The following is a 1,077,500-nucleotide window of genomic DNA, read 5'->3' as shown; positions in this document are numbered from 1 at the left end:
CACTTCCTGGGTTGCAGACTGGGATCGCTGCAAAGATAACTGGCGTTGACGTACACTTTATGCCATACATACACATACAGCTCTCCTACTGATAAAAACACAGCTCTCCTAGATACACAAACAGCTTTAAAACATGCACATCGTCCATCTGGCCGTTTGGCTCTGCCTTTCCTCACATGTGTCCGCCTCTGCCCTGGGGGTCAATTGCCACAGTCCTAGTCACTGCCCTGGGAGTGGCACCTGGCTTCTGCCTCACGTCGGGCGCTTACTCAAGCCCTTCCCAGTAAAAGGTAAGCCTGGATACCCTCTGTGGTTCAGTGGGTCCATTTCTGCTTGCCACTTTACTATCAACAGTGGCAAGCAGTACAATTTGCTCAGGGCATGGACTCTGCTGACTCCGCTTCTCCGCTTTTATCTGAACTGTACCGTGAGATGTCGCAGATGTGAGATCAGCAAAATCAACTTCTTCCCACCTACGTTCAGTGAATGTCCGCCTGAGCCCTCCAGCTCCGGTTCCGTCTGAACGTTCCAGCTCCGGTCATCTGAATCGGAACCTCCTCTGGTTGCTCCACCTCATTTTGATGGCGACCCAAAACAATGCCGAGGTTTCAAGAACCAGCGCGTCCAGCCCTTTGAGCTGTTGGCACATCAGTTTTCTTCAGACAGGTCCAATGTAGCGTTCCTGATGTCGCACCTTGGTGGAGAGGCTTTTGCTTGGGTTAATCCCCAGTGGCACATAAATGACCTAATTACCACTGATATGTAGAAATTTCTGCAGGCCTTCCAGAAAGTTTTTGAGGACTGGTTCGAGTCGTCTTGGTCTTGTCCTCTCTTCTGTACTTGTGTTATGAAGTTTCCATAGTGGAACAATATGCAGTTCAGTTTTCCAACCTCGCTTCTAAATTAGGATAAAAGGATCATGCATTGGCGGCCGCAGTTTGGGAAGTTCTATCTGGAAGAATCAAGGACAAACTGGCCGGACATGATATACCCGCTTCTCTGGATGATCTTATCTCCTTGGCCATGAGGGTCGGTCATAGGTTCCAGGAATGATCCAAGGAGGTTTCTTAAAAGAAAAAACCTATTTGCCTGTATCCATCCTTCCAGAGGCCATTTGCTTCCCATCTTTGAATTTCCGCTCTGATTCGTAAGCCTTAGCAAGTGAATAGCATCAAAATGTCTGATCAACAATGTGAAAATCGTCGAGCCTTAGGTCTATGTGAAGGAGCAGAGCACCTCGTCCAAACCTGTCCTTTGAGGCCAGAATCCTGTTGCATTCGCTCGGTAGGAGGGATCACCCTTTGCGACAGCAGTTTCTCTTATGTAGATGTTATCATGTTCAAACTTATAGTGATTATGTCATAAATATACACAACCAATGTATACATTACCATATTTTGAAATTCCTTACAGGAATGTGACTGATTACATGACCTGAATGTACCTAAAACTATAGAGAAAGTGCAGCATCCTTGCAGGTCCTGCTCTCTTTTTTTTCCTACACCGCATCGATCAGCTAGATCAATATAGGGCATGAGGAAGAAAATAGTTGTTTCAGTCACCAGAAAGTTTGCTATCAGCATTCTCCACCATGAAAATAACTTTTCCGACACTGTAAAGGCTACTTTACACACTGCGATATCGGTCCCGATATCGCTAGTGTGCGCACCCGCCCCCATCTGTTGCGCGACACGGGCATATCGCTGCCCGTGCCGCACAACATCGCCCAGAGCCGTCACACATACTTACCTGTCCGGCGACGTCGCTGTGACCGGCGAACTGCCTCCTTTCTAAGGGGGCGGTCCGTGCGGCGTCACAGCGACGTCACTGAAACGTCACTGAACCGCCGCCCAATAGCAGCGGAGGGGCGGAGATGAGCGGGACGTAACATCCCGCCCACCTCCTTCCTTCTGCATAGCAGCCGGGAGGCAGGTAAGGGGAGCTTCCTCGTTCCTGCGGCGTCACACGCAGCGATGTGTGCTGCCGCAGGAACGAGGAATAACTTCGTTACTGCTGAAGTAACGATTTCTGAGAATGTAGCCGATTAGCGATTTTGCACGTTTTTGCAACGATGCAAAATCGCTAAACGGTGTCACACGCAACGGCATCGCTAATGCGGCCGGATGTGCGTCACAAAATCCGTGACCCCAACGACTCCGCATTAGCGATGTCGCAGCGTGTAAAGCCCGCTTTAGGCCACCTTCACACATCCGTGATATACGTGCGTGTTTGTTCCGTTTTGTATACACTGGAGACACGGACAAACGTGCACCAATGTTATTTAATGTTTGAGGACACATGTGCGTTTTTCATTAAGGTCCGTGTGCGTGCTACGTTTGTGTCTCCGTTTTGCACGGAAGCATATCCGTTTTAATCACGGAACACGCACACAAGGACCCAATGAAAGTCAATGTGTCTGTGCGCACGCCTAAGTGACACGGACGCATCTCTGTATGCTCCGTGTACGTTTTGTGCTTTTTTCAAGTGATGTTTTGGGGTTTTTTCTGTGTCATTCTCTCCCTCAGTCCGTCGGTCGGTCGGTCTCTCTCTATGTCTGTCGGTCGGTCTCTCTTTCTTATCTGTCCCTCTCACTGTCTGTCGTTCAGTTCCCCCCCTCTCATACTTACCGTTCCCCGATCTCCGGCGCGGCGCTTCACTGCTGTTATAAAAGCTCCGTCGGCTTTTACTATTTTGAAAAAGCCGGCCGCTCATTAATCAATCTCGTATTCCCTGCTTTCCCCGCCCACCGACAAATATGATTGGTTGCAGTGAGACACGCCCACACGATGAGTGGCAGCTGTCTAACTGCAACCAATCACAGCCGCCGGTGGGCGTGTCACTATGGAGCAGAGAAATAAATAATTTAAAAAAACGGCGTGCGGTCCCCCCCCAATTTTAATACCAGCCAGATAAAGCCACACGGCTGCAGGCTGGTATTCTCAGGATGGGGAGCCCCACGTTATGGGGAGCCCCCCAGCCTAACAATATCAGCCAGCAGCAGCTCAGAATTGCTGTATCCATTTGCTGCAACAGCTCTGGGACTGTACCCGGCTCTTCCCGATTTGCCCTGGTGCTTTGGCAATAGGGGTAATAAGGAGTTAATGGCAGCCCATAGCTGCCACTAAATCCTAGATTAATCATGTCAGGCGTCTCCCCGAGATACCTTCCATGATTAATCTGTAAGTTACAGTAAATAAACACATACACCTGAAAAAATCCTTTATTTGCAATAAAAAACACTAACACATACCCTCATTCACCACTTTATTCAGCCCAAAAAAGCCCTCCATGTCTGACGTAATCCACAGAGTTCCAGCGTCGCTTCCAGCTCTGCTACATGGAGGTGACAGGAGCTGCAGAAGACACCGCCGCTCCAGACAGCTCCATGCAGCAACTGAAGACAGCCACGCGATCAGCTGTGCTGTCACTCAGGTTACTTGCGGCCACCGCTGGATCCTCCAACTATGACAGCAAGTCGCCCGAGTGACAGCGATGAAGTCACAGGTGAGATGCGGTCACAGGTGGAGGATCCAGCTAGCCGCAGGTAACCTGAGTGACAGCAGCGCTAATCGCGCTGCTCACTGCAGTCACTCAGGGGATTAGCGGTCACCGGTGAGTTTTTCACGGGTGACCGCTAATCAGTACGCGACACAGACAGAGCCGCGGCATGACAATGAAGTCGGGTGAAGTTCACCCGAGTTCATTCTCAGCGCGAAACTCTGTATGCTGTCAGCCGGCATGTATCAACGACATTTTACATCACACACGGACATTTCACACGGACAACACACACACACACGTCAGTTAAGTTTCACACGCGCACACGGCCATTCCACACGCACACACGGCTAGCATACGCAGTTCACACAGATGCCACACGGACCATAAAAACGGACACAAAAACGGGACACGGACCCAAAAAATGGACGTAACACACGTGCGTGTATTTTCACGGACGTGTGAAGGGGGCCTTAGACAAACTTTTTTTATACCAACATTTATTGTTATCTTAACCTCATAACGACGGCCGTACGACTTAAAGCGGCGGCAAAACAGGGTACTTATTCTGTTCCGCCGCTTTAAAGCGGCGGCCCGAAAAAACCCTGTAGCGCCCCCCAGCGACCGAAAATCTCGCGGGGGTAGCTGAGACCCCCCAGATTATGAATCGGGGTGTTTTTTTTGGACCCCGATCATGTGATCGGCGGTATACACTGTATACCGACGAACACATGAAAAAAAAAGAAATGGCCGGTAAAACTGATTTCTTTTTCATCTGACATGATCAAACATGTCAGATGAGAAAGAAATCTAACCCCCTAGTGCCCCCAAAGCCCCCGGTACCGGAGAGTCCCCCCACCCCCACCCCTACCCCCACCGGACATCCAAAATGGCGCCGAAGCGCACAGAAAACTGCCGCCGGCGCCGGCTCTGCAGTCATTTCCCTCCGATCTGAAATGATCAAACATTTCAGATCGGAGGGAAATGTCCTCCCCCTGACCCCTCCTCCGGTCCACCGGAGCCCTCTGGTCACCGGAGCCCCCTCCGGTTCTCCAGAGCCACCACCCCCCTCCCCCCTCCGGAGCGTGGAAGATGGCGGCGCACAGCGCGCGGCCGCCTTCATTCTGCTCTTTCTGCCGCATGTGACACGTCACATGCGGCAGAAAGGTGTCCCCAGGTCCCACTAGGTCACCCCCCGTCACCCCCCCCCCCCCCAAGCCCCCGGTTATACGTTACCTGTCTGCCGCTCCGGGCCCCGCGATCGCCGCCTCCTTCTTCAATGCTGGCGGCGCATGCGCAGACAGCGGCTGTCAGCTGGATCCCTGCAAGCAGGGATCCTGCTGACGTCGCAACTGCACAGGCTACTCCACTGTGGACCGGGGGAGGGTGAGTGCAGTGATCTGCAGCCACACTCCTCACATGGAGAGGCTGCTGTTCCAGAAAATGGGGGGTACGTTCTGTGAGCGTGCCCCTCATATTCTGGAATGAGGTTACTGCAGGTCACTCTGCCCTAGGTTGGACCGGGGCAGTGTGAGTGCAGTATTCTCAGATTACTGCACCCACACTGCTCATGGAGAGCTTGCTCTTCCAGAAAATGGGGGATACGTTCCCTGAACGTGCCCCCCATATTCTAGAAGATCCAGAGTCGGCGTGGGACCTCCAAAATGGATTACAGCGACCGGAATTTCTTTATTTTCAATAAATTGGTAAAAGAGGAATGTTTCGGGGAGTGTTTTTTTAAATGAATTTTTTTTTTGTCTTTTTTTTTTCTATTACTGACTGGGTTAGTGATGTCGGGTATCTGTTCAGATGCCGTGACATCACTAACCCCAGGGCTTGATGCCAGGTGACATTACAGCTGGTATCAACCCCATATATTACCCCGTCTGCCACCGCACCAGGGCGCGGGATGAGCTGGGGCGAAGCGCCAGGATTGGCGCATCTAATGGATGCGCCACTTCTGGGGCGGCTGCGGCCTGCTATTTTTAGGCTGGGAAGAGTCCAATAACCATGGCTCTTCCCACCCTGAGAATACCAGACCCCAGCTGTCCGCTTCACCTTGGCTGGTGATCTAATTTGGGGGGGACCCCACGTTTTGGTTTTTTTTTAAAAAAACGCCTGGGGAGCCCTCCAAATTGATCACCAGCCAAGGTGAAGCTGTCAGCTGTGGTTTGCAGGCTACAGCTGTCTGCTTTACCCTAGCTGGCTATCAAAAATAGGGGGGACCCCACGTCGTTTATTTTAATTATTAATTTTTTGGGGGGCTAAATACAAGGCTAGGCACCCTTTAGTGCCACATGAAAGGCACTAAAGGGCGCCAGCTTAGAATATGCAGGGGAATGGGACGTTATATTTGTTTGACATCTATCCATTCATCCATTGTAGCATTTTAGGCTATGTGCCCACAATCAGGGTTTGCAGCGTTTTGGGCGCAGAGTGTTTTCCCTGTGTCCATAATGCTGCGTTGTGCAGTAGAAGCACAGTGGAAGGATTTTTAGAAATCCCATGCCCAATGTGCTTCTTTTTCTCCGCAGCATAAACCGACCTGTGGCGCAGCTTCCCGAGCCTCAGCATGTCAATTTATGCTGCGGAGATGAGTGTTCTCTGCAGGTAGCATAGAGCTCCACAGCGGCCTGAACCCAAATCGTGGGCATGGGCAGCTGTGTTCTCCCGTGGACAACACTCACATCTCTGCAGGAAGGCTGACACTGTGTACTAGACGCCGTGTCGCTGGATCATGGCCACATAGCCTAACAGTGAGACATTTGTTGCTACAGCAACATTTTTGTGAAGTACCTGTGGATTCAAAATGCTTACTATACTCCTGAATAAAATCCAGTTTCCAAAATGGAGTCACTTGTGGGGGGTTTCTGCTGTATAGGTACCCAAGGGGCCCTGCTAATGTGACATGGTGCGCGCAATTTATTTCAACTTTTCCAGAATTCAAATGGTGCTCCCTCCATTCCAAGCCCTCCCATTTATCCAAACAGAGGTTTTTGGCCACATGTGGGGTATCCCTGTGCTCATAAGACATTGGATAACAACCTGTGGGGTCCACGGTTTGTTGTTGTCTCTTGAAAAAGTGAGAAATTTGATGCTAAAGCAACAGTTTTGTGAAAAAAATGAAAATTTTCAATATGGCAACCTAAGCTTATCAAATTCTGTGAAGTACTCGTGGATTCAAACTGCTCACTATACACCTAGATAAAAGCCTTGAGGTGTCTTGTTTCCAGAATGAAGTCACTTGTGGGGGACCGCCACTGTTTAGGCACCTCAGGGGCTCTCCAAATGCAACCTGGCGTCCGCTATTGATTCCAGCCAATTTTGCAGTCAAATGGCACTCCTTCCCTTCCGAGCCCTGCCATGCGCCCAAACAGTTGATTTCCACCACATATAAGGTATCGCCAAACTCAGGAGAAATTGCACAATAAATGTTATGCTGATTTTTTTCCTTTTACTCTTGTAAAAAAAAAGCTACCTGGTTGAAATAACAATTTTGTGGTAAAATTGTATTTTTTTTTTTTCATGGCTCAACGTTATAAAATTCTGTGAAGCACCTGAGGGTTCGGGGTACTCACCAAACATCTAGATAAATTCCTTGAGGGGCCTAGTTTCCAAAATGGGGCCACTTGTGCGGGGTTTCTGCTGTTTAGGTACCTTAGGGGACCTCCAAATGCGACATGGTGCCCGCAATCTTTTTCAGCCAAATTTCCTTTCTAAAATTCAAATATTGCTCCTTTCGTTCCAAGCCCTCCCATTTGTCCAAACAAAGGTTTCAGACCACATGTGAGGTATCACCGCGCTCATAAAAAAGTGGTTAACAAACCTTGAGGTCAAATTTTTGGAATTACCTCTTGAAAAAGTGAGAAAATTGATGCTAAAGCAACATTTTTGAGAAAATTATTAAAATTTTCAATATGACAACGTAACGTTAACAAAATCTGTGAAGTACCTGTGGATCTAAAATGCTCACTATACCCCTAGATAGAAGCCTTGAGGGGTCTAGTTTCCAAAATGGTGTCACTTGTGAGGGATTTCTTCTGTTTAGGTACCTTAGCGGACCTGTAAATGCAACATGGTGCCCGCAATCTATTTCAGCCAAATTTGCTTTCCAAAATTCAAATATTGCTCCTTCTGTTCCGAGCCCTCCCATTTGTCCAAACAGAGGTTTCTGACCACATGTGGGTTATCGGCGCGCTCATAAGAAAGTGGGGAACAAGTTTTGAGGTCCATTTTGTTGTGTTATTTCTTCTAAAAGTGAATAAATTTGGGTTAGAGCAACATTTTTAGGTAAAATTTAATTTTTGCTTTTTTTCATTCCACATTGCTTTTGTTCATGTGAAGCACCTGAAGGGTTAATAAACTTCTTGAATGTGGTTTTGAGTACTTTGGGGGGTGCAGTTTTTAGAATGGTGTCACTTTTGGGTATTTTCTGTCATCTAGGCCTATTGAAGTCACTTCAAATGTGATGTGGTCCCTAAAAAACTGGTTTTGTAAATTTTGATGTAAAAATGAGAAATTGCTGATAAACTTTGAACCCCTCTAACTTCCTAACAAAAAAAAATTTTGTTTCCAAAATTGTGCTGATGTAAAGTAGACATGTGGGAAATGTTATTTATTAACTATTTTGTGTCACAGAAATCTCTGGTTTAACGGTATAAAAATTCAAAAGTTGAAAATTGCTAAATTTTCAAAATTTTTGCCAATATTCAATTTTTTTCATAAATAAACACAAAAAATATTGTCCTAAATTTGGTACTAACATGAAGTCCAATATGTGACGAAAAAACAATCTCAGAATCACCGGGATCCGTTGAAGCGTTCCAGAGTTATAACCTCAGGAAGTGACACTGGTCAGAATTGCAAAATTTGGTCTGGTCATTAAGGTGAAAATTAGCTCCGTCACTAAAGGGTTAAAGATACTGGAACTAAAAAGTACATTTGTTTATGATGCATTTTTGCCGTGTATGTTGTCATGGGTAAATTCCAAGAGTTTAACCATGCTGAGTTATTTTGTGGTGCCTTTAGCACTGATAAGTAGTTGTAGTTGTCACACTTTTGCTTACTATTTTAACATTCTTCCAGTAAACTTTATGTGCCTGACTACCTTTTAAGAAGGAATATTGAGTTGTACTTAAGTATCTGGGGCCCAATAAATACCATTAATGGTACCCAGTCCAAGACATGGATGGATCATATAGGTGAAGATCACCTCATTATGTACTATTACCTACTAAAATAAAGAAGTAGTATAGTTCAGGCAAATAAAAAAATTACGTTTAGTAAATACATGTTACATCTATTGTAAAACAGGCAGACCTCTCACATGGCCAGTTTGCTTGATAAACCTTCCAGCAACTTTGTCTAAATTAGGAGCAAATTAATTGAAGATTACTTCTAACTGGAATGGTAGAAGATACACTTATATTGGCGATGGATTGGACAGCTAGAGGGGTTACGGAGGAGGCTGTTATTTTTTTTTTGATAGGTGTAATTTCATTAATTTGCTGATAATTTATAGAAAGTAAATAATAACCCCACGACCTGTCTTTTTTTAAGAATTGGACTCACTCCCTGGGTTGCAGACTTGGATCGTTGCAAAGAAAACTGGCGTTGACGTACACTTTATGTCATACATACACATACAGCTCTCCTACTGACAAAAGCACAGCTCTCCTAAATACACAAACAGCTTTAAAACATGCACACCGTCCGGCCGTTAGGCTCTGCTTGACCTCACATGTGTCCGCCTCTGCCCTGGGGGTCAGGTGCCACAGTCCCAGTCACTGCTTTGTGAGTGGCACCTGGCGTCTGCCTCATGTTGGGCGCTTACTCAAGCCCTTCCCAGTAAAAGGTAAGCCTGGATACCCACTGTGGCTCATATGGTCAGTGAATGTCCGCCTGAACGCTCCAGCTCCGTCTGTATGTGTGTGTGTGTGTGTGTGTGTCTGTCTTTGTGTATCTGTGTGTCTGTCTCAGTGTGTGTTTGTGTGTGTTTGTGTGTATCTGTCTCTGTGTGTGTGTGTATCTGTGTGTGTGTGTGTGTCTGCCTGTGTGTGTATGTGTGTGAGTGTTTCTGTCTTTGTGTCTGTACATGTGTGTGTGTGTGTGTCTGTCTGTGTCTTTCTCTGTTTGTGTGTGTCTGTCTCTGTGTGTCTGTCTCTGTATGTCTGTCTCTGTGTCTCTGTGTGCGTGTGTCTGGGTGTGTTTGTGTGTGTGTGTGTGTGTCTGTGTGTGTGTCTGTCTCTGTGTGTCTGTGTGTGTGTGTGTGTCTGTGTGTGTGTCTGTCTGTGTGCATGTCTGTCTCTGTATATGTGTGTGTCTGTGTGTGTCTGTCTGTGTGTGTCTGTCTGTGCGTGTCTGTCTCTGTGTGTGTGTGCCTGTGCGTGTCTGTCTGTGTGTGTCTGACTGTGTGTGTTTCTGTCTGTGAGTGTGTGTCGGTCTCTGTATGTGTGTCTGTATGTGTGTGTCTGTCTTTGTGTATCTGTGTCTGTCTCTGTGTGTTTGTGTGTGTTTGTGTGTATCTGTCTCTGTGTGTGTGTGTCTGTCTGTGTGTGTCTGTCTTTGTGTATGTGTGTGTGAGTGTTTGTGTCTTTGTGTCTGTACCTGTGTGTGTGTGTCTTTGTGTGTGTTCCTTTGTGTGTGTCTGTGTATGTCTCTGTGTGTGTTTTTCCCTGTGTGTCTGTGTGTGCGTGTGTCTCTCTCTCTCTGTGTGTGTGTGTCTGTCTCTGTATGTGATTGTCTGTCTCTGTGTGTGTGTGTGTCTGTCTGTATCCGTGTGTCTGTCTGTCTCTGAGTGTATGCCTGTGTGTTTCTATCTGTCTGTGTGTGTGTTTTTGTGTGTCTGTCTGTGTGTGTCTGTCTCTTTGTGTATGTGTGTTTCTGTCCGTGTTTGTGTGTTTGTGTCTGTATCTGTGTGTGTGTGTGTGTCTGTGTGTGTGTCTATGTGTGTGTGTCTGTGTGCGTGTCTGTCTCTGTGTGTCTGTCTGTGTCTGTGTGTCTCTGTGTGTGTGTGTGTCTGTGTGTGTCTGTCTCTGTGTGTGCCTGTGTATGGACTGTCACAGATTGGAGATCAGTGGCCACGTGGGATTGCATTTTGTTGTTCACCCTGTTGGACTCAAGGAACTCATATAAGGACCATTGCCATATTTTCCCTGGAGACGCCCCTGGATCTTTTGTTTTGTTGTGGACTCCTTGCAGACTTTAAGGATCTATATTTTTACTCACTCCCTGCTGACTTGGATCGTTGCAAAGAAAACTGGCGTTGACGTACACTTTGTCATACATACACATACAGCTCTCCTACTGACAAAAGCACAGCTCTCCTAGATACATAAACAGCTTTAAAACATGCACACCGTCCGGCCGGCCGTTAGACTCTGCTTGTCCTCACATGTGTCCACCTCTGCCCTGGGGGTCAGGTGCCACAGTCCCAGTCACTGCTTTGTGAGTCGCACCTGGCATCTGCCTCATGTTGGGCGCTTACTCAAGCCCTTCCCAGTAAAAGGTAAGCCTGGATACCCTCCGTGGCTCATACGGTCAGTGAATGTCCGCCTGAACGCTCCGGCTCCGTCTGAACTTTCCAGCTCCAATCTCTGTGTGTGTGTGTGTGTCTCTCTCTCTCTCTCTCTGTCTCTCTGTGTGTGTCTCTCTCTGTGTCTCTCTCTCTTTCTCTGTGTGTCTCTCTGTTTCTCTGTGTGTCTCTGTCTGTATGTGTCTCTGTCTCTGTGTGTATGTGTGTCTCTGTGTCTATGTGTATGTCTCTCTCTCTGTGTGTCTGTCTGTCTCTGTCTGTGTCTCTGTCTCGCTCTCTGTGTGTGTGTGTGTGTGTCTCAATCTGTCTCTGTGTGTGTGTCTGTCTCTCTCTGTCTGTGTGTGTCTGTCTCTCTATGTCTGTGTGTCTTTCTCTCTCTCTGTGTTTGTCTCTCTGTCTCTCTCTTTCTATGTGTGTGTCTGTGTGTGAGTCTTTCTCTCTGTCTCTGTGAGTGTGTGTGTGTGTGACTGTCTGTCTCTGTGTGTGTGTGTCTCTGTCTCTGTACCTCTCTGTCTCTGTATATATGTGTGTGTGTGTGTGTGTGTCTCTGTGTGTATGTCTGTGTGTGTGTCTGTCTTTCTCTGTGTGAGTGTGTGTGTTTGTCTGTCTCTGTATGTTTATGTGTGTGTCTGTCTGTGTGTCTCTGTGTGTTTGTGTGTGTGTACCTGTTTCTGAGTGTCTGTCTCTGTGTGTCTTTGTGTGTGTGTGTCTGTCTGTGTGTGTGTCTGTCTCTGTGTGTGTCTGTCAGTATGTTTCTGTATTTGTCTGTGTGTGTATCTGTTTCTGTGTGTGTCTGTGTGCGTGTCTGTCTGTGTGTGTGTGTCTGTCTCTGTATGTGTGTGTGTGTGTCTGTGTGTCAGTCTCTGTGTGTCTGTGAGTGTGTGCCTTTGCGTGTCTGTCTGTGTCTATGTGTGTGTGTCTAACTCTGTGTGTATGTCTGTGTGTGTGTCTGTCTTTCTCTGTGTGAGTGTGTGTGTTTGTCTGTCTCTGTATGTTTGTGTATGTGTCTGTGTGTCTCTGTGTGTTGTCTGTGTGTGTACCTGTCTCTGTGTGTCTGTCTCTGTGTGTCTTTGTGTGTGTGTGTATGTCTGTGTGTGTGTCTGTTTCTGTGTGTGTCTGTCTGTCTGTGTGTCTGTCTCTGTGTGTGTCTGTCCGTATGTTTCTGTATTTGTGTGTGAGTGTATCTGTTTCTGTGTGTGTGTCTGTCTGTGTGCGTGTCTGTCTCTGTGTGTGTGTCTGTGTGTCTGTCTTTGTGTGTGTGTGCCTGTGCGTGTCTGTCTGTGTCTGACTCTGTGTGTTTCTGTCTGTGAGTGTGTGTCGGTCTCTGTGTGTGTGCCTGTGAGTGTTTGTCTGTGTGTGTGTGTGTGTATCTGTATGTGTCTGTGTGTATGTTTCTCTGTGTCAGTGTGTCTGTGTGTTTGTGTGTGTGTCTGTTTCTGTGTATGTGTCTGTGTCTGTCCGTGTGTGTGTCTGTCTGTGTGTCTGTCTGTGTGTGTCTTTGTGTGTGTGTGTGTGTCTGTGTATGTGTGTCTCTGTGTCTGTCCCTGTGTGTGTGTGTGTCTGTCTGTGTGTGTTTGTGTGTGTCTGTCTGTGTGTCTGTCTGTCTTTGTGTGTATGTCTGTATCTGTCTGTGTGTGTTTCTGTGTGTGTCTCTGTTTGTGTGTGTCTGTCTCTGTGTGGTTGTGTGTGTGTCTGTCTCTGTGTGCGTGTATGTCTGTCTCTATCTCTCTGTGTGTCTGTCTCTGTGTGCGTGTGTCTGTGTGTGTTTGTGTATGTGTGTGTGTGTCTTTGTGTGTCAGTCTCTGTATCTGTGTGTGTTTCTGTGTGTGTCTGTGTGTGTGTCTGTGTGCATGTCTGTCTCTGTATGTGTGTGTGTCTGTGTGTGTGTCTGTGTGTCTGTCTCTGTGTGTGTGTGCCTGTGCGTGTCTGTCTGTGTGTGTCTGACTGTGTGTGTTTCTGTCTGTGAGTGTGTGTCTGTCTGTGTGTGTGTGTGTCTGTGTGTCTCTGTGTCTGTCCCTGTGTGTGTGTGTGTGTGTCTGTCTGTGTGTGTCTGTCTGTGTGTCTGTCTTTGTGTGTATGTCTGTATCTGTCTGTGTGTGTTTCTGTGTGTGTCTCTGTGTGTGTGTGTCTGTGTGTGTCTCTCTCTGTTTGTGTGTGTCTGTCTCTGTGTGGTTGTGTGTGTGTCTGTCTCTGTGTGCGTGTATGTCTGTCTCTATCTCTCTGTGTGTCTGTCTCTGTGTGCGTGTGTCTGTGTGTGTTTGTGTATGTGTGTGTGTGTCTGTCAGTCTCTGTATCTGTGTGTGTTTCTGTGTGTGTGTCTGTGTGCATGTCTGTCTCTGTATGTGTGTGTGTCTGTCTGTGTGTCTGTCTCTGTGTGTGTGTGCCTGTGCGTGTCTGTCTGTGTGTGTCTGACTGTGTGTGTTTTTGTCTGTGAGTGTGTGTCTGTCTGTGTGTGTGTGTCTTTGTGTGTGTGTGTGTCTGTGTCTGTGTATGTGTGTCTCTGTGTCTGTCCCTGTGTGTGTGTGTGTGTCTGTCTGTGTGTCTGTCTGTGTGTGTTTGTGTGTGTCTGTCTTTGTGCTTATGTCTGTATCTGTCTGTGTGTGTTTCTGTGTGTGTCTCTGTGTGTGTGTGTGTGTGTCTGTGTGTGTCTCTCTGTTTGTGTGTGTCTGTCTTTGTGTGGTTGTGTGTGTGTCTGTCTCTGTGTGCGTGTATGTCTGTCTCTATCTCTCTGTGTCTGTCTCTGTGTGCGTGTGTCTGTGTGTGTTTGTGTATGTGTGTGTGTGTCTGTGTGTGTCAGTCTCTATATCTGTGTGTGTTTCTGTGTGTGTCTGTGTGTGTGTCTGTGTGCATGTCTGTCTCTGTATGTGTGTGTGTCTGTGTGTGTGTCTGTGTGTCTGTCTCTGTGTGTGTGTGCCTGTGCGTGTCTGTCTGTGTGTGTCTGACTGTGTGTTTCTGTCTGTGAGTGTGTGTCGGTCTCTGTGTGTGTGTGTCTGTATGTGTGTGTGTCTGTCTTTGTGTATCTGTGTGTGTCTTTCTCTGTGTGTGTGTGTGTCTGTCTTTGTGTGTGTGTGCCTGTGCGTGTCTGTGTGTGTCTGACTCTGTGTGTTTCTGTCTGTGAGTGTGTGTCGGTCTCTGTGTGTGTGCCTGTGAGTGTTTGTCTGTGTGTGTGTGTGTATCTGTATGTGTCTGTGTGTATGTTTCTCTGTGTCAGTGTGTGTCTGTGTGTTTGTGTGTGTGTCTGTTTCTGTGTATGTGTGTGTCTGTGTGTTTGTGTCTGTGTCTGTCCGTGTGTGTATCTGTCTGTGTGTCTGTCTGTGTGTGTGTCTTTGTGTGTGTGTGTATGTGTGTCTCTGTGTCTGTCCCTGTGTGTGTGTGTGTGTGTCTGTCCGTGTGTGTTTGTGTGTGTCTGTCTTTGTGTCTGTCTGTCTTTGTGTGTATATCTGTATCTGTCTGTGTTTCTGTCTGTGTTTCTGTGTGTGTGTGTGTGTGTGTGTGTGTGTGTGTGTCTGTGTGTGTCTCTCTCTGTTTGTGTGTGTCTGTCTCTGTGTGGTTGTGTGTGTGTCTGTCTCTGTGTGCGTGTATGTCTGTCTCTATCTCTCTGTGTGTCTGTCTCTGTGTCTCTGTGTGCGTGTGTCTGTGTGTGTTTGTGTATGTGTGTGTGTGTGTCTGTGTGTGTCAGTCTCTGTATCTGTGTGTGTCTGTGTGTGTGTCTGTGTGCATGTCTGTCTCTGTATGTGTGTGTGCCTGTGCGTGTCTGTCTGTGTGTGTCTGACTGTGTGTGTTTCTGTCTGTGAGTGTGTGTCTGTGTGTGTATGTCTTTGTGTGTGTGTGTGTCTGTGTATGTGTGTCTCTGTGTCTGTCCCTGTGTGTGTGTGTGTCTGTCTGTGTGTGTTTGTGTGTGTCTGCCTGTGTGTCTGTCTGTCTTTGTGTGTATGTCTGTATCTGTCTGTGTGTTTCTGTGTGTGTCTCTGTGTGTGTGTCTGTGTGTGTCTCTCTCTGTTTGTGTGTGTCTGTCTCTGTGTGGTTGTGTGTGTGTCTGTCTCTGTGTGCGTGTATGTCTGTCTCTATCTCTCTGTGTGTCTGTCTCTGTGTCTCTGTGTGCGTGTGTCTGTGTGTGTTTGTGTATGTGTGTGTGTGTCTGTGTGTGTCAGTCTCTGTATCTGTGTGTGTTTCTGTGTGTGTCTGTGTGCATGTCTCTCTGTATGTGTGTGTGTCTGTCTGTGTGTCTGTCTCTGTGTGTGTGTGCCTGTGCGTGTCTGTCTGTGTGTGTCTGACTGTGTTTCTGTCTGTGAGTGTATGTCGGTCTCTGTGTGTGTGTGTGTGTCTGTATGTGTGTGTGTCTGTCTTTGTGTATCTGTGTGTGTCTGTCTCTGTGTGTGTTTGTGTGTGTTTGTGTGTATCTGTCTCTGTGTGTGTGTGTGTGTGTGTGTCTGAGTGTGTCTGTGTGTGAGTGTTTCTGTCTTTGTGTCTGTAGCTATGTGTGTGTGTGTCTCTGTGTGTGTGTCTGTGTGTGTCTCTCTGTGTGTGTCTGTCTCTGTGTGGTTGTGTGTGTGTCTGTCTCTGTGCGCGTGTATGTCTGTCTCTGTGTGTGTGTCTGTCTCTGTGTACGTGTGTCTGTGTGTCTGTCTGTCTCTGTTTGTGTCTGTGTGTGTCAGTCTCTGTATCTGTGTGTGTGTGTCTGTGTGTGTGTGTGTCTGTGTGTGTGTGTCTGTGTGCATGTCTGTCTCTGTTCTGTATGTGTGTGTGCCTGTGCGTGTCTGTCTGTGTGTGTCTGACTGGGTGTTTCTGTCTGTGAGTGTGTGTCGGTCTCTGTGTGTGTGTCTGTCTTTGTGTATCTGTGTGTGTGCATGTACGTGTCTGTCTGTGTGTGTTTCTGTCTGTGAGTGTGTGTCGGTCTCTGTGTGTGTGTCTGTATGTGTGTGTCTGTCTTTGTGTATATGTGTGTGTCTGTCTCTGTGTGTTTGTATCTGTCTCTGTGTGTGTGTCTGTCTGTGTCTGTCTCTGAGCGTGTGTGTGTGTCTGTCTCTTTGTGTATGTGTTTGTCTGTCTCTGTGTGTATGTGTGTGTGTGTTTGTGTCTGTACTTGTGTGTGTGTGTGTGTGTGTGTGTGTCTGTGTGTGTGTCTTTGTGTGTGTCTGTGTATGTCTCTGTGTGTTTTTCCCTGTGTGTGTCTGTGTGTGTGTGTGTGTGCGTGTCTCTGTGTGTGTGTGTGTTTGTCTGTCTGTCTCTGTATGTGATTGTCTGTCTCTGTGTGTGTGTCTGTCTGTCTCCGTGTGTCTGTCTGTCTCTGAGTGTATGTCTGTTTGTTTCTATCTGTCTGTGTGTGTGTGTGTTTGTGTGTCTGTCTGTGTGTGTCTGTCTCTTTGTGTATGTGTGTGTCTGTCTCTGTATCTGTCTGTGTTTGTGTCTCTGTGTGTGTGTGTGTGTCTGTCTGTTTCTGTCTGGATAAAAAAATTAAACAAGGGAGCGCATGTAAAGGGTCTGGGAGATAGCGGTGAGGAGGAGAAAAAGAAACTGCTCACCTGATGTGGTTGTGCAGCCCTCGCACAACCACGGTATAAGACGGGAGTGTGGTGTCAGAGCTTTTCTAACCTGTTAGCCCATGATGTCCATCCAGGGAAGCACATTGCTGAAGAGCTGGTCATATGACAGATCACTGGGCATCTCTGGTAGTCTGACCTCCGTAGCAAGCAGCTCTTGCCGTGAACCCACAGGGGGGAAGATCAGCAGTAAAGTATAGAAGCACGGTCTGATAGAGCGCTAAGGAGGCCACAGTATTAATTTAATTTTTTTAGAATTTATTGTTTTCTATCAACCACAACGCGTTTCGATATACACAATATTTTCATCAGGTAAATATCCACCTGATGAAGATATTGTGTATATCAAAACGCGTTGTGGTTGATAGAAAACAATAAATTCTGAAAAAAATTAATCTAATACTGTGGCCTCCTTAGCGCTCTATCAGACCATGCTTTTATACTTTACTGTTTCTGTCTGTGTGTCTGTCTGTGTGTGTGTCTATGTGTGTGTGTGTCTGTGTGCGTGTCTGTGTGCGTGTCTGTCTCTGTGTGTCTGTCTGTTTGTGTCTGTGTGTCTCTGTGTGTGTGTCTGTCTGTGTGTGTCTATCTGTGTGTGTCTGTCTCTGTGTGCCTGTGTATGGACTGTCACAGATTGGAGATCAGTGGCCACGTGGGATTGCGTTTTGTTGTTCACCCTGTTGGACTCAAGGAACTCATATAAGGACCATTGCCATATTTTCCCTGGAGACGCCCCTGGATCTTTTGTTTTGTTGTGGACTCCTTGCAGACTTTAAGGATCTATATTTGTTTCGTGCTTTATCTTTGTGGTTCCAATAAAGCCCTTTGGGAGATCCAATGAAACGGAAGCGAAACACGTGTTGAGGTGCAGGGCAGCGTGTTCAGTCAGGTTTTATCCTCGGTGGGTCGCTCCATCTTCCTGGAGTATTTTCTTCTTTATGTGCAGCATGATCTCCCCCTGCTGATCATTGGCAACATGCCTTCTTACTGCTTACCTTATGGTCTGTAACTTTACATAGGGGATGTGAGGCTGCACATTATACAGGTTCACTAGCTTTTGGTTGCACTGTTTTCTTGTAGAACCATTATCAATCACTTATATACAAAAAATCTTTTTGCAACCATATAATGCACATTGCATGTATAGTACATCTTTGCTGAAACAGTTGGCATGTTTATTGTTTATGACTCTTTGTGATGAATATTGAGAGTGTAAAAGACCAATTCTGGTCATTATTTATGTATTATTATAAACTCCCATATTTATTATAATAAATCTGTGCCACATTGTTGCTACACTGTTCAGCTGTGGTTTGCAGTATCCTGCATTAAATCTGTGACCTAACCTTGTGCGACCTCTAGTGGTTGATTTTGGTACAATCCATTCAGATATACAGTTAGGTCCAGAAATATTTGGACAGTGACACAAGTTTTGTTATTTTAGCTGTTTACAAAAACATGTTCAGAAATACAATTATATATATAATATGGGCTGAAAGTGCACACTCCCAGCTGCAATATGAGAGTTTTCACATCCAAATCGGAGAAAGGGTTTAGGAATCATAGCTCTGTAATGCATAGCCTCCTCTTTTTCAAGGGACCAAAAGTAATTGGACAAGGGACTCTAAGGGCTGAAATTAACTCTGAAGGCGTCTCCCTCGTTAACCTGTAATCAATGAAGTAGTTAAAAGGTCTGGGGTTGATTACAGGTGTGTGGTTTTGCATTTGGAAGCTGTTGCTGTGACCAGACAACATGCGGTCTAAGGAACTTTCAATTGAGGTGAAGCAGAACATCCTGAGGCTGAAAAAAAAGAAAAAATCCATCAGAGAGATAGCAGACATGCTTGGAGTAGCAAAATCAACAGTCGGGTACATTCTGAGAAAAAAGGAATTGACTGGTGAGCTTGGGAACTCAAAAAGGCCTGGGCGTCCACGGATGACAACAGTGGTGGATGATCGCCGCATACTTTCTTTGGTGAAGAAGAACCCGTTCACAACATCAACTGAAGTCCAGAACACTCTCAGTGAAGTAGGTGTATCTGTCTCTAAGTCAACAGTAAAGAGAAGACTCCATGAAAGTAAATACAAAGGGTTCACATCTAGATGCAAACCATTCCTCAATTCCAAAAATAGACAGGCCAGAGTTAAATTTGCTGAAAAACACCTCATGAAGCCAGCTCAGTTCTGGAAAAGTATTCTATGGACAGATGAGACAAAGATCAACCTGTACCAGAATGATGAGAAGAAAAAAGTTTGGAGAAGAAAGGGAACGGCAACATGATCCAAGGCACACCACATCCTCTGTAAAACATGGTGGAGGCAACGTGATGGCATGGGCATGCATGGCTTTCAATGGCACTTGGTCACTTGTGTTTATTGATGACATAACAGCAGACAAGAGTAGCCGGATGAATTCTGAAGTGTACCGGGATATACTTTCAGCCCAGATTCAGCCAAATGCCACAAAGGTGATCGGACGGCGCTTCATAGTACAGATGGACAATGACCCCAAGCATACAGCCAAAGCTACCCAGGAGTTCATGAGTGCTAAAAAGTGGAACATTCTGCAATGGCCAAGTCAATCACCAGATCTTAACCCAATTGAGCATGCATTTCACTTGCTCAAATCCAGACTTAAGACTGAAAGACCCACAAACAAGCAAGACCTGAAGGCTGCGGCTGTAAAGGCCTGGCAAAGCATTAAGAAGGAGGAAACCCAGCGTTTGGTGATGTCCATGGGTTCCAGACTTAAGGCAGTGATTGCCTCCAAAGGATTCGCAACAAAATATTGAAAATAAAAATATTTTGTTTGGGTTTGGTTTATTTGTCCAATTTCTTTTGACCTCCTAAAATGTGGAGTGTTTGTAAAGAAATGTGTACAATTCCTACAATTTCCATCAGATATTTTTGTTCAAACCTTCAAATTAAACGTTACAATCTGCACTTGAATTCTGTTGTAGAGGTTTCATTTCAAATCCAATGTGGTGGCATGCAGAGCCCAACTCGCGAAAATTGTGTCACTGTCCAAATATTTCTGGACCTAACTGTATTTACATTCATGCTATTTTGCATTGTACCACTTCTAATCACTTTTGGTCTCTTAATAATTACATCTTCCTTGTAACCAAGACTTTGGCGTGATATTTTATCCTGACACTCATAGCTGCCCTGTTTTTTGTCTGTGTGTTATTGATTTTATTTTCACTCATTGCACTAACTTTGTGTCCCTGTATCGCTTTGCTTAATAAAACAAATTTTGTATTTTTTGTAAATCTTTTGGCACGTAGCCTTCATTTACTGATTTACGGTACTTACAAATAGAGTGTATTGTTTAAATTATTGTAAAACGCTTGCCTGCAAGATGGCACCGAGGAAGGATTTCCACAGCAAGGGGAGGAAAGACGGGAGCTGGAGGTAAATACCCAAAAAAGTCAATGGGTTGTGTGGTATGAGGAGGAGATGGCACTGCTTGGCCACCATAGAAGATAAGAGGGAGGCCATTCGCAGAGCTCAAGAGAGGGCAGCATTGCTGGAGAGGAGGCTTGCTGTGGAAGCAGCTAGAGGCTCCAGACAAACTGTAACCACAGCACCCACTATGAGGGAATTCTCCAGAGTGTTCCGCAAGGACTTTAACCCCTTCACGACCGGACGATTTTTCGCTTTCCGGTTTTTTTTCGCCATTCTTTTTCTGAGAGACGTACCTTTTTTATTTTTCAGTCAATATGGTCATGTGAGGGCTCATTTTTTGCGGAACGAGCTGTACTTTTAAATGAAACCCTCAATTGTACCATATAGTGTACTGGAAAACGGCAAAAAAATTCCAAATGCAGAAAAATTGCAAAAAAAGTGCAATAGCACCATGGTTTTTGAGATATTTTATTCACTGTGTTCACTATATGGTAAAACTGATGTGTGGGTATGATGCCTCAGGTCAGTGCGAGTTCGTAGACACCAAACATGTATAGGTTTACTTTTATATAAGGGGTTAAAAAAAAATCGGAAGTTTGTCCGAAAAAAAGTGGCGCACGTTTTACGCCATATTCCGTGATCCGTAGTGTTCTCATTTTTTGGGATCTATGGCTCAGTGACGGCTTATTTTTTGCGTCTCGAGCTGACGTTTTTAACGGTACCATTTTTGCGCAGATGCTACGTTTTGATCGCCTCTTATTGCATTTTGCGCAAAAGTTGTGGTGACAAAAAAACGTCGTTTTGGCGTTTGGAATTTTTTTGCCGCTACGCCGTATACTGATCAGATTAATTGATTCTATATTTTGATGGATCGGGCGTTTCTGAACGCGGCGATACCAAATGTGTGTATTTTTTTTTTTTAACCCTTTAATTTTCAATGGGGCTAATGGGGGGTGATTTGAACTTTTAGGTTTTTTTGTTTTTTTTTTTATTTTTTAAAACTTTTTTCTTAACTTTTTTTTTTTTATTTTACTAGTCCCCCTAGGGGGCTATTGCGATCAGCAATCTGATCGCTCTGCAGTATCTGCTGATCACAGCTACAAGGCTGTAAACAGCAGATACGCTCTCTTTCTCTTTGGCTGTGCCGCCGGCACAGCGAAAGTGAAAGCAAGTCAGGTGTAGTACAGAAGTCATCACATGACCCTGTGCTACCATGACAACTATCGGGAGTCACGTGATCGCGTCACGTGACTTCCGGTATCGGGCGATAAGTAAAATTTTACCACGATCTCGCTTATAATGGCGCTGTCACATATTGACAGCGCCATATAAGGGGTTAAACGGCACGAGCAGATAACGATTCTGCTCGTGCCTAGCAGGCACACATCTCAGCTGTGAAAATCAGCTGAGATGTGTGCCGATCGCAGCATGATGCTGCCGGCAGACCGCGGGCAGTAAGGTTATGACCGCAGGGACGTAATTTTACGGCCCGCGGTCGTGAAGGGGTTAAGCCATTTAATGAAGCTGCAGGCGACATTGATGGCTTCTTCCAGGACTTTGAGCATCAGTGCCGATTAATGGAAGTCCCAGAAAGAGAGCGAGTCAGACACCTGGTGGGCCTCTTAGAGGGTGGAGCTGCCGACGCCTATAGAGCTATGGACCCTCAGTGGAATTGTGAGTATGGGGAGATAAAACAGACAATTCTAGAACATTATGCCGTGACCCCAGATACTTATAGGACTCAGTTCCGTACGTTAGCCTGTGATGGGGAAGTGTCTTTCAAGATGTATGCCCACAGACTGAAACAAGTATGCCATTGCTGGCTGGAGGGAGAGGGGGCCTTAACTTGGGAGACGTTCGTCCAGGTCATCCTAAAAGAACAGTTTTATGCCAAGTGCCCTACTGAGATCCGGAAATGGGTGCGCGAGAGGAGACCAGAGACAGTGGAACAAGCTGCTGCTCTAGCTGATGAGGTGACCCCTATCAAACCTCAGTGGAAGAAGCTGCTAGTGGAGGGAGAAAAAATGACCAGCTCCCCAACACCAGAGGTTCCTTGTCCTTCAGTGCCCAATGTTCCTCGACCTCCTAGATCACCACCTCATGTGGATACCAGTGTGACTATGCCTCCAGTTGTTTCTACCACATTTTCTGGAATGCGACGAGGACAGAAAGTAGAAGAGTGAAGATGTTATAGCTGTGGGCATCCCGGGCATCTGCGGGCCACATGCCCATCTAACCACCTCCAGCACCTCAATATCAGTCACCAAGGTCTCCTACCTACTTCTCCAGAAGGCAAACTGGAAGGAGTGAGACGCAGCGCAGATGTTATCGATGTGGGCAGCCTGGTCATCTGCAAGCTCACTATCCAGGTGTTCGGAGGCAGAACAGCTGCAGACCACCTTTGCCTGTCCATTATCTACAGACACACTCAGTAGGAGAAGAGCTGGACTCAGGCCCTGATGATTTGCCAAGTGACTCTGATATGTTGACTTCCCTACCAGGAGTCTATGGGGTGCGAGCCACAGCTGCCCGTTCTTCTGATCTCCAGCATAAACATCTACAGGAGGTCGTGCTGGATGGCCAAAAAGTTGTTGGCTTTCGTTACACTGGGGCTTTTCTCACCATAGCAGATCCCTGAGTAATTCAACCAGAAGCAATGCAAAAAGGACCAGGAATTGCCATTGAATTGGCTGGAGGTACCCAAAGATACATTCCAAGAGCGAATGTAACCCTGAATTATGGCTTTGGGGCAAAACAATGCATGATTGGTGTGATGAGCGGCCTTCCTGCAGACATTCTCCTAGGGAATGATGTGGGAAATCTTCAATGCCACTTTGTCGGTGCGATAACCAGAAGTCAAGCAAAGAGAGAATCTGATGTGGACATGTTCAACCCATCAATGGAAATGAGGCCACCTGAACCGCCTTCACAGCCAGTGAGTGATTCTTCTTGTGGGTCTCATCTGAATGTCACTTGGGATAAAGTTCAGTTTAGACAAGAGATAGAGACTGACCCCACCCTGGCTAGCTTTAGAGCTCGGGCTGAAGTAGGGCAGTTAGGAGAAAATGGGGAAAAAATTATCAGAGAAAATGGACTTCTATATCGGGTTACCAACGCTGACTCCTTAGATAAGCCCTGGACTTATAGCATACAGCTGATTGTTCCTCAGAAATACAGAATTTCCCTATTACACCTTGCTCATGAAATTCCTACTGCTGGCCATCAAGGGAAAACCGAGAGACTCAAATTTTCTATTGGCCTGGAATTCCTCAAGCAGTGGCGCATTTCTGCCGAACTTGCAACATATGTCAGTGTAGAAGGCGACCCGGAGATCACCCAAAGGTACCCTTGCAACCACTCCTTATAATAGAAGAACCCTTTCAAAGAGTAGCTGTCAATATCATTGGACCACTGGCTAAACCAAGTAAATCCGGAAAGCAGTATATTCTCACTGTTGTGGACTACGCCACCCGATATCCAGAAGCTGTGGCCTTGTCAAGTATTTCTGCAGCCAAGGTGGCCGAGGCCCTTGTTACCATTTTCACCCAAGTAGGATTCCCAAGTGAGATCTTATCGGACCAAGGCTCCCAGTTCATGTCAGAGTTGGTGCAGTGTCTGGCGCACCTGTGGAGTACGAGCAATTCGAACTACAGCATACCATCCTCAAACCAATGGACTTTGTGAACGGTTTAATCAAACACTGAAAAATATGCTAAGGGCCTTCACTGACAGGGATTCCGACTGGGAGAAGTACCTACCCCATCTCCTGTTTGCCTATCGAGACGTTCCCTAGGAGTCCACTGGGTTTTCTCCCTTTGAACTACTCTATGGAAGAAAGGTCAGAGGACCCTTAACTCTGCTAAAGGAATATTGGGAGGGGCAAGTTGAAGATACAGGAACCCCTGTTGTTCCATATGTCCTTAAGCTTCGGGAAACCCTGGCTGAACTTGCTAGTTTGGCTCAGGATCATGTGCAGATGGCTCAAACCAGACAGAAGACATGGTATGACCACAAAGCATGCTATCGAGAATTTGTAGAGGGACAACAAGTCTTAATGATTGTTCCCCATCGGCAAAATAAACTCCAGACAACATGGTAGGGTCCCTTCCGCGTTCTCAGAAAACTAAACGACACCAATTACCTTCTTGCTCTAGATGATCAGGGTCTAAGACAAAGGACTGTCCATGTGAATATGATTAAGGAGTACCATGATCGGACATTACCTATGATAGCAAGCTGTCGGCTGGCTTCAGAAGATGATCAGGAGGATGAGGACCCATTACCTCATCTTGTTGAAGCAGCCAGAGCCCCATCCACTGTGGAACAGGTTCCTCTGAGAGATCACTTAGATTCCTTACAAAAAAAACAAATGCTGGGAGTGCTCCATCAGAGACAGGCTGCTTTCTCATCCCGCCCAGGTCGAACCACAGTAACCCAACATCATGTGGACACTCAGGGCATCCGTCCCATACAACAGGCTCCCTACAGGGTACCAGAATCAGTTAGAGACACCATGCAGCATGAGCTGGAGGAGATGTTACAGCTGGGGGTGATTCAGGCCTCTCATAGTCCTTGGGCCTTTCCTGTTGTGTTAGTACCCAAGAAAGATGGGAGTACTCGATTTTGTGTGGACTACAGATGACTGAATGACCATACCATTAGTGATGCTTTCCCAATGCCCCGCATTGATGAACTTCTAGACCGGCTAGCTGGGGCACGATACGTCACCACCTTGGATCTCAGTAAGGGATACTGGCAAATTCCCCTGATGGAGGAAGGTAGAGAAAGGTCGGCTTTTATAACCCCCTTTGGTCTGTATGAATTTCTAAACATGCCTTTCGGAATGAACAACGCCCCTGCAACCTTTCAGAGAATGGTACACCAGATCCTCCGGGGATGTGGCGACTTCGCTTTTGCCTACCTGGATGATATCGCCATCTTCAGCCACAAATGGGAAGAACATCTGAATCAAGTAGCTGTTGTTCTTGACCGGATTCTCGCAGCAGGCCTAACTATTCGACCTGATAAATGCCAATTGGGGATAGGTGAAGTCCAATACCTAGGGCATCGAGTAGGAGGAGGGAAGTTACATCCTGAACCTTCCAAAATTCAGGCTATTAGAGACTGGGCTGTACCCCAAACCAAGAAACAAGTTATGGCTTTCTTGAGCACTGCCAGTTATTACCAAAAATTTGTTCCTCATTTCAGCAGTGTGGCCAAGCCCCTTACAAACCTCACAAAGAAAACGATGCCACGGCTGGTGATCTGGACTCCAGCCTTTGATGAGGCTTTTAACCGGCTGAAGGACGCCCTGGTCTGCGAATCTGTTCTGGCTGCTCCAGACTACAAGCGGAGATTTATTGTGCAGACGGATGCCTTTTGTTATGGATATGGAGCTGTACTCAGCCAGGTGAATTCAGCCGGGGAGGAGCACCCCATTGCCTACCTCAGCAGGAAACTGCTGGACCGAGAAGTGGCCTATGCAACTGTTGAGAAGGAATGCCTGGCTGTAGTATGGGCCCTTAGGAAACTAAGGCCGTATCTGTATGGATGAGAATTCACTGTGGTTACTGATCACAATCCCCTCACCTGGCTGAACAGAGTCTCTGGGGACAATGGACGCTTACTACGATGGAGCCTGGCTCTTCAACCCTATAACTTTACAATACAATATAGAAGGGGCAGCCAACACCAAAATGCAGACGGATTGTCCAGGCAAGAGGAGCCCTGAGTCAGGTCCACCATGTTTACGTGTACTTGACAAGCGACCTGTTGAGGTCACTAGTCCATACACAAATTGAGGGGGGAAGGGGTTGTAACAGAGTGTCCCTCCCCTGCCTGTGCTCATGTTGTAATAGTCTGTCTCTCCTTGAGTGTCCTGTATGTACTACTGGTGGGGGATTGTTTGTTCTTCTCAGCATGGGACTTCTCCAATCCACAACTTGGTAAACAGAACAGAGCCAGGAATCTAAAGTCCATTCATGTATCAAGTGTCCAGGCGGAGCTGGACTCTTCTGCCCACCTAAGGGGCTGATTCCAGGAGGAGAGAACAATGAGACCCATGTTAGGTCAGTTAGTTGGATCTCGGCTGGAGAAGGACTAGGATCTATAGCTGAGGCTGGATCCTAGAGCCTGTGTATGGACTGTTACAGACTGGAGATCAGTGGCCACGTGGGATTGTGTTTTGTTGTTCACCCTGTTGGACTCAAGGAACTCATATAAGGACCATTGCCATATTTTCCCTGGCATCGGAATACCGGGCGGTGCCCCTGGATCTTTTGTTTTGTTGTGGACTCCTTGCAGACTTTAAGGATCTATATTTATGTTTGGTGCTTTATCTTTGTGGTTCCAATAAAGCCCTTTGGATTGTTCCTTGGCCTGGCGTCCCTTACTACTCTGCCGCATACCCCGTCACAGATATACCACATAATTAGAATCACATGTAAAGTATCCGGGAATGGGATATCTCTTACTGGTTCGTGGGTGCGTAAAGTGATCTCACTTTGTTACATGAGAGCACTGTAAGCAGTGGTGACAGGGAAATGTCCCTTTACGGCTGGTGGAAAGATAGATTTGCCTGATCGGTGGTTTAGAAGGACCAATGTGTGCCCCCACCAAGGTGTCTCTCAGTTTGCGGGGACATTTATAACAGAAAAGCGGTTGAGTCTCAAATTCAGGGATAGACAGGTAAGCTTGGTGTAAGAGGGGCCAGTGTTTCAGTATGGCACATTTAATTAGAGGGGAGAAGGTGAAAAGCATTCACAAAGGGAATCTTATGAGAACCTGGTGGGTTGGTGACTCAAGGAGCAGGTTTTGCATAAGGAGGATATCCCCTAGTGGTGAACTTATGGTCCATTTCTGTATGGCGTAGGTCTCTTGTTGTGGAATCGGAGACAACGGCAGTGTTGGGAGTGGGGCAGGGATTTTTTTTATGCTTTGGATGGCAACTGGTATATAAGAGAAGGCTGTTTCTGTCTGTTGGTTTCGTGTAGAGGTCAGTGGACAAAGATCGGTCTGTATTTATTATGACTGTAGTGCCCAAAAAATGGATAGAGCTATTGTTGTGATGTAAAGTGAAGGATATATTATCTGTAGCCGTGTTAAGGTCAGAAAAGAAAGATTCAAGGGATGAAACGTCGCCAGTCCAGAAGAAGAATATATCGTCTATGAATCATTTCCAGATCATGACTGAATGATCAAATTGAGGATGGGTATAGACATATTGGTTTTCAAAAAAATCCATAAAAATGTTAGCGTAGGGGGGCGCGACGCTGTAAAAAGAATTGATCCCCAAAAAGAAAAAAATTCTTTGTGAGGACTTCCTGTAAGAGGTCGAGGCAAAATTCTTTTTTTAGAATACAAAAAGTCAGTATGGGTATGTAGAAAAATGTCTACTGCCCGTAGTCCCTCTGAGTGATCAATACTTGTGTACAAGCTTGATACATCCAGAGTTACCAACAATCTATTGGCAGGAACCCTAGAAATGGAGTTTAGGATGGACAAAAAATGGCCAGTATCCACGACCGGCCGATTTTTCGCTTTCCGTTTTTTTTTTTCGCCATTCTTTTTCTGAGAGACGTAACTTTTTTATTTTTCAGTCAATATGGTCATGTGAGGGCTCATTTTTTGCGGAACGAGCTGTACTTTTAAATGAAACCATCAGTTTTACCATATTGTGTACTAGAAAATGGCAACAAAATTCCAAATGCTGAAAAATTGCAAAAAAAGTGCGATAGCACTATGGTTTTTGAGATATTTTATTCACTGTGTTCACTATATGGTAAAACTGATGTGTGGGTGTGATGCCTCAGGTCAGTGCGAGTTCGTAGACACCAAACATGTATAGGTTTACTTTTATATAAGGGGTTAAAAAAAAATCGGAAGTTTGTCCGAAAAAAGTGGCGCACGTTTTACGCCATATTCCGTGACCCGTAGCGTTCTCATTTTTCGGGATCTTAGGCTCAATGACGGCTTATTTTTTGCGTCTCGAGCTGACGTTTTTAACGGTACCATATTTGCGCAGATGCTACGTTTTGATCGCCTCTTATTGCATTTTGCGCAAAAGTTGTGGCGACAAAAAAACGTCGTTTTGGCGTTTGGAATTTTTTTGCCGCTACGCCGTTTACTGATCAGATTAATTGATTTTATATTTTGATAGATCGGGCGTTTCTGAACGCGGCGATACCAAATGTGTGTATATTTTTTATTTTTTTAACCCTTTAATTTTTAATGGGGCGAATGGGGGGTGATTTGAACTTTTAGGTTTTTTTGTTTTTTTTTAATTTTTTAAAACTTATTTTTTTACTTTTTTTTTTTATTTTACTAGTCCCCCTAGGGGGCTATTGCGATCAGCATTCCGATCGCTCTGCAGTATCTGCTGATCACAGCTGGAAGGCTGTAAACAGCAGATACGCTGTCTTTCTCTTTTGCTGTGCCCCGGGCACAGCGAAAGTGAAACCAATTCATGTGTAGTACAGGAGTCATCACATGACCCTGTACTACCATGACAACTATCGGGAGTCACGTGATCGCGTCACGTGACTTCCGGTTTCGGCGGTAAGTAAAACTTTACCGCGATTGCGCTTATAATGGCGCTGTCATGTATTGACAGCGCCATTATAAGGGGTTAATCGGCATGAGCAGATAACGATTCTGCTCGTGCCTAGCAGGCACACATCTCAGCTGTGAAAATCAGCTGAGATGTGTGCCGATCGCGGCATGCTGCCGCCGGAGGACCGCGGGCAGTAAGATTATGTCATTTAGGACGTAATTTTACGGCCCGCGGTCGTTAAGGGGTTAAGATGAGACCGGATTTTGGGAATATGTGGTGACAGGATTTTTTCTAACGTGATGGATAGTGGTGAGAGTATGGAATCAGTTGATGCAACAATAGGGCGGCAAGGGGGAAATGATAGATTCTTGTGTATTTTGGGTAGGGTGTAGAAAACCGGGGTGATGGGGGGGGTTTTGATAAGAAAATCTGCAAGTTTGTTGTCAATGATAGATTTTTGTTGGTATACTCTAACCTTGTTGTGTATTTAAGATGAGATCGTGGAGGTGGGGTCTTGTGGTAGGGGGCTATATGTGTTGGTGTTACTGAGTTGTTGGTGTATTTCTTTGATGTAATATTTTTTGTCCAAAACAACTATAGCCCGCCCTTGTCGGCCGGCTTGATGATGATGATGTCATTATGTTTTAATGAGAGGAGGGCCTTGTGTTCATCAGGGACATATTACTCTTCAAATTAAAGTTGCCTTTCTTGATGTCAGAAATGACCTGCTGGATTTCAGTGGAGACTAGATCAACATATGTTTCAGCCGGATGATAATAACGTGGCGGTTGAAATGTACTAGGCAGTTTGAGATTCAGTCCTGACAAAGTAAATTCAGAAGAGGTGGTAGGTGTATTGTCAGTGGAGGTAGATGGAGAGAGGGATGGGATATGGGCCATAAAATGTGCCTTAAGACGTATGTTTCTATAGAAACGGTTCAATTCCTGTTTGAGATGAAAAGTATTGAAGGAAGGGGTGGGGCAAAAGGAAAGTCCCTTTTGTAACACATGAGTTTCTAATTGACTGAGTATAGTTGGAAATGTTGAAGACAATATTCTCCCTACCTGGGACCGTGTTGTTACCCAGTGGGGACGTCCGGTGCTGATGTCTGCCCCTCCTTGTCTGCCTCTTTTGGTGCGTTTTTGGCCCAAAAAAGGAAGAGAACCGGAGATGCTTTGGTCGCTTTCGGAGCCTGTACTGTAGTTTCCAGTATGTCAATAGTTTCGAGAGGGAAAAGATGTCTGTCATTTATAAACATGTTTTTTAGTATAGTCATCCTGATCTCGTAGGAATTTATCCCGTTTGCGTATCTGGAGTGTTTCTTTGAACTCGGTAATGGTGGTGTTGTATTTTGTCTTAAGATGCTCCAAAGCAGTTGCGTTCAGAGTTTGTGCTAGTTGGTCTTCAATACTCTTAGGGGTGCTTTACACGCTGCGACATCACTAGAATTTGCTGGCAATGTCGAGCGTGATTGCACCCGCCCCTGTCGTATGGCCGATATGTGGTGATCTCTGCCGTAGCGAACATTATCGCTACGGCAGCGTCACACGAACATACCTGCTCTGCGACGTCGCTGTGACCGGCGAACCGCTTCCTTTCTAAGGGGGCAGTTCGTTTAGCATCACTGTGACGTCACAGCAGCGTCACTGAACCTCTGCCCAATAGAAAAGGAGGGGAGGAGATGAGCGGCCGGAACATGCCGCACACCTCCTTCCTTCCTCCTTTTCCGGTGGACGCAGGTAAGGAGATGTTTGTCGTTCCAGCGGCGTCACACATAGCAATGTGTGCTGCTGCAGGAACGACAAACAAGATCGTACCTGCAGCAGCACCGATATTATGGAAATGAACGACAAGTCAACGAGCAACGATTTTGCACGTTTTTGCGCTCGTTGATCGTCACTCATTGGTGTCACGCTGCGATGTCGGTAACGGCGCCAGATGTGTGTCACTAACGACGTGACCCCGACGATATATCGGCAGCGATGTCGCAGCGTGTAAAGTACCCCTTAATGTTAGCATCAATAATGTCTAGTTCCTTTTGCAGAAAGTCGATAGTCAACAAAATGATATCAAGTGAGCATTTATTGAGGATAGCCTCAAAAGACTTGCAATACTCGGGGTTATCCGAAAACAAAGTCGGTCTAAGGGATACCCTCAGGCCTCTCAGAATTCGTTGAACCCTGTGGTATTCAGCAAGTGTTGCAGAATGTAGTTCCAGTGCCGCGTTCCTTTTTAACTCCCTGAGATAGTCCCTGGAACGGATCTCATCAGAGGGAATAGTAAGGAACTGGGTCCTAGTGGTTACCCTGGCAAGGATAGAAGCAGTCTGTTCATCATTGAATGAAAGGACTGAGGACATAAGGAATCTACAGTACAGCAGGAGCTCAGACAAAAAAGGGCAATATAATATAGAGAAAGTCTGTCTCTACTGCTATAAAACTTTGCGTCTGCTGGTCACTCTGTTTCACAGCTCAGATTCCAGGTCCTGGAATATGTCGGTCTCCCCAGTATCAGAATGCTACGTGAGAGGGTGTAATGTGGAGGAACAGATCTGAGGAGAAGGTGAGATGGGTGGGGAAGATGGAGGGAGAGCTGAATAGTCATGACTGGGTTTAGGGCCAAAGGTATAAGTAGAAAGTGAAGTATTATAGGGGGGAAAGTGAAGAGAAGCACAAAAATTATTTAAAGTGACTTTATACAGTTACCTTCCGGTCCCTTCTGGCCCAATTCAGCCTAATTCAATGCATCATACTTATATGGTGTATACTTGTCTTGGTGCAGACATGACGTCATCTGCAGACTTCAGAGGCCCCAATATTTGTTAAGCTATGTTCACATTGGGCGGTTTTGCAGTTTTGTTTTTTTTCATTTTTTTTTTCATTGGTTGAATGCAAATACATGCTAATAACAAACTGCAGCTTTTGCTTACATTTTGCTGCAGAAAAAAAAACACCTTGTGTGAACATAGCCTAAAGGTGGCCTTACACGCTACGAGATCGCTAAAGCGATCTCGTTGGGGTCACGGAATTTGTGACGCACATCCGGCCGCTTTAACGATGTCGTGTGTGACACCTATGAGCGATTTTGAATCGTCGCAAAAACGTTCAAAATCGCTCATCGGTGACATGCCCCCCTATTCCCAATTATCGTTGCTGCTGCAGTAACGATGTTGTTTGTCGTTCCTGCGGCAGCACACATCACTATTTGTGAGACCTCTGGAACGACAAACATCTCCTTACCTGCGTCCACCGGAAAAGGAGGAAGGAAGGAGGTGGGCGGCATGTTCCGGCCGCTCATTTTCTCCCCTCCTTTTCTATTGGGCGGCGGTTCAGTGATGCTGCTGTGACGTCGCTGTGACGCTGAACGAACCGCCCCCTCAGAAAGGAGGCGGTTCGCCGGTCACAGCGACGTCGCTGCACAGGTATGTGCGTGTGACGCTGCCGTAGCGATAATGTTCGGTACGGCAGCGATCACCACATATCGTGCCACCGACGGGGGCGGGTGCTATCGCATACGACATCTCTAGCCGATGCTAGCGATGTCGCAGTGTGTAAAGCGGCCTTAAGGCCTCGTGTACAGGTTCAGTATTGGAGGGGTTTTACCTCAGTATTTGTAAGGTTTCGTTCACACGCTGAGAATGTGAGTATTTTACTTCAGTATTTGTTAAACTATGTTCACACAGGGCGTTTTTTGCTCAGTTATTTCATTTTTTTTTGGCAATAGTCTTGTTTACAGATTAAAGTTGGACTGTTCAATACTAGGCCTTAGTGTATTTAGTTTAAACTGAAGAGTATATTTATTAGATTAGTGGATGTTTTTTAGGGTTATAGTTTTGCAACTATTTTTCAGAAATTATCTGTTTCAGGTGTATACTGTCACATGACCCATGTGTAGGGATGGGGGGTCCACAGATCCTGAACAGCCCAGGGCCCTGGTTACCCTTAATCCGCCCCCGTGGGGGAGAGACCCTTAAATACCTGGTGCCTCCCAGTGATAGGCTGAGGACACCTCTGCAAGGTGCGCATGCTTCCCCTTAAAGGGACAGGAATCATGTGCACACGTCCCCTGGGCTGGAGGCCAGGAAACTCCACGCGACCCTGTGGAAGATCAGAGGTCTACACACCACATGCACGTCCGCAAGGACAAGCGGACGGCCAAGGAATTAACATCAACAGGATCCTTGCTGGGCTTGAGAGAGAGGGCAGTGCAGGGACATCGGCACTAGGACACTCTCCCCACTACAATAATGGCACACACGTGGTCGCTTACTCCTGTTTAGGCACTGTGGGGCTCAGAAGGAGGGGGGCATTTGGATTTGGGAGAGCAGATATCACTGCATTTTATTTAGAGAAAGAGAGCCATATCGCTTTTCCAGAGTTTTTGTTCTATCAGTAATGTGGAACCCCACCTATATTTCCAGTGACAGATGACAGACCTGAGTGAGAGCTAGTTTTGTGGGGGTAAGTTAGGAGTTTTATTGGTAACATTTTGGGGTATATAACAGTTTTTTATTGTTTTTAGTATAAAGCCGGGATCACATTCTTGTCTTATACGCTGAGGACCTACGTTGGGGTTTCTGTGTTAGGCTATGTGTCCACGTTGCTTTTTCAACTGCAGCGTTTAATGCCAAAATGGATGTGTTCTGCTTTTCAAGCAAAGTCTATGGGTATTTGGGTTTCCTGTCCGCACTATGCTGTTCAAATAGGTGCCTTTTTGTGGCAGAAATTTGGGCAAAAACTCTGCTTTGCCGTTCAAAACGCAAATGGCAAAAACAATTGACATGTTGCGTCTTTGAAAAGCAGAGTTTTTGCCCAAATTTCTGCCACAAAAAGGCACCTTTTTGAACAGCATAGTGCGGACAAGAAACCCAAATTCCCATAGACTATGCTTGAAAAGCAGAACACAACCATTTTGGCATTAAACGCTGCAGTTGAAAAAGCAGCAAAAAAGCAGGTAAAAAGCAAGGTGGACACATAGCCTAAACGCTGCAGTTGAAAAAGCAGGTAAAAAGCAACGTGGACACACAGCCTAAATCCCACTAAAATCAGATTCAGCTGAAACCCCTGATGAAACTACTCACTCTAATGAGGCAGATGGAGAATCTTTGGACTCTGTATAGCGTCGGTAAGGCTATGTGCGCACGTGTGCGCTCTGCACCGCACCGAAAAGGTGTGCTTCAGAGCGCAGCTGAAAAGCTGCGTTCTGAAGCGCATGGTGCCGGCGAGAACGTGCGCTCTGCCTGCAGCTCCTGCCATAGACAGAGCAGGAGCTGCCGGCAAAGCGCACGGAAGAAGTGACATGTCACTTCTTGAACGCAGCGCTTCGGGCAGCAGCCGAAGCGCTGCGCTCTAAGACGCCACGTGCGCACGGCCCCTGCACAATCTCCATAGACTGTGCAGGGGACGCAGGACGCATGCAGTTACGCTGCGCTACAAAGCGCAGCGTAACTGCATGTATTTACGCAACGTGCGCACATAGCCTTACGTTGGTATCCATCTTTATAGGAATGCACAGAACTCTTTTCGTACATGTTTGGATACTGAGAAGATGGCTAAAATGATGTGACACCACTGGAACAGAGACCAGATGGATTCCAAAGAGTCTCCATCTGCCTCAATAGAGTGAGTGTTTCCATAGGGGGTTTTGTCTGACTTGCGTTTTTTAGGATTTACACAAAAATCCCAATGTAAGCGCTTGGGAGGTACAATGAACAAATAAACAGCTGTACTAGAATAGTTATTTTTAATTTTTGCATGGTTCATGTACCGTATGGTATGAGCGATAAGATGATTTTATTCTTCATGTTAGTGAGATTACAATGATAACAAATTTACTGTATATTGTTCTTTTTTTTGTTCTGCTTCTCACACACAGTAAAAATGCTTTTTTTTATAATAAACAGTTTTTCCGTCACAATATTCTGAGAGTTGTAACTTTTTTATTTTTTGGTGAACGGAGCTTTCTTTTTGCATGACAATTTGAAAATTTTTTTGGTACTGTAGCGCCCCTGAGACCATCAGGGTGATACAAGGTTCTGCATCCCCACCAGGATGCAGGGCCTGCCCCCTTAGGGGGACCCAGAACCCCAGTACCGGTAACACCAAAACCCCAGGTAATCCCAGTTTTCCCCAACAATCCCCATACAATGGTACCTAGCTAGGGTAGGACCATGGATGGCCGCATAGAGGTGGAGCCACTTTTGTCCACTAGTTGACCAGGTGGGAGAGGCAGACTGAGGAAAGTAGTGAGTTGAAGTCAGTCTAAGTCTGGTGAAGGTGGAGGGTGAGACTGAGGAGCATCCTGACTCGGGTTGATGGTGACCTGGTACCCAGGAGAAGTGGTTGCTGATGGAGTACGGTGGAGTACTGACTGAACTACGCACTGACGGGGTACAGGACCCTAAGACTGGAAAGAGCTTCAAGCCGACCTGTTAACACTTGCACAGCAAAGGGGACCATCAAGGACCTTGCTGACCCTAAAGAACCCGAAGACTAGGGAGAACAGGGGACAGGACCAGAAACTCCCACCCCACAAGGCTCACGCTACCATCAGGTGGACAGACGTGGACAAACCACAGACCGGGGACACCCAGTGTTCCATACCACGGGGACCCACTTACCAGAGACAGGTGCAGGGGAAGAAGGTACCAGAGAACCAGACTGGCATGGGGACAACGGGGACCTGTAGGCAAAACCAGCCGGCCTCTGGCAACCAGTTAACATCTCAAGTGAGTAAACCAGTTGCACTGAATACCTGTCTGGACTCCTTCTTCCGACGTCCATACACCTGCTGGGGTAATACCCTACTTGCGGAGGGCCCAATTCATCAGAGCTGCACATTCCATCAGCCCCAGCAAAACCTGCAGCGGCGGCTCCTTACACTTAGCCGCAACACCGCAAGTGGCATCACGAATAACTTTATTCACAAATCCCCTGTGAATATCCTCATTACAAAAAGGGCCCAGGGCACGGAACCAGATAACGGCCATCATCTTGACATTCCCCGTAGAGACACTACCCGGAACTGAGTACCCCATATCCCTGGGTGCTACAGTACCATTTTGTGGCACTTAACATTTTTTTATCACCTTTTATTCAGATTAAAAATAAACAAAAAACAACAATTCAGTTATTGATTTTTTTATAGTTTTTTTGTGTAGTTCACTGTGGAATACCAAAAAATATGACAACATCTAGGTAAAATAGTCTTTATTCAACCGTAATAAAAAATTATACAAAATTTCATCACATGATCAATAAAAGGGAAGGGATGAAGACAAAATAGTTCACTGTGCAGTAAAAGTGATGAGTGAATAAAACTTCTCTTCAGTATGGTTACAGCAATAACAGATTTTTTTTATGCTTCACTACTTTTACACACTAAAACCAATATTTCACAAAAATGAATTCATTTTTGCTTTGACATATTCTGAGAGCTGTAACGTACGGTATATGTTTTTTTGCCGAATGAGCCATATTAGGGCTTCTTTTTTGTGGGATGGTTTGACGTTTTCATTTGTACAATTTGTTGTTACATATAAGTTTTGAATCACTTTTTATTCAAGTTTTTGTGTGTCAGTATGATGGAAAAGTGACATTTTTGGAGTGCTATTATTTTTTTAACAATGTTCGCTGTATGGAATAAATAATGTGACAGCTTTATAGGTCTGGTTGATGTATTAGATGTGATAATTCCGGGCTTTACCCAGCTCATACCAGTTGCCCTAGTGCGGTGGCAATCGGGGTATTAAGGGGTTAATGACAGCTCACAGCTGCCACTAAGCCCTAGATTAGTAGGGGGAAGCGTCTATGAGACTCATTACTAATCTTGTAAGTGAAAAGAATAAAATACAAACACCTAAAAAATCCTTTATTTGACATAAAATACACACACTCTCCTTCACCCTGTTGTTAACCCCCAAAACACCCTTGAAGATCTGAAGTAATCCATACGAAGTCACATGACTATCCCAGCTCTTCAGAGCCTAGATAGAGGGGAAACATGCATGCACTCCACAGGTTCCGGGAAACACTGACAGCAGCGGAGGAATCCCGGGTATGACCTTCGCTGAACTGAGTGACGTCACCAGCCAACAGGACAGGGGACCCGGCTGTGACCAGGTGACGTCACTCAGTTCACCTGAGATCACATCTGGGCTCCTCCGAAGCTCTTAGTGAGGTCACTGTCACACTTGCGAGTGACTCACGAGAGAATCGAGTTGCATCACCTGGCACGGCCTGCTACTCTCCAAACAGGAGTGTGCAGCTGCATAGAAATATATGCAGCTGCATACTCCTGTCTGGAGAGTAGCAGGCCATGCGCGTGATGCAACTTGATTCTCGAGTGAGTCACTCGCAAATGTGACACCGGCCTGAGGCTGGACTCACACGAACATATGAAAAAACGGTCTCATTCTCGTTTGCGAGAGTAGGACAATTTTTTCTCACTTGTCATCCATGTGCTCTTAGTGTGCTGTCAGTATGCTGTCAGTGTGCAATCCGTTTTTTTCCTCAGCAGCTGTTACTCTTTTACAGTCATGTACAGGAGCATTTATAGTGTTCTGTGCTACATGATAGGATTGTATTTAGAAAAACGTATGTCACTAGGATGGTCTGTGTGCCGTCCGTGTGACATCCGTTTTTTCCTCGCACCCATTGACTTGCATTGGCTAATCTCAGCCGTTTTACGGATAAAAACGCAGCATGCTGGTACTTAGAGATTTTCTCGCATTGCACTCATCCAATTTTCACGCTCGTGTGAGCGCACCCTGAAAGTGAGACTAGATTGCCATAATCTAACAATCCAGTCTCACTTTCACTGAGAAAAGTGGGGGAGCCCGGATGTGACCTCCAGTCAACTGAGTGACGTCACCTGCTCACATCTGGGTACGCCGCCGGCTGGTGACGTCATTAATTTCAGCAAAGGTCACACCCGGGCTCTCGCACTGCTCTCAATGAAAGAATTTCTCGGAGCCTCTGGATAGCATGTGTGTTTTCACTCTCTCCAAGCTCCAGATATAGCAGTGGTGGGATTGTCATGGGACTTCGTATAGATTATGTTGGATCTTCAAGGGTGTTTCGGGGTTTATAAAGTGGTGAAAGAGGGTTTGTGTATTTTATTTAAAATAAAGGATTTGTTCTGTTTGTGTTTTATTTATTTTCACTTACAAGATTAATCATCGGGGGTCTTATAGACGCCTCACATTACTAATCTAGGGCTTAATGACAGCTATAAGCTGTCATTAATCTCTTACATTACCCTGATTGCCACAGCACCAGGGTACTCAGGATGAGATGGTTAAATCCTGGAATTGTTGCATCAAAAGAATGCGAGAATTCTGGGCAGTTGTGGGCTGGTATTTTTAGGCTTTAGCTATTAAAGGGTATCAACCTCTGAGGACTCTCAAATTTTATTGAACAGGAAAAACTTTGTACATTATTTATTTTTTCATCTGTGAAAATCACTGATGAAATACTGATGGTAAAAACTGATACACTGACCAAACTTTGATAAAAATATAATCCAAAACACTGATTGAGGACGCATTCACTTGTCCAATGTTCATGGATAACACTCTGATCTGTGATAGTCTATGGGCTGTTTACATCTCCGTGATTTTTTGCGACCGAGTGGTCCATGAAAAATCATAGAGACGTCCAATTTTAATCTGAGTGTTGTATTAAAATCAGCAATGGGCTATGGGTCTATGAAAAAACTGGATGGCACTCGGATGACATCCAAGCCCAGTCCGATTTTCATGAACTGTCAGAAAGGAGAATGTGGAGAATTTTTTTGTGTGTGTTTGTTTCCATGTATGAGAAAAACTGATGATATTCCGTCCAAATGCTGATTAAAAAAATTGTTCTGCTTTACTCATATAAAGTATGTAAACTACTGACGTCTGTAAGAACTGTAATAAAAGTCTGAGTTTGTATTTGCAGGAAACATCACTGCCATCAGAATGGGGCCTTACATTGAGGTCGGGATGAAAGAAGAGTGTTGATTCTCCCATGCAAGAGAATCTGGTCAATTAGGGTAATGACACTCCAATAAAACTCTGATCAGTTTGATCAGAGTGTCAGCATAGTGTGCTCCGATTCTCTCTGATGAGAGAATCATTACACACTACTAGGAGATGACGGAGAACAACATTTTTGTTTCCGTAGAAATTGGACTGCACTCAGATGTCATCCGAGTGCAGTCCGATTATTTATATGCACCCGTAGACTCTTGAAAAGGTGCTAATCATCCAATTTATATTTTTTTTTCTCATGCTGAATAGAATAACATTGGTTCAAGTGATATCCAATAAAACATCGGGTATAACTTGTCAAATGTATACGCATGTGTGACTTGCTGCCAACAAAGAAAACACTGTGTAATTAGGCTATTCACATTTGAAGTCAAGAAGTGCAGAAGAGGCAAAGAATGTTACTAAAACATTAGAAGGAGGTGATTGAGACTGTATGTATCTTAATACATGTACTTTGCAGGGCAGCACGGTGGCTCAGTGGTTAGCACTGTTAATTTCTATGTTCTCATGTTTTTGTGGCTTTCCTCCTGGTATTCTAGATCCTACCACACTCCAAGGACATAGTGATAGGGAATTTAGATTGTGAGTCCTGATGGGGATAGTGATGAGGATGCTTGTAAAGTGTAGCAGAATATGGCCTATATAAGAAAAGTATAATAATAAGTTGCTACGAGTCCAGATGATTATATCTTTCACCGGAGGGAATGGTGGGTATTTACTGCACCACTATGTGTGCATGTACCTACCAATGCAGTGGTTACACGCTTATATAACCACAGTGTCCCATGATTTGGTGTAGTCATGTATCAGCACAATTCGTCATTATGTTAGACCCTAAAAAAATAAAAATCTTTTCTCCCTTGGCTACCATTTGCTGCAGTGTAATGCATATTGGTCGTTCTGGGGACATTCACCTCTTTTATGTTTGCTCAAGAAAACTTCGACTAGAGCTTTAGACGCTGTCATCCCTGATTAAATTTAGCTCAGTGGGAATGTTGAGGCCCGGTTTGCTTCTCTGATCTATTTGTGGAGGGGAGTGTCTTTCAATTTTCAGCTATGATATTTAAAATTTTGTTACCCCGTTATTCATTTTTCCAATATCTTCAGATAAGGAATTATATTAACCAAAATCCTGTCCTTATCTGCAGCAACTCTAGGGGTACTTTGCACGTTGCGACATCGCTATTGCGATATCGCCGGGGTCAAATCGACAGTGCCGTACATCCGGCGCCGGTAACGACGTCGCAACGTGTAAAGCCTAGATGCGCCTATAAACGATCGCAAAAGAGTTGAAAATCAGTGATCTGTGTAGTGTCGGACATTTCCATAATGTCGCACCAATAGGAGATACGATGTTGTTCCTCATTCCTGCGGCAGCACACATCGCTGTGTGTGAAGCCGCAGGAGCGAGGAACATCTCCTTACCTGCGTCCACCGGCTATGCGGAAGGGAGAAGGTGGGCGGGATGTTTACGTCCCGCTCATCTCCGCCCCTCTGCTTCTATTGGCCGCCTGCCGTGTGAGGTCACTGTAACGCCGCACGACCCGCCCCCTTAGGAAGGAGGCGGGTCGCTGGCCAGAGCGACGTCGCAGGGCAGGTAAGTGCGTGTGAAGCTGCCGTAGCGATAATGTTCGCTACAGCAGCTATCACAAGAAATCGCATGTGGGGCGGGTACTATCGCACTCGGCATCGCTATCATCGGCTAGCGATGATGCAGCGTGCAAAGTACCCCTAACTCTTTTTTGTATATTTTTTAAAATAACTATTCAAACAATGCTAAGGGGTTGGGTCTAGTCTAGAAGTTTTTAAATGTCCCCATCGGTGGAGGCAGTCTCCCATATATGGTGAGATGGGAGAGGGAACTTTGTTGCCATCTTTCCACCTAGCTTTGGCATGCTGCTTCAAAGTGGGGTTTGAAATCTTCTGCTTGTATTAATCATATAGGGCAGATTAAGAACGTTCATATGGGTTGGTATATGACACCGTCTAAATTAGCTACATTTTTTCCAGAATATTTCTCTCGATGTTGGAGGGGCTGTCCACAGGAGGAGACTCCTGGCCATATGTCGTGGTCGTATCCTTACGTAGTCAAATACTGAGATCATGTCTTTGACTTAATAACTGAGGTTGCAAAGGTTAAAATCCTTTCCACGGTGCCATTGGTGATTCTCCACATGGGCCTGGATGACCTTCCTGGAAATTGCCGTCCAACAGTTTCTCAAATTTTAATTTCGGCTAGACACTGTTTAGCGGTAAAGTGGAAATCTGATAACATTACTTCTCATACTGAGCTAGTAGATAGAATTAACACTCATTACCAATATGAAATCTCACTATCATCTAACTTAGCAAGATCTATCCATATTAAGAAACAATGGGAAGCGTGGGCAGTGTCTCCCATAGCGGTTCAAATTATCCTCTCCTGATTTCACTTTATTGTGAAGATTCTACTGCCTAGTTGGGGGTTACCGGTAAGTTTTGTTTTTTCCTTTGTTGGTGACCTCCAAGTTCATAGAGCATTCTTCTCTTTCTCCATATTGTTGAATGACACAAATAATATTGTGTTGCCGATTCGCTTCCCTCTCGTTTACCCTTTTTATCTTTTCTCCCCCTTTATGTGTTTGGGCGTGTTTATGTTTATCCTATGTTGTAAAATAAATAAAAATATACTTGGAAAAAAAAATGAATATGACTTATTCCTAAAGTAAAGAAACGTGCCACGTTATACATTTGCTGAGGTTTACTACGATTTTTAATACAACTGAAACAAAAAACGCATGGCATACCTGCTGAATGTAGGCCAAAAACGCATTTTGTGACATCCAATTTGAGCTGTCTGGAGGTTGATCATTCATATTTTTGATGTTCACTGTTCATATGTAAATAAACAGACATTTTATTAGTGAGGCAGCGGGAAATTAGGATTAAAGAACATTGCTGACTAACTGGACAGTCAAGATGTTTTTTTACATTTTCATGAAATTAAACACATACAAATGCTTGTTTGTTAAAAGTGACTAGTTCTGTTGTAAAGTAGCCTTTTATATGGCAATCAATGATAGAAGTTGGCACCAGCCAGCAATCTGCTGTGTGACAAGCAAAGTGCCAAGGAGACAGCAACTCTTTCATTGAACAAAAGAAACTGATACTCTAATCATCTCATGAAATTTTAGGGTATCCCACTGATCTCATGGTTATTGTGTTGTCTCCAATGTTTGCGATCAGAAGACAAGATTGCATGGGTTGAATTTTAACCTGCCTATTCTTGTGTTCCCTTGGAAGATAATCTTCCCCCCACATGTCTAGTTGCAAGTTTTCCTGTTCATGAAGGAGTTGGGAATTTTAGGCTGCTTTCACACTATGTTTTTTTAACATGCGTCATGAACGTTTTTTTAACGCCAAAACGGATCCATTGCAAATGCGTTTTCATTTCAATGCATTTGCAATGGACTCGCGTTCACATGCGATTGCGTGCGTTATAGTGAGGATCCAGCGACTTGCAGTTTAACTTTTTTCAAAAACGCTACTTGTAGCGTTTTTGAGCTGCGTCCAAATACTGTTTTTCACTGGATCCTGACTATACTGCATGCAAACGCATGTGAACGCTGGCATGCTCATAGACAGGATCCTGCTTGCTCTACTGAGCATGCCCAGAAACCATCCTGGCGTGATCAGTCTCTCTCTCCCCCTCCCTCTCCCCCCTCCCTCTCTCCCCCGCCTGAGAGCGGCGGACGCTCGTAACCAAGGTAAATATCGGGTAACCAAGCAAAGCGCTTCGCTTAGTTACCCGATGTTTACCTTGGTTACGTGTGCAGGGAGCAGGCAGCCCAGCTCTTAGCAGCTACGGACGCTCGTAACCAAGGTAAATATCGGATATCCATGCAAAGCACTTCGCTGTTACCCGATGTTTGCCTTGGTTACCAGCATCCGCAGCTGTCAGATGCCGGCTCCCAGTCTCACGCTCAGTTCCCCTCACTCCCGATCACATGACTTCAATGCTTGCCCATAAACTTCAAGTGGCAGGATCCTGCAAAATAACACATGCGTTTGCATGAGTTTTTCTTTGTAAAAACAGGATCCACTTTTACAGCATAAAAACGTTCATGACGCATGTTAAAAAAACGTAGTGTGAAAGCAGCCTTAACCGTTAGACAATTGAGTATAGCTCTGTATTTTTATTTTTTTTAGTATAGCTCAATATTCACATATCTTTGAGACACGGTCCAAATATGATCCATGATGTACGCACGGACTGGCCAAGGGTCTTCTGACAGCCACACATACAGTTAGGTTCAGAAATATTTGGACTAGTCTGTGACACAAGTTTTGGCATTTTTATCAAAAGATATTTAGATAGTTATGTAATCAATATGGACTTTAAGTGCAGACTCAGCTTTAATTTGAGGGTATTCACATTTTAATTGGAGTAAGGGTTTAGCTGCCTCTTTTTCAAGGGGCCAAAAGTATTTGGACAATTATCTCAAAAGCTCTTTAAGGCCTTTTTCACATGTCAGTGAAAAACACAGCCATTTTTCACTGAAGCATCAAAGGTATGTATCTCCCTCCATGTGCCGTGATTGTGGAACACGTGTTATCTCTGTGTGCTATCTGTGATAATACACGGAGATCTACTCACCTGTCCACACTTCTGCTGTCCGTGATGCTGATATCTCCTGCTCTCCTTTGTACGGCTGCTGCTGTGTCATCGCTGCAGCTACTTCCGGGTCGGCTGTGCAGTGCATAACTGCCTATGCATGAGAATAATTAGCCGGCCTGGAAGCTGGAGATGGGTGAGTTTAAAAAGCTTTTTATTTTAAACGTATGTGATTTTTCTGGTACATGTTTCACGGATCACACCATAGTCTGGTCTGTGGGATATCAGTGATGCCAGAAAAAAACAGAAAAATCATTGATGTGTGCGCAGACCCATTGATTTTAATAGGTCTATATATGTCCGTGATTCTGGTACATGAAAAAACAGTAACATACTTACCAGAATCACTGAAAGAGGCCTAATGGGCTGTATCAGCAAAGCTACTGGAGGGGCAGGGGAGGGCAGTCTCCCCGGGACTCCTGCTTTGATGGGTCTTGCGTGAGCGACTGCTACCCTTAACTATATGCACACGCCAATACAGTTAAACTCTGCAGCAGAGCAGGGAGATATAGTCTCCCTGCACTACCATTCTCCATTTTGAAGGCTGCAAGTTGCTTTAGGCCGGCGGCTTGCAGAATGGCAGAACCTGTGCGGAGTTACACAAAGACTTCATTGCACCACAACACGCACAGTACATCAGAGTCCCGATGTGCTTACGTCACCGTGACGGTCTGTCTGGGACTTGCCACTGTACTGCTGGACTTGCCAGAGTTAAGTGAGTATGTGGTGTTTATTTTTTTATTTTAATATTGTGTGAGGGCCATTATGTGTGGGGGCTACTAAGGGGGGCCCTCATATGTAGAGGGAGCTACTAAGGTGTCCTCATACAGAGTGGCCCTTATGCACAGTGAAGGTTACTAAGGGGGTCCTACTACAGTGTGGGGCTAGGGGGGCATCACTCAGAGTGGGCGCTAGTAACGAGGCCATCATACTGCATGGGGGCAACTAAGGGGCCCTCATAAGATGTGGAACCTACTAAAGGGGTCCTCATACAGAGAAGAGGCTACTAAGAGGGCCTTCATACAGAGTAGGGTCTAAGGGGGCCATCATACAGATGGGGGCTACTAAGGCAGCCATCATACAGTGTGGGTACTAGTGTGGAAGCTACCATATACTTTGGGGACTACTGTGTGAGCCATAATAAAATGAGGGTCATCATACAGTGTAGGGGCTAATGTGGGGTCATAGTAACAATATGAGTGCATGATAAAGTGTGGGGGTTACTGTTGCGCCATCATACAGTGTGGGGGCTATCATACAGTGTGAGGGCCATCATTTAGTGTGGGGCCATTAAACAATGTGGAGGCTACTAAGGGGTCATTATACATTGAGGAGGATTCTGTGGGGCCATCATACAGTGTGGGGGCTACTGTGGGGCCCATCATAACAATTCCGGGACTACTTTGGGGGCATCATACAGTTTTGGGAGCATTATACTCTATAGGGAGAAAATAGGAAGAGATCCAGAACTTGACTAAAGCCCCCAACACACGCTTCAATATATCTCACAATCCGTCGTTGGGGTCAAGTTGTAAGTGACGCACATCCGGCATCGTTTGTGAGGTATCTGCGTGTGACATCTACGTGCGATCAGGATTGAACGCAAAACCGTTGATCGCAAACACATCGTATCTTTGTCTAGAATTGAGCGTTTTGTTGCACGAACCTAGTCAATTGTAACGTGTGACATCCCTCATACGATTTTGGTGTCTGATGCTATGTGCGCAGGTGTGCGCTCTGCACCACAGCTTAAAAAAGGTCCGCTTCAGAGCGCAGCTGAAAAGCTGCGTTCTGAAGCGCCTCACAATGTCTGTCATTCACTAATCTCTGTCAGTCGGTCACTATCTCTGTCCCTCACTCTCTGTCCATGTCAGTCTATCCCCCTCTCTCATACTCACCGTTCCCCGATCTCCGGCGCGGCGCTGCACGGCATTCACACTGCTGCGGCGGCTTTTACTGTTTTGAAAAAGCCAGCCGCCCATTAAACAATCTCGTATTCCCTGCTTTCCCCGCCCACCGGTGCCTATGATTGGTTACAGTGAGACACGCCCCCACGCTGAGTGACAGGTGTCACACTGCACCCAATCACAGTAGCCGGTGGGCGTGTCTATACTGTGTAGTGAAATAAATAATTAAATAATTTAAAAAAACGGCGTGCGGTCCCCCCCAATTTTAAAACCAGCCAGATAAAGCCATACGGCTGAAGGCTGGTATTCTCAGGATGGGGAGCTCCACGTTATGGGGAGCCCCCCAGCCTAACAATATCAGCCAACAGCCGCCCAGAATTGCCGCATACATTATATGCGACAGTTCTGGGACTGTACCCGGCTCTTCCCGATTTGCCCTGGTGCGTTGGCAAATCGGGGTAATAAGGAGTTATTGGCAGCCCATAACTGCCAATAAGTCCTAGATTAATCATGTCAGGCGTCTCCCCGAGATACCTTCCATGATTAATCTGTAAGTGACAGTAAATAAACACACACACCCGAAAAAATCCTTTATTAGAAATAAAAAACACAAACATATACCCTGGTTCACCACTTTAATCAGCCCCAAAAAGCCCTCCATGTCCGGCGTAATCCAGGATGGTCCAGCGTCGCTTCCAGCGCTGCTGCATGGAGGTGACCGGAGCAGCAGAAGACACCGCCGCTCCTATCACCTCCACACAGCAACTGAAGACAGCCGCGCGATCAGCTGAGCTGTCAGTGAGGTTACCCGCTGTCACTGGATCCAGCGGTGGCCGCGGGTAACCTCAGTGACAGCTCAGCTGATCGCGCTACTCACCTCAGTTGCTGCGTGGAGGTGAGAGGAGTGGCGGTGAGTAGCGCGATCAGCTGAGCTGTCACTGAGGTTACCCGCGGCCACCGCTGGATCCAGTGACAGCGGGTAACCTCTCTGACAGCTCAGCCGATCGCGTGGCTGTCTTCAGTTGCTGTGTGGAGGTGACAGGAGCAGCGATGTCTGCTGCAGCTCCGGTCACCTCCATGCAGCACAGCTGGAAGCGACGCTGGACCATCGTGGATTACGCCGGACATGGAGGGCTTTTTGGGGCTGATTAAAGTGGTGAACCAGGGTATATGTTTGTGTTTTTTATTTCTAATAAAGGATTTTTCGGGTGTGTGTGTTTATTTACTGTAATTTACAGATTAATCATGGAAGGTATCTCAGGGAGACGCCTGACATGATTAATCTAGGACTTATTGGCAGCTATGGGCTGCCAATAACTCCTTATTACCCCGATTTGCCAACGCACCAGGGCAAATCGGGAAGAGCCGGGTACAGTCCCAGAACTGTTGCATATAATGTATGCGGCAATTCTGGGCAGCTGTTGGCTGATATTGTTAGGCTGGGGGGCTCCCCATAACGTGGAGCTCCCCATCCTGAGAATACCAGCCTTCAGCCGTATGGCTTTATCTGGCTGGTTTTAAAATTGGGGGGGACCGCATGCCGTTTTTTTTAATTATTTAATTATTTATTTCACTACACAGTATAGACACGCCCACCGGCTGCTGTGATTGGGTGCAGTGTGACACCTGTCACTCAGCGTGGGGGCGTGTCTCACTGTAACCAATCATAGGCGCCGGTGGGCGGGGAAAGCAGGGAATACGAGATTGTTTAATGGGCGGCCGGCTTTTTAAAAACAGTAAAAGCCGCCGGAGCAGTGTGAACGCCGTGCAGCGCCGCGCCGGGGATCGGGGAACGGTGAGTTTATGAGAGAGGGCTGCTCACTTCAGTCACTCAGGAGATTAGCAGTCACCGGTGAGTCCTTCACGGGTGACCGCTAATCAGGACGCGGCACAGACAGAGCCGCAGCATGACAATGAAGTCGGGTGAAGTTCACCCGAGTTCATTCTTTTTTTATCGTGCGGCTCTGTCTATGTCTGCTGTTATCTGCCATTCAGCTCTGCTACATGGCTGTCTGTGTCTGCTGTCAGCGGCCATGTAGCAGAGCTGAATGGCAGATGACATAGTAAAAACGCATCCCTACACATTACACACGCTTGGCAAGTCAATAAATAAAAAAAAAAAAAAAGGTGCCCAATGCATACGTCACAGAACACATGATCTAAAGGAATGCACACAAAATTGATCAATTTAACCTAGGCTACTAACGCACGTGTGACAGCAAATGAACGACCTACATGCAATCTCATAAGATCCCGTATGCAACCTGGGCGTGTCACATCGCAAATGCGATTGTCCAACTAATTGCAACGTGTAAAGCAGGCTTAAGAAGAAGGCTCTTGCCGAAACGCGTCTCATTTAGACCACTATATTACTTCCTTCACTTTTTTTGCCAAAGCTGATACCTGGTGTATGTAATTTTAAAACAGATATATTTAATAAAATACAAGTTTTTAATTTTTTCTACCAAGCTCGCTGGATCTCTTCCTATTTTCTCCTCATCCATGTGCAGTTGGTTCTTGTACTGATCCATTGCTGATCTATAAGTGGAACAACTATGTACCTGGTCTCTTCATGAAGTGGTAAGCTGGCTATTTTTCCTTTTTTTTTATTATACTGTATAGGGGAACTGTGGAAACATCATACTGTATAGAGGTGATCTGTGGGCCCAACATACTGTGTATAGGGAAGCTGTGGGGACATCAGACTGTATAGAGGGGAGATGTATGCCCAGCATACTGTCTACAAGGGAGATGTGGGGGCATCAAATTCTGTAAAGATGAGCTGTGAGACCACTATAGAGAGTATTACACTGGCCATTACAGTGTATAGGGGAGCTATGGGACATCATACTGTGTAAATAGGAGCTGTGAGGTCATCATATTATGTATAGGGAATGTGTGGGCCCTTATAGTCTTCTGCCCAATGAAATTAAGATCAACCTGTACAAGAATGATTTGAAGAAGAAAATATGGAGAGATCCAAAGCACACCACATCCTCTGTAAAACATAGTGGAAGCAATGTGATGGCATAGGCATTCTTGATTTCCAATGGCACTGGGTCACTAGTGTTTATTGATGATGTGACTGAAGACAGAAGCAGCTGGATGAATTCTGAATTGTACAGGGCTATACTTTCTCCTCAGATTCAACGAAATTCACTAAGGTTAATTGGACGGTGTTTCACAGTACAGATGAACAATGACCCAAAACATACTGTGAAAGCAACCCAGGAGTTTTTTATATTTTTATAATATTCTGCAATGGCCATATCAATCACCAGATCTTAGCACCATCGAGCTGCATTCCATATGCTTTAGACAAAACCACAAACCACTAGCAGTTCTGGGAGTATATTGCTAGTCCTTGCCTAAGGGGTGCTTCACACACAGCGAGATCGCTGCTGAGATCACTGCTGAGTCACGGTTTTTGTGACGCAGCAGTGACCTCATTAGCGATCTCGCTGTGTGACACTGAGCAGCGATCTGACCCCTGCTGTGAGATCGCTGCTCGTTACACACAGCCCTGGTTCGTTTTTTTATTGTTGCTCTCCCGCTGATATGCACACATCGCTGTGTGTGACAGCGAGAGAGCAACAATCCTGAATGTGCAGGGAGCAGGAGCCGGCGTCTGACAGACTGCGGTAAGCTGTAACCAAGGTAAACATCGGGTAACCAAGGTGGTTACCCGATATTTACCTTCGTTACCAGCCTCCGCCGCTTTCACGCTGCCAGCGCCGGCTCCCAGCTCTTTGCACATGTGGCTGCAGTACACATCGGGTAATTAACCCGATGTGTACTGTAGCTAGGAGTGCAGGGAGCCAGCGCTAAGCAGTGTGCGCGGCTCCCTGCTCTCTGCACATGTAGCTGCAGTACACATCAGGTAATTAACCCGATGTGTACTGTAGCTAGGAGAGCAGGGAGTCAGCGCTCAGGGTGCACGGCTCCCTGCTCTCTGCACATGTTGCAGCACAGCGACACGTGTCGTTATGATCGCTGCTTCGGCTGCTGTGTTTGACAGCTAAGCAGCGATCATAACAGCGACTTACAAGGTCGCTGTTACGTCACAGAAAATGGTGACGTAACAGCGACGTCGTTGTCGCTGTCGCTTAGTGTGAACCCAACTTAACCGTCCCTGTATCTAGTATCATACATAAAGAGATCTTTGGAAAGAGTATTTCTAAAGATCCTCTATGACATGGTAATGAATGAATGGACTAATTACAAGGGCGTTAGTTTCTGAGCTCATTCCGCCCTCTTATCATGTTAGCACACCCACAGGAGCGTGCTAAGATGCCATTCAATGCCCTCTGCCCAGCGTCATCATCGGCAGTGATGCGTGTACCTGTGTCCATTGCACCGCCTCGGAACACTGAGCATGGGGTCAGTGCACATGATCAGAAGTCCCCTGCACTTCCGGTCATGAGCACTACACCAGTTTAAAGTCGGGACGTGTACACCCAGCTTTATAGTGCGCATGATTGGAAGTCCGGGGATCATGCGCACTGAGCTGAAATCCAGCGTCGGGCGTAGTGGCAACAGAGGTGAGCGAGACCATGCCTCTGACGCTGCACATTCATTAGCATGTTAGCACGCCCACAGGGGCGTGCTTACATTCTAAGGAGGCCGACTCGCCAAGGAAACGAATTACCTTGTGGCTAGTCGCTGGCCTCATTAGCATATAATGATCCACATGTAATCCCTCACCACCTCCTGCCATCTTCAACTCAAAAACATTTCCAGAATCCGTCCCTTCCTCAATTCGCAATCTACAAAAAATGACCTCATAATCTCCTGCCTAGATTACTGCAACATACACCTCTGTGGCCTTCCAGCTAACATGCTTGCCCCTCTCCAGTCCATCCTTAATTCTACTGCCCGACTGATCCACCTCTCTCCTCAATACAACCCTGCTTCTCCCCTCTGCAAATCCCTCCATTGGCTTCCAATCGTCCACCGTATCCAATTCAAACTACTAACACTGACCTACAAAGCCATCCATAATCTGTCTCCTCCGTATACACTGTGTGCAGAATTAGGCTATGTGCGCACTTACCGAATTTTGCCGCGGATTTTTTGCGGTTTTGCTGCATGTTTCGCTGCAGAAAATGTTCATAACATCTCTGCAGTGAATCACCAGCAAAACCTATGGGAAAAAAAAATCCTGTGCGCACTAGGCGGAATTTGACAGCTGCATGTTTTGCTGTGGGATTCCCGCAGCAAAAACAATTGCATGTCAATTATTTTCCGCACGTCGCTGCGGGATTTCACTCCATTGACTCCAATGTAATCGTGAAATCCCGCAGGGAATAACGCCTGCCTGCGGTTTTGCAGGGAAGTGATGTCATTACAGGAAGAGGAAGCAAAGCAGAGAGTAAACACACACACATCACAGACACACACAGACATAGAACACAGACACATAGAACACAGACACAGACATATAGAATACACATAGAAAGCAAACGGAAATATAGAAAAAAAAACATGTGGGCTCCGCTGTATATTTACCGTCCAGCCGAGGTAAGCAAACAGCGGCGGTCCGGTATTCTCAGGCTGGGGAGGGAGAGGGGCAGGGTTAATGTCCCCCGCCTCACTCCCACCTCCCACAGCCGAGAATATCAGCCGCAGCTGCCCCGGGACTGTCGCATGCATTATGCGGCAGTACCGGAGTGTCCCCGGCTTTTCCTGCCGCCGTGTAGCAGTGGCAGTCAGGGTAATACAAGGAGTTAATGGTGGCGGATCGCCGCCATTAACTCCAGGCTTGATCATGGCAGCGTCTATGTGACAGCTGACATGATCAACCCGTAAGTAAAGTGAATAAAACACACAGAAAAATCCTTTATTTTAAATAAAACACAAACAAGCCTCGTTCACCATTTTATTAACCCCTCCCGAAACAAAGCTCCGACGTAATCCACAGCTCCAGCATAATCCACAGGTCCTGCGCTGCTTACATCCAACCGCGACTGTCAGGGTATGTGCACACGTTGCTTTTTTTCCGCGCAGAAAAAAATGCACCCTCTGGCAGAGGGGAGAATTGTAAACAATGCTTTTTGAGAAACAACGCATCGAAAACACATGCGTTTTTCATGCGTTTTTCATGCGTTTTCCATGCGTTTTTTTAGGTGCGTTTTTTAAGACTTGGGTACCTATACGTCAGAAAACCCCCACAAGTGACCCCATTTTGGAATCTGCACCCCTCAAGGATTTTATTCAGGAGTATATTAATCATTTTGAATCCACAGCTACTTCCCCCAAAATGTAGCTGTAGCAACAATATTCTCACTGTTGGGCTATGTGGCCATGATCCAGCGACACGGCGTCTAGTACACAGTGTCAGCCTTCCTGCAGAGATGTGAGTGTTTCCCACGGGAGAACGCAGCTGCCCATGCCCACGATTTGGGTTCAGGCTGCTGTGGAGCTCTATTCGACCTGCAGAGAACACTCATCTACGCAACATAAATTGACATGCTGAGGCTCGGGAAGCTGCTTCACAGGTCGGTTTATGCTGCAGAGAAAAGAAGCACAGTGGGCATGAGATTTCTAAAAATCCTTCCACTGTGCTTCTACTGCACAACGCAGCGTCATGGACGCAGGGAAAATACTCTGCGCCCAAAACGCTGCAAACCCTGATTGTGGGCATCCAGCCTAAAAAGCGTCAATGGAGGTCAAATATATATACAACGTCCCACCCCCCCTGCATATTCTAAGCTGGCACCTTTAGTACCTTTCATGTGGCACTAAAGGGTGCCTAGCCTAGTTTTTATCACAAAAACAAAAAAAAAATGGCGTGGGGTCCCCCCTATTTTTGATAGCCAGTCAGGGTAAAGCAGACAGCTGTAGCCTGCAAACCACAGCTGGCAGCTTCATCTTGTCAGGTGATCAATTTGGAGGGCTCCCCAGGTTTTTTTTTTTTTTATTTATAAATAAAAATAATAAAAAAAAAATAACATGGGGTCCCCCCAAATTAGATCACCAGCCAAGGTGAAGCTGACAGCTGAGGTCTGGTATTCTCAGGGTGGGAAGAGCCATGGTTATTGGACTCTTCCCAGCCTAAAAATAGCAGGCCACAGCCGCCCCAGAAGTGGCGCATCCATTAGATGCGCCAATCCTGGCGCTTCGCCCCAACTCATCCCGCGCCCTGGTGCGTTGGCAAACGGGGTAATAAATGGGGTTGATACCAGATGTGTAATGTCACCTGGCATCAAGCCCAGCAATTAGTGATGTCACGGCGTCTATCAGACACCCGATATAACTAATTGACAGTAAACAAAAGCAAAAAAAGACAACAAAACATTTTTTATTAGAAAAAACACTCCCCAAATCATTCCCTTGTTCTCCAATTTAATAAAAAAAATGGGTCCGCAGAAATCCATTTGGATGTCCCACGTCGGCTCTGGACCTTCTAGAATATGGGGGCACGTTCAGGGAACGTATCCCCCATTTTCTAGGAGGGCAGACCCTCCATTTGAGGAGAGTGGGTGCAAAAATCTGCACCCACTCTCCCCGGGTCACAGCTGCAGAGTGCCGAGCAGCCAGCACAGCTCACACTGAACACAGTGCTGGCTGTCAGCTGCTCTGCACATGTGACCGGCCGGCGTCTGCTGTGAAGGAGGAGGGGGCCGCGGGGGATCAGCGCTGCGACCGGACAGGTATGTATGACACCGGGGGGAATTGGGGTGAACGGGCAGGGCCTGGGTGCATTTTTCTGTCGCATGTCTCAAGGCACATGCGACAGATAACATAGGAGCAGGGCGGCCGGTGCGCTACTGTGCACGCGGCCATGTTGGATTTTGTTGGGTCGGGGCGGGCACTTTGGCGACACCGGGGGCTTTCCTGAACTTTGCCAGGAAGGGAGGTCAACAGGAAACCTCTTGACCTCACTTCCAGGTAAATGCCTGCGTTCTGGCGTGCCGACAAAGCCCGCGGACTGCAACAAAAAAGCAGGTCACTGCGGTGTAGCTGCGTTCTGACCCCACATCATTGATTTCAATGGGGGAGAGAACGCAGCCACAACGCACAAAAGAAGTGACATGCTGCTTTTCTTTCCGCACCGATTTTTGGCATCAAAAACACTGCGTTGAGAAACGCAGCGTGTGTACTGATTTTTCAGCTTTCCGCAGCGTTTCCGCGGTAAAAAACGCAACGTGTGCACACAGCCTCACAGCGCTGAATGAATGCAGCAGACAGCAGAGGTAATTACCGGTCATTTCCCACGGCCGGTAATGTGAATTCACTGCCAACCATGGGAAATGCAGTGATCTGTCCTCTATCTATCTATCCCTCTATCTATTCTTCTGTCTATCTGTCTATCTATCTGTCTATTTATCCCTCTCTATCTATCTACTATCTAAGAAAGAAATTTTTTTTTTCAATGTGCTTTATTGCATTGAATGCAATAAAGCACATACCAACCCGCACGCGGCAAAACCGCGGCAATACCGCAAACAATACCGCGGTAAAACCGCGGCAAACCGCATGCGGTTTTCGGGTGCGGTTTGCCGCGGTTTTTTAACGCGGGTGCGGTAATATTTCAGTGCCTGCGGAATTTTCTTGAGAAAATTCCATTTTCCAGTGCGCACAGGGCCTAATTAGGCAAATTAGTATTTTGATCACATGATACTTTTTATACATGTTGTCCTACTCCAAGATTGAGAGCCAACTACTAAGTAAATCAGGTGCTGTGCATTTCTGTAATGAGGAGGGGTGTCATGTAATGACATCAACACCCTATATAAGGTGTGCTTAATTATTAGGCAACTTCCTTTCCTTTGGCAAAATGAGCCAGAAGAGAGATTTGACGGGCTCTGCAAAGTCCAAAATTGTGAGATGTCTTGCAGAGGGATGCAGCAGTCTTGAAATTGACAAACTTTTGAAGCGTGATCACCGAACAATGAAGCGTTTCATGGCAAATAGCCAACAGGGTCGCAAGAAGCGTGTTGGGCAAAAAAAAGCACAAAATAACTGCCTATGAATTGAGGAAAATCAAGCGTGAAGCTGCCAAGATGCCATTTGCCACCAGTTTGGCCATATTTCAGAGCTTCATCGTTACTGGAGTATCAAAAAGCAAAAGGTGTGCCATACTCCGGGACATGGCCAAGGTAAGGAAGGCTTAAAAACGACCACCTTTGAACAAGAAACATAAGATAAAACATCAAGACTGGGTCAAGAAATATCTTAAGACTGATTTTCAAAGGTTTTATGGACTGATGAAATGAGAGTGACTCTTGATGGGCCAGATGGATGGGCCAGAGGCTGAATCAGTAAAGGGCAGAGAGCTCCACTACGACTCAGACGCCAGCAAGGTAGAGGTGGGGTACTGGTATTGGCTGGTATCATCAAAGATGAACTTGTGGGACCTTTTTTGGGTTGAGGATGGAGTGAAGCTCAACTCCCAGACCTACTGCCAGTTTCTGGAAGACAACTTCTTAAAGCAGTGGTACAGGAAAAAGTCGGTATAGTTCAATAAAAACATGATTTTCATGCAGGACAATGCTCCATCACATGCATTATTATTATTATTATTATTTATTATTATAACGCCATCTATTCCATGGCGCTTTACATGTGAAAGGGGTATACATAATAGGGACAAGTACAATAATCATAAACAATACAAGGCACAGACTGGTACAGGAGGATAGAGGTCCCTGCCCGCGAGGGCTCACAGTCTACAAGGGATAGGTGAGGATACAGTAGGTGAGGGTAGAGCTGGTTGTGCGGCGTTATATCAGACTGAGGGTTTTGGCAGGTTGTATGCTTTTCGGAAGAGGTGGGTCTTCAGGTTCCTTTTGAAGCTTGTCAAGGTAGGCGAGTGTCTGATATGTTGTGGCAGAGCATTCCAGAGTATGGGGGAGGCGCGGAAGAAATCTTTGATGCAATGGTGGGAAGAGGAGATGAGAAGGGAGTAGAGAAGGAAATCTTGTGAGGATCGAAGGTTACGTGCAGGTAAGTACCGGGAGACTAGGTCACAGATGTAGGGAGGAGACAGGTTGTGGATGGCTTTGTATGTCATGGTTAGTGTTTTGAAGTGGAGTCATTGGGCAATAGGAAGCCAGTGAAGGGATGGGCAGAGAGGAGAGGTTGGGGAGTAGCGGGGGGACAGGTGGATTAGCCGGGCAGCAAAGTTTAGAATAGATTGTAGGGGTGCAAGACTGTTAGAAGGGAGGCCACAGAGCAGGAGGTTGCAATAATCCAGGCGGGAGATAATAAGGGCATGTACTAGGGTTTTTGCAGCTTCTTGGGAAAGCAATGTACGGATCTGGGAAATATTTGAGTTGGAGGTGGCAGGAGGTGAAGACGGCTTGGATGTGTGGCTTGAAAAAGAGATCAGAGTCTAGGATTACTCCCAGGCAGCGACCACATGGGACTGGGGAAAGTGAGCAGTCATTGACATTGATGGATATGTCAGGTCGGGGATCCAACTACTACACAGTGTGGCTGGCCAGTAAAGGTCTAAACGATGAAATAATAATGACATTGCCCCCTTGTTCACCTGATCTGAACCCCATAGAGAACCTGTAGTCCCTCATAAAATGCGAGATCTACAGGGAGGGAAAACAGTACACCTCTCGGAACAGTGTCTGGGAGGCTGTGGTGGCTGCTGCACGCAATGTTGATCGTAAACAGATCAAGCAACTGACAGAATCTATGGATGGTAGGCTGTTGAGTGTCATCATAAAGAAAGGTGGCTATATTGGTCTCTAATTTTTTGGGGTTTTGTTTTTGCATGTCAGAAATGTTTATTTCTAAATTTTGTGCAGTTATATTAGTTTACCTGGTGAAAATAAACAAGTTAGATGGGAATATATTTGTTTTTTATTAAGTTGCCTAATAATTCTGCACAGTAATAGTTACCTGCAAAAACAGATATCCTCCTAAGATAGCCAAATCTAAAAAAAACCACTCCAACTTCCAAAAATATTAAGCTTTGATATTTATAAGTCTATTGGGTTGATTGAGAACATAGTTGTTGATCAATAGAAAAAAAATCCTCTAAAATACAACTTGCCTAATAATTCTGCACACGGTGTATCTCTGAACTAATCTCCCGCTACACTCCAAAACGTAATCTCCGGTCCTCCCAAGACCGCCTTCTCTCCTCCTCTCTCATTCGCTCCTCATGCAACCGCCTCAAAGACTTCCCCCGAGCATCCCCTGTCTTCTGAAATTCGCTGCCTCACCATGACAGATTATCTGCTACACTTGCAAGCTTCAAACGGTACTTGAAAACTCATCTGTTGAGGAATGCCTATAATCTTCAATGACCTCACTGCTCCACCACCACCACAGCTACTACTCCACCACTGTGCGGAGCTGCCGCCACCTCATCACCGTGCGGAGCCGCTGCCCGACCAACACCCCACCTACTATCTCCTACCCAAAATCCTATAGAATGTAAGCTCGCAAGGGCAGGATCCTCTTTCCTCTGTACCAGTCTGTCTATTGTAACTTGGATATGTATTCTGTATGTGACCCCCTTCTCATATACAGCACCATGGAATTAATGGTGATCTATTAATAAATAATAATGACGAATCTTTAGAAATACTTTTTATAAAGATCTCTTTATCTATGCTAATGTATGCAGGTACAGTTAGGCAGGGATTAGCAATATGTGCCCAGAACTGCTCGTGGATCTGGGTGTATATTGCACCTGACAGGTTCCCTTTAAGGCAAAAAAATCCCCCACAAACAAGCAACACTGAAGTCAGCTGCAGTAAAGGCCTGGCAAAGCATCACAAAGGAGGAAAACCAGTATTTTATGATATCCGTGGCTTCCAAACTTTAGTCATTGCTTGCAATGGATTCTCTGCAGAGTATTAAAGGGGTTATCCGGCTTATTTTGCTTTTTTTTTTGTCATTACACTGTTGGGCTACATTAGGGCAGGTAAGTAGATAGTAACGACCTATCTGCCCTGCTGTCAGCCCCTCTCCCCTGTCTCAGAGTGGTCATGTGACCGCTCCTGCCATGATTTTGCTGCTTCCTGTATGTCACGACAACAGGGCAGGAGCTTATGCTCGCCTTGTAGACGGGCATCACAGGAGACATCATGTAGCTGCCCTGCTGGGCAGGTACAGTGCGTGGCATCCCCGCCCCCCTTCCCTGCACCCTCCCACAGATCCCATAATGCAGGGCTCTCGCTGCCTGTACACTGAATGCAGACCCCGATGCCGCTTGTGTGTTTCCCAGGGTTATGTATAACTGGGGAATGTCACTTTGGCGGCCGTTGCCAGGTCTCGTGCCCTGGACGCTTTTTAAAAGGGAAATATTTACAGGGGATTTTGAATAAAGTTCACACGTGACGCCACTTGCAGTGTTGTGGCTATTGGGATGGAGCCGCCACTGCACAGTTCTTGCTACTGGGGCTGGTGTTAATGGCAGCCTAGATGCTAGACCCTCCGCAAGCAGGGCCGGGCCCCAGAGGATAGATGATGTAGATGGGTGTTGAAAGAAGGTAGGCCACACAAGGGGTTGCAGTGTAACTGGTTCCTTTACTCACAGCAAGCTGTAAACTGGTCACCCGAGGCCGGCTGGTCTCAACCGCAGGTCCCTTTAGTCCCAGTGCCAGTTTAGTGACCTGGTGGCTTCTTTCCCCTGCACCTGTCTTTGGTTGGTGGGTCCCCGTGGCTTGGAGCGGCTGGGGGTCCCTTCCTGGTTGTCTTTTACAGCAGTCCGTATGACTGTAGCGTGAACCCTTTGGGGTTGGAGTCTCTGGTCCTGTCCCCGGTTCTCCCGTTGCTACTGTGTCCCGAACTTCAAGGTCAGTGAGGTCCTTGATAGTCCCCTCACTGTGCAGATTTTATCAGGTCTGCCTGGAGCGTTTGCGTGACCTAGGATTCTGTACCCCGTTGGTATGTAGTTCTGGGAGTACTCCACCGGCAACTAGCCGCCTGGGCCCTCAGGTAACTGTTACACTCTTGACAGTCCTTCCTCTCTCTCTGTCACTGACTCAATCCCTCATTGACTCTCTGACCACCGTCTGCCCCACCCACCTGGTCGTCTAGTGAACTGGATTGGCTCCACCTCTAGGTGGCCATCCATTGGTCCAACCCTAGCCTGGTACCAGTCTATGGGGAATTTGGGGGAAAACAGGGATTAACTAGAGTGTTTTGTTGTTACCGGCACTGGTCTTCTGAGTCCCTAGGGGGTAGGCCCTGCATCCTGGTGGGGAAGCAGTACCTTGTGACTCTCTGAAGGCTTCAGGGGCGCTACACTTGTGGCATGCTGAACGCTGCCTGTGCTGGGGCTGTGCAGTCAGCGCTGTATATCAGATGACTAATTCCCAGTCGCTGCGTAGATGGGAGCACTGTATACAGCTATGATCAGCCGCCGGCCAATCAGAGGCCAACAGCTGATCACTGGAGAAGCTGCATAGAGAGCGCGCCCCTGCACAGCGCCTGGAAATCAGTCCTCTTCTATAAAGCATTGACTGCACAGGCCCCTGCAGAGGCTGCGATCAGCAAGGAATGGGAGACGTGAGAAGGATTTGTGTTTGTTTTTCTTGTGTGTGTGAAGAATGGCAGACTAGGGGGTAATACTACAGGATACAGCATTGCTACAAGAAGAGGAGCAGGAAAGGGGCCATTACTACAGGATGGGCACAAGGAAAGGGCACATTACTATATTATGGGACAGGGATGGGCACATTACTATAGTATAGGGACAGGGATGGGCCCATTACTACATTATATGTGCGGTGGGTGTGAGGTGATTGTGCTGCCACAGATGAGAGAAGCAGGATCACTGCTCTGTACTACCAATGATTGGATATACAGAGCAGTGATATCTAATTTGTGCAGCACAATCCCCTCACATCCACCGCACATATAATGTAGTAATGGGCCCATCTTTCCTGGAGTGATGAGAGGTCAGTGTTGAGCAGAATACTGACAGGGAATGTGTGTGCAGGGGGCGGGGCTGGACAGTGAGGCCGGGCGGTGCCAGCTCTGACTGTGAGGTTTGGCACAGGAAGATGTCATGTTTGGTTGAGCTGCAGGTAAACAAAGTGTGTGCAGAGAATAAAGGGATAATTCAAGAGGAATAAAAGTTAGAAAAGAAAAAAAAATAATGTAGGGATGTTTTATATGACAATAGAGCACAGTTTAGCTTAAAACTTTTTTGGGAGTTTATGTCGGACAACTCCTTTAAAAATTAACATTTTATTTATGGTAAAGTAAATATGTCCAATTACTATACTTTTGAGCCCCTGCAATGAAGAGGCTTCTTGACCTAACTGTTTGCCTGTCAGGTACAATATACACCCAGAACCACGAGCAGTTCTGGGTGCATTTTGCTAATCCCTGTCTAACTGTCCCTGTATCTAGTAGCATAGATAAAGAGATCTTTAGAAAAAGTATTTCTAATGAATCTTTATGATATGCTATTGAGTGCGGTGACTAGTAGCAAGAGCGTTAGTTCCTGCACTCATTCCGCCCTCTTAGCATGGCAGCACGCCCATAGTAGCGTGCTAACATGCTATTCAATGCCTATTGCCTAGTGTCATTAGCGGTGACACGCATACCGCTTCAGAACGCCAGGGTAAGGCTCAGTGCGCATGATCAGAAGTCCCAGCACTTCCAGTCATGCACACTAGCCCTCTCTGAAGCCAGGACACGTACACCTGGCTTCATAGTGCGCATGACCGGAAGTGCTGGGCATTCTGATCATGCGCAGTGACCCTAAGCCAGGCGTTCTGAAGCGGTGTCAGCGGACACAGGCACACGTGTCACAGCTGATGACGCTGGGCCATGGGCATTGAATAGCATGTTAGCGCACCCCTGTGGGCGGAATGAGCGCAGGAACTAATGACTTTGCAACTACTGCCTGCGCTCATTAGTATATCATAAAGAATCTTTAGAAATACTTTTCTAAAGATCTCTTTATCTATGCTAGTGTATACAGGGACGGTTAGGCAGGGATTAGCAATATACACCCAGAACTGCCCATGGTTCTGGGTGCATATTGCACCTGACAGGTTCCCTTTAAAGTTGACTATACACATGATAGCGTTTGGCGAAAACAAGCTATCGCATCCCCCACCTCCATACACATGAACTTTTGGCTCAGCCAAATGTTCATTCTCTGTGGAGAGGGGTATAGGAAGCAGTGGCCAGAGAACTGGCAAGGACTTATCTCCAGGGGAATGAAACGTTCAGCATTTTAATTCAAATTGCCCGACCCTTATTTCCCATTATATCATTTTTTTGGGTAACAGTCAAGAGACCCCCATACACCCCATACTGACTATATACCCCATATATTGACTATAGTAATCTAATGTCTATGGGGCGTTAAGGTACAAATCCAAGGGCGTCCCTCAGATTTCTGCAGCAGATTTGCACTTTGACACGCCGCAGGTCCAAACATGGACCATTCCATGGGACCAACTGCTTTGGTTTTCAGGCGACAATTGTGTAGAAAATGCTTCTGTAAAGGAAATATCACTTTTGGAATTCTTTTTCATAACCGTTGCTGAAACCTGCAGCCTTTACAAATAATAAGGTCTGGGTGAACAACCAATAGGTGAGTCCTTTTACACCCACTAAGGCCTCTTTCACACATCCGTGAAAAACCACGCACGTGAGCCGTGTTTATGGCTCACGTGTGTTCTCCGTGTGTTATCCGTGATAACACACGGAGAACGGGAACTTTCTACTCACCTGTCCCTGGCGTTGCTCTCCGTGGTGCTGATCTTCCGTCTCCGGTCCTGCCGACTCCCCGCTGCTGCTTCTTCCGGCCGCAGTGGAGTGAATATGCAATGAGCATAATGAGCGGCAGTCGGAAGCAAGTGACAGCAGCGGCAGAGACAGGAGGGCTGGAGAAGGTGAGTAAAGTTTTTTTTTTCCTCGCAGATACATGTGTTTTCTCCGGTGCGTGTCACATGGAACACATCCGTGTGATCCGTTTGTGTTACGTGTGACCCGTTTGCGGTCCGTGTGACACCCGTGATGCTGGAGAAAACGGGGACATGTCTACGTGTGGAGCACACGGGCACACGTATGCTCCAGACGTACACACGGTCCATGGCAGAATACGCACGTGAACGCAGACCCATTGATTTTAATGGGTCTACGTGTGCCCATATCTCCGGTACGTGAGAAAAATGACCATACACGTACCGGAGGCACGGACGTGTGAAAGAGGCCTAATGAATAGCCCGCAACTAACACTGATTGAATATATAGAAAGACGATTAGTGTTTGTTTACAATCATCATCAGGGGTGTTATTGAGTGAGTTAAGCCCGCCATACACAATAAATACTGCGGCTGATCATTTGTCTGGACGCACTCTCCTTTGACGAGAGCGCCTTGGTTCTCTATGGAAGAGGCGCTGCCAGACTTCTCTATGGAGAGAGATTCGGGAGCAGGCCCCGTACACCTTATACTGTCAGTTGAGCCTGTGGACATATTGGCAGGTTTGGCAGACATTAGTCTAAGTGTCCCGTTACAAATAGCGATATTCCAGTGATCCCGACAACGATACGACCTGGTCAGGATCGCTGGTACGTCGCTACATGGTCGCTAGTGAGCTGTCAAACAGTCAGATCTAATTAATGACGCAGCAACGATACGGCGATCCATATAATGACCTCGGCGGTCGTTGGGACCCAGTGACACAGCAGATATTCTAATGACTCAGACCTCCATAGAGGTGTAGTGTTTCCACCCAGGCGTGCCAACGAGGTCGCTCGTCGTTGTTATGGCATCAAACACTGCGATGCATGCTGCCCAGAGGGACACCAACGATCAAAAAATAAACCAGGACGTTCAGGTACGATCGACGATATCACAGCTGGGGGCCGGTCACTGCTATGTGTCACGCGTAGCGAGATCGCCAGCAAAGTCGCTGTTGCGTCACAAAACCTGTGACGTTTCACAGATCTCGCTAACGACATCACTATGTAGAACGGGGCCTTAACTGATGATTTTGCTGCCTACATAGAAGATAAGTTTACTCATTTGATCACTGGACAGATTTCTACTAAGCAATGTCATTAAAAATCCTCATCATTCTAAACAAAATAGGGATTTGTAAGTCTATCGTTTACGGCTTGTAGCCTAGGTTGCCAGCCATCTCTGCAGTGACTGGTGGCTGGTCTCCTAGGCACAGAGCACACACTTGCAAGCCTTTAGCTTGGCTCACATGCCATTATTTGCCAGGTATCTCTGGATCAGCTTCAGTCTGCGCTCCTCCTCCAATATACCGATGGGGAGAATGCTCAATCTCCAGGGCATCCACTCTCTTTCCCACCAGCAGTATGAACCTGAAATGCAGGGAAGTGATGACTCATGAACAGTGCAGATGAGAAAACCCCACTAAGGCTATGTGCGCACGTTGCGTACTAGGGTAAGGGGTGGACGGTTCCCTTACAAAGAGGAGTAGTTTCCCCCCCTGAAGATACCCCATGCTGGGGTAGATAAAGTTGTAATGTTAATGTTAATGATAAATTGTGTTTATACTGTTTTAGTGGGTTTCCCCCCTAGTGGCCGGGTGGGACGGCTGTCCCCATAGAAACAGTGCAGGAGAAAGGAGGAGCCGGCAGCAGAAGGGGGAGGGAGAGAGAGTGGTAGAAAAAGGTTGAGTCTGGAGTCAGTCGAGTCCGGGACAGGAGAGAAGGAGCAGTGGGGGCAGGGTGTGGGAGCTAGGTGAACAGCGTACGAAGAACAGAGAAAGAGAAAGTGTCCTCTATGGTGAAACAGGTTTGAGTGGGTCAGGTCTGCGATAGCCGGAGTGGGAGCCCAGGTGAAGTAGAGTAGCCGGGCACATCTCCACGAGAGGAGACGACAAGAAGAGGTGTTCCCCCATCAGGAGTTGTGAAACGACGCTATCAGCTTACTGCCACTGTTGTGAAGATGTGTGCAATAAACGTGCCTTCTGATTCAACTAATCTTCGTCTGCAAAGCCTTTATACGTCTGACAGTGTTCTCTGTATCACCACACTCTGCCCCACCAAACAATCTCCTGTCCCAATAGTGACGGCGGAGCCGGGGGTTAGCCTGATAGAAAAAGGGGCCACGACTACAACCCCCAAGGCACCCCTGGCACCCCGTTACATGTGGCGTAGTCGGCAGGATCCGGATTATCTGCAGGGGGTCCCGATCCCTGAATGTGAAGACCAAGTGGTGCCTAAGGCGTTGCACCAGGCACAAGACGGCAGTAAGATGGCCGCCATCTTCACGAATACAGCGAGCGCGCGAAGAACTGGCCGGCGAAGAAAAAGAAGTACAGAGTACGCCGCCCAAAGAGGGGATGTGCTGGTCCTAAGATGTTGCTGAAGGCATGTGAAGATGGCGGCGTTACAGAGAAAAAAAGGTGTCACCTGTGCTGGGTCGACTTGATGTGCGAGACTGGGGGTGGAGTGTATGCAAGAGCGGGAAAAGAAGGCCCGCCTCCACCTTCCCCAGCATCTCCACTGTCCCCGGCGCCATTACAGGAAGAGCTTCTAGAGACGCCAACTCAGCAACCGACTAGGAGCGAGATGGAGACTCAGATAAAGCAGCGAGCTGCAGCGGGCGCGCTGGTGGCAACCAGCCTGGGAAGAGGACGCCCGAGGCAGACTGCAGCCGAAGAGGCACTTACTATTAAACTACCGGCTGTGCCAGGAGGTCCGGAGCGGCCCTCAAAAGTAACGTGGGTCACTTCATGGGACGCCGCGACTGGCGAAACAACTACTGAAGTCCGGGCCACCTACAAGACACAACTACAGCCGGGAAGCGAAGCCCTGGAAACACCCCTCCAGAGTTCGGACGTGGGACCTCCAGCCCACACAGCAGTTCTGGCCCCGGGAGAACAACATGCCCCGGAGTTAGAGGAAGATGAGTGGGGATTTTTCTGGGAGCCGGTGAAATCGGCGCCCCTGACCCGTCGAAAGTCTCTGCCGCCTGAAACCGACCCGGTGCAGGAGAGGTTACTGGCTGAGACCGTGGCCCGTGAGATGATGGCCGGTCCCCTTAGTGAAGAGTTTAATCGGCAGTGTACCGTTGGCACCGTGGTCAAGTTCAATCAGGCCGAAGGCTACGGGTTCATTGAAGACAACGAGTCCGGGGATCATTTTTTCTATAACCGGGTCAATTTGGACATTGAAGGTTTACCTCAACGCCTCCATACACTGTACCCGGGGGAGAAAGTGAAGTTCCGGAGAGAAGTGGGATGCCGGGGCCTATTTGCCGTAGGAGTGACCCGGATGCCCACTGCTCAAGAGGCCGCACAGTGGCAACAAGAGATTGAATGGGAAGAGTGTCAGTACCGGAGACGTACACAACAGAGACCGGTGCTGGCTGAGACTTGCCGGCCGAGAAACACGCTGGCAGTATCGCCAGGAGTCAGTACAGGACCGATGGCTGAGCCGGAAAAGGAGACGCCGGCGGTATTGACGATTCATCAAAGTATGGTGACACACCCGGTGGTCGTCGTCGGAAGTCCACAGTCGTCCCGTCCAGCTACCCCGTCACCTCCGCCGGGAGCCGAGGGGCCAAATCCGGAGCCAGAAGAATCGCAGACACCGGTTAACTATGAACCGTTCCGGAGGCTGCGCCGCTTGCCAGGTCAGTCACTCTCCGATTATGTGAGGGCCCAGCGGGCCGAATGGCTACGAGCTTATCACCCCGTGTGAATCCCAGTGACCGGAGAAGGGGGACATATCTGTGTTAAGTACCGGTAGTGTTGAAGAACCGGTGAGATTTTATAAGTTGTAACTATGTTTAAGTTACCGAGCCCGGAAGGAGCCTGATGCCGGACTGGGCAAAGACTCCCTCTGTGATGTTGAAGGAGACTTTTATTATCCGTGCTCCCTGCCTGCAAAGACCGGGAGTGCTGTGACAGCCTCCGGGCAGAAGACCAGCAAAGACCGGGAGTGCCTGTTGGAGGCCTCCGGGCAAACTGCCTACAAAGACCGGGAGCTCCCTTGGAGGGACTCCGGGCGCAGAACTTGTGTGCTCAGGGGTTGTTGTTTCCACATGAAGGTTTTAAAATTTTATTAAAGTTTGCCGTGCTGCTAAGATTTGTGTTTTACAGGTGCGAGCCTTGCCGGGAGGCTAAAGGCCACTTTACACACAGAGATAAATCTGCGGCAGATCTGTGGTTGCAGTGAAATTGTGGACAATCAGTGGCAGGTTTGTGGCCGTGTACAAATGGAACAATATGTCCATGATTTCACTGCAACCACAGATCTGCCAAAGATTTATCTCTGTATGTAAAGTGGCCTTTAGGCAAAAAGAGGGGAGGAATGTAAGGGGTGGACGGACCCCTTAAAAGGAGGCGCAGTTTTCCCCCCCTGAAGATACCCCCGCTGGGGTAGACAAAGACGTTATGTTTATGTTTGTGTTTTACTGTATTGCACTGATAGATGGGTTCCCCTAGTGGCCGGGTGAGACGGCTGTCCCCATAGAAACAGGGCAGGAGAAAGGAGGAGCCGGCAGGAGCAGGGGGAGGGAGAGAGAGTAGTAGAGAAAGGGGAAGAGTTTTGAGGCAGTCGAGTCCGGGACAGGGGAGAAGAACAGAGGGGGCAGGGTGTGGAAGCTTGTTGGACAGCTAACGAAGAAAAAAGGAAAAGAAAGAGTGTCCTCTATGGTGAAACAGGGTTGGGTGGGTCAAGCCTGTAGTAGCCGGAGTGCGAGCCCAGGTGAAGTGGAGTAGCCGGGCACAGCCCCATGAGAGGAGATGACAAGAGGAGTTCCCCCCCCCCAGCAGAGGTTGTGAATCGACGCTATCAAATTGTTGCCGTGGTTGTGAAGATTCGTGCAATAAATATGCCTACTGATTCAATTGATCTCCGTCTGCAGAGTCTTCCTACGTCTGCCAGCATTCTCTGCACCACCACACTCTGCCCCACCAAGCAATCCCCTGTCCCAATAGTGACGGTGGAGCCGGGGGTTAGCCTGAGAGAAAAAGGGGCCACGACTACAATCCCCGAGGCACCCCCGGCACCCCGTTACATGTGGCGTAGTCGGCAGGATCCGGACTATCTGCGAAGGGTCCCGATCCCATATTGGGAAGAACAAGTGGTACCTAAGGCGTTGGACCGGGCACAAGATGGCGCTAAGATGGCCGCCGTCTTCACGAACACAGTGGGTGCGCGGAAGATTGGCGCCAAAAGAAGAACCCTGAGCTGGCCGGCGAAGAAAAAGAAGTACAGAGTACGCCGTCCAAAGAGGGGAGGTGCTGGCCCTAAGATGTTGCTGAAAACATGTGAAGAGGGCGGCAGTACAGAAAAAAAGAAGAGTCGCCTCTGCTGGGTCGATTTGATGTGTGAGACTGGGGGTGGAGTGTATACAAGAGCGGGAAAAGAAGGTCCGCCTCCACCTTCTCCAGCATCTCCACTGTCCCCGGCGCCATTACAAGAAGGGCTGCAAGAAGCGCCAACTCAGAGACTGACTTCGAGTGAGATGGAGACCCAGGGAAAACAGCGAGCTGCAGTGGGCGCGCTGGTAGCAACCAGCCTGAGCAGAGGACGCCCGAAGCAGACCGCAGCCGAGGAAGGACTTACCCTTAAACTACCAGCTGTGCCAGGAGGTCCAGAGCGGCCCACAAAAGTAACGTGGGTCACTTCCTGGGATGCCGCGACCAGTGAAACCTCTACTGAAGTCTGGGCCACCTACAAGGCGCAGCTATGGCCGGGAAGCGAAACCCTGGGAACACCTCTCCAGAGTCCGGAGGTGGTTACACCAGACAAGGTGGGTCCATCAGTCCCCACAGAAGTTCCGACCCCGGAGTTAGAAGAAGATGAGTGGGGATTCTTTTGGGAGCCGGTGAAACCGACGCCCCTGACCCGACGACAGTCTCCGCCGCCTGAAACCGACCCAGTGCAGGAGAGGTTACTAGCCGAGACCGTGGCCCGTGAGATGATGGCCGGTCCCCTCAGCGAGGAGTTTGATCGGCAATGTACCGTTGGCACTGTGGTCAAATTCAACCACGCTGAAGGCTACGGGTTCCTTGAGGACGAAGAGACCGGGGACCATTTTTTCTACAACCGGGTTAACCTGGACACTGAGGGCTTGCCACAACGCCTTCATACTCTGTACCCGGGAGAAAAGGTGAAGTTCCGGAGAGAAGTGGGATGCCGGGGCCTCTTTGCCGTGGGAGTGACCCGGATGCCCACCGAACAAGAGGCCGCACAGTGGCAACAAGAAATTGAGTGGGAGGAATGCCAATACCGGAGACGTACTCAACCGAGACCGGTGCTGGCTGAGAATTGCCGGCCGAGAAATACGCTGGCGGTAACACCCGAAGTAGTTGCCGGACCGGCATCTGAGATGGAGAGGGGGACACCGGCGGTGTTAGCGATCCACCAGAGTATGGTAACACACCCGGTGGTCGTCGTTGGTAGTCCCCGGCCGTCACGTTCAGCTACCCCATCACCCCCGTCGGGGGTTGAGGAGCCCAAACCGGAGACAGAGGAGGTAGAGCCCCCGATCAACTATGAACCGTTCCGGAGGCTGCGCCGCTTGCCAGGCCAATCCCTGTCCGACTATGTGAGGGCTCAGCGGGCTGAATGGCAGCGTGCATACCACCCCGAGTGAATCATGGCGACTGGAGGTGGTGGACATACTTGTGTTAAGTACCGGAGTTATGGAGAGGAACCGGTGAAGAGTTAAAGTTGTAACCACGTTCAAGGTGCCGATCCCGGAGGGAGCCTGATGCTGAACTGTTGAAGGACTCCCCTCCGTGATGTTGACGGAAGCTTTATTGTTTGAGTTCCCTGCCTGCAAAGACCGGGAGTGCTGCGAGAGCCTCCGGGCAGAAGATCAGCCAAGACCGAGAGCGCCTGTCAACGGCCTCCGGGCAAATCTACGGCCAAGACCGGGAGCTCCCTTGGAAGGACTCCGGGCGCCGGACTTGTGCGCCCCTTGAGTGTGCCTTTATGTGAACATTTTAAGGTTTTTATAAAAGTGACTTTGCTGCTAAGTTTGTGTTTTGCAGGTGCGGGCCTTGCCGGGAGGCTAAGGCAAAAAGAGGGGAGGAATGTAAGGGGTGGACGGTTCCCTTACAAAGAGGAGTAGTTTTCCCCCCTGAAGATACCCCATGCCGGGGTAGATAAAGTTGTAATGTTAATGTTAATGATAAATTGTGTTTATACTGTTTTAGTGGGTTTCCCCCCTAGTGGCCGGGTGGGACGGCTGTCCCCATAGAAACAGTGCAGGAGAAAGGAGGAGCCGGCAGCAGAAGGGGGAGGGAGAGAGTGGTAGAAAAAGGTTGAGTCTGGAGTCAGTCGAGTCCGTGACAGGAGAGAAGGAGCAGTGGGGGCAGGGTGTGGGAGCTAGGTGAACAGCGTACGAAGAACAGAGAAAGAGAAAGTGTCCTCTATGGTGAAACAGGTTTGAGTGGGTCAGGTCTGCGGTAGCCGGAGTGGGAGCCCAGGTGAAGGAGAGTAGCCGGGCACATCCCCACGAGAGGAGACGACAAGAAGAGGTGTTCCCCCATCAGGAGTTGTGAAACGACGCTATCAGCTTAGGGGTGCTTCACACACAGCGAGCTCACTGCCGAGATCGCTGCTGAGTCACGCTTTTTGTGACGCAGCAGTGACCTCATTAGCGATCTCGCTGTGTGTGACACTGAGCAGCGATCTGGCCCCTGCTGCGAGATCGCTGCTCGTTACACACAGCCCTGGTTCGTTTTCTTCAAAGCCGCTCTCCTGCTGTGACACACAGATCGCTGTGTGTGACAGCAAGAGAGCGACAAATGAAGCGAGCAGGGAGCAGGAGCCGGCGTCTGACAGCTGAGGTAAGCTGTATCCAAGATAAACATCGGGTAACCAAGGTGGTTACCCGATATTTACCTTAGTTACCAGCCTCTGCAGCTCTCACGCTGCCTGTGCTGCCGGCTCCGGCTCTCTGCACATGTAGCTGCTGTACACATCGGGTTAATTAACCCGATGTGTACAGCAGCTAGGAGAGCAAGGAGCCAGCGCTAAGCAGTGTGCGCGGCTCCCTGCTCTCTGCACATGTAGCTGCATTACACATCGGGTTAATTAACCCGATGTGTACTGTAGCTAAGAGAGCAAGGAGCCAGCGCTCAGTGTGCGCGGCTCCCTGCTCCCTGCTCACACTGGTAACTAATGTAAACATCGGGTAACCATACCCGATGTTTACCTTAGTTACCAGTCTCCGCAGCTTCCAGACGGCGGCTCCGTGCAAGCGCAGCGTCGCTTGCACGTCGCTGCTGGCTGGGGGCTGTTCACTGGTCGCTGGTGAGATCTGCCTGTTTGACAGCTCACCAGCGACCATGTAGCGATGCAGCAGCGATCCTGACCAGGTCAGATCGCTGGTCGGATCGCTGCTGCATCGCTAAGTGTGAAGGTACCCTTACTGCCACTGTTGTGAAGATGTGTGCAATAAACGTGCCTTCTGATTCAACTAATCTTCGTCTGCAAAGCCTTTATACGTCTGACAGTGTTCTCTGTATCACCACACTCTGCCCCACCAAGCCATCTCCTGTCCCAAAAGTGACGGCGGAGCCGGGGGTTAGCCTGATAGAAAAAGGGGCCACGACTACAACCCCCGAGGCACCCCTGGCACCCCGTTACACTAGCCCTGCAGAAATTTCTGCAGCGATCTGAAGAGCACACGTGCGCTTCAAATCGCTGCAGAAAATGTCCGTAGAGAAAAAAAGCCAATTCCATGCGCTCTGCCTGCAGCTCCTGCCATAGACAGTGCAAGAGCTGCCGGCAAAGCGCACGGAAGAAGTGACATGTCACTTCTTAGAACGCGCGCTTCGGGCAGCAGTTGAAGCGCTGCGCTCTAAGACACCACGTGCGCACGGCCCCTGCACAATCTCCATAGACTGTGCAGGGGACGCAGGACACATGCAGTTACGCTGCGCTACAAAGCGCAGCGTAACTGCATGTATTTACGCAACGTGCGCACATAGCCTAATACTCTGTACACGCTGTGTACGATGCAAAGGTATTTTCCATTCTGAAAAAAAATTAATCCATAAATGATAGCACTAGAGTAAAAAAACAAAATCAAATAGTACTCACCCTCCCCTTAGTCAGCTCTCTGCTACTGCTTCTGTCTCAGTGATTGGCTGCAGCAGTTATGTTACTCAGAGATCACTGCTGCAGCCAATCACTGAGCTCAGCAGCAGTTAGTGCCATGTACATTGGCTATGGCACAGCCCTTCCTAGTGCTGCTGACACGAGCTAGGTGGGGGCAGAGCCGGACTAGTCTGGTCTCCAGATACTCAAAGTATATTTTCTCTGAAACGACGGAGAGTTTTGGAGAATAACATACTTGGATATAATCGTACAGCCAAGGCTCTGATTCGTGCTGCCTGTGGTTTGGGCAGCATAAATTGCCTGGCAGGTTCCCTTTTAAAATGTGTGCCATTTTTACCAAGTATTAAAGGACCTTTCTCAGTTGAATCTTCAGGTGCACAGCGCTCCCGGTTTCATAGGTCCTGGGAGCAGTGCGCTCCTGATGATCAACACTTCTGGCCAGTGACATTGGCTGTGCCTCTGCTCTGAGCTGAGCTCTCTCCTAGGCTGCAGCATGGCGGACATGTACTGACGCCGGCCACATCCGCGATCCGGACGGATTCAGTGCCAGGAGGCAGCTCAGAATACAGCCTGCTCGTGCCAGGCTCTCCTTGCCTCCCCTAAGTAATGGCCAGTCCTGAGGCTGCATGGTGGTCGGTAACCTAGGGAACAAGCTGTAAACAGAAAAATAAAACTCCATCTGTTCTTGAGAACATGTCTTTTTAATAAGTTTCTTGTTTAATAAAACACTTTGCAAGATTATTTTGCAGTAATTTTTTACACTGAAAATCGATCCCTGTCATAAACAGCTATTTTGAATGAATGGTGCAGAACTAGATCTGCCACAAAACGCAGTGTGTGAACAATGCCTTGCGGATATACTGTATGTATCTCGTACCCATACTGTACATTGTGCCAACATGGTAACGTGTCCACCGTCCAACAGAGGGAGGCCACACACAGCAGGATAAGGGAGGTTTCCCTAAACAAACATGGAGGACAGATCATCACGTGTGGGCGGCGGCCAAGCGGTGTCACCTTACGGCAGTGCGTCAGCGGTGGGCGTGGCCGGTTGCCTGGGGAGCCCGGGAGCCGGGAGCTGCGTCACACGGCTGGGCCTCCATCTTGTGAGCGGAGAGATGGGGCAGTGCGAGGTGATCTCCTCCAAGACCGTCCTGGTCTTCCTGAACCTCATCTTCTGGGTAAGGCTGCGGCGCGGTGCTGGGGGCCCGAGGAGGGGCGGGCATGTACTGTGCCAGTGGTCAGGAGTGCTTGGTGCCATGTCCTACCCTGTGGGCAGGTGATGATGGTGACCCCAGCCCCCTCCATAGCGCAAGCTCCTCTCCCTCCCGTTGCTATGGGCACTGTTGCTATGTGTGGGTCGCCTCAGCTTTAGGTCTGGGGTTTCCTTTTCTGCAATGTTTGTCCTTGGATTCAGAAGGAATTTGGTCATTTGTGTTTAGTAGCAGATTCCTGGTCACAGTGGAAGGAAGGAAGGAACGCCTTCACCCGGGCTGTGGGGCAGAGCTGGCCCTGTGTTCATGCCCCTTCTTGTAGTATTCCGTGTGCCCAGCTGGCAGTGGCCTCCTCCTCCTCCTGTCCCTATGCCCCTTCTTGTAGTATTCCGTGTGCCCAGCTGGCAGTGGCCTCCTCCTCCTGTCCCTATGCCCCTTCTTGTAGTATTCCGTGTGCCCAGCTGGCAGTGGCCTCCTCCTGTCCCTATGCCCCTTCTTGTAGTATTCCGTGTGCCCAGCTGGCAGTGGCCTCCTCCTCCTCCTGTCCCTATGCCCCTTCTTGTAGTATTCCGTGTGCCCAGCTGGCAGTGGCCTCCTCCTCCTCCTGTCCCTATGCCCCTTCTTGTAGTATTCCGTGTGCCCAGCTGGCAGTGGCCTCCTCCTCCTCCTGTCCCTATGCCCCTTCTTGTAGTATTCCGTGTGCCCAGCTGGCAGTGGCCTCCTCCTCCTCCTGTCCCTATGCCCCTTCTTGTAGTATTCTGTGTGCCCAGCTGGCAGTGGCCTCCTCCTCCTCCTGTCCCTATGCCCCTTCTTGTAGTATTCCGTGTGCCCAGCTGGCAGTGGCCTCCTCCTCCTGTCCCTATGCCCCTTCTTGTAGTATTCCGTGTGCCCAGCTGGCAGTGGCCTCCTCCTCCTCCTCCTGTCCCTATGCCCCTTCTTGTAGTATTCCGTGTGCCCAGCTGGCAGTGGCCTCCTCCTCCTCCTGTCCCTATGCCCCTTCTTGTAGTATTCTGTGTGCCCAGCTGGCAGTGGCCTCCTCCTCCTCCTGTCCCTATGCCCCTTCTTGTAGTATTCCGTGTGCCCAGCTGGCAGTGGCCTCCTCCTCCTCCTGTCCCTATGCCCCTTCTTGTAGTATTCCGTGTGCCCAGCTGGCAGTGGCCTCCTCCTCCTCCTGTCCCTATGCCCCTTCTTGTAGTATTCTGTGTGCCCAGCTGGCAGTGGCCTCCTCCTCCTCCTGTCCCTATGCCCCTTCTTGTAGTATTCTGTGTGCCCAGCTGGCAGTGGCCTCCTCCTCCTCCTGTCCCTATGCCCCTTCTTGTAGTATTCTGTGTGCCCAGCTGGCAGTGGCCTCCTCCTCCTCCTGTCCCTATGCCCCTTCTTGTAGTATTCTGTGTGCCCAGCTGGCAGTGGCCTCCTCCTCCTCCTGTCCCTATGCCCCTTCTTGTAGTATTCTGTGTGCCCAGCTGGCAGTGGCCTCCTCCTCCTCCTGTCCCTATGCCCCTTCTTGTAGTATTCTGTGTGCCCAGCTGGCAGTGGCCTCCTCCTCCTCCTGTCCCTATGCCCCTTCTTGTAGTATTCCGTGTGCCCAGCTGGCAGTGGCCTCCTCCTCCTGTCCCTATGCCCCTTCTTGTAGTATTCTGTGTGCCCAGCTGGCAGTGGCCTCCTCCTCCTCCTGTCCCTATGCCCCTTCTTGTAGTATTCTGTGTGCCCAGCTGGCAGTGGCCTCCTCCTCCTCCTGTCCCTATGCCCCTTCTTGTAGTATTCCGTGTGCCCAGCTGGCAGTGGCCTCCTCCTCCTGTCCCTATGCCCCTTCTTGTAGTATTCCGTGTTCCCAGCTGACAGTGGCCTCCTCCTCCTCCTGTCCCTATGCCCCTTCTTGTAGTATTCTGTGTGCCCAGCTGGCAGTGGCCTCCTCCTCCTCCTCCTGTCCCTATGCCCCTTCTTGTAGTATTCCGTGTGCCCAGCTGGCAGTGGCCTCCTCCTCCTGTCCCTATGCCCCTTCTTGTAGTATTCCGTGTTCCCAGCTGACAGTGGCCTCCTCCTCCTCCTGTCCCTATGCCCCTTCTTGTAGTATTCCGTGTTCCCTGCTGACAGTGGCCTCCTCCTCCTCCTCCTGTCCCTATGCCCCTTCTTGTAGTATTCCGTGTTCCCTGCTGGCAGTGGCCTCCCCCTGTAAAGTCTTTTGGGTGCTGTGAGTTGGACTATGCCGATGCTCGGCAATAATCTCGTTACCGATCTCGGGCCTTAAATCTGCTGAGATACATAAGATTCCTGTTTGTAGATCTGAGAGTGGATCTATGGTGTTAACATCTCCTTGGATAACATGATCGGATCAGGCGCCCTCTTACCTGCTTACCTGCCAACACCCACCCCTAACGGAGGATTTCTAATATGCAAACATTATGAGAGTAGGCTACCGAAAGAAAACCACTGGTGGGGAACTTCCATAGGGGCAGTAAGGAGTGACCCCCCCCCATCTATGAGCCTCTTTGCGGACATACTTACTGTACGAGGGTTATATACTATACACTACAAAAAAAATCCTCTTCTATCTGGGACTGGTACCCCAGGTTTTGCTACAGTTTTTTCTTATCCTTATCGTACTGGTAAAGCTTTTGGTAAATAATCCTAAACAGTTTTAGATCAGTTTACTGAGATTTAAGGTGAATTATTTCTCTATCCATAGATGTTAGTGAGCAGTCTCCTGTACTCGGGCCACCCTGCGCTGCTGCTGACTGCACAGGGGGAAGATTGGTGTTAAGTGAGATATACTGTGGCCCAGGCTTTACAACATGTCTACTCTATAAATGGAACAGATTTCACGGTCAGCTTTAATCTCATGAGATATCCTGCCTATCTAATCAGGAGCTCTCGATATCTGGTCTTCCACTGTTCACTTAAGGCCACGTCACACTAAACAACATTGCTGCTAACGAACAACTTTTGTGATCTTGCTAGCGATGTTGCTGTGTGTGACATTCAGCAACAACCTGGCCCCTGCTGTGAGGTCGTTGGTTGTTGCTGAATGTCCTGGGCCATTTTTTAGTTGTTGCTGTCCCGCTGTGAAGCACAGATCGCTGTGTGTGACAGCGAGACAGCAACAACTAAATGTGCAGGCAGCAGGAGCCGGCTTCTGCGGACTCTGGTAACCAATGTAAATATCGGGTAACCAAGAAGCCTTTACCTTGGTTACCCGATATTTACCTTCGTTACCAGCCTCCGCCGCTCTCAGCTGTCAGTGCCGGCTCCTGCTGCCTGCACACGTAGCCGGAGTACACATCGGGTAATTAACCTCATGTGTACTGTAGCTAGGAGAGCAGGGAGCCAGCGCTAAGCAGTGTGCGCTGGTAACCAAGGTAAATATCGGGTTGGTTACCCGATATTTACCTTAGTTAAAAGCGCAGCATCACTTCCATGCGTCGCTGGGGGCTGGTCACTGGTTGCTGGTCACTGGTTGCTGGTGAGATCTGCCTGTGTGACAGCTCACCAGCAACCCGTGTAGCGACGCTCCAGCGATCCCTGCCAGGTCAGGTTGCTGGTGGGATCGCTGGAGCGTCGCTTAGTGTGACATCTCACCAGCGACCTCCTAGCAACTTACCAGCGATCCCTATCAGGTTGTATCGTTGTTGGGATCGCTGGTAAGTTGTTTAGTGTGACTGGGCCTTAAGCAACATCGCTGCTAACGAACAACTTTTGTGACGTTGCTAGCGATGTTGTTGTGTGTGACATCCAGCAACAACCTGGCCCCTGCTGTGAGGTCGTTGGTTGTTGCTGAATGTCCTGGGCCATTTTTTAGTTGTTGCTGTCCCGCTGTGAAGCACAGATCGCTGTGTGTGACAGCGACAGAGAAACAACTAAATGTGCAGGCAGCAGGAGCCGGCTTCTGCGGACTCTGGTAACCACGGTAAACATCGGGTAACCAAGAAGCCGTTCCCTTGGTTACCCGATATTTACCTTCGTTACCAGCGTCCGCCGCTCTCACTGCCAGTGCCGGCTCCCTGCTCTCTGCACACGTAGCTGTACTGTGGCTATGTGTGCAGGGAGCCAGCGCTAAGCGGTGTGCGCTGGTAACCAAGGTAAATATCGTCTTGGTTACCCGATATTTACCTTAGTTACCAAGCGCAGCATCTCTTCCATGCGGCGCTGGGGGCGGGTCACTGGTTGCTGGTGAGATCTGCCTGTTTGACAGCTCACCAGCGATCCCTGCCAGGTCAGGTTGCTGGTGGGATCGCTGGAGCGTCGCTAGTGTGACATCTCACCAGCGACCTCCTAGCAACTTACCAGCGATCCCTATCAGGTTGTATCGTTGTTGGGATTGCTGATAAGTTGTTTAGTGTGACTGGGCCTTTACTGTAGCTGATCATCAGGAGCTCTAAATATCTGGTCATATGTTGTGCTCCAGCGTATCTGATCATCAGGTAATCTAGGTATCTAATAGAAGAAAAAAGATAATCCAGCTTCCGGAATAATATAAAATTTTGTGCAAGCTTTATTTTAAAGGATGTAAAAAATACTTATCATTACAAGGGACAAAATAGGGAGCCCATGTGTGGCAACACGTTTCGAACGTTACCTGCATTTTTTGGCAAGCCTTGACAAAGAATGTAATAAGTATTTTTTTCGTCCTTTTAAAATAAAGTTTGCACAAGATTATATATTATTCCGGAAGCTGGATTATCTTTTTCCTTCTGTTGGATCCCTGCAATACCAGAGTGTTATCCCTACATGCCGGACCTTGCCACAGCTGAGCTGGATCACCTTTTTCCCTTCCGCTCTAGGTATCTGGTCATACGCTGTGCCCCTAGCGTATCTGATCATCAGGTGCTCTAGGTATCTGGTCTTACCCTGTGCACTTAACATCTTTGAAATTCTGTTGGGTAAAGAACTGCTCTTTGTATGACAGCTATATATAAAGTTTAGGTCCTGTTATACAGTTTGCAGCATTTGCATTTTGCGTTTTCCATTACATAGCTTCCTTTATGACTAAGGCTAGTTTCACACTTGCGTTGGACGGGATCCGTAGCATTGCGTTGTGTGACGCATGCAACGGATGCGTTACATATAGTGGCACAACGGATGCTGCGGATCGTACAAAATAACGCAATCCGTTATACGTTTTATTTCCTTGACTTTACACAGCTGAGCATGCGCAGTGGTGTAAAGACGGATGCGTTAACGGAATCCGTCAAAATGACGGATTCTAACGGAATCCGCCACCCTAGGCGTCCATTATAAAAACAACGGACGCTGACGGAATCCTGCAGGTTGCGTTTTTTTGACACTCTGCCAAGTGCAGAAAAACGCTACATGCAGCGTTCCATCCGCCCGACGGTCACTGACGGTCAGCGTCAAAACAACTGATGCAGGGCGGATGCAATGCAAGACCATCCGTTGCGATCCGTAGCTAATAGAAGTCTATGAGGAATATAACTGTTTCCTGCAACGGTTACCGTAATTCCTCAAGGCTGCGGATAGCAACGGAAGCCGTCCAACGCAAGTGTGAAAGTACCCTAACTCAATGTACGTGTGGCCTGACTCGTCAGACACCTGCCTATAGGAAGCTATAGAAATTTAAATGCCTAACTCAAATAGTGGGGGGCGCACTCCTGTTTGCACAAGAAATTACAGCAAAACCAAAAAAAATGAGCCGGAGCATAAGTTGGTACATGTGCATTGTGTAAGAGCATGTTCACACTGGTTGTTTTGTTTTTATTTTAGGTTTTGTCTGTTAAATCGCCTCAGTGTGAACATGCTCCATGTATACCAACTAATGCTACAGCTCATTGCTTTGGGGTTTTTCTTTGTCGCTCTATTGGGAGACCCAGACAATTGGGTGTATAGGCTATGCCTCCGGAGGCCGCACAAAGTATTACACTCAAAAGTGTTAAGCCCCTCCCCTTCTGCCTATACACCCCCCGTGCTCCCACGGGCTCCTCAGTTTTTTGCTTTGTGCGAAGGAGGTCAGACACGCACAGCACAGCTCCACAGATTAGTCAGCAGCAGCTGCTGACTATGTCGGTTGGAAGAAAAGTGGGCCCATATAGGGCCCCCAGCATGCTCCCTTCTCACCCCACTCTTGTCGGCGGTGTTGTTAAGGTTGAGGTATCCATTGCGGGTACGGAGGCTGGAGCCCACATGCTGCTTTCCTTCCCCATCCCCCTCAGGGCTCTGGGTGAAGTGGGATCCTATCGGTCTCCAGGCACTGAGACCGTGCTTCATCCACAACTCCTGTGGAGACTGCTGGATAGGAGCCGGGTACCGTTCAGGGACATGGCCCTGCTACGTGAAGGTACTCTGTATCCCTGTGGGGACCGCGCACGGCGACACCTCAGCTTTGCTGGGTGTGCTAGTGCACCGGGGGACCGGGTTAAACTGTGCCATTACACACTCAGCGTCGCTGAGTGTGTTTATATGTAGGGGCTACCGCGCTAACCGCCGCTGCCATGGGAAACTGCGGCGCGGCTGGGACTTGTAGTTCGCCGGGGACTTCGGCGTTGGCCGCGCTTTTACGGCGGCCACGCTTATACTCGAGTCCCCGGCTTGGCTTGCGGCCTAGTTTCCCTTTCTCCCGCCCTCAGCCCTGACAGGCAGGGGAAGGGCGGGACGCTGCACGGAAGAGCAGCACTGAGGGCTGGAATATGATTTCCATACTCCACCCCCCTCACTGTGCACAGTGTGAGCACCTCGGCTACGCCCACGGCTCCCTCCTCTCGTCAGGACGCCGCAGCCATTTCCTGTCAGCTCCTACGACGCTGCAGAGGGACAAACCCTGAGAGACCCAGACACGGTCTCTGGTGGCCTCATAACCGCTTTAGGCGGATGGTAAGCAGCACCTGTGGTGCTAGCCTCATGGTGCTGTAGTGTACTGATACATTATTTGTTTTTAGTATATATTTTACACTGTATGAGCACAGTTCATTCTGGCTATATACCCTAGTGTGTTACTCAGGGAAAACAATAGCATGGCGCCCACAAAAGGCAGGGGTGCCAAAAACACAGGCTTATTATGCTGCCTGCGGCGCTTGTACGACCCAGCTGCCGGCAGGTTCCATTGACCCTCATTGTGTGCATGTTCGGCCCCGGTGACACTTCTTTAGCCAGGGCCTCTGCTAAGAGGGGCCCAGGGGGAGCCACCTGTTGACACTGTCCTAGTGACGGGGACGGAGTTTGCAAAACTCTCTGAGACTATGGCTAAGATACTAGAAGCCTTGCAGTCCAGGCCGGTATCTCAGCAAAGGGACTCTGTTGAATCATTGTTCCCTGGCCCCCCTCAGTTGGACCAACAATGTCCTCCCGGGGTATCTCATACATCCCAGGCTGAGGGTTCTGACTTAAACCCCAGCCCCAGACCGACTAAGCGGGCTCGCTTAGAATTTCCCTCGACATCATATTGTTCATGGTCTCAGCGGGGGGAATCTCTGGTGATAATGCGGAGACAGCTGATCAGGATTCTGATCCTGAGGGCGCTCTCAATCTTAATACTCCAGACGGGGACGCCATACTGAACGTTCTTATTGCGTCCATCGATCAAATGCTGGATATTTCTCCCTCAGCTCCTCCGGCGGAGGAGTCAGCTTCTCTTACACCGAGTATGTTTCTAGACCACTCTGATTTCAGAGAGGCAGTCCAGAATCATCATGCTTGTCCAGATAAGCGTTTTTTCTAAGCGCCTTAAGGATACACGTTATCCTTTTCCCCCTGACGTGGTTAAAGGTTGGACTCAGTGTCCCAAAGTGGATCCTCCAATCTCCAGACTGGCGGCTAGATCCATTCTTGCAGTGGACGAGGGGGCCTCGCTCAAGGATGCTACTGACAGGCAGATGGAGCTCTGGTTGAAATCCATCTATGAAGCTATCGGAGCTTCTTTTGCCCCAGCATTCGCAGCGGTATGGGCGCTACAAGCTATCTCAGCAGGTCAAGCACAAATTGAAGCAGCCACATGCACGGCCGCGCCACAAGTGGCATCCATTACCACCCAGACCTCGGCAATTGCGTCTTACGCTATTATTGCTGTCCTGGACTCTGCGAGCCGTACGGCGGTCGCGGCCGCCAATTCGGTGGTACTCCGCAGGGCCTTGTGGCTACGGGAATGGAAGGCAGATTCTGCTTCCAAAAAAGCGCTTAACCAGTTTGCCAATTTCTGGCGACAGGCTGTTTGGCGAGCGTCTGGATGAAATCATCAAACAATCCAAAGGAAAGGATACATCCTTACCCCAGTCCAAACAGGACATACTCCAACGGAGGAGAGGGCAGTCGAGGTTTCGGTCCTTTCAGGGCGCGGGCAGGTCCCAATTCTCCTCGTCCAAAAGGTCTCAGAAAGTACAAAGGAACTCTGATGCATGGCGGTCTAAGTCACGTCCTTAAAAGGCCACCGGAGGCGCCGCTAACAAAGCGGCTTCCTCATGACTTTCGACCTCCTCTAGTAGCATCCTCGGTCGGTGGCAGGCTTTCCCGCTTTTGCGACACCTGGCTGCCACAAATAAAAGACCGCTGGGTGAGAGACATTCTGTCTCACGGTTACAAGATAGAGTTCACCTCTCGTCCCCCGACTCGATTCTTCAGGTCATCCCCGCCTCACTAGCGAGCCGAGGCTCTTCTGCAGGCGCTGCGCACTCTGAAGGCAGAAGGAGTGGTGATCCCGGTTCCTCTTCAGCAACTGAGCCACGGTTTTTACTCCAATTGGTTTGTGGTCCCAAAGGAGGACGGGTCTTTCCGCCCGGTCCTGGACCTGAAACTGCTCAACAAACATGTAAAAACCAGACGGTTCAGGATGGAATCCCCCCGCTCCGTCATCGCCTCAATGTCCCAAGGAGATTTCCTTGCGTCGATCGATATCAAAGATGCTTATCTCCACGTACCGATTGCTCCAGAGCAACAGCGCTTCTTGCGCTTCGCCATAGGAAATGAACACCTGCAGTTCGTGGCACTGCCGTTCGGCCTGGCAACAGCCCCACGGGTTTTTACCAAGGTTATGGCTACTGTAGTAGCGGTCCTCCACTCTCAGGGTCACTCGGTGATCCCGTACTTGGATACTGATCAAGGCACCCTCTCAAGAGGCATGCCAACGCAGCCTCGACGCTTCCCTGGAGACTCTCCAGGGTGTCGGGTGGATCATCAATTTTACAAAGTCAAATCTGACACCGGCCCAATCGCTGACATATCTTGGCATGGAGTTTCATACCCTCTCAGCGATAGTGAAGCTTCCGCTGATCAAGCAGTAGTCACTACAGAAAGGGGTACAATCTCTCCTTCAATGCCAGTCACACTCCTTGAGGCGCCTCATGCACTTCCTGGGGAAGATGGTGGCAGCAATGGAGGCAGTCCCTTTCGCGCAGTTTCACCTGCGTCCCCTTCAATGGGACATCCTACGCAAATGGGACAGGAAGCCGACGTCCCTCGACAGGACCGTCTCCCTCTCTCAGGTGACCAAAGCTTCCCTTCGGCGGTGGCTCCTTCCCACTTCATTATCGAAGGGGATATCCTTCCTACCCCCATCCTGGGAAGTAGTCACGACAGATGCGAGTCTGTCAGGGTGGGGAGCGGTTTTTCTCCACCACAGGGCTCAGGGTACGTGGACCCAGCAAGAGTCCTCGCTTCAGATCAACGTTCTGGACATACGGGCAGTGTATCTTGCCCAGAAAGCGTTCCAGCAGTGGCTGGAGGGCAAGCAGATCCGAATTCAGTCGGACAATTCCACAGCGGTGGCATACTTCAACCACCAAGGCGACACACGCAGCCGGCAAGCCTTCCAGGAAGTCCGGCGGATTTTGATGTGGGTGGAAGCCACGGCATCCACCATATCCGCAGTTCACATCCCAGGCGTGGAAAACTGGGAAGCAGATTATTTCAGTTGCCAGGGCATGGACGCAGGGGAATGGTCCCTTCACCCGGACGTGTTTCAGGAGATCTGTTGCTGCTGGGGGTTGCCGGACGTCGACCTCATGGCGTCCCGGCACAACAACAAGGTACCAATGTTCATGGCACGGTCTCAAGATCCCAGAGCTCTGGCGGCAGACACCTTAGTTCAGGATTGGTCGCAGTTTCAGCTCCCTTATGTGTTTCCTCCGCTGGCACTGTTGCCCAGAGTGTTACGCAAGATCAGGACCGACTGCCGCCGCGCCATCCTCGTCGCTCCAGACTGGCCAAGGTGGTCGTGGTACCCGGATCTGTGGCATCTCACGGTCGGCCGACCGTGGACACTACCAGACCAAACAGACTTGCTATCTCGAGGGCCGTTTTTTCCATCTGAATTCTGCGGCCCTCAACCTGACTGTGTGGCCATTGAGTCCTGGACCCTAGCGTCTTCAGGGTTATCTCAAGACGTCTTTGCCACTATGAGACAGGCTAGGAAACCAATGTCCGCCAAGATCTACCACAGGACGTGGAAAATTTTCCTGTCGTGGTGCTCTGCTCAGGGTTTTTTCTCCCTGGCCTTTTGCCTTGCCCACTTTTCTGTCCTTCTTTCAATCTGGACTGGAAAAGGGTTTGTCGCTCGGCTCCCTTAAGGGACAAGTCTCAGCGCTCTCTGTGTTTTTCCAGAAGCGCCTAGCCAGGCTTCCACAGGTACGCACGTTCCTGCAGGGGGGTTGTCACATCGTTCCACCTTACAAGAGGCTGTTAGAACCCTGGGATCTAAACAGGGTTCTGATGGTTCTTCAGAAACCACCATTCGAGCCAATGAGAGATATTTCCCTCTCACAATTTTCGCAGAAAGTGTTTTTTTCTAGTAGCAGTCACTTCTCTTCGGAGAGTGTCTGAGCTAGCAGCATTGTCGTGCAAAGCCCCTTTCCTGGTGTTTCACCAGGACAAGGTGGTTCTACGTCCGGTTCCGGATTTTCTCCCTAAGGTGGTATCCTCCTTTCATCTCAATCAGGATATCTCCTTACCTTCTTTTTATCCTCATCCAGTTCACCAATGTGAAAAGGATTTGCACTTGTTAGATTTGGTGAGAGCACTCAGACTCTACATTTCTCGTACGGCGCCCTTGCGCCGCTCGGATGCACTCTTTGTCCTTGTCGCTGGCCAGCGTAAAGGGTCACAGGTTTCCAAATCAACCCTGGCTCGGTGGATCAAGGAGCCAATTATCGAAGCTTCCCGTTCGGCTGGGCTTCCGGTTCCATCAGGGCTGAGGGCCCATTCTACCAGAGCCGTGGGCGCGTCCTGGGCTTTGAGGCACCAGGCTGCGGCTCAGCAGGTGTGTCAGGCGGCTACCTGGTCGAGCTTGCACACTTTCACGAAACACTATCAGGTGCATACCTATGCTTTGGCGGATGCCAGCCTAGGTAGACGAGTCCTTCAGGCGGCGGTTGCCCACCTGTAGGAAAGGGCCGTTTTACGGCTCTCTTACGAGGTATTATTTTACCCACCCAGGGACTGCTTTTGGACGTCCCAATTGTCTGGGTCTCCCAATAGAGCGACAAAGAAGAAGGGAATTTTGTTTACTTACCGTAAATTCCTTTTCTTCTAGCTCTAAGGCTATGTGCGCACTAGACCGTTTTTCCCGCGGATTTACCCGCGGATTTGCCCCGGAAATTTCTTGAGAAATGTCTGCAATCTTTGTGCAGACATTTCCCATGAAATTCAATGAGAAAAAAAAATAGCTGTGCGCACTGTGCGGATTTTTCTCAAGAAAATTTCTTGAGAAAATTTTCTCGAGAAACTTTCTTGAGAAAATGTGCATGTCCATTAATTTCCGCAGGTACCTGCGGTATTCCGGGGGTATTCCGCAGGTAGCAATGATGTGCGGTATACCACCGGAATAGCCGCGATTTACCTGCGGTAATGCCCATCGCTGCCTGCGGTTTTGCAGGAAGCGATGTCATTATGCCAGGAAGAGGAGCAGAGGAAACACACGTCACACTCCCTGGACGCCGCACAGAAGCACTTCCGTGCGACCTCCAGGTGTCTGTGCAGTGTCTGTCCTGCTCCGGCCTCGCGGCTGCCTGCACTGCAGGGTGTCAGTGTCTGCCCGCAGTGTCAGCAGCCTGTCACGCTGCAGCGCAGGCAGACACGGACATCCTGCAGTGCTGGGAGCCGCGGGGATGACGATCGCTGCTGTCAGGAGGTGAGATCATTACCTGCTGTGACGATCTCCTGCCTCCTGACGTCAGCGCTGTCACTGCTGTCTAGGGCCGACTCGCGAGCGGCCCGAGACTGTCACTAGCGGTGACGTCACGGGCTCTCGCGATAAGTCAGTGACAGCGCTGACGTCAGCAGTACAGGAGATGATCACAGAAGGTAATGATCTCATCTATGCTCCTGATGGCAGCGCTCGTCATCCCCTGCAGTGACCTGAGCTGACCTATTGATGTTAGCTCAGGTCACTGCATTGCTCTCCCAGCCAATGGGGAACATTCTGTTTTTCATTGACTGGGACAGCGACTATGGTATGGATCGCCGTGCCCCCCCCCCCCTTCCCTTATTGGATTACGCCGGACGTGGAATTGATTGTGCTCTTTTCAATAAATTGGTTAAAGAGGGAATGTTTTGGGGAGTGTTTTTTCAAATAAAACTTTTTTTGTTGTCTATTTTTTAATTATTACTGACTGGGTTGGTGATGTCGGGTATCTGATAGACGCCTGACCTCACCAACCCCAGGGCTTGATGCCAGGTGACATTACACATCTGGCATCAACCCCATATATTACCCCGTTTGCCAACGCACCAGGGCGCGGGATGAGCTGGGGCAAAGCGCCAGGATTGGCACGTCTAATGGATGCGCCACTTCTGGGGAGGCTGCGGCCTGCTATTTTTAGGCTGGGGAGTGTCCAATAACAGTGGACCTCCCTAGTCTGAGAATATCAGACCCCAGCTGTCCGCTTTACCTTGGCTGGTGATCCAATATGGGGGGGACCCCACGTTTTTTGTTCTAAATTATTTATATAATTTAAAATAACAGCGTGGGGTGCCCACTGTTTTGGATTATCAGCCAAGGTGAAGCTGCCAGCGGTGGTCTGCAGGCTGCAGCCGTCTGCTTTACCCTAGCTGGCTACAAAAAATGGGGGGACCTCACGTCATTTTTTTTTAATTATTTATTTATTTTATGGCTAAATACAAGGCTAAGCACCCTTTAGGCTACTTTCACACATCCGGCTTGAGCTCTGCGGCTCAATCCGGCTGTGCAAGCTATGCAACGGATGCGGTGAAAACACCGCATCCTTTGCATAGGTTTTTCCTTTGCGGCCAGTCCGGTTTTTGCCGCTTGCGGCATGCTACTGAGCATGCGCAGTGGCAAAAACCGCATGCGGCGGCCGGATGCGGTTATTGCCGCATCGCGCCGCATCCGGCCGCCATAGGCATGTATTGAAAAATGTGCCGCATCGGCCGAATGCGGCGCGATGCGGTTTTTTTTGCCGCACGAAAAAACGTGCCAGGCAACGTTCCATCCGGCCGCCGCATCGGCTACATCTGCCGCATGCGGCAAAAAACGGACGGAACGCAAGGCCATGCGGCACAATGCGGCACTAATTAAAGTCTATGCAGGAAAATCGCAACCGGCAGCAAAAAAAACCGGTTGCGATTTTCATGCAAAGTGCCGGATTGTGCCGCATAGCAAAAACCGGAGGTGTGAAAGTAGCCTAAGTGCCACATGAAAGTCACTAAAGGGTGCCAGCTTAGAAAATGCAGGGAGGTGGAACATTATATAGGTTTTTCTCATCTATCTATCTATCTATCTATCTATCCCTCTATCTATCTATCTATCCCTCTATCTATCTATCTATCCATCTATCCATCTATCCCTCTATCTATCTATCTATCTATCTATCCATCTATCCCTCTATCTATCTATCTATCTATCCCTCTATCTATCTATCTATCCATCTATCCATCTATCCCTCTATCTATCTATCTATCTATCCATCTATCCCTCTATCTATTCATCTATCTATCTATCCCTCTATCTATCTATTCATCTATCTATCCCTCTATCTATCTATCTATTCATCTATCCATCTTTCCCTCTATCCATTATCTGTCTATCGATTATCTTTATTATTTATTGCAGGGACAAACCTGCGGCAAATCCGCGGTAAATCCGCGGCAAATTCGCGGCAAAAACGCATGCGGATTTGGTGCGGATTTTTTCCGCAGGTCCGGAAATCTTTCACTGGCAGAAGTTTCTCAAGAAATTTTCTTGAGAAACTTCACATTTCTAGTGCGCACATAGCCTTATTGGGAGACCCAGCACCCGCCCCTGTTTTTTTGTGTACACATGTTGTTCATGTTGAATGGTTTCAGTTCTCCGATATTCCTTCGGATTGAAGTTACTTTAAACCAGTTTATAATTCTTTTTCCTCCTTCTTGCTTTTGCACCAAAACTGAGGAGCCCGTGGGAGCACGGGGGGTGTATAGGCAGAAGGGGAGGGGCTTAACACTTTTGAGTGTAATACTTTGTGCGGCCTCCGGAGGCATAGCCTATACACCCAATTGTCTGGGTCTCCCAATTAGAGCTAGAAGAAAAGGAATTTACGGTAAGTAAACAAAATTCCCTTCTTTTTTTTTTGCTCCTGGGGTGTAGTCTATTCCAAATCTTCATCAAAATTTACCGCAAATCGAGCTTGTAATATATTCAGTGAAATACGGTATGTGGTAGATTTTCCACAAACAAATCCGCGGCATATGCATTCACCATTAAAATAGAGAAAATAGTGACACCAGCAGTAGAAAAACATGGAAAGGTAAACTTTTATTTCATTTCCATCATCATAAAATTCTAAAATATATGTATATATAAACTAAATTTCATCTTTATAAATAGGTAGATACAAAAGAACTAAAGATGCATGACCGACTACTTACGCGTTTCGAGTTAGCAAGTGTCCTTGGCCATAACTTATGAATTCCAATGCGGAGGCCATCGCTCATCTGTATGCTTAGCTCTTTTATACCTACCTTTTTATATATATCTTTTTTTTCTTACTGGTGCTTGATTACAACATTACTATTTCCCTGTTACCTACTCGAGGAGACAGGCTTGGAGTCTTCTGATCACCAAAGCTAAAGATGGTATGTCTCTGTTTTGTGATGAGCTGACTTTCTTTTTGTTATTGTACAGCCTTCACCAGTAAAGAAGTTGTCCACTCCTAGGACAATCCTTTCTCATTACCTATATTCGCCCCCATTACAATAATGAAGCCTATAATCGCCTCCAGTGGTGCCGGCACTAACGTTCCCGGGCTCATGTGACATTATGACACGTGAGCCCCGCGACCAATCACTGCTAATTACTCTCTCCCCGCCTTCACATATGTAAGTAATTAACAGGGAGTGAGTGGTAACTGCAGCTCTTAAGGTCCAGTCACACTAAGCAACTTACCAGCGATCCCAACAACGATAGGGATCGCTGGTAAGTTGCTAGGAGGTTGCTGGTGAGATGTCACACTGCGACGCTCCAGCGATCCCACCAGCAACCTGACCTGGCAGGGATCGCTGGAGCGTGGCTACACGAGTTGCTGGTGAGCTCACCAGCAACCAGTGTCCAGCCACACGTGCAGGGAGCAGCGCACACTGAGCGCTGGCTCCTTGCTCTCCTAGTTACAGCACACATCGGGTTAATTAACCCGATGTGTCCTGCAGCTAGCTACATGTGCACAGAGCAGGAGCCGGCAGCACAGGCAGTGAGAGCGGCTGAGTCTGGTATCAAAGGTAAATATCGGGTAACCAAGGACAGGGCTTCTTGGTTACCCGATGTTTACATTGGTTACCAGCCTCTGCAGAAGCCGGCTCCTGCTGCCTGCACATTTAGTTGTTGCTGTCTCGCTGTCACACACAGCGATCTGTGCTTCACAGCAGAACAGCAACAACTAAAAAATGGCCCAGGACATTCAGCAACAACCAACGACCTCACAGCAGGGGCCAGGTTGTTGCTGGATGTCACACACAGCAACATCGCTAGCAACGTCACAAAAGTTGTTCGTTAGCAGCGATGTTGCTAGCGATGTTGCTTAGTGTGACCGGGCCTTTACTTTCTGTTAAAGGGAACATGTCACCAGATTTTGTCCTTCTAAACTAAAGTTTTCCCCTTAAGCAGCAATTGTGCTGCATTCAGTCAAGGTGCACATTACCCCCTGACCCTTCCCCCCCCCCTCCCCCCCATAGACCCTAAAAATACCTTTATAAAATCTCCCGTGCTGTAGGTAAATTGTCCAGACTGGTCCAATGGGCGTCCTAATCTGCGCCTCCCGTCCCCTCTTTTGCTCTCCGCCTGTGCTGATTGATACCATCCACGTAGGGAGGCAAAATCTCCATATTCCCAGGCGCACTTCGCTTTGCTTTGTTCTGGGCAGACCCAAAAACATAGTTGCGCCTGTGCGATCCGGCAAGTTCTTTGTTCAGGTGTGAGATTTTGCCAGGCGATGTGGATGAAGCGGGTGACGTTCTCCACATCGCGGGGCAACATTTCAAGTCTGCGCAGAGAACTTGCCGGCTATGTGGGCAGACGTGGGCAATGAGAAGGGGGCGTTCTAGTAGTGGACAACCCTTTTTAAACCTGGCTTACATTACCGATATCAGTCTTACAGATGATGTGCAGATTATATTGCTAACTGTTCCTTTTTGTATTCCAGGCTGCAGCAGGCATCCTATGTTATGTGGGGGCCTACGTCTTCATCACTTACGATGATTATGACCACTTCTTCGAGGACGTATACACGCTGATTCCTGGGGTGGTGATAATAGCTGCTGGAGCGCTCCTCTTCATCATCGGTCTGATTGGTTGTTGTGCCACGATTCGTGAAAGTCGTTGTGGCCTAGCAACAGTAAGTGACCGTCTCTTTATGTTCAGTGCCACTTACATATGTACCGGTTCCTAATTTGAAAGCACCTGAAACGTGTGAAACATGACATACTGTCCGACAGGTACTAGCCCCATGTTGTACGATGTCACCAATGAGCGCCTCTGTTCATTTCTTTGGCAGCGCCTAAAATTGCAGAGTAAGAAAATCTTCTGCAGATGTTGCATGTTACTGCCATCTTTAGATTTACTTATAACATGATAATAAACAAATCAAGAATGGTCTGCAATTCCCAAAGGCCGATACATCTGGCTTTTAAGGCTTAACAGGGTGCATCTTACCTTTAACATATTTGTCATATCCATAGACTATAAATATGAGTCACTTCCGGGGCCCGCATTAATCTCCCACAACATCTTATTTTTACTTGTCTGACACAACATTCCCTCAGGAGATAAGCCATTGTCAGTGAACTGTATGGGGGAGGAATGGCTGCCAGCTAAACTTTCATCACACAGCTATGGGCAAGGTTAACTACAGCCTGCAGCTGATTAGGTTTCTGACAATTAGCATATGAAAGCTTCTTCAGAGACCGCTCCCTACCTGCAAGATATAGGATCTGCAATGAATAGCACACTATCTCATTACAATGACAGCGCTTACCTCATCTATTCATTTACAATATGGAAAGTTAAAGGCCCTGTCACACACAGAGATAAATCTGAGGCAGATCTGTGGTTGCAGTGAAATTGTGGACAATCAGTGCCTGTGGCTGTGTACAAATGGAACAATATGTCCATGATTTCACTGCAACCACAGATCTGCCAAAGATTTATCTGTGTGTGTGACAGGGCCTTTAAATACAAAAGCATTTTCTAAAACAACAATCAACTGGAACCATGATAAGTATTCTTTAAAGGTAAAGGCCCAGTCACACTAAACAATTTACCAGCAATCCCAACAACGATACAACATGATAGGGATCGCTGGTAAGTTGCTAGGAGGTCGCTGGTGAGATGTCACACTAAGCAACGCTCCAGCAATCTGACCTGGCAGGGATCGCTGGAGCGTCGCTACACGGGTTGCTGGTGAGCTGTCACAGAGGCAAATCTCACCAGCAACCAGTGACCAACCAGCAGTGCCGCGTGGAAGCGATGCTGCGCTTGGCAACTAAGGTAAATATCGGGTAACCAACCCGATATTTACCTTGGTTCCCAGCGCACACCGCTTAGCGCTGGCTCCCTGCACTCCTAGCCAGAGTGCACATCGGGTTAATTACCCGATGTGTACTCTGCTATGTGTGCAGAGAGCCGGCACTGACAGTGTGAGAGCGGCGGACGCTGGTAACGAAGGTAAATATCGGGTAACCAAGGAAAGGGCTTCTTGGTTACCCGATATTTACATTGGTTACCAGCGTCCGCAGAAGCCGGCTCTTGCTGCCTGCACATTCAGTTGTTGCTGTCTCACTGTCACACACAGCGATCTGTGCTTCACAGCGGGAGAGCAACAACTAAAAAATGGTCCAGGACATTCAGCAACAACCAGCGACCTCACAGCAGGGGCCAGGTTGTTGCTGGATGTCACACACAGCGACATCGCTAGCAAGATCGCTGTTACGTCACAAAAGTCGTTTCTTAGCAGCGATGTTGCTAGCGATGTTGCTTAGTGTGACGTGGCCTTAAGGTGTCGCGTTTTTTTATTTTTGTATTAATAGTGATTATGGAATCCAAGTATTTTTCTTACAAAATTAAACTCAGTTTATTTAGTTTCTTTATCGTTCCTTATGGGTGACCCAGACCATGGGTGTATAGCTTCTGCCTCCGGAGGACACACCAAAGTACTACACTCAAACGTGTAGCTCCTCCCTCCGGGCTATATACACCCCCTGGATGACAATCTACCCAGTTCAATGCTTTGTGTTTCAGGAGGATCACACACTTGCATTCTCTGATATTTTTTTTATTTTAATTTTAAAGATTTGGAAGAAAAGCGGGTCCAGTCTGGACTCCTGGCATGTCCCTTCACACCCCACTCTGTCGGGTGCTGTTAAGGTTGACTTTATAAGGCTGGAGCCTTCACATGCCGCGCTCCTTCACATCCTCTGTCGAGGCTCTGTTTGAAGTGGGAGCCTCCACGGTCCTCTCTGCTTGCAGAAGGCCGGTCTCCATCCGCAGCCCTGTCTGGTCCCTGCTGGAAGGAGCGTTAACCCCCACTCAGGGACATGGCCCTGCGTCTCAAAAGCTAAGTATTGAGACGTTTTTTCAGGGGTCCCGGGTACTTTTATTTGGGGGACAGTATGTGCTTTAGCGTTACTGTTAATTCCGGCCGGTTCTGGGGGTTTCCCCTGAGAACCGCGCCGAAGGTGCCTGCTCGTCGGCCGCATTTTAAAATCTAGGCCCCGGCTTCAGTTTGATATATCGAATAGACCTGGCTCACTGAATATAATAGGGTGCTCTGGAGAAAAATAGTCAGCTGAAATCCAAAAACGAATCTCCGGCACTCCAATGGAAAAATGAGAATAAAGTCTGGGTTTCTTTGGTGTTTTTTATTGAAAAAGGCAAGAGAAAAAGTCTGTCTCAACGTTTCGGTCACAATGAGACCTTTATCGAGAGTATTAACAGACTATGAGGTAAAGGAATTGACGTGTGAAAAGCACCAAGGAAAAACGATGTGAGTCAACACTTAGAATGGGGAGAGGAAAGTTGATGCGTGTGAGCACTGTGACCTTATAGCGTGATAATGACGTCAGCCGGTCGGGATCGCCAGGGGGATCATATAGTGGTATTCTGCCAGATCAGGGTAAACAGTTCAGTAACTGCTATGTCGATAGAATACCTATCTCCTCCAATAGGGGGAGGGGGAGAGAGGGTGAGCCTGTCAGAAGTAGTAAGCAGGTGTACAGTGGATGTTGGTATCAAACGTATAAAACGGGATCAACCTGAGTTAGGCCGGAATTGCCCTGGTTAACAATGCCCGTCTTCCTGTACTCGCTGTGAGCTACTGGCACGTAGAAGCAACAGGTTTATGTGCCTGTAAGGTAATAGAGGGAAATAGTGGCGAGGCCCCTTATAAAGTCAGTATGGAAATGTTAAGGATTACCCTGGTGGCAGTGACCGTCTCCTGTATTTGCTATGGACTTATAACACCAGGCAAATATGATTTCTGCTCTCAGAGTGGAGTAATCTGCGTAAGGACGTGCTCTATGCTGTAGGTTATTCCCAAAGGGATACTGAGAGGTGAATCGGTCAGACGACCCATAGGAAGCATAGGGGACCTGCGTCCGGTAAGAATACTGGCTGGCTGCAGCAGCCAGCCAGTATTCTTACCGGACGCAGGTCCCCTATGCTTCCTATGGGTCGTCTGACCGATTCACCTCTCAGTATCCCTTTGGGAATAACCTACAGCATAGAGCACGTGCTTACGCAGATTACTCCACTCTGAGAGCAGAAATCATATTTGCCTGGTGTTATAAGTCCATAGCAAATACAGGAGACGGTCACTGCCACCAGGGTAATCCTTAACATTTCCATACTGACTTTATAAGGGGCCTCGCCACTATTTCCCTCTATTACCTTACAGGCACATAAACCTGTTGCTTCTACGTGCCAGTAGCTCACAGCGAGTACAGGAAGACGGGCATTGTTAACCAGGGCAATTCCGGCCTAACTCAGGTTGATCCCGTTTTATACGTTTGATACCAACATCCACTGTACACCTGCTTACTACTTCTGACAGGCTCACCCTCTCTCCCCCTCCCCCTATTGGAGGAGATAGGTATTCTATCGACATAGCAGTTACTGAACTGTTTACCCTGATCTGGCAGAATACCACTATATGATCCCCCTGGCGATCCCGACCGGCTGACGTCATTATCACGCTATAAGGTCACAGTGCTCACACGCATCAACTTTCCTCTCCCCATTCTAAGTGTTGACTCACATCGTTTTTCCTTGGTGCTTTTCACACGTCAATTCCTTTACCTCATAGTCTGTTAATACTCTCGATAAAGGTCTCATTGTGACCGAAACGTTGAGACAGACTTTTTCTCTTGCCTTTTTCAATAAAAAACACCAAAGAAACCCAGACTTTATTCTCATTTTTCCATTGGAGTGCCGGAGATTCGTTTTTGGATTCCGGCTTCAGTTTGGGCCTAGTTTCGGTTTCGGCTTCTCTGCATGTTTTGCATACAGCGCCGCCCACCGCCCGACCAGCAGAGGGGAGGGCACTCCTCTCTGGGGAGATGTTCCCTCCCCTGTATCTCTCCCTGTATCTCTCTGCCCTTCGTTTTTCCCGCTCTTGGGCTTATACACGCCCCCCCTCCTTCTCCCAGCGCCATTTTCTCAGCGTTCTTACACTGGAAGGCGCTGGATGCTGCAGCTGCATACTGTCAGGAAGGCTGACGCTTCACAGGGTCTTTGAGCGGTGGAATCCGGAGGGCACACAGAGAGCGGGCTGGTAAGCCACAACCTTCGGTTGTGGACTTTTATTACACTCTCAGGCATTCTACAGGAGTGTATTCTGGCTGCAGAGCTTCCACCTCAGCAGCATGTCTGTCACTAGGAGCAAGGCTGCAAACATGTACGCTATATGCACTGCGTGTAAGCTCATTCTGCCAGAGCCAAGCACATACCCACATTGTGATGCCTGTGCTAACCTGTTTGTGTCTCAGCCTGGAGCCTCCTCAGGGGTTCCTCCGGCTGCTCCGGCCCCGGTGGCTGAACCCCCGGCTTGGGTAGCTTCCTTTTCACAAGCTATTTCCCAGTCTTTTGCCGACTCCATGGGGCAGCTGTCCCGGACACTGCTGTCCATGCATCAGCCCCCCTCTCAGGGTGTCTCTGCGGCTCCGAGCTCTGCAGAGCCCTCAGAGCATGTCCTAGGACCCCGTCCCCCTAAACGGAGACGCAGGGAACCTTCTCCTTCCTCGTCCCACGGCTCTGATTCACAAGCCGAGGTGCAGGGCGAGGAGGATTCGTTTACTGTGGGCTCAGACGCTGCCTCTATGTACCCCATTGACTTGTCTGAGGGTGATGCGGATGTTAGTGACTTGATTGCGTCCATTAACTCCGTACTGAACCTCAACCCACAAGAGTCAGAGGAACAACCCTCTCTGATAGAGGTACACCAGTTTACCTCTCCTAAGAAACCTAGGAGTATGTTTTTTTTTTTTTTTAACCACTCCAGCTTTCACACCACTGTTAACAAGCCCAGGGCCTGTCCTGACAAACGTTTTCCGAAGCGTAGTTCAGATGACCGTTTTCCTTTTCCACCGGAGGTGGTTAAGGACTGGGCCCAGTCCCCAAAGGTAGACCCTCCGGTGTCCAGGATCTCAGCCCGCACAGTCGTAGCTGTGGCTGATGGCACTTCTCTTAAGGATCCCACTGACCGCCAGGTTGACCTTCTGGCCAAGTCTGTATATGAGGCGGCAGGAGCCTCGTTCTCCCCATCTTTTGCGGCAGTGTGGGCTCTTAAGGCAGTCTCTGCCTCTCTGGCGGAGATTCATTCCCTCTCCAGGGACTCTATTCCTGAGACGGATGCCTTAACTTCTCAAGCTTCGGCTTTTGCATCCTACGCCATGTCTGCCATCCTGGAGGCTTCTCACCGCACGCCGGTGGCCTCCGCTAACTCCCTCGCGATCCGCAGGATCTTGTGGCTTCGAGAGTGGAAAGCAGACGCTTCCTCTAAGAAGTACCTTGCGAGTCTCCCTTTTGCTGGGTCCCGGCTGTTTGGGGAACAGCTGGATGACATAATTAAGGAAGCTACTGGCGGGAAGAGTACTTCCTTGCCACAAGCTAAAGCCAAGAAACCTGTCCAGGGCAGGAACCAATCGAGGTTTCGTTCCTTTCGTTCCTCTAACTGGTCATCCTCTAAGCCCTCGGCCTCGTCCACTACCGCAGCCAAGGATCGTAAATCCAACTGGCGCGCAAAGCCGCGTCCTCAAAAGACCGGAGGAGCCGCTGCCACTAAGGCAGTCTCCTCGTGACTATCTGGCCGCGCCAGCAACGTCCTTGGTCGGTGGCAGGCTCTCCCACTTTGGCGACGTGTGGTTGCAACACGTCTCCGATCAGTGGGTGCGGGATATCATCTCCCACGGCTACAGGATAGAATTTTCTTCCAGCCCGCCAAACAGATTTTTTCTGTCCACCCCCCCCCTGCTCCAAAGCCGCCGCCTTTTCTCAGGCCGTGGCATCCCTGCAGGCCAACGGTGTAATTGTTACGGTTCCCGCCCGGGAACGGTTCAGCGGTTTCTACTCAAACCTCTTTCTAGTCCCCAAAAAGGACGGTTCCTTCCGACCCATCCTGGATCTCAAGCTTCTCAACAAGCATGTTCAGGTGCGGCACTTTCGCATGGAATCTCTGAGATCGGTCATTGCCTCAATGACCCAAGGAGATTTTCTGGCATCCATCGACATCAGAGATGCCTATCTGCATGTGCCTATTGCGGTTTCACACCAGCGTTGGCTACGCTTTGCGATCGGAGAGGAACATTTCCAATTCGTGGCTCTCCCCATCGGCTTAGCCACGGCCCCTCGAGTATTCACCAAGGTCATGGCAGCAGTGGTTGCGGTCCTGCACCTCCAGGGGTTGGCAGTGATTCCTTACCTGGACGACCTTCTAGTCGAGGCCTCATCCAGTGCAGACTGCCAGCGGAGTGTCTCTCTCACTCTCGCCACGCTAGTTCAGTTCGGGTGGCTTGTCAACCTGCCCAAGTCCACTCTGACCCCGACCCAGGTGCTTTTGTACCTAGGGATGCAATTCGAGACTCTGCCGGCACTTGTCAAGTTGCCCTTAGTCAAACAGCAGTCCCTTCTTCTGGCGGTGCGCTCTCTGCTGAGGCACCGCCGTCATTCCATCAGACACCTCATGCAGGTGCTGGGTCAGATGGTGGCGTCCATGGAAGCGGTCCCCTTTGCTCAGTTCCATCTGCGTCCCCTGCAGCTGGACATTCTCCGCTGTTGGGACAAGCGGATCTCTTCCTTGCACAGGCAGGTGGCTCTGTCGTCACAGACCAGGAGCTCCCTTCAGTGGTGGCTTCGGCCCCTCTCTGTCTCAGGGACGCTCTTTCCTGACTCCGTCCTGGGTGATCCTCACCACGGATGCCAGCCTCTCCGGTTGGGGAGCAGTATTTCTCCATCACCGAGCACAGGGCACTTGGACTCCGTCCGAATCAGCCCTCTCGATCAATGTGCTGGAGATCAGAGCTGTGTTTCTAGCTCTCCTAGCCTTTCACCACCTGTTGGCGGGCAAGCATATTCGAGTTCAGTCGGACAACGCGACAGCGGTTGCCTACATCAATCACCAGGGCGGGACTCACAGCCGTCTGGCGATGTTGGAGGTTCAACGAATCCTCCAGTGGACGGAGGACTCAAAGTCCACCATGTCTGCAGTCCACATCCCAGGCGTGGAAAACTGGGAGGCCGATTACCTCAGCCGTCAAACCGTGGACAGCGGCGAGTGGGCCCTGCACCCGTCAGTGTTCAGATCAATCTGCCGCAAGTGGGGCACTCCAGAAGTGGACCTAATGGCATCCCGGCACAACAACAAGGTTCCGGTTTACATGGCTCGCTCCCACGATCCTCAAGCCTTCGCAGCAGACGCACTGGTTCAAGATTGGTCTCAGTTCCGTCTGGCCTATGTGTTTCCCCCTCTAGCGCTCTTGCCCAGGGTTCTGCGCAAGATCAGAATGGAGGGCCGTCGAGTCATACTCATTGCTCCGGACTGGCCCAGGCGAGCTTGGTACCCAGACCTGCTCCGTCTGTCCGTAGAGGTGCCGTGGCATCTCCCGGACCGCCCAGACCTTCTCTCTCAAGGTCCGTTCTTCCGCCAGAATTCTGCGGCTCTCAGATTGACGGCGTGGCTCTTGAGTCCTGGATCCTGATGGCTTCAGGCATTCCCTCTGAGGTCATCTCCACCATGACTCAGGCTCGGAAGTCTTCCTCGGCCAAGATTTACCACAGGACTTGGAGGATTTTCCTGTCCAGGTGTCGCTCTTCCGACCATGCTCCTTGGCCGTTCTCCTTGCCGACCATCCTGTCTTTTCTACAGTCCGGTCTACAGCTAGGACTGTCCCTCAATTCCCTCAAGGGACAGGTGTCGGCTCTGTCGGTATTGTTCCAGCGGCGTATCGCCCGACTGGCTCAGGTGCGCACTTTCATGCAGGGCGCATCTCACATCATTCCTCCTTACCGGCGGCCCTTGGATCCCTGGGACCTTAATCTGGTCCTCACGGCCTTACAGAAACCCCCCTTTGAGCCTCTCACGGAGGTTCCCTTGTTTCGACTTTCACAGAAAGTTGTTTTTCTAGTAGCCATAACTTCTCTCAGGAGAGTTTCTGATTTGGCTGCGCTCTCTTCGGAATCCCCCTTTTTGGTGTTTCACCAAGACAAGGTGGTTCTTCGTCCGTCTCCGGATTTTCTCCCTAAGGTGGTGTCTCCTTTCCACCTTAACCAGGACATTTCATTGCCTTCTCTTTGTCCGGCCCCTGTGCATCGCTTTGAAAAGGCGTTGCATACCTTGGATTTGGTGCGGGCGCTCCGAATCTATGTGTCACGCACCGCCGTTTTTAGGCGGAGCACCTCACTTTTTGTGCTAACCACTGGTCAGCGCAAGGGTCTCGCTGCTTCTAAACTGACCCTAGCTCGTTGGATCAGGTCGGCTATCACCGATGCCTACCAGTGTTCTCAGGTGCCTCCCCCGCCAGGGATTAAGGCGCACTCGACCAGAGCTGTCGGTGCCTCCTGGGCTTTCAGGCACCAGGCTACGGCTCAGCAGGTTTGTCAGGCTGCCACGTGGTCCAGTCTGCACACTTTTTCGAAGCACTACCAAGTGCATGCTCATGCTTCGGCAGATGCGAGCTTGGGCAGACGCATTCTTCAGGCGTCTGTCGCCCATTTGTGAAGTTACCTTTTGCCTACTTCTCAGTTTGGTTTATTCCCACCCATGGACTGCTTTGGAACGTCCCATGGTTTGGGTCTCCCATAAGGAACGATAAAGAAAAAGAGAATTTTGTTTACTTACCGTAAATTCTTTTTCTTATAGTTCCGACATGGGAGACCCAGCACCCTCCCTGTTGCCTGTTGGCAGTTTTTTTGTTCCGTGTGTTTCACCGGCTGTTGTTAGTAGTCAGAGTTACGGTTATTCCGAGTTTTACTCTATCTCTACTTATGGGTGGATGTCCTCCTTCAGCTTTTGCACTGAACTGGGTAGATTGTCATCCAGGGTGTGTATGTAGCCCGGAGGGAGGAGCTACACGTTTGAGTGTAGTACTTTGTGTGTCCTCCGGAGGCAGAAGCTATACACCCATGGTCTGGGTCTCCCATGTCGGAACTATAAGAAAAAGAATTTACGGTAAGTAAACAAAATTCTCTTTTTTTATGTAAAGGGAACCAATCACCAGGATTTTCGTATATAAGCTAAAGCCAGTGCTATACTGGCAGTATCAGGCTGATTCTATACATACCTGTAGTGGTCAGCTCGGATGTTTAGGTTTTGAAATCCAAGAAAGTAAAGTTAATAAAATGAGCAGCTGCTTGAGTGACAGTTGCACTGGAGCAGATAATATATTCACAGTTATCCCCTCCCTCTCTTAGAATTTGCATAAGTATTATACAAACGATTCACTTTGTCTAGCAGGACCTGTGTGAGGTCATACCCATGTGACCTGTTATCTAGCTTTGTTGACTGAGGCCCCGCCCCTTCTGGTCACATGGGTATGACCTCACCACAGGTCCTGCTAGACAAAGTGAGTCGTTAGAATTAGCATAAGCATTATACAATCTAAGGGAGGGGATAACTATGAATATATGATCTGCTCCAGTGCAACTGTCACTCAAGCAGCTGCTCATTTTACAAACTTCACTTTCTTGGATTTCAAAACTTAAAACATCTGAGATGACCACTACAGGTATGTACAGAATCAGCCTAAGGCTGGGGCCACACGGGGACTACTGCGATCCACTTGCATGACACTCGGCTCGATCTGGCAGTACAGCAGAGCCGAGTGTCATGCGTGTGTCCTTGCAACTGAGGTCCGTTCATGCGAGCAGACCTCAGCTGCGGGGGGCGGGCCGGCACTCAGGAGGGGAGGGAGGGATTTCTCTCCCTCTCTCCTGCATAGCTGGCTATTGCCATTCTCGCACTGCACTAGCGGTACACCGGTGTACCGCGAGTGCAGTGCGATTTTTCTCTCGCCCCATTCACTTGAATGGGTGCGAGAGAAAGAGTCTCACATTACAATCGCAGCATGCTGCGATTTTCTCGGTCCGATTAGGGCTGAGAAAATAATCGCTCATGTGCGCTGACACACAGGCTAGAATTGGTCCGAGGGGAATGCGATGTTTTATCGCACTCCACTCGCACTTTTTCTCGCCGTGTGGCTTAGGCCTGATAGTCCCAGTATATCAGGCCTAAGCCACACGGCGAGAAAAAGTGCGAGTGGAGTGCGATAAAACATCGCATTCCCCTCGGACCAATTCTAGCCTGTGTGTCAGCGCACATGAGCGATTATTTTCTCAGCCCTAATCGGACCGAGAAAACAATCGCAGCATGCTGCGATTGTAATGTGAGACTCTTTCTCTCGCACCCATTCAAGTGAATGGGGCGAGAGAAAAATCGCACTGCACTCGCGGTACACCGGTGTACCGCTAGTGCAGTGCGAGAATGGCAATAGCCAGCTATGCAGGAGAGAGGGAGAGAAATCCCTCCCTCCCCTCCTGAGTGCCGGCCCGCCCCCCGCAGCTGAGGTCTGCTCGCATGAACGGACCTCAGTTGCAAGGACACACGCATGACACTCGGCTCTGCTGTACTGCCAGATCGAGCCGAGTGTCATGCAAGTGGATCGCAGTAGTCCCCGTGTGGCCCCAGCCTTAGGCTGATTCTGTACATACCTGTAGTGGTCATCTCAGATGTTTTAAGTTTTGAAATCCAAGAAAGTGAAGTTTGTAAAATGAGCAGCTGCTTGAGTGACAGTTGCACTGGAGCAGATAATATATTCATAGTTATCCCCTCCCTTAGATAGAATTAGCATAAGCATTATACAAACGACTCACTTTGTCTAGCAGGACCTGTGGTGAGGTCATACCCATGTGACCAGAAGGGGCGGGGCCTCAGTCAACAAAGCTAGATAACAGGTCACATGGGTATGACCTCACACAGGTCCTGCTAGACAAAGTGAATCGTTTGTATAATGCTTATGCAAATTCTAAGAGAGGGAGGGGATAACTGTGAATATATTATCTGCTCCAGTGCAACTGTCACTCAAGCAGCTGCTCATTTTATTAACTTTACTTTCTTGGATTTCAAAACCTAAACATCCGAGCTGACCACTACAGGTATGTATAGAATCAGCCTGATACTGCCAGTATAGCACTGGCTTTAGCTTATATACGAAAATCCTGGTGATTGGTTCCCTTTTAGTTCTAGTTTTGCTGAAATCTTGGATTTGCTGTAACGACAGTTACTCACCTCCTTTATGGCAGCGCCCAGGGCATTGGGTCTGATAGTCTGACTCTGACCCCTATACATAACACAGGAGAGCTCCCTGCTTTGACCTGGAGATGCCCCCTGGGATATCCAGATCACAGCAGAGGGAGAATATTGGCACCATCTCTGTGGAGCTCACAGCGTATGCTATGTGCTCCACTTTCCCTCCCTCTGTCGTCCGCCGAGATGGATGGGGTGAGTACCGGTGCCAGACAGCAGTGATTGCACCGTAACTAATCCTGCGTGCTGCTCCCCACTCTGCCGCTCGCTCCCCCTCCCCGCGTGTGCTCATCTCGGGCCTCCGCTCCTCGTTGCTATATACTGTGATCGCTGACAGGACAGTCTGCCGGGGACGCAGGTCAGAGGGGAGCGCTTGCTGCTGGGAGTGGTGAGCACGGCGTGACCTCTGCAGTGCAGTGCCACTCAGGCTACGGATCACCCCTCCTCGCTGCATGTCACCTCGGACTTCCGATCCCGGCCGGCAGCACAGTATATGGGGACGCGAGATACAGCGGAGCATTGGGATACAGTGCGGTACGGGATACAGTGGAGCACTATGCAGCTGTCTTTGGTTACACTTTAAACATATTAGAATCACTTTGTGGCCACCAACAAAATGGCTCTACACTGTGATCCTAAACTTCATCTTCCCTTATCCTTTTGGAAACACCCAGATTGGGTGGGGAGCGTAACATCACACACAGGAGAGCAGATTCCACCCACTTATACTGCACCCCTAGCTGCTCCCTCTAGTGTTTAAGGCTGTGTGCACACGTTGCATTTTTAACGCGGAAACGCTGCGTTTAGAACCGCAGCATTTCAGTGGCAAATTGCATGCATTCAGCTTTCCCAGCAAAGTGTATGAGAAAGCCGAAAAATCAGTACACACGCTGCGTTTCTAAACGCAGCGTTTTGGATGCCAAAAATCGGTGCGGAAAGAAAAGCAGCATGTTACTTCTTTTGTGCGTTGTGGCTGCGTTCTCCCCCCATTGAAATCAATGATGTGGGTCAGAACGCAGCTACAACGCAGTGAGCTGCTTTTTTGTTGCGGTCCGCGGGCTTTGTCGGCATGCCAGAACGCAGGCATTTACCAAGAGGTTTCCTGTTGACCTCACTTCCTGGCAAAGTTCAGGAAAGCCCCCGGTGTCGCCAAAGTGCCCGCCCTGACCCCCGACACCCCCCCCCCCCCTCCCGAAAATCCAACATGGCCGCGCGCACAGCAGCGCACCGGCCGCCCTACTCCTCTGTTTGTGTCGCATGTGCAATAACACATGCGACAGAAAACTGCTCCCCAGGCCCTGCCAGGTCACCCCCTATTCCCCCCGGTGTCCTCCGGTAACCCCCGTACCTGTCACAGCGCTGATCCCCCGCGGCCCCCTCCTCCTTCACAGTGCGCGCCGGTCACATGTGCCGAGCAGCTGACGGCTTCCTGTGTTCAGTGTGAGCTGCGCTGGCTGCTGCTCGGCACTGTGCAGCTGTGACCCGGGGAGAGTGGGTGCAGATTCTTTGCACCCACTCTCCTCAAATGGAGGGTCTGCACTACTAGAAAATGGGGGACACGTACCCTGAGCGTGCCCCCCATATTCTAGAAGGTCCAGAGGCGACGTGGGACGTCAAAAATGGATATTGCGGACCCAATTTTTTTTCTTTTCAATAAATTGGTTAAAGAGGATATGTTTTTGGGGAGTGTTTTTTCAAATACATTTTTTTTTGGTTGTCAATTTTTTTTTGCTATTACTGTCAATTAGTTATGTCTGGTATCAAATAGACGCCGTGACATCACTAATTGCTGGGCTTGATGCCAGGTGACATTACACATCTGGTATCAACCCCATTTATTACCCCATTTGCCACCGCACCAGGGCGCGGGTTAAGTCGCCAGGATTGGCGCATCTAATGTGTGCGCCGCTTCTGGGGCGGCTGTTACTGTTATTTTTAGGCTGGGAAGAGTCCAATAACCATGGCTCTTCCCATCCTGAGAATACCAGACCCCAGCTGTCAGCTTCACCTTGGCTGGTGATCTAATTTGGGGGGGACCCCACGGTTTTTTTTGTTTTTTTGTTTTTTTTAATTATTTATAAATAAAAAAAAAAGTAGCTTGGGGAGCCCTACAAATTGTTCACCAGACAAGATGAAGCTGTCAGCTGTGGTTTGCAGGCTACAGCTGTCTGCTTTACCCTGACTGGCTATCAAAAATAGGGGGGACCCCACGTCATTTATTTTAATTTTTTTTTTGGGCTAAATACAAGGCTAGGCACCCTTTAGTGCCACATGAAAGGCACTAAAGGGCGCCAGGTTAGAATATGCAGGGGGGTGGGACGTTATATATATGTTTGACATCCATTGACACATTTTAGGCTGTGCGCCCACAATCAGGGTTTGCAGCGTTATGGGCACAGAGTGTTTTCCCTGCGTCCATAACGCTGCGTTGTGCAGTAGAAGCACAGTGGAAGGATTTTTAGAAATCTCATGCCCACTGTGCTTCTTTTCTCCGCAGCATACACTGACGTGTGGTGCAGCTTCCCGAGCCTCAGCATGTCAATTTATGCTGCGGAGACGAGAGTGTTCTCTGCACGTAGAATAGAGCTAAAGTCCACAGCAGCCTGAACCCAAATCGTGGGCATGGGCAGCTGCGTTCTCCCGTGGACAACACTCACATCTCTGCAGGAAGGCTGGCACTGTGTACTGGATGTACTGTGGCACTGTCACTGGATCATGTGGTCAAAAACGCACCTGAAGAAAACGCATGCGTTTTTGATGCGTTTTTCCCAAAACGCATTGTTTACAATTCTCCCTTCTGCCAGAGGGTGCGTTTTTTTCCGCGCTGAAAAAAACGCAACATGTACACATAGCCTAAGAGTGGAAAACATAACAATACTTAATACTCTTTCAGTTATTGAATTAGTTTTTTTTTTTTTTTTTTGACACCTTTCTTTTAATATGATCTTTGTCTTTTATCGGATTAAAGGGCTATTTAGAGTGATCGTTCTTTGGCAGACTCACCGATGAATAAGTATACAGATAGGTGGTCGTTTATCGCCATCAGTCCGTTCATGTAAAAAGACCTTTGTATGGTGGCTTTTTAGATGAGCAGTATCTGAAGACTATAGATAGATATAGAGAGCGAGTCTTCACACTCTGCTCTAAAGTATCAAGGGGTCACTTAGTGACTGTCACTTGATTTTAACTCTTGATAAATATCACTATCTTTCTGTATTCTAAAGGCCACGTCCCACTAAGTAACATCACTAGCAACATCGCTGCTAAGAAACGACTTTTGTGACGTAGCAGCGATGTTGCTAGCGATGTTGCTGTGTGTGACATCCAGCAACAACCTGGCCCCTGCTGTGAGGTCGCCGGTTGTTGCTGAATGTCCTGGGCCATTTTTTAGTTGTTGCTGTCCCGCTGTGAAGCACACATCGCTGTGTGTGACAGCGAGACAGCAACAACTAAATGTGCAGGCAGCAGGAGCCGGCTTCTGCGGACGCTGGTAACCACGGTAAACATCGAGTAACCAAGAAGCCCTTACCTTGGTAACCCGATATTTACCTTTGTTACCAGCGTCCGCCGCTCTCACGCTGTCAGTGCCGGCTCCCTGCATACGTAGCAGAGTACACATCGGGTAATTAACCCGATGTGTACTGTGGCTAGGTGTGCAGGGAGCCAACGCTAAGCGGTGTGCGCTGGGAACCAAGGTAAATATCGGGTTGGTTACCCGATATTTACCTTAGTTACCAAGCGCAGCATCGCTTCCACGCGGCGCTGGGGGCTGGTCACTGGTCGCTGGTGAGATCTGCCTGTGTGACAGCTCACCAGCAAGCCGTGTAGCGACGCTCCAGCGATCCCTGCCAGGTCAGGTTGCTGGTGGGATCGCTGGAGCGTCGCTTAGTGTGACACCTCACCAGCAACCTCCTAGCAACTTACCAGCGATCCCTATCAGGTTGTATCGTTGTTGGGATCGCTGGTAAGTTGTTTAGTGTGACTGGGCCTTAAGCGGTTTGGTGTGCCACTATCTTCATTAGTTCCTCCTTTATTCTTTACTGTCCACATCTTCTCTTCTGGTGATAAATCCAGTTACTGCCCCTGTGTGAGTAACATCTGTGACATTTTTTTCTTTTAGTTTGTGATCATCTTGCTTTTGGTATTTGTGACTGAAGTTGTTGTGGTCGTCTTGGGATATATCTACAGAGCTAAGGTGAGTGTCTAATAAAGGATCATAGATTTTATTTTTTGGGTATTTAAAAGGGTTTTTGGGATGAGATAAAATTAGCTAAAATGGGCGGAAAGCCTGACATGAAAAACAAACACACATGCTGAACAATTGATTAGTGAAACTGTTATTGAAAATAAAATAGTCTTTATGTATCGTGCTTTTGTGCACTGCAGATCGGGTGTCTGAGTATAACTCTTTTACAGGATAGGATAAAATTACATAAATGTAAAGTAATGCACCTAGGATGGAGTAATCCTGTAGCTGTGTATACATTAAATGGAAGTAAACTCGGGACTACAGAACAGGAGAAGGACTTGGGTATTCTCATTACAAATAAGCTGAGCAGCAGCACTCAATGTCAAGCAGCAGCTGCTAAAGCAAACAAGATTCTAGGGTGTATAAAAAGAGAGATTAGATCCCGTGATCCCAACGTATTGTTACCCCTCTATAAATCACTTGTAAGGCCACATCTGGAATATGGGATCCAGTTTTGGGCTCCACATTTTAAAAAGGACATTCAGAAGTTAGTTCAAAGGCAGGCAACTAGACTACTACAAGGAATGGAAGGCCTCTCATATGACGACAGGTTGAAAAAGTTAGATATGTTTAGCTTATAAAAAAGACGTCTCAGTGGAGATCTCATTTATGTGTATAAACACATGTGTGGTCAATATAAAGGACTGGCACATGACTTATTTCTTCCAAAGACAATACTAAGGACCAGGGGGCACTCACTGCGAGTGGAAGAAAAGCGATTCCGACAGCTAAATAGGAAAGGGTTCTTTACAATTAGAGCAGTCAGACTGTGGAATGCCCTACCACAAGAGGTAGTGATGGCAGACACTATAACAGCTTTTAAAAAAGGGCTGGATGATTTCCTCACTACACACAACATTGTTGGTTATAAGTGACTTGGGTGTAGAATTGTTGGAGGAAGGTTGAACTAGATGGACCCAGGTCTTTTTTTTCGACCTAAGTAGCTTTGTAAATACAGCAGCTTTGCCAGTGACTTTATTATGCCTCTTTCTAACAGTGTGTAATATCCACTCTATGAGGATTCTGATCTGTTTGCTGGTCATCATGTGATTGAATGTGATCTACATACTTGTGGCAAGGTACAGAAGACTTTCTCTTACTTTCTCTTCCTTCTAATATTCTATTGAGGGAAGAGAAGCTAGTTGCCACATGACCATCAGTATGCAGATCTCACATGTTTATTCATATTTAGTCATATGATGACTCGCATCGGCAAGCAGAGTGGAATCCTACCAGTGTGCACCTGTCACACTGTAAGGATTTGAACTGATATAATCTTTGCAGAAGTACGGTAGCTGCCTAGCCCAGAAAATGTAATGTTGCTCTCAACCAAACTTTCTCTATTTAGTTCTTTAACTTGGTAGATTGTTTATGTACTGTAGTTTATAATGTGTTCTCCATTCAATGGCTGCTTTTAAAGGGAATCTGTCATGTCCGATAACGCTATTAACCTGCAGATATAGTTACAGTACAGCCCTGCTGCAGTACTAAAAGCAAGAATTCCTGGAGAAAATGAACTTTATTTCTCCAGTGAGCCTCCAGCTTTCAGTTGTGACGATGTGACAGAGCAATTACTGTCACCACTTGCGGCGTTGTCTGTGTGTGTGTGGGTGTCTGTGTAGGGCGGTGTTTGTGGTTCCCAGTGTGTGTGTGTGGTGTGTTGTGTTGTGCAGTGCGTGTGTGGCAGTGTGTGTGGGTGTTTTGGGGGGAGGTGTGCTCCATCCCCTATGCTGCGCACCCCCCATCGTGCTCCATCCCCACTCCCCATTGTGCTCCATCGTCCATGCTGCGCATTCCCCATCGTGCTCCATCGTCCATGCTGCGCATTCCCCATCGTGCTCCATCGTCCATGCTGCGCATTCCCCATCGTGCTCCATCCCCCATGCTGCGCATTCCCCATCGTACTCCATCCCCCATGCTGCGCATTCCCCATCGTACTCCATCCCCCATGCTGCGCACTCCCCATCGTGCTCCATCCCCCATGCTGCGCACTCCCCATCGTGCTCCATCCCCCATGCTGCGCACTCCCCATCGTGCTCCATCGCCCATCGTGCTCCATCCCCCATCGTGCTCCATCGCCCATCGTGCTCCATCCCCCATGCTGCGCACACCCCATCATGCTCCATCCCCCATGCTGCGCACCCCCCATCGTGCTCCATCCCCCATGCTGTGCACCCCCCATCGTGCTCCAGTCACACATCAGACAGTAAACACGCACACATCTGATCGCATACACTCACACACACACACCCCACTTCTCCCTGTGCCCACCGGTGGGCGGTCCCAGCAGCTGTGCTGCACGCCGTGCTCCTCTGTCGACACTCACAGATCCGATCGCATACACTCACACACACTCACACACACTCACACACATCCGATCGCATACACTCACACACATCCGATCACATACTCACACACACACATCCGATCGCATACACACACACACTGACGATATCGCACATACGCGCTGACACACTCACAACATCCGGAGATACCACATGCTTCTGGCCATGTGATCCTCCGGCAGGTCCTGGAAGATCACTGCACAGTATTGCCGCCGAGAAGCAAGCGATATCACGGGATGTTGTGAGTATGTGGATGCGATGTGAGAGTGAGTGTGATCTGATGTGTGTGTGTGTGTGTCTGTTCTTATGTGTGTGTGTGTGAGCTGTGTGTGTTCCGCCGCTGCAGGACGTGGATGCGATCTGATGTGTGTGTGCGTGAGAGTGTGTGCGTGAGAGTGTGTGCGTGAGAGTGTGTGCGTGAGAGTGTGTGCGTGAGAGTGTGTGTGCGTGAGAGTGTGTGTGCGTGAGAGTGTGTGTGCGTGAGAGTGTGTGTGCGTGAGAGTGTGTGTGCGTGAGAGTGTGTGTGCGTGAGAGTGTGTGTGCGTGAGTGTGTGTGCGTGAGTGTGTGTGCGTGAGAGTGTGTGTGCGTGAGAGTGTGTGTGCGTGAGAGTGTGTGTGCGTGAGAGTGTGTGTGCGTGAGAGTGTGTGTGCGTGAGAGTGTGTGTGCGTGAGAGTGTGTGTGCGTGAGAGTGTGTGTGCGTGAGAGTGTGTGTGCGTGAGAGTGTGTGTGCGTGTGAGAGTGTGTGTGCGTGTGAGAGTGTGTGTGCGTGTGAGAGTGTGTGTGCGCGTGAGAGTGTGTGTGCGCGTGAGAGTGTGTGTGCGCGTGAGAGTGTGTGTGCGCGTGAGAGTGTGTGTGCGCGTGAGAGTGTGTGTGCGCGTGAGAGTGTGTGTGCGCGTGAGAGTGTGTGTGCGCGTGAGAGTGTGTGTGCGCGTGAGAGTGTGTGTGCGCGTGAGAGTGTGTGTGCGCGTGAGAGTGTGTGTGCGCGTGAGAGTGTGTGTGCGCGTGAGAGTGTGTGTGCGCGTGAGAGAGTCTCTGTGTGTCTGTTCCGCCACTGCAGGACCTTGATGCGCTCACCTCGGGGCGAGAAGCCATTCCGTGTGGGGGGCGGAGCCTGGGGGAGCGGCCAATCCGTGCGGGGTGGGGCGGGCCCGAGGCGAGCGGCCAATCCGTGCGGGGGGGCGGGCCATGGCGAGCCCAGCGGCCAATCAGCTTTGTGTCACCGTAAGGACACAATTTTGGAGCAAGACAGACAGAATAAGGCAATTATATATAGATATATAGATATATATATATAGATATATATATATATATAGATATTTATTTTATTTTTTTTCCCTCCAATTTTGGGGGGCATCTTATAATCCAGTGTGTCTTATAAAACGAAAAATACAGTAGGTTTTTTTTTTTTTTTTTCTGTCCGTTAGGTGATTAAAAAGCTTGCACAATAAGCAAAGTATTTCCTGCGTCACTTACCAAGCCTAGTGCAGCTTAATCAGACCTTATTTTCTATTTGTAAAGGTGGAAGTTGAGGTCGATAAGAGCATCACAAATGTATTCAATCAGTACAATGGCGTTTCCTCTGACTCGCCAAGTCGGGCAATCGATTATGTTCAGAGACAGGTAAGAATGCATCGTGCTCAAATATAGTTGTGGAAGAAATAACCTATTCTCCTTTTTCCACATTTTAACTGGCAAATTATCTGTTTACAGCTTCGCTGCTGTGGGATTCACAACTATTCTGACTGGGAGAAAACCCCGTGGTATAGTAGGTCAAAGAACAACAGCGTACCGCTAAGCTGCTGCCGGGATAGTGTGTTTAACTGCACGGGCAGCATGAGCCGCCCCGGAGATCTGTACTCTGAGGTGAGCCTCGCAGACGCTCTTTTATATCGTGCGTCTCCTCTTTGTGATTACACAATTTCCGTACTTGTAGATATGGCCGACAGTGTTTCCACAATGCTTCTTCTTTCTGTAATTTCTATACAATGTTTGTGATTATTTCTAGGGCTGCGAGGCACTGGTGGTGGAAAAGCTGCAGGAAATAATGATGTACGTCATATGGGCTGCACTGGCATTCGCCGCAATACAGGTAAGAATCCATACCTGCAAGAAGGCTAAATGAAGTAAACCCCAATAATAACGGAGTCTTTAAATTAGTATGACTCCTACAGGAAAGGGGAATAATCATGTGGGGTACAGCGAGGATAAAAATGTATTAAGGTAGGAACATGATGACATATGAAGTAGTAAAAGGACTATACAAGCAAAATAACTGCTCACAGATGTATTCAGACTCATGAGTAGATATATGGTTAATAAACAGTATACGTGCACAATCCAATCATCACGGACACTTCCTGCAAGCGATTCTTGATCCTCGTGCACTGCAGCCTGTTATAAGCTACATTGCATAGTATTGTGAGAACTCAATATCACGCATCTAGTTTTCCATGAGAAGCACTGAATACCGTACACTGCTATTTACACTAAATAGACAAATGGACAATTGTGTGTATTGGCTGACCGGTCTCATGACTACGAGCAGCGTTAGGTGTGTCCTAGCATGCTCATGTACTGAACTTGTACTGCTTAAGTATCTGATACCCAGAAAGTACGATTGCTTTACCAACTTGTAAAACGTCCCCTATTTATGCACTAACATGACAAGCACACATCGCTGACATTGCTTGAGAACCTGAACAACAGGTTTAGTTTCTTGTATTCGGAAGGCTGAATGCCGCCTTTTGTATATAGTGTAGTGCACACTCACACAACGTATAGGCTGCATACTGAGCAACTAGGATGCTAGTATACATTAGGCCCCCATACACATTAGGCTAAAGTCAGCTGATGGGCTGCACGGTGTCCTGGGTTCAAATCCCACCGAGTAGTGCTCGATTCTGATAGAGCTGCGGCCAGACTCCTGGTGGTAGCCGATCTCATAAAGCGTAAAAGAATCGGCAGTGAGAGATCAGACCTATCTTCCATCATTGTCACTTGAGAGTCGGGAGGCCCCCATACACATTAAGCTGTTGGCAGGTTCGGACGAAGTCAGGTTAAGGCCTCGCTCACACCAGCATATGAATCGGAGGAGTACAATGACAAAAAATCTCATTGCACTCTTAGCATTGTCATTCAATGAGGCAGAGCAGATCTACAATTTATTTATTTTTTTTTATTTTTTCATGTCAAATTGGCATGAGAGAAAAATCGCAGCATATATCGGATCATGCGCACCCATACAAGTCTATGGGTGCGTGTGAAACATCGCACTGCATTTGGATGACATCTTGCTGCAGTCCAATATACGCCTAGACAGTCAAAGGAGAAGATGGATAGATTAATCTGCCTTCTCTATTGTGCTCCTATTCACTCACATGTGACAGAATCAGAGCGCAGTATAGAATGACACTCTTCTCATGCTCACTGCAGTCGAGTATCATTAGCTATTTCATTCGATTCTCGCATCCGATGCTATGCGCTCATCTTACCCCAATTTAATGTGTATAGAGGCCTCTAGTCCTGGCAGACGATGTCAGGAGAGGGAAGGATCCAGCTTGCTAAATTTCAGCATTTCTACCTGGCAATAAGCCACCGACAGAGGAGTCTGGCAGCAGCTTTGTCATAGACAATACAGTAGTACTCAGCCGATGTAAGGATTTCTGTGGATGGGGGAGTCTGGACAGATGGGTCAGCCCAACACTAGTTCGGGGAAAAGCCAGACTATGTATGGGGCTTGTAGGTTCATGCACACAGCCAAAGCTCACAACCTCCTGGGTTTAAACCTCTCAAACCTAGAGTTAACCACTCATACATGGGTGTTTATTAAACTGAGAATTTGTCAGGGGTTTAAAAGGTTGAAACATGTACAGTGGAACCTTGGTTTATGAGAACAATCCGTTCTGGCAGTGTGCTTGTAAACCAAATTACTCGTCTAGCAAAGCAAGATTTCCCATAGGAAATCATTGGAATGCAGACAATTCGTTCCACAACTTGTTCAATGTCCCATCCTGGTCCCCTATTGTGCCATTCCACACATGCACAAACACACACACATTATGCTCACCTTACCTTCCCTCGCCGGCCTCCCGGTTCTTGTAGTTCGCCGGTACAGGATGTGTATCTGGTAACCATCGCGAAAATGGAGGAACTTCCTCTGTCAGCCGCTTCTCAAATGCAAGCGCGCTGACCAATCAGAGGCAAGCGCCTCATGCCTTTGATGTCAGCGCTCTGGCAGCAGAAGGTTTGGCATTGGTCGTGATGGTTACCCGATACACCTCCTGTACCGGCGAACTACAAGAACCGGGAGGCTGTGTGGGTGTGTGTGTGTGTGTGTACTGCAAGAGCGGGTCAGAGCGCGGTGAAAGTATGGAACCAGAAGTGTGTGCGGCGAGTATTTGCTCGTACAGCAAAGCTTGCTCGTAAACTGAGTTACAAATTTACAGCAAGCTTTACTCGTATAGTGAAATACTCGCAAATTGGGTTACTCGTAAACCGAGGTTCCACTGTACCTCTTACACATAAACACTAACTTCTGTGGCAGGACACAGATATGTATTCACACCACTACACAGGATTGTGTTTTCAGTGACAAATTGGTTTTATTTCGATCTATTAGGCACAATTCACAGGTCAGTGTTTGTGGGTTGTTTTTCTCAGTGATTTTCCATTCTTTTCTGGATCTGATTTTTTTTTTTTATTTTTCTTCTAGTTTTACAGCATCTGTGTCATATTTTCTCAGATGTGAATAAAAAGGTTTTTCTAGCAACCAGCCAGTAGAAACAATCATAACACTGATGTGCCCCATTCACTGGTATGGGCGAGTGTGCAATTTACAGACCTATGAAAAAAAAAAGTGGCCTTAATTTGTGAATAAAGAGGAAAATACAATCATTCCAAGTATAGCAGGTGACCTCGTGCAGGAAGGAATGGGTGAAGCATTGATGGACACAATAGATAACGGGGAAGAGGCTGTTACAGTGACTATTACAGAATGGTATATAGTGGGTGGCATTGTGTTCTCAAGGTCTCATAAATGGGTGACAGTCTAAAGTCATAAGCCTTGCGGGCCAATTAATAAAGGTAAGTCAATGACCGGTGCTCCATGCGTCACATTCGTGAATGCAGATCTGTTACTGTTCACATTGACAATGTGGGTGCTTCCTTGTGTTCTGAAACTGCTAGCACAGAATAGATTCAGATTTCAGGAAACTGCCCATTGAGGAGGAACATTTAATAACTGGCACAGGGCAGCGCTCTAGTAAAGAAGGGTTCTTCAGCATTGTTGTCCCATGAGTACAATTTACTAAAACACAGGTTATTTTCAAGCTTTAGATAGAAGTGGAGAATATCCCATGTCATCTTGACTTAAAATACAAGGGCTTACTTATGCAGTTTGAAGGCTGTGTTCTCCTTCTTTCTGTACATTGCAGTGTACAAAAAAATCTAGAGTGCACATTATAAAACAAAAAAATCCATCCCTAATCACTCCCCTGTAGTCCTGGTCCTGTTGGTCTAGTGGTCCCTCCAGTCAGCAGTGATACTACATCAATCATTCACATGACCACTGCAGCCTTAGCGCTCACTTGCTGCATATACAACGCATCTCCTCTGAGGCCAGTGAGCGGTCACACAGAGGGATGAATGTGACATCATCGCTGCAGGACCCCTGGGGGCTCCCAAGGTGTGGTCTCATGACGAGATTAGAGGATTAATGCTTTTTGTGCGTGGTTTGTGTTGGTGGTACTCTCAGTATTGTTTTCAATTCAAGAAAGGGGAGGGAAAAAATCCAGCACTGAAGTAAAAAAAGTTAATATATTCCAACAATTAAAACATGGATACATGTGCAGTTACGCCTTATGCGTTTCAGAGAGACGAAAAAAGCTCCTTATTCATAGGCCTATGAATAAGGAGCTTTTTTGTCTTTCCAAAACGCGTAAGGCGTAACTTCGGTGCTGGATTTTTTCCTCCCCTTCCCCCCTTCCTTGGATTGAATTTACATCTTTGGATGCTAAACCATTGGATCCGAGCTCTGGTCTAGGAGCTGCTGAGCAACACGTGGAGTGGTGAGCTGAGCAATAATTACTATATTACTCTCAGTATTGTGTTTTTATAAGAAGGAAAAAAAAACCAGCTGTTTGGCTCCGCTGACCTGATGGTATGTCTTGTCTTTTCTTGTTTTCTTAGCTCCTGGGTATGCTGTGCGCATGTATCGTGCTATGCAGAAGAACTCGTGATCCGGCCTATGAACTTCTCATTACTGGTGGAACCTATGCATAAACCCGTTTGATCACTTGCTCCCTGTGATTTGGATCCTTCAGCCCTTATTCCCAAGGAATCCTCTCTAGGATAAGATTCTCCTTGTCCAAGTAGTTTTTCCACCGCTGATTCTCAGCTAGGGGCTAGCGGGTTACCTCTGCCCCTGGACTCTTCTCCACCTCAGCCTGTCACTTTAATAGAGTTTCTTTTTCCTTATTATTTTGAGTGGATTTGTAGGTTTTAGCGTTTTGCGATAAGATTACTAGTGAAGTAAAGGCAGCATTGTGATTAAATCATTGCTCTGAATTCAGGTCGGAGTGATGTCTTAATACCTCGCTGCCCTGTGTGGTGTTATTTTCTCCCCTTTTGGCTGTGGAGAGGTTAAATACCTAGAGATATTTTACTTGCCTGCGTCCTACACACAGTTTTATTATGCTGCACTCTGTGGACAGCCTCATGCAGCAAGCACGGCCAGTATTTTCCAGATTTCCGAGTAATGTTAATGTTTTCATTGTAACTTCTACACATCAAAGGGGCTTTTTCTTCCTCTGATATGCAGGCGTTCGAGTATACGGAGCAAAATGATGTGCTCTGGATGTAAAATTGTATCATAAGTGCATTTATCTAGCGGAGCGAGACTGAACACTGGAGTGAATAATGTAGCACGCACTATGAACATACTAATTGGTTTGCACAGAGAATGGTTGTGAAACTGACGATTGCTTTGTAAATCCTGCTGTAGAAAGGAAGCATGTACTCTTCCACCAAGAATCAGCATTAACCCGTCTCACATAAAAATTGCTACTTTCCGTGTCCAAAGGTGTAAAGGTTCATACATGTTGGTCATTAATTTATAATTCTTGTAAAACACACCTTTTCTTAAAACAATCCTGACTGCTCCACAAGCCGTTCTGGAACTAATTCTCTGCCCTCCAAGAAGACAGAATTATGGAAAGGAGATTTTGGAATTCTAGAAAGTGATTTATTTGTAGTAATCTAAAAGCGCACACTACAGTTAGGAGGGAGCTTGGTCTTCCACCCAGGCCCACACACACTTTTGCACACAAGCTTACTTTGGGGTCATTTTTGTACCATTAGTCCTGCAGTTTAGGTAGGACTTGTGTCCATCATACTGACACACATAGAGCTTGTATTAAGTATGGCCAAGGTTTGAGATCCTGGGCCAGATGCACAATCTGGATAGTATTTTTCTTCCATAGTATGCATTTAGGTTCTTTACACAGAAGATCACTTTTTGTTGATACTCGCGTCTGTGTAGAAATCTAGTAGCGACCTTAGCATTCCCTAGATCAATGTTGTCTCCATTTAGAAGAATAGACTATTCTGTAACTGGAACATGACCTGTAAATAGCGACTGATTCAATAAAACGTACATCTACCTTTTGTGTGTGTGCGAATAATTTATTTTTTAAAATAAGTTAATTATTTTGAAAAGGTTTAGCTCTCAAGACTAGAGATGAGCGAGCCTGGTGTTCATACCAAACACAGACGTCGCAAAAAAAAAAAAAAAAAGTTTGGGTGCTTTACGTATGAACACCACTCGTGTGAGCATCGCTGCTCGGGTTTGCTTGGTACTCTTCCCAGTGTGAGCTGCTTGTAGTGTTTGATCAGCTCTCACTGGGGGTAACAACATCATGATCGGATTTAGTGCACACCAAATAGAAAAAAAGATGGAAAAATCCCTCTCACTCGACCCCTGGAAGTGATCTGGGAGACCCAGACAATTGGGTGTATAGCTTCTGCCTCCGGAGGCCACACAAAGTATTACACTTTAAAAAGTGTAACCCCTCCCCTCTGCCTATACACCCTCCCGTGCATCACGGGCTCCTCAGTTTTATGCTTTGTGTGGAAGGAGGCACACATCCACTTATGCATTCTCATTTTAGTATATCGGTTGGAAGAAAAGTGGGCCCCCACGGGGCCCCCGGCATGCTCCCTTCTCACCCCACTACGTCGGCGGTGCTGTTGAGGTACCCATTGTGGGTACAAAGGCCGGAGCCTCATGCCGTCTCCTTCACCATCCCTTAGCGGCTCTGGGAGAAGTGGGATCCTGACCGGTCATCCATTCACTGGGACCGGGCTCCCTCCGCAGCCCCTGTGGGAATCTGTCGGACAGGAGTTTATTTATCCTCAGGGACCGGGCCCTGCAACACTAAGGTACTCTGTACCCCCATGGGGGATGTGCATGGAGCGCCTTCATCCCGGACGCTGCAGCAGCTGCTCTTTGTGACGGCCGGCGGACTTCCGCGCCGACCGCGCCTGTTTGTCGGCCGCGGTCTTAAATTTAGTCCCCGGCTTCAATTGCGGCCTAGTAGCAAAACTCCCGCCCCCGGGCCTGTCTATCAGGGGTAAGGGCGGGACTTCCGACCTGACGTCGGATGTGAGGGCCGGAGCATCTTGTATGTTTCCTCCCCCCTCACTGATCACTGTGGGGACTCCAGATTCCCGCACTTTTCTAGACGCTGCCCACGGCCCCACTCCTCCCCAGAGAGCTCCGGCAGCCATTTCTTTGGCATTCTGCCTGTGGAGGATTTCCTGGAAAGAGCTCTGCAACGCTGGGAGACCTAAGGCAGGGAATCTGGAGGACCCACACTCCGCTTTTTAGCGGTCGGTAAGCCACACCGGTCACCCGGTGCTGGTCCCCTCAGGCTGCCGGAATAGATACACTATATATATATATATATATAATATATAATTTCTGTTCGGTCGGGCTGTATACACTCCCCATATACCCTCAGTGATCACTCTCCTAGGAGACAACAGCATGTCGTCCACAAGGAGCAAGGGTGCCAAGGCACAGGGTTATTTTGCGACCTGTACCTCTTGTGCGGCTAAGTTACCTGCGGGTTCCACCTACCCTCACTGTGAGCAATGCTCAACCCCTGTTTTGCTTGCTCAGCCGGAGCCTCGGTCTCTAGTGGGCCCCTCGGCTCAGGTAGAACCCCTTGCTCTCCCTGTCCAGGCGGCAGGGACAGAGTTTGCAGTTTTTGCTGAAAAACTCTGAGTCACTCTCACAATCCATGGCTCAGTCTATGGACAAATGGTCTGCCAAGCTGCTTGAAGCTTTGCAGTCCAGACCGGTCCTTACACAGGCCCCGGGCCCTGTTGGATCTTCGCCTCCAGGCCCCTCTCTGTCCGCGCCGCAGCACGTTCCCAGGGGGGGCCCTAGGTCTCACGTGGAGGACTCCGGTCCGAACCGCAGTCCCAGACCGGCTAAGCGGGCCCGCTGGGAATCTTCCCCGACTTCTTCACGCTGCTTGGGTTCCCAGCTTGAGGACTCTCTGGAGGACGAGGCGGACGTCGCAGCTCAGGGCTCTGAACCTGACGTTGCCCTCAATCTTGATACACCTGAAGGGGACGCCATAGTAAATGACCTTATCTCGTCCATCAACCAGGTGTTAGATATCTCCCCCCCTGCCGCCGCCTGTGGAGGAGTCGGCTTCTCAGCAGGAGAAACACCAGTTTCGGTTCCCTAAATGTACACGGAGTGCGTTTTTCGATCACTCTAACTTCAGAGATGCTGTCCAGAAGCCCAGAGCGGTTCCGGACAAGCGCTTTACTAAGCGCCTTACTGACACATGTTACCCCTTCCCCTCTGACGTTGTTAAGGGTTGGGCTCAATGTCCCAAGGTGGATCCCCCAGTCTCTAGATTGGCGGCTAGATCTGTGGTATCGGTTGCAGATGGCTCATCGCTTAAGGATGCCACTGACAGGCAGAGCTCCTGGTGAAATCCATCTATGAAGCCACGGGCGCGTCTTTTGCCCCGGCTTTTGCAGCCGTGTGGGCACTCCAAGCTATTTCAGCTTGTCTGGCTGAGATTAATGCGGTCACACGTAATTCTGCTCCGCAGGTTGCGTCTTTGACTTCTCAGGCGTCAGCTTTTTCTTCCTACGCCATGAACGCAGTTCTAGACTCTGCTAGCCGTACAGCGGTGGCATCCGCTAACGCTGTGGCAGTCCGCAGGGCCATGTGGCTGCGCGAATGGAAGGCAGACTCTGCTTCCAAGAGGTTCTTAACCGGTTTGCCGTTTGCTGGCGACCGCTTGTTTGGTGAACGATTGGATGAGATTATTAAGGAATCCAAGGGAAAGGACTCCTCCTTACCCCAGTCCAAACCAAAGAGACCTCAGCAAAGGAAAATACAATCGAGGTTTCGGTCCTTTCGTCCCTCCGCCAAACCCCAATGCTCTTCGTCCAGCAGGCCGGAGAAAGGCCAGAGGAACTCTTATGCGTGGCGGTCCAAGTCACGCCCCCAAAAGGCTGCAGGAGGCACTGCTTCCAAGGCGGCCTCCTCATGACTCTCGGCATCCCCGAACCGCATCCTCGGTCGGTGGCAGGCTCTCCCGCTTTTGCGACGCCTGGTGGCCACATGTTCAAGACCGATGGGTGAGAGACATATTCTGTCTCACGGTTACAGGATAGAATTCAGCTCTCGTCCCCCGACTCGTTTCTTCAGAACATCTCCGCCCCCCGAGCGAGCCGATGCGCTTTTTCAGGCCGTGAACGCTCTGAAGACAGAAGGAGTTGTGATCCCTGTTCCCCTCCAGGAACATGGTCGCGGCTTTTACTCCAACTTATTTGTGGTGCCAAAGAAGGACGGCTCGTTCCGTCCCGTTCTGGACCTAAAACTGCTCAACAGACATGTGAGCACCAGACGTTTTCGGATGGAATCTCTCCGCTCGGTCATCGCTTCGATGTCACAAGGAGACTTCCTAGCATCGATCGACATCAAGGATGCTTATCTCCATGTGCCGATCGCACCCGAACATCAACGCTTTTTGCGTTTCGCCATCGGGGACGAACACCTCCAGTTCGTGGCATTGCCTTTCGGCCTGGCGACAGCCCCACGGGTGTTCACCAAGGTCATGGCATCTGTTGTGGCGGTCCTACACTCACAGGGCCACTCGGTGATTCCCTACTTAGACGATCTCCTGGACAGGGCACCCTCTCAGATGGCGTGTCAAGACAGCCTTTCTGTCGCTCTGGCGACTCTCCAGCAGTTCGGTTGGATCATCAACTTCCCAAAATCCAAGTTGACACCGACCCAATCACTGACGTACCTTGGCATGTAGTTTCATACTCAGTCAGCAGTAGTCATGCTACCACTGGACAAACAGCTTTCGCTGCAGGCAGGGGTGCAATCTCTTCTTCGGGGTCAGTCACACCCCTTGAGGCGCCTCATGCACTTCCTGGGGAAGATGGTGGCAGCGATGGAGGCAGTGCCCTTCGCGCAATTCCATCTGCGGCCACTCCAGTGGGACATTCTCCGCAAATGGGACAGGAGGTCGACTTCACTCGACAGGAACGTCTCCCTTTCCCTTGCAACCAAGACGTCACTTCAGTGGTGGCTCCTTCCCAACTCTCTGCCGCAGGGAAAATCCTTCCTACCCCCCACCTGGGCGGTGGTCACCACGGACGCGAGCCTGTCGGGGTGGGGGGCGGTTTTTCTCCACCACAGAGCTCAGGGAACCTGGACTCCGATAGTCTTCCCTTCAGATCAATGTTCTGGAGATAAGGGCAGTGTATCTAGCCCTATTGGCTTTCCATCGGTGGCTGGAGGGCAGGCAGATCCGGATCCAGTCGGACAACGCCACTGCCGTCGCATACATCAACCACCAAGGCGGCACTCGCAGTCGTCAAGCCTTCCAGGAAGTCCGACGGATTCTGCAGTGGGTGGAAGCCACAGCTTCCACCATCTCCGCAGTTCACATCCCGGGCGTAGAAAACTGGGAAGCAGATTTTCTCAGTCGTCAGGGCATGGACGCGGGGGAATGGTCTCTTCACCCAGACGTGTTTCGAGAGATCTGTCACCGCTGGGGAACGCCGGACGTCGATCTCATGGCGTCACGGCACAACAACAAAGTCCCGGCATTCATGGCCCGGTCTCAGGATCACAGAGCTCTGGCGGCGGACGCATTAGTTCAGGATTGGTCGCAGTTTCGACTGCCCTATGTATTTCCTCCTCTGGCGATGCTGCCCAGAGTGCTGCGCAAAATCAGGTCCGACTGTCGTCGCGCCATTCTCGTCGCCCCAGATTGTCCGAGGCGGTCGTGGTACCCGGATCTGTGGCATCTCACGGTGGGTCAACCGTGGGCGCTCCCAGACCGCCCAGACTTGCTGTCTCAAGGGCCGTTTTTCCATCTGAATTCTGCGGCCCTCAACCTGACTGTGTGGCCATTGAGTCCTGGCTCCTAGCGTCTTCAGGGTTATCTCAGGATGTCATTGCCACCATGAGACAGGCCAGGAAACCAACGTCCGCCAAAATCTATCACAGGTCTTGGAGGATCTTCTTATCCTGGTGCTCTGGTAAGGGTTTTACCCCCTGGCCCTTTGCCTTACCCACTTTTCTTTCATTCCTTCAATCCGGAATGGACAAGGGTTTATCTCTCGGCTCTCTCAAGGGTCAAGTGTCGGCGCTATCCGTATTTTTTCAAAAGCGCCTAGCCAGGCTTCCGCAGGTCCGCACGTTCCTGCAGGGAGTTTGCCACATAGTCCCACCTTACAAGCGTCCGCTGGAACCCTGGGATCTTAACAGGGTGCTATTGGCTCTTCAGAAACCACCTTTCGAGCCGCTGCGGGATGTCTCTTTATCACGTCTTTCGCAGAAGGTGGCATTTCTGGTGGCAGTTACATCGCTCCGTAGAGTATCGGAGCTGGCAGCGCTGTCATGCAAAGCCCCCTTCCTGGTTTTTCACCAGGATAAGGTGGTTCTGCGTCCGGTCCCGGAATTTCTCCCTAAGGTGGTATCCCCTTTTCATCTCAATCAGGATATCTCCTTACCTTCATTTTGCCCTCATCCAGTTCACCAATATGAAAAGGATTTGCACTCGTTAGATCTGGTGAGAGCACTCCGGGTCTACGTATCTCGCACGGCGCCCCTGCGCCGTTCAGACGCGCTCTTTGTCCTTGTCGCTGGCCAGCGTAAGGGTTCGCAGGCTTCCAAGTCAACCTTGGCTCGGTGGATCAAGGAACCGATTCTTGAAGCCTACCGTTCTTCTGGGCTTTCGCTTCCTTTGGGGCTGAAAGCCCATTCTACCAGAGCCGTGGGTGCGTCCTGGGCATTGCGGCACCGGGCTACGGCTCAGCAGGTGTGTCAGGCAGCTACTTGGTCTAGTCTGCACACTTTCACGAAACACTATCAGGTGCATACCTATGCTTCGGCAGACGCCAGTCTAGGTAGGCGAGTCCTTCAGGCGGCGGTTGCCCACCTGTAAGAGGGGGTCGTTTTCGACTCTTTTTTTTATCGAGGTATTCTTTTACCCACCCAGGGACTGCTTTTGGACGTCCCAATTGTCTGGGTCTCCCAATGGAGCGACAAAGAAGAAGGGAATTTTGTTTACTTACCGTAAATTCCTTTTCTTCTAGCTCCTATTGGGAGACCCAGCACCCGCCCCTGTTCCCTTCGGGCTGTTTGTTCTTTTGTGTACACATGTTGTTCATGTTGAATTGTTCTTTTGGTTCATGGTTTTCAGTTCTCCGAACATCCTTCGGATTGAATTTACCTTAGACCAATTTATAAGTTTCCTCCTTCCTGCTTTTGCACCAAAACTGAGGAGCCTGTGATGCACGGGAGGGTGTATAGGCAGAGGGGAGGGGTTACACTTTTTAAAGTGTAATACTTTGTGTGGTCTCCAGAGGCAGAAGCTATACACCCAATTGTCTGGGTCTCCCAATAGGAGCTAGAAGAAAAGGAATTTACGGTAAGTAAACAAAATTCCCTTCTTTGATTTTTGCTGGCTGTCCTTCTGTATGAACCTTCATTGTTTGCTTTGGGTAAATACAAATCCGTTCTGATCATGTGGTGGATACACTGGTGCATGTTCTTGATGCACGTTAATTTAAGGATGCATATACATGTATCAATCATGTGGCCCATGGCCTGATCTGAAGTTTGATTTCTGATTGGTTAAATGGAACCTGTCATATCGGATAAGGCGGTGAACCAGCAGATATAGGGTTAATCTGCAGATTAATAGCATCGGAAAAGTACTCATCACTGTACTGAAAATGAAGAGAATAAACTTTATTCCTCCTGGGACCCACCGGCTTTCAGTCATGCATGTGTGGTGGCAGGGTTACAGTCATTGCTCGATATACTGTTCACAGCGGCTTAAAACACACCTTGGTGTGATAACAAGCTAGTTTGGCTGAATAGTCTGCGCAGCCAATGAACGAACAAAGTACATTTTAATCAATAGGTCTTAGAATATAAATGTTTTACAATTGGATGTTTTAATAATAAATATTCTAGTGCTGAGATCTTATAAATGAACACAAGAATATTGTCGATGCTGTGCACAACCTCATACTGGTGAATCAACGAATTTCAGCTAAAGCAATAGTAGACATCATGGGGATTTCCCGTGAACATGTTTGTGTCGTTATCCATGAACATTTGGACATGAAGCTATGTGCAAAGTGGGTCTCCAAATGTTTGACAACAGATCAGAGAAGCATGTGTGAAAACTTCCCGGTCCATTTGTCTGCGTTTCTGGACTGATCAGAAGTTCCTGGATCGACTGGTCACTATGGATGAGACCTGGATTTATTTGTATGACCGTGAAAACAAGGAGCAGTCAAGAGTGGAGGCACAGTGGTTCTCCTTGTCCAAAGAAGTTTAGGGTGTAAAAATCAGCCACTAAGGTGATGGCGTTGGTGTTCTGGGATAAGGAGGACTGCTAGTGGACTACCTTCCAAAGGGTTCCACCATCAATGCAAGGTATAACTTTTTGATCAATTGAAGGAAGCTCTGAAGGCCAAAAGGCGCACCAAGCTGTCCAAAGGAATCTTGTTCCTGCAAGACAACGCCTCAGCCCACACTGCACAAGCGACCACGACAAAACTGGCAGAGCTGGGCTTCCAGTTGGTTGACCACCCACCTTATTCACCAGATCTTACTCCCTCCGACTATCATCTGTTTCAAAATCAGAAGAAACACCTCAAGTGTACCAAATTTCACACGATTTCTGATGCCATGGCTGCTACGGATGCCTGGATTGAGGTACAACCCAAATCCTTCTTTTTGCTTGGCTTACAGAACTTGGAATACCAATGTAAGAAGTGTGCTGACATCAATGGAGAGTATGTGGAATAAATGTAAAGTTTCATCATCCTATCTCATTTCTTTCTGGGTAAAGCCAAAGACTTTATCAGCAGCCCCTCGTGTCTGTATTTTTTTTGTGTCCTCCCCAGCCCAGGAGATGTGATATGATCAGACCATGTCTCTGTGCGGTCAGACACGGCCATTACACAGTACATTGCCGGGACACATTTATAAGATTATCTCGGCACTGGAACATTTATTACTAACACATCCAATTGTGCAACTTATTCTTATTGCAAGATATAGTGATTAAAATGTTCTTTGTTTTTAGGACAATCCCTTTTAAGGATGTATTCTCATCTGTAAATCAAGAAACAAATGGGGACGGCACCACCTTGAATAAATAGGTTATGGAAGTGTGCTCCAACCCATAAATAGAACTTAGAACACAACACATGGGGGAGAGTGGGCACAACTACACCAAACATGTACTGGAAAATCCAGAATAATGGAATGAAGCAAGAGGAGTCCCTTGTTTCATGCAAAAAGTGTGAAAAAGTTATTAATAACACAGAAATATTAAGAACACTTAAAAATGGGAAAGATCAAAGGGGTGATCCACCCATGAGCAGATTAGCCCATCACCACTAAAACCTCATGGAAGCAGATGGAACAAATCACATAGGCTCAAAAATAACAGTACTAAAAAAACAGTATACAGCAATACATAGTCACCAATGTAGGACTAACATTAATATGGTACAGATCAAAGAGAGCCAATACAATACCAGATAAGTAAAATTTTACCCCTGATGAAGCCACACATGCTGGCGTGGGGCAGGCGCACCCACACTATCTCCCTCACTATTTACTTATCTGATATTGTATTGGCTCTCTTAGATCTGTACCATGTTTATGTTAAGGCCCAGTCACACTAAACAACTTACCAGCGATCCCAACAACGATCCAACCTGATAGGGATCGCTGGTAAGTTGCTAGGAGGTTGCTGGTGAGATGTCACACTGCGACGCTCCAGCGATCCCACCAGCAACCTGCCCTGGCAGGGATCGCTGGAGCGTGGCTACACGAGTTGCTGTTGAGCTCACCAGCAACCAGTGACCAGCCAGCAGCGCCGCGTGGAAGCGATGCTGCGCTTGGTAACTAAGGTAAATATCAGGTAACCAACCCGATATTTACCTTGGTTACCAGCGCACACCGCTTAGTGCTGGCTCCCTGCTCTCCTAGCTACAGTACACATGGGATTAATTACCCGATGTGTACTGCAGCTACATATGCAGGGAGCCGCACACACTGCTTAGCGCTGGCTCCCTGCTCTCCTAGCTACAGTACACATTGGGTTAATTACCCGATGTGTACTGCAGCTACATGTGCACAGAGCAGGAGCCGGCACTGACAGCTGAGAGCGGCGGACGCTGGTAACGAAGGTAAATATCGGGTAACCAAGGTAAGGGCTTCTTGGTTACCCGATGTTTACTGTGCTTACCAGAGTCCGCAGAAGCCGGCTCCTGCTGCCTGCACATTTAGTTGTTGCTCTGTCGCTGTCACACACAGTGATCTGTGCTTCACAGCGGGAGAGCAACAACTAAAAAATGGCCCAGGACATTCAGCAACAACCAACGACCTCACAGCAGGGGCCGGGTTGTTGCTGGATGTCACACACAGCAACATCGCTGCTACGTCACAAAAGTTGTTCGTTAGCAGCGATGTTGCTAGCAATGTTTAGTGTGACTGGGCCTTTAGTCCTACATTTGGTGACTATGTATTGCTGTATACTGTTCTCTGGTACTGTTATTTTTGAGCCTATGTGATTTGTTCCATCTGCATTATTCCATGAGGTTTTAGTGGTGATGTGCCAATCTGCTCATGGGTGGATCACCCCTTTGATCTTTCCCATTTTTAAGTGTTCTTAATAATATTTCTCTGTGTTATTAATAACTTTTTCACACTTTTTGCATGCAACAAGGGTCTCCTCTTGCTTCATTCCATTATTCTGGATTTTCCAGTACATGGTTGGTGTAGTTGTGCCCACTCTCCCCCATGTGTTGTGTTCTGTTCTGTATTCTCATCTGTAGACATTACACAGTAGGTGGGATAGATTTCGTGACCCACTCCTTTCTTGCCTGCTGAAGTCAACACTACAAGAGTGAACGGTAAGGATTGCGGAAACTGCTGAGCTTTGTGTGCAACACTGTTCATATGTTCCATGGAAGTAATTGGGCATGGCAATGGAGTAGCACAGAGCCCCCTATTTTGGTGATCGATGTTGGTACTAGGGGTGTGATGCACATCTATCGCTTATGGTGTATTCATAAAAGTCTAAGGCAACATGCACACAATGAGTTTTTGGTGAGTATTTTACCTCTGTATTAGTGATGAGCGAGTACTAAAAAGCTCGGGTGCTCGAGGCTCGGGCCGAGCATCCCAAGATACTCGTGTACTCGGCCCGAGCACCGAGCCCAATGTTATCCTATGGGAGACCCGAGTATTTTTGTGAAATGACCCCCGGCAGCATGTAGAAACCCTAAAAATGGCACAAAAGTCTGAGTGCTCAAATGACATGGCAACAGCATGGGGAAGATCCCTTGACGCATTTATCACTGAAAAGTCACAGCTGTGAACAATTTTGTCCGCGTTTTACGCCATTTTTACGGACTTACCAGAAAACCTTCAAAAATGACACCAAAATGAATTTTCATGGCGGAAATGTTAAGGGCACATACCCAATAGTGAGATAGAGCTAATGTATGTTACTTTTTGAGATTAATACATGAAAGATTTTACGTAAAACATTGTGTGGCACTCCGATGTCCCTGAGAAGAGACGTACATAAAGGCCTCTGAGTCTAATGTGCCCATTTTGAGGAAGTGAGTCTTTGTAGTATTTTCCTTTGCCAGGGCAGTCCAAAATTGTGAGGTTCACCAATGCCCCTGCATACAGACGTGCATGAGGGCCTCAAAACATTGTGTCTATTGTCAGGAAGTGGGTGTATTATAGTATAGCCCTTAGGCAGGGCAGCCAAAAATTGGGAGGCTCCACGTTGTCCCTGGATAGAGACGTGCATGAGGGCCTCAAAACATTGTTCCCATTGCAAAGGAGCGGGTCTCCTGTCGTTGTAATGTCCATTCTGCAAAGAATGGGCGAAAAAATTTACCACTGGGGGTATACCTGAAACAAATGCCTAACTATTGTAACGGTCATCATGGTGGCGCATGAGGAGAAGGAGGAGCAGTCCAGCGATTTATCCAAAGTCCAGAAGTGTGTACCCATGGGTGAGTGGAGGTACATGGCAAATTCCCGTTACAAACTTTAAATTCCGCTCTCATTTGCTGGTGGTGTGGTGAAGTCTGGCCCAATCCAACCCTTGTTCATCTTGATCAGTCAGCCTGTCAGCATTTTCAGTTGAAAGGCGGGTGCGTTTATCTGTAATGATGCCACCTGCGGCACTAAAAACACGCTCTGACAAAACGCTAGCGGCAGGGCAGGCCAGGACTTCCAAGGCGTAGAGAGCCAATTCATGCCACGTGTCCACCTTGGATACCCAATAATTGTAAGGCACAGAGGAATGTCGGAGTACAGTTGTTCGATCTGCAAGGTACTCCTTGAGCATCTGGGCAAACTTAGGATTTCTTGTGGCACTACCCCGCACCTCAGGGGCTGTGGTACGTGAGGGGCTGAGAAAACTGTCCCACATCTTAAAGACTGTTCCCCTACCTCTGGCGGATTGGACTTGTGCCTCTCTCGGCTGTACGCCTTGTTTGTCCACTGATTCCTGACCTATGCCGCTAGCGTTTTGTGAGGGGAATGCTTTGCCTACTTCCGTGACTATGGCCTTCTGGAACTGCTGCATTTTGGTTGACCTCTCCGCCTCGGGAATAAGAGACATAAAGTTCTCCTTGTAGCGTGGGTCTAACAGTGTTACCAACCAGTAATGATTGTGGGCCAAGATGTTCTTAACGCGAGGGTCACGAGACAGGCAGCTTACCATAAAGTCAGCCATGTGCGCCAGACTCTTAACAGCCAGGACTTCAGTAGCCTGACCAACACGATGACTGAACATGCTGTCCTCCTCCTCCTCCTCCTCATCTACCCTGTCCTCTGGCCAGCCACGCTGAACCGAGGATATGACTGGTGTGCATGTCATATCCTCAATTTGGCCGGAGAGTTGCTCCATGTCTTCATCCTCCTCGTCATAGTCCTCCACTGCACGTTGTGATGAGACGAGGCTGGGCTGTGTGTTATCACCCACACCCACTACTGTTTCTTGCTGCAACTCATCGCGCTCCGCCTGCAATGCATCATGTTTGTTTTTGAGCAGAGACCGTTTTAGAAGGCAGAGTAGCGGTATGGTGACGCTAATAATGGCGTCATCACCACTCACCATCTTGGTGGAGTCCTCAAAGTTTTGGAGGATGGTACATAGGTCGGACATCCATCTCCACTCCTCAGGTGTTATGTGTGGAGTTTGACCCATTTCCCGACGGCTTAGGTGATGCAGGTACTCAACAACTGCCCTCTTCTGCTCACATATCCTGACCAACATGTGCAGAGTTGAATTCCAACGCGTGGGGACATCACACACCAGTCTGTGAGCCGGAAGATGCAAACGGCGCTGAAAGCCGGCAAGGTCGGCTGAAGCAGTAGGTGACTTTCGAAAATGTGCAGACAGGCGGCGAACTTTTACCAGCAGATCAGACAGCTCTGGGTATGACTTTAGAAACCGCTGAACCACGAGGTTGAGCACATGGGCCACGCATGGAACATGTGTCAGCTGGCCTCGCCTCAAAGCCGCCACCAGGTTCCGGCCATTGTCACACACGACCTTTCCTGGCTTTAGGTTCAGAGGTGTGAGCCAGTGATCTGCCTGCTGTTTCAGAGCTGTCCACACCTCTTCTGCATTGTGGGGTTTGTCACCTATGCAGATTAGCTTCAGCACAGCCTGTTGCCGCTTCGCCGAGGCAGTGCTGCAGTGCTTCCAGCTTGGGACTGGTGTGGAGGGTAAAGTGGATGAGGATGCGCAGGAGGAGGAGGAGTCTGAAGAGCATGACATTCCGGAGCTGTAGAGTGTGGGTGAAACCCAGACTGAGGTAGGGCCTGCAAACCTTGGTGTGGGAAGGACGTGTTCCGTCCCTCGCTCAGACTGGGTCCCAGCTTCCACAATATTAACCAAGTGTGCCGTCAACGAGATGTAGCGGCCTTGCCCACAAGCACTTGTCCACGTGTCTGTGGTTAGGTGGACTTTGGCTGAAACAGCGTTGTTCAGGGCACGTGTGATGTTTTGTGACACGTGGTTATGCATCGCGGGGACGGCACACCGGGAGAAATAGTGGTGGCTGGGGACCGAGTAACGTGGGACAGCTGCCGCCATCAGGTCGCGGAATGCTTCTGTCTGCACCAGCCTAAAAGGCAACATTTCCAGCGCAAGCAGTCGCGAAATGTTAGCATTTAGAACTGTGGCATGTGGGGCGTTGGCAGTGTATTTGCGCCTGCGTTCAAAGGTTTGCTGAATGGATAACTGAACGCTGCGCTGGGACAAGGACGAGCTTGATGATGGTGTTATTTCTGCGTAGGCAACTGCAGGTGCAGGACCGGAGGAGGCTTGTTCGCAGGCAGCATGGACAGGGGATTGGCTCGCATGCACAACCAGCGAAGACGTAGCAGTGACATCAGCAAGCACTGCTCCTCGACTCTGTTGTACTTCCCACAAAGTCGGGTGCTTGGCTGACATGTGCCTGATCATGCTGGTGGTGGTCAGGCTGCTAGTTTTGGTACCCCTGCTGATGCTGGCACGGCAGGTGTTGCAAATGGCCTTTTTAGAATCATCTGGAGCCAACTTAAAAAACTGCCAGACTCGGGAAGACCTAACATTTGTACAGGCACCTTGTGTCGTGTTGTTGTTCCGGGGAACGGTTGCCTGACTTCTGCCTGGAGCCACCACCCTGCTTCTTACTGCCTGTTGGGATGCTACGCCTCCCTCCCCCTGTGCACTGCTGTCCTCGCTCTGCATATCCTCCTGCCAGGTTGGGTCAGTTACTGGATCATCCACCACGTCGTCTTCCTCTTCCGCACCCTGCTCCTCCTCCTGACTTCCTGACAATTGTGTCTCATCATCGTCCACCCCTTGTTGAGACACGTTGCCAACTTCTAGAGAACGTGGCTGCTCAAATATTTGGGCATCTGTACATACGATCTCCTCATGACCCACTTCAACATGAGCTGGCGAGAAGCCAAAATGTGCGAATGGAAACGTGAACAGCTCTTCCGAGTGTCCAAGTGTGGGATCAGTAATGTCCGAGGACGTGTACTCAGCCTTGTGGTAGGAAGGAGGATCCGGTTCTGAAATGTGGGGTGCAGTATCACGGCTACTGACACTTGACCGTGAGGAAGACAGAGTGTTTGTGGTGGTGCCAATCTGACTGGAAGCATTATCCGCTATCCAACTAACAACCTGTTGACACTGGTCTTGGTTCAAGAGCGGTGTACTGCTGCGGTCCCCAAGAATTTGGGACAGGACGTGCGAGCGACTAGATGTGGCCCTTTGTTGTGGCAAAATTAGAGCTTGCCCACGACCTCGGCCTCTGCCTGCACCACCATCACGTCCACTTCCTTGTTCCTTGCCAACGCCCTTGCGCATTTTGCAATGCTGTGCTGACGTGTATTCACTAGACTTGTGCGTTATATCCAAGTTTGTGCAAATCGTGCACCTGTACGCTGCCACCGACAGGCACACACGTGCGGTTTTTAAATGCAAGCACGGACGCACTAAGAACCTAACAGGTTTTTAGGAGCGACAGTGTCAGACTTCTCAGTATCAGCCACTGCTGACTGACGTGTATTATACACTACACTTGTGCGTTATATAATAGTTTGTGAAAAACGCACACAAGTGCACCTGTACGCTGCCACCGACAGGCACACACGTGCGGTTTTTAAATGCAAGCACGGACGCACTAAGAACCTAACAGGTTTTTAGGAGCAACAATTACTGAGAAGTCTGACACTATCAGCCACTGCTGACTGACGTGTGTTATTCACTAGACTTGTGCGTTATAAATAGTTTGTGCAAAACGTGCACCTGTACGCTGCCACCGACAGGCACACATGTGCAGTTTTTAAATGCAAGCACGGACGCAATAAGAACCTAACAGGTTTTTAGGAGCGACAATTACTGAGAAGTCTGACACTATCTGGACTGTTTTAGACTGTGTACACCAGCCCCAGATATGATGAAGGCTGGTATACGGTCACCACTAGGAATGGCTATATACCCTGCCTGCCTGCCTGCCTGCCTGTATACTGCTACAATAGTCCTGACAAGGACTCTTCTGGTCACTAGCCTGTATTCCGACCTGGCTATACCCTGCCTGTATATAGCAACAATAGTCCTGAGAAGGACTCTGCTACTGTACTCCGACCTGGCTATTCCCTGCCTGCCTGTATACAACTTATTGTATGTCCTGAGAAGGACTTCTGGTCACACTGTTTGCAGCCCTGCTCCGGAACTAACAATAAAGGGCCGCAAACCTTTCCCTGAAGCAGCGACACTCTCCCTGCACTGACTGGATGGCTGTGAGCAGAGCACAGCGCGCCCGCCGGTATAAAAGCTCGGTCACGCTGTGCGGGCCGGCCAATCACTGCAATTCCACAACTAACAGGGCTGTGGCATTGCAGTGGTCTGCCAGCCAATCCCTGCATGAGGGCTGGCTCTCAAAAGAGCGCCAACATGCAGGGATGAAGACCACGAGTACAGCACGAGTATCGCGAGATTACTCGGTCCCCGCCGAGTAGCCCGAGTACAGTGATACTCGTGCGAGTACCGAGTAGTAACAAGCATACTCGCTCATCACTACTGAGCACCTGTGCATGGTAGTGCTGGCTTATCACTAGTTATAAGTACCGAGCATGGTAGTGCTGGCTCATCACTAGTTATAAGTACCGAGCACCCGAGCATGGTAGTGCTCACTCATCACTAATAATAAAGACCAAATCAGGAGTGGAACAATCAAAAGGAAATGTATAATAGAAACACGTCACAACTTCTGTATTTATCACCCACTCCTGGTTTTGGCTACAAATACTGAGATAAAACTCACCAAATACTCAATGTGTGCATGTAGCCTAAAGGTCCAGTCACACTAAGCAACTTACCAGCGATCCCAACAACGATAGGGATCGCTGGTAAGTTGCTAGGAGGTTGCTGGTGAGATGTCACACTGCGACGCTCCAGCGATCCCACCAGCAACCTGACCTGGCAGGGATCGCTGGAGCGTGGCTACACGAGTTGCTGGTGAGCTCACCAGCAACCAGTGACCAGCCACACGTGCAGAGAGCAGGGAGCAGCGCACACTGAGCGCTGGCTCCCTGCTCTCCTAGTACAGCACACATCGGGTTAATTACCCGATGTGTGCTGCAGCTACATGTGCACAGAGCAGAGAGCAGCGCACAATGCTTAGCGCTGGCTCCCTGCTCTCCTAGCTACAGCACACATCGGGTTAATTAACCCGATGTGTCCTGCAGCTACACGTGCACAGAGCAGGAGCCGGCACTGACAGTGAGAGCGGGGGAGGCTGGTAACAAAGGTAAATATCGGGTAACCAAGGACAGGGCTTCTTGGTTACCCGATGTTTACATTGGTTACCAGTGTCCGCAGAAGCCGGCTCCTGCTGCCTGCACATTAGTTGTTGCTGTTTCGCTGTCACACACAGCGATCTGTGCTTCACAGCGGGACAGCAACAACTAAAAAATGGCCCAGGACATTCAGCAACAACCAACGACCTCACAGCAGGGGCCAGGTTGTTGCTGGATGTCACACACAGCAACATCGCTAGCAACGTCACAAAAGTTGTTCGTTAGCAGCGATGTTGCTAGCGATGTTGCTTAGTGTGACGGGGCCTTAAGGCGGTAATAACGCTAAGCCAGGAAGAAACCACAACACAGGTATCCTGTTCTTGATTACATTGCTGTTTGCCTAGAGATTATACCACGGTCCATAACCCTTCACTGTCTTATTTATGACATGCTCCCATATCCTAAGATCTCTCAAGGTTGCAACCAGCTTATTCTTCTCTCTATTCCAGTATTTGATAGCTCCACAATGTACTTTGCAAAAACAAGAACCAATTCTATTGTTATCAGTGACGTATACAGGCTTTTGTCTGGGGTGCAGGGGGAGGGGGGGAGGGTACTGCACACACACCCTTTCTTGACCTACACATTTGTTATTTCTTGTGTAGCGTTTGCTTGGTGCAGCAGATGCAGGTCATAGGTCTCTGGTTTCCCAAGGATTTTATTCAGGCACTTGCAAGCTAGGACATCACATGACGAACAAATAGGGAATAGGATATAAAATGGGGAGAAAGCTGGAGCAGCGGCTGATTGATTACATGGATGCAGGGTTTCTTGTCCGAAGTATAGCTACAACTTCAAACAAAGTGGACACAGTATTGTTGGAAGAAAAAACACAAGCTTGTAAATGCAGGCTGTAAAACCGGATTGTCCAGTCATAGGAAGAAATCTGATATGTCACTTGACATCCCATCTTAGTAAATCTGAATTCTTTAGTTATGAGAAGGTTATGTTTAGCCTTTTAATGCTATGTTTATATATACTGTGCGTGTATATATGTATACAGTGTGCGTGTATGTGTGTGTGTATGTCTATATATATATATATATATATATTTTAGTATGTATATTCTTTAGAGATTGCACATATCTACTGTAGATGCAGATTAGAAAAGTTTTACTAAGCTAAGGCCTCATTCAGATGTTTTTTACGTGTGTGAAAAAAATAAACCAATTTTCATCAGTATGCCGGATCAGATCTTTAATCGGCGTGTATGTTTTTATCACCGATTTTCTTATATGCCCCCCCCCCAAAATAATGGAAAGCACATGAATTACACTCTGATGGCATCTGTGTTGTCAGTTATTTTTATGGAGTCAAAAATGATCGAAAAGTGATATGCCTTGGATTTTTTTTTGTGGACACAGTCCAAAAATAACCCCCCTCCCCACACAGCCTTGTGAACAGCATCATCTATTATAATGGGTACTGTATTCTATCGTGAATAAATGCACATTGGAATGAGGCCTAAGTCAAAGGAGAAGTCAGCGTGGTAAGAGACTTTGCCTGTCGGAGATGCATTCATATATAACGCTTTTGTTAGATTTTTTTTTTTTTAGTACAAGTGAAGAGTGGGGGCATATTACTTTCTTAGAAGACTCTTAAAACACAATCGGGTTTCAGCTCCGTACTGGAGCCTTTGCCAGGTGAGTATATCTCCGGACAGTGCACCACTGCGGACTAGCTCTTCTAGTAGAACTAAACTTCTCGGATAACTCAACAGGAAGAGTTTGGTGCCGCAGTCCTGCACAGAGGAGAGTATATACCACACGCACACGGCTACCTCCATATCCGTCCCCACATATCGCCACCATAATTCCCTAACTGCAAAAATCACAGTATGGCAGGCAATAACTTCCCATCTGTAATAGAAAATTAAAAAGAAAAAAAAAAAAAAAATCTGCTATAGGTGAATATTACATCCGCACAGTATCCCAAGTTGTGTTCTATCAACACAGAAGCACACTTGGCAATCACAGGTCTTTTTTTCTATTTCACAATAACTCCATAGTCCTCCAGTATTCAAATATTCCAAATATGTGTTTATAATAATGCAAGTTGACATTGTAAATGGATAAATAATTGTCTAATCTCCTTTCAGACCTGACGTGACAGTTGGTGTCTGCCATTGCAGTGTCACGAGCCATGCTCCAATTATAGGTAACTTTACAATCTACCTACAGGGATTTTCTGGGCCTAGCCATCAGGGTGCTACAAGGTTCTGCATCCCCACCAGGATGCAGGTCCTATCCCCTTAGGGACCCAGAACCCCAGCGCCGGTAACACCAAAAACCTAGGTAATTCCAGTTTTCCCCAACAATCCCCCATACAATGGTACTTAGCTAGCGTGGGACCATGGATGGACGCCTAGAGGTGGAGCCACTCCAGTCCACTAGTTGACCAGGTGGGAGGGGCAGACTGTGGAGAGTAGGGAGAACTGAGTTAACAGTGGAGGTGAAAAGGTGTGACTGAGCAACGTCCTGACTCGGGTTAACGGTCACCTGGTACCCAGGAGAGGTGGTTGCCGGTGGAGTACTCCTGAAATTACACACCGACGGGGTACAGGATCCTAGGACAGGAAAGCGCTTCAGGCCGACCTCTTAACACCTGCACAGCAAAGGGGACCATCAAGGACCTTGCTGACCCTAAAGAATTCCAAGACTCATTAGCAAAGGGAGAACCGGGGAGAGGACCAGAGACTCACACTACCATCAGGCAGACAGAAGTGGACAAACCACAGACTGGGGACCCACTTACCAGAGCCAGGTGCAGGGGAAGTAGGTACCAGAGAACCAGACTGGCACTGGGACGAAGGGACCTGTAGGCGAAACCAGCTGGCCTTGGGCAACCAGTTAACATCTAAAGTGAGTAAACCAGTTGCACTGAATACCTGTCTGGACTCCTCCTTCCGACGCCCACTGCACCATACACCCGCTGGGGCAATACCCTACTTGCGGAGGGACTACCATACTAGCTGCTAATACCATTAGCCCCAATAGACATTTTGCAGCTGTGGCTCCCTACATATAGCCGCAACACCGCAAGTGGCGTCACAAATAAACTTTATTCACCAATCCCCTGTAAATATCCCCATTACAAAAAGGGCCCAGGGCACGGAACTACGTAACAGCCACCACTGTGACATTCCCAATAGAGACTCTGCCCGGAACCGAGTACCCCATATCCCTGGGTGCTACACATTGATAGAAGCAGGAAGAGAAGGTAGTTGGCCAATGGCCACAACAATGCAAATCACATATGAGTGTAGCGCCCCTGACTATATCAGGGTGCTACAGGGAACTGCATCCTGTACTCCAGGGTGCAGGGCATACCCTCCCATGGTTCCAGGTTCCCATCAACAGTGTCATGGACATCCGCACTAAAAATCTCAACCACACCTCACACCACGGCTGGACAGATACACCAGTGGGTTGATCAAGTTGGAGCACGGCCGCTCACTTAGGGGTCGGGCAGATTGGTGGGAGGGGAGACGAGGAGTTCAGAGTTAGCCCTCAGAGAGTGAGGAGCAGAGGAGTTGGAGCTCCCAGGAAGGCGACAGGCTGGGTCGCAGACGGTGGTCCGGGACCACAGGAGTCGGGGACCGGTATTAGGAACACAGGACAGGAGTGTAACAGACACAGTCTAGTAGGACTGTTGGCACCAGAAAGCCCAGCCACCTTACCGGTACCGAGCACAACGGGGTACAGGACCCTAGATCGGGGAGTAGCTTCAAGCAACCTGATAATTAACCTGTGGAGCATAGTCTCTTTATGAACTTTCCCCAAGAGCTCAGAGATTGGAGACATCAGCACAATGTGGGGGATAGGGTTCTCCAAAATACACAGCCCACTGAAATCCCAAGTGCCAGCCACCAAGAGCACAGCTGCCATTCACACGGGTAGCGGGGCCCTGAAAGCTTCAAGCCAAGGGGCCACCACTGTAAAACAATTTGTGCACGGAGGCAGGGCTCCAGACTTACCAAGTGACACTGGTGGGAGCGGGACCTGGACTGGCTCCCCCCATAGAGACTGTGGTGCCTAGAGACTTTGATTTACCATCTGTGTGAGTGTCTGCTTAATCCACCTGATCCAGGACCACGACTACCGCAGTGAGTAATCTGACCCCTGCAGCGTGCTTCCCAAGGCCAAGCAAGCTACCCGTTTACCAAATCCCCACTATCCGGGGCCTTCCCTACATGCGGAGGGACCGACACCTGGCTGCCCCACACCATCTTTCCCGGTACTCCCCTTTACCGCAACCCGCAGGTGGCATCATGAATATTCATCCCCTGTAAATATCTCCTTACATTTGAAGTGGCCGCAAGCCCCCGGGTCCAGAGACCCTCGAGCCACAGCAACCCCGGATCCGAGCAGTTCGACTGCTGCTGGAGCGTGACATCAGCAAGAAATTAATGACCACTCAAACCAGCAAACAGATCTGTGTCTATTTTACGTACCTATAGGATTCAGCATAATTCCGTTGTTCCCGAAGTATCTGCTCACTTTGAGAAAACCCCTCTAACTAGGCTGTAACATTTTCCTATTATCTCTCAGGTCTGACAAACTACTGTCTCTTTGCAATTTCAATTTGTAAACATATTGGAGGAGACCTGTCCATGTAAGTGAGCTGTGCGGGGAAAAGCCACTGGTGACCTGCCTCATGGGCTGGTCATCTGAGACACATGGTCCCTGGACGGCTTTTAAAAATGTCTTCTGTGAAATGCTGCAAAATAGTAAAACGTGCTTTATCGAGATAACAGAGCAGGTCTCAGATTTATGCTGCCCTTGGTACAGACAGCATGAACTTAGCTGTCAGGTTCCATTATTTTGGGAAAATCTCCGTGGCAAAGAGACCTTGTTAGCCCAGCTGTAGGCCTCATTCAGACATCTAGGAGTCAAGCACGTGTTTTTCACAGATAGAACATCTACCCATTATACTTTATGGGGCTGTTCACAACATGTCTGCAGAAAAATAAAAAATGACAATTTTTTGAGGCATGGATCAGGATTACCCACCCAAGACTATGGATCTGTGAAGATTACTGACAGCACACAGTCATGTGTGAACAATCCGAGTGCTGCCCATTTGTAATATAGTGATGGGTAAGAGAAGTTTTTCAGATTTTTCTTTTTTTTTTTACATCTGAGAAAATCACTCATAAAACACTGACCAAACTTTGATGAAAACTTGATCCAAGGCACAGATGAAAATTGGTCTTTTTTTTTTTTTTGCACATGAGAAAACCTATGGCTGTCTGATCTGAATGATGTCCAAACCTATTCACCATCTAATAGTTTAATGTTTAAGGCTGTGTTCACACACTGCGTTTTTTACCTGCGTTTTTGGTGCGTTTTTGCTGCAGAAATTTCTTGAGAAATTCTTGTAGCCTTTCTGCAGAGAGTCCCCAGCCAAACCTATGGCAAAAAAATTTAGCTGTGCGCACACTGCGTTTTTTTCTTAAGAAAATTCTTTCAGTACATTTTCTTAAGAAAAAGAATGAGCATGTCACTTCTTTTCTGCAGCTAACTGCGTTAGTTACCATAGATAATGGCACAATAACGCAGGGAGCAACCAGCGGTAAAAACGCACCGAAAACGCACCAAAAACGCACCAAATCGCGGTAAAAACGCATGTGCGTTTTTGGCGCGTTTTTTAACGCAGGTGCGCTAATCCTTCACTCAAGAAATTTTCTTAAGAAATTTCTTAAGAAAAATCCTTTTTCTAGTGTGCACATAGCCTAACAGTGATTCTAGCAAATTAATGTGATGTTAGTGTGCCGCCCCTGCAGCGATCAAACCACTCGGATCCGAGATTGCTGTGGCTCGAGGGTCTCCGGACTCGGGGGCTCGCGGCAACTCAAATGTAAAGGGGGCTATTTACAGGGGATAAATGTTCGTGACGCCACCCATGGTTCGCAGTAAGGGGAGTACCGCAGTTGCCGATGGAAGTACCCGGGAAGATGGAGTGGGGCAGCCAGATGACGTTCCCTACTCTGTGTGATGGTGGAGCGGGGGTGCGCAGGGCCGGCTGGAAGCAGGGGAGGACCATGTACTCACTCAGGCAACTTTAGTGGTGGTGCATCTGCAAAGAAGTCGCTGACAACAAGGTAAACCAAGTCTCTGGATGCCGCTGCCCTCTTGGGGGAGTACGTCCGGGTATCCGTCCATCCGTCCCCTGCAGTACTGCCTGATGGTCCAGAGCCTACCTCCGCACACAATTTGTAAAGTGTCCGTGTGGCCCGTAAGCATAAAGCTGTCCGGGCCCTGCTCCCTCCTTTTTGGGATATATCAGCTGTGCTCTCAAGGGCTCTGTGGGCTGCTTGGGTTGGAAAGCCCTATCCCCCTCGTTGCGCTAGTGCCCCTGATCTCTGAGCTTCTTGGGGACAGTTCATAAAGTCACTATCCTCCGCAGGTTAATTGCCGGGTTGCCTGAAGCTACTCCCCAACCTAGGGTCCAGAACCCCGCCGTGATTTCGGTCCCAGACCGGCTATTGAACTCGAGCTGCTGACCGTCCTCCAAGACTAGGTCCAGACACCCAGTCTCAATACCCTGCGACCGGGTCTCCGACTCCTCCGGGCCCAAATCACCATCTGCAGCCCAACCTCTCTCTCTCAGGGAGCCACAAACTCCCCCAGCTCCTCACTACTCGAGGGTTACTTCAGACTGACTCCTTCCCTCCCACCAGTCTGCCTGACCCCTAGGTGGGCGGCCCTATTCCAGCTTAGCAGCCCACTGGTGTGTCTGACAGGGTGTGGTGTGAGCTGTGGTTGGGATTTTGGATGCTGATAGAGGCAGTACCACAGGTTGGGAACCACGTCATACCACGGAAAGCATGCAAACACCCAGTAATAAAACTTGTTTTTATACATTCACATTACACTCTATTACAACACAGGGATGGGTAGGAAGTGGTTATTAGGCCACACATCACCCTGCTTGTAGGTCAGAACGCATATGGGACCTGACAGGTTCCCTTTAAGAGTGAGTTCAGATATGGTGGCTTCGATGTGGATTTGAAGTGCAGATTACAGTTGTGTGTGAACAAAAGCAATTAGTAATATTATTTGTTCAAATGTGATCAATTTTTAATAAAGAGGAGCTCCTGGTCACACACGTGCCCTGGGAGAACTGCGGGAAGAATCTATGGGGGCATCATGCAGCCTAAGGCCGTCCCGGAATACCACCCTTCATTCAGGATAGAGCTCTGAAAATTGCTTGTCTAGATTACCTTTTGATTGTTTCTACCAGGGACTTTCTTTTGTCTTTCCTGCTGGCATTTCATTTTGCGGTTTTACAAATCAAGAAAACACAGAGTTTGTATCTGGAGGCGTTTTTTGCCTCCCTCCCCTTCTATCAACATTTACCTTGCTGTATCATATTCCTGTATCCATTTCCTGCTCCTGCAGGCGAAATACAACCCTACAATGTGACGTGCTGTGCAGATTACTGCAAGTGAGCCGAGAGGAATATGAAATGGATTTTAACGGCAGTATCCTTTGTATTTCAGATGCTGATGGGATTAAAGGGTTCCCTCATGGACGTCCCCTGTTTCATCACTTCAGGGGCCCATTTAAAGGGGTTGCCCACTACAGTGGCACCACTGGTTCTCCCGGGGATCGTGTGACATTATGTCACATGATCCCTGCACCCAATCAGAGCTGGCTTCACTCTTCCCTCCTTCGGACAAATGAGACACCAAGAGGAAGCAAGAGCTGCGCATGCTCATGATGTCAATTACGTTTGAAGGAGGGGAGAGTGAAGCCAGCACTGATTGCCTTCACCGGAAAAGGAGGAAGGAAGGAGGTGGGCTGGAGGTTCCTGCTGCTCATCTCCTCCCCTCCTTTTCTATTGGGCGGCGGTTCAGTGACGCTGCTGTGATGTTGCTGTGACGCTGAACGAACCGTCCCCTTAGAAAGGAGGCGGATCGTCGGTCACAGCGACGTCGCAGGGCAGGTAAGTAGTGTGACGGGGGAGTGCGATTTTGTGTGCGACGGACAGCGATATGCCCGTGTCGCATGAAAGAGGGGGCGGGTACGCACGATAGCGATATCAGCACCGATATCGCTCCCGTGTAAAGCCCGCTTTAGTAATATGTTTGATCGGTGACTCTACCCAATACACTGTTCTATAGTCCCAATTTAATACCACAGTAGCCAATGTTTGTCAATTACACAGACACAACACACTTGTATATTTTGTATGAAACAAGCAGAATATAGCATAATGTCACATCCCGGGTAACTCATTTGGTGTTTTCAGCACACCGCTAGTACAAGCTATAAACAAGCAACCAACCATTGTTAGTATTAGGGTACGGTACCACTTGTGTTTTGCACGGACTAGTGCAATCCGATAAAACATCAGATTGCTCTCACTCTAGTGCAAAAAAATTGGGCAGTGTCCATCTGCGATTGATTTCTCATACCATATCGGCATGTGGAATGGATCGCAGCATGCTGCATTTGGCAGCGAGTCTCGGCTCACGCATCCCAATACAAGTCTATGGGAGAGCGTGAAATATCGCACTGTACTCGCATCTAATCCGAGTGCAGTGCAATATATGCAGAGACAGGCCAGGGAGGAAATGGGGAGAAAGTGCTCCCTCTCTCTTCTCCGCACCTTTGATACGATTGCAAGATTAGATCATAGTCGCATGACCCTCGGCTGACGCTCGTAGCAGAGGGTCATTAGCATATCGCTTCCAATGCTCTCACGTGAGAAGCTGTGCGCAAGTGGAACTGTACCCTTAGTGTTATTACTATTACTAATGTGGGCTTACCATCGCATCCCACTGCCTCCTTCTTTATCAATTGCTCTTCTATGGCATAAATAAATCATACAAAAATTTATATTTTCTTGAAATAATTTATTTAAATGATCAGATGCATAAAACAACCTTACAAATAAGCTGTATTAGCACGGGACAGACGCTGGCTTTGTTTCATTATAGCCATACTTCAGCATCATGGTCTGTTCTATGGTGGGGGGGGAGCGATGCGCTGATTGCAGTTTGATAATTCTTCTATTTCATCAACATCACTATTCTGGGCTGTACTGCAGCAGTATGTTATATAATAAGTAGTGACGAGCGGGCACCACCATGCTCTGGTGCTCGGTAATCCTAACCAACAGTTGGATGCTAGGCCAGCTGGACTTGTGTACAGAGTATAATGGAAGTCAATGAGGAACTCAAGCATTTTTCCCCAAAATCTTCTGTAACAATGCTCCAGTTCCCCATTGACTTATATTATACTCGATACACGAGTCTCACCCATTCTAGCGTCCGACTGCTCGTTGCAAAAACTGAGCACCCGAGCATGGTAGTGCTCACTCATCATTAGTTATAAGTACCGAGCACCCGAGCATGGTAGTGCTGGCTCATCACTAGTTATAAGTACTGAGCACCCGAGCATGGTAGTGCTGGCTCATCACTAGTTATAAGTACCGAGCACCCGAGCATGGTAGTGCTGGCTCATCACTAGTTATAAGTACTGAGCACTAGTGATGAGCGAGTACTAAAAAGCTCGGGTGCTCGAAGCTCGGGCCGAGCCTCCCAAGATACTCGTGTACTCGGCCCGAGCAACGAGCCCAATGTTATCCTATGGGAGACCCGAGTATTTTTGTGAAATGACCACCGGCAGCATGTAGAAACCCTAAAAATGGCACAAAAGTCTCCGAAGAGTGCTCAAATGACATGGCAACAGCATGGGGAAGACCCCTTGAAGCATTTATCACTCAAAAGTCACAGCTGTGAACAATTTTGTCCGCGTTTTACGCCATTTTTACGGACTCACCAGAAAACCTTCCAAAATGACACCAAAATGAATTTTCATGGCGGAAATGTTAAGGGCACATACCCAATAGTGAGATAGAGCTAATGTATGTTACTTTTTGAGATCAATACATGAAAGATTTTACGTAAAACATTGTGTGGCACTCCGATGTCCCTGAGAAGAGACGTACATAAAGGCCTCTGAGTCTAATGTGCCCATTTTGAGGAACTGAGTCTTTGTAGTATTTTCCTTTGCCAGGGCAGTCCAAAATTTTGAGGTTCACCAATGACCCTGCATACAGACGTGCATGAGGGCCTGTAAACCTGAAGTGCCCATTGGAAGGAAGTGGGTCTTTTGTAGTATAGCCCTTTGGCAGGGCAGCCAAAAATTGGGAGGCTCCACGTTGTCCCTGGATAGAGACGTGCATGAGGGCCTGTTAACCTGAAGTGCCCATTGGAAGGAAGTGGGTCTTTTGTAGCATAGCCCTTTGGCAGGGCAGCCAAAAATTGGGAGGCTCCACGTTGTCCCTAGATAGAGACGTGCATGAGGGCCTGTTAACCTGAAGTGCCCATTGGAAGGAAGTGGGTCTATTGTAGTATAGCCCTTAGGCAGGGCAGCCAAAAATTGGGAGGCTCCACGTTGTCCCTGGATAGAGACGTGCATGAGGGCCTGTAAACCTGAAGTGCCCATTGGAAGGAAGTGGGTCTATTGTAGTATAGCCCTTTGGCAGGGCAGCCAAAAATTGGGAGGCTCCACGTTGTCCCTGGATAGAGACGTGCATGAGGGCCTGTTAACCTGAAGTGCCCATTGGAAGGAAGTGGGTCTTTTGTAGTATAGCCCTTTGGCAGGGCAGCCAAAAATTGGGAGGCTCCACGTTGTCCCTGGATAGAGACGTGCATGAGGGCCTGTTAACCTGAAGTGCCCATTGGAAGGAAGTGGGTCTTTTGTAGTATAGCCCTTTGGCAGGGCAGCCAAAAATTGGGAGGCTCCACGTTGTCCCTGGATAGAGACGTGCATGAGGGCCTGTTAACCTGAAGTGCCCATTGGAAGGAAGTGGGTCTATTGTAGTATAGCCATTAGGCAGGGCAGCCAAAAATTGGGAGGCTCCACGTTGTCCCTGAATAGAGACGTGCATGAGGGCCTGTAAACCTGAAGTGCCCATTGGAAGGAAGTGGGTCTATTGTAGTATAGCCCTTAGGCAGGGCAGCCAAAAATTGGGAGGCTCCACGTTGTCCCTGGATAGAGACGTGCATGAGGGCCTGTAAACCTGAAGTGCCCATTGGAAGGAAGTGGGTCTATTGTAGTATAGCCCTTTGGCAGGGCAGCCAAAAATTGGGAGGCTCCACGTTGTCCCTGGATAGAGACGTGCATGAGGGCCTGTTAACCTGAAGTGCCCATTGGAAGGAAGTGGGTCTTTTGTAGTATAGCCCTTTGGCAGGGCAGCCAAAAATTGGGAGGCTCCACGTTGTCCCTGGATAGAGACGTGCATGAGGGCCTGTTAACCTGAAGTGCCCATTGGAAGGAAGTGGGTCTTTTGTAGCATAGCCCTTTGGCAGGGCAGCCAAAAATTGGGAGGCTCCACGTTGTCCCTAGATAGAGACGTGCATGAGGGCCTGTTAACCTGAAGTGCCCATTGGAAGGAAGTGGGTCTATTGTAGTATAGCCCTTAGGCAGGGCAGCCAAAAATTGGGAGGCTCCACGTTGTCCCTGGATAGAGACGTGCATGAGGGCCTGTAAACCTGAAGTGCCCATTGGAAGGAAGTGGGTCTATTGTAGTATAGCCCTTTGGCAGGGCAGCCAAAAATTGGGAGGCTCCACGTTGTCCCTGGATAGAGACGTGCATGAGGGCCTGTTAACCTGAAGTGCCCATTGGAAGGAAGTGGGTCTTTTGTAGTATAGCCCTTTGGCAGGGCAGCCAAAAATTGGGAGGCTCCACGTTGTCCCTGGATAGAGACGTGCATGAGGGCCTGTTAACCTGAAGTGCCCATTGGAAGGAAGTGGGTCTTTTGTAGTATAGCCCTTTGGCAGGGCAGCCAAAAATTGGGAGGCTCCACGTTGTCCCTGGATAGAGACGTGCATGAGGGCCTGTTAACCTGAAGTGCCCATTGGAAGGAAGTGGGTCTATTGTAGTATAGCCATTAGGCAGGGCAGCCAAAAATTGGGAGGCTCCACGTTGTCCCTGAATAGAGACGTGCATGAGGGCCTGTAAACCTGAAGTGCCCATTGGAAGGAAGTGGGTCTATTGTAGTATAGCCCTTAGGCAGGGCAGCCAAAAATTGGGAGGCTCCACGTTGTCCCTGGATAGAGACGTGCATGAGGGCCTGTAAACCTGAAGTGCCCATTGGAAGGAAGTGGGTCTATTGTAGTATAGCCCTTTGGCAGGGCAGCCAAAAATTGGGAGGCTCCACGTTGTCCCTGGATAGAGACGTGCATGAGGGCCTGTTAACCTGAAGTGCCCATTGGAAGGAAGTGGGTCTTTTGTAGTATAGCCCTTTGGCAGGGCAGCCAAAAATTGGGAGGCTCCACGTTGTCCCTGGATAGAGACGTGCATGAGGGCCTGTTAACCTGAAGTGCCCATTGGAAGGAAGTGGGTCTTTTGTAGTATAGCCCTTTGGCAGGGCAGCCAAAAATTGGGAGGCTCCACGTTGTCCCTGCATAGAGACGTGCATGAGGGCCTCAAAACATTGTTCCCATTGCAAAGGAGCGGGTCTCCTGTCGTTGTAATGTCCATTCTGCAAAGAATGGGCGAAAAAATTTACCACTGGGGGTATACCTGAAACAAAGGCCTAACTCTTGTAACGGTCATCATGGTGGCGCATGAGGAGAAGGAGGAGCAGTCCAGCGATTATCCAAAGTCCAGAAGTGTGTACCCATGGGTGAGTGGAGGTACATGGCAAATTCCCGTTACAAACTTTAAATTCCGCTCTCATTTGCTGGTGGTGTGGTGAAGTCTGGCCCAATCCAACCCTTGTTCATCTTGATCAGAGTCAGCCTGTCAGCATTTTCAGTTGAAAGGCGGGTGCATTTATCTGTAATGATTCCACCTGCGGCACTAAAAACACGCTCTGACAAAACGCTAGCGGCAGGGCAGGCCAGGACTTCCAAGGCGTAGAGAGCCAATTCATGCCACGTGTCCACCTTGGATACCCAATAATTGTAAGGCACAGAGGAATGTCGAGTACAGTTGTTCGATCTGCAAGGTACTCCTTGAGCATCTGGGCAAACTTAGGATTTCTTGTGGCACTACCCCGCACCTCAGGGGCTGTGGTACGTGAGGGGCTGAGAAAACTGTCCCACATCTTAAAGACTGTTCCCCTACCTCTGGCGGATTGGACTTGTGCCTCTCTCGGCTGTACGCCTTGGTTGTCCACTGATTCCTGACCTATGCCGCTAGCGTTTTGTGAGGGGAATGCTTTGCCTACTTCCGTGACTATGGCCTTCCGGAACTGCTGCATTTTGGTTGACCTCTCCGCCTCGGGAATAAGAGACATAAAGTTCTCCTTGTAGCGTGGGTCTAACAGTGTTACCAACCAGTAATGATTGTCGGCCAAGATGTTCTTAACGCGAGGGTCACGAGACAGGCAGCTTACCATAAAGTCAGCCATGTGCGCCAGACTCTTAACAGCCAGGACTTCAGTAGCCTGACCAACACGTTGACTGAACATGCTGTCCTCCTCCTCCTCCTCCTCCTCCTCCTCCTCATCTACCCTGTCCTCTGGCCAGCCACGCTGAACCGAGGATATGACTGGTGTGCATGTCATATCCTCAATTTGGCCGGAGATTTGCTCCATTTCTTCATCCTCCTCCTCGTCATAGTCCTCCACTGCACATTGTGATGAGACGAGGCTGGGCTGTGTGTTATCACCCACACCCACTACTGTTTCTTGCTGCAACTCATCGCGCTCCGCCTGCAATGCATCATGTTTGGTTTTGAGCAGAGACCGTTTTAGAAGGCAGAGTAGCGGTATGGTGACGCTAATAATGGCGTCATCACCACTCACCATCTTGGTGGAGTCCTCAAAGTTTTGGAGGATGGAACATAGGTCGGACATCCATCTCCACTCCTCAGGTGTTATGTGTGGAGTTTGACCCATTTCCCGACGGCTTAGGTGATGCAGGTACTCAACAACTGACCTCTTCTGCTCACATATCCTGACCAACATGTGCAGAGTTGAATTCCAACGCGTGGGGACATCACACACCAGTCTGTGAGCCGGAAGATGCAAACTGCGCTGAAAGCCGGCAAGGCCGGCTGAAGCAGTAGGTGACTTTCGAAAATGTGCAGACAGGCGGCGAACTTTTACCAGCAGATCAGACAGCTCTGGGTATGACTTTAGAAACCGCTGAACCACGAGGTTGAGCACATGGGCCACGCATGGAACATGTGTCAGCTGGCCTCGCCTCAAAGCCGCCACCAGGTTCCGGCCATTGTCACACACGACCTTTCCTGGCTTTGGGTTCAGAGGTGTGAGCCAGTGATCTGCCTGCTGTTTCAGAGCTGTCCACAGCTCTTCTGCATTGTGGGGTTTGTCACCTATGCAGATTAGCTTCAGCACAGCCTGTTGCCGCTTCGCCGAGGCAGTGCTGCAGTGCTTCCAGCTTGGGACTGGTGTGGAGGGTACAGTGGATGAGGATGCGCAGGAGGAGGAGGAGGCTGAAGAGCATGACATTCCGGAGCTGTAGAGTGTGGGTGAAACACTGACTGAGGTAGGGCCTGCAAACCTTGGTGTGGGAAGGACGTGTTCCGTCCCTCGCTCAGACTGGGTCCCAGCTTCCACAATATTAACCCAGTGTGCCGTCAACGAGATGTAGCAGCCTTGCCCACAAGCACTTGTCCACGTGTCTGTGGTTAGGTGGACTTTGGGTGAAACAGCGTTGTTCAGGGCACGTGTGATGTTTTGTGACACGTGGTTATGCAACGCGGGGACGGCACACCGGGAGAAATAGTGGCGGCTGGGGACCGAGTAACGTGGGACAGCTGCCGCCATCAGGTCGCGGAATGCTTCTGTCTCCACCAGCCTAAAAGGGAACATTTCCAGCGCAAGCAGTCGCGAAATGTTAGCATTTAGAACTGTGGCATGTGGGGTGTTGGCAGTGTATTTGCGCCTGCGTTCAAAGGTTTGCTGAATGGATAACTGAACGCTGCGCTGGGACAAGGACGAGCTTGATGATGGTGTTATTTCTGTGTAGGCAACTGCAGGTGCAGGACCGGAGGAGGCTTGTTCGCAGGCAGCATGGACAGGGGATTGGCTCGCATGCACAACCAGCGAAGATGTAGCAGTGACATTAGCAAGCACTGCTCCTCGACTCTGTTGTACTTCCCACAAAGTCGGGTGCTTGGCTGACATGTGCCTGATCATGCTGGTGGTGGTCAGGCTGCTAGTTTTGGTACCCCTGCTGATGCTGGCACGGCAGGTGTTGCAAATGGCCTTTTTAGAATCATCTGGATCCAACTTAAAAAACTGCCAGACTCGGGAAGACCTAACATTTGTACAGGCACCTTGTGTCGTGTTGTTGTTCCGGGGAACGGTTGCCTGACTTCTGCCTGGAGCCACCACCCTGCTTCTTACTGCCTGTTGGGATGCTACGCCTCCCTCCCCCTGTGCACTGCTGTCCTCGCTCTGCATATCCTCCTGCCAGGTTGGGTCAGTTACTGGATCATCCACCACGTCGTCTTCCTCTTCCGCACCCTGCTCCTCCTCCTGACTTCCTGACAATTGTGTCTCATCATCGTCCACCCCTTGTTGAGACACGTTGCCAACTTCGTGAGAACGTGGCTGCTCAAATATTTGGCCATCTGTACATACGATCTCCTCATGACCCACTTCAACATGAGCTGGCGAGAGGCCAGAATGTGCGAATGGAAACGTGAACAGCTCTTCCGAGTGTCCAAGTGTGGGATCATTAATGTCCGAGGACGTGTACTCAGCCTTGTGGTAGGAAGGAGGATCAGGTTCTGAAATGTGCGGTGCAGTATCACGGCTACTGACACTTGACCGTGTGGAAGACAGAGTGTTTGTGGTGGTGCCAATCTGACTGGAAGCATTATCCGCTATCCAACTAACAACCTGTTGACACTGGTCTTGGTTCAAGAGCGGTGTACTGCTGCGGTCCCCAAGAATTTGGGACAGGACGTGCGAGCGACTAGATGTGGCCCTTTGTTGTGGCAAAATTAGAGCTTGCCCACGACCTCGGCCTCTGCCTGCACCACCATCACGTCCACTTCCTTGTTCCTTGCCAACGCCCTTGCGCATTTTGCAATGCTGTGCTGACGTGTATTCACTAGACTTGGGCGTTATATCAAAGTTTGTGCAAATCGTGCACCTGCACGCTGCCACCGACAGGCACACACGTGCGGTTTTTAAATGCAAGCACGGACGCACTAAGAACCTAACAGGTTTTAGGAGCAAAAATTAAGAACTCTGACACTATCAGCCACTGCTGACTGACGTGTATTATACACTACACTTGTGCGTTATATAATAGTTTGGTAAAAACGCACACAAGTGCACCTGTACGCTGCCACCGACAGGCACACACGTGCGGTTTTTAAATGCAAGCACGGACGCACTAAGAACCTAACACAGGTTTTAGGAGCAAAAATTAAGAACTCTGACACTATCAGCCACTGCTGACTGACGTGTATTATACACTACACTTGTGCGTTATATAATAGTTTGGTAAAAACGCACACAAGTGCACCTGTACGCTGCCACCGACAGGCACACACGTGCGGTTTTTAAATGCAAGCACGGACGCACTAAGAACCTAACACAGGTTTTAGGAGCAAAAATTAAGAACTCTGACACTATCAGCCACTACTGACTGACGTGTATTATACACTACACTTGTGCGTTATATAATAGTTTGGTAAAAACGCACACAAGTGCACCTGTACGCTGCCACCGACAGGCACACACGTGCGGTTTTTAAATGCAAGCACGGACGCACTAAGAACCTAACAGGTTTTAGGAGCGACAATTGCTGAGAAGTCTGACACTATCAGGACTGTTTTAGACTGTGTACACCAGCCCCAGATATGATGAAGGCTGGTATACGGTCACCACTAGGAATGGCTATATACCCTGCTTGCCTGCCTGCCTGTATACTGCTACAATAGTCCTGACAAGGACTCTTTTGGTCACTAGCCTGTATTCCAACCTGGCTATACCCTGCCTGTATACAGCAACAATAGTCCTGAGAAGGACTCTGCTACTGTACTCCGACCTGGCTATACCCTGCCTGCCTGTATACAACTAGAATAGTCCTGAGAAGGACTTTTGGTCACACTGTTTGCAGCCATGCTACGGAAATAGCTATAAAGGGCCGCAAACCTTTCCCTGAAGCAGCGACACTCTCCCTGCACTGACTGTCTGGATAGCTGTGAGCAGAGCACAGCGCGCCCGCCGGTATAAAGGCTCGGTCACGCTGTGCAGGCCGGCCAATCACTGCAATTCCACAACTAACAGGGCTGTGGCATTGCAGTGGTCTGCCAGCCAATCCCTGCATGAGGGCTGGCTCTCAAAAGAGCGCCAACATGCAGAAATGAAGACCACGAGTACAGCACGAGTATCGCGAGATTACTCGGTCCCCGCCGAGTAGCCCGAGTACAGTGATACTCGTGCGAGTACCGAGTAGTAACAAGCATGCTCGCTCATCACTACTGAGCACCTGTGCATGGTAGTGCTGGCTTATCACTAGTTATAAGTACCGAGCATGGTAGTGCTCGATCATCACTAGTTATAAGTACCGAGCACCCGAGCATGGTAGTGCTCACTCATCACTAATAATGTTTCTACAGGAACTTATGACTGGAGAACAGTACGTAACCTATTGAGGTGGTGGGCAGTCAATGCATGGCTAGCGTCTCCTACTAAATAAGGGAAAAAATGTATCAAATAAAAGGACAGAAAGTAAATATGTTTATTATCAGATAATTACAGACAACGCAAATGTAGATGATGCTTTTGATATTTTGGTCACAGCCACTAGTGACAATATATATCCTAGAATTATTATTTTATTTTTTTTTGCAGCATTTTTTTGAACATGAAAAACGCGGTGTTGGGAGGAAAAGGTCGTGTACATTTTATGTGCTTTTTTTATTATTTATTTTGATGCTTTCAATTGAATGGGTAAAAAAAACTAAGCAAAAACGTTGAATTGATATACTGTAAGTTTAAAAAAATGCACAACGCAAAAAAAAAGGAAAAAACTCACGAATGAGATTTTAGAAATTTGTTTTGTTCTTACTGTTAAATGTTAGCATTTTTTTTCTAGATTTGTTAAATAAAAACAAAGTGTGAACATACCCTGAGGGGAGAGAACGGTTTTTCATTTGGAGGAGGCTGATGGGACAGGTTTGGTCACAGGCTTTTGTGGACAGGCGTGCAGTGCAGTCTTTAAAGGAGTATTCTGATTTTGTTCAATTGCTTTAGTTAGTTAGAAAGCAAAAAGCAAGCAAATTTGCAACAGATTTACTTTTTCCATTTGCTGTCATTCTCCAGCAATGCAAAATTTTATCTTGCATAGTACACAGCTTTCTGCCAAGGAGATCGACCACCAAAGCTTGGTGAGTACGCACTACAGCTACATTCCGGGCTGAGGAGTTAACTCCTGAGATGCTGGCCACCTCTCTCCAGCCTTTTGATTTCTATACAGCAAGTTAGCTTCTTATCTCTCCACCTCCCTCTCAGCATCATAATTTTCCAGACCATTAATGACATGTTGCTTTTTTTTGTCAGCTCAAAAACGCAGCTAAAAATAAAAAAAAGCACTGTGCAGACAGCAAAAATGGGGACCAAAGTCATGCAGTTTTCTGACCAAAAATGCACCCGAAAAACACGCCGACATGCTGCGAAAAACGCACCATGCGCACAGAGCCTTAGGGAGGTGTCTCTGTAATACTTATATATTAGTAAAGGCCATAAGACCATAATCCCAACACATCTGTTGAAATAAATTCTCCATCCCCTTTAAGGATTAACGTAAAACATGGAGACTTGATTGAAACAATAGATCATTTTTTGGCAATGCATTTCCTTTAATCAGCCATTTCAGTGAACACAATAAAACATCTGACATATGAGACACTGAAGATCTTTAACCGTTTCTAGTTCCCCAAATGGTTTTGATGGATTTTTACAATTTTGTGATGGCTTTTCTATGGGAAACCTTTTCATATGGAAAACTCTGAAAAGCTGCACCGTTTTTCTTCATGATACAATCAGCAGCATAGATTTACAATTTAGCGGGACCAAAAACACATTAGCTGTCATCGGCGGGCATTAAATATTGATCATGATATTACAGAGAATAATCCGTCTGCACCAGCGAGCGTGTCTCTGACCCTGATATCATCTGTATCCGTATATGACTCTGGCTCTCAGAGTTTCTTCAGGTAAGACCCCGGCACAAGACCAGTCTGTCCATTTCTCTCCACCATCCACCAGCCATCTTCTCCTTCTTCTATCACCCGTACCACGTCTCCAACACTAATTTCCAGCTCATCAGTGCTCTGCAAGAATCAGATACTGTCAGGCCAACACCACACGACCGCATTGTCAATCTGGGTGCTGTCTGTGAAAAAACATCACACGGACAGCACGAGGACCAATGTTATTTACTGGGCTGTACAAATGACAGTTTTTTTCACATGGACCAAATCTGTATTTGGAGGAAATTGGTGCATTCTACAATTTTTCCATGTTTTGGATGAGACTTGACCATTCAAGTCTATGGGTGCACAAAAAGTATAAATAAATCGGATTCCATAAGGGTCAACCCTACAGCATCCGATTTTTATGGATGCATTGCAAATCTTTAATATTGGAACTGTATTTGGTCTCATAAATTTTAATAACGGCTTATGTATAAAAATAGATGCTGAATGCCATACGGATTGTACACGTATTGTATGAAAATTGAGATTAAAATTCATCCAGAAAAAAATGGATGAATTTTAATCTGCTCATGTGTACTTGGCCTCACTGTGGGCATATTGGCTGGCAGGTATGTATAGCTATACACATACAAACAGAATGTAGCAATCACTGATGGAAGAAGGTAAGAAAATGAATAGGGAAGAGTGAACCCAAACTGTAAAAGTTGGGGATTCTACCGAACACTGGGTGTCTAGGGCTCTAACCTGAACATGGTCTTTTAAAAAAAAAAAAGTGTGTGTCCGAGTTTGGGTACTATTCGCATGCTAAGCACTCCATCAAGCATCACTATGCTTGGGTCCGCTCGGAGCTTATCCCACTGCGAGTCGCTTGCAGTCTTTGAATGGCTCTCACTGGGGGGAAAAAAATCAACATTTTCAAATGGTGTGTAAAAATAAAAAAATTAAAAAAAACGCCCTCCCTCAGAAACGCTCTGTTTATGGCTGGCTGTATGTGGGTAGAGAGCTGAACTGCTCAATCATTGACTTCCATTATCCTCATTACCCGCGTCGGACCCGCTAGTTCTGGTTTCCATTGAGTTATATGGAGTTCAGGGTTTGGAAACAAGCTCAGGTCAAGCCTGTGTCCTGAAATGATCGTTAACTAAAGTCTGCGTGAACATCGACCGTTCCGCTCATCTCCATACATGGACCCTTAGGAGTCTAAATGCTATTTATAATTTACTAATTCACCTACTTTGGAAGCGAAAGTGAGCCCCGTTACCTCCTCGGCCCCTGTACAGCTTGACAGGTTGCACCAAATGTATGTCCGCTCTGATATACCTGTCTATATTTAATCATCCATTTTTCCTACCTCTATTTGATCACCGATTTGTCAAGGCCGGTCTCTTAGAACCTAATCATCAATACCTTGGTTGCTGTATTCAATGAAATGGCACCCGAGTACTGTATGTAATTTTGTAATTAACTGGACAATATGTCAGTGAACATGTAAATATAATACAAAGCTATGTGTATATATCTGCTTGTTTCTCTTCTTTACCTGGGGGGTATAATCATACTCCACAGTGAAGTCTGGCAATTCTTCATCCAGATCCATGGAGTTTTTTCTAGGAACTATGGGTATACTGGCATATTCTGAATCCCCAGTCACTGGAAATGAAATTTACATTGATAAATGTCTTATACAATAAATATCAGTCTACAATAAGTTCTCTATTACTCTCTTACCAGTGGGCTGATTGTTCTCTTCCGAGAGGTTCTTGGTGCTTCCACCGCATCCGTGCAGAAGGTTAGAAATTCTACAGGTAAGAAGTGGTTTTGTTCTATGAGTTTATATCGCAAAAAAGGTTGAAGTGCAGAATTTACAGAATTGTTACAGGCAAAAAACTTTCATTTAAGGTACGTGCACCCAAGCTTTTTTCAGGCAGATAAACCCGCCAAGTTTTTGAAAAAGATACTTGCCAACTTTTTTTCTTGGAACATCTATTTTAGCAATTTTTGGGTCATTTTCTCAGAACTTTATCAATATTTTTGATCGTTTCTTTGAGCATTATTTTCACGTTTTTGTGATGTATTATTTTACTGGTGTTTTTTTTTCTTTTTTACTGTATTCAACAATGAAGAAACCGCTAGCAGTTTTTCAAACAAAAACGCTAGCAAACCGCTCAAAAAGTTGAGTCTTCCTGGCGACTTTGGAGACTTCCCGTTGACTTATATTGTAAATTATAGAGTGTATTCAGAGCGCATTCCACCTGAAGAGTGGTCAGCTCACTTCTTTTAAATTGGCGTATTTGCCAGGACAAGGCTCTCATAGACTTGTATTGAGTTGTGACCTCTGGCACGCTCCATGAAACAAATGAAGACGCTGGAGGGTGTGTATAAGGCCTCCGTCACATGTCTGTGATAAAAACGCACATTTTTCACGATCTGTGGTGTGGGTGCGTGTGTTCAGCGTATACTGTTAATGTGTTCTCCGTGTGCTATCTGTGATAGCACACGGACAGCAGGAACTTCTATACTCACCTGTCCTCAGCGCTGCTGTCTCCGGCGCTGCTGCTGCTTCTGGGTCTGCGGTAAAGTGAATATTCATGAGCATAATGAGCGGGCCCAGAAGCAAGTGACAGCAGCGCCGAAGACAGCAGTGCTGGAGACAGGTGAGTATAGAAAATCATTTTATTTCAAAGACACGTGTTTTCTCTGGTGCATGTCACACTGATCACATTAGTGTGTGGTCCATGTGACACCCATGATGCTGGAGAAAAATGGACATGTCACTGTGTGGAGTACACGGACACACATCCGTGAGAAAACAGGAATGGATCTGCGTATGTCAGTGTCTACGGTATGTATGAAAACGGACGTCCTACGTACCGGAATCACGAATGTGCAAAGGGGGCCTAAGATGGGGCAGGGAATTTAGAGCACAACTCCAGAAGTTAAAAAATAGAGAAAGCTGGAGTGATGCTTTAAGCATTTTCTGGGTGCTATTTCAGGGGAGTTTCAGAGTGGACTCACTTGAAAAAGTGTTAGTGTGTACATATTTTTTGAATTGTATTGTATTTGAATTTAATCCTAAATTGACTTAAGGCCCTGTGCGCACTTTCCGTTTTTTGCCGCTGATTTCCTGCGGTTTTGCTGCATGTTTCGCTGCAGAAAATGTTCATAACATCTCTGCAGTGAATCACCAGCAAAACCTATGGGAAAAAAAAATGCTGTGTGCACTAGTCGGATTTTGACAGCTGCATGTTTTGCCGCGGGATTCCCGCAGCAAAAACAATTGCATGTCAATTCTTTTCCGCACGTTGCTGCGGGATTTCACTCCATTGACTGCCATGTAATCGTGAAATCCCGCAGGGAATAACGCAGGCCGCAAATTCTGTGCGGTTCATTGCGTTTTCCTGCGTTATTCCCTTCGGTATTTCGCAGTTTACCTGCGGTAATGTACATCGCTGCCTGCGGTTTGCAGGGAAGTGATGTCATTATGACAGGAAGAGGAAGCCGTGCAGAGAGTAAACACACACACATCACACTCACACACAGACATAGATTACACACATCACACTCACACACAGACATAGATTACACACATCACACTCACACACAGACATATAGAATACACATAGAAATCAAACGGAAATATAGAAAAAAAAACACGTGGGCTCCGCTGTATATTTACCTTCCAGCCGAGGTAAGCACACAGCGGCGGTCCGGTATTCTCAGGCTTGGGAGGGCGAGAATATCAGCTGCAGCTGCCCCGGGACTGTCGCATGCATTATGCGGCAGTACCGGAGTGTCCCCAGCTCTTCTAGATGCCGTGATGCAGTGGCGATCCAGGTAATAAGGAGTTAGTGGCGGTGGATCGCCGCCACTAAGTCCAGGCTTGAGATCATGGCAGCGTCTATGTGACAGCTGACATGATCAACCCGTGCGTAAAGTGAAAAAACACAAACATTGAAAAATCCTTTATTTTAAATAAAACACAAATAAGCCTCCTCGTTCACCCGTTTATTAACCCCTCCCGAAACACACCGCTCCGGCGTAATCCACGTCCTTCAATGCTTGCATCCAGCCGCGACTGACACAGACACACTGCTGAATGCAGCCTCACAGCGAGACAGCAGAGGTAACCACAGGGCATTTCCCATGGCCGGTAATGTGAACTCACATTACCGCTCGGGAGAAATGCAGCGTGTGCTCACAGGGACTCTATCTATCTATCCCTCTATCTATCTATTCTTCTATCTATTATTTTATCTGTCTATTTTTCTATCTATCTATCTCAGAATGAAATTACTTTTTTTTTTTTTTCAATGTGCTTTATTGCATTGAATGCAATAAAGCACATGTACCAACCCGCACGCGGCAATACCGCGAACAATACCGTGGTAAAACTGCGGCAAACCGCATGCGGTTTTCGGGTGCGGTTTGCCGCGTTTTTTTTTTACCGCGGGTGAGGTAATCTTTGAATGCCTGCGGAATTTTCTTGAGAAAATTCCATTTTCCAGTGCGCACAAAGCCTAAAGCCTTAAAGTCATAATTCATTTGAAGACAAATTCCACCTCAAAACAGTAATCCTAAGGGCTCAGTGAGACAACCGCATTAAACATCCATGTGATGCCCACATGCAGAACGAGTCGTATTCTGTAACTGAGTGGACTCTATAAACTTAAAGTTCACAATAATTAATACAAATAATGATCTTACCTTTTTATCATTTTATTGCTGTTGGTATGTGGGTTAATTCCATTACCGCTTTCCAGATTAATCTCACTACTATAACTCTCATATAACACAGGACCTGGAGATAGACAATACAAGAAAGATAGGTTTTGAAAAAACGCAACTTTCAAATATTAAAGGGAACCTGTCACCGGATGTTTATAATACTTACCTAACAGTCGGTGCAGAGCAGACTGGTTGGATGGGCGTCTCCGTTCTCTGGTTCCCGCTCCTCCTCTTTCAGCCATCTTTGTCCTCCTTCTGAAGCTAGTGTGTATGACGCGTTTTTCGTCATCTACACTACCCAACAGTGAGGTCCTGCGCAGGCACACTTTGATCTGCCCTGCTCAGTAGATCAAAGTACGCCTACGCATGATCTCACTGTCGGCTAGTGTAGATGACGAAAAACGTGTCATACACACTAGCTTCAGAGGGAGGACAAAGATGGCCAAAAGGGGATGCGTAGGACCCGAGGAACGGAGTCGCCCATCCAACCAGTCTGCTCCTCAACGACCGCTAGGTAAGTGTCATAAACATCTGATGACAGGTTCCCTATAAAGAGGATCTGTCACATGGACAAAAGTGACTACTTTTTGTTCCTATTTTATTCTTGCTTTTCTATGCTTTTCTAATGTGTCATATGGCTAAAGAGATATGGGCTTTTTTATTTAGCATGCCCAGTATGCACATTTTTAGGGTTAATCTAGCAGCAGGAATAGAATAAAAGCTAAAACTAGCCTCCTTTGATCTGCTGACAAGAATTTTAAAGGAGTAGTTGTATATATATCTTTAAGATACAGTTATATAATCAAAATAGGTTTAAAATGCACACTCAGCTATAATTTGAGGGTATTCATATCTTTATTGGAGTAAGGGTTTAGTAATTACAGCTCTTTAATATTTAGTTCCTCTTTCTCAAGGGACCATAAGAAAATGGGCAAATACTGTATCTCAAAAGCTCTTTAGTAAGCTAAAAAGAATCAATAATCCATTATTAATTAAGCAGGTAAAAGATCTGGAGCTGATTCCAGGTGTGGCATTTGCATTTGGAAGCTGTTGCTGTGAAACCACAATGTTTGGTCAAAGTAGCTGTTAATGGAACAGAAATAGACCTCATTAGGCTGAAAAAAAAAAGAGTAATCCATCAGAGAGATGGCAGAATTGTAAAAAGTGGCCAAATCAACAGTTTGGTGCATTATGCAAAAAAAAGATCACTGGTAAGTCTGGGACGTCCATGGAAGATGATCGCAGAATCCTTTCCATGGTGAAGAAAAACCCTTGGACAACATTCACCCAAGTGAAGAAAACATGTGAAGGAAGTAGGTGTTTCAGTGTCTAATTCTATAATAAACAGAAGTCTTCATGGGAGCAAATACAGAAGGTTCACAACAAGGTGTAAACCATTAATTAGCCTTAGGCGGGGGTCACACTAGCATATAACATCTGATGCGAGAGCATCAGATACAATATCCTATTGACACCCAGTTAAAGCTCTGCTGCGAGCATGAGCCATCATTCTCCTGTGCCCTGATTCTTTCGCGAGAGTTGGATCTCAGGTGCGGAGAAGTGGGAGAGAGTAATCTCTCCATCTTCTCCCTTGCCTGTCTCTGCATATATCGGACTGCACTAGAATGTTATCCAAGTACAGTCTGATGCTTAACACACACCCATAGACTTGTATGGGTCCAAGTTATCTGAGATACGGTGCCAATCACAGCATGCTGCCAATTCGGAATAAGAAAAAAAAAATCAGATCTCAGAAATAGAAAGACCAAATTAGACTTTGAAAAAAAAAGGGAAGTCAGCCCAGTTCTGGGAAAGGATTCTTTGTACAAAACTAAAGATCAAAGATAAAACTAACATGTACTTGTACCTGAATGATGGGATGCAGAAAATATGGAGAAAGCTTGGAATGGCTCATGATCTAAGGCCTGATTCAGACGTCAGTGATTCTGGTACGTATGTGACCATTTTTATACGTACCAGAATCACGGACATATGCAGACCCATTATAATCAATGGGTCTGTGCACACATCAGTGATTTTTTACTGACCATGTCTCCATGCGGCGTACACGCGTGTCCGTGATTGCCGCACAGAGATATGTCCGTTTTTTTCTGGCATCACTGATGTCCCACGGACCACACCGTGAAACACGTACCAGAAAAACACAGACATTGAAAATAAAAAGCTTTTTAAACTCACCTTCTCCAGTGATGCTGTGTACGGCAGTTGCTCTCTGCTTCTTCCTGGACAGCTCATTATTCTCATGCATATTTAGTTATGCAGCCACAGCCGACCCGGAAGTAGCTGCAGAGGTGAGAGACACAGTGGCCGGATGCAGCAGAGTCGGAGAGTTCAGCACCACAGACAGCAGGAACTGGACAGGTGAGTTTATCTCCATGTGCAATCATAGATTGCACATGAACAACCCACATGTGCCATGAATCACAGCACACGGAGGGACATATGCGTTTTTAACACGTCCGTGAAAAACGTCTGTGTTTTTCACCGATGTGTGAAACAGGCCTAAAGCACATCACATCCTTGGTAAAAATAGTGGAAGCAGTGTGATGACATGGGAATGCATGGCTTCCAAAGACACTGGTTCACTAGCGTTTATTGATGATGTGACTGAAGACAGAAGCAGCTGGATGAATTCTGAAGTGTACAGGGTGATACTTTCTGCTCAGATTCAACCAAATGTAGTGAGGTTGATTGGACGGCACTTCACAGTACAGGCGGATAATGCCCCAAAATATACTGCGAAAGCAACAAAAGGAGAATTTTAAGGCAAAGAAGTGGAATATTCTGCCATGACCGAGGCAAACACATGATTTCTTAATTTCTTCCATGTGTTTGCATATATATATTAATGTCATAGTATGATGTTGTTTTTCATAATAAAATTTATGGGGTTGCCCACTTTATTTTAAAAGATGTGATGAGGACATTATTTTGTGGCACTTACTAAGTATTTCAGGATCTCCTGCTGCTCTTTTATCTAGAGCCATCCTCATGTGCTTTACAGCTTTTATATTTTCAAAATGGATGGTGATGAAGGAACACTTGAGCAAGAGCTGGTGCAAATCGATTCTTACAACCCGATCCATTGGCCATATAATTAATCTGTGTTCCCTTTATGGGAGCCTGGAGAAACCTGCCTCTTAACTGGCAGCATCTGCAGCTCTTCTTTTGGTTGGCTGGTCTGGCATAACGTCATATGTGCATTAAAAAAAGATGTCCAAGCCATAGGGCAAGAGGCCGTTCTCACAGCTCCTGTCCATTGGTAACAGATCACTGACTTGGCCAATCAACTGGGTTGTGAAAATTGATTTGCACCAACTCTAATGACCAGAGTAGTCTACAGCCTCTTCCAATTGAAAAACAGATTTCCCATGTGCAGTGCATTTCAGTTGAAGAGCCTGATGGACTGGTCTGCTCCACTAGCACACATTTTGAGAATAAAAGAGCATTTCAATCTGTGAGGAATGCACCATGAATAAGTGCAGGAGGAGAACCTGAAATACTTACTGTATATATTAGTAAGTGCCAAAATCATTTTTTTTAATACCTCGGTAAAGATAAAGTTGCCAACCCTTTCTAAAATGTGAATTTATGAATATTGGCAAGATTTGCTTACCAAACCTTTTCTATGGTGGGTGCAGTTAAGGGTTTTTCTTGGATATGTCAGACCGAGACTTGAACGGAATATGTCACTCCCAAAGACCAAAATTAAACTGCTTAAACATCTATATATGGGACTTTGCTTCCTATAAAAATCATACCATACATATACATTTTAAAGTTATATTTTCAGAAATATTTACTTTATTTAATATTCAAATTGGGCACTTCATTACATCCTTGGCTTGCCTATGCCTCAGTGCACTAAGCCATAGGCCACACAAGGGTGCACTGAAGTGCCCTCATTTACATCTAATATATAAAGCTGAATGTGTGTGTGTGTGTGTGTGTATGTCCGGGATTGGCATCTACACCGTCGCAGCTAAAGCCACAAAATTTTGCACACTCACACGTCTGGACCTCGAGAGCGTCATAGGCTATGTTGTGAGGCGAAATTTTAACCCTGCGTGTTCCAATTTACCAATTAATTTTTCCTCTATCTACATAATGGGGAAAAAGTGAAACGAAAAGTGTATCCACACGGTCGCATTTACAATCACGAAATTTTGCACAGACACCTCATGTGACCCAGGGAACGTCGTAGACTATGTTTTGACAGGAAAATTTAACCCCGCGCTTTACAGTTACTTACTCTCCAAAAGACATGCCTCCATTAAAGTAAATAGAGCTGGAACTACAGGTTATTATCATAAAAAGAGAAGTTTTGGCAGCACTCTGCAGTGTCAAGAAATCTATTTTCTTTTTTTTTTTTCTTTTTTGCAGACAGGTGATAAAAAAGAAAAAAGAAAAATAAAATAGATTTCTTGACACCGCAGAGTGCTGCCAAAACTTCTCTTTTTTATGATATTAATGCTTGCTCTGGCTTCTTGACATATAGCACCACGGTAGTTCAGGACTTCCACTTGCCGTCAGCTGTTTTTTTTCAGCCAAGTCCAATGTGAGGATACAGCAGCTGATCTGCACTTCAAGCACCCACAAGGCGGGCTCTACATGGAATTGATCCAAAGGACTTTATTGCAGCATTTTCCACAGAGTGGTAAGCAGTGCAGTGCACAACTTCTGTTTTTTTTCTTCTATTTTTTGAACTACAGGTTATTAGTAGGAGCTGTGATTGGTTGCTATAGGAACAAAAGACATTCATAGTATAAGAAGCTTATATGTGAGGTAATAAGATGTCGGTGGGGAGACGGATAGAGAGAGACAAACAGGGAAAGAGACAGAGAGATAGAGACACACCGAGACAAACTGTGAAAGAGACAGACAGAGACAGATGGTGAAAGAGACAGAGACACACAGGGAAAGAGACAGAGAGATAGAGACAGACGGTGAAAGAGACAGACAGAGACGGACCTGGAAAGAGACGGACCTGGAAAGAGACGGACCTGGAAAGAGACGGACCTGGAAAGAGACGGACCTGGAAAGAGACGGACCTGGAAAGAGACGGACCTGGAAAGAGACAGATGGGGATAGAGACAGATGGGGATAGAGACAGATGGGGATAGAGACAGATGGGGAAAGAGACAGACAGACATGCAGACAGGGACAGAGACAGGCAGACAGGGAAGGAGGAGACAGCCAGAAAGACAGACAAAGATAGATGGGGAAAGACACAGACCTTGATAGAGACAGACTGGGAAAGAGACAGAGAAATAGAGACAGACAAGGAAAGAGACAGACAGAGACAGGCAGAAAGGGAAAGAGACAAACAGGAAAAGATACAGACAAAGAGATGGGGAGACAGACGGGGAAAGAGACAGACCTAGAAAGAGACAGATGGGGAAAGAAACAGAGAGATGGAGACAGACAAAAAAAGAGACAGACAGAGACAGGCAGAGGGCAAAGAGACAGACGGGCAAAGAGACAGACGGGCAAAGAGACAGACAGAGCACATTACTTGGCCAATTTAATTAAATCTGTGTGGAATATCTGTGGTGTTGAAATATATGTTGTGAAATGCTTCTATTAGCTTAGTTTTTGCCTTTTAATAATTACATTTCTATCTATTTGTTTTGTGGTTTTTGTGTGCAGAATACATTTTTGTTAATACATTCTATTTTGTTAACAACAGTTATAAACCTGGGCGAAGCCGGGTAGTACAGCTAGTATTGAATAAAAGTAAATATTTTTGCAAATATAACTTTAAAATGTATATGCATGGTATGATGTTTTAATTTTTCTAGGTGCAAAGTCTTCTATATACTGTATCTAAGCAGTTTTATTTACACTTTGGGGGTGACTACCTTTAAAAACTGTTATTAAATCAACTCTCCTGGCCCAACGTTATTTACCCCTTCAGGACATCCACCTTACATGTAAGTCGTAAGTCAGAAGCGGGTGTATGGAAGCCTACCCCAGATAATGACTGTGTATTACAGCCAGGACATGCCTCTAATAATTGTGGATGGAGCAAAGCGATTGTCAGTTAAATCCCGCTGTCAAAATATGACTGCATAATTTACCATGCACCGGTATGGGGGCACGCTATTTTAAGCTCCCATCGGTGCGCCCATGATGTAAATGTGGGTCGCCAATGGTTGATATGACAGTGAGTGTCTGCTGAAGACCTCTCTTCTCTCTACACATATTTGGTATCATTGAATTCTTCAGAAAAGTACGATCTATCAAAATATAAAATTAACATAGTCGGTAAACATTAAATAAAAAAAATAAAAAACAAAATTACTTTTTTTTTGCTATCTGCAATACCACAAAAAGTGCTGTAATAAGTGATCAAAACATCATATCTATCCCAAAATTGTATCAATAAAACATTTCATGTGAGTGTCACCACGACTGAGGTCCGATCGTGCAATCCGACGACAGCTGCAGGGGGTGGGCCGGCACTGAGGAGGGGTGGGCCAGCGATGCGAAGGGGAGGGCCAGTGCTGAGGAAGAGAGGGAGGGATTTATCTCCCTCTCTCCTTCGTTGCCGGCTATTGCCATTCTCGCTCTGCACTCGCAGTACACCAGTGTACTGCGAGTGCAGTGCGATTTTTCTCTCACCCCATAGACTTGAATGGGTGCGAGAGAAACAAGGATCGCATTGCACCCGCAGCATGCTGCGACTGTTTTCTCAGTCTGATTAGGGCTGAGAAAATAATCGATCATGGGTGCTGGCACATAAGCTAATATTGGTCTGAGTGGAATGCAATGTTTAATCGCATTCCACTCGCTCCGATTTTCATGCTGTGTGTCTTAAGGCCACTTTACACACAGAGATAAATCTTTGGCAGATCTGTGGTTGCAGTGAAATCATGGACATATTGTTCCATTTGTACACTGCCACAAACCTGGCACTGATTGTCCACAATTTCACTGCAACCACAGATCTGCCAAAGATTTATCTCTGTGTGTAAAGTGGCCTTTAGGCCTAAGGGTCAGCACACACGGCAAGTAAAATGGAGCAAGTGGAGTGCGATAAAAAAAAATTGCATTCCACTTGGACCAATTTTACTCTATGGGCCAGACTGAGAAAACAATCACAGCATGCAATTTGTTTTCTCTTGCACTCATCCAAGTCAAGTCTGGGAGAGAAACATCGCATTGCACTCGCATTACACCGGTATAAAGGTGTAATGCGAGTGCAGTGCGAGAATCACATCAGCTGATAATGGAGGAGATGGGGAGATTACTCCCTCCCTCTCCTCCACAGCGCCCACCCTCTCCTCCGCGGCTATGCTGTCATTGCAGCAAAGTGGCATGACAGTCACATGACACTTCGCTTACACTCCAGCAGAGCGGGCACCGAATGTTATGCGATTGACTCACAATAAAGCCCAAGTGTCCCCAGCCTAAGAGCTCGGCTCGGCTCCACTTGCGCATCGTATCAGATGCTGGAGCGATGCGATATGCTAATGATCCTCGGCTCAGGCTCTGCTGTGAGAGTGATACGATCTTGCAATTGGATCACAGATGCAGAGCAGAGCGAGAGATTAATTTCTCCCTCTTCTTCTTGGCCTGTTTTTCTGTATATCGCAGTGCACGCTAATGTCATCGTCGGAGTGTAGTGCGATATTTCACATGCATCCATAGACTTGTACGGGTGCGTGAGAGCCGAAACGCGCCACCAAACGCAGTATGCTCCGATTCTTTTCTCATGCCGATATGGCGTGAGAAAAAAAACAGCAGATGTACACTGCTTGATTGATTAACACTGGTGCGAGTGCAATCTGATGTTTTATTGGATTGCACTTGTCCGTGTTAATCGGAAGTGGAACCACAGACTAAGGCTGAGTTGCTGATGAATAGTAAAGTATGAAGCTGCTTATTGGCTGCAGAGGTTTCTTGATCTCTATGAGGCCTAGAATGAAAATTGAGAGAACAGTGATGGTCTAGGAGGTAAATATACAGTGGGTACAGAAAGTATTCAGAGCCCTTTAAATTTTTCACTCTTTTTTTTTCATTGCAACCATTTGGTAAATTCAAAAAAAGTTTATTTTTCCTCATTAATGTACACTATGCACCCCATCTTGACAAACAAAAAACAGAAATGTAGAAATTTTTGCAAATTTATTAAACAAGAAAAACTGAAATATCACATGGTCATAAGTATTCAGACGCTTTGCTCTGTGTAGATGCACCCTTTTGAGCTAGTACAGCCATGAGTCTTGTTGGGAATGAGGCAACAAGTTGTTCACACCTGGATTTGGGGATCCTCTGCCATTCTTCCTTGCAGATCCTCTGCAGTTCCGTCAGGTTAGATGGTGAACGTTTTTGGACAGCCATTTTCAGGTCTCTCCAGAGATGCTCAATTGCGTTTAGGTCGGGGCTCTGGCTGGGTCAGTCAAGAATGGTCACAGAGTTGTTCTGAAGCCACTCCTTTGTTATTTTAGCTGTGTGCTTAGGGTCATTGTCTTGTTGGAAGGTGAACCTTCGTCCAATTCTGAGGTCCAGAGCACCCTGGAAGAGGTTTTCTTCCCGGATATCTCTGTACTTGGCCGCATTTGTCTTTCCTTCAATTGCAACCACTTGTCCTATCCCTCCAGCTGAAAAACACCCCCAAAGCTGCCGCCCCACCACCGTGCGGAGCTGCCGCCCCACCACCGTGCGGAGCTGCCGCCCCACCTACACCCCACCTACTGTCTCCTCCCCAAAATCCTTTAGGATGTAAACCCGCAAGGGCAGGGCCCTCTTCCCTCTGTACCAGTCTGTCTATTGTAACTTGTATATGTATTCTGTATGTAACCCCCTCATGTACAGCACCATGGAATTAATGGTGCTCTATAAATAAACAATAATAATAAAAAAAAGCATGATGCTGCCACCACCATGTTTCACTGTTGGGATTGTATTGGGCAGGTGATGAGCAGTGCCTGTTTTTTTTCCCACACATACCGCTTAGAATTATCACCAAAAAGTTCTATATTTGTCTCATCAGACCAGAGAATTTTATTTCTCATATTCTTAGTCCTTCATGTGTTTTTTTGCAAACTCTATGCAGGCTTTCATATGTCTTGCACTTCGGAGAGGCTTCTGTTTGGCCACTCTGCCATAAAGGCCCAACTGGTGGAGGGCTACGGTGATAGCTGACTTTGTGGAACTTTCTCCCATCTTCCTACTGCATCTCTGGAGCTCAGTCGCAGTGATCTTGGGGTTCTTCTTTACCTCTCTCACCAAGGCTATTCCTCCACGATTGCTCAATTTGACTGGATGGCCAGGTCTAGGAAGAGTTCTGGTGATCCCAAAATTCTTCCATTTAAGGATTATGGAGGCCACTCTGCTCTTAGGAACCTTGAGTACTGCAGAAATTTTTTATAACCTTGGCCACATCTGTGCCTTGCCACAATTCTGTTTCTGAACTCCTTGGGTAGTTCCTTTTGACCTCATGATTCTAATTTAGTGTGACATGCACTCTGAGCTGTGAGGTCTTAGGCTAGGTTCACACACTGCGTTTTTTTGACGCTGCGTTTTTGTGCGTTTTTTGCGGCAAAAAACGCACAAAAACACACCCGCGTCAAAAAAACGTGGCAAAAACACGCTTGTTTTTGCCGCGATTTGGTGCGTTTTTTTCTGCGTTTTGCTGCGTTTTTGCTCACTGCGTCTTTATGCGTTTTTTATCAGTGAACAAAAAAAAAAAGGTCTGATGTCATTTCCTTCTTCAATATGTTCTTCATTCTCCACTAGTGTATGCAGGAGAGCAGACAGCTGCAGAACTACAAGGCTCAGCATACTCCATCCAATAGTGTATGCAGGAGAGCAGACAGCAGCTGCAGAACTACAAGGCTCAGCATGCTCAATCCAGGAGTGTATGCTGGAGGGAGAGTCAGGGGGAGCAGACCTACAAGGCTCAGCATCCTCCATCCAATAGTGTATGCAGGAGAGCAGACAGCAGCTGTCGAACTACAAGGCTCAGCATCCTCCTTCCAGGACTGTATGCAGGATTTCTTTGCCCCCTAAACAAAAAAAATGACGTGGGCTTCGCCATATTTTTGTATGCTAGCCGGGTACAGCAGGCAGGTACGGGCTGCCCCCAACCCCCAGCTGCCTATTTGTACCCGGCTGGGAACCAAAAATAAATATAGAGAAGCCCTTTTTTTTTTTAATTATTTCATGAATTTCACCTAAAAAAAATGACATGAGCTTCGCCTAATTTTTGTGTCCAGCCGGGTACAACTAGGCAGCTGGGGATTGGAATCCACAGTGCAGGGTGCCCATGCTTTCTGGGCACCCCCGCTGCGAATTGCAGTCCGCAGCCACCCCAGAAAATGGCGCTTTCATAGAAGCGCCATCTTCTGGCGCTATATCCAACTCTTCCAGCTGCCCTGATGCCGGGTGGCTCACTGGGTAATAATGGGGTTAGGGCTAGCTGTATATTATCAGCTGGCCCTAAGCCCAAAATTCATGGTGTCACGCCAATATTAGACATGGTCACCATGAATTTCTAGTAAAGATAAAAAAAACCACAACACACAGAAAAATATTTTTATTAGAAATAAAACACAACACAATTAGTGACTCCATCTTTATTGAAATAAAGAGCCCCCCTCCGCAGTAATCCTGGGTCAAGGGTCCCGCGCCGTCCAATCCGGATCCAATATCATCTAATCGGTTTGCTGGAAGGCAAAGTAATCAGATGATGTGTCAGGTTCAAGTGCCTGAATCACATCACACATCAGCTGATTGTATAAAAGCCGTTTATACAATCAGATGATGCATCGGTGCAAAAAAAAAAAAAAATTACTCACTCATGTGCTGATTACCGCCAGCTACTGGAGCGAGTCTTATCCCGTCCGATCGCTGCAGGAGCTGCCGGTAATCAGGGATGAAGTCTCCTGACGCATCCGCTGATAGGTTAAACCGGCCAGCCGCTGGCGTCACCCCGAGACTTACGATCAGCTGTTGCGTCAGGTGACTGCATCAGGTGATCCATCGCCAGGTCCTGCATCCTGCAGGCATACGTACCCGGGGAGACTGCACATACCCAGAGCGGCGGTACCGTGAGAGGAGCTGGGAGCGGGCATGGTACCGGGAGTCTGCAGACAGGTGAGTATGACATTTTTTTTTCTACTGTTCACTTTTGTTTTCGCAGCCGCTTCCACCTCCTGCCCGTACATGACGCCGCACGGGAGCTGACATGCACAGGACTGGAGGTGGAAGTGACGGTACCGGGAGGATTCACGCTTCTGTGTTTACTGACAGAAGAAATCCTCTTCCTGTACATGTCACTTTACTGCCCACCTCCTGCGTTTATAGCCGCGTTTTTGGTCTTAGAAATGCACCAAAACGCACCTATTTGCGTTTCTCATTGCGTCTTTCAACATCCCATTGCACTCAATGGATGAAAAGCGCAGTGAAAAACGCGGGAATAATTGACATGCTGCGTTTTTGTGGCTCCACAAAAACGCAGCTGAAAAAAAAACGCTGTGTGCAGACAGCAAAAATGAAAACTCATAGACTTTGCTGGGGAAGCAAAGTCATGCAGTTTTCTGAGCAAAAACGCACCCGAAAACTGCGCAAAAACGACGCGAAAAACGCACTGTGTGAACTTACCCTTATACAGACAGGTGTGTGCCTTTCTAAATCAAGTCCTATCAGTTTAATTAAACACAGCTGGACTCCAATGAAGGAGTAGAACCATCTCAAAAAGGGTCACAAGGAAATGGACAGCATGTGACTTAAATATGAGTGTCTGAACAAAGGGTCTGAATACTTATGACCATGTGATATTTCAGTTTTTCCTGTTTAATAAATTTGCAAAAATGTCTACATTTCTGTGTTTTTTCTGTCAAGTTGGGGTACAGAGTGTACGTTAATGAGAAAAAAAAGAACTTTTTGAATTTACCAAATGGCTGCAATGAAACGAGTGAAAAATTTAAAGGGGTCTGAATAATTTCCATACCCACTGTATTGTTTTTTTTTTCTGTGCTGCACAGTTGGGTAGTAGAAAAACCCTTTAAGGCTATGTGCGCACACTGCGTTTTTTTGACGCTGCGTTTTTGTGCGTTTTTGGCCGCTAAAACCGCACAAAAACGCACCCGCATCAAAAAAATGCGTTTGGTGCGTTTTTTTGCTGCGTTTTGCTGCGTTTTTGCTCACTGCGTCTTTATGCGTTTTTTATCAGTGAACAAAAAAAAAGGTCTGATGTCATTTCCTTCTTCAATGTGTTCTTCATTCTCCACTAGTGTATGCAGAAGAGCAGACAGCTGCAGAACTACAAGGCTCAGCATACTCCATCCAATAGTGTATGCAGGAGAGCAGACAGCAGCTGCAGAACTACAAGGCTCAGCATGCTCCATCCAGGACTGTATGCTTGAGGGAGAGTCAGGGGGAGCAGACCTACAAGGCTCAGCATCCTCCATCCAATAGTGTATGCAGGAGAGCAGACAGCAGCTGTCGAACTACAAGGCTCAGCATCCTCCTTCCAGGACTGTATGCAGGATTTCTTTGCCCCCCCAAACAAAAAAAATGACGTGGGCTTCGCCATATTTTTGTATGCTAGCCAGGTACAGCAGGCAGGTACGGGCTGCCCCCAACCCCCAGCTGCCTATTTGTACCCGGCTGGGAACCAAAAATATAGGGAAGCCCTTTTTTTTTAAATTATTTCATGAATTTCATGAAATAATTTTAAAAAAAAAATGACGTGAGCTTCGCCCAATTTTTGAGTCCAGCCGGGTACAACTAGGCAGCTGGGGATTGGAATCCACAGTGCAGGGTGCCCATGCTTTCTGGGCACCCCCGCTGTGAATTGCAGTCCCGCAGCCACCCCAGAAAATGGCGCTTTCATAGAAGCGCCATCTTCTGGCGCTGTATCCAACTCTTCCAGCTGCCCTGATGCCGGGTGGCTCGCTGGGTAATAATGGGGTTAGGGCTAGCTGTATAGCTGGCCCTAAGCCCGAAATTCATGGTGTCACGCCAATATTAGACATGGCCACCATGAATTTCTAGTAAAGATAAAAAAACACAACACACAGAAAAATATTTTTATTAGAAATAAAACACAACACAATTAGTGACTCCATCTTTATTGAAATAAAGAACCCCCCTCCGCAGTAATCCTGGGTCAGGGTCCCGCGCCGTCCAATCCGGATCCAATATCATCTGATCGGTTTGCTGGAAGGCAAAGCGATCAGATGATGTGTCAGGATCAAGTGCCTGAATCCCATCACACATCAGCTGATTGTATAAAAGCCGATTATACAATCAGCTGATGCATCGGTGCAAAAAAAAATAAAAAAATAATACTCACTTATGTGCTGATTACCGGCAGCTCCTGCAGCGATGGGGCGGGAGTCTGATCCCGTCCGATCGCTGCAGCAGCTGCCGGTAATCAGGGATGAAGTCTCTTGACGCATCCGCTGATACCGGCCGGGCGCCCGCGTCACCGTGATACTTACGATCACCTGATGCGTCAGGTGACTGCATCAGGTGATCCATCGCCAGGTCCTGCATCCATCGGAGGTTTCCCGGCCGTCTGCACACAGCCGGAGCGGGGGTGGCGATACCGTGAGAGGAGATGGGAGCGGGCATGGCACCGGGAGTCTGCAGACAGGTGAGTATAACTTTTTTTTTTTTTTTTTCTACTGTTAACTTTTGTTTTCGCAGCCGCTTCCACCTCCCGCCCAGACATGGCGCCACACGGCAGCATACATGCACAGGACGGGAGGTGGACGCGGCGGTGACGGTACTGGGAGGATTCACGCTTCTGTATATACTGACAGAAGGAATCCTCTTCCTGTACACGTCACTTTACTACCCACCTCCTGCATTTATAGCTGCGTTTTTGGTCTTCAAAACGCACCAAAACGCAGCTATTTGCGTTTCTCATTGCGTCTTTCAACATCCCATTGAACTCAATGGATGAAAAGCGCAGTGAAAAACGCGGGAATAATTGACATGCTGCGTTTTTGTGGCACCACAAAAACGCAGCTGAAAAAAAACAGATGTGTGCGGACAGCAAAAATTAAAACTCATAGACTTTGCTGGGGAAGCAAAGTCCTGCAGTTTTGAGGCCAAAAACGCACCCAAAAAACGCGCAAAAACGCCGCGAAAAACGCACTGTGCGCACATAGCCTAAAGATAACTTCATCTCATCTGTCAAGCTAAAGTATCTGTATGCTTCAGTATGTGACTTTTGCCTGATAAGCCTGATGCCTGATAAGCCTCTTTTTATCACTGGAGGCCAATCTGAGGACAGAGATGCAGAGGAAGAGCAGAAGGGGACTGTGTATCAGATTATCCCAGACTCGCTATAAACACTGTACCTAAACTGCAGGCATAGATCACAGCTCTAGCCTAATGGTGATGAACGTAAAAGCATAAAGCAACGAGAAAAAAAAATTAGCACATAATCATTCCATTTCATGTCACCACTAGATATCGCATTTAGCGTCTATACATTTTAAGTGTTATGCTGTCTCGTTTGGATGTTGGGGCTTTCATTACTGACTTTTAGGCCATGTTCACACAAAACGTTTTTGCACCATTTTTTTTCTTGACCAAAACCTGACCTTGTGGCAGAATGTCTCCTGGGAGTCATCTGCGGTTTTGGTGCCGTTTTTGTGCCGTTTTTACAGCGGTTTTTTTCTGTGATGTCAAGACCTGCAAGGGTTCAAGAGTATTCGAGTGCTGGGCCGAGCCAGTTTTGACCTGGATCCGGCACTCAGGTAGTAAAAAAAAAAAGGTAGAAAGAAAAAATAAAGTAAAGCAAGTGCGCTATACTTACAAGTCTCCAGTAGATGCTAGAGTGTATGGGCTACTTACAGGTATGATGTCTTCAACAGGCCCCTATCACATGGAGGGTCTGGGGGGGCGATGCATGATTGTACTGGAAGGGAGAAAACATGGCCAAGCTCACTAACCCAGCTGGTCATGCCCACTAACCTGGAAGGAGCCCATACATTCTAGGATCATCCATACCTGCTCCCGTGGCCCCTCCTACTTCCGGTGCTCATTAGCATCATGCATATTCACTGCTTCCCTCCTTCCCCCATTGGAGTCTGTGGGTATATCGTACAGTAAAAAATAAATAAATAAATAAATTAAAAAAAATGACCTAGGGCCCCCCCATATTTTGATACCCAGCACAGATAAAGCCTACAGCCACAAGCTGCAGCCCCAGCTGTGGGCTTTATCTTGGCTGGGTATCAAAATAAGAGGGACCCCATGCTGGGTTTTTTTTTTTTTTCCAAAACGTTTTTTATTGATTTTTCAAATTTGTAAAAACATGACAAGTATCATTGCAAAAGAAGAACATACGTCTGACAAAATGTGACATAGAGGTGGGTGATACCCCAATTTGGAGTTCCATGTTGCTGTTCGATTTAAGATAGTATACAGTAACATTAAACCAAAACAGAGGTAATGACATATAATATAACATATGCAATACAATTCGTTAAATCTCTGTGTCGTCCCTGAATGATTTCAAATTTGCTAGCGTGCCTTGGTATTCCCAACCGTCTCGTCTCCCCCTCCCGCCAGAGCCCCCTCCTAGGTGATTCTCAGTTTACCCAGGCTGTCCTGGATATCGCTCAGGATATACCACTCCGAGTGAACAAAAGGTGCCATCAGGTTAATTATTTCTCCCTGTGTGAATTGGCTTTCAATAAAATGTCTCCATCTCACAAAAAACTTGGCTGTCAACCCATCTTTATCCCTCTCCGCTTCTAGTTTTTCCCACTTCAGAAGGTTGTGTAGTTCGCCCATAACCTCCTTTATGGATGGGCTCTCCCTTTGAATCCAGTGTTTTAAGATGCAACGCTTAGCTATCATGGCTATGTCATGCGTTATTGCGTATTTCCTCTTTTCCTGCGTGTTCGGGCCTCCTCCTACTCCTCCCTCAAAGGAGTGGAAAATCCACACCATTAAGTCTAGTTTGCTGAAAATTCCCCATGTTGACTGGGCAAATATTCTGACTTGGTTCCAGAACCTAGCGATTGTCTCACATTCCCATAGCCCATGCAGCATATCCGTTTTCTCTTTTTGACACTTAGGACACCACCTATCCCTACCTGGTATGTTGAAACCCATATTGGCCCTTTGTAGAATTCTGAATTGAGTGTCTCTCCATCTCTCATTGGTAATATGTTTCCGCACTTGTACCCATCCTCTCAGTATATCATCCACCACTTCTTCCCTTCCCAATTGTTTCCCTCACGCTGTTAAAGTCCGACTATCCTCCCGTGAGATAAGCACCCCCCTTAGCGATCGATAAATTTTAGAGACATTTATACTTGTTACATCACATTCCAGTAACTCATCAATCGAACTTCTGTTCAGCTCTCTTCCAACCACAACAAGGTCTCCTATTATTCCATGTTTCAATTGTTCATATTGGATGATATGTGAGCTATTAAGGTTGTACTTATCCAACACTTCCCGACCTGTCATCCACCTCCTGTCCTCCACATTCATGACGTCTATCATTCTCCTGACTCCCCTCTCTTTCCATCTAGTAAATAGCTTGTTTTCTCGTCCCAGGGGAAAATTTGGGAATGCCCAGGGGTTCAAGTACTTGGACACTTTCCATGAGAGCCCCAGTTTTTTCCTTACCGACTTCCATGTTAGCATGGTGTCTCGGAATATAATTGAGTTCCTTATGTGCCCTTCAACCCTGGATAGTGGGGAGTGGATGTCAGATCCCACGGTGACGCATATTTAGTTTCCATCACATGATCTGAGTGCCTACTCGTTCCTCTCACCCAATCAATTACATGCCTCATGATACATACAAGATTATACCCTTGGACATCTGGAAAGTTTAGACCTCCCTCCTCTGTTGACTTCATCAGCGTACGCAGCTTTATTCTGGGTTTCCTTACCCTCCACAGAAATTCTGTATACGCGGAGTTGAGCTTATTCACATCCTTTAGTTTTAGCAATAGCGGGATTGTCTGGAAGGGATACAGCAGCCTAGGAAAGCTCATCATTTTTATCAGGTGGCATCTTGCCAGTAATGGAAGTGGCAGACCTTTCCATCCCTTTAATTGAACTATAATTTTCCTGATTAGCGGTCCATAATTCAAGTTATAGATTGTTTCCACCGATCTTCTTATATGCACTTCCAGGTATTTAATTGAAGATTGTGCTATAGGAATTCCACATAGACAGCCATCCCTTATTTGTCCCCCCATTGTCCCATGATGCCCCTTTAGGAACATGATCTCGCACTTTTTTTTGTTCAGTTTGAAACCGGAGAATGAGCCAAATTTTTCAATCAAGGCAAGAGTCTGTGGCAAATCCGCACCGGGGTCCCCCATATAAAGTATGATGTCATCAGCAAAAAGCGCTGTCTTTACTTCTGAACCCCTTATCTTGATTCCTTTAAAGCTATTTTGTCCCTGTAGTATTCTTGACAACGGCTCGATTGCCAGGTTGAATAAAAGAGGAGATAATGGGCAACCCTGTCTTGTTCCCTTCATCAAAGGGAACACGTCTGATAGAAAGCCCGGAGTGTGTACCCTAGCTCCCGAGTTGGCATAAAGGTTTCTAATGTAAAGTCTCATCTTGCCTACAATCCCTATGGCCTCCATTACCCTGTCTAACCACCTCCAATTTACATTATCAAACGCTTTTTCTGCGTCAAGTGTAACTAGGGCAGATCTAGCCCCTCCCTCAGTGAGACCCAGTCTAACCGCGTCTACCACTAGAATTGTCTTTCGGATATTGGTAACGGCATTTCTCCCCTTAATAAACCCCACCTGGTGATTCGTAATGATCCTAGGTAAGATCTCGGCCAGTCTATTAGCCATGATCTTGGACATAATTTTCAAATCCTGATTTATGAGCGATATAGGTCTATAACTAGAGGGATCATCCAGGTCCTTGGTTCCCTTGGGGAGTAATTTAATATATGCTATGTTGGAATTTTTGGGTATTTCCGCCCCTCCCAGGAAAGAATTAAAGACTGAGGTTAGATCCGGCGAGATCAGATACTTCAGAGCCTTATAGAATTCACTGTTAAAACCGTCAGGTCCCGGTGCCTTGTTGGTGTTAAGCTCCCCAATTGTTCTCGTCACCTCCTCTACTGTGATATCTGCGTTTAAGGCACTCAAATCTTCCTCCGTCAAGCTAGGCATTTGGGCTTGTCTTAGCCACTCTGCCTCATCAGTCATGTCGTTATTCCCTGACCCATATAGTTTTCTATAGTAATCTCCCAGCAGTTTATTAATGTCCTTAGGATCCGTAGTCACCTCTCCCCCCTTTGTTTTCAGTTTAGAGATCACTGTCATCTTTCTGCTGCCCCTTGCCAGATTGGCCAACATCCTTCCCGCCTTGTTGCCAAACCTATGTAAGTCAACCTCCTTGTGCGACCAGAATAGTTGTTCCTTTTTTTTGGCCCATTCGTCAAATCCTTCTTTTGCCTCCAGCCATCTGCCTTTTGTCATGGGAGATCTATTTGTCACATAATTTGTATATGCTACCCGTACTGCTTCACTATGGAAATTATAATTCTCATTGGTTTTCCGTTTGATCATGGCTGCGTACCCCACCAGACGGCCCCTTAGGACCGCTTTTGCCGTTTCCCAAAATATCACTGGGGACTCTCTATGTTCCTTATTGTCCTCTGCGAATTCTCCCCACCACTCCTGTAGCACCTTGTGGAAATTATCTTGCCTGAGAAGGAACGATGGGAATCTCCATATGATATCTGTCCCTCTCCTGAATTTCTCTCTAATGCCCAATCTCACCGGACTATGATCAGAGATCACCATATTCTCTATCACACAATCTTGCGTTCCACTCAGTAAATCTTGCGAGATCCAGAACTGTTCAATACGTGACCAGCTATCATAAGGGTGAGAGAAGTGTGTATACTCTCTGTCATGTGGGTGAGTTAGTCTCCAGATGTCTTTCAGTCCTACGTCTTCTAATGTTACATCCCTATTGTCTAAACTCCTGCCCACATTAGCTGTCCCCTCCTCGCCCCTCCTCCTATCTTCAGCTGAGTCTGGGACGGTGTTAAAATCGCCTCCCACTATAATGTTAGCCTCCCCATCTGCTAATATGGTGGCCTTTATGTCATCATGGAATGTGATTTGTTGTGAATTTGGGCCATAGACATTATAAATACTGAGTTTACCCGCTGGACTAACGATTGTTAAGTGCTGCCACCTTCCATGGTCGTCTGCCTCATGTGCCACTACCTCATGACTGAATTGTTTATTTATTAGGATCATAGTGCCCGCTTTTCTACCTTGTGCCGCTGCCCCGTAAACGGTGCCCACCCAATGTTTCTTCATGCGGAAAAAGTCCCCCCCCCCCCCCCCCCAAGTGGGTTTCCTGTAATAAGGCAATGTCTGTCTTTAGTCTTTTCAGATGTCTCAATATCATTGCTCGTTTGTTAGGTGATCTCAGCCCTTTAACATTCCACGTAGTTATCTGTATCATGTTTACCTGTTTATTCTGCTTTTACTACTCCCTCCCCTGTTACGAGGGGGACCCGGGGAAGCGTGCCAAGATGGGAAATGGACTGCTTCCGCCGGTCAAGGTCCACTGTGCGGTGTAAGGGACCGCCGCTATGGTGGGTGAAGAGTGAGCGGGTTGCTGCTAGCGATCGTCTGGAATGTCACAGACGATCTATGTACACCGATCTGCCCTAACCCGTGAGGGTTGTATGGCACAGTTCTCACGGCTCGGTGTACCTGTTGCACGGGGAAGCACAGAGGTGCCCACGCACGTGTGCCAGTGGAAGTCACGAGAATATGGCACGAGGGTAGCACAGAGGTGCCCACGCACGTGTGCTTTCAATAACCAGGTGAGTCCAATGGAGACTTGAGGAGCTCACCTGGGACAGGAACACGGCCTGTTGACGGGAGTAATGCCGGAGCAGCAAGGCAGGAACACGGCCTGCAAACGAGGTACTGCCGGAGCAGCAAGGGCCAAGCCCACAAGAGACAGTAATGCCTGAGCAGTGGCGTGGCAGCACGCTGCCAGACATCCAAACATAGAAGGACGGTCGCGCGCCGCCATGATGGCAGGGGGAGCTTTTAAGGAGGTGCAGCTCCACCCGAGGGCGGGCGCGAGGCGGAGATGACGGACTTGACCCAATCAGGGTCCACGACGTCACAGCCTGGCCAGTCAGGATTCACCACGTCACCAGCCTTGTCATCAAGCCGTGTGACGTCAGTGAGCGAATCAGGACCCACCACGCATTGCACATGCTCACCCTCCTGCCTCTGGGAAATAGAGGCGGGATCCTCGGTCTCACAATGTGCAGAGATAACGGGAATCTCACTGCTTCCCTGAGCAGTAAACCTCTGCACATTGCGCAGCCTTGCAGACCTTCGGGGCCGCTGAGCAGGAGAGTCTGCGGCAGGCCAGGAATGGGAGACCGCTTCACTCCTTGTAACAGGAGAACCACTAGGTGTCACCCTTCTGCTGCCTCTCTGAGAAGGTATCTCCTGCACACTGCGCAATCTGGCAGACCTTCGGCGCTGCTGAGCAGGAGTGCTCGTGGCAGGCAAGGAATGGGAGACTGCCTCAGTCCTTGCCTCAGGAGAGCCACGAGATGTAACACTCCCCTATGGGCCCCTGCATCAAGGAAGACGAGATGTTTGACACTAGAATCACAGTTGGTACACTCCCTTTCCTCACCTTGCAAATATAACAAATACAACAAAAAGCATGTAAATGTAAAAAGGGCTGGATGATTTCCTCAGTACACAAAACATTGTTGGTTATAAATGACTTAGTGACTAAATGTAGAACTGGTGGAGGAAGGTTGAACTAGATGGACCTAGGTCTTTTTTCAACCTAAGTAACTATGTAACTATGTAAAACATATTTTCCCTTCCGAGAAATCCACGGCGCTTTCCACCACGTTGGTGAGCTCCCCTATTCCTAGCCAAAATATGTAGCTCCCTAATCACCCCCCATAAAATATATGTTCTATCCCCGGACTAACTTGAATAAGCCTTTGAAAATTATGCAAAAATTAGCACAGTATGTCAAAACCTCAGCAAGATTCTCCAGTCCTACTTATCTCTGACTCCAGGTAACCATCAGTCCGCCCAGAACAAGCCCACTTCATTTGAATTTGGATGATGTTCCTGGACAAAGGAGAAAAAGAAAAAAGACCAAGGGGAGAGAAGATGGAGAAAGAAAGAAGAAGAAAAAGAAAAAAGAAGGGAAAAAAAAAGAGGGGGGGGGGGAAGAGGACCCAGACTTTGGGATGTTTTCCTCTCTTTTCTCCCTTCCCCCTCCTCCTCTCACCTCCCCAACCCTCTCTCCGTAATGCATCCTCTTCAACGCCTCTTCCTGTTTGGGAAGAAAAAAAAAAAAAAAAAACAGGCAAAAAAAGGAAAAATAATGAGCGAGTTCCAGTTCAGGTATCATGGTTTCTCTCCCAAGGGTTGGTTCCTGTGTTCCGGGCGAGAATTATGCTGTTGACCCGGGCTTGGCCTCCTTTCCTCCCTGGTCTCGACTTGCTTTTGTCCCCCAAGACGTCCCACATCTCTTCCTGAGCTTGTGGGGGATCCTCTTCTATTATTCCCTTCTCCACTAGCTCCTTTTTCTTGCCTTTCTGACCTAGTCTTGTCGAGCTCTGCCATGAGAATGTTTTCTGCTTCTTTGTAGTCCTTGTAGTATACAAACGAGCCATTGGGGTTTATAACTTTCAGTGTAGCAGGGTATAATAGGTATATTATAGCAGGGTATAAATTTACTTTTTTGTTGTACAGAAATGAGCAAATTTTGGTAAATTATTTTCTCCTTCTGGATACTTCCGCTGAATAATCCCCAAAAATTAGCAGTCTGTTGCCTTGATATTGTAGTGGACGCTTTCATTCTCTAAAGGCCCTCAATATTTCCTCCTTATGCTTATAATCAAGGTACTTGACAATCACCTGTCTGGCTCTTATCGGGGTATTCTTGTTTGAGTTTTGGCCCTCTCCCTTATTCGCCTCCTGGTGTCTCAGTGGACCCACTCTGTGGGCTCTTTCAACTCTGAATTTCGCCTTTATGCCCAGGGTTGGTAGCTCCAACTCGCATATATTATCCAACTGTCCAATCGACACAGACTCTGGTAACTCGACTATACGTAGGTTGTTTTGTCTCGATCTGTTTTCCAAATCTTCCGCTTTATCCTTCAAGTATTCATTAGATTCTGCTAGAGCTGCTATTTGTGCTTGCATAGCCAGTATTGTCTCCTCGGAGTCAGATATTCTCTGCTCTGATTCTGCCAGTCTAGATGCATGGGCATTTATCTGTTTTTGCATATTAGCTAATGATGTTTGTATGGCTGCCTCAATAGCCACTTTAATCTCTTTTGACAAGTGTGATGTCACTTCTTCAGCCAGTTTTTTATAGTCCACATTAAGCTTTTGTGTGTACTTGTCTTGGCCTGCAGGTGGTGCTGTTTTCTTAGTTCTCTTTGTCTGGACTGGGCCACTACCTCCATCCCCCAATAACTTGCAGGCTTGTGATGTTGGTGTAGTAGGCTGTTTTTTGTTTCCTTTGTAAGGGGTACTATTAATTCTTGCATTTGACTTCCTGTATGTCTGAGTGGGATTAATCTCCCTGTACTGTTTGTCAGTTTCATCCTCCAACACTACTGTGTCTCTGAGTTGCCCTGCTTTGCCTGCATCTTCTCTCCCCTCTGCCTCCATATCTCCTTCATCCTCCCATTGCGATCCACCCTCATCAGTCCCCTGCATCCACCTCTCTCCTGCTGTGTCCTCCTGTGACTCCTTGCTCATATCTTCCTTATCTCCTGTCTCCTTGCTCATATCTCCCTTATCTCTCCCCCTCCAGCTCTGTGTTTGCTTTTCTGTGTCTCTCACCATGCGCTCAGGCTCCTCCCCCATCAGGCTCGTCGGCGCCATAATCTTATCTTCTCCTCTGTCCATGTCACAGCTTCTCCAGGCTCCCTCCCCGCTTCCAGCGCTTCTCAGGAGGTACCGTTCCATAGCTGGCTGCTTTAGGTAACCTCCTGTGCTGCTCTCTGTTTGGTGGCTCGTCCGGGGGGGGTCTTTTTTTAGTCGGTTTCTGTGAGGGGTGGCAGGAGCTTCTCTTCTAAGCTTCCACCTCAGCCAGGACCGGATCCGGAAGTCCCTGTTTTTTTAATTATTTAAATAAATAATTAAAAAAAAAAAAAACAGCTCGCGGTCCCCCACAATATTGATACCCAGCAGAGATAAACTCCACAGCTGGGGGCTGGTATTCTCAGACTGGCGAGACCCAGCCTAAAAATATCAGCCTGCAGCCGCCCAGGATTGTCACATCCATTAGATGCGATAATCCCAGCACTTTACCCGTCTCTTCCCGAATTGCCCTCGTGCGGTGGCAATCGGGGTAATAAGGGGTTAATCGCAGCTCTTAGCTCATAGCGGTGACTAAGCCCTAGATTGGTAATGGCAGGCGTTTATGAGACATCCCCATCACCAATATGTAATAAGTGACAATAAACACAAACACAGAAAAAAATCATTTATTTGAAATAAAATACAAAAAGCCCCCTCTTTCACCACTTTATTAACCCCATAATCACACCCCTGCAGGTCCGATGTAATCTACACGAGGTCCCAGGGCGATTCAGCTCTGCTACATCTGAAGATCACAGCGAGCGCCATAGAACTGGACTGCTCACTGTCAGCTCCAGAGAATGAATGAGCCACACGATCAGCGGTCACTTCACTCAGGTGATTTCCGGTCACAGCTGGCGACAACTGTGACCGTAATTAGCCTGAGCGAGGTCACCACTGAATGAGCAGCTTATTCATTCTCTGTATAGCCCCGCAGAACAGGTCTGTGATTGGTTGCAGTGAGATGCTGGGGGCGCGTCTGACTGCAACCAATTACAGATGAAAGCAGTGAATATGGAATGAGCGGGGACGTGGAGGAGCCGCAGGAGGTACAGCTGCACTGGAGATTCGGTAAATATACCGCGCCTGCTCCAATCCCCCTCTCCCCACCACCATTTAAGTGCCAGACAAATACCCTGGATCAATTCCGGGTATCTAGTGACAGGTGGACTCACATGGTATCCACGAATCCACCTGTCACTAGGGTGAAAACCTTAACATAAGTGCTGAAAAGAATTGATGTCCATTCTTTTTAGAACGCAGCGAAATCGGATGTATTTCACAAAACCTTCAGGAAAAAATCCTGGAGGTGTTTGTGTGTGTGTGTGTGCATAAGATTTCAGAAATCTCATAGATTTTGCGAAGACTGTAAGGGGTGCTTCACACACAGCGAGCTCAGTGCCGAGATCGCTGCTGAGTCATGCTTTTTGTGACGCAGCAGTGACCTCATTAACGATCTCGCTGTGTGTGACACTGAGCAGCGATCTGGCCCCTGCTGCGAGATCGCTGCTCGTTGCACACAGCCCTGGTTCGTTTTCTTCAAAGGCGCTCTCCCGCTGTGACACACAGATCGCTGTGTGTGACAGCGAGAGAGCGACAAATGAAGCGAGCAGGGAGCAGGAGCCGGCGTCTGACAGCTGAGGTAAGCTGTATCCAAGATAAACATCGGGTAACCAAGGTGGTTACCCGATATTTACCTTAGTTACCAGCCTCTGCAGTTCTCACGCTGCCTGTGCTGCCGGCTCCGGCTCTCTGCACATGTAGCTGCTGTACACATCGGGTTAATTAACCCGATGTGTACAGCAGCTAGGAGAGCAAGGAGCCAGCGCTAAGCAGTGTGCGCGGATCCCTGCTCTCTGCACATGTAGCTGCATTACACATCGGGTTAATTAACCCGATGTGTACTGTAGCTAGGAGAGCAAGGAGCCAGCGCTCAGTGTGCGCGGCTCCCTGCTCCCTGCACACACAGCTAAGCGGTGTGCGCTGGTAACTAATGTAAACATCGGGTAACCATACCCGATGTTTACCTTAGTTACCAGTCTCCGCAGCTTCCAGACGGCGGCTCCGTGCAAGTGCAGCGTCACTTGCACGTCGCTGCTGGCTGGGGGCTGTTCACTGGTCGCTGGTGAGATCTGCCTGTTTGACAGCTCACCAGCGACCATGTAGCGATGCAGCAGCGATCCTGACCAGGTCAGATCGCTGGTCGGATCGCTGCTGCATCGCTAAGTGTGAAGGTACCCTAAAAAGCAATGTTTTATTATCATGGATTTGCACAAAACCAAAGCAAATCTTCAGCTAAAAAACGCTGCAAAAACGCCCAGTGTAAACATAGCCTTACAAAGTTTTCAAAAATGTTTGTTCAACCTCCTGGCAAAAACATTATATGACCGTCAGAATTATAGAAATATTAAAAAAAAAAATACTAAAAATGTACTATACAAAAGTTTTGGGCAGGTAGGGAAAAAATGCTGCAAAGTAAGAAAGCTTTTAGAAGTATAAATAATATAAATAATAATAGTTTATTTTTACTAATGAACCAAATGCAAAGTGTGTGAACAAACAAGAGATCTAAATCAAATCAATTGATGATGATGTGACCATCCTTTGCTTTCAAAACAGCATCAGTTCTTCTACATACACTTGCACATACAGTAGTTTGTGAAGGAACTCGGCAGGAGGTGTTCCAAACATCTTGGAGAACTCTGACACTTTGCATTAATCTTTCTGCCTTTTCATGTATTGCCATATATACAGACTCAATGATGTTAAGATTGGGACTCTGTTCGGGCCAAATCATTACTTCCAGGATACCTTATTCTTCTTTACACTGAAATTAGCTCCTAATAATGACATTGACTGTATTTTTGGAGTTACTGCCATTATTTACATATCGAAGGTATGGTTTTTTACAGTACTGTAATTGTTTTATGGAGACCATTTCTGGCCAGATTTCCCTAAACAGTCAATGGGTATAGCTGGATCAATGCAGTTACTGACAGGTCTGGGCTAATGGCACTGCTAAACATCTGGTTTTGAAAGAAAGTATGCATGATGTGTCTTACATCTGTTGACTAAGTTTCCTTGGCTGACTATTGTGTATAGGGTCCTCAATGTTTCCCATTTCTTCATGTTCTCAATGCTGAGAAACACATGCAGATACTTTCTCTCGAGTCATTCATTTTGTTAATTGTAAAAATAAACTAATGACTAGAGATGACCCGTCCTGTGGAAGTTTGGTTCACCGAGTTCAGATACAGTTCAGTTTGGGGACCTGGACATGACCTGAACTTGATCCTGGAGCCGGAACCCCATTGGAAGCCAATGATAGGGCAGTTTGGCTCTCCACCCACATACAGCCATAAACAGGGCATTTCAGGGGAGGCAGAGCGGATTTTGTTTTTTGTAAACACACTACATCCGAAAACAATGTTTTTACTCCCAATTAGAGCTAGTCAGAGACTGCAAGGGGCTCACACTGGGCCGATCACCAAGATGCTCAATCAAGTGGGTAGCATACGTACCGCACCCGAACTCCAAACTCGGACAGTAATTTTTATTAAAAGTCTGTGTTCGGTACGAACCCCGAACTTTACAGTTTGGGTTCACTCATCTCCTATTAATAGCACTTCTATTTGTTAAAATATTCTTATTTTGCAGCATTTTTTCAATGGCCGTCTAACACTTTTATATAATAATGTATAAGCAACTATATGTATTGCTACCATTATTTTACTGCTCTATTTATCATATAGTAGATACTGAGACTGCTATATATACATCCTATTGGAGACACTGAGACTGCTGTTTATACATCACGTAGGAGATACTGTGACTATTGTATATACATCACATAGGAGACACTGCAACTGCTATATATAGACACATCACATGGGTGACACTGAGACTGCTATATATTTATCACATAGGAGACACTGCAACTGTTATATGTAGACACATCACATAGGAGACACTGAGACTGCTGTATATTTATCACATAGGAGACACTGCAACTGCTATATGTAGACACATCACATAGGTGACACTGAGACTGCTGTATATTTATCATATAGGAGACACTGCAACTGCTATATGTAGACACATCACATAGGTGACACTGAGACTGCTGTATATTTATCACATAGGAGACACTGCAACTGCTATATGTAGGCACATGAAATAGGAGACACTGGAACTGAAGTCTGTGTCTCCTATGTGATGTGTATATATAGCAGTTGCAGTGTCTCCTATGTGATATATATACTACACACACATAACATAGGAGGCACTGATACTGCAATATATAAAAGTGGGATAGGAGTGCAGAGCACACCAACTCCACCCACAAATAGCATACTGAATTTAAATTAGCATTGTGTGTGCCATGGTGGCGTTCAGCAATAAATGCTACATGCATATGCCTGTGCACTACAGAGAAATTAAACAGCAGGCAGCCCAAGCATCATGGCTCACATGGAATCTGCCCAATGGCTGGACCAATTGATATCCATTTACTACCTGTGGGCCGGAGGTTCTGAACACCTGCCTTATGGTATATGCATACAATGTCTTTTTAGATATGTGGAAATCTGTTGAGTTTTTCAAACAGAAGATATCTCCGGAAATTCTGTCATTTTTTTCCCTGAAGCATCCATTGCAGCGTCTTTTTGACTGCCGGCATTTTATTTTTACATCACATTGTATGTGCATTCTTTTTAGCATTCACTTAGTGCTTTCTCAAGGAAACATTATTCTTTTGCAAAGTTTTCCTGTCCAATATTTAAATGAACATTTTATGAGTCCATCTAGAGCTGACGAAGCCATCTGGTGAAACGCGCGTCGAGGCCCCGTCCCCACGCCTGGACGGCCCGTTCTTTCCTGCCCCAACATGACGCAAGGTAATAGCCCTTAGGCTTTCATATCCCGGGCCTTTAGGGACTTACTGTATGAGATTCTACAGATCTCTTCATAGATCTCTTTACTATTCACCATCCATTACCTTTAATTCATGGTGATTTATTAGTTATTATATTGTTGAGGTCTTTGTTATCTACATTGCAGTCTGTTAGCAGGTCTTTTTGCCATCTTGTGACCAGTCCAGGTTTTGCTGTGGGCTGTTTTTCTGTGCAGGTCTTTCCATCTTTGCCTGCAACCACTGTGCACCCAGTTTCACCTTGTATTTAAATAAAAACAATTTGTATTATACCCTGACTTTTTGGTGGTCCTTCTCTCATTCTGTACCCCCTACTTTGTAACCTTTACATTCTTTGTACTGGGGCTACACAACTTTTTAGGTTTATATGTTATGGACCCTTTCCGGTCATAGGAAAGTTTTTTTAGGTTATGTTCTTTGCCTATACAGTTGCCCATATGCCGGCTGGGATCGGGAGCTGACAGTGTGCTCCAGAGATCCCAGCCAGCGTCAGTAGAGTGCTTGTGTAGTGCCCCTGAGGCCATCATGGAGCTACAAGGTACTGCATCCCTCACCAAGATACATGGCCTACCCCCTAGGGACTCAGAAGACAAGTTAATTGCAAAGTTGGTTATTTTTACAAGCACTTTGCAATGTTATACATATAAGAATTTGGGAATTACCCTTTAAATTATAAGAGGTCTCAGAAATCTGCTTAGCAACATACTCAGTTTGTAGTGTAAAATTTGGTGACAGATCCGTTTTTAATGAGTTGAAACAGAATTCAGCATTCTCAAAGTTTTTGTCTTGTTATTGTTATTGTTGAAGGTCAAGTTAATCTATCCTGCTATGATCGTATTGCTTTTTGCACTAGTTTAGCTGAAGGTGATGACGCGTATATAACCTCACATAATGATTTTGCTTTTGTATAGGGGGACATATTTTATGGAGCCTTTTCAGCAGCGATCTACAAAGCTTTACTGTTATTATCTGAGGAGTTTCACAAGACAGTTGTTCTGTAGATGGCATGGCGTATTCAATGTGCTATTTTTTTATATTTACGACGCTATGGAATATATTGGTGCCATATCTGTAAAGGTTAATATTATTACCAGGTGGGATCCGTCCTGTGGTTTTCATCTGAACATAAAAATTCAGTTCCGCGTCCACATCACATTGTTCCAGGCTCTGTCTGACAACTTCCAGCATCTAGAATGACAGTAGTGAGTAAACGGACTGTCCAGATCAGAACATTCAGCTGGCAGATAAATGCACCGCAACCTCATTCTTCTTAGGCTGGTTTCACACTACGTTTATTTAACATCCGTCCTTAACGTTATTTTAGCGGAAATACGGATCCTGCTTTTACAGCAAATAACGTATGCAAACGCATCTGTTATTTTGCAGGATCCTGCACTGGATGTTTAGGGGCGGGCATTGGAGTCATGTGATCGGGAGTGAGGGGAACTAGACTGGGAGCCGGCTTCTGACAGCTGCAGACACTGGTAACCAAGGTAAACATCGGGCTTGGATACCCGATATTTATCTTGGTTACGAGTGTCTGCAGCTGCTAGGAGCAGGGCTGCCTGCACACGTAACCAACGTAAACATCGGGTAACTAAGAGAAGTGGTTACGCGATATTTACCTTGGTTACGAGTGTCCGCAGCTCTCAGGTGGGAGAGAGAGGAAGGGGGAAAGACATAGATAGAGAGAGAGAGGGTGAGGGAGGGAGGAGGAGAGAGAGACAGATCACGCGAGACTGGTTCTGGGCATGCTCAGTACTTTCTGGGCATGCTCAGTACAAAAGCAGGATCCTGTCTATCAGCACGCCAGCGTTCACCTGCGTTCGCGTGCTGTTTAGTCAGGATCCGGTGACTTGCAGTATTTTGACGCAGCTCAAAAACGCTACAAGTAGCGTTTTTGAAACATGTTAAAAAACTGCAAGTCACCGGATCCGCACTATAACGCACGCAAACGCAGGTGAACGCATGTTAACGCGAGTCCATTGCAAATGCATTGAAATGAAAACGCATTTGCACTGGATCCGTACTTCCGCTAAAATAACGTTTTCAACGGATGTTAAAAAGACGTAGTGTGAAACCAGCCTTAGAGGGAATGTATGGGATAGAAGCTAGAGGCACCTTATTAAAATGGAGGAATGTATAGGCTACTTATCACTCTATTCATGCACTTATACAGGATAATAATTGTCTCTATAGAGTTTGCTTTGATCATTTTATATGTCTTTTCTGCTATCATTTTATATATCTGTATAAATTACGATCAGTCAGCTAAGGATCTGGTGTTCTGGTGCTGCCCCCCGCATGTCACTGAACCTGTAGAAATCACTAAATTATCTAAACCCTATGGTCAGATGAGCATAAATTAGACATTTATAGTATATCACCTTTTAAATATTACAGTGGCATGCAAAAGTTTGGGCACCCCTAGTCAAAATTACTATTTTTGTGAACAGTAAAACAAGTTGAAGATGAAATGATCTCTAAAAAGGCATAAAGTTAAAGATGATACATTTCCTTTGTATTTTTGGCAAAAAAGTATATATTTTCATCATTTACATTTTAAAAATTATAAAAAGGAAAATAGGCCGACGCAAAAGTTTGGACACTCTTGGAGATTTGTGTGCTCAGATAACTTTGACCAAGATTTCAGACCTTAGGCCAGAGACACACTTACGAGTGCCTCGTGTGTAACTCGCGTGAGTCTTGCATCGCATCACCCGGCATGGCCTGACACTCTCCAGACAGGAGCGTCTCAGTTGCATAGATATACATGCAACCGGACCCGCTCCTGTCAGTAGTGTGCAGCCGTGCCGGGTGATGCGATGCAAGACTCACGCGTGTCACATGCGAGGCACTCACATGTGTGACTCTAGCCTTAGGCCTAGGCTAGCACACACCATGAGTAATACGGAGCAAGTGGAATGTGATAAAAAAAAATCGCATTCCACTCGGACCAATATTACTCTATGGGGCAGCTCCCATTAGCGATTATTTTCTCAGCCCTAATCGGACCGAGAAAACAGTCGCAGCATGCTGTGAGTGCAATGCGAGCTTGTTTCACTCGCACCCATTCAAGTCTATGGGGTGAGAGAAATGTGACGCCTATGGACTAGTCAGGTCATCACAGGGTACTGCACACTCTTTATCCTTAGTGCAAGACTCAACCCCCCATGGTTATGGGTTCCCAACCTATAGTACTGCCTCCATCAGTATCCAAATCCCAACCACACCTCACACCACACCCTGCCAGACACACCAGTGGGCTGCTGAGCTGGAATAGGGCCGCCCACCTAGCAGTCAGGCAGACTGGTGGGAGGGAAGTAAGACAGAACAGAAGTAGCTCGTAGAGAGTGAGGAACTGGGGAGAAGCAGCTCCCTAGAGAGTGTAGTGGTAGCCCTCGATGAGTGAGGAGCTGGGGAGTGTGTGGCTCCCTGGGAGTTACAGGTTGGGTCGCAGACGGTGGTCTGGGCCCGGAGGAGTCGGAGACCCGCTCGCAGGGTATGGAGGCTGGGTGCCTGGACCCAGTCTCGGAGGACGGAAGGCATCTGAGATAATAACCGGGGCCAACAGCACGGCGGGGTACTGGTCCCTAGGTTGGGGAGTAGCTTCAGGCAACCCGGCAATTAACCTGCGGAGGATAGTGAGTTTATGGACTGTCCCAAAGAAGCTCAGAGATCAGGGGCACTAGCGCAACGAGGGGGATAGGGCTTTTCAACCCAAGCAGCCCACAGAAATCCCAAGCGTGAGCCCTTGAGAGCACAGCTCCATTACAAACAGTAGGGAGCGGGGCCCGGACAGCTTTATATGAACGGGCCAACAGAACACTTCAAATTTGTGCACGGAGGCAGGCTCTGGACCACCCGGCAGTACTATAGTGGACGGATACCCGGACGGGCTTCCCCAAGATGGCAGCGGCACCCAGACACTTGATTCACCTTGTTGTCAGAGTCTGCTTTACGGCCGCATCATCACCAACACAGCCTGAGTAAGTACATGGTCCTCCCCTGCTTCCAATCCGCACCCCGCTCCCCAACACCACCATCCAGAGTCCCGGGGTCTCCCCTACCCGTGGAGGGAAACGTCATCTGGCTGCCCCCATTCCATCTCCCCCGGTTACTCCCATCGGCAGCGGCGGTACTCCCCTTACCGCGAACCACGGGTGGCGTCACGAACTCTCCCCCTGTAAATAACCCCCTTTTCATTTGAGAGTGGCTGCGAGCCCTAGGGTCTGGAGACCCTCGAGCCACAGCAGCAGCAACCCCCAGATCCGAGTGGTTAGACCGCTGTAGGGGCAGCACAGAAACATCTCATTGCTCTCGCGTTACACCGGTGTAACATGAGAGCAGTGCGATACTCGTATCAGCCGGCAACGGAGGAGATAGGGAGATAAATCCCTTCCTCCCCTCCGCAGCGCTGGCCCTCCCCTCCACAACTGTCGTCTGATCACATGATTGGACCACAGTCGCATGACACTCACATGATACTCGGCTCCCGCTGTGCTGCGAGCATGAGCTGAGTGTCATGTGAGGACTCGCTGTAATCCCCACGTGGCCTCAGTGTTAATTGTTAGGGTTATAGCTTGTTCACTATCATCATTAGGAAAGGCCAGGTGATGCAATTTTCTCAGCTTTATAAAAACCCAGCTGCCTCTAACCTTGTGCCAAAAAATAGCAGCCACAGATTCTTCTAAACAGCTGCCTAGCACTCTGAAAATGAAGATTGTGGTGGTCCACAAAGCAGAAGAAGGCTATAAGAAGATAGCAAAGCATTTTAAAGTTTCTTAATATAGAAGATAATGGCTTCTTTCTTTCAGAAACAGGTCCACCCATGACCTTGGATTGCTTCTGGTATTGCAACACTGTCTTATTGATATGAATGGAGCTGAGCTTCAATATCAAACAAGACCCATGATTATGGGTGGCGTTGTTTCTGTAAGATGTTTTTCTCATCCTTGGAAAACCCTTTAAATATCTAGTTGGACCATGTATACAAACAAAGAAACAGGCCAATAATTTTTGATAGGCTCCCAGCCTTCTTTAGATGAATGAATTACATTCCTTTGAAAGAAATAAGCCTCTCAGCGAATCTACAAGACAGTTTGGTTGGTGCTGCTCCCTGGAGAACAGTTGCTGCTTTTATATGAGTCGGTTGAGACTGTGGGATGTGAGAACATTGTGTGGCTGTTACCTCGTCATCCTTCACACACTGCATGGAAAACTGGTTGGAATGAACCCAGAGGGAGCTGCGCATTATACTGATCCGATCTTTCTCCTGTTGTTCAAATGCCTGAAATGCACAATACATAATTGATGTATGATACATCTATGATAATCTAGACATAATGGCAGTGTACAATGGAGTATACTTACCTCGCAGGTGTTAACATGCTCTGCCTCCCATTCTATTCGAGCTTTTTCCAGTAAAGTAATATTTTGCTTGTATAATTGGTCTAGAAAATACCACACAAAAATTAAAATGTCAGTGCATTTAATAGGTTATACCGCTATCCATACAGTGCTGGCCAAAAGTATTGGCACCCCTGCAATTCTGTCAGATAATACTCAGTTTATTCTTGAAAATGATTACAATCACAAATTCTTTGGTATTATTACCTTCATTTAATTTGTCTTCAATGAAAACAAATAAAAAAAATTGTCATACAGCCAAATTGGATATAATTCCACACCAAACATAAAAAAGGGGGTGGACAAAAGTATTGGCACTGTTTGAAAAATCATGTGATGCTTCTCTAATTTGTGTAATTAACAGCACCTGTAACTTACCTGTGGCACCTAACAAGTGTTGGCAATAAGTAAATCACACTTGTAGCCAGTTGACATGGATTAAAGTTGATTCAACCTCTGTCCTGTGTCCTTGTGTGTACCATATTGACCATGGAGAAAAGAAAGAAGACCAAAGAACTGTCTGAGGACCTGAGAATCCAAATTGTGAGGAAACATGAGCAATCTCAAGGCTACAAGTCCATCTCCAATAAGAAAAGCAAACCTGCCAATCGGCAAGGAGATACAGCCTAAATCCTGATTATAATATTAGTAAAGCAAGGATTTAAAATATAACTTTTAATAAATATAATATAATAAAATCATGATAGATCAAAGTGCAATGCAAAGTATAATAAAAGGAAGGATCTCACCCAGTTCTTCTCCTGAGAGATCCACACCACTGTACAATCCAAGGCGGGCGGGCACCAAACCAATGATGTAATATAGGGGGTGAAGAAAAATACAATTACACTACCCCTGTCGTGCCCATGCGATAACTTCCGCCCTTACAAGGGCAGCACCCAAGTCAGGATAGCTACCCCAAAATATACACAATACCCCTCCCAACGTGTTTCCCTCTCCGTGTGATCGGAGAGTTCTTCAGGGGAGAAATGAAAAGTAGAGCCTGCAGTGGCAGGTCAGTACAACACACTACTCGCTTTCTGTCAGTGTATTCACACACCACTTAGTTTTCAGTATATGTGCTAATGGCCAGTGGGAGCATCCTAAGGGCGGAAGTTATCGCATGGGCACGACAGGGGTAGTGTAATTGTATTTTTCTTCACCCCCTATATTACATCATTGGTTTGGTGCCCGCCCGCCTTGGATTGTACAGTGGTGTGGATCTCTCAGGAGAAGAACTGGGTGAGATCCTTCCTTTTATTATACTTTGCATTGCACTTTGATCTATCATGATTTTATTATATTATATTTATTAAAAGTTATATTTTAAATCCTTGCTTTACTAATACAAGTCCATCTCCAAAGACCTGAAAGCTCCTGTGTCTATGGTGCGCAGTGTCATCAAGAAGTTTAAAGCCCATGGCACTGTGGCTAACCTCCCTAGATGTGGAAGGAAAAGAAAAATTGACAAGAGATTTCAACGCAAGATTGTGTGGATGGTGGATAAAGAACCTTGACTAACATCCAAACAAGTTCAAGCTGCCCTGCAGTCCGAGGGTACAACATTGTCAACCCATACTATCCGTCGGCGTCTGAATGAAAAGGGACTGTATGGTAGGATACCCAGGAAGACCACACTTCTTACCCCGAGACATAAAAAAGCCAGGCTGGAGTTTGCCAAAACTTACCTGAGAAAGCCTAAAACGTTTTGGAAGAATGTGCTCTGGTCAGATGAGACAAAAGTAAAGCTTTTTGGGAAAAGCCATCAACATAGAGTTTACAGGGAAAAAAAGAGGCGTTCAAAGAAAAGAACACGGTCCCTACAGTCAAACATGGCGGAGCTTCCCTGATGTTTTGTGGTTGCTTTGCTGCTTCTGGCACTGGACTGCTTGACCGAGTGCATGGCATTAAGAAGTCTGAAGACTACCAACAAATTTTGCAGCATAATGTAGGGCCCAGTGTGAGAAAGCTGGGTCTTCCTCAGAGGTAATGGATCTTCCAGCAGGACAATGACCCAACACAATCTTCAAAAGCACTAGAAAATGGTTTGAGAGAAAGCACTGGAGACTACTAAAGTGGCCAGCAATGAGTCCAGACCTGAATCCCATAGAACACCTGTGGAGAGATCTCAAAATGGCAGTTTGGAGAAGGCACCTTCAAATCTCAGGGACCTGGAGCAGTTTGCCAAAGAAGAATGGTCTAAAATCCCAGGAGGGCATTGTAAGAAACTCATTGATGGTTACTGGAAGCGGTTGTCCGCAGTTATTTTGGCTAAAGGTTGTGCAACCAAGTATTAGTTTAAGGGTGCCAATACATTTGTTTGGCCCATTTTTGGAGTTTTGTGTGAAATGATCAATGATTTGATTTTTGTTTCATTCTCTTTTGTGTTTTTTCATTGCAAGCAAAATAAATGAAGATAATAATACCAAAGAATTTGTGATTGCAATCATTTTCAAGAAGAAACAGTATTATCTGACAGAATTGCAGGGGTGCCAATACTTTTGGCCAGCACTGTAGATCTAAAATACGGGAACCTGATTCACAGCAATAGCACATTTCACAAATGAGTCATACGATTGATAGCACAAAAGATGACATAACAAATCAAAAACATAGAAGCCATGAAAAAGGGTTAAAGCTTCTTCAGTACAAAAGTTGTGTTTGAAAAGTGTGTTATGATGCCCCCTAGTGGAAATGTTAATGAATAGATTGAATTATTTTTTCAGATCTTTTATAACCAAAAATGCTCCCAAATTATTAGGTAATAACATAATTTAAAAAAATCATCGATCCTTCTACTTATTTTGGGATGCCTGTGTAAAATGCTCAGGTGCTTATTTTATCAGGTAACTTTTTCACAAATTTTATAATACATGTCACATGGCAGGGAGATCATTGTGTGGCAATTACTATTGAGCGAGTAGTCAACTATTCGTACTCGCTATGTTGTTAGTGAGTACTGTCCACTACTCGCATATTCGTTATGAGTAGCGGGCGCAATGCAAGTCAATGGGAAATACTCGCTAAGTAGCGAGTAACCCGAAAGCCGTTCGTTTTCGGGTTACTCGCTACTTAGCGAGTATTTCCCAGTTACTTACATTGCGACCGCTACTCGTAACAAATATGCGATTAGCGGCCAGTACTCGCTAACAGCATAGTGAGTACAAATAGTCAACTACTCTCTCAACACTACTCTCTCCCACAAAGCTTCTCATAGCCAGATCAGACACCCCATACTTTGCACTGACGAGGGGCAAGCACCCCGAAACACTGTGTCTGCAAATTGGGATTCTGATCTGGCATATATATCCTAAGTTATTTGTAAAGGATTGTTAAAAATCCACATTTAACTTTTAGGATCGCTACTTCCAATAGGTGGCGCTACGCTAGAGTTTGTCTCCTGTCGAAAATTATATTCGACAAAACACACTGTGACTACGATTACATCATTACAGTCAAATGTCCCAATCAGCGCATACTCTCGAATCTTGTTATGCAATGAGTTCGGATGTAAGCCCCGATGCAGCTACTGAACATTAGGAAAAATGTGATGTGAACCCTGCCTAATGATTGTGCAAGAGTGGTGGACTATGGCTGTCGTGCTCCTACTGCTGAAGACACCAATCGCGCCAATGTTGTGTAGTGTGAATAATGTCTTGCAACTTTTGTAAATATTGTGTCATGTGAATTATAATGTATTGTGATGTGGAATGTAATAATGTGTATGTAGAAATGATTATATATATATATATATATATAATGTATAGCAGTGTTTATATGTAGGAATGTAAAGTATAAGGTGTCAGCTCATGTCATGTTTTATAAGAACGTTCTGCCCAGCAACAGACTGGAGGGTTAGAAGTAGTTAAGTGTTGGGACTAGACCACCCTGGGAGGGCTCAGCTGACAGTGAAAGTGACAGTTCATTCTATAAGGAGTCAGTGAAGGCATAGTGAGTGAACATGACGACATAGTCAATCAATCATGAAGGTTGCATACAGTGGGTGATTTGTGGCCACAGAGTAAAAGACAGAAAGCAAGATAGCATGAACTTCGAGTGAGGCTTGAGACACAGGGTGTAAACAGGGTTGTAGCCAGAGACCAATCTTCCAATGCGGTCACCCCAGACGGTAGGAGCCACAGGACAGAGGCCTAGTAATTAGGTCCCGAAAACCATCAAAGTACCGAGTTACTTCTACTGGTGCAGGAGTCTAGTGGCAAGGTCCCTGAATCGTCAAGGTACCAGGTTAACCTCCACTGGCGTGTGATGTTGTCAACCAACCTAGTGGTGCTCCGCTAGAAGTCCAGGTGTGCAAACCTTTACCCAGGTCATTATGGGACCTCTAAGGAGACTGGATGTGGGACTGCAGGAAAGGAAGGTGACCGCCATGGTGTGTACGATAACGGTGAACCCTGCACTGGCACAGTTAGATCAGACACAAACCAGAGAGAAGTTGAATTGTGTCTGATAATGTTGTACAGAACTGTATCATGCTGGAAGATATGCGCCCACTATCGGGAATGTAAAGTTGTGAATAAGAATGAACCGTACACTAAAGAGTTGTGATTTAAAATGAACTGGTGGTCTCCTTGTAAGTGTGAGTCATCATCCGGTCCTGGGCAGCTAACATCAGTGTTACTATGCAGTCTACATGAGTTTCCAGCCCACACAGAGAAAGTTCACACACCCAGCCAGTACCAGATATTTCACATAGCGTGCTAGGGAGTCCAGAATAAATCACTCGCTCTCAAATACCGCTCTGTGCCACTCTACAGTTTCAATAATGTTCCATATGACTTGTGACCTACTGGGTTATACAGAGTCACAAATATTTCCAAATATCTTGGGTTTTATCTTGTCTTAAGTCGCAATGGGCTCACTCAACATAGACTTCAATGGAAGTCGTATGCAACCACGAATTGCATGTCTCTGCAATTTAGCTGTTTTGTTTCTCTTTTTAAAGTACTACTCCAGCGGTTTGTCTTTTTCAGTATTTGTCATATACTTACCTTTCGGCATCTTACCGACACCGCTCCAGTCCCATGGCACCATCTTGTGACAGTAGCTTTTGACTGTCCAATAGTCAGAAATAATGTCACAAGCTCCCAATTTCATATCTATGAGAGCCAGAACGAGGCTCCCATAGAAATGAATTGTTCATGAAACATTGGAGCGCGCTGTAAGGTCATAGAGTGCTGAGAACGTCAGGAGCTGCAGTGAAGCTGCCGGAAGTGTGTGACATCCATGTGACACGTACTGGAAAAATTGGATTTTACTGTAATAAATGTTTTTTTATTTGTAAAAGATGTGCAAAGCTAGAAAAATGAAAGATAAATGCTAGATAGATAGATGATAGATAGGTAGAATTAATAGAATAGATAGATGAGTTAGATAAAAAAAATAACGTGGGGTTCCCACCAATTTTCATAATCAGCACAGGTACAGCAGCAGATTTGGGCTGCCACCCTCAGTTGTCTGCTGTCCCTTGGCTGTTTTTGAAAAATAGAGGGGACCTCACTCTTTTTTTAATTATTTGAACAAATAACAATAATAAAAAAAAAGGTATACGATCTCCCCCATTTTTCAAAACCAGCCAAGGGACAGCAGACAATTGAGGGCTGATATTTTTAGGGTGGGAACGGCCATGGTTCTTTAGCCCTTCCCAGGCTAAAAATAGCAGCCTGCAGTCGCCCAAGAGGTGGTGCATCAATTAGATGCGCCAAATCTGGCGCTATACTAGGCTTTTCCTGTTGCCTTGGTGCAGTGGAAAACGGGGTAATATATGGGGTTGATGTCAGCTGTGAATTGCCAGCTGGCATCAAACCCTGGTATTAGTAATGGGTGGGTGTCTATCAGACACCGCGATTACTAATCCAGTAGAAGCTAAGTATCACAAGAGCCTGCGGCAATGAACTTCGCTGAACTCGTGAGTTCATTTTCAGTTCAATGCCTATGGCTGTTCTCACGCTAAGTATCGCAGGAGGGCTTGATGCCAGCTGGCAATTCACAGCTGACATCAACTCCATAAATTACCTCGAGCAATGGGAAAAACTGAGTACAGTGCCAGATTTGGGGTGACTGCGGACTGCTATTTTAGGCTGGGAAGGGCCAAAGAAGGGCCAAAGAACAACTCTAAAAATATCAGCTCTAGTTGTCAGCTGTCCTTTGGCTGGTTTTCAACTATTTTGGGGGGGGGACTTTATGTTATTTTTTAAAATTATTTGTTCAAATATTTTAAAAAATCACTGTGGGATCCCCTCTATTTTTCCAAACTAGCCAAGGTACAGCTGAAAGTTGCAACCCACACGCTTCTGCTTTACCGGTACTGGTTACGAAAATTAGACGGAACCTCATGTTTTTTTTCCATAAATTTATTAACTCTGCTAAATAGCTGTACAAGCTATTTAGCCATTTCTTAATATAAATTTTACCTATCTCTATCTATTTATCTCTATCTATCCATCTATGTATCATCTGTCTATCTACTGTATCTATCATCATATCTACAGGTGTATCTCAATAAAATAGAATATCATCAAAAAGTCAATTTATTTCAGTAATTCAATAGAAAAAGGGAAACTCATATATTAGAATCATTACAGAGTGATCTCTTTCAAGTGTTTATATTGGTTAATGTTGATGATTATGGCTTACAGCCAATGAAATACTAAAAGTAGTTATCTTAGAAAAATGGAATATTATATAGCACCAACTGAAAAAATTATTTTACATTCAGAAATTTTGGCCTACTGAAACGTATGTACAGTAAATGCACTCAATACTTGGTCGGGGCTGCTTTTGCATGAATTACTGCATCAATGTGGCGTGGCATGGGGGCGATCAGCCTGTAGCACTGCTGTGGTGTTATGGAAGCCCAGGTTGCTTTGATACCAGCCTTCAACTCATCTGCATTGTTTGGTCTGGTGTCTCTTATCTTCCTCTTGATAATATCCCATAGATTTTCAATGGGGTTTAGGTCAGGTGAGTTTGCTGGCCAATCAAGCAAAGTGATACTGTGGTTATTAAACCAGGCATTGGTACTTTTAGCAGTATGGACAGGTGCCAAGTTCTGCTAGAAAATGAAATTTCCATCTCCAAAAAGCTTGTTGGCAGAGAGAAGCATGAAGTGCTCTAAAATTTCCTGGTAGAAGACTGCGCTGACTTTGGTTTTGATAAAACACAGTGGACCTACAGCAGCTGATGACATGGATTCCCAAACCATCACTGATTGTGGAAACGTCACACTAGATCTCAAGCAGCTTGAATTGTCTACTCTCCACTCTTCCTCAAGACTCTGGGACCTTGATTTCCAAATGAAATGCAAAATTTACTTTCATCTGAAAATACCTTGGAATGGTGAGCTGCAGTCCAGTGTTTTCCCTTGGCCCAGGTAAGACGCTTCTTGCGTTGTCTACTGGTCATGAGTGACTTGACACAAGGAATGCGACAGTTGTAGCCCATGTCCTGGATAAGTCTGAATGGCCTTTTCTTAACAATCCTGTCATGGCTGTGGTTATCCTGGTTGCTTGTGCACCTTTTTCTACCACACTTTTTTTCTTCTACTCAAATCTCCATTAATATGCTTGGATACAGCACTCTGTGAATAGCCAACTTTTTTAGCAATGACCTTTTGTGGCTTACCCTCCTTGTAGAGTGTGTCAATGACTGCTTTCTGGACATCTGTCAAGTCAGCAGTCTTCCCCATGATTGTGTAGCCTACTGAACCAGACTAAAGGGTACTTTACATAGGTCATTTTACGCATGTGCGATCTCGAAAGATCGCACTTGCGATCAAGAATTTCACATCGCTAACGAGATCACTAGCGATGTCACAGCATGTAAAGTACCCTTTAGTGGCCATTTATAACGCTTAGGAAACCTTTGCAGGTGCTTTGTGGCAATTATTCTAATTTTCTGAGATAATGACTTTTGAGTTTTCATTGGCTGTAAGCCATAATCATCAACATTAACAGAAATAAACACTTGAAATAGATCACTCTGTTAGTAATGACTCTATATAATATATGTGTTTCCCTTTTTGTATTGAGTTACTGAAATAAATTAACTTTTTGAAGATATTCTAACTTACTGAGATGCAACTGTATCTATCTATAATTTTTCTGCTTTTGCACATCTTTTACACAGAAAAAAAACATTAATTTCAATCAATTGGGATAGATGAACTTAACTTAAATTATAGACATATTACCTGTCATATCATACAAGTGATTAAAAATCTCCTCGCTGCCAACTGGAGAAATACTAATATTCCATCTATACATGAAGTAATAGAAAGAATTTCCTCTCACAATCTTTACGAATTTAAGTTTGCTTTGAAAGATAGATTATATGATAAGTACTCGGTGAGATGGAATCTTTGGTCAAAGAAGTTCAATCCCAATCTTATATTAAATCCTTGAGTTAGTGGAGCTACTAGCTGTAAAAATGATTTAATTATATTCTCCGTCTTTTTTATCCTAATAGTTACGTTTAGCAATTTACGTGTTAAGAGATTCAGTTTAAATTTTCAGCCAAAACTCTACTATAACTCTAGTTTACCTTTTTCTTTAATCATATAACCTTTCCCTCTCCCCCCCCTTTTCTTTTTTTTTTTTTTTTTTTGTTTTCCCCTTTTCCCGTGCTCCACTTTTTCTATTTCAAAAATTGAATGTTAATTTAACTTTAGATTGTAATTTGACTAATTTTTGTTAAGTTTTACTGCGTGAACAATTTGTTTTGTTTGAACCAAAATTTTAAAATAAAAAATATGTAAACAAAAACATTAATTTCAGTATCATGCAATTTCTCTGGAACCGATCAAACAGACGGCACACGGATGTCACACAGATGACGCACATGGATGTCACACAGATGACACACACAGACACATGCACACATGGACGGAGATATGGATGTTCAAAACAGAGTGCAAAATGTGCTTTTTTTTGAGCGGATGTGTGAAGGAGGCCTAAGTCCAACAGAAAACTAGCTTAACTCCATTGGAACCATGGTACAGAGCTCATTTTTCTAAAGTAATAAGTTCCATTGGTTGCTGTAGGCAACAAAGACACTTTAAGTTAGTTGTGATAAAATCGTTCCATTTATTTGTGTAGAAAATTTGACATGAAAGACATGAAGGTGAAATAACCACAGCTTCTTGACAGCCTACTAGCATTGCACGTACCTGCGTCCTTAGCGGCTTCTTTACAGTGTTTCACTTTGTTCTGGATCTGAAATATAAAAAAATTCAATGTTTTGCTTTGTTCTCTTAGAAAATAATAATTTGTAAGTTTTATTTTGAATTATTTTATTTAAGGGTGTTGATACCTAAAAGATGGATGGTTCGACCCTTTTCTTTGTCTGATAATACCATGTCTCAGCTCAGTGTAGATATTTGTCTGTATACCAACTCGGTCAACTGAAGATAAGAAGCATGGCTCACTTCAATGGCTTAAAGGGAACCTGTCAGGTGTACTACAAGCAGTTCTGGGTGCATATTGCTAATCCCTGCCTAACCGTCCCTGTATACACTAGCATAGATAAAGAGATCTTTAGAAAGAGTATTTCTAAAGATCCTTTATCGTATGCTAATGAGCTCAGGGACTAGTCCCAAGAGCCTTGCTAGTTGGCCCCATTAACATGTTAGCACACCCACAGGGGTGTACTAACATGCTAATGAATGCATAGCGTCAGAGGATGATCTCACTCACCTCTCCGCTGACATCGCCGCCCAACGCTGGATTTCGGCTCAATGAGCATGACCCCGGAGTTTGCGCACTATGAAGCATGACTGAAAGTTCGGGATCATGCGCATTGAGCTGAAATCCAGCGTCTGGCTGCGATGGCAATGGAGAGGTGAGTGAGATCATCCTCTAACACTGCACATTCATTAGCATGTTCGTATGCCCCCTGTGGGTGTGCTAACATGCTAATGGGACTGATTAGCCAGGGGAACTAATGCCCAGGGGGCTAGTCCCCGCACTCATTAGCATAAGATAAAAGATCTTTAAGGCCCAGTTACACTAAACAACTTACCAGCAATCCCAACAACGATACAACATGATAGGGATTGCTGGTAAGTTGCTAGGAGGTCGCTGGTGAGATGTCACACTAAGCGACGCTCCAGCGATCCCACCAGCAACCTGACCTAGCAGGGATCGCTGGAGCGTCGCTACACGTGGAAGCATGCTGCGCTTGGTAACTAAGGTAAATATCGGGTAACCAACCCGATATTTACCTTGGTTACCAGCGCACACCGCTTAGCGCTGGCTCCCTGCACACCTAGCCACAGTACACATCGGGTTAATTACCCGATGTGTACTCTGCTATGTGTGCAGGCAGCAGGGAGCCGGCTTCTGCGGACGCTGGTAACCACGGTAAACATCGGGTAACCAAGAAGCCCTTCCCTTGGTTACCCGATATTTACCTTCGTTACCAGCGTCCGCCGCTCTCACACTGCCAGTGTCGGCTCCCTGTTCCCTACACTCCTAGCCACAGTACACATCGGGTTAATTACCCGATGTGTACTCCAGCTATGTGTGCAGAGAGCAGGGATCCGGCACTGACAGCTGAGAGCGGCGGACGCTGGTAACGAAGGTAAATATCGGGTAACCAAGGAAAGGGCTTCTTCCTTACCCGATATTTACATTGGTTACCAGCGTCCGCAGAAGCCGGCTCCCTGCTCACTGCACACTTAGTTGTTGCTCTGTCGCTGTCACACACAGCGATGTGTGCTTCACAGCGGGAGAGCAACAACTAAAAAATGGCCCAGGACATTCAGCAACAACCAACGACCTTACAGCAGGGGCCGGGTTGTTGCTGGATGTCACACACAGCAACATTGCTAGCAAGTTGTACCTCAGCAGCGATGTTGCTAGCGATGTTGCTTAGTGTGACGGTACCTTTAGAAATACTTTTTCTAATGATCCCTTTATCTATGCTAGTGTATACAGGGACGGTTAGGCAGGGCTTAGCAATATGCACCCAGAACTGCTCCTGGGTGCATATTGCACCTTACAGGTTCCCTTTAACAGCTTTATTTGTCAGAAAATAAGATGCATAAAAGTGATAAAACTTTAAAACCACTACACATTAGTTTACTGTAAAAAAAAAAAATCAGTACAATTTTGGAATATTTGTGTGACAACAGGAAATGACACATTTTTTTGGGAACTGTAAAAAGGAAGCAAACACTGAAGGTCTAAAACCCTGAGCCTGAAGGATCACATGTATAAAGAACGGTAGCTTACTACATATATATAGCAATATATATATTATACACAGTGTGTATGGATGTATATATATATATATATGTATATATACATATACATACACGGTATATATTTATAGTCAAGTATTGACATCCTTGAAATTGCTCTAGAAAATTAAGTATTTATCCATGAAAATTATTGCAATTACTTGTTTTGCCATACATACACGTTTATTTCCTTTGCATAAATTGGAACAAACAAGCAAACAAAAAAAAAAACAACAGAAGAAAAAAAGGCAAATTGGACATGATTTGCAACAAAACCCCAAAAATAGGCAAGGTGAAATTGTTGATACCCTTTGAAATAACTACAACCAATCGCTTCTTATAACCATCACTGGCTAACACGGTACAAAGATATATTTTATTTTACCTGTATAACCATTAATAAGTTTCTAACACCTTTCAACTGGAATTCTGGACCACTCTTCTCTTTCTAACTGGGCCTTCTATCAACTGCAATTTTAAGATCTCTCCACAGGTGTTCAATGGGATTTAGATCCAAACTCCTCTGACCACTTCAGTACTCTCCAGCCCTTTGTTTCCATTTCTGGGTGCTTCTTGAAGTATGTTTTGGGTCATTGTCCTGCTGGAAGACCCGTGACCCAAGATGAAAACCCAGGTTTCTGACACTGAGCACTACATTACAACTCATATTCCTTCAGTAATCTTCAGATTTCATGATGTCTTACACACAGTCAAGGCACCAAGTGCCAGAGGCTGCAAAACAACCCCAAAACATCTGTGAACCTATACCATATTTGACTGTAGGTACTGTGTTCTTTTCTTTGTAGACCTTATTCCATTTTTGGTAAACAGTAGAATGATGTGCTTTACCAAAAAGCTCTACCTTGATCCCATCTGTCCACAGGACGCTTACTCATAACGATTTTGACTTACACACATTTTGACAAACTATAGTCTAGCTTTTTTTATGTCTTTGAAAGTAGTGTGGTCCTCCTGGGTCTCCTGCCATAGTGTTTAATTTCATTAAAATGTCAATAGATAGTTTTTGCACCCTGAGTCTTCAGGACAGCTTGAATTTCTTTGAAGTTTGATTGGGGCTGCTTATCCACCATCTGGGCTTTCCTGTGTTGCAATATTTCAGCAATTTTTCTCTGCCCTTCATTTCCAAGGAGATTAGTTACAGTACCATGGTTTAAATGTCCTTGATTATGTTGCATACCATAGACAAAGAAACAAAGATCCATGGAGATGGAATTGTAACCTTGATATTGTTGATATTTTTCAACTATTTTAGTTGTCAAGTCCTCAGACAGTTCTCTTCTCCTCTTTCGGTTCTCCTTGCTGGCACATACAGACACACAATGCAAAGATTGAGTCAACTTCTCCCTTTTATATCTGGTTTCAGATGTAATTTTCTTATTGCTCACACCTGTTACTTGCCATAGGTGAGTTTGAATGAGCATCATATGCTTGGAGCAAAGTTATTTACCCACAATTTTGGAAAGGTGTCAACAATTTTTCAACAATTTTGTCATGCCTACTTTTGAGGGATTCTGTGAAATGATATCCAATTTGCTTCTTTTTCTCTGTTTTTTTTTTATTGTATGTGTGTCTTTCCAATACACACAAAGGAAATAAACATGTGTATGACTAAATATGTGTAATCCAAATATATATATATGTACATATATATATATATATATATATATATATATATAGATAGATAGATAGATAGATAGATAGATAAAAAGATAGATATAGACAGTATGTATATATACAGTATATTTTATATATATATATATATATATATATAATATGCTGTGTATATATATATATATATATATATATATATATATGTACACTGTATATATACACTACAGTTCAAAAGTTTAGGGTCATTTAGATATTTCTTTATTTTTTATAGAAATGACTATTCTAGCTGCAAATGTCTAGTTTTGAATGCAATATCTACATAGGTGTATAGAGGCCCATTTCCAACAACCACCAATCCAGTGTTCTAATGGTACATTGTGTTTGCTAACTTTGTTAGAAGGCTAATGGATGTTAAGAAATCCCTTGAAAACCCTTGTATGTTTGCACAGCTGAAAGTAGTTGTGCTGATTAGAGAAGCTATAAAACTGAGATTCCTTTGAGCTAGATGAGAATCTGGAGCATTACATTTGTTGGTTCCATTAACACTAGAACTACTGGACTCGTGACACCTACATAGAAATACATGGTGCAAAGTAGTCAAAATGACTACCTCAGTAGTTTTAGTGTTAAACTCCCAAAATAGCCAGAAAAAGAGAACTTTCATGTGAAACTCGACAGTCTATTCTTGTTCTTAGAAATGAAGGATATTCCATGCAAGAAATTGCCAAGAAACTGAAGATTTTCTACAACGGTGTGTACTACTCCCTTCAGAGGAGAGCACAAACAGGCTCTAACCAGAGTAGAAAGAGAAGTAGGAGGCCCCGCTGCACAACTGAGCAACAAGACAAGTACATTAGAGTCTCTAGTTTGAGAAATCGATGCCTCACAGGTCCTCAACTAGTAGCTTCTTTAAATAGTACCTGCAAAACGCATGTGTGAACATCTATAGTGAAGAGGTGACTCCAGGATGGTGGCCTCAGAGCAGAGTGGCAAAGAAAAAGCCATATCTGAGACTGGCTCATGAAAGGGAAAAGATTAATATGGGCAAAAGAACACAGACATTGGACAGAGAAATATTGGAAAAAAGTGTTATGGACAGACGAATCGAAGATTCAGGTGTTTAGATCACACAGAAGAACTTTTTCTTTTTTCTTTTCAACAATCTTTTTATTGTTATACAAAGCTTATAACAGAGTGTATTTGCAAATATCAATCTAAATGCCAGTACAAGTCTTTTTCATTATAAAACAACAAAGAGCAACTCAGTGCGTCTAATTATAAGCAATTACACTCTAATAACGATGAATACTATGCATAACCATAATCAAATTAAACAGATAGAAAAGATGGGGGAATAGATAGAAAAGGGAAGGGGGTGTAACGAGAGGTCAGCGATAGAGGGAATTAATCAGTGCAAGGGAATATGAAGGGGCGAGGGGGGGGGCACAGCAGTATGGCACGATGGGTAATATCTTTATCGTATTATGGTCGAGTTAACCCAGGATCAGATCTAAACAATGACCAAACTTTCCATTGCACACAGAAGAACTTTTGTGAGACGCAGAACTACTGAAAAAATTCAGGAAGAGTGCCTGACGCCATCTGTCAAGCATGGTGGAGGTAATGTGATGGTCTGGGGTTGCTTTGGTGCTGGTAAAGAGTGAGATTTGTACAATGGAAAAGGGATCTCGAATAAGGAAAGCTATCACTCCATTCTGCAAAGTCATGCCATACACTGTGGACAGTGCTTAATTAGAGCCAATTTCATCCTACAACAGGACAATGACCCTAAGCACACCTCCAAATTATGCATGAACTATTTAGGGATGAAGCAGGCAGCTGGTATTCTATCTGTAATGGAGTGGCCAGCCCAGCCACCAGATCTCAACCCTATTGAGCTGTTGTGGGAGCAGCTTGACCGTATGGTACGCAAAAAGTGTCCATCTAGCCAATCCAACTTGTGGGAGGGGCTTCTGGAAGCATGGGGTGAAATATCTCCAAATTACCTCAGCAAATTAACAGCTAGAATGCCAAAGATCTGTAAAGCTCTAATGGCTGTAAAGGGAGTATTCTTTGACGAAATTAAAGTTTGAAGGAGAAAATTATTATTTCAAGTAAAAATGTGGAGAAATCTGTAGCTTTTGGCAGTGGGATGGAACTCTCCCTCCAGTCTAGGTCTAGCAAAAGGCTCATGTCTAGGGAATTGTATGTAATCCTGCAGTGCACAGCAGGGTGTCTCAGATGGGATCCAGGTGCTGTGTGGAGTAACACAGACCAGTACTGAGGGACCTGGACATTGTATGCGGACCCCTGCACTCGAGATTCCTACAGCATTGTAAGAGGCGATTGGGACATTGGTGCGTTCCAGGTCTGTAACACTTGTGTGGTGTGAATAAAAGACTGTTGGTGTGAATAAGATCCTGCTTCACTGCCTCACTTGACTGTCTCTAGGAAGCTGCTGCTGTTTATAAAAATAAATAAATTATATATATATATATATATATATATATTAATTATACAGACACACACACAGGGCTGCCACTAGGAATTTCAGGGCCCCATACTGGCAAACGTTTGGGGCCCCCTTGAGGCTCCACACCAGCTCCGCCTCCACCCCAGCTCCGCCTCCACTCCGCGAATCTTCCACAGTCCCACTGCCACTCTTGGAAAAACTTCACTTCTGCACTACAACCTCACCAATCACACATTAACCCTTCACATTGAACACCGTATCACACACGCAGCCATCAGAATTTGTTTTGGCCAAAATATTTTTTTAAGCCTGCCACCACAAGGTAAACTCTTTGGGCAGGGTCCTACTCTAACTTTTTTTTTTGTAAATCTAACTTCTTTGGCATATATTTATTTTTGGTATATTTATATTTTTTTTTCTTCTTTAACCCCTTCAGCCCCCGGGCGCTTTCCGTTTTAGCGTTTTTGTTTTTTGCTCCCCTTCTTCCGAGAGCCGTAACTTTTTTATTTTTCTGTCAATCTTGCCATATGAGGGCTTGTTTTTTGTGGGACGAGTTGTACTTTTAAATTAAACCATAAGTTTTACCATATAGTGTACTGGAAAACAGCAAAAAATTCCAAGTGTGGAAAAACTGCAAAAAAAAGTGTGATCGCACAATAGTTTTTGGGATGTTTTATTCACCGTGTTCACTTTATGGTAAAACTGATGTGTGGGCGTGATGCCTGAGGTCGGTGCGAGTTTGTAGACACCAATCATGTATAGGTTTACTTGTATCTAAAAAGTTAAAAAAATTCACATCCTTGTCCAATAAAAGTGGCGGCCATTTTGCGCCATTTTCCGAAACCCGTAGCGTTCTCATTTTTTGGGATCTATGGCTCAGTGACAGCTTACTTTTTGCGTCTCTAGCTGACATTTTTAATGGTACAATTTTTGCGCAGATGCTACATTTTGATCGCCTGTTATTGCATTTTGCTTAAAACTTGCGGTGACCAAAAAACAATAATAATCTCCCCCTTCCTCTGGTAGATGCTACCTGAGGAAGGGGGAGATTATTATTGTTTTATTGTATCCCTGAAACGCGTTGTAGCTCAAATAAATCTTCACTATTTATCTCCTATCTCCTTTGTGAGCAGCGCCCTTTACACCGTGGTTTTTGTTTTTTTTCTTCTTCTTTGAATACCTTATCTCTCCTTTGGGAGTCCACGGGGTGCCGCAGCTCCAGCCTTAAGGCCCCGTCACACTAAGCAACATCGCTAGCAACATCGCTGTTAACTAACAACTTTTGTGACGTAACAGCGATGTTGCTAGTGATGTTGCTTAGTGTGACATCCAGCAACAACCTGGCCCCTGCTGTGAGGTCGTTGGTTGTTGCTGAATGTCATGGGCCATTTTTTAGTTGTTGCTGTCCCGCTGTGAAGCACACATCGCTGCGTGTGACAGCGAGACAGCAACAACTAAATGTGCAGGCAGCAGGAGCCGGCTTCTGCGGAGGCTGGTAACCACAGTAAACATCGGGTAACCAGGAAGCCCTGTCCTTGGTTACCCGATATTTACCTTTGTTACCAGCCTCCGCCGCTCTCACTGTCAGTGCCGGCTCCTGCTCTGTGCACATGTAGCTGCAGGACACATCGGGTTAATTAACCCGATGTGTGCTGTAGCTAGGAGAGCAGGGAGCCAGCGCTAAGCATTGTGCGCTGCTCCCTGCTCTGTGCACATTTAGCTGCAGTATACATCGGGTAATTAACCCGATGTGTACTGTAACTAGGAGAGCAGGGAGCCAGTGCTAAGCGGTGTGCGCTGCTCCCTGCTCTCTGCACGTGTAGCTGCGTGCGCTGGTAACCAAGGTAAATATCGGGTTGGTTACCCGATATTTACCTTAGTTACCAAGCGCAGCATCTTCCATGCGGCGCTGCTGGCTGGGGGCTGGGACACTGGTTGCTGGTGAGCTCACCAGCAACTCGTGTAGCCACGCTCCAGCGATCCCTGCCAGGTCAGGTTGCTGGTGGGATCGCTGGAGCGTCGCAGTGTGACATCTCACCAGCAACCTCCTAGCAACTTACCAGCGATCCCTATCAGGTTGGATCGTTGTTGGGATCGCTGGTAAGTTGTTTAGTGTGACTGGGCCTTTAGGAGATCTAATTACATTGACTTAAACATCAGATTAGCCTGGCTCTGTGGGACGGAATTCCTCTTATCTGATCCAGGAGTGAGACGCTGACCCAAACAGGAGGATTGCAGGAGCTCTGAGCACCAGCAGCAGTGAAATCTAAGGCTGCTGTGTGATCATCCTCAGCAGGATCTGTGTCGGCCAGCCAAGGGGTAACCTGGATCTCTCTGTCAGTGCTAACAGACAGTGTTGTACCTGTAGTACAACACTCATAGGTGAGTGGAATTGTTTCATTATTCACCACATAAAGTTTACTCTTACACACAGGAGCGCCCTCTTCTCTCTTTTTTTCTTTCATAATTTTGGCGTTTGGAAATTTTTTGCCGCTACGCCGTTTACCAATCAGATTAATTGATTTTATATTTTGATAGATCGGGCATTTCTGAACGCGGCGATACCAAATATGTGTATATTTTATTTTTTTTAACCCTTTAATTTTCAATGGGGTGAAAGGGGGGTGATTTGAACTTTTAGTTTTTTTTTATTTTTTAAAACTTTTTTTTTAATTTTTCTAGTCCCCCTAGGGGGCTATAGCGATCAGCAATGCGATCGCTCTGCCCTATCTGCTGATCACAGCTAGACAGCTGTAAACAGCAGATATGATCACTTCCTGATTCACTCGGCTCAGGGCCGAGTGAAACAGAAAGTGACTCATGATAGCTACAGGCGTCATCACATGACCCTGTGCTACCATGGCAACCACCGAAAGTCACGTGATCACACATGTGACTTCCGGTGGGGGCGGCGATAAGTGAAAATCATGGCCGCGCGCATATACATCTCGCTGCCAGACTTTGGCAGCGAGATGTAAGGGGTTAAATGTTCCGTGTGGAAGCAATTCCACTCAGAACATGCAGGGACACATGTCAGCTGTTGAAAACAGCTGATATGTGCGCAGATCGCCGCGACCTGCCCACGGCAGGGGGCGGGGATTAACCTCACACGATCCATGACGGATAGAGCCGTCATGGGTCGTGAAGGGGTTAAGGGAATGTGTCACATACAGTTTTTAAACTAATTGAAACCAAATTGTGATAATGCTGACTGGATTTAGACCTAATAACCCCTTCAAAAGGGAATATGTCACCAGGTTTTTAACACCTAATCTGAGCGCAGCATCACATAGGGGAAGAGATCCTGATTCCAGCGATTGTCACTTATTGGGCTGCTTAGTGTAGTTTTGATAACATCACTGGTTAATCAGCAGGAGATTATCATTACAGGGCTACTTGTCATGCTGCAGGTAGTTCAGCATATTCATGAGCTCTGTATAATTCCTAGATCTGCAGCAGAGAAAACATTGATTTTATGACAATGAAAGCAAACACCCCAGTAAGTGACACATCGCTGGAATCAAGGTATCTGTCTCTACATTATGCTGCTCTCAGATGGGGGAGCAAAAACCTGCTGACAGATTCACTTTAAGGCTCTTTCAGCAGATAGACAGAGAGAATCATAGATAGATGGCTAGATAGATAGATAGATAGATAGATAGAATCATAGATAGATAGATGGATATGTGGCGCCCCTGTGGCTTCAGTCACCACAGGGTACTGCACCTCACTTAAGGTGCAGTACTCATCCTGGATCCAGACAAGGTCGGTACCAGTTCCACAACACAAACTCATATATACAACCACGTTGCCATCCCCATTGGGGACCGGACTAGGGTCGGGTCTTAAGGTAGTCACCAAACATGGGGGGCAGCCACCCACTAGTGACAGGAAACCGGGGGAGGAGCAGCCACCAGGGGGAGTTAGGAGCTTACACAACAGTTAGAGTGTTCTCCAGCAGGAGAGAACAGGATCGGGATCGCTGTAGTTCAGGGTGCAGAGCCTTACGGTGAAACAGACTTCACGTTGTATCACCAGAATCTGCAGGACAGGGGGATTGCATGTCCCTCTGACAACCATGAGATCCCGCTGAAAGGGGGGAGAAAAGGCGCAAATAGGGTTTTACCCGGTATTAACCGTGTAAGGATGTAGAAAGATACACTCACCTGGAGCGGTTGTGCCAGTCACAACCCCTTGTAAAGCATATGAGTGTCCGCGTGGTTCCAGCAGCAGCCCCGTGAAGACTTAGTGAAAAAAAGGACATATATATATATATATATGTGAGAATCGGGTTTTAGCCGCGCTAAGAAACCACTGTTGCCAGGATGTAGTTTATATTGAAAAACTCTTTCTTTATTACAGCATCCAACGCGTTTCAGAGACATAAGCCGTCTCCTTCTTCAGGGAAAAAGAGAATACCTCTCTTTTTCCCTGAAGAAGGAGACGGCTTATGTCTCTGAAACGCGTTGGATGCTGTAATAAAGAAAGAGTTTTTCAATATAAACTACATCCTGGCAACAGTGGTTTCTTAGCGCGGCTAAAACCCGATTCTCACATATATATATATATATATATGTCCTTTTTTTTAACCATGAGATCCCGGAACACAGTGCCACATAGGGCCCGGAGTCATGATTACAGTCAAGCCCCACAGCGGCCAGTCACAAACACACGGGGTAGGAGCTAACACTACATGAACCAGGGTCTCCAAGCAGCTTCAGGTCATGGGGATCCATCTTTAAAGGCGCAAGAAGGAAGGGCCCATCAACCACCATACCGGTTCTAACCTCCAACAGATCCGGGATCGGCTGGGGCCCAGCACGGCTGGAACCACAGCAGCTGATTCAGCAGAACCATGCTTGCTGCAACACCATCCGCCCCGGAGGACAGCAGCGGCGGCTAATCCCTTGCCACGTACCACAGGTGGCATCACAAGACTATCATTCTCATCATTCCCCCACCATCATCCAAATCCCCTTTTATTGTACACCTTGGGGCCACGAAGCTGGGCAGGGCCACCTGTGACATTCCTGACCCGACATTACAAGCCCGGCAACGAGTAACATTTAACCCCTGCTACGTGGGTGCTACAGATAGATAGGAGATAGACAGAATGCTAGAGAGAGAGAGATAACAGCAGGTGGGGGGGATCACAGCAGGTGGGGAGGATCACAGCAGGTGGGGGAAGCGGAGGTGGGAGAGCGGGCAGCAGATGAGGGAGGGGGGCAGCAGCTGATAGGGGAGAGTGGTGGCAGGTGGAGGGGAGGCAGCAGATGGGTTCAGTGGCGGTGGATCGGGGGCAGTGACTGCTGCAGCCATCGGCTGAAGGGTGGGGGCTGGGGCAATGGCGGTGGCTGAAAGGAGACAGTGTCTGTAACTTACCGATCACTCTCCTCGGCTTCCACGGATGGAGTGAAGGTGAGGGGAGCGGTCACCGGCCCCAGATCCACAGTGATTGGAGCGATCGGTCACAAGGCCGGTCTCTCCAATCAAAGCTGGGGGTGGGTGAAACTGAGGTAACCCAGCTCCAGCCAATGATCAGTGCTATAGCTGCACTGATCATGGCTGGATTTCAATGTTTCAGCCATTTTCAATCACTGAAACATTACAGTGATTGTGATTGGCTGAACGGCGTTCGTCAGCCAATCACAGCCTCCTTAGGTTCGGGGAGGAGACACCACCCCTCCTGAGGTCAGGCAGAGGGCCCCTCCTCCCTGAATCTAAGATATTTGTAAAGCGATCGCAGCCACCGAGGCGCCGGGTCAGAAACTCGCCATAACATACTGAGTACGTCATAGGTCCTTAAGTACCAGGGAGCTATGGCTGGACCCAGTCCTAAGGTTAATCATGGCAGGCATCTCTCCGAGATACCTTCCATGATTAACCTGTAAGTTAAAGAAAATAAACACATACACAAAAAAATCGTTTATGTGGAATAAAAGACAAAAAAAATACCACCCTCTTTCACCACTTTATTAAAATTCCCAAATACCCCTCCAGGTCTGACGTAATCCACATCCCACAACGCTTTCAGTCTGCTACATCGGAAGCTGAGAGAGAGTGGCCACAGACCACGACCGCTCTCTGTGAGCTCCCCGCAGCAACTGAAGTGAGTTGCGCTATCAGCGATGACGTCACTCAGGTTACCCGTCACAGATCTCAGGTGGGGGACTTCAGCTGTGGCCGCGGGTAACCTCAGTGACAGCACTGCTGATCGCGCAGATCACTTCAGTCACTCAGGTGATTTGCGGTCACCGGTGAGACCTTCACCAGTGACCGAAAATCAGGCCGCGACACACAGACAGAGCTGCGGGATGACAATGAAGTCGGGTAAAGTTCATCCGAGTTCATTATCATCGCGCAGCTCTGTCTGTGTCTGCTGTCAGCGGGCATGTAGCAGAGCTGAATGGCAGATGACATAGCTGCTGAGAATAAAAACGGATCACATACGGATCACACACGGATTGCATATGGACTACAATCTAGAGAAAAATCACAGAATCACATTGCAGTTGCATTGCACATGGATCAACACTCGGACAGAGCTCATGCTACTTTCTAGCATGAGAATCGGACTGATTTTACAGTCGCAAGTGTGACACCGGCCTAACGGTGCTATTGATATGTATTTCTCACCAGATATTTGTAGCAAACCATCCAATCCACGCAGGCAAAGAAATCAAGATATAGATGTCCATAAATTAAGTTATGTGTAATAATCAGAAATTACATAGGGAAAAAATATTGAACACATGAAGAAAGAGAGGTGCAGAAAGATATGGAAAATCATGACACCAGCTGAAATCTATCAGTAATTAGAGTGAAAAATAATATCAACTGTTTCAACTGATGGCTTATAAAAAGGTGTCTCATTACCAAGGTGCCACGCAAGAAACATCTCTTGATGCGTAAAACCAGTGAGTTGTCTCAAGACCTTCACCTTACTGCTGAAAAACAGACTACTGAAGGTTCCAGTGAGTACTGTTGGGGCCATAATCCGGAAGTGGAAATAACATAATTTCACCATTAACCGGCCATGGCCAGGTGCTCCCCACAAGGTTATCGACAGGGGGTGAAAAGAATTATCAGAAGAGTTGTCCATGAACCAAGAACCACCAGTGGAGAGCTACAGAAAGACCTGAAATCAGCAGGTACGATTGTTCCACAGAAAACAATAAGTAATACCCTGAAACCCATGGCCTGCATGAATGCTCACTACACAAGACTCCATTGCTAAACAAAAAGCATGTTCAAGAGCATTTAAAGTTTGCTCACAACATTTAGACAAGCCTGTGAAATACTGGTAGAATATAGTCTGGTCAGATGAAACCAAAATTGAACTCTTTGGATGCCATAATACACACCATATTTGGAGGGCAAAAGGCACTCATATCACTCCAAACACCATACCAAGAGTGAAGTTTGGAGGTGCAGCTGTTTTTCAGCATACAGCACTGGGAAACTTCATTTAATTGAAAGAAGGATGAATGGACAAATGTACCAAGACATCCTTGATAAAAATCTGCTGCCATCTACCAGGATGATGAAGATGAACTGAGGGTAGACACTTCAGCAAGACAATGATCCCAAACACAGCCTTGAAAACTCTCAATTGGTTTCAGAGAAAGAAATTTACCTGACCTGAATCAAATAACAAAATGATGTAAGGAACTAAAAGCTCAAAGTTCATAGGAGGAGCTGATGGAACCTTCAGAAAGTGTTTGTGTGGAAGAATGGACCAAAATCACACCTGAGCAATGCATGAGACTAGGTTTTCCATACAGGAGGCATCTTGAAGCTCCAGCACCAACAAACGCTTTTGTACGAAGTATTAAATAAATTTCAGTAAGTGTGTTCAATTCGTTTTCCCTGTGTCATTTCTCATTTTTAAAAGTTTTTTAAATTTCAACAGTTTGTCTTATGTCGTCTATTTATTGCAGCGTTTGTGCAAATTGCAATATGTGGGATGCACCACTATGACATTTCATGTAAGAATAAGCATAGGTCCAATATTTCTAATGGGCTCATGAATCATAGCCTACTGAGGCATTTTACCTAAATGCACAGTAAAAATTTGGCTGAATCAGAGCTCAATATACTCGAGCCAAATATCAGATAAATGTAACAATAGGGAAAGTTTTGGGATTTTTAAGCTGACCTCTCTCGTACCTGAGGGACTCCATGAGTGCATAGATCACACTAGATAAAGGGTTAATGGCAAACATACATTTCGGATTAAGGTGTATACTTATTATTTAATTAATAATTTTTGTATATAATTTTGTTAATGTGCTTGTTTGTATATTATCTTATAGCAGCAATGCCTGCACATGAAGTAAGAGACATGGCTATTTCAGCAGAACTATACTACATTTCTAATTAAAGGTATTTGCTAATATTATTGTTATTACACCTACTACATATTGGGATAGGATCTTGGAGATGGGAATACCTCTTTAAGTCCCAGACAATATTTTATTATTATTATTATTATTATTATTAATAATAATTAATAATAATACAAATGTTCATTCTCAATTGTGTTTATCACGTTTTGAAGCAGGTTATGTAGCGTATCCCCCTTTAAAAAGATCTTGTGTGCTCATTACCTTATGCGGGCTTCACACGGTACGATCTATCGTGCGATTGCACGAGCGATTGTACCCGCCCCCGTCGTTTGTGCGTCACGGGCAATTAGTTGCCCGTGGCGCACAAAGTCGTTAAACCCCCGTTACACGTACTTACCTGCTGAGCGACCTTACTGTGGGCGGCAAACATCCACTTACTGAAGGGGGAGGGACGTTCGGCATCACAGTGACGTCACACAGCGGCCGGCCAATAGATGCGGAGGGGCGGAGATGAGTGGGACGTAAATATCCCGCCCACCTCCTTCCTTCCGCATTGCCGGCGGGAGCTGCGGGACGCAGGTAACGATGTGTACATCGTTCCCGGGGTGTCACATGGAGCAATGTGTGCTGCCCCAGGTACAATGAACAACCGGCCCCATTAAAAATAAACAATTTTTTAAAAATAAGCGACGAGTACACGACTCACGATTTGTGAGCGATTCAGCGTCGCTCGGAGGTGTCACACGAAACAACGTCGCAAGCGATGGCGGATGTGCGTCACAAAAACTGTGACCCAGACGATGCATCGCGCGATAGCTTGTCTTGTGTGACGCCCGCTTTAGGTTTACCATAGATGAAATGTACAAATAATATAAAAGTATTTCAAAAGTCAATATAAAAATCCATCAAACAAACGTTTTATACATAGGCCTGTAAATATAACAAGGCTCACTACCTCTATATAAGGCCACGTTCACACAGCAGTTTTTTGGTAAGTATTTTACATCAGCATTTACAAGCCATAATCAGGAAAAGTATAATAAAATAATACAAACAGGTCACCACTTCTGCATTTTTCAACCACTCCTAGTTTTGGCTCACAAATACTGACCAAAATACTGTTGTGTGAATGTAGCCTAAATGTATTTACACATTTAAAGGGACTCTGTCAGTACAGAATGACTGTTCAAGCACAGGCACTCGCGCTTGTTTTCCCTCTATCTGCCCCCTTCCCCCTTTTTTGATTGACAGCTCTGGCTTCGTAGAACAGAGAAGAGATAAGATAGATGGAAATATGCAGGTGGGAAGGTGTGTATAGATGATTATCCCCGCCGTGATGCAGAAGCACCTGTGCTTGATTTGAACAGTCATTCTATGCTGACAGAGTCCCTTTAAATGGAATCTTGTTTTGTTCTGCCTACTTAATACTCCATAGAGCAGTGTGACCGATAAGTGACTAAGTCCGGTGTTCTTTACCTTCTCTACTTGCTTAGCGTTTCCGGCTATAGTCACGCGCTCAAAGCTGAGTTGAGCTTCCTCTGCTTCTTTACACTTTTGCTCATAACTTTTCTTTGACTAAATAGGAAATGAGATAGTAAAAATGAAAATACATTTGCAAAGTACATAAAATAATTGTTAAGCAGCTTATCACTCATATATCACATCTTTTTGGAAATATTTTCTATTCAATGTAACCACTATATTTGGAATAATTGAATAATGGACAACAAAGTTGTGTCTTGCTGCTGGATCCATTCTAAGGGATGATTACTGTATATGTGAACTCAGCCTAATATACTGCTAAGTAGAGGTATTATTGATATGTAAATTAGGTGTCTCCTGTTATGCATTAAAGCCAAAAAGAGAAAAAGCAGGGGAAAGTCTATCAAAGTTATAGTAACAACTGAGCTGTGCAAATCCACATGGAAAATCCACACTATTTCCATGGCAAATCTGCCCTTGAAACCCTCCATAAGAGAACGTACATCCACTGTCTTCTTGTACAGAGTCACTTTATTCTTCTGGAGTCGCTCCATAGCATTTTCATACTGTGTGAGGAAACATTGTGAAATTGTTAGCAAAAGAATACATAGTTACATAGTTACTTAGGTTGAAAAAAGACCTAGGTCCATCTAGTTCAAACTTCCTCCACACCAGTTCTACATTTAGAACTGGTTTTAGAGATTTACATACATCTCTTGGTAATAGCAGTAATCATAGGCAGATTATAATGCGGGCAATCTGGCCTCATAATAATGATTTGTGTGACAACTCATACTCACCTCCGTCCCATTCCCCCGGCATAGATCTCTGGGTAGAGCGTTTTTCTGAAGCTACACTGGTTGCACTATAGAATGGCAGCATATAGTAGCTGTAGCGGAGGCATCAAGAAGTGGAGCCCCAGAGGAACGGAAGCGAGGGGAATACTGTATGTGTTTTGTTTTTAGATACATGTATTGGATGTTTGGGGATCATACTGTATATAGGAGCTATGTGGTGCCTCATGCTGTATATAGGAATCTATGTGGGGACTCATACTGTATATAGGAGGCTGTGTGTGAGCACATACTGTATATAGATAGCTATGTCGGGGCTCATGCTGTATATAGAAGGCTATTGCTGTATATAAGAGGCTATGTGGGGGAGATTGCTGTATGTACTAGGCTATGTGGGGGCTCATACAGTATATAGGAGGCTGTGTGTGGACACATACTATATATAGGGGGCTATGTAGAGGCTCTTGCTGTATATAGGAGGCTATGTGGGGGCTGATACTGTATATAAAAGGTAGCAAAAGGGAAGAAAAATCAGCTCACCCAGGTTAATGAAGACTCCAATGAGGGACAGGTACACGGAAAAAGACCAGCCAGGCCAGGAAACTCCAAGAATTTGAGAAATATGTCAGCCACTATTCTTAGTGACCATCAAATAAGTGTTTTATGCAGAGGTCTTTACTTTGTTCCCACTACGAGATTTAGTGTCTTTGAAACACTCATGGATGTCAACAAATTTATTAGACGTCTGACTATTAAAAGACACTTTTTCAATACCGACACTAATCCCTCATATTCTGATGTGATTGCAAAACCACAGGAATTTATTCCTACTTCATTTCCAGAACAGATATCCTTGACCATCTTACGCGATCTTTCAGATCTGGACATGGAACCTTCGATTTCTTGTGACAAGCAGTTTTCTAATCGGGTCCCTAACCCGGACTATTATCCAACCCAGTCTAAGACTGCTAACATGGAAGACTGCCAGAACATCGTAGAGTCTGAACTAATTAAATTATGGAAAACTAACAAAAATATTAAACATAATTTAAACCTATGTGAGCAGACTGCACTTTCCCAACTTCGAGATAATAATAATATCATCATCAAACAGTCTGACAAAGGCAGCTCTGTCGTCATATTGGATGTCGGACTATATGAATTAGAACTTAACAAAATGCTCAGGGAAGATTCCATTTAGAGAAAAATCCCTAGAGAGTTAAAACTGGTCTTTCTGAAATTCTGGAGGAAGGTGTGTATTTGGCGTTATTTCGATTAAACATAGTGAATATTTAAATCCGTCTTCCTCTGCAACGCCTTTGTTTCATGCATTACCGAAAACGCATAAGAATCGCTTCCCTCCAGAGTTCAGACCTATTGTATCGGGGGTGGGTTCTGTGACGGGGCGGCTATATGAATGGTTAGACATGCGACTGCATTCTCTGGCACAGATCTCACCCAGTTATGTTCGGGATACAAAACACATCTTAAGTATTTTCTCGGAGTTCACATGGGAGAAAGAATTCAGCTGGTTAACTTGTGACATTGCTAGCTTATATACAGTACATCCATACACCATGAATTGGCCCTCCTGGCCCTTAAACATCAGATGTCCAGATATAGTGGCTATTCATCTGATCTCCAAAACCTTTTCATGGATGTAACATGGTTCTTATTAAAGAACATTTTTTTCACCTTCATGAATAGCTACTATATCCAGACACAGGGCTGTGCCATGGGCGCCAGGTTCTCCCCCTCCCTGGCAAACATTTTTTGTCATGGTGGGAGGAAGGTTTCATTTTCACTACTGATAACCCCTTTTTCCATAGCACTGCGATATTTTTGCGTTATATAGACAATGTGATTATAGAGTGGAAAAGGGGAGGAGGATAATATCCATGATTTCATGTCTTATATGAACAATAATTCATACAACCTTCGGTTCACACATGAACATCAAAAAGAATGTATTACTTTCCTAGATGTCACTTTTTCCTCCAATATTGAGTCCAAATCTGTGGCGTGTAGTCTGTTCAGAAAACCGACGGCAGGAAATTCATTACTTTACGCTGATAGCTGTCATCCCCGACATGTGGTGAACAGTATCCCCACGGGAGAATTTATCCGGGCGAGGAGATGCTGTTCATCGGAGGAATTATATGAACGAGAGTGTGGAGATTTCTCTGCCGTGGCTTTTCTGAGAAGATTATTTCTGAAGCCAGGATTCGTGCTGATTCCAAGAGTAGAAACCAATATTTGGAGAATAAACCGCCTGGCCCCACATGTGAACAGTCACCCATTGTTTTTTCTACGAAATTCAGCACAGACTTCTACTCCATTGTGAATATTCTGAGAAAATATCTCCCTACCCTTAGCACTGATGACACGATCAAAAATATTCTTGATAAGGGAGTAAAATTTGTTCCAAAACGCAATAGTACTATCGCATTCACTGTTTCTCCAAGCGATCATACCAGCCGTGGTAAAATTAATCCCCATAACTGGCTGTCTGTTGCAGGCTCATATAGATGTGGACAGAGGGCATGTGGTCTATGTAAATATATGCCTAATGTAAAGAAGTTCCTGTCTAGTACCACAAAGAGAGAATATAATATCAACTCATTTATTAACTGTGGAACAACTCATGTTATCTACCTCATAACATGTACCATATGCAATGTCCAGTACATAGGCAGCACTTGTCACAGTTTGAGACGTAGAATCTCAGAGCACCTATATGATGCCTGCAATAGGAGCAGTAGGAGTCCTTCGGGTGCTTCACAGCATTTTATTTCTATCCATCGTGGCAACGTAGATAGCTGTAGCGTTAATGCCATTGAAAAAATTGTGCTGCCACCTAGAGGTGGTGATATTATAAAAATCATGCGCAAAAAGGAAGCGAAATGGATTTTTTTAATGGAAACTAGGGTACCCCTGGGTATGAATCTGAGAGATAAATTGAAAAATATACATTAAACCTATCAATATATTATTTGTCTATTAAATTTAATGTTAAGAATGGCATCACTCAGATTCATACCTGGTGCATATTCCTTGCATATTCCTTGTTTATTAATGTATACAGTTAGGTCCAGAAATATTTGGACAGTGACACAATTTTCGCGAGTTGGGCTCTGCATGCCACCACATTGGATTTGAAATGAAACCTCTACAACAGAATTCAAGTGCAGATTGTAACGTTTAATTTGAAGGTTTGAACAAAAATATCTGATAGAAATTGTAGGAATTGTACACATTTCTTTACAAACACTCCACATTTTAGGAGGTCAAAAGTAATTGGACAAATAAACCAAACCCAAACAAAATATTTTTATTTTCAATATTTTGTTGCAAATCCTTTGGAGGCAATCACTGCCTTAAGTCTGGAACCCATGGACATCACCAAACGCTGGGTTTCCTCCTTCTTAATGCGTTGCCAGGCCTTTACAGCCGCAGCCTTCAGGTCTTGCTTGTTTGTGGGTCTTTCCGTCTTAAGTCTGGATTTGAGCAAGTGAAATGCATGCTCAATTGGGTTAAGATCTGGTGATTGACTTGGCCATTGCAGAATGTTCCACTTTTTTGCACTCATGAACTCCTGGGTAGCTTTGGCTGTATGCTTGGGGTCATTGTCCATCTGTACTATGATGCGCCGTCCAATCAACTTTGCGGCATTTGGCTGAATCTGGGCTGAAAGTATATCCCGGTACACTTCAGAATTCATCCGGCTACTCTTGTCTGCTGTTATGTCATCAATAAACACAAGTGACCCAGTGCCATTGAAAGCCATACATGCCCATGCCATCACGTTGCCTCCACCATGTTTTACAGAGGATGTGGTGTGCCTTGGAATATGTGCCGTTCCCTTTCTTCTCCAAACTTTTTTCTTCCCATCATTCTGGTACAGGTTGACCTTGGTCTCATCTGTCCATAGAATACTTTTCCAGAACTGAGCTGGCTTCATGAGGTATTTTTCAGCAAATTTAACTCTGACCTGTCTATTTTTGGAATTGATGAATGGTTTGCATCTAGATGTGAACCCTTTGTATTTACTTTCATGGAGTCTTCTCTTTACTGTTGACTTAGAGACAGATACACCTACTTCACTGAGAGTGTTCTGGACTTCAGTTGATGTTGTGAACGGGTTCTTCTTTACCAAAGAAAGTATGCGGCGATCATCCACCACTGTTGTCATCCGTGGACGCCCAGGCCTTTTTGAGTTCCCAAGCTCACCAGTCAATTCCTTTTTTCTCAGAATGTACCCGACTGTTGATTTTGCTACTCCAAGCATGTCTGCTATCTCTCTGATGGATTTTTTCTTTTTTTCAGCCTAAGGATGTTCTGCTTCACCTCAATTGAGAGTTCCTTAGACTGCATGTTGTGTGGTCACAGCAACAGCTTCCAAATGCAAAACCACACACCTGTAATCAACCCCAGACCTTTTAACTACTTCATTGATTACAGGTTAACGAGGGAGACGCCTTCAGAGTTAATTGCAGCCCTTAGAGTCTCTTGTCCAATTACTTTTGGTCCCTTGAAAAAGAGGAGGCTATGCATTACAGAGCTATGATTCCTAAACCCTTTCTCCGATTTGGATGTGAAAACTCTCATATTGCAGCTGGGAGTGTGCACTTTCAGCCCATATTATATATATAATTGTATTTCTGAACATGTTTTTGTAAACAGCTAAAATAACAAAACTTGTGTCACTGTCCAAATATTTCTGGACCTAACTGTATATACAGTTACGCATTAAGAAGGAGGAAACCCAGCGTTTGGTGATGTCCATGGGTTCCAGACTTAAGGCAGTGATTGCCTCCAAAGGATTTGCAACAAAATATTGAAAATAAAAATTTTTTTTTGGGTTTGGTTTATTTGTCCAATTACTTTTGACCTCCTAAAATGTGGAGTGTTTGTAAAGAAATGTGTACAATTCCTACAATTTCTATCAGATATTTTTGTTCAAACCTTCAAATTAAACGTTACAATCTGCACTTGAATTCAGTTGTAGAGGTTTCATTTCAAATCCAATGTGGTGGCATGCAGAGCCCAACTCGCGAAAATTGTGTCACTGTCCAAATATTTCTGGACCTAACTGTATGTGTGCACGATTTATATTTATTGTTGAATTTCCTATATATTCTTTGTTATTTTGTTGTATTATCATTTTTCTCTAACCCTGCGGTCTTTTGACATATATGGGTATATATATATTATATATATTTATTTTTTTTCTATTTATTAGTATACATTTATATGTGCATGCATATATATGATTCATTGCCATTGGATCTGTGTATATATTTTCCTTATTGCTGTCTCTGAGAACCATGTTTTCTAAATTTGTTGCTATATATATATATATTACATTTTCTTGCAAATATACAGTCATATGAAAAAGTTTGGGCACCCCTATTAATGTTAATCTTTTTTCTTTATAACAATTTGGGTTTTTGCAACAGCTATTTCAGTTTCATATATCCAATAACTGATTGGCTGAGTAATATTTCTGGATTGAAATGAGGTTTATTGTACTAACAGAAAATGTGCAATCTGCATTTAAACAAAATTTGACCGGTGCAAAAGTATGGGCACCTCAACATAAAAGTGACATTAATATTTTGTAGATCCTCCTTTTGCAAAAATAACAGCCTCTAGTCGCTTCCTGTAGCTTTTAATGAGTTCCTGGATCCTGGATGAAGGTATATTTGACCATTCCTGTTTACAAAACAATTCCAGTTCAGTTAAGTTTGATGGTCACCGAGCATGGACAGCACGCTTCAAATCATCCCACAGATTTTCAATGATATTCAGGTCTGGGGACTGGGATGGCCATTCCAGAACATTGTAATTGTTCCTCTGCATGAATGCCTGAGTAGATTTGGAGCGGTGTTTTGGATCATTGTCTTGCTGAAATATCCATCCCCTGCGTAACTTCAACTTCGACACTGATTCTTGTACATTATTGTCAAGAATCTGCTGATACTGAGTTGAATCCATGCGACCCTCAACTTTAACAAGATTCCCAGTGCCGGTATTGGCCACACAGCCTCAAAGCATGATGGCACCTCCACCAAATTTTATTTTGGGTAGCATGTGCTGTTCTTGGGATGCCGTGGTTTTTTTTTGCCTCCATGCATAACGCCTTTTTGTATGATCACACAACTCAATCTTTGTTTCATCAGTCCACAGGACCTTCTTCCAAAATGTAACTGGCTTGTCAAAATGTGCTTTTGTATACCTCAAGTGACTCTGTTTGTGGCGTGCTTGCAGAAATGGCCTCTTTCGCATCACTCTCCCATACAGCTTCTCCTTGTGCAATGTGCGCTGTATTGTTGACCGATGCACATTGACACCATCTGCAGCAAGATGATGCTGCAGGTCTTTGGAGGTGGTCTGTGGATTGTCCTTGACTGTTCTCACCATTCTTCTTCTCTGCCTTTCTGATATTTTTCTTGGCCTGCCACTTCTGGGCTTAACAAGAACTGTACCTGTGTTCTTCCATTTCCTTACTATGTTCCTCACAGTGGAAACTGACATTTTAAATCTCTGGGACAACTTTTTGTATCCTTCCCCTGAACAACTATGTTGAATAATCTTTGTTTTCAGATCATTTGAAAGTTGTTTTGAGGAGCCCATGATGCCATTCTTCATAGGAGATTCAAATAGGAGAACAACTTGCAAGTGGCCACCTTAAATACCTTTTCTCATGATTGGATACACTTGCCTATGAAGTTCAAAGCTCAATGAGGTTACAAAACCAATTCAGTGCTTTAGTAAGTCAGTAAAAAGTAGTTAGGAGTGTTCAAATCAATAAATTGATAAGGGTGGCCATACTTTTGCACCGGTCAAATTTTGTTTAAATGCGGATTGCACATTTTCTGTTAGTACAATAAACCTCATTTCAATCCAGAAATATTACTCAGTCCTTCAGTTATTAGATATATGAAACTGAAATAGCTGTTGCAAAAACCCAAATTGTTATAAAGAAAAAAGGTTAACATTAATAGGGGTGCCCAAACTTTTTTATATGACTGTATCTGACACTTTTTTATTTTCTTTTACTTGTGTGATGTCATATCCCCTCTATTCCTCCTCCCCTTTCTTCTTTAAATCTCCACTAGTTCTCTGAAACAATATGGATTGGGACTAAGAGCGAGCAGCTCGAAACGTGTACCATCTGTATCACATTATTTCCCATGGGGATGTTTATGTCTTGGATGTGATTTCTATCACCCCCCTGTTTTAACGGAATGTGAATAAAGTTTATTTTTTATACCTCGGACGTGGATGCTGGATCCCCCTTTTGTTCTTGTATATAAAAGGCTATTTGGGGGCTCATGTATATAGGAGGCTATTTGGGTGCTCATACTGTACATAGAAAGCTGTGGGGGCTAATGTAATGCTGTATATAAGAGGCTATATGGAGGGCTCTTGTTGTATATAGGGAGCTATGTGGGGGCTCATACAGTATGTAGGAGGCTATGTAGGAGCTCATGCTGTATAAAGGGGGTGGTGTGCGTGTGGGTTCATACTGTTTATATATGTCTATGTGAGGGGTAATACTGTATATGGGGGGGTCAGCATACTCAATTCTGCTCAATATTAAGTGTTACAATTAATATAAAATAATTATAATTAATATGGTAATATTAATATTGAGTACAATTCATTTCAGCATTTAGATTCTGCTCTTCCCAACAGTCACATATCCCCTCTGGAAAATGTATTTTCCACCCCTGCTCTATTATATATAGCGCTATGTAATGTATGACGATGTACATAAAGGGAAAGAAATTTGCGCAGTACTCTACATGCACCGCAGTCTTTCTTGTTTTGTCTGCAGATGCACACCTGTGCGTTAATCATGTGACCTATCACATGATCTATCAAAATAGATTGTGTGACATGTCACATGATACATGGGGCTGGGGGGTGTCACACCTTGTAAACCGCCCGGGGTCTTGGCTATTCTTAATCCGCCCCTGATAGTAGTAGTATCATACAGTGCAATTATTAGAAACCAAGTGCCATAATCAATGTGTATAAATGAACGCTTCACTAATTAAAAACTGATAATGTAGCCTCCATACTACAAGTCATGTTCTCACACATAACATTTATACAGGAGACGCCAGTCTACAGGAAGTATCTCCTTGTAGGTCATTATTTGAACCATAAGACGCTTGTTTTTCCTGCCTGTAGGGCCCGCTATGATCAAATATATTTACTATATCCTGCTCAATAATTGGGGAACAGCAGTTGGACGCTATGTTAGCATATTTTCAGGGGACCCTTTTTTTTAAAAAAAAAAAACACGCATTGTACAAAGCTGAGGACTCTTTTAATGTAAAACAGCAAAAAAAAAGAAAACTGTTAAGAAGTAATGAATAGAATATAAGGTATACTGCACAGAAGTAATGTATCCGTTTCATAGGTGCCTAATGTATGATTGTTAGTGGAAAGAGAAGAACAAAACCACAGGTTAGGTGGAAACGGACTGGTAAATATAATTCCAGTGGAACAATAGAGAAATGGTCACAATGAGTCACATTAAACGCTACAGAGAATATAGATATATCCTTATAAACATTAACCCCCTTATGGACACGGACAATTTTTTTGTTTTTGCTGTTTCATTTTTCCTCATCTTCTTCAGAGTCATAAGTTGTTTCTTTACATTGACATGTATAAGAGCTTGTTTTTTTTTCTACAAGGAGAAGTTTACAATGGCACCATTCATTTTACCATATAATGGACTTCAAAATAGGAAAAAAAATATACAGTAAAATGCTGATTAAAAACAAAAATCCACCGTTGTTTTTCTAATTTTCTGTATAAAGCAATCAATTTCCGGTAAGAATGACTTGATAACATGATTGTCTAAGTCCCTGCAATTACTTATTCATTTTTTTTATTTAGTGTTGCAAAAAATTATTTGAGTTTAAAAAATATATTGGTTTGGGTCATTATTTTCTAAGACCCATAACTTTTATTCTTCCATAAGTGGAGCTATGTGAGGCCTTTTACTGCGTGATGAACTAACTTTTTAATGGAAGCATTTTGGGTACATGTGGCATTTTAATTGCAGGAAGCTGATGGATGCCCCACCATGATTGTAACACTTGAATGCCATTGTTAGAGTTTTTCAGAAACATTTAAGGGGGTAAAAACAGTGATCAGAACTAGCACTGGTCCCTGCGTTTAGAGGGAGGTCCTGGCTGTACAACTCAGTGTGGAGCGGGCTCAGGTCCTGAGCCCAATCCATCGACCTGCACTACGATGTAATAATACGTCATAACGTGTGCTCACTTTACCTGCGGTGACTTTAATGTGTGATTTCTAGAAGTAATATACCTGTTTTAACTTTTTTATACAAAGTATTTTTTCTCCTATCTGAAGATAGTGGCATACTTTAAGTAATATTTACCTTTTTTCTCAGCTCCTTCTGCCTTTCTCTGAAATCTTCCAAGCTGCGAATCTCTTCTTTCAATGTTGTTGCAAGCTGAATATGGGCATTTCCAATATTCTCAATTTCTAGAACAAAATCAAGTAATGATTTGAAGTAATGGCAAAAAAGGACATCTATAGGATGTTAAATTTTGCAATCACTGAGATTCTGATCAAATATTTTTTAATTGACCCTGAAGCTATTTTCACTGGATGAAGTACAGCTGCGTTCTATAATATTCTGACCATTAAAGACAACCAGGTACCTGACAGAACAATTAATGGGCATATGACTAGAGATGAGTGAGCCTAGAGGCTTGGTGTTCAGGCTTGGAAAATGATGTGAAAATCTCTATGGTGAGTGTTGCGCTATGCTCATGTCTGAGTGCTGCGCAGCATTGTGCGTGCTGTGGGTAGTGTGTGATTGGCTCAAATTTGACTTATATTCTGCGTTCTTAGATGTTTTGTTCACGGAGAAATGTAACAAAAAAAAAGTACCGCCCACCCACCTCCAGAAGTATTTTGCTTTTAGTCCATAGCAAAACATTTCCTGAGGTGGATGGGCAGTGCTTTTTTCTTTCAATTTTTCCGTGAACAAAACATCGCTCGCTGATGTGCATCACTCAGACACGAGCACAGCGCGATATTCACCACTTGAATTTTGACGTCCCTGAGATACTAGACTGAAGGTTTGCTCATCTCTACATATATGACCAGAGACATGTATAAGTTACTAGTAATATCCTACAGTATAAAAATGCAGAGCCTCCAAGTCTTATAAGAATGTAAGAAATTAAATAGTTGAGAATTTAAAAAGTAAACTTACGTTGTTTTAAGGTATCAAAGGATTCACGTAGTTTGCTGGAATAAATATACATACAAGCCATTAAAAATGAAAACAATTTTGATCACAGCAGATGTATAGAAGAATGCGGAAACCGTGACTTACATCTTTCTTACATATTAATTCCAGATTATGATATACCAGCATTGTTCTACTAATTTACAAACTAAACAGTTGTTGGACTGTAGATCCTTGGACCCACCACAGGACAAGATTCAAGAACTCATCCCCATCTATACAGAACAGAAGTGCATCAGCCATGATATCTAGTAGGTTATTTTCAAATCTGAACAGGTAAATACGCTGCCTATATAGAGAGTATATTGTGTAGGTGTAAAATGAATTTTAGAGGGTAATTTCCTTTTAAGGTGAAGAAGCTTGTAAGCGGACAGTGCCCAAAAAGAGAATTTGTGGATTTGTTAATGGAGCTGTGGAGGGGCAGCATAGTGCTATTGGGAGGGGGAGAGATAAGTGAGTAGTTATAAATTACAAAATAATAGAATAATAAAATAATTCTTATTATTAGAAATGTATAATTGATAAGTGAGCTCATATGGAAGCATACCTAGCCTGGTGGATGAAGTATCCAGGAGATCCTGCGGGTTGCACTCTGGCTGCAGTCTGTAGTATATCATAATATGCTGTATGGACAGAGGTGGGGGAGAGATAAAGGTGTAAAGGGAACCTGTCAGGTGCAATATGCACCCAGAACCACGAGCAGTTCTGGGTGCATAATAGTGATTCCTGCCTAGCAGTCCCTGTATACACTAGCATAGATAAACAGATGTTTAGAAAAAGTATTTCTAAACATCGTATATTATATGCTAATGTGCGCACGGACTAGTCCCGAGGGCGTTTCTTCCTTTAGCTAGTCGGCCCACATAGCGTGGTAGCACACCTCTGTGGGCGTACTAACATTCTAATGAATGCGCAGTGCCACTGCACATACCTCACTGTTCATGGCAGCTGGCGAAGGATAGATGCGCTCTGCGCATGATTCGGAGTCCTCAGCACTTGCGATCATGTGCACTATACCTCTCTGAAGCCGAGAAGCTTACATCCCGCATCAGTTTAGTGCGCATAATTGGAAGTCTCGGGTACTCCGGATCATGCGCAGAGCGACATGAAGAGTGAATGACAGGTATGTACCACGGAAGTGGTGTGATCCTGGGAGTTCTTTCTGGTACTTGTAGTGCCACAGACATTTTCTATAGTTTTAAATGGGTCAGGATTACGGATGGCTAAGGGATGGGTGGGACTGGCCATCCATATACCCCTGCTTATGGGTGTGTCTGACACAGGTCTTAATTAGCTTGTTTGGCACATGGAGAGAGAGTGTGTGGAGCAGTCAGTGTATGAGAAGCACTGCACGAGGAGCAGCCTCTGAGGGAAAAGAGGTTGTTTATCTCAGAGAGGTCTGAATCCTCTGGAAGGAACCCATCTGAAGGAGCAGAGGGTTGGCTTCACACGTGAGTGAGTGGACGCTGAGAGAGCCCCACTCAGGATGCTGGGAAGTATCCAAACCTGAGCGGGCGGACCACAACAAAGACGGACCTGAAATCCGTGTTCTTGGGAAAACGGCCAGCGAGAGGTAACGGGGCTGTTGGACTCAGTGAGAGAGGCACAGAAACCTCTATGGTGTTAACAGACTGGAAGTGACTGAGTGGAGGCTGAGAGAGCTGCACTCAGATTGTGTATCTGAAATGTGCAGGAGTACCATGAGTTTAACGGACCTGAAATCCGTCTGTATTTCTGTTATGTTTTGAGGAGCGGTTTATGCTGTTTTTTTGTTTTTTTTTTAATAAACCATTTGGACTTTTTGAGAGGTTTGTGTTCCTGTGCTACCTTGAAAACGCAGCCAAGTGAGTGACCCCCATCACGTGAGCAGGCAAACGCTTATAATACCTAGAGTTCCAGTGTTCCCCATATTCTTTATTTTCAAATCCTTCCATAGGGAATAAACACTGTTCTATTGATTATCTTCAATGTAGGCTCAAATTGGACGTCTTTTGCTGTGTTTGTGTCCATTATTGTATCAGAGCTTGGAGGACTCTCTGATGGGCCAATCACATAATGCATTAGGATAGAACTGTGCCATAACATGGGGGTCACCTTCTATTTCCCCCCAAAAATACAGACTATTGTAATGTACAGTAATGTTTGTGTATAGAAATAAAGATGAAAGGGACAGCAGGGACAGAAAGAGTTAAGTGTTGGGACTAGCCCACCCTGGTAGGAGTCAACTCACAGGGAAAGGACAAATCCTTACATCCAGGCCCCTTAATTATTAAGGTACTGCGTGACTTCTACTGGTGCAGGAGATTAGTGGCCAGGCCTGTAAACCGTCAAGATACCGAATTAACCTCTAGTGGTGTGTAACATAGTCAACCAACCTAGCGGTATTCCGCTTGTGGCCGGGTGTGCAAAGCTTTACTCCTGTCATTATGGGACCCCTGAGTAGACCGGACGCGAGACTGCAGAAGGGAAGGTGACTGTCACAGTGCACACTAACACTCAACTGGGTTGCACTGGGACTCACCAGCCCAGTTAGATTGCATTCAACCCAGTGGGAAGTTGAACTGTTACTGGAGTGGAAAGTCGTGAATGACAATGAACCATCCAGTAAACAGTTTTGGTTTAAAGTGAACAGTTCATCTTCTTGTGCATGTGAGTTATCATCCAGTCCTCATCGGCCGACACCAGTGGCAGAATGCAGCCTACATCGGTTGCCAACCCAAACAGTCAAAATCCACACCCAGTCAGGACCAAGTATTTCATGTCGCGTGTTGGGGTTTGTGGAGTCATTGCCTCACACGTGACTATCGCCTCACGTCACTTCTACTGCCGATCTCATGTGTGATGCCCACCAGAGCCATGTATCTAATACCAATCGTGTTATGTGCCCTGAGTTATGTACAGTCATATGAAAAAGTTTGGGCACCCCTATTAATGTTAACCTTTTTTCTTTATAACAATTTGGGTTTTTGAAACAGCTATTTCAGTTTCATATATCTAATAACTGATGGACTCAGTAATATTTCTGGATTGAAATGAGGTTTAATGTACTATGGTAACAGAAAATGTGCAATCTGCATTTAAACAAAATTTGAAAGGTGCAAAAGTATGGGCACCCTTATCAATTTCTTGATTTGAACACTCCTAACTACTTTTTACTGACTTACTAAAGCACTAAATTGGTTTTGTAACCTCATTGAGCTTTGAACTTCATAGACAGGTGTATCCAATCATGAGAAAAGGTATTTAAGGTGGCCACTTGCAAGTTGTTCTCCTATTTGAATCTCCTATGAAGAGTGGCATCATGGGCTCCTCAAAATAACTCTCACATGATCTGAAAACAAAGATTATTCAACATAGTTGTTCAGGGGAAGGATACAAAAAGTTGTCTCAGAGATTTAAACTGTCAGTTTCCACTGTGAGGAACATAGTAAGGAAATGGAAGAACACAGGTACAGTTCTTGTTAAGCCCAGAAGTGGCAGGCCAAGAAAAATATCAGAAAGGCAGAGAAGAAGAATGGTGAGAACAGTCAAGGACAATCCAGAGACCACCTCCAAAGACCTGCAGCATCATCTTGCTGCAGATGGTGCCAATGTGCATCGGTCAACAATACAGCGCACTTTGGACAAGGAGAAGTTGTATGCGAAAAAAAACGTTTCTGCAAGCACGCCACAAACCGAGTCGCCTGAGGTATGCAAAAGCACATTTGGACAAGCCAGTTACATTTTGGAAGAAGGTCCTGTGGATTGATGAAACAAAGATTGAGTTGTTTGGTCATACAAAAAGGCGTTATGCATGGAGGCAAAAAACACGGCATTCCAAGAAAAGCACTTGCTACCCACAGTAAAATTTGGTGGAGGTTCCATCATGCTTTGGGGCTGCGTGGCCAATGCTGGCATGGGGAATCTTGTTAAAGTTGAGGGTCGCATGGATTCAACTCAGTATCAGCAGATTCTTGACAATAATGTGCAAGAATCAGTGACGAAGTTGAAGTTACGCAGTGGATGGATATTTCAGCAAGACAATGATCCAAAACACCGCTCCAAATCTACTCAGGCATTCATGCAGAGGAACAATTACAATGTTCTGGAATCCCAATCCCCAGACCTGAATATCATTGAACATCTGTGGGATGATTTGAAGTGTGCTGTCCATGCTCGGCGACCATCAAACTTAACTGAACTGGAATTGTTTTCTAAACAGGAATGGTCAAATATACCTTCATCCAGGATCCAGGAACTCATTAAAAGCTACAGGAAGCGACTAGAGGCTGTTATTTTTGCAAAAGGAGGATCTACAAAAGATTAATGTCACTTTTATGTTGAGGTGCCCATACTTTTGCACCTGTCAAATTTTGTTTAAATGCGGATTGCACATTTTCTGTTAGTACAATAGACCTCATTTCAATCCAGAAATATTACTGAGTCCATCAGTTATTAGATATATGAAACTGAAATAGCTGTTGCAAAAACCCAAATTGTTATAAAGAAAAAAGGTTAACATTAATAGGGGTGCCCAAACTTTTTCATATGACTGTATCTAACATGGCTCTGCGAGTGTCACGCATGATCAATAAATCTAATGGCAATCATGTGTGATACCCCCTCAGAGCCATGTATCCAATGCCAACTATCTGTAATACAACCCAGAGATGTGTACTCTATATTATGACGACCATCTGTGCTACGCCGCAGAGACATGTATCTAGTGCTCATCACAATTCACCACTGTTCCCCTAGAGGTGGATGGAGCTAGGGGTTCACACATTACACCACTGCTCTCATAGAAATGGATGGAGTGGTGTCACACTACAACACTGGTTCCATAGAAGTGGATGGAGCAGGGTCACACATTACACCACTACTCCCATTGTAGTGGAAGGAGGGGTGTCACAAATTACACTACTGTTCCCAATGGAGTCTTCTACGTCTTAGTGTCCGCCTCCAGAAGACATACACCACCGAAACTGGTGCATGTGTCGCGGGCGGAGGAGGGGACGCGGCGCTCTCCCACTGCTCGGGTCTGGCCGCTGCTGCTGCGGCTGCTGCTCGGTGGTGGCTCGAGCGGTGGGCCGAATCCCGGGGACTCGAGCGGCGTTCCTCGCCCGTGAGTGAAATGGGGAGTTTGATTGTGGGGATTAGATATTGTCCGTGACGCCACCCACGGTTGTGGTGAGATTGGTGACACCACCGCAGCTCTGGACGGGGATCCCGGGAGCGATGACAGGGAGAAACTTGGATGTTAGTCCTCCCCTCCATGGGTAGGGGGATTGGTTGTCCCGGGGCCCAGTGAGGGAGCAGGGATGGATGGCAGGCGGGTTACGGGGCCTGGCCAGGTGCAGGGTCGCGGGGGCAGCGCTGTGCCGCACGGCACGGTGGTACTCACTCAGCCAATGATGTACACAGAGTCTCCGGTAAAACAAACGGCTGGATGGACGGGTCCCACAGACGGCTGCGGTGTTTCTCCTCCCGGAAGGTTGATGGTAACTGCCTTTCCCTGCACCTGTGTAGTGTGTACGGTTCCAATGGGTTCCCACCGGTAACCCGCTCCCCAGCTTGGATAGGTGCTGAAGGAGCCCCTTTTGCCCGCAGGCCCTGGCCCTGGAAACTTTAGCCCTGGCGGTGACTGTGTTTCCCTCTCTCGGTTGGACTGTTGCCTTCTGTCGGGACTTGGCTGCTGGGAAACCCAGGAGGTTCCCTTCGCTAACGGATTTGACAAATTCACGGCGACTCCTAGCCTTGTCGGGGTCCGTAAGCCCCTGACGGATGGTGCTGGCTTCTCTTTGCGTACCGGTCCGGTACCGCCGGGCCACTGCCCGTCCACGGTCCTTACGGCTAGCTCCAATAGGTAACTCCTGCAGACGGTCACCACCGTCTGCCAACCTTGCTGATCCGTCCGGGCCACACACCCGGACCAACTTCAGGCTCCTCAACTGCTACTTCCCTCCTTCCACTTTCACTTCCAAACTCTATCTGCCTGCTTTTCCCGCCTCCAGGACTGTGAACTCCTCGGTGGGCGGGACCAACCGCCTGGCCCACCCCCTGGTGTGGACATCAGCCCCTGGAGGAAGGCAACAAGGGTTTTTGTCTGACTTTGGTGTGCCTGACCGGGAGTGTGGGGTGTGTTGGTGTAGTGCTTGTGATGTCCTGGCTTGCCCAGGGCGCCACATTCCCCCTTAGTAAAATGCAGACCGTCTGCGGGCTGCCCGTCCATCACCGGTTTTATTTTCACAAACTGGAAAAGATTTAAAACGGTAAACAGGTATTACAAGTATATTAACTTCTTCCCACATCGGGAGGCACATTACTTAAACGTTGCTAACGGTAACGGCTTCCGCTCTCTCCCACCCAAGCAATCTGGCCCTGATGCTGCCCCTAAGCAAATGGGCAGCACCCCTTGACCCCAGTCCAGCACAAGTTACCCGAACGGGTTCTGTCCTTTTCAGGGGACCCATGTCCATGGGGAACCCCTGAAACCCCCGGAGGATCGCCACCGGTTGCGGTAGTGGCAGGCCTGGGCCATCACTTCCATCCAGGCCCATCCTCCAAATCAGCCTCTCCGGAGGCGGTACCGGTAAAGCCAACATTTTTATTTACAGACCACAAGTTCGTGGTTGCCCTGCCAGTTCTCGGGCTTGTCTGTAGTAGTTCCTACACAGTGGTTTGTAAGGGGTCCCAACGGGGACCAGTTGCCGGCAACGACCGGTTCAAATCATGGTTTCAATCAGGTAACATCTCGGTAATTATTCACCTATCATTTTCAAAACTTCTAAACGGTACTTTGGTGGTCCCAACGGGGACAACTGCAACGGGGCTCCCGCTGCCATCACTGCTCACCTTCCGCTGAGGTGGCCTCATCCTGTGCCACCAACATATCGAACATGCAGTGACAGGCCTGCTGGGAGAGGGGTGCTCGGTATCCATTCCCACCGGTGCGCGGGGTGTAATAAACCACCGGCTCTCCCTCGTAGCGGAGACGCTCACTCGCCTTCTCGAATTCAGAGGTGGGCTCGGCACCGGAGCTGGAATCGCTATCACTTGTCCCTGCGCCAGGCGGGTTGCCGCCAGCTGCCGCAGTTTCCAGGCCACCGACATCCAGCACATCAGATTCAGCTGTAGTAGCACAGGGCAGCAGATTGGGTTGGTCAACACTGAGGTGCCCCATGAGTAACGGCAGGGACGGCGTGAGGGCCGAAACAGGACCGGGCCCCCCAGCCGCAGTGGCCGGTCCTGGTAGGACATGGGGACGTGGGTTACCCGTCGGCTCCATCACATCTGCTCTCATCCCATACATTGGGGCAGCTGCAACCAGCATTTCCACCTCATGGGTCCACTGCTCCATCAGGAGATATATCTGATGTTGCTGGCGCTGATTGAATTCGACCACTCTGGCCTTCATCCACGCCACGGTCCCGGTCTCGGACACAGCACCTGGTGCCATCCTGGCCGGGGCCTCTGATACATCTTCATTAAGGGGCCGCGGCCTCGGCGGCTCCCATAGGAGCGGTTCAGGGCGGCCCTGAGCGTCTGCAGCCGGTCGGCCCGCCGGGGCGGATTGGCAGGGCATCGCTACCGGTTGGACGGGTAGCGAGCCTAGTGGCGGGGCGGCAGCAGCTAACACGGGTAGCGGGGGAGGAGGCAAGGTGAGCGGGTGCAGGCCGGGCCCCTCAGCCGCAGTGGCCGATCCCTCGGGAATACAGGGGCGTGGGTCTCTTACCCGCTCCTCCAAATCCTCCTCCACCTCGCGTCTCCGCATAGCAGCCACCACGTCTGCCATGTCGGTCTCCCACTCCTCCAGGAGGAGCTGCATGTGGGCTTGCAGACGGTTACTCAGCGGGGCGGTCTGGTCTCTCAGCCACGTCGCCGTGCCGGATGTGGGGACTTCATCGTTGATAGTCGGACTGTGCATCTTGACAATGAGGTCTTCCAGGAACCCAGTATCGCTGCAGAGTCCTGGCGTCCCTGCTTCCACAGCCGCGGGCTACATGCGGCCAGACGCCATCAGTCCCCCTTGGTCTCTACAGGGGCGGGGTTTAGGCCTTCGCGCCTCCACTGCTCGAGGAGACGCTCGAGCGGGAATTTTTCGCGCCCAAGATGGCGGCTTCTCCAAATTTTCGTCCGGACACCTCCGGCGGTCACAAGGCGCACCTCTACCAGACGGCAGAGCGGTAAGATCCTGTTCGTGACGCCAAGTTGTCGCTGGCGGAGGAGGGGACGCGGCGCTCTCCCACTGCTTGGGTCCGGCCGCTGCTGCGGCTGCTGCTGCGGCTGCTGCTCGGTGGTGGCTCGAGCAGTGGGCCGAATCCCGGGGACTCGAGCGGCGTTCCTCGCCCGTGAGTGAAAAGGGGAGTTTGATTGTGGGGATTAGATATTGTCCGTGACGCCACCCACGGTTGTGGTGAGATTGGTGACACCACCGCAGCTCTGGACGGGGATCCCGGGAGCGATGACAGGGAGAAACTTGGATGTTAGTCCTCCCCTCCGTGGGTAGGGGGATTGGTTGTCCCGGGGCCCGTGAGGGAGCAGGGATGGATGGCAGGCGGGTTACGGGGCCTGGCCAGGTGCAGGGTCGCGGGGGCAGCGCTGTGCCGCACGGCACGGTGGTACTCACTCAGCCAATGATGTACACAGAGTCTCCGGTAAAACAAACGGCTGGATGGACGGGTCCCACAGACGGCTGCGGTGTTTCTCCTCCCGGCAGGTTGATGGTGACTGCCTTTCCCTGCACCTGTGTAGTGTGTACGGTTCCAATGGGCTCCCACCGGTAACCCGCTCCCCAGCTTGTATGGGTGCTGAAGGACCCCCTTTTGTCTGCAGGCTCTGGCCCTGGAAACTTTAGCCCTGGCGGTGACTGTGTTTCCCTCTCTCGGTTGGACTGTTGCCTTCTGTCGGGACTTGGCTGCTGGGAAACCCAGGAGGTTCCCTTCGCTAACAGATTTGATAAATTCACGGTGACTCCTAGCCTTGTCGGGGTCCGTAAGCCCCTGCCGGACGGTGCTGGCTTCTCTTTGCGTACCGGTCCGGTACCGCCGGGCCACGGCCCGTCCACTATCCTTACGGCTAGCTCCAATAGGCCACTCCTGCAGACGGTCACCACCGTCTGCCAACCTTGCTGATCCATCCGGGCCACACACCCGGACCAACTTCAGGCTCCTCAACTGCTACTTCCCTCCTTCCACTTTCACTTCCAAACTCTATCTGCCTGCTTTTCCCGCCTCCAGGACTGTGAACTCCTCGGTGGGCGGGACCAACCGCCTGGCCCACCCCCTGGTGTGGACATCAGCCCCTGGAGGAAGGCAACAAGGGTTTTTGTCTGACTTTGGTGTGCCTGACCGGGAGTGTGGGGTGTGTTGGTGTAGTGCTTGTGACGTCCCGGCTTGCCCAGGGCGCCACACATGACAGAGCACACAGTGACTCTGTTTGCACCATTATAGTTAATGGCCCTGTTGGCACATAAGTCTGAATGCCGTTTTGCGGTGAATCTGGACATAAGCCCTGATAGGATCACTGAACAGAGAACAAAACGCAGTGTGAAAACACCCTTACTCTTCATGTACACACACACACACACCACAAGTTATGAAAAGTTACCTGAAGCAACAGGTATGCTTTAAAACAGCTTTCAGGATTTATGATATATAAAAAAAGATTAATGAATAACTCAGTTAATTAAAATAATTAAAAGTATATCAATTAATGATTGGCGAATAGTCCTATTCAAGTTCGGATTATTCAAGCCGAATAATTTCTATTATTCCTGTATTCATATCAAATAACGAACCCAATGCAAGTTCAAGAAAAACTCAAATAATTTTCTGGAGGATCTTGGAAGTAGTTGTCAGAGTATTATGTGAATTAAAGCAGGAATATTACACCTATTGAGATTCACGCAAATGTCACATTGCTTCCTGGTACGATCATTAGATCTCATGCATATTCACTGCTACCCCTGTCCACCTTCTGTGACAGTGTCTGTGATTGGCTGCAGTCAGACTGCTGGTATGCCGGTGTCTGTGATTGGTTGCTCTCACAGTAGCTGTATGGGGCAGGACATGGAGTGTAAAAATACATAAATAATTTGAAAAAATAACATAGGGTCCCCCATATATTGATACCCAGCACAAATAAAGCCAATGGCTACAGGCTGCAGCCACCCAGTTGTGTATGTTATCTTGGCTGTGTATCAAAATATGTGGGACTCCATGCATCTTTTTTTCTTAAAACTATTTAAATAAATACATTTTTAAAAAATCATGAGCGGTCCCCCTTTAATTTTGATATGCTGCCAAGATAAAGTGGACAGCTGGGGGCTGGTATTCTCAAGCTGAGGAGACCCATGCTTATTTGGCCCTTCCCAGCCTAAAAATAGCAGCCCACAACTGCCCTGGAATTGTCGCATCCATTAGATGGGACAATTCCGGTGCTTTACCCAGCTCATCTCGTTTGCCCTGGTGCAGTGGCAATTGGGAAAAGTGGAACCCACTGCCAGATTGACAGACTATCTGATTGCGGAACACGGCTGTACGGCAATTGAGCAGTGGGTTCAACTTTCACTGAGAGCAGCTGGAAGCCCCGAGTGTGCATTCCGGTGACCTAATTGCCTACCTGTTGTGCTGCAGTGTCCCACAATCAAGCAATCAGGCTGCGGCTTCAACGGCGTTCACACTTGGTATTCGCTCATCATTAGTATTGATTCGACACACTAGATTTGTACCAAACATTTATGTGACTGAAAATCAATTCTATTCATCTGACTGGGGCTGTTTCTGCAGCATGCACATGGATTCTTGTAAACACTGTTTAGATGAATGGGACCATCACAAACATTTCTGCAAGTAAATATTTTTAGGTAGTTTTCATGAACACTTCATGAAGGCTAGTACCATGTTTCCCCAAGAATAAGACACTGTCTTATATGATTTTTTTTTCCCCCTAAAAATGCACTAGAGCTTATTTTCGGGGTAGGACTTATTTTTTATACCACATATAAAAGGCAGACCCTCCAGGAGAATCCTATTTACCAAACCCGAGACATCTGTGTTGTTCCCTTGCCCTCAGTGGGTGCTTCCTGCAGATCCTTGTTTTCTCCACAGTAGACCTACCGTGCTTCCGGCTGGCACTCACATACATCGGACATACACACATTCACACACACACACACACACATCCGGTGATACCGCACTGCCTCTGGCAGACAGGGAGACCAGGGACACTGAATGTGAGGACATGTGGTGGAATGCATTTATGCGTTCCACTGCAGGTCCTCAATGCGTTCCATTGCAGGTCCTTGCATTCCACAGCGCCCCAGGTCACCAGAGCAGCACAATATTACTGGATATGTGTGTGTCGCGGGCGGGGAGGGGACGCTGCGCTCACCACGCTCGGGTCCGGCGCTGCTGCTGCTCGGTGGCTCGAGCGGTGGGCCGGATCCGGGGACTCGAGCAGCGCTCCTTGCCCGTGAGTGAAAAGGGTGGTTTGTTGGGGTTTGGGATGTCGGTTCGTGACGCCACCCACGGTGTGTGGTGAGGTTGGGGCACCACCGCTGCTCTGTACGGGTATCCCGGGAGCGATGACAGGGAGCAGCTGGGATGTTTCTCTCCCCTCCGTGGGTAGGGGGATTTTGGTAGTCCCGGAGCCCGGAATTATTGTCTGGTGGATTGCGGGGCCTGGCCAGGTGCAGGGTCGCGGGGCAGCGCAGTGCCAGACGGCACGGTGGTACTTACTCAGCCAGTAACGCACACGGAGTCTCTTGTAAAACAAACGGCTGGATGGACGAGTCCCACAGACGGCTGCGGCGGACACTCCCAGTCGGTTGGCGGTAACGGTCTCTCCCTTCACCGGTGTTATGTTCTCGGCCCTGATGGCTTCCCACCAGTAACCCGCTCCCCAGTGGTGTGTTGGCTAAGGGAGCCCCTTTTGTTGCCCGCAGGCTCTGGCCCTGTGAGCTCTAGCTCTGGCGGTAGCTTTATCTCCCTCACGGTTTGGACGGTTGCCTTCAGTCGGGTCTTTATTGCTGGGAAACCCCGGAGGTTCCCGTCGCTGACGGATTTGACCAGTTTAACGGCGACTCCTAGCCTGGTCGGGGTCCGTAGGCCCTGCCTGATGGTGCTGGCTTCTCTTCGCTCCCCGGTCCGGTACCGGCGGGCCACCGCCCGTCCCCGGTCCTTACGGTTGTGCGTCAATCTGCCTCTCCTGCAGACAGTCACCACCGTCTGCCAACCTTGCTGTATGTGCCCGGGCCACATACCCGGACACAGTCAGTCTGCTCCTCCACTACTACCTCCTTCAACTTCAAACTCTCCTACTCGACTGCCCTTCTTTCCCGCCTCCAGGACTGTGAACTCCTCAGTGGGAGGAGCCAACTGCCTGGCTCCGCCCCACCTGCTGTGGACATCAGCCCCTGGAGGGAGGCAACTAGGATTTGTGTGTGTGTGTGGCTGGCGTGCCTAACCGGGGTGTTGGGGGTGTTGTTGCAGTACCTGTGACGTCCTGGCTTGTCCAGGGCGCCACATGTGTATGTGGGTATGTATGGTGTGTGTGTGTTCCACCTCAGGTCCTCCATGCGTTCCACAGCATCCCAGTCTGGTGAGTATTATTGCGGGGTCTGTCTTCTCTCTTTTGGGGGTGTTTGCTTTTTTTAATGAAGTGTCCTGCAGTATTCTTTAACTTTTTCAGCTGCAATAATACTTCATTATTGAACCGCAACTATGGCTTATATTTAAGCCTTACTCTGAAAAGGTTGAAAATTCCTGCTAGGACATATTTTCAGGGTAGGGCTTATATTTGGGGAAACACGGTATACATGCATCATCATGTATCATCAGTTGCAGAAGAAAATCTATTATTTTTAATCCTCCAATGAACTGAATTTTGTTTTTATGTTTTAGTTTAGCTGTGGATTATCTAAACCTGAGACGTCTGACCACAGAGGTGTCCTGCTTCTCCTTTTCCCAGTCACAGGAGCTATTAAAAACCTTACTTCTTTTACTTTATAACTGACCATAAATGATCATCCTGTTGAAAACGTCGGTGCTTACTTGATTTCTGTTAGTCCTGCAGCCTTCTTAGCAATCTGAATTAATTCTTTTCCATACTTTTCTTCTGCAATGGCCCTGGTCACAATGAAAAGGATGAAATCCTTAATTTTGATTAGAATAATATAAATTTGTTAAGAGTAAAGGCAAGAAGTGGTAATGCAGCGCAGAAGAACAATAATGGAGAGGTACTGCTGTTATTCTATTACTTTATTAACTTACCAACACAACAATAAACTTGTAATCTGACTGGTTTCTTTTGTTACTTATTTCTATTTAATTAGTTTAAAAAGTGACCCAGACTGTATGTTATGTACTAAATATGTAGATTCCGTTTCTCTGTTTCCTTTGGTTGTTGCTAAGTGAGCATATTTGTGGTTCTGTAATACTCAGCAGAGATGGAGCAGGAAGGTAATTGTCATTGACATTATTTATAACATGCTGTGGTTTTAGCCCTGCTGCGTTCGGGAACGTGACATGATCACTTCTTATATTGACCAATCTTTCAGCTGTTCTAATGCGGGCGTCACACGAGATGATCTATCGTGCGATATGTCGTTGGGGGTCACGGTTTTCGTGGCGCACATCCGGCATCGCTTGCGACGTCGTCCCATGTGACACCTATGAGCATCTGTAAACGATCGCAAATCGGTTATGAATCACGAATCGTGTACAGGTCGCTCATTTTTAAAAAATCGTTTATTCTACTTTGCGCCGGTTGTTCATCGTACCTGGGGTAGCACACATCGCTCCGTGTGACACCCCGGGGACGATGAACACAGCTTACCTGCGTCCCACGGCTCCCGCCGGCAATGAGGAAAGAAGAAGGTGGGCGGGATGTTTACGTCCCGCTCATCTCCGCTCCTCCGCTTCTATTGGTCGGCGGCTGTGTGACGTCGCTGTGACGCCAAACACCCCTCCCCCTTCAGGAAGAGGATGATCGCCGCCCACAGCGAGGTCGCTCAGCAGGTTTGAAGGCGGTTTAACGACTTTTGTGCACCACGGGCAACTAATTGCCCGTGACGCACAAACAACGGGGGCGGGTACGATCGCTCGTGCAATCGCACGATAGATCGTACCGTGTGAAGCCCGCATTAGTCTTTGGATCTGTGATTAAAAGCTAGAAGTGCTCAGAGAATCTCATCTCCCTACTGATGTTACTTCTTCATAGTCATGTTTGTTATATGCTGTTTATAATGCTACATTTCAGTAGGACACAACTTATAAAACTACAGTACATGTACCTTGCTGAGAGATAAGGAATATACATGTAAAGATTTAAAGGGTTATGTCTAAAGGGAACCTGTCACCAGATTTGGTGACTATAAGCTGCGGCCATCACCACTGAACTCTTATATACAGAATTCCAGAATATAACAGCCCAGGCCACTGTGTAGAACATAAAAAGCATTTTTATAATACTCACTTAAGGGGTGTTCTGGTCCGATGGTTGTCACTGCTCTGGGTCCGGCGCCTCCTCTCTGCTGCAATCGCCGTCCTACTTCTTCTGAGAATTGTAGTGTGCATGCGGTCTTTAATCCTCGCGTCTCTGCATTACAGTACTTTTATCTGCCCTCAGCAGGGCAGATCAAAGTGCGCCTTCACAGGACCGCAATGCTGGCCTGTGTGGATGACGTAAACGCGCCATCCAAACTGGGCTGGGTAGAGGGAGGACAGAGATCGCAGCAGAGAGGAGGCGCCGGACTGAAGAGAGAGGCGCCGGACCGGAGAGCAGCAACACTTATCAGACCGGTCCACCACCTAGGTGAGTATTAGAAAAGTGTTTCTTACGTTCTACAGAGCAGCCTGGGCTCTTATATACAGTATTCTGGAATGCTATATATAAGAGCCCACTGGTGGTGGTCGCAGGTTATAGTTGCCAAATCTGGTGACAGGTTTCCTTTAAAGTTGAGTACTAACTCGCAGAACCACATTTAGTCCAAATACTGTAAGTCCATGGGGTGTCAAAACCACCCTGCTAGCATCTAAAAAATAAATTACAATTCAATCAACCTGTTTTTAGTTTTCGTGGGGCAAGAGCGTGCAGCAAATATAGACAAATCACTGAATTCATGCACCCCTATGCAATGTCCAAGAGTAGCAGGACATGTGCAACTTGTCAATTAGACCAATTTTGGATAAACCCACGAGGGAAGGTTCAGCTAATCAAATTAGTATGGGGGTCTTCTAACACATCCTGCAGTAGCTATTAGGGGATGAAAGAATTGGTTATGGTAAATTTTAACTTGTTCAATCCTTTGTTTTCCGCAGATAAGCCACCGAAAGAAGTGTCAGACAGCAGTTTATTCCTCTTTTGAAGGGCAGCATGGTAGCTCAGTGGTTAGCACTGCAGTCTTGCAGAGCTGGTGTCGTGGATTCCAATTCCACCAAGGACAACATCTGCAAGATGTTTCAAAAAAGTCGTGTAAAAAACACGTGTAGGAGACTTATTCAAAAAATATCAAATTTATTAATGTCAATATAACCAAGATAAAATCATTACACATACAAACAAGTTTGAGGTAAGTGGATTCTGTATTCACCCACCCATCAGTGAACCACCCAGGTCAGCCCATCATAATATAGGGACCATGGATAAATAGCAAGTGCAATAGTGCTAACAGCACATAGTGTGAACAAATAATCACATCAAACGGTCATCTTATATGGACTTACCCATGGTGTGAAAAAAGTAGGCCAGATAGGGGTGGCTCAGAGGTGGACAGGCAAATACCCTTCAACCCGGACGCGCGTGTCGCCAAAGCTTCATCAGCGGGGTGCAGGATAATAACACAATGCGCTCCTCATTTATAACCGTAACTGCCCTGATTACAGGTGCCATTCCCCATGTGTGTGGACCGCCGATGACACAGCGCATGCGCGCAGGACGGGGCACCCGGAAGCAGCGTCACCACACGGCAGCACTCATCCCCGACGCGCACGTCAGAGGGAATCCCCTCAGTGACGTCACCAGACATGCGCATCGGGAATAATGAGGCCGCCGTGCGGCGACATCCGGGAGCCGCGTCCCGCGCGCACGCGCAGCAGCAGCGTCCACACTCAGGGAATGTTTGGTAACGTAACTGATAGCAGGTAAATACAAAGGATCTGACTTATAGAAACATGATAGGGGGATGAATGCCAACAACGGTTAGAAAAAAAGACAGAAAGACAAAGGGAAAAAGACAGGAAACATACAATGACAGAGCAATACATACATTAAATATAAAGATATTCCATCAATACAAATTGCCGTCATATTATACATCTCTAATGTCTCCCGGTTATATAAATAGATTGCCATCCATATACAAATGTACCATACATGATTAACCAGCAGTTTACATATCATTGCATGAAAAAATAAACATCTGCAAGATGTTTGTAGGTTCTCTCTGGGTTTGTTTGGGTTTTTTCCGGGTTCTCCGGTTACATCCCACACTCCAAAGTCATACTGATAGGGAGTTTAGATTGTGAGCCCCAATAGGGGCAGTGTTGCAGATGTACTGTATGTTAAACACTATGGAATTAATGGCGCTATATAAGTGATTAAATATCATGGTTGCATGTTTAAAAGAAGGAGGGAAGACACCAGAGGTTAATAATATTTAATAATATAATAATAATATTTATTCATTTATATAGCGCTGTTAATTCCACAGCGCTTTACATACAATGGCAACACTGTCCCCATTGGGGCTCACAATCTAGGTTCCCAATGAGTATGTTTTTGGAGTGTGGGAGGAAACAGGAGAACCTGGAGGAAATCCACACAAACGCGGGGAGAACATACAAACTCCTTGCAGGTTGTGTCCTTGTGGGGATTTGAACTCAGGACCCCAGCGCTGCAAGGCTTACCACTGAGCCACCATGCCCCCTATTGATACAGTGAAGGAACTAAGTATTTGATCCCTTGCTGATTTTGTAAGTTTGCCCACTGACAAAGGCATGAACAGTCTATAATTTTAAGGGTAGGTTAATTTTAACAGTGGGAGATAGAATATAAAAAATAAAATCCAGAAAATCACATTGTATAAATTATATAAATTATATAAATTTATTTGCATTTTGCAGAGAGAAATAATTATTTGATCCCCTACCAACCATTAAGAGTTCTGGCTCCTACAGACCACTTATCCGAATCAACTCGTTACTTTCATTACAGACAGCTGTCTTGGGCTAGGTTCAGACACTGCGTTTTTTTGATGCTGCGTTTTTGTGCGTTTTTTGCGACAAAAACGCACCCGCAGGAAAAAAATGCGGCAAAAAACGCATGCGTTTTACCGCGTTTTGGTGCGGTTTTTGCTGCATTTTTGCTCACTGAGTTTTTATGCATTTTTTTTATCAGTGAACAATGCCATTAAAGATTGTTGAAAAAAAAAAAAGGTCTGATGTCATTTCCTTCTTCAATATGTTCTTCATTCTCCACTAGTGTATGCAGGAGAGCAGACAGCTGCAGAACTACAAGACTCAGCATACTCCACCCACTAGTGGATGCAGGAGAGCAGACAGCAGCTGCAGAACTACAAGGCTCAGCATCCTCCATCCAATAGTGTATGCAGGAGAGCAGACAGCAGCTGTCAAACTACAAGGCTCAGCATCCTCCATCCAATAGTGTATGCAGGAGAGCAGACAGCAGCTGTCGAACTACAAGGCTCAGCATCCTCCATCCAGGACTGTATGCAGGATTTCTTTGCCTCCCCCCCCAAAAAAAATGATGTGGGCTTCGCCATATTTTTGTATGCTAGCCGGGTACAGCAGGCAGGTACAGGCTGCCCCCAATCCCTAGCTGCCTATTTGTACCCGGCTGGGAACCAAAAATATAGGGAAGCCCTTTTTTTTAATTATTTCATGAATTTCATGAAATAATTAAAAAAAAAATGACGTGGGCTTCGCCCAATTTTTGTGTCCAGCCAGGTACAACTAGGCAGCTGGGGATTGGAATCCGCAGCTCAGGGTGCCTAAGCTTTCTGTGCACCCCTGCTGCGAATTGCACTCCGCAGCCGCCCCAGAAAATGGCGCTTTCATCTTCTGGCGCTGTATCCAACTCTTCCAGCTGCCCTGATGCCGGGTGGCTCGCTGGGTAATAATGGGGTTAGGGCTAGCTTTATATTATCAACTGACCCTAAACCCGAAATTCATGGTGTCACGCCAATATTAGACATGGCCACCATGAATTTCTAGTAAAGATAAAAAAAATAAAAGCAACACACAGCAAAATATTGTTATTAGAAATAAAAACACAACACAATTAGTAACTCCATCTTTATTGAAATAAAGAACCCCCCTCCACAGTAATCCTGGGTCAAGGGTCCCGCACCATCCAATCCGGATCCAATATCATCTGATCGGTTTGCTGGAAGGCAAAACGATCAGATCATGTGTCAGGTCCAAGGGCCTGAATCACATGACACAGCAGCTGATTGTATAAACGGCTTTTATACAATCAGCTGATGCATCAGTGCAAAAAAAAAAATACACAGTTCAGTACAGCGTTGGACTGGTTACCAGAGGACTCTCCAGTAATGTCAGGCCTGGATTCAGGTACCTGCACTGCACTCCGGAGCTCTCACCTGAGCTCCAGATTGCAGCCGAGACTGTACAGCGAGCGAGCGCCGAGTGACTGATTCCCCAGCACTTGCAGTCAGTTCATGACAGCTGCAGACATCCCGGGCTAATCTCCGGTGCTCTCACCTGAACTCCGGAGATTAGCCCGGGATGTCTGCAGCTGTCACGAACTGACTGCAAGTGCCAGGGCATCAGTCACTCGGCGCTCGCTGTACAGTCTATGCTGATGCATCGGTGCAAAAACCCCACCCAAAAAAACACTACACACAGAGCTGCCGGTAATCATCTGATGAAGTCTCCTGGCGGCATCAGCTGATCGCCCGGCCGGCTGTAAAAAGTCGGCGTCACCGCGAGACTTACGATCAGCTGATGTGTCAGGTGACCACATCAGGTGATCACCGCTAGGTCCTCACCACCAGGTCCTGCAGCCATCGGACGTGCCTGGGAGCCGGCACACAGCCAGAGTGGGGGTGGCGGTACCGGGAAGAGGAGCTGGGAGCGGACATGGCACCGGGAGTCTGCAGACAGGTGAGTATGACATTTTTCTACTCTTCACTTTTGATTTAGCAGCCGCTTCCATCTCCCGCCCGTACATGGCGCCGCACGGGAGCTGACATGGCACAGGGCAGGAAATGGAAGCAGCGGTGGCGGTACCGGGAGATTTCACGCTTCTGTGTTTACTGACAGAAGGAATCCTCTTCTGTACATGTCACTATAGTACCCACCCCTTGCGTTTATAGCTGCGTTTTTAGTCATAAAAACGCACTAAAACGCAGCTATATTTGCAATTTGCGTTTCTCATTGCGTTTTTCAACATCCCATTGCACTCAATGGATGAAAAATGCGGTGAAAAACGCGGAAATAATTGACATGCTGCGTTTTTTTGGGCACTACAAAAACGCAGCTAAAAAAACGTTGTGTGCAGACAGCAAAAATGAAAACTCATAGACTTTGCCGGGGAAGCAAAGTCATGCAGTTTTCTGAGCAAAAACGCACCCGAAAAACGCGTAAAAACGCCGCGAAAAACGCACTGTGTGAACTTACCCTTAAATTGTCACCTGTATAAAAGACTCCTGTCCACTGACTCAAACAATCAGTCACACTCTAATCTCTACAACAGGGGCAAGACCAAAGAGATTTCTAAGGAAGGATGTCAGGGACAAGATCATAAACCTGCAGAAGGCTAGAATGGATTACATAAAGTAAGATGCTGGGTGAGAAGGAGACAACTGTTGGTGCAATAGTAAGAAAATGGAAGAAAAAATGAGTGTCAATCAACACCAATGCAAAATCTTGTATTCTCACAAGTTTTTCTGTAATTTTGCTATCTGTACTTTGAAATTCACTTACAACTGTAGGAAGGAGATGAGCTGCAGTATGATGCCTCACACAGTTTGTTGCCCCTCACAATTCTCCCCACCTCAGTATGATGTTCCCCACAGTACCTCAACACAATGTTACTCCCTGAAGCCCCACACATAGAAGTATAATGCCCCTGATAGTAATACCCACAAACAATATGATGCTCCCCACATTATGTTGCCCCAAATGTCCCCAACACAGTATAATGCCCCGTATTCCATGAGGAAGGTGAGAGATCAGCCTAAAACTGCATGGGAGGAACTTGTTAATGATCTCAAGGCAGCTGGGACCACTGTCACCAAGAAAACCATTGGTAACACATTACTCTGTAATGGCTTAAAATCCTGCAGTGCCCATAAAGTGCCACTGCTCAAGAAGGCACATGTGCAGGCCTGTCTGGAATTTGCCAGTGAATACCTGGATGCATCTGAGAGTGATTGGGAGAAGGTGCTGTGGTCAGATGAGACAAAAAACTGAGCTCTTTGGCCTTAACTCAACTTGCCGTGTTTGGAGGAAGAGAAATACTGCTTATGAGCCAAAGAACACCGTCCCTACTGTCAAGCATGGAGGTGGAAACATTATGTTTTGGCGGTGTTTCTCTGCTAAGGACACAGGACTACTTCATCAATAGGACAATGGATGGAGCCATGTACTGTAAAATCCTGAGTGACAACCTCATTCCCTCTTCCAGGACATTAAAAATGGGTCATGGCTGGATCTTCTAGCATGACAATGACCCAAAGGATACAGCCAAAGCAACAAAGGAGTGGCTCAAAAAGAAGCACATTAAAATCATGGAGTGGCCTAGCCAGTCTTCAGACCTTAATCCCATAGAAAACGTTTGGAGGGAGCTGAAGCTCTGAGTTGCCAAGCGACAGCTTCAAATTTTTAATGATTTAGAGATGATCTGCAAAGAGGAGTGGACCAAAATTCCTCCTGACATGTGCACAAACCTCATCATCAACTACATAAAACGTCTGACTGCTGTGGTTGCCAACAAGGGTTTTGCCAACAAGTATTGTCTTGTTTGCCAGAGGGATCAAATACTTATTTCTCTCTGCAAAATTTAAATACATTTTTATCATTCATACCATGTGATTTTCTGGATTTTATTGTGGATATTCTATCTTTCACTGTTAAAATTAACCTACCCTTAAAATTATAGACAGGTCATGTCTTTGTCAGTGGGCAAACTTACAAAAACAGGAAAGAATCAAATAATTATTTACTGTAGATTGAAGAGATGGTGAGGGCCGAGGGCAGGTATAAGTATGATGGTGATCTTAGGGAGGAAGTGGTATGGGATCAAATCAAATGCACAAGTAGTTAGGTGTGATTTGGAGAGAAATTTAGTAAACGTTTCTCCAGTGATGGTGGGAAAGAAGGTTATGGGTGAAAGCATTGGGCTGTTATATGGAGCGCTTGTGGTAGCTGTACATATAGCTTTGTCTGATGTGGTTGATCTTGTTTTTGAAATGTGTGGCAAAACCTTCTGCAGAAGTGAGGGCTGTAGGAGAGGGCAGGAGTGGATTGAAGAGGGAATTAAAAATATTGAATAACTGTTTTGGATTTTGAGATAGAGAAGATATGAGAGCTGTGACGCATTCTTGTTTAGCAGAGGTGAGGGCCGGCTTGAATATGAGAATTGCTTGTTTGAATGTGGTGAAGTTTTCTGTAGCTCTTATGAATACAACCGGCGCTAATACCCCTATAATGCTGTTGCTACTAGATTAGGGCAAGTTCTTCAAATTGCCTAAGAACACAGGTTATAACTATAAATAATAGTAATATTGGAGCCAATATTAAATCTGCTAAAACAGAAATACATATTGGGAGATTTTAAATTTTATTTATATTAGTCAGAAAATGGCCAACACTGTGGAATAATTTCTTATTTTGTAGTTACAGTTAAACCTAAAACAATACTGGGACCAAGAAATCAGTATATTACTACTTGTGTATACACTCCTTCCTTACATGCCATAAAATAAATACGTAAAAACCATTAGTTCGCTGAGGAAAACACTTTTTTTTGTCAGAAAATTGTGACCCAACTGGACATGCACCTAACCAATCCTTCACAATTAATTAGTAAACTTTAACGGTTGCCCCGGCCGGTAGCTAACCGATAAATATGAAGTAACAAATAATAATAAAAAGAAGTCAGATGGTGATACTCTGCAATCAGAGAAAAACTCCAAACAATTTCCTGATTTTTAGCTGTAATCAGATAGCAGTATCCTTTTCCTCTTGGCAAATTCCGTTTTATCGCAGTCAAATCAGAAAGAATAATTATAGTAAACGCGTACCCTGGGCAGTATATTGTTCTCAGTACCTTTGTTGCTGCAATCCCCTAAGCCCCGCTCTCCACGGTGTACTAGTCCCACTACACTACAGCAGAGTGCACCTGGGGTAGGAAGATGAAATAAACAGGCAGCTGTCTGGTATCATATGGGCAATCTATCTCGCCACACCGCTCACTCTCTAGTTTAAATATTTAGTTTGTGCCCTAGTTCTTCACTGCCATGAATCATACGTCTGCAGGCTGAAGATTGAGGATAATACTCCTAAGGCAGAGTTAGGCCTAAGCCACACGGCGAGAAAATCGGTGCGAGTGGAGTGCGATAAAACATCGCATTCCCCTCGGACCAATTCTAGCCTGTGTGACAGCACACATGAGCGATTATTTTCTCAGCCCTAATCGGACCGAGAAAACAATCGCAGCATGCTGCGATTGTAATCCGAGACTCTTTCTCTCGCACCCATTCAAGTGAATGGGGCGAGAGAAAAATCGCACTGCACTCGCGGTACACCGGTGTACTGCCAGTGCAATGCGAGAATGTCTATAGCCGGCTACACAGGCGAGAGGGAGAGAAATCCCTCCCTCCCCTCCTGAGTGCCGGCCCGCCCCCCGCAGCTGAGGTCTGCTCGCACGAACGGACCTCAGTTGCAAGGACACAAGCATGAGACTCGGCTCTGCTGTACTGCCAGCACGAGCCGAGTCTCATGCAAGGGGATCGCAGTAGTCCTCGTGTGGCCCCGGCCTTAGGTGGATTCTGTCACCACCCAGGGTGTGGATGAATTCAACCAGAGTATGTGCTAAATTATCCGCTAAATTGATATCAGAAAAAGACATTAAATGAATCTGGTAGAGCTTCTTCTGAAAGCTGCAAATAGATAAAGCTGAGCTGTTCTGCAACGCGTGTTTTGGGGACTATCGCTGTCCTCTTCTTCAAGGATAGCCCAGCTGAAAGGCCTGGCCCCTTATATTGAGTCCTCCTCTATTAGTAACTAGCTGTACTACCGGGCTTCGCCCAGGTTAGTAACTGTTGTTAACAAAATAGAATGCATTAACAAAAATGTATTCTGCACACAAAAAACATAAAACAAATAGATAGAAATGTATTTATTAAAAGGCAAAAACTCACAACATATATTTCAACACCACAGATATTCCACACAGATTTAACTAAATTGGCCAAGTAATGTGCTCTGTCTGTCTCTTTCCAGGTCTGTCTCTTTCCCCGTCTGCCTGTCTCTGTCTGTCTCTTTTTTTGTCTGTCTCTATCTCTCTGTTTCTTTCCCCGTCTGTCTCTTTTCAGGTCTGTCTCTTTCCCAGGTCTGTCTCTTTCCCAGGTCTGTCTCTTTCCCAGGTCTGTCTCTTTCCCCGTCTGTCTTCCTGTCTCTTTGTCTGTGTTTTTTCCTGTCTGTCTCTTTCCCTGTTTGCCTGTCTCCCCGTCTCTTTGTCTGTGTCTTTTCCTGTCTGTCTCTTTCCCTGTCTGCCTGTCTCTGTCTGTCTCTTTCATTGTCTGTCTCTATTTCTCTGTCTCTTTCCCCGTCTGTCTCTATCAAGGTCTCCTTCCCTGTCTACCTGTCTCTGTCCCTGTCTGCATGTCTGTCTGTCTCTTTCCCAATCTGTCTCTTTCCAGGTCTGTCTTTTTCCAGGTCTGTCTCTTTCCCCGTCTTTCTCTGTCTGTCTCTTTCACGGCCTGTCTGTGTCTGTCTCTTTCCCTGTCTGTCTCTATCTCTCTGTCTATTTTTCTGTCTGTCTCTCTGTCTGTCTCTATCCATCTCCCCACTGACATCTTATTACCTCACATTTTAGCTTCTTAAACTATGAATGTCTTTTGTTCCTATAGCAACCAATCACAGCTCCTACAAATAACCTGTAGTTCCAGGCTCCATTTACTTTAATGGAGGCATGTTTTGTTGAGAGTAACTGTAAAGTCCCGGGTTAAATTTTCCTGTCAAAACATAGTCTACGACGTTCCCTGGGTCACATGAGGTGTCTGTGCAAAATTTCGTGATTGTAAATGCGATGGTGCGGATACACTTTTCGTTTCACTTTTTCCCCCATTATGTAGATAGGGGCAAAATTAATTGGTAAATTGGAACGCGCAGGGTTAAAATTTCGCCTCACAACATAGCCTATGACGCTCTCGGGGTCCAGACGTGTGAGTGTGCAAAATTTTCTGGCTGTAGCTGCGACGGTGCAGATGCCAATCCCGGACATACATACATACATACATACATACATACATACACACATACACACATTCGCCTTTATATATTAGATTCCACACAAAGCCTTAAACATTTTTTATAACCAACTGCATAAATATAAATTAACCACAAGCACCATTATTTACAATCATAAACTTCATATGAATTTTATGAAAAAAAAAAATTAAAAATTCAAAAATCAGCATCCAATAAACAATCTCCAAAAAACAAATTTACAGATGTGTACATAAATATATAAATGAATGGCATAAAACCAATCCATACAATACGATTCCTACAATATAATACATACCATCCCTTTTTGATCTTTTTAGTTTGTTTTTGTTTTTTTAGGTCTTTTTTTTAGATAGTTTTTTCTAGAGAGTTTTTGGAGGATTTTTTGGGGAGTTTGTAAGAAGTGATCTATTTTATTTGATTGTAAACATATTCAAGATTTTCAAAGTTTATAAAAATAAATAATTAAATGCAAACAATTCAATTTCATTATGCAACACAGGCTTTAATTAATTCATTTCAAATATCAATTCACTTTCAATTCTGGCCATTTTTTAATAAAATTGCCCCCCTTCCAATCTCTCAACTTTTTGTATGCTCCAAACCTCTGATCCAGAGAAAGATCCCCCATGTTTACTAGCATATTGTTTGGACATGGGGTGTTTGAGGCATTTATTATTTATATTTCTGACATGCTCTCCTATTCGTTTGTATAGTGGTCTAACAGTTCTTCCTATGTATTTATTTTTACAAGGGCACTGTATGCAATAGATAACCCATTTTGTACAACATATAATGAGGTTTCTAACGTTAACTACCTTATTCCCTTTTTTTAAGGTTCTGTTTCGTTTATTAGGTATGTTCTTGCAAATAATACACTTTTGGCATGGATAGAACCCTTTATTTCCAGCATAATTCCCAATGCTACATCGGTTGGAAATAGGATTCTTAATGGTTGGGGCTACCATATTCCCTATATTTTTATTTTTCCTGTAGGTAAATATAGGTAGGAGAACATAAGGTCTCCCAGTACCTTGTATTCTTTTAATAAATGCCAATATTTATTGAGAATCTTTCTCAAAATTTTCATCTGTCCATTATATTGTAAAATAATAGGTATATCCATATTATCTGGCAATTCTTGGACATTTTCATCCCCTTTCTTGTGGAATAAATCACCCCTTGGGATTTTTTTTAGCTTCCTGATAGACCTTTTCTAGGAATTCCACTTCATACCCTTTTCTTCAAATGTGTTAGTTAATCTTGCTGCTTCTATTTCAAAATCCCCTATTTTGCTACAATTCATGTGTGCCCTCATGTATTGACTTTTGGGTACATTCAACAGCCAACTAGATAAATGACAGCTGTTCAGAGAAATGTAGCTATTCCTGTCTGTAGGTTTGCTGTAGGGCCTTGTATGAATTTCACCTTTTCCAATAAAAATATTGACATCCAAAAAATTGATCTGTTCCCTATTACACGTGGAGGTAAACTGTAGGTGATACTCATTAAGGTTTAAATCATCTAAAAACTCCTGTAATGACTGATTGTCCCCGGTCCATATGAACAAAATATCGTCAATGAACCGGCACCAGAGGACCAGATTCTCCCAAAATACCCCACCGGGGTAAATGATGGACCCCACCCACCTCCCCATATATAGGTTGCCGTAACTCAGGGCGAATCTGGTCTCCATGGCTGTGCCCCACTGTTGTAAGTAGTAATGGCTACCTTCACAAAAAAAATTATGATTTACAAAAAATTTAATGCAGTCCCCCAAGAAGGTAATTTGACTACTAGAATACATCCCAGATTTGGTGAGGAAGTATTGTGACTCCTCACACCCTTTCTGATGCTTGATGCTTGTATACAATGCAGTTACATCTATAGACCACAGAATGAAATCATCCTCTCATTTAATGTCCTGTATTAACTACAGTACTTGAGTGCTGTCTTTAAGATAGGCTGGCAGAAAAGTGACACATTTTTGGAGATGACAATCAACAAATCTCAAGAGATTGGCTGTCAAACAGCTAATTCCCGACATAATAGGGCGTCCTGGTGGATCCTGTAATGACTTGTGCACTTTTGGGATGTAGTAAAAAAACGCCATCCGCGGGAATTGATTTTTAATGAAGAACGCTTCTTCCTTATTAAGGATACCGTCTGCTGATCCTCGATGAACCAAAGAGGCTAATTCCCCTTTGAATTGGCTTATTGGATCCGCATCTAATAATTTATAAATTCTTTCATCTCCTAGTAGGGGGGCGGATTAATCTTTATATTTCCTTGCATCCATCACCACTATCCCCCCTCCTTTATCTGCAGGTCGTATTACAATTTCTTTATTATCTTGTAATTGTTTCAAAGCATGTCTTTCCTTTGGCATTAAATTGTCTCTTATATTTTGCCTATTTTTCATCAACATAATATCATTTGTGACGCATTTTTGAAATGTTAAGAGTGCAGCTGAATACTCATTAATTGGGTGAAAATTAGACTTGCATTTTAAATTGGCGTGAGAAAGCATCGCGTTCACATTAAAAATTTGATGACTTTTAGGATTTTTTTAAAAATATTTTTTTAAAGCCAATTTATGCATAAATTGTTTTACTCCTATAAAGGCTTGAAATCTATTAAATCGAGTGAAGGGGCGAATTTTAACCCTTTCTGTAGCAGTAATGTTTCATTTTTTGTTAATTCATATTGATTCAGATTAAATATTTTCTGGAGGTCATTTATTGTATTACTATCCTTTTTCTTTTTGGAGAATGGCCCGCCCCTACATCCCCTCTTGCGTTTCTTCTTTTCACCATGTAAAAATCCAAAGTTTTTGTTTTTTTATTGCTACTACTACTCGTCCTATGGGGGGTTATGATAAATTCCAGTCTTTCTAGTTGCCTGACTAGTAGTTCGATTGTTAGGTACCCCCTCTCTAGAACCCCCGGTATTAGCAATTGCTTCCTCGATTAACTCCATTGGTGCAGTGGATACAGCAATGCTTCTCCCCGTGTTTAAAATAGTGCCAGAATCCAAAAGTGAAGTACCCCTACCTGAATTGGATTGACTTTTATTAATATTATCCCTCAGGTTGCTATATATAGTTACAACTCGGGTCAATGGTATATTTGACTCTTGGGTGTTCTGCACAGAGGTTTTCATTGGGGTCAAGTGTACTAAAAAAATCTTCCAATACCTCATCCTTCAAATTAGAAGTACATACAACTTCATCAATAATTTCAAACTGACTGTTATCTAGTGTCTCCCTCCTAACTGGTACTAGCTGGAACTCCAAAAACCTCCCATACTTTTTTTTTCTTTTCTCTCAATAATTTCTCTTTTGTTTGAATCCGTTTTGCAATATTTATGGATAAATTAATAATTTCTGAATTATTCTGATAGGGTTTAATTTCCTCAAAGAGCTGTATAATTAAATTTTTACTATTAATAATCTGGGATTTTCAATTGTCAATAATGAATTGTACTGTCTGTCGGGAAAAATCCTTAAATAGTTGTCCCTACTCCACCAAGGTTTTAGGGTCACCTATATTACCTGAAAGGGATTTTGATACTATTAGACCTTTAGGGATAATATCCGCTAATAGGTACCTCTCCAAGTGACTACATCCCACATGTCACGCATTTCTTTCAGGAGTAATTGCTCTAATTCCCTAAGTTTCCTTTTAATGTTGGGGATATAATCTTGGTTAAATTGGTAACATTACATTAAAGACCTCATTTCATGTTGTACAAAAGGGATTATCTATTGCATACAGTGCCCTTGTAAAAAGAAATACATTCAAATGAATAGGGGAGTGTGGCACCCCTGAGGCTTCAGTCGCCACAAGGTACTGCACCTCACCAGACTCGGGTGCCAGTGAAGCTTCAAGCTGCAGGGACTCACAGAACACGGTGGAAGGAGGAAGGACTCACTGAAAAAAACACCTGTTCTGACCTCTGAACTATCCGGAATCGGCTGGAGCCCATGACAGCAGAGTCTGGCAGTCCAATGGATGTGACATCTCAGTGAGTAAAGAACTTTAACTACAATCCCTGTGTCGTCCCCTCCTTCCAACGCCTTAGCTGCGCAGCAGCCGAAGTGGACTACTACATCCAACCTCCCTGTGGGCCTGAGCTCTGCCTGTGGAGAGCTGTATCAACTTAGCTGCACTACCACCAGCTCTCAGAGGAAACCCCTTGCAGCGGTGGCTCCCATACTATAGCTGCATACCACAGGTGGTGTCATGAATAACTACTCCTATCATCCCCATCTCCCCTTTTTTTATTGACACCGACAGGGTCACAGGACAGGGCCAGGCCACTGTGAAATGCTAAACCGACTCCGGCCCGGTGGTGAGTAACCCTCTCCAAGACCCCGTGGGCACGTTAGGAGCATTTCAGAAATATAAATAATAAATGCCTCAAACACCCCCTGTACAAACATTATGCTAATAAGCATGGGGGATCTTTCTCTGGATCAGAGGTTTGGGGCATACAAAAAGTTGGGAGAGATTGGAGGGGGGGGGGGCAATTTTATTAAATAAAAATGTCCAGATTTGAAAGTGAATGGATATTTGAAATGAATTAATTAAAGCCTAATGGGTTAAAAATGAAATTGAATTGTTTGCATTTAATTAATTATTTTTATAAACTCTGAAAATCTTCAATATATTTACAATCAACTAAAATATATCACTTATTACAAACTCCAAAAAATTCCTCCAAAACCTCTCTTGAAAGACTCTCAAACAAAAACAAAAAAACATGAAAAAACTAAAAAAACTTTTAAAAAAAGACTAAAAAAAAATCAAAAAAGGAATGGTATGTATAATATTGCCATTAGTTTTTTGGAGATTCTTTATTGGATGCTGATTTTTTTTCATTTTTAATTTTTTTAATGTTTTGATAAAATTCATATGAAGTTTAAGATTGTAAATAATGAGGCATGTGGTAACTTTATATTTACGCAAGTTGGTTTTAAATTTTTTTTTAAGGCTTAGTGCGGAATTACTAATAGAGGAGGATCGTATATGAGGGGCCAGGCCAGGGTAAACGCTCACTATAATTATTCTTTCTGATTTGACTGCGATAAAACGGAATTTTCCAAGAGGAAAAGGATACTGCTATCTGATTACAGCTAAAAATCAGGAAATTGTTTGTAGTTTTTCTCTGACCGCAGAGTATCACTATCGGACTACTTTTTAATATGATTATTTTTATTATTATTATTATTATTGGTATTATTTTTTACTTTTATATTTATCGGTTAGCTACCGGCCGGGGCGACCTTTAAATTTTACAAATTAATTGTGAAGGATTGGTTAGGTGCCTACCCAATTGGGACACATTTATCGGACAAAAAAAGTGTTTTCCTCAGCGAACTAATGGTTTATGTGTATTTATTTTATGGCATATCAAAAAAGAGTGTATACACAAGTAGTAATTTACTGATTTCTTGGTCCCAGTATTATTTTTAGGTTTAACTGTGTAACTACAGAATCAGGAATTATTCCAAAGTGTTGGCTATTTTCTGACTAATATAAATAAAATTTAAAATCTCCCTATATGTACTTCTGTTTGTGCAGGTAGAATATTAATATTGGCTCCAAGTTTTCTATAAGTATGTATTCTTGCAGCACCACTCTGCAACCCTGGATGCTTGTAGCAGGTTACTTGTGAGGTTGGTGTGCCTTGGTTGTCTATTGATTTGTTGCCCTCTGCTGTGTTTGTGAGGCTCAAGCAATACAATAGTTGATGCCAGTGTGGCGTTATAGAAAACGATGTCTGTATCTGTGATGTGAAGTGAAGTCAGAGAGTATGTGAGTGTTAAGGTGTGAGAGATCTCTGTGGGAATGTGCTAAATGCTGGGCTTGTAGAGCATGTGAAGGCGACTGATGAAAATGTTTGTGTCAAGGATCATAGCTTGGGAGATCACGCAGATATCCCACCGCTGTCACTGTTTGTCATGAAGAGCACTCTGCTGCCTTCAATTGTCAGGATAATACCCAACGTTTAATGAATAAGGCTATGGCTAGTTTCGCTACTAGGGTGATTATTGGTTAACTCAAAGTGATTGTATAGTAACACAACTGGTTCCAACGTATGGAACATACAGTACATACACACCTCGGTACGGTCACTGCCAAGTTCCACACTAACCCAAGACAAACTACTAGCTGCCACCACCATTCATTCTTACAGGCTGATTGCATACTCATTAAAGGTAAAGTATGGCTTCAGGGATGCGATTTATGGAGCAAGAGGAATTAAATTATTACATTTTATATATTTAATCGAAAAATTATGCAGTGTTTATAAAATAAACAAAAGATGTTACAGAGGGGACAAAACAATACAGTATATACAATTACATAAAATATAAGGGATAACAAAATCAAAGTACTAAACTTGTGTCACAGAAATGGTTCAGATTTATGACGGGAAGACCTCCAATCACATGTGGAACAATCCTACACAGCAGTGTATCTTCCTGGTTTTAAACAAGGATCATAATTTGGCATTTACTTTTATTCAGACATGCTACTCTCACACACCTCCTCTCTGGTAACTCATAACATGGCTGGTCATAGGATGTAGCTTCGGTCTCTATAAAATTACGAGATTACAAACTTTCATAACAGGGAGATCCCAGGTGGAAGATATCAGGTCAGGTTTCTTATCACGATTTTACTATTCTACAGAGATGAAACATGGTATGGATAGCATCATCCATCTATCTAAAATTAATTTGGGAGTGATGTGCTGATCACAGAATTATATAACAATATGCATTATCTGCCCCTCAGGATTACAATGAAAAGGTATCTCCCATAAAATCATATCTAGAGTATATAAACCCCAATATTCATCATTGACCACTTTCTCCAAAAAAACTCTACGATACTGCTTTGAGCAACGGAAGCTGTTTCCTTTGGAAGTGTAGTTCTCCACCTCTGAATACTCAAACCCAGCAGATAACCAGTTGAATTACCTATCCACACCAGAGGATCCTACTTCAATGGAGATGGAAATGTCAGCTCTCTCTCTACTTCCTATGTTTTAATTACCCTCTCTTTCCCTAGCTATAACTAATCCCATATGTTTGATATGGGATGAAGATGACTATGGGATTTACAATCTGTGACAGTCAGTGTAGGGTGGTCAAACAGGGAGAGGTTAGGTCATGAAGGTTAAACAGAGAGCAGAGGCATGTAAAAATAAGGTCTAGTGAGTGTCCTTGTGGGTGGGTGGTGGTGGAGGACCATTGTGAGAGACCAAAGGATGAAGCAGGTGACAAAAGTTTGGTGGCTGCTCAATAGTGGGTGTAAATGGATTTATTTAAATCACCCTTGATAATGATGGGAATGTCAGCAAATAGAAAGTGGAGAAACCAGGTGAATAAGTGATTGATAAAGGCAGTTGCAAGTGTGGCGCCCTGGACAAGCCAGGTCGTCACAGAACTACACCAACACACCCCACCCCGGTTAGGCACACCAAAGCCAAACACAAAATCCTTGTTGCCTTCCTCCAGGGGCTGATGTCCACACCAGGGGGTGGGCCAGGCGGTTGGTCCCGCCCACCGAGTTCACAGTCCTGGAGGCGGGAAAAGGAAAGAGGAGTAGAGTTTTGAGGTGAAAGTGAGAGGACGTAAAGTGGTAGAGGAGCAGTCTGAAGGTGGTCCGGGTGTGTGGCCCGGACGGAACAGCAAGGTTGGCAGACGGTGGTGACCGTCTGCAGGAGAAGCTTATTGGAGCAAACCGTAAGGACCGTGGACGGGCGGTGGCCCGGCGGTACCGGATCGGCGAGCAAAGAGAAGCCAGCACCATCCGGCAGGGCTTACGGACCCCGACAAGGCTAGGAGTCGCCGTTGAATTTGGCAAATCCGTTAGCGAAGGGAACCTCCAGGGTTTCCCAGCAGTCAAGACCCGATTGAAGGCGACAGTTCAAACCGTAAAGGGAAACACAGTCACCGCCAAGGCTACAGTTCCCAGGGCCAGAGCCTGCGGGCAAAAGGGGCTCCTTCAGCACCCATCCAAGCTGGGGAGAGGGTTACTGGTGGGAACCCATTGGAACCGTACACACTACACAGGTGCAGGGAAAGGCAGTCACCATCAACCTGCCAGGAGGAGAAACACCGCAGCCGTCTGTGGGACCCGTCCATCCAGCCGTTTGTTTTACTGGAGACTTTGCATTCATCATTGGCTGAGTGAGTACCACCGTGCCGTGCGGCACAGCGCTGCCCCCGAGACCCTGCACCTCACCAGGCCCCGTAACCCGCCTGCCATTCCTACCCAATCCCTCACCGGGCCCCGGGACAACCAACCCCCTACCCACGGAGGGGAGAACCAACATCCAAGCTGCTCCCTGTCATCGCTCCCGGGATTCCCGTCCGGAGCAGCGGTGGTGTCACCAATCTCACCACAACCGTGGGTGGCGTCACGGACAATATCCCTAAACCAAACCACCTCCTTTCACTCACAGGCGAGGAACGCCGCTCGAGTCCCCGGGATCCGGCCCACCGCTCGAGCCACCACCGAGCAGCAGCAGCCGGACCCGAGCAGTGGGTGAGGGCAGCGTGCCCTCCTCCGCCCGCGACACAAGGCCTGAAATTCGGTATATGACAATCACTTGAATGTTGGAGGGAGAGTTGGATGTGGGCAGAATATATAATATTTCAAAGGAAGGGAGAGTAAGGTAGAGTAGAGGTGGGATTGAGTTACAATTGTTAGAAAGGAGAAGTCTGACTCCTCTACCATGTTTATTGTCAGAGTGATGAGTTTTGGTAACGTAAAGCCCACGTAACACAGCGCAGCAGGGGAGTTTGTAGCAAAGAGTGTCAGCCATGTACCCACATAACGTAAATTCTGCCTTTTATCTGTGACGCCCTGGCCGGGCCAGGTAGTCACAGATAGGCCCCTGCACTACAGCTTTCCCTCACAGGTGACATCAGCCAACCTCAAAACCCTAGATGGACACACCAGGGGGCGGAACAAGGCGGTTAGAAGACACCCACGAAGGAGTATGGACAGCCCGGGGCGGGAAAGTAAACAGATCAGTTTAGAGTTCAAGTTGGAGAGACGTGTGGGCTGGAGCTGTGTGCAGCTCCAGTAGAGGCGAATACCCCAAATTGAACGGCGCCAGGGTAGGAGCCCTGGTGTCTTTGGCTAGGAGGCAGACGGCGGTCTCCGTCTGCAGGAGCCGGGAAGACGGCTCGGTGGAACTGAGGTGGACCGGGACAGGGTAGTGGCCCGCTGGTACCGACCCGGGGAACCGACTCGGAAACTGGAGCACACAGGGGGGTACTCGGACCCTGAAGCAAAGTCCAGAAGCTACTGGAACTGGTTAATTCACCGATTGAGGCCAGGACTAGAGGTCCTGTCCCACCCAAAGTCCCTATTAGAAGACAACAGACCAACGAGGGGGATAAAAGGCTACCGCCAGAGCTCAGAGATCCCACGGGCCAGCGTCTGCGGGCAAGGGCTCCTTAGGCCACATCCAGCCGGGAGCGGACTCCTGAAGTTGCAAGCACAGGAAGTCCACCATTACACAAAGGTGCAGGGGCAAGATAGAGACCACCAGCCAGGTGGGGGGACCAGAACGCAGCCGGCTGCGGGCACCGACCACCATCACCTTGGTTTACCAGAGACTTGTGTGTTTCCTTCAATAGTGAGTACACCAGCACTCTGCGGTCGCCCATATCCCTGCACCACAAAACCCTCAACGGGTCCCAGGGCCACCATCCCTGCCCACAGAGGGGTTAACAACTTGCTGAATAACATCTCCCCCGGGTGCCCCGTCACTACAGCGGTGGTGTCCAACCTCACCACATACCGTGGGTGGCGTCACGAACTTAATACTGCTCAGCCCGTACATATACGTCCTACATCCATTACTACAAACCCCCTTTTTTGATCGAAGTGACCGTGAGACTCCCGGGTCCGGAGACCCTCGAGCCACCCACAGAAGGTCCGGATCCGAGCAGCTCGGCTGCTGCGAGTGGGGCAGCACACCTCCACTATTTTTTTTTGCCCCGAAAATCTGCTGCAGTTATCACTTCAAGCAAAGTGTGTGTTATTTCATAAAAATTCCTGCCTACTGCGCAATAAAAAAAGATGCGGAAGTGGTCATTTTTCCATTAATTTTCACTATAGATTTGAAAATGGGAGCCAGAGAAAATGCATGCAACATTGAATTTATGGAATCCAAGTATTTATGAGTTAAAAAGGCACTAAAGGAGATTTATCAGGATTTCACACCCAAAACTGCCAAAAAAAACAACAAAAACTCAATAAACAGAACAGTTTGTTTCTGCCATAGGGTACTTGACTTTAGTGTGCGGTCAACTATATATTTATTTAAGTGTATATAATAATACCTTTATAACAGTATGTACACTACTAAAAAATTAAAAGAACACATGGGCGTCACATTATAACTCCTAGTCAAGTAATATCAAGGTGATATCAGTATGTACAGTTAGGAAGCATAAGCAATAGGGAAGTAGTTTTGGTTGTTTAGGTGCAAATGCGGTTGACAACATATACTCTGTATATGGTATCAGCAAGACAACATCCAAAAGGGAATCATTTTCTGGTGATGGCCACTGACTATAACTCCTTTTATCCTTTCTGATTGATTTATCCAGTTTTGCATTTTGCTAATGTCCTTATCACTATTGTTCCCATAAGGCTGTGCCTACAGGCTATTTAGGGAGCTAGGTAGTTCAGCTCCCCCAGGATGGTACATCAATATGCGCCGTTGTAGGATTGCTGTGTTTCCCAGCACAGTCTCACAAGCATGGAGCAGATACCAGGACATGGGCTGTTACATGGAGAGAAACAGACGGAGGAAAAGAATGGCATCAACCCAGCAGAAAACATATATCTGCTCCTTTGAGTGAAGAGGAATTGGAGGAGCACTGCCAGAGGCTGAGCCCTACAAAATGACCTCCAGTCGGCTACTGGTCAGAAGCAGATTCTGGGGACATGACATCCTGTACTGACACCTCTGTTCACAGTCTAGCACTGTGCAGCTGGGTGGCAGGTCCACTTCTGATGCACTTCCTCTTCACATCAGAAAAAGTTCACACCGAGCATATGTGACAGATGTGAAGTAGTCAGGAGATGCTGTGGTGAATGTTGCACTGTGGTGGCTGGCAACTTCATTCTGCATGACTTGTTTGGTGAGTCAGTAATGGTTGGGAAAGACATAGGGGTACTTCACACACAGCGAGATCGCTACTGAGATCGCTGCTGAGTCACGTTTTTTGTGACCTCATTAGCGATCTCGCTGTGTGTGACACTGAGCAGCGATCTGGCCGCTGCTGTGAGATCGCTGCTCGTTACACACAGCCCTGGTTCATTTTTTTATTGTTGCTCTCCCGCTGATAAGCACACATCGCTGTGTGTGACAGCGAGAGAGCAACAATCCTGAATGTGCAGGGAGCAGGAGCCGGCGTCTGACAGCCTGCGGTAAGCTGTAACCAAGGTAAACATCGGGTAACCAAGGTGGTTACCCTATATTTACTTTCGTTACCAGCCTCCGCAGCTCTCACGCTGCCAGTGCCGGCTCCTGCTCCCTGCACACGCTAAGCTAAGTGGTGTGCGCTGGTAACTAAGGTAAACATCAGGTAACCATACCCGATGTTTACCTTAGTTACCAGTGTCCACAGCTTCCAGACGTCGGCTCCGTGCAAGCGCAGCGTCGCTTGCACGTCGCTGCTGGCTGGGGGCTGGTCACTGGTCGCTGGTGAGATCTGCCTGTTTGACAGCTCACCAGCGACCATGTAGCGATGCAGCAGCGATCCTGACCAGGTCAGATCACTGGTGGGATCGCTGCTGCGTCGCTAAAGTGTGACGGTACCCATACGGTATCTATCTTTGAAAGGTCGCAAAAACGTCCACGTTATTATCAGTGGTTCCCTGACTATTGTTAGGCACTGGGATGAAATCCTAAGAGTTATTGCCAGGCCTTACACTGATGCAGTGGGCCCTGAGGTCCTCCTGGTGCAGGACAATACCCTGCCTCTTCTGACCAGAGTGTGTAGGCAATTCCTCTAAGTCTTGAGATGACAGTTGTTATTGATAAGATTCTATGATGACGGTAGGATGAGGATCAACAGGCAGAAGGAGGAGCTTGAGGCAGAGGGAGGAGCTAGAAGAAAAGCTCCGCCTCCTCCTCCCTCTTCTATCTACACAGAATCTAATCAGTAACAACGGCCATCTCCTATCTCAGAAATGGGAAAATCTTTACTGAATGCATATTTTCTCAGAATTGAGACTTTTGATAATGACTGATCAATTCTAGAAGAGAAAGAAGCAAAGAAGCATATTGAATTATGATATAAAAATTTAAACGATGGTTACACTTTAAGTGTTCCCTTAATTTTTTGGGGAGAGGTGTATTTACACAGAGTACAAGCACATCTGCATAGAATAAAACAACACTTTATAACTCACATATACACACATGGTCAAAATTGTTGGTACCCCTCGTTTAATGAAAGAAAAACCCACAAAGGTCACAGAAATAACTTGAATCTGACAAAACTAATAATAAATAAAAACATCTATGAAAATGAGAAAATGAAAGTCAGACATTGCTTTGTAACCATGCTTCAACAGAATTAAAAAAAAAAATAAAACTCATGAAATCGGCCTGGACAGAAATGATGATACCTTCCTTAACTTAATATGTGGTTGCACAACCTTTTGAGGCAATCACTGCAATCAAACGATTCCTGTAACTGTCAATGAGACTTATGCACCTCTCAACAGGTATTTTGGCCCATACCTCAAGAGCAAACTGCTCCAGTTGTCCTGTGTTTGAAGGTTGTCTTTTTCAGACGGCATGTTTCAGCTCTTTCCAAAGATGCTCAAGAGGATTTAGGTCAGGGTTCATAGAAGGCCACTTCCGAACAGTCCAATGTTTTCCTCTTAGCCATTCTTAGGTGTTTTTAGCTGTGTGTTTTGGGTCATTATCTTGTTGCAAAACCTATGACCTGCGACTGAGACCCAGCTTTCTGAGACTGGGCAGCACATTTCTCTCTAGAATCCCTTGATAGTCTTGAGATTGTGATGCCCTGGCAAAACCAGGTAGTCACACATTAGGCCCCTGCACAACACCTTCCCTCACAGGGTTACATACAGCCGACCTGACACCCTAGTCATCCACCTCAGGGCAAGACAGGCACATCAGTGGGCGGGACCAGGCGGTTAGGGAACGCCCACCTAGGGGTCTAGACAGCCCGGGGCAGGAAAACAAACAGTGTTGAGCTTGAGTTTGGAGGTTGAAGTGGGCCCGGGGCAGGAAAACAAACAGTGTTGAGCTTGAGTTTGGAGGTTGAAGTGGAGAGTGGAGTGGAGTAGAGAGGAGTTAGGCTGGGGCTAGGTGTAGTTCTAGCAGAGGAGAAGCTCAAGTTGAATGGTGCCAGGGTTGGAGCCCTGGTACCTTGGCTAGGTGGCAGACGGTGGTCCCCGTTGGCAGGCGATGGGGAAGATGGCAGCCGGATATCCGAGGTGGACCGGGACAGGGTTGGAGCCCGCCGGTACCGACACCAGAGACCCGACCCAGAAACCGTGCACAGAGGGGGTACTCGGACCCTGAAACCAGGACCGGAACCAACGGTCTAGCTAATCAACCGATTTAGGGCAGGATTTTAGGTCCTGTCCCAACCAAAGTCCCAAAAGCAGACAACCACCCACAGAGAGGGATAGGGCAACCGCCAGGACCCATAGATCCCACGGGTCAGCGTCAGCGGGCACGGCTCCTCAGGTACACAAAAAGCCGGGAGCGGACTCCCGTGTTCCATACCGGGAAGTCCAAACAAACAACAGAACTAGTGCAGAGGAAAAGACGGCGACCACCAGGTGGGGGACCAGAGTACAACCGTCCGCGGCAGCCGGCCACCAGCACCTTGGTTTACCAAAAGACTCGTGTGAGTAACCAAACACTCCCTGGTACGTCCGGGCGCGCAGGCCCCTGCCATCGCCATACCCTGCACAGAGACACTGGGTCCCGGGGCAACCATCCCTACCCACAGAGGGGTTAACATCCAGCTGCCACTACATCTCCCCCAGGTGTCCCACAACAGCAGCAGTGGTGTCCCACTTCACACACCGTGGGTAGCGTCACAAACTGAATACGGCCAAGCCCGTACAACTACGTCCCCCTTTTCATTTGAGGTGTCCGTGTGACCCCCGGGTCCAGAGGATCCCTCGAGCCACACAGCGGGTCCGGATCCGAGCAGCCCGGCTGCTACAAGTGTGGGGACGGCACAAGATTTCATTGTACCCTGCACAGATTCAAAACACTCTTTACTAGATGCAGCAAAGCAGCCCTAGAACATAACAGAGCCTCCTCCATGTTTCACAGTAGGGACAGTGTTCTTTTCTTGATATGCTTCATATTTCCATCTGTGAACATAGAGGTGATGTGCCTTGCCAAAAAATTCCATTTTTGTCTCCTCTGTCTATAGGACATTCTCCCAGAAGCTTTGTGGCTTGTCAACATGTAGTTTGTCAAATTCCAGTCTGGCTTTTTTATGGTTTTTTTTCCATAATGATATCCTCCTTGGTCGTCTCCCATGAAGTCCACTTTGGTTCAAAGAACGACGGATGGTGCGATCTGACACTGATGATCCTTGAGCTTGAAGTTCACCTTTAATCCGTGTAGAAGTTTTTCTGGGCTTTTTTCTTAAGATTCGTATTATCCGTCTCTTTGATTTGTCATCAACTTTCCTCCTGCGGCCACGTCCAGTTAGGTTACCTATAGACCCATGGATCTTAAATTTCTGAATATTATGTGCAACTGTATTCACAGGAACATCAAGCTGCTTGGAGATGGTCTTATAACCTATACCTTTAACATGATTGTCTATAATTTTCTTTCTAATTTCCTGAGACAACTCTTTCCTTCGCATCCTCTGGTCCATGTTGAGTGTGGTACACACCATGTCACCAAACAGCACAGTGAGTATCTGTAGCCCTATATACAGGGCCACTGGACTGATTACAAGATTGTAGACACCTGTGATGCTAATTAGTGGACACACCTTGATTTAACATGTCCCTTTTGTCACATTACTTTCAGGGGTACCATCATTTCTGTCCAGGCCTATTTCATGACTTTTTTTTAACAAATTCTGTGGAAGCATGGTTACAAAGCAATGTCTGACTTTCATCTGATCATTTTTATATATTTTTAATTTATTATTACTTTTGTCAGATTCAAGTTATTTCTATGACCATTGTGGGATTTTCTTTCATTAAACGAGGGGTACCAACAATTTTGACCACATGTGTAAATATGTTTTTTATACAGACACCATATAAGTCAGAGTACTATAATTGTAGTGACAGCGTTGCTGATGTACTATAAAACTAATATAGGAGCCACGTTCTTGTAACATATGAAAAACAAAAAAATAATGTATTAATTTTTACCTTTGCTTCAGTAGGTCCTCTACATCCTTACAAAATTTCCTCCCATCTCGTAATCTTTGAATTATAACTTCATATCCTGTATTGAGAATCAAATCTGTACACTGGGAAGAAAAAAAAAAGATGCTTCAGGCTTTGCCCAAATATCCATTTCACATTCCGTTTGTAGCATTTTGAGGAATAAACTGTCACACCAGGTATGCGTATGAGGGAGTACCAAGTGAGTGGTGAAAGGGAAGGGAAACCCTGTGTCTACAGAAGGGGGAGAAGGTGACCCCTGACCAAACCTACAGCTGGTTCCTGGAGTCCCTCACCACCCTAGATAAGTTCTGCACTTATTCGCTGAGCCGGATACCTGACCCCAAGTATCCCTAGAGCTGGACCCTAAATAGGGAACGGATGGAATGAGCTCTTCATCAACCCCACTGAACAGTAAAGGAAGACACAAGGAGGACACACAGGGGAAAAAGCATGAACTACTTATTCACAGATGACACAGCCAGGAGTTCAGCAAGGTTCATCAATATACTGCTGATGACAATCCCTTCTCAATCACTATATTTTCCCCATGTAAAATGATAACAGGTATACTCCTCTCAGGTGAGGGTGCTGTTCCAGCAGTGTCGGTGGCTGCAATCCTGGGGCTTGGATGACAATGTTATGTCTTGCAAGATCTGACACCCGGAGAAAGAGTAGCTGCAGCTATAATTTCTTCTGCGTATCTAAGGAAGTTAGAGTGAAACAGCCGCTGATTGACTGCAGGGCTTGTGAGGCGCCCCACGGGGCAGGTGTTTGGTGTTTTAACCTACTCGTTGCCGGGTCGGGGGTGCAGATGCTCTGCAATGTCACAAGGTGGCCTGGCCCAGTTCCGTTACCCTGAGGCATACAGGAAGGAGGGTTGGGGAGTAGTAGGGAGAATGGAGGTGGTGGTTGGAGGCTTAGGAAAGTCTTTTAAGATCTTTTAAGATTGTGACGCCACCTGTGGTACGCAGCCAGGGATGGGCCGCTGCTGCGGATGCTGCTCTCCGGGGCTGATGGTGAGGGTCGCAGCCGGGATGGTGCCATAGGCGGAGAAGGATTACCCCAGGGAGGATGATGGAGGACGGATGGGGTGGTGGTAGTCCCCCGTTGGCGCTGCAGCGCTGGGCGACGGCAAAGGAGAGGCAGAGACAGGGGCTGCAGTTCCAGGTCTTTTACTCATAGGTAGTTCAGGCTCTGCTGCAGAGTATCGATCTCTGCCACGATGGGTTCCAGCCTATCCCGGATAGTCGGCGGTCACCGCCGGTGCCCGTGAAAGTCTTTTAGTGAAGTGTCCCTCAATTGCTTTCTGGAACCCGGGCCAAACCTCTTGCTCCAAGCCACAGGCCCACAAAGAGAGAAAAACACTAACTCCTATTGTCAGTGCTAGATGTTATCCCAAGCTGTGCCCGGGAAGGTTCTCCTTTAAGTGTGTTGGTTGCGCCTACGTCTACTCCAAATGGTGCCCGCCCCAGTGGTTGTCCTCGCGACTGGGAAAGTCCCATGCTTCGTGATGTCTAACTCCCCTGTCTGCCCTAGCCCAACCCCCTGTGGGAAGGCACCTTACTGTTGTATGTGAGTGTTTTGTGAAGGCAATGGCAGGTTAACTCCTTCCTGACCCGGGACAGATATTACTCCATTAAAAGTGGTGTAATACCCTGTGGCACCTGAAGCCCAGGGGTGCCACACTTGCATAACATAACAATGGTACGTGAGCCCAGGGAAGGACATTGCCAACACTGCTGAAACAGCTCCCGCACTGTAGGTGAGTAAAGGTTATATTATTTTACAAGGGGGAAATATAGTGATTGAGAAGGGGATATCTGAGTGCTGGACAACTGCTTTAATAAATTTAGTTTGTATATGAATTCTGCCTGAGTGTGCAACTCTCACTGACCCCTTCTCATATCAGTTTATTAACGGTAGCATGTTATATCACATCCAGGGTGAGTGCCACCTATTCCTTCTACTGCAAAAGAAAAGTTTGTGACAGTCATCCTTTTTGAAGGGAAGCACCACACACAAGGCTGTGAGTTCAGGTGAACCCTTTTATATGAATAGCAGTAGGTCTTTAGCATCATACAGATTCCATACAACTTGGCCACAACCCATTTTTTCCTGGCCTCCTGATGAACATTAACATGGTGGGTAAACGCATCGGCCCATGCTGTAAGGCGTTATCTGAATGGAAGTATATATATTTTTTTACTACATTTCTTGTACAGTTCATTAAAATATTGGCTTTCTAAGGTGTTTGAGGAGTCAAAAAAGAACACTAGATAAATATCATCTCTATTTTATACTGTGTATCCATTGACATCTAATATGGTCTGACTGTTTCTAGGTTAAGTGAACCTTGGTGCCATATAGTGTTTCCACCCTTTTTTTTCTGCCATCCATTTGACCAATGTTCCTTAGAACTTACCCTATAACCACTCTATTTTATGTCCAGAAACTAGCTATATAAATTGCTCAATCAGAATATTATAACCGTATTTATGATCTTTATTGCATATCCAATTAAACTTTACAGTTTTAATGGAAATTTTTTTCTATTTGTAGGCACTATTTATTGATCCCTTTTTCAAGAGTCTGCAGTCAGAATACCTGATGGTTAAGGAACCAGAGCAAAGGAACAAGGTAATACGACAGTCAAACAAAGTCAGAGGTCTGGCAGCAAAAGGTCAATTCCAAAAGTACAGTTACCTGAGGCCAATAAGCACCACTAAACAGAAGGCTAAGACTGGCAGTGCTCTGGGATAAACTGCTCAGTTAAATAGCTGGGCAATTACCAGGAACAGGGAATACCGGTAGAAACCCTGCACCCACAGTATGACATTGGATGACTTGAGCTATCACTCAAAACATTGACAGCTGAGCACAGAACTGACATCTCAGAATGCCCTGATAACTGAGTGGAGGAAACGTGACAGTATCCCTTCTTCAAAGTGGGGGCCACCAGACCCCCAGATTTCCCAAGTAACCTCCGATGGAAGGCCCTGATCAAAGAATCGGCCCTTACAGAATGAGCCGGAACCCAGAATCTCCCCTCAGGTCCGTATCCCTTTCAATTAAACAGATATTGAAGAGAATTCCAGAAATTCTGAGAACCCAAAAATCCTCTGAACCTAGTTTTCTAAACCCCCATCAACAGAAAAAGGAGGGGGCAGAGACGAGGGCGTCAACACTTAAGGTACAAATTCCTTTAACAGCAATCTATTGAAAACGTTAGGGATACGAAAAGAATGAGGAAGTTTCACTGAAAAGGCAACTGGATTGACTACCTCCAGAATCACAGATGGGTCAATAAATTTGGTACTCATCTTTGTCGATGGCACTTTCAGCTTAATATGTTTGGAAAATAACCAAACCTTATCTCCTACTTTGAAGACAGGACCTGCTGAAAGCTTCCCATGGGCCTTCCAATTTTGATGACGTTGAGCCACCCAAATATTCTTTTGAACCTCCCTCCCTCTGCCACCTGGATCCTGTCACGTTGGTCATTGATCAATCCTAATGCGTCAAAAAAGGCATCAACAGAAAACTGTTCTGGGGGAGCGGAGACAAAGAAAATGCCCAAGTCTGAAGTCCCCCTTGCAGTAGTGACATGATTATTCACACCTAGAAGAAGTAGTACCCCACAGAGATGGGAAGAAAGGTCATGCCTGTAATAACGGTGTGAAGAATAAAAGTAAACAAATCTGGTTGGCTAAGTGAACTCTGGTGTTGCATGATTGACGACCCACCTACAGTATGTCGATGGCTGGTAGCAGGAGTGATGGAGACTGGCCCGATGCAGCAAGTGCCATGCACCCTTCCAGAAGTTTGTCCCGCACCCAGAGTCTCCTTGACGAAGGAGAGACGCATGATAGTCGAAAGTATAGGGGTCAGGTATAAGGAGAGCATGCCAAGATTAAGGGGATAAATAGGGGCATAGTCAGGTCACAGTCTGAAGTCAGAATACCTGGAGGATAGCGGATTAGAGCAAAGGAACAAGGCAAAAGAACCTTCAAACAAAGTCAGAGGTCTTGCAGCAAAAGAAAAATTTACAGATAACTGAAGCCAAAAAGAATCAGTAAACAGAAGGTAGGCTACTTTCACACATCAGTTTTTTGGCATCAGGCACAATCCGGCGTGTGCCTGATGCAACTGATCCGGCGCAGAAAATGCAAAAACGGATGCGCCGGATCTTTTTTTTTTTTTTTTACAGATCCGGTATACCTGATCCGTCAAAAAATGGATTTTTGCATTTTGCATTTTTGCGTTTTTGCATCCGTTTCGTCCGTTTTTTTTTTTTTTGCTGAATCCATTTTTTTACAAAAAATTGGAGCATGCTCGGTTCAAAAAAACGGATCCGGCGGCCGCATCCATTTTTTGCCGCATTACGCCGGATCCGGCGTCCATAGGCTTCCATTGTAAATCACACCGTATCGTGCCGGATCCGGCGCGATGCGTTTTTTTGTCAGAGACAAAAAATGTTACAAGAGACGTTCCATCCGGCCGCTGCATTAGCCAATTACGATTGATCCGGCAAAAGCCAGATGCAACGCAAGGCCATCAGGCACAATCCGGCGCTAATAAAAATCAATGGGGATAAAATGGATCCGACGCCAGATCCGTTTTATCCGTTTTTTTCCGGATTGTGCATGATGGAAAAAAACTGATGTGTGAAAGTAGCCTAAGACTATCAGTGATCTGGGATAAACTAGTTAGCTAAATAGCTGGGCAATTACAGTCAACACCTGCAGAAACCCAGCACCTCTCAGTATGATAGCTCAGCATGCCATATTTCCAGGTTGGATGACTGAGGTGTCACCACTCCAACTGACAGCTCAGCACGCCCTGATAACTGAGCCGAGGAATCGTGACAACGTTATTTTGTAGTCAGCAAAATTGTTGTAGAGCAGTGCAATTAGTTCTGTAGGATTGTCAAATCATTTCATAACCTTCAATAGTAGCAATAGGAAACCGTAGCGTAAGGTTTATAGATGAGCGGACCAGAACAATAAAAACAATAAAGTTCGGTGTTCATACCAAACACAGACTTTTTAAAAAAAATCAGTGTTCGAATTCAGAGTTCAGGTTCTAAACCACTCTAGCGAGCATAGCTGTGCTCGGGTACGCTTGGTGCACGGCCTAGTGCAAGCTGCAGGCAGTCTCTGAATGCCTCGCATTGGGGGTAACAACAGCGTCATTGGATGTAGTGTGTACAAAAAATAAATAAAATAAAAAATCTGCCCAATCAGTGATTTCCAATAGGGTTCAGGTCACGTCCAAGTCCAGAACTGAACTTAAGCTAAAGTCCGGCTGAACCTGCAGAACCCGAACTTCAACGGGTCCGCTCGCTCATCCTTAGTAAGGTTGTGTCCACACTTTGAGGTCTTTTTTTTTTGCAAAAAAAGCAACATGTGAATGCAGCCTTAAGACATGATTAAATATATTCACTTAGTGTGTATTAAGAAAAACGCTGTTGCTAGTTTCTTAAGTTTCTTTGATGTATATATTTCTTTCTTTTCGGGTGTATATAAAGATGCACTGCGACAAGGCCAGCAGCTGAGTGAGCACCCGTCAGGAATCACCCTATCCTATACGTGCTGTTACACTGGGCAGCGGACTGTTTCCACTTCCTATTAGGACTTCTGCTAGCCTCATATTTAAATGTCAGCTCATCAAACGTGAGTCTATACTGGAGATACTCAGTGCATAGAACGGAAACTGAACTGGCACATGTATTTTACAAGCTGTGGAAATATTTCACCATAACATTTCCTTCCTGTGCTCATTTAAATAATTATGTTTCCTTGTTTTTTTCTGCTATTCTTCATCTAAATAGTATTGCATGAGTCATACAATTACTACAATGTAATTTGACAATTAAAAAAGTGACACCATAATTGTGATTGCATTTACACAGGATACGATATAAGGTAAGTTCAGAGAACACAGCACAACGCTGTCTTCCCAGGCATATGATATGTACTGTAGCCTAGGCCAAAGCTTCTCAATGTTGTTCTCCTGGGGCCCAACCACCAGAACATGATAAATACCTACATTTGTTTGTCACTGAACTCCCTACAAACATGAGCAAGTACAAAATAACATGACATGCTGAACATAGAGTCAGACCACGCCTCTGCTGTGGGCCCAAGGACTGTTGGCTCACAATTTGTGTTTGCCACCATAGTTAAAGTATTTTCCATCTGCTAACACAGTGAGGATCTCAGTGCTTAGAGATTTTACCAGCTTCCACTGCATTCAATCTTAGCTGTATAGACTCCTATGCACTGAGCTCTCCCTACACTTTGAATGGAAAAGAGATGGGGCAATTTATGAGGCTGTTATGCCAGCTACCTTATTTATGTAGTCATGTATACCGTATAACAGAACGTTTTTGTTTGCTAAAAAAATCCTTCAAACACAAAAAAGAGTGTGGCGCTCCTGTGGCTCCAGTCGCCACAGAGTATTGCACCTCAAAGTAAGGAGGGTTTTAACCACCGGTGTTCCACATTCACACTTTACATACAGCTTAGGAGCCTTCTCACTGGGGAGCTGGACTAGGGTAGGCAGGGGGATGGCCATTACGAAGCATGGGAATTTCCCGGTCACTAGGACAACCACCTGGGGGGCGGGTTCAACTTGGGGTAGAAGTAGGAGCAACTCACACAATCTTCAGTCAGTCTACCTGGGACATCAGGAACACCTATGGTATGAACAGGGTGCAAGACTCAAAAATATACAACTAAACAATAGGATAAAGAGTTGCACACCAGTCATAATGTATAGGGGAATAACGTACATTCTTTAATTAGTATGCATTTTCTGTCTGAGAACTCTGCCCCACCCATAGCCATGTCTCATTTCACATATATAGCTTGGTCCTTTTCTTCTCATACAGAGAAAGTTTTTAACTGCAGGTGAGGTTACACATAGGTTAGGGACCCCAAAAATAGAGATTACCTTGGCGTTTGGTTTGGGGCTCCTTTGCATTGATCAATACAATGGCTAAACATCTCTCATTCCTATTATTCATAGCAGTTATGCACATTCCATTTTCATGTTTTTCACTTTTTCAGATAGCCCATTGTATATTTCAGTCTAGCATTCCAGTAGCAGTTCTGCTTTTCATTATTCCCCCATACATTGTGGCTGGTGTGCAACTCTTTATCCTATTGTTTACCTAGGACATCAATTCTGGGACACGACACCACTATCTTGTCTTCATCTTTCTCTTACACTGGGCCTAGGCTTGGTGCGGAACATTCAGCCCTGGTTCTTCACTGCTGGAGGGGCAACTCTTACAAAGAACATTTTCCAAACACCGGTGGCTTCTTCCAACTTATCCCAACTTATCCAATGTCAACAGGTCCCATCACAGTGGTGAACAGTGCTACTGCGGCAGCGACCGGGTTACTGAAAAAACTGTGAGTAAAGACACCTAGAACCACAGCGGCCGACTCGGACTCTTATTGCCAGCGCTCCGCGCCTCGGCGCCACTGGCCACTGCCACTACTACTACTCCCCTCATCATCCTCCCCGGGACCCGCTCCACTTGTGGGGAGCGACACCATCTCATCTGCTGTCACCATCCACCCCAGAGGACAACGACAGCAGCGGCGGCTAATCCCTGGCCGCGCATCGCAGGTGGCGTCACGACAAACACCCACCTCTCTATGCCCTGCTCCCTGGGTGCCACAAGAGCATTAAAGAAAGGCTGATCTGGAGTTTTACCTGGAACCTCTCTGTAAAAATATTCAACATTCAATAAATGTACAAAATAATGAACATATGTGTAGCGCCCCTGAGGCTCTGGTCACTACAGGGTACTGCAACTCAGTTAAGGAGCAATATCTATCTGGGGTAAGTGACAGGTGGATTGCCGGTGCTCACACCAGACACATTTCACATGCAATTAGGTGCCTTCCCCACAGGGGAAAGTGGACTGGGGTGGGCAGGGAGAGTCAGCCATCCAGTAGTATGGGACTTCCCGGTCACCAGGACAACCACTGGGGGGCGGGTGACACATGGGGTATAAGAGGAGGTAGCCATGACACATAGTGGGCTTTGATGGAGGTGAGTCCCCTGAGACCAGACTGGGTGCAGGAGAGCACCAGTGCTGGTGGGACACACAGCTTATCTTGCCGTTGTGGAGCCTGGGGCCTGTGAGCTGGAGCTTGGCCCAGGTTCCTTCTGCCAGTCACTTGATAGTGAGGACAAACAGGACATTTACACTGACATCGGTAACCGCCTGGATCTTGCACCGGATAACCAGAGACTTACTAGCAGTGAACCAGGACACTCTCCGGCAATCTCCTAACCAGTGAGTAAACACCTGAACCGGAGCTCTTGTCTCGTTTCCATTATTTATCGGTGATGCCGTCTTGCGCTCCAGCGCCCACGGCCCACTACCAGCCAGCCGACCACCCTCCTGGGGCAACCACTCCGCCTGTGGGGAGTGATTCCATCTTGGCTGCAATCAACATCGACCCCCCTGGTGAGAAGAACCCTGCAGCGGCGGCACCCTACCTGGCCGCACACCACAGGTGGCATCACGACAAACTTTTATTTCATCTCCCCTGTAAATATTCCCCCTTTTAAATGCGACCCCCCAGGGTCATCGAACAGGGCCACGGCCACCCAGTGACATCTCCCCAGCAATATATCGCCCGGGACCGAGTACCCCATAGCCCTGTGGTGTCACATATGCACCACAATTTTAAAGCACCACTACAGCTTTTTTTAATTTCAGCCTTGGAATGGTGCTTTAAACCCAAGTCCCCCTGTCTTATTCTCACCCTTTAGCGTTTATCCTTTTTTGGCACCACTCTGGTCCCACAGCACAGTTACATCACAACTGCTCAATGCAACTCTATGAGAGCCAGAATGAGGCCAGAACAAGGCTCATAGAAATGTGTTGAGTTGTGGCGTCCGCTGCACTCCATGAAATACTGGAGCAGCCAGCAGGTCATAAATTGCTGGAGACCAACTCCAGCAACTCTGGAAAAAGATGAAGATGGCGGCAGGTAAGTATAAGACAGGGGGCAGGGGATTTAGGCCACATTCACATGTTCAGTTCTTAGTCAGTTCTTTTCATCAGTATTTGTAAGCCAAAACCAGGAGTGGAACAATCAGAGGAAAAGTATAATAGAAATGCGTCACTACTGCTGTATTTATTACCCACTCCTGGTTTAGACTTGCAAATACGGAGGTAAAATACTCACCAAATACTGAATGTGTAAGCATGGCCTTGAAGCACCACTCCAGCACTTAAATAACAAAAAACAAAAACCGCTGGAGTGGTGCTTTAAAATAACTTGATGTAACATATTTTAATTGCCTCAGGCTTTGAAAGTCATGAGGTGGTTAAAAGAAGTGACATGACCATTCTTTAGGCGGCTTCCAATTGCCATTATTATTTTATATATAAAATAGGAGAAAAAAAGCATTAGCAAAAAACGCAGAAACAACAAGAGATTTGACAAAGAGGACACTTTAGGAAAAAATCTGACATTTTCCTGAAGCCCCTTCTGGTTCAAAAGCTTAGTGAGCGTCTGAACCAGAGGCAACCTTTCTGCCGTTGAGAGTCACAGTTAGATCTGAAAGAGGATCAAGACTTGGGAGCCACATTCAGCTCTGAGAGAGGCTTGTGAGCCACATCCAGCTTCCACCCCCCTCACAGTAGTGATATTTAAAGCCCCCATTACTGGTATAACGACAGCCAAAGCTTTTCCACAGAAATCACACTGAGGTAGTATACTAAGATCCAGCCGTTCCTACCATACTCCCCCTTTCCAATCTGCTCTTCTATGTGTGGTCACTCACAAAAGTCACCATCTGGAAGCCTGTTTGACAGACCTGTAGACCTGGTGCTAATGCACCAAACTGGAAGACAGTCACAAGCCACACACCATTGGCCTGCAAGCCACTTGTGGATCCCGAGCCACAGGTTAGGGGCCGCTGGTCTAAAAGATGTTCACATACCCTTAGGAATATCATAATTCCCTGCAAAATCTGCATGTGTTATACAATGGATTGGGGGCAAATTTGCTACAGATTTCACAATAAATGGTGAAATCTGCTATAAATTCCCGACAAAGAATTCACATGCTGTAGATTTTAAAATCCAAGCCACGTCTATTTCTATGTGGAAATTTTTCACAACGTGTGAATGAGATTTTAAAAAATCTCAGCTATTTAGCTGGTACTGTGTTCATCTGAGTGGCAGCAAAAACACTATCAATTCATCAAACAGATTACACCAGAAAAATCGACTATAAAAGTATTACAACTTTTGACGTTTTCTGCCAGCCCAGCCACCTTTCCAAAATTGAGTGCAGCTCGGTAAAAAGGTCTGTGGCTAATCACACTTCATCAAATTCATTACAATTTACAACAGATAGCTAAGGTATATTTACGTGTCTGAAGCGTGACAGCTCTACAACATGTGCAAAATTAATGGTCATATGGGATTTTGTTTAGGAATGGAGTAAGTAATGATAGTCTTGACAAATTAGTAGGAATTTTCAAATCGTCACAGATGACCACGCAGGATGTAAGGGAATCTTCACCCACATCTTGCATTTGAGTATTTCTGTTGTGGGGTAACCGTATACATCTATAGCCTTACTTGTTCTATGAAGCTCAACTCATCTCCTAGCAAAGTCTAGCCTCACCAACTGAGGACTGAGGACACTGAGTTAGGGTCTGTCCTGATTGGATACACCTTGTGGCGGTGGGATGACTTTTACACTATTTTGATCAAAATAGTGTCAACTAAGTATCCTATGTTATTTACATCTACTATTGTATTACAGCAACAGTAGAAGAAATAGATGTGTGTAATAAAACATAACTTTTAATATTACTCTATAAAAAGACACCAACACGTACTCAAAAAGTGCATAAGTGATTAAAGTGCTACTCAACAAGTGTGTTTACACTTTTCTCCCGTCCATTGGACATCAACTGGAAAACATGCTCACTTAGATATCTCTCCTAAAAACACTTTGATCCACATGTCATAGGATATATTTATATGAGCCCTACATCTAAGACACCAAATCATTACTGTACAATCACAGAAGTGGCACCAATGTCTTCAGAACAGCATATAAATACCTCCACAAATTGTACTCCACTGCACAAAAATTCCTATTCAGGGGATATTTTTAACAATGCAATAAGTGTGATGTTGGGCAAATCAGTTAGCTAATAGCTTATACCATGCAGTGTAGCCAAAGCGGTTCCCTGGACACTTATTTATCAAACTGGAAATATTAGTGACTTTTATTCAATACATTAGTACCAAAGAGTAAAACTAAAATCGACGGGGTCATCAGTGCCTTCATGCTAGCATTCATGTTCTGCTGCATATGAACCCCCTACTCAAGGAATAATTACCTGCCAGTAGACCTGTGCAAGGTGCACAGGACCTGGAAAGTGGTGACTTGAGGCCAATATCGCTACCTAGATAGCCAGATAGAGCAGTAGAGGAGCGCGAGGAGGACACAGATGACTGGCTGAGATGGTGAGCACATTGTCCTTCCTGCAAGGAGGAGGCAGGGGGCCGGTGCAGTGCTACCGGTGTTACAGTACCTCCTTCCTTACGCTCCATCATCTCTATGTCTGATAAGAATTTCTTCTCAGAAGAGGTACATAAATATTTTCTTTGGATTCCCACGACCTCTCTTTGGGACCAAATTCCTTCCAGACAATCAGGAATAGGATCTTCCCCTTAACCCTTTTCATAATCAAGATATTCTTGCCTTCAAAGACATTTTAAGAGCAGACAGGTATAGAGCAAGAATCTTTGAAGAAGTGGCTCATGATGACTGGCTTGAGTAGGGATACATGGAAGGAATTAGGCACGAGTAAAAAAGCAGGAAGCTTTAACTTGTAGGACACGGCGTTGATTCACCTGATGATCTCGAAGAGGCTGATGAAGCGTGGACCCTACTTATAAAGGCCCTGTCACACACAGAGATAAATCTTTGGCAGATCTGTGGTTGCAGTGAAATCATGGACATATTGTTCCATTTATACACAGCCACAAACCTGGCACTGATTGTCCACAATTTCACTGCAACCACAGATCTGCCGCAGATTTATCTGTGTGTGTGACAGGGCCTTTAGACAGAACTTTGAGACAATTTTTTTTCGTGGAGAAGTGCTCACTAAGATTTAGATACATTTGTGAACAATATTTGAGAGTAAAAGGCCTTTTGAGTACATAGAAAAAGTCTTAGATCTTTGAAAAATGGGAACAAAATGACTTGGTGTATGACTTGGCATACTGTCATAGAGGCTTCATGTAAAAGGAACTAACATGTACATGAGCCAATAGATTCAGATCGTTCAGGCAACTAACACTTCAAAAAAAGTACTTTGGAAATGAAGCTTTCCTTTAAGGCTGAGTTCACATGTCCGGTAATCATCCTTTAGAACGGACCCAGCAGAATCCATTGGAAAAAAATTGTGCACACACTTTTTTTGTCTGGTTTTAAATAACTGATTTCAGCTGGATTCTGTTTTTGTTTTTTGTGTTAACATTGAAGTCTGTGGAAAACGTATGTTTAATTAGTTATCTAGTTTTCTTTCATTTGTAAAAGATCCTTTTTTACTTGCTGGATCAGTTTCAAATTGAAGATAAATAGCAATCAGTTAATGGATCTGTTTTCCATAGACTCCAATGTAAAAAAAAAAAAAAATGGATCCAGCTGAAATCAGTTTTTTAAAAACGGAAAAAAAGTTGTGTGTGCACAATTTTTTCTTCCAATCGTTTCTGCTGGATCCGTTCTAATGGATGATTACTGGACGTGAAATTAGCCTAAAAGGGTTTTCGAACAATACTAAGTAATGACATCTTAAAGTAGAATATGAAATAAAATAAACACTAGCATTACCATTGCATGTGATAATTCCTACTACTCCGCATGGTTGGTGCTAGTAGGTTCGGCAGATGGCCTATGTCATTGAATGCAGTGCTCACTTGTCAGTACTTGTAGCGCAATTATTGTTGACATGACAAGAAAACTGGCAGAAGACCACATCAACATTGGCATAGATGTGGCAAGGGATTGTCACGGGTATGTTACGAGTGACAGACAGTCATGTGGTTTCTTATAATAGAAGGTCACAGTGTTTGGCTGTGCAAAATGCTCCCTGACTTTCTATTGTTCCTGCTGTTAGTATTCCTTGCACTAAGTAGCTTTCCTGCTGGATTTTCTTCTATTCCCCTTTAGGACCCAGGGGAGCTCTCCTTCCGCCCAGCTGCTGATTATCAGTATTCCCCTTGTGCTTAAATCCTCCCATTTTCCCTGGACTTGTGCTGGTGATATTATTCAGTTCATTCAAGCTCTGGTTGCAAGCAGGTCGCTTGCTCTCATCTGTGGTTATCATTGCTGAAGCTTTGCTGAACTTCTACATGAGTCATCTGTTGATAAGTAGTTCTTGCATTTTCCCCTGTGTGCCCTCCTTGTGTCTTTTTTTTAGCGTTTAGTGAGCTGATTTAGGCTAGGTTCGCACACTGCGTCTTTTTGACGCTGCGTTTTTGTGCGTTTTTGGCCGCTAAAAACGCACAAAAACGCACCTGCGTCGAAAAATTGCATCAAAAAACGTGTGCGTTTTTGCCGCGATTTGGTGCGTTTTTGGCTGCGTTTTGCTGCGTTTTTGATCTCTGCGTTTTGCTGCGTTTTTCAAATGCATTGCATGGGCGGAAAACGCAGAAAAACGCAGGAAAGAACTGACATGTCCATTTTTTTTTTAACTCAAAAACGCAGGTAAAAAAACCAGATGTGTGCGGACAGCAAAAATTAAAACTCATAGACTTTGCTGGGGAAGCAAAGTCCTGCAGTTTTGAGGCCAAAAACGCACCCGAAAAACGCGCAAAAACGCCGCGAAAAACGCACTGTGCGCACATAGCCTAAGAGCTCATCCCACCCGTTCCCTATTTAGGGTCCACCACTAGGAATAACTAGGGTCCGGTTTTTGGGTCAGCACAAAGGTGTGGAACCTATCTAGGGAGGTGAGAGACCCCAGGAACCAGCAGTAGGTTTGGTCAGGGGTCACCATCTTCCCCTTCCCTAGACACAGGGGTCCCCTTCCCTTACCTTTCGCCGCTCACTTGGTACTTCTCCGTACCTAGTGTGACAGGGATATAGCAGGTGAGCAAAATGATTTTGATATTTTATTAGATATTCTTAAGCCATTTTTTTAAATAATGTACAATGTATCATTTGAAGAGGTAACCAGGACCTAGATAATTTCTAATAATATGCAACAAGAAGTAATGCCGGTACTATTTCATCTCCTTTTAGTTTGTTCTTGGCTACCTGCAGGCTTATGTGGATAGGAATTGTCATTCCAGTAAGCATTTCCACTTGGATACTGAAAACTACAAATCTCAGACTGCAGTGGAACACAATATGCAGCCAGATATTGAATAGGGTAAGTGTACACATTGCCCGAGTTCCGATCCATTACTCCTAATTTTATAGAAAGTGAACAAGCCCTTTTAATGATACAGGAGGCAAGAGGCGTAAATTCTGTGTGGAAGAATGTCATATTGCCTAAATACCTGGCATAGTCATATCTAATATTTGGCTGCATATTTGACATCAAATGTGACAACGAGCTCCAAAATTGCACCAAAATTTGGAAGCAAAATCATAGCATAAAGTAAGCCAACCAATAGTCCAGTGGTATAAAATACGAATTGCACATGTTCCTCTGTGATAAATTGGGCACATTTTCACACTGTCTAGGCCAAGTTGATTGGGTTATATTTCATGGAGGTAATACATTTGCCCCATTTATGTATTTTTAGGTAATAAGTTTGGTAAATGTATAAAGTAAAATAAAAGGAACCTTCTGATCCTGATTTGTACCTTAGAAAATGAAAGAGTACCTATAATTTAAATCCTTTTAGGGTCCCCGCTCAACACACAGAAGTGCTGAACGTCTTCCTGAGTGGGTGGGCACATGGAACCGTTTTCGAGCTCAATAGAAAGTCTGCATGCCCACACTGTGTGTATAAATGCTCATAGGCTGTAGGCTTCTATAGGGTGAAGAGAGCGGCTTTATGAGTGATGTGTGGGGGTCTCAAGACCCACACACCCACCGATCCGCTGCTTGTATTAAGAAGTACCTGGCATTATGGTCTTGTTATTTATATTTCTTAGTGTGCAGCTAGCTGACTATTATCCCCAACATAATCAAAAACAGTGAAAAATTCTTATGTGTAATTACAAAACCGGACGCTTACAACATATTAAGAGCAAGATTTACCGTAATCTGATCTTGGTTTGTTGGGACCAGAAGTGCATAATATAGTTCTGCAGATCACTTGTTGGGGCTCGTCACTCCCAAACAAATTGCATTTTATTTAAATCGTGTTTTAGTATTACATATGTTTAAAAAACTTTGGGGTTTTTTTTTTGCCCAAAGTACAATCTTTACTAAACAAACAGTAATGTTACAATTTTCACTGGCCACTGGGGCTTTTATATTTAGATTCACAAGTCTTGTCCTTTAAAGAGAACCAACCAGCAGGATTTTCATATATAAAGTAGACCTATCTGGCCTTGGTAGATGTTAGACCGTATGGGCTCTATCACGTGACAGACATGACTCATACCTGGAAGAAGCCCATACAGTCTAGCATGTACCAAGGCTAGACAGGGGCGGCAATAGATAGCAAAACTCTGACCACCTATTCCCTTCCTGTTGCACCTGTCAATCAAATAGCAGTGCATTGCTGTAACATATTTCTGAAATAAAACCTCCATGCTCAGAACAAAAAGTACAGTGCCTTGCGAAAGTATCCGGCTCCCTTGAAATTTTCAACCTTTTCCCACATTTCAGGTTTCAAACATAATGATAAAAATGTTAATGTTATGGTGAAGAATCAACAAGTGGGACACAATTGTGAAGTTGAACGAAATTTATTGCTTATTTTAAACTTTTTTAAAAAAAATAAATAACTGAAAAGTGGGGTGTGCAATATCATTCGTCCCCTTTACTTTCAGTGCAGCAAACTCACTCCAGAAGTTCACTGAAGATCTCTGAATGATCCAATGTTGTCCTAAATGACTGATGATGATAAATATAAGCCACCTGTGTGTAATGAAGTCTCCGTATAAATGCACCTTCTCTGTGATAGTCTCAATGTTCTGTATAAAGCACAGAGAGCATCATAAAGACCAAGGAACACAACAGGCAGGTCCATGATACTATTGTGGAGAAGTTTAAAGCTGGATTTGGTTACAAAAAGATTTCCAAAACTTTAAACATCCCAAGGAGCACTGTACAAGCGATCATATTGAAATGAAAGGAGTATCATACCACTGCAAATCTACCAAGACCCGGCCGTCCATCCAAACTTTCATCTCAAACAAGGAGAAGACTGATCAGAGATGCAGCCAAGAGGCCCATGATCACTCTGGATGAACTGCAGAGATCTATAGCTGAGGTGGGAAGAGTCTGTCCATAGGACAACAATCAGTCGTACACTACACAAATCTGACCTTTATGGAAGAGTGGCAAGTTTATATTTTTCCATGACCTTGGTGTGCACTATACAATTTTTTTTCCTCTTTTTATACTTTCCTGTTACTTTTTGCACAGATTAGAAGCTCCCTACACATATCATTGATGTGCTCACTGCTTTTTGTTTTCCCCAGGGCTGTCCATTGTTTTCCCCAGGGCTGTCCAGGTCAAAGCTGTGGGGGGGGGGGGGGGGGAGAAGGCATCTGCCATTTTGTTGTAGCTCTTAGCTGCACTGAGTCTACAGCTGTCAATGCTTAGTGTCCAGTGGCGAGTGGTGAAAGGAGATGCTGAAATGCAGTGAGCATGTGGGGCTACCGTGCTGTTCTCACCGCTGGAGAAGCCACTACCTCAGTGCTGCGCTGAAAGTACTGCATACGGTGGGGATATCTTCCAGCAGTGAGAACAGTGTGGTAGCCTGGGATTAGTAGTACAATGTCAGGCTGCTGACCACCGCTCACTGCTGCTGTCGCCACAGTATTCAGAGTACAGCAGAGTAATCATCACACTGATATATACTGATCTGTGAATGAGCTCTGCTATGTCAGTATATCTCATTCAGATGTCCCTGCATTAGAGACATCTGATGGAGGCTTTACACTGCCATAGTAGAGACACGTACCTAATCCCCATATGTGTTATACAGACCGCAATGCCACGGCGTATCTAATACTTATGTTGTGTGGTAAAGCCCACAATGCCGCATATCTAATGCCAATCATGTGTTATACAGTCTGCAGAGCCGTATATCTACCAACCATATGTGATATATCCTATAGCCATGTATCTATTCCCATTTGTGTGATACAGCCCGAAGAGCTGTGTATCTACTGTAACTCCATCATGTGTGATACAGGCCACAGATCCACGTGTTTAATGCTCATTATGTGTAATACAAACAGATAAGTGTATTTAATCCCAGTGTGTGATATAGTATCTAACCCAAGTGCATGATGCAGAGCCGCATATCTACTCCCAGCGAGTGATGCATAGACGTGTATCTAATCCCAGGGTGTTTTCTAATCTTAAAACGTTCACAATCTGTTATCTAATCTTAACACTGATACCGTTTACCTATCTAATCCCAGTGCATGATACAATCCACGGATCTAATCCCAGCACATGATACACTAAAGCTGGGTTCACACTAAGCGACAGCGACAACGACGTCGCTGTTACGTCACCATTTTCGGTGACGTAACAGCGACCTTGTAAGTCGCTGTTATGATCGCTGCTTAGCTGTCAAACACAGCAGAAGCAGCGATCATAACGTCGCTGTGCTACATGTGCAGAGAGCTTGGAGCCGCGCTTAGCGCTGGCTCCTTGCTCTCCTAGGTACAGTACACATCGGGTTAATTAACCCGATGTGTGCTGCAGCTACATGTCACAGTGCAGAGAGCAGGGAGCCGCGCGCACTGCTTAGTGCTGGCTCCTTGCTCTCCTTGCTACAGTATACATCGGGTTAATTACCCGATGTGTACTGCAGCCACATGTGCACAGAGCAGGAGCCAGCGCTGGCAGCAAGAGCGGAGGCTGGTAACGAAGGTAAATATCGGGTAACCAGGGAAAGGTCTTCCCTTGGTTACCCGATGTTTACGCTGGTTACAGCTTACCGCAGCTGCCAGACGCCGACTCCTGCTCCCTGCTCGCTTCATTTCGTTGCTCTCTCGCTGTCACACACAGCGATGTGTGTATCACAGCGGGAGAGTGACGACCAAAAAATGAAGCTGGACATTCAGCAACGACCGGCGACCTCACAGCAGGGGCCAGGTCGTTGCTGGATGTCACACACAGCGACAGCGACGGGACGTCGCTGCAACGTCAAAGAAAATGGTGACGTAGCAGCGACGTCGTTGTCGTTGTCGCTGTGTGTGACACCAGCTTAAGGGGTACTTTGCACACTACGACATCGCAGGTGCGATGTCGGTGGGGTCAAATCGAAAGTGACGCACATCCGGCGTCGCTGTCAACATCGCAGTATGTGAATCCTTTTACATACGATTAACGAGCGCAAAAGCGTCGTTATCGTATGATCGGTGTAGGGTCCGACATTTCCATAATTTCGCAGCAGCGATGGTACGATGTTGTTCCTCGTTCCTGCGGCAGCACTCATCGCTGTGTGTGAAGCCGTAGGAGCGAGGAACATCACCTTATCTGCGTCCCAGCTGCAATGCGGAAGGAAGGAGGTGGGTGGGATGTTTACGTCCCGTTCATCTCCACCCCTCCGCCCCTACGTTCCTATTGGACGCATGCCGTGTGACGTCGCTGTGACGCCGCACGACCCGCCCCCCTTAGCAAGGAGGCGGGTCGCCGGCCAGAGCGACGTCGCAGGGCAGGTAAGTGCATGTGAAGCTGCCGCAGTGATAATGTTCGCTACGGCAGCAATCACAAGCTATCGCTGCTGTGACGGGGGAGGCGACCATCGCGCTCGGCATCGCACAATCGGCTTGCGATGTCGTAGTGTGCAAAGTACCCCTAAGTGTATCTAATTACAGCACAGGATACACTCAGCGTATCTAGTCACCATGTGTTAAACAGTCTTATTATACAAAGTGCCTGATACAGTCTGCGTATCTAATCCTAGTGCATGATACAGTCTGCATAGATCATCTCAGGATATGATACACTGCGTATCTAATGTCAGCATGTGATACACTCCGTGTATCCAATGTCAGCGTGTGACACACTCCCAGTATCTAATCTCAGTATGTGACATACAACATGTATCCAACCCTAGCGCATGATATACACCGTGTTGCCTACTCCAGAACAAGGTACAGCCTGCTTATCTAACTCCAGTGCGTGATATAGCGAGCAGCACCAACAGAATTGGCATTGCCAGCCGTTATTGGTAACATTGTCCAAAAGTCAGTATCACTTTGCAGTCACCAACAAAATGGCTCCGAACTATGATCCTCAACTTCACTGTCCCTTATTCCTTTGTAAATGCCCAGAAGGGGAAGTGAGCAGATCCAGCCCACTTTTACTGCAGTCTTAATGTGAGTTAGGATTGCCCTAGACTTTCAAGGCAAATTTGAGCAGCTGCTCCTCCTAGCATTTACAAGTATAAAATATCAAAACTTTTTAAATGATTTTTTATATATTTTAAACCAATAACAAAGAATATTTAAAAAAGAATAAACATTAATACTTTACATTTCTTCAATTGTTGAAAAAAATTTCTTTGAAGACACATTCCCTTTAAGTTTAAAAGTTTTTGTTTTTACAAAGTCAGATATGGATCCCAGTAAAATAATGTGAAAAATTCCTAAAATTCTTTCTTCAACTTGATAGCATACTTTCCCATTTTTTAAAGGAATATGAATGCCTAATAAATAAACAAGGTGTTTAAGGAGTTGACCAATTTATAACCACAAGGAATGGCAAACTTTGTGATGATGTGTTATTAAAATACCTTCATATCCCAGTCCCACTGTGCAACCCGAAAAAAGCTGTGTGCACCATTTGTTTCAGGCTATCAAAATGATGAGCCACAAACGACATCTTCTGCCTTACGTTTATATATATATAAAAAAAAAAAAATTACCTTCTCACCCCCTGTGGGTGGTTATTTATCCTTCCTCATTCTCGGGTCCTCTACCAGAGGCCTGGGAGTTTGAGGGTTCTGCGCAGGATCTTAGTTGTTCCCAGCACTGCGCTTTTCTGGACAGAGAGCTCAGATGTTGCTCCTGGAATCTGTTGCAGCCATTTTTCCAACTTAGGGGTCACTGCTCCAAGTGCTCCTATCACCACTGGAATTGTGGCGCCCCTGAGGCTTCCGTCGCCACAGGTCATTGCACCCCACCCAGCGGTGTGATGCCCCATTCTGGGAGAGGAAGAGAGTGAACTCCGGTCCCTGGTAAATCCACACTACACCCATTGTTAGGTACATACTGGGACCAGGGAAAGTGGCAGTGACCCCCCCCCATGCTGCATGCTGGGAGGGGCCGTAAGACCCATCCCTGCTCCTATAGGTTACAGCTTAGCAACTGGGGAGGTGGGAGGAGCCATCCGAGAGCAGAGTCAGAGAGGAAGGTCAAGTTTAGCTAGTCTACCTCAGGGAGGGAGAGAGTGAGGAGCCAGCATGTAGTTGGAGAAGAAGAACGAGAGAAAGGAGGGAGGAGGAGGCCTGCTGGAGGCAGGCAAGGAGGAGAAAAGAAAGAAAGAAAGAAAGAAAGCTCCAAGTCAGACAGGAGCAGAGAAACAGAAGGAGACGCTTCCAGGTGAAGATCCTGGGACCCAGAGGTCCAGGTGACACCACGTAGAAAACAGAAGGAGTCGCAGGGCCATGGGTAGTCTGTAGAGCTGTCGGGGCAGTTTAGAGCTACGGTGGCCTGTTCCACAAGAACATCGGTGGAGGGATCAAGCTGCGACAGGGGACGGTCCCTAGAGACTGGAGGAGTGCAAAGATCATCTCCAAACAGTAAAAACCGAGGCCCAGGGAACGTTGTAGACTCCCCGGGCCAGAACCCATAGCAGAACTTCCAGAAAAGGGGTAATCAGCCGACAGGTGACCCCCCAGCCTGGAGGCTGTAGTGGAGGCCAAGCCAGGTTTATCCTATCAAAGGCAAGGCTAAGGAAGACAGCAGAAGAAAGAGACACTAAGAGAAGGGTACCGGCTTTTACTCTCAGAATCACCCAGAAACGGCGGAGGTCCCTGACAATGGTCCCAGCAGTCCAAGGGTCCCTACAGCGCTGTGACAAGAAGTGTGAGTAAAGAACTTGAACTGCACCCTTGAAGTGGTCTCTGTTATTTCAGCTGCATAGACATTCACGAGCACCAACTGTGCCCCGGGCATTGCTCCACCTGTGGGGAGCAGTACCACCATTGCTGCCATAACATCATCCCGGTGGCCTAGCACAGCAGCGGTGGCTCAATAGCCGCATACCACAGGTGGCGTCACGAACACAAACTTTATTCACCTAGTCACATATTCTACTGACACCCACCAGGGCCACGGAGCCGGGCCCCGCCACCACTGACTACCTCCGGACTAGTCCGGCCCGGCACCGGGTGTCCCATTGCCCTGGGGTGGGCGAGTCAACTTTGGCGTCACGAACAGGATTGCGTGCCCGGTCCCACCGGGTACTGTGCGCCTGAAGAATCGTGAAATAGCCTGTGTTTTACTGTGAGAGACTGCCGCCATTGAAGCCACTGAGCGCGGGAAGAAGGGGGGCGTGAAAGAGGAAAGGGCGCGAAGAGAAGCCCCGCCCCCTTGTCCAAGAAAAGAGCGCGAAGCGGTGCCCGCCATAGTAGGCGGAGGAAGAAGAGGTGGCGACTAGATAAGCTGGCTGGCTGGCAGAGAGAGTCTAAATGCCAGACCAGCAGATAAAGAAAATGTACCTTATCGCAAGCGGAGTGATGCCGGTCGTGATGGGCTGGGCGCCCGTCTGGCGCCAGATGCTAGTGCAGCCTCCGGCCCCGCCTCCGAGAAGGGAAAGGGTGCAGCCGAGTGGCGTGGTCGAGCACCCGAGCAGTGTTCCAGTCAGCATTCCCCAGGCCGGTAGCATGGCGGAGGAGCTACAGCAAGGTGCACCAGGGACCGGAAGAATGGATCCTGAACTGGACCTGCTCCGGGAGGAGATGCGAGTCCTGGCCCGGAGGCTGAGCAGCGTGGAAGTGGAAGCGGACCGGCAGAGAGAAACACCGCTGGTACCGGAAGGCCTGGGTCCGTGGATGGATGCCGCGGAGCAGCAGCAGGGTGAGCAACATGACCCCCCGACCAGCCCAGACCCATGGCCCCGCCACACGCCACCGACTAGCCCCTTCACCGACCCCCTGGCCTTCCCCGCCAGCCCCGCTGACGCCCGGTGGGGCACCGGAGGCCTGCCGGAGACCCCCACAGACGGAGCTTGGGGAGGGGTGGACCCTGAACAGCTAGCGGGCCCCCTGCCGAGTCCCCCTGTGAGCCTCCTGGGAATGGCATCCCCGGGAGTGAACTGGGACGCAGCGCCCATTGAAAGCGGGGGACTGCAGCGGCCGCTGCTCCCCAAGGAGACTCCCCTGGCCAACGAGCTAACGTGCCGGAGGCTGGTGGTAGAGTACCAGAGGGAGCGGGAACTCCAGGAAGAGAAGCGGAGGGCCAGAGAAGCCGCTAATCTGGCCTCCAAGGAAGAGGTCAGGAAGGCCCTGAAGGGATCCGAGGGCCCAGTGAGACGGGGCCTAGTAGTTGACTTCCGACAAGGTGGCGGCTGGGGCTTCATCAGGGAGCCCGGTCTGGGTAAGGACGTGTTTGTGGCCCGATGAGACATCGAGGAGCACCTGCCCAGAGGCCACCCAGGGAGAGATGCGAAGCTGGGTGATGTGGTCGAGTACACACGGCTGATGGGGAACCGTGGGTGGTATGCGCTGCATGTGCGAATCCTGAAGGAAGAAGCGGCCCTAGAAGAACCAGAGTGGCGCCGCACGATGCAAGCACGCAGCCGCTCCCCTAGCAGCAGCACTACCTCAAGGCAGACCCAGGCCACAGAACTGAGCAGAGGTCCTGCGACAGCCACGCAAGAAACGCAGACCAGGATCTCCATGGCCTACATGCTGCCCAGGGCCCTGCCAAAGAGGGACCCCAAGGACCCCAGCAATGAAGAGTAAGAGTAAAGAAATAAGAAGCAGCTGAACTGTATATAGCCCCTGTCTGCCCCTCATTCTTTGTGAAGATGTCCCTTGTGTTCTGCCCCAATGTTCTTTTCGAAGATGACACCCTTTCCTGCTATACTGCCCCTCATGCTTTTCGAAGATGTCACCCCCCATGTTTATGTGTACCGGGCCACAGAACTGGAATGTGGTCCCCGGTGAATGTGATGTCTTATGTGTCCTGTGTAACCAGGCCACTGGACTTAGTGGCTGGTTGAGTATTTGCCCCATTGTTGTTTGAAAAGAAACGAACTGCCAGGCTACTGGACTTGTTGTAGCCAGAAATGTATTTAGTTGCACCCGTTGTGCCCCCTACCAGAATTATGGGGAATGTGCCCGAACCGTGCAATGAACTGGAAATGCACACATAGTTTTCTTTATAAGAAGTTCGCAACGTTTACTTATATGTGCCTCCCATAAAGGGAAGAAATGTTTGATTGTTTTGTTATTCATACAAAAATGTTTTGCAGTTCTTCCACATGTTTTTGTTGTTTTTCAGCCCGAGGACGTGCTGGGATTTGCTGTGGGGGAGTGTGGCGCCCCTGAGGCTTCCGTCACCACAGGTCATTGCACCCCACCCAGCGGTGTGATGCCCCATTCTGGGAGAGGAAGAGAGTGAACTCCGGTCCCTGGTAAATCCACACTACACCCATTGTTAGGTACATACTGGGACCAGGGAAAGTGGCAGTGACCCCCCCCATGCTGCATGCTGGGAGGGGCCGTAAGACCCATCCCTGCTCCTATAGGTTACAGCTTAGCAACTGGGGAGGTGGGAGGAGCCATCCGAGAGCAGAGTCAGAGAGGAAGGTCAAGTTTAGCTAGTCTACCTCAGGGAGGGAGAGAGTGAGGAGCCAGCATGTAGTTGGAGAAGAAGAACGAGAGAAAGGAGGGAGGAGGAGGCCTGCTGGAGGCAGGCAAGGAGGAGAAAAGAAAGAAAGAAAGAAAGAAAGAAAGCTCCAAGTCAGACAGGAGCAGAGAAACAGAAGGAGACGCTTCCAGGTGAAGATCCTGGGACCCAGAGGTCCAGGTGACACCACGTAGAAAACAGAAGGAGTCGCAGGGCCACGGGTAGTCTGTATAGCTGTCGGGGCAGTTTAGAGCTACGGTGGCCTGTTCCACAAGAACATCAGTGGAGGGATCAAGCTGCGACAGGGGACGGTCCCTAGAGACTGGAGGAGTGCAAAGATCATCTCCAAACAGTAAAAACCGAGGCCCAGGGAACGTTGTAGACTCCCCGGGCCAGAACCCATAGCAGAACTTCCAGAAAAGGGGTAATCAGCCGACAGGTGACCCCCCAGCCTGGAGGCTGTAGTGGAGGCCAAGCCAGGTTTATCCTATCAAAGGCAAGGCTAAGGAAGACAGCAGAAGAAAGAGACACTAAGAGAAGGGTACCGGCTTTTACTCTCAGAATCACCCAGAAACGGCGGAGGTCCCTGACAGTGGTCCCAGCAGTCCAAGGGTCCCTACAGCGCTGTGACAAGAAGTGTGAGTAAAGAACTTGAACTGCACCCTTGAAGTGGTCTCTGTTATTTCAGCTGCATAGACATTCACGAGCACCAACTGTGCCCCGGGCATTGCTCCACCTGTGGGGAGCAGTACCACCATTGCTGCCATAACATCATCCCGGTGGCCTAGCACAGCAGCGGCGGCTTAATAGCCGCATACCACAGGTGGCGTCACGAACACAAACTTTATTCACCTAGCCACATATTCTACTGACACCCACCAGGGCCACGGAGCCGGGCCCCGCCACCACTGACTACCTCCGGACTAGTCCGGCCCGGCACCAGGTGTCCCATTGCCCTGGGGTGGGCGAGTCAGAATCACTGTTACCTTCACCTTCCACATCTTCTCCAGTTGTTCTTTAAGGCCCTGGTATTTCTCTAGCTTCTCATATTCCTTCTTTCTGATGTTACTGTCATTAGGCACTGCCACATCTATTATCATTGCTGTCTTCTGACCCTTGTCTATCACGATATCTGGTTGGTTAGCTACCACTTGCTTATCTGTCTGGATCTTGAAGTCCCACAGGATTTTAGCCCTTTCATTCTCCACCACTTTTCTGGGGTCTCCCACCTGGACGTAGGGGGACTTAGCCCATACACTGTACAGATATTCCTGTATACAATTCCCGCTACTTGGTTGTGGTGTTCGGTGTACGCTGTTCCTGCTTGCATTTTGCATCCTGCCACTATATGTTGGATTGTTTCTGTGGTTTCTTTACATAGTCTACACCTTCGGTCTTGTCTTGTGTGGTAGATCCCTGCTTCTATGGAGCTGGTACTTAGCGCTTGCTCTTGTGCTGCTATGATTAGTGCCTCTGTGCTGTCCTGGAGTCCAGCTTTCTCCAGCCATTGGTAGGATTTCTTCATGTCAGCCTGTCATTATCTGTCTATGGTACATCCCATGCAGTGGCTTGTCTTGCCATGGCACTTCATGTTCTTCCTTCTCGGACTGTTGTTGTTTCTGTCTTAGGCTATGTGCGCATGTGTGCGTAATTCATGCAGTTACGCTGCGCTTTGTAGCGCAGCGTAACTGCATGCATCCTGCGTCCCCTGCACAGTCTATGGAGATTGTGCAGGGGCCGTGCGCACGTCGCATATTAGAATGCAGCGCTTCGGCTGCTGCCCGAATCGCTGCGTTCTAAGAAGTGACATGTCACTTCTTCCGTGCGCTTTGCCGGCAGCCCCTGCTCTGTCTATGGCAGGAGCTGCAGGCAGAGCGCACGTTCTCGCCGGCACCATGCGCTTCAGAACGGAGCTTTTCAGCTGCGCTCTGAAGCACACCTTTAGGTGCAGTGCAGAGCGCACACGTGCACACATAGCCTTAGGCTCTCCTTCAGCATTTCATCTTTTGGTACCATTTTTCTGATGTATTCCTGGATACTTCTTGTTTCATCCATGATGGTGGCTTGGACACCTTTCAAGCCTCGACCACCCTCCTTTCCGTTGGTATACAATCTTTGGGTGTTTGACTTGGGGTGAAGACCACCATGCATTGTGAGGAGCTTCCGGGTCTTCACATCTGCGGCTTCCATTTCTTCTTTTGGCCAGCACACTATGCCAGCAGGGTATCTGATAACTGGCAGAGCGTATGTATTGATGGCGCGGATCTTATTCTTCCCATTGAGCTGGCTCTTTAGGACCTGTCTTACCCTTTGATGGTATTTGGATGTTGCTGCTTTCCTTGCCTCCTCATTGTGGTTACCGTATCCCTGTGGGATGCCAAGGTACTTGTAGCAGGTTTGTACATCTGCTATGTGCCCTGCCGGTAGTTCTACTCCATCAGTCTTTACTACCTTGCCTCTCTTTATGACCAGCCGGCCACACTTCTCCAGTCCGAAGGACATCCCAATGTCTTCGCTGTATATTCTGGTCTGGTGGATCAGTGAACTGATGTCTCGTTCATTTTTCGCATACAGCTTGATGTCATCCATGTAGAGTAGGTGGCTGATGATGCTTCCACTCTTGAACTTGTATCCATAGCCAGACTGTTATTATCTGACTGAGGAGATTTAAGCCTATGCAGAACAGCAATGGGGATAGTGCATCACCTTGGTATATGCCACATTTGATGGACACTTGTGCTAGTTGCCTTGAGTTGACTTCCAGTGTTGTCCTCCATAGCCCCATTGAGTTGCTGAGGAAGGTTCTTAATTTCCTATTGACATTGTAGAGAGCCAAGCATTCACAGATCCATGTGTGTGGCATTGAGTCATAGGCTTTCCTATAGTCAATCCAGGCTGTGCTGAGATTGGTCTGTCTGGATCTTGAGTCTTGAGCGACTGCTCTATCCACTAGCAGCTGGTGCTTAGAGCCTCTGGTGTTGTTCCCAATGCCTTTCTGAGCTGGATTCATGTACCGATTCATATGGTTCTGTAGCTTGGTGGCTATGATGCCTGACAGGAGTTTCCATGTCGTTGAAAGGCAGGTTATTGGACGATAGTTGGATGGAATTGTTCCTTTACAAGGGTCCTTCATGATCAGCACTTTTCTTCCTTGTGTTAGCCAAGCTGGGTGGTGGCCTGCTTCTAGCAGTTGGTTCATCTGTTTTGCCAACCGTTCATGTACTGCTGTCAATTTCTTTAGCCAGTAGGTGTGGATCATGTCTGGGCCAGGTGCTGTCCAGCTCTTCATGTTTTTGATGCGCTCTTGGATGTCTACTTCTGTGATGGTAACTGGTTCTTGTTCTGGGTGGTTATTGTGTTCCATTCTCAGATCTTGCAGCCACTTTGCAGCGGTGTTGTGTGTTTTTTCCTTCTCCCATATGTCCCTCCAGTATTGTTCAGTCTCTGCTATCGGTGGAATTGCTGCTATTGTGCTGTTATTCTGCAGCTGGGAATACACCTTGGATGGTTCTTTGGAGAACAAGGCATTTATCCTCTTGGCCTCAGCTTCTCTAGTGTATCTCCCTAGTCTTGCAGCCAGTGCTGTAAGCCTTTGTTTTGCAGTCTCTAGGGCTTCAGATGGAGTCAGGCCTTTGTACTTGTTCAGCTTTGTCTTATTCTTGATCTTTACACCCTTCTGTGCTTCTGTTAGTTGGCTGACTTCTCTTCGTGTCACCTTGATTTTTGCCTCCAGTCTTCTTTTCCATGGTGGGCACGTGCTTCTATTGTTCTTGTTAGTATAGCCAAGCATTTCCAGAATTACTGAGGCAGTGGCATAGATCAGTTTATTAGTTTGTGTTATGGTGGTGGTAGGTATTGATGCAAGTGCTCTATTGGCGTCTTCTAGCATACTTTCTGGTGGTATTTCTCTGCTGAGCCTTGGCAATCGGTCTCTGGGGTTCATGGTATTCAGTTTCTTTATGATTTTCTGTTTCAGATCAGCTGTTGTACCCTCTAGTTGCAGAATTGGATCAGGATTTTCAGTGGGCTGCACATCTTGTTCTTCCAGGTCTTCCTGTGGTGTGGATATACAGTGCAGTTGATCTATCTCAAGTTGTGATAATAGCTTTCTCTTTATGATATTGAAGCGTTGGGTGACTAGTTGTTTCTCAGTCAATGGACATTCAGGTCTTTTATCCATCCATAGTTTCCTCATACGCTTTATGTATCCCCTCTCATTTGGTCTGCTGTTGTAGTAGCATTTTATCAGATCCAGGTTCTCTTGCCTTGTCCATTTATGGTTTGTTCCAGTAGCCCATTTATCATCAGGTTGTCCTGGTTCCTCAACATCTGACGCGGACCTTGTTAATCCGGGCGACGTCCGAGCTGGCATGACTCTCTTTGTTCGTGACACTCTCATGTTTATTGAGGTAGGCATTATAGTGTTAGGAGTTTTGCCTAAGGGCCCCTACTGGTATACTGGTGGATGTGCACTTTAACCACTACGCTATAACAGCCACGAGAAGGTAGGTATTATAGTGTTTAGAGGCTTTCTTTTTTTTTTTCTTTTTTTCCCAAGCTATATGGCAGTATGTATATATATATACAGTATATATGTCGGGGGGGGACTTGGGGCATCAAATATATCATGTCTGGAGGATTCTGAGGCCATTATAATGTGTAGGGAGCACTGTAGGGGCATCATACTGTGTGGAAGCTGATGGGCTCTTATTTCTTGGGGGGGGGGGGGCGCTGTTGGCATATGGGGCATTATACTGTGTTGGGACATTTGGAGCAACATAATGTGGGCAGCATCATATTGTTTGTGGGTAATACTATTAGGGGCATTATATTTCTGTGTGGGGCCTCAGCAGGGCCGTATTTACCATTAGGCACTCGTGGTCCGGTGCCTGGGGCGGCAGGTTGCGGGGGGCGGCACTTTCTGGCTGCAAAAAAAAGAATTTTTTTTTACATCCTCCCCCTCCGTTAGACAGTCTATTAAATCCGCTGTGTTTTCGGAGGGTAAGGCGCGAGAGGTGCACCTCCATCTATCTGTATGTGCGCTTTAAGACGCTCATACAAATAGACTGCGGGCGCCATGCACAGGGAGCTGATTGACCTTGGTAGTGCCGGCGCCTGCACTTCCGGGGTCAGAGGTGCACCAATCAGCTCCGTGCTGTGGCGGCCAAAGCTGTAGATGCCGCGGAGGACGGAACGCTCACCGGAGCCAGCAGCAGGAAGAGGATGACGGACACCGGAGGAGGAGCTGCAGCTCCGGCAAAAGGAAGAGGAGGGCGGCAGTGGCACAGGAGCAGGTAACCGCTTGCAGAGTTCCTAATGCTGTGAGGGGAGGGGGAGACAGGCAGAGGCTGTAAAGTTAGGATTGTGGGGAGGAGGAGCAGGCAAAAGCTATAGACTGGGGATTGCGGGGGAGGGGCAGGCAGAAGCTATACAGTTAGGATTGTGGGGCGAGGCAGGCAGAGGCTATAAAGTTAGGATTCTGGGGGAGGGGCAGGCAGAGGCTATAGTCTGGGGATCGTGGGGGAGGAGAAGGCAGAGGCTATAGACTGGGGATTAGGAGGCCTATTATTGTAGTCTGGAGATTAGGGGCCTATGACTCGAAAGTGGTTAGGGGGGCTGGGGCTATTAGTATAGTCTTAGAGTTAGAGGGCCTATTAAAGAAATGGTGGTCAAGGGGGCCTATTACTGTAGAGGGGAAGGTTTAGGGAGCCTGTTGCCGTAGGAGGGGGTTAATGGAGCCTATTGCTGTAGAGGAGGAGGTTTAGGGAGCCTGTTGCTGTAGGAGGGGGGTTTAATGGAGCTTCTTGCTGTAGGAGGGGAGTTAATGGAGCCTGTTGCTGTAGGAGGGGGAGTTAATGAAGCCTGTTGCTGTAGGAAGAGGGTTAATGGAGCCTGTTGCTGTAGAAGGAGGGTTAATGGAGCCTGTTGCTGGGGGGGGGTTAATGGAGCCTGCTGCTTTAGGAGGAGGGTTAAGGGAGCCTGTTGCTGTAGGAGGGGGGGGGGGGTTAATGGACCCTATTGCTGTAGAGGAGGAGGTTTAGGGAGCCTGTTGCTGTAGGAGGGGAGTTAATGGAGCCTGTTGCTGTAGGAGGGGGAGGTTTAGGGAGCCTGTTGCTGTAGGAGGGGGGGTTAATGGAGCTTCTTGCTGTAGGAGGGGAGTTAATGGAGCCTGTTGCTGTAGGAGGGGGAGTTAATGAAGCCTGTTGCTGTAGGAAGAGGGTTAATGGAGCCTGTTGCTGTAGAAGGAGGGTTAATGGAGCCTGTTGCTGGGGGGGGGGTTAATGGAGCCTGCTGCTTTAGGAGGAGGGTTAAGGGAGCCTGTTGCTGTAGGAGGGGGGGGGGGTTAATGGAGCCTATTGCTGTAGAGGAGGAGGTTTAGGGAGCCTGTTGCTGTAGGAGGGGGGGTTTAATGGAGCTTGTTGCTGTAGGAGGGGAGTTAATGGAGCCTGTTGCTGTAGGAGGGGGGATAATGGAGCCTGTTGCTGTAGAGGGGGAGGTTTAGGGAGCCTGTTGCTGTAGAAGGGGGGTTAATGGAGCTTCTTGCTGTAGGAGGGGAGTTAATGGAGCCTGTTGCTGTAGGAGGGGGAGTTAATGGAGCCTGTTGCTGTAGGAATAGGGTTAATGGAGCCTGTTGCTGTAGAAGGAGGGTTAATGGAGCCTGTTGCTGGGGGGGGGGGTTAATGGAGCCTGCTGCTTTAGGAGGAGGGTTAAGGGAGCCTGTTGCTGTAGGAGGGGGGGGGTTAATGGAGCTTGTTGCTGTTGGGGGGTAATGGAGCCTGTTGCTTTAGGAGGGGGGGTTAATGGAGCCTGTTGCTGCTGGGGGGGGTAATGGAGCCTGTTGCTGTAGGAAGAGGGTTAATGGAGCCTGTTGCTGTAGAACGAGGGTTAATGGAGCCTGTTGCTGGTGGGGGGGGTTAATGGAGCCTGCTGCTTTAGGAGGAGGGTTAAGGGAGCCTGTTGCTGTAGGAGGGGGGGGGGTTAATGGAGCCTGTTGCTGTTGGGGGGGTAATGGAGCCTGTTGCTGTAGGAGGAGGGTTAATGGAGCCTGTTGCTGTTGGGGAGGTTAATGGAGCCTGTTGCTGCTGGGGAGGTTAATGGAGCCTGTTGCTGTTGGGGGGGTTAATGGAGCCTGTTGCTGTTGAGGGGGTTAATGGAGCCTGTTGCTATTTGGGGGGGTTAATGGAGCCTGTTGGGGGGGTAATGGAGCCTGTTGCTGTAGGAGGGGAGGAGGGAGGTTAATGGAGCCTGTTGCAGTAGGAGGGGGTTAATGGAGCTTGTTGCAGGTGGGTTAATGGAGCCTGTTGCTGTAGGAGGGGGGTTAATGGAGCCTGTTGCTGTAGGAGGGGGGTTAATGGAGTCTGTTGCTGTTGGGGGGGATTAATGGAGCCTGGTGCTGTTGGAGGGGGTGTAAAAAAGCCTGTTGTTGTAGGAGGGGGGGTTTAGGGGGCCTTTTACTCTAGGTGGGGGGTTTAGGGGAGCTTTTGCTCTAGGTGTGGGGGGGTTTAGGGGGCCTATTGCTGTAGGAGGGGGGTTTAGGGGGCCTTTTACTGTAGGAGGGGGTTTAGGGGGCCTATTGTTGTAGGAGGGGAGGTTTAGGGGGCCTATTGCTGTAGGACGGGGGGTTTAGGGGGCCTATTGCTGTAGGACGGGGGGGTTTAGGGGGCCTATTGCTGTAGGAGGGGGTTAATGGAGCCAATTGCTGTAGAGGGGGAGGTTTAGGGAGCCTGTTGCTGTAGGAGGGGGGTTTAATGGAGCTTGTTGCTGTAGGAGGGGAGTTAATGGAGCCTGTTGCTGTAGGAGGGGGATAATGGAGCCTGTTGCTGTAGAGGGGGAGGTTTAGGGAGCCTGTTGCTGTAGGAGGGGGGGGTTAATGGAGCTTCTTGCTGTAGGAGGGGAGTTAATGGAGCCTGTTGCTGTAGGAGGGGGAGTTAATGGAGCCTGTTGCTGTAGGAAGAGGGTTAAAAGAGCCTGTTGCTGTAGAAGGAGGGTTAATGGAGCCTGTTGCTGGGGGGGGGGGGGGTTAATAGAGCCTGCTGCTTTAGGAGGAGGGTTAATGGAGCCTGTTGCTGTAGGAGGGGGGTTAATGGAGTCTGTTGCTGTTGGGGGGGATTAATGGAGCCTGGTGCTGTTGGAGGGGGTGTAAAAAAGCCTGTTGTTGTAGGAGGGGGGTTTAGGGGGCCTTTTACTCTAGGTGTGGGGGGGTTTAGGGGGCCTATTGCTGTAGGAGGGGGGTTTAGGGGGCCTTTTACTGTAGGAGGGGGTTTAGGGGGCCTATTGTTGTAGGAGGGGAGGTTTAGGGGGCCTATTGCTGTAGGACGGGGGGTTTAGGGGGCCTATTGCTGTAGGACGGGGGGGTTTAGGGGGCCTATTACTGTAGGAGGGGGTTAATGGAGCCAATTGCTGTAGAGGGGGAGGTTTAGGGAGCCTGTTGCTGTAGGAGGGGGGTTTAATGGAGCTTGTTGCTGTAGGAGGGGAGTTAATGGAGCCTGTTGCTGTAGGAGGGGGAGTTAATGGAGCCTGTTGCTGTAGGAAGAGGGTTAAAAGAGCCTGTTGCTGTAGAAGGAGGGTTAATGGAGCTTGTTGCTGGGGGGGTTAATGGAGCCTGCTGCTTTAGGAGGAGGGTTAATGGAGCCGGTTGCTGTAGGGGGGCGGGGTTAATGGAGCTTGTTGCTGTTGGGGAGTTAATGGAGCCTGTTGCTGTAGGAAGAGGGTTAATAGAGCCTGTTGCTGTAGAAGGAGGGTTAATGGAGCCTGTTGCTGGGGGGGGTTAATGGAGCCTGCTGCTTTACGAGGGGGGGGGTTAATGGAGCCTGTTGCTGTTGGAGGGGTAATGGAGCCTGTTGCTGTAGGAGGAGGGTTAATGGAGCCTGTTGCTGTTGGGGAGGTTAATGGAGTCTGTTGCTGCTGGGGAGGTTAATGGAGCCTGTTGCTGCTGGGGAGGTTAATGGAGCCTGTTGCTGTTGGGGGGTTAATGGAGCCTGTTGCTGTTTGGGGGGGTTAATGGAGCCTGTTGGGGGGGTAATGGAGCCTGTTGCTGTAGGAGGGGAGGAGGGAGGTTAATGGAGCCTGTTGCAGTAGGAGGGGGTTAACGGAGCTTGTTGCAGGTGGGCTAATGGAGCCTGTTGCTGTAGGAGGGGGATTAATGGAGCCTGTTGCTGTAGGAGGGGGGTTAATGGAGTCTGTTGCTGTTGGGGGGGATTAATGGAGCCTGTTGCTGTTGGAGGGGGTGTAATAAAGCCTGTTGCTGTAGGAGGGGGGGTTTAGGGGAGCTTTTGCTCTAGGTGTGGTGGGGTTTAGGGGGCCTATTGCTGTAGGAGGGGAGGTTTAGGGGGCCTATTGCTGTAGAACGGGGGGTTTAGGGGGCCTACTGCTGTAGGAGGGGGGGTTTAGGGGGCCTATTGCTGTAGGAGGGGGGTGTTTAGGGGGCCAATTGCTGTAGGAGGGAGGTTTAGGGGGGCTATTGCTGTAGGAGGGGGGGTTTAGGGGGCCTATTGCTGTAGGAGGGGGGGTTTAGGGGGCCTATTGCTGTAGGAGGGGGGGTTTAGGGGGCCTATTGCTGTAAGAGGGGGTGTTTAGGGGGCCTATTGCTGTAGGAGGGGGGTTTAGGGGGCCTATTGCTGTAGGAGGGAAGTTTAGGGGGCCTATTGCTGTAGGAGGGAAGTTTAGGGGGCCTATTGCTGTAGGAGGGGGGTTTAGGGGCCTATTGCTGTAGGAGGGGGCGTCTAGGGGGCCTATTGCTTTAGGGGGCCTAATGCTGTAGATGGGGCGGGGGGGTTTAGGGGGGCTTACAGAGTGAGGGATAGTGCGAGGGACAAAGTCGATGGGGAAAAGTGTAAGGGGATGTGCGCACATTGCGTAATTACATGCCTTTACTGCGTACTGCTGCGTAACTGCATGCGTCCTGCATCCCCTGCACAATCTATGTAGATTGTGCAAATTCCATCTGCACGTTGCGTTTTAGAATGCAGCGATTTGCATGCTGCCAAAACACTGCGTTTTAAAAAGCAACATGTCGTTTCTTTTGTGCGTTCTGGATGCTTGCTCCACTCTGTCTATGGGAGAGGCAGCATCCAGAACGCACAAATTCTGCAGGAATTCTGCAGTCAACAAACTTTCAGAACGCAGCTTTTCAGCTGCGTTCTGAAACGCACATGCAGTGACTTTACGCTGAGGTGCAGAACGCACACACATGCGCACATAGACTAAGGACTCGTTAAGTTGGGGGTCTCAGTATGGAGAGGGTTAGATGTAGAACCTTGGCACTGAAGATCAATGTGAACAGTGGTTTTTATTGTGAAGAACTTGTAGGACCAGCATAAGAACAGATGTTTCGGTGAAAAGACCTTCATCAGTGCGTGTGTGACGCCCTGGCCGGGCCAGGTAGTTGGACACGCCCACCAAGGATTTCAGAGAGCCTGAGGCAGGAAACAGTTCAATTAGTCTGGGAGTCTATTAGTGGAGGTGAAGTAAAGTGGAAGCAGGCCTGAGTGTCAGGTCTGCAACTAACTGACAGGTGCCGAGCCCTGGTATCTTTGGCTAGGAGACATACGGAGGCCTCTGTCTGCAGGAGCCGGGAAGATGGCTCGGTGGAACCGTGGTGGACCGGGACAGGGTAGTGGCCCGCTGGTACTGACCCGGGGAACCGACTCGGAAACCGGAGCACAATGGGGGGTATTCAGACCCTGAAGCTAGGTCCAGAAGCTACTGGGGGCTAGCTAATTAACTGATTGCGGCCAGGACTATAGGTTCTGTCCCACCCAAAGTCCCGACTGAAGACAACACCCCAATGAGGGTGATAGAAAGCCACCGCCACAGCAGAGAGATCCTACGGGCCAGCATCTGCGGGCAAAGGGCTCCTTCGGCAAACACAAGCCGGGGAGTGGACTCCTGATGTTGCAGGCGCAGGTAGTCCACCATCACACAAACGGTGCAGGAGAAAGGCAGAGACCACCAACTGGGTGGGGAACCAGACTGCAGCCGGCTGCGGGCACCGACCACCATCACCTTGGTTTACCAGAGACTTGTGTGTGTTACTAATCGTGAGTACATCAGTGCCCTCTGGCCGCCCATCTCCCTGCACCGTCCAACTTTCCCCAACGGGTCCTGGGGCCACCATCCCTACCCACGGAGGGGTTAACAACTTGCTGCGCAACATCTCCCCCGGGTGCCCCATAACTGCAGCGGTGGTGTCCACCTTCACCACAACCCATGGGTGGCGTCACAAACTCAAACACGGCTCCGGTCGTACACCTACGTCCCCCCAAACCGCCAACTCCTTTTTATATCGGAGTGACCGTGGAACCCCCGGGTCCGGAGACCCTCGAGCCACCCACTGAAGGTCCGGATCCAAGCGGCTCGGCTGCTGCCAAGCACGGGGCGGCACACGTGCAGAGGGTCCTCAAACAGTATAGTAGCGTGGCGAGCGGCATAGCTGGGTATGACGTGGTGTCCTCCGCTGTCTATGTGGCAGTGCTGCGCTTGTGCTGGTCCTACAAGCTTTTCACAATAAAAAACACTATTCACAATGATGAGCGCCAAGTTTCTGCATCTACTTGAGGCGGTTTTAGACCCTCCTTGTGCCCCCCCCAGAAGTGCCATGTATCAACTCACTAAGTATGGAGAGGGGGAAGCATTGGGAGCTCATTATGGAAAAGGGGTAGCATGGGGGTTCAATGTGGGGGGGTCATTATGGTGGGTTCAATATGGACAAGGGCAGTGTGAGGGCTCAGTATGGAAAGGGGGCACCATGGGTGGGCTCAGTATGGAGTGGAGCAATGTAGGGGACTCAGTATGAACTTTGAGGTAGTGTGGGAGGGGGCTCAGCATTAGGTGTGAGGTAGTGTGGAGGTCTCTGTATGGTGAGTGGGGCAGCATGGTGGTCTCTGTATGGTGAGTGGGGCAGCATAGTGGTCTCTGTATGGTGAGTGGGGCAGCATAGTGGTCTCTGTATGATGAGTGGGGCAGCATGGTGGTCTCTGTATGATGAGTGAGCACATCAGACTCTCCACTACCGTGGAAAGCTTAAAGAGGAACCTCAAGACCCACCTCTTCCAACAAGCCTACAACCTACAATAGCCCTCAGCCCAGTAGACCACTGCGCAACCAGCTCTGTCCTCACCTATTGTACCATCACCCATTCCCTGTAGACTGTGAGCCCTCGCGGGCAGGGTCCTCTCTCCTCCTATACCAGTCTGTCTTGTACTGTTAATGATTGTTGTACGTATACCCTCTTTCACTTGTAAAGCGCCATGGAATAAATGGCGCTATAATAATAAATAATAATAATAATAATAATGAGTGGGGCAGCATGGTGGTCTCTGTATGATGAGTGGGGCAGCATGGTGGTCTCTGTATGATGAGTGGGGCAGCATGGTGGTCTCTGTATGATGAGTGGGGCAGCATGGTGGTCTCTGTATGATGAGTGGGGCAGCATGGTGGTCTCTGTATGATGAGTGGGGCAGCATGGTGGTCTCTGTATGATGAATGGGGCAGCATGGTGGTCTCTGTATGATGAATGGGGCAGCATGGTGGTCTCTGTATGATGAGTGGGGCAGCATGGTGGTCTCTGTATGATGAGTGGGGCAGCATGGTGGTCTCATTATGGAAAAGGGGGAGGCAGCATTTGGAGTACATTAAGAAGGGGCAGCATGGGAGGCTCAGTATGGAGAAGGGCAGCATGATGTGAGGACAGTGTGCATATTTCATAATTGAGGAAGGTGTGGTGGGTATAGTTTATAAGGGAGGGCTGTGTGGTGTTTTAGTTTATTAGGGGACAGTGTGGCGGTCATATTATATAAGTGGGGACGGTGTGGTGGGAATATTTTATAGGAGAGGATAGTGTGGAGGCCATGTGCGGTAAGAGGGATTGTGTGGAGTAATATTCTTTTGCGGGGAGCACAGTGAGGAGTAGTTATTTTTTTTCAGTCCACAACATAGGGCTTATTTATAGCACAGCATTTGTGGTTATTGTTATTTAGGAACATTATAATGACATTGTTATTTTTCAGGGCACCATGGTGAGATGTGCTGCAGAAGACCGGAGAAGAGGGAGGTCTGCGAAGACGAGCTGTGGATGTGAAGTCATTATGGAGTCGGGTACATGAGAAAACAGCTATTGGTGAGTGAATTATCACAGACCTTACACTGCACTAACATTTACACAGATTTAGGGGTAGAAATGATGGTGTGCTTCTTTAAAGAGAACCTGTCACCAGATTTGGTCACTATAAGCTGCGGCCACCACCAGTGGGCTCTTATATACAGTATTCTAACATGCTGTATATAAAAGCCCAGGCCGCAGTGTAGAACATGAAAATCACTTTATACTCACCTAAAGGGCGGTGCGGTGGAGGGCGTGGCCTGGACCTCATGTAGAGAGGAAGCAGCGTGGGTGAGCTCCTGCCTGGATCCTGAAATATCCTGCACACCGGCCTTGCTGACAGGCACTACCGACCCTGGAGGGCTGCAACACTACTTATAACACCCGGGGAAGCGAGCACAGCCAGGATATGCCGACCCGCAGCAGCAATAAAAGGGACAGAGACGCGCAGGAGCGCGCCTCTGAAGAATCCAATATGGCGCCGCCGGCATCCACACCATCCCGAACTGGAGCAGTGGGAGTGGCAAGCAGGTTGGAGCGGTTTGCCAGAGTGGCCCCTGGCACAGAGCCTACCTACAACAAGGCACCCGATGGCAGCGCTGAACGGGCCCTGGAGCAGGGAGAAAACATACCCGACGGTGAGACTGTGAGTACCCTGGGCCCTGCATGTTCAGCAGCACAAGATATGCAGACACAGAGGCCTGCGCTGGCAGAGGGAGGAGGGGGAGATGTGGAGCAAACAACACCTGTTTTCACTGAGGCCATACTGAGAGACATTCTGGCAGCAATTAACTCTTGCAATACCACATTGGCCACTCTAAGCAGCCAGATGGGAACTGTCACCTCAGATATGGCCTGTATTAAACGTGAGCTGCAAGGGGTGACTGTCAGAATGGGGGAGCTGGAGGAAAGAGTGAGTACAACAGAGGATAAATTACCACCAATGTCACGAGAGCTGGGAAAGGCCACGCAAAATATCTCTACACTGCTAAACAAGGTGGATGATTTAGAGAACCGCTCCCGCAGAAGTAATTTGCGACTGGTGGGGGTCCCAGAGAGGATGGAGGGCAATGACCCACTGAATTTCTTTGAAAAATGGCTTAAAGACACCATGGGAAAAGACATACTATCCTCTTTTTTCACCATTGAAAGAGCGCACAGGGTCCCTGCGCGTGCCCCACAGCCGGGAGCACCCCCACGTCCTATTCTGATTAAACTACTGCACTATAAAGATAGGGACACTATCCTGCGCAGAGCCAGAGATATCAAAGAACTTGCAATTGATGGGAGGAAGATATCAATATTTCCTGATTTCTCCATGGAAGTGCAACGTAAAAGAGCGCAATTTATTGAGATCAAAAAACGATTGCGCAACCTACAAGTGCCATACTCCATGATGTACCCTGCTAAACTGCGGATTGCTGTGAACGGAGAGACTCATTTTTTTGATACGGCTGGGGCGGCATTGTCTTGGCTGGATATCAATGAGAGATCCCTGAGGAGGAAGAATACCTGAGATTTCCCTTTCTGCCGCCAGACGTTGTTTTTGTTTGGGACGCTATGCTGGTGAGCTCATTACAGTTAAATTCATCTAGGATCCAGGTTGGGAGACGGCCGGTTCATTGTGGACACACGCTGCACTAGCGAGTTGTGGACCCCCCCTCCCTGCATGGACTTGGGGCGTATTTTTAGCCCTGATTCTCTCTATTTGGGAGAAATGTGTAAGATACACTTGATTTTGAGGGCAGAGGCACTGCGCACTGGTGTGCGGAGCCCTCTCTCTCTCCTTGTTTTTCTTGTTTATTGTTGTATGATGCAATCTGCTTGGGAAGTGTGGTGTGCCTCAGTCGTGTCTCTCAACCTAATGTTTTTGAGAATCGGTGGAGAACGCCTCTCTCCTCCAGGTATGAAGTATCCGTCCGGATCATATCTTAGTCTACGCTTATGGCGACATCTTTAAATATTGTAGCGTGGAATGTTAGAGGGCTCGGAGATGCAAACAAAAGATGTGCTATATTCACTCACCTACAGAAACTTTTACCGGCTATTTTATGTCTCTCCGAGACCCACATGGTCAGGGATAATGTTCATTGGCTGAGGAAGGGATGGATCGCGCATGAATATCATTCCACATACTCGACCCATGCACGGGGTGTGAGTGTGTTGGTGCACAAATCCATCCCGTTCTCATGTACCAAATCAGTGATTGACCCGGGGGGCAGATTTGTATGTTTGCTTTGCACGCTGTATGGTATACAATTTATTCTGGTTGCGATATATATCCCTCCACCATATTCAGTCGAACCGGTAAAAAGGATATTGTCTATTTTAGATTCCCTTCCATCTGTGCCGACGCTTTTGATAGGGGATTTTAATAATTACTTATATCCCTATCTAGATAAATTACACTCGGGAAACATATCGGAGAACGCCGCCCCGACTTCATTTGCTAGAATGCTAACAGAGCTGAGTTTTGTAGATCTTTGGCGTGCCCAACACCCCACAACCAAACAATTCTCATGTTACTCTAGCTCCCACCACACCATGTCACGGATAGACTTGGCTATTGGAAACGCACTTGTGGCCTCATATACACAAAAGGTGGCCTACCTACCTAGAAGCGTATCTGATCACTCACCATTACATGTTACGCTTGCATGGGGAAACCCCCTCGCTCTGCCCAGGCCTATCTGGAAACTTAATCCCTTCTGGATCCAGCTTATTGGGGGATCTTTATATGATAACATTCTGGAATACTTTCATCTTAATGAGTGCTCTGCACCGCCACACACAGTTTGGGACTCTATGAAAGCTGTGGTAAGGGGCATATATATTAGAGAAATATGCATACGCAAAAATCAAACCAAATGTTACACCCAGAGTCTGATTCAGAAGGTATCTGATGCGGAGGCTGCGGTGGTGCTCAACCCGACAGTAGAAACTAAAAACACTCTAGAGAAGGCACAGATGTCACTCAAAGAAAATCTCATGTCGGTGGCAGAAAATAAACGCTATTTCCTTAAACAAAATTATTTTATGGCGGGGGAGGGCGTGGGGCACCTACTGGCCACAGTCATTAGAGCACAGGAAGGATCTTCCTATATAATAGGTTAAAGACGGAATCAGGTGACTTTGTAACAGCAAGCGAGGATATAATAAGAGAAATAAAGAGGTATTATATGCGGCTATACACATCAGACTGTGACCTCACGGAGACTGAGATTGAGCAGTATTTGGATGCTCTCTCTCTTCCTACACTGAGTGATGTAAACAGGGAATTGCTGGACCGGGACATCTCATTGGAAGAACTGGAGGAAGCGCTTGGCCAGACACAAAATGAAAAAGCTCCGGGAACGGATGGCCTGCCTGGAGAGTTTTATAAAACGTATGCACCCTTACTGCTACCCAAACTACTTAAGGTATTTGAAGAATCTGAAAGGCAGAGGGTCCTCCCGCCCTCTATGAGGGAAGCCTTAATAGTCTTAATATTAAAACCCGGAAAAGATCCAGAGATCCCGGATTCGTATCGCCCAATTTCTCTCCTACAAACAGACATTAAATTGCTGGCCAAGGTGCTCGCCAATAGGATGTCCCAAGTCATCTCATCTATAGTGCAGAGTGATCAGACAGGATTCATTCCATGCAGAGCCACATCTATGAATCTCAGGAAATTATATTTGAGAATTCAACATAGTTCTGAGGAACCGGGGGAAAGGGCAATTTTGTCTTTAGACGCCGCTAAGGCGTTCGATAGCCTTGAATGGGAATATATGTGGGCTGTACTTCGGAAAATGGGCTTTGGACATAGATTCATAAATTGGGTAAAACTGCTATATGACTCACCGGTGGCGAAGGTTAAGGTTAATGGCAGGGTCTCCGAGTCTTTTCCTCTTGGAAGAGGTACTAGACAGGGGTGCCCGCTTTCACCCTTGCTATTCGCGACTGCAGTGGAGCCGTTGGCAGTGGCAATACGGAAATCCAGGGAGGTAGAGGGATTTCGGTGTGGAGCCGTGGAACAAAAGATATCATTATACGCAGACGATCTACTCTAATATTTAGACAGGGTACGTTCCTCGATTTTGCCGGCAATGAATATCATTCGGGAATTTGGACAGAGGTCTGGTCTACGAATCAACTGGTCCAAGTCGGCTTTAATGCCGTTGGACCCCCTTCCGGGGGACTTTTCGGACTTACAGATTCCAGTTCCTGTGGTCCGGGAGTTTAAATATCTGGGAGTAATTGTCAGCCCAATCCCAAAGGATTTCCAGGCCCTAAATCTGGAACCCCTGTTACAGCGATTCAGAGCAAAAGTGCATACCTGGTGCCGTTTGCCGCTATCAAATATCGGCAGATCCAATTTAATTAAAATGGTAATGATGCCACAATTACTATACCTTATACATAATTCTCCAGTGTGGATATGTAGGGAATTTTTTGTAAAAATTAATACAATATTCCGGGAATTTATTTGAAAGAAAAAGCAAGCTAGGATTCGACTGGAAGTGCTACAGCGGGGAAAGGAGGAGGGAGGACTGGCGGTACCAAACCCATATATATACTATATAGCCTCCCAGATGCAATATCTGAGGGGTTGGGGCAAAGAAGGAGGGTATGATACCAGTGGTGATATAGTGAGAGAGGGATCAGTATGGAAGTACCCAGGTTGCCGGTTGTATGTGGGACAAAGACAGATAAATGGGGCACGATATCCCACACTGGCTATGATATTCCGGGTGTGGGACAGGGGTAAGTCTCTTTTGGGGATAAGCGGACCTACAGAGCTCTGGCCACTGTGGCAGAACCCCGACTTGCCAGAAATTAAAAAATTAGTAGGGTTCAGAGGATGGGAGGATAAAGGGATCCATTTAGTGTCACAAGTACTACAAAATAATACTCTTAAAAGCTTTGAACAACTGAGAACGGAGTTTCACCTTCCGCATGTCTTCTTTTATCAGTATTTGCAGCTGAGACACGCACTGGAAAGACAGGGGAGGACAAACCCGGTAACAGTGACACATAATCAAACATTACATAGGCTGCTTACATCTGAGTCCTCTAAGGGTCTTATTTCAGAACTATATAAAAAATTACTACCTGCCCATCTGGAAACACATCCATTGATTGTTAAAAGCAAATGGGAACGATTCGTCGGTCCCCTGACGGAAGGCCAGTGGTCTGATATATTGGAACAAGTTCCTAAACTGGCAGTATCGGAGTGCCAAAGGCTGTCTCAAATATATCTCATCCACAGGGTATATAAAACTCCCAGTCTACTATTTAAGATGGGACTCACACCAAACACACAGTGTGTTAGGTGTGGATAGGATGATGCCCATTTGATGCATGTTATGTGGGAGTGTGGACACATTGGTGATTTCTGGAACCAAACCCTGGGACTTATAGATCAAATATATCATATCACAATACAACCGTCGCCCCGCCTGTGCCTGTTGAGTCTGTGGGAAGGAGAAGTGGATCCGGATTCTCCAACAGCCCTGGGAATAGCTCGAATCTTGTACCAAGCAAGAAAGCTACTTGCATATCACTGGTTAGACCCTCTACCACCAACATTACCAGAGCTCAAAAACAAATTAAATAACGTCATAAGGGATGTTTATTTAAAAAGAAAAACATTGAAAAAGTTTTACAGCATTTGACGGCCATGGATGGAGTTGCCGGGCCTACCCTCTAGTGCACTGGTTCGGGATGCAATGCTGGACCGGTTACTGTTGTGCCTGCAGTGATGGCATGTGTGAGGAAGGGAATTAAAACTAGTTTTTTCTGTGACGAAGTGGACTTTGAATGAAGAGGTGAGAGAGGACTGGAACGGTTTCATGGATGACTGCACGGAGAGGGAGGGGCGGGAGAGTATAGCAATATGATGTGGAGCGACACGGCTGATGGAGGAGGTGTTCCTGTTAGTCTGAGGCATTATTGCATAATTTAAGTTTTGTTTATTTGTAGAGCCACGAGGTTGGTAGGCTGAAGCTATATAATATAATTATGATTTGAGAACTCTATTATATTTATATACATGCAGAGAAAGAACCTGATTTATAAATCACATGTGTTTATCTGTTTATTGTTATCAGTTATATGAAAAGTGAAATACTCTCTGTATTGATCCCTAATGATTTAATAAAAAAAGATTTGATTTAAAAAAAAAAGGGCGGTGCGGTGCAGACTAGTCGAATGGGTGTTTCCGTTCTCCGGTACCGGCACTTCCTCTTTCGGCCATCTTTGTCGTTCTTCTTCTGAAGCGCGGGTGCATGACGTGTTCTACGTCATCCACACTAGCCGATATTGAGGTCCTGCACAGGTGCACTACAATGCACTCAGGGGAGATCAAAGTGTGACTGCGCAGGACCACAATGCCGGCGAGTATGGTTGACGTAGGGCGCGTCATGCAGCCAGGCTTCAGAACAAGGAGGACAAAGATGGCCAAAGGAGGAGGTGCCGATACCGGAGAACGGAGACACCCATTCGACCAGTCTGCACCGCACCGCCCCCTAGGTGAGTATTATAAAGGGATTTTTATGTTCTACACAGCGGTCCTGGCTCTTATATACAGCATTTTAGAATGCCATATATAAGAGGCCAGTGGTGGTGGCCGCAGCTTATAGGCCGAAAAACTGGTGACAGGTTCCCTTTAATATTTGCAGAAAAATCTACTTTTATTTAATATGCAAATGAAGGTGTTTTGGTGCACCATTGGTGTGGTCTTTGCTTTGGTGCACCATTGGTGCGGTCTTTGCTTTGGTGAACCGTTGGTGTGGTCTTTGCTTTGGTGCACCGTTCGTGTGGTCTTTGCTTTGGTGCACCGTTCGTGTGGTCTTTGCTTTGGTGCATCGTTACGCCCTCATATTTGTATTTTAAAGTCTTTTGTTTTTATTGACAGCGCTCCAATAGTAAAAGTGAGTGCTGTCTAATAGCAGCTTGTATGTCTGATTTTTTCACTGCTCTTACTAAGTGAGCGCTGTCAATCAACAGAAGGGACTGGCTTTCATATACAAATATAAGAGTGCACCAAGGCATAGTCCACGCCAAGGGTGCACCAAAGCCCCCTCATTTGCACTTAAAAAATAGATTTTGAAGCAAATATTAAAGGGGTTGTCCAGTTGAGAATGACAAGTCTGCGGTCACTCTGTGTGTCACTCTGTGTGACTGCAGATTTGTGAATTGTGAAAGATTCTCCGGTGTCTGTGCCGGGAACGGCGGTCAATTATGCGATATGCAGAGTCCAAGCTAGAACCCGTCTAGGAGGCGCAACCTCGCTCAATACAAGTGCACTAAGCGAGACCGTACTCACTAGATGAGTTCTGACTGGGAGTCTGCATATCACATAGTTGACCATCGTGAGTGCGCTGCAGGATTCACAGGTCTGCAGTCATAGAGGGACACATAGACGGACTGCAGACTTGTCATTCTAGACCGGACAACCCCTTTTAAACTAAACTTCATGTGATTTTTGTAGGGGAATCGTCCCTTATATAAATGTTTAGTTAGGCTAAGTTCACACATCCTGTGTTTTGCATCAGTCACAATCCGTCGCCTTGGGGAATTACGGTAACCTGCAAAATATTTTGCAGGAATCCTGTATTTCCCCATAGACTTCTATTAGCGACGGATTGCGACTGATGACCCTGCGTTGCATCCGCTGCGTCGCGGTCCGTCGTTTTTGACTGACCGCCGAGCGGGGAGCAACGCAGAATGTAACGTTTTTCGGGCCGTCAAAATTAACGCGCCACGCAGGAATCCGTCGCCATCCGTCAAGCTTGTAATGCATGTCTATGGTGCTGGATTCCGTCGTAATCCGTCTTACAACGGAATCCAGCGCAGGATTCCGTCATGCTCTACTGAGCATACCCAGCATGCTTGGCACGCCCACTGGGCTGTCCCAAACACAGACGGATCATGACTGATCCGTCAAAAAACGGACGCACAGCGGATGTAACGGACGCAACTGATCCGTTTTTTCACAGGATTCCTGTGAAAGGAATCCTGTGAAAAACACATCAGTTGCATCAGTTGACATCTTGAAAATGACTGATCCGTTGCTGACGGACCTGACGGATTGAAAACACAGGATGTGTGAACTTAGCCTTATGTAAACGGAAAAACCACTTCACCCGACAAACAAACATTTTGCTTGTGCGTCGGGTGATCTGACAGCCGGTTTAGATAGATCAATCGGTTTCTGATTATTGGCAGCAGTGTAAATGCACCTCAAAGAGTAACTAAACTGTTTGTTTTTTTATATTTTATGCCCAATAATTCTGAGCAGATTGGTGGGAAATCTGGTCCAGAGACCCCCAACTACAGCTGAAAAGCTCTTTTAGAAGAACGTGCACACTGCGATGCTGTAGAAAGTCATTGTCCTGTCTTCTGAGCTGTCCACTTCTAAGGGGTCTTTTGAACAATTTATGGGGGTCTCCGGATCCAGACCCACACCAATGTGCTCAGAATTAATGGACCTAAAACATAGAAGATATCTCCCAAAAAATAAGGTATTTTTTAAATGTTTAATATCCGCAGGTACAAAGTCCCGTGGGCACATAGCCTAGAGGGTGCTTTACACGCTGCAACATCGCTAGCGATAGCACCCGCCCCGTCGCTTGTGCGACATTTGGTGCTCGCTGCCGTAGCGAACATTATCGCTATGGCAGCGTCACACGCACATACCTTTTCAGCGACGTCGCTGTGACCGCCGAACAATCCCTCCCTCAAGGGGGAGGGGCGTTCAGCGTCATAGCGACATCACTGCGGCGTCACTGAGCGGCCGTCCAATAGCAGAGGAGGGGCGGAGATGAGCGGCCGGAACATGCCGCCCACCTCCTTCCTTCCTCATTGTTGGTGGACGCAGGTAAGGAGATGTTCGTCGTTCCTGCTGTGTCACACGTAGCGATGTGTTCTGCCGCAGGAACGACAAACAACATCGTACCTGCAGCAGCAACGATATTAAGGAAATGAACGACGTGTCAACGAGCAACGATTTTTCACGTTTTTGCGCTCGTTGATCGTTGCTCATTGGTATCACACACTGCGATGTGTCTAACGGTGCCGGATGTGCGTCACTAACGGCGTGACCCCGACGATATATCGTTAGCGATGTCGCAACGTGTAAAGCACCCTTTAGTGTCTTTGAAAATCTGAAGCTGTTACAATAAGCTAAATAAAACTGAACATTTGAACAGCAAGTGCTGATCTTCATTCTTATAGCGTTTAGCACTTTTTGAAGTGTGTTACAGAGTAGATCCACATTAAATAGATGTTGTGTGCCCAAAATCACAGTTTTACGTTGTCAGTAAGGGGCGCGACCACTTTAAGTGCCTAGGGCAGCATGAAGACGAAATACAGCCCTGGGCCTCAGGGAGTAACATACTGTGTGGGGGTTCTGTGGGGAACATCATACTGTGATGGGGAGAATTCTGAGGGGCAACAAACCGTAGCTCGTCTCCATACTACAGCCTTAAGTGGATTTCAAATTACAGATATTGAAATTACAGGGCAATACAGGAGAAGTCCCATAATGGGCAAAAATAGTGTGATTCCTCACGTACATACGCATACACACATCATCAAAAAAAGTTACTTGAAAGCACAGATACCCTTTAAATAATAGAAAAGGGCCCACAGTATAACTATTTGTACAATACTATTGCTGTTAAGTAATGTAGTAGTACTAATCTTCTTCCCACACATCTCCAGCATGTGGTTATACGCTTGGCTAAATTGGTTAAGAGCTTCACTGCAAATACAACGCTTTTAGTTTGACTGACTTTCATAAGAAGAAACCTCAGAGAACTAAGCCAGTGTTAATACCAATATACAGTATATGTATGGTGTAAAAGCTGTACTAAAATAACCTGAGGTTGTTCTTTGGTTTCAGTGGATGAATTTTGAGGAAGTTGCATGCAAACATTTAAAAATATAAATGGCTATGTGAAGTCAATGTGTAAATGTATTTTATATACATGTATACTACATTTAATTTTAGGTCTCATTAAAATATGTACCGGTACCGTATTTTTCGTTTTATAAGATGAACCTCAAATTTAGAGTAAAAATACGGAAACAAAAATAGGGTTTGTCTTCCAATCTGGTGGTGGCTCACCATGGGGACGGCAGTGGTGGTAGAGTGGGAGTCACAGGAGGCAGGGGCGGTTGTAGAGCAGGGCAATGCTATGGGCAGTGTAGCGGGTGTCCCAGATGCTCGGCGGCACTGTGAGGCAAAGAAAACATCCAGGAACTGTCAGCGGTGTGGGCTTCAAAGAAATGGCGCCCGGAGTCGGCGCGTGCGCAGATTGAGTTATTGGCTCAATGACTAGCTGAGATCTCATCTGCGCATGCGCCACCATTTTCCTTAAGTCCGTTACTCGGACTTCAATGGGCCGGAAGCAGCACCTGCGCAGATGAGATATTAAGCCGAGAGTTTCATCTGAGAATGCGCCAACTCTGGGTGTCATTATTTGAAGCCTGCACCGCCAATGTCTTCAGGATGATCCCTGCCTCACTGCCTACCGCACAGAGCAGCGCCACCCGCCGCACAAAGCAGCACCACCGACAGCACATAGCAGCGCTGCCTGACGTACAGAGCAGCGCCACCTGATCCACAGTCCCAGCAGCACATGCCCGCAGGACACAGCATGCAGCATCGCCCCTGCCTCTTGTCACCATTCTCCACCATCCCCGGTAAGCTACATTCGGATTATAAGATGCACCCCTCATTTTCCTCCCAAATAATTGGGAGGAAAAGTTAGTCTTATAATCCGAAAAATACGATACATTCCTCAAATTGAAACTGCAACCAAAAATGGCAAGCTGTTAAAGGGGTTATCCGGCTTATTTTGAGTTTTTTTCATTATTACCCTATTGGGCTACATTGGGGCAGGTAAGTAGATAGTGAGCACTTACCTGCCCTGCTGTCAGCCCCTCTCCCCCAGCTCAGAGTGGTCATGTGACCGCTCCTGCCGCGATTTTGCTGCTTCTGGTCATTTCATGTCAACATGGGCAGGACCATGTTGACATGCAAATCTGGAAACAGCATGTCGCCGCTCTGCTGGGCTGTACAGTGCGTGAGTCCCCGCCCCCCTTCCCTGCACCCTCCCACAAATTCCCCCGCACCCCGTACTCTCTCCACAACCTCCCCCTGCATTTCTGTGGGACCCGTGACCTGGGGGCGGGGCCTGGTGGCGGCTGCCATGATGTCACCGCCAGCACCGGAACCCCTGCTCAGGATCGCACATTCAAATATACCGCCATCACAGATCACAGATGCCGGTACATTTGAAAGCGCTGATGAGAAGGAGCGTTGCGCTTCTCATCACTGTCCCACTGTCTGTGCTCTCTTCAGCACAGTGGTGACGTCACTACTGTGCTGATATGGCCAGAGCACAGACAGCGCACGAACGTGCAGGAGCGGCGGGGACCGAGGACGGGTGAGTATGTACTCCCTACATGTGTTGCCTATGGGGGAGGGGGGGGGTCGATGCAGAGCCCGATGTGTGTATGCGGTGCAGAGCCCGATGTGTGTATGCGGTGCAGAGCCCGATGTGTGTATACGGTGCAGAGCCCGATGTGTGTATGCGGTGCAGAGCCCGATGTGTGTATGCGGTGCAGAGCCCGATGTGGTGGGGGGTGCAGAGCCCGATGTGTGTGTGTGTGGGGGGAGGGATGCAGAGCCCGATGTGGTGTGGGGTGCAGAGCCCGATGTGGGGCTGTTATTTGCAATGCTGTAGTGATAAGAGGTCAGTGCTGGGGCAGAATATACTGACATGGAATGTGTGTGCAGGGAGCGGGCAGGGGGCGAGGCTGGACACTGGAGTGGGGCTGGACACTGAGGCCGGGCGCTGCCAGCTCTGACTGGGAGGTTTTGCAAAGGAAGTGGTCAGTTTACTTGTGCTGAATGTAAACAAAGAGCTGCAGAGAATAAAGGAATAATTCAAGAGGAACAAAAGTTAGAAAACAAAAAATAACAATGTAGGGGTGTTTTATATGACAATACAGCACAGATTAGCTTAAACTCAAAAATTTTTGTTATGTCGGACAACTCCTTTAAGTTAATGCTGACCACGTCATCCCCAGATGGAGACCAGAGGCTGGAGTGGAGCAATAAACTGGAGGAGGTCTATCCTGTTCAGCAATGAATTACACTTTTGTTTTGGGGAAAGCAATGATAGACGAAGATTGGCCTGGAGACCACATGGGAAATAGCATGAAGAGGCCTTCATAATGAAACGTCAAACCTATCCTACTCCTGGTATTATGGTGTGGGGAGACATAATGTATGGTAGCTGGACCCCTCTGGTCTTCTTTTCAGGCATACTAACATCTCGGCATTATACTCCTGTGGAACCAGTAGTATGGCCATTCCTCCAAAGTGTTGCAGCAGCCATTATTTAACATAACAATACCTTGCAGCATGTTCCTCAAGCTGCTGAGAGCAGTTTGTGTGGTCTACACATGCTACCATGTCCTTCCGTGTCTCCAAACTTTTCTCCCATTGAGCACATCTGGGACATCTTTGGTCGACAATTTCAAAAGGAACTGCCAGCAGCTGGTCTTGATAGCTTGCATGAGCAAGTGCATTTGGTGTGGTAGAACATTCCTCAGACAACCATTAATGACCTCGTAAATAACATACCAAGGCTGTAACTCCACGTATTTCTGCACATGAACATCATACTCAATATTGAATAAATGGAAATGATTTAAAAATGTTGTTTCCATTTTCCATAATTTTCATAATTTTAACATGTCTATCGCTGTGGTCACAATATGGAGAATGCTATCCCATATATTATAACTATTGTGCCTAACCCATTCTCAACATCTGCTCTACATGTTTGGCATTTGTCAGCGGTGAGAGTATAGAACCATATCTGGCAGAGGCTGGCTAACACAACATCTGCCTGTAAAAGCAGTGATAGGAGTTAAGCTCCGATCACTGCTGTAAAGCCCCTTTAAACGACACTGTCAATCTCAGTCCCACAGTGCACCATTACAGGTCCCCTCAGCCTCCCCGAAATGCGTCGTGAGGTGCCGCCAATTTGGCATTCATGTAAAGCCCAGACATAGGCTGGATTCCATAGGAGACTATAATTTTTAGCTTTGAATCGAAATACAGTTGTACTGCGGTATATAGATCAAAAAGCAATCAAAATGTTGTATGTATCTTAAAATGCTATCAATAAAAACATCAGCTTGCATTGCAAAAAAACAAACCCTCATCCAGTTTAATTGACGGAAAAGTAATAACGTTACGGGCCTCAGAAAATGCCATCCCAAACCAATATTGTTGTTTACAAATTTCTTATTCACCACTAATATAATTAAAATGTGTGCAAGATTGGCTTCACTATAATCATATTGACCTGAAAAATTATGTCGCTGGATCATTTAATCCACACAACGAATTCCAGAAAAACAATTTTTTTTTATTATGTATATATAATGCTGTACATAAAGGGAAACAAATGTCTTTCTCATTTGATGTCTGCAGATGTGCACTTCACTACAGACGTGCACACATCACTACTGTTCTGTGACATCAGTGTGCTGATCAGCAATATTTAGCTGCAAATAAGATGTTAGGGTGCAGAAAAAAGATCAACTTGCGATCTTAGGGTAACATCGTTCCTTTTACAAATCTACATTTAAAGCCCACATCTCAAATATGGGACTTAATTATTTATTACATTGGAGGCAAGAAAAAAAAAACAGACTTATTCAGCTGGAGTGAGAGACACGTAAGAGGCGATCCTATTATTATGTGTAAATTAAAGGGGTTGTCCAGGGCTAACATATTGATGACCAAACCATAGGAAAGATCATCAAGATCAGATCAATGGAGGTCAAACACTGGCATCTCCACTAATCAACTCTTAGGGGTACTTTGCACACTACGACATCGCAAGTCGATGGTAGCGATGCCGAGCGCGATAGTCCCCGTCCCTGTCGCAGCTGCGATATCTTGTGATAGCTGCCATAGCAAACATTATTGCTATGGCAGCTTCACATGCACTCACCTGCCCTGCGACATTGCTCTGGCCGGCGAACAGCCTCCTTCCTAAGGGCGCGGGTCGTGCGGCGTCACAGCGACGTTACACTGCAGGAGGCCAATAGAAGCAGAGGGGCAGAGATGAGCGGGACGTAAACATCCCGCCCACCTCCTTCCTTCCTCATTGCAGCCGGGACGCAGGTAAGGTGAGGTTCCTCGCTCCTGCGGCTTCATACACAGCGATGTGTGCTGCCGCAGGAACGAGGAACAACATCGTACCTGTCGCTGCAGCGACATTATGGAAATGCCCGACGCTACACAAATCACCGATTTTCGGCGCTTTTGCGATCGTTTATCGGCGCATCTAGGCTTTACACGTTGCGATGTCATTAGCGGCGCCGGATGTGCGTCACTTTCGATTTGACCCCACCGACATCGCAGCTGCAATGTCGTAATGTGCAAAGTACCCCTTAGAGGTACTTTGCACGCTGCATCATCGCTACTGTGATATCGTCGGGGTCAAATCGAAAGTGACGCACATCCGGCGCCGGTAACGACATTGCAACGTGTAAAGCCTAGATGCGCCGATAAACGATCGCAAAAGCGTCGAAAATCGGTGATCTGTGTAGCGTCGGTCATTTTCATAATGTCGCACCAATAGGAGATACGATGTGGTTCCTCGTTCCTGCGGCAGCACACATCGCTGTGTGTGAAGCCGCAGGAGCGAGGAAAATCTCCTTACCTGCCTCCACCAGCTATGCGGAAGGAAGGAGGTGGGCGGGATGTTTACGTCCCGCTCATGTCCGCCCCTCCGCTTCTATTGGCCACCTGCCGTGTGACGTCGCTGTGACGCCGCACGACCCGCCCCCTTAGGAAGGAGGCGGGTCGCCGGCTAGAGCGAAGTCGCAGGGCAGGTAAGTGCGAGGGAAGCTGCCGTAGCGATAATGTTCGCTACGGCAGCTATCACACGATATCACATGTGCGACGGGGGCGGGTACTATCGCGCTCGGCATCGCTAGCTGATGCTAGCGATGTCGCAACGTGCGAAGTACCCCTTATAACCAATGGATAAATCCCATGTCCCAGACAACCCACTTAACAGTGTGTGAAGTAATGTAAAGATCTACTGCCATATGCTGAATTAATTTTGGTACCACAATATAACTTTGTACTGCATATCACAAGACCTGTAAACTAAATGGTGATGTCAGGAAGGATGATGCAAGCTCAGCTCAGTATGTTACAGTAGACACTCTGCTGCATTGACTACAATAGCAGACTAGCAAGGACTGTGGCAATTTAAACCCTAAGGGTATGACCACACTTTGCGTCGTCCAAAACGCATGTCAAAACGCACCCTCTGGCAGTAATTGATTTTGCCCAAAGAAGCTTTTGACCAAAAATTAGCGCTAAAAACGCATGCGTATTTACTGCGTTTTAGATGTGTTTTTAGCGCTTTTTACATGCTTTTGCCCCTGCGTTTTGACAGATGCGTTTTGAACATCAAGACACTGCTAAATAAAGATTAAACAGTCAAACAGAATGAAAAAAACAAATACATATACAATTATTGAATTAATAAAGAAAATGGGCATTTTTCATGTAATTATAGCGGTTTTATAATATTTATTGCTAAAATAGCTATAAAATCATATGTTTCTTTAATTTAATTGTCGGACTATGTGTGTGTGTAAAGGGACATATTATTCCATTATTTTAATGTCAGAAAAGCATGCGCTTTTGAAGTCCAAAATGCATGTTTTCTGCACCTAAAAATCAGGTAAAACGCAGGAAATTTGAAGTTTCTTGGTTTTTGCCATTTCTCATTGACTTCAATGTTAGCAAAACGCATCCAAAATGGCAAAAACAACTGACATGCTGCTTCTTTGAACGCATGGTTTTTGCCACAAAATATGCAAATTAAACGCTGCGTTTTAAAACGCAAAGTGCGGACAGGAAATCCACATTTTCCATAACTTTCCTGGAAAATCAAAACACATGCGTTTTGGCATGAAAACACTGCAGTTCAAAACGGACCTAAAAAGCACCTGAAACGCAGGTGAAAACGCAAAGTGCGGTCACACCCTTAGATGTTACGATTAACAGCGACTGTGGCATATAAGTGACTAACAATGGAAGTAGTTCCTTCTGCGCCCAGAGATGTAGCCTTACCCCCAAAACTCAACCATCATGTGCTGATGGCAGAAAAAGTACAAACAGTGGCCAATGGCTCTATTAGTTTCGCAGCATACCATGCTTTTCTACACTCAAAAAAAAAAAAAAGTTTCACAAAGATGTTTGCCCCTTACATTCTATGGGTTTAATCTTCAGTACCTTTCCGGATCTTTTTTATGCCATGATAATAATGGCTATTGTGATGACTCAGAATCTGACTAATTGTGTGGGGGAGAACTGGTCTTAATTAGACCAGATGAATGTGTATTGTCTCAGCCCCATTGATTACATAATTCAGAGGAAAATCATGCTGACGGATTGAACTTTCAACAAATGAGAGAGGAACCATCTCCCACCAATCCTGTAAAACACAATAAAGTGAAATGAGAAATGAGGGGTATAAAAGGGGCCTTGCTTCTGTCACCAGTTGGATATACTACAAGACTCCAACCTAGGATTTTTGGTTCCAGCTGGAGGATTACAGAACTGCTTCACTTCATTCATTCTACAGGACTTTAGCCTAGGATCCATAGTACAAGCTGGAGATTCCCAGAAGTGCTTTACTGGTCAACGCTAAACCCAAAAATTAGCTTGGAGAACCCAGGTTTGGACAATTCCGTCACCTGGTTTTAGATCTTGCGGTGCTTGTTCGGCTTCCTAAGCTTGCTGCTATCTCCCCTTAGTGGTTGCCTGCCAAAAGCAGGAAGGGTGGAACTTGCTTGTATCATCTTGTGTTCTTGCTGGGAATGCACAATATCTTTTTGCCTGTTGGTGACCCAATAAAGTCTTACCAATGTGTGGTTTCCTTACCCTGTGTTGTCTGAGTGGTGTTCTGCCCACGGGGAAGGAGTGCAGGTGTTCAGTGGGTTGATCCATGGCCTGTGCAGGTTTTCTGACAACAGCCAGGCCAGCGGACGAGAGCACCCGCTGACCCTCGTGTCCCCACAGTTACAACTACAATCCCTTTTTTTTTAAAAAAAAAAAAAAAATATATATACATACATACAGTGCTGGCCAAAAGTATTGGCACCCCTGCAATTCTGTCAGATAATGCTCATTTTCTTCTTGAAAATGATTGCAATCACAAATTCTTTGGTATTACTATCTTCATTTAATTTGTTTTCAATGAAAAAAAAAAATTGTCATAAAGCCAAATTGAATATAATTCCACACCAAACATAAAAAGTTGGTGGACAAAAGTAATGGCACTGTTTGAAAACTCATGTGATGCTTCTCTAATTTGTGTAATTAACAGCACCTGTAACTTACCTGTGGCACCTAACAGGTGTTAGCAATAACTAAATCACACTTGCAGCCAGTTGACATGGATTAAAGTTGACTCAACCTCTGTCCTGTGTTCTTGTGTGTACCACATTGAGCATGGAGAAAAGAAAGAAGACCAAAGAACTGTCTGAGGACTTGAGAATCCAAATTGTGAGGAAGCATGAGCAATCTCAAGGCTACAAGTCCATCTCCAAAGACCTGAAAGTTCCTATGTCTACGGTGCGCAGTGTCATCAAGAAGTTTAAAGCCCATGGCACTGTGGCTAACCTCCCTAGATGTGGAAGGAAAAGAAAAATTGACGAGAGATTTCAGCGCAAGATTGTGCGGATGGTGGATAAAGAACCTCGACTAACATCCAAACAAGTTCAAGCTGCCCTGCAGTCCGCGTGTACCACAGTGTCAACCTGTACTATCCGTCGGCGTCTGAATTAAAAGGGACTGTATGGTAGGATACCCAGGAAGACCCCACTTCTTACCCCGAGATATAAAAAAGCCAGGCTGGAATTTGCCAAAACTTACCTGAGAAAGCCTAAAACGTTTTGGAAGAATGTTCTCTGGTCAGATGAGACAAAAGTAGAGCTTTTTGGGAAAAGCCATCAACATAGAGTTTACAGGAAAAAAAAAGAGGCATTCAAAGAAAAGAACACGGTCCCTACAGTCAAACATGGCGGAGGTTCCCTGATGCTTTGGGGTTGCTTTGCTGCCTCTGGCACTGGACTGCTTGACCGTGTGCATGGCATTATGAAGTCTGAGGACTACCAACAAATTTTGCAGCATAATGTAGGGCCCAGTGTGAGAAAGCTGGGTCTTCCTCAGAGGTCATGAGTCTTCCAGCAGGACAATGACCCAAAAAAACACTTCAAAAAGCACTAGAAAATGGTTTGTGAGAAAGCACTGGAGACTACGAAAGTGGCCAGCAATGAGTCAAGACCTGAATCCCATAGAACACCTGTAGAGAGATCTCAAAATGGCAGTTTGGAGAAGGCCCCCTCCAAATCTCAGGGACCTGGAGCAGTTTGCCAAAGAAGCATGGTCTAAAATTCCAGCAGAGCATTGTAAGAAACTCATTGATGGTTACCGGAAGCGGTTGTTCGCAGTTATTTTGGCTAAAGGTTGTGCAACCAAGTATTAGGATAAGGGTGCCAATACTTTTGTCTGGCCCATTTTTGGAGTTTTGTGTGAAATGATCAATGATTTGATTTTTGTTTCATTCTCTTTTGTGTTTTTTCATTGCAAGCAAAATAAATGAAGATAATAATACCAAAGAATTTGTGATTGCAATCATTATCAAGAAGAAACTGAGTATTATCTGACAGAATTGCAGGTTTGCCAATACTTTTGGCCAGCACTTGTTCTCAATCAACCCAAAAGACTCATAAATATCAAAGCTTAATATTTTAGGCAGTTGGAGTGGGTTTTTTTGAGATTTGGCTATCTTAGGAGGATATCTGTTTGTGCAGGTAACTATTAATGTGCAGAATTATTAGGCAACTTAATAAAAACCAAATATATTCCCATCTCACTTGTTTATTTTCACAAAATAAACCAATATAACTGTACAAAATTTAGAAAAAAACATTTCTGACATGCAAAAGCAAACCCCCAAAAAATTAGTGACCAATATAGCCACCTTTCTTTATGATAACACTCAACATCCTACCATCCATAGATTCTGCCAGTTGCTTGATCTGTTTACGATCAACATTGGGTGCAGCAGCCACCACAGCCTCCCAGACACTGTTCCAAGAGGTGTACTGTTTTCTCTCCCTGTAGATCTCACATTTTATGAGGTGTCACAGGTTCTCTATGTGGTTCAGATCAGGTGAACAAGGGGGCCGGGCCATATCATTATTTTTTCATCTTTTAGACCTTTACTGGCCAGCCACGCTGTGGAGTAGTTGGATGCATGTGATGGAGCATTGTCCTGCATGAAAATCATGTTTTTCTTGAACGATACCGACTTCTTCCTGTACCACTGCTTTAAGAAGTTGTCTTCCAGAAACTGGCAGTAGGTCTGGGAGTTGAGCTTCACTCCATTCTCAACCCAAAAAGGTCCCACAAGTTCATCTTTGATGATACCAGCCCATACCAGTACCCCACCTCCACCTTGCAGGCGTCTGAGTCGGAGTGGAGCTCTCTGCCCTTTACGGATCAGCCTCTGTCCCATCCATCTGGCCCATCAAGAGTCATTCTCACTTCATCAGTCCATAAAACTTTGAAAAATTATTCTTAAGATATTTCTTGGCCCAGTCTTGACATTTTATCTTATGTTTCTTGTTCAAAAGTGGTCGTTTTTCAGCTTTCCTTACCTTGGCCATGTCCCTGAGTATGGCACGCCTTGTGCTTTTTGATACTCCAGTAATGTTCTGTCGCAGGCGGAGGGGTGGGAACGCCGCCCGCCTGGAATCGTTGGCGCTCGGGTCCAGTGCTTCTGATCCTCGGTGGCTCGAGCACGGGGCCGGACCCGGGGCTCAAGCAGCGCCTCCTCACCCACGAGTGAAAAGGGGAGGTTTTTGGTAGATATTTGGGATGTCGGTCGTGACGCCACCCACGGGTTGTGGTGATGGTGGGCACCACCGCTGCTGGTGACGGGGGTTCCTGAGAGCGATGGTGGAGAGCAGCTAAGGTGTTGACCCCTCCGTGAGTAGGTGCAAGTGCCGAGGCGAGGAGGCCGCGTGGGGCACGGGTGGAACGTTGCGGTGCAGCGCGGTGTGGTGCCGGATGGCACTGTTGTACTCACTCAGACACAGAAGGACAGAGTCTCTGGTAAACCAAACGGCTGGATGGACAGGGCACACAGCCGGCTGTGGTGTTCTCTCTCTCCCCGGACGGGTTGATGGTGGCTGTCATTTTCCTGCACCTGTGTAAGTGTATTTGACTCCTATGGCTTCCCACGAGTAGTCCGCTCCCTGGCGTGTACGTGTCGGGAGAGCCCGTTTGCCCGCAGGCGCTGGCCCTTCGATCTCTGGCCCTTGGCGGTGGCACTTATCCGGATGGGTTGGGCTGTTGCCTTCTGACGGGACTTGGGTGGGAATGAACCCCTGAGGTCCAGACCTCAATCAGACAATTTGACCTTTACGGCGGCTCCTAGCCTAGTCGGCGTCTGAGTACCCTGCCTTGGTGCTTGGCTTCAATCTGCTCCCCGGTTCGGTACCGGCGGGCCACCGCCCAACCCCGGTCCTACGGTTCCGCGGACCTACACCAACTCCTGCAGACGGCCACCACCGTCTGCCGACCTTGTTAAGCGTGCCTGGGCTCCGACCCAGACACCAACAGTTTTCACTCCTCTCACTTCCACTGTCTAACACAATCTCCAACTGTCTTTTCCCGCCTCCAAGCCTGTGAACTCCTCGGTGGGAGGGGTCAACTGCCTGGCTCCGCCCCACCTGGTGTGGACATCAAGCCTGGAGGGTGGCAACAAGGATTTGATTGACTGGTGTCACCTAACCAGGGGAGGGTGTGTGTGTGTGATGTTAGTGTACTGTGACCCCTGGGGGGTCCAGTGCGTCACAGTTGCAGCTCTGAAATGTGGCTAAACTGGTGGCAAATGGCATTTTGGCAGCTTCACGCTTGATTTTCCTCAATTCATGGGCAGTTATTTTGAGCCTTTTTTGCCCAACAGGCTTCTTCAACCCTGTTGGCTATTTGCCATGAAACGCTTGATTGTGTGGTGATCACACTTCAAAACTTTGGCAATTTCAAGACTGCTGCATCCCTCTGCAAGACATCTCACAATTTTGGACTTTTCAGAGCACGTCAAATTTCTCTTCTGACCCATTTTGCCACAGGAAAGGAAGTTGCCTAATAAGTATGCACCCCTTATATAGGGTGTTGATGTCATTACACCACACCCCTCCTCATTACAGAGATACACATCACCTGATTTACTTAATTGGTAGTTGGCTCTCAACCCTATACAGCTTGGAGTAGGACAATGTCTAAAAATTATCATGTGATCAAAATACTCATTTGCCTAATAAGTCTGCACACAGTGTATGTTCCTACATTATAAATTAAAGTAACAGTTAGGCTATGTGTCCAAGGTGCTTTTTTTAGCACAAAAAAAGCATGTCTTGGCAGGAAAAAAAGTGGTGGAAAAAATGTGATTTTTTTTTCCATATGTTTTTGCATGCTTTTTTTCATGCTTTTCTAATGCTTTATTTCATGCTTTTTTTTGTCATGGAGACCGTGGGGGTTTAGGAGCTGTACCCCCATGCTCGCCACCGGGTTTTCAGCTGATGTTACAGCTGGGACCCAGCTCTCTCTGCTCAGAGTGGTGCTCCCAGCAATTTAACCCCCTAAATGTTGCGATCAGTGCAATCGCAGCAGACAGAAGGCAGCGAGAGGGATCTCTTACCTCTGCCTGGCAATCGGGTCCCTAGAAAGAAATCACGGGGGCCCGATCGCTGTCATAGTAACCCTGGGTCATCACAATGACAGCCCAGGCTTACTAAACTACGGATCGCCTCACAGACCAGGGCACCTACTTCACCGGACTTCACTCCATCAAAGTTCCATGGTAAAGACCACGAGGCCTAGGTTCAGGGACACCTGGTGATGTCACTAGGTGAATCGCATTCATGCTGGTGGATCTGCAGGAAACCCTGGTGATCCGCCGGCATGAACGCGAGTCACCGTATGATGTCACTCAGATTACCTGCGATTACATGTGAACGTCCAGCTGTGACCGTCACTAACCTGAGTGATGTCACTGCTGATCGCGGCTCACTTTCTGCCTGCATTTACAGCGTTTGGTCATGTTCCATGATCGCGCACTGTAATTTCTGATGTAGCAGAGCTGAATCCTTGTGGGACCTTGTGTAGGTTACGTTGGACCTTCAGCAGTGTTTTAGGGTTAATAAAGTGGTGAAAGAAGGTTTTTCTTTTTCTTTAATTTCAAATAAAGAATTTTTCCTGTGTTTATGTTTATTTATTTTCACTTATTTCACTTATTTTCACTTCATTTATTTTCAATTACAGACTAGTGATGGGGGTGTCATAGATGCCTGTCGTCACTAATCTAGAGCCTAGTTACAGCTGTAGGCTGTTATTAGCCTTCTACATTACCCTGACGGCCATCACACCAGGGCAATCGGGAATAGCTGGGTAAAGCGCCGAGCTTGTCACATCTAATGGATGCAACAATCCAGAGCTGCTGCAGGTTGCTATTCTTAGCCTGGGGGATGCCTAATAACCATAAGACTTCCCAGGCTGAGAATTTCAGCCCCCTGCTGTCGGGCTTTATCATAGCCGGGTATCAAAATTAGGGGGGACCGCACGCTATTTTTTTAAATTATTTATTTAAATAATTTTAAAAAAGCCACATGTGGTTCCTCTTATTTTGATCCATAGCCAAGATAAGCGCATGGCTGGGGGCTGCAGCTTGTAGCTGGCTTTATCTGTGCTGGTATGAATACAAGGGGGACCCTACGCCAATTGTTTTATTTATTTATTTTATACCACGATATAGACCCTGAGACAGCGCCTGTGATTCCAACCAATCAACAGATGCTGTCTGGGGGCGGAGTCTGACTGCAGCCAATCAGATATGCCAGTGGGTGGGGAAAGAAGTGAATATTCATTAGAGATAATTGTCAGGCCCGGAAGTAACGCTGCAGCTGTGGGGACTCTGTAAGTATATACTGCTTTAACCCTTTTGTTTCCTTTTTTTTTTTCCCCACAGTGGCCAATTACAGCCATGCCAATAATTGACATGGCTGTGATGGGCAGGGAGAATGATGGTTTTTGTCATCCGATGATTTACCGATCTTTGGCAAGATCTTTTCCGGTAAATGATCGGATGTCCGATCCCGATTAGGCCAAAGATCGTACGATCGCTCATCTCTATTGCAGGGAACCCCAATGATGTCAAAAAGCACATAAAAAGAACAAAAAATGCAACATGGGCATTACACATGCGTTTTTTCCTGCGTTTTTCACTGACTCCATTGTAGTTAATTGTGAGAAAAAGCAGGAAAAAACACTAAAATAATTGATGTGTTGCTTCTTTTTTCACAACAAAAAAAGCAAGGAAAAAAGAAGCAGTGTGTGCACAGCAAGTCACAATTCTCATAGACTTTGCTGGGATGATCTTTACTTGCTTTTATTGATTAAAAAGCAATGAAAAATGCTAGACAAATAATGCCCTGTGGGCACAAGGCCTACCAAACAAAAATACTAAATGCTTTATACCCCTAGATAAATACCCTAAAAGGCTACAGTTGTAAAAATGGGTTATTTTCTCAGGGGTTTCCACTTTGAGGTCAGAGGCTCTGGAAAAGCAATATTCTGCTCAAAAACCAATCCATCAACATGTGCACTTCAAAAGCCAAGCAGTTTCCATCCACTAATACGGCATTGCAGTACAAATAAACCCCATGACAAATAATGTGGTTTGTACAAAGGCTGGGTCCAACATATTGGACATTCAAATATAGGGCATGTCAGTGTTTTACTGAATGCACCCTGACTGCTGTGCCCTGGTAGTAAGAGGTTAAGTTCCCTCTCATGTCCGATTCTCCCTCCTCCCCTTCCAGGGGTGTTATCCAATGGGAATGTTCCCATGATCCCACTCTTTCCCCTATAAATATTCCCCCTCTTCCTGGTTCCGGTCTCTCCTCACCTTGTGAGATCCGGACGCTGCTGTCGTTCCCGGTGAGAGATGGCTGACATGCTGGACAAGGCTGTCAGGGACAGGATCAGGAGGGAGGGGGTGACGCGTGGCTTGCTGCTATTATAGGTGAGCAGCGTTCCCCTCCTCCTGAGGCTCAGACAAAAACTCCGGCCGGCAGGCGGCCTGCTTGTCTAAGCCGCCCGCCGGAGCGTCTGAGTCACACACTGCGCACGCGCGCGGGGCGGGCGCGCGCCCCACGTGCGCACGAATCACGTGTGCGCCTCGCACGTTCCCCTGCTCAGTAACGCCCACACGCCCGACCACAGTAACACGCGCGGCGGCCGCAAGCCTCTCCTGTCCTACAGGCAAAGCGGCGCCGCTGTAATTAATAAATCAAATCCCTGCGCTCCGGAAGCAAGGCTTAACCCCATCCTTGCTGCTTCAGCCCAACACTCCACCTGTAATAGCGCCCCCACACACGGCCATGGGAGGAAATAATAGCTGCAGATCCTCCTCAGCAGAGGAGTTTGCTAGTAGTATGCAATTATCTACTCTTACCTCCCCTGCCACAATGCACTAATGGAGAAGCAGGCAGGGTGGGGGCAGCTGCTCCCTCAACTACAATGTTATCTCCCCAGTTGTCCCTTCAACACATGGACATGAGTGGGGGAATGACTTTGCCCCCTGCGGCGGCAACAGTGATGGCTCTGGCTCATGCAGCAGCTGCGGTGATGGCTTTGCCGCTTGCTGCTCCTGCAGCTACTGTTGGGATGGCTTTGCATCCTGTTGCTCGCAGGTGCTGGCATTGCCCCCAGCGGCACCAAAGGGGATAGCCTTGCCTCACGCATCACATACAGTGTCGGCCTTGCCCCCGGAGCTGCAGAACCTACCCCGGGCCCTCCCTGTCCACGATGCAGCGGGTGCTGGAAGCACGGCCCATGGTAGGCGACGCCTGGGCATGGACACCGCTCCGCTACCTCCGACTCTTCACATTCCCGTAGCCTATATATACGCAGGCGATCCAGTAAGGATCGCGATCGCCGCTCTGCCTATTCTGAGCGACGGTCCACATCCTCTCGCAGAAGCCGTTGGTCTCGGTCATCAGGATGGCGTTCGCCATCAACCACGGCTGATTCATCCGACGACTCCAGGACATCCAGCAGGCACTCTCGTCGCAGATCATGCCGCCAGAGAGATGCCGAACCCCATGTGGCTCAACCACATGCGCTGGATCGGTAGCGGCTCAACATATATCGGTGAATCCCACGGATGCCGGTGAGTACAATTATTTTGGGGCTTGGGGAGGTGCCGATACTACAGCTGTCATTAAAAGCTCTGTTAGCCCATTTAAATACCCTGAGTAAAAAAAAAATAAAAATTCGGGTTAACCCTTTATTATTCTGAAATCAACCTGAAAAGAGATACGAGCCCCCTCCTAGGGCTGATATACATAAGGATACATTCTTTTGCGGTACCCCCACCCCCACCCTTAGGCTCTCACCTTGACCCAGAGACTGTAAAAAAAAATAAAAAAATTTGGGCAAATGATTATATAGACATTTGGTTGCTTGTTTCCACTGATCAATTTACTGTAGACAAGGAGAGGGTTCTGCTGAACGGCCTTTTAAAAAACAAAAACCCCAGGGTTGCAAAAACTATTAATAATTGGCTGCAAGCCTTTTTTCGTATTAGGGTGTCCATGGGTCAGAAACATCCTGACCGTTGTCCTGAGCTTTTTATATATGTTGACTCCATATATAACGTGCACAAGGCGCACGGCAGGCTGCGTGATGGCGTTATGACGAAGATTTCAGGCGTCGTCTGGCCCATCAACCACACTTAGGGTGGGGGGGTTAAAGCTACGGACTCCTGGTTGTGCTTCATGATGACTCCTAAAGTCCCCTTTCATGTTGCGGCCCCTTGCAGCTCTGTCGGTTCCAGTTCAGTGGCCGTGCGTAGACCCAGCGACACTGCAGATTCTTTGGTCTCTGCAGATATAAGCTTGAATGCTCTTCCTGCGGAGGCCCCCATGCAGCAGCAAAATGCTCCCGCCCTTCGGCAAAATTGCCAACAAAGTCGTCAAATACACCTGAAAATCGAGACACCAGTGAGCGTATCAGAGACGGGGCCGTGGCTTGATCGGTACCTCAATAAAGAGGAGGCAGCTCAGCTGCGCTTCGGCTTCACTTTTGGATTCTTTACCCCCTTTTTAACGTTAACAGACAACCCATTTTTGTCCGGAATCTAAAGTCTGTGACGGAACTCCATGAGGTTTTGCTTGATAAACTAAACAGCGAGTTAGATAAAGGCAGGTTTAAGGGACCCTTTAAGGTGATACCTTTTTACAACTTTCGGGTGTCTCCGTTTGGGGTCATTCCTAAGAAGGAAACAGGAAAATTCTGTCTAATTCATCACCTGTCTCACCCGAGAGGTTCATCCGTCAACGATGGTATACTTGAATTGGACACGTCAGTCACGTAGGTCTCTTTTGACAAAGCTGTGGGTTTAGTTCGGCAAGCGGGACCGGGGGCGCTGATGGCCAAGTCAGATATTGTGTCGGCTTTTCGCCTCTTCCCGGTCCACCTTGATTGCTACCAGTTGTTGGGATGTTTTGCAGACGGTTGTTATGACTACGATACGTGCCTTCCTATGGGATGCTCAATCTCTTGTTCCTATTTTGCGCTATTTAGTTCTTTTTTGGAATGGGTTGTACAAGTTGAATCCGGTTCTCAATCCGTTACTCATTATCTTGATGACTTCTTTTTGTAGGCCCCCAAGATTCCACTCACTGCCACTTTCTATTACATACGTTTTGCAGCTTGATGTCAAGATTCAGTGTCCCGTTGTCAAAGGAAAAAACAGTCGGTCCTTTGCCGGTCCTTTCTTTTCTTGGTATTGAGATAGATTCAAACGCGATGGTTTTTTTCGTCTCCCAGATGACAAGGTATTGAAGCTGCGCTCACTGATCATGGGGTTTTGTTCGGTCCGTAGAGTGACCCTCCGTCAGATGCAATCTTTCTTGGGCCTTCTAGTATTGCCTGTCTCGTCATGCCAATGGGTCGAGTTTTTCCCAGAGGTTATCACTGGCTACAAAAGCCGTTTGGCTTCCCCATCTCCGTACCAGGATTACATCCCGCCTATGGGCTGATTTGTTCATTTGGAACGATTTCCTATCCAGGTACAATAGGCAAACTTGTTTCTAGGATAACTTTGTCTCCAATGAAGAGCTATCGCTCTTTTCCGACGCATCTGGATCGTTGGGTTTTGGTGTTATTTCCGGTGTTCAATGGTGTGCTGAGCATTGGCCCCAATCTTGGCACGCCAATGGTCTCGTGTCCAATCTAACTCTCCTCGATTTATTCCCCATTGTTACAGCGGTCGCGATCTCGGGCCCGCCCTTCAGAAATAAACGGATTTGATTCTAGACTGACAACATGAAGGTGGTGCACGCGATAAATCACCTGACTTCATCCTCTTTGCCAGTTATAAAATTACTTAAATTTTTGTGCTTCAAGTTTTGAGCTCAATATTTGGTTCCGGCCTCGCCATGTGCCTGGCAGGTGCAACACTATCGCTGACTCACTTTCCCGTTTTCAATTTCAGAAGTTCCGACAGCTCTGTCCTTTCGCCCAAACAGAGGAAATATCGTGCCCACACAGCATATGGGATCTGTTGGAATGCAGCTGATGCCGTTGGTGACGTCTTCAGGGGCCCCGGCTGGCTTACGGTAAGGCATGGGCAGAATGGTTAGTTTTTTCGCAGCAAATTACACGGTTTCTACATTTGATTCTGCCAGATTGGATGTTACCTGCCAGTACCTGTATCACATGTACTAGCGGTCGGGGCTTGCGTTCCATTTCAAACTACGAGGTTGGCTGGACATTACTAAATTTTTAATAGTCCAACAAGCAGTTAAGGCATGGGGCAGGGGGCAGCCTAGAAGGGAGCGCAGAAGGCCGGTTTCTTTTAGCCTTCTTCCTAGTATCATCGGACACATCTCCGCCGTTTGTCCTCCTCCTTTCGAGTCTGCTCTTTTCTCTGCTTCTTTTGCTATAGCCTTTTTGGCGCATTGCACATTGGTGAGTTGCTTTCTCCTGCCAGAGGCACCCACGGGGGCCTTCGGCACGACGACATCACATCGGGTAATGGGGGTTTAAGGATAAGAATTTGGCAATCTAAGACTGATCAAACCCTGAATGGCTGCTGGTTATTTTTGTTTCTATTCCTGGCCCAGTGTGCCCTGTTAGACTGATCCGTAACTACATCACTTTGCGCCATGGTAACTCTTCATTCTAGTCCATGAAGACGGTTCCCCTCTGATGAGATTCCATTTCTTAGTGGTTTTTCGTAAATGTTTAACGTTTCTGGGTCTGTCCGCCAGCGAGTTTGGTACTCACTCCTTTGGATAGGGGCGGCGACTGAGGCCGCTTGGGCAGAATTGCCCAATGCATAGGCCGGTGGTGTTCTGCATGTTTTGTGAAATGTATTAGTCCGGAATTATTGCTTCTTTAATCAATTACTTAAACAGGTTTGCCTTATTGTATACGTGTCACTAACAGTTTTTTCCTTTTAGGTGCGGCTAAGTCTGTAATTTGGTTACTGGGCCACTCCTATATTTGGCTTTCGTGGCTACGAGGTGAATTGGAGAGGCATCAGGGGTCTCATATGGGCTCAAGTTATACCTGAAGTTGTGGAGATTGCCAGGTCTGCCTTAACTCCAGTGGTCCTCGTCATTCACGCCGGGTGAAATGACCTCGGTTCCCGCCGCAAGATGGTATTGAGCAGGCTTTGTTCTTTATGGGTGGGGGTCGGAGCACAGTCTAGGGCCTCTGCTCCTCCGTGGCGGTTTTGAGCCAAACAGTTGTTCGGTTACGAAAGCTAAAGTGCGCCGGAAGTCCGGCCTGGCACAAAGTTTCGTTTGAAAGTATTGATTAATAATGGTTAATTGTGCTGTGACCGACCTCCATCCACAATAAAAGATGAGAGTTGTTTAATTTTGATGAAGCTCTCCTAATAAAGTTTGTATTTTGGTTAATTTGGTCTCGGAGTGGTTAATCGGACATGGGAGGGTCTTGTTTGCGGGGTGTGGGTCTCAGCAGTCTATAGGGCATGTCAGTGTTTTACTGAATGCACCCTGACTGCTGTGCCCTGGTAGTAAGGGGTTAAGTTCCCTCTCATGTCCGATTCTCCCTCCTCCCCTTCCAGGGGTGTTATCCAATGGGAATGTTCCCATGATCCCACTCTTTCCCCTATAAATATTCCCCCTCTTCCTGGTTCCGGTCTCTCCTCACCTTGTGAGATCCGGACGCTGCTGTCCCACCCTCCCTCCCTATCTTTTGGTTGATCTTTTCAAGTCACAGCGGTTTTGAGCCAAACAGTTGTTCGGTTACGAAAGCTAAAGTGCGCCGAAAGTCCGGCCTGGCACAAAGTTTCGTTTGAAAGTATTGATTAATAATGGTTAATTGTGCTGTGACCGACCTCCATCCACAATAAAAGATGAGAGTTGTTTAATTTTGATGAAGCTCTCCTAATAAAGTTTGTATTTTGGTTAATTTGGTCTCGGAGTGGTTAATCGGACATGGGAGGGTCTTGTTTGCGGGGTGTGGGTCTCAGCAGTCTAGTATATCTGTTGAAAAAGTGGAGTTGTTAGCACCAACCATTTCTGAAAAACCCATATGGGGTCAAAACGCTCACTAAACCCCTTTACAAATGCATTAAAAGGCACAGGATTTTCAGAAAGGGTCACTTTAGGGGGCTTATTTTCTTAGTCCACCTCGCAGCCTCTGCAACTGTCGACCTATGTTACAGTATGTAGATCACTAAATCAGGCCGCTAAGTTGCATTGTGCACTTTCAGGCCCTGTGCGCACGCTGTGGATTTACTGCGGATTTTGCGGCGGATTTGCAGTAGATTTGTTGCAGAAAATGTGTCTAACATTGCTGCAGTTATTCCCCAGCAAATCCTATGGGTTTTAAAAAATTCTGTGCGTACACTGCGTTTTTTTATATCCGCGGATTTAACCGTGGATTTTTCGCTGTGGAATTAATGAGCATGTCACTTCTTTTCCGTAGGTACCTGCGTTTTTTGCCATAGAACATGGTAAAAATCCGCAGGGACCAACCTGCGGAAAATCCGGGGTAAATCTGCGACAAACTGTGGTAAAACAGCATGCGGATTTCGCTGCGGTTTTGGTGCGGTAAAGGTCCGGATTTTCCTTAAGAAAAAGGCACTTTCTAGTGCACACGTAGCCTAAGGCTACATGCGCACGCTGCGTTTTTTGTTGCGTTTTTGCCACGTTTTTTGGTGCAGTTTCCTTGTCAGAACTTTCTGACATTTGACTTCCCAGCAAAGTCTATGAGAAGTCAGATTTGTCATGCGCACGTTGCTGTTTATTTGTCAGCGTTTTATTTGTCAACAGTTTGTGACAAAAAAAATGCAGCATGTTCATTCTTCCTGCGTTTTTGTCAACATTTGTCAGAAAAACGCAGCAAAAACGCATGGTGTGAAAAATGCACCAAAAATGCACCGAAAACGCACCTACAATTACAAGCATTTTTTGTGACATTTCCAGGCTCTCTCTGACAACGTGCAGTTTTGGCTGCAGTTTGTGAACACAAAAAGATGCAGCGTGCGCATGTAGCCTCCTAAGCCCCAGTATTATTATTATTATCATTCCTTATGCTATGCTTATTTAGCTCCCTCATGTGCCACAACGTTTTACAGTCATCATCATCACTGTCCCCATTGGGGCTCACAGTCTAAACTTCGTATCTGTATGTCTTTGGTTTATAGGAGAAAATTGGGGTAACCGCCGCAAACGCACGGAGAACATACAAACTCCTTGCATATGTTGTCCTTGGTGGGATGTGAACCGAGGGTCCCATGCAGGCTGCTCAGGTTAAAGAATAGGGCCCCATGTAAGGTGTTTAGAAAAACAGAAAATCCAGCATAAACATTCCAGAGGTTTTTTTATATACTGTGGCACTGAAATGGCAAAGCTATAGTAAAATTGCAATCTTCACCAGGCGAGGGACATTATTTCTGGAAAAGACAAGTGCAATCAAACTGCCCCGTAAACCCCTCGATAGATGTCTTCAAAGTGAGATCACTTCTTATTTCACCCCGAAGCCTCTGTCATCCACTGCTAAGAAAAGAAACAGTGGCACAGGCTGCCATGGCATATTAGGCACTGACTGGCATATCAGTGGAAAAATGTTTTTGTTTTTATTTACTTTGCAAATACCTACTAAGCAATAATAGATGAAACACGTGTGCGTTTCTAATGCTCACTATACCAGTTAATTATTTTTTTGAGGAACACAAACGAACATTGTACTGGTTTCTGGCTCCGAAAAGCAAATAGTCTTCCTCTTCTTCTGAGCCCATCTTAAGTGTTGGAGCTGAGCAGTGTTTCTGTACCTTCATTTAGCAATTAGTGGGTGTCAAGCATCTGGCCCTCACCGATAACAAATAAAACCCATATCACAACCCATTCATAGCGGCAGCATGCAAAGAACAACAAAACACAGATAAAGGGATGCAAGCCTATGTCAATCTCAATATAAAAAGAGATTTTATTCAAAAATGAATTAAGGGGGTGTGGCCTGACCATGGAGGGATGAGGACGTGTGTCTGATCAGCTCCAGCATCTGTGCAGTGAATCACCACTCCAGAGTACCACCACAGAGCCCATTCTGGGCAAATGGGTAATAGAAAAAAGAAAGAAGACCCCCAGCCCACCTCAGCCCAGCCAAAAGCACCAGTTCCAAGCATCAGGCGCTACATGGTGAGGACAGCTCCAGCAGGAGATACACTTAAGATGGCCGACCTGTCCATAAACACCAGGAGCAGCCGTGCTATGTGCAGAGAGGCAGCAGCAGCATTGGAGGCAGAGCCTGCAGTGAAAGTGAAAGAAACAGAAGTCCGTGGAGCAGTGAGTGCTGATTGCCCCAGTGAGAGGGGGATGACATCCTCATCTGAGATAAAAGAGCAAGATAATGCTGGGTCTGCAGGAGCCGGTGTCCAGGCAGGCCACACAGTGCAGTGCCATGCAGACGCTGAGGTGAGGGGGATGGGAGGCACAGACAGTGTTGTGACAGCCAGAGAGCCCAGTAAAGATAAAGAGAAGAGTGTGCAGCCTCACATAACCAAGGCTCTATTCTCCAGCTGCCCGGGCTCAGATAATCACAGCAGGGGCAGTCTGAGCACTAGTGGTCCACAGACCAACAGTCAGGAGGGATCACAAAACCACCAGGATATCAGCCAGGTATGGCGGGCCATTGGGGAATTAAGTGCACATATTAAAAATATCCCCACAAAGGAAGACATGGAGCAGTATGTATCCAGACTGGAGAGCTCTTATAAAGCAGAGCTCTCTGGGCTCAGAGATGAAGTGCTGCAGATGGGAGAAAGGGTCACCGCAGTGGAATCTTCTGTACAGTCATTATCGTCCAGGGCGACAGACCAAGAGGCTGGAATTGCATCCCATACTATGCAGCTTCAATACCTGGCGGATATGCTGGATGATATAGAAAACAGAAATAGGCGCAACAACATAAGGGTGCGCGGCCTCTCCGAGTCAATTGAACCCGCAGCTTTGGATGAGACTTTATGCCATATTTTCAATAAAATTTTGCAAGTTCCTGTGGACTCTCCCTTGGAGCTGGATCGGGTACACAGAGCACTGGGCCCTAAAGCGCAGGATCCAGATTATCGCAGAGATGTTATCTGCAAAGTGCACAAATACCGACTTAAAGATAATATCATGGCTCATGCCCACCAATCTGAGAACCTACTTTATCAAGGTCGAAAGATCCAGATTTTACCGGACCTGTCCAGATGGACTCTGCAGAAGAGAAAGGCTCTGGGACCCCTGCTGGAGCTATTGCGTCAGCGAAATATTCCATATACATGGGGGTTTCCCTTTCGCCTGAGAGTCCGGAGGGCAGGAAGGATGCATGTTCTTAGCCACCCTGGCGGAATTCCAGCATTTACAGCGGCTCTCCAAATACCTTCAGTAACAATCCAGGACTGGCCATTCTTACCCCCGGGAATCCCGGGAGGTGAGCCACCTGCAGCCGCCCTCCGGAGGAATCGGAGAGGGGCAACTGTGGATCTCGGCTGAGATTGCCGGGGGGCCGTTCAGAGAGGATATGTCGAAGCACTCTGGTAACAGGGGGTGTGTGCCCCGTCGCAGCAGTTAGATGGGTTTAAAAGTCGGCATTGTAACCTATATTTCCATTTACAGTTACTTGAGAAGTGTGGGTCCCGACCTACGGAGACGATCCGACGTTCATTATTTGATGAGTTTGGTATTATCTCATATTGGGTTATAGGATGGGAAATGTTATGGTTTACTTTCTGGTATATTATAGCTAGTAACATACAAGTTTAAGAAAGGTGGTGCAGATCCGTGCAGGTGGGAGCGTATCTCCCTGCAAAGTCCACTTCCCCATAGGGGGTGCTATACCGTGCTGGCCAAGGTATAGCTGTATACAGTTTTCCCCAGCAGCGTGGACAGAGGTCCTTAGGAGTTATCCTTTGAATTGTTTTCTTGGTTATTGTCTTCTCTCTAATTCTTTTTTTCTTCCTTTTCTGACCTATTTCTATACTCTTTTTTTTTTTTTTTTCTTCTATTGTCTACCCCTTATCTGATATTCATCTTCCCGTTCCCCGTGTTCCTTCCTTGTCCTTTAAGCAGCTAGGAGTGTAACTATGGCAGAGTTGAAATTTGGGTCCTTAAATACGAAGGGGTTTAATACTCCACAAAAACGGTCAAAAATATTAAACGAAATGCACAATCAGAGGGTCCATATCCTGTTACTTCAGGAAACACACTTCAAAGTGGGTCATGTCCCAAACCTGAGAGATCGCAATTACGTGACATGGTTTCACAGTGCCAACACTGAATCTCGTTCCAGGGGTGTATCGCTGGCTATACATAGGAGCGTGCCACACTCTATTATAGACACAAAACTAGACGCAGAGGGCAGATATGTGCTTATCAAACTCCGGATATCTAATACAGTGTATACAGTTGCAGGATGGTACGCCCCCAATGTGGGTCAGGCACAGGCGTGTAGGGACTTTCTGCAAGTGGTTTCTGGGTTCGCAGAGGGAATAGTGATACTAGGAGGAGATTTTAATTTGTCTTTGAATCCCTCAGTGGATACTTCATCTGGAAGGAGCGCCGTGCCTTTGAAGCGCCTGACATCTCTGAAGCGGGATATTCATCAAATGCAATTGATCGACATATGGCGTGGTATACATCCTACGGGTAGGGACTATACCTTTTATTCCAGCCCCCATGACTCATATAGTCGTATAGACTTGTTTCTAGTTAGCCACTGTGTGTTAGCTTGGCGACCGAACCCCACGATCGGTAACATTGTGTGGTCCGATCATGCCCCGATCTTTTTGGTTTTTTCACCCCCGGATAGCTTGAGACGGGAGTGGACATGGAGGCTCAATGACAATTTGCTTAAGGATTCAATTTGCATGAATGATATTAAAAATTCTATTGGGGCCTTCCTGTCTACTCACGAATTGGATTCCACTTCATTGCCTCTACAATGGGAGGCTTTCAAGTGTGTGATCAGAGGGGTGCTGATAAAGCACGGGGCACGTATCAAGAAACTGAAAGTCATTCAAACACAGGAGCTGTTAGATCGGATACACAGGCTAGAGACAATGCATAAACGTAACCAAACAACGGAGACGTTGGCAGAGCTCACGAGATGTAGGGAGGAGCTTAGGACCCTTTTAAATGAAAAATACCTTCGGTATCGCAATCATTATAAACGTTTCCTCTACCAGCATTCAGATAAGTGTGGCAGGCCCCTATCCCGTCTCCTGCACCCGCGAAATAATACAACGTTCATTCCTTGTCTGAAGCGGAGAGGAGGGGGGGAAGTGAGTAACCCAACAGAAATCTTGGAAGAGCTGAGGGTGTTCTATTCTGATTTATATAATATCCAAGGGAAATTCTCCGATTTGGAGTCACAGACTCGGACTAAACGAATGGAGGAGTACATGATGGACACTGCCTTACCGATTTTGGAAAATGATGATGTTCAACAACTAGAGGTTCGGTTTACAGAGGAGGAGGTGGGTACGGTCATTAAGAATACCCCGGCTGGAAAGAGTCCAGGCCCTGACGGCTTCTCTCCAGCATTTTATAAAATTTTTCAAGAGTTGCTTACTCCATTCCTCACAAAAGTCTTTAATGCAATCTCTGAGACAACCCCATTTGCAGCTCAGTCATTAGAGGCCCATATTACGGTCCTTCCGAAACCCGGCAAGGACCCTACTATGGTGTCTAATTATAGACCAATATCATTACTAAACATTGATATAAAGCTATTTTCTAAGGTACTGGCTAATAGGCTGGCCCCCCTCCTCCCCTCTATAATCGATGCAGATCAGGTGGGGTTCATACAGGGTAGGGAAGCACGAGACAATGTTAATAAAACTTTGTTGCTCATAGCGCACGCTAGATCAAAGTCCCAGCCGCTCGGCCTGCTATCCATAGATGCAGAAAAAGCATTCGACCGTGTGCATTGGGATTTCCTGAGGGCAGCTTTAAAACAAATAGGAATAGGTCCATGTTTCTTAAATAAAATTTTGTCCTTATACACATGCCCATCAGCCCGCATTAAAGCAAATGGCTCACTATCAAAACCTATTTACATTCAAAATGGAACAAGGCAGGGATGCCCTCTTTCCCTGCTATTGTATGTTATAACAATGGAACATCTTGCTAATGCGATTAGAGGAAATCCCAGTGTACACGGTCTGCGCATAGGAGGACGAACATATAAGGCGGCATTGTATGCTGATGATTTATTACTATATGTTTCCCAACCACACATCACATTTCCCTCTCTGTTGGTGGAATTTGAAAGGTTCGGGGACCTAAGCAATTTTAGGGTCAATCACTCCAAATCGGAAGCTCTAAATGTCACTTTACAATCTCAGGAGGTGTCAATGGCCAAAAGTAACTTTCCATTTAAATGGCAGCCTAAAGCAATAAAATATTTGGGAATAAATGTCCCTGCTGATGTGGAATCCCTTTATTCCATGAATTATCAGACGCTTTTGTCACGAACGGTCAAAGATCTATTAACTTATCATAAAAAACCCATTTCCTGGTTTGGACGTATAAATACGTTTAAGATGGACATACTCCCTCGATTTCTGTACATTTTTCAGGCGGTCCCGATACTCCCTCCAGCGAGCTTTTTTCGAACCCTCAGGTCCGCACTGATTCAATTTGTCTGGGGACACTCCAGAGCTAGAGTAAAATATCAAACGCTTACTCGTTGCACTTCTACGGGGGGTGCTGGACTTCCAGACCTCCGTGGATATCATCGGGCGGCCCTGCTGGTTCGATTATTTGACTGGCATTTCAATGCAAATTCTAAAAAATGGATCACATTGGAACAGGAGAGCTCATCAGTCCCCTTAAAATATTTACCATGGATAGAGTCCCGGGAGGGGGTGGGATTAACTTCTGCAGATTTTTTGATTCGTGCTACATTGAAGGTATGGGATCAAATAAAACAGAAAGGCGGGTTGGTGGGGTGTCCTTTCCTCCTTGCACCAATTTTGTCCAATCCAGAATTCCCTCCGGGAATCGGCCGTTCCAATTTTCTGAGATGGAGCGTGCGGCGGGAGGACAGGTTATACCACGCCATGGCTGGGTCCAATTTGATGTCTTTTGCAGACATGCAGAATATGGATCCCCCCCAGACCCTATCGTGGATTGAGTATAGGCAATTACTCTCATTTGTTAGTGCTCGATCAAAGGGAGGACGACATTTGGCAATTGCTTCAGCTTTACCCTTTGAGAAATTGTTCATGCAGGAATCGTTGCCCCCCCATCTGATATCAATTATTTATAAGTTGTTGGGGCGGGCTGTTCCCTCTGCGGACTCAGATCCTAATTTTATGACCAACTGGGAGGAGGAGATGGGGACGACCTTCACAGACGAGCAAAAACAGAAAGCATATATATTTACTCACAAAATGTCTACTGCTGGACACGCAAAAGAGAAAAACTATAAGATTTTGACAAGGTGGTATCAATACCCGGTGAGGCTCCACAGGATTTTTCCATCGGTTTCTGAGATGTGTTGGCGCTGTGAAACTGAACGTGGTACAATGTTACATGTGTGGTGGGACTGTTCTAAAATCAAACCGTTTTGGGAGGCAGTTTTCCAGACATACACGAAAATAACTGGAGAGGTGGTGCCACAGTCCCCTCAAATAGCATTATTATCCATGCTTCCTGGGTCCTTCAAAGCCCAAAAGGGGGGCCTATTACGGTTTTGTCTAACGGCAGCAAGGGCAGTGATACCCAGACATTGGCGATCAATAGAGGTTCCGTCCTTGGGGGAGTGGCAGCAGGAATTTGCATATATCCATCATATGGAGGATCTGTCAGCAGAAGCGGAGGGCAATACGGAAAGGTTCCTGAAAATATGGACGCCATGGATATTATATAAGGATACTAATGATTATCGAACCCTTTTTGACACCCGTCACTCCTAGCTCTCTTTCCCTTCCCCTTGGCCCTTCTTGTGCACCCTTCTAATACTACCCTTCTTTTCTTCAGTTCTTACTCTTTCTTATCTCGTTCTTACTTTTTTCTTTTGATCAAAAAATTCAAGTTTGGAAGTGCATATAACCTCAGTGGGGTATTAGAATTTTTTCAATGTAAAGGTGTGGACACAGAAGAGATTCCCCACATGATGTGAAAAACTGTTTTACAACAACTGACATATAAGTATTCCTTCTGTTTCAAATTTAAGAATATATAGTAGTTTTAGCTACAATAAGTTGTTAGTTAATATAGGGCATAATTGTGGCAATAATATGAGGAATACAGGATGAAAATCAATCTAAGTCTGTAACAAGATGTATACGTCATGTTGATGATACTGATGATCTTTTTCTCTTTCTGTTCTTTGTCTTTTTGTTGTGAATTATTCAATAAAGAAAGATTAAACAAAAATGAATTAAAAGGTTCCAACAATGCATGAAACTACAAGTACAAGGAAAAACAAGGGGGACACCTGGAAAACCTTCACAAATAAGATATTACATTGCTAATATGAATGAAAATAAATTCAAATATTTAATTATATGGATAAATCAGTGTATCCCAATAAACACATAAAAATAAATATATGTAAGATCCTTCAAAAAATTAACAGAGTCTAAATATCACCATACAGATCCAAAAAGGTAAGTATAGATAAATAACATGGCAGATACAAGTATGTCAAAAATAGCAAAATGCAGATATAAAAAAGGCAAGTGCCTTAATGTGAACACAATTACCAGTCCAGAGAACCACACGTGAAGGCTGGGTCCCACCGCAGCCGTCGCGCGTTTCGCATGAAATGCTTTGTCCAGGAGTCACCGATAACTTTCAGACCACATTGGTTTTTTTCTGAATTTTTACCTTAGCTTCTAAGAAACAATTTTTTTTTTATTAATTAACCGCTATTGGGTCTTTTTTATTATAGAAGTCACTGATTTGCAGTTTCTACATGTACCAATCTGATGTACATATATGTTAGCTTTTCAATTTTACTCATTTAATTTGGGGGGAGTCTGGATGCGATTAGAGCCAGATCATTCCTGCCAGTGATCAAGGCAATAATAATAGGTCTGTTGCTTCTCTCCTGTATTTTATGAAGTGGAGAATCTTCAAATCTGATTATTACGAGCTGCCAATCTGCTGTTTGTCTTGCTTAATACTATCTGGAGGAACCACAGAATATGACAAATTGTATTTTGCTAAATTTATTTTTTCTCTAGCAGCTCCACTATTATCACATCACCCTAAAATAATGACCTAACTCATACATATTGAATAGATTCATCTTTGCGGTATAGGCACTTTTTTTAGTATGTCCATATTAAATATTAAAATAACAAGTAAAGGGAAGGCTGAGTAATATGTAAAGGTGTCAGGCGAATGAGGATCAGTTTTCTTGCTTTTCAATTGATTGTAACAGATGTCTAACTTGATCAATAGTCATCCAGCTTTTTAAACTGTTTCTTTTGCAAAAACACGCTGTGTTTTTGAATTTGACTCCTTGAAGGGTCTGGCGCCACAACCGATATAGTGCTAGCAAACTATGGGGTCCGGTTTTGGGTTAGTTTCCTCCAGGTTTGTGGCTTTGATACATCCGAGGGAAGAATTTAAGGCTCACAGGACACAAGACCTAGGAGAATGTCATCTCCACTACTATGTTGTAAGTAGCACAACTCAAGGACAAATCTTGTATGTTTAATATTAAAGGGAACCTGTCACCAGAATTTTCGCTATTAAACTAAAAGAATCCCCTTTTGCAGCTCCTGCGCTGCATTCTATAAAGGTTCCTCTTGCTACTGGCCTCCCTTTCAGACCTAAATAATAACTTTATAAAATATTACCTTTTGCTATGGTAATGAGGTTTGCTGGCCTCGTGGGCGGGCTGTATTTCGTCTGTTATCCCCCCTCCTGCCGCTGTTCGCTGTCCCCCAGTGTTCATTTACATTTACATAAATGAGGCTGCTGCCCTCATCTTCCGCAGTGCTCCGAGAGTCTCGCGCATGCGCAGTGGCACTATCGCGGGACTGAGCACTGTTTTCAAAACGCGAGCGCCGGTGATGTTATTGCGCAGGCGCGAGATTATGGGCGGGTACTTGGATGACGCTGTGACATTCACAGCGCCGCCCATAATCTCGCGGCTGCGCAATAACATCACCAGTGCTCGCGATTTTAAAACAGTGCTCAGTCCCGCGATAGTGCCACTGCGCATGAGCAAGACTCCCGGAGCACTGCGGAAGATAAGGGCGGCGGCCTCATCTATGTAAATGAACACTGGGGGACGGCGAACAGCACCAGGAGGGGTGATAACAGATGAAACACAGCCAGCCCACCGGGCCAGCAAACCTCATTACCATAGAAAAAAGTAATATTTTATAAAGTTGTTATTTAGGTCTGAAAGGGGGGCCAGTAGCAAGATGAACCTTTATAGAATGCAGCTCAGGAGCTGCAGAAGGGGATTCTTTTAGTTTAATAGCAAAAATTCTGGTGACAGGTTCCCTTTAAGAAGGCGTTCTGCTTAACATATGGACTACTAAGAAGGGTTACCCCTTGTTTCACTTTATACACTCCTTTTTTTATTGTGAATTCCCCTGGGGACAAGAAGTCCCACTTCCACACACTTCAGTAATCAGCTCTTATTGCAGACTATCCCCTGTACAAATGCTTGTAGTAACGATGCTCAATGTCTTGTAGGACGACCCGGACAAGGTTCGCCATGGTTCTCAGCTCTAATGGAGCACGACCCCCCCCCCCCCTCTGTTACCTTATAAGCCCTGTAAATACCCATTAATTATATATATATTTTTTGACATAACTATGAAATCATATGAAAAAAAATTGTAAAAAAAAATTCAAGTACTTACCCAGAAAGCGTCTTTGAACTGTAACAGCGACATCCTCCCTCAGCTCTATAGTTCCTTCCAATGTAGAGGCTTATGCTCAGATAAAAGCCATGCTACCAGAAGTAACACTTTGTGAAACTATACTTTCTATAGGTCCTCCAGTCCGGCTAAAAACATTTATAGCTCTAAAACTGAGAGAGATGACAAGCTTGGTCTATTACATAAAAAGGAGAAGTTTGAGAAATATGCAATATCTGCCAGGAAGAGCACAGGACATATGCCTTGATGTTTGATATTGTGCCAGGCAATGAAAGGAGAGCTGAGAGCCTGGAGCTTGGCGGACAGCAGGTAAACTGTGGTGGTGCCTTCTAATTTCGAAAATGTGAGAACAGTGCAAGACAGGAAGTTACACTTCTGAGACCTGTTTGAAGCTGAGAAAGATATGTGCAGTTCTCGGAAATTATGCACCAAGGTGTCTGTTGTCAAATTTCCTGAGTTGTAGTGTTCAGTATGGCAGTATACTGGGCACCAAATTATGGCCAGCGGTGTCTCCAATGGCATGCTTAGGGTGCAAAAGCTAAAACTATGATACAAACAACAAGCCAGCCTGTCTGTGAATGGTTTTCAGGCAGTAGCAGATGTTATTTCACACTGCGCACAGTGAAAAAAGCTTAAAGGGGTTATCCGGCTTATTTTGAGTTTTTTCCATTATTACCCTATTGGGCTACATTGGGGCAGGTAAGTAGATAGTGAGCACTTACCTGCCCTGCTGTCAGCCCCTCTCCCCCGGCTCAGAGTGGTCATGTGACCGCTCCTGCCGCGATTTTTCTGCTTCCGGTCATTTCATGTCAACATGGGCAGGGCCATGTTGACATGCAAATCTGGAAACAGCATGTTGCCTCCCTGCTGGGCTGTACAGTGCGCGAGTCCCCGCCCCCCTTCCCTGCACCCTCCCACACATTCCCCCACACCCGTACTCTGCCCACAACCTCCCCCTGCACTTCTGTGGGACCCGTTACCTGGGGGCGGGGCCTGGCGGCGGCTGCCGTGATGTCACCGCCAGCACCGGGCCCCCTGGTCAGGATCGCACATTCAAATATACCGGCATCACAGATCACAGATGCCGGTACATTTGAAAGCGCTGATGAGAAGGAGCGTTGCGCTTCTCATCACTGCCCGGCTGTCTGAGCTCTCTTCAGCACAGCGGTGACGTCACTACTGTGCTGATATGGCCAGAGCACAGACAGCGCGCGAACGTGCAGGAGCGGCGGGGACCGAGGACGGGTGAGTATGTACTCCCTACATGTGTTGCCTATGAAGGGGGGGGGGGTCGGTGCAGAGCCTGATGTGTGTGTGCGGTGCAGAGCCCGATGTGTGTGTGCGGTGCAGAGCCCGATGTGTGTGCGCGGTGCAGAGCCCGATGTGTGTGCGCGGTGCAGAGCCCGATGTGTGTGTGTGGTGCAGAGCCCGATGTGTGTATGCGGTGCAGAGCCCGATGTGTGTATGCGGTGCAGAGCCCGATGTATATATGCGGTGCAGAGCCCGATGTGTGTATGCGGTGCAGAGCCCGATGTGTGTATGCGGTGCAGAGCCCGATGTGTGTATGCGGTGCAGAGCCCGATGTGTGTGTGTGGTGCAGAGCCCGATGTGTGTATGCGGTGCAGAGCCCGATGTGTGTGTGCGGTGCAGAGCCCGATGTGTGTGTGCGCGGTGCAGAGCCCGATGTGTGTGTGCGGTGCAGAGCCCGATGTGGTGGGGGGTGCAGAGCCCTATGTGTGTGTGTGTGTGTGGGGGGGGAGGGATGCAGAGCCCGATGTGGTAGGGGATGCAGAGCCCGATGTGGTGTGGGGTGCAGAGCCTGATGTTGGGCTGTTATTTGCAATGCTGTAGTGATAAGAGGTCAGTGCTGGGGAAGAATACTCACAGGGACTGTGTGTGTGCAGGGAGCGGGCAGAGGGCAGGGCTGGACACTGGAGTGGGGCTGGGCACTGAGGCCGGGCAGTGCCAGCTGTGACTGGGAGGTTTTGCACAGGAAGTGGTCAGTTTACTTGTGCTGAATGTAAACAAAGAGCTGCAGAGAATAAAGGAATAATTCAAGAGGAACAAAAGTTAGAAAACAAAAAATAACAATGTAGGGGTGTTTTATATGACAATACAGCACAGATTAGCTTAAACTCAAAACTGTTATGTCGGACAACTCCTTTAATGATCGTATACCAGATGTATGGAAGATTTCACTGCCTATAGAATGGATGATCAGAGATGGAGCTTCAATTTATTGAATAATACTATTTATAGTACAACTGTGATGTCACAGCAGCTTTGTAGTACCCCTGAAGCCATCAGGAGCTACCAGGAACTGCATCCTGTCAAAGATGCAGGGTCTACTCCCAGAAGACCAATGCCGGTAACACCAAAACACACATATAATCCCGGTTTTTCCCTTCCCCAAGAACTGGTGACAGGCTAGGGTTGGACCCAATGGATGGCCACATAGGGGTGGAACTGATCCAGTCCACTAGACGACAACCAGGGAGGAGGGGTCAGACAGTCAGTAAGTGGAAGTGAAAGGAGTCTGACGTAACAGTACAGACGGGAGAGTGTAACAGTGACCTGTCAGGCTCAGGCGTGTGGTTGCCGAAGGAGTACGGTGGAGTACTCTCGGAACCATAACACCAACGGGGTGCAGAGCCCTAGGTCAGGAAAACCCTCCAAGCAGACCTGATTAAGTCTGCATGGTGAGGGGACCATCCAGGACCTCACCGACCGTAAAGTCCAGGGCACCAGCAGTGACGGGAAAACCATGTACCGGAACAGAGCACCGACCCTACAGGGTTCAAACTGCCCGCCGTATGGACTAAGACTGAAAGACTACCAGGAGGGGACCCCCAGATGCTCCAAGCCACGGGGAGCCACCAACCAGAGACAGGTGCAGGGGAAAGAAGCCACCAGGTTAACACACCAGCATTGGTACTAAGGAGACCAGTGGTGAGAAACAGCCTCCATCAGGTTGCAAGCATCACCATCGTGAGTAAAGAATCAATTACACTGCAATCCCCTGTGAGGTTTACCTTCTTTCCGCGTCCTGGTACTGTTAATGGACCTAAACATAAAATACCATTATGTATCCCCTGGGGCCTAGCCCTACTTGCGGAGGGACACAACATCCAGGCTGCTATTAACATCAGCCCCAGCAGTGAGAGACTCCATCCATATAGCCCCAACCTGCAAGTGGTGTCACGACAAAACCTTTATTATTATTCCCCTATACATAACCCCTTTTAAGCAACCCTCAGGGTCACGGAACCGGGCAACGGGCAACCAATGAACTATCCCAGTGAATATACGGCCTGGGACCGAGTACCCCACAGCCCTGGGGTGCGTCACTTAAAGGGACTGTCAGTAAGTTTCTGCAATGTATTGTGAAGACAGCATGCCTTAGTGGACCCACTGGGCCGCAACACACAGAAAACCCAGAGGGGCTTGACTACGGACCTGAACCTGGTTTTCACCAGAGCTCCTGATGGTGGAGGTGTTGCGCTGCAGGACTGGTCCAGGTGCCATTTTGGAAGACTGGTGTTGCGTCGGCTTGCCCCAGGAGTATGGGAGAGATCTCTAGTACAGAGTTGTGGCAGCAGCTAGTGTAGAGGTTCTATCTGGGATGGATGGTTGGACGGATGGATGGCAGCAGCTGCTGTAGAGGTTCCATCCGGGATTGATAGCTGGATGGATGGCTTGCAGCAACAGCAGCAGGTAGTGTGAACAGCAGTGGAACTCTGCAATATAGACAGGTATGAGTGAAGCCCCCTGACTATGTCAGGGTGCTACAGGGAACTGCATCCTGTCAACCAAGGTGCAGGGCCTACCTTCCCATAGTTCCAGGTTCCCATCAACAGTGTCACTGACATCCGCACTACAAATCCCAACCACACCTCACACCAGGGCTGGACAGACACACCAGTGGGTTGGTCAAGTTGGAGCACGGCCGCCCACCTAGGGGTCAGGCAGGCTGGTGGGAGGGAGGAAGTGGAGAGGAGTAAAGTGTTAGCACTCGGAGAGTGAGGGTGAGGGGAGTTGGAGCTCCCGGGGAGGCGACAGGTTGGGTCGCAAATGGTGGTCCGGGACCACTGGAGTCGGGGACCGGTATTAGGAACACTGCACAGGAGTGTAACAGACGCAGTCTAGGAGGACTGTTGGCATCAGAAAGCCCAGCCACATTACCGGTACCGAGCACAGCAGGGTACAGGACCCTAGATCGGGGAGTAGCTTCAAGCAACCTGATAATTAACCTGTGGAGGATAGTCTCTTTATGAACTTTCCCCAAGAGCTCAGAGATTGGAGGCATCAGCACAACGCGGGGGATAGGGTTCTCCAAAATACACAAGCCACTGAAATCCCAAGTGCCAGCCACCAAGAGCTCAGCTGCCATACATACGGGTAGCAGGGCCTGGAAAGCTTCAAGCCAAGAGGCCACCACTGTAAAACAATTTGTGCACGGAGGCAGGGCTTCGGACTTACCAAGTGACACTGGTGGGAGTGGGACCTGGACGGGCTCCCCACCGTAGAGACTGCTGTGCCTAGAGACTTTGGTTTACCATCTGTGTGAGTGTCTGCTTAATCCACCTGATCCAACACCGCGACTATCGCAGTGAGTAATCTAACCCCTGCACCCTGCTTCCCAAGGCCAAGCAATCTACCCGTTTACCAGATCCCAACTACCCGGGGCCTTCCCTACCTGTTGAGGGACTGACATCTGGCTGCCCCACACCATTTGCCCCGGTACTCCCATTGGCAGCGTTGGTACTCCCCTTTACCGCAATCCACAGGTGGCGTCACGAACATTCATACCCTGTAAATATCCCCTTACATTTGAAGTGGCCGTAAGCCCCCGGGTCCAGAGACACTCGAGCCACAGCAATCCCGGATCTGAGCAGTTCGACTGCTGCTGGGGCGGCACATGAGCATATGACTAGCACAAGGGAACAGCAGCAGAATCAGCAGCAGCACAGTGCTAGGGGACCTGACAACTAGCAATGACTAAACTCATTGCCTAAGCACCTAATATAGGGCTAGGGTGCCTTAAATACCTACAGTTTCCCAGCAGACCAGGGAGTACTTCCGGGTTAAGAGGACGCTGGCCCTTTAAGAGAAGGCATGGCTGCAGACTTGTCCTAAGGGCAGAGACTGGAGTTCTTCAAAGTGCACCGGCACTTCTGGAGGCTGCAACATGAGATGAGGACAGGATCCCCACACCAGGACGCCCAGACAGGTGAAAATGCTGAGGACCTCGCCAAGGGAGGGGAGCAGGAACATGCGATGATGCGGGTATGGGCGTTACAGTACCCCCCCCTTACATGCCCCCCTTTTCAGGAATCTTCTAAGGAGAAGTGGGGCATTAATATTCTCTCTTGGCTCCGATGACCTCTCCTCAAGGCCAAACCCCTTCCAGTCCACCGGGAAGTAGGTATTACCTCTGACCTCCTTTGCCACAAGGATGGCCTTTACCTCGTATAGACGTCCTCATCACAGACTGGAGGCGGTGAAGTACCAGGATCCCGGTGGAAGCTACTGTGGGCCGTAGGCTTAAGGATGGACTTGTGGAATGAGTTGGGGATGCGTAGACAGGATGGAAGCCTCAGTTTGTAGGACACCTTGTTAATCCGCTGGAACACCTTGAAGGGACCGATGAAGCATGGGCCCAAATTGCAGGAAGACGGACATATCTGGAAGAGAGCCATACCTTGTCTCCGGGCCGGAACGAAGGAGGGTCTAGGCGTCTCTTGTCTGCATGCCACTTCATACAGATGGAGGATTGCTTCAGGGACGACTAGGCCTCAAACCAGATGTCAGCGAACGTCTTGACGAGGGACTCGGTTGCAGGATTGCTGGAGGTGAGCGCCACCGGGAATGAAATACTGGGTCGTTGTCTTTACACCACCTGAAAAGGAGACTTGGCAGAGGACTCACTTACGTGATTGTTGTATGAGAACTCTGTCCAGGGGAGGAGTTTGACCCAGTCACTGTGATGCTCATTGAAGAAGTGCCGCAGAAAGTTCGTCAAAATCTGGTTTAGCCATTCCACTTGGCCATTGGACTGCGGATGATAAGCTGAAGAGAAGTCTAGAGGTCCAGTCACACTAAGCAACTTACCAGCGATCCCAACAACGATAGGAATCGCTGGTAAGTTGCTAGGAGGTTGCTGGTGAGATGTCACACTGCGACGCTCCAGCGATCCCACCAGCAACCTGACCTGGCAGGGATCGCTGGAGCGTCGCTACACGAGTTGCTGGTGAGCTCACCAGCAACCAGTGACCAGCCCCCAGCGCCTTGTGGAAGATGCTGCGCTTGGTAACTAAGGTAAATATCGGGTAACCAACCCGATATTTACCTTGGTTACCAGCGCACGGAGCTACACGTGCAGAGAGCAGGGAGCAGCGCACACTGAGTGCTGGCTCCCTGCTCTCCTAGTTACAGCACACATCGGGTTAATTACCCGATGTGTGCTGCAGCTACATGTGCACAGAGCAGGGAGCAGCGCATACCGCTTAGTGCTGGCTCCCTGCTCTCTTAGCTACAGCACACATCGGGTTAATTAACCCGATGTGTCCTGCAGCTACATGTGCACAGAGCAGGAGCCGGCACTGACAGTGAGAACGTCGGAGGCTGGTAACAAAGGTAAATATCGGGTAACCAAGGACAGGGCTTCTTGGTTACCCGATGTTTACTGTGGTTACCAGCCTCCACAGAAGCCGGCTCCTGCTGCCTGCACATTTAGTTGTTGCTGTCTCGCTGTCACACACAGCGATCTGTGCTTCACAGCAGGACAGCAACAACTAAAAAATGGCCCAGGACATTCAGCAACAACCAACGACCTCACAGCAGGGGCCAGGTTGTTGCTGGATGTCACACACAGCAACATCGCTAGCAACGTCACAAAAGTTGTTCGTTAGCAGCGATGTTGCTAGCGATGTTGCTTAGTGTGACGGAGCCTTAAGGCGACATCCAGCAACTTGTAAACTGAATGTCCCTGTCCCCTATTGGACACAATGTGGAGTGGTAGGCCATGAAGCCAGAAGATGTGCTGGATGAAGTGCTCAAAATCGGTCAGCGGTGTTAAATAAGCAATCTTCAAGAATCTGTCCACCACTACACAGATGACGGTGCAGCCGGAGGACTTCGGCAGATCTGTAATAAAGTCCACCCCAATGTGCTGGCAGAGGGCAGATGGTACCGGCAAAGGAAACAGTGGACAAGCAGAAAGCTTCTTTGGTGTCTTATTGCGGGCACATGAAGGGCAGGCAGACACAAATTCCATGACATCTTGTCACAATGGAGGCCACCAATAGTGCCACGAGACCAGCTGCAAAGATTTCTTCTGTCCGGTGTGGCCGGCCAGCCAAGAAGAATGTCCCCATTGAAGAACTCGCCTCCTATCTGCTTCAGTGACAAACGTCTTACTGGGGGGAATCTGAGACATATCTAAGCGAGCCACCGTCGCCATCCTGGAAGACTTGATTATATATTGAGGCTCCTCCTCCTGATCAGCATTACTGGAACAACCGTGACAGTGCATCAGCCTTGATGTTCCTTTCAGCGGGACGGAAGTGCAGCACGAAGTTGAAGCGAGTAAAGAGACCACCAGGCTTGGCGTGGATTTACCCTTTGGGCCGACTGGAGGTAGCCCAAGTTCTTGTGATCGGTGTATATAATGACAGGGTGCATCGCTCCTTCCAGCAGGTAACGCCATTCCTCCAGAGCCATTTTGATTGTCAATAGTTCCAGATCGCCAATCGAGTAATTTCGCTCAGCAGGAGAGAAGGCTCTTGAAAAGAATCCACGGGTTACAGTCTTACCCGTAGCCAACTTCTGTGTGAGAACTACCCTGGCACCGGAGAATGAAGCATCCACTTTCAGGAAAAATTGAATTGTTTACTGAACTTAAGTCTATGAAGTGCTGGAGCCGAAGCAAAGGCCCGCTTGAGAGATATAAAGGTGTCTTCTGCTGCTGTGGTCCATGCCTTCGGGTTCACCCCTTTTCGGGTTAAGGCAGAGATGAGAAGAGCCAAGGACGAGAACTGTGGAATGAACTGCCTATAATAGTTAGCGATCCTCAGCAACCACTGGATCACGTTCAGACTGTCAGAACGGGGCTACTTCAGTATTGCTGACAACTTGTTTGGATCAATCATCGGTCCAGAATCCGAGATGATGTGACCTAAGAAAGGTAAGGAAGACTGCTCAAATAGACACTTCTTGTATTTTGCGTATAACGGTTCTCCCTTAACCGCTAAAGCACTTGAATGACATTTCTTCTGTGCGTAGGCAGCTCTAGTGGGAATACGAGAATATCGTCCAAGTACACTACTACGCATGTATACAACAGATCTCTGAAAATATTGTTGACGAACTCTTGAAAGACAGCCGGGGTATTGCAGAGCCCGAATGGCATTACCTGATACTCATAGTGGCCATCACGAGTGTTGAAGGCAGTCTTCCATTTGTCACCTGACTGTATCCAAATCAGATTGTATGCACTACTGAGGTCCAACTTGGAGAAGATCTTGGATCCCTGGAGTCGGTCAAATAACTGAGGTATGAGCAGCAGTGGGTATTTGTTTTTTACTGTGATTTGGTCGAGCTCTCTGTAGTTGATACATGGACACAGAGACCTGTCCTTTTTCTTAACAAAGAAGAAACCACCTCCGGCCAGTGAGGAAGATTTTTGAATATAACCTCTTGCCACATTCTCCTTAATGTGTTCAGACATGGCTTGGGTCTCGGCCTGCAACAGAGGATAAATAAGACCACGAGGCAGAGTAGACCCAGGGAGTAGGTCGATTGGGCAGTCGTACTGTTTGTGTGGCGGCAGAGTCTTGGCCTCTTTTTTGTCGAAGATGTCGACATAGGCCCAGTAGGTGGATGGCAGAAGCGGTAGGTTAGAAGGTCTCACAGTCGGTCGAGCAGGTTGCACGGAAACAAGACAATTTTCGTGGCAGGTGTGGCGCCACCTGAGCACATCTCCAGATCTCCAGTCTAGAATGGGTTTGTTTTTCCATAGCCATGGAAGACCCAGCAACCGCAAGTGGGACATTCCTGATAGAATATGGAAGGCGATTCTCTCAGTATGTAGCATCCCCACTCGCAGGACAAACACTTCGGTGATGAATTGGATGGCCTCAGGCAGAGTCCACTGACAGCACAGGAATGGGAATTTGCAGGTGACTTGCCGGAATCTGGTACCGATCCACTAAAGTCTGTTGAATGAAATTCACATCAGTACCAGAGTCTAGAAGGGAGACTTCGGAGAACCAGGAGTTGCCCCTGGTTACATACACAGTCATTGTATAACGGTGGAGAGGACTTGCAATTGCTTAGGGTGGCCTCTCCTACTGACCCTAGGCAGCAGCGTTTTCCGACTTCTTAGGGCAGAAGTGGATAAGGTGTGTGGGTCTTTCACAGTAGAAGCACCCTTCACTGGTGCTACAGATGTCCTGGTGACGGCGGACTGGATGCACTTGATCCACCTCCGTAGAGTCAGAGGATACAGCAGGCATGACGGGTTGAGGCACGAGAGGTCTCTAGAATGAAGGAGCTAGATGCCATGACTTCTTCTCACGGCTTGACTCTCTGGACTGTTCTTACAACCGGAGGTCGATGTGGATGGCCAGCGATATTAGATCCTCCAGAGAAGAGAGCATATCTCGTCCCGTCAATTCATCTTTTATTTTTCCTTATAGTCCTTCCTAAATAACTGCCACCAGAGCTTCATTGTTCCAGCCCAACTCGAAGGACATGGTGCAGAACCGGAAGACGTATTGGCCGACGGTGAAGTTCCCTTGGCATACTCTGAACAACGAGGAGGTGGTCAAAGAAACTCGACCCGGTCCATCAAACACCTGACGGAACGTCTTCAAAAAGTCCAGTAGACTCTGAATAATCAGATCATTCCTCTCCCACAATGGGTTAATCCAAGCCAAGGCTTCACCGGTCAGATGTGTCATAATGAAGGCCACTTTGGTCTGATACGAGGGAAACAGGTGTGCTAGCAGCTCAAAGCGTAGGGCACACTGGTTTATGAAGCCTCGGCATAACTGAGGAGTGCCATCAAAGCGAGGGGGTGACAATAAGCGGATACCAGCACTTGGAGCCAGATTAGCTGCCAGAGGAGCAACTGCAGTCAGCAATGCATTAGACAGTTATGGCTTGGAAACGGGCATCTAAAGACTGCAGATGAGTCAGCATCCGATCTAGTTGTTCCTGTTGCCGGACCACTTCTTTTTGTGGAGGCCGGTGAATCGAGAGGAGCTGGGGCCAGCGGGATCCATGGCCTGGGCAAACTGTTAGGCTCAACGGGTGAGCAGGGATATTACTGGACCCACTGGGCCGCACCACACAGAAAACCCAGAGGGGCTTGACTACGGACACGAACCTGGTTTTCACCAGAGCTCCTGATGGTGGAGGTGTTACACTGCAGGACTGGTCCGGGTGCCACTCAAGAAGACTGGTGTTGCGTCGGCTGGCCCCAGTGGTATGGGAGTAACAGTCTTTTTTATAGAGTTGCGGCAGCAGCTGGTGTAGAGGTTCCATCTGGGATGGATGACTGGATAGAGGGATGGATGGATGACTTGCAGTAGCTGCAAGTAGTGTGAATGGCAGCGGAACTCTGAAATACAGACAGGTATCAGCAATATGTCTAGCACAAGGGAACAGCAGCACAGTGCTAGGTGACCTGACAACTAGCAATGCCTAAACCCATTGCCTAGGCACCTAGCATAGGGCTAGGGTGATTTAAATACCTACAGCTTCTCAGCTGATAAGGGAGCACTTCTGGGTTATGAGAACACTGGCCCTTTAAGAGAAGGGCATGGCCTTGGGCATGCCCTAAGGGCAGAGACTGGATCTCTACAAAGTGCACAGGCTTTCCAGCAGCCTGAAGCCTGAGACGAGGATGCGTTCCCCGCACCAGGATGCCCAGACAGGTGAGAATGCCGAGGTCCTCGCCGGGGGAGGGTAGCAAGGACGCTGGCATGGGCGTTACATGCTGCAAGTGTTAAAACACAGACTTCAACCCTGCATTTGTTATCTCACAGTTTTTCTTGTTTATCTGCAATGTTAGCTTAAGCCTCTTATCTTTATCATTAGTGGGTTTTAGTGGCATGTGAATTGTAGTCCGACTCCGCCCCCCTTGGTGATTAGCAGTTTCTGTCTATGGAACTGTACACTGAAAGCCTGGTGTGAGTGGGGGCAGATCCCAGAGCTTTGCTACATACAAAATCTAAAATATTTCACTGTGTCAGAATGACTGCAGCCACTTATCTAAGTGATACATAATTGAACTCACTGCCTGTTTGCCTACATCATGCTGCTCTCAGACACAGTGCCTTGCGAAAGTATTCAGCTCCCTTGAATTTTTCAACCTTTTCCCAAATTTCAGGCTTCAAACATAAAGATAAAAATGTTAATGTTATGGTGAAGAATCAACAACAAGTGGGACACAATTGTGAAGTTGAACGAAATTTTTTGCTTATTTTAAACATTTTTAAAAAATAAATAACTGAAAATTGGGGCGTGCAATATTATTTGTTCCCTTTGAGTTAATACTTTGTAGCGTAACCTTTAGCTGCGATTACAGCTGCAAGTTGCTTGGGGTATGTCTCTATCAGTTTTGCACATCGAGATACTGAAATTCTTGCACATTCTTCCTTTACAAATAGCTTGAGCTCAGTGAGGTTGGATGGAGAGCGTTTGTGAACAGCAGTTTTCAGCTCTTTCCACAGATTCTCGATTGGATCCAGGTCTGGACTTTGACTTGGACATTCTAACACCTGGATACGTTTATTTGTGAACCATTCCATTGTAGATTTTGCTTTATGTTTTGGATCATTGTATTGTTGGAAGAAAAATCTCTGTCCCAGTCTCAGGTCTTTTGCAGACTCCAACAGGTTTTCTTAAAGAATGGTCCTGTATTTGGAGCCATCCATCTTCCTATCAATTTTAACCATCTTCCCTGTCCCTGCTGAAGAAAAGCAGGCCCAAACCATGATGCTGCCACCACCATGTTTGACAGTGGGGATGGTGTGTTCAGGGTGATGAGCTGTGTTGCTTTTATGCCAAACATATCGTTTAGCATTGTGCCCAAAAAGTTTGATTTTGGTTTCATCTGACCAGAGCACCTTCTTCCACATGTTTGGTGTGTCTCCCAGGTGGCTTGTGGCAAACGTTAAACAACATTTTTTATGGATATCTTTGAGACATGGCCTTCTCCTTGCCACTCTTCCATAAAGGTCAGATTTATAAGTGTACGACTGATTGTTGTCCTATGGACAGACTCTTCCACCTCAGCTGTAGATCTCTGCAGTTCATGCAGAGTGATCATGGGCCTCTTGGCTACATCTCTGATCAGTCTTCTCCTTGTTTGAGATGAAATTTTGGATGGACGGCTGGGTCTTGGTAGATTTGCAGTGGCATGATACTCCTTCCATTTCAATATGATCGCTTGCACAGTGCTTCTTGGGATGTTTAAAGTTTTGGAAATCTTTTTGTAACCAAATCCGGCTTTAAACTTCTCCACAACAGTATCACGGACCTGCCTGTTGTGTTCCTTGGTCTTCATGATGCGTATCTGCGCTTTAAACAGAACACTGAGACTATCACAGAGAAGGTGCATTTATACGGAGACTTGATTACACACAGGTGGCTTATATTTATCATCATCAGTCATTTAGGACAACATTGGATCATTCAGAGATCTTCAGTGAACTTTTGGAGGGAGTTTGCTGCACTGAAAGTAAAGGGGATGAATAATATTGCACGCCCCAATTTTCAGTTATTTATTTTTTAAAAAAGTTTAAAATAAGCAATAAATTTCGTTCAAATTCATAATTGTGTCCCACTTGTTGTTTATTCTTCACCACAACATTAACATTTTTTATCTTTATGTTTGAAGCCTGAAATGTGGGAAAAGGTTTAAAAATTCAAGGGGGCCGAATACTTTTGTAAGGCACTGTAAGTTAGTAAAAACCTGCTGACAGATTCTCTTTAACTAATTAAAGAATGTATGTCTGGACACCTTGGTGTGAACAGGGTGCAAGACTCAAAAATATACAACTAAATAATAGGATAAAGAGTTGCACACCAGTCACAATGTATAGGGGAATAATGAAAAGCAGAACTGCTATGGCAATACTAGACTAAAAAATACAATGGGCTAACTGAAAAAAGTGAAAAACATGAAAATGGTATGTGCATAACTGCTATGAATAATAGGAATGAGAGATGTTTAGCCATTGTATTGATCAATGCAAAGGAGCCCCAAAACCAAACGCCAAGGTAATCACCGTACGCCGCACGGAGACATGGTCAGTGCAAAAATCACTGATGTGTGAGCAAACCCATTGATTTTAATGTGTCTGCGTATGTCCGTGATTCTTGTACATATAAAAACTATCACATACGTAGCAAAATTACTGACGTGAAAGGGGCCTAAATGGGTTCAATACATATGCACATGGCAATTTATAGTTAATTTATCCTACAAATTACAATTTTACCTATATTTTTCTCACTTCACTTCCTGCAACTTGGACTATTTAGTGCTGATGCATTACACACAAATCATATCATAAAAATATTTAAACACAGGTTGTAATGTAACAAAATAAGTAAAAAGCCAAGGGGTGAATACTTTTGCAAGGTGCTGTATGATGCTGTGACATCCCAAGTAGGTTTCAATCAATAGTGCTACGGTGTTTGTCAGTAACTGATTGATTGTTCTCAGTGAGAGAAACAAAATTAAAATGTTGTAGTTGTGATACCTTTTAATGGCTAACTAAAATAATAATATAATAATACATTTTTTATTTTTTTTATTTTAGTTATTCATTAAAAGGTATCACAACTACAAAATTTCAATTTTGCTTCTCTCACTGAGAGCAATCAATCATTTTTCAACTGGCTAACACGGTACCAAAACCTTTTTCTGTCAGTAACTGCTGTGACATCACATCTGTTTCGTTAGCTATTATGACATCACTACTGTGTTTCTCTAACAAACAGCATCTGCTATGCAAGTTATATAGAAAAATTAATTTTGGGCACACTCCTGCACTATAATAATACGTCTTTATAACTCAAGTTACACTAGAAATATTAATGAGACTTTATAATGTAACAATTTTCTAAAGAAACAAAAGAATAATTATAACCTATAGAAAATTAACTAATAATTTCCCAAGAACTCCATGAGAAAAAATAAAAAAGCTAGCTGACCAAAAATGTAATTTTTAGATAATTGTCTCTTCAGGGAGGAAAGAGACAAACTCTAGCGCCACCTATTGGAAGTAGCGATCCTAAAAGTCAAAAGTGACTCTTTAACGAGCCTTTTACAGAAACTCATTGATTTCACTATGGATCACATTATAGTATTTTTTTTACATGACTATAATAAATTTAGAAAACATATACAACAGCGCTCCCTTGTGGAAACTTAGTGGAATTGTTTTAATGTCTATTGCCGACTGCTTTTGTTACTGTTGGATTAGTCCTAAAAAATCAAGTTACCCCTTAACGTAAGGATAGGGGATAACTTGCTAATCGCTGGGGGTTCATCTGATATGGATATGGGATCATTGGACTTTTTTGGTAATAACTGAATGAAATTATTGTATGTGACATATGATCTGCTATGAAGACGTCTAAAATGTTAAAGTGCCATTACTTATTTCAAGCTGCTTTAAAAATTTCAATCCATTTGTGTATTTTTCTTCATTAAAAAAACTGTATTAAAAATTCCATTTTATATTTATTTTCAGATGAGGAAGAAGTGGAGACAGGAGTTTTGTAAACTCTGAATAGCTGTCACTCTCCGACATCAAGTGTAAAGACACACAACTGCAAGTCAGTGGTACAATTGTGAAAGTAGTGGTACGTCTGGTGAATATTTCGGACGTCATAGTCTAATTATAAAGGCACGCACATGGTACTCCCAGTGCATCCACGGTTGCCTCTTCAACTATAACCCCCGAGGAGAGTTATCTTTCCATGCCCAATGTTAGATCAGGCTGAAGAGTTTACCTGGAGATACATGTTAGGGTACGCACACACGAGCGTATGAATTGGACGAGTGCAATGCGAGAAAATCTCGCATTGAATAACATGGGTCTGAATACAATGAGAGCAGATGGTCTGATTTTTTCTCATCCAGATTCTGGATGAGAGAAAAGTCGCAGCATGCTGCGATTGTCAACAAGAGACGTGTCCCTCACACCCATACAACTCTATCGGTCTAAGTGAAACATCTGTCTGCATTCGGATGACATCTGTGAGGCCTGCCTGGAGCCACGGACTCAAGATTGGTGAAACAGGTGAATAGAGGCAACCGCCCACAAAGCAGGAACCTGTACCCCACAACCCTTTAACCCTTTTTGGAATTACGACAGGGCCCATGTGATCGCTGCCCACGGAAGACTGCGGTCCTGATAGTAGCAGTTGTGGCGCCCCTGACCTGGTCAGGCACCACTGAGTACTGCACCCATGCTGGGGACAGTACAATACAGGTAATCCAGAAGGCTGACCGGGGTGTGGAACACAGGCGCATAGTGATCAGGTCTCACACATGTACCCATGAGAGGACCCCTGGGGATCCCAGGAGGGGGAAAAGCCTTCACCTTCACTGGAATAGTGGAGGGGGCCAAAAGCCTCCATCTCCTCTCAAGGGGTGTGGTAAGAGAGTCTGGTTGCTAGGTGGCGTAGGCAGGCACAAAAGGGAAAAGAGAAGAAGGAGTAAACAGTCTAGAGTCTGCAGCAGAGTGTGGAGGAGTGAGGAGCAGGAAAGTGAAGCTCTGACAGGAGCAGCAGTGAAGGTCCCAGATGTGAGCCGGTTCAGAGCAGAGTCCAGGGAGCTCCGAGGAGAGCTGACCCCTTCCCCTGGGCTGCTGTAGTCTGACAGCGCCCGCGCAGTGGCTACCGACGGGGGAGAACGGTCAACTAGGAGTGCTACCCGAAATCCATCTTCAGCTAGAGAGAGAGCAACGGAGTGGGAAGTAAGGAGACTGCTAGAGAGTACCAGGCCCAAACGGGCGGCAGATCCCGAAGCGGAGATAGATCCAGCTTTCTTTTGCTAAACCTGCCGGTGTGGGGCTCTCAAAGCCCACGCCACAACACCACAAAAGCCGCAGCCACGTAGCCACAGTTAGGGCCCATAGGTCACAGGAGGCAAGCAGCTGGAGTGGCCTGGTCCAGGCGACAAGCAAACGGCAAACGAAGGGGAGAGAGGCTGCAGCATCTTCCCTGGGTGACCCCCATAGGGACTCAAAGTCGGGGTTACCCCAAACCACCAAGGGCTAAGGAAGGCGAGTTAGTAGTCACCCTCACAAGTCAGCCTGAAGGACACCTGGTTCCCACTTGGTTCATCCCAGCTACGCCCGGGTTACTCACCCTGCCATCAACTGTGAGTAAAAACCCTGAAAGACATCCTGCCTGTGTTGAGTCATTCTGCGCCTTGTGGTACTACGCACCTACACCGGGCCCTGGGGCTTGCCTCACTCTCAGGAGGCTATTCCAACTAACTGCACACACCATCAGCCCCAGGCGACCCTCAACCTGCAGTGGCGGTCCCTACTGGCCGCAATACTGAGAGTGGCGTCACGACAAGAATAGAAGATTTCCTACCAGTGACAAGATCCAGCCGAGTGGAGTCCCTGAAGGTAATGCACCGACACAGCGTTTGCGGGGCTTCACACAGTAACCAGACAGGATCAAATCTAGAAGGTAGAACAGGGACAAAAATCGTCAGGCGGGAGAGTGGTCAGATATCAGGCTAAGGGTCAAAACCGGAACTAGCAGTGAAGTACAGAAACGGCAGGCAGAAGAGTAGTCAGGTAGTCAAGATAAAGTCAGTATACAGGAATACAAATAAACAGCAAAGAACCAGAGTCTAGCAGGGAATTACAGGACTATATCTGGCACATGTCAGCAGAAGGGAGAAAGCATAAGAGGGGTGTGGTGCTTTCCCATTGGCCCCAGCTGAAAGGTAGCTACTCCAGCCGGAAGGCACACACCACCACAGTCAACCAGTGGTACAGCAGATCCTAGTGAAACCCAACCTAATAGATGAGCGGAGCTTGCGCCCAGCAGAGCCACTGACTGCTCCCTCGTCCCCAGCGCTGCCCACAGTTGTGATGCGTCGTCGTCGTCTGGTGATTGAAGCAGAAGTCGACTCCGGTGGAGACGTGAAAACATCCGAGTGCAGTGCGATAATCTCATCAGCTGACAGTGGAGGAGTTGGGGAGATTAACCCCTTCCTCCCCTCCGCAGCTGTGATCCAATCGCAGCATTGGATCACAGTTGCATGACACTCAGCTCACGCTGGCAGCACAGCGGGAGCCGAGGATCATTAGCATAACGCATCCAATGCTCTCGCATCAAATGCCATACCATCGAGTGACTCCAGCCTTAGCGGAAGTCTCAATTCCAGAATCTGAATCAAAGTAAGCAGATGTCCTTGAAAGGGACCTTGTGTTAGGAGGAGCTTTACCCTTATGTCAGGGGTGGGGAACCTCCGGCCCGCGGGCCGTATGCGGCCCGCAACCACTTTTCCTGCGGCCCCCGAGCTGATTCCCGGGGACTGCAGTGCTGGAGCGGCAGCTGGATCTTGCTGGCTGCTGGCCCTTTAAAACCCCACACAGCGCGTTCAGTGCTGAACGCTACATTTCCTATACCTGAAAGACTACGTCCCCACGCTGGCACTGCCTACGTGAGGACGTACTTTGTAGGTGGGGTCGGCGTGAGGAGCGCTAAAATCAAACAGGAGAGGATTGACTGCCAATCATCCCCCAGGTCTGTTCCCGGCGGCGGTGGCGGCTCCCTGTGCCCAGCGGCTCCCTGTGTCCGGCGGCGGCGGCTCCGGCTTCCTGTGCCCGGCGGCGGCTCCGTGTGCCCGACGGCGGCTCCCTGTTCCCGGCGGCGGTGGCGGCTCTCTGTGCCCGGCGGCGGTGGCGGCTCTCTGTACCCGGCGGCGGTGGCGGCTCTCTGTACCCGGCGGCGGCTCTCTGTACCCGGCGGCGGTGGCAGCTCTCTGTACCCGGCGGCGGCTCCTCTCTGTGCGCGCCGGCAGCGCTCTCCGTGCCCGCAGCCACCTCCAGCACTCAGTGATCCAGGCCTCCTGAAGTTCTCTAACTGCCTCCCAGCTCCCCCGGGTCTGCCTGTGCCCCCAGCGCTCTGTGCCCCTCCTTTCTCCCCAGTGATCTGTGCCGTCTCCCCAGTTTCCCCAGTGATCTCCGTGCCCCCCTTAGTCTCCCCAGTGATCTGTGCCCCCCCGTCTCCCCAGTGATCTTTGTGTCCCCCCAGTCTCCCAAGTGATCTGTGCCCCCCCCAGTCTCCCCAGTGATCTGTGCCCCCCCAGTCTCCCCAGTGATCTGTGCCGTCTCCCTAGTCTCCCCAGTGATCTGTGCCGTCTCCCCAGTGATCTGTGCCCCCCCAGTCTCCCCAGTGATCTGTGCCGTCTCCCCAGTGATCTGTGCCGTCTCCCCAGTGATCTGTGCCCCCCCAGTCTCCCCAGTGATCTGTGCCGTGTCCCCAGTGATCTGTGCCGTCTCCCCAGTGATCTGTGCCGTCTCCCCAGTGATCTGTGCCGTCTCCCCAGTCTCCCCAGTGATCTGTGCCATCTCCCTAGTCTCCCCAGTGATCTGTGCCGTCTCCCTAGTCTCCCCAGTGATCTGTGCCGTTTCCCCAGTGATCTGTGCCGTCTCCCCAGTCTCCCCAGTAATCTGTGCCGTATCCCCAGTGATCTGTGCCGTCTCCCCAGTGATCTGTGCCGTCTCCCTAGTCTCCCCAGTGATCTGTGCCATCTCACTAGTCTCCCCAGTGATCTGTGCCGTCTCCCCAGTGATCTCCGTGCCCCCCTTAGTCTCCCCAGTGATCTGTGCCCCCCCCCAGTCTCCCCAGTGATCTGTGTCCCCCCAGTCTCCCCAGTGATCTTTGTGCCCCCCAGTCTCCCCAGTGATCTCTGTGACCCGAGCCTCTCCCAGGTCTGTCTGTGCCTTCAGCCTCTCCCATCCTTCTCTGTGTCATCTGTGCCCCCAGCGTCCCCCAGATTTGTCTGTGCCTCCAGCCTCTCCCATCCTTCTCTGTGCCATCTGTGCCCCCAGGTTTGTCTGTGCTTCCAGCCTCTCCCATCATTCTCTGTGCCCCCAGGGCTGTCCTTGTCCCTCCGGCATCCCCAAGGGCTGTCTGCCCCCGGCTATGTATATAACACCAGCAATGTTTATGCCCCCCAGTCTTGTCTGTGCAACCCAGTGATGTGTATATACCCCCAGTGATGTATGTACCCCCAGTGACGTCTATGCCCTGCTGCTTCCCTAGTGATGTATATTCCTCCCAGTCCTCCCCAGCAATGTTTATGCCCCCCCAGCTATGTCTGTGCTCCCCATCAATGATGTATGTACCCCCCAGTGATGTCTATGCCCCCAGCCTCCCCAGTGTTCTATATTCCTCCCAACCCTCCCCTGTGATGTATATGCCCCCATACCCTCCTCTGATGTATATACAGCAGTCCCAGACAACTCAAACCTGGAAAAGCAACAAGATCAACATCCCCTAATATTACAGCTGCACCAAAGAGTAGAAGCTCCAGCCGTCACAGTGAGTTAATTGTTTGACCAAATATATTAGGGTAATTTTCAAGTTGATCATTTTGTGCGGCCCCCGAAGGTTGGTAGAATTTTCCAAATGGCCCCCGGCAGAAAAAAGGTTCCCCACCCCTGCCTTATGTTAATAATCTGCTGGATAATTTTAGAGAAATCATTCTCTTTGTTCAGTTGCAAATAAGGTGCTTGGAGTACCATCGGTAAGGCCATGTGGTCAGGACCACCCATCAGCCAATGTGACTTTGCAGGATTTAATCTGCATACGTACGTAAAAAAATGTACTTATTTTGTGTTTCAGGGCATAGTCATTTGTGAAAACAAAATGGGCTTCAATAAACTGTTCTCACAAAGTTGGAAGCACACAGTTGTCCAAAATGTCTTGGTGTGGAGAATTTAATATCACTGGAACTAGGGAACTTAGACCAACACCTGAACAACCTCATAATATTATTTGTCCATTACCAATAGTTACAGATAACACAAGGTAGTCATGCATGTAACATTCTCCTGTCATTTGTCAAACCCAGATTCATACATCAGACCACCAGAGAGAAGTATGACACTTCATAGTACATATTTCCATTGCTCAATCATCCAGTGGCTAGGTGCTGTACACCATTTATCTGACACTTAGGGCCGCTTTACACGCTGCGACATCGCTAGCATTTGCTGGCGATGTCGAGCGCGATAGCACCCGCCCCCGTCATACGGCCGATATGTGGGGATCGCTGCCGTAGCGAACATTATCGCTACGGTAGCGTCACACGCACATACTGTAACATTATATCCCCCCAGCCTGTATCATATTGCAATCAGGCTTCAGCCGTAGCTATTGTCCTTGATTTGGGGGGGTTGCATATATATTGTTCTCCTCTGCAGGGGGCTTGCCTAGTACATAATCTCTGGAGGCTGTGTCTAGTAACCCTTTTCTAGCTACAAGTAGCAAATGTTAAGGGGGTGGATCTAAGGAGGGGTGGGAGATTCAGCCCCATGTTTTAGTTTTTAGTTATGCTTTGTTGAGTGAAGGGTGAGGACCTGTGCTAAGGCCAGCTCCTTATCGCCCGTACATGGACGATTGGACTTTGAGGACTTTTGCATTCTCCTTGGCGCCCCCGGACCTATTTCCTTTGTGTGGACTCTAAAGAACCATTTTAATATTGGATGGTTTATGCTCCCTGCCTCATTACATCTTCTTGGATTGTTCCTTGGCCTGGCGTCCTTTACTGCTCTGTCGCATACCCCGTCACAAACTGGTGGCAGCGGCGGGATCAGAGCAGAAAGAATGGAGGACAACGGCCCATTAACATCTGGAATCAGAACCTCAGAGTACAAGAACTGGACTGTGGTGAGCCTACAAACAATGGCCCGTGAATTAGGAGTCGGTTACAAAGGACTCTCTAAGGAGCAACTAATTGAGGCATTGGAAAATGCTTGCCTGCAAGATGGCACCGAGGAACAATTTCCACAGCAAAGGGAGGAAAGACGGGAGCTGGAGGTAAATACCCAAAAAAGTCAATGGGTTGTGTGGTATGAGGAGGAGATGGCACTGCTGGGAGATGAGGTCACCATTGAATATAAGATGGATGCTATTCGCAGAGCTCAAGAGAGGGCATTGCTGGAGAGGAGGCTTGCTGTGGAAGCAGCTAGAGGCTCCAGACAAACTGTAACCACAGCACCCACTATGAGGGAATTCTCCAGAGTGTCCCGCAAGGACTTTAAGCCATTTAATGAAGCTGCAGGTGACATTGAGGGCTTCTTTCAGGACTTTGAGCATCAGTGCCGATTAATGGAAGTCCCAGAAAGAGAGCGAGTCAGACACCTGGTGGGCCTCTTGGAGGGTGGAGCTGCCGACGCCTATAGAGCTATGGACCCTCAGTGGAATTGTGAGTATGGGGAGATAAAACAGACCATTCTGGAACATTATGCCGTGATCCCAGATACTTATAGGACTAAGTTCCGTACATTAGCCTGTGATGGAGAAGTGTCTTTCAAGATGTTTGCCCACAGACTGAAACAAGTATGCCATCGCTGGCTGGAGGGAGAGGGAGCCTTAACTTGGGAGACCTTCCTCCAGGTCATCCTGAAAGAGCAGTTCTATGCCAGGTGCCCTGCGGAAATCAGAGAATGGGTGCGTGAGAGAAAGCCGTCAACTGTGGAACAAGCTGCCGCTGTAGCTGATGAGGTGCTCACCATCAAGCCTCAATGGAAAAGGCTACTAGTCGGTGACAAAAAAACTACCAGCTCCCCAACACCAGTGGTCCCTTGTCCTTTGGCCTCCAATGTTCACCGTCCCAATAGACTACCAACACATGGCGGACCCCGTGTGAATGTGCCTCCTACTACTCCTGCCTCCTCTTTGGGAGTACGACATGGAGAAAGACTCATAGAACGCAGATGTTATGGATGTGGGCAGCCTGGTCATCTGCAAGCTCACTGTCCAGGTGCTCAGAGGCAAAACAGTTACAGACCCCCTTTGCCTGTTCATTATCTACAGACACCCTCAACAGGAGAAGAGCTGGATTCATTCCCTGATGATTTGCCAAGTGACTCTGATATGTTGACTTCCCTACCAGGAGTCTATGGGGTGCGAGCCACAGCCGCCCGTTCTTCTGATCTTCAGCATAAACATCTACAGGAGGTTGTGCTGGATGGCCAAAAAGTTGTTGGCTTTCGTGACACTGGGGCTTTTCTCACCATCGCAGATCCCCGAGTAATTCAACCAGAAGCAGTGCAAAAGGGACCAGGAATTGCTATTGAATTGGCTGGAGGTACTCAGAGATATATTCCAAGAGCGAGTGTGACCCTGGATTATGGCTTTGGAGCAAAACAATGCACGATTGGTGTGATGAGCGGCCTTCCTGCAGACATTCTTCTAGGGAATGATGTGGGGAATCTTCAATGCCACTTTGTCGGCGCGATAACCAGAAGTCAAGCAAAGAGAGCATCAGACGTGGACGTGTTCAACCCATCAATGGAACTGAGGCCACCCGAACTGCCTTCACAGCCGGTGAGTGATTTTTCTTGTGGGTCTCATATGAATGTCACTTGGGATGAGGCTAGTGCCACACATCCGTGCCTCCGGTACGTGTTTGGCATTTTTTACACGTACCGGCGGCACGGAGACACGTACAGCAATGCTACCCTATGGTAGCAGGCACACACACGTAAAACCACACGGAACGTGTGTCCGTGTGCGTTTGTACGTGTGTGCGATTTTCAAAGCGCTGACATGTCCGTTTTTTCGCCGGCAGCACGGGTGTCACACGGCCCGCACCCGTACTAAACGGGTGTAGTGTGGATGCGGTCCCGTGTGACACGCGCCGGAGAAAACACACGTGTCAGTGAAAAATAAAAAAAACATTAACTCACCTTCTCCTGCCCTCCTGTCTCTGCCGCTGCTGCCTCTTGCTGCCGACCGCCGCTCATTAATCTCATAGAATATTCACTTCACTGCCTGGCAGCAGCAGCAGCGGGGAGACGGGAGGGCTGGAGACCGAGGATCAGCACCACGGACAGCAGCGCGGACATCAGGAAGGACCAGGTGAGTATAATAATTACCGGTTCTACGTGTGCTATCGCGGATAGCACACGTAGAACACACGTGTCATGCACGTACCAGAGACACGTACTTACCTGCACGCAACACGCAGGGAAAATACGTGTCTCTCGGCACGTGCGTGAATTTCACGTGAGTGTGGCAGAAGCCTAAAGTTCAGTTTAGACAAGAGGTAGAGACTGACCCCACCCTGGCTAGCTTTAAAGCTCGGGCTGAAGTAGGGCAGTTAGGAGAAAATGGGGAAAAAATTATCAGAGAAAATGGACTCCTATATCGAGTTACCAACGCTGACTCCTTAGATAAGCCCTGGACTTATAGCAAACAGCTGATTGTTCCTCAGAAATACAGAATTTCCCTATTACACCTTGCTCATGACATTCCTACTGCTGGCCATCAAGGGAAAACCCGCACCGAGAGACGATTGACTCAATTTTCTATTGGCCTGGAATTTCTCAAGCAGTGGCGCATTTCTGCCGAACCTGCAACATATGTCAGCGTAGAGGGCGACCCGGAGATCACCCAAAGGCACCCTTGCAACCACTCCCTATAATAGAAGAACCCTTTCAAAGAGTAGTTGTCGATCTCATTGGACCACTGGCTAAACCAAGTAAATCTGGAAAGCAGTACATTCTCACCGTTGTGGACTATGCCACCCGATATCCAGAAGCCGTGGCCTTGTCAAGTATTTCTGCAGCCAAGGTGGCCGAGGCCCTTGTTACCATTTTCACCCGAGTAGGATTCCCCAGTGAAATCTTATCGGACCAAGGCTCCCAGTTTATGTCAGAGTTGGTGCAGTGGCTGTGGCGCACCTGTGGAGTACGGGCAATTCGAACTACAGCATACCATCCTCAAACCAATGGACTTTATGAACGGTTTAATCAAACACTGAAAAATATGCTAAGGGCCTTCACTGACAGTGATTCTGACTGGGAGAAGTCAGACCCCATCTCCTGTTCGCCTACCGGGAAGTTCCCCAGGAGTCCACTGGGTTTTCCCCCTTTGAACTACTCTATGGAAGAAAGGTCAGAGGACCCTTAACTCTGCTAAAGGAATATTGGGAGGGGCAAGTTGAAGATACAGGAACCCCTGTTGTTCCATATGTCCTCAAGCTTCGGGAAACCCTGGCTCAACTTGCTAGTTTGGCTCAGGATCATGTATGGATGGCTCAAACCAGACAGAAGACATGGTATGACCGCAAAGCACGCTATCGAGAATTTGTAGAGGGACAACAAGTCTTAATGATTGTTCCCCATCGGCAAAATAAACTCCAGACAATATGGGAGGGTCCCTTCCGGGTTCTCAGAAAACTAAACGACACCAATTACCTTCTTGCTCTAGATGATCAGGGTCTAAGAAAAAGGACTGTCCATGTGAATATGATTAAGGAGTACCATGACCGGACATTACCTATGATAGCAAGCTGTCGGCTGGCTTCAGAAGATGGTCAGGAGGATGAGGACCCATTACCTGATCTTGTTGAAGCAGTTAGAGCCCCATCCACTGTGGAACAGGTTCCTCTGAGAGATCACTTAGATTCCTTACAGAAAAAACAAATGCTGGGAGTGCTCCATCAGAGACAGGCTGCTTTCTCATCCCGACCAGGTCGAACCACAGTAACCCAACATCATGTGGACACTCAGGGCATCCGTCCCATACAACAGGCTCCCTACCGGGTACCAGAATCAGTTAGAAACACCATGCAGCATGAGCTGGAGGAGATGTTACAGCTTGGGGTGATTCAGGCCTCCCATAGTCCTTGGGCCTCTCCTGTTGTGTTAGTACCCAAGAAAGATGGGAGTACTCGATTTTGTGTGGACTACAGACGACTAAATGACCATACCATCAGTGATGCTTACCCAATGCCCCGCATTGATGAACTTCTAGACCGGCTAGCTGGGGCACGATACGTCACCACCTTGGATCTCAGTAAGGGATACTGGCAAATTCCCCTGACGGAGGAAGGTAGAGAAAAGTCGGCTTTTATAACCCCCTTTGGTCTGTATGAATTTCTAAACATGCCTTTCGGAATGAAAAACGCCCCTGCAACCTTTCAGAGAATGGTGGACCAGATCCTCCGGGGATGTGGCGACTTCGCTTGTGCCTACCTGGATGATATCGCCATCTTCAGCCACACATGGGAGGAACATCTGAATCAAGTAGCTGTTGTTCTTGACCGGATTCTCACAGCAGGCCTAACTATTCGACCTGATAAATGCCAATTGGGGATGGGTGAAGTCCAATATCTAGGGCATCGAGTAGGAGGGGGGAAGTTACGTCCTGAACCTGCCAAAATCCAGGCTATTAGAGACTGGCCTGTACCCCAAACCAAGAAACAAGTTATGGCTTTTTTGGGCACTGCCAGTTATTACCGAAAATTTGTTTCTCATTTCAGCAGTGTGGCCAAGCCCCTTACAGACCTCACGAAGAAAACGATGCCACGGCTGGTGATCTGGACTCCAGCCTGCGATGAGGCTTTTAACCGGCTGAAGGACGCCTTGGTCTGCGACCCTGTTCTGGCTGCTCCAGACTACAAGAGGAGATTCATTATGCAGACGGATGCCTCTTCTTATGGACTGGGAGCTGTCCTCAGCCAGGTGAATGCAGCCGGGGAGGAGCACCCCATTGCCTACCTCAGCAGGAAACTGCTGGACCGAGAAGTGGCCTATGCAACTGTTGAAAAAGAATGTCTGGCTGTAGTGTGGGCCCTTAGGAAACTACGGCCGTATCTGTATGGACGAGAATTCACTGTGGTTACTGATCACAATCCCCTCACCTGGCTGAACAGAGTCTCTGGGGACAATGGACGATTACTACGATGGAGCCTGGCTCTTCAACCCTATAACTTTACCATACAATATAGAAGGGGCAGCCAACACCAAAATGCAGACGGATTGTCCAGGCAAGAAGAGCCCTGAGTCAGGTCCACCATGTTTACATGTACTTGACAAGCGACCTGTTGAGGTCACTAGTCCGTACACCAATTGAGGGGGGAAGGGGTTGTAACATTATATCCCCCCAGCCTGTATCATATTGCAATCAGGCTTCAGCCGTAGCTATTGTCCTTGATTTGGGGGGGGGTTGCATATATATTGTTTTCCTCTGCAGGGGGCTTGCCTAGTACATAATCTCTGGAGGCTGTGTCTAGGAACCCTTTTCTAGCTACAAGTAGCAAATGTTAAGGGGGTGGATCTAAGGAGGGGTGGGAGATTCAGCCCCATGTTTTAGTTTTTAGTTATGTTTTGTTGAGTGAAGGGTGAGGACCTGTGCTAAGGCCAGCTCCTTATCGCCCGTACATGGACGATTGGACTTTGAGGACTTTTGCATTCTCCTTGGCGCCCCCGGACCTATTTCCTTTGTGTGGACTCTAAAGAACCATTTTAATATTGGATGGTTTATGCTCCCTGCCTCATTACATCTTCTTGGATTGTTCCTTGGCCTGGCGTCCCTTACTGCTCTGTCGCATACCCCGTCACACATACCTGTTCAGCGACATCGCTGTGACTGCCGAACAACACCTCCCTCAAGGAGGAGGTGCGTTCGGCGTCACCGCGACGTCACGAAGCGGCCGGCCAATAGAAGCGGAGGGGCGGAGAGGAGCTGGATGTTACATCCCGCCCACCTCCTTCCTTCAGCATTGCCAGTGGACGCAGGTAAGGAGATGTTCGTCGCTCCCGCGGTGTCACACATAGCGATATGTGATGCCGCAGGAACGACGAACAACATTGTACTGGTGGCAGCAGTGATATTAAAGAAATAAACGACGTGTCAACGATCACCGTTTTGGAACGATTTTGCGATCGTTGATCGTCGCTCATTAGTGTTACACGCTGCGATGTCGCTACCGGCGCCGGATGTGCGTCACTAACGACGTGACCCCGACGATATATCGGTAGCGATGTCGCAGCGTGTAAAGTACCCCTTAGTATTGTGCTTGGTGATGTAAGGCTTGCATGCAGCTTCTTGGCCATGGAAACACATGCCATGTGAAGTTCCCAGTGCAGTTTTTGTGCTGATGCTAGTGGCAGAGAAGAACTGTGAATCTGCAGTTATTGAGTCAGCAGAGCATTGGTGATCTTTATGCACTACGCGCCTGAGCCCTTAGTGACCCCACTCAATAACGTTCAGTGGTCTTATGTGACGCCCTGGACTAGCCAGGTAGTCACAGGTTGACCCCCTGCACAAACACCAGCCCCTAATAAGGTCACAGCAGCCAACCTACAAAACCCTTGTCACCTCTCTCAGTCTTCAATGGTCACACCAGGGGGCGGAGCCAGGCGGTTAGCCACGCCCACCTAGGAGTCCAGAGAGCCTGAGACAGGAAACAAAAGTGAAAGTGAGTTTTCAAGTTGAGTCAGTACAGTGGAATGGAGTTCAAGTTCAAGTGCAGCAGGCCTGAGGCGTCAGGTCTGCAGCAACAACACTGATCGGTGCCGGGGTCGTAGCCCTGGTACCGTGGCAAGGAGGCAGACGGTGGTTGCCGCCTGCAGGAGCTCAGACCCAGAACGTGGTCCAGAAGCCACTGGACTACGTCGAATTCACTGATTGAGGTCTGGACCTTAGGTCCTTTCCCGTCCCAAGACCCGAAAGATGGCAAAAGCCCACCGAGGGGGATAGAAAGCCACCGCACAGGCAGAGAGATCCCAAGGGCCAGCGCCTGCGGGCAAACGGGTTCCCCAACACACATCAAGCCAGGGAGCGGACTACCGTTGCTGAAGCATAGGCAGTCAAGTTCTACCAAAGAGGAGCAGGAGAAAGGCGGGAACCACCAACCTGAGAAAGGGGCAAAGCGCAGCCGGCTGCAGGCACCGACTACCATCCCTTTTGGTTTACCAGAGACCCCGGTGAATCTCTCATAGTGAGTACAACAGTGCCCTCGGGCCGCGCACCGCACCACACCATCTTGCCCGCCCCTCACAATTACCGGGCCCCAGGACCATCACCCCCTGCCCACGGAGGGGCCAACACCAGGCTGTATAATATCGTCCCCGGGAGCCTAGTTAACGGCAGCGGTGGTGTCCACATTCACCACAACCCGTGGGTGGCGTCACGAACTTACATCCCTAAACGCCACGGCCTCGGCCGTGAACCTTCCCAACCGAAATCCCTACACGTAGCGTCAACCCCCTTTCAGAGCGACGTGACCCCCGGGTCCGGGAGGAGCTCGAGCCACCCACCGACGAGCACGGATCCAAGCGGCTTGGCAGCCTGCTGAGCCCCGGGGCGGTACACTTACACTTCATAACTGACTTGTAGCTTCCAAACACTTCAACTTTTCAATACCACTGACAGGTGATCGCTGTATATTTAGAAGGGAAGAAATTTCACAAACTGACTTGTTACAATAATAATAATAATAATTTATTCATTTATATAGCACTATTAATTCCATAGCACTTTACATACATTGGCAACACTGTCCCCATTGGGGCTTACAATCTAAGGTCCCTAACTGTATGTTTTTGGAGTGTGGGAGGAAACCGGAGTACCCGGAGGAAACCCACGCAAACACAGGGAGAACATACAAACTCCTTGGAGATGGTGTCCTTGGTGGGAATTGAACCCAGGACCCCAGCGCTGCAAGACTGCAGTGCTAACCACTGAGCCACCGTGCTGCCCAGTAACACTCTAAAGTTTAGCGACCTGTTTAGAAAGCTGACTTGTTTGCTCGTCACTTCTCTTTATAGCCTGCAGGGAGTGCACTGTCAGTGAGCACGGAAAGTAATGGAGCAGCGAGCGCAGACTGAGCATGTGTAGGAATTAACAACTAGCACATTCTCAGTAAAGCAGAAACTAGTTCAGCTCCTGATAAAGACGTCACTGATGACTGCACCCTCTGATGATAGCCCATTTGAGAATCCCCAGTGCATACTGGGAAACTTAAACAAAATGTTATTGGATATAAGAAAAAAAAAACACAGATAGGAAAAGTAGAGAAGGAAGGGTTGGGAATTTTTAATTGATGTACATTAGAAAATGTGTTAATTGTTAAAATTAAATTGTTATACAATTATATTAAATTAACTATTAGGTTTTTGGACAATGCCTTTAACAAATGTTGGTAAAGCTAGACTGCATGGCTAGGTGCTGGAGTTTTTTACACTTTTGGTAATGGAAAAAAATGAATTCAACGATTAAAATGTGTTACAATACTATGGCTTGTATAGTGTCAATGTCAGTCCAGTGGCTTAAACCTTCAGCTACATTTCCCACAAATAGGCAGGTTTGGAGTAAAACTATACAAGGTGTATGTGTGGATATGAGCTGCTGCAGTGATCGAGCCATATTAGATTGGTAAATTACAGAACACAAATTAAATATCCACACAAATCAGTGTTGTACTAATCCCAGAAGAAGAACGAGATCAGAGTATTTCCAGATCACATATTCTGGAGACCCTAATAGTGTTATTAATGACAACCATAGGGTTACCAAACCGGCCAGGCAATGTGCTTAGAGTGCACACCTCTGACAGTACAATGGCATGATCTAGACTTGTAGATAGCTTTTACTTTTAGACTTCTTTTAGAACTAATATGATAAATATGATAAATATTTGTATAGCCCTTTCATTTTGTTCTGTGGTGGGCCCAAATTAAAAATCCTGATTCATGATATTTACAATTAAAGAAGAGAACTGGATCTACAGACCCAACTACTATTCAGTAATATGACAATCTAAGCTATACCATAATGCGCTTCATGCACGTCTATGGGTCTCTGGCACGGACAGAGACTCCTATAGCACTGAGCCAGACAGACAATGAATGGATCGGTAGTGCATCCATTGTTTGTCTATCAAAATTTAGTTTTATTAGGCCTAGTTATATTTTTGTGGTAGAACTCGTTATTTCTTATTACCTCGTGTATGACACCTATTATGAACCAGATATACACTCAACATAGAAATGGCATCACGAAAATGAAAAGTTGAAGAATTATGGAAATCACAAGATGGAAATATGAAAATTCTATAAAAATGGAAACTAAATTTCCAAAACATCTCGATTTATTCAGTTCCAAGTATGAGCGTAACACACAAACAGTGAGTCTGCGGACGTAGCGGGACCTCCTTATTGGATTATGAAGGACTCGGATTAGGGTTTGGAAAAGTACCGTAATAATTGGTGAATGATGGTGTCTCGTTTTTCTTATTTAATATTTCTCTCTTTTTTTGTCTTTCAGGTTCACTTTCGAGGAACGCCGTGGGACCTCTTTGTGGATTACGGCGGACTTCAAAGGATTTTTTTTCTAATACATTGATGAATGAGGGCTGGTGTTGGGGGTTTCATTATAAATAAAAAATGTTAGTTGTATTTGTGCCGCCCCCGTGTTGCTCGGATCCGGATCTGCAGTATGGCTCGTGGGGACTGGACAGGACCCGGGGGTCACGCGGACACTTCGAATGAAATGGGGGACGTATTTGTACGGGGATTGTCGAAAACTGTCTGTGACGCCACTCACGGTGTGTGGTGAGATGTAGCACCACCGCTGCTGCTGTGGGGCTCCCGGGGGCGATGGACTGGCAGCTGGAAGTTAACCACTCCGTAGGCAGGGATGGATGCCACGGGGCCCAATGTCTATGTGCAGGGGATGATAACGGTAGGGGCCGGCACACCCGGTCAAGCCGGGGTTTGTTACTCACAGTTGAATAAATCACACAAGTCCTTTGGTAAACCAAGGTGATGGTGGCCGGCTGCCGCAGACGGGTGTATCTGGTCCCACACCTGGGCTGGTGCTCAATGCCCCCTTCCTCTGCACTTTGTGTTTTCTTGTGTAGACTTCCCGGTGTGTAACACAGGAGTCCACTCCCGGTCCTTCGGTTAGGAGCCGTGCCCGTCAGAGGCTGACCCGTGGGATCTACCGGGCCCTGGCGGATGCCCTATTCCTCTCTGTGGGTGGTTGTCTACTTTTCGGGACTTATGCGGGCTTTACATGAGACGATATATCGTGCAATATGTCGTCGGGGTCACGGTTTTCGTGACGCACATCCGGCATAGCGCACGACGTCATCTTGTGTGACACCTCCAAGCGACGCAGTATCGCTCACAAATCGTGAGTCGTGTACTCGTCGTTAACTTTCTTAATATCGTTTATTTTCATGGGTGCAGGTTGTTCATCGTTTCCATGGCATCACACGTTGCTCCATGTGACACCACGGGAACGATGAACACAGCGTACCTGCGTCCCACGGCACCCGCCGGCTTAATGGAAGGAAGGAGGTGGGCGAGATGTTTATGTCCCGCTAATCTCCGCCCCTCCGCTTTTATTGGCCGGCTGCCGTGTGACATCGCTGTGACGCCGAACGTCCCTCCCACTTCAGGAAGTGGACGTTCGTCGCCCACAGCGAGGTCATCCGGAAGGTAAGTACGTGTGATGGGGGTTAAACGACTTTGTGCGCCACGGGCAGCGATTTGCCCGTGATGCAAAAACGACGGGGACGGGTACGATCGCTCGTGCTATCGCACGATAGATCGACTCGTGTAAAGCAGGCTATAGGTTGGGACAGGACCTGGAATCCTGCCCTCAATCGGTTAATTAGCTAGGCCGTCGGTGCCGGTCCTGGCTTCAGGGTCCGAGTACCCCCTTGTGTGCACGGTTTCCGGGTCGGTTCTCCGGAGTCGGTACCCGCAGGCTACAACCCTGCCCCGGTCCACCTCAGATCTGCCGAGCAGTCTTCCCGTCTCCTGCTGGCGCTGACCACCGTCTGACACCTAGCCAATGTGTCAGGGCTCCGACCCTGACACCTGTCAGCTTGAACTTCAGGCCTTGACTGCCTGAGCTCTACTCCTCCACTCCACTCTCACTGAAACTCTCCCTGAAAACTCTCACTGAAAGCTGCCTGTTTTGCCTCCCCGGGCTCTCCAGACCCCTAGGTGGGTGTTTTCCTTCCACCTGGTCCCGCCCACTGGTGTGTCTGTCCATCCCTGAGGGAGTGACTAGGGTTTCAGGTCAGCTGGTTTAACCCTGTGTGGGAGTGGTGTTATACGGGGGCCTAAAGCTGTGTGACTACCTGGTTTTGCCAGGGCGTCACATATTATTTGCCATTTACAAATACTGGATTGTCTTTCAGGTCCAATTTGAGGGTACCTGATGTTTTGGTTTTAAATTAGTTAATTTTAAATAAATACTTTTATAAAATAACAGTGTGGGGTGCTGTTTTGGATTACCAGCCAAGGTAAAGATGCGGCTGTAGGTGTCTGCTTCACCTTAGCTGGCTACCAAGTATAAGGGGGACCCCACATCATCTTTTCTTAAATTATTGATTTTAGGACTAAAGATAAGTCTGAACACCCTTTACTGCCACTTGAAAAGCACTACAAGTTGCAAGCTTACAATATGCAGGGGTTGGGATATTATATATGCGTTGTATATCTATCTATCTTAGGTCAGAGTCACACTAGCATATGACCTGCCCAAGTGCAATGCGAGAAAATCTCACAGTGCACTCGGCCTAATCTTAACCAAACAGGAAGCTCAGATCTGAAAGTTTTTTTCTCAGCCCTAATTAGACTGAGGAAAAAAAATCCTGCAGTATGCTGCGATTGTCTGTGAGTCGTGGATCATTGGCACACATACAAGTCTAAAGCCCGCTTTACACGCTGCAATGTATCTTACGATGTGTCGGCAGGGTCACGTCGTGACGCACATCCGAAATCGTAAGGTACATTGTAGCGTGTGACAGCTACGTGCGATTGCGAATGAACGGTAAAATGTTCATCGCACGCACGTCGTTCATTCCTCATGAATTGCACGTCGGGTTGTTCATCATACCCGGGGTAGCACACATCGCAGTGTGTGACACCCCGGGAACGATGAACAGATCTTACCTGCGTCCTGCGGCTCCCGGCCAGCAATGCGGAAGGAAGGAGGTGGGCGGGATGTTTACGTCCCGCTCATCTCTGCCCCTCCGCTTCTATTGGCCGGCTGCCGCGTGACGTCGATGTGACGCCGAACGTCCCTCCCATTCCAGGAAGTGGACGTTCGCCGCCCACATCGAGGTCGTATGGACGGGTAAGTACGTGTGACGGGGGTAATCGTTTGTGCGGCACATTCAACAAAATTGAACGTTCCGCACATACGATGGGGGCGGTTACGATCGCATACGATATCATATGCAGAATCGTAACATGTAAAGCAGGCTTTATGGTGCAAGTGAAACATCGGACTGCACTTGGATGACATCCAACTACAGTGTGCTATTTGTACAGGCTGACAATGGAGGAGATGGAGAGATTAATCCCTCCCTCTCCCCTGCAGCTGTGCTCTGACCTCAAGATCGGATCACAGTATAATAACTCTTAGCTCATTAGCATATCACATCCACTGCTATACGCTAGTGTGACTCCAGCCTCATCTAACTATATGTAGCTTTTGACAATATGTAAAAGTTAATGTTAAAAACACGTCTGGTTGCTGTCCGTTTTTCTCGCACCCATTGACTTGTATTGCAGAAGTACACAGCCACTTGCAATTTGCCCCTCACGCCCAATTTTGCAGATGAAAAACTAGCAGATGTGCTCTGCCCTATTATTTAACATTGGTGCAATGCGATATGGTATCCCATTCCATTCACACATTTTATACACAGATGTGACTGATCCCTAAATCTCTGCTCCACCTGTAGTCTCTGCTCTATGCCTGTCCCTGCGCCACCCTTGTCTCTGCTCTGTCTGTCTCTGCGCCGCTCGTGTCTCTGCTTTATGTCTGTCTCTGCTCCGTCTGTCTCTGCGCTCCCAGTGTCTCTGCGCCGCCCGTGTCTCTGCTCCGTCTGTCTCTGCACCGCCCGTGTCTCTGCTCCATCTGTCTCTGCTCCATCTGTCTCTGCACCGCCCGTGTCTCTGCTCCATCTGTCTCTGCACCGCCCGTGTTTCTGCTCCGTATGTCTCTGCACCGCCCGTGTTTCTGCTCCGTATGTCTCTGCACCGCCCGTGTTTCTGCTCCGTATGTCTCTGCACCGCCCGTGTTTCTGCTCCGTCTGTCTCTGCACCGCCCGTGTTTCTGCTCCGTCTGTCTCTGCACCGCCCATGTCTCTGCTCCGTCTGTCTCTGCACCGCCCGTGTCTCTGCTCCAACTGTCTCTGCACCGCCCGTGTCTCTGCTCCGTCTGTCTCTGCGCCACCCGTGTCTCTGCTCTGTCTGTCCCTGCGCCGCCCGTGTCTCTGCTCTATGTCTGTCTCTGCGCCGCCCGTGTCTCTGCTCTATGTCTGTCTCTGCGCCGCCCGTGTCTCTGCTCCATCTATCTCTGCACCGCCCGTATCTCTGCGCCGCCCGTGTCTCTGCTCTGTCTGTCTCTGCACCGCCCGTGTCTCTGCTCCGTCTCTGCGCCGCCCGTGTCTCTGCTCTGTCTCTGCACCGCCCGTGTCTCTGCTCCGTCTGTCTCTGCACCGCCTGTGTCTCTGCTCCATCTATCTCTGCACCGCCCGTATCTCTGCGCCGCCCGTGTCTCTGCTCTGTCTGTCTCTGCACCGCCCGTGTCTCTGCTCCGTCTCTGCGCCGCCCGTGTCTCTGCTCTGTCTCTGCACCGCCCGTGTCTCTGCTCCGTCTGTCTCTGCACCGCCTGTGTCTCTGCTCCATCTGTCTCTGCACCGCCCGTGTCTCTGCTCCATCTGTCTCTGCACCACCCGTGTTTCTGCTCCGTCTGTCTCTGCACCGCCCGTGTCTCTGCTCCGTCTGTCTCTGCTCTGTCTATCTCTGCGCCACCCGTGTCTCTGCTCTGTCTGTCCCTGCGCCGCCCGTTTCTCTGCTCTATGTCTGTCTCTGCGCCGCCCGTGTCTCTGCTCTATGTCTGTCTCTGCGCCGCCCGTGTCTCTGCTCTATGTCTGTCTCTGCGCCGCCCGTGTCTGTCCGTGTCTGAAGAATACTCACGTGCTTTTACAACCTGTGACATTGAAATTGCCCTTGCTGAAACTAAAATTAACAAAGCTCCCGGCTCTGATGGGATCCATCCTGAATTTCTCAAAAACTGTGGACCTTATGCGAAAAAATGGATGGCAAAGCTCTTCTCAGATATTATGGAGAATGCTCAAGTCCCTAGTAGAGTTGAGCGCGGTTCGTGGTTCGTGGTTCTCCAGTTCTAGGCTCGAGTGATTTTGGGGCATGTTCTAGATCGAACTAGAACTCGAGCTTTTTGCAAAAGCTCGATAGTTCTAGAAACGTTCGAGAACGGTTCTAGCAGCAAAAAAACAGCTAAATCCTAGCTTGGTTTCTGCTGTAATAGTGTAAGTCACTCTGTGAATCACACTATTATGACATTTCAGTGTATAGTGTGCGTGAACAGCGCCTTCAGATCACTGCTGTTTCTATAATGGCGATCGCCATTTTTTTTTTTTTTCTTGTCTTCCTTCCCTAAGCGCGCGCGTGTAGTGGGGCGGGCCAGCATGTCAGCCAATCCCAGACACACACACAGCTAAGTGGACTTTGAGCCAGAGAAGCAACGGCATGTGTGATAGGATGTCCATGTCACATGTCCCTGCATTATAAAACCGGACATTTTCTTCCAGGACGCCATTATCTGCCTTCTGCGTCTTTGGTGTCAGACATCACTGTCGCAGCTCCGTCCTCCTGAGTCCTATAGCCGATACAGCTGTATGCGCTGCATACACAGCGTTAGACAGCTTAGGGAGAGCACTTTCTAGCAGTCCTTTTAAGGGCTCAAACCGGCAGGGTCAGAGAGCCATAGGTGACAGGTCCTGCAAACAGCAACAGCGTCTGTGTAGCCCAGGTCAGGGATTTCCTACCTGCATTTCACCATTAGGAGGGAATAGAAAGGCAGGCTTCCATTCCTCTACCCAGAGCACCACAATCCTGCCACTGTACCCTCTTGTCCTCTGCACACTCCAACTCATTATAACTAAGCCATTTTACTAGCAAACACTCAGTGTACCTAGTGGCATCCTAAACGTGGCTATTGGACTTTGCTATAGTCCCACTAGTGCAAAGACATTTGCAGAGCACGTCTGCCTGCATTGCACACTCCAACTTTTTTAAACTAAGCCATTATACTAGCAAACACTCAGTGTACCTAGTGGCATCCTAAACGTGGCTATTGGACTTTGCTATAGTCCCACTAGTGCAAAGACATTTGCAGAGCACGTCTGCCTGCATTGCACACTCCAACTTTTTTAAACTAAGCCATTTTACTAGCAAACACTCAGTGTACCTAGTGGCATCCTAAACGTGGCTATTGGACTTTGCTATAGTCCCACTAGTGCAAAGACATTTGCAGAGCACGTCTGCCTGCATTGCACACTCTAACTTTTTTAAACTAAGCCATTATACTAGCAAACACTCAGTGTACCTAGTGGCATCCTAAACGTGGCTATTGTACTTTTGTCTATTCACACTATTGTAAACATATTTGCAGCACGTCTGCCTGCATTGCACACTCAAACTTTTTAAACTAAGCCATTATACTAGCAAACACTCAGTGTATCTAGTGGCATCCTAAACGTGGCTATTGTACTTTTGTCTATTCACACTATTGTAACGATATTTGCAGCACGTCTGCCTGCATTGCACACTCCAACTTTTTTAAACTAAGCCATTATACTAGCAAACACTCAGTGTACCTAGTGGCATCCTAAACGTGGCTATTGTACTTTTGTCTATTCACACTATTGTAAACATATTTGCAGCACGTCTGCCTGCATTGCACACTCAAACTTTTTAAACTAAGCCATTATACTAGCAAACACTCAGTGTACCTAGTGGCATCCTAAACGTGGCTATTGTACTTTTGTCTATTCACACTATTGTAACGATATTTGCAGCACGTCTGCCTGCATTGCACACTCCAACTTTTTTAAGCCATTATACTAGCAAACACTCAGTGTACCTAGTGGCATCCTAAACGTGGCTATTGTACTTTTGTCTATTCACACTATTGTAAACATATTTGCAGCACGTCTGCCTGCATTGCACACTCAAACTTTTTTAAACTCAGCCATTATACTAGCAAACACTCAGTGTACCTAGTGGCATCCTAAACGTGGCTATTGTACTTTTGTCTATTCACACTATTGTAAACATATTTGCAGCACGTCTGCCTGCATTGCACACTCAAACTTTTTTAAACTCAGCCATTATACTAGCAAACACTCAGTGTACCTAGTGGCATCCTAAACGTGGCTATTGTACTTTTGTCTATTCACACTATTGTAAACATATTTGCAGCACGTCTGCCTGCATTGCACACTCCAACTTTTTTAAACTAAGCCATTATACTAGCAAACACTCAGTGTACCTAGTGGCATCCTAAACGTGGCTATTGTACTTTTGTCTATTCACACTATTGTAACGATATTTGCAGCACGTCTGCCTGCATTGCACACTCCAACTTTTTTAAACTAAGCCATTATACTAGCAAACACTCAGTGTACCTAGTGGCATCCTAAACGTGGCTATTGTACTTTTGTCTATTCACACTATTGTAAACATATTTGCAGCACGTCTGCCTGCATTGCACACTCAAACTTTTTTAAACTCAGTCATTATACTAGCAAACACTCAGTGTACCTAGTGGCATCCTAAACGTGGCTATTGTACTTTTGTCTATTCACACTATTGTAACGATATTTGCAGCACGTCTGCCTGCATTGCACACTCCAACTTTTTTAAACTAAGCCATTATACTAGCAAACACTCAGTGTACCTAGTGGCATCCTAAACGTGGCTATTGTACTTTTGTCTATTCACACTATTGTAACGATATTTGCAGCACGTCTGCCTGCATTGCACACTCCAACTTTTTTAAACTAAGCCATTATACTAGCAAACACTCAGTGTACCTAGTGGCATCCTAAACGTGGCTATTGTACTTTTGTCTATTCACACTATTGTAAACATATTTGCAGCACGTCTGCCTGCATTACACACTCAAACTTTTTTAAACTCAGCCATTATACTAGCAAACACTCAGTGTACCTAGTGGCATCCTAAACGTGGCTATTGTACTTTTGTCTATTCACACTATTGTAACGATATTTGCAGCACGTCTGCCTGCATTGCACACTCCAACTTTTTTAAACTAAGCCATTATACTAGCAAACACTCAGTGTACCTAGTGGCATCCTAAACGTGGCTATTGTACTTTTGTCTATTCACACTATTGTAAACATATTTGCAGCACGTCTGCCTGCATTACACACTCAAACTTTTTTAAACTCAGCCATTATACTAGCAAACACTCAGTGTACCTAGTGGCATCCTAAACGTGGCTATTGTACTTTTGTCTATTCACACTATTGTAACGATATTTGCAGCACGTCTGCCTGCATTGCACACTCCAACTTTTTTAAACTAAGCCATTATACTAGCAAACACTCAGTGTACCTAGTGGCATCCTAAACGTGGCTATTGTACTTTTGTCTATTCACACTATTGTAAACATATTTGCAGCACGTCTGCCTGCATTGCACACTCAAACTTTTTAAACTAAGCCATTATACTAGCAAACACTCAGTGTACCTAGTGGCATCCTAAACGTGGCTATTGTACTTTTGTCTATTCACACTATTGTAAACATATTTGCAGCACGTCTGCCTGCATTGCACACTCAAACTTTTTTAAACTCAGCCATTATACTAGCAAACACTCAGTGTACCTAGTGGCATCCTAAACGTGGCTATTGTACTTTTGTCTATTCACACTATTGTAACGATATTTGCAGCACGTCTGCCTGCATTGCACACTCCAACTTTTTTAAACTAAGCCATTATACTAGCAAACACTCAGTGTACCTAGTGGCATCCTAAACGTGCCTATTGTACTTTTGTCTATTCACACTATTGTAGGCCCCCTTCACACGTCCGTGAAAAACACGCACGTGTGTTACGGGCCGTTTTTCGGGTCCGTGTCCCGTTTTTGTGTCCGTTTTTATGGTCCGTGTGGCACCTGTGTGAATTGCGTATGCTAGCCGTGTTTGTGTGCAGAACGTCCGTGTGTGCGTGTGGAATTAACGTGTATGTGTACGTGTAATGTCCGTGTGTAATGTCCGTGTGTGTGATGCACAATGTCGTTTATAAATGTCGGCTGACAGCAGACAGAGTTGCGCGATGAGAATGAACTCGGGTGAACTTCACCCGACTTCATCCTCATACCGCGGCTCTGTCTGTGTCGAGTACTGATTAGCGGTCACCTGTGAAGGATTCACCGGTGACCGCTAATCCCCCGAGTGACTGAAGTGTCCCCCCCTCTCTCATACTCACCGATCCCCGATCACCGGCGCTGCACGGCATTCACACTGCTGCGGCGGCTTTTACTATTTTGAAAAAGCCGGCCGCCCATTAAACAATCTCCTATTCCCTGCTTTCCCCGCCCACCGGTGCCTATGATTGGTTACAGTGAGACACGCCCCCACGCTGAGTGACAGGTGTCACACTGCACCCAATCACAGCAGCCGGTGGGCGTGTCTATACTGTGCAGTAAAATAAATAAATAAATAATTAAAAAAAAACGGCGTGCGGTTCCCCCCAATTTTAATGCCAGCCAGATAAAGCCATACGGCTGAAGGCTGGTATTCTCAGGATGGGGAGCTCCACGTTATGGGGAGCCCCCCACCCTAACAATATCAGTCAGCAGCCGCCCAGAATTGCCGCATACATTATATGCGACAGTTCTGGGACAGTACCCGGCTCTTCCCGATTTGCCCTGGTGCTTTGGCAAATCGGGGTAATAAGGAGTTATTGGCAGCCCATAGCTGCCACTAAATCCTAGATTAATCATGTCAGGCGTCTATGAGACACCCTCCATGATTAATCTGTAAGTTACAGTAAATAAACACACACACACCAGAAAAAATCCTTTATTAGAAATAAAAACACACACACATTCCCTGGTTCACCACTTTAATCATCCCCGAAAAAGCCCTCCATGTCCGGCGTACTCCAGGATGCTCCAGCGTCGCATCCAGCGCTGCTGCATGGAGGTGACAGGAGCTGCAGAAGACACCGCCGCTCCGGTCACCTCCACGCAGGTAATGAAGACAGCCGCGCGATCAGCTGCTGTCACTGAGGTTACCCGCTGTCACTGGATCCAGTAACAGCGGGTAACCTCAGTGACAGCTCAGCTGATCGCACGGCTGTCTTCATTACCTGCGTGGAGGTGACCGGAGCGGCGGTGTCTTCTGCAGCTCCTGTCACCTCCATGCAGCAGCGCTGGATGCGACGCTGGAGCATCCTGGAGTACGCCGGACATGGAGGGCTTTTTCGGGGATGATTAAAGTGGTGAACCAGGGAATGTGTGTGTGTTTTTATTTCTAATAAAGGATTTTTTCTGGTGTGTGTGTGTGTTTATTTACTGTAACTTACAGATTAATCATGGAGGGTGTCTCATAGACGCCTGACATGATTAATCTAGGATTTAGTGGCAGCTATGGGCTGCCAATAACTCCTTATTACCCCGATTTGCCAAAGCACCAGGGCAAATCGGGAAGAGCCGGGTACAGCCCCAGAACTGTCGCATATAATGTATGCGGCAATTCTGGGCGGCTGCTGACTGATATTGTTAGGGTGGGGGGCTCCCCATAACGTGGAGCTCCCCATCCTGAGAATACCAGCCTTCAGCCGTATGGCTTTATCTGGCTGGCATTAAAATTGGGGGGAACCGCACGCCGTTTTTTTTTAATTATTTATTTATTTATTTTACTGCACAGTATAGACACGCCCACCGGCTGCTGTGATTGGGTGCAGTGTGACACCTGTCACTCAGCGTGGGGGCGTGTCTCACTGTAACCAATCATAGGCACCGGTGGGCGGGGAAAGCAGGGAATAGGAGATTGTTTAATGGGCGGCCGGCTTTTTCAAAATAGTAAAAGCCGCCGCAGCAGTGTGAATGCCGTGCAGCGCTGCGCCGGAGATCGGGGAACGGTAAGTATGAGAGAGGGGGGGAAACTGACCGACAGACTGTGAGAGAGGGACAGACAGACAGAGAGACCGACAGAGAGACTGACCGACGGACTCAGGGAGATTGACGGACATACACAGAAATAGAAAGAATAGCCGACATCACTAGAAATAAAAACACCAAACGGACACGGACTATAGGTATATGCATACGTGTTTACTAACGTGTGTGCACATACCCATAGACTTTCATTGTGTCCACGTGTGCGTGCTCCGTGCAGATAACGGACATGCATCCGTGCCAAACGCAAACACATACGGATCACGGACACGCACACACGGACATAATGAAATAACGGACGTGTGACCACAATCATAGATTAACATTGGTGCACGTTTGGCCGTGTCTCCGGTATATACGGAAACGGACCAAACACGCACGTGTATCACGGACGTGTGAAGGGGGCCGTAAACATATTTGCAGCACGTCTGCCTGCATTGCACACTCAAACTTTTTAAACTAAGCCATTATACTAGCAAACACTCAGTGTACCTAGTGGCATCCTAAACGTGGCTATTGTACTTTTGTCTATTCACACTACTGCAAATCTATGTGCAGCACCTCTGCATGACAACCTCCTGCTCTGTTTTTAATAAGCTATAATGATAGCACAAAATACTGCCATTTAGTGGCATCATAGAACTGGCTGTTGTATTCCATTAGTGCCCCACTGGTGACAAGCTATTTCTAGCACCTCTACATCACACCCTCATGCACATTTTGCTACGCTAATGTTATAGCAAACTCATGGAATTCATTGCTGCATTTCATAATTCGGAGGGATAGAAAGTCAGGCTTCCTTTAGCTTTTCCTTCTGTTCATAGACAGCATCTCCAAGAGCAATTTCCCCTCCACGTCTAAGTGTGGAGAGGCAGCTAGTGCGCATGCGTGTGCCGATTTACCCCAGCTGCAGCATAATTACAGTGTTTCGCGTAGTGAGTATGCTCAGCCTGACTGTGTTATTCCTGACGCTAAGTCTTCTTTTCGGGATACAGCGCATGCTCCCACACTAAGTGTGAAAAGCCTCTTTGCACAGGTGCTTGCATTCCGTGCCGGGTCTAAGTCCTGTTTTGTGCCTAGACACCATGCTAAAGCTGATAGTCTTTTTTCAGAGACTGTATTTCATGCTACTGAGCATGCTCAGGCACTTCCAGCATCAGAGACTAGGTCCGGTAATGAACTCTTTGGCCCTGGCCCTGATGTGGGGGTCCCATATAGACCACAGGGCATCAGGTGTCCTCCCAAATGGCTTGCAGAGGCCCACACCTATGACTTGTCACCGCATTATTGATGGTCAGACGATGACTGGTGAGGTGTTTGGGTCATGGCAGCCATGAGGTCATAATTGAAGTTGCGTTTCCAAATAGGACGCTAGTTATGCCACTCATGACGTGTCACTCTACTTTTGTCTCCAGGAGGTGCATTGTGGTTCACCCTGGTTTGTGGCGGACCCAGGTTATAAAAGGGGCTGGAGCCAACAAGGAGGTGCGCAGTCTTCTATTATGCTCCGAAAGAGCACACCTCCATGTGTTGAACCCATTGCGGCTTTAGGCCAGAGGTAGGCAGGGATAGGGTGTCGATGCAGGCCACCACCACAGCTCCTGTCCTACCAGTCCTGCTTGTGCAGCCCAGTGGCATTAACAGGCCTCCTGCTGCTGCGCCTGCTGTCCACAGGTGTGCCCCTACGCACACGGTCAGCGTACTCAATGGCCCCTGTGTTGTTAACAGGGAGTTCCTGGGCTGGGTGGGCATGTGGACCCTGTGACGCTAACAGGGCTCACAGTCTCCAGATCCGAATGGCGTCTAACTCGGTTCAGGCTACTATTAGTTTCATAGCCACACAGCTCTGTATCCTCCACCAAACCTTCCAGTTGCCAACCTCTCCTTTTCCAACTGGGAGCACGGTGGACACTGACTGCTGATGGGGATATATACCTTTCTCTTTCTTTTCTTATTAATTTTCGTTATATAGCGGTCACAGATTATATACCACTTTATCCAAATCTGCCAGTCCCACTGTAACAGATGGTGTTTCTTCAGCAAATGTTACAGTTGCTTAACCACCAAATCCACGGACCAAAACTTTTTTCCCCTTTCCAACACACCTGTTCCCCTTTCCAACAGCATCTGTCCTTTTTCAACTCATTTTGGGATATGACCAAAAGTGCAACTGTGCAGGGACACCGTACTCAACGCCATCTCAGCACAGCAGCCATCCCTCGGTCCCTCCGATGTGGACAAGTAAAAGACCATTTCCTCCTATCCATGACAAAGCGTTGAGATTCACTCTGTGCAGCACTGGTGTTTAGTGGAAAAGTAGATCTAAGATTGCGTACCACATTCTGCAGATACTCCTGTATACGTGCGTCCATTTCTATGGCAGGAATTAGTTCGCCAAATTTTGTCTTGTACCGGGGATCTAACAGTGTGGCAACCCAGTATTCAGGATTACTTCAAATTCATACAATCCGAGGGTCATGTAGGTAGTGCAGCAAGAAGGCGCTCATGTGTCTTGTGCATCCAGGAGGACCAAGTCCTTGGTGTGTTGGTGGCAGAGAGGTGAGAATCGTGCATCCTTCCTCTGCCCTCTCCCCACAACCTCGCACAACCGAAATGTGAGCAAGCTCTCACTCATCTGCTGAGTCTTCCATGCCCATCGCCAGTTCGTCCTCCATTTCTTCATGGGCTCCTGCACTTTCATCAACACTTTTTGCTGATACTATGCGCCCTTGTTAATCCCTCTCCCTCACCATGACTGCCGCATAGGTGCCGCTGACCATCTGGACCTCGTAGATCTTGTTATCCCTTCCGCATATGACTCCTCCTGTACTTCCTCCCCTTCCTCTTGTCCCAACACCTGACTCCGAATAATAATTACAGTGTGCTCCATCATGTAGATGACCAGAATTGTCACGCTGAGAATGACATTGCCAGTGCTAAACATCTTCGTCGACATTTGTGAACTGTGTAGCAGGGTGCATAGGTCCTTGATCTGACACCACTCCAGCAGCATGATCTGCACCACCTCTTGATCAAGTTATCCCAGGATATATGTCATACCGTATTTCAGCAGGGCTCTGCGGTGCTGCCACACACGCTGCAACATGTGCAGATTCCAATTCCTGCGTGTCGGAACATCGCATTTCCGGCGTTTAACTGCCAGACCATAAGACTTCCGGAGTGATGAAAGTTGTTGAGCTGCTGTGTGCGCACGATGGAAGTGAGCACATAGCGAGCGTGCCCGCTGCACAAGGCCATGTAGGCCGTGATGGTGTTTTAAAAATTGCTGGAGAATTCGGTTCAACACGTGAGCCATACAAGGCACGTGTGTCACATTGCCCTGAGGATGGCCCGCAGCCAGGTTTGCATCATTGCCGCACACGGCTGTTAAGTCACCAACGGAGTCCGCTCCGTCAATTTGTACTCCGGTCGCCAGGTGACAACGTGTTCCTTTCATGAATAGTGCTGATGATGGGAGAGTAGTCGATGCCAGCGGCGCAGGTGGACGCAGGTTATGCTCACCCACTGGGCTGCATTACCTTGACAGATGCAGAATCTCTGGCTGAATGTAGGTGGTGGGTATCTCACAGATGAAATACCATCATTCAGCTACAACCAATGGGAAGACACCACACCCTTTTTTATGCCCATCCTGTCTGCAGACCACTGCCAGACATAGCTATGAACCTCTGGTTAATTTTACCCCCAGTTCAGTTTTATGATTTTGTGTGCTTGTTACCTGACTACTTTTCCTGCTTGCTGTTTATGTACCTTGTTGGCCGATCCGCATTTCACCTCTGCTTGTTTTCTGATTAAGTCCTGGCCGTCCCATTCTGTTCCTGTTCCTCAATTAATGTTTTGACCCTGCCTGACTACTATTCTCTGGAATAGCGGTGTGACTCACATTTCCCATACATTTCAAAGTAAAACTTTGACCGCCTGATGGCATTGAGCTCTGCTGCCAGCATAGTAAGGAGGTGTGTGGTAGTCCTTGTGCGCAGTTGCAAGGAAGGGTGGCCTGACCACACAGGGTTTGCGCCAAGGTGGAGGACCCACACGAGGTTGAAGAGGCAGAAGCAGTGTATTAACTTCTACATACAGAAGAAGGATTGAAACAACTCGTGGGGACGGCAAGACTTGTACAGCAGACCCTTCTCCATCTCTCACCATAGTTTGCCAGTGCCCAGTCAGTGACATGTAATGACCCTGTCTATGCTTACTGGTCCAAGTATCTGTGTTGAAATGTACCCTGTCGCACACAGATTTTCTCAAGGAAGTGGTGATGTTGTGTGCGACATGCTGGTGTAGCGCGGGCATGCTTTTCTTGGAGAAGCAGTGGTGATTGGGCATCTGGTACTGGGGCACAGCGACAGACATAAGGTCTGTAAAATCCTGTGTGTCCACTAGGCGTAAAGGCAGCATTTCGGTAGCCAACAGCTTACAGAGGGATAGAGTCAACCACTTAGCTTTGTCATGGGTCGCAGTAAGTGGCCTTTTATTTGACCACATCTGAGGGACAGAGATCTGGCTGCTGTCTGTAGACGGTGTTGAGTAGGGTGTCCCTGGAAAAATGCAGGTTTGTGAGGAAAGTGCAGGCGGAGACATGATGTTGCCTTCATCTTGCCTTCAGATCTGTTCATCTTGTATCATTTTTAAAAAACACAGCAAGCAAGGGTTACTCCAAGCGGAGTCTACCTTTTTTCCAAAAATTGGGCACACAGACACCCCATCAGTGGCAGCACTTGTGCCCTAGTTGCAAACAGGATGTTTTGATTTGCATCAAGCACATTCAAAAATACGCCATAATTAACCGTCCCCAGCATGACACCGGGGTAGGTAGATAAAGTCTTTGCTGAACCATGACTTGGTCATCTTGGCTCCTTTTAAAAACAATGTAAGCAAGGGTTACTCCAAGCGGAGCCTCCCTTTTTTCCAAAAATTGTGCCCCACACACACCCACCCATTCAGTGGCAGCAGTTGTGCCATAGTTGTACACTTCACACCTAGATTTGCATCAAGCACATTCCAAATCCACAAGCATTTACTCTCCCCAGGATGACACAGGGGTTGTAAATTCCTTCTGGATCCATGACTTGTTAATTTTGATGAACGTCAGTCTGTCCACATTGTCACTGGACAGACGCGTGCGCTTATCTGTCAGCACACACCCAGCAGCACTGAAGACACGTTCAGAGACAACGCTGGCAGCTGTACACGACAAAATCTCCAAGGCGTAACTAGATAGCTCTGGCCATTTTTCTAGATTTGAAGCCCAAAATGAGCAAGGCTCTATTTGCAAAGTCATGGCATCGATGTTCATTTGTAGATACTCCTGTATCATCCTCTCCAGCCGTTGACTATGTGTCAGACTTGTTGTCTCTGGTGGCCTTGCAAAGGAGGGTCTAAAAAAATTATGAAAAGATTCCATTAAATTGCTGTTACCAGCACCAGATACGGTCCTACTGGTACGTGTAGACTGTTGAAGATGACGAGACCGTCCCATGTTTGTCAAGTTACAACTGGGAGATTCCCTCCCTGCACCTGCACGGTTGTTTGGTGGAAAAGCGGATCTAAGATCGAGTAACAGCTTCTGCTGATACTCATGCATAAGTGCGTCCCTTTCTATGGCTGGAATTATGTCACAAAATTTGGACTTGTACCGGGGATCTAATAGTGTGGCAAGCCAGTAGTCATCATCACTTCTAATTTTGACAATACGAGGGTCATGTTGGAGGTAGTGCAACAAGAAGGCACTCATGTGTCTTGCGCAGCCATGCGGACCAAGTCCACGCTGTGTTTGTGGCATAGAGGTGCTAACCGTTCTTTCTTCCTCTGACATCTCCCCCCAACCTCTTTCAACTGAAATTTGACCAAGGTCCCCCTCATCTGCTGAGTCTTCCATGTCCATGGATAGTTCGTCCTCCATATCTTCATGTCCTCCTGCACCTTCCTCAACATCTCGCCTGCTACCATGCGCCCTTGTTGATCCCTGTCCCCCATGGTCCCATGCCTGCCGCGTTGGTGATGATGAACGTCTGGACCTTGGTGATGTTGTTGTGTCTTGCGCATATGAATCCTCCTGTAGTTCCTCCCCTTCCTGTTGTCCCACCCCCTGACTCCGAATAGTGTTTAGCGTGTGCTCCAGCATGTAAATGACTGGAATCGTCATGCTGATAATGGCATTGTCAGCGCTAAACATATTCGTCGCCATGTCGAAACTGTGCAGAAGGGTGCATAGGTCCTTGATCTGAGACCACTCTAGCAGTGTAATCTGCCCCACCTCTGCATCTCATTGGCCTAGGCTATACGTCATGACGTAATGCACCAGGGCTCGGTGGTGCTGTCTCTGTATCATGTGGAGAGTCGAATTCCAGCGTGTCGATACATCGCATTTCAGGTGATGAACCGGCAGGCTGAAAGACTTCTGGAGCAATGCAAGTCAAGTCAGCTGCGGCGTTTAAACGGCAGAAGTGAGCAGAGAGTGACCATGCCCTGTGCAGAAGCCCATCTAGGCCGTGATAGTGGGTTAAAATTGCTGGACAACAAGGTTAAACACGTGAGCCATACAAGGCACGTGTGCCAGCTTGCCCAGGCGAAGGGCCGCACCCAGGTTTGCAGCATTGTCGCACACGGCCTTACCAGGCTGCAGGTTGAGTGGAGACAACCATTTATTAAACTCGGACCACAGAGCTGACCACAACTCCTCAGCTGTGTGACTCTTATTCCCAAGACATGTCAAGCTAAAGACCGCCTGATGCCGTTGCGCTCTGCTGCCAGCATAGTAATGAGGGGTGCGTGATTCCTTCTGCGCAGTGAGAACGCTGGTGACCTGACCAGGCAGGCTTGGGGCGGAGGTGGAGGACCCAGATGAGGTGGAGGATGCAGAAGCAGTGGCGGAACTTGGACAGACAGAGCATTGACACACAAGTCGTGGGGACGGCAAGACTTGTGCAGCAGACCCTTCACCATCTATCACCATAGTTACCCAGTGGCCAGTCAGCGACATGTAACGTCCCTGTCCATGCTTACTGGTCCAAGTATCGGCGGTGAAATGCACCCGTTCACACACAGAGTTTCTCAAGGAAGCGGTGATGTGTGTGACATGCTGGTGTAGCGCGGGCACACCTTTCTTAGAGAAGTAGTGGCGACTAGGCATCTGGTACTGGGGCACAGCGACAGACATAAGGTCTCTAAAATCCTGTGTGTCCACTAGGCGGAAAGGCAGCATTTCGGTAGCCAACAGCTTACAGAGGGATAGAGTCAACCTCTTAGCTTTGTCATGGGTCGCAGGAAGTGGCCTTTTATTTGACCACATCTGAGGGACAGAGATCTGGCTGCTGTGTGTAGACGGTGTTGAGTAGGGTGTCCCTGGAAAAATGCAGGTTTGTGAGGAAAGTGCAGGCGGAGACATGATGTTGCCTTCATCCAACGTTGGTGCTATCGATGTTTGAGAGAGCTGTACACAATCACTTGTTTCCCCTTCCAAACCAACTGACGACCTACCAAGCAAACTGCCTGTTGCGGTTACAGTGGTGGAAGTTGTGGGTGGAAAAACAGGTGTGACAGCTGTCCCCACAGTCCTAGAAGATGACGAGCGCGCGGATGCACTGGAAGGGGCAGGCGGTGGATGGTTGGCTCCGCTAGGCCGCATTGCAGCACGGTGAGCTTCCCACCAGGCCATATGATATTTATTCATGTGACGATTCATGGAAGAAGTTGTCAAACTGCTGAGGTTTTGACCTCTACTAAGATAACCATGCCAAATGTTACAGATCACATAATTTGGGCGATCTTTTTTTATGTCAAAAAAGGACCAGGCTAGGCAAGGCTTAGAGGCCATGCGACCTGTTGATCCACCCCGAATAATGCTCAGAGGCAGAGTGGTGGCTGAGGATGCAGTTGTAGACGTGCTACCAGTGCTCCGACTGTGTCCAGGAAGGCGCAAGGTTACTTCGACGTCGGTTGCATCCTCCTCCACCGCCTCTGTTGACCTCCTCGAGTGGCTGACTGTGGGTTGACAGTAGGTGGGATCTAGAACTTCATCATCAATTGTTGTGTTTGCACTCCCCTCCCCCTCAGACCGAGCCTCTTCTTGCCCTGACCGAATATTTAAGTTGTCATCCCAATCGGGTATCTGCGTCTCATCTTCATCAGTATGTTCCTCATTGTCTATAACCACAGGTGTTGGAAAGGCAGCATTTTGGTAGCCAACAGTTTGCAGATGATGAAAGTCAACCTCCAAGCCATGTCATGCCCTTCTAAAAGCATGTAAAACACAGCGAGGGGACTCCAACCACAGTCTCCCTCGTTTCCACTAACTGGGCCACACACACCCCACTTGACTGGCATCGCTTGAGCCCCCTTTTGAAAAAGAAAAAGATGCTTTGCATGAAGCACTCTCAAAAATACGCGTGCCTTTCCCGTCCCCTGGCTGACCCAGGGGAAGAAAAGTCCTCTGAGAGCCATGACTTGTTCATCTTGGTTCTTTTAGAGACACAGCGAGGGGACTCCAACCACAGTCTCCCTCGTTTCCACTAACTGGGCCACACACACCCCTCTTGACTGACATCAGTTGATGCCCCTTTTCAAAATGAAAAAGATACTTTGCATGAAGCACTCTCAAAAATACGCGTGCCTTTCCCGTCCCCTGGCTGACCCAGGGGAAGAAAAGTCCTCTGAGAGCCATGACTTGTTCATCTTGGTTCTTTTAGAGACACAGCGAGGGGACTCCAACCACAGTCTCCCTCGTTTCCACTAACTGGGCCACACACACCCCACTTGACTGACATCAGTTGATGCCCCTTTTCAAAATGAAAAAGATGCTTTGCATGAAGCACTCTCAAAAATACGCGTGCCTTTCCCGTCCCCTGGCTGACCCAGGGGAAGAAAAGTCCTCTGAGAGCCATGACTTGTTCATCTTGGTTTTTTTAGAGACACAGCGAGGGGACTCCAACCACAGTCTCCCTCGTTTCCACTAACTGGGCCACACACACCCCACTTGACTGACATCAGTTGATGCCCCTTTTCAAAATGAAAAAGATGCTTTGCATGAAGCACTCTCAAAAATACGCGTGCCTTTCCCGTCCCCTGGCTGACCCAGGGGAAGAAAAGTCCTCTGAGAGCCATGTCCACATTGTCAGTGGACAGACACGTGTGCTTATCTGCCAGCAGACCCCCATGTAATACTTATATATGTTCTGAGGATTTCGATAGCGTAGGGCAATGACAATCAGAGACGAGTTCTTGGTACAAGATATTTTATAATATGTAACCACGGTAGATACATAATGGAAAACACAGCGGTACAAATACACAAATACCTTCCCGAAACGGAGCGAAGGGAATTCCCGGGGCCACGCACCGGACTCCCCCAGGGAGACCACCAGAGCGAACCCCTATACAGGGACTGTCCGGCAATCACCCCGGAAGGCCTAAATGCGCAGCAGCCGGGACACAAGGGGCAAGCGGTAAAAGTCCAGGAGTGTCCGTACGGGATGATTGTCCAGAGTGGTTACGAACCAGAGAGAACCGGGCAGAGTGCTGACCGAAGATGGCAGAAGGAATCCGGGCACAGCTTTGAGAAACCGGGTAAGGTCCAGAGTCGGTCGGTCGGTAGTCTTTAGGAGGATCCAAAGGTAATCAGGATTAGCAGCAGCAAAGCAGGAGCACACAGCAAGCAGTATACTCAGGCACTGGACTAGGCTTAGAGGCGGCCTTTTAAGCAGCTGGACAGGAAGTAGGGCAACAGAACAGTAAACTCCATGTTAACCGAGGGCAAGCTCATTCAAAAGAGAACTGGAAAACCTGGAAACCTGACATTACTCCCCCCCCCAGAGACGGCCTCAGGACGGATCAGGGCCTGGCTTGTCCGGGTATCGCCGATGAAACTGAGCAATCTTCCGGGGTGCCCGAATGTTACCCACCGGTTCCCAGGAATCGTCCTCGGGGGCGTACCCCTGCCAACGTACCAGATACTGAAGCCGACGACGATGGAGCCGGGAGTCAATAATGTCCTCAACCACGAACTGTTCCTCGCCGTCGACCATCACAGGCGGAGCAGGAGGCACAACACGACCATGAAACGTATTAGGAGAAACGGGTTTGAGGAGAGACACATGAAAGACCGGGTGTACCTTTAGATGGTGCGGTAACCGTAGCCGACAGGCCACAGGGCTCACGATCCCGGTGATCTTAAACGGACCGATGAATTTTTGTCCCAGCTTCTGCGAAGGAACACCCAATCTCAGGTTTTTGGTGGATAACCATACAGAGTCCCCTACCTTGTACATGGGTGCCGGTTTCCGGTGAGTGTCTGCCGACCTCTTGTAACGCTCCTGGGCCGTAGCCACAGTGTCCTTTAAAACCTCCAGATTTTGTCGTAGTTCCGTCAATCTGTCCTCCACCGCTGGCACCGAAACCGCAACCGGTGACCTAGGCAAAACAGTCGGATGGTAACCCAGGTTAGCGAAAAAGGGCGTTACCTTAGTGGAGCTGCTCTGAGTGTTGTTATATGAGAACTCCGCCAACGGAAGCATCTTCAACCAATCGTCTTGGAGATGGCTGACATAACATCGAAGGTATTGTTCCAGGGTTTGATTCGTCCGTTCGGTCTGCCCATTTGTCTGAGGATGGTATGCAGAAGACAAACAGACATCAATCTGGAGTGCCGTACAAAACCCCTTCCAGAATCTAGACGTGAACTGCACGCCCCGGTCAGAGATGATCTCGTCTGGTACCCCATGCAATCGGAATACGTTCTGGATAACCAAATCCACTGTCTCTGCGGCTGAGGGAAGACCGGTACACGGAATGAAGTGAGCAGCTTTAGTCAATCGATCCACCACCACTAAAATGGTATTGTGCCCGCCTGAGACTGGCAATTCCACAATAAAATCCATGGAGATAGACCCCCAAGGGCGAGATGGCACGGGTAACGGTTGGAGGAGTCCCGTAGGAGCCACACGAGGGACCTTGCACCGGGCACAAACCACACATGAGTGGACATAGTCCTTCACATCCTTTAAACAGGTAGGCCACCAGAAAAAACGGCTCAGAAATTCCTGCGTCTTCAGTACCCCCCTATGACCAGCCAACACTGAGTCATGGACCAATTTGAGAACCCGAAGTCTTACGGCCTCCGGGACATAAATGCGTCGTTCTCTCAACCACACACCATTCCGAAGAACAAGCGTTACATCCTTCGGGGGGGCAGCAAGAAATACGTCACCATCATAGGCCAGCTTGATGTCCTTCCACAAGTCCTGGTCCTGGATTACTCCAACGAAATTGGCATCCGATAACACGGTCTGAGACGGGGTTCCAGGCACGGAGTCCACGGCGTGGATTCGGGACAAGGCATCGGCTTTCCCATTACGTGAACCTGGACGGTATGTAACGATAAAATTGAATTGGTTAAGAAATAGGCTCCAACGGGCTTGCCGTGGAGACAGGCACCTGGCAGACTTAAGAAATTCCAGATTACGATGATCTGTGAGTACTATCACTTGCTGCGCGGCTCCCTGTAAGTGGTGTCTCCATTCCTTGAAAGCGGAAATAATCGCCAATAATTCCTTGTCCGCAATGTCATAGTTCCTTTCTGCCGGGGACAACCGGCGGGAAAAGAAGGCACACGGATGCAAGAGACTCTTGTCCCCGGTCCTTTGAGAAAGGATTGCCCCTAATGCATAGTCGGAAGAGTCGACCTCCACGATAAAGGGAAGTGCGGGATTCGGATGTACTAATATTGGCGCTGAGGTAAAACATACCTTGAGACGATGGAATGCTTCCTGGGCCTGGGCGGACCACACAAACTTCTGTCCTTTCTTGGTTAACAGAGTGATGGGACGAACAATCTCTGAAAAGTTACGGATAAAGCGTCGGTAAAAGTTGGCAAAACCGACAAAGCGTTGTACCTCTTTGATGTTTCCCGGTTCCGGCCAGTCTAGAATGGCTTGTATCTTGCTAGATTCCATGTTCAGTCCCTGAGGAGAGATGACATAACCTAAGAATTGTATTTGTGAGCAGTGGAACTCGCATTTCTCCAGTTTAATGTACAGGTGGTTCTCCCTCAGACGGGTAAGTACGGTCTTAACGTGCTCCTGGTGTTCCTGTAGAGAATCAGAAAAGATTAGGATATCGTCTAGATAGATCACCATGAATTGGTCCATGATATCCCTAAAAATATCGTTAACCAGATGTTGAAATGCCGCGGGAGCGTTACAAAGTCCAAAAGGCATCACTAGGTACTCAAAATGTCCGTACCGACATCGGAACGCGGTCTTCCACTCGTCTCCGGGACGTATACGAAGCAGATTATATGCCCCACGGAGGTCTAATTTGGTGAATATTTTTGCCTGTTGGACCCTCTCCAATAGCTCAGGAATCAACGGTAACGGATACCGGTTCCGGATGGTTATCTTATTCAGTTCCCGGTAGTCAATACAGGGTCTCAGAGTCCCCTCCTTCTTTTTCACGAAAAAGATGGGTGCCCCTGCGGGTGAGGTAGACGGACGAATAAATCCCTTGGCTAGGCTTTCATCAATATACTCTTTTAGTGCTTCTAGCTCAGGTGCCGCCAACGGGTAGACATGACCAAACGGAATCTCCGCCCCTGGGAGTAAGTCTATGGGGCAATCATACGGTCTATGCGGGGGAAGCCGATCAGCTTTTCTTTTGTCGCATATATCAGCGAAGTCACGGTAAACCGGGGGTAAAACAGGTACCTGTACAGTGCCCTCCGTATTTGATGTTACTGGAACCGGAACAGTTGGACAAATGGTCGGACCACTCTGCGGTGGGAAGGATATTTCTTTAGTCTCCCAATCGATGACGGGATTTGTAGACCGTAGCCACGGAATACCTAGAATAACCGGAAAATGAGGAGAAGAAATTATCATGAAAACAAGGGTCCCCTGCTGACCTGGCTTCATCACGCATTCGAGCGGTACTGTTTCCCGATCCACTGGTCCAGAGATTAACGGGGATCCGTCTACCGTCTCCATGGTAACCGGTGAGGATCTTTGCTGAGTCCGGATACCGTGTTTCCTGGCAAAGGAAGAGTCCATGAAATTTCCCCCTGCCCCAGAGTCTATCATTGCAGAGGTAGGAATTAGCTGTCCCTCCCAACGGATCTGAATGGGGAGTGAGCAATGGGTGTATTTCCCCTCTGAGTCCTTTGGTGAGGTGGACATTACCGTCAAGGGAAATACCGCATCCAAGTGTCCACTTGCCTCAGAGATATCGGACTCTGCGTCCGTGTTGTCACACTCGGCCATGGCTGCCAATACCTTATTTGGGCGATTTGGACGTTTCGGGCAGTCGATCAAGAAATGGTCCGATTGACCGCAATAGAAGCACAAACGCTCACGGAGCCGGTGTTCACGACATTCGTTGGTCTCTCGTTTTTGCAGAGAGTCCACTTGCATAGGTACGTCCTCGGCCTCCCGTGGCGTCCTGAGAGCGGGTTCTCTGGAAGGAAACGCAATATTGTTTACACGGTTTACAGCTGCCCATTTTTCCTGTCTACGTTCCGTCAAACAGGTATCAATGCGCACACAGTGCTGGAGAAACAGTTCAAAATCCCCTGGAGATTCGGAACGGGCTAACTCGTCCTTGATGGTACCGGACAAACCTTTTCTGAAAACAGACAATAAGGCATTGTTTCCCCAATCGGTGTCTACCACTAACCTCTTGAACTCAGTGGCGTATTCAACGATAGAACGCTTTCCCTGACGTAAGGAAAGGAGAGCCGCTTCAGCGGTAGCACGGCGATTCGGATCATCAAACATTTGCGCCATTGCGTTCAGAAAGTCATCCAGGTGATTCAAACGGATGTCCCGATTCTCTATCATGGGATTAGCCCAAGCCAGTGCTCGTGAGGTTAATAACATGATGATACATAACACCTTTGACCGATCAGAACGGTAATAATCAGAATGTACATCGAAAAACAGTATACATTGGTTAACAAATCCACGGAACTGACTACGATCACCATTGAAACGGAATGGGGGTAACCTAGGCATACCGGCAGCTGATACGGACGTAGTGGGGACGGCTTCCTGAGCCTCCACTCTGACTTGCAGATCCTGTATAGCCGGCCCCAGTACCTGGTGATCATGGCCCAGCTGTGCCTCCACATCTCTAAGTTTATTCTGCACCGCCTCCATCTCCTGCTGCAGGGAGTTAATCATGGAGAAGAGCTGGTCTACTCGTGTCTCAGTCATTGCCCCAGCGAAATCCTCTTATGGCCTGAGTATAATGTAATACTTATATATGTTCTGAGGATTTCGATAGCGTAGGGCAATGACAATCAGAGACGAGTTCTTGGTACAAGATATTTTATAATATGTAACCACGGTAGATACACAATGGAAAACACAGCGGTACAAATACACAAATACCTTCCCGAAACGGAGCGAAGGGAATTCCCGGGGCCACGCACCGGACTCCCCCAGGGAGACCACCAGAGCGAACCCCTATACAGGGACTGTCCGGAAATCACCCCGGAAGGCCTAAATGCGCAGCAGCCGGGACATAAGGGGCAAGCGGTAAAAGTCCAGGAGTGTCCGTACGGGATGATTGTCCAGAGTGGTTACGAACCAGAGAGAACCGGGCAGAGTGCTGACCGAAGATGGCAGAAGGAATCCGGGCACAGCTTTGAGAAACCGGGTAAGGTCCAGAGTCGGTCGGTCGGTAGTCTTTAGGAGGATCCAAAGGTAATCAGGATTAGCAGCAGCAAAGCAGGAGCACACAGCAAGCAGTATACTCAGGCACTGGACTAGGCTTAGAGGCGGCCTTTTAAGCAGCTGGACAGGAAGTAGGGCAACAGAACAGTAAACTCCATGTTAACCGAGGGCAAGCTCATTCAAAAGAGAACTGGAAAACCTGGAAACCTGATACCCCAGCAGCACTGAAGACAGGTTCCGAGAGAACGCTGGCTGCAGGACACGACAAGATCCCCAAGGCGTACGTGGCGAGCTCAGGCAATTTATCCAGATTGGAAGCCTAAAATGAGCAGGGCTCAAGTTGCACATTAATGGAATCGATGTTTCCTTGCATATACTCATATATCTGTGTGTCGTCCTCTTTTTCCTTGTCCAGCTCTTTTGTTTTCGCATGAGTATATGTCCTTGTCACTTTCCCATGTGTTGTGAGTTGTTTGTCACCTTTTGGACACCTTTGAGGGTGTTTTCTAGGTGTTTTTCTGTGTTTGTGATTGCCTGCCATTGTTTCCTATGCAGTTCGAGTTCGGTTCGTCGAACGTTCGACGAGCCGAACTCGAACGGGACCTCCGTTCGGCGAACCGACCTCGAGCCGAACCGGGACCGGTTCGCTCATCTCTAGTCCCTAGTAAATTAAAACATGCCAAAATAATTGCATTGTTAAAACCTGGGAAGCCTGAAGATAATCCATCAAGCTATAGAGCCATTGCCTTGTTGAGTTGCTTATATAAGCTCTTAGAACGCTTAATATATAACAAGATCAGTCTAAAGATTTTTGACTCAATACCTATAGTGCAAGCCGGCTTCAGACCTGCTCAAAACTGTAGTGACCAAGTCTTAGCTTTGACAACTCTCATTGAAGCTGAATTCCAGAAGAACAAGAAAGTTTCAGGGGCATATATCGATCTCTCTGCCGCATATGATACTGTGTGGAGGGAAGGACTTTTATATCAATTTCTGAAGGTGATTCCATGTAAGAAAATTATGTACCTCTTGAACAATATGATTGCAAATCGAACTTTTCATCTTATTATGGGCGATTCAACCAGTTGTAAGAAATCTTTAAACAACGGACTGGCCCAGGGATCAGTGCTGGCACCTCTCCTGTTTGCCCTGTACCTAGCTGATATTCCTAAAACAGTGTCACGGAAATTTGGATATGCTGATGACTGGGCACTTGCTATGGTAAGCAAAACAATGGAGGAAGCAGAGGATGTTCTTACAAAAGATCTTAGTGTAATGGGAAAGTACTTCCGACAATGGAGATTAAAACCTAACCCATCAAAAACGGAAGTTTGTTGCTTTCATTTACACAATGCAAGTGCCAAGACTGAACTTAAAGTACAATTTGAAGGCCAATCTGTTAAACACAATTTCATTCCTAAGTATTTAGGTGTAATCCTTGATAGAAGTCTAACTTTTAAATCCCATCTGGATAAATTGGCACAGAAACTGAAAGCACGTTATAATATTATTCAGAAACTATGTGGATCCTCCTGGGGCTCGGCAACATCTGTTTTGAGAACATCTACTCTTGCCCTGGTGTACTCTGCTGCAGAATACTGTGCTCCAGCATGGTTAAATAGATGTCACGTAAACTTAATTGACACTCAGCTGAACAACTCTTTGCGTATAATATCTGGTGCTATTAGACCTACACCTGTTCACTGGTTACCTGTGCTGGGTCATATCGCACCCGCAAATCTAAGAAGACAAAAGCTCCTACTTAAAGAATACACTAAAGTAGTGAATAATGAAAAACTTCCAATATACCAAAATATCAGAGATGTAACAATACAACGATTGAAATCAAGACACCCATCCATCCGAACTGCAATCACCTTGCATGAACAAGACTTCAATTTAGAGGAGAAATGGCGAGAACTTTGAGTCAATGTAGTAGAAGGTGATCCCCAAATGTTCCCTAATTTACAAAACCCTCCACCAGGCTTCAATCTACCAAGGAAAACATGGGTTACTCTAAATCGTATCAGAACAAACTTTGGCGTCTGTGCAGATTTTATGTATAAGTGGGGAAAATATGACTCTCCGACCTGTGACTGTGGAGCAGATCGTCAAACTATCCAGCACATTGTTGAGGCGTGCCCCCTGAGATCCTACCATGGTGACAAGAATGATTTCTATATTGTAAATGATAATGCTATTGCATATATAGAAAATCTTGATATTCAACTTTGATTTTTATCCTTTTGATATTTTTCAATCACTGTCTATTGTCTGGTGTTTATTTTTATATGATGGTAAGGTATACATTCATACGATTAAATAAATCTGTCTCTGCACCGCCCGTGTTTCTGCTCCGTCTGTCTCTGCACCGTCTGTCTCTGCACCGCCCGTATCTCTGCTCCGTCTGTCTCTGCGCCACCCGTGTCTCTGCTCTGTCTGTCCCTGCGCCGCCCGTGTCTCTGCTCTGTCTGTCCCTGCACCGCCCGTATCTCTGCTCTGTCTGTCCCTGCACCGCCCGTATCTCTGCTCCGTCTGTCTCTGCGCCACCCGTGTCTCTGCTCTGTCTGTCCCTGCGCCGCCCGTGTCTCTGCTCTGTCTGTCCCTGCACCGCCCGTATCTCTGCTCTGTCTGTCCCTGCGCCGCCCGTGTCTCTGCTCTATGTCTGTCTCTGCGCCGCCCGTGTCTCTGCTCTATGTCTGTCTCTGCGCCGCCCGTGTCTCTGCTCCATTTATCTCTGCACCGCCCGTATCTCTGCGCCGCCCGTGTCTCTGCTCCGTCTGTCTCTGCGCCGCCCGTGTCTCTGCTCCGTCTGTCTCTGCGCCGCCCGTGTCTCTGCTCCGTCTGTCTCTGCGCCGCCCGTGTCTCTGCTCTATGTCTGTCTCTGCGCCGCCCGTGTCTCTGCTCTATGTCTGTCTCTGCGCCGCCCGTGTCTCTGCTCTATGTCTGTCTCTGCGCCGCCCGTGTCTCTGCTCCATGTCTGTCTCTGCGCCGCCCGTGTCTCTGCTCCATGTCTGTCTCTGCGCCGCCCGTGTCTCTGCTCCATGTCTGTCTCTGCGCCGCCCGTGTCTCTGCTCCATGTCTGTCTCTGCGCCGCCCGTGTCTCTGCTCCATGTCTGTCTCTGCGCCGCCCGTGTCTCTGCTCCATGTCTGTCTCTGCGCCGCCCGTGTCTCTGCTCCATGTCTGTCTCTGCGCCGCCCGTGTCTCTGCTCCATGTCTGTCTCTGCGCCGCCCGTGTCTCTGCTCCACGTCTATCTCTGCACCGCCCGTGTCTCTGCTCTATGTCTGTCTCTGCGCCGCCCGTGTCTCTGCTCCACGTCTATCTCTGCGCCGCCCGTGTCTCTGCGCCGCCCGTGTCTCTGCGCCGCCCGTGTCTCTGCGCCGCCCGTGTCTCTGCTCTGTCTGTCTCTACACCGCCCGTGTCTCTGCTCCGTCTGTCCCTGCACCGCCCGTATCTCTGCTCAGTCTGTCTCTGCGCCACCCGTGTCTCTGCTCTGTCTGTCCCTGCGCCGCCCGTGTCTCTGCTCTGTCTGTCCCTGCACCGCCCGTATCTCTGCTCTGTCTGTCCCTGCGCCGCCCGTGTCTCTGCTCTATGTCTGTCTCTGCGCCGCCCGTGTCTCTGCTCTGTCTGTCTCTGCGCCGCCCGTGTCTCTGCTCCATTTATCTCTGCACCGCCCGTATCTCTGCGCCGCCCGTGTCTCTGCTCCATCTGTCTCTGCGCCGCCCGTGTCTCTGCTCCGTCTGTCTCTGCGCCGCCCGTGTCTCTGCTCCGTCTCTGCGCCGCCCGTGTCTCTGCTCCGTCTATCTCTGCGCCGCCCGTGTCTCTGCTCCATCTATCTCTGCGCCGCCCGTGTCTCTGCTCCGTCTATCTCTGCGCCGCCCGTGTCTCTGCTCCATCTATCTCTATCTCTGCACCGCCCGTGTCTCTGCTCCGTCTGTCTCTGTGCCGCCCGTGTCTCTGCTCTGTCTGTCTCTGTGCCGCCCGTGTCTCTGCTCCGTCTGTCTCTGCACCGCCCGTCTCTGCACCGCCCGTGTCTCTGCTCTGTCTGTCTCTGCGCCGCCCGTGTCTCTGCTCCGTCTGTCTCTGCGCCGCCCGTGTCTCTGCTCCGTCTGTCTCTGCGCCGCCCGTGTCTCTGCTCCGTCTGTCTCTGCGCCGCCCGTGTCTCTGCTCCGTCTGTCTCTGCGCCGCCCGTGTCTCTGCGCCGCCCGTGTCTCTGCTCCGTCTGTCTCTGCGCCACCCGTGTCTCTGCTCCATGTCTGTCTCTGCTCCGTCTCTGCACCGCCCGTGTCTCTGCTCCGCCCGTGTCTCTGCTCCGCCCGTGTCTCTGCTCCGTCTGTCTCTGCGCCGCCCGTGTCTCTGCTCCGTCTGTCTCTGCGCCGCCCGTGTCTCTGCGCTGCCCGTGTCTCTGCACCGTCCGTGTCTCTGCTCCGTCTGTCTCTGCACCGCCAGTGTCTCTGCTCTATGTCTATCTCTGCTCCGCCCGTGTCTCTGCGCCGCCCGTGTCTCTGCTCTATGTCTATCTCTGCTCCGCCCGTGTCTCTGCTCCGCCAGTGTCTCTGCTCTATGTCTATCTCTGCGCCGCCCGTGTCTCTGCTCTATGTCTATCTCTGCGCCGCCCGTGTCTCTGCGCCGCCCGTGTCTCTGCTCTATGTCTGTCTCTGCTCTATGTCTGTCTCTGCGCTGCCCGTGTCTCTGCTCCGTCTGTCTCTGCACCGTCCGTGTCTCTGTTCCGTCTGTTTCTGCTCAGCCCGTGTCTCTGCTCCGTCCGTGTCTCTGCTCTGTCCGTCTCTGCTCCGCCCGTGTCTCTGCTCGGTCCCGTGTGGACAGCTGCACATGGAGGGACGATGTCCGTGCCTGGGAGAAATCAGCTGTGCGTGTGACGTCATACACCCGCCCCCTGTCACTGCACCAGTCACCTGTCAAGCACTTCCGGCAGCGAACGTAGTTACCATGGCGCTCACAGCTTACAAACAACTCGCCAGTAAACATTTCTGGAATATGATTGGCCAAAAACCGTCCCTTGTCAAAGACGTCTTGCACAGTTCAACCAATCACATCGCAGCTTCCGCCCTATGTCCCAGGATTTGGCTACGGAGACCACGCCCCCTGAGCCCGGCGCCTGCGCTTCCCGCCTTTCCGGTCAGTTGCCGGTGACACGGGAGGGCGGAGGGAGCGCTACGGCGGCCGGATGGTAAGGGACGTGTGTGATGGTTTCTTGCCTGGATTCTTCCAGCAGTCATGGGGTGCTCTGGCTGTGGCCAGGGGCGGCACATGTAGATGTCTCGGCTGCCATTGCTGCCTCTAGTATTCTGCAGTGCAGGCTGCAGAGTGTATGCTGGTGGCCAGTGGCAGAGGTCTGGCCATTGTTGGTCACTGTGCCAGGAACGTATACTGGGCCATGGCTGCCAATCCAGACAAGCCGCAGATGGCGAAGGGGCTTCATTCCGCTCCTTATTGGAGCGCGGACCCCATTGAGCAGCCACTAATGGCCCAGCATAGGGATTTCTATTTCCATAAATCTCCTTTTATCATTTCCCCCATAGAAAGTCGCTTATTGGCTGAGATACGTTGTCTCTTCGCGCTGCTCACCCACAGCTTTCTTGTAAAGGGGTACACGGAAGTGTTTTCTACTGAAATATTCAGGGTCCCTATTATCATGGAAAACATCGGAGGTGTCAGTCACATGGTAAAGTTACGATCAGTAGGGGGGCCATGTCCTGAGCCCCTCACCAAAAGCGAAGGGGCCGTGCACTATGAAATGCTAGAAAGCTGTGCAGGCTTATTCCCAGCTTGACAGATTGGATAGAGCCAAGGAATTTTGTAATTTTTACTGTTTCTCAAAATATGCAACCAGTCTTGAAATATTAATACAGTTTACAATTCATTGCCTTGGAGACCGACCACTGCTGCTGTATAGCAGATCATGCACAGTGCGTACCTGCTCTTTTCTATGGAGCGTTCCTGGGTTGTTGGAACATAGTTACCTCATAATTCCAGTCTGTTTCAGGGTGGGGCTTATAAGCTAGACGGCGGCGGTGGTCTGTCTCCTAGACGGCGGCGGTGGTCTGTCCCCTTGACGGCTGCAGTGGTCTGTCTCCTTGACGGCTGCAGTGGTCTGTCTCCTAGACGGCGGCGGCTGTGGTCTGTCTCCTAGACGGCGGCGATGGTCTGTCTCCTAGACGGCGGTGGTCTGTCTCCTAGACGGCGGCGGCCTGTCTCCTAGACGGCGGCGGTGGTCTGTCTCCTAGACGGCGGCGGCGGTGGTCTGTCTCCTAGACGGTGGCGATGGTCTGTCTCCTAGACGGCGGCTGTGGTGGTCTGTCTCCTAGACGGCGGCTGTGGTGGTCTGTCTCCTAGACGGCGGCTGTGGTGGTCTGTCTCCTAGACGGCGGCGATGGTCTGTCTCCTAGACGGCGGCGATGGTCTGTCTCCTAGACGGCGGCGGCGGTGGTCTGTCTCCTAGACGGCGGCTGTGGTGGTCTGTCTCCTAGACGGCGGCGATGGTCTGTCTCCTAGACGGCGGCTGTGGTGGTCTGTGTAATACTATTGTATGTACTGAGGATTTCGATTGCGTTAGGGCAATGACAACCAGAGACGAGTTCTTGGTGCAAAAGACGTTTTATAATATGTAACCGCAAAATGTGCACAGAACAGAATATACACAATAATAAGTAACCGCAATATGTAAACAGAACAAAATATACACAGTAATATGTAACCGCAATATGCACACAGAACAGAATATACACAGTAATATGTAACCGCAATATGCACACAGAACAGTATATACACAGTGGAACATAAACACAGTAAATACCTGCTGGGTTCAGAGCAAAAGGGAATCCCCGGGGCTGCACACCGGACTCCCCCAGGGAGACCACCAGGAGCGAACCCCTATACAGGGGCTGTCCGGCAATCACCCCAGAAGGCCTAAATGCACAGCAGCCGGGACACAAAAAGGGCAACAGATATAGTCCAAAAAATGTCCGTACGTGATGTGAGTCCTAGGGTGGATATGAACGGAAGGGACCAGGCAGAAATGCCGACCAGACACAGCAGACAGAGTCCGAGCACAGTTGGATGAGAGGTGAAGTCCAGAGCTGGTGTCAGGTGTTTCCACTGGATCCAAACAGCAATCAGGAGATGAGAGCAGCAGGGCAGGAGTACACAGGAAGCAATATACTCAGGCAACTAGACTAAGTTTAGGGGCGGCTTTTAAACAGATGGACAGGAAGTAGGGCAACAGAACAGAAAACTCCATGTTAACAAAGGGCAAGATCCTTCAAAAGAAAACTGGAAATCCCGGAACTCTGACAGTCTGTCTCCTAGACGGTGGCGATGGTCTGTCTCCTAGACGGCGGCGATGGTCTGTCTCCTAGACGGCGGCTGTGGTGGTCTGTCTCCTAGACGGCGGCGATGGTCTGTCTCCTAGACGGCGGCGATGGTCTGTCTCCTAGACGGCGGCTGTGGTGGTCTGTCTCCTAGACGGTGGCGATGGTCTGTCTCCTAGACGGCGGCTGTGGTGGTCTGTCTCCTAGACGGCGGCGATGGTCTGTCTCCTACACGGCGGCGATGGTCTGTCTCCTAGACGGTGGCGATGGTCTGTCTCCTAGACGGCGGCTGTGGTGGTCTGTCTCCTAGACGGCGGCGATGGTCTGTCTCCTACACGGCGGCGATGGTCTGTCTCCTAGACGGCGGCGATGGTCTGTCTCCTAGACGGCGGCTGTGGTGGTCTGTCTCCTAGACGGCGGCTGTGGTGGTCTGTCTCCTAGACGGCGGCTGTGGTGGTCTGTCTCCTAGACGGTGGCGATGGTCTGTCTCCTAGACGGCGGCGATGGTCTGTCTCCTAGACAATCAGCTTAAAACAAGAGTCAGGAATAAACAGTCAATTACAAAAGTTCTAATTATTTCCCCCCATCACTATCTGACCATATGCATCCATGGTGATGGGGATAACCCTTTAGGGCAACGTTCACACGGGGCAGATACATAAAATTCAATGAAGATTCTCTGACATGAAATGACCTGTATGCAATAAAATGTTCATTTCCACAATAAACCCTACAGTGGAATAAACACATGGGAACATTCTTAAATGGTCTGCCCAGGGCTAGGATATTGACGCCTCTCATCAATATAAGACCAGTTGTGGTTTTGGCACCGCTGTGGCTGACTTCCGAAGTTTACCTCCCTTTCAGGTGATTTAGGCTATTTGCACACAGTGCGTGTTTCACGGCGTTTTTGCGCGTTTTTCTGCTGCGTTTTTGGGATCCAAACTTGATTGAGCTTCCCTAGCAAGCCTATGAGTTTTTATTTTTGTTGTCCGCACACAGCTTTTTTTTTTTTAGCTGCGTTGTTGAGCTGAGAAAAATGGTCATGTCATTTTTTTTCTGCATTTTACTGCATTTTCCACCCATGCAATGCATTGGAAAAACGCAGCAAAACGCAGTGAACAAAAACGCAGCCAAAAATGCACCAAAACGCGGTAAAATTACATGTGTTTTTACCTCTGCGTTTTTGCCATGGGTGTGTTTTTTTGCGTTTTAGCGCCAAAAAACGCACAAAACGCAGCGTCTTAAAAAAGCAATATGCACACATAGCCTTACTTTACACCGGACCTGGTGTCTGGAAGTGGTATCTGCCACTGATGGTGCCTTTGTTACACTAATTTTTTTGCACGTAAACCTCTATAAATAACAGGAGAGTCCTTCCATTACTGCTCTTGTAGAGGTTGCTGCCTCTTTTTCAGACTCCTGGAAGGATGTCTCTGCCAGTTATACTTTTATACTGTCATTTAACAGTAATGGCTTCCGTTTTGGATGCTCAGTACTCGTAACGAGCAGTTGGATGATCGGATGGTCGCGACTGGTAGTGAGTATAATGGAAGTCAATGGGGAACTCGAGCATTTTTCTGGAAGAGTTCCCAAAAAAATGCTCGAGTTCCCCATTTACTACCAATATACTCGGGTAGTCAAGTCACGCCCATCCGAGCATCCAACTACTGGTTACGAGCACCCGAGCATGGTAGAGCTCACTCATTACTATTACCACAGATCATATCTCCCCATGAATAAGCGGTCATAAATATAGGCGAAACGTACGTTGGGGGACCTCCACGTGGGATCGCACTCAGACAGAAATTACACTGGTGGGAGCGAGCCCTTAGGAGAGTACTCCTCTTCCTCTCTGCATATTTAATTCCCAGGATAGCATTGCGTAACCTGTAATATCCCGATGCATTTTTATTATTTACTTTTTTCATTTTGGAGAAGTGGACACATTTTGTTTGTTTTATTTGGTAGAGGTGGACACATGCTACACTAATACCGGAGAGTCCTCCTCTTCTTCCTCTCTGCAGATTTCATTTACAGGGAAGCATCGCGTGGCCTGTAATTCCCCTATGCATACTTGACACTCTCCACAAGGAGAAACTCTAACCTTTAGGCTATGTTCACCTAAGTTTTTGACTCGTCAAAACCATGAGTTTTTTTCATGCAGAAACCAATTTGCAAAGCTCCTTTTTTTCCAGAGAGTTTTTGGAGCAGTCTTCAAGTCTTTCAGACACCGACGTATCCATATACAGTGCTGGCCAAAAGTATTGGCACCCCTGCAATTCTGTCAGAGAATACTCAGTTTCTTCCTGAAAATGATTGCAATCACAAATTCTTTGGTATTATTGTATTCATTTAATTTGTCTTCAATGAAAAAAAAAATAATGTGTCATAAAGCCAAATTGGATATAATTCCACACCAAACATAAAAAAGGGGTGGACAAAAGTATTGGCACTGTGTGAAAAATCATGTGATGCTTCTCTAATTTTTGTAATTAACAGCACCTGTAACTTACCTGTGGCACCTAACAGGTGTTGGCAATAACTAAATCACACTTGCAGCCAGTTGACATGGATTAAAGGGAACCTGTCATCAGAAATTTGGCTTTCAACCTAAATGTTTCCCCTCTGCAGCTCGTGGTCTGCATTCTAGTAAGTTTCCTATACTTTTTGTGCCCCCTTTTAAACCAAAATAAATACTTTAGAAAGTTATACCTTTTGGTATGAAAATCTTGTAAATTCTCCATGGGGGCGGGCCGTCTGGTGTCCGTTGCTGTCCCTCCTGCAGATTGACACCGTCCCCCATTGCTCCATTTCATATTCCAGGACACCGCCCACTGCGCCCGAGGTCCCGTGCACACCAGGACACCTGGTGACGTGGTCGCAGGCACGAGAGTATGGGCGGCACTGTGATTGCATCGCAAGTGCCCGCCCATACTCTCGTGCCCGCCCTTTCCCCTCTGCCTCCAGCGTTCTGCGCCGGCCAAATGACCAGACGTCACCTCCTTCCCATCGTACCCTGCAGCAGGAAATAGATGGGAGGAGCGGAGCAGCACAGCACAGGAGAAGCGGAGAGGATCTGAACGACGTACAGAGGGGAGAGCGCGGCCACGAGAATATGGGTGGGCACTTGCGATGCAATCACAGCGCCGCCCATACTCTCATGCCTGCGACCACGTCACCAGGTGTCCTGGCGTGCACGGGACCTCGGGTGCAGTGGGCGGCGTCCTGAGGGATGATTTGGAGCGTGGGGGGACGGCGTAAGGGACAGCAACAGACACCAGACGGCCCGCCCCCATGGAGAATTTACAAGATTTTCATACCAAAAGGTATAACTTTATAAAGTATTTATTTTGGTTTAAAAGGGGGCACAAAAAGTACAGGAACCTTACTAGAATGCAGCCCAGGAGCTGCAGAGGGGGAAACATTTAGGTTGAAAGCCAAATTTCTGATGACCGGTTCCCTTTAAAGTTGACTCAACCTCTGTCCTGTGTCCTTGTGTGTACCACATTGAGCATGGAGAAAAGAAAGAAGACCAAAGAACTGTCTGAGGACTTGAGAATCCAAATTGTGAGGAAGCATGAGCAATCTCAAGGCTTCAAGTCCATTTCCAAAGACCTGAAAGTTCCTATGTCTATGGTGCGCAGTGTCATCAAGAAGTTTAAAGCCCATGACACTGTGACTAACCTCCCTAGATGTGGAAGGAAAAGAAAAATTGACAAGAGATTTCAACGCAAGATTGTGCGGATGGTGGATAAAGAACCTCGACTAACATCCAAACAAGTTCAAGCTGCCCTGCAGTCCGAGGGTACAACAGTGTCAACCCATACTATCCGTCGGCGTCTGAATGATAAGGGACTGTATGGTAGGATACCCAGGAAGACCCCACTTCTTACCCCGAGACATAAAAAAGCCAGGCTGGAGTTTGCCAAAACTTACCTGAGCAAGCCTAAAACATTTTGGAAGAATGTTCTCTGGTCAGATGAGACAAAAGTAGAGCTTTTTGAGAAAAGCCATCAACATAGAGTTTACAGGAAAAAAAAGAGACATTCAAAGAAAAGAACACGGTCCCTACAGTCAAACATGGCGGAGGTTCCCTGATGTTTTGGGGTTGCTTTGCTGCCTCTGGCACTGGACTGCTTGACTGTGTGCATGGCATTATAAAGTCTGAAGACTACCAACAAATTTTGCAGCATAAAGTAGTCCCCAGTGTGAGAAAGCTGGGTCTTCCTCAGAGGTCATGGGTTTTCCAGCAGGACAATGATCCAAAACACACTTCAAAAAGCACTAGAAAATGGTTTGAGAGAAAGCACTGGAGACTACTAAAGTGGCCAGCAATGAGTCCAGACCTGAATCCCATAGAAGACCTGTGGAGAGATCTCAAAATGGCAGTTTGGAGAAGGCACCCTTCAAATCTCAGGGACCTGGAGCAGTTTGCCAAAGAAGAATGGTCTAGGGAGATCAACATCCAACACCGCGGAGACACCATCACGTGTTTCTTAACGCAGTGATTCTAGAGTAATGCCCCCTAAGGTCAACCATCCTTGCTTATGTAGTCTTCTACTAGGCATTGCTCCCACTAGCCAGTTTCCTACTCCACCACACTGATGAGGGGCAAATACCCCAAAACGGCTGTCTGTGGATGGATACCATGTTTGGCATAGGTGGTCTCCTTGACTGGAGACTGCCCTTCCCGTGGTTGTTCCTTCCTGGTGAAGACCTGGCTAGTTTCCTGCCAGCGTTGAGACACATGTGATGGTGTCTCCGCAGGCTATCTTGTTTTGAATAGCTCCTAGGGGGCATTGCTCTATAATCACTGCGTTGAGAAACACGTGATGGTGCCTCCGTGGTGTTGGATGTTGATCTCCCTAAGGTCAACCACCCTTGCTTATGTAGATTACCACCAATAACCTGCAGGTATCTGAAAGTGTTCTCTAATTTTGATCAGTGTTCTTTTACATTTATCTCATTTACATTTTTATTATGTGCTTTTAAAAAAATTCAATTTATGAAATGAGCTTAAAATACTGCTAGATTACTCATGTTAGGAGATAATCACTTAGGACTACACAATGACCTTAACATTTAGGAAATTGTGTGTTGTTCTCTACTTTTGATCTCTACTGTATGTTTCTATATACACCTGTTTTCATTACTGCTTCATAGGTTTCTGTCATGTGGTGACGACTATCCTTGTAATCTTATCTTAGTTATTTTGTGTCGCTCATTGGCCTCCCCTTGCTTTCATTGTTCTTTGTTTTTATTATTAAAGGGAACCTGTCACCAGATATTTCCCTTATGAGCTGCGGTCACCATCACCATTCTGGAATATCGTATATAAGAGCCCAGGCTGATCTGTATAATATAAAAAAACACCTTTATTATACTCCGCTATGGGGCGGTCCTGTCCAATGGGTGTCGCTGCTCTCAGTTTTTCGTCTTCTCCATCTTGTGCGATCGCCATCCTCCTGCCCAGCCCCGTGTGCATGACTTGTCCTGTGCGCAGGCGCACTCTGATCTGCCTTGCTGAGGGCAGAGCAAAGTTCTGTAATGTGCATGGGCGAGGAAATCTCAAAGACCGCATGCGCACTACAATACTTTGATGTGCTCTCAGCCGGGCAGATCAAAATGTGATTGTAGAGGAGCACAATGGTGGCCTCTGTGTGGATGATGCAGGATGCGTCATGCACATGGGGCTGGGCAGGAGGTCAGCGATCGTACAAGATGGAGGAGGCATGATACCGGAGAGCAGTGACAACCATCGGACCGGACCGCCCCCTAGGTGAGTATTGCAAAAGAGGTTTTTACTTTCTGCACAGCGGCCTGGTGTCTTATATACAGCATTCCAGAATACTGTATATAAGAGCTTATTGGTGGTGGCCGCAACTCATAAGGGAAAATCCTGGTGGCCGGTTCCCTTTAACTTTTAAATTCTATTTTTATTGTGCAGTTGTGAGTCACAATAAAATATTTATTGTGTATATGTGTATCTTGTCTGATGCTTGATTACATTGGAGGAATACAGATAATATATTAGGTTTTTTCTGTCTGTTCTTACCTACATTGAAATTACTTTTTGGACTATAGGCTTCTTTCTCCTATCTAAGGCTATGTGCCCACGAGAGCTTGCATATCCACAGTTATGTCCGCAGGTTTCCCGCAGCTGACCCCCGGAACCCGCAGCTATTTTTAGCTGCGTGATTCCAGCGAAATAGCTGCGGTAAACCTGCGGACATTCTGCGGATTACCTGCAGAAGTCCCGGCCTCTATCTCCATAGTGGAGCGCCGGGATTTCCTCAGGTAAATCCGCAGGAATAATTGACATGCAGTTATGTGCGGCTGCGGGACATCCGCAGCATATTTCGCAGCCGCACATTCCGCAGCATGGACACAGACACTCCCCATGTCCCATAGGATAACATGGGGAGTGTCTGTACATGCTAAAACCTGTGGATTTATCTAGAAAATCCAGATAAATCTGAAGTTTTTCCGTGGCAAAATCTGCAGGAGCAAGCTCCCGTGGGCACATAGCCTAAGGATATGTGCCCACGGGGAAAGTGTCCTGCGGTTATATCCGCAGGACATTCCGAAGGAGTTCCTAGAAATCCGCAGCACAACTTTGTCTGTTTCCATGCTGCGGATGTACAGCGGAATGTCCTGGGGATATGCTGCGGTCATTCTGCATTGAGGATACAGTACCATGGCTTCAGCACTGCATCCTCAATGCAGAACAAGTGCTGGAGTGATCGGGGAGTTCATACTCACCTCCATCACGCAGCACTACACTCTCCGGCCGCCGTGTCTGTCAGCGTTTGCACTGTGCAGGAGAAGTTGGGCGAGCCTGAACTAGCTCCGGCTGTCACATGACCGGAGCTCGTGCAGGCCCCACCCACCTCCTCCTTCCTGCTCCTAGCTCCACTGCCGTCCTGACTCAGGTGTCTCCTATCAAGGCAGGTAAGTATGGGACAAAGGCAGTAGTGATGGGCAGTCCGTCTCTTTTTGGTGATCCGGGTCCCATGGCTCTGCTCACCAAAAAGAGCCAGCTCATTCGGATCCTTCTCGGCTCCTTATTAAATATGTGTTCACCCCAGGTGAACACATATTTTAGATTATAGTGACGCCACTGAAACCATGCCCACCCACGGCTAAACCCCGCCCATTTACAAGGGACCAATTAAATAGCTGAGTGGGCTGGGTTTAGACGCGGGTGGGCAGGGTTTCAGCGGCGAAAAAAGCCATTTAGCGATTTTAGTGGCTCACTTTGGTGATCCGGCTCCTGTCAGTCACTGCAGGGAGCTGGATCTTTGTGTCGGATCGTTCGCAACCGACACATCACTACAAGGCAGGTAAGCCTCTATCTCCATAGTGGAGAGATGGGATTTCCGCAGGTAAATCCGCAGGAATAATTGACATGCAGTTATGTGCGGCTGCGGGACATCCGCAGCATATTCCGCAGCGTGGACACAGACACTTCCCATGTCCCATAGGATAACATGGGGAGTGTCTGTACTTGCTGAAACCTGCGGATTTATCTGGAAAATCCAGATAAATCCGCAGTTTTTCCACGGCAAAATCCGCGGAAGGAAGCTCAAGTGGGCACATAGCCTAACAGTCCATAAAAAAACAACATATTAATGACATCTGAGTGCTGTCTTATTTTTTCACAAATTTACAAGCTCTATCATAGAGACAGCACAAAGGTCCCTATGCAATTAATACATTGACCTTTGCTCTTGAGGTTGGACCTGGAAAATGACTAAGGGGCACTTTGCACACTACGACATCGCAGGTGCGATGTCGGTGGGGTCAAATCGAAAGTGACGCACATCCGGCGTCACTCTCGACATCGTAGTGTGTAAATCCTTTATGATACGATTAACGAGCGCAAAAGCGTCGTAATCGTATCATTGGTGTAGCTTCGGTCATTTACTTGAATTGGGAAATACCGATATTACGATGTTGTTCCTCGTTCCTGCGGCAGCACACATCGCTGTGTGTGAAGCCGCAGGAGCGAGGAACATCTCCTACCTGCGTCCATCGGCAGTGCGGAAGGAAGAAGGTAGGCGGGATGTTTACGTCCTGCTCATCTCCGCCACTCCGCTTCTATTGGCCGCCTGCCGTGTGACGCCGCACGACCCGCCCCCTTAATAAGGAGGCGGTTCGCCGGCCAGAGCGACGTCGCAGGGCAGGTAAGTGCGTGTGAAGCTGCCGTAGCGATAAGGTTCGCTACGGCAGCTTTCACCATGATATCGCAGCTGCGACAGGGGCGGGGACTATCGCGCACGGCATCGCAGCATCGGCTTGCGATGTCATAGTGTGCAAAGTGCCCCTTAGTCTCATAGGCCTAGTCTGTCACTTACTATAAAGTTTGCTATGCAAGAGCCAATATTACCCCAATGTGTACTGGCTATATAGCTGGAACACAGCTAAATAGAAATTGTGTCTTCTGCCTATTCTTCCTATGGAGCTACTTATAAGATTGCTGTTTTTGTTCACTGTCTTATTTGCAGGCTTCGTTTCAAAGATCTAACAGTCATGACAAGGTTCGGAAGATTGTGGCTGAAGAAGGGCGGACTGCAAGAAACTTGATAGCCTGGAGTGTCCCTCTGGAGAGCAAAGAAAATGAAGGTGCTTACAAAATTGTACAATTTGACAATTTGGGTTCTGCAGTGTCTGCTTTATTTATGGAAGTCTTTAGATTAGATAACAGCCAAGCGTAAGTGCAAAGAAACAAATATCCGCTCACCCCGAGACGTCCGCACTCCTGGTGCTGTTGAAGCACGAGGTCCCGCTGCTGTTCAGCGTCTGAGGCACAGGTGAACAAAGGAATGATCCAGCTTCACCTTTCCTTAAAAACACAGCTTTAATGGAAAAACATTTTAAAATACAAAGAATATTTTTCTTGTAATAAAGATAAGCCACTGTAAGTCTGCTTTATTTCTGGAAGTTTTTAGATTAGGTAACAGCTCTGTGGCTTGCATAGACTTGATTGGAGACATCTGCATACATGTTAGCCACTTTTTCATCCACTGCCCGCCTTCATGCGATCCCTTGGTTAGCTAAACTATGTGCTCAAAGTGTGTCTGGTGTGCGGTTTAAAGAACCTTTGGATTTTTTCTGACTCAGAGATGGTATACTTTTGTGGCTTATCTTTATTACAAGAAAAATATTCTTTGTACAGTGGAACCTTGGTTAACGAGAACAATCCGTTCTGGCAGTGTGCTTGTTAACCAAGTTACTCGTTCAGTAAAGCAAGATTTCCCATAGGAAATCATTCAATGCAGACAATTCGTTCCACAACTTGTTAAATGTCCCATCCTGGTCCCCTATTGTGCCATTCCACACACGCACAAATACACACAGAAACACGCACACACTCATACATATATGTATTATGCTCACCTTACCTTCCGTTCCATCGCCGGTCTCCTGGAACTTGCAGTTCGCCGGTACAGGCTGTGTATCGGTAACCATTGCCACGAGGGAGGAACTTCCGCTGCCAGAGCGTTGACGTTAAAGGCAGGAGCCGCTTGCCTCTGATTGGCCAGCGCGCTGCCTTTGAGAAGCTGCTGACAGCGGAAGTTCCTCCCTCGTTGCGATGGTTGCAGATACACAGCCTGTAGCGGCGAACTACAAGAACCATGAGGCCGGCGATGGAACGGAAGGTACACATATTAATCTCACCTTACCTTCCGTTCCATCCGTTGTGTGTGTTTGTGTGGACTGCACAAGCGGGTTAAAGCGCAGTGGATGTACGAAAGCGGAAGTGTGTGCGGCGAGTATTTTGCTTGTATGGCAAAGCTTGCTCGTAAACTCAGTTACAAATTTACAGCAAGCTTTGCTCGTTGAGTGAAATACTCGCTAACTGGGTTACTCGTTAAGCGAGGTTTCACTGTATTTTAAAAAAGTTTTTCATTAAAGCTGTTTTTTTTATGGAAACGTGAAGCTGGACATTCCTTTGTTCACCTGTGCCTCAGACGCTGAATAGCAGAGGAATCTCGTACTTCACCACCGCCAGGAGTGCGGACGTCTTGGAGTGAGCTGGATATTTGTTTCTTTGCACATAGTACAGAATTTAACCAAGATTCAAAGAAGTCGATCCAGCACGGTGCATTTAATAAAAATTAAAAGTCCTTTATTGAAAAACCATTAAAAAGTCCATTATGCCATGCTAGGAGGACGCGTTTCGGACGAGTTGTCCTTACTCAGTCTCCTGAGTACTGAGTAATCCTGACTGCACTATAGTACATTGATGGGGGCTGTAGATTTCTCAGATCAGGTCTTCAAACTATACAGCGCTATGCGAATAGCAAAAGTATCGTATAAAACGTTGGCTGTACACATTATACAGAGGGCATTATACAATGCTTTCAATATGCAGGCAATACACAATGCTTCAGTTTCAGGAGGTAGTCATCAAGGCTCTAATGTTTGACAGTCAGGAAGGTGAGCGTCCCAGTACATGTGAAACTGTTGGTGTCCGTGTTGTACCAGGTCAACATTTTTCTTATGACGTTCCCCGAATTGTGAGGAAGGGAAGAACGCAGAAACGGTGCAGAGTATTCTTCAGGAGGGGAATACGAAACGACACAATTTCCCATTGTAAAACCTACCCTGAGAAACCTTTCTCTTGCATTAATAAGAATCTGTCACCAGGTTTTTGCTACCTCATCTGAGAGCAGCATATTAGACCCTGATTCCAGCAATGTGTCAATTACTGAGCTGATTACTGTCATTTTGATAAAATCACTGTTTTCTCTGCTGCAAATCTAGCAGTTATACAGAGCTCATGAATATGCTGGACTACCTAGCAGCACCAAGTAGTCCTGTAATGATAATCTACTGCTGATTAAACAGTGATTTTATCAAAACTACACTATGCAGCCCAATAAGTGAACACCATTGAAATCAGGATCTCTGTCCCTACGTTATGCTGGTCTCAGATTAGGTGGCAAAAACCTGGTAACAGATTCCCTTTAAGGATTTCTTCACGGCGTGCCACACGTCCATTTTGTTGATAACATTTATTTTTACTCTCTTAACACAACGCCCTTTTACAGTTTGATGTATTCTACACAATTTACATATACCACCACTATTAATTTGTGCATCAGTAATACTAAAAGCATTAGTATCATTACTGTAACTATGCCTCTAGATAATTGAGGGGTGTATTTTCCAAAATGGGGTTCCTTATTGGGGGTTTCCACTGTTTAGGCACATCAGGGGCACTCCAAACGCGACATGGTGCCCGCAGACCATTCCTTTAAAGTCTGGGCACCAAAACGTCACTCCTTCCTTTTGGAGCTTGGCACTGTGTCTAAACAGTAGTTTCCCACCACTCATGGGGTATCGGCGTACTTAGGAGAAATTGCATAGCAAATTTTGTGGTCTATTTTCAATTGAAACTATTTGGGGCTCAAGCAACATTTTTGTGGGAAAATCCATTTTTTTAATTTTCATGGTTCAACTTTGTAAAATTCTGTAAAACCCCCGGGGGTTTAAGGTGCTCACCAAACATCTAGATAAATTCCTTCAGGGGTGTAGTTTTCAAAATGGGGTCACATGTAGGAGATTTACACTGTTAAGGCACATCAGGGGCTATCCAAACACAATATGTTGCCTGCTATCCATTCCAGACAATTTTGTTTTCCAAAAGTGAAATGGTGCTCTGTATGTTCTGAGCCCTGCCTGGCTGTGTCGCGCGGTCAGGAGGTCTGTGAGCGGAGTCATGCAGTGGCAGTGACTTATCCTGCGAGTTATCCTGTCTTTAGAATGTCTGAGTCTAGAGAGGGCTATTCTCGCCCTCTGGGCCAGCCTGCACTAGTCACTTATTATGCATGTGCTGTTCGTGGTAATACGTTTTCTTCTGGCCAGTCTGTACTCTATTGTGCTGCCTGTAGTCCTCCCCCTTGAAGATGCTTGCTTTGGGGCACTCAGAACCCTTATGCTATGTGCCCACACTGCGGAAAATGCGCGGAATTTGCAAATTCGCGGATTTTTCAAAAATCTGCAGCACAGCTACTCCCCAGCCATTTCTATGGCATTTGGGAACTGCTGTGCCCACTCTGCGGATTTTTCCGCAGCGGAAATAATGCGGATTTCCCTGCGGAAAAATCAGCAGCATGTGGATTATTCCTGCGGATTTCTCCGCAGGGTCCCATATACTTACCTTCCTTGATAGCAGACACCCGAGTCACTTTCTCCGTCCGGTGTACAGCAGCGCGGTGGATCCAGGTACAGGAAGGAAGAGGTGGGCGGGGCCTGCACGAGCTCCGGTCATGTGACAGCTGGAGCTAGTTCAGGCCCGCCCACCTTATCCTGCAGACGCTGACAGAGTGACCCGGCCACCGGAAAGCGAGGTGCTGCGTGTGATGGAGGTGAGTATGAACTCCCGATCACTGCAGCACATGTTCTGCATTGAGGATGCAGTGCCGAAGCCGTGGTACTGTATCCTCAATGCAGAATGCCCGCACCATATCCGCAGGACATTCCGCAATAAAACCGCAGCATGTAAACAAAGTTTTGCTGCGGTTTTCTGGGAGCTCCTGCGGAATGTCCTGCGGATATATCCGCAGGACACTGTCCCCGTGGGCACATAGCCTTAGTTCTCGTCGATTCTGCGAGACTGATAATTCTGGTCCTGTCGTCCAGTTTCTTGAAGCATAAGTTCCAGTTTTAATCTGTCTTTCTCTTCCCTGCTTCATGCTGGGGTGATTATAAGAGTTTTCCTTTTGAAAAGATCATGGTTTTCTATTAGAATCTTCTCATTATCCGCTAGAAGTGTGGCTCAGTGCGGCCCATTCTGGATTAAGGCTATGTGCCCACAGGGAAAGTGTCCGCACATATCCGCACCCGTCGCGCATGCGATTGTTTGTGATCGCTGCCGTAGCGAACATTATCGCTACGGCAGCGTCACACGTACTTACCTGGTCGGCGGCGGCGCTGTGACTGCCGAACAATCCCTCCTTCAAGGGGGAGGGACGTTCGGCATCACAGCGACATCACCGCAACGTCACTAAGCGGCCAGCCAATCAAAGCGGAGGGGCGGAGATGAGCAGCACGTAACATCCCGCCCACCTCCTTCCTTCCACATTGGGGCCGGCGGCAGGTAAGGAGACGGTCCTCGCTCCTGCGGTGTCACACATAGCGATGTGTGCTGCCGCATGAGCGATGAACAACATGGATAAACAACTAAACAACCCTTACCGATTTTTGAGTTTGGGACGACCTCTCTATGGTGAACGTCACTAACAACGTGACCCCGACGATAAAACATTAACGATATCGTAGCGTGTAAAGCCCCCTTAACTCCGGCTGTCACATGACCGGAGCTTGTGCAGGCCCCGCCCACCTCCTGCTGCCCGCTCCTGGCTCCACCGCACTCCTCTGCACCCGGAGGAAGTGATTCCGGTGTCTTCCGGTGTTTGTGTACGGCGCTGTAAATGTTCTGGGTGTTGTCTGGGTGTGGGGGTGTGTGAGAGCGGTGTTGTTTGTGTGTTGCGTTGTTTGTGGAGCGCTGTGTGTCTGCAGAGTTGTGTGTGTGTGGTGCTGTGTGTGTGTTGCGCGGTTTGTGTGGGTGTGTGTGTTTTGAGGGGAGGTATGTTTTGTGCAGTGTGTGTGTGTTGGAGGAGTAGTCCTGGAGGTGAGTAGTCCTACTCTCCCCCAGGACTACTCCCCCTATTATACTCCTCACCTCCAGGACTACTCCTCCTATTATCCTCCTCTCCCCCCAGGACTATTCCTCCTATTATCCTCCTCTCTCCCCAAGACTAGTCCTACTATTATACTCCTCTCCCTCCAGGACTACTCCTCCAACACACACACACACTGCACAAAACATACCTCCCCCCAAAACACACACACACCCACACAAACCGTGAAACACATACAGCACCACACACACAACGCTGCAGACACACAGCGCTCTACAAACAACGCAACACACAAACAACACCGCTCTCACACACCCCCACACCCAGACAACACCCAGAACATTTACAGCGCCCTACACAAACACTTGGCAACTACACACAACAACATCTATATATATAACAAAAATCATACAGTAACTACACAATAAATTCTAGAATACCCGATGCGTTAGAACCGGGCCACTTTCTAGTCTATATATATAATTGCCTTATTCTGTCTGTCTGTCTGTCTGTCTGTCTTGCTCCAAAATTGTGTCCTTACGGTGAAACAAAGCTGATTGGCCGCTGGGCTCGCCATGGCCCCGCCCCCCTGCACGGATTGGCCGCTCGCCCAGGCTTCGCCCGCACACGGATTGGCCGGCCGCTTGCCCAGACTCCGCCCCCCACACTCATTGGCCTCTCGCCCCGACACCCTGCACGCATTGGCAACTCGACCACGCCCCGCCCCCCTCACGCAATGCACGCTCGCTCTGGCCCCGCCCCCCGCACGCATTCCCCGAACCGACACGGAGCCACGACTCCCAGGTGAGTACTGTACCCCCGGGAGCCCACATCAGCGTACGCCGCCAACTCAGCCGACACATACCCTCGCATTGCTGGGGTTGCCGCCGTATGCTGGTGTGGGCTCCTGTGCGAGCGGGGGACGGGATACGCTGGTAACCATGGTAGCATAGTTACCAGCGCATCAAGGTCCTGCAGCGGCGGAACATACACACGCACACACACACGCACACATCAGATCACACTCACTCTCACACACACATCACATCGCATCCACACACTCACAACATCCTGGGATATCGCTTGCTTCTCGGCGGCGATACTGTGGAGTGACCTTCCAGGACCTGCCGGAGGATCACATGGCCAGAAGCATGTGGTATCTCCGGATGTTGTGAGTGTGAGCGCGTATGTGCGATATCTTCAGTGTGTGTGTGAGTGTATGCGATCGGATGTGTGTGAGTGTGTTCAGATGTGTGAGTGTGTGTGTGTGAGTGTATGCGATCGGATCTGTGAGTGTCGGCAGAGGAGCACGGCGTGCTGGGGGAGGCTGGGAGGAGAGAGGCTGATCCTGGGGAAGGCTGGGAGGGGGAGGCTGATGCTGGGGGAGGCTGGGAGGAGAGAGGCTGATGCTGGGGTAGGCTAATGCTGGGGTAGGCTGATGCTGGGGGAGGCTGGGAGGGTGTAGGCTTATGCTGGGGTAGGCTGATGCTGGGGTAGGCTGATGCTGGGGGAGACTGGGAGGGTGTAGGCTGATGCTGGGGGAGGCTGAGAGGAGAGAGGCTGATGCTGGGGGAGGCTGGGAGGAGAGAGGCTGATACTGGGGGAGGCTGGGAGGGGGAGGCTGACGCTGGGGGAGGCTGGGAGGAGAGAGGCTGATGCTGGAGGAGGCTGGGAGGAGAGAGGCTGATGCTGGGGGAGGCTGGGAGGAGAGAGGCTGATGCTGGGGGAGGCTGGGAGGCGAGAGGCTGATGCTGGGGGAGGCTGGGAGGGGGAGGCTGATGCTGGGGGAGGCTGGGAGGGGGAGGCTGATGCTGGGGGAGGCTGGGAGGAGAGAGGCTGATGCTGGGGTAGGCTGATGCTGGGGGAGGCTGGGAGGGTGTAGGCTGATGCTGGGGTAGGCTGATGCTGGGGGTAGGCTGATGCTGGGGGAGGCTGGGAGGGTGTAGGCTGATGCTGGGGGAGGCTGAGAGGAGAGAGGCTGATGCTGGGGGAGGCTGGGAGGAGAGAGGCTGATGCTGGGGGAGGCTGATGCTGGGGGAGGCTGGGAGTAGAGAGGCTGATCCTGGGGAAGGCTAGGAGGGGGAGGCTGATGCTGGGGGAGGCTGGGAGGAGAGAGGCTGATGCTGGAGGAGGCTGGGAGGAGAGAGGCTGATGCTGGGGGAGGCTGGGAGGAGAGAGGCTGATGCTGGAGGAGGCTGGGAGGAGAGAGGCTGATGCTGGGGGAGGCTGGGAGGGGGAGGCTGATGCTGGGGGAGGCTGGGAGGGGGAGGCTGATGCTGGGGGGGGCTGGGAGGGGGGAGGCTGAGAGAAGAGAGGCTGATGCTGGGGGAGGCTGAGGCTGGGAGGAGAGAGGCTGATGCTGGGGACAGAGAGGCTGATGCTGGGAGGAGAGAGGCTGATGCTGGGAGGAGAGAGGCTGATGCTGGGAGGAGAGAGGCTGATGCTGGGAGGAGAGAGGCTGATGCTGGGGGCAGAGAGGCTGATGCTGGTGCAGCATGGCGGATGGAGCACGTTTGGGAGTGCGCAGCATGGCGGATGGAGCACGTTTGGGAGTGCGCAGCATGGCGGATGGACCACGTTTGGGAGTGCGCAGCATGGCGGATAGAGCACGTTTGGGAGTGCGCAGCATGGCGGATGGAGCACCTTTGGGAGTGCGCAGCATGGCGGATGGAGCACGTTTGGGAGTGCGCAGCATGGCGGATGGAGCACATTTGGGAGTGCGCAGCATGGCGGATGGACCACGTTTTGGAGTGCGCAGCATGGCGGATGGAGCACGTTTGGGAGTGCGCAGCATGGCGGATGTAGCACGTTTGGGAGTGCGCAGCATGGCGGATGGAGCACGTTTGGGAGTGCGCAGCATGGCGGATGGAGCACGTTTGGGAGTGCGCAGCATGGCGGATGGAGCACGATGGGGGGTGCGCAGCATGGGGGATGGAGCACGATGGGAGGTGCACACCTCCCCCCAACACACACACACACACTGGGAACCACAAACACCGCCCTACACAGACACCCACACACACAGACAACGCTGCACACACACAACACCCAACACACAAACACCGCGGCATACATAAATATACGCACATACCACGCAACACACACACATTGCACAAAACATACCTCCCCCCAAAACACACCACACCCACACAAACCGCGCAACACACACACACACAACGCTACAGACACACAGCGCTCCACAAACAACGCAACACACGCAACACACATACAACACCGCTCTCACCCCCCGCCACACCCAGACAACACCCAGAACATGTACAGCGCCCTACACAAACACTTGGTAACTAAAGACAACAACATCTATATATATATATATATATATATATATATATATATATAACAAAAATCATACATTAACCACCTTCTAGTATATATATAATTGCCTTATTCTGTCTGTCTGTCTGTCTTGCTCCAAAATGACGTCATTACAGTGACAACTGTCGCATTGGCTGCTCGGCTCGGCCACACCCCCCGCACGGCCACACCCCTCGCACGACGCACTCCGCACGCATCGCCCGCTCGGCCACGCTCCTTTCCCCGAACCCAAACGGAGCCTTGACTCCCAGGTGACTGTTGCACTCCCAGGAGCCCACACCGGCAACCCAGTCAAGACATAACCTTGCAATGCTGAGATCGTGACGGAGCCGGCGCACGCTCGGCCACGCCCCCCGCACACTGTGCCCGCTCGGCCATGCCCCCTGCACACTGTGCCTGCTCGGCCATGCCCCCCACACACTCTGCCCGCTCGGCCACGCCCCCCGCACCCTATGCCCGCTCGGCCACGGCCCCCGCACACTATGCCTGCTCGGCCACGCCCCCAGCACACTATGCCCACTCGGCCACGCCCCCCGCACACATTGGGCACCTATACACCTCCGCCCAGGACTACTCCACCTATTAGACACCTCCCCCAAGGACTACTCCTCCTATTAGACTCCTCCACCCAGGACTACTCCTACTATTAGACTCCTCCCCCTCCAGGAAAACCCCTCCTATTAGACACCTCCCCCAAGGACTACTCCTCCTATTAGACTCCTCCCCCCAGGACTACTCCTACTATTAGACTCCCCCCCTCCAGGACTACCCCTCATATTAGACTCCTCCCCTTCAGGACTACTCCTCCTATTAGACTCCTCCCCCAAGAATACTCCTGCTATTAGACTCCTCCCCCAGGACTACTCCTACTATTAGACTCCTCCCCCTCCAGGACTACTCCTATTAGACTCCTCCCCCCAGGACTCCTCCTCCTATAAGACTCCTCCCCCAGGACTACTCCTCCTATTAGACTCCTCCCCTCCAGGACTACTCCTCCTATTATCCTCCTCTCCCCCCAGGACTACTCCTCCTATTAGACTCCTCTCCCCCCAGGACTACTCCTCCTATTATACTCCTCTCCCCCCAGGACTACTCCCCCTATTATCCTCCTCTCCCCCCAGGACTACTCCCCCTATTATCCTCCTCTCCCCCCAGGACTACTCCTACTGTTATCCTCCTCTCCTCCCAGGACTACTCCTCCTATTATCCTCCTCTCTCCCCAGGACTACTCCTCCTATTATCCTCATCTCTCCCCAGGACTCTTCCTCCTATTATACTCCCCTCCTCCAGGACTACTCCTCCTATTATACTCCTCTTCCCCCAGGACTACTCCTTCTATTATACTCCTCTCCCCCCAGGACTACTCCTCCTATTATCCTCCTCTCTCCCCCCAGGACTACTCCTCCTATTATACTCCTCTCCCCCAGGACTACTCCTCCTATTATACTCCTCTCTCCCCAGGACTACTCCTCCTATAATACTACTCTCTCTCCAGGACTACTTCTCCTATTATACTCCTCTCCCCCAGGACTACTCCTCCTATTATCCTCTTCTCTCCCCAGGACTACTCCTATTATACTCCTCTCCCCCCAGGACTACTCCTCCTATTATACTCCTCTCCCCCCAAGACTCCTCCTCCTAGGAGTATAATAGGAGGAGTAGTCCTGGGGGAGAGGAGTATAATAGGAGGAGGAGTCCTGGGGGGAGAGCAGGATAATAGGAGGAGGAGTCCTGGGGGGAGAGGAGTATAATAGGAGGAGTAGTCCTGGGGGAGAGGAGTATAATAGGAGGAGTAGTCCTTGAGGTGAGGAGTATAATAGGAGGAGTAGTCCTGGGGGAGAGGAGGATAATAGGAGGAGTATTCCTGGGGGAGAGGAGTATAATAGGAGGAGTAGTCCTGGGGGTGAGGAGTCTAATAGGAGGAGTAGTCCTAGGGGGAGAGGAGTCTAATAGGAGGAGTATTCCTGGGGGGAGAGGAGGATAATAGGAGGAGTAGTCCTGGGGGTGAGGAGGATAATAGGAGGAGTAGTCCTGTGGGGAGAGCAGGATAATAGGAGGAGTAGTCCTGGGGATAAAGGAGGATAATAGGAGGAGTAGTCCTGGGGGTGAGGAGTCTAATAGGAGGAGTATTCCTGGGGGGGGGGAGAATAATAGGAGGAGTAGTCCTGGGGGGAGAGGAGTATAATAGGAGGAGTAGTCCTGGAGGTGAGGAGGATAATAGGAGGAGTAGTCCTGGGGGTGAGGAGTCTAATAGGAGTAGTATTCCTGGGGGAGAGGAGTATAATAGGAGGAGTAGTCCTGGGGGTGAGGAGTCTAATAGGAGGAGTAGTCCTGGGGGGAGAGGAGTCTAATAGGAGGAGTATTCCTGGGAGGAGAGGAGGATAATAGGAGGAGTAGTCCTGGAGGTGAGGAGGATAATAGGAGGAGTAGTCCTGGGGGTGAGGAGTCTAATAGGAGGAGTATTCCTGGGGGGAAAATGAGTCTAATAGGAGGAGTATTTCTGGGGGGGGGGGAGAATAATAATAGGAGGAGTAGTCCCTGGGGGGAGAGGAGGATAATAGGAGGAGTAGTCCTGGGGGAGAGCAGGATAATAGGAGGAGTAGTCCTGGGGAGAAAGGAGGATAATAGGAGGAGTAGTCCTGGGGTGAGAGGAGGATAATAGGAGGAGTAGTCCTGGGGGGAGAGGAGGATAATTGAAGGAGTAGTCCTGGAGGTGAGGAGTATAATAGGAGGAGTAGTCCTGGGGGGAGAGGAGGATAATAGGAGGAGTAGTCCTGGAGGTGAGGAGGATAATAGGAGGAGTAGTCCTGGGGGGAGAGGAGTCTAATAGGAGGAGTATTCCTGGGAGGAGAGGAGGATAATAGGAGGAGTAGTCCTGGGGGTGAGGAGTCTAATAGGAGGAGTATTCCTGGGGGGAAAATGAGTCTAATAGGAGGAGTATTTCTGGGGGGGGGGAGAATAATAATAGGAGGAGTAGTCCTGGGGGAAGAGGAGGATAATAGGAGGAGTAGTCCTGGGGGAGAGCAGGATAATAGGAGGAGTAGTCCTGGGGAGAAAGGAGGATAATAGGAGGAGTAGTCCTGGGGTGAGAGGAGGATAATAGGAGGAGTAGTCCTGGGGGGAGAGGAGGATAATAGAAGGAGTAGTCCTGGAGGTGAGGAGTATAATAGGAGGAGTAGTCCTGGGGGGAGAGGAGGATAATAGGAGGAGTAGTCCTGGAGGTGAGGAGGATAATAGGAGGAGTAGTCCTGGGGAGAGGAGGATAATAGGAGGAGTAGTCCTGGGGGGAGAGAAGGATAATAGGAGGAGTAGTCCTGGGGGTGAGGAGTCTAATAGGAGGAGTAGTCCTGGGGGGAGAGGAATCTAATAGGAGGAGGAGTCCTGGGGGTGAGGAGTCTAAGAGACACGCACGGGAGCCCACACCAGCGTACGCCGGCAACCCCAGCAATGCGAGGGTATGTGTCGGCTGGGTTGCCGGCGTACGCTGGTGTGGGCTCCCGGGGGTACAGCACTCACCTGGGAGTCGGCGCTCCGTGTCGGTTCGGGGAATACGTGCGGGGGGCGGGGCGGTTTCTCTTTCTGGTCTTAGACATGGCTCAGGGTCTGTCTTTCTTCTAGAGGAAAAAGGGTGGTACTGCTGTCATCCATCCTGACTGTAGTCCAGTCAAGCTTTCCATCCGCTGTGTTCCCACCTCTTACTCTTCTCCCCAGGGTTCTCAAGAAGATCAGAGTAGAGAGGATTCCAATAATCCTGGTGGCTCCGGATTGGCCTTGGAGGGCATTTTATTTTGATATCATCGACCTACTGGGCAATGCCCTTCGGCCTTTTCCAAAACATTCTGAGGAAGGCAGGCCTTTCAGAATCAGTTATTCAGACCATGATTAAAGTATAAAAACCTTCTTTGTATTGTATTTACCATTGCATTTGAAAAGCTTACTTTTGCTGCTGCAAGTCTGCGTTTACATCTCCAATGTTCTTTTCCTTGCCTGTTTTACTTTCTTTCTTGCAGTCAGGCTAGAAGCAGAGCCAGTCCTTAATTCGCTTAAAGGGCAAGTTTCTGCCCTGCTATTTTGTTCCAAAGGAATTTGGCCTCGGGACCACAAGTCAAGACTTTGTTCCGTGGAGTGGCTCATATTAGGCTTTTTTATCAGGCATCCCTAGAATGCTGCAATATAATCAAGTTTTGAAGGTTCTCCAGTTTTCTCCCTTTGCACCTGTTTGCGCCTTTGCCAGATTCTGATGCTTCTATTGTCTCAAAAGGTGGCTTTTCTTATAGCCATCACCTCTGTCAGAAAGGTTTCAAACTTGGTGGCGCTTTCTTGCTGCGCTCTAGCTTGTTCTTCATCATTGCTAGCTTGTTCTTCATCAAGATAAAGCTGTGTTCAGGCCAGTTCCGACTTTCTTTCTCAAGGTCGTTTCTGCTTTTTACCTTCAGGAAGACATTTTGTTGCCTTTTTTTTTGTCCCTCTCCATCTTAGAAAAGAGACAGCATAGTCTACATGTGGTTAGGGATGTGTGTTACTATTTATCTGCTACCACCCCTTTTAGGCTGATTCTTTATTTGTCCTGTCAAATGGCCCTCAGGCTATGTGCGCACGTTGCGTATTTACATGCAGTCACGCTGCGATCTGCACTGCAGCATAACTGCATGCGTCCTGCGTCCCCAGCATAATCTATGAAGATTATGCAGGAGCTGTGCGCACGTGGTGTTAGAGCTCAGCGCTTCGGCTGCTGCCCGAAGCGCGCGTTCTAAGAAGTGACATGTCACTTCTTTTGTGCGTATTGGTTGTAATGTCGGTCTCTCTCTCTGTCTGTCTGTCCGTCTCTGTGTCTCCCTGTCGGTCGGTCTCTCTCTGTCGGTCTATCCCACTCCCCCCTCTCTCATACTCACCGATCAGCTGCACAGCTGTCACACTGCTCTGGCGGCTTCTCCTGCTTTTGAAAATGCCGGCCGCCCATTATTCAATCTCGTATTCCCTGCTTCCCCCGCCCACCGGCGCCTATGATTGGTTGCAGTCAGACACGCCACCCCATGCTGAGTGACAGCTGTCTCACTGCTACCAATCACAGCCGCCGGTGGGCGGGTCTATGTAGTGCAGTAAAATAAATAAATAAATAATTAAAAAAAAACGGCGTGCAGTCCCCCCCAATTTTGATACCAGCCAGGGTAAAGCCACACGGCTGAAGGCTGGTATTCTGAGGATGGGGAGCCCCACGTTATGGGGCGCCCTCCAGCCTAAAAATATCATCCAGCAGCCACCCGGAATTGCCGCATGGATTAGATGCGACAGTCCCGGGACTGTACCCGGCTCATCCAGAGCTGCCCTGGTGCGGTGGCAATCTGGGTAATAAGGAGTTAATGGCAGCAGCCCATAGCTGCCACTAAGTCCTAATTAATCGTTGCAGGCGTCTATGAGACACCCCCAATGATTAACCTGGTGAAAGTAAATAAACACATACACCCGAAAAATCCTTTATTTGAAATAAAAGACAAAAACCACCCTCTTTCACCACTTTATTAAAATCCCCAAACACACCTCAAGGTCCGGCGTAATCCACGAGGTCCCGCGACGCATCCAACTCTGCTACATGAAGCTGACCGGAGCGGCAGTACAACACTGCCGCTCCTGTCAGCTCCACACAGCAACTGAAGTGAGTCGCGCTGTCAGCGGGGACGTCACTGAGGTAATGCCGGTGTGTGCGCGGTGAAGATGAGGGCTGTAGTGTCGGAATGTGTGCGGGGATGTCGGGATGTGTGCGGGGATGTCGCCGATAATGTCGGGATATGTGCGGGGATGTCAGAGGTAATGTCGGGATGTGTGCGGGGATGTAGGCGGTAATGTCAGGATGTGTGCGGGAATGTCGGGATGTCGGCGGTAATGTCAGGCTGTGTGCGGGGATGTCGGCGGTAATGTCGGGATGTGTGCGGGGATGTCGGCGGTAATGTCGGGATGTGTGCGGAGATGTCAGGATGTGTGCGGGGACGTATGCGGTAATGTCGGGATGTGTGCGGGGACGTCTCTCAGGTTACCCGCGGCCACATGTCTCGGGTGGAGGACTCAAGCTGGCCGCGGGTAACCTGAGTGACGGCACCGGTGATCGCGCGGCTCACTGCAGTCACTCAGATTTGCGGTCACAGATGAGTCCTTCACCTGTGACCGTAAATCAAGCCACGGCACACAGACAGAGCCACGCGATCACAATGAAGTCGGGTGAAGTTCACCCGAGTTCATTCTGATCGCGCGGCTGTCTCCCGCAGCCAGCCATGTGCTCTTTTTGACATTCCGGTCCCAGTCGGCTCTGCTGAAAGTCTATGGGGATGCAGCAGAGCCGAGTGAGACCGCACTGTCAAAAATGTGCGCTCTGAATGCGTTTCCCATGGCAGAGCAAGCATCCAGAACGCATGAATTCTGCAGGAATGTGCGCACGTTGCGTTCTGCCGAATGCGTCTCAGAACGCAGCTTTTCGGCTGCGTTCTGAGACGTACATGCAGTGACTATTTTACGCTGCGTAATAGAACGCAACGTGCGCACATAGCCTCACAGGGATCGTCTGGCCGCCTCCAAAGCGATTATCTCTCGCTGAATCAAAGCAACTATTGTTCAGGCTTATAAATTGAAGAGCAGAGCTCCCCATTTAGTGTCAAGGAGCATTCGTGAGCGGTGACAGCTTCCTGGGCGGTTTGTTATCAGGCCTCGGCCCTGCAGCTCTGTAACACAGCTACCTAGGCATCTATACACACTTTTTTATAAAATTTTTTAGAGTCCATAGCTTTGCTTTGGCTGATACAAGTTTGGGCAGGACGATTTTACAGGTAGTAGTCATTCAAGCTTTTGCTTCAGCTTAACCACTAAGTTCTGTGGTCTCAACAGATATTTATATTGGGTCTTTTCCCACCCCAGGGATAACTTTAGGACATGTCAGGGTTCTGTGTCGCACAATGAAGTGACTGAGAAAAGTAGATTTTTGGCATTTGCCGTAAAATTTGTTTCTCAATTGTCTTCATTGGGGGACACAGCTCCCTCCAGTTACCCGGTCAGGCATATACTTATGTTGTTCTTTTTCATTACCTTTTTTGCTACTCCTACTGCTTTTTCACTATACTGAGGAAGTCAGGGTCCAGCAGGAGAGCTATAGTCTGGTTGCGAGGAGCTAATTTCTTTGCTATGTAATATTAGTGTCAGCCTCCAGGTGGCAGCAGACTATCCCCAGCGTTCCCCCAATGAAGACTAACGAGAAACAGATTATATGGTGAGTACCAAAAACTATATTTTTATTTTCATGGCTTAAGGTTATAAATATCTGTGAAGAACCTAGGAGTTTAAGGTGTTCACCACACATCTAGATATGTTCCTTGAGGGGTCTATTTTCCAAAATGGGGTCACTTGTAGGGATTTCCACTGTTTGGCACATCAGGGGCTCTCCAAACGCGACATGGTGTCCACTAACAGTTCCAGCCAATTTTGCATTCCAAAAGTCAAATAGTTAAAACACTCCCGGGTGCTTTTGCAGTATGTTTTGGGTCATTGCCATCTGTACTGTGAAGCACCATCCAGTCAATCTTGCTGCATTTGTTTGAATCTTAGCATAATGTATCACCCTGTATACTTCAGAATTCATCTAGCTGCTTCTACCTTCAGTCACATCATCAGTAAACACTTGTAACCCAGTACCATTGAAGCCAAACATGCCGATGCTATCACCCTGCCTCCACCATATGTTACAGAGGATGTGAAGTGCTTTGGATCATGAACTGTTCCAAGCCTTCTCCATACTTTCTTCTTCCCATCATTCTGATACAGGTTGATCTTAGTTTCATCTGTCTAGAATGATTTTCCAGACCTTGGCTGACTTCTTTTGATGTTTTTAGCACAGTCTAATCTTGCTTTCTTCAGCGCTCTATTGGGAGACCCAGACGATTGGGGTATAGCTACTGCCCTCCGGAGGCCACACAAAGCACTACACTAAAAAGTGCAAGGCCCCTCCCCTTCTGGCTATACCCCCCCGTGGTATCACGGGTACTCCAGTTTTCAAGCTTTGTGCGAAGGAGGTCAGACATTCCATGCATAGCTCCACAGATTTTAGTCAGCAGTAGCTGCTGACTATTTCGGATGGAAGAAAAGAGGGCCCATATAGGGTTCCCAGCATGCTCCCTTCTCACCCGTAGATGGTGTTGTAAGGTTGAGGTACCTATTGCTGGTACAGGGGCTGGAGCCCCACATGCTGTTTTCCTTCCACATCCCCTTGTAGGGCTCTGTGGAAGTGGGATCCTGCCGGCCTCAAAGCTCTGACGCCGGGCTCCATCCACAGACCCATAGCACCTGGTGGATGCCGAGCAGGAGTACCATCAGGGACAAGGCCCTGCATCATACAGGTACTCTGTGTCCCCAGCAGGCACAGACACACTCCGGGCTGGCTGGGTGTTGTAGTGCGCCGGGGACCGTAACGCTAGAGCTAGTGTTCCTACAGTTTAACTGGGGGACTTTTTTTCTGTGTTGTGGGAACGCAGCGCCGACCCCCGCTGGACCGGCGGCGCTGCTGTGACTTTTAGTTCGCCGGGGACACGCCGACCGCGCTTTTACGGCGGTGGCGTTTATAAATCTAGTCCCCGGCTTTTGCGGCCTAGGACGCCGGCAGCTCCGATTCGTTCCCGCCCCCACCCTGTCAATCAGGGTAGGGGAGAGACGCTGTTTCACGGCAGCGACGAGGGCTGGAGCCTGATTTACATGCTCCAGCCCTCTCACTAGGCACAGAGGGAAGCAGGCTTCCCGCTCTTAGCCAGGAACGCCCAGGGCCCGCCCCCCTCCTCTCTCAGGACGCCGGCAGCCATTACATGCATGTCTGGCTGGAGGAAGGACGCAAGGCTCTGGGAGACCTGGACTAGGGGGCTTTGGAGATCACACACCCGCTCTTAAGCGGGCGGTAAGCGGCTTTTCAGCTGGCCCCTCTAGTGCCTCAGTGTGTATTAGTGTACTGTGTCACTGGACATATATATATTTCCTTATTGCTTGCACTGTGAGGTCGCTTCCTGGCTGTATACCCAGATCGCTCTGAGGAGGCAGCAACATGTCATCCACAAAACGCAAGGCTGCCAAGGCTAGGGCTGTGTACACTGCGTGTGCTGCATGTGGGGCTGCTCTACCAGCAGGCTCCAAGGACCCCCATTGTGTGCAATGCTCAGATCCGGTGCTGCTTCGCCAGCCGGAGTCCGGAGGGGTAGTGACCCAGGCTGAGACGCCTGTAAGTCCTGCCCCGGTGTCAGGGACAGACTTTGCAGTTTTTGCTGATAATATGTCTGTGACTATGGCAAAAATCCTTGAAACTTTGCAATCCATGCCTGGGGCTCAGTCTATGGACACGGCGAGGTCTCTGTCCTCTAATCCCCCTCAGTTGGATTTAATCCAGACTGCAAGGGGGTCCCCGGCTTCACAGGCTGAGTATTATGACTCAGATGATAGCCCCAGCCACCCTAAGCGGGCTCGCTGGGAAAGACCCTCAACGTCATCACACTGCTCAGGGTCTCTGCGCAATCAGTCGCTCTGTGATGCGTCTGATGAGAGTGATCAGGAGTCTTATCCTGGAACCCCTCTCAATCTGGATACCCCGGATGGGGACGCCATGGTAAACGAGCTTATCTCAGCCATCAATAGACTGTTGGATATTTCTCCCCCAGCCCCTTCTGCAGAGGAGGCAGCTGCAGAGCAGGAGAAGTTTCGTTTTCTCTATCCCAAGCGTAAATTAAGTGCTTTCTTGGATCACTCTGACTTCAGAGAGTCAATCCAGAAACACGACGCTCATCCAGAAAGGCGTTTCTCTAAACGTTCTAAGGATACACGTTTTCCTTTCCCCCCTGATGTGGTCAAGCGCTGGACCCAGTGTCCAAAAGTTGACCCCCCGATTTCCAAACTTGCAGCTAGATCCATAGTTGCAGTGGAGGATGGCGCTTCACTTAAGGATGCCAATGACAGACAGATGGACCTCTGGTTAAAGTCTGTCTATGAAGCTATCGGCGCGTCGTTTGCTCCAGCATTCGCAGCCGTATGGGCACTCCAAGCTATTTCAGCAGGGTTAGCAAAAGTGGATGCTATCTTACATCCAGCGGTGCCGCAAGTGGCGTCCCTTACCTCGCAGATGTCCGCGTTTGCGTCTTACGCTATCAATGCGGTCCTAGAATCTACCAGCCGCACCTCAATGGCGTCCGCCAATTCGGTAGTTTTGCGCAGAGCCTTGTGGTTAAAGGACTGGAAAGCAGATGCTGGTTCCAAAAAATGTTTAACCAGCCTGCCTTTATCTAGAGATAGACTGTTTGGCGAGCCATTGGCTGACATCATTAAACAGTCCAAGGGTAAAGACTCTTCTTTGCCCCAGCCCAGATCAAGCAAACCTCAGCAGAAAAAATGGCAGCAGAGGTTTCAGTCCTTTCGAGGTTCGGGCAAGACACAATTCTCCTCGTCCAAAGGGACTCAGAGGACGCAAAGAAGCTCAGATTCCTGGCGGGCTCACGCGCGCCCCAAGAAAGCAAATGGAGGAACCGCTTCCAAAGCGGCTACCTCATGACTTCCAGCTCCCCCCCTCCGCATCTCCGGTCGGGGGCAGGCTCTCCCGCTTTTCCGACATTTGGATGTCACAGGTCAAAGACCGGTGGGTGACAGACATTTTGTCTCGCGGGTACAGAATCGAGTTCAGTTCTCGTCCTCCAGCTCGGTTCTTCAGAACCTCCCCACATCCAGACCGAGCAGATGCCCTGCTGCAGGCGGTGGACTCCCTAAGAGCGGAAGGAGTAGTGGTTCCTGTACCGCCTCAGGAACAAGGGAGAGGGTTTTACTCCAATCTCTTTGTGGTTCCAAAAAAGGACGGCTCGTTCCGTCCTGTTCTGGATCTAAAGCTGCTCAACAAACATGTGCACGCCAGGCGGTTCCGGATGGAAACCCTCCGCTCTGTCGTGGCCTCAATGTCTCAAGGAGACTTCCTTGCCTCAATAGACATCAAAGATGCTTATCTCCACGTGCCAATTGCTACAGAACATCAACGTTTTCTACGTTTTGTGATAGGAAACGAACATCTTCAGTTCGTAGCTCTGCCATTCGGTCTGGCGACAGCCCCACGGGTTTTCACCAAGGTCATGGCGGCAGTGGTAGCGGTCTCGGCCAAGGACTCTCTACAATGGTGGCTCCTTCCCACCTCATTGTCTCAGGGAAGATCCTTCCTGCCCCCATCCTGGGCAGTGGTCACGACAGATGCGAGTCTGTCAGGGTGGGGAGCAGTGTTTCTCCACCACAGGGCTCAGGGGACGTGGACTCCGCAGGAGTCCACCCTTCAGATCAATGTTCTGGAAATCAGAGCAGTGTATCTTGCCCTACTAGCCTTCCAGCAGTGGCTGGAAGGAAGGCAGATCCGAATTCAGTCGGACAACTCCACAGCGGTGGCATACATCAACCACCAAGGGGGGACACGCAGTCGGCAAGCCTTCCAGGAAGTCCGGCGGATTCTGATGTGGGTGGAAGCCACGGCCTCCACCATATCCGCAGTTCACATCCCCGGCGTAGAAAACTGGGAAGCAGACTTCCTCAGTCGCCAGGGCATGGACGCAGGGGAATGGTCCCTTCACCCGGACGTGTTTCAGGAAATCTGTCGCCGATGGGGAGTGCCGGACGTCGACCTAATGGCGTCCCGGCACAACAACAAGGTCCCGGCATTCATGGCGAGGTCGCGCGATCAAAGAGCTCTGGCGGCAGACGCATTGGTTCAAGATTGGTCGCAGTTCCGGCTCCCATACGTCTTTCCACCTCTGGCACTCTTGCCCAGAGTGTTACGCAAGATCAGATCCGATTGCAGCCGCGTCATACTCGTCGCCCCAGACTGGCCGAGGAGATCGTGGTATCCGGATCTGTGGCATCTCACGGTCGGTCGACCGTGGTCACTGCCAGACCGACCAGACTTACTGTCCCAAGGGCCGTTTTTCCATCAGAATTCTGCGGCCCTGAACCTGACTGTGTGGCCATTGAGTCCTGGATCCTAGCGTCTGCAGGATTATCTCAAGGAGTCGTAGCCACAATGAGACAAGCTAGGAAGTCAACGTCTGCTAAGATCTACCACAGAACGTGGAAGATTTTCTTATCTTGGTGCTCTGCACAGAGAGTATCCCCTTGGCCATTTGCATTGCCCACCTTTCTTTCCTTCCTGCAATCGGGGTTGGAAAAGGGCTTGTCGCTCAGCTCCCTTAAAGGGCAAGTCTCGGCACTGTCGGTGTTTTTTCAGAAGCGTCTAGCACGTCTTCCTAAGGTGCGCACGTTCCTACAGGGGGTCTGTCATATTGTGCCCCCGTACAAGCGGCCGTTAGATCCATGGGATCTGAACAGAGTACTTGTTGCTCTGCAAAAGCCGCCCTTCGAGCCTCTAAAGGACGTTTCCTTTTCTCGCCTGTCACAGAAAGTGGCGTTTCTTGTCGCGATCACATCGCTTCGGCGAGTGTCTGAGCTGGCAGCTTTGTCATCCAAGGCTCCTTTCCTGGTGTTCCACCAGGACAAGGTAGTGCTGCGCCCCATTCCGGAGTTTCTCCCTAAGGTCGTATCCTCGTTTCATCTTAATCAGGATATATCCTTGCCTTCCTTTTACCCTCATCCGGTTCACCGGTATGAAAAGGACTTACGTTTGCTAGATCTGGTGAGAGCACTCAGAATCTACATTTCCCGAACGGCGCCCATGCGCCGTTCCGATGCTCTTTTTGTCCTTGTCGCTGGTCCGCGCAAGGGATTGCAGGCTTCTAAAGCCACCCTGGCTCGATGGATCAAAGAACCAATTCTAGAGGCCTACCGCTCTGCGGGGCTTCCGGTTCCTTCAGGGCTAAAAGCCCACTCAACCAGAGCCGTGGGTGCGTCCTGGGCATTACGACACCAGGCTTCGGCTCAACAGGTGTGCCAGGCAGCAACCTGGTCCAGTCTGCACACTTTCACCAAGCATTATCAGGTGCATACCTATGCTTCGGCGGATGCCAGCTTAGGTAGAAGAGTCCTGCAGGCGGCAGTGACATCCCCGTAGGGGAGGGCTGTTTTTTTTTTTGCAGCTCTAACATGAGGTATTTCTTTACCCACCCAGGGACAGCTTTTGGACGTCCCAATCGTCTGGGTCTCCCAATAGAGCGCTGAAGAAGAAGGGAATTTTGTTACTTACCGTAAATTCCTTTTCTTCTAGCTCTTATTGGGAGACCCAGCACCCGCCCTGTTGTCCTTCGGGATTTTTTTGTTGTTTGCGGGTACACATGTTGTTCATGTTGAACGGTTTTTTCGGTTCTCCGATGTTTCTCGGAGTTAATTTGTTTAAACCAGTTATTGGCTTCCTCCTTCTTGCTTTGGCACTAAAACTGGAGTACCCGTGATACCACGGGGGGGTATAGCCAGAAGGGGAGGGGCCTTGCACTTTTTAGTGTAGTGCTTTGTGTGGCCTCCGGAGGGCAGTAGCTATACCCCAATCGTCTGGGTCTCCCAATAAGAGCTAGAAGAAAAGGAATTTACGGTAAGTAACAAAATTCCCTTCTTTCTGTTTTTAAGGCTGATTAATGGTTTGCATCTTGTAATAAACTCTCTGTATTTGCTCTCATGAAGTCTTCTCTTTATGGGAAACTTAGATACTGAAACACCTACTACCTGGAGAGTGTTCTTCATTTGGATGAATGTTGTGAAGGGGTTTTCCTTCACCATGGAAAGGATTCTGCGATCATCCACCACTCTTGTCTTTCGTGGCTGTCCAGGCCTTTTTGAGTTCCCAAGCTCAGTAGTGCGCTCTTATTTTTGGGGCAAAATGTACCAATCTCTGTTGATTTGGCCACTCTTAACATTTCTGTTTTCTCTCAGATGGATTTATTCTTTTTTTTCAGCCTCATGATGTTCTTTTTCTCTTCCATTAAGAGCTCCTTTGACCACACATCCTGGGTTCACAGCAGTAGTTTACAAATTCAAATACCACACCTGGAATCGGCTCCAGACATTTTACCTGTTTAATTGATGATAGATTAACTACTGAATAGCTTATGCAGCCCACTAAACAGCTTTTGAGATAATAATTGTCCAATTACTATTGCTCACTTCAAAAAGAGGCATCTACATATTAAACAGCTGTAATTCCTGCACCCTTAAGGTGGTGTCACACACAGCGACAACTACGTCGCTGCTACGTCACCATTTTCTGAGACGTTGCAGCGACGTCCAGTCGCTGTCGCTGTGTGTGACATCCAGCAATGACCTGGCCCCTGCTGTGAGGTCGCCGGTCATTGCTGAATGTCCAGCTTCATTTTTTGGTCGTCGCTCTCCCGCTGTGACGCACACATCGCTGTGTGTGACAGCGAGAGAGCGACGAAATGAAGCGAGCAGGGAGCAGGAGCCGGCGTCTGGCAGCTGCGGTAAGCTGTAACCACGGTAAACATCGGGTAACCAAGGGAAGACCTTTCCCTGGTTACCCGATATTTACCTTCGTTACCAGCGTCCGCCCTCGCTGCCAGTGCCGGCTCCTGCTCTCTGCACATGTAACTGCAGTACGCATCGGGTAATTAACCCGATGTGTACTGTAGCTAGGAGAGCAGGGAGCCAGCGCTCAGCAGTGTGCGCGGCTCCCTACTTTCTGCACATGTAGCTGCAGTACATATCGGTTAATTAACCCGATGTATACTGTAGCAAGGAGAGCAGGGAGCCAGCGCTAAGCGCGGCTCCCTGCTCTCTGCACATGTACCGTGTTTCCCCGAAAATAAGACAGCCCCCGAAAATAAGACATCCCAGGAGTTTTCAGGGAAGCTTTAATATAAGACATCCCCTGAAAATAAGACATAGCTGCAGTCAATAATGAAGTGTAATGCAGCGGTGAAAGAGTTAAAGACACTGCAAGACACTTCATTATAGGCAGCGGGCAACCCCCAGAAGAGAGAAGACAGAAGAAAGAAGACCGCCGATCATACTCACCAGAAGCCGACCGGGAGCAGGTGAGCGCATCAAGGTCCTGCAGCGGCGGAACACACACACACACACACACACACACACACACACACACACACACACACACACACAGACACAGACACAGACACATATCAGATCACACTCACTCACTCTCACATACACATCACACACACATCAGATCGCATCCACACACTCACAACCTCCGGCGATATCGCTTGCTTCTCGGCGGCGATACTGTGCGTGCAGTGACCTTCCAGGACCTGCCAAGGATCACATGGCCGGAAGCATGTGGTATCTCCGGATGTTGTGAGTGTGTGAGCGCGTATGTGCGATATCGTCAGTGTGTGTGAGTGTATGCGATCGGATGTGTGCGTGTATGCTGTGAGTGTGTGAGAGTGTATGCGATCGTATCTGTGAGTGTCGGCAGGAGGCAGAGGAGCACGGTGTGCAGCACAGCTGCTGGGACCGCCCACCGGAGGGCACAGGAAGAAGTGGGGTGTGGGTGTATGCGATCAGATGTGTGCGTGTATACTGTCTGATGGGTGACTGTGTGTGAACGTAAGCGATCGGATCTGTGAGTGTCGGCAGGAGGCAGAGGAGCACGGCGTGCAGCACAGCTGCTGGGATCGTGGGGTGGGTGGGAAGAAGTGGGGTGGGTGTGTGTTTGTGTGTGAGTGAGTGTGATCTGGTGTGTGTGTGTGTGTGTGTGCGCGTGTGTGTGTGTGTGTGTGCGTGTGTGTGTGAGATCTGATGTCGGCCAGACGCAGGGGAGGCGTGCAGGGTACCTGATGGGAGATCACAGGAGGATCTGGGAGCCATACAGATGCCCTGGGCTGGTAAGTATGACGATCCTGGGATGGGGGGCGGTCTGCTTTTTGTGGGGGGTAAACTTACCACCAACCATGTCTCCTCGAGAATAAGACACCCCCTGAAAATAAGACATAGTGCTTTTTTCAGGGCAAAAAAAAATATAAGACTGTCTTATTTTCGGGGAAACAGGGTAGCACAGCGTCGTTGTGATCGCTGCTGCTTCTGCTGTGTTAAACAGGTAAGCAGCGATCATAACAGTGACTTACAAGGTCGCTGTTGCGTCACAGAAAATGGTGACGTAACAGCGACGTCGTTGTTGCTGTCGCTATGTGTGAACCCAGCTTTAGGGGTGCTTCATACATAGCGAGATCGCTGCTGAGTCACGGTTTTTGTGACGCAGCAGTGACCTCATTAGCGATCTCGCTGTGTGTGACACAGAGCAGCGATCTGGCCCCTGCTGTGAGGTCGCTGCTCGTTACACACAGTGCTGGTTCATTTTTTAGTTGTTGCTCTCCCTCTGTGAAGCACACATCGCTGTGTGTGACAGCGAGAGAGCAACAATCTGAACGTGCAGGGAGCCGGCGTCTGGCAGCTGCGGTAAGCTGTAACCAATGTAAATATCGGGTAACCAAGGTAAGCCCTTTTCTTGGTTACCCGATATTTACCTTCGTTACCAGCGTCCGCCGCTCTCACGCTGCCAGTGCTGGCTCCCTGCTACCTGCAAACGTAGCCGGAGTTACACATCAGGTAAATAAGCAAATGTTTGCTTATTAACTCGATGTGTACTGTGGCTAGGAGTGCAGGCAGCCAGCGCTAAGCGGTGTGCGCTGGTAACCAACGTAAATATCGGGTAACCAAGCCCTTGGTTACGCTATATTTACCTTAGTTACCAAGTGCAGCGTTGCTTCCACGCGTCGCTGCTGGCTTGGGGCTGGTCACTGGTCGCTGGTGAGACCTGCCTGTTTGACAGCTCACCAGCGACCATGTAGCGATGCACCAGCAATCCTGACCAGGTCAGATCGCTGGTGGGATCGCTGGAGCGTCGCTAAAGTGTGACGGTACCTTTAGGCTACATGCGCACGCTGCTTCTTTTTCGTGTTCACAAACTGCAGCCAAAACTGCAGCCAAAACTGCAGCCAAAACTGCACCTTGTCAGAGAGAGCCTGGAAATGTCACAAAAAATTGTTTCATGTATTTTTCAGTTCAAACAAGCCCATAAAGCTTGTTGAATTGAAAAAAAAAAAATTAGAAATAAATAAATAATTAAAAAAAACTGGCGTGCGGTCCCCCCCCCAATTTTAATGCCAGCCAGATAAAGCCATACGGCTGAAGGCTGGTATTCTCAGGATGGGGAGCCCCACGTTATGGGGAGCCCCCCAGCCTAACAATATCAGCCAGCAGCCACCCAGAATTGCCGCATACATTAGATGCGACAGTTCTGGGACTGTACCCGGCTCTTCCCGATTTGCCCTGGTGCGTTGGCAAATCGGGGTAATAAGGAGTTATTGGCAGCCCATAGCTGCCAATAAGTCCTAGATTAATCATGTCAGGCGTCTATGAGATACCTTCCATGATTAATCTGTAAATTACAGTAAATAAACACACACACCCGAAAAATCCTTTATTAGAAATAAAAAACACAAACACATTCCCTCATTACCAATTTATTAACCCCGACAAAGCCCTCCATGTCCGGCGTAATCCAGCTCTGCTGCATGCAGGTGACCGGAGAAGCAGCAGACACTGCCGCTCCGGTCACCTCCATGCAGCTAATGAAGACAGCCGCGCGATCAGCTGAGCTGTCACCGAGGTTACCCGCGGCCACCGCTGAATCCAGCGGTGGCCGCGAGTAACCTCAGTGACAGCTCAGCTGATCGCGCTACAGTGTGGAGCCGGCAGGAGCGTGGAGCCGGCAGGAGCGTGGAGCCGGCAGGAGCGTGGAGGACGGGACTTTCAGCGGCGGCGGCGGTGGCAGTGAGAGGGGTCCATCATCTCCCCTGTGCGTGCACGCTGGGGACAGTGGTACTTCGGGGAACACGTGGAGGACGGGACTATCAGCGGCGGCAGCAGCGAGAGGGAAAAATCAATGTTTTCAGCTGCCAATGTCCATCCACCTCTCGCTGCTGCTGCTGATAGTCCCGTCCTCCACATCATCTCCCCTGGGGACAGCGGTACTTCGGGGAACACGTGGAGGACGGGACGGGACCACTTGCCTGACCTCACTTCCTGACAAATCACCTGCGTTTTTGCTAGCAAAAACGCAGGTAAAAGGCAGGTAAAATGCACCACTTGTGATTAGCATGCATTTTTCCTGCGTTTTTGATGCCCTCATTGATTTCAATGGGTGACAAATGTTGACAAAAACGCAGGAAGAATGAACATGCTGCATTTTTTTTGTCACAAACTTTTGACAAAAAAAACGCTGACAAATAAACTGCAATGTGCGCATGACAAATCTGACTTCTCATAGACTTTGCTGGGAAGTCAAATGTCAGAAAGTTCTGCTGACAAAACTGCAGCCAAAAAAGCAGCAAAAAAGCAGGAAAAGAAGCAGCGTGCGCATGTAGCCTTACTCCAACCAGGATATAAATACCCTTAAATTAAAGCTGAGAGTCTGAACATTAAGCCCATATTGATTATATTAGGCTACATGCGCACGCTGCTTCTTTTTCGTGTTCACAAAATGCAGCCAAAACTGCAGCCAAAACTGCAGCCAAAACTGCACCTTGTCAGAGAGAGCCTGGAAATGTCAAAAGAAATGTAGGTGCTTTTTTGGTGCTTTTTTGCTGCTTTTTTGGTGCGTTTTTGGCTGCAGTTTTGTCAACAATTGTTTCATGTATTTTTCAGTTCAAACAAGCCCATAAAGCTTGTTGAATTGAAAAAAAAAAAAAATTAGAAATAAATAAATAATTAAAAAAAACTGGCGTGCGGTCCCCCCAATTTTAATGCCAGCCAGATAAAGCCATACGGCTGAAGGCTGGTATTCTCAGGATGGGGAGCTCCACGTTATGGGGAGCCCCCCAGCCTAACAATATCAGTCAGCAGCCGCCCAGAATGGCCGCATCCATTAGATGCGGCTGTTCTGGGACTGTACCCGGCTCTTCCCGATTTGCCCTGGTGCGTTGGCAAATCGGGGTAATAAGGAGTTATTGGCAGCCCATAGCTGCCAATAAGTCCTAGATTAATCATGTCAGGCGTCTATGAGACACCCTCCATGATTAATCTGTAAATTACAGTAAATAAACACACACAAAATCATTTATTAGAAATAAAAAACACATACACATTCCCTCATTACCAATTTATTAACCCCGACAAACCCTCCATGTCCGGCGTAATCCAGCATGCTCCAGCGTCGCATCCAGCTGTGCTGCATGCAGGTGACCGGAGAAGCAGCAGACACCGCCGCTCCGGTCACCTCCATGCAGCTAATGGAGACAGCCGCGCGATCAGCCTGAGCTGTCACCGAGGTTACCCGCGGCCACCGCTGAATCCAGCGGTGGCCGCGAGTAACCTCAGTGACAGCTCAACTGATCGCGCTACAGCGTGGAGCCGGCAGGAGCGTGGAGCCGGCAGGAGCGTGGAGCCGGCAGGAGCGTGGAGCCCGGGACTTTCAGCGGCGGTGAGAGGGGTCCATCATCTCCCCTGTGCGTACACGCTGGGGACAGCGGTACGTCGGGGAACACGTGGAGGACGGGACTATCAGCGGCGGCAGCGAGAGGGGGATGGACATTGGCAGCTGAAAACATTGATTTTTCCCTCTCGCTGCTGCCGCCGCTGCTGATAGTCCCGTCCTCCACATCATCTCCCCCACGCTGGGGACAGTGGTACTTCAGGGAACACGTGGAGGACGGGACTATCAGCGGCGGCAGCAGAGAGAGATAAAAATCAATGTTTTCAGCTGCCAATGTCCATCCCCCTCTCGCTGCCGCCGCTGATAGTCCCGTCCTCCACATCATCTCCCCTGGGGACAGCGGTACTTCGGGGAACACATGGAGGACGGGACGGGACCACTTGCCTGACCTCACTTCCTGACAAATCACCTGCGTTTTTGCTAGCAAAAACGCAGGTAAAAGGCAGGTAAAATGCACCACTTTTGATAACATGCATTTTTTCCTGCGTTTTTGATGCCCTCATTGATTTCAATGGGTGACAAATGTTGACAAAAACGCAGGAAAGAATGAACATGGTGCATTTTTTTTGTCACAAACTTTTGACAAAAAAAACGCTGACAAATAAACTGCAGTGTGCGCATGACAAATCTGACTTCTCATAGACTTTGCTGGGAAGTCAGATGTCAGAAAGTTCTGCTGACAAAACTGCAGCCAAAAAAGCAGCAAAAAAGCAGCAAAAAAAGCAGCGTGCGCATGTAGCCTAACTGTATCTTGAATATGTGTTGGTAAACAGCTAAAATGACACAACCTTTGTTCCTGACCAAATATTTCTGTAAGTATAAAATAAATGTGATGGAGAGGGGTTATTGTAATAAAGCAACGTAACATGGTGGTAAGGACTCCTCTTCTATTTTGTGCTGTTACCTCAGCACTAGAAGTGCCCTGGATCTGGGTCACATATTGATTATGGGAAATACATCTCCTTCCAGGGGGCTGTCAGTGGTCCGGTTACACGGAAATAGAATACAAAATCAATGCACAAAATGGAATACATCTCTGGGCAATCAATATCCTTTGTACTGTACAGCCATGAATAAACCATCACATGGGCTCTGCCTGCTTACAGCTCAGCGTGCTTACCATGGGACGGGATGATGTAGAGCGCTAGAACCTGTTGTCATAGTACATGAATGTGGTTCTGATATCTTTATTATATATATTGTCAGCAGATCAGTTGTTTTTTGTCCCTCATTCTCCTTTACATTTAGAGATAGAAGTGTGAGTGAAAAGAAATAACACATCGCACAAAGCTTATTAGTATGTAGCATAACTCTTGTGCTTCTCCATATGTAATAGGTGAGCAATTTTATTCCCAAAGTGTGCCAAACGCAAGAGGTATACTGCAATTACAGGGGATGTGTATTCATATCGCTCTAATACATTTTTATGTTTGTTTGTTTTTGCCACACATTCATCTATAGTTGATAAGAATCCTTAAATCTTACAATTTTCACTCTACAGCTCCTCTTCACAATAGGCAGACCATTCCTGTTCTGTAGAAGTCACTTCTTAGCAGCTTTCTCATTATCATCACAGACAGGATTACTGTGAAAAGTAGCATCTTAAAAAAACAGGATAATTGTGGTATACTCCGCACTTCTGTACAAAGAATCACTCCAAATAATAAAAGCAATGGGGATGGTTTATTCTACGCGTTTCGAAGAGATAGCCACTCTTCTTCCTCAGGAAAATCCACTGATAAAAACAAAGTTGCATCTTCATATAGGTAACACTGAATCCACCATTCACAATGGGTGATGTCTCCAGCTCACCTCTACCACCTCCCTGCACAGTGACCTCTGCACAGATCACAGAGCATGCCTGAAAACTCCTTGTAAACATCTTTAGTATATTGCCTTCTATTGTCGATGTGGTCGATAGAGTCACTGTAAAGGGTGCTTTACACGCTGCGACCTCGCTAGCGATCTTGTTAGCGATGTAACACGCCAGATCGCACATGCGATTTTCCGAGATCGCACATGTGACCGGCGCTACAAAAATGACCTATGTGCGATCTAGGAAAATCTTATCTGCGATCTAGCATGTCACATCGCTAACGTGATCGCTAGCGAGGTTGCAGCGTGTAAAGCACCCTTAAAGCTCTAAACTATTATCACAGGACCGTAGTAGCATATTGGCTTAACGGGCTCCCCTCACTTCCTTCTTGTGATGTTAGTGGAATTGGAGACGTCATGTCTTCAGATATCTTCTGTCTCGCTTGCACGAGAGGTCAGAAATCAATAGGAGTGACGTCCCTGACCCCATGCATTTCCAGAAGTGAGTGGATCTGGATTGCAGTCAAGTCTCTCTACATAAAGAGGTGAAGAAGGTGCCAAACTATAATAAATGGGGAATGTTAGGTATCCAAGTGCTAAAATGTGCAGCGTCTTCAAGGATCATTCTATATACTCCTTACTATGCTAAGTCAGAAGAGACTGTAATTTATATGCTTTGTCTTCTTCACAGGCAAAGCCAAGTGGCCATGTGGAAAACCTAAGAGAGGAACCCACGGAGCGCACAAACCTCCTAAACCGGTATGTTTCATTTAGTACTTTATGTACATCAGTACGCATGGGATCTGGACTGCTCAGTCCTTTCCCTTCTTAAGCCTATGGATGCATTCTGAGTTTTTGGTGCAGACATTTTCTGCACCAAAATCTGCACCTTGTGGCAGAAAAACAAACAAAAAAACCCCGCATGCATATTTTGGTGCATTTTTTTGTGTTGTTGTGCCATGCACTTTTTTTTTTAGTGAAATCATTGGCTGGAAGGGCTACAAAAAGAAAGAAAAAAATGCATCAACAATTGACATGCTGCTTCTTTTTTCTGCACCGAAAACTGCAATGAAAAAAGAAGCAATGTGTGCACAGCACTTCGGAATGCTCATTGACTTTGCTGGCATAAGGGTAGACAAGCAGATGTAGGCCGCAAACTGCACCAAAAAAACGCATCAAAACTGCACTATGCGCACAAGGCCTACCTCTTTTCATTAATCAGTGGTTTACAATTGCACATATGGATTGCCACCGTCCAATGGAGCCAAGGGCCACATGAGAAATCCCAATTATATCGTGCGTTTTTATTATATAATTCTCAATATGGATATTCACATCCTATTGTTCATACCATGCGTGTGTGACCAGTTATAGTGACCGCCCAATGAATAACTGCAGGTGGAAACAATGAATCACTGAAACTTCTTAATTTTCCATCTGATTGAGGTGAATATCCGTGCATATTATTAACCCATTCAGTCTGCTTTCTGAGTAGGAATCACCCCGTTCCTCCTTCCACTTGCTTTGACAGATTTATCATGTCGGGGGAACCCACGTGCTCTGTAATTTTACACTTCTAATAAATCCATCTTAAAATCTGCTTTTCTTCCTTGTGGATTTTGATGCTGATTTAGATGTCTTGCGCTATAGAAATACCGCTGAATTGCAGAGAATTTCACTTATTTTTTTTTTTCTTTTTGCAAAAGGTGAAACAACACAATTCTATCACAAATCTGAATGAGAACCTGCATGTCTGTGGGGTATATTTTTCAGTAACCTGTGTTACATTTGTGTGTATCTGCCCTTATTGATCAAATTTAGGCTAGTGTCACATGACTGTAGATCCTCTCATCCAGAGAATCGGGGGCATTATGCTAATGACAATCTGATCAATCTGTGATCAGATTTGGATCAGAATCAACATAGTGTGATCCAATTGTCTCACATGAGAGAATCCTAGCCCACTGTGTGGAGAAGATGCAGAACAAAATTTCTCCATCTCCTCCATTGTGTGAGTTGTGGATGTCATCCGAGTGCAGTCCGATGATTTCCACGCACCCATACACTTGAATGGGTGTATCTCGTCTTATTTCACCATGAAATTGCAGCATTTTGTGATTTATTTTATTTCACTGTCAGATTCTGTCAGTGAAAAACAATTGGTCATCAGCACGGCACCATTGAATAGGATAGTACTTGTCCGATTTATACAGTGGTGTGAGCGAGCCCTTAGGGGTACTTTTTACACTACGACATCGCAGGTGCGATGTCGGTGGGGTCATGTCGAAAGTGACGCACTTCCGGCGTCGCTCTCGACATCGTAGTGTGTAAAGCCTAGATGATACGATTAACGAGCGCAAAAGCGTCGTAATCGTATCATCGGTTTAGCATCAGCGAAAACAATAATTACCTTGCTGCGACGGTCCGATGTTGTTCCTCGTTCCTGCGGCAGCACACATCGCTGTGTGTGAAGTCGCAGGAGCGAGGAGCATCTCCTACCTCCTTCACCGCGGCTCCTGTCGGCTATGCAGAAGGAAGGAGGTGGGCGGGATGTTTACGTCCCGCTCATCTCCGCCCCTCCGCTTCTATTGGCCGCCTGCCGTGTGACGTCGCTATGACGCCGCACGGCCCGCCCCCTTAATAAGGAGGCGGGTCGCCGGCCAGAGCGACATCGCAGGGCAAGGTGAGTGAATGTGAAGCTGGCGTAGCGATAATTTTCGCTACGCCAGCTATCACCACATATCGCAGCTGCGACAGGGGCGGGGACTATCGCACTCGGCATCGCAGCATCGGCTTGCGATGTCGTAGTGTGCAAAGTACCCCTTAGAGTATCTGCTCATATACTACTGGTAAAATATGTAGGTGACAAAAGAAGTGTCTCACGTTATAATCTCTATATTAGTGAAATAAATTAGGTTCCCACAACAAATATTTGGGGAGTTGTTTTTCCGCTGCATTTTTAGTGCATTTCCACAGCAGAGACGCAGTATAAACACATGTAATCCGCACATGACTTTGTTCGTAAAAATTTACCAAAAATAAGTCGGCCCTCAATCACACATACGTGTTGTATTCATTTTTCAACAGATAGAACACGTACCTGCTATAATTTATGATGCTGGTCACATGTCCGTTTTATCTGGCAGCACTAATAAAAAGGACCAATACAAGTCTATGGGTCTGTGAAAAACATCTGTGTGCTGTATGTTTTTAACACTGCAAAGTATAGGCGAAGCTGTGTAGTTTATTCATCCATCTGTGAAAAACACCGATTACACACGGATGGTAAAAACTGACACACTGGTGACACAGTAATCCAAAACACTGGTGACCATGGTATCATTTTTTCATGTACGTGTTTAAACACAGATGTCTGATTAAGACCTTAAAGGGGTTGTCCACTACTTTTACATTGATGACATATCCTTAGGATAGGTTATCAATGTCCGATTGGCTGGACATCGGGACATGCCGATCAGCTGTTAATGGTGCCAGCGTGGACAGGAGGCAGACAGAAATGTTCAGTTCTGGAGCTACCGCGTTCATTGATAGTGGCTGGGTACTGCACATCTGCCTTCCATTCAAATCAATAGGAGGCGAATGTACAGTACAAAGCCGCTATCAGTTCACGGGGCAGCTCCGGAACTGACCATCTCCGGCTGCCTACTGTTAAGAACAGCTGATTGGCAGGGGTCCCGGTTGTCGGACCCTGGCTGATCTGACATTGATGACCTATGCTAAGGAGAGGCCATCAATATAAAAGTAGTGGATAACCTCTTTTAAGGAATATTTCAAAAGAAAGCAGCTTTATTTATATCTAGTCAAAAATAGCAGCTGAAAAAAAGACGTGTAAAACAAAAAACAGGTACCAAATTTTGGTAAGTGGTGCAGAAATGCTGCAAAAAATCCAAATCTCACCAAATGCTCATTGTGGGAACTTAGCCTAACTTTTCCAAACTACATTATACTTGTCATGTGCTAGCTTTCCGTGCTGCTCGTGGAAGGGTTAAATGTAGTTTTTAGTGCAGTAAACGCAGGCAGCAGTTATTTGCTGCGCTAGCATAACAAGGCCCCGACTTTACTTAGCGGTGCATTAGTGAGCTCATCACTCACTCTTCCAGCAGGAAGCCAACGCTGGGAGTTCTCGGGGTTGTTGATAGACCCATAATCTCAGGCACGGAAGATTAATTGAAATGAGAGAACTGTTTATGATATTTCATGGCTGCCCGAGATAAGCACGTTTATTTTACATTCATTAATCCAAAGGGGATAAATCATCACAACAGAAGTTTATGCCTCAATATCTTTAGGAAATGTTGACTCTGTGGGGCTGAGGGGGTTTCATGACAATTCTTCCCCTGAAGACAAATTTACATTTTTTGGAGGAATTGAAGTGTTAATAAAAGATCAGAACCTGACCTCTGCCATATTTTACCTTACACTGTCTAGTTAATGCGATTATAATTAATTATAATGATCCTGGATTTTGGGGAAACTTAGTTTTATAGTTTAATTCTTTTTAAGGTGGAACTAGGGAATTTTTACGTGAAAATATGTTTATCCCTTACCCACCCCTTAAGTCCAAGATGTTTAAAAATATTAAAAAGAAAAGTATGCTCGCTTTACTGATCCCCTGACGCTCCTTTTCCAATGTTGCTTGGGTCTCCTACCATTCTTTGTACTTCCTGTTCCTGATGGTAAGACGTGACCGCTTTGGTCAATCATCGGCCTGACCATTGACCAGCGATTGCCAGCTGTGGACTGTATGACTGTATGGACTAAGCTGAAAATCCAAAGTGAGTCTTTGTACGTCTCGTACGTCTTTGTAAGTCTCGTCGCTTAATTGGGGAAGACAGAACCATGGTCTGGTCTACTGCCACCAGCCTCCTCAGTTTTTTTCTAGTGTCAGTTGAAGGCAAGGTTTAAGACCAGTTTTAGATAATAGGTTAGGCTTTAGCATCTCTTGTCTTCTCTCTTTTCAGATGTTTGCTTTCTGGGTAACTGTGCATTCCATTTCACCCAGGTAGCGACGGAGAGTACAGTCTGTATTATTTAGTCAGTATACTTTCACGTTGGTTTGGCCAGACAGTGGTACCTGATGTTCAGATGGTCAGGTACCGGTGGAGATCAGTTCACCAACAGGCTCCTGCCCACTCGCCCCACATAGTGTGCGCGGGCACGGAGCAGAAGACAGCCTGTCTACAGTACAGAGTACTACCCTTTTCTGTCCCCCCTTACTTCATCTTTTCCTACTCATTTTACCTGTCTTGGCTGTGCGCTGGAGACAGAATCTTGTCCCGTTGGGGGTGAGGGGGTTCACTGGATGCCCCTTGGTGTCTTGGGTGACACTGCTGCATGCAGAGGGGTGGGGCGGAGGAGGTGCAGCCAACACTACCTCAATTTTCAACTGTTCGTCTGTGCCCTGCCAGTTGGGTGGCTTTGACCAAGCTCCCAAGTGGGGAGCGTGGTCTACTGCCAGCAGTCATCTGGGCACTCCTATCCGATCAGGGCTGTGGCCCGGTCATGTGGTGTGGTCAGTTGTTCCTAGGCAGGCTCCTATCTGAGCTGCGCCCTTTGTTCTGTCCTTTCTGGATCACCTCTTTCTCTTCCTGCGGGAGAGCCATATTTGCAGCATGATCAACAGCCAGACGCTGGGACTTCTGCATTCCTCACCCCTGCATTTTTAGTAGGGGTGAGGGAGAGCAATCAATCATTTCACCCCTGCATGAGACACTTCACCCGGCTAGTCTCCTCTACATCACAAGGTTGTTTCCTTGGTTCCCTCGGTGGACTGCGGACCGGGTAGGCTATTTCCAACTGGGAGCTGATACTTGGGGCTTCCCAGCGGCGTCCTTGCACTGCTCCTGGTCTTCTGTTTTTTCTCTTCTTATCTTGCTCCTTCTCTCTTTCTGAATGTCAGAGTCAAGAGAGGACCATGCTTGCCCTCTGGTGCAGCCCGCACTAGTCACGTATTATGCATGTGCTGCATGTGGGAGCAAGTTCTCTACATGCCAGTCTATACCCTGTTGTGCCACTTGTATTCCTCCTCCCTTGCAGATGTCTGTTCAGGGGACCATGAAGATTTCGGAGTAGAACGTGTCTCCTCCTGAATGGGCCCGTGATCTAGCGCAAGCTGTCGTAGAACTAATCAGGGTATCCATGACCCTGGTTACTCTGGTGGAACATTTTCCGGTGACTTCGCATGCCCCAGGACCTCTGGCCGCCTCTGCGAGCTAGTCAGACCCTCCACTGACTGCTCACCAGTATGGCAGATCCCGGCTGCGATCTAAGCATTTTCTGATTTCCTCTCCTTCCAGGTCTCCCTCTCAGGATATAGTGGTCTGCCCTCTGTCTGGCCTTCGCTGCCACTTGGGTTGCTGTTCAGCTTGTGTTAAGCACTTGCAATGCAGTTTTTTAGCTGGGTCGCAAGAAGTGGAGTTAGCTGAAGTGGCAGGACCAGATTGCGCAAACAGCTATATATGTGTGTTCTGTATCCCTTGATGTGGCAGAATGTTCCGCTCAGGCTGAAAGCAATTGTGTGGCTATCTGCCGCACACTGTGGCTTAAAGTTTGAAGAGCGAATTTATCCTTGAAGAAGGCTTAAGCTGGGTTCACACTAAGCGACAGCGACAACGACGTCGCTGTTACGTCACCATTTTCTGTGACGTAACAGCGACCTTGTAAGTCGCTGTTATGATCGTTGCTTAGCTGTTAAACACAGCAGCCGAAGCAGCGATCATAACGACACGCTTCGCTGTGCTGCAACATGTGCAGAGAGCAGGGAGCCGCGCACACTGCTTAGTGCTGGCTCCCTGCACTCCTAGCTACAGTACACATCGGGTTAATTACCCGATGTGTACTGCAGCCACATGTGCAGAGAGCTGGGAGCCGGCGCTGGCAGCGTGAGAGCTGCGGAGGCTGGTAACGAAGGTAAATATTGGGTAACCACCTTGGTTACCCGATGTTTACCTTGGTTACAGCTTACCGCAGGCTGTCAGACGCCGGCTCCTGCTATCTGCACATTCAGGATTGTTGCTCTCTCGCTGTCACACACAGCGATGTGTGCTTATCAGCGGAGAGCAACAATAAAAAAACGAACCAGGGCTGTGTGTAACGAGCAGCGATCTCACAGCAGGGGCCAGATCGCTGCTCAGTGTCACACACAGCGAGATCGCTAATGAGGTCACTGCTGCGTCACAAAAAACGTGACTCAGCAGCGATCTCAGCAGCGATCTCGCTGTGTGTGAAGCACCCCTTAGACAAGGGAACACGCCTTTTTGGAGCCAGTCTAGAAAAGATTATTGCTGATGCAACAGGTGATAAGAGTACCCTTCTGCCTCAGGCTAGAGCTAGCTGCCATTTCAAAGGTACGGATTCTTGCAAATTCGTCCTTTTTGACAGTATATAGCCCCAGAGGTTCTCGTCTGTCAAGGTAGATTGTGTGCATCTAAGAGGGCTCCCTTTAGGCCTGTGCTCACCGGGCCTGGTGGTAAAACTTTTTCCAGAGGCACTGGGAGGATCAAGGCTTGACAAGCGGCCCCCGTTTGGGGATTCTCCCCTTGTGGGAGGTTGTCACTTCTTTCAGGAAGTATGGTTGGGAGCAGTCAATGATCTTTAGGTCAGAGTGTTTATCTCCTCAGGCTACAGAATAGAGTTCTCCATTCCACGAGATGGTTTTCTCAGGTCTTGTCCCCCCGCTTCACTCAGCATAACATCCAGTTTTGATTAAGCTATAACTTCCCTGGAGGGGCGAATGAAAGAGTCCCCCCCAGAATTGTTCAGGTTTTTTTTAATTCAAATCTTTTTATCCTCAAAAAAGATGGCTCCTTGCGTCTTAGGCTACTTTCACACTTGCGTTGAACGGTATCCGTTGCATTGCGTTGTGTAACGGATGCAACGGATGTGTTGCATATAGTGACACAACGGATGCAACGGATGCTGCAAAACAACGCAATTCGTTTTGATTTTTTTTTTTTTTTTTTTCCCGGTTTTACCAGCGGCAGACTATAGTGAACGATCAGCTGATCGTTCCCTGCAGCCGGCCGCTGGGTGATCAGCTGATTGCTCCCAGTAGCCGGCCGCCGGGTGATCAGCTGATCGCTCCCGCCCGCCGGGTGATCAGCTGATCGCTCCCGGCTGCCGGGTGATCAGCTGATCGCTCCCTGCAGCCGGCTGCCGGGTGATCAGCTGATCGCTCCCGGCCGCCGGGTGATCAGCTGATCGCTCCCGGCCGCCGGGTGATCAGCTGATCGCTCCCTGCAGCCGGCCGCCGGGTGATCAGCTGATCGCTCCCTGCAGCCGGCCGCCGGGTGATCAGCTGATCGCTCCCTGCAGCCGGCTGCCGGGTGATCAGCTGATCGCTCCCGGCCGCCGGGTGATCAGCTGATCGCTCCCTGCAGCCGGCCGCCGGGTGATCAGCTGATCGCTGTCACTTGCCGGCGCCCGGGCATGCCGGCGGGCGGGCGCTCAGCTGAGCGCTGTGACTTGCCGGCGGCCGGGCATGCTGGTGGCCGGTCATTCAGCTGAGCGCTGTCGCTTGCCGACGGCCGGGCGCTCAGCTGAACGTTCGGCCACCGCGAGCCAAAATAAAGTTTGATTTAAAAAAAAAAAAAAAAAAAAAAAAAAAAAAGAGCATGCGCAGTGAAATCCAGAGGATTCCGCTGCTCAAAATAACGTTACATGCTGCGTTCCTCCCGCTGGGCGGAAGCAACGGAGCGTCGCCCAGCGGAAGCAACGCAGCTCCTTTTGGTACAATCCGTCAACCATACAAGTCTATGGGAAACAGCGGAATCCGTTAACGGATTCCGCTGTTTCCCAAAAGGGCGGATTGTAACGGAAGGAAAATAACGCAAGTGTGAAAGTACCCTTATTCTAGACCTCAAGTGTCTCTACAAGTTGGCACAGATATATCATTTTAAGATGGAGTCGCTTCACTCTGTTATCATGTCCATGGAGACTGGTGAGTATCTATCTGCAATTGACATTCAGGATGCTTGCGTGCATGTACCGATTTTTCCGGCTCAGCAGCATTACCTTTGGTTTGCGATCAACCAGGAGCACTTTCAATTCAGGGCCACAACACCCAGAGTATTTTCAAAAATCTTGGCCGCAGTTATGGTACTCCTTCACTCCAAAGGAATAGTTGTAATCCTTTGTTTGGATGACATCCTTGTAAAGGTACCTATCTCGATTCATAACTTGTAGCATGTCTTACACACGCTGGACCAATTCAGGTGGGTTGTCACCCAGCAAAATCCACACTAGTTCCCACTCAGCGGTTACACTTTTTTAAGATGATTTTTAACACAGCTCGAGCGTCTGTCTTTCTCCCAAAGGCTAAGAGGCTTGCTCATCAATCCTCCTTCTCTACCCTAAGGCGCCCAGGCAAGCATTCCCTCTGTTTTTGCATGAGCATCTTGGATCAGATGGTGGTGACTTTCCAGGAAGTCCCATTCGGTCAGTTTCATTCAAGACGGTTGCAGAAGATTCTTCTCACTTTTTAGGACAGGCCATTACAGTCCCTGGATTGGCCTATTCGCCTTCCACTTCTCTGCCGCCAGTCCATTAGGTGGTTTTTAACCTTGCCTTTTCTGACGCAGGGACACACCTTCCGACCCATTAAGGGGCAGATCCTGACTATGGATGCCAGCCTTACTAGATTGGGGCACTTTTTTGTCGCTTCCCAGCCCAGGAAACATGCTACAGTCAGGAGATACATCTCCCAATCAATATTCTGGTGCTTTGAGTGATCCATCAGCTCTTCTTCATTGGCAGCACCTACTTCTAGGGTTGACAATCAAGATTCGGTCAAACAACGCTTATATCAACCGTCAAGGGGGAACAAGGATTCAGTCCACCATGATAGAGATAGCAAGGATCCTGGAATGGGCAGAAGACCAGATGCCCCTGACCGTGGCGGTTTATATTCCCAGTGTAGGCAATTAGGCGGCAAACTTTCTAAATCTCCAATGAATAGATCTAGGAGAATGGGCTCTTCTTCCAGAGGTGTTCAGTCAAATCTGTCAACGCCAGATATTGATATAATTGCTTCCAGGCTAAAATACAAAGTGGCAAAATTCATTGCAAGAACTCTGGACCTTCAGGCATGCGAGGCAAACGCTCTAGCGATTCCTTGCCTTCTGTTCTCGCTGCCAGAGGGGATTCCAGTTATTTCAGTGGCTCCAGATTGGCCTAGAAGCGCCTACTATTTGGATATCATCAAGCTTCTGGGCGACATTCTGCAACTTTTGATGGAGTGTCCAGATCTTTAATCCCAGGGTGCGTTCTTCTATCACAATTTTTCAGCTGCTCACTTTAACTGCATGGCTGCTGAAGCCAAGGTTTTAAGTAAGTCAGGTCTCTCAGAACCAGTCATTCAGTCAATGATCAGGGCACATAAACCTTCTTTGTGATGTATTTACCATCACACTTGGAAGGCATACTTTCTTTGGTGTGAGTGCACTAATACTTTTCCAGTGTCCTTTTCTTTGCTGATTCTGCTTTTTATTTTTTTGCAGTCTGGGTTGGAATCAGGGAATGCACTTAGGGGTGCTTCACACACAGCGAGCTCACTGCCGAGATCGCTGCTGAGTCACGCTTTTTGTGACGCAGCAGTGACCTCATTAGCGATCTCGCTGTGTGTGACAATGAGCAGCGATCTGGCCCCTGCTGCGAGATCGCTGCTCGTTACACACAGCCCTGGTTTGTTTTCTTCAAAGGCGCTCTCCCACTGTGACACACAGATCGCTGTGTGTGACAGCGAGAGAGCGACAAATGAAGCGAGCAGGGAGCAGGAGCCCACGTCTGACAGCTTGAGGTAAGCTTGTAACCAAGATAAACATCGGGTAACCAAGGTGGTTACCCGATATTTACCTTAGTTACCAGCCTCTGCAGCTCTCACGCTGCCTGTGCTGCCGGCTCCGGCTCTCTGCACATGTAGCTGCTGTACACATCGGGTTAATTAACCCGATGTGTACAGCAGCTAGGAGAGCAAGGAGCCAGCGCTAAGCAGTGTGCGCGGCTCCCTGCTCTCTGCACATGTAGCTGCATTACACATCGGGTTAATTAACCCGATGTGTACTGTAGCTAGGAGAGCAAGGAGCCAGCGCTCAGTGTGCGCGGCTCCCTGCTCCCTGCACACACAGCTAAGCGGTGTGCGCTGGTAACTAATGCAAACATCGGGTAACCATACCCAATGTTTACCTTAGTTACCAGTCTCCGCAGCTTCCAGACGGCGGCTCCGTGCAAGCGCAGCGTCGCTTGCACGTCGCTGCTGGCTGGGGGCTGTTCACTGGTCGCTGGTGAGATCTGCCTGTTTGACAGCTCACCAGCGACCATGTAGCGATGCAGCAGCGATCCTGACCAGGTCAGATCGCTGGTCGGATCGCTGCTGCATCGCTAAGTGTGAAGGTACCCTTAGTTTCCATCTTGGCTATCTTGTTTGAGAAGAGCAGCAGACCTGCATATCAAGTCTTTTGTCCAGTGAGTGGAGCATATCAAGCCTCCTTATTTGCCACCTCTCTATTCTTGGGATCTTAATCTAGTTTTGGAGGCTCTTCAGTTCCTCTGTTTGAGTGCATTAGAGAGATTTTGGCTCTTCTACTGTCCTATAAGGTGGCTTTCCTATAGCGATCACTTACATCTGAAGGGTTTCAGAACTGGCGGTCCTTTCTTACCATGCTCCCTACCTTGTTCTTCATCAGGATAAGGTTGTGCTGAGGCCGGTTGCGGCATTCCTGCCGAAGGTTGTCTCGTCCTTTCATCGTAATAAAGACATTGTCATGTCTACGTTTTGCCACTCTTTGTCTTACCCGATTGAGAAGATACTTCACAATCTGGATTTGGTCAAATCCGTATGTTGCTACTTGTTGGCCACATACCCGTTTAAGCCATCTGATTCTTTATTTGCCCTGCCAAACTGGCCTCAAAGGGATCAAGCTGCCTCAAAAGCAACTATTTCTCACTGTATCAGCATAGGTAAGGATGGTTAACCTCGGGGAGATCAACATCCAACACCGCGGAGACACCATCATGTGTTTCTCAACGCAGTGACACTAGAACAAGGCCCCCTGGAAAAATATGCAAAACAAGGATGCCGCGGAGACACCATCACATGTTTCTCAACGCTGGCAGGAAACTAGCCAGGTCTTTCACCGGGAAGGAATAACCACGGAAAGGGCAGTCTCCAGTCAAGGAAACCACCTATAACAAAACATGGTATCCATCCACAGACAGCTGTTTCGGGGTATTTGCCCCTCATCAGTGTGGAGTAGGAAACTGGCTAGTGGGAGCAATGCCTAGTCAAAGACTACATAGGTAAGGATAGTTGACCTCGGGGAGATCAACATCCAACACCGCGGAGACACCATCACGTGTTTCTCAACGCAGTGACACTAGAACAAGGCCCCCTGGGAAAATATGCAAAACAAGAATGCCGCGGAGACACCATCACATGTTTCTCAACGCTGGCAGGAAACTAGCCAGGTCTTTCACCGGGAAGGAACAACCTTCAGTTTTTCTCACTGTATCAGAACAGCCATTATTCAGGCTTACAAATAGAACATGGCACTCCCGTTCAGCATCAGGGCGCATTCTGCGTGGGCGGTGGGAGCTTTCTGGGATGTCCGTCACCAGGCTTTTGCTCGGCCAGTCTGTAAAGCAGCTACCTGGGCATCAGTTCATACTTTTTCAAAATTTTACAGGACCCAAAACTTTGCTTCAGCAAATGGAAGTTTGGGCTGGAAGATTCTGCAGGCAGCAATGGCTCAAGCTTACACTTGAGCCTTTCCAGTAAGTTCTGCAATTTCAACAGAATATTTACTTTTCTTTTTTCCACCCTAGTGACAGCTTTAGGACGACTCATGGTTCTGTGTCCCCCAATGGAGCGACAAAGAAAAGTAGCTTTTTGGTACTCGCCGTAAAATCTGTTTATTGTGAGTCTTCATTGGGGGACACAGCTCCCTGCCTTGGTTATCGGTTGGGTATGTATTTACGTTGTTCTTTTGTTCTACTTTCTCACAAAACTGAGGAAACTGGTTGCTAGAAGGCAAGGTATAGTCTGCTGATGAGGAACCAATTTTTAATTCTATGTAATACTATTATCAGTCTCCAGATGACAACAGACTATGCCCTTAGTTCTGTGACCCCCAATAAAGACTAATGAGAAACAGTGAGTACCAAAAATCAACTATTCCGGCTAGACGTGCTGACTAATGATGAGCCAGCACTATCATGCTCGAGTACTCTGTACTCTTAACGATTATTTGGAAGCTCGGACACGACTCGTGTACCAAGTATAATGGAAGTAAATGGGGAACTCGAGCATTTTTCTGGAAGATCTTCTCGCTCATCACTAATGCTGACCAAATGCCCTTTAAGGCCTCTGCCACACTTCAGGATTAAAAACGTACGTGTCTTACGTTCCGTTTTTCGGGTGTGTGTTCTGTTTTTGATGTACGTTTCTCCGGTACGTATGACATCTGTGTGATGGCGTATGCTTGCTGTGCGTGCGTTTTGAATGTCCGTATATGCGTGAGATACGTACATGTCATGTCCATGTGCAGTCCGTATGGAGTCCGTGTGTCTTGAGACATTAAAAAAATAAAAAAACACGGACCATACGGAAAACACACGTACATGGTCCGTGTCACTTACGTGCAGACACGAACCCATTGACTTTAGCGGGTCTCTGTCTGCGTGATGCCGAAGAAACGTGGACATGTCATCCGTGCAAAAAACCCGCACACACGTACAAACCACACGGACACACATTCCGTGTGGTTTTACGTGTGTGTGCCTGTTACCATAGGGTAACATTGGTGTACGTGTCTCCGTGCCGCCGGTACATGCAAAAAAGTACCAAACACGTACCGGCGGCCCGGATGTGTGTTGGAGGCCTAAAACAGTATCCTATGTTACATTTAAATATATGTAAACACATTATGTTGCATACAATGGCAAGTTTATGGTTATTACAGGCTCATGTTTTAGTGTATCCTGTATAATAGTGGCTGCAGAGCAGAATAAAAAATGTCTTTCATTTTCATTTAATTTCTTCTTTTTATTGGGTAGGTATTAGCAACCAAAATATTTGACTCCGAGTGAATTAATGAAGTAGGAGTTATCAGAAAGGTTTCCCTGGAGGCCTGTACTTCTTCCCCTTGTTTAACATTGCCCAATCATAAGCAGGCTGCAGAAACCGAGAAAAAGACACCCCCACAATAGCTTAGAGCAGTATGAGAGATGTAATGATAAGCTACCCGGAACTTCTGGTTTAGCCTTGTGCATCAAAAGAAAGTTGTGGGAATAAAGCATAGATGACTAACATATCTCAGATAAAGTCATAGCAGTCAGGGGGAAGGAGCAGCACAGCTGAATTTAGCAGTGTCATATTACAGCCCCTCTCATCAGCTCTCCTCCTCTCCTAGCACTGTCCTTTCTACAGTACTGCCCATGTCCCCACACTGCTTGTCTGGAAATGAAAGCGGTCAGTAATCACACTTATGTCTGTTATGCTCAGGCAGCTTGTAATCACTCTGCAGTGAGAGCAGCCTGACATCACATCTCACACAGGAGTAGTCTGTTCTGGGCTATTGTTGGGGCCTGGCTTTATTTCCCCTGTGTGTTTTTTGCCTGCTTATGATTGGGCAACGTCTTACAGTTTAAAGTGCACGCCCCAAGTGAAATCTGTCTGATAACACCCACACAGGCCTAATGACATTTAACTCTTTAGGTGCTAAAAACTTTGATTGCTAATATCTCTGCAATGAAGAGGCAAAATTAAAAAATATATATATATAAAAAAAAATTAAATATTTATTCTGTTCTGCATTGTATGTCCAGTGCAACAGGAAAGCTCTGGTGAAAGGTCCTCTTAAAATACAAAACAATAAAAACTATAGAAATAATAAAAGAAAAAAACGAGATTCTAAATACATTACTGCTAAACTGTTCACGGATGTACTGATCAACTGGTCACATTGACTTTATTGTAGATAATCCCTTGCTTATAGAACAAAATGTACTAAATAGATGTAAAGGGCCCGTCACACAATATCGCTAGCGAGCGTACCTGCCCCTGTCGTTTGTGCATCACGGGCAAATCGCTGCCCGTGGCGCACAGTATCGTCCTGAGCCGTCACACGGACTTACCTGCCTAGCGATGTCGCTGTGGCTGGCGAACAGCCTCCTTTCTAAGGGGGCGGTTCATGCGGCATCACAGCGGCGTCACTACGCGGCCGCCCAATAGAAGCGAAGGGGAGGAGATGAGCGGGAAGTAACATCCCACCCACCTCCTTCCTTCCTCATTGCCAGCGGCCGCAGGTAAGCTGTAGTTCGTCGTTCCCGAGATGTCACACAATTGCAATGTGTGCTGCCTCGGGAACGACGAACAACCTGTGACCTCAACAATGAACGATTTTTTGAAAATGAACGATGTGTCAACGATGGACGATTTGGTGAGTATTTTCCATCGTTAACGGTCGTTCATTGATGTCACACACAACGACCGTCGCTAACGAGGCCAGATGTGCGTCACGGAATCCGTGACCCCGGCGATATATCGTTAGATATGTCGTTGCGTGTGACGGGGCCTTAATGGCAATGATGTGATTGCTCATCTGCGGCCATTTAGAATGGACTATCCAGACAGGCTAATGAGAATTTCTATGTTCACAGAACGATCATTAATACTATTGTTCTGTGCCTGTAAAATATTGTCATTGTCGGCAGCATATGCTGCAGAGAACAGTTATTTTAATGTTGACATGAATTGTCCAGTCACTGGAAGAATGAGTGGTTACTAGTGCCTCTTTACATAGCTAAATGAGCCTTATGGGTATGTGCACACATTCAATACATGCAGCAGTGTAAAATACGCATGTTTTTGACTGTTTTCTGTATCTGTGCTTTAATGTATTATCTATATGTTTTTATTCCCATTCATTTGAATTGGTGAACACCGCAGAAAGAATGACGTGCTGCAGAGTCATACCTGCTTCAAATCTGCATGGAAAAAAAAAGCAGCACGTGCATGGGATTTCAGAAATGTCACTCACTTTGCTGGTGCATAATGCTGCAATTTTTGCAACAAAACCACGAGGGAAATAAAATACGGACAAAAAACGCGATGTGTGAACAAACCCTAACTCAGGCGCCTGACGACTCACCAGTTTGAGTGCAAAACGCCATAACGAAAGATGAATAAATCTCTATTTTCAACTTTTTGAATGATATTTTATGCGATTATATACAAAAATAACTAGAAAAAAATAAAATGTAAAGACTCCTAAACTAAAATCATAGCTATAACCTAAAGGCTTGTTCACACAGGGTGTTTTTGCGGTGTTTTTTTTCTTTTTGCATGATTTTTGCCTTAGGGGTACTTTGCACACTACGACATCGCAGGTGCGATGTTGGTGGGGTCAAATCGAGAGTGATGCACATCCGGTGTCGCTGTCGACATCGTAGTGTGTGAATCCTTTTACATACGATTAACGGGCGCAAAAGCGTCGTTATCATATCATCGGTGTAGGGTCCGACATTTCCATAATGCTGGTGCAGCGACGGTACGATGTTGTTCCTCGTTCCTGCGGCAGCACACATCGCTGTGTGTGAAGCCGCAGGAGCGAGGAACATCTCTTACCTGCGTCCCGTCTGCAATGCGGAAGGAAGGAGGTGGGCGGAAGGTTTACGTCCCGCTCATCTCCGCCCCTCCGCTTCTATTGGCCACCTGCCATGTGACATCGTTGTGACGCCGCACGACCCGCCCCCTTAGGAAGGAGGCGGGTCGCCGGCCAGAGCGACGTCGCAGAGCAAGTGAGTGCATGTGAAGCTGCCGTAGCGATAATGTGATTGCTGCCGATTAACCATGATTATGCCATGTCTGTATTGCACTGAATAAATCACCTGGTCACTCAGCTGGATCGCTTTCCTTCATTTCTCATTGCTGCCGTAGCGAACAAGATATCGCTGCTGTGACGGGGGCGGGGACTATCGCGCACGGCATCGCAGCATCGGCTTGCGATGTCGTAGTGTGCAAAGTACCCCTTAGGGGCACTTTGCACGCTGCGACATCGCAGGCCGATGCTGCGATGCCGAGCGCGATAGTCCCCGCCCCCGTCGCAGCTGCGATATCCTTGTGATAACTGCCGTAGCGAACATTATCGCTACGGCAGCTTCACATGGACTCACCCGTCCTGCGACCGTCGCTCTGGCCGGCGACCCGCCTCCTTATTAAGGGGACGGGTCGTATGGCGTCACTGCGACGTCACATGGCAGGCGGCCAATAGGAGCGGAGGGGCGGAGATGAGCGGGATGTAAACATCCCGCCCACCTCCTTCCTTCCGCATATCCTACGGAAGCCGCAGTGACGCCGGTAGGAGATGTTCCTCGCTCCTGCGGCTTCACACACAGCGAAGTGTGCTGCCGCAGGAGCGAGGAACAACATCGGACCGTCGCGTCAGCGTAATCATGGATTACGCCGACGCTGCACCGATGATACGATTACGACGCTTTTGCGCTCGTTAATCGTATCATCGAGCCTTTACACACTACGATGTCGCATGTGATGCCGGAAGTACGTCATTTTCAATTTGACCCCACCGACATCGCACCTGCGATGTCGTAGTGTGCAAAGCCCGCCTAAGTCTTATGCAAATCCATGATAATAAAACTCTGTCTTCAAAGTCCCAACAAATTTATCAGATTCCTGAAGGCACGCACGCACGCACGCACGCACGCACGCACGCACGCACGCGCACACACACACACACACACAGAACACCTTCATTTTTTTTCCTGACTGTTTTGTCAACCACCTTGGTTTTTGCTCAGTTTTTGAAAGAATCAGCATGTCACTTCTTTTCACTGTTTTAACCTTGGTTTTACCTTGGATTTTCACCCATGCAAATCAATGAGGAAGTGCAAAATCGCGGCAAAACCACAGGTTATTTCCTGACAATAGATGATATTTTGCCACAGAAAAAATTGGAGAAAAATGCCCTATGTGAACATAGCCTAACTGAGTTCTTCACCTTAGGAAACATTGTTTTGACATAAAGGGAATCGATCTCCAGGTTTTTGCTCCCCCATCTGAGAGCAGCATAATGTAGAGACAGAGACCCTGTTTCCAGCGGTATGGCACTTACTGAGCTGTTTGCTGTCATTTTGATAAAATCAATATTTTCTCTGCTGCAGATCTAACAGTTATACAGAGCTCATGAATATTCTGGACTACCTGGCATCACACCAAGTAGTCCTGTAATGATAATTACTACTGATTAAACAGTGATTTTATCAAAACTTCACTATGCAGCCGTATGCTGCTCTCAAATTAGGTGGCAAAAACCTGGTGACAGATTCCCTTTAAATGCAGGGAATCAGGGAAAAAAAATATATTTCTTTGTCGCTCCTAATTGGGAGACCCAGAGAATTGGGGTGTATAGCTATGCCTCCGGAGGCCACACAAAGTATTACACTAAAAGTGTAAAGCCCCTCCCCTTCAGCCTATACACCCCCCGTACTGCTACGGGCTCATCAGTTTTTATGCTTTGTGCGAAGGAGGTCAGACATCCACGCATAGCTCCACAGCTTAGTCAGCAGCAGCTGCTGACTATGTCGGATGGAAGAAAAGAGGGCCCATAACAGGGCCCCCAGCATGCTCCCTTCTCACCCCACTCTTGTCGGCGGTGTTGTTAAGGTTGAGGTATCCATTGCGGGTACGGAGGCTGGAGCCCACATGCTGCTTTCCTTCCCCATCCCTCAATTAGGGCTCTGGGTGAAGTGGGATCCCATCGGTCTCCAGGCACAGGAGACCGTGCTCCATCCACAGCTCCTGAGGACCCTGCTGGATAGGAGCCGAGTATCGTTCAGGGACATGGCCCTGCTACTTGGAGGTACTCTGTGTCCCCGTGGGGACCGCGCACAGCAACACTCCAGCATTGCTGGGTGTGCTAGTGCACCGGGGACAGCAGCGCTGGCTGCATTTGTGCCACTATACACTTCAGCGTCGCTGAGTGTGTTTGTGTCTTTCTTCCCGCCCCCAGCCCTGCCAGTCAGGGGAAGGGCGGGACGCTGTACAGGTCGGCAGCACTGAGGGCTGGAGCATGCTTTGCATACTCCACCCCCCTCACTCTGCACAGTGGGGCACCAGTTCCTGCACTTTTCTGGGTCACGCCCACGGCTCCCTCCTCTCCCCAGGACGCTGGCAGCCATTCCTCTCAGCTCTGCTAACGCTGGAGAGGAGAGACAAGCTCAAAGAGACCCAGGCAGGAATTCTGGTGCCCACACAAACGCTTTGCGCAGGCGGTAAGCAGCACCTGTGGTGCTGGCCCCACTAGTGCAGAAGTGTATTTATAGTTTATATGATTATAGTCTATACTTTACACTGTATGGTGCACTGTTGATTTGTGGCTATATACCCTCCTGTATTGCTCAGAGGAGACAACAGCATGTCGTCCACAAATAGCAAGGGTGCCAAAGCACAGACTTACTATGCTGCCTGTGCAGCATGTACGGCTATACTGCCGGCAGGTTCCACTGACCCTCATTGTGTGCAATGCTCGGCCCCTGTGGCACTTTCTCAGCCAGAGCCTCTGGTAAGGGTGGCCCAGGGAGAACCACCTGTTGACACTGTCCAGGTGACAGGGACGGAGTTTGCAGTTTTTACTGAAAGACTTTCTGAGACTATGGCTAAGATATTAGAAGCCTTGCAGTCCAGGCCGGCATCTCAAGCCAGGGGCACTGTGGAATCATTGTCCCCTGGTTCCCCTCAGTGGGAACAGCAATGTCTTCCCGGGGTGTCCCATGGAGGAGGTAGCTGATCAGGATTCTGATCCTGAGGCCGCTCTCAACCTTGATACTCCTGATGGGGACGCCATAGTGAATGATCTTATCGCGTCCATACATCAAATGTTGGATTTTTCTCCCTCGGCTCCTCCAGTGGAGGAGTCAGCCTCTCAGCAGGAGAAATTCCGTTTCAGGTTTCCCAAGCGTACAAGGAGTATGTTTCTGGACCACTCTGACTTCAGAGAGGCAGTCCAGAAACACCGAGCTTGTCCAGATAAGCGTTTTTCCAAGCGCCTTAAGGATACACGTTACCCTTTCCCCCCTGACGTGGTCAAGGGCTGGACTCAGTGTCCCAAGGTGGATCCTCCAATCTCCAGACTGGCGGCTAGATCCATAGTTGCAGTGGAAGATGGAGCTTCACTCAAGGATGCCACTGACAAACAGATGGAGCTCTGGTTGAAATCCATCTATGAAGCTATCGGCGCGTCTTTTGCTCCAGCATTCGCAGCCGTATGGGCACTCCAAGCTATCTCAGCTGGTCAGGCGCAAATTGACGCACTCACACGTACGTCTGCGCCGCAGGTGGCGTCCATAACCTCTCAAACGTCGGCATTTGCGTCCTACGCTATTAATGCTGTCCTGGACTCTGCGACCCGTACGGCGGTTGCAGCCGTCAATTCGGTGGCAATACGCAGGGCCTTGTGGCTGCGGGAATGGAAGGCAGATTCGGATTCCAAAAAGTGCTTAACTGGATTGCCATTTTCTGGCGACCGTTTGTTTGGTGAGAGATTGGATGAAATCATCAAACAATCCAAGGGAAAGGAAACATCCTTACCCCAGGCCAAACCAAAAACACCCCAACAGAGGAGGGGACAGTCGAGGTTTCGGTCCTTTCGGGGTACGGGCAGGTCCCAATTCTCCTCGTCCAAAAGGCCTCAGAAGGATCAGAGGAACTCCGACGCATGGCGGTCTAAATCACGCCCTAAAAAGACCGCCGGAGGTGCCGCTACCAAGGCGGCTTCCTCATGACTTACGGCCTCCTCACACCGCATCCTCGGTCGGTGGCAGGCTCTCCCGCTTTTGCGACACCTGGCTGCCACAAGTAAAAGACCGTTGGGTGAGATACATTTTGTCTCACGGTTACAGGATAGAGTTCAGCTCTCGTCCTCCGACTCGATTCTTCAGAACATCTCCGCCTCCCGAGCGAGCCGAGGCTCTTCTGCAGGCGGTGGGCATTCTGAAGGCAGAAGGAGTGGTGGTCCCGGTTCCTCTTCAGCAACAGGGTCACGGTTTCTACTCCAACCTGTTTGTGGTTCCAAAGAAGGACGGGTCCTTCCGTCCTGTTTTGGACCTAAAACTGCTCAACAAACACGTAAGGACCAGGCGGTTCCGGATGGAATCCCTCCGCTCCATCATCGCCTCAATGTCCCAAGGAGATTTCCTAGCATCGATCGATATCAAGGATGCTTATCTCCACGTACCAATTGCTCCAGAGCATCAGCGCTTCTTGCGCTTCGCCATAGGAGACGAACACCTTCAGTTCGCGGCACTGCCGTTCGGCCTGGCGACAGCCCCAAGGGTTTTCACCAAGGTCATGGCTACAGTAGTTGCGGTCCTCCACTCTCAGGGTCACTCAGTGATACCTTACTTAGACGATCTGCTGGTCAAGGCACCCTCTCAAGAGGCATGCCAACACAGCCTCAACGTTACTCTGGAGATTCTCCAGAGTTTCGGGTGGATCATCAATTTTCCAAAGTCAAATCTGACACCGGTCCAATCACTGACATATCTTGGCATGGAGTTTCATACTCTTCCAGCGATAGTGAAGCTTCCGCTGGACAAACAGCGTTCACTACAGACAGGGGTACAATCTCTCCTTCAAGGTCGGTCACACCCCTTGAGGCGCCTCATGCACTTCCTGGGGAAGATGGTGGCAGCAATGGAAGCAGTTCCTTTCGCGCAGTTTCACCTGCGTCCTCTTCAATGGGACATCCTACGCAAGTGGGACAGGAGGCCGACGTCCCTAGACAGGAACGTCTCCCTCTCTCAAGCAACCAAAGCTTCCCTTCGGTGGTGGCTTCTTCCCACCTCATTATCGAAAGGAAAATCCTTCCTACCCCCATCCTGGGCGGTGGTCACGACGGACGCGAGCCTGTCAGGGTGGGGAGCAGTTTTTCTCCACCACAGGGCTCAGGGTACGTGGACTCAGCAAGAGTCCTCACTTCAGATCAATGTTCTGGAGATCAGGGCAGTGTATCTTGCCCTAAAAGCGTTCCAGCAGTGGCTGGAAGGCAAGCAGATCCGAATTCAGTCGGACAACTCCACAGCGGTGGCTTACATCAACCACCAAGGTGGGACACGCAGTCGGCAAGCCTTCCAGGAAGTCCGGAGGATTCTGCTGTGGGTGGAAGCCACAGCATCCACCATATCCGCAGTTCACATCCCGGGCGTAGAAAACTGGGAAGCAGACTTTCTCAGTCGCCAGGGCATGGACGCAGGGGAATGGTCCCTTCACCCGGACGTGTTTCAGGAGATCTGTTGCCGCTGGGGGATGCCGGACGTCGACCTAATGGTGTCACGGCACAACAACAAGGTCCCAACATTCATGGCTCGATCTCAAGATCACAGAGCTCTGGCGGCAGACGCCTTAGTTCAGGATTGGTCGCAGTTTCAGCTTCCTTATGTGTTTCCTCCTCTGGCTCTGTTGCCCAGAGTGTTACGCAAGATAAGGGCCGACTGCCGCCGCGCCATCCTCGTCGCTCCAGACTGGCCGAGGAGGTCGTGGTACCCGGATCTGTGGCATCTCACGGTCGGCCAACCGTGGGCACTGCCAGACCGACCAGATTTGCTATCTCAAGGGCCGTTTTTCCATCTGAATTCTGCGGCCCTCAACCTGACTGTGTGGCCATTGAGTCCTGGATCCTAGCGTCTTCAGGATTATCTCAAGAGGTCATTGCCACTATGAGACAGGCTAGGAAAACAACGTCCGCCAAGATTTCCTCCCTAAGGTGGTATCCCCTTTTCATCTCAATCAGGACATCTCCTTACCCTCGTTTTGTCCTCATCCAGTTCACCAATGTGAAAAGGATTTGCACTTGTTAGATCTGGTGAGAGCACTCAGACTCTACATTTCTCGTACGGCGCCCCTGCGCCGCTCCGATGCACTCTTTGTCCTTGTCGCTGGCCAGCGTAAAGGGACACAAGCTTCCAAATCAACCCTGGCTCGGTGGATCAAGGAACCAATTCTCGAAGCTTACCGTTCCTCGGGGCTTCCGGTTCCCTCAGGACTGAAGGCCCATTCTACCAGGGCCGTGGGAGCGTCCTGGGCCTTGCGACACCAGGCTACGGCTCAGCCGGTGTGTCAGGCAGCTACCTGGTCGAGCCTGCACACTTTCACGAAACACTATCAGGTGCATACCTATGCTTCGGCAGATGCCAGCCTAGGTAGGCGAGTCCTTCAGGCGGCAGTTGCCCACCTGTAGGACGGAGCCGTTACGGCTCTATTATGAGGTATTATTTACCCACCCAGGGACTGCTTTTGGACGTCCCAATTGTCTGGGTCTCCCAATTAGGAGCGACAAAGAAGAAGGGAATTTTGTTTACTTACCGTAAATTCCTTTTCTTCTAGCTCCAATTGGGAGACCCAGCACCCGCCCCTGTTTTGTATACACATGTTGTTCATGTTAAATGGTTTCAGTTCTCCGATATTCCTTCGGATTGAATTTACTTTAAACCAGTTTATAATTTTTTCCTCCTTCTGGCTTTTGCACCAAAACTGATGAGCCCGTAGCAGTACGGGGTGTGTATAGTCTGAAGGGGAGGGGCTTTACACTTTTAGTGTAATACTTTGTGTGGCCTCCGGAGGCATAGCTATACACCCCAATTGTCTGGGTCTCCCAATTGGAGCTAGAAGAAAAGGAATTTACGGTAAGTAAACAAAATACCCTTCTTTTCATCAAGATATTTGCACTATTTGCATTCTACAATCTCTGAATTTCATTGTTTTTTTGTGGGTTTTTTTTTGCCAGCTTCAGATTAAGTTAACTGACAATCCGTCAGTGAGTTTGTTCTGGTTATCTGACTGGAGAGTTTGTAATTTTTTTCTGTCCTCTTCTAAGCTCCTCTCAGTTGATTTTTTACTACAGACCACATCAAAGTTAAATGTGCAGGAAACATAGAGCCTGTAAAATCCCAAATTATGTAAAATTTGTAATAAAACCCAATTGTAAAATATTTTATTCTTTTAACCCCAAAGGTGAACAACCCCTTAACGTATACATGTAGTACATTAAATTATAATACTTTTTGTATGAAATTGCAATTTAAAGGAACCAATAACAAGGATTTTCGTATATAACCTAAAGCCAGTGCTATACTGGCACTATCAGACTGATTCTATACATATCTTTAGTGGTCCGCTCGGATGTGTAGGTTTTGAAACCCAAGAAAGTAAAGTTTATAAAATCGGCAGTTTCTTGAGTGACAGCAGCTGAGGATCAGATAGTATTCAGAGTTATCCCCTTCCTCTGTTAGAATTAGCATAAGTATTATACAAACGATTCACTTTTTCCCTTGCAGGACCTGTGTGAGGTCATACCCATGTGACCAAAAGGGGCGGGGCCTCAGCCAAAAGAAAAATGTTGCTTTGTGGTATCAGCTTTGTTGGCTGAGGCCCCGCCCCTTCTGGTCACATGGGTATGACCTCACCACAGCTCCTGCTAGGTCGATTGTATCATGCTTATGCTAATTCTAACAGGGGGATGGGATAATTATGAATAACCCCAGATGTTATCTGATCCTCAGCTGCTGTCACTCAAGAAGCTGCTGATTTTATAAACTTTACTTTCTTGTGTTTCAAAACCTAAATATCCGAGCTGATCACTAAATGTATGTATAGAATTAGCCTGATAGTGCCAGTATAGCACTGGCTTTAGGTTATATACAAAAATCCTAGTGATTAGTTCTCTTTAAAGAACAATACATTTAAGTGTATGTATGTATGTATGTATACATATATATATTATTTTTTTTTTCTTACTTTTTGTAAAGTTGAACACTAATAACACAAAAATAAGTATGTAAATGTGAGTTGTGAAACCTCTTTGTGCAGTAAATCATCATTATCACATGCAGTATAGCCCATTTTTCTTCTTTTCCTCATACGTGTGTAATTCACATTTATCTGTTCTTTTTTTCTGGAGAGCTGAGTCTTTAGCTGTCATGTCTTTATTTCACAGAATATCTCCTTGCATTGCAAATTGAATGTTAACTCTGCAAATGACAAAAATCAAGACAAAAGCCCATCCAAGACGAGACTTCCTCGGAAAGTGGATCTTCGGGCTCGATATTGGGCATTTCTCTTTGACAACCTTCGGAGAGCTGTGGATGAAATCTATGTCACTTGTGAATCCGACCAGAGTGTTGTGGAGTGCAAGGTAATCCATCATTTTATCTGCAGACACAGAATTACATGCATGGTCGTGCTCCAAGGCAGGGCTGTGGAGTCGGAGTCGGAGTCGTGGAGTCGGAGTCGGAGTCGGAGCTCATTTTGGTGGAGTCGGAGTCGGAGTCGGAGTCGGTATAAAATGCACCGACTCCGACTCCTAAAATATATAATAAATTGGGGACAGGAGTGCAATGCAGAATGTGCTGAATATTTTACTAAATAACAACATTTAGTATAATGCTTATATTTAAGTGAAAAATTTATTGTAGTACAATGTGAACATCAGACATTTAATTGTTTTTATGATACAATAATCAAGATATTTGGATAGAACATAAAATATTTATTGGAATACAACTTTAGAACACAAAAAAACTAATAAATTGTAAATATGTAATATATATAATATATATATATATATACAGTGTATATACACACACACAAGATATATATGTAATCTACTGTATATTACATAGTGTATTACATATTTACAATTTATTACAGTTTTTTGTGTTCTAAAGTTGTATTCCAATAAATATATTTTATGTTCTATCCAAATATCTTGATTATTGTATCATAAAAATTATTAAATGTCTGATGTTCACATACACATATTCATGTACTACAATAAATTTTTCACCTAACTATAAGCAATATATGTAGGAGTCGGAGTCGGAGTCGGAGCCGGAGTCGGAGTCGGTGCAAGAGAATTTGAGGAGTCGGAGTCGGAGTCGAAGGTTTGGCTTACCGACTCCACAGCCCTGCTCCAAGGTTGTATTCACCTTTTGAAAGATGTTTACATGGAGATGTTGTTCTGTGGTGATTTTATTAAAGGGGTCTTCCCAAAATCAACACTTATAACCTCTCTGGAGGACCGGCCAATGTCTTCTGGCTGTGATGAAAAGAGTTGGCCCTTTTATCTCTTTTTAAAACCCGATGTATTGGGGCATAATATGGTGGCACTTATTATTACTGGTTCTCCTCACAGTCTTCACAGCTCTCCTGCCTACAATTAGGCTACTGATGGAGAAGCATACGACCAGACCAATCCATCACTACTCTTCAATTAGAAAACAGATTTCCCATGTCTTGTTTTTTTAGCTGGAGGAGGCTAAAGTACAGGTCTGGTCGCAGGCTGCTCCATCAGCAGACATTTTGTGGACTTGAGAGCTGTACAGTCTGTGTGGTTGAGGAGAACCAGTAATATTAAGTGCCACAAAATCATGTCGGCAACATTGGCCAACCCTTTTAATCAGACAGTTGTTTCTTTCCTTCATAAACTCATAAACTGCCTTCTTCAGTGTTTGAGTCATCTCAAGAAGAGATGGAGACAAATGGCCTGAAGCTGTCTAACCAAAGAGGACCTGTCACCAGGTCAAAAGTGGACAGATTTCACTCTTCTTTTATTCCAGCTGCTGCTCTGAATATTCACTTTTTTGTTTTAAATTTGCCATATGCGATATGGTCCTTTTTTATTTGGTGCAAATTTTTATTGTCTTTACAAGGTGGTGTTCACACAGGGTAATAATACATAGCAGGTAGACACCCCCCCAAGAATCATGCAAGCCGCACCCCCTTTGTAAAGACCAGACAAGTTAGCATTAAACAAAGAGGCCCATATCTTTGGAACTGTTTGGCAGATTTATGTAATAAAATAAGAGATGAATACTCAGGGAAACAGCAGGAATAAAATAAGAGCAAAAACCGACCATTTATGACCTGGTGACAGGTCCTCTCTTAAGTACAATCTGCTACAAAGATATAGATATATATATATATATATGGTGGCTGCTATGACATATCATGGAAGGGAGATATGTATCACATAGGTGGGTATCCTCAGTGATGTAAGCCTGGAGGCAAGCTCCAGTACGTATAGTACTGAGATGGTTAATAGGTCTGACAATAGCTGGATTTACACACAGTCAGAGTTAGGTGAGACTAGCTGCTCACATATCCCCACCCGGGGCGTACCTGAAACACAACCGAGTGAGTTGAGATCTTTATAATATATGTTTATGTGTGTGTATATATACATTTTAAATTGTATATGTAGATACGTTTTACATTATAGTAAACATTCTTCCTTACGTCTAAGGAACTAACCCCTATCCTGGACAGATAAACAGGCAATAAGTGAGTGGCATAAAAACGGTGGCCATAATCCTCAAATAGCTGTTGGCTAAATACTCTTTTGGCTGACAGCGATTTCTCACAAATAGTATATGTGAGCGGAGTATACATGGCCACATACCGTATTTTTCGGACCATAAGACGCACTTTTTTTCCCCCAAATGTTGGGGGAAAGTGGGGGGTGCGTCTTATGGTCTGAATGTGGCTGCGGGGAATGTAGGTGCTGCAGTGGAGCGGGTCATCGGGGGCACGAGCAGGCTGTAGCAGCCTGCCGTGACCACGTGGACCCGCTCATTTAATATGCACACCCATCCCCCGCCCATCATCCCTCAGCGCTGAAGCCGGCGCTGACAGGTGGGCGGGATGATGGGCGGGGGATAAACAGCCGGCTCGCATGATCACCCCTGGCAACTACGGCCTGGAGTGATCATGTGCGGCTGTATTCACTGCTCCCCGCGCGTCATCATCAGCGCGGGGAGCAGTGAATCAGTGAGTGTACAGTACTCGCTGTTCCCTGCAGCATCGCTCGTCCTTCCGTCTGTGTCAGCGGCAGCGCCGCTGATTGGAGCCGTCCCCATTACCCTGCTAGATCGCGATCATCTCCTGTGTTTGTGCCGGCAGCTGAGTGGAGACTAGCGGCCGCACAGCGATGACGTCATCGCTGTGCGCACGTGTCCACACGCAGCGGCCGGGACACTGGCACAGACACAGGAGATGATCGCGATCCAGCAGGGTAATGGGGACGGCTCCAATCAGCGGCGCTGCCACTGACACAGACGGAAGGACGAGCGATGCTGCAGGGAGTGAGGTAAAGTGAGGTGAGTATGAACGTTTATTTTTTTCATGTGCCACAGGATGCGGCCATACACCAGGATGGGGGCATATTATGAGCCGGATGGGGGCATATTATGAGCCGGATGGGGGCATATTATGAGCCAGATGGGGGCATATTATGAGCAGGATGGGGGCATATGATGAGCCGGATGGGGGCATATGATGAGCCGGATGGGGGCATATGATGAGCCGGATGGGGGCATATGATGAGCCGGATGGGGGCATATTATGAGCCGGATGGGGGCATATTATGAGCCGGATGGGGGCATATTATGAGCAGGATGGGGGCATATTATGAGCCGGATGGGGCCATATGCCATGATGGGTTATATAGCAGGATGCGGCCACATGCCAGTATATAGCAGGATGCGGCCATATGGCAGGATTACGGTGTATAGCGGATGAGGGACATATACTGTATATACCAGGCAGGGAGGATCATTACCAGGATGCGGCACCTTAGTAGAGAATTTGGGGACATTACCCCCATAACAGTGTCAGCAGCAGATCCTCGCCCCATGACAGTGTGTCATGACCACATTTTTTGCTTAAAATTTTATTTTCCTATTTTCCTCCTCTAAAACCAGGGTGCGTCTTATAGTCCGGTGCGTCTTATAGTCCGAAAAATACGGTAGATGGGCATATTTGCTTCTATTGTACAGTTATATTATTAGCCGATTGGCAGACATCTATTTATTATTATGGCCCTGGTGGGCCCTAAGTACGTGTACAGTGGTGGGGTTTCTTTTATAAATGAAAGTCATAGTGTGATGTGAACATCAAAGCATCTACCAAACATTAATTACATTTAACCCTGCAATTGCTGATCATAGATGACCCTGTGTAACCCTAAGTCACCCTTGAAGGAGTCTGGGCATTTGGGATTGCTGGCAGGGTTCACTGGAGAAGGACCTGTCATGAGAATCAGGGTATCACCGGGGTGAAGGGTTGGGGCAGTCGGAATGTATTCCCATTACGCGATTCCTCTGTTCATCTGTAGGTGGCGCCATTGTAGTTCTGGTGCATCATCTTTCTATTCACAGCATGTTGGCGGTATCATTGACCTGAATACTTTTTTGATTTGTCATTCGTGAAATTTTTCTTTTTTTTGACAGACGCTGTAGTAATGCATACTCCTTTTCACAGATTGTGTATGTAAGATCTGGAAGTGGTCTTATCCGCTTATATCTGATTTTGCTGATTATTCACTTTCACCTTATACCTTACCGCACACTTTTTACATTGGATTACTGTTTTATTAGACTGTTACTATATATTTAGTATGGCATTTTACTCATCTCATTGCTTCTACATTACTCATCTTTGTGTCAGTGTCACAGATGCGATGTGACCTTCGGAGACACTTGGACCTTTGTTTGCTTCTTCTCAGGTCCCCCGCTCTAGTGTATCCTATAGATAGAGCAATTTCCACTGCTTCAGCACCAGAGTTTCATCCGCAGCAAGAAGCATTGTAGGTGAATAAGAGAGCTGTATTGATGTGCAGGGCCCTGGGGTCCTGGCGTCTTGGTATAGAGTGTCATCAGGACAAAGAGATGGCGCCAACCGTCCTGCCGTGCGCGCCAGTGACTAGAATTAATTACAAACCAATCGAATCCGTTGCAGCCAATTGGTAAACTAATTGGTAACTTAATCTGGGTATCTAGCTGTGGTGATCCGGGATGGGGGAGGGAGGATCTTGAGAGACACTTTTGTCCAGCTGAGGGGGCGAGATGTCCGGAGAGAGATACACATGAGTGACGGAGACCCCTGCTGCTGCTTGTCCTGTTTGTATTCCCTTGTTCGGAAAACATGGCTTGTGTTACAGCTCTCCAGGCATGAAGTCTGATCATCCTGATAAGGTGAACACAGCCAGGCCTTCAGTCAGGTATCTGCATGGGAGATGAGCGCTCATTTACAAGCAGAATGGGCTATACTACTGCAAATTAGGACTAATTGCAGCTCTGTGACACCCATGATTGGAGGAAATGCATTTTAGTGTGTCCATTCTAGATAATGTACAAGCAGAAAGAACAAGGTAGTGCATTATTGTCCTGGAATATGGTTTACTTTTTCCCTAAACACAAGAGATTGCAGCAGCTGCAAACTACAGACAAGCCATGTCCTGACACTTCTCATGGCATGTTGTAATGGCCCGTACTAACTATCTTTATATTATACAGTGTTACACCATTATCAGGGCAATCAAAGGACACATGCTGCATTGTTAAAGTAGTGTGTCAACCCCCAAACGCAAAATAAACTAAGAAAACAATCATGTGGCGGACTAAAAAAGACCATACCTTGCCATTAGTGTCCAGAAAATGCTGTTTAAACAATATGCTAATTAGGTTGCTCAGTGCACCCTTGGAGTGAAGCAGAGCTCATTACACCCGTTGAGTATCCCAGAGCTCAGTGCACCCTTGGAGTGACCCAGAGCTCAGTGCACCCTTGGAGTGACCCAGAGCTCAGTGCACCCTTGGAGTGACACAGAGCTCAGTGCACCCTTGGAGTGACCCAGAGCTCAGTGCACCCTTGGAGTGACCCAGAGCTCAGTGCACCCTTGGAGTGACCCAGAGCTCAGTGCACCCTTGCAGTGACCCAGAGCTCAGTGCACCCTTGGAGTGACCCAGAGCTCAGTGCACCCTTGGAGTGACCCAGAGCTCAGTGCACCCTTGCAGTGACCCAGAGCTCAGTGCACCCTTGGAGTGACCCAAGAATCAGTGCACCCTTGGAGTAACACAGAGGTCAGTGAACCCTTGGAGTGACCCAGAGGTCAGTGCACCCTTGGAGTGACCCAGAGCTCAGTGCACCCTTGGAGTGACATTCTGGCTATCAATTGTGATGAGGCACTGTGGTGGACAAATATTATGGGACCTTTGGCTGTCAAATGTGTCATTCTTACATGTGTCTGAATATTGACAATAAAAAAGGTAAGGCCTAAGCCACACGGCGAGAAAATCGGTGCGAGTGGAGTGTGATAAAACATCGCATTCCACTCAGACCAATTCTAGCCTGTGTGTTAGCGCACATGATTGATTATTTTCTCAGCCCTAATCGGACTGAGAAAACAATCTCAGCATGCTGCGACTGTAATGCGAGACTCTTTTCTCTCGCACCCATTCAAGTGAATGGGGCGAGAGAAGAATCGCACTGCATTCGCGGTACACTGGTGTACCATGCATGCAGAGCGAGAGTCGCAATAGCCGGCTGCGGAGGAGAGAGGGAGAAAAATCCCTCCCTCCCCTCCTCAGCGCTGGCCCGCCCCTCTGCACAGCCGGCCCGCCCCCCACAGCTGAGGTCCGCACGCACAGTTGGACCTCAGTCGCAAGGATAATAGCATGACACTCGGCTCCTGCTGTGCTGCCAGCGCGAGTCGAGTGTCATGCGAGCATCGCACTAGTGCCCCGTGTGGCCCCGGCCTAACAGTAAAAATCTTTTTTTCCCCTCTTTTATATTTGTAGTTATTATGGAGTTTTTCTCCCATTGTCTTCTATTGTAAGATAAATATAATTTTCACAAGCCAGTGTTGTCAAGCCTAGGAGTATGCCACCGATGTATACCGGCTGGGTAGTTCACTAATTTTAGTATAGATTGAGTTCCAGAGCGATTTAGGAGAGGAACGAGGACTATCTGTTTTCCAGAAAAACATATTAAGGATTTAAAAAGACGGGTGACGGATGTTGCATTATGACTGCAGAGGGATCATCATAAGGCTGTTAATCCTGAACAATAATTTAAGAAGAGAGAACTAAGACGGTGGTCTGGACTCCATGGTGAAAACTAGAATTTCTGGGTTTCGGATAAAGTATAAAGAGAGGTTAGCTTTCTAGGCACCTGAAGGAATACTTAAAGGGAACCAATCACCAGGATTTTGGTATATAAGCTAAACCCAGGGCTGTACTGGCACTATCAGGCTGATTCTATACATATCTGTAGTGGTCAGCTCAGATGTTTAGGTTTTGAAATCCAAAAAAGTAGAGTTTATAAAATTAGCTGCTTCTTGAGTGACAGTTGCACTGGAGCAGATAATATATTCATAGTTATCCCCTCCTCCTGTTAGAATTAGCATAAGTATTATACAAACGATTCACTTTCTTGCAGGACCTGTGTGAGGTCATACCCATGTGACCTGGTATCCAGCTTTGTTGGCTGAGGCCCCGCCCCTTCTGGTCACATGGGTATGACCTCACACAGGTCCTGTAACAAAGTGAGTTGTTTTTATAATGCTTATGCTAATTCTAACAGGGGGAGGGGATAACTATGAATATATTATCTGCTCCTTTGCTGCTGCCACTCAAGGAGCTGCCGATTTTTTTTAAACTTTACTTTCTAGGATTTGAAAGCCTAAACAAGCTGACCACTACAGGTATGTAGAGAATCAGTCCCAGTATAGCACTGGCTTTAGCTTATATACAAAAATCCTGGTGATTGGTTCCCTTTAAAGTTCATTTTAATGAATAGATCTTGGAATACTAATAATTTTTACAATTGGATGTGTTTTTAAAAAAAAAGTGCCTGTTTTGATATAATCTTACATATGTGCTATGTACTGTGTAATGGCCGTGTCATGGAGATGGTCGGATACCACAGGAATTAGTTGCCTCCATTAGCAAGTACCCCCGCCTGTTAGTTTTCACTCATTTAAGCAGATCCATGTATTATGCATACAGCTTGTTGACACATGAATGTATAGAAAATCTTGACATAATAAATATTTTTATTATATACAGTAAGTGAGCACGTCACCAATTTTTTAAGTAAATATGGTTCTAAAGATACTATTAAAATTAATTTTTCACCAGATCTCTGGAACAACCAATCCACATAGGCAAAGAAATCCAATCCAATCCACATAGGCAAAGAAATCCAATCCAATCCACATAGGCAAAGAAATCAAACTATAAATGTCCATAAATTTTGTGATGTGTAGTAATGAGAAATGACAAAGTGAAAAGTATTGAACACATGAAGAAAGAGAGGTGCAAAAAGCCATTGAAAGTCATGACAACAGCTAAAATGTATCGGTGATCATAAAGCATTCCTGCCACTTAGTGAAAAATAGTATCAGCTGGTTCAACTGATGGCGTATAAAAAGGTGCCTCATTACTAAGCTCTGCCACACAAAAACATCTCATGATGAGTAAAACTAATGAGCTATCTCAATACCTCCGCAACCATATTGTTGCAAAACATATCCATGATATTGGTTACAGAAGAATATTCTAAACTAGTGAATGTTTCAGTGTGCACTGTTCGGGCCATATTACAGAATAGGAAAGAAAAGCATTTCACCATAAAGTGGCCACGACCATGTGCTCCCTGCAAGATTTTAGACAGAGGAGTGAAAAGAATCAGAAGAGTTGTCCAAGAGCAAAGAACCAAATGAGGAGAGCTACAGAAAGACCTGAAATCAGCATGTACAATTGTGTAAAAGAAAACAATAAGTAATGCACTCGACGTCCATCACCTGTATGCACACTGACCATTGCTGAACAAAAAGGAGGTTCAAGCGCGTTTAAGTTTGCTCAACAGCATTTAGACACTGGAAGAATATAGTCTGGTCAGATGAGACCGAAATTTAATTATTTGGATGCCATAATACATACCATGTTTGGAGGCCAAAATGCCCTGCATATTACCCCTAAAACAAGATTCAACAGTGAAGATTGGAGGTGGGAACATCATGGTGTGGGGCTATTTTTCAGCATACGGCACTGGCAAACGTCATATGATTGAAGGACAGATGAATGGACAAATGTACCAAGACATTCTTGCTAAAAATCTGCTGCCATCTACCAGGATGATGAACATGAAATGAGGGTGGACATTTCAGTAAGATAATGATTCCAATCACACAGCCAAGGAAACCCTCAATTAGTTTCAAAGAAAGAAACTAAAGCTGCTAGAATGTCGCATCCAATCATCTGACCTGAATCCAATAGAAAATGTATGGAAGCGTAAAGCGCAGATATCACTGAAGGAGCACACGGAACCTACAGGATTTGAAAAGTGTTGGGTGTAGAAGAATGAGCCATAATCATACCAAAGCAATACATGTGACTAGTTTCTCCATACAGGAGGCGTCTTGAAAATTTATCACCAACAAAGGCTTTTGTACAACGTATTAAATACATTTCAGTAAGCGTGTTGAATATTTTTTCCCTGTGTCATTTCTCATTATTACACATGACTAAATGTATGCACATCTATGATTTGATTTCTTTGCCCGTGTGGATTGGATAAGTTGTTACTGACATCTGGTGAGAAATTCTTGTCAATGTCAATAGCACCTTTAGAAATATATTTCCTTATAAAATGAGTGTCATGTTCAATACTTATTTCACCTGCTCTATATGTGGACAAACAAATTGTATACTGTCATACACTTCAATTCTAAAAACAGGTTCAAAGGCATTGATGAATCGGGGCCGTTGTTTTCATAAAGAACAAAATATGATCCCTTTTTCATTTTCAAAAGTGGTCCCTTAATGTTTTGTCTATTTGTTACATGTAGATAATGTTTGTTGGCCTGATCTTTAATAAACAGTTAGGGCGGCTTTGCACGTTGGGACATTGCACGTGCGATGTCGATGGGGTCAAATCGAAAGTGACGCACATCCGGCGTCGCAGTCGATATCGCAACGTGCAAATCCTTTTTGATACGATGAACGAGCGCAAAAGCGTCGTTATCGTATCATCGCTGCAGCCTCCGACATTCCCATAATGCCGGTGCAGCGACATGTGCGATGTTGTTCCTCGCTCCTGCGGCAGCACACATCACTGTGTGTAAAGCCGCAGGAGCGAGGAACTTCACCTTACCTGCCGCCGGCTGCAATGAGAAGGACGGAGGTGGGCGGGATGTTTACATCCTGCTCATCTCCGCCCCTCCACTTCAATTGGCCGCCTGCCGTGTGACGTCGCTGTGACGCCGCACGACCCGCCCCCTTAGGAAGGAGGTGGGTCGCCGGCCAGAGGGACGTCGCACGGCAGGTATGTGCGTGTGAAACTGCCGTAGCGATAATAATCGCTACGGCAGCTTTCACTAGATATTGCACGTGCGATGGGGGCGGGACTATCGCTGCAGCATCGGTAACACATTGTTACCGATGTCGCAGCGTGCAAAGCCCGCCTTACTGTATGTAAGCAACAGATCTTTTCTAATCTAATATGTGATAAAATATCACCTTATTTATAATAAAACAGTATGTTATTATTGGGCTGTGCGGTCACTAATATGTACGCAATCTTCTGCCATTCTGTACATAGGAAGTCCTAATGATGCTTGACAACTACGTGCGAGATTTTAAAGCTCTTATAGACTGGATCCAGCTACAGGAAAAGTTGGAGAAAACAGATGCCCAGAGCAGGTAAGCCGTGTTATATACATGCTATCTCTATAATGTATAATCCCCATCATTAAATATTAAAACGGTATTCTGAAGTTTGGAAGTTATCCCTTATCTTTAGCTTAGGAGATAACATCCTGTTTGTTGGCGGTGCAGCTTCTGGCATACCGTCTGATTCTGAGGACAGGGTTCCCTATGAGCCCCGAATGAACGGAATGGTGGTAGATCATGCACACTCATGCTCCGTTCATTTTCTATGGTACCATCAGAGATAGTCAAGGATAATGTTCGTTTAGGTTACAGCACTCCCATTAAAGAGGTTGTCCTCCCAGTACATTCACCGTGCGCTGCAAGGATTCGACAGTTTCTGAGTGGGAGATTTACAGAGAAGGGAAACAATCACGTTTCTTACAGTGTCTGTGGTTGGTGCTCCCCGAAAAGTTGATCTTCAACAGATTAGGAAACTGACAGCCTCCACAGACGGAGGGCTTATGACTGTTGTTGGAAAGAAGAGGGTTATATTGATCACTATTTTTTTCTTTTTTAAATGTCAGTAATGTATTTATGTTAATTTTCAGTCGTTTGATCATTATTCTCACTTTGTCCAATAAAAATGAACAATTGGGATGGGAATTTTTTTTTACTTACCGTAATTGTATAATATTTCTGCACACTAATAGTTGTCCAATAATTCTGCACACACACTTATATATATATTCTCCTAAGAAAGACAAAACCTTATTTTTACTTTTTTAAATATTCAGGTTTATACCTTTTGGACTGACCGACACCAGTGTATCTGTTCAGTAATAACATTAATCATCAAAAATACATATTGCCTAATAATTGTGCACACAGTGTATATGATCCATCTGCAAAATGCTCACTCCGTGGCAATCGTCTCTTTATGCTTCAATGGATGGCTGATATGAATGCCACTTTATTTCAATTGCTATTCTCAATTGTGCAAAAATAGCTGACAGGCCTTATTTGCTGAAACCCTCACCAAAAATTAATTTTTTACAAATATATACCGTATTTTTCGCTTTATAAGACACACCTGATTATAAGACGCACCCCAAAATTTGGTGAAGGAAAAGAGAAACAATTTTTTTTTAATGTTAAATGGGGTCCGTCTTATAATGCCAGTGTCCGTCTAACAAATCATATAGGGTATATGTCCCTCATAGCCCCCCCATCCTAAAATTAGCCCCCTTTAATCTGGATATGGCACCCTTATATTGAATATAGCCCCCTTGTGCTGGCACATGTCCCCCAGTGATGCCACATGTCCCCCATTGATGGCACATCTCCCCTATTGCTGGCACACGTCCCCTATTGCTGGCACATGTCTCCTATTGATGGCACACGTTCCCTATTTATGGCACACATCCCCCTGTGCTGGCACACATCCCCTATATAGCTGGCACAGGTCTCCTATAGATGGCACATGTCTCCTACAGCTGGCACAGGTCTCCTATGGATGGCACACGTCCCCCTGTGCTTCCCATGGCCCCCTATGGATGGCACATGTCCCTCTGTGCTGCCCATGGCCCCCTATGGATGGCACACGTCCCCTTGTGCTGCCCATGGCCCCCTATGGATGGCACACGTCCCTCTGTGCTGGCCATGGCCCCCTATGGATGGCACACGTTTCCCTGTGCTGCCCATGGCCCCCTATGGATGGCACACTTCCCCCTGTGTTTGATATGGCCCCCATGCTGCTGCCCATAGTAAGATAAAAAACTCTTTACTTACCTTCTCCAGCGCTGTCCTCCCTCGTGTCTCTCTCTGCTGCTGAGCTCCTGCATTTCCTGGTTCTCGGTCCCGGACATATGATCAGCACAGCAGAGTGACATCATCTCTGCGTGCCTGATCACAGCATCAGCAGGGAGACCGGGGAGACATGCTGGAGGAGGTAAGTAAAGAGTTTTTTATTTTACTATGGGCAGCAGCATGGGGTCCATATCTAACACGGAGGGGTGGGGGGTGGTGGGGGGGGCATGTGCTATCAAAGGGGTGCGCAGGCACATATAATATGCGACGCTCCTCCAGCCCATCACCGCGGTGCGGTTTCAGCACCACAGTGATGGACAGCGGCAGTGCATATTACATGAGCCGGAGCAGGAGATCTCCCGCTGCCTCCTGCAGCCTTCACCAGCCTCCACAAGCCTGCCTCAGTCTCCAGCTCCGCTCCAGAGCTGCCCCCACCTCCCCTGGACCCTGCAGTATATAATCCGTATATTCGGATTATAAGACGCACCCCATACTTTTCCCCAAAATTTGGGGGAACAAAAGTGCGTCTTATAAAGCGAAAAATACGGTAATCACTTGCAGACTAAGGCTGGTTTTTCGCCGTCAGGCACGATCCGGCAAAAAAACTGATGCAACGAATCCGGCAAAAAAACGGATCCGTCGCATCAGTTTTTTCCATGCGTTCCTTCCGTTTTTTGACGGATCCGTTGTAATACTGAGCATGCTCAGTTCAAAAAACCGGATCCGTCATTGGATTTCGTAATATGCCGAACGACGGCCGATCTGGCACCCATAGGCTTCCATTATACAACATGCCGGACAGCGACGGATCCGGCGTGGTCCGTTTTTTTGTTGGAGACAAAAAACGTTGCATGCTGCGTCCTTTCCGGCAGCCGGATGAAGAACTTTCACCGCATGCAACGCCAAGCCATCCGGCACAATCCGGCGCTAATACAAGTCAGTGGGGAATAAAACTGATCTGGTGCCGGATCCGTTTTATCCGCATTTTGCCAGTTTGTGCCTGACGGCAAAAACGGATGTGTTAAACCAGCCTAAGCAAAAACTTACCCAGATGTTTGGGAACTTTGTTTCCAAAGTTGTACTGATAAGTGGTTTGCATCTCCACATATGGTGGACTTGCTATAGAAGTTTTGGAGTCAGATTGTCTGACTGATTTCCACACTTAGGCCTTGTGCCCACAGGGCGTTTTTTCATGCTTTTTTCTTTGCTTCTTTTAATCAATAAAAGCAAGGAAAAATCATCCCAGCAAAGTCCATGAGAATCCTGACTTGCTGTGCACACACTGCTTCTTTTTTCTTTGCAGATTTTGTTGTTCAAAAAAGAAGCAGCATGTAAATTGTTTCTGCATTTTTTCACCAATTGACTTCAATGGAGTCAGGAAAAAACAAAGGAAAAAAACGCATGTGCAATGCACTCGTTGATTTTTTGTGTGCGTTTTTATGTTCTTTTTTTTGCGTTACTGGTGTTCCCTGCAGCCATTTCCTCATTTCACGGTCTTTAGCGCGGGACCTTGCTGCAGGGAACTTCGGTGACGTCACAAGGTAATTCAAGTTCATGCCAGCGGATCACCGGGGTTTCCTGCAGATCCACTGGCATCGACTTGGTTTACCTTATGATATCACCAGGGTTCCCTGCACCTAGGCCACATGGCCAGTGTCAGCAGACATTTTTTCATCTTGCACTCTTTACCGCGGGACCTTGCTGTAGAAAACTCCGGGGTGATGTAGGTGCCTGATCTGTGAGGTGTTCCGTACCTCAGTAACCCGGGGTCATCATGATGAAAACGCAAGGTTACCATGGCAGTGATCGGGTCCCTGTGATCGCATTACAGGGAGCCGATAGCAAGGGAGAGGTACGCGATTCCTCTCCCTGCCTCCTAAATGCTGCGATCGCACTGATCCGCAGCATTTAGGAGGTTCAACTGCTGGAAGCGGCGCAGGCACTGCTCATGGCAGCGAGAGCCAGCTGTAAGATCAGCTGGTGACCTGGCGGCGATCGCGGTGGTACAGTGCCTGAAACCCCGCAGCCGCCATGAGTAAGAAAAAAAAGCACAAAAAGAGCATAGAAAAAGCATGTGAAAACGCACAAACGCAATAAAAATGCACGTTTTTTTCAGCTGTTTTTTTTTTTTTTTTGCCAAAACATGAGTTTTTATGTGTAGATTTTCTGCACATAAAAACGCAACGTGAGCACATAGCCTTATAGGCATTTCAGTATATCTATTCATGAATGACAGTCTGATCACACACATAGCAAGACGGGATCTTATGATTGAAATAGAAAGTATGGCTTATTTCTTAGATAAGCTTATTACATTAGGTTGTGCATATTCTGCTATATTTTTGTCTGCTCTGCACCCGTAATATACAAAGGCCAGTAGATGAGGTTGACTATGTCTCTGGGGGACTTCATGTAATCACCCTGACTAGAGAGGGCACTCCTGTGTGAGAAGTATTAATAAATGACCACTTGTATGACTTTTAACACCATGCTCGCCTCTGGGGTATAGTAATTTTACTTCTGTCTGCATAGAATAGTTCTGTGATTATTTATCATACAGCAATCAAAGGATGCAAGGTTTTATTATCTGAAGAAGAAAAACTGCCACATAATTACAGTAATGATCAGGGAATTACACCGATTAGCATTTTACAAAACAAATGATATCTTAAAGGAAATCTGTCAGCAGGTTTTTGCTATGTAAGCTGAAGCTGGCATGCTGCAAGGGTTAACACAGAAAATTCAGGGCTGTCTGTTTTGTCAAGGTCAGTTCTTTTGTTTATTTGCTATGTTTGTTGAAGCAGCAGGACCCTTCTCATTGCTTGGGCTACAAAGTCACATAGTCCGACATGCTCCCTCCTCTGATTGGCACCTCACTGTCTTTATACAATCTTTATAGAGAGGCTGGTGTGGGCGGGGAAGCTCCCTCAGTTCTGCTACATAACTGAAGCAAAAACTTCTGATTGTGTCAGAACGGCTGCAGCCAGTAATCTAAATGATACATTGTTGGATTCAGGATCTCTTTGCCTACATGATGCTGCTCAAAGATGATATGGCAAAAACCTGCTGACAGATTCCTTTTAAGTCTGCATCAACAAAGATCAAATATTATGAATATTATACGTTAAATTCTGTATCTGTTCATTGCTCTGGAAAAGGCAAACAGATAATGTACAGAATAGAAATCCTTTTTAAATCGCTCTTTTCGTATGTTAGTTTTGCTCTCTGCATTTCTAACAGAAGTCATATCCACCATACCTGGTATCGGATACCACTCGTGCTTAGTAGACCTCATTGACTTATATGGGGGCCATCAGTTTTTATTGTGGTTTTCAGCAAATGTGCCAAGACTGCGTGTATCTTATAGTGCTCGTTATTAACTTTATATAAATTGTTGCTATTGTTTACTTGCATGCTGCTTGTTACAGTGCTAATCTTTATTCTATAGACCTACCTCTTTGGCATGGGAAGTGAAGAAAATGTCACCTGGACGTCATGTATTGCCCAGTCCATCATCTGATAGAGTGAGCTCCACCTCAACTGCAAGGAGGGCACTTAATTTTGGGTACGGTTAGTGATATAACCTTTATAGAATTAGTAATAATTGTGACTAGCAGTGACTAGCCTATATATGACTCAGAAGTGTCTGCATTGGGCCTTCTGATCATAAAGTGTCTTACTATATCAGATATTTGGTGTCAAAAAATATATCAAAGGTTTGAATGTATTTTAAATTTTCAGTTTAAAGAACTTTATTTGTCTGTTGCATGCAAAACTTTGGATTAGAAGTATCTAAGGTGGAACATTTCTCATTGTAGAGAGTGCTAAGCCGGTGTAAGGAGACTTGTAGGCCATGCAATACTTCCCTGAGAATTTATTTGTGCAAATTGTCTCTTCAGTACAGAAGAAGATTAGAACTCTAGTGCCACCTATTGGGATAGCAATCTTAAAAGTTAATATCAACGGTTTATACTTTTTAATGCTTTGCACTGAGGAGTGGCAAACACCCCGAAACAACACGTACAAACAGAATGTCTAGTGGCAACGCTCATTAAAGTGAAAGTGCCATCATTTTTTTTTTTTAATCAAAATAAGTTAACAATATTATTTTAAATGTTTAAAGCAATTTTCAAAATAAAATGTTTTATACAAAATAATTACTTAGACTTAGCACTAGGGGCAGCATCTTCCTGTGTAGACATCAAGCAGCAATAGTAATCCTTACTAGCATTACGATAGCTGCAAAATTGGGGCAGTAGTTAGATGATGCCTATTTCCCTCCCCTTTTGGGTGTTACGCTACACCCACAAAAGGATGGGGGCATATTTCAAACTAGAATTACAGTGCAGCGCCATTTTCTGGGTGACTGTACTGTGATTGGATATCTCTACCCAATACTGAACCGGAAGCACAGTGTTGTCAGAGGAACGTCAAGCTGAATACAGCCTTACCAGAAGGAGCAGCGATACCGCAGCCTGGAGTCGGACCGGAGGGGCAGTGACGACAGCAGGCGCAGCATGTTCCAGGGGAGCAGTGTGGACAGGAGGAGCCGTGATGACAGGAACAGTAGCTGTACCGCAGCGTGGAGTGGAGGAGACGTGACGACAGGAGGACCCGCTGCACTACAGCAAGGACCGGAGGAGGCATGATGACAACAGGAGCAACGATACTACAGTAAGGAGCGGAGGAGTAGCTGTACCGCAGCGTGGACTGGAGGAGCCGTGATGACAGGAGGAGCAGCCATACCGTAGTGAGGACCGGAGGAGCCGCGGCGACCGGATATTCAATATTGAGCTTCAGGATTGCTATCCTACCCAATATGTGCCACATGAGTTCTAGTCCTCTTCATCTCTAAAGTGGACATTTGCATAGGTTATTATAATGGCATCTGGAACATCTTAGCTTTGGACATGTAACTGCACAGTTACCATGTAGCAATTCTGATAAATAATAGCTGTAATATGTGATTAGGCCGTATTTACATGATGTCTTCCTGATGTGTTTTTTCCTGCAATTTTCCAAAAAAAGCAGTAATATCACAGCAGTATTACCCCTGCAATGCAAATGCATTGTGTGAACATACCAGAGCTAAGAAAGAGAAGCGATCAACCTTCCTATATAAATAATTATTTTATTAAATGCAAGATATGAAGCACAGTGACAAACATACAAAAGAGAGGGTGTCCAATCCAGTGTGGACCACAGAATAAAAGTAATGGAAAACACAGTGGTGGATCTCATAAAGATTAAGGCTATACACAATGGCCATAACATGTATAAATAACAATATCAGTATATGCAATGAGATCCAACAGAGTCCATTGCGGGAGACAATCAATGAATAACAGGCATAACTAACAATATATCAAGATCATTGCTTACCGGATTATCTCACCACACACACTGGACGACACCCCACCCGACGGACGTGCGTTTCGGCGGATGCCTACGTCAGGGGTGAATAATTGGAGTATTTATTATAATTAGAATGGTGTGGATGTTGAAAGATAACTCTATTATTGTGTGAACATAGCCTTAATTTATTAGTGTGTGTATTTGGTTGCATAGTGATTTATTGATTTTCTAACTGTTACTATTCTTGTAATGTAGGTATACGCTAAACCTTGTACATTTAGCATACCTTCTTTCCCATCTGTTATGCTTTTGCAGAGGACCTACGCTCGCTTTGACCCCTGGACGTTTGCCTCCTTCTGGTGTTAGTTGGGCTGATAAAGTGAAAGCAAATCATGGATCTTCTCCAAGTAATCCGGTCACAGAGATTGTCCATTCCTGTACATCAGCCCCAATGCCAAGGGCTCTGCACGAGAACGGTGAGCAATGGGTACTTGTCATTGCAGATTGGGGGTGCACTTATAATAATAATCAGTTTGTGAAAAGTCTAGCAGATTAATTTATAGTCTATTTTTTCTATTGACCATAATGATATTGGCTATATTGTGATCATAAGTACCTTTATTTCCTTTGTTATGTGTGGGTGGTGGTTTTATGAATGTAGCGGTTATGTTTTGCATTACTCTTTCCACCGGTGTTGAGCAGTTATTACAGAACGCCTCCCTTTCTTCCTCTTAAACTTTCTACTTTATCCTAGTCATAAATCTATCAGCAAGGATAAGGAAGTGAAGTGGACATACTCCAGAAGAGAACACTAGTCCTGTGTCTTTGTTTTCCTACAAATTGCTTTATGAATAGAAATTACAGGATACTCTACAAAGTTAAGGCGAGCGGGATTTAAAGGAGCCAAAAGCCCTTTAACCTTTATTGCTGCAAAACACAAGACGACCTTACTAAAATAATGTGTTTGGAAACCTCATTCCCATTAAATATCCTAAAAGCGAGGCAGTTAACCCTTATTAAAGTACAGGGGTTGGCAGAAATTGTTAAAGTATGGTAAATGCAGCTAGAACCACTGGTAGATAATACATTCTTTAAAGAGGACCTGTCACCAGGTCTAAATGACCCATTTTTGCTCTTATTTTATTCCCTCTGCTCTTCTCATTATTCTGTTATTTTTGTATATCTGTTATTCAGTTCAATAGATATGGGCCCTTTCATTTAGTGCTAATGTTATGGTATTTCCGAAAAGGGCGTGCCTATCATGGTAATTATATAACGTAAAGGCACGCCTCCAAATAATCCTGTAAGACACACCCCTTTGTTAAAGATTTTAATAAAAATTAGCGCCAAATAAAAAAGCGTACCGTGGATTCAAGAAAAACAAAAAAAACAAAAAACGAGAGCAGTGGAATAAAATAAAAGCAATAACTGGACGACTTTCGACCGGTGATAGATCGTCTTTCTATTTTCCATTCAATCATTAATTACAAATTGCATTTAGAATTTTACTTTCTATTAGATTTAAATAGGGAAGTCTTACTAAATCACATATTCATTGAGAAGCTGTTTATGTCATGAGCTAGATCACTGAAATGGAGAGGTGATAGAGATTTATTCTGATTAGTTTTTTTTTGTTTTGTTTTTTTTTTTGTCTTATTTGCTTCTTTATTATTATATGCATTTTTATATGGCCAATGGTTTTCCAAATCTCCATTCCTGATCATTGGCTCATGTGAACCATGGCAGTGACCAGCCAATGAATGAGCAAATGCTTCTTTGCCGTCTGATTATATCTTTTATGTGGTCTGTAAAATAATTGGTGTTAGCATAACATTGAAAACACTGCTCTACATCAGTTTTGTTGACAACAAGATAACATATGATCTTTATGAATTTTAATGTGCTGAATCCAAAAATCACGTTTTCTCCAGTCACATCCAGTTTTTCTACAAAATGCTGCTTACTGAGGACCTCTTACAGTAATAAATTAACATATATTATTATTTTTTTCTATAGAAACATTTGTTTATGATTATATTATTTACATATGTTGAATAATGCTGAAAATTAAATTGGAATAACTAATAGGAAGACTGCTTGTTAAGCAGGTAGAAACTGCCGACATCACTTTTATCTATATATATAATTGCCTTATTCTGTCTGTCTGTCTGTCTGTCTGTCTGTCTTGCTCCAAAATTGTGTCCTTACGGTGACACAAAGCTGATTGGCCGCTGGGCTCGCCATGGCCCCCCCCCGCACGGATTGGCCGCTCGCCTCAGCTCCGCCCCCCCACGGTTTGGTCGCTCGCCTCGGCCTGGCCCCGCCCTCCGCATGGATTGGCCACTCGCCCCGGCTCTCCGCACGCATCGCCAGACACAACCTTGCGCTGCTGGGATCGTGACGGAGCCGGTGAACGCTGGTAACCATTATACACATCGGGTAACTAAGGTCCCTTAATTACCCGATGTGTATCATAGTTACCAGCGTACACCGGCTCCGTCAGGATCCCAGCAGTGCCAGACATAACCTTGCGATGCTGGGATCTTGACGGAGCCGGTGAACGCTGGTAACCATTATACACATCGGGTAACTAAGGTCCCTTAGTTACCCGATGTGTATCATAGTTACTAGCGTACACCGGCTCCCGGTACACATGTGCAGGGAGCCGGCATTATACTCCTCTCCCCCCAGGACTACTCCTCCTATTATAGTTCTCCTATTATACTCCTCTCTGAGTATAATAGGAGAACTATTATAGCATGGGGGATGGAGCTAGATGGGGTGCGCAGCATGGGGGAAGTAGCAGGATGGGGGGTGCGCAGCATGGGGAGTGCGCAGCATGGGGGATGGAGCACGATGGGGAGTGCGCAGCATGGGGGATGGAGCACGATAGGGAGTGCGCAGCATGGGGGATGGAGCACGATGGGGGGTGCGCAGCATCCGGGATGGAGCACGATGGGGAATGCGCAGCATAGGGGATGGAGCACGATGGGGGGTGGGCAGCATGGGGGATGGAGCACGATGGGGGGTGCGCAGCATGGGGGATGGGGCACGATGGGGGGTGCGCAGCATGGGGGATGGAGCACGATGGGAGGTGCACACCTCCCCCCAACACACACAACACACCACACACACACTGGGAACCACAAACACCGCCATACACAGACACACACAGACAACGCCGCACACACCCAACACCCAACACACAAACACCACGGCATACATAAATATACGCACATACCGCACAACACACACATTGCACAAAACATACCTCCCCCCAAAACACACCACACCCACACAAACTGCGCAACACACACACACACAACGCTACAGACACACCGCGCTCCACAAACAACGCAACACACGCAACACACATACAACACCGCTCTCACCCCCCGCCACACCCAGACAACACCCAGAACATGTACAGCGCCCTACACAAACACTTGGTAACTACACACAACAACATCTATATATATATATATATATATATATATATATATATATATATATATATATATATATATATATATATAACAAAAATCATACATGAACTACACAATACGTAAATTCTAGAATACCCGATGCGTAGAATCGGGCCACCTTCTAGTAGCTATATAAGCAGCGTGAAAACAAAACTGAACTACTTCCCCTTTCCCCTTCAATCTTGGAGCTATAAACGAAGAATAAGGAGTAGGGTTTCACCAAGACATCAGGACTATGGAACATAGATAGCATGGAAGATGGAACACAAACATGATAGCAGACTACAGCTGGGATTTACAGTGTGACAACCCTGATCATGACTATTCCGGAGCATCAAAAAGAGAACATTTCTTTGTCGCTCCATTGGGAGACCCAGACAATTGGGTGTATAGCTTCTGCCTCTGGAGGCCACACAAAGTAATTACACTTTAAAAAGTGTAACCCCTCCCCTCTGCCTATACACCCTCCCGTGCATCACGGGCCCCTCAGTTTTTTGCTTTGTGTTGAAGGAGGCACACATTCACGCAAGCTCCACGTTTTAGTCAGCAGCAGCTGCTGACTTTATCGGATGGAAGAAAAGAGGGCCCCTATGGGGCCCCCGGCATGCTCCCTTCTCACCCCACTCAGGTCGGCGGTGTTGTTAAGGTTGAGGTACCCATTGCGGGTACACAGGCTGGAGCCACATGCCGCTTTCCTTCCCCATCCCTTAGGGGCTCTGGGGAAGTGGGATCCTATCCGGTCATCCAGACACTGGGACCGGTCTCCCTCCGCAGCCCCTGGGGGAATCTGCCGGACAGGAGACGGAGTATCGTCAGGGACATGGCCCTGCATCCACAGGTACTCTGTGTCCCCGTTGGGACGGCGCATAAAGCACCTTGGGCCCAGACGCTGCAGCGACTGCGGCGTGGGTATGGGTCCGGGACTACCGCGCCGACCGTGCACTGCCGGCCGGCCGCGGTTTTAACTTTAGTCCCCGGCTTTTGCGGCCTAGTATAGTATTCTCCCGCCCCCAAGCCTGCCAGTCAGGGAAAAGGGCGGGACGGTCGGTATGACGCCGACAGTGAGGGCTGGAGTACACTGAGCTGTCCTCCGCCCCCCTCACTACTCACGCTGGGGCACCAGATTCCCGCACTTTTGTGACTACGCCCACGCCTCCCTCCTCCTCTGAGAACGCCGTCAGCCATTTTTTCAGCACATTCTGCGGTGGAGAACTTCTGGCTGCAGCTGAGGGAGACCCAGGGCAGGGAATCTGGTGGCCACACAGAGCGGTTGGTAAGCCACACCGGTCTGCCGGTGCTGGACCCCCCAGAGTGCCGAACTGTATATATATATATCTTTTGTGTATACAAGGTGCGGCTGTACTGTTAACTTGAGGCTATATATATCCCTCAGTGATCACGGTGATCCCTTATTTATCTCTTGGAGGACAACAACATGTCGTCCGCAAAGAGCAAGGGTACCAAGGCACAGGCTTATTTTGCAACCTGTACCTCATGTGCGGCTGTGCTACCTGCAGGTTCCACCTACCCTCATTGTGTGCAATGCTCGGCCCCTGTGACACTCACTCAGCCGGAGCCTCAGGCACTGGTGGGACCCCCGGCTCAGGTAGAGACACCGGTTCCCACTGTCCAGGTGACAGGGACAGAGTTTGCAGTTTTGGCTGACAAACTGTCTGAGTCGCTTTCACAGTCCATGGCTCAGTCTATGGACAAATGGTCTGCTAAGATACTAGAAGCCTTGCAGTCCAGACCTACAACACAGATGCAGGGCACTGTGCGTTCTTCGTCCCCAGGTCCCCCTCAGTTGGCGCAGCAATCTGCTCCTGAGGTGACACATAGGTCCCACGGTGAGGACTCTGACTCGGACCGCAGTCCCAGACCGGTGAAGCGGGCTCGCTGGGGACCTTCCTCCACTTCATCACGCTGCTCAGGGTCTCAGCATGAGGACTCTCTAGAGGATGAAGAGGAAGGCGCAGCTCAGGGCTCAGACCCTGACGGTGCTCTCAATCTAGATACACCTGAAGGGGACGCCATAGTAAATGACCTGATAGCGTCCATCAACCAGGTGCTAGAAATTTCTCCTCCAACTCCAACTGTAGAGGAGGCGGCTTCACAGCAGGAGAAACACCAGTTTCGGTTTCCCAAACGTACACGGAGTGCCTTTTTCGATCACTCTAATTTCAGGGATGCTGTCCAGAAGCACAGAGCATACCCGGACAAGCGTTTTACTAAGCGCCTTAATGACACACGTTATCCCTTCCCCCCGGAAGTAGTGAAGGGTTGGGCTCAGTGTCCAAAAGTGGATCCTCCAGTCTCTAGGCTGGCGGCCAGATCTGTGGTTTCAGTGGCAGATGGTTCATCGCTCAAGGATGCCACTGACAGGCAGATAGAGCTCATGATGAAATCCATCTATGAAGCCATAGGAGCATCTTTTGCTCCGGCATTCGCGGCAGTGTGGGCGCTCCAAGCTATCTCAGCTTGTCTGTCTGAGATTACTGCGGTCACACGCACCGCTACTCCGCAGGTTGTGTCTCTGACTTCTCAGGCGTCGGCTTTTTCGTCCTACGCCATGAACGCCGTCCTGGACTCGGTGAGCCGTTCAGCGGTAGCATCCGCCAATTCGGTGGCAGTCCGCAGAGCCATGTGGCTACGTGAATGGAAGGCAGACTCTGCCTCCAAGAAATTCTTAACCGGTTTGCCATTTTCTGGCGACCGTTTGTTTGGCGAGCAATTGGACGAAATTATTAAACAATCCAAGGGAAAGGACTCGTCCTTACCCCAGTCTAAACAAAACAAACCTCAACAGCGAAAGTTTCAATCGAGGTTTCAGTCCTTTCGGCCCTCGGCCAAGTCACATTCCTCCACGTCAAACAGGTCGGAGAAGGGCCAGAGGAACCCTTCTGCATGGCGGTCTAAGTCACGGCCTAAAAAGACCGCCGGAGGCACCGCCACCAAGGCGGCCTCTTCATGACTCTCGGCCTCCCCAAACCGCATCCTCGGTCGGTGGCAGGCTCTCCCGCTTTTGCGACGCCTGGTGGCCACATGTCCAAGACCGATGGGTGAGAGACATTCTGTCTCACGGTTACAGGATAGAGTTCAGCTCTCATCCTCCAACTCGTTTCTTCACAACATCTCCGCCCCCAGAGCGAGCCGCTGCACTTTTTCAGGCGGTGAATGCTCTGAAGGCAGAAGGAGTGGTGATTCCCGTTCCCCCTCAGGAGCATGGTCACGGCTTCTACTCCAACTTGTTCGTGGTGCCAAAAAAGGACGGATCTTTCCGTCCCATTCTAGACCTCAAACTGCTCAACAAGCATGTCAGCACCAGAAGGTTTCGGATGGAATCTCTCCGCTCAGTCATCGCCTCAATGTCACAAGGAGACTTCCTAGCATCAATAGACATCAAGGATGCTTATCTCCATGTGCCGATCGCACCCGAACATCAACGCTTCTTGCGTTTCGCCATTGGGGACGAACACCTTCAGTTCGTGGCACTGCCTTTCGGCTTGGCGACAGCCCCACGGGTCTTCACCAAGATCATGGCAACAGTGGTGGCGGTCCTACACTCTCAGGGCCACTCGGTGATCCCTTACTTAGACGATCTCCTAGTCAAGGCACCCTCCTGGGTGGCTTGCCAGCACAGCCTGACCATTGCCCTGGAGACTCTCCAGAGGTTCGGGTGGATCATCAATTTCCCAAAGTCAAAATTGACACCGACCCAATCCCTGACTTACCTCGGGATGGAGTTTCATACTCTGTCAGTGATAGTGAAGCTTCCGCTGGACAAACAGCGTTCACTACAGACAGGGGTCCAATCTCTTCTTCAGGGTCAGTCACACTCTTTGAGACGCCTTATGCACTTCCTAGGGAAGATGGTGGCAGCAATGGAAGCAGTTCCCTTTGCGCAGTTTCATCTGCGTCCACTTCAATGGGACATTCTCCGCAAATGGGACAAGAGGTCGACGTCCCTCGACAGGAACGTTTCCCTGTCAAGAGCAGCCAAAACCTCCCTTCAGTGGTGGCTTCTTCCCACTTCTTTGTCGAAGGGAAAATCCTTCCTGCCCCCATCCTGGGCTGTGGTCACGACAGACGCGAGCCTGTCAGGGTGGGGAGCGGTCTTCCTCCACCACAGGGCTCAGGGAACCTGGACTCCGACGGAGTCCTCCCTGCAGATCAATGTTCTGGAGATAAGGGCAGTGTATCTAGCCCTACAGGCGTTCCAGCGGTGGCTGGAGGGCAGACAGATCCGAATACAATCAGACAACGCCACGGCGGTCGCATACATCAACCACCAGGGCGGCACACGCAGTCGTCAAGCATTCCAAGAAGTTCGGCGGATTCTGCTGTGGGCGGAAGCCACAGCCTCCACCATCTCCGCAGTTCACATCCCGGGCGTAGAAAACTGGGAAGCAGACTTTCTCAGTCGCCAGGGCATGGACGCAGGGGAATGGTCTCTTCACCCGGACGTGTTTCTAGAGATCTGTTGCCGCTGGGGAACGCCGGACGTCGACCTCATGGCGTCTCGGCACAACAACAAAGTCCCGGCATTCATGGCTCGGTCCAAAGATCACAGAGCTCTGGCGGCAGACGCGTTAGTTCAGGACTGGTCGCAGTTTCGACTACCCTATGTATTTCCCCCTCTGGCACTACTGCCCAGAGTGCTACGCAAGATCAGGTCCGACTGCAGGCGCGCCATCCTCGTCGCTCCAGACTGGCCGAGGTGATCGTGGTACCCGGATCTGTGGCACATCACGGTGGGGCAACCGTGGGCACTCCCAGACCGACCAGACTTGCTGTCTCAAGGGCCATTTTTCCATCTGAATTCTGCGGCCCTCAACCTGACTGTGTGGCCATTGAGTCTTGGCTCCTAGCGTCATCAGGGTTATCTCAAGATGTCATTGCCACCATGAGACAGGCCAGGAAATCAACGTCCGCCAAGATCTACCACAGGACTTGGAAGATCTTCTTAGCCTGGTGCTCGGATAGGGGTTTTGCTCCCTGGCCGTTTGCATTGCCCACTTTTCTTTCCTTTCTTCAATCAGGATTGGACAAGGGTTTGTCTCTCGGCTCTCTCAAGGGACAAGTGTCGGCGCTTTCAGTGTTTTTTCAAAAGCGTCTAGCCAGACTCTCGCAGGTCCGCACGTTCCTGCAGGGAGTTTGCCACATAGTCCCACCTTACAAGCGTCCGCTAGAACCCTGGGATCTTAACACGGTGCTGACGGCTCTTCAGAAACCACCTTTCGAGCCGATGCGGGAGATCTCTCTATCTCGTCTTTCACAGAAAGTGGCCTTCCTAGTGGCAGTCACTTCACTTAGGAGAGTGTCTGAGCTAGCAGCGCTGTCATGCAAAGCCCCCTTCCTGGTGTTTCACCAGGATAAGGTGGTCCTGCGTTCGGTCCCGGAATTTCTCCCCAAGGTGGTATCCCCTTTTCATCTCAATCAGGATATCTCCTTGCCTTCTTTTTGCCCTCATCCAGTTCACCAATGTGAAAAGGATTTGCACTTGTTAGACCTCGTGAGAGCACTCAGAATCTACATTTCTCGCACGGCGCCCCTGCGCCGTTCGGATGCGCTCTTTGTCCTTGTCGCTGGCCAGCGTAAGGGGTCTCAGGCTTCCAAGTCAACCTTGGCTAGGTGGATCAAGGAACCGATTCTTGAAGCTTACCGTTCATCGGGGCTTCAGATTCCTTCAGGGCTAAAAGCCCATTCTACCAGGTCCGTAGGCGCGTCCTGGGCTTTGCGGCACCAGGCTACGTCTCAGCAGGTGTGTCAGGCGGCTACCTGGTCTAGTCTGCACACCTTCACAAAACACTATCAGGTGCATGCCTATACTTCGGCAGAGGCTAGCCTAGGTAGGCGAGTCCTTCAGGCGGCAATTGCCCACCTGTAAGAGGGGGCCGGTTTCCGGCTCTTTTTATCGAGGTATTCTGTTACCCACCCAGGGATTGCTTTTGGACATCCCAATTGTCTGGGTCTCCCAATGGAGCGACAAAGAAGAAGGGAATTTTGTTTACTTACCGTAAATTCCTTTTCTTCTAGCTCCTATTGGGAGACCCAGCACCCGCCCCTGTTCCCTTCGGGCTGGTTGTTCTTTTGTGTACACATGTTGTTCATGTTGAATTGTTCTTTTGGTTCATGGTTTTCAGTCTCCGAACATCCTTCGGATTGAATTTACCCCAGACCAATTTATAAGTTTCCTCCTTCCTGCTTTTGCACCAAAACTGAGGGGCCCGTGATGCACGGGAGGGTGTATAGGCAGAGGGGAGGGGTTACACTTTTTAAAGTGTAATTACTTTGTGTGGCCTCCAGAGGCAGAAGCTATACACCCAATTGTCTGGGTCTCCCAATAGGAGCTAGAAGAAAAGGAATTTACGGTAAGTAAACAAAATTCCCTTCTTTCTCCCTAACATTGAAAAGTTAAACATCTACTGCTCTCTTAGTTAGACGATAGAACGGGAAACATTGTGGGGCAAAAAGCGCAATAGGGTCTTACCCGGTAGGGGGGTAGTGAGGATAAAGGAATATCACTCACCTATTCAGGTTGTGAAAGTCACAACCCCTGGAGAAGCTTATAATGTTGGTGGTCAGCTGCAGCCCCGAGCGGTACAGTGTATATAACCAATAGAGAAGAAATTGGGTTTCAGCCACGCTATACCACAGGATTCAAGCTTGTAAAAGATTTCCTTTATTTGAAGTACAAGTCTACGCATTTCAGAGATATAACCATCTCCTTCCTCAGGACATTCAAGGAATCATAAGTCATAAGTCTTATGATTCCTTGAATGTCCTGAGGAAGGAGATGGATATATCTCTGAAACGCATAGACTTCAAATAAAGGAATTCTTTTACAAGATTGAATCCTGTGGTATAGCGCGGCTAAAACCCGATTTCTTCTCTATTGGTTATATACATATTTAGACGATAGACTCATTTTGTGCATGAAACAAATATATTACATACTATCGCTTCTTCAGAATTTCTTATAACCCAATGTTTGACATATAAAACTTTGATCAATCATTTTTCATTTGCAAAATTGTTTTATATATTGTGTATTTTTTTGTTTTTTACTTCTTATCTGGAATTAGCAACTTTCATTTTTGTGTAAAATCAGTGAAGACACTTAGGTCTACAATTTTATTATTATTTTCAAATGTAGACCAGTGCATTTAATATTATTGCTGCTGACGACATGCAATCTGTATGGGGGCAAACAATCAAATTTTGTTCTCTTATTGTTTGCATTTGCCGTTGTAAAAGGCCCTACATGAGTAGCGTTAGAATTGTTACAAAGGGATTTTGCTCGCGATCCATGTACATTTCGTCTTTGACATAACAAATTTGGAGAAGTTTGGATGCAGTGTTTTGGTAATATATATAATTAATGATGAAGCTCTTTTTTACCATATACACATTACCTTGGTAGCTTTTATTTTAATTTATTTTTTTGTATTTTAACTAGTTGTTGCTGCTGATCAGATTGATGCTGAAGGATGGGAGACCGTGCAGCGTGGCAGGCCTGTTCGTTCCAGATCCTCTGCAATGACTATCAAGTCTGATTCTACTATGGCTATAGAACATAAACTAAAAGATGACAGCGACAAGGAAAATATCTGCACTAAATCTCCAATTGAGGCTCTAGAAGAGACGGCAAAGTCAGAACTCCCTCCTGTACTTGTGGAACCACCTCCTAAGGAATTGCTTTGTCCATGTGAAATCCCATTAACAGAAATCACTCAGGTAAATTGTGTGCATATGTCCTTTATGATGGTTATTTCTGTAATCTTAGATGTCTTAATATAAGGTATACCTGCCTTATTTGTTTTTTGATGGTTTTGTGAACTGAAAAGTTATCTGCGTACACTACAATTTTTCAATATTTTTCAAAATGTTATCAAAGATGTAACGCATCCATGTAGCAGGTTCAGAAGCTGAGCCCAAACTGTACCCTGCAGACTCTGACAAAAAAAGTATTTTCTCTTTGCAGATTGGGTACAGATTTAAGTCTGCAGCATGTCAGTTCTTTCGGGGTTTTTCCTGCACATTTCACCTATACTAATATATGGGAAAAATCTGCACAACAACCCTCTCCCAGCAAAAAAGCACTTATCTTGCCAAGAAATGCAGAAATTTCTGCTCCAAATACTTTACTTGGACACATAACCTAAACAGTTTCGTACTTGTTTTATCAGTTTTTCACTAATGAGAGGGAAAAAAAAAGTTTATGTTCTTTCTACTGTGTTTCTCAGAATATAAGACAGGGTATTATATTATTTGTTGCTCTGAAAGATGGGCTAGGGCTTATTTTCAGGGGCATTCTGGAACATGAATCTATCTACAGTGCTGGCCAAAAGTATTGGCACCCCTGCAATTCTGTCAGACAATACTCAGTTTCTCCTTGAAAATTATTGCAATCACAAATTCTTTGGTATTATTATCTTCATTTATTTTGCTTGCAATGAAAAAACACAAAAGAGAATGAAACAAAAATCAAATCATTGATCATTTCACACAAAACTCCAAAAATGGGCCAGACAAAAGTATTGGCACCCTTAAGGTTACTTTACACACTGCGATATCGGTCCCGATATCGCTAGTGTGGGTACCCGCCCCCATCTGTTGCGCGACACGGGCAAATCGCTGCCCGTGCCGCACAACATCGCCCAGACCCGTTACACATACTTACCTGCCCGGCGACGTCGCTGTGACCGGCGAACCGCCTCCTTTCTAAGGGGGCGGTCCGTGCGGCGTCACAGCGACGTCACTGAGCGGCCGCCCAATAGCAGCGGAGGGGCGGAGATGAGCGGGACGTAACATCCCGCCCACCTCCTTCCTTCCTCATAGCGGCCGGGAGGCAGGTAAGGAGAGCTTCCTCGTTCCTGCGGCGTCACACATAGCGATGTGTGCTGCCGCAGGAGCAACGAACTACATCGTTACTGCTGCAGTAACGATAATCGAGAATGGACCCCCATGTCCCCGATGAGCGATTTTGCACATTTTTGCAACGATGCAAAATCGCTCATCGGTGTCACACGCAGCAACATCGCTAATGCGGCCGGATGTGCGTCACAAATTCCGTGACCCCAACGACTCCGCATTAGTGATGTCGCAGCGTGTAAAGCCCCCTTAAGCCTAATACTTGGTTGCACAACCTTTAGCTAAAATAACGGCGAACAACCGCTTCCGGTAACCATCAATGAGTTTCTTACAATGCTCTGCTGGAATTTTAGACCATTCTTCTTTGGCAAACTGCTCCAGGTCCCTGAGATTTGGAGGGTGCCTTCTCCAAACTGCCATTTTGAGATCTCTCCACGGGTGTTCTATGGGATTCAGATCTGGACTCATTGCTGGCAACTTTAGCAGTCTCCAGTGCTTTCTCTCAAACCATTTTCTAGTGCTTTTTGAAGGGTGTTTTGGGTCATTGTCCTGCTGGAAGACCCATGACCTCTGAGGGAGACCCAGCTTTCTCACACTGGGCCCTACATTATGCTGTAAAATGTGTTGGTAGTCTTCAGACTTCATAATGCCATGCACACGGTCAAGCAGTCCAGTGCCAGAGGCAGCAAAGCAACCCCAAAACATCATGGTATCTTCGCCATGTTTGACTGTAGGGACCGTGTTCTTTTCTTTGAATGCCTTTTTTTTTCCTGTAAACTTTATGTTGATGGCTTTTCCCAAAAAGCTCTACTTTTGTCTCATCTGACCAGAGAACATTCTTCCAAAACGTTTTAGGCTTTCTCAGGTAAGTTTTGTCAAACTCCAGCCTGGCTTTTTTATGTCTCTCGGTAAGAAGTGGGGCCTTCCTGGGTATCCTACCATACAGTCCCTTTTCATTCAGACGCCGACGGATAGTATGGGTTGACACTGTTGTACCCTCGGACTGCAGGGCAGCTTAAACTTGTTTGGATGTTAGTCGAGGTTCTTTATCCACCATCCGCACAATCTTGCGTTGAAATCTCTCGGCAATTTTTCTTTTTTTTCCACATCTAGGGAGGTTAGCCACAGTGCCATGGGCTTTAAACTTCTTGATGACACTGCGCACCGTAGACACAGGAACTTTCAGGTCTTTGGAGATGGACTTGTAGCCTTGAGATTGCTCATGCTTCCTCACAATTTGGATTCTCAAGTCCTCAGACAGTTCTTTGGTCTTCTTTCTTTTCTCCATGCTCAATGTGGTACACACAAGGACACAGGACAGAGGTTGAGTCAACTTTAATCCATGTCAACTGGCTAAAAGTGTGATTTAGTTATTGCCAACACCTGTTAGGTGCCACAGGTAAGTTACAGGTGCTGTTAATTACACAAATTAGAGAAGCATCACATGATTTTTCAAACAGTGCCAATACTTTTGTCCACCCCTTTTTTATGTTTAGTGTGGAATTATATCCAAGTTGGCTTTATGACATTTTTTTTTCTTTGATTGAAGACAAATTAAATGAAGATAATAATACCAAAGAATTTGTGATTGCAATCATTTTCAAGAAGAAACTGAGTATTGTCTGACAGAACTGCAGGGGTGCCAATACTTTTGGCCAGCACTGTAGATAGATTCATGTTCCAGAATGCCCCTGAAAATAAGCCCTAGCCCATCTTTCAGAGCAACAAATCATATAATACCCTGTCTTATATTCTGAGAAACACAGTAGAAAGAACATAAACTTTTTTTTTCCCTCTCATTAGTGAAAAACCGATAAAACAAGTACGAAACTGTTTAGGTTATGTGTCCAGGTAAAGTATTTGGAGCAGAAATTTCTGCATTTCTTGGCAAGATAAGTGCTTTTTTGCTGGGAGAGGGTTGTTGTGCAGATTTTTCCCATATATTAGTATAGGTGAAATGTGCAGGAAAAACCCCGAAAGAACTGACATGCTGCAGACTTAAATCTGTACCCAATCTGCAAAGAGAAAATACTCAACGTGTGCATGAGACTTGAGAATTCTCATTCACTTTGCTGGCATCAGGAAACCCTTTAGGTTTTGTGACAAATTGACAGTGAAAAATGCTTAAAAAATATGACAAATCTGCAACAGGTGTACACAGCCTTATGGGTGCTTTACACGCTGCGACATCGCTAACGATATATCGTCGGGGTCACGGTGTTTGTGACGCACATCCGGCGCCATTAGCGACATCGCAGCGTATCTATCTATCATCTATCTATCCACACCAGACTGTCTCCTCTTCATCCTTAAGGTCCAGTCACACTAAACAACTTACCAGCGATCCCAACAACGATAGGGATCGCTGGTAAGTTGCTAGGAGGTTGCTGGTGAGATGTCACACTGCGACGCTCCAGCGATCCCACCAGCAACCTGACCTGGCAGGGATCGCTGGAGCGTCGCTACACGAGTTGCTGGTGAGCTCACCAGCAACCAGTGACCAGTCCCCAGCGCCGTGTGGAACATGCTGCGCTTGGTAACTAAGGTAAATATCGGGTAACCAACCCGATATTTACCTTGGTTACCAGCGCATGCAGCTACACGTGCAGAGAGCAGGGAGCAGCGCACACTGAGCGCTGGCTCCCTGCTCTCCTAGTTACAGCACACATCGGGTTAATTACCCGATGTGTGCTGCAGCTAAATGTGCACAGAGCAGGGAGCAGCGCACACCGGGTGCAGCTGCACAGGGTACATATATAGGGTATAGAGTACAGGGTGCAGCTGCACAGAGCAGGGAGCAGCACACACTGCTTAGCGCTGGCTCCTTGCTCTCCTAGTTACAGCACACATCGGGTTAATTAACCCGATGTGTCCTGCAGCTACATGTGCACAGAGCAGGAGCCGGCACTGACAGTGAGAGCGGCGGAGGCTGGTAACAAAGGTAAATATCGGGTAACCAAGGACAGGGCTTCTTGGTTACTCGATGTTTACTGTGGTTACCAGTGTCCGCAGAAGCCGGCTCCTGCTGCCTGCACATTTAGTTGTTGCTCTGTCGCTGTCACACACAGCGATCTGCGCTTCACAGCGGGACAGCAACAACTAAAAAATGGCCCAGGACATTCAGCAACAACCAACGATTTCACAGCAGGGGCCAGGTTGTTGCTGGATGTCACACACAGCGACATCACCAGCAACATCGCTGCTACGTCACAAAAGTTGTTCGTTAGCAGCGATGTTGCTAGCGATGTTGCTTAGTGTGACGGGGCCTTTAGACTCTTGCAATTAGGAGATCTTTGATAACATGACGTGAAGTCACAAAGGTCCTTAAGCAACCTTATCAACAAGATATAATTCCTGGGGCCCGTAAGAGAATGGAGGCACTGTGAAATTGCTCAGTTTGCTCTCCCTTCTCCCTGATGCCAGTCCTGCATACCAGCCTGTCTCCTTTTCAGTTATTTTAGACTCCTGTAATTAAGAGACTTTTGGTCACATGACTGTGAAGTCATCAAAGGTCCTTAAACAACCTTAACCTCGGAATACATATGTTGGAGTCCCTAAGAGAGTGTGAGCCCTGAGAAATTGCGCAGTGTGACTTCCCGTAACGTCGACCCTGCCTGTAACTAGGGCCTATATTTGGAGTATGGCTTATATTTCAAGCATACTCCCAAACTCCTGTAAATTCATATTATGGCTTATTTTCGGGGGAAACAGTGTATCAGTCAGTGAAAAACTTTTTTTTTCTTTTCTTTTTTTTTTTAATGGACCCATAGACTTTTATTGGCGAGTTTCATCCGACACTCAGATGAATATCGGACATATCTCTGCGAGTTTGCACCGACCTCTCTGTGATAAAAAAAATTACAGACATTTAGACAGCCCCATAGACTGACATCGGTACAAGTGCTATCCATAATAAACTAGATAGCACCCGTACATGACAAGCTGACGTCTGAATGAGGCCTTACTTCGCCCCCAAAAACTTCACTTGTGAATCCAACTTGAATAATCCTTTATTTTGATACATTTACCGATCTTCCGTTGAAGTCAGCATATTGGCTATTCTGCTTTCTACCAGCTTGGTATTATAGAGCAGATAAATGGGTCTGTGTGGCTGCTCCTATGGGTCAGGCGCTGTATTGGGGAAAGACTGAAGGATGAATCATTCACTAGTCACACATTGATGGCCGTCTCCTATTTTGAGTATTCTGGTCTATTATCCAGGATTAGTTTAATGCATCTTAACTTTAAAAATAATAATTCATAAAACTCTAGCACTGCTCATTCTATCAATGGTAATGTATATTTTTACCCATCAGTATCCTTTTTTTCGGTGTGCCTTTGCTCAATGAATTCCTTTGTAAAGTTCTTCCCATTCATAAGAATTGTTAAAAGCCTGAGTGGATATTAAAGGGTTAAGGATGTTGCTGTCATTAGATGAGTTTTCTGCTGTGGTGGTCCAGGGATTAATGGTTAAGAAGTGCAGTTGCTTTGGCCCCGTGTTGAGCCAAGCTTGTCATTTGCTCTATACAATGAAGCTAGCACTAGTCCGTGGCTGGAATGTCTGGGCCTGGCAGCCACAAGATATTTGCTCCCAGCTGGAGAACAGCAGCAGTGGAAATTTCGGGTATGAGTGATGGACTTTCACTGCTCGGCCAGAATTTTGTTTTAATTTGGCAGCCGATTGCTAAAGAATAAACTGATAGGGAACAAGCAATCAATTTTCCTGTAGCCAGCCGCTGAGAGAGATTAAAGGCACACAATCCGCACTGTGTGGTAGTAACCTGGTAATACACAAACCATTGTGATACACACAGAAGAGGGGTGTGCAGGGGACCGTGAATTGTGCCCAAAATCTGTGGCCTAATAGGCACATTGCAGATTTACAGTCTATGGCATGGCCTCATGTCTACCGTGAAATATAAAAAAGATCTACCAAAAAGTGTCATTGATGATTGTAAGATCCAGCCAGGTTTCTTGCCTCTTTGTCAAGACAACTTTGAAAATTAATAATGATATTGATTGTCTGCTGCGGATAACACCGACACCTATTGTTAGGGCAGATGTCCGAATGAGAACCTGGTTATCTCGTACATGAAGACCTAATGATTCTACATTACAGAAGAACAGATTTTAACCCTTTTTTGTTAGTCATGACCTATTCGACCACAGCAAAATACAACGTTCCATACTAGTAGGGTCAGGTGTGAATGCGCATTAAATGGGTTGCCATCTGTTTAGAATATTAACCAAAAGTTTAAGTAGGTCATAAAACAACGAGCCAGTTATGCATTACGAGTCCAACATTCATGCCCCGGTGTTTTGCCATCGTCTGTTTCATTGTGCCTGTGTGGCCGTCTGCGCAAATCATGAGCTTAAAACGTAACCATTGTTTTAATTTTTATTTCATAAATCAATAGTACACATTAAAATAAGCAGCTTTCTAATATATCTTATCAGACACATTTGCTTCTTTCTCTTCTAGAATTCATCGGTTATTGTCAAAATTTTCAATTCTGAAGTAAAATCTGTATTCAGTGAAGACTTTGCCATTACTGAGATAGGAGATGGAAGCTGTTACTTGATGACATTCTATGATGAAGGGAGGAGCTAGAGGCAGAGGGAGGAGCTAGAGGTAGAGGGAGGAGCTGGAGGCAGAGGGGGGAGCTGGAGGCAGAGGGGGGAGCTGGAGGCAGAGCTGGGAGCTGGAGGCAGAGGGGGGAGCTGGAGGCAGAGGGGGGAGCTGGAGGCAGGGGGGGAGCTAGAGGCAGAGGGGGGAGCTACAGGCAGAGGTGGGAGCTGGAGGCAGAGGGGGGAGCTGGAGGCAGAGGGGGGAGCTGGAGGCAGAAGGGGGAGCTGGAGGCGGAGGGGGGAGCTGGAGGCGGAGGGAGGAGCTGGAGGCAGAGGTGGCAGCTGGAGGCAGAGGTGGCAGCTGGAGGCAGAGGGGGGAGCTGGAGGCAGAGGGGGGAGCTGGAGGCAGAGCTGGGAGCTGGAGGCAGAGGGGGGATCTGGAGGCAGAGGGGGAGCTGGAGGCAGGGGGGGAGCTAGAGGCAGAGGGGGGAGCTGGAGGCAGAGGTGGGAGCTGGAGGCAGAGGGGGGAGCTGGAGGCAGAGGGGGGAGCTGGAGGCAGAGGGGGGAGCTGGAGGCAGAGGTGGGAGCTGGAGGCAGAGGTGGCAGCTGGAGGCAGAGGTTAGAGCTGGAGGCAGAGGTGGGAGCTGGAGGCAGAGGGGGGAGCTGGAGGCAGAGCTGGGAGCTGGAGGCAGAGGGGGGAGCTGGAGGCAGAGGGGGGAGCTGGAGGCAGAGGGGGGAGCTGGAGGCAGAGGGGGGAGCTGGAGGCAGAGGTGGGATCTGGAGGCAGAGGTGGGAGCTGGAGGCAGAGGTGGGAGCTGGAGGCAGAGGTGGGAGCTGGAGGCAGAGGTGGGAGCTGGAGGCAGAGGTGGCAGCTGGAGGCAGAGGTGGCAGCTGGAGGCAGAGGTTGGAGCTGGAGGCAGAGGTGGGAGCTGGAGGCAGAGGGGGGAGCTGGAGGCAGAGGGGGGAGCTGGAGGCAGAGGGGGGAGCGCAGAGGGGGAGCTAGAGGCAAAGTGGGGAACTAGAGGCAGAGGGGGAGCTAGAGAGAGGAAGGATCTAAAGGCAAAGAGAGGAGCTAGCAACACGGGGGGAGCTAGAGGTAGAAGGGGGATCTAGAGGCAGCGGGAGGAATGAGAGGCAGAGGAAGGAGCTGTAGAGAGGGAGGAGCTGAGGCAGAAGGGGGAGCTAGAGACAGAGGGAGGAGCTAGATTTAGAGCTCCCCCTCTCCTCTCTTTTCTAGCTACATAGAATCTCATCGGTAACATCTGCCGTCTCCTATCTCAGTAATGGGAAAGCCTTCACTGAATACAGATTTTACTGGCAGAGTAAGAAGCAAATTTGTCAGATAAGATATATTACAAAGCTGCTTATTTTCATGTGTATTATTCATTTATGAAATAAAAATTAAACGAGATTGCCCTGTAAGCTGACATTACCGAGGTCACAACTGCACATACACATGACTGTTGAAATGCCGTCATTGGAGGTCAGGATAGAAAGCTTTGGTATAGAAGAGATGGAGACCTAAAAATTTGGTTAATAAGTTACCCTATAATTTCATTCCCACAATTGCATTATTTTTCACAAAACGCATAATTATTGATTGTTAATACACAGACTAAAGCGGGCTTCACACAGTACGACCTATCGTGCGATTGAACGAGCGATCGTACCCGCCCCGACGTTAATACGTCACGGGCAAATCGCTGCCCGTGTCGCACAAGGTCGTTAAACCGCTGTCACACGTACTTACCTGATGAGCGACCTCGCTGTGGGTGACGAACATCCTCTTCCTGAAGGGGGAGGGACATTCGGCGTCACAGCGATGTCACACAGCTGCCGGCAAATAGAAGCGGAGATGAGCGGGACGTAAACATCCCGCCCACCTCCTTCCTTCCGCATTGCCGGCGGGTGCCGCGGGACGCAGGTAAGTTGTGTTCATCATTCCCGTGGTGTTACACGGAGCGACGTGTGTTGACACGGGAACGATGAACAACCTGCGCTATTAAGAATAAACGTTTTTTTAAAAATAAGCGACGACTACACGATCGATGATTTTTTACCGATTTGCGATCACACGTAGGTGTCACACGAGACCACGTCGTGAACGATGCCAGATGTGCGTCACGAAAACCGTGACCCCGACGATGCATCGCACGATAGATCGTCTCGTGTGACGCCCTCATAAGGCCAACATAAAGATTCTATCTTGTAACTTTGTGTCTTTTTTTTTTTTCTTTCTGGTCATCGGTACACACAGTTTCATATAGTAGAATTGGTGATCCAATTCTTAAATGTTAAAATTACATTTCCCAAAAACTTGCTTTTCCTCAGTGCAGCAGTCCCCTCTCCTGTGTGCTCCTGACTAACCCCACCTTTCTGTGTTATCATCAATCTGATCTAACTATAACATTCACTTTGTGCTTCTGTGCACTGCCTGCTGCAGCATAGTACCCTATACTCTATAGTGTAGTACCCTGCCAGACTGATTATATTTTGTGCCATCTACAGCAACATAGCTGCACTGTGGTTTAACATCATTAGCTGGTTCTAACAAAGCTTATCTCTCCTTTACAATAGCATTTCACAACTTTGTTTATTACCTTGTTCTAACACATCAGTTTTGTGAAACGGCAAATGTTGGTATGTTCATGCATATAACAGAAGACAATCCTTAGCAGTATGCATCAATTGAGCCATATTTGCAGTTTCACATCACTGGTCTCTCACCAGCAAGCACAAACAGAGTGAGGCAGAGGCAGAGGGGGGAGCTGGAGGCAGAGGTGGGGAGCTGGAGGCAGAGGTGGGAAGCTGGAGGCAGAGGTGGGAGCTGGAGGCAGAGGTGGGAGCTGGAGGACAAGGGGGGAGCTGCAGGACAAGGGGGGAGCTGGAGGCAGAGGGAGGAGCTGAAGGCAGAGGGGGGAGCTGGAGGCAGGGGGGGGGGGCTGGAGGCAGAGGGGGGAGCTGGAGGCAGAGGGGGGAGCTGGAGGCAGAGGGGGGAGCTGGAAGCAGAGGGGGGAGCTGGAGGCAGAGGTGGAAGCTGGAGGCAGAGGGGGGAGCTGGAGGCAGAGGTGGCAGCTGGAGGCATAGGTGGCAGCTGGAGGCATAGGTGGGAGCTGGAGGCAGAGGTGGGAGCTGGAGGCAGAGGTGGGAGCTGGAGGCAGAGGTGGGAGCTGGAGGCAGAGGTGGGAGCTAGAGGCAAAGTGGGGAACTAGAGGCAAAGTGGGGAACTAGAGGCAGAGGGGGAGCTAGAGAGAGGAAGGATCTAAAGGCAAAGGGAGGAGCTAGCAACACGGGGGGAGCTAGAGGTAGAAGGGGGATCTAGAGGCAGCGGTAGGAATGAGAGGCAGTGGAAGGAGCTGTAGAGAGGGAGGAGCTGAGGCAGAAGGGGGAGCTAGAGACAGAGGGAGGAGCTAGATTTAGAGCTCCCCCTCTCCTCTCTTTTCTAGCTACATAGAATCTCATCGGTAACATCTGCCGTCTCCTATCTCAGTAATGGGAAAGCCTTCACTGAATACAGATTTTACTGGCCGAGTAAGAAGCAAATGTGTCAGATAAGATATATTACAAAGCTGCTTATTTTCATGTGTATTATTCATTTATGAAATAAAAATTAAACGAGATTGCCCTGTAAGCTGACATTACCGAGGTCACAACTGCACATACACATGACTGTTGAAATGTCGTCATTGGAGGTCAGGATAGAAAGCTTTGGTATAGAAGAGATGGAGACCTAAAAATTTGGTTGATAAGTTACCCTATAATTTCATTCCAACAATTGCATTATTTTTCACAAAACGCATAATTATTGATTGTTAATACACAGACTAAAGCGGGCTTCACACGGTACGACCTATCGTGCGATTGCACGAGCGATCGTACCCGCCCCGTCGTTAATAAGTCACGGGCAAATCGCTGCCCGTGTCGCACAAATTCGTTAAACCGCCGTCACACGTACTTACCTGATGAGCATCCTCTTCCTGAAGGGGGAGGGACATTCGGCGTCACAGCGACGTCACACAGCTGCCGGCCAATAGAAGCGGAGGGGCGGAGATGAGCGGGACGTAAACTTCCCGCCCACCTCCTTCCTTCCGCATTGCCGGCGGGTGCCGCGGGACGCAGGTAAGTTGTGTTCATCGGTCCCGTGGTGTCACACGGAGCGACGTGTGCTGACACGGGAACGATGAACAACCTGTGCTATTAAGAATAAACGATTTTTTAAAAATAAGCAACGACTACACGATCGATTTTTTACCGATTTGCGATCGCACTCTTAAATGTTAAAATTACATTAAAATTACATTTCCCAAAAACTTGCTTTTCCTCAGTGCAGCAGTCCCCTCTCCTGTGTGCTCCTGACTAACCCCACCTTTCTGTGTTATCATCAATCTGATCTAACTATAACATTCACTTTGTGCTTCTGTGCACTGCCTGCTGCAGCATAGTACCCTATACTCTATAGTGTAGTACCCTGCCAGACTGATTATATTTTGTGCCATCTATAGCAACATAGCTGCACTGTGGTTTAACATCATTAGCTGGTTCTAACAAAGCTTATCTCTCCTTTACAATAGCATTTCACAACTTTGTTTATTACCTTGTTCTAACACATCAGTTTTGTGAAACGGCAAATGTTGGTATGTTGATGCATATAACAGAAGATAATCCTTAGCATTATGTATCAATTGAGCCATATTTGCAGTTTCACATCACTGGTCTCTCACCAGCAAGCACAAACATAGCTGAACATAGCCCCTTCCTGCAATATATCCTCTGAGATCATCTATACAGAGCCACATCTTGCAGTGTTATTGTTTCTTTCAGCCTCCTTCTTTAGTATATCTTCCTATGAGCCCTTTTTACAGAGTCCCCTCTTGGAGTGTATATGCTGGCGCTCTCTACAGAGCCTCCTCCTGCAGCCCCTTGCTTCTCTCAGCTCCCTCTTGTAGTACATCTCCTCTCAGCCCTCTTCACAAAGCACCCTCCTGCAGCGTATCCTCTACTCCCCTCTATACAGAGCCCCATCTTGCAGTACATAATTAATTTCAGCCCTCCTCCTGCAGTGTATCTCTCCTATCATCCTTCTATACAGAACTCCATCCTGCACACATTGCTTGTTTCAGTCTCCTCCAGCAGTATATCTCTTTTTTCATCCCTTTAAACAGATCTACATCTATATTCTCTCAACCAGTCTATGCAGAGCCCCAACCTGCAGTACATCACAGTAGTTAGCAGTACACCGTGACTTCTTGGTATAAACTCTTGCACTATAATGGAGGAGGACCCTTCCAGTGAAATCATTTATAGTGCAAGTTCTGTTCTAGACAGAGAACAGCTATTCTGGCAGGATGCCAGCTGAAAGAGTCCTCACTATGTATGATTGACCAACCATGACTTGGAACTACAGGGCAATTCTAATGGCAATTGGAGGGTATATAAAGCCTGGAGGGTCATCTCTAGGTGGGTGATATGTGCAGAATGAGTCAGATTTAAGAACGGGTTATATTGGCAAAATGAATAAATATTTGTGTGCATTATTATAAGACACATTGTGGTTGTGGAAATTACCCTTTCATTAGGGTCATAACCTGTCATTAGGGTTATACATAGTAAATAAGGATGATCGAATACCTCAAATATTCGGCTTCGCGAATATCCGATGAATAGGTCGCCGCTATGTGAATATTCGATGCGCAATGTAAGTCTATGGGAAACCCGAATAATTCCGAATAGTTTTTATTCGGGTTTCCCATAGACTTACATTGCGCATTGAGTATTCGCGAATAGTCGAATAGCAGCAACCTATTCGGCAAATATTCGCGAAGCCGAATATTTGAGGTATTTGATCATCCCTAATAGTAACTATAGGTGTGCCAAAAATGGCACTGTTATACTAATTTAATATATACATTCTGGAAGAAATCCGCTTTTCCCGTTGTTTTTTTTTCTTTTTCAATCATCATCAGGTGTTTTGGTCTTTGTCCAATGGGGCGGAACTGTGGGTAGGATCTTTGGCTCTGCCTCATCCCCTTCACTGCATCTAGTATTTTTATCCTTTTCCTTATATACATTTTGTGCTTACGCCATCCTAGTCATGCGTAGCACGTGTGCAGATTGATCTTCTGATGGGCTCCAGTAAAATAACACCAGTAGTAGCGCATATAGAAAGCGACATCTACTGTAAAATGGCGCATGCGCAGATTGAGATCTCGGCTAATCATTGAGCCGAGATCTAAATCTATGCATGCACCGGCACCTTTTCCTGCAGAGTGCCAGAAGATCAGTCTGTGCAAGGGCCAGCCATGGCTGCAATGGTGCAAGTGCAAAATATAATTAAGGAAAGGGATATGGACACCAGAGGCAGCGGAGGGGCAGGGGCAGAGCTGAAGACCGTACCCACAGTCCCGCTTTTTTTCATTGCGATTTTGAGTGCGTTTTTTACATGGAGTTTTTATTTGTTTTTAACATTGCATTGTCATGCTTTAAATAAAGCTTTTTTGATTTTTATTTTTCGTGGTATTTTGATTTGGCAAAACTTTATTGTGCAGATTACATTAGCTTATAATGAGCTTCCGCAAAGAAATGCACTAAAAACACACTTTTTTTCACCTAATACTTTTCCACATCTAATGTAATTGTATGGGGAACATTTGCACTTAAAACTCAGAAAAAATGACATGTTGCAGAATAGAAGCACGCCAGTCAGTTTGTGTTGCGTGGAAAAAAAAAAATCACAAGATTTCTATCAGTTCCATTCACTTTGCTAGAACTGACGTTACATTTTTGGCACAGCGAAAATAGGCAGCGTCAAAAACTCATCATGGGAACACAGCCTAAAGGACTGGACAACTCATTCCAGCAAAATTGAGCATATGGGAAGAATTCAAAAAGTTTTCTTTATTTTTCTTAGGCCTAAGACACACATCCGCACCGCCGGTAGGTGTTTGGCAGTTTTTTCACGTACCGGCGGCACGGAGACACGTGGACCTATGTTTTCATTATTGTTTGGACACACGTAAGTATTTTGGAACGGAACGCGTGCCTGTTCCGTACTTACGTGTGTCCGTGTGTTTCGCACGCTGACATGTCCACGTTTTCTCTGGCAGCACAGGTGTCACACGGCCCGCACACGGATGTAGTGTGGATGCGGTTCCATGTGACACTCACCGGACAACACGTGTCATTCATTTAAAAATAAAAAAAACACATACATACTCACCTCCACCAGCCCCGCAGATTCTTCCGCTGCAAAATGTTGCTGCCGACCGCCGCTCGTTATGAGCGTGTAAAGGAGGTGGGCGTGCTGTCACGGGCGCTAATCTCCCCCCCTTTAGCCCCTTTCAGCCTGACGAAACTAGTACCCCTGACGTTGAATCGATATAAATGCTATTTGAGACAATCTTTTAAAAAATCAGTCATCAGTCCTACTCTTTGATTAAAGCGACATCCCCAGAAAAGGGAAGGTTTAGATTCTACAAGGGCTATGCGGTTTTGGCTCTCTCTTTTTTGCACAGCAGAGCATATCCTCTTATGTATAAAGATTGTATCCTCTCAAAATAGAGTAATAAATAACCTTTAAAACAATTTAATAATAATGAAATAAAAAAAACTAGTAGAAGGTAAAATACTGTTATATACAATAAAAAAAGACCTTCTCGGTTTCAGCAGCAATGCATTTCTATTAGAAGAGGGAGCAAGTGTATACGATAAATGTTTGCCGTATTCCTTGCTGATAACCATCTCTACACTCTGTGTTTGTTTTCTCGATCCGACTTTAATTGATCATTTGTAATATGGACATTACTGTCACGCTGTTGTTATCTGGTATCAGCTACTTAGCTTTTTAGTTGCACCTGTCAGACTCCTCCATAAGAGGGAGGTTCGTCTGACTTTGTTAATTCGGACCTGTGGAAGCACCTGCTACGGTGCGAAACGGCCGTCGTCCGGCGCCCCTGCACTCCCCCCTCCCTGGTTACATTGTAACAATGCCGCAGATCGTGCAATAAAGTTGCCGTTAATATTCACCAGTGAGTTGCCGCCATTCCTTCTCATCTGAAGCTCATGTTGGATTCCTATACCTTGGCAGAGCACCACAGGGGTCGGCTGGAGATCTGTGATCCAAGGAAAAACTACAGACTCGTGAGTACACACCTGGGCTTGCAGTGCCTAGCCTTTTCTTCTTATCACTGCTTGCGTGGACTGTTTCTTGGCTATAGAGCACGCAACCCGTTATAGACAAAAAAGGTGTGCATTTACTCCTACACAATGGATGTCGTGGATGTTGATATCACAGACCCTGAGAATACCAATATTTTTTCAGGGAGGGAGGATGCAGTAGCGTTTTTTACTTGTTGCAACAGCGCCACAGATACAGAAGTCCTAGGGAATAAGAGTCTTGAAATGAAAATAGGAAACCTGGCAGAGAAGGAGATAGGATTATTCTGGACTGTGCAATCTTTGAGAGCCTACACAGACTGCCAAAGAGTACCTCGAGGACTACGTGTCCTAAAGAACATTTCATTCTACCAAGAGGATGTAGCTTTTGTGTCTGAATGGGAACAAGTCCAACAGGAGTGCTCATTGCGATTTTTAAGCCTAGTGCTAAAAAAGAATGAATCTGAACATACCATAATCACAGAAGAACTGCTGAGACTCCGTAGAGAATTGGAGGGCAGATTGTCTAAAGAGGACTGGTCACTATTCCTAAAAAAACTGGATAAAAAACTAATTCCTTTACAAAATCAAATAAAGGAAAGAAAACGGGAGAAGTTCTTTCGGGATAAATCTGACTACGAATCAAAAAGGATTTTTTCATGGAAAAAGACCTCTAGGAACTTTTCTGCCACCTTTAACTACAATAAAAAATCTAAAAAAAGACTATACAAACAAAATCAGAATGAAAAAAGGAACGCCTGGACGACCGACTCTGATTCGAGTGGGGTAGAGGATTTACCACCCCCTAAAAGAAAAGCGAGTATGGTCCCCACAACTAGTGCCTTTATAGCGGCCCCTTTGGAAAGAGGACAAGGAGAGGAAGGGGCAGGAAAAAATCTTTTCACAGACAAAAAGAAGCAGGTGTCATGGAGAGAATAGAAACCTATACCTTTAAGGAAAATACCATCTGGAATTTATCCTCTCATAACCTGGATATTCATATGATAGCTGTACTTAATAAAGGACTGAACTACTGCATACCAGAGACCTTTAACTTTTCAGACTTTCAGATTGACCTTTTTAAAAGCTGTCGTAAAATACACCTAGCCAAATTTTACAGCAATAAGAGTGAACCCCAGCCAAAAACAATCCAAGGGGAGAGCCCGGTAACAATTGGCCCATTGGGCTTTTTTGGTCCAAAGAGTGCATTTGGTGATATTAGTGAGGATGCGTTGTTGCTATCTGAGCTGAGCGATGAAAATCTCGATGCTCCCGTTAGCAACAATGGGGTTCAATATAGTAACCCACCCTTTAGAGGAGGCCTAAAATCTACCTTTATTCCTCCGACTGCACCTGGCAATGCAATAGACCTGTTCCAAAATTTGGTAAATAAGGATATAGAGGCACTGAATTACCCCGACGCTCCAAAGAACCTGACTTATGCAGAAGAAAAGGCGTTAAAAATTATTCAATCCTGGGACGACATTGTCATCCGTAGACCCGATAAGGGAGGGGGCACGGTCCTCTGGCCTAAGAAGCTGTACATGGAGGAGGCAGACAGGCAGCTAGGGGATTCCTCTGCATATGAAAGAATTATGTTTGATCCCACAAATAGATATAAGGAAAAACTTCGGTCTTTCCTGAACAATAAAGTTGCAAATGGTTTTCTATCCAGCAAAATGGCAGAAAAGCTATTACCTTTGTGCCCACATAAGCCACATTGGTACTGCCTACCTAAAATCCACAAACATAGTGAAAAACCACCTGGGCGCCCTATAGTCTCGGGCATAGGCTCTGTTTTTGAGCCCCTATCCGAGTATATAGACTGGCTTCTCCACCCATTGCTGGATAGAATTCCATCATATGTCAGGGATACTGGCATGTTTGTCTCCACCTTGGATACCTTTGAATGGCAGGAGGGCTTTGCCATGGCTTCCATCGACATAGAAAGCCTTTACACTAGAATACCCCAGGATCAGGGGGTCCAGATCATTAAACAACTAATCGTTAATCTGGGTATAGAGTATAATATGGCTTGCTTTATAGAGGAAGCACTAAACCTTATTTTGAAGCATAATTCTTTCAAATTCGGGGAACAATGGTTCCATCAATGTGGGTGTACCGCGATGGGTACCCCCGTAGCTTGTTCATTTGCAAACCTTTTTTTGGCCTCAATGGAAGACACGTTGGTCTACAGTACCACTAACCCTTTTCTGAAGCACATAAAAAAATATCTCAGATACGTGGACGATATTTTTTTGGTCTGGGATGGGTCGGAATCAGACTTTCAGGACTTCGTTCAATTCCTAAATGAAACCAATACCCATAACATGAAGTTCACCAGCGTGTTTGGAGGTGCTGTGCTTGAGTTCTTGGACGTGAGGCTTACACTAGAAAATGGTGAGTTAACACGGGAAGTGTTTAGGAAGAGCACGTCCAAGAACTCACTATTGCACTATGAAAGCTACCACCCATCCCATACCAAGCAGTCTCTCCCATTTAGCCAATTCCTGCGTATAAAAAGGATCAACAATAATAAGAAAAAATATGAGGAGCAGTGCACTGATTTAGCAACCAGATTGCAGAATAGGGGCTACCCACTTGATGTTATTGAAAAAGCTCGGCTCCGCTCCAATTCTAGACCCCCTGTAGTCAATAATAAAAAACAAAGAAAAACTGGGGAAGAAAATTCTAGTAGATTCCTTTTTAGCTTCAAGTTTGGCCCAATGGACAGTATTACTCGGTCCAGTATAAAAAGGCATTGGCACTTAATAGAGGAGGATTCTGATTTATCCATTAGGGCAAAGAAAGGACCACTGGTAACATATAGAAGGAGCAAAAATTTGGGAGACCTACTGGTACAGAATAGGCTTATTAGCCACAAAAAAACATGGTTGGATCGTGCCCAACCTTTAGGTAACTACAGGTGTGGGGACTGTAATTTTTGCTCCTTCCATTTGACAGCTAAAGTCCTAAATATCGGTGAGCATAATCTCACCGTCAGACATTTCATCTCATGCAAGACCAAATTTGTTGTATATGTAATCTTCTGCCCTTGCTCCTTCTTCTATATAGGGAAAACCATACGCTGCTTATACGTACGCTTTCGAGAACACTACAATTCCATCTTAACAGGTAAAGGGTCCCCCAGGTTAATCAGGCACATCAGAGAACATCACGCAGGTAATCCAGATGTTCTATCTTTTGCGGGTGTATTCAAGATCACCCCATCTGAAAGGGGTGGTGATACTCACAGACAACTCCTACAGAAGGAATCGCGCCTCATTATGGATGTCAAGGCATTGGGTCCTTTGGGACTCAATGACCGTAACGACATGTCCGTTTTTTTTATAACGGACACCTAGCGTGGTTAGCTTTCCTGCTCAATGGTAGGAGTAAGTTCCTTAGCAAAAGTCTGACACACACCCCCCAACTAAAAGTAGGGTATAAAAAAAGTAAAGAATAAATACAGATACTATATCAAATCCATGAGCACATTTACAGTCAAAAATCTTCCTCTTGGAAAGAGTGCTTATTTTGGCAGGCCCATAATCGCTGATTTTGTAGTCCTGCCCATAATTCTTCTCCCTGAGTCAGTCCTCAGCCTAGAATAAGGCGTACTTAGCCCTTTGGCTTCGGATATCTCGTAGCTTCTCAGAGCCGTTCATTTTTCCCCCCCTCCCCCCTCCCCCCCTTTAGCCCCTTTCAGCCTGACGAAACTAGTACCCCTGACGTTGAATCGATATAAATGCTATTTGAGACAATCTTTTAAAAAATCAGTCATCAGTCCTACTCTTTGATTAAAGCGACATCCCCAGAAAAGGGAAGGTTTACAAGGGCTATGCGGTTTTGGCTCTCTCTTTTTTGCACAGCAGAGCATATCCTCTTATGTATAAAGATTGTATCCTCTCAAAATAGAGTAATAAATAACCTTTAAAACAATTTAATAATAATGAAATAAAAAAAACTAGTAGAAGGTAAAATACTGTTATATACAATAAAAAAAGACCTTCTCGGTTTCAGCAGCAATGCATTTCTATTAGAAGAGGGAGCAAGTGTATACGATAAATGTTTGCCGTATTCCTTGCTGATAACCATCTCTACACTCTGTGTTTGTTTTCTCGATCCGACTTTAATTGATCATTTGTAATATGGACATTACTGTCACGCTGTTGTTATCTGGTATCAGCTACTTAGCTTTTTAGTTGCACCTGTCAGACTCCTCCATAAGAGGGAGGTTCGTCTGACTTTGTTAATTCGGACCTGTGGAAGCACCTGCTACGGTGCGAAACGGCCGTCGTCCGGCGCCCCTGCACTCCCCCCTCCCTGGTTACATTGTAACAATGCCGCAGATCGTGCAATAAAGTTGCCGTTAATATTCACCAGTGAGTTGCCGCCATTCCTTCTCATCTGAAGCTCATGTTGGATTCCTATACCTTGGCAGAGCACCACAGGGGTCGGCTGGAGATCTGTGATCCAAGGAAAAACTACAGACTCGTGAGTACACACCTGGGCTTGCAGTGCCTAGCCTTTTCTTCTTATTACTACAAAAATGTTCTTAACCCTAGGAAAAAAATGTTAAATAATTTGACCATAAGGACATGTTAAACTATGTTAAACTATGGTGTGTCCTGTAATTAGCATCACAGGTGTCTACATATTGTAATCCGTCAATGTGCCTATTTAGGGTATGTGCACACGTTGCTTTTTTTTCAGCGTGAAAAAAAACGCACCCTCTGGCAGAGGGGAGAATTGTAAACCATGCTTTTTTGAGAAAAAGGCATCGAAAACGCACGCGTTTTTCATGCGTTTTTCATGCGTTTTTCATGCTTTTTTTCATGCGTTTTTCATGCGTTTTTTTAGGTGCGTTTTTTAAGACTTGTCAGTGTTAATAAAGTTGGTTGAACACAGACCTTTGGAAAAAAAAACCTGTGATGTCATTTCCTTCTCCACATTCTGTTTGGATAAATGGGAGGGCTTGGAATGGAAGGAGCACCATTTGAATTTTGGAAAAGTTGAAATAAACTTAGCGCACCATGTCACATTAGCAGAGCCCCTTGGGTACCTATACGTCAGAAAACCCCCACAAGTGACCCCATTTTGGAATCTGCACGCAATCCGGGCTCCGTTCTCCGTGGCCCGTGATTGCACTTAGAGATTAACTCACCTGTGCCCGCTCCCGCTCTCCATGGTGCTGATCGCTCACGCGGTGCAGCATCCGGCTGGCGCTGACCCCCGCAGCAGCTGCTTCCGGGTCGGCTGTGTCGCACATCATGAATATGCGCGACAATAATGAGCCGGCTCAGAAGCAGCAGGCAGAACGGGCTGCAGAGGACATCGCTGGACGCCGGGAGAGTAAAAATGATTTTTATTTTAAAAGCACTTTTTTTCTGGCACGTGTTTCACGGACCACACCACTGCGTGGTCCGTGGAACATCAGTGATGCCAGAAAAAAATGGACACGTCTCCGTGCGGCAATCACGCACACGCGGGTACGCTGCACGGAGACACGTGCAGTGAAAAATCACTGATTTGTGAGCAGACCCATTCATTATAATGGGTCTGCGTATGTCAGTGATTCTGGTATGTTTAAAAAAAAGCACAAACGTCCCAGAATCACTGACGTGTGAAACAGGCCTAAGGCTATGTGGCCATGATCCAGCGACACGGCGTCCAGTACACAGTGTCAGCCTCCTGCAGAGATGTGAGTGTTGTCCACGGGAGAACGCAGCTGGCCATGCCCACGATTTGGGTTCAGGCTGCTGTGGAGTTCTATGCTACCTGCAGAGAACACTCTCGTCTCCGCAGCATAAATTGACATGCTGAGGCTCGGGAAGCTGCGCCACCGGTCGGTTTATGCTGCGGAGAAAAGAAGCACAGTGGGCATGAGATTTCTAAAAATCCTTCCACTGTGCTTCTACTGCACAACGCAGCGTCATGGACGCAGGGAAAACAATCTGTGCCCAAAACGCTGCAAACCCCGATTGTGGGCATCCAGCCTAAAAAGCGTCAATGGAGGTCAAATATATATACAACGTCCCACCCCCCCCTGCATATTCTAAGCTGGCACCTTTAGTACCTTTCATGTGGCACTAAAGGGTGCCTAGCCTAGTTTTTATCACAAAAACAAAAAAAAAAAATGGTGTGGGGTCCCCCCTATTTTTGATAGCCAGTCAGGGTAAAGCAGACAGCTGTAGCCTGCAAACCACAGCTGGCAGCTTCATCTTGTCTGGTGATCAATTTGGAGGGCTCCCCAGGTTTTTTTTTATTTATAAATAAAAATAATAAAAAAAAAATAACATGGGCTCCCCCCAAATTAGATCACCAGCCAAGGTGAAGCTGACAGCTGAGGTCTGGTATTCTCAGGGTGGGAAGAGCCATGGTTATTGGACTCTTCCCAGCCTAAAAATAGCAGGCCACAGCCGCCCCAGAAGTGGCGCATCCATTAGATGCGCCAATCCTGGCGCTTCGCCCCAACTCATCCCGCGCCCTGGTGCGTTGGCTAACGGGGTAATAAATGGGGTTGATACCAGATGTGTAATGTCACCTGGCATCAAGCCCAGCAATTAGTGATGTCACGGCGTCTATGAGACACCCGACATAACTAATTGACAGTAAACAAAAGCAAAAAAAGACAACAAAAAATTTTTTATTAGAAAAAACACTCCCCAAATCATTCCCTTGTTCTCCAATTTAATAAAAAAAATGGGTCCGCAGAAATCCATTTGGATGTCCCACGTCGGCTCTGGACCTTCTAGAATATGGGGGCACGTTCAGGGAACGTATCCCCCATTTTCTAGGAGGGCAGACCCTCCATTTGAGGAGAGTGGGTGCCAAAAATCTGCACCCACTCTCCCCGGGTCACAGCTGCAGAGTGCCGAGCAGCCAGCACAGCTCACACTGAACACAGTGCTGGCTGTCAGCTGCTCTGCACATGTGACCGGCCGGCGTCTGCTGTGAAGGAGGAGGGAGCCGCGGGGGATCAGCGCTGCGACCGGACAGGTATGTATGACACCGGGGGAATTGGGGTGAACGGGCAGGGCCTGGGTGCATTTTTCTGTCGCATGTCTCAAGGCACATGCGACAGATAACATAGGGGCAGGGCGGCCGGTGCGCTACTGTGCGCGCGGCCATGTTGGATTTTCGGGAGGGGGGTCGGGGGTCGGGGCGGGCACTTTGGCGACACCGGGGGCTTTGCCAGGAAGTGAGGTCAACAGGAAACCTCTTGACCTCACTTCCAGGTAAATGCCTGCGTTCTGGCGTGCCGACAAAGGCCGCGGACCGCAACAAAAAAGCAGGTCCATGCGGTGTAGCTGCGTTCTGACCCCACATCATTGATTTCAATGGGGGAGAGAACGCAGCCACAACGCACAAAAGAAGTGACATGCTGCTTTTCTTTCCGCACCGATTTTTGGCATCCAAAACGCTGCGGAAAGAAACGCAGCGTGTGCACTGATTTTTCAGCTTTCCCATACACTTTGCTGGGAAAGCTGAACGCATGCAATTTGCCACTGAAACGCTGCGGTTCAAAACGCAGCGTTTCCGCGGTAAAAAACGCAACGTGTGCACACAGCCTTAAGGGGTGAAAAGTAGTCACTGTGCTATTTGGTATCATGGTGTGTACCACACTGAACATGGACCAAAGAAAGCTAAGAAGAATGTTATCTCAGGAGATTAGAAAGGTGACATATTATTTAGAAGTTTAAGGTCTATGCGAATGTAGCCAGTGTCCTTGGATATGGACACATGAGGAAAATTGATGACAAATTGAAGAGATGGATAATTCGAATGGTAACCAAAGAGCCTAAAACAACTTCCAAAGAGATTAGAGGTGACCTTCAGGGTCAAGGTACAATAATGTCAGATCACACCATCCCTCACTGTCTTGGCTAAAGTAGATTTCATGGAAAACAACCAAAGAGTAAACCACTGTTTGAAAGCAAATCATAAAAAAGGGAGACTGTAATTTGCTAAAATACAAATTGACAAGCCACAAAGCTTCTGGGAGAATGTCCAATGGACAGATGAGACTAAACTGGAACTTTTTGACAAGGCACATCAGCTCTATGTTCACATATGCAAAAGTGAAGCATACAAAGAAAAGAACATTGCACCTACTGTGAAATATGGAGGAGGCTCTGTTATGTTCTGGGGCTGCTTTGCTGCATCTGTAACAGGGTGTCGTGAATATGTGCAGGGCACAATGAAATCTCAAGACTATCAAGGGATTCTAGAGAGAAATGTGATGCCCAGTGTCAGAACGCTTGGTCTTAATCACAGGTCATGGCTTCTCCAACAGGATAATGACCCAAAACGCACAGCTAAAAACATCCAAAAATGGCTATGATTAGAGCATTGCACTATTCTGAAGTGGCTACTATGAGCCCTGATCTAAATCCTATTGAACATCTGTGGAAGAAGCCAAAACACACAGTCTGGAGAAGGAACCCTTCACATCTGAGTCATCTGGAGCAGTGTCCTCACGAGGAGTGGGACAAAATACATGTGGACAGGTGCAGAAGCCTCATTGAGAGTTTTAGAAATTGTTTTGTTAGCAATGATTGCCTCAAAAGATTGTACAACAAAATATTAAGGTAAGGGTACATTTTTGTCCAGGCCATTTGCATTATTATATTTTTTATTTTCTGTTGAACCACGATTCAAAACAATGTCTGGTTTTTCATTACTTGATATTCAGTAAATCTAAATTAAATATTACGGTACTTTTGTGATTTTGAAGTTATTTAATTGACTGTTGTGGGTATTTCTTACTTTAACAGAAGGGTAACAACAATTTTGTCCATGTGTGTATGTAAATTGTAGCATCCTCTTGTGAATATGATCAAGAAATGCAATGAAAGATATAAATACGTATTCAGTAATTAAAAGATTGAGCTACAGGAGTAATTTGTTTTCTTAATCAGTGTTTTTGCTCCACACTTCATTAAAGGGGTTTTCAGGGCTCAAGGGAAATTGCGGCAGTCACTCCACTCACCCCATGTGATTGTAGGATGCCTTCTCTCAATGTGCTATTGACAGTAGCTGATGAGATTTTAATTAGCTTTTGACTGCAGATATGCAAATTACAACTGCTGGAAGTAGAGGGGAATCCTTACTGTGTGCACATTCCAAATTGGCTATCTGCATTCATATAGAGTAACTAGAATTTTTTCTTAACCTGGAAAGCCCCTTTAATCTTGTATAAGGTTGTAAATAGAAATTCTTGTGTGTTCTTACTTGTAATAGCTGTCATGGTAGCTACAGGAATATTATACAACTTTTCCTGTGCTCTGTCCATGGTACTGACAGAAATTATCATTTTAGGACATAGGAAAATGCCTAATATATATGGCTTTTATTATTATTATTATTATTATTATTATTATTATTATTTCTAATATTATCATCACTATTAGTGACACCCTAGTTTACCTGGTTCATAACATTACACACCATCTATGAATATGCTTAAGCTATGATGGGGTTGTAAGGGATGAAGTTTCTCCTTGTGGAGAGCAGAAAGTTGGCGTAGGGAGACTCATAGGCCAAGCAATGCTCCTCTGGAAATTTAAATAATAGACTCCTTGGAGAGGACAGGAACTCTAGCACCACCTATTGGAAATAGCAATCCTAATAATCTGTGTTGACTACTTAAAGGACCTTGCTACATGACATAGGATAAGAAGCCAAACTAGAAACCCCATTTGCAGACGTGTTTCAGAGTGTTTGCCCCTTATCAGTGCAAAGAAAGTAACAGGTTTGGCTAGGTGAGAGGCCTCTGACAGGGGGTCTAAAGCCCCTGTCACATTTAACGAGTTTCCAGCGATCCCGACAACGATACGATTTGATAAGGATCGTTGGTAAGCCGCTACGTGGTCGCTGGTGAGGTGTCACACAGTCAGATCTTCCCACGACACAGCAATGATACAGCAACCGTAGTGACCTGTATAACGATCTCGGTGGTACGTGTCTGAGCTCTGAGTCGTCAATGAGGTCATTGGTAAGGCGTCAAACACACCGATGCATCCTGCCCAGCAGGACCTCGACGATCAAAAAATGGTCCAGGCCATTCCGACACGACCAGCGATTTCACAGCAGGGGTCTGGTCGCTGCTATATGTTAAACGTAGCGAGATCGTTGGCGAGGTCGTTGTTGTGTCACAGAATCTGTGACTCCGCAACGATCTCGCTAGCGATCTCGCTATGTGTGAAGGTACCTTAAGGCTATGTGCCCACGCTGCGGATTTACCGCGGATTTTGCCGCGGATTTACCGCGGATTTTCCGAAAATCTGCAGCAGCGGCACTTCCAAGCCATTTCAATGGCATTTTGGAAATGCTGTGTCCATGCTGCGGATTTTTCCGCGGCGGATTTGCCGCGGATTTTGATCCGGAAAAATCTGCAGCATGTCAATTATTGTTGCGGATTTTGGTGCGGATTTTAGGTATAGAATGGGGAAAAAAAAAAATCCGCGGCAAATTCGCGGTAAATCCGCGGCAAAAATAAGGTGCGGATTTGCCGCGAAAGTCGCGGATTTTCATGCAGAAAAATTCGCAGGTACATTCTACCGTGGACACATAGCCTTAGGGATAAAGTTCCTCCTTGTTGATAAAACCATGTTGGCTCAGGGAGACTTATAAGCCAAGTAATGCTCCCCTAGGGTTTAAAATATTTAAATAACCTCCTTAGAAAGAAAGAGGACAGGATCTCTAGCGCCCCCTATGCAGGAACTCAAATTTTGAACAACCCCTAGATAAAGTTAATCCAGATTTTAATTCTCTTCTTGATATTGCAGAGTGCTACTTAATATTTCAGGTTTTCATTAAGTTAATTTATAATGTTTTTGAAGTAAAAGCCAGAAGTACATACCTGTGTTTGGCTTCAAAATGTGCATCTAAGCCTTGCCTGTCCTAGGTAATTCAGAGGTCAGGGTGTGCCGTACATGTGATGGGCACATGATATCATAAGGCACTATTCACATTCCTGTATTTTCTTTTTCTGCACAACTCCACTATTCAAGTAAATGCAGTACTGCAGAAACAGAATTGCAATTTGTGTGCAGTTCGATTTTTTTTCTTTGCATGTAACAAAAAACTAAATACACGTGGATTGTAAATCAGACAAATGAAATGCTCATGGATACGGATGAAAAACTATGTTTATATTTTTTCAGGCATAGAACAGATGTAAATGTGTAAAAAAGACCTTAGGCTGTGTTCACATGTTCCATTGGTTGCACCTTTTATTTTCATTAAAGGGATTGTCCGTACTTAAGCTGGTGTCACACATAACGACGACGACAACGACGTCGCTGCAACTTCACCATATTCTGTGACGTTGCAGCGACCTCAACAGCGACGTCGCTGTGTGTGACACATAACAACGATCAGACCCCTGCTGCGAAATCGTTGCTCGCACCTGAATGCTCCAGGTCATTTTTTGATCGCTGCTATCCCGCTGCGCCATGCTGATAAGCTGATAATCCTTGTGTTTGACACCGCAGCAGCGACGCTACGCTACGTCTGAAACCACACAACGACCGTCGACGTCGCTATGATCGCTGCTCCGTCGCTGCTTTTTAGAACATGTTTGACAGCTTACTAACGATCATCTATGGTCGCTGCTATGTCACAGAATATGGTGACGTTGCAGCGACGTCGTTGTCGTCGTTATGTGTGACACCAGCTTTAGAGTACAAGTCTGCATTCACTCTGCAGACTTGTGAACCATCACAATGTGTGCACTCCACGCTGTTAGACGTGCCCCAGCCTGTGTGACAGCGTCTGATTGCAAGCACTCACAGGCACTGTCTGTGGGTTAGAATCATGATTCATGAACCAGGAGGGCTGAGGATGAGCAGAGGAGGAAACATCGCAGGCGCAGCTCATCCTGAGCCCCCTACTTCATGAACCAAGAAGGCTCAGGATGAGCAAAGGAGGAAACATTGCGGACGCCCGTTCCTCCTCAGCCTCCTGCTTCATGATTCATGAAACAGGAGGGCTCAGAATGAGCAGAGGAGGAAACATCGCGGGCGCAGCTCATCCTGAGCCCCATGCTTCATGAATCATGAACCAGGATGAGCATTGGAGGAAACATCGCGGGTGCAGAGATCTGCTCATCCCTCTCTCCCCCATCTACAGTCCCTGACAGAAGTTCTGTCACTTATCCATGTTATGTAAATAAAAGCTTATAACCTGACTTTAAATTCATCCATTGATTTCATAAATTACTCTTTTGAAAGCTGAAATCCTCCCAAATTTGGTTTCGTTATGAAAAGAAAGTTGCTGCAAAGCTGAAATATTGATCATTTAATGAACACAGAAAGGTCAGATTTTGACTCGACAAAAGTTTTGTCGCCTTGTCATATAATGCACCCAATCCTAGTTTACATCCTCACCTGTGCTCACTAAATTATCGGTTAATTAGTGGGTGTGTATAAAAAGAAACCCAGCACTCCAGACCTGCAACTTGACTCCTGACAACTTGCCAAAAATCCACCCTGCGACCAAAGCCTTGATTATCAAGATGCTGAAGACCAGATCCACTGCAGAGGTGGCTGGCACCTTTAATGTGTCTCAGCGTCAAGTACAAAGAATTAAAAAAAGATTTGAAGAGACTGGATATGTTTTGGTTTTTTTTGACCAGATTAAAGTTTGTTTTATTTAAAACTTTGCATTCCAAAAGGAGACAAAACACACAGCTGATAAAACATGATAAAAATCAATGAAAAAAATCATTAAAAAAACGAAAATAATAAAATTCAAATAGTCTAAGATAACTAATTGGTGCAGAAATGCTGCCGAAAATCTGCAGCACGAAAAAACTCACCAAACTTAGGCAACTTATTAATGTCCAATTTATAACCAGTAAAGGTCCCTTTAGGTGGCCACTAGGAAAGTCCAACTGATAGAATGAGGTAGTTGGCTCTATGGTTTGTTGCCTGTACTAATTAGTAATCGCTTTCTTATGGTATAAGGCCACCTAGTCAGGGCAGCTTTTTACCTTACTATCTGGAATTAGCAGTTCTAGTTTTGATGACATGGAGCTGTCCTTTCTGGCACCCACAATGCTAGAAGGTAAAATCCCTTCAGAACATTTCTGATCTTATAGTGGGGAATAGAGATGAGTGGACCCATTGAAATTCGGTTCAACCGCATTTTAGATAAAGTTCGGTTCTTGACCTGGGTTTGACCTGAACCTCTCTGGAAGTCACTGATTGGGGCATTGGCTCTCCACCCATATACATCCAGCCATAGGCAGATCACTTCCGGGGAAGGTCTGGGTTTTTCAATTTTTTTTACGGGAACATTACCTCCAATAACACTGATTTTACCCCCAGTGTGAACCATTCAAGCAGTGCAAGAGGCTCACACTGGGCCGAGCTCCGAGCTTACCCAAGCACAGTGATGCTCACTCAAGTGGTCAGCATATGTAAAGCATCCGAACTATAAACCTGAACTCTGTTTTTTTTTGTAAAATTCTAGTTCAGTACGATCATCGAACTTTACTTTTCAGGTTTGCTCACCTCTAGTGGGGAAGATTGTGACTTTCACACTTCATGATGATCAATTCCTGGTAATGCAGAGTTCGAGAGGATTATCATATTTTCTTATCTCCCAACTTCCGTGATTGGTAGGGATCCCACAATTCAGACGCCCAAAAATCACACATCCATTTTATCATCCCAAAATAGGTTGTGGCATGAGTCAACACCGTTTATACTCCTAGGGAAAGACACATCCAATAATTATAGGATGGGTCTTTACCCAAAACGCAAAAAAATGCTGAATCATAAACCCCATTTAGAACCCACTCTAGGACAAGTAACAAATGCATGATTTCGGCATCCAACCCGTGGGACCCCCACCAACCACGAAAATCAGGAAGCCAAAAGTAAAATGTGCAAATGAAGCAGCACTGAGCATACGCAACCACCACTTCTATAGACCGTGAATTCAGCAGTGGTTGCACATGCTCAGCACCGCTCCACTCACACAAGTGACCCTGGGAAACAGTTTTCATGTTCGTTAAACTCTGAGTGATTATACATTTATCACTCATCCTGTGGATAGGTGGTATATGTCATGTATGCATAAATCTTTAATCGATATCTAATAAAAGGTCAGCTATGAAGAATGATTGCCATTTCATATAAATCAGTCAATATTAGGAGTAACTGTAGAATATTTCTCGACCATTTTCTTTTTTTCTTTTAAACATCTTTTTATTGAATTTTAACCGAATTTCTTTTACAATCTGCTCTTATACATTGATGACATTATAATCAAAACAGTCCCGCCACCCCTCCTCCCGCTCTGCGTGCGACCAAAAGCAACTTAAAATGGTAACTTATGTAATTGGTATGTGTCCATTGAGCAGTTCAAGAAGGTACCAAGAGGTCTGTCCAAACTGAGATTTAAGTCTATCCTTAAGCACTGTAGCCAAGTTAGGTATAAATAAAGACCATGTTTCAAAGAAACGCTTAGTCAACTTCTCCTTATTCGACAGTGCATCCAGCCAGTCCATTTTGAATATGAACATTAGTTTTGTTTGGATAAACGCTAGAGAGGGTGCTTCAGGATTTACCCAGAGATGTAGGATACTTTTCCTAGTGGCCGAGGCCTAAATAGTTAACATTGCCCTGGTACCTCTCGGAAGACTTTGTTGAGCCTCCTCCAACATGTTAAAAATCGCCCACTGTGGTGTCAGAGCAAACTGAATATTGTATGTGTTTTGTAAGACTGAGTGAACGCTTCTCCATACTCCCTGTATCTGAACACAGTCCCATAAGTGGTGAAACAGGTCAGTGTCTCTTATGCCACATTTAGAACAAGAGTATAAGGCATTTGTGTCCATTTTTGATTGAAATTTTGGAGTAATGTATGCTCTATGTAGAATCATCAAGGCCATATCAGTGTAGCTACTGGACGACAGAAATTTACGTTGCAACAGCGTGGCTTGTAAAAAATCCTTTACCTCGAACTCTGGCATGTCTACCTTCCATTTTGCTGGACCCGTTGTTTTCCCCTCCCATGTCCAAACTGTACGCAACATTGAATAAACCTGACTAGTCGAGGACGCCTGGCTTCTTGCCCTCCTAAGAAAGTTATCCACACTTCCTCCAAGATCTCCCTTTGGCTTGTCAACAAGATATTTTTGTGCCAAGCTACGCGCCTGAAGAAAAAGAAAAGGCTGACCTACAAAGGCTGGAAATCGGTGTGCCGCCTTCTCGTAAGAAAGCAACGACCAATCAGGCTCCATTAGATCTGCAGCATAAGCACAACCCTGCATTGACGATGTTTCATAAATCCTTGGAAGGCGACCCTGGAGGAATCTCGGATTTCCAATAAAGGGTTGAAATGGGGAACTTGAAGTGTTAATTTTACCAAGTTTCCTCACCTTCCTCCACGTTAGTATAGTATGCCATAGTGTTGGATGATCCCTAACCTCACTCGGTATTTCCTCGTTCCCTAAATGCAGCAATGCTGTTAACGAGACTTGTGAACATAGCTGTTGTTCCAATTGTACATTGGCAAAGTGAGATACTCCTCGCACCCAGTCCACCACATATCTAAAATTTGCTGCTAGATTATATCTGCCCAGATCTGGAAGATTTATGCCCCCTGCCCCTTTTGGTAATTGAAGCTTGATTAAGCTGATCCTAGTTCGCCCCTTGTACCCCCAAATGAATTTTCAAAAGGATGAATTTAGTAGCTTAATATCTGATTTGCGTAGAAGCAACGGGAGAGTCTGAAATAAGAACATTATTTTGGGGAATGCTACCATTTTAATTAAGTGACATCGGCCTGAAAAGGATATTTTCAGATGTTTCCAAGATTGGAGTAGATGTATTAATGAATTTATAAGAGGCTTATAATTAATTTGATATAGTAACAAGGGGTTTGCTGGGAGCTGAATCCCCAAATATTTAATGGACCTGGTACACCACTGAAAGGGAAATAAGTTGTTATCAATTTTACCCGATTTGTACATTGCCAATGCCTCAGTTTTTTTGTAATTTACCCTGAAGCCTGAGGCCTTTCCAAAATTATTCAATGTGTTCATTATCTCTGGAATCGCTTGAGAGGGATTGGCAATAAACAATAAAATATCATCGGCAAAAGCCAAAAGTTTAATTGTTGTCCCACCGACTCCCATGCCCTGAAATATTGCTAAATTATGTAGGGTCCTCAACATTGGGTCCAGAGCCAAATTAAACAATAAAAGGTGACAAGGGACACCCCCGCCCCGTTCCCCTCTGTACCTCAAATGGCTCAGAGAATGTATTATTTATAGATAGTCTGGATTTGGGTTCTGTATATATCATCTTGACTGCTTCGCAAAACCAGGATCCCGCCTGGCGACATGCCAAAAGATTATGTAAATAGGCCCAAGAGACCCTGTCAAAGGCCTTGTCCGCATCTAGGCTAACTACTATATGTTTGGTACATCTATGCTTCCTGCTATAAGAGATAGCCCTAATAGCCGTCCTGATGTTATAGGTGATGGATTTCCCGTGCACGAATCCCGTTTGGAAGGGCAGAATAAGATCTGGAATCACTTGAGACAGAGTTGAGTAATGAGATGGGTCTGTATCCCTCCACCTGTAGTGGGTCTTTTCCTGGCTTAGGTAATACTATAATGTTTGCCTCATTGAACCTGTCGGGAATTATTCTATCTGTGACTATCTTATTATACACTGCACATAGATGAGGACCGATAGAGGCTCCCAAGATCTTATAATATTCGTTACTAAATCCGTCGGGCCCTGGGCTTTTGGCTAGTTTAAGAGTGCCAATAGTTTTTACTATTTCTGAAATATTTATAGGGGCGTTTAGTACTACTCTTTGTTCCTCTGTCAAGATGGGCGCTACGGTACCATGGATAAAATCAGCTTCCCCGTCAACCTCCCTCGGTTCCGCCTCATACAGCGAGCCAAAGAATGCCCTGAACTCCTCCACTATTTCCTCATCTTTTGTTACCATGGTACCATCTTTCTTTTTAATTTTGTGGATTCTAGTGGTGGTTCTAAAGGGTTTGGTTAAGGAAGCTAGTAATTTCCCAGGTTTGTTGCCCCATTTAAAGTATTTATGTTTCTGGTAGTCCAGGTTACTAAGTGCCATCTCATGGGCCAAGGTGTCCGCCGCCTGCTTGGCCTCGAAGAAATGTTGTTTTGTCGTATCCGTGTTGTTATTTTTAAAATCTTTATATGCCTGCGTGAGAAGTTTTTGTGCTGATATAGTTTGTTCCAGGAGCTTTTTTCTCTTATGGCTGACATATGATATTATCTGACCTCTTACTACTGCCTTGGAGGCAGCCCAATACAAACCAGCGTCCCCACTATGCTCGTGATTATCATTCTCATAAAAGCTCCAGTAGTTTTGTAAAGAAGCTTTGAAATCCTCAGATTGATATAAATATGAAGGAAACCTCCACCTTCTTTCCCGTAGTATTGTGGTAGATAATAACAAATTAAAAGTAACCAGTGCATGATCCGAAATACAGATGTCTAGGATGTTGGAGGAAAGTAAATGTGGCATCAGTGCTGGGCTTAGTAGCCAATAGTCAATCCGTGTATGTAAGTCATGGACATGTGAATAAAATGTATAATCTTTATCTATTGGGTGCTGCATGCGCCATGTGTCTATTAGTCCCAATTGATTGACGAGATATTGCAAACCACTATGGAGCGCCAATAGAGGAGATGGCTGGGGACTTGACCTGTCTAAAATTCCATCATGAGCCTCATTGAAATCTCCGCCTACAATTAAATTAGTCATATCCCAACCTGTGATACTTTCGATCAATCTGGCTCTGAACTGTGGATCAGGAATATTTGGTGCATATATGTTTGCTAAGTTGTAGATAGTGCCCTCTGTCTTCACTTTCACCAATAATAATCTCCCCATAGGGTCCTCTGAAACCTCCAGAACTTCATGACTAATATGCTTATTGATCAATATAGCTACCCCTCTTTGTTTTCTCGTAAATGACGCTTCTGCGCATACGGCATATTTTCTGCTGTGAAGAAATGGGTGATTGCCCTTCATCCAGTGTGTTTCCTGTAAGAAGACAATATGGCAATTTAAACGATGTAGATAATTTAAAACTTTTTTCCTCTTAATAGGAGAGTTTAACCCGTTAACATTCCAGGAGCACCAATACAGCGATTTAATCGTGGACACATTTGTGCTCTCTGTGTTAGTCATTTATCCTATTCCAGAAGGAGGAATTAATTGTAAAATTATAAACAACCTATTTGGGTTCCCATGTCCATCCCAGCGAGTAAACACGACAACCCATATGAGAGCTAAACTAAAGGTACGCACGCAGAGCCCCCTAACCCCTTCCCATCTAAACAAAAACCTTAATCTAATGGCAATGTCACCTGCCTCTCTAGCAGTCCTGACACTGAAAAAAAAAAGGAAAAACAGAATGAACATCAGCACTGTAGCACAGTGACGTCTCCAATTTAAGTGTCTATGTTGACTGCTGGCGAAGCTCCATTTTCCTGAAGAAGGTAATTTAAAGCCAACTTAGGATCTTCAAAAGTCCAATTCTTTCCCCCTGTAGTGAAGCGTAGAACAGCAGGATACAGTAGACTGAAGCGAATATTTTTTTTCCGCCAATAGTTTGCATACTGGATTGAAGGCTTTGCGTCTTGTTGTCAAGGCTGCTGAGTAATCTTGGAACAAAAGCAGTTTAGAGTTATTGTAGGTAAGTGAGCGATTTTTTCTAAATGCTGTCAGCAATCTGATCTTGTCTTGGAAGTCCAGGACCTTAAAAATTACTTGTCTGGGTCTGACCTCTCCATCATTTCGAGGTGGGCCCACTCTGTGGGCCCTTTCAATAGCAATTGGCCCCGACTTTAGATCCAATTTCAAAGCTCCTGGTAGCCATTCTGAAGTGAGTTTCAGTAGATCAGCTTGCCGAACCGATTCAGGGACGCCCACCAACCTTAAATTATTGTGTCTGGACCTGTTCTCAAGATCATCTACCTTGTCCAGCAATACAGCAATGTCCTTATTCCTGCTCTCCAGCATATCTGAAATTTCCTTTACAGAGTCCTCCATGTCAGAGACCCTCTGCTCCACATCTGTTAGCCTTGAACCCTGGGCATTAACTTGGGTGACTATAACGTCTAATGAAGACTGAAAGGCTGCCAGCCGCCCATCAATCACCGGCATCAAGAGATCCATGATGGCCTTAGCAGTGGCCTGGGGTGCGTCTGTAGTTGCCTCAGGGGAAGCCCCTGGTGATGGGGGTGCATTTTGGTTTCGTCTTTGCGGTCTAATTCCTTTACTTGGTTGTGTGGCATTGCTCTTACCCACAAATTTATCTATAGTAAGAACTGTAAATATGGAGCTTCTTTAGAGACTGTGGTGACGTCACAATAACATAAGATTAATTACATCTGTGTGGTAAACTTGGCTGTTTCACAATTATTTCCACGCTGTGTATGGAAGTGTATAGATGTTACTTGAAAAAGACCAGCCAGAAGGGCAGGAGGCAGGCCAGATGACTGATCCCACTTCTTTTTGTTTTTCACCCTCTTCTATACTGTCAGTGCTGGTGAAGTGGTGAAGAAGGGGTTAAGGTGGCTTTACACACTGCAACATCGCAAACGACATCGCTGTAACGTCACCGGTTTTGTGACGTTACAGCGACCTCCCCAGCGACATTGCAGTGTGTGAAACACATCAGCGACCTGGCCCCTGCTGTGAAGTTGTGATCGCTACAAATCGTTCAGGACCATTCTTAGGTCCTTTGTTTCCCGCTGTGCAGCATGCATCGCTAGAAAGTTTCAGTGTGTAAAGGGGACTTTACAGCGACTTCCCTTTCAAAAAGCTGCTTTACAACGTCCCCAACAACCAGCTAGGTCGCTCTGCAGGTCCGGATCGCTGTTGCGTCGTTGGCCAGATCTGCCTGTTTGACAGCTCACCAGCGACTCAACAGAGACTTGGGGAGGTCGCTATAACGTCACAAAACCGGTGACGTTACAGCGATGTCCTTTGCGATGTTGCAGTGTGTAAACCCAGCTTTAATCAAGTTGAGCTGTGATGCACTTCAGGCTTATCTGCCTCTGTTTACTGTTGCAGATTACAGGCCTTGTGCAGCAGCCATTTAAGATGAGACCTGCAGGGATGTATCTGCCCCCTCCTCAGCCCCCTGTTTATCTCCTGACCTGCTCTCACAGCTGAATGTCTCCAGGGGCTCTCAGCTCCCCCCTCGCCCCTCACTCACAGTATCTCAGACGTTGGGCCTGTCCACGGGGCTCTGTGTGACAGGTAAACACAGCATTCACTCCTGTTTGCTGAGCTTGCTGCTGCTCGGTGTGACGAGCTTCTAGGACCCCCGGGGACACAGGAGAGCCGGCCTAACGCTGCACTGCCCTTGTCCTGACCTTATCCTCACTGCCTGGTTTTCGGTAAGCCCTCTGCTGATTTCTATTTGGGCTTTTCTCAGGCTGTAACAGGGAGCTCTCTTAAAAAGCAGCCATTCCGAAGCTCCGCCTCCCGGAAGTCGGAGATGTTTTTGACAAGCCCAGGTCCGGCAGACCCCGCTAGACAGCTGCTCAGGAGGAACGTTTGTTGGTTACAAAATCCAAAGCCAGACCCTCTTCCGCTGCAGCAGAGCTCCAACAGACCTGGTAACCTCAAGTCCCTGTGTCAACTAGAACAGTTTGTAGGATTCTGTCTCGAAATGACCTCCATGGTCGAATCAGTGCCCAGAAGCCAGCACTAAACAAAAGGCAATTAAAAAAGTGTGGCATTTGCCAAGTCCCACAGCCTGCTAAACAGATGGACACTGGAAAAGTGGCAGAAGGTGGATGTAATACTTATTCTATATTCTGAGGATTTCGATAGCGTAGGGCAATGACAATCAGAGACGAGTTCCGGGTACAAGATGTTTTATAGTATGTCACCACGGTAGAAACAGAACAAACACAACAATACAATAACACATACAATACTTTCCGTAATAGACGCGCAGGGGATTCCCGGGACCACGCACCGGACTCCCCCAGGGAGACCACCGGAGCGAACCCCTATACAGGGACTGTCCGGCAATCTACCCCGGAAGGCCTAAATACGCAGCGGCCGGGATAAGGAGCAAGCGGTAAAGTCAATGAGTGTCCGTACGGAAATGTTTATCCAGGATGGTTACGAACCAAAAGAGAACCAGGCGGAGTGCTGACCGAAGATGGTAAACGGAATCCGGGCACAGCCTTAAGAGCCGGGTACAGTCCTGAGACAATCGGTAGGTAGTCCTTTAGGGGAATCCCGAGGCAATCCGGAATAAGCAGCAAACACAGCAGGAGCACACAGCAGGCAGTATACTCAGGCACTGGACTGGGCTGGGAGGCGGCCTTTTAAGCTGCTGGACAGGAAGTAGGGCAACAGAACGGTAACCTCCATGTTAACCGAGGGCAAGGGCAGTCAAAAGAGAACTGGAAAACCTGGAAACCTGACATTACTCCCCCCCCCAGAGACGGCCTCAGGACGGATCAGGGCCAGGTTTGTCCGGGTACCGGCGATGAAACTGAGCAATCTTCCGGGGTGCCCGAATGTTACCCACCGGTTCCCAGGAATCGTCCTCGGGGGCGTACCCCTGCCAACGTACCAGATACTGAAGCCGACGACGATGGAGCCGGGAGTCAATAATGTCCTCAACCACGAACTGCTCCTCGCCGTCGACCATCACAGGCGGAGGAGGAGGCACAATACGACCATGAAAAGTATTAGGGGAAACGGGTTTGAGGAGAGACACATGAAAGACCGGGTGTACCTTTAGATGGTGCGGTAACCGTAGCCGACAGGCCACAGGGCTCACGATCCCGGTGATTTTGAACGGACCGATGAATTTTTGTCCCAGTTTCTGCGAAGGAACACCCAATCTCAGGTTTTTGGTGGATAACCATACAGAGTCCCCTACCTTGTACATGGGTGCCGGTTTCCGGTGAGTGTCCGCCGACCTCTTGTAACGCACCTGGGCCGTAGCTACGGTGTTCCTTAGAACCTCCAGATTTTGTCGTAGTTCTGTCACTCTGTCCTCCACCGCTGGTACCGAAACCGCAACCGGTGACCTAGGCAAAATAGTCGGATGGTAACCCAGGTTAGCGAAAAAGGGCGTTACCTTAGTGGAGCTGCTCTGAGTGTTGTTGTAGGAGAACTCCGCCAACGGAAGCATCTTCAACCAATCGTCTTGGAGATGGCTGACATAACAGCGAAGATATTGTTCCAGGGTTTGATTCGTCCGTTCGGTTTGTCCATTTGTCTGAGGATGGTATGCAGAAGACAAACAGACATCAATCTGGAGTGCCGTACAAAACCCCTTCCAGAATCTCGACGTGAACTGCACGCCCCGATCGGAGATGATCTCATCCGGTACCCCATGCAATCGGAATACGTTCTGGACAACCAAATCCACTGTCTCTGCGGCTGAGGGAAGACCGGTACACGGAATGAAGTGAGCAGCTTTAGTCAATCGATCCACCACCACTAAAATGGTATTATGCCCGCCTGAGACCGGCAACTCCACAATAAAATCCATGGAGATAGACCCCCAAGGGCGAGATGGCACGGGTAACGGTTGGAGGAGTCCCGTAGGAGCCACACGAGGGACCTTGCACCGGGCACAAACCACACATGAGTGGACATAGTCCTTCACGTCCTTTAAACAGGTAGGCCACCAGAAAAACCGGCTCAGAAATTCCTGCGTCTTCTGTACCCCCCTATGACCGGCCAACACGGAGTCATGAACCAACTTGAGAACCCGAAGTCTTACGGCCTCCGGGACATAAATGCGTCGTTCTCTTAACCACACACCATTCCGAAGAACAAGAGTTACATCATTCGGGGGGGCAGCAAGAAATACATCACCATCATAGGCCAGCTTGATGTCCTTCCACAAGTCCTGGTCCTGGATTACTCCAACAAAATTGGCATCTGTTAACACGGTCTGCGACGGGGTTCCAGGCACGGAGTCCACGGCAGGGATTCGGGACAAGGCATCGGCTTTCCCATTACGTGAACCTGGACGGTATGTAACAACAAAATTGAATTGGTTAAGAAATAGGCTCCAACGGGCTTGTCGTGGAGACAGGCACCTGGCAGACTTGAGAAATTCCAGATTACGGTGATCTGTGAGTACTATCACTTGCTGCGCGGCTCCCTGTAAGTGGTGTCTCCATTCCTTGAAGGCGGCAATAATCGCCAATAATTCCTTATCCGCAATGTCGTAGTTCCTTTCCGCAGGGGACAACCTGCGGGAGAAGAAGGCACACGGATGCAGGAGACTCTTGTCCCCGGTCCTTTGAGAAAGAATGGCCCCTAATGCGTAGTCGGAAGCGTCGACCTCCACGATGAAGGGAAGTGCGGGATTCGGATGCACTAGTATGGGTGCTGAGGTAAAACATCCCTTGAGACGATGGAACGCTTCCTGAGCCTGGGCGGACCATACAAACTTCTGTCCTTTCTTAGTCAACAGGGTGATGGGACGAACAATCTCTGAAAAGTTACGGATAAAGCGTCGGTAAAAGTTGGCAAAACCGACAAAGCGTTGTACCTCTTTGATGTTTCCCGGTTCCGGCCAGTCGAGAATGGCTTGTATCTTGCTAGATTCCATGTTCAGTCCCTGAGGAGAGATGACATAACCTAAGAATTGTATTTGTGAGCAGTGGAACTCACATTTCTCCAGTTTAATGTACAGGTGGTTGTCCCTCAGCCGGGTAAGTACGGTCTTGACGTGCTCCTGGTGTTCCTGGAGAGAATCAGAAAAGATTAGAATATCATCCAGATAGATCACCATGAATTGGTCCATGATATCCCTGAAAATATCATTAACTAGATGTTGAAATGCCGCAGGAGCGTTACAAAGTCCAAAAGGCATCACTAAATACTCAAAATGTCCGTACCGACATCGGAACGCGGTCTTCCACTCGTCTCCGGGACGTATACGAAGCAGATTATATGCCCCACGGAGGTCCAATTTGGTGAATATCTTTGCCTGTTGGACTCTCTCCAATAGCTCCGGAATCAACGGTAACGGATACCGGTTCCGGATGGTTATTTTATTCAGTTCCCGGTAGTCAATACAGGGTCTCAGAGTCCCCTCCTTCTTTTTCACAAAAAAGATGGGTGCCCCTGCGGGCGAGGTAGACGGGCGAATAAATCCCTTGGCCAGGCTTTCATCAATATACTCCTTTAGGGCTTCTAGCTCAGGTGCCGCCAACGGGTAAACATGACCAAACGGGATTTCTGCCCCTGGGAGTAAGTCTATGGGGCAATCATACGGTCTATGCGGAGGAAGCCGATCGGCCTTTCTTTTGTCGCATATGTCAGCGAAGTCACGATAAACCGAGGGTAAAACGGGTACCTGTACCGTGCCTTCTGCATGTGGTGTTACCGGAACAGTTGGACAAATGGCCGGATCACTCTGCGGTGGGAAGGATATCTCCTTAGTTTGCCAATTGATGACCGGATTTGTAGACCGTAGCCACGGAATACCTAGAATAATCGGAAAATGTGGAGAAGAGATCATCATGAAAACAAGAGTCTCCTGCTGACCTGGTTTCATCACGCATTCTAGCGGTACTGTTTCCCGATCCACTGGTCCAGATGTTAACGGAGATCCGTCTACCGTCTCCATGGTAACCGGTAAGGATCTTTGCTGAGTCCGGATACCGTGTTTACTAGCAAAAGAAAAGTCCATGAAATTTCCCCCTGCCCCAGAGTCTATCATTGCAGAGGTAGGAATTAGCTGTCCCTCCCACCGGATCTGAATGGGGAGTGAACAATGGGTATATTTCCCTTCTGAGTCCTTCGGTGAGGTAGACATTACCGTCAAGGGAAATACCGCATCCAAGTGTCCACTTGCCTCAGAGATATCAGACTCTGCGTCCGTGTTATCACACTCTGCCATGGCTGCCAATACCTTATTTGGGCGATTCGGACGTTTCGGGCAGTCGATTAAAAAATGGTCCGATTGACCGCAGTAGAAACACAAACGCTCACGGAGCCGGTGTTCACGACGTTCGTTGGTCTCTCGCTTTTGTAGAGAGTCCACTTGCATAGGAACGTCCTCAGCCTCCCGTGGCGTCCTGAAAGCCGGTTCTCTGGAAGGAAATGTATTATTATTTATACGGTTTATAGCTGCCCATTTTTCCTGTCTACGTTCCGTTAAACGGGTATCTATGCGCACACAGTGCTGGAGAAACAGGTTAAAATCCCCTGGGGATTCGGAACGGGCTAACTCGTCCTTGATGGTACCGGACAAACCCTTTCTGAAAACGGACAATAATGCATTGTTTCCCCAGTCGGTGTCTACCACTAACCTCCTGAACTCAGTGGCGTATTCAATGACAGAGCGCTTTCCCTGACGTAAGGAAAGGAGAGCAGATTCAGCGGTAGCACGGCGATTCGGATCATCAAACATCTGCGCCATTGCGTTCAGAAAGTCATCTAGGTGATTTAAACGGATGTCCCGGTTTTCTATCATCGGATTAGCCCAAGCCAGTGCTCGTGAGGTTAATAACATGATGATACATAACACCTTTGACCGGTCAGAACGGTAATATTCAGCATGTACATCGAAAAACAGTATACATTGGTTAATAAATCCACGGAACTGACTACGATCACCATTAAAACGGAATGGGGGTAACCTAGGCATACCGGCAGCTGGTACGGACGTAGTGGGGACGGCTTCCTGAGCCTCCACTCTGACTTGCAAATCCTGTATAGCCGGACCCAGTACCTGGTGATCATGGCCCAGCTGCGTTTCCACATCTCTAAGCTTAGTCTGCACCACCTCCATCTCCTGCTGCAGGGAGTTAATCATGGAGAACAGCTGATCTACTCGTGTCTCAGTCATTGCCCCAGCGAAATCCTCTAATGGCCTGAGTATAATGTAATACTTATTCTATATTCTGAGGATTTCGATAGCGTAGGGCAATGACAATCAGAGACGAGTTCCGGGTACAAGATGTTTTATAGTATGTCACCACGGTAGAAACAGAACAAACACAACAATACAATAACACATACAATACTTTCCGTAATAGACGCGCAGGGGATTCCCGGGACCACGCACCGGACTCCCCCAGGGAGACCACCGGAGCGAACCCCTATACAGGGACTGTCCGGCAATCTACCCCGGAAGGCCTAAATACGCAGCGGCCGGGATAAGGAGCAAGCGGTAAAGTCAATGAGTGTCCGTACGGAAATGTTTATCCAGGATGGTTACGAACCAAAAGAGAACCAGGCGGAGTGCTGACCGAAGATGGTAAACGGAATCCGGGCACAGCCTTAAGAGCCGGGTACAGTCCTGAGACAATCGGTAGGTAGTCCTTTAGGGGAATCCCGAGGCAATCCGGAATAAGCAGCAAACACAGCAGGAGCACACAGCAGGCAGTATACTCAGGCACTGGACTGGGCTGGGAGGCGGCCTTTTAAGCTGCTGGACAGGAAGTAGGGCAACAGAACGGTAACCTCCATGTTAACCGAGGGCAAGGGCAGTCAAAAGAGAACTGGAAAACCTGGAAACCTGACAGTGGATTTCTCTGATGAATCTTGAGTTGAATTACACCACAGCCGCCGCAAATACTGCAGGAGACCTACTGGAGCCGGTATTGATCCAGAAAACAGTTACGTTTGGTGGTGGAAAGATCATGGTCTGGGATTACATTCAGTATGGGGGTGTGCAAAACATTTGCAAGGTGGAAGGCAATATCAATAGCCTAAAATATCAAGAAGTATTAGCTACCTCTTACATTCCCAATCATAAAAGGGGTCAAATTCTGCAGCAGGATGGTGCTCCATCTCATACATCCATCTCTACAACAAAGTTCCTCCTAGCAAAGAAGATCAAGGTGCTCAAGGACTGGCCAGCCCAGTCACCAGACATGAAGCATGTTGGGGTAGGATAAAAGAGGAAGCTTGGAAGACAAAACCAAATAATCTAGATGAACTCTGGGAGGCATGTAAGACTGCATTCTTTGCTATTCCTGATTACTTCATCAATAAATTGTATGAATCATTGTTGAATCGCATGGATGCAGTCCTTCAAGCTCATGGAAGTCACACAAAATATTAAATATGGCTCTAATAGCACCACAACTTCATTCACAAATGTTATGCAACATATCTTTGTATTAGAAGTTAATTATTTGTTTGAATTTCACATTACTTTCTGTCGGCGACAAAACTTTTGTCTTGCCAAAATCGCACCTTTCTGTGTTCATTAAATGACCAATATTTCAGCTTTGCAGCAACTTTATTTTCATAACCTAAACCAAATTTGGGAGGGTTTCAGCTTTCAAAAGAGTAATTTATAAAACCAATGGATGAAATTAAAGTCAGGTTATAAGCTTTTCTTTACATAACATGGATAAGCGACAGAACTTCAGTCATGGACTGTAGGCGTCTTACCCCCAGACCCCCGCTTCTATTATAAACAACTCCATACCCACGTGGACTTAAAAAAAGAATGTTTATTCTAAACTGGGCTGTATTTTGAACACACCCCCATCACATGACAAATTAAGCCATACCTGGAAGGATCCCGTACATTCTTTATTTTTAGTGTACGATCTAGATGCACGCAGCTCCGGAAGTGAATGTGCGACCTGGAAGCAGCGGCCTGCCATGACACGGAGCTTCCATCAGTACACCGCCTACTCTCCTATCCCTCCATCCGTTCCACCAACATTTTTATTTCCCTGACTCTGGTTCCCATAGATTTATATGGGTATCGGATTCCGGACCAGAACCACACTTTTTTAAAAAAACAATGAGCAGGGACCCGCTGATCCTGGTTATCCGCCAGTCCGCTCATCTCTAAAAATGACTCTGGCGTAGTTTTCTTTTTTTTTTTTAAAGTTCAGCACCAAAGTGGTATCACTATTGTTTGTTCTCTATATGTACTAAAATTCTTAAAAAAAATTTAAAAAATCTTGATGACAAACTAATGACACGGATTTTTCTATCTGACATCAGTGTTGTTTATGTATATTATATACAGTAAAAATTCTACATTAGCAAACTATTATTTATTGCGTATTATGCATCTGCAATGGATGTGTGTATGTACCTATGAAAGGGACTGGAGAATGAGGACTGCTGCTTGCATTTGCTGGGATATACTGTGTAATGCGTGCATCTAGGTGCGGGGATGATCCTCTGGGGCGCACGTCCAGGAGATTATTCGGCACAGATTAGCGTGACTCATGGACGTTCCTAAGCTCTTTGCCTGCCGGGATTTGCTGTATATAGACTGCTTGTATAAATATTTCTTATCTGCTGACAAATCTTTTTCCTTTTTGGTCTGTCTTGATGTGGAAATTGATAGATGATTTTTCCACTATATTTCAGTATTTAATTTTTTCTTTTTTTTGCCGGCGGTTTGATCTTGTTATCTCCGTACTCGCCATTACAAATGATGCGCTTTGTAGCATACAAACCGGTAGATAATTTATTTTCTCCAGACTAAACACTTGTATTGTGCTCCGCTCTGGTTTCCATCACTGCGGAGAGACCTATTTTATCTTATCTTACTGTTTACATGTTTATACTCTTGTATATTCAGAATAAAGTGTCTTGCCAAGTCTTTTAGCACAAGAAAAATAAAGCATCTAAATGCTGGTTTAAGGAATGAATCTTCCGAGACAAGAGCTGAATTGTTGCCGTTCTTTCCTTTTGATGGTTTGTCAGAGATGTGCTTGCGCTGCTGAGTTATGATGCATTTAATAACCATGGTAAACAGCGAGACGGAGATGAATCGGGGGTGGCTTGCCAACTGGAAAAGAATGGTATACTAGAATCTGAAAGGCTGCTGGCTGGGGCAAGCTAGTAAGTGATGACAGCACGGCCCGGACAGGTCCCATTACTCAGCACTAAGAGCTGGTGACTTGTTTGTATCAACATCCAAACAACTCCATATAATAGGTATTGATCTGTCAGAGAACTGGCAGTGATGCGATCTTCCCGAGAAGGCTGCTCCCTCCGCCTCGTCATTAGTAAGGCCAATAACTGTAGACGAGGTTAGATCAACCACATTAATAACAATAATGGTGAATAATAACCTCTGATTTTCTTATTTGTTTGTATCAGCAAGACTTCAGTACAGCAAATGTGTCCATTTAGGTAGACAGCATTTGCTTCTCCTAGATCAGGGATGTCAAACACATACACAGAGAGCCAAAATTAAATCTTGGACAAAGTAGCTGGCCAACCAATTTGCGGGCCCCACATATCCCTCCATACAGAATAATGAGCCCCACATAGCCCTCCATATAGAATAATGAGCCCCATATAGCCCTCAATACAGAATAATGGGCCCCACATAGTCCTCCATACAGAATAATGAGCCCCACATAGCCCTCCATACAGAATAATGGGCCCCATATATCTCATTACAGTAGAATGTGCCCACATAGTCATCCATACAGTAGAATGGGCCCACATAGCTCTCCATATAGAATAAAGAGCCCCACATAGCCCTCCATATAGAATAATGGGCCCAACATAGTCCTCCGTACAGAATAATGGGCCCCATATAGGCCTCCATACAGAATAATGGGCCCCATAAAGGCCTCCATACAGAATAATGGGCCCCATAAAGGCCTCCATACAGAATAATGGGCCCCATATAGGCCTCCATACAGAATAATGGGCCCCATAACCATCGTTTTACCAACAGCCATCTAATGTGTATGGTGAACTTCACCCATAGCCCCATAACATGATCATTTGCTGCAAATATATTGACATAGCAACTTTGAGCTCAATGAAGGCCATCACATATTTACCGTTGTGGCTTAAAGGGAACATGACAGCAGAAATCTGGCAGAGAATTGGGCAGCATGCATCAGATTGTGGCTATAGGATTTCAGCCATATATGGTTAACTCTGAAACACTGTGGCATAACGTAGGGGCAGAGATTCTGATTCCAGCAATGTGTCAATTACTACTGCTTAATGTAGTTTTGATAAAATCACTGATTAATCAGCAGTAGATTATCACTAGAGGACTACTTGTCCTACTGCAGGTAGTCCAGCGTATTAATGAGCTCTGTATAACTTCTAGATCTGCAGCAGAGAAAACATTGATTTTATCAATATGACAGCAAACAGCTTTGTAAGTGACACCTTGCTGGAATCAGGGTCTCTGTCTCTGTCATTGTGCTGCTCTCAGATGGTGGAGCATTAACCTGGTTAGAGTCCCTTTCATAGCCACCAGGGACCAAGCTGCACTGTAGACTAGTCGAAGAAGCGGGTCCCCCGTGACATCTCCCCCCACCTGCTTCCCTGGAGTGTCAGGTCTCACCTTGCTTGCTTATGTATGGAGAGACCTGTCTATCCAGGGCAGCAGGCGGGGAGCAGTCGTCTGGGACCCGCCTGTCTGACTAGTCTACATTGCAGCTTGGTCCTCGGTGGTAGTTTGCTCTGAAACACAGCAGTGTTAAACATCCAGTGAAGGAAATAATTATTTAATCCCTTGCTGATTTTGTAAGTATGCCCACTGACGAAGACATGAATAGCCTATAATGTTAAGGGTAGCTTAATTTTAACATTGAGAGATAGAGTCTCTACATTCATAATTGCCAGTTGCGGATGTAACCGTTTCCCACAATGCACTGCGGCACTGTCAGTTGCGCAGCCGCAGTTCGCGCCCACATCATAGCCATGGTAACCAGGGACAACAGTGCAGGCAGAACCCAAATTGTGGGCTGAGTAAGCACAGTTCTGTTCCCAGTCTAACATTGTGCTACCCATACCACATCCAGGTATAATGAGGTGTTGGTGTTACACATTTGCGATGTCATGGAGCAGTAAGGAGGCGTGGCCGAGATATATTGGAAAGTGCAAACACTGTGACACATGTCCACTGCTCCTGTCAGCACCACTAAGCATAGACAGATGTTCATTTAACCGCACTCCCGATGCGATAGCATCAGGCCCATTTCTAGTATCCAAAATAAAATCCAAAATATCACATTGTATAAATTATATAAAAATATTTGCATTTTGCAGAAAGAAATAAATATTTGATCCCTCTGGCAAACAAGACTTAACCCTTGTTGGCAAGCACAGCAGTCAGACGTTTTTGTAGTTGATGATGAGGTTTGCGCACTTGTCAGGAGGAATTTTAATCCACTTCTCTGTGCAGATCATCTCTTAGTCATTAATAGTTTGCGGCTGTCGTTTGGCAACTCAGAGATTCAGCTCCTTCCATAAGTTTTCTATGTGATTAAGGTCTGGAGACTGGCTAGGCCACTTCATGACCTTAATGTGCTTCTTTTTGAACCACTCCTTTGTTGCTTTGGCTGTATGTTTTGGGTCATTGTCATGCTGGAAAACCCAGCCATGACCAATTTTTAATGTCCTGGCGGAGGGAAGGAGGTTGTAGGATTTTACAGTACATGGCTCCATTCTTTGTCCTATTGATGAAGTAGTCGTATGTCCTTAGCAGAGAAACACCCCCAAAACATAATGTTTTCATCTCCATGCTTGACAGTAGGGATGGTGTTCTTTGGGTCATAGGCAGCATTTCTTTTCCTCCAAACACGGCAAGTTGAGTTAAGGCCAAAGAGCTCAATTTTTGTCTCATCTGACCTCAGGACCTTCTCCCAGTCACTCTCAGAATCATCCAGGTGTTTATTGGCAAACTTCAGATGGGCAGGCTGCACATGTGCCTTCTTGGAACAGTGGGACTTTGCTGGCACTGCAGGATTTTAATCCATTATGGTATAATGTGTTACCAATGGTTTTCTTGGTGACAGTGATCCCAGCTGCCCTGAGATCATTAATAAGTTCCCCTAGTGTAGTCTTAGGCTACTTTCACACATTCGGTTTTTGCTCTGCGGCACAATACGGCGCTCTGCAGAAAAACCGCAACCGTTTTTTTTTTGCCGCCGGTTGCGGTTTTTTTTTCGCATAGACTTACATTAGTGCCGTATTGTGCTGCATGGGCTTGCGTTCGGTCCGGTTTTTGCCGCATGCGGCAGATTTAGCCGATGCCGCAGCCGGATGGAACGTTGCCTGGAACGTTTTTTGCTCCGGCAAAAAAAAACGCATCGCGCCGCATCCGGCCGCTGCGGCGCATTTTTCAATGCATGCCTATGGACGCCGGATGCGGCACGATGCGGAAAAAACGCATCCGGCCGCCGCATGCGGTTTCTTCCACTGCGCATGCTCAGTAGCGTGCCGCAACCGGAAAAAAACGGACGGGCCGCTTGTAAAAACTTATGCAAAGGATGCGGTGTTTTCACCGCATCCGTTGCATAGGTTTCACAGCCGGATTGAGCCGTACGGCTCAAGCCGGATGTGTGAAAGTAGCCTTAGGCTGATCTTCTTCATGATCCTGGATTACCCCACGAGGTGAGATTTTGCATGGAGCCCCAGATAGATGTCAATTGACTCTTATTTTGTATTTCTTCCATTTTCTAACTATTGCACCAACAGTTGTCTCCTTCTCACCCAGTGTCTTACTTATGGTTTTGTAGCCCATTCCAGCCTTGTGCGGGTCTATGATCTTGTCCCTAAAATACAAAAAAAAGACAGTTTGCACTCTGATAATGCTAAAGTATGGAAACCATGAATGTGTAAACATGGACCTGCATTACTGCTAAGGAAAATCTTAAAAAAATGAGATATTTAACATATATAAATGGCCATTTGTATATCTGCCCAGTTGCCCCTTCACGGCATATCTCGTAACTGTCTTTTTTTGTATTTTATGTAGTTATGCACCTGTTCACATGTCAGTTTGGTGAGTGCAGTCAGTCTTTTTTGTCTATGATCTTGTCTCTGACATCCTTAGAAAGCTCTTTGGTCTTGCCCATGCTGTAGAGGTTAGTCTGAATAATTGAGTCTGTGGACAGGAGTCTTTATTCAGGTGACAATTTAAGACACCTGTCTTCAATGCAGATAAGAAGCGTCTTACGTTGTCTGTAGGAGCCAGAACTCTTAATGGTTGGTAGGGGATCAAATACTTTTTTTCTCTGCAAAATGCAAATAAATTGATATAATTTATACAATATGATTTTCTGGATTTTATTTTGGATATTCTCTGTTAAAATGAACTTACCCTTAAAATTATAGACTATTCATTTCTTTGTCAGTGGGCAACCTTACAAAATCAGCAAGGGATCAAATACTTTTTTCCTTCTCTGTACATGACTGAAATCGTACAGCCATGGCCTGATACATATGCTGTCCGTGTATCAGGCAACATGTATCAACTGTCAAGTAACCTAATAAATGTACCCCAAAATACATCAATTTGGACAAGGTTTATTAGTTTTACTATATTTTTTTTATTTACATGAGTTTTTCTCATTTTATGTGAACAAAATCTTAAAGGGGTTGTCCGGCCTTAGACTCCAAGTCTGTAGTCAGTATATGTGACTGCAGACTTGTGAATCCTTAGATAGCGCACCATGCATGCTGTGAGGACTCCACTGCAGGTACTGGGACCAAACTCTCATGTAACTGTATGTGATTTGCACACTTCCGGCCACATTCTGAATAGCTATATCCAGCCTCGCTCGGTACAGTTGCATTGAGCAAGGCCGCACCTATCTATTAGTAACGTGATCACATACTTGCAGAGTCACTAATTTTATTAAAGGATACCTGTCATCAGGTTTTTGCTATGTAATCTCAAGACAGCTTGCTGCAAGGGTTAAAACAGAATTCAGGAATGCCTATCTTTTCAAGGTGCAATCTGTTGTTTATTTGCTATTTTTTTTAAGCAGCAGGAACCTTATCATTGCTGGATTACAATGTCACACACAGAGCAGTCCAGCACCCCCCCAACCCCTCCCCCCGCTATGATTGGCTCCTCACTGTCAATGTACAATCTCTATAGAGAGCCTGGTGTGGGCGGGGACAGCTCTATCAGCTCTGCTAGATGGTTAAATCTAAAAAGTCTGATTGTGTCAAAATGGCTGCAGCCAGTCATCTAAGTGATAAATCGTTGGATTCAGAATCTCCTTGCCTACATCATGCTGCTGTCAGATGAGGTAGCAAAAACCTGCTGACAGATTTCCTTTAATCATGTATTTCACACATAGCACACATCTAATCTGCACCAAGAAAATACCGAAAAATGTGCATTCAGTACTCAGCATTTTTACTGCCAATAGAGCAGCTTTTGGCTGCAGAAAAAAATGCAGGAAAAACACTGCATGTGAATATAGCCTGATGATAAAAGCCATATGTGTTTTTGAGATGAGTAAGTAAGCCTTGTGTGCGTTAATTCTGCTATGGGTCAGATAATAGGCCTGTACTGACAAGTATCTGTGACCCAGTGAGATAGTGAAGAGAAGACTTCAGGTGAATGATATCATTGTATAAAACATGTTTTTCCAGGAAGTCGTCACCGGCGGAGGCACAGAAGCAGAGAACATCCTAGGGATTACAGGGCACAATCTTTGGCACAGTCTCAATGAGTAATAGGATTGAAAATCCTTCATGTCATTCCAAGGTTTGCTCCGGAAAACTTCCCAAACCGCTGAAGATATTTGCTGTAAGCAGGTTAAACCTTCAGTGAAGAAATAGGATTTGGCACAAGAGCTGTGTTCTAGGGGGCTATATGAACTGTTCATTGTTTGCAGACCTACAAAAAAGGAAATCCAAAATCCTTGTGGTTTTCTGATTTAATACTTCACCCCAGTATATAAGTCAGGACTAGCTTGATATACAATCAGTGCAGGGTTTCATTGACTAGTAAGAAAAATGGCTGTAAAGATTTCAGCGTTATTGGCTCTGGTCACATCATGTTAATGGCCTTCACCTAGCGTGCACAGCATGTGCCTTTAGTACTCTATGAACACGACCAGTGTCCCTTTTGGCCTTTGTTGATCTATTGTACTGTGACCAGGAATCATTCGATTTGTTTTTATTATTTTTTGATAATATCAAATACTATAGTCTATTATTTCATTTTTGCAAAGTACATGAAAGGGAGCCTGCCATGAAAATAAATAAAACACTATTTTCTTTGTCGCTCCATTGGGAGACCCAGACACTTGGGTGTATAGCTATGCCTCCGGAGGCCACACAAATTATTACACTAAAAGTGTAAAGCCCCTCCCCTTCTGCCTATACACCCCCCGTGCATCACGGGCTCCTCAGTTTTTATGCTTTGTGCGAAGGAGGCTGACATCCACGCATAGCTCCACAGCTTAGTCAGCAGCAGCTGCTGACTAGGTCAGATGGAAGAAAAGAGGGCCCATAACAGGGTCCCCAGCATGCTCCCTTCTCACCCCACTTTGTCGGCGGTGTTGTTAAGGTTGAGGTACCCATTGCGGGTACACAGGCAGGAGCCACATGCTGTTTTCCTTCCCCATCCCTTAATGGGCTCTGGGTGAAGTGGGACCGGATCGGTCTCCAGGCACTGGGACCGTGCTCCCTCCGCAGCCCCTGGGAATCTGCAGGATAGGAGCTGGGTATCGTCAGGGACAAGGCCCTGCTACTGTGAGGTACTCTGTGTCCCCGTGGGGACCGCGCATGGAGCGCTTGTGCCATACACATTGCAGCACTGCTGGGTGTGTTAGTGCGCCGGGGACTACCGCGCGGCCGCGCTTATTGCCGGCCGCGCTTATAACTTTAGTCCCCGGCTTCTGCGGCCTTGTATCGCATATTCCCGCCCACAGGCCTGCCAGTCAGGGGAAGGGCGGGACGCTGCACACATCGTCAGCGCTGAGGGCTGGAGCATACATAGTATCCTCCTCCCCCCTCACTCAGTACACTGGGGCACTAGATTCCCGCACTTTCTTGGGCACGCCCACGGTCCCCTCCTCCCCACAGAACGCCGGCAGCCATTCCTGTCAGCGATTCAGACGCTGGAGAGGAGAGACAACACAGGGAGACCCAGGCAGGGAATCTGGTGATCACACAACCGCTCTGAGCGGTCGGTAAGCAGCACCTGTGGTGCTGGCCCCACTGAGTACCGAAGTGTACATATATATATATAGGCTTATAGGCTATACATTTGCACTGTACGGTCGCTCTGTTGATTTTTGGCTATATACCCTCCTGGATTGTTCTCAGAGGAGACAACAGCATGTCGTCCGCAAAAAGCAAGGGTGCCAAAGCACAGGCGTACTTTGCAACCTGTACCTCATGTGCAGCCATACTACCGGCAGGTTCCACTGACCCTCATTGTGTGCAATGCTCGGCCCCTGTGGCACTTACTCAGCCGGAGCCTCTGCTACTGGTGGCCCAGGTGGAACCACCTGCTACCACTGCTATCCAGGTGACAGGGACGGAGTTTGCAGCTTTTGCTGACAAACTGTCTGAGAGTATGGATAAATGGTCTGCTAAAATACTAGAAGCCTTACAGTCCAGACCAGTGATTCAGGCCCCGGGCACTGTTCAATCTTTGACCCCTGGTCCCCCTCAATTGGAACAGCAAAGTGCCCCTGGGGTGACCCATAGGTCCCAGGGTGAGGTCTCTGACACGGACCGCAGTCCCAGGCCGCCCAAGCGGGGTCGCTGGGAAATTCCCTCCACCTCATCACACTGTTCAGGGTCTCAGCAGGACTCTCTGGAGGATGAAGCGGAGGTAACAGATCAGGATTCTGATCCTGAGGCCGCTCTCAACCTAGATACACCTGAAGGTGACGCCATAGTGAATGACCTTATAGCGACCATCAATCAGGTGTTGGATATTTCTCCCCCAGCTCCTACAATTGAGGAGTCAGCTTCTCAGGAGAAATTCCGTTTCAGGTTTCCCAAGCGTACATTGAGTACGTTTCTGGATCACTCTGACTTCAGAGAGGCAGTCCAGAAAAACCGAGACTGTCCAGACAAGCGTTTTTCCAAGCGCCTTAAGGATACACGTTATCCCTTCCCCCCTGATGTTGTCAAGGGCTGGACTCAGTGTCCTAAGGTGGATCCTCCAATCACCAGACTGGCGGCTAGATCCATAGTTGCAGTGGAAGATGGGGCTTCGCTCAAAGATGCCACTGACAGACAGATGGAACTATGGTTGAAATCCATCTATGAAGCTATCGGCGCGTCTTTTGCTCCAGCATTCGCAGCCGTATGGGCACTCCAAGCTATCTCAGCTTGTCAGGCGCAGATTAATACAGTCACACATACATCTGCACCGCAAGTGGTGTCCTTAACCTCTCAGGCGTCGGCGTTTGCGTCCTACGCCATTAATGCTATCCTGGACTCTGCGAGCCGTACGGCGGTAGCATCCGCCAATTCGGTGGTAGTCCGCAGGGCCATGTGGCTACGTGAATGGAAGGCAGACTCTGCTTCCAAAAAGTTCTTAACCGGTTTGCCATTGTCTGGCGACCGCTTGTTTGGTGAGCGATTGGATGAAATCATTAAACAATCCAAGGGAAAGGACTCATCCTTACCCCAGTCCAAACCAAACAGACCTCAACCACGGAAGGTACAATCGAGGTTTCGGTCCTTTCGGACCGCGGGCAGGTCTCAATTCTCCTCGTCCAAAAGGCCTCAGAAAGATCAGAGGAACTCCGATTCATGGCGGTCTAAGTCACGTCCTAAAAAGACCGCCGGAGGAACCGCTCCCAAAGCGGCCTCCTCATGACTTTCGGCCTCCTCAAACCGCATCCTCGGTCGGTGGCAGGCTCTCCCGCTTTTGCGACGCCTGGCTGCCACAGGTAAAAGACCGATGGGTGAGAGACATTCTATCTCAAGGTTACAGGATAGAGTTCAGCTCTCGTCCTCCGACTCGTTTCTTCAGAACATCTCCGCCCCCCGAAAGAGCCGATGCTCTTCTGCAGGCGGTGTGCACTCTGAAGGCGGAAGGAGTGGTGATCCCTGTTCCTCCTCAGCAACGGGGTCACGGTTTTTACTCCAACTTGTTCGTGGTGCCAAAAAAGGACGGATCCTTCCGTCCTGTTCTGGACCTAAAACTGCTCAACAAGCATGTGAAAACCAGGCGGTTCCGGATGGAATCGCTCCGCTCCGTCATCGCCTCAATGTCCCAAGGAGACTTCCTAGCATCAATCGACATCAAAGATGCTTATCTCCACGTACCGATTGCACCAGAGCATCAGCGCTTCCTGCGTTTCGCCATAGGGGACGAACACCTTCAGTTCGTGGCACTGCCTTTTGGCCTGGCGACAGCCCCACGGGTCTTCACCAAGGTTATGGCAACAGTGGTGGCAATCCTACACTCTCAGGGACACTCGGTGATCCCTTATTTAGACGATCTGCTTGTCAAGGCACCCTCTCAAGTGGCATGCCAACACAGCCTGAACATCGCTCTGGAGACTCTCCAGAGTTTCGGGTGGATCATCAATTTTCCAAAGTCGAATCTGACACCGGTCCAATCACTGACATATCTTGGCATGGAGTTTCATACTCTCTCAGCGATAGTGAAGCTTCCGCTGAACAAACAGCGTTCACTACAGACAGGGGTGCAATCTCTCCTTCAAGGCCAGTCACACCCCCTGAGGCGCCTCATGCACTTCCTAGGGAAGATGGTGGCAGCAATGGAGGCAGTTCCTTTTGCGCAGTTTCATCTGCGCCCACTTCAATGGGACATTCTCCGCAAATGGGACAGGAAGTCGACGTCCCTCGACAGGAACGTCTCCCTTTCGCGGGCAGCCAAGGCTTCCCTTCAGTGGTGGCTTCTCCCCACTTCTCTGTCGAAGGGGAAATCCTTCCTGCCCCCATCCTGGGCGGTGGTCACGACGGACGCGAGCCTGTCAGGGTGGGGAGCGGTCTTTCTCCACCACAGGGCTCAGGGTATTTGGACTCAGACAGAGTCCTCCCTTCAGATCAATGTTCTGGAGATAAGGGCGGTGTATCTTGCCCTAAAGGCGTTCCAGCCGTGGCTGGAAGGCAAACAGATCCGAATTCAGTCGGACAACTCCACAGCGGTGGCATACATCAATCACCAAGGCAGGACACGCAGTCGGCAAGCCTTCCAGGAAGTCCGGCGGATTCTGCTGTGGGTGGAAGCCACAGCCTCCACCATATCCGCAGTTCACATCCCGGGCGTAGAAAACTGGGAAGCAGACTTTCTCAGTCGCCAGGGCATGTACGCAGGGGAATGGTCCCTTCACCCGGACGTGTTTCAGGAGATCTGTTGCCGCTGGGGCATGCCGGACGTCGACCTAATGGCATCCCGGCACAACAACAAGGTCCCGACATTCATGGCACGGTCTCAAGATCACAGAGCTCTGGCGGCAGACGCCTTAGTTCAGGATTGGTCGCAGTTTCAACTCCCTTATGTGTTTCCTCCTCTAGCACTGTTGCCCAGAGTGTTACGCAAGATCAGGGCCGACTGCCGCCGCGCTATCCTCGTCGCTCCAGACTGGCCGAGGAGGTCGTGGTACCCGGATCTGTGGCATCTCACGGTCGGCCAACCGTTGGCACTACCAGACCGACCAGACTTGCTGTCTCAAGGGCCGTTTTTCCATCTGAATTCTGCGGCCCTCAACCTGACTGTGTGGCCATTGAGTCCTGGATCCTAGCGTCTTCAGGGTTATCCCAAGAGGTCATTGCCACTATGAGACAGGCTAGGAAACCAACGTCCGCCAAGATCTACCACAGGACGTGGAAGATTTTCCTGTCGTGGTGCTCTGCTCAGGGTTTTACTCCCTGGCCATTTGCCTTGCCCACTTTTCTTTCCTTCCTTCAATCCGGATTGGAAAAGGGTTTGTCGCTCGGCTCCCTTAAGGGACAAGTCTCTGCGCTCTCTGTGTTTTTTCAGAAGCGCCTAGCCAGACTTCCACAGGTACGCACGTTCCTGCAGGGGGTTTGTCACATCGTCCCTCCTTACAAGCATCCGTTAGAACCCTGGGATCTGAACAGGGTGCTGATGGCTCTTCAGAAACCACCGTTCGAGCCAATGAGGGATATTTCTCTCTCACGCCTTTCGCAGAAAGTGGTCTTCCTAGTTGCAGTCACTTCACTTCGGAGAGTGTCTGAGCTAGCAGCGTTGTCGTGCAAAGCCCCTTTCCTGGTGTTTCACCAGGACAAGGTGGTTCTGCGTCCGGTTCCGGAATTTCTCCCTAAGGTGGTATCCCCCTTTCATCTCAATCAGGATATCTCCTTACCCTCTTTTTGTCCTCATCCAGTTCACCAATGTGAAAAGGATTTGCACTTGTTAGATCTGGTGAGAGCACTCAGATTCTACATTTCTCGTACGGCGCCCCTGCGCCGCTCGGATGCACTCTTTGTCCTTGTCGCTGGCCAGCATAAAGGGTCACAAGCTTCCAAATCAACCCTGGCTCGGTGGATCAAGGAACCAATTCTCGAAGCTTATCGTTCCTCGGGGCTTCCGGTTCCCTCAGGGCTGAAGGCCCATTCTACCAGAGCCGTGGGGGCGTCCTGGGCCTTGCGGCACCAGGCTACGGCTCAGCAGGTGTGTCAGGCGGCTACCTGGTCGAGCCTGCACACTTTCACGAAACACTATCAGGTGCATACCTATGCTTCGGCAGATGCCAGCCTAGGTAGGCGAGTCCTTCAGGCGGCGGTTGCCCACCTGTAGGACGGAGCCGTTTACGGCTCTATTATGAGGTATTATTTACCCACCCAGGGACTGCTTTTGGACGTCCCAAGTGTCTGGGTCTCCCAATGGAGCGACAAAGAAGAAGGGAATTTTGTTTACTTACCGTAAATTCCTTTTCTTCTAGCTCCAATTGGGAGACCCAGCACCCGCCCCTGTTCCCTTCGGGCTGTTGTTCTTTGTGTACACATGTTGTTCATGTTGAATGGTTTCAGTTCTCCGATATTCCTTCGGATTGAATTTACTTTAAACCAATTTATAATTTTTTCCTCCTTCTTGCTTTTGCACCAAAACTGAGGAGCCCGTGATGCACGGGGGGTGTATAGGCAGAAGGGGAGGGGCTTTACACTTTTAGTGTAATACTTTGTGTGGCCTCCGGAGGCATAGCTATACACCCAAGTGTCTGGGTCTCCCAATTGGAGCTAGAAGAAAAGGAATTTACGGTAAGTAAACAAAATTCCCTTCATCCTGCAGATAAGGGGTTAATCTGCAGGTTAATAGTGTTCTGAAGCTGCCCAGCACCAGTACAAATTGTCTTTCCAGTAAAGGAGACAAACTCTAGCACAGCGCCACCTATTGGAAGTAGCGATCCTAAAAGTCACAAGTGGATTTTCAACAATCCTTTGCAATATGACTCAGGATATATAAGCCAGATCAGAATCCCAATTTGCAGACACGGTGTTTCGGGGTGCTTGCCCCTCGTCAGTGCAAAGTATGGGGGTGTCTGATCTGGCTCATGAGAAAGCTATGTGGGGACCACGGGGGAACACTATTCTCCTTAAGGAGACTTTGCAAGCCAGTCTGGCTGCCAGGTAAGGGGACTTATAGCTGCAATGCCCCTCTGGGAAATATTCAAATTGTCTCTCCAGTAAAGGAGACAAACTCTAGCACAGCGCCACCTATTGGAAGTAGCGATCCTAAAAGTCACAAGTGGATTTTCAACAATCCTTTGCAATATGACTCAGGATATATAAGCCAGATCAGAATCCCAATTTGCAGACACGGTGTTTCGGGGTGCTTGCCCCTCGTCAGTGCAAAGTACAGAGAGCCCTGCTGCCAGGAGGACATGAACTTTATTCCTGCCAGCAGCTTCGGGCTTTCAGTCATAGGGGTGGTAACAGCGCAGTTTCAGTCACTGCTATTGAGCGGCTGTAACCGATAGTTAGATCTAAGGGTGCTTTCACACATCCAGCATTTCGCCGGATTCAGCACACTCCAGTACAGTGCAATACAGTACAATGGCATCACGACAACCTCCGGTTACATGCGGTCATGTGACCGGAGCATGTTGCAATGCCATTGCACAGGTATTGCACTTCATGCTGGCTCTCAGTCAGCGCTGGATTCACTCACTATGTCCTGAGCGGCGTCTGAACCTGCTCTTGCACTATGCCAATGACTGAAAGCCTGAGACTACTGGGAGGAATAAAGTTAGTTTCCTCCTGCAGCAGGGCTGTTGGCGCTGGGCAGCTTTAGAAGGCTATTGACCTGCAGATTAATCCCATACCTGCAGGTTAATAGCATTTTTTTTAGTTGATAGATTTCAGCTTTCTAACCCAATGTCGCAAGACAGAAGTGATAATTGTTATGCCATGTGCGCACATTGCATTTTTTCTTGCGTTTTGGTTGCGTTTTAAACTGCACTGTGTCATTGACAAAATGCATGCGTTTTGCTTTCCCAGCAAAGTCTATGATAAATCAGAAATTCCATGCACATGTTGCTTTTTTTCAGCGGTGTTTTATTTGACAAATATTTGACAAAATCATTCCCTAAAAAAAAGCAGCATGTCAAAACGCAACCAAAATGTTTAGCTGTGCATTTGCACTGCATTTTGGTTGCATTTTGGATCTGTTCTTGATAACAAAAACGCAGGTCACTAACTTTTCTCCATTTTCTCTCTCTCTCTCTGTCTTCGCTTCATAGTCACCGATCACCGTTGCGGCACGGCTGTCACACTGCTCCCGCGGCCTTTCCTGCTTCTGAAAGTGCCGGCCACTCATTAGGCTTATCTCATATTCACTGTCACTCCACCTGTGACAACAAGTCACCCGAGTGACTGAAGTGAGCTGCGCGATCTGTGGTGCCGTCACTCAGGTGATTTCCGGTCACAGCTGGAGTCCTTCACCTGTGACCGCAAATCAGGCCTGACACAGCAACAGAGCCGCGCGTTGAGAATGAACTGGGGTGAACCTTTGACGTCACAACTGCGGGCACCTTACTATTGCCTGTGTTGCGGCACTGATGTCAGAGGTTCAGGTGAGTTCATACTCATCGCGAGGCTCTGCTGTCAGCGGACAGTCATGCTCTGTAGAGCTCACTGTGACAGGACAGGGATGTAGCAGAGCTGGGACCTCGTGTGGATTAGTTTGCACCTGCAGGGTTGTTAAGGGGTTAATAAAGTGGGGAAAGACAGTGTTTCTTGTATTTTATTCCAAATAAAGGATTTTGGGGGTGTATGTGTTTATCTACTTTCACTTACAGATTAGTGATGGGGCGAGGTCTCAAAGACGACTACCATCACTAATCTAGGACTTAGTGGCTGCTGTGGGCTGCCATTTTATCCTTATTACCCTGATTGCCACCGCACCAGGGCAACGGAAAGAGCTGGGTCCAGCGCCACAATTGGTGCATTTTATGGATGCGTCACTTCTGGGGCGGCTGTGAGCTGCTGTTGTTAGGCTGGAAAGGGCCAAATAACGATGGGCCTTGCCACCCTAATAATATTAGCCCCCAGTTGTCTGCTGCACCTTCGTTGGTTTTAGAAAAATGGGGGGCCCACGTATTTTTTTTTTTTTTTAATTTAAAGAAATCAAATAATTAAAAAAAAGCATGGGATCCCCTCTATTTTTCATAAGCAGCCAAGATACAGCAGACAGCTGAGGGTTGGGTATGAAAAATGGGGGGATCCCCACGTCATTTTTTTTACCAAAAAAATAAAAAAAACAGCTCTCCAAGCTAGCTATCCCTCCATCAAGCTATTCTGTTATTTCTTTCTATCTATTCAATGTGTTTTTTCTAATTATCTATTCTATATGTTCTTTCTATATGTTCTTTCTATCTATCAATTATCCTATCCTATCATATTTAATTTCTCCTTTAATAAATGCACTGACTAAAACGCAACAAAAACGCATCGAAAATGCATGCATTTTTACTGCTTTTTTTTTGTCAAACACGGTGGAAGGAAGGAGGTGGGCAGGATGTTTACGTCCCGCTCATCTCCGCCCCCTCCGCTTCTATTGGCATCCTGCCGTGTGACGTCGCTGTGACGCCGCACGACCAGCCCCCTTAGGAAGGAGGCGGGTCGCCGGCCAGAGCGATTGTCGCAGGGCAGGTAAGTGCATGTGAAGCTGCCGTAGCGATAATGTTCGCTACAGCAGCTATCACAAGATATCGCATCTGCGACGGGGGCGGGGACTATCGCGCTCGGCATCGCTACAATCGGCTTGCGATGTTGCAGTGTGCAAAGTACCCCTTACAGTTAAGTTATTAAATTCTTAGGGAACTATCTCTAGTTTCCCCTGTATAGGATGTGGTAGCATTCTTTACCCTGTAACTTAAAGGAATTTGTGACCAGGTTTTTGTCACTTAATCTGAGAGCAGCGTAATTTAGAGACAGAGACCCTGTTTTCATGGATAACTCCTCCTTGTAGTAGATAAAAACACAGATTTGATTTTATATTTATTTTATATCAGGACAAGACAATTCTCATAAGACTAATAAACCTGCAGCTACAGTATGTAGTTCTCCATGTTTGTGAGCTCTGTACAACCCTGCATCCACCTCTGATTGCAGCTTTATGGCTATGCACAGCTACACAGAAAGCTGCCAATCAGTGGTGTTGGCGGGTTATACAGAGCTCAGCATTCAGAGAACTGGTAGATCTGTAGCTGATAAAGCAGAGATTTTATCAAAATGACAGAGAGTAGGCGGGTAAGTGACACAAGGCTAGAATCCGGGTCTTTGGTCTCTGATGCTGCTCTCAGACGGAATTGCAAAAATCTGCTTATTGATTCCCTTTAAAGTGGATATCCCATCAGGGCATCCCCATTTTATGTGCTGTAATTGAATAGCCACTGCTTAGGAGCCCTTTTATTACCCAGAGCAAAGAAGCGCTGCAGAAGATGCCTCCTGCTATGAAGGACACAGTGCGCCCTTTGATGGGGAAAAGGTGCATTTGGGGGCTGCAGCTGATGGACATGCCACGTTTTGCCGATCGTCAGGCAGGTCCTCACTTAGAGAGGGTTATGATATACAGATGTAGTAACTCCTCTAGGCACTTACAGGAAACCTGTTCCCTTTATTTGAGTTATGTGGTATAGACAACAGAAGAGGAGATATCTTAGATTTGTCTTTGCACTTTTTGTTTTCCATGGCATAAAGCTGAAGTTTATTCTTTATTATTGATTCTTTGTATTGACACATCAGGGAAGTTTGGGAATAGAGCTGTAGTGACGGAGGTTTCATATCTACAGGCTCATTTGCATATCAATTCAAATGCTGATTTATCAGTAATGGAAGAATGGACTGAACATGTAAAGATACTGTTGGACTTTTTTTTTTTATAAACAGCTATACAGTTGACACCAGAAGTTTACATACATTATATAAAGACACATCTGCATGTTTTTCTCACTATCTGGCATGAAATCAGAATAAACTCTTCCCGTTTTAGGCCAATTAGGAATCAAATTTATTTTATATTTGCCAAATGCCAGAATAATGAGAGAGAGAATGTTTTAAGGCATTTTTATTAATGTCTGCAAAGTCAAAAGTTTACATACATTTCATTAGTATTTGGTAACATTGCCCTTAACTCCTTCACCACCAAGGACGTACCCGTACATCCTAAATCATGAAGTGAAGGGATAATCACCGCCGGTTGCTGCGGTGAGCCTGCGGCGATCCCCGCACATGTCTGCTGATTTGTACAGCAGACGTGTGCTTCGCAGGCATAGGTGGATCTAAGATCCACCTGCGCCTGTTAACCCCTTAAATCGTGACAGCGTGATTTAAATGCTTACAACGCTGCCATCGTAAGCCCCGTGACGTGATCACGGGGAGCCAATGATTGCCGTGATAGCACAGGGTCATGTGATGACTCCTGTGCTATTATGACTCACTTCCTGTTACAATCGACAGAGCAGCCACTGTTACAAGAGATGAGCATTTGTCCTGGCATTTGTGATGTGCAGCTGTGATCAAGAGAACTCAGACTGCTGATCCTTATAGCCCCCAAGGGAGCCTAGTAAAATAAAAAAAAAAATTACATTTTAAAAAAAATAAATAAAAAAACCTAAAAGTTCAAATCACCCTCCATTCACCTCATTGAAAAGTAAAGGTTAAAAATTTAAAAAATATACAAACATTTGGTATCGCCACGTTCAGAAACGCCCGATCTATCAAAATCTAAAATCAATTAACCTGATTGATAAACGGCGTAGCAGCAAAAAAATTCAAAACACCAAAATTACGTTGTTTGGTCGTCACAAATTTTGTGGAAAATGCAATAACAGGGGGTTAAAACATAGCCTCTGCGCAAAATGATACAGTTTTAAACGTCAGCTTAAGATGCAAAATATAAGCCGTCACTGAGCTCCAGATTCCAAAAAATGAGAATACTACAGGTCGCGAAAAATGGCACAAAAGTGCGCCACTTTTTATGGCCAAATTTCAAATTTTTTTTAACCCCTTAGATAAAAGTAAACCTATATATGTTTGGTGTCTACGAACTCGTACTGATCTCAGGCATCACACCCACACATCAGTTGTACCATATAACGAAAATGGTGAATAAAATATCCCAAAAATAATCATGAAATAACTTTTTTGCAATTTTTTTGTACTTGGAATTTTATTTGCCGATTTTCAGTACACTATATGGTAAATCTTATGGTTTCATTTAAAAGTATATCTCTGCCCACAAAAAACAAGCCCTCATATGGCAAGATTGACGGAAAACTAAAAAAGTTACATCTCTTGGAAAAGAGGGGAGTAAAAAAAACCAAACTGGAATTCGCCCAGAAGTGAAGGGGATAAACTGTATGACTTGGGTCAAACGTTTTGGATATCCTTCCACAATCTTTTCACGATTGTTGGTATGAATTTGGGCCCATTCCTCCTAACAGAACTGGTGCAACTGAGTCATGTTTGTAGGTCGCCTTGCTCGCACCAGCTTTTTCAGCTTTGCCCATAAATTTTCAGTAGTATTGAGATCAGGGTTTTGTGATGGCCACTCCAAAACATTAACTTTGTTATCCTTATACCACTTTGTAACCAGTTTGGCAGTATGCTTTCTTGTCATTGTCTAAAATATTAATTTTAAAAAGAACAAGTAGACAGGGATACATAAAAGGGGAGTAGAAAAAGGTTATTTTAAGTGTTTATACTTATTCTTCAGGATATAACGACATATAAAGGACCTTTGTATGTTACTATGCCCTGATGATGAAGTCTTTAAAAAGTTTTTTTTAAACCTTTGTGACAATTTTACTTGAGCAGTTCCCTGCACCTCGCTGTCCTCTATCAGATGAGAACCTATTGCACTTTTTGCTTTTCATCTTTTTGCTATATGGATGTGTTTTTAATTTAATGTAAAGAATAATTGTATTATACGTAAAATGGGTAAAAAAAGTTAAGATTTGAAAATTCTGCCATGAGTAAACAATAATACCATAACGAAACGACATGGGGAACATGTAGCGTTGTGACTTTATACTATCATTTTTCTTTTTAGTTTACTGTCCACAAGGCGTTAGAGGAATTGAAGAGCACAGGAACGTTTACACCACAGACGGCCCCATCGCTGCCCTGTCTGGACATCCCGGTGGTGTTTCTGGACCCATTGTCCAAGATGCGAAAGTCTGAGGTCACTTGCACTGCAATCTCTGCAGGGGGAGGAAGCAGTAGTGATCTGGACCTTTCAAACGTGAGTGCTGGAAAATTGGTAAGGACATTTCATCTTTTTTATTTTTTTTTTTTTAAAGGAGCTGTAGCTGTGTGTGGAATAAATCCATAAAACGTGATGTACTGAATGAGACTGATTGAGATAAAAAGGCTGTGATGGGAAATGCTGAGTGGCCAGCGGGTCTCACCTATTTAGTCCATTTTTACAGATTGTGCAGAATTTTTATGTGATTTATGAAACTACAGCTTTCGGAAATAGATAGGCACTAAATTTTATATCCCCATATCTGATACATTGTTCCTTAAAGGAGGAAATCACTGACAGACATGATTGATGTAATTGTGTGGTCAGTAGTGATGAGCGAGCACTATCATGGTCGAGTGCTCGGTACTCCTAACAAGCAGCTGGTCGCTCAGGTGAAAGCGACTCATGTACCCGAGTATAATGGAAATCAGTGGGGGATTCAAGCATTTTTTTGGTAATTTTCCAGAAAACTGCTTGAGTTCCCCATTTACTTCCATTAAACTCAGGTACCCGAGTCACTCCCATCCTAGTATCCAACTGCTTGTTACAAGTACCTGAGCATGTTAGTGATCGCTCATCACTTGTGGTCAGCTTTAGTCTTCAGGAACCCAACAGGTTGCCAAAGAAGTGCCATTGGCATGTTGCTAGTCCCTGATCATTGATGTTTGACGCCTAAGGGTATATTCACACTTGGTTTTTGTGCTCTAAACTTGGTGTATAATGTGCACAGCTCTTTACAATACCGGCATTATCAATGAGATTTCTGAAATCTCATGCCCACATTCCTCCCTCTCCGGCTTATATTTTTAACCTTATTACCTTTTTGCAGATTTTTTTCAGCCATTCAAAAGAATAGGTCAACAACGCAAGTAAGAACGCACATAAAACATGACAAAAACATGCAGCGGTTATCTACCATACACTAAAGGCCCCGTTACACGCTACGATTTATCTGACAATCTCATTAGCGATGTGACACGCCCAGATCGTAGTTACGATTTGCCGAGATCGCTCATAGGTAGTTTATTAGCGGTCACACGTAAGGATCTCACAAACGACGCAACATCGTTCAGCGATATATTGTTTGACCAAGGCAGTCGTGTGCATGTTGTTCATCGTTGGCAGGGTGTCAAACGTACCAATATGTCTGCTGCGTTCCAAACGACGAACAATATTTTGAAACTGAACAACGTGTCAACGATCAACGTTTTTCAACCTATTTGCGATCATTTGGAGTCGCTCGTAGGTGTCACATGCAACGATGTCGCTAACAATGCCAGATGTGCATCACGGAATCCGTGACCCCGCCGACATATCGTTAGATAAATCGTATCGTGTAACGGGGCCTTAAGCCTCCTTGAAGCAATTGTAGCGCAGTGAAGTGTGAGCAGTTAGCGTCAGAACGTGTGATCGGACTGCGGAGTGATTCCGGAGCTTGCTGACAGTGGATGAAAGGTGTATCGACATGTGTAGGATGTGATTGTGTGGTTGGATGGAGGATTGGTGATTTCTGGCTAGATTATGTCACCTAACATTGTCTTCTTCTTATGTTTCTTCTCCTGGTGTACTTGTTCAGAACAGGTAACTTCTTCTCATTGTAGTAACAGATGTATAAAAAGAAAGGCTAACAAAGAACTTAAAAACCTTCCTTGTCTTTGGTGCATTGTGTCATTGTGTGCCCATCTTTCTTTTTACTTTATGCAATCGCATGTTTTGCAGATTTCTTAGTGGAACATTGAACAAAACTGTTCACCGGACCTTTCTCCAGCGGCCCTGTGGGTGGTCTCTGGCCGGATCAGAGCACTGTGAATGTCCTAGTACCCGCCGGCATCCTGAGCGCCTCTTCTGACCATAACATTGTGCCGGCCCTACCAGTCAGAAGAGGCACCCAGATGTCCAGATAGGAAGTCCGCAGTGCTCTGGTGTGACTGCCTTTGGCTTCTGTCGTGGCCACTGGACCGGGTCCTACAAATCGTTTCACTCAACTCTAAATTCTAAAATAATGTTATTTTTTAGCTAATTTTTCTCAGCAATATCGGTTTCTTGGGATGGACAGTATTTTAGCCGGTGATCATTCTTCATTCCACATAGTCACAGACATATCCTAGCTCTCAGATTATTAAATAGCAATGTGTGTCATTTTACTTGCAGCCAATGTGAATTATGGCTGTGGCATAGAAACACACGCGCTATATATTCTTATTAAGAAGCTGAAAAGCATGGCTTTGGCTCTCGTAGCTAAACTTCTGACTCTTCTAGGTTTTAACACTTTGGCTCTTTCTTAATGCGAATCTGCCTTAAGATTTCACTATATACGCGTAGACCAGATGAGACTGGTAGCTTTACATTGAAGAATCGATGTAACAATAGCTGTGTATTCCTGATATTAAACATTTTACAGCAAGATATGGAATCATAAAATTCTTATTTTAATATTCGGCTGGAAAGCGTACACAAAATGTTACAGATTTTCAGAGTGAGTACACTATCCTCATCAGGTCTAAGAGATATATTTATTAATGGATGCAGGTTATTTTCTTAAATCTGATGATACATCCACTTTGAAGATATGATGTATAATTGTTAATTAATAGTGATGGGCGAGAACTAAAATGCTCGCTACTCGATTGGGGCTGGTTGGACAACCTCAACACGAGTAATAAGTATAATGGAAAGTGAATGATTGGCACATAGCCTTCCGTCTACATACAGCCAGCCATAAACAGAGCATATCCAGCAGGAGGGATGGCGGGTTGTTTTATTTTGGTCACACTACGTCTGAAAACGCTCCTTTAACCCCAGTGAGAGCCATTCAGAAACTATGACTGTCTCTCCCTGCGGTGCCTGACATCATACAGTGAAGCGAGCCTGTGCATTGTCGTTGTTTCATCCACGACACATCCGAGCACCCACATCACTATTAATTACCTAATTTACTGCGGGAAGGCTATCCTTTACCTTCCTTTAGATATTCATGAAGTTAGGCTTTTAAAAATAGTTAAATAATACTAATAATTAATATTTTCATTTTGAACATTTATTGGTTTCTTTACCGACTTAGACTCCACATTCCTGATGATAAAAAAAAAATCTACAGATGTCGTAATTTAAACGAAGTAAAAAAGTGAATTGTGAAATCGCTGGCATGTTTTTAAAAAAAAAAAAAAAATCTGTTACCAGGTTTTTGCTAACTCATCTGAGAGGAGTGTGACGTAGGGACAGAGAGCCTGATTCCAGTGATGTATGATATATTGAGCTGCTTACTACAGTTTTGGTAAAATCACTTCCAGTTCTCTGAATGCTGACCTCTGTATAACTCCGCCTATACCACTAATTGACAGCTTTCTGTGTATACTGTGCATAGGCAGAAAGCTGCCAAGCAGTGGTGATGGCGGGGTTTTACAGAGCTCACGAACATAGAGAACTACATGGCAACAGGTTTACTAGTCTTCTAGTGATAGTCTCCTCTTGATAAAAATACTAATTTTTTATTATATTTACTGCAAGCAGCCCAGTAATTGAGATATCCCTTGAATCAGGGTCTCTGTCGTTACATTATGTTGCTTTCAGATGACTAATACCTGGTGACAGATTCCCTTTAATAATTGTAGCTTAAAGGGGTTGTCCACTACTTGGACCACCCATTTTGATTCCCCTTGTTTACTTCTGTAAAAATAAATAAGCCTTTATTCATCTCCAGTGCGCCCGCGGTTCCAGCATTGTCTAAAGCCGCATTCCTGAGGCCCACTTGACATTGTTATGACACGCGGGCCCTGCGACCAATCAGTGCTGGCTTCCTTCACCTCAGCTTCGAACATTTGGGCAGGAAGTCAGCGCATCACTCACATCCTGCTCAAACATCCGAAGGCGGGGAGACAGACGCCGGGTGCTGATTGGTCGCAGGGCTCATGTGTCATAACAGCGCGACTTTAGACATTGGTGGAACCGCGACTGCACCAGAGGTGAGTATACACTTATTTAATTTTATGGGGGTGAACAAGGGGAATGAGAAGGGATTGTCCCAGTAGTGGATATCCCCTTTAATGCTTTCCAGAATAGAGGTTTTGTGAGGAGTCCTACACTGAGAATACGCTGTCTTCCTTTGTGTGTATTCATAGGTATATACGCTTTTGTATAGCACAGTGCATGACATTCATGTGGCATGTGTGGCTGTGTCCTATGCCCCTGCATGTGCTGGAGAACGTTGCTTGTAGGTTCTATGAATCTTTGCTGAGATTGTGTGATCGTGTCATTGATGTTCTGCTTTGCTGCCGCCTTTGCAGTTTATGTGACTGTGTAATGGCTCTGGTGCTGTGTGCTCACGGTGTAGGTGCCATTGAAGGGTGTGATGATGTGGAGACACATCACCCAAGCTGAGTAGTATAGGGTAACTGATAAAGGGGCGGTCATTGTGCTCTGTGCGCTCCATGATGATAATGAGGATATCCAAATCCTGGAAGTACCGGAAGAGAGGGGGCAAAATCATCGCTTGTACATGTCTCCCTAGCATTAAGAAAGGACCACAAAAACTGTTTTTACCTGTACATTCCTTCCTTATGATGGTTCTGATTTCACTGTTTGTGCTATTTTTTCCTCACAGTCCATGGCAGAGGTTCTTGCCAAAAAAGAAGAACTTGCTGATCGTCTGGAGAAAGCCAATGAAGAGGCCATAGCCAGTGCTATAGCGGAAGAAGAGCAGTTAACGAGAGAGATTGAGGCCGAGGAGAACGACATTGAAATAGACAATGAGAGTGAATTCTCGGTGCGTTCTACTTGGTGTGGTGATACCCCTCCATCCTCCGTATGCTGCGTCTTTAGGACACTGTATCCTGCCTGATCACATGTTCTCAGTCTCATAGAAGTACAACTAATGAGTTTATGAAGAGTCACACCACATGTGAGGCTAATAGATGAGCTCCGTGAGCCCACAATTCAGCCCATCATAACTGCTCTACAAGCAGAATACAGGCTATCCTAAATATCTGCTGGCATCTTCCTAAAGTTGGAAAACCCCTCAAACCTGTATTTTTTGTATTTGATAAATTCTGCTTGTAAAAGAAAAACAACGTATTGTTGCTGGGTACAAATATTTAATCAAGGCTTGTCTGGGTTCACAAAAAACACTATTCACCTCTTGTATTCCCCCAATTGGATCGTGACGCCCCAGTTGTCCAAGCTGGTCTTCGTTGACCTGCTGTCGGCATTTGACCACTGCAGTCAATCAGTGGCTGAGATTGACAGGTGATATCACAGAATCAGTGGATGGGTAAGGTGAGCAGTGTTTTTCTTACTTAAGGCCTTGTTCACACACTGCATTTTTACCCACGTTTTTTGCGTTTTTGCTGCAGAAATTTCTTGAGAATATGGTTGTAATCTTTCTGCAGACATTCCCCAGCAAAACCTATGGAAAAAAGAATAGCTGTGCGCACACTGCATTTTTTTTCTCAAGAACATTCTTTCTGCAGAATTTCTTGAGAAAAAGAATGTGCATGTCACTTCTTTTCTACAGGTACCTGTGTTTTTTGCCATAGATAATGGTAAAAAAACCCGCAGGGACCAACCTGCGGAAAAAACGCATCAAAAATGCGGTAAAAACTCATGCATTTTTCGGTGCGTTTTTTGACCACAAGTGCGCTAATCTTTCAGACTCTCAAGAAATTTTTTGAGAGAAATCCTTTTTCTAGTGTGCACAGGGCCTAAAGGAGTATTCCCATCTCCAAGATCCTATCCCAACATGTAGCTGGTGTAGTAATAATAATATTATTATTATCAAACACCTCCAATTAGAAATGTAGTATACTTCTTCTGATTCACTGTCTCTTACCTCATGTGCAGGGCATTGCAGGACCTTAGGTATCCTTAGTTATGACTACACATATAGTGTCAGACAGTTGCTAGTGGTCATAACCATGGATACTTAAGGTCCTGCAATGCCCTGCACATGAGGTAAATGACAGAGTGAAACAGTAGAACTATACTACATTTCTAATTGGAGATATTTGATATTATTATTAATATTACACCTATTACATATTGAGATAGGATCTTGAAGATGGGAATATCCCTTTAATTTTTAGTGTTTGTAGATCATTTTATTTTATATTTTCTTTAGAATCTGGACAACCCATTAAATTGTGGCTTTTCATTTCTGATATAGCAGGTGAAGGCGGTGGATAACTGTATTCCTTAGGCTAGGTTCACATTTCCGTTAAAATGTATCAGTCACAATCCGCGGCTATGGTAAACAACGGCATCCGTTTAGCGGATTCCGTTGTGTCCCATAGACTTGTATTAGTGGTGGATTGCGACTGATGACCTTGCGTTGCATCCGCTGCGCCGCAGTCAGTCGTATTTTTACTGACCGCCGGGCGCGAGCAACGCAGAATGTAACCTTTTTCTGGCCGTCAAAATTAATGCGCCGCACAGGAATCCATCGTCATCCGTCAAGCTTGTAATGGATGTCTATGGTTCTGGATTCCGTCGTAATCCGTCTTACAACGGAATCCAGCGCTGGATTCCATCATGCTCTACTGAGCATGCCCAGCAGGTTTGGCACACCCACTGGGCTGTCCCAAACACACACACGGATCATGACTGATCCGTCAAAAAACGGACGCACAGCGGATGCAACGGACGCAACGGATCAGTTTTTTCACAGGATTCCTGTGAAAGGAATCCTGTGAAAAACACATCCGTTGGTCAGTTGACATCTAAAAAACAACTGATCCGTTGCTGACGGATTTAAAACAGCGGAAATGTGAACCTAGCCTTATAGAGAGTCAGAATTGAAAAAATCTTAATATGAGAAAGCAAATATTTGCTTTTTACAGCACTATATAGTGTTCGGCTTTCTTATAATTGCTGTCATTGGTTTCTGTTGGGTTTTGCAGAGTAGCACGGTCTGCAGCGCTGTTCTTAATAATACCAGTACCTAATGGCTCCTTATGTAGGTCAGTGGGGTTTGTGTGTATAAACTGTGAATCCAGCGCATGGCGACATTGCGAACAATAGCCGTGGCTCTCTGGTGTGAACAAAGCCTTTAATGAAAGCTGTTATTTTAGATGTGTTTTTGACACCTCATCCACACACAGAAACTCATGCAGATAGTAATCAGTGTGTGAAATGTCTTCCTATATTGCAGGCGAGTATGTGCAGTGGAAGCATGTCATTCAGCGGTATGTCCATGGACTGGAATGAGGTTTTAGCAGATTATGAAGGTATGGTAAAAAAAATAAAAATGTTAATGTGTGAATTGCACTTGTTACTTAAAGTCAGATTTTGTAGTTTTGAAATGTTATTAATCAACAAGTCAATCGGATAAGGCTAATCATACACGGCTTCCTACAAACAGCAAACACTGTTTTAATAGTCAGCGTAGGAGATTTGCTATTGTGTTCAGGTCCTATACAATGTAGGTATATGTGATGTATAGTTTTCTGGTGATAGTCACATGTATTAATAGAATGTAAGTTATCCTTGATAAATTTGTTTCTTTCTGTTTTCTCACTAATTTAATTTATGTCTGTACTTGGAAGGGACAGATAGCAAGACAGGATCTGTACAGAATTCTCCAGATCCTCATGCATGTAGTAAGGCCAGAAACACATTAAAGGGCTGATGGTATTACACTGATTTATCGACCAGTCCTGATCTGTGAAAAGTTGGGTGATCTTTAGAAATCTAGCATCTGTTAAATAACTCCTGCTGAAGTTTCAGCAAAAACTGTTAATGGCTTAAAACACTTAATACAACAACCAACCTCATAACTGTATCAATGTGTGTATATGTATGGTATATACAGTGGGTACGGAAAGTATTCAGACCCCTTTAAATTTTTCACTCTGTTTCATTGCAGCCATTTAGTAAATTCAAAAAAAGTTCATTTTTTTCTCATTAATGTGCACTCTGCACCCCATCTTGATAGAAAAAAAACAAATGTAGAAATTTCTGTAAATTTATTGTACACGAAAAACTGAAATATCACATGGTCATAAGTATTCAGACCCTTTGCTCAGTATTGAGTAGAAGCACCTTTTGAGCTAGTATAGTCATGAGTCTTTTTGGGAATGATGCATTAAGTTTTTCACACCTGGATTTGGGGATCCTCTGCCATTCTTCCTTGCAGATCCTCTCCAGTTCTGTCAGGTTGGATGGTGAACGTTGATGGACAGTCATTTTCAGGTTTCTCCAGAGATGCTCAATTGGATTTAGGTCAGGGCTTTGGCTGGGCCAGTCAAGAATGGTCACAGAATTTTCTTTGTCGCTCTATTGGGAGACCCAGACAATTGGGTGTATAGCTACTGCCTCCGGAGGCCACACAAAGTATTACACTTAAAAGTGTAAGGCCCCTCCCCTTCTGCCTATACACCCCCCGTGGGATCACGGGCTCCTCAGTTTTCATGCTTTGTGCGAAGGAGGTCAGACATCCACGCATAGCTCCACTGTTTTAGTCAGCAGCAGCTGCTGACTATGTCGGATGGAAGAAAAGAGGGCCCATACTAGGGCCCCCAGCATGCTCCCTTCTCACCCCACTTTTGTCGGCGGTGTTTGTTAAGGTTGAGGTACCCATTGCGGGTACGGAGGCTGGAGCCCACATGCTGCTTTCCTTCCCCATCCCCCTCAGGGCTCTGGGTGAAGTGGGATCTTACCGGTCTCCAGGCACTGAGACCGGGCTCCATCCACAGACCCGGAGAACCTGCTGGATATGGAGCTGAGTATCGTCAGGGACAGGGCCCTGCTACATTAAGGTACTCTGTGTCCCCGTACAAATCGCGCACACACACACCAGCATTGCTGGGTGTGTTAGTGCGCCGGGGACAACAGCGCGGAGCGCTTGTGCTATTACTCACTGCAGCTTTGCTGAGTGAGTTAATGTATTGGGAACTGCCGCGCCGGCCGCTGCTGGCTGTTTTTACACTGCGGCGCGGCTGGGACTTGTGTTGCGCCGGGGACGTCCGCGCTGGCCGTGCACATAGGACGGCCGCGCTTATTACTCGAGTCCCCGGCTTTGCGGCCTAGTTTCGTTTCGTTCCCGCCCCCAGGCCTGCCAGTCAGGGGAGGGGCGGGACGCTGTACAGAACGTCAGCGCCGAGGGCTGGAGTCTGCTTAGCATACTCCAGCCCCCTCACTGGACACAGTGGGACGCCAGTTTCCCGCACTTTGTCTGGGGCACGCCCACGGCCCGCCCCTCTCCACAGGACGCCGGCAGCCATTCCTGTTTGCAGTCTGAGCTGGAGAAGAGAGACAAGCTCTGGGACACCCAGTCACAGGATTCTGGCGACCACACACCCGCTTTTGAGCGGGCGGTAAGCAGCACCTGAAGTGCTGACCCCACTAATGCCGAAGTGTTCATTTGTACTTTATGCTTGTATGCTATACATTGCACTGTACGGTCGCTATTCTTGGCTATATACCCTCCTAGATGGCTAGACAACAGCATGTCGTCCGCAAAAAGCAAGGGTGCCAAGGCACAGGCTTTCTTTGCTGCTTGTACTGCATGTGAGGCTGTTCTACCGGCAGATTTCACTGACCCCCATTGTGTGCAATGCTCCCCTGTAGCACTTGCTCAGCCGGGGTCTCTGCTAGAGGTGGCCCAAGGAGAACCACCTGTGAACACTGTCCAGGTGGCAGGGACGGAGGACTTTGCAGTCCAGACCGGTAACTCAGACCATGGGCACTGTTGATTCAATGCTCCCTGGCCCCCCTCATTTGGAACAAATCCGTGCTCCGGGGGGGTCCCATGCATCCCAGGGTGAAGGCTCTGACATGGACGACAGTCCCAGACAGCCTAAGCGAGCTCGCTGGGAGCGGCCCTCGACTTCATCACACTGGTCAGGGTCCCAGCAGGAGGACTCTCTGTATGATGAGGCAGACGTAGCTGATCAGGATTCTGATCCTGAGACCGCTCTCAATCTGGATACACCTGATGGTGACGCCATAGTGAATGATCTTATAGCGTCCATCAATGGAATGTTAGATATTTCTCCCTCAGCTCCTCCAGTGGAGGAGTCAGCTTCACAGCAGGAGAAATTCCATTTCAGGTATCCCAAGCGTAAATTGAGTACTTTTCTTGACCACTCTGACTTCAGAGAAGCAGTTCAGAAACACCACGCTTATCCAGATAAGCGTTTCTCCAAACGTCTTAAGGATACACGTTATCCCTTTCCCCCTGACGTGGTCAAGAGCTGGACCCGGTGTCCAAAGGTGGATCCTCCAATCTCCAGGCTTGCGACTAGATCCATAGTTGCAGTGGACGATGGGGCTTCACTTAAAGATGCCACTGACAGACAGATGGAGCTCTGGTTGAAATCCATCTATGAAGCTATCGGCACGTCGTTTGCTCCGGCATTCGCAGCCGTATGGGCACTCCAAGCTATTTCAGCTGGTCTTGCGCAGATTGACACTGTCACACGTACATCTGTTCCGCAAGTAGCGTCCTTAACCTCTCAAATGTCTGCATTTGCGTCTTACGCTATTAATGCTGTCCTGGACTCTACGAGCCGTACGGCAGTGGCGTCCGCCAACTCTGTGGTTTTACGCAGAGCCTTGTGGTTAAGGGAATGGAAGGCAGATTCTGCTTCCAAAAAGTGCTTAACCAGTTTGCCATTTTCTGGTGACAGACTGTTTGGTGAGAGATTGGATGAAATCATTAAACAGTCCAAGGCTAAGGATTCTTCCTTACCCCAGCCCAAACCTAACAAACCCCAACAGAGGAGGGGACAGTCGAGGTTTCGGTCCTTTCGAGGCTCGGGCAGGTCCCAATTCTCCTCGTCCAAAAGGACTCAAAAGGATCAGAGGAGCTCAGATTCTTGGCGGGCTCAGTCACGCCCAAAGAAGGCAGCCGGAGGAACCGCTACCAAGGCGGCTTCCTCATGACTTTCGGCCTCCTCTCTCCGCATCCTCGGTCGGTGGCAGGCTCTCCCGCTTTGGGGACATTTGGCTGCCACAGGTCAAAGGCCGTCGGGTGAGAGACATTCTGTCTCACGGGTACAGGATAGAGTTCAGTTCTCGTCCTCCGACTCGATTCTTCAGAACTTCTCCACCTCCCGACCGAGCCGGTGCTCTTCTGCAGGCGGGTGCTCTCTAAAGGCAGAAGGAGTGGTGATCCCTGTTCCTCTTCAGGAGCAAGGTCACGGTTTTTACTCCAATTTGTTTGTGGTGCCAAAAAAGGACGGGTCTTTCCGTCCTGTTCTGGACCTAAAACTGCTCAACAAGCATGTGAAAACCAGGCGGTTCCGGATGGAATCCCTCCGCTCCGTCATCGCCTCAATGTCTCAAGGAGATTTCCTAGCATCAATAGACATCAAGGATGCTTATCTCCACGTGCCGATTGCTCCAGAGCACCAGCGTTTTCTACGCTTCGTTATAGGAGACGAACACCTTCAGTTCGTAGCCCTGCCTTTCGGTCTGGCGACAGCCCCACGGGTCTTCACCAAGGTCATGGCAGCAGTAGTAGCAGCCCTGCACTCTCAGGGTCACTCTGTGATCCCTTACTTGGACGATCTACTTGTCAAGGCACCCTCTCAAGAGGCATGCCAACACAGCCTGAACGTTGCGCTGGAGACTCTCCAGAGTTTCGGGTGGATCATCAACTTTTCAAAGTCAATTCTGACCCCGACCCAATCGCTAACATATCTTGGCATGGAGTTTCATACTCTCTCAGCGATAGTGAAACTTCCGCTGGACAAACAGCGTTCACTTCAGACAGGGGTGCAATCTCTCCTTCAAGCCAGTCGCACCCCTTGAGACGCCTCATGCACTTCCTAGGGAAGATGGTAGCAGCAATGGAGGCAGTCCCTTTCGCGCAGTTTCATCTGCGTCCACTACAATGGGACATTCTCCGCCAATGGGACGGGAAGTCGACGTCCCTCGACAGGAACGTCTCCCTTTCTCAGGCGGCCAAGGAATCTCTTCGGTGGTGGCTTCTTCCCACCTCATTGTCAAAAGGAAAGTCCTTCCTACCCCCATCCTGGGCGGTGGTCACGACAGACGCGAGTCTATCAGGGTGGGGAGCAGTTTTTCTCCACCACAGGGCTCAAGGCACGTGGACTCAGCAGGAGTCCACCCTTCAGATCAATGTTCTGGAAATCAGAGCAGTGTATTTTGCCCTACAAGCCTTCCAGCAGTGGCTGGAAGGCAAGCAGATCCGAATTCAGTCGGACAACTCCACAGCGGTGGCATACATCAACCACCAAGGGGGGACACGCAGTCGGCAAGCCTTCCAGGAAGTCCGGCGGATTCTGACGTGGGTGGAAGACACGGCATCCACCATATCCGCAGTTCACATCCCGGGCGTAGAAAACTGGGAAGCAGACTTCCTCAGTCGCCAGGGTATGGACGCAGGGGAATGGTCTCTTCACCCGGACGTGTTTCAGGAGATCTGTCGCCGCTGGGGGATGCCGGACGTCGACCTAATGGCGTCCCGGCACAACAACAAGGTCCCAGCTTTCATGGCACGGTCTCACGATCACAGAGCTCTGGCGGCGGACGCCTTAGTTCAAGATTGGTCGCAGTTCCGGCTCCCTTATGTGTTTCCACCTCTGGCGCTGTTGCCCAGAGTGCTACGCAAGATCAGGTCCGACTGCCGCTGCGCCATCCTCGTCGCTCCAGACTGGCCAAGGAGGTCGTGGTACCCGGATCTGTGGCATCTCACGGTAGGACAACCGTGGGCACTACCGGACCGGCCAGACTTGCTGTCTCAAGGGCCGTTTTTCCATCTGAATTCTGCGGCCCTGAACCTGACTGTGTGGCCATTGAGTCCTGGATCCTAGCGTCTTCAGGATTATCTCAAGAGGTCATTGCCACCATGAGACAGGCTAGGAAACCAACCTCTGCCAAGATCTACCACAGGACGTGGAAGATATTCTTAGCTTGGTGCTCTGCTCAGGAAGTTTCTCCCTAGCCATTTGCATTGCCTACTTTTCTTTCCTTCCTGCAATCCGGGTTGGAAAAAGGTTTGTCGCTCGGCTCCCTTAAATGACAAGTCTCTGCGCTATCTGTATTTTTTCAGAAGCGCCTGGCCAGACTCCCACAGGTACGCACGTTCCTGCAAGGGGTTTGTCATATCGTCCCTCCTTACAAGCGGCCGTTAGAGCCCTGGGATCTGAACAGGGTTCTAATTGCTCTCCAGAAGCCGCCTTTCGAGCCTATGAGGGATGTTTCCCTTTCTCGCCTTTCACAGAAAGTGGCCTTTCTAGTAGCGGTCACGTCTCTTCGGAGAGTGTCTGAGCTAGCAGCGCTGTCATGCAAATCTCCCTTCCTGGTGTTTCACCAGGACAAGGTGGTTCTGCGCCCGATTCCGGAGTTTCTCCCTAAGGTGGTATCCCCCTTTCATCTCAATCAGGATATCTCCTTACCTTCTTTGTGTCCTCATCCAGTTCATCAATGTGAAAGAGATTTGCATTTGTTGGATCTGGTGAGAGCACTCAGAATCTACATTTCCCGCACGGCGCCCCTGCGCCGCTCGGATGCACTCTTTGTCCTTGTCGCTGGTCAGCGTAAAGGGTTGCAAGCTTCCAAATCCACCCTGGCTCGGTGGATCAAGGAACCAATTCTTGAAGCCTACCGTTCTGCTGGGCTTCCGGTTCCCTCAGGGCTGAAGGCCCATTCTACCAGAGCCGTGGGTGCGTCCTGGGCATTACGGCACCAGGCTACGGCTCAGCAGGTGTGCCAGGCGGCTACCTGGTCGAGTCTGCACATTTTTACCAAGCATTATCAGGTGCATACCTACGCTTCGGCGGACGCCAGCCTAGGTAGACGAGTCCTTCAGGCGGCGATTGCCCCCATGTAGGAAAGGGCCGTTTTACGGCCCTATCACGAGGTATTATTTTACCCACCCAGGGATTGCTTTTGGACATCCCAATTGTCTGGGTCTCCCAATAGAGCGACAAAGAAGGGAATTTTGTTTACTTACCGTAAATTCCTTTTCTTCTAGCTCTAATTGGGAGACCCAGCACCCGCCCCTGTTTTTTTGTGTACACATGTTGTTCATGTTGAATGGTTTCAGTTCTCCGATATTCCTTCGGATTGAATTTGCTTAAACCAGTTTATTGGCTTTCCTCCTTCTTGCTTTTGCACTAAAACTGAGGAGCCCGTGATCCCACGGGGGGTGTATAGGCAGAAGGGGAGGGGCCTTACACTTTTAAGTGTAATACTTTGTGTGGCCTCCGGAGGCAGTAGCTATACACCCAATTGTCTGGGTCTCCCAATTAGAGCTAGAAGAAAAGGAATTTACGGTAAGTAAACAAAATTCCCTTCGTTCTGAAGCCACTGCTTTGTTATTTTATCTGTGTGCTTAGGGTCATTGACTTGTTGGAAGGTGAACATTTGGCCAAGTCTGAGGTCCAGAGCACTTTGGAAGAGGTTTTCTTCCAGAATATCTCTATACTTGGCCGCATTCATCTTTCCTTCAGTTGCAACCAGTCATCCTGTCCCTGCAGCTGAAAAACACCCCCATAGCATGATGCTGCCACCACCATGTTTCACTGTTGGGATTGTATTGGGCAGGTGATGAGCAGTGCCTGGTTTTCTCCACACATACCGCATAGAATTATCACCAGAAAGTTCTATCTTCATCTCATCAGACCAAAGAATCTTATTTCTCTTAGTCTGGGAATCCTTCATGTGTTTTTTTTCAAACTCTGTGGGGGCTTTCATATGTCTTGCACTGAGGAGAGGCTTCTGTCAGGCCATTAAGGCCTGACTGGTGGAGGGCTGCAGTGATAGTTGACTTTGTGGAACTTTCTCCCATCTCCCTACTGCATCTCTGGAGCTCAGCCATTGTGATCTTGGGGTTTTTATTTACCTCTCTCACCAAGGTAAAGGTAGAGGAAAAGCTCTATTGGTCCCAAACTTCTTTCATTTAACCTATTATCTACCATTGTCCTTTTTGTGGGACGCCTAATCTTTTGCTTAAAATTAATTAAATTAATTAAACTATTAATTCATTTAATTTATACATTACATTTATTAATTTTGCTTAAATTTCATTTTAATTTTTAATATTTTTTTTCATTAAAAATCTGTCATTTAATAAAAAAAAAAAAAAGAAAATTTCTAATTTGGCAAGTAATGGGTTAAGGATTATGGAGGCCACTGTGCTCTTAGGTACTTTGAGTACTGCAGAAATTCTTTTGTAACCTTGGCTAGATCTGTACCTTGCCACAATTCTGTCTCTGAGCTCTGTGGGCAGTTCCTTTGACCTCATGATTCTCATTTGGCCTGACATGCACTGTGAGCTGTGAGGTCTTATATAGACAGGTGTGTGCCTTTCCAAATCAAGTGCTATCAATTTAATTAAACACAGCTGGACTCCAATGAAGGAGTAGAACCATCTCAAGGAGGATGACAAGAAAATAGACAGCATGTGACTTAAACATAAGTATCTGAGCAAAGGGTCTGAATACTTATGACCATGTGATATTTCAGTTTTTCTTGTTTAATAAATTTGCAAAACTTTCTACATTTCTGTGGTTTTTTTTTCTGTCAAGATGGGGTGCAGAGTGTACATTAATGAGAAAAAAAAATGAACTTATTTGAATTTACCAAATGGCTGCAATGAAGCAAAGAGTGAAACATTTAAAGGGGTCTTAATACTTTCCGTACCCACTGTATAATATAGTCATGGATGAAAGTGTTGGCACCCTTGAAATTGTTCCAGAGAATGAAGTATTTCTCCCAGAAAATTATTGGAATTACACGTTTTGTTATACACGTCATTGTCCTTTGCGTGTATTACAACAGCACCCAAACAAAAACAGAGGAAAAAGACAAATTTGATATAAATTTAGACAAACCTCTGAAAATGGGCCGGATAAAATTGTTGGCACCTTCATCAAGTCTGTCTGGCATTACATAAGTTAAGAAGGTTTTGCACAAGCCTACAACTAAAGAAGATCTGTGGTTAGATCTCCAAGATGTTTGGAACAACCTCCCTGACAAGTTCCTTTAAAACTATTGTATCTAAAACTAATGCTGTTGTGAAACAAAGCGCACTCACATCCAGTATTGAATTAATTTAGATTCTGTTTTTTTCAGTCATTATCCATGTTGTTTCACCTTCGTATGTTTAGAGCATTCTTACTTTGGGCATTTTGCTTCATATTTAAATCCATTTGTTTTTATTTTCCTTTTGGTGGAGGGTGTTTTTGAAGCTTTTGTGGTAAATGGGTTGTAAATGTATTAATGAAATGGGTTTCTTTTGAAGCACGTGAGTCTTGGAGACAGAACACATCCTGGGGTGATATTGTAGAAGAAGAACCCTCTAGGCCACCTGGTCACGGAATCCATATGCATGAAAAACTGTCTTCACCATCAAGGAAAAGGTCAGCTTTCTATACAGTACCCCCAGACAAGCTGAATTTGTTCCCTCAGTTGGCGGCTAGAAAGTAGATCATAATCTAACCCTTATTGACATGTGGTGTACATATCCATCACACTAGGTTCAGGTCTATGGAATGGCTGAGGCGCTGACTCCATGCTATACCCGGCATATAAAAGCATAGATTGGAGCTAAACCAAGTTCTGATCGCTGCTGTTAACCACTTAAATGCCACTTTCTGTCTCTGACAGCAGCATTTCTGGTGCATTTCAGGTGAAATCCCCCATGATCTGTTTGCAGGATGCTAATCGCTTGCTATAGTAGTTAGAGCCCTCCTGAAGGCCCAAGTGACTGTCATTTTGTTCTTGTGCGAAGCCCAATCACTAGGAAAAGCCATCCGGAGTTGGCACCGGACTAGTCTCTTCTCTCCCTATGGTCCTTGGCCACCATCAAAGTAAACTGTCTTTGAAGTGCCAAACTGTTTAAGAGAAAATGAAACCTGGCTACAATTGTGCAACCAGGCTCTGATTCCTGCTGCCCATGGATTGAGCAGCATGAAAAAGGTAAAACGTTCACTTTAAAAATAAAAAAAATGAAAGAGAATCTGTCACCAGGATTTAAAACCCCAAACTATTTTTCTGATATGCAAATGAGGCTGTAGATGTGAAGCCTTGGTCACTCCAGCTCTATTCCCTGCCCTTTTGCCGCCTGCTCATGCTTGACTGACAGCTTCTATACTATGTATCTTCAGGCTAAGGAGCCGTCAGTGAAGCAAGAGGAAACTGCTCTGGACACAGAATAGAGCTGGAGTGACAGTGGCATAAGAGCAACATGTACATAGTAATAGTTTGGGGAGGTTAGTATATTTGGTATAACCATTTCTGTTAAATATTGATCTATCAAAATATGCAATTATTTGAATACAGTAAAAAAAGGGAATGGAAAAATAAAAAAGTTGTCATGTGCAATGAATGCCGTGAAAATAAAACCGAAAAAACCATATCAGAATTGCCATTTTTTGCTAATTTTTTCTGCAATTGTATTTTTTTTTCTCCATTTTTCAGTAAACTGTTTGGGAAAATGAATCGTATAATTTAATGCTATCACTCAATCCACAATAAAACAAGTTCTATGACTCTTAGAAGAAGGGCAGGAAAAAATGAATTGTCTAAAATGAAAATTGGCCATGGTGGGAAAGAGATAAAGATGTATTCCCATCTCAGACATTTATGGCATACCGTATGTTTTACATATTACGTAGATGCAAGTCGCTTGTCTTCATGGTGATGCAAGCTGTGGTCTGGTGGAGCCTTCATCAGATTTTCTTGGCTTGTCCTACTACTAAAGAAACTTTTTGGCTTTACAAGAAAAAATGACCCATAAGACACAACTTACCTGATTTTCCTAATATAATTTAAAGCCACCAGCCATAACTGCTCTAAAACCTCCATCCATTGACCTGTATCTAATCTCAAGCTCCCACTGAATATGCCAAAAAATACCTTATAAACGTCTGGAATATGGCACAGTCCAATAGGCATCTTTTAGTACTTTTCTCAGCGCCTCCTCAATCCCTGCAGCTGCTCTCTTTATGGCCTGATTAATGTATATAACAGGTCCTACATAATCTACCGATGGGTGCGACTCTTGTACCTGCGCAGTTGGAGCGCAGGTGGTGCTGTGTTTTCATCTTTCTACCCTACTAAGGGCAGAGCAATGTCCTATAATGCACCGGCACCTAAAAAAAACAAAAGTGAAGCTGGCGCATGCACAGTACAGTACAGAACTTTGCTCTGCCTTTAGTAGGGCAGCGCTTAGTACGCCTGTGCTTTAACTGCGCAGATACAAGTTTTGTGGCAATCTGTGGATGGACTAGGATGCAAACCTTCACTTCAATCAAGCCATGAGGACAGCAGCTGCAGGCATTGAGAGAGTGATGAGGAGAAAATGCTCATTGGATGGGAACGCGCCATATGCCAGAACCATATAAGTTATTTTTTGCATATGAAGGGGGAGTTTGGTGCTTAGATACAGCTAGCTGGACTCCAGTAATACAGCATATAATGGTGGTGGCCTTAGGGGTACTTTGCACGCTGCGACATCGCTAGCCGATGGTTGCGATGCCGAGCGCGATAGTCCCCGCCCCCGTCGCACATGCAATATCTTGTGATAGCTGCCGTAGCGAACATTATCGCTACGGGAGCTTCACACACACTTACCTGCCCTGTGACGTCGCTCTGGCCGGCGACCCACCTCCTTCTTAAGGGGGCGGGTCGTGCGGCATCACAGCAACGTCACACGGCAGGCGGCCAATAAAAGCGGAGGGGCGGAGATGAGCGGGACGTAAGCATCCCGCCCACCTCCTTCCTTCCTCCTAGCCGGTGGAGGCAGGTAAGGAGAAGTTCCTCACTCCTACGGCTTCATACACAGCGATGTGTGCTGCCGCAGGAACGAGGAACTACATTGTACCTGTCGCTGCAGCGAAATTATGAAAATGACCGACACTACACAGATCACCGATTTACGACGCTTTTGCGATCGTTTATCGGTGCATCTAGGCTTTACACGTTGCGACGTCGTTACTGGCGCTGGATGTGCGTCACTTTCGATTTGACCCCGACGACATCGCAGCAGCGATGTCATAACATGCAAAGTACCCCTTAGTTTATGTAGGGGAAACCTGGTGATAAGTTCACTTTACGCAAAAAAATGTTCCTTTTTTAAAGACGTTAAATAGTTTAGTCTTTGATTACATTGGTTGAACACCAGTGCATCTGCATTTAGAAAGCGAACTATAATGGCAAATTGATATAATAAGCTATTAATGACTGATTGGAGCAAGTCTGACGGTTTACACCCTACCTATAATGATCCCGTTCTTATGTATTTGACTCTATTGGAGAGAGCGGGCACTTTTCAATAATATTCACTTCTCTAGGGTGAGCAGATAGCTTTTTATATATATATATATATATATATATATATATATATATATACACACACACAAAGTGCCATGTGAAAGTATTCGGCCCCCTTGAATTTTTCAACCTTTTCCCACATTTCAGGCTTTTGAATTGGGGCGTGCAATATTATTCGGCCCCTTTACTTTCATTGCAGCAAACTCACTCCTAAAGTTGAGGATCTCTGAATGATCCAATGTTGTCCTAAATGACTGATGATGATAAATATAAGCCACCTGTGTGTAATCTAGTCTCTGTATAAATGCACCTGCTCTGTGATTGTCTCAGTGTCCTGTTTAAAGCACAGAGAGCATCATGAAGACCAAGGAACACAACAGGCAGGTCCGTGATACTGTTCTGGAGAAGTTTAAAGCTGGATTTGGTTACAAAAATATTTCCAAAACTTTAAACATCCCAAGAAGCACTTTGCAAGCGATCATATTGAAATGGAAGGAGTATCATACCTCTGCAAATCTACCAAGACCTGGCCGTCCCTCAAAAATTTAATCTCAAACAAGGAGAAGACTGATCAGAGATGCAGCCAAGAGGCCCATGATCACTCTGGATGATCTTCAGAGATCTACAACTGAGGTGGGAGAGTCTGTCCATAGGACAACAATCAGTCGTACACTGCACAAATCTGGACTTTGTGGAAGAGTGGCAAGAAGAAAGCCATTTCTCAAAGATATCCATAAAAAGTGTTGTTTAAAGTTTGCCACAAGTCACCTGGGAGACACACCAAACATGTGGAAGAAGGTGATCTTGTCAGATGAAACCAAAATCAAACTTTTTGGGCACAATGTCTGTTTTGCTAAATTCTACTAAAAAGGGGGCTGAAAGCCCGTACTTAGGAAGCGCTCACTGATATCCTAATCAGGCACGAATACTAATATTCTTTATAGCAAGATACTATTTATTTTAATAGCACATGGATATGTTTGGCGTAAAAGCAACACAGCTCATCACCCTTAACACACCATCCCCACTGTCAAACATGGTGGTGGCAGCATTGATGGTTTGGGACTGCTTTTCTTCAGCAGGGACAGGGAAGATGGTTAAAATTGATGGGAAGATGAATAGAGCCAAATACAGGACCAGTCTTCAAGAAAACCTGTTGGAGTCTGCAAAAGACCTGAGACTGGAACGGAGATGATCCCAAACATAAAGCAAAAATCTACAATGGAATGTTCACAAATAAATGTATCCAGGTGTTAGAATGGCCAAGTGAAAGCCCAGACCTGAATAAAATCGAGAATCTGTGGAAAGAGATGAAAACTGCTGTTCACAAACGCTCTCCTTCCAACCTCACTGAGCTCCAGCTATTTGCAAAGGAAGAATGGGCAAGAATTTCAGTCTCTCGATGTGCAAAACTGATAGACACATACCCCAAGCGACTGCAGCTGTAATCGCAGCAAAAGGTGGCGCTACAAAGTATTAACTTAAAGGGGCCGAATAATATTGCATGCCCCAATTTTCAGTTTATTATTTTTTATAAAAGTTTAAAATAAGGAATAAATTTCATTCAACTTCACAATTGTGTCCCACTTGTTATTGATTCTTCACCATAACATTAACGTTTTTATCTTTATGTTTGAAGTCTTGATTGTTGGAAAAGGTTGAAAAATTCAAGGGGGCCGAATACTTTCGCACTATATATATATATATATATATATATATATATATTGTATAATTATAAAATTAGGAGTTGGATAGTCAATAGACCATGGAACTGATATGCCTCCAGTAAAGCAGCTTAGTCCTAGTAGGGAATCCAGTTGTCGAAATATTGGTTGTACATTTTAGACTATGTAGGAGGAAGGTTTCCGTCAGTCCACTCCAGGGCTATAGATCACAATTGTCTTTATCTTTTGTAGAACAATTGCCGAATCCAAAAAGAAGCACGAAGAGAAACAACGAAAAGCACAACAGCTGAGAGAGAAGCTGCAAGAAGAGAAAGCTCTCAAGCTACAGAAACTTCTAGAAAGAGTGAGTACAGATAGTCTTTCAGGTAAAAAGGACAATTAGGGCCTTTATTGCAGACGTGTGGCCCAAGCTGTAGACTGGAATGCGGTCCTTGTGTTGTGCCATCATCCTGACCTTTTGCTGCCCATTTTGTATTTGGACTAAAGGGCCAGAAGCTTTATTACGCTATATAGTGTCACTCCATCTGATTGTGTTATGACGCAGATCTGTTACTAAATCTGTTTTGCCTGATTAATGCTGTTCCAGGAAAGAAGCACCTGGGAACATTGAAGAATAGACAACTGTGTTTCCCTATCATTTTCAAAACACGTATCCAGCATTTTCTAGGGGTTAAAACCAGGCATGCAGCAAGCAAGACATTTAAGTCTAACTGGTCTGCTTACATTGCTACCACAGTTATTTACAGAAGCATCATTTGGCATTTTAAACACTTTCTCCATAACAGCATGCTGTATTTTTTAGATTATATGAAACATGTTTAGCAACAAGAAATCTTGGTAAAATGTGTCTCCCTTTAGTTCAGAAGCAGGTTTTTAGGATGAGGATACTTTCACAGTGTCCTTCCTATCACTAAGAGAACATCCTATCACTGATCAGCCTGATTGGTGCAGAGCAGGAGAAGAAGCTACCAGGGTCTGCACATCACTAAGGCTGCACGGAGGCTGCAGCTTCTGACTAGCTGAAGGACCTTTACCGTGAAGCGATCAGTTGCATGCCTGGAAAAAACTTCCAAATGTGGCAGTTTGTGTGTGTAGCAAAGGTGTATAAGTTTTTTATATATCTGAGCTGTGTGTGTTGATGTAGCTGAGCTGTGTGTTGGTGTAGCTGAGCTGTGTGTGGATTGATGTAGCTGAGGTGTGTGTGCATGTAGCAAAGCTGTGTGTGTGCACATGGAGAAGATTGTGTTTGTTCTTGTAGCATTGCTGTGTGTATGTAACAGAGATGTGAGTGTAAAGGTATGTATGTAGCAGAGCTGTGTGTATGTAAAAGATATGTTGAGTGTAAAGTTGTGTGTATGTAACAGAGCTTTGTGTAACAGAAATGCAAGTGTAAAGTTATGTGTATGTAGCAGAGCTGTGTGTATGTAACAGATGTGAGTGTAAAGTTGTGTGTATGTAACAGATGTGAGTGTAAAGTTGTGTGTAGAGATGTGAGTGTAAAGTTGTGTGTATGTAACAGATGTGAGTATAAAGTTGTAAGTATGTAAGAGAGCTGTGTGTATGTAACAGATGTGAGTGTAAAGTTGTGTGTAGGTAACAGATGTGAGTGTAAAGTTGTGTATGTAGCAGAGCTGTGTGTGTGTAACAAATGTGAGTGTAAAGTTGTGTATGTAGCAGAGCTGTGTGTGTGTAACAAATGTGAGTGTAAAGTTGTGTATGTAGCAGAGCTGTGTGTGTGTAACAAATGTGAGTGTAAAGTTGTGTATGCAGCAGAGCTGTGTGTGTGTAACAAATGTGAGTGTAAAGTTGTGTATGTAGCAGAGCTGTGTGTGTAACAAATGTGAGTGTAGAGTTGTGTATGTAGCAGAGCTGTGTGTGTAACAGATGTGAGTGTAAAGTTGTGTATGTAGCAGAGCTGTGTGTGTAAAGTTGTGTGTATGTAGCAGAGCTGTGTGTGTAACAGATGTGAGTGTAAAGTTGTGTGTATGTAGCAGAGCTGTGTGTGTGTAACAGATGTGAGTGTAAAGTTGTGTATGTAGCAGAGCTGTGTGTATGTAACAGATGTGAGTATAAAGTTGTGTGTATGTAACAGAGCTGTGTGTGTCACAGACATGTGAGTGTAATGTTTTGTGTATGTAGCAGAGCTATGTGTATGTAGCAGAGCTGTGTGTATGTAGCAGAGCTGTGTGTATGTAACAGACATGTGAGTGTAAAGTTATGTGTATGTAGCAGAGCTGTGTATATGTAACAGGTGTTAGTATATACTGTAGAGCGGAGTGTGACTGCACTGTGCATGCAGCAGTTTTGTGTATATATGTGCACTGCGGAGAGTTTACATAGTATGTGTGCCATAAATCTATATAAAACGCGTGCTGCATATAAACACTAACAGGAGAACTATCACCTCCTATTCTAGCCTTCTGCATTATATTAGTGATATTGACACCACCAATTTTTTTACTACAACAGGAATATTTTAATTAGTAGGAAATATATTTTCTTTGTCGCTCCATTGGGAGACCCAGACAATCGGGTGTATAGCTACTGCCTCCGGAGGCCACACAAAGTATTACACTTAAAAGTGTAAACCCCTCCCCTCTGCTATACACCCTCCCGTGCATCACGGGCTCCTCAGTTTTTATGCTTTGTGCACGAAGGAGGCACACATCCACGCATAGCTCCACAACTTAGTCAGCAGCAGTTGCTGACTATATCGGATGGAAGAAAAGTGGGCCCATATAGGGCCCCCAGCATGCTCCCTTCTCACCCCACTCTGGTCGGCGGTGTTGTTAAGGTTGAGGTGCCCATTGCGGGTACATAGGCAGGAGCCAACATGCTGTTTTCCTTCCCCATCCCTGCAGGGCTCTGGGTGAAGTGGGATCCATAATCGGTCTCCAGACACTGGGACCGTGCTCCCTCCGCAGCCCCTGGGAATCTGCTGGACAGGAGCTGGGTATCTCAGGGACATGGCCCTGCTACTGTGAGGTACTCTGTGTCCCCTTGGGGACGGCGCATGGAGCGCTTGTGTCATACACGCTGCAGCACTGCTGGGCGTGTTAGTGCGCCGGGACTACCGCGCTGACCGCGCTTGTTGCCGGCCGCGCTTATACTCTAGTCCCCGGCTTCTGCGGCCTAGTACCGCATATTCCAGGTGCTCTGTGTCCCCGTTGGGACGGCGCATAAAGCACCTTGGGCCCAGACGCTGCAGCGACTGCGGCGTGCGTGTGGGTCCGGGACTACCGCGCCGACCGTGCACTGCCGGCCGGCCGCGATTTCAACTTTAATCCCCGGCTTTTGCGGCCTAGTATGGGATTCTCCCGCCCCCAGACCTGCCAGTCAGGGAAAAGGGCGGGACGGTCGGTATGACGCCGACAGTGAGGGCTGTAGTACATTGAGCTGTCCTCCGCCCCCCTCACTACCCACGCTGAGGCACCAGATTCCCGCACTTTTTTGTGACTACGCCCACGCCTCCCTCCTCCTCAGAGAACGCCGTCAGCCATGTTTTTCAGCAACTTCTGGCTGCAGCTGAGGGAGACCCGGGGCAGAGAATCTGGTGGCTACAAGCCACATCCGCAGCCCCTGCCGGACAGGAGACGGAGTATCGTCAGGGACACCCTGCAGCTACAGGTACTCTGTGTCCCCGTTGGCACGGTGCATGAAGCACCTTGGCCTCAGACGCAGCTGCGACTGCGGTGTGCATTTTTTGTCCGGGACTACCGCGCCGACCGTGCCTGTTTGCCGGCCGCGGTTTTTACTTTAGTCCCCGGCTTTTGCGGCCTAGTGTGTTAAACTCCCGCCCCTGAGCCTGTCAGTCAGGGAGAAGGGCGGGATGGTCGGTATGTTGCCGACAGTGAGGGCTGGAGCACACCTCGCTGTCCTCCGCCCCCCCCTCACTGATCACTATAGACCACCGGATTCCCGCAGACAGAGCCCTGCATCATAACGTAGGGAGGGCTGGAGCATACGTTGCTATCCTCCTTCCCCCTCACTGAGCACTGGGGGGCACCAGTTTTTCAAAGGTGGTCTTCCTAGGGTGTTGTCCCCCCCTTGGTGCCGCAGTGTATATATATATATATATGTGTTTATTTATATGGTATATGATTTCACTGTTCGGCAGCATTATTTGTTTTTGGCTGTATACCCTCACTGATTACTCTGCGGACGACAGACTGTTGTCTGCTCTTAAAGAGTAAGGGTGCCAAGACACTGGCTTATTTTAACCTCTTGTGCGCCTATATTACGGGCACTGCACAGATGACAGCGACAGAGTTTGCATGATGAAAACTTCGCTGGCGTTCCCTGTCCAGGCGGCAGGGACAGAGTTACAGCTTTGCTGAGAAACTCTCTGGGTCATTTTCACTATCCATGTCTCAGGCTATGGACAAATGGTCGGATAAGAGACTAGGAGTTTGCAGTCCAGACCGGTCCCTTACACAGGCCCGGGCACTGCGGGATCGCCCCAGGCCACTATCGGTCTGCGACGAAGCGTGTTCCTGGGGTGGCCTCTAGTTATTACGTGGTAAACTCCAGCACGAACCGCAGTCCCAGTCCAGCTAATGCACAGATACTGTCCAGAAGCACACCTTCCCGGACAAGCGTTTTACTGAACGCCTTATAACACACGTTGTCCCTTCCTCTCTGACGTTGTTAAGGTTTCGGCTCAGTGTCATAAGGTGCCCTCCAGTCTCTGGACTGGCGGCTAGATCAGTAGTAGCAGTGGCTGGCGGGTCCATGGCTCTAGAGACTCTCCAGAGATTCGGGTGGTTCATCAATTTTTCCTAAAGTCAAAATTGACACCGGCCCAATCACTGACATATCTCGGCATGGAGTTTCATACTCTCTCAGCGATAGTGAAGCTTCCGCTGGACAAACAGCGTTCACTACAGACAGGGGTGCAATCGTTCCTTCGAGCCCAGTCACACCCTTTGAGGCGCCTCATGCACTTCCTAGAGAAGTTGGTGGCAGCAATAGAGGCAGCTCCGTTTGCGCTGATTCATCTGCGCCCACTTTAATGGGACTTTCTCCGCAAATGGGACAGCAAATCGACGTCCCTCGACAAGGACGTTGCTCCTTCTCGGGCAGCCATGACCTCCCTTCAGTGGTGGCTTCTTCCCACTCTTGTCAAAGGAAAAATCCTTCCTGCCCACATCCTGGCCTGTGGTCACGGCGGACGCGAGTCTGTCAGGGAGTCTTCCTCCGCCACAGGGCTCAGGGTACATGGACTCAGCAGAGTCTTCCCTCCAGATCAATGTTCTGGAGATAAGGGCAGTGTTCTAGCCCTAAAAGCGTTCCAGCCATGGCTGGAAGGCAGGCAGATCCGAATTCAGTCGGACAACGCCAAGGCGGTGGCATACATCAACCACCAAGGCGGCACAAGCAGTCGGCAAGCCTTCCAGCAAGTCCGGCGGATTCTGCTGTGGGTGGAAGCCACAGCCTCCACCATCTCCGCAGTTCACATCCAGGGCGTAGAAAACTGGGAAGCAGACTTTCTCAGTCGCCAGGGCATGGACGCAGGGGAATGGTCTCTTCGACCGGACGTGTTTCAAGAGATTTGTTGCCGCTGGGGGAAGCCGGACGTCGACCTATTGGCGTCCCGGCACAACAACAAAGTCACGGCATTCATGGCACGTTCTCAAGATCACAAAGCTCTGGCGGCAGACGCATTAGTGCGGGATTGGTCGCAGTTTCCCTGCCTCACGTATTCCTCCTCTGGCACCGCTGCCCAGAGTGTTACGCAGGATCAGATCCGACAGCCACCGCGCCATCCTCGTCGCTCCAGACTGGCCGAGGAGGTCGTGGTACCCGGATCTGTGGCATCTCACGGTAGGCCAACCGTGGACACTACTAGACCGGCCAGACTTGCTGTCTCAAGGGCCGTTTTTTCCATCTGAATTCGGCGGCCCTCAACCTGACTGCGTAGCCATTGAGTCCTGGATCCTAGCGTCTTCAGGGTTATCTCAAGAGGTCATTGCCACTATGAGACAGGCCAGGAAACCAACGTCCGCCAAGATCTACCACAGGACGTGGAAGATCTTCTTATCCTGGTGCTCTGATCAGAGTTTTACTCTCTGGCCATTCGCCTTGCCCACTTTCTGTCCTTCCTTCAATCTGGAATGGAAAAGGGGTTGTCTCTCGGTTCCCTTAAGGGACAAGTTTCGGCGCTTTCTGTGTTTTTTTCAAAAGCGTCTAGCCAAACTCCCTCAGGTACGCACGGTCCTGCAGGGGGTTTGCCACATAGTCCCTCCTTACAAGCGTCGGCTAGAACCCTGGGATCGGAACAGGGTGTTACCGGCTCTTCAGAAACCACCCTTCGAGCCAATGAGGGATATTCTCTTTCTCGCCTTTCGCAGAAGGTGGTCTTCCTAGTGCAGTCACGTCACTCCGCAGAGTGTCTGACATAGCAGCGCTGTCATGCAAGTCCCCCTTCCTGGTGTTTCACCAGGACAAGCTGGTTCTGCGCTCGGTTCTGGAATTTCTCCCGAAGGTGGTATCCTCTGTTCATCTCAATCAGGATACCTTCTTACCTTCCTTTTGTTCTCATCCGGTTCACCAACGTGAAAAGGATTTGCACTTGTTAGGTCTGGTGAGAGCACTCAGACTCTACATTTCTCGTACGGCGCTCCTGCGCCGCTCGGATGCGCTCTTTGTCCTTGTCGCTGGCCAGAGTAAAGGGTCGCAAGCTCCCAAGTCAACTTGGCTTGGTGGATCAAGGAACCAATTCTTGAAGCCTACCGTTCTGCTGGGCTTCCGGTTCCTTCAAGGCTGAAGGCCCATTCTCCCAGAGCCGTGGGTGCGTCCTGGGCGTTGCTGCACCAGGCTACGGCTCAGCAGGTGTGTCAGGCGACTACCTGGTTGAGTCTGCACACTTTCACGGAGCACTATCTAGTGCATACCTACGCTCGGCAGATGCCAGCTTAGGTAGGCGAGTCCTTCAGGCGGCGGTTGCCCACCTGTAGGAAGGAGCCGTTTTACGGCTCTTTTACTGAGGTATTCTTTTACCCACCCAGGGACTGCTTTTGGACGTCCCAATTGTCTGGGTCTCCCAATGGAGCGACAAAGAAGAAGGGAATTTTGTTTACTTACCGTAAATTCCTTTTCTTCTAGCTCCAATTGGGAGACCCAGCACCCGCCCCTGTTCCCTTCGGGCTGTTTGTTCTTTTGTGTACACATGTTGTTCAGATTGAACTGTTCTTGGTCATGGTTTCAGTTCTCCGAACATCCTTCGGATTGAATTTACCTTAGACCAATTTATAAGTTTCCTCCTTCCTGCTTTTGCACCAAAACTGAGGAGCCCGTGATGCACGGGAGGGTGTATAGCAGAGGGGAGGGGTTTACACTTTTAAGTGTAATACTTTGTGTGGCCTCCGGAGGCAGTAGCTATACACCCGATTGTCTGGGTCTCCCAATTGGAGCTAGAAGAAAAGGAATTTACGGTAAGTAAACAAAATTCCCTTCTTTCTGCTGCCTAAACATGGGGTGCGTCTCATACAAAGATGCATATTATAGTCCAAAAAATAAAGTATTTAATAAAAGAATGGCCTCCTTGGACCTGTTGGCTTATCAGTGATCATTTCTGATCTCAATCCTTATACCTGTAACATTAAGACAAATCCTGCTTCTAACGTCCAGCACAGGAGACGTATGTGTATCAGTTGGGGTAATGTTTTTTGGTTCTGCTATTCCCTTTTTTCTTCCATGAATATTCTCGTATTCTCTATATTGGTAGGTTTCCTTTTTCATCATTATTAAATATTTCCTGTTTTCCTAATTTAGTGTTTATGTATTTTGCAGTTTTATTTTTTTGTCTAATGGAGATATTTGTGTTCTAGGAAAAGGATGTGCGGAAGTGGAAGGAGGGATTACTGGAGCAGAGGCGCAAAATGATGGATGAAAAGCTGCTGCATGCAGAATTTAAGCGGGAAGTTCAGTTACAAGCCATTGTGAAGAAGGCTCAGGAGGAGGAGGCCAAGGTAGGAAATAGCACAAATAATAAGATGATAAAAATGAAGCCTAATGTAGCTTCCACTGACCAAAAATAACCATCCCCACGACATGGGAGGCTAGAATTAGAACAGATGTATCTGTATGTGTGTGGGGGCACCCATTGCCCCTACATGTAAAACCGCAAGATTCTAATGAGAACATGTGAAGTTGTGATTTTGAGCACCTTAAACCTCAAATATGAACGCAATATCCTCAATCTTAGCATCTTGACTGTCCATGTTATAGAGATTTGAAAGATCAGAGTTATGAAAACTTTAAATGTAACTGGAGGAATGAGGGAATTTATTAAAGGGGTTATCCAGGACTATTTTATTTTGGTTTACTGTGGGCTAAAACGTAACAGGCAGGTAGTTAATAACTACCTACATGTTGAGCCTAAGGGGTACTTTGCACGCTGTGACATCGCTTGCCGAGCGCAATAGTCCCCAACCCTGTCGCACATGCGATATCTTGTGATAGCTGCCGTAGCGAACATTATCGCTACGGCAGCTTCACGCACTTACCTGCCCTGCGACGTCGCTCTGGCCGGCGACCCACCTCCTTCCTAAGGGGGTGGGTCGTGCCACGTCACAGCGACGTCACACTGCAGGCGGCCAATAGAAGTGGAGGGGCGGAGATGAGCGGGATGTAAACATCCTGCCCACCTCCTTCCTTCCGCATAGCCGGTGGAGGCAGGTAAGGAGATGTTCCTCGCTCCTGCGGCTTCATACACAGCGATGTGTGCTGCTGCAGGAACGAGGAACAACATCGTACTTGTCGCTGCAGCGACATTATGAAAATGACCGACACTACACAGATCACCGATTTACGACGCTTTTGCGCTCATTTATCGGTGCATCTAGGCTTTACACGTTGCGACGTCGTTACCGGCGCCGGATGTGCATCACTTTCGATTTGACCCCGACGACATCATAGTAGCGATGTCGCAACGTGCAAAGTACCCCTTACACCGATCTGCCGACACAGAATTTACAGAGACCGCACATGCCGGCGATTCTGCTGTTTCCGCTGACATCATGTTGACAGTGCATTGCCTTCTCATCCACTCTGATATGCTTACGTGAAGTGACTGCTTACGTCATGCTATATTGATGGCTGGCTCCTTGTTGTCTAACCAGCTGACACTCCCCATGATATCGGTATTCATGCCCCGTCAGACAGAGAAGCCAGGAAGAGGTAGTGCTGCCCTGTTGACATGAAGCATCAGAATTGCTGGCAGGAAAGGTTCATGATCGCTCTGACCTGACGCCAGGTAGAACAGGCAGGTAGTTAGCAACTGCCTCACTATTAGTTTTTAGGTCCGTAGTAAAAAAAAACAAAACTCTAGTCCCAGGTAACCCCTTTAAGCCTCTTAAAGGGAACCTGTCAGGTCCAATATGCACCTAGAACCACGAGCAGTTCTGGGTGTATATTGCTAATCCCTGCCTAACCGTTCCTCTATACACTAGCATAGATAAAGGGATCTTTAGAAAAAGTATTTCTAAAGATCTTTTATAGTATACTAATGAGCAAGGGCAGTAGTCCCCTGGGCGTTAGTTTGCCGGCCAGTCACCCCTCATTAGCATGTTAGCACGCCCACAAGGGTGTACTAACATGCTAATGAATGTGCAGCGTCACAGGATGATGTCACTTACCTCTCCGCCGCCATCGCGTCCGATGGGGGATTTCGGCTCAGCGCGATTGGCCACATAGTTTCAGTCATGTGCACTATGAATCCGGGTGTATGCGTCCTGGCTTCAAACTGAAGTAGTGCGCATTACCCAAACTCCAGGGTCATGCGCACTGAGCCGAAATCCAGCGTCGGACGTGATGGTGGCGGAGAGGGGAGTGAGATCATCCTGTGACCCTGCGCATTCATTAGCATGATATCACTCCCACAGGGTCGTACTAATATGCTAATGGAGGTGACTAGCAAGGGAAACAACGCCTTTCGGGCTACTGCCCTCGCTCATTAGCATACGATATAAGATCTTTAGAAATACTTTTTCTAAAGATCTCATTATCTGTGCTACTAGATACAGGGACAGTTAGGCAAGGATTAGCAATATACATGCATATTGCACCTGACAGGTTCCCTTTAAAGAATTGGGCTCATCATTAGACAGCCTTTATGCAAGCATCAAATTATTATTGACTGGGCATTTGTGCTATAATGTACTTTACTTTTGTGGCGTAAATATGTTGGACTTCAAATAGTCCATGCAAAAAAGCTAAGCGCTACCCAAAAAGTTAGTTAGCTGGTATAAAAGTAACATATAGTTTGCCTCTAGCACCAAAAAAGTGTTGGGAAATGCTTCATGAATTGGCCTCAACGTCTTTTGTGCATTATTTACTTTACTGGTGGGTTAATTGCTTTCTTACCATCTATTCTGTAAAGCAAAACATTTATTTCCTTGTGAGCTTCTGGGTAGTACATAAATCCATCAGCCTGAACAAGTAGGACTGCAGTGTAAAGCATGGCAATATTGTAGCTTTTATTTTGGGGGTTTTATGCATTTTAAGCTGTTTAGAGGTTAAAGGGGTATTCTCATTTCCAAGATCCTATCCTAATATGTAGCAGGTGTAATAATAATAATAATAGTAATAATAATAATAATATTAGCAAATACCTCCAATTAGAAATGCAGTCTAGTTTTCCTGATAAGCTATGTCACTTACCTCATGTGCAGGGCATTGCAGCTCAGGTATCCATGGTTATGACAGCAAGCAACTAACTTACTGTCACTATATTAGTGGATGTAACTATGGATACCTAAACAACGATTCCCTGCACATGAGGAATGATACTTACCTAATCAGGAGAATTATACTACATTTCTAATTGGAGGTATTTGCTATTATTATTTCACCTACTACACATTGAGCATACAATCTTGTAGATAGAAATAACCCTTTTAATTATGAGTTCTGAATTTGTTTCAATTTACAGGTAAATGAAATTGCCTTCATCAATACCTTAGAGGCTCAAAACAAGCGCCATGACGTCCTAGCTAAGCTAAAGGAGTATGAACAGAGACTCAATGAGCTGCAGGAGGAGCGGCAGCGCCGACAGGAGGAGAAGCAAGCTCGTGATGAAGCTGTACAGGTAAAAAACCATAAAACTAAGGTCCATAGATTACAATTGACTAGGTTTAGTGTGACTGATAGTTGGCACAAAATTCCTGTATTTTATGATCAGGAACGAAAACGTGTGCTAGAAGCTGAACGCCAGGCTCGTGTGGAGGAGCTGCTGATGAAGAGGAAAGAGCAAGAGGCTCGAATAGAGATGCAAAGGCAAGAAAAGGAGCGAGCCCGAGAGGATGCAGCCCGGGAGAGAGCCAGGTGAGCCCAGCACAGCTTATGTCCTCATCCGGAGCATTGCTCAGCATCATCACTCCCCACAGAAAGCTTCTAAATCACCACCGCACTGTCTGTAACATACAATTATTATTTTTTAGAATTTGTTTATTTTATACATTTTGTTTATAGAACTAAAAACTATATTATTTTTTCATATAGAAGCATTTAAATATATTGCTCATATACTTATAAATGCAGTAGATTAGTCCAATGAGCTAACTAAATTGTCTAAACTCAGAGAGTCACTTTTTCTTAATATCAGGGAACATCTTAGGTCTAGTGGCGCCTGAGTGTATATTTTAGTATATTCTACCCCTGGGTCATTAGTGCAGCAGTGTCGGACTGGGGTGCCTGGGGTCCACAGGTAGAATTGACTCCAGGGGCCCGCACTGCAGCCGTGTAAATACCTATTAGACATTATTCCCTTAGAGCTGAATGTCGAATGTGCCCCCATCATAACTGTGATGTACCATCACCATTGTTTGCATAAAAAGGATTTCGTTGGTCAACATACAGTATGTTGTCATCTAAGTGATTGTTCCGTGGGGGTCTGACCAAAGGGACCCACTCCAGTTGTAAAACGGGGAACTTTTATCCCTGTTTCAAACGGAGTGGTAAGTGGGATGCCTAATGGATGCCCCATTCATTGTCTGAAGGACTGCCAAAAAAGCCTAGCGCAGGGCTTGGCAACCATTGAGTGACTGCAGACCTATGGATTTAGACATGAGAACCCCTCTAATGCATATATTTCCATTTGTGGCCCCAAACAATAGTAAAATTCCCCCTCCCCAGTGGCATCCATGCGGTAGTAATGTACGCCTTTTCGACCCCCATACAGTAATATCATCAACCTTTTATGCCTTAATAAAGCTGGAACTTCAAAAATTGTGGCCCTATATATTTATAGCATATGAGGCCACAAAGTGGGCATTGTTAATTTATGGGGTCACAATGGGCATATTATTAATGTTCCATTGTAGCCCCATGCATTAATAAAGCCCTATCTTCTGGCCCCGTACAGAATAATGTCCTTCATTCAGGCCCCAATGTAGTATAGTTTCCTGATATAGCCAGGTCCCTTAGCTCATGCGCAGGGCATTAAAGGTTAGGTATCCATGGTTATGACCACGAGCAACTAAATGTCACTATATGAGTAGACGTAACCATGGATACCTAAGCTGCAATTTCCTGCACATGAGCTAATGAACCTTGGATAACTATACTACATTTCCATCTGAAGTATTATGTTCCCCATTGAATTTACAATATAGTAATGATGTCCCTTTCTGTAGCTCTCTTACTCTATAATATCCCCCTCTGTGACCACTATCCAGTACAATGTCCTCCTCTGTGGTCGTCATCCACCATAATGTCCCCCTCTGTGGCCCATATATAGTAAAATGTCCCCTTTTGTGATCCCCATACAGTAGAATGTCTCTCATTCTGGCCTTTTACTGTGTAATGCTTTTCTCTGTGGCCCCCTTTATAGTATAATGTCCCCATTCAGTATAATCTCCCTCCTGTGACCCCCCCCATTCAATATAATGTCCCCCTCTGTTACCCTCAAGCAGTTTAATATAATGCCTCCTTTCTGGTGCTCATTAATCTCACCTATTCTCACTCCCATGATGAGTCCTCCTTCCATATCCGGCGCAGGCGGTGGGATGCATCTATGTCATTGTACCACGTGTGATGGCCTGACCTCTCCTGCTAATGGCCGTTGATAGGGAGCTATTTCTTGTCAGCTATAGGCTTAAACTGGATGTGTGTTCGAGGAAGCTCATCCAGCCTAAAATAGAGCGGACACCAACAGGTCGCATGAATCTGTGTGCAGGATTACGCAGTGGTCAGGGGACCATCGAGTTCCCCGCTATGCCTGTCTGAGCCTGGAGACTAGTGATATTTCGACTGTATCACATTCTCTTAAATTGTATTCATGCATATCTCATTTGGTGCGTTTGATTAATGGTGATCATGCCCCTTAAAAAGTTTCCTGTTGTAATGGGACACATGACACGTCAACATAAGGGACCAGTGGGATAATGCTCAATTGGCCATGGCAACATTAGGCACATAATTCATCAGATGTCTAGTTGAAGTATTAACATTCACAGAATAGTATTATTATTATTATTACTAGAAGGTGGCCCGATTCTACGCATCGGGTATTCTAGAATTTATGTATTGTGTAGTTCATGTATGATTTTTGTTATATATATATATATATATATATATATATATATATATATATATAGAGAGATGTTGTTGTGTGTAGTTACCAAGTGTTTGTGTAGGCGCTGTACATGTTCTGGGTGTTGTCTGGGTGTGGCGGGGGGTGAGAGCGGTGTTGTATGTGTGTTGCGTGTGTTGCGTTGTTTGTGGAGCGCTGTGTGTCTGTAGCGTTGTGTGTGTGTGTTGCGCGGTTTGTGTGTGTGTGGTGTGTTTTGGGGGGAGGTATGTTTTGTGCAATGTGTGTGTTGTGCGGTATGTGCGTATATTTGTGTGTGCCGCGGTGTTTGTGTGTTGGGTGTTGTGTGTGTGCAGCGTTGTCTGTATGTGTGGGTGTCTGTGTAGGGCAGTTGTTTGTGGTTCCCAGTGTGTGTGTGTGTGTGTGGTGTGTTGTGCAGTGCGCGCGTGTGTGTGTGTGTGTGTGTGTGTGCATCAGCCTCTCTTCTCTCAGCCTACCTCTCCCAGCCTCCCTCCTCCCAGCCTCCCTCAGCATCAGCCTCCCTCTCCCAGCCTCCCCAAGCATCAGCCTCCACCAGCATCAGCCTCTCTCCTTCCAGCCTCCCCCAGCATCAGCCTCCGCCAGCATCAGCCTCTCTCCTTCCAGCCTCCTCCAGCATCAGCCTCCCTCTCCCAGCCTTCCCCAGGATCAGCCTCTCTCCTCCCAGCCTCCGTCCTCCCAGCCTTCCCCAGCATCAGCTTTCCCCTCCCAGCCTCCCTCAGCATCAGCCTTCCCCAGCATCAGCCTCTCTCCTCCCAGCCTCAGCCTCTCTCCTTCCAGCCTCCCCCAGCATCAGCCTCTCTCCTTCCAGCTTCCCTCAGCATCAGCCTCCCCTTCCCAGCCTTCCCCAGGATCAGCCTCTCTCCTCCCAGCCTCCTTCCTCCCAGCCTCCCCCTCCCAGCCTCCCTCAGCATCAGCCTTCCGCTCCCAGTCTCCCCCAGCATCAGCCTCCCCATGCATCAGCCTCTCTCCTTCCAGCCTCCCCCAGCATCAGCCTCCCCTTCCCAGCCTTCCCCAGGATCAGCCTCTCTCCTCCCAGCCTCCTTCCTCCCAGCCTCCCCCTCCCAGCCTCCCTCAGCATCAGCCTTCCGCTCCCAGTCTCCCCCAGCATCAGCCTCCCCAAGCATCAGCCTCCACCAGCATCAGCCTCTCTCCTTCCAGCCTCCCCCAGCATCAGCCTCTCTCCTTCCAGCCTCCCTCAGCATCAGCCTCCCGTTCCCAGCCTTCCCCAGGATCATCCTCTCTCCTCCCAGCCTCCTTCCTCCCAGCCTCCCTCAGCATCAGCCTTCCCCTCCCAGTCTCCCCCAGCATCAGCCTCCCCAAGCATCAGCCTCCACCAGCATTAGCCTCCACCAGCATTAGCCTCTCTCCTTCCAGCCTCCCCCAGCATCAGCCTCCCCAAGCATCAGCCTCCACCAGCATCAGCCTCCCTCGTCCCAGCCTCCCCCTCCCAGCCTCCCCCAGCATCAGCCTCTCTCCTCCCAGCCTTCCCCATGATCAGCCTCTCTGCTCCCAGCCTCCTCCAGCACGCCGTGCTCCTCTGCCGACACTCACACACCCGATCGCATCCACTCACACACACCCGATCGCATCCACTCACACACACCCGATCGCATCCACTCACACACACCCGATCGCATCCACTCACACACACCCGATCGCATCCACTCACACACACCCGATCGCATACACTCACACACACAGACACTGACGATATCGCACATACGCGCTTATACTCACAACATCCGGAGGTATCACATGGTTCTGGCCATGTGATCCTCCCGCAGGTCCTGGAAGCTAACAGCACAGTACCGCCGCCGAGAAGCAAGCGATATCCCAGGATGTTGTGAGTATGTGGATGCGATGTGATGTGTGAGGTGTGTGTGAGTGTGATCTGATTTGTGTGTATGTGTGTGCTGTTATGTGTGTGCTGTTATGTGTCTGTATTTTCCGCAGCTGCAGGACCTTGATGTGTGGATGCGATGTGATGTGTGTGTGATGTGTGTGTGAGTGTGAGCCGGTGTACACTGGTAACTATGATACACATCGGGTAACTAAGGGACCTTAGTTACCCGATGTGTATAATGGTTACCAGCTTTCACGGCCTCCGTCAAGATCCCAGCATCGCAAGGTTATGTCTGGCGCTGCCGGGATCCTGACGGAGCCGGTGTAGAAGCAAGTGATATCCCAGCATGTTGTGATGTGGGAGGTGTGTGTGAGAGTGAGTGTGAGAGTGAGTGTGATCTGATGCGTGTGTGTGTACTCACCTGGGAGTCGCGGCTCCGTGTCAGTTGGGCCAGAGCGAGCGTGCATTGCGTGAGGGGGGCGGGGCCTGCAGAGAGCCGGGGAGAGAGGCCAATCCGTGTGGGGGGGCGGGGCCATGGCGAGCCCAGCGGCCAATCAACTTTGTGTCACCGTAAGGACACAATTTCGGAGCATGACAGACAGACAGACAGACAGACAGACAGAATAAGGCAATTATATATATAGATTATTATTATTTATTATTATAGCGCCATTTATTCCATGGCGCTTTACAAGTGAAAGAGGGTATACGTACAACAATCATTAACAGTACAAGACAGACTGGTATAGGAGGAGAGAGGACCCTGCCCGCGAGGGCTCACAGTCTACAGGGAATGGGTGATGGTACAATAGGTGAGGACAGAGCTGGTTGTGCAGTGGTCTACTGGGCTGAGGGCTATTGTAGGTTGTAGGCTTGTTGGAAGAGGTGGGTCTTGAGGTTCCTATTGAAGCTTTCCACGGTAGTGGAGAGTCTGATGTCCTGAGGTAGAGCGTTCCAGAGTATGGAGGATGCACGGGAGAAATCTTGTACGCAATTGTGAGAAGAGGAGATAAGAGAGGAGCAGAGAAGGAGATCTTGTGAGGATCTGAGGTTGCGTGCAGGTAGGTACCGGGAGACTAGGTCACAGATGTAGGGAGGGACAGGTTGTGCATGGCTTTGTATGTCATGGTTAATGTTTTGAACTGCAGTCGTTGGGTGATGGGAAGCCAGTGAAGGGATTGGCAGAGTGGCGAGGCTGGGGAGTAGCGAGGGGAGAGGTGGATTAAGTGGGCCGCAGAGTTTAGGATAGATTGGAGGGGTGCAAGAGTGTTGGAAGGGAGGCCAGAGAGCAGGAGGTTGCAGTAGTCGAGGCGGGAGATGATGAGGGCATGCACTAATGTTTTTGCAGATTCTTGGTTAAGGAAAGCACGGATCCGGGAGATATTATGATAGTATGAATATAAGCTCCAGTTTTATGGCATATTATTTGTTTTTATTACTATAAATTGACATTTATATACTTCCGGCTATACATGGAAGTCTTTTGTTTTTTAAATTTACTTTTAAATCTTAAAAAAAGAACACAAAATGATTTAAAATAAGACACGCCAAGTCATTTTCGAGACACGTACAGTACTTCCCCACCATATAGTTAGCTACGGAGGTAAAGGACATGGTACATGCTAGGTCTGAGAACATGGATTTGCATAATGCGAGCAATTACATATTTGTACTACATCAGTGTTTCTTTTACTAGATACTAGACTGTTAAAACTTTTCAGCAGCCACACTTAGCTATCAAGATGGCCTCTAGAGATTATAATTAATCAAAGGGGAACTGTGCTTTCCAGTAACTATCAAGAATATGGTTTCCTATGTGTACAATAACACTATTCATTATATAACTTGTATCCCGGAGTTTCACCACTTTTATCTCTAATGCCTCTATCTCTAATTTTGCAATTGTCTCTGAGCTGGCGGGAGGAGACCAGCTGCCATGATGTCTTCCATACACCGCACAGAAACACATGAATGGAGCCCTGCTTTTTATTCCTTAGTTAGTACACATACAGACATAATAGTTATGGAGGAAATTGTACCCTTTCATTTCAAAGTTTGATAACAGTATAGTTTCCATTTAAATGCACAGTATCCTGATAGATAATGTAAATAGGCAATCTGTAAATCACTTTAGGTCCCCAATTCATCAAAGTGATTATGCAAGAATTCTGATGTAAAACGCTTTGAAAACTTGCAACATTTTCGCAGAAGTTGCTGCAAAATTTAGTGACTTGCTGTTTTCCACCAGTTTTGGCCAGCTCCACAAAAATGGGCAGGACAGGGCTCCGACAGGCCGCAGCAACACTCTCTCATAATATTCAAGACGGGATGTTGTGTTACCTATGCCAGAAATTTTACTCCAGTCTCAAACTAGAGTAAGATGTGTGGTGAGGTGCACTTCACGTTTCAGACATGACTGATTCCTTACAGGGATTATTCAGTAACTACAATGTCCTAACTAAATATCTATTTTTACACCCTAGTCTCTTTTGTAGTTAGCTTTATTATAAATACCCTACACTTCTCCTGATCTTGCTAATCCCCAAATGTGTTTTTTTTTTCTTCACTTCCTGTGATTTTTTGCTTGAGAGGGTTGCAGAATGTCACAGGAGGCTGGGGTTGTAGTTACGTCCCTATAGCATCTATCGCCCCTCCTGAAACAGGACATCATCAGGGGGCGGCACTGCAGTTAGGTAACACAGTTTCTTGCATCACTGCCCTCTGAAGATATCCTGGTACCACGGCTCTGATAGAAGCTGTGGGAGAGGTGAGTGCAGCCCCAGCCTCCTGACACATCACATTTCACACTCCTTTCAAATGAAACGTCACAGGAAGTGAAGTAAAAAAATGCACATTTGGGATTAGTTCAATAGGGAGAAGTGTAAGTCATTTTGTAATAAAGCAAATTGTAAAGTGGTTTGGGTGTCAAGATAGATATATAGAAAGGACATTTTAGATACGTGACCAACTCTTGTGCCTCTTGATGAAGCAGGTGCCTCTGGCTCTAGCATGTCCCCTCAGCATGAAGAAGGTTCCAACAGACGGCTGATGAGGAGCATCCGGCCACTAAAATAAGTGGCTGATAAGTTACAAAGCATGAAAATCTAGACGGCTGATTTACCGTATATATCAGATCAATGTGGATATTAACAGCAGTTTTCCCTTGTGAGTGATGGGAGACGCAAAACCATGCTTTTCCATAGGTCTTGTGTATAAAGGACAGGTGTGCTTTAAATGCCTGCACATCTCCCTCCATTATACGGTACATTTGCTGACAGTGACGTTTCACTGTGAAGTGACAATGCAATGAAGTATTGCTCTGAACTTGGGAGCACTTTGGTATCAAGATTGCTAATAGGATTCAGGCCTTTAGAGCAATGTTTGGATCGCATGGAAAACGTCTTATAGCAATAAATATAAAATTAGATCACTGATTTGCAAACTCATACATCATTTTGCCGGCAGAGTGCAGATAATTTATAAATCGGAGAATAATTGTTGAACTGTTTCTGATGACTGCTATATTGATTTACGTCTGTAGCATTTGTAGTGGCTTTGGACAGTTTAGCTTTAGTGTATATTTTTATTTGGTAGAGTCAAGATGAGAAGCGATTCAGTGGAGATTTCGGTTTAGGAGCTGTAGATTTCTGGATTAATAACTGACCCATCACTCACTATTCACATGAAGCAATCTATGTGCTGGCACTCTCCACTGCATGTCTAGTACTTATGGTCATGTCACACACAACGACAGCGACGACAACGTCGCTGCTAAGTCACCATTTTCTGTGACGTAGCAGCGATGTTGCTAGCGATGTCGCTGTGTGTGACATCCAGCAATGACCTGGCCCCTGCTGTGAGGTCGCCGGTTGTTGCTGAATGTCCTGGACCATTTTTTTGGTCATTGCTCTCCCGCTGTGAAGCTCACATCGCTGTGTGTGACAGCGAGAGAGGAACGAACTGAATGTGCAGGGAGCCGGCTTCTGCGGACGCTGGTAACCAAGGTAAATATTGGGTAACCAAGCAAAGGCTTGGTTACCCGATATTTAGCTTCGTTACCAGCATCCGCAGCTTCTTGAAGCCGGCTGCCTGCTCCCTGCACACGTAGCCAAGGTACACATCGGGTAACTATAAGCAAAGCGGTTTGCTTATTAACCCGATGTGTACTCTGGCTCGGAGTGCAGGGAGCCAGCGCTAAGCGGTGTGTGCTGATAACCAAGGTAAATATTGGGTAACCAAGCGAAGCACTTTGCTTGGTTACCCGATATTTACCTTAGTTACCAAGCGCAGCATCGCTTCCACGTGTCGCTGCTGGCTGGGGGCTGGTTACTGGTCGCTGGTGAGATCTGCCTGTTTGACAGCTCACCAGCGACCATGTAACAACGCAGCAGCGATCCTGATAAGGTCAGATCGTCGTCGTGATCGCTGCTGCGTCGCTGTGTGTGACCTAGGCTTAAGGATTTACCTGTTATCTCTACAACCATGGCTGCTTTGTTTAGGAGAGAACACAATTAGTTCTGTCAAGTATAAAGGTACCGTCACACATAACGAGATCACTAGCGAGATCGCAGCTGAGTCACAGTTTCCGTGACGCAGTAGCGATCCCGTTAGCGATCTTGTTATGTGTGACGCCTACCAGCGATCAGGCCCCTGCTGTGAGCTCTCTAGTCGTTGCAGAATGGTCCAGGCCATTTTCTTCAAAGGCGATGTCACTGCTGAGTCACGGTTTTTGTGACGCAGCAGTGACCTCATTAGCGATCTCGCTGTGTGTGACACTGAGCAGCGATCTGGCCCCTGCTGTGAGATCGCTGCTCGTTACACACAGCCCTAGTTCGTTTTTTATTGTTGCTTTCCCACTGTGACGCACAGATCGCTGTGTGTGACAGCGAGAGAGCGACGAAATGAAGCGAGCAGAGAGCAGGAGCCAGCATCTGGCAGCTGCGGTAAGCTGTAACCACGGTAAACATCGGGTAACCAAAGTGGTTACCCGATATTTACCTTCGTTACCAGCCTCCGCCGCTCTCACGCTGCCTGTACTGCCGGCTCCTGCGCTCTGCACGTGTAGCTGTAGTACACATCGGGTTAATTAACCCGATGTGTACTATAGCTAAGAGAGCAGGGAGCCAGCGCTAAGCAGTGTGCGCGGCTCCCTGCTCTCTGAACATGTAGCGACGTTATGATAGGTGCTGCATCGCTGTGTTTGACAGCTAAGCAGCAATCATAACAGCGACATACAAGGTCGCTGTTGCGTCACAGAAAATGGTGACGTAACAGCGACGTCGTTGTCGCTGTCGCTATGTGTGACCCCAGCCTTACCTGCGATCCCTATCAGGTTGCATCATTTTCGGGATCGCTGGTCGTTGTGTGTGACTGGGCCTTTAAACAAGACATGGTGTATTCTTTACCATGAGAGGTACCTAACTCATGGTCGCCTTTGTCTCTTGAAGATTGTATTGTCATGCTATGTGCCCACACTATTTATATAGGGAAAATCCAAGGTTTTACATGATAAAGCTTCACCTCTAATGATCTAGACCAGTGTTGCCCAACTCCAGTCCCCAAGAGCCACCAACAGTTCATATTTTCAGGATTTCCTTAAAATTAAGCAGGTGATTTATCACATGTCCAATACTAAGGAAATCGTGAAAACATTCACTGTTGGTCGGCCTCAAGGACTGGAGTTGGGGGACACTGTATTAGGGCAAGCAACACCACTCCACCGGAGTGCACCATTTCCAGCTCCCATCGGATGACCTCTGTGTCTATCGTGATGAACTTCCTGTGAATGTCGGCTGTGAACAGACGCTCATCGGGAGTCATCATTTCTGCTGTACAGTGTAATGCTAATGCACTGCTGTGTACAGCACAAATGATCAGATTATCGCAGTTTCAAGTCCCCTAAGAAGACTAGTAAAAATAATAAGGAAAAAAAAAAATTAAAATATGATAAAATTAAAAAAAGGGGGGGTATGGCTTGAGCTTGATGGCAGGCAGACGTGCTCTGTAGGAGCTCTTGCAGGCTGAGGTGGCAAATAACATAGCAAAACCCACCTGGCACTCTCTAACATGCCGGTGAAGAGAGGCACGGCACCACAGACCGGACCACCGGCCCTGAGAAGCAGCAGCGCAGCAGTTGATCGTCTGTTCAAAGGGGGGAAGCTCTCTCCGGTCTCCAGGCCTGCTCCAGTAATGGCACCTGCATCCATGAGGCAGGTGCCTGCAGCAACAGCAGCCGTCAGTGGTGGCAGCGGGACAGAAGTGACGGTGGCGATGCATAGCGTGCAGGTACAGGGCGGTACCGTCAGAGATCAGCTGGGACCGAGATCTCCGCTTTCGTCACAGAGACCAGTGGTGCAGGGGTATACAGGAGGTGAGGCTGCTGCACAGAATACTCAGAAGGAGGGGGGCGGTGGAGTTCAGGACCCACAGCAGAGCTTGATGAGCCAGGCTGGTGAAGAGAGCAGGAGTCTGGGCACTGATGGAGATATGCATGGGGGTAATGAAAGCAGGGCCTCCCAGGCATGTCAGGAGTTGTCAGGCTCCCAAAGCAGTCAATCCCCACACAGTCAGGGGAACCAAAATGGAGGTCAGATCACACAAGGAGTTAACCCAGGAAGCTCCACTGTGGACACAGAGCTCATCCTGCAGCTGCTGGCTGCTCTCCCCACCAAACATGACCTGGACAATCTAGTTACTAAAATGGAGGCGGCACATGAGAGGGCTCTGTCCATTGTGAAAGGGGACATTGATGCTCTGGATACACGCACCACTGCAGTGGAGAATGATGTGTTTACACTATTTGAAAGAGTTAACACACTGGAGCAAAATCTATCCAAAGCCAGTACACACCTGCAAAATGTCACCATCTTGTTAGATGATCAAGAAAACAGGGGGAGGCGAAATAATATTCGTTTGAAAGGCTTCCCAGAAGAGATAGCAGCAGCTGCCCTCCCTAAGTCTGTAACTTAAATTTTCAACAAAGTGATGGGAGCTGCAGAGGACTCCACTTATGTGATTGACAGAGTCCACAGAGTGTTCCGCCAGGGGCCGGGTGACACAGCACAGCCGAGAGATGTTCTGTGCAGACTGCATTACTATACGGATAAAGAAGCCATACTGAGGAAGGCATGGGTCCATGGAACCGTCTCTTATGAAGGGTCTGAAATCAAGCTTTTTCCTGACATATCAGCCAGAACCCTGTATATGAGGTGTCAGCTCCTCCCTATTCTACAAAAAATTAAAGAGAAAGGAGCATCTTACAGATGGGGACATCCATTTCACCTAATAGTACGCCACAATGGAGACCAATATCTGCTGAAGCGGCCGGAGGAGGTGGCGGGTCTCTTCCAATTTCTTGATACACCCGCAGTAGAGATCCCTAACTGGCTACATATGGACAGACCCGCCGGGTTACCCCAAAGAAGAAGAGAAGGTGGACGCCGCCGTGCAAGACCTCAGAAGAGTTCCAGGGATCCCAAGCCGGCCGGAGAATCTTCCCAGGAGGAGCCAGATTGAAGACTTGGGTCTGATTGCGGTTTTCTATCTTGTGGTGGGGGGAGCGGGAGATGTGGGAGGATGGCCCTTATAGGCCGGACGCGATCATAAATATTGGGTTAATTGCTACTTGAAATGTATTTGTCTCTCTTTTCTTGGGTGGGAGGGACAGAGGTGGAGAGATTATTATTCCCCCTCTATGCTCTCTTTTATCCGTTTGTGTTCCTCCCTTTTCTCTCTTTTTCTCTCTCTCTTCCCTCTCTTTCTCCTCTCTCTTCTTGCTCCTCCTTTTCTCTCTCGTCCCTTTCTCTCTTTCTTCTCTCTCTCTGTGCTCCATCGTTTTTCTCTCTTCCTCCACTCTCTCTCTTCTTTATCTTTTTCTCCCCTTTCTTCCCCTTTTCTATCTCTTTCGCTCTCCCTTTCACACCCCCTCTCTTTGTCTCTCTTTCCCCCTCTCCCTCTCCCCCTCTCTTCCCCCCCCCCAGAGGGGGTCTCACATGGACCCTTCAATTGATAATGTTGATGGATAGTCTGATAAACGTGTTGATCTTCTAAGAAATGTGTCTCTCACTGCCCTGTCGGTGTAACGGGGAGGTGAGACGTGGGTTTTCAGTTCACTATAATATTGTCATTTCTGCCTCGAGCTTGTTTAGCTTTTGCCCTTGGTCTTCCACGCACCCCAAGGGTGGTTCTCCCATCTGGAGAGCATCAGGTCTCTAAGTTCTTCAGAGACTGCATAGTTTTATTGTGTGAAACTTACTGGCCATTCCTTTAGGCCAGCTGTTACTGTCCATATTTTCTGTCTGCTAATACTTATCGTTTTTTTTTTGTTTTTTTTTCTCTCTCTGCTCTTTCTTCTCTGCTGCTAGTTCTTTTTTCTACCTGATTCTTGATCTCTCCCCCTCCCACCCGATCCTTACCTCACTTTCCCGTATCCGGTCAGTGTTTTGTAGGGGGTTCAACACTGTTTCTGACCCAACATGCATAAACCAGGGAACTCGGAGGTGAAATGTGGGACATTGAATGTGAAAGGTTTACATAGCCCGGGTAAGAGGTCTATCCTGGCAAATACGTTAAAAAAAACGGGGGTCCAAATTGCTTTCCTGCAAGAAACGCATCTGTGCAAACATAAACCGTTTAAATTGACATCACGCTGGTTCCCTGAGGCGTATCATAGCTTCTCGCCAGACACGAAGTCCCGAGGTACTAGTATTCTTGTCTCGCACTCCATCCCTTGGGAATTCATGGACTCTCGCAGTGATGACAGGGGATGGCTATTGTTGGTGAAGGGCAGGATCGCTACGCATATTTACACATTAGCCTCTATATACCTCCCCAATGTGGGGCAAATTGATACCCTGGCCGGATTTGTTGAAACTATGGAGGATTTCGTGGAGGGGACACTCATTATGGGGGGGGGATTTCAATATCGCTCTAAACCCAGCTCAGGACACCTCCTCGGGGGCCTCTGCACAGCCTACATCAGCCCTCCGCAGGCTGTGGTGCTTATTACATGAGCAGCAGCTCGTGGACACATGGAGATTGTTGCACCCGACTGACAGGGACTACTCTTTCTATTCAAATGCACATGGTGTATACTCCAGATTGGACTACTTTTTTGTAAAACATAAAGACCTCAAAAGGATCTCCAAAGCCCAGATAGATAGCATAACATTACCTGACCATGCACATTGCACTGTGTCTATGGTGCTACAGTCTCCGTTTCCACAGCAGTGGCAATGGAGACTGAACACTTCCCTACTGGAGGACCCTGAAAGCCTTCAGTCAGTACAGAACTCCCTGACTAAATACTTTACGTTGAACGCGGGTGGGGATACTTCACCAACGACGGTCTGGGAGGCCCACAAATGTGTTATTCGAGGGGTTCTCATACAGCAAGGGGCAAGAAGAAAGAGGGAAAGGGAACTAGAGGTCAACAGACTGCTAACACAGCTGAGAGATCTGGAGACACAACATAAGCAGATGCCCTCGGCGGAGGTGGGAGGAGCCTTATTCAAAGTCCGGGACGAGCTACGGAAATTACTTAACAGCAAGGCAAAAGGGGTCCTTAATAGATGCCGTAGACATTTTTATGAATACGGGAACAAGTGTAGCAAGACATTAGCGAGAGCACTCAGACAACAACAGGCGACAACCTTTATATCAAAAATTTCCCCTACACACCCTCAGGGCTCAATATTACATTCTTCGGCAGAAATTGCGGAGACGTTCCAAAAATTCTATGCATCCTTATATAATTTAGAGACACATGACCCCACTGTCAAAATCATCTATTAAAAGTAAAATTTCAGAGTACATCAGAGAAGCAAAATGCCGCGGTTGACAGACTCCGAGATAGCCGCATTGGAAACTCCAATTTCAAATCAAGAGCTGGTGGACGCAATAGGGTCATCTAAATCGGGAAAGGCGCCTGGGCCTGATGGATTCCCCCTCGTATACTACAAAAAACTTAAGGAGATTATATCCCCACACCTCCTGTCAGCCTTTAATTCTAGGGCTTCAGAGGGCTCAACTCCCAATGCTGATTCATTGAGAGCACACATCACGGTAATACCTAAGATGGGGAAAGACCCAACACAATGTGCTAGCTATCGCCCGATATCCCTGTTGAATGTGGATACAAAATTATTTGCTAAAATCCTTGCAAGCAGGCTGGCACCTCTGATCTCTCAAATAATCCACCCAGATCAGGCGGGTTTTATGGCGGGTCGTGAGGCACATGATAACACAGTTAAGGCCATTAATTTGATATATAAAGCTAAAATTGGGGGTCTACCCTCTATCCTGCTGTCAACTGATGCCGAAAAGGCTTTTGATATAGTGGATTGGAACTTTATGGAATTCACGCTCGGGTGTCTGGGGTTGGGAAGTGGAATGATGGTTTGGATCATGTCTTTATACTCGGTACCCTCGGCGAGAGTCCGAGTGAATGGGATTCTGTCGGACCCATTTAAAATATCTAATGGCACCCGTCAGGGATGTCCGCTGTTTCCCTTAATCTTCATCTTGACGCTAGAACCCTTCCTCAGACACGTACGAGCCAACTCAGATATTGCGGGTATTGGGGTGGGCCATGTTACGCACAAAGTAGCTGCATATGCAGACGATCTCCTGTTTTTCGTGTCAGCCCCCAGGATCTCCCTGCCCAACTTAATGAGGGAATTCCGGAGATACTCCAGCTTATCAAATTTCAAGATAAATTTCACGAAATCTGAGGCCCTTAACATAAATCTCTCATCCAAAGAGGTGGAAGAGTTGAAGGGATCGTTTAATTTCCGATGGGCATCCCAATCTCTAAATTACCTGGGGATACGGCTGACTGGGGATCTCGGTCTGCTTTACTCTCAGAATTTACCGTCTCTGCTGTCTTCCATTAGGCTGGACTGTGACAGATGGGTGAAATCATTATTCTCTTGGTTTGGCAGAAGCCAGATTTACAAAATGAATATCTTACCTAGAATTCTATATCTACTGCAGGCGCTCCCAATCAAAATACCCTCAGGATTTTTCAAATCTCTGGAGTCCATTCAGTCCTCCTTCATTTGGGCAGGTAAATTGGTACGAATAAAAAGAGCTACAGTTAGGTCCAGAAATATTTGGACAGTGATACAATTTTCGCGAGTTGGGCTCTGCATGCCACCACATTGGATTTGAAATGAAATCTCTACAACAGAACTCAAGTGCAGATTGTAACGTTTAATTTGAAGGTTTGAACAAAAATATCTGATAGAAATTGTAGGAATTGTACAGATTTCTTTACAAACACTCCACATTTTAGGAGGTCAAAAGTAATTGGACAAATAAACCAAACCCAAACAAAATATTTTTATTTTCAATATTTTGTTGCGAATCCTTTTGGAGGCAATCACTGCCTTAAGTCTGGAACCCATGGACATCACCAAACGCTGGGTTTCCTCCTTCTTAATGCTTTGCCAGGCCTTTACAGCCGCAGCCTTCAGGTCTTGCTTGTTTATGGGTCTTTCCGTCTTAAGTCTGGATTTGAGCAAGTGAAATGCATGCTCAATTGGGTTAAGATCTGGTGATTGACTTGGCCATTGCAGAATGTTCCACTTTTTTGCACTCATGAACTCCTGGGTAGCTTTGGCTGTATGCTTGGGGTCATTGTCCATCTGTACTATGAAGCGCCGTCCGATCAACTTTGCGGCATTTGGCTGAATCTGGGCTGAAAGTATATCCCGGTACACTTCAGAATTCATCCGGCTACTCTTGTCTGCTGTTATGTCATCAATAAACACAAGTGACCCAGTGCCATTGAAAGCCATGCATGCCCATGCCATCACGTTGCCTCCACCATGTTTTACAGAGGATGTGGTGTGCCTTGGATCATGTGGCGTTCCCTTTCTTCTCCAAACTTTTTTCTTCCCATCATTCTGGTACAGGTTGATCTTTGTCTCATCTGTCCATAGAATACTTTTCCAGAACTGAGCTGGCTTCATGAGGTGTTTTTCAGCAAATTTAACTCTGGCCTGTCTATTTTTGGAATTGATGAATGGTTTGCATCTAGATGTGAACCCTTTGTATTTACTTTCATGGAGTCTTCTCTTTACTGTTGACTTAGAGACAGATACACCTACTTCACTGAGAGTGTTCTGGACTTCAGTTGATGTTGTGAACGGGTTCTTCTTCACCAAAGAAAGTATGCGGCGATCATCCACCACTGTTGTCATCCGTGGACGCCCAGGCCTTTTTGAGTTCCCAAGCTCACCAGTCAATTCCTTTTTTCTCAGAATGTACCCGACTGTTGATTTTGCTACTCCAAGCATGTCTGCTATCTCTCTGATGGATTTTTTCTTTTTTTTTCAGCCTCAGGATGTTCTGCTTCACCTCAATTGAGAGTTCCTTAGACCGCATGTTGTCTGGTCACAGCAACAACTTCCAAATGCAAAACCACACACCTGTAATCAACCCCAGACCTTTTAACTACTTCATTGATTACAGGTTAACGAGGGAGACGCCTTCAGAGTTAATTGCAGCCCTTAGAGTCCCTTGTCCAATTACTTTTGGTCCCTTGAAAAAGAGGAGGCTATGCATTACAGAGCTATGATTCCTAAACCCTTTCTCCGATTTGGATGTGAAAACTCTCATATTGCAGCTGGGAGTGTGCACTTTCAGCCCATATTATATATATAATTGTATTTCTCAACATGTTTTTGTAAACAGCTAAAATAACAAAACTTGTGTCACTGTCCAAATATTTCTGGACCTAACTGTATTTTGCACAGGACCAAGTGTAGTGGGGGGATTGGGCTGCCAGATATGAGAAGGTATCATTTAGCAGGTCATCTAACTAGAATGATTGATTGGTGCAGGAACGGGTCTCAAAAGGCTTGGATACAAATTGAGCAGTCCTTTTCCCCAATTCCCCTCAACAAATTGCCATGGGTGCTCTCGGAGGTCCCTGCAAGCTTGAAAACACATCCAACTATCGGGTCAACTGTGACATACTGTAATACGGGGAAGGTGCAATCAGAAATGTTACCCAGGCAATTGAGCTTGACGCCAATCCTGAGCCATCCTGCCTTTGAGCCAGGCAGAGCGGATCCAGTTTTTCAGTCTTTGGTTCGGGGCGGGGTGGATCGGGTAGAGGACTTTGGAAACCGGGACACCTGGCCGTCGGTAGAGGGATTGGCAGCTAAACAGGATCCCAGCTCACTTGGTCATTGGAGATGCTTGCAACTGGCACACTTTTTCAGTAGCCTTCCAGCCAGATCCCTCTTTCAGCGACCCAAGACACAGTTTGAACAAATATGTATGGGACCAGGCACGATACGGCATTCTCTTTCGGCAGTATATTCGCTCCTATCTTCGCCCCCGGACCAACAAATCCCCCCTTTTGCTTCACAGTGGGAACGGGATCTGGGAATCCAGCTGACACCAACACAGTGGGAAAGGGTCTTCAGATTGGCGCACACATCCTCCATCAGTTCCAGGTTTCAAGAGGCTAGCTACAAGCTGCTAAATGTAGTTAGTTCAAAAATAACACAATAGACAATCAATGAATGCTGGTGGTCCCATGTAACACTGAGAGCCAATTGTCCCAAAATGTATCCAGTCCCAACAAAAAAGAAAATAAAACCAGATAACTCACACCCATAAGGCTAAAGGATCAACCAGGGTGTTCAAATGTACATATAATGCTGGGACAAAGGGCAACAAACAACAATTGTTCAAAACATACAGCATTAACCACTTATCTTAAGCCTCAGTGTACGATAGATAAGGACACTCTTCACAGGACTCCCTAGGTAAAGCTGGGTTTACACACTGCAACATCGCAAAGGACATCGCTGTAACGTCACCGATTTTGTGACGTAACAGCGACCTCCCTAAATCTCTACTAAGTCGCTGGTGAGCAGTCAAACAGGCAAACCTGGCCAACAACGCAACAGCGATCCGGACCTGCAGAGCGACCTAGCTGGTTGTTGGGGACGTTGATAAGCAGCCTTTTGAAAGGGAAGTTGCTAACAAAGTCGCTGCAAAGTCTTTCACACACTGAAACTTTCCAGCGATGCATGCTGCACAGCGGGAAACAAAGGACCTAGGAATGGTCCTGAACGATTTGTAACGATTACAACTTCACAGCATGGGCCGGGTCGCTGATAGGTTTCACACACTGCAACATCGCAAACAACATCGCTATTGCGTCACAAAACCGGTGACGTTACAGCGATGTCGTTTGAGATGTTGCAGTGTGTAAACCCAGCTTAAAAAGCGGGTCCATTATCCCCATATCAGCAGCAGATAAGCTCCTCAGTTTGCCATCCTCCAGTTCAGAAGCACTTAGAGTGCTATGGTGCAGATTCCGTGGGGGAAAAGAAAGCCCGCATACCGCTCACCTATTTATAGAAATGTCTCAAACATTGTCACCTGTGGTCAGGCAAATAATTAACCCCTCCTGGCCCGTTCACTGGAAGGCATATGCTCAAGCGGAGTGCACATATTCGGACACAGCACTTCCGCATCTCCATGTGCCGCGGTCACGTGATCGGGGAATCCCCGATGACGCGAGCCCGCGCACGCGCAATAACTACCGCCCACTGCCGAGCACCAGGATGAAGAGAAAAGCAGGCTGCGGTCACGTGAGCGGAATACCCGATGACGCGCACCCGCACATGCGCACCACATGCGTCCCACACTGGAACGCAAATAGGGAAAGCCCAACGGACACACGAAAAGCCTGCACCGTCAGTCACGCCCCCCTCCTCTCTCAGGTTAACAGAGGGAGGGAAAAAGGAGCACAGTTATTAGAGTCTATGGATGGGACAGTGGTGCTGGGGACAGGGTGTTCTATACATAGTAGGAGTAACTGAGGTCAGCCATTACGGAGGGGATGATAAGATTAAGGTGAGACGATAGAAAAAGTTTCTTTTATATAAATTAGAGTCCTTATCCCATTAAAGGTAACTATGGTAGAGAAGTAGATATCAAAAATACAAAGCCTTAAATTAGGTGAATAATTAAAGCCAAATCCTGCGGAATAATAGGCATGGCAGAAAATGGGGCTAGAAAGAATATGGCAGGTTTATGGGCAAAGGCAACCCGTTAGAAGCTCTGGGACTGGTGGGCATGTAAATAGGGAGGTACTATAAAACTACAACTGCATTTTCCACTCCTGAAGAACCTCAAATAGATGAGGGGAAACGCGTCGGGTGGTTTTTTTGAACCACTAGTTAATCCTTGAGTGGTCTCTTTCCGGGTCACTGTACCCCCACTATTGTCTCTAATTTAATTACATTGGCTATAGTGTGTATTTTTTCATATTTGAGATCTGGTTGTTGGTTCAATTATTGGAATTTATTCCTTATAGTACTATCACCTTATCTGCTAGGGTCATTTAGGGCCCGGATTGATAGTCTTCGTTGAGCGGGGGCGCCAAGTGTGCAGGCCTCTAGGGTGCCGACCTCCACGGCAAGGAAGGGGCGCGTTTTAGGCCGAATCAAGGGTCAGGCCCCTCCCTTGTACTTTTGGATATCTGTATTATAAATCTGATGTTAAGGTCCTGCAATGTCCTTCCCATGAGGTAAGCGACACAGTGACTCAGAAGAACTATACTACATTTCTAATTGGAGCGATTTGTTAATATTATAATTACACCTATTGGACTGTACGGGGGCGTGTCCTGGCTATGAAGGAGTGAGGACGTGACTTGTCTTAGCTCCTGCCACTGGACTTTATAACTGATGATCCACGCAACTGAGGACTCTGTAACACAGGCTATGCAGCGGAGGAGACGAGGGAGATCACAGGGGTGCAGCAGCAGAGCTTCACAATCGGAGGAGAGAGGGATCAAACACTTTTTATCCAGGCCGGGGCAGAGAGAAGCTTCACAGGTGGCACCCAAGATGGCTGCTAAGGCTACACACGAGGTGAGCTCAGCGTGCAGCAGTGAGATGGCAGCTATAGAGATGCAGGGAAAGGCTCAGCAGCTGACGGGACTGAGAGGAGAGACCACCCGGAGTGAAGAGGAGATACAGAAGATAAGGCTAGACAGCCCAAGATTGCAGGTACAGGGGAAACCCGGAGTGAGAAGCACGGGGGAAGTGCCTGCTGATACAAACAGTAGCCCTGAAGCCTGGAGGCCTCTGGAGGGGGAAGTAACGTCCTCTCTTATAACACACATGCAGGAGTGTGAGGAATTTCAGGAGGGGGGACACTGCACTGCAAATGAGTTACAGGTCCCTGACAGAAGTGAGACTGTACCCAGGGAGAAGCACAACATAAATCTAAAGTTACCAGATGCAGACAAGCATGCAGGGTCTGGGCCAGCCATAACAACAACACAAGAGTCAGGAGTTCTGACAGAGCTTAATGAGATCCGGGCACGTTTCTCAGCTATACCCACCAGGGAAGATATGGAGGCATATATAACCAGGCTGGAGCAGGCGTACCGCACAGAGCTGTCAGCCCTGAAGGGGGAGGTGGAGAGAGTGGACACCCAGAGTCAAGTGCAGGCAGCTAAAATTCAGAATATGGAGGACACTTCACAGGCCCACGGGGCACTATTAGAACAACACTCCCGCCAAATACAATACGTGTTTGAAGCAATGGATGATGCTGAAAATAGGGGCCGAAGAAACAATCTCAGAGTGCGCGGCCTGCCTGAGTCTGTCGAGTCCAAGGACTTACATGGTACCCTTCAAGTGATCTTCAATAATATTCTGGGTGAACCATCAAGCCAACCCCTGGAATTGGATAGAGCGCATAGAGCGTTGGGCCCCAAACCAGCCCAGAACGACCGACCTCGGGATGTGATCTGTAGGGTCCACCGCTATGTTATTAAGGAGGCCATTCTGTTTAAGCTCCGCAGTGGAGTATCACCATCGTATGAGGGGAGCCAAATCCAGATTCTGCAAGATCTATCCCGTTTTACCTTACAAAGGAGAAGAGCTCTTAAACCTCTGCTGGACATTCTCCGCTCATACGAGTTTCCATATAGCTGGGGGTTCCCCTTCCGCCTGCAGGTTCGGCACGCGGGACGAATGCATGTTCTTCGGTCTCCGGCGGATTTACCCTCGTTCACCGCGGCCTTGGACATTCCATTAGTGCCTATAGAGGACTGGCCGGACTTTCCAATGGGAGGGGGAGTCACCGTCCCAGCCGGTGATCGGATGCGTGGCTCTCATAGAGAAAGAGGAGGGAGGCCGGTCTGATGTATAAGAGAATGGTGGATTAAATTGTTCTAGTATGTTTTTGGTTATAGGATCACAGTACGATGGAGTCTATCCTCTGGTCCTGATGGGAATTTCGCGTTGTGGGGTTATTGTATCGCCCTGGACAGGGGGGTGGGGGGTTCCCTCCTTCCATCCTGGGTGTAATGGGGGGCGCCCCTCAACATTATAAGGTACAATACCCTCTCAAAGCCCCTTCTCCCTTCTTTATACAGAGCTTTAGTTGCAAATCAAAATATATATAGTTAAAAGCTGTTTTTTAGTCCAGGGCAGGAGGCTCCTTTGTGGAAAGTTCCCTCCCTGATTGGGATAACACGCCACAGGGTAGTGGCGTAGGATTAACATCCCTGGTATATAGAGATTCTTATTTTTCTGCATTTACCTCTAGTCTATTTGACCAAGTATAAGGGTCACGTTACGACCCTACAGGCAAGAGGTGCTTTGACCTTTTTGCCTACGGTACTCTCTCTTTGTTTGTAGTTTCCTTCATATACTTAATCCTTCTACCCCCCCCTCCTTTTTTTTTTTTTTTCTCTCCCCCTCTCCTAACCTTCTCTATTCTCTCCACCCACACCTCTCTTCCCATCCCCATCTTCCCGGTTCCTCACCGTTCCTCCTCCTCAGAATGACGCAGATTACCTTTGGCTCATTGAATGTGAGAGGCCTCAATGTCCCGCAAAAACGGTCTCAGGTATTCTTTGACATGCATAAGAAACGAGTCCATATATTATTGATTCAGGAAACACATTTCAAAACTGGTCACCTCCCTAACTTTAAAGACAGATATTACACCAAATGGGTCCATAGCACCAACACAGAGTCAAAATCAAAAGGGGTGTCTATAGGCATCCATAAAGCCCTGGTGCACACGGTTCTGGACACGAGAGTGGACACTGAGGGAAGATTCATTTTTCTGAAAATTAATGTTAATTCATCTATCTTTACCATTGTCAATTGGTAATTACCAAACAGAGATCCGGCGACGTCCTGCTCCTCTCTCCTGTCATCATTGGATGAATTCGCAGAAGGGACCGTGATCGTGGGTGGCGATTTAAACTTCACTTTGGACCCTAAGGTAGATACAACTTCGGGACACAATTTTCTCTCTCTCAGAAAGCTAACAAAAGTTAAACGCTCAATACAAGAGCTTCGATTGGTAGATGTGTGGAGAACGTTACACCCAGTGGAGCGTGACTACACATACTTCTCCCCGGCTCACTCCTCGTACAGCCGCATAGACCTGTTTCTTGTGAGCCAAAAGGCTCTGACTTGGCAGATACAGGCCTCTATAGGCAGTATATCCTGGTCTGACCACGCTCCTATATTCCTGAGCCTTACTATCCCAGATGGGGCAGGGAGGCCGTGGTCTTGGCGGCTGAACGATAGTCTGCTTGGGGATCAGGGGTGCATGAAGGATCTACAGAACACGATTGATGAATTTTTAGAAATACACTCAGAAGACCCCACAGCCCTTCCCGTGCAGTGGGAGGCACTTAAATGTGTGTTGAGAGGGGTTTTGATCAAACATGGGGCTAGGCTTAAGAGAGAGAGAGCCCAAACCATTTTGTCCCTACTTCAGAATATTTCAGATCTGGAAAGGGCCCATAAGAAGACATTATCACCTTTGACACTGGCGGAGCTAGTCAAAAATAGAGAGGAGCTTAAATCGATTCTCGACCGACAGTATGAGCGACATAGGACTAGAATAAAAAGATTCCTCTATGAGTATGTAGATAAATGTGGTAGACCACTAGCTAGGATTCTACACCCTAGGGGAGACCCCAGCCACATTCCCATGATTAAACAAGCAGACGGCTCTTCGACTCAGAACCCAACTCTCATCGCGGAACAGTTCCAAAAGTATTATAGAGACCTATATAACATAAAGGGCAAATTTGGAGACATGCCACATGACGCATTAGAAAATAAAATAAACGACTACGTATCCAGAACGGCCCTACCGGTTATACCCAGTGCTGAGGTTGAAAATTTAGAGACGGACTTTACAGAAGCAGAAGTGGCATCTATCATTAAAGAATCTCCCTCAGGCAAAAGTCCGGGTCCAGATGGGTTCACCCCTAAATTTTATAAAATATTCCAAACTCAGCTATCCCCGTTCTTGACTAAAGTATTTAATTCCATCTCAGAAAATTCCCAATGGGTGGCGCAATCTCTCGAAGCCCATATATGTGTTATCCCCAAACCGGGGAAGGATCACATGTTAGTTACAAATTACAGACCCATTTCACTGATCAATCTAGACCTAAAACTTTTTTCCAAAGCCTTAGCCAACAGACTTGCTCCTTCCTTGCCCGGGATAATACACACAGATCAAGTGGGGTTCGTACAAGGTCGGGAGGCGCGTGACAATACCAACAAACTGTTCCTCCTGATGACCCGGTCGAGGGCTCATTCTCTTCCCATGTGTTTACTCTCAGTGGATGCGGAGAAGGCCTTTGACAGGGTCAGTTGGAATTTCATGATGGCCGCTCTAAAGCAGGTGGGTTTGGGCAAAAAATTTTTAGATAGGATTGCGTCCCTTTATTCGAGACCCTCAGCAAAAGTTAGGACGAATGGGTTTCTGTCGTCATCGTTTCAGGTCCACAATGGAACAAGGCAAGGATGTCCATTGTCACCTCTGCTCTACGTCATTGTCATGGAGCATCTAGCGGTCGCCATAAGAAATAATGCTAGTATCCATGGGATAGAGGCCGGGGGAGGGAATCGCAAGTTAGCTTTATTTGCTGACGACCTTCTCATGTTTATTTCCCAGCCACACATATCCTTCCCGTCTTTGCTCAAAGAGTTCGAGGAGTTTGGTAACTTAAGTAATTTTAAAGTGAACTTCTCTAAATCAGAGGCTATGAATGTGACCCTGTCGGCGGAAGATCTAGCCCGTACAACCCAAAATTTTCCCTTTAAGTGGCAACCGTCAGCTATAAAATATCTGGGGGTAGTTGTACCTCGGGATCCAACAAAAATTATGCATCATAATTTTCTACCCCTGTTAGAGAGGACAATTAGGGATTTAAAGAAGTACGACAAAAAAAGACTATCGTGGTTTGGGCGTATCAACGCTATTAAAATGGATGTTCTTCCTAGGTTTCTTTTCTTGTTCCAAACGGTACCTATTCAGCTGCCGGGGAGTTACTTTTCCAAAATTCGGACGGCTTTGTCAAGGTTCGTTTGGGGGAATAGGAGACCTCGGACAAGCATAAAAACTCTTACCAGACACAAAAATAATGGAGGTGCAGGGCTCCCAAATTTCCAGTTATACTACAGGGCAACTATTCTAACGAGGATAATGGATTGGCACTTCCATAGGAACTCGAAACAATGGGTCGCGATCGAACAGGACGGATTGGGAGTCCCTTTGCACTTCCTCTCATGGATGGGAAAGGAGAGTAGGTCACAGATAGAGAAGGGAATGGAGTTTATGTGGACAGTGATGGGGACGTGGGACGGTGAGGTTAAGAGGGGTTCTCTCTCACAGGGGAGGGGTCCACTTACCCCCCTCTTTGGCAACCAGGAGTTCCCTCCGGGGCTTCATTCCAATAAATTTCTGGGATATACTCGGGTGGAGGAAACTCGTTTTTTTCATGTGCTCCAGGGAAATACCCTGCCCCCTTATGCATCTCTACGGGCCACAGGGAGAGAGGTTTCCTGGATAGAATATATGCAGCTGAAATCGTTTCTATCCAACCAGGACAGGGCGAGGAAGTTGAGGACCCCCCCTACTCCATTTGAGAAATTGTTCTTGCAGGGTTCGTCACCTGGGCATGTCATCTCTCTTATTTATAAAATGCTGAACCAGAGAGACATGTCGGACAAACCCAAATTTGTCTATAGATGGGGAGAGGAACTGGGAGAGGACATTTCGGAGGACAGATGGAGCAGGGCGTTTCTGTGGACCCACAAACTTTCTCTGGCTTGTGCCGCCCAAGAGAAAAACTATAAAATTCTCACAAGGTGGTACCAATACCCGACCAAATTGCATGCTATCTTTCCCTCAGTGTCCGGCATGTGCTGGAGATGTGGTACAGAAAAAGGGTCTATGTTACATATATGGTGGAGCTGTGCTAAATTGCAACCATTCTGGGACTCAGTGTTTTCTCTGTATAAAAAGATGAGTGGGGGTGAGGTGGAGAGATCTCCCCAGGTGGCCCTCCTCTCTATCCTCCCAGGTTCATTCAAGTCACAAAAGAGGGACCTGCTGCGATTTTGTTTAGCGGCAGCCTGTATAATTATTCCCAGATACTGGAAACAGACTAGATGCCCCACGTTAGCTGACTGGGTAGAGGAGATGGCAAACCTCCAGAGAATGGAGGAACTCACAGCTGAACTTAATGGGCTCACGGAAAAATTTATCACAGTGTGGGGACCGTGGATTACGTTCATGGAGTCTCCTGAGTTCACGGTGAGTCTGGCAGGTTATTTGGGATGAGAAATGGTGACATACCTTGTCTTCCCCTCTCCCCACACACTTTTTTCCCCCACCCCCTCTTTACCCTACTTTCTTCACTCTATTTGATTCCTTCTTTTCTAAGCTTATATCTGTTCTTTTTTTTTTTTTTCTAGTTTTCTACTTTTTCTTAAAATTTTTTTCAATAACTTAAAAGGGGATTGTTTTATGCTGAGAGTGGTCTTGTCAATTATCAGGAAGACATGTTTAGCTGGAACTCTGATTTCTAGTGTATGGTTTGCCATGGAGTGTTAGCATAAGGATAGCTTATAGAGTGCCAATGAAATCTACAATGTGATGTTATTTTTGTCATTCCGAAACTGAGAGATCACTGTTTATGTTTTATAATCTTTATAAATGTTCAAGATGTATGCTTGATTTATAAACTTAATAATAAAACAGATTTGAAATATAAATCTGATGTTGGGATTTCTCCCTTTTTAAGACTAAAATAATAAAAAATTGGAATTTTAGGAGTTTTTTGCTTAATAATTTTTTCTACAAGCTGCTAACCAGATGGTACAGAGTACCTTTGAGGTTACATGCGATGTTCCCAACGGTTGATCCCATGTGCTGGCGGTGTGGCACAGCAGAGGGCAACATTCTACATGTGTTCTGGGAATGTGAGGTGATCCGGCCCTTCTGGAGGGGAGTGTCTGATGTCATTTCACGGGTGACGGGTGGAGAGGAGGAATTGGGACCTGCTGTCACCCTGTTACATCACTGCGGGACTTCTGAAAAAATATACAAAAAATCTTTGAGGAAATTCCTCATCATGGCGGCGAGAGTGTGCATCCCAGAGAGATGGAGGAGCACGGCACCCCCCTCGCTGGTTCAATGGATCAATAAGGTCAATGACCTCATGTATATGGAGGATCTAACTTCTTCATTGCACAACTCATATGAGAAATTTTGGGCCACGTGGAGGGAGTGGATGGACTTCCAGCACTCGGAGGACTATGGTGCTCTGGTGGGCAGTGTTGAGGCGGCTGAGGGAACCACAGAAGGTAATACATAAGCGGATCCCCAGACCCCCCCCCCCCCACCCCTTATTACCCTCACCTGGCCCCTCCACCTTTCAGCCCCCCCCCCACCCCTTATTACCCTCACCTGGCCCCTCCACCTCCCAGCCCCCCCCCCCCCACCCCTTCTTACCCTCACCTGGCCCCTCCACCTCCCAGCCCCCCCACCCTCCTCCTTTTCCCCAGTTTTTCACTCTTTTCTATTCTTTGTTTTATTTCTCTTGCTTTCTTTCTGGTCTTTTCCTCTTTCGCTTCTTACTATTCTTGGTGAGTTACGTATGTTACCTGTTAAATGTGAATTTATTCTTTGAAAAAGCTAGATGGAACCTTGAATGTCTATATACCTGAAAGGGGGCATTTGCGGGAACATTTTCTGTCACGATGTAAAAATGTAAAGTGTGCCTTATGTCCTATTTTTTGGTGTGTTGAATGTATCTTACAAAGGTCCATTTGATCTTAAGAACTGTTACGTGTACTGTTAAAGGATTACATTTATAAATAAAAGAATTTAAAAAAAAAAATTAAAAAAACAAAACTTTAAATCACCCTCCATTTGCTCCAATAAAAATAAAACAATAAAAAATACACATATTTGGTATTGCTGCATTCACAACTATCCTATATATCAAACTTTAAAATAAATGAATCCTAGTGGTAAAGGGCGCAATGAAAAAAGAAAAAAAATCTTTAAAATTACATTTTTTGGCCTCCACAACAATGCAATAAAGTACAATAAGAGGCAATGAAAACATTGTTTCAAGCCAAAATGGTATCAGTAAAAACGTCAGCTTAGGACGCAAAAAATAAGCCATTACTTAGTCACAGATCCCAAAAAAATTAAAACATTATGGGTCTCGGAAAGTGGCGGCAAAAGCAAATGTATTTATTTATTTATTTTTTTATATAAATTTCTATATTTTTTCTCACTACTTAAATTGAAAGAAAACTATACATATTTGGTATCTACGTATCGCACTGACCTGGAGAATCATACTGCCAGGTCAGTTTTACCATATAGTAAATAAAAAAAAAAAACAACAATTGAGAAATTTCACTTTTTTTTGGAATTTGTTTCCCATTTTCCAGTACACTATATGATAAAATTAATGGTATCATGTAAAAGTATAATTCATCCTGCAAAAGCCCTCACTCGCTATATGGATGGAAAAATAAAAAAGTTATGGCTCTTGGAAAAAGGGGGAAAAAAAATAATAAAAAGTGGAAATTCGCTGGTGGTGAAGGGAATTGTAGTTACCCTATAGGTGACCAGTCCAGCTGTAGCACTGCAGCCATGGGGGGGTGTATATTTATAAAAAGATGGCATCTGGCTTGTGACTGAACCTGTTACTGTGTTGTGTTCTAATTATCGTTTCTGTAATTATGAGATACAGCGGTGAACACCACTTTTAATATATGTTTAGATATAATGTATATGGACAATGCTTTCATCCGGAACTACATTTGACGGTAAGTGGCTTGTTCTGATGATTTGCATTTTGGGGAGTATAGACTTTATATAAAACACTGTGCAGTAATCTGATTTGGAAAAATTAACACTCCCCACGGACTGGCTTATCTACCTGATATACAGACATCAGTTAAAGGGAATCTGTCAGCAGGTTTTTGCTACCTTATCTAAGAGCTGCCTAATGTAGGCAAAGAGACTCTGAGTTCAACAATGTATCACTTAGATTGCGTACAGCCATTCTGACGCAGTGAAAGAGTTTAGATTCTGTATGTAGCAGTACTAAGAGAGCTGTCCTCACCCACGCTAGGCTTTCAGTGTATATTTCCATAGGCAGAAGCCACTAATCAGAGAAGGAGGCGTAGTTGGATTAGAGCTCACGCATCTTTGAGACCCACTAATAATAATGAAAAGAGGCTTAAACTAACATTGATGGTAAACAAAAAAGACTGTGAGATAAGAGACAGAGCTGAATTCTCTGTTCTAACCCTTGCAGCATTAGGTCTTCAGGTTCTATGCAGAAACCTGCTGACAGAGTCCCTTTAATGGATGGTACTTGCCAAGCTGGTGAAGATTGAAGGCTATATCCAGCCTTGCATTTTTTTTTTCATTTGGTGCAAAAGTATAAAATTCTGCAACCTTTTGAAGTTTTCGGAGGGGCGGGCTGGTGCTGCGGAGGGCAGTGACTGACGCTGAGGAGGGGATGGAGGGATTTATCTCCCTCTCTCCTCCGTTGACGGCTATTGCGATTCTCGGTGTACCGCGAGTGCAGTGCGATTTTTCTCTCGCCCCTTAGACTTGAATGTGTGCGAGAGAAAACAGGATCGCATTACAATTGCAGCATACTGCGATTGTTTTCTCGGTCCGATTAGGGCTGAGAAAATAATCGCTCATTGGAGCTGGCACAGGCTAATATTGGTCCGAGTGGAATGCGATTTTTTTATTTCATTTCACTCGCACCGATTTTCATGCCGTGTGTCTTAGGTCTTAGTTTCATTCACCAAAAAAAGCATCAAAACACAAGAAAAAACGCAGCTGTGTTTTTTCACTATCATTGCTTGCAATGGTGAAAAAAGCAGCAAAACTACTGACAATTCACATGCTGCTGCTTTTAAAAACACCCAGGAAAAAAAAGCAGGTCTGTGTGCATGAGATTTCTGCAATCTCATAGGTTTTGCTGGTACATAAAACAAATGAAAAAAATGCACAAAAAAAAACAACGCACTGTGTGAACATAGCCTCCATCGGCCGGACAAACATTTTATGACGGATCCTTGCATGGCGGATGTAACGTGAGGCCATTCATTGCAATCTGTCGCTAATACAAGTAATTGAGAAAAAAACAGATCCAGCGCTGGATCCGTTTTTTTCACAAATCGACGGAGTGCGACTGATGGCAAAAAACTGATGTGTGAAAGAGGCCTTAGGCAGCATGATCAGGGCTGAGCTACTCGATTGTAGCCACATATTTTTTTCTCTGATATACAGTCAGGGCCAGAAATATTTGGACAGTGACACAAGTTTTGTTATTTTAGCTGTTTATAAAAACATGTTCAGAAATACAATTATATATATAATATGGGCTGAAAGTGCACACTCCCAGCTGCAATATGAGAGTTTTCACATCCAAATCGGAGAAAGGGTTTAGGAATCATAGCTCTGTAATGCATAGCCTCCTCTTTTTCAAGGGACCAAAAGTAATTGGACAAGGAACTCTAAGGGCTGCAATTAACTCTGAAGGCGTCTCCCTCGTTAACCTGTAATCAATGAAGTAGTTAAAAGGTCTGGGGTTGATTACAGGTGTGTGGTTTTGCATTTGGAAGTTGTTGCTGTGACCAGACAACATGCGGTCTAAGGAACTCTCAATTGAGGTGAAGCAGAACATCCTGAGGCTGAAAAAAAAGAAAAAATCCATCAGAGAGATAGCAGACATGCTTGGAGTAGCAAAATCAACAGTCGGGTACATTCTGAGAAAAAAGGAATTGACTGGTGAGCTTGGGAACTCAAAAAGGCCTGGGCGTCCACGGATGACAACAGTGGTGGATGATCGCCGCATACTTTCTTTGGTGAAGAAGAACCCGTTCACAACATCAACTGAAGTCCAGAACACTCTCAGTGAAGTAGGTGTATCTGTCTCTAAGTCAACAGTAAAGAGAAGACTCCATGAAAGTAAATACAAAGGGTTCACATCTAGATGCAAACCATTCATCAATTCCAAAAATAGACAGGCCAGAGTTAAATTTGCTGAAAAACACCTCATGAAGCCAGCTCAGTTCTGGAAAAGTATTTTATGGACAGATGAGACAAAGATCAACCTGTACCAGAATGATGGGAAGAAAAAAGTTTGGAGAAGAAAGGGAACGGCACATGATCCAAGGCACACCCCATCCTCTGTAAAACATGGTGGAGGCAACGTGATGGCATGGGCATGCATGGCTTTCAATGGCACTGGGTCACTTGTGTTTATTGATGACATAACAGCAGACAAGAGTAGCCGGATGAATTCTGAAGTGTACCGGGATATACTTTCAGCCCAGATTCAGCCAAATGCCGCAAAGTTGATCGGACGGCGCTTCATAGTACAGATGGACAATGACCCCAAGCATACAGCCAAAGCTACCCAGGAGTTCATGAGTGCAAAAAAGTGGAACATTCTGCAATGGCCAAGTCAATCACCAGATCTTAACCCAATTGAGCATGCATTTCACTTGCTCAAATCCAGACTTAAGACGGAAAGACCCATAAACAAGCAAGACCTGAAGGCTGCGGCTGTAAAGGCCTGGCAAAGCATTAAGAAGGAGGAAACCCAGCGTTTGGTGATGTCCATGGGTTCCAGACTTAAGGCAGTGATTGCCTCCAAAGGATTCGCAACAAAATATTGAAAATAAAAATATTTTGTTTGGGTTTAGTTTATTTGTCCAATTACTTTTGACCTCCTAAAATCTGGAGTGTTTGTAAAGAAATGTGTACAATTCCTACAATTTCTATCAGATATTTTTGTTCAAACCTTCAAATTAAACGTTACAATCTGCACTTGAATTCTGTTGTAGAGATTTCATTTCAAATCCAATGTGGTGGCATGCAGAGCCCAACTCGCGAAAATTGTGTCACTGTCCAAATATTTCTGGACCTAACGGTAAGCTTCAGATAATACAGTGTGAAAAGGCAGCCCGGGACCATAGGACAGACATGACTAGTCTAATCTGATGCGGTCCCCTAGCCTTGCCCAGCTCCAGTTGATTGACAGGTTTCTCCCTATATATACATATTGTAGAGACCTGTCAATCATTTGGAGCTGTGCTGGGAGGAGCCAGCTATGGACTGCATTGGACTAGTAAGGTCTCTCCCTATAGTCCCCACTCGACTGTTCAAAATATGCTTTCTCTGAAACGCTGCAGTGTTTCACAATAAAACATACCTGTCTGTAATCATAGTCCGGCTCTGATTTATGCTACTTGTGGTTCACTCAGCATGAATCTAATGACAGGTTCCCTTTAAAACATTTTTAAATGTTTTACTGCCATAGACTCTGTACAACGTCTGTACATAGTATGTAGCTGGCTGCTTCGGATATTGTTGTTGACTGTGCACAGTCATTGTACCCTCCCGTCGCTGAGTAGCAGAGTGTAAAGTCAGTGGCAGGCACCAACAGGAAGGACCAGGAATCGTGTAGAGAGGGAGGGGAGCATCCAAGGCAGAGTATGGAGGGTAGGTAATAGCTGTAACAGAGTAGAAAAGAGCAGCATCTTGGGGTAACGGTAGAGCGTCGTACAACAGTATCAGTGTTTGTGAAGGGATGAGCAATATAGGGATATCGCAGTATCATTTTCTATCAGTATAGCCATATAAGGGCTTGAATTTTGCAAGACGAGTTGTAATTTTAAATAACACCATTAATTTTACCATACAGTGTACTGGAAAATGGGAAAGGAATACCAAACGCGGTGAAATTGCAAAAAAAAGTGTAATTCCTCAATTGTTTTTTTATCTACCATCTTCACTATACGGTAAAACTGACCTGCCAATATGGTTCTCCAGGTCAGTACGAGTTTGTAGATATTAAACAATTATAGGTTTTTTTTTAATTATTTAATTGCCGCTTTTGTCGCCATTTTCCAAGAACCGTTATGTTCTAATTTTTTGGCATTCAGGACTCTGTGATCGCTTATTATTTCCGCTCTGAGCTGATGTTTTTACAAATATATTTTTTGGCTTGATCGCATTTTTTGCAATGTTTAGGCGGCCAAAAAAAACAACATATTTCTGGCAGTTTTAATTTGTTACTCTGTTTATGAATAAGATTAATTTTATATTTTGATAGATTGGACATTTCTGAACACGGCGATACCAAATATGTGTATATTTTTTATTGTAATTTCACTGGGGCAAAAGGGGGGGTGATTTGAACCTAAATATTTTTTCATATTTTTAAAACCTTTACTTTAAAACTTTCTATTGTTATTACTAGTCCCCTTGGTGACTTTAAGCTGCGGTCTTCCAATCTCTTGTGCAGCACCGCTCTGTACAGCAGAAATGAAGACTTACTCTGTATGCCGGCGCTCAGCTGTTGACAGATGTCATCAGCTGACACTTGGCTGACAACCCCATGGGTTTTCACATCGGCGTCCCACGATCACGTCACAGGGCCACCAGTAAGAGCAGGAAATGACATGCTTCCTTCCCGCTGGTGCCTGTTAAATCGCTGTTAGTGGCACATGTTGGCTCATCAGATCAGCTGAAGTGCATGGAAAGGTACAGGCTCAGTGTGTGAGATAGCACTAAAAGAAGGGACACAACTTTGGACATACCATTACGTCCAAAGTTGTGAAGGGGTTAAAGTACAGGTCCTGGTCACCATCCTCTGCGCTGATGATCTGGCCACTTATTACCTACAAAAAAAGTCAACCACATTCATCAGGACATTTTTGCACAATCCCCTCAGAGCCTTTCCCTCGTGGACCGCAAGCTCACTTTCCATTTTCGAGCTTGTCACAGAAGAAATAGTGACCAGCCTCCTTGCTTCTTCTTGCACTACAACCTGCACCAATGACCATATTCCCTCACATCTCCTCCAGTCCCTCTCCTCAGCTGTCACTACCTTCCTAACTAAAGTATTTAATCTCTCTCTTTCGTCCTGCATCTTTCCCTCTTCATTGAAACATGCCGTCGTAACCGCTTAACTTAAAAACAATCCCTCAACCAGAACTATGCTGCGAACTACAGACCAGTTTCTAATCTTCCCTTTATCTCGAACACCTGGAACGCTTACTTCACTGTCGCCTAATATGTTATTTGTCAGCTCACTCTCATCTCGACCCATTACAGTCTGGTTTCTGCTGTTTACACTCTACTGAAACTGCTCTTAGTAAAGTCTCTAATGATAATGACCTATTACCAGCAAAATCACATGGACACTCCTACCTGCTATTTCTCCTGGATCTTTTCGCTGCATTCAACACTGGATCTCCAGCTGCTTCTCACCATTCTCCACTCTATCAACCTCAAGGAGACTGCTCTCTCCTGGTTCTCCCCCTACTTTTCTGCTCCTTTACTGTATCTTTTGCCAGCTTCTATTCCTCCCCTCATCCCTTTACTATTGGGGTTCCTCAGGGTTCAGTCCTAGGCCCCATCCTCTTCTCTCTATACACCACCTCTATTGGATGTACCATCAGCAAATGTGGTTTCCAGTACCATCTCTATACTGATGACACCCAATTATACACCTCTTCTCCTGCCATCAACACCACCTTAATACAAAATACCAGGGATTGTGTGTCCTCTGTCTCTAACACCATATCCTCCCTCTATCTGAAACTGAATTTGTCCAAAACTGACCTTCTCGTGTTTCCTCCCTCTAGTAACTGACCTACAGCTGATATTTCAATTACCTTTGGTGGAACAATCATAACTCGCAAGCAACACCACCGTTGTCTTGAGGTTATATTTGACACAGATCTTTCCTTTAGTCCCTATATCCAATCACTCACTAGCTCATGTCACTTACATCTTAAAAGCATCTCCAGAATACGACATTTTCTTCCCTATGAAACTTCAAAAACACTCAATGTCACTGTTATTCATTTTCGTCTGGACTGCTGTCACTCTTTACTGATCAATCTCCCTCTAATCAAGCTTTCTCCTCTCCAATCCATCCTGAATGCAGCAGCCAGGGTCGTATGTCTGTCCAGCCGTTTCACCGATACCTCCACCTTGTGCCAGTCATTACACTGGTTTTCCATCGACTACAGACTACAATACAAATGTATCTCTCTCATCCACAAAGCGCTTCACAGTTCTGCACCACCCTATATCTCATCTCTCATTTCTGTCTAACACCTTACACATGTGCTCTGTTCTGCAACTGATCTAAGACCAACATCCTCCATAATCCGAACCTCGCACCTCCATCTCCAATACTTCTCTCATGCTGCACCACTGTTCTGGAACGCACTATCCCAAACGATCCGACTAATATCTAGTCCCCATGTTTTTAAGCATGCTTTAAAAACACATCTCTTTAGACAAGCCTATCACCTCTACTCACTAACCTAACGCTCTCCTGTTCCCTTCTTCTAAATAATAATCATAATCTGCTCCCTCCTATTCATCTTTCTCCACATCCTCCATGCACCCAGTAACACTTGGTAACTGCACTTGGACATACTGATTGATTACCGGATCATGACACTTTATATAAAAACCCTTATTTCCGAAAAGATTATAAGATTGCGAGCAGGGCCCTCACTCCTCCTGTAACTGTTGAACTAGGTGTTAATTTGTTTTGCTTTTATTGTATGTACATGTCTCCACAGAATTGTAAAGTGCTACAGAATATGTTGGCGCTATAGAAATACATTTTTTATTTAGTATTAGGCTACTTTCACACTTGCGTTGAACGGCATTCGTCACAATGCGTTGTGTGACGCATGTGACGGATGCGTTGTAAATAGTGTGATATAAAGGAAATCGATTCCTGTGAAATAACACGTTGCGTTAAGCCAAGAGAGAGAGAGCCCCCATCATCACCGCACACACCCCAGCACTACCGCACTCATCATCACCGCACACACCCAGGCACTACCACCCCCATCATCACCGCACATGCAAGCACTACTGCACTCATCACCGCATACACACTGACAGTACTGCTCCCATCATCACTGCACACACTACCTCAGTGACGTCCCCGCTGACAGCGCGACTCACTTAAGTTGCTGCCTGGAGCTGACAGAGAGCGGCGGTGTTCTACAGCCGCTCCGGTCAGCTTTATGTAGCAGAGGAGGATGCGTCGTGGGACCTCGTGTGGATTACGCCGGACCTAGAGGGGTGTTTGGGGATTAATAAAGTGGTGAAAGAGGGTGTTTTTTTAATCTTTTATTCCAAATAAAGTATTTTTTCGGGTGTATGTGTTTATTTACTTTCACTTACAGGTTAATCATTGTGGGTTTCTCATAGACGCCTGCCATGATTAACCTAGGTCTTAGTGGCAGCTATGGGCTGCTGCCATTAACTCCTTATTACCTTGATTGCCACCGCACCAGGGCAATTCGGGATGAGCCGGGTAGAGTCCTGGGACTCTCGCATCTAATGGATGCGGCAATTCCGGGCGGCTGCTGGCTGATATTGTTACGCTGGGGGCTCCCCATAACGTGGGGCTCCCCATCCTGAGAATACCAGCCTTCAGCCGTGTGACTTTACCTTGGCTGGTATCAAAATTAGGGGGGACCGCACGCCGTTTTTTTTTTAATTATTTATTTATTTATTGTACTGCACGATATAGACCCGCCCACCGGCGGCTGTGATTGGTTGCAGTGAGACAGCTGTCACTCAGCGTGGGGGTGGGTCTAACTGCAACCAATCATAGGCGCCGGTGGGCGGGGGAAGCAGTGAATACTAGATAGAATAATGAGTGGCCGGCATTTTCAAAAGAGGAAAAGCCGCCGGAGCTTTGTGACAACTGTGCAGCGTCGCGCCCGTGATCGGTGAGTATGAGAGAGGGACCAGGAGTGATTTTAAACGATTTAGATAGTTTTGCTAAACATGCTGAGCATGCTCAGTAGAATGCGACGAAATCAGTCAGCGGATTCCGCCGCTTAGTGCATAGCGGCGGAATCCGCCACCATAGACAATCATGAGACACATTGGCGGATTCCAACGGAATCCATCAAGGTGCGTTATTTTAACAACCCAAAAAACGCTACATGTAGCGTTCTCTCCGCTCGACGCTGCGTCAAAATAATGACGCAGCGTCGTCCAGTGGATGCAACGCAGACACTTGCGTTACAGTGCGTCATCAATACATGTCTGTATAGCGCGTTAACGGACTGCGCTATTCTCCATACGGGCGGATTGCTCTGAACGCAAGTGTGAAAGCAGTCTTAGTGATTGACAGCTATCTCTGCATGCATAGTCTTACAGGGAACCCTGTCAATCATTGATTATGAATTCCCACTGGACTCCCACTAGCATACAAACACCAGGGATTTGTAACATACACATTCCACCAAAAATTTTCCCACAAAATGTCTATTAATCTGATCAGCGCCTGTTGCTGTATAACATTCTGCAGATCCCCCTGTGGTCAGAGTCTATAGCAATAGTCTATTATTTAGCTCTCTCCTATCTCCAGTGCTGCTGACCTGTGTGCTCTACCTGCTGTCTGATAGTGGGTGCGGATTGCTTTGTAGAGCCTTCGGCCTGTTACCTGTATTTGTCAGTTTTTCCCACTAGTTTTCATTGTTGCCTACCTTAGTGCTGATGTGTGGACATTAGACATAGTCAGGGTGGGCAGGAGTAGCTTGTATTGTGATTGACTCCTTCCCAACTCTTTAGTGGCCTCTTTTGTGCGAGTCTCCTCATTTTATGTATTGGGTTTATTATTACTATCCATTAATAAAGATTGGATCAATTTGCACTTATTACAGTTCCTAAATAGCTTTTTACTATAATGAAATAGTTCACAGAAACAAGGAAAATCCTGTTCCTCTGTTAAAATATTGCAAAATTTATTCCTGATTCATGTAAAATAGATTGTCGTCACAGGCTAGCAGTACATTGACGCGTTTCGACCATACTGTCTCAATCGTAACAATTTAACAGATAAGATTGAAATGCGTCAACATGTACTGCTACCCTGTGACGACAACCTATTTTTACATGAATAAATATTGGAATCGGATTTTTCTTGTTTGTTTGGACTATATATTGCCCAGTTGGACTGATGGGCTGACTTGGACCCCAAAAATACAATAAGTGGTAGTGGAGACTTCACAGCGGTGAGTTTGTACATACCGTACTTATGTTAAATAGTAAAATAGTCTTGAGTCAGCCACGGGTTGTCACCCCTATAGGTGCTTGGATATGTATGATTTGTCAAGTTTTAACCTTGGAACAGGCTAAAAACTACATATCCGGGGGTCTGAGAATGAATGAAATAATGGAAATTAGGTCTCACACGTCAGTATTTTGCATCAGTGTTTGTATACCAAAGCCAGGAGTGGAAGTTACAGGGAAAAACGATAACTGCAAGATTGTTTAACCCTAGAACGTGCAACCATAGAAATCTACCATAGAAAACAAGTAACCTAGCAGGCCTGCGAGGCCCCTGTATGCGTTCTAGGGTTAAAAGAACTGAGAGTCCTCAGTGGTTGATACCTTTTAATGGCTAACTGAAAAGATGGTAATAATAGCAAGCTTTCCAGACTACTCAGGTCTCTTCATCAGGCTCAATATAACACAAAATCTGAAGAGTCACATATTTATACACAACAGGACATAGAATGGAGCAGTAAATAAGACAAGTTATGTGAAGCAGAACTATCACTATGGCAAGGGGGCAAACTGTTATGGCCATAAATTTTGCAGCAGTTCATAGATAAGTAGTGTGAAAGTTTTATTGTCCTCTGATTGGGGTCTGGGTCTGACCCTGAAGAAGAGACCTGACCTGAGTAGTCTGGAAAGCTTGCTATTATTACCATCTTTTCAGTTAGCCATTAAGGCCTTGTGCGCACTAGATGGAATTTCCCGTGTATTTGCTGCATGTTTCGCTGCAGAAAATGTTCATAACATCTCTGCAGTGATTCACCAGCAAATCCTATGGGAAAAAAAAATGCTGTGCGCACTAGGCGGATTTTGACAGCGGCATGTTCTGCTGCGGGATTCCCGCAGCAAAAACAATTGCATGTCACTTCTTTTCCGCAGGTAGCGGCGGGACTGGCTACCGGAGGAATCACCAGTAATGTCAGGCCTGGATTCAGTTACCTGCACTGAATTTCGGAGCTGTCACTTGAGTTCCGGAGTGCAGCATAGACTAAACTGCGAGCGCCGAGTGATTGTTTCCCTGGCGATTGCAGTTTAGTTCAGGCCGGGCTGATCTCCGGAGCTCAGGTGACAGCTGTAGAGAGGCCGGGCTGCACTCCGGAGCTGTCACCTGAGCTCGGAAGATCAGCCCGGCCTGAACTACACGGCAATCGCCGGGGAATCAATCACTCGGCACTCGCAGTTTAGTCTAGGCTGCAATCGCCGGGGAATCAATCACTCGGCGCTCGCAGTTTAGTCTAGGCTGAACTCTGGAACTCAGGTGACAGCTCCGGAGTTCAGTTCAGGTAACCGCGGCTAGGCCTGGCATTACTGGAGATTCCTCCGGTAGCCAGTCCGACGTTGGCTGCGGCATTTCCGCACCAAATCCTCAGCAAAACGCAACAAACCGCATGCGGATTTGGATGCGGATTTCGGTGCGGTATTTTCCCGCAGGTGCGGAAATCTTACTGAGCCTCCGGAATTTTCTTAAGAAAATTCCTTTTTCTAGTGCGCATAGGGCCTAAAAGGTGTCAAATACTGAGGACTCTCAGTTCTTTTAAACAAACTTTTTTTTTTTTTTTATCTCTACTGGCTAACACAGTACAAAGATATATTTTACCAATTGCAAGATTGACAACTATTGTGTTTTGAAGACATTCCTGGTTTTGACACAAATACTTATAAAATACTGATCAAAAATATTGATGTATGAATGAGGGCCTACAGCCTGAATTTTTTTTAATGCAATTAGCTTAATTAGTGACATCTTTGAAACCCCCTTGCTTCTCACGACGCCCCATCCCGTGCTTTGCTATATCACCTTTTTCTCACTGTTGTCGTTTTATGTTCATTTATCACTTATCGGTGTTGTATTTTAATTAAAGGGACAGGGAAGAAAGACTGGCCGCTCTGACAGCAGCGCAGCAGGAGGCGATGGAGGAGCTACAGAAGAAGATCCAGCTCAAGGTCAGTAATAAGAATCTAAGGACCTGCCGTCACGTCTGTTAGAAAATCGTAATGATACCCCATGTGGAGGGTTAGTTGGAATTAAATTAGGCTACCTATGTTTTCTATTTAGTCAGACGTTAAGGCCTGGGGTTCTTTTTTTGTATATGTTATGTGGCAGGATGGACCATTCAAAGCATTCCCTTACCTAATTTCGGAGCCTGAAAAGCTAGATATTGGGAACAGATAAGCTGCGTGTAGCCCACCTAGTCTGTGAAGGGAGGACAGGACATGTCATTTAGTCTATTGGAGTAAACCACCCCAGAGACTTGAAGCTTTCAGTCAGCACCCCGCCCCAAATGATTCCCGTGCCCCAGGCCAGTCTCTGCCTCTCTAGATGTTATCTGCGTGTGTCTGTGAGCAGAGCGCTCTCCAGCAGACTCCTGTGTTACTGCTTCACCGCATCCTGGCTTTAGAGTCAATTAGCATTGTTAGACTGCAGATTACCGCATGACCTCTTTAATACTACTCACTTCTGTGAGCTACAAGCCCTCTTTATACCATCACAAGAGCATTCTGGTTGTGATTAGAGGCATCGGGATAGCATGGAGGCAGTCTGTCTGTTGGGAAACTCATTTCTACCGCTTCTGTGTCTTCTGGCGGGGCACACACAACTCTTACGTCCCTCCTAGAAGGTAGCGACTGCATGGAGCTTCACCTACTCTATAGCTATATGCCCATTACATATTATGCATCCATGATGTCCATTGTATCCAGGTTATTAAAAAGAATGCTGGAAATCCTAATTCAAAAATATGTTGTTACCTAACACATGCTCACGTACTTGGTGTAAACAACTCTATGATCTATTTATATTCATTAAAGGGATTTTTCGTTTTCAGGAAACCCCTTTCCCCTGCTTTTTTTTTTAACAGTAACTTCATGCTGTCAGTGCTGCAACTAATCAGTTACGGAAATCAGTTATTGGCTGCAGTGCTGTCAGCGTATCTGTGCTGGTTATCATAATATGGCGGACCCTACGCCAGTTATTTAATTTATTTTTACATCACTATAGAGACACAGACAGGGTCTATAGGCCGCTTTACACACTGCGATCTCGCTAGCAAATCGCTGCCCGTGGCACACAAAATCGCGCGGACCCGTCACACTACTTACCTGCCTAGCGATGTCGCTGTGACCGGCGAACCGCCTTCTTTCTAAGAGGGCGGTTCGTTCGGCATCACAGCAACGTCACTAAGTGGCCACCCAATCAAAGCGGAGGGGCGGAGATGAGCGGGACGGACATCCCGCCCACCTCCTTCCTTCCACATTGCGGGCGGCCGCAGATAAGGTGAGGTTCCTCGTTCCTGTGGTGTCACACATAGCGATGTGTGCTGCCGCAGAAACGACGAACAACATCGTACCTGCTGCAGCAACGATAATTGGGAATAGGGGGGCATGTCACCGATTAGCGATTTTGCACGTTTTTCTGACGATTCAAAATCGCTCATAGGTGTCACACGCAACGACATCGCTAACGCGGCCGGATGTGCGTCACAAATTCCGTGACCCCAACAACATCGCTTTAGCGATGTCGTAGCGTGTAAAGCGGCCTTATGATTCCAAGCAGTCATACACACTGTCACACAGGGTGGGGGCGCGTTCTGAATGCAACCAATCAGAGATGCTGGGACTGCCGGTGGGTGGCGGAGGCAGAGAATATGTATGAGGGTAATGAGCGGCACTTGAAGTAGTGTTACAGCCGTGCAGGAGACTCGGTAAATATAAGCTTCTGCTTTATTCCCTAGCTTCTTTATTTTTCCTTTATTTTTTCATTTATTTATATATAACTAGAAGGTGGCCCGATTCTACACATCGGGTATTCTAGAATTTACGTATTGTGTAGTTCATGTATGATTTTTGTTATATATATATATATATATATAGATGTTGTTGTGTGTAGTTACCAAGTGTTTGTGTAGGGCGCTGTACATGTTCTGGGTGTTGTCTGGGTGTGATGGGGGGTGAGAGCAGTGTTGTTTGTGTGTTGCGTTGTTTGTGGAGCGCTGTGTGTGTGTAGCGTTGTGTGTGTGTGTTGCGCGGTTTGTGTGTGTGTGGTGTGTTTTGGGGGGAGGTATGTTTTGTGCAATGTGTGTGTTGTGCGGTATGTGCGTATATTTGTGTGTGCAGCGTTGTCTGTGTGTGGGTGTCTGTGTAGGGCAGTTGTTTGTGGTTCCCAGTGTGTGTGTGGTGTGTTGTGCAGTGCGCGCGCGCGTGTGTGTGTGTGTGTTGGGGGGAGGTGTGCACTTCCCATCGTGCTCCATCCCCCATGCAGCGCACTCCCCATCGTGCTCCATCCCCCATGCAGCGCACTCCCTATCGTGCTCCATCCCCTATGCTGCGCACCCCCCATCGTGCTCCATCTCCCATCCTGCGCACTCCCAAACGTGCTCCATCCGCCATGCTGCGCACTCCCAAACGTGCTCCATCCGCCATGCTGCGCACTCCCAAACGTGCTCCATCCGCCATGCTGCGCACTCCCCATCGTGCTCCATCCGCCATGCTGCGCACTCCCAAACGTGCTCCATCCGCCATGCTGCGCACTCCCCATCATGCTCCATCTCCCATGCTGCGCACTCCCAAACGTGCTCCATCCGCCATGCTGCGCACTCCCAAACGTGCTCCATCCCCTATGGTGCGCACCCCCCATCGTGCTCCATCTCCCATCCTGCGCACTCCCAAACGTGCTCCATCCGCCATGCTGCGCACTCCCAAACATGCTCCATCCGCCATGCTGCGCACTCCCAAACGTGCTCCATCCGCCATGCTGCGCACTCCCCATCGTGCTCCATCCCCCATGTTGCGCACTCCCAAATGTGCTCCATCCGCCATGCTGCGCACTCCCCATCGTGCTCCATCTCCCATGCTGCGCACTCCCAAACGTGCTCCATCCGCCATGCTGCGCACTCCCAAACGTGCTCCATCCCCTATGCTGCGCACCCCCCATCGTGCTCCATCTCCCATCCTGCGCACTCCCAAACGTGCTCCATCCGCCATGCTGCGCACTCCCAAACGTGCTCCATCCGCCATGCTGCGCACTCCCAAACGTGCTCCATCCGCCATGCTGCGCACTCCCAAACGTGCTCCATCCGCCATGCTGCGCACTCCCAAACGTGCTCCATCCGCCATACTCCGCACTCCCCATCGTGCTCCATCCCCCATGCAGCGCACTCCCCATCGTGCTCCATCCCCTATGCTGCGCACCCCCCATCGTGCTCCATCTCCCATGCTGTGCACTCCCAAACGTGCTCCATCCGCCATGCTGCGCACTCCCAAACGTGGTCCATCCGCCATGCTGCGCACTCCCAAACGTGCTCCATCCGCCATACTCCGCACTCCCCATCGTGCTGCATCCGCCATGCTGCGCACTCCCAAACGTGCTGCATCCGCCATGCTGCGCACTCCCAAACGTGCTCCATCCACCATGCTGCGCACTCCCAAACGGGCTCCATCCGCCATGCTGCGCACTCCCAAACGTGCTCCATCCGCCATGCTGCGCACTCCCAAACATGCTCCATCCGCCATGCTGCGCACTCCCAAACGTGCTCCATCCGCCATGCTGCGCACTTCCAAACGTGCTCCATCCGCCATGCTGCGCACTCCCAAACGTGCTCCATCCGCCATGCTGCGCCAGCATCAGCCTCTCTACCCGCAGCATCAGCCTCTCTCCCTGCAGCATCAGCCTCTCTGTCCCCAGCATCAGCCTCTCTGTTCCCAGCATCAGCCTCTCTGTCCCCAGCATCAGCCTCTCTGTCGCCAGCATCAGCCTCTCTTCTCCCAGCATCAGCCTCTCTCATCCCAGCATCAGCCTCTCTCATCCCAGCATCAGCCTCTCTCATCCCAGCATCAGCCTCTCTGTCCCCAGCATCAGCCTCTCTGTCCCCAGCATCAGCCTCTCTGTCCCCAGCATCAGCCTCTCTGTCCCCAGCATCAGCCTCTCTGTCCCCAGCATCAGCCTCTCTCATCCCAGCATCAGCCTCTCTAATCCCAGCATCAGCCTCTCTGTCCCCAGCATCAGCCTCTCTAATCCCAGCATCAGCCTCTCTCATCCCAGCATCAGCCTCTCTGTCCCCAGCATCAGCCTCTCTGTCCCTAGCATCAGCCTCTCTGTCCCCAGCATCAGCCTCTCTCATCCCAGCATCAGCCTCTCTGTCCCCAGCATCAGCCTCTCTGTCCCCAGCATCAGCCTCTCCATCCCAGCCTTCCCCAGGATCAGCCTCTCTCCTCCCAGCCTCCTCCAGCACGCCATGCTCCTCTGCCGACACTCACACATCCGATCGCATACACTCACACACACCCGATCGCATACACTCAGGTACACACACATTGACGATATTGCACATACGCGCTCATACTCACAACATCCGGAGATACCACATGCTTCTGGCCATGTGATCCTCCGGCAGGTCCTGGAAGGTCACAACAGCACAGTATCGAGGCCGAGAAGCAAGCGATATCGCCGGATGCTGTGAGTGTGTGGATGCGATGTGATGTATGTGTGAGGTGTGTGTGAGGTGTGTGTGAGAGTGAGTGTGAGCCGGTGTACACTGGTAACTATGATACACATCGGGTAACCAAGGGACCTTAGTTACCCGATGTGTATAATGGTTACCAGCGTTCACGGCCTCCGTCAAGATCCCAGCATCGCAAGGTTATGTCTGGCGCTGGTGGGATCCTGACGGAGCCGGTGTAGAAGCAAGCGATATCCCAGGATGTTGTGAGTGTGTGGATGTGATGTGTGAGGTGTGTGTGAGAGTGAGTGTGATCTGATGTGTGTGTGTGTACTCACCTGGGAATCGGAGCTCCGTGTCAGTTGGGCCAGAGCGAGCGTGCATTGCGTGAGGGGGGCGGGGCCTGCAGAGAGCCGGGGCGAGAAGCCAATCCGTGGGGGGGGCGGGGCCATGGCGAGCCCAGCGGCCAATCAGCTTTGTGTCACCGTAAGGACACAATTTTCAAGCATGACAGACAGACAGACAGACAGACAGAATAAGGCAATTATATATATAGATTATTTTGACGGATGAATCTGGATAGTTACACAGAGCTCACTGATAACGTCGTGTCTGCGGTTCGGTGCACAGATTCTAGGAATCCCACATGGATCCAGAATTTATAGTACGGGTTGACAATAATTATTTTTATGGCTGCAAAAAAATGTGATAAGCCTACAAATGAGCATTTGCCCATCTGTCACCTGATTACTGCCATATGTATTCTGAGCAGCGTACAACCAGCAGGATTTTCATGTATAAAGTAAAGCCAGTGCTATACTGGCACTATGATGCTGAATGTAAGAATAAGTTTTGTTCTGAGATTGGAGGTTTTCTTTGAGAAATATGTGCAAGTAAAGTTACAGCAATGCACTGCTATTTGATTAACAGGTGCAAGAGAGGTGGTCTTTTTGTGACCACGGAAGTGCACACAGTCAGAATAGAAGTGTAGACCGCCCCCAGAATCAGCTGTCTCCTCTGAAGCGTGCGGCTCGTGTTCTTCTGGGTGCGATCTACAGTGAGAAGATTTTGAGGTCGGTCTCCATTTCTGTTGTGACTGCGCATGCTCCCGCGGTCACAACGAGAGCAGAGGATGCGAGGGCGCATTAGCCGCTCTTGCATAGAGCTTTACTATGGACCAATGCAGGAAGACAGTCTTCATAAAGATGGCACCGGAGATAGCGCTATGCACATATGCCGACTCCGACGCCATCTTCGTGAAAAGCTTTTTTGCAATACTTAGAAATGATACTGCGCAGCCACCGGAATTAACGTCTATGATGACAGGGGTAGGAAAGCAAGGCACGCAGACAGAGGCAGGAATAGATTGCAAAATCTGACCCACATATTCCCACCTCACTTGCACCTGTCAATCAAATAGCAGTGCATTGCTGGAATTTTACTTGTACATATTTCTGAAATAAAACATCCAGTCTCTGAACAAAACATATGCTTACATTCAGCATCCTAGAGCCAGTATAGCACTGGCTTTACTTTATATCTGAACATCCCGATGGTTGGTTCTCTTTTATAGGGAGCCTCTCACCACCCTCCACCCAAACTGCAAATTCAGCTACTTAAACATCAATATGCAGGTTTTAGCACCGTAAATAATTATACATTTTAATTGTGGGTGCTGGCACTCTCTGATCTCCGTGCTGCACCTGATGATCTGATCACGGGCTCTTGTCACTCTGTGGCCACCACTTAAAAAACCCAGCTATAGAGAGCACCTGGAAGTCAGAACATGCGCACACCCACACAGACCTGTGAGTGCACAGCTGGGCTCCTTCAGCATCAGTCCTCCAGTGTCAGTCCTCCAGTGTCTGTCCTCCAGCATCAGTCCTCCAGTGTCAGTCCTCCAGTGTCTGTCCTCCAGCATCAGTCATCCAGTGTCAGTCCTCCAGTGTCTGTCCTCCAGCATCAGTCCTCCAGTGTCAGTCATCCAGTGTCGGTCCTCCAGCATCAGTCCTCCAGTGTCAGTCCTCCAGTGTCTGTCCTCCAGCATCAGTCATCCAGTGTGTCTTGCTAAATTCTACTAAAAAGGGGGCTGAAAGCCCGTACTTACGAAGCGCTCACTGATATCCTAATCAGGCACGAATACTAATATTCTTTATAGCAAGATACTATTTATTTTAATAGCACATGAATAGTTAATGGTACATAGGCATAAGAACTATAGTCATAGAAACTTATACAATAACAGAAATATGCATCAACATTACCGTTTGTTGTAGCAATCCTTTCACATCGGAGGGAACTCGAGTTAATGATAAAGGAATCAACATCATGGCATCTTGCATCACAGGAACAGTGCGTACACTTCAATGTCCTGGAAGGTTATCCCCCTAACATTAAGCGAGTTCGGTGTATTTTTTATAGGAAAATATTGTAGGTTGGGTTTACATGGTCACCAGCATATGACAGCTGAGTCATGTTCATGTAACTTGACCACAAGCTTCTGTGGGCACCAGTAGCTTCCTGCACATTTCCTGCACATTTAGCCAGTGGTCAACTGGCTGACCACAGTTTAGTGAAATATTGCAATGAGCCGTAAATTTCATATGCAAGCTTCCTTAAACCTGTCTTTAAGCTAACCACAAGTTTCCGGCAAGTGGAACTGTGAATGTTACTTCCTTTATCTTGAAAACTGCTTCAAGACATGTATTCTTTGGTCATCATATTGGCCCTCCAAAGGACATCTTTTTGATACTGAATTATTGATAGGTCAAATAATATCTGGGATCACTCCTATCTTTTATGATTATGATCCCTATCTAATAGTCATTCAAACTTCAGTCATATCACATTGGTATCACAATCGGTCCTTGATCCCAGGGATTATTTTCCATCATCAGTATTCCACTAGAAGAAGATCACTCGGAATATACCATACCATGACCAAGAAATATCACTTTTAATAGGACACTAACATTGACTTTGCCACAGATTTTGATTTCTTGGTTTGTTTGGATAAACGTTGAATCACAAATATAATCACTTTCACTACTATGTATATTAAAACTAAAAGCAATATTATCTGAAAAGCTCCCTTGAATATCATGTGTTTTGGAATTTGCTCGATATTCAAAGGAATCATTACACATTACATTTCCCGATATGTTACTAGAAGTTTCACTAGTCCCATTTATGAACATATTGGCATAAGGCCATAACATATCATGAATTGTCCTTTCCACTAAGCTGGGTTTAAAAGCATCTACAGTATTTATAGCTGTCCCAAAACTTATTTTTATATTCCCCATAAGGATGAATCCCAGGTTAGTCAGTCCAGTCTTATTTCTTGGTACCCAAATTCCTCCCTTAAAAGCCAGATATTGCAAATTGGTGACTGTTGTATTCAAATTGCCTTGCCACCATGGAAGATTGATCCATCCCACTATGGAAATGGGTACTGTAGTATTCTATAGACGAACACTTTGAGTGTCTTTATCAGCAAGATGATCAGAACAACTTTTCTACTTTAAGATTTCCTCCATCGATACTGGGACATCCAGATAAGGGATACTGGTGGCTGTAACCGGAGAATGTGTACAGAACCAGCAATCTGTGTGTTGAAAATGTGATGGTGCATCAGAAATTCATTCGCCACAGGTTCCTCCTGATGTAGACTTGTCCATCCAACGACCAGAGAGGCAAACATCAAACACAGGAATTTCTCCATCTCATCACTATCGAGCTCTTCCCAGTAACCGATACCATGGATTCCGCTTATTTACCACACCTTCTGCAAATAAAGATACACTATTATTCTCGTAAATAACATTTTTCTTGTGGGACATATTCCCACTCCTGGTCTCATTATCAGGAGAGTACGATCTTTTCCGACCGCTATTACCTCTGTCTCTGAGAGCGGTCCTTGGAGGTTTTGAATCCATATTTTTGCTCCTACATTTTTAATATTAGAGGATCCAAAACCTTTAGTACCCCGTATTGTTAATTCTGCCGGGGTAGTTCCTTCTCTTATTTCAGACAAATTTATTGGAATTATCAACACCTGAGCCACCTTCTGGTGTTTCATCAATATCAAAGGTTCATTTCCCAAATTTAGCATCAGTACCTTGATTTCTCCCTGATAATCTGCATCTATTACCCCTCCCACCACTATGGCTCCTTTTAACGCTAAACTAGAACAAGTGGCTATTTGACCATAATGATCCTTTGGTGTCTGGCAACCCAATCCTGTTGAAATTGGTTTTACCTTACCTGGGGGTACCACGACAGTTTCCAATGTACTGAGGTCTAAACCTGCTGAATAAGGTGTCGCTCTTTCTGGTGTGCCCAAACAGCTGTACCTTGCCTTGTCAACTGTTGGACTGACTTGTCTGATGGCTGCTGCTTTATCTGCTTCTGAATTAAACAAACGTTCAAGTGAGTTAGTAGGGACATGAGCATCAACATGAAATACAGTGGTCTTGGTAGATTGAATAATCCCTTCAATGTCTTGCCACACTTCCCTGACCATCTCAAACACATTTTGCTGTTCCTCTCCCCATTGGAACTCATATTGTTTCCTCGTTACGTTGTACAAATGAGCCAACATTTGTCCCAAATGAGGGATATTTTGTCTCCAAAAATCAAACAATCCAATATAAGACTGAGTCTCCTGTTTGGATTTAGGGACCGGAAAATTAATAATTTTCGGTCTGGCATTGGGCAAGATCTCTCTGTGCCCCTTGTTCCACTGAATCCCTAGAAATGTTACCACCTGAGACGGTCCTTGAACCTTGGCATCACTGATTTCCCATCCTTTACTCCTCATATGAGCAACCAGTTTTGTCAATTGATCTTTCACACTTTGCTCATCTTGTCCTTGTATCATTATATCATCGATATAATGTGAGATTTGCATTTCTGATGGTAGATCAAATCCATCCAAATGCTCTGCCACCGTCCGGTGACAGATTGTGGGGCTATGTAGCCATCCTTGGGGTAACCTGGTAAAGGTATATTGTCTTCCTAACCAAGTGAATGCAAATTGATCTTGAGCCTTCTCTTCTATAGGTATAGTAAAGAAAGCATTTGCCAAATCAATTACTGCATACCAAGTTCCAGAGTGAGTCTGAATATTTTCCACAATCGTTATTGTATCCGGAACTGCAGCTGTCAAGGGAGGAGTATTCTTGTTTAACTCCCTATAATCAACTGTCATGCGCCAGGAGCCATCACTCTTTTTAACTGGCCAGACAGGATTATTCCATGCGGTAGTAGTAGGGCGCATTACCCCAGTTTCTACCAATTCTTTAATGGTTTCTCCTATCTCTCTGTGACCTCCTCCTATGTGAAAGGATTGCTACAACAAACGGTAATGTTGATGCATATTTCTGTTATTGTATAAGTTTCTATGACTATAGTTCTTATGCCTATGTACCATTGATTATATTCATGTGCTATTAAAATAAATAGTATCTTGCTATAAAGAATATTAGTATTCGTGCCTGATTAGGATATCAGTGAGCGCTTCGTAAGTACGGGCTTTCAGCCCCCTTTTTAGTAGAATTTAGCAAGACACAGTGTCGGTCCTTCAGCATCAGTCCTCCAGTGTCAGTCATCCAGTGTCGGTCCTCCAGCATCAGTCCTCCAGCATCAGTCATCCAGTGTCAGTCCTCCAGTGTCTGTCCTCCAGCATCAGTCCTCCAGTGTCAGTCATCCAGTGTCGGTCCTCCAGCATCAGTCCTCCAGTGTCAGTCCTCCAGTGTCAGTCCTCCAGTGTCTGTCCTCCAGCATCAGTCATCCAGTGTCGGTCCTTCAGCATCAGTCCTCCAGTGTCAGTCATCCAGTGTCGGTCCTCCAGCATCAGTCCTCCAGCATCAGTCATCCAGTCTCAGTCCTCCAGTTTCAGTCCTCCAGTGTCGGTCCTTCAGCATCAGTCCTCCAGTGCGAGCACAGGAATTTGAGTTTAGGGAGCATTTGCTGTTAGGATGTGAGCGCTGTCGATTAAGCTCAGGAACAGTGCTAGATATGGAAATCGGAGGATATAATGGTGCATCAAGACATTGGCCATGCCAAGGGTGCAACAAAGTGTCCACAGTTGCATATGGATTAAAAATGTTTTTTTTTCTTTAACTACACCCGTAAAATGTATTTTATTGGTATAATTTTTACATGGGCTAAGACCCCTATATAGATTTTTATTTAGCTAAATTTGCAGTTTGGTGATGACAGACTCCTCTTAATATCTTATACATGTAAATTTACTAGGTTTCTTCCTAAAACCATTGATAAACAGGGAGAATAAAGCATCAGAACCACCATACTCCGAGTGTCCGGAATTATGGAGGGTATTGACTTTTTGGAATTCTTTCTTGCCATAATGATTCAAAATAAAATGTGAATTGGAAAGTTTAGCTGTTAGTCCAGGGCTCTAGGTGTTCTGAATTTCAGAGATGAGTGACTGCTTTACTTCAGTGGTTAGACATGGCAGAAAAAGTGTTGTATTATTGATTGAAATGGCTGTTAATGGTCTCCAATACATTTCCTGCTGTAGCAAAACATATTTACTGTTTTGTTGCAGCTTTTACATTGGTTTGGATCCTGAAAATGCAAAACCACTTGCTTCCTTGCCGATTCTGCATAGAGGTTAACATTGACAGATACTGAACTGTCCGATAGGCAGGGATTAAAGGGAACCAACCATCAGGATTTTCATATATAATGTAAAGCCGGTGTTATACTGGTGCTAGGATGCTGAATGTAAGCATACCTTTTGTTCAGAGATTGGATATTTTATTTCAGAAATATGTGCAAGTAAAGTTCCAGCAATGCACTGCTATTTGATTGACAGGTGCAACAGGAAGGAAATATGTGAGTCTGGTCTTGCTATCTATTCCAGCCCCTGTCTGTCTGCGCCGGAATTAACGTCTATGATGGCGACAGGGGGAGGAAGGCCAGGCAGCAGACAGGGATGGGAATAGATAGGTAGACCCGACCCACATATTCCTTTCCTTTTGCACCTGTCAATCAAATAACAGTGCATTACTGGAACTTTACTTGCACATATTTCTGAAATAAAACATCCAATCTCACAACAAAAGGTATGGTTACATTCAGCATCCTAGTGCCAGTATAGCACTGGCTTTACTTTAGATATGAAAATCCTGCTGGTTGGTCCCCTTTAAGCTATCCATAGAGTTTCAGAACTGTTTCTATATACATTTTTGGCAAAGAGTTTGGAGACTGTAACAAAGTTTGTTTTTCACATAATTTGCTGCTTCAGCTTTTATAGTGTCAGTTTGCTTTAACTCTAGATTTTGTTATGAAGAGTGATCAGAACTATTCCAAAAAATTTCAGTCATTCCTTCCCTAGAATATTTGCTCAATAGCAAAAAAAAAACAGTTCCACTGATTTGTAGCCCTGACACAAAATTACCTGCTTACATAATTTAAATGATCTGCTCATTAGCTCAGGAAAAAAGTGTTAATGAGGACAAGGCTTGGCTACCTCCAAAAAAACAGTCAGCATTGCTTTGCATGAAAGGGCTTTACTGGCAAGGACATTGCTGCTTGTAAGTTTGCTGCTAAGTTAACCATTTATCGAATCACCAAGAACTGCAAATAGTTGTTCAATGGCTTAACTTTTTATGGCAATAACTCTACAATCTTTCAATATATCCTAGTGATTTTGTTCATGACACATTATATTTTATGATGATGGTAAATTTAAGTCAATGTGTTTTGCGTTTATTTATAAAAATATCACAAATTTGACAAAAAATTCTAAAAATTAGGAATTTTCAAACTTTGAATGATTATTCTTTTAAGGCCTCGCTCGCACGAGGGTATGAATCAGAGGAGTGCAATGCGAGAATATATAGCGGACAGACTGTAAGGCGGGCTTTGAACGCTGCGACATCGGTAACAATGTGTTACTGATGCTGCAGCGATAGTCCCCACCCCCGTCACTGGTGCGATATCTAGTGATTGCTGCCGTAGCGAACATTATCGCTACGGCAGCTTCACATGCACTCACCTGCCCTGCGACGTCGCTCTGGCCGGCGACCCGCCTCCTTACTGAGGGGGCGGGTTGTGCGGCGTCATAGCGACGTCACACGGCAGGCAGCCAATAGAAGCGGAGGGGCGTAGATGAGTGGGACATAAACATCCAGCCCACCTTTGTCCTTCCGCATAGCCGGCCGGGACGCAGGTAGAAGATGTTCCTCGCTCCAGCGGCTTCACACACAGCGATGTGTGCTGCCGAAGGAACGAGGAACATCGTACCTGTCGCAGCAGCAGCATTATGGAAATGTCGGACCCTACACCGATCATACGATAACGACACTTTTCGCTCGTTAATCGTATGTAAAAGGCTTTACACACTACGATGTCAAGAGCGACGCCGGATGTGCGTCACTTTCGATTTGACCCCACCAACATCGCACCTGCGATATCGTAGTGTGCAAAGCCCGCCTAAGTCCGTTATTTGGCCATGAATTGCTATGTCAGCCATCTAGACTATACAATCATGATCTCAGGATGCAGTTGTGGTTAAAGATGGAGCCCCACATTCTGTTAACCCACCAGATGCCATAGTCACTATTGACAGCAGCATCTAAAGGGTTAAGTGGCCATGGTCGGTTCCAACACCACTCGTGACTAGTGTAGCAGGGTGTCAGCTATAGTGTACAGCTGACATCTGCTGCATTTTGACCCATTGGAGGGTGCTACTCAATTATATTTCAAGTTAGTTTTAAGTCGTATTGGTGGTCACTTTTAGGTTAAGGGCACCGAAGAAAGTCCATTAAGTACAAGGACCATCTCCTAAAGAGGATTCAGCTATGGAGTCGATTTAATACCAGTGCAGAGCTTGCTCAGGAAAAGCAGCAGGCAGGTGTCCATTCATCTGCACACACTGTCAGGCAACGTCTTTTAAAGACTGGCGTCGTATCAAGAAGGGCATCAGAGAAGTCACTTCTCTCAAAGCAAATTATCATGGACAGACTGACATTTTGCAGGAAGTACAGGATAACTGCAAATAACTCAGGTAAAGCTATTTTCTCTGATGATGCTCCGTCAGACTGTTTTGGACAATGGGAAGAATGGTTGTCCAGAGAAAATAAAGTGATTGCTTCCACGTTTCCTGTGCCATGCGAACAGTAAAGCATCCTGAGACATTCATGTCTGGGGTTGTTTATCATCCGAGGGACTCGGCTCACTCACAATTTTGCATAAGAACATAGCCGTGATCAAAGAATGGTATGTAAATATCCTTCGAATGCAACTTCTCCCTACAATCCAGGAGGATTTTCGTCAGGAACTGTGCTTTTTTCCAGCATGATAGAGCACCATGTCATCATGGCTTGGTGAACAAAACCCTGACATTTTAGGTCCATGACAAAGAAACTTCTCAGAACTCAAACATTTAGAACCTGTGGTCAATCCTCATAAAGCGAGTGGTCAAACAAAAAAAAATTGTGATAGACTCCAAGAACTGATTAGACAAGCATGGGTTATCATCAGTAAGGATTTGCCTCAGAAGCTGATATCCAGCATATCAGGGAAAATCGCAGGAGTCTTTAAAAATAAGGGTCAGCTAAGGCTGGTTTCACACTACGTCTTTTTAACATCCGTTGAAAAAGTTTTTTTAACGGAAGTACGGATCCTGCTTTTACAGCAAATAACGTATGCAAACGCATATGTTATTTTGCAGGATCCTGCACTGGATGTTTAGGGGCGGGCATTGGAGTTATGTGATCGGGAGTGAGGCTAACTAGACTGGGAGGAGGCGAGAGAGAGAGAGAGAGAGAGAGAGAGAGATATATATATATATATATATATATATATATGTATATATATATATATATATATATATATATATATATATATATTCCGGGCATGCTCAGTCCAAAAGCAGGATCCTGTCTATGAACATGCAGCGTTCACCTGCGTTTGCGTGCGTTATAGTCAGGATCCAGCAATTTGCAGTATTTGGACGGAGCTCAAAAACGCTACATGTTGCGTTTTTGAAACATGTTAAAATAACGCAAAAGGACGGATCCTGCGTCTAACGGACGCAAACGCAGGTGGACGCGAGTCCATTGAAAATGCATTGACATGAAAACGGATTTGCACAGGATCCGTACTTCCGTTAAAAAAAACGTTTTCAACGGATGTTAAAAAGACGTAGTGTGAAACCAGCCTAAGTAGGTATTGAGTGTCTACATAAACTTCATGTGTTTGTCAATGGAAGTATAAGAACTGATGACATGTTTATAATTGTACTTCAATAACTATAGAAACATCGAAGTAAGAGGTCTATAACCAAAGAACAGTAACCTTTCTGAAAACTAAAATCGGTGTCAGGCTCAATTTTTTTTGGCCACAACTGCACAAGATGTTATGTTAAAGGGAACCTGTCAGGTGCAATATTCACCCAGATCCACGAGCAGTTCTGGTGCATATTTCTAATCCTTGCCTAACAGTCCCTGTATACACTAGCATAGATAAAGAGATCTTTAGAGAAAGTATTTCTAAAGATTGCTTATTATATGCTAATGAGCACGGGGACTAGTTCCGAGGGCGTTTGTTCCCTTAGCTAGCCGGCCCACATAGCATAGTAGCACGCCCACAGGGGCGTACTAACATGCTAATGAATGTGCAGTGCCGCCATGCATACCTCACTTTTTATGGCGGACGTCGGAGGATGGATGCACACTATATTGATGCTGGGTGTAAGCTTCCCAGCTTCAGTGAGGTACAGTGCGGAAGTGCTGAGGACTCCGGATCATGCACAGTGCGCATCCATCCTCCAGTGGCCGCCATGAACAGTGAGGTATGTGCGGCGGCGCTGCGTATTCATTAGCATGTTAGTACACCCATAGGGGTGTGCTACCATGCTATGTGGACCGACTAGCTAAGGGGAGAAAAGCCCTCTGGACTAGTCCTTGTGCTCATTAGCATATAATAAATGATCTTTAGAAATACTTTTTCTAAAGATCCCTTTATCCATGTCAGTGTATACAGGGACAGTTAGACAGGGATTAGCAATATGCACCCAGAACTGCTCGTGGTTCTGGGTGCATATTGCACCTGACAGGTTCCCTTTAAAGGAATTGTCCCAATGTTGCCATTATAACGTTATAACCTGACTTTCTGATTGTTGGAACTCCTATGCTTAGAGGATAGCTTGCTAAGCTAGGATAACCCCTTTAAAGGGGGTTGTCCGTTGAAGACAATTTATCACTTATCGATAGGATAGGTGATAACTTATTGATAGAAAGGGGTGTGACCGCTGCAACTTATTCCGATCGGCAGAATGGTATAGAATGTCCCATAGAGAATGAATGGAGTGGCTCCTTTGCCCTGTTTTGTAACAGAGGTACAAGTGCCCTGTAGAGGATATAAATCGTCCCAGCGGTTGGACACCAACTGTTCTGTAAGTTATCAACTGTCCTTTTGATAGGTGATAATTCTTTTCACTGGACCACCCCTTTAATTCCCAGAGATCTGTAATATTATGTCATAAACGCTCTCTGACAGCCCGTATTTGTGTGATTTTTAGCATGATGAAGGTGTTCGGAGACACCTGGAACAAATTGAACAACGCAAAGAAAAAGCCGCGGAGTTGAGCAGCGGAAGACATGCGAATACAGACGATGCCCCCAAACTCACCCCGTTTGAACGGAAGAAGCAGTGCACTCTCTGTGGAGTGATGGTAAGTCGTATCTGGCTCACTATGTTTTTTTAAACTCTTTGTACCTGGTATTTCTGATAGCTGGACACATTGCTTTTTTTTTGCTTAGATAGCGTCTTAAAGATAATATCAGAAGGACAGATTTTTATATCATTTTTTATTTATTAAACTCATTGCAGATTTTAATGCAGTTTTTGAGACAAAGACAAATTTAACCCCAAAAATAATAGTGTTTGAGTAGCATTTTATTTTATAATTGTGCAGTGTAGTGAATCCTTTTAAACTTCTCTTATTTTCCCTTTTCTTATATTTCCTTCTGAGCAATATTTTTCTATTTTTTCTATTCTCTTTAAACTTTCCTTTTAAAGGCTATCTGTTGGCAGGTTTTTGCTATGTAAGCTGAAGATTGCATGTGCAAGGGATAAAACATAGAATTCTGGGATGCCTGTCTTGTCATTGTCTGATCTGTTATTTTGCTGCAATGTTTGTATAAGCAGCCAGACACAGCAGGACTTATCATTGCTTGGACTACAATGTCACGCGCATGTCACCACCCCCTCCTCTGACACCTTACCGCCAATGTACAATCTATTGATATCCTGGGTGGGCAGGACAGCTCTCTCAGTTCTGCTACATGGCTAAATCTATAAATTGTGATTGTGTCAGAACGGCTGTGCCCAGTAATTTCAGTGATACATCGTTGAATTCAGAATTTCTTTGCCTACATTATGCTGCTCTCAGATAGAGTAGCAAAAACCTGCTGACAGATTCCTTTTAAAGGGAATGTATTAGTATAAAATTGTATTTGTTTTTCACATAAAAATCAAGTTTAATAGTAAGAATTTATTTTTAAGGTTTTTTTTCCATTTGCGGGGTTTCTACACTGGTCACTAAACCTACCATTAGTTTGACACTCCCTGTTCTGTAGAGATCACCATTTGCCAGTTATAGGCAGGATTACAATGAAAGATAATTTCTATATACAAGCAACACAGGATCGCAGCATTCATAATGAGGGTCCATTTACACAAACTGACCGGTGGCACTATATGACAACCAATGGTAAATATTTACAGTACAGACCAAACGTTTGGACACACCTTCTCATTCAAAGAGTTTTCTTTATTTTCATGACTCTGAAAATTGTAGATTCACATTAAAGACATCAAAACTATGAATTAACACATGTGGAATGAAATATTTTACAAAAAAAGTGTGAAACAACTGAAAATATGTCTTATATTCTAGGTTCTTCAAAGTAGCCACCTTTTCCTTTGATTACTGCTTTGTACACTCTTAGCATTCTCTTGATGAGCTTCAAGCGGTAGTCACCGGAAATGGTCTTTCAACAGTATTGAAGGAGTTGCAAGAGATGCTTAGCACTTGTTGGCCCTTTTGCCTTCACTCTGCGGTCCAGCTCACCCCAAACCATCTCGATTGGGTTCAGGTCCGGTGACTGTGGAGGCCAGGTCATCTGGCATAGCACCCCATCACACTCCTTCTTAGTCAAATAGCCCTTACACAGCCTGGAGGTGTGTTTGGGGTCATTGTCCTGTTGAAAAATATATGATGGTCCAACTAAACGCAAACCGGATGGAATAGCATGCCGCTGCAAGATGCTGTGGTAGCCATGCTGGTTCAGTATGCCTTCAATTTTGAATGAATCCCCAACCATGTCACCAGCAAAGCACCCCCACACCATCACACTTCCTTTTCCATGCTTCACAGTGGGAACCAGGCATGTAGAGTCCATCCGTTCACCTTTTCTGCGTCGCACAAAGACACGGTGGTTGGATCCAAAGATCTCAAATTTGAATTCATCAGACCAAAGCACAGATTTCCACTGGTCTAATGTCTATTCCTTGTGTTCTTTAACCCAAACAAGTCTCTTCTGCTTGTTGCCTGTCCTTAGCAGTGGTTTCCTAGCAGCTATTTTACCATGAATTCCTGCTGCACAAAGTTTCCTCTCAACAGTTGTTCTAGAGATGTGTCTGCTGCTAGAACTCTGTGTGGCATTGACCTGGTCCCTAATCTGAGCTGCTGTTAACCTGCGATTTCTGAGGCTGGTGACTCGGATAAACTTATCCTCCGCAGCAGAGGTGACTCTTGGTCTTCCTTTCCTGGGGCAGTCCTCATGTGAGCCAGTTTCTTTGTAGCGTTTGATGGTTTTTGCCACTGCACTTGGGGACACTTTCAAAGTTTTCCCAATTTTTTGGACTGACTGACCTTCATTTCTTAAAGTAATGATGGCCACTCGTTTTTTTTTACTTAGCTGCTTTTTTCTTGCCATAATACAAATTCTAACAGTCTATTCAGTAGGACTATCAGCTGTGTATCCACCAGACGTCTGCACAACACAACTCATGGTCCCAACCCCATTTATAAGGCAAGAAATCCCACTTATTAAACCTGACAGGGCACACCTGTGAAGTGAAAACCATTTCCGGTGTCTACCTCTTGAAGCTCATCAAGAGAATGCCAAGAGTGTGCAAAGCAGTAATCAAAGCAAAAGGTGGCTACTTTGAAGAACCTAGAATATAAGACATATTTTCTGATGTTTCACACTTTTTTGTTAAGTATTTCATTCCACATGTGTTAATTCATAGTTTTGATGCCTTCAATGTGAGTCTACAATTTTCAGTGAGTCATGAAAATAAAGAAAACTCTTTGAATGAGAAGGTGTGTCCAAACATTTGTTCTGTACTGTACATCGGCAGTTGTTTGATAGGCTGCTTATTGGGCAGAACACTCTAAACGGTGTATAGGATGTCATTGTTCTCAGCAGCACAAGTCTTATTTAGATATTATGATGTGCTGCCGAGAACGATGATTTCTAAGCTAGTTTAGAAATCATTTCACTCAATGAATGAGCGGTTTACTTGTTCATCAGGTGATCGGCAACCGGCTTACCCTGCATGATTATCGTGAAAGGAGTGTTCCTAGAAACACTCGTTCTCAATATAAATGCACCTTAAAGGGGTGTTCCACTACTCAGACAACCTCTTCTTCTACAGGGTATTTGTCCTCGTTGAAATAACACGTTTACTCTCTTCGGTGCCGGCGCTGTTCTAGCGGTATTTTTTACCTGCGATGCGTGCGGTTGTTACGTCATGCAAGGCTTGTGCCTAATCATTTGCGGCTTCCTTCCCCCTGCCTGGACATATCAAACAGCTGTAGGAAGTTAGCGGCCAGCTCCAGCTCTGACTTCCTCTTGATGTTTGATACATCCGAAGGCGGGGAGAGGGAAGCGGCAATGATTGGGCAAAGGGCCCATGTGGACATATCAAGGGAAGTGCGAATGCTGAGAACGCTGGAATGGCGCCAGCACCAGAGGTGAGTATGAGTGTTGTTTTTTTAATGGGGGCAAATACTCTGATTGAGAAAGGGTTATCTGAGTTGTGCATGCCTAGGACACTCCTCCATAAAACTAGGTGAGTCATCTTCAGGAGTGCTGGTTTCTATGAGCCATATGATGGCTGTAGAGCACATCTTGGAGGGCTGTAACACCTGCTTAGACAAGATAGCTGCCATAATAATCATGTACAAAGAAAATAATCTACACATGTAAAAATTGATAAGAAATAAATGTATATGTTTCACTAGTTTTAGTAATATAGGAGATACATTAGTTCATTCCATTTAACATTCCTCATCCGCTGACCACTCTTGCTCCTATGTCTCTTGCTCCTGTGTGCTAATTTATATAAATGCGTTTATAATGGAATATATCACTCTTATCATATGTTATATTAATGTTTTCTTCACTCTTTCTGCCAGATATCTTCGGAGGTTTATCTCTTCAGTCACATTAAAGGAAAGAAACATCAGTTAACTGTGCGAGAAAACAGCAGCATCCAGGGTCGGGAATTGTCAGATGAAGAAGTGGTGAGTAGAAAACGTAGCCCGTCACTGAATGAATACAAACAATACAAGGCATATTACTCAGGCTGTAGTGAATGCATTTGTGTTTCATTGAAATTAGCGCCATTGAGTAACTGATTTGCTAACTTTAAGAGGTTTTCCCTCAAACAAAGTACATTTTAATCAATAGATCTTGGGAAAAAAATAAGTTCCACTATTGGAGGTGGTAAAAAACTGTTCCTGTGCTGAGATAATCTTATAATGTGTCCCTGTTGTGTACTGTGTAATAGCCGTGTCTGACTGTACCACACATAACACAGATCCTGACTAGGAGAGGATGCAATACTATACAGACAGTCCAGCATGGGATCAGACCTGAATCGTCTTGTGAGGTAAAACATTTTTTTCTGTGAGGTAAAACATTGGGGTTTTTTTATTTGTTTTTTTTAACCCCTTCACGACCTTTGACGGATCTATCCGCCATGGATCGTGTGCCGTTAAGCCCCGCCCCCTGCTGCGGGCAGGGTGCGGCGATCGGCGCACATATCAGCTGTTTTCAACAGCTGACATGTGTGCCTGCATGTTACGAGTGGAATCGCATTCCACCCGTAACATTAACCCCTTACATCTCGCTGCCAAAGTCTGGCAGCGAGATGTATATACGCGCGGTGAAGATTTTCACTTGCCACCGCCCCCACCGGAAGTCACGTGAGTGATCACGTGACTTTCGATGGTTGCCATGATAGCACAGGGTCACGTGATGACGCTTGCAGCTATGACGTTTCACTTTCGTTTTCACTCGGCCTGGAGACCAGTGAAGCAGGAAGTGACCGTATCTGCTGTTTATAGCTGGGATTAGCAGATAGATCAGAGCAATCGGATTGCTGATCGCTATAGCCCCCTAGGGAGACTAGTTAAATAAAAAAAAAACGTAAAAAAAAAGTTTTAAAATTTTTTTAAAAAAACCTAAAAGTTCAAATCACCCCCCTATCACCCCATTGAAAATTAAAGCGTAAAAAAAAAAAAAAAATAATACACATATTTGGTATTGCCGCGTTCAGAAATGCCCGATCTATCAAAATATAAAATCAATTAATCTGATCAGTAAACGGCGTAGTGGCAAAAAAATTCCAAACGCCAAAATTACGTTTTTTGGTCGCCGCAAGTTTTACGCAAAATGCAATAACAGGCGATCAAAACGTAACATCTGCGCAAAAATGGTACCATTAGAAACGTCAGCTCGAGACGCAAAAAATAAGCCATCACTGAGCCATAGATCCCAAAAAATGAGAATGCTGCGGGTTTCGGAAAATGGCGCAAAACGTATGCCACTTTTATTAGACAAGCTTGTGAATTTGTTTTAATCCCTTAGATACAAGTAAACCTATACATGTTTGGTGTCTACAAACTCGCACCGACCTCAGGCATCATACCCACACATCAGTTTTACCATATAGTGAACACCGTGAATAAAACATCACAAAAACTATTGTGCCATCACACTTTTTTTGCAGTTTTTCCACACTTGGAATTTTTTTGCTGTTTTCCAGTACACCATATGGTAAAACTTATGCTTTCATTTAAAAGTACAACTTATCCCGCAAAAAACAAGCCCTCATATGGCAAGATTGACGGAAAAATAAAAAAGTTACGGCTTTTGGAAGAAGGGGAGCAAAAAAAAACAAAAACGCAAAAATGGAAAGTGCCCGGGGTCTGAAGGGGTTAACAGGCAGGGAAATATTGTACCTCACAGAAAGCCGCAGCGATCCCATGCTGAGCTTTCTGTATACTATTGCTTCTTTCGTTGACCAGAAGCTCTGCTATGTGCCAATCGTGTTCCTACATGGTCAGACATGGCCATTACACAGTACATAGCAGGGGCAGAGTTATAGATTATCTCAGTACAGGAACATTTTTTTTAACCACTTCACGCTATGGCCATTTTCCTTTTTTTTTCTTTTTTGATTTTTCCTCCCTTTCTTCCAATAGCCATAACTTTTTATTTCTCTGTCATAGCTTTTTATGACTGAGGTGTACTTTTGAATGACACCATTCATTTTACCATATAGTGTAGTATAAAACTGAAAAATATTCCAAATGAGTGGAAATTGCAAAAAAAAGTGCAATGGCACAATTGTTTTTGGGGCTTTTTATTTACCATGTTCACTATATGGTAAAACTGATGAGGCATTATGATTCTCCAGGTCAGTATGAGTACGTAGATACCAAACATGTATAGTTTTTATTTAAGTGGTTAAAAAGTTTTTGGACATTTCTATGAAACATTTTTTTATTCTTTTGTCACCATTTTCCGAGATCCATAACTTTCATTTTTGGGGCATGGGGCTGTGTGATGGCTTTTTTTATGCACCCTAACTTGACGTTTTTCTGATACCACTTTGGGGTAGATGCGATGTTTTGATTGCCTCTTACTGCATTTCATTGCAATGAAAACAAAAAAAAATAAAAATATGTGACCTTTTGAATTTTTTGTTACCGTCTATCAATCGGATTAATTAATTATATATTTTGATAGATCTGACATTTCCAAACTCAGCGATATCAAATATGTGTTTTTTTTAATTGTTTTATTTTCATTAGGGCAAAAGAGGGATGATTTGAGCTTGTTATTTTTTTTCATATTCTTAAAAATGTTTGTTTTTTTTTTTTCACTTTTTACTGGATTAGTCCCCTTGGGGGACTTGTTGCTGCAATCGTCCAATTGCTTGTGTTATACATAGCAGATTATCAGCACTGCTCTGTGTAGCAGACATCACGATCTCCTATGAATGCCACAGGAGGATTGTAATGACAGTCACGGAGGTCATCAGCAGACCCCCGGCTGTCATCACAGCCTAACAGAGTCCTGATCTCGTAACGGGAGATAGGCAAGAAGAATGACACACGTGTTTAATCCCGCTGTCAGATTAACAGCTTGATTTAACAGGCTAAAGGTGGTGTCACACATAGCGAAGCTCAGCGATCTGACGTTATCAGGATCGCTGCTGCGTCGTTACATGGTCGCTGGTGACCTGTCAAACAGGCAGATCTCACCATCGACCAGTGACCAGCCACCAGCCACGCGTAGAAGCGTAACTAAGGTAAATATCGGGTAACCAAGGAAAGCACTTCTCTTGGTTACCCGATATTTACCTTAGTTACTAGCGTCCGCCGTTCTCACACTGCCAGTGCCGGCTCCCTGTTCCCTGCACTCCTAGCCAGAGTACACATCGGATTAATTACCCAATGTGTACTCCAGCTACGTGTGCAGGGAGCAGGGAGCCGACACTGGCAGCGTGAAAGCGGCGTACGCTAGTAACTAAGGTACATATCGGGTAACCAAGAAAAGGGCTTCTTGGTTACCCGATGTTTACTGTGGTTACAGCTTACCGCAGGCTGCCAGATGCCGGCTCCTGCTCCCTGCTCGCTTCAGTTCGTCGCTCTCTCGCTGTCACACACAGCGATGTGTGCTTCACAGCGGGAGAGCGACGACCAAAAAATGAAGCAGGACATTCAGCAACGACCGGCGACCTCACAGCAAGGGCCAGCTCGTTGCTGGATGTCACACACAGCGACAGCGACGGGACGTCGCTGCTACGTCACAGAAAATGGTGACTTAGCAGCGACATCGTTGTCGTCGTCGCTGTGTGTGACACCACCTTAACAAGCAGGCAGAGCATCGATCCATCCGCAGCTATTAAAGACACATGACGGCTGATTAAATCAGCCATAGTGTGCGGAGAAAGATGCTGGCTCTGTGTGCGAGCCGTCATTAATGACAGAGACACAACATATGATGTAAGTTCACATCATATGTTGTGAATGGGTTAAAGAGAATCTGGCACTAGGTTTTTGCTACCATACCTGAGAGAAACATGATATAGGGGCAACGAACCTGATTTTAGTGGTGTTTCACTTACCCGACTTCTTGCTGTAATTATAATATAATCACTATTTTATCTGCTACAGATCTCCCAGTTCTCTGAATGCTGACCTTTGTATAACCCCAACCACACCACTGACTGGCAACTTTCTGTGTACACTGCATAGGCAGAAAACTAATGGTGGGGTTATACAGAGTACATGAATATGGAGGACTACCAGGCAGCAACTTTACTGGTCCTCTCTTGATAATCACCTTCTGATAAAACAGTATTTTTTTCAAAATTACAGCAAGTAGCAGAGTAAGTGATATATCGCTGAAATCAGGGTCCTCTGTCTCTACCTTATTCTGCTTTCAAACCAGGTGGCAAAAATTTAATGATTGAATGTGTTTTGGCCCTTTATTCCCAGAGTAGAGGAGCACACGAGTCAACTCAGAAACCAGTAGAAGCAAGAGGTGGATAAAGGGAATCTGTCAACAGGTTTAGGGCTCCCAATCTGAGAGCAGCATAAAATGAGTACAGAAACTGTGATTCCAGCTTCACTTACTGGTCCCTCAATGTTCTATCTGCTGCTGATCTGCTAGTCCTCTCAATGATGAGCTCAATTTATCTTTGCCCGCACCATTTTTGGTAGCTTTTGCCTAACTTGTGCATATGCAGAAAGCGGCCAATTACTGATGAGGTTTAACAGCTTGTGAATATTGAGGACTTGCAGAGTTCCAACAGATAAGAGTGTTTTATCAAAACTATAGCGAGCACCTCAGTAACTAAAGGTGGTGTCACACATAGCGACGCAGCAGCGATCACGACCAGCGATCTGACCTTATCAGGATCGCTGCTGCGTCATTACATGGTCGCTGGTGACCTGTCAAAGAGGCAGATCTCACCAGCGACCAGCCCCCAGCCAGCAGCGACGCGTGGAAGCGTAACTAAGGTAAATATCGGGTAACCAAGGAAAGCACTTGTCTTGGTTACCCAATATTTACCTTAGTTACTAGCGTCCGCCGTTCTCACACTGCCAGTGCCGGTTCCCTGTTCCCTGCACTCCTAGCCAGAGTACACATCGGGTTAATTACACAATGTGTACTCCAGCTACGTGTGCAGGGAGCAGGGAGCCGGCACTGACAGCGTGAAAGCGGCGGACGCTAGTAACTAAGGTACATATCGGGTAACCAAGAAAAGGGCTTCTTGGTTACCCGATGTTTACCGTGGTTACAGCTTACCGCAGGCTGCCAGACGCCGGCTCCTGCTCCCTGCTCGCTTCAGTTCGTCGCTCTCTCGCTGTCACACACAGCGATGTGTGCTTTACAGCGGGAGAGCAACGTCCAAAAAATGAAGCATGACATTCAGCAATGACCGGCGACCTCACAGCAGGGGCCAGCTCGTTGCTGGATGTCACACACAGCGACAGCGACGGGACGTCGCTGCTACGTCACAGAAAATGGTGACTTAGCAGCGACATCGTTGTCGTCGTCGCTATGTGTGACACCACCTTAAAGGTTCGCATTTACACTTAAAGCACCACTCCAGCATTTTTTATTATTAATTTACCTCTGGAGTGGTGCTTCTAATCTAAGTGTCCTTCACTTAGCCTTCTACTTACCAATAGCCGTCTTCACCTTTTATTACCACTACTCCCATTAGTCTCCAGCAGTTTTTGAACTGCCAGATCTCACCAATGTTTGCAGTAGCGAGCCATAGGTCACTTTTCATTGCCAGTCTGAGAGCCTCGTTCTGGCTCATAAAGATTTGCATTGAGAGATTGTAACTGTTAGGCCCTGTGCGCACTAGAAAATGGAATTTTCTTAAGAAAAATTACCGCACCTGCGGTAAAAATATGCAGCAAACCGCACCCGAAAACCGCATGTGGTTTTACCGCGATTTGCCGCGGTTTTGCTGCGTTTTTCAGCGGGTTGTTCCCTGCGGTTCTTGACCATTATCTATGGCAAAAACCGCAGGTACCTGCGGAAAAGAAGTGATATGCAATTATTTTTGCTGCAGAAAACATGCAGCAAAACCTGTTGGTGAAAAAAACCACAGTGTGCGCACAGCATTTTTTTTTTACATTAGGTTTTGCTGGGGAAGGACTGCAAAAAGATTATAAACATTTTCTGCAGCAAAACATGCAGCAAAACCGCAGTATGCGCACAGGGCCTCATTGCTAACTTCGAGCAGTCAGAAGTTTTGGATTCAAGATGGCGCTGCAGAACCAGAGCGGCGCTGATAGAAGGTGAAAATACTGAAAGGTGAGCAAAAGACCAGGGACAGGGACCTTGGGTTAGATGCACCACTCTGGCGTTAAAAAACAAAAGGCTGGAGTGGTGCTTTAATGGCCCCCAATCAGTTAATATATATCTGTTGGTGGTCTTGTAGCTTGTTTACACTGGCGCCTAACATTGTGCACTTAATAATCTGTCATTGATCACTCTGTGCTCATAGGGTGTTGCTGTTCACGGCAGCGGGATTCTTCTTTACACTGGGCAATGCACAGCAGAGAACTGTATTCTTTTGCGCAGCACAAAAGATAGTTTCATCCAATGAATGAGCATTTTGCTCTTCCGTCAGTTGATCAGCCTTTATCCTCTTCAAAAAAATTGTGAAAGCGTTCTTAGCAACACTCATTCAGGATAATCTTGCATTGTAAATGCACCTTAACACATTGCTGGAATCAGGATATACTGTATGTCCCTACATTAGGGGTGGTGAAGTCTCCTGCCCAAGGGCCGCATGACTTTTTCTGCGGCTCACCGGCAGATTCCCATGGATTACAGTGCTTGGGCGACAGTGGCATCTTGCTGGCTTCCAGCCCTTTAAACCCCCGCGTGACTGCGAGCACGTGCATGCAGCATTCACTACAGAATTTGCTTGCGCATACACTGAAGGAATAGGTGCTCATACTGGCCAGTGCCAGCATGAGGATATATTTTGTGGCGGGGTTAGTGCACGATGTTCTTCTGTCTCACAGAAGAAAAGGAACAGCAGCCCCACCGCCCCAGTGATGTACATGCCCCCCAGTGCTGTATGTACCACCCAGTGATGTATATACCACACAGTGATGTATGTGGCACCCCCAGTGCTGTCCGTGCCCCCCCAGTTATGTATATACCCCCCAGTGTTGATTGTGCCACTCCAGTGCTTTCTGTGGCTTCCAGTGATGTCTTTGACCCCCAATTATGTATGTGACCGACCACCCACAGTGATGTCTGTGACCCTCCAGTGATGTCTGTGACCACCAGTGCTATATGTTCCCCCACGAGATGTCTGTGCCCCTCCAGTGATGTCTGTGCCCCTCCAGTGATGTCTGTGCCCCTCCAGTGATGTCTGTGCCCCTCCAGTGATGTCTGTGCCCCTCCAGTGATGTCTGTGCCCCTCCAGTGATGTCTGTGCCCCTCCAGTCATGTCTGTGCCCCTCTAGTGATGTCTGTGCCCCCCCAGCGATATCTGTGCCCCCACCAGCGATATCTGTGCCCCCCCAGCGATGTCTGTGCGCCCCCAGTGATGTTGGTGCGCCCCCAGTGATGTTGGTGCGCCCCCCAGTGATGTTGGTGCGCCCCCCAGTGATGTCTGTGCGACCCCCAGTGATGTCTGTGCGACTCCCAGTGATGTCTGTGCGACCCCCAGTGATGTCTGTGCGCCCCCCAGTGATGTCTATGCTCCCCCCAGTGATGTCTGTACCCACTCAGTGATGTCTGAGCCCCCAGTGCTGTATGCACCACTCAGTAATGAATATACCCCTAAGTGATGTCTGTGCCTCCCAGTGATGTCTGTGCCCCACAGCCCTGTCTATGCCTCCTAGTGATGCCTATGCCTCCCAGTGATGTTTATGCCCCCAGCCTCCCCAGAGATGTATATTCCCCAGCCACTCCTGTGATGTACAGTACAGACCAAAAGTTTGGACACACCTTCTCATTAAAAGAGATTTCTTTATTTTCATGACTCTGAAAATTGTAGATTCACATTGAAGGCATCAAAAGTATGAATTAACACATGTGGAATGAAATACTTAACAAAAAAGTGTGAAACAACTGAAAATGTCTTACATTCTAGGTTCCTCAAAGTAGCCACCTTTTGCTTTGATTACTGCTTTACACACTCTTGGCATTATCTTGATGCGCTTCAAGAGTTAGTCACTGGAAATGGTCTTCCAATAGTCTTGAAGGAGTTCCCAGACATGCTTAGCACCTGTTGGCCCTTTTGCCTTCACTTTGCGGTCCAGCTCACCCCAAACCATCTAGAGTGGGTTCAGGTCTGATGACTGTGGAGGCCATCACTCTCCTTCTTAGTCAAATAGCCCTTACACAGCCTGGAGGTGTGTTTGAGGTCATAGTCCTGTTGAAAAATAAATGATGATCCAACTAAACGCAAACCGGATGGAATAGCACGCCGCTGCAAGATGCTGTGGTAGCCATGCTGGTTCAGTATGCCTTCAATTTTGAATAAATCCCCCAACAGTGTCACCAGCAAAGCACCCCCACACCATCACACCTCCTCCTCCATGCTTCACGGTGGGAACCAGGCATATAGAGTCCATCCGTTCACCTTTTCTGCGTCGCACAAAGACACTGTAGTTGGATCCAAAGATCTCAAATTTGGACTCCTCAGACCAAAGCACAGATTTCCACTGGTCTAATGTCTATTCCTTGTGTCCTTTAGCCAAAACAAGTCCCTTCTGCTTGTTGCCTGTCCTTAGCAGTGGTTTCCTCACAGCTATTTTATCATGAAGGCCTGCTGCACAAAGTTTCCTCTTAACAGTTGTTCTAGAGATGTGTCTGCTGCTAGAACTCTGTGTGGCATTGACCCGGTCTCTAGTCTGAGCTGCTGTTAGTCTCCGCTTTCTGAGGCTGGTGACTCGGATAAACTTATCCTCCACAGCAGAGGTGACTCTTGGTCTTCCTTGCCTGGGGAGGTCCTCATGTGAGCCAGTTTCTTTGTAGCGTTTGATGGTTTTTGCCACTGCACTTAGGGACACTTTAAAAGTTTTCCCAATTTTTCGGACTGACTGACCTTCATTTCTTAAAGTAATGATGGCCACTCGTTTTTTCTTTACTTAGTTGCTTTTTTTCTTGCCATAATACAAATTCTAATAGTCTATTCAGTAGAACTATCAGCTGTGTATCCACCAGACTTCTTCACAACACAACTGATGGTCCCAACCCCATTTATAAGGCAAGAAATCCCACTTATTAAACCTGACAGGGCACACCTGTGAAGTGAAAAACGTTTCCGGTGACTACCTCTTGAAGCTCATCAAGAGAATGCCAAGAGTGTACAAAGCAGTAATCAAAGCAAAAGGTGGCTACTTTGAAGAACCTAGAATATAAGACATATTTTCTGATGTTTCACACTTTTTTGTTAAGTATTTCATTCCACATGTGTTAATTCATAGTTTTGATGCCTTCAATGTGAATCTACAATTTTCAGAGTCCTGAAAATAAAGAAAACTCTTTGAATGAGGTGTGTACAAACTTTTGGTCTGTACTGTATATTTCCCAGCCCCTCCTGTGATGTATATGCCATAGTGTCTTCTGAGATTTATATGCCTCCAGCGTCTCCTGTGATTTATATGCCTCAGCCCCTTCTGTGATGTATCTATCCCAGCATCTCCTGTGATTTATATGCCCCAGCCCCTCCTGTTATGTGTGTGCCACAACCCCTCCTGTAATATATATTCCCTAACGACTCCTGTGATGTATGTCCCTCAAGCGTCTCCTGTGATTTATATGCCTCAGCCCCTTCTGTGATGTATATACCCCAGCCCCTCCTGTGATGTAATTTATATGCACCCAGTCCTTCCTGTGGTGTACTGTTTATACTGCAGTCCCAGCGTCTACTATGTGATGTATATACAGCAGCCCCAGCATCTCCTATGTAATGTATATGATTTACAAAAAGTATTATCACAACGAGATGACTGCGTTCCAGACCGACACAAACCTGGAAGAGCAGTTGTGAGAAGCAACATGATCAATACCACCTAGCATCACAGCCGCACTAAAGAGAAGCTGCTCCAGCCACCTCTGTAGGGGGGAGTTCATTAAGTTTTTTGACCCAATATAGCAGATTAACTTTCCAGTTGATAATTTTGTGTGGGCCCAAATGATGGTAGAAATATCCAAATGGCGCTTAGTAGGAAAAAGGTTTCCCACACCTGCCCTACATTATTCTACCCTTAGATGGGGTACTAGAAGCCTGGTGACAGATTCTCTTTAAAGGTAAGGTATCGCGTTTTTTTATTTTTGTATTAAAAATAGTGATTATGAAATCAAGTATTTTTAATACAAAATGAAAATCGCTGCTTATTTAGTTTTTATTTCATTCTAATTTTACTGGAGGCACTGGGGGCTATGCTGGATTTGCTGTGTACTCACTCCTTTATGGCAGCCCCTGTGCATAGAGAAAAGTGGTCGGGATCCGACCCCATCAGTAACATTACAGTGGGCGTCTTCTGTGACCTGGGCGTGCCCGCTGGGATGTCCAGATCACAGCAGAGGGAGGAGATCGGCGCCATCATTGTGGAGCTCACAGCGTATGCTGTTTGCTCCACTATACCCCTGTCAACCGCCGGGATGTGTGAGTACGGGCCGCCGCCCCTCCCCCCCGCCGTTACCGTCTCCGATGACACCCCCTCCCTCCGCTCTCACCAGCCCCCGCTACTGCTGCCGCTACCACTGCTACTGTCTCCACTGACACCCACCCGCTCCCCCTGCTCTCCTTGCTGCAGCTGCTGCGGGCATGCATGCAAAGCAGTGCGTGAGTGCCGGTGCCCTTCCCCTGCCGCTGTGTATCTAATCCTCTGCTATGTGTTACTATCTGGTGAGTTGCTGTATCTAATCCTCTCCTATGTGATACTGCCTGCTGACCCGTGTATCTAATCCTGTCCTGTGTGGTACCATCTGCTGAGCCGTGTCTCTAATCCTATCCTGTGTGATACTGTTTGCTGAGCAGTGTATCTAATCCTCTCCTGTGTGATACTGTCTGCTGAGCCGTGTATCTAATCCTATCCTGTGTGATACTGTTTGCTGAGCCGTGTATCTAATCCTATCCTGTGTGATACTGTCTGCTGAGCCGTGTATCTAATCCTATCCTGTGTGATACTGTCTGCTGACCTGTGTATCTAATCCTCTTCTGTGTGATACTGTCTGCTGAGCCGTGTATCTAATCCTGTCCTGTGTGATACTGTATGCTGAGCCGTGTATCTAATCCTATCCTGTGTGATACTGTATACTGAGCCGTGTATCTAATCCTATCCTGTGTGTACTGTATTTTTACACATATACGTTTTCTGAAGACGGACACCCGAACGTAGTGGACTACGTTCAGGTGTCCGTCTGCATAAAACGTATATGTGCAAAAATGGCACAAAACAGAGCACACGCTAACGCAGTGCGCTCCATTACAGTGAATGGCCCTGCCGGGCGCATGCGTTCGGAACACGCTTTGCAGATTGGAGGAAGGGCAGTTCGGACGGATCCTCCCAACGGGACCTGTGGACGTAGGGAAAAACGCAATGTGAAAGGAGCCTTATATGTCAGTATCAGCGGGTTCATTCAACATTAGTCTAATGTATTTGAAGTCCTTAAAGGGAACCAACCACCAGGTTATTGCCCCAGAAACTAAACGCAGAGCCATGAAGGCGCTTGGATGCTGATTAAAATGATACATTTAGTTGAGAAATCCGAGGCTTGATTGCAGAATAATACTTCAGAAATGAAGTAGTTTGTGCACACACTTGTACATCGGGGCAGAACTTTGTGGGTTGAGTTCTCTGTGATGATTTCTCCTCCTGCTTTGCTTCCTTTTCTTCATTTAAATTTCTTGGCTACCGCTGTTGGAGGTGCGTGCACATTGCTATTGTGACTCTGTGTTCAATAAAATGGCATTAGAGTCAGCGTATTCGCATAATACGATCTCCAGCGTAATTTTATTGAAGACACTGTGGAGATGCATATGAGTAGTGGCGCATGCGCAGATTAAATGTTTTTTTTTCTTTCATCAATGCATGTGCCACTGCCGCTCATAGTGATCTCTACAGTGTCCTCAGTAAAATGATGCTAGAGATCGTGGTAGATGCATGATTATGGCTGCATTTTATTGAAGACAACATCACAATAGCAATACGCATGCACCGCCAAGAGCAGTAATGGCGGCTGCGAAGCAAAATTTAAATGAAGAAAAGGAGGCAAGGCAGGAGGAGGAATGATTACAGAGGAACCGACCCGCAACGTCCCGCTCCAATGCTCAAGTCTGTGCACAAATGACATAATTTGTAAAGACTTGAACAAGGATTATTCTGCAATCAGCCTCAGATTTCTTATCTGAAGATATGCTTTTAATCAGCATCCTAGCATCAATATGGCACTGCCTCTAGTTTATAGGGCAAAAAATACTGATTGGTTCCTTTTAAGAGGGAAAGTGGTGCCAGATCCCTGTTAAGAGGACCTGATTATAAACTGGTCAATTAGACATACCCCTACCTACCAGCATATTCATAAATACGGGATTTATCGAGATTAGAAAATCCCTTTCAGGTTAAATTGCTAATGACCACTAGTATAGGGCTCAGTGATCCTGCACATGATCACTAGTATAGGGCTCAGTGATCCTGCACATGATCACTAGTATAGGGCTCAGTGATCCTGCACATGATCACTAGTATAGAGCTCAGTGATCCTGCACATGACCACTAGTATAGAGCTCAGAGATCCTGCACATGATCACCAGTATAGGGCTCAGTGATCCTGCACATGATCACTAGTATAGGGCTCAGTGATCCTGCACATGACCACTAGTATAGAGCTCAGTGATCCTGCACATGATCACCAGTATAGGGCTCAGTGATCCTGCACTTGATCACTAGTATAGGGCTCAGTGATCCTGCACATGACCACTAGTATAGAGCTCAGTGATCCTGCACATGATCACCAGTATAGGGCTCAGTGATCCTGCACATGATCACTAGTATAGGGCTCAGTGATCCTGCACATGACCACTAGTATAGAGCTCAGTGATCCTGCACATGATCACCAGTATAGGGCTCAGTGATCCTGCACATGATCACCAGTATAGGGCTCAGTGATACTGCACATGATCACTAGTATAGAGCTCAGTGATCCCTGCACATGACCACTAGTATAGGGCTCAGTGATCCTGCACATGATCACCAGTATAGGGCTCAGTGATCCTGCACATGATCACCAGTATAGGGCTCAGTGATCCCTGCACATGACCACTAGTATAGGGCTCAGTGATCCTGCACATGATCACTAGTATAGGGCCTCAGTGACCCTGCACATGATCTCCAGTATAGGGCTCAGTGATCCTGCACATGATCACCAGTATAGGGCTCAGTGATCCTGCACATGATCACCAGTATAGGGCTCAGTGATCCTGCACATGATCACTAGTATAGGGCACAGTGATCCTGCACATGATCACTATTATAGGGCTCAGTGATCCTGCACATGATCACCAGTATAGGGCTCAGTGATCGTGCACTTGATCACTAGTATAGGGCTCAGTGATCCTGCACATGATCACTAGTATAGAGCTCAGTGATCCCTGCACATGACCACTAGTATAGAGCTCAGTGATCCTGCACATGATCACCAGTATAGGGCTCAGTGATCCTGCACATGATCACTAGTATAGGGCTCAGTGATCCTGCACATGACCACTAGTATAGAGCTCAGTGATCCTGCACATGATCACCAGTATAGGGCTCAGTGATCCTGCACATGATCACCAGTATAGGGCTCAGTGATCCTGCACATGATCACTAGTATAGAGCTCAGTGATCCCTGCACATGACCACTAGTATAGGGCTCAGTGATCCTGCACATGATCACCAGTATAGGGCTCAGTGATCCTGCACATGATCACCAGTATAGGGCTCAGTGATCCCTGCACATGATCACCAGTATAGGGCTCAGTGATCCTGCACATGATCACTAGTATAGAGCTCAGTGATCCCTGCACATGATCACTAGTATAGGGCTCAGTGACCCTGCACATGATCACTAGTATAGGGCTCAGTGATCCTGCACATGATCACCAGTATAGGGCTCAGTGATCCTGCACATGATCACCAGTATAGGGCTCAGTGATCCTGCACATGATCACTAGTATAGGGCACAGTGATCCTGCACATGATCACTATTATAGGGCTCAGTGATCCTGCACATGATCACCAGTATAGGGCTCAGTGATCCTGCACATGATCACCAGTATAGTGCTCAGTGATCCTGCACATGATCACTATTATAGGGCTCAGTGATCCTGCACATGATTACTAGTATAGGGCTCAGTGATCCTGCACATGATCACTAGTATAGGGCTCAGTGATCCTGCACATGATCACTAGTATAGGGCTCAGTGATCCTGCACATGATCACTAGTATAGAGCTCAGTGATCCCTGCACATGACCACTAGTATAGAGCTCAGAGATCCTGCACATGATCACCAGTATAGGGCTCTCAGTGATCCTGCACATGATCACTAGTATAGGGCTCAGTGATCCTGCACATGACCACTAGTATAGAGCTCAGTGATCCTGCACATGATCACCAGTATAGGGCTCAGTGATCCTGCACATGATCACTAGTATAGGGCTCAGTGATCCTGCACATGACCACTAGTATAGAGCTCAGTGATCCTGCACATAATCACCAGTATAGGGCTCAGTGATCCTGCACATGATCACTAGTATAGGGCTCAGTGATCCTGCACATGACCACTAGTATAGAGCTCAGTGATCCTGCACATGATCACCAGTATAGGGCTCAGTGATCCTGCACTTGATCACTAGTATAGGGCTCAGTGATCCTGCACATGATCACTAGTATAGAGCTCAGTGATCCCTGCACATGACCACTAGTATAGAGCTCAGTGATCCTGCACATGATCACCACTATAGGGCTCAGTGATCCTGCACATGATCACCAGTATAGGGCTCAGTGATCCTGCACATGATCACTAGTATAGGGCTCAGTGATCCTGCACATGACCACTAGTATAGAGCTCAGTGATCCTGCACATGATCACCAGTATAGGGCTCAGTGATCCTGCACATGATCACCAGTATAGGGCTCAGTGATCCTGCACATGATCACTAGTATAGAGCTCAGTGATCCCTGCACATGACCACTAGTATAGGGCTCAGTGATCCTGCACATGATCACTAGTATAGGGCTCAGTGACCCTGCACATGATCTCCAGTATAGGGCTCAGTGATCCTGCACATGATCACCAGTATAGGGCTCAGTGATCCTGCACATGATCACCAGTATAGGGCTCAGTGATCCTGCACATGATCACTAGTATAGGGCACAGTGATCCTGCACATGATCACTATTATAGGGCTCAGTGATCCTGCACATGATCACCAGTATAGGGCTCAGTGATCCTGCACATGATCACCAGTATAGTGCTCAGTGATCCTGCACATGATCACTATTATAGGGCTCAGTGATCCTGCACATGATCACTAGTATAGGGATCAGTGACCCTGCACATGATCTCCAGTATAGGGCTCAGTGATCCTGCACATGATCACCAGTATAGGGCTCAGTGATCCTGCACATGATCACTAGTATAGGGCTCAGTGATCCTGCACATGATCACTAGTATAGGGCTCAGTGATCCTGCACATGATCACTAGTATAGGGCTCAGTGATCCTGCACATGATCACTAGTATAGGGCTCAGTGATCCTGCACATGATCACTAGTATAGGGCTCAGTGATCCTGCACATGATCACTAGTATAGGGCTCAGTGATCCTGCACATGACCACTAGTATAGGGCTCAGTGATCCTGCACATGACCACTAGTATAGGGCTCAGTGATCCTGCACATGATCACTAGTATAGGGTTCAGTGATCCTGCAAATGATCACCAGTATAGGGCTCAGTGATCCTGCACATGATCACTAGTATAGGGCTCAGTGATCCTGCACATGATCACCAGTATAGGGCTCAGTGACCCTGCACATGATCACTAGTATAGAGCTCAGTGATCCTACACATGATCACTAGTATAGAGCTCAGTGATCCTGCACATGATCACCAGTATAGGGCTCACTGACCCTGCACATGATCACTAGTATAGAGCTCAGTGATCCTGCACATGATCACCAGTATAGGGCTCAGTGATCCTGCACATGATCACCAGTATAGGGCTCAGTGATCCTGCACATGATCACCAGTATAGGGCTCAGTGATCCTGCACATGATCACTAGTATAGGGCTCAGTGATCCTGCACATGATCACCAGTATAGGGCTCAGTGACCCTGCACATGATCACTAGTATAGAGCTCAGTGATCCTGCACATGATCACCAGTATAGGGCTCAGTGATCCTGCACATGATCACCAGTATAGTGCTCAGTGATCCTGCACATGATCACTATTATAGGGCTCAGTGATCCTGCACATGATCACTAGTATAGGGCTCAGTGACCCTGCAGATGATCTCCAGTATAGGGCTCAGTGATCCTGCACATGATCACCAGTATAGGGCTCCGTGATCCTGCACATGATCACTAGTATAGGGCTCAGTGATCCTGCACATGATCACTAGTATAGGGCTCAGTGATCCTGCACATGATCACTAGTATAGGGCTCAGTGATCCTGCACATGATCACTAGTATAGGGCTCAGTGATCCTGCACATGATCACTAGTATAGAGCTCAGTGATCCCTGCACATGACCACTAGTATAGAGCTCAGAGATCCTGCACATGATCACCAGTATAGGGCTCAGTGATCCTGCACATGATCACTAGTATAGGGCTCAGTGATCCTGCACATGATCACTAGTATAGGGCTCAGTGATCCTGCACATGACCACTAGTATAGAGCTCAGTGATCCTGCACATAATCACCAGTATAGGGCTCAGTGATCCTGCACATGATCACTAGTATAGGGCTCAGTGATCCTGCACATGACCACTAGTATAGAGCTCAGTGATCCTGCACATGATCACCAGTATAGGGCTCAGTGATCCTGCACTTGATCACTAGTATAGGGCTCAGTGATCCTGCACATGATCACCAGTATAGGGCTCAGTGATCCTGCACATGATCACTAGTATAGAACTCAGTGATCCTGCACATGATCACCAGTATAGGGCTCAGTGATCCTGCACATGATCACCAGTATAGGGCTCAGTGATCCTGCACATGATCACTAGTATAGGGCTCAGTGATCCTGCACATGATCACTAGTATAGAGCTCAGTGATCCCTGCACATGACCACTAGTATAGGGCTCAGTGATCCTGCACATGATCACCAGTATAGGGCTCAGTGATCCTGCACATGATCACCAGTATAGGGCTCAGTGATCCCTGCACATGACCACTAGTATAGGGCTCAGTGATCCTGCACATGATCACTAGTATAGGGCTCAGTGACCCTGCACATGATCTCCAGTATAGGGCTCAGTGATCCTGCACATGATCACCAGTATAGGGCTCAGTGATCCTGCACATGATCACCAGTATAGGGCTCAGTGATCCTGCACATGATCACTAGTATAGGGCACAGTGATCCTGCACATGATCACTATTATAGGGCTCAGTGATCCTGCACATGATCACCAGTATAGGGCTCAGTGATCCTGCACATGATCACCAGTATAGTGCTCAGTGATCCTGCACATGATCACTATTATAAGGCTCAGTGATCCTGCACATGATCACTAGTATAGGGCTCAGTGACTCTGCACATGATCTCCAGTATAGGGCTCAGTGATCCTGCACATGATCACCAGTATAGGGCTCAGTGATCCTGCACATGATCACTAGTATAGGGCTCAGTGATCCTGCACATGATCACTAGTATAGGGCTCAGTGATCCTGCACATGATCACTAGTATAGGGCTCAGTGATCCTGCACATGATCACTAGTATAGAGCTCAGTGATCCCTGCACATGACCACTAGTATAGGGCTCAGTGATCCTGCACATGATCACCAGTATAGGGCTCAGTGATCCTGCACATGATCACTAGTATAGGGCTCAGTGATCCTGCACATGACCACTAGTATAGAGCTCAGTGATCCTGCACATGATCACCAGTATAGGGCTCAGTGATCCTGCACTTGATCACTAGTATAGGGCTCAGTGATCCTGCACATGATCACTAGTATAGAGCTCAGTGATCCCTGCACATGACCACTAGTATAGAGCTCAGTGATCCTGCACATGATCACCAGTATAGGGCTCAGTGATCCTGCACATGATCACTAGTATAGGGCTCAGTGATCCTGCACATGACCACTAGTATAGAACTCAGTGATCCTGCACATGATCACCAGTATAGGGCTCAGTGATCCTGCAAATGATCACCAGTATAGGGCTCAGTGATCCTGCACATGATCACTAGTATAGGGCTCAGTGATCCTGCACATGATCACTAGTATAGAGCTCAGTGATCCCTGCACATGACCACTAGTATAGGGCTCAGTGATCCTGCACATGATCACCAGTATAGGGCTCAGTGATCCTGCACATGATCACCAGTATAGGGCTCAGTGATCCCTGTACATGATCACTAGTATAGGGCTCAGTGATCCTGCACATGATCACTAGTATAGGGCTCAGTGATCCTGCACATGATCACTAGTATAGGGCTCAGTGATCCTGCACATGATCACTAGTATAGGGCTCAGTGACCCTGCACATGATCTACAGTATAGGGCTCAGTGATCCTGCACATGATCACCAGTATAGGGCTCAGTGATCCTGCACATGATCACCAGTATAGGGCTCAGTGATCCTGCACATGATCACTAGTATAGGGCACAGTGATCCTGCACATGATCACTATTATAGGGCTCAGTGATCCTGCACATGATCACCAGTATAGGGCTCAGTGATCCTGCACATGATTACCAGTATAGTGCTCAGTGATCCTGCACATGATCACTATTATAGGGCTCAGTGATCCTGCACATGATCACTAGTATAGGGCTCAGTGACCCTGCACATGATCTCCAGTATAGGGCTCAGTGATCCTGCACATGATCACCAGTATAGGGCTCAGTGATCCTGCACATGATCACTAGTATAGGGCTCAGTGATCCTGCACATGATCACTAGTATAGGGCTCAGTGATCCTGCACATGATCACTAGTATAGGGCTCAGTGATCCTGCACATGATCACTAGTATAGAGCTCAGTGATCCCTGCACATGACCACTAGTATAGGGATCAGTGATCCTGCACATGATCACCAGTATAGGGCTCAGTGATCCTGCACATGATCACCAGTATAGGGCTCAGTGATCCCTGCACATGACCACTAGTATAGGGCTCAGTGATCCTGCACATGATCACTAGTATAGGGCTCAGTGACCCTGCACATGATCTCCAGTATAGGGCTCAGTGATCCTGCACATGATCACCAGTATAGGGCTCAGTGATCCTGCACATGATCACTAGTATAGGGCTCAGTGATCCTGCACATGATCACTAGTATAGGGCTCAGTGATCCTGCACATGATCACTAGTATAGGGCTCAGTGATCCTGCACATGATCACCAGTATAGGGCTCAGTGATCCTGCACATGATCACTAGTATAGGGCTCAGTGATCCTGCACATGATCACTAGTATAGGGCTCAGTGATCCTGCACATGATCACCAGTATAGGGCTCAGTGATCCTGCACATGATCACTAGTATAGGGCTCAGTGATCCTGCACATGACCACTAGTATAGAGCTCAGTGATCCTGCACATGATCACCAGTATAGGGCTCAGTGATCCTGCACTTGATCACTAGTATAGGGCTCAGTGATCCTGCACATGATCACCAGTATAGGGCTCAGTGATCCTGCACATGATCACTAGTATAGAACTCAGTGATCCTGCACATGATCACCAGTATAGGGCTCAGTGATCCTGCACATGATCACCAGTATAGGGCTCAGTGATCCTGCACATGATCACTAGTATAGGGCTCAGTGATCCTGCACATGATCACTAGTATAGAGCTCAGTGATCCCTGCACATGACCACTAGTATAGGGCTCAGTGATCCTGCACATGATCACCAGTATAGGGCTCAGTGATCCTGCACATGATCACCAGTATAGGGCTCAGTGATCCCTGCACATGACCACTAGTATAGGGCTCAGTGATCCTGCACATGATCACTAGTATAGGGCTCAGTGACCCTGCACATGATCTCCAGTATAGGGCTCAGTGATCCTGCACATGATCACCAGTATAGGGCTCAGTGATCCTGCACATGATCACCAGTATAGGGCTCAGTGATCCTGCACATGATCACTAGTATAGGGCACAGTGATCCTGCACATGATCACTATTATAGGGCTCAGTGATCCTGCACATGATCACCAGTATAGGGCTCAGTGATCCTGCACATGATCACCAGTATAGTGCTCAGTGATCCTGCACATGATCACTATTATAAGGCTCAGTGATCCTGCACATGATCACTAGTATAGGGCTCAGTGACTCTGCACATGATCTCCAGTATAGGGCTCAGTGATCCTGCACATGATCACCAGTATAGGGCTCAGTGATCCTGCACATGATCACTAGTATAGGGCTCAGTGATCCTGCACATGATCACTAGTATAGGGCTCAGTGATCCTGCACATGATCACTAGTATAGGGCTCAGTGATCCTGCACATGATCACTAGTATAGAGCTCAGTGATCCCTGCACATGACCACTAGTATAGGGCTCAGTGATCCTGCACATGATCACCAGTATAGGGCTCAGTGATCCTGCACATGATCACTAGTATAGGGCTCAGTGATCCTGCACATGACCACTAGTATAGAGCTCAGTGATCCTGCACATGATCACCAGTATAGGGCTCAGTGATCCTGCACTTGATCACTAGTATAGGGCTCAGTGATCCTGCACATGATCACTAGTATAGAGCTCAGTGATCCCTGCACATGACCACTAGTATAGAGCTCAGTGATCCTGCACATGATCACCAGTATAGGGCTCAGTGATCCTGCACATGATCACTAGTATAGGGCTCAGTGATCCTGCACATGACCACTAGTATAGAACTCAGTGATCCTGCACATGATTACCAGTATAGGGCTCAGTGATCCTGCAAATGATCACCAGTATAGGGCTCAGTGATCCTGCACATGATCACTAGTATAGGGCTCAGTGATCCTGCACATGATCACTAGTATAGAGCTCAGTGATCCCTGCACATGACCACTAGTATAGGGCTCAGTGATCCTGCACATGATCACCAGTATAGGGCTCAGTGATCCTGCACATGATCACCAGTATAGGGCTCAGTGATCCCTGTACATGATCACTAGTATAGGGCTCAGTGATCCTGCACATGATCACTAGTATAGGGCTCAGTGATCCTGCACATGATCACTAGTATAGGGCTCAGTGATCCTGCACATGATCACTAGTATAGGGCTCAGTGACCCTGCACATGATCTACAGTATAGGGCTCAGTGATCCTGCACATGATCACCAGTATAGGGCTCAGTGATCCTGCACATGATCACCAGTATAGGGCTCAGTGATCCTGCACATGATCACTAGTATAGGGCACAGTGATCCTGCACATGATCACTATTATAGGGCTCAGTGATCCTGCACATGATCACCAGTATAGGGCTCAGTGATCCTGCACATGATCACCAGTATAGTGCTCAGTGATCCTGCACATGATCACTATTATAGGGCTCAGTGATCCTGCACATGATCACTAGTATAGGGCTCAGTGACCCTGCACATGATCTCCAGTATAGGGCTCAGTGATCCTGCACATGATCACCAGTATAGGGCTCAGTGATCCTGCACATGATCACTAGTATAGGGCTCAGTGATCCTGCACATGATCACTAGTATAGGGCTCAGTGATCCTGCACATGATCACTAGTATAGGGCTCAGTGATCCTGCACATGATCACTAGTATAGAGCTCAGTGATCCCTGCACATGACCACTAGTATAGGGCTCAGTGATCCTGCACATGATCACCAGTATAGGGCTCAGTGATCCTGCACATGATCACCAGTATAGGGCTCAGTGATCCCTGCACATGACCACTAGTATAGGGCTCAGTGATCCTGCACATGATCACTAGTATAGGGCTCAGTGACCCTGCACATGATCTCCAGTATAGGGCTCAGTGATCCTGCACATGATCACCAGTATAGGGCTCAGTGATCCTGCACATGATCACTAGTATAGGGCTCAGTGATCCTGCACATGATCACTAGTATAGGGCTCAGTGATCCTGCACATGATCACTAGTATAGGGCTCAGTGATCCTGCACATGATCACCAGTATAGGGCTCAGTGATCCTGCACATGATCACTAGTATAGGGCTCAGTGATCCTGCACATGATCACTAGTATAGGGCTCAGTGATCCTGCACATGATCACTAGTATAGGGCTCAGTGATCCTACACATGATCACTAGTATAGGGCTCAGTGACCCTGCACATGATCTCCAGTATAGGGCTCAGTGATCCTGCACATGATCACCAGTATAGGGCTCAGTGATCCTGCACATGATCACTAGTATAGGGCTCAGTGATCCTGCACATGATCACCAGTATAGGGCTCAGTGACCCTGCACATGATCACTAGTATAGAGCTCAGTGATCCTGCACATGATCACCAGTATAGGGCTCAGTGACCCTGCACATGATCACTAGTATAGAGCTCAGTGATCCTGCACATGATCACCAGTATAGGGCTCAGTGATCCTGCACATGATCACCAGTATAGGGCTCAGTGATCCTGCACATGATCACTAGTATAGGGCTCAGTGATCCTGCACATGATCACCAGTATAGGGCTCAGTGATCCTGCACATGATCACCAGTATAGGGCTCAGTGATCCTGCACATGATCACTAGTATAGAGCTCAGTGATCCTGCACATGATCACCAGTATAGGGCTCAGTGATCCTGCACATGATCACCAGTATAGTGCTCAGTGATCCTGCACATGATCACTATTATAGGGCTCAGTGATCCTGCACATGATCACTAGTATAGGGCTCAGTGACCCTGCAGATGATCTCCAGTATAGGGCTCAGTGATCCTGCACATGATCACCAGTATAGGGCTCAGTGATCCTGCACATGATCACTAGTATAGGGCTCAGTGATCCTGCACATGATCACCAGTATAGGGCTCAGTGATCCTGCACATGATCACCAGTATAGGGCTCAGTGATCCTGCACATGATCACTAGTATAGGGCTCAGTGATCCTGCACATGATCACTATTATAGAGCTCAGTGATCCCTGCACATGACCACTAGTATAGGGCTCAGTGATCCTGCACATGATCACCAGTATAGGGCTCAGTGATCCTGCACATGATCACCAGTATAGGGCTCAGTGATCCTGCACATGATCACCAGTATAGGGCTCAGTGATCCCTGCACATGACCACTAGTATAGGGCTCAGTGATCCTGCACATGATCACTAGTATAGGGCTCAGTGACCCTGCACATGATCTCCAGTATAGGGCTCAGTGATCCTGCACATGATCACCAGTATAGGGCTCAGTGATCCTGCACATGATCACTAGTATAGGGCACAGTGATCCTGCACATGATCACTATTATAGGGCTCAGTGATCCTGCACATGATCACCAGTATAGTGCTCAGTGATCCTGCACATGATCACTATTATAGGGCTCAGTGATCCTGCACATGATCACTAGTATAGGGCTCAGTGACCCTGCACATGATCTCCAGTATAGGGCTCAGTGATCCTGCACATGATCATCAGTATAGGGCTCAGTGATCCTGCACATGATCACTAGTATAGGGCTCAGTGATCCTGCACATGATCACTAGTATAGGGCTCAGTGATCCTGCACATGATCACTAGTATAGGGCTCAGTGATCCTGCACATGATCACTAGTATAGAGCTCAGTGATCCCTGCACATGACCACTAGTATAGGGCTCAGTGATCCTGCACATGATCACCAGTATAGGGCTCAGTGATCCTGCACATGATCACCAGTATAGGGCTCAGTGATCCCTGCACATGACCACTAATATAGGGCTCAGTGATCCTGCACATGATCACTAGTATAGTGCTCAGTGATCCTGCACATGATCACTATTATAGGGCTCAGTGATCCTGCACATGATCACTAGTATAGGGCTCAGTGACTCTGCACATGATCTCCAGTATAGGGCTCAGTGATCCTGCACATGATCACCAGTATAGGGCTCAGTGATCCTGCACATGATCACTAGTATAGGGCTCAGTGATCCTGCACATGATCACTAGTATAGGGCTCAGTGATCCTGCACATGATTAGTATAGGGCTCAGTGATCCTGCACATGATCACTAGTATAGAGCTCAGTGATCCCTGCACATGACCACTAGTATAGGGCTCAGTGATCCTGCACATGATCACCAGTATAGGGCTCAGTGATCCTGCACATGATCACTAGTATAGGGCTCAGTGATCCTGCACATGACCACTAGTATAGAGCTCAGTGATCCTGCACATGATCACCAGTATAGGGCTCAGTGATCCTGCACTTGATCACTAGTATAGGGCTCAGTGATCCTGCACATGATCACTAGTACAGAACTCAGTGATCCTGCACATGATCACCAGTATAGGGCTCAGTGATCCTGCAAATGATCACCAGTATAGGGCTCAGTGATCCTGCACATGATCACTAGTATAGGGCTCAGTGATCCTACACATGATCACTAGTATAGAGCTCAGTGATCCCTGCACATGACCACTAGTATAGGGCTCAGTGATCCTGCACATGATCACCAGTATAGGGCTCAGTGATCCTGCACATGATTACCAGTATAGGGCTCAGTGATCCCTGCACATGATCACTAGTATAGGGCTCAGTGATCCTGCACATGATCACTAGTATAGGGCTCAGTGATCCTGCACATGATCACTAGTATAGGGCTCAGTGATCCTGCACATGATCACTAGTATAGGGCTCAGTGACCCTGCACATGATCTCCAGTATAGGGCTCAGTGATCCTGCACATTATCACCAGTATAGGGCTCAGTGATCCTGCACATGATCACCAGTATAGGGCTCAGTGATCCTGCACATGATCACTAGTATAGGGCACAGTGATCCTGCACATGATCACTATTATAGGGCTCAGTGATCCTGCACATGATCACCAGTATAGGGCTCAGTGATCCTGCACATGATCACCAGTATAGTGCTCAGTGATCCTGCACATGATCACTATTATAGGGCTCAGTGATCCTGCACATGATCACTAGTATAGGGCTCAGTGACCCTGCACATGATCTCCAGTATAGGGCTCAGTGATCCTGCACATGATCACCAGTATAGGGCTCAGTGATCCTGCACATGATCACTAGTATAGGGCTCAGTGATCCTGCACATGATCACTAGTATAGGGCTCAGTGATCCTGCACATGATCACTAGTATAGGGCTCAGTGATCCTGCACATGATCACTAGTATAGAGCTCAGTGATCCCTGCACATGACCACTAGTATAGGGCTCAGTGATCCTGCACATGATCACCAGTATAGGGCTCAGTGATCCTGCACATGATCACCAGTATAGGGCTCAGTGATCCCTGCACATGACCACTAGTATAGGGCTCAGTGATCCTGCACATGATCACTAGTATAGGGCTCAGTGACCCTGCACATGATCTCCAGTATAGGGCTCAGTGATCCTGCACATGATCACCAGTATAGGGCTCAGTGATCCTGCACATGATCACTAGTATAGGGCTCAGTGATCCTTCACATGATCACTAGTATAGGGCTCAGTGATCCTGCACATGATCACTAGTATAGGGCTCAGTGATCCTGCACATGATCACCAGTATAGGGCTCAGTGATCCTGCACATGATCACTAGTATAGGGCTCAGTGATCCTGCACATGATCACTAGTATAGGGCTCAGTGACCCTGCACATGATCTCCAGTATAGGGCTCAGTGATCCTGCACATGATCACCAGTATAGGGCTCAGTGATCCTGCACATGATCACTAGTATAGGGCTCAGTGATCCTGCACATGATCACCAGTATAGGGCTCAGTGACCCTGCACATGATCACTAGTATAGAGCTCAGTGATCCTGCACATGATCACCAGTATAGGGCTCAGTGACCCTGCACATGATCACTAGTATAGAGCTCAGTGATCCTGCACATGATCACCAGTATAGGGCTCAGTGATCCTGCACATGATCACCAGTATAGGGCTCAGTGATCCTGCACATGATCACTAGTATAGGGCTCAGTGATCCTGCACATGATCACCAGTATAGGGCTCAGTGACCCTGCACATGATCACTAGTATAGAGCTCAGTGATCCTGCACATGATCACCAGTATAGGGCTCAGTGATCCTGCACATGATCACCAGTATAGTTCTCAGTGATCCTGCACATGATCACTATTATAGGGCTCAGTGATCCTGCACATGATCACTAGTATAGGGCTCAGTGACCCTGCAGATGATCTCCAGTATAGGGCTCAGTGATCCTGCACATGATCACCAGTATAGGGCTCAGTGATCCTGCACATGATCACTAGTATAGGGCTCAGTGATCCTGCACATGATCACTAGTATAGGGCTCAGTGATCCTGCACATGATCACTAGTATAGGGCTCAGTGATCCTGCACATGATCACTAGTATAGGGCTCAGTGATCCTGCACATGATCACTAGTATAGAGCTCAGTGATCCCTGCACATGACCACTAGTATAGAGCTCAGAGATCCTGCACATGATCACCAGTATAGGGCTCAGTGATCCTGCACATGATCACTAGTATAGGGCTCAGTGATCCTGCACATGACCACTAGTATAGAGCTCAGTGATCCTGCACATGATCACCAGTATAGGGCTCAGTGATCCTGCACATGATCACTAGTATAGGGCTCAGTGATCCTGCACATGACCACTAGTATAGAGCTCAGTGATCCTGCACATGATCACCAGTATAGGGCTCAGTGATCCTGCACATGATCACTAGTATAGGGCTCAGTGATCCTGCACATGACCACTAGTATAGAGCTCAGTGATCCTGCACATGATCACCAGTATAGGGCTCAGTGATCCTGCACTTGATCACTAGTATAGGGCTCAGTGATCCTGCACATGATCACTAGTATAGAGCTCAGTGATCCCTGCACATGACCACTAGTATAGAGCTCAGTGATCCTGCACATGATCACCAGTATAGGGCTCAGTGATCCTGCACATGATCACTAGTATAGGGCTCAGTGATCCTGCACATGACCACTAGTATAGAGCTCAGTGATCCTGCACATGATCACCAGTATAGGGCTCAGTGATCCTGCACATGATCACCAGTATAGGGCTCAGTGATCCTGCACATGATCACTAGTATAGGGCTCAGTGATCCTGCACATGATCACTAGTATAGAGCTCAGTGATCCCTGCACATGACCACTAGTATAGGGCTCAGTGATCCTGCACATGATCACCAGTATAGGGCTCAGTGATCCTGCACATGATCACCAGTATAGGGCTCAGTGATCCTGCACATGATCACCAGTATAGGGCTCAGTGATCCCTGCACATGACCACTAGTATAGGGCTCAGTGATCCTGCACATGATCACTAGTATAGGGCTCAGTGACCCTGCACATGATCTCCAGTATAGGGCTCAGTGATCCTGCACATGATCACCAGTATAGGGCTCAGTGATCCTGCACATGATCACCAGTATAGGGCTCAGTGATCCTGCACATGATCACTAGTATAGGGCACAGTGATCCTGCACATGATCACTATTATAGGGCTCAGTGATCCTGCACATGATCACCAGTATAGGGCTCAGTGATCCTGCACATGATCACCAGTATAGTGCTCAGTGATCCTGCACATGATCACTATTATAGGGCTCAGTGATCCTGCACATGATCACTAGTATAGGGCTCAGTGACCCTGCACATGATCTCCAGTATAGGGCTCAGTGATCCTGCACATGATCACCAGTATAGGGCTCAGTGATCCTGCACATGATCACTAGTATAGGGCTCAGTGATCCTGCACATGATCACTAGTATAGGGCTCAGTGATCCTGCACATGATCACTAGTATAGAGCTCAGTGATCCCTGCACATGACCACTAGTATAGGGCTCAGTGATCCTGCACATGATCACCCGTATAGGGCTCAGTGATCCTGCACATGATCACCAGTATAGGGCTCAGTGATCCCTGCACATGACCACTAATATAGGGCTCAGTGATCCTGCACATGATCACTAGTATAGGGCTCAGTGACCCTGCACATGATCTCCAGTATAGGGCTCACTGATCCTGCACATGATCACCAGTATAGGGCTCAGTGATCCTGCACATGATCACTAGTATAGGGCTCAGTGATCCTGCACATGATCACTAGTATAGGGCTCAGTGATTCTGCACATGATCACTAGTATAGGGCTCAGTGATCCTACACATGATCACTAGTATAGGGCTCAGTGACCCTGCACATGATCTCCAGTATAGGGCTCAGTGATCCTGCACATGATCACCAGTATAGGGCTCAGTGATCCTGCACATGATCACTAGTATAGGGCTCAGTGATCCTGCACATGATCACCAGTATAGGGCTCAGTGACCCTGCACATGATCACTAGTATAGAGCTCAGTGATCCTGCACATGATCACCAGTATAGGGCTCAGTGACCCTGCACATGATCACTAGTATAGAGCTCAGTGATCCTGCACATGATCACCAGTATAGGGCTCAGTGATCCTGCACATGATCACCAGTATAGGGCTCAGTGATCCTGCACATGATCACCAGTATAGAGCTCAGTGATCCTGCACATGATCACTAGTATAGGGCTCAGTGATCCTGCACATGATCACCAGTATAGGGCTCAGTGACCCTGCACATGATCACTAGTATAGAGCTCAGTGATCCTGCACATGATCACCAGTATAGGGCTCAGTGATCCTGCACATGATCACCAGTATAGTGCTCAGTGATCCTGCACATGATCACTATTATAGGGCTCAGTGATCCTGCACATGATCACTAGTATAGGGCTCAGTGATCCTGCACATGATCACTAGTATAGGGCTCAGTGACCCTGCAGATGATCTCCAGTATAGTGCTCAGTGATCCTGCACATGATCACTATTATAGGGCTCAGTGATCCTGCACATGATCACTATTATAGGGCTCAGTGATCCTGCACATGATCACTAGTATAGGGCTCAGTGACTCTGCACATGATCTCCAGTATAGGGCTCAGTGATCCTGCACATGATCACCAGTATAGGGCTCAGTGATCCTGCACATGATCACCAGTATAGGGCTCAGTGATCCTGCACATGATCACTAGTATAAGGCTAAGTGACCCTGCACATGATCACCAGTATAGGGCTCAGTGATCCTGCACATGATCACCAGTATAGGGCTCAGTGATCCTGCAAATGATCACCAGTATAGTGCTCAGTGATCCTGCACATGATCACTATTATAGGGCTCAGTGATCCTGCACATGATCACTAGTATAGGGCTCAGTGACTCTGCACATGATCTCCAGTATAGGGCTCAGTGATCCTGCACATGATCACCAGTATAGGGCTCAGTGATCCTGCACATGATCACCAGTATAGGGCTCAGTGATCCTGCACATGATCACTAGTATAAGGCTAAGTGACCCTGCACATGATCACCAGTATAGGGCTCAGTGACCCTGCACATGATCTCCAGTATAGGGCTCAGTGATCCTGCACATGATCACCAGTATAGTGCTCAGTGATCCTGCACATGATCACTATTATAGGGCTCAGTGATCCTGCACATGATCACTAGTATAGGGCTCAGTGACTCTGCACATGATCTCCAGTATAGGGCTCATTGATCCTGCACATGATCACCAGTATAGGGCTCAGTGATCCTGCACATGATCACCAGTATAGGGCTCAGTGATCCTGCACATGATCACCAGTATAAGGCTAAGTGACCCTGCACATGATCACCAGTATAGGGCTCAGTGATCCTGCACATGATCACCAGTATAGTGCTCAGTGATCCTGCACATGATCACTAGTATAGGGCTCAGTGACCCTGCACATGATCTCCAGTATAGGGCTCAGTGATCCTGCACATGATCACCAGTATAGGGCTCAGTGATCCTGCACATGATCACTAGTATAGGGCTCAGTGATCCTTCACATGATCACTAGTATAGGGCTCAGTGATCCTGCACATGATCACCAGTATAGGGCTCAGTGATACTGCACATGATCACCAGTATAGTGCTCAGTGATCCTGCACATGATCACTATTATAGGGCTCAGTGATCCTGCACATGATCACCAGTATAGGGCTCAGTGATCCTGCACATGATCACCAGTATAGGGCTCAGTGATCCTGCACATGATCACCAGTATAGGGCTCAGTGATCCTGCACATGATCACCAGTATAGTGCTCAGTGATCCTGCACATGATCACTATTATAGGGCTCAGTGATCCTGCACATGATCACCAGTATAGGGCTCAGTGATCCTGCACATGATCACCAGTATAGGGCTCAGTGATCCTGCACATGATCACCAGTATAGGGCTCAGTGATCCTGCACATGATCACCAGTATAGGGCTCAGTGATCCCTACACATGATCACTATTATAGGGCTCAGTGATCCTGCACATGATCACCAGTATAGGGCTCAGTGATCCTGCACATGATCACCAGTATAGGGCTCAGTGATCCTGCACATGATTACTAGTATAGGGCTCAGTGATCCTGCACATGATCACTATTATAGGGCTCAGTGATCCTGCACATGATCACCAGTATAGGGCTCAGTGATCCTGCACATGATCACCAGTATAGTGCTCAGTGATCCTGCACATGATCACTATTATAGGGCTCAGTGATCCTGCACATGATTACTAGTATAGGGCTCAGTGATCCTGCACATGATTACTAGTATAGGGCTCAGTGATCCTGCACATAATCACCAGTATAAGGCTAAGTGACCCTGCACATGATCACCAGTATAGGGCTCAGTGATCCTGCACATGATCACTAGTATAGGGCTCAGTGATCCTTTACATGATCACTAGTATAGGGCTCAGTGATCCTGCACATGATCACCAGTATAGGGCTCAGTGATCCTGCACATGATCACCAGTATAGTGCTCAGTGATCCTGCACATGATCACTATTATAGGGCTCAGTGATCCTGCACATGATCACTAGTATAGGGCTCAGTGACCCTGCACATGATCTCCAGTATAGGGCTCAGTGATCCTGCACATGATCACCAGTATAGGGCTCAGTGATCCTGCACATGATCACTAGTATAGGGCTCAGTGATCCTTCACATGATCACTAGTATAGGGCTCAGTGATCCTGCACATGATCACCAGTATAGGGCTCAGTGATCCTGCACATGATCACCAGTATAGTGCTCAGTGATCCTGCACATGATCACTATTATAGGGCTCAGTGATCCTGCACATGATCACCAGTATAGGGCTCAGTGATCCTGCACATGATCACCAGTATAGGGCTCAGTGATCCTGCACATGATCACCAGTATAGGGCTCAGTGATCCTGCACATGATCACCAGTATAGGGCTCAGTGATCCCTACACATGATCACTATTATAGGGCTCAGTGATCCTGCACATGATCACCAGTATAGGGCTCAGTGATCCTGCACATGATCACCAGTATACGGCTCAGTGATCCTGCACATGATTACTAGTATAGGGCTCAGTGGTCCTGCACATGATCACTATTATAGGGCTCAGTGATCCTGCACATGATCACCAGTATAGGGCTCAGTAATCCTGCACATGATCACCAGTATAGTGCTCAGTGATCCTGCACATGATCACTATTATAGGGCTCAGTGATCCTGCACATGATTACTAGTATAGGGCTCAGTGATCCTGCACATGATCACTAGTATAGGGCTCAGTGATCCTGCACATGATCACCAGTATAGGGCTCAGTGATCCTGCACATGATCACCAGTATAGGGCTCAGTGATCCTGCACATGATCACCAGTATAGGGCTCAGTGATCCTGCACATGATCACCAGTATAGTGCTCAGTGATCCTGCACATGATCACTATTATAGGGCTCAGTGATCCTGCACATGATTAGTAGTATAGGGCTCAGTGATCCTGCACATGATTACTAGTATAGGGCTCAGTGATCCTGCACATAATCACCAGTATAAGGCTAAGTGACCCTGCACATGATCACCAGTATAGGGCTCAGTGATCCTGCACATGATCACTAGTATAGGGCTCAGTGATCCTTTACATGATCACTAGTATAGGGCTCAGTGATCCTGCACATGATCACCAGTATAGGGCTCAGTGATCCTGCACATGATCACCAGTATAGTGCTCAGTGATCCTGCACATGATCACTATTATAGGGCTCAGTGATCCTGCACATGATCACTAGTATAGGGCTCAGTGACCCTGCACATGATCTCCAGTATAGGGCTCAGTGATCCTGCACATGATCACCAGTATAGGGCTCAGTGATCCTGCACATGATCACTAGTATAGGGCTCAGTGATCCTTCACATGATCACTAGTATAGGGCTCAGTGATCCTGCACATGATCACCAGTATAGGGCTCAGTGATCCTGCACATGATCACCAGTATAGTGCTCAGTGATCCTGCACATGATCACTATTATAGGGCTCAGTGATCCTGCACATGATCACCAGTATAGGGCTCAGTGATCCTGCACATGATCACCAGTATAGGGCTCAGTGATCCTGCACATGATCACCAGTATAGGGCTCAGTGATCCTGCACATGATCACCAGTATAGGGCTCAGTGATCCCTACACATGATCACTATTATAGGGCTCAGTGATCCTGCACATGATCACCAGTATAGGGCTCAGTGATCCTGCACATGATCACCAGTATACGGCTCAGTGATCCTGCACATGATTACTAGTATAGGGCTCAGTGGTCCTGCACATGATCACTATTATAGGGCTCAGTGATCCTGCACATGATCACCAGTATAGGGCTCAGTAATCCTGCACATGATCACCAGTATAGTGCTCAGTGATCCTGCACATGATCACTATTATAGGGCTCAGTGATCCTGCACATGATTACTAGTATAGGGCTCAGTGATCCTGCACATGATCACTAGTATAGGGCTCAGTGATCCTGCACATGATCACCAGTATAGGGCTCAGTGATCCTGCACATGATCACCAGTATAGGGCTCAGTGATCCTGCACATGATCACCAGTATAGGGCTCAGTGATCCTGCACATGATCATCAGTATAGGGCTCAGTGATCCCTACACATGATCACTATTATAGGGCTCAGTGATCCTGCACATGATTACTAGTATAGGGCTCAGTGATCCTGCACATGATTACTAGTATAGGGCTCAGTGATCCTGCACATGATTACTAGTATAGGGCTCAGTGATCCTGCACATGATCACTAGTATAGGGCTCAGTGATCCTGCACATGATCACTAGTATAGGGCTCAGTGATCCTGCACATGATCACTAGTATAGGGCTCAGTGATCCTGCACATGATTACTAGTATAGGGCTCAGTGATCCTGCACATGATCACTAGTATAGGGCTCAGTGATCCTGCACATGATCACTAGTATAGGGCTCAGTGATCCTGCACATGATTACTAGTATAGGGCTCAGTGATCCTGCACATGATCACTAGTATAGGGCTCAGTGATCCTGCACATGATTACTAGTATAGGGCTCAGTGATCCTGCACATGATTACTAGTATAGGGCTCAGTGATCCTGCACATGATTACTAGTATAGGGCTCAGTGATCCTGCACATGATTACTAGTATAGGGCTCAGTGATCCTGCACATGATCACTAGTATAGGGCTCAGTGATCCTGCACATGATTACTAGTATAGGGCTCAGTGATCCTGCACATGATTACTAGTATAGGGCTCAGTGATCCTGCACATGATTACTAGTATAGAGCTCAGTGATCCTGCACATGATTACTAGTATAGGGCTCAGTGATCCTGCACATGATCACCAGTATAGTGCTCAGTGATCCTGCACATGATCACTATTATAGGGCTCAGTGATCCTGCACATGATCACCAGTATAGGGCTCAGTGATCCTGCACATGATCCCCAGTATAGGGCTCAGTGATCCTGCACATGATCACTATTGTAGGGCTCAGTGATCCTGCACATGATTACTAGTATAGGGCTCAGTGATCCTGCACATGTTTACTATTATAGGTCTCAGTGATCCTGCACATGATTACTAGTATAGGGCTCAGTGATCCTGCACATGATCACTAGTATAGGGCTCAGTGATCCTGCACATGATCACTAGTATAGGGCTCAGTGATCCTGCACATGATCACTAGTATAGGGCTCAGTGATCCTGCACATGATCACTAGTATAGGGCTCAGTGATCCTGCACATGATCACTAGTATAGGGCTCAGTGATCCTGCACATGATCACTATTATAGGGCTCAGTGATCCTGCACATGATTACTAGTATAGGGCTCAGTGATCCTGCACATGTTTACTATTATAGGTCTCAGTGATCCTGCACATGATTACTAGTATAGGGCTCAGTGATCCTGCACATGATCACTAGTATAGGGCTCAGTGATCTTGCACATGATCACTAGTATAGGGCTCAGTGATCCTGCACATGATCACCAGTATAGGGCTCAGTGATCCTGCACATGATCACTAGTATAGGGCTCAGTGATCCTGCACATGATCACCAGTATAGGGCTCAGTGATCCTGCACATGATCACTAGTATAGGGCTCAGTGATCCTGCACATGATCACCAGTATAGGGCTCAGTGATCCTGCACATGATCACTAGTATAGGGCTCAGTGATCCTGCACATGATCACTAGTATAGGGCTCAGTGATCCTGCACATGATCACTAGTATAGGGCTCAGTGATCCTGCACATGATCACTAGTATAGGGCTCAGTGATCCTGCACATGATCACTAGTATAGGGCTCAGTGATCCTGCACATGATCACTAGTATAGGGCTCAGTGATCCTGCACATGATCACTAGTATAGGGCTCAGTGATCCTGCACATGATCACTAGTATAGGGCTCAGTGATCCTGCACATGATCACTAGTATAGGGCTCAGTGATCCTGCACATGATCACTAGTATAGGGCTCAGTGATCCTGCACATGATCACTAGTATAGGGCTCAGTGATCCTGCACATGATTACTAGTATAGGGCTCAGTGATCCCGTACACTATCCGTGCAGTCAGCGAGACTGAACCTGTCCATATTGTTCTTCAGCATCCTGACTAATCTATGGACACGTCCAGAACTGCTTTATTGGATAAATAAAGGTTCATGAACTGTATGTGAATAGTAAGCCTGCGGATCATCTGGTAATCTTGTAGGTGAATCTCCTGTCTGCTCGCTGTCATTGTACGTATGCCTTCCACCAGCATACAAATAACCGTAGCCAAGTGCCTTATAAACATTTAAGATGTCAGCCGGGGTTTAAACTTCATTTATGATTTTAAGATTAAACAGCAGCGCATGCTATAAAAGATAATTGGAAAATAGGAAAATGGAAGCCTTTTCCAAATGAACTTAAAAATATGCTGAAACATGCAGAGTGCTGAGCGTGCCCTGCAGGTAGAGCTACTGCAGACGTTATTAACCCTGCAGCCCTCCACCAGCGCCTCCGAGCATTAAATAAACAAGCCTTTTCTTCAGGTCGGGCTTGTTACATCTTTTGGTTAAACTGTCTTTGACGTCTCACAGATTCTCTGTTTACAAAGGATATTTAGCTTTCAATTTATTCAGGTTACAATAGTCTTTCCTGTGTCATCATAACGCAACATCACATTCAAAATGCAGTGCCACAGACTGTGCCAATTTGTAAGGAACATGGAATGTAAAGCAAATCTGTCACCAGGTTTTTGCTATACAATGTGAGAGCAGCATGATTTAGGGACAGAAACCCTGATTCCAGTAATGTATCCCTTTCCGAGCTGCTTGCTACAGTTTTAATAAAATCACTATTTTATCTGCTCAGATCTTGCAGCTCTCTGGATGCTGAGCTCTATATAACCCCACCCTTTCTGTGTATGCTGTGCATAGACAAACAGCCACCAATCAGTGGTGTGGGCGGGTTATACAGAGCTCAACATTCAGAGAACTGGTAGATCTGCAGCAGATAAAATAGGGATTATATCAAAACTGTAGCAAGCAGCCCATAAAGTGATACATTACTGGAATCCGTGTTTCTGCCACTACATCATGCTGCATATGGACAACTACATGGCAGCAGGTTTTTCCTAATTCTTTAGTGATGATTTCCTGCTGATATAACATGATTTGTATCAAAACTACAGCAAGCAACCCAGTAAGTAATTCATTGCTAGAATCATGGTCTCTGTGCATTATGCTGCTTTCTGTGTTCAAAACCTGGTGACAGATTCCCCTTAAGCCAATTATTGTTTTATTTTAAACAAATGTACCTGCTGTTTCCAGGTCTTTCTGTAGATCCCCACAGGTGGTCCTTTGGTCTTGGACAGCTGTTGTGATTATTATTTTCACTCCTCTGTCTCAAATCTTGCGACCTTGTCATGACCTTTTTAATGACAATTATGTTCTTTCCACTTCCAGATTATGACCTCAACTATGCTCACTTAAACCTTCAGTAGTTTTGAAATTCCTCTGTAACTAATACTATCAATTTGTTTTTCAACAATAGAGTTGCAAAGGTCTTGAGACAGCTCACTGGTTTTACCCTTAGTGAGATGTTTCTTGTGTAGCACACTGGTTATGAGACATCTTTTTATAGGCCTTCAGCTAAACCAACTGATATTAATTTCCAGTAAGTGGCAGGATTGTTTTCTGTTTATTGATAGATTTCAGCTGGTATCATGACTTTCATGGCTTTTTGCACCTTTCTTTTTTCATATGTCAATTATTTTTACCTTTGTCATTTTTCATTATTACACATATCTGAATTTTTGGGCATCTATGGTTTGATTTCTTTGCCTGTGTGGATTGATGGTTTCTTACCAACATCTGCTGCAAAATTAATCAGATTTTGGTTGAGACATGCTTGAATCTGGTAGAGAGTATGCTCAGAAGGATTCAGGCAGTGTTAAAAGCCAAAGGTAGATTTATAAAATAATAAAAAATTTAAATTTTGATTTTAGGAGCAAAACAGTAACAATGCAGTGACATATCAAGAATCTGCATAACTAATCATATTCTAAATAGTTGCAAGTCAAGATAATTGTCTATAAAATGAAGGCAGTCTCACGGTCAAAACTATAGTGGATGGTGAGTTATGGAGCCTGACAGTCAAAAGTTCAAAACATTGTTACCCTTTTGCTTGTCACTGTATATATAATTGTGTGTATATATTTATATATACACACAAACTTATCAAGTTCATGCAAAAACACAATGTAAAGAGAGACTAGCTGAATTGAAAACAAAGTCTCCCAGAAAGTGTACAGCTTTATCCCCAACATTAAAAGTTATCACCTACCTGCAGGACTGTCAGTAATTTGCGGTTCTCTCGGGGTGTAGCAGGGCTCGTAATTGGAATGGAGCTTACAGCTTCTGCTCTTGTTTTATGGTATTGTTGGAGATTCCATAGTACCACTCCATTCCACTTCCGATCTTGGGAGACCTCCACCGAACAAAAAGTTATGACCTAGCCTTTTGGTTGTTGCCTGTTAAAAATCTCTGCACTCCTGGCTTAATGTGTACAAGCCTAAAGCTTTTTGTTGATATGTCTTGTGATCGGTGCCATGTTTAAATGGACAGGTGTAGGTTCTGGTTCACTAAAAGGGGTATGAGCACAAAATGTGCCTAGTGTATCATGGACTGTAAGTACAGGCCTGCCTGGATATAGCAGAAATAGGAAGCTATTGCTGGCTGCCATCAGATTCCCGAGTAGGAAGTTGGTCAAAAATGCTTGAATGACTGAAGAAGACCGGTAGCAAGACTTTGAAGAAGCAGGCCTTGAGGTTTTTATTTGTACATTAAGGAGAATAAGAAATACTGAAGGTCTATAAGCAAGAACTTTAAGGCTATGTGTCCACGGTAGAATGTTGCTGCAGATTTTTCTGCATGAAAATCTGCGGCTTTCCTGCAAAATCCGCACCTTTTCAAAAGTGCGGATTTTCCGCGGATTTACCGCGGAATTGCCGCGGATTTTCGTGCGGATTTTTTTTTCCCTCCCCCAATTCTGAGGCCAAAATCCAGATCAAAATCCGCAACAATAATTGACATGTTGCAGATTTTTCCGGATCAAAATCCGCACCAAATCCGCCGCGGAAAAATCCGCAGCATGGGCACAGCATTTCCAAAAAGCCATAGAAATGGCTGGGAAGTGCCGCTGCTGCAGATTTTCGGGAAATCCGCGGCTTTTCCGTGAGAAATCCGCGGCAAAATCCGCACATTTTCCGCAGCGTGGGCACATAGCCTTAGACCTACACCACTAATAACCCAAAAGGACAAGCATGTAAAAGTAAAACCTAGAAAGTGAAATCTGATACCTTGATTTCTGTGATCCAATCTCTTCTTCCAAAAATACTGACCTGTATTCTAAACATCAAATTGCCTACACTGGAGATGTAAGCGTTCCGCCCCTGCAGCGGTCGAACCGCTTGGATCCGGGGTTTGCTGTGGCTCGAGGGTCTCCGGGTGCTCGCGGCCACTTCAAATACAAAGCGGGTATTTACAGGGAATAAGAGTTCGTGCGCCACCCATGGTTCGTGGTAAGGAGAGTACCGCCGCTGCCGATGGGAGTACCCGGGGGAGTTGGAGTGGGGCAGCCAGATGACGTTCCCTCCACGGTTAGGGGAGGCCTCGGGACTCTGGATGATGCAGGTAGGGGAGCGTAGTGCAAATTGGAAGCAGGGGAGGACAGCGTACTCACTCAGGCAGTGTTGGTAGTGATGCGACCGCAAAACAGACTCTGACACAAAGGTAAACCAAGTCTCTGGGTGCCACTGCCACTTCAGGGGAGCTCATCCGGGAGTCCGCTCCCTTTGGTATTGCTGATGGTCTGTACCTTGCCTCCTTGCACTGTATTTTAGATTTCTTTTTCGCTCTATTGGGAGACCCAGACAATTGGGTGTATAGGCTATGCCTCCGGAGGCCGCACAAAGTACTACACTTAAAAGTGTTAGGCCCCTCCCCTTCTGCCAATACACCCCCCGTGCTCCCACGGGCTGCTCAGTTTTTTGCTTTGTGCGAAGGAGGTCAGACACGCACAGCACAGCTCCACAGATTAGTCAGCAGCAGCTGCTGACTAGGTCGGATGGAAGAAAAGTGGGCCCATATAGGGCCCCCAGCATGCTCCCTTCTCACCCCACTTTTGTCGGCGGTGTTGTTAAGGTTGAGGTATCCATTGCGGGTACGGCGGCTGGAGCCCACATGCTGTTTTTCCTTCCCCATCCCCCTTAGGGCTCTGGGTGAAGTGGGATCTTATCGGTCTCCAGGCACTGAGACCGGGCTTCATCCACAACTCCTGTGGAGCCTGATGGATAGGAGCCGATACCGTTCAGGGACATGGCCCTGCATCTTAAAGGTACTCTGTATCCCTATGGGGACCGCGCACGGCATCACCTCAGCTTTGCTGGGTGTGCTAGTGCACCGGGGACCGCGGCGCTGACCGGGTCTATATGTGCCATTACACACTCAGCGTCGCTGAGTGTGTTTATATGTAAGGGCTACCGCACTGACCGCCGTTGCCACGGGACACTGCGGCGCAGCTGGGACTTGTAGTTCGCCGGGGACTTTCACGAGACCGCGCTTTTACGGCGGCCGCGTTTATTACTACAGTCCCCGGCTTCATTGCGGCCTAGTTTCCCTTTTTTTTCTCCCGCCCTCAGCCCTGACAGGCAGGGGAAGGGCGGGACGCTGCACGGAGCGAGCAGCAATGAGGGCTGGAGTATGATTTACATGCTCCACTCCCCTCACTGTACACAGTATGAGCGCCCGTTTCGCGCTCTTTCTAGGCCACGCCCACAGCTTCCTCAGCTCGTCAGGACGCCGCAGCCATTCCTGTCAGCTCCACCGACGCTGCAGAGAAGGACATATTCATGGGAGACCCAGACACGGTCTCTGGTGGCCTCACAACCGCTTAGGCGGCTGGTAAACAGCACATGTGGTGCTAGCCCCATGGTGCTGTATTGTATGGGTACATTATTTGTGTACTGTATATAATTTACACTGTATGAGCACAGTTCTTTCTGGCTATATACCTTATTGTGTTACTCAGGGAAAACTATAGCATGGCGCCCATAAAAGGCAGGGGTGCCAAAACACAGGCTTATTATGTTGCCTGCGCCGCATGTAAGACCCAGCTACAGGCAGGTTCCACTGACCCTCATTGTGTACAGTGTTCGACCCCTGTGACACTTCCTCAGCCGGATCCTCTGCTAAGAGGGGCCCAGGGGGAGCCACCTGTTGACACTGTCCAGGTGACGGGGACTGAGTTTGCAGCCTTTAAGGATCAACTCTCTGAGACTATGGCTAAGATACTAGAAGCCTTGCAGTCCAGACCGGTATCTCAGCAAAGGGACTCTGTTGAATCATTGTTCCCTGACCCCCCTCAGTTGGACCAACAATGTCCTCACGGGGTATCTCATACATCCCAGACGGAGGGTTCGGACTTAGAACCTAGCCCCAGATCGTCTAAGCGAGCCCGCTTAGAATTTCCCTCGATATCATATTGTTTAGGGTCTCAGCGGGGGGATTCTCTGGTTGATGATGCGGAAACAGCTGATCAGGATTCTGATCCTGGGAGCGCTCTCAATCTTAATTCTCCAGACGGGGACGCCATAGTGAATGATCTTATTGCATCCATTCATCAGTTGCTGGATATTCTTCCCTCAGCCCCTCCGGCGGAGGAGTCTGATTCTCAGCAGGAGAAATTTCGCTTCAGGTTCCCCAAGCGTACACAGAGTATGTTTCTAGACCACTCTGATTTCAGAGAGGCAATCCAGAATCACCATGCTTGTCCGGATAAGCGTTTCTCTAAGCGCCTTAAGGATACACGTTATCCTTTTCCCCCGGAAGTGGTTAAAGGTTGGATTCAATGTCCCAAAGTGGATCCTCCAATCTCCAGACTGGCGGCTAGATCCATACTTGCAGTGGAAGATGGGGCCTCGCTTAAAGATGCCACTGACAGGCAGATGGAGCTCTGGATGAAATCCATCTATGAAGCTATCGGAGCTTCTTTTGCCCCAGCATTCGCAGCCGTATGGGCGCTACAAGCTATATCAGCAGGTCAAGCGAAAATTGAAGCGGCCGCGCCACAAGTGGCTTCCATTACCTCCCAGACCTCGGCAATTGCGTCTTACGCTATGAATGCTGTCCTGGACTCTGTGAGCCGTACGGCAGTTGCGACCGCCAATTCGGTAGTAGTCCGCAGGGCCTTGTGGCTACGGGAGTGGAAGGCAGATTCCGCTTCCAAAAAAGCGTTTAACCGGTTTGCCAATTTCTGGCGACAGGCTCTTTGGCGAGCGCCTGGATGAAATCATCAAACAATCCAAGGGAAAGGATACATCCTTACCCCAGCCCAAGCAGAACCTCTCCCAACAGAGGAGAGGGCAGTCGAGGTTTCGGTCCTTTCGGGGCGCGGGCAGGTCCCAATTCTCCTCGTCCAAAAGGTCTCAGAAAGAACAAAGGAACTCTGATGCATGGCGGTCTAAGTCACGTCCTAAAAAGGCCATTGGGAGCACCGTTAACAAAGCGGCTGCCTCATGACTTCTACCTCCTCTAGTAGCATCCTCGGTCGGTGGCAGGCTCTCCCGCTTTTGCGACACCTGGCTGCCACAAATAAAAGACCGCTGGGTGAGAGACATTCTGTCTCACGGTTACAAGATAGAGTTCATCTCTCGTCCCCCGACTCGATTCTTCAGGTCTTCTCCGCCTCCCGAGAGAGCCGAGGCTCTTCTGCAGGCGCTGGGCACTCTGAAGGCAGAAGGAGTGGTGGTCCCTGTTCCTCTTCATCAACAGGGCCACGGTTTTTACTCCAACTTGTTTGTGGTCCCAAAGAAGGACGGGTCTTTCCGTCCTGTCCTAGACCTGAAACTTCTCAACAAACACGTAAAGACCAGGCGGTTCCGGATGGAATCCCTTCGCTCCGTCATCGCCTCAATGTCCCAAGGAGATTTCCTTGCATCGATCGATATCAAAGATGCTTATCTCCACGTTCCGATTGCCCCAGAGCACCAGCGCTTCTTGCGCTTCGCCATAGGAAACGAACACCTGCAGTTCGTGGCACTGCCATTCGGCCTGGCAACAGCCCCACGGGTTTTCACCAAGGTTATGGCTACTGTAGTAGCGGTCCTCCATTCTCAGGGTCACTCGGTGATCCCGTACTTGGACGATCTGTTGATCAAGGCACCCTCTCTAGAGGCATGCCAACACAGCCTCGACGCTACCCTGGAGACTCTCCAGAGTTTCGGGTGGATCATCAATTTTCCAAAGTCAAATCTGACACCGGCCCAATCGCTCACATACCTTGGCATGGAGTTTCATACCCTCTCAGCGATAGTGAAGCTTCCGCTGATCAAGCAGCGGTCACTACAGACAGGGGTACAATCTCTACTTCAAGGCCAGTCACACCCCTTGAAGCGCCTCATGCACTTCCTGGGGAAGATGGTGGCAGCAATGGAAGCAGTCCCTTTCGCGCAGTTTCACCTGCGTCCTCTTCAATGGGACATCCTACGCAAATGGGACAGGAAGCCGACGTCCCTCGACAGGACCGTCTCCCTCTCTCAGGTGACCAAAGCTTCCCTTCGGTGGTGGCTTCTTCCCACTTCATTGTCGAAGGGGAAATCCTTCCTACCCCCATCCTGGGAAGTAGTCACGACGGACGCAAGTCTGTCAGGGTGGGGAGCGGTTTTTTCTCCACCACAGGACTCAGGGTACGTGGACCCGGCAAGAGTCCTCGCTTCAGATCAATGTTCTGGAAATTCGGGCAGTGTATCTTGCCCTGAAAGCGTTCCAGCAGTGGCTGGAAGGCAAGCAGATCCGAATTCAGTCGGACAATTCTACAGCGGTGGCATACATCAACCACCAAGGCGGCACACGCAGTCGACAAGCCTTCCAGGAAGTCCGGCGGATTTTGATGTGGGTGGAAGCCACGGCCTCCACCATATCCGCAGTTCACATCCCAGGCGTGGAAAACTGGGAAGCAGATTATCTCAGTCGCCAGGGCATGGACGCAGGGGAATGGTCCCTTCACCCGGACGTGTTTCAAGAGATCTGTTGCCGCTGGGGGGTGCCGGACGTCGACCTCATGGCGTCCCGGCACAACAACAAGGTACCAACGTTCATGGCACGGTCTCAAGATCCCAGAGCTCTGGCGGCAGACGCCTTAGTTCAGGATTGGTCGCAGTTTCAGCTCCCTTATGTGTTTCCTCCGCTGGCACTGTTGCCCAGAGTGTTACGCAAGATCAGGGCCGACTGCCGCCGCGCCATCCTCGTCGCTCCAGACTGGCCGAGGAGGTCGTGGTACCCGGATCTGTGGCATCTCACGGTCGGCCAACCGTGGGCACTACCAGACCGACCAGACTTGCTGTCTCAAGGGCCGTTTTTCCATCTGAATTCTGCGGCCCTCAACCTGACTGTGTGGCCATTGAGTCCTGGATCCTAGCGTCTTCAGGGTTATCTCTAGAAGTCATTGCCACTATGAGACAGGCTAGGAAACCAACGTCCGCCAAGATTTATCACAGGACGTGGAAAATTTTCCTGTCGTGGTGCTCTGCTCAGGGTTTTTCTCCCTGGCCATTTGCATTACCTACTTTTCTGTCCTTCCTTCAATCTGGACGGGAAAAGGGTTTGTCGCTCGGTTCCCTTAAGGGACAAGTTTCAGCGCTCTCTGTGTTTTTCCAGAAGCGCCTAGCTAGACTTCCACAGGTACGCACGTTCCTGCAGGGTGTTTGTCACATCGTTCCACCTTACAAGCGGCCGTTAGAACCCTGGGATCTAAACAGGGTGCTGATGGTTCTTCAGAAACCACCATTCGAGCCAATGAGAGATATTTCTCTCTCACGCCTTTCGCGGAAAGTGGTTTTTCTAGTAGCAGTCACTTCACTTCGGAGAGTGTCTGAGCTAGCAGCGTTGTCGTGCAAAGCCCCTTTTCTGGTTTTTCACCAGGACAAGGTGGTTCTACGTCCGGTTCCGGAGTTTCTCCCTAAGGTGGTATCCCCCTTTCATCTCAATCAGGATATTTCCTTACCCTCTATTTATCCTCATCCAGTTCACCAAGGTGAAAAGGATTTGCACTTGTTAGATCTGGTGAGAGCACTCAGACTCTACATTTCTCGTACGGCGCCCCTGCGCCGCTCGGATGCACTCTTTGTCCTTGTCGCTGGCCAGCGTAAAGGGTCACAGGCTTTCAAATCAACCCTGGCTCGGTGGATCAAGGAGCCAATTATCGAAGCTTACCGTTCGGCTGGGCTTCCGGTTCCCTCAGGGCTGAAGGCCCATTCTACCAGAGCCGTGGGAGCGTCCTGGGCTTTGAGGCACCAGGCTGCGGCTCAACAGGTGTGTCAGGCGGCTACCTGGTCGAGCCTGCACACTTTCACGAAGCACTATCAGGTGCATACCTATGCTGCGGCGGATGCCAGCCTAGGTGGACGAGTCCTTCAGGCGGCGGTTGCCCACCTGTAGGAAAGGGCCGTTTTACGGCTCTCTTACGAGGTATTATTTTACCCACCCAGGGACTGCTTTTGGACGTCCCAATTGTCTGGGTCTCCCAATAGAGCGAAAAAGAAGAAGGGAATTTTGTTTACTTACCGTAAATTCCTTTTCTTCTAGCTCTAATTGGGAGACCCAGCACCCGCCCCTGTTTTTTTGTGTACACATGTTGTTCATGTTGAATGGTTTCAGTTCTCCGAGTTTCCTTCGGATTGAAGTTAAACCAGTTTATAATTATTTTTTCCTCCTTCTTGCTTTTGCACCAAAACTGAGCAGCCCGTGGGAGCACAGGGGGTGTATTGGCAGAAGGGGAGGGGCCTAACACTTTTAAGTGTAGTACTTTGTGCGGCCTCCGGAGGCATAGCCTATACACCCAATTGTCTGGGTCTCCCAATTAGAGCTAGAAGAAAAGGAATTTACGGTAAGTAAACAAAATTCCCTTCGTTCTGAATGACACCTATGCTTGAAGCTGTCGGGGTCCAGCTCCCCACTGTTCAGTAGGGAAGCTGTGCTCTCGATGGCTGACACTTGGGATTTCAGTGGGCTGCATAAGCTGGAAAGCCCTATCCCCCTCGTTGTGTTGATGCCTTCGATCTCTGAGCTCTTGGGGAAAGTTCATAAAGATACTATACTCCACAGGTTAATTATCAGATTGTGTGAAGCTACTCTTTGATCTAGGGTCCAGTACCCCACAGTGCTCGGTACCTGTTCGGTTACTAGGTACTCCGGTGCCGACCGTTCCCCAAAACTAAGCCTGGCACCTTTCTCCAATACCCTGTGACCGGGTCTCCGACTCCTTTGGTCCCAGACCACCGTCTGCGATTTAGCCAACGTCTCCCAGGGAGCTCCAACTCTCCCTAGCTTCTCACTCTCTAAGGGCTACCACTGAACTCCAGGGAGCTGATACTCCCAGCTCCTCACTCTTTGGGAGCTACTCCTAAACTAACTCTGCCCCTCCCACCAGTCTGTCTGACCCCTATGCGGGTGGCCCTGTTCCAGCTACACCACCCACTAGTGTGCCTGACAGGGTGTGGTGTGAGGTGTGACTAGGATTTGCATGCTGATGGAGCAGTACCAAAAATTAGGATCCCAGAACCATGAGGGATGAGTCCTGCACCAGACATGAAAGACGTGCAGTACCCTGTGACACCCTGTCTAGTTCAGGGGCGTCACATAAGCATCAGAACTGGACCATAGAGCAGTGGCCCATCATGATGAATCATGTTTTGTTACTTTATGTGGACACCCACATGTGTTACTTCCCTGAACAGAGATCGCACGATGCACTTTGGGAGGTTGGCATGCCAGCAGAAGCAATGTGAAGCTTTGGGCAGTGTCTGACTTGCAAAGCTTGCTTTCTGGTATTCTTGTGGACGTTTTACATACCACTTACCTAAATATTGCTGCAGGTCCAACCCTTCATGACAACGTTATTTGTAAGTCAATGAGAGCCTCGTTCTTGCGCTCATAGTTACATTGAGCTCTTGTGACGTAACTTCTGGACAGTCAGAAGTTAGACACAAGATGGCACCATGGGACCGGAGCACTGCCGAAAAACAATCAATCTAGCTGAGGGTAAGTATAATGCAGGGAGCTTACATATAAAGCGCCATTCCAGTGCTGAAAAAAAAGCAATGTTGGAATGATGCTATAAACCCTTCACTCCCAGGTGATTTTCTGTTTTTTGGGGGTTTTTTTTGTTTTTCCCTCCCCTTCTTCCAGGAGCCATAACTTTTTAATTTTTCCTTCAATATAACCATAGGAGGGCTTTTTTTTTTTGCAGGACGAGTTGTACTTTTCAATTACACCATTCATTCTGCCCCTTGTTAAACTGAAAAACGGGAAAAAAAAAATACAAGTATAGTGAAATTGCAAAAATGAGTGCAATTGAACAATTATTTTGGGACTCTTTTATTTACCATATTCACTATTTTGAACAACTGCCCTGGCAATATGATTTCCCAGATCAGTACGAGTCCGTAGATAGCAAACATGTACAGTTTTACTTTTATCATATTGCTGACATTTTTTTTATACGTTTATCAAAAATAAGAATTGCGCTTTTGTTGCCATCTTCCAAGACCCATAGTGTTCTCATTTTTCGGGATCTGGGGCTCAGTGATGGCTCATTTTTTGCGTCTTGAGCTGGCATTTTTAATTATACCGTATTTGCGTAGATACGACATTTTGATCACCTGTTATTGAATTTTAATGCAATGTTGTAGCGACCAAAAAAATCTTAATTTTGGCGTTTGGAAATTTTTTCTTGCTATTCCGTGTATCGATCGGATTAATGAGTTTTATATTTTGATATATCGGGCATTTTTGAACGTGGCAATACCAAATATGTGTATTTTTTATTATTTTAGTTTTATTTTCAATCGGAGTGATTTGAACTTTCAGTTTTTTGCAGGGGTTTTCATATTTTTTAAACTTTTTATATACATATATATATATATATATATATATATATATATATATATATATATATACATTTTTTAATGATTTTATTACTTCAGCAATCACCACCGGAACGCTTTAGATTGCGCTGTCAGGGTTTTACAGCATGATCTAAGGGGTTAACATGCCTGGGTGGATCTCCAATCCACCTAGGCCTGTTGATAGAGATGAGCAAAACTTTGGAAGTTTGGTTCGGCAGTTACAGCCGAACCTTAAAAAAGTTTGGTTTGTGACCCTGACTTGATCCAAACCTCAATGGAAGTCCGTAATTGGGCAGTTTGTGGCGCCAGAGGGCTGATCATTAATCATACCCAAGCACAGCGCTGCTCACTTGATTGGTTTGCACTCATAACTCACTTGAACTTCGAACCCGAACTGTTTTTTTGGCAGTCAGTTTCCAAACCCGAACATCGAACCACAGGTTCCCTCATTTCTACCGGTTACCTGCACATCCGCTGATCGGATCAGCGGACATGTCCGGTGAATAATGCGGGCTCATACGTCCGTGGTCATGAAGGGGTTAAGCAAGGTAAAGGGTGCTTCCATTAAGTAAAGATTCAGAAATGGTTCTTGGAAAATTTTGAGTGCTGACATGGCCTCCAAACTCTCAAGATCTTGATACAACTGAGCCTCTGTGGGATGTAGTAAAGAGTAAGTATGATCCATGTAGATCCTAGCAAGTAAGGCTACTTTCACATCAGCGTTTTTTTGCCTGTAGGCAAAAAAACGCAAACCGTATATGACCGGATCCTGTGGATTGAATGTGTAACACATGCAATAGCATTTGTTATTTTACTGGATCCTTCTACTTGCGATGGATGCAGCGGGACACAGAATTTAATCGGCCGGCACTGGAGTCAGCTGAACTCCTGATCTCACAGCCCGCACACGCTGCGATGGATGCAGGTTAATAGCAGTCACTGCCTGCTGCCGATCACGTGTGACCGTGTGCGGGCTGTGTGGTCAGGAGTTCAGCTGAGTTCAGATCAGCTGACTTCAGTGCCAGCCGATTACTTGTTCTGTGTCCCCCTGCATCCATCGCAGCCTGTGCGGGCTGTGAGGTCAGCTGAGTTAGGCTGGCACTGGAGTCAGCTGATCTGAACTTAGCTGAACTCTTAGCCAGCAGAACAAGTAATAAGATCAGCTGACTCCAGTGTCGGCCGATTACTTGTTCTGTGTCCCGCTGCATCCATCGTAGCGTGTATGGGCTGTGACATCAGCTGAGTTAAGATCTGCTGACTCCAGTGCCGGCCGAACTTAGCTGACCTCACAACCTGCATATGCTGCAATGGTTGCAGGGGGACACAAAACAAGTGATCGGCCGACACTGGAGTCAGCTGGTCTGATTACTGTACTCAGGGCCAGATTAAGGTTGGTGGGGGCCCCTGGGCAGAAAATCTGGTGGGGGCCCCATAACGTTAACATTTTTAGCCGTAACAGTAGAGCACGAACTGTAGCATTTAGATATAAATCCACTGAGCATGGATCGTATCCTGTTCTGCCACATTCAGATTTACACTTATACACAGAAAATAAAGTTACTCACATTTTTTTATTGATCCCAATGTTAAGACAGCCAAGTAATAGTAAAAATAAAGAAAGGGAAAGTTCTCACTGGCAGCAATGGTTGCTGAAAATCACAATGTGCTCTCTATTGTATTGTCTCCGGAGTAGTACATAGCAGCTGATGTCTGTACACGGTATGCCATACACAGTATCAGAGGTGGATCTAGGTTTTCCTGTCCATGGGGTAGGAGTTCAGTTTGGCGCCCCCTTCTATACACGGCTTATGCGGTTTGAGTAGTCGTCATGTGACCGCTCACACGCCATTTTCACACTTGCCACGTGCCGATGAGCTGCTCTTCCTAATTCTCTCGATGTTCAGTGAAATACTACAGCCCATAAAGAGAAGCAGGAAGAGAAGCTAATTGTGACTCAAAGTATTAAAATGACCTGCAAGTGGTCATGTGACCACTTCTAAAATTAGCAAGCAGAGCTGAATCCTTACATTGAGTATATTACAGGTTGTTGGATTGGGCATGCTACGGGGCTTACTTTTATTATTAAAGGGGTTGTCCAGCTCGACAAGGAAAATTTGTAGTTATATGACTGCAGACTTCTGAATTCTCACAGCTTGCGGACTGCACACTGTCATGATTTTCCCGTGCCATGAGCAAGTAGTCATGGGACTGCAAGTATGCGATTTGCTTACTTCCGGCCACATTCAAATTAGACGTCTGCAGCCTCACTCAATAGTTACATGCCCTCAAGCTCTCACTGCTGGCATCGGAGAGTCCTGACAGTGTGCAGTGTGCACACTGAGGATTCAGAAGTCTGCAGTCACATAGAAACTTTCATCACAAACCTGGACAACCCCTTTAATGCTACTAACATAATGTAGAAACCCTTGCGGTCATGTAATTTTACAAATCATGGCTTGCTACATGTGTACAGGATCAGAATCAGTAAAATGTACATAAATACACTGTGTGCAGAATTATTAGACAAATGAGTATTTTGCTCACATGATACTTTTATACGTGTTGTCCTACTCCAAGCTTTATAGGCTTGAGAGCCAACTACCAATTAAGTAAATCCGGTGATGTGCATCTCTGTAATGAGGAGGGGTGCGGTGTAATGACATCAACACCCTATATAAGGTGTGCTTAATTATTAGGCAACTTCTTTTTCCTTTGGCAGAATGGGTCAAAAGAGAGATGTGACAGGCTCTGAAAAGTCCAAAATTGTGCGATGTCTTGCAGAGGGATGCAGCAGTCTTGAAATTGCCAAACTTTTGAAGCATGATCACCGAACAATCAAGCGTTTCATGGCAAATAGCCAACAGGGTCGCAAGAAGTGTGTTGGGCAAAAAAGGTGCAAAATAACTGCCCATAAACTGAGAAAAATCAAGCATGAAGCTGCCAAGATGCCATTTGCCACCAGTTTGGCCATATTTCAGAGCTGCAACATTACTAGAGTATCAAAAAGCACAAGGTGTGCCATACTCAGGGACATGGCCAAGGTAAGGAAGGCGGAAAACCACCACCTCTGACCAAGAAACATAAGATAAAACCTCAAGACTGGGACAAGAAATATCTGAAGACTGATGTTTCAAAGGTTTTATGGACTGATGAAATGAGAGTGACTCTTGATGGGCAGATGGATGGGCCGAGGCTGGATCAGTAAAGGGCAGAGAGCTCCACTCCGACTCAGATGCCAGCAAGGTGGAGGTGGGGTACTGGTATGGGCTGGGATCAGCAAAGATCAACTTGTGGGACCTTTTCTGGTTGAGGATGGAGTGAAGCTCAACTCCCAGACCTACTGCCAGTTTCTGGAAGACAACTTCTTCAAGCAGTGGTACAGGAAGAAGTCGGTATCGTTCAAGAAAAACATGATTTTCATGCAGGACAATGCTCCATCACATTAATCCAACTACTCCACAGTGTGGCTGGCCAGTAAAGGTCTAAAAGATGAAAAAATAATGACATGGCCCCCATGTTCACCTGATCTGAACCTCATAGAGAACCTGTGGTCCCTCATAAAATGTGAGATCTACAGGGAGGGAAAACAGTCCACCTCTGGGAGCAGTGTCTGGAGGCTGTGGTGGCTGCTGCACTCAATGTGGATCGTAAACAGATCAAGCACTGACAGAATCTATGGATGGTTGGCTGCTGAGTGTCATCAGAAAGAAAGGGGGCGATATTGGGCACTCATTTTTTGGGGTTTTGTTTTTGCATGTCAGAAATGTTTATTTCTAAATTTTGTGCAGTTATATTGGTTTACCTGGTGAAAATAAACAAGTGAGATGGGAATATATTTGCTTTTTATTAAGTTGCCTAATAATTCTGCACAGTAATAGTTACCTGCACAGACAGATATCCTCCTAAGATAGCCAAATCTAAAAAAAAAACACTCCAACTTCCAAAAATATTAAGATTTGATATTTATGAGTCTTTTGGGCTAATTGAGAACATAGTTGTTGATCAATAATAAAAAAAATCCTCTAAAATACAAAATGCCTAATAATTCTGCACACGGTGTACAGCGCCAGAACCAAAAGCAATACCAAAATACATCACTAGCACCCTCATCAGTAAACGAATATATCACCAGAACCACCAATACATGACTACAGTACCAAATTTACTACAACAATATATTGTAATGTCACATCCCCATATACATTTGTATCACATGAATTAACAACTCCCAGTATGTCCTTAACAATTGTAAGAAAATGCTGGGAATTGTTATCAGTATTTATCAGACTTTGGACCATACAGGAGCCACAGTCCTGATGAGAAGCTTTGAGTATCACACACATACAGTCACATCCAGGTACCTTGTAGGTGACATCTTCCCTGATCGGAGTCATCTTATTCTTTCTTCTCCATCTTGTCCAGACGTCATGATGACTATTCACATCCACAGCTCCTCTCTGCAGACCTCCCGGGCCTTCTGCAGCACATCTCGACATTATGCCCTTAAAATAAATAGCAGAATGATTATAATGCTCCTAAATATAAATATATGACCTACGCTGTGCGCCTGAATAAATGATTGCCCCTCACTGTGCTCCCTGCACAAAATGACCCACACAATGCCATTCTTATGGTACATGGCCTCTTCTTTCAGTACTGGGCCCCCTCTTCACACCGTCCTCTACATTGTGTACCCACTATACTTCCAAATGTCTATACTGTGCCCCCTCCTCACACTCCCCCTCCTGAGCTGTGCTCTCACAATGTCCCCCATGCTATCCCCTCTCTATACTACCCTCACCCTCAGTACCAAAATCACTGAAAATGCAACTCAATCTCACATTCCCCCTCTTCAGCATACTGTGCCCTCCATACTGTGCCCTCACACTGGCCACCATGCTGCCCCTTCTCTATACTGCCTACCTCCTTCACTATACAGTCACTATACCGCACCTCAGTCTCACATTCCCTCTCCTCAGCATACTGTGCCCTCATACTGTGCCCTCACACTGGCCACCATGCCGCCCCTTCTCTATACTGCCTACCTCCTTCACTATACAGTCACTATACCGCACCTCAGTCTCACATTCCCCCTCCTCAGCATACTGTGCCCTCCATACTCTGCCCTCACACTGGCCACCATGCTGACCCTTCTCTATACTGCCTACCTCCTTCACTATACAGTCACTATACCGCACCTCAGTCTCACATTCCCCCTCCTCAGCATACTGTGCCCTCCATACTGTGCCCTCACACTGGCCACCATGCCGCCCCTTCTCTATACTGCCTACCTCCTTCACTATACAGTCACTATACCGCACCTCAGTCTCACATTCCTCCTCCTCAGCATACTGTGCCCTCCATACTGTGCCCTCACACTGGCCACCATGCTGACCCTTCTCTATACTGCCTACCTCCTTCACTATACAGTCACTATACCGCACCTCAGTCTCACATTCCCCCTCCTCAGCATACTGTGCCCTCTACACTGTGCCCTCACACTGGCCACCATGCTGACCCTTTTCTATACTGCCTACCTCCTTCACTATACAGTCACTATACCGCACCGCAGTCTCACATTCCCCCTCCTCAGCATACTGTGTCCTCACACTGGCCACCATGCTGCCCCTTCTCTATACTGCTTATGTTCCCCACTACCCAGGCTCTATACTATGCCCCTCACACTTTTCTCCACCAATACTCTCCACTTACAATTTTCTCCCACCATACTGCTGCCTCACACTTTTTAATGGTGCCCCCCTGATTGCCGTGCAGGGGAACATATGCCGCATGCCCCCCAAAGGTACGCTCCTGTACAGTGTACAGGAGAATACATGACTGTTACACAATATACTGTGATACAGACATCAGAGGTTATACAATATACACATTATTATATACCATCTGATGTGTGTACACAGTGTATCACACTACTCTCTCTGTACGCTGGATGTGGTATACCATGTGCACAGATATACAATCCCCTGCACTGATCACACCTGGACCTACAGGACCTCACATATTCTATATGTATTATGGGCCATATAGTGTAATGTGTGCTGCAGGCTCAGATGTGATCAGTGCAGGATCTGTGTAGTGATGTTTGTGCTGGAGATAAGTGTGTGTTATTGCAGGGGAGGGATGAGGCCGATGACCCGGCACCGACAGTCCGACCTGATCTGCAGCAGCTCACACTCCTGCAATAACTCACACTGATAGCAGAGTGGCCGCTGACACTATGGAACCGGTCTGGAGTTATCAGCGGCGTCCTGCTCCCTCCTCACTGCAGTCTCCTGCCCGGCCGGCACCATGATTAATGACCTCATACTTACCGGGATAAACTGAGACCTCTGGTCCTCCCACAAGCTCCTCTACGGCAGGAAGAAACAGCAGCGCGGTGACGTCATCCTGGCAGACGCAGCCCACACAGCGTGCAGTGGGCGTGTCTGCAGTACAGTGATGGCCGGGATTGAAATACCTTAAAGGTACAGTGCGGTCTTGAACCACTGCGACATTAATAAAATGGCGGACACACAGATGGTGGTGGGGGCCCCCTCAGAGGCTCTTGTGGTGGGGGCCCCTGGGCTGAAGCCCCGTCTGCCCCGCCTATAATCCGGCCCTGACTGTACTTCTGCTGGCTGTGTGGTCAGGAGTAGGGATGAGTGAGCAGTAAAATGCTCGGATGCTCGATGGGTGAAGCCCATGTTGATATTTTTTTTTAAATTCATTAAGAAAAAAAAGCAAAAACCCCCAAACACATAGGGATAAAAAAAAAAAGATGTGTGGGCTCCCGCTGCATTTTCTATTGCTAAGGGTAACCCAAGCAGCTACTGGCTGCTAACCCCCACTGCTTGGTGTTACCTTCACTGGCAATGGAAAATCCAGGGAAGAACTTTTTTTTTTGTGTTATTTGCCCAAAAAAATGACGTGGGCATCGCCCTATTTTTGTATGCTAGCCAGGTACAGCAGGCAGGTACGGGCTGCCCCCAGCTGCCTATTTGTACCCGGCTGGGAACCAAAAATATAGGGAAGCCCTTTTTTTAATTATTTCATGAATTTCATGAAATAATTTTAAAAAAACGACGTGGGCTTCGCCCAATTTTTGTGTCCTGCTTTCTATGAAAGCGCCATTTTTTAGGGCGGCTGCTCTTCTAACGGCCCTGGTGCTGGGTGGCACGCTGGGTAATAAGGGGTTAATACCAGCTTTGTTTTACCAGCTGGTATAAAGCCAGAGATTCTTAATGTCAGGCCAAGTTTTACCCGGCCATTAAGAATCTCCAATAAAGGGTTAAAAAAGACATCACACAGAAGAAAAAATACTTTATTATAAATAAATACACAGACACATTTAGGGACTCCATCTTTATTACTCCCTCTCACCCCTCCACAATCCTGGTCCTTCTGTCTGAGAAAGAAATTTCTGTACTGACCATGCCAGGCTGCTTTCTGTGCAAGCTCAGTACAGAAAACAGGATCCTGTCTATCAGGATCCGTTGCCTTCCGGTACAGCAGGATCCGGCTCCCATTGAAATACATTCCAGGTATCGCCGCAATATAACGGATCCATTGACATGGAGTATTTTGCCTGAGGACAAAAACTATACAAGTTGTGCTTTTGAAAAAAGGTAAAATACCGCAACGCAACGGATCCAGTGTGTGCCATATGCAACCGCGTATTGCCGCAATTCCATTGCGAATGCATTGAAATGACGACGCATTTGTAAAGGATCCAGCTTTGCGGCAAAAAATTCATTTGTGCCGCAGTTAAAAAAATTGCTGATGTGAAAGTAGCCTTACCGGACTTAAAGAATCTGCTGGTAATGTTTCTATGCCAGATACTATAGGGCGCCTTCACTGATTGATCAGTGTACATGGTATATCCAGACCTCTTCAGGTTACCTCCACCTTGTATGTGCATGACAGCAGTCACAATTTTCCAGGCTTTTCTTTTGTTCTGTTGTCAACAACATTTACTTAGCGAGAATGGTTATGTCATCTCCAAAGTCATATAATTTGTCTTTGTATAAGAATGAAACCTTAACAGATGATTTCATGATCTACTTTGATGTTAAATTCACTTTCTGCATGTTGTATTAAAGAACTTACAATGTGATCTATGTAGAGAGATTAGAAATCTGGCATTATTCTAATGATTACACTTTAGGGATATTCTGGAAAAGCTTCTAGCATTTTGGAATCTTTTCTTCCTGTATAAAGCATCCGGCTCTTGTCACAGCTACCATGTCAGTTCAGTAATCTTGCATGTGTGGCGCCCCTGACCTGGTCAGGCACCACTGAGTACTGCACCCATGCTGGGGACAGTACAATACAGGTAATCCAGAAGGCTGACTGGGGTGTGGAACACAGGCGCATAGTGACCAGGTCTCACACATGTACCCATGAGAGGACCCCTGGGGATCCCAGGAGGGGGCAAGCCTTCACCTTCACTGGAATAGTGGAGGGGGTAGAGCCTCCATCTCCTCTCAAGGGGTGTGGTGGAGAGTCTGGTTGCTAGGTGGCGTAGGCAAGAACAGGAGAGGAGGAGCAGTGAGCCAGTTCAGTGTAGAGTCCAGGGAGCTCAAGTGAGGAGCAGATCCCTGGAGCTGTGCAATCTGACAGCGTCCGCGCAGTGGCTACAGACGGGGGAGAACGGTCAACTAGGAGTGCTACCTGAAAGCCAGCTTCAGCTAGGGAGTGCAACGGAGTGGGAAGTAAGGAGACTGCTAGAGAGCACCAGGCCCAACCGGGCGGCAGATCCCGAAGCAAGGATAGATCCACCTTTCCCTGCTAAACCTGCCGGTGTGGGGCTCTCAAAGCCCACACCACAACACCACAAAAGCCGCAGCCACGTAACCACAGTGAGGGCCCATAGGTCACAGGAGGCAAGCAGCTGGAGTGGCCTGGTCCGGGGAACAAGCATACGGCGAACGAAGGGGAGAGAGAGGCTGCAGCATCTTCCCTGGGTGACCCCCATAGGGACTAAAAGTCGGGGTCACCCCAAACCACCAAGGGCTAAGGAAGGCGAGTCAGTAGTCACCCTCATAAAGTCAGCCTGAAGGATACCTGGTTCCCACCTGGTTCATCCCAGCTACGCCCGGGCTACTCACCCTGCCATCAAATGTGAGTAAAGCCCTTGAAAGACATTCCTGCCTGTGTGGTTATTCTGCGACTTGTGGTACTACAAACCTACACAGGGCCCTGGGGCTTGCCTCACTCTCAGGAGGCTACTACATCCGACTGCACCCACCATCAGCCCCAGGCGTCCCCTAACCTGCAGTGGCGGTCCCCACTGACCGCAATACTGAGAGTGGCGTCACGATCAAACAAGAAGATTTCCTACCAGTGACGGAGATCCAGCAACGTGGAGTCCCTGAAGGTAATGCATCGACACTGACACTACACCTGTGGGGCTTCACATCTGGCGTCACGAACAGGATAAGGACTAGACCTGTTCAGACAGGTGACCATGTGCCTAGGCGGTCCGCTTGAAAAATTGGAAGCGCCGCCATGTTGCCACCATGAAAAGCGCGCTGAAAAACAACAGCAGCCCGCGCTGGAAGAAGTTACCGCCCACGAAGAGGTGTGGCTACCCAGAGATCCCCTGCAGGGTCCTGACCTCGCTGATGAAGAAAGCGGAAGCGTCCAGAGACGGCGGAGCAGAGAAGAAGCCAGTAGCGTGCTAGAGGAAATGGAGTCCAGACGTGGATACCCAGAGCCAGGCTCTGCTGCCTGGTGGTGCCGGGAGCTTGCCATCTTCTGCGACCAGCTGGAGGCCAGGATTGTGCGACAGCTCAGGGAAGAACGCACGGAGCTCCTGGAGATGGCTGCGGCGGTGCGGACCTACGAGGAGGGAGCCGCGCGACGCATGCCAGACCGAGCGGCGACGACGCAGACCCCGATGCTGCCACCGATGGGTGAGTCGAGTGATGCCCCGGCCAGCGCAAGTGCCCCGACCCCTGCTGCCACGCCCGCGGTCCCAGAAGAGGCGCCCGGCGCGGCGCCACCGAACCAGGCCGCAGCCACGCTAGATGCGGCCCGCCAAATCCAGGCCGCCGCAGCCATGCCCCGCCTGGCCCGCAAAGGTCCGACTACCACTGCGATACTGATCCGTGCCGCAGGTGTGACGCTGACCCAGGCTGCCACCCTGCTGAGCCCAGTCCGCCAAGACCCCACCGCAGCAGCGACGCTCGTCCGCGCCGCAAGTGAGATGCTGAACCAGGCCGCAGCCCCGCCAGGTGCGGCCCGCCAAGCTCCGATCGCTGCAGCGACGTCCAGCCCAGCCTGCACAGAGCCCCCTGCAACAGCGACACTGATCCAGGCCGCCGCCATGCCAGGCGCGGCCCGCCAAGACCAGGCCGCCGCAGCGATGCCCTGCCCGGCCCGCCAAGACCAGGCCGCCGCCATGCCAGGCGCGGCCCGCCAAGACCAGGCCGCCGCAGCGATGCCCTGCCCGGCCCGCCAAGACCAGGCCGCCGCCATGCCAGGCGCGGCCCGCCAAGAAGAGATTACCTCATCATTTACCCCGGCCTGCAAGGCCAGAGCAGACACCGCTCCCCAGTCCAAAGAGGTCCCTGCTAGGAAGACCCTGATAGGAGAGGACCCCGAATATTGGAAGCTGAAGGCTGACCTAGAGGCCCAGTTCCCACAAGAGATGGTGGATCGGTATCTGCTCCCTCCGCATACCCCCAAGGAGATTCAGGCAACCCCTGCAGCAACCACGCTGAAGAGTCCACCGCCTGGGCCAGCTGAGGAACACTCATCCCCAGCGCTGCCACAACCAGAGTGCAGCGAAGAACTAAGGGGGAGAGGAGGCCAGGAAGCTGAGGAGCTGACTCCAGTGCCACCAGCAGCGGATCTATACTCAGAGCCAGAGATGCTGCCCTATTCTCGCTGGGATGAGGAAGACCTAACCCCGTCTGCTGACGAAGATCAGCCCAAAGACCTCACCTGGGAGCCTGCAAGCATGAACCCAGCCCGCAAGACACGGCGCAGCAGAGCAAAGTATCCTCCAACACCACAGTCTCCAGAGCAGAGAGAAGTCACAGCCAGAGACCTGCAAGAAAAACGAGCCCTGAGAAGATCCAAAGCCCAGGTCAGAGGACCCCTTTGCAGAGGAGTTGTGGAGGACTTCAATTTGAAAAGCGGATACGGCTTTATTGTAGCAAGAGGAATAAAAGAGGGCATATTTGTGAATCGGAGAGATGTTCAAGCCCACCTGCCCAGAGGACATTCAGGCAGAAATTTGAAAATTGGAGACGCAGTACAGTTCACCTTGCATCAAGGAGAAAGGGGCTACTATGCCTTAGACGTAGCACCATGTCCCAAAGAAGAAAGAAAAGACAGAGATAAAGAAACAGATGCAGAAAAGGAAACAGATGAAGATCTAGAAAGAAAAGACAAAGAGCCTACAGATGAAACTACCTCAGAGGATGACAAGGAGCAAGAAAACAGCAGGTGCCGTAGCCCAATAGGCCAAAGCCCTGGTACCGAGGAGTAAAGTAAAGAAAGAAGTACCGAAAGTTTGACCAGTTTGACAAGTTGAAAAGTTTGCAACGTTATTGTTTAAGGATGTGCCCACAAAAACTATTGTGAGAAATAAACTTCAAGGCTATGAACTTGCTATAGCCACAAACTCTCGCAGTGTAAATAGTTACACCAGTGGCACCGCCACCAGAGCCAGCCTGTTTAGGGGCTTGGCTCGTCTGCAACCAGGAGGAGCCCGTCCGTATATAGGGCCTTGGCTCACCTGCGACCAGAGAGCACGCCTGTTTATGGGGCCTTGGCTCACCACCACAAAGAGGGTACCTGGTCAGCACCAACTGTGGAGGCCGCCTCTACATCCTGCCAGAAGGGGCTGAAGGCGCGGATCCACCAGGCCAGGTAGACCCTGAAACCACCAGCCCATGAAAGCCGCCTCTACATCCTGCCAGAAGTGGCTGAAGTCGCGGCCAACGGGAGAGGAAGATTGGAGGAAAGGTCTGGGTAAACGGATGGCCCAGACCTGGTTACCAACAGGACCGGTGACCTGCCTCCTGAGAGGGTTTTGGGTGGGTTAACGGACTTGTGGGTGGAGGGTGGTGATGTCTGATACCTGGTGGCTTTTAAAATGTTTTACCATGTTTTAATGTTTTATGCATTTTAAAATGTTGTCTTGCAGCCCGAGGACGTGCTGGTGATAACTAAGGGGGAATGTGGCGCCCCTGACCTGGTCAGGCACCACTGAGTACTGCACCCATGCTGGGGACAGTACAATACAGGTAATCCAGAAGGCTGACTGGGGTGTGGAACACAGGCGCATAGTGACCAGGTCTCACACATGTACCCATGAGAGGACCCCTGGGGATCCCAGGAGGGGGCAAGCCTTCACCTTCACTGGAATAGTGGAGGGGGTAGAGCCTCCATCTCCTCTCAAGGGGTGTGGTGGAGAGTCTGGTTGCTAGGTGGCGTAGGCAAGAACAGGAGAGGAGGAGCAGTGAGCCAGTTCAGTGTAGAGTCCAGGGAGCTCAAGTGAGGAGCAGATCCCTGGAGCTGTGCAATCTGACAGCGTCCGCGCAGTGGCTACAGACGGGGGAGAACGGTCAACTAGGAGTGCTACCTGAAAGCCAGCTTCAGCTAGGGAGTGCAACGGAGTGGGAAGTAAGGAGACTGCTAGAGAGCACCAGGCCCAACCGGGCGGCAGATCCCGAAGCAAGGATAGATCCACCTTTCCCTGCTAAACCTGCCGGTGTGGGGCTCTCAAAGCCCACACCACAACACCACAAAAGCCGCAGCCACGTAACCACAGTGAGGGCCCATAGGTCACAGGAGGCAAGCAGCTGGAGTGGCCTGGTCCGGGGAACAAGCATACGGCGAACGAAGGGGAGAGAGAGGCTGCAGCATCTTCCCTGGGTGACCCCCATAGGGACTAAAAGTCGGGGTCACCCCAAACCACCAAGGGCTAAGGAAGGCGAGTCAGTAGTCACCCTCATAAAGTCAGCCTGAAGGATACCTGGTTCCCACCTGGTTCATCCCAGCTACGCCCGGGCTACTCACCCTGCCATCAAATGTGAGTAAAGCCCTTGAAAGACATTCCTGCCTGTGTGGTTATTCTGCGACTTGTGGTACTACAAACCTACACAGGGCCCTGGGGCTTGCCTCACTCTCAGGAGGCTACTACATCCGACTGCACCCACCATCAGCCCCAGGCGTCCCCTAACCTGCAGTGGCGGTCCCCACTGACCGCAATACTGAGAGTGGTGTCACGATCAAACAAGAAGATTTCCTACCAGTGACGGAGATCCAGCAACGTGGAGTCCCTGAAGGTAATGCACCGACACTGACACTACACCTGTGGGGCTTCACACATGCGTTAGACAATTGTGATGAAATAGTGGATTTATGTGCTAAAAGCTCTCATTTTCTATAATATATTGCAAAAGTCAACAATACTAAACATCTCCGTATTGTGTGTGGATGGAAATAGCTTTTATAGCTATTATTAAATGAAGTTAATAAAAGGTCAGCGATATTACGTTAACTCCCAATGTTTAGTCAGCTGAGGTCATGCAGGTCTTTTTGGTGCTGTTTTTGACCCACTTACACGCTACGATATATCTAACGATATGTCGTCAGGGTCACGTCGTTAGTGACGCACATCCGGCATCGTTTGACATATCGTAGCGTGTGACAGCTACGAGCTTCTGTGACCGAGCAAAAATACTCACCTTATCGTTGCTCGTTGACACGTCTCTCATTTTCAAAAAATCCATCGTCCTGCGCGCCGGTTGTTCATTGTTTCCGAGACAGCACACATCGTTCCGTGTGACACCCCGGGAACGATGAACTGCAGCTTACCTGCGGCCACCGGCAATGCGGAAGGAAGGAGGTGGGCGGGATGTTATGTCCCGCTCATCTCCGCCCCTCCGCTTCTATTGGGTGGCCGCTGTGTGACGTTGTTGTGACGCTGCACATCCCTCCCCCTTCAGGAAGAGGATGTTCGCCACCCACAGCAAGGTCGTTAGGGAGATAAGTACGTGTGACGGGGGTTACCGACTTTGTGCGACACGGGCAACAAATTGCCCGTAACGCACAAATGATGGGGGCGGGTGCGATCGCACATGCGAACGCACGATTAATCAGAAGTGTTTATACTGTTACCCACCTCTCCTTTATCCTCTACTGGGCTCTAAGTATTCAGGTAGTTGGCATCTACCTCACCTTTACTCTGATATATACAGTGCCCTCTTATATATCCAACTTTTCTGTTCCACTGGGTTCTACTAAATTGATAGAAGAGAGTTTCTTGACACATCCAGCTCTGCTGTTCTACTGTGTTCTTCCACATTGCTACAATAGTCTTTTGACATGCCCACATCTGCTATACCCCTACAAGAGTCTTCCAGTCCTGCTGGATTTGGTACATCGCTATAAGAGAATCTCCTGACATACCCAGCTTTGTATTCTGCTGAATTTTCCTGAAGACTCGCCTCTGAGTCTTCAAAGGCTATGCTTCATATACAAGTCTTCTCTACTTTGTGATTTCTTGACTCTTATTCGACTTCTTTGTGGTCCACAACAGCCTCCATTCTTCCAGTTACTGTCCATGCTCTAAGACCTTAATTGCTTCTACTAGTTCACCTCGCTGCACCAATGTCATCTGTTTGTGCATCATTTATGACTTCTCTTCTGAACCAAAGGCTTTGAGGGTCCACCTCGCCGGGTAAAGCACAACATGTCCTATGATTCTGTACCTTTGTGTGTCACCATAGATAGACTGAGTTCTGATTAAACTTTTTTTGTGTATCTTATTCACAAGCCATCGACCACTTCTACAGCCAGGAATATGTTTTAGAAATTGTGGTTCCTGACAGAGATAGACATAGCCAGAGGAATTTGAGTCTCCCAGGGCTAGATGAATGACTGTTGTGCGCTAAAAGGACCTTTGCAGATGCACTAAATGGCCACTTAATTTCTTTTTGTTAAAGATTGAATAGCCATGGATTGGATCTAGGGACATGACAGTGACTATCCTTTCCTCCCCTTGCATTTACAGTCATTGTGTCTAAATACTATAGAACAGGAGTTGTCAATTAATTTTCCAGAGGGGCCATATAATAGACCGTGACTGGTGTGGAGGTCAGAACCAATAGGCTGTAACTAATTACGGTATTCTCAATATTAATTATAATTTTATAGTAATTGTATCACTTAATATTGAGCTAAATTAAGTATGATGACCCCCCCCCATATACAGTATGACCCCACACAGCTCTCTACATACAGTATGAACTCCCACATAGCCCCTATATAGAGTACAGTGTGAGCCTCCCACTAGCCTCTCTACATGCAGTATAAGCCCCTACATAACCATTATATACATTATGAGCCCCCACAAAGCACCTCTGTATAAAATGTGAGCTCCCACATAGCCCCTTATATACAGTATGAGCCCCCAGTCTCCTAAATACAGTATGAGCCCGCACTTAGCCTCCTAAATACAGTATGAGCCCTCATATAGCTTACTAAATACATTATGAGCCCCACATAGCCTCCTATATAAATTATGAGCCCCCACATAGCCTCCTGTATGCATTATGATCCTCATATAGCGTCTTAAATACAGCATGAGCCCTCATATTGCCTCCTAAATACACTATGAGCCCCACTTAGCCTCCTATATACATTATGAGCTCCCACATAACATTATAAATGCATTTCTGAGCCCTATATAGCTTCCTTTATACAGTATGAGCGCCCACATAACCTCATATATACAGTATGAGCCCCCACATAGTCTTCTATATACATTTGTTAACCCCCACATAGCCGCCTATATACATTTGAGCCCCCATATAGCTCTGTATGTACAGTTTGAGACCCCCACATAGCTTCTTATGCACATTTCTGAGCGCCCACATATTTCCTTATACACATCATGAGCCGCCACACAGCCGCCTACATGCATTCAAATATCACAAACACATGAAAAGAAAGAAAAACACCACATACTTCCCTTGCTCCCATTCTCCAGGCTTATTGCCCCGGTTTCCGGTGCACTGACACTCCGCACAGCACTCGTGATAATGTGACGTCATTGCTTCTGCAGTGCCTCACACTGACTGGTGGAAGACGGAGCCAGTGGCCCCTCCTTCTCAAATGTGTTAATCGATGTTTGTATCCTGAAGATGCAAATAGCAGTGACATTGCTAAGCGAGTGACGACAGTCAGCCGGCGTTGGAGGGCACAGTAAAGTCCATTGGTTTCAGCCCTTCCGCTGTCTCAGTCCACGGGATGGTACTGAAGCAGCCAGAGGGACGGATGTGGTTCACAGGCCGCACTTTGCCCAGCCCTCTGTAGAATATCTCTTGGATAAGAGTGAACATTCTGATTCCATCATGTTAGTGCCACAACTCTGAGATGTTAACCTGTCTGCATGGGCCAGTATTCCTGCAGAGCAATTTTAACATCTAGTGGAATCTATGCAACAACAAATTACTGTGGTTCTGAAAACTAAAGGAAATCCAACATGGTATTGGACTGGTTACAAGATGTATATCTCCAATACAGTGGCTATTTAGACCAAAGTTTTAATACTTTAAAAAAGTAAGCCCCAAGACAAGCATGAGGAGGATCTGTCTTTAAATTAACAGAACCAAAAGTTTCAAATTTTATTAAATGTAGTATTAAAAAAAACTCTAATTCGATATGAGGAGAGCACTGAAAACACAAACGAAAGGACAAAAACAAGTGAGGTAAGCAAGGATCTAGGTAAGCCTAAAAGGCCCTACCGTTGCCCCTACGGTCTCACCCTACCTTGCCGCAGAGGTTGGTACCCTCACTGATGACTTACCCTTAAAGACCCTAAAATGTATCCTATCAGAAATAGCCACAGAACCAAATCTGAAGATCTGTCTTGGGCAGAAAGAACTTTGCAGAAGTACTGTGAAACTGATGGTTCTATAGACCAGAGAAGCTATGCCAGAAATTGATGCAAGAAAGTGGCACAAATTAAACAAGAAAGGCGAAGAGCTTGATTACATCTAGAAACAGATTAGGTAACTAAGAAACATTTTTCAAGTGCTTGTGGTCTAGTGAGTCGAGCGCTTAGGAGAGGGTTAGACTGTGACTTTGGCCATGATATGGGTTGTGAAGCCAAAGATCATAAAAAATATGAGTTCTGCAGAGTCCTGAGCTCACCGTCACCAAAACACAATTAGCCGGTGTTTTTTGAAAAACTACGAAGAAAGCTGCAGTGCCTTCAAATGAAACAATCTTTTTTGCTATTATTACAATTTTTCTGCTTTGTTCATTCAGTTATTTTTCATGTAGACAACATTTAGAACTTGATATTTTAAATTATCAAAACTTTGTAAGTATCAGGTGAGTATTACTAATATTACATTATAAGAGAGAAGACTACTCACTGGAGTTGATGTGAATCGATTTGTACGGCCCAGACTGTAAGCTAGGCCACAGCGATGGCATTGTGTCAGGTTTGCTAATCAAAAGAGGCGCTGCAGAAGTAGTCAGTGTACAGCTTGTATGACAGCGTAAATTTGGTATGCCCTATAAATAACTCACAGCCATTAATGTCTAAACTGCAATCAACAAAAGTGAGTATATCTTTATGTAGAGCAACAATTCTTTTTTCAGATCCTCAGAGAATTCTTTTCCATGAGCTGCCATGTTACAGTGACCACTTATGTTGCCAGCAATATAGACATTAATGACTGTGTATGGAGTTATTTAGAGGGCACACGCACTTTACACTCATACAAAGCCGTACACTGACTACTGTACATCGTATCAAAGTGTTATATCTTCATACTGTATATATTGACCGTGTGGTTGATGGTTGAGGAACAAGTATAGGACATTTAATTTATCCATGCCTCCTCTTTTCATCTTTACTGTTAGCCAAATAATTCACCCTTCAGCTAAGTCACATTTCACTTGCCAGCTCTTCCTCCGCAGTGACTGTGGACATAGCAGACTTCGCATCAGGGCTGTGGAGTCGGTAAGCTAAACCTGCGACTCCGACTCCTCAATTTCCCTTGCTCCGACTCCACAACGCCGACTCCCACATATATTGCTTATATTTAAGTGAAAAATGTATTGTAGTACAATGTGAAAATCAAACATTTAATCATTTTTATGATACAGTAATCAAGATATTTAGATAGAACATAAAATATATTTATTGGAATACAACTTTAGAACACAAAAAACTGTAATAAATTGTAAATATGTAATACACTATGTAATATAGATTACATACATATATATATATATATATATATATATATATATATATAGTGTGTGTATGTATGTATATGTATGTATATATATATATATATATATATATATATATAAAAACACTAAGTAATAAACTATGTGAGTGGCAAAAAAGCGTTTTCAACAAAAACATACCGTATTTTTCGGACCATAAGACACACTTTTTTTCCCCCAAATGTTGGGGGAAAGTTGGGGGTGCGTCTTATGGTCTGACTATAGGGCTGCGGCCGGGAATGAGGGTGCTGCAGGTCATCGGGGGCACGAGCAGGCAGCAGCAGCGCCTGCCGTGACCACGTGGGCCCGCTCATTACATATGCACGCCCATCCTCCCGCCCATCTCTCAGTGCAGAAGCCGGCGCTGACAGGTGGGCGGGAGGACGAGCGGGGACGCGCGCATATCAAAGAGCCGGCCGCATGATCACCCCTGGCAATTACAGCCTGGAGTGATCATGTGCGGCTGTATTCACTGCCCCCCGCGCATCATTACCAGCGCGGGGTGCAGTGAATCAGTGCACTCACCCGTCCCCGTGTGTGGAGCCGTCTCCCTGCTGCACGCGATGTCTTCCTGTCTGTGCCGGTCAGCTGATCATCTGTGCCGGTCAGCTGATCTGAACAGGCTGGATGTGGGGGGGGGTATGTGAACAGGCTGGATGGGGGGGGGTATGTGAACAGGCTGGATGGGGGGGGTATGTGAACAGGCTGGATGGGGGGGGGTATGTGGACAGGCTGGATGGGGGGGTATGTGAACAGGCTGGATGGGGGGGGTATGTGAACAGGCTGGATGGGGGGGGGTATGTGAACAGGCTGGATGGGGGGGGTATGTGAACAGGCTGGATGGGGGGGGTATGTGAACAGGCTGGATGGGGGGGGTATGTGAACAGGCTGGATGGGGGGGGTATGTGAACAGGCTGGATGGGGGGGTATGTGAACAGGCTGGATGGGGGGGGGTATGTGAACAGGCTGGATGGGGGGGGTATGTGAACAGGCTGGATGGGGGGGGTATGTGAACAGGCTGGATGGGGGGGTATGTGAACAGGCTGGATGGGGGTTTATAGCAGGATCATATACAAGGCAGGAGGATCATTACCAGGATGGGGTACCTTAGTAGAGAATTTGGGGACATTACCCCCATAACAGTGTCAGCAGCAGATCCTCGCCCCATAACAGTGTGTCATGACCACATTTTTTGCTTAAAGTTTTATTTTCCCATTTTCCTCCTCTAAAACCAGGGTGCGTCTTATAGTCCGGTGCGTCTTATAGTCCGAAAAATACGGTAGTAAATAACATTTGTGCAGTGAGTCTATAAATTTGTTGTAAGAAATAGAATTGCCTCCATCAGATCTTTTTTCATAGATGACCTAAAATCTGACCTAACAATTTTAAGGCTAGAGAACAACCTCTCTGCCGTAACCCCATGGGCAACATCTCTAACAATTTCCGGGTATAAAGGAATTGCCTCATGCACAGTCAGTTTTGATGAACGGTTGAATTTTTCTATATCTTTGAGAGCAAGTGAAAAATTTTGCTGAAATATGGTCAATCTGCTTGCTATAGGAGATGGAGTGAAATCTTTTTCCTTGCAGCAACGCTTTGCCTGCTCCATGTCATCCAAATACTTGTCAAAGTTAAACTCCTCATCTGATGAGGCTGAAGATATGGCAGTAGTAACACTGTCAGAACCCAAGTCCTCTTGCACCTGGCAGTCCTGTAGGCCAATCATCATAACTGCTACCTCAGTCAGAGCTTCTTTTCCTTTAGTAAGCTGATGATCATCAAGCAGTATACGATGACTTGGGTCCACATAAACAGAATTTTATCTGCGATTAAACCTCCTATTTGGGACAGGTAAAATAGCAAGTTCTTCCACTCCCTTATGAAAATGCCAGGAGTTAAATTCTCAGCTTGTAGTTTTTCAGTCACGGTAAATGCGTGATTAAGCAATTCCTTCAATTCAGCCACCTGTGTCCATTGACCGTCATTTAGGGGTTACCTTAGGGTTCACCACATCTATAAGAAACGGTTTTCGTTCAAGCAATTGCTCAATCATTAAATAAGTGCTGCCCCACCGAGTGGCTTGATCAACAATTGCCCCTTTCCCAGCACGTCTCTTCAAGATGGAATCAATTTTAGGGGTTCTAGCGGCAATAACCAATTTCCTCACTTTTCCAGATTTCCAGCATGTCCCTCTTACAGACTATCTCTTATTGCCAGCTGCAGCGTGTGCAAAACACAGTGCATGTGATAAATATGAAAGTGTTTTGAAGCAGCTTCAAAAAGATCATCTAATCCTAAAGTATCATTTTCCTGTTCTTCTGTTGTAATATCTGTTTGTTTCTCAGTTACATGAACAGCACTGTGGCTCCATCTCAAACATACTGAATCCTAAATTTTCTTCTAGATGTTGTTCATTACTCTCATTCATCAGTTTAATTGTACTTATCATGTTTGAAGCATTGTCCTTTACAATGGCAAGAACCCGTTCTTTTTGAGTTAGTAATCTTGCAGAATTTGTTCCACTAAGGCCTGGAGAAACTGGCTGGTGTGATGAGCTATAGTATCTTTTACTGCCAGTGACTTGGTAACAATTTCTTTGTTGTCACAAACCTTTCGAACATTGATGGCAAAATAGTTCAGTGAAATGCAGTGACTCTGGGCATCCCAGCAAAGGCAATGGGTTTCAAGATAGGACATTCAAACACATCGTTTTGTGAGGATCCGTTTTTGGGTTCAAAAACAGATCCTCACAAAGAATAAGCATATGTCAGTTTGTGTGGCGTTTTTCTAATCTGCTTTTGCTATTGAAAACTTTGTCTATGAGCTCAGAAACCTTTCAGGTGATGCGTTTTTTTAAAAAGCTGATCTGCTTTTGCAGCTGAAAAACTTATCCTCAAAACACGCAGCAAAAACGCTGTGTGTGAATGTAGCCTTAGATCAGGAATAGAACAGCCATTTATAGGACATTTCATAACTTTCCCAAATTCCTATGAAAAATATTCAGCACACTCTGCATTGAACTACTGGACCCAATTTATTATATATTTTAGGAGTCGGAGTCGGTCCATTTTATACCGACTCCACCAAAATGTACTCCGACTCCACAACTCCACAGCCCTGCTTCACATGTCTATGTTGACCAAATACCGACTACCTTTAAGTGCTTCTCAGTACTAAATATACCGTAGGTGCTTTACATTTTTTTAGACTGAAGAACTTTGCAAATCACTGCATCTATAAAAAAGTAGAGCACCACCATCATTTTTTTTTAACTTATTTTATCTCAGTTTAACTCTGGGGTAACTTTTGGGCTTCATCACCTTGATCTCGTTACCACCTTTAATATATAACGACATTATTTTCTGCAGTAAGAACCTGACATTTTTGTTATCCCCATTACTCTGTTAATATTTTTATATTCTCGTTGATGAATAATTATTCTGCTCAAACAACTATATCACAATAGATAAAGACCACACACATGTGAATGAGAGGAGAAATTATTGTTGATCCTGGCTGCAAACACTGGCAAGTGTAGGTGTAAGAAGTAGATGCCACCGATAGTCCATCGCAGTGTGGATTTACTATTTTATAGTCGAATCTTAACTAACATTGTTGCCTATTATTTGTTCTAGTCTCAATTAGAGAATGCAAGTACTCAGGGTTATTAGATGCCAGGCAGCATGTGGCATGTGTAATATATCCCTCTCTGGTGACCTCACACATTGGTTGCCTCCTCGATAATAAACATCTCTCCTGTGAACTCACCACAGCTGCCACTCTGACCTCACTCGCTTGACTTATATATTGCATTGACCTCACACATTTGACATATTTTGTATTGATGCTTAAGAGGTAACGCTGGTCACATAGGCGGGCACTCTGTTCTACTGTTTAACCTCTGGACTTCCACTGTAAGTAATCTGCATGTTTTCTGTAAAGGAAGCTTTGTGAGGCTTTCTTGACTGCGAAAAGCTTCTAGGATAGGAAGTCTGCAGCTAGTTTGCACTTTTAATAAAACTAAAGAGGTTTAAACTAATAAAGCCAGGTATTCTTAGACCTGATTGCCAAATATTCTGATATGTGACGGTCCTACAATTCCAAACTGAATAGTCAGATTTGCCATCTATCAACAAAATACAGTTTTCTAAAACTTAAAGCTATCATCATAGAACTTTGTAACAGATGTACAGTGGAACCTTGGTTTTCGAGAACAATCCGTTCTGGGAGTGTGCTTGTAAACCAAGTTACTCGTCTAGCAAAGCAAGATTTCCTATAGGAAATAATGCAAGCTCAGACAATTCGTTCCACAACTTGTGCATTGTCCCCTCCTGGTCCCCTATTGTGCCATTAAACACACGTGAGTGCGCACACACATACACACATTATGCTCACCTTACTCTCTGTTCCCTCGCCGACCTCCTGGTTCCTGTAGTCCACAGGTATGTGTATCCAGTAACCATCGCGACCGATGCCGGAGCTTCCGCTGTCAGTGCTTCAGCAGCAGACATCATAAGCAGGACCTGATTGCCTCGGATTGGCCAGCGCGCTGACGTCAAAGGCATAAGCCACTCGCTCTCCTCTGATTGGTCAGCGCGCTGCCTTTGAGAAGCGCTGACAACGGAATTTCCTCCATCGTCGCGATGGTTACCCGATACACATACTGTACCCGTGGACTACAAGAACCAGGAGGCCGGCGAGGGAACGGAAGGTAAGGTGAGCATAATGTGTGTGCATGTGTGTTTGTGCATGTTTGTGCGGACTGCAAGAGCGTGTGTTTCTCTGTACCTTGTTGTTATCCTGAGGACAAACAGTGGTAGATCGGTAGGAGATTCCTGACATGTCCACAATAAAATGATCAATGGGTCCACAGTGCTCCAATGAGAGCTCGGCCTCTTCATCATTTTCTAGGCAGAATTCCTTACATTTTGTAGTGGCTGTCTGTTATTTCTGCTCACTGTCACTCTCCTTTGTAGGTTAATGGGAATGAGCTGAAATACCAGGCTCAGCCACTACAAAATGTACAAAGCTACACCAAGTAATGAAGGGCAATGCGGCATTCGCCAGAGTTCTGGGTTTTCCCTTAATCAGCTGATCGATGGGGTGTCAGTAGTCTTACTCTAACCAATCGGAAACTCTTTAAAAATAAAAATGGCTGCTAATAAAGGATTTTTGCTTTTGTCCAGTCTTCTCAGAATACAGATTTGAAACAACCTATTGGAAAGTCCTTGAGTTTCAGCCTTTAAATTGACCACATACGTCCAAATGTGATGTGCAATCAACAAAAAAAATCTGTTGAAATGACTCTAAAACTGTCCATATCCTTTATTGTATTTATTGTGGAGAAGCACTTTAATTATTCCCTATACTTATTACTAGAATAGCTACTGGGTATCAATTCACTGGTAAGTATATAGAAATAGCAAAAGTGAACAGAAATGATTACGCCTAAAACTTAGCCTTTAATCTAATAAGTTATAAAAATCCAAGAATGGACCTATAAAAGGACAATCAGACCAATAAAACAGCCAATACACTCTGTGAGGTAAATCCGGAGATATGACGATAAATCATGATATTCAAGTTATGTCAGGAAGCCCTCTCCTGGTGTCACCCCCCCTTTCCTTCACACAACTTGTTTAGCAACCCATCCCATGGCCATCTCCTGTGATATGGAAATTAGGTGATGTGGGAACAAAGGACACAGGATGACTCCCTGCCGTCACCCTGTAACAAGAGTTGTATCTCATTATAAGGCTCTGGAACTAGCCAGACAGAACGACTCCAGTAAAAAATGGTTCATATCTCGCAAGCCATATTTCCGATAAATACGGCAACCATAAAAATGGTGTTTTCGCATGCGGACGATGCTGGCACACCTTTTTTATGGGAGCGGGAGCTTGGGAAATACCCCAGGCGTGATATCAGCCAATGTGGAACTAGTAGACAAGTCATGAAACCTCTCATTCTGTAGCTAAATTCATAACTGTCACAATGAGAGCATTGGCGTCCGCCTACGACGCTCCCAGGCCAAGTTATGGCCATATTCCATGTTGTGGATTTTGTCCATAACTCCAGCCAGGGGTGGAGCAGTGCTCCCTCTGAGGTCACGAAGGTAGGAGGGGACCTGGATTTGCCCAGGTTGATAACCCTACTTCGGCCATTTTCCAGTGTTCTTTCGCTGGGGGTCACGTGCAGGAAACATCTGCGGGAGTTCCTAGAAACCTGGTCTACAGCGCCCCCCTGTGGCCAGACGCACAAGGTAACTGATTGAATTGCATACCTGTTTGTAAACCATGCTTTATCTGTAACTGTACTCTGACATATGTATATTCTGTAGATTCCCTATTGTATATATTGTAGTTTCTAGTGTGCTTTAGGCTGATTAAATTATATAATTAATCTTGGGCTGCTCTGTTATCTCGATCTTGAATCCCACGTCTGTGTGTTCGGCTAATAGTTACCGTAAATCGGTTGGTGGCAGCGAGTTGTGCCAAGGATTATTGTGGGGAGGCCAGTGAGATTCGGGGAGGTTTTATATATTCCGCCCGCGGAGGTCGGGGGAATATATACCCTACTCTCACCGGGGACCCTTCAATAATCGGCATAAGTAGTATAGCGGCCTCCTTGCTTGTCGTCGGGCAATTCCATAATTGGCCTGACTATAAGAGGGGCGCTAGAGAGCGCATCACGTGCTCTGTCTGTCGGTCGGGAGGTATAAAGGAGGGGTGACCCCCCACTTGTTACCCCCCGATTGTGACGTACTGGTAGCCAGCGCGGGGGATTTCTGAGTGACCCCCCCCGGTGGTTTGTGACATATTGGTGGCAGCAGTGGGATCGAGATAATAGTGTGTGTGAGTGTGAGACCCATACTCCCAGACACTAAAGACTGCCTGCAGCAGCTGTGGCTGCTGGGGTCTTCAGACTAGCTCAACACTAGAGTGTCAGAGTGCAGATACTGTAAGGTGTGTGGAGGCATCAGGTGTCAGTTCTGTGTCAGTGACCAAAGTCTGCAAGAATGGCTGAGAGCACCAGGAGCAAAGCCAAAGGAATGGCCGATGCTCAGGCCAGAGACGATGAGGAGGTTGTCCACGAGCCCTCCAAGAGCCCGACGCCAGAGAACAGCTCTGCAGAGGACATCGCACAACCTGGCACTGCTGGACAAAATGAGGAGGAGCTCGCCCAAGGGTCCTCAACGAGCCAGATGCCAGCCCTCCGCTCTGCAATGGACAGTGAATCACCAGGCTCCGCAGCGGGCCGCAGATCACCACGTGCCATTCCACCGAGCCTGGGAGGCTCGGATAGCCTTCTTCAAATGGCTATGGCCCTTCTCCAGGCTGGAGACCAGGAGGGCTACAAGGAACTCCTGGCAGAGCGCAGGGCAGAGCGGCAGGCAGCGCGTGAAGAGCGCCAGGCAGAGCGTGAGGCTGCGGAGCGACGGCAACAGGCAGACCGTGACCACCAGCTGCAGCTAGCTCAGCTCCGGCCCTCATCAGCCACACGTGACCTTCAAGACACCAAACTTCCAAAGGTCCGTGTTGAGGACTTCCCAGTGCTGGAGAAGGATGGAGACTTGGACTCTTTCTTGACTGCTTTTGAACGGACTTGCTTGCAGCACCATCTGGACAAGGAGCAGTGGGCCAAATACCTGACCCCCCGTTTAAGGGGTAAGGCCCTGGATATCCTTGGGGACTTGCCTGCTGAGGCAGATCAGGGCTACGACACCATCAAGCGGGCCCTGATCCAACAGTACAACCTCACCCCAGAGTCCTACCGCAAGAAGTTCCGGAGCCTACAGAAGGGACCAAAGGACTCCTGGGCTGACCACAGGCGGGCACTTGCCCGAGCTGCCGACCACTGGACCCAAGGCCTGCAGCTTTCCACCGGACCGGAGATCCTGGACTTGTTCATCACGGAGCAACTCTTGTGGAACTGCCCTGAGGATCTCCGCCAGTTCATCCGAGACCAGAAGCCAAAGGGGTCCACGGCTACAGCTGCCCTGGCCGATGACTACACCAACAATCGGGCTCCTGAAGCCAGGAGAGCAGCCACCAGCAGCACCTGGAGAGGGGGTAAGATGAATTCTGCGACTGCCCCACCTGCCCCTAGACTGCAGGGGGTGTCCCCCTCAACTCCCCTCTCCAGGCCCGTGGCAGAACCAAGACGGTGCCACCAGTGCAACCTACCTGGACACTTCAAGGCCATGTGCCCTCAGCGTCCCAAGGCCCCGGCTCCGTCCCCGTCCCAAGGGCCGCCCAAGGTGTATTGTGTGGGTGGGGGTGGTGGTAGGTCCCTGGACAGCTTCCAACCTGTCACCGTCGGCCGGTCTGTGACCATAGGACTGCGAGACAGCGCCTCGGAGGTGACTCTGGTGCGGCCTGAGATGGTGTCCCCCCAAGACTTGATCCCTGGAAAAACCCTCGCTGTCTCCGGGATTGGAGGCATTGACCCGGCGCTGCCTGTTGCTGACATTTATGTGGACTGGGGCGCAGGGCGAGGGGTGAGGGAGGTGGGGGTAACTGATCAGATCCCCGCAAACGTGCTACTTGGGACAGATTTGGGGCAGATAACCTCCCAGTTTGGGCCCCAACCAAGGGCTGAACCTTCAGCCAGTACTGACATGCCTCCGGACAATGTTAATGTGTTATCCATGAATGATGTAAGGGAGGAGGGAGTGAACTCTGATATTTCTGCTTGCATAGACACCATAGACACACACACAGCTGCAGCTGTGACAGGGGAGGGGGTCAGAGAAAGGTGTGACAATGCCTCTACAAGTAATCAGCCTGTGAGCTGGGATCTGTTGCCCTCTGCAGGGATAAGCAGAGAGCAGGGTGCTGCAGGGGGAGGACCAGTGTGTGGGGTGGGGGCTACCACAGCAAATGTGGGGTCCCCAGAGATTTCACAGCGGGGTTCTGTTGCTGCAGGAGGGGAACAGGCAGGTGAGATTGGGGCCGGTCCAGGAGCGGAAGTGCTCCCAGGTAAGATCTCGGTGCATGGTTCCCCCACAACCGGGGTGTCAGGAAGCCAGGTAGGTCTGCCTGAACCGGCGACTTGGTCAGGAACGGAGGAGGAGCAGGCACGACCCACGGTCGCAGCGGCTGTGGCCGCTGTCACCCGCAGTGGGAGTGCTGGAAGCCAAGGGGCCTCCCGGAGGTCCGATAGCTCTTCCCCTTCTGACCAAGTGGCAGCCGAGTCAGGTGGAGGCCAGGACACAGGTCCCGGGGTACTGACCGAAGATGTGACAGTCTCGTCGATTCTGGCCACATCTAGTCAGGGGTTTCAGGCAGCGTTAGAAGCTGACGACAGCCTGAAAGCTCTTAAGGAGCAGGCGGCCCAGCCTCCCTCGGACTCGGACCCGGAGCGAGTGGTCTGGGACCAAGGACGGCTGTACCGGGCCACGGTCCAGCAGGGTTCACCGGAGGCGTGGCCCAGGGACCGACAGTTGGTGGTACCCTATCCGTTCCGGACGGAGTTGTTGCGGATCGCACATGAGATTCCGATGGCCGGACACCTAGGGATCGCTAAGACCAAGGCCAGGTTAAACCAGCATTTCTACTGGCCAAAAATGGGGGCCGATGTGGCTGCCTACTGCCGTTCGTGTGAAACCTGTCAGAGAGTGGGGAAGGCGGGGCCACACCCCAAAGCCCCACTAGTATCTCTGCCAATCATCGATGAGCCTTTCAGGAGGGTGGCTGTGGATCTGGTCGGCCCGCTGGCCATCCCCAGCAGCTCCGGGAAACGCTTCATACTGACGGTAGTGGACTATGCCACCCGGTACCCAGAAGCAGTGGCCTTGTCGTCCATTCGGGCTGACAAGGTGGCCACCGCATTGCTGGAGATTTTCTCCCGAGTGGGTTTTCCCCAGGAAATGCTCACTGACCGGGGGACCCAATTCATGTCCCAGCTGATGGAGGCCCTCTGTAAGCAGGTCCAGGTGCGACATCTGGTGGCCAGCCCGTACCATCCACAGACTAATGGCCTGTGCGAGCGGTTCAATGGCACCTTAAAGCAGATGCTTAAGATGTTGGTCGACTCCCATGGGCGTGACTGGGAGCGGTATCTCCCACACCTGTTATTTGCTTACCGGGAGGTTCCACAGGCCTCAACAGGATTCTCACCGTTTGAGCTCCTGTACGGGCGACGTGTGCGGGGCCCCCTGGCTCTGGTGAAAGAGGCTTGGGAAGGGGATTTGGCCACCCCTGGAGTGTCGGTTATCGAGTATGTCATGCGCTTCCGGGACAAAATGCAGGCCTTGACGCAACTGGTACACGACAATATGGCTCAAGCCCAGGCCGATCAGAAGCGTTGGTACGACCAGAACGCTTGTGAGAGGACCTACCAAGTGGGTCAAAAGGTGTGGGTACTGGTCCCCGTACCACAGGACAAGCTTCAGGCAGCCTGGGAAGGCCCATACCTCGTGTACCAGCAGCTCAACCCTGTGACGTACCTGGTCACCCTGGACCCTGCCCGTGGAAGGCGGAAGCCCTTCCATGTGAACATGATGAAGGCACATCATGAGCGGGAGGCATGTGCGCTCCCCGTGTGCAACCTGCCCGAGGAGGGAGAAGCGGAAACCCTCTTGGATATGCTAGCCCAGGTTAGGGCAGGCGGATCCATTGAGGATGTGGAGGTTGGCCACCAGCTCTTGGAGGACCAACGGTCCCAGCTGTGGGCCACCCTACACCCCTTCCGGGGGTTGTTTACCAACCAGCCCGGAAGGACTGACTTGGCTGTCCATCACGTGGACACTGGGGATCATCCCCCGATCCGGCGTTCAGCATATCGGGTCTCCCTGGAGGTGCAGCAACACATGCGCCAGGAGATTGACGAGATGCTGAAGCTGGGGGTGATCCAGGCATCCAACAGCGCTTGGGCCTCGCCTGTAGTCCTCGTCCCTAAGAAGGACCGAACCACTCGGTTCTGCGTGGACTACAGGGGGCTCAATGCTGTCACGGTCGCCGATGCGTACCCAATGCCACGCATCGATGACCTGCTCGATCAGTTGGCCGGGGCTCAGTACCTGACCATCATGGACCTGAGCCGGGGATATTGGCAGATCCCCCTGACTCGCAAGGCCAGGGAACGCTCTGCCTTTATTACCCCATTTGGACTGTACGAGTCCACGGTGATGCCATTCGGGATGAGGAATGCCCCTGCCACTTTCCAGCGGATGGTCAACACCCTGCTCAAGGGACTTGAAGGGTACGCGGCCGCGTACCTGGATGACATTGCCGTCTTCAGTCCCACCTGGGAAGATCACCTAGAGCATCTAGCACAGGTGCTCAGGCGGGTCCACCGGGCAGGTTTGACCATCAAGCCGGGCAAGTGTCAGCTGGCCATGAGCGAGGTCCAGTACCTCGGTCACCGGGTAGGCGGGGGAACACTGAAGCCCGAGCCTGAGAAAGTGGAGGCCATCGCATCCTGGCCCACCCCCAGGACCAAGAAGCAGGTGATGTCCTTCTTGGGGACCGCTGGGTACTATAGGAGGTTTGTTCCATGCTATAGTAGCCTGGCAAAGCCCCTGACGGACCTCACCAAGAAGAAGCTGCCCTCTGCAGTCGATTGGACAATGGACTGCGAGACAGCCTTCCGGGCCCTAAAGGACGCCCTGTCCAGCCCGCCCGTGCTACAGGCAGCCGACTTCACGCGGCCGTTTGTAGTACAGACCGACGCCAGTGACTTCGGCCTCGGTGCGGTGCTCAGCCAGGTGGACTCTGCGAGCCAAGAGCACCCAGTCTTGTACCTGAGCAGGAAGCTGTTACCGAGGGAAGTGGCCTATTCCACAATGGAGAAGGAGTGCCTGGCCATAGTGTGGGCCCTGCAGCGTCTGCAACCCTATCTATACGGGCGCCACTTCATCGTGGAGACGGACCACAACCCCCTCAGCTGGTTGCACACCGTCTCTGGGACGAATGGGCGACTGTTGCGATGGAGCCTTGCGCTCCAGCAATACAACTTCACCATTCGCCACAAAAGGGGCCGTGACCACGGTAACGCAGACGGGCTGTCCCGACAAGGAGAGGTCGCGGACGGGCGCACGGGGGAACACCGGAGTGTGCTGCCCCCTAGCGCCCTCAAAAAGGGGGAGGTGTGAGGTAATTCCGGAGATATGACGATAAATCATGATATTCAAGTTATGTCAGGAAGCCCTCTCCTGGTGTCACCCCCCCTTTCCTTCACACAACTTGTTTAGCAACCCATCCCATGGCCATCTCCTGTGATATGGAAATTAGGTGATGTGGGAACAAAGGACACAGGATGACTCCCTGCCGTCACCCTGTAACAAGAGTTGTATCTCATTATAAGGCTCTGGAACTAGCCAGACAGAACGACTCCAGTAAAAAATGGTTCATATCTCGCAAGCCATATTTCCGATAAATACGGCAACCATAAAAATGGTGTTTTCGCATGCGGACGATGCTGGCACACCTTTTTTATGGGAGCGGGAGGTTGGGAAATACCCCAGGCGTGATATCAGCCAATGTGGAACTAGTAGACAAGTCATGAAACCTCTCATTCTGTAGCTAAATTCATAACTGTCACAATGAGAGCATTGGCGTCCGCCTACGACGCTCCCAGGCCAAGTTATGGCCATATTCCATGTTGTGGATTTTGTCCATAACTCCAGCCAGGGGTGGAGCAGTGCTCCCTCTGAGGTCACGAAGGTAGGAGGGGACCTGGATTTGCCCAGGTTGATAACCCTACTTCGGCCATTTTCCAGTGTTCTTTCGCTGGGGGTCACGTGCAGGAAACATCTGCGGGAGTTCCTAGAAACCTGGTCTACAGCGCCCCCCTGTGGCCAGACGCACAAGGTAACTGATTGAATTGCATACCTGTTTGTAAACCATGCTTTATCTGTAACTGTACTCTGACATATGTATATTCTGTAGATTCCCTATTGTATATATTGTAGTTTCTAGTGTGCTTTAGGCTGATTAAATTATATAATTAATCTTGGGCTGCTCTGTTATCTCGATCTTGAATCCCACGTCTGTGTGTTCGGCTAATAGTTACCGTAAATCGGTTGGTGGCAGCGAGTTGTGCCAAGGATTATTGTGGGGAGGCCAGTGAGATTCGGGGAGGTTTTATATATTCCGCCCGCGGAGGTCGGGGGAATATATACCCTACTCTCACCGGGGACCCTTCAATAATCGGCATAAGTAGTATAGCGGCCTCCTTGCTTGTCGTCGGGCAATTCCATAATTGGCCTGACTATAAGAGGGGCGCTAGAGAGCGCATCACGTGCTCTGTCTGTCGGTCGGGAGGTATAAAGGAGGGGTGACCCCCCACTTGTTACCCCCCGATTGTGACGTACTGGTAGCCAGCGCGGGGGATTTCTGAGTGACCCCCCCGGTGGTTTGTGACACACTCAAACACGGTAGAGGACAAATTGGCTGATCACACAGATTGATATGTGGACAATGATATTCATATATGTAGTTGTCAAAAATGTACCGCAAAATGTATCAGCAGTATAAATCATGTCATGAAAGATACATACTATGCAGCCACAAGAAACACCTGCCAGAACCGCAGCTGGCGGTGAGTAAAAGGTGGAAAAAGGAACGGTCTTACCCCGTCTGACGTGTCACCCGTTCCCTGTACCAAATGGAGCACTTATTGCCGGATGTTTTTGGTAACCATAACACATGAGATCGCCTGGTCCTATATCTGGATGACTCAGGGTCTCCACAGGTTCCAATTATATGTCCAGCAGTCGTGCAAGATTCTCCCAACGCGTTTTCATTACATCATCAGGGGAGGATAGAAATCCAGTATTCAGGTCACAATAAGACCCATGCAAAACGGCATAGATTACTGTTGGAAAGCATAGGCACAAACCATATCAAATGATGAGGAGGTCTATGTCAATAATATAGAGCGAGCGGCCTGATATAGAGCGGCGGGTACAGCTTACCTCCATCGATACCAGGAAAACTCCTGGGCAGAGTGCGCCTGTCATAGTACGCCGTCGGATTTAAATGAACCGCTCACTCGCGATGGCGTCTGACGTCACATCCGCATGCCGCAGTGAACCCGCTTCCGGGTCACATGATCGCGGCCGCGATGTGTACGTCACAAAAGGGGCGTACGCAGTAGTCATGTGAACCTTGACACAGCAGGTAAATGACTACAACAAAATGGCCACAGTTAGTATCGTAAAGCCAGCGATACAAAGCGGTCATTTAATTAAAAAAACGGCCCATCAACATCCATATTGGGCCGAGAAAAGCCTGTAACATATATTACAGGCACCCAGATAGGTAGGAGGCTCATAAAGAATACAGGCAATGAAAAAACCGATATAAAAGAAAATACACCAGCAGGCATATTTATTCAGGAAAGGGAATGAGAAAGAAAAACAGATTATACCCGTTGTTTACAAAATAGCAAGGGACCAGGACAAAAAATAGCGAAGGATCAGGAGAGGTCAGTAAGGACTCCAGAACAGTTATGTAATAGATAATGGGGCAAACCCGATTATATGGCCAGAGAGGTAAGAAAAACCATCACCACCCTAGACCTATCCTAATGCCCTATATTTAGACCTGACCCTACCTATTTGTGGAGGTCGGCACCCTGGGATAGATCGGTGATTGGTGCCCCCACTCGGGCGACGACTAACCCTCCTAACCACTATCTGTACTAATCTACCACAAAGGGTGCAAAGGAGAGCGCTTCATTGAGGCCCAAGGGTTTACTAGTTTTTAACCAAAAGATCCACTTCGTTTCTTGTTTCAGAATTTTGTTATCCCAATTGCCACCTCTGAGGGGGGGAGCCACAACATCAATACCCTGGAAACTGATTGATTTAATGTCACCTGCGTGATGTTCCATAATGTGACGGGCCACAGGAGTATCATTGCCCAGGCGGATATCACGGATGTGTTCCCCTATTCTCCTCCTAAATTCTCTCTTGGTCTTTCCCACGTATTCTTTCTGGCAGCTACAGGTGGCTTTGTATATAACGCCCTTCGTTTTGCAGTTAATAAATGAGCGGATTGTGACGGGGTGTACATCAGAGCAAAGAGAGACAACAGGCCGAGGATGATCCAACAGGTTTACTAACAGGAATACAGGAACAGCACACGACAAGTCCAAATAAAACAGATTCGGGGGCACCTCCCGATAATCCAAAGTGCCAGATCACAACGTAATAGTCCTTTTCAGAGTCCCAGAAATCCCACACAATCCACTGGACGGCGAGGTCTGTCCGCAGATTCAGATCTCGCTCCCTTCCTCTTCAAAAACTCAACTCCCAACTGCATTTAGAAACAGGAGTGAATTGTTTGAGCTCGTGGGCCCGCCCCTCAAGGGTAGGGGTCTATGCAATGGTTGGGCCCACTAGAAGATTCTAGAAGGTTGGCTCCGAGATGTCTACAGGTTTGTGTAGTTGGCGTTATCCACTGCTTACGAAACAATGGGAAGTTCCTCTGGCTGTGTGGACAAGAGATAATTGCATTATGGGCCCAGAGACACAGGAGATGGGGGGAAGGTATGGTTACTTACATCCCAAGACATTTCAAAGTGTTCAGTAAGTACAACCAAAGGAAAGTGACATCACATCCTGACATAGTATTACAGCAAATACAGTGAGAAGGTAAAATACATCATGACACGGATATCAAAGCGCTTCCCCAGGACGTGAGAAAAGAAAAATTTACCTGGGTTAATGTGACCACATGCAATGCAGCCGCTACATTTATAACATCCTTTGACTGGATTCCTCAGCCATGTCCTATTAGGACTAGAAAAGTGGCTGTGGACCAGTCTCTCCTTAATCGAGCGGGCCTTCCTGTAGGTCACTGAGGGGGCATTGGGCAAAAATTCACCGATATCATTATCCATTTTGAGAATGGACCAATGTCTCTCAAGGATCCTTCTAACCTCCCCTGATCCGTTATTGAAGGTGGTAATGAACCGAATAATTTCCTCATCAGATGTGGGTCTCCCTGGTCCATGCAAAAGGTCATTCCTAGTCTTCTGTTGAGTCTCAAAAAAGGCTTTCTTAATCACATGGTCAGGGTAGCCTCTATGCTGAAACCTAAGGCTTAAGTCACGTGCCTGTTGTCGAAAACCCTGCTCATCCGAGCAGTTTCGTTTTAATCTGTGGAATTGACCCTTTGGGATGCCTTTTTTTAGGCCATTAGGATGACTGCTCTCCCAACGTAGAAGGGAGTTGGTGGCAGTCGGTTTTCTATAGGTGCTAGTATGGATATCACCCACAGAATCCCTCTCAACAAGTACATCCAAAAAGGGTAACTTCCATCTATCAAACTCACAGGTGAAAAATAGACCCAAGGAGTTGTCATTAAGTGCAGCAACCGTTCTTACAATCTCATCCTCCGTTTCCCTCCACAGGACAAACACGTCGTCTATAAAACGACACCACAAGACGATGCTGTCCTGGGGCACAGGGGATGACTCACCAAAAACGCAGGTTTCTTCCCACCAGCCGAGAAGGAGGTTAGCATACGATGGGGCCACCGGACTCCCCATCGCGGTCCCTCTCAGCTGGTGGAATACCTGACCGTCAAACAAAAAGGAATTGTTTTTGAGACAAATTCAACAAGACTCAAAAGGAATGCATTATGGTCATCAAATTGTTGCCCCCTACTTCTCAAGAAAAAACTTACCGCCTGTAAACCCAGGTCGTGTCTAATTGAGGAGTAGAGGGATTCAACATCAATGCTTACAAAAATGACATCGTCCTCGATGGTGATACCCTCCAATTTTTTAAGCAAATCTGTAGTGTCTTTAAGATGAGAGCCCAAAGATGTAACAAAAGGTCTTAATATTCTGTCAGCATAGACACCAATATTCTGCGACACACTTCCGATACCCGATACTATTGGCCTACCCCGCAAAGGGGATAGGCCTTTGTGTATCTTCGGAAGGCAATAGAAGGTAGGAGTCACTGGGAACGGAGGATATAAAAAGTCAAATTCCGTTTTACTAATCAAGTCTCTATCACTTGCACTCAACAATAGTCCTCTCAAAGTCGACAGATAGTCAGATGTGGGATTCCGATCAAGTTTCTCATAATTGGATCTGTCATCCAGGATGTCCATACACATTTTTTTATATATAATCAGAGACATTCATAAGTACGATGTTGCCACCTTTATCTGATTCTTTTATCACAATATCAGTGTCCCTCTCCAAGTTCCCAAGACATTCCATCTCATCTTTGGTAAGATTAAATTTGCTATTGTGCTTCTCGGTGATCGTAGCCAGATCCCTTGTGACCAAGTTGCAAAAAATATCAATGGAGGATACCTCACTAGTAGCCGGAGGCATCTTACTGCTCTTTAATTTCAGGTCAGTAAAGGGACCTCTACCCTCAGAATTTGGATTAATATCACTCAAATTGTAAAGGAATCTGACATCCTCCAACAGATCATTCGCAATACCCATCTCTCTACAAATTTTCTTATTCTCCATAGCAAAGTGTTTCTTCCATTTAAGTTTCCGTGTAAATAAATTGAGATCTTTTACCGCATCAAAATGATTGAAATCCGACGTAGGAACGAAGGAGAGCCCCTTACTGAGTACCGTCATTTCTAACTTGGAGAGAGGTCTATTAGAGAGGTTAATTATCTGGGTTGAATCCCCTGTGGATTGAATCCCACTGGGCCTTGTTTGCTCCTCAGAAAGTGGTTGGACTCTAAAAAAGGTCCCTTATTAAAACCACCTCTATCAGAATTTCTACCTCTTCCCCTTTGTTTAGTCCTCCGCTGGTTTCCCCTCCCCTCTGTATCAGAAAACTCTGTATCGGTGGATGTACCTTCTGTATCACTAGGTTTATTATATCTAATAACAGGAAAATTATATGCCTTGTTGTCTCTAAACTCCTGCACGTCTCTAATGTAAAACCTGTGTTTTTTCTCCTTCAGATGATACTGATGTTTTTCAATAATACCCTGTAAAGTGGTCTCCTTCGTCCCAAATTCCGTCTCACTAGAAAAATTTTTTGTGATCTCAATTTGTTCCCTGAGTAGGCCGTCTAATTTGGCCAAATTCTTCTTCTCCTCTTCTAATAAGAGGGTCATTAATTTCAGGGAGCAATTTGTGATCTCTTTATGCCATGCAGAAATTAACTCCGGGTTTTTATACCTATAATTCGGAGTAAGAGAGATGCGTATATTACGTGGTACAATATGGTCCTTGAGATAACATTCAAGGGATTGTATCTCCCACCAGGAAGTAATCCTGTTCTTATAGGTTTTGGTTAGATCCCTAAAAGCACCATTGAGTGATGATGTATATTTTTTCTGTGTAAATTCCCTCTCCGAAAAAACCTCTTTTGCCTCTGATGCCCATGAACTGGTATCAAAGCCTGCTGTAAGAAAGCCAGCCATACCCCTCAATTATTACTAGAATAGCTACTGGGTATCAATTCACTGGTAAGTATATAGAAATAGCAAAAGTGAACAGAAATGATTACGCCTAAAACTTAGCCTTTAATCTAATAAGTTATAAAAATCCAAGAATGGACCTATAAAAGGACAATCAGACCAATAAAACAGCCAATACACTCAAACACGGTAGAGGACCAATTGGCTGATCACACAGATTGATATGTGGACAATGATATTCATATATGTAGTTGTCAAAAATGTACCGCAAAATGTATCAGCAGTATAAATCATGTCATGAAAGATACATACTATGCAGCCACAAGAAACACCTGCCAGAACCGCAGCTGGCGGTGAGTAAAAGGTGGAAAAAGGAACGGTCTTACCCCGTCTGCCGTGTCACCCTTTCCCTGTACCAAATGGAGCACTTATTGCCGGATGTTTTTGGTAACCATAACACATGAGATCGCCTGGTCCTATATCTGGATGACTCAGGGTCTCCACAGGTTCCAATTATATGTCCAGCAGTCGTGCAAGATTCTCCCAACGCGTTTTCTTTACATCATCAGGGGAGGATAGAAATCCAGTATTCAGGTCACAATAAGACCCATGCAAAACGGCATAGATTACTGTTGGAAAGCATAGGCACAAACCATATCAAATGATGAGGAGGTCTATGTCAATAATATAGAGCGAGCGGCCTGATATAGAGCGGTGGGTACAGCTTACCTCCATCGATACCAGGAAAACTCCTGGGCAGAGTGCGCCTGTCATAGTACGCCGTCGGATTTAAATGAACCGCTCACTCGCGATGGCGTCTGACGTCACATCCGCATGCCGCAGTGAACCCGCTTCCGGGTCACATGATCGCGGCCGCGATGTGTACGTCACAAAAGGGGCGTACGCAGTAGTCATGTGAACCTTGACACAGCAGGTAAATGACTACAACAAAATGGCCACAGTTAGTATCGTAAAGCCAGCGATACAAAGCGGTCATTTAATTAAAAAAACGGCCCATCAACATCCATATTGGGCCGAGAAAAGCCTGTAACATATATTACAGGCACCCAGATAGGTAGGAGGCTCATAAAGAATACAGGCAATGAAAAAACCGATATAAAAGAAAATACACCAGCAGGCATATTTATTCAGGAAAGGGAATGAGAAAGAAAAACAGATTATACCCGTTGTTTACAAAATAGCAAGGGACCAGGACAAAAAATAGCGAAGGATCAGGAGAGGTCAGTAAGGACTCCAGAACAGTTATGTAATAGATAATGGGGCAAACCCGATTATATGGCCAGAGAGGTAAGAAAAACCATCACCACCCTAGACCTATCCTAATGCCCTATATTTAGACCTGACCCTACCTATTTGTGGAGGTCGGCACCCTGGGATAGATCGGTGATTGGTGCCCCCACTCGGGCGACGACTAACCCTCCTAACCACTATCTGTACTAATCTACCACAAAGGGTGCAAAGGAGAGCGCTTCATTGAGGCCCAAGGGTTTACTAGTTTTTAACCAAAAGATCCACTTCGTTTCTTGTTTCAGAATTTTGTTATCCCAATTGCCACCTCTGAGGGGGGGAGCCACAACATCAATACCCTGGAAACTGATTGATTTAATGTCACCTGCGTGATGTTCCATAATGTGACGGGCCACAGGAGTATCATTGCCCAGGCGGATATCACGGATGTGTTCCCCTATTCTCCTCGTAATTTCTCTCTTGGTCTTTCCCACGTATTCTTTCTGGCAGCTACAGGTGGCTTTGTATATAACGCCCTTCGTTTTGCAGTTAATAAATGAGCGGATATCAAAGCGCTTCCCCAGGACGTGAGAAAAGAAAAATTTACCTGGGTTAATGTGACCACATGCAATGCAGCCGCTACATTTATAACATCCTTTGACTGGATTCCTCAGCCATGTCCTATTAGGACTAGAAAAGTGGCTGTGGACCAGTCTCTCCTTAATCGAGCGGGCCTTCCTGTAGGTCACTGAGGGGGCATTGGGCAAAAATTCACCGATATCATTATCCATTTTGAGAATGGACCAATGTCTCTCAAGGATCCTTCTAACCTCCCCTGATCCGTTATTGAAGGTGGTAATGAACCGAATAATTTCCTCATCAGATGTGGGTCTCCCTGGTCCATGCAAAAGGTCATTCCTAGTCTTCTGTTGAGTCTCAAAAAAGGCTTTCTTAATCACATGGTCAGGGTAGCCTCTATGCTGAAACCTAAGGCTTAAGTCACGTGCCTGTTGTCGAAAACCCTGCTCATCCGAGCAGTTTCGTTTTAATCTGTGGAATTGACCCTTTGGGATGCCTTTTTTTAGGCCATTAGGATGACTGCTCTCCCAACGTAGAAGGGAGTTGGTGGCAGTCGGTTTTCTATAGGTGCTAGTATGGATATCACCCACAGAATCCCTCTCAACAAGTACATCCAAAAAGGGTAACTTCCATCTATCAAACTCACAGGTGAAAAATAGACCCAAGGAGTTGTCATTAAGTGCAGCAACCGTTCTTACAATCTCATCCTCCGTTTCCCTCCACAGGACAAACACGTCGTCTATAAAACGACACCACAAGACGATGCTGTCCTGGGGCACAGGGGATGACTCACCAAAAACGCAGGTTTCTTCCCACCAGCCGAGAAGGAGGTTAGCATACGATGGGGCCACCGGACTCCCCATCGCGGTCCCTCTCAGCTGGTGGAATACCTGACCGTCAAACAAAAAGGAATTGTTTTTGAGACAAATTCAACAAGACTCAAAAGGAATGCATTATGGTCATCAAATTGTTGCCCCCTACTTCTCAAGAAAAAACTTACCGCCTGTAAACCCAGGTCGTGTCTAATTGAGGAGTAGAGGGATTCAACATCAATGCTTACAAAAATGACATCGTCCTCGATGGTGATACCCTCCAATTTTTTAAGCAAATCTGTAGTGTCTTTAAGATGAGAGCCCAAAGATGTAACAAAAGGTCTTAATATTCTGTCAGCATAGACACCAATATTCTGCGACACACTTCCGATACCCGATACTATTGGCCTACCCCGCAAAGGGGATAGGCCTTTGTGTATCTTCGGAAGGCAATAGAAGGTAGGAGTCACTGGGAACGGAGGATATAAAAAGTCAAATTCCGTTTTACTAATCAAGTCTCTATCACGTGCACTCAACAATAGTCCTCTCAAAGTCGACAGATAGTCAGATGTGGGATTCCGATCAAGTTTCTCATAATTGGATCTGTCATCCAGGATGTCCATACACATTTTTTTATAATCAGAGACATTCATAAGTACGATGTTGCCACCTTTATCTGATTCTTTTATCACAATATCAGTGTCCCTCTCCAAGTTCCCAAGACATTCCATCTCATCTTTGGTAAGATTAAATTTGCTATTGTGCTTCTCGGTGATCGTAGCCAGATCCCTTGTGACCAAGTTGCAAAAAATATCAATGGAGGATACCTCACTAGTAGCCGGAGGCATCTTACTGCTTTTTAATTTCAGGTCAGTAAAGGGACCTCTACCCTCAGAATTTGGATTAATATCACTCAAATTGTAAAGGAATCTGACATCCTCCAACAGATCATTCGCAATACCCATCTCTCTACAAATTTTCTTATTCTCCATAGCAAAGTGTTTCTTCCATTTAAGTTTCCGTGTAAATAAATTGAGATCTTTTACCGCATCAAAATGATTGAAATCCGACGTAGGAACGAAGGAGAGCCCCTTACTGAGTACCGTCATTTCTAACTTGGAGAGAGGTCTATTAGAGAGGTTAATTATCTGGGTTGAATCCCCTGTGGATTGAATCCCACTGGGCCTTGTTTGCTCCTCAGAAAGTGGTTGGACTCTAAAAAAGGTCCCTTATTAAAACCACCTCTATCAGAATTTCTACCTCTTCCCCTTTGTTTAGTCCTCCGCTGGTTTCCCCTCCCCTCTGTATCAGATAACTCTGTATCGGTGGATGTACCTTCTGTATCACTAGGTTTATTATATCTAATAACAGGAAAATTATATGCCTTGTTGTCTCTAAACTCCTGCACGTCTCTAATGTAATGTCCTAATAGGACATGGCTGAGGAATCCAGTCAAAGGATGTTATAAATGTAGCGGCTGCATTGCATGTGGTCACATTAACCCAGGTAAATTTTTCTTTTCTCACGTCCTGGGGAAGCGCTTTGATATCCGCTCATTTATTAACTGCAAAACGAAGGGCGTTATATACAAAGCCACCTGTAGCTGCCAGAAAGAATACGTGGGAAAGACCAAGAGAGAATTTAGGAGGAGAATAGGGGAACACATCCGTGATATCCGCCTGGGCAATGATACTCCTGTGGCCCGTCACATTATGGAACATCACGCAGGTGACATTAAATCAATCAGTTTCCAGGGTATTGATGTTGTGGCTCCCCCCCTCAGAGGTGGCAATTGGGATAACAAAATTCTGAAACAAGAAACGAAGTGGATCTTTTGGTTAAAAACTAGTAAACCCTTGGGCCTCAATGAAGCGCTCTCCTTTGCACCCTTTGTGGTAGATTAGTACAGATAGTGGTTAGGAGGGTTAGTCGTCGCCCGAGTGGGGGCACCAATCACCGATCTATCCCAGGGTGCCGACCTCCACAAATAGGTAGGGTCAGGTCTAAATATAGGGCATTAGGATAGGTCTAGGGTGGTGATGGTTTTTCTTACCTCTCTGGCCATATAATCGGGTTTGCCCCATTATCTATTACATAACTGTTCTGGAGTCCTTACTGACCTCTCCTGATCCTTCGCTATTTTTTGTCCTGGTCCCTTGCTATTTTGTAAACAACGGGTATAATCTGTTTTTCTTTCTCATTCCCTTTCCTGAATAAATATGCCTGCTGGTGTATTTTCTTTTATATCGGTTTTTTCATTGCCTGTATTCTTTATGAGCCTCCTACCTATCTGGGTGCCTGTAATATATGTTACAGGCTTTTCTCGGCCCAATATGGATGTTGATGGGCCGTTTTTTTAATTAAATGACCGCTTTGTATCGCTGGCTTTACGATACTAACTGTGGCCATTTTGTTGTAGTCATTTACCTGCTGTGTCAAGGTTCACATGACTACTGCGTACGCCCCTTTTGTGACGTACACATCGCGGCCGCGATCATGTGACCCGGAAGCGGGTTCACTGCGGCATGCGGATGTGACGTCAGACGCCATCGCGAGTGAGCGGTTCATTTAAATCCGACGGCGTACTATGACAGGCGCACTCTGCCCAGGAGTTTTCCTGGTATCGATGGAGGTAAGCTGTACCCGCCGCTCTATATCAGGCCGCTCGCTCTATATTATTGACATAGACCTCCTCATCATTTGATATGGTTTGTGCCTATGCTTTCCAACAGTAATCTATGCCGTTTTGCATGGGTCTTATTGTGACCTGAATACTGGATTTCTATCCTCCCCTGATGATGTAAAGAAAACGCGTTGGGAGAATCTTGCACGACTGCTGGACATATAATTGGAACCTGTGGAGACCCTGAGTCATCCAGATATAGGACCAGGCGATCTCATGTGTTATGGTTACCAAAAACATCCGGCAATAAGTGCTCCATTTGGTACAGGGAAAGGGTGACACGGCAGACGGGGTAAGACCGTTCCTTTTTCCACCTTTTACTCACCGCCAGCTGCGGTTCTGGCAGGTGTTTCTTGTGGCTGCATAGTATGTATCTTTCATGACATGATTTATACTGCTGATACATTTTGCGGTACATTTTTGACAACTACATATATGAATATCATTGTCCACATATCAATCTGTGTGATCAGCCAATTGGTCCTCTACCGTGTTTGAGTGTATTGGCTGTTTTATTGGTCTGATTGTCCTTTTATAGGTCCATTCTTGGATTTTTATAACTTATTAGATTAAAGGCTAAGTTTTAGGCGTAATCATTTCTGTTCACTTTTGCTATTTCCCTATACTTATTAAACTATTCTTTCCATATCTATCATTCTACACTTGTATTATACTTCCGAAAACTGCCATGCAAGCAATTTTCAGGGCCCCGTACAAATAAATGATGAAGGTCGTATATGCCCTACAGTGGCTCATGGCAGAGCCCCATTCTCAAGATAGATGCAGGTTCTAGCGGTGCCATGTATGGTTCACATAGGACCGCTAGAATTTTTTTCAAGTAAACTGGTTTCCTCCGGGTACACTAGTTTCCTCTTTGCACTCTGGTTTCTAACAGGTATTTTGGTTTCTTCCAGTACTTTGGTTTCCTTCTGTTACAATGGTTTCCTCCTGGTACTCTGGTTACCTCCGGGTACTCTGGTTTCCTCCGGGTAGTCTAGTTTCTTCAAGTACTCTGGTTTCCTCTTGGTATTCTGGTTTCCTCCAAGTACTCTGGTTTCCTCCAGGTACACTGGTTTCCTCCAGGTACACTAGTTTCCTTCGGGTATTCTGGTTTCCTCCAGGTGCTCTGGTTTCTTCCAGTACTCTGGTTTCATCGAGGTACTCTGGTTTCATCAAGGTATTCTGGTTTCCTCCCAGTATTCTGGTTTCCTCCAAGTACACTGGTTTCCTCTGTGTACTCTGGTTTCCTCCTGGTACACTGCTTTCCTCCTGGTACACTGCTTTCCTCCTGGTACACTGCTTTCCTCCTGGTACTCTGGTTTCCTCCGGGTACTCTGGTTTCCTCCGGGTACTCTGGTTTCCTCTGGGTATTCTGGTTTCTTTAAGTACTCTGGTTTCCTCTTGGTATTCTGGTTTCCTCCAATTACTCTGGTTTCCTCCAGGTACACTGCTTTCCTTCGGGTATTCTGGTTTCCTCTAGGTGCTCTGGTTTCTTCCAGTACTTTGGTTTCATCGAGGTACTCTGATTTCATCAAGGTATTCTGGTTTCCTTCCAGTATTCTGGTTTCCTCCAGGTACACTGGTTTCCTCTGTGTACTCTGGTTTCCTCCAGGTATTCTGGTTTCTTCATGTACTCTGGTTTCCTCTTGATATTCTGGTTTCCTCCGGGTACTCTGGTTTCCTCCAGGTATTCTGTTTTCTTCTGGGTATTCTGTTTTCCTCCCGGTGTTCTGTTGTCCTCCCTGTATTCTGTTGTCCTCCCGGTATTCTGGTGTCCTCCAGGTATTCTGATTGCCTCCAGTACTCTGGTTTCTTCAGGATACTCTGCTTTTCTCCGGATACTATGGTTTCCTCCAGGTATTCTGTTTTCTTCTGGCTATTCTGTTTTCATCCCGGTGTACTGTTGTCCTCCCGGTATTCTGGTTTCCTCCAGGTATTCTGGTTGCCTCCAGTACTCTGGTTTCTTCAGGATACTCTGCTTTTCTCCGGATACTATGGTTTCCTCCAGGTATTCTGTTTTCTTCTGGCTATTCTGTTTTCATCCCGGTGTACTGTTGTCCTCCCGGTATTCTGGTTTCCTCCAGGTATTCTGGTTGCCTCCAGTACTCTGGTTTCTTCAGGATACTCTGCTTTTCTCCGGATACTATGGTTTCATCAAGGTTCTCTGGTTTCCTCCAGGTATTCTGGTGTCCTCCGGGTACTCTGATTTCCTCCAGGTACTCTGATTTCCTCCGGGAAGTCTGGTTTCCTTTTACACTCCAAAGACATACTGATATGGAATTAGATTGATAGCCCAATGGACACAGTGTTGAGAATGTTGGTAAGCACTGCAGAATATGTTGGCGCTATTTAAGCAAGGATACTTTAGCTTAACAATGGTATTGATGTCAACATATTTTAATAACCAGTCCTTGCCTCTTTATGTCCACAGCAATAAAAACTTCTTATTTATGAATCCTAGGAAGATATTTTTATTTTCATTACCTCAGGAAAAAAATGTGAATGTCAGTACAAGGGGTCAAGTTTTATGGTTGACGGCTCAACTTAAATCTGTTTATATAAGCTATTTACAATGGCACATTCTGCATTAATTGGCTGGCCACAAATTAATTCTCTGTGCATCTGGCTCCTGATCCTCTTGTTTAATGTAATGAAGTCATAGAGAGGTGCCTAAAATATAATCCCAGCGCTGTACAGATTCCAGAAGTCAGGGCACTGTGCTAACGTCTATTGGTGAAAATTTAAAAGTATTCTGACCACATGGCACCGTGATCTATGTGGCTGTATATATGTAGACATGGGACATTTTATTGCAATGAAACTAAAGAAATTACTCCTTCTGCATTTCACTATGCAAATGCTTTTGTTCTTGGGTTGATATGCACATGTCTGACCAAAGCACGTTCATCTCTGGTACATAAAACCCACCTCCTTCCTGAGTGGTGTGATGTGATGGGGTGTGATGGTTGGATATTCACATCTTGTTTGTATTTGCGTATAATTGTTTAAACAGATGAATGAGGCACTTTCAGGTATTTGGAAATTGCACCCAAGGATGAACCAGACTTGTGCAAGTCCACAGTTCTCTTCCCAAGATCTTGGCTGATTTCTTTTGACTTTCTCATTGTGCTACACAAAGAAGCAGTGTGTTTCAGATGTGCATTAAAATATATCCACAGGTGTGTCTCTAATTAACTCAGATATTGCCAATAAACCAATTAGAAGCTTCCAAAGACATGACATCATCATATGGGCTGTCCCATATTGTTTAAAGGCATAGTACTCTTAGTCTATATAAACTTTTGACTTTGCGGAAAGTAATACAAATGCCCTAAAGCATTCTATCTCTCTCTCTCTCTCTCTCTCTCTGTCTCTCTCTCGCTCTCTCTCTCTCTTATTGTTCTGGCATTGGCAAATATATATAATTTTGGTAATTCTAGTTGACCTAAAACTGGAAAGGTTTATTCTGATTTCATGTCAGATAGTGAGAAAAACATGCATATGTGTTTTTTTTTAGATAGTGTATGTAAACGTCTGGTTTCAACTGTATATACAAGTGCATCTCAATAAATTAGTATATCATCAAAAAGTTAATTTATTTCAGTAATTCAATACAAAAAAGGAAACACATATTTTATTGAGTCATTACACACAGAGGGATCTATTTCAAGTGTTTATTTCTGTTAATGTTGCGGGTTATGGCTTACAGCCAATGAAAACTCAAAAGTCATTATCTCAGAAAATTTGAATAATTACCACAAAACACCTGCAAAGGCTTCCTAAGCATTTAAAATTGTCTCTTTGGTCTGGTTCAGTAGGCGACATAATCACGTGGAAGACTGATAACTTGACAGATGTCCATAAGACAGTCAATGACACACTCCAGAAGGCGGGTAAGCCACAAAGGTCATTGCTAAAGAAGCTGGCTATTCACAGAGTGCTGTATCCAAGCATATTGATCAAAAGTTGAGTGGAAGGAAAAAGTGTGGTAGAAAAAGGTACACAAGCCACCGGGATAACTGCAGCCTTGATAGGATTTTTATGAAAAGGCCATTCAAAAATTTGGGGAGATTCACAAGAGTGAACTGCTGCTGGTGTCAGTGCTTCAAGAGCCACCACACACAGACGTATACAGCACATGGGCTATAACTGTTGCATTCCTTGTGTCAAGCTACTCATGACCAATAGACAACGCCAGAAGTGTTTTACCTGCGCCACGGAGAAAAAGAACTGAACTGTTGCTCAGTGATCCAAGGTGTTTTCAGATGAAAATAAATGTTTCATTTCATTTGGAAATCGCGGTCCCAGAGTCTGGAGGAAGAGTGAAGAGCCCACAATCCAAGCTGCTTGAGGTCTAGTGTGAAGTTTCCACAATCAATGATGGTTTGGAGAGCCATGTCATCTGCTGATGTAGGTCCCCTGTGTTTTATCAAGACCCAAGTTAGCACAGCCGTCTATCAGGAAATGTTAGAGCACTTCATTCTTTCCTCTGCCAATAAGCTTTTTGGAGATAGAAATTTCATTTTCCAGCAGGACTTGTCACCTGTCCACACTGCCAAAAGTACCAATACCTGGTTTAATAACCACAGTATCACTGTGCTTGATTGGCCAGCAAACTCATCTGACCTAAACCTCATAGAGATTCTATGGGGTATTGTCAAGAGGAAGATGAGAGACACCAGATCCAACAATGCAGACGAGCTGAATGCTGCTATCAAAGCAACCTGCTTCCATAATACATCAGCAGTGCCACAGGCTGATCGCCTCCATGCCACGCCGCATTGATACAGTAATTCATGGAAAAGGAGCCCCGACCAAGTATTCAGTGCATTTACTGGACATACTTTTCAGTAGGCGCCAACATTTCTAAGTTTAAAATAATTTTTTCAGTTGGTCTTATATAATATTCTGATTTTCTGAGATAATGACTTTTGGGTTTTCATTGACTGTAAGCCATAATTATCAACATTAACAGAAATAAACACTTGCAATAGATCACTCTGTAATGACTCTATATAATACATGTGTTTCCCGTTTTGTGTCGAATTACTGAAATAAATATTAACTTTTTGATGATATTCTAATTTGAGATGCACGTACGTGTGTGTGTGTGTGTGTGTGTGTGTGTGTATACAGTATATATATATATATATATATATATATATATATATATATATATTTAGCATTTTTATTTTTCCAGAAATTTTAATGAAAAGGTTAAATAAAGTAGTCTTTATTCGTAAAGGTTCAGTCTTCCTGGTATCGGACTCAGTGGCACATCTCACGCTGGTTCATCAGAGGTCACAGTAATGCCGGCTCTCACAGTCTCGGTTTTCGTTGCCCCTTTCGTCAGAATGCCAGACTTTCCCTTTGAAAACATGGACTTCATCCTTTGATTATATGTCTTATTAATAGCGTGAATATTTTATACAGTTTGATTACATGGACCTCTCCAGCAATTAAGGTGTAATGTCCATTAAACCATGAGGTTATTTAATATGCAGTTTTACTTCACTTATTTTGGAGACAACACTAATCCTTCTTTTTGATGTGCATTGGGTATATACGACACTGCAACCTGGTCATTTCTGATATTCCTATTGCTGTCTTTTGATGAGTTTTGAATGTAAAGTTTGGACTAATCCAATCATCCCACTTGTGAAAGATGAGAAGGCTGAGAAAAAGGTATGAAACGCCCAAGAAAGCCGACCGTGAATTATAATAGAGAAGCAGAATCCGGACTATGACCAATTTATACTATCCCAGATTTGATATCAAGGGAGTCGCATTCTAGTTGGAAATATGTGGTCACAAGCCATTATTATTTATAAGACTAATCTCAGATAGGTTGTGTGTGAGAAAAAAGGGCACACAGCGCATTAGGCCTGGCTGTCTAGGTAAACGTTTCCTTTTCAATGAGTTTTCTTATTTTACTTTTCTAAGGTATTTATTACCACATATGTAGTAATTGCGTATGTGTAATCTCTATTAGTATGGGTTTGTTTGGTTTTTTTTTGTTTGTTTTTTTAAATTATGCTTTATTACACTAACACCAAAAAGAAAAAAAACTTCTGTAAAATAAAAAAATCAGTTGACGAAAAATATTCAAAATTACTTTTTCAAAAATTACAACCTCAGGAGTAGCAAATGAAAAAATGTTGAACTTACTCCAAATTGAAGCAGAGTTCTTATAAGTTCAGTTCAAATAGCAGCTCAGTGGTTAGCACTGTTGCTTTGCAATACTGGGATCGTTGATTCAAATCCCAGCAAGAAAAACATCTGCAAGGTGTTTTTATGTTTCCCCCTGGTACTCTGGTTTCCCCCCACACTCCAAGGACATACTGATGGGGAAATGAGAATGTGAGCTCCAATGGGGACAGTGTTGATGAAGTCATTAAAACGCTGTGATATAAAGCTGAGTGTATGTGTGTATGTGTGTATGTGTGTATGTGTGTATGTGTGTGTGTGTGTGTGTGTGTGTGTGTGTATGTGTTTGTGTGTGTGTGTGTGTCCGCTAAAGGAATCCGCACCATATACAATCACGAAATTTTGCACAGACGCCTCATGTGACCCAGGGAACATCGTAGACTATGTTTTGACAGAAAAATGTAACCCCGTGCTTTACAGTTAGTCTCTAAAATCCTGCCGCCATTAAACTGAATGGAGGTGGGAGCTATAGGTTATTAATAGCAACTGTCAGTGGTTGCTATATATATAATAAACTGTTAGTTGAAGCTCATGCGTGAGGTTATATGATGTAGGTGGAGAGATGGATAAAGACCCGGCAGAAAAAGACAGACAGACAGAGACACAGACAGAGACAGACGGACAAAGAGACAGACGGGCAAAGAGACAGACTGGCAAAGAGACAGCCGAGCGAAGCGACAGACCTGGAAAGAGACAGACGGGCAAAGAGACGGACCTGGAAAGAGACGGACCTGGAAAGAGACGGACAAAGAGACGGACCTGGAAAGAGACGGACCTGGAAAGAGACGGACCTGGAAAGAGACAGCCCTGGAAAGAGACAGCCCTGGAAAGAGACAGCCAGGGAAAGAGACAGCCTGATACAAATACAGACAGAGATAGAAAGAGACAGACTGAGACATAGACACAGACAGAGACTGGGAGAGAGACAGTCACTATCCTGGGCAACGCCCGGGTACTACAGCTAGTGGTGCTATATAAGTGAGTAAAGTAAATAAATAAAAAGGGCATTGTCCACCTTAATCATCAATTAATTGTTGTATTCTGGTTTTTTTTTTTAACTGTACATTTTTTTTAAATATTACAAAAATAATAAACTCAAATACAACATTAAGGTTTATGTCCAGTGTTGTGAGCTCTCAATCTAATATATAAAGCTGAGTGTATGTATGTATGTGTGTATGTCCGCTAAAGGAATCCGCACCGTCGCATTTACAATCACAAAATTTTGCACAGACGCCTCATGTGACTCAGGAAACGTCATAGACTATGTTTTGACAGGAAAATTTAACCCCGCGCTTTACAGTTACTCTCCAAAAATCCTGTCTCCATTAAAGTCAATGGAAATAGGAGCTACAGGTTATTAATAGGAGCTGTGAGTGGTTGCTATAGGAACAATAATTTGTTAGTATACGAAGCTTATGTGTGAGGTAATAAGATGTCGGTGGGGAGACAGATAGAGACAGAGAGACATAAGCACAGATAGAAACTGACAGGGAAAGAGACAGAGAGAGAGAGAGACAGTCAAAGAGACCGAGAGACAGACAGACAAGGGGGAAAGAGACAGAAGGGGGAAAGAGACAGAAGGGGGAAAGAGAGGGGGAAAAGAGACAGAAGGGGAAAAGAAAAGAGACAGACCTGGAACGAGAGAGACAGACAGAGAGACTGATACAGAGACAGACCGAGAGATATAGACAGACAGACAGACAGACATGGATAGAGACTGACACACAGATAGACATGGAAAAAGACTGACACACAGACAGAGCCAAACACACAGACAGAGACAGACACACAGACAGAAAGAGACAGGCAGACAGACTGGGATAGAGACAAAGAGACAGTTACTATCCTGGGCAACGCTGGGTACTACAGCTAGTAATATATACAATTCAGTGTTTCATAAGAAGAGAAAAGAAAAAAATGAAAAGGGTGGAGAAGGACAATACATACCACAAGACAAGGAAACTGGAGGGTTAGGGCAAAAGGGATCAAGGAAAGAGGTATTATGGTAGTGACCCCACCGAGCTTCTATAAAGTTGGTTGTGGCATTCTAGACACCCAAGGGTACCATATCTGCTCAAATTTGTTCAGGTTGTTATAGAAGGAGGCCATAAGGTGCTCTAGTGACAGTGAGCGGACTCCCTTCAGTCGACCATATAGATGCAGACAACAGGGGGGCTGTTTGTTTTTAGACTATTGCTATCAGAGATTTAGCAGTTGTCAAAATATATAGAAACAGCCTGACTGACTTCTTTCCCAAAGCGTGGGGGAACATTTAGTAAGTAATTTAGGGAGTCCAGTAGGAAAAAATGGAGAAAAGGCCCTCCACCAACTCCTCAACCATACCCGAAAAAGAGTCAATAAGACTACATTTTCAGGAGATATGAATGAAGGAGCAAGTGTGAGCTAAGCACCTCCAGCAGATGGGTGGAATTGACAGGTTTAGTGTATTCTCTGTCTTACATATCAAAATTTAGAAACATTTCTAAAATAGTTTTATGAATATATCATAAGCAAAAAATAGTATTTACAGTAATTGGTGAGACCGAGAAAATCATGCCCATGATGAAAAATATCTTAATGTATGGCTCCTTTGGACTACGATGAAACTGCATCTCCCTCTCATTTCAGACATTTTGGTAGCTCACACACTACAGGACTTGATACAACCATGTTCACGTACTTTAATGAACGGGTGCCTTGTATTACTACAGTATTACTATTTTTGGAAAGGAAATATGTCCATATCTGCTGTTAGATGAAGGTGCCCACAAGTGAGTTTACCTGTATCGCAATGGGATCACCTCTTTAAAACACTGCAACGTAAGAACGATGACGTTATGATTTATGCCCATGTTGTGTATGGATTGGAACAACATTAGAATAGATTTGATATGAAACTGAATTAGCTCATTTTAATATAATTAAATAAATCTTTCTTCCAGGAACATCTCTCTTTGAAAAAATATATTGTGGATATTTTGGTTGAGACGCCGCTTCCTATAGAACCTGTAAAGGATGTCGAAGAGAAGCAAAAGAATAAAAAGAAAGTTAAAAAGCTGAAGACTCGAATTAACTCAAAGTATGTCTTTGTATTTCCACCTTCACACTTTGACTACACATTGTGTAGGTCCCATCACTGTTCTTTCTGATTGTATATTCTCCACTGAACAATACATACAGTTAGGTCCAGAAATATTTGGACAGTGACACAAGTTTTGTTATTTTAGCTGTTTACAAAAACATGTTCAGAAATACAATTATATATATAATATGGGCTGAAAGTGCACACTCCCAGCTGCAATATGAGAGTTTTCACATCCAAATCGGAGAAAGGGTTTAGGAATCATAGCTCTGTAATGCATAGCCTCCTCTTTTTCAAGGGACCAAAAGTAATTGGACAAGGGACTCTAAGGGCTGCAATTAACTCTGAAGGCGTCTCCCTCGTTAACCTGTAATCAATGAAGTAGTTAAAAGGTCTGGGGTTGAATACAGGTGTGTGGTTTTGCATTTGGAAGCTGTTGCTGTGACCAGACAACATGCGGTCTAAGGAACTCTCAATTGAGGTGAAGCAGAACATCCTGAGGCTGAAAAAAAAAGAAAAAATCCATCAGAGAGATAGCAGACATGCTTGGAGTAGCAAAATCAACAGTCGGGTAAATTCTGAGAAAAAAGGAATTGACTGGTGAGCTTGGGAACTCAAAAAGGCCTGGGCATCCACGGATGACAACAGTGGTGGATGATCGCCGCATACTTTCTTTGGTGAAGAAGAACCCGTTCACAACATCAACTGAAGTCCAGAACACTCTCAGTGAAGTAGGTGTATCTGTCTCTAAGTCAACAGTAAAGAGAAGACTCCATGAAAGTAAATACAAAGGGTTCACATCTAGATGCAAACCATTCATCAATTCCAAAAATAGACAGGCCAGAGTTAAATTTGCTGAAAAACACCTCATGAAGCCAGCTCAGTTCTGGAAAAGTATTCTATGGACAGATGAGACAAAGATCAACCTGTACCAGAATGATGGGAAGAAAAAAGTTTGGAGAAGAAAGGGAACGGCACATGATCCAAGGCACACCACATCCTCTGTAAAACATGGTGGAGGCAACGTGATGGCATGGGCATGCATGGCTTTCAATGGCACTGGGTCACTTGTGTTTATTGATGACATAACAGCAGACAAGAGTAGCCGGATGAATTCTGAAGTGTACAGGGATATACTTTCAGCCCAGATTCAGCCAAATGCCGCAGAGTTGATCGGACGGCGCTTCATAGTACAGATGGACAATGACCCCAAGCATACAGCCAAAGCTACCCAGGAGTTCATGAGTGCAAAAAAGTGGAACATTCTGTAAAGGCCAAGTCAATCACCAGATCTTAACCCAATTGAGCATGCATTTCACTTGCTCAAATCCAGACTTAAGACGGAAAGACACACAAACAAGCAAGACCTGAAGGCTGCGGCTGTAAAGGCCTGGCAAAGCATTAAGAAGGAGGAAACCCAGCGTTTGGTGATGTCCATGGGTTCCAGACTTAAGGCAGTGATTGCCTCCAAAGGATTCGCAACAAAATATTGAAAATAAAAATATTTTGTTTGGGTTTGGTTTATTTGTCCAATTACTTTTGACCTCCTAAAATGTGGAGTGTTTGTAAAGAAATGTGTACAATTCCTACAATTTCTATCAGATATTTTTGTTCAAACCTTCAAATTAAACGTTACAATCTGCACTTGAATTCTGTTGTAGAGGTTTCATTTCAAATCCAATGTGGTGGCATGCAGAGCCCAACTCGCGAAAATTGTGTCACTGTCTAAATATTTCTGGACCTAACTGTAGTTTCCTTTAGCTGTAGAAGTTGGGTTTTCCACTTATATTTCTGTGTATTTTTAACATGTATATCTTATCTGGTAAGGTTTCTCTTTGTGGAGAGTGACACGTCAGATCTGGTATGCGGTATGAGGAGACTTAAAGATCTTGCGTGCTCCTCTGAGAAAGATTAAATTACTTACCGGTAATGGGATTTTCCTGAGTCCACGACAGCACCCACGAGAGGGATCCGCCCCCTTCAGGACAGGAAACCTACAGATAAAAAAGGGGCGGTCCCCCTCCCTCATCAGTTGGTTGCAGAGAAACGGGAGAGGAACCGAAAATGAATTAATACACAAAACAGACGAATCCCAGGACACCGAATGGTGAAAAACAAACAAGAAAGGGCAGGGGTGTAAAGGGTGCTGTCGTGGACTCAGGAAAATCCCATTACCGGTAAGTAATTTAGTCTTTTCCTTTCGTCACGACAGCACCCACGAGAGACTTAGAGAGAATACACTCAGAGGGTGGGATAACCGCGTGAAGGGCCAAGCCTCCAACGGAAGATAGTGGAAGAACAAAGGCCAACCGGCAGAGCCCGGAAAAGGCGGACGGAGAGGACCAGGGCGCAGTCGTACAAAAACCGTCGATGGAGACACCGGCCACAGCCACCCAAGGAGGAGGCCACCGCCCAGAAGAAGGATCCGTCACCGAGGAGGCCAGAGGAACTTGCTTCACCACAGATGAGAGGGAAACAGCATCCCACAGCCATCGGGACAAGGGACGCCATGCCACGCGAGGACCACAGCCGGAATCCTGAAAGACAAAGAACAAAGACCAACCGCGCCGCCAAGGGGCCGACCGAGCGACATAGGCTTAGGACAGAGCCCCCCCCCACGATCAGGCAGCGAAACGAAGGAATGGAGAAAGCACCCAGCGCGGGAAAAAACCCGGACGCCACCCCGGGCAAGACACCCTGCTCGGCAGAAGAACAACCTGAACCGGATCACCCCAAGGAAGGGGGGACCAACGGACAGGGCCGGACGGGCGCGAACACGCCCGGCAGAAGCAAGGGCAACCAAGAGATAGAGGAACAGGGACAGCACCGCACCGGATGAGGAGGAGAAGAGAGGGCATCGTGACCACAGCAGGGGAGGAAGCAGGAAGGGAGGCAAGGAAAAACATCCACAGCCGACCAAAGGGCAAGTGGGGAGGGGCCGTCAACCAAGCAGCAAGGGTGGGATGGCAGGAAAGTCCGTCAAAAGGCACGCCGGCAAGCGAGTCCCGTGACGCGGCGAGGAAGTTAGACACAGGGACAGGAGGGCCGGCCGGGACAGAAGACCCCAGGGGCCCAGGACAGGCACGCGACGCAGGAGGGAGAACCAGGGATGCCCGGACCCGAAGGGAGCAGGAAGGAACACCGGAGCCAGGCCCTCCCGCTGCCCCGAGAGAGGGAGCCGCCCCGGGAGGCCAGTCCGAAGAAAAGGGCAGCACAACACCCCCCCCCTATGCCGGGACGCAAGACCAGAGACTCAGAGGCGAAGCAGAGGCGAAGCAGGAAGCCCGAGGCGCCAGGCCAGGAGGAAGGCCAGGGAGGCGCAAGGCATCAGAGGCGCAAGGCAGGAGTGCCGCAAGGAGCAAGCACAAAAGCGCAAGGCCTAGAGACGCAGGACCAGAAACACAGGCCCACACGTCTAGGAGGCCCCGAGGCACAGAGGCCAAGAGGCACAGAGGCCAAGAGGCACAGAGGCCAAGAGGCACAGAGGTCAAGAGGCACAGAGGCATAGAGGCACAGAGGCCAAGAGGCACAGAGGCACAGAAGCCAAGAGGCACAGAAGCCAAGAGGCACAGAGGCCAAGAGGCACAGAGGCCAAGAGGCACAGAGACCAAGAGGCACAGAGACCAAGAGGCACAGAGACCAAGAGGCACAGAGACCAAGAGGCACAGAGACCAAGAGGCACAGAGGCCAAGAGGCACAGAGGCCAAGAGGCACAGAGGCCAAGAGGTCAAGAGGGACAGAGGCACAAGGGCCAAGCGGCACAAGGGCCAAGAGGCACAAGGGCCAAGAGGCACAAGGGCCAAGAGGCACAGAGGCCAAGAGGCACAGAGGCCAAGAGGCACAAGGGCCAAGAGGCACAGAGGCACAAGGGCCAAGAGGCACAGAGGCACAAGGGCCAAGAGGCACAGAGGCACAAGGGCCAAGAGGCACAAAGGCACAGAGGCCGGAGCCAGGAGGCCCAGAGGCCAGGAAGGCACAGAGGCCAGGAAGCCACAGAGGCCAGGAAGCCACAGAGGCCAGGAAGCCACGGAGGCCACGGAGGCCAGGAGGCCAGGAAGCCACAGAGGCCAGGAAGCCACAGAGGCCAGGAAGCCACAGAGGCCAGGAAGCCACAGAGACCACAGCGGCCAGGAGGCCCAGAGACCAGGAAGCCCCGAGGCCAGGAAGGTACAGAGGCCAGGAAGTACAGAGACCAAGAAGCACAGAGGCCAGGAAGCACAGAGGCCAGGAAGCACAGAGGCAAGAGGCACGAGGCCAGGAGGCAACCGAGGCACGCGGCCAGGAAGCACAAGACACAGAGGCGCAGAGGCTCGAGGCCAGGAGGGACAGAGGCCCCAGGCCAGGAGGCACAAAGGCCCGAGGCCAAGAGGCACAAAGGCCCGAGGCCAAGAGGCACAAAGGCCCGAGGCCAAGAGGCACAGAGGCCCGAGGCCAGAAGGCACAGATACCCAAGGCCAGAAGGCACAGAGGCCCAAGGCCAGACGGCACAGCGGCCCAAGGCCAGGAGGCACAGCGGCCCAAGGCCAGGAGGCACCGAGGACCAAGCCAGGAGGCACAGAGGACCAAGGCCAGGAGCACGAGGCCAAGAGACACAGAGGCCCGAGGCCAGGAGGCACAGGGACCAGGAGGTCAGGAGGCCCAGAGACCCAAAACCAGGAGGCGCAAAGGCCAGGAGGCTCAGAGGCCAGGAGGGCCAGAAGCCAGGAGGGCCAGAGGTCACAGAGGCCAGGAGGCCCAGAGGCTACAGAGGCCAGGAGGTCCAGAGTCCACAGAAGCCAAGAGGTCCAGAGTCCACAGAAGCCAAGAGGCCCAGAGGACGCAGAAGCCAAGAGGCCCAGAGGCCACAGAGGCCAGAAGGCTCAGAGGCCACAGAGGCCAGAAGGACACACACCGGCCACATGGGCCAGGATACACAGAGGCCAGAGGGGCCAGGATACACAGAGGCCACAGGGGCCCAGAGGCCACAGGGGCCCGGAGGGCACAGGGGCCAGGAGACCACAGAGGCCACAGGGGCCAATTGTCCACAGAGGCCACAGGGGCCAGGAGTCCACAGAGGCCACAGGGGCCAGGAGTCCACAGAGGCCACAGGGGCCAGGAGTCCACAGGGGCCAGGAGTCCACAGAGGCCACAGGGGCCAGGAGTCCACAGAGGCCACAGGGACCAGGAGTCCACAGAGGCCACAGGGACCAGGAGTCCACAGAGGCCACAGGGGCCAGGAGTCCACAGAGGCCACAGGGGCCAGGAGTCCACAGGGGCCAGGAGGCCACAGGGGCCAGGAGTCCACAGAGGCCACAGGGGCCCGGAGCCCACAGAGGCCCGGAGGCCACAGAGGCCGGGCCATAGAGGCCGGGCCACAGAGGCCAGACAAGGCCCCGAGGCCACCGAGGCCAGGTGACCACAGGGGCCAGGAGGCCCAGCCGCCGTCCATGCGGCAGAATCCCAGCTCCAAAGGCCCGCTCCCGGGCCTGAAGCAACGCACCGACCCCGGACGGGCGGCAGGGGGAAGGGCAGGCAGAGACTCTTTGATGATCCACCGTGCACTGCCGGGCCACCGTCGAGGAGACAGAGCGCGGACGCGGCCTCGGACACATCGCACACGCCGCGCAGCTGGAAGGCGCAGCCCGCGACACAGGGAGAGGCGCCGGCCTCCGTGCACTGCCGGTGACAGACAGCAACTTACCGACCATGCCGCGTCCGGCTCAGGAAGGAGGGGTCCACGGGCTTCACTAGGAACCTTCCCGGTCCACTCCCCCGGAAGCGCTCCTGTGCACTTCCGGGACACGGCAGCAGAGAGCGCGCGCTGACACGGCAGGGCCCCCCCTGCCGCGCACGAGCAGAGCAACCCGGAAGAAGCAGGCACGCGCATGTGCAGGCGTCATTTCCCTGGAGGCAAAGCCGTACTAAAGGAAAGAGGACGAGGTGCACCGGAGGACGGAGTCCACGAGGGGAGCTCCACCGACCGTGCTTCTGGACCCTGAGCTCCGCCGTTCCCTCGGAGACCGCACGTACTCAACCGGACCCAGGTACTGTAGGTTCCTCTCCATGCAGGACAGGAAACCAACTGATGAGGGAGGGGGACCGCCCCTTTTTTATCTGTAGGTTTCCTGTCCTGAAGGGGGCGGATCCCTCTCGTGGGTGCTGTCGTGACGAAAGGAAAATTAATTTTCCCAGTGCAGCATGCAAGGCGTTTATGTCTCCTCATACTGGCTTGTCAGACCAGCTATTTCACTCTCGACAAGGAGAAACCTTACCCCTTAGATCCCAGTCTTAGCCTCTCATTTAGCCAAATCAGATCTCATGCTTTGCACTGACGAAGGGCAATACCCCGAAATACAGTGTCTGCAAACTGAGATTCTGGTTTGGCTGATATCCTTAGTCATATGGCAAGGCTCATTAAAGGGTAGATATTGATTGTTATGATTGCTAAACTCTGGTGGCATTAGAGTTCAAGTCCTCTACCTCTCTGAAGAGACAGTTTGCTTATTTATCTTCTTATCAGCATTACTGATTTATCATGGGTGTTAAATTACAGATTTTAGTTGGATTTCAATGTCTCTTTAAATGAGTTGCATTTTAGTCAATATTAAGTCATATATCAGTGAAGACAAACATTATCTACCATCAATTTCACATGTTGTGCTATAGATTTTGATGCTTAGGAGTAAATCTATTTATCTGATTGATTTTTTGTCAAACTATTAGTATTGATCCAGTATGGCTGTCTGACATGTCAGGGAGGGGAGTAAAGCGGGCTTTACACACAGCGACATCGCTAGCGATGTCGCTGGTCAAAGCACCCGCCCCGTCGGTTGTGTGTCACGGGAAAATTGCTGCCCGTGGCGCACATGTCCGCTAACATCCGTCAAACTATACTTACCTGCCTAGCGACGTCGCTGTGGCCAGCGAACCGCCTCCTTTCTAAGGGGGCGGTTCGTTTGGTGTCACAGTGACGTCACTAAGCGGCCGCCCAATAGAAGCGGAGGTGCGGAGATGAGCGGGCCGAACATCCCGCCAACCTCCTTCCTTCCTCATTGCGGGCGGCTGCAGGTACGAGGTTGTTCCTCGTTCCTGCGGTGTCACACATAGCGATGTATGCTGCCGTAGGAACGACGAACAACCTGCGTCCTGCAACAGCAACGATAATCGAGATTACGACGACTGGACAACGATCAACAATATGGTGAGTATTTTTAATCGTTAACGGGCGTTCCTGCGTGTCACACGCAATGACGTTGCTAACGAGGCCGGATGTGCATCACGAATTCCGTGACCGTAACAACATCTCGTTAGTGATGTCGTTGCGTGTAAAACCCGCTTAAGAGTTTCTCTGACCATGAGATTAGGGAGTTAAAACCCTGTGTTTGCTGCAATAGCTTTGTCCTTATTGTGATATAAACACACAAAACCCACTGCAATTAGTTCTTATTAAGGGAAGCCATCTACAAATCATCTGCTTTGTTGCATGGAATACTAAGCATTAAATGGTCTCTGTCATTTCAACAAACTTTGCACAAATCAATAGTACATGTGAACGTAACAAATGTAATACATCTGGAGGATATCGATATGGAGAATATGATTCTTTCTCCACTTATGAGTGACTTCTTCCCCTCCCATTGTGTGGTGTATTAAAGAAATCATCAGACCTTATCTTCACCCACCAGCTCAGAGAGAACTGAAAATTAGCGATATTGCCCGCTGAGCAATTCTTCATGTACACACAAAACAGATTATTCTGAAAAGCTGCCTGAAACAAAAGTTATGATTTAAGACTTATTTACATAAATTGGCTGTGTTCTGGTTTTTGAAGGAACCTGAAGACCCACCTCTTCAGACAGGCCTACAACCTGCAGTAACCCTCAGTCTGATATAACGCTGCACGACCATCTCTACCCTAACCTACTGTGTCCTCACCCATCCCTTGCAGACTGTGAGCCCTCGCGGGCAGGGACCTCTATCCTCCTGTACCAGTCTGTGCCTTGTATTGTTCATGATTATTGTACTTGTCTATGTATGCCCTTTTTTTTACATGTAAAGCACCATGGAATAAATGGCTCTATAATAATAAATAATAATAATAATAATTTGTCTACAAAACCACAGATTTTTGCCACTTTCCTGTCTGTGTAATGCATGGACTAATTAGTTCCCACGTCAATAGATTTCCGAGCACTTTACTTTACATTGGCTGCAATTAATTGTTGGGTTTGTGAATGAATAGTAGATAATATATTTTTTTTTGTGAAAGAGTTTCCTAAGACATGAAAATATAGTGCCATAGGTCAAATATCCCAATTAATGGCAGTCAGACTCGCTGCCACTCAGTGTGAGGGCACTGTCTGACTGCAAACAATAACAGACGCCAGTAGGCAGGGGAAACCATGAATATACATGAGACTAATGAGCGGCCCTGGAAGTAGAATGAAAGGCCGCAGGAGCAGTTACAGCCACATCGGTGACTCGGTAAGTATAACGTGCTTGCTCCAATCCCCCATCTCTTCTACCACCATTTTTAAGTGCCGGATTCGGTTCCCAATAGACTTAATTGGGACCGGCGTCCAGACAGATACCCAGGATCAATTCTGGTCCAAAAAACTGGGGTTTGTTTTTTTTAAAAACTCAGTTAGACCCACCGAACCGGGTATGTGTGAAAAAAAAACGCCCAAAAATGCACAAAAAACACATGCTTTTTTATGCGTTTTCTGGCACAAGGTGCGTTTTTCAGCCAGAAAGTGCATTTTTGAGTGACAACACAAAACTGCAGTGTGTGCACTTAGCCTTAGTGTTCTCCTGCTGTTCTGAAGAAACTAAAGAGCTGGTTTGCCTGAGATTTGTTTTTAGCACATAGTGCTTAGTACAGAGCAGCCAGTTTAGTCAATCACCAGATAGGAAGGGCACAAAGCCTCTTGGCTACACCCAGAGTGCACCAATAATTCTGGTTAGCATGTTTGATTAAACCTCAGTTTCTTTATAACAGAGGCAGTGATAACACTAAAAGTGCAATTTATATACAGGCCACATCCCCTAAAAGTCTTTTTGCTTAGTTAATATTGTCAGTTCGAGCTGACACATTACTTTTAAAGAACATATGTCTGTAGGTTTTTACTACCTCATCTGAGAGCAGCATGATGTAGGCAAAAAGATCTTGAATCTAATGATGTATCACTTAGATTACTGGGTGCAGCTGTTCTAACACAATCAGTATTTTTAGATGTAGCCATGTAGCAGAGTCCAGAGAGCTGTCCTGCCCACACCAGGCTCTCTATAGAGATTGTACATTGTCAGTGAAGTGTCAATTAGAGGATCGGGCGTGTGCATGTGACATTGTAGCCTGAGCAATGCTTAAACAAACATAGAAAATAAACAACAGATCGGAATGTGATAAGGCAGGCAGCCCTGCGTTTTCTGTGTTAATCCTTGCCTCATGCTGGCTTCAGCTTACATAGCAAAATCCTGCTGACAAATTCCCTTTCGGGGCTGCCTAAGATGGTGAACAAGCTGTACTTGGGCTTGAATGTGTCTAAAATAATTATATTTTATGTATTCACCGTGGTGTTGGTATGCTGTGTAAAATGGAAAGAAAACAAGAATATAATGATTTGGCAATCTCTTATAACGATATTTTAATTCACAATAGGACACAGATCACAAGTTGAAAGACAATTCTCTACTTCATTGGAAAAATTAACTCATTTAGAAAGTGATGTCCGCAACACATCTAAAAAAAAAAAAGGTTAGGACAAGGCCATGACTATCGTTGTGTAGTATTCCTTTTTTATACTACAGTCTATAAACGTCTGGAAAGTGAGGACACCAGCTGCAAGATTTTTAGGAGAGGAATGTTGTCTCATTCTTGTAGGAATTTTAGCTCCTCAACAGTCCAGGGTCTTCTTTGCCGGGTGTTTTTGTTTCATAATGTGCCAAATGTGTTCTATCGGGGAACGGTCTGGACTGCAGCCTGGACAGCTCATCACCTGAAATCTTCTTTTGCGAAACCATGTTGTTGTGATGGATGCAGTATGTGGTTTAGCATCGCCTTGCTGTAATATGACAGGCTTTCCCTGCAGGACACGTCTGTGATTTCCATAAAGAATATCAAATTATTATTATTATAAATTATCCATCTGACTACAGAACAGTTTTCCATTTTGCTTCAGTCTATTTTAGATGAGCCTTGGCCCAGAGAAGACAGCAGTGTTCCTGGACTGTGTTGATATATGGCTTCTTCTTTACATGATAGAGCTTTGATTTGCATTTGTGGATTGCACAACGAAATGTGTTCAGAATGATTTCCGGTAGTATCCTTGAGTGCTGAAATGATTTCCATGATTGAACCATGCCTGTTTTTAATGTAGTGCTACCAGAGGGCCTGAAGATCACAAGCATCCAATTTTGACTGTTGGCCTTGTCCCTTGTGCACATGGATTTCTCCAGAATGCTGAATCTTTTGATGATTTTATGTACTGTAGATGGGATATTCAAAGTCTTTACAATTTTACATTGAAGAACATTTTTCTGAAATTGTTCTACAATTTTTAGCCGCAGTTGTTCAAAGATTGATGAACTTCTCTGACTATCTTTGTTTCTAAGAGACTCTGCCTCTCTAACATTCTCATTTTTTTTACAGTCATGTGACTTAGTTGAAAATTGACCCTGCAGCTGTTTCCCATTAGTACCACTTACTTTTCCAGCCTTTCATCCAACTTTTTTTATATGTGTTGCTGCCATCAATTTGTAAATGAGTTATTTCTTTTCAAATTAAGTGGAATTTTTATAACGTTCATTTTCTAATCCGTGTCTTATGTTGTGCTGTGAATAAAATATGGCTGTGTGAGATTTCTATACCATTGCATTCTTGTTTTCTTTACATTTTGCACAGCGTCCCAACTTTTTTTGGGAATTGGGTTGTATATGTCAAAAACTGTTGTGACGTGTCAGACAGACAGTGCAAACACAATCTTTGTCAGTGAAAAAGTATTATTAAAGCAAATTGTACAAAATTATTTCAAAATAAACATGTGCTCACCCTTTTAACCCATGCCATTCCAACACTTTGTCCCTAATGCTTGTCACTGGTCTTCTATTTTCCATGGAGATATTAAAACCCATATACCCCATGTGACCAATACAGACAATCACATGCCTCAGTGGTATAGTGGTATAGTGCACAAGTCCAATAAGGCCAATGATTGGCTGCAGCGGTCACGAGCGGTTTACAAGCTATAACATCTGCAGGCAACATAAACAAAGATTTTTTTTTATTTGCATTGCATTGTTCAATCATAAGATCAGGTAAAAAAAATGTAACAGATTGCGTTGAATTGCCTGTTTCACACACGTGTTGGGAAAGTTCCTAGGGCACATGTAGAAAGTATCTATTGGCCACCCTCCATGAGACAGGCCAAAAGAGTGTCCTTTTGTTTTCACATCAGAATTTTTTTTTTCCCCAACTAAATAGAATTGAATAGTCTACAGCACTAGTTTATGTAGAAGCATTCACTTAAAAAGGGGTGGTTCACTACTCTGCCATCGTGACCACATCTCTGTAAAACTGATAGGAGAGGGTTTTTCTAAATACCTTGTGTTGTCAATTCAGCCTCTGAGTGGCACTATTGCAGTCCACTTATCCTTATGAAGTGACCCCTCAGGCTCCGTGACCTCTGGGATCCGGTGATCCGGAGCCCGGGAGGGTCACACGATAGGGATCAGAGGACCGCGATAGCGCCAGTCAGAGGCTTAATTGGCATCACAAGGTATTTAGAGAAAGCCTTCCCTATCAGTTTTACAGAAATGTGGTCACTACAGCAGAGCAGTGAACCACCTCTTTAAATGTGCCACATGGTATGGTTTTTTAATATGGGTGACATATTCCACTGCTTTTACAATGGTGTATGTTAGACTCATCCATTGTAGGGCAGGAAATCAGAAATATGCCTCCGATGTACACCACAACCCTAAGCTTAACTTTTCCAACTCTTTACAGTTGATATCCCAGTACTGAGAAACTGCTGTGTATTAGCCCTATGGAAATTGTATAACCACTCTTTAGATCATTCAGATCACTGTCTACTTCTTCTGAGTTCATTATTACAGGCATCTGATTTTTGTGTTGATTGACATATACATTTAGATGGTGAGAATACAAATATGTATGTGTGTGATACTACTATACACTGTGTTCCAAATTATGCAAAAAATATTTTTTCATATTTTCCTAAATTAACTTTATGAATTGCAGTCATTTGTTATTTTCCATATATGGAGATAAGGTATACACACCAGTGACTATGTAAGGGGAATACATGAAATAGCAGAAACTGCTGTGTGAATACTGACATGAAAAATTCAATAGCTATATGTAAGAATGAAATGTGAAAAATGGAATCTGCATTACTGCCATGAATATATGAATAAAGAGAAATTTAGCTACTGAATTGATCAATGCAATAGAGCCCCAACACTACGCCAAAGTATTTCTCTACGTTGGGGTCCCTAGCTTGTGTGTGTCCTCTCATGCAGTTAAAAAACTTACCGTGTATGGGAAGCTGAGACCCAGGCTATATATACGTATCATGTGGATTGGCAATAGGTGTGAGTGGGGTGGGTTCACAAACGAAAAACTACTAACAAATAAGGAATAACGTTTGGAACTCCATTCTATGTCTGAACTGGGTGCAAAAACCTAAAAAAAATCACTATATGGAGATAAGGTATGCACACCAGTGACTATGTAAGGGGAATACATGTAATAGCAGAAACTGCTTATGTAAGAATGAAATGTGAAAAATGGAACCTGCATTACTGCCATGAATATATGAATAAAGAGAAATTTAGCTACTGAATTGATCAATGCAATAGAGCCCCAACACTACGCCAAAGTATTTCTCTACGTTGGGGTCCCTAGCTTGTGTGTGTCCTCTCATGCAGTTAAAAAACTTACCGTGTTTGTTTTAGGTTTTTGCACCCAGTTCAGACATAGAATGGAGTTCCAAACGTTATTCCTTATTTGTTATTTTCCAGTCATCTACTATTCGAGTATAATTGAAATGTTTTGGATCAAACTGCCTATGAAAACAGTATATTTTTAAAAATAATAAACACTCAAAATGGTCAATTGTGAAATTATAAGCATTATCAGCTTATTACAAAATGAAATCAAACCATTTTCAAGTCAAAACTTAATTCTAGGTGATTGTAATACTTATTCTATGTTCTGAGGATTTCGATAGCGTAGGGCAATGACAATCAGAGACGAGTTCCGGGTACAAGATGTTTTATAGTATGTCACCACGGTAGAAACAGAACAAACACAACAATACAATAACACAGACAATACTTTCCGGAATGGACGCGCAGGGGATTCCCGGGACCACGCACCGGACTCCCCCAGGGAGACCACCGGAGCGAACCCCTATACAGGGACTGTCCGGCAATCTACCCCGGAAGGCCTAAATGCGCAGCGGCCGGGATAAGGAGCAAGCGGTAAAGTCAATGAGTGTCCGTACGGAAATGTTTGTCCAAAATGGTTACGAACCACAAAGAGAACCAGGCGGAGTGCTGACCGAAGATGGTAAACGGAATCCGGGCACAGCCTTGAGAGCCGGGTACAGTCCAGAATCAATCGGTAGGTAGTCTTCTTAGGGGAATCCAGAGGCAATCCGGAATAAGCAGCAAAACACAGCAGGAGCACACAGCAGGCAGTATACTCAGGCACTGGACTGGGCTGGGAGGCGGCCTTTTAAGCCGCTGGACAGGAAGTAGGGCAACAGAACGGTAACCTCCATGTTAACCGAGGGCAAGGGCAGTCAAAAGAGAACTGGAAAACCTGGAAACCTGACAGTGATGTTACATTTGCACATAGGACCCCTTGTTTGAAAGAAGCTTCTGAACTCTCTCGTCCATTGAATTTGTCAGTTTTTGGATGGTTTGTGCTTCAATTGTTTTGCATGTGGACAGACTACCCTCCCAGAGCTGTTGCTTAGATGTGAACTGCCTCCCGCCATCATAGACACTCCTTGTGATGATGCTCCAGAGTTTCTCAATGGGGTTGAGGTCAGGGGAACATGGTGGCCACACCATAAGTTTGTCCTCTTTTATGCCCATAGCAGCCAGAGATGCAAATGTGTTATTTGCAGCATGAGACGGTGCATTATCATACATGAAAATGATCTTGCTGCGGAATGCATGGTTCTTCCTCCTGAACCATGGCAGGAAGTGCTGTTTTAGAAACTCCACATAGATTATGGAGTTCATCTTTACCCCTTCTGGGATCCTAAAGGGGCTGACAACCTCTCTCCCCATGATTCCAGCCCAAATCATTACTCCACCTCCTCCTTGTTGGTGCCTTAGCCGTGTTTTCATGGGGTGTCCATCAACCAGCCATCCTCCACTCCATCCATCTGGACCATCAAGCGTTGCACGGCACTCATTGGTGAACAAAACAGTTTGGAAGTCCGTCGTCATGTATCGTTTGGCCCACTGGAGCCGTTTCTGCTTGTGTGCAGTGGATAGAGGTGGTCGACAGGATGGCTTACGCACAGCTGCAAACCTCTGAAGGACCCTGCATCTTGCTGTTCTGGGGACGTTGGAGGCACCAGCAGCTTCAAAAACTTGTCTGCTGCTATGACAAGGCATTTTAGCAGCTGCTCTTTTAACCTGACGCAATTGCCTGTTGGAAAGAGTCCTCAATTTCTCCTTATCAGCACCCACACGTGTGTGCTGTGAATCAGATACATACTTCTTGATTCTGCGATGATCACGATGAAATGTCTTGGCAATGTTGATTGTAGTTATGCCTTGACCTAAATACTCCACAATTTGTTGCTTCTCAGCAGCCGACACATCCTTTTTCTTTCCCATTTTGGCAAAAAATGTAGGCTGCTTAATAATGTGGAACAGCCTTCTTAAGTAGTCTTGCCTTTATGTGGACACACTTGCCAAACTAATTTGCACAGGTATCTGCAATTGCTTTCAGTGATATAAAGAGCCCTGACACACATCACCAGCAATGAGTTTACATGACAAACAAAAAATTTCTAACCTTATCACTCCTAAACTCTGTTTGCATAATGATTTGGAACATAGTGTATGTATAGTATTCAGTCCGTGCTTATTGTGCTGGGAATGATACGTTTTCTTGTGTTTGTATCTCAATGTGGGAAAATAATGTACAGGATATTTGCAATGCAATTGTCTGGAGATTCCCAGAGATGAACCTAATTTATGGCCACTTTCTCTGATTGAGCGAGAAAACGGAGTATTGATTTTTAAGATGATGTTTCACCTGTTAAGAGCTTTTCCATAATTGGAAGGCCCCGTCGTGTGAGTCTATGGCTCTCGTCCAGTTCACAATACACTGGGTAAACCAGGCCGATTCTTCCACACGTTTATTGATTTTTAAATGAAGTATCAGAAAAAATCAATAATAATCAACAAATAGAAGGCGTCCGCTGCTGGTGTCAAATCTCAGGGCTGGTTTAATCAATTTAGTGTTCTGTCACAACACGGGACAAGCTAAAATATCATCCGAAGCAAGGCGAGTGGTCAGGTCTGCCATTTGTCAATGTTGTGTAAAGATGCAAGATCAAAATGGATAAGTATGGCATCATTCTGTCAGGGTCCTTGCAGACTGTTGGTATTTTACACCATTTTTCTAGAAGAGACAGAATCCAAAGGTCGTAATACCAGAAGAGATCACCTTGTGCTAATGTGTGCACAGCAGAATTTTCATTACTTTTATTTTAAAGGCTATGGGTTTTTAATTCTTTTCCCCTATAAACATTTCTTTTTTCAGAGACCCTTGCTTAGACAAGGCGCTTTGGGGAAACCAGGTTCTCTGGGCTATAAGATTTCCCTATCAGTTGCTTTCTGCTGTTGTTAATAGATGACCATGCTGAATTCGGTGCTCCTCCCTATTAAAGGGGCATTGTCATCTTCATATACGAATAGTTGTGGGTCCCTACTCTTGATTATTGGCTCACCTAGTAAGGCAGGCTTTGTAAATGGACACTGTCTCCATTCATTTTTTTATGTTTGCTTTCTCAAATGTTTTTAGAACTCCGATAGAGGTGAACATAGAAAGCCATGGATATGTGTCAATTATTACTTTCAGAGTCCCCACAGTAGTTTAACGCAGATTTCACAGCATGTGAGATATCACCACACCTACTGTCTCCTCCCCAAAATCCTATAGAATGTAAGCCCGCAAGGGTAGGGCCCCCTTCCCTCTGTACTAGTCTGTCTATTGTAACTTGTGTATGTTATTCTGTATGTAACCCCCTTCTCATGTACAGCACCATGGAATTAATGGTGCTCTATAAATAAATAATAATAATAATATTAATATCATGAGCTCTGATTTCCTGGTCTAACTTCATGCATGATTAGAAAATGCTGGGAGTAGAGCACATATGACTGACACTTTTCAGATAAGTCTACTTGTGTATGAGCAGAGCAGGCTGTCATTATAAGTCTCACAGAGGAGTAGCCTGCTCTGCTCCTTCCAATTAGAAGTTGGATTACTAATATGACGCAAAAACTCTCCTGCCCCAATAAAGACCTAATCTTTAGGCTATGTGCGCAGTGCATTATTCGTGGCGTTTTTGCACTTTTTTCGGGTGCGTTTTTGGGCTCAAAACTAACTGCATGACTTTGCTTCCCCAGCAAAGTCTATGAGTTTTCATTTTTGCTGTCCGCACACAACGTTTTTTTTAAGCTGCGTTTTCGAGCTTAAAAAGAAAAATGGACATGTCAATTCTTTCCTGCGTTTTTCTGCGTTTTCCCCCCATGCAATGCATTGGAAAAACGCAGCAAGACGCAGCCAAAAACGCACCACAATGCGGTAAAAACGCATGTGTTTTTACCAGTGCGGGGTTTTTTGCGCGTTTTTGACGCTGGTTCGTCTTTATGCATTTTTGTGCATTTTTAGAGGCCAAAAACGCAGCGTCAAAAAATCGCTGTGTGCGCACGTAGCCTAAAGGTGTTAGCTTAGTTCCAGAACTTTGTTATTATGCAGGAGGTTAGACCAGGAGATCAGGGCTGTTTCATTACATCTCACACACTATGATGGTGCTTGCTCTTCATTGTTTTGAGTGTTGTCGCCTGCTTTTGATAGGTCGAAACTCATTCAGGAAGAAGTACACACCCCCAGTGAAAGCTATCTAATAACACCCACATGGACTTAACAAAAGTTAACTCACTAGATTCCAAATACTTTTATTACTAATATCTCCACAATGGAAAGGCAAAAGAAAAAAAATGTTGTATTCAGCTCTGTAGCCACTATTACATTGTGTGTCCAATTCAAAAGGAAAAAAAATGGTGCTGCTTATGTGACTTTTAGATTCATCAGGTTTTGCTGTCATCATAGTTGGTGTGGCTAGTGAAGTATAACACCTTTGTCAATTAAATTTTGTTTACTGTTAATGTAGTAGCTAAGGAAACAATTGATTTCTCACATATGGCCAAACAGGGTTGAACAGCATTTTTTCTTCTATAAAACAAATCATAAGAACTATATTTTTTATTTACCTTTTGTTTTCTGTGTTTAATATCAAAAGTACTATGATCGTCTGAAACATTCAAGTGTGTAAACTGTGCAAAATAGAAAAAATTAGGATGCGGGCAAATACTATTTTCCTACCATTATACATTAGACATGTCTGGAGGTGCAATAATTATAAAGTATGATAATGCCCCTTTAAAAGGTGTCTGTCAACCCCAAAATGCATTTTAAATGAGCTATGCAGTGATATTGAGGTCTAAGGGGCACTTTGCACACTACGACATCGCAGGTGCGATGTCGGTGGGGTCAAATTGAAAGTGACGCACATCCGGCGTCGCAGGCGATATCGTGTGTAAAGCCTTTTTGATACGATTAACGAAAAGTTAATGTGAAGCTGGCGTAGCGATAATGATATCGCAGCTGCGACGGGGGCGGGCACTATCGCGCTCGGCATCCCAAGCATGGGCGTTCGATGTAGTGTGCAAAGTGCCCCTTAGCCCCTACAAAAATCATACTAGCACGTGTCTGAGAAAATAACTTAATTTGTATGGAAATGAGAGGGCTTTGGTGCACCTTGGCATGTTGTTGGCCTCACCCACTTCTGATCGACAATGCTCGCTTCCAGAATGAGCACTGGCTAAGGTCAGCCTTCTTGTGTATGCTTGCGCACTGACAACGCCTGTGCCCCGCCATGTGGGCAAACACAGTGGCTGGGTGTGTTCTCCTCCTTGACATCTTTCTGCTGAAGCAACTTTCTACATTGGTACACCCAGAAGTGTAGTAAATGGCTTCAGCAGAGAGCAGCCAGAGAAGAGAACACACCCTGCCACTATGTGCGCCAAGCAGTGTCCCTGCGCACGCGTACATACAAAAGCTGACTTTAGGCAACGCTCATTGTGGGAAAGTAACGCTGTCAAGCCAATGTGGGGATAATCCCCCAAATTTGAAAATGAGATGAGGGGGGCATAATGGTGCCAATTAATACCAATTAAGTAAATTGCTAGCATGATATTATATAGAGGCAAAAGCGGGCTTTACACGCTACAATAAATCGAACGATATGTCGGCGGGGTCACGTCGTAAGTGACGCACATCCGGCATCATTAGTGTTGTTGTAGCATGTGAAACCTACGTGCGATTGCGATTGTACGAAAACACGTTGATCGCATACACGTCGTTCAAATTCTAAAAATTGAACGTCGGGTTGTTCAATGTTCCCGAAGCAGCACACATCGCAGTGTGTGACACCCCGGGAACAATGAACTGCAGCTTACCTGCGTCCCGCCTGCAATGCAAAGAAGGAGGTGGGCGGGATGTTTATGTCCCGCTCTTCTCCGCCCCTCCGCTTCCATTGGCCGGCTGCCGTGTGACGTCGCTGTGATGCCGAACGTCCCTCCCACTACAGGAAGAGGATGTTCGCCGCCCACAGCGAGGTCGTATGGAAGGGTAAGTACGTGTGACTGGATTTCATCATTTGTGCAACACGGGCAACAAATTGAACGTGCTGCACATACGATGGGGGCGTGTGCGATCGCATACGAGATCGCATGTGTAATTGTAAGGTGTAAAGCAGGCTTAAGCCCCCTATATCACTGTATAGCTCATTTAAAGTGTATTTTGGGGTGACAGACTCAAGAATTTCCAAATAGGGTATCTAAAAATGGTGCTTCTAACCAGACAACCCCTTTTAGTGGTGGTCTTAAAATTGAACTGTTTAATAAAACGATTAATGAAATATTAATTTTTTGTGCTCTACAGCCGGAGAGAAAAAACCTATAAGGAGTGAGTATAGTGCAATTGTGCTGGTTCATGGTATAGAAAGGGTTACACACTTCAATTCTTCTAAATCCGTACATTATAAGGGGCAGAGGCGAGCAGTGGGACAGAGGGTGATAAATGGCTTATTATTTCTCCGTAGAAGTTTTGTTGGTCTTATTAATATTATTTATATCCTTAGGTTATTAAATTAGGTTGTAGAAAACGTGATGATTTATGTGCAGGCGTATGAACTATGTAACATGTGAGGAGGGCCTGTCACAGAAACACTTTAATCTGTCAGAGCGGAGGGATGTGAATATGACAGAGTCACAGGAGAAAACTCTACTTAGCACTGTATTATCTGATGAATGGGACTAGTCGCTTTGCTTATATTATGGTCCAAAATGTTTAGCTGCTGCCTGGGAAAATGGTCTGAGACTTTTCTAGGTAGGAGATCTATAAAGGATGATAGAAAATGAAATACCGGCCATTATTAGAAAACCTAACTTTTGGCTATAGGGCTAAGTATTTCTACCTGGCATATGGGCAGGATATTGCAAAAGTGTTTGCTGCTTTCGGATCTTCCTATAGCCCTTAGCACTAAAGAGATACGATGAGATAACTTAACCGTTTTTTCAAGTGCCACTTTTGTATGGTTATCTTCTTGATTAAAGTGTGTGGGGTTTTTTATCAAAAATATTGAATATTATTAAAAACACACTGAACCTTGCTTAAAGAGGTGGTCCACTACTCAGCATAATAACCACACAGCAATGTAAAGATAAATAAGGAAGGCTTTTCTCAAATAGCTTCTGTAGTCAATTGCTATTGCGATCCACTCATTCCCATGAACTGACCCCCGGGCTCTGTGACCTCTGAGATCCAGTGGTTCCACAACAACTTCCAGTTGACCCGACATCACCGAGGCGGGACGCAGTCTCCCTAAGTGACTGGGCTGTGGGCGGAGTTTTACCGCTCGACACAGCCCAGCATCGTTCTTGCTTACAGCGCTCGGCAGTGAAAGAGAGAACGTACAAGATGCTGAGGTGTGACGCTGTCCAATCAACCTTGCTGTATTTTTTTTTAAATCTGAGCATAAAGTACAGCCTTGTATACTTCAGAATTCATCCAGCTGCTTCTGTCTTCAGTCACATCATCAATAAACAGTAGTGACCCAGTGCCATTGGAAGCTACAGTGCTGTCCAAAAGTATTGGCACCCCTGCAATTCTGTCAGATAATGCTCAGTTTATTCTTGAAAATGATTGCAATCACAAATTCTTTGGTATTATTATCTTCATTTAATTTGTCTTCAATGAAAAAAAATAAAAATAATTGCCATAAAGCCAAATTGGATATAATTCCACACCAAACATAAAAAGGGGGGTGGACAAAAGTATTGGCACTGTTTGAAAAATCATGTGATGCTTCTCTAATTTGTGTAATTAAGAGCACCTGTAACTTATCTGTGGCACCTAACAGGTGTTGGCAATAACTAAATCACACTTGCAGCCAGTTGACATGGATTAAAGTTGACTCAACCTCTGTCCTGTGTCCTTGTGTGTACCACATTGAGCATGGAGAAAAGAAAGAAGACCAAAGAACTGTCTGAGGACTTGAGAATCCAAATTGTGAGGAAGCATGAGCAATCTCAAGGCTACAAGTCCATCTCCAAAGACCTGAAAGTTCCTGTGTCTACGGTGCGTAGTGTCATCAAGAAGTTTAAAGCCCATGGCACTGTGGCTAACCTCCCTAGATGTGGAAGGAAAAGAAAAATTGACGAGAGATTTCAACGCAAGATTGTGCGGATGGTGGATAAAGAACCTTGACTAACATCCAAACAAGTTCAAGCTGCCCTGCAGTCCGAGGGTACAACAGTATCAACCCGTACTATCCGTCGGCGTCTGAATGAAAAGGGACTGTATGGTAGGATACCCAGGAAGACCCCACTTCTTACCCAGAGACATGAAAAAGCCAGGCTGGAGTTTGCCAAAACTTACCTGAAAAAGCCTAAAACGTTTTGGAAGAATGTTCTCTGGTCAGATGAGACAAAAGTAGAGCTTTTTGGGAAAAGCCATCAACATAGAGTTTACAGGGAAAAAAAAGAGGCATTCAAAGAAAAGAACACGGTCCCTACAGTCAAACATGGCGGAGGTTCCCTGATGTTTTGAGGTTGCTTTGCTGCCTCTGGCACTGGACTGCTTGACTGTGTGCATGGCATTATGAAGTCTGAAGACTACCAACAATTTTTGCAGCATAATGTAGGGCCCAGTGTGAGAAAGCTGGGTCTCCCTCAGAGGTCATGGGTCTTCCAGCAGGACAATGACCCAAAACACACTTCAAAAAGCACTAGAAAATGGTTTGAGAAAAAGCACTGGAGACTACTAAAGTAACCAGCAATGAGTCCAGACCTGAATCCCATAGAACACCTGTGGAGAGATCTCAAAATGGCAGTTTGGAAAAGGCACCCTTCAAATCTAAGGGACCTGGAGCAGTTTGCCAAAGAAGAATGGTCTAAAATTCCAGCAGAGCATTGTAAGAAACTCATTGATGGTTACCGGAAATGGTTGTTCGCCGTTATTTTGGCTAAAGGTTGTGCAACCAAGTATTAGGCTAAGGGTGCCAATACTTTTGTCTGGCCCATTTTGGGAGTTTTGTGTGAAATGATCAATGATTTGATTTTTGTTTCATTCTCTTTTGTATTTTTTCATTGCAAGCAAAATAAATTAAGTTAATAATACCAAACAATTTGTGATTGCAATCATTTTCAAGAAGAAACTGAGTATTATCTGACAGAATTGCAGGGGTGCCAATACTTTTGGTCAGCACTGTATGCATGCCCGGTCATCACACTACCTCAACCATGTTTTCCAGAGGATGTGGTGCGCTTTGGATCATGAGCTGTTCAAAGCCTTCTCCATACTTTCTTCTTTCCATCACTCTTGTACAGATTGATCTTTGTTTCATCTGTCCATACAATGCTTTTCCAGAACTGGGCTGGCTTCTTTAGGTGTTTGGGTTTTTTTAAGTAAAATCTGGCCTTTCTACTTTTATGGCTGATTAAGGGTTTGCACCATGTGGTGAACCCTCTATATTTGCTCTCATTACGGCTTCTCTTTATGGTAGACTCAGATACTGAAACACCTACTTTCTGGAGAGTGTCTTCACTCGGGTGGATGTTGTGAAGGGGTTTTTCTTTACTTTGGAAAAGATTTTGCATCATCCATCACTGTTGTATTTGAAGGACATCCAGTCCTTTTTTACTTCCCAAGATCACCAGTGCACGCTCTTTTTTGCAGAATGTACCAAACTGTTGATTTGGCCACTCCTTAACATTTTTCCTATCTTTCTGATGGGTTTCTTCTTTTTTTTCAGCCTAATGATGTTCTGTTTCTCTTCCATTGTGGGCTTCTTTGCCCACATGTCGTGGGTTTACAGTAATAGCTTCCAAATGCAAATGCCACACCTGGAATCAGCTCCAGACCTTTTACCGGCTTAATTGATAATGGTTTAATGAGGGAATAACCTATGCAGCTCATTAATGAACTTTTGAGTTTATTGTGCAATTACTTCTGGTCTTTAAAAAGAGACAGCTAGGTGGATGTATGGCGTGCCCTATACCCCACCACAAAAGATTACTCCTACTACTCCCCAGCCCATTCATCATATAGCCGCCTCGACATGATCCTCCTGAGCCAACATGTCCTGACGTGGCAGGTTGAAGCGTCTATTGGGAACCTTTCTCTCTCCGATCACGCCCCGGTCTTTGCTCACTTTACTCCTCCAAATAGCTCACAGCGCCCATGGACTTGGCGCCTCAATGAAAATTTGCTTAATGATCAATTGTGCTGTAGTGAAATACGGAGCCACATATCTGAATTCTTGGAAAATCATGCCAGCGACCCGACCCCTCTTCCGACACAGTGGGAGGCGCTAAAGTGTGTAGTTCGAGGTTTATTAATTAAACATGGCTCTAGATTGAAGAAGGAGAGGTCTTCCCTTATCACAGAGCTCCTACAGCAGATTGCCTCTTTGGAAGCCGCACACAAGCAATCCCTTTCCGCCACGGTTTATGCGGACCTCACAAAGGCTAGGGAGGGGCTGAGGGACCTTCTCGATCAAAGGTACAGGAGACAAAGGGCCAAGTTAAGTCGATATTTATATGAGCATTCAGACAAGTGTGGGAGAGCCTTGGCTCGTTTTCTGCACCCCAGAAATGCTATTGGCCATGTTCCAAAAATCCAGACCAGGGGGGGGGACCCCGACCCAAGATCCCATCCAAATTGCAAACCTGTTCCGTTCGTTCTATGATGACCTCTTTAATTTGAAGGGGCAGTTTAGAGATATGCCGCCACAATCTTTCCAGCGTAAAGTTAACGAATATGTGCAGCAAACTGCACTCCCTCAGATCTCTGAAAGGGATGCGGTAGCCTTGGAAGAGGACTTTTCCACAGAAGAGAGCCTCGCCATAATTAAAGCCTCCCCGAATGGTAAGAGTCCAGGTCCGGACAGATTTACCTCCAAATTTTATAAGATATTTGGTGACCAAATTGTCCCTTTCCTCACGAGGGTTTTTGGCTCTGTATCTGGAGACTCCCCCTTTGTCGCCCAGTCCCTAGAAGCACATATTAGTGTTCTACCCAAACCGGGGAAGGATCATTCATCTGTCTCTAACTACAGACCCATCTCCCTCATCAATGCTGACATCAAAATTTTTGCCAAGGCTCTCGCCAATAGACTGGCTCCACTTCTTCCCGGTATTATTCACACTGATCAGGTTGGCTTTGTATTGGGTCGTGAGGCCAGGGAAAATACCAACAAAACCCTTATTCTTATGGCGCGGGCTAAGGCCAGAGGTCTCCCTACGTGCCTTCTCTCCATTGATGCAGAGAAGGCCTTTGATAGAGTCAGCTGGGAGTTTGTGATGGCCTCTCTGCGGCAGGTGGGACTGGGAGACAAATTCATTGAAAGGGTCTCTTCCCTTTATTGGAATCCCTCTGCCAGGGTCAAAGTCAATGGGTTTCTCTCATCACCAATTGCAATACATAATGGTACACGTCAGGGGTGCCCCCTTTCCCCCCTACTTTATGTCCTGGTTATGGAACACCTTGCCGTGGCCATCAGAAACAATTCCATTATCCACGGGATAGGGGTGGGGGGTGGAGAATGCAAGGCAGCTCTTTACGCAGATGATCTACTTCTGTTCATTTCACAGCCTCGCCTTTCCTTCCCCTCACTTATTCAAGAGTTTGAAAAATTCAGTCACCTCAGCAACTTTAAGGTCAATTACTCCAAATCCGAGGCATTAAACATATCTCTCCCTGATGCTGAGGTGGATCATATCAAGAAAAATTTCCCCTTCAAGTGGCAGGCCTCCGCCATTACTTACTTAGGGATAACAGTCCCCATGGATCTCTCAAAACTATATCAGCTTAACTACCTTCCCCTTCTGAACAGGACAAGAAAGGATCTTACCTCATACAATAGTAAAAGACTATCCTGGTTTGGACGAATAAATGTTATCAAAATGGACGTTTTGCCTCGCTTTTTGTACTTGTTCCAGACGGTCCCCTTGGTTCCTCCTGCGGCCTTTTTCTCCAGCCTGCAGTCAGTTATCACTCGCTTCGTGTGGGGAGGTAAGTGCCCGAGGATAGGCTTCACTACCCTTTGCAGACTTAAAAGCCAGGGGGGGGCTGGATTGCCCAACCTTAAACTCTATCATAAAGCGGCTCTACTGATGCGATTACTAGATTGGCAATATGGGGCCACAAAGCAGTGGGTAAGCCTAGAAGAAATGGACCACGAGATCCCCTTGCGTTACCTCCCTTGGATTAGCTCGGGCTCCAGGGGCCAGCCTCTCTCTGAGGCTGATCTCTTGAGGGCGACATTGAGGACGTGGGATTTAGAAACCAAAAGGGGTCGTCTGTCCAGGGGGTGCGGTCCCCTCTCCCCTATCTTTTCAAACCCAGATTTTGCCCCGGCAGTTGGGGCCGATGTTTTCCTGTGCCGGAGGAGGAGCGGGGACGTGCGCTTCTTTCACATGCTTCAGGGATCCCCATTGCCCACATACGACTTGCTCTCTGCCTCTGCCTTGGGAGGGGCCATACCCTGGTTTGAATACTTCCAGATCAGGTCTTTCTTGACCAGATCAGGCCAGGAGGCACTTTATGCTGCCCCCCCCTCCTCGTTTGAAAAGCTCTTTCTTTTGGAAGAGACTCCGGGACATACCCTGTCCCTTATCTATAACCTTTTGATCCAGAAGGGGGATGTGGACGAGCTCAAATTTGTGGGGGGATGGAGTAGAGACTTGGGCGTGACTATCCGGGTTGAGGAATGGAGGACTGCTTTTCTTTTCACTCACAAATTTTCTAGGACTTGTTCGGTCCAGGAAAAGGGTTATAAAATTCTCACCCGCTGGTACCGCTGCCCTCTTGCCCTACACGCAATCTTCCCTTCAGTGTCAGACAGATGTTGGCGGTGTAATCACGAGAGGGGGGATATGTTGCATATATGGTGGAGCTGTAGCCTCATTAAGCCTTTTTGGAGTGGGGTCTTCTCGGCATACAATAGCATTAGTGGGGAGGCCCTCTCTGGTTCTCCACAAATCGCTTTCTTATCTATACTACCGGGGTCTGTTAAATCTCAGAAAATGGGACTATTGCGGTTTTGCCTAGCGGCTGCCCGAGCCGTGATCCCCAGACACTGGAGGTCCACCCGTGCCCCCGCCTTGGATGAGTGGCTTGAGGAGATGGGCTCCCTTTACAGAATGGAGAGTCTCACTGCTGAAATTCAGGACGCTACTGAAAAATGTATTAAGATCTGGAGTCCCTGGGTCATTTTTTTTGGATTCTCCAGACTTCAGGTCCCTCTTTGGGGTCGAGTTGAGACTCTACCTAGATTTTTCCTGCTAGTTATTCCCGGCCCTTTCTTGCCCTTCCCCATGATCCTTTTCCCCGTCATCATTCACTTTGTCTACTTCCCTCTTTCTTTCTCTCTTTATTTGTTTTCCTTCGACTGACCATTATGTGCCACTATGGTATGAATGGTAAATCTTTGCTGTTTATGGTATAGTTTATGGATTTTATACTTTTATAATGGTTCAAGACAGAATGATATAAATGTTCTTAAATGTTCTTTATTGTAACAAACTGTATATGGCTGCAACCATGCAAAGCCTTTCATGTTTCATTGCATTCTTGGTTTTTTATTTGTTTTGTCTCTATTTGGGGGTTTGCCTTGGTCTGCAGCCCTGCTTATTGTAACCAACCTTAATTTTTCAATCAAAAAGAGATTAAACATAAAAAGAGACAGCTACATAGTAGAGAGCTGTAATTTATAAACTCTTACTCTAATTAGGATGTGAATACCCTCAAACTAAATTACCACTCCAGTGTTTTTATTTTTATTTCACCGCTAGGGTTGTGCTTTAAATCTAAGTGTCTTGCCCCTAGTCTATTATTCGCTGAGAAAGAGGAGAGAAAGAAGTATGCAAACAATGGATGATCTCCTAAAATTTATTCACAAAAATAAAAAAAAAGTAGTCAAACATTTAAAAACAGGGTTTGTGTTTTTGTAAAGTCCGTGTTCGGCATGACCACCGAACATCAGGTTCGCTCATCTCTAGTCAGTAGCCCTAAATTCTCTTGTTCCAAAAGTCCTAGCTAGCACACAACTGATAACTCTACTTTCCAGATTGAATTATTTTACATTTTAAAACATTAAACATCAGCTTTTATTACTTTTAACAGTTTGCCAGTAATACAACCAATTTCAGTGTTAGGCTGCTTTCACACCTCCGGTTTTAGCAGAGCCGGCCCATCCGGCTCTAAAACCTATGCAACGGATACGGCGACAAAACCGCATCCTTTGCATACGTTTTTGACATGCGGCCCGTCTGGTTTTTGCCACTTGCGGCACGCTACTGAGCATGCGCAGTGGGGAAAAAACGCATGCGACGGCCGGATGCAGTGTTTGCCGCACAACGCCGCATGCAGCGTCCATAGGCATGCATTGCAAATCGCGCCGCATCGGCCGGATGCGGCGCAATGCGTTTTTTTTTTTGCTGGACAAAAAAACGCGACAGGCAACGTTCCATCCGGCCGTCGCATCGGCTAAATCTGCCACATGCGGCAAAAACCGGATGGAATGCAAGCCCATGCGGCACAATACGGCACTAATGAAAGTCTATGCAAAAAACCCGCAACCGGCGGCAAAAAAAAAACGGTTGCGGTTTTTCTGCAGAGCGCCGTATTGTGCCGCACTGCAAAAACCTGATGTGTGAAAGCAGCCTTACAGACACCCCCTGTGAAGTTTGGCCCTAATGCCGCCTCAGCATGCAGAGCTATGATACCGGTGCTCTAACCATGTGTACCTTTTAAAATTGGATCTTTACATGCTCTCGTCATTTCAGCCTAGGTCATGCTAGACGTTTAGGCCATGGCTGTATAATGTATCTCTGAACTGCTATAAACAGCACAGTAGTATTTTTTACATTATTTGCAAAGTAACTCATACCAGCGAGAGTCCAACGCGAGTCTTCAGTGAGCGTTGACATCTCCTGAGCTGCATCTAAGGCATTTTACTTAACCAAACAGTATCCTAACCTGATGAGGGGCAAAAACACTGAAACAGTACAATCTACAGATAGATGTCTTCTTTTGCTGTGTGTTTTTTTGGATACATCTTTTTCCTTAGTGCGTTGCCTTAAAAATAAGTCTCTTTCATATGTGCGTGTTTTCAGCGACAGCTTATACTTCCCCCGACTGAGACAGGCATATTGAATAACGGGCAAGTCGCTTCCATAACTTATGGACATGTCTGGCTCCATATGTAACGTGATGTGCTGATCTACTTTCTAATGAGTGTAGGAGCTGACTTTACATTGCATGCATTATTCTGGTCTGGAAAATGGATCAGAATAGTGTATGCTGGGATTTTTCCCATGCAGACCATTGGTTCGTGCTAAAAAAATCAGCCATGTTTTGTAGAAACACTAGCTATAAAGGGTCTACGTATGATCTGCAGCACGCAAATCACACATGGACCGACTACACACACGTCTTAATGAGAGTGATGTTAGATAATGATGTATTTTCTGTCATATGTATAAAAATAAAAAGTTTGAACATGTGAATTTTTTTTGTTTCACACGGTGCTGTATGTTTTTTTTCAGAGTGAAGGAATACGAGAGTGTTCTGGAGATGAAAGCTCCTGTGTCTGACTCTCCATACAAAGCTAAGTGAGTAGAAGTCTTGTGATGTCAGTGTTTGTACGTTTCCTAGGGAGAGAATGGAAAAGCTGATAATTAGTCTGTGTATGGTGACGGAAAACTGCAGTACGGTTCAGATTATTGGGGTCCTGTTTCAAAACCCACAATGTTTCAATGTTACGTTTTACAATAGTTAAAGGGATATTCCCACCTCCAATATCCTATCTCAATGTGTACCAGGTGTAATAATAATAGTAGCAAATACCTCCAATTAGAAATGTAGTATAGATCTTCTGATTCAATATGTTGTTACCTCATGTTGAGAGCATTGCAGGACCTTAGGTATCCATGATTACGACCACTAGCAACTAACTGTCACGAAATCTGTGGTCGTAACCATGGATACCTAAGATCCCGCAATGCTCTGAACATGAGGTAAGAGACAATGAATCAGAAGAACGATACTACATTTCTAATTGGAAGTATTTGCTACTATTATTATTACACCTACTACGTATTGGGATAGGATCTTGAAGTTTGGAGTACCCCTTTAAGCATAACTGTCAGCATATGTATAGTTTACCTATTTTCTTATAAATATTAAGTGTATGCGCTATATGACACTTAGCAATCTATATATCCAAAATGTAATTTTGTCCTTTTATTAGGTACCTTTCACCCCTATACTCCATTCACATGTTGCATGAAATCTGCATGGAAGAGAATGCTGCCGATTGTAACATTTACAGCATTTTCTATTCTTCCTTGGATTTGCCCCAGATGTATCTGCACATTTCACATACTTTACCGTGAGAGGAATAATCTGTATAAATATCTGCCCATCAGCCCAGCCTAATCCTTTCACCATCCCTTCATTCTGTTTGCCGTCTTTTCCTCTAAGCTGTTAAGGCCCCGTCACACTAAGCAACATCGCTAGCAACATCGCTGCTAACGAACAACTTTTGTGACGTTGCTAGCGATGTTGCTGTGTGTGACATCCAGCAACAACCTGGCCCCTGCTGTGAGGTCGCTGGTTGTTGCTGAATGTCCTGGGCCATTTTTTAGTTGTTGCTGTCCCGCTGTGAAGCACAGATCGCTGTGTGTGACAGCGAGACAGCAACAACTAAATGTGCAGGCAGCAGGGAGCCAGCTTCTGCGGAGGCTGGTAACCAATGTAAACATCGGGTAACCAAGAAGCCCTGTCCTTGGTTACCCGATATTTACCTTTGTTACCAGCCTCCGCCGCTCTCACTGTCAGTGCCGGCTCCTGCTCTGTGCACATGTAGCTGCAGGACACATCGGGTTAATTAACCCGATGTGTGCTGTAGCTAGGAGAGCAAGGAGCCAGCGCTAAGCAGTGTGCGCTGCTATGCTCTGTGCACATTTAGCTGCAGCACACATCGGGTAATTAACCCGATGTGTGCTGTAACTAGGAGAGCAGGGAGCCAGCGCTCAGTGTGCGCTGCTCCCTGCTCTCTGCACGTGTAGCTGCGTGCGCTGGTAACCAAGGTAAATATCGGGTTGGTTACCCGATATTTACCTTAGTTACCAAGCGCAGCATCTTCCACGCGGCGCTGGGGGCTGGTCACTGGTTGCTGGTGAGCTCACCAGCAACTCGTGTAGCCACGCTCCAGCGATCCCTGCCAGGTCAGGTTGCTGGTGGGATCGCTGGAGCGTCGCAGTGTGACATCTCACCAGCAACCTCCTAGCAACTTACCAGCGATCCCTATCGTTATTGGGATCGCTGGTAAGTTGCTTAGTGTGACTGGACCTTTAGTCACTTGTAGGCCAAACAGTTGCTAAAGCTAACAGAATGGGAATTTATATACAGGCTGAATGCATGAGGAATACTGACAAATTAGAAATAATTATCTAGATTATGAGAAAAATGTGTATCTTTCTTTTTTATGCTTTTATTTGAATGTTTTACTCAGTATCTAGATTCGTTTTAGCCCTTGCTGCACTTTCTTCCATCCATTTTCAATTGCTTATTATACAGTACAAGCAGTTTCAATAATTTAGAATTGTATTCAATCTATTTGGCAACTTGCTGTTTTCATTCATGACAAAAAATTGGGGGAGGCTGATTCGAAATGTCGTTCCATTTTTGTGCAGTGGATTGAGATAAGCAGATTGCTCCAGCGTCCAATTCAGTAGTACCTGGCAGATTGGCTGAAGGCTCACGAATCTCTTACCTTCTGGCTTTGCCGGACCAGCTTTTGATTAGCCACTAACCCTCTCACTCTATTTTTTATAAGGTAACATTTGCTTCAGGACATTATATGTCCACCATAATGTATCATCGCTAGGTCTAGAAGTCAAGGAGGGGACAAGGTGATTAAAATTATACCATTTGGGCCATTCTAACTTATCACACACAGCTCACCAACAAGTACACAAATGCCTAAAGTGGACACCATTATCTAGCATCCATATTCTGCTGTCATACAACCATATACTGCATGTATCATGTTGGCAAAGAGCGGCCATGCTCACATTAATTGTACCACACTGATGTTTTAGGCTCTGTGATAACGGGAGAAAATACCTGTGGATTTTGCCGCAGAAAACCTGCGGATTTTCGAGATTTTCCAGACAAATCTGCAGGTTTACGCAAGTACAAACACTCCCCATGTTATCCTATGGGATTTGGGGAGTGCTGTTTCAATGCTGCGATTTTTGCGGCTGCGGAAAATGCTGCGGATTTCTCACAGCTGCACGTAACTGCATGTCAATTATTCATGCGGAATTTTCTTCGCAATCTCTATACTTACCTGCCTTGATTGAAGACATTGGAGACTCTTCAGTGTAGAAGAACGGGACGGAGCCAGGAGCGGGCTACAAGAGGAGGGCGAGGCCTGCACGAGCTGCGGTCATGTGACCACCCGAACTCTGGTCATCTGACAGCCGGAGCTTGTCCAGGCCCCGCCCATCTTCTCAGGAGCCGGCCGCTAAGTTGCTGTGCGATACAGGTAAGTATGAACTCACAGAGCACTTGTTCTGCATTGACGATGCAGGGCCCAAGCCATGGTACTGTATCCTCAATGCAGAATGCCCGCAACATATCTGCAGGACATTCCGCTGGACCTGCGCACCAAAAACACAGCACAACTCAGACAAAGTTGTGCTGCGGATTTATGGGAACTCCTGCGGAATGTGCTGCAGAATGTCCTGCGGATATATCCGCAGGACACTTTCCCCGTGGGCACATAGCCTTACCCGTTTAGCAGCTAGACAAGAGTGAGATGTACAGCTATTAGTCCTCTAAATTCATGGGCAGAGCAGCCGCTTTCCTCTTCCCCTTGTTAGCCATGACATAACAGTGTCATTTGTAAGTGCAGATACTCATCACCTCTCATTATTACATATTGGTACAATGGACTTACACTCGTAAATGTAAATCTTCTCTAACTGGGGAAAATCAATGGGTTTAATATTCATTTGGGCTATTAGTTGACCACTCCTGTCCACTTACTATGTTAGGCTGTAACAGAAAAAATTAGTCTGAATTTTGTCATTTTTACAACTAGGTTTTTTATGTTGTTTTTTTTTAGGCTACAACGACTTACCAAAGATCTCCAAAAACAACTGCAAACACAAGATAATGGAGCCTGGGCCACCAATAAAGTGTCTGCTCTTGACCGGGCTTTGGGAGAAATTTCTCGAATCCTAGAAAAGCAAGTAAGGAAAAAAATAAATTTCAATACAAAAAAAAACTATGTTATTCACTCTGTGGCGAGTTGGTGTGACACTTATACGGCTTGTACCAAGTGTACCTCTGAGACCCACACTGAGCTCAGGAATAGGATACTGCCTCTTTGAAGAGAGCAGTGGGTACCTTTACGCTCTACCACTGCCTTCATTGCCTGTGGGGTTGCAGGAGATAACCAACTACATTACTGTGCTTCATGCCTAACTAGTTAAGCCATTTGATGGTGAGTTTATTGAATGAGACCAATTTGAAGAAGTGAGCATTAGTTGTGCAGACTTTCATCATTCACTTATTGCTAATATTCTGGAGTAGAATATTTTGAAAAATTGCTTTACTTTTGGGTTGGGGAAAGCTTGATTCTTTTCGACTCTTCTTGACACCTCCAATATCATTGGCGGCCATCATTTCTGCTCAGCGACTGGTTCGACTTTCATCAGTGAACAACACTTAGGCCCACTGGGCCCTCGCACAGCAAGACGATGACGCCTGTGGCTGGTTAGTGGTAAGGTAATCTTGCAGATTGTGTAGCACGCAGACCCACCACCACAAGTTCAACTTGTCTCTCAATAAAAGTTTTCATTCTGCTATGTTGTCCGAAAAAAAAAAAAATTTATGGCTCTTGGAAAAAGGGTAGGTAAAACTGAAAAACAAAAATTGAAAATCGCAGGGTGATGTAGGGGCTAAATGTGCCTGGAGTTGTGTGGAATTCATTATCCAGTCCCAAAGGGCATTGTGCACAATGAGCAGTCATCAATGCCAAAGGACGTCCTTTTCTTCTATGCCTTTCTGTGATTCTTCCAGTCTCTCTATATCTCTGTTGCAACCTGCTGATGACACACTGTGACACGCTAAGCTCGATGGCCACTTCCGTCGGAGAACATACTGCTTGAAGCCTCGCAATGGCGAGGTACTGTTGATCAATTGTAAAGTGTTGTCTTGGTCTCATGATGTCAATATGTGAACAACATGATGAAGGATGGCTGTTTAAATACCAATTCTAATTGAACCTCGAAATGTATTGGGTGATTCATGGATCAAACAACTGTTGTAAATTTTGCCATTAAGCTCCTTGTTAGAGAAAACCAAGTTGTGTAAAAAGTCCTGAATCATTGAACAGTTGGACATGTGCATCCAAAAGTCTAGAGAAGGGTTCATTAAGTTCACCTGAAAAGATTAGAGTACATTATAGGATCCACCTGAAATTTCACCCAAAAGCCAAATATCCCTAACTTTTTGGGAGTAGTGTTAAAATGTAACAGAAAAAATGTTCACCAGTAGAAAAAGCCCATGCCCAGGGTATAATGGAATATAAATAAATACTTGGATAAGAAATTGCACCCTTTAAGTGACTAGTCATGTTACCCTTGGGGGTTGGTGGCAAAACAAAATAATTAAACCCTTTTATTGATCGTTCTGTAGGTTGTTTTTTTTATAGGTTGTTTTTTATTATTGTTTTTGTTGTTTTTATAGAAGTACTTATTCAAAATTACTCTTTTTATGGGTAGTTCCTGTTGGATAATAATAATAATTAGCGTTTTTTAGCATTGTATCCAAATATATATATTTTAGTAGATGGCTAATACTAGGTCACATGCATAGGATATGAGCGGGGTCTCTGTGCCTGTGCAACATAAGCTGAAAATGTCTGTACAGTCCTGTATTCCTCGGTCTCGGCTCTCCCTTTCAATGGTTCTAGTTAAATGCAGCCATTTTCGGGGCAGTCATGAATTGTTGGAAAGCTTCACATCAAGCTCTGGATCGACTTACAAAGTGTGCTGTATTTGGATGATAACATTCCAGAGAGGGCTGTATTTTGTAGCCTTACCCAGTCAGATCCTGACCGTAACTGTTTGTTATCAGATATCGGATATACCAGCACTGCCATGGAGAGTTATTCCCATTAAAAGCCACAATTGAGGGATTACTTGGATAAGGCTCCTTTGCCTTCCCCGCCACATGGACTTTGCTGCCAATCAGATAGCAAAATAGCTTTCTATTCTACAGACTTACCCATTAACTTTAAATCATGTTCTTAAAATTGAAGCCATTAGTGGGGCCCTAACAGCGTAATTTCACTTCCTACATTAATATCATATCAGGTATATCCCTATCCAAGAAGATATTACCAAATAACAGGTGAAATCTACAGCTTTCACATGCAGTTTCCATTATAGATAATCGTCACATCTATACATAGCATTAGAAGTGCAGAGATAGCATTTTCTCCAGCCGTAGAGTCGAGTAGGAATCGGCATTATGCTATGTATTTTATGCTCCACTGGCGTGACTGCTTTTGTATGTGGTCTTTAATAATCGGTTTTATATTAAATGTGTCGTCCATCTTTACATTATTCTTCTTTTTAGAAAACTATCAAGAATGCATAAACTGATATAATGTATGCTCCCCTTACTGATCCCCTGCCGCTCATCTTTTAGTGCTGCCCAGGTCCCACACCAGTCTGCTCTTCTTTTTCAGTCTGCTGATGCTACTGATTGTGCACAGAAGAGGTACATTGATCAATACTGTCGATATTGATTGGTTGCAGCAGTCTCATGCCTAAACCAAGTCGAAAATATAGACACAGTATCCCTCCCTATAGACACATGACTGCTGCAACCAATCACTAGTGTCAAAGATGACATGTGACAGTGATGGGTGCTGCAATCACACGTGCAATCAGGAGACAGGGGGCACAGAGCCATTTTAATTATTTAAAAGCCATTAACCCTTTATCGCTGCATGACGGATATGTACATAATGTAGCAAGCCCATTCACATAGGGCAGATGCCGGCTGTATCACACAGCCGAGATCTCCCTCTAACAATAGCAATCAAATTCCTTAAATTTCGCTGTCAATCACTGACAAAGACATCTAAGTGTCGCAATCCAGCCCAGGTGTTGTTCAGGCCCCCTCCCCTACCACAGCATGATTGTGGGGTGCTAATGGGTCACCATGGCCAATTGAGTTGCTGGCTACTCAGATGCTGGACCTGATGGGAGACCATGATTTTTGATCTCTGGACTGAAAAAGAAATAAAAACTGAAAAGTATAAAACAAAGTCTTTAAAAATAAATAATAATAATAAAAAAAAATATATATATATATATATATATATATATATATAAAAATATATATATTTTACAGTCATGGCCAAAAGTTTTGAGAATGCTACAAATATTAACTTTTACAAAGTCTACTGCTTAATTTTTTCTAATGGCAATTTGCATATACTCCAAATGTCATAAAGAGTGATCAGCTTAACAGCAATTACTTGCAAAGTCAATATTGGCTAAGAAAATGAACTTTAACCCCCAAAACACATTTCAACAGCATTACATTCCTGCCTTAAAAGGAGCAGCTAACATTGTTTTAGTGATTGTTCCATTAACACATGTGTGGGTGTTGATGAGGACAGGGCTGGCGATCAATCAGTCATGATTAAGTAAGAATGACACCACTGGACACTTTAAAAGGAGGCTGGTGCTTGGTATCATTGTTTCTCTTCAGTTAACCATGGTTATCTCTAAAGAAACACGTGCAGCCATCATTGCTCTGCACAAAAATGGCCTAACAGGGAAGAGTATCGCAGCTACAAAGATTGCACCTCAGTCAACAATCTATCACATCATCAAGAACTTCAAGGAGAGAGCTTCCATTGTTGCCAAAAAGGCTCCAGGGCGCCAAAGAAGGACCAGCAAACGCCAGGACTGTATCTTAAAACTGTTTCAGCTGCGGGATCAGACTACAAGCAGTGCCGAGCTAGCTCAGCAATGGCAGCAGGCTGGTGTGAGTGCTTCTGCACGCACTGTGAGGCGGAGACTCTTTGAGCAAGGCCTGGTTTCAAGGAGGGAAGCAAAGAAGCCACTTCTCTCCAGAAAAAACATCAGGGACCGACTGATATTCTGCAAAAGGTACAGGGAGTGGACTGCTGAGGACTGGGGTAAAGTCATTTTCTCAGATGAATCCCCTTTTCGATTGTTTGGGACATCTGGAAAACAGCTTATTAGGAGCAGAAGAGGTGAGCGCTACCACCAGTCTTGTCTCATGCCAACTGTTAAGCATCCTGAAACGATTCATGTGTGGGGTTGCTTCTCAGCCAAGGGAATCGGCTCACTCACAGTCTTACCTAAAAACACAGCCATGAATAAAGAATGGTACCAGAATGTCCTCCAAGAGCAACTTCTCCCAACTGTCCAAGAGCAGTTTGGCGCCCAACAATGCCTTTTCCAGCATGATGGAGCACCTTGCCATAAAGCAAAGGTGATCACTAAATGGCTCATGGAACAAAACATAGAGATTTTGGGTCCATGGCCTTGAAACTCCCCAGATCTTAATCCCATTGAGAACTTGTGGGAAATCATCAAGAGACGGGTGGACAAACAAAAACCAACAAATTCTGGCAAAATGCAAGCATTGCTTATGCAAGAATGGACCGCTATCAGTCAGGATTTGGTCCAGAAGTTGATTGAGAGCATGCCAGGGAGAATTGCAGAGGTCCTGAAGAAGAAGGGTCAACACTGCAAATATTGACTTGCTGCATTAACTCATTCTAACTGTCAATATAACCTTTTGGAACTCATAATATGATTGCAATTATATTTCTGTATGTGATGTAAACATCAGACAAACACAATTAAAAACCAGAGGGCAACAGATCATGTGAAAAAATAATTTTGCTGTCATTCTCAAAACTTTTGGCCATGACTGTACAGTAAAAAAAAACAAAAAAAAAACAAAAAGTTAATCAATGCAAATGTATATTACCCAAAGTGGTGTGAATAAAAGCCCTAATTCACTTTGTAAAAACAAGTCCCCACATGGTTTTGTTAATGGAAAAGTTAAAAAGCTATAAATACCAGAGCCTTCACAGACCAAAATTGTAATTTTTTTTTTTTTTTTTTTTAAAGTTCAAAATTTTTATTTTTTTCTTTACACTTCTTAAATAGGTAAAGCAGAAACTTTTTTTCATTATTCACTTGGATTTTTTTCTTGCACACTATGTGGTAAAATTAATAATGTTTGGCAAAACTACAACCCGCCCCGCAAAAAATACGACCTCGTACATCCATATTGAGAGAAAAAGAAAGAGTTATGGCTCCCTGAAAAATAGAAGGAAAAATTGAAAATGCAGAAAAATGAAAATTATCTGTGTCAAAGAAGCAATAAAAAAAACAGTGTAATTCATCTGTTATTTATGTGGGAATTGTGAGCAGCAACTGTCATCTCCCATCTAAGGGGAAAATCTGTGTTCACTGAAGACATTGTACCTGGACATTGAGAATTTTGTCAACGAATGATGAGTCCTGTCAGGGAAAGAAATAGATTTCCCAGTTTCTTGTTTTCACATCTGTTATTGAAGTCTGGAAATAAAAAATGTTAAAACAAATGATGGTTACTCTTTAAACATAGGCTTGTAGATGTCTAAAATAATAGACGGAGCTGGTACTCATCCTTCCCCATATGCACAACTACATCTACACTTCTGCTCTAGTCCGAGTTGATTGGCTGCAGTGTTGACATCCCATCAATAGTGCATGTGACTGCTGTAGTAAATCACTAAGGCTACTTTCACACTTGCATTGTGCGGCATCCGTCACAATCAGTTGTGTGGCTGATGCAACGGATGCGTTGCAGATAGTGGCACAACTGATGTGACTGATGCTGCAAAACAACGATCCGTTGTTTTTTTTTTTTCCTGTTTTACCAGCGGCGGGCTACTGTGAACGATCAGGTAATCACCCGGCGGCCGGCCACCGGGCGATCAACTGAACGGTCACAAAAGCCGGCTGATCAGCTGATCGCTCTCAGAAACCGGCCACCGGGTGATCAGCTGATCGCTCACAAAAGCCAGCTGATCGCTCTCAGAAGCCGGCCACCGGGCGATCAGTTGATCGTTCAGCCGCTGACAAAGAGAGAACCATTGATTTCAATTATTACACATAAGAGCTGAGCATGCGCAGTGAAAAAAGGGATTCCGCCGCTCAAAAAAAACGCTACATGCTGCGTTCCTGCCGCCCAACGGTCAGTCGTTCCACGACTGATGTCAGGCGGCGGATGCAACTCAGACACATTAGTCACAATCCGACGTCCATACAAGTCTATGGGAAACAGCGCAAGCCGTTAACGGATTGCACTGTTTTCCAAAGCGGCGGATTGCGACTAACGCAAGTGTGAAAGTAGCCTAAGCCATAGTGTAAACAAGCTCTTTAATTAGACCCACCTTTATGTGATGTTCAGTATATAAAACCTTTAGTATATACGGTAAATTCCTTTATTCATTTCTAGAATATATCAGAATTGAAGCACCACTCCGGGGGTTTTAGTTTTATTTCCCACCCATAGTAGTATCATTAATTCATTTCGATAAAGGATACGTGAGGATGTCTGAAATGCGTAGCTATATCCCTCACTGTCTGCTTTTCCATGCGACTCAGTGATTTTGATGAACATGCATTTAGCAACAGTTTTTTATCATGGCTAAGGCCTTGGATTTTAATGATTTAAGGGTCTGTCCACACGTTGCTTTTTTTCTTGTGTTTTGGTTGCATTTTAAACTGCACTGTGTTAATGACAAAATGCATGCATTTTGCTTCCCCAGCAAAGTCTATGATAAATCAGAAATTCCATGCGCATGTTGCTTTTTTTAGGCAGCGTTTTATATGACAAATATTTGTCAGAATCGTTGCCTAAAAAAATGCAGCATGTCACTTCTTCATTGCGTTTTGTGAACATTTTCTACCCAGTCTCAAAACGCAATGTCCAAAACGTAATGAAAACACAGTCAAAACACATGTGCTTTGACTGCTTTTTTTTTGTTGTCAAATGCAGTGTTTAAATTTGTCAAAGGGCTGCAGTTTTGTTGTCAAGCCAGAACGCAGCGTGCGGACATAGCCTAATAATAAAGATAATTTATATTTTTGGAGTTCGATTATTTACTTGGTTTTTGATCACTAATGAATTTTGCCTGCCTGTAGTAAAATACTTCTCAGCCGTCATCTTCTGCAGTTTGTGACCAAGTGTATCGCTAGTGTGGGTACCCGCCACCATCGGTTGTGCAACACGGGCAAATCGCTGCCCGTGGCGCACAACATCGCGCAGACCCGTCACACTACTTACCTGCCCTGCGACGTCACTGTGACCGGTGAACCGCCTCCTTTCTAAGGGGGCGGTTCGTTCAGCATCACAGCGACGTCACAGCAGCGTCACTGAACCGCCGCCCAATAGAAGCGGAGGGGCGGAGATGAGCGGGACGAACATCCCGCCCACCTTCTTCCTTCCGCATTGCGGGCGGGACGCAGGTAAGGAGAGGTTCCTCGTTCCTGCGGTGTCACACGGAGCGATGTGTGCTGCCGCAGGAACGACGAACTACATCGTTACTGCAGCAGCAACGATATTCAAGAATGGACCCCCATGTCACCGATGAGCGATTTTGCATGTTTTTGCAACGATGCAAAATCACTCATAGGTGTCACACGCAACGGCATCGCTAAAGCGACCGGATGTGCGTCACAAATTTTGTGACCCCAACGAGATCGCTTCAGCGATGTCGCAGCGTGTAAAGCCACCTTTAGTCTTTGAGACCCAAAACGAGGCTCTCATACTTACATTGAGAGCTTGTAGCCGTTAGCTCTGACTTCCAGCCAATCAGATGTGGTTACAAGATGGCGGCGCAGGACTGGCAAGAGCACAAGACATCAGCTGGTAAGTATTTTACTTGGCATGGTACAGACATTTGGGAAACCTCTGTAGCGATGAATTAAAATAAACTGCTGGAGTGGGCATTAAATATTTCCACCTACCTATAAATGTGATATTACACTCTACACGTGCAGCTCAGACTGATCTATTTGATTTGGTAGTCATTGACATTCTAAAAAATGACACTACTACTACCAGCTACTAATATATATGCGTTATTCCGAGTTGTTCTGTATATGTGTTGTGAAATATCTCTTTACTATCCCCAGAGGACCATCCATTTGTAGAGATGGATCGATATCCTTTCAGCAGAAGGATTTACCAGCGTGCGGCCGTGCCTTCATCAGATCATTTATAAACGTGGCCTGTAATTCTATTGTATGGTGGGCGGTGGGAAGAGCCCCGATGGTGTGAGCTATTGACTAGAGGGAGTACGGTTGACACTGTTAATTGAATTTCCCTGGGGAGTTATTGTGTAGGAAGAGGCTGGGCCATGCTGCTCAGGACACGGACCGGATGCATTATATACCATTGCTAATCACGGAGATCAGATAGAGAATGCTCTCAGGGGAGGCAAGAGTGCAGGACAATAGCTTTTCACTTACTAAATGGACTGCTTTATGAGCTGCATCATAATGACCGTACACAGGGGACTCTCCCCAGCTCTTTACCATCAACATGTTAAACCTTCCATAGCCCCAGTATACCAAACTACAGGCTCCGAGATGACGTGAAGCCAGGAAATCGCTTTATACAATAATGCATGTGCTTATTTCCACATACATGTTTCCATATGGCGAAACTCAAGCCCAAAGTGACATCTGTATCAGTTCTTGGGCCGCTGTAATACTGTCACGCTGTTAAATTTAGATGATACACACCTTTGTGTTGTGAACGATGGAAATAAGTTATGCATGAGTGGAAATAAGCGACGCTGAGTGATCTGCAAGGATGCCGTTCTGGCAGCTTAGTCGGGTTTGGTAGCGAAAATAGATTAGTACAGATTGGATAAGGGAGTTTAAGTTGCAAAAGAAGATTAAAGCAGTTTTTGATAATCGGATCTGATCTGAGATGTTCATGTCAAGGTAAAGCCACTTGAGTACCGGCCTCTGACATTAAAGTTGACCAGCACGTCTGAAGCTGCCGCAGTGATATTTGCTGTAAAAAAAAAAAAAAAAAAAGCCTTGCTGCTGTGACCAACGATGATTTGCTTTGTACATCTGAGATGCTTGTTTTAGAGCAGGGGTCTCAAACTCGGCTGAGTATATGGGCCGTACATAGAGAAAAAGTTATTTGAGGGGCTGCATTCTTTGCAGGACAAAGTGCCATTTTTAGTGATACCATATTTTTTTTTCTATACACCTTTGGATCTCCTTCTTTTAACATTTTTCGCTGATTTAAAATGTGCATTTTGTTTTATTTCAGTTTTTATGTAATAAAGCATTTTTATTGGTAAAAATATTATTCATGGTTTAATTTTAATTATTTTTTTTTTACATTTTTTCCCCCCTCTTGTAAGTAGTATCATTTTACAGTTGGCACTATATAGTAATTTTGGCCAGCATCTTGTAGTAATGTGCCCATGCTTGTCCCCTTGTAGTAATGTGCCCATCTTGTCCCCTTGTAGTAATGTGTCCATCTTGTCCCTTGTTATAATGTGCCCATCTTGTCCCTTGTAATTATGTGCCCATCTTGCCCCTGAAGAGTAATATGCCCATCTTCTCCTCTTGTAGTAATGTGCCCATATTGTCCCCTTGTAGTAATGTGTCCATCTTGTCCCTTGTTATAATGTACCCATCTTGTCCCTTGTAATTATGTGCCCATCTTGCCCCTGAAGAGTAGTATGCCCATCTTCTCCCCTTGTAGTAATGTGCCCATCATGTCCCCTGTAGTAATGTTCCCATCTTGCCTCCTGCAGTATTCTTCCCATCTTCTCCACTTGTAGTAATGTGTCCATCTTGCCCCCTTGTAGTAATGTGCCCATCCTTGTACCCTTGTAGTAATGTACCAAGCCTTATCCCCTTGTAGTAATGTTCCCATTCTTGTTCCCTTGTAATAATGTGCCCAACCTTGTCCCTTTGTAGTAATGTGCTCATGCTGGTCCTCTTCTTATAGTAATGTCCCCTTTTCCTAGTCCACTTCTTTTAGCAATGTCCCATCCTATGGTAATGCCTTTGTTCAAATACACATACACACACCTGTCCTCCGTTCCCTCGGTGTCTTCATTTCTGCTTCTTGTAGCCCACCGGCACTTAGATCCCATGATGATCTTGGCCCTATGCAGGAGACGCTACCATCAGTTAAATGGTATGTGGCTCTCTGCACAGCTATACCTATGGCAGCCACTCGCAAATCAGAGTTAAGCAGCTGACGTCGCTGTATGACGTCAACTGCAGGCTTCTGATTGGCCGGTGGCTGCCATAAGTATAGCTGTGCAGAGAGCTCAGGAGCCTCTATCATTCAACTGAAGTAAAGCGCTGATGGTGGCAGCCCCTTAAAATAAAAGTTTTAGTTTTCCATCTTCATTACTTTCTTCACATTTAGACCCTCTGATAATATGCAGTTTGCTGCCTGATAAAAGATCCCGTTTTTCCTCTTCTATAGTGTCTCTCTCTGTAACACGTGCTGGATCTGCGATCGGTGTGTTTCGTGTGCTAAGATTTTATACTGCACTTATTTTCTCTTCATGCACTTTCCTCCTTTTCTGCAGTTTGTTTTCTCAGCCCTTTTGAAGTTATTGATGCTTTTCACTCTTTACACTCTTGCACTCTGTGCACAACCTTCTACCCCTCCCTGCGGCTATCTCTAACACGGAGAGAAGAGAAGGGAGGACAAGAAGAGCAATCAGAATCAAGAACTATGACAGATTTTTTTCAGTTTTAAAAAGCCTGTGGCGAGATAAAGAATATTCAGACCATCTGTAGCAGCAAAATGATAGAAAATTTGTAATAAAGACAACTTGGAAAGTATTTTAAAAGGGTATTCCCGTCTCCATTTCCCATCCCAATATGTAGTAGGTATAATAATAATATTAGCAAATACCTCCAATTAGAAATGTAGTATAGTTCTCTTGATTAGAGATGAGCGAACCTGAGGTTCAATGTTCGAGGTTTGGTTTCGAACACAGACTACAAAAAAAACAGAGTTCGGGTTCAAAGTTCAAGTGAGTTACGAGTGCAGTCCACTCAAGCGAGCAGCTCTGTGACTGGGTATGAGTGATACTCAGCCCTATGCAAGACGCATGCAGAACGGCTCACACTGGGGGTAAAATCAGTGTGATCAGATGTAGTGCGCGCGCACACAAAAATAATAAATAAATATAAATAATTGAAAAACCCCAGCCTCCCCCGGAAGTGTTCTGCATGTGGGTGGAGACACAAACTGCCCAATTATTGACTTCTATTAAGGTTCGGGTCAAGTCAGAGTCACAAACAGAACCTTCTTTAAGGTTCCACTGTGCCCTTCAAACCGAACTTCCAAAGGTTTGCTCATCTCTACTCTTGATGAGCTTTGTCACTTACCTTATGTGCAATACATTGTAGCTTAGGTATCCATGGTTACAACCAGGAGCAACTAACTGCTAAAATTATTATTACATTATTATTATTATTATACCTTCTACATATTGGAATAGGATATTAGAGATGGGAATACCCCTTTAACTTTGCATTTAGGAAACAAATGAACAGCAAACAAATTGCATTGCACAATACTACCGTAGAAGCAATAAATGCCCTGGTCACATTCCCTTTCGAATAAAAATAGCAAAAGAAATAATGCAAGTATAAAAAATAATTTACACTAAACCAAAGCAGATAGGCATGGTATCACGGGGCGTGACACGGTAACGTGGAATGGGGGCGCCTAAAATGACCCTCAGGCTAGGGACCCTAAGTTGTCCCTTATTCCAGAGGTACTTTAGATGGCGAAGAGGTCTGGTCCGCCAGCATAGCCTTGACTCCTGATTAACCCTGGTCTAATACCCCCTTTCCCCCACCCCCGGAGCAGGGCCAGGACAGGAGTGATGAAGCCCACAAAAACAGACCAGCAGGTGAAAAACCAAAGCAAGCACACTCAAGGGTCAAAACAATGCGTGCTCAGGGAGAAATAAAGTACAGGCAGGAAATAAACAACTAGGATATTTCTACAGCACACCAAATAACACTGCTGTTCACCAATAGCTGGATCACCATACACAATGTCTGGTATCGCTATAGCTATAATCGGCATGGAGGAACAGGTTCCACCATCTTTTAAAGGGCGGAGGCGGCTGTGATAGGTCTTCAGTAACCTGTGACCCTAGCAGCAATTCACAGGCCAGAAGGAATTAGTGCCTGCTAGACCGATCACCACTGAGCACAAAACAGGTCAACGCCCGGCTCTGATTGAGCAATTTAAAAGCACCAAGTGGTGTGTCAGACTCTACAGTGTGAACAGGGTCTGAAGTCGACATGACACCTGGTGAGTGTAGAGCAGAGCACCGCATGCCATATGGGTACTACATGATTACACTGTAATAAAAAAAATCCAAGATCAAGTACACAACCCAATAAACAAAATTACATCTTCCGTAAGCCCTTACAAGCCAATGATGGATATATCTGTCTTGAGTGGGTTGCTGTTTTCCACACCATTACACATGTCATCATGATGATCTTGTGAGTACTGCCCACTATGCGCACAAGATTGCAGCTGAATACTTGTAATTCACAGTCAGTTTCCAGTCATAACTTATTTTCTTCTTTCTCACAAAAACTTTTAGGCAGGCAGGCAAAAAAAGTCAGGCAGCGGTATAGAAGAGAGGCAGTAGAGCTGTAAGTGCAGTGCCCGCCCCTCTGCACCTGTGACTCATTTGCATGACTATTCAACACATTTCTCTAAAATATAAACACAGATTCCTAAATTAAAGATGTCAATTCATTACAGCGATTTTTCATAGGAAGCATTAATTTTGAGCATAAAAACCTGATAAAAAAAAAATTCCTATTAAGTATAACTGCCCCAAAATGATGGTAATAAAGAAAATACAACTCATCCCACAAAAAACAAGCCCTCACTCAGCATTATTGCAGTAAAAATAGTTATTGCTGTTTTAAAGCAAAGATGAAAAAAATAAAAGTGCTATAGTCTCATGTGTTAATAAGGGATCTTGTTATATAAACTATATACAGAGTCCGTTAGAATTATTGCATGGGAGGGGAGCTAATGGTCAATGTACAACAGCAACAAGTGTCAGTTGTGGACAGGGACGTGGTATGTAGCATGGTCAAAAATGTATACAACCTAGGAAGTATTCTAACCCCTTTTCTGAATGTAGCTACAGATTAACACTATATGTGCCAGAAATTTCGAGCTCCCCCCTGAAGTCCCGAAAGAGGGTCAAATGATAGTCTAAACTGAATAGAACTAACTAGAAACTAAATGGCTAAACTCAATGGAAAACACCAACCTCCTATGGTGCGACAGTAATGGCCTTAATTACAGAACAAAAGACGGTGATTATAGGATGTTAGCTAAAATCTTTTAGGTCATTCCACCCTTCTCTGGGTTCCAAAGGTAGAAATGTTAAATGACCCCTCTCTGGGACTTCTAGTGTTAAAGAGGTTGTCCACTAATAGGACAACCCATTCTGATTACACTTGTTTCCTCCAGTTAAAATAAAAGGCCCTGTACTCACCTCCTGTTCGGCGCCTTCCCAGCGCTGTAGGTAAATGCGGTTCAGGGCTCACTTAAAAATGTAATGTCACGGGAACCCCGCGTCCAATCACCAATGACTTTTCTCTCCCCACCTCAGACTAAATGAGTTAATCAATAGGAAGTAACGCTGCAGCTGCTACTCAATTCCTGTTGATTGCTCATTTGGTCCAAAGACGGGGAGAGAGAAACCATTGGTGATTGGACACTGGCCTCGTGTGACATCACAGTGCTAGAACGGCGCAAGAACGGGAAGTGAGTACAGGGTCTTTTATTTTAAATGAAGGTAACAGGTGATTCAGAAGGAGTTGTCCTAGTATTGGACAACCCCTTTTAGGATATGTTTTTGAAGAGCAGGATTTTAAAATGGTCCTCCATGGATAGAGGTATGTGAAGGTTTGGCCCCCTCTTAAAGACTGGGAGTTTGGATGGGGTAGGTCTCTCCTCTAGAGCTAGTCATATAGAAGAGACTCTTCTGGAGCACCTGTTCCATCGGTTTGAGCTCTTTAAATATAAATAGAGGCATCTATAGTATCTCTCGAGCTGAAGGTAAAAGGTACCAGGCAAAACCAGGTGTTGATTCATCAGGGAGCAATAGAAATAAGAATTTTAGGCAATGAGATGATAGAAAATTACCCTAAATGGACTGGTTTTAATGAAGGATGTTTTAATTATGGAGGAGCAGCCCAGCCAAGGACTTTTTGAAATGAAGCAAGACAGCAGGTTTTTGTTCGATGTCACTGTGTTTTCCAGGTGTTTTGATTTAACATTGAATTATTTTATGTTTAATCTCTTTTTATTAAACTTTCAAGTTATTACAAGAAATTACAATATAGGATTAACAGTGTGTATATGTTATGTCAACTCTGTTATGTCAACTCCCAGGACACAACCATCGATGCATTTTGAAAAAAAATAATTGTAACACAGGATAATTTAATACAGGGGTCTCAAACTCAGCTGGGTGTATGGGCCGCACAGAGGAAAAAATAATAATTTGGGGGGCCACATTCTTTGCAAGACAAAGTGCCATTTTTATTGGTACCATATATTATTTTTTTTTACACACCTTTGGATCATTGATTTTGAACTTTTGTTTACTTGTTTATTATAACAAATGTGCACATTCTTTGTTTAAATATATATATATATATATATATATATATATATATAAAAAAAATTTTGATGGTAAAAAAAAATGTCATGCCTTATTTTGAGGGTTTTTTTTTACATTTTGTCCCTTTCTTGTAACTAATAATTTTACAATTAGTACTATATAGAAATTTTGGCCAACATATTTTAGTAATGTGCCCATCCTTCTCCCCTTGTAGTATTGTGCCCCATCCTAGTCCCCATGCTACAGTAATGTGCTCATCCTTGTCCCTATCCTATAGTAATGTGCCCCATCCTTGCCCCATCTTATCGTAATGTGCCCATCCTGTAGTAATGTGTCCATCCTTGTCCCCATCTTATAGTAATGTTCCCCATCCTTGTCCCCTTGTAGCAATCTCCCTATCCTGTAGTACCTTCCCCATCATATAGTTGTCCCTTTCTATAGTAATGTGCCCATCTTACAGTAATGTCCCCATTCTATAGTAATGCGCCAACCTTGTCCCCATCCTATAGTAATGTCCCCATCCTATAGTAATGTCACCAGCCTTATCCCCATCCTGTAGTAATGTCCCCATCCAATATTAATGTGCCTATCCTTGTCCCCATCCTATAGTAATGTCCCCAGCCTTATCCCTATCCTATAGTAATGTTTCCCATTCTTGACCCCTGGTAGTAATGTCCCTATCCTGTATTACTGTTCCCAGCCTTGTCCCCATACTATAGTAATGTGCCAACCTTGTCCCCATCCTATAGTAATGTCCCTAGCCTTGTCCCCATTCTATAGTAATGTGCCCACCTTGTCCCCATCCTATAGTAATGTGCCCACCTTGTCCCCATCCTATATTAATGTGCCCACCTTGTCCCTATTCTATAGTAATGGGCCCACCTTGTCCCCATCCTATAGTAATGTGCCCACCTTGTCCCCATCCTATAGTAATGTGGCGGCGACTGAAAGGGGGCAATGGCGCTATAACTTACCAATTGCTCTCCTCAGCTTCCACAGACGCCAGAGTGAAATTGAGGGGCGCGGTCTCCGGCCTCAGATCCACAGTGATTGGAGAGATCGGTCACAAGGCCGGTCTCTCCAATCAGAGCTGGGGGTGGGTAAAACAGAGGTCACCCAGCTCCAGCCAATGATCAGTGCTATAGCTGCACTGATCATGGCTGGATTTCAATGTTTCAACCATTTACAATGGCTAAAACATTACAGTGGCTGTGATTGGCTAAGCGGCGTTCGTCAGCCAATCACAGCCTCCGTAGGTCCGAGGAGGAGACACCAACCCTCCTGAGGTCAGGCAGAGGTCCCCTCCTCCCCGAATCTAAGGTATTTGTATTGCAAAGCGATCGCAGCCACTGGGGTTCCGGGCCAAAATTTCGCCATGACGTACTGGGTACGTCATGGGTCCTTAAGTACCAGGTTGTTAAGGGGTTAATGTGCCATCCTTCACATAAACACAGACACACACAAAAAAACAAACAAAAAAAACCAACAACATTCTTCTCACCTGTCCTGCGTTTCCTCGGCTGCCTCATCTCGGCTTCTTGCTGTCTGGTGGCCCGTGCCCCCGTTGACTATCGTGGCAGGGGCCGCAGCCACTGTTTGTGATTTATGTCAGATGATTGTTTTGCCAGCGCTGCGCGCACAGAATCACGCACTCTATGCTCAACGTTTCCAACTCAGCCGGCGCCGTCCGCCAATCAGAGGTAGCTGAGGTCAGGCAGTTTCCATTGGAGAAATAGCTGTGCACGGAGCGCTTGACTCTGAGAGCGCAGCGACGGCAAAACATTAATCTGACATAAAGCGCAGACAGTGGTTGCGGCCCCTGCACCGGCCGCGATAGTCAACAGGGGCACGGGCCTGGGGGCCGCACGAAGCAGCCTGAGGGACCGCATGCGGCCCACGGGCCGCGTGTTTGAGACCTATGATCTAATACAATAGAGGTTTCTGCATAGACTAGATTCACCCACATTTGGGTCCCCATGTCCAAGTAGTTGTATCCAAAAAGGCAACGGAACCAGAAATAGGAATAAAGCATATAACTTAGAAAAGAGGAAATAGAAAGAACTGAAATAAGGAACAAGAAGAACAGAACAGAGGCGGCTATCCAGAGAGGTAAAGAGAAAGGGGAAGAGGGGAGAAGAAAAGAAAGGAAAGGCAAGGATTAGAGGGGTACGGGCTAGAGCCTGTCCAATATTAGCCTCCATGTTCGCCCAGGGGAGCCAACAAGTGTGATGGCAAAGGGGAAGTTACTCCCCCGTCTTGGCAAGGGGAACATTGAATTATTTTAGACTTGAAATAACTGCCGAAAAGCTCTCCGGCCGACCTTTACAACAAGTTGTTTCTATGGGGAAAGCAGGCAGCACAGGAGACACTTATTCTCAGGTGACACCATAGGCGTTAAATGGACTCTGTCAGCAGGTTTTTGCTATGTAATGTGAGGATACCATGCTGTAAAATAAAAAGCAGCTATGCATCTCTTATCAATGTGTGCCATTGTTTACATAATCTAAAGGCTTTATTATCCTGTGATTAACATTACAGGACTAGGAATGCATGTGAAGGGCAGTCCAACATGCCCTCTGCTGTGAGTGACACCTCACAGTCCATGCACAATCTCTATTGAGAGCCTGGTGGGGGCGGGACAACTCCCTGAGCTATGCTACATGCGTGAAACTCAATTATTTGATTGTTTCAGTACAGCTGCACCCAGTAATCTATGTAATTCACCGTTGGATTCAGAATCTCCTTGTCTTCATTATGTTTCTGTCAGATGAGGTAGCAAAAACCTGCTGATAGAGTCCCTTTAGAGGGTTGAAATGCAAAGTTTCCATTTTCTGTATTTTTAAATGGCAGCACAGTCTTGTTGACTATTGGTGACTTAGAAGTACAACGTTGTACAGGTATATTTTAATCATGTAGGAAATTGGTGTTCCAGCTCTGCAGGGAAAAACTTCACATTCAACTTCCATTAAAAATTTCACTCGTGAAAAAAAACTCGTGTGGTTGGGATGCCCTACAGTGGTCTTTGTGCAAACATGGAAAATTAGTTTTTGTCTTTTTTCCATACTAGAAATCAGTAAATCTTTTAATGAATATAACCTTTTTCATCAATTCTGTTTTTCGATGTATGACATAGTTGAGAGTCTCTTTCTGTTTTCTGCTTGTACTGCCTTTGTGTTTGTACATGCCCTCGGACATCACTCGGCCGTGCTGTCTGTTTGCAGTAAGTATTAATAAATGATGTTAAGAGCTCCAGGATCTGGCTATGTAAGTGTGAGTTATAGTAACTTGATTTGCTTTGAAATATTTATGCCTGTCTGCACTTATTCAGGAAATTGATCAGAACCGCATAGGGATGAATGTTTGTTGCGGATGTTCAGGAGCTAACCTCATTGTTGGTGGAAGGCAGGCGCGTGAATTGGAACGCTCCATGATATTCGGACTGATCTTGTTCACTTTCCGGTTCCACCTGCTGCTAGTTCTGCGCTCTGTGGCCGTCTTGAACAAGTTATCCTTTTGCTTGTGCGGTTCAGCACAGGGGTCAGTCTTCTAATTTATCTCTGAATCTAGGATATGATAAATGTCTGCTTGGAATGTTCTATCTATGGAATCTCTATTACTGGTTTTCTGCCCATAAAAGGGTAAATATGTTGTAAAAAGTCACAACGTATCAAAAAGTTGGCAGTGGTTTCCATCGAGCATCTAATTAAATGGAAACTGCCAGCTGGACTGTAATGAAGATCAGGTTCTGATGCTGCCTTATTACAGAGTCATGAGGTGACCGGCATGTTACTTCACCGTGATCCTATTAAGGAGAAATGAGACAATTTGATTTAAACATTAACACAACGCTTATAAAACATATTGGGGTGAGATTTCCTGTAATCAAAATGACCTCTCATGAAATATCACAGATGCAAACATGATCCGTGATTAGCTGCACCAGTTTTCTTCCCGGAACCCAACACCTTTCCCCATAGTTTCTTTCATCAGTCGAAGCAGTATACAAGATGGTTAGATCATATAGGAATTGATGGACATAGGAGGACATGTACACACAGTGCATCATAGGATGATATTTCATACATTATTTTATTCACAAAACCTTAAAACAAAAATGACATTTAAGCCATATATACTGTATAATATATGTATCTATTAGATTCATTAAGTATAAAAAGTGTACACTACTTAAAATTAGTTTATTATTTAATACTATTTTGTATGGTGCGTCATAGTAGAACAAAAATAGATATAAGGTTTTAGAAGTGGTGTGTATATACATTCTAATCGAAATGCATCCACTACATTTCTTGTAAACTGTTGTATCCGATATTTCCACCATAGCAGAAGTGTAGTATTACATGGCCCTTATTCAGATACATGGCTGGCCTCAGATACATGGCTGGCCAAGCTCGACTCCACAAAAACAGAATCCGCTTCAGTTCATACAGGCGGCATCCTGAGAAGACAGCCCTTTTAATGCTGAGTACTGTCCATATAATACTTTAATTTATAAATAGCAGTTTAAATAATTAAAATGGGTTAAAATGAATGTCCTCAGGATAGGATATAAATGTTAGATTGGTGGTTGACTCTTGGACTTAAAGAGGTTGTTCCCTACTTTTACATTGATGTCATATTCTTAGGATAGGTTATCAATGTCTGATCTTCTGGGGTCCCACACCCGACACACCCACCGACCAGCTATTCTCGGTGCCAGCGGTGGCAACAGGCAGCCGGAAATGCTCAGTTCCAGAGCTTCTCCATCTTCTGATAGTGGCCGTGGCTGGGTACTATACATCTGCCTCCTATTCAGATCAATGGGAGGCGAAAGTGCAGTGCCACGGCCACTATTAGGCTATGTGCGCACTGGAAAACGGAATTTTCTCAAGAAAATTCCACAGGGTGTGAAAGATTACCGCACCCGCGGTAAAAAACCGCGGCAAACCGCACCTGAAAACCGCATGCGGTTTGCTGCGGTTTTACCGCGGTATTGTTCGCGGTATTGCCGCGTGTGGGTTGGTACATGTGCTTTAATGCATTCAATGCAATAAAGCACATTGAAAGAAAAAAAAAAGTCATTTCCTTCTGAGATAGATAGATAGATAAATAAATAGACAGATAGAAGAATAGATAGATAGAGAGAGATAGATAGATAGAGGACAGATCACTGCATTTCTCCCGAGCGGTAATGTGTGTTCACATTACCGGCCGTGGGAAATGACCGGTAATTACCTCTCTGCAAGGCTGCATTCAGCGCTGTGTCAGTGTCACTCGCTTCTGGATGCAGTCATCGCAGGACGTGGATTACTCTGGAGCTGTGGATTACGCCGAAGCTGTGTGTTTCGGGGGGGTTAATAAACGGGTGAACCAGGAGCTTTTTTGTGTTTTATTTAAAATAAAGGATTTTTCAGTGTGTGTGTTATTTCACTTTACTTGTGGGTTGATCATGTCAGCTGTCTCACAGACGCTGCTATGATCAAGCCTGGACTTAGGACGGCTTTGCACGTTGCGACATTGCACGTGCGATGTCGATGGGGTCAAATCGAAAGTGACGCACATCCGGCGTCGCAGTCGATATCGCAACGTGCAAATCCTTTTTGATACGATGAACGAGCGCAAAAGTGTCGTTATCGTATCATCGCTGCAGCCTCCTACATTTCCATAATGCCGGTGCAGCGACAGGTACGATGTTGTTCCTCGCTCCTGCGGCAGCACACATAGCTGTGTATGAAGCCGCAGGAGCGAGGAACTTCACCTTACCTGCCGCCGGCTGCAATGAGAAGGACGGAGGTGGGCGGGATGTTTACATCCTGCTCATCTCCGCCCCTCCACTTCAATTGGCCGCCTGCCGTGTGACGTCGCTGTGACGCCGCACGACCCGCCCCCTTAGGAAGGAGGCGGATCGCCGGCCAGAGGGACGTCGCACGGCAGGTATGTGCGTGTGAAACTGTTGTAGCGATAATAATCGCTACGGCAGCTTTCACTAGATATTGCACGTGCGACGGGGGCGGGACTATCGCTGCAGCATCGGTAACACATTGTTACCGATGTCGCAGCGTGCAAAGCCCGCCTTAGTGGCGGCGATCCGCCGACATTAACTCCTTATTACCCTGATTGCCACAGCATCACGGCAGCAGGAAGAGCCGGGGACACTCCGGTACTGCCGCATAATGGATGCGACAGTCCCGGGGCAGCTGCGGCTGATATTCTCGGCTGCGGGAGGAGGGGGGACATTCACCCTGCCCCTCGCCCTCCCCAGCCTGAGAATACTGGGCCGCCGCTGTGTGCTTACCTCGGCTGGATGGTAAAAATACGGCGGAGCACACGTGTTTTTTTTTCTATATTTCCGTTTGCTTTCTATGTGTATTCTATGTGTCTGTGTGTGAGTGCGATCTGTGTGTGCTATGTCTCTGTGTGAGTGTGATCTGTCTGTCTGTGTCTGTGATGTGTGTGATCTCTGTGTTTACTCTGCTCCGCTTCCTCTTCCTGCCATAATGACATCACTTCCCTGCAAACCGCAGGCAGTGATGTACATTACCGCAGGTAAACCGCGAAATACCGGAGGGAATAACGCAGGAAAACGCAATGAACCGCACAGAATTTGCTGCCTGCGTTATTCCCTGCGGGATTTCACGATTACATTGCAGTCAATGGAGTGAAAAACCGCAGTGACATGCAATTGTTTTTGCTACGGGAATCCCGCAGCAAAACATACAGCTGTCAAATTCGGCATAGTGCGCACAGCATTTTTTTTTTCCATAGGTTTTGCTGGTGATTCACTGCAAAGATGTTATGAACATTTTCTGCAGCGAAACATGCAGCAAATCCGCAGGAAATCCGCGGCAAAAACTGGCAAGTGTGCACAGGGCCTTAGAAGATGGAGCAGCTCCGGAACTGAGCATTTCCGGCTGCCTGCTGTCGCCGCCAGCACCAAGAACAGCTGATCGGCGAGTGCCCGGTGTCGGACCTTGGCCGATCTGACATTGGTGACCTATCCTAAGGATAGGCCATCAGTGTAAAAGTAGTAGACAACCCCTTTAAATAAAGCAAAGCTTCAATGCCAAGAACTACTGCAGAATTATGGTGGTATTGTGCAATATAAAGCATAAATAATCAAGACTACAAGTCAGACCCCTCAAAAAGTCAGACACCCACTTATCTAATTAATATAAATGTATATTATTATATCTTGGAGATAGACCATCAGTTTTGAAGAGGATCTAAAACTAGATTAAAAAATGCCAATTGTATACAATATTAAATATATTTCTTTCTTTAGTTAGACACATTATGTACTTTGAAGATCCATTTGACAGTGATTGTATGATCCTGATCTTAAAATGAGTCTGTTAGAGGGAATCTGTCAGCATGTTTTTACTATGGAATCAGAGAGCAGCATGATATAGGGGCATAGATCCTGATTCCAGCTTTGTATCGCTTACTGGAATTTTTGGTGGAGTTTTTAGAAAATCCTTGTTTTCTCTATAGTAGATATAGCAGTGTTATAAATGCTATGCTTTACATAACCCCACCCACACCCCAGATTGGCAGTTTCCTGTGTGCACTGTACATTGTCAGCAATGCCAGTCTGCTGCTGAGCAAGTGACACATCCCTGCAATCGGGCTACCTGCCTCTACACTATACTGCTTCTACAAATAGCAAAAACTCGCTGACAGATTTCCTTTACAGGGGTTGTCCACTACTAGGACATCCCCTTCTGCTTCCACTTGTTTCCCCCAGTTAAAATAAAAGACCTTGTACTCACCTCTCATTCTGGTGCTGTTCCAGCTCTGTGAGTAATCACGTTACGTGAGTCCCATGTCCAATCACTGCTGACTTCTGTCGCCACGCCTTCTGACTAAATGAGCAATCAACAGGATGTGAGTGGCAGCTGCAGCATCATTTCCTGTTGATCAACTCATTTGTTCCAAAGATGGGAAAAGAGAAGCCGGTGGTGATTGGACGCGGGGCTCGCTTGACATCACAATGTCACATGAGCCCCAAACTGCGATTACCAACAGCACTGAAACGGTTCCAGAACGAGAGGTGAGTACAGGCTCTTTTATTTTAACTGGGGGAAACAAGTGGAATTAGAAGGGATTGTCCTAGTAGTGGACAACGCCCTTTAAATAACCTAATTACCACTTCCTGTCTGTCTCACTACTTTGAATCCATGTGGCCAAAGACCTCTTTGTCTACTATAATGGTGTAGTGCAGCTCTATGGCACTCAGGCCTGCGTTATTTCCTTCCAAACCAATCTAACATTGATGGGCGATCAAAAACTAGTCCATACATTTTAATTAAAGCAGATCTTTCAGTAGATTTCACATTGCTAACTGCATTTATTTTGGTAAAACGCTCGTTCCTTGGCTGATTGTGTTTTCTATTCGACATAAAAATCATCGTTGTTGACAGCACATCACCCCACTTAAGGGTTTTTTACATGCTGCGACATCACTAGCGATAGCACCCACCCCCGTCGCTCGTGCAACATTTTGTGATCGCTGCCGTAGCGAACATTATCGCTACGGCAGTGTCACACGCACATACCTTATCAGCGACGTCGCTGTGACCGCCGAACAATTCCTCCTTCAAGGGGGAGGTGCGTTCGACGTCATAGCGACTTCAGTGCTGCGTCACTAAGCGGCCGCCCAATAGAAGAGGAGGGGAGGAGATGAGCGGCCGTAACATCCCGCCCACCTTCTTCCTTCCTCATTGCCGGTGGACGCAGGTAAGGAGATATTCGTCGTTCCTGCGGTGTCACACATAGCGATGTGTGATGCCGCAGGAACAACGAACAACCAGCGGCATTAACCACCAACAATATTTGTAAAAGGAGCGACGTGTCAATGATCAGCGATTTTAGACGTTTGCGATCGTTGCACGTCGATTCTTGGTGTCACGAGCTGCGATATCGCTAACGGCGCCGGATGTGCGTCAAAAACGACGTGACCCCAACGATATATCGTTAGCGATGTCGCAGCGTGTAAAGCACCCTTTACTCGGGGATGTGCTGCTGACAATATTCATGCTTTATGGGGACAGAATAATCGTGTTAATCACAGTTCTGTCCCCATACTGCATGTATTTGCCATGTAGGCATGCCTTTAAACAAGCTCCAATCTACTCCTATATATTCAATCTCTGCTCATTTACGGGCAAAAATCTTTACATAACAGTTATCTGCCTTGTGTGATCATCACATAGGTACAGATTTTATCTGTAGGTGTTCTTCGGATAATCATCATGCTGTTTCGAAACCAGTGGTTTTAAACTCTAAAGCCCCCATACACATTAAATAGCTGTCGGCCGACATCTATCTCTCCTGGCTCACCTTGGCTGAGCCTTCTTCTGTTTTTTTTATGAGAGCTGCTGCCAGACTGTTATGGCAGTGGCTTATTTCCTCACCTGAGCTAAAGGATCATACATTGAAATTTGACAGGCTAGATCAGTTGGTCCTCGTACTCATTAGACTGACTTCTGATTTTGCCAATACAGACGGGATTTGCTGACTTTTCTCCGTATAAAGCCTCTTTGTAACTATTCCATTCCTTAGTTAATTCTTTATTCATCCTCTTGGGACTCCCTCTCAGGCCGTCCAACAGCCTATGATACTTCGGGTATTGTGGCTACCTCTTCCACCCTGGGTGACTGTATTGAATTTCTTGTGACTACAGATACTAACGTGATATAATGATAGATTGGTCCTCAGGTCTGCCTTAGGTCCTACCCCTCATAGGCAGCAGGAGGCATGAGAAGACTGCTCAAGGATGTAGTGTCTGGATGAAACCATGCATGAAGCGTGCAGGAACAAGAGAGGTAGTAGGCCATGTGCTTTCTTTCTACGGAAAGGATCACTCAGGGGTGCAATATTCTTCATCTACTTAGTCTGTCATAGAAAGAAAATCGCTAATATATAATTTTTCTGTGCATTTTAGGCAAAACCAGCTACCTGTACATGAGGTAGATCTTGTCGCCTATATATAAGGGGAAGGAGTTACAAGAGTTTCCCTTTTAGGAAAAGAAAAAAAAAAACAAATAATGCACATACAGTAGTCATTGTTGTGCTGCAGCGCTGGGATCTTGGGCTCGTATCCAAAGAAGGATCACATCTGTATGTAGTTTGTATGTTCTCCCCTAGTTTATGGACCTTATCTGTATGTAGTTTGTACTGTATGTTCTCCCCTAGTTTATGGAACATATCTGTATGTACTGGTGGTTTACTTGTCTCAAGCCTCGTGTATACGAGTCCCATGTCCTTTTTACCTCGTTAGTTGGACTACCAAAAAGATATCTTTATATTTTCCGCATTAGGGTGTGCTTGTTTTCTTAATCAAGGGTTAAATGGTCCAATCCTTGTCTGTTCTTAAGTCAAGTACAAAGCTGCTCTGACCCCTCACCCGGGAAAACCCCCCTCCACATTACCAGCTGCTGTTCCTTTCATTAGCTGAGGTAATTGTAACTTGTAGTCAAAATTGGAAGGATCCCTATGCAGTGTAATTCAGGTCGTCTCCCTGTTATCCCCCTCCTGGCAGTGTTACTGGAAGGCAGCCGCTAAGCTTATTAGTCTGCTGTCACTCACACTGCCAGCCCTGGAGACTGACGACCATTTAGCTGTTTAAACAGGTCTCTGGGGTTGCCACACACGGAGGAGATTCCAGGACATGGCTGATCATTGAGCGGCACGTGTAAATGTATACACGTAGTATCTCTCTACTGGGAAGACTTTACACATCTCCACAACAGTGTGATTGGGTTTATTCCATCCTCCAGATTAGAGTTGTGAGGCCTTGAAAAAGTAGTCATACCCTGTAAATTCCCCATGTTTTTTAACGTTATACCCACAAATTTAAATGTATTTTATAAGGGATTTATGTTATATACCAACACAAAGTAGCAATTCTTTGTGAAGTAAAAAGTAAGTTGATACATGTTCTTCCAAATATTTTAAAAATATAATCTGAAAGTGAAGTTATACATTTGTATTCAGGCCCTCTGAGTCACCATTTTCTAGGACCTCCTTTTGTTGAAATTACTGTTGCAAGTCTTTTGGGTTATGTTTCTTCAGCTTTGCGCACCTAGAGGCTGAAATTATTGCCCATTCTTCCTTGCAAAATAGCTGTAGGTCAGTGAGATTGGATGGAGGCGTCTGTGAACAGCAATTTTCAAGTCTTGCCACAGATTCTCAATGGGATTTAGGTCTGGACTTTGACTCACACATGAATATGCTTACATTTAAACCATGCCTTTCCTGCTAGAAGGTGAACCTCTGCCCCAGACGTGTTTTGCAGTCTCTAACAGGCTGCCCTGTAGTTAGCTTTATCCATCTTCCTTTTAACGGGGAGAAGCTTCCCTGTACCTGCTGAAGAAAAGCATCATGATGCTGCAACCATCATGTTTGACAGTGGTGATGGAGTTTTCAGGGGGATGGGCAGTGTTAGTTTTCTACCACACATAGTGTTTTGCATTGAGCCCAAAAAGTTCTACTTCAGTCTCCTCTGACCAACGCACTTTCTTCCACATGCTAGCTGTGTCTCATACATGGTTTTTTGAAATATGCAAACAGGTCTTCTTATGCCATGCATTCAAAAATGTCTTTCTTCTTGCCTCTTTTCCATAAAGGACAGATTTGGGGAGTATATGAATAACGGTTGTCCTCTAGGTAGATTCTCCAACGTAAGCTGTGGATCTCTGCATCTCCTCCAGAATGACCATTTGCTTTTTGGTTGCTTCTCTAATTAGTAGTGACTAGCGAGCACTACCATGCTTGGTACTCATAACGAGAAGTTGGATGATTAGATGGGCACGATTCGAGTAACTAAGTATAATGGAAGCTAATAAGGCACTCTTACAGATAATTACTAGAGTCCCCCATTGACTTCCACTATTCTCAAGTAATCAAGTCATGCACATCCGTGCATCCAGCTGCTCGTTTCGAGTACCAAGCATAGTAGTGTTCACTCATCCCTACTAATTAGTCCTCTCCTTGCTTTGGATGCATGTTTAAGGTAGACGGCCATACCGTAGGTTTGCAGTTATGCCATACTCTTTCTGTTTTTGGATTATGGATTGAACAGTGTTCCATGAGATGTTCAGAGCTTTGGCTAGTTTCTTATAATCTATCACTGCTTTATTTGTCTACATTTTCTTCTCCCTGACTTGTCTGATGTGTTCCTTGGTTTTCTTGATGCTGTTTGATCCCTAATATTCTGAAACAAACCTCTGAGGCCTTCACAGAACAGCTGTAGTTATACTGAGAATGAAGTACACACAGGTGGACTCAATTTACTAATTAGGTGACTTCTGGGGGCAATTGGTCACTCAGGATTTTATTTAGATGTATCAGACTACTATGAATACTTTCTCAAAGCACGATATGGGAAGATGTCATAATTGCTGTAGGCACATTTTAGGTATTTATACCTATTATTTATAGAATTACATTTCAGATGGTACAGAAGACTTTTATTAGGGTTTACAGCTTTATCCAGTGAATATGGTTTTCCCACAAAGTTCTTTTTAATCAATAGATCTTGAAATAATAATAAGTTCCACAATTGGGTGTGTTTAAGAATTATGTTCCTGTGCTGAGATAATCTTGTATATGTCCCCCTCCTATGTACTGTGTAATGGCCGTGTCTGACCGTACAGGGACATGGTCTGCTCATACCACAGCTCCTGGGCAGGGTAGAAAGTAAAAAAGTGTACAAACTATGCAGCACGGGGATCGCAAATTATTGTTTCTTTGAGGTAAAACATTTTTTAAGATCGGACAGGGAAATGTTTTCATTCACAAAAAGAATCAGCTATGATCCCATGTTCTATGTCTTTATACTATTTTGTGTCCTTCCCTGTCCAGGAGATGTGGTATGATCAGACCATGTCCCTGTATGGTCAGACACTGCCTTTACACAGTACATAGCAGGGGCACATATATAAGATTATCTCATCACAGGAAAAAAAAATTAATTACATCCAATTGTGCAACTAATTATTCCAAGATCTATTGATTACAATTAACTTTGTTTGTGGGAAAACCCTTTTAAGTAGTAATTTGTATATATAACATTTTGGTTTAAAGGAGTAATGATTGATTACTTAACTCTATGTGTTTGTATGGGCAACATACCCTATAAAAAAAATGCTAGTTAATAACTGACAGTCCACTGGGAAGAACTGTATTTGCTGAAATCTGACACAGTGTCAGTAAGAAGAATATTGAATGGTAGTGCACATCAGTCCATCAATTATGTGTAGCAATATGGAGAATGTGGCAGTATTCCCAGATAGGAAAATAACGTAGAATATATTATAGAGATATATGGTAACTAATTTTCTGCTCCATTTGAATATTCTTAAGAGGAATAAACATTTACAATAACAGCGGAATATGTCAACTTTGCACATGTATTGGTCTCTAGGACTTATCAGGATGCACTTAGCATGGGTTTTGCCTTCTGATAATCTAGTTGGGCAATATTTAGCTCTTTAAACCGAAGTTAGCTGTCGGCAGGCAACTAATTCTCCTGACTTCCACATATTGATGCTCAGCTCAGTTGCGTGTTCGTGTGTTTTCAATAGCAAGAGAGGAGAAAGGGTCAGCTGGACACTTCTGGCAAAGGCTTAACTCTCCAAACTACAACCGTATCGGGTGTTGAAACTACAACTGCCCCATCCTTCTTTACATGGGCTTCATCTATCAGCGGAGAGTTGGGAGGTTTGTACACATCAAATGTATGGGCCCTTTAGTTTAATCCAATGTGTATGGGGAACCGTTAGTTTCCTTAAGGTACCGTCACACTAAGCGACGCTCCAGCGATCCCACCAGCAACCTGACCTGGCAGGGATCGCTGGAGCGTCGCTACACGGGTTGCTGGTGAGCTGTCAAACAGGCAGATCTCACCAGCAACCAGTGACCAGCCCCCAGCCAGCAGCGACGTGTGGAAGCGATGCTGCGCTTGGTAACTAAGGTAAATATCGGGTAACCAACCCGATAGTTACCTTAGTTACCAGCGCACACCGCTTAGCGCTGGCTCCCTGCTCTCCTAGTCAGAGTACACATCGGGTTAATTACCCGATGTGTAGTCTGGCTATGTGTGCAGGGAGCCTGCACTGGCAGCGTGAGAGCGGCGGACGCTGGTAACGAAGGTAAATATCGGGTAACCAAGGAAAGGGCTTCTTGGTTACCCGATATTTACATTGGTTTTACCAGCGTCCGCAGAAGCCGGCTCCCTGCTCACTGCACATTCAGTTGTTGCTCTCTCACTGTCACACACAGCCATGTGTGCTTCACAGCGGGAGAGCAACAACTAAAAAATGGTCCAGGACATTCAGCAACAACCAGCGAGCTCACAGCAGGGGCCAGGTTGTTGCTGGATGTCACACACAGCAGCATCGCTAGCAACATCGCAGTTGCGTCACAAAAGTCGTGCCTCAGCAGCGATGTTGCTAGTGATGTTGCTTAGTGAGATGTGGCCTCAAGGCTCCTACCTGTGTGTTATGATTTTAGATAGAAATTAGCATTATCCTATTTCTTCTAGAGATGGCTGCTTTTTAGATTAGCCATGCAGAGGCCCTAAATAGACCTAAGAATATGGGTGTTTTTTCTTACCCAGTAAATTAATAACAAACTCTGCATTCTTATGTAAGTTAGTGTCATGATGACTGGGATAGTGGGGAGCTGGGGCTCCTAGGCTGTTCCTCAAGCTTGGTGACCCTATACTACACCTAACCTCAGGGATACTCCTGATGGGGGAGAGACCTGAGTCTTCTTCCTGAACCTCCTCCTGACCAGTCCTGATCTGGTTCTTTCCCCCCTTCACTCCCGGGTGGGATGTAACAGGATTGTGAGGAAACCCACAGAACAATACAGACAGGGGTAAATCAAAACTCTGTCACACAGCACACACAGACAAAGTTAAAGACAATAAGAGGTTCAGGAGAAAAATCAAGAGCAGGAAGGAAGCTACAAAACAACATGGGTAAACTCCACAACTGCACCAACCAATGAGCACAATTTTCACTACTAAGGGGTACTTTGCACGTTGCGACATCGCTACTGCGATATCGTCGGGGTCAAATCGATAGTGACGCACATCCAGCGCCGGTAACGGCGTCGCAATGTGTAAAACCTAGATGCGCCAATAAACGATCGCAAAAGCGTCGAAAATCGGTGATCTGTGTAGTGTCAGACATTTCCATAATGTCGCACCAATAGGAGATACGATGTTGTTCCTCGTTCCTGCAGCAGCACACATCGCTGTGTGTGAAGCTGCAGGAGCGAGGAACATCTCCTACCTGCCTCCACCGGCTATGCGAAAGGGAGAAGGTGGGCGGGATGTTTATGTCCCGCTCATCTCCGCCCCTCCGCTTCTATTGGCTGCCTGCCGTGTGACGTGGCTGTGACGCCGCATGACCCGCCCCCTTAGGAAGGAGGTGGGTCGCCGGCTAGAGCGACGTCGCAGGGCAGGTAAGTGCGTGTGAAGCTGCCGTAGCGATAATGTTCGCTATGGCAGCTATCACAAGACATCGTATGTGCGACAAGGGCGGGTACTATCGCGCTCGGCATCGCTATCATCAGCTAGCGATGTCGCAGCGTGCAAAGTACCCCTAAGTGTGGGACAACACACTTCACAGACCAACATAGAATAAACTATAGCTGGCATGGGTGGAAGTTTCGACCATCATAAATAGGAGGGGAGTCTATGATAGGCCTCCCCACAACATGTAACCAAAGGAGCAAGCAGACCAGCAGAGATTAACTCTTGCCAGCCTGCCTGTGAATCAGCACACAGCAGGTCGGCGCCCGAGCCTGCCTGTGTTGATCTCCAACACCAGAGGAACCATCGGGCGGAGTGTCAGATCTGCAATCTGCACAGTGCCCAAAACCAGTCAGCAAAGGTTGTGCAAAACTTCGGTGTGTTAACCTACTGCTCCATTTTGTGCACTAGATAAACTTTATATAGTTTGAAAAGGTTTTTCTTTACTATTTGTAATGAAAAATTGTTAACATTCAGCGGTTACAAAATAAAAGGTGATTCTATATGTTCCTATGACAGGATTTGAAGGTGTTTGTTTTTTTTTTGTTTCCTGAACCATTTTGTAAATGTCTAAATAAAAAAAATAAGGCTGTAGTAACTGTAATGTCTTCTGAAGTGTATGGTAAAAGTGTGCGGCGTATACAATAAATAAAAAGTTGAGTATTACTTGGTACAGTGAAGTCTCTCCAGAAGAACATCACTTTGAGAAGACCATTCCTCTAGAAAATTACTTTTCAATGCAATAGGGTGATCATCTCAAAGAGGTTTCACTTGTACATATATGAGAAGTGAGTTATGTTATACTGTAAGAAATAGAATTTCCTCGTATCATGGCCAGACACATGGCACAGAGACACTGTTGTCACATACTATGTATCAGTTCGATCGCAGCCTATGTGTATGTATGTGCCCTCATCATTTTTTATCTAATTTTCTACAAGCAGTGGATCCTTTATTTTTTTGATGGGTTTCTGAAACTTTTAAGGGGGCTTTACACGCAACGACATCGCTAACGAGATGTTGTTGGGGTCACGGAATTCGTGACGCACATCCTGCCTCGTTAGCGACGTCGTTGCGTGTGACACGTACGAGCGACCGGTAACGATGCAAAATACTCACCAAATCATTGATTGTTGACATGTCGTCCATTTCCCAAATGTCGTTGCTGGTGCAGGACGCAGGTTGTTCATCGTTCTTGAGGCAGCACACATCGCTACGTGTGACACCCCAGGAACGACGAACAACACCGTACCTGCGTCCTCCAGCAACGAGGTGGGCGTGACTTCCATGCGGCTGCTCTGCGCTCCTATTGGACGCCTGCCGGGTGACTTCGCTGTGACGCCGCACGAACCACCCCCTTAGAAAAGAGGCTGTTCGCCGGCCACAGCGACGTCGCTGGGAAGGTGAGTATGTGTGGGCGGCACGGTGACTCAGTGGTTAGCACTGCAGCCTTGCAGCACTGGGGTCCAGGGTTCAATTCCCACCAAGGACATCTGCAAGGAGTTTGTATGTTCTCCCCGTGTTTGTGTGGTTTTCCTCCGGGTTCTCCGGTTTCCTCTCACACTCCAAAAAACATACTGATAGGGAATTTAGATTGTGAGCCCGAATGGGGACAGTATGACCAATGTATGTAAAGCGCTGTGGAATTAACAGCGATATATAAGTGAATAAATATTATTATATTATTATGTATGACGGCTCCTAGCGATATTGTGCGTCACGGGCAGCGATTTGCCTGTGACGCACAAACGACGGGGGCGGGTGCTTTCATGAGTGACATCGCTAGCAATGTCGCTGCGTGTAAAGCGGCCTTTAGTGGCAGCAGCTGAGACCAGAAAGTCTCTGGACATTACACTCACTGTCCCCTTTAATATCTTGTTCATTAGAATACGGTCAGTAAGGGGGTATCAATGTCTATTATGTCAGTACTTGAATTAGACATAGCAATTCATAACCTGTCCGTATTGAAACGTCTTTTTTTTATTTCCGGTTTCTTTATTTTCCCATTTTTGGGGGACTAAGTGCTTATTTCTTTCTCTCTAAAGAATTCTTCTGACCAGATATCGTTTCGGGCTGCTGGTGGGCTGTCAGTTGTGGAGCAGATCCTGCAAATGGTGACACCTCTAAATAATTCCAGCACATCCTCCCGGGTCCCTTTCAAGTAAGCGTCTATTGTTTTATTATATTAGAGCACATAAAAATAAAAAAGAACTATATAAGGCTGCTATCTGCTCATGCACAGGCAATCACTAGTTGCCACCTGCACAAAAATGGTGCCTGCCTTGGACAGCTGAAGAAGTGGTCACGTGGATGCTTCAAGTGACTGCCACCATCCTGGATTGTGTGGATGTGAAGACTCCTGATAACTATTGTTCATACAGTTTATACATGGGCAGCCGGAGAAATGTATTTGCACAGACGGTGTATAATATAACAATAGTTATATGTTTATAATTCACCTTTGGTTTTGAAATTGTATGGCAGAGCTCTTATACTATTTTAAGGGGGTTGTCTTATTACAGTTATTTATGGTATCAAAGTCATATAAACTGGCACTCTACTTTATGGATCCACAGCTATCTCCAAAACAGAGGGTCACCGATCCAATGCTTTAGCGGACGCTAGTAAAGTTCTGATTGGAGAGTTTGATGCACCTGTGTTATTTTCACTATTTACAAATTTCAAAAAGTGCTCTTGGCTGTTTTCTGAACTCCTATAGATGTAAACAGAGTAAGATACACATGCGTGGCGACACCTCTCCAATTAGAGTATCGCTTTTGGGAAAAAATTGTGGATCTGTGACAAGCAAAACCTCTGTAAATACCATTTCCAGTACTATAATATATATATAATATACATATATATATATATATATATATATATATATAGAGTGTATATGTGTATATATATATATATATATATATATACAGTATAGATAGATATACTGTATGTATGTATACATATATACACACAGCTCTGGCAGAAATAAAGAGACCACTGCATAGTTTTATAACAATCGGCTTCTCTACATGTTGATTCCAGTGCCGGTTCATTCCAACCAGAGGACACCTCATTCTACTGCCAGGAGTGGGATACGGTCGCCCAGAAGCAGTGTGACTGGTGGAAAGCATGCCAAGACACTTGAAAGCTTTGATTAAAAATCATGGTTATTCCACAAAATCTTGATTTCTGAACTTTTCCTGACTTAAGACATTAGTATTGTTGTTTCTAAATGATTATGAACTTGTTTTCTTTGCATTATTTGAGGTGTGAAAGTAAAGCCCGTTTTACACGCTACAATATCTCTTACGATGTGTCGGCGGAGTCACGTCGTAAGTAATGCACATCCGGCATCGTAAGGTACATTGTAGTGTGTGACAGCTACGTGCGATTGCGATTGAACGGTAAAACGTTCATCGCATACACATCGTACCTTTCTCTAGAATTGCACGTCAGATTGTTCATCGTACCCGGGGTAGCGCACATCGCAGTGTGTGACACCCCGGGAACGATGAACAGATCTTACCTGCGTCCTGCGGCTCCCGGCCCACAATGCGGAAGGAAGGAGGTGGGCGGGCTGTTTACGTCCCGCTCAGCTCCGCCCCTCCGCTTCTATTGGCCGGCTGCCGCGTGACGTCGCTGTGACGCTGAATGTCCCTCCCACTCCATGAAGTGGACGTTCGCCGCCCAGATCGAGGTCATATGGACAAGTAAGTACGTGTGACGGGGGTTAAAATTGAACGTGCCGCACATACAATGGGGACGTTGCAAATCGCATACGATATCGTATGCGAAATTGCAACGTGTAAAGCAGGCTTTATGCATTTTTTTTGTTATTTTGACCATTTCTCATTTTCAGAAAATAAATAAAATATTTATTGCTTGGAAATTCAGAGACATTGTCAGTAGTTTATAGAATAAAATAATTTATATTTTACTCAAAATATACCTATTAAGAGAAGAATTGTTATATTATTATTATTACTATTATTATTATTATTTATTCCACTGCTTTTATTATACTAATTTAAGTATTTTTTTTCCACAATCTAAATGGTATATGATCATGTTCATAAAGACATTCTCGTCTCACGAATAGTTGCTTGTGTTAGCTACCCTCAAAGTTCTTATGACAAAAGCCAAGAGCAGGTGGTTCCTGATTCTCTCTGTAATAGGATTAATATATTGGTGGCTTCCAATCTGCCCTCCTACAACATAATGCTGTCTGGCAAGCCTGAGATTGAGGTGTACAACTAATCCTTCTATAAAGTTCCTAAAATAAGGTCAGACTTCGACTGGGTTTCTGAGAGCCCTAGTATTAATTCATGCATGATTAGAGGATAAAGGGTGCTTGGTGCACTTAGTATGGCATGAAGCAGGAAACCCAGCAATATGGTAAATATATGTACAGATAGAATTTCTATATTTTCTTTAATCTATTAATGTTGTGAACTAGAAACCAAGATTATAACTGCTGAAGAAATAACAGTCATGGTATAACCAACAAGTTAGGAATCTGACATGGCTACACCATGATATTAGCCTGGTGCATATTTACTTTGAAAGCTTTTAATTCCTAATTTAAAAAAAATATATATGTAGCAGATGGTTTGTAAAAAGTATTTTTACCCTCTTCCGGGGCAGTTCAAGATTTAATTACCCATTTATAAATGAAGAAATAAATATCTTGGGCTCTGTGTAGTATGTGTTGTATGACCAAGAGTATCTTACAGAAATTAAAAAATAAAAATGTTTTCCTCTACTTGGATGTTTCGGCATACTTATGACTAATTAATATAATAGAAAAAAGTCCAGCTCACCCAATTCATATGGAGACCTCTCAAACCAGACGGTGCATGGGCAAAGAGGAGTCGGCGAACATCTACACGGCAAGAGAGAAAAGAAAAAAAATAAAATATCCAGCAATCACATCCAGGGTATATTAAAAATAAAAATTCTTTATTTTTAATATATCCTGGACGTGATTGCTGGACATTTTTTTTCTTTTCTCTTATGACTAACTAAGTTGCCTTTTAAGCAATGATGCACAACTAATATGTTATATGCTTCTCCACATTGATTAGTTTATGTTGAATACAAGTACAGTATTTTCTCAACCACATATATCAGGAGGGGTAACAGGTACTTTGTAAATGGGAACTGTACTTTTCAGCTAACTGCATAAATCAATAGTACAGGCGGTTATTAGAAACATTGTAATTAGTGCTGGGCGGAGTTGCAGATACCCAGGATTAGCGGGTCCTATCGGGTTTAAAAATAAAATGGTTCGAGCCCAGTATAGATCCCTTATATCTGGCCGGACGCTGGTCCTCACATAAGTCTATAGGACCCGAATCAAGCACTTAAAAATGGTGGAACAAGGGATTGGGGGATTGGAGCAAGCAAGTTACCGGTCTCCGCGCGACTGTACAGTGCTTCTGGGACCGCTCACTCTATTTCCTGGGCCGTTCATTATCTTCATGCATATGCACTGCGTCTCTGATTGGATGCAGTCAGACAGCACCCCCAGCTTGTGTGACAGTGTGTCTGACTGCTTTCAATCATGCACGCTCTTTGCATCTATAGTGGTGTAAAAGTAAATAAATTAGTTTATGGTCCTGCCATATTATGATTCCCAGCACAGATAAAGCATACAGCTAAAGGCTGCAGCCCCCAGCTATGTGCTTATCTTGGCTGTGTATCAAAATTAAAGGACCCGCATGTGTTTTTTGTTTTGTTTTGGGGTTGTTTAATCATTGAAATAAATAATTTTAAAAAACAGCATGCGGGCCACCTCAGTTTTGATAACCAACCTTGAAAAAGCTGGAAGCTGGTATTCTTATGCTGGGGAAACCCATGCTTATTGCCCCCCCCCCAGCCTAAAAATTGCAGCCGCCCAGGATTGTCGCATCCATTATATGCGACAATCCTGGAACTTTACCCGGCTCACCCGATTGTCCTGGTGCGGTGGCAGTCGGTGGTAATAAGGGGTTAATGACAGTTCACAGCTGCCACTAAGCCCTAGATTAGTAATAGGAGGCATCAATGAGACCCCCCATTACTAATCTGTAGGTGAAAAGAAATAAACACAAACACTGAAAAAATCCTTTATTTGATATAAAATCCAAAACAATCCACCCTCTTTCACCCCTTTATTAACCCCAAAAACACCCAGATGTGACGTAATTCACATGAGGCCCAAGACAATTCCAGCTCTGCTACATCTGAAGTGACAGTGCAAGGGGATAGAATACGACACTCCTGTTTCTCCCTATGTGGATTCACTCATTATACTGTTCATTTTCGTTGAATGCTATTTATTGGGGTACCTCATAATTGTGTACAGGCCCTTCATAAATATTATTTATTTTTGCTGGAATGTGCGCCACCTATATGTTGTCTATGTCAGCACGCTGTCACTTGCACCTTTCTTAAATAAAGATTTTTTTCACTATTTCATCAATGGGCATTTGATCGCATTTTTTGTCTCTCGTCTTTGTACATCTGAAGTGACAGTGCGCGGGCATAGAATACGACCGGTCATTAGCATACAGTAAAGAAATACTTTTTCTAAAGCTCTCTTTATCTATGCTAGTGTATACAGGGACAGTTAGGCAGGGATTAGCAATATACACCCAGAACTGCTTGTGGTTCTTGGTGCATATTGGACCTGACAGTTTCCCTTTAAATTAAAAATAACACCAATGTGAAGGAGCCCATGTCATATCCAGTAGTATTTCTACCATCCTTGTAGTTATGCCTGCTTTCTTCTTTCACTGGCTTATGAGTACAAGTCTAGCACGTGATGTCGGTGTCTGGGACAGATGGTGAGCTGGCTGTGATGCCAGATGTAAAGGAGGAGTTGGGCTCCCAGGTCGTGCACCTCTCCACTGTTTTGACTGTCAGCTAGATCTCACCATTTATCACTCAGGGTTTTCTATACAATGCAGATACGATTTGTATTTCGTTTATGATATTTTATATTGCTCTGTTTGTTATTTGATAAATTAGATTCCGAATCTTAAATTTCCAGACTAAATAGGCTAAATGGATTTCTTCTGTGTTCAGGATGCAGCAGTATCAGTGTGTCACTTGTATTGGACAATCAGTTGGAACAGGGTAGACCTTTTTCATCATATTTTTAAATATCCTGTTTTTTACAGTGCTGACTATCTTTAAAAAATCTTGCTCAAATTGTGTAGATTTAATAAAAAGAAAAAGCACTTTCCTCATTCTAAGTCCTGTGTTGTGTTTCCACTACTACTCCTGATTTCTGATATTGTCTGCAGCACCGATATCATAATGACAGCATGACAGCCAATCACTGAATGCCGAGGCTTTTCCCCGATTGGACAGAACGCCTCGCTCAGTGATCGGGTGTCAATGTAACAGCAGCACTGCAGGCAGTCATACATTGGGAACAGCAGCGGAGACTCAGCAGTTGTTCGGGCACAATGAGTAAAGTACGTTTTGTTTTGTTTGTGCAGTCACCTAGTGACTGTGATTTTCTGAATGGTGACAACCCCTCAAAGACACCTTATAAGGCTACATGCGCACACTGCAGTTTTGTTGTCATAACAAAACGGCACCTTTTGAGACATGAAAACTGCACCTTGTCCCAGATATGTAAAAAAAAACACTTGATGATTGGTAATGATACTGCGTTTTTGATGCGTTTTTTTCAGGGAAGGAAGCCAAACATGCAAGAATAAGTGAACATGCTGCAGTTTATTTGTCAGATGTTTGTGCATGCACACTGCAAATCTGAATTTGATCTTATGCCTGTCAGCCAATGGTTCTGCAATTAAATACTTTTCTCCTACTGCCATGTGTTCTCTCAAAAGCCACCCTTTTCTCACAATGTGCTCATTTTTTTATCTGCTATCCCAGAGGCAGATAAAACAGGGATACATGCTGTCCCAGGAAAATATTCACCATCTTTAGATCCACACAGATTGGCCACTGGTGATTATGGAATATTTTCTGTAGCACCCGACCAATTGTGTTTTACTTTTCAATCATCTTAGTTGAGTGACATATTGGGATTGATCCATATTTGTTTCAATTGTGTAAAAGCAAATGTCCATGAACAGCCACCATTCACTTGGTCGATATTGTGATATACCCATTTTCATTAGCAAGCTTTGGACATTGTTACAATAAACAACATCACTTTCCTTCAAGAAGAATGGCAGTTAATAATTTCTCTGTTGCGATAGTATGTGATTTTGGTTCTCAGTCTAGACGCTAACAATTCTGGTGGGTTTTTTTGGGAGATTTAGCTTTCTAATGAAGTCATTGAGCTCTGGCTGATGTAAAACTTATGTCACTGATGAGGTTCCATGAAAATCACTCTCATTATGGCTACTGTGTATAGGTCAAAAACAGGATTCATCTTCGGGGAGCTCTTCTAACTTATTGAATGATGGAACTGGTATTTCATCTACAGCGGGCTTTATACGCTACGATATATCATACGATATGTCGTCGGGGTCACGTCGTTAGTGACGCACATCCGGCATCATTTGACATATCGTAGCGTGTGACCGCTACGAGTGAGTGTGAACGAGCAAAAATACTCACCTTATCGTTGCTCATTGACACGTCGCTCATTTTCAAAATATCGAACGTTTTTCTGTGCTCCGATTGTTCACCGTTCCCGAGGCAGCACATGTCACTCCGTGTGACACCCCGGGAACAATGAACTGCAGCTTACCTGCGTCCCGCCGGCAATGCTGAAGGAGGGAGGTGGGCGGGATGTCTACGTCCCGCTCATCTCCGCCCCACCGCTTCTATTGGGCGGCCGCTGTGTGACGTCGCTGTGACACCGAACGTCTCTCCCCCTTCAGGAAGTGGATGTTCGCCGCCCACAGCAAGGTCGTTTGGAAGGTAAGTACATGTGACGGGGGGTTACAACATTGTGCGACACGGGCAACAAGTTGCCGTTCCGCACAAACGATGCGGGCGGGTGCGATCGCAAATGCGATTGAACGATTAAATGAAGCGTGTAAAGCAGGCTTTACTGTAAAATAGGTCGTTTTGTCGAGTCTAGATGCATCCATTTACTCCAATGACGTCAATTAATGCACTTTATGTTAACCACACAGAAGTAACGATCATCACTGTGATTCCGCTGTTCTCTCCAGACCATAGATGTTCCAAATTTCAGACATTTCTTCATACCATTTGTCCACTGCCGAAGGTGCTCAATACATGTTTTACAGACAATGTGTGTACATTATCTGAAAAAGTAGAGCTGCTACAAAAAATAATTAACAACATATTCTGATTCAGATGATTGAATATACTTCAAATGAAGCTTAATACCTGAGGCATCCCTCCAATTTTTTTCATTTATTCCCCAGTGTTATGGATAATGAAATGTGTTTTTTAATTTGTAAAATAAAAATATCTCTAGTAACTGTTTTTGTATTTGCAGGACTGTCTGCAATGCTGTAAATATCTACATATTAACCTGCAGTAATTGTCCAGAGAATTGCACTTATGTCCTTATGAGCAGTAAAATCACCTTCCTTCTCGAACTCCTCATACAACAATTGTCGGTAAGTTGTCTCTTCTCATCTTTGGATTAAAATTTTAAAATGATCTATTGAACATTCCCCTAGATAAACGTACCAAGATATTTAGATCATTATTTTCTGGCATTGAGATTTTTTGTTTTTTATTAACGTTTTGCTGTCACTTTTTTTTTATCCTTCTTCTGGTCTAAGGGATTTGGCTCACATATTACAGCCTTGATTGTGGCTGCTATGGCAGCTCAAGTTGTAGGGAAATATGTGGTGTAAAATTAACTTCAGAAGTCGACTTTTCAGACCCTTTACGTGGGATGGGGGGGCATGTTAAAGCATAAGAAAAATAAGTACAAATTAACAAAAATACTTATATATGATATTTTAGCTGTTTACCTAAATATATTCAAGCTAAAGTTATATAATCAATATGAGCTTAAAGTGCAGATTCTCAGCTTTAATTTGAGAGTATTGACATCCTAATTTCACTAAGGTTTAGGAATTACAGCTCTTTAATCTGTATTTTTTTAACGGGAGCAAATATAATAGGACAATTATCTAAAACGCTCTTTAATGGGCTGCATGGGGTACTCCATCTTTAATCCATGATCATTTAAGCACAAATGGTCTGGAGCTGATTCCAGGTGGGGCATTTTGCATTTAAAAGCTGTTGCTGTGAACCCACAACATGCAGTCAAAAGAGCTGTCATTGGAAAATAAACAGACCATCATTAGGCTGAAAAAAAAAATTAAAAATCTATAACTGATATAGCAGAAATTTTAAGAGTTGCTAAATCAATAGTTTGGTACATTCTGCAAAAAGAAAAAGAACTTATGAGCTTGTAAACTCATAAAGACCTGGATGTTCACAGAAGACAACAGTGGTGGATGATCTCAGAATATACTCCATAGTGAAGAAAACCCCCTTCACAACATCCACCCAAGTAAATAATACTCTCCAAGAAGTAGGTGTTTTAGTGTCTAAGTCTACTATAAAGCGAAGACTTCATGAGAGCAAATACAGAGAGTTCACCACAAGGTGCAGACAATTCATTTTAAGCCTTAAAAATAAAAAGGCCAGATTAGACTTTGTAAAAAAAATACATCTAAAAAAGCCAGATTTTGAAAAGCATTCTTTGGACAGCTGTAATGTGCGCACGTTGCTTTTTACCTGCTTTTTACCTGCTTTTTTGCTGCTTTTTCTTCTGCGCTGTTTAATGCCAAAATGGATGTGTTCTTCTATTCAAGCAAAGTCTATGGGAATTTGGGTTTCTTGTTCACACTATGTTGTTCAAAATGCTGCCTTTTTGTGGCAGAACTTTGGTCAAAAACTCAGCTTTGCAGTGCAAAACCCAAATGGCAAAAACAATTGACATGTTGCTTCTTTGAAAAGCTGAGTTTTTGACCAAAGTTCTGCCACAAAAAGGCAGCATTTTGAACAACATAGTGTGAACAGGAAACCCAAATTCCCATAGACTTTGCTTGAATAGAAGAACACATCCATTTTGGCATTAAACAGCGCAGAAGAAAAAGCAGCAAAAAAGCAGGTAAAAAGCAGGTAAAAAGCAACGTGCGCACATACCCTAACTAAGTTCAACCTATGCGAGATTGATGGTATTGATGGGAATAAAATGTATGGAGAAAGCTTGGAATGGCTCATGATCCAAAGTACACCACATGCTCTGTAAGGCCCCCTTTCATACATGCGCATAAAAAAACGCACGTGTGGCACTTTCCATTTTCTCCATTCGTGTGTCATCTGTGTGCGACCCGTGTACTATCCCTGTGTACAGGTGCACACTTGAAAAAAATGCATGATGCTGAAATGAATGCTTTTTATGTGTTAAAGATGTGCAAAGATAGATAATAGTTAGATAGCTATATAACTGTAGATTTTACAGCTATTAACCAAATAAATAATTACTGTATTTTTCAAATTATAAGACGCACTTTTCCTCACAAAAATTTGGGAGGAAAATGAGGGGTGCGTCTTATAATCCGAATGTTGCTTAACGGAAATGGTGGAGAGGGGTCGCAGGAGCAATGCTGCGGGTGCTGTGCTGGGGCTGCGGGCACTGTGCTGTCCTGGGACTGCAGGCTGCGGGTGCTGTGGTGGGGCTGCGGGCGCTGTACTGTACTGGGGCTGCAGGCGCCATCCTGAAAATGTTGTCGATGGTGTGGACTTCAAATAATGGTGTCTGAAGTCATTGCATACGCAGATGGAGCTCTTGGCTCAAGATGTAATCTGCATACGCGCCGTCTCCAGCCCATTGATCTCCCGGCAACGGACTTAAGGAAAATGGCACTCGGAGGTGGTTCATACGCAGATGATATCTTGAGCCGAGAGCTCCCCCTGTGCACCGCCAACTCCGGGCGCCAATTTTTTGAAGCCCGCACCGCTGACAACAGTTTCTTGAAGTTACCTGTCTCACTATGCCTGCAGCGAGCATCTGGAACACCCGCAGCACCGCCCACAGCATCACCCTACTCCACCACCACCCCTGCTTCCTGTGACCCCGCCCCACCACCGCTGCCACCTGCTCCTGGTAAGACACCACCGGATTGTAAGACGGAACCTCGTTTTTTCCCTCTAAATTTGGGGAGCATCTTATAATCTGGTGCATCTTATAAACCGAAAAATATGGTACATAGTAAAAAACTATGTGGGCCTCTTCCATTTTTTAAAAGAAGCAAAGGTAATGCAGACAGCTGTGAGCTGATATCAGACTGGGAAGGTCCATGGTTTTTGGTCCTACCCAGTCTAAAAATACCAGCCCGCAGCCACCCCAAAAGTGGCACATCACATTAGATGCTCCAGCTCTTCCCTGTTGTCCTGGCGCAAAGCAATCAGGGCAATGGCTTTTTGGTTAATGTCAATGATGTCAACTGTATAGTGCCTTCTGGCATCAAGACCTGTTGTTAGTAATGGAGAGGTATCTATCAAACACCCCGATTACTAATCCAGTGAGTAAAAAGAAAAAACTTACAAAAATAATTTATTTGAAAACCACGCCCTGACTTTTGCCCTGGTTCACCAACTTATAAAAGGAAAAAAAAAACATGCAGGTCCGATGTAGTCCAGTGATTCCGACTTAGTACATAAATGGAAACCTGAAATACATAAAAGAGAGAAATAAAAACAAAAGACTGTCCCTTGTTCTTTCATTTATTCATAATCAACGTTCCCAGGTCCAACATAGACCCAAAGGTTCCCATGACGTATCTCGATTATGTAGATGAGAGGCTATCAGAATAAGGCTCCATAGATTTTGAGCAGCAGTTGCTCCCGGCTCCAAAAAGACTCAGCAACTGTGATAATTGGTGATATCAGGAATATGATTGCTCATCATTCTGTAGATTCTTGTCATGTCACTATTCTGCTACTGTTTTGCTCCTGGCATTTGAAAATTATTATTTTTTATTTTTTTTTTTACTGTGTACTACAAATTGCAATAGCTCAGTGTTTGTTTGGTTGATTCCCAAGCCAAAGGTCACTGGTTTGAAGAAGATCTCCCAAGAAAAAATAAACAACCACATCCAGTTCATTGATAGTGGTCTCAGCCAAGAAAATTGACAAAATGCATAGTGTGAGAACCACGACAGTTTGAAAAGTAGAAAATGAAGTCCATCAATCCATTCAAAAGCCAAGAGGTGGATATCCAGGCAAAATATCGGAGTCAACAAGTCGGCTCATCACAAGGTCTATCACTCGCGGTGCAACAAACATGGCAATGGAGGTGGCTCTTATACTTTATAATGGTGAGATCAAAGACATCCATGCAAGCCCATGCAATGCACATTACACAAGACTGGAATACTGGCCTGATAAATGTGAAGAAGCCTCTACTTCAATATCATCATAAGAAGCGTAGGCTTGAGTTAACAAAGAAATACAAAAATTGGACAGTAGAAGATTGGAAATGGGTGATTTGGAGGGATGAGATAAGTCAATAGACTAGGCTTTGATGGGTGCAAATTTGTCTAGGTGAAATAACGGAAAAAGGAGCTAACAGATCGAGAAATTGATGGAACTGTGAAGTTCGGTGAAGGAAACCTTTATGATATGGGGTTGTTTTACAGCCAAAGGCGAGGCATTGGATAATTGGATACTTGACCATGGCAGATGACCAGGATACTTGACTAGCAGGACAACGACACGAAGCATACGTCGAGATTGGCAAAGAAATGGTTCAATGCCAATGAAATAGAGCTGCTGGATTGGCCCTCACAGCCTCCAGACCTTAACCTAATTGAACAGTTGTGGGTAGAGTTGAAGAAAAAGCTGTATACATACCTAAGTCACCCAGTATGTACCAACATTGGGATTATGTAGAAGAGAAATGGAATTAGATTTCAAGTGAAACATCTTAGAATCTGATCAAGAGTATGAAGAGTATGCCCAAAAGGATTTAGCCAGATTTAAAAGCCTAAGGAGATTTACAAAATGCTAATGAAATAGTAAAAATTAAAATTAAGATTTTTAGGAGCAAAACAGTAACAATGCTGTGACATGACAAGAATCTGCACAACTAATCATATGCTAAATAGTTGTAAGTCAAATTTATGTATGAGATAGCCTAGATGATTGTCTATAAAGTATAAAGTGAAGGTAGTCTCAAAATATTGTTACATGTGTGTGTGTGTGTGTGTGTGTGTGTGTGTGTGTATATATGATATGAAACAAAGCCTGTAGTGAAGATATGAATATTTTTGAAACTAGAAATATCTATACTTGTTGCCCATAGCAACTAATCTCTTCACTATCATTTTGAATAACAGAACAGGAAATGAAAGCTGCACTGTGGTTGCTATGGGCAACTATGACGTTCTCTTTTAGACAGTTTCATAAATCTACTCCAATGTGTATAAAATTTCTAAAGCAATAAAAAATCCCTTTATTAACTGGCAAAAAATTGTGAAAAATTGTACACTTCTACAGCACAAGAGTGGCCTAGTTATTCAGGATTTAAAAAAATATATATATTTTTTTACACTTAAATGTATTTTTAACAAGAATCTGATTAACCCTTTAACAACTTATGACATGCTATGTAAGTCGTTTCCTTGCCTTTGATGCGGTTTCACAGGCAGAGCCTGCATTTTTCCTTGCAGATGTAGACTGGATTATTCAGACTTCATTCGGCTCGAACAACCGCGGGTTGAACAAAGCCCTGCCCGCAGCCGTTACCCTGTTGAATGCCACTGTCAGTCTATGACAGTGGCATGGGATGTTTGGCGGACGCATTGTCCTGAGCACTCATCGGCGTGCCTGCAACGCGATCGCAGGATGCCATTGTGTTGTCATTACACCAGGGGTCTGGTGAAACCCCTGTGACTGTCATCACAGTTCTCCTGGGAAAAACAGTCGTTAATAAGAGACTGGCTGGCGTTCATAAGAGACTGGGATTTCTTCTATATACTGTAACGCTGTGGCATTTTTGTATATAGAACAAGTGATCAGACTATTAAATACAATAAACAGTAAAATAAAAATGTTTTAATAAAATATCTAAAAGTTAAAATCACCCCCCTTTTATCACATTAAAAATTAAGAAACAAAAAAAATCAAAATACACATATTTGGTATTGCCGTGTTTGTAAAAGTCAGATCTATCAAAATATAAAATACATTAATCCAACTGTTAAACAGCGTAACGAGAAAAAAAAATCAAAACACGAGAATTGCCGTTTTTCAGCCACACCAAGAACAGAATTTTTTTTCAATCAAAACATTCTATATACTCCAAAATAATATCAATAAAAACATCAGCTCCATTTCCAAAAATTTAAAAACTTTACACTTCTAAAAGTCGCAAAACAAGCAAGAGTTTAATTTTTCCAAATTTCTGATTTTTTTTTCACCACTTAAATAAAACTAAATTATTATACATGTTTAGAATCTTCGTAATTGTGCTCACCAGGAGAATCTTAAGGGGGCTTTACACGCTACTATATCGTTAATGTTTTATCATCGGGGGTCACGTTGTTAGTGACGCACATCCGGCGTCATTAAAGATATCGCAGCGTTTGATGCTTACCAACGACCTTAAGCGACCTCAAAAATGGTGAAAATCGTTCACCATGGAGAGGTCATCCCAAAACCAAAAATCGGTAAGGGTTGATTATCGATGTTGTTCGTCGCTCCGGCGGCAGCACACATCGCTGTGTGTGACACCGCAGGAGCGAGGAACATCTCCTTACCTGCCGCCAGCCACAATATGGAAGGAAGGAGGTGGGCGGGATGTTACGTCCCGCTCATCTCCGCCCCTCCGCTTTGATTGGCCGGCCGCTTAGTGACGTCGCTGTGATGCCGAACGTCCCACCCCCTTGAGGGAGGGATTGTTCAGCAGTCACAGCGACGACGACGACCAGGTAAGTTTGTGTGACGCTGCCGTGGCGATAATTTTCGCTGCGGCAGCGATCACACGAAATCGCAAGCATGACGGGGGCGGGTGCTTTTGCGTACGATATTGCTAGAAATTGCTAGCAATATCGTAGCGTGTAAAGCCCGCTTTACTGTCAGAGCAGTTTTATGGTAAAATGAATGCTGTAAATAAAAAAATTAAAAAACAGTTGTAGACTTTGTTTCCACATTTGGAAGTTTTTTCACCCTTACCATTGCATCCTATGATAAAATGGATGGTGTCATTCAAAACTACAACTTGTCCCACAAAAATCGCCCTCACACTGCAATACATCAAAAGAAAAATAAAAAATGTATTGCTCTTGAAATATGGGGAGAAAAAAAAGAAAGCGAAAAATCACCTTGTCCTCGAGGTTAAAAAAGCATTCCCATGAAGATTTTATTTAAATAGATGTCAGTAACAACCCATTCATTCCACACAGGCAAAGAAATCAAACAATTGATCTCCAGAAAGTTAGTCATGTATAATAATGAGAAATGAAAAAGTATTGAACACATGAAGAAAGAGAGGCACAAAAAGCCATGGAAAGTCATGACACCAGCTGAAATCTATCAGTTATTATAAAACAATCTTGCCACTCAAAACTAATATCAGGTGTTTCAACTGATGGCCTATAAATAGGTGTCTCATTACCATGATGCCACACAAGAAACATCTCATGATGGGTAAAACCAGTGAGCTATCTCCAGACCTTCACAACCCTCCTTTTGCAAAGCATACTGATGGCATTGGTTGCAGAAGAATTTCAATACTACTGAAGGCTCCAGTGACCACTTTTACAACCATAATCCAGACGTTGAAAGAACATTATTTCCCCATAAATAGGCAACATTCATGTGCTCCCCACAACATTTCAGACAGAGGAGTGAAAAGAATTATCAGAAGAGTTGTCCAAGAGCCATGGACCATCTGTGAAGAGATATAGAAAGACCTGGAATCATCAGGGGGAAAAAAAACAACACTCAACCATCATGTCCTGTATGCACGCTCACCACGCAAGACTCCATTGCTGAACTAAAAGCATGTTCAAGCACATTTAAAGTTTACTTATCAACATTTAAGCAAGCTTGTGAAATACTGGGAAAATGTAGTCTGGTCAGATGAGAACAAAATTGAACTATTTATAGGCCATAATATATACCATATTTGGAGGGCAAAAACAACTGCATATTACCCCAAAACACTGAAGTTTGGAGGTGTGAACATCATGGTGTGGGGCTGTTTTTCAGCTTATGGCAAAAGAAAACTTCATATAGTTGAAGGAAGGAAAATTGAACAAATGTACAGAGACATTCTTGATAAAAATCTGCTGCCATTTACCAGGATGATGAAGATGAAATGAAGATGAAACTAGTGTGATCATTTCAAAAAGACAATGATCCCCAACACACAGCCAAGGAAACTCTATATTGGTTTCAAAGAAGGAAAATAAAGCTGCTAGAATGCCCCAGCCAATCACCTGAGTCAAATAGAATATTTATGGAGGAACTAAAGATTCGAGTTCATAGGAGTCCACAAAACCTTCAGGGTTTGAAGATTGTTTGTGTGGAAGAATGCACCAAAAATCACACCTAATCAATGTATGTAACTAGTTTCTCCATACAGGAGGCGTCTTGAATCTGTCATTACCAACAAAGGCTTTTGTATGAAGTACAGTATATCACAAAAGTGAATACAACCCTCACATTATTGTATATATTTTATTTTATCCTTTCTTGGGACAACACTGAAGATATAATATGTTGATACAATTTGAATTAGTCAGTATGTAGTTTGTATAACCATGTAAATTTGGTGTGACCTCTAAATATGGTGGCCAAGACCATACAGCAGTTTAACAAGACAGGTGCCACTCAGAACAGGCCTCGCCATGATCGACCAAAGAAGTTGAGTGCACGTTCTTAGCATCATATCTAGATGTTGTGTTTTCAAAATAGACTTATGAGTGCTGCTAGCATTGCTGCAGATTTTAAAGGGGTGAGTGGTCAGTTTGTCAGTGCTCAGAACATGCGCCACACACTGCATGAAATTTGTTTTGTATGGCTGTCATACCAGAAGGAAGTTTCTTCTAACGATGATACACAAGACAGCCTGCAAACAGTTTGCTGAAGACAAGCAGATTAAGGACATGGATAACTGGAGCCATGTCCTGTGGTCTGATGAGACCAAGATAAACTTATTTGGTTTTTCATAGCGTCAAGCGTGTGGTGGCAACCAGGTGAGGAGTGCAAAGACAAGTGTGTCTTGCCTATAGTCCAGCATGGTAATGGGAGTGTCATGGTTTGGGGCTGTATGAGTGCTGCCAGCCGGGGAAAGCTACAGATCACTGAGGGAGCCATGAATGTGAACATGTACTGTGGCATACTGAAGCAGAGCATGATCCCCTCCCTTCGGAAACTGGGACGCAGGGCATTACTCCAACATAACCCCAAACACACTTCTAAGATGACCACTCCTTTGCTAAAAAAAAATGAGGGTAAAGGTGCTGAACTGGCCAAGCATGTCTCCATACCTAAACCCTATTGAGCATCTGTCTGTTCAGCATCGTCAAACAGAAGATGACTGTGATGTTGTTATGGAGGAGATTAAGAGGATTCCAGTTGCAACATATGAAGCTCTAGTGAACTCCATGCCCAAAAGAGTTAAGTAAGTACTTGAAAATAATGGTGGCTACACAAAATATTGACACATTTGGCACAATTTGGCCATTTTCACTTAGGGGTGTACTCATTTTTTTGCCAGTGGTTTAGACATTAATGGCTGTATGCTGAGTTATTTTGAGGGCACCCCACATTTACACTTTTATGTAAGCTGTACACTGACTACTTTACATTGTATCAAAGTGTCATATCTTCCCATGAGAAAATATAATTAAATATTTTCTAAAATGTGAGGGGTGTACTCACTTTTGTGCTATACTGTATTAATTAAATTTCAGTAATACTTTTTCCCTATGTCATTTCTCATTATTACACATCACTAAATTTATGGCCATCTTCTCTTTATTTCTTCTCATGTGTGGATTGGATGGGTTGTTACCGACATCTGGTGAGTAATTAATGTCAATAGCACCGTTAGTAAATATATTTACCTAGAATATTGGTGACGTGTTCAATATACCGTATTTTTTGTTTTATAAGACGCACCACAAATTTGAAGATGGAAAATAGGAAAATAAATATTTTTAGTATTAACCCCTTAACGACCTTGGACGTACTGAGTACGTCATGGTGACATGGTGCTAAACGACCCATGACGTACTCAGTACGTCCTGGCGAAATCGCGGTCCCGGAGCCCCGGGGAGTGAAATTTATTTACTTAAACGGTAGATTCGGGAAGGAGGGGACCTCTGCCTGACCTCAGGAGGGGTGGTGCCTCCTCCCCGAACCTACAGAGGCTGTGATTGGCTGACGAACGCCGCTCAGCCAATTACAGCCACTGTAATGTTCCAGCCATTAAAAATGGCTGGAACATTGAAATCCAGCCCTGATCAGTGCTGCTGTAGCACTGGCCATTGGCTGGAGCTGGGTGATCGATGCTTCACCCGCCCCCAGCTCTGATTGGAGAGACCGGTCTTGTGACCGCTCTCTCCAATCAATGTGGATCTGCGGCCTGTGATCGTCCCTAGAAGCCGAGGAGAGCGGTAAGTTGTTGTCCCCGCCGCCCGCCCCTGTCCCCGATCGCCCCGCCGCTCGCCCCTGTCCCCGATCGCCCCGCCGCTGCTCCCGCTTCACCGCCGCTGTCTCCGATCGCCCCGCCGCTGCTCCCGCTTCACCGCCGCTGTCTCCGATCGCCCCGCCGCTGCTGCCGCTTCACCGCTGTCCCCGCCGCCATGCTCCCGATGCACCGCTGTCCCCGCCGCCATGCTCCCGCTGCACCGCTGTCCCCGCCGCCGCTCCCGATCCACCGCCGTCCCCGCCGCCATGCTCCCGCTGCACCGCTGTCTCCGCCGCCATGCTCCCGCTCCACCGCTGTCCCCGCCGCCGCTCCCGATCCACCGCCGTCCCCGCCGCCATGCTCCCGCTGTCTCCGCCGCCATGCTCCCGCTGCACCGCTGTCCCCGCCGCCGCTCCCGATCCACCACCGTCCCCGCCGCCATGCTCCCGCTGCACCGCTGTCTCCGCCGCCATGCTCCCGCTGCACCGCTGTTGCCGCCGCCGCTCCCGATCCACCGCCGTCCCTGCCGCCATGCTCCCGCTGCACCGCTGTCTCCGCCGCCATGCTCCCGCTCCACCGCTGTCCCCGCCGCCGCTCCCGATCCACCGCCGTCCCCGCCGCCATGCTCCCGCTGCACCGCTGTCTCCGCCGCCATGCTCCCGCTGCACCGCTGTCCCCGCCGCCGCTCCCGATCCACCGCCGTCCCCGCCGCCATGCTCCCGCTGCACCGCTGTCTCCGCCGCCATGCTCCCGCTGCACCGCTGTTGCCGCCGCCGCTCCCGATCCACCGCCGTCCCTGCCGCCATGCTCCCGCTGCACCGCTGTCTCCGCCGCCATGCTCCCGCTCCACCGCTGTCCCCGCCGCCGCTCCCGATCCACCGCCGTCCCCGCCGCCATGCTCCCGCTGCACCGCTGTCTGCGCCGCCATGCTCCCGCTGCACCGCTGTCCCCGCCGCCGCTCCCGATCCACCGCCGTCCCCGCCGCCATGCTCCCGCTGCACCGCTGTCTCCGCCGCCATGCTCCCGCTGCACCGCTGTCCCCGCCGCCGCTCCCGATCCACCGCCGTCCCCGCCGCCATGCTCCCGCTGCACCGCTGTCTCCGCCGCCATGCTCCCGCTGCACCGCTGTCCCCGCCGCCGCTCCCGATCCACCGCCGTCCCCGCCGCCATGCTCCCGCTGTACCGCTGTCTCCGCCGCCATGCTCCCGCTCCACCGCTGTCCCCGCCGCCGCTCCCGATCCACCGCCGTCTCTGCCGCCATGCTCCCGCTCCACCGCTGTCCCCGCCTCTGCTCCCGATCCACCGCCGTCCCCGCCGCCATGCTCGCCGCTGTCCCCGCCGCCGTCGCACCCACCTTGTTCAGCCGCTGCTGCCCCCGATCGGCGGCGGCCGCCGCCGCCTCCTTCATCGGCTGCCCCTTCTCCATCGCCACACCACCTATCCCTCCATGTGCTGCAAGCCACCCTCCCCCCACGTGGGGGGAGGGTGGCTGGCTTGCAGCACATGTGGGGGGAGGGTGGCTGGCTTGCAGCACATGTGGGGGGAGGGTGGCTGGCTTGCAGCACATGTGGGGGGAGGGTGGCTGGCTTGCAGCACATGTGGGGGGAGGGTGGCTGGCTTGCAGCACATGTGCTGCAAGCCACCCTCCCCCTACATGTGCTGCAAGCCAGCCACCCTCCCCCTACATGTGCTGCAAGCCCCCCTCCCTCCCCCTACATGTGCTGCAAGCCCCCCTCCCTCCCCCTACATGTGCTGCAAGCCCCCCTCCCTTCCCCTACATGTGCCATCTCTCTCTCGCATCAGACTCTGCCCCCTCCCCGATCTGCTGCCTGCTCTCTCCCATTTTCCATCTACTGCCCCCTCTCACCCTCCTCGATCTGTTGCCTCCTTCATCTGCTGCCTCTTCTGTCTGCTGTGATCCTGCTGCCTAGATCCATCCTGTAAGGTAGGTATCCCCATCTCACCCCCCCCCATCCTTTGCCGCTCCTCCATCCGCTGCGCCATTTCCCATCCATCCGCTGCGCCATTTCCCATCATCCATCCGCTGCGCCCTTTCCCATCCTCTGCCGCTCCTCCATCCGCTGCGCCCTTTCCCATCTTCCATCCGCTGCGCCCTTTCTCATCTGCCGCCCCGCCCTCTCGCATCGCATTATCCAGCGCAGTTGCTCGCTTCCAGACTGCAGTGGATGATGCGATGCGAGACTCGTGCATTGCTCTCACGTTTGGCACTGGTCTTAGTGGCAGGCGCTCTTTTTTTTTTTTTTTTTACTGATGTCTGTATTTTTTATTTCGCCAAACTAATTTTTTTTGTATGGGGGGGGTCTAGTTTCCAAAATGGGATCACATGTGGGGGAGCTCCATTGTTTAGGCACCTCAGGGGGTCTCCAAATGAAACATGGCGTCTGCTAATAATTCCAATCAATTTTACTGTGAAATGGCGCTCCTTCTCTTCTGAGCCCCGCCGTACGCCCAAACAATTGATTTCCACCACATATGAGGTATCGTCGTACTCAGGAGAAATTGCACAATACATTTTATGGTGCATTTTTTTCTGATACCCTTGTGGAAAAAAAAAGCTACCTGTTTGAAAAAACAATTTTGTGGTTAAAAAAAAGAATAAAATATTTTCACGGCTGAACATTACAAACGTTTGTGAAGCCTCCAGGGGTTCAAAGTGCTCACTAAACAGCTAGATAAATTCCATGAGGGGTCTAGTTTCCAAAATGGGGTCAATTGTGGGGGAGCTCCATTGTTTAGGCACTTCAGGGGGGTCTCCAAATGAAACATGGCGTCCGCTAATAATTCCAACCAATTTTGCTGTGAAATGGCGCTCCTTGCCTTCCGAGTCCTGCCGTGCGCCCAAACATTTGATTTCCACCACATATGGGGTATTTGTGTACTCAGGAGAAAATGCACCATAAATTTTATGGTGCATTTTTTCCTGATACCCTTGTGATAAAAAAAGCTACCTGGTTGAAGCAACAGTTTTGTGGTAAAAAAATTTTTTTTTCTTTTCACGGCTCAACGTTATAAACTTCTGTGAAGCCCCCAGGGGTTCAAAGTGCACATCAAACATCTAGAAAAAATATTTGAGGGCTCTAGTTTCCAAAATGGGGTCATTTGTGGGGGAGCTCCATTGTTTAGGCACCTCAGGGGGTCTTCAAACCCGACATGGCGTCCGCTAATGAGTGCAGCTAATTTTGCACTCAAAAATTCAAATGGCGCTCCTTGCCTTCCGAGTCCTGCTGTGTGCCCAAACATTTGATTACCACCACATATGGGTAGGTATCTGCGTACTCAGGAGAAAATGCACGATACATTTTATGATGCATTTTTCCTGATACCCTTGTGAAAATACTAATTTTTATGGCTAAAGTAACATTTTTGTGTTAAAAAAGTAAAATTTTCATTTTTTCGTCTACATTGCTTTGGTTGCTGTGAAGCTCCTAAAGGGTTAATAAACTTCTTGGATGTGGTTTTGAGCAGAGTGAGGGGTGCAGATTTTAGAATTGGGTCACTTTTGGGTATTTTCTGTCGCCTAGGTTTCTCAAATCACTCCAAATGTGATGTGGTACCTAAACAATTTTTTTTTGTAAATTTTGTTGGAAAAATGAGAAATTGGTGATGAACTTTGAACCCTTCTAACTTCCTAACGGAATTTTTTTTTTTTTCAAAAATTGCGCTGGTGTAAAGCAGATAAGTGGGAAATGTTATTTAGTAACTTTTTTGTGTGACATATCTCTCAGATTTATGGGCATAAAATTTCAAATTTTGAAAATTGCTAAATTTTCAAAATTTTCGCTAAATTTCCGAAATTTTCACAAATAAACGCAAAACATATCGGCCTAAATTTACCACTGACATGAAGTACAATATGTCACGAAAAAACAATCTCAGAATCGCCAGGATCCGTTGAAGTGTTCCAGAGTTATAACCTGTCAAAGTGACACTGGTCAAAATTGCAAAAAATGGCCGGGTCTTTAAGGTGAAAACAGGCTGGGGGCTGAAGGGGTTAAAATGAGGGTCCGTCTTATAATCCTACTGCCTCTTATATTAGCTCACCAGGGGGGAGCAGCAGTGGTGGAGCAGCTCAGGAAGGTCACAGTAGACAGGGTAGGTGATGCTGAGGGTTCAGAGGAATGGGTGTCACGGCTCATGAGGGTCGGTGATCCTGCAGACTCGGAGAAGGGGGTGTCGTGGCTCAAGAGGGTCAGTGTGCAGAGTGTCAATGGTACTGCAGGCTTGTGAAGTGTCGCAACGGGCTCCATAGAATCGTTGGCACTTAACGCAATGGACTTCAAGAAAATGGCCAAGGTGGCAGCGCGAGTGCAGATTAACGCAATGGAGTTTAGGAAAATGGCTGAGTCCTATCTGCGCACGCGCCGCTTCTGCGGTTATTTTCTTGTAGTCCATCTTTTCAACTGCGGGCGATTCAAAGTAGATCAGTGGCGCCCGCCACCGGGACACCCCATGAGCCCACAGTATCATTGACCCTCAGCTGCCGCACACTGACCCTCTTGAGCCATGACACCCCCATCTCCGACGAGCCCGCCAGCAGATCAGTGGCGCCCGCTGCCGTGACACCGACCTTCCTGAGCTGCTCCACTGCAGTGACACCCCCTCTAAGCCCTCCGTATTGCCGAACCTGCGCCACCACTGCCACACCGGTAAACGGTTTGTCATATGCGGTTTGTAATACACACCCCCATTTTTCCTCTATTTTTGGGGGAAAAAAGTGCATCTTACTAACTGGAAGATACGGTATATTTCAGTCGCTGTTCGTGTATATAATGTAGTATGTGTTAATATACTGCCGTCTTCTCTGGGATCCAGTACTCTTCTGGTCCTCTTCTCAGTGATGTCACTGCTCTTGACAGGTTCCATTTAAACAATAGGTTTCTGACGACTTGCATTGACTACTGCCAATCTACATTTACATTTCTCTCTTGTCAGTATTGTACAAATCCAGCTTTTAGCTGAACAGCTTAGTCATTTGCGATTTACTGTCCTTCATCTAGGCAGCTCTTCCATTGCCACTATAAATCAGATCACATGGATTTTCAGCGCTAAATTGTGCTTTGTTTTCTTTTAGTATGTTTGTGTTTGGTATGTATTTTACTGGCGGTATTAGTGGCCTCTTTTTTTCAGTTTTCAGTACTTTATCTGCAATTTCTACATCATATTCTTTTTGATTCCTCCTATAACGTGCTTTGCCAGTTACAAATCACAATAAGTGTCTTGTTTTCTAAAATACATTGAATGCAATTCCTCCTTTGTAAAGCCATAATGATTATTTCAACTCTTTTAATGCACAAAAACTAGAGAAATTCAGAGTAGTTCGTGGAGCCGATGTCTCGGCAGTAGAGAAACACGCTTAATATTTAATTAAAAATGTCATTTCTAATTCATTACTACTCAGAATTGTATAATATTTAGAAACAGCATTCATACTAAGACTTTAGTGTGCAAATCTGTCCTCGAGCCAAGTCGTTCGGTAATTGAAAATCTATGTATGCGACCTAAATAATTTACTCAACTTCTTTTGAATCAGACAAAAATGTGATTGTTTAGGGACAGTTAATGGGAGTCCTTGTTTGCTTGTCTGTGAAACATTCATTACGTACAATACCTTTAATTTTGCAGTGCAATATCTGTCATTACATTCTCCAGTCCATCAGTTCATCCATCCGTATGTTTATGGTGAGGTCTTTGTGAAAAAGTGCAAATACAGGGTAGCATTTTTAGGTTCTTTAATAAATTGCCATGCAAATGTGTAGAAGTTCGTAATATAATAGCTACAGATTTAGCTTTATTCCTATTTTTATTTATTTATTTACGTATTTTATTTTTTATTTTATTTTTTTTAAAGCTTCCTATAATGTAACATACACATCACCCAAAGAGTAATATTTATTGTTTTCCAGGTAATCGACCACATCCATATGCACAGTTTTGGCTGTTGGACAACTGTCAGCTAGGGCAAAATCACTTATCTATGATAAGCTTTAGGGTAAATCCATATATTAGTATTCAGTATTTCCATTATTTTCCAAGTTCTGAGACAAAGCATAGCATGCTGTCACAGCTTCACTCTCCCCCATTGAGGAACATTGATCCAATAAAATATCGGATAGCACTCGTCCGATTTATATTCTTGTGTGAGCGAGCCCTAGGGTATATCTACACAATGGGTTCGCTCTTCAAAACTTACCTGATGTGGGGGACCAGGCAGGAATCGCCATTAGAGCGCCACCGCCTGGCTGATGTGATTGCTATTTTAGAAATGTAAACAAGTATCCGCACGTATACGGTAGATTTTGCTGCATATCCACATGTAATCCACATCAGTAGAATTTGATTGCCAATTTCTCTTTTCCATTTAAATAAATTAGAAAAATCCAAAACAAATTCTTGCTCATGCAGTATGAGAAATGTAAATGAATAAGTCTGTACTGATGATCAATTTCCATGAAAACCTTTTGCAGTATTGGGATAAGATCAGGAAATATCTAGCTCACTTTTCAGCTACTTTATTTTGCTGCGGAAAGTCAACAGCTTTTACTTCCTGAGTGAATTCACGTATTGAGACCGCATGGAGTCAGACCAGGGACTTGCAGCCATGTTCCTGGCACAATGCTACTTTAAAGGGAACCAGGCAGCAGGATTTTTATATGTAAAGTAAAGCCAGTGGTATACTGGTGCTAGGATGCTGAATATAACCATACATTTTGTTCAGAGGTTGGATTTTTTATTTCAGAATTATGTGCAAGTAAAGTTCCAGCAATGCACTGCTATTTGATTGACAAGTGCAACAGGAAGGGAATATGTGGGTTGGGTCTAGCTATCTATTCCTGCCCCTGTCGCCATCATAGATGTTAATTCCGGCGCAGGCAGACAGACAGGGGTGGGTATAGATAGCAAGACCCGACCCACATATTCCCTTCCAGTTGCACCTGCAGCGGGATTTAACTAGTGAACAGAATTGGGCGAATTCCTATCTGCCGCCACTTATAGGCTATGTTCACACACTGCATCTTTTCTTAACCACAAAGATGCCATGTTTTTGGCCCCAAAAAACACATGCATTTTTATGTGTTTTTACCGCATTTTGCCCAATGGGTTTTTGTTTAGTTAGATCTATTGACTGAAAGGGCTCAAAAACACTTGCAAAAAGAATTGACATGTTGCATGTTCAAAAACGCAGCCAAGATGCAGCCAAACAAACATGCACTGTGTAGACAGCGAAATAGAAATCTCACACACTTTGCTGGGAGAAGGAAATGCATGCATTTAGGTGCATCTTTGTGACATCAAAAATGCACCAAAAACACAGTAAAAGATGCAGTGTGTGAACATAACCTTAAAGGCACATGTCGGCTTTTCAGATTAGTTGACATATGCAGGAAAAATGTAGGCTCAGCTTGCAAGCCTGCATCAGGAGGTCGGACATGACCTTGGATGTACTATTACCATTATGTCCAAGGTGGTGAAAAGGTAAAGGGAAGTGAGAGGCACCCAAATGTCACATCAGACCATTTAAAACCATTAACATCAGTGTAGTCTGTGTGCTAGACGACCTGCAAGAGTATCTGACCACACCACCAGGCACAGGCATCATTGTCTTGCTGAATGAGGGACCAGTGTGCCTCAGTGTTATTGACTTATAAAAGTCGATTCATGCTAAGCAGATTGATGACCGCTAACGATATTGGAGATGTCAAGGAAAGCCCCATGCATCAGCCACTGTTGTCACCAGACGATAGTTGGTGGTGGTGGTGTGTCTAGTCAAAACAGAACTGCCCTACAGCATGTAAATGGAACAGTGACAAGCCGTTACTACTTGAATAACATCATTAATCGAGTTATTGTGCCTCTGTATGAGCAACACAGGCCTAATATCATCTTCATGGATTTACAATGCTCCAGCTCATCAAGGTTGCTTCAATAGAGAACGAATGCTGCAGATTGGGGCACTTCAAATGGAGTGACCTGCACTTTCTCCAGACCTGAGTGCCAGCGAGAACCTATGGGATCAGCTGAGTTGCCGTGTAGCGACTCATAAGTCTGTACCCCAGAACCTCAATGACCTGAGGACCACCCTTTAAGAAAAGTCGGATGCCATGCCTCAGCAGACAATAACTTAACTTGAGAACACCATGAGACGTTGTCGTCAAGCAGTAATTGATGCTCCATGCCACATGACAATTTATTGAGACATTGGCGTTTTTGGGGGATTATACCCACCACTGTTGGCTTTTGTTTTAACAAATAGTTTGAGATAAGAAAAGTACCCTTGTGTGCTTCTACTTAAATGCCCTACTTTCATGATAAAATATCACTGTTGAGTGAACTTTTTACATAAATTTCACCCTAAAACCAAATATTCTTAAGGGTATGTGTACGTCGTCTGTACACACTGTGTCCTGGACACAGCGTGTCTTCTCCTGCAGACAGGCGAGTGTTCGCCGCAGGAAACCGCAGCTGCCCTTGCACACGATCTGGGTTCGGGTCAATGCAAACTTTAGCTCTATTGTCCCTGCGCAGAGCACTTGTGTCTCCGCAGCATAAATTGACATGCTGCAACTTGGAAAGCCTCGACGAAGATCAGTTTACGCTGCGGAGAAAAGAAGCACAGCGTGCATGGGATTTGTCTAAATCCATACACTTTGCTTTTGCTGTACAACACAACAAAAACAAGCTGTGTCCAAAACGCTGCAAACCCTGATCGTTGGCACGTACCCTAACTTTTTGTGCGTAGTGTATGTGTCTACGTTACTACATAAATCTATTTCACCTTGTGGTAATGTTTATATTTTTTAAGTATGCTTTTTATGTGCATGTGTGCCTTTAAACTAGGACTGTATCTTTGACCTGTGTGTCACCTGAATCCAGAATATAAGAAATACCTCTATTAAACTAACATGACAGCGAGTAAGTCTTTTTCCAGGTTACTCAGTCTTTAGCAAGTGATTTTTTTGATGAGCTGCAGAAAGATTTCCTTCTACTCTGCGGATGTCTTAAAGCTTTTGTTTTTATATAAACTGTCCCTCAGGCTATGGCCGCAGACAATCTTCTGATAGAAATACATATATATTTTTTGCAGGAGAAAACTAAACTGAAACTGAATACACCCTTGCTTAACCCATTATTTTCCTTTTACACAGTCCCCTACGGGAAAAGTGGACTGTGATTTTTTTCTCTAAATTTGATGCACAATTTTGTATAAATAAGGATAGAAAAATAATATGTTTACTTTTTTCATCTAAATAGTTTCAAAATGTTGTTGTTATCCATTAATTTAACTCATCCTTTTATAATTTTTTATCCTGCTATCCGACACCAAGTGATCTTTGGTATCATTTTAAATGCTGAAATTCTGATCTTTAGAGCTCCTTTGCACTTGCGATTTTCTTGTGCGAGTGCAATCCGATAAAAAATCGGATCGCACTCACACCCGTGTTAATCAATGAGGTAGTTTCCTCTTTCCTGTTATTTATCAACACGAATCGTGCTCTCGGTGCAATCGCAGCATGCCGCGTTTGGCAGCGAGTCTCAGCTCACGCACCCCCATACAAGCCTATGGGAGCATGTGAAACATCGCACAGCACTCGCATGTTATGCGACTGCAGTGCGATATACGCAGAGACAGACAGAGGAGGAGATGGGGAGAAAGTTCTCCCTCCTTCTCCGCAGCTGTGATGCAATCGCAAGATCGCATCACAGTCGCATAGCCCTCAGCTGACACTCGCAGCAGAGGGTAATTAGCATACCGCTTCCAATGCTCTCGCATCGGAAGCGGTATGCTAGTGGAAAAGAGCTCTTAATGTGAAACTAAGCACTTGCCCTTATGAAGTCATGAACGGTTATGATGTATCCCATACATGTACAGTCAGGGCCAGAAATATTTGGACAGTGACACAAGTTTTGTTATTTTAGCTGTTTACAAAAACATGTTCAGAAATACAATTATATATATAATATGGGCTGCAAGTGCACACTCCCAGCTGCAATATGAGAGTTTTCACATCCAAATCGGAGAAAGGGTTTAGGAATCATAGCTCTGTAATGCATAGCCTCCTCTTTTTCAAGGGACCAAAAGTAATTGGACAAGGGACTCTAAGGGCTGCAATTAACTCTGAAGGCGTCTCCCTCGCTAACCTGTAATCATTGAAGTAGTTAAAAGGTCTGGGGTTGATTACAGGTGTGTGGTTTTGCATTTGGAAGCTGTTGCTGTGACCAGACAACATGCGGTCTAAGGAACTCTCAATTGAGGTGAAGCAGAACATCCTGAGGCTGAAAAAAAAGAAAAAATCCATCAGAGAGATAGCAGACATGCTTGGAGTAGCAAAATCAACAGTCGGGTACATTCTGAGAAAAAAGGAATTGACTGGTGAGCTTGGGAACTCAAAAAGGCCTGGGCGTCCACGGATGACAACAGTGGTGGATGATCGCCGCATACTTTCTTTGGTGAAGAAGAACCCGTTCACAACATCAACTGAAGTCCAGAACACTCTCAGTGAAGTAGGTGTATCTGTTTCTAAGTCAACAGTAAAGAGAAGACTCCATGAAAGTAAATACAAAGGGTTCACATCTAGATGCAAACCATTCATCAATTCCAAAAATAGACAGGCCAGAGTTAAATTTGCTGAAAAACACCTCATGAAGCCAGCTCAGTTCTGGAAAAGTATTCTATGGACAGATGAGACAAAGATCAACCTGTACCAGAATGATGGGAAGAAAAAAGTTTGGAGAAGAAAGGGAACGGCACATGATCCAAGGCACACCACATCCTCTGTAAAACATGGTGGAGGCAACGTGATGGCATGGGCATGCATGGCTTTCAATGGCACTTGGTCACTTGTGTTTATTGATGGATTAAGGATCCAGGATTCGCAACAAAATATTGAAAATAAAAATATTTTGTTTGGGTTTGGTTTATTTGTCCAATTACTTTTGACCTCCTAAAATGTGGAGTGTTTGTAAAGAAATGTGTACAATTCCTACAATTTCTATCAGATATTTTTGTTCAAACCTTCAAATTAAACGTTACAATCTGCACTTGAATTCTGTTGTAGAGGTTTCATTTCAAATCCAATGTGGTGGCATTCAGAGCCCAACTCGCGAAAATTGTGTCACTGTCCAAATATTTCTGGACCTAACTGTACTTAGCAGTGAAAAGATGTATAAAGTATATACAGCTGACCTGCAATGCCACATACAGACCATGGAGAAAAATATTGCTGCTTCTGAAACCAGGAAAAATAACATCAGAAGACAGATCAGGGGAGAATTAAGGGGTTTGTCCACTACTTAGTCAACCCCCTTCTTATTCCCCATGTTCGGGCTCAATAAAATAAAGAAAGCTTATGCTAACCTCCCATGCTAGTGCCAGTCTCTCGGTGTCAACTCTCGTCATGTTCCTGGGGCTCATATGAGATTGTGACGTCACGTGCGCCCCGCTCCCATTCACCCTTGGCTCCGCTCTCTCCTCCTTCAGACAAATGATTAAACAACAGGAAGTGAGAGCTACGGCTGCCACTCACTTCCTGTTAATTAGTTATTTGTCCAGAGGCAAGGAGAGAGAAGCCAGCAATGATTGGGCAGGGGCAAACGGTGCGAGTGGAGTGCGATAAAACATCGTCACATTCCACTCGGACCAATTTTAGCCTGTGTCAGCACACATGAGCGATTATTTTCTCAGCCTTAATTGGACCGGAAAACAATCGCAGCATGCTGTGACTGTAATGCGAGACTCTTTCTCTCGCACCTATTCAAGTGTATGGGGTGACAGAAGAATCGCACTGCATTCGTGGTACACCCGTGTACCGCGAGTGCAGAGTGAGAATTGCAATAGCCGGCTACGGAGGAAAGAGGGAGGGAAATCACTCCCTCCCCTCCGCAGTACTGGCCTGCCCCTCCTCAGTGCCGGCCCTCCCCTCCTCAGTGCCAGCCCGCCCCCCGCAGCTGAGGTCCACTCGCCCAGTCGGACCTCAGTCGCAGGGATATTCGCATGACACTCGGCTCTGCTGTACTGCCAGCGTAAGCTGAGTGTCATGCGAGGATCGCACTAGTGCCACGTGTGGCCCCGACCTTAGGCATGTGTGCTCTGGCACCGCTGGAATGACGCTGGTATGGGTGCAAATTTAAACTCTTTATTTTATTGGGGTCAAACATGGGGAATGAGAAGGGGGTTTCTTTTTCCGCAGCCAGTCATTTTTTTGTCTGTATTTTGGGGCACCATACATTATAACAAAGCAAGCCTCTTCCATTTTTTTTTAACTTTAGTTTATTATAGACCCACAATTTAGGTAACCATGTTTCCAACTATGGTGACACACCCTTTTCATAGTGGGTAAAGTTGAACCTCAGCAGATGACTGCTGTTACTGAAAAAAAAAAAAAATCACTATACCATTTCTGAGATTGCCACCATACACTGATCATACAGTGGTGGATATCAGTTCTCCAAAACATATTAAAGGGAATTTGCCACCAGGTTTTTGCTCCTTCATCTTAGAGCAGCATAATGTAGAAAAAGAGACCCTTTTTCCAACTATCTATCAGTTTGTTTACTAGGTGTAGCAAAGTTTTTAGATGTAGTAGAGTTCAGAAAGCTAACCCCATAGCCCCTGTTTAGTAGCTTGTTGTCTACATTGTATATTGACTGTAAGCTGCTAATCAGTGCTGGGAGCATTGTTGGACCAGGATGCACACAGGCGTGTAGTCCATCAGTAATAATCTCCGGCTGGAAAAACATTGATTGTAGTGAAACAACAGCACACAGCCTAATATGTGACACATCTCTGAAATTATTCTCTCAGCCCCTACCTCATGATGGATTCCCTTTAAGAGAGTACTGTTATAGATCATTTTATATTATTAATTTTATTTTTATTGCACCAACCTATACCGCAGTACTTTACAATAGAGAGGGTATTTGTACATACAAGATAAGACATTAAAGAGTAACACATAGTTCAACGCATACCAAAAGTAGAAAGGGCCCTGCTTTTAAGCTTACAGTCCATGAGATGATGGCTTACAGCTTGCATTCTTTCTAATGAGATCTTTCATTTTTCTTGTCTCTTCCATCTGGCCTAGACTGCCATGATGACTTTGTCCAGCCAAGAATAGTCTGTAGCATTTGCACCAAAGTGACATATGATATCTCACAAATTAAGCTCTGTTCCCATCTATTCCCAACCTGTACACAGTCCCCATCCTGCTGCCAACCAAGCTAAGCCTGCTGCTGTCATATCTGTCATAATGCCTACCACTGCAACCCTTTCATAGTACATCAACCCCTTTTGTACCATTTAAAGTACTTAACGTACATGCTAAACGCAAAAAGGAGGGGAGCCAGCACTGCTTATGAGTGGCATGCAACAATGAGAAGGTAAAAAGTGTAATATTAACAAATTCATTCCTACTGTAACAATTCAATGAGATTTTTGGCAAATAATTGATCAATGATTTGAGCCCCCCTGCCCCGTCACGGCAAATCTCTATAAGGGGGGTCCCTACACTATATTTATAATTTATATACGTACCATAAGGTCTCGTGTAATGCGCAGGACCGTATAAGAACATCACCTACCTGAGAAGTGTCAGAACCGCTCCCATGCTGCAAGGGCTGACAACTGCGAGTAAAAGGGCAGTCTAGGTGCCAGTGTGTGTGGCAGAACCACACACACCAGCACAATGTCAGAACTAGCCCCCACAGTGCCAGACCAGCAAACATGGATGAAGGGCGGAACAGCCCCAGGCAGGTGGTGCTTAAGTAATAATGCCTATGGAACAGGAGGCAGTGGCTGTATGTGAACAGGCACCCCACAGGTTGTCAGTCCTGGCAGCATGGGAGCGGTTCAGACATGTCTCTGGTAAGTGGTGTTTTCATATGGTCCTGCTCATTATATGAGACCTTATGGTACAAAAATAATTTATAATATAGCGTTAGGAACCCCCTATAGAGAGTTGTCGTGACGGGACAGGGGGGCTCAAATCATTGATCAATCATTTGCAAAAAATCTCATTGAATTGTTACAGTAGGAATGAATTTGTATTACACTTTTTATTTCTTCATTGTTGCATGCCATTAATAAGCAGTGCTGGCTCCCCTCCTTTTTCCTTTAACGTACATGCTAGGGTCGTTGTGCAGGCCTCATGTTGCTTTAGCTAGAATTGAGAGTCATAGCGTAGGGCGTCCATGGCTCCCTGCTCTACTATAGAGTTTACCTATACTGATTGGCATGCCATGCATACCGATACAGTTAAGAGTGGCGGTTGCCCCAGATGGAATCCTCTTTGTCAGTAAGAAGTGAGGAATCCACCCCCCCTTCCGTAACTACGCCCTACATAAATCCCTCCTTATACATCTCAATCTTTCAGACACAGCCCCAACCAAGGATGCTGATTGTTGTCATAGGTCCGTTACCTAGAAACTGCCACTTCTATCTTTCACAGGGGTTAGGTTTCTTTACTATAGTATTGTGAAAGTATCATCCGATGGCAATTGGGAAAAAGAACCATAAGGTATAGGTTTGATGCACACTAAGTTAGGGGTGTCTTTGGTGATTGTTCGCCTCTTTATTGCTTCTTGACATAAAACACAGCAATAATAATAATAATAATACATGTAAAAAAATAAAGCACCTATTGTGTGCTGTGTCCCTTGTGTATAGCTAGTGGAATAGGGCTAAATTTATATAAGATTTTCTCTACTTTGCATACACTTATATTAACTTGTGATCAGTATTTACAGTATATATAGCTTTTGTATGAAAATTAATAGTAACTCCATATGTTACATTGTCTTCCGTGCAGGATCAGGGCAATAGGGTTTAGTGATAACATCCCTGTGTTTTGGCAAAAATAATGCTCCAAGCCATAAAAAGCCTTCAGAGAACCTGAAAGGACAAGACGTGTCTGTATGTGCCTTCAGCATCTAGCTCTAACGTGTTCCCTCATGCTGACATGTTTCACCAATATGGGGTATCACAGACAATACTGTAATTGTGCAGGTCTACCTTATGCTGCTAACCTTTTCATCATTTTTTGGGAGACACTGCGCTTCCCTTTTCTGTTTACCACCTAGTATGTGTAGCTGCTTTTATAGGAAAAACCTATGATGTGACTCATTTTTATTGTTAACAATTGGTGGAAAATATTTGATGATAGATTTATAGGTTTAATACTTTAAAGTGTGAACATATTAGACGGCTGTGCAGTCAGGGGCAAGTGTTAGGCACAATAGATGTGATGTGGTGATCTTCTGTTATTGCAATGTTGCGGCAATAGAGTTGAGCGAGTACCTAACTGTTCGTACTTGCTATACTCATAAAAGTAACGAGTAACCCGAATTCCACACTATTCGCTACTCGCTCGAATAGTACGGCATTCGGGTTACTCGTTACTTTGTGAGTTTTTCCCGATTGACTTGCATTACTCATGCTATTTGGAATGAATACACGAATATTAGATAGTACTCATTATGAGTATAGCGAGTACGAATAGTTAGGTACTCGCTCAACTCTACTGCCGCAACATTGCAATAACAGAATATCCAAAAAAATAAGCTATCTCTTAGCCTTAGATACCGAAAAATAAAAAACGTTACAGTTCTCGGAAAATGTTTTTTTGTTTTTTTTTTTTTACAAACTTCTGCATTTTTTCCCCACTATTTAAATTGAAAGAAAACTATACGTTTTGTATATACGTACTCGTACTGACTTGGAGACTCATACTGCCAGGTCAGTTTTACCATATAGTGGACATGGTAAATTAAAAAACAATTGTGGCATTGCACTTTTTTTTTTTTTGCAATTTCACTGCACTTGGACTTTTTCTCCATTGTCCAGTACACTATATGATAAAATTAATGGTTTCATTTAAAAGTGCAACTGGCCCTGACAAAAAAAACGAGTCCAGCAGAAAATTACTCGCGTTTCCATTGACTTCATTGTACTCGCTATTCATAACGAATACTAGAGTATTACAAAGTACATGTTATGAGTATTGCAAATATGAATATTTCGATAATCGCTCAACTCTAATTATACGGCTTTATTGACAAAAAAATAAACACGTCATGGCTCTTGGAAGAAGGGGGAGGAAAAAACAAAAGCTCAAAAATAGAAAATGGCCAATTTTAAAGCCACAGCTATTTTGTTACCCACATCCATTTTCACGCACATTTCTTAACCAGAACAAACAAGTAATGCACTTTACCTGTCTTACTCCTACTTATTCCTTCATTTATAGTCTCATTTTCTCCTGTCAGGTCCATGTTGTTCCAGTTACAGGCAGTTACTTCATAGTATGGTAAATAGTATTAAAAAGTTTTCTTCAAGTTTTTAAACTTAGTGCTAAAAGAACTTTGCTCAAATGGGAAAGGACTACCTCATCTGTTTGCTGCACCTAACCTCTGGCCTTAGCAGCCACAGGTCAAATATGTGCGATTTACCACCACACCGTGACCAGAACCCATATTACCACCACAGAGTGACCGAATAATTGCACATACAAGAGAGAAATACCGTCACACCATGACCAGTCCACATATTACCACCTGATAGTGATCGAATAGTCCATATTCAATGGAAAAATACCACCACTCAATTACCAAGACACATATTATTAGCACATAGTGACCAAATAATGCCACGCACAAGAGAAAAATACTGTCACACCATGACTAGACCATATATTACCACCACATACTGACTGAATACCACTTACAAGGGAGAAATACTGCCACACCATGACCAGGCCATATATTACCATCACACACTGACTGAATATTACCACATAAAAGGAAGAAATGCTACTATATCATGACAAGACCACACATTACCACCAGATAGTGACCGAGTAGTAGCATATACAAGGAGAAATACCACTACACCATTACCAGAGCACCTAATACCACCACATAGTGACTGAATAATACAATACTGAGCATTAATAAAAAACAGAATACTAATAACACTAATATCATCACTAGTAACATTATATACAGGAGCTCTGTATATATATATATATATATATATATATATATATATATACAGTTAGGTCCAGAAATATTTGGACAGTGACACAATTTTCGTGAGTTGGGCTCTGCATGCCACCACATTGGATTTGAAATGAAACCTCTACAACAGATTTCAAGTGCAGATTGTAACGTTCAATTTGAAGGTTTGAATAAAAATATCTGATAGAAATTGTAGGAATTGTACACATTTCTTTACAAACACTCCACATTTTAGGAGGTCAAAAGTAATTAGACAAATAAACCAAACCCAAACAAAATATTTTTATTTTCAATATTTTGTTGCGAATCCTTTGGAGGCAATCACTGCCTTAAGTCTGGAACCCATGGACATCACCAAACGCTGGGTTTCCTCCTTCTTAATGCTTTGCCAGGCCTTTACAGCCGCAGCCTTCAGGTCTTGCTTGTTTGTGGGTCTTTCCGTCTTAAGTCTGGATTTGAGCAAGTGAAATGCATGCTCAATTGGGTTAAGATCTGGTGATTGACTTGGCCATTGCAGAATGTTCCACTTTTTTGCACTCATGAACTCCTGGGTAGCTTAGGCTGTATGCTTGGGGTCCATTGTCCATCTGTACTATGAAGCGCCGTCCGATCAACTTTGCGGCATTTGGCTTAATCTGGGCTGAAAGTATATCCCGGTACACTTCAGAATTCATCCGGCTACTCTTGTCTGCTGTTATGTCATCAATAAACACAAGTGACCCAGTGCCATTGAAAGCCATGCATACTCATGCCATCACGTTGCCTCCACCATGTTTTACAGAGGATGTGGTGTGCCTTGGATCATGTGCCGTTCCCTTTCTTCTCCAAACTTTTTTCTTCCCATCATTCTGGTACAGGTTGATCTTTGTCTCATCTGTCCATAGAATACTTTTCCAGAACTGAGCTGGCTTCATGAGGTGTTTTTCAGCAAATTTAACTCTGGCCTGTCTATTTTTGGAATTGATGAATGGTTTGCATCTAGATGTGAACCCTTTGTATTTACTTTCATGGAGTCTTCTCTTTACTGTTGACTTAGAGACAGATACACCTCCTTCACTGAGAGTGTTCTGGACTTCAGTTGATGTTGTGAACGGGTTCTTCTTCACCAAAGAAAGTATGCGGCGATCATCCACCACTGTTGTCATCCGTGGACGCCCAGGCCTTTTTGAGTTCCCAAGCTCACCAGTCAATTCCTTTTTTCTCAGAATGTACCCGACTGTTGATTTTGCTACTCCAAGCATGTCTAATATCTCTCTGATGGATTTTTTCTTTTTTTTCAGCCTCAGGATGTTCTGCTTCACCTCAATTGAGAGTTCCTTAGACCGCATGTTGTCTGGTCACAGCAACAGCTTCCAAATGCAAAACCACACACCTGTAATCAACCCCAGACCTTTTAACTACTTCATTGATTACAGGTTAACGAGGGAGATGCCTTCAGAGTTAATTGCAGCCCTTAAGCTGGGTTCACACTACGCGACAGCGACAACGACGTCGCTGTTACGTCACCATTTTCTGTGACGTAACAGCGACCTTGTAAGTCGCTGTTATGATCGCTGCTTAGCTGTCAAACACAGCGACGCAGCAGCGATCATAACGTCGCTGTGCTACATGTGCAGAGAGCAGGGAGCCGCGCTTAGCGCTGGCTCCTTGCTCTCCTAGGTACAGTACACATCGGGTTAATTAACCAGATGTGTGCTGCAGCTACATGTCACAGTGCAGAGAGCAGGGAGCCATGCTTAGCGCTGGCTCCTTGCTCTCCTAGGTACAGTACACATCGGGTTAATAAACCAGATGTGTGCTGCAGCTACATGTCACAGTGCAGAGAGCAGGGAGCCGCGCTTAGCGCTGGCTCCTTGCTCTCCTAGGTACAGTACACATCGGGTTAATTAACCCGATGTGTGCTGCAGCTACATGTCACAGTGCAGAGAGCAGGGAGCCGCACTTAGCGCTGGCTCCTTGCTCTCCTAGGTACAGTACACATCGGGTTAATTAACCCGATGTGTGCTGCAGCTACATGTCACAGTGCAGAGAGCAGGGAGCCGCGCACACTGCTTAGCGCTGGCTCCTTGCTCTCCTTGCTACAGTATACATCGGGTTAATTACCTGATTTGTACTGCAGCCACATGTGCACAGAGCAGGAGCCGGCACTGGCAGCAAGAGCGGAGGCTGGTAACAAAGGTAAATATCGGGTAACCAGGGAAAGGTCTTCCCTTGGTTACCCGATGTTTACGCTGGTTACAGCTTACCGCAGCTGCCAGACGCCGGCTCCTGCTCCCTGCTCGCTTCATTTCGTTGCTCTCTCGCTGTCACACACAGCGATGTGTGTGTCACAGCGGGAGAGTGACGACCAAAAAATGAAGCTGGACATTCAGCAACGACCGGCGACCTCACAACAGGGGCCAGGTCGTTGCTGGATGGCACACACAGCGACAGCGACGGGACGTCGCTGCAACGTCACAGAAAATGGTGACGTAGCAGCGACGTCGTTGTCGCTGTGTGTGACACCAGCTTTAGAGTCCCTTGTCCAATTACTTTTGGTCCCTTGAAAAAGAGGAGGCTATGCATTACAGAGCTATGATTCCTAAACCCTTTCTCCGATTTGGATGTGAAAACTCTCATATTGCAGCTGGGAGTGTGCACTTTCAGCCCATATTATATATATAATTGTATTTCTGAACATGTTTTTGTAAACAACTAAAATAACAAAACTTGTGTCACTGTCCAAATATTTCTGGCCCTGACTGTATATATATATATATATATATATATATATATATATGATATAGTGTATTTTGTACAGGTAATACAGGGATCAACAGTAACATTATACAGAGAAGCTCTGTATATAGTTTCTAGAGTACATGTAATCCAGTGATCACTGGTGAGATTATACACAGGAGCTCTATATATAGTATACAGTGTACATGTCATACAGTGATTACCAGTGACTTTAAACACAGGAGCTCTGCATATGGTGTACAAGTAATACAGTGCTCATCAGTAACATTATACACAGGAGCTCTATATATACTATATAGTGTAAGTGTACAGACAATACAGTGACTTAGCAGTGACATCTGTAGTTGAAGTCATTCATCTTTGCTTTATTCCTTCATCTAGGACAGACCACTTCTTCCTGCCAGGACCCGACACTGCAGAAAATAACACATAGTCATCTATAACTGATCACTTCTAAAACACATTCCCACATTATTCCCGACTTCTATACTGCACCAGCTGCAGAAAAAAGTGACATAGAGTCGCCTTGTACAATTACAGGTCCTCCCTTTTGTTTCCCTCCATGGAAAACAAGGTCTTCTAAAGTAAAAATATATTACAGCTGTAATAGTGTCGCCTAATTGGCCCATACCATAATTATCTCCAATAGTTGCCACCATAAATCAATAACTTATGTTTCTCGTTCTGGCCACCATATAGTAATTATCTCACCCATACTGGCCCCTTCCTGTAATAAAGTACCCCATCCTGTAATATGGACCTCATATGTCCTCCACCTTGATCCCCATATAATCCCCCATCGTGGTCCCCATATGTTCTCAATCCTGGTCCCCATATGTCCCTTATCCTGGTCCCCATTTGTCATCCGTCCTGGTCCCCATATAATTCCCCCATCTTGGTCCCCAAATGTTATCCATCCTGGTCCTTATATAATCCCCCATCCTGGACCTCAAATAATCCCCCATCTTGGTCCCCATATGACTTCCATTCTGGTCCCCATATGAATGAAATTCTGAAATAAAATAAAAACCCAACAACATCCTCTTTATTTGTGGTGCGGATGGGCCACCGCATGGCAATGACATTATATGCTGGCGACATATGCTCTGACATCAGATGCTGGCCTCTGATAGGCCAGCAGCTGATGCCAGCAACGTGCTCACTGATTTCAGCTGCTATCCTCCGACAGACCGGCGGCTATTTTAACTATTATAGTGCTATCTGTATACTTCATTTTGCAGATAGGAAACAATTTTTAAAAAACACATCCAATCATTAAACTTATTATTATTCCAAGATCTGTTGATTAAAATAAACTTTAAAATGAAAACTCCTGCAATTTGGACAGGCTCTATCCGTGAAAAACATTCAGACGTCTGTGTTTCATGCAAATTGTTTAAAAGAACAGAGAGTCCTCAGTGGTTGATACCTTTTAATGGCTAACTGAAAAGATGGTAATAATTGCAAGCTTTCGAGACTACCTGAGTAGTCTCGAAAGCTTGCAATTATTACCATCTTTTCAGTTAGCCATTAAAAGGTATCAACCACTGAGGACTCTCTGTTCTTTTAAACAATTTTTTTATCTCTACTGGCTAACACGGTACAAAGATATATTTTACTTGTGTTTCATGCACTCATTTTTATTTGTGTTGTACACACATTGAACATTTCTGTTTTCTTAAGGTACCGTCACACTAAGCAACTTACCAGCGATCCCAACAACGATAGGGATCGCTGGTAAGTTGCTAGGAGGTTGCTGGTGAGCTGTCACACTGCGACGCTCCAGCGATCCCACCAGCAACCTGACCTGGCAGGGATCGCTGGAGCGTGGCTACACGAGTTGCTGGTGAGCTCACCAGCAACCAGTGACCAGCCCCCAGCGCCGCGTGGAAGATGCTGCGCTTGGTAACTAAGGTAAATATCGGTAACCAACCCGATATTTACCTTGGTTACCACTGCATGGAGCTACACGTGCAGAGAACATGGAGCAGCGCACACTGAGCGCTGGCTCCCTGCTCTCCTAGTACAGCACACATCGGGTTAATTACCCGATGTGTGCTGCAGCTAAATGTGCACAGAGCAGGGAGCAGCGCACAATGCTTAGCGCTGGCTCCTTGCTCTCCTACTTACAGCACACATCAGGTTAATTAACCCGATGTGTCCTGCAGCTAGCTACATGTGCACAAAGCAGGAGCCGGCAGCACAGGCAGTGAGAGCGGCGGAGGCTGGTATCGAAGGTAAATATCGGGTAACCAAGGACAGGGCTTCTTGGTTACCCGATGTTTACATTGGTTACCAGCCTCTGCAGAAGCCGCCTCCTGCTGCCTGCACATTTAGTTGTTGCTGTCTCGCTGTCACACACAGCGATCTGTGCTTCACAGCAGGACAGCAACAACTAAAAAATGGCCCAGGACATTCAGCAACAACCAACGACCTCACAGCAGGGGCCAGGTTGTTGCTGGATGTCACACACAGCAACATCACTAGCAACATCGCTGTTACGTCACAAAAGTTGTTCGTTAGCAGCGATGTTGCTAGCGATGTTGCTTAGTGTGACGGGGCCTTTATTTTTCTTTTTACCTGTCTGCAAAAAAACGAACAACCACAGAAACATGTATATCTTTGATCCTATTGACAGATGAAAGGCCTTCCTACTATTCAAGTGAATGGATCCGTGAATAAAGCTGTTGAATAGATTAGAAGCTTGGAATTTCTTTGTCGCTCTATTGGGAGACCCAGACAATTGGGTTGTATAGGCTATGCCTCCGGAGGCCGCACAAAGTATTACACTCAAAAGTGTTAAGCCCCTCCCCTTCTGCCTATACACCCCCCGTGCTCCCACGGGCTCCTCAGTTTTTTGCTTTGTGCGAAGGAGGTCAGACACGCACAGCACAGCTCCACAGATTGGTCAGCAGCAGCTGCTGACCATGTCGGATGGAAGAAAAGTGGGCCCATATAGGGCCCCCAGCATGCTCCCTTCTCACCCCACTCTTGTCGGCGGTGTTGTTAAGGTTGAGGTATCCATTGCGGGTACGGAGGCTGGAGCCCACATGCTGCTTTCCTTCCCCATCCCCCTCAGGGCTCTGGGTGAAGTGGGATCCTATCGGTCTCCAGGCACTGAGACCGTGCTTCATCCACAACTCCTGTGGAGCCTGCTGGATAGGAGCCGGGTACCGTTCAGGGACATGGCCCTGCTACTGTAAGGTACTCTGTATCCCTGTGGGGACCGCGCACGGCAACACCTCAGCTTTGCTGGGTGTGCTAGTGCACCGGGGACCACGGCGCTGCCGGGTTTAACTGTGCCATTACACACTCAGCGTCACTGAGTGTGTTTATATGTAGGGGCTACCGCGCTAACCGCCGCTGCCATGGGAAACTGCGGCGCGGCTGGGACTTGTAGTTCGCCGGGGACTTCGGCGCAGGCCGCGCTTTTACGGCGGCCATGCTTATACTCGAGTCCCCGGCTTTCTTGCGGCCTAGCTTCCTTTTCTCCCACCCCCAGCCCTGACAGGCAGGGGAAGGGCGGGACGCTGCACGGAACGAGCAGCACTGAGGGCTGGAGTATGATTTGCATACTCCACCCCCCTCACTGTGCACAGTGTGAGCACCAGTTCCCGCACTTTCTCGGCCACGCCCACGGCTCCCTCCTCTCGTCAGGACGCCGCAGCCATTCCTGTCAGCTCCTCCGACGCTGCAGAGGGGGACAAAGTCTGGGAGACCCAGACACGGTCTCTGGTGGCCTCACAACCGCTTTAGGCGGCTGGTAAGCAGCACCTGTGGTGCTAGCCCCATGGTGCTGTAGTGTATTGATACATTATTTGTTTATAGCATATACTCTACACTGTATGAGCACAGTTCATTCTGGCTATATACCCTATTGTGTTACTCAGGGAAAACAATAGCATGGCGCCCACAAAAGGCAGGGGTGCCAAAACACAGGCTTATTATGCTGCCTGCGCCGCATGTAAGACCCCGCTACCGGCAGGTTCCACTGACCCTCATTGTGTGCACTGTTCGTCCCCTGTGACACTTCTTCAGCCGGAGCCTCTGCTAAGAGGGACCCAGGGGGAGCCACCTGTTGACACTGTCCAGGTGACGGGGACTGAGTTTGCAAAACTCTCTGAGACTATGGCTAAGATACTAGAAGCCTTGCAGTCCAGGCCGGTATCTCAGCAAAGGGACTCTGTTGAATCATTGTTCCCTGACCCCCCTCAGTTGGTCCAACAATGTCCTCCCGGGGTATCTCATACATCCCAGGCTGAGGGTTATGACTTAGACCCCAGCCCCAGACCGAATAAGCGGGCTCGCTTAGAATTTCCCTCGACATCATATTGTTTAGGGTCTCAGCGGGGGGAATCTCTGGTTGATGATGCGGAGACAGCTGATCAGGATTCTGATCCTGAGGGCGCTCTCAATCTTAATACTCCAGACGGGGACGCCATAGTGAACGATCTTATTGCGTCCATCAATCAAATGCTGGATATTTCTCCCTCAGCTCCTCCGGCGGAGGAGTCAGCATCTCAGCAGGAGAAATTCCGTTTCAGGTTCCCCAAGCGCACACCGAGTATGTTTCTAGACCACTCTGATTTCAGAGAGGCAGTCCAGAATCACCATGCTTGTCCAGATAAGCGTTTTTCTAAGCGCCTTAAGGATACACGTTATCCTTTTCCCCCTGACGTGGTTAAAGGTTGGACTCAGTGTCCCAAAGTGGATCCTCCAATCTCCAGACTGGCAGCTAGATCCATACTTGCAGTGGAAGATGGGGCCTCGCTCAAAGATGCCACTGACAGGCAGATGGAGCTCTGGTTGAAATCCATCTATGAAGCTATCGGAGCTTCTTTTGCCCCAGCATTCGCAGCCGTTTGGGCGCTACAAGCTATCTCAGCAGGTCAAGCGCAAATTGAAGCAGCCACATGCACGGCCGCGCCACAAGTGGCATCCATTACCACCCAGACCTCGGCAATTGCGTCTTACGCTATTAATGCGGTCCTGGACTCTGCGAGCCGTACGGCGGTTGCGGCCGCCAATTCGGTGGTACTCCGCAGGGCCTTGTGGCTACGGGAATGGAAGGCAGATTCTGCTTCCAAAAAGCGCTTAACCAGTTTGCCAATTTCTGGCGACAGGCTGTTTGGCGAGCGTCTGGATGAAATCATCAAACAATCCAAGGGAAAGGATACATCCTTACCCCAGCCCAAACAGAACATACCCCAACAGAGGAGAGGGCAGTCGAGGTTTCGGTCCTTTCGGGGCGCGGGCAGGTCCCAATTCTCCTCGTCCAAAAGGTCTCAGAAAGAACAAGGGAACTCTGATGCATGGCGGTCTAAGTCACGTCCTAAAAAGACCACTGGAGGCGCCGCTAACAAAGCGGCTTCCTCATGACTTTCGACCTCCTCTAGTAGCATCATCGGTTGTTGGCAGGCTCTCCCGCTTTTGCGACACCTGGCTGCCACAAATAAAAGACCGCTGGGTGAGAGACATTCTGTCTCACGGTTACAAGATAGAGTTCACCTCTCGTCCCCCGACTCGATTCTTCAGGTCATTACCGCCTCCCGAGCGAGCCGAGGCTCTTCTGCAGGCGCTGGGCACTCTGAAGGCAGAAGGAGTGGTGGTCCCTGTTCCTCTTCAGCAACAGAGCCACGGTTTTTACTCCAACTTGTTTGTGGTCCCAAAGAAGGACGGGTCTTTCCGCCCGGTCCTGGACCTGAAACTGCTCAACAAGCACGTAAAAACCCGACGGTTCAGGATGGAATCCCTCCGCTCCGTCATCGCCTCAATGTCCCAAGGAGATTTCCTTGCATTGATCGATATCAAAGATGCTTATCTCCACGTACCGATTGCTCCAGAGCACCAGCGCTTCTTGCGCTTCGCCATAGGAAACGAACACCTGCAGTTCGTGGCACTGCCGTTCGGCCTGGCAACAGCCCCACGGGTTTTTACCAAGGTTATGGCTACTGTAGTAGCGCTCCTACACTCGCAGGGTCACTCGGTGATCCCGTACTTGGACGATCTGCTGATCAAGGCACCCTCTCAAGAGGCATGCCAACGCAGCCTCGACGCTATCCTGGAGACTCTCCAGGGTTTCGGGTGGATCATCAATTTTCCAAAGTCAAATCTGACACCGGCTCAATCGCTAACATATCTTGGCATGGAGTTTCATACCCTCTCAGCGATAGTGAAGCTTCCGCTGATCAAGCAGCAGTCACTACAGAAAGGGGTGCAATCTCTCCTTCAAGGCCAGTCACACCCCTTGAGGCGCCTCATGCACTTCCTGGGGAAGATGGTGGCAGCAATGGAGGCAGTCCCTTTCGCGCAGTTTCACCTGCGTCCCCTTCAATGGGACATCTTACGCAAATGGGACAGGAAGCCGACGTCCCTCGACAGGACCGTCTCCCTCTCTCAGGCGACCAAAGCTTCCCTTCGGTGGTGGCTCCTTCCCACTTCATTATCGAAGGGGAAATCCTTCCTACCCCCATCCTGGGAAGTAGTCACGACGGACGCGAGTCTGTGAGGGTGGGGAGCGGTTTTTCTCCACCACAGGGCTCAGGGTACGTGGACCCAGCAAGAGTCCTCGCTTCAGATCAATGTTCTGGAAATACGGGCAGTGTATCTTGCCCTGAAAGCGTTCCAACAGTGGCTGAAGGGCAAGCAGATCCGAATTCAGTCGGACAACTCCACAGCGGTGGCATACATCAACCACCAAGGCGGCACACGCAGCCGGCAAGCCTTCCAGGAAGTCCGGCGGATTTTGATGTGGGTGGAAGCCACGGCCTCCACGATATCCGCAGTTCACATCCCAGGCGTGGAAAACTGGGAAGCAGATTATCTCAGTCGCCAGGGCATCGACGCAGGGGAATGGTCCCTTCACCCGGACGTGTTTCAGGAGATCTGTTGCCGCTGGGGGGTGCCGGACGTCGACCTCATGGCGTCCCGGCACAACAACAAGGTACCGACGTTCATGGCACGGTCTCAAGATCCCAGAGCTCTGGCGGCAGACGCCTTAGTTCAGGATTGGTCGCAGTTTCAGCTCCCTTATGTGTTTCCTCCGCTGGCACTGTTGCCCAGAGTGTTACGCAAGATCAGGGCCGACTGCCGCCGCGTCATCCTCGTCGCTCCAGACTGGCCGAGGCGGTCGTGGTACCCGGATCTGTGGCATCTCACGGTCGGCCAACCGTGGGCACTACCAGACCGACCAGACTTGCTATCTCAAGGGCCGTTTTTCCATCTGAATTCTGCGGCCCTCAACCTGACTGTGTGGCCATTGAGTCCTGGATCCTAGCGTCTTCAGGGTTATCTCAAGACGTCATTGCCACTATGAGACAAGCTAGGAAACCAACGTCCGCCAAAATCTATCACAGGACGTGGAAAATTTTCCTGTCATGGTGTTCTGCTCAGGGTATTTCTCCCTGGCCTTTTGCCTTGCCCACTTTTCTGTCCTTCCTTCAATCTGGACTGGAAAAGGGTTTGTCGCTCGGCTCTCTTAAGGGTCAAGTCTCAGCACTCTCTGTGTTTTTCCAGAAGCGCCTAGCCAGACTTCCACAGGTACGCACGTTCCTGCAGGGGGTTTGTCACATCGTCCCTCCTTACAAGCGGCCGTTAGAACCCTGGGATCTGAACAGGGTGCTGGTGGCTCTTCAGAAACCACCATTCGAGCCAATGAGGGATATTTCTCTCTCACGCCTTTCGCAGAAAGTGGTTTTTCTAGTAGCAGTCACTTCACTTCGGAGAGTGTCTGAGCTAGCAGCGCTTTCATGCAAAACCCCTTTCCTGGTGTTTCACCAGGACAAGGTGGTTCTGCGTCCGGTTCCGGAATTTCTCCCTAAGGTGGTATCCCCCTTTCATCTCAATCAGGATATCTCCTTACCTTCTTTTTGTCCTCATCCAGTTCACCAATGTGAAAAGGATTTGCACTTGTTAGATCTGGTGAGAGCACTCAGAATCTACATTTCTCGTACGGCGCCCCTGCGCCGCTCGGATGCACTCTTTGTCCTTGTCGCTGGCCAGCGTAAAGGGTCACAGGCTTCCAAATCAACCCTGGCTCGGTGGATCAAGGAGCCAATTATCGAAGCTTACCGTTCGGCTGGGCTTCCGGTTCCCTCAGGGCTGAAGGCCCATTCTACCAGAGCCGTGGGCGCGTCCTGGGCTTTGAGGCACCAGGCTACGGCTCAGCAGGTGTGTCAGGCGGCTACCTGGTCGAGTCTGCACACTTTCACGAAGCACTATCAAGTGCATACCTATGCTTCGGCGGATGCCAGCCTAGGTAGACGAGTCCTTCAGGCGGCGGTTGCCCACCTGTAGGAAGAGGCCGTTTTTACGGCTCTCTTACGAGGTATTATTTTACCCATCCAGGGACTGCTTTTGGACGTCCCAATTGTCTGGGTCTCCCAATAGAGCGACAAAGAAGAAGGGAATTTTGTTTACTTACCGTAAATTCCTTTTCTTCTAGCTCTAATTGGGAGACCCAGCACCCGCCCCTGTTTTTTTGTGTGTACACATGTTGTTCATGTTGAATGGTTTCAGTTCTCCGATATTCCTTCGGATTGAAGTTACTTTAAACCAGTTTATAATTCTTTTTCCTCCTTCTTGCTTTTGCACCAAAACTGAGGAGCCCGTGGGAGCACGGGGGGTGTATAGGCAGAAGGGGAGGGGCTTAACACTTTTGAGTGTAATACTTTGTGCGGCCTCCGGAGGCATAGCCTATACAACCCAATTGTCTGGGTCTCCCAATTAGAGCTAGAAGAAAAGGAATTTACGGTAAGTAAACAAAATTCCCTTCTTTAGTTTTATTATTTGCGTAGTAGAAAATCAAATGCTACACCGATCGTAAAAATGGATAAATATTGGATCCAAGGTATCTTTTTTTCTCGTATACAATGAAGCCTAACAATGGTTAAACTGAACATTTATGTAGGCTGGGTTTTTCTGTTCAAAATAAACCTAGGTATTGAAGGGTTAAACTAAATACCTTAGTAGTCACATTTTCAAAGTAGTCACTTTCTTAAAAGTTTACAGAAGAAACATTTTAAAAATGACAAACTCAATTTTTCTTGACTTCAGTTGGAATCCAGTCCTTCATTAATCTGTCATTAAAAGCCTTACAGCAGCTTCAGTCTGGCCAGTCTTTCTTTTCTTCTCGGTGCTTCACAGGAAGACAAGAAGTCATTTTTCATTCCAGCTACTTGTGTGAGGCTCTGAAGTGGCCTGACTGTTTTATTATGAATTAAGATTCATGTGACTCAACTTTTAGTACTTTTAGAATAGGGGAAACACTAATAGAAAAAAAACCTTTCAGATTATGTACTGTATGTTATTTGTTAATTTTACATTTGTTTTTCTTTAAATATCAAATGGAAAAAAATATATACAGTTTGGTATCAAATATACAATTTAGTTTTAATATATACAATTATTTTTTAAAAATATATACAGTCTAGAGTGAGCCACTATGAATATATTTTGTGAAGTGAACGGTCTATATGACTGGTATATACTTTGAGGTTGATTCATAATGAAAAATATGAAAAAATATTAGGTTTTAGTTAAATTTAGAGTAAAAAAAGAAATATGATTCATTCAACATTTTTAATTTAGCCATTTCTAGCACCATTATGATTATTAATGGGAAAGTGTAGGTAAAAGTCAAATACTGGAGAAACGCTAGCCTTTTAGGAATTCACGTGGCAGAGGACTTCATTTTTTGCCAGTGAAAACATTTAAACTAGGAGTTCTAAAACTTCAGCAAATTCTTCTGTGAAATCCAAAATAGTTTTTCACATCCATATGAGAGCTAAAAAACAGGATAAGGTTAGAGCTGTGGTCCATGACTACAATATAGCTTCAGTGCCTACAGGGACTCCAAGGAGGTCACAAACACATTCTGTCTTAATATCAGTCCAAGGTGCTGCTTTCTGTCTCTTTGTTTAAATTCTACACAAGCATATTAGGAAATCAATGCATTGAGAACTGATTTCCATTTCCACCAGAGCAGAATGACACAAGTTACAAAAAGTATACATTTGCCACCTGTATGCAGAAGCACATAAACCTATAGAGTCACTTACTTATTTGTTTAGTTATTTATATTATGTTGCCATATATTGCAGTAAAACTAAAGCGGGCTTTACACGCTGCGACATCGCTAGCATCGGCTTGCAATGTCGAGCACGATAGCACCCACCCCCGTCGTTTGTGCGATATTGTGTGATCGCTGCCGTAGCGCACATTATCGCTACGGCAGTGTCACACGCACATACCTGTGCAGCGACGTCGCTATGACTGCCGAACAATCCCTCCTTCAAGAGGGAGGTGCGTTCGGCGTCAAAGCGACGTCACTGCGGCGTCACTAAGCGGCCAGCCAATAGAAGCGGGGGGCGGAGATGAGCAGGACGTAACATCCCGCCCACCTCCTTCCTTACCCATTGCCGGTGGATGCAGGTAAGGAGATGTTAGTCGCTCCTGCGGTGTCACACACAGTGATCTGTGCTGCCTCAGGAACGACGAACAAAATCGCTAATAAGCAATTAACGATTTTTTTATTCAGGACGACCTCTCCGTGGCGAACGATTTTGGCCACTTTTGCGATCGACTAAGCTTGCTCGTACGTGTCACATGCTGCGATGTCGTTAACGTCGCCGGATGTGCGTCACAAACACCGTGACTCCCGACGATAATACGTTAACGATATCGTAGCGTGTAAAGCCCGCTTTAGACTAAATCTTCATGGTGAGAGCTAAAAGTGGATATATATTGCAGGGTTGGTATTTTACAAGTTATTACATTTTGAAATCTAATACTTGTTAAACAACTACCAACGGTTCCACTAATAACCTAAGACTGACATCCTCTATAATGCAAATCTCCAATTCCCATTTCAGGACTTTTCTCATGTTGCGCCAGTTTTCTGGAATGCACTACCCTGGGCAATTCAGTTAATTCCCAATATCCACAGTTTTAAGTGTGCCCTTAGAACACATTTCTATAGATTGGCATATCACCTCACCAATGTACAGTATATCACAATAGTTAGTACACCTCCACTTTTTTTGTAAATATTTTATATCTTTTCATGGAACAACACTGAAGATATGACACAATTTTGTCAAATTTTGTGTTATTGCTTGCACACTCTCATACTGGTCACTGAAAGTTCAACATAGCATCTCATGGCAAACAAATATCTGTGGATCTGACAAAGAGAAATGTTGCTCTACATAAAGATGGCCTAGGCTATAAGATGATTGCCACCACACTGAAACTGAGCTGCAGCATATTAGCCAAGGCGATACAGTTTAACAAGAGAGGTTCCACTCAGAACAAGCCTCACCATGGTTATATCCAGATGATGTATTTTCAAAATAGATGTATGAATGCTGCCAGCATTGATGCAGAGGTTAAAGGGGTGGGGAGTCAGCCTGTCAGTGCTCAGACCATATGCCACACACAACATCAAATTAGTCTGCATGGTTGTCGTCCTAGAAGGAAGCCTCTTCTGAAGATCATGTCTGAAAAGAGTTTTCTGACAACAGACTAAGGATATGGATTACTAGAACCGCAAAGAGTTTTCTGAAGACAAGCAGACTAAGGACATGGATTACTGGAACCATCTCATGTGGTCTGATGAGACCAAAATAAACTTATTTGGTTCAGATGATGTCAAGCATGTGTGGCAGCAACCAGGTGAGAAGTACAAAGACAATTGTTTCTTGCCTACAGTCAAGCATGGGGGTGGGAGTGTTACACACCTCCAAGACTACCACTGCCTTGCTAAAGAAATTGAGGGTAAAGATTCTGGAATGGCCAAGAATGTCTCCAGACATAAACCTTATTGAGCATCTGTGAGGCATCCTCAAACGGAAGATGGAGTAGCGAAAGGTCTGTAATATCCAACAGCTCCGTGATGTCGTCATGGAGGAATGGAAGAGGATTCCAGTGGCTTCCGTGAAACTCTAATGAACTCTATGCTTAAGAGCGTTAAGGTAGTGACTGAAAATAATGCTGGCTACGCAAAATATTGACACTTTGGACACAATTTGGCCATTTTCACTTAGGGCTATACTCATTTTTCTTGCCAGCAGTTTACACATTAATAGCTGTGTGTTGAGTTTTTTAGAGGACACAACAAACGTCCACTGTTATGCAAGCTGGACACTGACTACTTTTACATTGTATCAAAATGTCACATCTTCAGTGTTGTCCCATGAAAAGATATAATGAAATATTTACAAAAATGTGAGGGGTGTAATCATTTTTGTGATATAATGTAAGTACCATAACTATATCTTGTACTTCCTTTTCTAAGCTAGCCACAGATTTAGTCCCTCCTTGCTGCACCATCCGTAGACTCAATAGCATTTCGTATTTGTACTTGTACATATATTGGCTAGTAACCGGTTAATTTGAATGCCCCTATTTATTATATTGATGGCCGGACCATACACAGTAAGCCCGTTATAATTTTTGTGTCCTTCGTATTTCCTCATAGATCTTACGATGTGTTGAATTATGTGTTAAAGTCTTATTTTGTTCCTCTGTCCCATCTGAATTGTAAAGTGCTGCAGAATTTGTTGGCACAATGAAATATAAATAATAATTATTATTATTATCATTATTATTATTATTAACATAACATCCAATGCATGTTTTGTTTTTCCTCATAGCTGGTTGTCCCAGATGACGAAAAATCCACCATCATAAGGAGTATCAACAGGCAGATCTTCGATGGTTTGACTACTGGACTCCTCCAACTCCTCTCTAAATTATTTGCTTGCCTAACAACCAGTGTGCCAGGAGGGAATGGACAGACAGACACCATAAAAATAAAACCAGATGCCAAAACAAAATTGTCCCCTACTGATGTTTTCAATGGTCGTATCCAAGATATAATCAGGTACATATGGCTTATCTTCAGGTTTGACAATGTGTTGCGGCAGTTTGTTATTTGTATATATTTTAGTGTGTATTTTTTAGCGTAAATGATGTAGGGCTATGATTTCTTGGAAAAATGAACTTTGTAAGGATTAGTCATTTCAATATCTTAGTTTTTGGGCTCAATCAAGTGGAGCTAAGCCAAGCTGAAAATATACAGTGCCTACAAGTAGTATTCAACCCCCTGCAGATTTAGCAGGTTTGATAAGATGCAAATAAGTTAGAGCCTGCAAACTTCAAACAAGAGCAGGATTTATTAACAGATGCATAAATCTTACAAACCAACAAGTTATGTTGCTCAGTTAAATTTTAATAAATTTTCAACATAAAAGTGTGGGTCAATTATTATTCAACCCCTAGGTTTAATATTTTGTGGAATAACCCTTGTTTGCAATTACAGCTAATAATCGTCTTTTATAAGACCTGATCAGGCCGGCACAGGTCTCTGGAGTTATCTTGGCCCACTCCTCCATGCAGATCTTCTCCAAGTTATCTAGGTTCTTTGGGTGTCTCATGTGGACTTTAATCTTGAGCTCCTTCCACAAGTTTTCAATTGGGTTAAGGTCAGGAGACGGACTAGGCCACTGCAACACCTTGATTTTTTCCCTCTTGAACCAGGCCTTGGTTTTCTTGGCTGTGTGCTTTGGGTCGTTGTCTTGTTGGAAGATGAAATGACGACCCATCTTAAGATCCTTGATGGAGGAGCGGAGGTTCTTGGCCAAAATCTCCAGGTAGGCCGTGCTATCCATCTTCCCATGGATGCGGACCAGATGGCCAGGCCCCTTGGCTGAGAAACAGCCCCACAGCATGATGCTGCCACCACCATGCTTGACTGTAGGGATGGTATTCTTGGGGTCGTATGCAGTGCCATCCAGTCTCCAAACGTCCTGTGTGTGGTTGGCACCAAAGATCTCGATCTTGGTCTCATCAGACCAGAGAACCTTGAACCAGTCTGTCTCAGAGTCCTCCAAGTGATCATGAACAAACTGTAGACGAGCCTTGACATGACGCTTTGAAAGTAAAGGTACCTTACGGGCTCGTCTGGAATGGAGACCATTGCGGTGGAGTACGTTACTTATGGTATTGACTGAAACCAATGTCCCCACTGCCATGAGATCTTCTCGGAGCTCCTTCCTTGTTGTCCTTGGGTTAGCCTTGACTCTTCGGACAAGCCTGGCCTCGGCACGGGTGGAAACTTTCAAAGGCTGTCCAGGCCGTGGAAGGCTAACAGTAGTTCCATAAGCCTTCCACTTCCGGATGATGCTCCCAATAGTGGAGACAGGTAGGCCCAACTCCTTGGAAAGGGTTTTGTACCCCTTGCCAGCCTTGTGACCCTCCACGATCTTGTCTCTGATGGCCTTGGAATGCTCCTTTGTCTTTCCCATGTTGACCAAGTATGAGTGCTGTTCACAAATTTGGGGAGGGTCTTAATTACTCAGAAAAGGCTGGAAAAAGAGATAATTAATCCAAACATGTGAAGCTCATTGTTCTTTGTGCCTGAAATACTTCTTAATACTCTAGGGGAACCAAACAGAATTCTTGTGGTTTGAGGGGTTGAATAATAAATGACCCTCTGAATAAACTTTTCACAATTTAAAAAAAAAAAGAAATAACATTATTTTTTTGCTGCAGTGCATTTCACACTTCCAGGCTGATCTAGAGTCCAAATGTCACAATGCCAAGTTAATTCCGAATGTGTAAACCTGCTAAATCTGCAGGGGGTTGAATACTACTTGTAGGCACTGTAGTCACTGCTTTGTACACATTTGCACTTATTTATTTGTTTTATTTATTTTATTTTCAAAAGTTTCTATTTCCTTTATAACTGCAATACTAAGCAACTTTCTATGTAGTTTTCATTAAAAAATATCCTACTACTTTGTGTACAGCTGGTTGTGCTGCTGCTTCCGGCAAAGATGCCGATAGGAGTCAGGTCCTGACTGTTATCAGCTTCTGACTATTATTTAGGTGCTTTACTGAGAACCTACTCTTTCTATTCCCTCCTCACAGGGTAACGAGATAGCAGCAGTCAGGAAAGAAGGTTATACACCAGGCTAAATCAGTGTATAGAGGTATAGGATAGCGCCCCTAGTGGGGTCTGCGGGAGAATGGTGAACCACACAGGTCATATCAATACAGGCAGGTGGGAGAAAACCAAGGCAGGTGGGAGAGATCACATGCACAGAGGTAGCACCAGTGTTCTCAAAGGGAAAAAGAGATTGCACATGGGTTGTATCATCTACAGTAGGGGAGGCAATAAATCGGAGAAGCTGTATTGGTTTGTGAGAGCTACTGAAAACAGATGTACTAGTAGAAATAAAAACAAAAAATGTCTATCCTATATTACTAGGAATACCACTCTGAACTTTGAAACTTGAAACAGGTTGCAAACCATATTTATAACAGGTCTGTCAGCTTAATATGTTTTCCTGTGTAAGGGCATTGTAATAAATGTAAACATTCATACATCTAGTAGCGGCACAAAAATGTTGATAGAGCATCATAGACACAGTTTGTATGAGTGGACACACCCAGTGGTGTAGCTAAGAGTTCAGCTCAGGGGGGGGCAAAACATCTGAGTGGGCCCCTAACCAAGTAACCATGATAAGTACGGTGGCACAGACTAAACGTGGGTCTAGTGGAACCTCGGCAGATGACATTGATATTACCGCTTTATGGTGACTATATAATGGTAGATATCGCTCCGCTCCTGCACGACATACAAGAGATCACAGTGCAGTTATAGATGGTGACTTACTGCTGACGTTCTTTCAGAAGGAATTGTTCACCTTTTCTGTCTTTTCCATCTGGTCCAGACCGACATGACAACTTCCAGCAACAACCCGTCTACACAGATTACAACAAAGACACATTTGACTTCTCACATTTTTGTCACCATCCCCATCTAATCCCAACCTGCATAAACTCCTCATCCTGCCGTCACCCCAATACTGAGCTGCTGCTGTTATGTGTCCCTATTAAGGCACCTGCTGTGTGCACAAAAACTGTGCTTCTCTTACTGCTCCAGATAATAATGTCACCACTGAGCCCTCACATGGTAATAATGCCACCACTGTGCCCTCCACATACTTATGCCACCACTGTGCCCCCCAAATACTAATGCCACCACTGTGCCGATTATATGGTAAAATACCTCCTTTGTGCGCTCTAGATGGTAGAATTGCCCCTAGAAAATATTAATACCTTGTATAAGTGCCCTACAAAAGTGCACACATTTTGCTCCTAGAAAGTATTGATGCCCCCTGTGTGCCTGTGACAGTCACAATACCCTGAGTGGCCCTATAACAATAAGGGTTCTTATGTGTCCACTTAACAGTTAATAATGTCCCCCCATGTACAGCTTGTCTATACACAGTATGAAGCCCGTATACCTGCCCTATACACAGTATGATGTTCCCATAGCTCCTCCTATACACAGTATGATACCTCAACACCTCCCGTATACACAGTATGATACCTCTACACCTCCCCTATACACAGTATGTTACCTTTACACTTTCCCTATACACAGTATGATGGGCCTACAGCTCCCCCAAAACAATGGTCCACACACTGTATAATGGCCACCACAGTAGCCGAAACACTGATTAATTGTTCCCACAGCAGACCCCCACATTGTATAATGGCTTCAATAGTAGCCCCCACACTGTATGAGGGCCCCCACAGTATATGACAGCCCCCACATTAGCTCCCACACTGTAAAAAAGCCCCACCCGTTAGCTCCCACACTGTATAATGACCCCTACATTAGCTCCCACACTATATAAAGGCTCCTCACACTTTATAAGTGCCCCCCACACCAGTGGCATAACTAGAGTCCGATGGACCCCGATGCAAGATTGACATGTTTATGTCACATGTTCGGACCCTTGCAGCTTCATAAATCCTATAAAGAGATATGTTGCACCCCCTTCATTAAGTAGTAATGTCCCCTATCGTGGTATATATAGTTTGTCCCTATCCTGGTGTATATGGACCCCCAGTCTGGTGCATATGGACCCCCAAAATGGGCCCCATTCTGATGTATATGGACCCCCAGCTTGGGACCCATGCTAATGTATATAGGCCCCCACCCTAGGCCCCATGCTGATATATATGGGCCTTAAGCTTGGGTCCAGTGCCTGATGTATATGGACCTTCAGCTTGGGCTCTGTGCTGGTATATATGGGCTCCCAGCCTGGACCCCATTCTGTTATATATGGGCCCCCAGCCTTGATATATATGTCCCCCGTTCTGCATTAAAAAAATAAATCATATACTCACTTGCTCCAGCAGGTGTTGAGTGGTGCAGCGTGGGCAGGACATCGTCTGCACAAGACATCAGAGTCCCGGCGCTTTGCAATGATGTCACCACGCCGGGACACTGAAGTCCTGCGTGTGCGCTGTCATCAGCAGCAGTGCAGCGAGATTGTACCTCCTCAGCACTGACGCAGAGCTTAACTATGTCGTGCACTGTGCACGCCGATATAGTTAACAGTAGCGCTACTTCGAGTGGTGGGCAGGGTGAGCCCGTGGCGTCCGCACCCTCTGCCCCCCCCCCGGTAGCTACACTACTGGACACACCATTGGTGCAACCTGTGCATTTGCTCACCCGCACAAAAAGAAGGGGGCTCAATTCTACCTCCAAAGCTTGAAGGTTTGTGCATTATGATAATCTATCAGACTGCAAAGGGCCCATAAAGTGCCCTTGCAGAGGGGCCCTCTTCTGTCTATGTCCGCTTCTGAGTGGGGTGTATTCATTAGAAGTGTTGCCCCATTACTCTCTATAGTGTCTGACATGCTGCTATGTATATATGCATAAACAATAGGTTATAACTAGTGATGAGTACCTTTCTCTTTTCCTTGTCATGCGAGGCTGATTTAACATAGTGAGGTATTGAAATAATAATTCTCGATATGTTGGCATTGGCAGAGGAATCAGCCAACGGCTAAATGTCTGACCCATTTTCGGAGATCGTACACAATTCTGATGTGGTCTGCTTGATACCTTTTTACAGTGTATTGTTGTTTTATAGACCATGTGTGGTAGACATGCTCTTTTAATACTCTTATAGCTTTTCTTCTTTTCTGTATTTCTTTGAAAAATGTAATAAAATCTGATTAGTCATAACTAGTGATGAGTGAGCACTATCATGCTCTGGTGCTCGTTACTCGTAACAAGCAGTTGGATGCTCGGATGCGCGTGACTTGACTATCGCGTATAATAGAAGTCAATGAAGAACTTGAGCCTTTTTCCCCATTGATTTCCATTATAATCAGGTACTCGAGTCGTACCCATCCTGTTCGTTATGAGTGCCAACCACCTGGATATGGTAGTGCTCACTCATCAGTAATTATATATTAGGCACTTTTCTGAGAGGCAGGGGTAGCACACTTCTTACAAATGGACTAAACTATTTATTCTATCGGCCGAACTACACAGATTTTGTTGTCTAATTATTGCTAATTTGAATATGGACCCACAGCTGTAATATTCTGCCCTTACATAGGTAAGCAAGGGTCTCTGTAAAGGAGTGATGTATGAAAGATTACAGCCGGAAACTTCGTGCAATTTTGTCAACTAAAGGTCACCTGAAATTCAGCCACCATATGCAAAAAAATAAAAATAGTTATTTATTTCTGGCAACTCTTCTAAAGTGTATGTAGCTATTATTGTCCGTCCACATAGGATGTACAGTACGTCATTGATTTGCTAAAGGGCGAAATCCTCTCTGATAATCCACACAGATTCTGGACAGATTTTGCGCTGATTTTTCTTATGCAACTTTTACTTGAGGTTTGGTAAAATCTTGTGAAAATGTATTTTTCTTTTTTTATTGTTAGCTATCAAAAGCAAGAGAGTTATCATTCTTGTGCATTCACAGAGAAAATGCAGGAAAATAATTTAAAACTGGAAAAAAAAAAATCTCAAAGAAATTGAGCATATATAGTTAATACTCTGCATTGATGTGTTATATTACACATACATTTTCAAGAATAATTTGTCTCATTTTTTGTTTTTCCTCTTCTCTCAGTTACACAATTAATATGGGTCTGATTGACAAGCTGTCTGGCTGCTTCATCTCTATACAAGGTCCTCTTGATGAGAGTCCCAAAGTTGCAGTGTTCCTCCAGGCAGCAACTTCTCTTCTCCATGAACTATGCAGACTTTGCATTACTGTAACTCCGAGGTAGGAAACTTCTCCAAAGAATTCTTTACTTATACATCAGTAACCAGAACGCACATACGTTGCACATGTGTAAAGTGCACGTCCCTTGTAGCTTCTGTTCAGTACTGCTAAGGGTACGTGCCCATGACCTGGACCCCCTGCTTCCTGTACCTGGCAGGTCCTGACCTGCGGGGCCGCGAGTCTCCTCCGCAGGAGACTGCAGCTACTCATTCCCACAATCAGGGTACGGAGCGCTGCGGTCTCTCGCTGTGTTCTCCTTACGGAGGATGCTTGCAAAGAATTATTATTATTATAGCGCCATTTACAAGTGAAAGAGGGTATACGTACAACAATCATTAATAGTACAAAACAGACTGGTATAGAAGGAGAGAGGACCCTGCCCGCGAGGGCTCACAGTCTATCGGGAATTGTTGATGGTATAATAGGTGAGGACAGAGCTGGTTGCGCAGTGGTGTACTGGACTGAGGGCTACTGTAGGTTGTAGGCTTGTTGGAAGAGGTGGGTCTTGAGGTTCCTCTTGAAGCTTTCCACGGTAGGGGAGAGTGTGATATGCTGAGGTAGAGAGTTCCAGAGTATGGGGGAGGCACGGGAGAAATCTTGTACGTGATTGTGGGAAGAGGAGTAGAGAAGGAGATCTTGTGAGGAACTGAGGTTGCCTGCAGGTAGGTACCAGAAGACTAGGTCACAAATGTAGGGAGGAGACAGGTTGTGGATTGCTTTGTATGTCATGGTTAATATTTTGAACTGGAGTCGTTGGGCGATGGGGAGCCAGTGAAGGAATTGGCAGAGTGGCGAGGCTGGGGAATAGCGAGGGGAGAGGTGGATTAAGCGGGCCGCAGAGTTTAGGATAGATTGGAGGGGTGCAAGAGTGTTGGAAGGGAGGCCAGAGAGCAGGAGGTTGCAGTAGTCGAGGCGGCAGATGATGAGGGCATGCACTAATGTTTTTGCTGATTCTTGGATTGACATGAATTGACATGCTTAAGGCTCGGAAAGCCACAACCCATGTCAGTTTATGCTGCGGCAGTACACGTACAGTGGGGACAGGATTTCTAAAAATACCATCCACTGTGATTGTACTGTACTGCGCAGCGTTTTGGACACAGCTGAAACATGCTGCATCCAAAACGCTGCAAACACTGATCATGGTCACGTATCCCTGTTTTACTAAATATTGTATTTCGCACTTATTGTGACAGATATCCAAATGTATTTTTATTTTTTATTTTTTTTCGTTTTCTAGTGTAAGTACATTGATTTGGTGTAAATATCATGTTTAATAGACCCTCAAAACCCTTTTGTCACTAGAAAAAACGGAAGCCCATTTAGATGAGCCAATAATTGGCAAACAAATTTTCACATGAACTCTCATTCCCGATTATCAGCCCATCTACACAGACCAGCACACGCCAACAAACAAGCAAAAAGCTATTGCACCATGTAAGCAGGTGATTGCTGCTCATAACATTATAGTGTCTGGGAACAAAACGATCGTATTATTGATCTTCTGTCCCGATCACTGTTTTGTCGTTCTTTGTAATCAGTCCAATAAATGACTGCCAATCAACTTGTATATAGCAGATCGGAGGTTGTTTGAAGGCCTGTCTTAGTAGGCTGTTAGTGTGCCAAGGAGAGTAAAGTGGGCTTTACACACAGCGACATCGCCAGCGATGTCGCTGGTGAAAGCACCCGCCCCCATCGGTTGTGCGTCACGGGCAAATCGCTGCCCGTGGCGCACAACATTGCTAACACCCGTCACAAATACTTACCTGCCTAGCAACGTCGCAGTGGCCGGCGAACTGCATCCTTTCTAAGGGGGCGGTTCATGCGGCGTTACAGCGGCCTCACTAAGCGGCCGCCCAATAGAAGCGGAGGGGCGGAGATGAGCGGCCGTAACATCCCGCCCACCTCCTTACTTCCTCATTGCCGGCGGCCGCAGGTACGATGTACAGTTAGGTCCAAAAATATTTAGACAGTGATACAATTTTCACGAGTTGGGCTCTGCATGCCACCACATTGGATTTGAAATGAAACCTCTACAACAGAATTCAAGTGCAGATTGTAACGTTTAATTTGAAGGTTTGAACAAAAATATCTGATAGAAATTGTAGGAATTGTACACATTTCTTTACAAACACTCCACATTTTAGGAGGTCAAAAGTAATTGGACAAATAAACCAAACCCAAACAAAATATTTTTATTTTCAATATTTTGTTGCGAATCCTTTGGAGGCAATCACTGCCTTAAATCTGGAACCCATGGACATCACCAAATGCTGGGTTTCCTCCTTCTTAATGCTTTGCCAGGCCTTTACAGCCGCAGCCTTCAGGTCTTGCTTGTTTGTGGGTCTTTCCGTCTTAAGTCTGGATTTGAGCAAGTGAAATGCATGCTCAATTGGGTTAAGATCTGGTGATTGACTTGGCCATTGCAGAATGTTCCACTTTTTTGCACTCATGAACTCCTGGGTAGCTTTGGCTGTATGCTTGGGGTCATTGCCCATCTGTACTATGAAGCGCCGTCCGATCAACTTTGCGGCATTTGGCTGAATCTGGGCTGAAAGTGTATCCCGGTACACTTCAGAATTCATCCGGCTACTCTTGTCTGCTGTTATGTCATCAATAAACACAAGTGACCCAGTGCCATTGAAAGCCATGCATGCCCATGCCATCACGTTGCCTCCACCATGTTTTACAGAGGATGTGGTGTGCCTTGGATCATGTGCCGTTCCCTTTCTTCTCCAAACTTGTTTCTTCCCATCATTCTGGTACAGGTTGATCTTTGTCTCATCTGTCCATAGAATACTTTTCCTGAACTGAGCTGGCTTCATGAGGTGTTTTTCAGCAAATTTAACTCTGGCCTGTCTATTTTTGGAATTGATGAATGGTTTGCATCTAGATGTGAACCCTTTGTATTTACTTTCATGGAGTCTTCTCTTTACTGTTGACTTAGAGACAGATACACCTACTTTACTGAGAGTGTTCTGGACTTCAGTTGATGTTGTGAACGGGTTCTTCTTCAGCAAAGAAAGTATGCGGCGATCATCCACCACTGTTGTCATCCATGGACGCCCAGGCCTTTTTGAGTTCCCAAGCTCACCAGTCAATTCCTTTTTTCTCAGAATGTACCCGACTGTTGATTTTGCTACTCCAAGCATGTCTGCTATCTCTCTGATGGATTTTTTCTTTTTTTTCAGCCTCAGGATGTTCTGCTTCACCTCAATTGAGAGTTCCTTAGACCGCATGTTGTCTGGTCACAGCAACAGCTTCCAAATGCAAAACCACACACCTGTAATCAACCCCAGACCTTTTAACTACTTCATTGATTACAGGTTAACGAGGGAGACGCCTTCAGAGTTGATTGCAGCCCTTATAGTCCCTTGTCCAATTACTTTTGGTCCCTTGAAAAAGAGGAGGCTATGCATTACAGAGCTATGATTCCTAAACCCTTTCTCCGATTTGGATGTGAAAACTCTCATATTGCAGCTGGGAGTGTGCACTTTCAGCCCATATTATATATATAATTGTATTTCTGAACATGTTTTTGTAAACAGCTAAAATAACAAAACTTGTGTCACTGTCCAAATATTTCTGGACCTAACTGTAGTTCCTCGTTCCTGCGGTGTCACACATAGCGATGTGTGCTGCCGCAGGAACGACGAACAACATCTTACCTGCAGCAGCAACGATATTTGGGATTAGAACGACGTGTCAATGATTAGGTGAGAAATTTTGATCGTTAACGGTCGTTCGTGCGTTTCACACGCAACGACGTCGCTAACGAGGCCGGATCTGCGTCACGAATTCCGTAATACAGTAAAAACTGTGGCAAAAACACATGCGTTTTTGCAGCGGGTGCGTTTTTTGGGGCCAAAAACACTGTATCTTTGTGGTTAAGAAAAGATGCAGTATGTGAATGTAGCCTAAGGGTAAGTTCACACAGTGCGTTTTTCGCTGCGTTTTTCGCTGCGTTTTTCGGGTGCGTTTTTGGCCTCAAAACTGCATGACTTTGCTTCCCCAGCAAAGTCTATGAGTTTTCATTTTTGCTGTCCGCACACAACTTTTTTTTTAAGCTGCGTTTTTGAGCTTAAAAAAAAAAATGGACATGTCAGTTCTTTCCTGCGTTTTTCTGCGTTTTCCCCCCATGTAATGCATTGAAAAAACGCAGAGATCAAAAACGCAGCAAAACGCAGCCAAAAACGCACCAAATCGCGGTAAAAATGCATGCGTTTTTTTCATGCGTTTTTTAAAGACGCTGCGTTTCTGTGCGTTTTTAGCGCTAAAAAACGCACAAAAACGCAGCGTCAAAAAAACGCAGTGTGTGAACCTAGCCTAATGCTAGGTTCGCACACTGCGTTTTTTTGACGCTGCGTTTTTGCGCGCTTTTGGCCGCTAAAAACGTACCTGCGTCGAAAAAAACGCGTCAAAAAACGCATGCGTTTTTACCGCGATTTGGTGCGTTTTTGATCTCTGCGTTTTGCTGCGTTTTTCCAATGCATTGCATGGGGGGAAAACGCAGAAAAACGCAGGAAAGAATTGACATGTCCATTTTTTTTTTCAAGCTCAAAAACGCAGCTTAAAAAAACAGTTGTGTGCGGACAGCAAAAATGAAAACTCATAGACTTTGCTGGGTAAGCAAAGTCATGCAGTTTTGAGGCCAAAAACGCCGCGAAAAACGCACTGTGCGCACATAGCCTAACTTGTTTCTCTTCTCTAAATATTGACCTGGTGTTGTATTTAGCCTGCAACATTTATCTACTAAGTGTGTGATAATAGTGCATTGTTCACATGGCATTCACATCAATTTTCCAGACACTTAGCTGATAATGTGTAATTGACCTGGAGCGACTGTTTTCAGTTTCTAACATTTGTGTCATCAGATAGGCCTATTGTTGTATATGCACATAGTCAGCACTATAGGAATTAATGGTATATTCCAGGGGAAATTGATTACATCACATTAAACAGTTGCTTTATGTGGACACACTAATATCCAATAATTGAAAACTGACTTTACATACGGTGCATACACAAGGCATATGTATATGTACTTCTATATGTTACCCTATATTCTTTACCGCCCACTTTGATTGGATTCCCGCAAGATATATAAACAAAGTCGTCAATATCGTTATAGTCGTCATCACATCATCTGATTAGATCAGTTCACCTTTCTTTTAATGTCTTGTTTTCTGGGTTGCTGAATAGACCCTTTTTATTTTTCATACCGAATTTCAAGAGAGCACATGATTGAACTTGACTTTGTTAACCAACTGGAGACATTGGGAGCCTCCTAAATATACTATCAGCTCTCAGATGTAAACAAGGAGCCCAACTACAAGCAGTGATCTTGAATGGTTTGGATGTGTGGTTAAAGGATTTTTGTAGGCTGTCGATGCATGTGGTAACGCTTGTGGAGTAAGTTATCAGATGCTATGCAGAAGCAGCTGAAATGCTAAAATGAAATTGTTATAGTTCTGCTTTGCTGAAACCTAGGTCACAACATTAAAAGTTCTACTTATGAAATATACAGGGGGAAAAATAAGTATTTGATACACTGACGATTTTCCAAGTTTCCCCACCTGGAGAGGTCTGTAATTTTTATTGCAGGTACACTTCCACTGTGACAGACAGAATCCACCCCCAAAAAATCCTGAAAATCACATTGTATGGTTTTTAAATTATTAATTTGCATTTTATTGCATGAAATAAGTATTTAACACCTTTACCCCCGGCGATTTTACCTTTTTTTTGGCTCTTTTTTTGCTCCCCTTGCTAAAATGAAATTGTTTATTCTTCTTCATCCGAAAGCCATAACTTTTAATTTCCCGTTAATCTTGCCATATGAGAGTTTGTTTTTTGCGGGACGAGTTGTACTTCTAACTGAAACCATGTTTTACCATATAATGTTCTGAAAAAGGGCAAAAAAATTACAAGTGCAGTAAAATTGCAAAAAGAAAAGTGTCATTGCATGAGTGTTTTGGGGATATTTTGGGATATTTTATTCACCGTGTTCACTATATGTTAAAACTATTGTGTCAGTATGATGTCTCAGGTCGATACGAGTTCGTAGGCACCAAACATGGATAGGTTTACTTTTATCTAAGGGGTTAAAAAAATTCAGATGTTTGTCCCAAAAAAGTGGCGCACTTTGTACGCTATTTTCTTTGACCTGTAGCGTTCTCATTTTTCGGGCTCTGGGGTTCAGTGACGGCTTTTTTTTTTTTATTCTTGAGCTGACATTTTTAATGATACCATTTTTGCACAGATGCTACGTTTTGATCGCCTTTTATTGCATTTTGCGCAAAATTTGCAAGAACTAAAAAACTTAATTTTGGCAATTGGAATTTTTTTTGGCGCTATGCCATTTACTGATCAGGTTAATTGATTTTATATTTTGATACATCGGGTGTTTCCAATGCCAAATGTATGTATATGTTTTATTTTTTAACCCTTTAATTTTCAATGGGGCGAATGGGAGGGTGATTTTAACTTTTAGGTCTTTTTTTTTTTTATTCTACTGGTCCCCCTAGGGGACTATAAGGATCAGCCGTCTGATCGCTCATTCATTTCTCTTGATCAGAGCTGCACAGCTCAGACCAGGAGTAATGCTGGTATTCTGTAACAGACAGCTCTCTGCCGGCTGAAATAGGAAGTGAATCATAATAGCACAGGATTAATCACATGACCCTCTGCTACTATGGCAACCATCGGCTCCCCGTAATCACATCACGGGGTTTCCGATGACAGCCGGTAAGTGCATGTTACCCACTCCAGGCATTTAAATCGCGCTGTCACATTTTGAAAGCGCGATTTAAGGGGTTAACAGGCGCGATGGATCGCAGATCCACCTGCGCGGCACACATGTCAGCTGTTCCAATCAGGCTCACCGCAGCAGCCGGCGGAGATCACACCTTCATGATTTAGGACGTACGGGTGCATCCTCGGTCGTGAAGGGGTTTATCATCTAACAACCAGGAAGAATTCTGCGTCTCTTAAACCTGTTATTTTTTCTTTAAGCAGCCATCCCTACTTGTTACCTGTATTAATTGCACCTATTTGAACTCGTTACTTATATAAAAGACATCTGTCCACACAATCAATCACACTCCAACCTCTCCACCATGACCAAGACAAAAAAGCTGTCTAAAGACACCAGGGACAAAATTGTAGACTTGCACAAGGCTGGGATGGGCTATAGGACAATAGGCAAGCAGCTTGGTGAAAAGTCAACAACTGTTGTCACAATTATTAGAAAATGGAAGAAACACAAGATGACTCAATCTTGCTCAGTCTAGGGCTCCATGCAAGATCTCACCTCGTGGGGTAAGGATGATTCTGAAAAGGTTATGAATTAGCCTAGAACTACATGGGAGGACCTGGTTAATGACCTAAAGAGAGCTGGGAATCATATATCTTGAGATTTGGCCAACACCCTCCTTCCCTCAGTAAGAACATTGAAGATGGGTCATGGCTGGGCCTTCCAGCATGACAATGACCCGAAACACACAGCCAGGGGAACTAAGGAGTGGCTCCGTAAGATGCATTTCAAGGTCTTGCAGTGGCCTACCCAGTCTTTGTACTTGAACCCAATAGAAAATCTTTTGAGGGAGTTGAAACTCAATGTTGCCCAGCGACAGCCCCAAAACCTTAAAGATCTGGAGTAGATTTGTTTGGAGGAGTGGACAAAATCCCTGCTGCAGTAAATTGATCAAGAACTACAGAAAATGTCTGACCTCTGAAATTGCAAACAAAGGTTTTTGTACCAAATGTTAAGTTCTATTTTTCTATTGTAGCAAATACTTATGTCATGCACAATTGAAGTGTACCTATAATAAAAATTACAGACCCCTTCATTCTTTGTAGGTGGGAAAACATTCAATATCGGCAGCGTATCAAACACTTTTTTTTTCACTGTTTGTTCCATAGAGTGTAGGCAATATTACACTGTTACAAATCGCACATTTCTAAGTGTTAATCACTTAGGTCCATTTATACTTGCATGTGCTTGTCACTTTGTGATACATGTATGGATGATGTATGTATACATTCATCTGTGACCTGTAATGCCCCTGTCCTCATACCTGTGAAGTACATGGACCCTGTTGGACTCACTCCCATTCTCTATACTATTGTTGTTTGTGTAGAGGTTTTCGAGAACATTCATATTGTCTGCCTATATTTATAGAAATTCCCTATCTCTGCTCACACAACTTTGTCCACAGCTCTATATTATTATCCTTTCTCTTCCAGAACTGGTCGCTGATAAATATTTATACCATCCTATATTTTCTTAGATATATGTAAAAATAAATGCTTCCAGTAAGCTCCATGCTACACAATAAGCAGTTATCCAGCATACCCTAGCTAGGTACAAGGTCAGTCGGTCATGTCATTTGTTTCTATTTTACATCAGCTCTTGGGACATATTTGAAAGCAATCAGGATCCTACCGGACTATCAGCGGTCCTTCAAAGCTCGGACCTTGTCGGAGTTCTGCATATGTTGTATTGTGCACTGTTCCACAATTCTTCTTCTGAGCCCAATGTTTCCAGCTCTAAAGAGACCTATGAGCAGAACACCATTCAAGTGGCAATTCAGAGCCTGAGGTTTCTTAACAGCTTTGCTACACTTCATCTCCACTCATTTCAGGTAAGCGAAGTCTCAGCTTTCTCTTTAACTGGATCCTGAGGAGGACATGTCTTGGTTTGAAAATTTTTCTACTGTTCTTTTCTTTTCCTATGTATTAGTGTTTGTGGTACAAGGTTTATACGTTTTTTATGCCTTAGGGGTACTTCTCACATAGCAGCGATCTCGCTGAGTCACAGGTTTTGTGACATACCATTGACCTCATCAGCGATCTCGCTGTATAAAACACTAAGCAGCGACCTGGCCCCTTGCTGTGAAATCGCTGATCGGTACACACTGTTGTGGTTCATTTTTTGCTCGTTGGTCTCCCGCTGTGCAGCACACATCAGTGTGTTTGACGGCAGGAGACCAACGAGCACTGACTCTCTATAAGCAGCGTACGCTGGTAACCAGGGTAAATATCGGGTAACTAAGTAAAGCGCTTTGCTTGGTTACCCAATATTTACCCTGGTTACCAGCGTACACGCTTACAGGCTGCCAGCGCTGGCTCCCTGCACTCGTGACCAGGGTAAATATCGGGTAACTAAGCAAAGCGCTTTGCTTAGTAACCCAATGTGTGTGTGCCCTGGCTAAGTGTGCAGGAAGCCAGCGCTAACCGGTGTACGCTGGTAACCAGAGTAAATATCGGGTAACCAAGCAAAGCGCTTTGCTTAGTTACCCGATATTTACACTGGTTACCAGCGTACACCGCTTAGCGCTGGCTCCCTGCACACGTAACCAGGGTAAATATTGGGTAACTAAGCAAAGCGGTTTGCTTAGTAACCCGATGTGTACCTTGGTTACCAAGCGCAGAGTCGCTGGTGGCTGGTCGCTGGTGAATTCTGCCTGATTGACAGCTCACGAGCGACCATGTAGCGACGCACCAGCAATCCTGACCAGGTCAAATCGTGGTCGGAATCGCTGGTACGTCGTTTAGTGAGACGGTACCCTTACATTACATAGTTAATTGTAGATATAATGTCTTAAAGTTTTGGTGTGGAGGACTTATCTACTTCCAGCCAGATTCAAGACTCGTTTACACATCCAAAGTTCTGCCCACAATGACCATTGAATGACTGTGTAAGGCTATGTTCACATTGCGTTTTTCCAGCTTCAAATTTACTGTTCCAGTAAAAACTATGAGATTTCAGAAATCTCATGTGCATACTTGTTTAGGTTTTTTTTTTATTTTTTCCAGACCGAATTGGAAAACTGCAGCCTTTTTATGTCTGTAGCATATCAATACTTTCTTTTTAAATCAGATCTTTTTTAATTAAATCATTAGGGATCAATACAGAGAGTATTTCACTTTTCATATAACTGATAACAATAAACAGATAAACACATATGATTTATAAATCAGGTTCTTTCTCTGCATATATGTAAATATAATAATAGAGTTCTCAAATCATAATTATATTATATAACTTGAGCCTACAAACCTCGTGGCTCTACAAATAAACAAAACTTAAATTATGCAATAATGCCTCAGACTAACAGGAACACCTCCTCCATCAGCCGTGTCGCTCCACATCATATTGCTATACTCTCCTGCTCCTCCCTCTTCGTGCAGTCATCCATGAAACCATTCCAGTCCTCTCTCACCTCTTCATTCAAAGTCCATTTCGCCACAGAAAAAACTAGTTTTAATTCCCTTCCTCACACATGCCATCACTGCAGGCACAACAGTAACCGGTCCAGCATTGCATCCCGAACCAGTGCACTAGAGGGTAGGCCCGGCAGCTCCATCCATGGCCGCCAAATGTTGTAAAACTGTTTTCAATGTTTTTCTTTTTAAATAAACTCCCCTTTCCAATCTTATGACGTTATTTAATTTGTTTTTGAGCTCTGGTAATGTTGGTGGTAGAGGGTCTAACCAGTGATATGCAAGTAGCTTTCTTGCTTGGTACAAGATACGTGCTATTCCCAGGGCTGTTGGAGAATCCGGATCCACTTCTCCTTCCCATAGACTCAACAGGCACAGGCGGGGCGACGGCTGTATTGTGATATGATATATTTGACCTATAAGTCCCAGGGTTTGGTTCCAGAAATCACCAATGTGTCCACACTCCCACATAACATGCATCAAATGGGCATCATCCTGTCCACACCTAACACACTGTGTGTTTGGTCTGAGTCCCATCTTAAATAGTAGACTGGGAGTTTTATATACCCTGTGGATGAGATATATTTGAGACAGCTTTTGGCACTCCGATACCGCCAGTTTAGGAACTTGTTCCAATATATCAGACCACTGGCCTTCCGTCAGGGGACCGACGTCTCGTTCCCATTTGCTTTTAACAAGCAATGGATGTGTTTCCAGATGGGCAGGTAGTAATTTTTTATATAGTTCCGAAATAAGACCCTTAGAGGACTCAGATGTAAGCAGCCTATGTAATGTTTGATTATGTGTCACTATGACCGGGTTTGTCCTCCCCTGTCTTTCCAGTGCGTGTCTCAGCTGCAAATACTGATAAAAGAAGACATGCGGAAGGTGAAACTCCGTTCTCAGTTGTTCAAAGCTTTTAAGAGTATTATTTTGTAGTACTTGTGACACTAAATGGATCCCTTTATCCTCCCATCCTCTGAACCCTACTAATTTTTTAATTTCTGGCAAGTCGGGGTTCTGCCACAGTGGCCAGAGCTCTGTAGGTCCGCTTATCCCCAAAAGAGACTTACCCCTGTCCCACACCCGGAATATCATAGCCAGTGTGGGATATCGTGCCCCATTTATCTGTCTTTGTCCCACATCCAACCGGCAACCTGGGTACTTCCATACTGATCCCTCTCTCACTATATCACCACTGGTATCATACCCTCCTTCTTTGCCCCAACCCCTCAGATGTTGCATCTGGGAGGCTATATAGTATATATATGGGTTTGGTACCGCCAGTCCTCCCTCCTCCTTTCCCCGCTGTAGCACTTCCAGTCGAATCCTAGCTTGCTTTTTCTTCCAAATAAGTTCCCGGAATATTGTATTAATTTTTACAAAAAATTCCCTACATATCCACACTGGAGAATTATGTATAAGGTATAGTAATTGTGGCATCATTACCATTTTAATTAAATTGGATCTGCCGACATTTGATAGCGGCAAACGGCACCAGGTATGCACTTTTGCTCTGAATCGCTGTAACAGGGGTTCCAGATTTAGGGCCTGGAAATCCTTCGGGATTGGGCTGACAATTACTCCCAGATATTTAAACTCCCGGACCACAGGAACTGGAATCTGTAAGTCTGAAAAGTCCCCCGGAAGGGGGTCCAACGGCATTAAAGCCGACTTGGACCAGTTGATTAGTAGACCAGACCTCTGTCCAAATTCCCGAATGATATTCATTGCCGGCAAAATCGAGGAACGTACCCTGTCTAAATATTATTATTATTATTATTATTTATTTATAGAGCACCATTGATTCCATGGTGCTGTACATGAGAAGGGGGTTACATACAAAATACATATACAAGTTACAGTAGACAGACTAGTACAGAGGGAAGAGGGCCCTGCCCTTGCGGGCTTACATTCTATATATAAATATAAGAGTAGACCGTCTGCGTATAATGATATCTTTTGTTCCACGGCTCCACACCGAAATCCCTCTACCTCCCTGGATTTCCGTATTGCCACTGCCAACGGCTCCACTGCAGTCGCGAATAGCAAGGGTGAAAGCGGGCACCCCTGTCTAGTACCTCTTCCAAGAGGAAAAGACTCGGAGACCCTGCCATTAACCCTAACCTTTGCCACCGGTGAGTCATATAGCAGTTTTACCCAATTTATGAATCTATGTCCAAAGCCCATTTTCCGAAGTACAGCCCACATATATTCCCATTCAAGGCTATCGAACGCCTTAGCGGCGTCTAATGACAAAATTGCCCTTTCCCCCGGTACCTCAGAACTATGTTGAATTCCCAAATATAATTTCCTGAGATTCATAGATGTGGCTCTGCATGGAATGAAGCCTGTCTGATCACTCTGCACTATAGATGAGATGACTCGGGACATCCTATTGGCGAGCACCTTGGCCAGCAATTTAATGTCTGTTTGTAGGAGAGAGATTGGGCGATACGAATCCGGGATCTCTGGATCTTTTCCAGGTTTTAATATTAAGACTATTAAGGCTTCCCTCATAGAGGGCGGGAGGACCCTCTGCCTTTCAGCCTCTTCAAATACCTTAAGTAGTTTGGGTAGCAGTAAGGGTGCATACGCTTTATAAAACTCTCCAGGCAGGCCATCCGTTCCCGGAGCTTTTTCATTTTGTGTCTGGCCGAGCGCTTCCTCCAGTTCTTCCAATGAGATGTCCCGGTCCAGCAATTCCCTGTTTACATCACTCAGTGAAGGAAGAGAGAGAGCATCCAAATACTGCTCAATCTCAGTCTCCGTGAGGTCACAGTCTGATGTGTATAGCCGCATATAATACCTCTTTATTTCTCTTATTATATCCTCGCTTTCTGTTACAAAGTCACCTGATTCCGTCTTTAACCTATTTATATAAGAAGATCCTTCCTGTACTCTAATGACTGTGGCCAGTAGGTGCCCCACGCCCTCCCCCGCCATAAAATAATTTTGTTTAAGGAAATAGCGTTTATTTTCTGCCACCGACATGAGATTTTCTTTGAGTGACATCTGTGCCTTCTCTAGAGTGTTTTTAGTTTCTACTGTCGGGTTGAGCACCACCGCAGCCTCCGCATCAGATACCTCCTGAATCAGACTCTGGGTGTAACATTTGGTTTGATTTTTGCGTATGCATATTTCTCTAATATATATGCCCCTTACCACAGCTTTCATAGAGTCCCAAACTATGTGTGGCGGTGCAGAGCACTCATTAATATGGAAGTATTCCAGAATGTTATCATATAAAGATCCCCCAATAAGCTGGATCCAGAAGGGATTAAGTTTCCAGATAGGCCTGGGCAGAGTGACGGGGTTTCCCCATGCAAGCGTAACATGTAATGGTGAGTGATCAGATACGCTTCTAGGTAGGTAGGCCACCTTTTGTGTATATGAGGCCATAAGTGCGTTTCCAATAGCCAGGTCTATCCGTGACATGGTGTGGTGGGAGCTAGAGTAACAGGAGAATTGTTTGGTTGTGGGGTGTTGGGCACGCCAAAGATCTACAAAACCCAGCTCCGTTAGCTTTCTAGCAAATGAAGTCGGGGCGGCGTTCTCCGATATGTTTCCCCCTTTCCCCCCCCCCCCCCCGCCCCCCACCCCCTTCCCGCATAGTTTTTGGTATGTGATTTTGTATTTTGTATATAATTGGTTATTTTCCTTCTATGATGTTATGGCACATATATTATTATTATTATTATTTTTATAATTGTGTCTAATTGAGTAATTATAGCCATGCTATTTATGTATGCTATTGGAATTGGTGTTATTATTATTATTCTTGTTTAATTTGTTCCTTTGTATCTTATTACTCAGGTTGCTCTACCTCTATCCCTCTTGTGCATGTGTATATATTTGTGTACAGAGGGTTGTGGATATAACCTCTGTCTTTATATTTATATTTCTTTATATTTATTTATTTTTCTCTACTTTCCTTTTCTTTTTCTTTTTCTTCCTTTTTTCTTCTCCCTTTCTCCTCCCTCTCTCTTTTCTTTTCTACATTTCTTCCTTTCCTGGTTCGTATCCTGGGTTTTTTTCTATACTATTACGCTTTACTTACCATAACCTATTGCATATGCTCCACCTATATACTTTTGTCCTCTCCTTATCTTGTGTATAAGCCCAGTGAGGATTGATGATCACCGCCCACTGCTATGCGCTCTTCTAACATATGTGAGCCAGGCTTTAATAGAACCAAATCGTAGTGGTTCTGCGCATGCGTCAATCTGCAGTTTCTCGCGCGGCTATCTTGAACTTCCCGCGCATGCGCGGATCTTTCAAGATGGCGGCGCGCATACACTATCGTGCCATGTTCCACGTTCTCCTTCCCATCATGGACCGGTCCGGACCGACGGCCATTATAATAAACAGGTGACGACCTTTATGACTAATCAGATGCATATTTATATCTCCTCCTTCTGTTGTGACACTGCACACGCCTACCCTGAGGAAGCCGCTGCTGTGCGGCGATACGCGTGGGTCCTGTTCACGGGATCCCATGCCCACCGCCCTCCTCATTGCTCTGTTTTTTCCAAACTGACCCCCTTACCCCATACCCAGTTATGCCTATACATAACGGCAGATAATTGGTAAGATAGGAGGGTTCCTCCATCCGTCTCCATTCTGCTTGATGTGCACAAATTGGTATGATTGGGCCTTGTTGTCCCCTTGTGTTGATATTGGGGTATAGGTGGAATATTATTTAAGTTTGGATATCACTTTTTATGTATATATTGCATTTAAGGTTGTTATATGTAAATGGGTATACCCCTTTTGATTCATGTATATTGTATTGTGATTGAGGGGTCGGCTGTGGTGGCATGCCGTGTTGATTAGGTGTGTTTTGTATTTTAAATGGTTTTAATATTTGTCACAATAAAGGTTGTTTTTTATTATTATTCCTGTTGTGCTCCCTCCATGTGCAGTACTTTTTTCTCCTTCCTTCCAATGTTAGCCTTACTGCATAGGTGAGCATTCAGACTATTTAATATATTGGTTATTATTGGCGGTGCACCCATTTGCCCTGTTGTCATGTTTCCCGAGTGTAACCTATCTAGATAGGGATGTAAGTAATTATTAAAATCCCCTATCAAAAGCGTCGGCACAGATGGAAGGGAATCTAAAATAGACAATATCCTTTTTACCGGTTCGACTGAATATGGTGGAGGGATATATATCGCAACCAGAATAAATTGTATACCATACAGCGTGCAAAGCAAACATACAAATCTGCCCCCCGGGTCAATCACTGATTTGGTACATGAGAACGGGATGGATTTGTGCACCAACACACTCACACCCCGTGCATGGGTCGAGTATGTGGAATGATATTCATGCGCGATCCATCCCTTCCTCAGCCAATGAACATTATCCCTGACCATGTGGGTCTCGGAGAGACATAAAATAGCCGGTAAAAGTTTCTGTAGGTGAGTAAATATAGCACATCTTTTGTTCGCATCTCCGAGCCCTCTAACATTCCACGCTACAATATTTAAAGATGTCACCATAAGCGTAGACTAAGATATGATCCGGACGGATACTTCATACCTGGAGGAGAGAGGCGTTCTCCACCGATTCTCAAAAACATTAGGTTGAGCGACACGACTGAGGCACACCACACTTCCCAAACAGATTGCATCATACAACAATAAACAAGAAAAACAAGGAGAGAGATAGGGCTCCGCACACCAGTGCGCAGTGCCCCTGCCCTCAAAATCAAGTGTATCTTACACATTTCTCCCAAATAGAGAGAATCAGGGCTAAAAACACGCCCCAAGTCCATGCAGGGAGGGGGTCCACAACTCGCTAGTGCAGCGGGTGTCCACAATGAACCGGCCGTCTCCCAACCTGGATCCTAGATGAATTTAACTGTAATGAGCTCACCAGCATAGCGTCCCAAACAAAAACAACGCCTGGCGGCAGAAAGGGAAATCTCAGGTATTCTTCCTCCTCAGGGATCTCTCATTGATATCCAGCCAAGACAATGCCGCCCCAGCCGTATCAAAAAAATGAGTCTCTCCGTTCGCAGCAATCCGCAGCTTAGCAGGGTACATCATGGAGTATGGCACTTGCAGGTTGCGCAGTCGTTTTTTGATCTCAATAAATTGCGCTCTTTTACGTTGCACTTCCATGGAGAAATCAGGAAATATTGATATCTTCCTCCCATCAATTGCAAGTTCTTTGATATCTCTGGCTCTGCGCAGGATAGTGTCCCTATCTTTATAGTGCAGTAGTTTAATCAGAATAGGACGTGGGGGTGCTCCCGGCTGTGGGGCACGCGCAGGGACCCTGTGCGCCCTTTCAATGGTGAAGAAAGAGGATAGTATGTCTTTTCCCATGGTGTCTTTAAGCCATTTTTCAAAGAAATTCAGTGGGTCATTGCCCTCCATCCTCTCTGGGACCCCCACCAGTCGCAAATTACTTCTGCGGGAGCGATTTTCCAAATCATCCACCTTGTTTAGCAGTGTGGAGATATTTTGCGTGGCCTTTCCCAGCTCTCGTGACATTGGTGGTAATTTATCCTCTGTTGTACTCACTCTTTCCTCCAGCTCCCCCATTCTGACAGTCACCCCTTGCAGCTCACGTTTAATACAGGCCATATCTGAGGTGACAGTTCCCATCTGGCTGCTTAGAGTGGCCAATGTGGTATTGCAAGAGTTAATTGCTGCCAGAATGTCTCTCAGTATGGCCTCAGTGAAAACAGGTGTTGTTTGCTCCACATCTCCCCCTCCTCCCTCTGCCAGCACAGGCCTGTGTGTCTGCATACCTTGTGCTGCTGAACATGCAAGGCCCAGGGTACTCACAGTCTCACTGTCGGGTATGTTTTCTCCCTGCTCCAGGGCCCGTTCAGCGCTGCCATCGGGTGCCTCGTTGCAGGTAGGCTCTGTGCCAGGGGCCACTCTGGCAAACCGCTCCAACCTGCTTGCTACTCCCACTGCTCCAGCTCGGGATGGTGTGGATGCCGGCGCCGCCATATTGGATTCTTCAGAGGCACGCTCCTGCGCGTCTCTGTCCCTTTTATTGCTGCTGCGGGTCGGCATATCCTGGCTGTGCTCGCTTCCCTGGGTGTTATAAGTTGTGTTGCAGCCCTCCAGGGTCGGTAGTGCCTGTCAGCAAGGCCGGTGTGCAGGATAATTCAGGATCCAGGCAGGAGCTCACCCACGCTGCTTCCTCTCTACATGAGGTCCAGGCCACGCCCCAGCATATCAATACTTTCAGTGTTTTGCAGCACTTTTTTACCCATAGAAAGCAATGACAAAGTGCAAAAACCGCAACCATGCGTTATTGCTGACTTTTGGGGAATAAAGCTAACTCAAACATACTGTAGACAAATGACACATTTAATCCACACCAAAAAAGTAGTAAAAACACAGCAAAGTCTGCTTCTTACTAACAGGAGAGCAGGTTTTGCCTGCAGAAAAAAAAAAACGATGCAAAAATGCAATGTGTGAAAAGGACCTCTTAAGCCCGCTTTACACGCTGCAATGTATCTTACAATGTGTCGGCGGGGTCACGTCGTAAGTGACGCACATCCGGCATTGTAAGGTACATTGCAGTGTGTGACAGGTACGTGCGATTGCGATTGAACGTTAAAACGTTCATCGCATACACATCGTACCTTTCTCTAGAATTGCACGTCAGATTGTTCATTGTACCCGGGTTTGCACACATTGCAGTGTGTGACACCCCGGAAACGATGAACAGATCTTACCTACGTCCTGCGGCTCCCGGCCCACAATGCGGAAGGAAGGAGGTGGGCGGGATGTTTACATCCTGCTCAGCTCCGCCCCTCCCCTTCTATTGACCGGCTGCCGCGTGACGTTGATGTGACGCCGAACGTCCCTCCCACTCCAGGAAGTGGACGTTCGCCGCCCACATCGAGGTCGTATGGAAGGTAAGTACGTGTGACGGGGGATAATCATTTGTGCGGCACGATCAACAAATTGAACGTGCCATACATACGATGGGGGCGTTGCAAATCGCATACGATATTGTATGCGAAATTGCAACGTGTAGAGCAGGCTTTACTCTGTCTGATCCAAACTGTATTTGTGGTACATTGACCGATTAGCTACATGTTTCCATGAGACAATGATTAGTGCCTCTGTGAAAAGGCCATAAGTATTTCCTGGTCACACCAATGGCCTTGTTAGAAACTATAGTATAGTAAGGTTATTAAAGGGGCACTCTGAGAATTGTTATAAAATAAGTTAATTTAAATAATGCACATTTATATATTACATTTTTTTTTAAATACCTTTATTTAGCAAAAAAAGAATGTTTTAGCTAGGGCACTCAGTCAGGATTTTAGAGATGGCTTCTGGCATAAAGAAGGAAAGAATATCTGCTCAAGACAATACGTCAGGTTATTCCTCTGTTCAGTCCACCTGACAGGACACTGAATGGAGTGGACTAAAGGAGAAGGTAAACACCTTTCATTAGCTGACTGTGAATGAACATCCATCTCAGTCAGCCTGACAGTGTTAGTGCAGTGCAGATAGGATGTCTGTCTAGCAGATGCAATTCACAGAGCCCATCCTAGGACAGCTGCACATTGCTAGATGGAAGTTCCCATCTTTAAAATCCTGAAAGTGTACTAGATAAAACATACTTTTAAATATGTTTCTAAATACCCCTATTTAGCAAAAGAAAGTATTTGATTTATTTTTTCACATTTCTTGTAGAGCCCACTTCAAGTTTGCCAAAATTTTAGATACCTTTACAGAACAAAAATGATACCACACACTATAGAGCTATAAAGTCACTTGGCTTGTGCCATTTTCTGTTGTAAGATCGTCTAAAATATTGCGTGAACCTCTTTACATGACCAATTATGATGTTCTCTGAGCAGATCCCTCCTGTTTTCTCTCAGTCTGTTGTAGGTGCGGAGGGCCTGTCTCTTGCATTTCGACATGTGATCAGTTCCCTGATTTGGTTTTGCACCCAATACACCTGTGAAGATCTCCTCCATGAGATCATTGTATGTGTTGGGTACTTCACAGTGAATCATACTGACAATCAGGTGAGTGATAGCATTACACAGTATGTAACAAAACTGCAATTATACATGTTATCCATGATATGAGAAGTTTTTGTACAGACATTCAGCAAGGAAATGATTAATGATCTTCATACACCCCTGTTCTTGTGTACATGTGCTCATGCATGCTATATAAAAGAGAATCTATAACAAATATCACACCACTGTATCCAAGGTAGGTCTTATAGGGGCATATTCTCTAAAAATGATATGTGATAGATGCCATGAGAATATTGCATTTGTGAATTATGTTCTCCAACTACTGATGTTCCTGTTAATGTTCCACATATGGCTATTTGGAAGCTGAGCTGTGGGGATGTAGGAGTGCACTGTCCACCAGGTTAAAGAAGTCTCGTGGGTGGTTGTAAAAGTATTACCTTTGTTAGAAGATTCTTCAGACATTAACCGGTTTTCGGCTGTAGACTGAAGCCTTTGTCAGGTGCAGCCATAGCAGCTAATCTCTTCCCACCATCTCAGAGCCAGTTACAAATTAAGAGAGAGATCATTCAGGAGGGAAAATTGGTGAAATTGCAGGACAGTCATATAATGACCATGCATAGGTGTTACAGCTCATGTACACACAATACAGCTTATATTGAAAAGTTATCTGAAAGTACAGTTGCTCTTCTTGCTCAATGCCTTAGCTTTGTAATGTTGCTTACATCAACCATCAGGAGGGAAGAAGATCAAGGCCTCTGATGGCAATAACGAAAGACATTTTCTGGCTAACAGAAAGACACCTCTTGTCATTGACTGCACTACACATAAAAGGAAAGGTAAACGCCAAGGCTGACTTCTTAAGTCGCAGTCACTAGAGATAGTGGACCTATGTGGACTTCCGACTATAGACCTGTCTGCAAACAGAAAAAAAGATCGACTCTTTAATTACCAGGGAGAATCCTCACATTGTTGATGCCTTCCAAATTACGTGGGAATTCGATTTGGCTTATGCCTTTCTTCCAATATTGCTGGTTTTAGCATCCATAACGAAAATCCAGAAGGACAGGGTAAGAATAATCCTGATAGCACGTTCTGGCTCAAAAGACTGTGGTTTTCATGGATGAGGCTGATGTCTTGTCACCGATTTATGAATCCTACCGGAAATCCCAGATCTCAGCCAGGGTCTGGTCTGGCATCCACAAGCGACCAGACTGCATTTGACAGTCTGAAATTTTAGAGGTTACTTCTGATTCAGAAAGAGTTTTCTCCAAGGTTATTAAGAGTGGGAACCACATGACAACTAAGATATATGGTAGAACCTGGAAAATGTTTCTGTCCAGTCACAGGATAAACTAGGTGAGGAGCTTCGGGTAAGGTCCATCCTAGAGTTTCTATAGAAAGGGTTAAACCTTGGATTATCAACTACTCTCTCAGGGTGCAGATATCAACCTTAGGCCGGTGTCACACTTGTGAGTGCCTCGCGTGTATCTCGCGCGAGTCTTGCGTTGCATCACCCATCATGGACTCACACTCTCCGGACAGGAGCGTCTCAGCTGCATAGAGATGCATGCAATCGACCCGCTCATGCGAGGAGAGTATGAGTCCGTGATGGGTGATGCAACGCAAGACTCGTGCGAAATACACACGAGGCACTCGCAAGTGTGACACCGGCGTTAGGGTTCGCTCACATCTGCTAAATTGCACCGATTTTTCAACCATAAAAATGGTTTGAGTGAAATCAGTTTTGTATTCCATGTCATGCAAATGTGCAATTTTTTTCTTACCTAGCATCCATATGACATGCGTATGAGTTAAGTATACAATGCGTTTTATTTCTAAGCAACGTTTACTCCACAATCATTCACAGGATCATTTACAGTGTTCTATGCTACTGAATGGTAATCTGAGTGTATGTATGTGTGTATGTACACTAAGGGGTACTTTGCACGTTGCGACATCGCTACTGCGATATCATCGTGATCAAATCGAAAGTGACGCACATCTGGCGCCGGTAACGACGTCGCAACGTGTAAAGCCTAGAAGCACCGATAAACGATCGCAAAAGCGTCGAAAATCGATGATCTGTGTAGTGTCGGTCATTTCCATAATTTCGCTGCAGCGACAGGTACGATGTTGTTCCTTGTTCCTGCGGCAGCACACATCGCTGTGTATGAAGCCGCAGGAGCGAGGAACATCTCCATACCTGCGTCCTGCCTGCAATGAGGAAGGAAGAAGGTGAGCGGGATGTTTACGTCCCGCTCATCTCCGCCCCTCCGCTTCTATTGGCCGCCTGCGCTGTGACACCGCACGACCCGCCCCCTTAGGAAGGAGGCGGGTCGCCGGCCAGAGCGACGTCGCAGGGCAGGTAAGTGCGTGTGAAGCTGCCGTAGCGATAATGTTTGCTATTGCAGCTATCACAAGAGATCGCATCTGTGACGTGGGCGGGGACTATCGCGCTCGGCATCGCTACAATCGGCTAGCGATGTCGCAGCGTGCAAAGTACCCCTTAATCCGCACTGTCACATTTACAAGCACAAAATTTTGCGCAGCCACCTGATTTGACTCAGTTAACGTCATAGACTATGTTTTGAGGGGAAAGTTTAACCCTGTGCTTTACAGCTATTCGCAAAAAAAAATGCTTACTTACTGTTTGGACGTGTGAGGCAATATATTGGCTGTTTTGACAATTAGCCTAGATATTTATCAGGTGGCCTATAGCAACCAAACACAGCTCTGCTTCTATTTTGCTACAGGTTATTAATAGGATCTTTAATTGGCTGCTTTAGGCAACGAAGGTCATTCTTAGTATAAAATTGCTTATGTGTCAGTTAATATGATTTTGGTGGGAGAGAGAGAGCTAGTGTATCCAGAAAAATTGGATGTCATACGGATTGGTCCATGTGCCGTCTGTTTTTTTTTATTGCAACTATTGACTTGTGTTGGCGAGACTCAGGCATTTTACGCAACCATATGCAGCCTGCTGTGATTTTTTTTTTTCCTCTGCCAGATTCCAGCTGAGGGAAAACTCGCAGCTAAGCACTGACCTATTGATTAACATTGGTGTGAGTGCAATACAATTTTGTTATCGCATTGCACTTGGCATATTTAGATGCAGATATAAGCGAACCCTTAGGAGTGTTGTATAATTGTGACCTGGCAACCGATGAGTCACTAGGTTTATCAAAGCTTGTGGTAGTTCAAGGCCTATATACGGTATATTCATAGGATGTCTCCTTGGTATCTGAACTTGGTGCTGGAGGCACTAACTGGACTCCCCGTGGAGCCTTTAGAGAACTCAAAAGTTAAAAATCTTACCTTGAAGACAACATTCTGGGTGGCACTGACTTCAGCCCTTAAGGTCAGTGATATCTAGTCTTTATAAGTAGAATTACCCTTCATGCAGGTGTTTGAAGATAGGGTTGTTCTAAAGGCCCAGTCACACACAACGACTTACCAGCGATCCCGAAAACGATGCGACCTGATAGGGATCGCAGGTAAGTCGCTGGGAGGTCGCAGGTGAGATGTCACACAGTCAGATCTTACCAGCGATGCAGGAACAATACAGGTCGCAGTAGCGACCTGTATAACGATCTCAGCAGTCACTGTGACCCTGTCACACAGTGTCAAACACAGCGATGTGTCCTGCCCAGCAGGACATCGCCTTTGAAGAAAATGGCCTGGACCATTCTGCAACGACTAGAGATCTCACAGCAGGGGCCTGATCGCTGGTAGGTGTCACACATAACAAGATCGCTAACGGGATCACTACTGCATCACTGAAACTGTGACCAAGCTGCGATCTCGTTATGTGTGACGGTACCTTAAGGCCCGACCCAACCTACCTTCCAAAAGTAGCTTCAAAATTACATGGAAGTCAGAAGATTGTCCCCTCCTTTTGCGCTAATCCTAGCAACCCAAAGGAGGAGCAGTTTTTTACACCTTAGATGTCAGAAGATCTTTGGTAACAAAGCCGTGGAGCTAGAGTCGGTTGCTGTTTCTTGTCTTTCAGGGTCCTAGAAAAGTCCTAAAGGTTTCAAAGGATACTCTGCAAGATGTATTAGGGATGCTATTAGCTTAGCCTTTTCCTCTAGTGGTCCTGGTAGACATTAAGGCTCATTTTACTCTAGCAGCTGCAACCTCCTTGGCAGAGAGGGCAAAGGTGTTGATCAACCAGATATGTAAAGTGGCGATTTGGACCTCTCTTTCAACCTCCTATTAGAACTATTGGCTTGATCTGTCCTCATCTGCTGACATTTCTTATAGAAGAAGGGTGCTACAGGCGGTGGTCCCTCCCTTTAGTGATTTGTTTCTCTGTAAATCTCTCTTCTCTTGTGGTGCTGTCATGGGGAAAGTAAAAGACTAAATAACTTGGTAATAAGATTTTCCAGAGCCCATGACAGCACCCTTATATTCCCCCGACACTGGTTAGGGTCTGCAACTAACTATATTCTAGGTGTGTAATTCATGTGGTATTGTAGCTAGTGCTTGGTGAAAGCTTGTGTATATAACTAGATAGGAGATTCTATCATGCACTATAAGGCCTAAGCCACACGGTGAGAAAAACGGTGTGAGTAGAGTGCGATAAAATATCGCATTCCACTCGGACCAATTTTAGCCTGTGTGTCACACATGAGCGATTATTTTCTCAGCCCTAATCAGACCGAAAAAACAATCGCAGCATGCTGCGACTGTAATACGAGACTCTTTCTCTCGCACCCATTCAAGTGTATGGGGTGAGAAAAACATCACACTGCACTTGCGGTACTGCGAGTGCAGAGCGAGAATCGTAATAGCCGGCTACGGAGGAGAGAGGAAGAGAAATCCCTCCCCTCCGCAGCGCCGGCCCGCCCCCGCAGATGAGGTCCACTTGCACAGTCGGACCTCAGTCGCAGGGATACTCGCATGACACTCGGCTCCTATTGTGCTGCCAGCGTGAGCCGAGTGTCATGCAAGGATCGCACTAGTGCCCCGTGTGGCCCCAGCCTAACCCAAATAATGCGGGGGAGAGGTTCACCCTTTTATTCAGTAGGTTTTCTGTTTTTGTGGGCCAGATCTTTCTCTCATGTAGTGCTATCATGGGCTCTGGAAAATCCCATTATCAGCAAGTAATTTAGTTTTTCGTTTGCATTTTCCTTTACTAGAATGACAGCTTGAGACTGTACATTATATTGAGATCTTAATAATACTATTGCTCTGCATTGTCACACATTTCTAAATGATCTAAAGGCTGTAACCTTTCCTCTGCCCTGGGCTTGATGCAGCTGATCCCATTTAGCAGAGCTGTCTGACCATTGTCAGAGTGAGAGCACACTTCTAATCCAATACCACTGAAGTGAAGGCTCTCTAGCACAGTTTATATGCCATACTGAGGTCATGCACCAACACATCTACCTAGTCATGATGCTTTTCTACTACAATCACTACTTCAGCTCCAGAAACCCAAGTCTAAATGCAAGTCATCAATTCTAGAACCACCAGTCAATGGACTAGATTGCATTTTATACACTGTGTGCACAATTATTATGCAATTTGTATTTTTGATTATTCATTTTATTATTGAACAACTACACTGCGGTCTGTTTTGTCTTTCTTAGGAGAATATCTATTTGTGCAGAATTTTTTGGCAACTATTAGCAGGGTTGTGGAGTTGGTAAGCCAAACCTCCGACTCCTCAATTTCCCTGACTCCGACTCTACTACTCCGACTCCCTCATACATGGCTCATGTTTAAAGGGTACATGTCACCAGGGTTTTCCCTTATGAACTGAAGCACCACCAGTGAGCCCTTACATACAGCAATCCAGAATGCTGTATATAAGAGCCGAGGCTGCTCTGTATAACGTAAACAACACCTTTATAATATTCACCGAGGGGGCGGTCTAGTCCATTGGGTGTTGCTGCTCACGCTCCGGTGCCTCCTCCATCTTGTGCGATCAACATCCTCCTGCCCAGCGCCGTATGCATTATGTGTCCTGTGTCATTCCATCACGCTCCTGTGCATGTGCACTTTCCTTGGCCCTCAGTAGAAGGATGGAGATCGCACAAGATAGAGTAGGCGCTGGACCGAGAGCAGCGACACGCATCGGATTGGACCACTACCTAAGTTCTCTTTCTCTCTCGCGCTCTCTTTCTCTCTCTGTCTTTCTCTCTTTCTCTCTCATTTCTCCTTGCCCCCCCCCCCCCAAAAAATATGCACCAAAGAACGGATCTGGTTTTTGATGCACTGTTTTGCCACAACGTGCAAATTTGCTGCAGAAACTTTCTGCACTGTGTGCACATAGCCTAAAGGCCCCGTCACACTAAGCAACATCGCTAGCAACATCGCTGCTAACGAACAACTTTTGTGACGTTGCTAGCGATGTTGCTGTGTGTGACATCCAGCAACAACCTGGCCCCTGCTGTGAGGTCGTTGGTTGTTGCTGAATGTCCTGGGCCATGTTTTAGTTGTTGCTGTCCCGCTGTGAAGCACAGATCGCTGTGTGTGACAGCGAGACAGCAACAACTAAATGTGCAGGCAGCAGGAGCCGGCTCCTGCAGAGGCTGGTAACCAATGTAAACATCGGGTAACCAAGAAGCCCTGTCCTTGGTTACCCGATATTTACCTTCGATACCAGCCTGCGCCGCTCTCACTGCCTGTGCTGCCGGCTCCTGTTCTGTGCACATGTAGCTAGCTGCAGGACACATCGGGTTAATTAACCTGATGTGTGCTGTAAGTAGGAGAGCAGGGAGCCAGCGCTAAGCATTGTGCACTGCTCCCTGCTCTGTGCACATTTAGCTGCAGCACACATCAGGTAATTAACCCCATGTGTGCTGTAAGTAGGAGAGCAGGGAGCCAGCGCTCAGTGTGCGCTGCTCCCTGCTCTGTGCACATTTAGCTGCAGCATACATCGGGTAATTAACCCGATGTGTGCTGTAGCTAGGAGAGCAAGGAGCCAGCGCTCAGTGTGCGCTGCTCCCTGCTCTCTGCACGTGTAGCTCCGTGCGGTGGTAACCAAGGTAAATATCGGGTTGGTTACCGTTATTTACCTTAGTTACCAAGCGCAGCATCTTCCACGCGGCGCTGGGGGCTGGTCACTGGTTGCTGGTGAGCTCACCAGCAACTCGTGTAGCCACGCTCCAGCGATCCCTGCCAGGTCAGGTTGCTGGTGGGATCGCTGGAGCGTCGCAGTGTGACAGCTCACCAGCAACCTCCTAGCAACTTACCAGCGATCCCTATCGTTGTTGGGATCGCTGGTAAGTTGCTTAGTGTGACGGTACCTTAAGACCTCATGCTCACTTATAACACAAATACACCTTACCTAATCTGTTTCATCCAAAAAACATTCAAGTTTATACATCTTGGAGTTGGAAAATCTGCAGAAAATAATGACAGTCAAAATACTCAATTGCCTAATATTTGTGTATCTATTAGTTTGTGTATATTTTGTGTTAACGCCTTGAGAGCTCATGAATGAAACAGTGATCGTTCTGACCAGATAGATGACTCTGTTAATAGTAATCACTTTCTTGTCCTTAGTCACAACTGGTCACCTGCTGTGCACAAATCTGTACCTATTGTAAGCCTGGCAGGCAATTCATTAGCAAGCAATCTATTAGCTGCCCTCTTCCACAGGGGACTGGAGCCAGAGCTGCTTACATTAGGGGAGTCACAGTGAAAGATCCCCAACGTAGAACCTGCTTTCTTATTAATTATCACATGTGTTTATGGTTTGACCATATGGAATTGTTTATAATTAACATAATTTACTTAATTGAAGAATGTCTAATTTGCATTTTCCAGGATCTAAATAAAGCCTATCATTTCAGTAGAAGGATTTGTCAGGAAATTAAATCTAATTGGTTATTGTTGAAAACTTGAACTTGACTTCTACAAAAGGTTACTGGTGTTAATTTTCTCTGACCTGTGTGCAGAGCATTAAGGCCGATGACTGTCTTTTCTTTTTTTACACTCTTTTGTTCTAGGCTATTTTACCATTAATGTAACACTTTCTACTTGATCCATGTGTATCTCCACATCAACCTACAGTGCCTTGCGAAAGTATTCGTCTCCCTTGATTTTTTTTCAACCTTTTCCCACATTTCAGGCTTCAAACTTAAAGATAAAAATTTAAATTTTATGGTGAAGAATCAACGACATGTGGGACACAATTGTGAATTAGAAAGAAATGTATTGCTTATTTTAAAATTTTTAAAAAACTGAAAATTGGGGCATGAAATATTATTCGTCCCCTTTACTTTCAGTGCAGCAAACTCACTCCAGAACTTCATTGAGGATCTCTGAATGATCCAATGTTGTCCTAAATGACTGATCATGATAAATATAAGCCACCTGTGTGTAATGAAGTCTCCGTATAAATGCACCTGCTCTGTGATAATCTCAGTGTTCTGTTTAAAGCGCGTAGAGCATCATGAAGACCAAGGAACACAACAGACAGGTCTGTGATACTGTTGTGGAGAAGTTTAAAGCTGGATTTGGTTACAAAAAGATTTCCAAAACTTTAAACATCCCAAGAAGCACTGTGAAAGCGATCATATTGAAATGGAAGGAGTATCATACCACTGCAAATCTACCAATACCTGGCTGTCCATCCAAACTTTAATCTCAAACAAGGAGAAGATTGATCAGAGATGCAGCCAAGAGGTCCATGATCACTCTGGATGAACTTCAGAGATCTACAGCTGAGGTGGGAGAGTTTGTCCATAGGACAACAGTCAGTCATACACTGCACAAATCTGGCCTTTATGGAAGAGTGGCAAGGAGAAAGCCATTTCTCAATGCTATCCATAAAAAGTGTCATTTAAAGTTTACCACAAGCCACCTGGGAGACACACCAAACATGTGGAAGAAGGTTCTTTGGTCAGATAAAACCAAAATCGAACTTTTTGGGCACAATGCCAAATGATATGTTTGGTGTAAAAGCAACACACCCTGAACACACCATCCCCACTGTCAAACATGGTGGTGGCAGCAGCATGGTTTGGGCCTGCTTTTCTTCAGCAGGGACAGGGAAGATGGTGAAAATTGATGGGAAGATGGATGGAGCCAAATACAGGATCATTCTTGAAGAAAACCTGTTGGAGTCTGCAAAAGACCTGACAATAACGAATAACGTTTGGAACACCATTCTAAGTCTGAACTGAACTGGGTGCAAAAAACCTAAAAAAACATCACTATGGGGAGATAAGGTATGCACACCAGTGACTATGTAAGGGGAATACATGGAATAGCAGAAACTGCTGTGTGAATACTGACTTGAAAAATCCAATAGCTATATGAGGAGTGAAAATGTGAAAAATGGAATCTGCATTACTGCCATGAACATATGAATCAAGAGAAATTTAGCTACTGAATTGATCAATGCAATAGAGCCCCAACACTACGCCAAAGTATTTCTCTACGTTGGGGTCCCTAGCTTGTGTGTGTCCTCTCATGCAGTTAAAGAACTTACCGTGTATGGGAAGCTGAGACCCAGGCTATTTATGCGTATTATATGGATTGGCAATAGGTGTGGTGGGGAGGGTTCACAAACGAAAAACTACTAACAATAACGAATAACGTTTGGAACACCATTCTAAGTCTGAACTGGGTGCAAAAAACCTAAAAAAACATCACTATGGGGAGATAAGGTATGCACACCAGTGACTATGTAAGGGGAATACATGGAATAGCAGAAACTGCTGTGTGAATACTGACTTGAAAAATCCAATAGCTATATGAAGAGTGAAAATGTGAAAAATGGAATCTGCATTACTGCCATGAACATATGAATCAAGAGAAATTTAGTGTGTGTCCTCTCATGCAGTTAAAAAACTTACCGTGTATGGGAAGCTGAGACCCAGGCTATTTATGCGTATATATATAATACGCATAAATAGCCTGGGTCTCAGCTTCCCATACACGGTAAGTTTTTTAACTGCATGAGAGGACACACACAAGCTAGGGACCCCAACGTAGAGAAATACTTTGGCGTAGTGTTGGGGCTCTATTGCATTGATCAATTCAGTAGCTAAATTTCTCTTGATTCATATGTTCATGGCAGTAATGCAGATTCCATTTTTCACATTTTCACTCTTCATATAGCTATTGGATTTTTCAAGTCAGTATTCACACAGCAGTTTCTGCTATTCCATGTATTCCCCTTACATAGTCACTGGTGTGCATACCTTATCTCCCCATAGTGATGTTTTTTTAGGTTTTTTGCACCCAGTTCAGACTTAGAATGGTGTTCCAAACGTTATTCGTTATTGTTAGTAGTTTTTCGTTTGTGAACCCTCCCCACCACACCTATTGCCAATCCATATAATACGCATAAATAGCCTGGGTCTCAGCTTCCCATACACGGTAAGTTTTTTAACTGCATGAGAGGACACACACAAGCTAGGGACCCCAACGTAGAGAAATACTTTGGCGTAGTGTTGGGGCTCTATTGCATTGATCAATTCAGTAGCTAAATTTCTCTTGATTCATATGTTCATGGCAGTAATGCAGATTCCATTTTTCACATTTTCACTCTTCATATAGCTATTGGATTTTTCAAGTCAGTATTCACACAGCAGTTTCTGCTATTCCATGTATTCCCCTTACATAGTCACTGGTGTGCATACCTTATCTCCCCATTGCAAAAGACCTGAGACTGGGACGGAGATTTGTCTTCCAACGAGACAATGATCCCAAACATAAAACAAAATCTACAATGGAATGGTTCACAAATAAACGTATCCATGTGTTAGAATGGCCAAGTCAAAGTCCAGACCTGAATCCAATCGAGAATCTGTGGAAAGAGCTGAAAACTGCTGTTCACAAACGCTCTTCATCCAACCTCACTCAGCTCAAGCTATTTGCAAAGGAAGAATGGGCAAGAATTTCAGTCTCTTGATATGCAAAACTGATAGACACATACCCCAATTGACTTGCAGCTGTAATCGCAGCAAAAGGTGGTGCTACAAAGTATTAACTTAAAGGGGACAAATAATATTGCACGTCCCAATTTTCCATTTTTTTTATTTTTTAAAAAAAGTTTAAAATAAGCAATACATTTCGTTCAACTTCACAATTGTGTCCGACTTGTTGCTGATTCTTCACCATAATATTAATATTTTTATCTTTTTGTTTGAACCCTGAAATGTAGGGAAAGGTTGAAAAATTTAAGGGGGCCGAATACTTTCGCAAGGTACTGTACATACACATACTTGTCCTTTACTTGTCCTGCTCTAAATTATACAAATGTTCTGTGACACCAAGACGTTCAGTGACCATATGAAAGCAAGAGACTGCAGACCTAATGTTCTTATGGAGGTTTTGGAACTCTTCGGTTGTCTTCCAAAACCTGCTAATCATCTACAGTGTATGGTGAGCTTCCAACGTTTTTTAAAAGGTAAACAGGAGCTTAGTGATTGTCTACTTTTCAATCTGAGAAATAATAACACTTATACTCACCTCTGGTGATGGCGCCATTCATGCGGTGTAGGCACTCTCCCAAGACTTTCTTCTCCGCGCCTTTGGACAAAGCCAACATCAAGATGAAGTCAGAGCTGTGGCTGATACATCTGAAGGTGGGGCGCGGGAAGCCACCACTGATTGGGCATGGGGCTCATGTAACACGTGAGCCCCAGGAGAGTGAGAGCCAACACCACTGCATCGGCACCAGTACTGGAGGGGAGTATAAATGTTTTCATTTTAACGGGGCAGACGCTTGAAAAGGGGCTTGTCTAAGTAGTTAATCACTAATTTAATGACAAGGATTCACTTCACCATCCTAGTTGGGGCCCATAATAGTGCTTCCCATACTGTGCCGGACACAACATAAAATTCAGTAAGTCAGCTCGATACCAAGTTATAATTCCATTTTTAGTTCCTAGTACTTTACTGGCCTTGGCCATTTTTCTTCATACAGATTTCTTCCTTCTTCACTCCATCAGTAGTTAAATGCTAACATTTTGTGTATGTTAATCTGGCACTTTTAAAATGCAGCATTTGACTGTCCCAGCAAAGTGAATGAGATTTCAAAATTCTCATGCACGTTTCTTATTATTTGATGTAATTCCATATCTGCAGCATTGCAATACTTTCAGAGTTTTTGCAATGTGTTTCACCCATTCTAATGAATCTGGGGAAAAAAGCATCAAAATCGCATAACTTTTTTTTTGCAGTTTTTCCTACCAAGACACATGGTTTTGATGCAGAAACCTGCAGCCAGTACTTAACGTGTGCACATATCCTGTGGCAGCACTCAGACACTGCGTGCAGGATTTTGCTGCCCGTGGTAGTGACTGCAGACAGCCAAAGGTTTATCATCCGGTTCATGAGTGTGTAAAGAGAAACAAGGGAATTTCACATTTATACATTATTATTATTATTATTATAGCGACAGTTATTCCATGGCGCTTTACAAGTGAAAGGGGGTATACGTACAACAATCATTAACAGTACAAAACAGACTGGTATAGGAGGAGAGAGGACCCTGTCCGCGAGGGCTCACATTCTACAGGGAATGGGTGATGGTACAATAGGTGAGAACAGAGCTGGTTGCGCAGTGGTCTACTGGACTGAGGGCTATTGTAGGTTGTAGGCTTGTTGGAAGAGGTGGGTCTTGAGGTTCCTCTTGAAGCTTTCCACGGTAGGGGAGAGTCTGATATGCTGAGGTAGAGCGTTCCAGAGTATGGGGGATGCACAGGAGAAATCTTGTATGTGATTGTGGGAAGAGGAGATAAATGGACTGAACTACTGTATATAAACGTCATCATTGACCAGGAGAGACCAGAACTGGTTTTGATGTGCTTTATTCAGTCCTGCAAGTCAAAGGGTTAATGAAATTTGGAACTCGCTAGCCTGAATATTCACCATGGTGTGACCTCCATATGCCGAGTCCTAGCTGTGACACTCTGCTGATTGAACACACCAGATTGTTTATACACAGGCAGAGAATTCACAGACCACTTTCAAGAGGGAGCACAAACGTCAAGAGTCATTTTTTCAGCCCTTTTGTAAATAATCTGACAGAAATGCATCTCATAAACAGTTCTAGGCTCAGGCTGCAGTTTATATAGAAGAGTCCGTAGTATGTGAAAATCAAAGAAATTGTCTGTTGTGCCGAGATTGAGGCGATAGGAACTTTTACACACACAAACGAAGAAATAAAAATATATTTCTCTGCTTTTCTCTAAACTCTGTTTTCCATTGCAAAGAAACAACAAAGAGCCAGCACCAATGTGCACTAAGGCATCAAATATTCCAAACTGCATTATAAAAATTTTTTTTTTTGAGATTTTTGGCAAAAAATTGCAATTTCTTGAGCTGCTTCGCCACGTCACGGCAAATCTCATTTGAAGCAGTCCTACACTAAAATATTTTTATAAAATGTGCCATGCGGCCTCACATATAAATAGCAGAACTGCTCTCAGCAGCACTCACCTGGTCTATTGCAGTCCCGTACCCATGACTGAGTCATGGCTGTGGGCGGGACAGGTCCAAGCAAATGCTGCATGAAGTATATATATAGCCTGTGGACAAAGCCTGATGACCCAATGTGAACAGTCACCAAACGCCAAAATCTATACAGATGGAATACATCCCAAATTGGGGTGCATAGCAAGGTGGAGGTCAACCACCGACCAATTCAACAAAGAAACAACAAAGAGCCAGCACCAATGTGCACTAAGGCATCAAATATTCCAAACTGCATTATAAAAAATTTTTTTTTGAGATTTTTGGCAAAAAATTGCAATTTCTTGAGCTGCTTCGCCACGTCACGGCAAATCTCATTTGAAGCAGTCCTACACTAAAATATTTTTATAAAATGTGCCATGCGGCCTCACATATAAATAGCAGAACTGCTCTCAGCAGCACTCACCTGGTCTATTGCAGTCCCGTACCCATGACTGAGTCATGGCTGTGGGCGGGACAGGTCCAAGCAAATGCTGCATGAAGTATATATATAGCCTGTGGACAAAGCCTGATGACCCAATGTGAACAGTCACCAAACGCCAAAATCTATACAGATGGAATACATCCCAAATTGGGGTGCATAGCAAGGTGGAGGTCAACCACCGACCAATTCAACAAAGAAACAACAAAGAGCCAGCACCAATGTGCACTAAGGCATCAAATATTCCAAACTGCATTATAAAAAATTTTTTTGAGATTTTTGGCAAAAAATTGCAATTTCTTGAGCTGCTTCGCCACGTCACGGCAAATCTCATTTGAAGCAGTCCTACACTAAAATATTTTTATAAAATGTGCCATGCGGCCTCACATATAAATAGCAGAACTGCTCTCATTCTCATTCTCTTTCCATTGCAGTTGCTTCATTTGAATTGACCTCATAAAACCAGTAGCTGCAAGTGAAATAAAAATTAAAATTAGCTTATTTTAATTATTTATTTATTTATTTTTAAAGGATCTATCAATGCATTCATTTTAATTTCATACATTATTAGTAAACATGAAAATAAGCAATTTTGTAATATATTTTCAGAGAAATCTTCTTTAACCTCCTGGATTGATTTTTCAGTCCCAATTTAAGGGTAAAATCTGTATTTAATGAGGACAGATTTTGCCGTTACAGAGGTAGGAGATGGCAGTTGGTGCTCGTAACATTTTATGGAGATGGAGCAAGGTACTAAAGGCAGACACAGATGTTCTGCTGAAATTACAATTACAGTTTGGCTTGATAACGCTTATGTGCAATGAGAAAACAACCTACTCCACACACAAACCTATGTATCCTCTATCTCTATTCCAGCATAGCCTCGTAGACTGAAACAGTGAAGATAGTATGTCAGCAGTGATATGTGATATACTATCTAATGATCGGCACACCACAGCAATTGTCATATGAAAGCCCCATACTGTAAAGTAGACTGAAGTTTAATCAGGGCATGCGTGCCCAGATTGCTGTCACTCACAAAGAGGCAGCCATGGCCCCACCAGTGACGTGCCCTGCTCAGTTTGTCGTATTGCGGCCTCCAGACCGGAGAGATCAAAGTTAGAACATTAATAAAGGTATATGCACACCACAGAGAGATCAGATTACAGGAGCAGGGCAGGGAGAAGAAGTATATTGGGAAAGTGTTAGTGAGGAATAGTTAGGACAAATGAGAGGCAGTCACATTAGTAGTGGAAAACCTCTTTAATAAATAATCAGGTATTTATACATTTACATGTATGTATTTTTTGTTGGCTATATTTCTTTGACAACCACTTTAAAGGGAATGTGTCTTGAGAAAATGAAATGTTTTTATTCAAATTTTTGTGTTAAATGTTTGTTTTTTGGGTGGGGTCGATATTGTTTTTTGTAGTTTTTCTATATTACATTCACTATTGAAATTAGACATTTTTTCTATTTTCACACTGGCTCCTGGGGCTATTTTGGATGCACACTTACTTTCATGTTCTTTCAAGAAATTAACATGTATATAAGCAGCAGCAGGCCCGATCTTTAGAATTGAAGCATATAATGAGCGTGTGCAAAGATCATTGTGAAGGGAAGGGGAGATGTGAATTTTATGTGAATTGGTGGATCAGACTTGTGAAAAACTTCCTGAAAAAAAAGTTACAAGTGTGAGAATAAAATAGATCATGATATAAAACTAAAAAAAATTACAAATATTTTTTTTTTAAAATGTTTGACCCAAAACCCTGATTTAAATCATAGGTCATTATTTATTCTATTGATACATTCTCTTTAAGATGATCGTAGACATCGTGTTTTTCTTGATACATTTGATCAAAATAGAGATCCGATAGCTCACAATCTGACCTATGCGTTGACTTGCTGATATTCCCGCAACATTTCACGTTCCAACTGCAAACTCTGAGACAATACCGCAAACTGAAACTTAGAACTGACTTTCCACTACCATAATGACTGGCTATCCTTCAAATAAGATCAGTAGTGATCCAACTCCCAGCGCACCCACAGTCAGCTGATTGAAGGGACTATAGTATTCTGTCAAGCATTGCAACCCCTTATTATTATTATTTTTTACCAGACTCAGCTCTGTATATTGTGTAGTATTTTTGCCTGGTTTTGTATCCTCTGTGCTATTTACTCAAATGAAACGTAGCTCCAATAAGCAAGTAAAGCCACCCATCTGATGTTGAAGGTCAATCCTAAGGCGGGCTTTGCACGCTGCGACATCGGTAACAATGTGTTACCGATGCTGCAGCGATAGTCCCGCCCCCGTCGCACGTGCAATATCTAGTGAAAGCTGCCATAGCGATTATTATCGCTACGGCAGTTTCACACGCACATACCTGCCGTGCGACGTCCCTCTGGCCGGCGACCCGCCTCCTTCCTAAGGGGGCGAGTCGTGCGGCGTCACAGCGACGTCACACGGCAGGCGGCCAATTGAAGTGGAGGGGCGGAGATGAGCAGGATGTAAACATCCCGCCCACCTCCGTCCTTCTCATTGCAGTCGGGAGGCAGGTAAGGGGATGTTCCTCGCTCCTGCGGCTTTACACACAGCAATGTGTGCTGCCGCAGGAGCGAGGAACAACATCGCACCTGTCGCTGCACCGGCATTATGGAAATGTCGGAGGCTGCAGCGATGATACGATAACGACGCTTTTGCGCTCGTTCATCGTATCAAAAAGGATTTACATGTTGCGATATCGACTGCGACGCCGGATGTGCGTCACTTTCGATTTGACCCCATCGACATCGCACGTGCAATGTCGCAACGTGCAAAGCCGTCCTAAGAGTTAGGGGTGCTTCACACATAGCGAGATCGCTACCGAAATCGCTGCTACGTCACGGTTTTGGTGACGCAACAGTGACCTCATTAGCGATCTCGCTGTGTGTGACACTGAGCAGCGATCTGGCCCCTGCTGTGAGATCGCTGCTCGTTACACACAGCCCTGGTTCATTTTCTTCAAAGGCGCTCTCCCGCTGTGACGCACACATCGCTGTGTGTGACAGCGAGAAAGCGACGAAATGAAGCGAGCAGGGAGCAGGAGCCGGCATCTGGCAGCTGCGGTAAGCTGTAACCAGGGTAAACATCGGGTAACCAAGGGAAACCTTGGTTACCCGATATTTACCTTCGTTACCAGCCTCCGCCGCTCTCGCTCCCAGTGGCGGCTCCCTGCTCTCTGCACATGTAGCTGCAGTACACATCGGGTTAATTAACCCGATATGTACTGTAGCTAGGAGAGCAGGGAGCCAGCGCTAAGCAGTGTGCGCAGCTCCCTGCTCTCTGCACATGTAGCTGCAGTACACATCGAGTTAATTAACCCGATGTGTACTGTAGCTAGGAGAGCAAGGAGCCAGCGTTAAGCAGTGTGCGCGGCTCCCTGCTCTCTGCACATGTAGCGACGTTATGATCGCTGCTGCGTCGCTGTGTTTGACTTACAAGGTCGCTGTTACGTCACAGAAAATGGTCACGTAACAGCGACGTCGTTGTCGCTATGTGTGAACCCAGCCTTAGTTTACACTGTGTGATAAGCAATGAGCATTAGTTAAAGGGAATCTATCAGAAGGTTTGTGCTACCTCATCAGATAGCAGCATAATGAAGGCAAAGAGATTCTGAATCCTATGATGTATCATTTAGATCACAGGGTGCAGCTGTTCTGACACAGTCAGAGCTTTTTAGATTTAACCAAGTAGCAGAGCTGAGAGAGCTGCCCCCCCCCCTCCCCACACACACACACACACACACACACACACACACACACACACACACACACACACACTCCAGGCTCTCTATAGAGATTGTACATTGACAGTGAGGTGTCTATCAGAGGAGGGGGCATGCCGGACTGCCGTGCCTGTGACTTTGTAGTCCAAGCAATGAGAAGTCCTGCTGCTTAAATAAAAATAGTAAATAAATATCAGATCAGACTTTGACAAGATAGGCATCCCTGAATTGTATGTTTTAACCCTTGCAACATGCTGTCTTTAGCTTACATAGCAAAAACCTGCTAACAGATTCCCTTTTATGACTGCAATCGGCAATATCCTTTCTGGTCAGCTGTTGCTCAGTAGCCTCCTTACATAGGTTTAACAGGACAATGCAGTGCTGAGGGCGATGATCTTTTGGGCAGCACACAAGATCACATAACCCAATGAATGAGTGTTTTGTTTGTTTATTGGGTGATCAGCAGCCTGTTTAGATTGCCCAAAAATTGTGAACAAATGTTCTTCCGAATGCTTGTTCATGACAATCGTGCAGTGATAATTGACCTTAAGGAAATTCCCATTATTAAAATTGTCCAATCCTATTGTTTCCCCCAACATAAAAAGCCACCTTTCACCTCTGTACACCAATTAACCAGTTTATAAGGGGCTTGTGCTAACAGCTATCTGAGTTCTGTGGAGAGACTTCTTTTTTAAGTGTTTAGAGCTTTGTCAGTTTTTTACTGTGAAGCATATTCTTCATGCAGTAGATAAACCAGGATTGGAATAAACAGAGAAGCAATATGTGTGATTAGGTAGATAATAGATAAAATGAAGTAGTATATATTGCACTTTAGCTTATCACCCACAAAGCCCTCCACAGTTCTGCTCCACGCTCATCTCTGTCTACCACGCTACCCATGCTGTCAATTTCGCTAATGATCAAAGACTAACATCTTCCATAATTCGACCCTCCAGATGAAGTGGGCATCAGTGTCACAAGTTAAGGACTGCACGGTTTATCTTCATTTACTGGAGCTTTATTTGGTGACTTTTATACTCCCAAGAAGTAGTCATGTTCCTTATGAGTTTGAAGGCTTGTTAGCTATACCCCTATGACCTGGTTTAATTGGTGAGTTAGCTTCATTTTAGCTCTTGTTGATGGATATTAGGATGTTGCGCCATATTTTCACATCCACCGGTTGCCCACACCTCATTGCTCTTCTTTTTACTTTCAGTAAAGAGGAGGGAAATTTTGAGACACTAAGATTGACTCATCATCTGTCAAAAATGTTTCACAAGTTGCTTTGTGCTGGGATTTAAGATTGAAGAGGAGGATTTAGAAAGACCAGAGGCATATCAGGAAAGCTATTCTGAATGGAGTATTTAGCTAGGAATGTGCCATACAGGACCTCATGCAGAATCCTGAACATCTCTTAACAGCGTAACAGCGGCTAATGATGTGCATAATTATAGTGACATCAGCCCCTTAGCTCTACATCTGTCTCTGGTGGGATTTAGGACCACATAGATTACCCCATCTACCTCTGAGTTATGTTTAGTACCTTCAGTAACACTCGTGAACTTCACTTGTCCTGTATAGTAGTACAATTGTAAGACCTGGAATCACATTTGGGTAATTGTGGATGATTCTTGTAAAGCGCCATGAAATTAATGGCGCTATAATAATAAATAATAAGAATTTTGTGGTCTCGGTAGCAACTTCAGTTTTCCCTCTCTTCTCCTTGTTTTCACCATACTCTGTCTATAATTGTGTTTTCTTCATTTAGTAAGTACTTACCATACTGTACTATTAATACTTTCTGGTTCTTTTATTAGACACTTCTTTATTAGTCCCCTGTGTATTTTTTTGACTTTTCATTACAAAGTATGCTCTATGACTAAGAGCACAGCAGACTTGAAACGCGTCAAATGTTACATTCCTGTTTATACAGCTTTTTAACATTTTAATAAATTGTGAAGATTTTATTCCTTCAGTCAGGACGTCAACCTTTTTTTCTTTTTGTGCATGCTGGATCATAGCTTCTTACTTTTTTCCCCATGTTATATGCCCTTTGTCATTATGTTATTTATTGTTATATAGTTTATGATATGTACTTTTAACTTTAAGGCTGGGGCCACACGGGGACTACTGCGATCTACTTGCATGACACTCGGCTCGTGCTGGCAGTACAGCAGAGCCGAGTGTCATGCGTGTGTCCTTGCAACTGAGGTCCGTTCGTGCGAGCAGACCTCAGCTGCGGGGGGCGGGCCGGCAGTCATCAGGGGAGGGAGGGATTTCTCTCCCTCTCTTCTGCGTAGCCGGCTATTGCCATTCTCGCACTGCACTAGCGGTACACCGGTGTACCGCGAGTGCAGTGCGATTTTTCTCTCGCCCCATTCACTTGAATGGGTGCGAGAGAAAGAGACACGGCTTACAATCGCAGCATGCTGCGATTGTTTTCTCAGTCCGATTAGGGCTGAGAAAATAATCGCTCATGTGCGCTGTCACACAGGCTAGAATTGGTCCGAGGGGAATGCGATGTTTTATCGCACTCCACTCGCACTGTTTTTCTCGCCGTGTGGCTTAGGCCTTAAGGGTACTGTTCTTATTAGGCCTAAGCCACACGGCGAGAAAAACAGTGCAAATGGAGTGCGATAAAACATCGCATTCCCCTCGGACCAATTCTAGCCTGTGTGTCAGCACACATGAGCGATTATTTTCTCAGCCCTAATCGGACTGAGAAAACAATCGCAGCATGCTGCGATTGTAATCTGAGACTCTTTCTCTCGCACCCATTCAAGTGAATGGGGTGAGAGAAAAATCGCACTGCACTCGCGGTACACCGGTGTACTGCCAGTGCAGTGCGAGAATGGCAATAGCCGACTACGCAGGAGAGAGGGAGAAAAATCCCTCCCTCCCTTCCTGAGTGCCGGCCCGCCCCCCGCAGCTGATGTCTGCTCACATGAACGGACCTCAGTTGCAAGGACACACGCATGACACTCGGCTCTGCTGTACTGCCAGCACGAGCCAAGTGTCATGCAAGTGGATCGCAGTAGTCCCCGTGTGGCCCCAGCCTACGGGTTAAAATACGTCATATGAATAACCAATAAAAACAAGCAAGATCAATAAACAAGAGTTTTCAGAGTGACAGACTGGTACCAAGAGTGGCAGTGGTGAAAAGAGTAAGTGCCCTGCACACCAAGGCTTACATAAGATCCAGGGGGAAAAGACAGTGGGTGAGGACAGAAGAAGCTGATATATGTCTCACTTAGGGAGACATGATTGTAAGCTAATCCGTACACGTACTGAGCACATCATTTGCACATTTGAAGTATTTTGCACATAATAAAGCTAGTGGCCTATATAAGACGTTGAATTAGATATGAGTATAAAAAGTGCTGTTTGTAATTATGCAAAAATAAAAAAAGAGCAAATAAACACATTTTTATATTATATTTATTTTACTATGCTATATTTTGTTCAGCAAATATTGGAGATATCGGAAATAATCCCATTGTCCAGCGTTCCATAATTCTTAGGGTATACGTGACTTCACCTGCAATAGATTAAAATCTGATTAAATGGAAGCTTTATTTTCTATATTTCATGCTATCTTGACTTGCTAGTAGTTAACTTCCCCCATTGCCCAAGATGTAATGGATCATGTCACAAGCTCTTGTCTCCCTCAATTACCTGCTGCTGTAGCTGTGTACGGCGTGCAGAGTTACCTGGAGGTGTTAACAATTTAATCCTTATTACCTGGCCTTTGTCACTTGCCAGAGGGGAGAAGTGATCTGGAACCAGTGGTATCACGTACCCAATATTATGTTTCCAGCTCGGATGCTTTCAATATGTTTTATTTATAATTATGAACCGTTCAGATGTGTCCGGAAGCCTTTCTGACATCCCTATGAGATGCAGTGCATCACTATCTCAGCCAGCTAGGTCCACCTAGATTTCTAGCACTTCTATAAAGTCTGTGTATTTGTTATTTTTAGTAGTTTGTGGGGAAAAAGTCTGAAAAATATATAGGCAAACCTAATTTTAACTTATTTGAAGTAAAATATTTCTCTTGAGTATAGTATAATGCAAGTGGTCGACATTACGGTAGATGCAATGGGTAACATGAGCTGCTACCACTAATAGGCTCAGACACTTCAGTGGCGAAAAATGCCACATATCCATGTCTTCTCTACTGAAATGCCAGAGCCTAGTGGTAGGTAGTGATTTTGACGTTTATGCACATATTAAATACGGATTGGTATTACACTAAGGACAGAGAAAAGAAGGATAATTACTCTTCTGCTTCTCAGCTTGCCTCGTTTGGACATGCATGATTTTTCTCCCATGCAAAAATGGTCCATGTGTCATCAGTGGTTTTGATTCAGTTTCACCAATGTTTAGTCATTGTGTCATCAGTAATTTTTGAATAATTTAGTCCATATCCTATCCATGAAAATTGTTTTTCAGATTGTTCAAAACCTCCGTCCTTTAATTTTTTTTTAATAAATAAATAGTACATAGGGAAATGGGAATCTTTGTAATGTATTTTATCAGAGAAATCTGCTTCTTTCTCCACTAGGATTGATTGTTCATTCTCATAATTCTCAATTCCCAGATAAAATATGTCTTCAGGGAAGACTTTCCCATTAGGGTGGTGTCACACACAGCGTCGACGACGACAACGACGTCGCTGCTACGTCACCATTTTCTGTAACGTTGCAGCGACGTCCCGTCGCTGTCGCTGTGTGTGACATCCAGCAAAGACCTGGCCCCTGCTGTGAGATTGGCGGTCATTGCTGAATGTCCAGCTTCATTTTTTGGTCGTCGCTCTCCCGCTGTGACGCACACATCGCTGTTTGTGACAGCGAGAGAGCGACGAAATGAAGCGAGCAGGGAGCAGAAGCCAGCGTCTGGCAGCTGCGGTAAGCTGTAACCAGGGTTAACATCGGGTAATCAAGGGAAGACCTTTCCCTGGTTACCCGATATTTACCATCGTTACCAGCGTCCGCCGCTCTCGCTGTCAGTGCTGGCTCCCTGCTCTCTGCACATGTAGCTGCAGTACACATCGGGTAATTAACCCGATGTGTACTGTAGCTAGGAGTGCAGGGAGCCAGCGCTAAGCAGTGTGCGCGGCTCCCTGCTCTCTGCACATGTAGCACAGCGACGCGTGTCGTTATGATCGCTGCTGCGTCTGCTGTGTTTGACAGGTAAGCAGCGATCATAACAGCGACTTACAAGGTCACTGTTGCGTCACAGAAAATTGTGACGTAACAGCGACGTCGTTGTCGCTGTCGCTATGTGTGAACCCAGCTTTGCTGAGAGTGGAGATGGCACTTACAGATAAGATTCTATGTAAAAATCATGTGGACAGAGAGTATCTGTCTCTAGCTCCTCCCTCTGCCTCTAGTTCCCTTTCTGCCTCTAGCTTATTCCTCTAGCTTCCCCCTCTGTCTCTAGCTCCTCCCTCTGCCTCTAACTCCCCTGCTGTATCTAGCTCCTCCCTCTGCCTCTCGCTCCTCCCTCAGCTTAGCTCTCTGTCTCTAGCTCCTCCTCCATCTCTAGCTCCTCCTTCTGCCTCTAGCTTCTTCCTGTAGCTCCTCTCTCTGCCTTTAGCTCGTCCCTCTAGCTCTAGATCCCCCCTCTGCCCCTAGATCCCCTGCTGTTTCTAGCTCCTCCCTCTGCCTCTAACTCCCCTGCTTTATCTAGTTCCTCCCTCTGGCTATAGCTCCTCCTCTTTTTTTAGCTCCTCCCTCTGCCTCTAGCTTCTTCTTCTAGCTACTCCCTCATCCCCACACCTCTGTACATAGAATCTCATCAGAACCAACCGCCACCTCCTGTCTCAATAATGGGAAATTCTGCCTTCACTGAATACAAATTTTACCCAAGAATTGATCATTTTTAAAATGAATGATGAGTTCTGTCAGAGAAAGAAGCAGAATCCTCAGGTAAGATACATTACAAAGTTTCTTTTTTTCACATGTACTATGGATTTATGAAATGAAAATTAGAACATCAGTAAAATACACTGGAATTCATTTGGATGATCATGTCAGTCATGGATCAATGGATCTATGACTGACATTTACATAATGATCACATATGTATAGTGCTGCTACATGATATGCCTTAACACCAATGGTGTGCATGCATGTATGGAAAAAGTGTGCTGACAAGGGTTTTACGAAGGGTATGTATTTTCTCATCAGACCTTCCTGTTCCTTTGCTTTCAGAGTCAGCTAGTAAATGTCTGCACTGAACCCCATAGTGACTGAATATATGACTGAGGGTTTTCAACAATAAAATGACTCCACCCTCCTATCAACTGAAAAAATGCCAACTATTAGTTGTTGATCTTGTCCCTGATTAAGGTGCATTATGAACTGAGTGTGTTCTTAGCGTATTGTTCAAAGCTTAGAAACCTTGTAAATCTCTCGGAATGAAGTTGCTTTCACTCCTTGTTTCCATTGGAGGTGGATGTGCTCAGGGCGTATACCGGGGATATATGGCTTCCCGAGATATAGTGAATATGGTCTTGACCTTCTGTATTACAAGGTAGTCTTGTGAACTCTTGTTTTTATAATACAACTTTTTTGTCTGGTGCATGTTTTACTTTACGTGTAGATTTGTGAATGATGTGTTGTAAAATATCCTATATAGGGTTTTTTCCAGCATCATTAGGCTAAAATAGAATAAATGACATAGAGTAAGGGGTCATTCAGACAGCCGTTTTGGGGTTTTTTTACGTAGGAGAAAAGTGGTCCTAATTTAATCAGTGATTTTGATCAGAGTTTTATGAGATTTTTACCAAACTAGTATTCGAGTTTTATCAGTTGTCCTCAAATGATGAAAAAAAAGTTTCTCTACTTTCCTCAATTTAGTAATCCGCGAAAAACTTAAATGGCATCTGAGTGTTGTACAATTTTTCCATGGATACCATAAACTTGCATTGCCAAGTTTGATCTGACACTTGGATCAGTATTGGACATTTCTCTCTGATTTTGCTCTGACCACTCAGTCCACACAAAAAATCTAACTATGTGAGCCCCATAGATTATCATAGGTATATGTTCTATCCTTACAAAACCCAGAACTAGTACGGTAAAAAAAAGATATCTAAATGATCCCTTAGAAAAGCATTACTTACTTGAGAAATCAGTGCTCCCCATCAGTTTGTGCTTATTACTCTGCTCAGTTCGTGGGCAGGTCATTGTTCCGGCTACTTATTGGATGAGTGGAAAATCCGCATTTTTAGTGCGTTTCCGCAACATAAACGAAACAAAAACGCAAGTAATCTGCACCTAAGAATATCAGTACCAGGAAGTTTCAAAAACAATGTAGTTTTATTTAAAGCATGACACACCAAACAGACAAAAAAAGCGATAAAAACACATGTTAAAAAACGCAATGAAAAAATGCAAGTAATTTAAAGTGCAGAAATTCTTCAGCATCAAAAACTCAACAAATACTGAGCATGGGAATGTAGCTTTAAAATCCATTGTATAATTTTATTATATACATAAAATGTATTCATTTCTCATCCTGTTTGAAGTTCAGTTAACATTGGATTCCTTAATCTGCTCAGTTTGGTTTCTAATTATTATAAATTAAGACTTTTTGTTCTTATTCAACTACTTTAAAAAGGAAGATGATTTTTCCAATCAAACAGATACTGTATATGAAGTTCTGTCTGAAAGAAGAATGATGTATTTATCGTAGATGCTGTAATCGGCATTTAATTATTTCTGTATAAAGGGGGCTTTACACGGTACGACCAATTGCGCAATTTCACAATCGATCGTACCCGCCCCCGTCCTTTTTGCGTCATGGGCAAATCGCTGCCCGTGTCGCACAAAGTCAGTAACCCCCGTCACACATACTTACCTCTCGTGCGACCTCGCTGTGGGCGGCGAACGTCCACTTCCTGGAGTGGGAGGGACGTTCGGCGTCACAGCGACGTCACACGGCCGCCGGCCAATGGAAGCGGAGGGGCGGAGATGAGTGGGACATAAACATCCCGCCCACCTCCTTCCTTCACATAGCCGGCGGTGGCCACGTGACGCAGGTGAGCTGCTGTTCATCGTTCCCGGGGTGTCACACGGAGCGACGAGTGCTACCCCGGAAACGATGAACAACTAAATTAAACGATATTATGGAACCTAGCGAGCAATACACGACTCACGATTTATGAGCGATACTGCGTCGCTAGGAGGTGTCACACAGGCCGGCATCGCCAGCGATGCAGGATGTGCGTCACAAAAACCGTGACCCCGACGATCTATCGCATGATAGATTGTCTGGTGTAAAGCAGCCTTTAGTATTAGCTAATTAAATATCGCTGACCATGGAACAAAGCAGGACTGTAAAGAAAGTTATCTAAAAACCTATATACAGTGCATGGAAGAAATGGGGTGGCATATGACCGTATATGAGGAAAATAACTTTTAGGGTAAGTTCACACAGTGCGTTTTTCGCGGCGTTTTTGCACGTTTTTCGGGTGCATTTTTGCTCAGAAAACTGCATGACTTTGCTTCACCAGCAAAGTCTAAGAGTTTTCATTTTTGCTGTCTGCACACAGCGTTTAATAGTATTCTCAAGTTGTCTGATGAGTAGCTCAAAGCTCTGCAGTCTCCTTACTTCCTGGTTGCTGGAGGATATCTGGCACTCCCCCTTGAGTTATAGTTATGGTCAGTCTCCTTCTGCTGCTTTCATTTTTGTCATGTACACACTGTTATTATTATATTTACATATTGACCTTACAGTACATTTGAACATGCACAGAGATCTGGACAGTGAGTGTAGTGATTAGAAGAACTGCTCTGGAAACTGCCACTGGGGACATGTAGGAGTGTGATCATGCAGGGCTGATAAGAGTAGTTCAGTCAGTATCAGTCAAGGAGGTGAGTAGCTGAATATAACAAAAAGGGATATTTTTATGTAATTAAATTGCTTTTTTATTTGTGTAAATTATCTACTTATCTGAGTTAACTCTTAACATCCCAGCCAGCTCTCTCCAGTCTATTGACTGCTATTCAGCATTTAAAGATGACAAGAAAAATGAGGGAAGGTTTTCAGCTTACCATAACACTGTCAGCAATGTTGCCAAATAATCGGTGCACGCATTTCTTCAGGTCGGCTCTCCTTGGGACGAATGCAGGTAAGAAAGGAGGGAGAGGGAAAAAGGAGTGAAATCCAGCATCAGAAAAATGTATAGAAAAAAGGATAAAAATCACATTTTATTGATATAACTCCATTAAAAGGACATAAAAAAGCTATTAAAAATAAGGATACTTTTAACTTACGCATTTTGGTCTGATACTAGTCCTTATTCTTAAGTGAAACATAGAGACTGGCATATAAATAGGTGTCTTGTTCTCGGAATAGAATTAACGTAAACGCCTTTATTACACGGAAGAAAAGTAACAATCACCAACATAATCTTAAATCAAGCTTACAAAAAATAAAATGGAAAAAAGGGGAATTTAAACATAGGTATGAATTAAGATCATCAAAGAATATACCTTAAAATAGTGCGATAATTCAGGCCGGTCAGAGAACGTGCCATCAGTAACTGGATCCTTTCAGCTTCCGTGGTTTTAGCCTGGCCAATCTTCTCCACTTTATGGTCTATTAACCTTATCAATACCTATGAGGGCTAGAGTGGAAAGGTCCCCTTGATGACATTCCAGGAAATCTTTGGAAAGTCACGAGGTAGAGCAATTTAATACAACAGAATCAGATGAGGCAGCTGAAATATGAATATTCTTCTCTTTAACATGGGTGTGGGGAATCCTATGTAATATTTGTTGTAAAGTTCACAAATTGCTTGATATACAACATGTATGGTGCATAAATTAATTAAATAAATTTTGCACACCCGGCCTGTGTTTTCATTAAACGTTTGGCTTTTGGTCATATATTTGCATAAGTTACATTTAGAACCTCTACATTTATATGAGCCCTTAGAACTAAGCCAGATATGATTATTACATTATGATACAAACCTGCTGGCAGAGACCATATTATTTAAATTACTGGCTTTTCTTGCAACAAGATTTATGCCACCAGAAAGGATTTTTGCAAGAGTGTCATCCTGATGTAACATAGGAAAATATTTACGTACTAGGGCTACGATTTTATAATAGTTCATGCTTAAGGGGAGAAAAATGTTACTGGACTAATAGATGGTACAACTTTGAAATGATCCTGTAAAAAGGAAAATTGTGATTTATTTATTAACTGCAATGCTTTGACCTCTGTTTAATTTGTTATTGGAATAGCCTTGTTTAGTCATGTGTTTTCTAATTAGTTGGCATTCATTTTGAAACCTTTGATATGTGGAAAAAAAGCAACGTGCTCCAATCAATTCCCCCAAAAGTAAGTTTTTGACAGCATTGGGTAGATGTCAGTTATCCGCATCACAACTAGTGGGTTTTCTATAAAGTAAACTATGGATGATGCCATTCTGTATACTCTCATGTAACTGTATTTCTAAAAAAAAAAGGTGTAGTATGGTTATGTATATCCATTTTAAAAGTTAAAGATACTGCAGTACACTTCAGAATAGAAAGCACACATCTCCAAATGAGAGAAGAAAGAAGAGAAAATACTCCGAGATCATACTCACCAGACGCTGACCGGGTGCAGGGGAGCTCATCAAGGTCCTGCAGCGGAACACACACATCAGATCACATACACACACACACACAGACACACATGAGAACACACACACACACACCCATGAGATCACACACACAATCACACTACAGATTGCATACACACACTCACCACATCCAGCGATATCACTTGCTTCTCGGCGCGCGTAAAGACCTGCGACACTGTGCAGTGGATCTTCCAGGACCTGCGGGAGGATCACATGGTCGGAACCACGTGGTGAGTGTGTGTTCTGATGTCTGAGTGTCAGCTGGATGTAGGGGAGGACGTTGTGCAGCACATCTGCCTGGAGCGCCCGCCAGAAATCACAGGGATGAATGATGTGGAATCTGATGTGTGAGTGTGTGTGTGTATATGCTATCTGATGTGTGAGTGTATGATCTGATGTGTTTTTGTCTGTCTATATGAGTGTATGCTATCTGATGTGTGAGTGTGTGATCTGATGTATGTGTGTTGGCCAGACTCAGGGGAGGGCGACATGCCGGGAGATCTGGGAGCCACACAGATGTCCAGGGTGGTAAGTATGATGATCCTGGGAAGGGGGGGGGTTCTGCTTTTTGTGGGGGGTAAACTTACCCCCAAACCATGTCTCCTCGAGAATAAGACACCTCCTGATAATAAGACCTAGTGCTTTTTTCGGGGCAAAAAAAATATAAGACAGTGTCTTATTTTCAGGGAAACAGAGTAGTTGCCAAAATTGTGTCAGCTTTGCAAAGCCTTAGTTATTGATTGGAAACAAGTTGATGAATCTCTCTTAATAAAAATTGAGCAGAATCCAAAGAAACATATATTAATCGTAAGCTGGAAGGAAAATTATTGGAATAGCAGAAACAGTGAACTGAAAGCATGAAAAATGCCAAAACCAGTTACTATCATAAAATAGTAGGCCTAGTACTCACATATTCCCTATGTTATATCAGGATGCCACTCTTGCAAAAATCCTTTCTGGTGGCATAACTCTTGTTGCTAGAAAAAACAGTAATTTGGGTATTATTGTTTCTCTCAGCAGGTTTGTTTCACAATGTAATACTGATACCTGGCTTAGTACTAAGGGCTCACACAAATGTAGAGGCTCTAAATGTAACTTGCGCAAATATATGACCAAAAGCCAAACTGTTAATGATAACACAGGCTGGGCGTACAAAATAAATTATTTTATTAATTGTTGCACAACACATGTTATATCTCAAGCTATTTGTAAATCTTGCAACACATGTTACATAGGATGACATAAAGGGTACGATTCCACTTGCGATTTTAATGGACGAGTGCAATCCAATAAAACATCAGATTGCACTCGCACCAGTGTTAATCAGGCAGTATTCTTCTGCTATTTTTTCTTCAGCTTTAATCTTGCTGAGGATCAAATTGCAGTGTGCTGTGTAGATTGCACCAGACTTGCTAATGCAAGCCTATGGGTGCGAGAAAAATATCGCACAGCATTACATACGCATGCCATACGGATGGCATATGGATGGCATATGAATGTCACACAGATACTAGGTGAGAAAAACCTACACACTCATATAGCACTTGCACAGCACTCACATGTCATACGGATGCTAGGTGAGAAAAACCTACACACTCGTATAGCACTTGAACAGCACTCACATGGCACTTGCATGTCATACGGATGCTAAGCGAGAAAAAAAAAAATGCTCACTCGCATGATACTTGTCCCACTTTTCCGGACGAATATTGGAGCGATTTTTTTGGCGCAAGTGGAACCGTACCCAAATGAAAAGAATAGCGGAACATATTTCAGCTGCCTCACCTGATTCTGTTGTTTAAAATCGCTCCACCTCGGGTCTTTCCAAACATTTTCTGGAATGTCATCAAGGGGACCTTTTACTCTCTAGCCATCGTAGGTATTGAAAGGGTTAATTGACTACAAAGGGGAGGAGAATAGCCCAAGTTAAGTGGATCCTGTTACTCAATGCACGTTCTCCAACCAGCAAGAATTACCACACACATTTAATTCTTTGATGATCTTAATTCACACCTATGTTTAAATTCCCCTTTTCCCTCCTTTTTCTTTTTTGTTTTTAAACTTGATTTATATACTTTTCTACCATGTAATTAGGGCATTTCCATTTATTCTATTTCGGGAACCAGACACCTATTTAAATTCCAGTCTCTATGCAATATTTATGAATAAGAACTAGTATCAGTAACTTGTAAGTTACATGTATCCTTATTTTTAATGTCTTTTTCTATGTATTTTTAATGGAGTTATTTAGTTATTTTTTCAGTACTGGATTTCACTACTTTTCCCTCCCCCTCTTTCACCTGCATTTGTCCCAGGAGAGCCAAACTAGAGAAATGCGTGCACCGATTATTTGGGCACATTGCTGACACTGTTACGGTAAGCTGAAAACCCTCCCTCTTTTTTCTTGTCATATTTATCGTATTTTTCGCTTAATAAGACGCACTTTTGTTCCCCCAAATTTTGAGGGAAAGTAGGGGGTGCGTCTTATAAACCGAATATACGGATTATATACTGCAGGGTCCAGGGGAGGTGGGGGCCGCTCTGGAGCAATGCTGGGGGCTGCTGGGGGGGCTGGTGGAGGCTGGTGAAGCTGCGGGAGGGAGCCTTTGATCTCCTGCTCCCGCTCATATAATATGCACAGCCGCTGTCCATCACCGTGGTGCTGAAACCGCACCGTGGTGATGGGCTGGGGGAGCGGCGCATATTATATCTGCCTGAGCCCCTTTGATGGCACATGCCCCCTTCCCCCCGTGTTAGCTATGGCCCCCATGCTGCTGCCCATAGTAAAATAAAAAAACTCTTTACTTACCCCCTCCAGCGTGTCTCCCCGGTCTCCCTCCTGGTGCTGTGATCATGCACGCAGAGATATCACTCTGCTATGCCGATCACATGACCGGGACCGTGAACCAGGAAATGCAGGCAGGAGGCCGGAGCTCAACCCCAATGAGGGGGACACGAGTGAGCACAGTGCTGGAGAAGGTAAGGTAAGAGTTTATTTTACTATGGGGGCGATATCTAACACAGGGTGATGTGTGCCAGCCACAGGGGGGCCGTGTGTGCCAGCCACAGGGGGCCGTGTGTGCCAGCCACAGGGGGCAGTGTGTGCCAGCCACAGGGGGCCGTCTGTGCCAGCCACAGGTGGCAGCGTGTGCCATCCACAGGGGGCAGCGTGTGCCAGCGACAGGGGGCAGCGTGTGCCAGCCACAGGGGGCAGTGTGTGCCAGCCACAGGGGGCCGTCTGTGCCAGCCACAGGGGGCCGTCTGTGCCAGCCACAGGGGGCAGCGTGTGCCAGCCACAGGAGGCATCGTGTGCCAGCCACAGGGGGCCGTGTGTGCCAGCCACAGGGGGCCGTGTGTGCCAGCCACAGGGGGCCGTGTGTGCCAGCCACAGGGGGCAGTGTGTGCCAGCCACAGGGGGCCATCTGTGCCAGCCACAGGGGGCAGTGTGTGCCAGCCACAGGGGGCCATGTGTGCCAGCCACAGGGGGCAGTGTGTGCCAGCCACAGGGGGCAGTGTGCCAGCCATAGGGGCCGTGTGCCAGCCATAGGGGATGTGTGCCAGCAATAGGGGACATGTTGCATCACTGGGGGATGTGTGCCAGAACAAGGGGGCTATATTCAGTATAAGGTGGCCATATCCAGATTAAGGGGGGTAATTTTAGGATGGGGGGGCTATGAGGGACATATACTCTATATGATTTGTTAGACGGACACTGGCATTATAAGACGGACGACCCCATTTATTAAAAAAAAAATCTCTATTCTTTCACCAAATTTGGGCGTGCGTCTTATAATCCGGTGCGTCTTATAAAGCGAAAAATACGGTAATTGCTGAATAGCAATCAATAGACTGGAGAAAGCTGACTGGGATGTTGAGAGTTAACTCAGATAAGTATATCATTTAAATAGATAAAAAATCAAGTCAGTTGCAAACTTGCTGATTTTCATGCTTTTTAAAAAACAAACAATGTAATAACAGGAAAATACCCCTTAAACTAAAATCTAGCAATGGACATTGTCATACTTTGTAACAAACCAAACCAATTTAATAACCTAAAACTATCCCTTTAAGTCAAATCTAGTAGAGCCAGAACAGCACAGCTCCCCTCACTTTAAAGTGGCCATTGCCTAGAACTGCAGCTGAGTTCCAATTAATTAGGAATTGAATTGCAGTACCCATTATCAGTGTAAGGAGCTGTTCTGTTCCGGCTCCATTCATGCTGGAAACAGCTGATTGGTAGCAGTGCCAAGTGTCAGATCTCCACCAATTCGATATTGATGGCTTATTCTAGGTATAGATCATCAAAATCTTGGAAATGAATGTAAGTTGATCCAAAAGGGACAGTTTAATTGAGAATTTATTTGTTTTGCCTGAAATATACGTACCTTTATCGAAGGACTCTTTTTAGGAAACAGTCATATCCTTTCCTAATTATACTGATTACCGTATTTTTCGTTTTATAAGACGCACCCCAAATTTGGAGAAAAAAAAGGTAGAAAAAAAAATATGTGGTCAGTTTTATAATCCGGTGGTGTTTTATAAGGGAGAGGGGGCAGCAGCGGAGCAGGGGTCACAGGAGGAAGGGGCGGTACTGGAGTACTGCAATGCTGCCAGTGGTGCAGAGCAGGGCACACTGCGGGCGCTGCTCTGTGCGGGGCTGGTGACGCGGCTCTGCTGTGCAGGGCTGGTGATGCGGCTTTGCTGTGCGGGGCTGGTGACGCGGCTTTGCTGTGCGGGGCTGGTGACGCGGCTCTGTTCTGCTCTGCGCAGGAGGCGGTGAGTCACCGGCGATTCTGAAGATGTCGGCGGTCTACGGTGAGGGCTTCAAATAATGGCGGCTGGTTGGCTCGTGCGTAGATGAGAGCTTGAACTGACAGCTCCATCTGCGCACACGCTGACTCTAGGCGCCATTATTTGAAGCCCTTACCGCCGACATCTTCAAAATGACCACCCGCTGCAGAGAGCTGAACAGAGCAGAGCAGCCCCGCACAGAGCAGAGCCGTGCTGCCAGATGCACAGAACAGTGCCACACAGACCAGCACGGCAGCACACCGCATAGCATTACCCCTGCCTCCTTTGACCCCTCTTCACCACCCCCCGGAAAACAACATTCGGATTTTAAGACGCACCCCTCATTTTCCTCCCAAATTTTTGGTAGGAAAAGTGCATCTTATAATCCGAAAAATACAGTACTTTCAATCAGCACACATTATCACTGGTATCACTGTCAAGAGCATTTGGGTATATGAACATGATGGGTTTTTTTCTAATAGCAGAGCGAGTATTTCTGGGCAGAATCCATTCAGGAAAACACCAGCATTCTGTTTCCTGAGACAGCTTTCCTAGTGGCTTTCCTATAGATTTATATTTTTTTTGCTGTCTTTTCTCTATGCTTTCCACAACAGTGCCTTGAAAAGTAAACTGTGAACTTTTCCACATTTTTTTACATTACATCCACAAAATGAAATGTATTTTATGTGACAAACCAACATTATTTGTAAATCATAAAGAAAATGATACATGGTTTTCTAAATATTCTAAAAATATAAATCTGAAAATTGGGACGTGCATTTGTATTCAGCCCACTGTAGTCTGATAGCCTTAAATAAAATCCTGAGTGACCAATACCTCCAGAAGTCACCTAAGTAGTAAATAGAGTACACCTGTGTGTAATTTATTTTTAATATATCTGTTCTGTGGAGGCCTCAGAGGTTGGTTTGAGAATATTAGAGCTCAAATAGCATCATGAAACCAAGGAACACACCAGACAGGTCAGGGATAAAGTTGGAGACAAGAGTAAAGCAGGGTTAGATTATAAAAAAAAATAGCCCTGGCTCGAAACATCTCACAGAGCATTGTTCAATTCATCATCCAAAAATGGAAGGAGTATAGGACAACTGTTAACCTATCAAGACATGGCCGTCCACTTAAATGAACATCCAATGCAAGCAGAACACTAATTAGAGAAGCAGACAAAGGCTCATGGTCATACTGGAGGAGCAGCAGAGATCCACAGCTCTGGTGGTATTATCTGTCCACCCGCCAAATATTAGTTGTATTCACCACAAAACTGGCCATTATGGAGGAGGGGCAAAAAGAAAACCATTTTTTAAAGCAAGCCAAAAGAAATCCTGTTTTTAGTTTGCAATACGTAATGTAGGGGACACAACTAATGTGGAAGAAGGTGCTCTGGTTAGATAAGTGTGGTGGAATACTAGCATAGCACATTAACCTGAACACACTATCCCCACTATCAAACATGGTGGTGGCATCATCCTGGGGGGATGCTTTTCATCAGCAGGGGCTGAATACAAATGAACATCACAATTTTCAGATTTATATGTTAAAATATTTAGAAAACCATTTATCATTTCCCTTATATGTCACAAATGCTTGCTACCTCGTGTTCATATATTACATAAAATCCCCCACACTCCTCCCAAAATAAATTTACAGGGGTGTTCCCATCTCCAAGATCCTATCCCAATATGTAGTAAATGTAATGATATTTGCAAATATCTCCAATTAGAAATGTAGTATGGTTCTTCTGCTATGTCACTTACCTCATGTGCAGGGCATTGCAGCTTAGGTATCCATCGTTACAACCATGAGCAATGAAGTGTCACTATATGAGTGGACATAACCATGGATACCTAAGTGGCAATGCCCTGTACATGAGGTAAGAGACATGGCTACATCAGGAGAACTATGCTACATTTCTAATTGAAGGTATCTGCTATTATTATTATTACTAGAAGGTGGCCCGAATCTACGCATCGGGTATTCTAGAATTTACGTATTGTGTAGTTCATGTATGATTTTTGTTATATATATATATAGATGTTGTTGTGTGTAGTTACCAAGTGTTTGTGTAGGGCGCTGTACATGTTCTGGGTGTTGTCTGGGTGTGACGGGGGGTGAGAGCGGTGTTGTATGTGTGTTGCGTGTGTTGCGTTGTTTGTGGAGCGCTGTGTGTCTGTAGCGTTGTGTGTGTGTTGCGCGGTTTGTGTGTGTGTGGTGTGTTTTGGGGGGAGGTATGTTTTGTGCAATGTGTGTGTTGTGCGGTATGTGCGTATATTTGTGTGTGCAGCATTGTCTGTGTGTGTGGGTGTCTGTAGGGCAGTTGTTTGTGGTTCCCAGTGTGTGTGTGTGGTGTGTTGTGCAGTGCGCGCGTGCGTGTGTGTGTGTGTGTGTTGGGGGGAGGTGTGCACTTCCCATCGTGCTCCATCCCCCATGCAGCGCACTCCCCATCGTGCTCCATCCCCCATGCAGGGCACTCCCCATCGTGCTCCATCCCCTATGCTGCGCACCCCCCATCGTGCTCCATCTCCCATGCTGCGCACTCCCAAACGTGCTCCATCCGCCATGCTGCGCACTCCCAAACGTGGTCCATCCGCCATGCTGCGCACTCCCAAACGTGCTCCATCCGCCATACTCCGCACTCCCAAACGTGCTCCATCCGCCATGCTGCGCACTCCCAAACGTGCTCCATCCGCCATGCTGCGCACTCCCAAACGTGCTCCATCCGCCATGCTGCGCACTCCCAAACGTGGTCCATCCGCCATGCTGCGCACTCCCAAACGTGCTCCATGCGCCATGCTGCGCAGTCCCAAACGTGCTCCATCCCCCATGCTGCGCACCCCCCATCGTGCTCCATCCCCCATGCTGCACCAGCATCAGCCTCTCTACCCGCAGCATCAGCCTCTCTGCCCGCAGCATCAGCCTCTCTCCTCCCAGCATCAGCCTCTCTACCCGCAGCATCAGCCTCTCTCATCCCAGCATCAGCCTCTCTCATCCCAGCATCAGCCTCTCTCATCCCAGCATCAGCCTCTCTCCTCCCAGCATCAGCCTCTCTGTTCCCAGTATCAGCCTCTCTCATCCCAGCATCAGCCTCTCTCCTCCCAGCATCAGCCTCTCTGTCCCCATCATCAGCCTCTCTCATCCCAGCATCAGCCTCTCTCCTCCCAGCATCAGCCTCTCTGTCCCCAGCATCAGCCTCTCTCCTCCCAGCATCAGCCTCTCTGTGCCCAGCATCAGCCTCTCTCATCCCAGCATCAGCCTTTCTGTGCCCAGCATCAGCCTCTCTCATCCCAGCATCAGCCTCTCTCCTCCCAGCATGAGCCTTTTCTGTCCCCAGCTGATGCCTTTTCGGTCCCCAGCATCAGCCTCTCTCCTCCCAGCCTACCCCAGCCTCAGCCTCCCCCAGCATCAGCCTCTCTTCTCTCAGCCTCCCCATCCCAGCCTTCCCCAGGATCAGCCTCTCTCCTCCCAGCCTCCTCCAGCACGCAGTGCTCCTCTGCCGACACTCACAGATCCGATCGCATACACTCACACACACCCGATCGCATACACTCACGCACACACACATTGACGATATTGCACATACGCGCTCATACTCACAACATCCGGAGATACCACATGTTTCTGGCCATGTGATCCTCCGGCAGGTCCTGGAAGCTCACAGCACAATATCGCCGCCGAGAAGCAAGCGATATCCCAGGATGTTGTGAGTATGTGGATGCGATGTGATGTGTGTGTGAGAGTGAGTGTGATCTGATGTGTGTGTGTGTGTGCTGTTATGTGTGTGCGTGTGTGTATTTTCCGCCGCTGCAGGACCTTGATGCGCTGGTAACTATGCTACCATGGTTACCAGCGTATCTCATCCCCCGCTCGCACGGGAGCCCACACCAGCATACGCCGGCCAGCCCCAGCAATGTGAGGGTATGTGTCGGCTGGTTTGGCGGCGTACGCTGATGTGGGCTCCCAGGGGTACAGTACTCACCTGGTAGTCGTGGCTCCGTGACCGTGTCGGTTCGGGGAATGCGGGGGGGGGGCAGGGCCAGAGCTAGCGTGCATTGCGTGAGGGGGGCGGGGCATGGCCGAGTTGCCAATGCCTGCAGGGTGCCGGGGCGAGAGGCCAATCTGTGGGTGGGCGGAGCCTGGGCGAGCGGCCGGCCAATCCGTGTGGGGCGCAGCCTGGGCGAGCGGCCAATCCGTGCGGGGGGGCAGGGCCATGGCGAGCCCAGCGGCCAATCAGCTTTGTGTCACCGTAAGGACACAATTTTGGAGCAAGACAGACAGACAGACAGATAGACAGACAGACAGACAGAATAAGGCAATTATATATATAGATTATTATGTCCTCTACATATTAGAGATGGGAATACCTCTTCTTTAAGATTATGGGTGTAACGTGAAAAAACATGTTGAAAAGTTCACAGGGTATGAATACTTTTTCAAGGCACTGTATAGTAGTGAGTGGCTTCCTAGTGGATGCTGCCCAAAAAAATTAACTTGCTGCTATTTTTAAGCACTTCACAGTGTCCTAACCCTGAATCCATTAAAATACAAGACTCTGAACATATGCACAACATGTTGTTTTTTTTTTTTATTATTACAATGCACTGTTTATTTTTTGCAATGGGTTTGCGGTACTTTTTCAGGCAGAATCCACCTAAAAATGCGATGTGTGAACACATACCCATAGTGTGCGTCTTATCCAGTGTGTATAAGTGCTAATTACCTGTATTATTATGAGGCAAAGAGAACCGAAGAGCAGTTGGCATCATTTATATATCAGCGGTTGTATCTTTATCTGCATGTATCTACAAACCACAAAAGAAGCAAAGTATGGTGCTTGAACTGAAACCAAGAAATGTATTCACCTGCACTTAAGTTTCTAACCAAGATAAAGTAAAAGCAAGTCCCTGCAAGCCCTAGGATCCCACAGATTACTGCGAGGCGTTCTGTAAAGTATATAGACGCCAGCCATTTAACGACCAATGTGCCGTCAGAGTCACATTATTACTCTCCCATACTGAGACCACAATATTACTTGATAGCAGTGCACTTTTTTAGATTAAGGCATTCTCCTGGATTTAGATGACTTCTTTGGCTTTTTTAGATCCTTACATAGGACCTTTTGACTTTTCTGTTTCAATGGTTACTTGTATTCCATGTGAAATGATTCTAAAGAATATGATCTCTTTATTGTCAGTCTAAATAAGAGTAAGTATCTTAGTATCATAGTTTTTAAGGTGGCCGCACAACATTATCAACTTGAAAAATTTGGTCAAACGATTAATTAACTCACCCTTACTGTGGAGGCAGGAGCTGCTTCTGTTTGGTGTGACTGTGTGTTCGGTGATATTGATCATCTTGTTTCTCACAGCTGCTTTTCCAGGTTTGTCTCGGTCTGGAGATGCTGGGGGCATATAGATCACAGGAGGGGCTGGGGCATATACATCACAGGAGGGGCTGGGGTGCATAAATTACAGGAGACACTGGGAGTACACATCACAGGAGGGGCTGGGGCATATGCATCACAGGAGGGGGCTGGGGCATATACATCACAGGAGGGGGGCATGGATAGCCTTGGCTGTGGCACAGGCAGCACTAGGTGGCTGCACGGACTGCACTAGGTGGCTGCACGGACTACACTAGGTGGCAGCACGGACTGCACTAGGTGGCAGCACGGACTGCACTAGGTGGCAGCACGGACTGCACTAGGTGGCAGCACGGACTGCACTAGGTGGCAGCACGGACTGCACTTTGCACATTGGAGCTTATTTGACACATTGGGTTTTTTTTGCCTTCCTCTGGATCAACATGTTAGGCTACGGGTTGAACTAGATTCTAGTTCAACCCGTAGCCTAACATGTTGATCCAGAGGAAGGCAAAAAAAACCCAATGTGTCAAATAAGCTCCAATGGGAAAAAAAATTCCTTCCTGACTCCACATACGGCAATCAGACTAGTTCCCTGGATCAACACCCTGTCATAAAATCTAATATACATAACTGGTAATATTAAATTTTTCAAGAAAGGCATCCAGGCTCTGCTTAAATGTTAGTAGTGAATCACTCATTACAACATCATGCGGCAGAGAGTTCCATAGTTTCACTGCTCGTACAGTAAAGAATCCTCGTCTGTGATTATGATTAAACCTTCTTTCCTCAAGACGTAGCGGATGCCCCCGTGTTCCAGTACAGGCCTAGGTGTAAAAAGATCTTTGGAAAGGTCTCTGTACTGTCCCCTCATATATTTATACATTGTGATTAGATCCCCCTAAGCCTACGTTTTTCCAAACTAAATAACCCCAAGTTTAATAACCTGTCTTGGTATTGCAGCCCACCCATTCCTCTAATAATCTTGGTCGCTCTTCTCTGCACCCTCTCCAGTTCAGCTATGTCCTTCTTATATATCGGTGACCAGAGTTGTACACAGTATTCTAAGTGCGGTCGCACTAGTGACTTGTACAGAGGTAGAACTATATTTTTTTCATGAACACTTATACCTCTTTTAATACATCCCATTATTTTATTAGCCCTGGCAGCAGTTGCCTGACACTGTCCACTAAAGTGAAGTTTACCATCCACCCATACACCCAAGTCTTTTTCTGTGTCTGTTTTACCCAGTGTTCTACAATTAAGTACATAAACCTTACATTTATCTACATTAAACTTCAATTGCCACTTCTCAGCCCAATCCTCCAATTTACATAAATCTCCCTGTAATATAAAATTATCCTCCTCTGTATTGATTACCCTGCAGAGTTTAGTATCATCTGCAAATATTGAAATTCTACTCCACATGCCCCCAACAAGGTCATTTATAAATATGTTGAAAAGAAACGGGCCCAATACTGACCCCTGTGGTACCCCACTATGAACTGAGACCCAGTCCGAGTACGTACCATTAGTAACCACCCTTTGTTTCCTATCACTGAGCCAGTTTTTAACCCAGTTACACATATTTTCCCCTATCCCCATTATTCTCATTTTATGTACCAACCTTTTGTGTGGCACCGTATCAAAAGCTTTTGAAAAGTCCATATACACAACATCCACTGCATTTCCCTGGTCCAGGCTTGAACATACCTCTTCATAGAAGCTGATCAAATTAGTTTGACAGGATCGATCCCTCATAAACCCATGTTGATACTCTGTCATAAGGTTATTTTTCTTGAGATACTCCAGTATAGCATCTCTCAAGAAACTCTCAAGGATTTTACCAACCGTAGAGGTTAAACTTACCGGCCTATAATTTCCCGGCTCAGTTTTTGTCCCCTTTTTGAATATTGGCACCATATTTGCTATGCGCCAGTCCTGCGGTACCGACCCTGTTATTAAGGAATCTGAGAAGATTAAAAATAATGGTCTATCTATCACAGAACTCAATTCCTGTAGTACTCTGGGGTGTATGCCATCCGGGCCCGGAGATTTGTCAACCTTAGTGATTTCGAGGAGGCGGCGTACTTCCTGCTGGGTTAAGCAGGTAATATTCAAGGGTGAATTTATGGTATCACTGGTCATGTCATCTGCCATGGCATTTTCTTGTATAAAAACCGTAGAAAAAAAGTCATTCAGCAGGTTGGCTTTACCCTCATCCCCTTCCACCATTTCACCAAGACTATTTTTAAGGGGGCCAACACTATCGCTTTTCAGTTTTTTACTGTTTATGTAGTTAAAGAATATTTTAGGATTATTTTTACTTTCTCTCGCAATGAGTCTCTCTGTCTCAAACTTAGCTAACTTAATTTGCTTTTTACATATTTTATTTAATTTTCTATAATTATATAATGCCTCATCACTACCTACCCTCTTTAATTCTTTTAAGGCTTTCTGTTTTTCTTTTATTGCTTCCCTTACAGCTCTATTTAGCCATAGGGGTTTCCTCCTATTTCTAGCATGTTTGTTCCCATAGGGTATATTTTCTGCACAAGCCCTATTCAGGATGCTCATAAAAGTCTCCCATTTGCTTTGTGTACTTTTTTTACTTAGTACATCATCCCAGTTTATTGCACTAAGATCATCTCTCAACCGTTTAAAATTTGCTTTCCTGAAGTTTAGTGTCCTTGTAGCCCCTCTACTAGACATCTTACTAAAGAATACATGAAAACTTATTATTTTGTGATCACTATTCCCCAAGTAACCCCCAACTTGTATATTTGATATGCGGTCTGACCTATTGGTTAGTACAAGGTCTAGTAGTGCTCCCCCTCTTGTGGGGTCCTGTACCATTTGTGAAAGGTAATTATCTTTCATTGTTATGGTAATCCAGTGGTAATCCAGCCCCCGTAGTCCAGTCTTCAGTGAAAATTAAGACATTCTTTATTCACAAAACATGTTAAAAGCATACATGTTTAAATCAGAACTGCCTTACGCGTTTCAGTAAGGGTCTTTATGACCTGAAACGCGTAAGTCAGTTCTGATTTTAAACATGTATGCTTTTAACATGTTTTGTGAATAAAGAATGTCTTAATTTTCACTAAAGACTGAACTACTGGGGCTGGATTACCACTTACTCTTATTTAAACTGACTTCTGCAGGGGTGGACCGCCCCTTTTCTTCATCCGTGCACCCTAGGTGCTTTGGATCACATGGCTATGGTAGGCTGAAATGTACTCCTTTCACTTGAAATTTACTGATCTCACTATTGTGCTGTACCTGGTATTCTTCCTGGAAATGTAAGGAATAAATTGACAACTAGTTTGTCCACAGCACACAACATTATTCATTCAGTGTCAACAGTATAAGTATATTTTTTTCTGTTCAAAAAGTCTGCATCACCAAGAGGCACTAGAAATATACCATAATCCCTATGCCCGAGGACATCATGTCGCAATGATAGTTTGTGAGGAGAGGGAGCTCTGCATTATATTTTTTGATCAGTGTATGAATTAACTAGTATAGCTATTCATATAGTACCAATATTTTTTGCCATAGTATTATTGGCCTTGCAAGTCCTAACATTTGAAAAATTAGCCTACATTATTGCAGGGTTCAAACTCTATGGGATGTACGGATGCAATTTTAAAATGTTAGATAAGCTATGTAGGTAGTCGGCGAGATACAAATGAAATATCATTATCACTGTGGAGAATCATTTTTGCAGGATTTATATTACATTTCCTCCTGTAGAGAGAGAGACTCACACACATAACCCCTGAACGACCAGGCATTTTGGTTGTTAAGGCTTTAAGGGTACATGTTCACTTTTTTAATTTTATTCCCTATCCATTGAATAGGACATAGCTTCTCACTCACTCACTGGAGGCCCAATCACTAAGACCTCCACAAATCATGGAAAATGGGCCTGTGTGAATTGAGCGGAGGTGAATACCATTAAGAATGAATTTCAGAATATCCCTTTAAAGGGAATCTGTCAGCAGGTTTTTGCTACCTTATCTGAGAACAGCATGATGTAGGCAAAAAGATTCTGAATCCACCGATGTATCACTTAGATTACTGGGGGAATCCATTGTGGCACAATCAGAATTTTTAGTTTTAGCCATCTAATAGAGCTGAGAGAGCTTCCGCAGCCACACCAGGCTCTCTAAAGAGATTGTACATTGACAGTGGGGAGCCAATCAGAACAGGGGGTGTGCCGGACTGCCATGGTCATAACTTAGTAGTATGAGCAATGACAAGTCCTGCTGGTTACACAAACATAGCAAATAAACGTCAGATCAAACCTTGACAAGACAAGCATCCCTGAATTCTATGTTTTAGCGCTTGCAGCATGCAGTATTCAGCTTACGTAGCAAAAACATGCTGACAGATTCCCTTTTAAGAACACACTTTCTTCATCTTTTCCTTCTTCTTATCTATTTCTTACCATTACATTTCAAATGGCAGGATGAATTGCATTTATCAACGGCACTATTAGGGTATACATGTAACATTGATTTTATTCATTCTTTTTGGCGGCAGTGGGAGAAAATTGTTCTTTGGAATTTTGTTCCATTTATTATGCAGTATAAATACCATGCTACCTTTATTTTATTTTATTGGCTGGCAAGTTTTTTGTCTACACATTTTTTGTTGTCCTCTACTATCTTGCATTCCTTAAAGAAAATGTTCCGTATATATAAACATACAAATGTAAAATTCATATTTGACTCCTTATAATTTGAGCCATAACTTTTTTTATTCTTCTCATGTACATAGTTGTATGAAGGCTTATTTTTGGCACGATGAGATGTATTTTTGAGTGGCATCATTTGGGTGTACATATGACTTTTATTGATTTTATTAACTCTTGTTGACGGGAGTGGAAAAAAAAAAACAAGTTTGACCATTGGTTTCTGGAATTTTACATTTTGTACCATTCAATCTGCACCATAAATACTTTGTTACCTTTATTTTATTGGTTGCCATTTTTTTATTTGCAGGGGTTTTTTTTATCTGTTATTACTTTTAATAAAAAAGTATTAATACTTTTTAAAAAAAAGATGTAATTTGTGTCATCATAATCTGCGAGCCATAATATTTTTTCCTGTAGACCGTGCCGTGTGAGGGCTTGTTTTGCAGGATGACTTGACATATTTTTGTTCACGTCACCGGAACAAAAATTGCAGAAGTAATTAACATGTGACTTGATGAAAAAGATGGCTGATTTGCCTCACTGAGTGGAGCTACTGCTTGTGTGGATATGTGTCACATTGTGGATTCTGCTGAATGTCATTTTTCACGGCTAATGAGCTTAGAAAATGCTGCTAGATTTTGTAAAAATGAATCTTTACAATTTTTTAGAATGTTTCGCCTTCTCTGTTTCTATATAATAGAATCTACAATATACAAAATAAGTTTTGGGGTGCTCACTGTTCAGTTCATGGGTTTTGAGGCTGGTTACTTTTGTCATCTAGAATACCGGTATTAACATCAAGCAAACACAGGGGTAACAGATCCACTTTGCTTAGAAGCTGATCTGGCGCCAATGATAAAACTTGGGTGTCCCACCTCACAGACCCAGTGCCTACACCTAAAAGCCTGCCCCTCCCTCCATCAATGTTAATGGGAGATATTTATCGTGGGCTGATGAAAAGGTTTTCACAAAGCCTGACTAAGTGGCTATGAAATGTTAGGGATTTTGGATGAACTGTTCACTAATGCTGGGTATAGAAAGCCCCTTGACATTTACTAGTTTAACCCCTTCACTCTAAACACTCTGAAGGGGTCTCTGAGGCTAAACAAAAGAAGTCCTCCCATGTCGCATGTCATTGCCGTGGAGAAAAGGACCTTTACGAGAAGCTTTCATGTACACACACTTCTGTCTTATCTGATCCTCCCCTTGCTCTTAAAGCTTTATGACAGAGACTTTGAGTTTCTTCTGCCGCACTTTCCATTATATCACTTAACAGTGTTGTATTGGAACCTGATTTAAGATTCCAATATTTTCTATGCTGAAAAATGTATACTTTAATTTATAGAAGTGTGTGATCTTTGAAGCTGGTCAGCCGGAGGAGTTCATAAATCTTCCTTAGCCACATAAGTGACCAAAGACTAGAAGATATTCAGATCACTAAAGATTTCTTTCTACTTGGTCAAGTACAGTTTGGCCTTCAAACTGTTTAGGGGTTTAGCTCTCTTTAGTCAGAATTTGGTAGGCATCTTAGTAAAAAAAAAATATAAATAATTTGTTCCCTTTGGGTTAAATAAAAAGTCACGCAGGAGTCCAGAGATTACAGTGCCGTACAGTGAGTGCTGTAAATAGTACCCGATGGTCACACTTTCCATTTTGATTTAGTAATGGATCTGAATGAAATGAAAAAGGCATACACAAATGACCCCGTGTATTGCGTTATTAGTATACTACTTTCATATTTTCATTTCTTTTATATCAGTATTGTTATCAATTGAATCCTAAACTTTAAAAATAAATCTGACATTTTTGGCTTTTTCTTCTCATTACTTCACAATAATATAAAAAAAATAATTTAAAAAATTCCAAATAAGCAAAAAGAAGACACTTGTGGTACATTCTACACAATATTAATCAAACCTTATCTGTCTACATAATAAGCCCGTAAATAAAAAGAAATTGGGTCTTATTGTAATTGTTACAAATTAACAAGAAACTTTTTGCACAATTGTTGCAGTCCCATAATGCTCTATAACATACTTCATGCTGGTTCTTTCTGCAAACTTCTCAATTAGGCTATGTGCCCACGTAGCGTATTTTCATGCAGTTACGCTGCGATCTGCACCGCAGCGTAACTGCATGCGTCCTGCGTCCCCAGCACAATCTATGAAGATTGTGCCTAACCCATGCCCACGTGGCGTATTAGAACGCAGCGATTCGGCTGCTGCCAAATCGCTGCGTTCTAAGAAGTGACATGTCACTTCTTTCGTGCGCTTTGCATGCTGTCTATAGGGAGAGGCAGCATTCAGAACGCACGAATTCTGCAGGCACCAGGCGCTTCAGAACGGAGCTTTTCAGCTGCGCTCTGAAGCGGACCTTGTACGCTGCGGTGCAGAGCGCACACGTGGGCACATAGCCTCAAAGCGCTAAAATTGAGGTTCCTCTATTGGCGTAGGAATAAAAATATCGAGAGGTGATTTTGTTAGAATGATTCCACCCATGTCGCTTGACATTATCAAAAGCACAAACACCTTTGAGGATTTGACAACCTTCTGACTATTTGTGTGTAACAGAGGGTAATGTAATATGTCCATCAATATCTGGCACCGATACAAGACATGTCGATCATTGCAATGCCAGTTGTACAGTGATTGATCTGTCCGGACATAAATAGACATCAGATGATCTCAGTATATTATACACAGGTAATATCACCCTCATCTTTCTTCAAAGCCATATGTTATCGTCATGCGTGTACTGGCAGACTAGACTTTAATCTCCATATGTAATATTGACTCGATGAAGAAGCTATGATTATGGTTTTTATTGCACTGTTTTCCATGCTTTTTTTTTTTACTATTAATATATTTGTGGTTAACAGGATATCTTCGGATGTGTATGAGGCTTGTGAAGGTGAAGAGCACAGGAAGGGTAGTCTTATCAAGATCCCACAATCTATTGTATCTGTGATAGTTACACTTGTGCATCGCTCTCCTGGGTGCAATAGAAAACCCACAGCTAATGTTTTATAAATCTCATTGTACCCCGGCCTCATGGTCCATGTTGATGGTTCTTTTATGGAAATGTATTTCTATGTACCAGAGTAGAGTATGATCCTAAGATATAATCTTGTGCTCAATCATATCTTGAATATTTTGCATTTTGTTTAATGTCATGTACATATAGACATACAGAGAATCTTCATTAATGACAAACTGACCTCTGCTTCCTTTATAATCTGTATTTTTCGGTTCACGCTGTTGGATGAAGCAGGCTATGAAATGCGTTGTAAAGTAATCAGTAACATCTTTATTACTCATTACTATGGGAATGTGCCATCAGTAAGTCAAACTGTGTGTACAATATGTTAATAATTTGCTGATTACAAGAATGTCATTTTTTAGTGCCAGTCTTGATCCAGTCAGCTTGAATTCTGCCAAAAATGCAGCCAATGCATTCTTACTATATAGCTGATTGAATAAATGAGTTAAAACAAAACATAAAGAGGGAAATCAAGTGGAAGGAGTTTTCTTTACGGAGATCAGATACTGGATTTATGAAATGATGTTGTTTTTCCGAGATTTATTCCAGATGCTGGAAGGTTTTCAGCGTTGAGCTGACTGTGCATGTACTATAGATGCACTAATGACTTGTTTTACCATTCTCTGCAGGTCATTGTCCAGTCTGGCCGTCACCCTACTGTCCTTCAGAAACTTTGCCAGCTCCCCTTCCAGTATTTTAGTGACTCCCGGCTGGTCCGGCTCCTATTTCCCACACTGATCTCCGCCTGTTACAACAACCCACAGAACAAACTGATTCTGGAACAGGAGCTCAGCTGTCAGCTGCTTGCCACTTTTATTCAGGTACGGAGGTGGAAAAGTGCACAGGGACCTGGGTGGCTGTCAGAGGGCTCAAGAAGTACTGGTATGTCTATAAGGGGGGTCGTTCAAGGAAGGGACATTGTAAATTAAAGGATTTAAGACCTGACAAATAAACTAAAGCCAAAGAAGCACTCATGGCGGTGAGTATACTAGATAAATAATGTCATGCCGATCCTTCCTAACCCTATTACTACATACTGTAGATATAGACTGTAGTTTGTACCTACCTCACAGCTATCAATTGAATTATTACATTAAAATTATATGATTAATATTTATGATTTCATAAACTCCGTCAGTGTCAAGTAAAATCAGAAATTTATTTTCTTGTGTAATGAAATGATATGATGATGATGACAGCTTTATTAGGATCCATCATAAAATGACCTGTTCCTCAAATATTTTCCTACACATTTCGGGATAGGAATGAAGCTTCCCGCATTTGGTGTTTACATGGGAATGACAGAGTTATTAATAGGTGTTTGTTAATTAACAGATTTTATTGGTAATTTGATGTAAAAAATACACTTTTCTTCTTTCCATTTCTGCTTTCTTCTTTTTATCTATTTATATTGTAGATTCAGTTTCTGAATGTTTTCAGAAGCCGTCAGAAATGGATAAGCTTTAAAATAAGCATTTATTTAACTTTAGGTTACAATATGGTTGGCGAAAGTTCCATCTCAATACTCTGTAGATCGTGCAAATTGGCAAAATGATACAATAAAACATTTTTACAATGAGATTTACGGTGGATGACTTAAACCTTACTTTTTTTAATACAAAGTGTTTTTTACTTTTTAGTACAGTACATTGTATTCTGTATGATGTCAGCTTTTCAGTCTATTTAAATTAAATATAAATATATCGTAAATATCTATATATCAGGTCAAAAATGATTCATTTAAGGGATTTCTTTTTGCCATTGTGTAACACTTCTATTTCTTAAGGTGTCACCTTGGCAGAGATGCCATGAAGGGAATATCATTGTTATTGTCTCGCCAGTCTCACTTTTAGGAACAGTTATTTTATCATGACACGTTGTGTATCTTTGGAGGGTGTTTAGAACAGGACCATGTAGTATCTCATTCCTTTCCCTAGAAAATGAACTTGTCTGCTTGTATTTAACATATGATTAACTCTTTGATACATCATTAACCTGTTTTTTCTAATCTGCCTTCTGTGCTATATCTATCAGACCACAAAAGGTGACCAAAGGCCAAATATAATTAAATTTCAGACAGCGCATTAAGTCTGTTAAACATATGTGTTTTTTATCACTAGAAACACCCTGATATATGAGAAGAAAATGGCTGCGAGTTCTAGGAACTTAAATTTAGAGTCTGATATATCAGATGGCAGCTGCTTTAGATATGGGAGAATTAACTCTGCTTTTTTTTTTTTTGCTATGTAATTAGTAGTGAAGGCATTTAACTACTGAATGTCATCATTTTAGCATTTATTTCACAGAAAGTGACCAGGGATATTTTGTAATTGTCCATAAGCAGAATCAATTTTCCAAACTCATTTCTCGTCATGCCTGCTGGCTGTACATGACATATATGATCCGGTACATTTTTTCAAAACCTCTTGTCATGGTTTTAATCTTGTACATGACTTTGAGGACTAAAAAAAAATTACGGTAGATATCAGGGATAATCTATAAATTATGAAACTTGTTCTTCAGTAGTGTTGGATAGTTGGGATCTCTTGATTGATACATCATATTAAAATCCATATATGAAAGAATGAAGGACTGCGATCTAATGCTTCTGCAGGGATCGGTAATGTATGAGTTAAGTGCAGACGGGAGCTGTGAGCTGTGTAATTTTCTGCTCTGCTCAGTTACTTTCTGGCCTCTAATCTTCTAACCTATAAACACCGTGTCACATTTGCTTATTTTTCATTGTACGGAGGAAGCGGGAGCTTGGATGCTCGTTGCTCCACACGAGCTGCTGCTGGAAAGATGATGACTCCACGGCCCTCTCCATTCTGGCATCCTAATATAGCTACATTTTATTTTTTTATTTTTTAAACTCACTCAACCAAACTTTTTTTTAATACTTTTTGTAAGTAGTGAAAATAAAAGCTATTTCTTCTCCGAGAGGCACATATTCATTATTTGGTTGTTGTACTGTGGTTATGTAAACCTAAATTTTGGATATGGGTTAGGCTAAATGAAAAACGCCTATTAATTTAAGGAAGCTTAGTGTGCCATGTGGGCTGGCTGTTTGGTTAGGGGTTTTAGTCATTATTGATTATAGAGTATACACAAAAAGATTATGGGAAAGAAGGCTTTCAGCGCTTATGTCAACCAATGGTTCCCAGTTCACTGTAAATTGAGAATTGTACCAGCGTGTAAGGATTGTAGCTGTTTGCCGCTCTGCTAACCACTACATTGTCTTATTGTCTTAGGACTGTTTGCAGGGATCAAGTCATCCCGACAGCAAGACGTCTCTGCACAAAGGTAATGTAACCAAGGCTGGGTGATTGCAGCCATTCAGACATACAACTGTCTATCCTCCTGACCTTCAGACCAAGGAAATGGCTTGTTTTCAGAAGAAGTCTTTGACAGCCCAAGCAGCATAATGAGCATGGTGCTAATTCATTGTACATAATGACACTGAACAACTTCACAACAAAAGCCTATTGAGAGCAAGCTTGTCCTTTTATTAGCAACAAAAGCCAGTTTACTCAAAGGCTCTGCCCGCTGTTGGAAATGGTTACTTACTAAATAAACTAGCATTACTGGAGCAGGTTAAATTACCTCCACATTACACACTCCCTGCAGGACACTGTACTTCATAGAGGCTGCGAACCTGACTATTAAAAGTGCTTGTTACACCCTCTGCGGGTGGTCCCTCCACCGCACTGCCATTGCCCTTGTGAACTCTGGAGAAATGTGACAAATCTATAAAGTCACTTAAAAGAAGCCAAGGAAAAAAAATGAAAAGAGTGTACTAGTATGAGAAAGGACTTGGTGTTTCAGGCAAAATCTTGTCAAATGCAGATATTTTCACGAGCGAATTCCTCTTCCGAAAGAGCTCGGAGTCTTATTTTTATTTCATTTATTTCATATTGTAGAACTGAGGGCTTAATTTAGTTGTGTCTTCCCAAATAGATCCGTAAAAAAATTGGTAAAATAAAGTTGATGTAAAGCCATTAAATTGTAAAAATTGCCTTTTTATATAAATTTTATTGAAAAGAAATACTGTATGTACTATCAATATGATGGTTTTAGGGACTTTAGATCGTGAGCCCCAATGGGGACAGTGATGTCTGCAAAGCACTGTAGAATATATATATATATATAAGCAGAAATATATATAAGCAGCGCATAATTAAATAATAGAAATAACATTTTTTTTATTATTAAATGGTCTTAAATGTAACATTCTGTACATTTTAATTTGAGATATCCGTACAGAGGTGCTGAGTAGGGTCAGTGTAGGGTCTGTATGTAATGTGGCTCCATGCAGGCTGCAGCTTTGCAATTATCGACCTCAGAGCTCTGTGTGTAAACATTGTCATTTGTCTTTGAGATTCAGCTCATGAGACAAACTCTGCTTCATCTTATAATAGGGGCTGTCTAAGGAGTAAAACTTGTTTCGGGTTTTTTTTTGTTTTTTTTTTTGTTTTTTTATAGCAATGCTCCCTTCACTGATGCCCCAGACAAGAGTCCCTGATTCCAGCCATGTGTCACTTTGGGTAAGTTCACACAGTGCGTTTTTCGCGGCGCTTTTACGCGTTTTTCGGGTGCGTTTTTGCTTAGAAAACTGCATGACTTTGCTTCCTCAGCAAAGTCTATGAGTTTTCATTTTTGCTGTCTGCACACAGCGTTTTTTTTTAGCTGCGTTTTTGTGGTGCCCACAAAAACGCAGCATGTCAATTATTATTATTTTTGCATTTTCACTGCGTTTTCCACCCATTGAGTTCAATGAGATGTTCAAAAACGCAATGAAAACAGCAAATTGCAAATATAGCTGCGTTTTAGTGCGTTTCTATGACTAAAAACGCAGCAATAAACGCAACGGGTGGGCAGTAAAGTGACATGTACAGGAAGAGGATTCCTTCTGTCAGTAAATACAGAAGCGTGAATCCTCCCGGTGCCGTCACCGCTGCGTCCACCTCCAGTCCTGTGCATGTCAGCTCCCGTGCGGCGCCATGTCTGTGCGGGAGGTGGAGGCAGCTGCAAAAACAAAAGTGAACAGTAGAAAAAAAAATGTCATACTCACCTGTCTGCAGACTCCCGGTGGCATGTCCGCTCTCAGCTCCTCTCCCGGTACCGCCGCTCCGGCTGTGTGCAGACGGCCAGGACACCTCCGATAGCTGCAGGACCTGGCAATGGATCACCTGATGCAGTCACCTGACGCATCAGCTGATCGTAAGTCTCGCGGTGACGCCGGCACCCGGCCGGCTTAACCTGTCAGCGGATGCCGTCAGGAGACTTCATCCCTGATTACCGGCCGCTCCTGCAACGATCGGACGGGATCAAACTCCGCTCCAGGAGCTGCCAGTAATATGCACATAAGTGAGTATTCTTTTTTTTTTTTTTGCACTGATGTATCATCTGATTGTATAAACGGCATTTATACAATCAGCCGATGTGTGATGTGATTCACATCCTAGAACCTGACACATCATCTGATCAGTATGCCTTCCAGCAAACCGATCAGATGATATTGGATCCGGATTGGATGGCGCGGGACCCTTGACCCAGGATTACTGCGGAGGGGGGTTCTTTATTTCAATAAAGATGGAGTCACTAATTGTGTTGTGTTTTATTTCTAATAAAAATATTTTTCTGTGTGGTGTTTTTTTTTTATCTTTACTAGAAATTCATGGTGGCCATGTCTAATATTGGCATGACACCATGAATTTCGGGCTTAGGGCCAGCTGATAATGTACAGCTAGCCCTAACCCCATTATTACCCAGCGAGCCACCCGTCATCAGGGCAGCTGAAAGAGTTGGATACAGCGCCAGAAGATGGCGCTTCTATGAAAGTGCCATTTTCTGGGGTGGCTGCGGACTGCAATTCGCAGCGGGGGTGCCCAGAAAGCATGGGCACCCTGCACTGTGGATTCCAATCCCCAGCTGCCTAGTTGTTCCTGGCTGGACTCAAAAATTGAGCAAAGCCCATGTCATTTTTTTTTAATTATTTCATGAAATTCATGAAATAAGAAAAAAAAAAAGGCTTCCCTATATTTTTGGTTCCCAACCGGGTACAAATAGAAAGGTGGGGGTTGGGGGCAGCCCGTACCTGCCTGCTGTACCTGGCTAGCATCCAAAAATATGGCGAAGCCCACGTCATTTTTTTATTTGGGGGGGCAAAAAAATCCTGCATACAGTCCTGGAAGGAGGATGCTGAGCCTTGTAGTTCGACAGCTGCTGTCTGCTCTCCTGCATACACTATTGGATGGAGGATGCTGAGCCTTGTAGTTCTGCAGCTGCTGTCTGCTCTCCTGCATCCACTAGTGGATGGAGTATGCTGAGCCTTGTAGGTCTGCTCCCCCTGACTCTCCCTCCAGCATACAGTCCTGGATGGAGCATGCTGAGCCTTGTAGTTCTGCAGCTGTCTGCTCTCCTGCATACACTAGTGGAGAATGAAGAACATATGGAAGAAGGAAATGACATCAGACCTTTTTTTTTTTTTTTTCAACAATCTTTAATGGCAATGTTCACTGATAAACAAAAACGCAGTGAGCAAAAACGCAGCCCAAAACGCTGTAAAAACGCATGCGTTTTTTCATGCGTTTTTAAAGACGCTACGTTTCTGTGCGTTTTTAGCGCTAAAAACCGCACAAAAACGCAGCGTCAAAAAAACGCAGTGTGAGCACATAGCCTTACTGAGCTTTTTGCTGTCATTTTGATAAAATTAATGTTTTTTCTGCTGCAGATCTAGCAGTTATACAGAGCTCATGGATATGCTGGACTACCTGGCAGCACGCCAATTAGTCCTATAATGATAATCTACTGCTGATTAATCAGTGACTTTACCAAAACTACACTACGGAGCCCAGTAGGTAACACATCGCTGGAATCATAAGCTCTGACCCTCAGATTAGGTGGCAAAAACCTGGTGACAGATTCCCTTTAAGACTGCTGCAAACATCACATCATTACTATCACAAGAATATGTGACCTCTGCAGGCAATCACTGGCTGCAGCATTTCAGTAACTGATTGGCCAATATAACAGTAGACCCAGCAGTAACCAGTTCTCATATTATAATATGCACTATAAAGCAGATCCCAATATCAGATTTTATGAACTCTGGATAAAAGTAAGTTCACAATTGTGTTTGAGATTTTGTTGTAAGCTCCTTCATTTTTGCCTGAAGAAGTGGTGCAGCAGCTGCGCTTCTCTATGGTAAAATGATGGCCTCCTGAAGGGAAATCAAATGCACCACGTTACTCTCAAATGGTCCATCCGTCTCCTTTTGTATTCTTCATAAAATGGAGTTCCAGTTTTCTCTTCGTCTCATAAAATAAAAAAAAAATGCTGCACGCTAGTGTTGACCTGGTTTTACAGAGAGTTGTGCCTATTTTGGCTTGTTACATAGTAGAATATATTGCACTGGCTTCAATAAATTTATACCTACACTGCTAAGGCGAAGTTAAATCCGTAGAACTCTCCACAAAATGTCTCCAGATTTTGCTGGAGATGAACATTTATCATATTACTTGAAAATGGATCACTATTTTTGGACAGGTGCATTACAAGATCTATGATTGACTGTTAGGCGGGCTTTACACGTTGCGACATCGCTACCAATATATCGTCGGGGTCACGTCGTTAGTGACACACATCCGGCGCCGGTAGCGACATCGCAACGTGTAAATCCTAGGAGCGACGATGAACAAGCGCAAAAGCGTTAAAAATCTCTGATCTGTGTCACGTCGTTCATTTCCATAATGTCGTTACTGCTTCAGATACGATGTTGTTTGTCATTCCTGCAGCACCACACATCGCTGTGTGGGAAACCACAGGAACGACAAACATCTCCTTACCTGCGTCCATCAGCAATGCGGAAGGAAGAAGGTGGGCGGGATGTTATGTCCCGCTCATCTCCTCCCCTCTGCTTCTATTGGCCGGCCGCTTAGTGACGTCGCGGTGACGTCGCTGTAACGCCGAACGCACCTCCCCCTTGAAGGAGGGATTGTTCGGCAGTCACAGCGATGTTGCCGACCAGGTATGTGCATGTGAAGCTGCCATAGCGATTATGTTCGCTATAGCAGCAAGCACCACATATCGCATGTGCGATGGGGGCATATGCTATCGCTCTCGACATCGCTAGCAATTGCTAGCAATGTCGCAGCGTGTAAAGCCCGCCTTACATCCCTCTATGAGTAGTGTAGGGGGAGACAAGGTACTCACAATGTGACAATGTGTTGCTTCTTTTCTGTTATTCCTGACCCCATGCCCAAAATATTGTCCTGAACTCCTGGCACTGTCTTGGAAGCACACCATATCTGCAATTCTTTTTTCTCCAGTTCTACTCTGTATATAGATCTGCTGCTCAACTGGATAGAGAAATGGAGAGCAGTGCAGACAGTGGAGGATATACAGGTGTTGTATTATAGAGGTACTGTGGATGGCACATTGTGAAATATGCTGTTTTTGGTCAGTATTTGACTCTGCATACTTTTTCAGCTCCTTACAATTCCAGCAAAGTGGATGAGATCTATAGGAATCTCCTGCCCAAAGTTTTTCTTTTTTACTCAGCGTTAACTGAACCATGGTGTGTGTGTGTGTGTGTGTGTGTGTGTGTGTGTGTGTGTGTGTGTGTGTGTATGTGTATGTGTATGTGTGTGTGTTTCAAATCCCCAACATGCCACTTTCTCTTGCGGGTACACTGAGTTTTGTGTGCTGATTTTCCCCATAAACTTGCATTAGATGTGGAAAATCCGCAGGTAATAAACCATACAAAAGTATATCAATACATTTTTGTCAAAGCCAAATACCACAAAGTATACAATGCAGCTTTATTTAAAACATGACATTTCAATAAGAGACAAAAAAAAGCAATGAAAAACGCGAGTAACTTTATTTACATAATCTGCAACATCAAAAACTCATCGTGGGAACGTAGCCTTACATGCCCACTTAAAGAGAAAAAAAGAGAAAGAAGACCCTGGATAGATTGTAGCATTCTATGCAAAGGGCAATGACACTGACTGTGAACTAGAAGAGCCTGTCTTCAATCCTTTGTAAACTTTGAGTGACCCCAAACATGGCCTCTATATATCTCTGTGGTCCCCTGACTACAGCCCTTGAGTAGCTGGCATAAAAAAACAAATAAAGCCATAAATGACTACCAGTCTCCAGCAGAGTTTGTCTCCTGAGATGGATCCCTCACAGTCTCTAAGCAGGAGGTCGTGTAAACACTGATGAATAATTACAGCCTTACCAATATCCCAATCACACAATATCTGATAACGTCATCCATGTATTTATATAATTGCAATATATAAAATGATGCAATGTTTCTCTTTTCCAGATTACATGCAGCAATATCTGGAATTCTCCTGCCGATTTCCACGTCATTGCTGGGAGCCCTCACAAGAATTTTTCTTGAAGAAAGATTGTGTATAATTGCAATTTCTTTTAAGCATTTTAACATGTAAGAAGTGCGGATGGATCTTGACCTCTCATATTGTGCTACCAAGTCATTAGCGCTGCATGTAAAGATGCTCCCTACCTTCCATGTGCACTATTTATATGTCCACCGTGTAGATACTGTGTGCTGTGAGATTTCCTGGCATGCTCGGCTTGATTTGGCCAATTTTTATCCGTTGCTCACTGCCAAGGGATTCTCGTCTTGCAGTATTTAGCTGTTGGTTGTGGATCATTTGGCAGTGACCAATAACTGTATTAAAATTAATATGTATGTTATAAATATTTATATATATCTTGCAATAAAATAACTTATTTTCTTCACTTTGTGTCATTTCAGTTAATAAGCAAAATTATATATCATGTGTCAAAATGGGCATAGAAATCTAAAGCACGTTGATCATCGGGATTCACATGTTAGAATAAAAAATAAAATAATCATGATAATATTAAAAAAAATCAAACATGATGGTTGACAAGATCAGAGTAGATTACTTACTCATTGTTACAATCCAATAAACATACTGACAAAGTAAAAATTTATCCATAGTTCCAAATTATTATGATACTGAAAATGCGATCTGGGCGTTGTCTGAGTTTATGTTTAATGTCTCTGTAATATTAGACAGTTTTTTTTTCATGTTATTAAAGGGAACCTGTCACCAGATTTTTTAGTTCTACACCAAAACTAGCACCTTCAGCAGCGCCTGTGCTGCATTCCGTAAAGGTGCATGTTATCCCCTGATTCTCCCTGTACACCCCACAAATACCTTTATAAAAACTCCCGCCATGTATGTAAATCCCTGAGTCCGGTCCGATGGGCGTCCTAGATTGCAGCTTCTATCCCTCCTTTCAGCGCTGATCAACATCCTTCTTTGATGACCATCCACGTAGCTGTGCAAAATATTGCGCCTACGCGGAGAACTCACCAGTTCGTGAAGGGGCACCTATGTTTTTAGCTCTGCCCGCAATAGGGCAGAGTGTAGTGCACCTTCGCGAGCCGGCTATGTCTCTGGGCAGGCACCTAATCTTGCCTTGCTACGTGTATTGCGCTAGAGGCGTCATCCACGTCAATCATCAAAAGAGGTCGGCGATCAGTGCCCAAAGGAGGGACATTAACCACAACCTATGACGTCTATCGGACTGGACCCAAGGATACATGGTGCAAGTTCTTATAAAGATGTTTGTGGAGTCTACAGAAGGAGTCAGGATAACATGCACCTTTATAGAGTGCAGCACAGGCACTGTGTAAGGTGATAGTTTTGGTTTATAACTCAAAATCTGGTCCCAGGTTCCCTTTAAATTGTTTTAGTTAGCATGAAAATAATCAAGAGTGCCATTGACATTTTCTATCAGCTTTCATTCTCTTGCTTTTAGGGCTTTTATCTTACATACAGTGCCAGGAAAAGTGTTCATACTTTTCTACATTTTTCTTATGTTAGGCTATGTTCAAACATTGCATTTGAGCAGTGGTTTGGTTTTTTTTTTAATACAAACTAAAAGCTTCTTTATACAGTACTACCAAAAGCTATAAGATTTTACTGAGCTGGAGCTATTTTACAAGGAGGAATTAGCAAAATTTAAAGCCTCTAGATATGAAAACCTGGTAGAGACCTACAGCGGTAATTGGCAGTGAAATGTAGTCCTATTGACTCAAAAGGACTGAATACAAATGCATATAATAATTTTATTTATTAAATATTTAGAAAACCATGTATTATTTTTCTTTATACTGCACAAATACTTGCTACTTCATGTTGGAATATTTTTTAAAATCCAAGTAAAATATAGTTAAGTTTAAGGGTGTAACATGAAAAAGTACACAGGGTATGAATACTTTTTCAAGGCATTTCAGTGTACAGGTTGTTTACAAGGATCTTGGCCAACAAAACTTGTATGCATAATATTGATATTCCAGAAGAGGAGTTAATGTCACCCTAGGTACGGGAAAGTACCAAGCACTTGGCAGAAGGGAAGGGAAACCCTGTGTCTAGGGAGAAGGAAGATGGTGACCGGACCTACTCCTGGTCCCTGGTATTCATCACCAACCTAGATAGGTTCTGCACCTATGTGCAGAGCCAGATACTTGACCCTAGATATCCCTAGTGCCTCAAATAGGGAACGGATGGGATGAGGTCTTTGTCAACCCTACTAAACAACTATAGAAGACACAAAGGGGCACACAGGGAGAAAAGCATGAACCTTTATCATTAGATGACTGTGGTAAGAGTTCATCAAAGCTTTCAGCAATGATACCACAGAGAAGTACAAGCCACCTTGCTTGCAACCTCAACCTGAAGGAACTGAAAATATCACCAGCACAGTCCAAAGGAAGGCAGGGGTATTTAAACACCAAAGGAATTCTGGCAATCAACAGCTGGGTGGAAGTCAAGCTACCACTGGGTCCAAATGGAAGACAAATTAATCAAGCAGGAAAGCTTTCTATACCAATGAATACTGACAGCAGGGACAATGTATATTTAGGGAGCATTCTGCACAACCAGACACTGTGACCTTTGTGACCTTCAATGGCCAGAAACTACATGACTGTCACATGTGACACACTCGTGTCAGTTAACTCCTAAGATCCCATTCAGCTCTTTACAGCCCACTGATTTGTATACAGCACTTAGCTGCTCACCTCCTTCTCTCTCAGCTCCTGACAGGACTTTTATTACACAGCTTCCCACCTCACCCAATCCCACCCCAAAAACCTCAAAGAGTAAATTGCCTTTTACCGTATGGTGAACACGTAAAATTACATAAATAATAAATTAAAGACCAGTACTCTATTGCTGTTTGTTTATTCTTTTTGCAACAATAAAAGCTTCAAATCATCACACAAAAAACAGATTTGCACTTAATATTTAAATGATCTGTTATGATCTATTTGCTGGAAACCGATCTCCCTCAGAATTTGCTTCCAGAAGCTTGTTTTAAATGAAAGGGGGCTTTACCTGTGTGAGACAAGTAGATCAAGAGAGCAGACTGTCAGTCATTACATGTCTCACACTGGTAATGCTCCCTTTCATGTAAAATAAGCTTTGGAAGTAGGCTCTCTGGGAGATCTCTGTCTAACTCAAAGATCTTAAGAGCTCATTTGCATAATAGTAAAAGCGTGGATTTCTTAGGCGTGAGACATCAGATCACAAATATCAAGGTAACATTTTTGTTCAAATTTTTATGACCTACATGCCCATATAGGTAACTTAGGAGAATTCATCTTAGGCCTTGTGCGCACTAGGCGTTTTTGCCGCGTTTTTAGTGGCGTTTTTTACCGCGTTTTTGTGCTGAAAACGCAGTGACATTGCTTCCCCAGCAATGTCTATGGGTTTTCAGAAGTGCTGTCCGCACACAGCGTTTTTTTGTAGCTGCGTTTTTGTGGTGACCACAAAAATGCAGCATGTCAATTATTTCTGCGTTTTTCACCCATTGAGTTCAATGAATGTTCAACAACACAATGAAAAACGCATATAGCCGCGTTTCTATGACTAAAAACGCAGCTATAAACGCAAGGCGTGGGTACTACAGTGACGTGTACAGGAAGAGGATTCCTTCTGTTGGTAAACACAGAAGCATGAATCCATGTGCCATGTCAGCTCCGTGCGGCGCCATGTCTGGGCTGGAGGTGGAGGCAGCGGCGAAAACCAAAGTGAACAGTAGAAAAAAAAAATGTCATATATACTCACCTGTCTGCAGGGTCCCGGTGCCATGCCCGCTCCCAGCCCCTGTCTCGGTACCGCCGCTCTGGCTGTGTGCAGTCTCCCCGGGGCAGGACCTTGCTTGCAGGACCTGGCGGTGGATCACCTGATGCAGTCACCTGACGCATCAGCTGATCGTAGTCTCGCCGGCTTTTTCGCGCCCGGCCGGCTATCAGCTGATGCTGCTGTCAGGGGACTTCATCAGCTGATTACCGGCAGCTCCTGCAGTGATGGGCCAGGATCAGACTCCTGTCCAATCGATCGCTCCAGGAGCTGCCGGTAATCAGCACAGCACATAAGTGAGTATTATTTTTTTTTTTTCTACTGATGCATCAGCTGATTGTATAAACGGCTTTTATACAATCAGCTGATGTGTGATGTGATTCAGGCACTTGATCCTGACACATCATCTGATCGCTTTGCCTTCCAGCAAACCGATCAGATGATATTGGATCCGGATTGAACGGCGCGGGACCCTGACCCAGGATTACTGCGGAGGGGGGTTCTTTATTTCAATAAAGATGGAGTCACTAATTGTGTTGTCTTTTATTTCTAATAAAAATATTTTTCTGTGTGTTGTTTTTTTTTTTATCATTACTAGAAATTCATGGTGGCCATGTCTAATATTGGCGTGACACCATGAATTTCGGGCTTAGGGCCAGCTGATAATATACAGCTAGCCCTAACTCCATTATTACCTAGCTAGCCACCCGGCATCAGGGCAGCTGGAAGAGTTGGATACAGCGCCAGAATATGACGCTTCTATGAAAGCGCCATTTTCTGGGGTGGCTGCGGACTGCAATTCGCAGTGGGGGTGCCCAGAAATCTTGGGCACCCTGCACTGTGGATTCCAATCCCCAGCTGCCTAGTTGTACCCGGCTGGACTCAAAAATTAGGCGAAGCCCACATCATTTTTTTTTTTTAATTATTTCATGAAATTCATGAAATAATTAAAAAAAAAAGGGCTTCTCTATATTTTTGGTTCCCAGCCGGGTACAAATAGGCAGCTGGGGGTTGGGGGCAGCCCGTACCTGCCTGCTGTACCCGGCTAGCATACAAAAATATGGCGAAGCCCATGTCATTTTTTTTTCTTTTTGGGCAAAAAACTGCATACAGTCCTGGATGGAGGATGCTGAGCCTTGTACTTCTGCAGCTGCTGTCTGCCCTCCTGCATACACTAGTGAATGGAGGATGCTGAGCCTTGTAGTTCTGCAGCTGCTGTCTGCTCTCCTGCATACACTAGTTCTGCAGCTGTCTGCTCTCCTGCATACAATGAACATTTTGAAGAAGGAAATGACATCAGACCTTTTTTTTTTTTTTCATCAACAATCTTTAATGTCATTGTGCACTGATTAAAAACGCAGTGAGAAAAAATGCACCAAATCGCGGCAAAAACGCATGCGTTTTTGCCGCGTTTTTTTTAGCCGCGGGTGCGTTTTTTGAGACAAAAACGCACATAAAAATGCAGCGTGAAAAAAATGCCTAGTGCGCACATACCCTTACTGTCTGATGTCCTATACTGATGGGTGATCCATGTGACTCAGTGATTTTGGCTAGTGATGGGTGATCCCCCCCTATGGTCTGGATCGGGGAGATTCGCCCGATCATTTTGTAAAGATTGGGATTGAGATAACACGATCTTGTGTCCGATCACTGATCTTGGACTTTACAGTTATGGGATGGGGGGGGATGTAAAATAAAGAATACAGTTAACAATAAACATTGTCATTATACTTCCAGGTCCCACAGCGCGTCCTGCAGACTGTCTCCCGCCTCTTCTGCTTCCGAGTATGATCATCGCTGTGCCGTCCGGTAACCAAAGGACCTTCCGTGTTGTCATAACATGTGACCAGTCACGTGTGAATGTTGTATTATCTCATTGGCTACAGACTGGTCACATGACTATGACGTCATGCAAGGTCCTGTAGTGTCAGCATGCTCGCCAGTACTCGGTGCTCACCCAAGCATCTCAGTACTCTTGTATACTTGGCGAGATGCTTGTGCACATGCTAGGTTCTCCCTCCCTGCATGTTGACGCTCTTTACAGAGTCAGCCCACATGCAGGGATTGGCTGCCACACACTGTAATGCCACAGCCGGTGAATAACGGCGCTGGGAATCAGGTGATCGGAGATCACCATTACTATAGTAACCCGCTCGTTAGGTTACTATGGCAACGGTGGCAGTGGTAACGTCACCGCTTACCAACCCGCAGCATTTGCACACTCATTGAGTGATTAGACTGCACGGGGAGCAGAAGGGTTTTTCCTCCCCCCAGCATTCTGATATAGCAGAGCTGCATCGGTTGAAGAAGACAGAAGACACACACGCACACAATATATAGTTGTATAGAAATAAATAACTTAAAAAAATGACTAATTTCTCCGCTGTATTTTTGGTTCTCAGCGCAGATAAAGTAGATGGCTACGGGCTGTCACTCTCATCCCAATCTGCCTGGCTTTACCTTGGCTGGCAAACAAAATATAGGGAAGCTCATTAATTTTTTTTTGTTTAAAAACATAATAAAAAAAAATGTGTGAGCTACTGGCGTATTTTGATCGCCAGTCAGGTAAAACCAGGCAGCTGGGGGCTGGGATTCTCGGCAGCCCGCAGCCACCCCTGGAAATGGCGCATTGTTTCTTAGCGCCATTTCCAGGTACTTTACCCAGCTCGCCCTACGGCACTGGTGCCTGGTGGCTCGCTTTGTAATAAAGGGGTTAATACCAGCTTTGTATTCTCAGATGGAACTAAGCTCGAAATTCATGGAGTCACACCAAATTAGATATGGGCACGATTAATTTTTAGGAAACAGTAAAAGAAGAACACAACACAGAGAAAAATGTATTTATTAGAAATAAAACAAAAAAAAATTTAGAAACTCCATCTTTATTATAAAAAAATCCGTAGTCCACAGGTACAGCAATATCATATCTGCTTTATCACTCTGTACAGTCTATACAGTGTGAGAAGCAGAGCGAGCAATGAACTATGTCAACTCTGCTTCATCACTCTGTACAGACAGTCTATACAGTGTGAGAAGCAGAGAGAGCAATGAACAATGTCAACTCTGCTACATCACTCTGTACAGACAATCTATACAGTGTGAGAAGCAGAGAGAGCAATGAACAATGTCAACTCTGCTACGTCACTCTGTACAGACAGTATACAGTGTGAGAAGCAGAGAGAGCAATGTCAACTCTGCTACATGACTCTGTACAGCAGCGCCTATACAGAGTGAGATGCAGGCTGACACTGAGACCGGAGTTCCACTTACGTGTGACTCGTGCAGTCTTGCATGGGCATCTCCCCGAACAGACTGACACTCTCTGTACACGAGCGCCGACCACTCATGTCAGAAGAGTGTGCGGCTGTATCAGGTGATGCCGATGCGACACTAGCACAGTGATAGTCAAAGTTCAGTTACCAGGATCTTTGAGACATCTTAGTCACATGACCAGTCTGTAGCCAATAAGGTAATACATCATTCACACGTGACTGGGTCACATGGCTATGACATCATTGAAGGTCCTTTAGTAGTCAGTGTTGGTTACCGGGCAGCACAGCAATGATCGGACAGAAGCAGAAGCGCCGTGAGGCTGAGTCTGCAGGACGCGTCGCGGGACCTGTAAGTATGATCAGAATGTTTCTTAATAATGTGCTTTTTTATTCAGTCCCTGGACCCAAACTGTAACACGAGATTCTCCGGAAAGCTCGGGATTGGGCTCGTGTACACGATCACTATGTGATCGGTACGATCCCCGATCTTTACAGTTCAGGATTGCCTATCCCTAATGTCCTATAATCTGTGAGAATTTGTTTATACATGTTACATAGTTCCCATGAAAATCACTGAGCTACACTTACCTAATGTACAAAAATGGACAGGTTACTTTTGCCATTAGGAAACTCAGAACTCTTAGTATTTTATACATGGATTCTCTAAATCTAAAAATCCTTTTAAATGAATAACAAGAGTAGTTCCTATTTTAAATGTACAGAAACATTTGTGGATCAGGGTAAATGCATATTTGGTCATTTGCCTGCAGAAATTCTGTAGTATAACATAGAACCAGCTAAATTAATGAGATTTTCAAAATCTACATTTTGCGTACGTTTTCTGCATGTAAACTGATATGTATTTCAGATAATTACATTTGCAGCATGTCAGTTCTTCATGTGGATTTAATTGAAACCTTCACCCTTTTCATTGCAATGGTTGAATTTTTCAACAAAATCTGCATGTAACTGTCACACGGTGTTCAGCTCTACATCAGGTGTCATGGCGCCTTCTGACCCTGTTCACACTGCAGCGTCTGACACGCCACCTGCTGCTTTTGAGTTGCTCACTGAGAACCGGGCGTCGACCTGTTGTGTTTTTACTAATGATCGGTCCAGCAGGAATTCATGTCTGCTGGCCTGTAAATTGCTGTTAGGGCTCCAGAAACCCATTACCTTGTCATAGCTGCCTCCAACCTTTAAAAGATGGTGGAACCTGGTCTTCCACGCCGATAATATCATTTGCGATCCAGGTCTATGTGCATGGTTATCCAGCTTCTGGTGAATTACTGTATGCTATTCTGGTATGTTGTTAAAATACTCGTCGTTTGATTATATCTTTCCTTTTCTTTATTTCCTCCTGAGCATGTTTTGTCTATACCTCTGTGAGTGATTGCTCTGAGTTTGGGTTTCCCCCCAGTTTGTTTTTCTGTGTGGGATTTACCACTCCAGTCCCATCCCTCTCCTGGTTTGGGGGTGGGGGGTTATTAGACCTAGGGTTGATCAGGACTAAGGTCTATACTGGCGGTCCAAACCTCCTCACCTTCAGAAGTACCTCTGGTATAAGGGACAGTTAGGGCACCCTAGCCTGAGGACCAGCTTAGGAGCCCCAGTTACTACGTTACCATCGTGACAGTAGCACTTGCAGATTTACTTGCGTAATGCTGCAGAACACTTCAGATATTCTGGGGAAAATTTGCATCAAATCTGTAGGGTGCATTTAGAGTAAATTCTACACTGTAGTACAGTACCAGCTAAATTTCTGATATTAAAAAGCTAAACTCATCTAAACATGTACATTTTCTGCTTGTAAATTGACTTGTGGTGCAGATTTAAACCCCTTAGTCCAGATGTCAAGTGTGGAGGAAGCTAAAGAGCTCTCACCACAGTTTAGGATGTCGGCTGTGTTACAATGCCTTGCAAATGTATTCACCCCCTTGACATTTTTCATGTTTTGCTGCCTTAGAACCTGGAATTTAACTGTTTTTTGGCAAGTTTGTTTTAGTACCATGTTCTTTCTATTCGATTACAATGGACTTGATGCTCTGCAGGATCATCAGGGATTGGGAAAGCTTTTTAGAATCCAACCCTGACTTTTCAACAACTTTGTCTCTGACTTGGTCGGAGATCTCGTTGGCCTTCATGGTGTTGTTTGGCTAATGTTGCCCCATGATTAATGGTGTTGCAGACTTGTAGCCTTTCAGAAAAGGGGTGTGTGTGTGTCTGTGTGTGTGTGTGTGTGTGTGTGTGTGTGTGTGTGTGTGTGTATATAAACTACAGTTCAAAAGTTTGGGGTCACCCAGACAATTTTGTCTTTTCCATGAAAAATCATACTTTTATTTATCAAATAAGTTGCATAATGAATAGAGAATGTAGTCCAGACATTGACTAGGTTAGAAATAATGATTTTTCCTAGAAATAATAATTTTATCCTTCAAACTTTGCTTTCGTCACAGAATGCTCCCTTTGCAGCAATTACAGCTTTGCAGACCTTTGGCATTCTATCTGTTAATTTGCTAAAGTAATGTGAAGATATTTCACCCAATGCTTCCAGAAGCCCCTCCCACAAGTTGGATTGGCTTGATGGGCACTTTTTGCATACCATACGGTCAAGCTGCTGCCACAACAGCTCAATAGGGTTGAGATCTGGTGACTGGGCTGGCCACTCCATTACAGATAGAATACCAGCTGCCTGCTTCTTCCCAAAAAGTTCATGCATAATTTGAAGGTGTGCTTTGGGTCATTGTCCTGTTGTAGTATGAAATTGGCTCCAATCAAGCGCTGTCCACAGGGTATGGCATGGCGTTGAAAAATGGAATGATAGCCTTCCTTATTCAAAATCCCTTTTACCTTGTACAAATTTCCCACTTTACCAGCACCAAAGCAACCCCAGACCATCACATTACCTCCACCATGCTTGACAGATGGCGTCAGGCACTCTTCCAGTATCTTTTCAGTTGTTCTGCGTCTCACAAACGTTCTTCTGTGTGATCCAAACACCTCAAAATTCGATTTGTCTGTCCATAACACTTTTTTCCAATCTTCCTCTGTCCAATGTCTGTGTTCTTTTGCCCATATTAATCTTTTCCTTTTATTAGCCAGTCTCAGATATGTCTTTTTCTTTGCCACTCTGCCCTGAAGGCCAGCATCTCGGAGTCGCCTCTTCACTGTAGACATTGACACTGGCTTTTTGCAGGTACTATTTAATGAAGCTGTCAGATGAGGACCTGTGAGGCATCGATTTTTCAAACTATATACTCTAATGTACTTGTCTTGTTGTTCAGTTGTGCAGCGGGGCCTCACACTTCTCTTTCTAATCTGATTAGAGCCTGTTTGTGCTCTTTTTTGAAAAGAGTAGTACACACCATTGTAGGAAATCTTCAGTTTCTTGGCAATTTCTCACATGGAATATTCCTCATTTCTAAGAACAAGAATAGACTGTCGAGTTTCACATGAAAGTTCTCTTTTTCTGGCCATTTTGAGAGCTTAATGGAACCAACAAATATAATGCTCCAGATTCTCAACTAGCTCAAAGGAAGGTCAGTTTTATAGCTTCTCTAATCAACAAAACTGTTTTCAGCTGTGCTAACATACTTGCACAAGGGTTTTCTAGGGATTTCTAAACATCCATTAGCCTTCGACCTTCTAACACAGTTATCAAACACAATGTACCATTAAAGCACTGGAGTGGCGGTTGTTGGAAATGGGCCTCCATACGCCTATGTAGATATTGCATCAAAAAACAGACGTTTGAAGCTAGAATAGTCATTTATCACATTAACAATGTATAGAGTGTATTTCTGTTTAATGTAATGTTAGCTTCATTGAAAAAAATGAATCTTTGTGAAAATTTGTGAATCTAAGATTCATAGGAAAAAATAATTTTTAAACACTTCTTTTGTACATATGGTACTTATAATTAACTGTTTGATACCGTATTTGTTAAAAAACGAATAATAAAAGTTGCTTAGTTATTACTATTATCGTTTCAATAATGCAAAATTGCATGTCCTTTTTTTGGGGGGGGGAATAGTTTTTGCCTTATTTCATTTGAATGAAAGGGGGAACTTTTTTAAAAAAAAAAACAAAAAAAGGAATACTTATTCTTAAATTACCCATAAAAGTTCCTCTATTGCACATGGTTTCATAAGAAAAAAGTTTTTGTCATTACACTAGAGGCGACTTTGAAGAACCTAGAATATAAGACATATATTCAGTTGTTTCACACTTTTTTAAGTATTTCATTCCACATGTGTTAATTCATAGTTTTGATGCTTTCAATGTGAATCTACAATTTTCAGAGTCATGAAAATAAAGAAAGCTCTTTGAATGAGAAGGTGTGTCCAAACTTTTGGTACTGTGTATATATATATATATATATATATATATATTCTATTTTTCTACAGGATGCAGCCAGGCCCCTTAATGTAGGCTTTGTAAACTGGGGTCTCCGTTCCTTACATAGTGCTGGGCAGCCCGCCTAGTCTAATAGTATGAGCGTAACTAATAGGCTGCCAGCCAGACACTGTGCACCTACATGTGTGAACGGCGCCCCATACAAGTCTATTTTTGTTTGCAATTTTATCACCAAGCAATCACCACCTCCATGCATTGTAGTGTCCTGCCCTGTAGTGTCCTGTAGTGTGCTGCCCTGTAGTGTGCTGCCCTGCAGTGTCCTGCCCTGCAGTGTCCTGCCCTGTAGTGTCCTGCCCTGTAGTGTCCTGCCCTGTAGTGTCCTGCCGTGTAGTGTCCTGCGCTGTAGTGTCCTGCCCTGTAGTGTGCTGCCCTGTAGTGTCCTACCCTGTAGTGTCCTGCCCTGTAGTGTCCTACACATTAAAGCACTGGAGTGGCGGTTGTTGGAAATGGGCCTCCATACGCCTATGTAGATATTGCATTAAAAAACAGACGTTTGAAGCTAGAATAGTCATTTATCACATTAACAATGTATAGAGTGTATTTCTGTTTAATGTAATGTTAGCTTCATTGAAAAAAAATGTATTTTCCTTTAAAAAATAATGAAATATCTAAGTGACCCTAAACTTTTGAACTGTAGTGTGTGTATTTGTCTGTGTGTCTGTGTATATATATATCTACATTTGCAAGCTTCAAATGGAACCTGAAAACCCATTTGTTCAGAAATGCCTATAATCTACAATGATCTCACTGCTTCACCACCGTGTGGAGCTGCCGCCCAATCTACACCCCACCTACTGTCTCCTCCTCAAAATCCTATAGAATGTGAGCCCGCAAAGGTAGGGCCCTCTTCCCTCTGTACTAGTCTGTCTACTGTAACTTGTGTATGTATTCTGTATGTAACCCCTTCTCATGTACAGCACCATGGAATTAATGGTGCTCTATAATTAAATAATAATAATAGTTTCATAGTTTTTTAAGGTTGAAGGGAGACTCTAAGGGGCACTTTGCACACTACGACATCGCAGGTGCGATGTCAATGGGGTCAAATTGAAAGTGATGCACATCCGGCGTCACAGGCGATATTGTAGTGTGTAAAGCCTTTTTGATACGATTAACGAGCGCAAAATGGTTATAATCGTATCATTGGTGTAGCGTCGGTCAATTCCATAATTTGGAAATGACTGATGTTACGATGTTGTTCCTCGTTCCAGCGGCATCACACATCGCTGTGTGTGAAGCCGCAGGAGCGAGGAACATCTACCTGCGTCCTGCGGCTCATGCCAGCTATGCGGAAGGAAGGAGGTGGGCGGGATGTTTACGTCCCGCTCATCTCCGCCCCTCCGCTTCTATTGGCCGCCTGCCGAGAGATGTCGCTATGACGCCGCAGGACCCGCCCCCTTAATAAGGAGACGGGTCGCTGGCCAGAGCGACGTCGCAGGGCAGGTGAGTGCATGCGAAGCTGGCATAGCGATAATGTTCGCTACGCCAGCTATCACCATGATATCGCAGCTGAGATGGGGGCGGGGACTATCGCGCTCGGCATTGCAAGCATGTGCAAAGTGCCCCTTAGTCCATCTAGTTCAACCCGCAGCCTAACATGCTGATCCAGAGGAAGGCAAAAAAAAAGAACAATATGGCAAACAAGCTCCAATGGGGAAAAAAATTCCGTCCTGACTCCACATCCGGCAATCAGACTAGTTCCCTGGATCAACACCCTGTCATAAAATCTAATATACATAACTGGTAATATTACATTTTTCAAGAAAGGCATCCAGGCTCTGCTTAAATGTTAGTAGTGAATCATTCATTACAACATCATGCGGCAGAGAGTTCCATAGTCTCACTGCTCATACAGTAAAGAATCCTCGTCTGTGATTATGATTTAACCTTCCTTCCTCAAGACATAGCGGATGCCCCCGTGTTCCAGTCGCAGGCCTAGGTGTAAAAAGATCTTTGGAAAGGTCTCTGTACTGTCCCCTTATATATTTATACATTGTGATTAGATCCCCCCTAAGCCTTCGTTTTTCCAAACTAAATAACCCCAAGTTTAATAGCCTGTCTTGGTATTGCAGCCCACCCATTCCTCTAATAATCTTGGTCGCTCTTCTCTGCACCCTCTCCAGTTCAGCTATGTCCTTCTTATATATCAGTGGCCAGAATTGTACACAGTATTCTAAATGCGGTCGCACTAGTGACTTGTACAGAGGTAGAACTACATTTTTTTCATGAACACTTATACCTCTTTTAATACATCCCATTATTTTATTAGCCCTGGCAGCAGTTGCCTGACACTGTCCACTAAAGTGAAGTTTACCATACACCCATACACCCAAGTCTTTTTCTGTGTCTGTTTTACCCAGTGTTCTACAATTAAGTACATAATTATAAATTTTATTTCCTCTACCCAAGTGCATGACCATACATTTATCTACATTAAACTTCAATTGCCACTTCTCAGCCCAATCCTCCAATTTACATAAATCTCCCTGTAATATAAAATTATCCTCCTCTGTATTGATTACCCTGCAGAGTTTAGTATCATCTGCAAATATTGAAATTCTACTCCGCATGCCCCCAACAAGGTCAATAATAAATATGTTCAAAAGAAGCTGGCCCAATACTGACCCCTGTGGTACCCCACTATGAACTGAGACCCAGTCCGAGTACGTACCATTAATAACCACCCTTTGTTTCCTATCACTGAGCCAGTTTTTAACCCAGTTACACATATTTTCCCCTATCCCCATTATCCCCCTATCCCCATTAATAATAATAATATTCAAAAAATCAGAAGGCAGCACTATATGTTTCTTCAGGTTTGTCTTTTTTAAATGGCCCATGTGCTATGTGCCATTAAAGAAAGACAAACCTGAAGAAAAATGGGGTGCTGCCTTCTGATTTTTTGCGGTTTATGAAGGATTTTTGCACCCAACTATAATCTCTTTGTGCTGCTCTGAAATATATATATATATATATATATATATATGTATATATATATATATATATATATATATATTTATATTTACTTAGCTGCTTTGTTCTTGCCAAAATACAAATTCTAACAGTCTATTTAGTAGGACTATCAGCTATGTATTCAACAGACTTCTGCACAACATAACTGATGGTCCCAACCCCATTTATAAGGCAAGAAATCCCACTTATTAAACCTGACAGGGCACACCTGTGAAGTGAAAACCATTTCCGGTGACTACCTCTTGAAGCTCATCAAGAGAATGCCAAGATAATCAAAGCAAAAGGTGGCTACTAGTGTAATGACTATTATAAAAATTTTGCACAACGAAAATGAAACACCTTACATTCGAGGAACAATTGCATTCAAATGACATTAGTATCATCAAATTTGTAAAATATTCAAAAAAGTTCACCTTTTTCATTTCAAAATGTTCAAAAAAACGATTTTTCGTGTTTTAATTTTTTGAACATTCTGGAATGATTTAGAATATTCAGGAATAATTTAGAACATCTAGAATAAGAATAATCTAGTGAAAAGATGACATTTTTAATTGTTACCCATTAAAAATGTATATTTAACGTTTTCTTTAAAAGTTAGATCTAGCCTTACAAGCGTGCTATAAGAAGAGCTGAAAGAATTGAAAAGCATGTGGTACATTTGTAGTCAGGCAGCCATCTTGGATACTTGGTATTGCAGCCCACCCATTCCTCTAATAATCTTGGTCGCTCTTCTCTGCACCCTCTCCAGTTCAGCTATGTCCTTCTTATATATCAGTGGCCAGAATTGTACACAGTATTCTAAATGCGGTCGCACTAGTGACTTGTACAGAGGTAGAACTACATTTTTTTCATGAACACTTATACCTCTTTTAATACATCCCATTATTTTATTAGCCCTGGCAGCAGTTGCCTGACACTGTCCACTAAAGTGAAGTTTACCATACACCCATACACCCAAGTCTTTTTCTGTGTCTGTTTTACCCAGTGTTCTACAATTAAGTACATAATTATAAATTTTATTTCCTCTACCCAAGTGCATGACCATACATTTATCTACATTAAACTTCAATTGCCACTTCTCAGCCCAATCCTCCAATTTACATAAATCTCCCTGTAATATAAAATTATCCTCCTCTGTATTGATTACCCTGCAGAGTTTAGTATCATCTGCAAATATTGAAATTCTACTCCGCATGCCCCCAACAAGGTCAATAATAAATATGTTCAAAAGAAGCTGGCCCAATACTGACCCCTGTGGTACCCCACTATGAACTGAGACCCAGTCCGAGTACGTACCATTAATAACCACCCTTTGTTTCCTATCACTGAGCCAGTTTTTAACCCAGTTACACATATTTTCCCCTATCCCCATTATCCCCCTATCCCCATTAATAATAATAATATTCAAAAAATCAGAAGGCAGCACTATATGTTTCTTCAGGTTTGTCTTTTTTAAATGGCCCATGTGCTATGTGCCATTAAAGAAAGACAAACCTGAAGAAAAATGGGGTGCTGCCTTCTGATTTTTTGCGGTTTATGAAGGATTTTTGCACCCAACTATAATCTCTTTGTGCTGCTCTGAAATATATATATATATATATATATATATATATATATATGTATATATATATATATATATATATATATATTTATATTTACTTAGCTGCTTTGTTCTTGCCAAAATACAAATTCTAACAGTCTATTTAGTAGGACTATCAGCTATGTATTCAACAGACTTCTGCACAACATAACTGATGGTCCCAACCCCATTTATAAGGCAAGAAATCCCACTTATTAAACCTGACAGGGCACACCTGTGAAGTGAAAACCATTTCCGGTGACTACCTCTTGAAGCTCATCAAGAGAATGCCAAGATAATCAAAGCAAAAGGTGGCTACTAGTGTAATGACTATTATAAAAATTTTGCACAACGAAAATGAAACACCTTACATTCGAGGAACAATTGCATTCAAATGACATTAGTATCATCAAATTTGTAAAATATTCAAAAAAGTTCACCTTTTTCATTTCAAAATGTTCAAAAAAACGATTTTTCGTGTTTTAATTTTTTGAACATTCTGGAATGATTTAGAATATTCAGGAATAATTTAGAACATCTAGAATAAGAATAATCTAGTGAAAAGATGACATTTTTAATTGTTACCCATTAAAAATGTATATTTAACGTTTTCTTTAAAAGTTAGATCTAGCCTTACAAGCGTGCTATAAGAAGAGCTGAAAGAATTGAAAAGCATGTGGTACATTTGTAGTCAGGCAGCCATCTTGGATACTAGAAAGTGAATTTTCCTGTGAATAAGTTTTTTAATTTAAAAGTGTATATGAAGTGAATAAGTGATAAAATTATCGTAATAAATAAATAGTGTAAATGTTTATAGATTTCTAAGTAATATAATAACACTTTCTCAGTTATTTGATGTCACCAACATTAAAGGGGTTATCCGGCTTTATTTGCTTTTTTTTTTTATTTCCCTATTGGGCTACATTGGGGCAGGTAAGTAGATAGAGACCACTTACCTGCCCTGCTGTCAGCCCCTGTCCCCCGGCTCAGAGCGGTCATGTGACCGCTCCTGCCGCGATTTTGCTGCTTCCGGTCATTTCATGTCAACATGGGCAGGGCCATGTTGACATGCAAATGTGGAAACAGCATGTCGCCTCCCTGCTGGGCTGTACAGTGCGAGGAGTCACCGCCCCCGTCCCTGCACCCTCCCACACATTCCCCCGAACCTCTTTTACTCTCCAGTAACCTCCCCCTGCACTGCTGTGGGGTCCGTGACCTGGGGGCGGGGCCTGGCGGCGGCTGCCGTGGTTGGTGTCAGCGCCAGCACCGAGCCCCCTGCTCAGGATCACACATTCAAATGTACCGGCATCACAGATCACTGATGCCGGTATATTTGAAAGCGCTGATGAGAGGGAGCGTTGCGCTGCTTCTCATCACTGCACGCTGTCTGTGCTCGCTTCATCACAGCGGTGACCTCACTACTGTGCTAATATGGCCAGAGCAGAGACAGCGCGCGAACGTGCAGGAGCGGCGGGGACCGAGGAAGGGTGAGTATGTACTCCCGGTGGGGTGGTGTGTGTGTGTGTGTCTGTGTGTGTCTATATGCGGTGCACAGCCCGATGTGTGTGTGTGTATGTATGTGTGTGTGTATGCGGTGCACAGCCCGATGTGTGTGTGTATGCGTGTGTATGTATGTGTGTGTGTGTATGCAGTGCACAGCCCGATGTGTGTGTGTATGTATGTGTGTGTGTATGCGGTGCACAGCCCGATGTGTGTGTATGCGGTGCAGAGCCTGATGTGGTGTGGGGTGCAGAGCCTGATGTGGGGCTGTTATTTGCAATGCTGTAGTGTAGTGTGCTGCCCTGTAGTGCCCTGCTGAGTAGTGTGCTGCCCTGTAGTGTAGTGTCCTGCCCTGTAGTGTGCTGCCCTGTAGTGCCCTGCTGTGTAGTGTCCTGCCCTGTAGTGTCCTGTAGTGTGCTGCCCTGTAGTGTGCTGCCCTGTAGTGTGCTGCCCTGTAGTGCCCTGCTGTGTAGTGTGCTGCCCTGTAGTGTCCTGCCCTGTAGTGTCCTGCCCTGTAATGTCCTGTAGTGTGCTGCCCTGTAGTGTGCTGCCCTGCAGTGTCCTGCCCTGCAGTGTCCTGCCCTGTAGTGTCCTGCCGTGTAGTGTCCTGCCCTGTAGTGTCCTGCCCTGTAGTGTGCTGCCCTGTAGTGTCCTACCCTGTAGTGTCCTGCCCTGTAGTGTCCTGCCCTGTAGTGTCCTGCCCTGCAGTGTCCTGCCCTGTAGTGTCCTGCCTTGTAGTGTCCTGCAGTGTAGTGTCCTGCCCTGTAGTGATAACAGGTCAGGTGCTGGGGCAGAATATACTGACAGGGAATGTGTGTGCAGGGGCTGGACACTGGGGAGGGGCTGGACACTGAGGCTGGGTGGTGCCAGCTGTGACTGGGAGGTTTTGCACAGGAAGTGGTCAGTTTGCTGGAGCTGAATGTAAACAAGAAGCTGCAGAGAATAAAGGGATAATTCAAGAGGAACAAAAGTTAGAAAACAAAAGATAACAATGTAGGGGTGATTAATATGACAATACAGCACAGATTAGCTTAAACTCAAACATTTTTGTTATGTCGGACAACCCCTTTAATGGAGAATGGAAAAACTCGGAGGATAAAGAGCTCTACCTGAGGCAAGTTGAGAGTGGAGGCAAGGTTGGTCTTTCGACGCTTAAACAAGCTCCTTTGGAATCAATTCATCCAAAAAAACGAATCCGACTATCAATATTTCAAGCTCAAGCCACCACTTCACAATCGCAAACCACACATGATACTGTCTCTGAAACTTTACCCGAGACTCCAAAGCCAACCTCTTCTTCCGCGTCATCTTCTCCTGAACGCACACCGAAATACAAAAGAGCAAGCACTACAACAACGAGTTTACTGGTACTGAAAAATAACATTTCTTTGTCGCTCCATTGGGAGACCCAGACAATTGGGTGTATAGGCTATGCCTCCGGAGGCCGCACAAAGTATTACACTAAAAGTGTAAAGCCCCTCCCCTTCTGCCTATACACCCCCCGTGCTCCCACGGGCTCCTCAGTTTTTTGCTTTGTGCGAAGGAGGCAGACATGCACGCATAGCTCCACAGATTAGTCAGCAGCAGCTGCTGACTATGTCGGATGGAAGAAAAGAGGGCCCTTAACAGGGCCCCCAGCATGCTCCCTTCTCACCCCACTCTTGTCGGCGGTGTTGTTAAGGTTGAGGTATCCATTGCGGGTACGGAGGCTGGAGCCCACATGCTGTTTTCCTTCCCCATCCCCCTTAGGGCTCTGGGTGAAGTGGGATCCTATCGGTCTCCAGGCACTGAGACCGTGCTCCATCCACAGCTCCTGAGGACTCTGCTGGATAGGAGCCGAGTATCGTTCAGGGACATGGCCCTGCTACTTTGAGGTACTCTGTGTCCCCGTGGGGACTGCGCACAGCGACACTCCAGCATTGCTGGGTGTGCTAGTGCACCGGGGACCGCGGCGCTGACCGCGTTTGTGCCATTACACACTACAGCATCGCTGAGTGTGTTACTGTATGGGGACTACCGCGCTGACCGCCGCTGCCATTGTTATCACTGCGGCGCGGCTGGGACTGTTAGTGCGCCGGGGACTTCCGCGCAGACCGCGCTTATACGGCGGCCGCGCTTATAACTCGAGTCCCCGGCTTTTGGGCCTAGTCTCTTTTTCTTCCCGCCCCCAGCCCTGCCAGTCAGGGGAAGGGCGGGACGCTGTACAGCACGGCAGCACTGAGGGCTGGAGCATGCTTTGCATACTCCACCCCCCTCACTGTGCACAGTGGGGCACCAGTTCCCGCACTTTCTGGGTCACGCCCACGGCTCCCTCCTCTCCTCAGGACGCCGGCAGCCATTCCTGTCAGCTCCTCGGACGCTGCAGAGGGGAGACAAGCTCTGGGGGACCCAGGCAGGGATTCTGGTGGCCACACAACCGCTTTAAGCGGGCGGTAAGCAGCACCTCAGGTGCTGGCCCCACTTGGTGCAGAAGTGTAATTATAGTTTATATGTTTACAGGCTATACTTTACACTGTATGGTGCACAGTTGATTTCTAGCTATATACCCTGTTGTGTTGCTCAAAGGAGACAACAGCATGGCGCCCACAAGAAGCAGGGGTGCCAAAACACAGGCTTACTATGCTGCCTGCGCCGCATGTACAACCTCGCTACCGGCAGGTTCCACTGACCCTCATTGTGTGCACTGCTCGGCCCCTGTGGCACTTACTCAGCCGGAGCCTCTGCTAAGGGGGGCCCAGGGGGAACAACCAGCTAACACTGTCCAGGTGACAGGGACGGAGTTTGCAGTTTTTACTGACAGACTTTCTGAGACTATGGCTAAGATTCTAGAAGCTTTGCAGTCCAGACCGGTATCTCAGACCATGGGCACTGTGGAATCACTGCCCCCTGGTTCCCCTCAGTTGGAACAACAATGTTCCCCCGGGGTGTCTCATAGATCCCAGGGTGAGGTCTCTAACACGGACCGCAGCCCCAGACCGCCTAAGCGAGCTCGCTGGGAAATCCCCTCGACCTCATCACATTGTTCAGGGTCTCAGAGGGATGACTCTCTGTATGATGAAGCGGAGGTAGCTGATCAGGATTCTGATCGTGAGGCCGCTCTCAACCTTGATACTCCTGATGGTGACGCCATAGTGAATGATCTTATCGCGTCCATACATCAAATGTTGGATATTTCTCCCTCGGCTCCTCCAGCGGAGGAGTCAGCCTCTCAGCAGGAGAAATTCCGTTTCAGGTTCCCCAAGCGTACAACGAGTATGTTTCTGGATCACTCCGATTTCAGAGAGGCAGTCCAGAAACACCGAGTTTGTCCAGATAAGCGTTTTTCCAAGCGCCTTAAGGATACACGTTATCCCTTCCCCCCTGACGTGGTCAAGGGCTGGACTCAGTGTCCCAAGGTGGATCCTCCAATCTCCAGACTGGCGGCTAGATCCTTAGTTGCAGTTGAAGATGGGGCTTCGCTCAAGGATGCCACTGACAGACAGATGGAGCTCTGGTTGAAATCCATCTATGAAGCTATCGGCGCGTCTTTTGCTCCAGCATTCGCAGCCGTATGGGCACTCCAAGCTATCTCAGCGGGTCAAGCGCAAATTGACGCACTCACACGTACGTCTGCGCCGCAAGTGGCGTCCATAACTTCTCAAACGTCGGCATTTGCGTCCTACGCTATTAATGCTGTCCTGGACTCTGCCAGCCGTACGACGGTTGCAGCCGACAATTCGGTGGCAATACGCAGGACCTTGTGGCTACGGGAATGGAAGGCAGATTCGGCTTCCAAAAAGTCCTTAACCGGTTTGCCATTTTCTGGCGACCGTTTGTTTGGTGAGAGGCTGGATGAGATCATCAAACAATCCAAAGGAAAGGAAACATCCTTACCCCAGGCCAAACCAAAATTACCCCAACAGAGGAGGGGACAGTCGAGGTTTCGGTCCTTTCGGAGTGCGGGCAGGTCCCAATTCTCCTCGTACAAAAGGCCTCAGAAGGATCAGAGGAACTCCGATCCATGGCGGTCTAAGTCACGCCCTAAAAAGACCGCTGGAGGTGCCGCTACCAAGGCGGCTCCCTCATGACTTACGGCCTCCTCACACCGCATCCTCGGTCGGTGGCAGGCTCTCCCGCTTTTCCGACATTTGGCTGCCACAGGTAAAAGACCGTGGGGTGAGAGACATCCTGTCTCACGGTTACAGGATAGAGTTCAGCTCTCGTCCTCCGACTCGATTTTTCAGAACATCTCCGCCTCCCGAGCGAGCCGATGCTCTTCTGCAGGCGCTGGGCACTCTGAAGGCAGAAGGAGTGGTGGTCCCCGTTCCTCTTCAGCAACAGGGTCACGGTTTTTACTCCAACCTGTTTGTGGTTCCAAAGAAGGACGGGTCTTTCCGTCCTGTCCTGGACCTAAAACTGCTCAACAAACACGTAAAGACCAGGCGGTTCCGGATGGAATCCCTCCGCTCCGTCATCGCCTCAATGTCCCAAGGAGATTTCCTTGCATCGATCGATATCAAAGATGCTTATCTCCACGTACCGATTGCTCCAGAGCATCAGCGCTTCCTGCGCTTCGCCATAGGAGACGAACACCTTCAGTTCGTGGCACTGCCGTTCGGCCTGGCGACAGCCCCACGGGTTTTCACCAAGGTCATGGCTGCAGTAGTGGCGGTCCTCCACTCTCAGGGTCACTCGGTGATCCCTTACTTAGACGATCTGCTGGTCAAGGCTCCCTCTCAAGAGGCATGCCAGCACAGCCTCCCCGCTACTCTGGAGACTCTCCAGAGTTTCGGGTGGATCATCAATTTTCCAAAGTCAAATCTGACACCGGCCCAATCGCTGACATATCTTGGCATGGAGTTTCATACCCTCTCAGCGATAGTGAAGCTTCCGCTGAACAAGCAGCGTTCACTACAGACGGGGGTGCAATCTCTCCTTCAGGGTCAGTCACACCCCTTGAGGCGCCTCATGCACTTCCTGGGGAAGATGGTGGCAGCAATGGAGGCAGTCCCTTTCGCGCAGTTTCACCTGCGTCCTCTTCAATGGGACATCCTACGCAAATGGGACAGGAAGCCGACGTCCCTCGACAGGAGCGTCTCCCTCTCTCAGGCAACCAAAGCTTCCCTTCGGTGGTGGCTTCATCCCACTTCATTATCGAAGGGGAAATCCTTCCTACCCCCATCCTGGGCGGTGGTCACGACGGACGCGAGTCTGTCAGGGTGGGGAGCAGTTTTTCTCCACCACAGGGCTCAGGGTACGTGGACTCGGCAAGAGTCATCACTTCAGAGCAATGTTCTGGAGATCAGGGCAGTGTATCTGGCCTTAAAAGCGTTCCAGCAGTGGCTGGAAGGCAAGCAGATCCGAATTCAGTCGGACAACTCCACAGCGGTGGCTTACATCAATCACCAAGGAGGAACACGCAGTCGGCAAGCCTTCCAGGAAGTCCGGCGGATTTTGATGTGGGTGGAAGCCACGGCCTCCACCATCTCCGCAGTTCACATCCCGGGCGTGGAAAACTGGGAAGCGGATTTTCTCAGTCGCCAGGGCATGGACGCAGGGGAATGGTCCCTTCACCCGGACGTGTTTCAGGAGATCTGTTGCCGCTGGGGGATGCCGGACGTCGACCTAATCGAAATAAACTGTGGAAAGAAAAAGCGCAATAGGGTCTTACCCGGTATATATCCCGGAAAAAATTAAAGGGAATGCACTCACCTTCAGTATTTGTGACAGTCACAACTACTATAAAAGCTTATTTTGTAGAGATGAAGTCTGCTGCAGCCCCCGTGGTTGATAACAGAGAACAATAGAGAAGGGGTTTTATGCCGCGCTGTTCATCATGAAGGAGGACAAAGAGATGGTCAATGTTCCTTTATTGTAGCTTGTTGTCTCAATATGATATGTTTATTTTGTACTGTATGTCCTGATGAAGGGAGCAGAGCTCCTGAAACGCGTAGACAACAAGCTACAATAAAGGAACATTGACCATCTCTTTGTCCTCCTTCCTGATGAACAGCGCGGCATAAAACCCCTTCTCTATTGTTCTCTGGACGTCGACCTAATGGCGTCCCGGCACAACAACAAGGTCACGGCATTCATGGCACGTTCTCACGATCACAGAGCTCTGGCGGCAGACGCCTTAGTTCAGGATTGGTCGCAGTTTCAACTCCCTTATGTGTTTCCTCCGCTGGCACTGTTGCCCAGAGTGTTACGCAAGATCAGGGCCGACTGCCGCCGCGCCATCCTCGTCGCTCCAGACTGGCCGAGGAGGTCGTGGTACCCGGATCTGTGGCATCTCACGGTCGGCCAACCGTGGGCACTACCAGACCGACCAGACTTGCTGTCTCAAGGGCCGTTTTTCCATCTGAATTCTGCGGCCCTCAACCTGACTGTGTGGCCATTGAGTCCTGGATCTTAGCGTCTTCAGGATTATCTCAAGAGGTCATTGCCACTATGAGACAGGCTAGGAAACCAACGTCCGCCAAGATCTACCACAGGACGTGGAAAATATTCCTGTCGTGGTGCTCTGATCAGGGTTTTTCTCCCTGGCCATTTGCCTTGCCCACTTTTCTGTCCTTTCTTCAGTCCGGATTGGAAAAGGGTTTGTCGCTTGGCTCCCTTAAGGGACAAGTCTCTGCGCTCTCTGTGTTTTTTCAGAAGCGCTTGGCCAGACTTCCACAGGTACGCACGTTCCTGCAGTGGGTTTGTCACATCGTCCCTCCTTACAAACGTCCATTGGAACCCTGGGATCTGAACAGGGTGCTGATGGTTCTTCAGAAACCACCGTTCGAGCCAATGAGGGATATTTCTCTCGCACACCTTTCGCAGAAAGTGGTTTTCCTAGTAGCAGTCACTTCACTTCGGAGAGTGTCTGAGCTAGCAGCATTGTCATGCAAAGCCCCTTTCCTGGTGTTTCACCAGGACAAGGTGGTTCTGCGTCCGGTTCCGGAATTTCTCCCTAAGGTGGTATCCCCTTTTCATCTCAATCAGGATATCTCCTTACCATCTTTTTGCCCTCATCCAATTCACCAATGTGAAAAGGATTTGCATTTGTTAGATCTGGTGAGAGCACTCAGACTCTACATTTCTCGTACGGCGCCCCTGCGCCGCTCGGATGCACTCTTTGTCCTTGTCGCTGGCCAGCGTAAAGGGTCACAGGCTTCCAAATCAACCCTGGCTCGGTGGATCAAGGAACCAATTCTCGAAGCTTACCGTTCAGCTGGGCTTCCGGTTCCCTCAGGGCTGAAGGCCCATTCTACCAGAGCCGTGGGTGCGTCCTGGGCTTTGAGGCACCAGGCTACGGCTCAGCAGGTGTGTCAGGCGGCTACCTGGTCGAGCCTGCACACTTTCATGAAACACTATCAGGTGCATACCTATGCTTCGGCGGATGCCAGCCTAGGTAGGCGAGTCCTTCAGGCGGCGGTTGCCCACCTGTAGGACGGAGCCGTTACGGCTCTATTATGAGGTATTATTTACCCACCCAGGGACTGCTTTTGGACGTCCCAATTGTCTGGGTCTCCCAATGGAGCGACAAAGAAGAAGGGAATTTTGTTTACTTACCGTAAATTCCTTTTCTTCTAGCTCCAATTGGGAGACCCAGCACCCGCCCCTGTTTTTTTGTGTACACATGTTGTTCATGTTGAATGGTTTCAGTTCTCCGATATTCCTTCGGATTGAATTTACTTTAAACCAGTTTATAATTTTTTCCTCCTTCTTGCTTTTGCACCAAAACTGAGGAGCCCGTGGGAGCACGGGGGGTGTATAGGCAGAAGGGGAGGGGCTTTACACTTTTAGTGTAATACTTTGTGCGGCCTCCGGAGGCATAGCCTATACAACCAATTGTCTGGGTCTCCCAATTGGAGCTAGAAGAAAAGGAATTTACGATAAGTAAACAAAATTCCCTTCTTCTACACATAAAGCAAATAAAGTGCTTGCAACCATTGCTGAACAAGGTCATGATGTACCGGTTCCAAGTCAGTTGGGTGTCTGGAGACGAATAATCTCAGAAGGACAGAAAATGAAAGCCAAAATTTTTGAAAAACTTCAAAGCAAAGATCCCTATTGTCTCCACTTCAATGGTAAAAGAATCCAAGGGGAAGAGTATCAAGTAGTTCTGCTGAAAAATACCACAACCGAAATCAAACTCAGTATTCTGAAATGTGAGAATGGTTCAGCCACGGCTATTCACAAGGAACTACATCAGCTAATTGATGAATACGACGCTTGGGAAAATATTCGCATGATAATCTGCGACACGGCAGCAGTAAATACTGGTCATTTGAACGGGATTGTAACGCTGATACAGGATGATGTCTTGAGAAAGGGCTTTCAGAAGCCACAATACATTGGTTGTCAACACCATGTACTCGACCTCCTACTGAAGCACGTCATGAATTTCCTTATTCCAGAGTCAACGAAGAAACCAGAACTCAATTATTTCTTCATTGACAAATTAACAGAAAACTATGCCTCACTTCAAGATTGATTACCACCAAGTTGCAACAGATGATGTCAACACAGGCGAGATGGCGAGATGATTTCAAGTTCTTATATGAACTATGTCAGGCATATCGTCATTACCAAACAACATCACGTTGGCCTCGAATCAGTTGGAAGAAACTCCCAAACCTGCACATGGCAAGATGGAACTTGCGAGCTGTATATGCTGTTATAGCATTTTTTCTGATACCAGAGTGGCGTCCTCGGTATAGCATGCGACTTCATCTGCTATGAATGGGCAAATGCCTGGTTCCAGTCGCAACACTACAACGAAGCGTCCTTCAATGAACTGTTAACCTCACTCACCAAGACAAAGTGCAAGAAGGCAATAAAGTGTTTGAAGGCGCACTGGTTGGTCGCGGAGTCATTAATTGACATTCCCAGATCTAACCAAAATGCTGAATGTGCTGTAAAACTGATGGAGGAACTACAAGCGAAATCGAAAAAAATTGAATTTGTGAATCTAAGATTCATAGGAAAAAATAATTTTTAAACACTTCTTTTGTACATATGGTACTTATAATTAACTGTTTTATACCGTATTTGTTAAAAAACGAATAATAAAAGTTGCTTAGTTATTACTATTATCGTTTCAATAATGCAAAATTGCATGTCCTTTTTTTGGGGGGGGGGAATAATTTTTGCCTTATTTCATTTGAATGAAAGGGGGAACTTTTTAAAAAAAAAAACAAAAAAAGGAATACTTATTCTTAAATTACCCATAAAAGTTCCTCTATTGCACATGGTTTCATAAGAAAAAAATTTTTTGTAATTACACTAGAGGCGACTTTAAAGAACCTAGAATATAAGACATATATTCAGTTGTTTCACACTTTTTTAAGTATTTCATTCCACATGTGTTAATTCATAGTTTTGATGCTTTCAATGTGAATCTACAATTTTCAGAGTCATGAAAATAAAGAAAGCTCTTTGAATGAGAAGGTGTGTCCAAACTTTTGGTACTGTGTATATATATATATATATATATATATATATATATATATATATATATATATATATTCTATTTTTCTACAGGATGCAGCCAGGCCCCTTAATGTAGACTTTGTAAACTGGGGTCTCCGTTCCTTACATAGTGCTGGGCAGCCCGCCTAGTCTAATAGTATGAGCGTAACTAATAGGCTGCCAGCCAGACACTGTGCACCTACATGTGTGAACGGCGCCCCATACAAGTCTATTTTGTGTGCAATTTTATCACCAAGCAATCACCACCTCCATGCATTGGTAGTTTGTGAGTGGTTGCTTCATTAATATCACCAAACATCACAGCCGCACCAAAGAGAAGCAGCTCCGGCTGCCACAGTAGGGGTGAGTTAATTAATTATTTGACCAAATATAGCAGGGTCTTTTTCACATTGATAATTTTGTGCGGCCCCTGAAGATTGGTAGAAATTTCCAAATGGCCCCCGGCTGAAAAAGGTTCCCCATCCCTGAGCTAAGGGAACAAACGACCTCGGGACTACTCCCCGGCCTCATTAGCATGTAATATACAATGTTTAGAAATACTTTTTCTAAAGATCTGTTTATTTATTCTAGTGTATACAGGGTCTGTAAAGGCCCAGTCACACTAAACAACTTACCAGCGATCCCAACAACGATACAACCTGATAGGGATCGCTGGTAAGTTGCTAGGAGGTCGCTGGTGAGATGTCACACTAAGCGACGCTACAGCGATCCCACCAGCAACCTGACCTGGCAGGGATCGCTGGAGCGTCGCTACACGGGTTGCTGGTGAGCTGTCACACAGGCAGATCTCACCAGCAACCAGTGACCAGCCCCCAGCCAGCAGCGCTGCGTGGAAGCGATGCTGCGCTTGGTAACTAAGGTAAATATCGGGTAACCAACTCGATATTTACATTGGTTACCAGTGCACACCGCTTAGCGCTGCCTCCCTGCACAGCTAGCCACAGTACACATTGGGTTAATTACCCGATGTGTACTCTGCTACGTGTGCAGGCAGCAGGAGCCGGCTTCTGCGGACGCTGGTAACCATGGTAAACATCGGGTAACCAAGAAGCCCTTACCTTGGTTACCCGATATTTACCTTCGTTACCAGCGTCTGCCGCTCTCACGCTGCCAGTGCCGGCTCCCTGTTCCCTGCACTCCTAGCCACAGTACACATCGGGTTAATTACCCGATGTGTAGTCTGGCTACATGTGCAGAGAGCATGGAGCCGGCACTGGCAGTGTGAGAGCGGCAGACGCTGGTAACGAAGGTAAATATCGGGTAACCAAGGTAAGGGCTTCTTGGTTACCTGCTGTTTACCATGGTTACCAGCGTCCGCAGAAGCCGGCTCCTGCTGCCTGCACATTTAGTTGTTGCTCTGTCGCTGTCACACACAGCGATGTGTGCTTCACAGCGGGAGAGCAACAACTAAAAAATGGTCCAGGACATTCAGCAACAACCAACCACCTCACAGCAGGGGTCAGGTTGTTGCTGGATGTCACACACAGCAACATCGCTAGCAACATCGCTGCTACGTCACAAAAGTTGTTCCTTAGCAGCGATGTTGCTAGCGATGTTGCTTAGTGGGACGTGGCCTTTAGACAGGGATTAGCAATATGCACCCAGAACTGCTCGTGGCTCTGGGTGCATATTGCACCTGACAGGTTCCCTTTAAGAGTGACCTGTCAAAAGTTTTAGGGTTTTTGTTTGTTTGTTTTTAAATCCGCAATAATGTTCCAAAACGATAAGTTTTTTTATTTGTTCTAGTTTTTATGGTTTTTACAAAGGAGGCATGGCTCACAGGATTCTCTGGTGGCGTCTGTTTAAGTTCCTCTCTAAGACTATCCTGTGTACCATGCCTCCTTAGTATAAACCCAAAAACTTTTTACAAAATAAAAAGGCTCATATCCCTGGAACCTTATAATAGTTTTGAAAACCTAAAAATGGTTTACACGAGTGAGCAGCGGGAATAAAATAAGAGCCCAAGCCACTCACTTTTGTCCTGGTGACAGGTCCTCTTTACTATAGCACATCTTTGCCACTTATTTTTAAAATCCATAGTGAAATAATAAAATAACCCCAGATCTGCGATCAAATTTTTTTTTTTAGGAGAATCATCATTCGAACCCTTCTTACACCTACAAGCTATTAGTGTAAACTACTAGTGACACAAATAAAATGTTGCCAGCACCTGACCAGCAATGAAGCAGATGGTAGAAGAAAAGGGGGCCAAATTAGAGAAATTGTGAGGGCACCAAGAACCTTTTTTTCCCCCTGTGGTTTCATTGCATTTACTATTTCTACAAAACTGCAATACTAAGGGCGGCTTTGCACGTTGTAACAGCGCACGTGCGATGTCGGTGGGGTCAAATCGAAAGTGACGCACATCCGGCGTCACTTTCGACATCATTGTGTGTAAATCCTAGATGAGACGATTAATGAGCGCAAAAGCGTCGTTATCGCATCATCGGTGCAGGCTCCGACTTTTTCACAATTATGCTGCCACGACAGGTACGATGCTGTTCCTCGTTCCTGCGGCAGCACACATTGCTGTGTGTAAAGCCGCAGGAGCGAGGAACATCTCCTTACCTGCCGCCGCCGGCTATACGGAACGAAGGAGGTGGGCGGGATGTTTACACCCTGCTCATCTCCGCCCCTCCGCCGCTATTGGCCGCCTGCCGTCTTACGTCGCTATGACGCTGCACGACCTGCCCCCTTAGGAAGGAGGCGGGTCGCCGGCCAGAGCGACGGTCGCAGGGCAGGTGAGTGCATGTGAAGCTGGCGTGGCGATAATTTTCGCTACGCCAGCTATCACAAGATATCGTACCTGCGACAGGGCGGGGACTATCGCGTGCAACATCGCAGCATCGGCTTGCGATGTCGCAACATGCAAAGCCCGCCTAAGTGATAAGATTTGTGGATTTTATCCACTGCTGCTAATGTCATATGATTTAATAGGTGTAAACATGTATAGTACACAAGAAAACCGCATCTTTGAAACCACTTTAAGGATGCCGTCACTGTTCTCTGGAAATGAGCTCTTCCAACACTCTCAGATTACAATTCCAGGGTATTTTTCTATCCTTTAGAGCTGATGATTCATACTAATTGAGAATGATCGTAAATGAATGCAATTAGCTCTGGTGAGAGATATTGTGTTCATGTCTCTTCTATTCTATTCTATTCCTTGCTGATACTAAACACTTTGTACTGTAATGCATATGGCTTTCATAGTGCTACTACATCTGCAGTAAGCTTCCATTTAGGACTAACACCCTAATACATACTATAATGTAAATGTGAACTGATCTTGAAAGTCAGGCAGCTCTTAAGAGGATATCCACTGATTTTATGCAAGCAACTCCCCTTAGCAGGTCCCAGAGGTACTCTGGCCTTAACTTTTGCACACCTAAATATTGAGCTGGACATTAGCGACCCCCTTGGTGCTTTTCCACAAAGTATCTGCTGTTCAATGAAGCGAGCTGACAGAGAAATGTCGACTAGCCATATCTAAATCAGAGAGGGTAGGCACTAGGCAAAATCAAGAAGTAAGGGTGTGATTTCGAGGATGCAAAAATCAAAATGGAGGATGAAGGGTAGTCAGTCCAGAATTAGCAAATCAGCTGGGTCAGCGCTCAGCATTACTGCCCCATTGGCCACAGCAAGGAGAAGCTGATTACTCCTGCTAATATGAAGGGTATCAGACACACACTTTATTCATGGCTAGACAGTACCACAGGTCACATCACTATTTCTGGCTGGACAGTGCCTGCACCAACCATTACTATTGACCATGATGTCTCCCCCATTACCAATGGCGGCTGGTGACAGAAGTAGATGACACTGTAGAAGGTCACAGTACCTGCCCTCTTAAGAAAGACGTTTGGTCCTGGTTTATCCAGAAAAGATCTACGAAATTTCTTGATCAGGTTTTGCCATAAATGTTAGTAGCTGAAATCCAGGATCTCTCCCCTGAATCGTAACTCAGACTAAGCAGGGTTAGAGGCAGTGTACCTTTAGGTAATACAGTTCCTAAGAAAAAACAAGAAGACTGAGCTGGAGCATAAGTTGGTATATGTGCAATAGGCGCATATTCACACCGTGGCCATTTCACAGGCAAAACACAAAAGAAAAACACAAAATTAGCATATACAGTATAAATAAGTAAATAGTAGTGTATTTATACTTAGTTCAAACTGTTTGTTCAAAAAGCATAAATGCCATCCCACCGTGACTAGGTGTACCCAGTCAGGGCGGTCCTACTCCTACCCTGTGCCAGTGACATCAGTGTAAATAAGGGCAAAGAAGGACAAGTCCTGAGCTGCAGGCACCTGTCCATGGGAAGCGATATAGATGAAGTGCCTGGGGGGCGTGTCCTGGACATGGCGGCGTGAGGAAGCTTGTTCTCAGAGCTCCTGCGCCCATATCAGCATACAAACATAGCCTGCAGGCCCCGCTCACCCAGGATGGCCCCAAAGAAGAGACCGGGTGGTGCTGCTGCTCCTACCTCCCCCGTGGCGTGCCAGAGCTCACAGGGGAGCCTGAACAGGTTCCTGATGGCGCCAGGGCTGGAGCCACTGCTGGCGGTCCGGAGCAAGATGGCGCCGACGGGCTTGCGGCTCCCTCCAGCAGGGGATTCCCCGGGCGCGGCCCGGCGCCCTCCCACAGCCAGCAACAAAGTGCGGGAGCCCAGCGGTGGGGAGAGTCGGCGGAGGGAGCTGGAAGCAGGACCGCCGAAGGGAGAGAGTCCAGGTATGGAGGGCTGGAGGAGGGGGGGAACCGCTCAGCCTGCCTCACAGCCTGACACCATGCAGACCGTTGCTGTGGAGGCGGAGACCTCGGCCCCTGGGAGACTAGGTGATATGGGAATCCCTGCCATCCTCTGCACTCAGGGGTCCCCTCTCCCTCAGGGGCGCACTGGGTCCCTGTCCTTAACAGACACCCTACCCTCCGGCCCTCCACAAGAAGATATAAATGCTCTCAGGGAGCTCATCCTGGCCCTCCCTAGTAAGAAAGACCTGGAGGATGTAGTGGCCAGAATTGAATCCTCCCAGCAGATGGCGCTGTCGAACCTGAGAGAGGAAATGGTGGTGCTGGAGGACAGGATTGAGGCAACAGAGTAAGCACAGGAGTCCCTGGAGAGCAGGATGGAGCGAATTGAAAGGGACTGTGAATCTTCCAATGCCCGCGTCAGAGATCTAGCCCTGCTCCTGGATGATCAAGAAAACAGGAGCAGGAGAAACAACATCAGGCTGAAGGTATACCGGAGGACTGGCCTCAGGATCTCCTGCGCACTAAAGTCCTGTCCATTTTCAATATGGTCACCGAACGTCCGCTAGAGGCTACCTACCTTTTTGATAGGATCCACAGAGTCGCCAGGCCCGGCCCCAGACCCACGTCCTTCTCCAGAGACGTGTTATGTCACTTGCATTATTATGGAGACAGAGAAAGGATCCTACAGGGGGCCTGGGCACACGGCTCGGTGCAAATAGACGGAGCAACGGTAAAGTTATTCCCAGACGTTTCCAGCCGCACATTGTATATGAGACGCCTGCTGCATCCTCTCCTGCTCAACATTAAAGAAGCGGACGCCTCCTATAGATGGGGCCATCCCTTCCACCTGATTGTACGCAAGGGGGATTCGGTGTTCTTGCTGAGGAGGTACCCGGAGCTGCGGAAGCTCTTTGCCTTCCTGGGCATACCAAGCTGCTCGGTTCCGGACTGGACTGCTTAGGAACCCCAGGCCTACTCGGAGCAACAGAGAAGAAAGGGGGGCGCCCCCTCTGTTCAATGTGAGGTTCCGTGAGAATTGAGGCCCCTTACTGGCAAGGATTGTGTGGAGGTGTGACTACAACTGAGGCAACGATGGCGGTGGCGGAGTCAAGGAGATGGGAGGGACTTCTGTGTGCCTACGCATCTCCAAGAGTGGTTTTCGAGGTGGAAGATCGGTTTTGCTGGACACAATGTATTGCGGGATGTTTGTTGTATATACGTTGGTGGACCATAGGATGACGGGCTTCTGGGGGGGGGTTATTATTGTTTTTGGGGGCTTATCCTGGGGGGTGGGGTTAGTGGGAGGTTATTGGGTGGTCCCTTCCTCACAGTCTGGGAGGGGAATCAGCCAGCATTAAAATGAAGGGCGCGGGTTTGCGCTCTGGCCGCGTGTCGGTTCGTGTCCCCGTTCTTCCCTTAAGTAGTCCCCGGGCTGGTCCCTGGCTCTATGAACAGTACACTAACTGTTTCTTTAAGTTTCTGGCTTTCTCTTTCTGAGCCGCTTTCCTCTCTCTTTTCTATTCTTAAATTTTCCTTCCCCTTCTCCTACTTCCTTCTAAACCCACTCCTTTCCCCCTTCCTTCTCCCTTCCTCCATTGGTGTTTCTGTTTTTTCCCCCTTTTTTTTTTTTTTCTCTCTCCCTTCCCGCTCTCTGAGTATGGCTAAAGAAAAACAGAACGAGCTACGAGTGGGCTTAATCAATGTCAAGGGACTTCATAGCCCGGAGAAACGTTCTATCCCATTGACACACTACTGTGAATCCAGACCATACAGACTCTCGGACAGAAGGTACCCAATAGTACACCACTCACCCTCCCCGGACTCTAGATCAAGGGGCACAGGTATCTTGCTGTCCAGTTCACTCCCTTGGGAACTGTTGGACTCCCGTTCGGATACCGAGGGAAGGCTTCTGATGCTCAAGGGACGCATTGTCTCCCAGATTGTCACCTTTGTGGCAGTTTATTTGCCTAATACAGACCAGTGCACCACCTTGTTGCGATACCTTGAGCAGATAGAGGAATTCTCAGAGGGCACTCTGATTCTGGGGGGTGACTTCAATGTCGTGTTGGAGCCATTGAGGGATAGTTCAAAGGGGGTGTCCAGTCTCCCACAGATGGCACTGCGCCGGATGAGACGGGGACTACATGATCATCAACTGATAGACACATGGCGATTGATGCATCCATCAGACAAAGACTTTTCATTTTAACTCAGCAGCCCATAACTGTTATTCACGGCTGGACCTCTTCTTCCTCAAACACGGGGACCTTCATTCTCTGATGGACGCGTCAATTGAGTGCATATCCTTTTCTGATCATGCTCTGATTACAGTCACTATATCCCTCGACTGCCCTATCAGGAGACAGGGACAGTGGAAGTTGAACACTTCATTACTTACTGACCAGGTGACGATGCGGGAACTGGAAGAGACCTTGACTGAATACTTTGACAGACACAGCGGGGGGGAAGTGTCCCCCAATATTGTCTGGGAGGCGCACAAATGCGTTGCGAGGGGACTGCTCATTAAGCATGGCTCACGTTTGAAGAGGGAGCGGGCAGCAGAGATCACATCTCTCTTGGCCGACATAAGGGAGTTGGAGGTGACGCACAAGGGGTCTTTGGGAGGAGAGATAGGTGTTAGGCTGGGCAGGAAGAGGGAGGAACTGCGTACACTACTATACCACAAAGCCAAGGGAGTATTAGCCAAGTGTAGGAGACACTTTTACGAATTCGGCAATAAGAGCGGCAGGGCCCTGGCTCGCGCTCTGAGGACTCAGAGATCAAGGGGTTATGTCCCTAAAGTGCACACTTCGGGAGGGGGCTGGGCCACACTGCCGAAGGACATCGCATCCGCTTTCAAAGATTTCTACTCCTCGCTTTACTCGATAGATGGGGGGTGATCTGAGAGGGCCGGGGCGGAACTGCGGCAACGCATACGGAAGTATATCTTGGACTCTGGCTTGAAACATGTTAAACCGGAGGAAGCGGCGGCACTGGAAAGGCCCATCTCCGAGGAGGAGTACTGAGCCGCTATCAAAAACTCACCTACAGGCAAGGCCCCGGGTCCAGACTAGAGATGAGCGAACCGGTCCCGGTTCGGCTCGAGGTCGGTTCGCCGAACGGAGGTCCCGTTCGAGTTCGGCTCGTCGAACGTTCGACGAACCGAACTCGAACTGCATAGGAAACAATGGCAGGCAATCACAAACACATAAAAACACCTAGAAAACACCCTCAAAGGTGTCCCAAAGGGGACAAACAACTCACAACACAACACAAACACCTGGGAAAGTGACAAGGACATATACTCATGCGAAAACAAAACAGCTGGACAAGGAAAAAGAGGAGGACACACAGATATATGAGTATATGCAAGGAAACATCGATTCCATTATTGTGCAACTTGAGCCCTGCTCATTTTAGGCTTCCAATCTTGATAAATTGCCTGAGCTCGCCACGTACGCCTTGGGGATCTTGTCGTGTCCTGCAGCCAGCGTTCTCTCGGAACCTGTCTTCAGTGCTGCTGGGGGTCTGCTGGCAGATAAGCACACGTGTCTGTCCACTGACAATGTGGACATGGCTCTCAGAGGACTTTTCTTCCCCTGGGTCAGCCAGGGGACGGGAAAGGCACGCGTATTTTTGAGAGTGCTTCATGCAAAGCATCTTTTTCATCTTGAAAATTGGGTCAACTCAACTGATGCCAGTCAAGTGGGGTGTGTGTGGCCCAATTAGTGGCAATGAGGGAGACTGTGGTTAGAGTCCCCTCGCTGTGTTTCTAAAAGAACCAAGATGAACAAGTCACGGCTCTCAGAGGACTTTTCTTCCCCTGGGTCATCCAGGGGAGGCAAAAGGCACGCGTATTTTTGATAGTGCTTCATGCAAAGCATCTTTGTAAGCTTTAAAATGGGCGTCAACTGATGCCAGTCAAGTGGGGTGTGTGTGGCCCAGTTAGTGGAAACGAGGGAGACTGTGGTTGGAGTCCCCTCGCTGTGTTTCTAAAAGAACCAAGATGAACAAGTCATGGCTCTCAGAGGACTTTTTTTCCCCTGGGTCATCCAGGGGAGGCGAAAGGCACGCGTATTTTTGATAGTGCTTCATGCAAAGCATCTTTGTAAGCTTGAAAATGGGGGTCAACTGATGCCAGTCAAGTGGGGTGTGTGTGGGCCAGTTAGTGGAAACGAGGGAGACTGTGGTTGGAGTCCCCTCGCTGTGTTTCTAAAAGAACCAACATGAACAAGTCATGGCTCTCAGAGGACTTTTCTTCCCCTGGGTCAGCCAGGGGACGGGAAAGGCACGCGTATTTTTGAGAGTGCTTCATGCAAAGCATCTTTTTCATTTTGAAAAGGGGGGTCAACTGATGCTAGTCAAGTGGGGTGTGTGTGGCCCAATTAGTGGCAACGAGGGAGACTGTGGTTGAAGTCCCCTCGCTGTGTTTCTAAAAGAACCAAAATGAACAAATCATGGCTCTCAGAGGACTTGTCTTCCCCTGGGTCAGCCAGGGGACGGGAAAGGCACACGTATTTTTGAGAGTGCTTCATGCAAAGCATCTTTTTCATCTTGAAAATTGGGTCAACTGATGCCAGTCAAGTGGGGTGTGTGTGGCCCAATTAGTGGCAATGAGGGAGACTGTGGTTAGAGTCCCCTCGCTGTGTTTCTAAAAGAACCAAGATGAACAAGTCACGGCTCTCAGAGGACTTTTCTTCCCCTGGGTCATCCAGGGGAGGCAAAAGGCACGCGTATTTTTGATAGTGCTTCATGCAAAGCATCTTTGTAAGCTTGAAAATTGGGGTCAACTGATGCCAGTCAAGTGGGGTGTGTGTGGCCCAGTTAGTGGAAACGAGGGAGACTGTGGTTGGAGTCCCCTCGCTGTGTTTCTAAAAGAACCAAGATGAACAAGTCATGGCTCTCAGAGGACTTTTCTTCCCCTGGGTCATCCAGGGGAGGCGAAAGGCACGCGTATTTTTGATAGTGCTTCATGCAAAGCATCTTTGTAAGCTTGAAAATGGGGGTCAACTGATGTCAGTCAAGTGGGGTGTGTGTGGCCCAGTTAGTGGAAACGAGGGAGACTGTGGTTGGAGTCCCCTCGCTGTGTTTCTAAAAGAACCAAGATGAACAAGTCATGGCTCTCAGGGGACTTTTCTTCCCCTGGGTCAGCCAGGGGACGGGAAAGGCATGCGTATTTTTGAGAGTGCTTCATGCAAAGCATCTTTTTCATTTTGAAAAGGGGGGTCAACTGATGCTAGTCAAGTGGGGTGTGTGTGGCCCAATTAGTGGCATCGAGGGAGACTGTGGTTGGAGTCCCCTCGCTATGTTTCTAAAAGAACCAAAATGAACAAATCATGGCTCTCAGAGGACTTGTCTTCCCCTGGGTCAGCCAGGGGACGGGAAAGGCACGCGTATTTTTGAGAGTGCTTCATGCAAAGCATCTTTTTCATCTTGAAAATTGGGTCAACTGATGCCAGTCAAGTGGGGTGTGTGTGGCCCAATTAGTGGCAATGAGGGAGACTGTGGTTAGAGTCCCCTCGCTGTGTTTCTAAAAGAACCAAGATGAACAAGTCACGGCTCTCAGAGGACTTTTCTTCCCCTGGGTCATCCAGGGGAGGCGAAAGGCACGCGTATTTTTGATAGTGCTTCATGCAAAGCATCTTTGTAAGCTTGAAAATGGGGGTCAACTGATGCCAGTCAAGTGGGGGGTGTGTGGCCCAGTTAGTGGAAACGAGGGAGACTGTGGTTGGAGTCCCCTCGCTGTGTTTCTAAAAGAACCAAGATGAACAAGTCATGGCTCTCAGAGGACTTTTCTTACCCTGGGTCATCCAGGGGAGGCGAAAGGCACGCGTATTTTTGATAGTGCTTCATGCAATCATCTTTGTAAGCTTGAAAATGGGGGTGAACTGATGTCAGTCAAGTGGGGTGTGTGTGGCCCAGTTAGTGGAAACGAGGGAGACTATGGTTGGAGTCCCCTCGCTGTGTTTCTAAAAGAACCAAGATGAACAAGTCATGGCTCTCAGAGGACTTTTCTTCCCCTGGGTCAGCCAGGGGACGGGAAAGGCACGCGTATTTTTGAGAGTGCTTCATGCAAAGCATCTTTTTCATTTTGAAAAGGGGGGTCAACTGATGCTAGTCAAGTGGGGTGTGTGTGGCCCAATTAGTGGCAACGAGGGAGACTGTGGTTGGAGTCCCCTCGCTGTGTTTCTAAAAGAACCAAAATGAACAAATCATGGCTCTCAGAGGACTTGTCTTCCCCTGGGTCATCCAGGGGAGGCGAAAGGCACGCGTATTTTTGATAGTGCTTCATGCAAAGCATCTTTGTAAGCTTGAAAATTGGGGTCAACTGATGCCAGTCAAGTGGGGTGTGTGTGGCCCAGTTAGTGGAAACGAGGGAGACTGTGGTTGGGGTCCCCTCGCTGTGTTTCTAAAAGAACCAAGATGAACAAGTCATGGCTCTCAGAGGACTTTTCTTCCCCTGGGTCAGCCAGGGGACGGGAAAGGCACGTGTATTTTTGATAGTGCTTCATGCAAAGCATCTTTTTCATCTTGAAAATTGGGTCAACTGATGCCAGTCAAGTGGGGTGTGTGTGGCCCAGTTAGTGGAAACGAGGGAGACTGTGGTTGGAGTCCCCTCGCTGTGTTTCTAAAAGAACCAAGATGAACAAGTCATGGCTCTCAGAGGACTTTTCTTCCCCTGGGTCAGCCAGGGGACGGGAAAGGCACGCGTATTTTTGAGAGTGCTTCATGCAAAGCATCTTTTTCATCTTGAAAATTGGGTCAACTGATGCCAGTCAAGTGGGGTGTGTGTGGCCCAATTAGTGGCAACTAGGGAGACTGTGGTTGGAGTCCCCTTACTGTGTTTTACATGCTTTTAGAAGGGCATGACATGGCTTAGAGGTTGACTTTCAGCATCTGGAAACTGTTGGCTACCAAAATGCTGCCTTTCCAACCTTTTTAACCGAGGATTTTCGAGACCTTATGCCCATCGCAGTGCCCCAAGAGCCGATGCCCAGGCGCCACTCCTTCTCCAACAAAGGCGTGCACGCGCTACACCAGCATGTCGCACTAAACATCACTGATTCCTTGAGAAACTCTGTGTGACAGGGTGCATTTCACCACAGATAATTGGCCCAGTAAGCATGGACAGGGGCGTTACATGTCGCTGACTGGGCAATGGGTTACTGTGGGGAGAGATGGAGAAGGGTCTGCTGTACAAGTCTTGCCATCCCCACGAGTTGTGTCAATCCTTCTTCTGTATGTAGAAGTTAATACACTGCTTCTGCCTCTTCAACCTCGTGTGGGTCCTCCACCTTGGCGCAAACCCTGTGTGGTCAGGCCACCCTTCCTTGTAACTGCGCACAAGGAATACCACACACCTCCTTACTATGCTGGCAGCAGAGCTCAATGCCATCAGGCGGTCAAAGGTTTACTTTGAAATGTATGGGAAATGTGAGTCACACCGCTGAGAAGTTGTGGACGGTTATCTCTGGAGACCGAGTTTCATCAATGGTTGTCTCCACTCAACCAGCAGCCAGGGAAGGCCGGGTGCGACAATGATGCAAACATGGGTGCGGCCCTTCGCTGTGACAATGTGACACACGTGCCTTGTGTGGTTCACGTGTTGAACCTGGTTGTCCAGCAATTTTTAAAGCACTATCCTGGCCCACATGGCCTTCTGCAGAGAGCACGGTGTAACGCCTTCCTTGATCCACACACTCAGATGGGCTGTAAATGATAGGCTAGAGGGAAGCCACTCACCAAGCAGGACCCCTAGAACCCTGAAACCCTTTAACCCCTACAGGGATTAGGAATTACACAGGGCCCAAGGTGATTAATACCTGTGGAAGGCTGCAGTTCCAGAGAATAGTAGTCAGGCAGGGTCAAAACATTAATTGAGGAACAGGAACAGAATGGGACGGCCAGGACTTAATCAGAAAACAAGCAGAGGTGAAATGCGGATCGGCCAACAAGGTACATAAACAGCAAGCAGGAAAAGTAGTCAGGTAACAAGCACACAAAGTCATAAAACTGAACTGGGGGTAAAATTAACCAGAGGTTCATAGCTATGTCTGGCAGTGGTCTGCAGACAGGATGGGCATAAAAAAGGGTATGGTGTCTTCCCATTGGTTGTAGCTGAATGATGGTATTTCATCTGTGAGATACCCACCAGCTACATTCAGCCAGAGATTCTGCATCTGTCAAGGTAATGCAGCCCAGTGGGTGAGCATAACTTGCGTCCACCTGCGCCGCTGGCATCGACTCCTCTCCCATCATCAGCACTATGCATGAAAGGAACACGTTGTCACCTGGCGACCGGAGTACAAATTGACGGAGCGGACTCCGTTGGTGACTTAACAGCCGTGTGCGGCAATGATGCAAACCTGGCTGCGGGCCATCGTCAGGGCAATGTGACACACGTGCCTTGTATGGCTCACGTGTTGAACCTAATTCTCCAGCAATTTTTAAAACACCATCCCGGCCTACATGGCCTTGTGCAGCGGGCACGCTCGCTATGTGCTCACTTCCATCGTGCGCACACAGCAGCTCAACAACTTTCGTCGCTACAGAAGTCTTTAGGTCTGGTGGTTAAACGCCTGAAATGCGATGTACCGACACGCAGGAATTTGAATCTGCACATGCTGCAGCATTTGTGGCAGCACCGCCGAACCCTGGTGCAATACGTTATGACATATAGCCTGGGATAACTTGATCCAGAGGTGGTGCAGATCATGCTGCTGGAGTGGTGTCAGATCAAGGACCTATGCACCCTGCTACACAGTTTACAAATGTCGACGAAGATGTTTAGCACTGGCAATGTCATTCTCAGCGTGACAATTCTGGTCATCTACATGATGGAGCACACTGTAATTATTATTCGGAGTCAGGTGTTGGGACAAGAGGAAGGGGAGGAAGTACAGGAGGAGTCATATGCGGAAGGGATAACAAGATCTACGAGGTCCAGATGGTCAGCGGCACCTAGGCGGCAGTCATGGTGAGGGAGAGGGATTAACAAGGGCGCATAGTATCAGCAAAAAGTGTTGAGGAAGGTGCAGGAGCCCATGAAGAAATGGAGGACGAACTGGCAATGGGCATGGAAGACTCAGCAGATGAGTGAGAGCTTGCTCACATTTCGGTTGTGCGAGGTTGTGGGGAGAGGGCAGAGGAAGGAGGCACGATTCTCACCTCTCTGCCACCAACACACCAAGGACTTGGTCCTCCTGGATGCACAAGACACATGAGCGCCTTCTTGCTGCACTACCTACAACATGACCCTCGGATTGTACGAATTCAAAGTAATCCTGAATACTGGGTTGCCACACTGTTAGATCCCCGGTACAAGACAAAATTTGGCGAAATAATTCCTGCCATAGAAATGGACGCACGTATACAGGAGTATCTGCAGAATGTGGTACGCAATCTTAGATCTGCTTTTCCACTAAACACCAGTGCTGCACAGAGTGAATCTCAACGCTTTGTCATGGATAGGAGGAAATCGTCTTTTACTTGTCCACATCTGAGGGACCGAGGGCTGGCTGCTGTGCTGAGATGGCGTTGAGTACGGTGTCCCTGCAGAGTTGCACTTTTGGTCATATACCAAAATGAGTTGAAAAAGGACAGATGCTGGTGGAAAGGGGAACAGGTGTGTTGGAAAGGGGAAAAAAGTTTTGGTCCGTGGATTTGGTGGATAAGCAACAGTAACATTTGCTGAAGAAACACCATCTGTTACAGTGGGACTGGCAGATTTGGATAAGGTGGTATATACTATGTTACCGCTATATAACGAAAATTAATAAGAAAAGAAAGAGAAAGGTATATATCCCCATCAGCAGTCAGTGTCCACCGTGCTCCCAGTTGGAAAAGGAGAGGTTGGCAACTGGAAGGTTTGGTGGAGGATACAGAGCTGTGTGGCTATGAAACTAATAGTAGCCTGAACCGAGTTAGACGCCATTCGGATCTGGAGACTGGGAGCCCTGTTAGCGTCACAGGGTCCACATGCCCACCCAGCCCAGGAACTCCCTGTTAACAACACAGGGGCCATTGAGTACGCTGACCGTGTGCGTAGGGGCCACACCTGTGGACAGCAGGCGCATCAGCAGCAGCAGGCCTGTTAATGCCACTGGGCTGCACAAGCAGGACTGGTAGGACAGGAGCTGGTCTTAACGTTCTGCGTTACCAACTGTGGTGGTGGCCTGCATCGACACTCTATCCCTGCCTACCTCTGGCCTAAAGCCGCAATGGGTTCAACACATGGAGGTGTGCTCTTTCGGAGCATAATAGAAGACTGCGCACCTCCTTGTTGGCTCCAGCCCCTTTTATAACCTGGGTCCGCCCCAAACCAGGGTGAACCACAATGCACCTCCTGGAGACAAAAGTAGAGTGACACGTCATGAGTGGCATAACTAGCGTCCTATTTGGAACTGCAACTTCAATGATGACTTCATGGCTGCCATGACCCAAACACCTCACCAGTCATCGTCTGACCATCAATAATGCGGTGACAAGTCATAGGGGTGGGCCTCTGCAAGCCATTTGGGAGGACACCTGATGCCCTGTGGTCTATATGGGACCCCCACATCAGGGGCAGGGCCAAAGAGTTCATTACCGGACCTAGTCTCTGATGCAGTAAGTGCCGGAGCATACTCAGTAGCATGAAATACAGTCTCTGAAAAAAGACTATCAGCTTTAGCATGGTGTCTAGGCACAAAACAGGACTTAGACCCGGCACGGAATGCAAGTACCTGTGCAAAGAGGCTTTTCGCACTAAGTGTGGGAGCATGCGCTGTATCCCGAAATGAAGACTTAGCCTTAGCAATGGCACAGTCAGGCAGAGCATACTCACTAGGCGAAACACTGTAGTTAGGCTGCGGCTGGGGTAAATCGGCACACGCATGCGCACTAGCTGCCTCTCCACACTTAGACGTGGAGGAGAAATTGCTCTTCGGGTGTGAACTTGGAGATGCTGTCTATGAACAGAAGGACAAGCTAAAGGAAGCCTGACTTTCTATCCCTCCGAATTGTCAAATGCAGCAATGAATTCCCTGAGTTTGCTATAACATTAGCGTAGCAAAATGTGCATGAGGGTGTCATGTAGAGGTGCTAGAAATAGCTTGGCACCAGTGGGGCACTAATGGAATACAACAGCCAGTTCTATGATGCCACTAAATGGCAGTATTTTTTGCTATCATTATAGCTTATTAAAAACAGAGCAGGAGGGTGTCATGCAGAGGTGCTGCACATAGATTTGCACCAGTGGGGCACTAATGGAATACAACAGCCAGTTCTATGATGCCACTAAATGGCAGTATTTTTCGCTATCATTATAGCTTATTAAAAACAGAGCAGGAGGGTGTCATGCAGAGGTGCTGCACATAGATTTGCACCAGTGGGGCACTAATGGAATACAACAGCCAGTTCTATGATGCCACTAAATGGCAGTATTTTTTGCTATCATTATAGCTTATTAAAAACAGAGCAGGAGGGTGTCATGCAGAGGTGCTGCACATAGATTTGCACCAGTGGGGCACTAATGGAGTACAACAGCCAGTTCTATGATGCCACTAAATGGCAGTATTTTTTGCTATCATTATAGCTTATTAAAAACAGAGCAGGAGGGTGTCATGCAGAGGTGCTGCACATAGATTTGCACCAGTGGGGCACTAATGGAATACAACAGCCAGTTCTATGATGCCACTAAATGGCAGTATTTTTTGCTATCATTATAGCTTATTAAAAACAGAGCAGGAGGGTGTCATGCAGAGGTGCTACAAATAGCTTGGCACCAGTGGGGCACTAATGGGATACAACAGCCAGTTCTATGATGCCACTAAATGGCAGTATTTTTTGCTATCATTATAGCTTATTAAAAACAGAGCAGGAGGGTGTCATGCAGAGGTGCTGCACATAGATTTGCACCAGTGGGGCACTAATGGAATACAACAGCCAGTTCTATGATGCCACTAAATGGCAGTATTTTTTACTATCATTATAGCTTATTAAAAACAGAGCAGGAGGGTGTCATGCAGAGGTGCTGCACATAGATTTGCACCAGTGGGGCACTAATGGAATACAACAGCCAGTTCTATGATGCCACTAAATGGCAGTATTTTTTGCTATCGTTATAGCTTATTAAAAACAGAGCAGGAGGGTGTCATGCAGAGGTGCTGCACATAGATTTGCACCAGTGGGGCACTAATGGAATACAACAGCTAGTTCTATGATGCCACTAAATGGCAGTATTTTTTGCTATCATTATAGCTTATTAAAAACAGAGCAGGAGGGTGTCATGCAGAGGTGCTAGAAATAGCTTGGCACCAGTGGGGCACTAATGGAATACAACAGCGAGTTCTATGATGCCACTAAATGGCAGTATTTTTTGCTATCATTATAGCTTATTAAAAACAGAGCAGGAGGGTGTTATGCAGAGGTGCTGCACATAGATTTGCACCAGTGGGGCACTAATGGAATACAACAGCCAGTTCTATGATGCCACTAAATGGCAGTATTTTTTCCTATCATTATAGCTTATTAAAAACAGAGCAGGAGGGTGTCATGCAGAGGTGCTGCACATAGATTTGCACCAGTGGGGCACTAATGGAATACAACAGCCAGTTCTATGATGCCACTAAATGGCAGTATTTTTTGCTATCATTATAGCTTATTAAAAACAGAGCAGGAGGGTGTCATGCAGAGGTGCTAGAAATAGCTTGGCACCAGTGGGGCACTAATGGAATACAACAGCGAGTTCTATGATGCCACTAAATGGCAGTATTTTTGCTATCATTATAGCTTATTAAAAACAGAGCAGGAGGGTGTCATGCAGAGGTGCTACAAATAGCTTGGCACCAGTGGGGCACTAATGGGATACAACAGCCAGTTCTATGATGCCACTAAATGGCAGTATTTTTTGCTATCATTATAGCTTATTAAAAACAGAGCAGGAGGGTGTCATGCAGAGGTGCTGCACATAGATTTGCACCAGTGGGGCACTAATGGAATACAACAGCCAGTTCTATGATGCCACTAAATGGCAGTATTTTTTACTATCATTATAGCTTATTAAAAACAGAGCAGGAGGGTGTCATGCAGAGGTGCTGCACATAGATTTGCACCAGTGGGGCACTAATGGAATACAACAGCCAGTTCTATGATGCCACTAAATGGCAGTATTTTTTGCTATCATTATAGCTTATTAAAAACAGAGCAGGAGGGTGTCATGCAGAGGTGCTAGAAATAGCTTGGCACCAGTGGGGCACTAATGGAATACAACAGCGAGTTCTATGATGCCACTAAATGGCAGTATTTTTTGCTATCATTATAGCTTATTAAAAACAGAGCAGGAGGGTGTCATGCAGAGGTGCTAGAAATAGCTTGGCACCAGTGGGGCACTAATGGAATACAACAGCCAGATCTATGATGCCACTAGGTACACTGACTGTTTGCTAGTATAATGGCTTAGTTAAAAAGAGTTTGAGTGTGCAATGCAGGCAGACGTGCTGCAAATATCTTTGCACTAGTGTGACTAGACAAAAGTACAATAGCCACGTTTAGGATGCCACTAGGTACACTGACTGTTTGCTAGTATAATGGCTTAGTTAAAAAGAGTTTGAGTGTGCAATGCAGGCAGACGTGCTGCAAATATCTTTGCACTAGTGTGACTAGACAAAAGTACAATAGCCACGTTTAGGATGCCACTAGGTACACTGACTGTTTGCTAGTATAATGGCTTAGTTAAAAAGAGTTTGAGTGTGCAATGCAGGCAGACGTGCTGCAAATATCTTTGCACTAGTCTGACTAGTGTGAGACTGTGACCGGGGTTATCTATGACGGCCGGTATGTCTCGCCCCGGTTGTGCTCACTCCATGATAGAAAGTAAATCCACTCCAGGGTTAATGCTGTTTCCCTACAGGCTGAAGGAAGGGTTAACTGGAAACAGGAACGAGGGCAGGTGTGCCGGGTGTGAGGGAGTGAACAGAACTCCCTGACTTCTCTGCTGGAGAGGCACATGTATATTGTTGTGGACTTTTGTTTGGACATTAAACCGTGTGCTGTGAACCTTAATGCCTGGATCCCGTGTCTTCTGCTGCGCAGCCGACCGTGCTACCTCACATATGGTGGAGAATGCGGGCATGACAGCCGGTGAGGTGTAGCATTCCTCCCTGGTGACCCAGTAGCACATGTCCTGGATTCAAGCGGCTATACTACAGCCCAAACCCGGTGACGCCATGGAGGACATACTAAAGCAGCTGGCTCAGGCTAATGCACAGCAACAACAGGCTAATGCACAGCAACAACAGGCTAATGCACAGAAACAACAGGCTAATGCACAGTTACAAGAGGCTAATGCACAGCAGCAACAGACCAATGCACACCTGCTCCGGGCGTTGGAACGTCAGCAGCAATCCTTGCAAATGCAGGAAAAAAGGCACCAAGAACAGATGGTTCTCCTGGCCAAGTCGATCCGTGCCGGACCGGCAGCAACAACCCCGGGACCGGGTGACGACGGCAGCGTCCGGAAAGCGGTGAGACAAGCGTTGCAAAAGATGACCCCGGGGGATGATGTAGAAGCGTTCCTGGCGGTGTTTGAGCGGGTGGCCGAGCGGGAAAAGCTGCCGACCCCCCAGTGGGCTGAGGTATTGTCGCCCTATCTGACGGGGGAACCCCAAAAAGCGTACCTGGACCTCTGTACCGAGGACGCCATTGACTATGTGACCCTGAAAGCCGAAATACTGGCTCGGTTGGGGGTGAATACCTATGTACGGGCTCAGCGGGTAAATCAGTGGTTCTATGAGGAAGCCAAACCCGTACGCTCCCAGGCCTATGACTTGTTGCATCTTGTAAAAAAGTGGTTGCAGCCTGACACTCTGAGCCCGGCGCAAATGGTGGAAAGGGTAGTAGTGGATCGTTTTGTGCGCACTTTACCCGTCACCGTTCAACGGTGGGTAGGACAGGGTGACCCGAGTACCCTGGACCAATTAGTGTCCCTGGTAGAGCGGCATGTGGCTACGCAGGACTTGATACGGGACACTGAGACTTTGCGTACCGCCCGTCGGTCCGGCCCCTCCAAGCCTAGGGCCAAGGACCCACCGCTGACAACGGTGCAGGAGTCCCCTACCGTCCCGTCTGAGGCCGCGGCCGCCATTCCTGAGGTCCGGAAGGTTCTGTACCCTAAACGACAACCCGTCAAGGGGGTTTCCGTCCCCATTAGATGTTGGCGGTGCCAGAGGGTGGGACATATGGAAGCCCAGTGTCCACTCACCACGGAGCCCATGGATTGTGGGGTTACCCGGCGGGGTTCAATGTATGCTCAGATGGTGTGTACCGCTGACCTGGTCTCCCCAGAGACGGAGCCCCACTTGTGCCAAATACAGGTGAATGGATGTCCGGTTACAGGATTGTTGGATTCCGGAAGCTTAGTGACCCTTGTGCGATCCACCTTGAGGGCTAAAGTAAAGGCCACAGGACGTACCGTGGGGGTGGTTTGCATACATGGGGACCGCCGAGACTATCCCACGGGGATTGTCACCATCACAGCACCTTGCGGTCAGGTGCAACATGAGGTGGGACTTCTTAACACTCTTCCCTATGACGTGATCCTAGGAAGGGATCTGCCCTATTTTTGGACTTTATGGAGGGGACCCCCTAAGTCCCCTCAGATATTGGTCAGTCCGGGACCTGAGCCCTACAATCCTGAATCCGGGATGCCTGCCGTAGGGGTCACCATGATAGGGACAGAGTGTGAACCTGATAGGTCACCCCTAGAGGTATTGGCAGGAGAGGCTGAGATGGTCGAGCCCATCCCGGAGTTGGAGGCGTCCCCGGATACGTTTGGGACAGCCCAACTCCAGGACCCTACGTTAATACATGCCCGGAGTCGGGTGACAGTAGTTGACGGGGTGGTACAGCTGCCCGGTGCCCAGGTAAGGTACCCCCATTTCGCTCTTAAGCAAGATTTACTCTACCGGGTAGATGAAATACGGGGCGTGGGGGTAGAACAGTTGGTGGTGCCCCAGCCGTATCGCCGGCGGGTCCTCGACTTGGCTCATAAACACCGGATGAGTGGCCACCTAGGGGTCAAGAAAACGCAGGAGCGAATATTGCAAAGGTTCTATTGGCCCGGGGTCTTTGGGGAGGTAAAACGGTTCTGCGAAACCTGCCCGGAGTGTCAGCTTACCGCACCCCTGACCCATTTTCGCAGTCCGTTGGTACCGTTACCCATTATAGAAGTCCCTTTTGAACGGATAGGGATGGATCTGGTGGGGCCCCTCGTAAAGTCCGCTCGAGGGCACCAACACATCCTAGTGATCGTTGACTATGCCACCCGGTATCCCGAGGCGATACCTCTCAGACATACTGCAGCAAAGCTTATAGCTCGGGAGTTGTTTGCTGTGTTCTGCCGGGTGGGGTTGCCCAAGGAGATCCTTACGGATCAGGGGACCCCATTCATGTCTAAAGTGACCAAAGAGCTATGCCGGCTACTCCAGATCAAGCAGTTGCGTACGTCTGTGTATCATTCTCAAACGGACGGGTTAGTCGAGCGTTTCAATAAAACCCTGAAAACCATGCTCAAAAGGGTGACTTCAAAAGACGGGAAAGACTGGGATATGATGCTTCCCTATTTGATGTTTGCCATACGAGAGGTGCCACAGGCATCCACGGGGTTTTCGCCTTTTGAATTGTTATACGGGCGACATCCCCGGGGATTGTTGGACCTGGCAAAGGAAACATGGGAGCAAGAGCCCACCCCCCATAAAAGTGTGATTGAACACATTTTGGGTATGCAGAACCGCATAAGCGCGGTCATGCCAATTGTGAAGGAGCATTTACAGGAGGCTCAGGCCGCGCAAAGCGGCCGCTACAATAGACAAGCCACCGTGCGGACCTTTAAACCCGGGGATCGGGTGTTGGTATTAATCCCCACGGCGGAGAGTAAATTCCTGGCTCAGTGGCAAGGCCCCTACGAGATAAAGGAAAGAGTCGGGGTGGTTAACTATAAAGTATTGCAGCCCGGTAGGCGGAAACCTGAACAAATATACCATGTCAACCTATTAAAACCTTGGCAGGAACGGGAAAGCCTGATGGCTGTTTTTTCCCCACCTCCCTCCTCTTCGGGTCGTTCACATCCGGCTCCAGCGACCTCCGGAGAGGACGAACCGGAAGTAAGGATTGGAGAAGCCCTCACCAAGACTCAGAGGCGAGAGGCCAGACGGTTGGTTCAGCAGAACCCCGATGTCTTCTCCGAGCTGCCCGGTAGGACCAGTCTGATACGACATGACATTGTCACCGAGCCCCACCTGAAGGTACGACTGAAGTCATACCGGGTACCGGAGGCTCGACGACAAGCCATATCGGAGGAAGTAAAGACAATGTTACGCCTGGGGGTCATCGAAAAATCCCAGAGTGAATGGGCTAGTCCGATTGTCCTAATACCAAAACCCGATGGCTCCTTAAGGTTCTGCAATGACTTTAGGAGATTGAACGAAATATCCAAGTTCGATCTCTACCCCATGCCCCGGGTGGATGAGCTGATTGATAGGCTGGGACAGGCGCGATATTTTACCACGCTCGACCTGACCAAGGGGTACTGGCAGGTGCCACTGACGGAGTCCGCCAAGGAGAAAACCGCTTTTGTTACGTCGGAGGGTCTCTTCCACTATGTTGTCTTGCCTTTCGGGTTACATGGCGCTCCGGCCACGTTCCAGAGGTTGATGGACTTAGTGCTGGAACCCCACCAGGCGTATGCATCAGCGTACCTTGATGACATCATTATTTACAGCTCCGATTGGCAGACCCACTTGGAACAGGTACAAGCGGTGGTGGACGCGCTTCGAACAGCCGGATTGACAGCCAATCCCAAGAAATGTGCGTTGGGACTCACGGAAGCCCGCTACTTGGGCTACGTGATAGGCCAAGGAGTGATTAAGCCCCAAATTAACAAGGTTGAGGCGATCCAGAAGTGGCCTAGACCCCTGACCACGAAGCAGGTTAGGGCCTTCCTGGGTATCGTGGGGTATTACAGGAGGTTTGTAAAGGATTTTGCGGGACTATCAGCCCCCTTGACGGACCTTCTCAAAGGCAAGAAGTCCGTCATGGTGCGCTGGACTCCGCTGGCCGAGGACTTCTTCCGGGCCCTGAAGGGGGTCCTGTGCGGACAGCCCGTTCTTGTACACCCTGATTTCCGGAAGGAGTTCATAGTACAGACCGACGCCTCAGAGGTCGGCCTGGGGGCAGTGCTGTCTCAGGTGGTTCAGGGGGAGGAACACCCCGTCACCTTCTTAAGTAGGAAGCTCACCCCTCCCGAGCGGAATTATAGCGTAGTGGAGAAGGAGTGCCTGGCGATCAAGTGGGCCTTGGAGTCCCTGCGCTATTACCTGCTGGGACGGCAGTTTCGCTTGGTGACGGATCACTCTCCACTGGTCTGGATGAGGTCCGCCAAGGAACGGAATGCCCGGGTTACCCGGTGGTTCCTTTCTCTGCAGAACTTCCGGTTTACGGTTGAACTCCGGGCCGGTAGGTTGCAGGGCAACGCCGATGCCTTGTCCCGCGGCCCGTGTTTGATGGCGGGAGTTCAACCCCGCTCGCTTGAACTGAGGGGGGGGTATGTGAGACTGTGACCGGGGTTATCTATGACGGCCGGTATGTCTCGCCCCGGTTGTGCTCACTCCATGATAGAAAGTAAATCCACTCCAGGGTTAATGCTGTTTCCCTACAGGCTGAAGGAAGGGTTAAATGGAAACAGGAACGAGGGCAGGTGTGCCGGGTGTGAGGGAGTGAACAGAACTCCCTGAGTTCTCTGCTGGAGAGGCACATGTATATTGTTGTAGACTTTTGTTTGGACATTAAACCGTGTGCTGTGAACCTTAATGCCTGGATCCCGTGTCTTCTGCTGCGCAGCCGACCGTGCTACCTCACACTAGACAAAAGTACAATAGCCACGTTTAGGATGCCACTAGGTACACTGACTGTTTGCTAGTATAATGGCTTAGTTAAAAAGAGTTTGAGTGTTCAATGCAGGCAGACGTGCTGCAAATATCTTTGCACTAGTGTGACTAGACAAAAGTACAATAGCCACGTTTAGGATGCCACTAGGTACACTGACTGTTTGCTAGTATAATGACTTAGTTAAAAAGAGTTTGAGTGTGCAATGCAGGCAGACGTGCTGCAAATATCTTTGCACTAGTGTGACTAGACAAAAGTACAATAGCCACGTTTAGGATGCCACTAGGTACACTGACTGTTTGCTAGTATAATGGCTTAGTTAAAAAGAGTTTGAGTGTGCAATGCAGGCAGACGTGCTGCAAATATCTTTGCACTAGTGTGACTAGACAAAAGTACAATAGCCACGTTTAGGATGCCACTAGGTACACTGACTGTTTGCTAGTATAATGGCTTAGTTAAAAAGAGTTTGAGTGTGCAATGCAGGCAGACGTGCTGCAAATATCTTTGCACTAGTCTGACTAGACAAAAGTACAATAGCCACGTTTAGGATGCCACTAGGTGCACTGACTGTTTGCTAGTATAATGGCTTAGTTAAAAAGAGTTTGAGTGTGCAATGCAGGCAGACGTGCTGCAAATATCTTTCCACTAGTGTGACTACACAAAAGTACAATAGCCACGTTTAGGATGCCACTAGGTACACTGACTGTTTGCTAGTATAATGGCTTAGTTATAATGAGTTGGAGTGTGCAATGCAGGCAGAGGTGCTGCAAATATCTTTGCACTAGTGTGACTAGACAAAAGTACAATAGCCACGTTTAGGATGCCACTAGGTACACTGACTGTTTGCTAGTATAATGGCTTAGTTAAAAAGAGTTTGAGTGTGCAATGCAGGCAGACGTGCTGCAAATATCTTTGCACTAGTGTGACTAGACAAAAGTACAATAGCCACGTTTAGGATGCCACTAGGTACACTGACTGTTTGCTAGTATAATGGCTTAGTTAAAAAGAGTTTGAGTGTGCAATGCAGGCAGACGTGCTGCAAATATCTTTCCACTAGTGTGACTACACAAAAGTACAATAGCCACGTTTAGGATGCCACTAGGTACACTGACTGTTTGCTAGTATAATGGCTTAGTTATAATGAGTTGGAGTGTGCAATGCAGGCAGAGGTGCTGCAAATATCTTTGCACTAGTGTGACTAGACAAAAGTACAATAGCCACGTTTAGGATGCCACTAGGTACACTGACTGTTTGCTAGTATAATGGCTTAGTTAAAAAGAGTTTGAGTGTGCAATGCAGGCAGACGTGCTGCAAATATCTTTGCACTAGTCTGACTAGACAAAAGTACAATAGCCACGTTTAGGATGCCACTAGGTACACTGACTGTTTGCTAGTATAATGGCTTAGTTAAAAAGAGTTTGAGTGTGCAATGCAGGCAGATGTGCTGCAAATATCTTTGCACTAGTCTGACTAGACAAAAGTACAATAGCCACGTTTAGGATGCCACTAGGTACACTGACTGTTTGCTAGTATAATGGCTTAGTTATAATGAGTTGGAGTGTGCAGAGGACAGGAGGGTACAGTGCCAGGGTTGTGGGTCTGGGTAGAGGAATGGAATCCTGCCTTTCTATTCCCTCCTAATGGGGAAATGCAGCGACGAAATCTCTGACCTTGGCTACACAGACGCTGTTTCTGTTTTCAGGACCTGTCACCTATGGCTCTGACCCTGCCGGTACGAGCCCTTAAAAGGACTGATGGAAAGTGCTCTCCCTAAGCTGTCTAGCGCTGTGTATGGAGCGCATACAGCAGTATCGGCGATAGGACAAAGGACGGAGCTGCGACAGTGATGTCTGACACCAAAGACGCAGAAGAGATAATGGCGTCCGGACGGGCAGATACTCGTTTTTATAATGCAGGGACATGTGACATGGACATCCTATCACACATGCCGTTGCTTCTCTGGCTAAAAGTCCACTTAGCTGTGTGTGTGTCTGGGATTGGCTGACATGCTGGCCCGCCCCACAAGACGCGCGCGCTTAGGGAAGGAAGACAAGGAAAAAAAAAAAAAATGGCGATCGCCATTATACAAACAGCAGTGATCTGAAGGCGCTGTTCCCGCACACTATACACTGAAATGTCATAATAGTGTGAGTCACAGAGTGACTTACACTATTACAGCGGAAAGCCAGCTAGGAATTAGCTGTTTTTTTGCTGCTAGAACCGTTCTCGAACAATTCTAGAACTATCGAGCTTTTGCAAAAAGCTCGAGTTCTAGTTCGCTCTAGAACAGGCCCCAAAATCACTCGAGCCTAGAACTGGAGAACCTTGAACCGCGAACCGCGCTCAACTCTAGTCCAGACGGCTTCCCCTTGCAATACTACAAAAAAATGGGAGCTCTGTTGCTCCCCCCATTCTTCTCTGCCTACAATAATATCCCAACCTGCGCATAGGTCCCACTGCCGAGAGACTTTTTAGCCGCTAATATAGTAGTCATCCCTAAAGAGGGCAAAGACCCCTCCTCCTGCTCTAGTTATAGGCCAATATCCCTCCTTAACATGGACTTGAAGTTATTTACTAGAATTTTATCAGATAGACTCTCCCCGCTGATTGGGGAGATTGTCCACACAGATCAGGCAGGGTTTGTAAGGGGAAGAGAAGCAAGAGACAACACTACTAAGGCGGTAAGTCTAATCTATAAGGCTAAAACAGACGGGACGTCTCTCATGCTCTTGTCGACTGACGTGGAAAAAGCGTTCGACAGAGTCAATTGGATATTTATGGAGGAGGTGTTGCGGGTAGTGGGGGTGGGGAGGATGATGTTCAGGTGGATCTGCTCTCTGTACAGTATCCCATCGGCGACAGTTAAGGTGAATGGCCTCATTTCAGACAGTTTCCCCATTCTCAATGGCACAAGGCAGGGCTGCCCCCTCTCGCCCTTGATCTTCATTTTGACCCTGGAACCTCTACTATGTCGAATTAGAGGAAACATTAATGTTTCGGGCCCTAGAGTTGCAGGCTCCACTTATAAAATCGCGGCGTATGCGGACGACCTACTCTTTTTCATAACTAATCCTCAGGTCTCCCTCCCCAATCTGTTAAGAGAGTTGGAAATCTACTCCTCTCTTTCTAACTTTAAAATCAACATGTCAAAGTCTGAAGCATTAAATGTATCTCTACCCCAGGAACAGGTAGTCACGCTTCAATCCACGTTCGGGTTTAGGTGGTCTAGTCAGTCCCTGAGGTACTTGGGGGTCCAGCTGGCGGCGGACACTAGCCAATTATACAAACTGAATTATCTTCCTCTTTTGCAATCCATTAGAACAGATTGCACCAGCTGGGGGAAGGGCCTCTTCACCTGGTTTGGGAGGTGTGCAATACTGAAGATGAATATTCTTCCTCGGCTATTATACCTCTTTCAGTCCCTGCCGATTCGGATCCCGGGTTCCTTTTTTAGGGATATGGCTTCGCTACACACTAAATTTATTTGGGCAAATAAACCGGCGAGACTCTCCCGTTCCCTCCTGTGCAGGCCTAAGAGCAGAGGAGGTCTGGGAATCCCTGATTTGAAAAAATATTACTGGGCCACCCACATGGTCAGAGTACTAGATTGGTGCCGCCATTCTGGGACAAAGGCATGGGTTGCACTGGAACAGAGTTTCTCGGACATACACCTCCCGGCCACTCCTTGGCTTTTGCACTTTTCCCCGTCAAACTTGAAATCTCACCCACTTATTGGTGCCACCCTGGAATGCTGCTCAAAAAGTGAGATTCGGCGACTTCTCCTTCTAGTGCCTTCCTGCATGTCGCCCATGTTGGGGGACCCGGAGTTCCGTCCCGGCCTCTTGGACCCTGTCTTTCGGAGCTGGGCCCTGGGGGGTAGATTCAGAGCTTGTCACCTGGGAGGAGGAGGAGACTGGCTATCGCTTACGGATATCCGCAGTCTCTTGACTCCGGACTTCATGGGGAGCTGGAGGGCGATGCAACTTAGGCATTTTCTGTGTTCCCGCCCCGGCTTCACTCAGTATGCAGGGCCCCCTACGAGGTTCGAAAAATTGTGTCTAGAGGGGGGTGTTCTACGGCATTCACTCTCTATAGTATACAACATGTTATCAGACCCAGGAGACTTGCCCATTCCGACCTACTTACGGCAGTGGGAGGGGGATCTGGGGATTGCTCTGACCGACATGCAAAGGAACAAAATCCTACTGTTAGCACATAAAACATCGATCAGTTCCAGATTGTTGGAGGCCAACTACAAACTGCTGGCAAGGTGGTACAGAGTCCCGACTAGACTGCACAGGATTTTCCCCGCGGTGGACTCCACTTGTTGGAGATGTGGATTAGAGGAAGGGGACTATGTACATGTTTTCTGGTCATGTCCCTCTCTGCAGAGGTTTTGGTCAGGGGTGAGGCAGGCAATCAGACAGGTAACAGGGACGCAAGAGACACTGGGCCCGGAGTTGTTTCTTTTACAATTATCGGAGCTCTCGATCCCTAAATACAAGCGCTCCCTGCTAAGTTTCCTGGTCATGGCCGCCAGGTCCTGCATTCCTTTTGGCTGGAAGTCTACTGCTCCTCCCACGATGGCCCAATGGGTATCAAGAGTCAACGACTTAATGCATTTGGAGGATTTGACATCCTCTCTTCATGATCGCCGGGAGGACTTCTGCAGGACGTGGCTGCCATGGATGGAGTTCACTTCCTCAACGGACCACACAGGTCTGCTCGCTGGCCCGCAGGGGTGTCCTGGAGGGTTGGCAGCGTGATGCTTCGAGAGTCCCCCTCCTCCCACCCCACCCCCCCCTTTTTTTTTTTTCTTTTCTTTCTCTTTCTCCCTCTCTTCCCTTCTCCTCTCTCCTCTCTCTTCCTCTCTTGCCTCATTTCCCGCTCTCTCCCATAATTCTCCCTTGTTCTTGCCATCTAACTTGCGCTATACTCTTTTAGAATTCCTTTTTTCTCCTTCTGCTGTACATTCTTCTCTCTCTGTATTGTGTTGGTTCCCAAAAAAGAAAAATAATAACAAAAATTATAACCAGACCAGACTTGCTTGGATGGAAGATGGATGCATAAGGGTACTGGTGGTCGGGACACTTGTTATTGTTATGTATCTGATAAACTCTATGTCGCTCCGTTTGGAGCGGAAAGTTTTCATTGTTACATGTTGGTATTTAAAATAAAGAATTTAAAAAAAAGATGAAGTGCCTATCTCAGAGGGAGGGACCACACCCATATTTGTACAGAGTACCAAAAAAAACGCACAAAAATCTATAAGAATGAGTCAGAGCATAAGCTGGTATATGTGAAATAGGAGCACATTCACACCGTGGCCATTTCACAGACAAAACACAAAATGATTAATAAAGTAAATAGTAGTAGAACTACATTTTACCCCTTCCCAACCTTGGACACACGGGATTCGTACTGACGTGTGCTTCCCGACCTTGGACCACATTTTTGTGGTTACATTTTTTTTTTCATTTTCACAACTCAACGTTCTAAAATTCTGTGAAGCCCCCAGGGGTTCAAGATGCTCACTAAATATCTAGATAAATTCCTTGAGGGGTCTAGTTTCCAAAATGGGGTCACTTGTGGCGGAGCTCCATTGTTTAGGCACCTCAGGGGCTCTCTAACTGCAACATTGTGTCCACTCTCTATTCCAGACAATTTTGCATTCAAAAAGTCAAATGGCGCTCCTTCCCTGCCATGCGCCAAACAGTATATTTTCACCACATATGAGGTATCTTCGTACTCAGGATAAATTGCACAACAAATTGTACTGTGCATTTTCTCTTGTTACCCTTGTGAAAATGCAAAATATAAGGTTAAAGTAACATTTTTGTGGGAAAAAGTACCATTTTCATTTTTTCCTTCCACAATGCTTTAGTTTCTGTGTAGCGCCTAAAGGGTTAATAAACTTATTGCAAAGTACTCCTTTTTGGCCGGGATCAGACGGTTGTATAATACAAATGATGATCGTATGAAAATGCCCGGACTGGCCAGCGGCTCTCCTGACCCGAGAGTGATATCTGCATAGAAGTACAAGAAGCTGTCATACTTGGTCAGGAGAGTCATGGCCAGTGCGTGCACTACAATGCGATCCTCGTCCGAGTTGTACGGCCTTCTGACCCTGACTTAACTCTCTGAAATCATGCTCTTCCCCAGTTTTCCAGATGACCACATCAGCCCACTTCATATTTAAGTAATTCAATGATTTGGAAATTTTTGGCAAAATTTGTAACATGATGGTGAACCATGAAAAGTGTTGCAAAGCCTTCAAAGATTTGGGTTGTACCCAATCCTTAAAAGCTGAGACCTTGGTGTGTTCAGCCAGAAACCTTTGGTGGACAAGTTTGCTTCCTGGACCAGGAAAATTTATATTTCAAGATTTGGAAATAAAGAATTGTGTCTAAGCATTTCAAATAGATTGCATACATATGGGATGTGTGACTCATAAACAGGTCAATATACCATGATTTTGTCTAAATAGAAAATCAATTATATCTCTGAATATGTCATTAATAAAATATTGAAAAATAGATGGGACTTACCCAAAAGGCATCACAAGATACATTGTGTCACTGAAGTGTTTTACATGCTTTCTTCGACTTATTTCCTTATAGAATTCAGATCAGGTTATAAGTAGTGATGGGTGAGCCCGAACATAGACTTCTCAGGAAAGTCCATGTTACTGTTCATGTTCACACACCCAGATTAAAAAAAATGCAAAATGGGGATTAAAGTAGGACAATTACACTTACAGAGTTTCCATACGGCTGTCACACTGCTTCCGAGTCCACTCATTAAACTTCATGAATATTTACTGCTTCCCCGCCCATCTTCTATGACAACATCTATGATTAGTTGCAGTCGGACTGATGGAGCTGTAGCTGTGAGAGCGGTGACCTCAGTAAGTTGATGAATTGATCTGAGGTGAACTAATTGAACTCAGTGACCTCACCTCAGGTGAAGTCATTGAACTCAATGCCGGATTACTGGATTAGGCTATGTGCACATTTTGAGTATTTGGCTACACAAAATCTGTATCACCTGGCAAAATAAAAACACCAAAACTGGATGCATGCAGTTTCAATTTTTTTTTTTTTGCCAGGAGATGCAGAGTTGGTGCAGAAATGTCTGCAACCAAATTCTCATGCACATAGCCTAATCCAGTAAGCAAGCATTGAGTTCAATGACATCACCTGACGAAAAGTCACTGAATTCTATGAGTTCACCTCAGGTTCGTTCACCTGTGGTCACAGCTGGGGTTCTGTGGGAACCCCAGCTGTGACCTCAGGTGAAGTAATTGAACTCAATGCCAGATTAGGCTATGTGCACACGTTGAGTATTTGATTGCAGACATTTGTGCACTAAATTTGTATCTCCCAGGGGGAAAAAAACACACTGAAGGATCATGCGTTTTTGATGCAGCTTCAGTGCATTTTTCTGCCAGGATATGCAAATTTGGTGTAGAAATGTCTGCAACCAAATATGCAATATGTACACCACCTAATCTGGTAATCCAGCGATTAATTAAATGGCTTTACCTGAGGAGAGGTCAATGAGTTCACCTCAGGTCAGTTCACTTGAGGTCACAGCTGGAGTACTGTGTAAACAGACATCTGTGATGTCAGGTGAACTCACTGATGCCACCCCTAATAGCTGCGGCTCTCTCAATGTGTCCCTGACACTGCATTGATCGGTCAGGTTTTCTAATCTGACTGCACACTGTGACCTCAGATGTAGCAGAGCTGTAATCATTGTGGCACCTCATATGGATTATGTGGGACCTGCAGGGGTATTTTGGGGGTTAATAAATTAGAGAAAGAGGGTAGAGGGTTTTTTTTAATTAAAAAACCCCAGGATTTTCCTGTATTTTGTGTTTATTTCTTATTAGTTACACGATTAGTAATGGGGGTCTCATAGAGCCCTACTCATTACTAACCAACAAAAAAAAAACAACAAAAACAAAAAACTGAGCTGTGACAAATGTTCAATAAACATGCAACATTACAAGCATGTGAATTGCAGCCTCAAGACTAGAAAAAAGAAAAAAAAAAAAACAAGGGGAAAATTGTAGAAAAAATACCCTGACTATAAATAAATAAATTGCAAGTGCTTAATAAACAGGGTACTTAGTATATACATTTTTGCAAAAAGGTAAGAAGCTGTCTCACCTCGTCACGGTGTACCCATCTGAGACAGTCCCTAACCTACTAAAGTTAAAAACATATTCTGTACCTGACTCGTGTCATGTCAAAACTTCAATATGGATGGTAAAGTGGTTAGCTGGGTCCCAGATTAAATACACAGCAAAAAGTGAGAAGCAGGTAATTGTTCAGCCTCAGTATCAGGAGGGCTGCACCCCCAACTTGCATTAAAGCAAGATAACAGACAAAAAAAAACAAAAAACTGAGCTGTGACAAATGTTCAATAAACATGCAACATTACAAGCATGTGAATTGCAGCCTCAAGACTAGAAAAAAAAAACAAAACAAGGAGAAAATTGTAGAAAAAATACCCTGACTATAAATAAATAAATTGCAAGTGCTTAATAAACAGGGTACTTAGTGTATACATTTTTGCAAAAAGGTAAGAAGCTGTCTCACCTCGTCACGGTGTACCCATCTGAGACAGTCCCTAACCTACTAAAGTTAAAAACATATTCTGTACCTGACTAGTGTCATTTTGTAGTGTCAGTGTGTATTTTGGGGGTTAATAAATTAGAGCAAGAGTGTAGAGGGTTTTTTTTAATTAAGAAACCCCAGGATTTTCCTGTATTTTGTGTTTATTTCTTATTAGTTACACGATTAGTAATGGGGGTCTCATAGAGCCCTACTCATTACTAACCAAGGCTTGATGACAAATTTGACAAATCACAGCTGTCATTAACCCCTTATATTACCCTGATTGACACCGCTCAGGGCAATCGGGATGAGCAGGATAAACACCAGAAGTGGTGCAACTAATGAATGCGCCAATTCTGGGGCTGCTGCTGACTGCTATTTTTAGGCTGGGGAGACCCAATAACCATGGGCCTCCCATCCTGAGAATGAAAACCCCAGCTGTCTGGGTTATCTTGGCTGGATATTAAAAATTGGGGGTCTGGACGCCATTTTTTTAATTATTTACATAATTTTTAAAAAGCCACATGGGATACCTTGAATTTTCATACACAGCCAAGATAATGCACACAATTGGTGGCTGCAACCTCCAGCTATCTGCTTTATCTGTGCTGGGTATCAAAATACTGTGACCCTATGCCATTTTTCTCCAATTATTTATTTTTACACTCCACTTCCAGGACCCAGACAGCTAGTGTGAGGGCAACCAATCACAGACATTGGCACGCTGACAGTCTGACTGCAACCAATCACAGATGCTGACACAGAGTGTGGGCAGGGGAAGCAGTGCATATCCATAAAATCTAATGAGCGGACCTGGAAGCAGTGTGACAGCCGCACAGAGACTCGGTAAGTATAATTGTCCTGCTTTAATCCCAGTTTTGCTTCCTTTTACAGCCCTCTAGCCTTTACTACCACCATTTTATAACATTTATGTTTGGGTTCCAATAGACTTATATGGGGTTCGAGGTACAGGCTCAAGTTTGGGTTCAAGACCGATCCCAAACATCTGTGTGTTCGACCATCTCTAGTTATAAACTCACCTTAGAGTAAGCTTTCTCTACCTAGAAATGTATGATGTATGCCTGTGCACTCAGAATATGTTCTAGAGGGAATCAGTTGTTGGGAAGGATCTAGGTGTACCTGTAGATCATAGATTAAATAAAAGCAAGCAATGTCAGTCAACAGCTAATAAGGCCAGCAGGATATAGTTATGTACAGCATGTTATGTATTAAAAGAGACATGGACTAATGAATGGGTGTCAAACTCATTTTCACCAATATCCACATAAACATTATTGCTGCCTTCAAAGGGCCGTTTGTAATTGAAAGGGCGCATGCAGATCTCCATGCAACACTGTACAAGCATTGACTGCAATGCACAAACTGGCCAGGGGCTATACAAGAGCTGTCCCTGGGTAGTAGGGTCATCCAAGAGCTGTCCTTGGATTGTAGGGCTGTACAAGAGTTGTCCACAGGTAGAATCTCTTTATGATAGCTTTCCCTGGGTTGTAGGGCTGTACCAGAGTTGTCCCTGTATACTAGAGCTATACAACAGCTGTCCCTGGGTAGTATGGCTATAAAACAGCTGTCCCTGGATAGACAGGATGAGATGAGACATGAGGTGGAATTCCCCCTCTGGAGAAGATTTGGAGTTCTTTTGTATCTGTCTCCCTGTTTGTCTCCTCTCCCTTGTGTTGTATTTAAGTTAGCAGTAAAACTAGTGTCTTGCTCGCCTGCACACTAGCCAGGGCTAGTCTAGGGGCAGCCAGAGCCTAGACACATGATCGGGCAAGGGATGAAGAACCCGACTAGGGACATTAGGGAGCTCCGGGATCAGCCACAGATGAGTTAGTTTGTGACCCCTCTCCCTAACTTGAGACCTTTCTCGACATGTTCCCTGGTTTACCCCTCCTTTTGTGTCACACGCCGAATTATCCTCGCTCCGGCGGGACATTATCACTGGCATAATTTTTTTCAGGATTCAAATATGAATCCAGTCACTAATTTTGCACAACAGATGCAGAGTTTTATCTCTAAAGGTGGCAGGTCTGCGGTCACAGGTTGTGCAGCAGATTGCAGGTCTGCTGGTCTTGGCTGACAGTCAGACTCAAACAGAAACCAAAGTAGCCCTCCTGGACAAGTTTTCTTGGGGAAGGGATACATTTGTGGTGTTTAGAGAAGCTTGTAAACTTTACTTCAGGCTTTGGCCTCACTCCTCAGGGAGTGAGGAACAGTGGGTGGGGATTGTTGTCTCATTCCTGCAAGGTGATCCACAGTCCTGGGTCTTCTCCCTTGTAACTGATTCTCAGTCTGTTTGGTCAGTAGAAACTTTTTTTGTGGCCCTGGGCCTCATTTATGATTATCTTGACTGAGTCTCCCTTGCTGAGTCCAAGCTACGAAGGCTTCAGCATGGGGGTTGCTCAGCAGAGAATTTTTGTTCAGCATTCCACAGATGGGACACTTACACCAGGTGGAAAGACGCCGCCCTTAGAAGCAATTATGGGAAAGCTTGTCTGAAAGGCTAAATAATGCCCTTGCTTTATACGAAGCTCTAGAGTCTTTTGAGGTTGCTATGACTTTGGCCATCCAGATTGATAGACACCTCAGGGGTAGAGCTGTATTGACCCCTATTCCTGTAGAACTCCCTAGGGGTGAAAGATCTCCTGTGGGTCCAGATGAATCCATGGAGTTAAGAAGGCTTTTTTTCAGTATGGGCCTCCTGCAGTACAAATCAAGATGAGGGTTTTTTTCTTTTGCTGTCTAAAGAGTCATTTTGTTGGTGCCTGTCCTTCACTACTTAAACTAAATAAAAATCTGTCTGAACAACTTCTGACCTCAGGCTGTGTGGAGGATTACAGCTTGGGAGTATATACAATATCTCCTCATGTGCATCTCAGTTTGTCCTTCCTGCAGAGGTTTCAGTAGAAAAACTGAGATTATTTCTGTTCTTAGTTGGTTAGTAGGGAAGAGGCCAAAATAGTGGATGCTCGGCTTGCCCATACTCATTATTATTATTATTTATTATTATAGCGCCATTTATTCCATGGCGCTTTACAAGTGAAAGAGGGTATACGTACAACAATCATTAACAGTACAAAACAGACTGGTATAGGAGGAGAGAGAACCCTGCCTGCGTGTGCTCACAGTCTACAGGGAATGGGTGATGGTACAATAGGTGAGAACAGAGCTGGTTGCGCAGTGGTGTACTGGACTGAGGGCTATTGTAGGTTGTAGGCTTGTTGGAAGAGGTGGGTCTTGAGGGTCTTCCACGGTAAGGGAGAGTCTGATATGCTGAGGTAGAGCGTTCCAGAGTATGGGGGAGGCACGGGAGAAATCTTGTACGCGATTGTGGGAAGAGGAGATAACAGAGGAGTATAGAAGGAGATCTTGTGAGGATCTGAGGTTGCGTGCAGGTAGGTACCGGGAGACTAGGTCATAGATGTAAGGAGGAGACAGGTTATGGATGGCTTTGTATGTCATGGTTAATGTTTTGAACTGGAGTCGTTGGGCGATGGGAAGCCAGTGAAGGGATTGGCAGAGTGGCGAGGCTGGGGAATAGCGGGGGGAGAGGTGGATTAAGCGGGCCGCAGAGTTTAGGATAGATTGGAGGGGTGCAAGAGTGTTGGAAGGGAGGCCAGAGAGCAGAAGGTTGCAGTAGTCGTACTCATGGCCTCTCTTGTAATATTTTGATGAAACCCATCCTCGTATTTGCTATCAACTCTGCACCTCTTGGACAGGGGGTGTTTGAGACAAGTTGTGCAAAAGTTAAACCTTCACATAGGGGTCCTTCACAATTAACTTATTCCGTGTCATGTTCTTGAAGGCTTTCCTACCCCTATAGTAATGAGTCTCCCCTGGCTGCTTAGGCACAATCCATTAGGTGCAGTGATTTCTGGAAGAATAACTGTCTGAATACTCTTCTCTCTAAAATATCCATGGGACTCTAACTTCTTTTCAGACTTGTTTTGAGGAGGTATTTGCAGAAAAATGTTGTAAAGATTTGCGCAAAACTATCCCAAACCAGATTATAAAGTCTTTCTAGTCCTGAAAGGCAAACTATGAAAGATTATATCTCCGAGATCGCTAGCGAGATCGCTGCTGAGTCACAGGTTTTGTGACGTACCAGTGACCTCATCAGCGATCTCGCTGGGTGTGACACTAAGCAGCGACCTGGCCCCTGCTGTGAAATCGCTGATCGTTACACACTGTTCTGGTTCACTTTTTGCTTGTTGGTCTCCCGCTGTGCAGCACACATCGGCATGTTTGACGGCGGGAGACCAACGAGCACCGACTCTGGATAAGCAGCGTACGCTGGTAACCAAGGTAAATATCGGGTAACTAAGCAAAGCGCTTTGTTTAGTAACCCGATATTTACCTTGGTTACCAGCGTACACCGCTGAGTGCTGGCTCCCTGCACATTTAACCAGCATACACATTGGGTTACTAAGCAAAGCGCTTTGCTTAGTTACCCGATATTTACCCTGGTTACGTGTGCAGGCAGCCAGCGCTGGCAGCCTGTAAGCATGTACGCTGGTAACAAGGGTAAATATCGTGTAACCAAGCAAAGCGCTTTGCTTGGTTACCTGATATTTACCCTGGTTACCAGCGTACACGCTTACAGGCTGCCAGCGCTGGCTCCCTGCACATGTAACCAGGGTAAATATCGGGTAACTAAGCAAAGCGCTTTGCTCAGTAACCCGATGTGTACCTTGGTTACCAAGCGCAGAGTCGCTGGTGGCTGGTCGCTGGTGAGATCTGCCTGATTGACAGCTCACCAGCGACCATGTAGCGACGCACCAGCGATCCTTACCAGGCCAAATCATGGTCGGAATCGCTGGTACGTTGTTTAGTGAGACAGTACCCTTAGGCAGGCTTATAATCTTATCAGAATCAGGGAAGTGGATGAGTAGAAAACACCCCTTAGTACTCTTGGAGGGCATTATGAAAATCTGGTCAGGCCATTTGGTCTGACTAATGCTCCCGCTGTTTTGCAATATATCATCAATTACATTTTTCGCCAGTTGGTGTACAGGTCTGTAGGGGTTTATGTTGATGATATATTTATTTACTCGCCCATTGAGTTACTTCAAGCACTCCAAATCGATAATGGATTCCATAGGTCATGGATTAAAAAATGTTGCGTCTTCCAAGCCCTCACCCTTGTCACATCCTTCAGTCATTGTTGATGGTAACTTGGAGTCACAAGTGGTGACAATTTTTGATTCTCATCTTATGCGCCACTCTCTTCAGTATCTGGTATACTGAAAGGGTTATAGTCTTGAGGAGAGAATGTGGGTTCCAGCATCTGATGTAAGTGCATTCCTTCTATGCATGTCATCTGAATAAGCCTGAGAGTCCGGAGGTGTCTCTTAAGCCTGCTTTACATGTTACGATTTCGCATACGATATCGTATGCGATCGTAACCGCCCCCATCGTATGTGCGGCACGTTCAATTTGTTAAATGTGCCGCACAAACGATTAACCCCTGGCACACTTACTTACCCGTCCATATGACCTCGATGTGGGCGGCGAACGTCCACTTCCTGGAGTGGGAGGGACGTTTGTCGTCACAGCGACGTCACGCGGCAGCCGGCGAATAGAAGCGGAGGGGCGGAGATGAGCGGGACGTAAACATCCCGCCCACCTCCTTTCTTCCGCATTGCCGGCGGGAGCCGCGGGATGCAGGTAAGATCTGTTCAATGTTCCCGGGGTGTCACACACTGCAATGTGTTCTGCCTCGGGAACATTGAACAACCTGACATGCAATTCGTCAGGATTCAACGACGTGTATGCAATGAACGGTTTAACGTTCAATCGCACGTACCTGTCACACACTACAATGTACCTTACGATGCCGGAGGTGCGTCACTTATGACGTGACCCCGCCGACACATCGTAAGATATATTGTAGTGTGTAAAGCGGGCTTTAGAAAGAATACTGTCACAAGTGTGTCACATTCAGCTGTGGCCATTAGGGACATAAGGGAGCTCAGGGATCAGCCACAGGTGAGTTAGCTCGTGACCCCTCTCCCTAGTGTCAGGGCCTTCATTTACATCTTCCCTGGTTTACCCCTCCTCTTCTGCCGTTACTGTTTTATCAGCAGGAGATTATCAATAGAGAACTGGTAACTCTGCTATCATGCAGCCCTCCATATTTGTAAGCTCTGTATAATTCCGCTGCAACCACTGACCGGCGGCTTTCTGCCTATGCACAGTGTTCAAAGAAAGCTGCCAGTCAGTGGTATATAGGTGGGTTTATATAGAGCTAACAGACAACTGGTAGATCTGCAGTAGATAAAACAGCGATTTCATATAACATACAGCAAGCCTAGTAAGTGACACATTGCTGGAATCGGGGTCTATTACCCTAAATCATGCTGCTCCCATATGGGGTTGAAAATAATCTGGTTGCAGATTCACTTTACTGCAGGTTGAGAGTGCAAATTTAATAAGAAACATATGGAAAAATACTTTTTTGCCATGTTAAAGGTGTCCTTAGCCTTAAGGTTAGGCAGATATCTCTTTGGACCCAGATACATTTTCCAATACTCAATCATGTTGCACATGGAGTAATTAGATACGTTCCTGATACAAAGTCCATCGAGCTGTTCTTCTACAAATTCTAAGCAGTTTTCTTTTTGTATTTATGACTTTTTTGCCACATGAGATTGGCTGCTATGAGTACCAAAAAGGAAATGTAGAAGTATCTGAGTGTCTGTTACCACGGCTGTGTTCTCCGAGCTCTGGCTATTTACAGCTTTGGGAAATCTGCCAACTTGGTCATAAATAATGGAGGCAGCACGTCATTAACCCCAAATAGGAGTGGGTTTGTATTTCAATTAAACATCTAATTGAAAAATCCAAGTCACTGTTTCAAATCTTAAACACGACTTTGCACCATGACCATTGTGTCATCTGTGCCTTTAGATTTAACCCTTTAATAGTTAAAAAGGGAGATACCTACAAAAGAATTCCCATATATAAAATCAGTTGACTGCTACATAAGTGCTTGTGTCATTGTGTGCATCCAGCCATGGAGCCTACTCCTGAAGAGCCTGGTATGTTTATATAGCCACTGCAAATCTATAGCTTATGACTTTGGGGATCTTAGGCTGCCTTAGTCCTTTAAAAAGAGTCCTAAACATGCTGATCGTCACACATAATGGACCCTATTAGTAAGACATATTGTTCACCGGTGTTTAGTATCCCTGGTTTTCTACAGTTTGCATATGTCACATTCTTAAAGATCAGCGTGTATACGAGAACAGTATTTCAAGGACATCATGGCTCGTAAGCTGCACAAATGTCACCTAGCATGATTTAAAGATTAATATTAATATATGTCACTTTATATTAAGTACATAATCAGGAAGATGACAGCTTTGATTAGCCCATGATTTAGTATGAGCTAGTCAGTATGATAAGTACCATTTTATACACTGGCAGCTGTGGAATTAAAAAAAAGATCTTCATTCGAATGTAATTGTAAAAATGTAAAATTCTAGCTAGCCTGGATCGCTAAGTGAACAATGAAGGAATGGCTGATACGACATGAGTGAATATCGGTGCTCAACCTTTCCATACATACACTACATCCATACATCATAACTGTGGTATATACAATATCTGGTGTATAGTATTTATGAATATGTATTTTCTCTGTGAATGCAGAATAACTCTTTTTTGAATACCTCTGTAAATGCAGTATAAAAACTAATGATTTATCGTCGGGGTCACGGTGTTTGTGACGCACATCCGGCGTCGTTAGCGACATCGCAGTGTGTAAAACGTACAAGCGACGTTCAACGATCGCAAAGTGGTAAAAATCGTTGGTTTTGGAGAGGTCGTCCAAACACCAAATATAATTGTCACTTGAGTAACAAGGTTGTCTGTCGTTCCTGCGGCAGCACACATCGCTGTGTGTGACACCGCAGGAATGAGGAAGCGTCCCACCGGCAATGAGGAAGGAAGGAGGTGGGCGGGATGTCCGGCCTGCTCATTTGCGCCCCTCCTCTGCTATTGGGCGGCCGCTTAGTGACGCCGTAGTGACATCGCTATGACGCCGAACGCACCTCCCCCTTGAAGGAGGGATTGTTCGGCAGTCACAGCGACGTCGCTGCAAAGGTATGTGCATGTGATGCTGCCGTAGCGATAATGTTCGCTACGGCAGCGATCACTAAATGTCGTACATATGACGGCGCGGGTGCTATTGCGCACGACATCGCTAGCTATCGCTAGCGATGTCGCAACGTGTAAAGCACCTTTTAGTTGTTGATCACACGAAAATTGATCAATGGTATCTATAGTGTAGGGGTTGTCGCTTTCTGGTAGACTCTAATGTACACACAGGGATCCGATTCTTGTGTTTAGAATAATGAGTGGTTTTTTCAAAGTCCACAAGCCATTGCAGCTCACAAAACAAAAACAGCCTTTTCTTTGGCACAAAGGGTATAACATAAAAGAAATAGCCAGTCTATATAGCAACACGTTTACTTGGTCACGTATTGACAGGATCAGACCACACCAACAGGTCCAGCATGTCACCCTGGAATTGTTTCCTTTTTTCCCACATCCATCTCAGTAGGGCATGGTCAGACATAAATTAAATTTGTGACCTAACAGGTACTATCGTAAGGCTTCAAGTGCCACTTGATGCCCGCTTGATGACCAAGCCATCTTTACTACAGTAGAATAGTTCCGCTCACAGGAGGATAGCCTGCTCAGATAAATGATGGGTGCCCCTCCTTGTTTATCTCATGTTACATGACGGCACCCAACTGGACATCTGATGCATCTGTCTGGACTATGACTTCTTTTGTGAAGTCGAGCACTACCAATACTGGCTGTCTACAGAGTGCTAACCCCTCTGCCGACCTCTTAGCCATGGCTAACTTTGTTTCCTTCAAGACGTCCATCAGAGGAGCGGCTTTCAAGGGGAAATTGGAGATAAATCTACAGAAATAACCCACTATGCCTAACAAGGCTCTGACCTGCTTATTCGAGAGTGGTTGTGGCCAGCTCTGTATTTCCTCTTTTTTTATCTGAAGTTTGATCACACAATTATCTAAACCCCTTTCAGCACTATACATACTGGAACCGGCGTCTCAAGGTCTTACCTCATCAAGACTAGCCACCTTGGTGACACATTCCTCCCGTCCAGGACCTGACCAACTGCAACCTTACAATAGAGATTAACTAATATGTTAAATCCAATAGCTAAAGGCCAAAAAATACCATTTTAATCAATTGAAAATAAAATATAACTTGTAATTGTAAATTAAAAATATTAGTAACTAGTGTAAATCATATGTTAAAGTGCACATTAAAAATAAAATAGAGAAAGAGGCTCCCCGAAATGTTTTACCCATTTGTGCTTCGTCATGGTAATGTTTTACTCTTATGGGCTTCATTGGGTACTATGGCAGATTTCCCTGATGAAGCCCATAAGAATAAAACACGTTGGGGGGGCTCTTTACTTTAATAGCGCCTTGTTTCTGTGGTCATTAGACATTATAAAATTGGATTCAATTCCTGATGGTTAGATAATGGACAGTAGTCCTTGTGTTACGCAAGTTATACAAATTGAGGCTATTGGAGCTATACCCGTATGTAGCTACAAATAAGTGGATCTATCCATATCTGTATGACACATGAATGACTCAACTAGCATAGCAAGTTAACCGTTTGGGATACATTTAAACATAGGGAGGACTAATAAGGAACAGAGTATAATTTTAATATGCACCTTAATATACAATTTGCACTAGATACTCCTATTTCTAATTTAACAATTAAAAGTTATTTTTTATTATGGATTGTTTAAAATGGTAATTTTTTTGTCTTTGGCTATTGGATATAGTAATTGTACCCGATCCCTGATGTCTGAGGGGTCCCAAAGTCACACACTGTATTACATGCAAGTATAGAGTTCCATGACAGAATCAGATCCCATCCTATAAGATCCAGAATGCCATTTCGTAGTAGAACATGAAAAAGTAAAAATCTCGCTACATCAGTGAAATATAATGCTTCCATTTGGAGTAAAAGTGTCCATACATATTATATTAAAGCTGGCAAGCCTGCTGATGACAGACAGACTTGCCCACAATTTAGGTTTTACTCATGTAGTACCGGTGTCCCACATCCTGGAGAAAAAAGGATCAGGTAAAATTTCAATATGCCTCACATTTTTTTCTCAAAAAATATAAGAAACACACAGCGTTGTCTGGAGAGGTAGATGTGTCTGTAAACAACTTACTAACCTTTCAGTTGAGCCATGTATATATGCATTTCGGGAGGTCAGGAGAAATAGCTGTCATCCAACAATTATTGACACGTGTACACTTGATGATGGACTGGATGAAAATAACAATATTTTATCTTCCTATCTTTCTTAAGGCTAAAGGGCTTTGCAAGATGTTAGTGTCTGTGACCTGGTCCCCATCTGAGAGCTCGCACAGGCGTCACCATTCCCAGAGGTGGCGCATGTGCAAATGGATAGTCCAGGTTTGCAGTGTCACTAGCATGTTACTGCACATGTGGTACCTCCAGGTATGACAACACATGCATGAAATGTCGGCAGGGGACCAGGTCTCAGAGAAAAGTGACATGTCAATCACTGGCAGGAGGCTCCTATGGGGAGCAGAAAGAGAGTATGAAAAGCTGTAAGTGAAGGCCAAGCGCCTAATTTGCATAAGCATTAAACGATGACTTATGAGACATGGATTTACAATATAAAATTTGAAGGCAATCATCATTAAAGGGAACCAACTATCAGAATTTTTTTATATAAAGTAAAGCCAGTGCTATACTGGCACTAGGATCCTGAGTTTAAGCATACCTTATGTTCTGAGATTGGATGTTTTATTTCAGAAATATGTGCAAGTAAATTTACAGAAATGCACTGCTATTTGATTGACAGGTGCAACAGGGGTGGGAATATGTGGGTCGGGTTTAACTATTCCCGCCCCTGTCTGTCTGCCTGCATCGGAATTAACATCTATGACGGCGACAGGGGGAGGAAGGCCAGGCAGGCAGACAGGGGCGGGAATAGATAGCCAGACCCGACTCACATATTCCCTTCCTGTTGCACCTGTCAATCAAATAGCAGTGCATTGCTGGAACTTTACTTACACATATTTCTGCAATAAAACATCCAATCTTACAACAAAATGTATGCTTACATTCAGTATCATAGTGCCAGTATAGCACTGGCTTTACTTTATATATGAAAATCCTGCTGGTTGGTTCTCTTTCAAGGTACTGTAATGTTATTTTGGAGTCTAAAATTGCTGAAAGTGTTGACACCCTTGCAATTGTTCCAGAAAATTAAGTATTTCTCCCCAAAAAAAATCATTGCAGGTACACATTTTGTTATACACATGTTTATTACCTTCGTGTATTGGAACAACACAACAAAAAGACAATAAATAGCAAATTGGACATAATTTCACACAAAACAAAAATAGGACGGGCAAAGTTGTTGGAACCGTTCCAAAATTGTTCGACTGACAGTTTATCTGTAAAATTACAACAATTATATTCTGCACTATTATATAATATTTTTTTTTTCTAAAAATATATTAAACATGCTGCTCATCAAATCCACAATTTAATGAATCCCCCTCACTAGTTGAGACCTTAACAGTAGCTTTGTATTCACATAAAAAAAATGCTTTTACTAAAAGTAAAAAGAAGGCATCATAGGATTTAGCCCCACAGTGATTAATCAGCTTATTAGAGGACTTGGCATAAACTGAGCCCCTCCAAAAATTGCAAATTTTGAAATAGACTGTTTTTGATCAAAAAAAGCATAAAGCTATCCCACCAAACGTCAAGGTGTACCCAGTTGGGATAGTACTTGACGTTTGGTGGGATAGCTTTATGCTTTTTTTGATCAAAAACAGTGTTTACTAAGTACCCTATGTTTATATGCACTATGCTTTTATTTAGTTACAGCAGGGTATGTTTTCACAATTTTTTCCTTGGTTTCTCTTTGTCTCATGGCCAGTGTGAACATGGTCTCACAAGTTCCATGTAAACCATCTCATCTTGGTTTCTCATAACGAATACTGTCTAATACTTGCGTATTTGTTCCAAATAACGTGTGCAATGCAAGTCAATGGGGAATATTCAGAATGTTTAGGAGTAACCCAAATTCCGCACTATTCGTGCTAGTAGCAAATAGTGCGGCATTCGGGTTTCTTGTTACATTGCGAGTTTTCCCTATTGACTTGCATTGCACACACTATTCGGAATGAATACGCGAGTATCAGACAGAACTCGTTATGAGTATAAGGAGTACGAATAGTTAGATACTCTCTCAACTCTACATGTGACACATTGAAATATTGTAGTTTACACCAGCTCATGTAATCTTTAGTGAAAATCCACACCAGCCCATGCTTTATCAAGAAAAAAATGTATAAAATAAAACATAGACACAGGCTAGCCACACCACAAACATACTCAAATAAGTGATCTTGTCAAAATTTTGATAAATTGTTATTGAAAATCGTGAAAATATCATGTGCAAAATTGTGTCAAAATTTACAAATAGAATCTATATATATAATTGCCTTATTCTGTCTGTCTGTCTGTCTGTCATGCTTCAAAATTGTGTCCTTCCGGTGACATTGTGTCCTTACGGTGACACAAAGCTGATTGGCCGCTGGGCTCGCCATGGCCCCGCCCCCCCACACCGATTGGCCGCTCGCCCAGGCTGCGCCCCCACACGGATTGGCCAGCCGCTCGCCCAGGCTCCGCCCCCCCCACAGATTGGCCTCTCGCCCCGGCACCCTGCAGGCATTGGCAACTCGGCCACGCCCCGCCCCCCTCACGCAATTGACGTTAGCTCTGCCCCCCCCCGCGCATTCCCCGAACTGATACGGTCACGGCTCCCAGGTGAGTACTGTACAACACACCCCCCCCCCAAACGGGAGCCCACATCAGCGTACGCCGCCAACCCAGCCGACACTTACCCTCGCATTGCTGGCCTTGCCGCCGTATGCTAGTGTGGGCTCCCGTGCGAGTGGGGGACGTGATGCGCTGGTAACCATGCTAGCATAGTTACCAGCACATCAAGGTCCTGCAGCGGCGGAAGATCCACACGCACACACATAACAGCACACACACATACACATACACACACATCAGATCACACTCACTCTCACAAACACCTCACACACACATCACATCCACACACTCACAGCATCCGGCGATATCGCTTGCTTCTCGGCCTCGATACTGTGCTGTTGTGACCTTCCAGGACCTGCCGGAGGATCACATGGCCAGAAGCATGTGGTATCTCCGGATGTTGTGAGTATGAGCGCGTATGTGCAATATAGTCAATGTGTGTGTGTGTGAGTGTATGCGATCGGGTGTGTGTCGGTGTGTGTGAGTGTATGCGATCGGGTGTGTGTCGGTGTGTGTGAGTGTATGCGATCGGATCTCTGAGTGTCGGCAGAGGAGCATGGCGTGCTGGAGGAGGCTGGGAGGAGAGAGGCTGATCCTGGGGAAGGCTGGGATGGGGAGGCTGATGCTGGGGACAGAGAGGCTGATGCTGGGGACAGAGAGGCTGATGCTGGGATGAGAGAGGCTGATGCTGGGATGAGAGAGGCTGATGCTGGGATGAGAGAGGCTGATGCTGGGGACAGAGAGGCTGATGCTGGGGACAGAGAAGCTGATGCTGGGGACAGAGAAGCTGATGCTGGGGACAGAGGCTGATGCTGGGGACAGAGAGGCTGATGCTGGGGACAGAGAGGCTGATGCTGGGGACAGAGAGGCTGATACTGGGATGAGAGAGGCTGATCCTGGGGAAGGCTGGGATGGAGAGGCTGATGCTGGGGACAGAGAGGCTGATGCTGGGGACAGAGAGGCTGATGCTGGGGACAGAGAGGCTGATGCTGGGATGAGAGAGGCTGATCCTGGGGAAGGCTGGGATGGAGAGGCTGATGCTGGGGACAGAGAGGCTGATGCTGGGGACAGAGAGGCTGATGCTGCGGACAGAGAGGCTGATGCTAGGGACAGAGAGGCTGATGCTGGGGACAGAGAGGCTGATGCTGGGGACAGAGAGGTTGATGCTGAGGACAGAGAGGCTGATGCTGGGGACAGAGGCTGATGCTGGGGATAGAGAGGCTGATGCTGGGGACAGAGAGGCTGATGCTGGGCACAGAGAGGCTGATGCTGGGGACAGAGAGGCTGATGCTTGGGACAGAGAGGCTGATGCTGGGGACAGAGAGGCTGATGCTGGGGACAGAGAGGCTGATGCTGGGGACAGAGAGGCTGATGCTGGGGACAGAGAGGCTGATGCTGCGGGGAGAGAGGCTGATGCTGGGAGGAGAGAGGCTGATGCTGCGGGTAGAGAGGCTGATGCTGGCGCAGCATGGCGGATGGAGCACGTTTGGGAGTGCGCAGCATGGCGGATGGAGCATGTTTGGAAGTGCGCAGCATGGCGGATGGAGCACATTTGGGAGTGCGCAGCATGGCGGATGGAGCACGTTTGGGAGTGCGCAGCATGGCGGATGGAGCACGTTTGGGAGTGCGCAGCATGTCGGATGGAGCACGTTTGGGAGTGCGCAGCATGGCGGATGGAGCACGTTTGGGAGTGCGCAGCATGGCGGATGGAGCACGTTTGGGAGTGCGCAGCATGGCGGATGGACCATGTTTGGGAGTGCGCAGGATGGGAGATGGAGCACGATGGGGAGTGCGCAGCATAGGGGATGGAGCACGTTTGGGAGTGCGCAGCATGGCGGATGGAGCACGTTTGGGAGTGCGCAGCATGGGGGATGCAGCATGATGGGGAGTGCGGAGTATGGCGGATGTAGCACGTTTGGGAGTGCGCAGCATGGCGGATGGACCACGTTTGGGAGTGCGCAGCATGGCGGATGCAGCACGTTTGGGAGTGCGCAGCATGGGAGATGGAGCACGATGAGGGGTGCGCAGCATAGGGGATGGAGCACGATGGGGAGTGCGCTGCATGGGGGATGGAGCACGATAGGGAGTGCGGAGTATGGCGGATGGAGCACGTTTGGGAGTGCGCAGCATGGCGGATGGAGCACGTTTGAGAGTGCGCAGCATGGCGGATGGAGCACGTTTGGGAGTGCGCAGCATGGGAGATGGAGCACGATGGGGAGTGCGCAGCATGGCGGATGGAGCACGATGGGGAGTGCGCTGCATGGCGGATGGAGCACGATGGGGAGTGTGGAGTATGGCGGATGGAGCACGTTTGGGAGTGCGCAGCATGGCGGATGGAGCACGTTTCGGAGTGCGCAGCATGGCGGATGGAGCACGTTTCGGAGTGCGCAGCATGGCGGATGGAGCACGTTTGGGAGTGCGCAGCATGGCGGATGGAGCACGTTTGGGAGTGCGCAGCATGGGGGATAGAGCGCGATGGGGAGTGCGCAGCATGGTGGATGGAGCACGTTTGGGAGTGCGCAGCATGGGGGATGGAGCACGATGGGGAGTGCGCTGCATGGCGGATGGAGCACGTTTACGAGTGCGCTGGATGGGAGATGGAGCACGATGGGGGTGCACAGCATAGGGGATGGAGCACGATGGGGAGTGCGCTGCATGGGGGATGGAGCACGATGGGAAGTGCACACCTCCCCCCAACACACACACGCGCGCGCACTGTACAACACACCACACACACACACTGGGAACCACAAACAACTGCCCTACACAGACACCCACACACAGACAACGCTGCACACACAAATATACGCACATACCGCACAACACACACATTGCACAAAACATACCTCCCCCAAAACACACCACACACACACAAACCGCGCAACACACACACAACGCTACAGACACACAGCGCTCCACAAACAACGCAACACACAAACAACACCGCTCTCACCCCCCGCCACACCCAGACAACACCCAGAACATGTACAGCCCCTACACAAACACTTGGTAACTACACACAACAACATCTATATATATATAACAAAAATCATACATGAACTACACAATACGTAAATTCTAGAATACCCGATGCGTAGAATCGGGCCACCTTCTAGTCTAGTATAATTGTAATAGTAAATTTTCTTAAATTAATTTGTTGCATTTACATACATATAAATATTGGGTTTTTATGTTTTTTATGATGTTTGTAGAAGCTTACATATGAGGACTATTCCATTGTCATTCAGTATACAATGAGATTTCCTGACTAATATTTACTGTGCAATTTAGAGCATATCATTGCAATCAAATAGACTTCATTTATTGCTGTAATTTTGGTACAAGTGACCATATTTAACCCATGTAATCTATTTTATGCCCAAATTTGCAAGTTCCAGTCAATGTCCCTGATAATTATCTTTGTCAGAATTCAAACATAATTCACTTGAACAAGTTGAAAAATGTTTGTGCAACGCAAAGTAGTGTAAATATTTTGTGACTTCTGCTGTTTTTGACGAACCCCACGGGGTCTTGGGAATACTCGTCACCGGGCCAGTGAGGGTCAGGGAATGTCACGGGTGGCCCTGCCCGGATTTGTGACCCCGTCAGTGTCAATAAAAGGGATGAATGGATGATGGCGGGGATGATGAGGATGAAAGGGTTGAGGATGTTGGGAGTAGTTGTCTCGTGACGCCAACTGTGTTGTGCGGCCAGGGATTAGCCGCTGTTGCGGGTGCTGTCCACTGAGGCAGATGGTGTCGCAGCTCAGATGGTTCAGTTCCCCACAGGTAGAGCCAGGCCCCAGGGGAGGATGATGGTGGTGGTAGTGGGCATTAGCGCCGAAGCGCGGGGTGACGGTGCCATCAAGGATGGGTTGACACAGTGGTTGTGTTTCAAGGTTTTACTCACTGAATGATGGCCACCCACGGAGTGCTGGTTTCCGCTGTGATGGGCCCCAGCCAATCCCAGATCCTTCGGAGGTTAGAACTTGTGCGGTAGCCTGTGAGCCTTATCTCTTTGTGCTGTGTGTGGGTCTCCATGGTGTGAAGCTACACAGGGTCCCCTGTAGTTGTAGTTTAGGTCCCGTCACGTTTGCAGGCAGTGTGAGTCCTTTTTTGGGCCTGACCGTGATCATGCCTTCGGGCTCTATTTGCCACTGTGCTCTGGGATCCTGTGGTGGCCAGAGGGACGTGAAATCCCCCTATCCGGCAGATTCTGGTGGCGCAACCTGAAGTGTATGCCACCTTAGGGTTCTGCACCCTATACTGCGCTGGTTCCGAGGGAGCAATTAAGCTCTCCCCTCACCAATTGTATTTTCTCCTATGTCCCGTTAGCTACCGGTCAACCAGCTCCTTTCCTGTCAGCCTCCCTAAGCCGACTCTTTATCACCAAGTATGTGTATGTCCTCCTCCCTCTCCCCTGGTGGTCGCTCCTCTCCTGAGTTCCTGTCACTAGTGGGTGGCAGCCACAGTATTTGGATGGCAACGTTAAGACCCGACCCTAGCCCGGTCCTCAGTGGGGAGGGTAACCTATTGTATGTATGGAATGAATGGATGAGTACCGCACCTTAAGTGAGGTGCAGTACCTTGTGGTGACCAAAGCCTCAGGGGCGCCACATTTCCATATCAGTTTTGCGTAGCTCCGCCAAACCGGGTGGAACAGGGGCGGAACGGGGGCTTGATGCCAAAGCTCATCTATTTCAAGATATGGTGTACCTTACACCAGAAATCTTGCACCAGTCCCTGATTGGAGTAAGATTTGTGGCGAGGCGCATCCAATTTCACGCTTCTATGAATGAATCAGGAGCGTCCAACTCCAGCTCAATCCCTCATCGATACTGGCATGAACATTGCCGGTCTTGTTGAAGAGGAGACATTTTTTTTTCTTACTTTATTGGTAGTATCCAAGCCCTTTAGTGAGGATATATGTCTTCCTATTTCCGCACATTTTTTTAATAAATATTTTGCCAAAACAGGTGAATGAACACGCCATCCTATAACGAAAAGAATCACTGTTGGGGTCTTTACAAAAGAGGTTTTCATTCCCAACACTACTAAACATAAACTATTAACAACAAAACTGGAAATGCCAGTCAACAAACCTGTATACCTGGGTACTGGCATAAAATGCAATGCTTTCACCAGCCCGGTAGCTAGATAGGTAGGTAGGGCAGAAGAATGCCTATCTCACTGGATTACAGACACATGGGTATTGATGGCATAGGGTTGTTATGCTTCTTTGCACTGTGTGGCAAATTCCTTTCTGGGTTCTTAAAAGGAATCTGTTTAAATAGGAATTAGTTTCTGTGCATTTGATAGATCTGTAGATAGACTTGGATTTGTCTCTGTATTTTTCCATCCAGCCATAATACTGCGTCCTCTGGCCAGTGCTCTAGACAAACTGAAACCACACAAACCTTTCTGGGCCCTTGTGAAAGCGAGACGTTTTTATGCTCACCTGGAGTCAGGAGACCTGAGGAATGTTAAAAAGCTGTAAAGCCGTGTTTAGGAGCCTTAAATCAAATGGCAACTTGAGACTAGAAGAGCATGGGACATATTCTCCTAGAACAGCTAGGAATCAGATGAAAGGAAGCAGTTTTTAGTGGCATAATGTATATATCAATGCACACAATGTTATTTATCTGCCAATGAAGAACGAGGGAACATGACTCATAAATAAAACAAAATGTGACCATGTATCACAATACCACAGAGCAGCACGGACATGTAATGCCATGGACAAAATGTCCAGCACCTAGAATAGGGAGCGACCATAAATAACACTCAATTTCATATATGTATATTTCTATATATCAGCACACACAGCATAAATGAGTACACCCCTTTGAAAGGTAAGATTTTAATCAATATCTAATTAAACACAAAAACTATCTCCAAAATGTTAACAAGACTGAGTTTAATAGAAGAACCCTTAACATGAAAATAAGGTTAATAATATAACTTTCATTGCAACATCTTCAGTTTTTCTCAAATTAGTTGATGCAAAAATGAATACACCTCACATCAAAAACTACTACATCTAGTATTACATGTGACCTGCATGATTTTTAAGGACCACACCAAATTTTCTAGGCATGAAATAGGCAAGTTGGCGAAATCTATCTCTTTTTCAGTCTTCAAGAACGACCTCTTTTAGAGCCTGGATTCGGGATGCAGAGTGGTGATCAACTTGTCTCTTTGGATTTAACCATAGGTTTGAATGGATTTAGATCAGGAGACATACTTGGCCACTAAATTGCTTGCTGTTATACTAAATTGAACAGATCATATTGTCAACAATAACAATTGTCATGTTGGAAAAGTGCACGTCTACCAAAGGTAATGAGTGATGGCAGAATCTTTTCTTTCAATATAGAGTAATACATCTGTGAATTCATGATACCATTAGTGAAATGTAGCTCCCAGACACCAGGAGCACTCATGCAACCCCAAATAAGGACACTGCCACCACCATGTTTTACTGTAGCCACCATGTATTTATATAAATTAATTTTTCAAAATGGAGGTGTGCTGACCCCAGGTCAGCAGCCGGGCTGCTCGGATCCGGATCCGTGGTGGCTCGAGGAGCGTCCGGACGTGGGGCTCGTGCGGCCACTCAAATGAAGGGGGTATTTACAGGGGTTTGTGTAGTTAAAGTTCGTGACGCCACCCGTGGTGGGGTACCACCGCTGCCGTTGGGGGAGTACCCGGGGTGATGACGGGGCAGCCAGGTGTTGCGACCCTCCACGGGTAGGGGGAATGCTCCGGGACTCGGTGATGGTGTTGGTGAGTGCTGTTGGGTGTTAAGGGGTCAATTGCGTACTCACTCAGTCCATAAAGCTGACACCGACAACTTGATAAACCAAAGTTCTGGACACCGTTGCTACCGAGGGGAGCTAGTTTGGGTCCCGTTCTCACTGGTGTTTTCTGATGATCTGTGACCTTTCCCTTGGCACTGAGTTGGCCCCTGTAGTGTAAAACTAGTCGGGTCCCACTCCCCAGTGTGGCTAACTGTGGGAGCTTGCTCTCAGGGTTCACGCTTTGGATTTCCTGGACCGTTTCAGCTGAAAGTCCTATCCCCCTCGTTGCGCTAGTACCCCAATTTTGGAGCAGGTGGAGAGCGGGTCTTGAAGGCTCCGTTCTCGTCGGGTGAATTTTCAGGTTGCCTGAAGCTACTCCCTGACCTAGGGTCCACGTACCCCATCATGTCCTGGTCCCAGCCTGGTGATGGTACAAGGCCACCGGCTGTCCTCCTAGACAGTTCCGTGCCCCTCGTCACGATCCCCTGTGACCGGGGGTCCAGCTCCTACTAGGCCCAGACCACCGTCTGCCACCTAGTACTTCCAAGGAGCCCAGCTCCTGACCTCCTCTTTCCTTCACTTCCAACACTTCACTGACTTACTCCTGAGCTCCCCTTACAAACCCCGCAAGTGGGCGACCCTATTCCACTCAGGCCATCCACTGGTGTGTCTTGTGGGTGTGGTGCAGAGTGTTCCTAGGATTTTGATTGGCTGGTATTGGCAACACCATAAGTTGGAGACCCATAACCAAGGAGGAGGTGGATATTGCTCTAAAGGGCAGATTGCACAATAACCTGTGATGACCTGATAGGCCAGGGTGTCACACAAGGGTTTTTTTTTATGAAAAAACAAACAGGCAGCCCTCCTCTTCTTTACCAGTGCTGACTCTTTGGTGGTCCTCCCAGTCTTCATTTACAAATGTGGCTGCATGCCATGATACTGGTGTCTCTACAGTGGGGAATCATGATAGCAGTAGTACAGCACATGACCATGAGTGACATGCTGACAGCATGTACATTTAATTATATGTACTGAAATCACAAGGTCACCAAGACAGATAGGCAAGGTGCTATATGGCAATGGGGAAGTTAAGGGTAAGGAATAAAAAATATTCTATATATTGTCATCAAAGTATATGATACTTTCCATTAAAGTCTATGGTACTAGTCACATGTCCGTTTTTACTTTTGCAGACTGTGTGCGCACAAAATGAGAGAGACATGTTCATTTTGGATCTGAGTCATAGATCAAAATTACCCATATAAACCTATGTGTCAGTGGAAATCACAGAAAACAAATGAACAATGTCTGTGTGCAGTCCATGTGCTGTGTGTGGTTACCATTACAATGAATAGGAGGAGATTTGTGTATTGTTTTGTTTTCATATGTGAAAAATCACTGATGGTGAAAACGGTTCTCTGAAAAATCCCCACAGAAAAATTGCCTACATGGAAAATTGCCCACATGGAAAATTGCCCACATGGAAAATTACCCACTTGGGAAATTGCCAATTGCAGCATTACAAATTTTCAGATCTATGATATTTGAGGTGCAAGGTCAGGATGTTCACATGATACTGTGTTTTTCCAAAAATAAGCCCTCCCCCAAAAATAAGCCCAAGCAGGGATTTTCAGCATTTTCGGAGCAAGATTTAAATATAAGCCCTCCCCCGAAAATAAGTCTAAAGGCCGCTTTACACGCTGCGATATCAGTACCGATATCGCTAGCATGGGTACCCGCCCCCATCTGTTGTACGACATGGGCAAATCACTGCCCGTGCCGCACAACATCGCCCAGACCCGTCACACTACTTACCTGCCCGGCGACGTCGCTGTGACCAGCGAACCGCCTCCTTTCTAAGGGGGCAGTTCGTTTAGCGTCACAGCGACGTCACAGCAGCGTCACTGAACCGCCACCCAATAGAAGCGGAGGGGCGGAGATGAGCGGGACGTAACATCCTGCCCACCTCCTTCCTTCCGCATAGTGGCCGGGAGGCAGGTAAGGAGAAGTTCCTCGTTCCTGCGGTGTCACACGGAGCGATGTGTGCTGCCGCAGGAATGAGGAACAACCTCGTTACTACTGCAGTAACGATTTTTGAGAATGGACCCCCATGTCACCGATGAGCGATTTTGCATATTTTTGCAACGATGCAAAATCGCTCATAGGTGTCACACGCAACGGCATCGCTAATGCGGCCGGATGTGCGTCACCAATTTCGTGACCCCAACGATTTTGCATTAGCGATGTCGTAACGTGTAAAGCCCCCTTTAGTGGCGGTGCAATAATAAAGTGTCCGTGCAGCTAAAAAAGTTACAGATACTGCAGGACACTTCATTATAGACAGCGGACACACTGTAATCATACTCCTCAGAAGCCGAGCAGAGGACCTGCAGTGATTGCACACCCACATCAGATCTCACACACAATCAGATCGCACACACAAACATCTGATCTCACACACACATCCGATCTCACACAATCAGATCGCACACACAAACATCCGATCTCACACACACAAAATCAGATCGCACACACAAACATCAGATCACACACAAATACCACATCCACCGATTTCTTCTGGCTGGCAGAATCCTGGGAGGCAGTGCAGTGGACCGTAAGAATGCTTACAGGACCTGCAGGCCGAACACGTGACTTCCTCCCATCATTCCCTGCTGCCAGAAGTATTCTGTAAGGCTGGACATAACGAGTGTGTGTCTGTGAGCCAGCAAGCCAGCCAGAAGCAGGGGAGGACGCCGTGCAGCACCCACCGGAGATCACAGGGAGGACCAGCGAGCCACGAAGACGTCCAGGCCTGATGAGTGTGAGTCTCCTGGGAAGGAGGGGTCTGCTTTTTTGGGGGGTAAACTTACCCTCAACTGTGTTTCTCCAAAAATAGGACCTCCTCCAAAAATAAGTCCTAGTGCTTTTTTGGGGGGGCAAAAAAGTATAAGACAGTGACTTATTTTTGGAAAAATATGGTAGATGATCAACTTGTGATATGGTGGACTGTGTGCAAAACTGCAAAAATGATGAACCACAAAATGTGGTTTGTAGCAGTCTGTCATTATCAGCAATAGATATATACAGTCTGCTGTCATCTCTCACTGATTCTGCCTTACTCCTCCCACCAGCCCAAAACCGCAGCACATGTAGAACCAGCAGCAGTGTAATCCAGAGGAGCAATCACTACTATCTGTACACACAAAAGTATCACTATATTATCTGTTGGGTTACATGGGGCTGCAGGTCACATCTAATACATTATCATCTCAGTGGGAGCCCACCAAAAGCAGGGTGCTGCTGGCATTGATAGTTGGTCTTGGAAGCCCAGAAGGCACAGCAGAAAGGTGAGACTGTCGCCAGTACCACCTTGTGTTCTTGCTGGGAATGTATGATATCTTTTTGGTGGTGTTGCAGTGGTGTTTGCAGTGGTGTAACTAGAGTCCAATGGGCCCCAATGTGAAATGTATACCTGCCCTCCCGCACACACACTTTTTTCAGATGTATGGGCCCTTGTAGCGTTCTAAATGCTATAAAGAATTATAAACTGCCCCCTCCCCCTTCATTATGTAGTAATGTCCCCTATCCTGGTATATATGCCCATCATTCTGGGGAATATGTCATATGTCCGCATCCTGGTGTATATGTCCCAATGCTGGTATATATGGTCCCCATCCTCGTATGTAAGGCCAAATGGTCTCCGTCCTGGTATATATGCCCCCTTCCTGGTATATATGTCTCAATCCTGGTTTACATGGTCCCCAGTCCTAGTGTATGTGTCCCTGTTTTGCCCCTGGTGCATAATTAAAAACAAAAAACATTCTACCCACCTTTCCTCTGCTCAACACATCGCCTAGTGTCTTCTGCAACCACCGCACAGCCCGGCAGCTGACATTGAAGTGTGCGCCACTGTCATGTGCCACTCCCTGTGGCTGCACCTCCGGCTTCAGCTCACAGCCACTGTGGTAGCATGTATCGCAGTGCAGGGACCCGACAGGTCTCTGCACATGCATGTCATCTGGATCTGTGTCTTCAGTGAGGATGCAGATCCAGCAGAAGCAGGCACCAGAGTTTTTCCGTGTGGGCAATTTTCCTGTGGACAATTTTCTGGTCACCAGTGAAAATTGACCCAATTACGGTACCTGATGAGACTGATGAAAATTGGATCCACAACACTTTTGAAACTTGGACTTTTTTTTTTGCATGTGTGAATAAGCACAGGCATCTGACCGAGACCTAAGTATGTTGCTTAACAGTACATCGGTCTTAATGAAAAGCATGCCAGTGTAAGATGTGAATGATTTATGAAGATTCACGCACCTCTTAATAGATACATTCTGTGTGTGCACCAAAGTTACATCTACAACAAGCCCTACACTTCTGCATTGCATGGACAGCTTATGTCCATATTTTAGACTTATTCATGAAAGAAAATGGCCCAAGAAAATGTTTTTGTCCCTGACCCCCAATTATGTTTGTAATGATGTGTAAGTGTATTAATGTACTTACCGATCGCCGTCTTCCCCAGTTTTGTGTTCTACTCCGGTACTCTTGTCCATCCGTAAAATATTAAACTTACTGTACAACTCTTAAGAGTGCTTTACACGCTGCGACATCGCTAACGATATACCGCCGGGGTCACGTCGTTAGTGACGCACATCCGGCGCCGTTAGCGACATCGCAACATGTGACACCAATGAGCGATGATCAACGAGTGCAAAAGCGTCAAAAATCGTTGATCGTTGACACGTCGCTCCTTTCCATAAAATCGTTGCTGCTGCAGGTACGATGTTGTTCGACGTTCCTGCGGCATCACACATCACTGTGTGTGACACCGCAGGAACGACGAACATCTCCTTACCTGCGTCCACCGGCAATGAGGAAGGAAGGAGGTGGGCAGGATATTCCACCCGCTCATCTCCGTCCCTCCTCTGCTGTTGGGCGGCCGCTTAGTGACACCGCAGTGATGTCGCTATGATGCCGAACGCACCTCCCCCTTGAGGGAGGGATTGTTCAGCGGTCACAGCGACGTCGCTGGAAAGGTATATGAGTGTGACGCTGCCGTAGTGATAATGTTTGCTACGGCAGCGATCACCAAATGTCGCACGAACGACGGGGGCGGGTGCTGTCGCGCAAGACATCGCTAGCTATTGCTAGCAATGTCGCCGTGTGTAAAGCACCCTTTAGAGTTCAGGAATGAATGTTACTGACCAGGCCTTGTGTCCTCATGAATTTTAGTGTTACAGTGCTTGAGTCAATGACTTTTAATTCAAAAACAAATTATGGGGTTTGGTGCACCCTTGGTGTTGCTGAGGGCTTGGTGCACCGTTATTTTGGGAAGTTCCCACACTTCGGTGCCAGCATAGTGTGGACAGGTGCATTTTCCTCCCTGGATTTTCTCTGATTCCACTACTCACTACACTGATACAAGCAGAAGTGTAGACAGAGACCTCATAGACGAGGAGAGGCCAGAGACAAAATACTATATGTGTCGCTTTTGAATTAATTAGATCCGCTCGCTTCAGTTCTCGATGTGTCAGTGTGATGAGAGGTGGCCACAGGGAGGAGACCGTGTGCTATTTAAACTATGGGCACACAGCCGGGCTTAGACTCTCTCAGTGCACACACGCAGATAATCTCATGAAGACCTCACTCTTGCCAAGCGAACGCTGTCAGTCAGAAGTGGGGGGAAGTCCACAAAATGTAGGTTGGCTATTCCAAGGGTACATCAAATCTCCCTCATTTGCATTTGAATTAAAAACACTTTTCTTAGGTATTGTACCACTAAAACATACAGAGCTAGTGTGATTTTTTTAAGCCATCACTGTATAGCTATCATACTTTACATTTTGGGGGTAACAGAATCCCTTTAAATAATATTTACAGTTGTAACCCTTAGATTTGTGTACATTAGATAGACGTTATGTCCTGATCACAGCTTTAGAGGGCTTGGCTTTGTAAATCTGAAATGTCTTTTATTTCTTTTGTTGTTCTGCTTTTATTGTTCCAATTTGGCAATTTAAGTTCAACTAAAGGGAGAAGACAAGTGACCAAATGGAGAAGACAAGTGACCAAACAGGGAGAAGACAAGTGACCAAACAGGGAGAAGGCAAGTGACCAAACAGGGAGAAGACAAGTGACCAAACATGGAGAAGACAAGTGACCAAACACGGTGATCTCATGTAATTTTTTTTACAGCCTGCCCAGAAGGGACAGATATCCTGAAAATATGGGAAGGAAGATAAACCCACTGTATCTGGTTTGCCAACTTTTTATTTTTTTTCTTTACAACTTAGTAAAAAAGTAACTTACAGACAATATTTTTTAAAGACACATTGCAAAACCACAATAAACCATTATGATCGTAAGTGATCCATGTCTACAGACCATAATTCTCATATGAAAACATCACCTGCATGTACTGTGACCTGTAAATTATGATAGTTACAGTCACAATAATAAGTTTTTTCAAGTTCAAAATAATCAAGGACAGCTCAAATTTTTTTCAATGACCGGTCTACAAACGCCCTAATTTTACGGACTGTCCTGGAATTTCTGGATGGTTGGCAATACTGCTAAGCACAGCGAGATTATAACAATGACGATGCAATACATATACAATGAGAATTGAGGTATGTACACCTATAGATTATCCATATGATTATGAGGGGATAGTGTACATTATCTACATCTGATTGGGTAGATTACTTGGAAAATAGTCAACTGGTTTTATACTGAAAAAGTCATCAGATCATAAATTCAAGGTCCTGAGTTAGAAATCCAAGTTGGTGCAAGTAAAGAATAAGATTCTCACATAGCAAATGTAAATACGGTATTCACGTCTGTACACATTACTATTAGAATCATTACATTGATGAGGCTGAAAAGACAAAAGGCGCAAAATTGGCGTCTTATCCTGAAAGGAACCAGTATAGTGGGGTGCAGGGAATCACTCACCTGGGTGAGTTATGCAAGTCACAACTCCTATAAATGTGTTTGTTAGTGTAAAAACCGTCTGCAGCATACCCACGAGGTAAGTTAGCAAATTAGTGGAAGATGTACCATTGCTATTGTTTGTTCATGAAGAAGGAGCATGCTAGCATTATATAATTTGCTCTCCTGAATCCATCTAGCAGCGCGGCATGGCATCCCATTTCTTCTCTTCCACTATTTGAGAATCATTACATTATAATAATTTCATTATTATTATCACTTTAACTATATAATTTATTACAGACAGGAGCAGAACAAAAGAACTCTTAGGACGCGGTCGCATCGCAGTGCTCGGAATGGCGAGCCCTCTTCTGACCTGAGCATGAGAGCTGCATAGAAATACATGTTTTCACCTTAGGTCAGGAGTCGGGGTCACGTCGTTAGTGACGCATATCCAGCGCCGGTAGCGACATCGCGTGTGTAACACAAATGAGCGATGATCAACGAGCGCAAAAACGTGCAAAATCGTTGCTCGTTGACACGTCATTCATTTCAATATTATCGGTGCTGCTGCAGGTACGATGTTGTTTGTCGTTCCTGCGGCAGCACACATCTCTATGTGTGACGCCGCTGGAACGACAAACATCTCCTTACCTTCGTCCACCAGAAAAGGAGGAAGGAAAGAGGTGGGCGGGATGTTCCGGCCGCTCATCTCCTCCCCTCCTTTTCTATTGGGCGACGGTTCAGTGACGCTGCTGTGACGTCGCTGTGACGCTGAACGAACCGCCCCCTTAGAAAGGAGGCGGTTCGCCGGTCACAACGACGTCGCAGAGCAGGTATATGTGTGTAACGATAATGTTCACGATCACCACATATCGGCCGTACGATGGGGGCAGGTGCAATCACGATCGACATCGCTAGCAAATGCTAGCGATGTCGCAGCGTGTAAAGCACCCCTTAGTGCATGTGCTCGCAATGTCTTTTTCAGGTACGTCCGCTCCTTAACTTGCCTGAAAAGAAACGATAAAAATAATTAACATTTGCACTGCAGTGTAAAAACAATTTGCTGTTCTGGCTTTTGAGCTTCTTTTAACCGCTTCACATTTCCAAAGATGTGAAGTGGTTAAAAGAAATGAGATGTCCATTCATCAGGATTTGTCACATAGAAGAGAAAAAAACCTGATTAGCGATGTGTGAACCCGAACTGTAAAAGTCCGGATCCGTGTGCGTTCAAAACAACCCGAGCACCGACTACGAGCCCGGAATTCTCAGGGAATTCCGGGTAACGATCCGGATCTGGCCATCCGGGTAATAAAAAATAATCAAAGAATAATAAAGGAAGCGCTTTATACTTACCGGTCTCCATGCGGCTGAAACTCTGCTTCCTGACTACTCACTCTACTTCCGGGGCCGCTCATTATCTTCATGCATATGAGCTGCTTTCCCCACCCACTGGCATCTCTGATTGGTTGCAGTCAGACAGTGTGTCACAAAACCTGTGTCACAGCTAGTCTGACTGCAACCAATCAGAGGTGCTGTGTGTGTATGTGTATGTGTCTAGATTGCTATAAAAATAAATAAATAAATAAAAACATTGGCATTAGAGTCCCCCCATATTATGATACCCAGCACAGATAAAGCATACAGGCTGCAGCCCCCAGCCATGCACTTATCTTGGTTGTGTATCAAAATAAGATGCCTCAGAAAAAATACTGCTGGTGTATTTCTTACATGTCTTTTGCGTTGCGACATTGTGTACTCTCATACACAGTGCTTCATACCCCTTGAACTTTTCCACGTTAAATGTCTTTTATTGGTATTTTATGTGATATAACAACACTAAACAGCAAGTATTTGTGAAGTGTAATGGAAATTATACATGGTTGTTTAAAAATTCTAAATCTGAAAATTGTGATGTGCATTTGTATTCAGACCCCTGAGGCAATACTTTGTAGGACCACCTTTTGCTGCAATTACTGCTGTAACTCGTTTGGGATATGTCTCTACCAGCTTTGCACATCTAGAGGCTGATATCATCTAGAGGCTGATATTGTTGACCATTCTTGCCTGCAAATTATCTGTAGCTGATGGAGGCGTCTGTGAACAGCAATTTTCAAGTCTTTCCACAGATTCTCAATGGGATTTAGGTCTGGACTGTGACTGGGAAATTCACAGACATGAGAATCCTTTGATCTAAAGCATTCCGTTGTAGCTCCTGCAGTATGTTTAAGGTCATTATCCTGCTGGAAGTTGAACATATGTCCCATTCTGAAGTCTTTTGCAGCCTCTAAGAGGTTTTCCTCCAGGATTGCCCTGTATGTAGCTCCATCCATCTTCCCATCATCTGTGCCCAGTTTCAGTGTCCCTGCTGAAAAAAGGCATCCTCAAAGCATGATGTTGGAGCAACCATGTTTGACATTGGGGATGGTGTTTTCAGAATAATTTTCAGTGTTAGTTTTCTACCACACATAGTATTTTGCATTTAGCCCAAAAAGTTCTACTTTGGTCTCATCTGACCAGAGCACCTTCTTCCACATGCTAGCTCTGTCACCTACATGACTTTTTGCTAACTGCAAATGGGACTTCTTATAGCTTACTTTCAAAAATAGCTTTCTTCTTGTCACTCTTCCATAAAGGCCAGATTTGTGGAGGATAAGGCCATGTGCGCATGTTGCGTTCAGTACCTTGCAAAAATGAACGCATCCTCTGGCAGAATTTGTCATTGTCAAATTTGGTTTTGACCACAAAAACGCATGAAATACGCTTGCATTTTTATTGCGTTTTTGCAGCGTTTTGACCGCGTTTTACATGCATTTTCAGTGCTTAAACTGGAATGTGTTTTCAATACAAAGACACTACTAAATAAAGTTTGAACATTCAAACACTAGGAAAAAATTGAAAGAAAAAAAAATAATGCTTTAAATCATACACTATAATGATAATTTTCCAAAAATGATTCTTGAGGTTTCATAATGATGTTAAAAAGAAATTTAACTTATTGTTTGACTCTTTATTTTAAGTCAGGCTGGATGTGAGTGCAAAAGGAAACCTCTTGACCTCACTATACTGCCAAAAGCACATGCTTTAATTTTGGCAAAAAAACATGTGTTTAGCATTAAAAATGCATGTAAAACGCTAGGATTTTGATTTTGGTTGCGTTTTCAAATCTGTCATTGACTTCAATGTTAGCTAAATGCTGCCAAAACGCAAAAAAGATTTGACATGCTGCTTTTCTAAACGCAGAGATTTTGACAACATTTTGTCACTCAAAACGCTGCATTTCAAAAAGCATCGTGTGGACAAATTTTGCTAAAATCCCATAGGCTTTGCTTAGAAATCAAAATGCATGCATTTTGGCATTGAAACGCATGAAAAAACGCAACGTGCGCACATAGCCTAATAGTTGTCCTGTGGACAGATTCTTTCGGAGCGCGCAAGAGGTCACAACTCAATGAAAAGTTTGTTAGAGCCCTATTCTGGCTCTCATAGACTTGCATTGAGAGCTTGTGACGTAAATTCTGACTTCTGGCCAGTCTGAAGTTATGGTCAATAGAAAAGGTGAATACGCAAGACGGTGAGTATAAGATCGGGGGTATAGGTCGTAGATTTAAAGCACCACGCCAGTGGTGAAAAACAAAAAAGCTGGAGTGGTGCTTTATTAAATCTGTTACAGGAAAAATTTTTACTGTGCTAGCCAGTAGATAGAAAAATATTTAAAACTGAGAGCTCTCCATGATTGATACCTTTTAATGGCTAACTGAAAAGATGGTAACAAATACCAGACTAGTATTGAGATCTATTTCTTAAGCATAGTGGAGAGACCTGAGTAGTCTGGAAAGCTGCTATTTCTTACCATCTTTTCAGCTAACCATTAAAAGGTACCAAGCATGGAGTATTCAGAATCTTTTATATTTTTCTAATAAATCTGTCTATTTTTAAGTCTGTGTAGTATACATTTTCACCACCTTTAGTTGACTTACTTTGCACCAGAAATGCGCACCCCATTTTTGAGGCATTTTTTGGTGCATTGTGTTTGTGTTAAGCCATGCCCCTTTCCTGGTAACCCAACCCCCTTTTCAGTAAAGGCGCAGAAAGTGTCTAAAACACAATAGCTATGATCCAGGCCATAAAAGATTTGACACAAATTTGACAGGGAGTCTAACCTGCAGAATACTTACAGTGTGCAATGTTTCCACACTCCCTACATTCATCTTGACTGCTCACACGTGGTTTTCCTACAGCTTAAAGTGGGCCATCCGCTTTCTTTTCCATGTTTCTTCATGGTCTCAAATGAAAAAAGCAGAAGAGAAACAGGTTGTCATGTGATCGGCAGTATGCTAATCATGTGTCAGGGGCCACATTACGAGGGCAAGGAGTTAATGTTAGACATTAACACCTTCGCGCAAAAAAATTCCGACTTTTGGACTTTTAACACCAATTTTGTAGCACTCCTCACAAATGGACGGCGTTCCGGAAGAATCATGTCTTACACAAGACATATTATTCTAGTCCCTGAAGATGCACACCGCTGATAAGATGCACCAAAATTATTAATGAATTCGGGTCATCTTATTCCTACTTCACCCTCATTAAGACTGGCCTTAATGGATCCGATCCTGACAAATTGTTCAAACGTGATGCAAAATACCTATAGTAGGAAAAGTGCCCATGTCCCCTAACTTCCCCACTCAATTCTACATTCAACACTGGTGGTAATCTCTACTTGACAGTCATGTGAGTTTTACACTTTGTTGTGTAAATTATCATTTTGGTCTGTTGCTGAAATGTCATTGTATTTACCTGATGTGTGATGCACACAATAGAGAATTGATTTGAGTAATTATTCCAGTGCTTTGCATACACTTATTGGAATTAATGGCAGTGGTTGTAAAGAATGGCCCAAAGTCAGAGCTGGAAAATGCAGGATGCGCAGCTCCAGCACTGAGCCACATCAGCCCCCAACACTTTTAATTATATTTACAGTTGAAACCAGAAGTTTACATACACTATCTAAATAAACACATCTGCATGTTTTTCTCACTATCTGACATGAAATCAGAATAAAGGTTTCCCATTTTAGGTGAATTAGGAACCAAACTTATGTATATTTGCCAAATGCCAGAATTATTGAAGATAATGTTTTAAGGCAAAGTCAAAAGTTTATATACACTAAACAATGTGGGACAGCCCGTATGATGATGTCATGTCTTTGGAAGTTTCTGATAAGTTTATTGGCAACATCTGAGTTAATTAGAGACACACCTGTGGATGTATTTTAATGCCCACCTGAAACACACTGCTACTTTGTGTAGCACCATGGGAAAGTCAAAAGAAATAAGCCAAGCTCTAAGAAAGAGAATTATGGACTTGCAAAAGTCTGGTTCATCCTTGAGTGCAATTTCCAGATACTTGAAGGTGCCTGGATCATCTCGTCAAACAATTATACGCAAGTACAAACAAGATGGGAATGTCCAGCCATCATACCACTCAGGAAGGAGACGGGTTCTGTGTATCAGAGATGAATTTGCTTTGGTCAGACATGTGCCTATCAACCCAAGAACAAAAGCAAAAGACCTTGTGAAGATGCTATTGGAAGCTGGTAAGATTTTTTCATTAGCTTACAGTTAAACAAGTACTGTGTCAACATGGGCTGAAAGGCCACTCTGCCAGGAAGAAGCTATTAATCCAAAAGAAGCATCAAAAAGCCAGATTAATGTTTGCAAAAGCACACAGGAAAACAGGCCTTAATTTTTGGAGACATATCCTATGGTCTGACAAAACAAAAATTGAACTTAGCCATAATGACCATCATTACGTTTGGAGGAAAAAGGGTGAAGCTTTGAAGCCTAAGAACACCATCCGAACTGTGAAACATGGAGGTGGCAACCTCATGTTATGGGGTTGTTTTGCTGCAGGAGGGACTGGTGCACTTAACAAATTAGATGGCCTAATGAGGAAAGAAGATTATGTGGAAATACTGAAGCACCATCTCATGACATCAACCAGAAACTTAAAGCTTGGGCAGAAATGGGTATTCCAAATAGACAATGACCTGAAGCATACTGCCAAACTGGTTACAAAGTAGTTTAAGGATAGCAGAATCAACGTTTTGGAGTGGCCATCACAAAACCCTGATTTCAATCCTATTGAAAATTTATGGGCAAAGTTGAAAAGGCAGGTGGGAGTAAGGCGACCTACAAACATGGCTCAGTTACACCAGTTCTGTAAGGAGGAATGGACCCAAATTCCTACTACCAACTATTGTGAGAGGCTTGTGGAAGGATATCCAGAACTTTTGACCCAAGTCATACAGTTTAAGGGCAATGGTACCAAATACTAATGAATTGTATGTAAACTTTTGACTTTGCAGAAGTTAATAAAAATGCCTTAAAACATTTTCTCGCTCTTATTATTCTGGCATTTGGCAAATATAAATCATTTTGGTTCATAATTGACCTAAAACGGGAAAGGTTTATTCTGATTTCATGTCAGATAATGAGAAAAACATGCAGATGTGTCTTTTTAGATAATGTTTGTACCGTATTTTTCAGACCATAAGACATACTTTTTCTCCCCAAATGCTGCGGGAAAGTGGGGGGTGCGTCTTATGGTCTGACTATAGGGCTGCAGCCGGGAATGAGAGTGCTGCGGTGGAGCGAGTCATCGGGGGCACGAGCAGGCTGTTGCAGGGCCTGCCGTGACCACGTGGGCCCGCTCATTACATATGCACGCCCATCCTCCCACCCATCATCTCTCAGCACTGAAGCCGGCACTGACAGGTGGGCGGGATGATGGGCGGGGGGTGCACGCATAATTAACAGCCAGCCGTGATCACCCCTGGCAACTACAGCCTGGAGTGATCATGTGCGGCAGTATTCACTGCCCCCCGCGCATCATCATCATCAGTGCGGGGGCAGTGAATAAGTACGGTATACTCACCGTTCCCCTGCAGCACCGCGATGTCCTCCTGTCAGCTAGCCGTGGCTGTGTGGAGACTAGCGGTGCTCACAGCTATGACGTCATCGCTGTGTGCGCCGCTAGGCACGCAGGTCAGCTGACCGGCACAGACAGGAGGACATCGCGATGCTGCAGGTCAGTGACCAGTGACGGCTCCACACAGATCAGCGGCGCAGCTGCCGCCACAGACAAGGGGAGGAGAGATGCTGGTGAGTATATGTTTTTGGGGGTTTTTTGTGTGCCACAGGATGCGGCCATGTAGCAGGATGGGGCCATATAGCAGCATGAAGGCATATACCAGGATGGGGATATTTATCAGGATGGGTGTATATAGCAGGATGGGGTATATAGCAGGATGGATGGATGGGGGTATATAGCAGGATGGATGGCAGTATATATCAGGATGGGGGCGTATAGCAGGATGGCAGTATATAGCAGGATGGGAGTATATAGCAGGATGCCAGTATATAACAGGATAAGGGCATATACCAGGATGGGATACATATACAAGGCAGGAGGATCATTACCAGGATGGGGTAACTTAGCAGAGAATTTGGCGACATTACCCCCATAACAGTGTCAGCAGCAGATCCTCGCCCCATAACAGTGTGTCATGACCACATTTTTTGCTGAAAATTTTATTTTTTTATTTTCCTCCTCTAAAACCAGGGTGCGTCTAAGGGGCCCTTTACACACTACGACATCGCAGGTGCGATGTCGGTGGGGTCAAATCGAAAGTAACGCACGTCCGGCGTCGCTCTCGACATTGTAGTGTGTAAATCATTTTAACTACGATTACCGAGCGCAAAAGCGTTGGTATCGTATGATCGGTGTAGTGTCGGTCATTTTCATTATTTTGGCTGCAGCGACGGTATGATGTTGTTCCTCGTTCCTGCGGCAGCACACATCGCTGTGTATGAAGTCGCAGGAGCGAGGAACATCCCCTAACTGCGTCACGTCTGCAATGCAGAAGGAAAGAGGTGGGCAGCATGTTTACGTCTCGCTCATCTCCGCCCCTCTGCTTCTATTGCCGCCTGCCGTGTGACGTCGCTGTGATGCCACACAACCCGCCCCCTTAGGAAGGAGGCGGGTTGCCGGCCAGAACGACGTCGCAGGGCAGGTAAGTGCATGTGAAGCTGCCGTAGCGATAATATTCGCTACGGCAGCTATCACAAAATATCGCAGCTGCGACGGGGGCAGGGACTATCGCGCTCGGCATCGCAGCATCGGCTTGCGATGTCGTAGTGTGCAAAGGGCCCCTTATGGTCCGGTGCGTCTTATAGTCCGAAAAATACGGTAAACTTCTGGTTTACACTTTAAGTATGTTCCTTCTTATCTGCCACTCCTCAGGCATGCCAAAGACTGCTTCTTATAAGGAGGCCCCAGGGGTGCTATTGCTAATATTATAAAGAGGCTTAGGATGGCAATATTATTATTATTAATATTATTATTATTAGGAGGCCAGGGGAATATTTTTATAAGGAGGCACAAGGGATACTATTATAATGGGGCAGAGGGGCATTATTATTGAAAAGTGATATAGATGGCAATATTATTAGAGGGGGGCTGTATAGCTATAAGGAGGCACAGGGGATATTATTAGTATGATGAGGTACTGAGGGCACCATTACTATGTGGAGTCACACGGGTACATTTACTGTGCGGGGCACAAAAAGAGGGTGTTTTATTCTGTGCATGACATAGAGGGGGCATTATTACTAGTGCATTGGGTACAGCATTACGTGGTTTGGGTAGAGGTAGAGGAATGTTAGGATGGTGCTGGAAAAGTGATGAGACAAAGAGGTCTGTCTGTTACATTCTGCAGAAATGAGTCATGAAGAAAAGAAATGATCATGGAGGTTTGTAATGAATGGAAAATATATGGAAAGTGAACAACTACAATCAGAGAGAACATGACTGGTGAGTCACTGCACAGTATACACAAATATCTGCACATAGATCGTCTGCGGAGCATCACTGAAGAAATTATATCTATCATTACATGGAATGGTGGTAATATTACCAGCAGTTTTGGTTAATGACCATAATGGTGGTATTATCAATACAGTACATATTGGTAACATATTGTTATGGACTGGTGGTATTAGTCTCTTATTCTGCAGTAATAATGGTAGTGATATGTGAGCGTGTTCACCACTGCGCATTACATGATTGAGCATCAGGGTGCTTGGACACCACTCGAGTGCCGATTATAATGGAAGTCATTTGGAAACTCAAGCATTTTTAAACTCCGCAGTGGCAAGCACACTCGATCATCAATAATGGTAGTATTGGTGCAGCCATGTTTCATAAGGATCAGTATGTGCTGTTATTATGTGGTATAGCGTAGTGGTATTGTTTACTATTATTTACCTGTATTATTAGTGCTATTATCTTGCAGTAAATTTGCATTTCCTCCAGGAAGGGTAATATTAGTAATAGAGACCCCCATCTTGGGAAATGCATATGGGGACGCAGCATGTGTTTCTGTGCTTTCAGATACCTAGGCCCAATGCCCTGCCCAAGTTAGTACCATGTTTCCCCGAAAATTAGCCCTACCCAAAAAAAAAGCCCTAGAATTTTTCAGCCTTTTCGGAGTAAGGCTAAAACATAGGCCCTACCCCAAAAATAAGCCCTAGCTGCGGTTCAATAATGAAGTGTCCATGCAGCTAAAAAAGGTAAAAAATAGAGTTGGACTCTTCACTAAAGAAAGCAGACACCCCAAAAGACAGACTCTGCAGTCATACTCATCAGACCCTGATTGGGATGCTGTGGAACGTGCATGCGGTAATATGGTACTGCTTCAGGGACCTGGGACGCTGTGGAAGCTAGAACCTGTGATGGAACGCATCGAGGACCTGCAGTGGTCCTACAGTCCTAGGGAGAGGTCGATGTCCAGGTCTAGTAAGTATGACTCTTCTGGGGGGGTGTCTGCCTTGTTTGGGGCGTAAACTTACCTCCAAACAATGTTTCCTCAAAAATAAGCAATTACCTGAAAGTAAGCCCTGGCACATTTTTCAGGGAAACAATAATATAAGACAGTGTTTTATTACCAGGAAAGCACGGTATGAAGTAGGAGGAGTGGTACATGAGAACCCCCCAAAAGACCTTTGCTGTCATAGTAAGGGTCCCCAAGCATGCAGCAATAGTGGATTTGGTCTTTTCTGAGTTTGGCTTTTGATTTGCAGTCCTGATATATGTACTGACTCTCTATCAGCATGCATATATTTCTGCAGGAATTTTTGAATTGGTTTACCTCATTACCATCAATACATAATGTGTCCACAGTTTTTGATAAGTCTTATTAGAATAACAACTCAGTTCTTTCCAAGACACTACTATGGAATAAACAGTAATTTACCTTCTTGGTCTTTTCATATACAGCACTCTGTATATGTTCCATTATTCGCTGGAAGACTTGACAAGTGACCAACATGCTAAGTGTAACCGCACCTTGCACATCCCTCATTGTGACAGGCACATGATCAAATAATTCATAAAGTAAAACTTAAGAAATTTAGATGAATTATATGAAACTCCCATCCCTAACAAACATATCTAAAATCATTGTAGCTACACAATTCTCCATACGACAGGGTATTTATATGCCAAAATTCAAAACACTGCTTTCTGAGATTACAGGATGTCATTTGCGAGGGCTGCGCAGGTCTCTGCTTTTACTGCACGATGCCAGGTAACCTTACAATGCGCACTGACAGTGCACTCTCTTGCCAGCTCATTACTTCTGCTGAGAGCCGGCGAGGGAATGCGCTGTCACTGAGCATATTGCAGAATCTAAATCACAGGAGAACTTTTACAATTACAAATTTATTGAAGACAGCTGGGGTGACAGTACTGGAGAGCTATCAAATAAAAATGAAAGGATTCCCGTGTTCTTGCTAATTTATGCCTTTATTTTGAGACCCATGTAAATTTAGAGAATTCACTATCAACATTTTGCTGTAATTAGACTTTATTAAGCTATCTCTAGACATAACAGCAGGAAAAGAACAGCAGGACAACAGAGAGAAAGAGATAGATGAAAGGGTTGTCTTACCACATCTAGGACACTGGATGACTGACTGCCAATATCTGCACATCTACTCCATTGTCTCCTGGCTGCTTCTCTCCCATATCATCCAGCTCTTTTCACCAATATGCATTTTTTATGCCTCCTTTCCTTATCATTCAGCACTCTTTCTTATCTACACGATGTTTTAAATGTACATTTCTCTCTTTTTACTTTTCTTATGTATTTGCCACATCCCCATCCAAAGGACCTACAACAGATTATGTATATACTAACCCATATCCTTTAAATTACAGTTTTGTACAATCCTCATGGAGTCATCACTCCAAATTGTACGCCTTCATTTGATTGCATGATCTTCGCCTTTAGGTATTCGCCGCCCTATATAATACATACTATATATTATATATGTATTCTTATGGATATCAGACTGTTGTCTCTACATATAAATGTTGTACATACCTTATTTACACACATATATATATATATATATATATATATATATATATATATATATATCATTTTTTAGATTATGTACTTTTTTATTGTGTATGGTCTCCTTATGGTATTATTTTGATTTTTCTTATGTCTACAGATATCTTGCTAAAGGCTAATATCAGTCAAAACGTTGTTGGTGAATTCTCTAACTGTACATGGGTAGCAAAGTAAAGGCATAATTAAGCAAGAACACAGGAATCCTTTCATTTTTATTCTATGGTGTGCCAGAGATGCTTAAACGCTTGAGTCCAATTTTTTTTTTCTTCAAGGCAGTTGAGTAAAGGCCACTTTACATGCAGCGACATCGCTAGCGATGTCGCTGCCGATCGCACCCGCCCCCGTCGGTTGTGCATCACGGGCAAATCGCTGCCCGTGGTGCACAATATCGTTAGTCCCTGTCACACATACCTGCCTAGCGACGTCGCTGTGGCCAGCGAACCGCCTCCTTTCTAAGGCGGCGGTTCGTGCGGCGTCACAGCGATGTCACCCGGCAGCCGTCCAATAGAAGTGGAGGGGCGGAGAGGAGCCAAAAAGGACACGCCCACCTCGTTGCCAGAGGACGCAGGTACGGTGTTGTTTGTCGTTCCTGGGGTGTCACACGTAGCGATCTGTGCTGCCTCAGGAACGACCAACAACCTGCGTCCAGCACCAGCAACGATATTTGAGATTAGAATGACGTATCAACAATCAACGATTAGGTGAGTAATTTTGATCGGTAGCGGTCGTTCGTATGTTTCACACTCAACGACGTCGCTACCGAGGCCGGATGTGCATCACGAATTCCGTGACCCCCAACGACATCTCGTTAGCGATGTCGTTGCGTGTAAAGCCCCCTTTATTCTATCTTCAAGTCAGTACTGGAGCACTAGTGACAGAATGTACTGATCATACGTCGGAATTGACAACCAACGTACGGTCAGTAGAGCAGGGACTTGCCCAGCCCCTGAATCGTGTGTCACTGATGACGCTTCATTTCAGGGAGCCCCTTGATTTGTTTGACTATCCCAGCATGCACTGGGATTCTCAAGCAAAGTGTTATCAGGAGCAGGTAGTAAAAAGTAAAGGGACTCTGTCAGCACAGAATGACTGTTCAAGCCAAGTACAGATATTCAATGCTTCATGGCGGGGCCAATCATTTAAATATACCATCTCACCAGCTTGTTTTCTATCTCTGACTTCTCTGGATCTATGAAGACAGAGTTGTCAATCAAAGAAGGTGGGAAGGGTGGAGATAGAGGGAAAACAAGCAGGTGGGAAGGTGTATATAAATTATTAACCCCGCCATGATGCATGAGTGTCTGTACTTGATTGAACAGTCATTCTGTGCTGACAGAGTCCCTTTAAGATCTGCATTTTCCAGGAACAGCTCTACTTTTGTCTATAGGCTAGACTTTGTTCTGTAGTTCAGCTCTGTGTACTGAGTTGCAATATCATATACAGCCCAAGGCCTATAGAGAAAGTTGATACAAAGTAACAAAATCCAGCGGATCACAGGCAGATGAATTAAAAACTTCCCTTTATTTTCATCGCTTTAAAAATGGATAGACAGCATTTACAAGGCACAGTACATCCAACGCGTTTCGACATAACACAGTGTCGTTAGTTCTAATTCATGGTGAATTAGAACTAACGACACTGTGTTATGTCGAAATGCGTTGGATGAACTGTGCCTTGTGGATGCTGTCTATCCATTTTTAAAGCGATGAAAATAAAGGGAAGTTTTTAATTCATCTGCCTGTGATCCGCTGGATTTTGTTACTTTGTATCTGCTATTATCCCCTTGTGTCTGGGATTTCCATGCAGGATCAGCTGGTCTACTCCTCAGACTTACACCCCAGAGCGGTGAGCTGGAACACGTTTCTTCCTATAGAGAAAGTTGACACAGAGATGAACATGGGATTCACAGGAAAAATGATAAATGTAGAATTGCTGGGGGTCCACATGCTGAGACCTCTGCTGATCTTGAGAAAAGTCCCCTTTGTGAATGAAATGTTACAGACAGTATAGATCAGAAGCTCTTTACATTTCAATAATTCATCATAATGTACCCCTTTATGTGTCTGGGACTGAACCTGCATGCAGCTTTAGAGGTGGAAGTGGACCCCCTCACTTATTTGACCCCTCTGCGGCTGCACAGATTACACCAATGTTATGTCCACCCCTGGTATAAACATTATAGACAGTTTATGGAGCAGTGGTCGTACACGCTCACTAAGCATTCATACAGGGGACTTGTTCTTGTGACTGGTGGAGGTCCCAATCACATTTATCACTTATCCTGTGTATAGGTGACATACAGTGTAAAAAGTAACAACAATAGTCTACCACTTTATGATGCTAAAATCTTTATCACATGTCATTAGTTTTTTTTTTTAATGAAATTTAAATGGCTCTTCCTCTCTCAGTTCAGTGGACACCAAAAACACCTAAATGACAAGTAGATCAGAAACTCGTCCTCCCTGGGTCCAGTGCCAGCAATCCGCCTCTGGTCAGGTCTCAGTGTTTAGACTGCAATGATACAAGTAAAATATATCTTTGTACCGTGTTAGCCAGTAGAGATAAAAAAAAGTTTGTTTAAAAGAACTGAGAGTCCTCAGTAGTTGATACCTTTTAATGGCTAACTGAAAAGATGGTAAAAATTACTAATTAGCATGTTTTCCAGACTACTCAGCTCTCTTCATCAGGCATGGTATAACACAAAATCTGAAGTCACATATTTATACACAACAGGACATAGAATAGTGCAGTAAAAAAAAACAACAAGTTATGTGAAGCAGAACTATCACTATGGCATGGGGGCAAACTGTTGTGGCCATAAATATTGTTGTAGTTCATAGATAAGCAGTGTGAAAGTTTTATTGATCTCTGATTGGGGTCTGGTCCAGAGTTGTGATGCCCCCAGATGCTCTGAGGAACACATTTCTTAATTGATGTAAAAAGACATAAATCCATGTGACACATTCATTCCTGCTCTGAATGTGTCAAAGGTCATCATAAGTTTGTACTCCCAGACTCTCCTGTCTCTTTGGCACTTGAAATTTCCTTTCAATACCAGTAATTTCATGTCCATGATGCTGCAGTCTGGGTTAGGCTAGTTTCACACTTGCGTTGAACGGTATCCGTTGCATTGCGTTGTGTGACGGATGCAACGGATGTGTTGCACATAGTGGCACAACAAATGCAACGGATCATAAAAAACAATGGAATGTGCTTTTTTTTTTTTCTTTACATTTTACCGGCGGCAGACTATTGTGAACGATCAGCTGATCGCTCACAGCAACCGGTCGCCGGGTGATCAGCTGATCGCACACAGCAGCCGGTCGCCGGGTGATCAGCTGATTGCTCACAGCAGCCAGTCGCCGGGTGATCAGCTGATCGTTTGGCCGCCAAGAATGTGTGCGGGGGCGGAGTGCGGGGTGGGTGGAGCCAAGCGGGGCCATGGCGCTGAGGACATCAATGCCACGGGGATGCATGGCTGGGGACAGGTGAGTGTGTGTGTGTGTGCGTCTGTGCGTGTGTTTGTGTGTGTGCGTGTGTACATGCGGACTGCGGGAGGGGGCAGAGACGAGCGGGGAAGTGTCGGGCTCCCTATACACGTAGCCAGGGTAAATATCAAGTAACTAAGCAAAGCACTTTGCTTGGTTACACGATATTTACCTTGGTCACCAGCGTACACCGCTTAGTGCTGGCTCCTTGCACACATAGCCAGGGTAAATATCAGGTAACTAGGCAAAGCGCTTTGCTTAGTAACCCGATGTGTACCCTGGTTACGTGTGCAGGGAGTCAGAGAGAGCATACGCAGCGAAATCCTAAGGATTCTGCTGCTCAAAAAAGTTACATGCTGCGTTCCTTCCGCCTGGCGGAAGCAACGCAGCTTCGGCCAGCGGAAGCAACACAGGTCCATCATTCGCAATCCGCCGTTCATACAAGTCTATGGGAAGCAGCGGAATCCGCTAACGGATTCCACTGTTTTCAAAAACGGCGGATTGCAACTGAAGGAAAACAATGCAAGTGTGAAACTAGCCTTACAAAAATGTTTGGCCACAGGTAGATCCATCCTTTTTTCTCTAATTGTGTGGCGGTGAGAATTCATCCTTGTCCTGAGCTGTTGTCCTGTCTCCCCTACATACAGACCCCCAGTTGGACATTTGGTACATATAATCAAGTACACCACATTAGTTGTGGTGCAGCTGAAGGTACCTGGGATCTTGTAGTCCTGATGTGATCTGGGAATTTTTATCTTGTCCGTTGTCAATATAAGTGGTCAGGTCTTACATTTTTTTCTGGTTGCAGGGAAGTGTTCCTGTTGTTGTTGGAGAGGGCAGGGAGCTTCTGACAATGATGCTTCTTAAATTCGGGGGCTGCCTAAAACACGGAAGTGGGGGGTCTTGAAAAATAGATTTTAATCAGGCATCTTTTTGCAGTAATAGTTGTAGTTTCCATGCAGCTCCTCTTAACACCTCCAGATGTGGATTGTAGGTGATTACAAGAGGGACCCGGTTGTTTTCTTCTTTAGTTTTATAATGTAGGAGATGGTTTCTTGATATTCTGGTGGCTCTTGTAATCTGGTTTTCAATTGTTCTTGGGTGGTAGCCTTGATTCAGAAAGGTCTTTCTGAGGCCCTCAAGGTGATTCTCTCTATCTGTAGTGTTGGAACATATCCGATTGTACCTGATGGTCTGACTGTACACTATAAAGTTTTTTATGTGTTTTGGATGAAAACTGTTCCATTTCAGGTATGTTGGACGGTCAATTGGCTTCTTGTACAGGGATGTCTCAACAATTAGAGAAAAAAGGATGGATCTACCTGTGGCCAAACATTTTTGTAACCCAGACCACAGCATCATGGACATGAAATTGCTGGTATTGAAAGGAAATTTCAAGTCCCAAAGAGACAGGAGAGTCTGGGAGTACAAACTTATGATGACCTTTGACACATTCAGAGCAGGAATGAAAATGTCACATGGACTTATGTCTTTTTACATCAATTAAGAAATGTGTTCCTCAGAGCATCTGGGGGCATCACAGCCTGGACCAGACACCCCAATCAGAGGACAATAAAACTTTCACACTGCTTATCTATGAACTACAACAATATTTATTGCCACAACAGTTTGCCCCCTTGCCATAGTGATAGTTCTGCTTCACATAACTTGTTGGGGTTTTTTTTACTGCACTATTCTATGTCCTGTTGTGTATAAATATGTGACTCTTATAACTAAACTTCTGACTAAAAAATAAAATAAAGACTCTTCAGATTTTGTGTTATACCATGCCTGATGAAGAGACCTGAGTAGTCTCGAAAGCTTGCAATTATTACCATCTTTTCAGTTAGCCATTAAAAGGTATCAATTACTGAGGACTCTCAGTTCTTTTAAACAAACTTTTTTTAGACTGCACTGGTGATGTCATATTGAGAGTTGACAGTAGATCACCGCTGTGATCAATCACTGAGCTGAACGGCTTGTTATTTTATGTATTTTAGGGCGTTTTCTGTTCATTTTCCTAAAAGTGGAAAACTCTTTACATACATAAAAAATTCCTTAGGGAGTAAAACAGCACCCATGTTATGTAAATTCTATAACGAGCGATAAAGAGGATAAATTAATTGTATAATACGCAAAACAAAGGCGAATACAAACGTTAACTGCATTGAAAGCTCAGTAAAGCTGGAACATGTAAGGTGAACTCTAGAGGAAGAGCCTGTGAGCAGGGGGTTAAGAGTCTTAGGTTTCCTCTACATTCTGTATCTGTCTTTATTTCCTGAAACCTCATTCATTCCGAGGGCTACAAATGTCCCTGCAGCTGACCTGGGCATTTTGTAACCTGGGGCCAAGATCCCTTCCCCCTTACACAACACTGTTATTACTCTTGGGAAAGGAAAATAAACCAGGACACGCCAGACTGGTTTTGGGAGATGGGCTGGACCCTAGAGCAGGCCATAGCGGGGACTTGCAGTGTATCATTTCCAGGTGATGCCAGAGGGAGATAACAAGCTGCCGGCTGTCTAGACAAGTAATAGGACCAAGCTCAATGTTAGAGGACACAGACTGGGGTGTCCATGAAGGCATAGCGCTTACTTGTGCCGGGGACCCACGTTCGCTCCCGCTGTGCTTGGTCTAAGTGTGTTTAGTTACATTGATACATTTGTATAAAATCATGAACTAACTATTCTGTTTGTGTTTTCTATAATTTGATTTAAAGTCGCCCTTCCAAAATGATTTCGTATCAGAAAAGCCACAATTATCTTTCTTAACGAAAAATCTGCTGCAGCCGCATGGGACGAGGCATTTAACCCAATGAACATGTCATTTCTATTAAGATTTAACCATTTAAACAGCATTTCTGTGTGGAATGAATTACAGAGTTATGTGCATCGCATTATACCTCTATTAGGCCTCCAAATATTCTTATTACTTAACCCAGTGTAATTAATGGAAATGTACATCTTGTAAATTATATCCTTAATAAGGACCATGGATGTAAGATTAGGCTACTCATAATATCACATACACTTCTACTACTATAAAGGAATGCATTTGGTATTGTCAGGATATTTAGGGTACTTTTTTGCTAATTCTCCATAGATTCTCGCTACTCAGCAATAGAAAGATTTACAATATAACATACAGTATTGATATATAATATTAGTAGAAATTGTGGCCATTATAAGATGCTAAAAGAGGGTAGTTACATTTATAATGTTAATTTGCCTCAAGACACAGAGCTAAAGGCTGGTAGTCAAGTAGGAGAAGGAACCACTGTGCGGAAAATAGAGCTGGAGTGACAGAGGCTTCCAATCTACAGACTCATTTGCATATTTATTCAAACACAGATTTCTCAGTAATGGAGGAATAACCTGGCCATGTAAAGATATTTTTTGGACTTGCCTTTGCAAGAGCTACATATGCATATTAATAGTTTAAGGGTGAAATTCTGCTGACAGACTCCCTTTAAGCTCTTACTTTTCCATCATCTCCTTCAAAAGTGAGTGACAACCAATATGGCTGTCAATACAGCATGCATAAGTAACTAGGCTGTTTGAACTCTCAGAGATTTTGAAAACTTGGTACAGCATAATAACTTGAACTTTTTGAAAGGAAAAAAAAATGTAAATCCAAATCTGACTCTGTAAATGGAATCTGCCACTAGGTTTTTGTCTCTTGTCCCTGAGGGCAGCATAATGTAGAGGCAGAGACCCTGATTCCAGTGATGTCTCACTTACTGGGCTGATTGCTGCAGTTTTGATAAAATCACTATTTTATCAGCAAGAGATTATCACTGGAGGACTACTAAACCTGCTGCCAGGTAGTCCAGCAAACTCATGAGCCCTGTATTAACCCGCCCCCACCACTGATTAGTAATTTCCTGTGTACATCGTACAAAAACCACCAATCAGTAGTGCGGGCGGGGTTATACAGAACCCAGCATGCAGAGGACTAGTAAATTTGCTGTAGATAAACCAGTGATTTTATCAAAATGCCAACAAGCAGCCCAGTAAGTGACACATTGCCGCAATCAGGATCATTGCCCCCTATATCTTGCTACTCTAAGGGTACCTTCACACTTTAGCACTGTAGCAGCGATCCGATCAGCGATCTGACCTGGTCAGGATCGCTGCTGCATCGCTACATGGTCGCTGGTGAGCTGTCAAACAGGCAGATCTCACCAGCGACCAGTGACCAGCCCCCAGCCAGCAGCGACATGCAAGCGACGCTGCGCTTGCACGGAGCCGGCGTCTGGAAGCTGCTGACACTGGTAACTAAGGTAAACATCGGGTATGGTTACCCGATGTTTACATTAGTTACCAGCGCACACCGCTTAGCTGTGTGTGCAGGGAGCCGCGCACACTGAGCGCTGGCTCCTTGCTCTCCTAGCTACAGTACACATCGGGTTAATTAACCCGATGTGTACAGCAGCTACATGTGCAGAGAGCCGGAGCCGGCAGCACAGGCAGCGTGAGAGCGGCGGAGGCTGGTAACTAAGGTAAATATCGGGTAACCACCTTGGTTACCTGATGTTTATCTTGGTTACAGCTTACCGCAGCTGCCAGACGCCGGCTCCTGCTCTCTGCTCGCTTCATTTGTCGCTCTCTCGCTGTCACACACAGCGATCCGTGTGTCACAGTGGGAGAGCGCCTTTGAAGAAAACGAACCAGGGCTGTGTGTAACGAGCAGAGATCTCGCAGCAGGGGCAGATTGCTGCTCAGTGTCACACACAGCGAGATCGCTAATGAGGTCACTGCTGCGTCACAAAAAGCGTGACTCAGCAGCGATCTCGGCAGCGAGCTCGCTGTGTGTGAAGCACCCCTTAGATGGGGTAACAAAAATCTGTTGACAGATTCCCTTTAATGCAATTATCATTTTTGATGCAAGGTTAAAATACTCTTTATGAAAAACAAAAGAAAAACCAAAAGCATAGATTGAACAGAGAGGCAAATGAAGAAGTGGTAATATCCAAAAGACATGAAGGACAGCATGTTATGGAAGGAACCATACAGACATTATTATAAGGACAGGTTTTCACAGAGAAGCTTGTTTTTCCTTACTCCTTGTATAGTTGTTCATCATTGCAATTATATTCTTAAATCAAGTTGAATTTTCAAACAAAATTGCTGCAAGTGACCCCAGCCCGAGTGTAAAATCTGCCTAGATATTGCTGCGTCACACAGTAGTGAGTAAGACGCTACACCCAGCACACCTGATCCAAAGCGTGCTCACCGTCACTGCTAAGGAATGTTGCAACTGAACTTGAGGACTCAGACTCTTCACAATGGTCTTATCTATTTCTGCTTAAGTTATGCATCTATTAAGACCTTGGATTGTAAAAATGAGAGGGGGAAGAGAGGTGGAGCTAGTGGGAAAGAGCGAGATTGTTTTTGTTTTCTGAAGTTTTTCATGGTATTTTTTATGCCGCACCACAATATAGACTTGTGAGCCGGACCCTTACTTTTCTTGGTCGAATAATGCATTACACTGTACTGTCTGATGTTATCTGAACCCTCTGAATTGTAAAGTGCTGCAAAATAAGAACATTAATATTTTTATTATTAGGATTTAGGAAAATGTCAATCGGGAAATATAAAACAATCTACAGAGTAGATTCTACAGAGGGCTCCTTTTACGCCTTTTTGGTGCATTGTTTGGGTCAGTCTGTGTGCTTTGCGGCATGCTACAAACACCTTTAGGCTATGACCACACTTTGCGTTGTGCTACTTGCAGTTCAGAACGCATGTTTTTGCCTTAATTGATTTAGCAAAAGTTGCCTTTTCCAGAAATTTAGCGCTAAAAACGCATGCGTATTTACCGCGTTTTAGATGCGTATTTAGCGTTTTTTACCTGCTTTTTCACCTGCGTTTTGACAGATGCGTTTTGAACATCAAGACACTGCTAAATAAAGATTAAATAGTCAAACACAAAGAAAAAAGAGGAAAAAAGCAAAGCATATATATTTGATTTAATAAAGAAAATACTGTAGTTATATTTCATGAAATTATAGCGGTTTTATAATATTTATTGCTAAAATAGCAATAAAATCATCATTTTCATTAATTTAATTGTCGGACTATGTGTGTGTGTAAAGGGACATATTATTCCATTATTTTAATGTCAGAAAAGCATGCATTTTTGAAGTAAAAAACGCAGTGTTTCTGCACCTAAAAAGCAGGTAAAACGCTGGAATTTTGATGTTGGTTGATTTTTGCTACTTCTCATTGACTTCAGTGTTAGCAAAACACTGCAGAAATGGCAAAAACAATTGACATGCTGCTTCTTTGAATGCATGGTTTTTGCCACAAATTATGCAAATTAAGCGCAGCGTTTTGAAACGCAAAGTGCGGTCAGGAAATCTTCATTTTCCATAGACTAGCATGGAAAATCAAAACGCATGCCTTTTGGCATGAAAATGCTGCTGCTCAAAACGCTGCTGAAACGCAGGTGAAAACGCAAAGTGCGTTCATAGCCTTAATCATGTGTCTTTCCATAATTTTCGCTAATGACGTTAAATAAAAAAAAAAACACTTGAAAAAATCTACATTTAAAAAAAACAAGACAAAAACACTTGGAAAATAAAGAAAACATGCAAAAGTATATATAGAAAGTGTTGGGGAACTTTCACATGTTGCAGCCCTGGTGCAGAAGAAAGCTGCAATTACTGTATAGCAAAACTACAAAAAATAGAGTAATGGAGGAGCAGATTTATCACTGTACCTAGAATTTACAGAAATACTGTACTTTCATGTGGCCTGAAGAAAGAGAAAGCATCTAGCAATTTCCTAACCTATTGATACATTATTCCATATTCCGCCACATTTATTGACATATTATCATCATCCTCCCAAAGGCTTAGTACGGCTAAGTTCACATTTCCGTTGTTTTGCATCAGTCACAATCAGTTTTGTGACTCATGTGACTAATGCCTTGCAGATTGTGGTACAACTGATGGGACGGATCCGTTAAAAAACGGATCCGTTACCTGGCAAAGGGGAGAGAGAGCACCCATCATCACCGCACACACCGGCACTACCACCCCCATCATCACCGCGTACACCGACACTACCGCCCCTATCATCACCACACACACCGGCACTACCGCCCCCATAATCACCGCACACACCGGAACTACCACCCCCATCATCACCGCACACACCGGGACTACTGCCCCCATCATCACCGCACACACGCATGCACTACTGCCCCCATCATCACCACACATACCGGCACTACAGCCCCCATCATCACCGCACACACACGGCACTACCGCCCCCATCATGACAGCCCATACACCGACACTACCTGAATGACGTCACCGCTGACAGCGCGACTCACTTCAGTTGCTCTGTGGAGCTCACAGCGAATGGCGGTGCTCTACGGCCGCTCCTGTCAGCTTCTGATGTAGCAGAACTGAAAGCGTCGTGGGGCATCGTGTGGATTACGTTGGACCTGGAGGGGTATTTGGGGATTAATAAAGTGGTGAAAGGAGGGTGTTTTTTTGTCTTTTATTTCATATATTTCATATAAAGGATTCGGTGTTTGTGTTTATTTACTTTCACTACAGTTTAGTAATAGGGGGGTCTCATAGACACCTGCCATCACTAAGCTAGGACTTAGTGGCAGCTATGGGCTGCCATTAATTCCTTATTACCCCGATTGCCACCACATCAGGGCAATCGGGATCGACCGGGTAGAGTCCCAGGACTGTCGCATCTAATGGATGTGGCATTTCCGGGCGGCTGCTGGCTGATATTTTAGGGCTCGGGGGCTCCCCATAACGTGGGACTCCCCATCCTAAGAATACCAGCCCTTAGCTGTGTGGCTTTACCTTGGCTGGTATCAAAATTGGGGGGACTGCACACCGTTTTTTTTTTTTTTAAATTATTTATTTATTTTACTGCAAGACATAGACTCACCCACTGGCGGCTGTGATTGGTTGCAGTGAGACAGCAGTCACTCAGCATGGGGGCTCGTCTAACTGCAACCAATCATAGGTGCCGGTGGGCGGGGAAAGCAGTGAATACGAGATGGAATAATGAGCGTCCGGCATTTTCAAAACCAGGAGAAGCCGGGGAGCAGTGTGACAGCCGTGCAGCGCCGCGCCGGTGATCGGTCAGTATGAAGGACGGTGAGAGAGAGAGGGAGAGACCGACAGAGAGAGAGAGACCAACCGACAGTCAGAGAGAGAGAGAGAGAATTTTGTACTAACGAGAAAGGAATTTCTACTTCTGAGCATGCTCTGTTGCTAAAAACTGATCCATCACCGGAATCAGTCATTTAATGGATTCTGACGGATTCCAGCGCACATAGGCTTCCAGTATAACCATGACGGATGCCGACGGAATCCTGCGCTGTGCGGTTTTTTTGCCGCTCCAAAAAATGTTACATTCTGCGTTGCTTCGCCCGACTGTCAGTCATTTCACAACTGATCAGTTGCATAGCGGATGCAACGCAAGGTCAGCAGTCACAATCCATCGTTAATATAAGTCTATGGGGAAAAAACTAAAGCTTTGCAGGATTCAGTTGTTTCTCAAAATGACGGATTGTGACTGATGGAAAACAATAGAAGTGTGAACTTAGCTAAAGGTGAAATATATGGTCCAGAGGTCCAGGGTGTTTAGGTTATATGATCACCCGGATATAACGAGAGTAAGGTTGCATTTAGGCTATGTGCGCACCTTGACATGTTTTGTGAACACAAAGATGCAGCGTTTTTGGCCGCAAAAAACACACAAAAACGCACACACGGCAACAACGCAGCGGTAAAAATGCACCGTGTTTTAGTTCATTTTTTACTGCGTTTTGCTGCATTTTTCCAATGCATTGCATGGGTAGAAAAACGCAGAAAAGAATTGACCTGACCATTTTTTTAGCTCAAAAACACAGCCAAACAAAACTGCACTGTGCAGACAACAAAAAATGAAATCTCATAGGCTTTGCTGGGGAAGGAAAGTCATGCAGTTTTGAGCCCAAAAACGCACCACAGAAACGCGGTAAAAATCGACGCGTGTGCACATAGCCTTACACTTACGTCTGACATGTCTGCGTACTGTCTGCTTTTATCTCAGACAGCACATGGGCCCATAGCATTTCACTAATCCATTCATACAACCGTTTTAAAAATGGATACATGTCCGATCTGTGGAACCAGATAATGTTTTATTCTCATCAGTTTTGCAAAACTGTGTAAAAACTGATGCGACGGATCTAGTAAAAAACGGATCCGTTTTTTTTTGTTTGTTTGTTTTTTTATGCTGAAACACGCAGGCACTACCGCACGCATCATCACCGCACATGCAGGCACTACCGCACGCATCATCACCGCACACGCAGGCACTACCGCATGCATCATCACATCACCGCACACGCAGGCACTACCGCACGCATCATCACCGCACAAGCAGGCACTACCGCATGCATCATCACCGCACACGCAGGCACTACCGCACGCATCATCACCGCACACGCAGGAACTACCGCACGCATCATCACCGCACACGCAGGCACTACCGCACGCATCATCACAGCACACACCCTGGCACTACCGCCCCCATCATTACCACACACCCCGGCACTACCGCACGCATCATCACCACACACACACCGGCACTACCTCAGTGACGCGATTCACTTCAGTTGCTGCGTGGAGCTGATAGAGAGCGGCAGTGTTCTACTGCCGCTCCTGTCAGCTTCATGTAGCAGAGCTGAAATAGTCGTGGTACCTCTGTGGATTACATTGGACCTGGAGGGGCATTTGGGGATTTTAATAAAATCATGAAAGAGGGTGTTTTTTTGTCTTTTATTCCAAATAAAATATTTTTTTTGGGTGTGTTTATTTACTTTCACTTACAGGTTAATTATTGAGGGTGTCTCATAGACGCCTGCCATGATTAACCCCTTATTACCCCGATTGCCACCTGACCAGGGCAATTTGGGATTAGCCGGGTAGAGTCCCAGGACTGATGCATCTAATGGATGCGGCAATTCTGGGAGGCCGTTGGCTGATATTTTTAGGCTGGGGGGCTCCCCATAACGTGGAGCTCCCCATCCTGAGAATACCAGCCTTCAGCCGTGTGGCTTTATCTTGGCTGGCATCAAAATTGGGGGGACCGCATGCTGTTTTTTTTTAATTATTTATTTATTTATTTTACTGCAAGATATGGACCCGCCCACCGGTGGCTGTGATTGGTTGCAGTGAGACAGCTGTCACTCAGCGTGGGGGCGTGTCTGACTGCAACCAATCATAGGCGCCGGTGGGCGGGGGAAGCAGTGAATACGAGATTGAATAATGGGCAGCCGGCATTTTCAAATCAGGAGAAGCCGCCAGAGCTTTGTGACAGCCGTGCAGTGCCGCACAGGTGATCGGTGAGTGGGTGAGAGTGAGTGAATGAGTCAGTGAGTCAGTCCGTGAGTAAGTGAGTCAGTGAGTGAGAGAGAGTGAGTGAGTGATTGATTTTCTGACAAGCAATGAATTTACAGTATATCACTTCTGGGCATGCTCAGAATTAAAAACCTAATACGGTACATGCTTCCGGTATTTGAAGCATGCCACCGTATCCGGCTCGCATAGACTTTCATTATGCACCATGCCGCACAGCGCCGCACCCGGCGCTATGCAGTTTTTTGCCACTGGCAAAAAACGTTCCTCTCTGCATCCTGTGCGGCCGCCGGAGTGACCATTTTTGCCGCTTCCAGCAAAAACCGGATCAAGCGCAAGTACATGCGGCACAATCCAGCGCTAATAAAAGTCTATGAGGAAAAAACGCACCTGGCGGCAAAAAAAACAGATGCGTTTTTCCCGCAAAGCGCCAGATTTTGCTGCACAGCAAAAACCTGATGTGTAAACATACCCTTACCTGTCTCCAGTGCTGCTGTTGCTTCTGGTTCCGCGGTGAGTGCAGTGAATATTCCTGAGCATAATGAGCAGAACCCGGAATCAACAGCAGTGCTGGAGACAGGTAAGTATAAAAATTATTTTTTTAAGTGACGTGTTTTCTCTGGTATATATCACATGGATCACATCAGTGTGCAGTCCGTGTGACACCCATGTTGCCAGCAGAAATGGACATCACCATGTGGAGCACACGCATACACACAGCCCATGTGAAAGAAGGGAATTTTGTTACTTACCGTAAATTCCTTTTCTTCTAGCTCTTATTGGGAGACCCAGACGATTGGGGGTATAGCTACTGCCCTCCGGAGGCCACACAAAGCACTACACTAAAAAGTGCAAGGCCCCTCCCCTTCTGGCTATACCCCCCCGTGGTATCACGGGTTCTCCAGTTTTAGTGCCAAAGCAAGAAGGAGGAAGCCAATAACTGGTTTAAACAAATTAACTCCGAGTAACGTCGGAGAACTGAAAACCATTCAACATGAACAACATGTGTACCCGCAAACAACAAAAAAATCCCGAAGGACAACAGGGCGGGTGCTGGGTCTCCCAATAAGAGCTAGAAGAAAAGGAATTTACGGTAAGTAACAAAATTCCCTTCTTCTTCAGCGCTCTATTGGGAGACCCAGACGATTGGGACGTCCAAAAGCTGTCCCAGGGTGGGTAAAGAAATACCTCATGTTAGAGCTGCAAAACAGCCCTCCCCTACGGGGATGTCACTGCCGCCTGCAGGACTCTTCTACCTAAGCTGGCATCCGCCGAAGCATAGGTATGCACCTGATAATGTTTGGTGAAAGTGTGCAGACTCGACCAGGTAGCTGCCTGGCAGACCTGTTGAGCCGAAGCCTGGTGCCGCAAAGCCCAGGACGCACCCACGGCTCTGGTTGAGTGGGCTTTTAGCCCTGAAGGAACCGGAAGTCCAGCAGAACGGTAGGCTTCCAGAATTGGTTCTTTGATCCATCGAGCCAGGGTGGCTTTAGAAGCCTGCAACCCCTTGCGCTGGCCAGCGACAAGGACAAAAAGTGCATCTGAACGGCGGATGGGCGCCGTGCGAGAAATGTAGATTCTGAGTGCTCTCACCAGATCTAGCGAACGTAAGTCTTTCTCATACCGGTGAACCGGATGAGGACAAAAGGAAGGCAAGGATATATCCTGATTAAGATGAAACGAGGATACGACCTTAGGGAGAAACTCCGGAATGGGGCGCAGCACTACCTTGTCCTGGTGGAACACCAGGAACGGAGCCTTGGATGACAGAGCTGCCAGCTCAGACACTCGCCGAAGCGATGTGATCGCAACAAGAAACGCCACTTTCTGTGACAGGCGAGAAAAGGCAACGTCCTTTAGAGGCTCGAAGGGCGGCTTTTGCAGAGCAACTAGTACTCTGTTCAGATCCCATGGATCTAACGGCCGCTTGTACGGGGGCACAATATGACAGACCCCCTGTAGGAACGTGCGCACCTTAGGAAGACGTGCTAGACGCTTCTGAAAAAACACAGATAATGCCGAGACTTGTCCTTTAAGGGAGCTGAGCGACAAGCCCTTTTCCAACCCCGATTGCAGGAAGGAAAGAAAGGTGGGCAATGCAAATGGCCAAGGGGATACTCTCTGTGCAGAGCACCAGGATAAGAAAATCTTCCACGTTCTGTGGTAGATCTTAGCAGACGTTGACTTCCTAGCTTGTCTCATTGTGGCTACGACTCTTTGAGATAAACCTGCGGACGCTAGGATCCAGGACTCAATGGCCACACAGTCAGGTTCAGGGCCGCAGAATTCTGATGGAAAAACGGCCCTTGGGACAGTAAGTCTGGTCGGTCTGGCAGTGACCACGGTCGCCCTACCGTGAGATGCCACAGATCCGGATACCACGATCTCCTCGGCCAGTCTGGGGCGACGAGTAAGACGCGGCTGCAATCGGATCTGATCTTGCGTAACACTCTGGGCAAGAGTGCCAGAGGTGGGAAGACGTATGGGAGCCGGAACTGCGACCAATCTTGAACCAAGGCGTCTGCCGCCAGAGCTCTTTGATCGCGCGACCTCGCCATGAATGCCGGGACCTTGTTGTTGTGCCGGGACGCCATTAGGTCGACGTCCGGCACTCCCCATCGGCGACAGATTTCCTGAAACACGTCCGGGTGAAGGGACCATTCCCCTGCGTCCATGCCCTGGCGACTGAGGAAGTCTGCTTCCCAGTTTTCTACGCCCGGGATGTGAACCGCGGATATGGTGGATGCTGTGTCCTCCACCCACATTAGAATGCGCCGGACTTCTTGGAAGGCTTGCCGACTGCGCGTCCCTCCTTGGTGGTTGATGTATGCCACCGCTGTGGAGTTGTCCGACTGGATTCGGATCTGCTTTCCTTCCAGCCACTGTTGGAAGGCTAGTAGGGCAAGATACACTGCCCTGATCTCCAGAACATTGATCTGAAGGGTGGACTCCTGTGGAGTCCACGTCCCCTGAGCCCTGTGGTGTAGAAACACTGCTCCCCACCCTGACAGACTCGCATCTGTCGTGACCACTGCCCAGGATGGGGGCAGGAAGGATCTTCCCTGAGACAATGAGGTTGGCAGGAGCCACCATTGTAGAGAGTCCTTGGCCGTCTGGGAAAGAGAGACTTTCCTGTCCAGGGACGTTGACTTCCCGTCCCATTGGCGGAGAATGTCCCATTGAAGTGGGCGCAGATGAAACTGCGCAAAGGGAACTGCTTCCATGGCTGCCACCATCTTCCCGAGGAAGTGCATGAGGCGCCGTAAGGGGTGCGACTGGCCCTGAAGGAGGGATTGCACCCCTGTCTGTAGGGCCCGCTGCTTGTTCAACGGAAGCTTCACTCTCGCTGCTCGAGTATGGAACTCCATGCCAAGATACGTTAGTGACTGTGACGGCGACAGATTCGACTTTGGAAAGTTGATGATCCATCCGAACGTCTGTAGAGTCTCCAGCGTAGCAAGTAGACTGAGTTGGCATGCCTCTTGAGAGGGTGCCTTGACAAGTAGATCGTCTAGGTAAGGGATCACCGAGTGTCCCTGAGAGTGCAAGACTGCTACCACCGCCGCCATGACCTTGGTGAAGACCCGGGGGGCTGTCGCCAGGCCGAATGGCAGAGCTACGAACTGAAGATGGTCGTTTCCTATCACAAAACGTAGAAAACGTTGATGTTCTGTAGCAATTGGCACGTGGAGATAAGCATCTTTGATGTCTATTGAGGCAAGGAAGTCTCCTTGAGACATTGAGGCAACGACAGAGCGGAGGGTTTCCATCCGGAACCGCCTGGCGTGCACATGTTTGTTGAGCAGCTTTAGATCCAGAACAGGACGGAACGAGCCGTCCTTTTTTGGAACCACAAAGAGATTGGAGTAAAACCCTCGCCCTTGTTCCTGAGGCGGTACAGGAACCACTACTCCTTCCGCTCTTAGGGAGTCCACCGCCTGCAGCAGGGCATCTGCTCGGTCTGGATGTGGGGAGGTTCTGAAGAACCGAGCTGGAGGACGAGAACTGAACTCGATTCTGTACCCGCGAGACAAAATGTTTGTCACCCACCGGTCTTTGACCTGTGACATCCAAATGTCGGAAAAGCGGGAGAGCCTGCCCCCGACCGGAGATGCGGAGGGGGGGGGCTGGAAGTCATGAGGTAGCCGCTTTGGAAGCGGTTCCTCCATTTGCTTTCTTGGGGCGTGCGTGAGCCCGCCAGGAATCTGAGACTCTTTGCGTCCTCTGAGTCCCTTTGGACGAGGAGAATTGTGTCTTGCCCGAACCTCGAAAGGACTGAAACTTCTGCTGCCATTTTTTCTGCTGAGGTTTGCTTGATCTGGGCTGGGGTAAGGAAGAGTCTTTACCCTTGGACTGTTTAATGATGTCAGCCAATGGCTCGCCAAACAGTCTATCTCTAGATAAAGGCAGGCTGGTTAAACATTTTTTGGAACCAGCATCTGCTTTCCAGTCCTTTAACCACAAGGCTCTGCGCAAAACTACCGAATTGGCGGACGCCATTGAGGTGCGGCTGGTAGATTCTAGAACCGCATTGATAGCGTAAGACGCAAACGCAGACATCTGCGCGGTAAGGGACGCCACTTGCGGCCCCGCTGGATGTATGATAGCATCCACTTTTGCTAAACCAGCTGAAATAGCTTGGAGTGCCCATACGGCTGCGAATGCTGGAGCAAACGACGCGCCGATAGCTTCATAGACAGATTTTAACCAAAGGTCCATCTGTCTGTCATTGGCATCCTTAAGTGAAGCGCCATCCTCCACTGCAACTATGGATCTAGCTGCAAGCTTGGAAATCGGGGGGTCTACCTTTGGACACTGGGTCCAGCGCTTGACCACATCAGGGGGAAAAGGAAAACGTGTATCCTTAGAACGTTTAGAGAAACGCCTTTCTGGATGAGCGTCGTGTTTCTGGATTGACTCTCTGAAATCAGAGTGATCCAAAAAAGCACTCAATTTACGCTTGGGATATAGGAAACGAAACTTCTCCTGCTCTGCAGCTGCCTCCTCTGCTGAAGGGGCTGGGGGAGAAATATCTAACAGTCTATTGATGGCTGAGATAAGATCGTTTACCATGGCGTCCCCATCCGGGGTATCCAGATTGAGAGGGGTTCCAGGATAAGACTCCTGATCACTCTCTTCAGACGCATCACAGAGCGACTGATTGCGCTGAGACCCTGAACAGTGTGATGACGTTGAGGGTCTTTCCCAGCGAGCTCGCTTAGGGTGGCTGGGGCCATCATCTGAGTCATAATACTCAGCCTGGGAAGCCGGGGACCCCCTTGCAGTCTGGATTAAATCCAACTGAGGGGGATTGGAGGACAGAGACCTCGCCGTGTCCATAGACTGAGCCCCAGGCATGGATTGCAAAGATTCAAGGATTTTTGTCATAGTCACAGACATTCTATCAGCAAAAACTGTAAAGTCTGTCCCTGACACCGGGGCAGGACTTACAAGCGTCTCAGCCTGGGTCACTACCTCTCCGGACTCCGGCTGGCGAAGCAGCACCGGATCTGAGCATTGCACACAATGGGGGTCTTTGGAACTTGCTGGTAGAGCAGCCCCACATGCAGCACACGCAGTGTACACAGCCCTAGCCTTGGCAGCCTTGCGTTTTGTGGATGACATGTTGCTGCCTCCTCAGAGCGATCTGGGGTATCCAGCCAGGAAGCGACCTCACAGTGCAAGAAATAAATAAATATATATATCTGGTGACACAGTACACCAATACACACTGAGGCACTAGAGGGGCCAGCTGAAATGCCGCTTACCGCCCGCTTAAGAGCGGGTGTGTGGTGTCCAAAAGCCCCCTAGTCCAGGTCTCCCAGAGCCTTGCGTCCTTCCTCCAGCCAGACCGCACGTGTAATGGCTGCCGGCGTCCTGGAGAGGAGGGGGGGCGGGCCCTGGGCGTTCCTGACTAAGAGCGGGAAGCCTGCTCCCCTCTGTGCCTAGTGAGAGGGCTGGAGCATGTAAATCAGGCTCCAGCCCTCGTCGCTGCCGTGAAACAGCGTCTCTCCCCTACCCTGATTGACAGGGTGGGGGCGGGAACGAAGCGGCACTAGGCCGCAAAAGCCGGGGACTGGATTTATAAACGCCGCCGCCGTAAAAGCGCGGTCGGCGTGTCCCCGGCGCACTACAAGTCACAGCAGCGCCGCCGGTCCAGTGGGGGTCGGCGCTGCGTTCCCACAACACAAAAGTCCCCCAGTAAACTGCAGGAACACCAACTCCATCGTTACGGTCCCCGGCGCACTACAACACCCAGCCAGCCCGGAGTGTGTCTGCGCCTGCCGGGGACACAGAGTACCTGTATGATGCAGGGCCATGTCCCCGATTGTACTCCTGCTCCGAATCCATCAGGTGCTATGGGTCTGTGGATGGAGCCCGGCGTCAGAGCTTAGAGGCCGGCAGGATCCCACTTCCACAGAGCCCTACAAGGGGATGTGGAAGGAAAACAGCATGTGGGGCTCCAGCCCCTGTACCAGCAATAGGTACCTCAACCTTACAACACCATCCACGGGTGAGAAGGGAGCATGCTGGGGGCCCTATATGGGCCCTCTTTTCTTCCATCCGAAATAGTCAGCAGCTACTGCTGACTAAAATCTGTGGAGCTATGCGTGGATGTCTGACCTCCTTCGCACAAAGCTTGAAAACTGGAGAACCCGTGATACCACGGGGGGGTATAGCCAGAAGGGGAGGGGCCTTGCACTTTTTAGTGTAGTGCTTTGTGTGGCCTCCGGAGGGCAGTAGCTATACCCCCAATCGTCTGGGTCTCCCAATAGAGCGCTGAAGAAACACAGACGTATAATCAAACCCATTGAATTTAATGGGTCCATGTCTCCGGTACGTATGGAAACAGACACCAGACATACTGGAAACACGGAAGTGTGAAGGAGGCCTTATACAAAGTTTTACCATGGGTGCTTATTTAATTCTTAAAGTGTAACTGTTGTTTTAATTTTTATTTCATAAATCAATAGTATACATGAAAATAAGCCACTTCGTAACATATTTTATCAGACACATTTGCTTCTTTCTCTACCAGAATTGATCAGTTATTCTCAAACTTCTCAATTCTGAGGTAAAATCTGTATTCAGTGAAGACTTTCCCATTACTGAGATAGGAGTTGGCCGATGCTATGGATACAATTCTATGAAGAATGGAGTAGGGAGGAGCTGTGGGCAGAGGGAGGAGCTACAGGCAGAGGGAGGAGCTACAGGCAGAGGGAGGAGCTACAGGCAGAGCTCCTCCCTCCTCTCCCTTCTATCTAGATATAATCTCATCAGTCACATCTGCCATCTCCTATCTCAGTAATGGGAAAGTCTTCACTGAATACAGATTTTACTTCAGAATTGAGAATTTTGATACTGACCAATTCTGGCAGAGAAAGAAGCAGATTTGTCTGATAAGATATATTACAAAGTTGCTTATTTTCATGTGTACTATTTATTTATGAAGTCAAATTTTAAACAAAGGTTACGCTTTACAGCATTTAGAAAGATAAAAAAAGCTGACTGACTAATTCTCAGTTAACTCTCATTTAGTAGCCAGGAATCTGCAGAAACTCAATTTCCTTGTAAAAGCCAAACAATGCAAAGCTTTTAATGAAACACAATTGCGAAACTAATTTTGAACCCCTCTGACCTCGCCCCCAAAAACTCTCCCAAAAATAAAAAATAGCTATAAAAGGGTTTGAAAAACATTGAGCCTTTTTTTTTTCCTTTTTCAGAAAAAAACAACAGCCCTGACCATGATTTGTGTCAGATATTGCAACTCACCCTCATTGGAATGGAAACCGAGAGCCAAGATGCAATTCCATACACAAACCATGGTCAAGTGTTACTGAAAGAGGGCAGCCATGTTTTTTTAGTCCTAAAAAACCCACAAAATGCCTGTTTACACCATGCACAGGCGCTCATTTATACACACCTTCCAACCTGCTGGTTTTCTATCATCTCCCTTCTCTGCTCTATGAAGCCAGAGCTGTCAATCAAAGAAGAGGAGGGGGGATAAAGGGGAAACAAGTAAGTGGAAGATGCATATTTATTAATATCCCCGCCATGATGCACTGGTCGGCTGTACTTGCTTTGAACACTCATTCTATACTGACAGACGGTCTTTATCTTAGGTAACTATGTTATACCATAACCTAAATCACAGGTGAACCAGGAAACATAAAGCGTCTACTCTTTCCTTTATGCACTGAAATGTTATTCATTTGAGCCTACCGATATAAATCCCTATAGGTTTTACTCTGAAATGTTGGCGATATTCAGAGAAAACAAAATTTGAAAAGTTGTCTGTGGACTGTGATTCTCAAATGACTAGTCCAAGAGGCGGGGCCCCGGCATCTCCTCCTGCACTGCACCTGTAGACGACAGGTCTCTCTTTGCATCTGCACATAGGGAGAGAGCTGTCAAACTCTGTGAGCTGGGACAGAGAACCTGCCTAGGTCTAGCCATCCAAAACGCTTTGACCTCAGCCGGCTTGCAAGGTACGTTTCCTCTGAAATGACGCAATGTGTCACAGCAAAACATACTAAGCAACAAATAGAAATGCATAAATATCACACAATGGTTCTCATGTAATAGAAAACACCAGCCATAGATATACTTTCATGTTCTGAAGGGAGTCCTCGGGGTGCTTTCACACTGCGTTCCTCTTACCGTTCAGTGGTCCCGTTGGGGCTTCCGTCTGAAAACCAGAACAATGGGATTCAGACTTATGCACCAACAGAGCCACTGACTATAATGAGTCATTGTGTGCTCTGTAGTGCACCATTTTCGGGGGTATATGCTTAATGGAGGTGGACAACCAGTTGCAGTCTACTACATCTGGGTGTCCACCTCCAATAAGAAGCATATCCCTGAAAATGGTGCACGACTGAGCACATGGTAACTCCATCTGAAACACTATAGGCTGCAGACGCGTCAATCCAAATCCTGTTTTATGGGGGGTTTGGACAGAAGCCATGATGCGACCACTGAACAAGGAGAGGAATGCAGCATGAAAGCACATTTACAGCCGCATACACACTAGTCTAAGGGGTGCTTCACACACAGCGAGATCGCTACTGAGATCGCTGCTGAGTCACGTTTTTTGTGACCTCATTAGCGATCTCGCTGTGTGTGACACTGAGCAGCGATCTGGCCCCTGCTGTGAGATCGCTGCTCGTTACACACAGCCCTGGTTCGTTTTTTTATTGTTGCTCTCCCGCTGATAAGCACACATCGCTGTGTGTGACAGCGAGAGAGCAACAATCCTGAATGTGAAGGGAGCAGGAGCCGGCGTCTGACAGCCTGCGGTAAGCTGTAACTAAGGTAAACATCGGGTAACCATGGTGGTTACCCGATATTTACCTTCGTTACCAGCCTCCGCAGCTCTCACACTGCCGGTGCCGGCTCCTGCTCCCTGCACACACAGCTAAGCGGTGTGCGCTGGTAACTAATGTAAACATCGGGTAACCATACCCGATGTTTACCTTAGTTACCAGTGTCCGCAGCTTCCAGACGCCGGCTCCGTGCAAGCGCAGCGTCGCTTACACGTCGCTGCTGGCTGGGGGCTGATCACTGGTCGCTGGTGAGATCTGCCTGTTTGACAGCTCACCAGCGACCATGTAGCGATGCAGCAGCGATCCTGACCAGGTCAGATCGCTGGTCGGATCGCTGCTGCATCGCTAAAGTGTGAAGGCACCCTAAGGCTACGGCTAAGGCTACGTTCAGACTAGCGATTAAATTTGCAGAGGTGACTCGCTCCGTGAAAGGTGACTCGCATAGTAGAAGGGTGCAGGAGCTGCCAACGATTTACATACACTAGTCTAGACTAATGCAGGCCATGATTGTGCTCACACAAACTTGAGGTTCATGTGGAAAGCGGCCCATGTGCACAAGCACCTAGGGTAAAATTGGTACGTCCATTGCGCACATAAAGATTGTATGAACTTATCCTGGTGTTGATAAAAATAGGCCATTTCAACCTATGGAATCCTTACTGTACTTTGCGTGACATTTACCAAAACATTATTTTTGCGGATTCATTACAGAACGTTATTATCTGAAAAGAAGTAAGCCGTGTTTAAAATTTTCAACCAATAATCGCTTATCTATAAACAATACCATCCTTAAAAATAATTCCTAAATACTCAAATACTCCCAGAACACTTGTTTTCATTCTGCTGGCATCACTTGAACAAGTCTGAATGACCATTACTACCAGTATGGTTACAATGCGCATGCCTGTTCAACCATCAATCCACCTCCACTCCTCTTATCGAACAAGCATGGCCAATTTATGGGTATAGATGTCTTTTTTTTATTTTTATATATATATATATATATATATATATATATATATATAGACAGATAGATAGATAGATAGATAGATAGATAGATATAGATAATATATATATATTTTTGTGTGTGTGTGTGTGTGTATATATATATACATATATATATATTTGTATATATAGATATCACTGTAAGCATTTCCCCTAACTGCGACACAGACTATCTCAGAATGTAATCCTTCAATCTTCTGCCATATCGCTGACATATACTAGAAGATGTCATGCGTAGACATAAATGAGTTAAAACCCTTACCGACAGAATAAAGTGGGCATAGAGCTCTTCTGAGCGCTGTGCCAATTTTGACATTACTATATATCTACTCCTCTGAGCTATATCACTGGGGCACCTTTACTAATACCGACACTGGTAAAAGAACATTTTTGTAAATAGATATGCCCAGAACAATGTGAAAAGAATGGCTCAATTTCCCAATACAATGATACTTTAAGGCCACGTTCAGTATTTAGTCAGTATTTTACATCAGTATTTTTAATCCAAAACCAGGACTGTAACAATCAGAGGAAAAGTAAAATAGAAATACGTCACCACTTTTGTATTTTTTACCCACTCCTGGTTTTGGCTACAAATAGTAAACGTGGCCTAATAGGTGTAGGTTTAGGTAGTGGGTGCTTGATAAATGTGTCCTAAAGGTCTCCAAGTAATATGTGACTACAATGCACATGAAAGCTTCTGACAATGTCACATCAGAAGACGTATAAAAGGAAGTCTTCAGTAGCCAGAACCCTTAATTTCTCAAGATTTCACCAGAATTGTTTTGTGTGTTTTATGTATTTTGTTCCTTCGGATAACACATTTCTAGGTAATATAACGTGCCTCTATCTCTAGCCAAGTTCATGTTATAATAGGAGACATCAGAGCTTCTGAATATTTTTTATTAACATTTCATTACTGTGTTTTTGACAATAAATATTAATAACTTACTTTTGTTCGATAATAAAGTCCTCGATCCACAAGATAAATTACCAAGATCACCAAATGTCTCAACATTTGATATGTATAAATATTTCTAAGTCCAATAAGTTTAGGTAAGAAGACAGGGTCTCAGCCAGTCGAACACTGCAAGGCAGATGATACTTTCCCTAGTGGAAGATCTACTACCGGATAAGAGTCATCCTCCTCTGAGATGAGTTGTGGGTGAGACCAGTTCAAAAAAGAACCATAAATTCCTGTTTTCTTCCCAAATCCTTGTAAAAAGTTGGAAATGTGCAGGTTCCAGACTGATGCACAGCCCCGAAGATAAGGAGGAGGTTCCTGCAGAATGAGTGCTTGTGGTTTGTTCTCTGGAGTGTCAAGGGGTATCATGCAGGGTCCATGCTGCTCAGTCCCAGTGTGAAGATTTTCACGTTTCCACAGGGCTGGGGACCATGCTGTTGGGGGTGTCAGGAAGCTGAGAGGACAAGGAGGTGACATCACTCCCCGAAGAGTTACCCAGAGAACCTGATTCTGAGAACGATACCTAGAATATGGTGGAATAACCGCAATCAGTAGGAAACACTTGAAGAATTTAGAACAACACTATGCAAAAAGTGGCAAAACATAGTTAGGGTATGTGCAAACAATGTCTTTTAGGTGTTTGTTGGCATTCTTCCCGTCGTTTTTACTGTGCCAGCATCTTTTTTTTTTAGGATTTCAACTTTAAATAACAAGTGGCTTCTAAGCTTAAAGAAAATATCACACTTTTTGTAACCACTCCCAGCTTTCGAAACCTAAATAGGTTAGAAGACGTAACAAAATATGTATTAGGGAACATATGTATTATGTTGATAATTTGTAGGATTTTTTTTAACTAAATGTGAAAGAGACTGTATGCACATACCGTTATATAAATTCTGTATAGCAGTGGCTGGATGGCATTAGCGATATAAGTACACTAACGTCCTGCTCGCTACGCTATTTGTGTAACCACTACCTCCTGTAAACTCGTTCACTGAATATATACATTGTTACTTCATGCACTGTAACTTACATTTAACCTATCATAAGTTATTATAACAAATAAGTTACAAGTTAATACAGAAAATAACCAATAATAGTAACAACTAGATAAAAGTAGAGAAAATATTGTGTAGATTGTATGAAATTAATCCCCCAATGTTGCTTAAGTTCCAAATGAAACTTTTGCTGAATTTTTAAAACTTAATTTAGTAAATAAATTAAAAAAAGGCAATGCATCAATTTGTTCCTGTAGTGAACACCAATGATTCTGTTTTCACTGTGATACAGTTGGGATATAATCCTCAGAGTAGCTGCTTCCAGACACAGCATGAGTTTTACCTACTGAATGATATGTATTTTCTTTTGCATATTCCACAGCACTGCACACAGACGGCAATCACTGATCTATTCACTGACATTAATCCTTGACCTGGCAGGACTTACATTCTACAAAATCAGGATCACTATAGCTTTGTTATATGACTGATTAACAGGATGTAAAAACCAGTGACACATACAATTACTATATCGTACTATATATTATGGTCTTGTCATCATTGACCCATATTCACTAATCCAAATATCGGCAAAAGATGCTACATAGTGCAAGTGGACTGTAGTAATCATTTACAGTTACTATTATTATAAAATAGTTTTACAGTTAATTTCTGGAACTGAATACATTATATAACCTATGTACAATATAACATATCTGTTGGACATTAAGAAGACGTGTTGATATGATACATATATATATAGACAGTCCACACTACTGCAGATGTACTAGTTAGATATTATAATCAAGTTCCACTGTTGAAGAACAGATTTTTTACTTAAATGCATGTATTTTTGGCTAAAAATCATTCTTGTATATGGGTTTCATTACACATTTTGCACTATTTGCCTTTTCTAGCCTTTGTGTTGCACTGTTATTGACAGCTGCAAAGTTAAAGGGAACCTGTCAGGTCAGATAACACTATTAACCTGCAGATATAGGGTTAATCTGCAGGTTAATAGCATTAGAAAGATGCCCGACTGCCGTACTGAAAGCGCAGCACCTGGGAGAAAGTGAACTTTATTCCTCCTGGGAGCCGCTGGCTTTCAGTCATAGAGGCATGCCGACATGGCTACTGTCAGTACATTGTGATTGACAGCTGTAACCATGCCCTGACTCTGTGACTTGCAGCCAGTACTGTACTGATGCACTGCTAAGCTGGCTATTCATCAAAGTGCAGGGGCTTGCTCTATACGTGAAAGGCCTGGGGTATCATTAACCCCATATCTGCCAGTTAATTGGGTTATCTGACGTGACAGGTTATTTCTAACTGAGAATCTGTCAGTGTGCTCATTCTGACTGTCCAATGGTAGAGTTTGGAACTCTTTTATCTATCTTTTTGTTTCCTCTCAGCTAATTTATAACCATAGATCACATCAAAGTTAAAGGGAGTATGTCAGCAGGTTTTTGCTATGTAAGCTGAAGACCGCATGCTGTAAGGGTTAACACATAGAATTCAGGGCTGCCTGTCTGGTCAAAGTTCTATCTATTGTTTATTTGCTATGCTCATTTAAGCAGCAGGACCCTTATCATTGCTGGGGCTACAATGTCATCCGCAGAGCAGTTCGACCGCCCCCTGCTGTGACTGACACCTCATTGTCAATGTACAATCTCTACACAAGGCCTGGTGAGGGCAGGGGAAGCTCTCTCAGCTCTGTTACATGACTAAATCTAAAAACTGATTGTGTTAGAACGGTTGCAGCCAGTAATCTAAGTGATACATCATTGGATTCTTTGCCTCAGTTATGCTAGTCTCAGATGACATATCAAAAATCTACTGACAAATGCCCTTTAAGGGTACCTTCACACTTAGCGATGCAGCAGCGATCCGACCAGCGATCTGACCTGGTCAGGATCGCTGCTGCATCGCTACATGGTCGCTGGTGAGCTGTCAAACAGGCAGATCTCACCAGCGACCAGTGAACAGCCCCCAGCCAGCAGCGACGTGCAAGCGACGCTGCGCTTGCACGGAGCCGCCGTCTGGAAGCTGCGGAGACTGGTAACTAAGGTAAACATCGGGTATGGTTACCCGATGTTTACATTAGTTACCAGTGTGAGCAGGGAGCAGGGAGCCGCGCACACTGAGCGCTGGCTCCTTGCTCTCCTAGCTACAGTACACATCGGGTTAATTAACCCGATGTGTAATGCAGCTACATGTGCAGAGAGCAGGGAGCCGCGCACACTGAGCGCTGGCTCCTTGCTCTCCTAGCTGCTGTACACATCGGGTTAATTAACCCGATGTGTACAGCAGCTACATGTGCAGAGAGCCGGAGCCGGCAGCACAGGCAGCGTGAGAGCTGCAGAGGCTGGTAACTAAGGTAAATATCGGGTAACCACCTTGGTTACCCGATGTTTATCTTGGATACAGCTTACCTCAGCTGTCAGACGCCGGCTCCTGCTCCCTGCTCGCTTCATTTGTCGCTCTCTTGCTGTCACACACAGCGATCTGTGTGTCACAGCAGGAGAGCGGCTTTGAAGAAAACGAACCAGGGCTGTGTGTAACGAGCAGCGATCTCGCAGCAGGGGCCAGATCGCTGCTCAGTGTCACACACAGCGAGATCGCTAATGAGGTCACTGCTGCGTCACAAAAAGCGTGACTCAGCAGCGATCTCGGCAGCGAGCTCGCTGTGTGTGAAGCACCCCTAAGTGTGCAGGAAACAAAAAATCGGTATGTGCCAAACGGTGCAAATTTTGTTATGGAATTGAATTGCAAAAATTATTTTTAGCCTCAAACACATGCACTTAAGAAAAAAAAAATCCCTGCAGAACTCACCGGCCATGTGCTGTATATACAATACAGCACATAGATCATATGCTACTGAACAATACCGAAAGTGATTATATTTGTGGTACAAGGTACATGGGACCTGCATACATACAGTGCTCAAGTCAATGCGTATTATTTACCTAATCAAGAATGGAATAATTTCATATCTAAATTCCACTTCTGAATGATCTAATTTCTATTCAGACTCTAGAACATTTTAGTAGCCTAGTACACATATCGAGTCCAGTAATAATGTACATAGGGTGTAGAGAAATTTTCCCATCATATTCATATATTTCAGCCTTCTCACCATTAGTACATATACTATACCAGCTTCTCATTATATTCCTGCCTTGTCACTGTTAGTACATATACTATACTATACTATACCAGCTTCTCATTATATTCCTGCCTTGTCACTGTTAGTACATATACTATACTATACTATACCAGCTTCTCATTATATTCCTGCCTTGTCACTGTTAGTACATATACTATACTATACCAGCTTCCTATTATATCCTTATATTACTGCCTTCTCACTATTAGGACATATGTTTTACTATTCTATACCAGTTTCCCATTATATCCATATATTCCTGCCTTCTCATCGTTAGCACACATCATTTAGTATACGATACTAGCTTCCCATTATATCCATATATCCCTGCCTTTTCACTATTAGGACATATACTGTATTTTCCTATACTATACCAGCTTCCCACTATATCCATATATACCTGCTTTCTCACCGTTAGTATATACTATACCAGCTTCCCACTATATCTATATATCCCTGCTTTCTCACCGTTAGTATATACTATACTATACCAGCTTCCCGCTATATCCATATATCCCTGCCTTCTCACCCTTAGCACACATCTTATACCATACTATACCAGCTTCCCACTATATCCATATATCCCTGCCGTCTCACCGTTAGTATATACTATACCAGCTTCCCACTATATTCATATATCCCTGCCTTCTCACCCTTAGCACACATCTTATACCATACTATACCAGCTTCCCACTATATCCATATATCCCTGCCGTCTCACCGTTAGTATATACTATACTATACCAGGTTCCCACTATATCCATATATCCCTTCTGTCTCACCGTTAGTATATACTATACTATACCAGGTTCCCACTATATCCATATATCCCTGCCGTCTCACCGTTAGTATATACTATATTATACCAGCTTCCCACTATATCCATATATCCCTGCCTTCTCACCGTTAGTATATACTATATGATACCAGCTTCCCATTATATCCATATATCCCTGCCTTCTGACCGTTAGTATATACTATACCAGCTTCCCACTATATCCATATATCCCTGCCTTCTGACCGTTAGTATATACTATACCAGCTTCCCACTATATCCATATATCCCTGCCTTCTGACCGTTAGTATATACTATACCAGCTTCCCACTATATCCATATATCCCTGCCTTCTGACCGTTAGTATATACTATACCAGCTTCCCACTATATCCATATATCCCTGCCTTCTGACCGTTAGCACACATATTATACCATACTATACCAGTTTTCCTCACCAGCTGTTGAAATGCAGGTTGGTCCAAGTCGCTCTGCAATGCAAAGTCACTGAGTGCTTTCCATGGAGGTTGGTAGGTCTGTACTTCCACCGCAGCGCCCTGTACAGCACTGTCATGGCGGATGGGACTTCCTGCTACCAGGGGTGTGCCAGTTAACCCTTGAAGGCTCTGCAGAAATGATTACATTATTAACAGGGGACATTTTACAGGATTGAAGTTCAAGTTAAAAAGGGAAAAAATAAAAGTATCATATTAAAAGCCCTTTTATAATAAATCTGAAAATGTTTCAATAGTAAGTACACTAAGACATCTTAGCTTTATGATAGTCACAGTATGGTGCGGCATATTCTTAAAACTTGCTTTTCAAATACAGCCCCATCTTGAGCCTCCGTCCCCAGACAGTAGCCAATGTGACGGATTTCACTTCTTGCATAGGGACCCCACATTTTTTGTATACAGAATTGGCATTATATGTTACATTTTTCTGTTTAATAAAAAATAAAATTGTTGACGATGAATTCAGTCTCCCCAGAAGCAGCACTATCTGTTATACAGCACTATCTGTTATACACATTAGTTGGATTCATTATGCTACAACTGGTTTTAACTCCACATCTTAAGACATGGCGATTTTGCTTAATTTTTATTGCACTTTAAAAATAAAATTGTGAAAGACGGAAAAAAAAATTCAGTGCAAACAGCAAATAATATTTCTGTTTGGAAATTTTCCTCTATTTTGTCTCACAGATACTGTATAATACTGACATTTCTCCATTCAAACAGCTCTTGAAATATTTCCTTTCTTCAAAGAGGACCTGTCATTTCTCCTGACTTGTCCGGTTTACTAAATATTTCTTTTCCCAAATAAATAATTTTCTGAGCATGTTTTGTCCAAAATCATTTGGAAATGTGTGAATAAATTGACAACTGCCCATTACCATTCTTCCTGTCGGTAGTGCGTTTTCCTGCACAGTCTGACACCTTCCAAATAGTGTCAGACAATAGAGGCACACTCGATTGACACTGAGAATGGCAAAGCCCAGATTTCAATTTATTGATACATTTCCAGAAGGAATAATGGATTGGTGCAATGTAGAGATTAGAATAAAATTTTGTAGCGCCATGTCAGTAGTCCATGTACCCCAGAGCAGAGCCTTGTGAACCTTCCATATCTGCCAGAAGCACTGATTGATTAACAAGGTAATAATCAATGCACAGATAATGCCTACTAATAAGAAGAGGGGCCGGGGATGCCGAAAGGAAGAGAAGCTTGGTAGTACCCTGCTCCTGCGGCCATGGACTAGGCTCCTGTGAATCTTTTTGCTCAACTATAGTACAATGAACAGTTCTTAAAACAAAAAGAGGCTGTGAAATAGTAGAATTTACTTAAATATATATCTCAGGAGAACTAACGAAATGTAGCAATAACACAAGTACAATATTTAGGTGTGATAATGATGCCAATCCCAAGGGATTGGAAAATAGGAAAAATGGATGGATGAACAACAGGCGCTGCAACACAGGATCTGAACCGAGAAAATTAAGTTTATGTAACTATACGTTTCGGGGACGGTCCATCCCATTACAAGGGATCGGCATCATTATCTGATCTGCATCATTATAAACTAGGTGTGACTGATCTATTATTGCAATAATTTTGTATACCTTCGGCTCAGAATATGACACTTCAAGTAGATAGAAGCAATGCCGCCCATCAGGACAGCATGTGGGACCATCTATATACCGATCTACACATATACAGATATCCTTGATAAATGCGTAATGCCGAAACATTGGACTATATCTGTTTACTTCATATTGGTGAATCAATAAATTACAATTTGCTTCTATCTACTTGAAATGTACGAAATTATTGCACTTTATTATATTCCTTTGAGCATGAAAAAAAATGTCATTTTATTGAGGGTGAGTCTTATTAAGCCTACTTATGGGTCTATTATTGCAGTTCGCTATTGAACAGACCAGCAAATACTACATCATTTTGGTCAGATAAGTGAAATAAAAACTTAAAAAAAAAATCTGTATTTTCATTATTTATACTACATGACCCTTCTTTAGATAAGCAGTTGTGAACATCTCAATAAAAAGTAAGTTCCTTTAAAAACTTAGCAAGCTAAAATATCCCCGGCACTTCAAGGATGACCAGACTCTTGTCATTCTAGCACTATTATTACCAATAAATTCAAGTGCTTCTCTTACAGTTTTGTCACTGAGTTGCTGTTGCTGCTGAAGTTGTTTCATGAGGATGGATTTCTTCTTGTCTTTACAGCGCTTATTCTGAAACCAGACCCGGATCACCCTAGGGCTGAGACCCGTCATCTCAACAAGCTGTTCCTTCATCAAGGCATCTGGTCTGGGGTTGGCGGCGTAGCACGTCCGTAGCGTGTGGAGCTGCTTCTCATTCAGAACTGTCCGTACTCTTGTGGTCTTTTCTGTCTGCTTGTGGATGTGAGACCTAAGTGACGATCTACCATTGTCTAGCACAAAGATAAAGAAAGACTGTGACTATAACATACTGAAGATGAGTGAGATCAGAGGAAAATCTGTTTATTACATTGATGGCACTGCTTATTAACACCGGTGTACAATCCAACTAATTTACCAGAACATCAAATTTGATAATATTAAAAAGACCCTCATGACAATGATAAACTATGTTTATTCCCATAAGAGAGGGCTATCCCATATACACCACATATTGTTTTATGAAAATAATCAAGTAGAGTGGCACAGATACAGTATGTGCCTGACTATTCCACAAATGACGGTGCGATCAGCTGCACCATAGCATATACAGTACATGTAATGTATAACCCAAATCTCAAGAGCTAACCTATCAAGGGAATGACCAAATGGAAGAAGATCATGGATAATTAGCGAACTGAGTAATCTGGGTGGCTAAAAGATCTATTGTGATTCTTATTCCTCCTCTGGGCAGCGTTACATTATGATTTATGAATATAACGAATAGGATGGATACAGTATTTGTAACGAGGAGTCATCAGGGACGTCAGTGTCATGTAAGGTACACTGATGAGAGAACATAATACACTGAGGAAGGATGGAGATGTGGCCATTGGTTTCAGTATTCCTTCCTCTGTATAGGGTTAACATACAGATCATTGGTAAAATCTGGAAGCTTACGCACTACTGGAGAGACGTCTTGAGGTCATAGGGCACTTATTTTTATATTCATAAATTAGATACAGAAAGAAATTGATGCGTGGATGATACCATGATGCCAGCTGGACTGTAACCGCATGGAGCTGATGATTACATTTTTCATGGTGTCGGCCATTTCTATGTAAGGGAATACCCCATGCAACTCAGACACATTGGTTATAGTTAATGCCTGGGACAGAGAATGCCTTTTTCATGCTTTGCCCTCTTAGGCATAGACCATGCTGTATTACTATTACCAGCCGTGACCTTTGCCACCTATTTCAATACCCTTCTGATTTGCCAATTTATTTCATTTATAACCACATACCTACGAAATACAACAAACGGGTCACAAGGATTATCCTACCTATGTGATGAGTGTATTCTCTATTCTCCTGTGGGAGATATATATCTATATATATATATAGATATATATATATATATATATATATATATATATATATATATATATATATATATATATATATATATATATATATACTTATTACTAATAAACATGGATTTTGGACCATCAACTGCCTCCTTCCCTATCAGGATGGAGCAACACCGTCTGGAAATTGTAAAACAAAGAACATTCTAAGTGCTCCATATAGATTATTCTCAAGAAGAAGGATGTATGAACTAAAGTGGCATCCACAACTTAGACATTGGTGACACATAAATGTTTGACGGCTGAAGGTCCTACCTCTGAAACACACTCCAGAAAAAAAGACCCTCCCATCCCCCCTGCTTAATGCCACAACCATTATACATGAAAAGGAGCCATCAAATAACTTCAATGGGCATTGTGAACACATCAGGGACACTGTTCACATCGCACAAACTGTCTGACCATAGAGGTTTACTAAATATTGGATTGGAAAAAAATCGGCATCAGAAGTAGACTTGGGTAAACTGCATTTATTTTTTGGGGACATTTTTGGATATTATCTTCATTAGTTTTTTATAACATGCATCCCTATTATTTGTAGTTCTTGGTCCATTGGCATATAATATACATGAATTCAGATACATAAATGGGTAAATAATCACTTATAACTCTCCATTTATGTTGTTAATTCTTGTAGGCATTACTAAAAAATGATATTTATGAGAAATAAAATAGCAGTAGTGCCTTGTCTATGGGAAGAGTCCGACAGTGCAGCTTAGAACCATTTCCCATGTAAAGTGCCATGGAATAAATGGTGCTATAATAATAATAATAAATAATAATTCAGCAAATGAGAAGATTCTTAAAAGAAAAAAAAAAACACAAACAAAAAAAGCATAATCTAAAATGAGTGGTTTCTTAAACAAAAAACCCCAAACACAAACAAAAAATATCATAATCTACAATGTGCATTTTTTTAATCAAAAACAAAAAAAACACACAAAAAATGCATAATCCAAAATGAGCTGTTACTTAAAAAAAACGCATAAAAAAAAGCATTATCTATTAACTAATCTCATAAAAGCAATTTAATTATTAAAATCCATAAGACCCCTTTAAGTCACCAAATTATGCAAAGAATGTAATGTGATTAACCCCTTCTTAACATGATTTACACGTATGTCATATCTGGTGCAGGTGTATATAGTGGTCTCTGGAGCAGATGCTGGCTGTAGTATACAGCTAACGTCTGTATTTGTTGTCATCAGTGTTATCTCAGATAGTTTAACCCCATAATTCATGGATTAAAATGATTGTAGGTTTAAGTCCCCTAATGGGAATAAATAAAAATGTTAAAGACAGGTAAAAAAAAAAAAAAAAAAAAAAGGAATCAACCAAAAATGTAAAATTAAAAACTTCCTTTTTCCATGGTACATAAAATCGAAAAAAAACATAATGGGTCATGTCCACAAGAGTGAAAACTGTTAAATTATGTTAATTATCCCACATTGTAAAAAGAATTAAAATAAATGTGAGAATTGCCATTATACGGTTAATTTATGGTTAATATGTTTAAAAAGTTGAACGAAGCACTAAAAAGTACTAGATAAAATACAAATCACTTTGAAAACAAAAAGGCGTCATAAAACTCATAATAATAATAATAATACAAACTTGGTATCAGTGTAATTGTATTTTCCATATACTACATTTTTACCTAATTGTGAATACCATAAAACAAATATTTTTATGTTTTTTTTGCTGTTTTCAAGTATCATCACATGGTA

The 1,077,500-nt window shown here is 46.2% G+C and overlaps 4 protein-coding genes and 1 long non-coding RNA gene across 7 annotated transcripts in view; 3 read left to right on the top strand and 2 right to left on the bottom strand.

The window, feature by feature from the left end:
• The first annotated feature begins 71,165 nt into the window (after positions 1–71,165).
• On the top strand, positions 71,166–113,807 carry TSPAN3 (tetraspanin 3). Its single transcript, XM_075345477.1, has 7 exons — positions 71,166–71,306; positions 87,905–88,096; positions 103,671–103,745; positions 107,664–107,765; positions 107,856–108,008; positions 108,151–108,234; positions 112,332–113,807. The coding sequence occupies exons 1-7, from the start codon at positions 71,244–71,246 to the stop codon at positions 112,422–112,424; spliced, it is 762 nt and encodes a 253-aa protein (XP_075201592.1). The 5' UTR covers positions 71,166–71,243; the 3' UTR covers positions 112,425–113,807.
• Positions 113,808–147,808: 34,001 nt separating this feature from the next.
• PSTPIP1 (proline-serine-threonine phosphatase interacting protein 1) lies at positions 147,809–341,453 on the bottom strand. The gene is made up of 15 exons (XM_075345475.1): positions 341,120–341,453; positions 263,451–263,551; positions 236,563–236,637; positions 223,493–223,527; positions 222,647–222,753; positions 212,929–212,991; positions 212,420–212,518; positions 196,418–196,463; positions 187,198–187,277; positions 187,016–187,114; positions 182,916–183,012; positions 153,991–154,084; positions 151,015–151,085; positions 150,827–150,936; positions 147,809–149,400 (listed from the first exon to the last, which is right to left on the bottom strand). The coding sequence occupies exons 1-15, from the start codon at positions 341,150–341,152 to the stop codon at positions 149,269–149,271; spliced, it is 1,242 nt and encodes a 413-aa protein (XP_075201590.1). The 5' UTR covers positions 341,153–341,453; the 3' UTR covers positions 147,809–149,268.
• On the top strand, positions 151,016–267,545 carry LOC142303774 (uncharacterized). Of its 2 annotated transcripts, none has more exons than XR_012753051.1 (3): positions 151,016–151,091; positions 223,640–223,804; positions 266,028–267,545. It is a non-coding gene; the product is annotated as an uncharacterized LOC142303774 (long non-coding RNA). The 2 variants fall into 2 exon arrangements; XR_012753050.1 differs by lacking the exon at positions 266,028–267,545 and adding an exon at positions 236,413–236,621.
• Positions 341,454–402,021: 60,568 nt separating the features above from the next.
• Positions 402,022–944,571, top strand: SCAPER (S-phase cyclin A associated protein in the ER). Of its 2 annotated transcripts, none has more exons than XM_075345474.1 (31): positions 402,022–402,077; positions 412,728–412,845; positions 443,102–443,169; positions 467,433–467,630; positions 477,875–477,975; positions 483,179–483,295; positions 485,401–485,561; positions 496,030–496,307; positions 558,406–558,597; positions 563,201–563,362; positions 565,742–565,817; positions 574,805–574,922; positions 579,753–579,864; positions 587,351–587,491; positions 590,455–590,610; positions 590,704–590,846; positions 630,274–630,355; positions 646,403–646,555; positions 650,312–650,419; positions 748,537–748,673; positions 777,108–777,173; positions 780,698–780,824; positions 812,957–813,072; positions 820,351–820,474; positions 862,944–863,173; positions 869,247–869,402; positions 877,813–878,047; positions 888,502–888,651; positions 935,424–935,615; positions 938,046–938,097; positions 944,132–944,571. In XM_075345474.1, exons 1-31 carry the CDS (start codon positions 402,075–402,077, stop codon positions 944,224–944,226), a joined length of 4,167 nt encoding a protein of 1,388 aa, XP_075201589.1. In that variant the 5' UTR covers positions 402,022–402,074; the 3' UTR covers positions 944,227–944,571. The 2 variants fall into 2 exon arrangements, with proteins under 2 accessions (XP_075201589.1, XP_075201588.1); XM_075345473.1 differs by having other exon boundaries at positions 558,406–558,615.
• A 122,099-nt stretch (positions 944,572–1,066,670) lies between these two features.
• ISL2 (ISL LIM homeobox 2) overlaps positions 1,066,671–1,077,500 on the bottom strand; it is a 20,341-nt gene continuing 9,511 nt past the window's right edge. Inside the window, exons 4-6 of the mRNA XM_075342649.1 lie at positions 1,074,360–1,074,637; positions 1,072,140–1,072,307; positions 1,066,671–1,067,266 (exon numbers count right to left, since the gene is read on the bottom strand). Coding sequence (XP_075198764.1) covers positions 1,067,150–1,067,266; positions 1,072,140–1,072,307; positions 1,074,360–1,074,637 — 563 coding nt within the window. The 3' untranslated portion in view covers positions 1,066,671–1,067,149. The remainder of the gene's footprint in view (positions 1,067,267–1,072,139; positions 1,072,308–1,074,359; positions 1,074,638–1,077,500) is intronic.

The sequence above is a fragment of the Anomaloglossus baeobatrachus genome, chromosome 4 (assembly GCF_048569485.1).
Source record: "Anomaloglossus baeobatrachus isolate aAnoBae1 chromosome 4, aAnoBae1.hap1, whole genome shotgun sequence".
Classification (NCBI taxonomy): domain Eukaryota; kingdom Metazoa; phylum Chordata; class Amphibia; order Anura; family Aromobatidae; genus Anomaloglossus; species Anomaloglossus baeobatrachus.
Note: the sequence above shows the minus strand (reverse complement) of the source record. Positions and strands in the feature narration are given on the sequence as shown.

Coding starts and splice junctions, on each gene's coding strand:
- TSPAN3 (XM_075345477.1), top strand. CDS start 71,244: ATGGGGCAGTGCGAGGTGATCTCCTCCAAGACCGTCCTGGTCTTCCTG. Junction 103,746..107,663: donor GATATATCTACAGAGCTAAG/GTGAGTGTCTAA, acceptor CTATTTGTAAAG/GTGGAAGTTGAGGTCGATAA. Junction 108,235..112,331: donor TGGCATTCGCCGCAATACAG/GTAAGAATCCAT, acceptor TTGTTTTCTTAG/CTCCTGGGTATGCTGTGCGC.
- PSTPIP1 (XM_075345475.1), bottom strand. CDS start 341,152: ATGTCGCTGTTACAGTTCAAAGACGCTTTCTGG. Junction 187,115..187,197: donor AGCATGTTAACACCTGCGAG/GTAAGTATACTC, acceptor TGTGCATTTCAG/GCATTTGAACAACAGGAGAA. Junction 150,937..151,014: donor AGAGAACAATCAGCCCACTG/GTAAGAGAGTAA, acceptor TTTCATTTCCAG/TGACTGGGGATTCAGAATAT.
- SCAPER (XM_075345473.1), top strand. Junction 558,616..563,200: donor ACGTGAGTGCTGGAAAATTG/GTAAGGACATTT, acceptor TTTTCCTCACAG/TCCATGGCAGAGGTTCTTGC. Junction 888,652..935,423: donor TGAATCATACTGACAATCAG/GTGAGTGATAGC, acceptor CATTCTCTGCAG/GTCATTGTCCAGTCTGGCCG.